The sequence below is a fragment of the Tribolium castaneum genome, chromosome 3, assembly GCF_031307605.1.
Source record: "Tribolium castaneum strain GA2 chromosome 3, icTriCast1.1, whole genome shotgun sequence".
Lineage (NCBI taxonomy): Eukaryota > Metazoa > Arthropoda > Insecta > Coleoptera > Tenebrionidae > Tribolium > Tribolium castaneum.
In genome coordinates, this window is record NC_087396.1 from 20,683,731 (window position 1) to 21,766,236 (window position 1,082,506).

The 1,082,506-nt window shown below is 35.9% G+C and overlaps 197 protein-coding genes, 10 long non-coding RNA genes and 5 other non-coding genes across 317 annotated transcripts in view; 96 read left to right on the forward strand and 116 right to left on the reverse strand.

Annotated features, from left to right (window-relative positions):
- Positions 1-505: 505 nt before the first annotated feature.
- LOC658319 (probable G-protein coupled receptor B0563.6) lies at positions 506-24,449 on the reverse strand. 5 transcript variants are annotated; one of them, XM_015981286.2, is made up of 5 exons: positions 24,340-24,449; positions 12,550-13,076; positions 4,433-4,751; positions 767-1,119; positions 506-715 (listed from the first exon to the last, which is right to left on the reverse strand). In XM_015981286.2, exons 2-5 carry the CDS (start codon positions 13,050-13,052, stop codon positions 667-669), a joined length of 1,224 nt encoding a protein of 407 aa, XP_015836772.1. In that variant the 5' UTR covers positions 13,053-13,076; positions 24,340-24,449; the 3' UTR covers positions 506-666. The 5 variants fall into 5 exon arrangements, with proteins under 5 accessions (XP_015836772.1, XP_008200156.1, XP_008200155.1 ...); XM_008201934.3 differs by lacking the exon at positions 24,340-24,449 and adding an exon at positions 20,120-20,225 and having other exon boundaries at positions 506-696; XM_008201933.3 differs by lacking the exon at positions 24,340-24,449 and adding an exon at positions 20,120-20,225.
- A 1,143-nt stretch (positions 24,450-25,592) lies between these two features.
- BBS4 (Bardet-Biedl syndrome 4) lies at positions 25,593-34,357 on the reverse strand. Its single transcript, XM_015981317.2, has 10 exons — positions 34,188-34,357; positions 33,980-34,143; positions 33,815-33,927; positions 33,675-33,769; positions 31,568-31,730; positions 30,974-31,127; positions 30,800-30,922; positions 27,120-27,291; positions 26,874-27,067; positions 25,593-26,041 (listed from the first exon to the last, which is right to left on the reverse strand). Exons 1-10 carry the CDS (start codon positions 34,237-34,239, stop codon positions 25,874-25,876), a joined length of 1,398 nt encoding a protein of 465 aa, XP_015836803.1. The 5' UTR covers positions 34,240-34,357; the 3' UTR covers positions 25,593-25,873.
- Positions 34,358-34,451: 94 nt separating this feature from the next.
- On the forward strand, positions 34,452-37,387 carry Slc35f5 (solute carrier family 35, member F5). Of its 2 annotated transcripts, none has more exons than XM_008201896.3 (7): positions 34,452-34,816; positions 34,862-35,326; positions 35,368-35,550; positions 36,214-36,367; positions 36,418-36,577; positions 36,623-36,868; positions 36,920-37,387. In XM_008201896.3, exons 1-7 carry the CDS (start codon positions 34,703-34,705, stop codon positions 36,993-36,995), a joined length of 1,398 nt encoding a protein of 465 aa, XP_008200118.1. In that variant the 5' UTR covers positions 34,452-34,702; the 3' UTR covers positions 36,996-37,387. The 2 variants fall into 2 exon arrangements, with proteins under 2 accessions (XP_008200118.1, NP_001164081.1); NM_001170610.1 differs by having other exon boundaries at positions 34,492-34,816; positions 36,926-36,995.
- Positions 37,388-37,652: 265 nt separating this feature from the next.
- Positions 37,653-41,563, forward strand: sax (saxophone). The gene is made up of 8 exons (NM_001170609.1): positions 37,653-37,719; positions 37,831-38,070; positions 38,131-38,400; positions 39,471-39,819; positions 39,874-40,096; positions 40,151-40,338; positions 40,387-40,612; positions 40,702-41,563. Exons 1-8 carry the CDS (start codon positions 37,659-37,661, stop codon positions 40,852-40,854), a joined length of 1,710 nt encoding a protein of 569 aa, NP_001164080.1. The 5' UTR covers positions 37,653-37,658; the 3' UTR covers positions 40,855-41,563.
- A 252-nt stretch (positions 41,564-41,815) lies between these two features.
- Positions 41,816-43,402, forward strand: LOC658621 (uncharacterized protein). Its single transcript, XM_964996.5, has 2 exons — positions 41,816-42,797; positions 43,190-43,402. The coding sequence occupies exons 1-2, from the start codon at positions 42,068-42,070 to the stop codon at positions 43,303-43,305; spliced, it is 846 nt and encodes a 281-aa protein (XP_970089.1). The 5' UTR covers positions 41,816-42,067; the 3' UTR covers positions 43,306-43,402.
- Positions 43,403-43,856: 454 nt separating this feature from the next.
- On the forward strand, positions 43,857-47,608 carry Csp19 (chemosensory protein 19). Its single transcript, NM_001045811.1, has 2 exons — positions 43,857-44,034; positions 47,427-47,608. The coding sequence occupies exons 1-2, from the start codon at positions 43,857-43,859 to the stop codon at positions 47,606-47,608; spliced, it is 360 nt and encodes a 119-aa protein (NP_001039276.1).
- On the reverse strand, positions 44,893-45,413 carry Csp20 (chemosensory protein 20). 2 transcript variants are annotated; one of them, XM_008201895.3, is made up of 2 exons: positions 45,187-45,413; positions 44,893-45,134 (listed from the first exon to the last, which is right to left on the reverse strand). In XM_008201895.3, the coding sequence occupies exons 1-2, from the start codon at positions 45,374-45,376 to the stop codon at positions 44,950-44,952; spliced, it is 375 nt and encodes a 124-aa protein (XP_008200117.1). In that variant the 5' UTR covers positions 45,377-45,413; the 3' UTR covers positions 44,893-44,949. The 2 variants fall into 2 exon arrangements, with proteins under 2 accessions (XP_008200117.1, NP_001039274.1); NM_001045809.1 differs by having other exon boundaries at positions 44,951-45,134; positions 45,187-45,376.
- Positions 47,609-50,345: 2,737 nt separating the features above from the next.
- LOC658761 (cuticle protein 7) lies at positions 50,346-52,874 on the reverse strand. The gene is made up of 3 exons (XM_965123.4): positions 52,721-52,874; positions 50,758-50,904; positions 50,346-50,686 (listed from the first exon to the last, which is right to left on the reverse strand). The coding sequence occupies exons 1-3, from the start codon at positions 52,733-52,735 to the stop codon at positions 50,432-50,434; spliced, it is 417 nt and encodes a 138-aa protein (XP_970216.2). The 5' UTR covers positions 52,736-52,874; the 3' UTR covers positions 50,346-50,431.
- A 288-nt stretch (positions 52,875-53,162) lies between these two features.
- LOC103314849 (hypothetical protein) lies at positions 53,163-55,766 on the forward strand. Its single transcript, XM_008201936.3, has 4 exons — positions 53,163-53,333; positions 53,433-53,574; positions 53,621-53,842; positions 55,360-55,766. Exons 1-4 carry the CDS (start codon positions 53,225-53,227, stop codon positions 55,727-55,729), a joined length of 843 nt encoding a protein of 280 aa, XP_008200158.1. The 5' UTR covers positions 53,163-53,224; the 3' UTR covers positions 55,730-55,766.
- Positions 55,767-57,867: 2,101 nt separating this feature from the next.
- Positions 57,868-59,090, reverse strand: LOC103314850 (SAGA-associated factor 11 homolog). The gene is made up of 2 exons (XM_008201937.3): positions 58,363-59,090; positions 57,868-58,314 (listed from the first exon to the last, which is right to left on the reverse strand). The coding sequence occupies exons 1-2, from the start codon at positions 58,877-58,879 to the stop codon at positions 58,076-58,078; spliced, it is 756 nt and encodes a 251-aa protein (XP_008200159.1). The 5' UTR covers positions 58,880-59,090; the 3' UTR covers positions 57,868-58,075.
- Positions 59,091-59,221: 131 nt separating this feature from the next.
- nopo (no poles) lies at positions 59,222-61,735 on the forward strand. Its single transcript, XM_008201939.3, has 7 exons — positions 59,222-59,347; positions 59,393-59,730; positions 59,778-60,038; positions 60,089-60,211; positions 60,259-60,385; positions 61,314-61,427; positions 61,478-61,735. Exons 2-7 carry the CDS (start codon positions 59,405-59,407, stop codon positions 61,670-61,672), a joined length of 1,146 nt encoding a protein of 381 aa, XP_008200161.1. The 5' UTR covers positions 59,222-59,347; positions 59,393-59,404; the 3' UTR covers positions 61,673-61,735.
- Positions 61,673-63,181, reverse strand: sll (slalom). Its single transcript, XM_008201938.3, has one exon. The coding sequence runs from the start codon at positions 63,029-63,031 to the stop codon at positions 61,733-61,735; it is 1,299 nt and encodes a 432-aa protein (XP_008200160.1). The 5' UTR covers positions 63,032-63,181; the 3' UTR covers positions 61,673-61,732.
- Positions 63,182-63,454: 273 nt separating this feature from the next.
- LOC659051 (inward rectifier potassium channel irk-1) lies at positions 63,455-64,856 on the reverse strand. 2 transcript variants are annotated; one of them, XM_064355693.1, is made up of 4 exons: positions 64,613-64,856; positions 64,082-64,565; positions 63,789-64,030; positions 63,455-63,730 (listed from the first exon to the last, which is right to left on the reverse strand). In XM_064355693.1, exons 1-4 carry the CDS (start codon positions 64,699-64,701, stop codon positions 63,472-63,474), a joined length of 1,074 nt encoding a protein of 357 aa, XP_064211763.1. In that variant the 5' UTR covers positions 64,702-64,856; the 3' UTR covers positions 63,455-63,471. The 2 variants fall into 2 exon arrangements, with proteins under 2 accessions (XP_064211763.1, XP_015837023.1); XM_015981537.2 differs by having other exon boundaries at positions 63,456-63,730; positions 64,082-64,571; positions 64,613-64,854.
- Positions 64,857-65,311: 455 nt separating this feature from the next.
- Positions 65,312-67,784, reverse strand: LOC659210 (G protein-activated inward rectifier potassium channel 4). Its single transcript, XM_015981310.2, has 4 exons — positions 67,567-67,784; positions 67,025-67,520; positions 66,746-66,984; positions 65,312-66,700 (listed from the first exon to the last, which is right to left on the reverse strand). Exons 1-4 carry the CDS (start codon positions 67,680-67,682, stop codon positions 66,364-66,366), a joined length of 1,188 nt encoding a protein of 395 aa, XP_015836796.1. The 5' UTR covers positions 67,683-67,784; the 3' UTR covers positions 65,312-66,363.
- A 1,239-nt stretch (positions 67,785-69,023) lies between these two features.
- On the forward strand, positions 69,024-73,450 carry LOC103314859 (uncharacterized). The gene is made up of 4 exons (XM_015981504.2): positions 69,024-69,206; positions 69,245-69,511; positions 69,557-69,655; positions 69,704-73,450. Exons 1-4 carry the CDS (start codon positions 69,097-69,099, stop codon positions 69,834-69,836), a joined length of 609 nt encoding a protein of 202 aa, XP_015836990.1. The 5' UTR covers positions 69,024-69,096; the 3' UTR covers positions 69,837-73,450.
- LOC659350 (uncharacterized protein CG45076) lies at positions 69,846-78,528 on the reverse strand. Of its 7 annotated transcripts, XM_008201943.3 has the most exons (12): positions 78,323-78,519; positions 75,192-75,236; positions 74,946-75,143; positions 73,237-73,461; positions 72,798-72,934; positions 72,683-72,725; positions 72,410-72,519; positions 72,226-72,356; positions 71,898-72,059; positions 70,835-71,042; positions 70,631-70,787; positions 69,846-70,581 (listed from the first exon to the last, which is right to left on the reverse strand). In XM_008201943.3, the coding sequence occupies exons 1-12, from the start codon at positions 78,392-78,394 to the stop codon at positions 70,075-70,077; spliced, it is 1,995 nt and encodes a 664-aa protein (XP_008200165.1). In that variant the 5' UTR covers positions 78,395-78,519; the 3' UTR covers positions 69,846-70,074. The 7 variants fall into 7 exon arrangements, with proteins under 7 accessions (XP_008200165.1, XP_064211386.1, XP_008200164.1 ...); XM_064355316.1 differs by having other exon boundaries at positions 70,850-71,042; positions 72,683-72,934; positions 78,323-78,528; XM_008201942.3 differs by having other exon boundaries at positions 71,898-72,026; positions 72,683-72,934; positions 78,323-78,520.
- Positions 78,529-80,071: 1,543 nt separating this feature from the next.
- LOC659425 (uncharacterized protein) lies at positions 80,072-84,161 on the forward strand. Its single transcript, XM_008201947.3, has 10 exons — positions 80,072-80,635; positions 80,682-80,829; positions 80,878-81,010; positions 81,056-81,231; positions 81,278-81,440; positions 81,787-81,923; positions 81,970-82,447; positions 82,495-82,601; positions 82,925-83,381; positions 84,049-84,161. The coding sequence occupies exons 1-10, from the start codon at positions 80,334-80,336 to the stop codon at positions 84,060-84,062; spliced, it is 2,115 nt and encodes a 704-aa protein (XP_008200169.1). The 5' UTR covers positions 80,072-80,333; the 3' UTR covers positions 84,063-84,161.
- LOC135265757 (uncharacterized) lies at positions 83,712-84,642 on the reverse strand. Its single transcript, XR_010333603.1, has 2 exons — positions 84,395-84,642; positions 83,712-84,347 (listed from the first exon to the last, which is right to left on the reverse strand). It is a non-coding gene; the product is annotated as an uncharacterized LOC135265757 (long non-coding RNA).
- Positions 84,246-85,604, forward strand: LOC659549 (uncharacterized protein). 2 transcript variants are annotated; one of them, XM_064355899.1, is made up of 2 exons: positions 84,246-84,386; positions 85,106-85,604. In XM_064355899.1, exon 2 carries the CDS (start codon positions 85,107-85,109, stop codon positions 85,491-85,493), a length of 387 nt encoding a protein of 128 aa, XP_064211969.1. In that variant the 5' UTR covers positions 84,246-84,386; position 85,106; the 3' UTR covers positions 85,494-85,604. The 2 variants fall into 2 exon arrangements, with proteins under 2 accessions (XP_064211969.1, XP_970940.1); XM_965847.4 differs by lacking the exon at positions 84,246-84,386 and adding an exon at positions 84,845-85,055.
- Positions 85,605-85,786: 182 nt separating this feature from the next.
- Positions 85,787-87,067, forward strand: ECSIT. 2 transcript variants are annotated; one of them, XM_064355897.1, is made up of 2 exons: positions 85,787-85,899; positions 85,954-87,067. In XM_064355897.1, exon 2 carries the CDS (start codon positions 85,967-85,969, stop codon positions 87,053-87,055), a length of 1,089 nt encoding a protein of 362 aa, XP_064211967.1. In that variant the 5' UTR covers positions 85,787-85,899; positions 85,954-85,966; the 3' UTR covers positions 87,056-87,067. The 2 variants fall into 2 exon arrangements, with proteins under 2 accessions (XP_064211967.1, XP_970998.1); XM_965905.5 differs by having other exon boundaries at positions 85,787-87,067.
- Positions 87,057-88,450, reverse strand: LOC659682 (uncharacterized protein). Of its 2 annotated transcripts, XM_965967.4 has the most exons (4): positions 88,047-88,449; positions 87,776-88,002; positions 87,668-87,715; positions 87,057-87,470 (listed from the first exon to the last, which is right to left on the reverse strand). In XM_965967.4, exons 1-4 carry the CDS (start codon positions 88,355-88,357, stop codon positions 87,082-87,084), a joined length of 975 nt encoding a protein of 324 aa, XP_971060.1. In that variant the 5' UTR covers positions 88,358-88,449; the 3' UTR covers positions 87,057-87,081. The 2 variants fall into 2 exon arrangements, with proteins under 2 accessions (XP_971060.1, XP_008200170.1); XM_008201948.3 differs by lacking the exon at positions 87,668-87,715 and having other exon boundaries at positions 88,047-88,450.
- Positions 88,451-88,661: 211 nt separating this feature from the next.
- On the reverse strand, positions 88,662-90,745 carry mrn (marionette). Of its 2 annotated transcripts, XM_008201950.3 has the most exons (10): positions 90,623-90,745; positions 90,394-90,565; positions 90,244-90,348; positions 90,063-90,194; positions 89,825-90,010; positions 89,596-89,776; positions 89,455-89,538; positions 89,169-89,362; positions 88,877-89,117; positions 88,662-88,832 (listed from the first exon to the last, which is right to left on the reverse strand). In XM_008201950.3, exons 2-10 carry the CDS (start codon positions 90,543-90,545, stop codon positions 88,689-88,691), a joined length of 1,419 nt encoding a protein of 472 aa, XP_008200172.1. In that variant the 5' UTR covers positions 90,546-90,565; positions 90,623-90,745; the 3' UTR covers positions 88,662-88,688. The 2 variants fall into 2 exon arrangements, with proteins under 2 accessions (XP_008200172.1, XP_971121.1); XM_966028.3 differs by lacking the exon at positions 90,623-90,745 and having other exon boundaries at positions 90,394-90,596.
- A 9,563-nt stretch (positions 90,746-100,308) lies between these two features.
- Positions 100,309-104,837, reverse strand: LOC659825 (putative phosphatidate phosphatase). Of its 3 annotated transcripts, XM_015981507.2 has the most exons (5): positions 104,471-104,837; positions 104,250-104,401; positions 100,965-101,507; positions 100,770-100,869; positions 100,309-100,720 (listed from the first exon to the last, which is right to left on the reverse strand). In XM_015981507.2, the coding sequence occupies exons 1-4, from the start codon at positions 104,541-104,543 to the stop codon at positions 100,780-100,782; spliced, it is 858 nt and encodes a 285-aa protein (XP_015836993.1). In that variant the 5' UTR covers positions 104,544-104,837; the 3' UTR covers positions 100,309-100,720; positions 100,770-100,779. The 3 variants fall into 3 exon arrangements, with proteins under 3 accessions (XP_015836993.1, XP_064211968.1, XP_015836991.1); XM_064355898.1 differs by lacking the exon at positions 100,770-100,869 and having other exon boundaries at positions 104,455-104,836; XM_015981505.2 differs by lacking the exon at positions 100,770-100,869 and having other exon boundaries at positions 104,471-104,835.
- A 6,770-nt stretch (positions 104,838-111,607) lies between these two features.
- Positions 111,608-113,413, forward strand: LOC659891 (forkhead box protein D3). Its single transcript, XM_008201953.3, has one exon. The coding sequence runs from the start codon at positions 112,158-112,160 to the stop codon at positions 112,980-112,982; it is 825 nt and encodes a 274-aa protein (XP_008200175.1). The 5' UTR covers positions 111,608-112,157; the 3' UTR covers positions 112,983-113,413.
- A 15,022-nt stretch (positions 113,414-128,435) lies between these two features.
- Positions 128,436-129,546, forward strand: LOC103314854 (fibrous sheath-interacting protein 1). 2 transcript variants are annotated; one of them, XM_008201955.3, is made up of 5 exons: positions 128,438-128,647; positions 128,690-128,976; positions 129,027-129,105; positions 129,153-129,232; positions 129,276-129,546. In XM_008201955.3, the coding sequence occupies exons 1-5, from the start codon at positions 128,515-128,517 to the stop codon at positions 129,381-129,383; spliced, it is 687 nt and encodes a 228-aa protein (XP_008200177.2). In that variant the 5' UTR covers positions 128,438-128,514; the 3' UTR covers positions 129,384-129,546. The 2 variants fall into 2 exon arrangements, with proteins under 2 accessions (XP_008200176.2, XP_008200177.2); XM_008201954.3 differs by having other exon boundaries at positions 128,436-128,976.
- An 884-nt stretch (positions 129,547-130,430) lies between these two features.
- LOC660016 (uncharacterized protein) lies at positions 130,431-131,552 on the reverse strand. Its single transcript, XM_966280.4, has 4 exons — positions 131,406-131,552; positions 131,046-131,355; positions 130,869-130,918; positions 130,431-130,817 (listed from the first exon to the last, which is right to left on the reverse strand). Exons 1-4 carry the CDS (start codon positions 131,501-131,503, stop codon positions 130,451-130,453), a joined length of 825 nt encoding a protein of 274 aa, XP_971373.1. The 5' UTR covers positions 131,504-131,552; the 3' UTR covers positions 130,431-130,450.
- An 82-nt stretch (positions 131,553-131,634) lies between these two features.
- On the reverse strand, positions 131,635-138,000 carry Acf (ATP-dependent chromatin assembly factor large subunit). 2 transcript variants are annotated; one of them, XM_008201956.3, is made up of 10 exons: positions 137,650-138,000; positions 137,167-137,514; positions 136,558-137,110; positions 136,340-136,510; positions 133,480-135,402; positions 132,882-133,090; positions 132,656-132,831; positions 132,471-132,602; positions 131,933-132,254; positions 131,635-131,885 (listed from the first exon to the last, which is right to left on the reverse strand). In XM_008201956.3, the coding sequence occupies exons 1-10, from the start codon at positions 137,760-137,762 to the stop codon at positions 131,762-131,764; spliced, it is 4,071 nt and encodes a 1,356-aa protein (XP_008200178.2). In that variant the 5' UTR covers positions 137,763-138,000; the 3' UTR covers positions 131,635-131,761. The 2 variants fall into 2 exon arrangements, with proteins under 2 accessions (XP_008200178.2, XP_008200179.2); XM_008201957.3 differs by lacking the exon at positions 132,471-132,602.
- A 132-nt stretch (positions 138,001-138,132) lies between these two features.
- Positions 138,133-139,104, reverse strand: Polr3F (RNA polymerase III subunit F). The gene is made up of 2 exons (XM_966403.4): positions 138,935-139,104; positions 138,133-138,884 (listed from the first exon to the last, which is right to left on the reverse strand). The coding sequence occupies exons 1-2, from the start codon at positions 139,102-139,104 to the stop codon at positions 138,149-138,151; spliced, it is 906 nt and encodes a 301-aa protein (XP_971496.1). The 3' UTR covers positions 138,133-138,148.
- On the forward strand, positions 139,088-139,964 carry mRpL40 (mitochondrial ribosomal protein L40). Its single transcript, XM_966460.4, has 4 exons — positions 139,088-139,227; positions 139,276-139,353; positions 139,398-139,767; positions 139,810-139,964. The coding sequence occupies exons 1-4, from the start codon at positions 139,193-139,195 to the stop codon at positions 139,921-139,923; spliced, it is 597 nt and encodes a 198-aa protein (XP_971553.2). The 5' UTR covers positions 139,088-139,192; the 3' UTR covers positions 139,924-139,964.
- Positions 139,965-140,117: 153 nt separating this feature from the next.
- Alg12 (Alg12 alpha-1,6-mannosyltransferase) lies at positions 140,118-142,968 on the forward strand. The gene is made up of 8 exons (XM_966515.5): positions 140,118-140,385; positions 140,428-140,560; positions 140,608-140,781; positions 140,832-140,985; positions 141,039-141,183; positions 141,248-141,474; positions 141,601-141,846; positions 141,893-142,968. The coding sequence occupies exons 1-8, from the start codon at positions 140,260-140,262 to the stop codon at positions 142,920-142,922; spliced, it is 2,235 nt and encodes a 744-aa protein (XP_971608.2). The 5' UTR covers positions 140,118-140,259; the 3' UTR covers positions 142,923-142,968.
- LOC660325 (cytochrome c oxidase subunit 7A1, mitochondrial) lies at positions 142,937-143,548 on the reverse strand. The gene is made up of 3 exons (XM_966568.5): positions 143,388-143,548; positions 143,182-143,298; positions 142,937-143,133 (listed from the first exon to the last, which is right to left on the reverse strand). Exons 1-3 carry the CDS (start codon positions 143,400-143,402, stop codon positions 143,002-143,004), a joined length of 264 nt encoding a protein of 87 aa, XP_971661.2. The 5' UTR covers positions 143,403-143,548; the 3' UTR covers positions 142,937-143,001.
- A 9,392-nt stretch (positions 143,549-152,940) lies between these two features.
- LOC135265659 (uncharacterized) lies at positions 152,941-156,524 on the reverse strand. Its single transcript, XR_010333407.1, has 2 exons — positions 156,232-156,524; positions 152,941-154,625 (listed from the first exon to the last, which is right to left on the reverse strand). It is a non-coding gene; the product is annotated as an uncharacterized LOC135265659 (long non-coding RNA).
- Positions 156,525-156,727: 203 nt separating this feature from the next.
- Positions 156,728-158,632, forward strand: LOC135265658 (ookinete maturation protein 1-like). Its single transcript, XM_064355585.1, has 2 exons — positions 156,728-156,869; positions 156,957-158,632. The coding sequence occupies exon 2, from the start codon at positions 156,965-156,967 to the stop codon at positions 158,561-158,563; it is 1,599 nt and encodes a 532-aa protein (XP_064211655.1). The 5' UTR covers positions 156,728-156,869; positions 156,957-156,964; the 3' UTR covers positions 158,564-158,632.
- Positions 158,633-159,335: 703 nt separating this feature from the next.
- Positions 159,336-167,247, reverse strand: LOC661951 (hypothetical protein). 3 transcript variants are annotated; one of them, XM_008192561.3, is made up of 6 exons: positions 167,093-167,247; positions 166,734-166,802; positions 162,576-163,214; positions 160,347-160,460; positions 160,007-160,294; positions 159,336-159,932 (listed from the first exon to the last, which is right to left on the reverse strand). In XM_008192561.3, the coding sequence occupies exons 2-6, from the start codon at positions 166,758-166,760 to the stop codon at positions 159,639-159,641; spliced, it is 1,362 nt and encodes a 453-aa protein (XP_008190783.2). In that variant the 5' UTR covers positions 166,761-166,802; positions 167,093-167,247; the 3' UTR covers positions 159,336-159,638. The 3 variants fall into 3 exon arrangements, with proteins under 3 accessions (XP_008190783.2, XP_064211596.1, XP_008190673.2); XM_064355526.1 differs by having other exon boundaries at positions 166,734-166,852; positions 167,093-167,232; XM_008192451.3 differs by lacking the exons at positions 166,734-166,802; positions 167,093-167,247 and adding an exon at positions 163,264-163,432.
- A 2,460-nt stretch (positions 167,248-169,707) lies between these two features.
- On the reverse strand, positions 169,708-174,314 carry LOC103312211 (uncharacterized protein). Its single transcript, XM_008192327.3, has 5 exons — positions 174,131-174,314; positions 173,769-173,816; positions 171,078-171,351; positions 171,005-171,032; positions 169,708-170,959 (listed from the first exon to the last, which is right to left on the reverse strand). Exons 1-5 carry the CDS (start codon positions 174,243-174,245, stop codon positions 170,639-170,641), a joined length of 786 nt encoding a protein of 261 aa, XP_008190549.2. The 5' UTR covers positions 174,246-174,314; the 3' UTR covers positions 169,708-170,638.
- On the reverse strand, positions 174,315-180,133 carry LOC661910 (UDP-glucosyltransferase 2-like). The gene is made up of 3 exons (XM_008192249.3): positions 179,847-180,133; positions 176,856-177,653; positions 174,315-174,830 (listed from the first exon to the last, which is right to left on the reverse strand). Exons 1-3 carry the CDS (start codon positions 180,076-180,078, stop codon positions 174,331-174,333), a joined length of 1,530 nt encoding a protein of 509 aa, XP_008190471.1. The 5' UTR covers positions 180,079-180,133; the 3' UTR covers positions 174,315-174,330.
- A 54-nt stretch (positions 180,134-180,187) lies between these two features.
- LOC661866 (uncharacterized) lies at positions 180,188-191,166 on the forward strand. Its single transcript, XM_064355305.1, has 8 exons — positions 180,188-180,464; positions 180,508-181,073; positions 181,121-181,343; positions 181,400-181,619; positions 181,669-181,954; positions 189,390-189,681; positions 189,730-190,744; positions 190,788-191,166. The coding sequence occupies exons 1-8, from the start codon at positions 180,239-180,241 to the stop codon at positions 191,074-191,076; spliced, it is 3,117 nt and encodes a 1,038-aa protein (XP_064211375.1). The 5' UTR covers positions 180,188-180,238; the 3' UTR covers positions 191,077-191,166.
- On the reverse strand, positions 191,089-235,781 carry Nrx-1 (Neurexin 1). The gene is made up of 17 exons (XM_064355938.1): positions 235,636-235,781; positions 231,920-232,627; positions 225,516-225,569; positions 221,472-221,607; positions 218,149-218,298; positions 217,945-218,105; positions 217,868-217,894; positions 215,584-215,742; positions 215,377-215,529; positions 211,708-212,008; positions 209,024-209,215; positions 203,693-205,096; positions 200,291-200,469; positions 200,069-200,240; positions 199,756-199,991; positions 199,414-199,705; positions 191,089-194,338 (listed from the first exon to the last, which is right to left on the reverse strand). Exons 2-17 carry the CDS (start codon positions 232,499-232,501, stop codon positions 193,770-193,772), a joined length of 4,767 nt encoding a protein of 1,588 aa, XP_064212008.1. The 5' UTR covers positions 232,502-232,627; positions 235,636-235,781; the 3' UTR covers positions 191,089-193,769.
- Positions 235,782-241,549: 5,768 nt separating this feature from the next.
- On the reverse strand, positions 241,550-243,321 carry Rpt2 (Regulatory particle triple-A ATPase 2). Its single transcript, XM_969766.5, has 4 exons — positions 243,172-243,321; positions 242,151-243,119; positions 241,888-242,097; positions 241,550-241,740 (listed from the first exon to the last, which is right to left on the reverse strand). Exons 1-4 carry the CDS (start codon positions 243,172-243,174, stop codon positions 241,606-241,608), a joined length of 1,317 nt encoding a protein of 438 aa, XP_974859.1. The 5' UTR covers positions 243,175-243,321; the 3' UTR covers positions 241,550-241,605.
- A 382-nt stretch (positions 243,322-243,703) lies between these two features.
- On the reverse strand, positions 243,704-245,474 carry LOC663718 (KICSTOR complex protein kaptin). Its single transcript, XM_969752.4, has 7 exons — positions 245,342-245,474; positions 245,045-245,287; positions 244,916-244,998; positions 244,513-244,865; positions 244,225-244,446; positions 244,043-244,178; positions 243,704-243,993 (listed from the first exon to the last, which is right to left on the reverse strand). Exons 2-7 carry the CDS (start codon positions 245,244-245,246, stop codon positions 243,775-243,777), a joined length of 1,215 nt encoding a protein of 404 aa, XP_974845.1. The 5' UTR covers positions 245,247-245,287; positions 245,342-245,474; the 3' UTR covers positions 243,704-243,774.
- A 102-nt stretch (positions 245,475-245,576) lies between these two features.
- LOC663705 (peroxynitrite isomerase THAP4) lies at positions 245,577-246,114 on the forward strand. The gene has a single exon (XM_969740.4). The coding sequence runs from the start codon at positions 245,577-245,579 to the stop codon at positions 246,072-246,074; it is 498 nt and encodes a 165-aa protein (XP_974833.1). The 3' UTR covers positions 246,075-246,114.
- On the reverse strand, positions 246,103-247,778 carry Lrr47 (Leucine-rich repeat 47). The gene is made up of 2 exons (XM_015981366.2): positions 247,666-247,778; positions 246,103-247,599 (listed from the first exon to the last, which is right to left on the reverse strand). The coding sequence occupies exon 2, from the start codon at positions 247,486-247,488 to the stop codon at positions 246,235-246,237; it is 1,254 nt and encodes a 417-aa protein (XP_015836852.1). The 5' UTR covers positions 247,489-247,599; positions 247,666-247,778; the 3' UTR covers positions 246,103-246,234.
- Positions 247,779-247,813: 35 nt separating this feature from the next.
- On the forward strand, positions 247,814-250,726 carry Ada2b (transcriptional Adaptor 2b). 3 transcript variants are annotated; one of them, XR_511541.3, is made up of 11 exons: positions 247,814-248,029; positions 248,093-248,190; positions 248,251-248,310; positions 248,363-248,504; positions 248,555-248,772; positions 248,827-249,053; positions 249,208-249,424; positions 249,920-250,033; positions 250,095-250,236; positions 250,283-250,345; positions 250,399-250,726. XR_511541.3 is itself a non-coding variant. In XM_008197240.3 (11 exons), the coding sequence occupies exons 1-11, from the start codon at positions 248,023-248,025 to the stop codon at positions 250,528-250,530; spliced, it is 1,356 nt and encodes a 451-aa protein (XP_008195462.1). In that variant the 5' UTR covers positions 247,818-248,022; the 3' UTR covers positions 250,531-250,726. The 3 variants fall into 3 exon arrangements, 1 of the variants encoding a protein (XP_008195462.1); XR_511542.3 differs by having other exon boundaries at positions 247,815-248,029; positions 249,989-250,033; XM_008197240.3 differs by having other exon boundaries at positions 247,818-248,029; positions 249,984-250,033.
- A 1,037-nt stretch (positions 250,727-251,763) lies between these two features.
- Positions 251,764-268,426, forward strand: Mcm5 (Minichromosome maintenance 5). The gene is made up of 10 exons (XM_015981363.2): positions 251,764-251,910; positions 264,801-265,081; positions 265,128-265,383; positions 265,431-265,603; positions 265,646-265,886; positions 265,937-266,599; positions 266,649-266,741; positions 266,789-266,901; positions 267,831-268,102; positions 268,155-268,426. Exons 2-10 carry the CDS (start codon positions 264,927-264,929, stop codon positions 268,382-268,384), a joined length of 2,196 nt encoding a protein of 731 aa, XP_015836849.2. The 5' UTR covers positions 251,764-251,910; positions 264,801-264,926; the 3' UTR covers positions 268,385-268,426.
- On the reverse strand, positions 252,309-264,397 carry Pli (Pellino). 3 transcript variants are annotated; one of them, XM_064355406.1, is made up of 8 exons: positions 263,962-264,397; positions 256,355-256,453; positions 254,498-254,729; positions 254,253-254,447; positions 253,907-254,197; positions 253,370-253,585; positions 253,205-253,320; positions 252,309-253,150 (listed from the first exon to the last, which is right to left on the reverse strand). In XM_064355406.1, exons 1-8 carry the CDS (start codon positions 264,084-264,086, stop codon positions 253,024-253,026), a joined length of 1,401 nt encoding a protein of 466 aa, XP_064211476.1. In that variant the 5' UTR covers positions 264,087-264,397; the 3' UTR covers positions 252,309-253,023. The 3 variants fall into 3 exon arrangements, with proteins under 3 accessions (XP_064211476.1, XP_967308.1, XP_008195460.1); XM_962215.5 differs by lacking the exon at positions 263,962-264,397 and adding an exon at positions 262,451-262,831; XM_008197238.3 differs by lacking the exon at positions 263,962-264,397 and adding an exon at positions 260,510-260,592.
- LOC663656 (aldo-keto reductase family 1 member A1-B) lies at positions 268,367-269,804 on the reverse strand. Its single transcript, XM_008197236.3, has 5 exons — positions 269,466-269,804; positions 269,317-269,420; positions 269,068-269,271; positions 268,772-269,022; positions 268,367-268,727 (listed from the first exon to the last, which is right to left on the reverse strand). Exons 1-5 carry the CDS (start codon positions 269,599-269,601, stop codon positions 268,415-268,417), a joined length of 1,008 nt encoding a protein of 335 aa, XP_008195458.1. The 5' UTR covers positions 269,602-269,804; the 3' UTR covers positions 268,367-268,414.
- A 177-nt stretch (positions 269,805-269,981) lies between these two features.
- Positions 269,982-272,350, reverse strand: Mau2 (Mau2 sister chromatid cohesion factor). 2 transcript variants are annotated; one of them, XM_969678.5, is made up of 9 exons: positions 271,990-272,349; positions 271,761-271,940; positions 271,589-271,711; positions 271,412-271,540; positions 271,104-271,365; positions 270,811-271,058; positions 270,556-270,761; positions 270,306-270,508; positions 269,982-270,255 (listed from the first exon to the last, which is right to left on the reverse strand). In XM_969678.5, exons 1-9 carry the CDS (start codon positions 272,212-272,214, stop codon positions 270,065-270,067), a joined length of 1,767 nt encoding a protein of 588 aa, XP_974771.1. In that variant the 5' UTR covers positions 272,215-272,349; the 3' UTR covers positions 269,982-270,064. The 2 variants fall into 2 exon arrangements, with proteins under 2 accessions (XP_974771.1, XP_015836850.1); XM_015981364.2 differs by having other exon boundaries at positions 270,811-271,365; positions 271,990-272,350.
- Positions 272,351-272,513: 163 nt separating this feature from the next.
- Not11 (CCR4-NOT transcription complex subunit 11) lies at positions 272,514-274,543 on the forward strand. Its single transcript, XM_969662.5, has 7 exons — positions 272,514-272,655; positions 272,702-272,793; positions 272,837-272,982; positions 273,031-273,156; positions 273,216-273,518; positions 273,631-273,840; positions 273,887-274,543. Exons 1-7 carry the CDS (start codon positions 272,618-272,620, stop codon positions 274,343-274,345), a joined length of 1,374 nt encoding a protein of 457 aa, XP_974755.2. The 5' UTR covers positions 272,514-272,617; the 3' UTR covers positions 274,346-274,543.
- LOC135265200 (ATP synthase subunit s, mitochondrial) lies at positions 274,337-274,916 on the reverse strand. The gene has a single exon (XM_064355411.1). The coding sequence runs from the start codon at positions 274,914-274,916 to the stop codon at positions 274,350-274,352; it is 567 nt and encodes a 188-aa protein (XP_064211481.1). The 3' UTR covers positions 274,337-274,349.
- HSPC300 (Haematopoietic stem/progenitor cell protein 300) lies at positions 274,803-275,258 on the reverse strand. Its single transcript, XM_015981362.2, has 3 exons — positions 275,122-275,258; positions 274,994-275,076; positions 274,803-274,944 (listed from the first exon to the last, which is right to left on the reverse strand). Exons 1-3 carry the CDS (start codon positions 275,240-275,242, stop codon positions 274,918-274,920), a joined length of 231 nt encoding a protein of 76 aa, XP_015836848.2. The 5' UTR covers positions 275,243-275,258; the 3' UTR covers positions 274,803-274,917.
- An 82-nt stretch (positions 275,259-275,340) lies between these two features.
- Positions 275,341-283,037, forward strand: LOC663570 (uncharacterized protein). Its single transcript, XM_008197234.3, has 13 exons — positions 275,341-275,606; positions 275,998-276,230; positions 276,277-276,466; positions 276,512-277,090; positions 277,136-277,417; positions 277,463-277,639; positions 277,791-277,951; positions 277,999-279,101; positions 281,834-282,091; positions 282,137-282,290; positions 282,336-282,507; positions 282,557-282,739; positions 282,790-283,037. Exons 1-13 carry the CDS (start codon positions 275,523-275,525, stop codon positions 283,015-283,017), a joined length of 3,804 nt encoding a protein of 1,267 aa, XP_008195456.1. The 5' UTR covers positions 275,341-275,522; the 3' UTR covers positions 283,018-283,037.
- Positions 279,846-280,701, reverse strand: LOC103313590 (uncharacterized). Its single transcript, XM_015981360.2, has 3 exons — positions 280,522-280,701; positions 280,335-280,466; positions 279,846-280,287 (listed from the first exon to the last, which is right to left on the reverse strand). Exons 1-3 carry the CDS (start codon positions 280,652-280,654, stop codon positions 279,911-279,913), a joined length of 642 nt encoding a protein of 213 aa, XP_015836846.1. The 5' UTR covers positions 280,655-280,701; the 3' UTR covers positions 279,846-279,910.
- On the reverse strand, positions 280,846-281,803 carry LOC135265608 (uncharacterized). Its single transcript, XM_064355409.1, has 3 exons — positions 281,486-281,803; positions 281,297-281,431; positions 280,846-281,251 (listed from the first exon to the last, which is right to left on the reverse strand). The coding sequence occupies exons 1-3, from the start codon at positions 281,634-281,636 to the stop codon at positions 280,854-280,856; spliced, it is 684 nt and encodes a 227-aa protein (XP_064211479.1). The 5' UTR covers positions 281,637-281,803; the 3' UTR covers positions 280,846-280,853.
- A 573-nt stretch (positions 283,038-283,610) lies between the features above and the next one.
- On the reverse strand, positions 283,611-289,774 carry LOC663553 (pregnancy zone protein). Its single transcript, XM_008197231.3, has 17 exons — positions 289,656-289,774; positions 289,419-289,603; positions 289,010-289,374; positions 288,652-288,882; positions 287,981-288,601; positions 287,663-287,932; positions 287,271-287,616; positions 287,198-287,224; positions 287,048-287,150; positions 286,665-286,887; positions 286,403-286,614; positions 286,274-286,356; positions 286,126-286,226; positions 285,697-286,080; positions 285,379-285,646; positions 284,735-285,331; positions 283,611-283,993 (listed from the first exon to the last, which is right to left on the reverse strand). The coding sequence occupies exons 1-17, from the start codon at positions 289,706-289,708 to the stop codon at positions 283,713-283,715; spliced, it is 4,350 nt and encodes a 1,449-aa protein (XP_008195453.2). The 5' UTR covers positions 289,709-289,774; the 3' UTR covers positions 283,611-283,712.
- Positions 289,775-290,351: 577 nt separating this feature from the next.
- On the reverse strand, positions 290,352-291,127 carry LOC103313594 (transmembrane reductase CYB561D2-like). Its single transcript, XM_064355410.1, has 3 exons — positions 290,972-291,127; positions 290,730-290,928; positions 290,352-290,680 (listed from the first exon to the last, which is right to left on the reverse strand). The coding sequence occupies exons 1-3, from the start codon at positions 291,125-291,127 to the stop codon at positions 290,373-290,375; spliced, it is 663 nt and encodes a 220-aa protein (XP_064211480.1). The 3' UTR covers positions 290,352-290,372.
- A 48-nt stretch (positions 291,128-291,175) lies between these two features.
- Positions 291,176-292,093, reverse strand: LOC663519 (uncharacterized). Its single transcript, XM_969559.4, has 3 exons — positions 291,852-292,093; positions 291,610-291,805; positions 291,176-291,565 (listed from the first exon to the last, which is right to left on the reverse strand). The coding sequence occupies exons 1-3, from the start codon at positions 292,014-292,016 to the stop codon at positions 291,261-291,263; spliced, it is 666 nt and encodes a 221-aa protein (XP_974652.2). The 5' UTR covers positions 292,017-292,093; the 3' UTR covers positions 291,176-291,260.
- A 56-nt stretch (positions 292,094-292,149) lies between these two features.
- LOC663499 (probable transmembrane reductase CYB561D1) lies at positions 292,150-292,972 on the reverse strand. Its single transcript, XM_969539.4, has 3 exons — positions 292,782-292,972; positions 292,540-292,735; positions 292,150-292,494 (listed from the first exon to the last, which is right to left on the reverse strand). The coding sequence occupies exons 1-3, from the start codon at positions 292,965-292,967 to the stop codon at positions 292,190-292,192; spliced, it is 687 nt and encodes a 228-aa protein (XP_974632.2). The 5' UTR covers positions 292,968-292,972; the 3' UTR covers positions 292,150-292,189.
- A 66-nt stretch (positions 292,973-293,038) lies between these two features.
- Positions 293,039-294,375, reverse strand: LOC663477 (transmembrane reductase CYB561D2). Its single transcript, XM_015981528.2, has 3 exons — positions 294,293-294,375; positions 293,968-294,232; positions 293,039-293,628 (listed from the first exon to the last, which is right to left on the reverse strand). The coding sequence occupies exons 2-3, from the start codon at positions 294,133-294,135 to the stop codon at positions 293,122-293,124; spliced, it is 675 nt and encodes a 224-aa protein (XP_015837014.2). The 5' UTR covers positions 294,136-294,232; positions 294,293-294,375; the 3' UTR covers positions 293,039-293,121.
- Positions 294,376-295,451: 1,076 nt separating this feature from the next.
- LOC663459 (ankyrin repeat family A protein 2) lies at positions 295,452-296,481 on the reverse strand. Of its 2 annotated transcripts, none has more exons than XM_969502.4 (3): positions 295,951-296,481; positions 295,605-295,752; positions 295,452-295,553 (listed from the first exon to the last, which is right to left on the reverse strand). In XM_969502.4, exons 1-3 carry the CDS (start codon positions 296,479-296,481, stop codon positions 295,501-295,503), a joined length of 732 nt encoding a protein of 243 aa, XP_974595.1. In that variant the 3' UTR covers positions 295,452-295,500. The 2 variants fall into 2 exon arrangements, with proteins under 2 accessions (XP_974595.1, XP_064211478.1); XM_064355408.1 differs by having other exon boundaries at positions 295,452-295,562.
- A 122-nt stretch (positions 296,482-296,603) lies between these two features.
- Positions 296,604-297,548, forward strand: Pex11ab (Peroxin 11a/b). Its single transcript, XM_969489.4, has 3 exons — positions 296,604-296,746; positions 296,795-296,904; positions 296,952-297,548. Exons 1-3 carry the CDS (start codon positions 296,691-296,693, stop codon positions 297,482-297,484), a joined length of 699 nt encoding a protein of 232 aa, XP_974582.1. The 5' UTR covers positions 296,604-296,690; the 3' UTR covers positions 297,485-297,548.
- Positions 297,549-297,621: 73 nt separating this feature from the next.
- LOC103313589 (serotonin-gated chloride channel mod-1-like) lies at positions 297,622-299,026 on the forward strand. 3 transcript variants are annotated; one of them, XM_015981492.2, is made up of 4 exons: positions 297,622-297,774; positions 297,811-298,090; positions 298,141-298,272; positions 298,310-299,026. In XM_015981492.2, exons 1-4 carry the CDS (start codon positions 297,622-297,624, stop codon positions 298,315-298,317), a joined length of 573 nt encoding a protein of 190 aa, XP_015836978.1. In that variant the 3' UTR covers positions 298,318-299,026. The 3 variants fall into 3 exon arrangements, with proteins under 3 accessions (XP_015836978.1, XP_008195450.1, XP_064211477.1); XM_008197228.3 differs by having other exon boundaries at positions 298,318-299,026; XM_064355407.1 differs by having other exon boundaries at positions 297,820-298,090; positions 298,318-299,026.
- LOC663408 (uncharacterized protein) lies at positions 298,850-339,172 on the forward strand. Of its 2 annotated transcripts, XM_015981490.2 has the most exons (9): positions 298,851-299,027; positions 299,167-299,963; positions 300,047-300,290; positions 300,341-300,431; positions 305,077-305,134; positions 306,328-306,411; positions 315,662-315,794; positions 332,996-333,095; positions 338,647-339,172. In XM_015981490.2, the coding sequence occupies exons 2-9, from the start codon at positions 299,189-299,191 to the stop codon at positions 339,064-339,066; spliced, it is 1,905 nt and encodes a 634-aa protein (XP_015836976.1). In that variant the 5' UTR covers positions 298,851-299,027; positions 299,167-299,188; the 3' UTR covers positions 339,067-339,172. The 2 variants fall into 2 exon arrangements, with proteins under 2 accessions (XP_015836977.1, XP_015836976.1); XM_015981491.2 differs by lacking the exon at positions 306,328-306,411 and having other exon boundaries at positions 298,850-299,027.
- An 11,038-nt stretch (positions 339,173-350,210) lies between these two features.
- Positions 350,211-350,287, reverse strand: Mir137 (microRNA mir-137). The gene has a single exon (NR_036295.1). It is a non-coding gene; the product is annotated as a microRNA mir-137 (primary transcript).
- A 47,669-nt stretch (positions 350,288-397,956) lies between these two features.
- Positions 397,957-420,221, forward strand: Dg (Dystroglycan). 3 transcript variants are annotated; one of them, XM_008197226.3, is made up of 8 exons: positions 397,957-398,114; positions 404,609-404,664; positions 415,867-416,086; positions 416,133-416,435; positions 416,490-418,064; positions 418,110-418,328; positions 418,375-418,707; positions 418,934-420,221. In XM_008197226.3, the coding sequence occupies exons 3-8, from the start codon at positions 415,874-415,876 to the stop codon at positions 419,657-419,659; spliced, it is 3,369 nt and encodes a 1,122-aa protein (XP_008195448.2). In that variant the 5' UTR covers positions 397,957-398,114; positions 404,609-404,664; positions 415,867-415,873; the 3' UTR covers positions 419,660-420,221. The 3 variants fall into 3 exon arrangements, with proteins under 3 accessions (XP_008195448.2, XP_008195449.2, XP_974516.3); XM_008197227.3 differs by lacking the exon at positions 404,609-404,664 and having other exon boundaries at positions 397,971-398,114; XM_969423.5 differs by lacking the exons at positions 397,957-398,114; positions 404,609-404,664 and adding an exon at positions 413,592-413,711.
- An 844-nt stretch (positions 420,222-421,065) lies between these two features.
- On the forward strand, positions 421,066-422,216 carry Rho1 (Ras-like GTP-binding protein Rho1). Of its 3 annotated transcripts, none has more exons than XM_008197158.3 (2): positions 421,066-421,257; positions 421,315-422,216. In XM_008197158.3, exon 2 carries the CDS (start codon positions 421,342-421,344, stop codon positions 421,918-421,920), a length of 579 nt encoding a protein of 192 aa, XP_008195380.2. In that variant the 5' UTR covers positions 421,066-421,257; positions 421,315-421,341; the 3' UTR covers positions 421,921-422,216. The 3 variants fall into 3 exon arrangements, with proteins under 3 accessions (XP_008195380.2, XP_008195381.1, NP_001158356.1); XM_008197159.3 differs by having other exon boundaries at positions 421,071-421,257; positions 421,337-422,216; NM_001164884.1 differs by lacking the exon at positions 421,066-421,257 and having other exon boundaries at positions 421,342-422,213.
- A 527-nt stretch (positions 422,217-422,743) lies between these two features.
- LOC663316 (ras-like GTP-binding protein rhoA) lies at positions 422,744-423,586 on the forward strand. Its single transcript, XM_969371.4, has one exon. It carries the CDS (start codon positions 422,921-422,923, stop codon positions 423,497-423,499), a length of 579 nt encoding a protein of 192 aa, XP_974464.1. The 5' UTR covers positions 422,744-422,920; the 3' UTR covers positions 423,500-423,586.
- Positions 423,587-424,001: 415 nt separating this feature from the next.
- Secp43 (tRNA Selenocysteine associated protein) lies at positions 424,002-425,215 on the reverse strand. Of its 3 annotated transcripts, none has more exons than XM_008197225.3 (4): positions 425,056-425,215; positions 424,755-425,007; positions 424,336-424,598; positions 424,002-424,290 (listed from the first exon to the last, which is right to left on the reverse strand). In XM_008197225.3, the coding sequence occupies exons 1-4, from the start codon at positions 425,092-425,094 to the stop codon at positions 424,072-424,074; spliced, it is 774 nt and encodes a 257-aa protein (XP_008195447.1). In that variant the 5' UTR covers positions 425,095-425,215; the 3' UTR covers positions 424,002-424,071. The 3 variants fall into 3 exon arrangements, with proteins under 3 accessions (XP_008195447.1, XP_008195446.1, XP_008195445.1); XM_008197224.3 differs by having other exon boundaries at positions 424,336-424,607; XM_008197223.3 differs by having other exon boundaries at positions 424,336-424,607; positions 424,653-425,007.
- A 231-nt stretch (positions 425,216-425,446) lies between these two features.
- On the reverse strand, positions 425,447-427,972 carry Bdp1 (B double prime 1). The gene is made up of 3 exons (XM_969331.5): positions 427,358-427,972; positions 427,147-427,307; positions 425,447-426,811 (listed from the first exon to the last, which is right to left on the reverse strand). The coding sequence occupies exons 1-3, from the start codon at positions 427,743-427,745 to the stop codon at positions 425,528-425,530; spliced, it is 1,833 nt and encodes a 610-aa protein (XP_974424.2). The 5' UTR covers positions 427,746-427,972; the 3' UTR covers positions 425,447-425,527.
- Positions 427,973-428,283: 311 nt separating this feature from the next.
- LOC135265781 (U1 spliceosomal RNA) lies at positions 428,284-428,446 on the forward strand. The gene has a single exon (XR_010333641.1). It is a non-coding gene; the product is annotated as a U1 spliceosomal RNA (small nuclear RNA).
- Positions 428,447-428,664: 218 nt separating this feature from the next.
- Positions 428,665-429,884, reverse strand: LOC663256 (uncharacterized). Its single transcript, XM_969312.4, has one exon. The coding sequence runs from the start codon at positions 429,833-429,835 to the stop codon at positions 428,693-428,695; it is 1,143 nt and encodes a 380-aa protein (XP_974405.2). The 5' UTR covers positions 429,836-429,884; the 3' UTR covers positions 428,665-428,692.
- A 7,340-nt stretch (positions 429,885-437,224) lies between these two features.
- Positions 437,225-438,572, forward strand: LOC663235 (hypothetical protein). Its single transcript, XM_008197254.3, has 2 exons — positions 437,225-438,062; positions 438,106-438,572. Exons 1-2 carry the CDS (start codon positions 437,295-437,297, stop codon positions 438,547-438,549), a joined length of 1,212 nt encoding a protein of 403 aa, XP_008195476.1. The 5' UTR covers positions 437,225-437,294; the 3' UTR covers positions 438,550-438,572.
- Positions 438,573-439,938: 1,366 nt separating this feature from the next.
- On the reverse strand, positions 439,939-456,935 carry LOC663183 (uncharacterized). Its single transcript, XM_015981536.2, has 4 exons — positions 456,192-456,935; positions 455,710-456,141; positions 440,446-441,198; positions 439,939-440,401 (listed from the first exon to the last, which is right to left on the reverse strand). Exons 1-4 carry the CDS (start codon positions 456,933-456,935, stop codon positions 439,955-439,957), a joined length of 2,376 nt encoding a protein of 791 aa, XP_015837022.2. The 3' UTR covers positions 439,939-439,954.
- On the reverse strand, positions 442,756-444,123 carry LOC107397423 (uncharacterized). Its single transcript, XM_015981527.2, has 2 exons — positions 443,282-444,123; positions 442,756-443,233 (listed from the first exon to the last, which is right to left on the reverse strand). The coding sequence occupies exons 1-2, from the start codon at positions 444,056-444,058 to the stop codon at positions 442,787-442,789; spliced, it is 1,224 nt and encodes a 407-aa protein (XP_015837013.2). The 5' UTR covers positions 444,059-444,123; the 3' UTR covers positions 442,756-442,786.
- LOC663157 (uncharacterized) lies at positions 445,810-450,035 on the forward strand. The gene is made up of 2 exons (XM_969217.4): positions 445,810-446,644; positions 446,695-450,035. The coding sequence occupies exons 1-2, from the start codon at positions 445,874-445,876 to the stop codon at positions 447,130-447,132; spliced, it is 1,209 nt and encodes a 402-aa protein (XP_974310.2). The 5' UTR covers positions 445,810-445,873; the 3' UTR covers positions 447,133-450,035.
- LOC663131 (uncharacterized) lies at positions 449,548-450,862 on the reverse strand. Its single transcript, XM_969191.4, has 2 exons — positions 450,071-450,862; positions 449,548-450,022 (listed from the first exon to the last, which is right to left on the reverse strand). The coding sequence occupies exons 1-2, from the start codon at positions 450,845-450,847 to the stop codon at positions 449,576-449,578; spliced, it is 1,224 nt and encodes a 407-aa protein (XP_974284.2). The 5' UTR covers positions 450,848-450,862; the 3' UTR covers positions 449,548-449,575.
- LOC663104 (uncharacterized) lies at positions 452,231-453,614 on the reverse strand. The gene is made up of 2 exons (XM_969165.5): positions 452,798-453,614; positions 452,231-452,748 (listed from the first exon to the last, which is right to left on the reverse strand). The coding sequence occupies exons 1-2, from the start codon at positions 453,599-453,601 to the stop codon at positions 452,305-452,307; spliced, it is 1,248 nt and encodes a 415-aa protein (XP_974258.2). The 5' UTR covers positions 453,602-453,614; the 3' UTR covers positions 452,231-452,304.
- A 257-nt stretch (positions 456,936-457,192) lies between the features above and the next one.
- LOC663050 (uncharacterized) lies at positions 457,193-458,458 on the forward strand. Of its 2 annotated transcripts, none has more exons than XM_008197220.3 (2): positions 457,193-457,942; positions 457,986-458,458. In XM_008197220.3, exons 1-2 carry the CDS (start codon positions 457,193-457,195, stop codon positions 458,418-458,420), a joined length of 1,185 nt encoding a protein of 394 aa, XP_008195442.2. In that variant the 3' UTR covers positions 458,421-458,458. The 2 variants fall into 2 exon arrangements, with proteins under 2 accessions (XP_008195442.2, XP_008195443.2); XM_008197221.3 differs by having other exon boundaries at positions 457,193-457,939.
- A 753-nt stretch (positions 458,459-459,211) lies between these two features.
- LOC663022 (uncharacterized) lies at positions 459,212-461,579 on the reverse strand. Its single transcript, XM_008197253.3, has 2 exons — positions 460,803-461,579; positions 459,212-460,747 (listed from the first exon to the last, which is right to left on the reverse strand). The coding sequence occupies exons 1-2, from the start codon at positions 461,553-461,555 to the stop codon at positions 460,304-460,306; spliced, it is 1,197 nt and encodes a 398-aa protein (XP_008195475.2). The 5' UTR covers positions 461,556-461,579; the 3' UTR covers positions 459,212-460,303.
- Positions 461,580-463,442: 1,863 nt separating this feature from the next.
- LOC103313593 (uncharacterized) lies at positions 463,443-464,743 on the reverse strand. The gene is made up of 2 exons (XM_008197252.3): positions 463,939-464,743; positions 463,443-463,893 (listed from the first exon to the last, which is right to left on the reverse strand). The coding sequence occupies exons 1-2, from the start codon at positions 464,710-464,712 to the stop codon at positions 463,462-463,464; spliced, it is 1,206 nt and encodes a 401-aa protein (XP_008195474.3). The 5' UTR covers positions 464,713-464,743; the 3' UTR covers positions 463,443-463,461.
- Positions 464,744-465,520: 777 nt separating this feature from the next.
- On the reverse strand, positions 465,521-468,821 carry LOC103313592 (hypothetical protein). Its single transcript, XM_008197251.3, has 2 exons — positions 468,024-468,821; positions 465,521-467,974 (listed from the first exon to the last, which is right to left on the reverse strand). The coding sequence occupies exons 1-2, from the start codon at positions 468,783-468,785 to the stop codon at positions 467,534-467,536; spliced, it is 1,203 nt and encodes a 400-aa protein (XP_008195473.2). The 5' UTR covers positions 468,786-468,821; the 3' UTR covers positions 465,521-467,533.
- A 1,318-nt stretch (positions 468,822-470,139) lies between these two features.
- On the reverse strand, positions 470,140-471,468 carry LOC662997 (uncharacterized). The gene is made up of 2 exons (XM_015981510.2): positions 470,640-471,468; positions 470,140-470,582 (listed from the first exon to the last, which is right to left on the reverse strand). The coding sequence occupies exons 1-2, from the start codon at positions 471,411-471,413 to the stop codon at positions 470,154-470,156; spliced, it is 1,203 nt and encodes a 400-aa protein (XP_015836996.2). The 5' UTR covers positions 471,414-471,468; the 3' UTR covers positions 470,140-470,153.
- A 1,654-nt stretch (positions 471,469-473,122) lies between these two features.
- Positions 473,123-474,574, reverse strand: LOC107397414 (uncharacterized). The gene is made up of 2 exons (XM_015981511.2): positions 473,729-474,574; positions 473,123-473,678 (listed from the first exon to the last, which is right to left on the reverse strand). The coding sequence occupies exons 1-2, from the start codon at positions 474,494-474,496 to the stop codon at positions 473,247-473,249; spliced, it is 1,200 nt and encodes a 399-aa protein (XP_015836997.2). The 5' UTR covers positions 474,497-474,574; the 3' UTR covers positions 473,123-473,246.
- A 1,819-nt stretch (positions 474,575-476,393) lies between these two features.
- On the reverse strand, positions 476,394-479,180 carry LOC662911 (uncharacterized). Of its 2 annotated transcripts, XM_015981301.2 has the most exons (6): positions 478,988-479,177; positions 478,461-478,942; positions 477,256-477,573; positions 476,854-477,208; positions 476,636-476,798; positions 476,394-476,588 (listed from the first exon to the last, which is right to left on the reverse strand). In XM_015981301.2, exons 1-6 carry the CDS (start codon positions 479,108-479,110, stop codon positions 476,455-476,457), a joined length of 1,575 nt encoding a protein of 524 aa, XP_015836787.2. In that variant the 5' UTR covers positions 479,111-479,177; the 3' UTR covers positions 476,394-476,454. The 2 variants fall into 2 exon arrangements, with proteins under 2 accessions (XP_015836787.2, XP_064211418.1); XM_064355348.1 differs by lacking the exon at positions 476,394-476,588 and having other exon boundaries at positions 476,638-476,798; positions 476,858-477,208; positions 478,988-479,180.
- A 73-nt stretch (positions 479,181-479,253) lies between these two features.
- On the reverse strand, positions 479,254-483,440 carry LOC662210 (polyketide synthase PksN). The gene is made up of 11 exons (XM_064355310.1): positions 483,171-483,440; positions 482,553-483,097; positions 482,190-482,501; positions 481,789-482,143; positions 481,575-481,740; positions 481,400-481,527; positions 481,195-481,368; positions 480,562-481,088; positions 479,850-480,516; positions 479,635-479,800; positions 479,254-479,452 (listed from the first exon to the last, which is right to left on the reverse strand). Exons 1-11 carry the CDS (start codon positions 483,294-483,296, stop codon positions 479,322-479,324), a joined length of 3,297 nt encoding a protein of 1,098 aa, XP_064211380.1. The 5' UTR covers positions 483,297-483,440; the 3' UTR covers positions 479,254-479,321.
- Positions 483,441-483,964: 524 nt separating this feature from the next.
- Su(var)2-10 (Suppressor of variegation 2-10) lies at positions 483,965-488,273 on the reverse strand. The gene is made up of 8 exons (XM_968930.5): positions 487,961-488,273; positions 487,640-487,809; positions 487,447-487,588; positions 485,247-485,892; positions 484,959-485,193; positions 484,749-484,912; positions 484,537-484,704; positions 483,965-484,480 (listed from the first exon to the last, which is right to left on the reverse strand). The coding sequence occupies exons 1-8, from the start codon at positions 487,985-487,987 to the stop codon at positions 484,191-484,193; spliced, it is 1,842 nt and encodes a 613-aa protein (XP_974023.2). The 5' UTR covers positions 487,988-488,273; the 3' UTR covers positions 483,965-484,190.
- A 160-nt stretch (positions 488,274-488,433) lies between these two features.
- Positions 488,434-490,994, forward strand: Grip75. The gene is made up of 9 exons (XM_968904.5): positions 488,434-488,619; positions 488,667-489,082; positions 489,130-489,295; positions 489,343-489,639; positions 489,757-489,988; positions 490,034-490,214; positions 490,267-490,474; positions 490,528-490,596; positions 490,648-490,994. The coding sequence occupies exons 1-9, from the start codon at positions 488,572-488,574 to the stop codon at positions 490,918-490,920; spliced, it is 1,890 nt and encodes a 629-aa protein (XP_973997.4). The 5' UTR covers positions 488,434-488,571; the 3' UTR covers positions 490,921-490,994.
- On the reverse strand, positions 490,773-491,678 carry Use1 (Unconventional SNARE in the ER 1). The gene is made up of 4 exons (XM_968880.5): positions 491,530-491,678; positions 491,357-491,481; positions 491,008-491,310; positions 490,773-490,959 (listed from the first exon to the last, which is right to left on the reverse strand). The coding sequence occupies exons 1-4, from the start codon at positions 491,676-491,678 to the stop codon at positions 490,922-490,924; spliced, it is 615 nt and encodes a 204-aa protein (XP_973973.1). The 3' UTR covers positions 490,773-490,921.
- Positions 491,679-492,064: 386 nt separating this feature from the next.
- LOC662711 (uncharacterized protein) lies at positions 492,065-496,336 on the forward strand. Its single transcript, XM_015981300.2, has 10 exons — positions 492,065-492,318; positions 492,367-492,555; positions 492,601-492,757; positions 492,806-494,049; positions 494,096-494,337; positions 494,384-494,823; positions 495,083-495,340; positions 495,454-495,656; positions 495,707-496,001; positions 496,048-496,336. Exons 1-10 carry the CDS (start codon positions 492,065-492,067, stop codon positions 496,204-496,206), a joined length of 3,441 nt encoding a protein of 1,146 aa, XP_015836786.2. The 3' UTR covers positions 496,207-496,336.
- Positions 495,174-497,086, reverse strand: LOC135265754 (uncharacterized protein). Its single transcript, XM_064355895.1, has 3 exons — positions 496,889-497,086; positions 496,682-496,844; positions 495,174-496,634 (listed from the first exon to the last, which is right to left on the reverse strand). Exons 1-3 carry the CDS (start codon positions 497,084-497,086, stop codon positions 496,198-496,200), a joined length of 798 nt encoding a protein of 265 aa, XP_064211965.1. The 3' UTR covers positions 495,174-496,197.
- A 179-nt stretch (positions 497,087-497,265) lies between these two features.
- LOC135265753 (uncharacterized protein) lies at positions 497,266-499,596 on the forward strand. Of its 3 annotated transcripts, none has more exons than XM_064355893.1 (8): positions 497,266-497,717; positions 497,789-497,944; positions 497,997-498,149; positions 498,315-498,423; positions 498,510-498,911; positions 498,961-499,165; positions 499,214-499,313; positions 499,360-499,596. In XM_064355893.1, exons 1-8 carry the CDS (start codon positions 497,517-497,519, stop codon positions 499,525-499,527), a joined length of 1,494 nt encoding a protein of 497 aa, XP_064211963.1. In that variant the 5' UTR covers positions 497,266-497,516; the 3' UTR covers positions 499,528-499,596. The 3 variants fall into 3 exon arrangements, with proteins under 3 accessions (XP_064211963.1, XP_064211964.1, XP_064211962.1); XM_064355894.1 differs by lacking the exon at positions 498,315-498,423 and adding an exon at positions 498,202-498,283 and having other exon boundaries at positions 497,517-497,717; positions 497,786-497,944; XM_064355892.1 differs by having other exon boundaries at positions 497,517-497,717; positions 497,786-497,944.
- Positions 499,597-500,800: 1,204 nt separating this feature from the next.
- Positions 500,801-504,173, forward strand: LOC662681 (lysine-specific histone demethylase 1A). Its single transcript, XM_015981534.2, has 3 exons — positions 500,801-501,208; positions 501,260-502,088; positions 503,898-504,173. Exons 1-3 carry the CDS (start codon positions 500,833-500,835, stop codon positions 504,136-504,138), a joined length of 1,446 nt encoding a protein of 481 aa, XP_015837020.2. The 5' UTR covers positions 500,801-500,832; the 3' UTR covers positions 504,139-504,173.
- Positions 504,174-506,369: 2,196 nt separating this feature from the next.
- Positions 506,370-507,987, reverse strand: LOC662648 (spermine oxidase). Its single transcript, XM_008197217.3, has 2 exons — positions 507,489-507,987; positions 506,370-507,438 (listed from the first exon to the last, which is right to left on the reverse strand). The coding sequence occupies exons 1-2, from the start codon at positions 507,932-507,934 to the stop codon at positions 506,457-506,459; spliced, it is 1,428 nt and encodes a 475-aa protein (XP_008195439.3). The 5' UTR covers positions 507,935-507,987; the 3' UTR covers positions 506,370-506,456.
- Positions 507,988-508,251: 264 nt separating this feature from the next.
- LOC662614 (spermine oxidase) lies at positions 508,252-509,826 on the reverse strand. Its single transcript, XM_968700.4, has 2 exons — positions 509,393-509,826; positions 508,252-509,347 (listed from the first exon to the last, which is right to left on the reverse strand). Exons 1-2 carry the CDS (start codon positions 509,824-509,826, stop codon positions 508,342-508,344), a joined length of 1,440 nt encoding a protein of 479 aa, XP_973793.1. The 3' UTR covers positions 508,252-508,341.
- LOC135265603 (spermine oxidase-like) lies at positions 509,815-511,456 on the reverse strand. Its single transcript, XM_064355380.1, has 2 exons — positions 510,974-511,456; positions 509,815-510,918 (listed from the first exon to the last, which is right to left on the reverse strand). The coding sequence occupies exons 1-2, from the start codon at positions 511,432-511,434 to the stop codon at positions 509,910-509,912; spliced, it is 1,470 nt and encodes a 489-aa protein (XP_064211450.1). The 5' UTR covers positions 511,435-511,456; the 3' UTR covers positions 509,815-509,909.
- Positions 511,457-511,484: 28 nt separating this feature from the next.
- On the reverse strand, positions 511,485-513,266 carry LOC662554 (spermine oxidase). The gene is made up of 3 exons (XM_968644.5): positions 512,747-513,266; positions 511,910-512,698; positions 511,485-511,757 (listed from the first exon to the last, which is right to left on the reverse strand). The coding sequence occupies exons 1-3, from the start codon at positions 513,178-513,180 to the stop codon at positions 511,523-511,525; spliced, it is 1,458 nt and encodes a 485-aa protein (XP_973737.3). The 5' UTR covers positions 513,181-513,266; the 3' UTR covers positions 511,485-511,522.
- A 661-nt stretch (positions 513,267-513,927) lies between these two features.
- LOC107398165 (uncharacterized) lies at positions 513,928-515,568 on the forward strand. The gene is made up of 3 exons (XM_064355311.1): positions 513,928-513,963; positions 514,072-514,409; positions 514,465-515,568. The coding sequence occupies exons 1-3, from the start codon at positions 513,928-513,930 to the stop codon at positions 515,471-515,473; spliced, it is 1,383 nt and encodes a 460-aa protein (XP_064211381.1). The 3' UTR covers positions 515,474-515,568.
- On the forward strand, positions 515,497-518,019 carry LOC100142357 (spermine oxidase-like). 2 transcript variants are annotated; one of them, XM_008197216.3, is made up of 3 exons: positions 515,497-515,904; positions 515,959-515,990; positions 516,036-518,019. In XM_008197216.3, the coding sequence occupies exons 1-3, from the start codon at positions 515,557-515,559 to the stop codon at positions 517,036-517,038; spliced, it is 1,383 nt and encodes a 460-aa protein (XP_008195438.2). In that variant the 5' UTR covers positions 515,497-515,556; the 3' UTR covers positions 517,039-518,019. The 2 variants fall into 2 exon arrangements, with proteins under 2 accessions (XP_008195438.2, XP_001813632.2); XM_001813580.4 differs by having other exon boundaries at positions 515,497-515,990.
- A 348-nt stretch (positions 518,020-518,367) lies between these two features.
- Positions 518,368-559,361, forward strand: LOC100141662 (follistatin). Its single transcript, XM_001813504.4, has 6 exons — positions 518,368-518,659; positions 530,543-530,706; positions 549,933-550,121; positions 550,172-550,399; positions 556,107-556,328; positions 556,377-559,361. Exons 2-6 carry the CDS (start codon positions 530,628-530,630, stop codon positions 556,619-556,621), a joined length of 963 nt encoding a protein of 320 aa, XP_001813556.2. The 5' UTR covers positions 518,368-518,659; positions 530,543-530,627; the 3' UTR covers positions 556,622-559,361.
- LOC107398190 (uncharacterized) lies at positions 530,713-537,866 on the forward strand. Of its 3 annotated transcripts, XR_010333331.1 has the most exons (4): positions 530,713-533,802; positions 533,858-536,448; positions 536,495-536,578; positions 536,633-537,866. It is a non-coding gene; the product is annotated as an uncharacterized LOC107398190 (long non-coding RNA). The 3 variants fall into 3 exon arrangements; XR_010333330.1 differs by having other exon boundaries at positions 536,495-537,866; XR_010333332.1 differs by having other exon boundaries at positions 536,504-537,866.
- A 122-nt stretch (positions 559,362-559,483) lies between the features above and the next one.
- Positions 559,484-563,001, forward strand: nAChRa9 (nicotinic acetylcholine receptor alpha 9 subunit). The gene is made up of 7 exons (NM_001109954.1): positions 559,484-559,529; positions 559,584-559,741; positions 559,801-559,845; positions 561,875-562,376; positions 562,424-562,576; positions 562,626-562,801; positions 562,846-563,001. The coding sequence occupies exons 1-7, from the start codon at positions 559,484-559,486 to the stop codon at positions 562,999-563,001; spliced, it is 1,236 nt and encodes a 411-aa protein (NP_001103424.1).
- Positions 563,002-563,110: 109 nt separating this feature from the next.
- On the reverse strand, positions 563,111-598,782 carry LOC662416 (zinc finger protein 608). Of its 6 annotated transcripts, none has more exons than XM_008197213.3 (11): positions 598,563-598,782; positions 591,728-591,871; positions 588,232-588,252; positions 579,477-579,776; positions 578,732-579,376; positions 567,844-567,967; positions 567,464-567,551; positions 567,196-567,248; positions 566,446-567,138; positions 564,419-566,113; positions 563,111-563,894 (listed from the first exon to the last, which is right to left on the reverse strand). In XM_008197213.3, exons 4-11 carry the CDS (start codon positions 579,702-579,704, stop codon positions 563,830-563,832), a joined length of 3,591 nt encoding a protein of 1,196 aa, XP_008195435.2. In that variant the 5' UTR covers positions 579,705-579,776; positions 588,232-588,252; positions 591,728-591,871; positions 598,563-598,782; the 3' UTR covers positions 563,111-563,829. The 6 variants fall into 6 exon arrangements, with proteins under 6 accessions (XP_008195435.2, XP_008195436.2, XP_064211489.1 ...); XM_008197214.3 differs by having other exon boundaries at positions 564,419-565,369; positions 565,445-566,113; positions 566,446-567,248; XM_064355419.1 differs by adding an exon at positions 597,884-597,981 and having other exon boundaries at positions 566,446-567,248.
- Positions 598,783-602,694: 3,912 nt separating this feature from the next.
- On the reverse strand, positions 602,695-603,153 carry LOC662345 (transmembrane protein 50B). Its single transcript, XM_968446.1, has one exon. The coding sequence runs from the start codon at positions 603,151-603,153 to the stop codon at positions 602,695-602,697; it is 459 nt and encodes a 152-aa protein (XP_973539.1).
- A 274-nt stretch (positions 603,154-603,427) lies between these two features.
- Positions 603,428-665,193, forward strand: Ptp36E (Protein tyrosine phosphatase 36E). Of its 3 annotated transcripts, none has more exons than XM_064355423.1 (14): positions 603,428-603,525; positions 639,910-640,205; positions 649,700-649,815; positions 651,021-651,108; positions 658,214-658,290; positions 658,347-658,619; positions 658,670-658,833; positions 658,883-659,018; positions 661,399-661,648; positions 661,705-661,781; positions 661,831-661,962; positions 664,381-664,709; positions 664,756-664,891; positions 664,936-665,193. In XM_064355423.1, the coding sequence occupies exons 2-14, from the start codon at positions 639,995-639,997 to the stop codon at positions 665,032-665,034; spliced, it is 2,088 nt and encodes a 695-aa protein (XP_064211493.1). In that variant the 5' UTR covers positions 603,428-603,525; positions 639,910-639,994; the 3' UTR covers positions 665,035-665,193. The 3 variants fall into 3 exon arrangements, with proteins under 3 accessions (XP_064211493.1, XP_064211494.1, XP_064211492.1); XM_064355424.1 differs by lacking the exon at positions 603,428-603,525 and adding an exon at positions 633,409-633,590 and having other exon boundaries at positions 664,393-664,709; XM_064355422.1 differs by lacking the exon at positions 603,428-603,525 and adding an exon at positions 633,411-633,590.
- eIF3j (eukaryotic translation initiation factor 3 subunit j) lies at positions 603,870-605,368 on the reverse strand. Its single transcript, XM_961862.5, has 6 exons — positions 605,041-605,368; positions 604,895-604,980; positions 604,742-604,849; positions 604,398-604,695; positions 604,209-604,345; positions 603,870-604,164 (listed from the first exon to the last, which is right to left on the reverse strand). Exons 1-6 carry the CDS (start codon positions 605,051-605,053, stop codon positions 604,114-604,116), a joined length of 693 nt encoding a protein of 230 aa, XP_966955.1. The 5' UTR covers positions 605,054-605,368; the 3' UTR covers positions 603,870-604,113.
- Positions 605,523-607,270, forward strand: Srp54 (Splicing regulatory protein 54). Its single transcript, XM_968414.4, has one exon. It carries the CDS (start codon positions 605,629-605,631, stop codon positions 607,207-607,209), a length of 1,581 nt encoding a protein of 526 aa, XP_973507.1. The 5' UTR covers positions 605,523-605,628; the 3' UTR covers positions 607,210-607,270.
- On the reverse strand, positions 607,209-609,758 carry LOC662268 (uncharacterized protein). Its single transcript, XM_968379.5, has 6 exons — positions 609,574-609,758; positions 608,921-609,527; positions 608,718-608,874; positions 608,317-608,668; positions 608,180-608,265; positions 607,209-608,133 (listed from the first exon to the last, which is right to left on the reverse strand). Exons 1-6 carry the CDS (start codon positions 609,680-609,682, stop codon positions 607,300-607,302), a joined length of 2,145 nt encoding a protein of 714 aa, XP_973472.3. The 5' UTR covers positions 609,683-609,758; the 3' UTR covers positions 607,209-607,299.
- Positions 609,925-611,745, forward strand: Hmgs (HMG Coenzyme A synthase). Its single transcript, XM_968344.5, has one exon. It carries the CDS (start codon positions 610,106-610,108, stop codon positions 611,495-611,497), a length of 1,392 nt encoding a protein of 463 aa, XP_973437.1. The 5' UTR covers positions 609,925-610,105; the 3' UTR covers positions 611,498-611,745.
- Positions 611,929-614,312, reverse strand: LOC662197 (alpha-N-acetylgalactosaminidase). The gene is made up of 7 exons (XM_968311.5): positions 614,036-614,312; positions 613,823-613,997; positions 613,501-613,770; positions 613,073-613,432; positions 612,859-613,026; positions 612,685-612,754; positions 611,929-612,011 (listed from the first exon to the last, which is right to left on the reverse strand). Exons 1-7 carry the CDS (start codon positions 614,182-614,184, stop codon positions 611,968-611,970), a joined length of 1,236 nt encoding a protein of 411 aa, XP_973404.1. The 5' UTR covers positions 614,185-614,312; the 3' UTR covers positions 611,929-611,967.
- LOC662163 (alpha-N-acetylgalactosaminidase) lies at positions 614,449-616,680 on the reverse strand. Of its 2 annotated transcripts, XM_968280.4 has the most exons (8): positions 616,563-616,680; positions 616,022-616,175; positions 615,537-615,975; positions 615,327-615,488; positions 614,947-615,144; positions 614,738-614,902; positions 614,617-614,689; positions 614,449-614,568 (listed from the first exon to the last, which is right to left on the reverse strand). In XM_968280.4, exons 2-8 carry the CDS (start codon positions 616,168-616,170, stop codon positions 614,531-614,533), a joined length of 1,224 nt encoding a protein of 407 aa, XP_973373.1. In that variant the 5' UTR covers positions 616,171-616,175; positions 616,563-616,680; the 3' UTR covers positions 614,449-614,530. The 2 variants fall into 2 exon arrangements, with proteins under 2 accessions (XP_973373.1, XP_008195432.1); XM_008197210.3 differs by having other exon boundaries at positions 615,327-615,975.
- On the reverse strand, positions 617,071-618,783 carry LOC662129 (alpha-N-acetylgalactosaminidase). Its single transcript, XM_008197211.3, has 6 exons — positions 618,550-618,783; positions 618,067-618,502; positions 617,853-618,014; positions 617,491-617,688; positions 617,292-617,438; positions 617,071-617,237 (listed from the first exon to the last, which is right to left on the reverse strand). Exons 1-6 carry the CDS (start codon positions 618,705-618,707, stop codon positions 617,124-617,126), a joined length of 1,215 nt encoding a protein of 404 aa, XP_008195433.1. The 5' UTR covers positions 618,708-618,783; the 3' UTR covers positions 617,071-617,123.
- LOC662092 (ankyrin repeat and LEM domain-containing protein 1) lies at positions 619,624-626,719 on the reverse strand. Its single transcript, XM_008197209.3, has 5 exons — positions 626,578-626,719; positions 624,721-625,124; positions 623,331-623,889; positions 623,048-623,271; positions 619,624-620,438 (listed from the first exon to the last, which is right to left on the reverse strand). Exons 1-5 carry the CDS (start codon positions 626,658-626,660, stop codon positions 619,807-619,809), a joined length of 1,902 nt encoding a protein of 633 aa, XP_008195431.1. The 5' UTR covers positions 626,661-626,719; the 3' UTR covers positions 619,624-619,806.
- On the forward strand, positions 625,099-626,643 carry LOC135265587 (uncharacterized). Its single transcript, XR_010333307.1, has 2 exons — positions 625,099-626,536; positions 626,590-626,643. It is a non-coding gene; the product is annotated as an uncharacterized LOC135265587 (long non-coding RNA).
- On the reverse strand, positions 627,918-632,095 carry LOC662056 (uncharacterized protein). Its single transcript, XM_008197208.3, has 6 exons — positions 631,967-632,095; positions 631,463-631,809; positions 630,996-631,414; positions 629,206-630,726; positions 628,151-629,137; positions 627,918-628,104 (listed from the first exon to the last, which is right to left on the reverse strand). Exons 2-6 carry the CDS (start codon positions 631,797-631,799, stop codon positions 627,970-627,972), a joined length of 3,399 nt encoding a protein of 1,132 aa, XP_008195430.1. The 5' UTR covers positions 631,800-631,809; positions 631,967-632,095; the 3' UTR covers positions 627,918-627,969.
- A 119-nt stretch (positions 665,194-665,312) lies between the features above and the next one.
- Vha44 (Vacuolar H[+] ATPase 44kD subunit) lies at positions 665,313-670,390 on the reverse strand. Of its 5 annotated transcripts, none has more exons than XM_015981496.2 (9): positions 670,234-670,390; positions 669,655-669,819; positions 669,455-669,608; positions 667,894-668,067; positions 666,651-666,837; positions 666,246-666,600; positions 666,094-666,191; positions 665,883-666,018; positions 665,313-665,833 (listed from the first exon to the last, which is right to left on the reverse strand). In XM_015981496.2, the coding sequence occupies exons 2-9, from the start codon at positions 669,784-669,786 to the stop codon at positions 665,735-665,737; spliced, it is 1,335 nt and encodes a 444-aa protein (XP_015836982.1). In that variant the 5' UTR covers positions 669,787-669,819; positions 670,234-670,390; the 3' UTR covers positions 665,313-665,734. The 5 variants fall into 5 exon arrangements, with proteins under 5 accessions (XP_015836982.1, XP_015836983.1, XP_015836981.1 ...); XM_015981497.2 differs by having other exon boundaries at positions 669,655-669,811; positions 670,234-670,389; XM_015981495.2 differs by lacking the exon at positions 670,234-670,390 and adding an exon at positions 669,857-670,006 and having other exon boundaries at positions 669,655-669,811.
- Positions 670,391-670,992: 602 nt separating this feature from the next.
- LOC661981 (uncharacterized protein) lies at positions 670,993-671,525 on the reverse strand. Its single transcript, XM_015981488.2, has 2 exons — positions 671,432-671,525; positions 670,993-671,387 (listed from the first exon to the last, which is right to left on the reverse strand). Exons 1-2 carry the CDS (start codon positions 671,470-671,472, stop codon positions 671,090-671,092), a joined length of 339 nt encoding a protein of 112 aa, XP_015836974.1. The 5' UTR covers positions 671,473-671,525; the 3' UTR covers positions 670,993-671,089.
- Positions 671,526-672,054: 529 nt separating this feature from the next.
- Positions 672,055-676,554, forward strand: TER94 (Transitional endoplasmic reticulum 94). Its single transcript, XM_961599.5, has 7 exons — positions 672,055-672,373; positions 672,450-672,809; positions 673,963-674,155; positions 674,220-675,338; positions 675,618-675,801; positions 675,856-676,142; positions 676,202-676,554. Exons 1-7 carry the CDS (start codon positions 672,357-672,359, stop codon positions 676,451-676,453), a joined length of 2,412 nt encoding a protein of 803 aa, XP_966692.1. The 5' UTR covers positions 672,055-672,356; the 3' UTR covers positions 676,454-676,554.
- Positions 676,555-676,851: 297 nt separating this feature from the next.
- LOC661938 (acidic mammalian chitinase) lies at positions 676,852-678,615 on the reverse strand. The gene is made up of 6 exons (XM_008197246.3): positions 678,203-678,615; positions 678,015-678,152; positions 677,614-677,971; positions 677,272-677,569; positions 677,105-677,221; positions 676,852-677,060 (listed from the first exon to the last, which is right to left on the reverse strand). The coding sequence occupies exons 1-6, from the start codon at positions 678,264-678,266 to the stop codon at positions 676,938-676,940; spliced, it is 1,098 nt and encodes a 365-aa protein (XP_008195468.1). The 5' UTR covers positions 678,267-678,615; the 3' UTR covers positions 676,852-676,937.
- Positions 678,616-680,513: 1,898 nt separating this feature from the next.
- On the forward strand, positions 680,514-683,948 carry LOC661895 (acidic mammalian chitinase). The gene is made up of 7 exons (XM_008197245.3): positions 680,514-680,588; positions 680,642-680,788; positions 680,836-681,071; positions 681,119-681,243; positions 681,293-681,587; positions 683,645-683,761; positions 683,812-683,948. Exons 1-7 carry the CDS (start codon positions 680,525-680,527, stop codon positions 683,932-683,934), a joined length of 1,107 nt encoding a protein of 368 aa, XP_008195467.1. The 5' UTR covers positions 680,514-680,524; the 3' UTR covers positions 683,935-683,948.
- A 47-nt stretch (positions 683,949-683,995) lies between these two features.
- Positions 683,996-684,158, reverse strand: LOC135265782 (U1 spliceosomal RNA). Its single transcript, XR_010333642.1, has one exon. It is a non-coding gene; the product is annotated as a U1 spliceosomal RNA (small nuclear RNA).
- Positions 684,159-684,529: 371 nt separating this feature from the next.
- On the reverse strand, positions 684,530-690,212 carry Cht13 (chitinase 13). Of its 2 annotated transcripts, XM_015981292.2 has the most exons (10): positions 690,056-690,212; positions 689,501-690,008; positions 688,677-688,989; positions 688,509-688,625; positions 688,341-688,463; positions 687,158-687,422; positions 686,863-687,098; positions 686,676-686,806; positions 686,506-686,623; positions 684,530-684,998 (listed from the first exon to the last, which is right to left on the reverse strand). In XM_015981292.2, exons 1-10 carry the CDS (start codon positions 690,120-690,122, stop codon positions 684,573-684,575), a joined length of 2,304 nt encoding a protein of 767 aa, XP_015836778.1. In that variant the 5' UTR covers positions 690,123-690,212; the 3' UTR covers positions 684,530-684,572.
- A 399-nt stretch (positions 690,213-690,611) lies between these two features.
- Positions 690,612-693,048, reverse strand: LOC661771 (acidic mammalian chitinase). The gene is made up of 6 exons (XM_967912.4): positions 692,891-693,048; positions 692,672-692,842; positions 692,267-692,609; positions 691,009-691,315; positions 690,837-690,953; positions 690,612-690,790 (listed from the first exon to the last, which is right to left on the reverse strand). The coding sequence occupies exons 1-6, from the start codon at positions 692,949-692,951 to the stop codon at positions 690,662-690,664; spliced, it is 1,128 nt and encodes a 375-aa protein (XP_973005.1). The 5' UTR covers positions 692,952-693,048; the 3' UTR covers positions 690,612-690,661.
- A 1,326-nt stretch (positions 693,049-694,374) lies between these two features.
- Positions 694,375-695,722, forward strand: Chi-3 (chitinase 3). Its single transcript, NM_001039426.1, is given in 4 exon segments — positions 694,375-694,438; positions 694,487-695,018; positions 695,068-695,194; positions 695,247-695,722. Coding segments are annotated over 4 exon segments (1,155 nt in total). The 3' UTR covers positions 695,679-695,722.
- A 1,762-nt stretch (positions 695,723-697,484) lies between these two features.
- Cht9 (chitinase 9) lies at positions 697,485-698,870 on the forward strand. Its single transcript, NM_001044631.1, is given in 5 exon segments — positions 697,485-697,553; positions 697,605-697,775; positions 697,822-698,182; positions 698,232-698,358; positions 698,411-698,870. Coding segments are annotated over 5 exon segments (1,152 nt in total). The 5' UTR covers positions 697,485-697,492; the 3' UTR covers positions 698,843-698,870.
- A 1,323-nt stretch (positions 698,871-700,193) lies between these two features.
- Positions 700,194-703,752, reverse strand: Cht11 (chitinase 11). The gene is given in 5 exon segments (NM_001044630.1): positions 700,194-700,361; positions 700,410-700,526; positions 700,576-700,858; positions 702,905-703,409; positions 703,682-703,752. Coding segments are annotated over 5 exon segments (1,101 nt in total). The 5' UTR covers position 703,752; the 3' UTR covers positions 700,194-700,235.
- Positions 703,753-705,339: 1,587 nt separating this feature from the next.
- Chi-2 (chitinase 2) lies at positions 705,340-707,697 on the reverse strand (the record flags this gene model as incomplete). Its single annotated transcript, NM_001039427.3, is given in 5 exon segments — positions 705,340-705,499; positions 705,550-705,666; positions 705,712-706,146; positions 706,203-706,591; positions 707,616-707,697. Coding segments are annotated over 5 exon segments (1,134 nt in total). The 5' UTR covers positions 707,686-707,697.
- Positions 707,698-707,936: 239 nt separating this feature from the next.
- LOC135265725 (acidic mammalian chitinase-like) lies at positions 707,937-709,733 on the forward strand. The gene is made up of 5 exons (XM_064355741.1): positions 707,937-708,150; positions 708,194-708,701; positions 708,751-709,114; positions 709,479-709,544; positions 709,589-709,733. Exons 1-5 carry the CDS (start codon positions 708,084-708,086, stop codon positions 709,712-709,714), a joined length of 1,131 nt encoding a protein of 376 aa, XP_064211811.1. The 5' UTR covers positions 707,937-708,083; the 3' UTR covers positions 709,715-709,733.
- Positions 709,734-710,808: 1,075 nt separating this feature from the next.
- Chi-5 (chitinase 5) lies at positions 710,809-712,263 on the forward strand. The gene is made up of 6 exons (NM_001039428.1): positions 710,809-710,913; positions 710,958-711,128; positions 711,178-711,517; positions 711,557-711,869; positions 711,919-712,035; positions 712,086-712,263. Exons 1-6 carry the CDS (start codon positions 710,853-710,855, stop codon positions 712,215-712,217), a joined length of 1,134 nt encoding a protein of 377 aa, NP_001034517.1. The 5' UTR covers positions 710,809-710,852; the 3' UTR covers positions 712,218-712,263.
- Positions 712,264-712,339: 76 nt separating this feature from the next.
- LOC107398196 (chitinase-like protein 3) lies at positions 712,340-713,757 on the reverse strand. Of its 2 annotated transcripts, none has more exons than XM_015981464.2 (6): positions 713,650-713,757; positions 713,465-713,599; positions 713,062-713,419; positions 712,724-713,018; positions 712,565-712,678; positions 712,340-712,522 (listed from the first exon to the last, which is right to left on the reverse strand). In XM_015981464.2, exons 1-6 carry the CDS (start codon positions 713,717-713,719, stop codon positions 712,400-712,402), a joined length of 1,095 nt encoding a protein of 364 aa, XP_015836950.1. In that variant the 5' UTR covers positions 713,720-713,757; the 3' UTR covers positions 712,340-712,399. The 2 variants fall into 2 exon arrangements, with proteins under 2 accessions (XP_015836950.1, XP_015836951.1); XM_015981465.2 differs by having other exon boundaries at positions 712,382-712,522; positions 712,601-712,678.
- A 229-nt stretch (positions 713,758-713,986) lies between these two features.
- On the reverse strand, positions 713,987-716,957 carry Cht8 (chitinase 8; the record flags this gene model as incomplete). Its single annotated transcript, NM_001044629.1, is given in 6 exon segments — positions 713,987-714,479; positions 714,529-714,651; positions 715,901-716,213; positions 716,260-716,387; positions 716,438-716,841; positions 716,886-716,957. Coding segments are annotated over 6 exon segments (1,491 nt in total). The 3' UTR covers positions 713,987-714,026.
- Positions 716,958-718,606: 1,649 nt separating this feature from the next.
- Cht4 (chitinase 4) lies at positions 718,607-720,444 on the forward strand. The gene is made up of 7 exons (NM_001080098.1): positions 718,607-718,619; positions 718,672-718,744; positions 718,794-719,197; positions 719,275-719,715; positions 719,761-719,883; positions 719,930-720,052; positions 720,135-720,444. Exons 2-7 carry the CDS (start codon positions 718,687-718,689, stop codon positions 720,411-720,413), a joined length of 1,428 nt encoding a protein of 475 aa, NP_001073567.1. The 5' UTR covers positions 718,607-718,619; positions 718,672-718,686; the 3' UTR covers positions 720,414-720,444.
- Positions 720,445-721,337: 893 nt separating this feature from the next.
- On the forward strand, positions 721,338-730,984 carry amon (amontillado). Its single transcript, XM_967500.5, has 10 exons — positions 721,338-721,547; positions 724,726-724,830; positions 725,978-726,224; positions 728,359-728,396; positions 728,448-728,524; positions 728,709-728,797; positions 729,160-729,335; positions 729,384-729,697; positions 729,743-730,259; positions 730,428-730,984. Exons 1-10 carry the CDS (start codon positions 721,380-721,382, stop codon positions 730,587-730,589), a joined length of 1,893 nt encoding a protein of 630 aa, XP_972593.1. The 5' UTR covers positions 721,338-721,379; the 3' UTR covers positions 730,590-730,984.
- Positions 730,985-731,278: 294 nt separating this feature from the next.
- On the forward strand, positions 731,279-733,883 carry Rnp4F (RNA-binding protein 4F). Its single transcript, XM_967445.4, has 3 exons — positions 731,279-731,567; positions 731,620-731,887; positions 731,943-733,883. Exons 1-3 carry the CDS (start codon positions 731,484-731,486, stop codon positions 733,865-733,867), a joined length of 2,277 nt encoding a protein of 758 aa, XP_972538.1. The 5' UTR covers positions 731,279-731,483; the 3' UTR covers positions 733,868-733,883.
- Positions 733,870-738,380, reverse strand: Vis (vismay). Of its 2 annotated transcripts, none has more exons than XM_008197154.3 (4): positions 738,063-738,380; positions 736,996-737,182; positions 735,126-735,551; positions 733,870-735,025 (listed from the first exon to the last, which is right to left on the reverse strand). In XM_008197154.3, the coding sequence occupies exons 1-4, from the start codon at positions 738,070-738,072 to the stop codon at positions 734,758-734,760; spliced, it is 891 nt and encodes a 296-aa protein (XP_008195376.1). In that variant the 5' UTR covers positions 738,073-738,380; the 3' UTR covers positions 733,870-734,757.
- A 1,153-nt stretch (positions 738,381-739,533) lies between these two features.
- Positions 739,534-740,957, reverse strand: CNBP (CCHC-type zinc finger nucleic acid binding protein). The gene is made up of 2 exons (XM_967343.5): positions 740,763-740,957; positions 739,534-740,517 (listed from the first exon to the last, which is right to left on the reverse strand). The coding sequence occupies exon 2, from the start codon at positions 740,509-740,511 to the stop codon at positions 740,071-740,073; it is 441 nt and encodes a 146-aa protein (XP_972436.1). The 5' UTR covers positions 740,512-740,517; positions 740,763-740,957; the 3' UTR covers positions 739,534-740,070.
- A 480-nt stretch (positions 740,958-741,437) lies between these two features.
- PIG-K (Phosphatidylinositol glycan anchor biosynthesis class K) lies at positions 741,438-742,891 on the reverse strand. The gene is made up of 4 exons (XM_967292.4): positions 742,590-742,891; positions 741,940-742,545; positions 741,783-741,893; positions 741,438-741,736 (listed from the first exon to the last, which is right to left on the reverse strand). The coding sequence occupies exons 1-4, from the start codon at positions 742,644-742,646 to the stop codon at positions 741,494-741,496; spliced, it is 1,017 nt and encodes a 338-aa protein (XP_972385.1). The 5' UTR covers positions 742,647-742,891; the 3' UTR covers positions 741,438-741,493.
- A 136-nt stretch (positions 742,892-743,027) lies between these two features.
- Positions 743,028-747,073, forward strand: Stt3B (Catalytic subunit 3B of the oligosaccharyltransferase complex). Its single transcript, XM_967248.5, has 10 exons — positions 743,028-743,272; positions 743,322-743,540; positions 743,585-743,828; positions 744,318-744,516; positions 744,563-744,734; positions 744,785-744,963; positions 745,242-745,447; positions 745,500-745,777; positions 745,831-746,416; positions 746,841-747,073. The coding sequence occupies exons 1-10, from the start codon at positions 743,103-743,105 to the stop codon at positions 746,916-746,918; spliced, it is 2,331 nt and encodes a 776-aa protein (XP_972341.1). The 5' UTR covers positions 743,028-743,102; the 3' UTR covers positions 746,919-747,073.
- Positions 747,074-750,947, reverse strand: LOC661001 (INO80 complex subunit D). 4 transcript variants are annotated; one of them, XM_064355816.1, is made up of 8 exons: positions 750,660-750,947; positions 750,357-750,512; positions 750,103-750,308; positions 749,899-750,053; positions 749,462-749,848; positions 749,252-749,411; positions 748,004-748,201; positions 747,074-747,955 (listed from the first exon to the last, which is right to left on the reverse strand). In XM_064355816.1, the coding sequence occupies exons 2-8, from the start codon at positions 750,389-750,391 to the stop codon at positions 747,687-747,689; spliced, it is 1,410 nt and encodes a 469-aa protein (XP_064211886.1). In that variant the 5' UTR covers positions 750,392-750,512; positions 750,660-750,947; the 3' UTR covers positions 747,074-747,686. The 4 variants fall into 4 exon arrangements, with proteins under 4 accessions (XP_064211886.1, XP_064211885.1, XP_064211884.1 ...); XM_064355815.1 differs by having other exon boundaries at positions 750,567-750,947; XM_064355814.1 differs by having other exon boundaries at positions 750,564-750,947.
- Positions 750,948-760,692: 9,745 nt separating this feature from the next.
- On the forward strand, positions 760,693-784,588 carry LOC660943 (orexin receptor type 2). Of its 5 annotated transcripts, none has more exons than XM_015981532.2 (9): positions 760,693-760,829; positions 765,016-765,229; positions 768,662-768,700; positions 773,239-773,381; positions 775,807-776,145; positions 776,200-776,297; positions 778,687-778,968; positions 781,088-781,117; positions 783,945-784,125. In XM_015981532.2, the coding sequence occupies exons 2-8, from the start codon at positions 765,066-765,068 to the stop codon at positions 781,097-781,099; spliced, it is 1,077 nt and encodes a 358-aa protein (XP_015837018.1). In that variant the 5' UTR covers positions 760,693-760,829; positions 765,016-765,065; the 3' UTR covers positions 781,100-781,117; positions 783,945-784,125. The 5 variants fall into 5 exon arrangements, with proteins under 5 accessions (XP_015837018.1, XP_015837016.1, XP_008195421.1 ...); XM_015981530.2 differs by lacking the exon at positions 781,088-781,117 and adding an exon at positions 781,842-781,910; XM_008197199.3 differs by lacking the exon at positions 781,088-781,117 and having other exon boundaries at positions 783,945-784,588.
- Positions 784,589-785,960: 1,372 nt separating this feature from the next.
- On the reverse strand, positions 785,961-787,234 carry LOC660889 (uncharacterized protein). Its single transcript, XM_967087.4, has 3 exons — positions 787,047-787,234; positions 786,876-786,974; positions 785,961-786,579 (listed from the first exon to the last, which is right to left on the reverse strand). Exons 1-3 carry the CDS (start codon positions 787,141-787,143, stop codon positions 786,089-786,091), a joined length of 687 nt encoding a protein of 228 aa, XP_972180.1. The 5' UTR covers positions 787,144-787,234; the 3' UTR covers positions 785,961-786,088.
- A 558-nt stretch (positions 787,235-787,792) lies between these two features.
- VGAT (Vesicular GABA Transporter) lies at positions 787,793-790,869 on the forward strand. Its single transcript, XM_008197197.3, has 3 exons — positions 787,793-788,369; positions 788,566-788,932; positions 789,046-790,869. The coding sequence occupies exons 1-3, from the start codon at positions 788,010-788,012 to the stop codon at positions 789,861-789,863; spliced, it is 1,545 nt and encodes a 514-aa protein (XP_008195419.1). The 5' UTR covers positions 787,793-788,009; the 3' UTR covers positions 789,864-790,869.
- Gnpnat (Glucosamine-phosphate N-acetyltransferase) lies at positions 790,851-792,113 on the reverse strand. Of its 2 annotated transcripts, none has more exons than XM_966988.4 (4): positions 791,973-792,113; positions 791,632-791,851; positions 791,215-791,404; positions 790,851-791,168 (listed from the first exon to the last, which is right to left on the reverse strand). In XM_966988.4, exons 1-4 carry the CDS (start codon positions 791,988-791,990, stop codon positions 791,003-791,005), a joined length of 594 nt encoding a protein of 197 aa, XP_972081.3. In that variant the 5' UTR covers positions 791,991-792,113; the 3' UTR covers positions 790,851-791,002. The 2 variants fall into 2 exon arrangements, with proteins under 2 accessions (XP_972081.3, XP_015836834.1); XM_015981348.2 differs by having other exon boundaries at positions 791,901-792,035.
- A 3-nt stretch (positions 792,114-792,116) lies between these two features.
- Positions 792,117-797,545, forward strand: alpha-Man-IIa (alpha-Mannosidase class II a). Of its 2 annotated transcripts, none has more exons than XM_015981341.2 (11): positions 792,117-792,256; positions 792,406-793,417; positions 794,035-794,221; positions 794,268-794,630; positions 794,679-794,864; positions 794,913-795,344; positions 795,394-795,600; positions 795,650-795,828; positions 796,392-796,801; positions 796,851-797,147; positions 797,196-797,545. In XM_015981341.2, exons 2-11 carry the CDS (start codon positions 792,427-792,429, stop codon positions 797,343-797,345), a joined length of 3,402 nt encoding a protein of 1,133 aa, XP_015836827.1. In that variant the 5' UTR covers positions 792,117-792,256; positions 792,406-792,426; the 3' UTR covers positions 797,346-797,545. The 2 variants fall into 2 exon arrangements, with proteins under 2 accessions (XP_015836827.1, XP_015836826.1); XM_015981340.2 differs by having other exon boundaries at positions 792,121-792,256; positions 792,401-793,417.
- Positions 797,445-799,057, forward strand: HSPBAP1 (HSPB1 associated protein 1). 2 transcript variants are annotated; one of them, XM_008197198.3, is made up of 8 exons: positions 797,445-797,579; positions 797,659-797,788; positions 797,839-797,985; positions 798,030-798,166; positions 798,213-798,331; positions 798,368-798,489; positions 798,534-798,650; positions 798,698-799,057. In XM_008197198.3, exons 1-8 carry the CDS (start codon positions 797,545-797,547, stop codon positions 799,010-799,012), a joined length of 1,122 nt encoding a protein of 373 aa, XP_008195420.1. In that variant the 5' UTR covers positions 797,445-797,544; the 3' UTR covers positions 799,013-799,057. The 2 variants fall into 2 exon arrangements, with proteins under 2 accessions (XP_008195420.1, XP_971977.1); XM_966884.4 differs by lacking the exon at positions 797,445-797,579 and having other exon boundaries at positions 797,618-797,788.
- Positions 799,058-799,176: 119 nt separating this feature from the next.
- On the forward strand, positions 799,177-802,055 carry Hrd3 (HMG-coA reductase degradation 3). 3 transcript variants are annotated; one of them, XM_015981343.2, is made up of 6 exons: positions 799,177-799,666; positions 799,719-800,306; positions 800,414-800,691; positions 800,746-801,174; positions 801,336-801,821; positions 801,868-802,055. In XM_015981343.2, the coding sequence occupies exons 1-6, from the start codon at positions 799,444-799,446 to the stop codon at positions 802,012-802,014; spliced, it is 2,151 nt and encodes a 716-aa protein (XP_015836829.1). In that variant the 5' UTR covers positions 799,177-799,443; the 3' UTR covers positions 802,015-802,055. The 3 variants fall into 3 exon arrangements, with proteins under 3 accessions (XP_015836829.1, XP_015836830.1, XP_015836831.1); XM_015981344.2 differs by having other exon boundaries at positions 799,177-799,630; positions 799,689-800,306; XM_015981345.2 differs by having other exon boundaries at positions 799,177-799,630.
- An 83-nt stretch (positions 802,056-802,138) lies between these two features.
- PTPMT1 (Protein tyrosine phosphatase, mitochondrial 1) lies at positions 802,139-803,530 on the forward strand. 2 transcript variants are annotated; one of them, XM_966776.4, is made up of 5 exons: positions 802,139-802,297; positions 802,345-802,483; positions 802,902-802,979; positions 803,035-803,250; positions 803,297-803,530. In XM_966776.4, the coding sequence occupies exons 1-5, from the start codon at positions 802,284-802,286 to the stop codon at positions 803,420-803,422; spliced, it is 573 nt and encodes a 190-aa protein (XP_971869.2). In that variant the 5' UTR covers positions 802,139-802,283; the 3' UTR covers positions 803,423-803,530. The 2 variants fall into 2 exon arrangements, with proteins under 2 accessions (XP_971869.2, XP_015836835.1); XM_015981349.2 differs by lacking the exon at positions 802,902-802,979.
- Positions 803,430-804,306, reverse strand: SdhD (Succinate dehydrogenase, subunit D). The gene is made up of 3 exons (XM_966721.5): positions 804,111-804,306; positions 803,761-804,046; positions 803,430-803,715 (listed from the first exon to the last, which is right to left on the reverse strand). Exons 1-3 carry the CDS (start codon positions 804,151-804,153, stop codon positions 803,532-803,534), a joined length of 513 nt encoding a protein of 170 aa, XP_971814.1. The 5' UTR covers positions 804,154-804,306; the 3' UTR covers positions 803,430-803,531.
- A 126-nt stretch (positions 804,307-804,432) lies between these two features.
- LOC660430 (uncharacterized protein) lies at positions 804,433-805,539 on the reverse strand. The gene has a single exon (XM_966661.4). It carries the CDS (start codon positions 805,420-805,422, stop codon positions 804,469-804,471), a length of 954 nt encoding a protein of 317 aa, XP_971754.1. The 5' UTR covers positions 805,423-805,539; the 3' UTR covers positions 804,433-804,468.
- A 71-nt stretch (positions 805,540-805,610) lies between these two features.
- On the forward strand, positions 805,611-809,868 carry LOC660370 (uncharacterized protein). Of its 5 annotated transcripts, XR_010333606.1 has the most exons (8): positions 805,611-805,766; positions 805,816-806,332; positions 806,376-806,610; positions 806,662-806,979; positions 807,085-807,226; positions 807,276-808,922; positions 809,050-809,081; positions 809,635-809,868. XR_010333606.1 is itself a non-coding variant. In XM_015981347.2 (6 exons), exons 1-5 carry the CDS (start codon positions 805,764-805,766, stop codon positions 809,051-809,053), a joined length of 1,077 nt encoding a protein of 358 aa, XP_015836833.1. In that variant the 5' UTR covers positions 805,611-805,763; the 3' UTR covers positions 809,054-809,081; positions 809,635-809,868. The 5 variants fall into 5 exon arrangements, 1 of the variants encoding a protein (XP_015836833.1); XR_010333604.1 differs by having other exon boundaries at positions 807,276-809,081; XR_010333605.1 differs by having other exon boundaries at positions 807,085-807,221; positions 807,276-809,081.
- Positions 808,327-810,638, reverse strand: LOC660306 (golgin subfamily A member 6-like protein 25). The gene is made up of 6 exons (XM_008197196.3): positions 810,508-810,638; positions 810,164-810,461; positions 809,865-810,111; positions 809,608-809,817; positions 809,328-809,566; positions 808,327-809,283 (listed from the first exon to the last, which is right to left on the reverse strand). The coding sequence occupies exons 1-6, from the start codon at positions 810,618-810,620 to the stop codon at positions 809,089-809,091; spliced, it is 1,302 nt and encodes a 433-aa protein (XP_008195418.2). The 5' UTR covers positions 810,621-810,638; the 3' UTR covers positions 808,327-809,088.
- Positions 810,639-810,671: 33 nt separating this feature from the next.
- Positions 810,672-815,035, forward strand: LOC103313582 (uncharacterized). Of its 2 annotated transcripts, XM_015981339.2 has the most exons (6): positions 810,672-810,801; positions 810,860-810,893; positions 811,136-811,257; positions 811,303-813,592; positions 813,653-814,671; positions 814,724-815,035. In XM_015981339.2, the coding sequence occupies exons 1-6, from the start codon at positions 810,779-810,781 to the stop codon at positions 814,971-814,973; spliced, it is 3,738 nt and encodes a 1,245-aa protein (XP_015836825.1). In that variant the 5' UTR covers positions 810,672-810,778; the 3' UTR covers positions 814,974-815,035. The 2 variants fall into 2 exon arrangements, with proteins under 2 accessions (XP_015836825.1, XP_008195415.1); XM_008197193.3 differs by having other exon boundaries at positions 811,303-814,671.
- Positions 815,036-815,106: 71 nt separating this feature from the next.
- Positions 815,107-816,693, reverse strand: LOC660184 (uncharacterized protein). 2 transcript variants are annotated; one of them, XM_064355902.1, is made up of 6 exons: positions 816,512-816,693; positions 816,287-816,459; positions 816,197-816,241; positions 815,926-816,154; positions 815,651-815,875; positions 815,107-815,524 (listed from the first exon to the last, which is right to left on the reverse strand). In XM_064355902.1, exons 1-6 carry the CDS (start codon positions 816,557-816,559, stop codon positions 815,276-815,278), a joined length of 969 nt encoding a protein of 322 aa, XP_064211972.1. In that variant the 5' UTR covers positions 816,560-816,693; the 3' UTR covers positions 815,107-815,275. The 2 variants fall into 2 exon arrangements, with proteins under 2 accessions (XP_064211972.1, XP_008195414.1); XM_008197192.3 differs by lacking the exon at positions 816,197-816,241 and having other exon boundaries at positions 816,512-816,687.
- A 573-nt stretch (positions 816,694-817,266) lies between these two features.
- On the forward strand, positions 817,267-820,489 carry Sec23 (Secretory 23). Of its 2 annotated transcripts, XM_008197191.3 has the most exons (9): positions 817,267-817,432; positions 817,486-817,764; positions 817,813-818,636; positions 818,684-818,826; positions 819,031-819,242; positions 819,293-819,493; positions 819,549-820,097; positions 820,157-820,174; positions 820,307-820,489. In XM_008197191.3, exons 2-9 carry the CDS (start codon positions 817,486-817,488, stop codon positions 820,394-820,396), a joined length of 2,316 nt encoding a protein of 771 aa, XP_008195413.1. In that variant the 5' UTR covers positions 817,267-817,432; the 3' UTR covers positions 820,397-820,489. The 2 variants fall into 2 exon arrangements, with proteins under 2 accessions (XP_008195413.1, XP_064211970.1); XM_064355900.1 differs by lacking the exon at positions 820,157-820,174 and having other exon boundaries at positions 817,268-817,432.
- Positions 820,384-821,250, reverse strand: elm (ethanol sensitive with low memory). Its single transcript, XM_966318.5, has 3 exons — positions 821,091-821,250; positions 820,781-821,047; positions 820,384-820,733 (listed from the first exon to the last, which is right to left on the reverse strand). The coding sequence occupies exons 1-3, from the start codon at positions 821,155-821,157 to the stop codon at positions 820,495-820,497; spliced, it is 573 nt and encodes a 190-aa protein (XP_971411.1). The 5' UTR covers positions 821,158-821,250; the 3' UTR covers positions 820,384-820,494.
- A 48-nt stretch (positions 821,251-821,298) lies between these two features.
- On the reverse strand, positions 821,299-822,532 carry Wdr92 (WD repeat domain 92). The gene is made up of 4 exons (XM_966259.4): positions 822,249-822,532; positions 822,076-822,206; positions 821,581-822,031; positions 821,299-821,536 (listed from the first exon to the last, which is right to left on the reverse strand). The coding sequence occupies exons 1-4, from the start codon at positions 822,530-822,532 to the stop codon at positions 821,329-821,331; spliced, it is 1,074 nt and encodes a 357-aa protein (XP_971352.1). The 3' UTR covers positions 821,299-821,328.
- A 528-nt stretch (positions 822,533-823,060) lies between these two features.
- Positions 823,061-823,318, forward strand: Mocs2A (Molybdenum cofactor synthesis 2A). Its single transcript, XM_001812090.4, has one exon. It carries the CDS (start codon positions 823,061-823,063, stop codon positions 823,316-823,318), a length of 258 nt encoding a protein of 85 aa, XP_001812142.1.
- A 9-nt stretch (positions 823,319-823,327) lies between these two features.
- Mocs2B (Molybdenum cofactor synthesis 2B) lies at positions 823,328-825,244 on the forward strand. Its single transcript, XM_015981392.2, has 5 exons — positions 823,328-823,572; positions 823,624-823,805; positions 823,856-824,113; positions 824,546-824,763; positions 824,810-825,244. Exons 1-5 carry the CDS (start codon positions 823,328-823,330, stop codon positions 824,918-824,920), a joined length of 1,014 nt encoding a protein of 337 aa, XP_015836878.1. The 3' UTR covers positions 824,921-825,244.
- LOC659865 (uncharacterized protein) lies at positions 824,922-826,383 on the reverse strand. The gene is made up of 4 exons (XM_966132.4): positions 825,770-826,383; positions 825,514-825,726; positions 825,295-825,464; positions 824,922-825,244 (listed from the first exon to the last, which is right to left on the reverse strand). Exons 1-4 carry the CDS (start codon positions 825,994-825,996, stop codon positions 824,958-824,960), a joined length of 897 nt encoding a protein of 298 aa, XP_971225.1. The 5' UTR covers positions 825,997-826,383; the 3' UTR covers positions 824,922-824,957.
- On the forward strand, positions 825,861-825,923 carry Mir11643 (microRNA mir-11643). Its single transcript, NR_161898.1, has one exon. It is a non-coding gene; the product is annotated as a microRNA mir-11643 (primary transcript).
- Positions 826,384-826,729: 346 nt separating the features above from the next.
- Positions 826,730-834,745, forward strand: wdb (widerborst). Of its 2 annotated transcripts, none has more exons than XM_064355901.1 (7): positions 826,730-827,347; positions 829,982-830,178; positions 830,653-830,978; positions 831,766-832,159; positions 832,219-832,448; positions 832,508-832,659; positions 833,518-834,745. In XM_064355901.1, the coding sequence occupies exons 1-6, from the start codon at positions 827,209-827,211 to the stop codon at positions 832,620-832,622; spliced, it is 1,401 nt and encodes a 466-aa protein (XP_064211971.1). In that variant the 5' UTR covers positions 826,730-827,208; the 3' UTR covers positions 832,623-832,659; positions 833,518-834,745. The 2 variants fall into 2 exon arrangements, with proteins under 2 accessions (XP_064211971.1, XP_971164.2); XM_966071.5 differs by having other exon boundaries at positions 826,731-827,347; positions 833,531-834,745.
- A 314-nt stretch (positions 834,746-835,059) lies between these two features.
- On the reverse strand, positions 835,060-837,034 carry LOC659732 (uncharacterized protein). The gene is made up of 3 exons (XM_015981393.2): positions 836,895-837,034; positions 835,535-836,018; positions 835,060-835,426 (listed from the first exon to the last, which is right to left on the reverse strand). The coding sequence occupies exons 1-3, from the start codon at positions 836,941-836,943 to the stop codon at positions 835,084-835,086; spliced, it is 876 nt and encodes a 291-aa protein (XP_015836879.2). The 5' UTR covers positions 836,944-837,034; the 3' UTR covers positions 835,060-835,083.
- Positions 836,996-838,823, forward strand: sav (salvador). Its single transcript, XM_965946.5, has 6 exons — positions 836,996-837,131; positions 837,184-837,503; positions 837,556-837,796; positions 837,941-838,121; positions 838,170-838,351; positions 838,420-838,823. Exons 1-6 carry the CDS (start codon positions 837,041-837,043, stop codon positions 838,617-838,619), a joined length of 1,215 nt encoding a protein of 404 aa, XP_971039.1. The 5' UTR covers positions 836,996-837,040; the 3' UTR covers positions 838,620-838,823.
- LOC659596 (uncharacterized protein) lies at positions 838,624-839,054 on the reverse strand. The gene is made up of 2 exons (XM_965888.4): positions 838,838-839,054; positions 838,624-838,786 (listed from the first exon to the last, which is right to left on the reverse strand). Exons 1-2 carry the CDS (start codon positions 839,052-839,054, stop codon positions 838,662-838,664), a joined length of 342 nt encoding a protein of 113 aa, XP_970981.1. The 3' UTR covers positions 838,624-838,661.
- Positions 839,055-839,218: 164 nt separating this feature from the next.
- TTLL5 (Tubulin tyrosine ligase-like 5) lies at positions 839,219-845,017 on the forward strand. 2 transcript variants are annotated; one of them, XM_008197188.3, is made up of 13 exons: positions 839,219-839,359; positions 839,488-839,621; positions 839,671-839,790; positions 840,821-841,347; positions 841,400-841,676; positions 842,566-842,765; positions 842,813-843,048; positions 843,099-843,312; positions 843,450-843,650; positions 843,709-843,859; positions 843,909-844,059; positions 844,105-844,271; positions 844,322-845,017. In XM_008197188.3, the coding sequence occupies exons 2-13, from the start codon at positions 839,515-839,517 to the stop codon at positions 844,503-844,505; spliced, it is 2,535 nt and encodes an 844-aa protein (XP_008195410.1). In that variant the 5' UTR covers positions 839,219-839,359; positions 839,488-839,514; the 3' UTR covers positions 844,506-845,017. The 2 variants fall into 2 exon arrangements, with proteins under 2 accessions (XP_008195410.1, XP_008195411.1); XM_008197189.3 differs by lacking the exon at positions 839,671-839,790.
- A 653-nt stretch (positions 845,018-845,670) lies between these two features.
- LOC659399 (uncharacterized protein) lies at positions 845,671-848,582 on the forward strand. Of its 2 annotated transcripts, none has more exons than XM_965709.5 (9): positions 845,671-845,980; positions 846,153-846,841; positions 846,905-847,022; positions 847,074-847,182; positions 847,233-847,358; positions 847,694-848,011; positions 848,060-848,248; positions 848,301-848,414; positions 848,468-848,582. In XM_965709.5, exons 2-9 carry the CDS (start codon positions 846,769-846,771, stop codon positions 848,519-848,521), a joined length of 1,101 nt encoding a protein of 366 aa, XP_970802.1. In that variant the 5' UTR covers positions 845,671-845,980; positions 846,153-846,768; the 3' UTR covers positions 848,522-848,582. The 2 variants fall into 2 exon arrangements, with proteins under 2 accessions (XP_970802.1, XP_008195408.1); XM_008197186.3 differs by having other exon boundaries at positions 845,672-845,980; positions 846,879-847,022.
- A 250-nt stretch (positions 848,583-848,832) lies between these two features.
- Positions 848,833-854,247, reverse strand: LOC103313580 (uncharacterized protein). Its single transcript, XM_008197185.3, has 3 exons — positions 853,891-854,247; positions 853,663-853,843; positions 848,833-849,215 (listed from the first exon to the last, which is right to left on the reverse strand). The coding sequence occupies exons 1-3, from the start codon at positions 854,038-854,040 to the stop codon at positions 848,869-848,871; spliced, it is 678 nt and encodes a 225-aa protein (XP_008195407.1). The 5' UTR covers positions 854,041-854,247; the 3' UTR covers positions 848,833-848,868.
- LOC659255 (uncharacterized) lies at positions 849,209-853,663 on the forward strand. The gene is made up of 3 exons (XM_965580.4): positions 849,209-849,454; positions 849,502-849,913; positions 850,251-853,663. Exons 1-3 carry the CDS (start codon positions 849,298-849,300, stop codon positions 853,603-853,605), a joined length of 3,924 nt encoding a protein of 1,307 aa, XP_970673.1. The 5' UTR covers positions 849,209-849,297; the 3' UTR covers positions 853,606-853,663.
- Positions 854,248-854,302: 55 nt separating the features above from the next.
- On the forward strand, positions 854,303-855,919 carry Desi (Desiccate). Its single transcript, XM_015981513.2, has 5 exons — positions 854,303-854,926; positions 854,985-855,065; positions 855,112-855,404; positions 855,453-855,639; positions 855,690-855,919. Exons 2-5 carry the CDS (start codon positions 854,992-854,994, stop codon positions 855,847-855,849), a joined length of 714 nt encoding a protein of 237 aa, XP_015836999.1. The 5' UTR covers positions 854,303-854,926; positions 854,985-854,991; the 3' UTR covers positions 855,850-855,919.
- A 332-nt stretch (positions 855,920-856,251) lies between these two features.
- Positions 856,252-877,393, reverse strand: Rox8. Its single transcript, XM_965363.4, has 3 exons — positions 876,419-877,393; positions 874,056-874,170; positions 856,252-857,182 (listed from the first exon to the last, which is right to left on the reverse strand). The coding sequence occupies exons 1-3, from the start codon at positions 877,001-877,003 to the stop codon at positions 856,788-856,790; spliced, it is 1,095 nt and encodes a 364-aa protein (XP_970456.1). The 5' UTR covers positions 877,004-877,393; the 3' UTR covers positions 856,252-856,787.
- On the forward strand, positions 863,813-868,376 carry LOC135265653 (uncharacterized). Of its 2 annotated transcripts, XR_010333396.1 has the most exons (3): positions 863,827-864,428; positions 864,480-864,929; positions 864,989-868,376. It is a non-coding gene; the product is annotated as an uncharacterized LOC135265653 (long non-coding RNA). The 2 variants fall into 2 exon arrangements; XR_010333395.1 differs by having other exon boundaries at positions 863,813-864,929.
- Positions 871,746-874,049, reverse strand: LOC135265652 (uncharacterized). Its single transcript, XR_010333394.1, has 4 exons — positions 873,674-874,049; positions 873,291-873,623; positions 872,489-873,240; positions 871,746-872,423 (listed from the first exon to the last, which is right to left on the reverse strand). It is a non-coding gene; the product is annotated as an uncharacterized LOC135265652 (long non-coding RNA).
- A 300-nt stretch (positions 877,394-877,693) lies between the features above and the next one.
- On the forward strand, positions 877,694-883,545 carry Gcn2. The gene is made up of 15 exons (XM_008197182.3): positions 877,694-877,945; positions 877,989-878,414; positions 878,466-878,590; positions 878,642-878,736; positions 878,786-879,175; positions 879,223-879,433; positions 879,489-879,741; positions 879,790-880,038; positions 880,416-880,558; positions 880,603-882,004; positions 882,052-882,285; positions 882,332-882,676; positions 882,722-883,111; positions 883,158-883,315; positions 883,362-883,545. Exons 1-15 carry the CDS (start codon positions 877,889-877,891, stop codon positions 883,486-883,488), a joined length of 4,605 nt encoding a protein of 1,534 aa, XP_008195404.1. The 5' UTR covers positions 877,694-877,888; the 3' UTR covers positions 883,489-883,545.
- Positions 883,494-887,766, reverse strand: Prp39 (pre-mRNA processing factor 39). Of its 3 annotated transcripts, XM_008197184.2 has the most exons (10): positions 887,591-887,766; positions 887,165-887,529; positions 886,712-887,119; positions 886,247-886,372; positions 885,409-885,683; positions 885,077-885,356; positions 884,665-884,829; positions 883,940-884,610; positions 883,818-883,891; positions 883,494-883,772 (listed from the first exon to the last, which is right to left on the reverse strand). In XM_008197184.2, the coding sequence occupies exons 1-10, from the start codon at positions 887,625-887,627 to the stop codon at positions 883,639-883,641; spliced, it is 2,535 nt and encodes an 844-aa protein (XP_008195406.1). In that variant the 5' UTR covers positions 887,628-887,766; the 3' UTR covers positions 883,494-883,638. The 3 variants fall into 3 exon arrangements, with proteins under 3 accessions (XP_008195406.1, XP_008195405.1, XP_970329.1); XM_008197183.2 differs by having other exon boundaries at positions 883,494-883,891; positions 887,168-887,529; XM_965236.3 differs by having other exon boundaries at positions 883,494-883,891; positions 887,591-887,756.
- A 145-nt stretch (positions 887,767-887,911) lies between these two features.
- Positions 887,912-890,964, forward strand: YME1L (YME1 like ATPase). Its single transcript, XM_965166.4, has 8 exons — positions 887,912-888,082; positions 888,140-888,879; positions 888,933-889,117; positions 889,167-889,295; positions 889,346-889,575; positions 889,796-889,956; positions 890,001-890,350; positions 890,454-890,964. The coding sequence occupies exons 1-8, from the start codon at positions 888,056-888,058 to the stop codon at positions 890,780-890,782; spliced, it is 2,151 nt and encodes a 716-aa protein (XP_970259.1). The 5' UTR covers positions 887,912-888,055; the 3' UTR covers positions 890,783-890,964.
- Positions 890,965-891,021: 57 nt separating this feature from the next.
- On the forward strand, positions 891,022-893,486 carry LOC658740 (uncharacterized). Its single transcript, XM_008197181.3, has 10 exons — positions 891,022-891,200; positions 891,249-891,381; positions 891,427-891,568; positions 891,615-891,793; positions 891,843-892,219; positions 892,265-892,397; positions 892,443-892,622; positions 892,690-892,910; positions 892,959-893,170; positions 893,218-893,486. Exons 1-10 carry the CDS (start codon positions 891,124-891,126, stop codon positions 893,445-893,447), a joined length of 1,884 nt encoding a protein of 627 aa, XP_008195403.1. The 5' UTR covers positions 891,022-891,123; the 3' UTR covers positions 893,448-893,486.
- A 167-nt stretch (positions 893,487-893,653) lies between these two features.
- LOC100142482 (uncharacterized protein) lies at positions 893,654-896,888 on the forward strand. Its single transcript, XM_001811261.4, has 3 exons — positions 893,654-893,834; positions 894,479-894,948; positions 896,431-896,888. The coding sequence occupies exons 1-3, from the start codon at positions 893,774-893,776 to the stop codon at positions 896,737-896,739; spliced, it is 840 nt and encodes a 279-aa protein (XP_001811313.1). The 5' UTR covers positions 893,654-893,773; the 3' UTR covers positions 896,740-896,888.
- A 33-nt stretch (positions 896,889-896,921) lies between these two features.
- On the reverse strand, positions 896,922-900,494 carry Oda (Ornithine decarboxylase antizyme). Its single transcript, NM_001256069.1, is given in 3 exon segments — positions 896,922-897,570; positions 897,626-897,918; positions 900,296-900,494. Coding segments are annotated over 3 exon segments (528 nt in total). The 5' UTR covers positions 900,388-900,494; the 3' UTR covers positions 896,922-897,426.
- A 749-nt stretch (positions 900,495-901,243) lies between these two features.
- LOC103313579 (receptor-type tyrosine-protein phosphatase kappa) lies at positions 901,244-908,742 on the reverse strand. 3 transcript variants are annotated; one of them, XM_015981378.2, is made up of 29 exons: positions 908,601-908,742; positions 908,385-908,548; positions 908,114-908,275; positions 907,765-908,066; positions 907,495-907,699; positions 907,212-907,396; positions 906,978-907,113; positions 906,832-906,924; positions 906,596-906,736; positions 906,407-906,541; positions 906,215-906,348; positions 905,972-906,161; positions 905,828-905,889; positions 905,600-905,780; positions 905,420-905,538; positions 904,858-905,368; positions 904,572-904,804; positions 904,456-904,525; positions 904,206-904,396; positions 903,589-904,157; positions 903,399-903,540; positions 903,261-903,356; positions 903,126-903,213; positions 903,000-903,076; positions 902,818-902,952; positions 902,625-902,765; positions 902,070-902,577; positions 901,528-902,023; positions 901,244-901,478 (listed from the first exon to the last, which is right to left on the reverse strand). In XM_015981378.2, exons 1-29 carry the CDS (start codon positions 908,612-908,614, stop codon positions 901,268-901,270), a joined length of 5,691 nt encoding a protein of 1,896 aa, XP_015836864.1. In that variant the 5' UTR covers positions 908,615-908,742; the 3' UTR covers positions 901,244-901,267. The 3 variants fall into 3 exon arrangements, with proteins under 3 accessions (XP_015836864.1, XP_064211634.1, XP_064211635.1); XM_064355564.1 differs by lacking the exons at positions 908,114-908,275; positions 908,385-908,548; positions 908,601-908,742 and having other exon boundaries at positions 907,495-907,716; positions 907,765-907,900; XM_064355565.1 differs by lacking the exons at positions 906,978-907,113; positions 907,212-907,396; positions 907,495-907,699; ... (2 more) ...; positions 908,385-908,548; positions 908,601-908,742 and having other exon boundaries at positions 906,407-906,552; positions 906,596-906,924.
- A 524-nt stretch (positions 908,743-909,266) lies between these two features.
- Positions 909,267-916,943, reverse strand: LOC658515 (receptor-type tyrosine-protein phosphatase T). 4 transcript variants are annotated; one of them, XM_015981442.2, is made up of 28 exons: positions 916,569-916,943; positions 916,348-916,485; positions 916,009-916,295; positions 915,508-915,715; positions 915,269-915,447; positions 915,078-915,231; positions 914,761-915,021; positions 914,556-914,687; positions 914,391-914,509; positions 914,139-914,331; positions 914,017-914,090; positions 913,780-913,960; positions 913,609-913,727; positions 913,369-913,564; positions 912,764-913,317; positions 912,640-912,709; positions 912,337-912,533; positions 911,680-912,284; positions 911,575-911,630; positions 911,380-911,525; positions 911,245-911,332; positions 911,118-911,194; positions 910,934-911,068; positions 910,595-910,886; positions 910,241-910,537; positions 909,842-910,191; positions 909,645-909,787; positions 909,267-909,539 (listed from the first exon to the last, which is right to left on the reverse strand). In XM_015981442.2, the coding sequence occupies exons 1-28, from the start codon at positions 916,753-916,755 to the stop codon at positions 909,329-909,331; spliced, it is 5,649 nt and encodes a 1,882-aa protein (XP_015836928.1). In that variant the 5' UTR covers positions 916,756-916,943; the 3' UTR covers positions 909,267-909,328. The 4 variants fall into 4 exon arrangements, with proteins under 4 accessions (XP_015836928.1, XP_008195400.1, XP_008195399.1 ...); XM_008197178.3 differs by having other exon boundaries at positions 910,241-910,886; positions 915,078-915,219; positions 916,569-916,942; XM_008197177.3 differs by having other exon boundaries at positions 910,241-910,886; positions 916,569-916,942.
- A 177-nt stretch (positions 916,944-917,120) lies between these two features.
- Positions 917,121-923,068, reverse strand: LOC658369 (uncharacterized protein). Of its 3 annotated transcripts, none has more exons than XM_015981444.2 (7): positions 922,464-923,068; positions 920,491-920,988; positions 919,576-919,745; positions 919,457-919,519; positions 919,220-919,400; positions 918,812-919,172; positions 917,121-918,762 (listed from the first exon to the last, which is right to left on the reverse strand). In XM_015981444.2, the coding sequence occupies exons 2-7, from the start codon at positions 920,951-920,953 to the stop codon at positions 917,193-917,195; spliced, it is 2,808 nt and encodes a 935-aa protein (XP_015836930.1). In that variant the 5' UTR covers positions 920,954-920,988; positions 922,464-923,068; the 3' UTR covers positions 917,121-917,192. The 3 variants fall into 3 exon arrangements, with proteins under 3 accessions (XP_015836930.1, XP_015836931.1, XP_015836932.1); XM_015981445.2 differs by lacking the exon at positions 922,464-923,068 and adding an exon at positions 922,264-922,405; XM_015981446.2 differs by lacking the exons at positions 920,491-920,988; positions 922,464-923,068 and adding an exon at positions 919,792-920,096.
- TRNAT-CGU (transfer RNA threonine (anticodon CGU)) lies at positions 921,966-922,037 on the forward strand. The gene has a single exon. It is a non-coding gene; the product is annotated as a tRNA-Thr (tRNA).
- Positions 922,088-923,374, forward strand: LOC135265573 (uncharacterized). The gene is made up of 2 exons (XR_010333283.1): positions 922,088-922,273; positions 922,349-923,374. It is a non-coding gene; the product is annotated as an uncharacterized LOC135265573 (long non-coding RNA).
- Positions 923,217-924,374, reverse strand: LOC658137 (brachyurin). Its single transcript, XM_964547.5, has 5 exons — positions 924,223-924,374; positions 923,955-924,175; positions 923,745-923,911; positions 923,420-923,700; positions 923,217-923,373 (listed from the first exon to the last, which is right to left on the reverse strand). The coding sequence occupies exons 1-5, from the start codon at positions 924,265-924,267 to the stop codon at positions 923,254-923,256; spliced, it is 834 nt and encodes a 277-aa protein (XP_969640.1). The 5' UTR covers positions 924,268-924,374; the 3' UTR covers positions 923,217-923,253.
- A 168-nt stretch (positions 924,375-924,542) lies between these two features.
- Ir40a (Ionotropic receptor 40a) lies at positions 924,543-927,241 on the reverse strand. 2 transcript variants are annotated; one of them, XM_015981448.1, is made up of 11 exons: positions 927,151-927,241; positions 926,992-927,105; positions 926,759-926,932; positions 926,411-926,716; positions 926,165-926,362; positions 925,798-926,116; positions 925,625-925,753; positions 925,479-925,579; positions 925,272-925,434; positions 925,127-925,223; positions 924,543-925,081 (listed from the first exon to the last, which is right to left on the reverse strand). In XM_015981448.1, the coding sequence occupies exons 2-11, from the start codon at positions 927,103-927,105 to the stop codon at positions 924,643-924,645; spliced, it is 2,040 nt and encodes a 679-aa protein (XP_015836934.1). In that variant the 5' UTR covers positions 927,151-927,241; the 3' UTR covers positions 924,543-924,642. The 2 variants fall into 2 exon arrangements, with proteins under 2 accessions (XP_015836934.1, XP_008195465.3); XM_008197243.3 differs by having other exon boundaries at positions 926,759-926,949; positions 927,151-927,235.
- Positions 927,242-928,008: 767 nt separating this feature from the next.
- Positions 928,009-929,493, reverse strand: Gr102 (gustatory receptor). 2 transcript variants are annotated; one of them, XM_064355272.1, is made up of 3 exons: positions 929,384-929,493; positions 928,292-929,333; positions 928,009-928,110 (listed from the first exon to the last, which is right to left on the reverse strand). In XM_064355272.1, exons 2-3 carry the CDS (start codon positions 929,240-929,242, stop codon positions 928,009-928,011), a joined length of 1,053 nt encoding a protein of 350 aa, XP_064211342.1. In that variant the 5' UTR covers positions 929,243-929,333; positions 929,384-929,493. The 2 variants fall into 2 exon arrangements, with proteins under 2 accessions (XP_064211342.1, NP_001137601.1); NM_001144129.1 differs by lacking the exon at positions 929,384-929,493 and having other exon boundaries at positions 928,292-929,242.
- On the reverse strand, positions 929,330-930,586 carry Gr101 (gustatory receptor). The gene has a single exon (NM_001144125.1). It carries the CDS (start codon positions 930,584-930,586, stop codon positions 929,330-929,332), a length of 1,257 nt encoding a protein of 418 aa, NP_001137597.1.
- Positions 930,587-930,774: 188 nt separating this feature from the next.
- LOC103313578 (gustatory receptor 68a-like) lies at positions 930,775-931,946 on the forward strand. 2 transcript variants are annotated; one of them, NM_001145481.2, is made up of 3 exons: positions 930,775-931,623; positions 931,672-931,842; positions 931,886-931,939. In NM_001145481.2, the coding sequence occupies exons 1-3, from the start codon at positions 930,775-930,777 to the stop codon at positions 931,937-931,939; spliced, it is 1,074 nt and encodes a 357-aa protein (NP_001138953.1). The 2 variants fall into 2 exon arrangements, with proteins under 2 accessions (NP_001138953.1, XP_015836936.1); XM_015981450.2 differs by having other exon boundaries at positions 931,672-931,946.
- A 186-nt stretch (positions 931,947-932,132) lies between these two features.
- Positions 932,133-934,067, forward strand: IntS11 (Integrator 11). Its single transcript, XM_964250.4, has one exon. The coding sequence runs from the start codon at positions 932,264-932,266 to the stop codon at positions 934,049-934,051; it is 1,788 nt and encodes a 595-aa protein (XP_969343.1). The 5' UTR covers positions 932,133-932,263; the 3' UTR covers positions 934,052-934,067.
- A 1,840-nt stretch (positions 934,068-935,907) lies between these two features.
- Positions 935,908-946,534, forward strand: LOC103313937 (uncharacterized). Its single transcript, XR_010333458.1, has 4 exons — positions 935,908-936,133; positions 946,127-946,188; positions 946,235-946,311; positions 946,362-946,534. It is a non-coding gene; the product is annotated as an uncharacterized LOC103313937 (long non-coding RNA).
- A 42,721-nt stretch (positions 946,535-989,255) lies between these two features.
- On the reverse strand, positions 989,256-993,904 carry LOC107398649 (uncharacterized). Its single transcript, XR_010333451.1, has 3 exons — positions 989,602-993,904; positions 989,479-989,555; positions 989,256-989,428 (listed from the first exon to the last, which is right to left on the reverse strand). It is a non-coding gene; the product is annotated as an uncharacterized LOC107398649 (long non-coding RNA).
- A 16,667-nt stretch (positions 993,905-1,010,571) lies between these two features.
- On the forward strand, positions 1,010,572-1,011,280 carry ATPsynCF6 (ATP synthase, coupling factor 6). 2 transcript variants are annotated; one of them, XM_008197173.3, is made up of 3 exons: positions 1,010,572-1,010,724; positions 1,010,844-1,011,004; positions 1,011,055-1,011,280. In XM_008197173.3, exons 2-3 carry the CDS (start codon positions 1,010,844-1,010,846, stop codon positions 1,011,218-1,011,220), a joined length of 327 nt encoding a protein of 108 aa, XP_008195395.1. In that variant the 5' UTR covers positions 1,010,572-1,010,724; the 3' UTR covers positions 1,011,221-1,011,280. The 2 variants fall into 2 exon arrangements, with proteins under 2 accessions (XP_008195395.1, XP_008195396.1); XM_008197174.3 differs by having other exon boundaries at positions 1,010,628-1,010,776.
- Positions 1,011,251-1,022,434, reverse strand: PolE1 (DNA polymerase epsilon subunit 1). Of its 2 annotated transcripts, XM_015981376.2 has the most exons (17): positions 1,022,309-1,022,434; positions 1,022,138-1,022,225; positions 1,021,969-1,022,092; positions 1,021,704-1,021,922; positions 1,021,431-1,021,657; positions 1,020,439-1,021,074; positions 1,019,856-1,020,049; positions 1,019,270-1,019,803; positions 1,018,955-1,019,222; positions 1,018,597-1,018,770; positions 1,018,110-1,018,550; positions 1,017,335-1,017,700; positions 1,016,856-1,017,262; positions 1,015,936-1,016,806; positions 1,013,237-1,014,446; positions 1,011,913-1,012,157; positions 1,011,251-1,011,857 (listed from the first exon to the last, which is right to left on the reverse strand). In XM_015981376.2, exons 2-17 carry the CDS (start codon positions 1,022,209-1,022,211, stop codon positions 1,011,272-1,011,274), a joined length of 6,576 nt encoding a protein of 2,191 aa, XP_015836862.1. In that variant the 5' UTR covers positions 1,022,212-1,022,225; positions 1,022,309-1,022,434; the 3' UTR covers positions 1,011,251-1,011,271. The 2 variants fall into 2 exon arrangements, with proteins under 2 accessions (XP_015836862.1, XP_064211685.1); XM_064355615.1 differs by lacking the exon at positions 1,022,309-1,022,434 and having other exon boundaries at positions 1,015,936-1,016,800; positions 1,022,138-1,022,264.
- Positions 1,022,435-1,022,441: 7 nt separating this feature from the next.
- Sec13 (Secretory 13) lies at positions 1,022,442-1,023,466 on the forward strand. The gene has a single exon (XM_964034.5). It carries the CDS (start codon positions 1,022,505-1,022,507, stop codon positions 1,023,429-1,023,431), a length of 927 nt encoding a protein of 308 aa, XP_969127.1. The 5' UTR covers positions 1,022,442-1,022,504; the 3' UTR covers positions 1,023,432-1,023,466.
- RpL29 (Ribosomal protein L29) lies at positions 1,023,456-1,023,924 on the reverse strand. The gene is made up of 3 exons (XM_008197172.3): positions 1,023,783-1,023,924; positions 1,023,666-1,023,730; positions 1,023,456-1,023,610 (listed from the first exon to the last, which is right to left on the reverse strand). The coding sequence occupies exons 1-3, from the start codon at positions 1,023,817-1,023,819 to the stop codon at positions 1,023,503-1,023,505; spliced, it is 210 nt and encodes a 69-aa protein (XP_008195394.1). The 5' UTR covers positions 1,023,820-1,023,924; the 3' UTR covers positions 1,023,456-1,023,502.
- Positions 1,023,925-1,023,981: 57 nt separating this feature from the next.
- On the forward strand, positions 1,023,982-1,024,437 carry LOC657426 (uncharacterized protein). Its single transcript, XM_963887.4, has one exon. The coding sequence runs from the start codon at positions 1,023,982-1,023,984 to the stop codon at positions 1,024,336-1,024,338; it is 357 nt and encodes a 118-aa protein (XP_968980.1). The 3' UTR covers positions 1,024,339-1,024,437.
- Positions 1,024,340-1,031,013, reverse strand: pds5 (precocious dissociation of sisters 5). 3 transcript variants are annotated; one of them, XM_015981377.2, is made up of 6 exons: positions 1,029,288-1,031,013; positions 1,027,574-1,028,073; positions 1,027,242-1,027,519; positions 1,026,056-1,027,189; positions 1,025,976-1,026,005; positions 1,024,340-1,024,912 (listed from the first exon to the last, which is right to left on the reverse strand). In XM_015981377.2, the coding sequence occupies exons 1-6, from the start codon at positions 1,030,865-1,030,867 to the stop codon at positions 1,024,802-1,024,804; spliced, it is 3,633 nt and encodes a 1,210-aa protein (XP_015836863.1). In that variant the 5' UTR covers positions 1,030,868-1,031,013; the 3' UTR covers positions 1,024,340-1,024,801. The 3 variants fall into 3 exon arrangements, with proteins under 3 accessions (XP_015836863.1, XP_064211686.1, XP_064211687.1); XM_064355616.1 differs by having other exon boundaries at positions 1,027,242-1,028,073; XM_064355617.1 differs by lacking the exon at positions 1,025,976-1,026,005 and having other exon boundaries at positions 1,027,242-1,028,073.
- Positions 1,031,014-1,031,180: 167 nt separating this feature from the next.
- Positions 1,031,181-1,034,736, forward strand: LOC657278 (uncharacterized protein). Of its 2 annotated transcripts, none has more exons than XM_008197165.3 (6): positions 1,031,181-1,031,333; positions 1,031,382-1,031,734; positions 1,031,788-1,031,883; positions 1,032,017-1,032,262; positions 1,032,841-1,033,628; positions 1,034,193-1,034,736. In XM_008197165.3, exons 2-6 carry the CDS (start codon positions 1,031,396-1,031,398, stop codon positions 1,034,326-1,034,328), a joined length of 1,605 nt encoding a protein of 534 aa, XP_008195387.1. In that variant the 5' UTR covers positions 1,031,181-1,031,333; positions 1,031,382-1,031,395; the 3' UTR covers positions 1,034,329-1,034,736. The 2 variants fall into 2 exon arrangements, with proteins under 2 accessions (XP_008195387.1, XP_008195388.1); XM_008197166.3 differs by having other exon boundaries at positions 1,031,197-1,031,337.
- Positions 1,034,725-1,035,646, reverse strand: LOC103313575 (uncharacterized protein). Its single transcript, XM_008197167.3, has 5 exons — positions 1,035,525-1,035,646; positions 1,035,154-1,035,326; positions 1,035,022-1,035,109; positions 1,034,889-1,034,968; positions 1,034,725-1,034,831 (listed from the first exon to the last, which is right to left on the reverse strand). The coding sequence occupies exons 1-5, from the start codon at positions 1,035,555-1,035,557 to the stop codon at positions 1,034,786-1,034,788; spliced, it is 420 nt and encodes a 139-aa protein (XP_008195389.1). The 5' UTR covers positions 1,035,558-1,035,646; the 3' UTR covers positions 1,034,725-1,034,785.
- LOC103313576 (von Hippel-Lindau disease tumor suppressor) lies at positions 1,035,622-1,036,242 on the forward strand. The gene has a single exon (XM_008197168.2). It carries the CDS (start codon positions 1,035,622-1,035,624, stop codon positions 1,036,144-1,036,146), a length of 525 nt encoding a protein of 174 aa, XP_008195390.1. The 3' UTR covers positions 1,036,147-1,036,242.
- Positions 1,036,234-1,039,890, reverse strand: Gale (UDP-galactose 4'-epimerase). Of its 2 annotated transcripts, none has more exons than XM_008197170.3 (5): positions 1,039,693-1,039,890; positions 1,039,364-1,039,628; positions 1,039,025-1,039,318; positions 1,038,858-1,038,971; positions 1,036,234-1,036,761 (listed from the first exon to the last, which is right to left on the reverse strand). In XM_008197170.3, the coding sequence occupies exons 1-5, from the start codon at positions 1,039,779-1,039,781 to the stop codon at positions 1,036,354-1,036,356; spliced, it is 1,170 nt and encodes a 389-aa protein (XP_008195392.1). In that variant the 5' UTR covers positions 1,039,782-1,039,890; the 3' UTR covers positions 1,036,234-1,036,353. The 2 variants fall into 2 exon arrangements, with proteins under 2 accessions (XP_008195392.1, XP_968616.1); XM_963523.4 differs by having other exon boundaries at positions 1,039,688-1,039,847.
- wda (will decrease acetylation) lies at positions 1,036,812-1,038,775 on the forward strand. Its single transcript, XM_008197169.3, has one exon. The coding sequence runs from the start codon at positions 1,037,167-1,037,169 to the stop codon at positions 1,038,769-1,038,771; it is 1,605 nt and encodes a 534-aa protein (XP_008195391.1). The 5' UTR covers positions 1,036,812-1,037,166; the 3' UTR covers positions 1,038,772-1,038,775.
- Positions 1,039,891-1,040,143: 253 nt separating the features above from the next.
- LOC656953 (CCAAT/enhancer-binding protein gamma) lies at positions 1,040,144-1,041,041 on the forward strand. The gene is made up of 3 exons (XM_963446.4): positions 1,040,144-1,040,298; positions 1,040,413-1,040,505; positions 1,040,558-1,041,041. Exons 2-3 carry the CDS (start codon positions 1,040,413-1,040,415, stop codon positions 1,040,804-1,040,806), a joined length of 342 nt encoding a protein of 113 aa, XP_968539.1. The 5' UTR covers positions 1,040,144-1,040,298; the 3' UTR covers positions 1,040,807-1,041,041.
- Positions 1,041,042-1,048,623: 7,582 nt separating this feature from the next.
- LOC656865 (EGF-like domain-containing protein 2) lies at positions 1,048,624-1,055,186 on the forward strand. The gene is made up of 4 exons (XM_963365.4): positions 1,048,624-1,048,722; positions 1,052,910-1,052,980; positions 1,053,027-1,053,119; positions 1,053,330-1,055,186. The coding sequence occupies exons 2-4, from the start codon at positions 1,052,911-1,052,913 to the stop codon at positions 1,055,051-1,055,053; spliced, it is 1,887 nt and encodes a 628-aa protein (XP_968458.1). The 5' UTR covers positions 1,048,624-1,048,722; position 1,052,910; the 3' UTR covers positions 1,055,054-1,055,186.
- Positions 1,055,187-1,055,430: 244 nt separating this feature from the next.
- NiPp1 (Nuclear inhibitor of Protein phosphatase 1) lies at positions 1,055,431-1,056,987 on the forward strand. Its single transcript, XM_963282.5, has 4 exons — positions 1,055,431-1,055,686; positions 1,055,810-1,056,024; positions 1,056,093-1,056,310; positions 1,056,368-1,056,987. Exons 1-4 carry the CDS (start codon positions 1,055,658-1,055,660, stop codon positions 1,056,917-1,056,919), a joined length of 1,014 nt encoding a protein of 337 aa, XP_968375.1. The 5' UTR covers positions 1,055,431-1,055,657; the 3' UTR covers positions 1,056,920-1,056,987.
- A 73-nt stretch (positions 1,056,988-1,057,060) lies between these two features.
- On the reverse strand, positions 1,057,061-1,058,084 carry Aprt (Adenine phosphoribosyltransferase). The gene is made up of 3 exons (XM_963204.4): positions 1,057,824-1,058,084; positions 1,057,628-1,057,754; positions 1,057,061-1,057,589 (listed from the first exon to the last, which is right to left on the reverse strand). The coding sequence occupies exons 2-3, from the start codon at positions 1,057,711-1,057,713 to the stop codon at positions 1,057,136-1,057,138; spliced, it is 540 nt and encodes a 179-aa protein (XP_968297.1). The 5' UTR covers positions 1,057,714-1,057,754; positions 1,057,824-1,058,084; the 3' UTR covers positions 1,057,061-1,057,135.
- Positions 1,058,085-1,058,321: 237 nt separating this feature from the next.
- On the reverse strand, positions 1,058,322-1,058,921 carry LOC656612 (cytochrome c oxidase subunit 5B, mitochondrial). Its single transcript, XM_963128.5, has 2 exons — positions 1,058,784-1,058,921; positions 1,058,322-1,058,680 (listed from the first exon to the last, which is right to left on the reverse strand). The coding sequence occupies exons 1-2, from the start codon at positions 1,058,863-1,058,865 to the stop codon at positions 1,058,397-1,058,399; spliced, it is 366 nt and encodes a 121-aa protein (XP_968221.1). The 5' UTR covers positions 1,058,866-1,058,921; the 3' UTR covers positions 1,058,322-1,058,396.
- A 114-nt stretch (positions 1,058,922-1,059,035) lies between these two features.
- Positions 1,059,036-1,060,484, forward strand: RpS7 (Ribosomal protein S7). 2 transcript variants are annotated; one of them, XM_963054.5, is made up of 4 exons: positions 1,059,036-1,059,177; positions 1,059,507-1,059,668; positions 1,059,842-1,060,174; positions 1,060,368-1,060,484. In XM_963054.5, exons 2-4 carry the CDS (start codon positions 1,059,507-1,059,509, stop codon positions 1,060,443-1,060,445), a joined length of 573 nt encoding a protein of 190 aa, XP_968147.1. In that variant the 5' UTR covers positions 1,059,036-1,059,177; the 3' UTR covers positions 1,060,446-1,060,484. The 2 variants fall into 2 exon arrangements, with proteins under 2 accessions (XP_968147.1, XP_008195384.1); XM_008197162.3 differs by lacking the exon at positions 1,059,036-1,059,177 and adding an exon at positions 1,059,251-1,059,390.
- Positions 1,060,485-1,060,538: 54 nt separating this feature from the next.
- Positions 1,060,539-1,062,069, reverse strand: Pex13 (Peroxin 13). Its single transcript, XM_970699.5, has 3 exons — positions 1,061,886-1,062,069; positions 1,061,288-1,061,839; positions 1,060,539-1,061,238 (listed from the first exon to the last, which is right to left on the reverse strand). The coding sequence occupies exons 1-3, from the start codon at positions 1,062,067-1,062,069 to the stop codon at positions 1,060,712-1,060,714; spliced, it is 1,263 nt and encodes a 420-aa protein (XP_975792.1). The 3' UTR covers positions 1,060,539-1,060,711.
- Positions 1,062,070-1,062,143: 74 nt separating this feature from the next.
- LOC656446 (uncharacterized protein) lies at positions 1,062,144-1,063,681 on the forward strand. Its single transcript, XM_962979.4, has 3 exons — positions 1,062,144-1,062,273; positions 1,062,436-1,063,494; positions 1,063,540-1,063,681. The coding sequence occupies exons 1-3, from the start codon at positions 1,062,257-1,062,259 to the stop codon at positions 1,063,643-1,063,645; spliced, it is 1,182 nt and encodes a 393-aa protein (XP_968072.1). The 5' UTR covers positions 1,062,144-1,062,256; the 3' UTR covers positions 1,063,646-1,063,681.
- Positions 1,063,682-1,063,718: 37 nt separating this feature from the next.
- strat (stratum) lies at positions 1,063,719-1,064,184 on the forward strand. Its single transcript, XM_008197161.3, has 2 exons — positions 1,063,719-1,063,854; positions 1,063,898-1,064,184. The coding sequence occupies exons 1-2, from the start codon at positions 1,063,729-1,063,731 to the stop codon at positions 1,064,132-1,064,134; spliced, it is 363 nt and encodes a 120-aa protein (XP_008195383.1). The 5' UTR covers positions 1,063,719-1,063,728; the 3' UTR covers positions 1,064,135-1,064,184.
- Positions 1,064,185-1,064,294: 110 nt separating this feature from the next.
- LOC656281 (influenza virus NS1A-binding protein) lies at positions 1,064,295-1,071,776 on the reverse strand. 3 transcript variants are annotated; one of them, XM_962822.5, is made up of 8 exons: positions 1,071,639-1,071,776; positions 1,071,422-1,071,451; positions 1,067,887-1,068,038; positions 1,067,173-1,067,376; positions 1,066,776-1,066,952; positions 1,066,061-1,066,727; positions 1,065,642-1,066,013; positions 1,064,295-1,065,447 (listed from the first exon to the last, which is right to left on the reverse strand). In XM_962822.5, the coding sequence occupies exons 2-8, from the start codon at positions 1,071,438-1,071,440 to the stop codon at positions 1,064,924-1,064,926; spliced, it is 2,115 nt and encodes a 704-aa protein (XP_967915.2). In that variant the 5' UTR covers positions 1,071,441-1,071,451; positions 1,071,639-1,071,776; the 3' UTR covers positions 1,064,295-1,064,923. The 3 variants fall into 3 exon arrangements, with proteins under 3 accessions (XP_967915.2, XP_064211848.1, XP_064211849.1); XM_064355778.1 differs by lacking the exons at positions 1,071,422-1,071,451; positions 1,071,639-1,071,776 and adding an exon at positions 1,069,438-1,069,624; XM_064355779.1 differs by lacking the exons at positions 1,071,422-1,071,451; positions 1,071,639-1,071,776 and having other exon boundaries at positions 1,067,699-1,068,029.
- A 38-nt stretch (positions 1,071,777-1,071,814) lies between these two features.
- Positions 1,071,815-1,073,814, forward strand: LOC107398182 (uncharacterized). The gene is made up of 2 exons (XR_010333556.1): positions 1,071,815-1,072,661; positions 1,072,717-1,073,814. It is a non-coding gene; the product is annotated as an uncharacterized LOC107398182 (long non-coding RNA).
- Positions 1,073,815-1,076,135: 2,321 nt separating this feature from the next.
- Swim (Secreted Wg-interacting molecule) overlaps positions 1,076,136-1,082,506 on the forward strand; it is a 6,697-nt gene continuing 326 nt past the window's right edge. The window contains exons 1-7 of the mRNA XM_008197160.3: positions 1,076,136-1,076,435; positions 1,080,778-1,080,934; positions 1,081,008-1,081,191; positions 1,081,402-1,081,764; positions 1,081,823-1,082,157; positions 1,082,230-1,082,381; positions 1,082,432-1,082,506. The exon at positions 1,082,432-1,082,506 is cut by the window's right edge and continues 326 nt beyond it. Coding sequence (XP_008195382.1) covers positions 1,080,778-1,080,934; positions 1,081,008-1,081,191; positions 1,081,402-1,081,764; positions 1,081,823-1,082,157; positions 1,082,230-1,082,381; positions 1,082,432-1,082,506 — 1,266 coding nt within the window. The 5' untranslated portion in view covers positions 1,076,136-1,076,435. The remainder of the gene's footprint in view (positions 1,076,436-1,080,777; positions 1,080,935-1,081,007; positions 1,081,192-1,081,401; positions 1,081,765-1,081,822; positions 1,082,158-1,082,229; positions 1,082,382-1,082,431) is intronic.

Below are 1,082,506 nucleotides of genomic sequence, written 5' to 3' on the forward strand. Positions count from 1 at the left end.
TAATTTTGTTGACACAGTTGGAAAATTTGTCCCGGCGCATCCACCATATTTAGCTTATGACCCGTCATTTCTTTCTCAGTGTACTTAACTGTTTTGTATTATTTTTGGACTCTAGCACAATTCCACTTAATTTTGTTCTTTTGTATCATGTAAGCACGCAACCATTCGTAAAATTCAATAAGCCTGAAAACCAAGTAGCTCGTGGCGGGAATAAAAACGTAACAAGAAACAAGGAATTATTTTTGCACACAACTAATTTTAGGTGAAAGCGTTTGTAAAATGATTTTAAATATAAAATACTCTTGTTAAAACATAGAAAAAAATCCTGTGGAATTAGGTCTTTTTCTTTTCTCTTCTGTTACCTGACATATTTTTTCGCGTAAAATTAATCATTTTTTTTCAAATCCTTTGTATTAATTCTGTGCCTGGCCTAATTATGCCACTTAATTCGTTCCTTTTGTGGCACGAGTTGGAAAGGAAGTCGCACGTGTCAGGAATAAAAACGTAACAAGCAACGAGTCATTTATTTCCACACCTTATTTTACAAAAAACACAATTGATATTCGATAACACTAGTCTTATTAAAAATACAAGTTGGTTCAGGGCTCAAGTATAAACTTGTATTTTTCACATTGATAATATCTAGAGACAACAACCGTTCACAGTTCAGTCGCATGCGTTCCATTTGCCGACGTCCTGAAACGTAACAAAAATCCTAGCTTAAGCTAATATCACATTATTGCTCTCGACTTGTCTTTATACATACGTCGTGTGCATTTCGGACGAGGGGGCCCACTGTGCCAGAATTTTATGCTTAAAGAGTTGGCCAAACGTGGCCCTGAACATGCGGTTCATGCAGCAGTAGAGGATGAAGTTGATGGCGCCGTTGATCAGCGCTAGAATATCCATTATTTCGCCGTACAGCAAGTAGCATCGGACGAACAAGTCTTTGCCTTTGATGGCGATCAACAGCGCGAAGATGCCCTGGGGGAACTCGGTGATGAGGAAGAGGGTCAGCACCGCCACCAGCATTTTCGTGGTGCGGTCTGCGCGACGTTCGGCCTTGGACGCCTTCTTCTTAGGGGCGCGGAGCGGCACGCAGTCGTAGCCGTGCAGCACCTAACCAAAATTATCCTTTGTTCAACGCTCAGAACCTTTACTATTAGTACAAATGTTACGAGTGTGTGTAATTCTCTTAATATGAAAAAGAAAAGTAAAATAAAAGGTTTGTTGCATCATTAATGGAGTGTTATAATAAAAAATGAAAATTTTTATATGGATAGCCAACAATAAAATAGGCGACCCATATTTTTTTATTTTAACCAAAGCTCAACCGTTTTGGAGAAAAATAATTGAAAAGGTGAAAATTCCTGGCCGTCAGCAATGTTTCGTTTTGAATCAGCCAATCACAGAACTTGAGATAGAAAACTTGCCAACAAAGATAGCTTGAAAGACGTACGTCTTTGATTTATTTTTGCCACTGTTGTTTTACATACGACTTCAGATGTGCTGCAGGAGCAGTCATTTTGCCAAAACACAAACTCCTGCAAAATATTAGCACACAACACAGTCACAATCGACAACGCACGGTTTTGACGTTTGGATTTGACGTTTACCAGTCCAAACGTAGGTCGTAGCGTTAACTGTATGCAGCGAAAGACTGACCAATCATTAGTCGAGATATTGCTTACGTCACAGCGCAAATTTTCTATTATTACTAAAAAAGTACCGATTTAAAAAAACTCAGACCGATATTACTAGACATCACTTTGTGCCTACTTTCAGAATCTGCAATTTCCAAAAACTTTTACTCTCGAGTATAACACTCCATTGTTTATTGCTTTGAAACAATGAGTTTATTACAATTTAGTGGAAGATATTTTTAATACAATTACTTTTGAATTTGTTGATTAAGATAAAATAACTTGCAACAACATTGTGGACGTCGTCATTACTAATTTTTTTTTTTAAATACAGATTTTGTTACAAACAACTCTAACGGACTTTTTTTATACCACCATGTACTAGGTCTTTGGAAAATCATGATAATTAGAATCTTTATTAGTGTTAAAATGCAATGACATTTACACAAGTCGTAATAATTAATAAGAAACAATACAAAATTACGTAATAAAATTTAGTCCTATTATTATAAAAATAAAGTGTACCATTTACCAGTTCGGTGAAAAAATAATAATTTGATATAAATCTAACGAGTAAATAACATAAGTAAACATATTTCTTGAAAAAAAAATTATAAGCTCCTCAAAGAAGTAAAATAAATTTTTTAATAAAAATTTTGTGATACAGTTGTTAAATTTAAATTTGTAAGGTAAAGTTTTAACATTAACATTAACAGGTACTGAAAAATTTTAAACAATAATAATCAACAGTGTTTCGTAACACGTAAAAATGCTATCTTTTGTTAGCGTTCATTAAAAAAAAATCTCAAACATTATATTTTTATAAACGCTGCATAAAGAAAGAAAACGTTTAAATTTATTACTACATTATTAAGTGACTCTTTCAGGTGAGAAATTTTTGTTTTGTTTAAAAAATGATTTTCTTAAAACATTACAATAAAATTAATAAGACGATCAAACAGAATGTGTGTTTTTAATAGTACATTTTTTTATCTTTTATTTATAAAATGAAAAAATTTGGTTGTAAACTAATATTTTTGTTGTTAACTTTTATGTTAAGTGCTGTCTTGCTAATTATTTTTCTTATTAAAATATGGCAAGAGTAGAAAGATAAAGATCTAAAATAAACTTTCTACAACATTCTTACCGATCTATTTTTTTATTATTTTTTATGTAATGTAATAATGTTGATTGCAATTAAAAAAATTGAAAATGCTGTTACTTTTTCTACAAAATACAAAATAAATAATTGCGTGCTCGTTTTTTGGGGAAAATAATTTTGGTCAAAGAGTGAGAATTTTTTTTATGCCTTTTAAGATGCGCTTTACTTACATATCTATTTTTTTTCAAATCGGATCAGTTATTACTGATAAAAAATAAAAACAAAAATCAAGTTTCAACAGGTTTAGTATTATTACAGAATGTGCATATTTTACTTAAACTTTAGATTTTTATATTTTTTTTATTTTAAATGAAAACCCCTGTTTGTTGTCGTATTATTTGATGTGGAATTAAAATACGAACACATTTTTCCTATGACAATCCTAATTCATGTCCTAACACATTCTGAGTTATTTGCCAAAAAACTCATTTTGTCAACTGTTTTAGTGACAAATTTGGTGAATAAAATGAATATAGTTTTCAGCAGTGTTTATTTTTATATCATTCGTTGAGAAATGCTTGAAAATTCTGTAAATAGCAGCAAAATTATTATTATTATTGTTGTTTTTATTATTATTTAGATTTCCACCTTTTTCTACAAAAACCCACAACTTTATCACTTGAAAATAACAATTTGGGCACTTGAAGGAAAAAAAACATTTGGAGAACTTCAACTATCTATAGCTCAGTTTTTCCAATTTCCAAATAGAATGTCTCATTTGTTTCTCTACTAAAATAATGCTAAATAATAACTTAGGTAAATTCTAAAAAAAGCTATAGAAAGATTTTGAAAAGACGCAGAGTTGAATCGAAAAAAAAAATTTGTACAGTTTAAAAAATAATTATTGTAATTAATTATTGTAAAAAAACATTTGAAGGTGAATTTAGAAAGAAATCTAAAGATATGTTATAAATTAATCTAATAAAAATTTCAGAAATCTGAATCCAAAGAATAGGACAGAAATAATGCTAAAGCACAATGTGGAAAGATGTTAAACGAGAATATAAAAGAACTTTGAAAAGGCCCAAAGCAGAATGTAGAAAATAATTTGGAAAACGTATTAAAAAATAAGTTTAAGTAGAGTCTAAAAAATAATTGTAAAGGAATGTCTCATTTGATTCTTTACTAAATATCTAAAGGAGAATTTAATTCTACATCAATCTGTGTTATTAAACCCTAGACTTATTATTAATAATTTTTATATTTTCTGAGATTTTGTTCATCGAAATCACATCTTTGCCCATAGGAAAATTTTTAATTAAGCAAACGGAATATAAAGTTCTGTTATACTTTTTGTAAATACAAAAATAAGTTCATAAAATTGATTCTCCATGTTTATTTATTACTGTATGTTATCCGAAAAAAGATATGGCTATTGAGCTAAAATTAAAAAAATAACTCCATATCTGTTAAGCACACTCGTAAATATGTAGAGGAATGTTAATACCGATCGATGCAAAATTAAATTCTCTTCCATTCAGTGAAATAAAAATTAGAGCAATTCATTTGGAAAATGAGTTATTGGAACTTGAAAACCTCTAAACAAATAAGAGTTGTGTCTAATTTTTTTTTCGGACACGAGTCCGAAAGCTGGTTAAAGTCTTGCAAATGAAATAAACTCTGGCACCTGTTTGCGCTTCTTGGCCTTGAAGAGGGTGTAGATGAGCCAGAGACTGATCACCGTGAGGATGCAGCAGGGGAGGAGTTTCATGAACACGGCATACGTCCAAAACTGCAGACGCAGAAGGGCTCGATCGTTCTTGAAAGTGTCCGTGAGGTCGGTGTGGTAGAGGATAACTTGCTCGTTGTTTTCGGTGATTTCCTCGCCTGTGATGGTGAACGTGATGAAGTTGGGGATGCAGAGCACGACGGGGATGATGTAGCTGAGGGTGATGGCGACGGTGCAGCGGGAGTCCGAGCACAAGGTGCTGCTGTACTGGGGATACCTGGAATTTTGCTGATTATGCAGAGTGTGGATAAATTTAATTCTGGGCGTCAATCGCTGCACCAACAATAACAAATCAAACGTTTCTTTCGATTTGATTTATGGAAGACAGATGAAATCATCATCACTTATTTTCGTATCAGGGAGAAGTTTAAATAAATCCGGGTTATTTTTGATGGATCTATGAAACAACTTGCCGTTTATTTGACTTCGAGCTTTAAAAAAAGATTTTAATTTAAGTAAATTGTGACGATTTTTCTACGCCTTTGTGACAAAATGTACAGTCACGATAAAAAAGAATGACCCGAAAGCAAAAGTACAACTAAAATCTTTCATTGTTTTTTGATCGTGACTGTACTTTTTCAGCCATAAAAAATGTCACAATCATAATCACCTTTTTAAATAGTTTTCAGTGAAAAAGTGAGTTGCCGCAAAAATCTTACCAAAATCAGTAATGAAACAAAGAGAAATTGTGTTTATACCTAGCTTGATTTGAAAACAATTTTTAAACTTAATTGAGATAGAAATAATTTAATTTTTCACTTGGTCTTTTCACTTTTTCATCTTATTGATTTACTTGGAATTTATTTTTTAATTATTCTAAAATTGGTTCAGAAAATTTATTAAGATATCAACAATTTGTTGTCCCTTTGCGGAAGCGTGTTCGCTCAAATATTTATTTGATCAAACAATAACGTTTCCGCCTTTATTTTGAATCGTAATTGTAATGTGCCTAACCCAAAGTATTTATAAAATAGTGGAAATATTTACTCAGTGAGGTGTCTAAAAAAATAAGCTCTACTAATTGAATCCTCAAATTCCTGACTTTATTTTATAAATCAACTTTGGGGTTCAGCGCAGGTTGCCCTCAGAATGCTTGAAAAATAAAATAAACAAAGAGTTCGTGTGTTAATAATTTAACAACAGACGCGAAAGTCTCTCAAAATTGAGATTGTCAGGCGTAATTGAAAATGTCATAACTCTAAATGAATTCGTAAATAATAAACTAGCACGGTGTGTTTGTGGCTTTAGTGCTCACATAGTTGTGTTATGAATGACAGGAGATAAAGCTTGATGAGGAAACTTTGATAGCGGACTGGTTTTAACGTCAAAATGAAAAACAGAACAAGAATTTTTGTTGCAAAATGTTTGGTTTCTCACTTTAAATGCAATTTTTTCAATATGGGAGGAGAGTTACGAAGTTTAAAGTAAATGTGGGTTAACATCTACGTAGTTTCAGCGACTTATTTTATTGATTTTTTAGAAAAAAGGCCAGCAGAAGGAAAATTTCTTACGTCGCACATATTCCGACCACGTTATTCCCAATTTAATCTCGCAATCACGATATGAAACGTAAATTTTCAGGTAGAAATGTCTTCGGCCACTTTCAATGATCTTATAGTTTCTTCTCGTTCAGTGTTTTTCTACTAATTTTTTAGAAATTTCGCGAAATAACTGCTTGTTTTTGGATGAAAAACGTATTATTAAAATATTGTTATTTTCGGTTATTTGTTATAAAACTGTTTTTGACAAAAAATTCCAGCATACAATACTAGTTAAGAAATTCATAAAACGTGATTTTTAGACTTAATTTTACAAAGTTTCATCTAAGTTTGGTCGTAAAATGCCTTATTGTTATATTTTTTAAACAGCAAACTCAATTTGTAAGAAACAGTTAAAGTAAAGAGTCACTAAAGTGAATCGAAATTTTTCTTCTCAGAAAAAATAAATTGTCCTTTTTTCCACGAATTTCTACAAATATAATTTCATATGATCTGCATTGATACACGTAACTGAATTATCTGCCAAAATTTTGTAAAAAAATAAATTTTACCTAGAAGTTAGACCTTGAGCTAGACCGAAGACTGTGTGAATGCTGCGTTTTTCGAATTAAAAAATAAACGAAACCTAAGATCTCTGTGTTTTTTTTTTCGAGTAGAAGAGGGCAAAAAATTACCAATTTATATCTGAAATTTTTATTTTTTGGCTTTTTTGAGCACGTTTTTCAGTCAGAAATGAAATTATTTCGTAAGATTTTAAAAAACAGACCTAAAATTTCCTTAATTTTATACCAAAAAGGGTGTTATTTGAAAATTTTGTTAAAATAATTCGTAATAAGACAACGATTGTTTGAAAATTCTGTTTTGTTTTTGAGTTTTTGACGATAAAATTCACCTTTATATTCTCAAATTTTATCGTCTTGTATAATAAATAAATTGCTTTTTCCTTGTTTAGCACCAAAAAATTATTTTTTTTTAATTTCTGTTTTTTTTTTTTTGGTTGAGTAGTTAATAATTTGATATGATCTGCATTGATACACGTAACTGAATTATCTGCCAAAATTTTGTAAAAAAATAAATTTTACCAATAAGTTAGACCTTGAGCTAGACCGAAGACTGTGTGAATGCTGCGTTTTTCGAATTAAAAAATAAATGAGAGCTAAAATCTCTGTGTTTTTTTTCGAGATTTCGCTAGAAGAGGCCAAAAAATTACCAATTTAAATCTGAAATTCTTATTTTTTGGCTTTTTTGAGCACGTTTTTCAGTCAGAAATCAAATTATTTCGTAAGATTTTAAAAAACAGACCTAAAATTTCCTTAATTTTATACCAAAATGGGTGTTATTTGAAAATTTTGTTAAAATAATTCGTAAAAAGACAACGATTGTTTGAAAATTCTGTTCTGTTTTTGAGTTTTTGACGATAAAATTCACCTTTATCTTCTCAAATTTTATTGTCTTGTATAATAAATAAATTGCTTTTTCCTTGTTTAGCACGAAAAAATCAATTTTTTTTAAATTTCTGTTTTTTTTTGGGTGAGTAGTTAATTTGATATGATCTGCATTGAAACACGTAACTGAATTATCTGCCAAAATTTTGTAAAAAAATAAATTTTACCAATAAGTTAGACCTTGAGCTAGACCGAAGAGTGTGAATGCTGCGTTTTTTGAATTAAAAAATAAATGAGAGCTAAAATCTCTGTGTTTTTTTTTCGAGATTTCGCTAGAAGAGGCCAAAAAATTACCAATTTAAATCTGAAATTCTTCTTTTTTGGCTTTTTTGAGCATGTTTTTCAGTCAGAAATGAAATTATTTCGTAAGATTTTAAAAAACAGACCTAAAATTTCCTTAATTTTATACCAAAATGGGTGTTATTTGAAAATTTTGTTAAAATAATTCGTAAAAAGACAACGATTGTTTGAAAATTCTGTTCTGTTTTTGAGTTTTTGACGATAAAATTCACCTTTATATTCTCAAATTTTATCGTCTTGTATAATAAATAAATTGCTTTTTCCTTGTTTAGCACGAAAAAATCAATTTTTTTTTAATTTCAGTTTTTTTTTTGGGTGAGTAGTTAATAATTTGATATGATCTGCATTGATACACGTAACTGAATTATCTGCCAAAATTTTGTAAAAAAATAAATTTTACCAATAAGTTAGACCTTGAGCTAGACCGAAGACTGTGTGAATGCTGCGTTTTTCGAATTAAAAAATAAATGAGAGCTAAAATCTCTGTGTTTTTTTTCGAGATTTCGCTAGAAGAGGCCAAAAAATTACCAATTTAAATCTGAAATTCTTATTTTTTGGCTTTTTTGAGCACGTTTTTCAGTCAGAAATCAAATTATTTCGTAAGATTTTAAAAAACAGACCTAAAATTTCCTTAATTTTATACCAAAATGGGTGTTATTTGAAAATTTTGTTAAAATAATTCGTAAAAAGACAACGATTGTTTGAAAATTCTGTTCTGTTTTTGAGTTTTTGACGATAAAATTCACCTTTATCTTCTCAAATTTTATTGTCTTGTATAATAAATAAATTGCTTTTTCCTTGTTTAGCACGAAAAAATCAATTTTTTTTTAATTTCTGTTTTTTTTTGGGTGAGTAGTTAATTTGATATGATCTGCATTGAAACACGTAACTGAATTATCTGCCAAAATTTTGTAAAAAAATAAATTTTACCAATAAGTTAGACCTTGAGCTAGACCGAAGAGTGTGAATGCTGCGTTTTTTGAATTAAAAAATAAATGAGAGCTAAAATCTCTGTGTTTTTTTTTCGAGATTTCGCTAGAAGAGGCCAAAAAATTACCAATTTAAATCTGAAATTCTTCTTTTTTGGCTTTTTTGAGCATGTTTTTCAGTCAGAAATGAAATTATTTCGTAAGATTTTAAAAAACAGACCTAAAATTTCCTTAATTTTATACCAAAATGGGTGTTATTTGAAAATTTTGTTAAAATAATTCGTAAAAAGACAACGATTGTTTGAAAATTCTGTTCTGTTTTTGAGTTTTTGACGATAAAATTCACCTTTATATTCTCAAATTTTATCGTCTTGTATAATAAATAAATTGCTTTTTCCTTGTTTAGCACGAAAAAATCAATTTTTTTTTAATTTCAGTTTTTTTTTTGGGTGAGTAGTTAATAATTTGATATGATCTGCATTGATACACGTAACTGAATTATCTACCAAAATTTTGTAAAAAAATAAATTTTACCAATAAGTTAGACCTTGAGCTAGACCGAAGACTGTGTGAATGCTGCGTTTTTCGAATTAAAAAATAAATGAGAGCTAAAATCTCTGTGTTTTTTTTTCGAGATTTCGCTAGAAGAGGCCAAAAAATTACCAATTTAAATCTGAAATTCTTCTTTTTTGGCTTTTTTGAGCACGTTTTTCAGTCAGAAATAAAATTATTTCGTAAGATTTTAAAAAACAGACCTAAAATTTCCTTAATTTTATACCAAAATGGGTGTTATTTGAAAATTTTGTTAAAATAATTCGTAAAAAGACAACGATTGTTTGAAAATTCTGTTCTGTTTTTGAGTTTTTGACGATAAAATTCACCTTTATCTTCTCAAATTTTATTGTCTTGTATAATAAATAAATTGCTTTTTCCTTGTTTAGCACGAAAAAATCAATTTTTTTTTAATTTCTGTTTTTTTTTGGGTGAGTAGTTAATTTGATATGATCTGCATTGAAACACGTAACTGAATTATCTGCCAAAATTTTGTAAAAAAATAAATTTTACCAATAAGTTAGACCTTGAGCTAGACCGAAGAGTGTGAATGCTGCGTTTTTTGAATTAAAAAATAAATGAGAGCTAAAATCTCTGTGTTTTTTTTTCGAGATTTCGCTAGAAGAGGCCAAAAAATTACCAATTTAAATCTGAAATTCTTCTTTTTTGGCTTTTTTGAGCATGTTTTTCAGTCAGAAATGAAATTATTTCGTAAGATTTTAAAAAACAGACCTAAAATTTCCTTAATTTTATACCAAAATGGGTGTTATTTGAAAATTTTGTTAAAATAATTCGTAAAAAGACAACGATTGTTTGAAAATTCTGTTCTGTTTTTGAGTTTTTGACGATAAAATTCACCTTTATATTCTCAAATTTTATCGTCTTGTATAATAAATAAATTGCTTTTTCCTTGTTTAGCACGAAAAAATCAATTTTTTTTTAATTTCAGTTTTTTTTTTGGGTGAGTAGTTAATAATTTGATATGATCTGCATTGATACACGTAACTGAATTATCTACCAAAATTTTGTAAAAAAATAAATTTTACCAATAAGTTAGACCTTGAGCTAGACCGAAGACTGTGTGAATGCTGCGTTTTTCGAATTAAAAAATAAATGAGAGCTAAAATCTCTGTGTTTTTTTTTCGAGATTTCGCTAGAAGAGGCCAAAAAATTACCAATTTAAATCTGAAATTCTTCTTTTTTGGCTTTTTTGAGCACGTTTTTCAGTCAGAAATAAAATTATTTCGTAAGATTTTAAAAAACAGACCTAAAATTTCCTTAATTTTATACCAAAATGGGTGTTATTTGAAAATTTTGTTAAAATAATTCGTAAAAAGACAACGATTGTTTGAAAATTCTGTTCTGTTTTTGAGTTTTTGACGATAAAATTCACCTTTATATTCCCAAATTTTATCGTCTTGTATAATAAATAAATAGCTTTTTCCTTGTTTAGCACGAAAAAATCAATTTTTTTTTAATTTCTGTTTTTTTTTGGTTGAGTAGTTAATAATTTGATATGATCTGCATTGATACACGTAACTGAATTATCTGCCAAAATTTTGTAAAAAAATAAATTTTACCAATAAGTTAGACCTTGAGCTAGACCGAAGACTGTGTGAATGCTGCGTTTTTCGAATTAAAAAATAAATGAGAGCTAAAATCTCTGTGTTTGTTTTCGAGATTTCGCTAGAAGAGACCAAAAAATTACCAATTTAAATCTGAAATTCTTCTTTTTTGGCTTTTTTGAGCATGTTTTTCAGTCAGAAATGAAATTATTTCGTAAGATTTTAAAAAACAGACCTAAAATTTCCTTAATTTTATACCAAAATGGGTGTTATTTGAAAATTTTGTTAAAATAATTCGTAAAAAGACAACGATTGTTTGAAAGTTCTGTTCTGTTTTTGAGTTTTTGACGATAAAATTCACCTTTGTCTTCCCAAATTTTATCGTCTTGTATAATAAATAAATTGCTTTTTCCTTGTTTAGCACCGAAAAATCAAAATTTTTAATTTCTGTTTTTTTTTGGTTGAGTAGTTAACACACTTATAAAAGGACTGCTTTTATTATGAACTTTATCTCACGGTAAATTAAAAAAAACATTTTATCTGAGAATTGCTTTTAATTTTTTTTGGAAAATTTCATCACAACTGTCTAAAAAAATCACCAAATTTAAGTGTAATTGATATAATGAAATCTCCGTTAATGGACATCTCTGTATAACGGACACCTCTTCACAACGGACATTTTTGTAGAAACGTAACAAAACCTATATTAAAATTTACACCTCCCATTAGTGGATAACTGAATGTCTCGCCACAACGGACAACGGTGTCCGTTATTGAGAGGTTTTACTGTGTTCACTGTCGTGCAAATGGCGTACTATTGGCATACGCTGTCATGGTAACAGTTTAGTCATTTGCACCACAGTAGACGCAAAGAAAATAAAAGTTTTATAATTTTATCGTAGTTTAGTGAATTTAATTTGATTCTAAACCTGAAACTAATTTATTTTGTAAGATTTTTTAATTATTTTTTATTTAATCATCCAATTATTTTAAAAGTGGGCATAAAAAATTGTTTGATTTGTTTCTACTTCTAAAGGTAACATTTTAGTAAAGAGTATCTAAAAATAAAAATGTATAGTACCAGGTATCTACTTATTAACGTCACTTATTTTGAGTTCTTAATTAATAAGTAACCACTCACAGTTTTAGGCCACAACCATTTATAATCATTAATTGTTCAAAAAATAATTCCAGTTTTCAACCATTACGTAAATATGTAGTTTGATAATTTGTTCATTACAGCAAAAATGTGACCTTTTTAAACGCGTGAGTATTGATTAATATTGTAACGATTTCACACAAATTTTGTTAAAGTCTGTCATTGACAGCAGTCTAATTATGTAAAAACTAAACCGGATAATTTATTTTTGTGCGTGAATTTGAAGTTATTTTTGCATGATATATGAAAAAAATTGATTTTCCCACAAAGCATGCCATTTGGTTGGTACGCCCAATTTACATAAATAACTATCCAGATTCAAGTCGGAATTACGCCTAGTTTTTCATTGAATTTCGCCTTCAAGCAGCGACATTAGTCCAAAAATTATCCGTATTCATCCCTGATCCCACCGCCTGAATAAATTGTGTTAAAACTTGTAAATGGCAAGCAAGGTGACCCATCACCAATGAAGTTCCCGAAGGCCAGACTTAGTAATCCACTTATCAAGCAATTCAAGTTTTCTAATTGCCTAAACATTGTTTACCCGCTTACGTCACACCACTCACCCTATCGCTAAATATCGCCATATCGCCAGCGTGAGCGTAAGACAAATCGACGTCGTGTGAAGAATTTGCGTAATGTGTGCGTGGAAGAGCATATAAACGGCGCCCGGATACGGAAAGTCCATTTTCTTCTTCACGAAAATGTAGTCGTAGTAGGCGTAGGGTATGTACTCGATCATGAGGATCATGTCGGCCACGGCCAGCGCCTTCAGGATGCGGTTGATGGGGGCGCAGGCCATGTCCTTGCGCGTCAGCACGGCGATGTTGAGCACGTTGGCGACGGTGCCGAAGAGGCACACGGCGATGGCCAGGTAGGGGTGGTACTGGTGGGCGTACGTCTTGGCGACGATCTCGAAGTTGCCGCCGCAGTCGACGGGCTGCCGGCCCTCGCTGCCGTTCTGCATGAGCTCCAGGTGCTGGAGCGCCTCCTGCAGCTGGCTCTCGGTGAGGTTCAGGCTGTCGTTGTGCAGGAGCGAGCCGAGGATGAGCTTGAAGTCGCCGGACATTTCAGTCGGGCCGCGGGTCCATATCTAGGTGGATAAACAATTTGGTTTCATTTTAAAAGCTATTTTAACCGAACGTACTGAAATTTTGCACACTTACGTAATCTCCGTAATAATGCAATAATATTTGGTTTAAATGAGAATTTATAAACAATTAACACTTATTATAAAAAATATATTAACTGGCTGATGTTTGAATAGTGGTATTTGGGCATTCGGTTAAAAATGATTGACTGCTTATTTATTTGGGTATTTTTTCACTCTAGACTAAATAAAAGACTGTTGGAAACAAACTAAAAGGAATGGTTAGCAATATTTTATTTCAAAAAGTGCATACTTTCTTTAAAAAAATTTATTTTCCCATCTGTTGAGAGCCACTGGCAGGTGGCTTTGAATCGAGCTACAGACTGTTTATTTGTGAGGGAGGTTCGAATCTCGATACCGGCTAATTATTTTTTGTTTTAACTTGCTTTGATTTGAAAATATTTGCAGTTATTTAAAACCAACCTGTATTTTATTTAAATAAGACGGAAAATTTCAATTAAAAAAAACTTAAATGTTGATTTAGAAACGCTCGGGATATAATGATCTTCAGGTCGTCCTAAAACCCATTTTGGGGACAAAGCGCTCGTCCTCAATTTTTTTCGAATTTTTTGACAGTTGCCTATTTTTGGAACTAAAGATAGCGTGAGATTTGTATCGAGCTGGTCGTATCGTAAATTCGCCTGTTAATGAATGCTTCGGGAGTAGTTGTTTGTGATTAGTATAATAAAGTAGTTGGTTTATCTTCGTTAGAGAGCCAAGCAAAGGAAGATTGAGTGAATTCGAGCCGAATCAAAAATTATCAATAAAAACTAAATATACCGCGTGTTTATTTGTTACGGTAAATATTAGGAAAATTATGCGGGAAATAAAAGTTTGAATAAACAATTTAAAAAAACATAAATTGGGAAAGTTCACTCGCAACCGGATATATTTTTAGTAGCTAGATGTGGGACTTTAATTGAATCTGCAGACAAACAACTATTCCATAAAGGTTACTTCAGCTTGGAAATTGTTTTCCTGCTCAGGGAAATATTAAACAAAAAATTGCTGCTTTATTATGTTAGACATACATCAAGATAAATGAAAAGATTCCTTACAATAATAAAGTGCGCAGAATTTCTATTCCTCGAGCTTAAATTACAACAAAATGCGAAGCTCGATTTTTGATGCAAGTTTATTGCCTTGCCAAAGTCTTGTTTATCTTTTCACCGAATGAATTTATCAAGTTTGCACAAAAACTTCATTAAAACTTGGCGTTATTATAAAATTAGCTTCGCTACGACATTGTTTGACAAATTATGGTTGCAAAACGGATGAACGTCGGAATTGCTTGAGTTGGTCGGAAATTCAAAGTTTCACCAAATCTGGGTTAGTGTATTATGCTTGGAGCTAACTCATCTATTATGCTAAGTAATTGTTCAATAGCCACACAAAATACAGGCTGGCCCACAAGTAATAATGAGCCTGAAAAATTTTTTGAAGCAACCAATTAAACATTGTATAGTTTGTAATGTCGACGTATAGACGTATAAATAACGTATAAAGCGGAGCATAAAACTGACAGAAATAAAAAAATAATGCGGCAAGAAGTAAAAGTACGTAAAGGCCCCAAATTTTAAACATAAGAGCACTTCCTAATAAAAGGAAAATATTTTTTGTTTTGAGAGAAAAATAGATGAACGTAAAGGTGAAACATAACTTCAAACTGTAGCGTTAAATCCCTAGATGATTTACTCTTTAAATTATAAAAAAATTAAACAAAAATATTTAATTTATCTCCAAAAATTTTTAGTCAACTGAGTTTGTTTAGTAAAGTCCCGAAAAACACTGTTAATAAAAATCATGGCCACTGCGAATCCAGTAAGATTTGCTCACGTTCACTATTTTTGACTAGAAAATACACAATTTTGGTGATTTTTCAAGAAATTATGTCCATTTTCGGTCAAAAACGTACTGAAAGTCACAAAGAAGGTAAAAACAATTTTAAAACTGTAGTATCAACTTGTACGCCCGGTATTTTTTGACGAAATCTGGTGAAAAATTTGAGAATTTAATTGAAAAAAAGTGTAAGAAAATTTTTTCTCGAGCTAATTCGCCGACTTTTGTACTGAATATATTTGCGTTTTAGGTAAATTATTGTAATTATATAGTTTGTGATGTTGATTTATTTAAAAAGTTTGTGTTAAAATATCTGCAAAAGACGATCAGTACTTGGGGCCCTGGTGGCCCAGTAGTATAAGCGCCACTTACGACGGAGGAGGTCGGGGATCGAACCCGGATCAGGGTAACAATTTTTCTTTGAAAAAAAGTGTAGAAAAGGTATGTTAAACAACACGTAAACAAAAATAAGAGATTGAGAAAACAAATAGACGTATAAACGTAAAACGGAGCTTAAAACTGAAAGAAATAAGAAAATAATGCGGCAAAAGGTAAAAGTACGAAAAGGCACCAAATCGTAAACGTAAGAGCACATCCTAATAAAGGAAAAATACCTTTTGTTTTGAGAGAAAAAGAGATGAACGTAAAGATGAAACATAACTTCAAACTTTAGCGTTGAATCTTTCGATGACTTACTTCATAAATTATAAAAAAAATAAACGAAAATATTTAATTCATCTCAAAAAATTTGTAGTTAAGTGAGTTTATTTAGTAAAGTCCCGAAAAACATTGTTAATAAAAATCATGGCTACTGCGAATCCAGTAGGATTTGCGCACATCCACTATTTTTGACTAAAAAATACACAAATTTGGTGATTTTTGGAAAAATTATGTTCATTCTCCATCAAAAACGTGCTGTCACAAAAAAGGTAAAAACAATTTTACAATTGTAGTACCAACTTATACGCCCGCTATCTTTTGATGAAATCTGGTGAAAACTTAGAGAATTAAATTGAAAAATATTTTCTCGAGCTAATTCGCCGACTTTTGAACTAAATGTATTTGCGTTTTAGGTGAATTATTGCAATTATATGGTTTGTAATGTTGATTTATTTAAAAAGTTTGTGTTAAAATGTCTGCAAAAACGGCCAGTTCCTTGTCCCAAAAATTTTTTCAGGCTTGTTATTACTCGTGGACCACCCTGTAATTGGAGAGAAAACGCAATTAGACGAGGGTGAACGTTTTTGGTATTAGAATCTAATCCACTTTGAAACATAAAGAGGATTACGTTTAAGAAAGTTTAAAAAGTTGAGGACAGATCAATAAACTTGCAGTAAAGAGTTATTTCTGTTTTTTTCGGTATTTTTTTCGCAATTTATGACGAGTCAGTTCCATAATTTACGTTCAACATATTCATTTATTTCTGGCCTGTTTTATTTCAGGACGATTTATTATTTTATTGATTTTATTGTTTTTGCGCGACTGATCCGAGTCTAATTGTCCAAGAAGTGTTGGGCAAATATTGAGACAAATTTTAATTAAACTTAGGTAAGAGGGATTACAGCGGTGACCCTAAAGTTGGTCATTTGCCCAAATTAGGGGCAAGTGCAGGGAATATTAAGTAAATCCTTGATCTGGAATTTTCGAAAACATTTGAACAAAGCCAACACACTTCCGTGTTAAGCTTTAAGCTCGTGATGCCATTTTAATAGTGGTTTCCAAATTGGATAAGTTTTTTCGTTAATAAGGGAAGAATTAATTAAATAATGGCGGCGGTTCGCAGACGAGTTTTTCGCTCGTTTTTAATTAAATAAAGTTGGCAAAAAACGAGTACATAGTAAATCTGGTTAAAAGACACAAGTGGGTGTTTAATGTCTGAGTTTATTACGGGCAGCTTAGCTTTCAAAGTGGATAAATCAATCTTTATGGTTTCTTAAACGCGGGATGAAATGCGAATAAATAAGGGAAAAAGATTTATTTGCGTGTTATAATTTGGTTTAAATCTGTTCCATTAAGCCCAATTCAATTTAGATACGATGCAATTCGATTCTCTACTTGTCACTTACTACAGTCTCACCAATCCTATTCAGTCAGGATCACTTCAGAATACAAAACAATCAACGAACGTGTTTCACATCTAATGGCAGCTGCGGACAAAGCGTTTTTTATGTGACACTCCCTAATTCCGATTTTCGCCAAAGTATAAATAGCTGCTCTTCCAAAAAATTAACTTTTAAACACTGAATTCTTCACCCAACGCCCAACTTTACACAGCTAGGGACGAATGCAATTGTCACTTATTTATTATTGAGACGAAAATATCTATTACATCCCATATTAAAGAAGAATTCAAGTCCTGATCTCAAAGTTTTAGTACGTAAAGTATGTTTTATCTGTGTTTACGTTTTGCTACTTGTTCTACTTTTTTATTTGGGAGATATACAAGGAAAAGTGTTCCGGATCAGAGAATGGAACCTAAAACTATTGACGCAATATTGATTTTTGTATTGTAATCAGTGGTGTGAAATCGTGAGTGAAGTAAAACACAAAAATATATCTTAGGCAGGGTCGGATTACGTGTGTGGAATTGTGGAACTTTGCAAGATTTAATTTAGACACAATTTTACAGCTTTTTTCCACTGTTGTTCAAATATTTACGTCTTATGACAGAAAAAACTACTTTCAGTTGTATCAATTATTGCATATTTACGATTTCAATTGTAAAATTGAATACAACAATGAACGACATTAACGACAAATTCTAAGATATACAGTGTGTTAGGGAATGACTTAGTAATATTTCGTCATGATGAGACGAGTTAAAAACCCTTATATCATTTGTCCAAAAAGTGCGTAATTTCTATTAATCCATCTGTTGAGAGCCACTGTGTGGCTTATGGTAGTTTATTAGCAGTTAATTTTTTCATTAATACAAAGTAGAGGTGGTGGCCCACAAGCCTTTTGAAAATTTTTCAAAATCGTAGTTAACATGTTTATATGTGTGGGAGGTTCGAATCCCGGGACTGGCTAAAAAATTTTTTGTTTTTTTTTCGTAAAATTTAATAACAAAAATAGAAGAATAACGTAGTGGACTAAGAAGTTAATTTGCCTTTGCTGTTTTGACAATAATATTAAAATTTACGCAATTTTTTATAATGCTAGTTCAGCGGTTCCCAAAATTTGGGATTTTAATTTCAGGAAGATTTTTTTAATTTACATAAAATTTATTAATCGATTTGTCTTGCCATTCTTTATCTACCTTTAAATTTTTGCTAAACCATTCCCTAATACGCTGTAATTACTACATAATTAAAGACAGAAAAAAATTTATGGGTTACAAAACATGGATAATTACAATTACTTAAAATCTACTAAAAGTATATTTGTATTGTATTTCCACAACTAACAATCACACTGATTTCAGCCATTTAATTTGCACTTAAATTCTTTATTTTTTCTATATACTTATTATTTTTTTCTGATTTTTTTCTACAAATTGTTATAATTTGATTAATTAATATTCAGTAGCTGCAAATGTTTTTTATTTCTTATGCACGTGGAGCGTTAAAGTCAATTGAATAAAGATGCATTCTATGCGAATTACATACAAGATTTTTTATGCGACTGTTTTATAGAAAGTTTTCTTGTAAAACTTATTATAACTTTAGAAAAAATATGATTTTCTTTGTAATCACTACAGTTTAGGAATTTTTAGAGATTTTATTTTTAAGTTATTTTTTTTTGTTTTACACAAAAAATATTTTAAATTTAATATTGGGAGTCAAAGGGCCTTACATTTTGCTAAATAAAAAAATAGTTTTATTTACAAACATTTCCTTACTTATTATTAGGTCTTATTTATTCTGTTAACATTGTTTTATTATTTATTTCAATTTTTTCAAAGGAAAAGAAACTTTTGAATTGGTGTTGCGTTTTATCAGCAGATTATCTTTTTACCAAAAAGTATTTGTTTTCTAGGATGCATTTCAAAAAAATATTTTTGATTATATAGTGTTGGTTCAGAAATTGTTGTAAAAAAAACAAAAAAAAATCGGTTTTACAACCTAAATTTTATAAATTAATAAAAAATACAAACAGTGCTGTTTTGATATCACTATGACTACGTACGTACCGAACAAGGTCTAGTAAATTTATTAATTAAATTTAATTGAATTGAATTACTACAGGTGTCCAGTTTTAAGAAAAAAAAATATGACTAAAAAATTATTAACTTTTACTCAACAAATTGTCTACACTTATCACTGATTCCTGGTGTTATTTGATTCATCCTGTATTTTTAAAGCAACAGTAAAATTTAATAAATTTAGGATGATTTTAACGCAATTGTCCAACCGGTTTTTATGTAAGAAAAAAGTTATAAAATTATGCTAATTATGTTTCCTTCAGCTGCACAAATTAAAAACTCTTTGAATTTTCATTTAGATTAATTAGCTTTCGTCTCGTTTCTTACATTTCTACAATAAAAGTTATTAAAGTAGTAATTTTTATAACAGAATGCTACGTTCTGTTCTAGTTGTAATAAAGTAAGAATTCCAATAGGAATACATTAAGTTTTGTTAAAAAATTCTCACAAAGTGAACAAAAAATCGTTTTAAACTGACAAGCGAAAGGATTTTTAACATTTTCCTCAACGAGAAACAGGACATTTATTGCAACTTTTTGTCCTCAAAATGAATAAATGTCCTTTTGTGTCTAAATTGATTGTAATGTCAGGTAATTTTACGACGTTTCGTGAAACCGGCTTCGTTTTACGACGCTTTATGTAATTGAAGCACAATGTAATTTTGAGCAATTGTTCGAAATCGCTCAAATGCAATTACAAAAAAGTATTTCGTACAAATTCGCTGAAACATTGGCAGTGTCTGTCTGGGGCATTTCGCCCCATTTTTGCGCCAGGCAGCAGGTAAACAAATTCGTTTAATAATTGTTGACATCTATTTACGGCAGAATATCGACTAGCTATCATACATCAATCACTTCGCTTATGAATTTATTGGTAACTACTAATGCACGCATTATTTCTCGCTAATTAAAGCTTAAATTACAACTTTTCCGAGGTTTTATTTGCTCGAGCAATTGGATCCGAAATTTTTAACGCGCGCAAAACTCCAATCAATCAAACTCACCCGAAATTCAATTTTTATTCACCGGGATTAAAGCACGACAATCAACAGGTATTTAACGCTTTGTGGGAAAAACCGGCGCTCAATGTCTCAATTCTGGCAAAATACTAAGCGTCGAGCGTCGCGACGCTCGTTTTAAGCGATTTGGAGCGCATGTGCCAAATTTTTCGTTTCATTGCTGATGAGACGACAGTAATTAAAAAGCACTCAAATGGGTTTAAGTGCATCCCAATTCTGCATCATCATCAAATTGGCTTGTTCGGAAACAAATGCCAAGTTTGTTTGTTAGTTTAACTCGGTTACGCAAACTTGCGCGGTAATTTTGTTTCAAGTTTGCGGAAAAGGGATGAAAAATCAATAGAGAGCGTTATTTGGCGATTATTTTTAGTTTATCATAATGATAAACGATAAATCGAAATTGGATTTTAAAGCTTGATTTGTACCCGGTGGGAAAACAAACCGAACCTAATTCAATTAACTTTGTAGCAATAAAGACATTGCAGAAATTGTCGAGGAGCAAACACGAACTTGTACAAGAAAAATTGATTTAGAGCGTCGTCCAGAAACATTCCAGACAAGACTCCAATATTGGTTTCATTATTTTTTTAAATATATTTGTGCGTAGACTTGGAGACTCGTTTTTGCGAGCTGTAAAAAATAAGCATTTCTCTTGTCTTTTCCGCTGGTTTACTTGCTACCTCTGGGACTAGCTTAATTATTTCTTAAAAAAACGCTTTTGCGTGAACGGAATCGTCCCGAAAGTTTGGCTTCTATTCATAAAACTCATAAATTATTTAATTAAAATTAATTAATGGAAACAATATTTTATAATAATTCCACAACACAACCGCAATTTTCTTTGCTAATATCTAGTGAATTAATTTTCAAGTCCAAAAGCGTAAACACCCTGTTATCAAAACCGCTGTAGTTTTAAAACTCTAAAATTTTGGAAAAAATTATTTTAATTCTTAAACGACTTTTTTGCGAAAACTACTATTTATAGAACCTTCTAAATCATATTCATTGGGTGATTTTACGATTTTAAACAATTATTATTAAAACAAGAGCGGCCTAAAGTTGATATCAAAAAATTTAAAAAAAAATTTTTTTTTTAAATAGACCCAAGAACGCGAATTTTGCACTTTTCTGTTTCTAGGACTCTTTAGCCAGGTATTTCAATGTCGAGTTCATTTCAGGTTAAAGTCTAAAAACATATTTCCAACTTCGAAATTACTTGACTCTTGAGTTATCTTAGACTTTTTCTAACTCAGACCTAAGGTAGGAATGAAGGAATTGAAAGAGCCGTCATTATTTAACTATAAGTTAACATTATATAAGTTTAAGTTGTTTGACACCAAAGTTAAAATAACGGGTTTTACTTAGAAGAGCACAAATTATATCATTTAGATCAAATAAAAAAAAAACGTAAAGTATTCGTGGATAACTGGTCTTTAAAACACTTGCTCAATTTCTAGCACTCTGGCGGACGTGTTTTAAAGATCTCAATATCCACTTATATTTTAATATATTATTTTAACCAAAGTTTTTGTATTTTTATTTCGAATATTATAAAAAAGATCGTTTTCTAAGGACTATTAGTCATCTAAAAGTCGCTAATTTTGGCATATTTTATATTATCTTTTGTCTGTAGAGAAATTTTTTAGTGTTACAAACATAATTAGCAAATCAGAAGCCATTTTAAAAAGCCAACACAAGTATTTTAGATTTTAACTTGTTGGCAACACTTGAGGCAAAACTAAGTCACGTGAGCGACACTATCAGTCTGTCAAAATAATAAAATAATAAAATTAATAATAAATAAATAATGATAACTGATAAAACAAAAAAATAAAATATGTTCTTTTCTTGTTAATGTCATAAGGTGTTTAACAAAAGACAAGGAAAAAATAATAGATGTAAATTTAGTAAATTAATTTAATAAATAATATAATTATTTTAATTTATTATTTATTTATTATTAAATATTTTATTAAAAAATTAATTAATAAATTAATTTATTCAATAATAAAAAACAAGTTTTTGTAATTGGTTTGTAATTGGCTTCATTTTTGCCGTTTTTAAACGATTTAGGGATTTATGCATTTTTGTGACAGTTGGTAATACCTCAGTTTAGAAAGTAAAAAATTGATTTTAAATTTTCGTTTTATCAAAGTTTTATCAAAAAACAAGAGTTTGGATGACAGTAGAGGTAATCTTGTATGAACGCCCTCTAAAATTTGTGGAATTTGCAAAAATACGGTCCTGAATTTGCTTCTTGTCAAACTAAAAATTTTCCTAAAATGTTCCGTCAAATAATGACTATACACCGTTCACGATTGTTTTAAATTCGGACTATCTATGAAAATCTGACATTTTATTTGGCAGTACTGTGAGTTGTCATAAGAAATTTATTTTGGGTTATAATTGATGACAACGAAAGGACTTGTAAGTTTGCTTCGTTTTTTAAATAAATAATTGAATACGTTTTTAATGTTATTCTACTCATTATCATTAGTTAAAAAAGTCTGGTCTGTCTTTCTTGCATTCTCAAAAGCATCTTTTGATACACGCTTTATTATCAACAGAAATTACTTTCGGCATTTTAAATTAATAAGCAGTAGAACTGACAACACATCGAATTTTTGACAAGACAATGTCATAAAGACAGTACCTGACAGGACCTGAGGCCAACCTAACAAAAATATATCTACGCCTGCTGAGAATTTAAAACAATCGTGAACGGATAATATTATGACATCGCGCACTAGATGCCTATTAAAGCATCAAAATGGCGGCAAATTACAAAAAGTATCACAAATATGATATAAAAACTGTTAAGTTTTTGTAGATACAGTGAAATTTTAACCGAACCCTGCCCTACGCCTTCTTCGTCTATATGGACGACACCGTTCCGCCACCAATGAAATAAAAATTTATTTAGTTCAATATAAATTTGAATAAATAATTAAATAAAGTTTGTTGGAATTTCATTATTAATATAGAGGAACTACAATGAGGACTTTGTTGAATTTGTTGGGATAAAACAAATTTGTTTGAAGTCATTCTAAGATAATCTAAGATAATAGACAAAATTTCTACAAGAACGAAGAATCTTTTTTATGTAAAAAATTTGAGAATTTTAAATTTAAGTGTATTTAGTTCGCTTTAAGAAAAATATTTCAAATGTGACACAAAAATTAAGCTCAAAATCAATTAAATGAACTACTAACTGATGCAAGGAAGCTGCTTTTATTTTCTTACAATTGCACTTAATTACCTATTTACTCGTTTAAAGCACGTTTGTTTTCTTTCCTACTAATTGTTTGGTAAAAGACAATATTCCGTGTTTACCGTGTTTTTTAGTTCCGTTTTATCGGCACTTGGTTGTTTGAAATTGTTTAATCCCGAATTAAATTTAAGTTAAAATTGCATTAACACCTCCTGTTGATGTATCGGCAATAACGCCCATACCTCTGCCCCATAAATATTCTATCATCCAATAAAAAGATATTTTTGACGCCTCGATAAGATGCTGTTTACCGAATTGTAATAGTCGTAAATAATCGCGCTTTTAATTTCGAGTAATACACGCGTTTGCGCATAAATTAATTTCATCGCCCCGAGAAGCTCGTGTGTCTCAAAACGGTGCGACAAACACTCGTCACAAAGGAAAATATCCAAAAACTTCCCCCAGGTGATTTGTTCGCGCCAGATGAGGCATAATCAAGCCGTTCGTCGGCCCTTTAACCGAATTACACCAAGATTTATTTACTCGGCTGGAAAAATAACCAAGAGATGAATGGGAAAATCGCTTGATTGACTGGTCATAGGACTCGAGAGTGTGTCTCTAATACGAGTATTAAAGTCATTGGGGAATTACGTGCCGGGTTTTTAACTGGAACTTGCACGTAAGAGGGCAATTTCCATGATTTCGGTGTCTTTCCAAACGGAGTATTAAAGGAAACTCCCTTCATTAGGTCGGTGAAATTACAGGCAATTCTGATGTCCCTTAATTAAACAAAATTAGCTCAATCAAGACAACGGCTGTATTGATTAACACGGAAAGCAACTGTTTTCGAAAATCTTCACCCAAATTTATTACAACCAGATAAACACATGGCCGAGCTGTTGTAAATTACCGCTTATTTACACAGGTTTTAATGGAAATTGAGATGATAACGGTTTGTGTGCGCCCAAGATTTATTGGAAAATTAATTTCTTACTTAATTTCGCTCCAATTTTCGGCACTTTTCACGACTTTAATTAGACTGCGGTCCGTCATAACCCAATTAGCGAACGTAATCTTGGTTTAATATTTATCCTCTTATCACAGCCATTATCGCGTTATTTGTGCTTCTTTGAATCGGCCCTCGTAAAATACGTATTGAATTCAAGCGAATTAATCTGTAGTTTAAATATAAACTTCAAATCTGGTTCGTTTCACGTTTAGTTTACGCAAAAAAATGAGAGATTTTCGTGTAAGGCTGCGAAGTTATAGAGCAACAAAGTAAGAAAAATGGCGAAATTTTTGCTACAACTTCTAGAATCGCACGATCAGTGTAATTTCGATGAATGAACGTTGAAGGTTTTGTTATTACGTTTCTCTCACGTTGATAATAAAGACACTACCTTATTTTCCCGAAACTGCGCCGAATGCCACCATAATTAAAATCTTCATGTTTATGTGATACTGTTGGTGGCGCGAAACAAAGTAAATTGCCTTTTTGCAACCATTGCATGTTGATGAGGCCAAATATTCACGAATTCCGACGAAAAGAATAAAGTGGAATAATTGAACGAGTTGGAATTAAACAGTGGTAATTGTTTTCGGAGGTTTCCTTTTTTCTAAGGAATAAAAATCGAACTAAGTTTACTGAAAACTTTGGAATTGGGGAGACGGATTAAGAAATATGGGCGAAGTTTACGCAGCGTATAATACACTATCACACACCCTCGTTCAAAAAATGCTCTCTTGTCTTGTAGATAAAAATAGTAAACAGCAGAATGCGTAGATTTAGATTTCAATTTTACAGTAAATATGAATAAAGTACGTTACGGGAAATAACAAGGCACTGACATGTTTGCATGATATTGTGCACCCAGTAAAACTTTTTTAGAAAATAAATCAAATGTGAATTGTTATTTCCGAGAATAGTAAAATTGCGTTGTATTGAATAAGAGAGATTGACGACATTTTTCATCAACATGAAGCGTTTGCTTTGAAAAAACAAACCGTTTTACTTGAAATTATTTAATTAGTTGTTAAAAAATACAGTAGAGTTTCGCTGGACTTGACAATGTTTATTATTATAACAATTGTTTCACTGTGATTACGAAAAATTAATTCCAAATTACAGATGCGTTCTGTTAACAGAAGTTTGGCAAAAGACCAACAAAAATTTACTAGTCTAGCCACTTACCTGAGTCATTGTTTTTGAAAAGAACCAAACATGCTCCAAATAAAAATATTAAATAATTCATGCAACAAAAAAAACTTTATTTTATTTCGGAATTTTATTACAACTTGTGTGTGAATAAAGTATAAGGTTCTATTACATTTTTTCGAATTTAAATTACAAAATCAATATTTGATTTTAGCGTGACCTAAATTTTATTCAATTTCTTGCGCAAATTAATAAAGATGAGGCCTGTCAAGGTGTCACAACCAAGTGATATTTTTTAAAATATGGCTCGGATAAAATCTAGGACAAATTTATTCGGGTTCTATAAGTAATGCACACTCTGTATACATTATGTCTACACTTCATCAGCTGCAAGTTCCCTGGGCGATAAGTCACCACTGGCAAGTTCATCCGTTTCGTTGATACTTTTATTTATAACGTCTTTACTCTCTTCATTTTTATAACTTTCGTCATTTCCATCCACCTCAAACACCGTTGCCAATTTCTCGGCGATGGCCACGACCTAAAACACACTTTAAACTCCCTCCGGATCAAACTACGCCAGTGGCGTAACTTAAAATTTTTGCGCATAAAATTTGACCAAAAATTTTAAATTTTGTGAAAAGTTGGTATAATACACAGAATTAAACGCAAAATTTATTGGAATAAACCGTTTTGCTTTACAATTTTTAGTTTTAAAGTTATGACATTTTAATAAATAACCCGGCGCATCCACCATTTTTCAAATTAAAGTAGGCTTTTAAATGAGTTCTAGAGTAAGCTTTTGTTGTAAAAAAAATAGCGTAATACGTAAAATGAGCCTTAGAGTTTACTGGAACAAATTTTTGACTCTAGGACTTCTAGTTTTTAAGTTATGATTTTTTTTGTTAAAAAATTAAGTTTTCCTTTATGAAATGGCTAACCTCAAATTTTAAATTTTTGTGGAAAACTAATTAATGGCAATTGAAGAAAGCTAAATATTTCGGAAATTAATTAAAAAAAATCAAATTTTTGGAAAAATATTTTGGAAATTCCAATGCTTTCAGGGAAGATGAGGTAAACAAACACCACTGAAAGTATTTAGGGTAGATATTACCCTTGCCAAGAATTTCCCATCATACATGATTATTGCTTGATTTGAAGTCGAAGTTTTGGAAAAATTTAGACTTTTGTAGTTTTTGAATTTACATACTTTTTTAGGTCGAATTTTTTTTGCTGTACTTTTTATACCCCCTTTAAAATGCAATTTTTTACGTTATTTTTAGTTTTTGTGTAATATATTAAAAAAACAGCTAATATTTTTTATTAAAATTGCCCCGAATGTACTGAGTTACGCCACTGCCTCCTTAGCCTACCTCCTTCGAAACAACCCCATCCTGCAGCAAACTGTTAAATTTCTGAAACAAATCCTTTGCCTCCTCCTTCCGGTCCATCCCCGCCAAACAAACGACATTATTAACAACAATGACCGGATCGTCCGGAGCCAGAGCCATCGCCTGCTTGAAGGCCCTTTCTGCGTTCTCTCCATCGTTCAATTCAAATAAGGCACCTAAAAATTGAGCAATTTTTGGCAGGAAGGAAACTTCCCGCTACAAATTTACATCCTAATCCTGTGAAGGAATGAGGCACGTCTGGCCGCAGATTGACAGCAGCACATAAGAAGTTAAACGCAGATGCGGGCTGATAAGTGGCAAGATGAACTAAACCCAAGTTAAAAAGCACTCGCCAGTTTGTTGGCGATATCCATAAGGCCCGCTTCAAGCAGCTTATTGCCTGCAACAAACAACCGACTATGTAAATTTAAACGAAGGATATAAAATAAATTTGGGAGTGGGCGCACAAAGGAAAAAACCCACCGACAAAAGCTGCAACTTTTTACCAAAGGCACACACTTATTTCCGCGGCTATAAATACCAATAAGTAGGCAGATGCAGTGTAGGTAAGGATTATTAAAAGAATCAGAACGTTCCAGATGGAGCCATTATTACAGAAGGCTTAAAAACCACGGTGACTGCTTGGAAAAAAATCAACGAACACAATTCCAGTTTAATCATAACGGAGAGTTGAAAACTGCACTTTAATTTTTGTATTTGTTTGCAATTTTTTCGAAAAGTATTAATCAGAGTACAAAGTTTTTTTTCAACGATAATAGACTTAAGGGGGTTACGTCTAATAGTTCCGGCGTTATTGACCGATAAATGTCAAAAATATTCACTGTTCAAACGTTGATTACGGCATAACTATTCGAAAAAGTTGAGCTATTTTAATATAAACTTATGTAAAATTATCTGGGAAATCGACTGGTGTCGAGAAAATTGACAAATTCTCAATGGTTTTCAAGTCGTAATTTTTTTTTAATTTTTGCTTTGTTTGCAATTTTCGCAAAAACTATTAATCGGAGAACAATAATCTTTTTTAAAAAGAATAGAATATCAAAAGAGCTTTCCAACGATAATAAACATAATAAAGTTATGTCTATTAGTTCCGAAGTTATTGCCGGATGAATGTCAAAAGCATGTTGAAATATTCACAAAATCACTTTTCAAACACCGATTACAGCAAAACCATTCGAAAAAGTGGAACTATTTTAATTAAAACTTATGTAAAATGATCTGGGAAATCCATTGGCGTTGAGAAAATTGACAAATTCTCAATGGTTTTTAAGTTGTAATTTTTTTTTAATTTTTGCTTTGTTTCCAATTTTCGCAAAAACTATTTATCGGAGAACAATGATTTTTTTTGAGAAGAATACAATATCAAAAGAGCTTTCCAGCGATAATAAACATAATAGGGTTATGTCTATTAGTTCAGGAGTTATTGCCGCAAGAATGTCGAAAACATGTTGAAATATTCACACAAGTACTTTTCGAATGTCGATTACAGCAAAGCTATTTGAAAAAGTGGAACTATTTTAACACAAATGTATGTAAAATGATCTGAGAAATCGATTGGCGTCGAGAAAATTGACAAATTCTTAATGGTTTTAAAGTTGTGATTTTTTTTTAATCTTTGCTTTGTTTGCAATTTTCGCAAAAACTATTTATCGGAGAACAATGATTTTTTTTGAGAAGAATACAATATCAAAAGAGCTTTCCAGCGATAATAAACATAATAGGGTTATGTCTATTAGTTCCGAAGTTATTGCTGGATGAATGTCGAAAATATGTTGAAATATTCACACAAGTACTTTTCGAATGTCGATTACAGCAAAGCTATTTGAAAAAGTGGATCTATTTTAACACAAATGTATGTAAAATGATCTGGGAAATCGATTGACGTCGAGAAAATTGACAAATTCTTAATGGTTTTAAAGTTGTGATTTTTTTTTAATCTTTGCTTTGTTTGCAATTTTCGCAAAAACTATTTATCGGAGAACAATATTTTTTTTTGAGAAGAATACAATATCAAAAGAGCTTTTCAGCGATAATAAACATAATAGGGTTATGTCTATTAGTTCAGGAGTTATTGCCGGAAGAATGTCGAAAACATGTTGAAATATTCACACAAGTACTTTTCAAATGTCGATTACAGCAAAGCTATTCGAAAAAGTGAAACTATTTTAACATAAACGTATGTAAAATGATCTGAGAAATCGATTGGAGTCGAAAAAATTGACAAATTCTTAATGGTTTTAAAGTTGTGATTTTTTTTTAATCTTTGCTTTGTTTGCAATTTTCGCAAAAACTATTTATCGGAGAACAATAATTTTTTTTGAAAAGAATACAATATCAAAAAAGCTTTCCAGCGATAATAAACATAATAGGGTTATGTCTATTAGTTCCGAAGTTATTGCTGGATGAATGTCGAAAACATGTTGAAATATTCACACAAGTACTTTTCGAATGTCGATTACAGCAAAGCTATTTGAAAAAGTGGAACTATTTTAACACAAATGTATGTAAAATGATCTGGGAAATCGATTGGCGTCGAGAAAATTGACAAATTCTCAATGGTTTTAAAGTTGTGATTTTTTTTAAATTTTTGCTTTATTTGCAATTTTTGTAAAAACTATTAATTGGAAAACAATGATCTTTTTTGAGAAGAATACAATATCAAAAGAGCTTTCCAGCGATAATAAACATAATAGGGTTATGTCTATTAGTTCAGGAGTTCTTGCCGGAAGAATGTCGAAAACATGTTGAAATATTCACACAAGTACTTTTCAAATGTCGATTACAGCAAAGCTATTCAAAAAAGTGAAACTATTTTAACATAAACGTATGTAAAATGATCTGAGAAATCGATTGGCGTCGAGAAAATTGACAAATTCTTAATGGTTTTTAAGTTGTGATTTTTTTTAATTTTTGCTTTATTTGCAATTTTTACAAAAACTATTCATCGCAAAACAATGATTTTTTTTTGAAAAAAATAGAATATTAAAAGAGCTTTCTAACGATAATAAACATAATAAGGTTATGTCTATTGTTCCAAAGTTATTGCCCGATGAATATCAAAAACATGTTGAAATATTCACACAATCACTTTTCAAACGCCGATTACAAAAAAAATATTCAAAAAAGTAGAACTATTTTAATTTAAACTTATGTAAAATGATCTGGCAAATCCATTGGCGTCGAGAAAATTGGCAAATTCTCAATGGTTTTTAAGTTGTGATTTTTTTTTTAATTTTTGCTTTGTTTGCAATTTTCGCAAAAACTATTCATCGCAGAACAATGATCTTTTTTGGAAAGAATTGTAAATCAAAAGAGCTTTCCAACGATAATAAACATAATAGGGTTATGTCTATTAGTTCCAAAGTTATTGCCCAATGAATGTCAAAAAACATGTTGAAATATTCACACAATCACTTTTCAAACGTCGATTACAGCAAAACCATTCGAAAAAGTGGAACTTTTTTAATGTAAACCAACGTAAAATAATCCGGGAAATGGATTGGCGTCAAAAAAATTGCCAAATTTTCGATGGTTTTTAAGTTACAATTTTTTTTTATAATTATTGCATTGTTTGCAGTTTTCTCAAAAACTATTAATCGGAAAACAATTTTTTTTGAGAAAAATAGATTACGAAAAGTCCAATTATTTTTTACCTAAGTATATCAATGATCAAATATCTACCCCTAAAGCACGTTTTTCTAATTAGGCTACAGTTTTAAATTTTTCTAGATTTTTGAGTCCGCCATTCAAAGTAACGCCCCTGTAGCAGTTTAATGTTGAATTATTGATACTGATGATCTCAAATAAATTAAAAATTGGACAACTCTGTGTTAAAAAAATAATACAATAAAATTTCATGGGTTTTTCCCCTGGACCCATTCACCTACCGCCACATATTTTTGTTTAGAGTAGAAACACAGTCCAATGTTATTCCAAAGCGCCACCGAATTCGGCTCGTACGAAACAGCCACTTTGTATTTGGTCAAAGCGACATCGTGCTCATCGTGCGACTGAAACAAATCATCCAATAAAACTGTTTCCGCAATTTGGAGATGTATTACTTGAGTGATGCATCCGATCCCAAGTAGAGCTTTTGCACAAACCGGATCTAGAGCTAGAGCGGAACTCAATCGCTCGAATGCAAACTGTGTCTGCCCCAACTTCAGACACAAAAGGCCTGTTTCAGTCAGCAAGTTAACACTGTCTGGGCAGGATCTAGAAAGTGCGTTTTTTTAATATCAAATTCAGGATGCTCATTATGCCGTAATGTATTCATGCCGTTATTGGGAAACTTTTCGAACGTCTTACATTGATTGAAAACCGATATTTTTATGATCAGGCGGAGAAACGCCTGTTATCATAAGCAAATAAGAGGTGGAATTCTGGAAATAAATTTTACTGTCTGCGCCTAATTCGAGAAAATTCCGATGTTTACCTACGCAAAAAGTGCGTTTTCTACACGGTGTCAAGTTAAATGTGCAGACGCGAAACTGCGACATGAAACGGAAGTCGAATAAATTCATAAAATATGTATGCATCATCGCTGCCTCGTTTGAATTTTCCTCTTTCACGACTTCAAAAGTACGCCATATAAATTCAAATCAAACGCGCAAAGGCTTTTTTTAACAACAAATCTTGTGTAATTTTTTACTCACTCGATTGCAGCGTTACACACTGAAATGGCGCTTCGTAGATCACCTTCTGATGTAAGTATTTTGATGAGGAGCGAATAAGCGGCTTCGTGTTTCCCCAATTGGACAGCTTTGTGTGCGTATTCCTTTGATTTGGCTGTTTCGCCGAGTCTCATCAGACATTGGCCTTTGTGATAGAAAAGTCATGACTAGGAATGTGCTTATAGAAAAAATAATCCAGAGACCATTTTTTTTTTGGATAAGGGTTTACTGGCTGTGGAAATCAGGAAATCAAACACTGCGACAAGCAATTGAATACTTGGACAAAGTTTAATTGAAAAAAAAATCGAGAGTTTTGTTAATAAAATCTGATTAAAGGCAAAAATAACGCCACTTTCAAATCGAAAATACCTGAAAGTATTTCTGCTTTTAAACGTACGAAAAAAGCAAACTTCACGTTTTTTGTGACCAAATTTGTGATTTTTGGTTTATTTTTGGCGAAATTCCACGCTTTTCTGACTGATTTTTCGGCGTATTTAAGCGTTTCCGATGAAAAAAGCCAAGCCAAAGGCTCAGATTTTTTAAGTTAACATAGTAAACAGATTTACAGATTAGGTAAACCTTCAAGAAAAATAAATGATCAGCTCAAAAACGTGCTGAAAATCCAGAATAAGAGAAAGATTACATAATTTTCGATCTATTTTTGTGTTTTCTTAGCTTAGAATTGTTTTTCTGACTGATAAAAGTAATAAGGTACTGGGAAAATCTAAAAAAATAAAATTTAATGTTAGTTTCAATGCAACTTAGTAATTTTTCTGCTTATTTCAGATGACATTCCAAGAAGATAATGGTCGTTTTTTTTGCTGCCAAACTGGAAAAATATAATTTGCCGACAAAACTTTGGCAAATAATTTTGTTTTATTTAAAGATCCAATAATTTACGAGTACATACTTTCATGCATATTTAATAATAATAATAATAATAATAATAATAGTAATAATAATAATAATAAAATAATAATAATAATAATAATAATAATAATAATAATAATAATAATAATAATAATAATAAAAAAGGCTTTTATTAAAGAAGAAAAAAAATAATGTAAAGAGCCAAGGTCCAGCAATGCCATTCAACTTATCCTCTCTCAAAAGAAAACAAAACATAAAGTATGAAATAAAATCCCAAGACTACCTAAAAAATCATATACAGAATAAAAAAAAATTATATATTTTTTATAATTTCTTTAAAGTAATGTGAAAAAAGTACCTATACCTAGTATTCTTAATAATATAGAAGCAAAGTAAAAAACATTAATATTAGAAAAAATAACAAAAAAATAAAAAACAAAACAGCAAATGGACAATTACTAAAGTGATAATTATTTTAACTTTATCTGTTTTTTAAATAACTTTAGTCGCATTGACTTAAATGGTTTTCAATATTACTGTAAATGACAAGAGAATTGTATATAGATAAAGACTAAAGAACCTAAAAAAACAAGGCTGTATAAAATTTTTCGTGAAATACTGTAATTTTGAGTAAGCTCGTGATTTATTAATTTTTAATATTCATGGTATTTAAAACATGCGTTTTGGTTGAAATTTTTTTGGTAAAAGAATTATTATGGTACGTATCTTAAACAATTTTAATCGTTAAAAGCAAAACTGAAATTTACTTTCAACCCATTTAAAAGAATTCTAGAATCGGAACGAATGAGTCAAACAATATTTTTTCTAACAAAATAAAAAAACATTCTATTAGGTACTTTTCTAATAGAATCAAATAACGAATATACATATTCATGTTATAAAATTTATTTTAAGCATTTTTAATATTAATAAGTGATGTACAAGTCTTTGCAACAAATAATTATCCAGGCGCATCCACCATTTTTGCATTTTTTTTTAATTATTATTTTACTACTTTGAAACTAAACAAACATTAAAGTGATGATATATAGCATAAAGGCAAATAGTTTTTTCGTCAAAAGCGACGATCCAATCAAAAAGCGTTTTTTTATTAATTTTTTTTGGTTGTGTTAATTTGATTTTTAAAAAATTGGCCACATTCACACTCCTTATCCAAAAACACCGAGTGGATTTTAGTTTGTAATACAATATCTCGTACCAATATTGTAATAAATTTGCCAGTCGGGACAAGTTGACACTTTTTCAGCCTCCAAATACGCTTCAAGTGATAATCTGAACCTCCGCATTTCGTAACTGAAAATAATTAACTCACGAAAGAACCCGCAAAAAAGCACTCACAGGCATTTGCCGACTTGTTTGATGGCGTCTGCATTCTCGGGGTTCAGTTTCATGCAGGTCTGGAACGACTCGAGGGCCTCCTGAGTCTTTCCCTCCTCGCGCAAAATGATTCCCTAATTTTTATTCCACCATTCAAACTATCCAAAACTACTTAATTCCCTCTACCTGTTTAAAATACGCAAACTCGTTGCGACCGCCGCTTCGCTTGATTTCATTTTTAATCAAGTTCTTGCACTGTACAATTTCGCCCCTAACATGTTGGAAATGTATGAGCCAGTTTAATTTCTCTAAAGGATTAGGCTCAGGCATTTTGCTGGATTTTTGACGGCCTAAAATTATAATTACTACTCCATTAGCTCGCACTCGCATTTACCTGGGAAAGCTGAAATTTGCACATTCTCTTTTCCATTTGCTAAATAGCTCATTAAGGCGAGATTATGCAAATTGATAAAACGCAATGTTGTAAGCGTGGTTGCGTGGCTACCGCCGCCAATCAATACCAACGCATTTAAAATTATCACTTCATATTGATTAAAATTTCATACAGTTATAATGTTTGATTAATAATTAGTTAATAAAAAAATAAATTATTTAAATAAAAAAAAATTGAAGCGCGCCCGAATGACGACGCGCCCGAATTTCGGACAACTGTCAAATTTATTTGCCCAATCTGTCAAAAAAATCGTAAACAGAATCTGCATTTTTGCGGCTAATTATGATAACGTAGCGATTGTGCAAGTAGCCGAAGAACTGATAATTTTCGTCGCCGGACGTCCGTGTAAAAATGTCGCCCACAGACGTAACCACTGATGGGTTTTTAGCGCCTTTGTTATCCCATTAGAACACTATGGTTTTTGGCACAAAAAACGCATTAATGGGCACGAGGAAATGGATTCTGGCAGTTTTGGCTCGTCTTTAACCAAAACCCAACGCTTGATTTTAGGTTCGTTCGTGCTTATTTTAGTCGACGTGATTTGGGTTGCTTCCTCGGAGCTTACAAAGGTAGGTTCAAGGTTTCTACGGTAGTGATTCAACCCTTTTTTGTAGTTTATTTACAGCAATGAGACGTTCGAAAAGCCCTTTTTTTGCACATATGTCAAGACCTCAATGTTCGCAATCTACTTGCTGGGCTTTTTATTCTGGCAGCCCTGGAAGGACAATTGCTCGCGCCCAGCCAACTACATCCACGTGGACACGGAACAAGAAGACGAGAATTATTACAATGATACCAACACTACCAACAGCAGACTGAGCAACCCTGTCTACGTCCCGGTGAAAACCCCGGAACTCGACCGGAATTCGGGCACTGAAAGCGACGACTCCTCCGTTAGGTCTGTCCGTTTTAATAAGTTGGCCGAAGTGCGGCACATGTCGGAGACGGACGCCACGGAGGCCCTTCTGGCGCGGCTGTCCTACCAGGCCACTCTGAGGGCCGGGGAAATTGCCAAAAGGGCCGCTATTAAGCTTCCAGTGTTGCGAGTGGCGAAAATTTCGCTCATTTTTTGCCTTTTGGTGAGTGGGAAAATCGGGGGGAGTTTAATGGTTGGCTCCAGTGGTTTCTAGCCAACTACAGCTACCAAGTAGCTTTAGCTCAAACTGAGGCGGCAATGGTCAATGTCCTGTCGTCAACTTCCAGCTTTTTTACTCTAGTTTTAGCCGCTATTTTTCCTTCCAATCAGAATGATAAGTTCACGTTGTCCAAGTTTCTTGCCGTGTTGCTCAGTCTCTTAGGAACCGTAAGTATTGTATTTTGTTTTGTTCATAGTCATTAAATATCAGTGGGGGAGCCACCAGTTCACGGCTCAATGGCATCTACTTATTTTGGTTTGAATCTTCGCTAAATAAAACTTCCCGGTTTAGGAAAATTGCTAACTTTACTTTGTGTGTGATTGATTATTATTATTGAAATTAATGTCACTAATTTTAAAAGAGTTCTAAGTTTATATTTTTTGTTTGATGTTATTTATCAATGAGAATTGTCCTTATTTAAAAAAATGGTTACATTTTTCTCTATACATGTGAATAAAAAACGTTAATTATAACAATATTACATATGAAAAATTGTTTTTAACGCTCAAAAATCTTTTAAATTCGATTTTGATTCAAGTAAAAAAATTTTTATTGCTTTATCATAAAGAAAAAAAAAAGGATTACGTGAAAAATAACAGTCTAAAACACAACGTAATAAATTTATTTGTCTCCAGGAGAATACATAAATATGTACAACAATAATTAAAATTGCAATAATTACAATAAACATAAATGTTTCTTTACTACATAGGATAGAGAAATACAATTGGCTAATCTAAAATCCGAAATACCCCATTCTGAGCTCCAATTGGCAAAGTTCTGCTTAAATCGCAATAAAAATGGCAAAAAATTTACGAAACCATTTACAGACTTTGGTGAGCTTTTCGGACATTTCGCTCGAATCTAGCGTTCCATTGGGCGCTTTCCTCTCCCTCTTGAGCGCATTTTTCTACGCCACTTATTTAGTTTTCCTCAAGCGCAAAGTGGATCATGAGGACAAAATCGACATTCCTTTGTTTTTCGGTACTTCTTTCCTCCTTCTCGCACTCAAAAAATAAACGAGTCTGTCGCAGGTTTCGTGGGATTTTTCAATTTGATTCTCCTGTGGCCATGTTTCTTCTTTTTGCACTTTAGCGGACTGGAAGTTTTCGAATGGCCGTCGAGGCAACAAGTGCTGTTGTTGCTTCTGAATGGGGTCTTAGGGACCGTTATCTCGGAGGCTTTATGGTTATGGTGAGTCTTTTCACAAGGTGGTAAAGTTTTGTAAGAAATGTTTAGGGGTTGTTTTTTGACGTCCTCGCTGATGGCGACCATGTCAATGAGTTTGACTATTCCGATGACCATGTTGATGGATGTTTTTTTGAAGAAGATCGTCTATCCGTCTCTGTTTTACACAGGGAGTATTCCTATGGTGGTGGCGTTTTTTGCCGTCACTTTACTTTCGCATTACGACAATTGGGACCCTGTACTCGACGTTATACGCTGTGCCTATCTAAGTATTTGCCGACGAACCAGATTTATGCGGTAATTAGGATTCAAACAATTGTGGGTTTGTTTATTGGGGCAATTGTGAAGTTTCAGGTTTGCTGAAATGCCGTCGGAACAAACCGAAGCCTTGATTGGTATTAACAGTAATGAACATGAAGCGTAGGTTTAGTTGATTTTTTCTTGCTGTTTTTATACCTACTATGGTGCTTACAATTTATGTGATGATAAGATTTTTACTTTGTGATCTTTTTTATTTTTATTAATTCATTGTAAATATGCGGAGTTAAGGAAGTGTATTAAACGCACGTAATACGTTCAAAACAGTAACTAGACAATATGTTCTACAATTAATTAGTAGTATTGTAACTCGTTCAACTAGCATTTCACGATCTCATAGGTTTTTCACAACTTTCGATAAGAAAAAGTCTGTGTATGCATTCCATAGTTCTAAGCCATATATTTTTAATATAATGTGGAAACATGTGTAACATATTTTCTGACAAAAACGTGTTAGAATGTAAATATTATTGCAGAATAGAGTATATTATGAACGCACCTTGAGTGTTTCAATCTCCCGCCTTCCTCCTTGTTTCCTAAAGCACGTAACGCCGAAAACGTTCCGGCCCTCATTAATGCTTACGTGCCCCCAGTTGTGGAAATAAATTACACAAGGCCCTAATAATGCTAATAACGTACCGAATTACTTGTTAACACTTTTTGTAATAAATAAATAACAATAAACGGCCCATTTCGAGCTCGCGTTACTGCGACTGCCACCAAAACAAAACAAAAATCCCGACTTGTGTTGTTATTTATACGGCGTAATATGGCCGCCACAAGTACCATAAATTGTTTATTAATAATATTATTGATACAAATCTGCACAGGTGAGTTGTGTATCCACATTCCCTAAAAATCTACATTCGTTCGGTTTGATTTATTGGGATTTTTGATCCCCCCGTGTGTGGAGTTCGTGCCCCATGTTTGATTGGCCGTAGGTGAAGTGATCCAAAGGCCTGAGCTGAAGGAAGACGCCGAGGATGAGGACGACGAACTCGGCAATGAGCACAGCGCTTTACCTAAAAACCTGGAGACTTTTCAAGTCAATCAAAATCAGATAACAAACGACAATGTGAAGCGCTACAAATGCCACCTGTGTGACCCCCCGAATTGCTCCAACCCGACTGTGTGTTTCGACGCCATCCAGTGCTGGAAGTCGCGCGTTCGGGAAACGTCCGGTAACGAGGCTTTGGGGTGAAATTGAAATTGGCGACATATTTTATTTTTCGTGTTTTTAGGGCTAGAGACTGTGACTAGGGGCTGTACGAAAGAGACAGACCAATTGCCGTTCTTATGCCGTACTCCGTCCTTTAGTGGGCAACAGAAGCGACAAGCCAGCGGCCAGTTCCAGGTCGATTGCTGCACTGGCGATTTTTGCAACAAGGGGGATTTCCCCGAATTGCCGATTTTGTTTACCAAGAACATGACGATGCACTCTGACTCAGTTGATTATGCGCTCAAAATGACGGCCGCGATTCTGGGACCGGTCGTGGTTATTGGCACGTTGGGTGAGCAAAATATCACATAATACAAACAAAAAATGCATAAGGATTTCTATTCAAACCTGTAGAAAAAACTGCATTCAGTGACAAATTTAGTGCATTTATTGCTGCCTTTTTAAGCAAAATGGCAGTGGAGCACAAACAGCTAAATAAATTGATGGTTTTACCCTTTTAAGGCATTAAAATTACCACACCAACTACTGTAAATAAAATAAAAAATAATTTATTTTATCTATGTATTTTATCTTGGTTAATCTTTTTTTTTGATATTTAATAACTCTTATTTATCTCAGCAGTTGCACAGAAGTCAGCGTTTACTATTAAATACTTAATCTTTTTCTTTATTTATGCGATTTTTTCAGAATTTTTATCACAAAACAACATTTAAGCATAATCTTTTTGAAACATATTGTATGTTAAATCAAATCAAAAAGAATAAATCAAATGTTTATTCATTAACTTTATTCACACTGTTATTGACAATAGATAACATTTATTACCGTGAAAAAAATATCAGATCGTTAGATTTGGACAGTTATTTTATATTTGTTCGACTAAACTTTTTTTTAATTATTTTTAAAAAGTATTTTTTGGCATTTTTGTTTGATCGGGTATTTTTGTAAAGTTTTGTAATTTTTTTAAGTTTGAAAGATTTTTTTCTGAATAGACTCAGAAATGGGTAGGTATCACATTTTCTTTAAGTTTATATTGTTTGACGGAACTTATTTTTAAAGAGAATTGTTCTTAGTTGACTAGATAGTTAAAAAATGTCGTGTGTTTTAAATAAATTAGCCTGTCTTTACAAGGAAGTAGGTGGCGTTAAGTTCTTTTAAGACACTAACTAGATAGAAACTTCAGTAATTTCAGCAAAAGCATTTTACATTATTTTCAGTGGATTTCAAAAATTAAACGACAGTTTATTCTTGAAAGGTCTGAAACGGAATAGTTGTTATCTTATCGCAATTGTAGTAATGCTAACGAATGACAAAATTGATTTATGAAGGTTTGAATTTAAAAGTTATATGACCAATGTAATTCAAAGTCAGACACCACTTTGATTAGAAATATCCCCCCAGGTGCCATCGTTCTTTACTTAATGCGACGCATTCACCAGCGCCGATTATGCCTCGAAAGTCGTCTGGATCCTGATACGTATTACGCTTCTGACGATTTGTTGCGAGCGACAGCTGCCGGCGACAGCACCTTGCGCGAATACCTTGAAAATTCTCTAACATCGGGGAGCGGTTCTGGTCTCCCTCTCCTCATCCAGAGAACAATGGCAAAACAAATTTCCCTCGCTGAATGCATCGGAAAAGGCCGATACGGCGAAGTCTGGCGAGGCATTTGGTTCGGGGAAAATGTAGCCGTGAAAATATTTTTCTCGCGAGACGAGGCCAGTTGGAACAGGGAAACGGAAATATACAGGTTGGTCCTCGCAAATTTATTAGCCATTTTTTAAATAAAACACTATTATTTCAGTACAATTTTGTTACGGCACGAGAATATTTTGGGGTACATTGGTTCGGACATGACGTCTCGTAATTCCTGCACTCAGCTATGGTTAATCACCCATTACCACCCATTGGGCAGTCTTTACGACCATCTAAATCGCACCACACTCACCCATCAACAGCTACTGCGTTTGTGTCTTTCGATTGCCAATGGGTTGGTGCACCTGCACACAGAGATATTTGGGACTGAAGTAAAATCACACACTTGATCGTAACTACTAAATTACGTTTAATTATTTTTTAAGGGAAAGCCAGCCATCGCCCACCGCGATATTAAAAGTAAAAATATTCTAGTAAAAAATAATGGGACTTGTTGTATAGCCGATTTTGGGCTTGCGGTGACGCATCAACAAGCCACTGACCAGTTAGATATTGGTTCCAATCCCAAAGTTGGGACGAAACGTTACATGGCCCCAGAGGTTTTAGACGAAACGTGAGAGTTTCATTTTATTGTAGTTTATTTCAAGACATTTCTTTGTAGGATACGAATGGATTATTTCGATTCGTTCCGTCGAGCTGATATTTACGCCCTAGGGCTTGTCCTGTGGGAATTATGCCGAAGGACAGTAAGTAATGGGATAGCGGAGGATTATAAACCGCCTTTTTACGACGTTGTGCCCAATGATCCCAGTTTTGAAGACATGAGGAAGGTTGTGTGTGTGGATCAGCAACGTCCGAGTTTACTTAACAGATGGGCTAGTGATCCGGTTTGTATTTTTTTTTAATATTTAACTAACTGTACTTAATTTGTAAGAATTCGAAAAAAAATAATTTTTTTCGTTTGAACACTTTTTAGATATTGAGCGTTATGGCCAAATTAATGCGAGAATGTTGGCATCACAACCCCAACGTGCGATTACCAGCGTTGCGAATAAAGAAGACGATATTAAAGCTATGTAGCGGTGATAATTTAATTAATTTGGATGATAGTATGGAAGTTTGTGTGTGACAATCTGAAACGCATCTGTTTTAATGTTATTTTATAGTCAAGGGCTAGTTTTTAATCCGTGGCGATTTTAAATTATTGTTGAACATTTTATCATAGGATATTATCGTAGGACTAATTTTTCTTTAATACTTCTTCTTTATTTAAGTATTATAATTCATGTGCCAAATTGATTTTGCGTGGAAGTGTGGGAGGACACCAGTATTATGATTTTATGGTTTTACTTGACACCAAAAATTCGAAAATGGGTGGAACAATTTTGTTGAAAGTGCCATTTATTTTACTCTTACTTTCTTGATTTTAACGCAACACGTATGGTGACATTTTTACATGCTCAATTTAACTTAAACTCTTTATTTTTTCCCCAAATGTTGCCGTAGGTGTTGATTTGGTATGGAAATCTTATATTGTTGTAAATATATTTCAAATGTTTATATCTTGACGTCATATCTGTTCATTGAAACTGCTGGAATTAGGCTTTTATATTCCACTAATTCTATCAGTTTTTAGTGTTATTTTTTAATAAATTCTAGTAACAGATTCATATCAATTTGTTTATCAATTGATTATAAATATCCGAGAGCTCATTCGAATCATAATCAATTTTTTATTGCATTTTTACGTTAAGTTGTCATCATTAGTATTTATTGTTCGTTTTATTCATTTGTACATACACTCATTGATGTTCTGTATCCAAGAATAACATAAGCAATACATTTAGTTTTTATTTGCACGCGATTTGTTTATTTTCCTCCCAAAAATAAAAAAACAGGTAAGTTTTTATTAATCAACAGTTGATAGCCAATCAGATGCAAGACTGTTTCGTTACTCAACAGTGACAGCCAATCATAAGCCGCCTTTTCTTATTCAAATTTAGGCAAGTTAATTAAATAAAAATCCTAAAATAGCACGAATAAAACCCACTGAAGTGGAAAATATGCTCTTCTTTGGCGCAATTATAGTTTTATTGCCAGTTTCGAAAAATTGGCGAATTGGTTCTAAAACCAGTGGTGCCAAGATCGCGCGTCAATTCCCCTAGCCGAATAAAAACAAGAGTAGTTTTAAGCCAGAAAGCCGCACATTTAAACAATTCGAAGCTCCTCCAGGACAAGTTTCCATTTTAGTCCACCTATGCCCAAAAGTGCCATGTAGGAGCACCAGTTGGTGCAACTCCCCAATTGAGGTTAGGTTCCGATCAATTTCCCACTTTCTCCCAATGATCTCAACCAAGAGCCATTCCAAACCTTCCCACTCGAAAACCCCAGAGGATGTCTCCCGAAACCGCAGTGCCATCACCCGGTTTCACCCCTACCACGGCGAAAACATAGTTTTGACTGAAGACAACACGGTGGCATACCGGCGCAAAAGCTTCCACAACGGGCTCACCTTCAGCGAGCGCCCGCTAGCCCCCGGGGAAATTTTCCTAGTGGAAATCGAGGCGAACGAAGGGGGCTGGAGCGGCCACATGCGTCTGGGGCTCACGCAGCTGAGCCCCTTGATGATAAGTCAGGACGGCGGGGCTATGCCGCCCTACGCCCTCCCCGACCTGGTGGAGAGCTACAATAAGGGGACGTCGTGGATTTACGGCATCAGCAAGGCGCATAACAAAGCCTTCGAGTATAGGAGCATGAATGTGAAGGAGAACAAGCCTAAGTATGTCTTGGCGGATAGTGATATGTTTAGGACTAGGTTTGGGAACGTGCCAATGAGTCTCTTGAGACCTTCGAGGCCTAACAAGGACGATATTTTGCCCACGGATGTTGGGAGTAGGATAGGAGTTATGTACATACCAACGGATTCCTATGAGGCTGATATGCACTATATTATCAATGGGGAGGATCAAGGGGTCTGCGTTAAACACATTCCGTACATGAATGCGCCGTTGTATGTTGTTGTTGATGTTTATGGGACGACGAAAAAAGTACGAATTGTTCAATTATATGGAGGTGAGATTTTTTTTAAGTATTGGTTTAAATATATTCAGCTGAGAACTATTAGGAAAACATTAGAGGATTTTTTTCTCATTATCAAGGTCTGAAATATGAAATAATTAAGCAATTATTACACAGAGATGAGAGACGATAGAAGATCGTCAGAAGCAGTAATAGCACATTTTTGGTGGTTAAAACTTTAATGGAAAATATCAAGGAAAAATGCTATTAATACGGAACTAGTTACATTTATTTAATGATTTTTAATTGTTTCGAAATGAACTATAACATTAATTTGTTGTAAATTACTGTCGCAGTCATCAAATTTACAGTTATAGTTTTAAGTAAAATTAATGTTTAGATCTCTTTACTTGCATATTGTTTTTGCATTAATTGTTTTTTTCCAGTTCCTACGTTACAAGCGGCTTGTCGGGACGCTATTTTATCGCATATTACGAAGAAAGCTGTGTCGTCACTACCTTTACCGAATCTCCTCAAAAAATACCTTTTGTATCAGTCTTAAATTATTGCTCTCTGTAGCTGATTTCGTTTAATTGTAAAAAGATAAGTTTAATGTATTACATTTTTGGTTAATTTCAATAAATACAGTTTTGCTACAACTCTTGTGTTTTAATTTTACCACCTACAGTGCGACCTCGATACTCCGAATAGCACTGGACTGTGTCTAACCACTGGTGCCAGGTAGTATTTTTTATAATCCCTAGATTTTGTTGCCAAAAATCCTGCCCTGGCAATTAAAATTTTGAATTTGTAGTTAGAGATTAACAGAAATAAATAAAAATATTTTGCAATGACCTAATAGTCGTGTTTTAATTTGTCTGCCAAAAAGCAAACAGTAATTAGGAATAAAAAACGTTTCCTTTGACTTGTAACTTTGCAGGATTTTGCGAAATAACCCAAGTCTGTAAGCACAATTAATAACAGGTATTTTTTGCACGACTGGTTATTAGAAAATAACCTTTTTGACATGTAATAATTGTCCCCTCTTTGATAAATACTGGATATAAAAGGAAACATCAAGTGATGAAAAAACCGTCGTTTGTAGTTATAAAAATGAAATTCTTTATTGCGTTTTTGATGTTATTAGGTGCTGTGTGGTGTGAACAGTACACCACCAAGTATGATAATATTAATGTTGATGAAATACTTGCCAGTGAAAGGTTGTTAAAAAATTATTTCAACTGTATTATGGACAGGGGGGCATGCACGCCGGATGCCGATGAATTGAAGAGTAAGTACAATAGTCTTAAGGGCCTTAAATCAGGATTAAAGGCAATTATTTTTTTTGTATGAATTTTATTCCTCATATTTTTTTTTATTATCTTATCGTTTGTAAAATAAATTAAATTTAAGTTCAAACTGTTTAAAAAATCTTTGTATACCACTGCTATAAACATATTAGAGGACTAATATCTTCCTAATTTTCCATTTTTGGCTTAATTCACATATCTGTTCAATTACATAATTACATATTTTTGTTCTTCTTTTATTTTCTACTTATTTATTATTTTATAACCAAGTAAATACCTTATTAAATAATAAAGTATAAAAACGTTTATGCGAATGAAAATTTTTGTTCAAGGAAATGTAAATTTTTATTTAATAATTTAATTGTCGTTCAAGACAAACTGAATAAATAAATAACACAAACAATTGTTTCAGTACCTACTAACAAAAAATATAGTTAGTTAGATAACTAACGAATTATTCAATTTCGACGTTTTCTTTATTTCTTTTCCATCATCTTAACTGGTATTTATATTTTTTTTAGTTTTTAGTTGTTCTTTATTATACGCCCAGGTAGTTGTGAATTATTAAATCTAGTAATGGTTCAAAACTATGAAATTATATAAAAAAATTAGAGTCTTCAAAACCAAAAGCAATAAAGCGTTCGGAAACATTTTCCCATCATCGACTTGTAAATATTTTGCCAGGTCGCAAGATTTTTTCTGCAATAATTATCTAACATCTCATGAATATTTATTTTGGGATTATTCAAAATTGGGCAACTTTTTCTGCTCACACTGGACACGAACCCGTTTTCTGCCTAAATTTGCGTAAATTATTTCAAGGCAATCAATTACAGAGCTCAATTTTTTCAACAATTTTTTATTTAATTAAAAAGTACTTATTTACAACAACACATCTACAAGGCCTTCAACTCATCTTCATGTGCCTTGACGTAGGTGTGCTCTGGATCGTATTTGGCTTCAAGTTGCTTCCACCAATCTTGCTTGTTCTTGTACAAGTGCTGGATCACAGTTTTGGCTCCTTGTTTCTGCTTGTCGGTGCATTTAGCGCAGCTGGTTTTCAAAGCATCGGGGAGGACACCTATGTAAAAATTTATTACGATTTTTTCACCAAATAAAAAAATAAAACTTACGTTTTAATTCCTCGCCGTCAGGAGTGCAGGGTTTTTTCTCCAGGAGGCAGTTGACGTAGTTTTCGGTGAGACGGTCACTTTGGAGGATTTCCTTCAAGTTGACGTTGTCGTATTTGATGGTGTATTGATCTTCAGGCCTGGCTAGAGCCACACTGACACACGCAACGAAGAAGATGACAAAGAATCGCATTTTGATTTGGTGATGATTGGATAAGTTATGATTCTGCAGCCAGTTTTGGCGTATTTATACGGTTTGAGAGCTTTGGTTGTTGTTTTTTGGACAGGTGGGGCGCCTTCTGTGAAACCCGACGTCAGCGGAAAATTTTATAAAGATTTGGATTTTACGAGTAAATAAGTCGGACTCGTGTGCAAATTAATTCCTCAAAATTAATCCTTTTAAGCATCGCAAAAATAATTATCCCTTGTTTCCTTGAACTAGGTATTTGTTTTCAAATGTGCAATTTATCCAAACAATGTCCATTTCTTTAATTGTTGTGATCATGTTTCTGTACCTCATGTTTGATTTTTTTGCCTTATGCAATTTTTTTTCTTGAAAATCTTAAAATCTATCTGCATGCCGATGGTGATTTCTGAGTTTGCATTTATCCCTTTTTTCTTATTAAAACCATATAAAAAATTGTGAAAACTGTATTTCCTTATAAAAAAAAATAGAAACGTTTTTGCATGAACGCAAAATTTTTTTAAAAAGCAAAAATGTCAAAGCGAGTATGTTGTTGTTTTTACCTTTTCCAATATCTAAGCTTGTTTTTAAAATAATATTATAATTTCAGTTTTTTTGAGAATGAAATCACCAAATTCGACAAAAATTATACTGATTTCCTCTCAAAATTTTAGACAAAATAAGCCAAAAAATTAATCAGTTACTTCGAAAATTTTGATCGTGTCTTGAAAAATTACCAATTTCTGCTGTTGTGTTTGTCGGTTAGAAACAAAATTATTTCGCAAAATTTTGGTAAAAACTGACCAAAAATCATTTAAAACTTGTCTTTTTAGTGTCTAAAGCACGTGTGTGGTGTTATTTTTTGAACCCTATCGTCAAAGAAACAAAAACATGGTAGAAAATGGTGCTAAATTTTTACTTTTGCTTTTTTGATTATTGAAGCTTTTTTTCGAAAAAATGTGCAAAAATTGATTGATTAGACAAATCTAAATGGATATTCATATTACTTTTTTGTTTCACTCAATTTCTTTTGCCAAAAAATAAACCCAAAAACCTAATTTCTACTTTTTTGTGTGTAGTTTTTTGTTTGGCATTTAAAACTATATCGAAAATTTATTAAATTAAGCCAAAAATTACGTTAACTTTTCTAAAGTTCAAGTTTGTTCATCATGTAAGAGGCAAGCTTTTTTTAATAGAAAAGTCAAATAAACAAAAAAAACTTGTCCGAAAATTTTTAAATTTTTAGTTTTTACGTGAATATTACTAAAATAAACCGAAAAATCATCACATTTAGACTGTAATTGCATTATTTTTCCTCTTTTTCGAGCATTTTTCAGTTAAAAACGCATTTATATTTAACATTTTCTTATAAAAAACTAAAATTACATGATTGTGATGAAGATACTGTAACTTTTGCTCTTTTTGATTATTATTTAAGCTTTTTTTGAAAAATTTTGCTTAAAATGACCAAAAAAGTACGAAACGAAGTTGATAATATTTTGTTTAGTACCCGATTTTAGTTGGTTTTTGATCGACATTTTGTCAAAAGATAACTGTGCTATTTGTGCAATTTTCTCTAGATTTTTTTTGTAAAAAATAAGCCAGATACCAAATCTGTGATTCTGTATCGAAAAATTACTAAATTCTTTTGGAGATTAGAAGATTTTTTTAATTTTTCGTGTGTTTTAACCGATTTCCAGTTTAAAACTTTATTATTTCGCGCAATTTCGTTAAAAACGTATCGAAAATTTATCAAATGAAGCCAAAAATGATGATAAATTTGTCTTTTTGTAGTGTTTAAAATTTGTTCGTGATGTAAGAGGCAAGTTTTTTTAATAGTAGCTTCAAGCAAACAAAAATTTTGTTCGAAATATTTTGAAATAAATTTTTAGTTTTAATGTGAAAATTGCTAAAACAAACCGAACAATCACCAAATGGAAATAAAATTACGTGCATTTTTCTTTTTTTTTACTTAAAAAAATTGTTATAAAAAACTAAAATTACAAGATTAGGGTGAAGATATTGTAACTTTTGGCTTTTTTTCACACTGTTTTTTCAGGGGTCCTCCCCGATGCCCTTAAGAGCGACTGCGCCAAATGCAGCGAAAAGCAGAAGGAAATGACGAAGAAAGTCATCCACTTCTTGAGCCACAACAAGCAGCAAATGTGGAAGGAGCTAACGGCCAAGTATGACCCTGATGGCATCTATTTCGAGAAATACAAGGATAAATTTGATTCATAATCTTGTTTGTGTACTTATACATTAGTATTGAGGTGAATAAATACATTTATGGTGATTTATTGTTTTTTTGCTCCGACAAGATTATGCAAAATTTCCTTCTGTCAAGGGCGTAGCCTTACCACGTAACAGTGTTAGTAACCGGAGAGCGAAGCTTGTTTTGGTCGAATTCATTAAAAAATTTCAGCCTACGTCAGCGGAGACGATTCTCTGAAGTGGACACTTTTTTTCAGAGAGATTAGCATCAAGTGTAAACAAAGTATAAATGGAAGTGATTAAAAACAAAACAAATTAAACAAATTAAAAACAATGCGAAAATAATTGTTGATGCAGTTTTTGATTTTTTATTCTTTATAATTTATATCATGCAGAGAAGCAGTTGTCCTCCAGACAAAAATTGTGTCAGAGGTTTCGTCGTGTTATTATTGCATTTGTCATTCTGCACGTGATGATAACATCAGATTTACCTTCATGTTTTTGTATTTTATTTTTCTTTTTGTACGAGAAATGATTTATGGTTTCAATGAAACAAGTTGGCCGGTTTCTGAATGTGTATGTCAATAAAAGTTTGTTAAAAATAAAAAAATGACTGGTTCTTATTTCTAATACACATAACTGTGCACATAATAATTTTCCTTCATTAAAATTCTTCTTTTTAAAACTTTAATACATGCTGTCTACTTTTTTAACTCACTGCATTATTTTAAACAGTAAACTTAAATATTTCCTCTATTTTTTTTCTTAAATAATAATCTTGTTTGACCTTTATTAACTTCCTTTTTGTTACGAAACTTAAAAAAAGTTGTAATTGTCGAGATATTTGAAAATTAGTCTATGTTGGGAGTACTGGATGTAATTTTTTTAATGGTAATTTTCAATTTAAACAAAACAAATACAGAATATCATATGTTCAATTATCATATTTACTTTTTTTAAGTTACTTTGACGATTTAATTGACTATTTATAATTATTATAATTAATTAAGTGCAAAAACTGATTGATTGAAAAAATGATAACAGTCATCCTGAGGTAAAAAAATGAGAGAAAAAAAAATGCGTGAACAATTTTTGTGTTACGCAGAGTGTAATAATTTTTAATATTTTCCACTACATCAAAATAATTGCATATTTGTTTGTTTAAAAAAAACGAAATAAAATAATAAAAAACTGTTTTCTTACTGTAATTATCACTTGCGTAAGTGAAGGACGACAAAGAAACCGCAGAAATATTGTCACAGGTCGTTAAATATTGTAATTGTTTATTAAATATTAAAATTTAAAGAGTATTTGGTTGAAAAAAAATAATAATAAATACATAAAAAATGTCTACATTTAAAAATTAATTAATTATTCAATATTTATTAGATATAGGAAATTTTAATATATTCTACGAATGAAGAAAATCTCAAGAAAAGTGTTTATTTGACGATGAAACGGAAAATTTTTGCGAAATTTCTGGAAACATTATTATGAGGAATTTACCATTCTTTATAAAAATTGCATGTCTAAGTAGAACATTAAAACAAATTTCCAGAAATTTTTTTCTTCAAAAATGATTTAATTTTTTCTAAAATTTGCTTGAAAGCTATCAAGTGGTCACTTACAATCAGAATCACCTTACACAGGGTGTCTCACCTAAGAATTTCGAGCTTAATATCTCAGTAATTTCTCGACGAATTGTAATGAAATTTACAATGCTCATATTTTAGGAGCTGGTTTCCAATTAGAAGCAAAAAAAAGCATTCTAACATACGTGTCTTTTATTTAAAATTAAGCTCAATTAGGTAACCAAATCACTCGACTGGTGCAACGAAAAATATAGATTTTTTTAGGACGACTTTACCTTTACCTTCTAAAGTATCTGTATTTTAAATTTCGTAAAAATCCGTTGGTAAATAATTGAGTTATCGGGCTTGAAAGTATTAGGTGAGACACCCTGTATATCATTATTATGTAACTGTGCTTAGTTGATTAATGATCATAAAGAGTATTTCATCAACCTGCCATCTATCGATAAACAGTAGAATGCAACTGCCAATATTTTAACAACAAAGCGCAGATTTCTAATTACTTAATCAAACTTTTAAAATTACCTACGTAATAAATAAAAACTGGTAATTCCTGAAAAAAGTAGTTTAGGTATAGGTATCAAAAACTATATCTACCTATTTATTTATTTGGTATTTTCAAAAATGCAGAAGAAGAGTTCCAGGGAAAATAATACAGTGTGGACAATTTTACGTTAGATTATTTTACCTTGGACCATAGACATATTTTCTATGTTCCCTGTTAATTAGAGAATTTGCATTATATTCACAAAAGAGCAAAAATTTAGCACCTCATTCGTGCAATACAAATTTTTATTAAAAAACATGTACAGTATTTAAGTTTAATTAAAAATTATTACTGACAATAACTTATTTTTTGTTAGAAACCCCCAGAATCCTGTGCTACAGATCATAAATAATTAGTGTCTTGACACAGTCTTTATTAGTTTATTACAGACACCCGGTATAAGGAACTGTAGAAAAATTCTAGAAAAAAATATGTGTACTGTGCAAAAAATAAACGCTCATTTGGGTCATTTCTGTGTGACTTTTAGTTTCCGATAAAAAAAAAGAAATATTATTTAATTATTTGTCGAGAGAGAGAGTTTTTTTCTTTTATACTTTTACAATTTCCGGCTCCACTTTTATTTTCCAAGTCAGATTTTTTTTGCTAAGCACTAAATAAAACAAAATTGTGTAAAAAAACATTTATTTTATCGAACAATGTATAAAATTTTAACAAAAAACAATAAATAAAAAAATCCAAACATAAAAAAACTCAGTAATGCTCCTGGGGCGCCTCCTCCTCCTCCTGGTAGTGCTGCTGCTGGTGCTGTGGGGCCGTTTTATGCACCACAGCATTGAACCCACTGTGCTTATCCGCAGTGTACTCCACTGTCCTCACAGACCCATCCGGTTCCACCACGGAGTACTGCCCCTTGACCACATCACCGTCTCGGCTCTCCTGCTGACTCTTGATATCCCCCGTGTGGTAGTCGCTCACGCCGTACTTGAACGTGTACTTGGGGGGAGCCTTGAAGAAAGTGAGCAGTCGACGAGTGAAAACAACATCTGTGCGATATGAAACGAAGAAAGTCAACTCACGTAGTAATCGATGATGTGGTCCTCCTCGTGCTCTTCTTGCTGGTGGTGGTGCTGGGGAGTTTCGTACTGAAGAGCGTTCGCGTCTTCCTCCTGGTACACCACCTTGGCCGTTGATCCCACGGCCAACACAAACAACAAGACCATTAGCTGGAACGGAACTGATCTAGATTTGGCTGTTTTTGCGATTATTTAATTGCCGAAGAAAGTGAAGAGAATACGAAAGTGAGTTTTTTGGTCACGTAACAGCAGATGTTTGTATGCGGACAGCGAAGACAAGACAAATGAGAGTGCGTGACGGTTTTACACATTCCGGATTTAGAGCAAAATTAACTGCCGGGGGAAATACCTACTCATCTTCATTTTTTTTAACTAAATCAAATTACCCAATTTTTTTTTGCATTTGTTTTTTTTTGTTATTTTATTATTATTTTACCATCTATTGTTTTTGGTAAATTTTTCACAGTTGTACTTTTCGTCATTACAAAAAAAATTGAAAAAATGTTCAGCTGTAGTCAAAAATATTCAATATTATTGTTTATATTGAGTCTTTGCTATTAAATATTTTACAGTTCTATAATTTTTTGCAATTAACAATATTTAATTAATTTTAAGACGCTATTTTCTATTATTTCTATCCAGATTTGTTCTATAATTGTGAAAGAAAGGGCCTTATAAAGGGCGGTTTACAGAAAGCTTTGTTAAAATTTAATTCATTGTTATAGGTTAACAAGGCTAATGGTCAATTTGATCATGTGATCAGTTAATCACGCATTTATTTGCGAATTAAATTAATGACGATCCTAAAGGCTGGTTTACAGAAAGCTTTGTTAAAATTTAATTCGCTGTTAAAAGTTAACAACGCGAATGGACCAATCAAATTGGTTCAAAGTGGTCACGTGATGAGTTAAAAACTACGCCAGGAAAAAATAGCACTCGACCAAGAAAAAATTAAGTTTGTTTTTTGTGTATATTTAACTAAATGGTAAATTAACTCGAATTAGTTAGATTACTAATTAATTAGTTCTTATTGGCCATTTACTTTGCAAATGTCAAATTAATGGCCAATTTGATTACAGTTAAATGTATAAGCTGCAAAATGTGAGCTACACAACGAATAAACTTTATTATTTATTTAATATTTTTTTGGGGGCTAGTGACAACTTTTTTAAGTATTTTTTACACAAAATACTTATTAAGCATCGTTTCTTTCAGAATAGAAATAATTAAAAAAATTCATTGACGTAATGCATATTTATTTTATAAATTATTTTTAATAATAATAATAATAATAATAATAATAATAATTTATTAGACAGCAAGGAAATTTTACAATATGGAATAAATAAAGGAAATATTACAGCTTTTTTTACATTTAGGTTAAATGAGACATCAGTAAAATAAGTGTTTAACATAACTATTTGATTCAAATAAACAACTGTATAAAGAAGAATTATTGAAGATAATTCTTATAATATTTTTTTATTAAATGTAAGGAATAAAATTAAAAGAATTCTGAAAAAATGCAGGTCCATAAAGAAAATAGTAAATGGGTCTAAAAATGAGCCTATTTTTTATATTTGATGGTAATTTTTAATATTGAAAACAGAGGCAAACAATTTTATAAAAAAAGAATTTGTTATGTTCTTATGACATTATTTAGAAAAAAAAAAAAAATATATATATATATATATATACAATTTACAATTTACAAAACCTTAAAATAATCATTGGAAAAAAATTAGGATAAAATAAAATTAAAAATTCTTTGTACATACACTAACTGAATTTCTTTTACTGGAGCGCTTTCTGCATGCAATTGTAAAAGTCTTTCAAAGTTTAGCATTTTAAACGATTTTCAACTAAATATGAAACATGTGAAAAATTAACAAAATTAATACAAACTGTTTTAAAAAAAAATAGGTTGTATTTTTTATTTATAAAAAGTTTGATGAAAACTTCCTACCTTAAAAGCGCCCATTTCTCCGGAATCCCCTGGGAATTATTTTGCACGAAAAGCACGAAACCGCCGAATGATGGGAGAAATTGATGCCCACTTCTTTTATATGCTTTCTTCTGCTACAGCCAGGGAAGGAAGGATATGTGCTATTGGTAATACATTAGACAGAGATGAAAGTAGGTTATTAGATCTTGAAGCGTTAAAGGTATACAAAGATTTCTATCTGTTTGGTTTCCTTCTTTTGCACATATCGACGAATCACACTTGCATCACTAACAATGCTGAACTATGCAAAGTAGATGAAGAGTTGCAAATTTGCATAAAACGCTCGAATAAATTCGACATTCACCAATTTGAATTCTAGCGAGAAAAACAATCTGTTTTTGCTTAATTGGCTAATTGCATGTCTTTACACTCTGTTTTGCAATAATTACGTGCAAGTTCATTACCACAGAGAAAACAACCAAATTGTCAATCAAAACGCCAAAAATTCCAGTCGAAAAGTCAAAAATGAAATTGTGCAGCATTTGCGGCCAAAAATTCAAAAAGTCCGAGCTCCTCCAAAGCAGCGACGATGAGTACTTCTGCAAGGAGTGCTTCAAACTCGAGTATTGTGCAGGTAAACCCCCGAAAACACATAAAACTTTCCTGATTTCTTCCAAGTGAAATCGCCAGAGCAGATGGCAAACAATACTGTTTGACTTGTCTCGAATTTCAGTCTCGGCGAAGAAAAAACCGCCAGTGGCGAACAAATACGAGGGAGATTTGGCCAAAACGCCCACAGTCATGTTCCCGCTTGACGAACTAGCCAGGATCAGACGCAACAGGGAAATTAAACGGAACACAGTCCCTTCGAAACGGTAGCGCATTTGGTTGGTTTTTTTCTTGCTATGTTTGAAAATTCAGGCCCTTGCAGTGCCCCCACATCCACTGCAATCGCTACGTCAGCATTTATGACCTCAACGCTCACTTCCAGCACGAGCACATGGAAGTGCCCATTGCGGAAACGGCCCTTGATGCCCGAAATCCGCTCACTTTTCACCCGAAAGACATCCGCTACGGGGTCAAACAATGCCTCATTCTTCTCAACGTCGTTCCGCAAAACGACGACACGGAAAACACCGGAAGGTAATAGCACTAATAACTAACCAGTTTTGTTTGCAACAAACAGTGTTTAGAAAAAGTTTAGAAAAGTTTAAAAAGAAAAAATTCTATTTAAAAAACAGAGAACGCTCATTTGAGTCATTTCTGTGTGACTTTTATTAAAATCGAAGCTAATAAATTTTTTGGTGCACTTTAAAAAACTCAGAAAAGTTCTAAAAACGTGGAAAAGTGCATAAAACGTTAATGAATGGACTTTGAAAAATATTATCCGTTCACGATTGTTTTAAATTCTCAGCAGGCGTAGATATATTTTTGTTAGGTTGGCCTCAGGTCCTGTCGGCACAGATTACCAACTGGTACACAAACGGCTCTACATCAGGCCTCAAAAATGCCACTGTACCGCGAGGGCACTTTTGCAATTTTTTATTTTATTCCCATATTTACCTTACCTTAGAATTGTCATATTTGTTGAAAAAATTCCAAGTTAGGAGAAAATATAAGTACATCAACAACTTTCGTCCTGTTTTACTTTTGCGATCATTTAACAATTATTTTTAGACCAATAATTTTTCTAAAAATAACGTCTTTGAAATATTTAAATAAATAAATTAATCTTTCTCTTTACAAAAGCAGTAAATACTAACGACTTAAAATTATTTTCAAATATACAGAGTGTTTTTCCAGAGATGCGCTTCAATACAAACTTGTGTTTTTTAAATGGAACGCACTTTTTATTGATTTTTGGACATCAGAACTTATGGCTGAGTACCAACTTTCAGATGAAAGGTCAATATTTTTAATATGGGGTTTTATATACTTTTTATACTTTTTCGCATTTGTTATCAATTAATAAAATTACGTCAAAAAGTTTTAGAGTTATTAGAAGATAAATGCTCCAGGAATAGCCAAAAATTGTGAAATTTAATAAATCTTTTAAAATCTAAAATCTATTGACTTTTTTGGTGCACTTTAAAAAACTCTGAAAAGTTCTAAAAACGTTGAAAAGTGCATAAAACGTTAATGAATGGACTTTGAAAAATATTATCCGTTCACGATTGTTTTAAATTCTCAGCAGGCGTAGATATATTTTTGTAAGGTTGGCCTCAGGTCCTGTCGGTACTGTCTTTATGACGTTGTCTTGTCAAAAATTCGCTGTGTTGTCAGTTCTACTGCTTATTAATTTAAAATGTCGAAAATAATTTCTGTTGATAAGAAAGTGTGCATCAAAAGATGCTTTGAAGGATGCAAAAAAACAGACCCGACTTTTTTAACTAATGATAATGAGTAGAATAACAATAAAAACGTATTCAATTATTTATTTAAAAAACGAAGCAAACTTACAACAGTCCTTGGTTGTCATCAATTATAACCCAAAATAAATTTCTTATGACAACTCACAGTACTGCCAAATAAAATGTCAGATTTTCATAGATAGTCCGAATTTAAAACAATCGTGAACGGTGTAGTTTCCGATCAAAAAAAAAACAGAGTTCAATGAATACTGAAAATAATATAAGTAGAAAATAATTTCTGTCAACTAGCCAGAAGCCTTCGCTGCCGGTGACTGTCGCTGTTCTGATCTCGCGGATCGCCTCAGCTCAGCTGGGGGATGAAGAGGAAATGCTAATGCAAGAGGAAAACTCTGGGATGGTTTCGGGAAACAACGACAAAATTATCATCTGGACAGCATCGAATGTTTTGTGCGATTATAGTTACACGGTGGCGGTTTCAACAGTTACGGAGAATGTGAGGGTTAAGCATTATGGGCCCATTTTGCAATTGGGGGGCAGTACGAAGACGTTGTGTATGGAGGGGCAGTGCTTGATTTTGAGTCATTTCCACTTTATGGGGATGTCTGAGAATGGGATAAGGCCGCTTCGCTTGGACGTTATCATACATTCAGAAGATTGATTTATTTGAGTTGAATAAAATTTCGTGTTTTTTTTAATTATTATTATGTAAACGGTTGGTTATTTTTTTCGCTTCCAGCATAGGAAGCTACAGGCGACTAATATTTCCACTTTCCAATTTCGGAAGTTAGGACAGTTTTGTTTTACTTTTTTACTATCTCCGATAAGAAATTGAGCTGTTAGGCCATTACCTATACTAGACACAGTACAAAGAAGGGGTAATGGAATTATTTGACTTTGCCTGATGGGGTTTTAAGGGGAATACGACCGTTTGTGAGGAACACCATCGTAAACGATTTTAGAAATACCTCGAAAATGTATAAAAAAATTATTTGAGGTTTTCGTCAGGTGACAAATTACAGTGTAATTTAAAAATTAATAAAAAATTTCTCCTGACAGTTATTTCAGCAATACAGGGAAGATATTTATTGTTATGATTAGGCTTAGAGGTTTATCATCGATCTTTAGCCAGACATAAGTCCATTGCTGGGTCAATTTCGGTTGGTAACAGACATATAGTGCTTCAGAAAAACTTTGTTATTGTGTGAATATTTAAACTTTTGAATAAATTTTAATATACAATTATTTATTATTATTATTACCGTAACCCTCCCTAATAAACCTCTTCAATAAAATACTTGATATTATCAACAATTTTCGATAAAATAACATAATAATTCCCAGTTACAGGATAAATGTGAGTGTAATGTTTTTTGTTTTCTATGAAACATTAATTATAAACATACATCGTTTGTTGTATTTTAATTAGGTTTTAAGGTCGTAAATTAATTCGCAACACAGGTCCAAAATTCATTTAATAATAGCACAGAATAGCTATATGTATTTACTTTTGTTTGAAACATAATATACAAAAAAAATACACCAGAAAATAACAGATGTGTTTGTTTTTGACAAGATACCAAAGTAGATCTGAAAATTGTTGCCAACTCATTTTACGCATTTTTTTCGTCACAAATAACACAAATTTCAGTCAGAAATAGTTTAGTCGGTGTTTTTATGTTTAATTCAAAAATGTTGGCATATGTGACTTTATGAGTAAGTTTTCTTTTCCTTTCTTACACAGTGTAATTATTTTTATAAAAAAAGCTTGTTTTCTTGAAGCCATCAGAAGCGGAAATTTAAAGACAGAAAAGATTATTAGGTCCCGTGAAAGTTTTATTTAAATTTCATTTCTTAGAACGGCAATAATTTCAAAGGTAATTACTAATTAATATTGTCTACGTATCGTTTAGCAAGGAAAAAAAGGACCAAAAATTTATTTTATTCAGATCAGAGGAACATAAATAAAAACGCAAGTATATATTGGATATAAAAAAATGTTTATTAATTGGTAAAAAAAATTTTTTGTTAATAAATAGAGTCGTAGCAGTGATTTATCAATATTAGAAAACGGTATAGTTTGCCAACAACTGGCCAGTCGCCCCTTATTTACACTCTTGTAATAAAATTGACAAAAACTGATGCCTGCGTTCAAATATCTCAACGATATCTTTTACAATTTTACCCCAATTACTGTTCACATTGTCACGTAAATTCATGAGGTCACAAGTAGGGAGCAATTAAAAATGTAGAAGTGCGTTCGATTTAAAATCTGCTACTTATTTTTTTTTCGCTAATTATCTGAAGAAAATACGCGTAATCTGGTATAAAATTTATCTGACTTTTTGGTGGAAACTTTTTTTTAATTCTTGCGTCTTTGTCTGTAAGTGAAAAATTACCAAAAAAATAGAGGAGATACCTTTCTAATGTAGTCAGGCGTCTAAAATGCAAAGAATTTTTAATAAAAAACCGCCATTTTCTTAGGTGCGCAAATTTTAAATTCGGAAATGTTAGCAAATGTGACTCAATAAGTAAGTTGTTTTTTCTTTTTTACATCGTGAAAATATTTTACGGAAAAGGGTCATTTTTTAAGCCATCAGAAGCGGTCAAAAATTACGTCTCGTAGTTTCTTTTAAATTTCATTGCAAGAAATGGATTTAAAACTCCACGTACAGTGGCAGTAGTTTGAAGAAATATCGATATTGTTAATAATAATACGATTATCATCATGCTTTATTATGATGTTTGGGAAGGAAGAAAGGACAGATCTGATGAGGAACAAAAACAAAAACGCAAATATTAGGTATAAAACAAAATGTTTATTAATGGTAAAAAATTAAAAATAAAAAGTACGGAACAGAGGTCTATGAAAATATTTTCCTGAAAAGGACTTTCAATGAAAATTAATCGTTTCGACATAAAATCCTAGTCCATTTATATACATTTACTGAGGTATTATAACTTGGATATTATAATAAATAGTCACGTTACATAACGAACAAATGAATTAATCGGCTGATATGCTGGAGCTGGGCGAAGCCCTGTCCCTTTTACTTTTTTTACTTTTCGCCTTGTCTTTCTTCTTCGACGAATTCGAATGACTACTGGACACGGAATCAGCCGGTGAGGAACTATTGGAATGATCCTGGAGCAAATCTCTCAAACTGGACAAATCGTCATCTTCCGCTTCAACCTCGACCGAATCGCTCGGCCTGGCCTCGCACGACTTCTTCGGCGTCCCTCCGCCTGCAAAAAACCGTCACATTGCACCAACTTTACCAAAAACCCAATTACTTTTCGACTTCTTGCTCCCGTTTCGCTTCTTCTTCTTCCCCCGCTTATTCCCCGAGTTCCAGTCCATGTCGTCCTCGTCATCACTCGGCACTCCACTGAACGACGAGTTCTCCCGCTCCTTCGTGCTGCTCGCCACTCGCCTCGTCGCGTTCCTGAACCTGTTGCGCCCCATGCCCATGCACGTCTCCAAATGGGGGGCGAAGCGCGTGGCGGCCACCGCGCGGTCGCAATTGGGGCACACGCAGTCCTGCGTCTTCTTCACGTCCTGCTGGGTGAACACATCGGCCTCGGCGTCCTCCTCGTCGCCCTCCTCCTCCTCCATGTCCACCTCGTACGCGTTGGTCTTGTACTTGCGGTGCAAGTCGAAGATTATGCCCAACGTGAGCTCGTCGATCACGTTATTGAGGAAACTCTCCACAGACGTGCGCAAAATCTCCTTGTTCGAGACCAGTTCGTGGAAATCCTTCGCCAGCTTCGACAGAAGCTGCTTGTCGTCCAGCTTCTGGGACTTTGACATTTTTTTGAAAATGCCGCCTTTTGACTAACCTCAAAACTGACGAAACTTGCACTCACTATTAACGCAACCGCACGGTTTTACGGGTTTGTAACTACGGGGGAGTGGCGGTGAAGTGATCACAAGGGCCTACAAGACGCTGATTTGCAATAAAATCCTCATTATTGCCGATTTGTGAAGTTCGGAACCAACTTTAGGTTGGCACGTCGATTTGGGGATTTTTGCGGACGGGCTCGAACGAGCCTTGGACCGAATCAAGAAATTCAAAATCGATCATTTTCCTCACTTTTCGTTCCGTCACGTAATTAACTATTACCCCCATCGTGACACTGGCCAGTTGGCAAAATTAATAAATAATTGTTTGATTGGTTTTGTAAAATTCGGGCGCGTGGGAATTCACGCGCCGTCGTGGAACCCGCGCAATTATGACAGTTGAGTGTTTTGGACAAAAAAGTTTTACCCAACGTTTAGGTAAGTGTTTTTGCCATAATTTCCCAGGAAAGATGTTGGTTGTAGGCCTTTTTGACCATGAATATCACGTGTATAATCTGTAGCGATTTAATTTTACCAACGTCCGATATTTACACCACACCGTGCGGTCACATTTTCCACTATGCTTGTCTGATTCAGTGGCTCGAAAGGGCCCAAAGTTGCCCCCAATGCAGGCGCAAAACCACGGAAAAGTCCGTGCATAGGGTGTACCTGAACGTAAATAATGCCGAGGACGACACTGATCCAGCGACATTGCAGTACAAAATCGACGGTTTGCAGTTTCAGTTAACACTCAAAGACAAAGACGTGCAAAATTATTCGGCGAAATACCAAAAGGCCAAGGGCCAGCTACTAGCTTTAAGGTGGGGTTGGTTTAGTTAAAACAATCGAAAGCATAAAATAATTCCAGAACGGAGGTACAAGAACTAGAAAGTAAGGCCAGAACGCATGATTCTATCGTAAATGCCTTGAAGGACCAAATAACGTATTTTAAAGAGAAGGCGAAAGAGAAGGAGAAGCTGTCAGAGGCGTACATGAAGCTTAAGAACACGGTCAAGAAATACGAAAGTGTTGAGAGGGCCATTAGCGGCACCAGAGAGGCGGTGACTGAAATGATCAAGAACGAAAGTGATATCGAATCCCTGGCACTTTTGGCAGCAACGTTAAAAAAGTTTCTAAATTATTCAATTACACGCACATTGTCTTTAAACCATTTTTTAGAACTTTAATTGACGTTGAGGAACGGAAATTAAATGCGGAACATAGGATTAAGCAAATGCAAACTGAACTAACTAAATATAAAAGGGATAATGCTTCACTCCGCTCACAAGTTCAAGAATTAAGGTTGAGAGTCACTGTTTTATATTTTTTCTCAAAATTGAGTCTTGCAGAAACAACGAAGAACGACGTGCCTTGGAAGACAAGGAAGAAAATGCAACCAAAAAAGTCAATTCTCCCGATAAAAGTCTCATTTTTCAATCAGTTGACGATACTTCAATTGACTCGCCATCAGTTGTGGTAATTATTTGCATTGGGGGCGCGTTTTTTGAGAAACTAGTTTTGTTTAAGCTTGTTTTCTGATCTGTACCAACGATTAGTTCAAAAAATACTGGATGTCCCGTATTAAAAATAAAATGATCCATTTTTTTTAAACACTGCGGTGTTTAAAATCGACTGCAACTTTTCCAATTATATTCTTTGACGCGAAAACTGTACATTTTACAAAAAAAATTTCAAAAGACAGCAAAATTTCAAATAATAATTGAAATAACAAAACCACTAATTTGTGATACACAAAGTTATGAAATGGGAGTCCTGTTATGCCGTTTTTATCGCCCACTTGATTTACTTGAAGTGCATAAATTAAAAATGTTTTTATTATACACAGTGTTGTAGTTATACAGGGTGGTAAACCTGATATTTTTTAAGAACAACGTATGCATTTTCTCATTAGTTTTTATATAAAAAATAATGGAACAGTGTTAAACTATTATAGGTCTGTTTTTTCTGTTTCAGAATTATTCAAGTTTTTGTTACAAAAAAAATTCACTGTGAAGCCGCCTATGAATATCTTTTGACAAATTTGCAAAAGAAAAACTTAGAATACTTTGTACATCTGTTTTCACCTGTCAATAGCATGTTTGATAAGCGGGATTTTTATAGGAAAAAATATTTCTTTAGAAATTAATTTTCACAAAATGTCAGATTTATTTTAATTTTATGACGCTCAAAGTAATGTAAAAATAAATCTTAATGTTATCACAGCCAAACGAATGTTAAAAGAATTTAATAATCTTTTTAACGATTTTTTTAATCTTTTAATAAGCAGAATATGAATTGTTTAAGATTTCGCTCGTAAGCGGGCTGTGGTTTTGCCAAAAATTATTTTCTCAAAAAATTGTGCGCAAATTAGTTTCGGCCAAAACTTACCCCGCACATTTTTTAGATAAAACACGTTGAAGATATTTTAAAATCCACCTCCCCGTACCTGTCTCTGAAATCAAGTGGCTTCAATTTGGACATGGTTTCAAGTTCCAAGCTGCGCTCAAACGTGAACCAAGTAATTTTCTTTCAAATTGTTTGCCATAGTGTTGATTAATGTTTTCTCAGAAGTCCATTTTCAAAAAACCTTTGGCGGCCATGCCACAAAGGCCCAAAGCCGACGACCTCGTCTACAACGGCTTGGGCGGCCACAGCAGGGAAGAGGTCTTTCCTAGACCATCAATGGTCAGCCTGAAACGACGCAGGTGTGAACCCAGCAGCACCTTAGTCAAATCACGAAGACTGGCACCGAATAAAAAATGATTGTTTTTTTTGTATACTTTATTTTGTTTATTTGGTATGACAATATATATTTAAAATAAGTCACACTGCGATTTTTTGTGGCGCGTTCGCGCTTTTCCTCAGACTTTTCAACCTGTGACCGCAATAAATCCTCAGTAAAACGCTCGTGAATACGAGAGTTATGCCAAACACCCCGGCTATAGTCACATGGTGGTTGTAGATAATACAGCTCAGGAGCACACTCAAGCCTTGTCTTATTGTGGTAATTATGGCAAAAATCAAAGGCCCGAACTTGGCAATCGTACTAAAAATAAATAGCTGTCCAGCCGCTGAACACACAGATAGTAGGAGACAATCCACAACGAACTGTGGGTATTTCAACATGAAATGGAACGACTTGAAGAACACGTCTTGTTGCAGCAACGAAACGGCCGTAAAAACGCAAGAAAATAAATTAACACAGCACATCATCTGAACGGGTTTAATCTTATAAGACTTGAATAAAGCTTGTTGCCAGTTCGAGGTAAAACTATCAAAAACTATGTATAAAATTAGTAAAAAAGCGCCTGATAAAGTTGTGATAGCCGAATCCGCGCGATCGTTCCCCACATCAAGCATAAACATCAACATCCCTACCGACAAAATAACAGAAGTTACGTATTCGTAATACTCGTACTTAGTTTTCGAGATAATCCTCCCCATTAGCATCACAGGAATAGTTTTAGCGGCTTTTGCCAACACTTGGTGCGGAAACGACACGTATTTCAGCGCCTCGTACTGGCACCACGAGCTCATAATATTCGAGAAGGAACAAAAGGCGTATTTGTATAACGGACACCGGTGTCTGGTCTGTTTCGTACAAAAAATGTAAACCCCCGACATGCAAAACGCCAGCACTCGATTAACAAACACCAGAAACTGCGAGTCTTTAAAATACTCAGTCTCGGCGCCACTTTGGTACTTTTGCGTCATGACTTTCTCCTGCAAAACGCCCCAAGTCAAGTAGGACACTTGCAGGCCGAAAAAATGAAACATGATCGAGATTATCTCCTGACTTGTTGAGCGCTGAATCACAGTGGGGGCAGTTCCCGAAGCGCTCGACTCGTCCTCCCCGAAACACGTTTGAATGCCTCGGAAACACCAACCGTCGCCCCCTCGGTTGATGTAGTTGGTTTTTCGGACGTATTTGTAGGTTAAATAGCCCGGGATGAATAAAGTGGCGTAGCCGAGGATGTTCATCAAGCCATGGACGAGCCAACTGTACTCTTCTGGGGTTTGTTGGACGAGGGACGATGCCGATAAAGCCTTGTTCAGGAGGCAGAGGGCTGTCACCGAACTTAGCACTATGAAGGCGATTTTGAAGGGGGCACTGGTCGCCATTTCGGCGATTTTGGGGCTTGAAGGGACTAGGCGGACTTTAGGCGCATGTTAGGCGAGATTAAATGATAAAAATGTAAATAAACATTTGGGTCTTAACCACACTTTTGAACTGTCACTGTCAACAAAGTGACAGCATAGTATAGTAAATAGACCACTAACAATACACGTAACATTTGAGGGTTGCTCTTTTTTTCTTTTCAGTCTTTTCAGGAAAAAAGTTAGAATGAGGCACAAAGCCAGAAAAAATCATTTTGTACTTTTCTAAAACTTGTTTTATAACAAAAATGCCTGATGACGACGTGTTTTAATGCCGAAACGTCTATTAATGTAATAATTGCTTTTTAAATAAAGGATCTGGAAGCCAGAATTGCGTTGAATTAAATTTTTTGAGGAAGTCTTTTTAGGAATTTGGGAAAAATAAAAATTTTGTCAAACAAAACCTATTTCGAGTCTTTATTGATCAGTTCAGTTTTATCTATTGAATTTAGAAATTGTGGGCTACAAAGTGGCGTATCAAATGGGATTAACTGGTTTAAATTTTTGTAATTTATAACATATTGTTGTTTAACCGGGTCAAAATGGACACACGGGAGGAATCGGTGGCCCCAAAGAATGTCCGAATTTGTGTAAGACGTCCGGTTTTGGGACGCTTGCCCGGTTATAACCGACAAACCCTCAGCCACGACAATAACTTCGAATCTAAAGTAATCACACGAACTTTTTTAATCGAAACAAACTTAATTCTGTGGTGACTTACGGTTTGGTCAAGAGATCGAAAGGCGAAACTTTCCATAACGGACTTTCGCAGTCAATCACATGGACGATTTCAACTGGAAAAATCAGGAACCCAAACGGTTCTGTCTTAATTTGTTTGATTACGACAGGATCGCCTCCAAACTTGTCGATAAAATACATTGTTACATTTGTCCCGATTGAGATTTTCCCCGTCAAGTCTACAATTCGTATCATGAGACACATTTTACCGTCCCTTTGTGCCACCTATGAAAATAATTATTAAAGCCAGAAAAAAAATTAATTGGCACAACTTGCCACCGCCTTTTTGCTAAAAATGCTCAGCGAGTTTTTTGTGAACGGTTTGGCGATTTTGACATAGACGGCACCAACCAGCGCGCCCTGGATCCCCACACTGACCAGAGCCTGCAAAAGGGGCACAACCCACCCCAGTGTGCACTTTTCCGTGGGATATCGGTACCCATATCCTATTGTAAGCATAGTTTCGATGCTTAAGAGAATATATCCGGTCAGGTTTTTCGTATTAACGATGCAAAAATCGTCAGTTGAGTCAAAATCGCCGCTTGCGTAAGCAATCCACATGTAGAGCAGCCCGAAGAGGAAAAAACTAGCGAAGTTGACTAGACACAAAGCGGTCATGATCCACCGCCAGCGAATGTTGAGCAAAGTGTTGCCCAAGTCTTTAAAATAGTTGGCATATTTCCGCGGAATTTTCACTTGAAATGTGTTCAAACGGCCGCTTTTGCTTATAACGCGAGAGAAATGGCTTGTGGTGCTAAACCTTGAACTGATTTTTTTAGTCAGAAAATAGTAGAAAAGGGCACAAACCTGCGACGGCTTGAAACACTGTTTCTTCGCGAAGAGTCATCGAAAAAAATCTCGTTGTACTGGTCGTTTTCGACGTCGTATTCGTACATGTTGTTCGGAAAACAATAAGCCAATACTGGGTAAACCACAGATTAGATTTGTTCTCAAGTGTTTGATTTGTTATTATCTGGGAATTTAAAGAGCATATTTGTGTAATTTTTATTTCAAATTGCAAAGGATAAACCAGATTTCCTTTGATTTTTTTGATTTTCCCAAATTTTTTAAAACGATTTTCTATGATTTTTTCAGTTTTGTTTATCGATTTTTCTATGGTTAACCCTTTTTTAAATAAAAAATTAATCTCGGTGTTCGTAAAAATATATTAATGAAAGGAAATAGTCCTAGTAATGTATTTTCGGAAAACTATGCTTTTAATGGATAAAAAAATAAACCAATTTTAAAAATTCAATTTAATTATTTATTTATTTATTATTTTCAATAATTTCATTGACAAATTGTATAAAAAATTATTTATATTTTTATAGAATCTGGAAGTAAATATTTAATAGATTTTAACCTCTTTTCAATAAAATAAAAAAACATTTATTCATCAAGAACAAAAAAACTTTTCACATTTTTATTCAAAGAGCGAGAAATAAACTGGATCCAAAATTTTTTACACCAGATTTTCTTTGATATCTTCCGATTTCCTTGGATTTTCCCTAATTCTCGTCCCAAATAGCAATTTATATGCTGTTTAAACCTATTACGTTTTATAAAAAGTTTTATGAAGACAGTTTGTAAAGAAGTTTTAAAACTATATAGTGGCTTATTTTGTGTCTTTTAAAACTCTTTAGTTTTATAAAGTTAAACTGACAGCCAATTCGACTCATTAAAAAATATTAAAACCATAAACTCTTAAGATAGTTTTAACAAAAGTTTTATAAGTGTTGTAGTTGCCTTGTTGTCATTTTTAAAACTTTTTACTCCCAAACAATCTTAACTGGTCAATAAATGTAACAAAACTATTATTACTTAAGTGTTTAAGAATTGATCAAACTTTTTCGTTGTAAGAAAATACATATTTTTTTCACAAAAGCTCTATTAGAACTGCGTTGTATATATTTTTTAAACAGCAATTTCTGACAAATTAAAACGATTACCCGAAGTTATTTAATTAACTCAAAATCTTTAACTCAAAATTAAATCAACTCTGCTTTGAACACGGTTATAATTCGAGAAGGCTTATAAAATTATTACAAAACTAAAAGGTTTTAAAAATTTGACTGCTGTTTAATTTAAAATAAAAAATGCACTTCTTTTCCATTAAATAAATGGTGATAATAAATTGTTGTGTTTTTGTGTTAGCAGTAGAACCTAGTATTATCACTCAAAAAGTCTACTAGAATCAATTTAAAAAATTATTATCGGCGATTTTTAATACAATTTTTAAAAATAAATATTTTTAAATAAAAATAAAAAGTTTGAGATTTATAAAAGACGTTTAAATTTTCTTAGTACATTTTATCAGAAAGCTGGCCGTCTGCCTAGATATGGTGTTGTATAAGTAAGTATGTATAAATACGTAATGTGCTCCGAGAAATATATTTCTTGTAATATCACAGCTCTCATAAAATCTTTTATCACTTCCGATCAGGTTTTACAAAACAATAAAACTCTTTGACGTGTCTTAAAACAAGCAGTTTTATAAATTTCTTAAAAAGTCTTTTAATGGCTCTCTTTTGATTTTAAACCAAATAGTTTTAAAATTGTTACAAAGAGGTTTCGTGATAATTTTCGAGGAAGTTCCAAAGACTCTGAAATAGCGGATCGACGTCAAAGCTACCGGAACTTTGAATTATAACTAAGTCCGCAAGCTCCTCCCTGACTTGACTCAACCGCCGTGCGCTGCACAGAGGCATTAAAATTTCTCTAGTACTGTTGAACAGTTTATGATTAACCACAAAACAACCCTTCTGTTTGTCGTAAAAAGTGCACGGTTTGAACGTATGCCCCCACAAAATTTCGCTATTCAAATACGACGCTGTCACGTGAGACATTTTGGACGTTGTTTGCGAAACACCCTCCATTGAAACAACAATCTCAAACCTGAAACCATTACTCATTAAAGTGCTTCCAGCAACGTCTAGTCACTTTTTCAGGATCAAATCCCTGGCTGAAAAATCCCAAAATGGGCTTTTTGCGTTGATTTCGTGCACGACCTCAAGCGGCCAGATCATAATCCCGGGAGAAATGAGTTGAATCGATTTGAGAAACGGCTCCTTCTCGCGTCTAACTATCACAAAAGCTTTGATTTTGTTGTGGCATTGGTAGCGTTTCTCTTCGTCCCGCACCCGGAAAACGAGGCAAAACTGGCCGTCCCTTTGACAAATCTTAAAAAAAATTGATTCCTCCTAACACACTTAAACCTACAGTGGCGTATTTGCTGAAGCAATGCCGGGCGGAAACTTTCCGGGGAGCTGTGATTTTCCCGTAAACAATCCCGATCAGAACCCCGCAAATCCCAACTCCTGTCACGATCTGGATGCAGAAAATCAGGACCGCTTCGGGACAGTTCTGGCTGATGTATCTCGTGCCGTAGCCGATGGTCGTCTGTGTTTCTATACTGAAGAGCAGATAACCGGCGAAGGACTGGATGCCGTTCAGGCACGGTTTCGTGGCATTCCCCGCATCCAAGTCCCCGTTATTTAGCGAAACCATCATCCAGACGTACGCAAACACGAACCAAAGCACGAGGTAAGTTATGGAAAGTGCGATTAGAGTCCACTTCCAGTCGCTCACAATCAAAGTGTTGACCAAGTCGTGGACGTAAATGACGGTAAGGAACGGCCGTTTTGTTTGGTGGACTACTGAGTCGCCCGTTTTGAGGATAAGGCGGTGGTTGGGGTTGGAGGATTTCCTTGTGCGACTAAAATATTTCCAAATTTTTGAACAGTTGGTTGGTTGGTTTGTACCTTTTTTTCCGCTGTTTGTGTTTGGTCAAGTATACGGGGACGGAATCACACAACTCGCATTTTTGGTAATTTGTGTCTTCGTCCTTTATAATGATTGTTTCGTCACTTGCAACCATTGGGAATTTTTTTTAAGTTTTTTAAGTAAGTCACGGTTTGTGCTACATTTGGTTATTAGTCATGAGAGATAAGCATCATCTGTTGTAATTAGGATATTTGCTTTAGAATTATCTCAGCCATAGTGTTTGCCGCCAATTTTTTAAATGCGGGTCAGGTTCAAAAAAACACAACTTGAGCCTAGCATTGTATTTGATAATAGTGTTGGCATGAATTCTTTTGGGAATTAATCAACTTTGTTTTTGAAGCGTTAAGTTTGTACAGAAACAATGCTAAAGAATTATATAAATATTTTAGAGAATGTAAAAAAAGTGTTTATAAAATTTGTTTAAGTACTGTCTACAAAATAATTCTTAGAAGCCAGAAGAGAATTTATAGACGAGATTGATAAAATAATCTAAAGAAGAGTATAGAAAAAATGCTAAAAATAATGCTGAAAAACTCTAAATGAAACTGTAGAAGAAATTGAAAAAATGCAAAAGAGAATCAGGAAGAAAATTTGAAAAAAATAATGGGCAAAAGATTATTCGTAAAAATATTTTAAGAAGAGAACAATTTAAAAACAAAACAAAAATCTAAAGAAAAGTCCAGATTTCAGATCTAAAGACGACTTCAGAAAAGAGTCAGAAAAGAAAATCAAGAGATGAGAAGCAATGTTAAAGAATAATCTGGAAATATTCTATCTAACTATGGTATCAAATAATTTTGAAAATAAATGCAGAGCAGAGTTTGAAAATTAAACGTATCAGTTTCTAGACCTTTTTACTTTTTTATGTTATTGATTTTTCTTTAAACGGGAGATGGTGATTGCCAGAAAACTTGGTAGCTGTAATATTTCCATAAAGCTAAAATGTTTTGTGTAAAATTATTTTCTCAAGAAATGAACCTAAGCGACTGGACCTTAAGTTATTGAAGATACCATCTTTTCCAAGAAGGCACAGCATAACGTTAGTCAAACCACTTTAAAAATGACTTATTCCTTTCTCACTTTGATATCTTTGTAAATATAGCTTAATAAAATTAGAAACAGTAGTTGAAGCTGCTAAACTCGTAAACTAAATGTAAATTTTTGAAAAAAGTACTGCAGATTTTTCGAAAAATTAGTAACAAACTATCCAAAAATTCTGGACATGAAGATCTATTGAGAATAAATTGTTAATTGTTATTGGTAGTGCAGTGGCGTGTGATTTTGGAACTACGTTTTTCCATTTACAAAAAGTATTACGTTTTGTTTTTTTAATAAAATTCATAAATAAAGAATAAAAATGATGTTTTACTTTTCCTGTTGTAGAAATTAATTAAAAATTACGTATCCTAAAGATTTTTTGCAACTTTTTTTTTGACAAGTTTCAAACCTCTCAAAAATCCGGTCTCTGCTGATCGAATTGCCATTTATTTTTTTGGAAATTTGACACAATGGCAGAAATTCCGGCGTCTGGCGATGCTCAAAGCCTCAAACTAAAAATCGCCGAACTTGAGACACGCTGTAGCGACCTGATTTACGAAAACGAACGAATTAACTTGGAGTGAGTAGAAAATTGGTGCTGTATTTATTGCTGTTTAGTTTGGCTCATGAGAAGCACAAAGTCGGGCAATTGGAACGCCAGCTTCAGTTTGTTAAAGACAATCAGACGGTGTTTGAAAAACTGAGAGAAGCGTACGTTTGTATGAAATACAATGAGACTGCAGGACGCAAACTTGTGGAGATTCGAGATAAGAGTGTGCAGACTTGGGATGGCGTCTTGTGTCGGGCTTGCTTGGACACGGAGAAGTTGAGGAAGGATTTGGAACGGGCTAAGGCCATGTACAGTGGCTGTATTGTCATCAAGAGGTATTTCAAATACAAAATTGCTCCGTTTAATTTTGTTTAAATCAGGGACGAAATGGACAAATTAAATACGACAGTTGAAGCTTTAAAATGTTACTTGGATAACAAATACACCAAAAATATGGACTCACAAATAAAAACAAGGAGGTTTCTAATATCATTTGTCCGTTTTTTTCTAGACGAATTTATTTCTAGGGATTATCGAAACTTTGTAATTAATTCACGAAGTCAGTCCGTTGACAGAGGCACCTTTAACAAGAAAAAAGTGCTCCGCAAAAGGTGTAGAACTAGCAAAAGCTCAATTGATGTACGACAAAAGTATAAATAAAAGAAACGATTGGTTCAACAGTATTTTATTCTTAGTACACAGTTGCAAGAAACGAACAAGATTGGAATAAATTTATCAGTGGAAGTGAAAGAAGTGTGATTAAGGAGCAATCCGAAAAATTCCACAGGAACAATTGTTACGTTTTTTCATTCCAGACTATCGTGAAATTGGCAACAAAATGCTTGAGTCACGACAGTTTGGAATGTGTGTTAGAAATGAGAAATTGTTTAAACTGGGTTTATTCATCGGCTTCTGCTTCGGCTTCAGGCTCGTCTTCCGGCTCGACTTCAGCCGGTTCTTCTTCTTGTGCTTCAGCTTCAGGTTCATCAACGACCGGTTCAGCTTGTTCTTCAGTCTTTTCTTCCTCTTCTTCATTGGCGGCCAGTTCTTCTTGCGCTTTCGCCGCCAGTTCCGCCAGCTCCTTTTCCTGTCTTTCCAGTTCGGCCAGTTCGGTTTCCTGTCTCGCCAGTTCTGCAAGTTCTGCTTCCTTCTGTTCCTTCTCCTTTTGTTCCCTTTCGAGACGTTCCTGCTCCGCTCGTTCGGCCTCTTGTCTCGCTAACTCCGCCAGTTCTTCGGCTTGTCTCGCCAACTCTCGCTCTTTTTCCTCCTCGGCTTGTCTAGCGATTTCCTCCAAACGGAGCAGTTGCTGGCGCTCTTCTTCAGCTTTGGCTTCTTCCTCAAGTCGGCGCTGTTCCTCCAAGCGCGCCCTTTCCTCCTCCTCTCTCTTCATTCGCTCAATCTCAGCCTTAAAACACAAATACGCGAATTGAAACAACCGGAATATTATAGATTACTTGTTTGGCCAGTTCTTCCTGACGTGCTTGTTCCGCCTGCCTCTCTAATTCTGCTGCACGTTCTGCGGCGAGTTGAGCTGCAAGCTGTTCTTGACGAGCTATTTCTGCTTTTCTGGCCGCTTCGGCTTCCTTCTTCGCTTGCTCTTCAGCAATTGCTCTAGGAAACACAGTTTTAGGTTTCTTCAAATTGCAATGTGGTTTTACCTTTCTTCAGCTAACCTCGCTTCTTCTTTCCTTTTCTTTTCCTTCAGACTTTTCTCTACTTCATCTGTTGTTTTATCATCAGATGCGTAGATTTTAGCGAGACGCTGTGCCCGTGCTTCACGCAAATCTTTAATTTCTTGAGCGACCGGATCTTCCATTGGCTTGTGAACTGAGAAAATACGTGAAGGACGAGCTGGCGATAAAGGTGCTGAAATCGTTCATTATCGGTGAATTAACCAAGTTATTTAATACATGACGTCTGAATAATAAGCAGTAATTGGCTAATTTTTCCCAAATTAGACAACTACAACATTAGTCGCGACTAGAGTAAGTTATTGATTTAGATGTTTTAGTTTTAATTATTTTATTGTCTTTATAAACTTACGTCGTTAATGAGCTGGGGTCCCCTCGGTCCGGTGGCGTGGTCATTTAAAAGGTTTTTTTACCGCATTTATTTTATAACTTAAATTTATTGTTAGCAAAAATCACTCTATTTTTAAAAAAGAAAAACAAAAATACCATCCCATAAAAACCTAAGATGCTGAAAGAGATTATAAAAGGTGTTTGCCATTGCACTATTAGTAAAGAAAACCAAACCATAATAAAATAAAGTTTTATTGATTGAACGGAACATTATAAAAAAATAGTGAATTATTAAGAGAGCGAGCTATTCGGCAGTGACCACACCTTGTAACAATTGAAAAACAAGCCCGTTCTCTTGTGAGTAAACAACAAAGACAATCGTGCACATGACATTAAGGAGAAAAGTGTTACCATCTTCAAGAATCTTAACCTAACTGCGTTTTAGTAGAGGAAAGCGAGTGAAATTTAACACAAAAGTCGTAATCAGGGGTTATTCGGTAATTTCGGTTTGTTGTTTTTCTTCTACACTCCCAGCTGCAAGGAAAACCAAAAAGTCAATACACACGAGTTAGCCACAAACATGATCGAAGCTGTAGATCATGAAGATGATTTCTATGTTCAAATAACTAAGCGAAAAACCGAAACTGTTACGAAATTAGCTCTTTATGTACATGAGATGGCGATTTAAGCGCGCAAATACCTTTAATTTCTTTCGGTTGTTGTTTCTCATCTCGAAACTTAGTAATGTAATAACTCAACAACTGGATATCATTCCTGAGAGCGTCCTCAAACATGGTCAGAGGACGACGGCGGCTGTAGCCTTTGTCCCCTGCGTACGAGACACATGATAGATGACCTGCACCTAATTCAAACTCAAATCAATCAAAAGCGCATTATTTCACACACTCCGGTTAGGCCTTTTCGCACTACCGTCAGTAGGTACCACCTAAAGCAGGAACATTGTGCAGAGAGCAGGAACTAAGCCACCAAGTGCAGGAATTCGTGCACAGAACTAAAACCAAACTCACCGATGTATTTTTTAACGGGTTCCGTGTAATATGTGGCGTATTGTATTTTGTGATTTGGGGAATAAGTCAAGAGTCTGTGAATGTAAGTGTCGTTGCTGTATTTCATCGGCAACGACGGGAAATCGCCGAATCTGGGTTTCAAAGCCAAATTAAAATTTTTGGTTTTATGGGCATAGCATTTTACCTGTTTAACGGAGTAATGGGCCAGGTTCTGATTCTCGGTACCGGCTGATGGACCTGTTTGAGGAGAGACGCCGTCTGAGCTCGAATCAGCCTCGTTTCGTCGTCAAATATCTGAAAATGTTCATAACCAGTTTCTCACTCCTTGACTAAACCGATCCTACGTCCTAGTTTAGTGTCGGTTAGTGTATTATTTGTAACGGTTAGATGCATTGAAAAATCGCTTAAACTGGTGTTTAAGCGACTTTTGGTGTTTAAAAAAGAATGAGATACTTACACGTTGGAAATATTTGGCATAAAAGGGTGCTAAATTGTTCAAACTATAAGAAATAGGAAGATATTTGAGCCAATAGTGTGATCGTTTTGGAGACCAATAATAAGTGTCCCAATACCTGTTATATCTCCAAACTGGCCAATAATAATCGTGATAATAAGGATAATAATAACTCAAGGGCCGATAATATCTGTAATAGTTGTAATAATGATACCAGTTCCGGTAATAAGGGTAATACAGCCCAGAATCGTATTTCTGGAAATAAACGAGGATTCATCACACAGAAAAATGACGAGTTTTATTATTGTTTTAAGCAATGAACTACAATTTTGTGTAACTTTCGTTCCTAAATCTTCTCGCTTAAGATTTTCTTCATGATTTTGTGTTCTTCCTGTAAATCGTTTGATCATCGTCTGAATGTTATGTCGAGCTTGAAGCATTAACGACAGTCATTTATGCGCAAAAGGCGGCTCGTAGTTGTCGCATCAGTTCACACTTTGTTGTGCGTTAAAACTGATCCAAAACTACGCAAAAATCGGCTCGCTTTTGATACTTACACTCTGTAATCTAAGAGAACGATAAAGCGGAATATCATCGAGATAGCTAACTGAACGAGAAATAGGCCAGTAACTGTAATACGCACTTAACGGCCTATAAAACGGCCAGTAATCGTCGTAATACGAAAGCGGGCGAATTATTCGATAAAAGTTGTAATATCGAGACGGATAATAGTCTGAATGATACTTTAAGCCAGTTATTGGATTGCGAACATAGACGTATCTCTGGAAAAATAAATTCACTCGTTTAGAGAACAGTGTTAGGTGTGAGCGGTTTGTGATAAAAATTGAGTCACGCATTTTTGGCGCCGATCCCCGGGCTATTTTCAGCGAATTGCGATTACTTTAATCATTGACTCGTTATAGGTTTGCTCCAAATGTTTACCACAGTCAAGGTTGATTACTGTTTTTATCACAAACCGGCCAACAAATCTCGATGTCTAGTTTAGTCTAGAGTTCAGAGTTGAGACACTGAATGTCAATTTTCGAAATTTTGTTTCATATACGTCGGTTGGAATGTGTAAAAAACAAATTGGGATAGAAATCAGTGGTGTTACACTTCAAATTTGGCGAAAAGTCAAATAAATTTGTCAAAAAATGTTTCCATTTTTCGTCGACTAACTGCGTTTAGAAATGGTTTAGACTGGCAGTCGTCGTCAATTCACTGTTTTTTTTTATATGAACTCCAAATTTCTTTGCAAGTACAAGAATTTTACGTCTAAACTCTTCATCATAAACATTTTTTCCTTAACTTTAAGACATGGTAATCATCGGTGAAAGAGAGAGAAATTAAACCTGTCCTGCCAAGTTTTACGTGTATTATTAACAAACATTTGGAAAAGTGGATTGTCTACATAATGTTATGTACAAACTCTATGAGATTTTGGGAATTTGTGTATGCATTTACAAAATACGTAGGTACTTGAACCCAAAATTGGTTCTAATTTTTAGTTCGCTGCTTGGCCGCCTTTAGCATCTACGTGAACTTTAGATTCTGTTTCAAATTATAAAGTTATTGGGAATTCACGATTTTGTTACGTTTTTCATACGAGAACACCTTCAATATTATTTTTTAGAAAATTTAAAAAGACGTCAGGAAATATGAAGGGTTCTTGATGATGAATTTTTGGGACGAAATGTTTAACTAAAAATTGTGAATGAAAGAAAAGCATTTTTAGCATTGAAGTGTTTTAAGTTATGTATTTAATATTAAATAATTATCGAAAAATTTCAGAAATGTGAACATTAATATTGGTAGGTATTCAATTATTTTCTTTTTTTAAATAGTAATCCCAAAATTTCTACGTTTTCTACATCCCTGGTTAAATTTGACGTAAAATTATGTCATTCTATGCATTTGACAAAAATTATTACCTTGAAATTATTTTCGACATAAACCTCTGACATAAATTACTAACAAAAATTTTAATAAAAAAAGATAGAAATATATACCTTATCCACATAATACAAAATTGGCTCAGTTTGACGTTCAGTGTCCCAACTCTCCCAATAAAGGAACTCTAGTTTAGTCTAGCCCGGCGCATCCACCATTTTTACAATAACATAGAGACAGTTTATTTGGGTTTATTTGTCTTGTTTATTGTTTGTTAGTGTGTTAGCGTGTGTCAAAAATCCAAAAATGGAGAAAAATCGAAAACGCGTGCTTAGTTCAATTAAAAATGACGATTTTGCGCGAAAGAATTACTCACCACAGCTGAGTCAGAGTTGAGGTAACGGTTTGTGGGGGAATAGGCAACCCAGGGCCGGACTTTATTTTCGATCCAGTCATACTCCCTTTGTAGGACGGACGACCGTGTTGAGTAAATTTTTGGTGGTAGCGTTACCACGGTCAATCTTTTGTGACCCACATATGGTACGATGCGGTCGTAGGTGTGGACCACATGAACCTGATTTTGGCGATTTTTAAACTGTCTGGCGAGGTTTAAGCGACTTACTTTACCGAGTCCGGGAAGAATCCTTACTTGTCTTGATGGGGCGGACTGTTTATTCAAAGAGAAAACGCAATTTTAGTATGTGTCGAAACGTTTCAAAACAGATTTATGTTTACCGAATGTATCTAAATTAAATATTTGTGCTGAAACTTTGCCAAAACCTAAATTTAGACCCGTTAGTGTGTCAAAAATCTACGTCCAAGCTTCTCTTATTTTTATGAATTAAAGACTGTGAGCCAATTTTTGTAATATTTGTGTTTGTCGTTTTTCGGGGAAAAGTGTTACTCGGGAGGAGAACGTGTGAAAAAATAAACACATCTTTGAGTGATTATTATTATTAATTAAGGCACGTTTACAAATTCTCAATACAAAATTTCGTAGCCACTTGGTGTCAATCACAATTTGAGAAAAGAAACTCGCTACTGTGGCTATCCTGGTTATTAGCTAAGCGTTAGTGAGAGAAAAGGCCGCATCTAGACGCGGTAAGAATAGTGGCGGTAGGTTGTGCCCCCTGGGAGTCGTCCGGAGGTGCTCGAGCTGTAGCTGGAGTGGTAGCCCCCAGGCCCGTCCCCGTAGCTCCTGGAGGACCTTTCAGTGCTGTAAGAGTAAGAACCTGGCCCAGAATTCGAGGAACGATTTACACTCTCGCTCGTGGTATAAGAACGGGTGCTTGGACGTGAGTAAGGGTCACCAGAGCGGCTCGATTCCGCAGAATACGAGTACGAATAGACCTCTTCGGCAGCGCGACGGCTGCGGTCTGGCGAGTCGCGCACCAGGTAATGTCTCGGACTCTGAGGACAACAAACACAATCCCAACATCCGCTGTTTAACGGCCACCCAACGTCGATAAAGCAGTTTGCGCCTTGGTAATTGAAACGCGGTTTAAACCCTCGGCAAGTCGCAACAAAATCGTTCATTTTATTTTTGGTTTTTTAATGTCCAGCGTACCTAATTCTGCTAAAAGTGTATTTGTCCTGTTTTCGGAAACTAATAACATTTGCTGTTGAATACTTTACTTTATCTATGTTAATTTTTCAGAATTTTTCAACAATTTCTTGTTATTGAAATCAATGAATTATGATTGAGTTACTGAAATAAATATTATTTTTTTTATTTCTAATGACAATTTGAAACAAGCGATTATTGCGTCTGCAAGAATTACGTCAAAATTGTCGCTAGCTTAAAAAAAAGCTTCCAAAAATATTGGTCGTGTGGCTTAATTATTATTTCAAGCGTCACAAAATTAGTGACTTGTTTTCATTGGCAAGGTGAATGTGAATTACTACGTTAAATTGCAAGGCAACTTTTGCCCACTTTAAGTGTCTAATCACTCAGTTATAAAATACAAATTAATACAAATCAAATATTTTAACGAAATTATTTATTAATATTTTCTAAGTTATAAACAAAAAACTGGGACAAGTCTTGTAGCAGATATTTTCAATAAAATTTAGTTTATTAGTATATTATCTAAGTCCGTCTTAGATATAAAATTTTATATTTTACACTATTTACTGGTCAAAAAAAATCCAAATCCATAATCAAAACGAGGTTTTAGTTCATATTAACAATTTGGTTAAAATGAGAATAATATTTAACTCTAAGTTGGTCAACAAATTGCTCTCCGAAAAATCCGAAAAAAAATCATCTAAAACAGTTACACCTGCGAAAAAAAATTGTTCTTTCTTTTGAACACAACTGTAATATAAACGTCGTTTGTTAAAGAATGCTATTAGAAATAGTAAAAAAATTATTATTATTTATCATCAGTGAAATATTTTTTACTAAATGAAATTTTTGAAAAAATTTGAAAAAATTTCACGCTTAGGAAAAAAATTAAATTAATAAAGTATTTAATAGCAAACGCTCATTTAGTATGTCCAACTGTTAGTTTTTGAAATATAATAAAAATACACTTTGAAAACTCTCAGTGTGTATTAATTTTCCCTCCCCAAAAGTTTTCTTTAAAATCTTTAGTCTTTAAAATAGCATTATTTTTTTCTAGTATATAGAAAGTGATTTAGAATGACTGGTGATTGTTAAAAGATTTGAAAGTATTTTTTTGTAAAATAAAAATTTATTTGGCCTAATAACAAGATCTTTGGTTTATTGTTAATCGGTAAAGTATTCAATTTACGAATGAAACTCAGTCATTCTAAATCATTTTGTATAAGAAAGGATCCTCACTTTTACTCAAAATGTTCACTTAAAACTGTTGTGATTTTTACTGAAGATCATATTTCAAAGTTTGCGGAAAAATGGTACAATTACCACAATTGGCCAAGACTGTTTTATCGACAAAATTTGAATGGTTTGCGCAAAACTGCCACTATTGCCTACTGATTGGGTTAGGGGGATGTTATTTGAGTGTTTCATGCACGTCGACAATAACAAACACAAATATTTTTACGCTCTTTAAGTTGGACTAAATTCGAATGAAACCAAATAGTTGTTTTGTAAAATTTTATTGCGAAATTTGCGTACACATAGCTCGGGTACTAATCTAGGTATAAAAAATAAAAATGCGCAAAAAATTCTAGCAAAAAAGCGTATTAGAGTAAATGCTACAAAAAGTGTCTAAATGCAAAGCTCCAAATGCTTGTAAATATCGTCTAATAAATCGGAAATTGGTCCGAGGTCATGGCGATTCTCTGTTTGTACGGGAGATTGGGGTTTTCGGCGACTTTGTGCAGTCTGGGCAAAAGCACGTCCATGGAGTCGTTTAACTGACTCTCTCTGACTTTAATCGAATTGAGAATTTTTTCTCTGTTGATGTCGCGCGCCGATAGGTAGGGTTTGGGCGGTTCGAGGAGGATTTTCGGTTTGATTTTGGCTCTTTCGTTCGGGGAAAGAATATTTTTTCGGTCGGGTCGAAAGACTTCCTCCACCGTTTTCCTTTTGCCGAAGGCCGTGACGGGGTCCGGCACCAGACTTGGTCTTGGGACAAAAGGCACTTTCTCCCACGGAATCTCGCGTTTCTGTAACGTAGGCCCGCATTAGATGCGACTAAATTTGGAAACGTGGATCTGAAAGTTCAGCGTGTGCAAAACCGCCGGCGCGCTATAAATAATTCCTCGATATTTGCAAGCACTTGGTGGAAAGTTTCGCGCTTTTTGCAAAGGGCCACCACTCACCGATACGCTGTACGTCGAGTACGAAGGGCGGTAGGGCCTTCTGGTCGTGTAGAAGTCGGATTCGTATACCATGGTGGGTTCGAGGACTGACGATCGGCGTCTCAAGATCTGATCAACTGGACTGATTTCACGCGGCTCAAGCCTGGGCTTAACAACGCTCAGGAGGGCTATTTTTAAATCGTGAATCGGACGCACGATTGTGCGGCTTATTTTCGTGGGTTTGTCACGAACGGATGCACAAAGGGCCAAAAATACGCCCACTTTCTACAACGATTTACTCAAGTCGGACGATTCGCAAACACTGGGGGGCTGATTTCACAATTTAGGTCAAGTTGAATATTTTCCAAATTGTTTCGCAACGGCGGCGCGTGCATTTTGCAACAGTTTACCAATTTTCATCCAAAGTAATGCAGTAGTATAAGGGCCCCTATGCACACTGCCTACTTCTAAGGAAAACACCCCGATTTTCAAGGAAAATTTTGTTTTGTTTATGACAAGAGAATTATTCTAGAAAACTTTGATACATTACCATTTGGATATTAATCCTTATATTATTTTTCCTTAAATGAACTATTTTGAACTTAGCGCTTAACAAATTAGTTTCTTATAGTTTGGGAGCTGATTGATATATGTATATTTTTATCTATTGTAATTTTTAAATGCATTCAATATCGCCAATGTTGGACAAGTGAACTATATGGAAAAAATTGAAAAAAACTCGAAAAAGTTATTGGACTCTCCTTCTTATTTAGGAATTTTTGTACGGTAAAGTTTTTTTGTCTCGAGATTTTCTCTCATGGTAAACCAACAGCTAAACTATAGCGTAAACGTTCTGTGGCTTAAACTAGCATAAGTAGCTCAACGAATATTTATTGAACTGGTTGAAACAGTAATTAATTTTAAAATTATACTATTTTCTACTTAATTTTTTGAATTGGCGGTTAGAATCTGTTATTATTTTAGGTTAACTTAAAATGACTACAAAAATTTATGGTGTAGATATGGAGGTCCTGCAAAAACTGTATCAGTTCCAGTTTTTGTTAAAGAAAAGAAAATTTGGAATAGTCGACAAAATGGTGGACTTCATAAATCTAATCTAATATCCTTCTCATTAAAATATATTTGGGTTATATAAATAGAAGGCACCATAAGTACCATAAATATAAATTTCTTTATCTATTTTTGACTTTAAAGTTGAAATGTTGTGCTGAACAGGTACCCATATAGTACCAACTTCAAAGCAAGAAAAAATCGCATATAATCATAATTTAATAATAAATAGTTTTTACATCAATTTTCTTTTAAAGTCGTTATCCTTATAAAGCAGGGCAGGACAGTGAATTCATGTACGTAGTCCACTCATGAGCGAAACGAATTTGCTTAGATGAAACCTTATTCATTTTTGTACTCAAGTGGCCCAATGGAAAAACAGGGTAAAATATTTAAAAAATGTTTCAAAATAATTTTAGTAATGTTAAAAAAAATAAAATAAAGTAAAACAAAAAAGTTATGGAGTGAATAAATAATATGCGTAACACGAAATCCAAATGTAAATTTGTCATTGTGGTCAGTTTATTTGATGTTTTATGCAACCAACTATTCAAAAAAACTACAAAGTTCAGTGTCTTCATTTTCTTCACAATTAAAAGAACACAAGCAAAAAAAGTAAACTGTACATGTTTATGAATAAATCGGTTATAAATCAACTTTTGTCTTTTTTTACTTTTGTACATCTTCTTGTATTTAACGGCGGCTTTAAGCCCGGTATACCGAAAACCCCAGCCATTTGTTTCTCCGACATGTATGGTTATGGTTGTAAAATCGGTGCTCGAAAACAGGAATTTTAGCCAAAAAACGCCCAAAATCGTATCAATTTATTGATCAAAAACCCCCCCACAGCCAGACTTTGCATCTAAATCAGCCCTCTGGCCCCGCAAGCGTTTTCATAACACAAGTGTAAACAAAAAGTTTGTGTTTGAAAAATGACCATCACTTTGAAAAAAGCCCCCAAATGAGCGAAAAAATGAGTTCGCAAAGCCAGGACTTCAACGTGATCCAGTTCGAAAAACGCCTCACTGCTTTGAAAGACTCGCAAGAAAACATCAATGCTTGCTGTAAATGGTGCTTGGAAAACCGACAGTTCCACAAGAAAATCGTCAACTCGTGGCTCAACGTCCTCAAACGTGTCAAAGTGGAGCAGAGACTCAACCTGTTTTATTTAGCGAACGATGTTATCCAGTATTCGAAGCGGAAACAGTACGAGTTTGTGGACAGTTGGGGCACTGCCTTGCAGAAAGCCACCACTTTAGTCAGGTATTTATCGCGAAACGTGGAAGCATTGTCGAGGTTTGTGTTGCAGAGACGACAAAGTCAAACACAAAATCGTGCGGATTTTCAACATTTGGCAACAGAGGGGCGTTTACAACGAGGAGTTTATCTCGGATTTGTGTGGACTGATTAGCGTCGTGCCTACGGCTTCCAAAAACGACGAACCGCACGAATTCCAGGTTGTCTCACTCTATTTCTGCTCCGAAAACAACTTTTTTCTTTTTTAGTCGTCTTATGTTATCAACAAGATCAAACAGTGTTCCAAGCTCGAAACTGAAACCGATTTAAAACTAAAGGTTTTGAAGGAACACAACCCGAAAATACAGCTCGAGACTGAGTCACTTTGCACGTCGCTGAAAGGTGGTGCCGCTGCTTAATTTTTGGTGTTTTTAATTTGTTTTTTAGATCGGGCGCATGTTGACGACGTGGAAAAGGAATTAGAAGTTTACGTCAAGCATTTAGAAGGGTACATTAATGCCCTTAAGGCGGAAATTAAGTGTCGGATCACCAATATCTCAGTACTGAAACAAGCCAACAACCAGTTGGATAAGGACAAGAAAGATGTGAAAGTTGTGGCGAATGTGAGAGGGTTTTTTGTAGCCTACATATTTTGAACAAGTTTTGCAGGCTTATAAAGTGTTCGGGAACAAGGTTAAAGCATTCCAGAAGAAATTAGAGGAGCATATGTTGACGCTGAGCAGTCCGGTCCCTTCTCCCGATGTAAATGCCCCCTCACCTAGTCCTGATTGTGATATCGAGCTGCCTGACGATAACGAAATGAAAAACAACAGTAAGGCTTTTCTTACGATTTTCTGGATTATTATCATGTCTCAAGATTTTAGTTTTTTTTAATTCTGAATCTTTCAAGTCTTTTCCATCTAATTTGTGTTTCAAACTTTTTTATCTCACATTTTCGTGTTTTTTTTTAATACTAAATCTTGAAACAACCATTTTCCATCAGATTTTTTTCCAGGGAGTTCAAAGTAGTGTCTCAACACTTTTAGAAATTTAGATTGTTCGCTCTATTTACTATCAAACTTGGGTATTGACAAAACTGAAAAAATGCTCTGTACATAAAAAAATAGCATTTTATCAGTAGGGAGTGCCAAAAAATATTTTTCGAGTTTTTTGTTTAGATTCTCACGTTGAGTACAACGCGGCGGTTCCTTTTTCCGCCGGTTATTACAACCCTGTGCCACCCCCATCTACAGAACCTTCAAATTTCGTTACCAACGGTTACACGAGTTTCATTGGCTCAAGTTTCAACGTCCAAGTGCGTAAACAGTCGTTATTTTAAACAATTAATCAATTTTTTCCAGAATTTAAACACCTCAACTCTTTTCACCAACACCCAAACAACAAATACGCTGACGGAGGTCACGAATAGTAATTACGACTTGTCGTCGGTTTTACAATCAATAGCTAGGCCTCCGCCACCTCCCATCGAACCCTCAACAGAAACACCCTCTTTTCCGTATCAAGAGGGCCCCCACATGCCCCTACTCCCGCCCCCCATGCCCCCATTTAGTGAAAACTCGTACCAGTTTACAAATACGAGTTTCACGCAACCCGTGTACGAAACCGCCCCCATGGGGGCCCCCGACGAGTACAACCCGGAGCAAGAGCCCGAAACGTGGGACACTGACCCGAGTTGGACGCAACCAACGCTTGATACAGACACGCCTGAGAGCCCCCCTAATTTCGAGAAAGAGGGCTATATCGAAGGGGCGGAGTACCACGATAATGTGGTCTCGAGCGGGGTTGCTGACGTTGACCACAGATTACTACACCCGTTAGGTAGCAGAAAAAATCAAATGTATAACTCTTTCAGTACTGTTTTTCAGACGGGGCTAGGGGGCGCAAGGACGTTGATCACCGCAATTTGATCAGTCTGACGGGGTCGCCCGCCGACGTTTCGTCCAACGTTTGGACGCCCTCAGGACCCGATCAGGTACACGCTACGGGTGACTAGATTAAGATACGAAACGAGTTACAAAATTCAATTACTTGACTTATTATTATTTATCAGTTAACTAATCTGAAATATAATAGTGTTAAACCATAGAGTTAAATAGGAATTAGTGTTAACGTCGTCTGGAAAACCACATTTTGTGAATTACATTTAATGCTTTCCACAGTTTATAAAGCGCTCTCTGGCGAGGTTATTGGAACTATCGAAAACGGAAACGTTTTATTAGTTCATCGTTTCGTATCCTACGCTTTAGTACCCCGTAGTTCACACAAATCTCACGTTTGGAACGTGCAATGTTTTAGGATTATCGTGTCGAAGACCAGGATTACAGACTACCGCCGTTCAACATCGAACAATTGAAGCTTCCGCCGCCTCCACCACCGCCCCCGAAAAAGATTCTCTCCCCCCGGAAACTGCAAGACAACACCGAGAGCATCGACATGGAGCTAAGCGAGGACGAGACGGAGGAGAAAATGCACCCGCCTTTGCTGAAGCCGCCGCCCCCGCTCCCGGACCTGCCGGACGACGTGGACGCCAACAGTTTTCTCGACGATCTCGACAATGACCTGAATTCGAACGAATTCACCGCCAATTTGCACGACCCCGAAATGGGCGGTTTCGGCCCCTGGAGGCCCCCCAAGCCCAACTTCGGCGGCTTCCGAAGGGGGCACAGAGGCCGCGGCGTGATGATGAGAGGCCGAGGGCGAGGATTTAGAGGAGCGAATTTTAGAGCGCGAGGATTTAGAGGCGGTAGACGAGGTAACTCGAGGGGGTTTCAAGGGGGGTACTGAGCAGGCGAATGTAAAGTTTGTACAGGTTTTAGCATGTACTGGATGTAATAGAAAAAGAACAATATTTTTAGGGTTATTTCGATCATACACAGTACCTGAAGAATTTAAAAATCAATGGTTCTTCTGTGTATGCTGGAATTATTTGTAGTGCCGCATTTTTTTTTAGGTTGAATGTCACTGTAATTTTGTTCAACATTGTACTGTATTAATAAATAAAATGTATTACTGGGTTTTTATAATTTACAACATGTGATTTGTGCAAATAAATCGAGCCTCTACATTTATTCAAATACCAAAAAACGGACAGAAATTAATTTTATTATCTATCTATAAGGAACAAATTTTTTTGTACCCTTTCCCTATTCCCCTCTCCTTCTCTATGTTGTGTTTTTTATTTACAGAAATAATTTTTGTTGTTTACTTCTTGTAGGTAGATAAGGAATTTCTAAAGTTCGCAAATCACATGCAACCACACGTTGTAGACGAAATGCTAAATAAATTTTTTATGGTGTCGTTCCTAAATATATTTTTCCATTCATTTCCATTACAAAGTCCGGGTTTATTGAAACAAAATTACAGTGAAATTCGCGCAGTCACTCCAGTCGCAATATTTCGGTTCTTTCGAATTTTTTCAGCTCCTCGCAGTTGAGCTTCTTGTGCAGTTCCGGTTCTGTGAGAAGATAATCGTAGATCTTATCAGTACTGGTCCGAGAGCTAACTTCCTCCGATTTTCCCTCGCTTTCAATAGGTAAGTTAGTTTTTTGTAAATCACGCCGTATGTATTCGCTCAAAGTTGTCGATAAAAGCTTATTGATTTTTGTAGTGGTGTTCCAGTCGCTTTTGAGAAAACTATTTTCTTTGAAGACCACATCGACGCCCAGATCTGGATGATTTCTGACCACACCGCGGTAAATCGAGCGCTGACTTTTGATATCTGAAAGGAACAATTTAAACGATTTCCAGGCGCCAAATGGTAAGTACCTCCCAGAGACTTTTTTATTCGTATTTTTAAAGGCGGAACGTTTATTTCCTTGATAATGCCATTAATCTCTGCGATAAGCAAGCAGTGTATTATCACCATGATCAGACTTATGAGCGTTTCCATTACAAAATTTGGCGATGAGTAAATGTGGACGAAAATCGTGTGAGACCACAATTTCGCTGCGGACTCAACTAGCGAATTCATTTTTGAAATTTTGACAAGAAATTTTGAGATTTTTAATTAAAAAAAAAAACGTTCCGTAGCAACGCATTTAACAAATATTTTCACCGGCAATTGTTCCCATTTCTCCAATTAATTAAACGAATCGTTCAAACACCACTCCGCTTTCTGATTGGCTGACCTCTAAAAGACCGCGCGTTTGCACCAATCAGATTCACGCCCCGCCTGACCGATCCTCATTTGTTTGGATGCGTAGTACTTTCGCGCAGTTCACTTGTCTCATTTATCCGTTGGCTTGATATTTGATTTTACGACCTCCGACAAAAACGTGCATTTCCGCTTGATCATTCCTTTGTTTCACCAATTTGTTAACTGAAGATTTGTGAAAGAAAATCTTCTAGCCCGGTTTTTAACCCCCGAAATAATCGTAGTGTGTGGCTTTTGAACCAGTATAAACCGGTAAAAACTAACACCAAATAGGTAAGTAACGTTTTTTCCAATTTTGGTAGTTTTTCATTAAAACTTTCCAGAATGACTTCCACTAATATCTTCACGGGGGTGGGCGGTGGCCGTAACTCCAGCCGGGTCTTGAAGCCTCCAGGTGGAGGACATACGGACGTCCTGGGGCTTTCAGCCCCGCCTGAGAGGCCCCAAGAGAAGAAGATCAATCCGAGGAACATTTCTTCCATTACTGAGGGCACGAATGTGAACATGACTGAAGCAAAACCGGTGCAAAAGACTGAAGAAAAGCCGGTTCAGAGGGCGGAAGAAACCCCCAAAGAACCGGTGAAACAAGCCACTGAGGCCCCAAAGCCTTCCGCACCGGCCAATCAAGAAGCCCCGCCCCCGCCACAAAATAACGGCAACTCGCGCGGGCGGGTGCCCCCAGGGGGCTTCTCTTCCGGCGGTTTTTGGTAAACCATGACTTATGTGCTTATACTTGTGATGCTTTGAATTTTTATGACCACTTATTTGCGAATATGTGCAACAGTATTTATAACAATTAATAAATAGTCTCATTTTGGATAACTCGTGTTTCTTTTCCCGTGATAACACCGATAATAGAATGTTTTGTAACGGCTAGAGTCCGTTAAACCCATTCTATTTTTCAAACGGTTTTCATACGTATTGTTGGTTGTATAAATACAATTTCATAAAAACTCGTATTTTTTATTTACGTTTTAAAGGACGGTCAAAAGGGCACAATTTAACCGAAAGAATTTTACGTATTTCATTTTTAATTGTATTTTAAAATGTGGTGACAACGTAACCTCAAAATTACATAACCTATAAACCCGAAGTCTCGAATTTTATCAAACCGGTGGCAAGTATGCCAATTTTAACGATTAAATAAACGAGTTAAAATGTTCGTGACCAGGCTTGTGCCCCTGATGCGGGGCAACTTGCGCATTGTCCCAAAAGTGGGCCCCCTTGCGCGAACATTTAGCGATTCGTCCGAGCCCAAGCAACTGGTGACCTACCGCTCGTTTGAAGAAATCGAAACAAAGAACAAGAACACATACTTGGACATGATCCACATTTTCGTCAACCGAGACAGTGTCCACCGGCGGGGCCACGTTGAATTTATCTACTCTGCGCTAAAAAACATGGAAAGTTTTGGGGTCCACAAGGACCTTGAAGTGTACAAAGCCCTAATAGACGTCCTGCCGAAAGGCAAATTCATTCCGAGGAACATGTTTCAAGTCGAGTTCATGCACTACCCCAAGCAGCAGCAGTGCATTATCGACTTACTCGAACAAATGGAAGACAACGCTGTGATGCCCGACTACGACATGGAGGAGCTTTTGAAAAATATTTTCGGAAATCGGGGATTCCCCTTGCGCAAATATTGGCGGATGATGTACTGGATGCCCAAATTTAAAAACGCGTCGCCTTGGCCCATCCCGAACCCGCTCCCTGACGGCGTGTACGAGCTGGCAAAGTGCGCAATTGAGCGGATCAGCAGTGTGGACATCCAGACACAAGTTACGACGTATCAGAGTAAAGACATCGAGGATTGTGTGGACGATACGTGGATTATTAGCGCGCAAGCCCCCATCCAGAAGGACCTGTTGAAGAGACACGACGTGACGGAGCCTTTGTACGTCGAGGGGCCCTTTCGCGTCTGGCTGAAGCACCAACAAGTGACTTACTTCACCTTGCGCAAAAACGCCAAATTCGTAGCTCCAATCAAAGAGGATCTAGATGATGTCAGTGACATTAAAATCCCCTTTTTCAACATCAAGCCACCCGTGAAAAATCTGACAGTGGTACCAAGTGTCCATGAGCAAGAAGATGGTACTATTCTGGCACTATGTGCTACTGGGACCTCCAGTAAAGACTCACTAGTTTCGTGGATTCGGCATTTGGAAAAGGATAATCCGGTGTTGGCCGAAGTTCCGGTAGTTTTTACGCTTCGGAGCGGAACTAAAGAAATTGTCACAGTTGGCGATGATAGGAAACAAATTGAAAATAAATGAATTAGTTAGTTATTAATTTTTATTTCTTATTCTCTTGGAGGATAATTCATTGGAGTCCCTGGCGATTGATACAACGGCCGACTTTGAGCCGTATAAAGTGACGCGGGGGCTGATTGTTGGTATTGTTGTTGGCTCCTGACGGGGTACCCCGCTGTGATGCTCCCAGTCTTGGGCTGCGCGGGGCTCAAGGGTATGGAGCCCCCATGAATGACGTGTCCGTGCGAACTCGGTACTCTTAGAGTGTAATGTTCGGGTAATTTCTGCTCCAAGTGGTACGTTTGGGGCCGTGGGGGCTCGTAGGCGCTCCTAGAGGGTGGGGGCTCCCGCGACGAGATGGACCCCAAAGGATAATACATCGAAATATCCTGCGGAGAGACCGAATAAAACGTTGCTTGCTGACTCGGATATTGCGTCTCTGAAATTATCGACGAAATTACAACACTGAAAAGTGATAATTAAATGGAAAAAGCATGAATGGGTGGTGATAAATGAAGCCACAACTTTCTCGACTAATGAAGGAAGCTTCCCTTCACCCAGAAAAAATTAAGTGGTGCCTGAGTGAAAAGAACCTCTTCATTATGAATGAAGCTAAAGTGGTGTAGAAACACTCACTGTTCCATAAAACTGCCCTCACTAACTCATTACGTCTACCATCATCTTCTGCAAACAAAATCGGTTAAAACCTAGCTAGAACATTACCACGAAACAGTGAATAATTACTTTGGGGCGAGTTCTGGTAGGAAGAGACCGCCACTGAGGGCTTGTAGCCATAGCCTTGGTGGTAGGACGACACGGGGGCCGGCTGCGGGCTAGGGCTCCGCGGGCGTTTGACCGCAGTTTTAAACGTTTGTTGCTGGGGCACAGCATTGCGGGGCACACTGGGCGAGATGTACAACGGCTGGTGGTGCACCAGACCCGTCGGGAGGGCTTGAATCGCCAGCACGTCACTAAAAAGTGGTCTTTAAACAATGCAATACTAAAAATGACCCACTTGTTCTCCTTCTGTCGCCTCCTATTATCATCCTCGTTGAGGACTTTTTTCAACTGTAAAAACAACTGGTGTTTCTCCTCTTTCAGTTTCTGGAGCTTGCTCTCAAGCTGTGAGATCTGTTCGCGGGTTTCACCCAAAGTCATGACGTCTTGTTGCTCGCGAGCTTCGCGTTCTTTACGGAGACGTTCCTCTTCCACTTCGGCCTCCCGTTCTTGCTTTTTGCGAGCGCGCTCACGCAGAATGTGCGCTTTGAGCACCTTCCACATCTGCTCGGACCGATCCGGCTTGCTGTTGTCCACAGCGGCAGGCATTTTGCACAAATTACGAATTATTTCGTATTGTTATTTTACAGGAACTGTCAATGTCAACATGACGTTTGACACTTGTCGGCAGGATTGCCAACAATTTATTGGCCAGATTTTAACCAAAATTGGGCGAAAACTCAAATTTTTGACCCGCTTCCACATGTTTTTTTTAGTTTAAGCACTTGGGCCGAAACTCCCAACATTTTGATACGAATTTGTAGCGAAAAACGCCCGTTTCGCGTGAAAACAGAATTGGTTTAGATTGGCGATACTGTTTCATCCGCGAGGGAATTTTAAATGAAACACGATCAGTGGTAAAGTTTTTATTAAATCTAAATTAATTTCCTTTCGAATATCGCTTCCAGAACTTTTTAACATCATCATGTGCCGATTTATTGATGATTAGAGTCCGTTTTTCTTTGTTACACCAAATTAGATGGCCATTAGACTGTGCATACTCTTTCAGTATATTAAAATCAGCCTAAAACACAAATTAAAACCGCGTAACAATTTTTCTTGTAATACCTGTGATAGGAATTGGCTGTATAAAACGCCCTCTGAATACGTTAATCTGTTCCGCTCAATTTCCCACAGTTTGATTTGATCCACAACTGTCGGAGGTAGAGGATGTTTGGCCTCACCTTCCAACATTTGAGGATGTGCATGTTGTTTGAGGTACCCGATAATTTGATCGGCTGTGATTCCCCCTTTCAAAGCCTGTCTTATGGAATCACGTGTTATTACGCCCACTACAAGGTTCGGAAACCTGGGAAAAGTCCGATAGTCATAACATTTTTTTATTTATTTTGTGACCCACCTATACATCAGTTCTGTGAAAAGACCAATTAAAGCAACTTGAAGATTAGAATCCGTGTAAGCATAAACCCTGTAGTTTGTCTCTACAATTATGTAACCTTTTGGAGTGTCTTCCTCCAAAATTCGAGTTTCGGGGCCTTGGCTACACGTAATATTTAAGGCCAATCTGGTCGGGTAAAAACGGCCTGCTTTGCGCTACAAAATTAATTACATTAATCATGGGTGCTGTGGAATGTGACGTCCAGAAAAAAAAATTTGGTAACCATGGTAACGAAAACAAGACCTACTTTTCTTTGATACACTAATCCGAATTCTCTCAAGTGTTGGAGAAAAATTAAAAGGCCGGGACTCATGCCTTCAGTGCTATAATCCTACAAAAAAATGTTGCTATTAAAAAAAAACGCCAAGTGTTATGAGTTATGACATACTTTTCCAAGTGTACTAAATGAGAGTTGGAATAAAAACGTTAAACATTCAACCAGACTTAATCCTCTTTGCTCAACTGTGTCGAGATATTGGAGTAAAAAATGCCAAACTTGTGCTTGCCTATCTAAGAGTAAAAACTGGAAGCCTTGACGTGTTATAACAGGACTGCCATCTTCCTCGTCTCTACATAAATATAAATAAGATAACGAGTCAATTTTGGAGAAATTCAACCTTTTCATAAGCCCAGCGTGTAGTAAAATTCTGACAGCATCCGCAGAAATTCCCTCTTGTTGTTGCGACCCCACCATGTAATGTAACACACATTCCCACCGTTCGAGCGAATAAGCGTCCAAAAAAGACACATCTCTTGCCTTACTGTCAACTTCTAAAGCCGAAGACATGCTCCAAGGTTTGCCCCTTGGGATAAATCACGCAGTCATTGCAATAATCACACTAATTACACTCTCACCCCCCTAATAAGGCAATTTTCAAATTCTTTTTAAACGTAACTGAAAGGATCCAACCTAGGAGCCCCCCTGGAATCGCAGCCTCCTGCCATACCGACAATTCGCTCAAAACCTTACTCACATAAACGTGCTCTCTACAAATAACCCCCCTTTTCGTGTGTACAAGCGCATTTAAACACTCACTTGGAAAAGGCCTGAGCCCCCCATGACGCCACAACTGCCTGGGGCACCGGCTGTTCAACGAACAAAATTCGAATCACGTACTGGCGTGCCAGTTCTGGCAATTCTCTAAAATCGTCAATCGAAATTTGGAATTTTAAAGTGGGTTTTTACCGGTAAACGGCCAAACAAATCGTTGGATGGTTGTAGAGTTTTTCCAACGTTGCCGAAGAGCGCGTTTTTAAGTAGTCGTACAAGTTTTTACATTCTAAGTTTGTTGGTTTCAAAAAAAGCGAGCTGGGTTGCGCGGGCTCGGCGTCTGCCATTTAAACAGCCCCCTTGCAAACTTAAAATTAGGGTTAGGGTAACTACTGTCAACGCAATTGTCAGATTTAAAGCTAACCCAACTTTTCCTCCGAAGGAGTTGTTATTTAATTAACCACTCGCTTCGTCTTAATAAGTGTAGAAAAAACTTGGTTTTCGCTCTGCTTCGAAATGCCAAGTTTTTGGGCATAAAATATTTTGGCTATGTTTTTTTAATTATTCAAACGTTGGGGAATTTGGGTGGCAGGGTTGGTCAAAAATATTACGGTGACGATAGCACTTTGGAAAGAGCTAGCACCATGAAATTTCCAGCGGACCAGTCAAATCACGGATGTGCGTTTTCAGCACTTTGCGACGTTGCTACGTTTCTCACAAATTATAAGAAAATAAATTATTTACTCATTTTCTTTTAAAATTCAAGTGTATTGTTATTAAAAAAAATAAAGTAAATGCAATTTCAAACTTGTTGTATCTTTGAAAGCAATGGGGGATGTAGATAGTTTACTAGTTGACACAAAAAGGTGAAACCGCCTAATAAAGGCAAAACAAAAACGAGGAGGGCATGCTACCCAATTATTTAGGGGGCAGATTCCACCTAAATAAGATAATTATTCGTTAATTTCTTCTTCAAAAACATTATTTGAAAAAAAAAGTTAATAGAACGACATACTAATTCAAACAGAGGGTTAGATGTCTTCCCAAACTTTTAGAGGATTGAAATTTTCAAGAAAGGTAGGTATTTAATGGGCTTTCATGTGGAATGGGTTAAATGCGTCGACAAAAAGAAATAGTACTAGAAAAAAATATTTAATATTATTAATAAAATGTTGACATATTTCAAACTAAGGGTTGGATGTCTTCCCAAACTTTTAGAGGGTTGAAATTTTCAGGAAAGGTAGAGTATTTAATGGGCTTTCATGTGGAATGGGTTAAATGCGTCGACAAAAAGAAATAGTACTAAAAAAAATATTTAATATTATTAATAAAATGTTGACATATTTCAAACTAAGGGTTAGATGTCTTCTTAAACTTTTAGAGGGTTGAAATTTTCAGGAAAGGTAGAGTATTTAATGGGCTTTCATGTGGAATGGGTTAAATGCGTCGACAAAAAGAAATAGTACTAGAAAAAAATATTTAATATTATTAATAAAATGTTGACATATTTCAAACTAAGGGTTGGATGTCTTCCCAAACTTTTAGAGGGATGAAATTTTCAGGAAAGGTAGAGTATTTAATGGGCTTTCATGTGGAATGGGTTAAATGCGTCGACAAAAAGAAATAGTACTAGAAAAAAATATTTAATATTATTAATAAAATGTTGACATATTTCAAACTAAGGGTTGGATGTCTTCCCAAACTTTTAGAGGGATGAAATTTTAAGGAAAGGTAGAGTATTTAATGGGCTTTCATGTGGAATGGGTTAAATGCGTCGACAAAAAGAAATAGTACTAAAAAAATATTTAATATTATTAATAAAATGTTGACATATTTCAAACTAAGGGTTGGATGTCTTCCCAAACTTTTAGAGGGATGAAATTTTCAGGAAAGGTAGAGTATTTAATGGGCTTTCATGTGGAATGGGTTAAATGCGTCGACAAAAATGGAAAGTTAATTTTGTAAGACATAAAAAAGCCAGTTGAAGCCAGTTTTGCACTTTTATGTCAATCAAATTACAATTCGTCCGAAATTCTGTATTTGTAATTATTATTTTTTATAATAATTATAATGCTTATCTCTTTCTTGGCAGCGACCTTGTGATAAGTATCTGGGTAATAATAATAAAATCACAATTCGTGCATTTTGATAAATTATAAATTTTTGAAGAACTGCTTTTCTCGTAGGTACCTTAAAACGAAAATTAGTTTATTGAAGTCGTGTTAATGAGCCGATTTTTACGAGATAAAAAGGTAAAAAGGGTATACCGATTATTTGGAAAACATTTTATTGGTCTACTTAGAATCATCCCGGCTTCCCGGCTACGCGGTATTTTCTTAGAATTTAGAGTAATCGTCTGCTACCTTATCTCTGTCTGCTATAACGAGTTATACCGATTCTCGATTCATCTGAATTTGCAGTTATTGCATGGCTTTGGTGATAGCAGGTGTATTTTGCTGAGCTTTTGCGCGAATTAATTTTGTAAGAACCTTTTTGCTTTTCGGAATCTTTTCTTTTGTTTTTAGTTTATTGGTTTTGTTTTCAGCATTTATAGTCGTTAGTTTTAGAATTTTTAGATTTTTTAGTTTTTGAATTTTTGGGTTTTTTTAGTTTTAGAATTTTTAGTTTTTAGTTTTTTATTATTATTTTTGTTGTCTACTTTAAAAAATGCCCAAGAATTTTGATTTCAAGGAATTAGCCGATTTTATCAAAAGTTTGGCTCCTAATACATCACTTACATACATCGCAAATCTACCTTTAAGTGATCGGATTATTCATGAATCTTCTATTTACATGTTCCGCCTTTCTAAACCTAGCAAACGAAGGTTAAACGATTGTAAAAATCGTATTAAGAAAATTTTGTCGCGGAACGAAGGAAACATAAAACAGTTTTTCCATAAAAAAATCGTCGAATCCAAAATCATTTCTAATAGTCCCGTTTTTTTTGATAATCATTACACTACTGAAAAAAATGATTTTTCAATTAACTCACCAGAATCCACCAATCAGTTTTCTTCTTTCGATAATTACAATGATTTCCATATTACCGATTTTTCAGTGAATGACGTTCCAAATTCAATAAAAAATTTATATAACCAACCTAATAAATCAAAATTTACTCTTTTGCCAGAAAATTCACAAAATGATATATCAATAAAACGTTTAAAACCAATGTCTTTTAAAAATTGTAATATTAAAGAAGGCACTTTTTCACTAAGTTATGAACAATTTAATGACATTAAATTTAATAATTCTTTAATTAACTATCAAATTACTGTGAGGAAGAAATTTGCAACAGTTAATAATATTTGTCCTCTTAATTTTAAAAAACACCAATCAGACAAGAAAGGAAAAAAATTTACAATTTATGCATATTGTGCACATGAAAATTGTAAAGTGTTTATCATTAAATTGTCGCCAGAAAAACATGATATTATTGGAACCGTTTTTAGTAATACACTAAATTATCGGCACGATAACCAAAAAAGGACAACTTTTGTGAGAAATTTTGAAAGACAGCTATTAGGAAATAAATTGCAGACATCGACTCCATTCATGACACGAGTTCGGGATACAAATTTTGTTCCCTCGGATCAAATTCGCGCAGGAAATTATGATAATATAAAATCCAAACATGTGTACAAAAAAATCAAGTCACAGACTCTTTCTAAATTAGATAGAGATACAGACGAATTTTTCGATCTTATAAAAATGTCGAGAGAAAACCGCCAGTATATTTATCGCGTTTTTGAGCCCCTAACAGTGTATTTATTTAGTATTGAACAGTTAGAAGTTATTAAACATGCACTGTCTCAAACAAATAATGGGTTTATAGTTTTACATTTAGATGCAACCGGAAGTGTCGTCCATTCTCCCCCTGAGACGAAAAAACGTGTTTATTATTACGCTGGAGTGGTACACATCAAAGATAAAGAACTTGTTTGTCCTGTTTTCGAAATGATAACTTCCGAACATGATGGTTATTCTATTGGTTCATGGTTACAGGCTTTTGAATCATTTATTGTTAAAAGTAAACAGCTAAAATGGCCCATTTTTTCTTATGTGGTTACCGATTTTAGTTTCGCTTTTATTAACGCCATCACCACACAGTGGAATAAAATGGATGATATTAGTGTATACTTAAATATTGTATACGATTATATAACATCAGAAACGACTGTTCGACCAAAAATCACTTTAAAATTATGTTGCGCTCATTTTATGAAATTAATAACAAATGACATTAACAAGATTTGCGGTAGCAATAAAACTCAAAAAAAATTTTTCAAACATTCTATAGCAGCTGTTTTTATGAAAACATCTTTACCTGAAGTGGAGAAGTGGTTCAAAAAGATGGTTTTAATTACTTCAAAAGAATTTTTAGATCTCGATGGGAAATTAAGCAATGTAATAAGCAAAATGTTTGATACATTAAATAATAGTAAAGATCTAGAAGACATAGATGAGGAAACTGAAACCGAAACTGAGGACACCGAAATTCCCCATACACTTTATCAAAAAAGCAAGTTTTATAGACATTTTTTCAAAATATGTGAACAAGATAAGAAAATGATTAATAGTGCAATAGATTCAGATAATATCAATATATTCTACAATCCTCTGATTTTAGATCTCATTTTAAAAAAATATTTACCAATTTTACCTCTTTGGTCAAATATTTATCCAAATTTACGTGATCGTGATAGTATTGGAAGATTTAGCAATGCGCCTGTGGAAAATTGGTTTTGTCAGGTGAAAAATAATATTTTGAAGCCAACTGGACTAAGACTTCGAAGTACTAGATTTATTCGAGTAGTTCGAGAAGTTGTCTTGAGTAAATCAAAAGAATGTGCACTTAATATAGATAAAAATCAATGTGCTATCATAAAGAAAAAGCGGATACAAACAAAAAATATTGATTTAGGATTAGAATCAGAAGAAAACTGGAACAAAAAAATTAAATCCGAAAAGAAAAAGTCATATTTTGAAAAACCAATTAACGAAATTCATCCTTCCCGTTCAAAATTCAATTCCAAAGTAAAAGAAATTAAAAACGTAGATTTTTATAATAACAATTTAATTCGAGATGACAGGTATTATACATTGGGAAACTCAGGCGTCAATTACGTTGTAGGATATTATTCTAATGCTCATCCAATGAAAGAACTTTACCTTGAAGATTTCGAGACTTTGGGAAATTTTAAAAATTTTAGAAAAATGTGGCTATCAAATTTTCTTATGGACATAAGTCTTCATGTTTTATATACAAAAAATCAACATAAAGACACTGTTCGTATCATCACAACGCATGAAACATTATCAATTTTTGAAAACACTTGTCCAAAACTTACTCACACACTAGAAGGAATTTGGTTGTTGCCTTTGTTAATAAATCAAAACCATTGGTGCTTTGTGATAATAGACTTTAATAAAAAAACATTTAGTTTCATTAACCCACTCAAAATAAGCAACCTTAATCAAACTGAAACATACTTAAAAAAATTTTTATTAGGAATTAGAGCACCAAGGCGATTTTCTTTTACGCATTGGAGATGTAATATTTTTAAACATCCTGTTCAAAAAAATGCTTACGACTGCGGTGTTTATGTTTTATTATTTGCAGAAAAATTTATAAAAGAGGAAAATCCAGATTTGTATTCGTGTTATGAACCAGAAGAATTTCGAATCATTTTAAGAAATTTGTTATTAGAAATGTCAGATGATATGGAAAATAGATGTTTGATTTGTGGGCAATTAAATTTAAATGTGACAACAGATTGGGTAGAGTGCGACTCCTGTAAGCGCTGGATCATGCTAAACTGTCTACCTCCAAGATTAGCTCCTTCTAATATTTCTGAAAATTTTACATGTTTTGCCTGTCAAAATTATCAGAACCTGTAGTTTATTTCTTTATTCTTTATTCTTTGTACCATATGATTCAATACGGGTGATTCAAAAGTGTCGTACAATCTGTTAAAGGACATCTGTCAAAGGTCAAAGGACATCAAACTGAATTGAAGGTTCCTATGGCAAAAAATTCTATTAGCCTATTTTCACAAGATAATGTTCTTTAAAGTTAAATTTTTCTTTTAATTTTTTGGTGTTTCAGATCATGTTTTTTGACTTTAGTTAGTACAAACGACACCTCTGGCAACAGATACCTGTTGAAAAAAAAACACTAGTTAATGTCTTATGATGTACGAAACAATTAAAAAACTTGCAAATTCGACAATAAATTAAACTCAACGTCATAAGAAACAAAAGTCGATACCGTTGCTAAGGAAAACAAATTAAAAAATTTTAATTAAAAATTAAGTTGCTTGAAAAAAAAGTGACTTCATTTTTATGCTTAATTGAACATCTTTTATCAGTTTATCACCATTCGAGAGTGTGTCTGCACTTTTGAATCACCCTGTCTTATACCTAATTTTTAATAAGTGGTGGCTATGAAAACAAAAATTATGACAACGTGGGTGTAATTTCAATTTTTGGTCTAATAAATTGTATGAGATTTGTCATTAATTCACAAAAAGTGGCGCTGAGCTTGTTTTACACTGATTTGAAATATGTACTTTCTGTTTCAAAACTATAGAAATATAGAACTAAAAAATACATTTTATCAACCTTATTAAAAAAAATCGGTAAAATGCGATGTTAGCATTTTCGTAATTTTGCAACAGGGAGTTATCATTGAATGCCACTAAGGGTTAGTTGCATAATTAAACAACACTGTCCCCGGTCATTCCTTGGAAGGGTGACTGGATAATGTCATGCCAAAAACATCGCAACTAACTCGTCTTTTGAAGAAGACGCGGTCCCGTTCACTATTAGTGGCCGTTAGGTCTGGTCAGAGGCTGTCGATGCGACCTGAAAACTCTGACACTTGGGTGATGACATTACCACCATACCCATATTTATTTATTTATTTTTACCACAGAGAGGCAAAAATGAAAAAAACAGACAAAAGGAAAATAGTTCGTACTGAAAAAATTATTAAAACTGTGTGACAAGTAGTAGAGAAAACACTGACTTGTTTACCTATACCGGTGGGACACGGGGGGACAAACCTTATTGCCAAAATGGCAACGTTGCAGGTTCATAATTTGAGGTGAACTACATCACAAAAGCATGATTTTTGTGTATAACAAGAATCTGTGATACAACTGAACACTACTTACAAAATTTGAGTGTAAAGCCTTCATTATTTCATAATTTTCATACAGAACAAATGTTAAAAGTGTTAGCTAGAAGCTAAGCTATAAAGTTTTAAAACTTTTGTTTTCTATTGCCACTGTTTATTAGAAATTAAATCTATCATACGGTATTACTCCGCTTTTATTGTTGAAGCACAGTAATTTTTAGTTTATCTAGGCTTGGGCATTAGTGCATGTTGCATAGGTAACAGTGGCGTTCGTTCTTATTTATTAGATAAAATCCAAGATTTTTAAAATTTCCAGATAGTAAAACTGGGGACGAGCAAAATGGAGATTATGTATTTGTTTTAGTAATTTTAATTTTGGAAATTTTAGAAATACTACACAATTTTTTAGTTATTTGTTCGGTGCTTGCATGATATGGCTTATATTTTTTTAAATAAGAATTAATTTTAAGTTTCCTCTCTCAGAATTAGTGCCTTGTCGCGGCGAGAGAGCTTACCGAGTAATATTTATTAAAGACATTCCATAAATAAGGTAACTAATATTACTTAAATATTAATTAATTTTTAGTATTTTCTTACTGTGTAAATATTACTCGAACAAAACTAATTAAGGTTCCTTTACAAAAAAGTACTAACTCTCTGCGTTTGACAGAAAAGAACGTTTGAAAGTAATCAATCACGGAAGGCCTTGTTCCAAAAATAGGTAGAACGAATAACAAAAGTGTGGACTCGAATTATTTTTCGTTCTTTGTAACATGCCTGCCTATACCTGGAAGCGAGCTTCTGGGATTGGTCAGTTTGAAACCTCTGTATCACTTAAATGAAAAATAAATGGCCTACTTTTTTTGAATTTTTATCATCTCTATTGCTTTTCTACCAGCACATTTCCGCTGGGAAGTGAGTTCTGGACCACGCTGTATAAATTACTTTTAAATTACCTATTAAAGATAGCTTTGTTGCATAAATTTATCACATTATTTTGTGAAATAAATATTAAGCTTTTCCAAAGATGAATTCAGCAGCTCTAGAAAGGTGTAACAATTTGTCTAATAATTTTTGTTTTAAGGTATCTACGAGATAAATGTTTTCCAAATAATCGGTAAACCATTTTTACCTTTTTATCTCGTAAAGATGGGCTCATTAACACGACTTTAATAAACTAATTTTCGTTTTAAGGTACCTACGAGAAAAACAGTTCTTCAAAAATTTATAATTTATCAAAATGCACGAATTGTGATTTTATTATTATTACCCAGATACTTATCACAAGATCGCTGCCAAGAAAGAGAAAATTTCAACCCTGTAAAAGTTTGGGAAGACATCCAACCCTTAGTTTGAAATATGTCAACATTTTATTAATAATATTAAATATTTTTTTCTAGTACTATTTCTTTTTGTCGACGCATTTAACCCATTCCACATGAAAGCCCATTAAATACTCTACCTTTCCTGAAAATTTCAACCTTCTAAAAGTTTGGGAAGACATCCAACCCTTAGTTTGAAATATGTCAACATTTTATTAATAATATTAAATATTTTTTTTAGTACTATTTCTTTTTGTCGACGCATTTAACCCATTCCACATGAAAGCCCATTAAATACTCTACCTTTCCTGAAAATTTCAACCCTCTAAAAGTTTGGGAAGACATCCATCCCTTAGTTTGAAATATGTCAACCTTTTATTAATAATATTAAATATTTTTTTAGTACTATTTCTTTTTGTCGACGCATTTAACCCATTCCACATGAAAGCCCATTAAATACTCTACCTTTCCTGAAAATTTCATCCCTCTAAAAGTTTGGGAAGACATCCATCCCTTAGTTTGAAATATGTCAACCTTTTATTAATAATATTAAATATTTTTTTTAGTACTATTTCTTTTTGTCGACGCATTTAACCCATTCCACATGAAAGCCCATTAAATACTCTACCTTTCCTGAAAATTTCATCCCTCTAAAAGTTTGGGAAGACATCCATCCCTTAGTTTGAAATATGTCAACCTTTTATTAATAATATTAAATATTTTTTTTAGTACTATTTTTTTTGTCGACGCATTTAACCCATTCCACATGAAAGCCCATTAAATACTCTACCTTTCCTGAAAATTTCATCCCTCTAAAAGTTTGGGAAGACATCCAACCCTTAGTTTGAAATATGTCAACATTTTATTAATAATATTAAATATTTTTTTCTAGTACTATTTCTTTTTGTCGACGCATTTAACCCATTCCACATGAAAACCCATTAAATACTCTACCTTTCCTGAAAATTTCATCCCTCTAAAAGTTTGGGAAGACATCCATCCCTTAGTTTGAAATATGTCAACCTTTTATTAATAATATTAAATATTTTTTTTAGTACTATTTTTTTTGTCGACGCATTTAACCCATTCCACATGAAAGCCCATTAAATACTCTACCTTTCCTGAAAATTTCATCCCTCTAAAAGTTTGGGAAGACATCCAACCCTTAGTTTGAAATATGTCAACATTTTATTAATAATATTAAATATTTTTTTCTAGTACTATTTCTTTTTGTCGACGCATTTAACCCATTCCACATGAAAGCCCATTAAATACTCTACCTTTCTTGAAAATTTCAACCCTCTAAAAGTTTGGGAAGACATCTAACCCTCTGTTTGAATTAGTATGTCGTTCTATTAACTTTTTTTTTCAAATAATGTTTTTGAAGAAGAAATTAACGAATAATTATCTTATTTACAAGATACAAGTTTGAAATTGCATTTACTTTATTTTTTTTAATAACAATACACTTGAATTTTAAAAGAAAATGAGTAAATAATTTATTTTCTTATAATTTGTGAGAAACGTGGCAACGTCGCAAAGTGCTGAAAACGCACATCCGTGATTTGACTGGTCCGCTGGAAATTTCATGGTGCTAGCTCTTTCCAAAGTGCTATCGTCACCGTAATGTCAAAAATAGGCGTCAGATTCAAATTGGAAAAATTTATTAAAATAATTGGTTACAACTCAACTTATTGGGGCCTGGCCAGCAAATTATCACAATTTATGAATACAAAAATATCAAACACGAGTTGGCGGTACTTTCTACCGAGTGCGAGGTACAAAATTAGGTCTATCACATTTCCCGATGTTTCTCAATACTGTCTAACAATTTATTGCTATCGAGTCTTAACACCTAAACAATAAATAAATAAATATAAAACAATCTCAATTTAACAAATAAATAATCGTGATGTGATATGATTAAGTACAAATCAGGTCGCTTGAAAAACTACGCGGTTTGGGCGTTATTTCCGTTAACTCCTTGCAGTTCAAGAAAATCCTTCCTTACCAAATCCTGTGTGGGGTGTTGTTGAAACAGCGTTGAAAAAACACGAGCCTGAAACAACGAATTAGTCTGAAACTTCTCCCAAGTTATTATTTTTTACTTTAGACACATTAAACAGAAGTGTGAGTGTTAGGAGGACTACTTGGGATGTATTCATACTCGTTAAAAGGAACAAACTCGTGTTTAAACCCAACAGTAGCCTGTAATTCGGTTAGAAGCACAGATTTTTCATTTCAATTAATAAATTATTAGTCAAGTTGGGGTAGTGATAACATAAATGATAATAAATATTTACCGTAACACACGCCACAATGGTCCCAATAACCAGTCCGCTTAGAACATCGCTCCAGTGGTGTTTGTTGTCAGAAATGCGCGTCATTGCGACAAAAACGGCGGCCGCAACGGCCAAAAACTGCAGCATGTGCTTCAAGAGCTTGGAGCCGTCCCAGTCCATTCTCCTTTGCAGATAAATAGCAAAATAGAGCATTGTGTACATGGAGAAAGAGGAATGTCCTGAAGGGAATGACAGTCTCATCTCTTTCATGATCCTGGCGTTGTGGATGTAGTCCTTGTTGGTGCAGTTGAAATCCACGTGGTAGACGTGCTGGTTTGAGGGCAGCGAGCAGTTGATGTCGGGCTTGCAGACTGTGAGGAAATGAGGGCGGAGACGGCCCACTGTGTACTTCATGATGTCGGTGCTTAATTGCGAGCACGCCATGCCGAAGGCGAAAACAAGAAGGACGTAGTAGACGTTGTAGAACCAGAAGGGGACGCGGAATTTCCAGAAAGTCACTTCGTGGCTGGTTTGCGGCTGGTTCAGGAATTCGATCAGGATCATCTAGGATTGGAGGAAATTGCAATAATGAAGAATGACAAGTTAATGGAGATGTTGGACGACAAATCCTGCTACATATTATGCAGTCTAATAATAAAAATCAGGCGGAGGATTTTATGAGTCAGCGTTGGCACTGCATATACTCATGTTTTTTTTTTTAATCAATAGATTGGAGTTTGTGTAAAAGCTTTAAGTATTTTGCCAATTTCGAAACACGATAATTGATTAGTGCAAATATTGACACGCACGATTCTATTCACGATATTTTATCTAAAGATCATCTAAATACCCAATAAGTGTTTTGCAGGAAAATGTAATTTTATAACCACACCACAAGTTTATTGCCATTATTAAATTACATAATTTTGTAATATCCATTATAATTCGATAAAAATAGCAACACCTCAGTTTCTCTCAAAGTCAGTTTCAGTTGTTATAAATTATGCATGTGCTTCAAAAAATTAATAGAGAATGTAATTTAACAGATCTAATAATCAACAACTATTTCACATTTTTATCAACGTTATTTAAATTAAATTTGGTAAAATGCGATGTTGGCATTTTTATTGAATTGGAATGACAAGTAATCAGGCTATCAGGCTGAAACATTTGTTCTAGGTAAAATTTTATCGCTGTCATTAATAAAAAATATTTTTTATACTATCATCATTTTTTTTATTTGATAAAAAATAATAAAAATATTTCAAACTTCAAATACAGTTAAAAAATATACAGGTGGGTTCAAATTAACGCATAAAATTCATATCTTCAGTAGGGACAGTTGGTATGTCATTTTTCAAAAAATTCAAAAAAAAAGCTAGGTCGATTTTATTTTTATAGTAAATGCTACATTTTGACACCATGTAGCAACTTTTTTTAAGTAACCGATATTTTTCTTTACTGTTTTTGATAGAGATTTCTTTACCTTTCTAGGAATAATAAAAAATAAAAAAATGTGTTAATAATTTCTCGAAAAAGACTTATTTTTTTATTACCTAATAAAATATACCTAATAATGGACGACTGTTTATTTTATTTAATAATTTAACATTAAATTATTTATTACGAAATTCATACACAAAAAAAAATAATAATAAAATAATAATTTCCTGTAAAATACAGCCATAACAAAAAATAATGGTTATTTATTGTACTAGATGATAAAATTAGTTTTTATCTTTGAGGGCGCTTGAGAAGATAAAGGTGACTTTTATCGTCGTCTAGAATACAAAATTTTATTCCACCCTTCATTATTTTGATTGAATTACTGAGTTATTTTCATTGACAATTATAAACATCAACAAAATCAACAATAAAAAAAACAGAAAAACAACAATGGTTGTGAACTTTTATTTTTCTGGACGATAAAATTCAGTTTTACCATGAAGTAAATAATGGATAAAATACGATTTTATTCTGAACGATATGGAGTTCCTTTATTTTTTAAAATTTTTTCTACATTGTTTCTTTTATTTTTTTTATTTTTATTTATTTTAGACTTGTAAAGCTTAAGCTGTTGAATGAAATTCGTTATGTTAAAATAAATTAATAAAAATTTCAAGCCCCAACAATTTTTTATCCAAAAAATGTTACAATACTTACAATAAAATATTTTTTGCATTTTTGATTGTTAATCATAACATTGTTTTTTACTAGTAAATTTGGCTAAGTTTTTGGAATCATTAGGTCTCATTGACACAAGAATATTAAAAAAAAAACGACAACTTAAAAACAGGAAATGTTTATCTACAGTTGTTTAAGTAGTACAAATTTCTGGACGGAAAAAGAATACTTTCTAAACATAAAATATCTACAACTTCCTTGTTTTACACTTCGAAAATCTTCCAAGAATATTTTATTAGGTAATAATAATTTATTTATTTATTTATTTATTTATTATTTATCATTAGGCTTTTATTTATAAAAAAATAAAATTGAACTTTGGCTTCCTAGACCCCATCCTGGATTCAACAGTTGAATCAATGATTTTAGTCCAAGATTTTTAGTTAGTGGGACTCAAAAATCAGGTATCCAGTAAATTTTAGAATTTTTTTTTGTGGAAATATCCATGGTTCCGAATAAAAACGTGTTGTTTTCCGGCCAACACAGCATTCCGGATAATCGAGAAATTATTATAATATTTTCGCAACAGATATTATTATCCTTGGGTTACTTGTAAAAAAATGAAACGAAATTTCTTTTATTGGCGTCTAGAGGCGTTTCGCCAAATAACTTGGCATCATCAGGGCCCATTTATCACCGTCATCATTACAAGCAGTAGTACATCACGAAAAAGTGAACCGTAAACAAGCTTTTATTTACAAAAGACAGTGAAATTTACTGCATCCGGAAATTTGAATAAGAATTTCAAAACCGTCCACTTTCATTATCTCACAAATTCCCTTAACAATTACGAAACGTAGACGTATTTAGTCTAAACCCAGTCACTTGATTCAGATTTCTCAAACCCGATAACGCTCAATAAACAATGACCATTCAAGGGTTAAAAGTTATCAGTTTTAGCGAAATCGCGTTGTTTTTCTGCCCCGAATTTTTAAACAGGAAGCGAATTTTATAACCCTGGAGCTGGAAGTTTAGATTACACTCTCAAATTACCACCGGATATACGAGAAATTTAAAATTAGCTTTACGACATCCCCACACAATGAGTCTAAATTTTTACCTGCTGGGCACACGCGACTGAGTCATCGATCTTTTTAGACTAACTTCACCTGCAACACTCACCACAGTACAATTCATGATAATGCCCACAATGTACAGATAGATGCTTGGCACCGTCGAGGGATGATATGGGTGCATAAGGTCCTCGTCGTTGCAAAAAAAGCCCCGACGATACGGAGTGAGCCATAAAAAAATAAACAAAATCGGGAAACCAACTGCAAACAATAAAAAATAGTACAATAAAGATAATTTGTAATGACCTAGTTACCGTGCCCTGAACTCACCTAATGCCACTAGAAACACGTCCAAGAGTATTTTCTTTCCGGGGACAATTATAGTCTCACGTTCACTTGCCATTTTTCCACGAAAAATTCACTCAGCGAGTACTAAAAGTGTCATAGGAATGTCTTTTATCGCCCAATTCAATTCAAACTCTTTTATTTAATTATTTATTAGCAACGAATTATCATAATAATTTGGTAACAATAATTAATTGGGCTGAATTGATCTAAACCGCTCCCTCACTTCACGTTTAAACGGGCGATTAATTGGCATTTTCGATGATTAAATAACACATAACACCAAACCCTGTGTGCAGCACAGAGACAGATATTCTAACACCTGTCTGAGAACTGGCTCGCGATCGTAATCCCCCCCTTTGTCATTTATACTCACAGAGGAGCGGCTGCGCAACATTTAATTGAATAATTTTTGCCCACTGAACAAAAAATTCCGAAAATTTTCGAGTAATCTTCATTTAATACTTCGATAGATTATAGTTAGGTATAATCTAGCTATAAAAGGCTTTGTTGTCCCACTTAGTCATTATCGATCCAGGCAGTGAGTAAGTAAATGTTAGCACATAATAAAACTGGAAATTTTCTATTTGTATTTATTCATTGTTTATTTTTGAACAAACCGCAGAAATTCAATACAGTAGTCGACCACAAATCGCTAAACCACAATTAAATAATAAAACTGATTTTTTTATTGAAGCATCTGAAAGCTCCCAAGTGGTCTGTTTATGTCACATAAATCACGGTCTGTTTAAAGTATCGAAGTGTTAATTCCTGTTTGGGAACACTAATTACATTTAAATAATTTCATAAAAAAATTCTTTGAATACGCACCACATGTGGCGGAATGCATTAAGATAACAAGTCGGTTTAATGACACTCGAAAAAATTAAAACAGACCACCCTGTACGAAATGGCGCGAGATAACACTTGTCTCATTTCGAGTTCTGGTAGCATACAAATAAAAAAATTAGTCGTAGCTAATTGAGCGTTTTGAATTTACCTCTGATAATTGAGTTGGTAAAACAGGCATCTTTATTATGCGATCTGAGCGCTTGGAGTTGTTTGGTACCCGGGCCACAGAGGGCGCCGCGTGGTACACAACTAAACATAATTTGTTTAAAACAATAATAATCTTACAATTAAACAATTAATAATAGCACAGTTAGGAGTATAAGTCCGGCGTTCATTTGGTTAATAATTTTGTCTAATTCAATCGCTGATTTCATTATGCCGTCTCGATGGCCTTATTGCTTTAATCTCGTGGAAAAAGAGCGGAATTTGGGGCCGCTCCTGTTCAGCTCAATCAGTGTGTGAGATCGTTGAGGGATAAAGCAGAATGGTGTAAACGATGCCAAGCTGAGAGCAAATAGTCAGAGCTCAATGAAACGGCTGGAATCAGCCCTTGAGGATTAGCAATTGTTGGGGGTCCCCCCACATTAAACCTTTTCGCACACACAGCCCTCTATTGCATATGTGATGATGTGGTGGGATGAGACAGTTGGCGATTCCCTCGTCACAAATTACTGGATCATCCGATTCGATTTGGAAAGTTAATTAAACGCATATGACCCCATCCGGAGACGGATTTTGCACATTTTTCGTTGATTGTGACGCTAATTCAAGGCCCAAGCCGCAAACCATTAATCAATATAATGATTAATGAGTAAAGAAATGACAGTTTCTCGGCAATTAACTAACATTATTTAACTGATTTTGTACTTTTTTCCGTAACAAAAACAACTCTAGCTCAGTGGCTCCCAACTTTTTTCTCTTTGAGAACTAATAAAATCTGACAGAAATGATAAGAAAACAATAAAATTTGGTAGGGCATTTACGCATTTATGTATTTTTCTTGTTGCCCCAATTGAAGTGAATAAATGTTAATGAATACAAATGAAAAAAATTCTAAACTAATGATATTAATAAATTAATATTTTATTTTTGGATTGTTAACAGTGCAGTAAATATACAGGCTGATTCTTTTATAGGGTCTATATTAGGAACTTTTTAACTTCTAACATAGCTATAGCTTTAAAATTTTATATACGATCTAAATCGACGATTTTGATATCTAAAAAGTATCAAGAGTCTCCTGAAATCTTCAGGATTGTCAACAGTCAAATTACAAGGCTACTATGATTTTTGAAAATGATTATCAAAAAATTATTACATCATGGCCCTGTTTTTTCAATTGTAATTAAAGAACATTGATTTTTATGAAGACTTTTACCAACATCTTCTACGTCTATCTCTTATAGTTTCTGATATAATCGCAAAAAACAGAATTTTGGCTCATTATTTTCATTTTCAATCGTGTAAGCTTTCAAAAAATTCGATAAAGGTGTGCTGTTATTTAAAAGAAATACTAATTTTGACCACAATTTTCATTCAAAAAGTTCGAAATTCGATGGCAGATTTTAAAATTCGAGTTACTTTACATAATTCACAAACTTAGAAAGAAACTATAATCAAATATTATTGTTTTACCGCTTATTCGGTAATAAACCAGCTGTAAACTGGATAAAATGTTTAAGTTTGACAATTGTTGGCCATTTTGCAATGCCTACTTGATTAATGATGAAAATTACAAAGTAAAATCTGTTTTTTGTGATTATTTCCTGAACTAGGACACCATAAATGTCGATGTTTTGTTGATTGCCGTTAAGAAAATAGAGTCGTTTTATTTGAAAAAATTGAGTAAGTTGTTTTTTGATAACCATTTTGAAAAAAATCATACTAGCCTTGAATTTTGTCAATTGACAGTATTGAAAATCTAGAAGGCTCCTTAAACGTTCGGTTATCGAACGTGAAAAATATTATTCATTTATTGCAAAGGGTTCAAGGGCTATTGTATTTTAAATAAAGCCTTGCTAATGAAAATTTTTCAAAAAAATTTGACATATTTCAAAAACTGTGACAGATAAGTACCAACAACTTCGGTAAATTCAAAAATGCAATAAAATTGTGTGGTTACTGTTTAAAATATCAAAGTTGACGCCAATTTCTCGTAGTTCCGGAAGCTCAGCCATTTTGAAAATAATTCATTTGTACCCAAAATGGTCGATTTAGATCGTATACAAAATTTCAAAGCTTTAACAAAAGTGAAAAAGTTTCTAATGTATTAGACCCTGAAAGAATAACCCTGTATAACGGGTGTTTTTTTAAACGGACATGTCAAAATAATTAAATAAAAAAGAAAAAAATGCCAATGTTTTTAAACTAAATGACGCTGAAAAATAAATTAAAATTTGCCCTAACTTCAAGCCCATTTTAGTCCAAATAAATTGCAAATTGCAAATTTTTTGGCAAAAGCGTTCTTTTTCATTAAAAGTTTTGAACGAAAAAAATTATTTTTGCCCACAATATTATCACTGGGCAGAAGTCCACCCAGAATCCAAAAAAGTTTAAAGCTTGATAAAACTGCTTGATGGTGTAGTGCAATTTGGAACAGATTTTAGGCATGTGTACAGACGGCTAAAAGCTCGATACGAATAAAGACCAATAGATACTAAATTGTAGCCGTCGGGTGTAATATCTTCTGTGCTATTTATATTGACATTGACTGGAATAAAACTCTCTTTGTTTGAGCGACCATGTCAGTACAAAGCTTATGTGACCACCATTTAATTCCGCCGAATTTTTTTTATGCTTATTGTGTTTGTTCATTTCTTAATCAGTCAATCAATAATTAATTTAACATTAATTTATTGCCAGTTTGCGAAAAATCCAGTCGTCACGACTGCGTTTCATGTTTGATTTGAGTTTTTTGCGTAAAATGCTAACGAGAAAAGCCTCGTCGCAAAACAGAAACCCGAAGCATTTCAAATTATTTCCAAGGGGTAGTCAAGCGTGTTACCAAGTGGATGAATCTAATATAACAAGCACTTCACATTCTAACGTCAAACCATAGTTATGCATACGAGATCCGCAACAAATCTCAGACTGTGAGCGTGCGAGGGTCTGGTGTCCCAGCGCGTCACAGTCTCATGCCCATAAAGGTGTATACATTGTGCAAAATATTATTTACATTGCAAACAAAGACGACAAAGCTCCACCCATTTCGGGCCACTGACTAATACCAACTTCGGACACCCTCGAACGCTCCACCTCTTCGAAGAGGGGCGCAGTGAGGGTTTTTTTCCTATACGACGGTGGTGGCGGTTTCAACTTAAAATGTTTACAAACGATGAAGTTAACAAAATTTGACGTGATGCCGAGTGGAATTTTAACAAATAGACGGATTTTACATAATAATTTCGAATGATGGTGGTTGGAATGACTTTCAAGCGCTTAATGACCGACGGATTTACGTGCAGATATTTAAATGCTGGCGAAATTGTTAACAGGGCTTTGAGGAATTTTAGGCACGGGAAAAACTCAATAAAAAACGCCCAGTTTTGAGCCAAACTCAAGGGATTTCCTAATTTCAGGTTCCAATTTAGATGTGCAAGGTGTTTTTTTTACTCAAAAACTTATATCTTACAGAATTCATCAGCGTTCTACCCTTCCAATAATTAAAATTAATTAATTAATTAATACTTAGGCGTTGTGTAAAAAATACAAAAAATATTAGGTAAATAAAAATTAAAATTTTTAATAAACGCAGTTTTTGGGGTAGTAGCAATTTTTTACGTATTTTTTTGTTGATGAAATATTCAATAAAAATACTCACTCTGTATAAAAAATAACTTAAATTAGAACAACCACATACATGTATAAGCAAATCATTAATCACAAGCTTTGACTACTAGTTCATAATATTAAAAAAATTGAAACGATTTTTGGAAAATTATACCACTCAGTATAAGATTCTTGACAATTAAAAAACAGTTTTATTTACTAATTTTTGCCGCAATTTTCATTTTTATTAAAGACTTAGACCAAGAAGAGATTACTTTGCCATCGGTTGCCAAAAAAATCAAAATAATTATTATTAAAAATAAAAAAATTGATCGTTTTTATACGGAGTTTATTTCTTATCGATAAACTTATTGTGCATAAAACAAGGTAAAACAAAAATCCAAAAAAGCAAATATGTCCAAACGTTTAATGGTTTCATAAATAGCGTGATTAAAATTTTGACCATTACTGTGAATATCAGGTTCACTGGAAATGTTTAACAATACTTAACATCACAAGAGATAACTTAAGACCAAAGTTTTTATTTTTTTTTCAAGTTGATTAACATTTATTAATTTTCTTTTAATACAAATGAAAAAAAAATTAAAGTTCGTCGCGACGTTTCGACTCTTTAAGAAGCCAAAAATTTTTTTGGTTTGTTTATAAATTTAATTTATCTATCACTTAGTGCATGCAAAATAAAATTATTCGGTTTACAGAACATTTTTATTGCAAATAAATATTAATTCGAGATTAACTTGATATTTGCATTTTAAATGGCAACTTAATGTCGAATTAGTTTAATTCGGAATTAAGTTTTAATTTTGCTTTTTGTAAAGTAAACCGTCCCCTAATGCCCTATTATAACAAACAAATACAGCTTCTTATTTTATTTTATTTAGAATATCATTTCCAATTAATAAATTATTTAAGTAGGCGTTTGTTTATGGAAGCATCATTTTCTTTTTGGGCGGCTGTACAACATATACAGTGTTAAATAAATATAAACTTGATTTTAAAGCACTAGAAAACAGATTTTTTGACGATTACTTTATTTTTTCTGGTAATTTTTTAGTTAAGCGTATTGAAATTACGAGAAATTAATAAAAAATTAACTAAATTTAATACCAACATAAAACTGTACAGGGTGATTCTTTTAGGATTCGAGCCATTGTTACTTGATTAATAATAAAAATAAAGAGCTAAAAACGGTCGAAGTTTTATAGAAAACACATATTACATTATTTTTCAAGCTGCTGCAGATTTTCTTTAAGATTCATTAGATAAAATCCCCAACTTTTTTTATCATCATTTCAAATAAATCACACTAGTCTTGAAATTTAAAATTCTTTGAACCTTTGTTTATCAAATACAAAAAAAAATTCGTTTATAGTGAGGGTTCAAAAGCTGTAATGTTTTAAAAAGAACCTTGTAAATTAAAATTGCGACAAAAAATTGACATGTGTTATAAACTATGTCAGATAACTTGGGTACAGTATGCTCTCTTTTATTCACTGCTATATTAAAGATTTAAAATCTTTCGTAGTTTCGGAAGTTTAGCCACTTTGAAAATAATTTAGATGAATTTAGGTTTTTATTGTATGTCTTAAAATAGTCGCTTTTTCGTCTTTCTCTCACGTTTAGAAAAATTATTAAAATGTACACTGACAACATATATTAATTTTTTATAATTAAAATCTATATTAGAGGCCAGTGTCAAAATTAAATTTTTAACCAAATATTAATCAGTGAGTTACTTTAAAATATCAGTAGTTATTTGTAGTTTTTGTATTGCAATTCAAAAAAAGAAAGAAAAAAATAAATAATAAAACACTATCTACTCTTGTGAAAACGTAATAAAAACACTGGTGTTGTGGTTATATTTTTAAGTAAAATACAATTATAGAAAGAAAAATTATTAGAAAAAGTTTTAGAGAACTTCAAACCATAATTTAGTAAATGTCAGTTAATGTTAGTTTGGGGGATAAAGATTTCGCAATAAAACCATTCTTCTTTTGCATAAATAAATTTTGGTGGAGGCGCCGGGTAAATATAATTTTTTGCTAAACACTTAGTTTTTAGTGCCCGAGTAATTACTTGCTTATCTTTTTAACCGTTTAAACCTTATGTATTACTTGTGACGTTATTTAATTTTGTGTGTGCAATACAATAGTAAATCCTAATCATCTGATAAAAAATATTTGAGATTATGATCAAGAATAAATCCTATAAATACCAATGATTTACAATTACGTCAAGCCACAAAATAAACACAAAACCTACACAAAATATGCCGATAATAATCTAAAAAAATCACAATGATTGCCAGGTTAACCTTTATTGTGTTGTCAAGTGAGAAGGCTAAAAGGCGCCTTATCAGTGGTTTAGGGCAGTTTGAACTAATTGAGTCGAAATGTATAGTTTTCCAAGTCGCAATTTCCAGATTATAGCAATGTTTGAATACGGCTTAAGCCATTAAATGTCGTCATGAGTAATGACGTATCCAAGGGCTTAATTTAGAATTTTGAAGCGTTTTAATCTGTTAATCTCTGTTTGTCTAAATAAGGCGGATTATAGTGGTCGTAATTCACGTAAAGCTCGCATGATTTTCGCTGGAATCGTGTAAAAAATCAATGGCAGCAAATAATAAACCCACTTCAGGAACGTGAAAATCCTCACATAAACCTGGTACCTTGGGGGTGAAAGGGGCGTGTCTAGGGGTAGCAGGGCGTGTCGTGGCATCAGCCCCACTCCGACCGCTTTGTTTTCTCACATCGTAGCCGGAAATGTGGTGGCTTGAACCATCATTGTTCTTGCCAAGATAATATTGGGATAACATTTCCAGATAGCAACTGCTAGCGATCTAATCGCGCTCATCGCCCAGCCAGTGTCTTGAAACTTCCCGATAAAATGTGATTTAATCGCAATTAGGCCAGTGTGTTTGTTTTCCGCGCTCGAGATAAAAATATTTGCGGTGGAGTTTAGTGTGTTTAAATTTATTTAAATAACACGCGATGATTTAGTGCGTCTTCGAGTGTCGCGCCTAAGCTGGATGTTGATGATGGACGATGGGTGTCGCCATTTGCTGGCGGTGTCGGACAGCCCCCTCGACCTGCGGGGCTCCTCCGACGAGCGCAAGACCCCCGAGAAGGACAAGAAGCACCAGCTCATCAAGCCCCCGTACTCCTACATCGCGCTCATCACCATGGCCATCCTCCAGTCGCCCCAGAAGAAACTCACTCTGAGCGGCATCTGTGAGTTCATAATGACCAGATTCCAGTACTACCGGGAGAAATTCCCAGCCTGGCAGAACTCAATCCGCCACAACTTATCCCTGAACGACTGCTTCATCAAGATCCCGCGGGAGCCGGGGAACCCCGGCAAGGGCAACTACTGGACGCTGGACCCCCTGGCCGAGGACATGTTCGACAACGGCAGCTTCCTGCGCCGCAGGAAGCGCTACAAGCGGCCCTCCCCCAACATCATGCTGCGGGACCACCACGCCTCGGCGATGGTCGCCTCTTTCCTCACCCAGGAGAACTACCAGCACTCGCTCTTCAGCCCCAACTTGCACAACCCCTACTCGTACATTCCCGGCATTCCGCCCATGCTGCCGCCCATGGACCTGTCCCGGCTCAACCTGGGGCTGGGCATCATGGGCCCGGGGATCTGCAAGCCGGTGCCGGTCCAGCCGGCGGTCACGCCCGTCTCGTCCGACACCGAGGAGCTGATCACGAGCGAGATCAAGAAGAGCAAAAATGGGTTTTCGATCGACTCGATCATTGGCAACAAGCACCAGAAGAAAGACTCGGATATTTCGAGGATTCACAACCAGGTGTCGGCCTTTTCGCCGCTGGCCGACGACTGGACGAGGTGAAATGTTACGCCGTTTTCCCGAATTTAGACCAAAGATTTAGTTAATGTGATTTTTCATGTTGCAATATTTATTATAGGCTTTTCAGTTTTTAGGAAGGTACGATTATAGCCATTTGATTATATACTATGTATAGATTTGCAACTTAAAATAAGTTTTGGCGTACTTTTAAACATAATGTATTTGTGTATTGTGTACATAATGCTGTAGGATTCTTGTACAAATGTTCTAGTTTACGTTTTTGTTATTAGTCATTATTTTTACTAAAGATTATATCGTATTATCTCTGAATTGCTGTTCGTCAGGAAATTTTTGCTGTGTCACCACGTAACTTATGTAAATAGTTGGCGACAGAAGTTTTCAAGCAATTACCAAATTCATTTGTAGCACATAGATAAGGCGAGATTTCAAATTAAAATAAATTCATAATTAAACACCACGTTTTATTTCACCACACCCCAGAAACCTCATATAAAAAACGTTCGATTTTAAAAATCAAATAAACAAAACGAAACATACAACAGAGAAATAATTGCATAAGAACATCAGAGTAGTTTACACTTTCAGTTTGCGCACTTTAACCAAATTTTTCAACAAGAACTGCTATAAATTATAACAGAAAATCTCCATAAAAAGGATTGTCGCATCGACCTACCAATAGTCTCACTGGATTCAGAATGAAGAATTTTATAATAAATGTTTTATAAACCTAAATAACTAAAGCTATACAGGCTGATTAAAAAATAAATGGGTGCGTATTCTTCTTAAAATAAATACTCTTTCACAAAAGTAAGTGAAAAAGTATCAGCAACAACAAAATTAAAATGAAAATTAGATTTTAAAAATAAATGCGCTAAGGCTTAATAACTATTGATTAACTAAAATATATACTTTTGGTTCACTTTCATAAAAACCATTGTGGTGCAAATAAGGTAGTCTTGGCATTAGCTTCTATATGAGTTGTCATGGTAACAGCTTCGTCATTTGCACCACAATGGTTTTTATGAAAGTGAACCAAGTATAGTATCCTCACTCTGTGAAAAATGTGAGGTTTAGTCAGAACAGTCTGCTCGAAAGTATAAAATTATTTGTAATTTTATTTTGATATTTTTGTAATTTAACTCCATTTTAATTAATTTTCGTAACATTTTACGAATTTTTTTAGGTTTGTAAAGCTTGATGTGTCATAAGTACATGTCAGTTTAAATGTCAAGTGTCAAAAACAGAAAATGAAAAAATTCTACCTGACCGTATTTCGGGAGATGTACTAAGATTATCTTCACTGTCTCCCATATTTCTGCTCTTTTACAGAATTTGAATGAAACATTGTGGGCGATTAGATAAAATTTGACTTTTAAAATTAAGACCTACCAATTTCCTACCAACTGTCGCAAAAATTTCTAAACTGATTAAAGTAAAAATTTTGGTTAAAACGACAAAAAGAGGGTAAATTAAAGAAAATTCGTAGAACCTCCTGCGAAAGGCCTCAAGGCACTCTATTTTTAAAATAAGTAGCTTTTTAAACTTGGATTCGTGCGTTAAGACTTTAAAACTTGTTGTATTAGAGGTTTCAAAACTATAAAAACGCCAACGTCCCATTTTACCAAATTATTTTATGATAAAATTGTAAAATAGTTATTAATGATTAGATCTTTTATTGAAAGTATACATTACATTAGCTATTATTTTTTCGAAGTCCATGAATAATATTTATAGGAAATTTTGAGAGAAAATGCCACGTTGGCGTTTTTATAGTTTTGAAACAGCCAATAGGTGTATCTACTATATTTTGTATTCCTATTACTTTTCGGACTTGTTTCACCAAAATCTTTTGAAATGCTTACTCGTAATTTAAGAGTCGTAACTTAGTTGTTAGCACAACTTAATTTTATTACAATATGTTGTATACATATCATAATCTGACCCAGTTTGTTGCGACAAAATCTTATAAAATAAATAAATAATCTAGTTTTCGAAAAGATCGTAATTTGCGAAAACATCAGCATAAAATAAATATTCATTTGCAACAAGATACACAACCATTGCCTTGTGTGCTGGAAAATGGGTGGTTTTGGAGCAAAATTAGCATTTCCGCAGTCACATTGTGCAATTCTCCTTTGATTAAAAATAATTTGTCTTTGATGTGAGCAGGGAATTAATTCGTCTGAAATCCGTCATAAAGTGTCGTTGTTCTCGCAGTGCACCCCCAGCAATTCCCCATCACATGCTGCATTATCAGTGCACTTGTTTGCAGAGAAGTGGGCGTCGGGCGTATAATTGCAACGTTATTTACCTTCCGCTTACACGGACTTACAGTTGTACTTTCGCACGACCAAGAGCTCGCTAATCGAGTGCCACAGGCGTCCAATCGAGCAGATCCGTACTCGCCCGCCGCCCCAGCCCCGATCCAACCCCACGTACAACACGAAAACCCCAGTCCGTCCCTTGAAACTGTATTTTTGATTAAGTGTACATTACGTTGTTTACCGTTCGGTTTAAAACACAGTGACATTAAGGCGCCCTGGGGCCGGCAGAGGCGACCACGGCACGTGATCCTCCGAGCTCTCATCACAAAGACATGTGTGTGTTTAAGAGCTAAGCTTCTTAACTCGACAAGTAATTTAATAATTGCGATTTCGATGGAATACTGATTCGATTAAATGGAAAACACCTGATCGCTCCAAAATTAAATCACTGAAAACCCCGCTGTTTACAGGCCTGCCGTGATCGCCCCCCTGCTATTCGCAGCTGCGTCACTTTCAAAAGCTCTTCAGCTTTTATTCGATGGCTTAAGGACTGTGGATTTTAATTTTAACACTCGATATTCATGACCCCGAATCATGAAATTGGACTTGTAGTGGGATATAATGCTTTTATTATGCGCATATTAACAACTGGTACACAAACGGCTCTACATCAGGCCTCAAAAATGCCACTGTACCGCGAGGGCACTTTTGCAATTTTCTATTTTATTCCCATATTTACCTTACCTTAGAATTGTCATATTTGTTGAAAAAATTCCAAGTTAGGAGAAAATATTAGTACATCAACAACTTTCGTCCTGTTTTACTTTTGCGATCATTTAACAATTATTTTTAGACCAATAATTTTTCTAAAAATAACGTCTTTGAAATATTTAAATAAATTAATTAATCTTTCGCTTTACAAAAGCAGTAAATACTAACGACTTAAAATTATTTTCAAATATACAGAGTGTTTTTCCAGAGATGCGCTTCAATACAAACTTATGTTTTTTAAATGGAACGCACTTTTTATTGATTTTTGGACATCAGAACTTATGGCTGAGTACCAACTTTCAGATGAAAGGTCAATATTTTTAATATGGGGTTTTATATACTTTTTATACTTTTTCGCATTTGTTATCGATTAATAAAATTACGTCAAAAAGTTTTAGAGTTATTAGAAGATAAATGCTCCAGGAATAGCCAAAAATTGTGAAATTTAATAAATCTTTTAAAATCTAAAATCTATTGACTTTTTTGGTGCACTTTAAAAAACTCTGAAAAGTTCTAAAAACGTTGAAAAGTGCATAAAACGTTAATGAATGGACTTTGAAAAATATTATCCGTTCACGATTGTTTTAAATTCTCAGCAGGCGTAGATATATTTTTCTTAGGTTGGCCTCAGGTCCTGTCAGGTACTGTCTTTATGACGTTGTCTTGTCAAAAATTCGCTGTGTTGTCAGTTCTACTGCTTATTAATTTAAAATGCCGAAAGTAATTTCTTTTGACAAGAAAGCGTGTCAAAAGATGCTTTGAAGAATGCAAGTAAGACAGACCGGATTTTTTTAACTAATGATAATGAGTAGAATAACAATAAAAACGTATTTAATTATTTATTCAAAAAACGAAGCAAACTGACAACAGTCCTTGGTTGTCATCAATTATAACCCAAAATAAATTTCTTATGACAACTCACAGTATTGCCAAATAAAATGTCAGATTTTCATAGACAGTCCGAATTTAAAACAATCGTGAACGGATAATAAGTAATAATAATAATAATAATAATAATAATAATAATAATAATAATAATAATAATAATAATAATAATAATAATAATAATAATAATAATAATAATAATAATAATAATAATAATAATAATAATCATAATAATAATAATAATCATAATAATAATAATAGTAATAATAATAATAGTAATAATAATAATAATAATAAGAATAATAAATGGAACGCACATTTATTGCATTTTTGGACATCAGAACTTGACGGATTATGGCTGTGTACCAAGTTTCAGATGAAAGGTCAATATTTTTAATATGGGGTTTAGACGGAACATCCTGTATTTTTCAAAAACTGACACGTTTTGCAAACGTGATGCCAACTATAAAAAAACATCATTTAAGTGCGTATCATGTATCTAGTGAGTAGATCAATTGTTTTATATTTATTCGATTTATCGGGAGAAAGGAGATTCATTCTGGCCTCTTAAGCCAGGCTACTTGATGAATTAATTCTTTAAAAAGATTATATCACACCATTCGCCCACACTTATCTACTTGTGTTTGGAGTGATCTGATGATTATATTCTAATTAACGCGAGAATGAGGATTGGCAACAATGAGGTTGTTTGTCCTCCCAACGAAAGTGTTTCCAAAGTAAGGATCAACATGATGTGAGTGTTTATGACAGTGTAAATGCTTACATAACATTTATCTAACTATCCAAGCAGAATATGTAAAATAACATTTATGTTCTAATCCACGCATTCAACGTCGTTATCACAAGAGAAATCCTAATATTTAATTTACAAATTTATTAAATAACAATGCATATGAAGCGTCAAAATTTGTGTTTGATTGTTTACCCACCGATAAGAAAATAATTATGTCACTGTGTAAGTTGCAACTATTCTCGAAATTCTCGAAAAATTATTTATTTTATTTAAGTGATAAGGCGAACGTCAAGTAAATGTGTAAATATTGTGCAATTTGGCGGGCGGTGGAGAAAATAATTGATGATGAAGCCACGACGATGCGTTCGCTTAACATCAATAATGTATTAAATGTCCAATAAAACACCGATCAATTCGCTCACTCCCATTCCGAATACAGGAAAATCCACTACCGAGACAATCGCATTGACAAGCTCGATGGTATGTAGAAAAGGAACTAAGGCGAGGAGGGGAAGGAACACACAAAGAAATCGGACTGGATTTAAGTCGGCGACTTGATGAATTGCCACACAAACTTGATGAATGAATTGTGCGTTTTTTGAATTTCTAGACCAAACTCCCAGTTTTCACGAGTCTAAATTAAAATCCACATCACTAAATGATTGTTATTCAAAAAATCAAAAAACAGCCCATTCTGTTCGTAAACTTTTTTACGATGATTTGAAGCGCATTCTGGTGCTTTTTTTAATTACGGCAACACTATTCGAAAAAATGGAACTATTTTAATCCTGACCCATGCAAAATTATCCGAGTAATCGATTGGCATCAAGGAAATTGCAAAATTCCCAATAGTTTTTTAGTTATGAATTTTTTTAAATTTGACCTATTTTTGCTTTTATTTGCAATTGCTCGAAAACTATTAGTCGGAGAGCAAAGGTCTTTTTTGAAAAAGTAAGATAATTAAAACAGCTTTCCAACGATAATACACCTCACAGGTTTATCTCTAATAGTTTCGGAGTTATTGCTTACCCAGAATCGACCAAAATTGCGACAAAAATTGCAAAAATCAAAACTCTAAAAATCGAAGCAATTAACTTTTTTATACTTTTAACAACTCTAGGGGGTTGTTAAGGCATATATAAGCCCAAAAAACTATGATAGAACGAGTTAAAAAAAATAATTTTTTCACTTTTTTAAAGGTAAGTGTAATATACTCAGGAAATTTTAGCAAAAAAAATCAAAATTTTAAATTTCGTGAAAAGTTGGTATAATACAGAAAATGAGACGCTAAATTGAATGGAATAAACCGCATTGCTCTACGGTTTTTAGTTTTTGAGTTATGAATTTTTTAATAAATAATTCGGCGCATCCACCATTTTTCAAGTTAATAAATTTATAACTAAGTCCTCGAGTAAGGTAGTGTTGTAAAAAGGGCGGTGTAATACAGAAAATGAGCCGATGAATTTACTGGAATAAACGGCATTGCTCTACGACTTTTAGTTTTTGAGTTATGAATTTTTTTGTTGAATAAAATTTTTCACTATGACAAATGGGTACCCTAAATTTAAACAAAAAATTTTAAATTTTTAATTCATGTGAAAAATTGATATAATATGTAAAATGAGCCGTAAAATTTAATGGAACAAACCGCAATTCTCTACGACTTTTAGTTTTTTTTTATGAATTTTTTTAGTGAAAAACTTTGATCGCCTCTGTAGCCGGCACCGTTGCCCGGAGCGGCTCCGGGTTTGGACGAAAACATAGATAAAATTAAGCGCTATCAGATGGTTTTTTGTTCGTTGCTCTAACTCTTACAGTTTTCGAGAAAAACGCCAAAAAAGGTTTCCATTTTCACTTTTTTTCAATTTTCAACTGCCAATTACGGCGAAACTATTAAAGATATCGAGAAACGGAAAAATGGAGAATAACCGGAATAAAAAACTCTACAAAATGGCATAGGACTCAAGGCGATATCTCGCAAAAAAATTTTCAATTTTCAAACGCCGATTACGGTCAAACTAAAAGAGCTAGAAGAAAGCGGTTTGTTCCATCGTAAAGAGCACATCAAAATCTATAAGATAGAATAGGTTTTATTTGATTTTTAAGACATTTTAAGGGGGCAGTGTTAACTTTTTTTTAATTTTTGTTATTTTCCCAATTACGACTAAACTATTTGAAAAAGTGGAACTATTTTGATCCATACCCATGTAAAATGATCTGGGGAATCGATTGGCATCGAAAAAATTGCCAAATTCCCAATAGTTTTTTAGTTATAAATTTTTTAAAATTTTTCCATTTTTTGCTTTTATCTGCAATTTGCTCAAAAACTATTAGTCGGAGAACAATAATTTTTTTTGAAAAAAAATAGATAATTCAAAGAGCTTTCCAACGATAATACACTTCATGGGGTTATCTCTAATAGTTCCGGAGCTATTGCTCAACAAATGTTCCGGGTACCCAAAATCGACAAAAATTGCGACGAAAATTGAAAAAATTAAACATCAAAAAATCGAACATATGGACTTTTTTGGACTTTTAACAACTCTAGAGAGTTGTAAAGGCATATATAAATACGAAAAAGTATGATAGAACGAATTTAAAAAAAAATAATTTTTTCAATTTCTTGAAGGTATTATTGTTATTACTCAGGAAATTTTAGCAAAAAAAATCAAATTTTTAAATCTCGTGAAAAGTTCGTATAATACAGAAAATGAGCCGCTGAATTCAATGGAACAAACCGCATTGCTCTACGACTTTTAGTTTTTGAGTTATGAATTTTTTAATAAATAATTCGGCGCATCCACCATTTTTCAACTTAATTAATAAATTTTTAACTAAATCTTCGAGTAAGGTAGTGTTGTAAAAAGGGCGATGTAATACAGAAAATGAGCCGTTGAATTCAATGGAACAAACCGCGTTGCTCTACGACTTTTATTTTTCGGGTTATGAATTTTTTTTATTGTAAAACTTTAATCGCCTCGAACAAAAATTGGAAAAATCGAACATATGGATTTTTTTGGATTTTTAACAACTTTTAAGTCATAAAACTTTGCTGGAGTGAGTTTGAAATTTTTTATGTTTTTTTTTATTTTTTTTATTTTTGTCAAGGTATGCCTTGACCATTCAAAAAAGTTGAACTATTTTGATGCAAATCTATGTAGAACGATCCGAAGAATCGATTGGCGTCGGTAATTTTGTCCAATTCCCAATAGTTTTTTAGTTACGATTTTTTTTATTTTACCAATTTTAAAAAATTGATGATGAATTTTTACTGACGAAAGCTGCAAAAAAAATTGTGTAATTGTGATTTGATTAAATTATGAATTTAAACAACTTTGAAGCAATGGGGTGTTTATCGTCGCCTAGCTGTTGGTTTAGTGCAAAATAAGTGTCAGGTAAGAAGGCAACAGCGGCGAAATCTCTGGGTTAATTTAGCGAAGCGCAATGAAAAGGCTCTTTGAAGCGTGTCATCGTCGATGATGATGAGCTGGTAGGAGGCCCCAAGTAGATCCGGCACCCTTACGGCTTTGTGTTTACAAGCCACTGGTCCAGCATCGGGATTATTAGTTTTTGATACGTGTCTTTCCCTACCGTATCAATGGACTAAGTTTACCGTGATGTCACGCTACGTCAAGTACCATAAAATACCATTGTGACATATTGGCGGTTATTAAACCGTAAATGTACAAGAGCTTCGAAAAAAGAGGCGTTTTTGGTATCGATCGCAGTGATAGTGTGCTGGATATATATATTCTAATATAGGATTGTTATCAAGGCGCGTGTTTCTGGAATGCCGTAAAGTGCTAGAAACGAGGGTGCTGATGACACACTAAAGAGTAAAATGTCACTGAGAGGGTGATAATATTGGGACAAATTTATCACGCTCGCTTCAAACCTGCCACGTATTCAAACTCGAGGCGGCTTTATTTGAGGGTTATTACGACCCGTTTTATTAAATCATGCGATATATCGGAGTTTAGATCGGCAATAACTCACACCCAGCCCACCAAAGGGTGGCTTTCCGACAGAATTTATTGCCTATTATATTAAAAACAAACAATAACAACTGTCTTCGTGCCCTTTGTGGAATAAATTGATATTCCTACCTTTACCGTTTCCTTTCATTATAATTAAATATATTTCAGAATTAAAATTAATCTTGTGAAAGTCAGTGAAATAATTTAACATTTGCAACCAATTCCTAAAACAATTTGACAATTACGTTAGGTGCTTTTGATGTTTAAAGCTAGAAAAAGTGTAAACTGTGAGTACAATTAATGAAAAAATCATAACACTTATCAATATCCAATTTTTCTCCTATTTAGATTAGTTGTGTGATTTTTTTTATTAGTTTTAACAAATTCTTTAACACATATTTTTACGAAAATAATAATACAATAAGGTGTGTCTGCTAAAAGTATTCCTGTGGCGAGTTATGATTTCTTCCATCTTTTTTTTTTCTTTTTTCATCTACAGGGTGTCCTTTTTTCGAGCTCCACCATGGATATCCCAGTTATTATGACAGATACGAGGTCGGTTAAATTAGGACAAAGTCACACATTTTTGTGCTAAACAATTATCTGCACGAAAATTTGATGTCATTTTTAGTTTCTGAATTATTGGAAAAAAACGGTTTGTAGGTAATTTTCGTTTTTATTTTTTCAAGCGAAAACCAAAAAAACTAGACGTTTTTAACTAGGACGTTCTTCAGGCACTTTTTTACAAGGAATCTAAATCTGTCATCGTATTTTCCAGGGCGTTCTTGATGTCAGAGTTACAACACCCAACTTTGGTTTTTCTTATATAAGCCATATTCGCTTTATGCATTTTTCAAAAGCATTTTTATTCCTGATTACAATGATGTATCACATGATATGATCGAATCTTACATGCTGATCAAATGGAGAAAAAAGCATTTTTGCGAAGAGTGCTTTGGAAAAAACGTCAACCATTTTGTTTTGAAACAAACTAGATTTTAGAGGTTTATTTGAGTTTCGATCTGGAAGGAACACATTTCCACCAAGCTTATTTATTTTTCGCAAAACAAAACAAGGCGAAGTTATGAAAATTGTTTTCCAAAGCACTCTTTACAAAAAATGCTTTTTTGTTAATTTTAATCAGCGTGTAAGATTTGAACATTTCATGTGATACATATATCATTGTAATCAGGAACAAAAAAACTTTTCATATGTCAGTATGGCGTCTATATGAAAAAACAAAGTTGAGTGTTGTAAATCTGATTTCAAGAATGCCTTGGAAAAGGCAATGACAGATTCAGACTTCTTGTAAAAAAGTGCCTGAAGAATTTCCTATTTAATAATATTAATAATAAAATAATAATAATATTTAATAACGTCTAGTTCTTTTGGATTTTGCTTAAAAAATTAAAAACAAAAATTACAAAATTTTGATTTTTCTCAATAATTCAAAAACTAAAAATGACAACAAATTTTCTTTCAGATAATTGTTCAACATAGAAATGGTTATGCTGGATTATGATGGAGCTCGAAAAATGGACACCCTGTATAAAGTAAAGAAAACTAGTTTTCGGTAATTTTTTGTAGCAATTTTTATGTTTTCGTTTCTCTTCCACCTATTTTAGAACGTCATATTGAATGAAATGTATTTGGAAAATTACCGTTTTTACTAAAAGGACATCATGGTTTGTTGGAAAACTAATTAATAAAATGTGATTAAATTTGTCCTGGTGCCATTACATTGTTGGAATAATAAATAATTCAAGAGTGCACAGAAATGTATACAAGCATCAAGCATCACATATATTGAAGTTGTCAACAACTACTTTCTTCGTATTATTATGTGCATGAATGTTGGAGGAGGTTTCATTCGTTTGCGGAGAGCAAGAAGACGAAGCTTACGACGTGTTATAAGATTCCAAACAGAACAGTCGACCCGGATTGAAGCAAGCAGTATTGAACGCTTCCGAATAAATCTTATTATTATCGAGAATGAGACGGAGTCAACATCGGTTTGACAGAAGGAAGCGCGGCCATGCTTAAATTAAATATTGCGGCACGGAACGCAATCGCACAAAGTTGACCGATGCGTATTACAAACAACCCTCAACTCAAAATTATTACACAACTTGAATTTTTTAATCGACTAAAGGCGTTGGCAACTTGAAAAACAACTTTTTTCAATTTTTTATTTCATAAAATGTGCGCAAAATGTTGTGATGAGAGCGTTATTATGTGAAAAGAGGCGGTTATGACGTCTGATTTTTCATTTTCGAAACGATTATCTCCTTCATTTTTCATCACAGAACATAAAATAAAAACAAATCTACGTAAAATAACTTGCCAACCCGTAAGGCGTTACATTTTCAACAATTTTGAAATTTCCTGTAGTTCAAGTGAAATAGAAAACGTGTTTTTTGCATTTGTAATATAAACAAGCTCGTGTTTTAGTCCTCTTTAGTCCACTATTTAACTTAGCAAATGGCTAAAATATACATTTTGTTTAGGGCTATTTATTCAGCATTTGTTCCCTTTTTTATTAGTCAGTCAGTTAATTTTCCCATGTGGTCATTCTCGAAAGTATGCGAGTGAGGAAATTGTTTAACACCAGAGAAACGAGGGATAAAGTGGAAGACAATTTTTTTATGTTTTTTTATGTTTTTTATTTGATCATTTTAATTTATAATTAGACTGGACTTTAATATTATTTATTTAATAATTGTATAAAAAGATGAAAAATCAAATAATAAAATTTCGAACGATAATATTTAATTATTTCACTCAGTTTACACTAATTTGTTAATCACAAAGAAAAACCCCGCCTACTCTAATTATAAATTCAAATTGGTAAATATCAAGTTACCATGCCTTTTAGATATATTTACTTTCGGTTCACTTTGATAAAAACCATTGTGGTGCAAATGACTAACCTGTTGCCATGGCAACTCATGTAAAAGTTATTGCCAAGAGTAAGCTATTTGCACCACAATGGTTTTTATGAAAGTGAACCGAATATATAAAACAAAGATTTTAAAAAAATTTAAAAAAATTTAAATTAAAAAATTTAATTTTTAATTTAATTTTTAAATTAAAAAATTAAATTTTAAAACTTAGTTTTTGACAAGTTACTGAAAAGCAAGTGTACCCAGGAGTTTTGAAAAAAGAATATAAAATTTTCGGTCCTCTCTTTCAAGTTTTTATTTTCTTGTGAGAAAGAACTGAAATATTTGTGTTTTTTTTCCAAAACACCTTCATCTTTAGATAACAATTCTTGCAAAAATAAATAAAATATTCTGCAATCTTATAGAATGTGTTGGATCAATTGATATTTTGCCTTATTTACATTATCTTAACTAAACAGTTGACAGTTAAATGATGAACATATGTCAATAAAATAATTTCTTCTTTTTTCAAAACCACAAATATTAGGTTTTCTAATCAATAATTAGTAAAAAAAACGTTTTTGAACATTTGTTTTAGAAGTCCAACTCAAAAAGTGTGGGTTCGCTTCCTGGTCTTGGCAATTTTTTTTTTAATTTTTTTTGTAATAACATCGTAAAAATTGTAATACAAAACTCTTTTAAAGATGAAATCTTTCTGTTTAGTTTTATGTACTTAAATTATCATCAGATAATGCACATATCGCCAAAATTCTTGGACTTTCTTAGAATCCACAAAAGAAAAGATGGGTAATATCACTGGTAGTAGCCTAGTATCAAGCTTTTGTTCAAGTTTTTTTATTATTTTTTTTCATCTCGTATTTTAAACTGCGGCAGAGCTAAATATTATCAAAAATATACGTAAGTATTTAAAATATACATTTTACTTTAAATCATTTTAGTTTACAGAGAAATTATTCTTTATTTACCAGACTTACTCTGGTTCAAGATTTAATCATGATTTTCTCTTATTTCCTCAAGATTTTCCAAAGATTTCCCCTAATTTTTTAAAGTGATTTACTCAAGATTTACCCTGATTTTCTCGAGTTGTACACCGACTTACTCTACAGTTTACCCTTTGGTTTGTTAAAATCTTCCCAATAAAAATTTGGTACATTATTTTCAGGAGGAAATTACATAAAATTTGTTTAGTACAAAAATACGTAACAGTATATAATATTTCATCACAAGCGGGGTTTTTTAAAAAAATGATCGCTTATCCAGTCCGGCCCTGTTTGCAGTAGCAGGTACGCAACGGCAAACTAACTCGTCCGAGCTTTCTATACCTAAAGCTCGGAAGCTTCTCCAGGTTTGTGCATGCGAGGGGGAATCCCGCCTGAATCGCCGCCATTCGTTGTCGTCTCCCAGGGCAACGTGTAACCTTTAGGGCGGAGCAGTATATCGAATTATGAAAGCCCCCTCTCCACGACCCCAAATCCAATAATCTCACTCGCTTAGATTGTGACGGAATGATTTACCGACAAATCTAACCTGACTAATAACAACCAACGTTCGTTGTATTGGAATTTTCTGGTGGAGCAGCAGGATCGTTACTGCTGCTGCAGCGTCACGTCACCTGCTGCTGCCGCCGCTCTGCGATCCGGGGAAAATCATGGATGGAAATGCTACACAAGCGAGGCCGAGTTTGCGGTTTTAGCACAAATATTGACGAAAACAGAGAGCAGGGCGCATACACAAAGCTATATTACACTGCTTGCTGTAAATTGTTTATGGTTGGAGCGAAATGAGAAAAGCCCTTTGTTCTCTATGGCAGAGTTGATTGTAATTGAACGGAAGAGGAATATTGCGGAAACGTGGCTGCGTTCGACAAGACTTACAAATAAATGCAGCCTACACTTTGGGGCCATTTGGCACATAACGAAAAATTGCTCAATAAAATACGGAATTTGCGAAAGAAAAAGTTAGTTGCACAATTTGTTATTTCAAGTTGGACACCGTGAATTCTTTTCTCAGTACCTACGCAAAATTTCATTTTTCTGTTCTGAATACTAAGTAAGAAAAAAATCAAGTGAATGCCATATTTTTTAGGTTTTGTAAACTATAATGTCAATAATTTAGCAACACAGCGCAACTGCTGTCGAAAAACAAAAGAATGTTGAAATTTTTTTATTCCCTTTTTTGTAGGTAATACTCGTAGCTGTTACTTGATTTTTAAGTTTAATATTATTTTTAAACTTTAGACACTTCCTAAATAGTTTAATTAACAGTTAGTATAATTTTTCACCAATTTTTCAGGTATTTCCAATCTCCACGAATAAATCAACTATTATTATAAAAGAATGTTATATACAGGCAGTTATGTAACAAATACTTGATTTAACTTTTTTTGTAAAATGTAAATATTCACTTGTCATATTTTGTTTTTATTATTATTATTATTTTTATTTTTATTATGTTAACTTATTCTCTCACTTTTATTATGGAGTCTAGAGGCATTTTTTTTCATATGTATTTTTCGTACGAAATAATTGTGCACATAATTTCCTTGGCATAACGTAAGAAATACTTAATAATAAATATTTTTTTCAGCGTATTACGCTTTGTCAAATTACTGTTTCTGTTCAAAAATATCTAGCCTTCGTATTATACTGCTAGACATAATTTATTAAGTTAATATTTGCATTTAAATCTTTAGTTTTTCTTTAGTTATTTTAGAGAATTCGCAGGCAAATTCGAGTAATTCAAGTTCTTCTCTATTAATTCTGAGATTTTGAACGCACTTGCTTAGTCAGTATCAAATTTAAATTATATTTTTGAAATTCAAGTCGAAAAATAATTTTATATTTATGTCTACAATTCTATAATAGGTTTTGAAAATTTGTGGAAAAAGTAAGTGAGTGACAATTTGTTTTTTCTTATATTTAAAAATAACAGGATTTACCCACATAGAAAATGGCTGATAGTAGATGATAAGAAAAATGTTGTAAAATTAGTTAAAAAAAATTATTTATTATTTTTTTTATCCTCTATGTGATAGATTATTTTTGCATTTAATTCCGACTATTTAGAAGTATTTTCTAATTTAAATTCATTAAAATAAAGTCCGATAAAATTAGCCGTCTTCTGTATAACAATGTTTACGCAGTAACAATGGATTATAGTTTTTTTTTATTATTTGTAAGTTCATATTTTTATAGCGTACTATTGAGTTGATAGATTAATAAATTAAAAACTCTAACTTTATTTATAACAACGAAGAATTATTCAAATACCTACTGAATCAACGAACTTTTTTTACTCTTGCAGAACAAAAAAAAATAAAATATAAAAATATAAAATACAATATAAAAAAATTTTTATGCACGTTATTGGGTGCTTGAAAACCACTGCTTTACTACGTTTCTGATGGGTTTTCTTGGCAACAAATTTGTCATTAATAGTCATTATGAAACAGAATGCTTTTTATGCAGAAAATTCGAGGGAAAATGTAATTTTCTGATCTATTTATTCTCCCAAAGATGCAAATGCGCTGTCGCTACTTATTCTAAATATTTGAAATACAAATTACAACGTCCGCATAAATTTTTCTGTTTTCTACTTAAAATTATGGCAAAATTAAATGAGATGAACAACCAAAATTCAAGTACCTAGATCCTGGGGACAACATAAAGTAAAATAAATGTAAAAAAAGCTGCCCTGAACGCAGTTTTTGAATGCAAGATTATTAATACGAGCTTTTTACGTGTTTTTCATGGAAAATAAACGAAGTTAAAGTCAATTTTCCAAAATTTTAAACTTGAATTACTAAATCTAATTTCAATGATTCTATATCATTTTTTATTCCTCATTTTAAGAGTAATTCTTGGGTTTTTGCACAATAAAAAAATTTTGAGTCGCTTCTAGCTTATTTTATTTTAACTGCTTTTTTACCAAGCAACATGTGACTAATCTTGTCAAATTTTGCGAAAATTTACTACACGTAATAAGTTATTTTTTGCCAAAATGGATGCAGTACCGGAAATCAAAGGCATTTCATCCGAGCTGTTGGAAAAACTGGAAAAATTGCAGAAACAAGACTTATTTTCATTTTTACCAGACGTGGAAACGGACCTGAAACTACCACCGCTGCCTCAAGGTTTGCCCAACTTTAATTCTGCTTTTTTTAATTATTCCAAAGATTTGAAACTACAATTTGACTTGCTTGACTCCCTTCCCACACTAAAAATCGGCCGTAAGAGCAAGACCATCATGCAAAACATGGCCGAAATTGAAAAGCTCGAGCAAAACTACCGCATAAACAGAGACCTGTTAAAGTACGAAAAAGAGGAGCGCTTGAAAGTGCAAGAAGAAATGTGCCCCGAGTCCACATTCCTAGCTTTATGCTGCCTCCATGAAAAGAAAGGCAAGAAAGAGCGCCAAAAATCGCCCCTCAAACCCAAGGACTTCATCCACCGAAACATCGAGGTGAGTAAACACCGGCGTGATATTTGAATCCTGGATTATTGATCAAACAGCTGGCTACAGCCATGGCGAAATTGCCTCTCACTGACGAAGAGAAGCACCAGTTGGACCAGCTCTTAGCAAACCTTGACGGTAAAATGGTTCACTTATTTGCACATTATTTGAAATTTTGCGTCCAGATTGCGGCGATCAATCGAACGGCTTCCAAATGTGCGAAAGCGACAAACAACGTTTGGCCGAAATCGATACCGAACTTGAAGTAAACCAACCAAAGTGCGATTTTTTTCTAGATTTGTTTGCAGGATAAATACCCCGAGAGTCGACACTTGCGGTCGCCTTCGAAAAATGCGCTCTTGGACGGGGCTTTGAAGGAGATCGATGGCAAAATAGCCACCGTTCGGGACGAATAAATGAATAAAAATCGACTTGTCGAGCCCTTTCCAAGACAATAGAATATTCAAGTGGAAAATTAGACTCGTGTACATCTGTTGCCCTCACTCTAATTTTTACTTTTATCGCATTTGTATTTTACGTGATTTTTTCATATTTTGATTCCGATATTAATTTCCAGGACCATTTGTTTGATTTATGAGCGTATTTAGGTGGAGGCGAATCAAATTAACTTCTCCTTTATGGCGGATAATGCCGAGGGCTGTCTATTGTACCAGCACTTAATCCTATCCCTAATTCTTGTGCGCAATATAACTAGGGCCCCCGCTATTTATTCGATACTTGTGAATTATACATTGCAATAATGCTTTGTGCCATTGCGAGAGCTATTAGCACAAGTGGCCAGAAATAATCGCTCGAGGGCCGATTCCTTTTTTCAGTGTAGTGTTTAATTATCCCTGTTGTGAGCTTAAGCAGTGATAAAATCTTTCTTTCAATACTGAGTCAAAAAAAACGACAGAATTAATAATTGGGTATTATTATTCATTTGGACTGGGGTGGCTCTGGAAATTTAAACTTTTGTTGGCTGTAGTTGGCAGCTACATATTTTTTACTAAATGTCAGTAACTGTCATATTAAGTGCGTATTCGAGTTGGAGGGCTGTCGTTATGCAACGAGCGTAAGCGAGTGCACACCTACACACCCAAGAACTTTAAGCGTCTTAGTATGAGTGTTATTAAATTTTTTTGTCAGAAAATTTTAATTTAAAACACGTTGTATGGGAAGCGTGTTTTAAAATAGTGTTTATAATATAGGATTCAGGTATTAAAAAGGCTTGAAATGTTACCAACAAAAAAAAACAAATTTTCAAAAGTTTTAGGAAATTTATTAAAAAAAAAAAACGTGATAGGCAAATGTGACATATATTTTAGTTATCAGTAACCAAAATCGGTATAAACACATAAAGGACAATGAACTATATCTCAACTTGGGAGATTTTTTAAGGCCAGTTCACACCGTCATAGCCTTCTCTGTTAACTCCAAACAAATGCAAATAAAAGCCAAACTTTTTCAATAAAATTTTTATTTAACGAAGGTAATTAATGTGGACAATGTTCGTGGGCATGTGGTCTCTAATGATGAACCTTTTGTCGTCCGCTTGGACTATGCTTTTGACGAAACCGAACCAGTAAATCACTAGTCCGGGCCCAAACCGATTCCAATAGCTTAGGTATTGGTTTTTCGTGTACTCTATGTGGACGTCGTCATCGCCGAATAGGGCTTTGCTCTCGATCCAGTTGATGACAAAGCCATCAACTGCGACCGGAACGTCCAATTTAACATCGGGAGTTTTATCGTAGCCGAATTTCCTTAAATGTTCCTCGTCTCTGAACGCTAGATTCAGTTTCAGGACTTCGTTGTGTAATTTAATTTCGTATTCCTGGCCGAGAGAACTAGAATGTTTTTTACACTACTTTGTGTTAATTGAATGAACGAATTCTTACTGTTTCATGGTTTCTGATAGTGGACTGTACAAATTGTCATAGATTGTGCACTGGAAAACACTATTGTTTGTATCATATGAGCATGTAAATGAGTCATCCAAGTCGCCTCTGACCCGAATTTTGTTTCTAAGGTGACTTGGATGACGCATTTACTTGGTCATACGTTAGATTTCTTACCAGAAAGACTTCGTAGGCTAAATGTGGGTCTGGAATTAGAGAAGTATCTCTTAAATGAGCGTTAATTTGTGTCAATTCCATATCGCACTCTTTGAAATACTTGTGTAGGATTAGTTTGGCGATGAGACAAGGGCATATGTCGAATCGTTCGGCCATTCGGAGGATTATTCCAGGGCCGGCCCCCGTTTTAACGGCGTCTTGATACACATCCCAGTATTTGTTAATAACTGACTGGTTTTTAACGTGATTCATTCTCATACGTTTCTGGTATTCCAGCGATAAAATGCTGTAAAGTGTATCATGGTTTATGCTGGAAAACAAAATTTTTATAACTGATTTTAACACAAAACTGGGCCATACTGGGGGAAATTGTTAACTAGAATGGAGAGGCAGTTTTTAGAGAGCCCTTTGTAGTTCCGAATTACCGTCACAATGTTTCTGTACGCGCTCACATCCATGTTTCAGCTGAATTGTTTTTTGAGGTTATGTCACAACTGAAGATGGATGGCGCTTAAGCACGAAACGTGACGTAACTTTTTTTTCAATTTCATTATGATTAGGATGTTTGGGGTGATTAAAACAACATTAATTAATATAAAAACTTTAATAATCATAAATAGTACCTACAAAAACAGCTAAAAGGGTTACACAGTACAAATCAAAGGTAGATTTAAAGAAAAAATGTACAATGATAGAAATAAGAATACTATATAATACTATTTCGTGCGTATTTTCTTTTTCGGACGTGCATTCGGGTCATTATAATCCATCTCCTCGGGAAGTTTCAACCCCAACTCGCGACACTTTTTCTGAAAAAGCCTAAGCAACTGTACGCCACATCTGCAAAAAAATCATCAAACCATACACAATCACAAAAAATAAATTACTTGTAGACATCGTCCTCGGTGTGATTATACGTGTTACAATTTTGAAACACCAACAGTGCATCTGCCATAAACTGAGCATCTTCTTTATACTCCCCCATGTTTAATTTATACTTAATTGTGCCAAAATCCATCGGTTTCGTAATAACGTCGTAATAATCAGGTACCTCAATTTTTTGAACCGGCCGTAAAAACGGCCACGCGTTTGCATCTTTCATCACCTCGGACAGAACCGCATGCAGTGCCGAATTGTGCAACGGCAGATCCGTTCTGCCCTCATCTCGACGCGTCGCCCTTCTACTAATCACCTCCTCCTCGCTTGAGTCTAAACAAAAACGTTCAGAGTTTAAGTTAATGCGCGATTATTACATGATTGGACCAATTAAGTCACGTGAACCAGTTGCTAAGCAACTAAGTAAGCTACCAAGTTACTAGATTTAAATAACTGTTCCTTAGCAGCTGGTATAGCAACTGTCAATATGGGTTAAAACGATGGAAATGGTGAAATGTTAGCACGTGTGAAAGCTTTATAAGAACCCACCGTCAGAATCTGAGTGTTCTCGAAGACTCTTTGCAAAATCGTGGATCTTATACAAGGCTTTTGCAGCACAGCGACGCTGGCCATTGATTTTTCCAGTGCGCTGTACCACTGTACCATTACAGTAGCTCGTGTCTGTACAATAGTACTGATTTATAGCAGTTCATTAACGAATTACTTGTACTTACCGTAATTTCTTTTTCTATCGTTATTTTTCTTACATTTCGTACAGAACCAGGGGCCTCTGGGGGCCCTTCGCAAGGGCGGTTCCACACATTCGATGTGATAACTGTCCGTGCATTTATCACATTGGACCATTTCGCCCCCTGAACCACAAGTTTTACACAGATCGGGTTTAGGTGACCTGGAAATTTATTTATTGGTAAACAAAATAAAAAAAATGTCAATAGAGACGTTTCTTCATTTTCGTCCTGTTCTTCCTCTTCTTCGCCATCTTCAGTATCTTCCTCTTCATTATTACTTTCCAATTGTTCTATTTCCGATTCTTCCTCGTCGATTTCTTCGTCGCGGAAAATCGGACGTTTCTTCGGCGGTGATTCCACCACTTCAGGTTTCTTCTCTTGTTCGCATTTATCACAAAACCAATCGCCCGGCGGAATGCTCTACAAAAATCGTGCAAATGCAAATTTTGATCAACAACAGAACTCTTAAATGCTAACTACGGATATTGAAAGGTTAGGATAGGAAACGACCTAAAAATAAAACGTTCCCGCCTTCGATAGTTCCGTTAATGTCGCCAGAGAGCGCATTTGTTCCACTACCATCGAAGTTTTCAGAGCAATGAATTTGAAAAAAATGGTTATTTGTAAACCATTTGCAATCAAAAAAACTCTAAAAAAATTAGTTGGCAGTTTTTCTTAGTCTGTTAAGAATGCAAATATTTCTGCATTTTTTCCCAAGTAGTTCGTAAATTGGTTGTATTTAAATTAATTTTTACTCTGCCGTACATTTTTTTCTCCTAAGTTATAGTCCTTCGTAGTCGTGCCCTTACCTTCAGTTTCGGTTTAAGACAGTACAAGTGAACCCCTAGATTACAACCATCACACAGCAGCATATTCTCCGAGTCGTTCTTCCTCCGACAGATCCTACACTTGGCCAGAAGCACAGACTTGGCCCACAAAATGCACGAATCCAGCGTGCTATAATGTAGAAAAATCTGACTGAAACTGGTCGACGCCAACAACGACTGTTCCCACTTAACTATGGTGTTTTCGTCCATTTTACTATTATTACGACCTGTTGCCACACATCCTAGTGGTTTTTTGAGGAATTTCGGTTCAACGGCTTGCGCTACTTGCGCCAAAACCACTGCCAAACTCGGAATTGCTCCCTTAATGTCCTCGTTTTGCGTTAGCGGAATTTCATTATTGTCAATATCTGGTATTAAATAATGACTAGGATCAGTTTCCAGTTCTTTCAAATCGTTCTCATCCCGTTTTGCTAAATTCTTGTCCAGTTCTTTGTAATTCTTATTCTGGAGATCGCTCCTCCACTTTTCGCGGTCTTTGATATTTAGGGCCCCCAGACTCCCGGCGAAGATTTTCTCCTCCATTTCGAGAATGTTCTCGATGAGGGCGCTATGTAAGACGTCGGTGGGCGTCATATCTGGGGGGTACCCCAAGTTGGCGTCTTCATACTTAGGTTTAACTTTCCTCCGCTTGGGTTCTTCCCGACTTTCCATCTCGAAATTTAAGCTATTGACGGGCGTTTCGCGGATTAATTTCTCGATATCGTCCCGGTTATACGTCAAGTTTTGTTGCAACTCACTCTCGCGCACTCCTCGCTTGTTCAAACCGTCGATCAATTGATCGATTTGTTCGTTTTCGTGGTAGAAACCCCACAAATTTTTCCGACGCTCGTTCGAATGGACGACACAAGTGTCGGGGTTGGCGGAACACATCATTAAATCATCGCAGAGTTCGATTTTCTGGTCTAAAACACCGTTGCATTGTCCGTTTTTGCGATTTTTCGCCGGACTGTTCTCCTTATCGCTGGAATTTGATTCTTTGAGTGTTTTCTTCAAGTGGTCCAAAACCTCGTCACGTGTCGCATTGACCAAATGCGGCATTTGTTCGATAATATTGCTCAAACAGGTGCCTGGATTTTCCTCTTCCGAGTTGAGGAAAAATCCAGGGATGGACTCGAGGCGATAAAAGCGGCGAAACGCCCGGTCTTGTCCCAACAAGACTTGTTTCTCGTACACCGCCTTTTGTAACACCACCATTTTCCGCTGGTTTTCCATGCGTCTATGCTCGGCTTCCGCCTCCAACTTGCGTAATTCAGTTGCCGCTTTCTCGTCCGTTTTCGCCGATTTTTTCAGCTTGAACCTCGCAGTCAGAAACTCCTGTTCTCGCTTTTTCTCCGCGCTTAAAATAGTTTTATATTCGTGCTTCGCTTGTCGAATATTCTCCATGCGTTCCTCGACAACGTCCCTAACATCGGCATACGTCAACAGTTGATTCATCAAACACGACAAAATTTGCAACTTATCGACGATCGGTAACTCAACCACGTTGTGGGTCTTCAAAGCTTTGAGAATATGGGGGCTGTGGAGACGTAAATACAATCCGGGATCGTCTTCGCTTAAGTAACCCCCTCGTTGTTGGTAGCGCCATCTCGCGCCGCTCATTTTTATTATAGCACCGGATGATAACAGGTGTAATCTTAACACTTCCGATGTCGTAACCGAATAGAGGGGTAATTGGGCCAACGGAAGCCCTTGGTATTTTTTGCTCCAACCGGCGGCAATGGTCGCTAATCGAGTGGCCTCTTGCAGGTTCATATTATCGGAAATTTCCTCCTGTTTCAGGTTCAAAGTCTCGGTTTCGGTGCGATACTGAGAAGCCTCTTCCTCTTGCACGTGGAAAAGGGCGAGCAACAGCATTTGGAACAGGTCGATGAGGGGGCCAGCCACCTATAACAACGTTCCAAATAATGCAAAAAAAAAAACTGAAGTGGCACACTGGACGTCAAACCGAGATTCATTAATAACTTTTTATTTTTTTAATAAACAGTCATTCCATGATTACGGACGGGACATAATTGTGTCAAATTTTATTTTCAAACTGACTTATCAAGTTAAATATTTATGCCGCCAACTTTTCCAAAATCGTTATAGATCATTGATTACGGACGGGACAGTAAAAATTGTGTCAAAAATAAGTAAAAAACTGTAAATACTTTCAAAAGAACACAAATATGTTAGAGGGGCTAGATATATTTAAATGATTTTTTCATGAAAACAGATAATACAGCGAAAGTGTATGATAAAAAAAGAAAATAGTGAGATTACGGACGGGACACAAAAAATTATGTTGCAATTTTATTATAACAAAAATAATAATCGACTAACAATTATCAAAAAGAAAAAGTACGTTAACAATTAATGTTTTGGTAGTTTTGGAAAAATTATTTCAGTTACATAAAAGTTGTCTTTTATATTGTCAAAACATTCCGAAAGTTTTGGTGCATAAAAGTAACAGTTAATAATCTCAGAAATTAAAGATTTTAGGGTGTTATAATTTGGTCTTTGAGGGAATTTTTTTTATTGTTTTAAAAATAAATAGAAATTACGTATGTATGCAAAATTCCACCTTATTCGGTTAACAGCAACCCTCTCGAATTTGACTCGGAAAATATGAAACCAGAGAAATAGACAACAAGGCAAGAAATTAAATAAAAACTTAAAAAAACATTTAATAATAATTGATAACAAAAGGAATCCATTTTTAGCTTCAAAGTGCAAGTTTTTTAAAATTGTACGGGAGAAAATCGTCTTGCATAAACATTATTAATGATTCTTTTTCCCATTCATTCAGCCATTTGAAATGACAATTGTTTAAAAAAAATACCTCATTTTCTGTCAATGCCCTCTCCATAATCTCGAGCGAGAGCCCCCCTGGGAAAAAATCCTTGGTGTGCAAAAGTTTGGAAAACGTGTTTGCAAACTCTAGCACCATTAAAACGTCCCCCACGTATTCATCGGCAATTTTCAGTTTTACTGGACTAGCTTTTGGCAATTTCTACAAAAAAATTAATAATTCCAATTCGTTTGCAACCAAACACGGACTTTTTGATCGACAAGTTCCAGATCCTCTTTTGGCTTATTCCAGTTCTTCAACTGTTTGGCAAGTTGAAGATTCTCTTCCTTTTTCTTCTGCTTCATTTCGATTTTTTTCTCCTTCTTTTGCTGCCTGGCCTGCTTGAATTCCTCCTCCTTCTTCCTCATTCTCTCAAGTAAATCATTGTTACCGTTCTTCGCAAAGTTGGTACTCTTCGTGAGGTATTTATCGAGCGATTCTTGTCGCGTTTTCTTGACGAATTTCTTCGACGGACTGAATTCGGGCGGTTGGCCGCCGAAAATTTTATCGAAAGTGATTTTATCCAAATTAAAGGCTTTCAAAGCTGAGGGTTTTATGACGAAAACGCCTCTACTGTCCTGCTCGGCGTATTGTTTAAGGAACAGCTTGCACTTTTCGCGCGAGTAAGTGCCCTTTTTGCGGCGCATTTGACTGCAGTCAACGATCATAAATTCGCTTATGTCGTGATCGTTGGCGTCCAAGTGCTCGATCTCGTACTTGTAGAGGTTCGCCGGGGGGTTGCAGTGCTTGTCATTGGTGTTTCTAACGGTTTGTGATTAAAATGACGCAATTTGGCGTTTTAGTATCAGGGGACTTACCCGTTTTTTGTCGGCGATTTGGTTTGTTTGTTTGGGGGCGGTATGACTTGTAGCACGTGCGAGTCCTTCCACTTGGTTTCCGTGAACGAGGTTTCCACGTTTTCGCCGATAAAGTACCTGTCTTTGGTGAACAAGTACACGTCTTCGGCCATGTCAACAAAGGACGTCCGTTTTGTCTGACTCGCCAAGTACAGGAGTGGTATTTTGAGCTCAGCTGGGAACTCTTTGAGGCTTTTCCTCGCGTTTTCCTCGCTTTCCAGCGCCTCGGCATACGTTAAATTCGGTTTTCCCGTCATCGCACATGTCCAAATCATCGAATTGCACAGGAACATCCTCTCGGAGAAGTCCCTGAAAAGCCAAGCGTTGAATCGATTCCGATCTCCGATTGCGTTAAATTTGAGGTCGATGGCGTAGGTACAGTGGACCGTTAGGTCAAGCGTTTGAAAGCAACCACGTTCCAAATAACCCGCCGCAAAAACTCACTCGTAATCCCGGAAAATCTCGTTGGTGGCCCCACAGTAGAAAACTTCCTCGTCATCGCGGATATCCTCCGGGACCGGCGCTTTTTCGAAGGGCTTTCTCCTCAAAAGAGGCATCGCAATTTGGAGGGAAAACTCACGACTCCACAACAAGTCTAATCAGAATTGCTCCCACATTTACAACACACACAACGCAACACTGATGGATTAGCAACCAAATCTGACATGAAATGGCGAGATTCAAAGCGAACTAACCGAAAATTTCCGCAATAAAATTGCGTTTCTCACACCATTCATGACAAACAGACAACCTCTTCGGCTTCGGGGCTCCGGCGCATGCGCGGAGCGCAGGTGACTGCCAAAAGCTGTGCCCAAGAACGGACATTTAAAAAACCTGCGACCACCAAAATGTTCCACACTTTTTTGTGGTTATGTTCCCCCACAAACATAACCTTAATTAATTAATACGGGATAAAAAAAACACCAGTTTGTTGCGAAACACTTTATTCGAGCCATTCCGTGAAATAATTACAAACTTTCGGGTTAATAAAACCGGTATCGGCGCACCTGCTGGCTATGGGGCAAACCCCACAAGTGGTTGTCACAATGCCAGGTGTTTGCATAAATTTATTGACCGCTCGGTACAAAAACGAGCCGTTCGTGGCCACAATCCGCTCCGCGTTATTATCCAAAACAACAGTATACAAAATGCTCTCAATATCGTCCACTGACAGCGAAATTTTACTAATCCCCAGCTCGGAAATAAATTTGTGGACGTCTTGCGCCGTGGCGTAGCTCCGGTTTCGGGCCAGGAGCGGGCCGCCCCCCATGCTGTTCGCATCCTCCCACTTCTGGCGCAAATACCGGCAGCACTGTTGGCTCAAAACGTCCACAAACTCCGACTCGAAGTCCTGGTCCTGGTACCAGGCGCCCCCCGTGACCGAACTGTCGGCCTCCAAGTCGTACAACATGTACACTTTTTTCTTACTGGCCGAGACTGACTTTACGGCTTTGATTATTTTTTTCGTCTCGAGACTTTTGAGGACTTTGTTTAGTTGCGTCATGTTGAGGTTGGACTTGAAGCGAATGTCTCGAATCCAAATGCCCTTGTTGCCAGCCTCTTCGATTATCTTAAACACGACTTTTTCCTCGTTGTCGGCCCCCCGAATGGCGGGCTTCTTCGACGAGTCTTTGTATTTGTAGAGGAGCTTGTCTTTGGTCTTGAACAACTCCAAGGAACTGAAAATTTTGGTTAGGAATAGAATTAGGGGGTGATTGCGCCCACGAACCCATTTTTTAAACACTTGTTGATTATCAGGGCGAGTTCTTCGAGGGGTAAATTAGGAATTGCCTGTTTTATGTTCTCGTTTGAAATCCCCTCAGGCTTGGCCTTGGCTAATTCCAGTAAACGGTCTTCGTTACTTATCTCTTCGCTGTTTGAACTCGTAGCTTGGCTCATTTTTGGGGTTATGTGAGGTTATGTTCTAACCTCAAAATTTTGGCCTATTTCTATTTTTGCCGATTTTTTTTAGGAAAAAAGGCAAGAAATGAGCGCCTGGTCTTTGATAAACACATTTAATAGGTGTGGTATAAGTTTGGAGTAATTGGCACTAACTGTGACATTTTTTAGGCTAGCCCTCCAGTCGTGCCCAAGACGGGGAATTGCAACGAGTGTCTTTCTCAATTTTAGGGCAACACCATGTCTCATGTAAGTAATAACGAAACGAGGCCCCCAATTCACCAATTATCTAGGGCCGAGCCTTTGAAGAAGAAGAAAAAACTAGACCCTGCAGTTATTAAAGCACGAGAAGACCGCAAGAAGAAGAAAATTGAGAAGCAAATCCGGCGATTGGAGAAGCACGCGCGCCAGTTCAAACCTATCGAAGAGTGTGAAGTGCCCCTCACTCTGTTAGATGAGAAAAAATCAAGGATGAGGTCTTTGCCTGCACTTTCTGACAGTGAATTGGAACAAAGAGCACTTTTGGACAAACAATGGGCCACTTATCGGAAAAATGAGCATCTTACGGACGTCCAAATGCTGGACCGGATTTTCTTTGCGCAACAAAAAGCCTTGGATGAGCTGCGGAAAGAGTCGGAGGAGTTGTATCAGGAAGCAATGCAGGTGACTGGGGCTTTTTTTCGCAAAATATATTTTTTTGTCCAGATTGATTTCAGATTATTGCCCTTTAAGAGCGAGGGGCCTTTGGAAACGCCAGCTATCGACAATTACGAAAGCCCGGACGGTGATTATGCCGATGTTTCGAAAAAATGGGAATGAAAAGGAAATAAATAAAGTAGGATAATAATAAATAGACAAAATTTGTTTTATTCACACTTCAAAATCACTTCAAATTCACACTTTTTATTATTGTTTACGTAACAAATTACGTGTCCGACCGTTTCAAAATAATAAAAATTGCCCCTATTGTTGGTAATTTGATGGTAAAATTGTCTCAAGGCGCCCTAAACCCCAAACCCAGCACAATGATCCCAGTTCCGGACCGAAGAGATAAAATAAATTTAGCTTATTTACGTCAGCTCATTTGAAATTGTAGGTTAGGTGAATCTATTTTCGTCCAAAATTCAAGAATGTAGATAAAAATTAGCCCCCGAAATGGTGCAAATAATGCTAATTATCGCCGCCGCCCATTTGGTATACTGCCCATTTACCAAAGTGGAGGAAAGCTTCAATTTACAGGCCATGCACGATATTTTGTACCACAAGTGGAACCTGTCTCAGGTAGGCGCCCCTTGTCTCGCCCACAAATAACTGTGTTTCTAGTACGACCATTTGGAGTTCCCCGGAGTGGTGCCGCGGACGTTCATCGGCCCCTTGTTCATTTCGATTTTGGTGGCCCCCATAGTCTCGCTTTTGCAGTTGTTCGAAATTAACAAATTTTGGGCGCAATATATCGGTAATCAAGTTGAAAAATAGTACAAAAATTGTGATTTTTTATTACAGTGCGGTTTGCTTTGGGGGGCTGCGTTATCGCCGCTTTCCACGTCCTGTCCCGCACTTTGGCCAAGATTTTCGGGCCGAAGTGGCAGCTGTGGTTCATGGCAGTGACGGTGACCCAGAGCCACTTTATGTTTTACTTGAGCCGGCCCTTGCCCAACATTTTCGCACTGCCGCTGGGTAAAAGCCCCCATCTCCCTTGATTTTAATTATTATACGACCGGTTTTAGTGCTCCTTGCGTTGAATAGTTGGCTCAAAGGCGACAGCAAACAATTTATTTTGCTTTCGGGGGCCGCTATTATCATATTCAGGGCCGAACTGGCCCTCTTCCTCGGCCTACTCCTACTGTACGATTTGATCAATAAACGAATCACTTTGAAACGGTAGGTCAGTAAGGCGAATAAATCACAATTTGAGCTTATTTATTCCTTTCAAGGTTTTTCCAAGTGGCGCTTCCGGCCGGTGTCGCATTCTTGCTACTTTCGGTCGTTGTTGACTCGATTTTTTGGAACAGGCCGCTGTGGCCGGAAGGAGAAGTGTTATGGTACAACACCGTCCTGAACAAGAGCTCAAATTGGGGCGTATCCTTTCATAAATAAGACATTTTTGCCGTCCCTAACTGAAGAAAACTTAACAAAAACACAGACATCGCCGTTTTTCTGGTATTTTTACTCGGCGATTCCGCGAGGAATGGCAACTTCAGTATTTCTAATCCCACTGGGATTGTATTTCGACGAACGTGTCCGAAAATTATGTGTTCCCACGCTTTTATTCGTTTTCTTATTCTCGTTTTTGCCCCACAAAGAACTCAGATTCATTATCTACGTTTTCCCGTTCCTCAACGCCACAGCAGCGACGGCTTGCCACCGAATGTGAGCCCCCATACGAGGAAATAACCGAAATATTTGCTTACAAACCCCGTTTCCATAGTAATAGTGAAACTCGGTTATTTCTGGGATTCCCCCGTCAAAGTCGTTCTATATACCGTATTATTTCAGATGGGAAAATCGGAACAAGAGCCCCATTTACCACTTGTTATCGCTGGGCGTTTGCGGCCATTTGGCCGTGAACGTGTTTTTCACTTTGTTTCTATTGAGCATTTCTGGGACGAATTATCCGGGAGGGACCGCAATTTCGCACTTGCATCGACTTGCCAAAGACGAAGCCAATGTTTCGGTTCATATCGCAAATCTAGCGGCACAAACCGGTGTCTCACGTTTTACGCAAATCAATCCGAATTGGACGTAAGTTTGCTTATTCATTGTTTAGTTTTTGCACAGTTTTTTAAAGTTATAGCAAAGTTGAGGGTGTTATGGCTGGGGCCCCCGAAATGTACGAGTATACGCATTTAATTGCCGAAGCCAGAAGTAAATTTTCGCCAAATTTGAAACCTTATGCTTCCACACACGACATTATTGATACAATCGAGGCGTTTCATCAATTGTCCTTTAATTATCTTACAATTCCCCCGATTAAAATTAAGACAAGGCCTGTCTTGTTTATATTGAAGCGAAGGGAGAATTATCGCGAGTTTTTGCAAATGAGGAATTACGATTTTGAGGACGGAATGCTTGAAGAAACAATAATTGAAGACGAGAGTCAAGAAGAGGAAAAAATTCAAGAAGCTGAATCGGAACAAAACGTGACAATTGACGAAGTCATTGTGCCCAAAAACGAAGAAACAAATGTGACAAACACAACCAGCTTCGAAGATGTGAAAAACGAGACCAAATCAGAAGTGGTAAAGAAACAATCAAAGCCAATAAACGTGACGAAAAAATTGAAGCCGGTTGAGGACAAGCCCCTCAACAGCACCGAAGAAAGACAGACTGTGCGGCGAAACATCAAAAAATTGATTCAGAAGTACAGGAGGAAAAAGGAAAGTGACGGCGAACTCGAGTCGAAGCCCAAAGACACGATCAAGAAAATCATCGAAGAAGAGAAAATGAAGCAAGCGGAGGAAGAATTGAGCAAAATCCAGCAACAGATCTTCGATATTATCGAAACGAACCCAAACATCATCAACAAGAAGTTGATTAAGCAGCGATTGCGCGAAACAATCACTAGCGAATTTATGAACGTGAAAAAACTGAAGAGAGTCAAGGCGAAGCCGAGGCAAGTGGACGACAGTGCTGTAGATTTCTACGAACCGCCACAAGACGAAGTCAAAGAACCAACCCCCGAAATTGAAGATGAAGAAAAATTGAACCAAATGTCGGAACGGTTTCTGGAGGCGAGCAAGAAAATTGCCGATATTATGACAATCATTGATGAAATTGTTGACACGATGGAGATTTCGGAGGATAGTGAGGAGGTTTGAAATGTAAAGAAATGTTTGTTTAAATAAATTTTATTGTTGGAATTTACTTAACTATAGTACACTACAGAACAAGTTATGTTTATTTATTGGCCAATCGGTACCACGACTCAATGGACATGCCGAGACCTGCAGCTGTGATCAATACAGTCAACGAGTAGAGAATTTTGTCGCCGACGCCCCCTTTCAAGTACACTGGAACGTTGTCTTCAACCTGAAATAAATAGTTAAATAACAAACACAAACTGATTCAGAAAAATACCCCAAATTTCTTCTGGATCTCCTTCAACTTGTGAAACCTGGGGCCCGGCTGTTCCGTGCCCCTGGGGGCTGTTTTGCTGAATTCTCGCACAAGGAGGCGCCCCAAAGCCAAGGATTGCTACGATTACATAACACGCACATTTTTATCAATAATTGGACAAAATAATCAACACACAATACGCATTAAGTTAAACACATTGAACTTACCCGTGCGTTGTTCATTTTTACGGTTTTGTTAAAATTTCCAAAATTTAGCAAAAATGGCGAACTGGTATTTCACTAATGGAAAACACGAAAGGTGAGAGCACTGGGTCAAGTGTCACATAACCTAAATTCTTGCGCATGCGCCGTAATGGCGTGATGATTTTCAAACGCATTTATGTTATTGATGTGGACCTAAATTAGGATTTTTTTCCAATTTTTGGCCTTTTATATAACATCACTTTAAAGTAAAATTTAATTTGCAGTATAATCATTGATTCCTGAAAAAATTCATAGAATAGTTCAAAAGGTGGGTTAAATTCAATCATCAGAATGGCCATTTGCAGGCACTATGAACATTACAGTGGACCAGACAATCGCTGAAGCCAGCACCATTTTCCTCAGACAAGTTCACACCAAGAAAATTATCAAAATAATCGTAAATCATTGTAAAAACATCAATAAGCTGTTAACGCTGACTTGCATATCACATTTGTAGAACATCACCTTACCATTCTAATGTAAATTAAAACTTAACTGCATTTAATTTCTGCATTTTTTGTTTTCATATTCAAGCAATGCAAATTGATTTTTTTCACCTCCTTTATATCCTGCAATTTTCTTTTTTTCTGCAGGAGATTAAGCCCTCCAAAAGGGCATACGACTGTAAAAAAATCATGTTTGGACAAACACCCCTTGGGACCTTTTTTTACGGCTGTGAAAAAACAATCAGCAATACTTATTACATTTAAGGATTGCTCTAATTAGTCAAATTAATAACTAATTTGTCCAGCAAGAACCACGTGGAGGTTTAGAGCATTCTTGCCAGGAAAAAAGGATATAAGGATGAGGTAAACAATGATTATTTGAAAATGAAGGGAAAAAATAGTACACAAAAATCAAAGTTTTTTCACTTGGCGTTAAATAAATGCTCTTACCTTTATACTGTATCTGCTACCATTTGTAGCAAAACCTAAAAAATAAATTAAAAACACAACCAACAAAAAAAAATTAATTTGTAGGAAAGTTACAACAAGCGACATTAATAAATATTATACAGAATAAAGAATACACAATACGGTATAATATATGGCACACAAGCTATTATATTCAACACATCACAAGATAAAACGCAAAAAAATGCACCTACCTTCATATGGCTTCTGCGTTGGCTACTGTTTGTAGCAAGACATTTAAAAAATTAAAACAACACCAATAAAAAATCTTTATTTGCATGAAAGTTACAACAAGCAACGTTTGTCAATATTAAACAAAATAAAAAATACACAATACGTTTCAATATGTGGCAATTCAAATTCAAAACTTCAGTAAATAAATACACCTACCTTCATATCGCTTCCACGTTGGCTACCGTTTGTAGCATTAAAAAAATAATAATAAAAATGAAACCGAAAAAAAATGTTTATTTGCATTAAATTTTGAGCAAGCCACTTTCATTCATTGAAATTAAAGACAAAATTATTACGTGGCATAAATTATTTGAGTGTTTGACTTTATTTTTAGTTACTGTATTTAAAATGTATGACTCAAAAATTACTTTTCAACTCCGCATTTAAAGATTTTAATTGCAACTTTTATGAAATTATTGGTTTGTGAAATAAATAAATACGACACAACAATAAAATGGACGTACCTGTATATCGCTTCCACGTTGGCTACCGTTTGTAGCATTAAAAAAAATAATAATAATAAAAATGAGACCGAAAAAAAATGTTTATTTGCATTAAATTTTGAGCAAGCCACTTTCATTCATTGAAATTAAAGACAAAATTATTACGTGGCATAAATTATTTGAGTGTTTGACTTTATTTTTAGTTACTGTATTTAAAATGTATCACTCAAAATATTAATTTTCAACACCGCATTTAAAGATTTTAATTGCAATTTTTATGAAATTATTGGTTTGTGAAATAAATAAATACAACACAGCAATAAAATGGACGTACCTGCGTATCGCTTCCACGTTGGCTACTGTTTGTAGCATAAATAAAAATAATAATAAAAATGAAACCGAAAAAAAAATGTTTATTTGCATTAAATTTTGAGCAAGCCACTTTCATTCATTGAAATTAAAGACAAAGTTATTACGTGGCAATAAATTATTTGAGTGTTTGACTTTATTTTTAGTTACTGTATTTAAAATGTATCACTCAAAATATCACTTTTCAACACCGCATTTAAAGATTTTAATTGCAATTTTTATGAAATTATTGGTTTGTGAAATAAATAAATACGACACAGCAATAAAATGGACCTACCTTCATATCGCTTCCACGTTGGCTACCGTTTGTAGCATAAAAAAAAATAATTATAAAAATGAAACCGAAAAAAAAATGTTTATTTGCATTAAATTTTGAGCAAGCCACTTTCATTCATTGAAATTAAAGACAAAATTATTACGTGGCATAAATTATTTGAGTGTTTGACTTTATTTTTAGTTACTGTATTTAAAATGTATCACTCAAAATATTAATTTTCAACACCGCATTTAAAGATTTTAATTGCAATTTTTATGAAATTATTGGTTTGTGAAATAAATAAATACAACACAGCAATAAAATGGACGTACCTGCGTATCGCTTCCACGTTGGCTACTGTTTGTAGCATAAATAAAAATAATAATAAAAATGAAACCGAAAAAAAATGTTTATTTGCATTAAATTTTGAGCAAGCCACTTTCATTCATTGAAATTAAAGACAAAGTTATTACGTGGCAATAAATTATTTGAGTGTTTGACTTTATTTTTAGTTACTGTATTTAAAATGTATCACTCAAAATATCACTTTTCAACACCGCATTTAAAGATTTTAATTGCAACTTTTATGAAATTATTGGTTTGTGAAATAAATAAATACGACACAGCAATAAAATGGACCTACCTTCATATCGCTTCCACGTTGGCTACCGTTTGTAGCATAAAAAAAAATAATAATAATAATGAAACCGAAAAAAAAATGTTTATTTGCATTAAATTTTGAGCAAGCCACTTTCATTCATTGAAATTAAAGACAAAGTTATTACGTGGCAATAAATTATTTGAGTGTTTGACTTTATTTTTAGTTACTGTATTTAAAATGTATCACTCAAAATATCACTTTTCAACACCGCATTTAAAGATTTTAATTGCAACTTTTATGAAATTATTGGTTTGTGAAATAAATAAATACGACACAGCAATAAAATGGACCTACCTTCATATCGCTTCCACGTTGGCTACCGTTTGTAGCATAAAAAAAAATAATAATAATAATGAAACCGAAAAAAAAAATGTTTATTTGCATTAAATTTTGAGCACGCCACTTTCATTCATTGAAATTAAAGACAAAGTTATTACGTGGCAATAAATTATTTGAGTGTTTGACTTTATTTTTAGTTACTGTATTTAAAATGTATCACTCAAAATATCACTTTTCAACACCGCATTTAAAGATTTTAATTGCAATTTTTATGAAATTATTGGTTTGTGAAATAAATAAATAAATACGACACAGCAATAAAATGGACCTACCTTCATATCGCTTCCACGTTGGCTACCGTTTGTAGCATTAAAAAAAAATTATTATAAAAATGAAACCGAAAAAAAAAGGTTATTTGCATTAAATTTTGAGCAAGCCACTTTCATTCATTGAAATTAAAGACAAAATTATTACGTGGCAATAAATTATTTGAGTGTTTGATTTTATTTTTAGTTACTGTATTTAAAATGTATCACTCAAAATATCACTTTTCAACACCGCATTTAAAGATTTTAATTGCAATTAAATTTTATGAAATTATTGGTTTGTGAAATAAATAAATACGACACAGCAATAAAATGGACCTACCTTCATATCGCTTCCACGTTGGCTACCGTTTGTAGCATTAAAAAAAATTAAAAACAACACCAATGAAAAAATCTTTATTTGCATGAAAATTACAACAAGCGACATAATTTTACGGCTGTAAAAAACAATCAACAATGTTATATTTAAGGATTGCTCTAATTGGTCAAATTAGTCAATAACTAATTAAAAATTAGTCAATAACTAATTTGTCCAGCAAGAACCACGTGGAGGTTTAGAGCATTCTTGCCAGGAAAAAAGGATATAAGGATGAGGTAAACAATGATTATTTGAAAATGAAGGGAGTAAAAGAATTATTGGTTTGTGAAATGAAAAAATAGTACACAAAAATCAAAGTTTTTTCACTTGGCGTTAAATAAATGCTCTTACCTTTATACTGCATTTGCTACCATTTGTAGCAAAACCTAAAAAATAAATTAAAAACACAACCAACAAAAAAAATTAATTTGTAGGAAAATTACAACAAGCGACATTAATAAATATTATACAGAATAAAGGATACACAATACGGTATAATATATGGCACACAAGCTATTATATTCAACACATCACAAGATAAAACGCAAAAAAATGCACCTACCTTCATATGGCTTCTGCGTTGGCTACTGTTTGTAGCAAGACATTTAAAAAATTAAAACAACACCAATAAAAAATCTTTATTTGCATGAAAGTTACAACAAGCAACGTTTGTCAATATTAAACAAAATAAAAAATACACAATACGTTTCAATATGTGGCAATTCAAATTCAAAACTTCAGTAAATAAATACACCTACCTTCATATCGCTTCCACGTTGGCTACCGTTTGTAGCATTAAAAAAAATAATAATAATAATGAAACCGAAAAAAATGTTTATTTGCATTAAATTTTGAGCAAGCCACTTTCATTCATTGAAATTAAAGACAAAATTATTACGTGGCAATAAATTATTTGAGTGTTTGATTTATTTTTAGTTACTGTATTTAAAAAGTGTCACTCAAAATATTACTTTTCAACACCGCATTTAAAGATTTTAATTGCAATTTTTATGAAATTATTGGTTTGTGAAATAAATAAATACGACACAACAATAAAATGGACGTACCTGTATATCGCTTCCACGTTGGCTACCGTTTGTAGCATTAAAAAAATAATAATAATAAAAATGAGACCAAAAAAAATGTTTATTTGCATTAAATTTTGAGCAAGCCACTTTCATTCATTGAAATTAAAGACAAAATTATTACGTGGCATAAATTATTTGAGTGTTTGACTTTATTTTTAGTTACTGTATTTAAAATGTATGACTCAAAAATTACTTTTCAACTCCGCATTTAAAGATTTTAATTGCAACTTTTATGAAATTATTGGTTTGTGAAATAAATAAATACGACACAACAATAAAATGGACGTACCTGTATATCGCTTCCACGTTGGCTACCGTTTGTAGCATTAAAAAAAATAATTATAAAAATGAAACCGAAAAAAAAATGTTTATTTGCATTAAATTTTGAGCAAGCCACTTTCATTCATTGAAATTAAAGACAAAATTATTACGTGGCATAAATTATTTGAGTGTTTGACTTTATTTTTAGTTACTGTATTTAAAATGTATCACTCAAAATATTACTGTTCAACACCGCATTTAAAGATTTTAATTGCAATTTTTATGAAATTATTGGTTTGTGAAATAAATAAATACGACACAACAATAAAATGGACGTACCTGTATATCGCTTCCACGTTGGCTACCGTTTGTAGCATTAAAAAAATAATAATAATAAAAATGAGACCAAAAAAAATGTTTATTTGCATTAAATTTTGAGCAAGCCACTTTCATTCATTGAAATTAAAGACAAAATTATTACGTGGCATAAATTATTTGAGTGTTTGACTTTATTTTTAGTTACTGTATTTAAAATGTATGACTCAAAAATTACTTTTCAACTCCGCATTTAAAGATTTTAATTGCAACTTTTATGAAATTATTGGTTTGTGAAATAAATAAATACGACACAACAATAAAATGGACGTACCTGTATATCGCTTCCACGTTGGCTACCGTTTGTAGCATTAAAAAAATAATAATAATAAAAATGAGACCAAAAAAAATGTTTATTTGCATTAAATTTTGAGCAAGCCACTTTCATTCATTGAAATTAAAGACAAAATTATTACGTGGCATAAATTATTTGAGTGTTTGACTTTATTTTTAGTTACTGTATTTAAAATGTATGACTCAAAAATTACTTTTCAACTCCGCATTTAAAGATTTTAATTGCAACTTTTATGAAATTATTGGTTTGTGAAATAAATAAATACGACACAACAATAAAATGGACGTACCTGTATATCGCTTCCACGTTGGCTACCGTTTGTAGCATTAAAAAAAATAATTATAAAAATGAAACCGAAAAAAAAATGTTTATTTGCATTAAATTTTGAGCAAGCCACTTTCATTCATTGAAATTAAAGACAAAATTATTACGTGGCATAAATTATTTGAGTGTTTGACTTTATTTTTAGTTACTGTATTTAAAATGTATCACTCAAAATATTACTGTTCAACACCGCATTTAAAGATTTTAATTGCAATTTTTATGAAATTATTGGTTTGTGAAATAAATAAATACGACACAACAATAAAATGGACGTACCTGTATATCGCTTCCACGTTGGCTACCGTTTGTAGCATTAAAAAAAATAATTATAAAAATGAAACCGAAAAAAAAATGTTTATTTGCATTAAATTTTGAGCAAGCCACTTTCATTCATTGAAATTAAAGACAAAATTATTACGTGGCATAAATTATTTGAGTGTTTGACTTTATTTTTAGTTACTGTATTTAAAATGTATCACTCAAAATATTAATTTTCAACACCGCATTTAAAGATTTTAATTGCAATTTTTATGAAATTATTGGTTTGTGAAATAAATAAATACAACACAGCAATAAAATGGACGTACCTGCGTATCGCTTCCACGTTGGCTACTGTTTGTAGCATAAATAAAAATAATAATAAAAATGAAACCGAAAAAAAAATGTTTATTTGCATTAAATTTTGAGCAAGCCACTTTCATTCATTGAAATTAAAGACAAAGTTATTACGTGGCAATAAATTATTTGAGTGTTTGACTTTATTTTTAGTTACTGTATTTAAAATGTATCACTCAAAATATCACTTTTCAACACCGCATTTAAAGATTTTAATTGCAATTTTTATGAAATTATTGGTTTGTGAAATAAATAAATACGACACAGCAATAAAATGGACCTACCTTCATATCGCTTCCACGTTGGCTACCGTTTGTAGCATAAAAAAAAATAATTATAAAAATGAAACCGAAAAAAAAATGTTTATTTGCATTAAATTTTGAGCAAGCCACTTTCATTCATTGAAATTAAAGACAAAATTATTACGTGGCATAAATTATTTGAGTGTTTGACTTTATTTTTAGTTACTGTATTTAAAATGTATCACTCAAAATATTACTTTTCAACACCGCATTTAAAGATTTTAATTGCAATTTTTATGAAATTATTGGTTTGTGAAATAAATAAATACAACACAGCAATAAAATGGACGTACCTGCGTATCGCTTCCACGTTGGCTACTGTTTGTAGCATAAATAAAAATAATAATAAAAATGAAACCGAAAAAAAATGTTTATTTGCATTAAATTTTGAGCAAGCCACTTTCATTCATTGAAATTAAAGACAAAGTTATTACGTGGCAATAAATTATTTGAGTGTTTGACTTTATTTTTAGTTACTGTATTTAAAATGTATCACTCAAAATATCACTTTTCAACACCGCATTTAAAGATTTTAATTGCAACTTTTATGAAATTATTGGTTTGTGAAATAAATAAATACGACACAGCAATAAAATGGACCTACCTTCATATCGCTTCCACGTTGGCTACCGTTTGTAGCATAAAAAAAAATAATAATAATAATGAAACCGAAAAAAAAAATGTTTATTTGCATTAAATTTTGAGCAAGCCACTTTCATTCATTGAAATTAAAGACAAAGTTATTACGTGGCAATAAATTATTTGAGTGTTTGACTTTATTTTTAGTTACTGTATTTAAAATGTATCACTCAAAATATCACTTTTCAACACCGCATTTAAAGATTTTAATTGCAATTTTTATGAAATTATTGGTTTGTGAAATAAATAAATACGACACAGCAATAAAATGGACCTACCTTCATATCGCTTCCACGTTGGCTACCGTTTGTAGCATTAAAAAAAAATTATTATAAAAATGAAACCGAAAAAAAAAGGTTATTTGCATTAAATTTTGAGCAAGCCACTTTCATTCATTGAAATTAAAGACAAAATTATTACGTGGCAATAAATTATTTGAGTGTTTGATTTTATTTTTAGTTACTGTATTTAAAATGTATCACTCAAAATATCACTTTTCAACACCGCATTTAAAGATTTTAATTGCAATTAAATTTTATGAAATTATTGGTTTATGAAATAAATAAATACGACACAGCAATAAAATGGACCTACCTTCATATCGCTTCCACGTTGGCTACCGTTTGTAGCATTAAAAAAAATTAAAAACAACACCAATGAAAAAATCTTTATTTGCATGAAAATTACAACAAGCGACATAATTTTACGGCTGTAAAAAACAATCAACAATGTTATATTTAAGGATTGCTCTAATTGGTCAAATTAGTCAATAACTAATTAAAAATTAGTCAATAACTAATTTGTCCAGCAAGAACCACGTGGAGGTTTAGAGCATTCTTGCCAGGAAAAAAGGATATAAGGATGAGGTAAACAATGATTATTTGAAAATGAAGGGAGTAAAAGAATTATTGGTTTGTGAAATGAAAAAATAGTACACAAAAATCAAAGTTTTTTCACTTGGCGTTAAATAAATGCTCTTACCTTTATACTGCATTTGCTACCATTTGTAGCAAAACCTAAAAAATAAATTAAAAACACAACCAACAAAAAAAATTAATTTGTAGGAAAATTACAACAAGCGACATTAATAAATATTATACAGAATAAAGGATACACAATACGGTATAATATATGGCACACAAGCTATTATATTCAACACATCACAAGATAAAACGCAAAAAAATGCACCTACCTTCATATGGCTTCTGCGTTGGCTACTGTTTGTAGCAAGACATTTAAAAAATTAAAACAACACCAATAAAAAATCTTTATTTGCATGAAAGTTACAACAAGCAACGTTTGTCAATATTAAACAAAATAAAAAATACACAATACGTTTCAATATGTGGCAATTCAAATTCAAAACTTCAGTAAATAAATACACCTACCTTCATATCGCTTCCACGTTGGCTACCGTTTGGCTACCGTTTGTAGCATTAAAAAAAATAATAATAATAATGAAACCGAAAAAAATGTTTATTTGCATTAAATTTTGAGCAAGCCACTTTCATTCATTGAAATTAAAGACAAAATTATTACGTGGCAATAAATTATTTGAGTGTTTGATTTATTTTTAGTTACTGTATTTAAAAAGTGTCACTCAAAATATTACTTTTCAACACCGCATTTAAAGATTTTAATTGCAATTTTTATGAAATTATTGGTTTGTGAAATAAATAAATACGACACAACAATAAAATGGACGTACCTGTATCGCTTCCACGTTGGCTACCGTTTGTAGCATTAAAAAAATAATAATAATAAAAATGAGACCAAAAAAAATGTTTATTTGCATTAAATTTTGAGCAAGCCACTTTCATTCATTGAAATTAAAGACAAAATTATTACGTGGCATAAATTATTTGAGTGTTTGACTTTATTTTTAGTTACTGTATTTAAAATGTATCACTCAAAATATTACTTTTCAACACCGCATTTAAAGATTTTAATTGCAATTTTTATGAAATTATTGGTTTGTGAAATAAATAAATACGACACAGCAATAAAATGGACCTACCTTCATATCGCTTCCACGTTGGCTACCGTTTGTAGCATAAAAAAAAAATAATTATAAAAATGAAACCGAAAAAAAAATGTTTATTTGCATTAAATTTTGAGCAAGCCACTTTCATTCATTGAAATTAAAGACAAAATTATTACGTGGCAATAAATTATTTGAGTGTTTGATTTAATTTTTAGTTACTGTATTTAAAATGTATCACTCAAAATATTACTTTTCAACACCGCATTTAAAGATTTTAATTGCAATTAAGTTTTATGAAATTATTGGTTTGTGAAATAAATAAATACGACACAGCAATAAAATGGACCTACCTTCATATCGCTTCCACGTTGGCTACCGTTTGTAGCATTAAAAAAAAATAATAATTATAAAAATGAAACCGAAAAAAAAAATGTTTATTTGCATTAAATTTTGAGCAAGCCACTTTCATTCATTGAAATTAAAGACAAAATTATTACGTGGCAATAATTTATTTGAGTGTTTGATTTTATTTATAGTTACTGTATTTAAAATGTATCACTCAAAGTATCACTTTTCAACACCGCATTTAAAGATTTTAATTGCAATTTTTATGAAATTATTGGTTTGTGAAATAAATAAATACGACACAGCAATAAAATGGACCTACCTTCATATCGCTTCCACGTTGGCTACCGTTTGTAGCATTAAAAAAAATAATAATAATAATGAAACCGAAAAAAATGTTTATTTGCATTAAATTTTGAGCAAGCCACTTTCATTCATTGAAATTAAAGACAAAATTATTTACGTGGCATAAATTATTTGAGTGTTTGACTTTATTTTTAGTTACTGAATTTAAAATGTGTCACTCAAACTATGATTTTTCAACACCGCATTTAGAGCCGGTGTACATAACATTGTAATTGCAATTAAATTTTGAGGAAATATTGGTTTGTGAAATAAAAAAACAACAACACAGAAATAAAATGGACCTACCTCCATATCGCTTCCACGTTGGCTACCGTTTGTAGCATTAAAAAAAATAATAATAATAATGAAACCGAAAAAAATGTTTATTTGCATTAAATTTTGAGCAAGCCACTTTCATTCATTGAAATTAAAGACAAAATTATTTACGTGGCAATAAATTATTTGAGTGTTTGATTTTATTTTTATTTACTGTATTTAAAATGTGTCACTCAAACGCGATCACTAGTCACCGAATTTAAAATTTAAACCGGAAAATTTAGATTTGCTTGAGCACACGTCCGTTCGCGACAACGGCAAGTAACAAACTGAATAAATTGAACGAAACCGCACAATACACAATAATTTAAATAAACCGACTCACCTCGCTTCGCCTCGCCTTCCGCTCCCGCTCCCGATCCGACCCCTGCCGCTGCTCGCTGTCGACTGAAGCGCTCTCGCCGCCTGCGCCGCACACCTAACCTCGGGACGCGTCACGGCTGTGACGTCACACTAGTGTAAAACAGGTCATTACCAGAAATATTCACTGTCAAAATTTGTCAAATTTAGTAACATTCATACACAGAATTATTCAAAATAGAACAGCATTGATCTAGAAAAATTAATTATGACAAATGTATTTGCCTATTAACGTCTAAAATTATAAAAGTTTCGCATGCAGTCAATGGAAAAATAAAAATGCATGTTTTTATTTAAACAGAAACTGGCAATGTGAAATTTTGGTGCGAAAATTAGTGGTATCCCAATGCGTATTGTTTGTTGGTTTGTTCTGTTGAAAATTCGGTAGGTTCCAAAAGTAGGGTTATGTTGTTACCTGAAAATGACAAAATTTACACTTTTATGAATGTTGTCTCCATCTCTACCCTTTCAGAGCGTTATGATAGGATATTTAGGGCCGAAATCTCTACCTTTATTATGTACTATTGCCAGATAGAGACAAAAGTTCAGAAAGTAGGGTTAGGGTTATTATACTCTCTTCTGAATTATTAAATTTTAACTCTAATGGATTTTGTGTGCTCTTCTGCACTTTTAGAGCGTTATTAATTATTATTGAACATGTTTAAGGGCAGACAAATCTACCTTGAGTCAACGACATAAACTTCAGTGAGATTTATTGAAAAATAAACTTCTCGTGTCAACCTTTTCATGAAAAAGGGTGTTTAATCGTTTATAAAGGGCGTGTTAACGTGTGATGTTAAGTTTACCACGAAATAAAACATAAAGTATAACTTTTCTATAAAAGCATTTTGCAAAATTCTTATTCATTATTTTCACTATTTTCCCCCTTTCCTTTGTGCAAACGAGCCGGTGATGTGAAATTTTGGTGCGAAGATTAGTGGTATTGCCACAAATTGTGTTAGTTTTAAGTCTCCAGAAAATTCGGTTTCAAAAGTAGGGTTATGTTATCATCTGAAACGTAAAAATTTTCACATTTATGGATTTTGTGTCCGTTTCTGCTCTTTTAGAGGGTGTTTAATAGCTTATAAAGGACGTGTTAACGTGTGTTAAGTTTACCAGATAATAAAACAAAGTACAACAACTTTTCTATAGAAGCATTTTGCAAAATTTTTATTCATTATTTTCACTATTTTTCTACTTTCCTTTGTGCAAACGAGCCGGTGATGTGAAATTTTGGTGCGAAAATTAGTGGTATCGCCACAAATTGTGTTAGTTTTAAATCTCCAGAAAATTCAGTTTCAAAATTTTTACATTTATGGGTTTTGTGTCTGTTTCTGGCTCTTTTAAAGTGTTATTAATTATTATTGAAAATGTTTAAGAGCAGACAACTCTACTTTGAGTCAACAACATAAACTTCAGTTCGATTTATTGAAATGTAGATAGGGCAAAAATGAATTTTTCGTGTCAAACATTTTCATGTCATGAAAAAGGGTGTTTAATCGTTTATAAAGGGCGTGTTAACGTGTGTTAAGTTTACCAGGTAATAAAACATATAGTATAATAACTTTTCTATAAAAGCATTTTGCAAAATTCTTATTCATTACTTTTACTATTTTCCTCCTTTCCTATAATAAATGATTCGCCCTTCGGGGGCCATTCGGAATACTGTTTCCACCTTTTTTTCAAAGAGTATCCTTACATTTGATTGTTATGTATACACTCACAACTTCTTTTTTTTTTCACTTTGGGACACAAAAAAAAACATTTTTTGTTGCATTCCATTCGTAAGAAAGTGAGGTTAAAAATTTGACAACTTGCGCACTAAAGTAGCAACCGCGCAAGCTACCGAAATACTTCATAACAAAAATATGCCATAAAATTCGACAAATACAAAAAGGTGGCCACAATTTATATGTATTTGATAACATTAAATCAGTTACACCCAAAATACACTAATTAATTAAAAAACAATCACTAAATTAATACTTTTCGAACGTAAGAACGCTCGACAAAAATCACGGTCTGTGCGTAATATCTAATGTCAGCGTATGAAATTTTCAAGCTTATTAATTTTTATAATATTATGAAATTATTTAGACAAGTGCGCTTGAAGCATTACATTATATATCATACTAAATGTGGTTGACTTTCTTTAAAAATCAGGCAGAACTTCTGCATATTTGGCCTGGTTTGACGCTTTGACAGACGACAAATAAGTATGGCCACCGGTTATGGTGATAAAAAAAAGTAACCAAAAACGATTTTTGAATGCTTGTCAACCTCAACGGGTCAAAACACGTGTCTGTTGAAAAAAAATGGATTTCCATTGAAATCAAGGTAAATTTCTTACACGATTATTATTAAAAATGCGATAATAAATAAAATTTCAACGAAATTTCACTTTAAATTCGTTATTTTTGTTAGGTGAGGGAATGTCAGAAAATCGAATTTCTGAACTTATATCTCCTATCAGACGTTCACTGCGTTTAAAAGCTAGAGCTACATCAACTCCTTTGCCTAATTCTGAATTATTTACTGAAAATAGAGAGCCTGAAGACGTGGAAACGCCAAAATATAAGGAAATTACCCAGAACACCACTATTTTAGAAAGAAACGAAAATTCTACCCTTAACTGTAGTTGTAGTTGCAACTGTAGCTGTTGTAAGAGCTGCGTGAAGAAATCGCCCATTAATATTACAAATTTACGAAGAAAACTAACGCAAGCCATTGAGCTGGGGACCTGTAATATAATGATTGAAAAAATTGAGAAAATTGAGGCTATCATGAAGAATGTGAAACAAAAAAACGACAAATCAATTGAGAAAGAACGTCAAGATTTTTCAAGCGATGAGAGTAGTGAAGAAAACATCAAAATAACATTGGATAGGAAAATTGATAGATTACTAGACAATGCTTCCTTATCTTCAGAAAGCGACAAGGAAGAGCGGAATTCATTCGTAATGAGTGAAGCAGAAGAAGGGGAGGAAGACACGCCTTCTGAAGACAGTAACGCAATTATAGAAGTTGGTGAAGAAATTCGTACAGAGTCTGAAAGAAGCAGTGACGAGTCTTATGAAAGCGGTTCATTTATTGACGATAATGATGACCATAAACTTTTATCAGGAGAAGAATATGATCTGTCGTGGGATTCCCCCGAAAAATTTAGCCGTATCGTAAAACTGAGTAGCGGAAGCGATGACGAAATAGTTCATGTGAAGAAAAGGGAGAAAAAACCGCTGAAAAAGCCAAGAAAGTCCAGGATTATTAAGTGTGAAGACTCAAGTGATGAAGATGAAAAATTTGTTGATGAAAATAAAAGCGAAACTGAAAAAAATTCAAACGAAGAACAGAAAAAAATTATCATTTTGGAAAATGTCAAGGTGCAAGATATACAGAATAAGGAACTGTCTGAGGGAATTAATCAAGTCCTAAAAAATATTTTGTCCCAATCGTCCATCAACAGTTCAACGGACACAAATTTAACACCCAATGGCCAAGTGCGGCGTAAGAAAAAAAGGAAACCAAAGAAGAAGCAAAAGATGAACGGAAGTCTTCAAATAGATAACAAAAATGAAGAAGAGGAATCTACAAATGTTCAAATTACCGCAAAAAGGAAACTGCCCAACTCAGACGATTCTTTGCAGTTACAACCGCCGTTAAAGAAGAAGAAAAAGAACAGAAAAAGACAAAAACAACGTGTAGAAGAATGTAGCCAATTGAGTCTAATAGAAGAAGCCATAAAACAAACGCCTGTGTTAAAAATAGAACTTACAAATGACTGGGACATAGAAGATATTCAATTAAAACCGACTAGACCGCAGCCGCGTAAACCAAAACCGAAATCAGAAAAATCCCCCAAAGAAACCGAACAATGCCATTCGAAAGATTTTCGGAAACCGAAATCAGGAAAATCCCCTAAAGTAGAAAAAGCCGCACAATTTCATTCGAAAGACTTTCGGAATTTGATGCTCTACGACACTTCGCGGAACAGACGGACTGATACTAAATCTCTTCTCTATAGAAAGTTTTGAAATATTGTGTTATACCTATTTTACGAATTTTTTGTTACACCGTTTTACAAATAAATTCTTTATCCAAAATGACCACTTTTTTACCCTGGGCCGTTAAATCCGTCGTCTGCATTGATTATTTGAGTATGCTCTTGAAAATTTGGAAATTTTAGGCATACTTAAGCTCCATGATCTTAATGCAAATCTTTATATTTAAAAAATAAATAACTACTAAAGGTATTTGCACACAGAATGTAATTTTTGATATATTTGGTTTAGTTAAAAAATATACAGTAAAAAGTAGACAACTCAAAAAATACAAGAAAATTTTTTATATACAAAATTTAGCTAAGGTTCAAACCAAAATAAATAGATTCCGTTGGAGCGCTAACTTCCCCAATGACTATTTTTGCCGCTGGTCGGATTAATTAATATAAAGATATTACCGTAAATCACCGCAGAAGCCAGTTAAATCAACAAAAATCAAACGCAAAATTTACTTTTGGAGTTGCCAATCCCACCATTAACCCAAATTTGGTACTTACTTGAAAGAGACGAAAATCGGCCAAAAACCACTCCACACTGAAACCCTGAACGTCTTTTTCACATTTTTTCGTAAAAATTAGTCCAAAATAACCGATTTAACGCCACTTTACCGAGTTAAATTTTGAGAAAATCGGCCATTTTGAAGTTTGACCAGCCGCCAATTGTTTCATTACCAACCGGACCAGCAAATCACTAGATGTCACGGCGCCTAATTCAAAATAATTACATTAAGGACAATCAAACAACGTTGTAATAAAGCAGATTTTATTGGTTTTTAAGAGGAACATAAAAGCGGACTAGACACAATCGTGTTTCTAGTAAAAAATGCTAATCAATTTGGTATTAATTTGTAAAAAAATATGTTACTTATTTATCGCACAGCACCGTAGTTTTTAATGACTCGAAGTTAGAAAATCACTATTTCCTCCATTTCCCAGCCTTTAATATGTAAAAACGTGTTACATTTGCCACATTATTTGATTAAAATGAATTAAAAGAAAAAAAAATTGATCGGCGAGAATTTATCAAGTGTACAAAATCAAAACTCGTTCTATCTCATACTCCTGCCCGAAGTTTTACTTTTATTCGCTCCAGGTTTGGGTTTATTGAACTCGTAGGTGGCACACTTGGGGATGTGTCTCTCGGCGGCCGCTTCGTTGAACTTGCGCCCGCAATGCGGGCACTGGACGTAGTCGGGGTTGCTGGAGGGCGGCGGCGGCGGCAAGTCCGCCAACTTGCCCCCTTTGGCCACATGTGCTTGGGCCATTTTGGCCGCTCGGATGGCGTTAATGAACTCCTCGTGCGTCCGGCGCCAGTCCTTCCTGGGGGCTTGGCGATTCGACGCCTGAAAAAACTCAATTAAGAAAAAATTCGAACTCAGTCCAGTCAAATAAGCTTGTCCATTAAGTTTTTACTTACTTTACTACTCAGATTCTTGCCTCTGCGCACGTACTGCTCCAGCTCCGTCCCCTCCACCCTGTGCTTGGTGGCGTCGTAAATCTTTCGTTTCTTTTTGGCCGTTTTGCCACAGATGGACTCATGGACCTGGAGGCGGTCTGCAGCGAACCTCCGGTTGCAAAACCTACATTCGTTCAGGTCGTCCCGAGCTACGGGCGATTTGGCCGATTGCTTGGCCGAGGGCCGGTCCTTGCAGGGGGCGCGCGCCGATTGTGGGGGCTGTGGAGTCCCCTTCTTCACCGGATTTGACTGATTTAACAAAAACTCAAAAATTGTTTATACACAAGGACTGGCAACTGACCTTGGCCGATTGCATCGTCTGCGACAGCGAGCGAACAGGAGACGAAACAGGGCTGGACGTCGTCTTCAGCGGCTGCACTGAAGCACTGGGTTTGACGCTGCGTTTGATGATGGGCTGGAAAATACAGTTTATTTTGCGTCAAAAATGTCAATTGGAATGCCTGGTTGACGGGGCGCAGTTTCGTGAAAACTTCCAACTGCTCTTTATTGCTCAGAGTTTTGTTGATTTCGGCAAAGTGGTGGCTCAACATGCTGTTACGGCATTATTACAAACGGAGATTTTGGCGAGATGGCACGTTTTTACAACTTTGTCAAATAATTGGGTTAACCTTGGTTACGCATTTTTTAACGGAGAGAAAATGGAAAAAAATCGAAAAATGTAGTGTTTTACTGTTGAGAATTTCTTAGGCGATAGTTGCACGCTACTGGGCGTAAACAAATACAATCTAGACTTTTCCAGTACCTAGGTGAAAATACTAATCGACACGCAATCTCTCCTAAACACCATTTCCTTCACGCAAGTATTTTCGTCGAATTTTCTCAATTATTTACGCTTGGACGTGAAGGTCAAGGTGGGGAAGACCAGTTATTATCGCACTTTTCCATTTATAATGAAACATTTTTTACCCTTGAACGTGAAGATGAAATGGGGACAAGACAATCGATTGTCTGTTTTTTTCAAACAAGTGGACTAAAACTGACCGGACTTTTTTATAGCAATACCGAAAAATATAAAACAAATATAGTACAAGGTGAATCAGCTAAAAGTATTTTTTACTGTACTCAAAATCTTTAAAACCACTCAGAAGTCAGAAGTCTGCAGTTATTTGCTTTTTATTTTCTTCTACCCATGTTCATTTTTACAGAATTTTTCTCCAATCATGTTTAGATTTTTTGTAATAATTAATAATTAATTAAGAACATTAATAGATATTAATCGAAATTTTATGGTTTCTGATTTTTTTTATTCTTGATTTTCTGATAAAAATTTTGCTTGCACTAGAATTAGAAACGTTTATTTGAATTATTAATTTTTATTTAATTATTTTTTGGATCTAGCAATATTATTTTACAGATTTTTATTACAAAACAATATTTAAATGTTGACACAAGAAATAAAAAATACAGTTACTTAATAGTAATTAATTTTCATTATAAGGAATTGTAGAAACATTCTGAAAATATTAACACATATAGAAAAAAATATAAAGTATTTAACAGTAAACGCTGAACTCTGTGTGATTATTAGTTTTTGAGATATAGAAAAAATATAATATAAATAATAATATAAAAAATCCTGTAGAGAGAAGTATAAGGTGTTTTGTCTAATCTTCATATTAGAAGTTTTTTGATTTCTTTTTTTCTATCAAAGAGATTACTCTTTATAATCACTTTCGGTTATTTTTTTTTATTTATTACTGAATTTTTTGATTACTTAGGATTTTTAAGACATTTTTTTTGGATTCTCGTTACTCAAATTTAGTTGTTGTTTTTAAGGTTTTTTTTTTATTCATTATTTTACTGAACTTCTATTTGTGACATTTGTCATAAATAGGGCGAAGTTCCGTTGGATTTTTAGTTCTAAGTTCTACCACCTAACCCTAAACTTTTATTAACCTTAAAAAAAATAAAAACTACTTATAACTTGCTTATTTTTATTTATTTTAAAATTATATTGAGACATTTAAAGGAAAAAGCGTAAGATTTTTTCGTGTTTTTTCTTTAGTTTTTTAAGTTTCTAAGTGCTTAAGAACCCATAACGCATTTTCATTTGGAAAAATTGAGTTATGGGTAATTGAAATCTCTGCAACTTTCAAAATTTATTGGGTTTTTTGATTTTTTAAAAATTTAGAAAACTGTATAGGAATCAGAAAATATTTCAGCTTTCTCTTTTGAGTTTCCAAATACGATCCCAAAATATCTGAAAACCATTAAGTTATCAATTTTTGTAAAAGAACTTGCAAATCCAATTTTTTTTTTAAATAGGTCTTAAATATACATATCTACCTCAAAAACTTATATTATAGGTATAAAAGAAAAGCACCATTAAAATAATTCGAGTAATTTAGAAACACAATAAAAATCATAGCTTCTTATTTAAAATAAGAAAATTAACACTGATTTTCGGTGAAAATATTTTTGGTGAGCAAAACTGAACAAAGTTGGTCGGGAATAAAATTCCAAAAAAATATCTGAACACTCGGTATTCTAAAAAAAAATACAAAATTACCTTGGTCTCTTTACGAAAGGTTTTTCCCAACGTATTACTCGGGGGCTTGGCTTTCTTCTCCACCTTTTCACTTGGCAGTTTTCCGCCGAGATTGGCGAGTTTCCCGGTGAAAACGGGCTCGTCAACCTCATCAAACCCCAACTCTGGCATTTCTTCATTATCTAAACTATCATTCAAGTTGTGATTATTCATCAATTCCACAATATCGGAGTGTTTGTTATAAGTCTGGTTTAAATTATCGCTCTCGTACGTATGTTGTTCAAAACTCTCATCCCCGTCATTATTATTATAAATCGACTGAACAACTTTTTTACTAACTACCGGTTTCCCATTACGTATCTGCGCCACACTTTTCGTGGCCGTTCTATTAACTGTGATCTTCCTTTCCACGCTTCCCCCTCGCGAATTATTAGTCTTGCTCGCTTTCAAAGGCTCCAGCGGATAACTCCGGTCAATCCCCGCCTTTTGCCGCCTCTCGTCAAACATTTGGCGAACTTTTCCGCCCCCAGTTGACCCCAAACTGGTGTTACTTCCGGCACTTCCGCGACCGACTCTTTCGAAGGCTTTCTGCTGCTGCGATTCGTACAAACGCACGAGTTTCTCTTCGCGTTCTTGGATTTGTTTCTGTTGAAACCTGGCCTGTGGGAAAAATTTTTGTTAAAAAGATTTGGCTCACATTGTGGCGGACTTGTTGCAAGGCTTCCTGCAGGCTTTGAGCGGCCCATGATGTCTCCAAATCGATCGAAACGACGGAGTTGAGACTAGACGATAAGTATTTATGCATGTTGATGGGGAAAATGTTGGTAAACTAACTGGACTATATCAATAGTGGGTGATGGGGGCATGCGCCGAGCTGCGGCCCCACACAGCGAGAAACCAACCAAATTGATTTTTTAAACGCATAAAAAGTTGCAACAAATAGAGAAACAAACAATTGTGGAGATAACCCTTACTATTTAAATTTAAATTTAATGTCGACTTTAACTCAAAGTTCTATGTTATAAGTTATAATCACTTTAAAAAATTAATGCTACATTACGTTAATTTTTGCTCATTACCGTTTAAATTATATAAAAAATTTGCAAATCAAAATGAACGAACGAATCGTAATTGAAAGTAGAAGTTCGTCTTCGTCAATACAATTTGAGATAAAATTATTTCGATAAAATAAAAAATTGAAACATTATCGGCCATTGCATCAAAGACGAAAACTAGTTTTGTGGGAAGGGCTAGCGCCCGTTTATCGTCTTATTTGTTCCAGGAGTGGGTATCTGACCAATAAAAATATAGACATTACCTCCAACTTGTTTATCTACTGCACAAAAAATTGCAAGGTGTTTGTGATTGGATATTGATGAACTAATGCACACCCGATTGCAAGACAGGCCAATCACAAGGCGAATAAAAAGTCGGCAAAAAACTGGTGTTCGATTATTTTAAATGCCGGCTGGTTTTTAACAAATTAATTGGAATTTTGCTATTCGTAAGAGTTTTGGAAATTATGGAAAAATTTCAGTCGTGTCCTTTTTATTCTATCTTTGATAGAAGAGACAAATTTTGTCTGCAGGTAGTTATCACTATCAGTGACAACAAAATTGCAACAAAATTATTTTTGCATTTTTCGAATATAATTATTTTTTTAATTTATTAAAATCGACGACCCAAGTTAACCGAAATGAAGTAGTTTTGGCTTTCTTGTAATTTTTTATAGTTAATATTAATTAATTAAAATTAGGGACCGATTTCATTAACAAATTTAATTTTTTATTCAAATTTAATGTCAAACTTAACTAAAAACTCTATTTTATAATCACTTTAATTGTATATTTAAAAATTAATGTTTCTTTAAGTTTTAAGCCATAATTTTCATCTATTAACGTATTGAATTTCCCATTTAAATAATTTAAAAAATTGCAAAGCAATATGAATGAATGAAACGTAGTTTGTCTTTTGAGACAAAGGCGAAAAAAGTACAATGTGAAGTGAAATTATTTTCAAAATTACGAGTATTTTTTTAATTCAGAAAGGCAAAAAATACAATAGTCACAAAGAGGACGATTTAGAGAACGAACATTTTTTTAAGAAAACGCAAATGCTAATGCTATAAAAATTTTAATTCCGGAGCACATATCTGGCGGATTATAAAAAATACTCTTTAACCGAAAATCTTAATAATTATTCTTTATTTTTTTTCATCATTTTTTGGTGTTTTTTCAATATCTCCAAATTTTTTTCTAAGATGGCACTGTTTTAACTGAATTTTTTCTTCCTTTGTTATTTCTTGTATTTATCTTATTTTTCATCTTAATTTTCAGAGGGTTTTTCTTCCATGCCCTGTAGATATTTATTAATTTATTGTTATTTTTCTGTCTTTGTGTCTCAAATTGTCGAATCTTGTTTTAATCTGTTCCAGCTTGAATTTTTTCTATTAATTTTTGTTCAATTTTACTTTATTAATTAATTTTATTAATCAAACATTACAAAAAAATTTCTTCAAGCAATGAAAAGACAAAAATCTTACTTAATAATCTTTACACAGTCTTACACACACACCTTGAGCATTTAGTAAAAAAATTACAAATTTTTATTAAGTGGTACTGGAACGACATAATTTATATTTAATTTTAAAAAGATTATTAATATTATTATTTAATATTAATTTTATTATTATTTAATAATAATTTATTTTTTTATTTTAATTTAATGTAATTATTACGAGCGTTTTAAAGTTCCCATTAAATTAAATGTCCTATTAATTAATGTGGTATTAGCGGAGTATTTATAAAATCGGTTCTAAAACACAAAACTATTAAAAAATAGTAAGACAGAAATCCTGAAGTGACCAAATAACTGAGAAATTGAAAAAACTATAATACTATAGAACTGGAAAAGTCAAAGACTAATATATTGAAAAAAATAAAAATAAAAAAACAATAAATAAAATAAAAACCAATACACTCATAGACTGAAAAAATAAAAAAAAGTTGAAAAAAAACAGTGAGATTGAAATTTTGTAAAACTAGGTGATTGAAAAAATAAGAAAACTGAAAAAATCAGAAAATGAAAGCAAAGTATGGATAAACTAAGAATCTAAAAAGCCGAAATACTGAGAATAAAGTCTAAAACTTTGGACTGAACCACTAACACTAAAAATTAAAGAAACAAAAAATTCTGGGTGTAAAATTTAAAAAACTATTAGGTATACTGAAAAATCTGATGTAGGTATTGTATTTTTAACTTGTTACTAATAGTGTAATAAAACAAATCAAAAATCTTCCATTTTAAAACTGGAGAACAAAATTTTAAGATATTCTAAAAACATTTAGGACACACCAAGTTAATTTAGGAATTTAGGAATCTGGGAAAACTAAAAATTGTGCCAAATATTTCCATTTTTAACAAAAATTCAAAAAAAAAAAATTTAATTTTTTAAAAATAAATTAAGAATTAATTAATTTTTTTTAAAATTTGAGGGTTAGGGAGGTTTTCTAAAATTCAGTCATTAACCCAAAAATTGTGGAAACGTTTCTGGAAGAAATCTAAAGAGAACACCACGAAAACTCGTTTCTGGAAGAAATCTAAAAAGAACACTAGGAGAACAAAACTTTCAGACGAGCTGTAATTTGAAGAAATTTGCGACTGCATTTTTATTACTTGAAAATGCGACCAAAACTAAAAATGCAGTTCCCCGAAACGTGGAAAGTTTCTCGCTTGAAAAAAGCCTCCAATTACTCCGCTTTCAATCATTGTTATGCAATAAACCCAAAGAAGGAAGATCGGGTCGAGTGAGTCACTTCTCCGTGGGTGTACCGCCTGATCAGCCAACCTCGACGACGAAGAAGTCGTACTTGCAGAGGTGAATCAACCAATGTCAACTTTCACAAAACACAATCCAAAAAAAAAAGGATTTTGGCCCTTATAAGGCGACTTCACCTTGCCTCCGATCCTTGATAAAATCTTGAACTAGTTGTTCGCCTACACAGACGAACCGCACTCAGGAAAATTGTCAATGGGGAAAATAATTTCCATTATGCATAACTAGGTCGCGGCTGCAGAATCGATTTTCGATACTGGGCCTATGTGTCACTCTCATCAAACAGGTGTCTTATCACACGGCCTGATTTATTTATTCATTTTTCGGGCTTTGCTAACACTTACTTGCATCTGGACGAGTCTGGACGTCATCTTCGGGCGGCTTCACACACGCTTCTATTGCATATTTTTTCTCTGTGGAGGAATAAATCTAATTACGGAAGATGATTTAATGTGTGACGTGCCTAAAATATAAATAAACCAAATAAGGAACGGTGCTAATAAAGCACATGCTTGTAGTTGTGTAATTAAATTAGAGAATTTTGGTCAATTTGGTCAAGTTTTTTTGGGGTGTGTTTACGTGACGATGGCACCCAGAGACACCGACTATGGATTGCTCACCCACCCATGACAATTAAAACACCACTTATTGGGCTCTATTAGCACAATTAGGCTTTTTACTGATTGATTGTGCACCGACTTACCCGAAATTCGTAGCTTTTGTGTGAAATTTTCGCAAGCGAATAAAAATCGACCGATTGGCGATACCAAGACACGCTCACTGACTAACTCCACACCGGCAGAGGTTAACTGCCTTTGCTTCGGCCGTGGGCAACGAGTAACGGGCCGGCAAGTGAATATCTGCTGGAAATTATTGTCTATTGAGATTAATACAAAAATCAAGAATATTGTATCAGTTTTCAAAATTATAAATCTTTGATTTTTGTCATTTGGGCTAAGTTATTGTAATTTTGGCATTAAGAAAGCTGGGTCTCCCACGTGGAAGTCGCCCACAGCTGGCTTCCAAAGACAGTGAGGAGGATGGAATTGTTTTTCGATTCAATGCTTTGTTATTTACTTGACCATTTTTATCACGAGCGTCATTAAAGCGTGAATCATCAAACTATGGGAGACATCGCATAAATGCAAACGGAATTCTGAAGGAATTTGTTAATACGATGCTCTAGAAGCAAAAATATTTCTATTTTTATCACAAATTCTCTCAATAAATCTGCAACTAATTTTTTCTTTAAAAAAGCTGTCTCGCCTAAAAATTTTTTAAGTATAAAAATTATGTAGCTATACAATGTGAATTTTTTTGGTAACTTTAGGAGGCTAATAATTTTATAAAAAAGTTACTAAAAAATAATAAAGAGTAGGTATGGATTAGTTTATGGTCAATTCACACACATATTTGGTATTTAAATAAAAAAATAAAACTCGAAAAAACTAAAAGTCCTAAAAGTAGGCTTTAATATGTTTTTAAAACAAATTGTTGAATGGTGATATTTAATTAGAATACATTTTTTACGACTACTCTCTATTAAAAATTCAATAAAATTACATTAAATTTTTTTTAAATTGGGGTAGACATAATCGTAGGAGGCCTAGATTTTCAACAATTTTAAAGGCATAATTTTACGTCTAGAAAACCACATTGAAACATTTTCATGATCTTAAGTTGATCGTGAATTTTTAAGATTTTTTACTGAGACGGACTTATTTTAGAAGATCATATCGTTGTTCTAAGTAAATCCGATAATATCTAACACACTTTTCAATCACATTTGAACTCTTCAGAGTCCTTAAATGTGCAAGAAAACGTCAACAATTTAATAATAAATAAAGTCAAGTTTGTTTGCTTTTCTAGTTGAAATAAAAAAGGAAAAGACGTTGGAGAAAAAAGTAATAATTTATTAGCTGTTTATTATTTACAAAATGTGTCTGTGCTTTTTACATTTTATTATTTTACTCGGAAACGGTGCATTTTTAGAAAAATTGTGTAGTTTATTTTGTGTTTTTTTTAATTGAATGCGCTTTCAAATTCTCATAGTAATTAGTTATAAAACAATTTATATCTTGGAGGTTCTACAACGATTTATAAAACGACTAAAAATTGGATATGTATTTTTAGGAATGAAATACATATACGATACGTTATACAATCTGAATTTTTGGGTAACTTCCAAAGCCAAAAAAAACTTGAAAGAAAAAATAAAAAAAGGTCATTTTACAGTATTTTTGGAATTCCACTGATTATGATAATAAACAATTAAACTGAAGACACATGATAAATTTTTTTTTTTTAAATTAATGTGGACTTTTTCTCGAAAATTATTTATTCTAAAGCATCATCGTGTTCAGCGTGTAATTTAGAAAACTTTTTTTGAAATATTTTTTTAATCTAAGTTGAACGATAATAATTTTGAAGGTTTTTTATTTAAACATAGTCAAACATTTTTGAGATGTCGAAAATAAATAAATAATAAATAAAATCGTTCACGATTGTTTTAAATTTGGACTATCTATGAAAATCTGACATTTTATTTGGCAGTACTGTGAGTTGTCATAAGAAATTTATTTTGGGTTATAATTGATGACAACCAAGGACTGTTGTCAGTTTGCTTCGTTTTTTAAATAAATAATTGAATACGTTTTTATTGTTATTCTACTCATTATCATTAGTTAAAACAGTCCGGTCTGTCTTACTTGCATTCTTCAAAGCATCTTTTGACACGCTTTCTTGTTAAAAGAAATTACTTTCGGCATTTTAAATTAATAAGCAGTAGAACTGACAACACAGCGAATTTTTGACAAGACAACGTCATAAAGACAGTACCTGACAGGACCTGAGGCCAACCTTACAAAAATATATCTACGCCTGCTGAGAATTTAAAACAACCGTGAACGGATAATATTTTTCAAAGTCCATTCATTAACGTTTTATGCACTTTTCAACGTTTTTAGAACTTTTCGGAGTTTTTTAAAGTGCACCAAAAAAAGTCAATAGATTTTAGATTTTAAAAGATTTATTAAATTTCACAATTTTTGGCTATTCCTGGAGCATTTATCTTCTAATAACTCTAAAACTTTTTGACGTAATTTTATTAAGTGATAACAAATGCGAAAAAGTATAAAATTTATATTGATAACTTGAAAGTTATTATGAATTTTGTGATTTTTTCAACGCCAGTCGATTTTTCAGATCATTTTAAAGTAGTTTTATTTGTTTGGCCGTTCTGGACACTAATGATAAATTGAAGAAACTAATATAAAATCAAATTTGTTGTCTGAAAGAAAAAGGAAAGAGACGTAAAAATGTGGAAGAATTAATTACCTGTTTATTATTTATTAAATTAGGAATAGCTACTTATACAGATATCACAATAATGATTACACACTTGCATTTTACACACATGTATTGACATCGATAATGAGAACATTTGAATGCACGTGGATTGTCGAAGTAATTAATTCACTGTTTAGAAACACAAAGAGATTTGAGAGAAGAAATAAACAACGTTGTTTGGTCCCAATTATCCTAAAGTACAAAATTTTGACCACTTGATGAATGTATTATGCTCTCATTTACTCCCTCTAGCTAGCAGGGTTGGAGTTTGGCTTACATTTTAAATACTTATTAGAACATTTAATTCTCTCGCACTCAGTCTTTAACTATGTGCGTTTCAATGCTAAGACATTTAATTTTTAGACCGGCAGTCTGGATTTATACGAACGTCCCTAGCAGACGCAACACATGTATAAATATTTCTGGTATAGTTACATCAGTCTAAGTTTCCAGTACTAATCTAACAAAAATATCCTTATACATTCATGTATATCTACAAAACATTTACAATTCTAACAACAACTATAAGCAAATCTTACGGTTAGAGCACCTTTAATCATGGAGTTTTTGTGTAATCTAACGTACATTCAGAGAGTTATGGATATGACGGTCACCATTACACTTATTTCATGAATAATGGAAACCTTCGGATTATTTTAGAATGTCCTAGCGAGAGTTTATTGCTCGTGTGAAGGAATGACAGTTACATGTTTAGAAATAGTCGGGGTACGAATTCATAATTACGACGCAAATAAATTTTGTCTGGACGGAAGTAAATCATGAAATGAGTAATTCAGGTCAGTTTTCTATGAAATATTGAGCGTTTCGCCGCGTAATAAGTACCCTAGTTTAGAATTGTTACGTTTTGACTGAAAAGTAGGTACAAATTTTTGATTCCTGCTTAGAAAATAAAGTCCCCAAATGCACTACAGTCGAGCTCGTCCATTCCACTTCCAACGCCATAATCCCCCAAGGCATGGCAATGGAGCGCCGAATTCACGGCAGCCTCCAGTGCAGTCGCCGTCTCAGAGACACAGGCAGTGTGGGCAGCCCAGGCCGTCTGCCCCCAGCCCCAGCCGTGGCCCCAGTCGATGGCCACTCCCGAAATCAGCGTGTAATCAGCCTCGTTCTTCAGAGAATTGCATTTGTAACAATTGTTGCTTTTCTTCTGGAACGTGAAACTCTTGCTCTTGGCTGGGGGCAAGTTTGGAGGAGGCGGCAACTAAAATTAATAATTATTTAGTTCAATTAACCGACTTCTACTCACAGTATTGCTAATTGCGGTCATCCAGTCGCTAAAACCAATCAATTATTAAAAAAAATAAAAGTGTGGGGTTTACTTGGCTTCGGCTGCCGACTGTGCCATAAGCCAGTGCACGTCCTGGGGTATCCTTGTGCCAACGGCTAGGACTTGTCCTACGTGGTAGTTTCGCGGGAATCGGGGTCTTTTGGGCACTTGACGTGTCCATTCGCCCACGGCTAGTAAGTCCGGGCATTCGCTAATACGTAGGTGACCCTTTGGGCGGTTCAAGCCCTTGTCTTTAAACCAAGCCAAAGTTGAGTCTTCGTACAACACGAACCACTCTTCACACCAGCTGTTACAAAATAACCCTCCTAAAAATTTACATTTTTAGAACAAAGTTTGCTCATTTCTACGCAAACACCTGCCGCAAGCTAAACGCGGTTTAATTATGCACAGGGAAAAATAGCGGGTTCTAATAAAGCAATGTTCCTGACTGGGTGTTGGTAAGGTAACATTTAAAGATCTATTGATTAATAAATAAATATGCAGTTAAAAAAATCAGTTGTTGTTTTGGGTTATTCAAAAAAATTCTCGAACTTTTAAATTTGTTTTTGAGAATGGCGTACTTTTTTTAATAATTGCCAATATTTTTGTTTACGGTTTTTGATAGTTCACTATTTATATAGTGGTAAAATAGGTAAAATAAAGGAAAAAAGTTATGGAACTTAAAATTTTATTTTGTTTATCACAAGTCAATGCGTAAATTTTTTTTAATGATTCAGAAATTGTTAGTTTAGATAAATGATTGGTTTGTTTATGAGAATAACGACAATTTGAATTAATGAACAAAAATTGCAGATTAATTAAATTCTTCGACGATTTCGTGTCCTCTCTTTGACAATTTTTACGAATTTTGGATTAAAAAACGTGCTAGTAAAAGGCAAAAACTGAAAAACATTATTATTTAGTATTGACCCAGTTAACAATTAAGTGATTTTTTAGCTCCGTTTATTTAGAAAATAGATTCAAAAACGTGTTTGAAAGTTTGAAAAAAGCAGAAATAACTTACTATTTGACCAAGTCTTGTTAATTTGAAGCTTATTTTTGACAAAATTTTGCTTAAAAAGTCACAAAATCGAGTAAAGACATTTTAATTTTATTTTATTTTTGAATTTTTGTGACGCGTTTTAACAAAATATAATAAAATAAATAAATTCAAAAATTCAAAACAAATTAAAAATTACTGAAATACGCTAAAGCTAGTATCAATTTTGATGATTTTTCAGGCAGTTTTTCGAGTAAAAAAAGCAAAAATTCCAATTTACTTCGATCAGATTTTGTTGATTCCTCGGTTTGAATTGAATAATTTTTTTCCATTTTCGCCTAAAAAACGCGCTGAACTCTCAAAGAAAGCAAAAATGTTTTACAAAATTTTATGTTTTTTCGGTTTGTTTTAGCGGTAACTCCAAACTTAAAATTTTAACTCAAAAATAGACCATCATCTTCAACCAAATGTTGTGGTTTTTCGGTTTATTTTCATTAAATTTTGCTCAAAAACGAGCTAAATTGTGAAAAAATAACATTATTTTCCATTTATTTTGTGATTTTTAGGTGTTTTAACAAAATCTTGCAAAAAAATCAGTCGCGACTTAAAAAGATAAGGTATAATATCAATTTAATTCGGTGATTATTTTCATTCAATTCTAGGTAAATTTTTCGAGAAAAACCAAACTCTTCACATCAATAAGATTTAGAGAAGGCTTAAAATGGCAAAAATAAGCTAATTTTGGATGAAAGTCATTGATTTTTCGGTTTATTTTAGCAAAAACTTAAGAAAAAAAACAGATTTTAGGTTCAAAATGTGTTTAAAAGCTTAAAAAAACCAAAATAAAATTACTTTTGGTGAAAATTTATTGTTGAAAAGTTCTTGTATAATAAATTTCTGTTTGAACGCTGGTTAAAATAATCTAATTTTTACCTGTTTTTGGTATTTTTTTTTAAAAACGTTTATTTCAAAAACGAGTTTAAAAAATTTAAAAATCGCCAAATATACGCAATGTTTGGTTTAACTTGATAAAATCTTAATTTGTTGTTAAAATTTTTTTATGACAGTATTTTTTTACTATATCAAAACATTTGGAAATGGAAACAATGTTTTATTTGGTAATTTTTAAGCTAAAAATAAGAAAAATATTTTATGGTCATTTTGTAAACACGGGGCTTTAAAACAGTAAGTTATTAGTAGATGATTTTTTATTAGCAAATTTTTTTATTAGCAATAAAACTACTTGAGTTTAATTTACTAACGAATGTAAAATGTAATTTTTTATAACTTATTAAGTAAATATAATTTTGATAATTATAAGTGGCTAGAAGCCGATTTTTGCTTTCGCTAGTGTTGCAATTTTGGTGGAGGCGCCGGGTCTAGAGCCGCCTTAAAACCCCGATCGAAAATAAATGCAACGAAGGCACTTTACTTCGACCTATCCTCGTACGAAACAAACTTAACAAGCCTTGAGTGATGTTGCTCTAAAAGCTTTCACTCTGTTTAGCTTCAAACATAAAATGCAATTACGAAGGATGCAAAATTTTATTAATTTTCCAGTCAGTCGTCCTAGGTAAAAATAAATTACATTCGACAGTTTAATGAAGTTGCCAGGCAACCACTAAACACAGTTTTGTTTGTTTGCTATCTTTTAATCTCGCCAGTTCCATGTCGTAGCCTAGCAACGGAGTGCAGCAATTTGGGACAGACTTTGCTTGAAGAGATAAGATAATAAGTACTCACGTTTATATCGGAGGAGGTATCCGCCTTTGACTTGCTTGTTGGCAACGTCTACAAAGGAAATGAAATTTCGTCAACGCATTTGATTGATTTCCAACGGAAAATTCAAAAGTGTGTCACTCGAAAAGGTAAATAACCTTTGATCCGCATTTGCGCAATTGAGGCACAACCTGGCGACCTAAATATGCATTTTTCGATTGGAAAATAATAAATAATGCGGTCAAAAAATTGACTTGCCGGTGATTGATAATAATTTTTATTTTCCTTCGTTAAATCAACATTGAAAAAAAATTGTTCCAGTTTCGTTTAAACTTATTAAGTGTTACGAAAAATCTGTGTGTGTGAAATAACCTCGTTCAACTCACTGTTTTCCTGTTGTGCGTTTTGTAAGGGAGGATGCCCTCGGGACATACACAACGTAAACATATTGAGCACTGATGAACACTGTCGTTTGGTACAGACAGGATCACACCCAGACATGCGTCGCGACGCCGCCGCTGCCGCCCCTCTCAATGCACTTTTCGCTAATTTATCAATGAAACCACCACCTCCAATCAATCTTTATTTACTCCCTTTTTTCCTTACTTTTCCTCTGACAACAACAACCGCAAATTTTCCTAATAACAAACCCGACAATACCAACAACCACTAGCAAAAATAAAACCACAAACAGCGCCACGTCCAGCATCAGGTACTGGTACCAGGGCAGGTAACTGCCCAGATTTCGCAAATGCGGGGCGCCTTTGTGCCGGATCACGTGCTCCACCCAGAAAACGGCCGTGTCCATGGGCGACATGGGCTGGTCGTGCAGGAGTTGGGAGCGCTTTTTCGCGTTTTCCTGGTATTTGGGGTTGGTTAAGATCTCGTCCAAGGCTTTGGTTAAGGTGGCTTCGTCCAAATCGGCCAACTCTAACTGGACGGCGTATCCGGAGGAGACGGCGTTGGGGATGTTTGCTTTCTGGTCACCGAAAATTGGGATTCCCAGGACTGGGACCCCATGGTGTAGCGCTTCAATGGTGCTCAAGAGGCCACCATGGGTTATGAACAATTTCAAATTTGGGTGGCCTAAAATTTTGGTACCATTGTTTTTTGTGTGCAGCTATTAAATTAAATACAGTGAGCGGCAAAACTATGGAATAATTTTATAAATGTTAAGTTTTTTTAAGTATTCGTTTCGTTTTATTTAATGTAGTTTCTTTCTTTACGTAACAGAAATTTTTATTTTTTGAGTGACGCTTAAATTTGAAATAAATAAATAAATAAATAAATATTGTTTTATTTGTTACCTCGTTAAGTAAAGTCTAAGATTTTTTGCTTTAAGTTGTTTTGTTTGTATTTTAAGATCAAAAATAAAAAATTTCGTTTAAAATTTTTTTCAGTTTTATTACTGCATTAAATGTTCCAGTGAAAAAATAAGAGAGGCTATGTATTATTTTATTAGAATCAAAATTAAGAGTAATGAAGTTTTTGTAAAACAGTAAATATCTTTAGAAAACGAAGAAGAAATAATGTAATAAAAAAAGAAAAAATAAACAATGAAAATAAAAAATATAATACATAAAAAATACGTCTTTCGGTTTGGAATTGGGTAAAAAAAGCTTTTGAAGTTAAAGACAAATTAAAAATAATAGCTCTTATTTACGTCTTTACTGCTGAAGCTAATGAAGATCAGGATATGTTATGGAACAATAAATATAAACAAAATTACAAATATTTAGAGCACACACCGATTTAAAAAATATATGAATAAAAAAATCTTAACAAAAATATTTTAATCTTGATTTTGGTATAGTATTTAACAATAATTAGAAAATGTTGTTAAAAATGTGAAAATTACCAAAAAGTTTATTCCAATTCTTTTAGCTGCAATAACATAATTAAAGTTTTATTTTTTATTATACATTATTTGATTATTTTGTGTTTTTTTTGTCGTAGACAAGTACCCATTTTAAATTTAATGATATTTTAAACAGTAATTAATCCAGGAACAGCATAATAAATTATTAGATAATTTTTTTAGTAATTATTCAAAAATTATTTGTTCTTAGATTTAAAATAGCCCAGCTTTTCAAGTAAAACATAAAATGTTAGAAAAACAAAAATTTTATTAATTCTATGATTGCTTGTTAAAGAAAAAATGTATTTAACAAAAATCCAAGCAGTCAAATTTTATTATGGTAAAAAATATTAACAATATTAACGCCACCTAACAGCGTTACCTAATGGTGGTGTCTCTTGGTTTTTAATTTTCTGCACATTTTTTACGAACTTAATTAAAATCTACAACGATCGTACCATTTGTTCAGTTGAAAATATTTTTAACATAGTCTATTTTTATAATTTCTCATTTTTTACTGTAATAAATGTTCACAAATCTTTTCAATTATTTACACCTTTTGTGTGAGATAGTTTTTTTTCAACTATATACAATCATTAAAAAAATATTTTTTGTTATAAGTAGGTTAAGAATGTTAAAAAAACATAGCTTTACGAAAATGGCATATCGAACTATGATTTCTACTTAAAAAAATTCTAACTTTATGTTATGCTAAACGAATGGTTAAAAAAATCGCTGACCACATTGTTAAATTTTTTGTATCTTTTTTTTCGAATGTACATTTCTTATAATAAGTGTGGTGGAAATTTTATATGATTTTGTTAAAATGACAAATTTTATTTTGACCCTAAAAATAAACTCGAGGATGTGTAAAATAATGAAATGAAATAATGGAATAAAATAATAAAATAAAAAAAATAAAAATTTGTCTATAGGTCTTAACATTGTCACAAAGTTGGTCTGAAAATTGAATATAAATGAGAAAACTTTTTTTGTTAAATATAAAATTTTGTTTGTTTTCACTGGTATTAAAATTTACGTTTTCTACTTTTAAAGTTTTTTTGAACATTTAATTTTTTGGTATTGTCTAAAAAAATTCGAATGGAAAAAATTTCAAGTGTATTTAAAAATGATGTTGATTTTCAAAAAAAAATTTACTTGTTTGAGCATTTTTGCCACAACTAACTTCAATTTTAATGAAATTATTCTATAATTTTGCCTTCAATGTCCAATAAAATTTGGGGCCTTATTACCTAGAATGTCATTTTGTGGAAACCACTTGCGGATCAAGACATTGTCTGGTTTGTTTTCCAAATTATCATCCTCCCATTTCCACAAAACTTTGTGCGGAATTTTGGCAAACGCTTTAAGAATTTGTTGCTGTTTCTCTTTCGGAAGTAAGACACTTTTCATGTTAGACCCAAGACTGAAATAAACCACTCCATGTTTGGCCTCATCCATATATTTCTGGAGATCAGTTGGTAGTTTTCGTGCTTTTTGGACGTGAAACCCACCGACTGGAATCACATTAGGGACGAAAGGTCTCGGAGATTCAAAACTGTAATGTCCGTTGGACAAAACCAAAGCCACAGTGTCTTTCAATTCGTCGAGACTTGGCGCATTTTCGAAATATTTTTCCAAGAGAGCTTGGTGGTACTTGGCGTTGGTGTGACCCACCACGTTGTAGGCGATGGTAACGAGCCCATTGACCATCCGTTGGAAGAACGTCATGTTGGGCGGGAAGGGCAACATGGCGTTCGGGATGTAAGATGGCGGGGCTGGGTTTCCCACGATGTAGTTGGCCAAATGGGTGGTTCCATGGGAGGCTATGGGGATGATGGGTGCGTTGAAGAGCTTCCCATACATTAAAATTGCACCGTTCATGAACCAGTCAATTATGATAACGTCGAATTTTGTTCCGGATTTTAGCAACTTGGCCATTTCGGTGTGGTTGAGGGTGAGCTCGGTTTGGGCTCTTGTTAACTCAAGCACGTCGTTGACGCCAACCAGGGCATGGCCTTTGTTCATTTTCATAAACATACTCTCTCTTGCTGCAAAAATTAATTAAAAAAGAAAATGAGAAATTTTGATTTTTCGAGCGTTATACACGTCTTTCATGCAAAAGTTCATTTATATTGGTTTTACAAAATAATTTATAGTATGTATCTGGTGATAAAAGATGTTCAGTTAAGCATAATAAAATAAATTCAGATTTTTTTCAAACAACGTAATTTTTAATCTTTTTTTTGCAGTTTTTTATTCCAATGTTGTTGGACTTAATTATTGTCGAACTTGGAAGTTTGTACTTTGTACACTATAAAACATAAAGAATCAATAAAAAAACAAACATATAAAAAACATGCTACTATATGCTCAAAAAAAAACAATATTAATAGTATTAATGGAAAAGTAATTAAAAATAGTATATTTTAATTTTTGGCCTGTTTAAGTCAAATAAATAAAAGGTTTTAATTTAAAAAATGTGCTAAACAGTTGAAAAAAAGATAATGATTGAGAAAAATTTTTGCAAAATTAAAATTTCTTTTCACTCATAAAACCAGCTAAATTTAGGGAAACATCACAACAACGTTATTTTCGAATTTTATTAACGTAAAATTCTCTAACAAGAAGACAAAAAAAAATAATACAATTTTTAGACTGTTTGAATTAAATGTTGTGATAAAAATAAGGTTTTAATTTAAGAAAATGTGCCTAACATTTGAAAAAGACAACAATAATGTTTGAAGAAAAATTTTAGAAAACTAGCTAAATTTAAAGTAACATCACAACAACGTTATTTTAGAATTGTATTAGAAACTTTTCGCCATTTAAAGAAAAATTAAATATTATTTAAGGTACAATTGTGACAATTCTAATTTTCTCATTTTTCCATTTCGTCAAAAATTAAAAAAGAAAAAAATTGGTTTTAAACGTCTTTTACTAATCAATTATTTATTTTTTTTAGCAAAATTTTTAGCAGTCGAGTCAAAACTGTTTAAAGAATCCGAAGAACCAACTTGGTCTGAATTTTTATTTTCTTATCTGGCAATAAAAGAATATCAACATTACAATAGCAAAAAATTAAAAGCAATTTGCCTACTTTACGTAAAATTGTTTAAAAATTTTAAATCTGTTTTTATTTTTGTTCTATGATTCGTAGTTTTGGAGATATTGGACGAAATACTGTCGATTTTAATTTTTCCATAAACGCTAATAAAAAAAGCATTATTATATATTATTTAATAATACATTTAATTTAAAGTATACAGTGTGTTTCAGAAATGAACTAGAATACAAACTTAAATTTGAATTCACTTTTTATAACTGATGGTTTTGACCTAAAAACTTTACTTATTGGTGAAATTTGGTTAGTATTTAAAATAACTTGATTTTTTTAATAAGAACATTCTTTATTAAAAAAATATTAAACAAAAACTAAAAATATTATAAAAGTATATATTTTTTCGGCACACTGGAATCAAGAAGTTTGTTAAAGCTGACAAAGTTAAAAATTAAAAATGGCACACCCTTCGTTTTATTTTCTTATCTAAAAACTTACTAACTAAAAAAAATATTTTAATACATATTTAATAACCATTCAGTTAACTTAATTTTAATTTAACTTAATTTCTCTGAAAGATATAAGTCACAAAAATGAAGACAAAAATGACATTATTTGGATCTACTTGGATAAATTATATTGATTTTAAACACAAACCTCACTTATATTTTTTGAAATTTTCTCAAACAATGATTAAATTAGATTATTCTGAAATATAAACCACACCCTAAATTTTAAAATTTTCTTAAAATTGTCTCTGATTTAATCTTGATTTTATCTGGTTTTCTTTAGTCTCTCCTAATTTTCTCTAGATTTTCTCAATTTTTTAAAAATGGATTTTTATAATTTCTTTTGAATTTCGCATAATTTTTTTATTTTAGTACACCAATATTTTTTGCAGTTTATGCATTAGATTAGACGTCCTTTTGCCATATTTAGAGTGATCTAGCTTACTTTTTGAGAAAAAGAAAACTATTTCTTTGTATGATTTTATTAAAACACAAGGAGAAATTTTTTAATTACATACAATTTAGACATATCGAAAATTATCAGAAAATTATAATATTTTTAACTAAAAACTTATTTATTTTATCAGATTTTTTTCTAATAAAATAAAAAATTTGCAATAACCAAGTTACAAAAAGCTTGAAATTGATGTTTTTTCTTGGTATTTGATTTTTACCTATTTGATCTTCCAAAATACCGGTCAAGTGAATATCGGTATAATTCGGGAACGGTTCCTTGAGTGGAAACGGACTAGCCATCGTTACATTATGCCCCCTCCTGGCCAATTCTTTCAGGAGCATTTCGCCAAGAATGTGGTGACTTTTCCCCGCGTGAAAATACAACCCCAGAATATTGGCACTATTGCCATAATTAACAAAAAACACGAACAAAATCACTTTGGACCACATTTTCCCTTGGACTGGAATCACTTACAGTGATTGAATTTTGATTCACTCTTAATCTAATAACACTCGAAACGTTACGAAATTCAATACCCACTTGTCGAAGATAAACGATTTGATTTGATAGTGAGAGTAACAAATCTTGTTTAATTTAAAACCAGTCACCATGAAGTTATTTTTAATTTCGCTCTGTTTCGCATTTGCCCAAAGCGCAAAAATTCTGGGGGTGTTCAACCATGCGGGGGCCAGTCACACATCCATTGGTAAAGTGCTATTGAAAAATTTGGCCAAGAGGGGGCACCACGTTACCATGATCAGTTCCTACCCAATGGACGAACCAGTGGATAACTACAGGGATATTTTCCTTTATGAAAATTTGGAAGATTTCAAACGTGAGTCCATTTTTGGGTTTCCCCCATAATCAGTTTTTTCCAGAACGTGAAAAAATGTACTTCACTAAAGACAAAACCAACGAATTGGAGACGCTAAGGAACATGACGTTAACTCACACCGAAAACACTTTTACCAACCCCCAAGTGAAAGAACTTCTCGAGTCAAATGAGACTTTTGATTTGGTGATAATTGATTGGTTTTTCAACGAAGCTTCGCTTATTTTCGGCCACCGGCTCAAAGCGCCGGTGATTTACGTGTCGGCGTTTGGAAATATGCTGTTTCTGAACGACTTTACGGGAAATACTTTACCGTATTCTTACGTCCCGGGTGCTGCATTGTCCACTAGTGACGAAATGTCCTTTAAACATCGGGTGGTAATGACTTTACTGAACTTGGGCTATAATTTAGTGCTTCCCTGGCGGAATCAAGCCCAGTATGAGATTCTCAAGCGCCATTTCGTTGATCCTCCAAGTATTGAAGAACTTAAAGAAAATATAGCGCTGGTTTTGGCCGTTTCTCACTTCAGTTTTGAGACTTCAAGACCTTACACACCCAGTGTTGTACCAGTGGGTGGTTTCCACATCGACGAATTGAAACAATTACCCAAAGTAATCACGTCATAATTAATCATTTGGAATTATTTTTGGGTCCGTAGGACTTGGAAAAATTTCTCAATAGTGCCAAAAACGGGGCGATTTTTTTCAGTCTCGGGAGTCAAATAAAGTCGACTAATCTTGAAAAAAACACTTTTGCAAGCATAGTCAAAGCTTTGGGTAAACTACCACAGAAAATATTGTGGAAGTACGAAAGCGACGACTTTATTAATTTGCCCAAAAACATAAAAATCGTCAAGTGGGCACCGCAGTTGGAAATTTTGGGTAAGCCAACTAATTTTTGTGTTATTTGTTTTTTTGGCATTTTTTTATTTTTGCAGCGCACCCTAATGTTAAATTGTTTATTTCTCACTGTGGCACTTTAAGTTTCATTGAATCGATTCATTTCAATAAACCCTTGCTTTGTCTTCCCTTTAACGGGGACCAGCTCACGAACGCAGCCTTTGCTCGGTCGAGACAGTTTGGGGCTCACATTTCTCCAGATGAAATCACAGAAGACAGTCTGTTTAATAAAACCACAGAAGTGTTAACTAACCCATTGTAAGTCGCTACTTAGAAAAAAATAACAGAGCGTTGGAATTTTTTCCAGATATCGGAAGCAAATGAATTTTCACTCGTCTTTGCTGCGAGAGCAGCCCATGAAACCAATGGATTTGGCCATTTTTTGGGTGGAACATGTGATAAATCACCGAACTGGTGATCATTTAAAAACTTTCGCTACGAAGCTTCCGTGGTATAAATATTATCTTGTCGATGTTATTGGGTTTTTTCTGGGTGTGGTTTTTATTGTTGTTAAAATTGTGTTGTTTTTAATTAAGTTTGTTGTTCGAAGGGTGAGTAGGTTGTCTAAGAGTGAAATTAAGGCGAAAAATGATTAAAATTTGTAGAATGTTTTTTGAATTTATTGTTGGATTTTTTGTCTTGGAAGTTATTATTTTATTATTCTTTGAAATAAAAATTTATTGCAGTGATGATTTGTGATTATTGATTATTTAACCTTTATGTGGAAGCCATGAGCGTTTGCAATAAAACTTTGTCAGAGTGAGTTCAATTTTTTTTATTTCTATGAAGATATGACCATTAAAAATTTAAGCAAAAAAAAAATTAAAATTTTAGATCTCGTGAAAAAGTTGGTATAATACAGAAAATAAACCGCTGAATTTAATGGAACAAACCGCATTGCTCTACGACTTTTAGTTTTTGAGTTATGAATTTTTTTAATATTTTTCAGTATGACAAATGGCTACCCTAAATTTAGGCAAAAAATTTTAAATTTTTAATTCTTGTGAAAAATTGATATAATATGTAAAATGAGCCGTAGAATTCAATGGAACAAACCGCAATTCTCTACGACTTTTAGTTTTTTTTTTATGAATTTTTTTAGTGAAAAACTTTGATCGCCTCTGTAGCCGGAACCGTTGCCCAGAGCGGCTCCGGATTTGGTCGAAAAAATAGATAAAATTAAGCGCTATCAGACGGTTTTTTGTTCGTTGCTCTAAGTCTTACAGTTTCCGAGAAAAACGCCAAAAAAGGTTTCCATTTTCACTTTTTTTCAATTTTCAACTGCCAATTACGACGAAACTATTAAAGATATCGAGAAACTGAAAAATGGAGAATAACCGGAATAAAAAACTCAACAAAATAACATAGAACTCAAGGCGATATCTCGCAAAAAATTTTTCAATTTTCAAACGCCGATTACGGCCAAACTAAAAGAGCTAGAAGAAAACGGTTTGTTCCATCGTAAAGAGCACATCAAAATCTATAAGATAGAATAGGTTTTATTTGATTTTAAGACACTTTAAAAATTGTCCGATTTTAAGGGGGGGGTGTTAACTTTTTTTTAATTTTTTTTATTTTCTCATTTACGGATAAACTATTCTAAAAAGTGGAACTGTTTTGATCCATACCTATGCAAAATGATCCGGGGAATCGATTGGCATCGAGAAAATTGCCAAATTCCCAATAGTTTTTTAGTTATAAATTTTTTAAAATTTTACCAATTTTTGCATTTAGCAGCAATTTGCTCGAAAACTATTAGTCGGAGAACAATAATCTTTTTTGAAAAAAATAGATAATTTAAAGAGCTTTCCAACGATAATACACTTTATAGGGTTATCTCTAACAGTTCCGGAGCTATTGCTCGACAAATATTCCGGGTACCCAAAATCGACAAAAACTGCGACGAAAATTGAAAAAATCAAACATCAAAAAATCGAACATTTGGACTTTTTGTGGACTTTTAACAACTTTAGTGGGTTGTTAAGACATGTAGAAGTCCATAAAAATTTGCTGAAGTTAGTTTAAAAAAAAAAAAATTTTTCACCTTTTTGAAGGGACTGTATATTACTTAGGAAATTTGGGCAAAAAAAATTAAAATTTTAAATCTCGTGAAAAGTTGGTATAATACAGAAAATAAACCGCTGAACTCAATGGAACAAACCGCATTGCTCTACGACTTTTAGTTTTTGAGTTATGAATTTTTTTAATGAATAAAATTTTTCAGTGTGACAAATGGCTACCCTAAATTTAGGCAAAAAATTTTAATTTTTTAATTCTTGTGAAAAATTGATATAATATGTAAAATGAGCCGTAGAATTCAATGGAACAAACCGCAATTCTCTACGACTTTTAGTTTTTTTTTATGAATTTTTTTAGTGAAAAACTTTGATCGCCTCTGTAGCCGGAACCGTTGCCCGGAGCGGCTCCGGGTTTAGTCGAAAAAATAGATAAAATTAAGTGCTATCAGACGGTTTTTTGTTCGTTGCTCTAAGTCTTACAGTTTCCGAGAAAAACGCCAAAAAAGGTTTCCATTTTCACTTTTTTTCAATTTTCAACTGCCAATTACGACGAAACTATTAAAGATATCGAGAAACTGAAAAATGGAGAACAACCGTAATAAAAAACTCTACAAAATGGCATAGGACTCAAGGCGATATCTCGCAAAAAAATTTTCAATTTTCAAACGCCGATTACGGCCAAACTAAAAGAGCTAGAAGAAAACGGTTTGTTCCATCGTAAAGAGCACATCAAAATCTATAAGATAGAAAAGGTTTTATTTGATTTTGAGACACTTTAAAAATTGACCGATTTTAAGGGGGGGGTGTTAACTTTTTTTTAATTTTTTTTATTTTCTCATTTACGGATAAACTATTCTAAAAAGTGGAACTGTTTTGATCCATACCTACGCAAAATGATCCGGGGAATCGATTGGCATCGAGAAAATTGCCAAATTCCCAATAGTTTTTTAGTTATAAATTTTTTAAAATTTTACCAATTTTTGCATTTAGCAGCAATTTGCTCGAAAACTATTAGTCGGAGAACAATAATCTTTTTGGAAAAAAATAGATAATTTAAAGAGCTTTCCAACGATAATACACTTCATAGGGTTATCTCTAATAGTTCCGGAGCTATTGCTCGACAAATATTCCGGGTACCCAAAATCGACAAAAACTGCGACGAAAATTGAAAAAATCAAACATCAAAAAATCTAACATTTGGACTTTTTGTGGACTTTTAACAACTTTAGTGGGTTGTTAAGACATGTAGAAGTCCATAAAAATTTGCTGAAGTTAGTTTAAAAAAAAAAAAATTTTTTACCTTTTTGAAGGGACTGAATATTACTTAGGAAATTTGGGCAAAAAAAATTAAAATTTTAAATCTCGTAAAAAGTTGGTATAATACAGAAAATAAACCGCTGAACTCAATGGAACAAACCGCATTGCTCTACGACTTTTAGTTTTTGAGTTATGAATTTTTTTAATGAATAAAATTTTTCAGTATGACAAATGGCTACCCAAAATTTAGGCAAAAAATTTAAAATTTTTAATTCTTGTGAAAAATTGATATAATATGTAAAATGAGCCGTAGAATTCAATGGAACAAACCGCAATTCTCTACGACTTTTAGTTTTTTTTTTATGAATTTTTTTAGTGAAAAACTTTGATCGCCTCTGTAGCCGGAACCGTTGCCCGGAGCGGCTCCGGGTTTGGTCGAAAAAATAGATAAAATTAAGCGCTATCAGACGGTTTTTTGTTCGTTGCTCTAAGTCTTACAGTTTCCGAGAAAAACGCCAAAAAAGGTTTCCATTTTCACTTTTTTTCAATTTTCAACTGCCAATTACGACGAAACTATTAAAGATATCGAGAAACTGAAAAATGGAGAATAACCGGAATAAAAAACTCTACAAAATGGCATAGGACTCAAGGCGATATCTCGCAAAAAATTTTTCAATTTTCAAACGCCGATTACGGCCAAACTAAAAGAGCTAGAAGAAAACGGTTTGTTCTATCGTAAAGAGCACATCAAAATCTATAAGATAGAAAAGGTTTTATTTGATTTTGAGACACTTTAAAAATTGACCGATTTTAAGGGGGGGGTGTTAACTTTTTTTTAATTTTTTTTATTTTCTCATTTACGGATAAACTATTCTAAAAAGTGGAACTGTTTTGATCCATGCCTATGCAAAATGATCCGGGGAATCGATTGGCATCGAGAAAATTGCCAAATTCCCAATAGTTTTTTAGTTATAAATTTTTTAAAATTTTACCAATTTTTGCATTTAGCAGCAATTTGCTCGAAAACTATTAGTCGGAGAACAATAATCTTTTTGGAAAAAAATAGATAATTTAAAGAGCTTTCCAACGATAATACACTTCATAGGGTTATCTCTAATAGTTCCGGAGCTATTGTTCGACAAATATTCCGGGTACCCAAAATCGACAAAAACTGCGACGAAAATTGAAAAAATCAAACATAAAAAAATCTAACATTTGGACTTTTTGTGGACTTTTAACAACTTTAGTGGGTTGTTAAGACATGTAGAAGTCCATAAAAATTTGCTGAAGTTAGTTTAAAAAAAAAAATATTTTTTCACTTTTTTGAAGGGACTGTATATTACTTAGGAAATTTGGGCAAAAAAAATTAAAATTTTAAATCTCGTGAAAAGTTGGTATAATACAGAAAATAAACCGCTGAACTCAATGGAACAAACCGCATTGCTCTACGACTTTTAGTTTTTGAGTTATGAATTTTTTTAATGAATAAAATTTTTCAGTATGACAAATGGCTACCCAAAATTTAGGCAAAAAATTTTAAATTTTTAATTCTTGTGAAAAATTGATATAATATGTAAAATGAGCCGTAGAATTCAATGGAACAAACCGCAATTCTCTACGACTTTTAGTTTTTTTTTTATGAATTTTTTTAGTGAAAAACTTTGATCGCCTCTGTAGCCGGAACCGTTGCCCGGAGCGGCTCCGGGTTTGGTCGAAAAAATAGATAAAATTAAGCGCTATCAGACGGTTTTTTGTTCGTTGCTCTAAGTCTTACAGTTTCCGAGAAAAACGCCAAAAAAGGTTTCCATTTTCACTTTTTTTCAATTTTCAACTGCCAATTACGACGAAACTATTAAAGATATCGAGAAACTGAAAAATGGAGAATAACCGGAATAAAAAACTCAACAAAATAACATAGAACTCAAGGCGATATCTCGCAAAAAATTTTTCAATTTTCAAACGCCGATTACGGCCAAACTAAAAGAGCTAGAAGAAAACGGTTTGTTCCATCGTAAAGAGCACATCAAAATCTATAAGATAGAAAAGGTTTTATTTGATTTTGAGACACTTTAAAAATTGACCGATTTTAAGGGGGGGGTGTTAACTTTTTTTTAATTTTTTTTATTTTCTCATTTACGGATAAACTATTCTAAAAAGTGGAACTGTTTTGATCCATACCTATGCAAAATGATCCGGGGAATCGATTGGCATCGAGAAAATTGCCAAATTCCCAATAGTTTTTTAGTTATAAATTTTTTAAAATTTTACCAATTTTTGCATTTAGCAGCAATTTGCTCGAAAACTATTAGTCGGAGAACAATAATCTTTTTTGAAAAAAATAGATAATTTAAAGAGCTTTCCAACGATAATACACTTCATAGGGTTATCTCTAATAGTTCCGGAGCTATTGCTCGACAAATATTCCGGGTACCCAAAATCGACAAAAACTGCGACGAAAATTGAAAAAATCAAACATCAAAAAATCTAACATTTGGACTTTTTGTGGACTTTTAACAACTTTAGTGGGTTGTTAAGACATGTAGAAGTCCATAAAAATTTGCTGAAGTTAGTTTAAAAAAAAAAAAATTTTTTACCTTTTTGAAGGGACTGAATATTACTTAGGAAATTTGGGCAAAAAAAATTAAAATTTTAAATCTCGTAAAAAGTTGGTATAATACAGAAAATAAACCGCTGAACTCAATGGAACAAACCGCATTGCTCTACGACTTTTAGTTTTTGAGTTATGAATTTTTTTAATGAATAAAATTTTTCAGTATGACAAATGGCTACCCAAAATTTAGGCAAAAAATTTAAAATTTTTAATTCTTGTGAAAAATTGATATAATATGTAAAATGAGCCGTAGAATTCAATGGAACAAACCGCAATTCTCTACGACTTTTAGTTTTTTTTTTATGAATTTTTTTAGTGAAAAACTTTGATCGCCTCTGTAGCCGGAACCGTTGCCCGGAGCGTCTCCGGGTTTGGTCGAAAAAATAGATAAAATTAAGCGCTATCAGACGGTTTTTTGTTCGTTGCTCTAAGTCTTACAGTTTCCGAGAAAAACGCCAAAAAAGGTTTCCATTTTCACTTTTTTTCAATTTTCAACTGCCAATTACGACGAAACTATTAAAGATATCGAGAAACTGAAAAATGGAGAACAACCGTAATAAAAAACTCTACAAAATGGCATAGGACTCAAGGCGATATCTCGCAAAAAAATTTTCAATTTTCAAACGCCGATTACGGCCAAACTAAAAGAGCTAGAAGAAAACGGTTTGTTCCATCGTAAAGAGCACATCAAAATCTATAAGATAGAATAGGTTTTATTTGATTTTGAGACACTTTAAAAATTGACCGATTTTAAGGGGGGGGTGTTAACTTTTTTTTAATTTTTTTTATTTTCTCATTTACGGATAAACTATTCTAAAAAGTGGACCTGTTTTGATCCATAACTATGCAAAATGATCCGGGGAATCGATTGGCATCGAGAAAATTGCCAAATTCCCAATAGTTTTTTAGTTATAAATTTTTTTAAATTTTACCAATTTTTGCATTTAGCAGCAATTTGCTCGAAAATTATTTGTCGGAGAACAATAATCTTTTTTGAACAAAATAGATAATTTAAAGAGCTTTCCAACGATAATACACTTCATAGGGTTATCTCTAATAGTTCCGGAGCAATTGCTCGACAAATATTCCGGGTACCCAAAATCGACAAAAACTGCGACGAAAATTGAAAAAATCAAACATCAAAAAATCGAACATTTGGACTTTTTGTGGACTTTTAACAACTTTAGTGGGTTGTTAAGACATGTAGAAGTCCATAAAAATTTGCTGAAATTTTTTTTCACCTTTTTGAAGGTACTGTATATTACTTAGGAAATTTGGGCAAAAAAAATTAAAATTTTAAATCTCGTGAAAAGTTGGTATAATACAGAAAATAAACCGCTGAACTCAATGGAACAAACCGCATTGCTCTACGACTTTTAGTTTTTGAGTTATGAATTTTTTTAATGAATAAAATTTTTCAGTATGACAAATGGCTACCCTAAATTTAAGCAAAAAATTTTAAATTTTTAATTCTTGTGAAAAATTGATATAATATGTAAAATGAGCCGTAGAATTCAATGGAACAAACCGCAGTGCTCTACGACTTTTAGTTTTTTTTTTATGAATTTTTTGTTTTTTGTTCGTTGGTGTAAGTCTTACAGTTTCCGAGAAAAACGCGATAATAAACTTCATGGGGTTATCTCTGATAGTTCCGGAGCTATTGCAACAAATGTTCCGGGTACCCAAAATCGACAAAAATTGCGACGAAAATTGAAAAAATCAAACATCAAAAAATCGAATATATGGACTTTTTTTGGACTTTTAACAACTCTAGAGAGTGTAATGGCATATATAAATACGAAAAAGTATGATAGAACGAATTAAAAAAAAAATAATTTTTTCACTTTCTTGAAGGTGAGAGTTATAAGAGAGTTATAAAACCATAGGGAAGTCCATATTACTTGGCTAGAGTAAATTTAATTTTTTTTCCTTTTTTATGATGGTAGGTGCCTTAATCATTAAAGTTGAATGAAATTATCGAGAAATCTTTAGTTTTATTTAATTAAAAATTACTACAGCAAAATTCTATAATAATATTTTAAGATAACTTTAAAGATTACAATAATTGTTACACAACTCATTCTATATGATAGACAGTATTATCAGTTATCACTTATCACAAGTTGAAAGTATTATCTTTAGGAAAAAAATTCTCATCACAGTGTTGTGTTTTTGCGAATGTGTAGAGTAAAAACCATGAAAGTTTCCAAAATTTTTTTAATTCTTCTATTATCACTTTCCAATGTGAACTGCGCCCGCATTTTAGGAATTTTCCACGTCCCGAGCAAAAGCCACCACATCTTAGGCAGCAAACTACTAAAGACATTAGCCGAAAAAGGCCACCAGGTCACAATGATCAGTCCCTACCCCTTCAAAACGAAAATAAAAAATTACCGCGACATTTTCATCGAAGAAATGCTAGAATACAAACAAGGCAAGCCTCAAACTTCGAAACCATACATATTTCAATAAAAAATTTCAGAAAAGTTGCAACAAATCATGGGCCCTAACAACACCATCCTGGGCCAACTTAACATCGCCTGGAGCCTATTTTACAACATGAGCGACATTGTTCTCTCACACAAACAAGTCAAGGAGTTAAAAACTGAAAATTTCGACTTGGTGATTCAATATCCGCTATTTTCGGAAAGCTTGCTCGGGCTTGCCCACCAATGGGACGCCCCTGTGATCCTCTTCAACACTTTAGGGACTGTCCCGGCCCTCGACCGCATCACCGGAAACCCCTCCCCTCCTTCCTTCGTCCCCACAATGAACCCACTTTTCGTCCCTAGTTCCGAAATGACCTTTTTCCAACGCGTCGTCAACACGTTAAACGTCTGGGCGGATTATTGCCTCACCTCACCTATTTTAACAACCCAGCAACAATCACTCGTAACCAAACACTTCCCGGACGCCCCCACTTTACAACACTTGGTCGAAAAAGTGGCTTTGGTGTTCGTCAACTCGCATTACAGCATCGAAGATCCCAGACCTTACGTCCCAAACTTGATACAAGTCGGTGGCCTGCACGTGGACGAACCCAAACAACTGCCACAAGAACTGAAGGGGTTTCTGGACGCTGCCAAAACCGGCGCTGTTTTCTTCAGTCTGGGCTCCAACGTCAAAATTTCCAGCCTAGGGGGGGAGAAACTACGGGCGATTTTGACAGTTTTGGGTGCTCTTCCGATGAAAGTTTTATTCAAAACTGACGAAAACTTGGACAATTTGCCCCCAAATGTTAAAGTGGGTAAGTGGTTGCCCCAGAATGATATTTTGGGGCACCCGAACGTAAAACTGTTTGTCTCACATGGGGGCTTGTTGAGCACAATTGAGGCCGTTTACCACGGGGTGCCAATTATTGGAATTCCGATTTTTGGCGACCAGAGGCGGAATATTGAAGATTGTGTGCGGAAAGGTTTTGCAATTAAAGTCGAACTGAGTGATTTAAACGAGCAGTTATTTGCCGATTCGATTGAAGAAATGTTGGAAAATCCAAAGTAAGTGATCAGTTTTGTGAATTTGGGAAAATTGGACTTTCAGGTATCGGGAAAACGTCCAACTTCGGTCGTCGCTTATCAGAGGTGAGCCGATAAAACCGCTTGATAAGGCGGTTCATTGGGTGGAGCACGTGTTGAAGTACAAGGGGGCCGAACATTTGAAAAATGCCTCAACTAAGTTGAATCTACTCCAGTATTTGTTAATCGATGTGGTTGCGTTTATTGTCGCTGTCTTTCTCTTGGTGTTGCTTATTTTGTACAAATGCGTGAAGGGAGTTGTGTTTTTGGTGTGTAAAGTGACAAGGAGGGGGGAGAAGGCGAAGAAAGAGTGAAATAATCAAAGGTTTAACATCCAAATATACGCCATTTTATTATAGCTCTAACAAAATCATAAAGTATAATACAAAATGCTATCGTAACTACTTACAATTCTTTTTATACACAACAAATAACTAATCTTATAATGAAAATGTTTAAACGCATAATCTATTAAATCTCTGTATTGCTATTTAATTACAAGTGTCACTGTAAAGGATTTATAGGCATGTTATAGTGTAGGTAAGTAATGCCAATGATGGTTTTCTAGAAATATGGGTTTCTATACAATCATAAAACAGGCACGGATCAACTAAATGTGGAAAAAGTCGGTGTAACAGCACTTTAGGTGAGGTTCTACGTCTAAATGCTCAATGAACTACGTTTCGATTGATATGATATGATATTATTTGTTTCAAATGCAGTCTCTTGATCCTTTCGCGCTGGTTTTGCCCTCTTCACCGCCAATGGACACGTTTAATTAAAATGGTTAAGTTTTAGTGTTACACAAAATACAAAAATTAAACACTTCAGCGAAATCGTTGATTAAAATTTATTGTAAAGATAAGTACAATTATTCATTTCTCTAAAAATTTACTAGCAATTTTCTTCTTATTTTTTAAGGAACTATAACTAGAACGCCACCCTCCATAAGGTTTATTAAAGCGGTAATTTTTATTAAATTATTTCCTAATTTCCAGTTTTGTTCTTGCAATTTAGGTACTTGTTAAAAAAAATATTATACAAAGTTAATCAGCTACTTTTTCTATACCTCAATAACTAATAGTCGTACTAAAGTCAGCGTTTGCTGTTAAATACTTTATATTTTTCTCCACACGCGTGATTTTTTTCAGAATTTTTCAACCATTTCTTATAATTAAAATTAATTAATTAAGAATATTAAAACCAAGAAAATAAAAAATATTAAAATATTAATTAATCGAAAGTTTATTGTTTCTAGTGCTATTCTAAAACAATAATGTTGCGTAAATAACATTTAGAGAAAAAAAATTACGTTTATTTGTTAATTTATAATAAATAATTATTTTTAAAGCGAATTTTTTTTACTGATTTTTTTGCACAATGCAACATCGAAATGTTACCTATTTCCAGATGACACAAAAAATAACAATTTTTGCAGCTATGTGGTGGTAATTAATTAATTAAATAATTAATTTCCATTATAAGGAATAGTAAAAAAAATCAGAAAAAAAGCTGACAAAAAATATAAAGTGTACAGACTGAAGCAAAAGTAACAGAAAATTTATATCTTTGTTATTAGTTATTTAAAAAAAAATCCTTGAACAGATCGATTTTATTTTTTTACATACAACATTTCTAAGGTCATACGTTTTTGAGTAATGATGTGGTAATTAATTTTTTTAAATGACAACTGACATTTTTTATAGTGATTTAAATAGCCCACATTTTATTTTTGTTACGTATATATTAAAAAATAAATCAAAAAAATTAAAAAAAAATACAAAATAAAATAAAAACTTATCAAAGTTATTAAAAGTATTATTAAACAAAGAGCTTTATTTTTTCGTTTTTATTTTATTTTAAAAGAATGGTGGTTTATTTTTATGTGTTTAGGTGTCATATTAAGTGTTAACATGCTAATTTTACAAAAAAAATACAAAAAAAACATTCGCCGGTTATAAATCAAGTCAAAAAAAAAAGATAAAATCTGTAATATTTAAGTAAAAATATTATTTCCATTATAAAATTTATTTTTAAATTTTTAATTTAATTATTTTTATTTATTACCTAAACGATAAAGATGTGTGCTCTCTAAAACAGTGAAAAAATGTCAATTGTCATTAAAAAAAAATAATAATAACATACCTCACAGCTCAAAACCGAATGACTTCATAAATGTCACTATGATGACAAAAATATAAAAAAAATAAATAGATCTGTTTGAGATTTTTTTGTAAAATGACTAATAACAAAAGTATAAGTTTTGTAACTTTTTTCACCTTGTATATTATTTAGAATAAAAATAACTTTACAAGTATTCAAGACCTAATTCCTCCTGATAAGTACCATGTGTTCATTAATGGTTGTTCATCAAGTCGCCTATGACATTTGAACGTAATGTGCCGCTTAATTTAAACAGTGACAGATCCGCCAAAATAGTGCAGAAAGACTTCGAATCCAAAAACAAAAAATACACAAAATTTAAAACACAAACACAAAGCAATAAATTGAGTAAAAAACAAATTAAAAGATTTGACAGATAAACTACATTGACCTTGAATTTCATAGTCAACTTGATGGACAACCGTTTCTGAACACTTTGTAATAAAATAACATTGCTTTTAAAAAAAATCGATTGAATTTTTTGCCTTGTCATGTTTTTTTAATTAAACGCCCCCTTTAATTAATTGACTAATTGACTGTACTAGCACTCCCCTACTAAAAATGTATTGCGTTAACTGATTCGGGTCTCGTTATTATTTTTGTTTCTTATTGTCAACAACTAAAAAAATCCGTGCCTGCTTTGTCCGTGCATTGCATAGAGCCTTAGGAAAATCTTATGCAACAATGAGCATATTTGATAACACTGACCATCATTGTAGAGCTTCAACACTGGTAAGTATAAGACAACCGAAGAGAGTATGAAGATATCACTTTGTTAGTTGTTTCAGTCACTCATCATCACAAATGGCTCGGAGTCACAATCGAACGAACGAAAAAAAAACACTTACACATACCATTCTTTAATGTCTTTACTGTCGCGTTTCTTTTTTTGCATCTGGTTCTTGTCACCATTCCGCAAAGCACCGTTGAGTTGGTACTGCGTCTGGTGGCCGTTGGTGGTGCTGGGGCCCAGCAGCGGCCCCTGCTGGTAGCCCTTGTCCTCCACCTTGAAGGCGCCGTCGTTCCGCGGCTTGAACTTCAAGATCACCAGGATTATGAGGATGACGGCGATCAGCGCGGCGGCGATTATGCCGATTATGAGGGCCACAGTGTCCGAGGTTTTGGTCGTGATGCGTTCAGTCGGCTTGTATTTGGTCTTCGTGTTGAAGATTTTGTCGTCGGGGGGAGGGCGGTAGATGTAGGTGATTTTCTCGGTTGATGTTCGAGGGAACTCTTCGGTTGTCACCAGGAGCGTGGTCTCGGCCAAAGTGGTGACTTGGGGCGTTGTTGATGAATATTCCGTGGTTTTTTCACTGGATGAGGTGGGGATTGACGAACCGGGAGTTTGGGATGTTGGGGTTGAAGCGTCGGAGGTTTTCACGCTGGTGTTGTCGGGGGTTGTCACACTCACATCTATAACATTTGAGAAAAATATCGACAAATATGTTAAAATAAAACCGCAAATAAAAAAGATCGAGTTTTTTTATTTATTTTTTGTAAAAAGGCACAAAAATACAAATTCCAAATACGTCTACAATGTAACTCTATGGAAATGTAGCCAACTGTAACCGAAGAAAAAACTGAAAAACAAGAAAAAAACAAAAACAGTAAAGAAACAGTAAAAGTACCAAGACCTGACTAATTTTTTACACGTATTTTGTAAATGTAGCAAAAAAAATTGTTAGTAAACTTCCAAATTGTTATAAAAATAACAAAATTATTTCTTTATTTAAAAAAAAACAGAACCGTAACTTTAATTTTTTGCTAGTTAGTCAAACCTTTGTAAAAAAAATAAAAAGTAAATCAAGTATCCCTGAAGATATTTATGACCTCAACATTATATCAGTTAATATAACGTGTTTTTAATGTAAATAATTTTATTTTTAATAAATTAATTAATTAATTTATGTATTAGAAAAGAAATCTTAGAAACCATCTTAAAAATATAAATTAATAAGTTTCTTTTTTATATAAATTTTATTTAAGAAAAATCAGTGAATAAATCTACCATTGATGCATTTTTTGAATTTAACTGGAGTTATTTCAAAAAATTTCGAAAAGAAGAATTATGTAAAAAAATTTTTTATTTTTTGTAAAAAGGCACAAAAAATACAAATTCTGAGTACGTCTACAATGTAAATCTAATGGAAATGTAGCCAACTGTAACCGAAGAAAAAACTAAAAAACAAGAAAAAAACAAAAACAGTAAAGAAACAGTAAAAGTACCAAGACCTGACTAATTTTTTACACGTATTTTGTAAATGTAGCAAAAAAAAATTGTTAGTAAACTTCCAAATTGTTATAAAAATAACAAAATTATTTCTTTATTTAAAAAAAAAACAGAACCGTAACTTTAATTTTTTGCTAGTTAGTCAAACCTTTGTAAAAAAAATAAAAAGTAAATCAAGTATCCCTGAAGATATTTATGACATCAACATTATATCAGTTAATATAACGTGTTTTTAATGTAAATAATTTTATTTTTAATAAATTAATTAATTAATTTATGTATTAGAAAAGAAATCTTAGAAACCATCTTAAAAATATAAATTAATAAGTTTCTTTTTTATATAAATTTTATTTAAGAAAAATCAGTAAATAAATCTACCATTGATGCAATTTTTGAATTTAACTGGAGTTATTTCAAAAAATTTCGAAAAAAATAATTATGTAAAAAAAATTTTTATTTTTTGTAAAAAGGCACAAAAAATACAAATTCTGAGTACGTCTACAATGTAAATCTAATGAAAATGTAGCCAACTGTAACCGAAGAAAAAACTAAAAAACAAGAAAAAAACAAAAATAGTAAAGAAACAATAAAAGTACCAAGACCTGACTAATTTTTTACACGTATTTTGTAAACGTAGCAAAAAAAATTGTTAGTAAACTTCCAAATTGTTTTAAAAATAACAAAATTATTTCTTTATTAAAAAAAACCGAACCGTAACTTCAATTTTTTGCTAGTTAGTCAAACCTTTGTAAAAAAAATAAAAAGTAAATAAAGTATCCCTGAAGATATTTATGACATCAACATTATATCAGTTAATATAACGTGTTTTTAATGTAAATAATTTTATTTTTAATAAATAAATGAATTTATTTATGTATTAGAGAAGAAATCTTAGAAACCATCTTAAAAATATAAATTAATAAGTTTTTTTTTATATAAATTTTATTTAAGAAAAATCAGTGAATAAATCTACCATTGATGCAATTTTTGCATTTAACTGGAGTTATTTCAAGAAATTTCAAAAAGAAGAATTATGTAAAAAAAATTTTTATTTTTTGTAAAAAGGCACAAAAAATACAAATTCCGAGTACGTCTACAATGTAAATCTAATGGAAATGTAGCCAACTGTAACCGAAGAAAAAACTGAAAAACAAGAAAAAACAAAAACAGTAAAGAAACAATAAAAGTACCAAGACCTGACTAATTTTTTACACGTATTTTGTAAACGTAGCAAAAAAAATTGTTAGTAAACTTCCAAATTGTTTTAAAAATAACAAAATTATTTCTTTATTAAAAAAAACCGAACCGTAACTTCAATTTTTTGCTAGTTAGTCAAACCTTTGTAAAAAAAATAAAAAGTAAATAAAGTATCCCTGAAGATATTTATGACATCAACATTATATCAGTTAATATAACGTGCTTTTAATGTAAATAATTTTATTTTTAATAAATAAATGAATTTATTTATGTATTAGAGAAGAAATCTTAGAAACCATCTTAAAAATATAAATTAATAAGTTTTTTTTTATATAAATTTTATTTAAGAAAAATCAGTGAATAAATCTACCATTGATGCAATTTTTGCATTTAACTGGAGTTATTTCAAGAAATTTCAAAAAGAAGAATTATGTAAAAAAAATTTTTATTTTTTGTAAAAAGGCACAAAAAATACAAATTCCGAGTACGTCTACAATGTAAATCTAATGGAAATGTAGCCAACTGTAACCGAAGAAAAAACTGAAAAACAAGAAAAAACAAAAACAGTAAAGAAACAGTAAAAGTACCAAGACCTGACTAATTTTTTACACGTATTTTGTAAATGTAGCAAAAAAAATTGTTAGTAAACTTCCAAATTGTTTTAAAAATAACAAAATTATTTCTTTATTTAAAAAAAAACCGAACCGTAACTTTAATTTTTTGCTAGTTAGTCAAACCTTTGTAAAAAAAATAAAAAGTAAATCAAGTATCCCTGAAGATATTTATGACATCAACATTATATCAGTTAATATAACGTGTTTTTAATGTAAATAATTTTATTTTTAATAAATAAATTAATTTATTTATGTATTAGAGAAGAAATCTTAGAAACCATCTTAAAAATATAAATTAATAAGTTTTTTTTTATATAAATTTTATTTAAGAAAAATCAGTGAATAAATCTACCATTGATGCAATTTTTTAATTTAACTGGAGTTATTTAAAAAAATTTCGAAAAGAAGAATTATGTAAAAAAATTTTTATTTTTTGTAAAAAGGCACAAAAAATACAAATTCCGAGTACGTCTACAATGTAAATCTAATGGAAATGTAGCCAACTGTAACCGAAGAAAAAACTAAAAAACAAGAAAAAACAAAAACAGTAAAGAAACAGTAAAAGTACCAAGACCTGACTAATTTTTTACACGTATTTTGTAAACGTAGCAAAAAAAATTGTTAGTAAACTTCCAAATTGTTTTAAAAATAACAAAATTATTTGTTTATTAAAAAAAACCGAACCGTAACTTCAATTTTTTGCTAGTTAGTCAAACCTTTGTAAAAAAAATAAAAGGTAAATCAAGTATCCCTGAAGATATTTATGACATCAACATTATATCAGTTAATATAACGTGTTTTTAATGTAAATAATTTTATTTTTAATGAATAAATTAATTTATTTATGTATTAGAGAAGAAATCTTAGAAACCATCTTAAAAATATAAATTAATAAGTTTTTTTTTATATAAATTTTATTTAAGAAAATCAGTGAATAAATCTACCATTGACGCAATTTTTGAATTTAACTGGAGTTATTTCAAAAAATTGCGAAAAGAAGAATTATGTAAAATGATAAATATTTTGCGATTAAAGCTATTTAAATAAAGTATCTCATATTGTTATATAAAATTAAAAACGTGCTATTTGGCAAAAAAAAAACAGTAATTAGAAGAGTCCCACAAGGCTCTGTATTGTGGCCAATTCTTATGGCTGCTAAAAATATCTATTAAAAACTAATAGTCGCAACAAATTCTATTAAAGACTTAAATTTTTTCTTTATGTATGTTATTTTTTTCATATATTTTTTCCGTTTCTTATAATTAAAATTAATTAATTATACGAATATTAATATCAATAAAATTAAAATATAAAAATTTAAATTTTATGAGAAATGTTATGTTTTCTAGTGTCAAAAACACTAAAATAACGATGTTTTAATGATGTTTTTTAGCAAAAAGTTTTAAATAATGTTTTTGTACTTAATTATTTTTTTAAGTTAACAATATTTTTTTTATGGATTTTTATTACAAAATAACCCTTATCCATCGCTTTTTCTCGGATGATACAAGAAATAACAATTTTTTGCATCTACTTAATAGTAATTATTTAATTTTCATTAAAAGAAATTGTAGAAAAATACTCAAAATTCGTAACCAAAAAAAAAAAATACAAAGTATTTAATAGCAAACTCTGAAGTCTGTGCGGTTATTACTTTTTGAGATAGTATAGTAAAAATACATATGTATGGTAAGTTTAAGTAAAATTTATATTTTTGTTGTAGGTAACTTTTTTAAAAAGATAACATGTTACAAGTGACTAGTTTTTAAATAATGACGCAATTTTTTATTTTTTTAAATGTTTTTTTTTGGTAAGTATAAAAAAAATAAAAAAAAATAAAACAATCTTAAGAAGATGAAAGCAAAGTAAAAAAGTAGTTAAAAAACTTATTGATAATTATACTTACACACTAAAAGCTTTTTTGATTGATTTTATTTATTTTTTTTATATTATATTTTATTTATTTTATAAAAAAATATTTTTTTTTGTTTTTTGCTTATTTTTAGAAATTGCAATTGCACAAATATAATTTTTTTGCGTTACTTTAAACTCACTCTGTACTTTCTGTAGGCTCATCTGTTTTTCAACAATGAACATTTTATAACGCGAAACTAAATTTAATGCAAAATATTTTAATGTTTCGACTATGTATCTTTTCCGTACTTTGTATTTATTAATTTAATTCTGAACTAAATCTTAATTCCACTTTCTAGAAACCGGCCCTAGATATTTTAAATAAGCTTAAACATGAACACGTAAAAACTTTACAAAATACACAAGCGGATAAAAAAATTAACATAATTTTACAAGACTAAAATAAAAGTAGTAATTATGTAACTCATTACTGTGCGTTTTTTTATCAAATTACCGAGCTGCGTTGCTAAATTACCGATTAAAAATTTAAAAAAAAACTGTAAAATAGTTTCTGATAAAAAAATTCCACTTACCTGGTGTGTGTGACGTGATTGCCGTCTCCTCGGTGACCTCCCCGGACCCCGATCCGGTAAAACAGTCCTCATCATCGCACGGTTTCCCGCCTTCTTGTGCCGCTTTGTGCGGCTTTTTCGTAGTCGGGGTCGGTTTAGTCAACGGGTTGTAGACCGGAGTTATCAAATCATCGTCCCCGGACCCCGTTTCCGGTAACGGCGGACACTCATCCTCATCGTCGCCGTTGCACCCGGAACCGGCGCCGCTGAACACCAGGTCGTCCTCCACCCCCGGAAATCCGGACGCCGGAGTCTGAAACATGCGCATTTTTGCCCGATTTTTTTTCATTTTGCAATTATTACTTGTTGCATTTTTTGCAAGTGGTCGTGGCGGTCCAAAATCCCCGAAATCAACTGGACGTCGCCACGCAGCGATGCATGGATGTCTTTTTCGGCCGCTAAGTCTAGGACTCGCAGGCGGTTAACGACCACTCCGGAGATGATTCCGGTGAAAGGGCGCTCGATCCGTGATTTGCCTTTGCTCCATTTGCCACCAATCTGGATTTGGGATTGGCTGTTGAAAACTTGCAACTGGTGGCCTGAAAATACACCAGTCTCTCAAAAAATAACAAAGTTAAACGAATTTTTCGTATTGTTTTTTTTTTAAGTAAAGTACCTGAAGGGTGACTCGTTTGCACGTTGTAATCGTCAATCTGGAGCGAGGAATTGTAACCTTGTCTATGAAATCGCACTACATGATATGCATTGTCGTTGACTTTCAACGAGATTTCGCCTAAGGGATGATCGTTTGAGCCTAAGTTATAAACAACAAAAATGTTTCCTTCCACCTAAAACACGCAATTATTTTTTTTTGAACAGATTGCTTTCGCAAATGTACAATTTCCATTTCGATGTAATCATTAGACGTCCCACTGACGATCCTCAATAAAACGGCATCAGCTTTCGTTGTGATAAAACCCAACGCGATTGTATCTTCTTGCATTTCGGGTCTGTTATCCTCAGGGAATGTGTAAGTGATTATGCCTCTGTTAGGCCCGAATTCATAAGAAACCGACTCTGAAAGAGTTATTTTTCAAAATTTATTTGCTAATAAAGGCAATTAATAATCTCAGTGAGATTATTAATTACCCATTAACAAATGAGTTGAATACAACATTTTTTCGTTGACCACAGATTTTTTTATTCTGGGGTTAAAATTTTAAATTAATTTTAATTTTTTATGCATTTTTGACCACAAATTCACATTTGACAAACGTATTTAAAATTTATTTCTAATTAAATTAAAAAAAAAACGATGAAAATAAGATAATATGTAATAAAACACTAGGTGACGTGCTTTTTTATAATGTAAATGAAATGGTTTATTTTGAAAAATTTTCTTAAAATAAACGCTTTTCTGGTTAAACAACTCTTGAAAAATAAAAAGATAATAAAAATTTTTAACAAAATTTTGTTTAAGTATCTAAAAAAACCACGACCATTTTCGACACAATCACGTTTTTTCGGTGTATTTTTGATTAAATTTGACGAAATAATTAGGTTATAATTTCAGAAAGAAACGTAAAAAAAGATAAATATTATTGTTATTTTAATTATTATCAATACAAACGCTTGAGCAAACTGGACACTTAAGTCGTCATGCGAAATTGTCCTGTCATTGATTTAAGAGCAATTTTGTTACCGGTAAATAATCGTTCCGTGAGTTAAAAGATTTTTCATGAATAGTTTAAAATATTTTTAACATATACTTGTATTTGTACGGTAATTTTATTTGGTTTTTGTCAAATTAACAAATTTTTGAAAAAGTGTAAAAATGGTGGATGCGCCGGGTTAGTACAATAAATTTTAAATTTTAAAATGCTTTTTTAAATAAGTACTACCTATCATCTTAATAAAAAGTTTTTAAACAAATGTTTAAGCAATATTTCGTCAAAAAAGTAAATTTTAGTGGTGATTAAATCTTCAAAAAGTCAAAAATAACAGCATTTTTAACAAAATTTCAGGGTTTTTTTTTGGAAACTTTGATGAAAAAATTAAATCTGGTATATTTATATTAAATTAGTAAGTTAAATTAGGTTTCAAATCATTTAGAAATTTCACCACTCTTTTTATGGAATATTTTTCTTAGGAGAACTGTTCTTCCTGCATTTCGGGTCTGTTATCCTCAGGGAATGTGTAAGTGATTATGCCTCTGTTAGGCCCGAATTCATAAGAAACCGACTCTGAAAGAGTTATTTTTCAAAATTTATTTGTTAATGAAGGTAATTAATAATCTCAGTGAGATTATTAATCACCCATTAACAAATGAGTTGAATACAACATTTTTTCGTTGACCACAGATTTTTTTATTCTGGGGTTAAAATTTTAAATTAATTTTAATTTTTTATGCATTTTTGACCACAAATTCACATTTGACAAACGTATTTAAAATTTATTTCTAATTAAATTAAAAAAAAAACGATGAAAATAAGATAATATGTAATAAAACACTAGGTGACGTGCTTTTTTATAATTTAAATGAAATGGTTTATTTTGAAAAATTTTCTTAAAATAAACGCTTTTCTGGTTAAATAACTCTTGAAAAATAAAAAGATAATAAAAATTTTTAACAAAATTTTGTTTAAGCATCTAAAAAAAACACGACCATTTTCGACACAATCACGGTTTTTCGGTGTATTTTTGATTAAATTTGACGAAATAATTAGGTTATAATTTCAGATAGAAACGTAAAAAAAGATAAATATTAATGTTATTTTAATTATTATCAATACAAACGCTTAAGCAAACTGGACACATAAGTCGTCATGCGAAATTGTCCTGTCATTGATTTAAAAGCAATTTTGTTACCGGTAAATAATCGTTCCGTGAGTTAAAAGATTTTTCATGAATAGTTTAAAATATTTTTAACATATACTTGTATTTGTACGGTAATTTTATTTGGTTTTTGTTAAATTAACAAATTTTTAAAAAAAGTGTAAAAATGGTGGATGCGCCGGGTTAGTACAATAAATTTTAAATTTTATAATGCTTTTTTAAATAAGTACTACGTATAATCTTAATAAAGAGTTTTTAAACAAATGCTTAAGCAATATTTCGTCAAAAAAGTAAATTTTAGTGGTGATTAAATCTTCAAAAAGTCAAAAATAACAGCATTTTTTACCAAATCTCACGGTTTTTTTTTGGAAAATTTTGATAAAAAATTAACCCTGGTATATTTATATTAAATAATAAGTTAAATTAGGTTTCAAATAGCATTTAGAAATTCCACTACTTTTCTTATGGAATATTTTTCTTAGGAGAACTCTTGAGCCCGCCTGGGACGTCAATATTTTTTGACAAATATTTTTTTCACAAAATAGCCTCACAATTTGTTAATTTGTTCTAAAAAAGAACAAAGATATTTTTCTTCATTGCCAAGTTAAACGACTTTAAAGTAAAGCAGTTTTTGAAAAAAATTATTGATTTAAGCAATGAACAATTTTGTGTTGAATTTTTTGTAATTTCTACTATTCCGCTGAAAAATTGTGTTTTTGTCTGTGCCTAAACACGTCTAAACAATTTTACACAAATTTTTGAATCTATTAACTTGGATCCAAAGTTCTAATTTAGGCGCCTATGACTCCGAAAAAATAAAGCAGCAGCCGAAATAAATAAATTACGGGAAGATGAAAAATTATAAAGTTATAACTTGTAATAATTCTTTGTAGGTAGGAGAATATTATGCATTTTTTAAATTTTCATACTTCTACTAAGTTTTGTCCTTGAAATGATTGATTTTTTTAACTAGGTGGAAAATTGTGTTTTAGGACAAAGGATAAAAATACGTGTATTGAAACGTCACGACGAATTGAATAATTTTCTTCATAAGCACAATTTTTTTTTCTTGAATATAATTTATTTTTGTCTCACTTTTACTTAATCACTCAAAATAATACATTCACGAATATTACTCAAGACTGCTTTATTTAATTACAACTCAAAATCTAGACATGATAAAAAATTTGAGTTGATATTTTCTCGTTTACCTCAAACCGACACCTAGTATAATAAATGACGAGTGATTCAAAAAGAGTGTGTAATATGTAAAACCAAATTTTTACATTTCTCTTCTAATTCTTTAATTTCCGACCCGGTAATTAACAAATCATTCACAGTGAATTTTACCGACTTGAAATAATAATCCTCACGAAGCAAAAATTACTGTCAAAAACAGCAAATAAAACGCAAAAAAAATTATTAATTAATATTGGCAATTACAAAAAATACTCAATTATTTTACCATCTGAGCAAGTAGGTCCCGTGAACGAAGTCATATCACAATCGCACGTATACGAGTGCCACTGCTGGACACAAATCCCCCCATTCGCACACACATTATGGCTACATTTCGCCGACTGGCTCTCACAGCCTGGCGTTACCAGCGAGCTGTGCACCACTGCATCCTCCATAATATTCGGGGACTCCCCATTCAGATCCAACCCAGCGATGCAACCCTCAAACCCATGCCGCGACTTAACGTCCTCTTGCGGCAACTGCGCGTACAAATCCTTGTGAACCCCACCAAGGTACAAAATCCCATCCAGCTCCAAATTCCCAGTCCCATGATTGGTCGCTATCACGATATCATCATCCACCATCAAAGTGTGCTGTTTGACCGACGGCCGCCTTATACCAACGGTATGCCAGCGGTTGTCGTTCAAATGCGACCTGACAGTGTCCCGTAAAGTCACTGTACCATCACCCACATTGACTATATAATTGATATGACCATCGACTAGCTCAACTGCAACAAAATCTTCTTTCCTCCCGCCGTTAAACATAATCAAACCGTTGGCTTCCCGCGTCTTGAACATAAAATCGATGTGGATGCTGGAGTAGGCTCTGAGCATTGGCAGCCCAATGAAGGTGTGTTTAGAGCGGAAAGTGACCGGTCTGTGTAAATTATCAGTGGCGTGCTTGACGAACTTCGCCGCCACTTTAATTTTGGGAAACCCGGAAATGGTCTGTTCGCTGCTCAAGGCCCGCGCCAGCTCAATATACGGGATATTATTGAAATAAAACTGCTGGATTTCCCCGATAAAGTTGGGCACCGTCGTCGTCATGCTAATCTCCTCCTCCAGGTGGTACAGCCCGCCCAAGTGCACCGTGCGCCACTGGAGACTGTTGTACTTCCCCTGGGTCTCGGCCCGGATCGGGCTTTGCCCATCCAGCTGCAGCTTCAGGTTTGCGCCACGTCTCGAAAACCTCACCGTGTGCCACTCGTTATCGTTGACGTTCTGCCCGGCCAGGAGTATTTTGTCCTTTTCCCTGTCCTCCTGCTTCTTCTCCTTGACTCCGAGCCGCAGAGCCATTCGGATGCGACCTGCAGCCACGGCGAGTTCGATCCGGTCGCCGGTCTCGACGGTGCTGGTGATGAGGAGCAAGCCGAGGGGCTTGCTGGTGCGGAAGCGGAGGATTATGTCTTCGGTTTGGGTGGTCATCTCCGAGTCCATGGTCACTTCCATGTGCTGGGTGCCGTTGAAGCTCAACGTGGCGGCCTCCTTGCCGCAGGTGGGGCCCGTGAACATGGTGTTGGTGCAGTCGCAGACGAAGCGGTTCCAACCCTCGGTGCAGACGCCGCCGTTGAGGCACGGCTGGGAGGGGCATTGCTGGGGCTGAGTGTGGCAGAGGGTGCGGATCGAGCCTAGGAACAGAAGTTTGGGGTTGAGTTAATTTGAATTTGCTGGATTTTGAAATGGGCGTGGGTGGTATTGGATAAAGCGATGGATTTGAAATTATTGATTTAGTTGCAATAATTGCCTTGTTTCGAAAATTTGTGGAATAATTTGTATTTAGTTGAGTTGGATAGTTGGTGAACTCGTAATTATAAGAAATGGTATAGTGGCGGTCAGCTCGATTTGCGTGTGCGTCATCAATTTCATTTTTTCATTACCAATACAAAGCTATAAAAAGTTATCAAAAACAATGCAAATTTAAACAGCTAAGGGCTATCTAAGGGTGGTATCCTTGAACATTAATTTACATGTGCACTTCGACAACACCGTCAAGTGTCACGAATTTGTCAAACTGACATTGACAGTAAATTATAGACGTGGTCGCATGGTTGTCGAAAGTGTTATCGGTGTTAATCGCAAGTATTTTCTGTTCGTTTATTGTGTTTTGTGATTTGCGTTTCGTTAGGTTTTTGATTCTGCGTTTATTAGTTCTTGTTTTGTGAATCTGTATTTTTTGTAACAACTCATAATTTAAACACTTCGTAACCTCAAAAAATATTTGATAGTTTGTCACCGCTATGCCCCTGCTATGTAAACGTAGTGACAGAAATGTCAGATGACGCACACGCAAATGGAGCTGAGCGCTACCATATTAGAATTTTCTTAGAAAGATTTTATTAGTCTAAAGGTACGGCTCTTTTAGACTATATACCACATAAGTGTATTGTACAATAATAATTATGGCAAGAGGAGAATAACAACTAAATACTTTAGTAATAAACATTTAATTGACACACATACACTTAATGTAATATCATTATTAATTGTTGTAAGATGAAACATTTAATTAAAAAGTTGAAACCATTGTTAATATTAATGTCGCTAAATGCTTTTTGTCCCATTTATATCGACACTGTACTTTTAATTTTTTACTTAGATTGTTCACTAATAATTATGGAATTAATACTCAAACTCCTGTGTTTCACATTCAAAATTATTATAGAATTCTGAAAATCTATGTTTTTTTTCTTTGGTTAACATTTAGTTTGTTCAAATCCAAACATATTTTTTCTTTTTGATCTACAGCTAACAGTTTTTGAAATATCGATCAAAGCTTGGTTTCTCAAGATAAATATTCGTTGTAATAAGTGAAAAAAACTTTTAATTTTTATTGAAGTTAGTTCAGACCATAATTGATATTCCAGTTTTCGATATGTAAAATTATTTTAGAATTCTGTATACCTATGTTTTTTTCCGTCTCTGAGTTATAGATTTTAAGATACCGATCAGATTTTATGGCGAAAAAAATATAAGTATTATGTATTTAAAACATTGTCAAAGATACTAAAAAACTTACCAGTTTCAATTATTACGTAGTGAACAACAATACATCAAAGAAAAAGATATTCATTTCAAACAAACAAAAACAAAATTACCTTAGTTAACAAATCAATTAAAATTATTATTGAACTGGGGGTGGTTTTTAAGATTTACCTAAATACTGGAGTCAGTTTATTTAAGGTGTAAAATTTTGCTTTTGAATAGGAAACGTTTTAAAAATTTTTGCAGCGGATTCTGATTAATTGTCAATTTTTTGTTATAGATGCGTGTTATTTTTCATTTTCACACTCTTACTTATTAACTGTGCATTGATCTTAATTTCAAAATCAATTTTTTTCTTTATTTTGTATTTTCTGTTCCTCGTATTTAGTTTATTTTTTTACCTCTTCTTTCTACATTATTTTTGTTTTATATTTTCTTTTTTATTTGTATGCTCTATTTTTATCCGAAGTGGGATAGCTTTTGAAAGTATTTTTTTTAATTTTTTATCTACTTCTTATTTTTTTCACTCTATTTTTCAAATTTTTTTTTTATGTTTTCAGTTTAATTTTTCACCTCTTTCTTTTATATTATCTTTAGTTTTTTTTCTATTCTTTATTGCATACTTTATTCTTTATCCGAAATCGGATAAGTTTTAGTAGTATATTCATCTATTTTTTATCTACTTTCTATTTTTTACTAGAAAAAACGAGTTTCCAATATCTTCTGTAATTTTTTTAATCTCTGTTTTTTATCTTTTTTTCCTGTTTTTGGTTTGCGTATCGCTGTTCTCTATTCTATGTACTTTCTTCTAGTCTTCCATGCACTATTCTGTCTTAAAACCTTTTTTAGTCATCCCTTCTGTCATTTTGAAATTTTATCTTTTTTTTATTTTTAGCGCTTATTCATCACTTCTGTCAGTTCTTGTCTTTGTTTCTCTGTTTTTTCAGTCAAAAAAATTAAGAAGCATTTCTAGATGAAAGTCTAGAAAAACTTTTTTTTATTTTGACGTAATATTTTGTGACCTAAATAATTACTCCCTAAAATATTTCAGTGCTTTTCCAATTTTTATGTTTACATTCCTTTTAAAAGAATAAGACATTTCTATTATTCAGTGACAAAAAAAAAATCATAAATACAAAAAAGAGTACTTAGGTAAAACAGTAGATACGGTCGATTAATTTAGTTTAAATACCTACAATTTTTCTTTAAGGCAGTAGAGCACAAGGCATTAATTTAATAAAATAAAACCTACTAAAGCAAAAAATCTTGACCCAAATAAACTTACTTATTATTAGATTTACTTCCTTTAATAACAACTAGATATTGCATTTTTCTTGACATTTTAGGAAAATAATTAAAGAAGAGAGCACGTGAAAGAATTTGAAACAAAATGAAAGTTACATCTTACATAGTAATCTTTTTTGTCATTCTTTTACCAAATAAATAAAATAGAATTATACACAAACATTTTTTTTCTTAAAGACATTCAAACATAAATGAAGACCAGTGTTTGTTACTATTTATATTTGCAAATTTTCGTCAATTTGTTACAATAAATTATTATTATAACCTTACAAAGACAAAGAATTTTATTTAATAATTCATAATAAAAATCAGCGTACTTTCATAACTAAGAAAAATAATTATTATTAGTTACTATCATAATTTATTATAATCGAAAGCAGGTTTTTTCTGACAGTCCTGACTTTTAATTTAATATCTCCATCAAGCTTATTGTAAGTACATTTCTTTTAATTTGTTAATACGGATTGGGAAAAATATAGGGCATCAAATATTTTAACCTGCTATATTACGTATTTATGAAAAAATTCGGTGATAATTGCTAAGTATTTGATTACAAATTTTCCAATGAAAACAAATTACATCAAAATAAATATTTATTGGCTCCGGGGGCAATAATAAACAACAACAGTTTTTCATTTGATTGAATTGTTCAAGGCTCGCCCCAAAAATCCGTTATTTGGAATCGACGGCCGGCTGGAACCAGCTTAATATTTGCGGCAAGCCTTATTTGAATTATGTGAATACTAAGCAGTTTTATTTCATTTCGAACCTTCCGCACTAATCCAGCATCCGAGCGGATCAGTTCCACAAAAAGAAATCCCCGATTGCAAAGCAAAATAATTTAATATTTATTCCCTCGATGTTGTGTTAACACGCTGCAGTTTCGCAAATTTGGGTTAAATATAGTTTGCGTATTCAGTGAATGTGTCGCTCGGCGAAAATGTATCGCGTGACGAAACCGCCGTAACTGGCGCTTTATTGATTTGGATTTTGTTTTGATGTCTCAAGGTGAAGTTAAAATCCATCGGCTTGCACCTACTTTCCGTCATTAATCCGCTTTTTGTCGAATTTGTTAATTCAATAGAAAGTTTTATGTTTGTTGATGTAGACACAATGAGGGGTTTTAGCCTAATGGCGATTGTCTATCAGCCGATCTGGATGATATATTGCCGAATTGCCGACACCTATAAAGCGCATTTGTTGCGTAAAAATGAATTTTGATCGATTTAACTAAATGTGGGCACAAAGTGCGCTCGCCTATAACTCACCGGAGTCTTGCTCTCGGGCGTAGCTGGCGACGTCAACCGCCTCGTTGTTCATAACGAGGTCCTTAAAACATCCCACAAATCCCTGTTGTAAGACAGCAGTCCACAATCCAGCCGGGATGGGAATCTCGGAGAACGGCGGGCCTAAACCGCCCACGTACATGTTCCCATCAAGCTCCAGACTGGTTGAACCCTCTGCTCACACACACACAATTGTAAAAGATCCAACTAGATGCACACTAAACAGTAGTTCATTAATTGACTTAGTGTTTTATAATGATGTTGATTTAAATTCACATGTACTTGTCACTCCTAAAATTAGTGATCATAATATAATTTTCATTACAATGTTATATAGTAAAGATAAATGCTTTGAAAAATTAATAAACTACCGTTATTACAGAAATTTTAGCGAAATTAACATTATAAAAATATGTGATGAAATAATAAAATACAATTGGGATCAAAGTTCAGTAGATGTTAATTTATTGTACAATAATTTATTTACTGTTTGTAAAAATATTGTTGATGAAGTAGCTCCAATATGTTGTAAAAGGCTTAATACAAAATTGCCATGGTATGATTGTGAAGTCTCCAAAATCGCGCAAGCTAGAGACCTGCAATATCGCAAATTTAAGCAAACTGTTGATGCGGAAAGGGAAATTCACTGGTTAAATTTTAAAAAGTTAAGAAACGAAGTTGTCAATTTGATAAAACGTAAAAAAGATAAATATTACCACGAGAAAATCGACAATAATAAACATTCACCAAAAAAAATGTGGAAAACGTTAAAACAACTCATTAGTAAACCTACCTGTGATGCACCAAAGTCTGTGATATTTTCCATAAATAATCAGAACAAAACATATAGCTGTGATAAAAAAATCTGTGATAATTTTAATTTATATTTTGTAAATAGTATTAAGGACATAGCCAATAGTATTACTTGCAATAATGTTATGCCGACAACTGATCTTCAACTTAACATACATGTAAATAGTAAGTTTTGTAATTTTAAACTTTTGGAAATGAAAGAGCTCAAAAGTATAATCTTTCGAAAATAAAATTAATATATATGATTTTTTTAATCCCACATTATTAAAACATTTTTTTAATGTCATTGGTCATGTCCTATTACATTTTGTTAATACATCACTTGATAAGGGTGAATTCCCTGATGCTTTAAAAACTAGTACGATAATTCCAATACCAAAAATTGCTAATACTTCAAAAGCTGAAGAATTTAGACCTATTAATACATTACCCACATTTGAAAAATTGATTGAAAGAGCAGTATATGAACAGTTAGTAGAATATTTTGATAAAAATAAATTACTGTTTACAAATCAGTCAGGTTTTAGAAAAAATCACTCTTGTGAATCAGCCCTGCAGTTAACTGTTACCAAATTTAAAAGAGAAATTGACGGTGGTAGATATGTAGTAGCAGTTTTTTTAGATCTTAAAAGAGCATTCGAAACTATCGATAGAAATATTTTATTAACAAAATTGCGGTGCTATGGTATTGGGGGTAATGTCATTAAATGGTTTGAAAGTTATCTAACAGACAAGAAACAAAAAGTTAAATGTAATAACGTTTTGTCTGATGAAGTGTCTAGTGAATTTGGTGTACCACAAGGTAGCGTTCTTGGCCCTCTTTTATTTTTAATTTATCTTAATGACATTGTAAACTATTGTGATTGTGATTTTGTTAATTTGTTTGCCGATGACACATTGGTAGCATGCTATGACACTGATCTTGATAAATGTATTCAAAAAATGAACAAGGCTCTCGAAACACTTGAAAAATATTTTAACACAAATAAACTTAAAGTAAACGTGTCCAAAACTAAAGCTATAATTTTTACAACTAAATATAAATACAACCAAATTGATTTTGCCAACATTAATTTAAGCATATATAACATAACTGTAGAGTTTGTTAATAAATGTAAGTATTTAGGATTTTACCTAGATAACTTGCTCGATTTTGAAAGTCATCTTGATTATGTTTGTAAAAAAATTAGGACGAAATTGTTTTTTTTTCTTAAGAATATCTACGCATGTGTCAATGCAAATAAAGAATTTTAATTTACAATTGTATTGTCCAACCACATTTTGATTATTGTGCCACATTTATGTACCTGCTACGGCCTAGTCATGTTGTACAACTGCAAAAGCTTCAGAATAGAGGAATGCGTATAATTTTAAGATGTAACCGCTTAACACCTATAAAATGTATGTTATCGGCCCTAATGTGGTTTTCTGTGACGCAACGACTGTATTATTCTACCATGATTTTTGTATATAAAATAATTAAGCTTGGAGTACCAGAGTATTTCAGTGAATTTCTTATTTGCAGAAATAGTGTACACAATTACCAGACTAGGGATGCTTCCAAAATTAATGTTCAAAGTGTAAATTACCGACAAACAATGTTATCTTTATTTTTTAAGGGTATTAATGAATATAATAAGTTACCAAACAATATTAGAAATGCAGGTACTCTATCTATATTTAAATCAAAAATCAAAGATTATGTGAAGATAAATGTGCAATAAGTGTGACTTTTATCCACTAATGTAATTTTTATTTTTTTAACTATTGTAACTAGGTTTCCTATTTAATTAATAAATTCTTCTTCTTCTTCTTCACAATTACGAGCATTACTGGGAACTTGGCAAACTTACCAATGGTCTTGAAATCGGTGTGGAAGCCGTCGACGGTGATTCGCGCGTCTCGGGCGGTCCGCCGGAAGGTGACTTCGTGCCAGGAGCCGTCGTCGATCCTCCGTCTGGAGCCGCGCTGCTTCGAGTGGCCCGAACCCAGGTCCAGGTGCACGTAAATGTGCCCGTTGTAGATTTCAATCGCGAATAAGTCCACTCGAGGAGGACGAACTCCGCCGTTGAACAGGATCAAGCCGTTCGCCTCGTTTGTGCGGAATTTGAACGAGATGTTGCCCGATTTTTTAGCGTTCCAAGGTGGCAATATCTAAGGAATCACAGTGAAGAAGAAAACTTTGGTTTTTAAAACACACTCATTTGGCACAAGGGTTGTAATAAGTATAGGAGATGAGTCTGCTAAAATTCTAATTTCTCTGTATCATCCTATCGTAATTCTCTGTTAATTTCTTTGTTTATTCAACTAGAAATATTTACTTTTGTTACTTTGTTAATTCATTTCTATCTATAAGTGCATATTTATGGTGCTATTCACTAACTTTTGTTACTATCCTCGTATTACTGTAAAAATTACAGCTGTTATTTAAATTCGTATTCTGCAATCTCTGTTACCTCCTGTTAACAACATTTGTAACATTCTCTGTTAAATAACAGCGACCAAAATTTCACCATAAACTAACTATGACAGTAACAGATCGTTAATTTTTGCAATGGTTTACCAAATTAACAAGAAATTGTATTAAAAATGTGAAAAGTGGATAAAACTGAAAACTTTAGAAGCATGTATACTACTCTATACACTTACATTTAAAAAAAATGTAGAAAAGGAATGTGGAATAATCCATAATATTGCAAAGATAATCTCTGGCAAAAACTTAAAAATTGCCAGAAACGCAAAATTTCTATAAATGAAATATTTAGCACTGTGTACTCTTTATTTTTGTTACATTATTTCGTGAATATAGAAGAAGATTTTTTAATTTGTGTTATTTATTTCAAATTACGTTTTTTGTCTTTCAATAATAATTGTCTCTCTTCCAAATTGAGTTTCTTTTTTTAGTTTTGCGTTAAGTTTTTTCCAGCACAGAATTGAAGAATTTGGATTCAGTTTAATTACCGACTCCGACATGAAATTCCATGATAGTTTTTAATATGTAATTAATATTTAATAATATTTAAGACAAAAATTGTTTTAAAAAAATGTGTTTTTTTTAATAAACAAGGATATTCTTGGCCCTTAACTGTACTTGTTTTTTACATTCGTCTTCTTTTCATTTCACATTTCAGTGAACTTTTTGCGAAACCAAGCAAGAATAAAATATTTAATCTGTTAAGCGGTTTAACAAAATATTCTCATTAGTTTTTCTAAAAACTAAATACATATTGCCAAATCAGCGAATGAACCTTACAATTGTATCTCCCTGTATATTTTTCATGTAGGCAGATACTTATAAAAAGCCTTAAATGACAAAATCTCAACAAAAATCACTGAATCGGACAAACTTCTTTGACTCAAACACAGCAACAATTAGTTAAAAAAATAATGTAAAAAATTTAAGGAAGTTATTACCTAATTGCTACTTTACAGATGTTTATTAAGTTATTGGTCCATACTGTTACCTCTTTAAATATTTTATTTTTTTAGTCCCTGTATATCTTTTTACTTTTTTTAATACCCTGTATGTCACAGTTTGTTGGTGACGACATATTCTTACACAATTATTGTTATGTCTTTTCATAACATGACATGTCATAAATAAAATCAGAATTTTACGATTTAAAAGTATAAAATTCGTTGGCTAGTACATGTTAATCGAGGTTAATGTGTGCTATTAGAATAGATTTCCACTGAGAAAAAGGGGTTAAATTTAGTAGTGGAATAAATTCACAGAAACGATTATTTTTAACTATTCATTAGATTTAACCAAAGTTGATAAAAGCGGCACTAAATTTTTAATATTTAGACTAATTTACAAGCACATTGTTTCGATTTTTTTTTTACTTTAGTAGGTCTGTTTAAGAAAATGATGTGATTCTGTATACGAGTATAATTATTTGACATCTTGTACCGATTTTAATTTTAATTTATTTTTATTGTCTTGCTACAAACTCTAGCAGAAGATGAAAAATAGTAAGTGTATTTTTTATCTCAAATGAGATGTTGAAAAAATGTACTCAAAAAAATCATCAATTTAATAATTTCTTGCATTAATTGAACAAAACGTTAACAATTCTTTATAAAACAAGCGAAATGAAAATAATTTTAATGTAATTTTTTATTATTGATGTGAAACATCATAAAGTGGTGCTCTAGTCACAAAAAATAATATTAATTTGGTGATATTTTGCTTCAATTTTGGTGGAGGCGCCGGGAAAAGTATCATTTGCTTTATTATATGCTAAGTTTTCCGTTTTCTAGTAATTTGCAACTATTAATAAAACAGAGCAAAACACGTAGAACTATTCTAAAAATGTTGCTATGCAGTGTCTTATTAAAGTCGCTAGTTTTTTTTTTCAATTTTTTATTAAGTCTAGCTATCAGTTTAAAAACACTTTTTGTAATTTTTTGCATCTTTTTAACCAAATAACCAATAGTAGACTATGGAGTACTGTCATTTCTGTCAAATCTTTAAATTAACTTTTTACTCATTATTTTGCATTTTTTGGTGCAAAATTGTGTCAAATGTAGAATTTGTCTTGATTTGTGTTTTATATTTCCGTAATTTTTCCTTTTTTCCATTATTTTGTCGGATCTGTCATTTTAACAGCACTACATTACATAGGTGACTTGATGAACACATTGTAATTTTATGTGATATCATCAATGATATCTCGTCTACGTTTTATTTTTAATCTATTTTTATGTGTTTTACTACAAATTGTAGTAAAAGTACATTTTGTTATTTTTTCTATTTATTTATCACCATTATTTATCGCCATATGAGAAAAATATAATTTTTGTATTTTTTATATCTTATTTCACAAACCAATAATTACTTTATTTCTTTCATAATAATCATTATTTATCTCACTCTTATATCCTTTCTTCCTGACTATTCAAATCTCCAGGTGATTCTTGCTGGACAAATCAGCTGTTAATTTGTACTTAACTGTATTTAAGAGGTAAGAAAAAAATTTGTAAATGGTATCGCTAGATGCCGGTCTTTTTGTAAGGCAGAAAACCAGTAAGGACGATTTTTTTAACAACCAACCCTAAGAGGGTTAAATTGGTTGTTACAGCTTGTAAGAAAATGCGTTATTTTTAAGTTATTTCCATGCAAATTAGAATTTGGGGTTTCGTTTAAAAATGAAGAAGCGCGTGTCTCAGAATTTTTAAAATATCACCCCTAAGAGGGTTAAAGAAGGGATGACAGTTTGTATAAAAATCTGTCATTGTTGTCGAAATTTCACCTCCAGGAGGGTTAAATATAGGATGAAATTTTGTTTGCAATTCTGTCATGTTTTAATAAATCCCAGATTATTATAAAACAGGCAACAGTAACTCGGGTGCGTATTGGGTCACGGTTTGATAGTTCATAATTAAATTATGTGTTCCAATTTCGATAACATACTGTAACAGGCAAAAACTGCATTGATTGTATTAATAATCCGAATTTCAATGGAATAATAGCGGTAAGATTTGCGCCAAGGGCGGAAATAGCGCCAATTGAAACTCACCAAGTGCGAATCCCGTGTGGTGAAGGTGATGGGGTCGTGGGACTCCCCTGCCGGACATTTGTAATCAAGTTGGCCCGCCACGGAGATGAGGTGGCTACCGGAACGACCCAACTCCAGAAGGTTTAACCGTAACGTATCCGCCACAAATTCTACCTGAAATCTCGGTTACAACCGAACCGAAAACCGACCCTTAAACGCTGAACTCACTTTTCGCATACAACCGACGAAGTTGGTGTGAACTCGGGCCCCGGGAAGCGCACGAGTGTTGATACTTCCACCCACATAGACACGACTCGACGACAACATTGTGAACTTACCAGCGATGTGGGAGTGGTCGGCGTAGACCCCGTCCACCACAGCCGAGAGCTATAATTGTTTTTTATTTTTGAAAATTTTGAAAACTTTGAATAAAATTTTTGTTGCAATTTTCTGGGTCTATTCTAAAAAATCTCTGGTGACTCTAAAATTTCCTTCCATTCCAAAAATTCGTCAAGTTTCTGTCACTGATTCAACAAATATATTAAATTTTTTATTGAAGTCAACCGGCCAAAATATTCATTTCGAAGCAAATTTTTGCAAAAAACTAAAATTATTTTTATTTAAAAATAAATTAAGATTATTTAAAAAACATTGACTAAAACTACTAACAGAAAAAATCTGGCAAAATATTAATAAAAAATTGTACAATACATTGTTTTTTAAAAAAGATAAACAAAAAAAATGCTAAAAATTTTAACTCAATTATACTTCACCAGAAATCTCTCAAAAAATCTCTGGAAATACCAAAATTTTTATTTAAAATCCGCCAAATTTCTGTCGTTGATTTAACAAAACATTTTTTGTTAAACAGAACAAGTCAAGATACTATCATTTTAAAGCAAATATTTGCATAAAATAAGAGCCATTCTCATAAAAAAATGATTTAAATAATTTAAAAAATAGAAACTAAAACTTTTGCGATTTTGTTTTTACCCAAATAAATGTTCCATGTTTTATTAAATAAATTCTACAATACGTTGTTTTTCTTATAATTACCAAACCAAAAAAAAAATGCTAAAAACTCTAACTTAAATATTTCTCAGAAAATTTTTCTTAAACTCTGAAAATACCAACATTCTTGCCCAAAAAATCTGCAAAATTTTTGTCGATAATTCAACAAAACAAAAACATTTTTTATGGAACTAAACAGACCAAAATATTCATTTTAAGTCTCTTTATAATGTAATATTCATTAGAAGTTATGTTTTTGTTTTTAAAAATTGACAAATAGTTTAAATAAAATTTACATTTTTGTCGAGTTGATAAAAATAAAATACATTGTACTCAAAAAAAAGCATTAATTGGACAAAACATTAACAATTTTTTATAAAACAAGTAAAATCAAAATAATTTTAATGTAATTGTTTATTATTGATCTAAAATATTACAAAATTGTGCTTTAATTACAAAAAAAATAATATTAATTTGCTGATATTTTGATATTAATAAATCTTCAATTTTGGTGGAGGCGCCGGAAAAATGTATCATTTGCTTCATTATATGCTAAGTTTTCTAGTAATCTGCAATTATATAAATAAAGCAAAACACATACAGCTATTTCAAAAATGTTGCCATACAGTGTCTAATTAATTTTTTTTCAATTTTTTTAGCTATCAGTTTAAAAACACTTTTTATAATTTTTTTGAATCTTTTTAATAAAATTTTCTGACATAAGCAAATTTTCTTATAAAATTTAAATAATTTAAAAGAATAATTCAGGTTGTTAAACGAAACTATCCAAAATATTATTATCTTTTCAATGCATATTTCTGCGTAATTTTATTTATTTATTATTTTTATTTACATAAGCCGAGTTTTTTTAAACAAAAAAAATAAAACTAGGTAAGTAAGAAAATCATTACACTAACGCAGTAAAAAGTTGTAATTGTTAACTTTTTTTTAAAAAGCAACTTTATCGATTAAGATAAGGCAAAAATGTAAATTTGGAACTTGTTTGGTTTTTTACATCTATTTAGTAAAAGTTGTTAAAAATAATAATCAACAAAAAAGCCTCTGTACAAATTTTTAAACAGAAATAATTAAAAAATTTTGAAATTTGGGCCATGATTGCTATGGCAATTTAGATTGAGACTGTCTATTGTTCCTCCAAAATTACTTATTTTGCAACACGTTTAAGATGGTATCGCTTAATTACGTTGTTTCGAGTTGAACAAAACAAAATTGCTGTCTATTAGGGAGGGTATAAGGCATCGATTTAATAATGTTTAAGCGGAAGCGCGAGTTTGCGAATTTTATTAGTTTTGTAAATGAAGTATTTTTGCTTCAAAGCCTATTATTGCAGTTATGAATTTTCCTTGTACACTAGCATCGTAATCGTCTTCTGAACTTTATCAAAATTATGTAGGTAGTAAAACGCTTACCGGTAATACGATTACAAATAATTTATCTTATTTCGCTAGAAACTCGCTGTTTTTAATTAACAAACTCTTACCCGACAAAAGCTGGTGATGGCCGAGATCTGCGAAAAAATTACGTTACAACAATTACAATTTACCGCTTTCTACCCACTTCTTGTATCCGCCGATGGACGCTGACCTTGTGCCACTGATTGTCGTCGAAACGCACTTTATTCGGCTTTATTTGCATTTCTTGTTTGCCGTTCGATAGGCCCATGGTGAGACTAAGGCAACCTTCTTTAATCGCGACGTTGAGATAATCAGTTCCGTCGCCTAAACCAAAGTTAATTTTTGCAAAAAGTTGCGCAAATAATACCTGTGTAAAACAACAGTCCGTTGGGTTGTCGCGTCTTGAAATAAAACGTAACGGAGTCTTGAGCACTGACGATGGGTTCGCCCCCAGTTTGACTGAGATCGTACGATAAAAACTCACCACCTCGGAAAACCGCCTCCGATGGGGCTTTATCTGGAATAAGTTTCAATTTGAGGGTAAATAGGATGGAGAGCCGGGATGTTGACCTATTTCGCTAATGAGGCACGGATTTACAATAGATTCGTGCATTTTTTTTATCTTGCTGGGATTTAAAGTCGCAAATCTGTTATAACTCAATTCAGCAAAAGAGACTCGATATGCTTGTCTTGTCAATTTGTTTGCCAAATCCGGCTTAGTCTACCGGAGATTCGCACGGAAAAGATGGAAAAGCTTTCATAGACTTGGTGGAAAACCGACAAACCGTAAAACATTGCGGTTGTTTGATTCGGAATAAAACTGATCACAGGGCAGATTAAGGGCTAGATCTAGGGCTCAGTTTTAGAATTGGAACTTAAAGTTGTCAGAAAATGTACTAGTTATTTTTGATTTCAATAGATGGTCTACGAAATAATAATATAACAGAATAAAGCTTCATTTTATTTCTGATAGATCTGTGCGTTGTCTGCGTTGATGTATTTCAATATCTGACGGCAATAAATTTATTATTATATTATTATTATTAATATTATAAAGTCTGTCCATTGTAAAAAATGCCTCTGGGGCAGCTAAGAATCTACATTCTAATAGAATTGGTTTAAAACTTTGCTAAATTTGCTCAGTGAAAACACTTTCAACTTGATTTATTTAAATATCAATTTTGGTGGATGCGCCGGGTTAATTAATTAAACCAAACTAAAAATTTTTTTTCAGTAAGATTAAATTTGTAGTTAAACTACCAAAAAAAATAAGCTAAAAAATGGTAAACTTTATCAAATTTTTGTGATAATTTGCATCCTTTTTGGTAATATGCTCTAAAATAAGTTACCTTACTTAAAAAAAATTAGACAATTTTAAAGTAATAAACCAGATTAAACAAAGCAAGCCAAATTTATTATTTTAAAACATGTTTTGAAATAAATTATTCAATTTTTATAAATAAAGAAAATGCTTGTAAAAAATAATTATTTTTTATATCTTTATAGGTTATAGTTATATTTTTTAATTTTGTTTTTTTTTCGATAGTGCGTTGTCTTTTTTGATTAGTATTATAAAACTTGTCCAGTTTAAAAAAATATGCCTTTGGAGAAGCTACGTGGTCACATTTCACAAAATTTTATATTTTATATTTTAGTTTGAAACTTTTTTGAAACTTTGAAAAATTTGCTCAGAGAAAACATTTCCAAGTTTTAGATTTTATGAGAGTTATTTTAAAAGGGTTTCTATCAGCTTTCTTTATACTTAAATTCGTCAGGTTTCGTAATGGTTAAGGTTCTTTAAAAAAATTTGGCTTCGCACCTTTAACTCCAAAAATCGGTAACCCTGCCACTTCTAAAAATTTTGAAATCGTTATTAAAATATAAAATTTCTCTTATTTATTTTACTCTAGTTTTCGTGGTGTAAATAGTTATGGAAAATATAACAATAATCTAAAACAATTTCTTAAAAAATTAGCTTTATTTTTGAGGATAAAAATTTTATTTTTTCTTACAACTTAAAATTACAAATTAATTTTTCAGGAAATTGTTTTACATTTTTTTTTCACAATCTTCGACACCATAAATAACAATAATTTTTTTTTCTATTTAAACTTCTGAAGTAATTCTCTAGAATGCTCTGTACTCGAAAATTGTAAATTTTAAAAACTTGGAGCAATTTACTTAAAAAAATTGAGTCAGGTTTAAGTGTTTGAACTTAATATTAAAGATTCCTATCAAATATTCAAAATGAAAATTCAAAACCTTCAAACAAAAAATTTACGGATTTTCCGAATAAAAAGTAGAAATCCAAAAATTAAAATAAAACTTAAAATAGCTAAATTTAAGTACAAGAAAAAGTTATAAAAACGTAAAACTTATTTAGAATAACTCGAGTAATCTCAAAACGCAGTAAAAAATAGCAAAATATGTGTTTTTATTTAGAAAAACCTAACGAATTACGACTCAATATTAAAGTAAAAATTAATATTATTGGAACTTAAATTTTAAACGGAACAGTTTGTATTTCATACGCAAATATAGCTATTTATTTAGAAAAAAATAATGTTTTTCATTCATTCAGAAATACACAATTTAGAATTAAACAATACAATGATTTATTTATTATTATAATTTTTTTAATACTTTGAGCCTTTGGTTTTAGGTTCTTTGCATTGTTGGAGATTACTCTAATAAAGAGTTTTTTCCTGTATTTATTTTTTTATTTTTAACTTTTAACTGTAACTGTTTACATTTCTTTTGAATTTGATCTAACAATAACACAAACATTTGTTCGCACTCTTTTCTATTGACCACCTTACATTTTTATTTTATTTTTTTAAATATTTTTTACAACGCAAACAACAGTCATATGAAAAAATGAAACTTTGTGTTAATTCACACAACTAATGTGATAAGTTGACAACAATTTTCTAAATTTTGGACGCGGTAAATTTAAAAAGTGTAATTTTTAGATATATTTTTCTAAAAGTCATAGTTTGATTGTTAATGCAAATTTCAGTGTTTACATAATTCAGCCCACTGTACATAAAACAAGTTTTGCGCAAAATTCGGAGATTTGGGACTTGTCCAAAACTATAAACACATGTTTTTAGCATTTTACCAGCCGTTAGCAAAAACTACGTGTCCATTATCGAGCCGTGTGTATAAATCGAGAGTTTAAACGAATTAATTATTTGTTGGCGGTGTATTATGTCTGTGCACGTAGATGGAAGCGCTGGCCCATAAATACGGCCTAGGCTTCGACCGATCTGACCTATGTAAAGTTCATTGATGTATTATTATGGCGATATTGATCCCGGAACCTTACTCTATCCGGCCTCCCGGACTTGTTTGAATAAAATCTCGCCTCTTATTGTCATATTTTTGCTCTCGGCCCCTCGTCCAATTTTGTTGATTTTGAGCCAAATTAAATATTCAAATAGAGGCGAAACGAGCGTGTTATCGCTCCCACCTTCAACCTTTTCCAGTCCACCTACACGTCAGCAAACGCACGCCAACGCCAGACTGCACAAAAATTTCAATAAGTGCAATTTATTATTACAACAGGCGCAAGCTATCGATTCGCCTCCAAGCAGTTGCTCCAACGTCAAAAATCCCCCGTGAAAGGCCTATTCATCAGCGTTTATCCCGACAATAATAATCCAATGGAGAGATGACGCGTTGTTTTACCTTTTTCGCAATATTCCCCCTCGTAGTCGGGATTGCGACACTCGCAGATGGGACCGCTATCAGTGGAAATACAGATGCCGCCGTGTTGGCAAGGGTCCCGAATTTCGCAAGCGTCGCTGCTGTTGCCACGGAGGATCTGCAACAGAATACGAAGCAAAAAATTAATTCGTTTCAAGCAAAACCACTCTTTTTCAAATTCAATTAAAAGGAAGGCGTAAACAAACTTGTACATGTCTCGGAGAGAAATTTAATTACCTAATTAATTCACAATTTTCACTTCCTTGTGGCCCGGCGCTTCGGCGCGCAAATTTACTCCTTTTGTAAGTTAATTAGAAAACAAATTATTTTATTCAAATGATTTATTGTGAAAAAACAACGTGCTTGCATTTTAGCCCGGCGCATCCACCATTTTTCTATGTACAGTTGTGGAATAACCAACGCAACGTTTGTTGCAGTCTATAATTAATAATGAAAAATAACATGCAATTATTTAAATTTACAATAGAATATACCACTTTTTATGCGAGTGTTGGTAAACTAGTGCAAATGAAAAAAAATTGTATTCTTATTAAATATTAGCGTTCGAAATTTATGATTATTTGACACTTTGGGTTATTCATTATGATAAACAGCGTTGTCATACAAGTTAAAACACGATTAAAGCCTACTCGAATTATAAATTCAAATGATCGCATAACACATTAAGCGCATGACTAACATCTTGAAATTTAACGCTAAAAAATATTTGCTTCAATCTTATTTGTTGCGCACTTGTTAAAAAATCCAAAAACAAGTTAGTTTCTAGGTTGTGTTTTACCAAATTTCTTTCAAAAAAGGATAAATTGTTAAAAAAAATAGCAAAATAAATAAATTTCTCTCTGAAAAACGACCTACATCTAAAGAGAACATCATGTGACATATTTTGTCAGTTCTAAAAAAGTTATCCAAAGTGGGTTCTTAAGTTTTTAAAAATAATAGTTTTGAATGATCGGGTAATTGTACCCATTTTTTTATTTTTTTACTCTCTAAAAGAAAAATTTATTAAATCACATTTTTGTCAGCGTAAAATTTTGAAATAAAGTGAGTTTTTAGCTACAAATGTAATAAATAACTCTTGACCTAAGTTTTTTTTGTTTTCATAATTTATCAACAAATAATTTGCACAGCAAGCTACTCGTAAATCACTCTAAAAAGGTCAAAAGGCAATTAAATTCGATATAATTTGATTATTTCAGAAGAAATTTTGAAGAATAAATAAGTTTTTCATTTAAAAATAAGACGTAATTTTCAACTATTATAATAAATTTGTCGGTTTGCTTAAGAAAAAATGTGTCCCAAAAGAAAATAGTTTGGGTAAAAATGAGCCTTAGCATATGGTTTTTCAACATTTTTTAAGAGTAATTAGTTTAACTGAACGTAAGTAAATTTCTCTTGTGAAAAACACGCCAGATTGAACAAAACAGCGAAAATAGCGACAGTTTGACTTGAAATTACATAAATACATTATGATCTTTTTTGAAACAATACATTATACAATGTCACTGTTCCCTAAAAATAATTAAATAATTAAAAATCTTAAATTCAAATAAAAATTTTTTTGTTAACGAAATTTTTCAACAAAGGTTTTTCACTTATTAAACGAGCAACTCATAAATCACTTTAAACACGTCAAAAGAACGTTAATTTCAACGTGATTTAGTCATTTTTGACGCTATTTCGCAGAAAGAAAAGTTTTTCACTTGAAAATAAAATAAATTTATTAAAAAGTCTACAATAATGTAATTTTCAAACTTTGTTTTGTAATTTTTTAGCTGTTTCTTTTAAAGTTATTAAGTGGGTTATTGTCTAGATTTTGACTTTCATACATTATAGTTTTCTTACTCAGAAAACAAAATGATATAATTTTTAATTTTATTAAACAGTACCATTGCGAAATGGTGCCAAAATTTGTAGTTTTTTGGCTCTTGTTTATTAGAATATGTGTTTTTTTGCCGTTTTTGCTTGTAAATTGTAAATGCAGTAACGTAATTTTCGACATTCATAACTTATTCCTCGGTTTTTTTTAGCAAAATTTTGCTTGAATAACCGGATTTTTGTCTCAAAATTGTGCTTATAGTGTGTCTATTAAAAAAAACTATAACTATTACATAAATCGCAGCGTTTACTATTAAATACCTTCCATTTTTCTCTATGCATGTCAGTTTTTTTTAAATTTGTTTACAATTTCTTATACTTACAATTTTTAATTAAATAGAAAAATACCAATGTTATTTCTTATTTTTTCTAAAACAAGCGATGCTTAAACGTTCTTTTGTTCAAAAAATTACGTTAAAAATAATAACAATTAATTAAATAAAATTAAAAAATTAAGATAATTTGCAGGTAGCAACTACTTTTTTGCCCAAAACAAAGCACCGTTTGTTTTAGAATAACACACAAAATCATAAAATTTAGATTAATAAATAGTTAATATGTGCTTTAAATTTTATTAATATTTAATGTTTTCAATCAATTAATATTTATTAGAAGAGAAAAGTAAATAATAGCAAACGCTGCTTTCGACGTGATTACTGAATAGAAATTTTTAGGATACAGCAAAAAGTACTTTAATCTGACTCAACTCTCAACAGAAACTAACAATAACTTAAAAGTAAAAGCGTATTTTTTAGCTTGTTCATTAGAAAAATCACTCATAAAAACACAATCACTTTATTTTCAACTTTGAAATTAGAAAATAAGCTAAGAGCTTTATTAAAATTATTTCAAAGTAATTAGGTAAGTAATACTGAGCAAGTGTGTTAAAAGTAGCAATATTTTTACGTTATCCCAAAAATTCACACAAAGCAACATTTCTTTATTTTTCCAAATTTTTCTAATAATTTTGAGTGACTGGTATTAAATAATATGAAATCGCTCAAAAAAATTGTCGCCAACCTCCAAAATAGTTTATTTGTTGTGCATTTCAAATTTTCTAGCACACATTAGAAAAAATAAAAACACTTTTTCCAGACACAACTACTGAAAAATTTCAATACGGTATTTAATATTAAACTAAGCAAATATTGACTTGTCATTACTGAAGTAAAAATAGACTCCCTTATACCGAAAAAAAACTTAGTAAATTTCGTATTAGCTCTTTATCCAAACCCACGCGCGTGCACTGATGGTTTAACACGTTGCTAGGGTAACTTGAATTATTGTTAACAATGTAGAAATTGTAATAGTTGGCTTATTTCCATTAGAATAATTGTCGAAACGGCAAATATTGATTTCTGCTTCCTGCCTAATCATCGTAGCTGTGCGCTAATAAATAAAAAACCTAGCCACGATTTTTGTTATTATTAGCAAATTTAAACAGACGAAGTCTATTTTTGAGGTCCTGGTTCAATGTCAACTGCGTGAAATCACGCGATTTGTGCAGTTTGTCTCGCTGTTGATTTTCCCTCCATAATCGTCCCGAATATTGATATCTTGCAAGTAAGGATGTAAACCTGCGTCCTCATTTCTCAATGCAAAAGAAAAGGATGTGCAGCAGAACCAGGAAGGGTAGATAGATCAATATACGTGGACGAAAGTGCTGGGCGTGTCGGACGTAGCACGTGCTTTTTAACTATGGCCAACTATTTTTGCATTGTGTAAATGTTCCACGTTCCCATCGATTCAATTTATTCCGAGTTGATGGATTAGGCGGGCACAAAAGCGCGAATTAGCGCCGTGGCCGACGCCAGCATGCAGTTTCGCCGGTTATTTCTTTTGGGCAATTTTCTCGGCGAAAACACGACGATAACATTCATACAAACTCTACACAGAACAAGAAGACGAGTAGAAGTTTGAACAAAGCAGCTAACAGGAGCAAGTCAACACTGAATGCTACGTGAACAATGGTCGAGTCTTTGACCGTAAAAATTGTTTTTGCGATCGATATTGTGATCATGCCAGTTTCCATCTTGTCCAAGCAAAAACGGTCATTTCACTACACTAAAAGCGCACAGTGTGAGGAGAAAGCAGAGAGGCGATCTAAAAACTTAGGCCAGTCTAACTCACCCTAGACTGTGGCAGACAGACACCTTCAGTTCCCGCAATTATGCCACCGTCACACTGCAATAAGGGAGCATTTTGCAACGACAGGTTGGTTGTGTGGTGTGTGGAAATATTGTTTGTATGTACAGCCTGTTCCAGCGAATAATTTATTACAGATATTAAGCCCAATTTTTCCAAAACAAGGAACATTTTTTGCATTTTTGGATGCGGTGGTTTTAAAAATTCAGACACATCGGATCACTTATCTGGAGTTTATTCAGAAAATGGAAATGTTCACTACAATGTGTTTTTTTTTCACAAAATTTGATAAAGTGGATAAGAAAACTGGAATAATGATCAAAAAAATCAAAGACAAAATTTTAAGCGTGACTCCAGTAAGCAAATTTACGCAAAAGTGTGATTATTTTAACAGTTTCATTCCCGAGACCATTTTGTGATTGGCGACCAATACAATCGCTTTGAATTTTTTTGCTTATTATCTCTAACTTTTATTGGTTGGGTGCATAAGAGGCAGGTCTCGGATGGTTTCGTACGCTGGCTCCACCCAGTTAAATAGTACAAGTAATTTAAACGAGTCTAATTTTTTTTGTAATTTTATTTTTATCAAAACTTTCTGTGCTTACGAATACCTTATGCAAGATAAGTCTGCGAGAAGTATATTTTTACTATAACTCAAAATTAAAATGTCTATGCATTTAAATTTTTTCAAATCTTTTTTAGAATCTATTATAATTAGAATTAATTAATTTTTGTTAAGTGGTCTTTTATTAATGTGCAAATAATTCGTTAAAAAATGTCAATAGCCCCGAAAATGCTAATACATTATAAAATTAAAAATACACAAAAATGTATTTTATTACGAATAATATAATCAATTACTTATTTTTAATTAGAAGAAAGAGTAGAAAAATTCTGAAAAAAATTACATAGTTGTTCATCAAGTTAACTATGGAATTTAAGTTCAATTTGCCGCTTCCTCCAAATGACTAATGTAGTTTCTATGGCAAATTTTTTATTTAGCTTTTTACTCAGGTTTTTGGCAAAGTTATTTCAAAAGTAAAGTTTGTCTTAATTTGTCTTATTTTTCTGTGATTTTTGTTGTGTATTTTTTGTTTTTGGATTCGAATATTTTTGAATTATTTTGACGGATCTGCCACTTTGACGGCATTCACAATTTAAATTAAGCGAACATTACGTTCAAATTTCTTTGTGTTTTGCAAAAACACAAAAAAAATCTGTTTTTTAACTTTTACTAATGGTTGAAATAGTTTTTCTACGTGGTACTCTAATATTTTTCAAAAAAGTTAATGTTTTAGTTTCTCACTAAAGAATCAAAATGACTTAATTTTTTACTTGTTTACATTTTAGAGAAAAATTGATTTGCAAAATTAGTAAAGTTGTTCACTATTTACTCTAAAGAAAAAGTTCAGTTAACTTTTCTAGGTTTTTGCTTTTTTAACACCTAAAATTTAATCAATAAATCAATAAAAATGTAATCAATAACATACTTAAATGTTCATATTTTCATTCATTTAATTCCAAATTATTTGAAAGTTCTGTATTTTCTCGATAACTAAGGGCCATGTGATTTGCTAATAACATCCAAAAACGCAGAAAACATGGATAGAAGTTTCACTAAAAATACTTATTTGCCTTTAATCAGCTCTTAACGCTAAATAAACTTAAAAATAATTTTAAGCGATGCAGTAGATAGTATATTCATTAATTTTGTATATAAGTGAATAAGTCTTGCGGCGCTTCTAAGTTATTAAATTTTTTGAAAATTTTTTCAAAGCACATACGATTTAACTTAAATTTTTCTATTTGTTTATAAGTATAAGTAAGTATAAAAAATAAAAATTAAGCGCATTGGTAAAGAAAACCAAGCTCAATTGTTGGGCAAAATTTTTATTTGTTTATCTTAAACAAATTATTTATTATAAGTGCTTTGTTATTTTATTATAAATATTTATATTTAATTTAATTTATAAATAAATATAATTAAAATTATTTAATAATAGGAAAAGTACCGCTTGACTCATTCTCCACATTTTTGTTTATTTCCTTAGTTCTATAATAGTTCCTAAGTTAATTTCTGAACGCAAAAAACACATCTTTGTTATGGAGTCATTCATTCAACAGCTTTCATTTTTCGTTAATGTTTTAGACAGTACATATTTTTATTTTCTAGTACGTAAGTACCTATAAAAAAATAAAAATAAAGCAAAAAAAAGACAAAGAAAAAAAATAAAATGAAAGAGCTATGAAAGTTATTGAGAGTATTACACAGATGGTTTTATTTTTTATGCTAGTTTTTCAAAAAAATAAAAATACAAATAATTGGCGTTTATAAAATAAGTGAAAAACAAACAGATAAAGCCCATTATGTGTAATTGTCAGTATTTTTTATACTTTTCTAAATTTATTTTTTAATTTTTAACTTCATTTTGTTCTTATTACCAGAATGATAAAGACTTGGAAAAAAGGTCGGTTAAAAAAATTAAAAATGGTATCACAACTCAAAAACAAATGACCACTAGAATATCAAAATAGACCTGTTCCTGGAATTTTTTGAAAATGATAACAAATAACAAAGATATCAATTTTGGGCATTTCTTTTCGTTATTATTTATTGTTATTATTATTAATTTATTACTTTACAAAAGTCCACGTTTCAAGAGAACTTGCATTAGTTGTAGTTCATAGTTTTAGTTACAATTTCCTAAAAAATTGAGTCATTAGATCCGGATAAATCAATTTCGCGTTCTATTAGGCAAATCTCGTCTCGACAAACAAACTTTTTTCATTATGCCGAAATCGTGACCGAATTCTCGATCCCCGAACTTGTTTTTTATTCGCGTAATTATGGGGATAATCGATAATTACACACTTTTGCCAGAGTTCCATTTCCGGAGCGACTCCTGATATCGACAGGCGACCGGAAAAATTGAAACCGATTGTGGGAACAAGTCGTGTTCAAACTTGGTTAGACCGAACCGAATCATTACCAAAAAATTTATTTATGCACACGTGTGCGGTTAATTTATTTCATTTCACGCTGGGCTGGATTTAAATCATGTCCGTGTTTAATTATGAAATTGTTTCTCGAAACAATCAGACTGATTTCAATTAAATTCTTATTCGTGCTCATAGCGCGACTGAATCCCGTTGTAAAGTCGGCTGCGCTCGGGGCCTCCAGGTGTCTAAAACTGGCGGTAAAAGCCGGGATAAAGTGTCGTGAGAGGTTTTACCAAAATTTTTAATTAACATCAACACCTAACCCGGCGATTTGTCCGCCAATTACTCGCCTAATAAAATCGGGACTTATTTTGGGTTGAATGAAAAATCCACTTATTATTCAGATCACATAAAACGATATTATTTCTATAAAGTTAGCACGCAAAAAAGCCATAATGGGGAACCTTAACCCGGAATGAAAAATGTCATTTCGCTAGTAAAATTCTAACGGGTTTAGCAAACCGATTTAATCTTTACACAGTTGAAAAAGCCCATTTTTTGATAAACATTGCGATTACTAATTAGAATCCAGACGAGACTAATGCTTTTAATTAAGAAAGAAGCGGACAAAAGGGTTGAAGCGTAATTAAGTCAATCAACACCCGATTATCATCTTTGTCTACATCGATCCCAAACACACGGCACCCTTTCATTATCCTCGTCATTATTCTCAAATTACTGCAAAAAATCCGCAATATTCGGATAAATGGTGCGGGCGTTATCGAAAGCCAACCGTCACCAAAGCTTACGCCGCCACCACCGGGGGTGGATGAGATTAACCCTACTAGTGAAGTAGGCGGATTCCCGTCACCGTTTTACTTGTTTTGCTTCATCCTTGCTACGGGCAAATTAGGTCCTTTTCGAATTAACAACTCCACCAAAATCGATACGAAATTGAACCATAAAAACGCGGTTCGCAGCAAAAAAATCAACACGGCTATGATTTTACAACAATGCGGTTGCTAAGCAACGATTTATTCAATTTTCATAATAAAGGCGCTTCATTTGTTTATTACTCAAGTTGCTAAGCAATTTAGGGGCGGATTGAGACTTTTGGGACCCTTGGCTGTACTAAGCTCTATGCTCCATTTTTTTAAAGTTACTAGATGAGAATCATTTAAAAACACATTGTATAATTGACCATACCTGGACTGAAAAAGTTGCCAGGTTTAGTGTGGAACAGAAGGTTTAAGTTTTTTTAATATAATCTGAGAAGTTTTTTTTTATTTATTTTTTTCGCTTTGTGTATAAAGAGCTTTTGCAAAATGCTCAAAATGCTCAGAAAACTCAAAAAAATATAAAAAAACTCTGTTTATTTCAAAAACTCTTGCCAGAAAATCACAAAAAAATTAAAAAAAATTAAACAAAAAAAATTCTATTTCAGTTTACAAAATTAGGTTATGCAATAAAATAACCAAGAAAACATGCTACAATAACATAAAATAATAAAAAGATCATAAACCATTCATTTTTACTATTTTTTTGGTAAAATTAACCAAATAAATAACTACGGAAAACTATGAAAAAAAAAATAAGAAAAATTACGATTATCACAAAATTATTTAATTAACAACCTGATTTGGCAATTGTTTCGTTTGTTTCAGCGAAGCAAAAAATCCTGAAAACTTGAACCAGTTTTACTTTTTTTTTTGACCAGGTTCTGTGAGGTCTCACAAAAATAAAAAACACAAATTTTAACTAGTTTATTGATTTATTGCTTCGTTTTTTAAGCAGATTTGTTCTTTCAGACAAATCTACTTGGTAATTTTTATTGTCACAAATTCACCGTAAAACTAAGTTTTTAGCTCAAAACAGCTTGAAAAAAGCTACAATTCAATATTCGGTTTATTTTTTTTACAAACTTTTGCAACATAATTGCGTTTCAGGTTGAAAAACGAACTAAAGCGCTCGAAAAAGACGCTAATAATATAATTAGAGACTTGATAAAGTTTCTCCAAGCTTGATAAAGTCTCACAAAAAAAACACGCAAATTTTAACTAATTTGTTGACTTTTCTACTTATACTTTTAAGCAGATTTGTTCTGTTGTTCTGCAGGTTAATATTACAACAAACTCGACAAAACTGAGGTTTCGGCTTGTTTTTAACGAAATTTTGCGAAATGATTAAGTTTGTGAGCAAAAATGAGCCAAAACGCTGGGCAAAGACACAAATTTTGAGATTTTTCTTGGTTGGTCAGCGACTAAAAGTTAACTCAAAACGGTGATGCATGTTAGAAAAAAATATTTTTCTTTTGATTTGTTAACTTGTCTTTTACAAAATTTAGCCAAAAAACAAGCCAAAAAAATATACAGAAAAAAACACTCCAATTTCAATTTATTTTTGTCTTTTTTCGAAATGTTTAAAAAAAATTGCAAAAAAAGTATCTCAGGAAACATGCTAAAATAATAACATTTATTACGATTTGTTTTTCAGGCAGTTGTAGCCGAATTTTCTTAACAAAATAAAATAGGATAAAAAACAAAGCAAGACAAACTAACAAAGAAATTTATTACTAATTTACATAAATTGTTTGGTAAAAAAACCCGTGGTACTAATTTTTTGGAAAGTGATTATTTGGAATTATTAAAATTATTTGCTAACTACTGTCTGGATTTATTATACGAAATTATGAATATTCTTATTACGTTAAATTTCCATTGAAATTAATTTGAAATTATAGAAATTAATTTGAAATTACAAAAATTAAGTTGGAATAAGCATAAGAATTACTTTGGAATTATTAAAATTATTATGAATTTACTTTGAATTATTGAAATTACTGTAATTTCGGTAAAATTTTTGGAATTATTTGTAAATTACTGTGTTTTTTTGAAATCTATAAAAATAGGTTAAATTATCAAAATTAATTTGGAATTACATACATAAATTAAGTTAAAATTACAGAAATTACTACGGAATTATAGGAATTAGTTTGGAATTAATCTGAATTTTTTTAGAATTACTAGTTTGTTTTTATTATTAACAATTACTATAAAGAGATTAAAGGAAAACATAATTTACTATAAAAATTTTCAGTTTATTGAGCAAACAAGTAAATATTATTGCTATTATCTGTACATTAAAAAAATTATTTTTGCTTTCGAGAAGAATAAAGTATTGAAAAAAATTCTTAAAATTACGTGATAACTTGATAGGTGATAAAGTTAGTAATTTAATTTTTATTGCTATAACTTTGGTGGGCTATTGAAAATCTTGTCTTGTGATGACATATAGGCAAAAATTTTATTTGTTGTTTTATTTTTAAATACATTTTTTCCAATTTTAACAAATTCAATAAAATTAGCCCACGGCGCCAAAAACCTTAATCCGCCCCTGAAATATTGTGAATTCTGATGTATCGTGATGTATGAGTGTGATGTGGGGCTTACCCTATGATCCTTCGGCCTGGTCTCCTGCCTCCTCGGAGCGCCCCCTTCCACATCGGGATAGATGAGATTCCTGATAGCCCCCACAAACCTCGGCTCGAAAATAACACTCGGCAGCGCCAGCAGCGTCAACTTGGTGTTGTACCACGTGGGCATCCCCCCGACAAAAACGTCCGAATTGGTGGCAAACCTCCCGAAATTGAACTCCTTGCCCCTGGAGGTGCGCATCTGCGAGACGCTGTCCACCGTGAGGATGGTCCTGTCCTCGTGCCGCTGCACGTGCACCTTGTGCCAGTGGCCGTCGTTGAGGTCGCGGCCCACGGTGATGATCTGCGCGCCGCCCCCCAGGTTGTAGCGCAGCCGGAGCGCGCCCTCCACCAGCTTGATCTCGAAGAAGTCGTAGGTGCCGCCGTCGTCGGTGTAGAGCAGCAGGCCGTTGGCCTGGTCCGTCTTGAACTCGAACTCGAGGGTGCCGTTGGTGCCGCCGCCCCACTTGCGGAACTGGGAGTAGGAGTTGGTGGAGCCGTCGAGCAGGAAGCCGGAGCTGAACGCCACGCTGAAGGCTAACACCAAGGACCACCGCATGATGATGATGATGCTTGGAGCATTAACACGCTTGAGATATCGATTCGAAGGGGGTTGGGGACGCGGCTTCGAGAGGGGAGGAGAATATGGAACTGTTCATGGCGCGACTGATTCTCACCGCCTAACCTGAGACAAGGGCTTTGCTAAGGCCGAGGTGCAACAATTCACACTTTAAACTAAATATTAAATATTTGCAGAATGTGAAAACATCTAATAAAATTTAATAAATTTTGATTTTCTAACAAATTTCACCATTTTTGGTCCAAAAAACTCATACCCCAGTAGGCTTTAAATATTACCAATAAAAAAAATATTTTTCAAGTTGAAACGAAAAATCAGATCAGATCAAATTGGATGTAGATGCTGTAGAGGCAACTTTGAACTGAAAACTCTGACACTTAATTTGGGTGTTGGCATCTACACCATACGCATATTTATTTTTATTTTTTATTTTTTTATTCCAGTTTGGAAAAAATAAACTTTTTCTAACTCAAATACAGAAAGTTAAAACGCCCCCAGTCCGAGAAAAAGTTGTAAAGAAATTTAAAAAATTTTAAAAAATTCATAAAAGTTAATAAAATCTAGTTTTATGGTCAATAAAAAATATTGACGTTAAAATTAATATTGTTATACGAATAAGAAGTAAACACTTCCTTTAAAATGACAATTTTAAATACTTAACAAAATATTGGCAATATTTTCTTCAATTACTGCTTTATTTTGATATAACAATAAAGGCAGTAATGCCACACATCTAAATTTTGTTATTTTTTTTATTTTCTTCACCGAATATCTTATCTTTGTTATTGGTGAAAAAATATTCAAAAAAATCGATTTTACTTCTATGAAATTCGATCAAAAATTTCTGACTTTTTAATATTTGTTTGAATGTTGAAAAGTACAACTTTTCCTATTTTAAGTTAAATAGTTAGAAAAAGTATCACTTTTTTATACTCAAGTAAATGAAAATCCTACACCGAATTTTATAAAATCTTCGATGTTTAACTCGTCAGAAGAATTATTACTATTTGGAAAATTTTACTTTTCTTATATCGTTTTTACAAATAGCTATTTAAATTCAATTTTGTCACAATAGCAACATTTATGACGTCAATGATGTTTGAGTAATGATAACATTTTTACATTTTTAAATAATAACCAACCCTTTTTTTTGGAAGTAGCAAGTCCGTGGTATATTTTTTTATCTTTCTAGGAAATATAAAAAAATAAAATAAAACAATAAGTTTATTGACAATTACATGCAAAAGATTTATTATTCTAGTTTTGTCCAATTTTACATTTTATAATATTAATAAAAATTGAAACCCAAAAAAATAAACAGAGAAATCTATCTTTTTTACTTGACTTTATTTTTTTTAAACGTGAAAAAATGTACACAGAAATGTACTAATAAAATAATAAAAAAAATGTTAGTTGGTAATTAAAAAACTAGAAGTGACTCAAAAGCCAACGACGGCAAAAAAATTTAAATGCGCAAAATTTGCATACGTTACTTTAAATTGCCTGTACATTGAGCAAAAAAAAACTCGATAGACGGAACATTATTGCGACAAAAAAATTAAAAAACTTTGTAAATTAACTAATTTTTGTGTTATATTTAGCACAAAACGCTGATTTAAAAGTCTGTTCAATCGTATGTCTGGCAATAACACAAACAAGTCTAAAGTCTCTATTTATTTTTATTGGTAAGCAATAGCACATTTTTTGTAATGATAACACAGCGAGTGTCTAAAAAAATAAATCCCATTTAAATAATCCTTGTATCTCCAAGACTATCCTTGATATCGCCATTTTATTTTTTATTAATTTATAAGGAATAACATAAACCATTGCAAATAATCAAAATAACATTTTTAAACCAAGAAATCATTAAATTGCGTTAAAAATTATTAATTTTCTCTTATTTATTACTACTATTAATGTTCACAGTTAATTAATTAAATATACAAGTACAAAAAATATCGAAAAAAAATTAAATATTTAGTAGAAAACACTGATTTCTGAGCGACAATTTGTCCAGAAAACTCAAGTCTGTATTTCTATGTGTTAAAAACAAAAAACGACTATGTGATCTTTTCATATAAATTAGAACCAAACACGTAGATAATCCATTAAGCAACTTTTTGTAAACTTTCAATAATAAACTTAACATTTGGAATTAATCGTTACTTTAACAGTTAGTTTAGTGACATTTCGTAGCACATAATTTACTTAATTACCCCATTTAACGAAGCTTAATTTAATGTAGTTACAATGTGTTATCATTAATGACAAAAACTTAGACAAAGTCTTTAAAAATTTTACAAATAAGTTCTAGCGTAAATATCACAAATTTAACAGCAAATATAACAAAGAATGTCTCCTGTTTTGCAAATTTGAGCCGATCTGAAACAAGATTCGGTTTTTTAGCCACCCAATATTAAGTGATTCCAATTAGTTGTTCCAAACAATCCCGAGTGGTTTTTACAAATTGCCAAATAAGATTTCGGTGTCGTACACTTTCGCCACTTAATATTGCGCACACAAACCCGTCTTAATCCATCACAGCGTGGCTGTCACGTATTTTCGATTATTTTTCCTCCACTTGATGAAATTTGGAATTAATTATACGAGCATTTCGAAAGTTGGCCAAGTTTTTAAAGACAGGATTTACGCAAAGTTGTTTGAAACTATTTGATCGTTGAAATTGTGAAAGAAATTCGGGAAAGTCAAGTCTGATTAGAGGTTTCGCTTAATGGTTACTTCATTTAATATTTAAGGGCTGTACTTTTAGGAAATTCGGGAATAGATCGAGCGAATGAATACATTACATAATATTGGGGAGAATTGGAATGTTGTGTAAGAATCCCGAACTTATTAATAGATGAAGTCATAAATGCTCGTGGGTGGAGGTATTATTAGTTTTCCCTTTGAAATCTATATCGCGTCAAAGCATCGCTTCGCATTCTAATCAAACTCAATTGTCTTTCGTGTCTTTGTTACACTCGATATTGTTTCGAAAATATCAATATGTTCCAACACAACAAAAGCTAATGCGGACATTTTGGAAATATCGGCAAAAACGCCGCCCAAAAGCCGAGTTTTTGAATGTGAAAGCACCTCAGAGTTCTTACCAATGCACTTGTCTGAAATGGCTTTATTCTAACACTGACACTGGTGATTTACAACCGGTCACTAACAAACGCTAGAAAGAGCCCCGACCAGGTCACACTGTGCTTTCGACCCTTTGCTGCACTGGCGTAGCGTAAAGAGGGCAGAAGGGCGCATGCAGACATGCGCCTTCCAGGGAGAGAAAAGCCGATTGAAAAGGAAGAAATAAGTGTGTGGGACACCGACGCCTCCGACGATTTTTTGCCGGAATTGTGGGACGAACATCGTCGAATTAACATACAATATATTGCAAATTTTTAATCAGCTCTTAATAGAAAAATTATTTAATGATAAAAATGGTGGAGGCGCCGGGAAGATCACTTATAATCAACTTCAATTTCTATAATACTCTGTTTCGAAACACGAGTTTTTGTAAACAATATTTTTTTAATTAAATGAGTAATATAATTACAAGACCTTTTAGTAATTTTAATAAATTGAAGCTAAAAATTATGTTTTAGGCAATTGATCAAAAATGGTGGAGGCGCCGGGACAACTCATAAAACAGCTTAGTTCATAAATTTTTGATACAGAAATTTTTGTTAACCTAATCGATTAGCGTCCAGAAAATCGCCAAATTCCCAATAGTTTTCAAGTTATGAAAAATCGCGCAAAAATTGGAAAAATCAAAATTCTAAAAATCGAAGCAATTAATTTTTTTTCTACTTTTAACAACTCTAGGGGGTTGTTAAGAAATATATGTGTCCAAAAAACTATGATAGAACAAGTTTAAAAAAAATATATTTTTTTCACTTTCTTGAAGGTAATAAACACACGCAGGAAATTTTAGCAAAAAAAAATTTAATTTTTAAATCTCGTAAAAAGTTCGTATAATACAGAAAATGAGCCGCTGAATTCAATGGAACAAACCGCATTGCTCTACGACTTTTAGTTTTTGAGTTATGAATTTTTTTAATGAATAAAATTTTTCAGTATGACAAATGGCTACCCTAAATTTAGGCAAAAAAATTTAAATTTTTAATTCTTGTAAAAAATTGATATAATATGTAAAATGAGCCGTAGAATTCAATGAAACAAACAGCAATTCTCTACGACTTTTAGTTTTTTTTTATGAATTTTTTTAGTGAAAAACTTTGATCGCCTCTGTAGTCGGAACCGTTGCCCGGAGCGGCTCCGGGTTTGGTCGAAAAAATAGATAAAATTAAGCGCTATCAGATGGTTTTTTGTTCGTTGCTCTAAGTCTTACAGTTTCCGAGAAAAACGCCAAAAAAGGTTTCCGTTTTACACTTTTTTTCAATTTTCAACTGCCAATTACGGCGAAACTATTAAAGATATCGAGAAACAGAAAAATGGAGAATAACCGAAATAAAAAACTCTACAAAATGGTATAGGACTCAAGGCGATATCTCGCAAAAACATTTTCAATTTTCAAACGCCGATTACGGCCAAACTAAAAGAGCTAGAAGAAAACGGTTTGTTCCATCGTAAAGAGCACATCAAAATCTATAAGATAGAACAGGTTTCATTTGATTTTGAGACACTTTAAAAATTGACCGATTTTAAGGGGGGGGGGTGTTAACTTTTTTTTAATTTTTTTTGTTTTCTCATTTACGAATAAACTATTCTAAAAAGTGGAACTGTTTTGATCCATACCTATGCAAAATGATCCGGGGAATCGATTGGCATCGAGAAAATTGCCAAATTCCCAATAGTTTTTTAGTTATAAATTTTTTAATATTTTACCAATTTTTGCATTTAGCAGCAATTTGCTCGAAAGCTATTAGTCGGAGAACAATAATCTTTTTTGAAAAAAATAGATAATTTAAAGAGCCTTCCAACGATAATACACTTCATAGGGTTATCTCTAACAGTTCCGGAGCTATTGGTCGACAAATATTCCGGGTACCCAAAATCGACAAAAACTGCGACGAAAATTGAAAAAATCAAACATCAAAAAATCGAACATTTGGACTTTTTGTAAACTTTTAACAACTTTAGTGGGTTGTTAAGACATGTAGAAGTCCATAAAAATTTGCTGAAGTTAGTTTAAAAAAAAATTTTTTTTCACCTTTTTGAAGGTACTGTGTATTACTCAGGAAATTTGGGCAAAAAAAATTAAAAATTTAAATCTCGTGAAAAGTTGGTATAATACAGAAAATAAACCGCTGAATTCAATGGAACAAACCGCATTGCTCTACGACTTTTGGTTTTTGAGTTACGAATTTTTTAATAAATAATTCGGCGCATCCATCATTTTTCAAGTTAATAAATAAAATTTTTAACTAAGTTTTCGAGTAAGGTAATATTGTAAAAAGGGCGGTGTAATACAGAAAATGAGCCGCTGAATTCAATGGAACAAACCGCATTGCTCTACGGCTTTTAGTTTTTGAGTTATGAATTTTTTTGTTGAATAAAATTTTCCACCATGAAATGGCCACCCTAACTTTAATTTAATTTGATTTTATTTCATTTGACTTTAAAATACTTTTAAAACTGGCCATTTTTAACAGATTTTTCAGTTTATTTATTCTCTCAATTAGCGATGTTTTCTATTAAAATTCTGTAAGATTTAATAAAATTATTTCCTGGGTAACATGATTTCGTTACAAATTAATTTTTTTAACACGAACACGTAGGTGTCTGACATGCAAGCAATCATTGCATAATTTTCATAATACATAATTCTGGGAAAATTTCACGTACTCGCATTTAACAAAAATAAAACATAAAATCAATAATAACCACTTCTGTTAGAACTGCAAGCAATTATAACACCATAGACTCAAAAATCAGGTTTCAATTGATCATTTATTTTATTTATTTACATCAAGCTTATCAATAAAAATTAGACCGTAGTACGACATGAATCATCCTGTACGTCAAAAAATTGTCAAAACGTGTCATTATCTTCAAGCAAATATCGCCAATTTATTATTAAAATTACTAATAAGTGGCCAGACTTTTTAGATAAAAGCTTTTTTAAAAAATATTATCTTCACTTATTTCCGCATGAATAAATTATAAAGAATTTTAGCCCGAAATTACGTTTCACTGAAACGAAAATTGATGTAATTTACGTTGAACGATCGCACAACTTATTTTAATAAAAAAAATAGGAAATTCCTCGACTGTCTAAATGCCTTATTCGCGTGGAACACTTAGTAAAATTAGACACATGACATTTTAATAATAAATAGGCCTGAAAATCGCAGAATTGGATTTATTTCAACATTCGGAATCGCTCTCCCGAGACTCAAAGGTCCGGCAGTCCTGCAGGACGCGCTTGAAGTAAACCGGCGCCCTCTGGTGCTTCCCCCGATCGATAACCGCTTGAAACACCCCTCTAAATAGACCAATCCTGCAGCTTGCAGTTTCATATTCTTATTACTCAACTTGTACTAAGTGTTTTTATCTCGCGTATAAGGAGGCACATTTATCACCGCGTTCGCCGGATTATTCTTCGTTTTAGCGAAGATGGAGCGAATTAAAAATTAAACGCCAGCACAGTTTTTGTTTGATTAAATAAGCGACTTGGCCAAGACTTAGAAAGCGATCTTTTATTAATGAGTTTTGAATGCGGGCCCGATTCTTTTATTCATCAACAACACATCCAAGTTTTCCTTTTGAGCGCGTTTTTAATTAAGAGAGCTCATTTTTTAATGCTGCAATAAAATGCGATCGATTTTAAAGCAATAAAGTGTGAAATTGGACACGTGTGTTCCAATTGGCACCGCAGAAAGCTGTGAAAGAATCGATTCGGTTGGTGGCTTATTCCTCGCACGTTTGGGGATAGAATGGACTCGGTGTCGCGGCTTCAGCCGGGATTATCTTAAATAACAGATAAAGACCCGCAATTGAAATTTTTTCGAAAAAATCGGCGCACTGATGCGAATAGAATTAGTTGGGAGAGCGGCGTGTTGATTTATTTGCTCTCGAGACTTTATGTTGTTAGCAAAGTTAAATTTGAATTGAACACAAGATTTAACTTGTCTGTTTGCGTTTACAAACTAAAATATAAAATGTATTGCGCATTTGCCATGTCTCAAGGGAAGCGAACAAAGGGAAATGGTGGAGACGACGCGCAACTGTAATTATATTTACGGATTAACTGCGAGGAAACTTTGGCCTAAGTGAGACATGTGGAATTATAAACATCTTTTCGTAGTTTTCTAAACATTTTCAAAACCGAAGCAAAAAATTAAAACAACTCTTTTAATTTTTTTTAATAAGTACACATAAAATAATTTCTAATTCAATAATATTGTTTTTGAACCAATGATTTCTTTAAAACAAATTATGAAAATTGCGGTCCGAACTCATTACAAAGATGTGTCGGCAAAATTTGGAAAATCGTCGTAATGAACTCGGAACGGAACTTTAAAAATTTATTAAAAATAAACACTTGTTCAAAAATTAAAAGGTATTTATCTTTTACCAAAAAAAGTTGGCGCAGTAGAGTGTCATTTAAAAAAAAATTAATAACTCAAACTGAAAGAAATTCTGAAAAATTATTCTTAAAAAATTATCACATTTTTCAAGTAAGTAATTGATGATGTACTGATAATTAGTTTTTTTTTGTAAGGTACATAGTTTAGGTATAAAACGCTTGCTTCCACACTTTTGCCCAAGTCTGCATGTATTTATTTTATAAATTTTATTCGCAGTTATGTGTACCGGTAGGTATCAGTAAAAATTGTAAAACTATACTCTAATTTCAGACACCATATTTTCCGTCAGAGATAATATTGTTATAAAAAAGTACAAGCTAGCTGAATAATACGTAATGTTTTTCATTAAATTCAGCAAAGTGCCCAAAAGTGCGAGTAAAATTAGGTAGTTCTAAATCTGTGTTCCAAATTTGTTGTAAAGCTCTTTCTACAAGTTATTTTTTGATAATTCGAGACAAGCATGACACAGATTAGTTTCTACATCAGTTTCATTTTTGGCGTCTACTTCCTAGTGTATTTTACCCGTTTATTCTTGGGAGAAACTGTACGGCTTTAAGAAAAAAAATTGTGTGTGTAGCAAAAATTCAAGTTTTACTCCGCGTGTAAGGCTATCAAAGTTATAGTTGTAAGTTAAATAAAATAGGTGCGTTTTTGCAACATCATTTAACACTTATTGAATTTTAAGAAAAAAAATTATTTTTAAAATCATGCTTATGGGTTTTTGAAGAACACTGTTTTATCGACTGAAATTCAAATGATTTTTTAATTTATTGGAATGCTTGTACATAAGCATGTACATTGTACTGCCTGTTAAAAAAATGAAAGTGTTTTAGAAATATTAGGAATAACAGACTCCATTTGTTCATTTTAGCACTTTAAAAATGTATTTTTGAAGACCTTTGACTGCTGTCATGCACCTGTCATGTTTTCTCTAACCTCGAAATTTTTTCCAAACTTTGCGCGTTTTGTTGGTTTTTAATTTATAATTCGCATTGTTTTCTTTATTTTTCAAGTACAAGAAGTACGGCACTCTTGGCTTAGAGTTTGTGATAAAGCCACAACACATGTTATCTTTTTTCCAAAAATGTCAGACGATGAAATTGCTGGAAAAACCTGGACCAAAATCGAGAAAAATGTGAAACGACTCGGCCTCGGCGACGGTCTTTCTAACGGAAAAGACAGTAATTTTCAAGACTATTTTGATAAGGGCTTCGCTGACGGATTTTCCAATGCTTATCTAATCGGACATCACAAGGGGGCTTTTTTGTACGTAACCAAGCCACGTAACTCGTAAAATATCAATTTTTCAGTACTCGAAACACCCCCGAAGACCCACTTTTAGCCCAACCGAAACTAGGCTGGTGCCAAATTTGCCAAAACGACTCTCTAGTCACTTTACCACAAATTAAAGCCAAACAAACTGATATTTGTAACAGGAATTTGGACGAGTTGAAAAATAAAACACCGATCGGTTAAACTAGAGTTTATTTCTTCGAAAAAAAATATACAAAATGTTAATTTTATTTAAAGGTAGAGTCCTTCCGGAGTCCCTTCTTTCTTCCTATAAAGAACGCTCTCTTTCGATTTTTTGAAATCTTCATTCATCACCTTCATTCTTCGCTCACGCAGGGCCATTAGCCCGGCCTCCGTACAAATCGCCTGAAAACAAATAAAAAAAAATCATAAATTTAAAAATGTAGTGGGCTTTGAAGTTTCACTTCATCAATTTTGACGTGTCTAATGTCAATGTCAGTCAGAGCTTACTACGACCACAATTGTTCCAATTGGTTATAACCGTTTAAATACCTTAATATCAGCGCCTGATAAATCATCCTTTGCCATAATCAACTCCTGCAAATTGACATCTTCCGCCAAAGTCATTCGTGACGTATGAATGTTAAAAATCCGTTTCTTTGTTTTTTCATCAGGCAACGGAAACTCGATTTTGCGATCAATACGTCCCGGACGAATCAAAGCAGGATCAAGAGTTTCGATTCGATTAGTTGCCATAATAACCTAGACAAAAAAAATCCAGAAATAATAGTAACATACAGAATTTTTTCTCTTACTTTAACATCGCCCCTTGAATCAAACCCATCCAATTGGTTAAGTAACTCTAGCATAGTGCGCTGAATTTCGCGCTCGCCGCCCGAATTCGAATCGTAACGTTTCGTCCCCACAGCATCAATCTCATCAATAAAAACAATGGAAGGTGCGTGTTCCTCAGCAACTCGGAACAGCTCTCTTACTAATTTCGGGCCATCCCCCAGATATTTCTGAATAAGTTCCGACCCCACAACCCTCAAAAAAGTAGCAGAGGTTTGATTGGCCACAGCTTTGGCCAGGAGCGTTTTCCCCGTGCCTGGGGGCCCATACAAAATCACACCTTTCGGTGGCTTGATCCCCATCTCCTCGTAGTATTCTGGATGGGTCAACGGTAACTCGACCGATTCCTTTATTTCCTGGATTTGGGTGTCGAGCCCCCCGATATCAGCATACGTTTCCTGGGGGGCTTTCTCCAGTTTCATAACCGTGACCATGGGGTCCGTATCATCGCCCAGAACCCCCACAACCGCATGGACTTTGTGGTTCAAAAGCACAGAACAGCCAGGCTCCAGCTGGTCCTTGTCCACAAACGACAGAATACTGACGTAGTGTTCGCTACCGACCGAAGTCGAGACAATGGCATGGTTGTCATCGATAATCTCCTCCAGGTTCCCCACGGACATGGGGGTCCCCCTCAAATCGTCAACCTTCGAGCGCTCCTCCTCGTTTTTCTCTTCTTGAGGTTTGAGGCGCTCCTGGTTCCGGATGAACTCCTCCTCCATCAAGAGGTAATCTTTGATGCGTTCGAGTTTGAGGAGTTTTAGGCGGCATCTGGTGTGGGGGGTCACCACCGGGAGTTTTAAAGCAGTGTCGGGGCCCTTAGTACGACGCTTTTTCTTACCAACACGGGTCGGAATCGGGGGCTCGTATTTCTTCTTCTTGTCTTTTTCTTCCTTCTTGTCGCCGCCGCCGGGGCCTGACTGACTTTGACCCTTGAAAAGTGGGAAATTGAGGGAGGAACGAGGAAAAGTTAGGACCTCTTACCATTTTATTTAATTAGACTTTGAGGAATTAACTTTGTTGTGTGAGAAAAGTGCAACAAACTACGAAGTCATCCCACAAATGTCATTTGGGGATTTTTGGCCAAGGTTGTCGACACTTTTGAAATCAACAAAACCATTGATTTATGTATAAAATGGTGTAACAAATAAAACCTAACATATATCTATTTATAGGAAATTGTATTAAAACCTTAAAATTAAAAATCATTAAAAGACTACTTAAAATAATAATTAGCCGAGTGTTTAGTGCGTATATTAGGTTGGTAGTATAGCCGCCATTTTTGCATCTGTCTTGACATTTTGTGCGTTTAAAATTCGAATTCAAAAGTGTTGATAAAGATTTGGGATTTAAAGTAATAATAAGCGTTCTCGTGTGTGTTTTATCAAATAATTATTGTTGTTAGTGGATTTGTTTTGGTTATTTGAAGAGATTAACATGGACATTTTAAGGTAAGTCATAGAGTATCGAGGATAGTGAAATAATCACTAATCAGTTATTTCCATAATAAAATACATTTCAAATGTAAAAATTTATCTCAACTTCAGTCGATAAAATAGTGGTCGTCAAAGACCCCACCTTCAGCATTTAAAAATTAACAAGCTTTATTTTTTCGTTTAAAACCCTATCAACATGTGTAAAATCATGTTGTAGAAAATGCACTCCTTTCATGGACAACACCACCAACTCATTAACCCCATCCTCGATCAAGTCCACGTATTTCATACTGATGATAGGCGAAGCGAACATTTTTAACTCCTCCAAGCACCAGCCCTTGTCAGGGTCACGTTTATACAACATTATTTCCTAAAATTGGGGGATTTACCCACATTTTCACCCATAATTGACTATGTACCTCTGAACTATTTCCGACTAGGATTTCTTTTTCTCCGTCGAAATCAACATCAGCGACTTGGCAACAAGTCAAGACACACGTGTAGTCGTGTCGGGGCAAGGAGACGTAATTACTTAACCCGTAAACTAGAACGTTTCTACAAAAAATTACTACAAAAAAATTAAGAAAAACAATCAACTCACTGGAATAAAACTGGAGGCAAGATTGTGTTAACAACGACTAAATTTAAGCCACAATTTACCGGTTTTTCGGCTAGAGAGATTAATTTCTCGTCTGGATACAGCCGCAAATGTGAAATGTAATTATTCAGTTTGGTCGAGAAATTAAAACTGAGTTTGTTTGTTTTAACACAAACTTGAGTCAGTCGGACGTATCCACACTCACATGCCATTGCTGTGACTCGTCTGAAAATATCATTTAATGCACGAGAGCCCAAAAAAAATTAGCAATAGAAAAATTGAGTCAATTACTGGGAATAATTGTCGTTGTAGTAAATATCAATCCAGACCACAGGACTTGGTGTTTTGATAAATTCGGGAAAGCACTCCTTGTCCACCTCTTTATACAAGTGGTCGGTGGTATATTCCCGATAAATGTGGATCTGATTGTCGCTTCCTGATAACAAAAAGACAATTTCTTTGGTCGTAATTTGCTCATTTTCCCAAATTATGAGGTCCGTATGTGTGAGCTGATAAGGAGTGAAGCTCAGCTCAACGTTTAGGCAATTTTGAGCGATGTTGTCGATGTTAAAATCGTCGCTCTCCTCCCATTCTGAGTAAATGTTTAAGTAATATTCAAACGATGAATCCAACAAATTGCTGTTCTACAATTTTTTAAACAATTATTTGAGAAATTACGATCAAAAGCGACTACTTTAATTATTGTAATTCCTATAACGAACTCATTTTTCGTTGCTGATTTGTTGAAAGCGTCCACTGAAATAATTTCAGCACCGCCTGGAACCAAATGTGAGACAAACCATAGATTTTTACTCGTAGTTACTTGGGATATAAGTGAATGAGACTTCCTTTGTTGTGGGTATGAGACAGCCCCCTGATTCCTGGTACTCTATACAAAAAATATCGCGTTTGAGCGAAGCAACCAGGATTTTGTGGGGGCAATTAGCGGCCTCCAAATGCGTGATTGTGTAAATGTTGCCTTGGGACGGCAAGTGGAAGTAATGGCTTTCTTCCAGTTGATCCATTGAAAATTTTGGAAATTTTAAGGTTGGAGATAGGATGACAGCTGTCAAGATGGGATTTCAAAATACAATTTTAAAATGTTAAAAGCAAAAATTACGTGAAGTAATTGTAAATTTTGATAGATTGCTAATCTGTTATTCAAATAATGCGGCATGTTGGGGAAAAAATTGTAAATAATTAATAAAAAATCATTTAAATTTTAGTCGGTAAAGTAGTGCTCTTCTATTGTCAAACATTTTGGAGGTTATCGGGTAATTTCAAATGACCTTTCTCGAAATAACAAACAAAAAATATAAACACGCCGATAGTAAATCAGTTTGTTTCACTTAATTATGTCTCGAAGTTTCGCAAAAACTGTCAACGACGCTGTGAAACCCCTGTGCTGGTTAATCGGTCACTGGAAATCTATCAAAGCTGAGGGAATTTACCCCACAATTGAACCATTCACGTACTGCGATGAAATAGTTTTTGAAAGTATCGGCCAGCCCTTGCTAAACTACACCTCGAAAACCTGGCACCCAGAAAAGGGGAACCCCATGCACTTCGAGAGCGGATTTTTACGAATAAATCCGGGGACAAACAATGTCGCTTTCATGATTGCCCACAATTTTGGCGTGACTTCTTTGGAAGAAGGCGTCGTCACGGGCACAACACTCAAGTGTAAATCAACCCAAATCTCAAGAATGAGTTTTGCGAGGGATCCCCCGGTTTTAGCAATCGAGCGGGAATTTAAACTAGTGGAGAACGGCAATTTGGAAATCACTGTGTATATGGAAACGGCCAAAACGGCTCTAACCCAGCACTTGAAAGCCGTGTACGAAAAAATGTAAATATTGTAGGGAAAAAAATAAAACACACTTTAAAATTTCACATTTATTTATTTATTTAAATAGAGAGAAAAGTCGTAAAAAATGTACATTGAGATCGCGACGAAAAAACACCTAAATTTTATCTTACAAAATATCACACCTAACTTAGGTCAATTGCGTCCTATCTAATAACGGGATTTCGACTGCGCGTGAAATGCAAAGTTCGGAAGCACCTCAACGAGCAAAAATAACAATCAAGGGGAAGCATCATTGAGTTTGGGGACACGATCAAATCTTCGGTAATCCCCGAAACTAGGAAACTCCCCGGAACGCGAATAAATGACTCAAAACAAGCCTTTCCACACTCGCAGTATTTCGCACAATCTAAATATTTGACAAGTGTGTGGGGAATGGTATTTGAGGAGTAAAATAATTTGAGTTCGAGGACTCGCCTCCCGGCACACTCTTTGAGCGAAAACACCGGTAGGTGTGTCGGAGGTGCGATTTTTTCCGTACTGTTTGCCTCAAAATTATTGTTGAACAAATCCAAAAATTTGAACCGACACTGTTTTATGCTCCCTGGCAACACGGTCAAGTTGTTATTCGACGCGACCAAGTTACGCAAGTTTCGTAAATTACTGAGACAGTTTGGTAAAAATTTCAATTCGTTATTGTTAACATTTAAAGTGATTAGATTGTAGAGTTTGGCTAATTGGTCAGGGAGATATTTTAAATTGTTTGATTCCAAGTTGAGTAAAGTCAGAGATTTGGATAAGTTGCCTCCGAGCCAGGCCCACTGTCGTGGACTTGATTTATTCAAGCAGTTTTGTGATAAATTTACCTCGCTTAAGTGCAACTTGTTCAATTCTTCTGGGATAAATTCGATGCAATTTTGGCTCAAATCGAGAATTTTAAGTTTAGTTAACCGTAAAATTCCTATGTCTAAGCCACACCGCTTGATGCCATTGACGTAGAGAGACTCAAGCGTTCGGGGGAATCCCCGAGCTGGGTATTCGGCGCGACTTCGTATCACTAGTTTTTTGGGGGCGGTGTTTTTGGCAACTGGTGTCACAGACATGCTGGAACAGGTCAGTTCTTTCGGCGAGATTTTATTTTCGAGTACTCTCTTCAACAAGTGAAGAAAACTCTTCAATTGCAAAACATCGCACTGCACGAATAGGTCATGTGGGGGCATTTTGAACTGAATTGTGGCCTTTCCATCGTTTATGAAACGGGTCAATATTTGGCTTATGTTCCCCCGAACGCCGTACTTCGTGCCATTCTTGTTTTGATTTGTAAACAAAATAATGCAATAGTCTTCGGAATTCGGGTGTTTGCACAACGCCAACGTTGACTGAGCGTACTTTTGCTTGGATTTTATAGCCAAAGCCGGTAGTAAGCGATTCTCGACACGGACACTACACACAAGTTTCATTATATTGAGGTTTTTGATGATTTTCCGAGTAAACTAACAACACCTAACCTAATTTATTTTGCCGCCAGATGATTCGTGTCAACTGTCAACTGTCTGACATCCAGGGGTGCACTAAAATAATTTCTTAGTCAATAAAGATTTCAGATACTAAACCGTTAGGTTGCGTTTCAAATTTACATTTCAACCAGTAGCTAGATGACCCCAACTCGTTTTGAGTAATAAAATCGATAAAAAAGTGTTGGAATTGAAATTAATTTGGGAAAAATCAATTTGGAAAATGTATAAGCCGGCCCTGTGGCGCGGCGCGCAGGCGCAAATTGATCGCTTCGCTTACACAGCACTCCACGTTCATTCCAATTTGTTTTTTCTTTCACTCAAAAAAACGGATTTGCGCCGCATCTCGTGCCTGTGTTTCCCCCAATCGTCCAAATGAACCGATCTGTGGACCACCGTGTCGTTTAGAATGCCCCAGAGCCCGTGAATTGCATTTCTGGCATTGCCCCCCACCACTGGTCATTTTGACGTCGCAAGAAAATGGCTGGTGAGTGACGCTTCTGAATTTTTTTCGACCAAAAACACCAAAAAACCCCTCCAATTATTCCAGATCTCTTTGCAAAAGTCTCTTGTACTTATTGCGAGGAAGAAATCACGGGAATTCGGGTCCAATGCTGCGTTTGCCAGGACTTCGACATTTGCTTGCAGGTAAGTGTCACGTGACCGGGGCGGTGACGCGAAACGGCGCAAAATTTGAAAATTTTTTAGTGTTTTTCAACGGGGGCTGAAATCGGGACGCATAAAAACGATCATGCGTATAAATTTGTGGTAAGTTGCTGTTGCCACACCAGAAATCGTTTTTAAAATTAATTTGGTGTAGGAACACTGGTCGGTTAGTATTTTTGGGGGAAAGGGGAATTGGACTGGAGGTGAGGAATTGCAATTGTTGGATGCTGTGGAGTTGTATGGGTTTGGGAATTGGGAGTTGGTGAGCCAACATGTTGAAACACGGACCCCTGAAGGTATTTTTTTATGGGGGAATTCTGTGAAAATTAAGGAATTTTTTTTGTAGAAGTGAGAGATGAATATATTTCGCGTTATTTGGACGGTAATATTGGAAAAGCCACTTGGGCTGAATCGAGAGACCGTCAACCGATGTTGATTGATCATGTACCTGAAGATAATGGACCATTATCGCCTGCAGTGATTGCAAGGTTGCCACCTTTAGATATAACTCTAGAAGAAGCTCAATTGTTAGGGTATAAACCACATAGGGACGATTTTGAACGGGTATTACAATCAATAATTAATCATTTATATTAATTAATCAATTGCTTAATGTAGGAATATGATATGCCAGCTGAACAACTGGTTTCAACTTTACAATTAGACACAGCTGAAGACACCGAAGTCGAAGTAGCGCTAAAATTATCAATGGTTGATATGTACACTAGGAGATTAAGAGAAAGAGCGAAACGAAAACGAATCGTTCGCGACTACCAATTGGTTGCAAAATTTTTCTCAAACCAAAGAAAAGATTCAAATAAGAGACCTCTAACAAAAGAGCAAAGGTATCAATCTAGTTTTCTTGACAATGAAGGAAGTTTGTCAGTTACCATGGTGTTAAAATCTTTAGTTTACTTTCGTAACTATGGTGACGAAAAACTTCCTTCGTTCATCAAGCAACCCGTGACCAAAACTTATTTAATGTTTGTTCCAATTTAGAGAACTTAGGGAAAACATGAAAGTCTTTAGTCAGTTTTTAACATCAAACGAACATGAACAACTAATCAATAACCTTGAAAGAGAGAAAGAGTTACGTCACCGTTTATCCGAATTGTATAGATATAGAAGTTTAGGTTTAACAACACAAGAGGAAGTGATACATCAAGAACAACACATGGCGTATCAGAAACAACAACAAATGAAACAGAGCAAGTCTGTAAGTATCGCTTGATTGTGCTAAAATATTGCAAGATTTGATGTCACAGCCTTCTTCGTTCTTACGAACTATCAGTATACTGGGTGTTTCAGGTTGGTATTCGCACCCTTGTAACTTTTTTGAAAATAATAATTAATTAATTCCTATTTATAATATATATATTATAAACTTTTAACTAATTTACGTAAAAACACTGTTTTTTGACATTCCTCGTAGATTAAAACCGTATTTAAAACTAATTTGAATAACTAGCCATTTTTTGGCTCTTTAAATTGTTTTCATAGGTTTAAATCTGAAACACCCGGTACATTTTCAACCCTGTACGCTAAGGGGGCTGTGCTTGTTGTGGTTAAATAATAATTGTTGCGTGGATGCAGCGCGAATGTGTCATGTATTACTAATTCATACTTCGAATGCACAAAACTAACGTGATGCACGAATATATTGCTTCATTTCGTCATTTGTTCATACCATCATGGTTTGGTTTGTGTGCAGGCTAGACTCAAACGAAACAAATATGTAAACAGAAACAGATTGTATCAGTTTGCATTTCACTTAGGGCAGCAGTGGCTATCAAATATCAGTTCCGGAGGTGCAGTCAAAAAACGGGTAAGGTTTTTGTGCGTGTTACGATTTTGGCAAATTGTCGTTTTGTTTAAATTTTTAATAGAAAAAGCGAAGAAAACCAAAATTTATCCGAAAAAAAATTCACGTGGTCCGAAGAGCAAAACAACTCGAACTCGGATAATGTAAGACCGCCGTCACCTAATGCCTTACCGTTAGGATCCTTATTGTCCCAACATGAAATACAGGTAAAGTCGGTTTTCCCCGGGTTTATTTTTTATTGGAAATTTTCAGCTTTGCAAGACTTTAAATTTGCAACCCGTCCAATACACCACACTGAAATCGCTTATTATTCAGGTTAGTTGTTTGATTTGTTTGTTTGATTGGGTTTAATTGTTTTTTTTTAATAGGAAAATCTCTTGTCTCCGAATCGACACCGTACCGTTGAAATTGATAAAAATTCGTCTGAAGTTAGTGTTAAAGATGTTGTTACGCAATATCTTAGTCACAGTGGCTGGCTTCCAGGGGTTTCTGTTGTCTGATCTTTGATTATGTAAAATTGGAATTAATTTTTGTTTGTCACGATATTTTAGTTAGCTGGGTTAACACTGATGGGTTAGTGTCTTTTTTAGTGTAATCGACACTTAAAAATTGTTGTAGTGGCATAATTGTATGTTCCTTTATCATGTATTCGGAAGTAAAATTACCGTTGGGGGCGCCACTGAGCTAGGTCGAAAACAGTAACCATAAATGGCGGGAAAATGTTTATTCGGATATTTTGAGCGTTGTACGAATTTTGGGGCTTCACAATTATTACATTGCCTATGCGGAATGATTATTTCATCTTTGATGCAAGAAACTTATGTTGACAAATGAGAGATGACGAGGAAAACACGAATAACGAATGACTGTTTGGTTCACTTTCTTTATTGGAAAATTATTACAAAGACATTGAAAAGCCTACCTTTTGGCATAATTTACGTTTAAATGTATCAGCAGTTGTTAATCTTTATTGTAGTTTTGTAGATTTACCGCAGCATTTCATGATTTTTTCAGTGGAAAATTCTAACCTAAAATTCATAACACTTCACTAATTTATTGGTTTCTTGAGCCAAACTTTGTGTTCGCTGTGATCCATTACTTATAATCTTTAATTAGACAACTGTTTGATAACACTTTGTAATCAAAATTTAAATATTTTTCACTTTTTATCCACTTTCAAGTTCCAACAATAAACACTTTATACCACGAAAAACTACAGAACCAAAGTCAACGCTAGTATTTACCACCACGTACTTTTAAAGTAATTCTTTCTATTGTAAGTAATTAACACTATACACGCAAAATTGTTGAACAATTCATTAAATGTCAGTTAAATGTGGCATTACGAAAATTTCTTTACTGTTTTCGACATAGTTCAAAAGTCATCACCAGAGGGCTTCTAGTTAATTTTGTTTCCGAATTAGGGTGTTGAAAAATTATCAAAGTATTTATTTTTACTTCAAATCATGTTTACATAATTACAGTTAATGTAAGGGTACCATTATTTTAAGACTGTTTGTATATATTGTAGATTTTAGTGAAATTAAAGCAAATGACTGAGTCTGGTGTTTTTTTTACAAATTGAGGTAAGGAAAACTTGGAAATAACGGGCGATAGTATCGGAGTATTTTGCAATTGAAAATTCAAAAGTTTGATTTAGGCGCTGTGACATCTAGTGATTTAATTGTATTAATGTTGGTAATGAAACAATTGGCGGTGGGTCAAATTTAATGGTGGTCGCATTTTCCACAATTTAATTCGAAGAAAAGGTGTTAATGCGTGTATTTTGGACAAATATTTACAGAAAAATGTGAAAAGACTGAGTGTTTCGGTGTGGAGTGGTTAGTCTTGAGAAAAACGGCGGCTTCGGTGTTTTTCAAGTAAGTACAAAATTTGGTTAGTAATGGCTGTGGTAATGGTTAACTTCTAAGACAATTTTTTTTTCAATTTTTATCAAAGACATTATGAGTGAAACTAATATGGATTTAGTGAAAATGTGTGTCTTTTGGTCGTAATTTTTGGGTTCAATGACCCCAACGATGGCAAATTTCCTTAATACGAAATTCACAGCCGCCTAGATCGCAAAAATTATTAAAATTGGCTCACAAAAACGTTTAATGTAAAATTACGAAGTTAAATCGTAAAAAAACGGCGACGAAATGCTGTTAAACACTCGGACTCTTATTAAACTTTCGTAACAAATTCGAGTCCTTGGGGTAATATTTTGTAATATGTTATTGTTAAACATGTTTGTGGGGTTATAAATAACAACAAATAGTTCAATTTTTAAACTTTTTTTAGTGAATCCAGGCACAGATAAATTCATTTCGTGGGACTATAGTAGCTTAAATATTAACTACGGCAACTTATCGTCTAGTATATACAAAAAGTGACTAACGGAGAAACTTACAGGGTGTCTCAAAATTAACGAATTCCGAGTTCAAAGCGTTGTAGAGAATCCCTTCAGTAGTCCCAATGTAAAAACAAAATGAAGATTTGGGACTTCCCCGCAGAGACATTGGTTGAAACCCAGAATCTTAATTTTTTTTTCTATATTTGGACTATTGAAGCAATTCTCTACAAAGCTCTGAACTAAAATTCGCCAATTTTGAGACAGCCTGTTATCACGATAAAATCAAAAAATCTGGGTCAATTAAGTATGTAAAAATATTTTTTTTGAATAAAACATTGCATTAACAGGTCGATTTATATTAAATACTTATTACATTATAAGCTAAATCCTAACCAGTCTTAACGATTCACGCATTTGCACTGTAATAAACCGCAATTTCCATTAAAAAAATCATGATATGATACAACTGCAATTCTCGGCTCGCTCCCATCTTCAAGTGCAATTATATACAATAATTACAAGTAATTACAATTGGGTAATTTCCAAAAAATTAATAAATGAGACTGCTAAAAACCAATTATACATTAAATAAAAGAGCAAAAACATAAATAAAGCTTTGGTGGACTACTCTACATTCCTTTCAATCCACATTATCCTGGAAAATTAGGCGGACGTACCCCGGAGACCCCGCCAGGGGCGAAGCGCAAAAGGGGCACACGGCGTGAAACCCATTCGTACCATGCGGAATAGCCACATTTGCCCAGTACCTGCAATAAACGTACATTAACCCAATCAAAAAATAATAATAATAATAAACTCACTTGACGGTCTTTTCGGTGGCCATGTGCCCGCACGGGTTGAACGCGAACGTCGGGGGCCCCGAATCGACATAAAACGCCGGCTCGAGCCCCATAAAGACCTTCACAACCGGTCCCAACTAAAAAAATACGTCAGAAATTTCGCAACTAAATTGGAAAATCGGTTACTTCTAGGCAAATGGGGCACTTTCGGGCGCCCGAATCCTTGTCTTGGCCCCAATCGTGCAAGCCTTGGACGTGTCCGCAGTTGAGATAAACGTAAGGCTGTTGCAGGTTTTCGTTCGGTGTGACTTTTCGGGGAATGACTAAAGTGTTCAAGCCAACGGGGCACTGCGGGCGACCGGCGTTGATTTCGTCGATTTCGCGCTCCAGGTCGCGTTTGCTCTGAAAATTAGACGAAAAACAAATTGTTTTACCCGCCACTGAGCTGATTTTCTATTGTTATTGTGGCGGTTTTTACCGTGGCAACTGTTTGTTACCACAGTTACAGACATATTGCAGCGCATTTCTATGGCAACTTTAGGAACCCACCCACATGGGCGGCTCGTTTAGATATAAAAGGCAATTTATTTTATTTTTTTCAAAAATTAAACTTCAAAATACCTGCTTGTGATTTTTTGCAAAATAATTAAAAAACATTTTTTGTTAGACGATTAGGGATTCAAAACAAGTATCTTAGTGATGATTATTTAACTGGTCTATTACCGGCGATTTTGTGAGCCCCTCTGCCGACCTCCACAACAGCGTAGCCCCGCACAAATCGATCAAAGTCCCATCTTCCAAAATATTCGTCTCGTTTTCCACCACTTGGCCCTTCTGTTGGGCCGACCTTGACTCCCTCAACGAAAACACACCTCCACCAACAGACGTCTCCAACCAATAACTACACTTGGCATCTCCCCCACAAAACGTCCCTCTTGGATGCATAATTAACACACCATTCGTGGTCAAACCGTCGATTTCGCGCCCGTTTTCCTGCCATTTCGTTGCTTTCTCCTGCAAAAAAAAAAACATCACACTATTTTTTTCCATTTAATCATTGTTAAAATACCCCGAGAAATATGTTTTTGGAGGTGTCAAAACCGGCGGCGTATATCCTCGCAATTTTCGGATTCTTCCTATCGCATAAAATCCGACACGCAAATCGCGATATCGTGCTTTGCATCACCTTGGTTTCGCCAGTCTTGTCCCCGGGGACGGTGTCCATGACCACGAAGTCGATGGGGGCTTCCGACGAACGACCGATCTAAAGAAAAAAATTGGCAACACTCTAAAATGCAAAAAACGCTCAATTACTTGAAACATGTCGGTGTCATCGTCGGGGGTGTATTCCACTATGACGGCATGGTTGCGTGAAAGTGTGTAGGATATCGAGTGCTGGTTTGCGTCCAGGATGGCCTGAGACGAATGGGGCGTTTTGACGACATAGTGTTTCGATCTCTTGACTCCGTTCGCTGTTGGTCGTTTGTACAATACGAATTTGCTACGTCGTCTGCCTCGGTCGCCCTGAGGTAGAAAACCGTTGTATCTAAAGACAGAAAGAATGTCAAGGTGAAAAAAAATCACTCCGAAAGTAAATGAATCAAAGGGAAATATTTATAAGCGTGCAGATGAGCCAAAATAAGCAGGTTAGGTGCGTGGAATGAGGAAACCTACAAGTGTGTAAACATTTTACTCAAAATATTTAACAATCCGGGCTGAAATTTATTTTCAAAAGCGCTTCAAACATTTTAGAATTATTCTACGAAAAATACCAAAATCCACATTTTTTTCGTCTAGTGGCAAAAGTATGTAAAATATTGCAAAAAATGCTAAACAATATATTTGCAAAACGGAATTATATTAAGTTTTAATTTAAAAGTCAAGATTGCCAAATTAAAACCGAATTAAAATCAAAGTAATGTTTTCTCAGTAAATTAATAAATAAATTGGAAAGTGCGAGATAAAAATAATTTCGTGTATTATTTTATTTTATGAATTAGAAAGTTTAAACAAAGCACTGATTAATTACACTAAATGACAATTTTAAACTTTTTTAATAACTGCAATAAATTTACCTCGTTTGGGTTTATTTTATCGAGGTAAGAAAAGAAGAGCCAAAACTTTCTATTACGTATAACTAATTAATCGTTCAGATAGATGTTTCGTAGACAAAAATCAAACTGTATGTAGGAAAAAGAAAACGAAAAAAAAATATATAAGGGAAATTATAAAAAATATGGAAAAACTAAAAACTATTAATACTTTTTTTCACTATTTTACTATGTATTTCAAATAAAAATAATCAATAAGATGCGATATAAAATCTTAAATGTGTAAAGAGGTGAAACAATTTTTTTTCTATTTTAAGTAGGTTCTCGTATTAAATAATGAAAATAAATCAGATATAAGATTAGACCACCATTCAGAGTACAAAAAAATCACGTAACTGAAATTAATCAAATTTTATTACAAATCCTATTCTGTCTCATCATAATCATAATTTGGTAATAAATTTAATTAAACTCAGGATGCTTGCTTTTTTTCACTTTTATTCAAGTAAAATAATAAAAATGTTTCAAAAAACAAAACAATTAATGATCTAAACAAAAACTGTTTTGCACTGTAGCAGCTTATTACTTAAAAGGCTAACTACTAGAAAATAGCATTTATTTACTTATTTTTAACAAAAGTAGAAGCGGGACAACGAAAATGAAAAAAATGGTTTTTTAATTTTATTCTTAGCTGCCAAACAAATGTAACAATGAACCCGTACAGTGAACTTGTGGTTTAGCAATTATTTTACAATGTGTTTCAACAAAAATTCTACTGCGGATAAGATAATAACTTGGAATGAGTATTGCAGACAAAACGGAAGGGACGTCTCGCGTTTTTACCACACAAGGCCAACACACTTTTTTCAACACAAAACCGCAAGAAAGTGGTTCACGGTGACAGGCAAATGATCACGTCCACACTCATGTATTTGTATAATTAAAAAGGAAGGAAAAACGCACGGTTTCTCTAAATAAGCGCTGATTAAACGTGTTACTGGAACCATACTGCACTTAATCGAATGTTTAGAGGTGAATATAGGCAATTGCAGAACCCCTATAAATGTCACACGAGACTTTTCTTTCTAATCGGATCATCAAATCGAAACCTTACACTTACCCTAAAATGACTAGTTCTCCATATTTGACGAGTTGTTTTGGTTTCTCTGAGTTGGCACTCTCTTGTTCTTCTAATATTGGAGACTCGGTGCCATCCGATCTATAAAAAAACACATTGTTTGAGCAAGAAAGTTGGCTACTTTCGTGATTATAATTATGTTCACCAACAGGTCAAGGAAGAAGCTTGACAATAAATAAATTCCCACGTACAAAGTGTGCACGCAGGGGTGCCATTCGTGTGCAACTTTGACCCGTTTTATTAATAATTCGTCCGGAACATCCTCCCCATATCGACCGCTTTCTTCCAATAAGATATGCGATATGTCTTCGCCGAATGATTGATGCCGGATTTAAGGCCGCATCAATACAACTAGAGTTGAAAGTTGAGTCCGACGAAACGAAAAAACCGTAATTAACACCGATTCCGACGTAATTATAGGAATTTTCGCCGGTTTTATTGCCGTTGCATGCTTGGAACTATGGTAACTCCCCGACTTGTTTCAAGTAAATTCCGATCCGTTTTCTTGAGTGGTACGAGGTGGTAGCTGACGCAGTGGCGTAGCTGAGTCAAAAAACAGGCGATTTTTGCTAGTTTTTCAATCGGAGATTCGGTCCCATAGTTTTGCAAGAGCGTAACTCAGGTTTTCATTTCGTTTGATTTGTTTCGTTTCTGATTGATAGCCGAGTAACCTCATGGCGCAAGAACTTGGAAGTGTTTTTTTTGTTCAAATGTAAAAATTATTCTCTCCGACATTAAATCAAATAATTCTGAGACGACAAGAACCAACTTGCTGCAGACTTGTCTCGGAGCCGTAGACAGAGGAACAAGTTTTTAATTAATCGACCGAAACTTCACCTGTCAATGACCAACCTCAAAAAAAAATTCGTAGCCTATCCCCACACAGTACGATTTTTTTCAAGTTTTGTGTGTGTTTTCGAAGGAGATAGTCGGTTATCGACCCTTCCCGATGTTAATAGACCGTAAATAGGACGCGACTCCTCACATAAATACACGTATAAAATCCCCGACTGACCAGGATCACGTCTTACATAAGACGCTCTATTAAAAGCAGCAACAGCAACGATCTGGAACCGAAGAGATATTTCCTGAAAGCAGGCATCGACTTTTATTTTCATTTTCTAACTGTGCATTCTGAATGCTGAAACCGTTTCCTGCTCCGACTTTAGTTTACAAAGAGATGCAAACACCTGCATCTGATATCAAATCAACAACAATGCGTACGTATTTATTTGGACAAGAGAATTATTTTTTCGGGTTGAGTGAACCGGTAATTACCCCACGGACGATGCGTGGTCGACAAACTAATGGACCGTTGTCTAAACTTGGTAGAAATATATTCATTCCACTGACCCTTTAATTACAAACGGACCGGAGAAAATGTATTATTAACGCAGGAATGTCGGCCACGTTCGTCGCATATTTTCCGGGGAAAATCCGCAGTTTTCGATTTTCCGCCCACTGATCATTTAGTTTACTTGATTGGCTAATCACCTGTCAAGTGGAAAAAGGTCGCAAGTTTCCTGGCTTCTCACATTTCACCTGCTCCCAAATTGTTCCAATTAATTACAAAAAACCAAAAAAAATCAAAACGGTGATAATTTGCTTCATTCCAACTTGACGATAAAATGGAATTTTATCCATGTTTACGTCATGACATGACATGACAAACATTGGCATTTTTTTGACGCTTATAATTCGGAAGTAAAATTACCGTTGGAGGCGCCACTGAGCTAGGTCGAAAACAGTAACCATAAATGGCGGGAAAAATAAAATTAATGTTTATTCGGATATTTTGAGCGTTGTACGAATTTTGGGGCTTCACAATTATTAAATTGCCTATGCGGAATGATTATTGCATCTTTGATGCAAGAAACTTATGTTGACAAATGAGAGATGACGAGGAAAACACGAATAACGAATGACTGTTTGGTTCACTTTCTTTATTGGAAAATTATTACAAAGACATTGAAAAGCCTACCTTTTGGCATAATTTACGTTTAAATGTATCAGCAGTTGTTAATCTTTATTGTAGTTTTGTAGATTTACCGCAGCATTTCATGATTTTTTCATTGGAAAATTCTAACCTAAAATTCATAGCACTTCACTAATTTATTGGTATCTTGAGCCAAACTTTGTGTTCGCTGTGATCCATTACTTATAATCTTTAATTAGACAACTGTTTGATAACACTTTGTAATCAAAATTTAAATATTTTTCACTTTTTATCCACTTTCAAGTTCCAACAATAAACACTTTATACCACGAAAAACTACAGAACCAAAGTCAACGCTAGTATTTACCACCACGTACTTTTAAAGTAATCCTTTCTGTTGTAAGTAATTAACACTATACACGCAAAATTGTTGAACAATTCATTAAATGTCAGTTAAATGTGGCATTACGAAAATTTCTTTACTGTTTTCGACATAGTTCAAAAGTCATCACCAGAGGGCGTCTAGTTAATTTTATTTCCGAATTGTCAATCAAAATAAATAACTCGTAATCCAATCAAAATTTTTTAAATTCAGTTTGTCCTTTATCACCTGAGAGATTATTCCACTCTTTTGAATCTCACTGTATTTTAAAAAAAAAATTATAGTATACATTTTCAACTAATTTCTAAGACGAGCATGTTCCAAGTTAATTCTTATTCTTGAATAACGTGTTAATATTTTACAGACATTCTTGAAGCGCTCTAAATACGGTTTTATCGAAAGCAGACTTGTAAACGATATGATAATTAAATTATTAACAAATTATAATTAAATACTCATTGGAATGTGTTTACTGGGTGAAGGTCACGAAATATACGTTGACAAGAATTATATTTTACCCAAACAAGTGAATCTATAATCTGTTATAGTGAAGATACCTAAACAAAAAACTTTGTTGTTGCATTTTTAGGAAAATTTCGAAGGCTTTTCTGTATCTTTGAAAAAAATCCATTTCCCTTCTAATTAGCGAGAAACAGAGACATAGTTGTCGAAATGATAAACAAGCTTTTGTCCTCTCTCCGACATTAATGGAATTACACACACACTTGTCGAAGAACGGTCGTTTCTGGTACCCATTGTTTAAAAAAATAAAGCGTGTTGCAATAACTTAGCCGCTAACAAGAGAACTTGCGTTTGTTTTTATTAAAATAATAAACATTACGACATTGTATAAGCTTGGTATACGCGGTGTTACAGTTTCTAATTTGCATTCGATGAGAAACGTTACTTCAATTATAATCTCGTTGAGTGCATGGTTGCGGGTCGTTTTGTTGACCCGAGGAAACAACTCCGAATCATGATTTGAAAAACCTTTCACCCGTCGAGGCACAAATTCGAAGGTTTATTACTAACCTCTTTCGTTAATGACCATAACACCGATAAAGGAAATTAACCAAATGAAAAAACGCAAAACTTATTTGGCAATTATCCAAAAATCGATTGCTCATTAATGGAACACGGAAAATCCACTTTTACATTTTTACGTACGTAAGTCGGACAATAGCGCGGCCAACGGTTTATAACAACGAAAGAACGAAGAGGAAAAGGTTGTACTGCCCGGGGCCCCGTATTACGTGCGGCATATGTTCAAAAAATCGAGTAGCTGTGTGTAAAATAATCGAAAAAAATGAAAATTGTTGTGGCGGGTAAACATTTTCGAAATTATTGGATGAATTATTTATTTGTGACCGTTTTTATTCAAATTTGTTCCGTTTCCTTGAATCGTAATAACACAATAAAGCAACAACAAAAAAAGACGACGCAGCGCGTTATCGTGCCAAAAATAAAGATATAAAACCTTCATCATTGTTTTGATCATTATCGCGTGCAATGCTCTCGCCCGATGATAGAAATTACCTTTGGACGTCATTGACTAATTGGCGCTTGAAACGGTTATTAAACAAAGAATTTGAAAAATTCCTCCAATTTCGGTCGCGAAAGTGAGTCAAGATTAATAAACTGTATTAAAATATTTATGCGAATTTGTTCACGTAGCGAGCCTGTCGTAACTAATGACATGCATTTTTAACGTGTATTTTCATCGGGGACTAGGGACAAAACGGGTTAGAAACTAGGGGAAAAGTTCATCTGGACACGCTCTCCAAGCACACCACACACACACAACACTTGGAATAAATACTTGATGAATATCGAATCGGACAGATATTTCAAGCAACACATGCTACCAGCACTGCAAAGACTAACACAACTAGGGTTTTTCGCGTTCAATATTGACGATAAGCAATGTTGGCGAAAAAAATATTTGTTCTAGTCTTGATAATTTTGAGGACGACCGGAACAATCGACGTTTCGTTGCTTTTATCCGAGTCATTCTCTGACGCAAATTTCCATAAAAGATCGATTTAACAAAGAGAAAAATGGTGGTGCGTGCCCGCATTACTCAAGTGAATAAAAAGTATAATCCAACCGTTGGTCAATGCCTAAAAAAATAAACAAGAAACGACGGCTTTTACCAATTCAAATGGCCAGGAGCGAAACAAAGTTCAAGTAGCAGGTTAATTATTCCACATTTTTAACCCGTATCTGCAATTACAGGCGGCGCAATCTCAACATTTAAAGTTATTCAAGAAACAAAAAACTGAAATATTTTTTTATATTTTTATTTGAACACCCTGTCATATCCCTAGGTTGGTATAGTTGCTAAAAAATGCACTGACGTATGTGTAACTATGGTAACAAAAATTGAAACGTCAGAGTAAAGTCAGTGGAGTTTTTTTATCATTGCTGTACATCTCCTGAAAGTTATTTTGACACCAGAAAAAGTTTCTCGCTATTAAAAAGGAGAAACGAAAGTCAATTTTAATGTATACTTTGGTCATATTTTGCCGAAAGTTAAAATTTCCTAGAGCAAAAAAAATTGGCATTGTCTGCTCGTGATTCCTTTCCCCATCACTCACAGATAATGAACAACTTTTTTTTACTTGTATAATAAACTATTTTTTTTATTTTATAATTCTCTTTCAAATTTCTATATATAGTATTGTTGCTGAAGGTCTCAGAAAGTAAGATCTTTTTGTAGAAAAATAAATCAGTCGATACAAATATTTAAACTGAGATAAAAACTGACCTGTGAGGTAATGATTCAATTTAGGAACAACCAATTGTTTATTACTTTTCTTAAAAATTCAATTTCAAATTTTGCATTCACGCATTTATTTATAAGCGAACTGATTACGTTCGGAAAAATCTTAATTTCTCACTTATCAAAAAACTCAGAACTCAGTATTTTCGACCATAGTTGGAAATTATTTGCCGTGTTGGAAGGAAATTTCGCACAATAAGTGAGTTTTTGAACTCAAAATAAAGTAATTCTTGACGTAATTATATAAATGTTTGGGTTAAAATGCAAAAAAAAAATTTGCTTGTGGACTTTGCATTAGTTCTCAGTTCCACTACTCTACAATTTGTAAGAGTGACTGGTATTTTTCTGTTGTGATTCATTCAGTTTCTTGCAATTTGTGACCAACTACCTCTAGAATTAATCTTTGGTTTTCAGTCCTTAATCTTCGACTTGGAATATTTATTATCTTGCGAAACAGATAAGCACTTCCTCTTGTAAAACTCAAACAAAATATCGTCAAACGAGGTTAAAAACTTGCTCAATTTTGTATGAAAATCTCAATTACTCACGCTAATAAGCACGTGCATCATTAATAGCTATTTGTAATGTATAATTCATGAAAAACATGCTACGACTACACCAATGAGATCACTGATAAATGGTAATTAGAAATGTACAGTCGTGACCGAGAATTTTGGCCAGGCCGGCAACTAATGGCCAAAACTTCCTAGCGGTACTGTACCCACATGTGACCCAAAATTGTCTAATTTTTCGATCACGTCTTAAGGCACACCGTTAGGAAAAGTGGACTTTCGTCCCTTGTTATTGTCAACAACACGTGTGAACGCCCCTTTAGCCAGCGATAAAAAATCGCCGATCGTTGACATTTCCAGTGACAATCAGGCGTCGCGATGGCCCTTTGTCGTCATAATAATCGCACAAAATCAATAATGAAGCGATTAAATCGTGATGAAGTCCCCTCGTGGTGCCAGTACCCACCTTTTCACCATTTCTGAAGCCGTCTTAAACAGTTTGGCTGCGATTGTCGTATTCGAAACGCATAAAAATATCAATCACTGGTGTCGTTGCTTCACTAAAAACATCACTAGAGCCGCCGATTCGTGCATGTTTATCACTGGTGGCACACGCATTCACTAGGCACGGCCGTCTTCGTTGCACTGGCGGACGCTTTCACGGAGGTTTCGCACCGTTTGCGATGAAAGCACGACTTCCAAGGGGAAAAACACGCACGGTGATGCTTTTCCACGGACACTCTCCGCACTTTTACCGATAACAATGGCGCGGTGGATGGATGTCGATCGTGGGGGACGTCGACGGTGGGATGTAAACATTGGGCGAGTGCTGACATCTGCTGGGACCGGAAGTGAAAAAGCGAAATGACAGACGACAGTGGCGGGGTGCACGATTTTGGCGAATTTTTGAATGTCTTTATTGACGATTCATCGACCAAATCTATTATCACCTTGTCAGCGTAAATGCGAAATGGCCTAATGCAAAAAAGGCGGTGGGAAATTGCAATGGTCAGGGCCGGCTTTCAGGAGTACCAACGCTACCAACATGGTGTCGGAATACATTTTCTCTTTGTAATTTTACTGAACTAATAAATTAATAAATAAATTAAATTAATCAGACTTTAGGGTGTAACAATAGACATTATAAAAATTTGGAAGATTTAGATCAAGATCAAGAAAAACTTGTTACCAGTGAAAACTATTTTATTTCACTTTAAAGTGACAAAAAAACATCGCGGCTAGACATAATTTTAATCTACAGGGGTGCCAAAGAAAGTCTTTCTTTGGCATCTTTTTTTTAATAATATGCTCCAAGGAGCGATAATTTAGTACTAAAAAGAAACACTCTGTAGAGTTATTATTTACCGAGAATGACGAGAATTTATTACGATAATGAAGTTTACAAATCGAGCCGTATCCGAGCTTTTTTCGCGTATACTCACAGATTTAACTAAGATAAAAGCAAAAATGAACAAAATTGCTTCTGAAATGTGGTATTTTTCCCTATTTTTAATATTTCTATCGGGTTAAAGCATTTTTCGTCTATAGAATTTCTCTAAATTTTGCAAAACAAGGCCAACAAATATCAAATTCACGTTTGAAATACGATATTGTTTTAAACGATCGGTTTCAAAAGAAAATATAAATAAATGTAAAGGCCCTGATAAGGTTTTTGCTAAAGTGTTAATTGGCACTATTTACTCACCCTGAAAATTAAAATTGTGCATGTTCATTTTTTGGCTGCTGGTAATTTTATTATTTGAAAAAAATATTGGGGCCTTTTTTTCAAAATTCTGAAAAATTTAGCTGACTAATCATAGGCAAGGCCAAAGTGGTGAAATTCTCACATTACCTATTCAAAAATTAAGTCTTAGGCAGTTCATAGTCAACCATTCTTATCACATCGTTATCAATATCAATGTCACAAGAAGAAAGTAATACAAGAAAAACAAACAACAAAAAACATGGCAAACTTACAACTTCATTTTCTTAATTAGCATGTTATTATCCCCAGAGTCACTAAAACACCACTCAATTTCGCAATACACTTTAACTAAAACTTCAGTGGAAACTTCCTTCGGTTCCATTTTTCTCTCGTCCATTTTCCGGCCGTAAAGTCACCACTAAATATCAGAAGACAAGTCACGACAACCACCGAATCGCGCAGAATATTATAGGAAAGAGTGGAAAGATCCATTCTTGTCATGACTTTGCGTCGACAAGTCAAAACAAAGACGAGCACAACATTTTCGCAGATTTTGCTCTGTGGAGGCGAAATCTGGCAGGTTTTGTGGCACTTCCGACTAAGCGATTGGTTCGAGGATGAATCAGCGCCCAACATCCACCAATCTGACTGGTTTCAACTTGTTCAAAATACGCCAGTGGTGCGGCCTAGATCTGGGCGGAGATGATGCAATTTGAGGCTGGAGGGGCGCAGAAGTGCAAAAATTTTTTCACCCCCCTCGTCAAAAAAAAATCACATAAAAGAATTTTTTTGAATCGTAAATTTAAAATCGAAACAACGTCCGGTTCAGTTTCTTTCATGTTGGGTCAGATTTATTTATTTTTATTATTTTTACCCAAATTATTCAAATGCCATTTTTTTGGAACTGTCAAAGTGACACTGACAATTTTTGAGCTAATTCAGTGATTTTTTTGATTTTTTTTTGCTGAATTTTTGCGACATTATTGCGTTTTTTAGCAAAAAATGAGCCAATTATTATTAACAAAGGACAGAAGCGGCAAATTAAACCAAGTTCATAACTTGAAAACGTTCGAAATAAATAAAGAATTTCAAATTTGAATTTTTAAACCAGTTTTAGTGAATTTGTGGCACCAAACGTCACCACTAATGTTGGCAGCTTTGGCGCAAAGTTCCCGCCAATTTACTTCCGTGTAACAACAACGCTTTATTCGCCACAAAATCGGTGTTTTATACGAAAATGGAAGGTTTCGATGATCCAGGAGTGTTTTACAGTGATAATTTCACGGTTGAGGACAACCAAAGCGACCCCCAAATCAATTTACAAGGTGTTAAGAAAAAGTTCAAGGAGTTCATCCGACAATACCACACCGACAATTTCAGCTACAAATACAGGTCTGTTTCCAATTTATTGCCAAAAATCACTGAAACCCCCTTATAGGGACACCCTGAAGCGCAATTACAACCTGCGCCAATATTACCTGGAAGTCAACATTGAAGATGTTGGCGCTTTTGACGAGACGTTGGCCGACAAACTATACAAACACCCGTCGGAACACTTGGTTATATTTGAGGAAGCGGCCAAGGAAGTGGCCGACGAACTCACAGCCCCACGTCCCGAAGGAGAGGAAGCAGTTGAAGACATACAAATTATGCTGTCTTCAGACGCCACTCCGACAAACTTAAGGAACATGAAAGTAGGGTTTTTTCGGGGGTTTACCGCTTTACAATCGCATGATTTCAGTCGGACGTTGTCTCAAAACTAGTGAAAATCCCAGGGATTGTGGTCAGTGCGTCAGGGATTAAAGCCAAAGCTACGAAAATCGCAATCCAGTGCCGTTCGTGCCAGAACGTAATCCCCAATTTACCTGTGAAGCCCGGGATGGAAGGCTATGTTATGCCACGCAAATGCAACACGTGAGTTAACAAAAATTCAAAAATTGTTAATCGTAAAAATAGGGAGCAAGCAGGCCAGGCCAAGTGCCCCTTGGACCCCTACTTCATAATCCCTGACAAATGCCACTGCGTCGATTTCCAAATCCTCAAATTGCAAGAACTACCAGACGGAATCCCTCAAGGGGAAATCCCCCGACACCTCACCCTCTACTGCGACCGCTACTTGTGCGAGAAAGTGGTCCCCGGGAACCGAATCTTCGTCTTGGGGATTTACTCGATCAAGAAAATCGCAAAAGTGGGCCGGGTAATCCCCCAAATATTTTTTTACATTTTTTTAGGACAGTCGTTTTGTAGCGTGATGACCGTGAGCGCGGCACAACGGGCGTCCGAGCCCCGTATATTCGCGTCGTGGGGGTGCAACTCGACACTGAAGGTGTCGGTGGTTCCCCGACTTCTGTCGTGACCGCCGAAGAAGAAAACATGTTTCGGCGAATGGCCGATTCGCCCAATATTTACGAACGAATCGCCAATAGCATCGCACCGTCGATTTTCGGAGCTCTTGATATTAAGAAAGCCATAGCTTGTCTTTTATTCGGGGGTTCCCGCAAACGTCTGCCTGATGGTTTGACACGACGTGGCGATATTAATATTTTATTATTGGGGGATCCCGGAACTGCCAAGTCGCAATTATTGAAGTTTGTGGAACGGGTGGCCCCCATTGGAGTGTACACTTCTGGCAAAGGGAGCTCCGCTGCTGGGTTAACGGCGTCGGTAATGCGGGAACCTTCCTCCAGGAATTTTGTCATGGAAGGAGGTGCGATGGTTTTGGCCGATGGTGGAGTTGTGTGTATTGATGAGTTTGATAAAATGAGGGAGGACGATCGAGTTGCCATTCACGAAGCAATGGAACAGCAAACGATTTCGATCGCGAAAGCGGGGATTACCACAACTTTGAATTCGCGTTGTTCCGTTCTAGCGGCCGCTAATAGCATTTTCGGGCGTTGGGATGAGACAAAAGTGATTTTTCCAAACTGATTTTACACAATTTACTTAATTTGGGTTTCAGGGAGAGGAAAATATTGATTTTATGCCGACGATTCTCTCACGTTTTGATATGATTTTCATTGTGAAGGATGAACACGACCAACAGCGCGATATGGTAACAAAAAAAAATAACTTATTTCGTTTCTTATTAAATGCTTTTAGACTTTAGCCCGGCATATCATGGGCGTGCACATGAACGCGGGCGAAGTCAACCAACCCAGGGACGGTGAACTTTCGCTCGAATTCATCAAAAAATACATCAGATATTGCAGGACGTGAGTAGAAATAACCAAATTCTGGAAAATTATCATAAATAACTAAACACTGAGGGCACCCACTCTATTCCAAGCAAAAAAAACGTTCTTTGACGACATTTAAAAAACTAAACGTTTTTTTAAATATGAACAAAACTGTTGTGGTACAATATAGAAATGGCCCAATGTCATCCAGTATCTATATTAAGCTTGGTACAAAATCTGTTCCGTTGGCCGATGAAGTAAAGTTTTTAGGCTTATACATCGATAAAGCTTTAAAATTTAACGCACATAGTAATTATGTATGTCGCAAACTAGCCAAATATTCATACATTATTCGTAACTTGCGCACTAGTGTAAGTATAGATACTTTAAAAATGTTTTATTTTGCGTATGTACACTCTACTCTCTCGTATGGATTAATATTTTGGGGCTCTTCTACCAGTTCAAAAGAAGCCTTTGTGTTGCAAAAAAGAATCATACGATGCATGCTTTTCAAAAAACCACATGAGAGTCGTAAGCCCTTTTTTAAATCACTTGGAATTCTACCTCTAACATCAATGTATATCTACAGTCTCGCAGTATTTGTGAAAGAGAATGAGCATCTCTTTGAAAAAAATAAAGACAAATATTATGTAAGTTTCAATAAAGTTACAAGGTTCTGCAAAGACATCCGAATTCCAGAACATAACTCCTCTTTTTTTAAAAATGGTGTTTATTATAAGTCTGTTCAGATTTTCAGAAATTTGCCGCAGGACATTCGTTTGCTAAATTCGCTGACACAATTTAAATCTAAGTTAAAATCATATTTATTAGAGCATTGTTATTATAAACTTGATGATTTTGTTAACTAACAAAGTTAACATGCTCGATATGACGGTGCCGATATCTCGGAAGAGATCAATAGCTGTACGAATTATTATTATTATTATTATTATTTTTATTTTCAGCCGTTGTGGCCCCCGTTTGAACGCCGAAGCCGGCGACAAGCTCAAGCGCCGCTACGTCATGATGCGTTCCGGTGCCCACCAGCACGAGAAAGAGGTCGACAAACGCAACAGCATCCCTATTACGGTCCGTCAACTCGAGGCAGTAATTCGTATTGCGGAAAGTTTAGCCAAAATGCAACTCCTTCCATTCGCTACTGAAACCCACATCAATGAAGCTTTACGCCTGTTTCAAGTCTCAACACTGGACGCTGCCATGAGTGGTGGCTTAGCTGGTCGGTATTACAGTTAACTGTAATTTAACCAAGTACTATAATAATTTGCCAGGTGGTGAAGGGTTCACGACTGAAGAAGAGCACGAAATGTTGATCCGCATCGAAAAACAGCTAAAACGCCGGTTTGCTATCGGTACTCAAGTCTCCCACCAGACCATCATTCAGGACTTCACCCAACAGCAGTACCCTGAACAAGCCATAAACAAAGTCATCTATACGATGATCAGGCGTGGACAATTACAGCACAGGATGCAACGAAAAATGTTGTATCGTATCAGTTAATTTATTGTTGTCTTTGTAACAATACTAATTCTACCAACCGTCGATCCGGTGTTTGAATGGATACTCGGGATGTTTCTCCACTCCTTTGAAAAACAAGAAGTCGAAAATTCGCCCATTCTCCCCCCGATCCAGTCCATTCAACTGTTCCATATCCTCCCGACTCAACTCAAAATCGAACACGTCAATGTTTGACTTGAGTCGCTCCGAATTACCACTTTTCGGTATCACAATAATATCCTGCTGGATCAAGTGCCGCAGCAAGACCTGGCCTGGGGTTTTATTGTACTTTTGTGCCAGTTGGTCCACGAGCGGGTGGCCCAAAATATCGGGAAAGTCGTGAATCCTGCAAGTCGGTAAGTCAGAAAACTAGACGATTTTCATGCTTACGAGTAATTGTATTTCGAATTGAAATGGTTGTTGGCGCCGGGGCTTCCCAGGGGCGCGTACGCCGTCACTGCGATCCCCAATTTGCGGCAAAGCGCCCGCAGTTCGTTTTGTTGCAAGTAAGCGTGCAGTTCGATTTGTAAAACGGAAGGTTTGATCCGCGCAGCGGTGTAAATTCGTTCGATTTGTTCGCCACTGAAGTTTGATAAACCGATCGCTTTGATTAAGCCTTGATCGACTTGTTGTTCCATCGCCTTGAATTTTTTGTTAATTGTTCAATTTTTACGGCAGATTTTTACCTGCCAGGTTGCGATTAAATCACTGTCGTAGTCGAGACTAAACGAACCGTCTTCGTTCGTCAAAGGTGTGAAGTTTGTCTCGTTTAAGTGGAAGCTGAAGGGCATGTGGATTAGGTACAAGTCCACGTAATTTGTTTGTAGTTTTTTGAGGGACATTTGTAAGAAACGGGCGACGTCACAAGCCCGGTTTGCACAATTTGGTAACTAAAAATTAAATAATGATTCGAAAAAAAAATTACCCAAATTTACTTTAGTCGTTATGAATAGATCCTCTCGCTTGCCTTTGCCCTGACTAAACCACTGTTTTAGTACTTTTCCGATCGTTTCCTCCGTATTATAATTAAAAGCAGTGTCTGTAATTAACAAATTATGAAAAATCGAGCAAATAAATTACTTACCAATGTGTCTATAGCCAGCGTCCAAGGCGGCCCATAAAGCCTTTTCCATCTCCTCTGGCTGGGCCCTCCACGTGCCCAGACCCACCATGGGCATTTCTAGAAGCCCATTAACGTGTGACAATTTTACGTATTTCATAGTTCGCCGTTTCGTTTACTACTGAAGTTTGTAATTAGGTTGAGACGCTATTTTCATGCGAACTTGACACTATTTTTAGATTGTCAAATTTTCACTTGTTTGTATTTTATGGCGCGATTGAGAGGGTTAGAAACTTATCGATTTTCAAGGGATGGTTTGTGGTTGCTTCTAGGTCGAGTGGTGGCAACGTAAACCAATATTTTAAGCAGTCAAAATTGGTGTTTGTTTGGTAAACTACAGGGTAATTTTCCTGTAAAAATATAAAGTCTTGTTGACTTTTTATGGCAGATTATGCAATTAAATTAATAGTTATTTATGTATCAAGGGCATTACATGATGTAACAAGGATTGGGTGAAGCAGGTGAAACAAAAATTCCGTCTTCTTATTTCAATTGTTTATTCAAGACCGGTTTATAAAAAATAAGCGTTTGCGTAAATTCGAATAAAATAATAAATAGGTAAATTACATTAAAACTCCCGACGTGTTCGGGGAATTGGTGATGTTGGGGAAGCTCCCCTGCGTCCACATAATCAAGTTATGTTCGGGCATTTGTGATGCTTGAAAATGATCGTTGAGTAACATTTGCGAGAAATTCACGTGTCTCTGATAGGCCTCGTTTTCGCTTTGTGGATCACTACACATCCGATACAAATCTAAAAAAATAAAACACCAAAATTACCGAAACCTAGCCAGTCCTACCAACCTTTCAAAATCGCAGATGCCCACAACTGGACATGAACATCGGGGATTTTACTCGCCAATTGCATCGCTGGCGTCACCATATTCATGCTTTCACGACTGTTCCCCAACGAGAGAAAAATGTGCCCTAAAAGAACCAACGAACACGAAGTTAATCGGTTCAAGTCTTCGGCATTTGCCATCTTTAAAGTTTCTCGCAAATACCTCCTTAAAAAAATCATAATTAACGTAATCCCAAGAGTTGGGTTTCGTACTTGGCCTCATTGTAACGTCCTTGAAAAAACGCTTGTAGGCCTTGAACGTAATAAGCCGCCGCTCGTAAACTGTGCGAATGAGACGGCAAAGACTCGGGATTAATTCTCTCGTGAAGAGCGTTAAAATCCGACTCTCTTTTACCCCTCAAATACACAATTGCCAGATTCAAGTTTGCAAAAGTCCACAATTCGCGCTCGCGTGACGTCTACAATTTTTTGGAATAAAATAATATTGGGCACAGTTTTTATAATTACGTGTAAGGCGGCCATGAACTGCGCCTCGGCCGCCTCCATACAGTTCATACTCATGGAATAAAGCCCCAATAAAGTGTGCAATTGTGGTCCGTGTGTCTCTAACAACTTGGCATTTTGCCGACAAAGAGCCACAGCTGAGGAGATTTCTTGCAAGGCTTGAGTCTTGTTACCCATCACAAGACGACACATAATTATATGTTCGAGTAACATTAACTGGAAAACCGACAAAATCGGCTTATTATCTACAACTGTTAGAATTGTTGGACGTGTCAGATAAGTGTACAAAAACCAACTTTTCAATTTCTCGATTTGCATTAACGCCTTATCGGTGTATTTCTGGGCCTTTTCCATATAACCGGCCTGCATACTGTGCATCACAGTTACCAAATAAACCAAAACGTAGAGATGCTCTTTGGGCATCCATAAGAACATATCGCCAACACTTGGCCCTGTAAAAACATCATCCGTTGCCATTATTGTTTGTATGCTTTGTTGCAACTGCTTCAGGCAAGGTTTTACGCTTTTTACCTGACCGGCCATTAGACAATGGCACACCTGAAAATTGCTTTGAGCACAAAACCAATCAAATTGAGTAACGGACTTGCAACACCAAAAAATACACTCGGAGGTATTCCTTCTGGTACGCAGCGCCTGTCCAAGTTTCAATCAAGTGACCGGCTTGGTTTAATACTGGCTGGACTTCTTGCAACTTTTTGTCAATCAATAATAACTAAAATTACAATTTTAGCCCAATTTTGTGATTTAATTAAAGTCTTACCATTCCTTTACTTAAAAGAAACAAAACTCGAGTGTAACAAGCATTCGAGATGTGGGCATAATCCACCCCAACACCCAGCAGACTACTGGCCAACTGGTAGTCTTTCTCAGTTGCGTGAATTTGCTATAATTTTACAATTAAAATAGTTCTGCCAAATTGTATAATTAATTACCGCAAGCTGGAAAATTAGCCTGCAATGCCAGTAAACATTATGTTGCGACAACTCGATCGCTTTCCTCAAAATGGGCTTAGACAGCGAAATTTGCTGCTGTTGTTCGTACAATTCGGCCAAAACGCTCGCCGCTTCGAATTTAACATCGTCAAAGGTGTTGATCATTTGTGACAACAACCACTGAATTCAATCACGTCCAAATGAGTGTTAAATCAAGGGGCGCACTTACCGCTTGTTCCAAGTGGTTTTTCGCCAAGTCCGTGTTCTTGGTATGGGTCAAAAGTATGTTTCCGAGTTGTAAATGAGTGCGAGCTTCGACCCGCGGCGGTGGTTTAAAATTAAACACAGCCTGGAGGCACTGGATGCAGAGCTTGATCATAGGGGGGCTCGAGGTGCGGAAATGCTCGGCTAGCCCCAGGAGGGACAGGTACCAAGCGTCTTGGGACGAAGCCATCGCGAGGGATTGATTATTTTACACAAAATTCGCACCCAAACATGGTTTTTGCGCAAAATTGAAATATTTTGGGTCGACTGTCAAGCCAAACGCCAAACACCACACATGGGCGAAAATGCGGCGGTCGGGTCCGCATAAGGTCGAAAACTCCAACTCCCATTCATTGATTATTCTAATTAATCAACTTATTGATTATTTCAGTTGATTAGTTTATTGAATATTGCATTAAAAACTTTTTTCCTGCTTTTTATTTTTTTATTTTTGACGAAAAACACGGGTTTAGGTGTGTTTGGCCGACTAGATTTTTCGGTCTTATGGTGATAAATGTCAATGTCCGAATTGGGTTTATAGGTTAGAGTATATAAAATAAATTTCGTAAAAATAGGTGTTTTATTGCAAAACGATGGCCCTCACGGTGGAACAATGTGATATCTTACTCGAGTAAGACCAGTTCAATTTTGGCGCCCTTTTAATTCAGTTTTTGTAGTATTTTGGGTGAGACAAAGGTGAGAACCCACACTTTAGAAAGCCTTTCGAACGAGTTGCACAAAAAATTCGACTCTTGTGACTATTTTAAAGGTAAAAACCGCTATTTGATTACCCAAATAACTGTTTTTTTCAGTCGGAACTTGTCTGGTAATGATGCTTCAGCAAGATCTGTTGAAAGAGCCTGAGCAAAAACTTGTTGCTATAACGCTTCTGTATGAGTTATATCGGGGCGAAGCTCTGGCAAACACCCCTTTTGCCAACGTTTTCAACCACCTTTTGGTTTGTAATCACAGAAATTTAGTAATTGTAACATAGAAATTATCCTAGCACCCCCCGGAACACCAGAGTAGTGTCGGGTCCCCCAAACAGGAATATCCAGGCCAACTACCCAAACTGACACCACCAGAAAAACAATTCTTAACGCAACTGTTATCAGATGTGCCCAAAGATGCTGTAAGATTATCCAGGGCCTCCCCTGATAGGAAATTACTAAACGATTTTTTTTCTTCAAGATTTTGAAAAAAACAGCCACGCAAATAATCAATTCAGACGTTGGGAATACGCAAACAAATTTCGATTTTTCCGTTGTACAATTACTACTAGCCGAAAAACAGTCTGAATTGCCACACACTTGCAAAACAGGAATTCCTGTAGTTTTATCACTGCCTGAAAAAACTAACAATTATACGACAGAACGGAACGATTATGCAGCCCTTGTGAAAACTATAGCAACCGGTGATAACGCCCCCATTAATAAAGTGTACAAACCGGAATTTGTGACACTAGCACCGCCTTTGCTCAACACAGATGATGAAGTAAGGTTACATAATACAGCTTCTTTGTTTAATGCTATGGAGACGAAGGGAAATTTCCATTAATCAAGGAAGCTGTGATAATTTATTACTACCCTTGATTGTGTTTTTTAAGATGGTGTGGCTAAATCCGACAAACATCAAAGAACACACTGTAGCATATGACGTGACGATGTGTGTGCCTGACACAGCAGGCCAGGAGGCGAGACAATTGATGAACAAGGCGTACAAATCAGCGCTGTCTTTGCAACAGCAGCAACAACTGCTAGGCGAGCTGGAAAACGACTCAAAACTTGTGTACCACATTGGTTTGACTCCGTCCAAAGTATGAATCGAAATTTGGTGATTTTCGCTGATTTGAGTGCTTGCAGTTGCCCGAACTGGTGGAAAATAATCCACTTATCGCGATTGAAGTTTTGCTCAAGCTTATGCAATCGAAACAAATAACGGAATATTTCAGCGTTCTTGTCAACATGGAAATGTCGCTGCATTCCATGGAAGTGGTAAATCGGCTCACAACGACCGTGGATTTGCCCACAGAGTTTGTCCACTTGTACATTTCGAATTGCATATCGACTTGTGAGACTATCAAGGACCGTTATATGCAAAATCGGCTGGTTCGACTGGTTTGTGTGTTTCTCCAGTCGCTCATTCGCAACAAAATAATCAACGTCCAGGAGTTGTTTATCGAAGTTCAGGCGTTTTGTATCGAGTTTAGTCGCATTCGCGAAGCTGCCGCTTTGTTCAGGCTATTGAAACAGTTGGAGTCGGGGGAACAGATCGGACTTGTCTCCTCGCCAACGATAATGAAAGCAAAGCTCGAGGGTTGATTATTTAATGGAACTGTATCGTACAATGTGGCAGGCCGTGCTGTAATTTATCGACGATTTTTTCCCTCTCTTTGACGTACGGCAGATCGGCCAGAATCAGCTCTTTTAAGTTATTCAACGCGTTGAGGTGACTCAGCCCCGGCTCTGTTATATTCAAACACTCGGTGATTTGTAAATAAAGTAATGAGTTTTTTAAAACCGACAGCCCTTTCAACGCCTCATTCTCCAGATAGTAGCACTTGTGGAAAATGATTTTCCGGATGTGTTCGCACCCCACGAAATGGTCAAACCCGTAGTGCATTATGCTGGCTTCAGACGCGTTCACTTCCACGATGTGTAACCTAATCCTGTCGCTCGGCAGTTTGTTATAGTCTGTGAGAAACTCGTTGCAGTGCTCCCACTTGACGTGGGCCCCGTTCCGCAACAGCCACTCGGCACAAGACCTGTCAGGCCCCACTTGTTTCCGTCGTTCGTCGTCCACGCGGTTGAAGACGATGTTCAGCCAGTGGAAGAGGGTGCGCGTGTGGGGGATGAGCGGCCTTTGGAGGTGGCTGAGGCGAGTGAGGAGCATCTTATGTCAAGGTTTCCCCTTTGGTGACCTTCAGTTTATTTGTAAATAAAGCGCAGTGTTATGTAAATGAGACTTACACAAGCTTCCAAATAGTCGATCTTTCGCTCGAGAGTTGTCAACTTTTCGTTTAAAACGGCGAGTTTTGATCGACAAGATAAGTCTAAAAATAATTTTTGCGAGGTGTCAACAGTAAGGGGAAACTTACCGAAAGAATTGAGGAAATCGGTGATCTTTTTTATGCTGACGGTTATCACTTCGATGTATTCGCGGTTTACCCAGTCTTGTTGGATGGGCTTGGGGACTGTCTCTCCTCTAGGAGCAGCCATTTCCGCAAAAATACCGAAATTGTTGGTTACTTTTTAGGGAGTTTCAGTTTTTGCTTGACACTCTAACCCTCTCTCTTATTCTATGCTCTAACCTCGAAAAAGTTTCAAACAAGCTCGCTATTTTCGTAATTTAATTAAACAAATATTTTTTTTAATTAAATACTAAGTGCAAATGATTCGTTTTGTACGCTTTTGGTTATTTTCGAGTCTAGCTAATAAGTGGCAAAAAGTGCATTTGTAGGTTAGGCTTTTCCAAACAAGTTATTGTTTTGAGTGAATCATGAAAGACTCAAAATTAGTGTTGAAGGAGGCACGAGATGCCATCAAAAACAAGAATTATGAAACTGCCTTGAAACTATGCAAGGTAGGTGAAATTTTTATTATTTATAAGGTGTAGGGGTTGGTAAAACTGTCATAATTTACACTAAAAATTAAAAATTATCCGGTTACAAATTTCTAAAAAAACTTTGAAATCTGTTACCAATTGAAATAATCATTTGCGATCATTTCGAAATTTTGTTGCTAAATAGTCGGAGTTATCCGTTTTTTTTTTGTAGAAATTAACTTAATAAAATTAATAAAAGCATTGGCAATTTAAAATACTTTTATGTGTTCACTATTTTCTGATGAATCCAATCATTGTTTGATTCATTGTTTTTTTCTTTTTTTTCTTTGGACTGCACCTTTGTAGCAATTAGTTGCATAAGCGTTATCTTTAATTATGTTTGTTAGTGTGTGCGATTGTATTTTTGCAGCAAATACTGAAAGAAGAAAAGAACAATTACATGGCCCTTGTCTTCCTGGGAGTCTCATTACAGGAAACCGGTCAAAACGCCAAAGCTTTGAAAGCTTTCCAGGAGGCAATCGAAGCAAACCCTTCAAATCCCTTGGCTTGGAACGGTCTTATAAATTATTACGAAAAAATCGACACTAAAGAAACTAAACTTGATTTAATTAATGCTTACATTTCGCTAATTGGCATTGAAACGTAATTGATTTTAAATTATTTGGCATGAGATAATTAGCCTTTTCAGAGGCGAGAAAAAAATCCTCGAATGTGTCCAAAAACTGGCAAATTTGTGCGAATTCGGCGACTTGGCTAAAATCGTAACAGCGATTTTTTCAGTCCTGAAAGAGGGCAAGTGTGACAGTGCGGAATGTGCAGTTTGTTTGATTAATATTTTATCAAAAATTGAAAATCTCGCACCGGATTTGGTCCCAATTGTATGATTTTAAATCGTAATTTTGCAAATTAAACCAATTTTTTAGTACGAAGAAACGTTAAAACTCGCCTTAAACAACCAAAAAACCGTATGTACGAAATATTTCAGCGATTATTTAAACCTGTTGTATAAGCAAGACAAAGCGGGTGAATTATTACAACAGGCGAAAAAAATGCACGAAATGTTTGAATCAGACTGGATTTCTTTGCGTTGGATTTGTAAGATTTTCAATGAGGTTTACGTCGAGTCCGGCACTTTGATCGAATCGGTCGAAAACATGGCCAATTACAGCGAAAGTCTCTCTAAATTGGAGGCACCTTCAGCTACGGGTCTATTCACCCAAAGCATTTTACTAGTTGAACAGAAAAAAATTATCGAAGCGAAAGATGTTTTAGAGCAAGTTGTGGGGGTTTTACCCGGGTTGGTACACGCGTGGGTACTTTTGCTAAAATGTTGTATGCAACTCCTGTTGTACGACGAAGCCATAAATGCGGCAAACAAACTCGAGAAACTGTTACAAAATAAGAAGATTTTGAAGAAAAGTGTTAATGTTTTGATGGTTGAGGTTTTGTCCCGGTCGGAGGAGGAGGCCGACCTTCGCAAAGCGTTACAATTATTTGAAAATGTTTGTCTATTATTAGTACTACTTTTTTTCAATTGCAATTTCTAGATTGAAACTGAGGTGAAATCTGCGTGCAATCAACACTTGATTCGTGCAAACATCAATCTAAAAAAATTCACCGAAGCTAAATCGTTACTCCAAGAATTCAATTCTACTGATAAAACACACATTTTGCTCAAAGCCCAGTTGCTCCACAAGCAGGAAAAATTTTCCGAAGCTCTGGAAATTCTAGAAAGGGAAAATTGCGAGTCTTGTGAATGGTGGCTCGAAATCGGTTCGCTTTATTGGGATTGTGGCCACTTTGACAAAAGTCTGATCCCATTTTTGAAGGTTTCACCCAACGTTTAATAAACGGGACATAATCGTAATTTTCAGGCCACCAAATTGGACCCAAATAACTACAAGTGTTTCCTGTTTTTGGGCCATTTCTACAAGAGAAACAACGACTTTGATAAAGCTAGACGATGTTACGAGAAAGCTTTCAAAATTAATAAGCGATGTGCGGAGGCCGGGATCGAACTAAGCAAAATCTACCGCAAGTTAAAAAATTGGGTATGTAACAAATGAGACGACGCTAGAGCTAAAGCGTTATCTTTGACACTTAGCTGCTAGGTAACAACATAAATTTGAACAATTGGAGTAATCGTTACCGTAGCAACGCCCTATTAAACATTCTTACTTACATAGATTTCATTTTTTTAAGGACGCCAACTTGAACTTGTTACAAGCCCTCACAAGTGGAATAATTAACGCTAAAAATTCCTGGGCTTGGATGCAGCTAGGGCTACACCACTTGGAACAATTAGATTACGATAAAGCCGTTACGAACTTGCGATTCGTCATACGAATTGACGAAAACAATGCGTATTTTTCCACACTTGTGTTAACAAACTCGAAAAATTCAATTTTAGTCACTGCTGGGAATCCCTGGCTGACGCCTACTTGGCCAAAGGTGCCTACACTTCCGCTTTGAAATGTTACGAGAAAACGTCGAGTTTGGTGTCGGAAGCGTGGTATCCGATGTTACAAAAAGGGCACATTAAGCAGATTTTGGGCGAATTTGCCGAAGCGCGGCTCGAGTTTGAGGAAATTTTAAAATTTAACAAGTTTTACGTCCCGGCTTTGAAAGGCATGGCTGAGACTTGTCTGCTTCAAGCGAGGCATTGTTACAAGGATCAGAGACTGGGGACGAGTCGGGACCATGCTCAGGTGGCCACCGATCACTTGATTCGGGCTCTGAGCCAACGTGGCGACCTCTCGTGTTTGTGGAAATTGTTAGGGAACGGGTGTTTGTTCGTGGCCAATTTACCTGAAAAACATTCGTGTCTTTTGATTGCGAAAAAGTTCGTTGAAGGGAGGGACGTTGTGGGTGATACGGTTCTAGAGAAAAGTGATTTATTCGCGTTGGCTGCGCGCTGTTTTTTCAAAAGTTTGGGTCTAGTTGAGGATAATTTTTTGATTTGGCACGATTTGGCCGTTTGTTATTTATCGCACGGGCTTAGTAGCGGTTCAAGCGAGTTAATTACTAAAGCTCAAACTATTTTGCAACATTGCACGGCTAATAATCCGACGTATTGGCCACACTGGAATTTATTAGGCAATGTAGCGATGCATCTAAACCCTCCAAATTATAAATTCGCGCAACATTGTTTCATTAAAGCCGTTATCGCTGATAGTCACAGTGCCGTCTCGTGGACGAATTTAGGCACTTTGTATTTTCTCCTCGGTGATTTTAAGCTGGCAAATCAGGCGTTTTCGCAAGCTCAAAGATCGGACCCTAACTACGTTAACAGTTGGATAGGACAGGCACTTTTAGCCGAGACTTTGGCACACGAAGACGCTATGGATTTGTTTAGGCACAGCACCCAGTTAAGGGTCCACAAACAGGGGGCTTTGGGGTACGCACATTGGGTGTGCAAAACGTTGAAGGAGTCGCCGGTGGACACCGTCGTCTATTCGATACACAACATGCATGCGGTCCCTGTGGCTTGTGATGTAATCACCTGGTATACGGGTAAGTAAAAATGAAAAAATAAAAAGTGAGGTTTGGGTGCTCGTATTTTTTTTATTTATGCCAAAGTGTGGTCAAGCTCGAGTATAAGGGTTTTTAAAGATTAAACGAATTGGGTGAAAGAGTTTTTATTAATTTGTGACGAAAAAATGTGATTTGGGCGCCGATTCGTCTAGTAATTTATTGGTAGTCAGGTTGGTACCTCATGAAACAATTGGCGGTTGGTTAAACGTGATGGTGGCCGTTTTGTGTCCAACTTTTAGCTCAAAAATGGTGTTAAATCGGTTATTTCGGACAAATATTTATCCAAAAGTGTGAAAGGACTTTTAATGTTTCAGTGCGGAGTGGTTGGTTTAGAGAAAAACGTCGATTTTGGTGTTTTTCATGTAAGTACTAAAGTTTGGTTAATGGCGGATGAGTAACAAGAAAAAATCAATTTTTGTGCGTAATTACGTTGTTCTGAAGGAAATACAAAATTGTGTACGTTTTTTGACTGTTTTTTTGAGTTTCTTGACCCTAATAAGGGTAAATCCCGCACTAAGAATCTCAAGGCCGCCTGGCTCTACTTGTGCGCATGTCCGAAAAGTCAGTGGCGTATCACAAAATTTAAAAATAAAAGTTACGCTTTAGTGGCATATGCCAGATTATTTATTTTTTGGTTCATTTTTATCGATTTAGTTAATTAATAATTTTTTTATTTGGCAAATTGGACAAGTGTGAAAAGTCAGTGGCGCATCACAGGTCGGGGACACGTAAATATAATTGCTAATTTATTGAGTTTTTGTTTAAAGAAATGAATAAGTTAATTATAATTAATAGTGTTGTGGGGGCAGCGAGTCGTAATACGGCCCCCCTGATGCAACCACCGCATTTGGCGGTAATTTATCCACCGTTACGTCATTAAAATGCCCAGAATAGGGCGACGGGTACGAATAAGGCCCGGCAATTTCGGCGTTCGGTGGTAATTTATCTACGGAAAATTGGTCTGAATACGGTGAGTGCGAAAAAGGCCTGTCCATGGAAAATTGTTGCTCTGGTGGGTATGAATAAGGCCCTCCAGCAATTTGCGCATTTGGGGGTAATTTATCGACTGATATGTCGGAAAAGTGTGAAGAAAATGCTTGTTTCGGCGGTCCGTGATTAAACCCGGGCTGAATATAAATTTTCTCCGGCTTTGGGACACTCGTTTCTGGAGAAAATAATTAAATTGGGGTTTTTGGTACTTGTGATACTTACTTGAAAATTCGGCGAATTTAATTAGGGCAAAAAATTTGCCAGCGACCATTATTAGAGTCAAAATTGTACCCAGAACTATCGCTATTTTCACTTTTAATGCAATGAACACCAAGTAATATAAAATCCCACCATCTAAAAGTACAATTTTTAACAATCTAGTGGGCCAAAAACTTATCTGAATACTCACAGAGTAAATGGTAGTAAAAATGGCCTTTGTAGGGCTTTTTCTTGTACACATTCAGGCTGTAATTATTGTTAGCACTATCACAGTAGGAAATCGTCAAAATCGTTAAGAAAATTAAAAGGTTTTTCCACCACATTTTATTGCAGAGTGCGTTCAAACGGAATGACTTGTTCGCTTTTTGTATTTCCTATTTATCACGATTTTCTATTGATTGTTTATTTTTATGATTATCATTGAGCGACTTTTGCTTTCAACTTGTGGGTCACTGGACTAGTTTTAAATGTGTCAGATTGACTCAACTTATTCGGGACAATAAGAACACAAAAATGAATAAATTAGATTTTATTATTTCTACAGTTTTGATACAATTTATCACAGTCTTGTAGCGAATTAATTGACGCATTTGTTTTATATTTCTCGTAGTTCTCGTCTCTGAAAAATGCTAAAGTCGTAGCCAGAATTTTGCTATACCTAGCTTTATAGTCCGTCTTGCATACGAATTTTTTTCTACAAGCTCTCGAATTCAATTTCATTGTTGCAAAAGCGGTATCAGTTAAATTAACTTTCTGGAGCATTTTGACGAAAAGCTCGTAGTAACTGTCGAAACTTCGGCCATAATGCGGCGAATCGTAGTATTTTTCCGGATGGAACGAAGGCGAATACGAATCGAAATGGTCGTGATGTATCGGTTCTTGGACGTAAACTTTTTCAGGTTCGTGGTGTTTCGGTGTTTCTGTAACAATTTCTTCAATAGTGTCGGTAATTCACCGAAACTTACTCATATATTCGGCATATTTGATGACGGCGAAGAATTTTCCAGCGACCAGAAATATGGTGAAAATTGTTCCCAACACGAAAACTACCTTAATTTTGATTAAAATGAACGCTAGGTAGTAGAGCAGACCACCTCCGTCTGGAACATTTTGAGTCTAGAATTTTCAAATAATAATAATAAATAATTACTCACAGAGCAGTTCGTGGTGGTAGTGATGATAATAGGGATCGTAATCATGATAAGGCCGTCTTTTATGCACATTTAAACTTAAATTGTTGTTGCTGGTGTTTTGGCAAAAACTGGCCCCAACTATCACCAACAAAACACCGATTTTTATCCACATTTTCGCTCGTCGTTTCACCCAACTCGTTACTCTTTTCCCTTTTCTGTTTCTTATATACGATGAAAAGATTTTCTATTGTCTTGTTTGCCTGAATAATTATCATTTGGACCACTTTTAATTTCTGAAAATCATAATGTGTGTCGTGTACCAGTTTGAAATGTGTCAACTTTCGTTACTTTGCAAACTTTATCGCACAGAACATGATCCAATGAACGCCACAGCGTGGAACATGCTGGGAATTCTCAAAGAACGAATGGGTCTCAAACTGGGTGCTTTGGAGGCTTTCAAAAACGCCCTAACTTTATCCGATAAAAAACAGAGAGACTTGGCCCGAGTCAACTACGGCCGATTACTGGCCGCTTTGGGCAAATACCAGCAAGCAGTCGATAGTTTTACAAAAGTCGAAGCTGCGACTTTCAACAGCGGAAGCGGCCTAGCGCTCGCGCTCTTCAAAGGTAGGAAGAAATAGCGAAATTGCCGCCAAAAATATTTTTTTTTAGACAAACTTTACAAAGAATCGTACGAAGTGTACGAATCCACTTTACATTGGCTGTCTGACGATTCTAATTTACAGTCGAATTTATTGGTGGCTTTGGCCTCAATGGCCTACATGTTCGAGGGGCCTGAAGCGGCCAAAACTCTGTTGTTTCAAAGGTGATTTTGGGCGATTTTTTGCGTTTTTTATCGCGTAAATTACAGTATTCAGCTTGAGAATCCGTCACCGTGGGGGTTTTACGCGATTTCGTCTTTGGGTTTGCTCCATGATGATTTCAATCTGACTGACTTGGTTTTAAGTGAGTTGAAAAAAATTATTTCGAGGAGTTGTGGGCCACATTTTGCCGTTTTGGCGAGTTATTTCCACTTGTTACAAGTGGGTTTTTTCGGTGCAATTGACCGAATTCAGACGTAATTGTTTGTAGGGTAAAAATAAGCAAAGTGTGTGTGAGGTGAGCAAAATTGTGTTTATGTACCCGGACCAAGCGCCAGTTTGGGCAACTCTTTCGTCGGTTTTGATTCGAGTGGGGAAAGATGCCAAAGCGGCTGCCAATTGCGCCCAAATTGCCATGAAATTAGGCCAAGCGACTAATACAAACGTTACTAAAGTTAGCATTAAATTAGGAAAAAATTGTTTGTGTTTATGATTTTTTTCTAGATTTTGTGTCTCGTGGCTTTGTCGTTTCTTATCGTAGGTGACACGGCAAAAGCGCTCTTAATGGCCCAGAAAGCCATTCATTGTTACCCGAATTTGGCCGAAGGTTGGGCGGTTTTTATAGCGGCCTTGGTGCGCTCCAAACGAACCAATCGAGTCCCAGAGTTTTTAAAAATCGCACAGCAGTTGAATCCTTGTGAAAAATTAAAACTCTGGATGGATAAGATTTGAATAAAATGTTTCACGCTTTCTATTTGTGTTTATTTTTTGTTTAATTATCATGATTAGTGCGAGTGAAGTTCGTCGCCATGTTGCAAGTCACGCTTTGGTTGATTTTTGCCTTGATTTCGAGCGGTTTTGCACAAAGTTGTAAAACTCGAGGCGAATGGGTAAAATTTTTGTTTAACTCTGACCGAAATAATTTTCAAAAATTCTAGTGCGCCGATACTTATCAGTGTTGTGGCGGTTGTTGTATTCGCAACACCTGCATTGACAGTACGTATATTTGGATAATTTTTGCAAAATAACCCTAATTTTCAGCCTATCAAGACTGCAGGATAATTAGTGATCCATGTCTGGAATTTTATTGTCCGCCAGATGAAATGTGCCGTTTGTACCAACCTCGGTGCGAAGGTTGCGAAATTGAAAAACGGTGTGTGCCTGCAGGAGCCACCGACACAGTCATGTTCATGGACCCAGAAAAATTGCCCTCAGCAGCTTCAACAGTACGGCTTTTCACATACTGGCCTGTTTTTCTGTCATTAAAATTCCTTATTTTTTAAATGATTTAATTAAATATATTTGACTTGATTTGAATAAAAGCCTTTTACGTATTATTGTAGTTTTATTTTAATATTTTCAGTTCATGACTTTTGGTAAGTACAAAAATAAATGTGAATAAATTGGTGGGACTTTTTTCCCGGCGATTATCTCTTGGACAATTTCTTCCTTTTATCTTCAATCGGTGTGCTTACATTTTGCGAAATGGCAGGAATTGTGCTATTCACTGTGCAATTTTCCTTGATTTTGTAAAATTGTGACACTTGATACTCCGGTTTGTAATAATCGTAAAGTTTAACAGTTGAGTTGGATCGTGATTTGACAATGGCATTTTCATTGATGTTGAAATTGACACACATTTGGCGGTTTCCGAGTTTTGTTAAGTACAGCACGATTTTTTCTTCCAACTCTTCAAACATTTTCACGCCTGAAAAAAGTTTTTTACGTCCAGTTAAATTTGTAATCAAAGTGGCCATGACTTAGAAAACAAGTTGGCAACATTTACTAACAAATTCCCTCGTCTTTTATCAAAGAAATTTCACAAAAAACTATGAAGGAATTTGGAAAAAATGAATTGGAATTTGGAAAATTTAGATAAAACTGAGGGAGTAAAAAATAACCTAAAAAGAAATCTAGTAAAAAGGAGAGGAATGTATGGTAAAATCTTTATAAGAAGAATCGACAGAAGAATATAAAGGATTATCTGAAAACGAGTATAGAAAAGAAACTAAGGAATAACCTACAGAAAAATTTAGAGAAAATTGTAGAATCTAGAAAAGATTCTAAAAAAAAACTAGAAAAATATCGTTGGGAGAATCTAGAAAAGAAAATTTCATACAAACACGAAGGAAGAACTTCAGGAAAAATCTAGATTTTTTTAGCAAAGAAAAGAGTTTACAAAAGGATGTAGAGAAAAGTTGGAAAAAAGGAAAATCAAGAGAAAAATCTATAAGAATGTAGGAGAATCTAAATCTGTAGCCAACAATTTATGGAAAAAACTACAAAATCTAAAAAAGAAGGAAACGCAGAAAAAAAATTTGAAACCAATTTAAAAAAATATGAAAAAATCTTGAAAGTAAAAATTCAGTTTTCCCAACCACAGTTTTTGCAATGTTGCCAACCAAGTCGTAGCCGACTTTGACCATAAATGGCCCATTTTTTCACTTACTTGACTCGTCGATAAGTTTGTAAAGTGAGGCCCGATCGGCTTGGTATCCTGAGGGAAGACCCACTTCCAGAATGGCCATATTAGCAATGTGGTCAGGTCCATTGTACTTAAAACAGGGAGATAAAGTTGTAATTGAACACTTGTCGATATTTGACACCGGCAAGACCTCCATATCGAGCTTAAAAGCATCACCATTTCGTAACTGCTTGACATTATACGAAGTTATCGCTTGTATTAAAACACACCCATGCCCTTGGACCTCAACTCGCACTTTATTTGCGGGATTTTTCAAAACGATTTTTTTGGATTTGAGCCGATCTTTGTCCGTTATTACGAAATTGTGCGCCGATTCCAGAGCCACAACGTTGATATTTATGTCGGTTTTGTGACTCAAAAATTTGGAATATTTTGTTAATGCGTCCAAAGCCACAACAGTGTCTTGGGTAGTTTTGAAACCTCCTCGATGTCCTAGCTTTGTGGACAACCACTGGACGATCGAGTGAGCTTTGGCTAAATTTTCCTCGTTTTTTTGTTGAATTAAAGCCAGGAGGACGTAACTTGTGACTTCAATATCACTTGCCTCGGACCCGTTGATTTCTAGAATTATTAATTACGTAAATAATTTGGTAAAAATTGGGAAAAACCTCGATTAGTCCACCACATCATGTTGTCTTTATGACTCGACACTTGGAACAGTTTTTTCAGCATTCGTTCCGCCTCACTGAACCAATTTATTTTCAAAAGTGCGTACGAACTTATGGCTAGGGTGTACCTATCAAGGTCATAATACCCGCGAATGCAATATTTTGCGTTAGTTTTCACCGCTTCAGGAACGTCAATATTGCCATCCAGAAGGCTAATTATCACGTAGGCTGTGAGAGCAGCCGTGCTATTCTCACTATTCGTGCCGCCCTAAAATATGGTTTTGAAATTAAGTTGGTGACTGATCAATAAGTACCAACCATATCCTGAAATACGTGCGACATGGTGCTAAAACAGCCGTTTTCGAGCTGGTGGCTCAAAATCCATAACACAGCCCGCTCGATTATTTTCTGGTCGACGTAAACCAATTTTTTCATTTCTTGCAACGTCCGGACCACAAAAGCCGTCAAAAACATCGAACCTGAAGAATCGTGGTACCCGAACGCTGAAAACGAGCCGTCTTTGTGAATATAATTCAGAATTCTTTGGTAGCCGATTTTCAAATTCCGCGCGATTTTGTGCCGCACACTCGATGTTAGTTGTTTGGTCTCGTTTAGATATTTTAAAATGTATATATTGGGGGCCAAGTTGGCCATGATTTGTTCACCGCATCCCGTTGGCATTGCAATCAAGTCGTCCAAGTTCTGCAAATTTTAATCAATTACTAATTTGAGTAATTATTTAATTACTTGGATTGTTTGGCCCAAAATATCACCGTTGAGGATCAGTTTCGAGTTGGCCGTTTTGGCAACAACGTCATTCGGGACTGGAAGCTCCCACGTGATATTGTCTGAAATTTGAGTGGCATTTTTAGTGTCGCTGGGTGTACTTTCGTACCTGTGGCACATAAAAGTGCCGATTTGGTCGCAGTGATTGGGTGCCCTTCGGGCTCGACTATCAGTGTTTTAAAAACGACGTCTCTGAAGGAATACAATTATTTTTCGTTAAGTTTTACAGAAATTAAACCTTTTATTGATTATGATTTCGGGGCCGCAATGGCCGGGGAAATTCGGGTCCAGCTCTGCCACCACAGTAATATTAACATTCCCGACGTCAGTTCCCTTCAATTCGAAAATGTGTGTCGCTGTATTGTTGCTCGAAATGCAGTAAGAGAAGCTTTTCCGGTTTTTTGTGTCGACTAGTTTGAGACCCTCACTAGTTCCCAAAGTTATGCGAATCTTGGAAAAAATGCTGTTTTTGCTCAAATTTTCAATAGAAATTTTCGTACCGGGATATTGTAAGTCAGATAATTGAAGATAATGGCATGTAGATACAAAGTTTCCCCTCTTTTGATCGAATATGGTGTTAGGATGTCCACGAAAAATGGTCGAAACGTTGTAATTTCGCCGGTTTTACTAAACCCAACGCCTTCAGTGGCCGAAACACACATCACATTGGTCATCCAAGTGGTGATAGTGTGAGGTAGAGTGCGGTGGATCACTGCCACGCTCCTTGAATTAAAAAAAAATATTCCGAATTTTTCGTCTAAATTGCAATTCGTATTCAAAACCTCAATTTCTCGTTTCAAGTACAACCAAAATGTAAATTTTTTGATTTTGGAAAGTATGACATTGTTGCAACTTTAGTGACTGATCCTGTATAGTGTTTTACCTGACTGGGACAATTTCCCAGAGCCACGTCTCTGGAAAAAAGGACCTGATTGGAGTGATGTTGTCTTCATTTTGCGTGTCGTACTGATCAGTGAGTGAAGACACTGAAAACAAAAATTAAACTCACATTACGGCCGTTTTTTGCCAAAACCTGGGTCTTCAGTTGGCGGAATAGGTCCTGAAATTTTCAAATTTATCAATAATTTTCGCATGTGGTATCACACCTGTGTAACAGGGCTTTGTGACGACCTTAAAGTTCGTAATGGTCACAATCCCGAATTTTTCAAAAATATCGTACGCGTCAAAATCTTCCGAAAACGAGTAAACGAATCGTCTCCTGCGGTTTTTCTTCACGGGGGGAAGACACGATTTTCGGCCCGATTCTGGCGCCTCCTTTTGCTGCAAGAACGGCTTAAGCAGCGATTTTACGTTCAGGAAACGCAAATCGTCCATGAACGTAACCGCCTTGTCGGTGGTTACAACCGAGCAAAGTGACTCGGATTTGCTTTCGATTAGTAGCGAGGCGGTTGCTCCCGGAGCGATTTGTTTGTGGGACCAATTTGCTTCGACCTACAGTTTTTTAATTTTTATTTACATTTTTAACTTGATTGGGAACCTTATTGTTGAGGCAAGGCTCGACCTCGACTTCTTTATTAGCCGAAGCTAATTCGCCCTCGGGTGTTACGTAGTAAATCAGGAGTTGGTAGTTGGAGAAGATTTTCTCGTCCAGTTTGAATTTCAGCGTGAATTTGGCGATTGAGCTCGCTTTGGTGTGTTTGTGGCTCGCTCCTAGGATATCCTTGAATTCGGTGGAGTAATTCGGGGACGATTTCCGCACGTTATGTGTGATTTTTCTCAATTTGAAGATCTGGCCTCGTGATTTAATCTATGATCAAATTTAAGGTGAAACAAACAGTGAATGGAGTCCACCAACCATGTAAAAAAAAGTCACATTTTCGTGCTCTTTCAATTTTTCGGTCGTGTATTGCACTGCGAATTGCTGAATGGATTTACAGTTGTTGAAATGGTGGATTTGATCAATCGTGATGTAGGTCAAACTGGGCGAAAATAATCGCACCACTAGGAAGTTATCGACGATGTTTGTGAAATTCAGCGATCGCGCATTTAACTGCAAATGTATCACGTTATTTTTCAAGGGTAAAATATGGAAGGGGATCAGTTTTTCATTCCCTTGCAGCGTAAAATTGGAACATTGCTCGTTGTTTAAATAATTCCAACTTTTCTTAATCGCGATGTTGTAACAAATCTCAATCACTTGACCCCTCAAGTCCATATTAACATTGTTCAGTTGGAGGAATCCTTGGTACGGCAAACCTGGCATGAACATGGCTTTTTTCGCAAACTTGAGGCCGTAAGGCTTTAGCGAAATCACACTTTTGGTAGCATCTAACTCAATTTTATCAGTCCCGTATTCAGTGACCGTTGCTGTGATCAAAACACTAATTTTCGGGTCACTCAACGGGAACAATTTTTTGATGCTGAAGTAGGAAAAATCGGTCGGAGTTAGCACAAATTCGGCACAACCCTCATCCATCTGGAATTAAAAAAATTGGCAAAATTCTTTTTTTTTATACTGGTGGTTACTTTTTTCAGTGACTGAAAAGTCTTAAAGTTGGGGAAAATACTCGACAGGCGGATAAAAGCACTTCCTTTGACCATTTCTCCGTACGAATATCGGCCACAGACTTTAATTGCGACACGTGACCCGATGTAAATTATTTTCGGGTGTAAAATCTGGACCTTAAATCGGGGAAGCACATATTTGCTGACCTCGAAGGCGCGAAAATCTTCGCCGATTTCTACTTTCCATTTGCCCTTAAAAAAACTGTGTTAAAGAGCATGATGAAGATTTAATAAAAATCGAAACGTCTCAAAAGACAAATTTTAATTACTCCCTGTCTTAAATAATCTTTTCTAGTCTTAATAAAAAATAATTAAAAACCTCAATCGGGTCTTGGGGGAGTTGGTACTCCAGCTGGGCCAGCCCCAGCTCCGTGGTGACGTTTTCCCAGACTATCACCCCCACACCCAGTGGGTTCCGGATTCGAACAAACGCTATTTTGTGTGTTAAAATCGGGAGCAAGTTATTTCCCAGTGTTAGCACTCTCAACCTGACCGTGTCTTTGGATTTGTACGTCATTCGATCGGTTTCAATGAACGTAATTTTCTTGTTGGGGTAAATGACGATGGGGTCCTGATTATGGGCTGAGAGGACGGTCCCGTTTGTTTGTATTTCAACCCTGACACTTGCAAATTGGGCTTCGTTTTTTGTGTTTACGGGCACGTGCATTTCGAAGCATGTGTGTTCTGCAATTATTTGATTTTTGTCTTTTTTTTTCGTTTATTTTTACCTGAATCTATGATTCTGTTTGTGTAAAAATGTGCTTGTTTGATTTTCAAATCCACGGTTATTTTAATCGGTGTGAAGGATGACGAATGGAGTGATAAACAAACCGTTTCATTTCTTCCGGCTTGCAAAACTTTTGGCATGCTATACAAGAATCCCGAGACGGGTTTTTTCAAATTTTCGGGTTCGCTACAATTTTTAAAATAGAAGGTAATAGTAGTTTGCGAAAAATTGTACGTACGTTGTTTTGACTTTGGCGAAATAGAGAAGAAATAAAAGGAGTTTGAGTTTCATTTTGTTGCACTTGTGACTAGTTTGGTGCACTTGATGTTTTCTTTATCTACGATTATTGTTGTGAACTTTGACATCGGATGGTAAAAGTTTTGTATCAATAGAAGAGACAAGGTTTTCCATTGTGAGAGGCGAAGGAATTCTTCCGCTTCAAAATAAGGAAACAACATTTTTACTCCAGTTTTTTATTCATTATTTTTTGACAAATCAGGAGAGAAAATTTCCAAATTCGAGCAGTTTAGCTGTTTTTAAGCCAGAACCTCACTTTCTTCAAGAGATTTCGTCTAAACTAGTCAGAAAATCACCGAATTAACTCTAATTTGGTCCAATTTGTGATTTTGTTTGTTTTTGATTGTGAATAATTTTGTTCGATTTTGAGCAAAAAAATTCGTTTTTGTCGAATTAAGTTAGACAATTTAGCGATTTATAAAAAATAAAAATACGACTATTGAACTGTACTTTTTTACTTTTAAAAAATTCATAAATCAAAAGCTGTTGGTCTAAATTCTAAAAATTATACTCGTTATAACTCTTGAAATGTCAGAAATTTTCTGTTTCTTTCGACACCAATCGACTCACCGGGACATTTTACGTATGGATAGTAAAAAAAGGATTTGGGTTTAGGGTTTTGTCGAAATTAAGAGCATAAAGCCAACAAAAAATTTATTCAGTTTTGTAACAAAGTTTTGATTTGGTTAAACCCGGAAACCAGGGCCGGATTCATCGTCCACAGAGTCCCCAAACCGGTGGCAACCAGCGCTACAATTCTAGACTCGTACGAGGTAAAAAAGCAAAACCAATTGGTGTAAAACGAAAAACACAAACTAACTATCCCGATGATGTATCCCATCAGACCGACAAAATTATGATTGAACTTGAAAGTGACCGGTCTTGCGTATTTCCTTAAATCATTCGAATAATTTGCCATGGCCCCCAAAACGAGCGAAACAATCATCAAGACCATTGCAACCAAACCTGCATTAACGCATAGATTATTTATTACTACAATTGTTTAAAAAATAACCTGTGATCCCGTGCGCTGTGTACAAGTGATAACCCTCTGTGATAAAATAAAAAGTGTCGATGCAACCAGCAGTCACTAAAACCGTTCCTAAGGTCATCAAAAAGCCATGAATGAAGTATTTCCGAGTTCGGGTTAGTTGTTTGGACCAGAGCTCGTCGGAGGCGAAAAGAAGCAAAGCTTCGCTCATCAGTGGAATCATCTAGCGATCATTTAAATAAAAAATTACCAAATGGTTTATTTACCCCAAGTGTGCACAAAATCACGTGCCAGGTGAACCACGAATACGCCATTACGCTGATCCAACAACAATAAATAACAACACCTGATAAACAACTTCTCGCTAAATAATTGAGCAAAAATCGGACCGAATTCTTTGCGAGCGAACCGAAGTTAGCCATTGTCTGAATTAACTCAAGACGGTATTTCCCGGGGAATAACACACTTCGCAGAATTCAATAATTTATTTCGTTTTGTTGTTATACAATAAACCTGAGTCACAATCTATTATTACGATTGTTATCTTTCGGGAGATTATCTGCTAAAAATGTTGCGTATTTGGGAGTAGAGCGACCTGAAGGGGTCAAAAAGGGCCCAAAGGTACAACAGCGCGATTGTTACGACAGCTGCATTGATCGTATCTTCGCGTGAAACCCACTTGAAGTACTCCTTAAGGCCGTAACACAATGTAATGATTCCGAACGTAAAGGCACAAATCCCGATCAAGTTGTGCAGAAATTTGAGGACCACTGGTTTGGCGATTTTTTTCAAAAGCTGGGATTGGGACGAAGCCAGGCCCAGAAGGACTGAACACCAGACCAGGATCCAGGCAACTAGACCTGAAATTTTTCATTTTTTCGCGGCCTTAAAGAGCGTTTTTTACCCAAAATTGCGTGAGTTGAGGTGAAATGATCGCCGTTTTTTGAGCTAATCTTGAAGGATATTCCAACCGTGATACAGACAGTGCTGAGGAACTGGAGACTGGTGTGGACGTATTGTTTTTTGGTTCGCTCCAAGTTTAAAGTATGGATGTTGGTGTTTGTGAATAAAATGAAGCTTTCCATCATCAGGAACAAAAACTGGAATTTTGGATCAAATTTTCGGTTTTTGCAAACTTTGACTTACGCCAAGCGGTGTTAGGACCATGTGCCATGTCGATAGTGAATCGATGTCTCCGTTGACGAAAGCCGTGCACAGAATATACACAGTGACCACTGCTAAAGCCTGGTGGAACAGGACGTTGAAAATCCAGGAAAGTCTCTGGATGTGGGTAACACTTTCGCTCGACATTTTTTCACTGACTCACTCACTATCGCTTTATCGATGTAGTTTGAGATAAAGAATCAATATTTTGATGATACAATACGACGAACATCCGCAATAAATTCCGCGTCTTGAGAGTTTGAATAAAAAAAAAAAACAATACAAAAAATAATTTATTTAACAGATCACAATCTCCCAAATTACGAAAAAATGGCCCTTAGTTGCCCAATTCCTGACTTAAGGGCCGCAATAATGCTCCACGCCCCAATGACCCCAATCATGACAACAGTGGCAAGTCTTGACTCCTCACTTGTTGCATTTTTAATCGAGTGTTTGTCTAACCCGTAACACAAACTGACCAGACCGAAAATATAGCCCAACATTCCGAACAAGTTGTGCAGAAATTTGAACCAAACGGGCCGGAGAATGTTCTTCAAATCCTGGGATTTGGCCGAGGCGATGCCGAGGAATTGTGACAACAGGACCAAAATCCACGACACCAAACCTGCGATTTTTATTAAATTTTGACAATTTTTTTGGTTTTTTTTACCTGTCCAAGCGTGGGTTGAGTGAAAGTGAGGGTTCGAGTGGACATTTATCATAAATGCGATACCAACGGTTGCCAAAACGGCGCTACAGAAGAGGAGACAACCGTGGATGTAGTACTTCGTGGTTCTTTGGATGTTTAAGGTCCAGACGTTGTCGCTGGCGAAGAGAACGATGGCTTCGGCCATCACAGGAAGATACTATTTTTTTCAATAAAATTTTGGTTTAAAAATGTGGAACACTCACAGCAATCGTTGTTAGAATCATGTGCCATGTTGATAGTTTATTTTGGAAGTTGTAGCACAGAGTCCACAAAATAAAAGTCCCGGCCACTGCGACCAACTGGTGAAAAACCGTGTTACAAATCCATTGGAGCCGTTCCAAAACCGTGGTTTCCGCCACTTTCAAACTCTTCTTTTTCAAATCGGTCATTGTTATTACTGGAGATACGTCGAAACTGATCCTTTTTATAGCCAGATCTTACGATAAGAAACGTACTCACGATAATTCAAACGATTTATTTATACAAAAATACACTCAACGTAAATAACTTAAGCCAGATCTTCACACCGTAATCCCCACACTCCTAATCCCGTTTCAAAATCGCCTTCAACTGCCCGAAGCCCGACTTGAACGCGGCCAAAAGGCTCCAAAAGGTGGCCAACCCCAAAACGCAATACGTGGCAGTCCTGGAGTCCTTGGAGGTGAAACTGGTGAAAGCCCGCGTTTCGAGTCCGTAAGCCAGACTCACGATCCCGAAAACGTATCCCAGAATTCCCAGAAAATTGTGCAGGAATTTAATCCAGACGGGAGGCACGATTTTGGCGAAAATCGTGGATTTGGCAGCTGCTAAGCCCAGGATTTGGGACAAAAGGACGAAAATCCAGGACACTAAACCCGTCCAGCCATGGGTGGAGTGGAAGTGTTTGCCATGGTTGTGGTCGACCATGAGCGAGATTCCAGCCGTTACTAAAACAGCGCTGATGAAGAGGAGGAGGCCATGGAGCCAGTATTTCGTGGGGCGGTCAAGGGAGCGTGTCCAGACGTTGTCGCTGGAGAAGAGGATGATGGCTTCACCCATAAGAGGAACATACTGAAAAAATTAAAAAAAAAAATGTATTTACGTATGTGTAGCAAATTTCAGTTCATTCGGACAACAGGAATTTTTTCTAATTTGTCAACAAAGCAAGTTAAATAAAAAGTTTTAAAAATCGATTCTTGTTGTTTTTCAACGTCGAACAATAACTTTTTTTAAATTTTGTAGAAAAAAGGGGAATTACCTATGTTGTGTTTTCCTCTTTCGTATTTCAAAATCTAGGTCATTTTGTAATGACTGATAAGTAAAAATAAAGAACAATAAAAAATTATGAGGAAACAAAAAAATCGATCGGTTTTCGTGTTTGTAATCGAAATAAAAAATTAAATGACTCACTGCTATGGTGGCGAGGACCATGTGCCAGGTGAAGTAGGAGTCAGTCATGTAATTGTAAAAAATAGTCCATAGTATGAAAATGGTCACAACGGCGAAAATTTGGTGGAAAATCGTGTTGAAAATCCACATAGAGCGTTCAAAAAACGTGATTTTTTGGGCCACCACCATTTTGTGTTTTAATTAGTGTAATGGTAAATTTTTGTGACTGGGGTCAACTTCGGACCTCCAGCTTTATATAAGCTCGCAGCGTCTAGGATTGGATAAACTATAAAAAAAGATTAGCTTAATTGATAACTAATTTTTGTAATCACTATAATCAGCTTACGTGATTGCAGACAAAGGGACAAAGAGTCAATTTCGGTCGCAAGAGTGAAATAATTAACGGGAATTTGATACGTCAATCAATTTTTTATTTTATTGGGGTTATAAATAATTGGAGGATCGTAAAATGAAGCACGAGTCGGGCCCGTGGCGTTCATAAGATTAACAGGTTTTTGTTGAAAATAGTGTAAAATGTAAAACATTGTAATTATAAATGTAAAACATTGTAATTATAATTAGTACCTACTCAAGTTATAATTACTTTTGGAGTACGTCTGGTAATCTTTTAATAATCTGTACGTGATTTAACTGATGTAAGAATTGTCAAGATAAAATCATGGATTTTTAAGCCACTTCAAGGCAGAAATACATTGTTTAATAATTAGTAGGAGTTTAAAGATTTTGTTTGTAAGTTATTTTTTTATCATTTTTCTATTCTTAAAATAATCGGACCAGATTTGTCCCCAAGTCTAGGCTTAATAACATTTAATCCCAACTCTCATTCAACTTTAATTCATTATAAAAAATGTCTATTTCAAAATTACTCGTCTGGTTAAATTATGTAAGTAAATAATAAACAAATAACTGGAAAAAATATTTGTTATTTTATTTTGATATTTTTCTTGTTCATGTGTGTTTATGCCACATTTTCTCTTTTTATAGACTTCGATTTTAATATTTTTTTGCTGATTACGTAGGTGTAACATTTTTACCATAATCTTAAGAGATACTTTCTGCTTTTTAATTTTTAAAATAAGAACATTGTCGAAAATCATTGGTTGTAGATGAAAACTGGCGTAAAATTATCCATTTCATAAGAAAAATGGATCAGTTTCCGTAATAATTTCCTTCATTACATAAGAAAAATCAACCTATTTAATCAATATTTTCCTTCATTTTATCATCAAAATACCCACTCTAACTTGCGAGTCATTGCGAGCGAAGAAACTGAAGTTTTTACAATCGCTACTTGAAAACAGGAAACGATTTCGAAAATTTCTTATCGTGTTTGAACGTGACTGTTCGCTGGTAATAATCAGAGGAGTTGTGTAAAAGCTTCTGCAAAAACAACTTTTTCTGTAAAAACGGAAGCTAACTATAACAATGACTAGATAAGTGAGTGTTTCAAGGAATTGTTTGGATGTTTTTTAAATAAAAACACATTGTTTCAAAAACCAGTTTATTTAAATAACAAATACACGGATTATGCTTCTACGATCCTGGATCCAGTTGCGAAATGATAAAATTCGTAATCACTGCTTGTGCTGAAACAACTGTTTTACCTCCTTTGTAAACACAATTTTTTACAATTTTACCCAACGTGCTATTGTTTTCGACTGCTATCACATGAGCCGTATCCCCATTCAAATTATGTAACCTAAAGTCAGCCCCATGTAGTAACAACTCTTGGCAGCTATGTGGATGATTCCCTCGTGCCGCATACATAAGAGGAGTGTTACAGAGCTGAAAAAATCCAAATTTCAGAACGTGATCAAGTGCTATTTCGAGTGTCCTCATTGATAATAGACTCACGTAGAGTGATAAGGAACAATCGTTTGCGAAATTTTATACTAGGACACAAGTTTTTGATTTTAAATCTCAATTGGCAATATTGACTGTCAAATACTACCGTCAATATCGCCAACGTAATCATTATCGTACATGATCGGGATGATTGACGTCAGCCCCCTTGTCTATGAGCAATCGGATGACGTCGTGGTGGCCCCCCGAGGCCGCCAGCGTCAAGGCTGTCTCTTCTTCGGGCCCCATTTTATCAATTTCGGCGCCATTTGCTAGTAAAAGCTGCACTGTATTGTACTGTCCATAGGCCGCAGCCCAGTGTAAGGCTGTTAATCCATGACAGTCGCAAACATCCACTGATTTTTCACAATCAATGTCATGTTCGGTGATTTCCCCCTGTCCAGCTTTTGTATGAAAATTAATATCGGCCGATTGGGGCACTGGTGTTTCCGCTTGAGTGTTCCCGCGCTGTAAATTGGTCAAAACTGTACACAAACTTTGTCGGTACGGCAGGAAGGCACTTTTGCGGTTGGCGTCTTGGAGGGACCCCGGTGACCACCTTTTGGGACCGCTGGATAAGTTGGGTGACAAACCCATTTCGCATTTTGGGGCGATTATGGGTTTTATGTCTTTGTCGTCGGTTGAGGAGTCGTCAAGCTGCTCGTAATCCATTTATTGAATTGTTTTTCGCCTCAAAAAACCGTAAAATTGTGACTGGGGAAGAGTTAACTGTGATTTGGTATCTCACTCGCACTGATTGCGAACCGATAAGGTCGTCTCTTTTTAGCGAAACAAAACAATGAGCTGTCAAACTCCGAAGATAAATATTTGGTACTTTGACCGGTTAATTAACGTTAGCGACAGGTTTTAGCAGTGTCACGATGGATACTTGGGTTAAATTAAATGGTCAGACAGCTGGGAGAGACAAAACCGCAAGGTATTGAAAAAAATTGATTTTTTTGACATAACCTGACATTTCGTCCAGATTGCTGCAATATTTGAGCCGAATCCTCTGGCACCGCTTGCAACACAGTAACAAGGACCAAGTCAATGCGTTTAAAAATCTGGAATTCCAGTTGAGCACATTTCGAAAATGTGAGTCCTATAGCCTGGCCTCAAACCCACCTAACTTGGCGTTTCAGTGCTCAGATTTGGCAAATGCCTTGATGTTATTTACTCAACGGTGGCTCTCTTCGACCACGGGGACTCCACAGTGCGCCACACGATAATCCTGAGCCGGATTGCCAACTCGTTGTTTCTTTTAGCCGATCATTTGCTGTGGCTAGGCCGTGCAGATGTCTGTAATATCGACACGCAGAAATGGAGCCGCATTTCAAACAAATACTGGCTGTATTCCATCACAATGAACTTAGTTAGGGACTTTTACGAGATTTCTTGTATTATTAAAGCGCAGAAACGAACAATTGTACCTGATTGCGGTGTTCAGAATGTTAACGACTTGTATAAAATTCTTTCTCGGACTTTGACAGTGCTACAGTGTCATAAGGGGGTCATGATTGACACTGTCAAAAACGCGTGCGATTTTTTCATCCCCTTGACGGCCCTTGGGCACACGAAGCTGTCCCCGGGGGCCGTGGGGTGGCTGGGGGTTGTCTCGTCACTGGCTGGGCTTCTGGTCCTCGTGGACCCTAAAATAAAGCTGTCCCCAGCCTGATTAATTGACATTATTTATGGTGATAGGTTTTTTGTAACATTTGTTTAATATAAATTACCAATTACGTCATTAATTATTTTACCAACTGCACCAACATCTGAAATTGAAATGAAATCATGGGTAGTTTTAAGTGAGCTATGGCGAAATTCGTCGATTGTTTTATGTTGATGGGCACTGCCCTTTCGCTTCGCCCAGAAATGGGACGCCCTCTCCTGCAAGATGTTGGCACAACTCGGGTGAACCTCTCCTTAATGATCCAGGAATTTAAAATTTTTGAAAGTAAATACTTGGTGAGTTTTTTTGATTTTTTTCTAAATGAAAAATAGGAGATCGAGTTAGGGGGCTTGCTGACCCAGCGATGGATCGATCCACGTCTTGGGGCGAATATCAGGACCCGGAAAATGGCAATAAATGGGCAAATTTGGAAACCTAAAATCGTAAATGTAATTGGAGAAAGGAGAAAAAGTGTTGAAGACAGCGCTTTTTGGAGGGGTTTTGAGGAAAATGTTGTCCTGAGCGAAAAAATCAGCGTTAGGAGTTTGTGTACTTGGGATTATCACAAATTTCCGTTTGATACACAAATGTGTGACGTTAAATTTGGATCGTGTAACAAAAATGAATTATTTTTGTATTTGTTTTATTTTTTTCATATTTAGTTAGGTTTCCTGCTGACGAAGTTGAGTTAATTTGGGATTTGACGGCGGTACAAGTGACCGCAAATTTGGATTTCAATGACTTTGAGATTAAAAATATCGAAACAAGTGTTGAAATCGATATAAGAAGTGAAGGTAAACATTGTTAATTAAATTATTATCACAAAAACAGTTTTTTAGGTAATTTCAGTGTTGCAGTTACACAATTTGTTCTAAAACGCCAATCAAAACATCACATTTTTTGCGTTTTTTTGCCTCTATGTCTTCTCAGTTTACTCAATTACTTATCGTTTTGGATGAGTAAGCAGTTTCGACGTTTTTTCAATGTTATAGTTTTAATTTGCGTATTAATTTCGTATCGTATGTCATGTTTTACGCACCCGACGCCATATTTGAAAGCAAGCGATATTTTTATTTTAATTTGTGGTTGTTTTTCCCTAATAATTCTTACCGAAACGTTTTTTATGGATATTATTACGACTTTGGACGACTTCCACTATCCTAAGAAGAACTCAAAGTGGGTCTTAAAGCTCTCATACCCAATTTTTTACATCTTTGTAATGGCACTGTACGCATTTTGGTATTTGTGATTGTAATAAAAGTTTCTTATTGAAAAAAATGGAATTGTTGCACTGATTCGGGGAAATACCCGGCCCTGGCAACAGTTAGGGGGTCACTGGTTTGATGCTCCTCGGCCGGCAAGGCAGTCCGCTGCTCTGTCAGTGTCAGATTGACATATGTTGGTTCAAATCTGTGCTTTTTATGAATAAATATCAAAATATAAATAAATAAAACGCAGGTGGACCTTTATACAGTCGCAAAAATCCCACCGTTATGTCTTTGGACGCCTTTAAACGCCCACCAAACCTCTAACCTCCGTGCAAAACAAGGTAAATATCCCGCTTTTGGCGTGGTTTTATCGCATTTCTCGTCCCAATTTTTCCATATTTACGTCAAATGAGTCGTTATTTTGTATGTAAATGAAGGGATCCGTCGCCTTAACCCCACAAATGGTGTTTTCTCTTGCAGAATGATGCAAATTGGCTGAGCCATGTCTGGAACGAATCAGGCTATCCCCGAAGGGGTCAACCCCGAGAACAACCACGTCGGAGGCGGCCCCCTTATCAACACAAATAGGATTAGGAATAATAACAATCAGAACCCGCTTTTTAACGTGCGCGACCGCTTATTTCATACTTTATTCTTCAAAGTGGCGCTAGTTTACGCTAGGACCTTTCCAAAGCCTGTTAGACGATTTTTCGAATTTATCATTTTAATCAAGGCGATAGCCGCGTTTTTTGTACTCGTGTATATACATACCGCGTTTTCCAAAACCCCGACCACTTGCTTGCAACACGTGAAAGACACGTGGCCCCGCGATGGCATTCTGCGGGTGGAGATTGTGCGAAATGTTGGCCAAGACTACAACATTGAGCAGAGCTACGCCAGAGAGGAGAAACTGAAGCAGGAGAAGGTCGACGATATTTCGAACGTTTTGGGGCTTTTGGCCAGGGACGGCTTTGTTAATATCGAGCCCTCGGCCGTTGAAGAGACTGAACCTTTGAGCCAAAGTAAAATAGGTCAAATCATTGATGCAGTTGTACATTTTTTTCTATTTCAAGATTATATTAATGAGAGTAAAAACGAGTCAAAGAAACCCAATGTTCTCTTCAACGTGTCGCAGATTTCCTCGACCATTTGGGACGGGTTTCAGCGCCTCACTGAATTACCCTCCATTTCGTCGGTTGCTTTCCCGCAAGAAACGCAATCGACGGAAGTCGGCCAAAACGAGCAAAGCACCACGAAGAAGGAATCGAGCAAATCAGGTTCGGTTTTTGCACTTTTTTAATTGAAAAAATTAAATTTCACTTATTTTCGACCAAAAACATCAATTTGGTGATTTTTGTAGACTGGTCGAGCGACGAATACATCGTTGAGTATTCGCTGGAATACGGCTTTTTGCGTTTGTCGCCGATGACAAGGGCACGACTGAAAATTCCGGTGCAGATTGTGACGCTGGATCCGGGCAAGGATGAGTGTTTTGGCGATGCTTTCAGTCGACTGATTTTAGACGAGTTTTTGGGTTATGATGATTTGCTCATGGCTTCGATTAAAACTTTGGCCGAACAAGAGGACAATAAAGGATATCTCAGGTCTGTTATTACGACCGAAAAATCACTTTTTTCCTAACTGCTTTTATTAGAAATGTCGTAACTGGGGAACATTACCGGTTTGTGAGTATGTGGATGGCGAGGACGTCGTATTTTGCTGCCTTTTTCATAATGATCGTCTTTGTAAGTATTACAATTTTTCGTGTTGCGTAATGTTTTAGTTGATAAACGTAAGCGATATTCAAATGTTGCTCGTCTGCAGAAATTAATTTGTTTTGGTTTTGGTGGTCTATTTATATTTTTTGCCACTTTTATTAGTTTATTACCAACATAGGTGATCTTATCAATTATTGCTGATAATATTGATGAAGTCGTAATAACTGACTAGTAATAAATGCAATATTTCTGATATTTTTTCCTCATTATCAATTTTAGCTTATACTTTACGAGCCTTTAAAAAAAGTGCGAGAAAGTTCGTTTAGTCGTTACACAAATGCACTGAATTGCGTATAATATTCTGGTAACAGGAAGTTAGAAAAATAAAAGGCACCACAGTAGCAATAGAAGATTCAGCTCAGTTGAATAGTGTTTTTTTTATGACTTTATTCGAACTTTTTCTTTTTTTATACCTTTTATACCTATCGTTTTTATACGTTTCCTATTTCAGTTTTTGAACTCACATTCAACGACAAATTTTGATCTAAAAAAACATGAATTGAAAGCGAAAATTATATTCGGAAAAATTAGATAATCAAGTCTTTTAAACTCTTATTTTTTTTTCAAAAATTGGTTACAGCTGTTCTAGCTTTATATAGCCATCGTCAGATCTATTTATCAATAATGCATGCGCCTTTTTAGTCCTGATGATGGCTATATAAAGCCGAAACAGCTGTAATCAATTTTTGAATAAAATTTTATGAGTTTAAAGGACATGATTATCTAATTTTTTTAACATTTCCACACTCTTACAATGGAGCATATAGACTTCTAAGAAAAATATATAATTATGAAAATTGACACCATTATGAAAAATACCCCAAAGGAATTTGTTGGTGGTTATTTTTTGCAATTTTTTTGTGACAAGAATAAAATACACAGAGAAACCTTTTTTCCAATTCCAATTTCCAGGGTGATATTATTTGTTGGACAATCTCTTGGGTGGTGATAAAGGACATCAAATCGAATTAAGAATTCGTATGACACAAAATTACGAGATATAGCTTTTCAAAGTTAAATTTTTTAAGTTTTCACATTAGTTAGCGGAAACGACAGCTTTTGCAACATTAAATAGATATTAGTTGATTTTAACCGCAAGAGTAGATGAAGTGTTTTAAATTTATTATATTTAATTAAATTTACAAATTTCAACACATTTATCTGAAGGGTTAACAGTAACTTTTTTTTCTTAAATTTAAGTTTTGCTTTAGAAAAAAATATTGTATTATACACGATGGTAAAGATTCTTTATCTACCCCTAAAATAAGTCCAATTTTGACTCCTGAACTCAACCTTTTCACTGGTGGATTAACAATCTCTTTATCGTCTTCTATAATAAATAACTTATTCATTTTTTTTATTCATTTTGTTCATACTTTGTATTAACTTTTTTTTGGTCTTCTTTAATTACCTCCGAAAAATAGCTGAATTTTGAGCAATATGAGCATTTTGTTAATAGAAATTGGAAAAAATATTGTATGATACACGTGAATAAAGAAATTTAAACATTTTTTTGTTGATAAAATTACGCCATAATACCTATTATTTAAAACGAATTGATGCATAATTTGGCGAGAAAACCAGTACGAAGCGAAAAAATGAGTTTTCCTTCAGTGGAGTGTTGCACTTGTCTGTATAGATTTTCCGAGCATTTCCTTGTGCGTCTGACGGTTTCGAGTTCATCCTCGTGATGGTGGGTGGTCACGTGTCATAGTCACCCGGATATGGCATGTGTCGTTTCCGGTCTATACCGGAAATACACCCTTCTAATTATAACACGACGAAAACCGTAATAATATTTCGGTGGAAATTTCAAGTTGGTGGTGCGTTTTTATTGGCATTTTCAAGGCTTCAAGATGAAAAGTTTCCGCGTAACTGATCGGTAGATTTTCGGGAACGGCGACGGTTTTGTATATACTTCGACCAAGTCATTAAAAGTTGGACGAATAAGCGAACAGAAATGAGTTTTTTTCTCAGTGCTTCTCTCAGTTATTCCAAAAGTGGAACACACGCAAATTGGACAAAGTCGCGAATCGATATTTTTTCGCGTAAATTTTGGGCAAAATTTCTTGTACGAAATGCGGTTCGATTTTTGCGGCGCCTGGCGTCCGGACGCCGCCGCCTTCTCGAGTGTTAATCAGGCCGATCATATTTCGCAGAATATAAATCAGCGGTACAGAAACCGGGGGTTAACAGGCTCCCAGTGGCCTACTATCACGTAATTATGTCACCTATCGTATGACATTGCGTCGCTCGTTACGAGAATGCTGCCGCCGTTGCCGCCGCCGCCGCCTCCAACACGTGGGGGTGGCGACGTCGGACCGCCCCCTTTCCAAATTATACGACTCGTTAAAGTAATTTATATGAAATTCTACACACGACGTTAATATGGCGCTGCTACCATTGAAAATAGCTTCGGCAAATCGGAAGCGAAAATGACGACCTTTGTTCTATCGAAAAGACAAAAATTACACACCCGATACCTGGCTGATGATAAAAAAGCGACGAGGAAATATATTTCGATGTGGAATTTTTTCTGGTCCATACCATCATGAGACGAAATTTATTTACAGTGTTTAGGCAATTAGGGACGAAAAAGCAAACAAAACACGAAATTGAAACGTGTCGGTAAACGCAAACTTTTCAAACGACGTTATAATTTCATTTTTTACACTCTTGGTTTTTTTAATCGAAGCCAACCTTTGCCCGTAACGCAGTTCTTTATCGGGCAAATTGTAATAACTATTAATTATTGCATTAGTTCTAACATGCGATAAAATTATCGCACGTTATTTACTTAAACAATGACTTGGCATTTTATCCTCCACTGGCCAGGAAAATAAAAACGTTGTTCATGTATTATCCAGTTTAATTTGTTGCGAAAAATTAACACGTTTAGTTTTTTTGGACAATTTCTTAGTCTACGAAATAAAAATATTTTTTTTATTTTTCCGCCATTTAATAGAAAATCGAACTGTTTGTGTTTTTTTTTTCAAAATTCATTTATAACTTTGTGGATTACTTTTGGTTCACTCTGTATAAAAGGATGGGTCAAATACATAGTTACTGTTAATTCTTTAAACCTATTCTTTTGTGTAATGCTTACTCTAATAATTTTTTTGTAATTATAAAGAAAAAAACTAAGGTGATTTTATTATATTTTTGAACTTTACTTTCTTTTACTTCATTCTATATTTATTTGTTCTCTCTTTTACTGACTGTTTAGGAAAAAGTCAGTGTTAATTACACAAAGATTAATGACGGCATAAATGCTACTATTCGGAAATAAAATTACCGTTGGGGGCGCCACTGAGCTAGGACGAAAACAGTAACCATAAATGGCGGGAAAATGTTTATTCGGATATTTTGAGCGTTGTACGAATTTTGGGGCTTCACAATTATTACATTGCCTATGCGGAATGATTATTGCATCTTTGATGCAAGAAACTTATGTTGACAAATGAGAGATGACGAGGAAAACACGAATAACGAATGACTGTTTGGTTCACTTTCTTTATTGGAAAATTATTACAAAGACATTGAAAAGCCTACCTTTTGGCATAATTTACGTTTAAATATATCAGCAGTTGTTAATCTTTATTGTAGTTTTGTAGATTTACCGCAGCATTTCATGATTTTTTCAGTGGAAAATTCTAACTTAAAATTCATAACACTTCACTAATTTATTGGTTTCTTGAGCCAAACTTTGTGTTCGCTGTGATCCATTACTTATAATCTTTAATTAGACAACTGTTTGATAACACTTCATAATCAAAATTTAAATATTTTTCACTTTTTATCCACTTTCAAGTTCCAACAATAGACACTTTATACCACGAAAAACTGCAGAACCCAAGTCAACGCTAATATTTACCACCACGTACTTTTAAAGGGATTCTTTCTATTGTAAGTAATTAACACTATACACGCAAAATTGTTGAACAATTCATTAAATGTCAGTTAAATGTGGAATTACGAAAATTTCTTTACTGTTTTCGACATAGTTCAAAAGTCATCACCAGAGGGCGTCTAGTTAATTTTATTTCCGAATGGTGTCAAGATATGGCATTAAAAAAAAATAAAATCGGTCTGTTTGAGGCTTTTTTTGACAATTGACTCGTAACAAAGATTTGAATTTTGTGCGTTATTTTTGGGTCATTCTGTATAAATACATAATTTGAGTTATTAATTTAAACATTTTTACTGTGTAGTGTTTACTCTAATTATTATTTTTAACTAAGGTAATTTTAGCACAATTTTTTTTTGCTGAATTTTGAATATTTTTGAACACTACTTTTTTTACTTTCTCCAGTGTTTATTTATTCTCTTGTATTGATAGTTTTTATGACAAAATAAGAGTTAATTTTTCATTAATTTCTTAGTTACTGAAAAGAAAAAGCTTATTATTTTATTATTTAAAGTTCCATGTTTAGTTTTTGGATGTAGTAAATCACATTTTAAAGGAAAAATCTTTCGGTGTAAGATTTCGCTGTTTGCCTTAAAAAACCAAAGAAATCCTGTCGCCTTATCCGTCCACAAAGCGCCTCTGTGTCCAGCAACTCCTGTCATCACGGCCTTGGGATTTGTTTTTGATCTGTGGTTTGTTTTTCAGACGGTGTCCGTGTCCATGCTGCTGCGCTATTCGCATCACCAGATATTCGTGTTCATCGGTGAGTCTTTTGATTTATCGTAGCTCACGCTCGCATTCGTCCCTCGGGACTTCCCCTGACCACCACCACCACCACCATTACATTTTTCTAATATCGATTAGCCGAAAAACGGTTCATTCTACCACCACTTCATCAATCTTTCTTTAACGATTTATGCATATCCGGCACACCTCGAACTTTTATCATTACGCTGAAGCGACTAATTGTAAAAGACGAAGGAGAGAAAAAAGATTGATAACCGAAGAGAGCGCGGAAATTCGGGGTGCATTTTTATTAATTCGAGAACAACATAAGGCAATTATTATCGAGGGCTGGAGGAATTTTTGCGATTAAAGGACGACGAATATAACATACAAAAATTTGTTTTCGTTTCTTAATTCAGCACATTTTTTTTTTTCGTGGAATGTTATTGGACGTGTTTTTGGGGGATTCTGTTGTTGCGAAGCGTGTTTTAAGAAACGGATATTTTCCAGGTATTATTCGAAACGGAAGAGGAAAAATTATTTTTACGAGAGTGCTTTAAATTCGAAATGAAATGTTCAAGATCTTTAGATCCAGATCGGCTCGCTTGATTCGATCCAATTTACGAAAAAAGTCAACAGATAACTGTTTTTGGGGCATTCATTTTAATGCTTTAATTAAATTAATAAGAAATATTATTTGTTAAGTTATTGTCGTAATACGTAAATGTATAACGAAATATTTTAGTAAATAGATATTTTTTTGCGTGGGCCACCGAATTGTGGGCAAATTGTGGTAAAAAATTGTCTCAATTTTGGCGTTTTCGTTGGGAATTAGCTTGCAATCGGGCGGAATGTAGAACCTCGAGCGCCGATCGTTTCCAGTCGTCATATTTCATCAAACTATCCATTTCGGTCGGCTTCTTATATTTCGGCTTCCGAGTTAATACTTTGAACATGAAAAGTCTCAAGGGTCGTGTTGTGTGCCTGCGGCTCGTCGGCCGCAGTCCGCCAAACAACTGCTCATGTTGACCGAAGTTGCGGTCGAGCTTTACATAAGAAAGTATATCCGTTTTATCCGTATATCTATCAAAGTCACCCTTCCTGTTTTATTGGAAAATATAGCGGGAAGGATCGGGCGTAAGCCTCCATATGGAAATGCTCATTCATCCACCGACACATGCACTAATGACAGAGAGGAGCGAGAAATTTGATTAATTTGATTATTTCCAGTTGATTTGTTGCAAATGCTGGAGTTCAACGTGACTGTAAGTTTTCCCGCGGCTCCTCTACTGACCGTCATCCTGGCTTTAGTTGGTGAGTGTCTCTGGTGCGTGCGAAATTTTCGCCGGTTTGGTTGTTTTCGGATAATTTAACTTTGCTTTTAATACAACAGTAGCAGCAGCAGAAAAAGAATAATCCAAACCGCCGAAAGTTTCCCCGAGATTAAATGCGTCCATCTGTTTCGGGCGTTTTACCTGCAATTATCTCTCTCTTCCTGCTCGTGGAGAGATTTCTGTTTTTCCAAAGCCATGTCAAAACACGACGACTTATAAAGCTTCAATAAGTCAGCAACGAGATTAGATTTTATCGTTAAATATATCGTTTCTCTTCTCGGCGGCGGCGAGTTTGTATCAAAGAAATTGATGAGATATCTACGTTCGTTGGGAAATCTCCTCGAAACGACGACGACGACACAAACTTTGATTCGATTCATCTGATGATCATACGAAATAAATAAACAAAGTGGAAAACGACACGGATTACACTTTCAACAGCGAAAATTTTATAAATAATTTTATCTTGATTTTTAAGCGAAAGCGTGCTATATTTTCTCATTTACCCAAACATACATAAACGCTGAAACAAAATCAACATCCATTAACATTATTGTTATTGTTTTTACAAGGATGATTGAGTTACACTACGGCCAAATGGACATACAGGGTGCGCATTTTTGTTCCTGGACCGCTTTAATTTTGATTCTTTTTGAGTCCCTATCACCTAAAATTACTTTCAAGTACACAGTGTTTTACAAATGAGGTACAACAAAAGGAACACTTTTTATTTAATTGGATTATTGGGCGTAAATCTAAAAACTGAAATAATAATATTAAATCAATTTAAAAATTGTTTTTGTTACGAATTAACCCGGCGCATCCACCATTTTTGATTCCGTAATTTTTTTCTTTTACATATATAGCGCAAGATTATATGTTTGTTGTTGCTTTTAATTTAGATTATGTTAGATTAAGTTACAAAAGACTTAAAATATGGTTAAATACATTAAACACCCAAATTATTTTGGCGTATCCACCATTTCTAAGTTAGGCTATAGTTATTTATATAATTGTTGACTTTATCTTATCTTTTAAAATCGATAGGTAACCGCCAGAAATGTACAAAAGAGTTGAATTTTGTCGAATTTCTAAATCAGATTTCATTTGTAATTATTTTAAGTAGAGTTCGATGTCAATATATTCCGACATTAAACAATTGTCAAAGTGTTGTCATCGTCATGTTGGTATGAATGAGCCACAATTACTTCGTAGTTATTTGGCGGTTATTAGGTTGGCAACGAAAAAAAATACTTTTTCATTTTTCTATTTAATTGTGTGTACATTTGCATTTTTTTGTGTCATTGTCGTCTTTATTTCTTGTCTTTTTATATATTTTTTTTTATGCTTTCTACGACTTTAAACAAATTAAAAGTAACCGACGTAATTTCGTACGTAACTGTTTGTTTTTTGAGCGATTTTGATATTGACAGTTGTTTAAAAAAAAGACTATTCCTACGTTTCTACATATACTTGAAAATAATTTTAGGTAAATCAAGAAGTTAGTATCTACGGCTAATATCTTTTGTTATTAATGCACAAAAAAGTACAAATTTTAAATAATGTTTCTTTTATTTAGATTTTTTGTGTTTGCATAAAGCCTGCTTTTCTTTTTGAAAAGAATTGCTGCTTTCGCAGAAAATGTAGAATTAGTAACTGACATAAAAGTGAATATCTGTTCTGGAATGTGGAAGCAAATTTTTTGGTCATCCTGTATAGGACCCTGATTGAAACCGCACACCTGCGTGTTTTTTTCCGTTTGTCTGACAAATAATAATAATAAGCAATCGAAGCGTCAACGTGTTGATCAAATATGGAAATAGATCACAATATATCAGCGTCGGAAATTGCTTGTTCGTATTAATTTCAACATAATAATTAATCAATGCCGATTCGGATGATAATCTCCGCCGTTGCATTTCCGCGGATTACAATTATTTTTTCCACCCGAAAAAAATTTATCGTCGGGCATTTTTACACGAACGATTTGTTGCGATTCGATGGTGGAATTTTTTTTGTTGCCTCTAATTAATTTATTACGTCGAGTTTGTAGTGGCTCAGGTTGCCAATTCACCGATATCTATTAGGGTCGCGATCGTATGTCGCATTTTGTCACCGGAGTGATGGATGCGGTCATTCGTCATCCGGTTCGACGGCTTGGTTTTTTCAAACGACCAACGACGACGAACATTAACGATAATTAAACAGCTATGTACCATTTCATTGTGCTGCCAAAATACTACTAAAAATTGCTATTTCGTCTTTATATATTCGAAAGCTATTGCTCCTAAAAAAAACCCTAAACAAAAAGTACAGTGGAAACGATTTTTTTTGGATTGCGCAAAATAACATAATTTCTTCAGTCTGTGTCAACAATTTTATTTTTTTTTGTATTGTATTGTACGTGTGTATTAAAATTGGCCATGAGATGTGTCGCAAGTTTAAATCAATCAAAAATTTGTTGCTTCAGAACTGTAAGGTTTACTTTAAGTTTGAGTTTCTAGAAATTTTTTGACAAAATTTTGCGAAATAAATGAGTTACTAGCTGAAAAATAAACTATCGTATATGAAAAATACACTAAATTTGCTGATTATTGAACTGATGTTGGACGAAATTTAGTAAAACTTTTGTGTTTCACGTTAACAAAGTGCTAAGACGCTTTAAAAAACTTGTGTTTTTTGACCCAATTTGGGATTTTTTGATTTCGAATTTCTCGAAATGATTGACTGAAAAATGCTCTGAAACGTTAAAAAAAGTGTAATGGTGAGCTTATTAAGTAGTTTTGTGCAAAAAACGGCGCAAATTTTGCAAAAATTTTTATTTTTGGAGTCAAAAACGTGAAGAAAATCACAAAATGGATAATAGCAATGTCGTTTCAAAATTGAGGTTTTTTGATCTAGAATTTTTGGAAATGTGATATTTTCGAATTGAAAAATCTGTTTACACACTTGGAAAATTGCAAAACATTGTCTTCTCATCGGTAATTTGGTGGTTTTTGATGAAATTTTGTGAAAAAATTGAAAAAAGTTGATTTGATTAATTTTTTGTTTGTTAAAATATTTGCAAAAGACGGTCACTAGACCTGACCTAACCTGACAATTTTTTTATAAAAAGTGTAAACATGTAAAATATGTCATAACAAAAAGGTAAGAACACGTAAACGTAAACCCGACAGGAATAAGAAAATAATGCAACACAAAGTAAACACATAAAAGCGCTAAATTGTAAACGTAAGGCCACAACTTAGTAAAAGTTTAAATACCGTTTAATGAACGTGATTATCGAGTAATATAGGATAATTCTCTTCTTGAGTTAAAAATATTTGGAACTAAATGACTTGACTTTCATTCCGAAAAAGTACTGATTTCAAGTAAAAAAAGAAAACTTTAATTTTTTAGAAAGTAGCATTTTTATAAAATTTTAAAGAAAAAATATACTCATTTTTAAAATAAAAGATATCGCGGTGGGCCATGACTGTATAAAACGACCTTTACGTTTCGCAACTAGAAGTGATAAAGTTACGTTTACGTTTGATTGTCAAAATTCAAGACGTCAAACAAAATTTGAGGTTACTCTAGAAAAAGCAATGTCACAGTGCTTGAAAATTGTTATAAAATGTTAATTTTATAATTGTCAAATAAAAGAATATTGTCGATATCTCGACAAAAAAGTGGTAACTTATCGAGCTTAGGAGGTTCCACTGTAGTTTCACGCCGAATTCCGGCGTTCGTTAAACACTTCCGACCTAAAAACCCGTCTGATTTATATCGGGAAGTTGTGGAAGCGGCTCGCCGCCATAAATCGGCGGCATCGTCGTCGAGGTGGAGCAACAAGTAGAGTGAAGCAACTGGTAGAGAGAAACGAATCGAACTCCAAGGCGCAACAGGCAATCTCCCAGGACCTTTCCTCCCGACGATATCAACAAGTCCTGGTGCCTTGAGTTGGCACAGCGCCAAACACCAGTTGCTACACTTTATGATTTTATTCTCGATGGCCGAAACGAAAACGAGTAATTACGTCGATGTCGCGTTCAATTATGCAAATGAAAAGTGCAAGCGAGAGACAATGTCGACACACTGATGCAAAGTGGCGGTCACTGATCTAATGGGTTTCTAAGTCATTAGGCCTCAGATGTGTATTGGTGGTGCGCTCCATTGAGTTCTCTAATCGAATCGTGTCGTGCTATTCAAATTGCTTCAATGAGCTGCGCTTTAATCGAGAGATCTCTTCGTCGGCGGAGGCGCTTTCAGAGCCGTTTTGCGGGTAATATGCCGACAACCTATTACGCAATTCGAGGAGGAGGAGGAGAGACGTACAAGCAAAACACAAAAAACACTTAGATTGCAATTACGAGATGACATTCTTGCGAAATTCTTTATTTGAGTTTTATATCGGCGATGAGATATGAAATGTTTGCGTCTAATAAAGCAAATTAAGAACAGGCGGAAAGGGTAAAGGCCAGCTGGATCAATAGCTCTTCAGGTGTCGTCCACAAATAACTGGACAATAATAATTTTGTTAAACCGTGTTTCTTGCACTGCTGTTTGAAATCATTTTTGAAGCAGCTATTTTACGTGAATTGATCAAAAAACCACTAAAATCCACAAAAATAAGTCGAAATTTTGTTAATTTTTCTGTGAAATTGCATAAAAAACATACAAAAAAACGTACCAGAAATTCGATCGAAATTTATTTTATTTAACATATTCTGTTCGATTTAGATATTTTTCAACAGAAAAACATAAAAAAAAATTTGAAACAAATTTTGGACGAATAAGGAAGACCGAAAAAGCACCAAGTTAAGTCTGGCACTACGTTATTTTTGTCTTTTTCGAGAGTTTAAGCACATTTTTTGAGGTCAAATCAAAATTTTTTCGATTAATTTCGCTAACTTTGGCTGCAAAATCAATTTGATCAAACTTTAAGTTATTTTGAGCGATTTAGTGAGTTTGAACTTTATTTTGCAAAATCATGCCAGAGTTTTATGTGATTTGTTTTACCCAATTTAGCTGCTTTTTGAGTGAAATTTCTTTAATGATAAGCCGGAAAAGTATGAAGTTTGGTCGAAAAATTTTTTATTTGTATTTATGTAGGAAAATAAACACATGCTTGTAGATATACTCTGAGTTTGTTGTGAGAAACAATGAAAAAAAGGAATTTTTATCAAATGTTTGATGTGATTTTTTTTACAAAAATCTTGAAACAAAAAAAACTTGAAAGAAAAGTCAAAAAAGAATTACCACCACGCTAGATTTCGGTAAAAGACAAAATTACTTCTAAAACGTATTTCATGGGCAAATAATTTTCAATTTATTCTTGATACTGTCTACAGCCAGAAAAAGAATTATTTCGCAAAATTTCATTAAAAACAGTTATTTTGGCTTTATTTTTTGGGTCGGGACTGATTTTGCATGAACTTGTCAAAACAAACCTAAAAATCACAACATAAAGAAAGTTTATGTTAATTTATCACGATTTCTGAGCGAAATTTCGTCAAAATAAGCCGAAAAGACCCAATATTTGGTCGAAAATTATGCTAAAATAAACCGAGAAATCACCAAATTAAGTCGGAAATTGCATAATCTTTAGCTTTTTTGGGTGTTTTTCAGCCAGAAACCGAAATATTTTGCAATTTTTTTGTCAAATCAAACCGAAGAATCAACAAAATTTGCCGAAATAAGTTCTAGTTTGTGCTTCTTGGAGTGGTTAACACACTAACAAGAGTAATAAATTTTTCTCTCGAAAAGTTTGGCTAAAACTGGCTGAAAAATCACCAAATTTGATCGAAATCGGTGTTATTTCAGTAAATTTAGTTCGTTTTTGAACCTGAAACTCATTTATTTTGTAATATTTTGTCAAAACATTTTTAAAATCACAAAAATAAAATGGGGCTGTCACTTTGCCCGTTTAATTCAATTTCGTCTGTTTTTGAGTGAAATTTTTCCAAAAATATGCTGAAAAATGACAAAATTTGGTCGAAAAAGGAGTTATCCTACTTTTTTCAAGCTGCTACACACGTTTTTAAGGTTCTTACTCAAATAACCGAGCTAAAAATTGGATCAAAACTCAAAGATAAGGTTTTTCAATTTTTGCGAAAGTAAGAGTAAGCAAAAATAATAAATCGTTGAAGAATTAATAATTTGGAGCGGAATTTGAATGCGAATCTGGATTAAAAATAAAATCGAAAGCCGGGCCTTCAAAGAACAATAAAATAGCCCGTGTTTTTCTCGAGATCAAACACTCAATTAAAAACCTAATCCTTATGCAAACGTCTAAACCCGCTGACTTTTCCGCCTAATCCTGCGATTAAAAAATCCGAATCACACTCAGTTCTAATTAAATCTCGTCTGAATTTTTCTTTGTTTTTCCTCGGTCTTGGAGCGAAACAGAGGAGATGTGCATTCTAATTATCGAAACACCCTTCGTTATATCATCCGGACTTATTTTCCAGCAGCTGGCTTTTTACGCGAGTCAACAAAATATTGTCGACTGGAAAAGCGCAACTTGTTACGACTTGGAAAACTTACTCGCTGAAAACTTTTTATTTATTTGACTATTTTTGTCGCTTCCTACGATATGGAACGAAAGGTAATTCGCAAGCACTGTAGGCAATCTGTATACATTTAAATGCGCTTTTTGCCGGCTGGATTTTCAATTCCGCCGCCACACGTTTAATTATTCGGCTTATTATCTAGGAATTCAGCCATTTTTTCAGACAAGTCTCTGTGCGGGTCATTAATATCGCTGAAGGAACGTTGTCGTCCCTTGGAGTTTGCCCACGTTCTGCTCGCGAAAGACAAGCAATTTATCTGGGACACAAATTGTTCTTTGCAATTAATGTTTGTAGTCCGGAAAAATTAAACAAAGCATCCACTCTTTCGCGATAATAAATATTTACAATTTAGTTTCGGGAAAAAGGGAAGGCCGGGACAATAGTCGCCTTTAGACGGCTGCTTTCCGACGGTTTTCTTCCAATTAACGCGCCAACAATGGAAATGGCCCAGCGACCGATACCGCAAAATTCACTCGCGACTAATTTTCTAAAACGGCGAGGAAATTTTAAACGCGCGTGACCGAAATGATTTATGACAAGGGCGTGGGCTTAAATATTTAAGAAAATAATTAAATACAGGGTTATTCATATTTGTGCGACAAAAAATGAACCTCAAAAAGGACCTATAAAATGATGCTAATTGAGATTATAAGTCGTGTCCTATCGAAACTGATAAGAATTTTACAGCCCTGAAAAGTAGGGGTATGGAAAGATGTTTTTGCACCATAACTTTGGAATCATTTGACCAAATATTACAAAACTTGGTAGACTTACTAAAGAGAACATGCCTTTTAATCTGGTAATTATGAAAACCAGATACATCCACCCAGTTTCCGGTTGCAGCATTTCCGGGTCACATTTTTTGTGTTTTTCTAATTTTTTGCTCTCTTAACACTACTTTTTTATTGCCTAAATCGATAGGGTAATCAATTGCGAATAAAAAAGGTATAACTTTTTACACCGCTAAAATGCACCATTTAATAGTTATTTTAATTTAAATAGAGGCATGCACTTGACCAAAATCAAAAAAGTATAAATTTTGAGCAGACGATATCCGTAGCAACGAAAGTGCATCTGCACTCAAAGCGCTGTCAAGTACTGTCACACACTTGTCAACTTTAACTTTGGACAATTTGGGGCTCTAAATTGAAAATATGTAATAAAAGGGTTTACTTCAGTCTCTTAATCTAACCTACAAAAAATTTAAACTATTCTGGTATTAAACGTACAGAATGGAACAAATAATCAGGTACCGACTAAGACTTTTTTTGTGAATTTTCGGCGAATTAATCAATGAAAAATGCTACCAGATTGGTTTAAATTTTTTGTAGGTTAGATTAAGAGACTGAACTAAACCCTTTTATTAAATATTTTCAATTTAGAGCCCCAAATTGTCCAAAGTTAAAGTTGACAAGTATCTGACAGGACTTGACAGCGCTTTGAGTGCAGATGCACTTTCGTTGCTACGGATATCGTCTGCTCAAAATTTATACTTTTTTGATTTTGGTCAAGTGCATGCCTCTGTTTAAATTAAAATAACTATTAAATGGTGCATTTTAGCGGTGTAAAAGGTTATACCTTTTTTATTCGCAATTGATTACTCTATCGATTTAGGCAATAAAAAAGTAGTGTTAAGAGGGCAAAAAATTAGAAAAACACAAAAGATGTGACCCGGAAATGCTGCAACCGGAAGCTGGGTGGATGTATCCGGTTTTCATAATTACCAGATTAAAAGGCATGTTCTCTTTAGTAAGTCTACCAAGTTTTGTAATATTTGGTCAAATGATTCCAAAGTTATGGTGCAAAAACATCTTTCCATACCCCTACTTCCCAGGGCTGTAAAATTCTCAGTTTCGATAGGACACGACTTATAATCTCAATTAGCATCATTTTATAGGTCCTTTTTGAGGTTCATTTTTTGTCGCACAAATATGAATAACCCTGTAGGTGATTATTTTTTAATTGTCGGTCTGTCCTCATCGACGCATTAAATCCGGTCTCGCGTTAATATTTCGGTTTATGCCTTGACGACATTTCATTTCCCATTTATTTCGTTTAATTCCCCGAGTGTCTTGGTGACAAGCCGTGATATTGTCTCTTTCTCTTTGAGCGCGTCTCGGAGATTTCGCCTTGGGTGTGGTGTGCTCCTTTTTTCGGCCTGTTTATTCGATGTCGTCGTCGTCGGCGGAATTAAGCAACGTGAGTTTTTAATGCTTAATTAACCGAAAGTAAATAAAACTGGGATCGAATCGACGTTTGTTGATCGAGTAACTGGAACTCTAAGGGTTGTTTGTCGGCGCTTCTGGCGGAAAAGCGGCGGTGGCGGCGATTTAATTATTGTTCGAAGGAAAAATCACGGCGAGTAGTTGTTATTATGACGGGAGCGACGTCGCACGTATTTTCGTATTCATAATGTTGCGAAGGGAAGGACTCGCAAAGAATGAAATTAAAAATACATTCACATAAGAAGGCGCCCGGCCCGGCCCTCGCGATCTACTTTATGAAACTAAAAGAAGGAAAATTATCGGAGTCTCGAGAGGAATAAAATCTCTTTCTGACACTGTAATGCAGTTTGCGCCGCTGACATCTATAAGGCGACGGATTTTTGCGCCAAAACAGCGCAATTTACACACAAATTAACCGGAAAATTATCTACAAGAAATGGTTCTCTTGCAGGAATGGAGGCGATTATGTCCGAATTTTTCAACGACACGACGACCGCATTTTACATCATTTTGATCGTCTGGATGGCCGACCAATACGACGCCATCTGTTGTCACACGGCCATTACGAAACGCCACTGGTTAAGGTAAGTCCTTAATTCTCCTCATCATTGGCAGAAACGAATTTACCGTTTGATTATTTGAAACGAAATTGTCGCGTTCGGTTACTGATTTTAGAATTTCTTTACGTATTTCTCTCTTTTATGTTGTTTACGTTCTATTGTATAGTTTTTTTCGTTTTTTTTTGTTTTATAAGATGGTATTAATAGATTTATAAAAATGCTCCATAGAACATGTTATAAATTCGATTTAAGCGTATTTGGTGCTGAACTTTTTGTCCTAGATTTTCTAGTTCCGCTGTAATCGGCCATAACAAAACGTCATTGGTTGGATCTAAGTACTTAATTCTGCTCATTACAGTGCGACCACAATAATCCGAACTAATTGAAACCAGGATGATCTGAATTAATAAATAATACGGATTACAGAAGCGGAACAATTTTATAATAAAAAAAACAAAAATACATGTTTTTTAACTCAAAAAAATATGTAAGAAAAGAAAATTGAATTATTTTCTAAAGAAATTAGTAATTTTCGTTGGCTTAATTAATTTTTGATTAATTATGAAAGCAGTTTCTTTTAGTCTTTGGAGCACTAGAACATCGTGTAATGCAATGTTAAGGTGGTATGTCTTCTTTTTAAAGGCATTTTCAATGCAGTTAAAAGCAGTTCTTGCTTCTGGTAGCGAAAACAACTCACAGTGGACGAATGTATGTGCGCTTTTAGAAGTTCGGGGAACCACTTATTTTGATTTTAATGTTTTTTACCAAGAATTTTTTACAAAACAAGACATCTGATTCATTCTAAACGTAGGTCCGAATTATCAAGTACTCTGAAATCCGGATTACAAAGTACACAATGCAATTAAAATGCTTGTCCGGTTTACTGAAGAATCCGATTTATTAAAGGTACGGATTATCGGGGTCGCACTGTATTACCATTTGATCATTTGAATACGAAATTGGCGCGTTCGGTTACAAAAATTCAACTAATTTTAGAATTTCTTTACGTATTTCTCTCTTTTATGTTTTTTGTTTTTGTTATTCGTTACACTATATTTGTCTTCTGTTTTTTTTATTTTGTTAAATTGTATCGGATTTTTAAAAAATCTTCACAGGACATGTTATAGATTCGGCTTAAACGTATTTGGTGCTGAACTTTTTGTCCTACATTTTCTAGTTCCGCCGTAATCGGCCATAACGAAACGTCATTGGTTGATCTAAGTCCTTAATTTTGCTCATTACCATTTGGTTATTTAAATACGAAATTGTCGCGTTCGGTTACAGAAATTCAACTGATTTTAGAATTTTTTTACGTATTTCTCTTTTTCATGTTTTTTGTTTTTGTTATTAATTGTTACACTGTGTATATTTTTTTCTGTTTTTTTTATTTTTTATAAGATGGTATCAATGGATTTATAAAAATACTCCATAGAACATGTTATAAATTCGGTTTAAACGTATTTGGTGCTGGACTTTTTGTCCTAGACTTTCTAGTTCCGCCGTAATCGGTCACGACGAAACGTCATTGAGATAAGTCCTGGTCATTATTACGATTTGATCATTTGAATGCGAAATTGTTGCTTTCGGTTACGGAAATTCGACTGATTTTAGAATATTTTTTATTTACATTCCTCTTTTATATTTTTTTGTTTTTTTATTGGTTACACTATATTTGTCTTCTGTTTTTTTTATTTTGTTAGATGGTATCGGATTTTTTAAAAAGCTTCACAGGACATGTTATAGATTCGGCTTAAACCTATTTTGAGGCGCTAATTATGATGGTACTGCACTTTTGGCATAGATTTTCTAGTTTCGCCGTAATCGGCTTTTGAAAACTGAAGTTTTCATATTGCAAGAGTTTATGGTAAAATAGTTAAATTTGAAAAAAGAGTTTAAAGATGGGGCATGTTTCGAACCAATTGGTTCATCTTCAGCCTTTTTTAAAACATTAGAATTACATTATGAAAACAAATTAAACATATAAAAGTGAAAGATATACTCCCGTGAACATACTTTCTGACAAACTTTTGTGGCATTTGAGATGTTTTTTTTCTCTATTTTAATATTTTTTTGCTTAAATAACAATTTCTGCTTCCTGATTTTGATACTTTTTGAAATACATATGAAATTCTATCGGAAAAGGTCTGTTATCTATCGAATAGCGAAAATCTGCGAAGGTGGGAAATGATAAAATTTCATTACGTTTTGACCAATTTTACTTTAAAGCTAAGGTCACAAATCAAATTATCATAATTCGCTTTTGATTTTCTATCAAATGGTGAAAATTCTAAGCTAAATTGGATAAGGGTTTTTTTGTTTTTTATTGGAAACTTTAAGACTTTTAGTCCATAGGCACATTTTCCGCTTAATCTTGTAATGTTAGTTTTTTTTAATAAAATTGTAGCTTTTTACTCTGAAGCTTAACTCTTGTTTTTTGGTACTGTTTTGGAAAGAACTTTTCGTGTTCTATTTTCTTAAAAAAAAGATCAATGGTTGTCGAGAGAAAATCATTACGGACAGGTAGGTTAGAAGAATCCATTATACACAAAATTGTGTATAAAAATTAAAAAAAGTTTGATGTTTATTTTCTCTGTATTTCATTAGCTTTGTCCGCACAATAATTGGTATTATTGTAATCTTTGTAGATTTCAACTGCTTTTTAGATTTTCCTTCCTAATTCTTATTATGCAACAACTACAATACGTATTATTTTGAAATCGATTAGTTATACGACTGACCTGAATTATCCGCCAGTTTTTATCATTTCTCTAAGGAATTCTTCGATACGTTTATTAGTAGTATTTTGTAAAATATAACAGTTATTGTAAATTTTCGACGTTAAAATGGTGTGACACTACTTTTATGTAGTCAGATAAATTTTTTAAATCTTGGAATAGCTTTTGTAGTTTTGCGTTTGCAAAGTTGAAGTCGTTGAAAAAATCGCGTATGTGTCTTGGTGTTTACGTCGAAATGATGTTGACGGGTTTATAAGAAAGCAATCAGGCCTAGCGCCGCGGGTTGCTTTCGATCAATCCGGCCTCCGACCCGCCTGGATACCAGTCCGCCGCCCCCAGGGGTGGGCATTCCAACCCCGCCGCCGCCGCCATCTCCACTCGCCGACCGGCCCATGCCCAACGTACAACAATTATTGGGCACTTCGCTGTCTATAAAAAGCGCAGTGATTTTCTCAAAATTAAACGGACTGAATTTTGCTGGTGGCGGTACCAACATTATGTGTCGGTCATAACCCGGTGTTGCCTTAATAAGCCCATTTTGTGTCATCTCGCACCATGTCTCTGTTGGGTTTTTTCTCGTCCATCGAAACGATCGCTTGTTTGCTCGTGAAATAATGACGGCTTTGAGTGTTCGGTAATCACAATTTCCGTGGTTTTATTCGAGAGCTCCGACGTAGATGTTGTGTGTCCAAATCAAACAAATTATAATAACGGCGTCCTTTCGCGTACAAATAACAAGCAGAATTAGGGACCATTCAGTATTCATTAGCTAATGATAGATATGGCGTTTTACTCATAAATTATCCTACATCAACAAGGACAAAAGTGCTGATCACGACAGGCGACGTCCTGGCGGATGCAATAATCGAATTGAGAGACACGTGGAATTAACTAATTTCGGGAGGGGACAGGACCTGGATATAGCGTGACGCGAGGATAATCAGGATAATGAGACGGTTCACGTGCAGGAATTACTTCATTAAGGACGAATTCGACTTTAATTGGGACCTCCAATACCAGAAAATTTCGTGTGATTACAGCTCCTTAAATTTTCGATTGGCGGCCGATTTTTGTTCCTTATCGGGTCCGTTGTATTTGCTCTAGCGGAGAGCAAATATGGCACTTAATAAAGACAGGAAATGCAATAACCGGCTTTTAACTTGTATTAAAAGTTTTGCTGTTTATCCATCGATGAGCAAACACGGACGAATATATGAATCTTGGATGAAAAAAGGTGGTTGTGGAACAATTTCAATAATGCAGCTAGATACGCGATCAAAACGCAAACAGAAATGATCGACATTGACAACAGGATAAACATTTTTCGCTTAATTAAAGATAAATTCGCTGAATATAATATTGTTTCAGCTTTTAATACACGACGTGGAACGAAATTAAATATCTCAAAACATATTTTCGTTGGCTTTCAAGCGCGGGACGTTGTTTTAAGAGAGAGAATTCGATTTTTCCACATGTACATTATGTAGTCGTACGTACGCCAGAATGCGTAAGGTCGTTAAAAGATGAACATCGTCGAGAATTTTAATGCGGAAGTAACGAGGGATATTGTTTTATAACTGACTTCCTCTTGCAACGAATAAATCAGTTGTTGAATTTTATTTATTTCCCAGTTTGTGGTCGAAATTTAATTAAGTAAATACGTGTCTGAGGGAGATCGAAACGGTCCAGTGACGGTTTTAAGAGTGATTGTCACGAGACAGCAGCAGCTAATGGGCCGAGCAACGACTCGCATTTGCATGATTGTCACAAAGGACAAGGATTAATAAGAACCGTGGCGACAGCTGCATCCTTAAGGAAAGGGTGGCCGGGAGCGAACGAGCAACAGTTTTCAGCACTTATTATTCTTTTCCAAAAGCAACCAGCAACCTGGGCAAGGTTCAGTTTTTACCTGTATTTTTTGAATTTTATAACAAAGATAATTTTCACTTTAAATCAAAGCCAATAAACATTAAGTTTAGTTACAACAGTAAACATGCCAGATTCATTTATTTGGGGACCGATAAAACACTCCATAACTCCAGAAAACTTTTCTTTGGTTTACAAATTATCGTGGAAAATTTACTTTACGTAATTTTTTGTGGAAAATTTACTTTACGTAATTTTTTGTGGAAATGCTAATAAATGTGAAGTATGGTTTGTACAGTAAGATTAAAACAGTTACATCTTTTGAAAAAGTGGAAGAAATTGGTCTCATAGTTGATAAAAAGTAGCCACTACAGTATGATCTAAAAAAACTCGTTCAAAAAATCACAAAAATCTAAATTTTGACAAAACATAATCCTAATTTTTCAACGAAGTTTCTAAAAACAAATAGTGACGCCTGTTTATAAAAAACGAGTTTAAAAATACTGTATTAATGTACCAATCTCGATGTCAAATATTGATCGCCAACATGAAAATAATATATTACTATTATTATTCGGAAGTAAAATTACCGTTGGGGGCGCCACTGAGCTAGGTCGAAAACAGTAACCATAAATGGCGGGAAAATGTTTATTCGGGTATTTTGAGCGTTGTACGAATTTTGGGGCTTCACAATTATTACATTGCCTATGCGGAATGATTATTATTGAATGATTATTGATGCAAGAAACTTATGTTGACAAATGAGAGATGACGAGGAAAACACGAATAACGAATGACTGTTTGGTTCACTTTCTTTATTGGAAAATTATTACAAAGACATTGAAAAGCCTACCTTTTGGCATAATTTACGTTTAAATGTTTCAGCAGTTGTTAATCTTTATTGTAGTTTTGTACATTTACCGCAGCATTTCATGATTTTTTCAGTGGAAAATTCTAACCTAAAATTCATAACACTTCACTAATTTATTGGTTTCTTGAGCCAAACTTTGTGTTCGCTGTGATCCATTACTTATAATCTTTAATTAGACAACTGTTTGATAACACTTTGTAATCAAAATTTAAATATTTTTCACTTTTTATCCACTTTCAAGTTCCAACAATAAACACTTTATACCACGAAAAACTACAGAACCAAAGTCAACGCTAGTATTTACCACCACGTACTTTTAAAGTAATTCTTTCTATTGTAAGTAATTAACACTATACACTCAAAATTGTTGAACAATTCATTAAATGTCAGTTAAATGTGGCATTACGAAAATTTCTTTACTGTTTTCGACATAATTCAAAAGACATCACCAGAGGGCGTCTAGTTAATTTTATTTCCGAATACAAGTTGTATAAGACGTTCTATTGTGGCACGACTGGTTTTGGAATGAGTGCCACAATAAAATCGTATAAAACGAGTGTAATATACTATTTTTTCTACATTCTTTATTTGTTCTTTGTTTTTGTTTAGTTTAACTTATCAAAATCTGTTCAAATTATTTCCTCTTAACTTTGTTAATTATTCGGGCTTTATGAATAAACGACTTGACACACACTAGATTACAGTAATGACTGTTGACAGTCAGCCTATCACTGCTAATACAACTCCTAAAAATTTACTAAAAGGAATTGCACAAAAGTTCTCTTTGTTATTTTATCTCATTTGTCGTCATATGTTCAAAATTCTTATGCATAATAAATTATTTTAAATCAATTATTTAAAAAAATACTTAGGTGAACTTCAAAAATTCAAAAAATCTCTGAACTGAAAAATTACTTTTCTCGCTTAAATGTTTCAGCCACTGGTTTTCTAAAATACCCGAAAATTATTATGGTAATTACACAACAAAAAAAATGTATTCATTGATAATTTGAAAACAGTGTTCTATTACATGGTGTTTGGCAAATTAGTTGGGAATTAATATTTTCTAATAAATACATAAATCCTCAAACAAATTTTTAAGTATACTGAGAATGTGACTTTTAGATCAAACACAATGTCTTAGAAACTAAATTAAAAAAAAACCTCAACGTACCGCCTTATAAAATGTTCTTTTGAGTTATCCTGCAAAAACCCAGATCGATTACTTTAAAAATAACTGAGTAAAGTTGCTTTTTTTAACGTGGTTTATTTTTTTCAAAATATGTAAAATTAAAAAACCTTTAATTTGGTGTAGAATACTTGAAATTCTGTTGTGCATTACGAGAGAAAACTTGCTTCAATATGCTAACGTCTCGTTTGGTGCAGTTTTTCTTAGTCGAAAAATAATGTAATCTGTTAAGATGTTCCGAAATTTGCGAATGTGGGGCTGTGTTTAATCGAATAACGCTGGCTGCACCCGGGGGAGGGTCCCCGCAGATTAGACTCCGGCGATCCGGGCCGCAAACAATGACTTCTCAGACTTACTAGATGACCAGCAGATTCTCCATTCGACACTAATGCGACCCTTTTACGAGCGAACAATGGCCGTCAGTCATCGCAGGCCATTCGGACAAGTGCTCCTTCTTCGGTAAACCGACTCCGGACTCCGGAGATCTGTAGGAAATAATTAGGTGGACGGCCGCAGCGAATCGATACCGTTATTAAACAAAGCCAAAAATATATTATTTTTGCGACAAAAATCACGCCAAAAAATGGAGTATCAGGTCAGCGGTGGCTTTGTGAGTGAGTGACGGGCATTCCTTCGTTACGTTATGATATTTCTGAAAGAATAAACTTGTTTTCCCTCACGAAATCACATTAGCTTATTTGTCGTGTCCTGTAGGAGTTTCGTTGTGTCTTTTGTGACCGTCGTCATATCACAAAGAGAGCGAAACTTAAGCTTCTGCCGTCAAAGCTAATAGAGATGGTGATGTTTAGTCCGCCTCTCTCGTCTAACGACGTTCGTTCGTCGAAATGAGCGATGGCTCCATTCATTCGGCGGTTTAAATGGAACAAGAAGTGTATGTATGCGTTCGCAACACGTGAATATCGGGGCACATGTCGCCGGCACGTGACGCGCCCAAGCACAGACGACGCCAAAGCGTCACTTACAGGTACTCCGACCTGGATTAATTTAACGTTTACAATGCACTGTTTGCATCACCCGAAACGAGCGCTTTTAAAACGCGCTATTTTTAAACAATTTGGAAAAAATAACAGATAAAAACTATGCAGTGCTCCATTTGCGACCTAATTTGGTCATTTATTAACGTTACACGATTGAATGAAATTTTTCCTTTTTTTGTCTGTATTTTTGGTGAAAAACTTGCTAAAACGCTCAAAAAAACACAAGACAAACAAAAAAATACAGACAGGTGGGCCATTAAACAGTAAAAGATAAAACTATGCAAAAATTATGTCGTCAACTGCCTGTATTTTCAAAAATCTGAAATTTGTACCAATTTGCACTGTGTCTCATTTTTTCAAAATACTGCAAATACAGTAAAACATACAAGAAAAATGTTGTAAAAAAAGTTATTAATTGTACTTTTTTTGACAAATACTTTTTTATCTTTATAACTTTTGTTGTCCCGTCCGTTATTGCAAACATAAAATGTTGTTCTTTTTTCTTACGGTGTTAAACAAAACCAAGAAATTTTAATTTCCACTGTCTAATTTTGATATTGTTAAAGTCTTTAATAATTAAAACCTGTCTGAATACATTTTTTAGAGCTATGTTCACATACAATATTATTTGTCCCGTCCGTCATGTGTAAACAAAAAGTGAATTAATTAAAAGTTTCGATAGATTCCACCTTTTACTTCAAAATTAGTTGTTGGAATTAGTGCCTTTTAAATCAACGGAATGTTATAACGATTGTTCAACGATAAAATTGTGTGTCTTTTTTGTGTCCCGTCCGTCATCAGTTTGTATTTCTTTTTCCTGTTCGTATTTAAAATTTTCTAAATGTGGCTCTAATTGTTGCAAATAATTTGACTGGTACTAAGTTCCTACAAAGAAAAAGTTACTTGTACTGATACTGTTCGTAAAACTGAAAATATAATCTAAAAATTTGTGCAGTGTCCCGTCCGTATAAATAGAATCTGACTTTTAAGAATTGTATTTTTTATTTCTTCTTCAACTGTCTAGTTTTTTCTGATTTGTTTGTGTAATTTATTTATACATTCTTGTTAAGAAAAAAATCTACTGCTTCGGTTCGACTCTCAGCTTGGAATTCACAACCAATTAAATACGAATTAATATCTTCGAGATGCTGTGCTGTTTCTAGCAGAGTATTACTAATTACTCCTTTGGTTGTAACGATATTTAAAAACGTTGATTCCAATTTAAAAATAAAATATCAAATATCAATCTATTTAGAAAAGTTCAGTAAACCAAAATTCAGGAAATTTTGATTTTTCATTTATGAAAGCTTTTGATAAAGCGATAAAATTTCCTGCCATATATCCAGTGGCGTACGAGATGAAGATGAAGATTTTCTAATTATGTTGTGGTCAATATCGAAATATTTATTAAAAAGCACATTTAGTTCTATCTAAAATTTTTTGAAGTCGTTCTAAGTTTTCGTTGAAATTAGATACAATTTCCTGATGAGACATGAAAAGATTTCGGCATTTTATCCGCATTACTACCTTTAAATATATTTAGTAATACCTACTTTAACATTGTTGAATAATTATTTGGTTTTATTTGGACGTTAAAAAATATTTGAAAGAAACGAAATATCACGGAGCTAAAAGAGCTTTTGAGCTGTACTATAATTTCATATGCAAGAACTAAAATGGAAAGGTAAGTGTTCTTATTAAATTAATTAAGTTTTATCGAAAACAAAAAAATATTAGCGTTTACCAATTTGCTTCTGTCTTAAATGGTAAAATGTAAATGAAACCAATCCGTTGTGTGAACGTCTTTGGAATTTAAACGGTTGAAAATAGAGATATGGTCTTGCGGGAATTTAATTCTCAACAGCTTTTTTTCTTGCCTTTTTAACGGTTTGGCTGCATTTTTAGAAATATGATTCCCATGTTTGTCGTGAAAATTTTAGTCTTTAGTTTTTCTCGATTTTGTATCTTATTTCATCTCCCCATTATTAATCGTTTGGTTTTTATTAAAATTTCGTGAAATGATGGGGTTTTTCATGGCGAATTTTTCGACTTTCGTCCAATATTTTCCAGTTCTCGTATTCGAAAAATCCGGCGACTTCAAAGCGTCTTTGCAACTATAGAAAAGTTGTCGGTTAGGGTGAAAGTGCCTTTTTAATGATTTTTATACCTCCAGGTTGAATTGATTCAAAGTTGTTAGAAAGTTTTCTTTTAGAGATTTCCAAGTATTTAAGTTCATTCAAGGGTCGTGAATTGCAACGGGATTTTTATCATTTTTTTTTGTTGGCGGAAAGCAGTTTTAAATTCATTCGGACGGACGTCCAATTAATTAGACGGTTTAAAAATACGGGATCACAAAAATAATTTCACAAACAGCAGGTTGTTTGTTTGTGTGGAGGGATTAAGCAGTGTTCAATCGAAATTTCGCATGCGCGACGATTTATACACAAGTAGATTTTACTAATCTAGTTGCAAATTATTCCGCCGTTTCGTTGACAAAAAAAGATGAGCCCGGGCGTGCTTTTTAAATAAATGAAAGCCTATCCAATCCATCAAAATTCGGGAAAATAATGTGGAAACGATAAACAATATCGAAAAAACAAATCAGACCCCATATTTTATCAATTGAAACGTTTACAGTATTACTGGATCACTCCAATCTCCAATAAACAACATCGAAAAACAAATTCGTCAATAATGATGATAGACTCGAGTTTAATACTTTTCCCCACAAAGTGTAATTTCCCTACGTTCTTTCGCCCGGAAATCGATTCGAACGAGTGAATTGTCCTCAAGCGGCCAAAATTTGGCTTTATCGTTTTAATGTTAGTGCACTGTGGTCGGTAATCGAAATGCTATGTAATGCTACATAAAGATAAATGGGGGTGCAGTTTACCTAACCACAGGGAGTGACGCCGGCGGCGTTTACTCCGCCGCCGCCACATTCTGTCGTCGACAGCCGCCCCCGTGAGCACGCCGCCACCAAACTAGATCAAATTGCTCACTTGTTGACTTTCCTTGCAAAAACAGACCGCCAATTTTTGGCGAGTGCAACAGTTTGGGCTTAAATATTTGTTGCTTGCTATTCTCTTTGGCTCTCGCCGGAATAATAATAAATCCGCGTCCGTTTCATTCGATTCCGGAGATGTCTAATGTTCACGTTCGCGTTCTCAAAGTAGAAAAATATGTATTCCATTGTGGAAGAAGGGAACAGTGTGTGTGATTTAAATATGCCTTTGACACAGAACTGCGCGCCATTGTCCGTCGACAGACGGCCGCCTTTGAGAGGGATCTCTAATCCCCGACGACGTTGCTTCTTATTCTCATGATGCACGCATATCTCGAATATCGCACACAAGAAAAGATATACAAGCGAGTCGGATATTTTTCGACACTATTCAACGGCGAAAATAAGATTAATGCCGCATGAGAATCGAGGATTTCCAACAACGATCGGCTTATAAACGACAGATAATTCAATTTCGACAAAAAATGCCGTGTGCGCCACTTTTAAATTCGATCATTCACAATTTACACGTAATAAGTGGCACGTATTTCTCTAATAAATAAATTAACTCGGCCGCCGATTCACGTCACAAGCAAAAAATTATAAAGGTAAACATTGTATGTAATTTATTTATTAAAATCATTCAGTTGCATAACAATTTACTTAATCTGTATCTACCGACCAGTGCTCTGACAGACATCGACAATATAATACAAAAAATTATTACCTTTATTTTCTAACATGTTATTGTTTATTTATTTGTTACTAATAAAATAAAATATAAGGGATGGTATTGTTATTAATTATTATGGCAATAATCTCATCTTCAAAAAATTGAAGAAAAAAACAAATTAAGCTCATTACGGAACACAAAAACAAAAATAGATAAAAGCATATGAATAAATAAATCAATAACAAAATGAACAGTCTTGCAATAGAGTGCTGTTTTTTTGCTTTTTTGAGTCAAAATTTGAGCTAGAATCGCTTTTAAAAAAATAAGAACTAGAATTATTTTTATAACCATTGTCACAAAAATTGTAGTTACCGATAATTTGAAGGCCTTGCTTTTTTTCTATTACAATGCGTTCAAAAATAGTTCGTCATCAAGTCACCTATGAAATTTGAACGTAATGTGTCAATGTGACTGATCCGTCAAAATAATGGTATAAAAAATAATAAATAATAATAATAATAAAAGGGCTTCGAATCCAAAAATGAAAGAATACTCAACAACAAAAATCACGGAAATATAAAACTATCGAAAAATGCAAAAAAGTAAAAAGCTAATTCAAATATTTGACAGAGAAACTACGATAGTCATTTGGACGAAGCGCTACATTGAATTTGTATTCCATAGTCAACTTGATGAACAACCATTTTTGAACACATTGTATCATTTTTCTTAGTAACAGATACAATTTAAATGTGGCGTAACATTTTTCTTTTAGTGTCAGAACAACTTTCGAGGTGTAGGTATTTGAAGAAACTAATAATCACACAAAAATTAGCTTTATTTTGCCTTTTTTTAAGAACTTTTCGACAGTTTCTTATACCAGGTGATGGCTATAATGAAAGATTGTGTCAAGAAAATCTGTTGACAGGAGTGAGTTATTCGCCTTCCTGTTAGCTTGTTGTATGAATGCTAGCGATCTTTATAAAATAACTTAATAAAAAGTCGCAGTTTTTTTATGTTAATTCTATTGAATTTATTAGACAAATGATGCTTAATAAATATTCTGCGTGAAAATAAATAATTCAAAAACATTGACTTTAGGCTCAAGAAAAAACTAAAAATAAATTTATTTGTTTTGTAGCTCGCTCACATATTATTGTTACAAAAATTATTAAGAATTTTACACAAAAGGCTTTATGTTTTTGTTTCTTGCCCTATTTTATAGCGAAGAAAGCTTCATTAAATTTTAATTCGTTGTTAAAAGTTAACACCGTGAATAGACCAATCAAATTGGTTCAATTTGGTCACGTGAACAGTTAATCAGGCATTTAAATTAATGACGCTTCTTTAAAACGATTTATAAGTGTTTTTAAGCAATAAGTATTTAAAAAATATATGAAAAACAATCACTCTTTACAAAATAAAGGAAGAATAACAAGATAAAACTTTTCATTTTTTTTGTTTTGTGGTTTAGGTAACTGATCACGTGACCAAATTGAACAAATATTATTGGTCCATTCACGTCGTTAACTTTTAACAACGAATTAAATTTTAGCAAAGCTTTCTATAAACTGGCCTTTAATGTATTTATTTTTGTTAAATTTATTTTTTTATTACCAGAAATTAAAATAAAGGAGTTTACTATCAAAAGCAGTTAACAAATATTTCGATTGTCATAACAAATAACTTCGTTACTCATAAATGAGTATAAATATAGCATTTGCACAAATATTAAGTTGCCTTCTAGGATTTTTCTGAAAAATAACAAAAATATGAACATGAAATTGTTCGATAAAAATTTACTAAATGCGAAAACTGTAATTCACGAATGAAAATTTTTGGTAATTTTATTTTTCCTGCGGCATTGCTTTGAATGGTCCAACACCTCTGCTAATACTAGGTTTTTACTATAATTCAAACACCAATATTCGAACAGAATTCCGCGTTTGCAATTGAATGCTTTATATTTTTTTGCATGATGTGAATTTTTCTGCAATTACGTATAATTAAAACTAATTAATTCGTATGAAATAGCTGCAAAAAATTGATGTGAGTTTGGACGCGTTTGATTGGCTGCTTTCGGGCGTTTTAATTGGGTAGTGGGTGACCATTGCTAATTTTTTGATCAAATTGAATATCCTTGAAGTTCGTTTGCTGCTAAATGTAAATGTTAATGAACGGTGGTTTTCGGACCGACCGGTAATCACTAGCAGAGAGAGGCGAGCGTCCAAGTAAAACTTTTAATAGAATTTTGATTGCGCAAAACTAGGTTCTCTCTCAGATCTCGTGTGCACATTAATTATCATCGCAGCGACATTTTAATGTTTATTAGCATTGCAACAATGGCGAGGGAATTGGCGGCGAACAATGCGTCTTGTTACGTGGGCGAAACTAGTGTGTGTGTGTGCTAATAATAAGAGAGAAATTGCAAAAGCTCTGACATATTTTTCAAAAAGCTCGTTACGAACCAATCAGAAGGTTTGCCTCTTCATTCCGAGTTAATTTCTCGGCATTTGCAGCGATTCCATCTCAATTTTCCTTTTTCTCTCGTACGGAGGTACTTAAAAATAATTTGTTTGTTCGTTTGTCAAGTGGAGGAATCTTCTTTTCCGACCGGGTTGCTAAGAAATTAAGATGTCTTCTTGCTAATTATTTTTTGCGTATAGCCGCCGCGAATAAACGGTAAGGATAATGCAGTGTGGCAGAGATAACCGGGAGCTTTCGACGACTCGTGACGCTTGTTTTAATCCTCTTCCTCCTGGCTGGTGTTATAATTTTAATAATGATGATTTTCGTCGACTGGAGCAAAGTGAGTCAGAGCCAGTTCATGCATGATGGACCGAATTCGATTGATCCTCCTCAGGAAATCTCATAAACATAATCTCGGAGAGCTAACCCCATCTCAAAAGCAAACAGCACACACTTCATTAGGCCGGAGATGATCTCCAGGTTATAGTGTTTATAGACAAACAAACCTCGACGGCATCACGTACGTCGCAACGCCCTGATTGCTTTCGGCGCGTTGCGACGCGACTGTCACCAGGACACCGCCGAAGTTCGCACGGAAAAAAGCCAAAAATACACTCCTTATTAATAATTTTTCAATCGAAAATACTATTAATTCTGGGTCCAGGATTTCTTCAAATTAATTTTTACTACATGGAAACTACTTTTTGTTAAATTTTCCTTAAAAAGTTTAAATTTCAGACTCTTTTAAACTCACATCACAGTCTGAATATAGTTATCGTGGTTTTGGATCAATTTGGACAGCGATTATGGATCCAGAAATACTTTTTTCTTTTTTACGTCTGTTTTACAACTTTTTACAAAATGTGTTTTATTAATTATTTTTATTACTGCAAAGCGAAATTTAGTTTAATCGTTAACGTTGCCTTAAGACGTTTTATACGTCTGCTTTCGAATCCTTGGAAGTTTAAAAACCTCACTTGGTTCAAATTTAAATTTTTTTATTAACTATTAGTAACTATTAGTAGTAATTTTTTCAATTATTTGTTCCAAAACAGTAGTTAGTTGACTACTTAGCAACAACTTAAACACCTCTTTTTGGAAACTACTTGTCGTAATGCATTTTAACGATTTTTATTTGAACGTTTTTGTGATAGAAATTTGGTCGAAACTCTAATTGATAGTATGTATCAATAAAAATAAAAAACTTCGGAAGTTTAAAAAAGAATAAGAAAAAAGCAAACAAAAAACGGGTTTTTCTTATAAAAAATTAAATAATTACCATTTAAATTTCTGACTGAAGTTAGACTGAAGTTCTGAAGGTAAGGGATACTTATTTCGTCGTTACCGCCAATAATTTTTCAATATGAGTAAAATAAAACAAAATTGAAACCAAAAAAAAAATAATAAATATGAGGAAATTACATAAAAACCAGGATTTTGTTATAATAATCTACAGAAATTTCCATTTAATTGAATTCCATTAATTGAATGCACGGTATTTCTTACTTTTTTTAAAATTAGCTTAATGTTTGCTGTTTAACAAAAACTAACGACCTTTTTCTCATGCAGTTTTTATTTTTATTTTTTAATTAATATCACTTAAAATAAAATAAAATCGAAATGCCAAAAAAGAATAATGAGGAAATTAAATAAAAAACATGGTTTTGTTACAATAATATGAAGAAATTACCACTTATAAATTAAATTGGCAATATTGACTACTAGATGCGAACGTCAGCGTATTTTTTATTAAAAAAAAATAATTTCATCTATCTTTTAACAAAAATAAATAATGATTTTCTTAAAAGGATTTTTTATTTTTTTCACTTTTTTCTAAAAAAACTAGGACAGTAGTTTGAAAACTACCTACTTATCGTAGCACATTTTAACGGGTATTAAATATTAAAGTTTTTGTGATAGAAAACTGATCGAAACCCATTTAATACTATCAATAAAAGTAAAAAAACTTTGCAAGACCAGAAAAAATAAGGAGAAAATGTCATCATCGCCAATAATTTTTTTATTTAATTAAGAAAAATTGGTTTTTGGTCTTAAAATGTATTTAAATCTTCAGAATTTGCAAAAATAATGCCAGTTTTGACATAATTCTGCGCTTTATGGACTTATTTTTTTAAGCAATTTTGTACAATAATTGAGTTTTTGCTCAATAAATGCTTAGAAAATGCAAATTTTTGGTCATTTTTGGCCAAATTTGGTGATTTTTTCGATCTAGTTTAATAAAAACAGGGACAAAAACTTGGTTTTGGTCTAAAAACGTATTTAAAGCTTCAGAACTTGCAAAAATAATATAATTTTTGACATAATTCTGTGATTCTTTGGTTTATTTTTTAAGCAATTTTGCACAATAATTGAGTTTTTGCTCAATAAATGCTTAGAAAATGTAAATTTTTGGTCATTTTCGGCCAAATTTGGTGATTTTTTCGATCTAATTTAATAAAAACAGGAAGAAAAACTTGATTTTTGGTAGAAAAATGTGTTTAAATCTTCAGAACTTGCAAAAATAATGTAATTTTTGAAATAATTCTGTGAATTATTGGCTTACTTTTTAAGAAATTTTGCGTAATAATGGTGTATTGGCTGAATAAACGCTTAGAAAAAGTAAATTTTTGGTCATTTTCAATCAAATTTGGTGATTTTTTCGTCCTAGTTTAATAAAAACAAGAAGAAAAACTTGATTTTTGGTCTAAAAACGTATTTAAATCCTCAAAACTTGCAAAAATAACGTAATTTTTGACATAATTCTGTGATTTATTGGCTTACATTTTGCGTAATAATTGTGTTTTGGCTGAATAAACGCTTAGAAAAGGTAGGTTTTTGGTCATTTTAGACCAAATTTTTTGTGATTTTTTCGTTTTAGTTTAATAAAAACAGGGAAAAAAATTGTTTTTTGGTCTAAAAACGTCTTTAAATGCTCAAAACTTGCGAAAATAATATCATTTTTCACATAATTCTGTGATTTTTTACTTAGAATTAGTTCCAATTCTGCTATTTTGCAAAAATCACCGTCCTTTTTCTTGCGGTGCCGTTTCATCGGCTTTTATTAGGTAATAACGCCAAAACCTCTGTTATTCCACCAATCACCCCTTTGGCACCCATCCAAACACTCTCCTGATCAATACCACCTCAAGTGTTATAACAGGTGTGCGATAAACTTCAATTTGTGCCCCGAAAACCGTTCTTTTTTTGCTTTCCTCCTACCTCCCGTATCTTCAAACACAGACATCAAAGACCGTCATCTTGTTGACTCACCCTTTTCCTCGAAGATAATTTAAAATTGACACATTTTTAAAGTAAACATCTCGTTTTCGCTCTCTGGTCGTGTTGGGTGGTGGTAGCACTAGTGCGATATCTCACCTATAATTGCATCGCCAATAATTTATGACTTACGTCTTGTTTCAGGTTCTTCTATTTGTACCACTTTTCCTTCTACGCCTACCACTATCGATTCAACGGACAGTATAGCAGTCTTGCATTGGTCACTTCGTGGCTTTTCATACAGGTAATTTTCGCACCGAAATAAGTGAGCGCAAAACCATAAAACCGACGCTTTGTGTTTGCTCTTCATAGTTTTGAACCCACTGCTTCTATCTGTTGCTGTTTTTTTCGTCATAATTGGACTTTCCCCGAAATTAATGTAATTAATATCGACATCAAAGTTTGCTTTGACCGCACATTGCGTCAAAGTGGACATGTTGCCACTGTTGCGAGCCGTTTTTTTTCTACTGAAGCCTTGTGCCCGTCCAGCGACTTGTCTTTATTTTCAAAGATATACAGGGTGGCCCAGCTCAGCTCCCACCTCTGTAGCTGAGTTACTGATAAAGTTGGATTTTTGATGTTTTGCAGACGTCATTTATACTCTCGGATGTATTTCAGGAAATTATTTTTGATTATACAGAGTGTCCCAAAATATTTTTTTATTGGCATGCTATTACTTTTTTGTGCTCATAATCAAAAATATTTTCTTGAAATACGTCCTAGAGTTCTAATAAATAATATCTACAAAATGTCAAACCTCCAACTTTATTAGTATTATCCGTTCACGATTGTTTTAAATTCTCAGCAGGCGTAGATATATTTTTCTTAGGTTGGCCTCAGGTCCTGTCAGGTACTGTCTTTATGACGTTGTCTTGTCAAAAATTCGCTGTGTTGTCAGTTCTACTGCTTATTAATTTAAAATGTCGAAAATAATTTCTGTTGATAAGAAAGTGTGTATCAAAAGATGCTTTGAAGGATGCAAGAAAGACAGACCCGACTTTTTTAACTAATGATAATGAGTAGAATAACAATAAAACCGTATTCAATTATTTATTTAAAAAACGAAGCAAACTGACAACAGTCCTTGGTTGTCATCAATTATTCGGGAATAAAATTAACTAGACGCCCTCTGGTGATGACTTTTGAACTATGTCGAAAACAGTAAAGAAATTTTCGTAATGCCACATTTAACTGACATTTAATGAATTGTTCAACAATTTTGCGTGTATAGTGTTAATTACTTACAATTGAAAGAATTACTTTAAAAGTACGTGGTGGTAAATACTAGCGTTGACTTTGGTTCTGTAGTTTTTCATGGTATAATGTGTTTATTGTTGGAACTTGAAAGTGGATAAAAAGTGAAAAATATTTAAATTTTGATTACAAAGTGTTATCAAACAGTTGTCTAATTAAAGATTATAAGTAATGGATCACAGCGAACACAAAGTTTGGCTCAAGAAACCAATAAATTAGTGAAGTGTTATGAATTTTAGGTTAGAATTTTCCACTGAAAAAATCATGAAATGCTGCGGTAAATCTACAAAACTACAATAAAGATTAACAACTGCTGATACATTTAAACGTAAATTATGCCAAAAGGTAGGTTTTTCAATGTCTTTGTAATAATTTTCCAATAAAGAAAGTGAACCAAACAGTCATTCGTTATTCGTGTTTTCCTCGTCATCTCTCATTTGTCAACATAAGTTTCTTGCACCAAAGATACAATAGTCATTCCGCATAGGCCATGTAATAATTGTGAAGCCCCAAAATTCGTACAACACTCAAAATATCCGAATAAACATTTTCCCGCCATTTATGGTTACTGTTTTCGACCTAGCTCAGTGGCGCCCCCAACGGTAATTTTACTTCCGAATTATAACCCAAAATAAATTTCTTATGACAACTCACAGTACTGCCAAATAAAATGTCAGATTTTCATAGATAGTCCGAATTTAAAACAATCGTGAACGATGTATAACTAAGCTCGGAAGATGGGAGTTGTGGTGGCCACCCTGTATATTATTGAAAAATGCAGAAATGTGATAATTCTGTAATGGCATCGGCGTTTAAAACGTGACAATATCATGCAGTTGTCAGCTTCAGCGCTGGCAAATAACAAACACTGTCGGGGGCCGGCAAGTCGGGCCTTGAAAAACCTAAGAACCTTTCTATTGTTTTTGTGGCACATGTAGCGCGCGCGAGGCCCTTAGAAAATGGAAATGTCACGAATCGAAATCGAGGGAGGTGGTGGTGGTGGTCTCGGGAGTTGGGAATTGAGCCCCGTTTCCGGATTAAACTTGATTGATTTTTAATCAGTGACCGGAAGAAATTGTTTGTTTCCTGTATGTGTGCGTGTGCGATTCCGGGGAATCAAAACGGGCGGAGGGAATCGAAGAGAGGAGAGAATAAAATATGATGGGATGATGATATCGAAGGGAGGAGAGCTCGAGCAGGATTAATGAATGTTCGAGAAGTATCAAAAGAAAAAGTTAACTTATTAAAAAATCAAATCGTGATCGGATAGCGACGGGGATTAAGTAGGTGACGGAAGCGAGACGCGGCGAAAAAATAAATAAAAATGAAGCGGAAAGGATTTCGCATTTTTAAATAAGAATTCCAACAAAACAGTTTTTTACAAAGTGCGTTTTATCAAAATTTTGGACATCGACCCTAAATACACAAATTCAGTTCAGTCTTATTACAGTCATATTTACGACTTTAAATCTAAACAATTCGATATTTTTTCCCTTAATTTTCGAATTTTTTGAGTGCTTGTGTCCTTAAAAGTGCGTAAAAAACATCAGAAAGTTATAAAGATTTTTTAACACCGATTAACATGGTGTTTAGCGTTTTACTGTCAAAGATTCGCCGTTTTAAAAGATTCATTTTGATTAATGCGTTTTAGTTTTTATATAATTTTAATAAAAAAAATCATAACGTAAAAATCTATCTACTTATTCAAATGGCACTCTATTACAGTGATTTTATTTTTAAAAAATAATTTCTATTGCATAAAAATGTGGAACTTTCTTGCTTATTGTTTTTTATGTCCTTATTGTTTTATTTGAAAATTATAAAGTGTACAAAAAAAAAGAATTAATATCTAATAATTTATTATTGGCATAAATAATTTTAACAAAAAAGTAAGATCTTCTAGTATAAAGTACAGTGAAATCTCCAATAATCGGACACCGACGGTGACACGTTGTTTGTCCGGTAAATAGAGGTGTCGTCTTAAGAGAAATAATGAAGTATTCATAAATACAAACTAAAATTATTTATTAAAGAGTTAATAGCATGAAACTATTTCGTACAACAAAAAACTTAACAATAAGTTCTTGAAAAAAAATTGTTTCTTCAAAATATTCGCAGATTCACAAGAAACGAACTTAAAATTAAAACAAATAGTATAAAGGTCTATATTCTAATGAGAAAATATGCCGAAATATTACAATAGCTTTGCAAAAGTTCTTTAAAATAGCGACCCACATGCAAACCTTCGTGATTTTGTGTGTACAAGGCATCTCGTAGTCTTAAAAGAAAGATCTTAGTAGGCCATTAAATAAATATATATCAAATAAATACATAACTCGAAAACTGAAAGGAATTTCAAAAAAAAATTCTTCAAAAATGGTCACATTTTTAACGAATTTGATAATAACCTACTTATTCTTTTCGTAGTAAAGTGAATAGTAGGACATAAAACGCCTGATTCCATAACTTTTGTCCACCCCTGTATGGTTGGTCTCGTCGTCATAGGCATTTGACAAGAAGTCAAAAATTGATTTTTAAAATGCGGGTTTCTTGAAAATGACCGACTTTAAAAAAATTATAAATTCAATTTGAATTGTCCATCGAAAGGATTATTTTGTCTAAAGAAGTCTGTTAGTTTTACAGCTTTTTAAAGTAAAAAAATTAACTCGAATTTTTACGAATAAGACCAATTTTGTGTGACAGCTGTAATAGTTTGATCGTAATTAAGGTTTAAAAATTTAAAAAATCGGGCTTATTAATTTGAAACACTTTTTTCGTGAAAATTATCAGCTCTACTAGAAAATTAAAAATACTGTACAAATCTTTCGGACAGGGAAAACCTGGTATCGATTGGGACCTCTCTCTTATTCTATGATTGGGACCCACTGTCGTGAAAATATTAAATAGGAATTGTTGGAAAACCAGTTACAAGACCAATTCAGACTTTTGTGAGTTTTGCGCCCAAAAACATAACGGGACGTTTTTGCTTCAATGTATAAGTTAATTGAAATGAAGCGGTTTGATGTGATTGTCTCTCCTCTCGAAATCTCGTCGAATAGGTGGTGTCCAGTGCCACCACACGAAATAGTTTAATAGTTTACTTAACGATCGAACTGACCACCCTCATCATCCAAAATCAACAGACCTCATTACATTAACGACAACAATTTAAACTAATGCTCTAATCTTCGCTCGACGTAAAGATTTTCCGCCGAGAAAAGCCGCAATCATCCATTAAAATTTCAAAACGCTTAGTTCACCCCAAAAACGCTCATTGTTATTAACGAAACAATGAATACCACCGTTCACGATTGTTTTAAATTCGGACTCTCTATGAAAATCTGACATTATATTTGGCAGTACTGTGAGTTGTCATTAGAAATTTATTTTGGGTTATTCGGAAATAAAATTAACTAGACGCCCTCTGGCAATGACTTTTGAACTATGTCGAAAACAGTAAAGAAATTTTCGTAATGCCACATTTAACTGACATTTAATGAATTGTTCAACAATTTTGCGTGTATAGTGTTAATTACTTACAATAGAAAGAATTACTTTAAAAGTACGTGGTGGTAAATACTAGCGTTGACTTTGGTTCTGTAGTTTTTCGTGGTATAAAGTGTTCATTGTTGGAACTTGAAAGTGGATAAAAATTGAAAAATATTTAAATTTTGATTACAAAGTGTTATCAAACAGTTGTCTAATTAAAGATTATAAGTAATGGATCACAGCGAACACAAAGTTTGACTCAAGAAACCAATAAATTAGTGAAGTGTTATGAATTTTGGTTAGAATTTTCCACTGAAAAAATCATGAGATGCTGCAGTAAATCTACAAAACTACAATAAAGATTAACAACTGCTGATACATTTAAACGTAAATTATACCAAAAGGTAGGCTTTTCAATGTCTTTGTAATAATTTTCCAATAAAGAAAGTGAACCAAACAGTCAATCGTTATTCGTGTTTTCGTCGTCATCTCTCATTTGTCAACATAAGTTTCTTGCATCAAAGATGCAATAATCATTCCGCATAGGCAATGTAATAATTGTGAAGCCCCAAAATTCGTACAACGCTCAGAATATCCGAATAAACATTTTCCCGCCATTTATGGTTACTGTTTTCGACCTAGCTCAGTGGCGCCCCCAACGGTAATTTTACTTCCGAATAATTGATGACAACCAAGGACTGTTGTCAGTTTGCTTCGTTTTTTAAATAAATAATTGAATACGTTTTTATTGTTGTTCTACTCATTATCATTCGTTAAAAAAGACGGGTCTGTCTTTCTTGCATCCTTCAAAGCATCTTTTGATGCACACTTTCTTATCAACAGAAATTATTTTCGTCATTTTAAATTAATAAGCAGTAGAACTGTCAACACAGCGAATTTTTGACAAGACAACGTCATAAAGACAGTACCTGAGGCCAACCTAAGAAAAATATATCTACGCCTGCTGAGAATTTAAAACAATCGTGAACGGATAATACAACAAGCAAGCCCACCCTAGAACCAAACGTCATAATTGCCAAACGTCATTCCAGCATTCAATGCTCTACTTTTTCCACCACTACGAGCTGCCGGTGATCCTGCAGCAGGCCCACTTCCAGCAGTTCATAATCCGCAACAGCCAGCAGCAGCAGCAGCAGCAGCAGCAGCGCGAGCCTCTGGCGGCGGCCGCCCCGCAGAACACCATCACAGTCCGGCTCACCGAGCTGTTCTCCGCCGTGCGGCCGTCGGCCACCACCCAGACGTCCACGAGCCAGGTGACGACGTCCACGACCACCACCGCCACGGTGGGCACGTCGGCGCAGCCCAACACCTCGAGCCAGACCAGCCAGACGACGCCGGCGGCGGTGGAGTCGGCGGCGGCACAGACGCCGCCGGGGGCGGAGACGGCCGTGGCGGCCATCCAGACCAGCGAGGGGCACAGGGCGCCCACAGGGGGGCCCGACCACCACTGAGACATGTACATACTTAGTCGGTTTCTGCTTTAAGAGTGTATATAATTTTGTCGGTGGATGTAGGATGTGTACTTGATTGAAATTACTAAATAAAGTTTCGAGTCTTTTTGTGGTGATTATCGTTTGGCGGCGCGCGGTGGATAATTCCGGTAATTATCTTAGCATCGATTGGAAACATTCCGGAAATGGATCGGAGATACTTTGGTTTAACGAGTGGAGCTTGCGGTGGTATCGTCGTCAATCAGTAATTCTGCTGGTCCGTTGGTTAAGAATGTTATACGGGGGTCATTGGGCCGGAAGGCCTGCATTTTCTGATAATGCAGCCATCGATCCAGCACAAGATCATTCAACATCCACGCTCGAAAAATGCGCTAAATGGAAGAGGTCGGGCTCTTTTAGCGTACAGGTTGGGGCTAATATGACCCGACTTCACTATCCAAAGTACCAAATTATTTTCTTATTACTTGTCAAGTCTGCATCACATGACAATAACATTTTTTCTCGAGTTGGTTGAAAATTGTCACGCATTCGTGTTTTTTTTCGGATTATAATTCCCTTTGTCTTGCACCTCACTGCATGCAGCTCATTGTGTTTTTGTTAATGACGATTTGTCAATATTTGTACACTCGTCAATGTCCTTTATTAGAATCCTCAATAAATAAAAAAATACAACGTAGAACAAAGAAATTTTATATTTTTCTTTAATGCGGTTTTGAGTCTAAATTTGTCTTTTTGCTTTGTTTCCAATTTTCAACTGAATTGCAAGGAAATTGACCTGATTATCTGTATTTCTGTAAATTAGGTAAGTATCATAAAGATATACTGTACTCGTGTAAGGAGCAAAAAAATTGAACCAAACGAAAAATCCGCTTTTATTATTCTAAAAAACTGAATGGAAGGTTTTAAACGTGTAACAAAAAATATGTATTAGTACTAAAAATAATAATAATAAATAATAGTACTAAAAATAATAATAATAAAAAAATCGGAAACTCAATATAGTTTACGTCTGTTTTAAGACAAGAGGATTGCATTTACTTATTACTGACCCAAACTTGACGGTAAGTATTTTGGCTTTTCAGAACGATGATTAAATTTATTCAAAATTAAATTAGATGTTAGAAAATCAAATTTTTTTGTCTAAACCTTGTTGATTTTAAACGCCTTTTTTAACTGTTTTTAACTATTTTTTAACATTGTTCTTCGATTACTTGTTATAGTTTATAACAATTTATAAGTAGAAAAGTTTTATTTTGGTTAATGAATTCTCGGTATTAATTGATAAAATAAAATTTTATAAATTATAACCTATTTTAAACTATATTTTAAACATTTCGGTGCGTTTTTGATTTTTTATTTTTAAATCAAATTTTTAATTTACTAAACTTACTACTAACGAGTTTTTTTTACAATATGTATTTGGTTTTTTTTTTCGAAAAGCTTTTAGATAGCTATTTCCACACGCTCCAGTGTGTGTTTTTTACTTTGCAACAATGGATAAGGACATTTAATAGGTTGGTACTGCTACCGTTGAGATGGAAACGATTATTTTTTTACAATACATGACAGTTCATGTCACTTTTTTATTGTTTGACCTGCTACCAACCCATTAGCAAAAAAAAAGAATTATAAAAAATATTAATTTTTTTTGAGAGATTTGTTCCAAAAAATATTGTACCTAACTTGATTGAAAAGCAATTTCGGACATTCGCACTTGATGCAGCACTCGCTGCGCTCGTGCCATAAACAAAGTACGTATGTGTACTATTAACTCACTACGGATTCAGCGTACGATTTTGCGCCTAGAAAACAATACTTGAAAGGCTTTAATTGAGCGTTTAGCCAAGAAAAATCCATTGGAAAGCTTTTTCTAACTTGATCTAAGAGCGCTTTTTGCACTTTCCTTTGCCTTTAGAACCCCCAAAAATCGTTAAAAATACAAGAAAAAAATTGATTCGATTCTAAAATGAATCAATTTGTAGAGATTTTCGTTAATCTTTCAAACCCGTAGCGGAAATCTGTTTCCGAAATTACTATTTTTGGAAAGCTCATTTAATTATCTAACTTCTGAAAAAAAATTCTCCTGCAACTAACAGTTTGCGAGAAAATTGCTAACAAAAAAATATTTGTTTCGAGGAAATAGAGAAAACTTCGCTGTTTACCTGCCGTCTAACGCAAAACTAAAAATTACGTTTTTTGAGAAAGAAAGAGAGAGAGAGTGAAGCTAGTTAAGTGTTAACGCTTGTGAGTTGATAATTTATTAAAGACATTGGTATAAAAAACAGTTAGAGCGGTTGGTTTTTCGTTCCGCCACACATTCGCGTTAGTTCCTGTGAGCAATTCCGTCAATCTTTCGGCTCCCATTCGCATTTATCAAAGTTCGTCAGCGACAGACATCAACCGCCAAACAGACGGCAACGGTGTCGACTTGTTCAATAAGTCATTCTCGCTCCGGTGTTTCCGGACAAATCCGGATCCGTAAATACAATCCGCCTGCCGTTTAATTTTCCGAGCTATTGAGACTCCGGATCATCTCAATAAAGCAACGCCACTTTTTCATTCACGTTTCAGCCGACTAACTAAGCGGATAATCGCCGAAAATTTATTAAATGTTTCACCGAATTTACAAATTATCATTACGTTCGCTTCTTTGCCCCCGCGAAAGTAAACAACTTAGAACGGCATTATGCTAGGTTTCGGTTTGGTGCTATTTTGAAGCGTAAACAGGAAAATAAGTCGCTACGTTTTGGGGGTTTTACTGTTGATTTTCTTCCACTAGCGAGCTCGGGGCGGTTTGTGCACACCTACACACCACGCTCCAAACACCGACTTACGCAAAACGAAAACAATTTTAAGAGATTTGGAATAATAAGGAGTCAAAGTCTAACGCAACTAATTTTGGAGTTTCTTTAAAAAATAACTTCACTCATACAGGGTGTTCCGCCTAAACCCCACATTACAAGTATTAGTAGTTTTAATAACGATAGTCATCTGAAAATTTGTATACAACCATAATCTCTCAAGTCCTGCTCAATGAAAATATTTTCATGATGGTGGCACTTCCGGTTATACCGGAAGTCGCTATCAACTTTCTTATTTTAAATGGAAACCTATATTTTTTAGTGCGTTTTTGGATTACTAGAGTCATTTTAAGGTAGTTTTCATAAGCCGTCCCTATACCTAAATTTAGCCGTTTACGAAATATGTAGGGTTTTTAATTTTTTTTTTTGAATTTGCACCTTCCAGTTTAAAAATCGACAACTCTGCCATTTTTAAAAATTTCGAAATGTTTTTTAGCTCATTTGAAAGAGGAAACCTAGTTCTTTCCTTTAGTGTTTTCAAATTTGTCAAGAAGAATAACAAACCTCAAATGTTTACAGTTAAGTTTTCAGGACTTTAAACACCCATAACTAATTTTTTTCAAATGAAATGCCTTAAGTTTTATTTCACTAAATCGTAGAGAATTAATTCTGCATCGATTTGTATTCGCATTCCCTACGTATGTTTAATAGTTTTCAACTTACAGTAACTTTTTGTTGGGATTGAGAAATTCATTAGCCATAGGCTTTTTCTCATAGGTTGCCATGGAAACGGAAGAAAAAATGTTACAAATTAAAGTTTTTAAACCAACATTCAATGAATTTATTTTGTTTTCACAGGACGGACAACACAATTTTGAACTGAGTTTGTCGTTTGTTTAATCAGAAATGATTTTATGGCAAACTATGTAAAAATTGCTGTGGCTAGTAAGAAATTTTTTACAATGTCAAAAAAACTCACATAACTTGAAAATTATCACAGATAGGTATAGGGAATGCTAATACAGATCGGTGCAGAATTAAATTCTCCTCCACCTAGTAAAATAAAAATTGGGGCATCCCATTTGAAAAAATTAAGTTATGGGTACTTGAAGTTGTCCAAACTTAAACTTAAAATTTTTGGGTTTATTAACTTCTTTTGCAACTTTGACCACACTGGAGAACAGATATAGGCCTTCTCTTTTAATTCTCCGAATATGATTTCGAAATCTCTAAAACTAAGAGAGTTACCGATTTTTTAAGTGACAGATGCAAATCCAAAAATTTTCAAAAAATCTTAAATATCTCGAAAACGGTTAAACTTAGGTATAGGGAAAGCTGATAAAAGCGGCCTTAAAATAACTCAATTAATCCAAAAACGCAGTGAAAAAAATAGCTTTCCATTTAAAATAAGAAAGTTGATGGCGACTTCCGGTATAACCGGAAGTGCCGCCATCTTGAAAATATTTTGCTTGAGTAGAAGTCAGCGGATTATGGCTGAGTGCCAACTTTCAAATAAATATCTTTGTTAGAACTTTTGATACTTCAAATGTGGGGTTTAGACGTAACCCCCTGTATGACGTGCGCTGGAACCCTTTTAAAAATATGTATTTTTTGGTTTGGAATAACAAGCGGATCGTTGAAACTAACAATACGCAGAGCCGGCTTTTTCTGCTGGCGTAATACCCAATTTTCGTAAACAAGCACTGTTAAAAGCACAAAGTGAAGTCTTATTGTTGAGTTCGACCTCATTGTAACTGCAACAACCGTTATCGAGTTCTAAGGCATCACAGGAATAAGATATTCACAATTTGTAAGAAAATACCAAAACACAATCATATTGCGCCTCGAGTGTGTACCTACAAGTGTATTGAGACCGTACAATACTTTTCTTGAAAACGTATCGAATTTCTAAAGCAAGCAAACAGCTCCGGTTGCTCACTCGTAATTGTAAGCCCCGAAAAATGCGCACTAATGATGAATTATCCCAGAAATTATTACACAAGCTACAAGCTTTAGTTCCAAAGTTTCTCAATCAAACGATTACTACAATGTTCATGTCGTAGTAGTTCCAACTAAGTTTCAAACAAGCAAGCTCCTGGTAGCTCACTTCTTTAATTTTTCGCACTAAAAAATTGTTTATGATCCTGCGAGTCTTCAGGCTCGCCCAGGTACAGTCGCTATAGCAACCTCCATATCCTGCGGCCAACAACAACGAATCCTTACGTCACCAAACTTGTGTAGTAGTTACATTTAATTTTAGGTCGTGTTTTTGCTCGGAGTTTTATTCGCCGCAGGCGGAATTCCCCCATATGTAATGGCGCTCATTTTTTACCATACGCAGACGGAGATGAGAAAAAGTATTATTCCGAAAACAATAATTTAATGAATTCATTTCTGAGTGATTTTTTTTTCCGGTCGATAATAGCGATTGATAAAAATGCGAATGAAAGCCGGAGGGTGTTGTGGGTAATTATGTGGCTCAAAGGAAGAGTAGCGAGCATCGCAACGCCAGCAAGCGTTGTAATTAGAAATCGGTTTGAGCTCAGCTGCCTTTTGTTCGACTCCTACAAATGATATTGCCTGTTTCATCCGACAAAGGAAACTAAAATATAAAGTAAGTCACTAGTAAAATTAACTTATTGCAAGCGATAATGAAAGTCGGGAGAAACACCATTTCCAGACAGGATACGAAATCACAGGAAAATTACTTTTTATTCATGAATTTTGGCAAACATGTAGAAAATCGACATTTAAACTGAATTACAAGTCAAAATAACTAAAAATTTGATTCATTTTTGTACTCAGCAGTGCGGTGTTTTTTACTTTGCTAGGGACATTAAATAGGTTGGTATCGCTACCGTTGACATAGAAACGGTTATTTTTTCACGACAGTTCTTGTCAAATTTTTGATTGTTTGTCCTGTTCCAACCCATTAGGAAAAAACACTAAATTATAAAAAATATTAATTTTTAATTTTTTTTTTTGAGAGATTTGTTACAAAAAATATTGTATCTAACTTTCGCACTTCATGCAGCACTCGCTGCGCTCGTGCAGCAAACAAGGTGCTCATGTGGGAAATAGCATTTTCCAAACTCGTTAGGTAAATAACTATTGGCATTTTGGTGGAGAAAAGTTTTTCAGTCTGTGAAAAAATCAAACATCAAAAATTCCAAGGCTTATTTACAACCAAGGACTTTTCATACAACTTTTGCTAAATCAAACCCTGCATCAATTAGACATCGACGTTCAAACGAATTTAATACCAAACGCACCAAGTCAATATTTCAAAACTCTAAAAAATATCCAATCCGTGAATTTTTGACACTGAAATTGACAAAATTCTCTAGAATATGGTGTTTTTTCGTTGGTATCATTTTAAGCCTTATTTTTAATATATTAATAATTTAAAATGTTCCAACAAAAAAAAATTGGGTAACACTTCTGCGAAAACGCTTAAAATTATCGGGTGTCTAGGTATGCACTCGCATACGCTCGTTGCATAACATTAAGCTTGTGTTTTCGCAATCCTATTATTAATAACTATTAAATGAGTTATCTTCAGTTATTTAATTCAATGTGACTTTTTTATAAAAATTGTTTATATTTATTCTCTTGAATAAATACCAAAAAATGCAGTTTTTTATAATTATAATTTAGCAAAAAAATAACAACCTGCCTTTTTTAAATAATAGCAGGTTTTTGTGTCTATTTAGCAAAATAAACTGATTTGTTAGAAAAAATTATATCTTATTTCAAACATTCTTTGTAGATACAGAAAATCACAAAAAAAGTTCTAATAATTTAGTATTTTTCGGCATAATTCTCTTAAATAAACTTATTATTTTAACCAAGATTGACCTTAATTGAAAAAAGTTCAGTTTTTGCAAAAATATGTTTTGTTCTGTAAAATAATAGTACAGTCGAACTTCGGTAAATTGAGTTTTTCTCCACTATACTTTGAGTCGAAAATTTTTACACGTATTTTTACCACAAAACAACATTTAAACATCATTTGTTTTATCTGAACGACAGAAGAAATAAAAAAAATAACTTGCAGCTATGTATTGTTAAATTACCAAGTTTTTTTTTAAAATAGGCAGTTTTCGTATACAGTTTATTAAAACATATTTTATTAATAACTTGCCGTTGGGATTCACGTTTGAGATTTCTTTCTTTTTATTTATGATATTACGAAAGTAACAATTTGGCAACCGTTTATTCAAGATATCGACGTTCTACTGTATAAAAAGATTTAGATCAGTTTTCTTTACCTCCTTACCGACTTTGTAGACGTTACTCCTAACTTTACTCAAAAAAAAAATGTTTTTTAAATTTCAATAAGCAATAACTTTTAAAATTTTGTTGGTGTCGAATGTCAGTTTGTTCATTTCGATTTTTTTGTAGTTCGTCCAAGCAAAACTATCAAAGAGTAAAGTTTTTTTTGTAATTTAATAATAATGACGCCAACAGATTGCACATAACATAAAAAATTACTCTAAACAATTGGTACAAAAATGATGAATTTCATAATAGATTGTTTCCAACGACAAAATTGGTCGGATCCTTTCAACCCCTGCATTATTAAAATACTGTGCGCTATTTAATTTTTTGAATGAAAAAAATTAGAAGTCAATATTTTTATTCGCAACAACAGTAATTAAACAAATTTTAATTGAATAATAAATGGTAATGAAAAAGCGCCATAAAAACGTTTCTACTATTACAAGTTTTAATTATTTCGCTCGATTTGTATAATAAAAGTTTGGAATTTTTCGTTCGGTATTTCGGCGCAACAGCATTTTAATTAAGTGCGTTGCGAAATTTCGGTAACCGTATCCGATTTGCTCAAAGTTGCGAGTTTTGTAAGGTAAAGAACGAAAAGGGTGAACGAAGGGCTGCCACAATGGGTAAGTGGGCACGTAATGAAATGCGAGACCGATCAATATCCCACAGCGGGCTGATTAAATAGCAGCGTTAACCGGATATTGCCATCCAAATTGTCACCGGTGAGCGACTTATTGCATCTAAGGCAGAAATTCGAAAAAATCGAGTAATTAACTCGCTCATTATGGGAAAAGGCTGCGATCCATCATCATAGAGTGGTGGTTATCGGTGAACCGACGATGAACTCAACCGCTGCCACCTAACATCAATCAAACGCTGCCACTGCAAGCCCTCATATCACCATTATCGCCGACAAAAATTCGCACTGTTTACCGAATAACACTGTCTAATGAGACCAATGTCGGATTAAATTATCGATTTTCACACAGTGCGACACACAGCTAAACCAAAACGAGCGCTATTATGTTAATTTGCTTTGATATTAGTTGTTTCTGGAGTAATCCTTATTGTAATTAATTGAAAAGCTTGCAGCTAGTACGGCAGACGTAAATAAATATTCACAGTTGTAAACACTCAAAAAACTAGATATAATTTAATTAAACCCAAAATGGGCTGGACTTGCGTTTGCACCAAGTGTTTCTTTCCACAAACCCCAGGATTTACAAATTTTTATTTCACAAGTTAAAACGGTCGTAACATTTTTTCCACATTTTACCGCATTCTTGGAAATCGGGACTAATTTTTTTGGATTTGGATTCTAAAAGTTTAGATTTCTAACAAAAACTTTCAAAGAGTGAAAATCCAGAAGCACCCAATTTTAGAAATTATAGACTTTAAATTTTTAAAAAATGTCGATTGGGGAACTTAGTTTTTAAGGAAGTATTAAATGTCTTATTTCATAAAGTATATTTTTTTTAATACATAATTACTCTAAGCAAAACCTTTCTGAAACACGTTTGATATTTTCAGATCTTAATCTGATAAATTTCGAACTTTAACACATTAGAAAAGGTGTAGTTTAAATATGAGATAAAGAAATTTTAAAGAACAAAGAAAAGAAAAATCTACAGAAACAGACAAGATTTAAAATATCAATAGAGAGTTTGATAGTAGAGCCCAAAAGAAGTCAAAACAAATTGACTTTCCATACTTTCCTTATCCAAGTGTTCATAGTTTCTGAGATATACAGAGTGATTCAAAAGATCGTACTAACTTTCGAATGGTGATAAAAGATGTTTAAATTAATTCAGATTTTTTCTAAATGACTTATTTTTTTATCTTTCATATTTTTTATGTTTTTCAGCAATTATTGCCTTTTTGTTTCAAATATTTTCGGATTTAATTTATTGTGGAACTTACGAGTTTGTTAAATATTTTGCATACCATTAGGACACATTTATGATCCCTGAGATAAGTTCTTCAAAATATACGCAAACTAAAAAAGCAAAAACTACCACAGAGAAACGTGTCCTCACATAAAAAACACACCGGGTGTTCAAAAATTAAGGCACTAACTCAGTGGGTTATGGTGGAGAAATGCTTAGATATAAAGGTAAAAACAGCAAAAAAATCTATAAATTATTAAAATTGTTAATATATGAAACATAAAACACAAAAAAATATAACTGAAGAAGTTAACAAAATAAGTTTGCAGCTCCAGATTTTTTAAAATATGGCTTTAGGAATACTTCAAGATTTTTCCTGTAATTTACAGTGCGCCGATTTTTTAACATCCTGTATAAACATGTAAAATGCATCATTTTTGTGGAAGATACAAATGAATTACAGAGTGTACACAAAATAGCGCATAAGCTTTCGTACAGGAGACGGAACGTTTCAAGAAATCTCTAAAAATTCTAATAAAAATAAAATAATAATAAAACACAAGAAAAGAAAATGAGAATGAAAAGAGCAAAGTAAATAATATTTAAAAAAAATATATTATTTTTTTATAGATGTTTGTTTATTTCAAAAAAATTAACTTCTTTTTTATGTTTCTTGTTCACTAAAACTTTTATTAAACAGGAATTATATAAAAATATGATCATTTATTTTTCTTACTATACTCTATGATTACTTCTTTAGTTGGATATAACAAAATCCATCGTTATTTTTAATAAATTCATCAACAAAAAACTGTTCAGCATCGTCAGTATTAACTTTGTATAATTATACAATGTGTTTTTAAATGATTTTCATCTAGTTAACTGTGAAATTGGTAAAAAAAATTGTGCCGCTCAACTCAATGAATCCTCCTCTGTCAATAAATGTCAAATCTGTCAGTTGTGAAATTCAATTTTTTTTTAATTTTCTGATTTTACATGAGAAATGTACAGACGACTAGATGAGGATCATTTAAAAACACTTTGTAGTTGTACTCGTAACTATAGTATTTTTTATGTTAGAGTAATTTCTCAGCTTTCCTGATATAAAATCACAACTTATAAAATTTAGTCTTGATATATCTATTATTATTATTAATTTTAAGTTTCGTGGATCTGGAAAAATTAAGGAACTTGAGTTGTCATAGATTAAAAAAAATAAAAATCACCACTTGACTTTCTATTGCTACTAAGAATATTTAGAATGTATTTTTTTATTATCTTTCTAGAGTTTGTTGAAAATGAATAGTGTATACGCTACTTTGTACACCTTGATTATTGTTTTTTGAATTTTCAGACATTCTTTAAATTTCGGAAACTATAAACAGTCAGGTAAGATAACTTAAATTATATTGAATTTTTCTTTCACCCCTTAAAATATTTGGACAACTGTATCAAATTCATGCTGTAACTCTGACGTACTCTAAATAACGAAAAAACAGATATCATAGATCTTTGTGGACTAGAGGGAAGCTGAGACATCTTTAATATTAAAAAAAATTCATTCGTTGATAGAAAAAAATCAAATTGTAAGTCGAACATTGGAGATTCTAATAAAAAAAATGAGATTGATGACATAAAAGTACTGTGCAATTTCTGAAAGCCCATTTTAGGCCCAAATAAAACTTACCTTCATTAGCCTCCAGTTCCCCAATCCCACTTATAAAAATATTTCTCGTGAACGTTGTCCATTATTGGGTGGCTCCTTTCAAACCATCAATAGCCGACGACTCCGTCGAAACTTCGTTTACACTAATGCTGCTTTTATTGGAGCGATACCTTTGACATCGCTTAAAGCAGATTTTATCGACGTTATCGTATGTTACCTCTAATTGGGGTCGCGTATGATATTTCATACAGGAGAAGAATGTCGCCGGTTTTTCTCTCTTTCACGGCGTAATTCCTTTTATTAGACTTGTAATAACACACTAATTAATTGTGCGGATGGCTGAGCTAATTAGGAATCGGTGAAGGGAGACCAGGGCGCACAGGCGACGCCACGCTCGCCCTGATCACGATTCAACAATTCGATAAGAACTTAACAACAATGTGCCCAAGACCGCAGTATTGCTGTTGCGGTGGGCGGAGGATCCAGCGCTGTCGATGCTGTTGTCACTTGTCAGCTACGTGTATTCTCAAGCAATAACATCCCTGAATATGTGTTAATTACCCAAGAATACACGTGACCAACCAAGTTACCATTTCCTCGTGTGTTGTTTTCCTTGTAGAGGTATAGCAACTATAATTTGTCAGAAGGTACGGTTGCGTGCCTCGGGTAATTTGTTAAATTCCCAAGTGGTAAACTACATCGTTCCAATGACACGGGTTGAGGCGTCATGCGACACCCCCATTGCAACTTTCTTGGCTCGGCGACGACGACGCCGACGACAACCGAGTTCTGATTTCATATTCGCCAGACTTGCGAAATTATTATTATTAGCTGCACTTGATCAATTATCGGTAAATCGGGATTTAACAAGAGGGCGCACTTTATAATATGTAGCGTAATAGTTAGTGACAGCAATTAAATGGATTTATGGCTATTTATCAGATACTTCACTAAACCACCATTCCAATTGTTTTACGGCAAAATCAAAGCGCACTCAAATTGCTGATTCGCTCAAACACGCTCGTTTTGTAATGCTCTACATGCAAAAGCCATAAACAATACGATTATTTTTTGTATAGTTATTGAAATTTTATAAAACTAGTAGCGAATTTGGCCCAGAAAATTGCTTCAACTCACACTTTCGCTAAAATGAAGGTCCAGAAACAAGCGACAGTGAAAACACTGGAAAACCAATAAATTGAAAAAATGACAATCTAAATAAGTGATACTAACACAGAGACTCTCAAGAACTGGGAATAAAAGACTGAATTGTGGGAAAACTAACATACTGAAAAAACGGGTATTTTAATTAATGACAATGAGAAGCTGAAAAAAGAGTACCTGAAACCTGAAAGGCTGAGATGCCGAGAAATTAAGACTCAAATTGTCAAATTAAAACAATGAAGAACTGGAAACAATAATTAACTAGGAGACGAAAAATTAAAAGAGTGAAAGACTGGGAAACTAAAAAAGCTAACATTGAGCGTGAGAAGCTAAGAACTTGATGAACTCTGAGGCTGAAAAGCTGAAATACTGACAAACTAAGAAACTGCGAGATTAAAAAACTGAAACATCGACAAACTATTGTTGAATTAAAAAGTGGAAAAAATAATAAATTGAAAAACTGGCTCTCTAAATGAATACCTAAACAATGAGAGGGTGGAAAACTGGAACCCTGAAAAATTCGGAAACTACGTACATGGCTAAATGATTAAAAAATTGTATTCTGAAAAACTAACATTGCAAATAAATAGCTACAGCGCTAAAAAAGAAGATAGACAATAAGACATGCAGTCAGAACTAAAAAAAAGTAACGCACAAAATTTATATTTTTGTTATTGGTCATTTAAAAAAAATTTTCATACAGGTGGTAATGCTACAGTTTAACATCGTAATGACGTCTATGACGCCATTATTAATTTTTTTAAATGACCAATGACATTTTTGTTTACTGATTTAAAAAGTACACATTTTTATCTTTGTGGTAATAACAAAACAATCAAAAAAAGTACATTTAATAAAATAAAAAATATTGACAATTAAATATAAAGGACTTTACCTTTGTCCTTGACTTATTTTAAAAGTGACGATTGTTTTTTTATTTTTTTTGTATAATTAGCATGAAAACACTATATGATTCCTAGACACAAAAAAATTAACAAAAAAGAATCACTCTGTATAAAATAAATTAAAAACATAAAGATAAAACTCTTTGAATAATACTTTTATTAACTTTTATAACATTTTTTTAGTCTAATTTTTTGGATTTTCGCTTTATTTTTAATTTTTTTTTAACAATTGCATGACAGAAAGACTAAGAATAATACTGAGGAATTAGAAAAACATTATCACTGAAAAGTATAATAAAAAATAAATTGAAAAACGGGAAAACTGGCTTTCTAAATAAATGCTTAAAACACTGAAAAAATTAGGTTTTGTAAATCTGAACACCGAGGAACAAAAACTATGCTACTCTAATAAAGTAAAAACTGTAAAAGTAACATTGACAAGGTTCCAAAAATTCGGAAAACTAAAATAATGGGAAATTGAAAATTTCGAGATTGAAAGAGTGAAAAACCTAAAAAACGATAGAACTGAAAATTGGAAAAACTAATAAATCGAAAATCTGATTTCCCAAATAGATGGCTAATATGCTGAAAGAGTGAAAAACTGCGAAACCTAGCATTTGAAAATCTGAAAAACTAAGATCGAAACACTGCGAAATTATGAAACTAGGGAAATTAAAAGGTAAAAGTTTCACATTGTTATCTGCTACAAAGTTTTGAACCACAAAACATAATTTTAAATCAAAAATGACTTGAGAATTAAAACTACGTATCTTACCCCATTACCTAATTGAATGATTGAGTTAAATTCCTACAAAAATAAATTAAGTACTTTACATTTAAAAAAATTAAAGTGTCCGGAATTTTTGACCGGCAGTGACTAAAAACTGGCATTTTAAATGAAAAAAAAAAAGCTGAAAAATTAGGAAGAAAAATTGAAAAATTGTGGCGTATCCGAAAAATCCCAGTATTTTCTTGCAAATTAAGTGTTAAAACGTTAAAACGACTTGGCTGTGTAAAAAATAGTTATTTCTTCGTAGACATCAAAAAACCGTTTCAATTAAAAGAATACGTAAACGAGCGTTTCAATAAATGGGTTTATTGCTTAAATGAGCAAAAATTAACATTAACTAGCAGAAAATGGTTTACTGAATCAGTGAATTAGGAAAACACTTAAAAAATTCGTTTCAATAGAGGAACACTTGGCAGTGCTTTTTAAATTATTTCTGATACGATTATTCTTGCCCTTCAGAACCATTTTTATTACGTTTTTGTGAATTACTAGTAATGAATTTATGAAGAGAAAACTGCCGGAGCTTGAGAAGAAACCACTGAAAGCAATATTTGAAACTTTGCTTCCTCCCAAGTCGGATGTGCACAATACCGCCGTTGATTTTTGTCCGAATCTGGCAACAATTCGCCTTAATTAACATAACTAGTTATGAAAACAGTGCGAGGTTGGTTCGTTACTAGATATTCATAGTCGAGGGTGGGTTTGCGAGTCCCGGCGGGACCTCCACTGTCACTGATGCTGTAAAACCATACAGGGCCATTGATTGCGCATTTTGTAATTGCTCGACAGAGGTGTCTGGCATAATTATGCGGGCACGATCCGACTCAATTACACGCATATTGTCCACAAATTGACTCAGTTGGCTGCGCTCCTTAATCCAACATTATTGAAACACTCGGTATTTAAAAGCGTTACCACCCCCCAATTTGCCGTATAATGTGTTGCCTAGCGTGGTGATCGATCGGTAAAAGTTTGCGAAGAATCTCAACACAATAAGTTCGCCTCTCGTCAAACTAAGATGGAAAGTTGTCGAGAGCAGCGAATATTTTTTGATTTAAAAACACCGCCGGAAATCAATACAACACACAATACACAAGTAGTGCGAGGGGGAAAACTATATTACGGGAGATAATTTGATTATGTTAAGTGAATTAAGGTGCATTGTTCGCCGGAAAAAGGCGCTTTTATTTTGAAATCTCGGTAATTAAGGGAGATAGTTGGGTAATCCTTCCTGGAGCTTTATAGGTCGGAATTAATTAAACAGAGTGTTAGTTTACGAAACGCGCACGTGCCCGACTCCGACTTAATTACAACTAAATTTCAATTATTTTTAAATGCGCCGCGAAATCAAAAAACGCAGAGGTTGGCTTCAATTCGCCAGTTTTTTCTCTTCTATTTGTTGTTATTGATAGCGGTTGAGAGGATATGAAGTAGCAAGATGTAATTTATTTCGATTTCGTATGACGTTTTCTTCAGTTTGATATGATTGAGTGTCCTACTATCGTACACTCGTAAATAAAATTCCACCAAAACTTTATTGATTCGTCCTCAAGGAGGCGGTCGGGGACGCATGCAACTCCTCAATCGGCCGAATGCGTCGATAAATCTCATTCCGATGATACAGAAAATTCCAACTCGAGGGCCACAGCATCAAGTGTAATGCGACAAATAATGAATGTATCAGCTAGCTGTACATAATAAGTTATCAAAACATTCTGTATTCGGTGAAAGTGCCCGAGGCGAGCTCAACTTTACAGTCAAAGGCTGCAGATACAAACGCACTAATTAATCCCACTAAATATTATTATGATACAAGCATGTATAGCCTACAAAGTGAAACTCTGCATTGTTATTATAACCTGCTTCAGGTAAGATACTTAGCTTTCAAAGTGACTTCAATATCAATGAACTTAATTGACGGAAACGAGCAGAAATCGATAGCTTACACACGTGGCGGCTGTCAAACACCTCAAACCCACATTCAATTAATCAAGAAAACGCCACTATTTTGAATTTTTCATCTACTCAGCGGCAAAGCCACAAAACTACGTGTTTTTAAATTATTCTCATCTAGTTGGCTTTGAAAGTGGCTCACATGTAAAAAAATGTGCCGCTCTGCTCACTTGAATCTTGCCACTAAATGTCAAATCTGTCAGTTGACAAATTCAATTAATTTCTTTAAAAAAATTCGTTAAAATGCAACTAAATTGTTACACCGTGCAAGAAAACACTTTTATTTTTCTTAATAAGTGGAGAACGGTAATATTCTATGTCTAAATGCCTATCATTAATTATATGAAGCGGCATTCTCTGATTTTACATTAGAAATTCACAGACAACTAGAGAGTCATTTAAAAACACACTGTATATAAGTCCGACCCCCACCACTCCAGAACATACATGCCAGTAATTCGGAAATAAAATTAACTAGACGCCCTCTGGTGATGACTTTTGAACTATGTTGAAAACAGTAAAGAAATTTTCGTAATGCCACGTTTAACTGACATTTAATGAATTGTTAACAATTTTGCGTGTATAGTGTTAATTACTTACAATAGAAAGAATTACTTTAAAAGTACGTGGTGGTAAATACTAGCGTTGACTTTGGTTCTGTAGTTTTTCGTGGTATAAAGTATTTATTGTTGGAACTTGAAAGTGGATAAAAAGTGAAAAATATTTAAATTTTGATTACAAAGTGTTATCAAACAGTTGTCTAATTAAAGATTATAAGTAATGGATCACAACGAACACAAAGTTTGGCCCAAGAAACCTATAAATTAGTGAAGTGTTATGAATTTTAGGTTAGAATTTTCCACTGAAAAAATCATGAAATGCTGCGGTAAATCTACAAAACTACAATAAAGATTAACAACTGCTGATATATTTAAACGTAAATTATGCCAAAAGGTAGGCTTTTCAATGTCTTTGTAATAATTTTCCAATAAAGAAAGTGAACCAAACAGTCATTCGTTATTCGTGTTTTCCTCGTCATCTCTCATTTGTCAACATAAGTTTCTTGCATCAAAGATGCAATAATCATTCCGCATAGGCAATGTAATAATTGTGAAGCACCAAAATTCGCACAACGCTTAAAATATCCGAATAAACATTTTCCCGCCATTTATGGTTACTGTTTTCGACCTAGCTCAGTTACTTTCGAATAGACCAGCTACTAAAACACTGAGAAACTAGAAAGAAAGAAAAAAAAACAAAAAAAGGTCATTTTGAATTTTCTCGAAATTTTTGCACGTATGAGAGTGAAGAAAGCTTAAGCTTCCCAGATATCCGAAAGGTCGGCCCTATTTCCGAATAGTTGAAAAACTGTTCGTGTTTAATGAAGCGCGCGCTTGATTCAAGCAATGGCAAAATTAAAAAATATCGTCGGTCTGAAAACAAATTTCGCCATAAATTTAATTCCACCTTAAATATTTCCGTGCATATAAAGCCCGCCTTTCTGAACTCGCCTGAATAACTGCCTTCGAATTAATTTTCATTTGAAGAGAAAGCAAAAATAATATATTTTAAAATCACAAAGTACGGCGGATCTCTTTGATGAGCGCTGGCTAATTCGGTCCGACTTGCTTCGGATTATGCTCATAGTTTATCATTTGTGTTTTTTCTTGCCCGGATAATGCAATATTGTAGCAGACGACGGTCAAGTTTGTAAATCGAGTTTGTGCAAGTAGTTGTGCACGGTGCGTGAATGCAATGCAAGAATTGTTTTTGAAGATCGATTGATTTGCCATTTGGTGTAGCTTTAGGAAATTAAAGTTAGCGTTCGAATTGAATGGATTTGTCGCTAATTAGCGGGGTATAGATAAAACTATGAAAAGCCGGTAAACAGGACACACGGAACTTACCCGAAATGGCATCAAAGCGGCCTGGACGGCGCGGCAGCAGATCAAAAAGATTTATTATGCGATATGATTTTATTCATTTCAATTCAGAGGACGTCCTCGGTGCACTTCATCATATCCCAGGCCACAATATCCGTCCATTTGAGCTCAACTTTATACCCTGAAATAAACATGGAATATAATAATTGGGGGCAGGTCTCGCGCGGAATGCAGGATATGCCGCCAACGCTGCGCGACGTCTATCCCATTATTCGGGGCCGGAAGCGGCGACAAATTGACCAACAAAAGTTTACGAAAAAATTCTGATTGCAAATCTGCAGCCATTCCAGCAACCTGACCACAAAATTTCAAAATAATTACAAGTTTCTTTCAAAATACACGATTCGATTTATATTTAATATATTTTGCCACAAGAGAGTTTTTGAGAGAGAATAATCATTTAATTTAATTTCACTGCACTCTAAAATTTATAATAGATGTCTTTTAGGCGATAACATATAATACTGACGTACCACAAGTGTTGCATATTTTTTGAAGAGTATTTTTCTAGTTTCTGGTAGCTTAGAAAATGGAAATCTTTATCACTTTTGCTGTCCCGTCCGTTATCGCAAAAATTAAATTGTTCTTTTTTCTTACTTGTTAACCAAAACCAAGAATGTAATATTTGTTAAAGTCTTTAATAATTAAAACCTGCCTGAATACATTTTTAGAGCCAATTTCACACACAAGTTTTTTTGTCCCATCCGTCATATCTAAACAAAAAGTAAATTATTCCCTTACTTTTCGGTTTCGTGGTTTCAAAAGTTTCAACAGGCAACCTTTACTTTATAGAATTTGATACCTATTGTTCAATGATAAAAAAAATTTCCATGTCCCGTCCGTCATCGATTTGTGTTTCAGCTCGTATTTCAAATTTGAAAAATGTGGCTCTAATTGTAGGTTGCAAACAATCTGACTGGTACCTAAGTATCTATAAAGAAAAATTCACTTCTACTGATACTGTTCGAAAAAACTGAAAATAAAATCTAAAAATTTATACAAAGTGTCCCGTCCGTTAGAATGGAGCGGCTGACAAAATATTAAAATTTTTGCCCTAAACTGCAAATATCTACAAAAAAGCAAGTGATAAATAGTGTGAAAAAATTCTAAGATGGCGAAAAATAAAAAAAAATGTCTTTTAAAATGCGATTTTGTGGTTCGCTAGTTTGTGGGGTTCCCCCGTATCCTGTCGAAATTCGAGCATGATGTGGAAGTTTGTCAAGTAATTTAAATTTCGTTCCGTCATAAATTATTTAAAATATCCGGCAAGGCAAAGGAGTTGCGTAAAAACAAGGTAACAATTCCGAAGCAACTCATTTAGGTATTTACTTAAGTTTGTAAAATCTAATATGCATTTTAACCGTCGGCAACAGATCCGAACTGTTTATGCGGAATATTCAACAGAGTGTGTTGCTCCTCCTCGAGCAGTTCTATTAGAAATTCGTCCAAATATTTAATAAACGATGAATTATTTAAAACCCGGCTATTTCTAATCCCCCCACCCTAAAATTGTTAAGAATTTCGCTCCTCCAATTGCCCTAAGAGGATTTGTGCAAGTTAATTTTAGTAAGTTGCTGAGGATATTTTTGCGCTTAGAGTTAACGAACTTTCTCCAATTTTCTCTACGGTTTTTTTTCGTGTTCGGATAGGTACAAATTCGCCCCCTTGTTTGAAGAATCCGAGCCAACGTTATAATTGACGAGGCATCCGAAGCAAATATTTAGCATAGCGAATGAAACAATTTACTTTGATGGTATTTAATTTAAGATATGGTGGTGTTTTGTTACAGGGAGCAGGTGCTCTCTTTTGATCGCTTCAACACTTGAGGGCTGGATTTAATTAAACACAAATAATAATACGAAACCGGAAAAATCCGGCAAATTTCATTACGATTAATTAAGTCCCATTAATGAGAAGATATGAATTTAAATATTGCATAATTTACACGACAGCGATGGTAATAAAGTGCCCCTTCGCGGCCATAATTGCTCTTTTAATATGGAGCACTTAGGTGTGTGTGACATCGGCCCGAGTGCACGGCTTCTGCATTACTTTGTAATTAAAACTTCCAAATCGACCGAAACTAGCCCCCGATTTTAATTAACTCGCAGTTTTTTATTAATCTTTGGTTTGGTATTTCCCGGCGCATCCACCATTTTCGCAGCAAATGTGACCCACAAACCCCATTTAAAAGCCCGTCCCACCTTTCTGGCTTAATTGCCGTTTTAATATAACTGTGTTAGGTGTGTTTGACGGCACGTTGTTGTTGTTTCGCCTGCATTAGGGAAACAACGCCGAAATCAAATTTTACTCACCAGCGGGAAAAAATATTTTGGTTCGGAAAAATGTCCGACACACCTAGTGTTTGCCCAATGCTACCACAACACACTACATTGTCCAAATATTTTACGTTCAAGGCAAAAGATAAACACGACGGGTTTTGGCCTTTGTGACGTGTTTTGCCAAGACAGAAAAATTCACTAGCGAACGTTTGCAAAATATATCAAATTAGTTTAATTGAAACATGCGAGAGCATGTAATATTGTGCATCAATAATAAATGTCACAATCATTGAAACGAAATATAAATAGCGCTTGTTTTTGATTCAAATTACAGTTTATTTAAACAAGTCATTAATACACCGTTACATGCGTTTACAAAGCAGGTCGGGTCGTTCCAATAGTTTTTATTTGCATGGTGTGTTTTCCATAATCGCGAATTAATTACGTTAATACAAGAACTAGAGTTTCTCGTGCTGTGGACTTTTTAATGAAATTAAAGAGAAAAAATAATCGAACACACCTTTAAAAATATGAATTCAATTTTAATCAAATGAAAAGCTCACGTAATGAACAAATAATCGATAGCTAATCACTAATCCGGGCGCTTTTATGTGTTTCAAGCTTGCAGAGGCAAAAATCCGAGCGAAATTTTTATTTTAATTGGGTTACTCAAGCAAATAGAACGTCACAAGCAGATGTATCCAAGTTTCCGAAATACGGTCGGGTATTATCTTGTAACCGGAGCCGACCCGGAATCTCATTGTTGATCACTGTAGTGAAGCAATCGTCTATTGTCATCAAACATAATTGTTGTAAGCGCCGCATTCGCTCGTCGATAATTACGCACCTAACGTCATCATTTTAATTAAGAGAGTAAAAGCGAGGGAAAATAGTGAGGCTTTTCCGGCAATCAAAGATCCATCATAACTTATCGCCATCTGTCGACCACTCACTCAATCAATACGACGACGAAAGTTGCCACAACCGGAAACGAAAAGTTTGACGGTGGACGTCAAAGGGTGCGAATTAAAAAATTCAACCGACGGAACTAATCAATTAATTGGGTTAGAAGTTGGACGAGGGGACTAATTACGTAATGGCGTGATGGTATTTGGGAGGTTTTCAAACATTAGGGGCCCACCACTGTTTCTTTAACGCTGTGTCCTATACTTATGATTAAACATCACTGCATTTATTCCTTCAAATTACAGTCACCTGACCTAAACATTTTGCAGAATAATTAAAATGTTTAGATTTTTTTGTACAGTGTGACATCTACTCTAAATAATATTGTCAATTTTTTTCTAGCACAAAATTTTCATTGAAAAATAAAAAATTAAACGTAAATAACTCAATAATACAAAAATAAATAAAAAAAACTAAATTACTAATTAACAAAATTTGAACAAAGAAAGCTAGTTATTAAAATAATTAACACAGAAGCAATGCAATATAAAAAATACAGTGAAACCTCCCTTAACGGACACCTCTTCACAACGGACATTTTTGTAGGAACGTAACAAAACCTATTATTAAACTTTCCACCTCCCATTAGCGGACACCTCTCCACAACGGAGAATTAAAGGTTCCCCGTCGGTGTCCGTTGTTGAAAGGTTTTACTGTAATGATTCAACCCAGTAAGCACACAAACGTAAAAATAAAGTAAAGAAAGAAAAATTAATTAGGTTGCAAAAACCTTATTTTTATCGTAGAATCAACCACAGAAATAACATTTTTGTAACGTAAAAAGTTACGTTTTTTTTAGTAACTATTAAAACGATTTTGTGAAGCAAGAATATAACGTAAAAACTATAGGAAATATGGAACTAGTACTCAACGTCAATAAGCTAGGTAAAAATTATTTTTTTAAACGTAAATTATACGTTTAAAGCAAACGTTAGTAAATACAACTATTAATAACGCTTAAAGTTGTCTTACGTTTTTTACATAAATACAACTTTAAGTTAAGACGTATTTTAAATGTTAAAAATTGGTAAAAAACTACGTAACATAAACGTTAAAAGAACGTAATCATACAACCAAATAACAACATTGTAAATTTCGACGTATATCAACCGTTGTAACGTGAAAAAAGTTATATCTAGATCTGTGTGTTTACTGGGAGGAACCAAATAGACATTTTTATTTTTATTTTTTGGGCAAATTAACCCCATAACCTACTGTTCCGTCTGTTTTTGTGAGGGTTTTTTAAGTAGTAATTTTTTAAAATTTTCAATTTCAAAAATTTAACTCGATAAATTTGTTGTCAAATCCACTCCTAAATAACATTTTTTTACCTCTTTCAAACTTCACGTCAACCACGTCGTTCAAATAAGGGCGAGGCTTAATTTATGTTAATTTGTACTGGATGAGTTGAAACTTATATTTTCCTAAAGAGATTGATGCACTAAGTAGAAAAAAATATTGAAAAAATCTATCACGTCACGTTTCCGAAATATTTAATTAACAATACCTATCTAATTACTTATTCATACAATTTTTTACCTCGACTAAAGTTTCAAGTTTCTTGCTTATTTCAACAAAAATTTGACATATTTTGCTTCTTGAAATGTTAGTTCCAAGCTTACTACACATTAAGACTGTGGAAGAATCAACTATTTAACAAAACTTTATTAGGTTTCTCAATTTTAATGAAGGCTTAATACATTTATTTTTTACAAACACAAAGTTCGTGCACACTCTAATAATTACTATAAATTATATAATTATTTATTTAATATTCAGTTGGCCTTGAAATTTTTTACAGGACCAAAATCGACTTATCTTAGTTCAACCAAAATATATTCAAAAAAAAAATTCTGGAATGTGTTTTTCGTTCTAAGAATTTTCAAAAATCAACATTGTCAAAAGTTATTTTTTTACTTATCTGTTTAAAGTTTTATAAGTGGCCCTGTATTTTGGGCCAGTTTTCGGCCTTTATCTTAAGGTTGGGTCATTTAATAACCGCAATAAATTACCCCCGGTAATAAAGAGGCTTAAGATATTAAGGGGTCTGTTTTAACGAGACGCAATAATGATAATTAAGGCGATATTGAGTGAAAAAATGAATTTCGTGTATGAATAATGTTCATTATCCTTTTAAAAGCAAACATTTTAGTTGGAATTTCGCGTCGACTCAACCCAATTATTTCGTCCGTTTTTCGCATTTTGAGCAAATACATTTAAAATAAAGCCTTGCATCCATGTCTGATGGCTGAGCTCCATCAAGCAAATGTTTAAAAGCTTTTCAACCTTGGATAATTTTCGTAATAAAAGTATCTCTCATCTCTGGTGCTTTTTTCTCATTTCGTCGGTCGATTAATTCCGAATGTTCGACGAGAGTAAGAGTATTAAAGCCGTGCAAATATGAATAAAATTCATGCTAACTGCAACGAAGGGTTAAAGTAGCGTTTAAAGCAAAGTATTCTCTTATTTGCAAACTTTCCGAGCAAATAAACGCGAGCGCGCGCTCCGGAAGACACAATTCTTTATCGCGTGTTTATGATTCATAAATAGCTCCCTGGGATATGAGAGGAAAAGCGGTCAGAGGCCGCCCCCAGGGGGAAGTGCAACGGGAATCGGGGGCGAAATTAGGAGTATTTAAGTGTGAAATACATTTTTCAGAGCCTAAGTCTCGTCAAAGTCGGCGTTTTTTCACTCGGCCGACAAATGAAGAAATGTTGCCAAGATTAGGTCGCTGGGTTACCGGATATCAAACAAATAAACCACGTTTAGTAGTGATACATCCGACATTGGAGCGCTTTATTGCCCGGCTGGATTTATCGGTTTCGAGTGTTTGCACGTCCAATTCAAATCTTAAACTATTAAAGCAATTGAGAAAAATTTAAGCGACGATAATTTACATCGGACGTTTATGGAGCAGTTTAAGCCCGGCAGGTGCGCCAACTTTATGTCACAATATAATTAAATTGAATGCTTTACACGTTTTTACAACTTCTTGCGCCATTTATAATAGTTTCGCGCGAAAAGTGACAGTAATTCGCCCGAAAAATGCCTCGAATTAAGCGGGAATTAGAATAAATCGAGGCTACGGCGCACTGCAACCGCATCAATACTTTCCTCGCTGCGCTATTATTTCACAAATGCTCGCATTTACATCCGTTTTAATCAACTAATTGTCGTGTCGCCGGTGCTGGAATTAATTCAGCCAAGACGATAGATCGCAGAGGAGAGTTTTACAAATTCGTCTGTCGGGATGTGTTATATGTCATAAGGAAATTACGGCAAATGCGGCTTTCGAATTTTTACTGCCAGTGACACTCTATTTTCCTTCTGCTAACTTATTCACTTTACAACAAGAAATAACTGCAATTCACGGTTTGATCTAGAAAATGGAAGCGACGACGTTTCATATTTTATGGCGTGTGCTTTTCGAATACATCAACGAAAAACGAGGCAGATATACACAGAAATTTTACTTCTTTATGCATGGGAACGACGATTGTTGCTCGCTTTGATGCGCGAGCGCCACAACCAAAACCGCCACTGATATATGTACCACGCTCCAAATTATTAGCAATTCACGGTTTTAAATCAGATTCAAGACGATTCAATTTTAGCCAAGCACGACCGAACGATGCCGACAAAATTGGAAATTATACCAAATCAAAACATTTTTTTTCTTGTAATATAAATCGTATATTTTACTTAAAACCATAACTAATGATTGCGATAACAAATCCCAACTAATGTTATAATTCGTTCCTCAACACTAAAAATTATTAAAAAAATCTAAATAGTTGCATATTAATAGCATTTTTCAATGTAGTTTTTTCCCTTTCATATTTTCCACTACGGACAACTATAAGTTAGGAGACGAAAATCGCAGGAAATTCTGAACCCAAAAAAGTAGTACGACAGAGTAACAATGAAGGCGCTTCGAGCGTTAGACCGTCTCGGAGCCAAATCTTTTTAAATTAATTTAAATCCAACCCATTGACTAATTACTTGGAAAAAAATCTATAAATATAGAGCTTTGCATTCTTAACAGACTGAGAAAAACTGGCGACTAAAATTTTTATAACAAATATGAGAAAAAAATTAATTAAAACTTTAAATTTGCACTTTGTGCCGTATTTTTCAAGACGCTTGATAATAAGAACAGAAAAAGAAACTTGATTTTTTGTCAAGAAACTTGTTTAAGCCCTCAGAATTTGCAAAAATAATGTCAAGTTTGAGACAATTCTGTGATTTATTGGCTTATATTTTAAATTTTGCGTAACAGTTAAGTGGTTTCTGATAAATAAACGCTCAGAAAAGGTAAATTTTTGGTCATTTTCGAGTGTTTAATTAGTGAAAAGTCAATTACTGCGCAATGTTTCTTATAAAAAAATAAATCACAAAATTATTTCAAAAAATACGTTATTTTTGCACGTTCTAAGGATGGAAACTCGTTTTTAGACCAAAAATTAAGTTTTTCTTCATATTCTTATTAAATTAGAACGAACAAATTATCAAATAAGAGCAAAAATTTAACCTTTTTGAAGCGTTTACTTGGCAAAAAATTAATTAATGCGCAAAATTTCTTAATAAATAAGCCAATAAATCATAAAATTATGTCAAAAATAACTTTATTTTTGCAAGTTCTGAGGATATAAAGACGTTTTTACACCAAAAATCAAGTTTTTTTTTCGTTTTTATTAAACTAGAACAAAAAATTCCCAAATTTAGTCGAAAATGATCAAAAATTAAAATTTTCTAAGCGCTAATTCAGCAAAAACTCAATTATAACGCCCAAATTCCACTATCATTGGTTCTCTGACTAGTTTCCATTGTATCGATTTTTATCTATGTTTTTTATCTTTGATAACATGTTTATCAATACCGCAGTAAAATTTTCAGAAAAGAAAACTAAGTTTGAGTTAAAAAAATAAATGACATATGCCATACTGCGGACATTCTAAGAAAAAAAAAATCTCGAATAATTTCCTGGTAGTTCTCAGCTTTTTTTATCGTCCCATTAACTTTATTAAAGTAGCGTAAATGCAATAACAAAACACTAGAAATATTGAACTTTAAAAAAAAGCTATACTTGGTCGTAATAAACTGATTCTGTACGTTTAAATGTTCATATTCTGTAAATTGTAACGGGTCGCCAGGAGCCACGACAACTGTACCTCAACGCACGGTCAACGAAAAAGCTCCATAAATACTAATCAGTGCATAAGAAAAAAAAGAACAACTGATCATGTTTAATAATTGCACAAATAAGCCGCTGCACAAATGGTGGATGCGCCGGGATATTGCGCTCGCGATTGTCTGTGCGCTTTTCCGGTTAAGATAGCAATTTTTCCGACAGTAAAAATCACGACACAGCTCCTTTGCATCACGTTAAATTCCTCCACTGCCCCTGACACGCAATTTCGCTTTAGCAGATCGCAAAACAATTCCGCTTTTCAAGTATAAGTAAATGAAAGTTTGTCGCTTTACATTTACCAACCCAATTCTTTCGAATTTGGCGCTTGAAAGAGATGAATATCAATTTGAGTCGTTTGTAGGCTGGAGCGGCGGCGGCGGCGGCGGCACCACCTGGTGTTCGCTCCGAACTGTTCGTGTTACCTAACTCAATTACTCGCTTTCCCGCCGAGAAATGTCATTACATAAGGCCGGGTGTCCCCCCATAGAGTGTCCGTCCGACTCGAAGCGACACTGACAGATTGCGGGCCTGTAATAAACCGTAATAAGTACGGCGACGGCGGATTATTGCTCGAGGGAGGGACGACAACTCATAAGCAAATGATCAAGGCAAATAGAGACAGTGGATTAATCCACACACTTTTCACGAATATCGTGTAATCGAGTGGCCCTATTTAAATAACACGTGTTTCGATTTCGCTACAACCACTCGGCCTAACTATCGATCCTCTCCTGTATTTAATATTGAAAACAAGCTACAAACACCTCCCACTTAATCCAAATTAAGTAGAGTATTAAAGGCACTAATGTTGGGAATTTTATTAATACGCATTAGACACGCACACACTTCGCTGTTGTGTTTATCTGTTATTTGTGAAATTTTTCTATCGATTAGAGGAGGAGGAGGAGGAAAAAACAGGGATATTTAGAGGATGGCGTCTGTGGGATATAGTCGAGCTCGAAATTAGCCGGATCTTTTATCCTGTGAGGATAAAGAAGCGGAAGGAGCGTCGTAGGATGGAGCGGGAGTGGCTGCGACGGGGCAAATTCCGGTACACTGAGGGATTTCCGCAATACCGATATTCATTATTTACCGACAACTGCCGCTTCCTCAGTTCGAATCATCACGGAACAATTGCCGCTTCGATTTTTTGCAGAGACGGACTTCGGACGAATTGACCTGTTACACAAGAAAGGATTTTTTCATTTTGCGTTCACAATGACTATTTTAGCACCTATGTAGCACCTTTTTTGACAAAATTTGTAAGAAATCGGTTTGAAAAAAGATAGTAATAGTCAAGGTGCATGATTAACAATTTACATACATGCCGCCAACTTTCCCAAAGTCGTTATAAATTATAAGTAATTGATTATTATAAACGAGATACAAACGCACATAGTAAAAATTGAGTTTACATAAAGTAAATAACAAAACCGTGAATACTTCCAAAAGAACACAAATATGCTACTCAGAAAAGAAATATTATGAATGATTTTTTTTTTATAAAAACAGAGAAAGTTTATAACAAAAATGAAAAATAGCGAGATTACGGACGGGACATTACAAAAAAAAATGCTGAAGTAGATATGTAATTTTAGCAAAAAAAATCAAATTTTTAAATCTCATGTAAAGTTCGTATAATACAGAAAATGAGCCGCTGAATTCAATGGAACAAACCGCATTGCTCTACGACTTTTAGCTTTTGAGTTATGAATTTTTTTGTTGGATAAAATTTTCCACTATGACAAATGGCTACCCTAAATTTAGGCAAAAAATTTTAAATTTTTAATTCTTGTGAAAAATTTATATAATATGTAAAATGAGCCGTAGAATTCAATCGAACAAACCGCAATGCTCTACGACTTTTAGTTATTTTTTTATGAATTTTTTTAGTGAAAAACTTTGATCGCCTCTGTAGCCGGAACCGTTGCCCGGAGCGGCTCCGGGTTTAATCGAAAAAATAGAGAAAATTAAGCACTATCAGATGGTTTTTTGTTCGTTGCTGTAAGTCTTACAGTTTTCGAGAAAAACGCAAAAAAAGGTTTCCATTTTCACTTTTTTTCAATTTTCAACCGCCAATTACGGCGAAACTATTAGAGTTATCGAGAAACGGAAAAATCGAGGACAACTGGAATAAAAAACTCTACAAAATGGCATAGGACTCAAGGCGATATCTCGCAAAAAAAATTTCAATTTTCAATCGCCGATTACGGCCAAACTAAAAGAGCTAGGAGAAAACTCTTTCTTCCATCGTAAAGAGCACATCAAAATCTATAAGATAGGATAAGTTTTATTCGATTCTGAGACACTTTTAAAATTGACCATTTTGAAGGGGGGGGTGTTAACTTTTTTTATTTTTTTTTATTTTTTCAATTACGACTAAACTATTCGAAAAAGTGGAACTGTTTTGATCCATACCTATGCAAAATGATCCGGGGAATCGATTGGCATCGAAAAAATTGCCAAATTCCCAATAATTTTTTAGTTATGAATTTTTTAAAATTTTACCAATTTTTGCATTTATCTGCAATTTGCTCAAAAACTATTAGTCGGAGAACAATAATTTTTTTTGAAAAAAATAGATAATTCAAAGAGCTTTCCAACGATAATAAACTTCATGGGGTTATCTCTGATAGTTCCGGAGCTATTGCTCAACAAATGTTCCGGGTACCCAAAATCGACAAAAATTGTGACGCAAATTGAAAAAATCAAACATCAAAAAATCGAAGATATAGACTTTTTTTGGACTTTTAACAACTCTAGAGAGTTGTAAAGGCATATATAAATACGAAAAAGTATGATAGAACGAATTAAAAAAAAAATTTTTTTTACTTTCTTGAAGGTAAGTGTTATTACTCAGGAAATTTTAGCAAAAAAAATCAAATTTTTAAATCTCATGAAAAGCTCGTATAATACAGAAATTGAGCCGCTGAATTCAATGGAACAAACCGCAATGCTCTACGACTTTTAGTTTTTGAGTTATGAATTTTTTTGTTGGATAAAAATTTCCACTATGACAAATGGCTACCCTAAATTTTGGCAAAAAATTTTAAATTTTTAATTCTTGTGAAAAATTGATATAATATGTAAAATGAGCCGTAGAATTCAATCGAACAAACCGCAATTCTCTACGACTTTTAGTTTTTTTTTTATGAATTTTTTTAGTGAAAAACTTTGATCGCCTCTGTAGCCGGAACCGTTGCACAGAGCGGCTCCGGGTTTAATCGAAAAAATAGAGAAAATTAAGCACTATCAGATGGTTTTTTGTTAGTTGCTCTAAGTCTTACAGTTTCCGAGAAAAACGCAAAAAAAGGTTTCCATTTTCACTTCTTTTCAATTTTCAACCGCCAATTACGGCGAAACTATTAGAGTTATCGAGAAACGGAAAAATCGAGGACAACTGGATTAAAAAACTCTACAAAATGGCATAGGACTCAAGGCGATATCTCGCAAAAAAATTTTCAATTTTCAATCGCCGATTACGGCCAAACTAAAAGAGCTAGGAGAAAACTCTTTTTTCCATCGTAAAGAGCACATCAAAATCTATAAGATAGGATAAGTTTTATTCAATTCTGAGACACTTTTAAAATTGCCCATTTTGTAGGGGGGGGGGGTGTTAACTTTTTTTTAATTTTTTTATTTTTCCAATTACGACTAAACTATTCGAAAAAGTGGAATTGTTTTGATCCTCACCTATGCAAAATGATCCGGGGAATCGATTGGCATCGAAAAAATTGCCAAATTCCCAATAGTTTTTTAGTTATGAATTTTTTAAAATTTTACCAATTTTTGCATTTATCTGCAATTTGCTCAAAAACTATTAGTCGGAGAACAATATTTTTTTTTGAAAAAAATAGATAATTCAAAGAGCTTTCCAACGATAATAAACTTCATGGGGTTATCTCTGATAGTTCCGGAGCTATTGCTCAACAAATGTTCCGGGTACCCAAAATCGACAAAAATTGCGACGAAAATTGAAAAAATCGAACATATGGACTTTTTTTGAACTTTTAACAACTCTAGAGAGTTGTATAGGCATATATAAATACGAAAAAGTATGATCGAAAAATCGAAATTACTTTTCTTCCAACTATGAAAAAACAGGCATATGTCGTCATTGCAACGGATAAAACATTAAGAAAATTGGAAATTACCTTGAGAAAAGACTGAATACGAGTAGAAAACTCGAAAAAAAAACATATATATAACAACTGCAACGTAAAAAACGTAAAGGAAGTGAATGATTTCTCTATTTATTTCCGACAAATTGTAGTGTGTTAGGCACGAAAAATTAGGCTCTAGAATTTATTTAATCATTTAATTTGTTTCGGTGGTGGCCACATTAATAAATGTTTGTTGTCCGTTTCATTCTCCACCCTTGAAATAAATTTCCTCATATTCCCCATCCCTGGTCCTTTTAATTTTTAACCAGTGTAAACACCTTTGAATAAAAAATTTACAGGGGAAATTGTTGCAGCCACCAAAAACCACGACGAGTCCCTCATTTGCATTTTACGCTCGTTTGGCCAATCCGACTCGGCACAGTTTTATTTTCGCGTTGAGATTTAAAAATTACACTTCGGTCGCTGCATCTAAATGTGCGCTTCAAGTGTCGTAGTCACAATCAGTGAAACCTTGAGCTGCTTGTTGCCTTATACACTTTAATATAAATCTCCCCAATTTCGGCGGCTGTCGGTTACAAATTCGGTGTGAAGTGAGGGAACGACCAATTTGAACGAACGGTGATAAAATTCATCGCCGTGGAACGAGTCCGTGTGCAACGAACGTGTCGAAACTTATCCTGAAATATGTATGCTTCATGTTTAATGCAACAGACGGCGCCGTTTCTGATAATGACTGCATTCTTCCGACCCACAAACGCGCCCAAATTACTCCCCGAACGCTCAATTCCCTCAGATTCATAATTATGCCCCAAAAAAATTTTTTCTTGGGTAAAACTCCAAAAGCCCCAGTTAATTTCGGGCGCGAATTCAGGGGGTGTTTGGAGTAATGGCGAATCGTGCCCGGACATGACGACGAGAGATTTGACTCAAATCAGAAATGAAACTCGGAAAGATTAATAGCGAGCAAAATAGAAATTAATGAATTTTTCAACAGCTATAGAAAGGAGGAAAAATTAAGCTTCTGTATTTTTGACGGGTTTTATTTCTTAATATTAAAACTCGAGTGTTTTTATTTCAATTAGGTGAAAGACGTACGAGGAATTCGAGGGAAAATGCGACTTTATTTGGCGCCGAGACAATGAAATAAATCGGGACGGAAGCAATTTGGCAGCCTGTGAAACGGGCTTGAATTGATATAATCAAACGACGAGATTTATTAACGATTTCGTATGAAGGGTGGTAAAACGAGGCAATTACAAGCCTTATTTGCTAACAACCAACACTTCCGGGTATATAAAGAATTAAAAAATATTAAAAAATCTATATAAAAAACGTAATAGAAAGTCTGAAACTGGGGCATATTCTGTAAGAAAACTTTTAAAGTTTGAAGGCCTGATCATTGTTCAATAATCAATAAAATTCCTGGATTTTCAATTTGTATATAATTCCAACACTCTTTAACATAATACAGAATGGGTCTCAGTGAAGGAGAAAAAATAAGAGGCAATAGAGAGAACATGAAGGAAGAAAATTGTTGAAAGAAACAAAACATGATGGGAATTATTGTTCAAAGAAACAAAAAAGTAATTGAGCAATGAAGAATTAAATATAAAGTAAACAAGGGAATTTCAAAAATTAAATAAAAACTGAGGAAAGACTATAAAAAACACCAGAATCTAATAGTAGATTAGAAAAAAATACGATAACGAGAACCGTATTGCTCTACGACTTTTAGTTTTTGAGTTATGAGTTTTTTTGTTGAATAAAATTTTCCACTATAGAAAATGTCTATCTTAATTTTTAGCAAAAAATTTTAAAAAGTTAGATCTCGTTAAAAATTGGTGTAATACAGAACATGAGCCGCTGAATTCAATAGAACAAACCGCATTGCTCTATGACTTTTAGTTTTTGAGTTCTGAATTTTTTAATAAATAATTCGGCGCATCCTCCATTTTTCAAGTTAATAAATAAATTTTTTGCTAAGTCCTCAAGTGGGGCAGTGTTGTAAAAATATTGGTATAACACGTAAAATGAGCCGCTGAATTCAATGGAGCAAACCGCTTTGCTCTTGAACTTTTAGTTTTTAAGTTATGAATTTTTTAATAAATAATTCGGCGCATCCTCCATTTTTCAAGTTAATAAATAAATTTTTTGCTAAGTCCTCAAGTGAGGCAGTGTTGTAAAAATATTGGTGTAACACGTAAAATGAGTCTAGAATTCACTGGAACAAACGGTTTTGCTCAATGACTTTTAGTTTTTAAGTTATGAATTTTTTAATAAATAATTTGGCACATCCACCATTTTTCGAGTTAATAAATAAATTTTTTGCTAAGTCCTCAAGTGAGGCAGTGTTGTAAAAATATTGGTATAACACGTAAAATGAGTCTAGAATTCACTGGAACAAACGGTATTGCTCTATGACTTTAATTTTTAAGTTATGAATTTTTTAATAAATAATTTGGCGCATCCACCAGTTTTCAAATTAATGAATAAATTTTTAACTAAGTCCTCAATTGGGGCAGTGTTGTAAAAATATTAGTATAACACGTAAAATGAGCCACTGAATTCAATGGAGCAAACCGTTTTGCTCTTGAACTTTTAGTTTTTAAGTTATGAATTTTTTAATAAATAATTCGGCGCATCCTCCATTTTTCAAGTTAATAAATAAGTTTTTTGCTAAGTCCTCAAGTGAGGCAGTGTTGTAAAAATATTGGTATAACACGTAAAATGAGCCGCTGAATTCAATGGAGCAAACCGTTTTGCTCTTGGACCTTTAGTTTTTAAGTTATGAATTTTTTAATAAATAATTCTGCGCATCCACCATTTTTCAAGTTAATAAATAAATTTTTAACCAAGTCCTCAAGTGAGGCAGTGTTGTAAAAATATTGGTATAACACGTAAAATGAGTCTAGAATTCACTGGAACAAACGGTATTGCTCTATGACTTTAATTTTTAAGTTATGAATTTTTTAATAAATAATTTGGCGCATCCACCAGTTTTCAAATTAATAAATAAATTTTTAACTAAGTCCTCAAGTGGGGCAGTGTTGTAAAAATATTGGTATAAGACGTAAAATGAGCCGCTGAATTCAATGGAGCAAACCGTTTTGCTCTTGGACCTTTAGTTTTTAAGTTATGAATTTTTTAATAAATAATTCGGCGCATCCACCATTTTTCAAGTTAATAAATAAATTTTTTGCTAAGTCTTCAAGTGAGGCAGTGTTGTAAAAATATTGGTATAACACGTAATGTGAGTCTAGAATTCACTGGAACAAACGCTTTTGCTCTATGACTTTTAGTTTTTAAGTTATGAATTTTTTAATAAATAATTTGGCGCATCCACCAGTTTTCAAATTAATAAATAAATTTTTAACTAAGTCCTCAATTGGGGCAGTGTTGTAAAAATATTAGTATAACACGTAAAATGAGCCACTGAATTCAATGGAGCAAACCGTTTTGCTCTTGAACTTTTAGTTTTTAAGTTATGAATTTTTTAATAAATAATTCGGCGCATCCTCCATTTTTCAAGTTAATAAATAAGTTTTTTGCTAAGTCCTCAAGTGAGGCAGTGTTGTAAAAATATTGGTATAACACGTAAAATGAGCCGCTGAATTCAATAAAGCAAACCGTTTTGCTCTTGGACTTTTAGTTTTTAAGTTATGAATTTTTTAATAAATAATTCGGCGCATCCCCCATTTTTCAAGTTAATAAATAAATTTTTTGCTAAGTCCTCAAGTGAGGCAGTGTTGTAAAAATATTGGTATAACACGTAAAATGAGTCTAGAATTCACTGGAACAAACGGTTTTGCTCTATGACTTTTAGTTTTTAAGTTGTAAATTTTTTAATAAATAATTCTGCGCATCCACCATTTTTCAAGTAAATAAATAAATTTTTAACTAAGTCCACGAGTGAGGCAGTGTTGTAAAAATATTGGTATAACACGTAAAATAAGCCTAGAATTCACTGGAACAAACGGTTTTGCTCTATGACTTTTAGTTTTTAAGTTATGATTTTTTTAATAAATAATTTGGCGCATCCACCAGTTTTCAAGTAAATAAATAAATTTTTAACAAAGTCCTCGAGTGAAGCAGTGTTGTAAAAATATTGGTATAACACGTAAAATGAGCCGCTGAATTCAATGGTACAAACGGTTTTGCTCTATGACTTTTAGTTTTTGAGTTAGGAAGTTTTTAAATGAATAAGTCGGCGCATACAAGATAAGAAAATGGAATAAAAAAATATGGAATAAGCTGACCAGAGAGCAAAAAATACGTTCAAAAAAAAAATGAAAATTCAAAACTAAATTTCAAAAAAATGACGATTTCACTTTATTTAGCAATTTGTGCGTTTTCCGCTCGAGACAATTAAAATCTCCAAAACGGTCCAACCAAGTCGTTTTGAGGCCGCTTTTCGGGCATTAGTGTTAATTGAAGCACCTCTAAGGCCATCGGGGCGTTTCCTTCCTCACGTAAACCGCCAATTGCTTTGTTGTCGCGATCGTTTGGATAGTAGTTGTTCGGGAGTTGGGGTAATCGTAGACATTTCCACCGATATTACCCTTATAAAACCTGCTCGGGATTTGTCTCGTCGTACGACAGGAGTTCAATGCAGCAGCAGCGCCAATATGTGCAGAAAACACTTAAAATGCAAATGTCTCCATCCGGCTGCTCGGCTGCAATGGTGTCGGGCCAATATTGCAGATTTATTGGCTTTATTAGGCAGCGGATGGCAATTTTAACTCGAAAACTTGTTATAGACACGGACGTGAAAAAATAGACCGGTGTTAATTACGATTTTTGGTGCACAGGCATTTTTAATTCGGCTTACATTGTTTCGGAAATTTGCTCTAGCCTCAATTAAATTCAGCTCCAACCGCAGCAAATTATTAATTTTGCAACATATTTATATTAAACGCGCATTGTTGGACTGTATTTCGGACAAATGATTAATTGGCAATTAATAACCGACTTTGCGTCGCAAACGAAGAATTGAATTAGCGCTAATTTTGAAAATTCGTGTCTGAAACTCGGTAAATTGCGTTAAACATCACGTCTTTCTATTAGTCTATGAATATTTATATCAAGTGAGGCAATTTGCGAAGCTTTGGTGCATCCACCTTCCATTAACAAAGAGAGATTGTCAACATTCGTGTTTTTCATCGGCGAGTCGGAATTTATTCCGGAGCCGGTTCCCGGAATGATGAAAGTAAAACTCGTCCAATTTCATAAATTATGAAAGTATTTATGCACCCTACCATTAAGACCGACTCAAGCAAAACGTAAAGTTAAATGGACGAATCTAAATATTTCTGTAAAATCTCCTTAACTTATTCGAATCGAAACTTTTAATATGAGTCACAATGGCGCAAAGTTTGCGATAATGGAGTAGTTACTCGACTTTTTCCCGTACCAGATGGCTCTAATGCCACTTCTTTTCCTCGGGTATTAGGCTCGAATCGCATTTCGATTAATTTTTCATTGACGTGTGAATATTTCAGCGCGAGACTCGAGACAAAACATATTTGTGATGTATGCGACCTGTGAAAGATATAGGTGATGAAATTTCCTGGAGGGAATTTGGCACGTTCTTCCGACTCGTCGTGCTTAATAATTTATGCCCCAGTGCGAAACCGAAGCAATGTTCTCGCAAACAATTTTTGTGTCTCATTGATTATTATAATCGGCAGCGGCGCGTTATGCGCGCAACCTAATTAGTGTCGATTTTTAATCCGGGGGCAGTAATTTGAATGTGAAGCGTGTTTCTCGTCCATCCGCTGATTATTATGCGTAATTTAAAATATTCAAAAATGATGAAATTCGAGCATAAATCATGTGAAAGTTTAGTGCGGATGGTTTAATTTAGCCCATGATGAAATAATGCAAATGGGGTCGATGGGGGAAGCAGCAGAATAAACTTGATTAGAGCCACACTTAACTCTGGTAAAACAGTGCGAGAGTATCGAGTTAGTGCCGGCTCACGGCGCGAATTAATAACTACTGTGTCAACACAGACAACGAAGCGGAGCGAAAACGTGGACATGGACGAGGGCCATGTGGCGATGAATGAACTGGACCACCAGCTCAGGGGTTTATGACGGGATACACACTGATACACTATTAATACTTTGCCAGACACCTGTTCTACAACGCCCTTATCACACTTAATTACCGACTACATCTGCACATTCGGTCGGCTTTTGTCACGTCGGGATGATACATGGTGTTTGTTGGCCCGGAGCAAATTAAACTGCATTCAATTGAATTCAATTTTTTATTTGCGAAATTTCACTTTGACTAGATACCTGCAAGAATTTCAAACAGGGCTTATGCGGGCTTATTAGGGCTTCGGACCAACTTGCCACGAATCATAAAGGAGCACTGGTTTAGTGGTCGCGAAATTTAATCTTTGGCTATACAACTTTCCAAACATACCAAACTATTTTTTTAAAGAAAACATTACAAACTTGTGCAACAAAAACTCTCAACGTAACAGTTTTTCATGGTATTTTACAACCTCCTCTGCCTGTTCTTTCCTTTTTAAATTGTATTGCATTCAAAATAATGTGAGAATAAAATACACAAGAGCGATAATATTAAGTAAGAATTTGGAGTCCTTCGATGAAACTGTTGTAAAATAAACAGTTTTGAATGAAGATTTTCGTATCATATCCGAGTGAAATCCGGAGTGGAATTTGAGAAACTCCCAATTTTTCAGGCGCAGTTTCTCGTGTAAAATTGTCCGAGAAATTATCATTTTCTCTTTACAACAAGCAGTTTTCTGTATTTTTTTAATCAGAGATTTTTTTTTTAAACTGTCGGAAAACTTAACAATCTATACCTCACTAAAAACTAGGGTTTCGGCAAAAATCTATTTATAACAGTCGAAATGTTTGACTATTTCAACGCTATTTAAAAAACATTTAATAAAGTTAACTTCTAATTTTTAAAACATGAACAAACATGAAGTCACTCATTCGTCAAAAAGTGTTGGTAATTTCGAAAATGGAGAAGTTTTCATTTATTTGTACACACTAGTTATTTATTTACTGAATTTTTTTAAACGCATTCGAAAAATATTGTGAAAAAAGGAAAATATCTATGGTGTCCCACCGACTTGGTAAAGTATATTAATGACCCTAATAAAATTAAAAAAATTAAAACAACATTCAAAGATATCAAAAAATGGTAGAAAAATCCCATAGTTATTTTTAACAAATTTATCAACACAAACCTATCCTATTTTAATTACTGTGGAATAGTTACAATTGTAACTAAGGAATTTTTTTTCCAGATCAAGTTTTTTGGTTTTCTAGATTTAAAAAATTAAAGGACACTTTATAGAAAGTTTCATTAAATTTTAATTCGCTGTTAAAAGTTAACAACGTGAATAGACCAATTAAATTGGTTTAACTTGGTCACGTGATTAGTTAATCACTTATTTAATTGCGAATTAAATTAATAACGCTTCTATAAACCGATCCTAGGAGAAAAAAATCTCCACCTATTTCTTAATACAGCTAAGAATACTTGAGAGGGATTTTTTTTATTATTTATCTAGGGATTGTTGGTACGTGCTGAAGACCTTATGTGCCAACTTATATACAGAATGTTTCAGAAATGAGTTGTAATAGAAACATGTTTTTTTGCATAAAACACCCTATTTTTTTGTTATTTTGTCATAGCTTTTAATACAAATGAGTTGTTTTTGTTTCTCAGTTTTTTAAAAACAAAGTTTCGAACGTGTAAAGTTGAAATCACAATAAATAAAAAGATATTTGACTTTAAATGGTAATTTTACCAATAATGCACATATCAATGAGCTTTGTTATTACAATAATAAATAACTTATTCGGAGATTTAGACATGACTATAAATATTAAAATTTTATTGTATCATTTGTAAAAAACGCATAATGGTCCAAGTGTAAGATCATAGTTACCTATTTATACACCAATGGAATTAAGGGCCTTAATAGCAACGGAGTTACTGTTCAGAGGGCCGATAGACCCCAGGTTCAGTACTTATTCCATGGTTTTTAACACACATTAATTCCCGTGATAGATAAATAATTTATTTATTTTTTGTCGATTTTTGGCAATTTTTCATGAAAAAATAAAATCTCGGACAAATTGCAAAAGAAAAACGAAGAAAACTCGTTTAGTTTTGATACAGACAAAGTCTGAAATAATGCACAAGAAGGAATATGAGTTGAATGATTGAAGAAAACTGATTATGAATCCCTAATTCCCTCCTAAAAGTCCCAAGGAAATTATGAGTACCTTTATGGTTACCGTAACTAAAACAATATTTGACTACAATAGATTAATAAAAAAAATTAAATGTCTTTTAGATGCAAAAATAAAAATAGTGCTATTTAACTTTTAAGAAAATTCTTCAGTTTTTTAACATTTCGACCAAAGCTCACACTATTTAACTTGTTTCAAAAATTAGGCATAATAGCCGGTAAAAGTCTATATAAAAATATCAGCAGGTAGTATTGAAAGCTACATCCAAAAATGGAAGAAAATTATTTAAAAAAACACTTGTACACTTGAACGACAAGTGTCATGGAGAGTTTGTACCCATTTGATACAAGTTTGTTTAAAAACTTTAACATATAATGGTTAATAACGAACTTTATTTTACTTTAGCTGGATTTTGGGCGTAAACACTTTTATTGCTAAAGAGCAACACAGCAAATACCGTGACCGTTTTGTCTCTTTTCCAATTTATCTCGCTGGAGTAAAATTCGTCCAAGTATAAAGTGTACAATAGAGCGAGTGCGAAAAAGGGCAATTAAATCGAATTCTTCCAGTATGGTGCAGCTATAATAATTCCCGGTTAAACTGCATCGTCGTATCTCGCCCCAAGTGTCACATAAGATATTGACGCGTTCGGGAGCCGTCGTGAGCGTCCAGAGTGTGTTTCTGGAGCGTCCGTCTCCCGATTGTATCCCGAGTATTTGTCTGGGAGAGTTTGGGCCGACATTCCACCGGAAAGGCATTCAATATGGCCGCCGATTGATCGGAACACTCCTATCATTGTTTATGAACGTTTTGACACCCCAATAAAAGGTAGTTCTGTTTTATTTTATGAAGAGTTCATTGTTTTCAAGTATTGAATTTTAGATGTCAGCCATTTTCAGCAGTAAACTGCTGGAGATTTCGTCCTCGACGCTTAAATTACACACCGTATGAAACCGGATATATTGTACGTTTAATGTTTCATTTCGGATTTATGGTTTATCGATGCATGCGTTCGCAGACTTTTATATCATCATCGGCGATATTGAATTTACAAATTTGGCGCTTTAATAAACACGAAACGATTTGCATTTTTGCACAACAAGACTTGCATTTTCATCAAAATTTCATTAAATCCAACGTGCATTATTACAGCCTCGCAAATAACCCGATCCCGATGAAGACTTTCAAGTGTTGTTTTCGACGCAAATGCGCCGCAAAAATTCACGAAATCGCTACAACGCTAATTTCAGATGCGAGCTAATAAAACCACAAACATTCGCATGGAACGAGCTTTGAGCTCTCACAACATTATGGAACTTGCTCAATGGCCGTTGTGTGGACGAACAAAATTCGCACCGATTTATCGCCAAAACCAATAAACAACTCATACACCTACAAGACTGTTAATGACCGTGTCTCGATTTGTCGAAAATACCCGGCGAATTCGTGACTTCTGCACGCACAATAGTGGCGTTGCAGTTCGCTTGTTTACATTATTTCCATCCGAATTAATTAAATTAGTCCGTGAAACTAATTAGCAATTAGTAAAACTCGTGTCTCGAGTGTGAAATATAATAATTTGTGCTTGATGTATTCTAAATTAGCAATTTTAATTAACTATCATTCTGAATTTCAGAAACATTCGTCTCGTCCCGTCAATGAATCCGAGTCATTACTTCGGCTCAACTCGCGGCTTATTGCTTGAGAATACACATACAAATTGCGCCGAATTATCATCGCGAAAAAAGCTTATAATTTATTCTCCGCCCTCGCCACGGATCGAAACGCTTTACTCTTATTTTACGGTAAACCTATTAAATATACATTTATATCCATTTAACGTCATAAAGCTGCCGCACTCGGACCATAAATATTGCATTACATAGCACTTGCTTTGGCCGACATTTGGCCACAATAACTAATGCCGCGAAAATTCGGCGGCGCTCGAAACGCTATTAATTCATTAGAAACTTGCAAAACTTGGCCGAGCTATTTATTGCCGCCGCCGAGATAAGTGCATTACAAAGCGAACATGAAATGGTGAATAGAAAGAGGCGATGACTTTTTTATGGCGACGGAAGTGAATTATTCCGACAGGATGCGTGATTCGGGAAAAAAGCTGCACTCGTAAACAAGTTAATAATTTCTTGACGGCGAACGTAAATGGAACTTTATACAAATAATAAACGTTTACACATCCCACGGTCAAGGATTCGCCCCCTCCAAAATTATTAAGTGACATTGAATTATTTATTTAAACCATCATTTTAAAATTTATCAATAGCAAACGAGAAAGTCCGGTAAAAAAAGAGTAACTAAATTAAATTGTGCATTGAAATTTTTGCACATTTAAGGCTGCTTTACCGAACTTTTAATTTCAATCAAATTTTATATGTGTTTAATGATTAATTCAGCACCTGTTAATGCAAAATTAATGGCAGCTTAATAAATTCGAATTATACTCCCACAGTGTACGTTAAACTTTCGTCAAGTAGCTTTGTTATTGCTTCAGAAGTCACTGTGTTGTTAAATTTTTCAGAAGCCTTTAATAACGATTCTGTTTTTCATCTTTACAAGTTAGGCTGTACTTTAACAAATTTTTAAAATTATTTCAATATTCGTAGCAGGCCTTTAGTATTTCGGGAATAGATTACAGTAAAAGAAATTTGTCATCGTATACAGTCGTACCTTTAAAATTTTTTCAAAATATTCTCCATCAAGATCTTGAACCAATTTTCAAACCTTTTCCAACCCCAAAACCACCCTTTTTTGAGCAACTGAACAAATTTCCACGTCGAAAATTGTAAAAAAATCATCGCCCAAAAATTTTCACGACTGAATTAAATCTTTGAGTGAGATGAAGATCAAAACATCCCGAATAAATTTATCATAAAAAAAGGCAAATAAATTTTACGATAGAGACGTTGGTTTTTCAGATATTAACTGACTTTAATTTTTTGGCTCCATATTAGGGGTGTTCTATACGAAAAATTTATAACTTTTGTTTTCACATGAACTACAAGCTATTTCCGTCTAACCCTCTAAATCCCACACTAGAGGTAACAATATTCATCTGAACTTATTAACACAGTCATTAAACGCAAAATGTTCACGTTTTTTTTATTTTAAATGGAAAACCATATTTTTATAGTACTTTTAGATTATACAAGTCTTAGTAAGACAGTTTTCACTTACACCCATTTTCCAATGCTTTGGAAAAATCTACACATTTTAATTTTTTTGAGTTTGCACAATTTCCTTCAAAAATATATTTGGGCAACTTAAAAAGAAAATCTTTCCTTTGATATTTTGAAATATCGAAAAAAAGTTAACAAACACAATTTTTAAGGTATGGAGAAAACCAAACATCAATTTTTTCAAAGTAAAAGTCAGTCCTAGGTCGATCTCTGTCTACGTTCCCTATACTTATTTGTAATGTTTTTCGGTCAATTTTTTACTAACATTGCAGGAAATTTGTTCAAAATTTTATTACACAATTAATCAACAAACTAATTAATTCGACATAACCGAGTTCGAGAAATAAAAAAAAATCACAATGACTTCCATTAGTGAATGCTTGAGACCAGCCTTCGACTTAATATCAAAATTTCGAGATAATGAGGTTTCATTTCATCGTTTGCTATTCTGAAACTCAATTTTTATATGAAAATGTGAAATTATTTATTTGTATTAGCTGTTTCAAAAATATAAAAACGCCACGGTCAGTTTCTCTCAAAATTAGTTGTTAAATTATTCAGGCACTATAAAAAATAATAGCTAATGGAATTTATACTTTCAATGAGAGATCTAATTATTCATAATTATTTGATAATTTTATCAATCTTATTTAAAAAAATAATTCGGCACAATGACGTTAGCATGTTATAGTTTTGAAACAGCTAATATTCCACTCTTTTCTTAGAATGAAAAATGTCTTAGATTTGTTACACATTTTTCGACAATTTCTTTAAAAAAATGGGATGGACCAAACAATTCAAAATAGCTCATCAACAATTCAACCGATTTTGCACTGCCTAACAGGGTAAATGAGTGATAAATTTACGAATAATGTCTTGAAAAGTTAAACACAAATAAATGTTTTCACATTAAGTGAGTTCAAAAAATTGGCAAAAATTTCAGCTTTGTCGCAATTTGGCGCACTGTTTGATTGGTTGTATTGGAATATCGTAGGAAATTTTTGCACGTGAATGATATTGCGGTGAAATAAGGCCTCGTGCATCATCGTTTGTACACCACTCGTCCTAATGGGCAAAGGGAGTGTATAGCCGTACTTGTTACGCAACTCGGTTTGAGTGCACTCGTCGTCGAGGCGGCTGAAGGGCCTACTCTCGTCTCCCGTGAAAAGCGAAAACTTTATTATAAACGTGTAGTTTTGCGGGCAGTCTTTTCCTCTTCTTCCTCTTTTTCAATAAGAAGATAAGGAATGCAACGCGCATTAAATTAAAGACATCATTTGACATGAAAGTTTGCCATCTCGAGGGACCGTCTTACGAACGAAACAATTTATAAGAAATAAGAAAACAATCGAGTGAAGGTAGGGTTTGGTCTCCGAGGACCGGATGACGTCATTGTCCGAAATGGTCCCTCAGCTCAAAGTATTTCATTTACTTGCAGGTCACGTACGGATAAATCCTAATTGACTCACCAAATAACCCACTTTTTATTACATATCGGAAAATTAAATAGTTTCGATCGAGGCGAAATTTTTATTTTGCGCTGATACGAAAGAAAACTTTTGCGAAATGAGGTGCACCTTTTTGATAGGTGGTTTAATACGAGCCGGGCAAAGTCTGCTAAAGATCAAAGAAAAGAATTATCGTTCTTTTATATCCAAATTTAATTAAAATTCTTAAATTCAAAGATTACCGGCTCTCTTCGGGCAACCGCTCGGAAAACATTTAACTGGAAATGATGCGCGATTGTAATTCATTTCGCCCAAAAAGTATAACTTGCCCGGCGCATCCACCACATTTACTAAATTATTTATTGATGGTCATTTCGTAAACGCGCTGAAATATTAATTCCTCCAATTCCGGCGGACAAATTTAATCGTTTCGTCACAACGTTTCCCAACTCATGTAGAGTGTAATAATTTTATTAGACGGTGGCACGCAATCCACGCACGTTGCGTGCGTCCATTCACATTCTTCACTCACTTTTGACTCGAAATCAATTTCCAAGTGACCCAATTTTCGATTATTTCATTCCGACTGCACACAGTGCAAAATTATCTAATGAACTCGATGTCGTTTTAAATAAGGATCGATATTATGCGAAGGAGAGAGACGGTGCCAGAGGGGGAGGAAAAAGCTCATAACAATACGGGCGTGCTTGCATCTAATGACCCACATTACAGTCGACCAGAGCGGAAAAAGTCCCAACAGGCACGAAGTAATGAAAGGATTTTAGTCCGGGCCGCTCGCTTATTACATTATACAAATTGATTAACTGTTATTTAAATCTCGGGATAGGTTAGCAGGTGGTTATTATTTTATGCGTTCTGGTATTGAGATTATGGCCGGTTATTGCCGCTACAAGCGAAAAATTAAACGCAAATGCCTCGTAAACGGACGATCCTAATTTAAAACAATCGTTAAAAGCGCTGCGAAATTAACACAAACTTTCGCGGAAAAAATCAACGTTTCGGCAGCGAGTAACGTACTTTTCAAAATTAAAAATTGTTTATTTTCACGTACATCAACAACCTACTAATAACAAATTACAGTGCCAGCGGTGCAACCATTGGCCAATTACGCAAAATATGAAAAAAACAAAAAATACGAAATTTCACATTTTATCTGAATTTTTTCCAGATTAATTCCCAGTGTTTTATAAATAATTCAAGCAATTAATTATTGACCCAAATCCGAAAGAAAACTATTAAGTACAATAATAACACTAATAGTTTATAATTTCGTTTTCTTTTACCAAGTGAAAGTAGATTAAGCCCAAACAACTTTTGTTTGTGGTAAAATTATCGTAATAAAACCTGGGAAACTTAAGCAGTCAAATGGCAAGCGTTTTCATCAAAAAATAAAGTAATGAAAAGGTATTCCAAGGTTTTTGGGATAAAAATTTGTTATTCGTTTACTACTAGTCTGACCCCGATAGTACAACAGAAGCAGTCTGTAACATTTTTGACGTTGGAAAAAGTATCAAAAACTGATACCTATTCCTAATTTTTTTCAACTTCACTATCAAACTTAGGGTTAATTACTCTATCAATACACACTGGTTTTATCTATTGGTGAAAAACGTTGTAAACTAGTGTAATTAATTGACACAGTTGTGAATTAACAATAATTTATTATAATTTCACAAATTGTGAATCATTTTTTCCAATATGTGTTCAGTCCTATTGTGGATGGATATTAGAAAAAACAGTTAAACTGTCTAAATATAAACCTAAAGTTCTATCTGTTGTTACGACTTGAAAAATAATTAAAATGTACTGAAAATATCCCGGCGCATCCACCAAATGTGCCGGTCAAATTCTAAGAATTATGCACTAAAGCTTAGAATTTGCGTATCATTTTTCCTAATACATGTTCAGTCCTGTAGTGGATAAATATTAAAAAAACAGTTAAACTGTCTAAATATAAACCTAAATTTCTATCTATTGGTACGAATTAAAAAATTATTAAAATTAACTGAAAATATCCCGGCGCATCCACCAATGTGCCGGTCAAATTCTAAGAATTATGCACTAAAGCTTAGAATTTGCGTATCATTTTTTCTAATACATGTTCAGTCCTGTAGTGGATAAATATTAAAAAAACAGTTAAATTGTCTAAATATAAACCTAAAGTTCTATATGTTGTTACGACTTGAAAAATAATTGAAATTAAGTGAAAACATCCCGGCGCATCCACCAAATGTGCCGGTCAAATTCTAAGAATTATGCACTGAAGCTTAGAATTTGCGTATCATTTTTCCTAATACATGTTCAGTCCTGTAGTGGATAAATATTAAAAAAACAGTTAAATAGTCTAAATATAAACCTAAACTTCTATCTGTTGTCACGATTTGAAAAATAGTTAGAATTAATTGAAAATATTCCGGCGCATCCACCAAATGTGCCGGGCAATTTTTAAGGATTTTGCACTAAAGCTGAGAAACTACTAAATTATTGACACAATGGTACGAAGTTACATTTATAGTTTGCTAGCAAATGGAGTATGGTTTATTTTGGCGGAACAGAATGTTGTTAAAAATAATTCCACGATATTAATTGTTGGTATCAGGATGAAAACGTCCCCAAATAGGCCAATAAAATTTACGTAATTTGTGATATCGCTTACTGTCAGGTAGATATATCGCATTTAATATCATTATCAACCACTTTTGCCACGTCATTTGAAATATTGAATGTAAACACGCGTAGGTGTTTTTATTATCTCGGTTGGCAACCTGTTAAAGTTGGTTGTGCATTATTGAGCCATAATGTAGGAAATATCATAATTAAATTAGCCTAGATAGTATGACAAATCAATAATAAAAGTCGCGTAATACAGTTTGATTTGCGCAAAATATTGTTAAATTTGAAACTGGTGATAATTTGTTGATGCGGAGCAAACGTGTCGCGTTTGGAATACAGGCAGCGTTTGATTTTTTCGCGTATTGTTGTCCGAATCCGCAAACTATTTAATCAAACGTATAAAATAGAAGAGGAGTGGCAGGTGGAGGGCGGGTGGTGGCCGACGAGGAAACTCAGCTAACTGTTAATTCGGTAAAAGCTTTCCTATAGCGGCTAAATGCGACTGCGGAATAGCGTTTGCGTTAGAAAAACGACACACTTTATCCACCCTAACCTCTCTAAACAGGACACAAAAAAGTCCTTACATAAACGAGATATCCCGGGATGTTCGAAAACCGTTCAGACAGTTTTACAGGATAAGTGGCATAACTGGAAACATATACAGAAAATGGGACTTGTGCCTTGTCTTATTGCACACCAAACCAAATATGCTTTCTGTGATCATATCAGCGAGCTGCGCCTCTGCCCAATGAAACGAATAATTTAATAAGAGCTACGTTATCTCGGCACACAGCGACGATATTTGGAAGAAGAAAACTTTCCCTCAACGAATGCTAGATCAGCCGGAAACCTATTTAACTCGAACAAATAATGACGGTATTTTAAACGGCGTGGATGTTGATTTTCACGATTATGAGCCGACGAAATAAAACACATCAACGACTTTTTTACTATTGCAAACATCTTTATGCACGGTTTGAGAGCGCAACCATCACAAACAAGAATTCATTCAAACGTTGGAACAATAAAACTGAACGCAATAAAAACACTCAGCGACTAAATTAAATAAAAATTTACCATTAACTGGAAATACTGCATAAGAACCCACGGAATAAATCGCGAGTAATTTCTGCCTTGTCTTTTGATAGTTGTGATTTGATCAAAAACCACCACAATAAATAGATGAAGGCAAGTGTGGAGAAAATTAACAAAATATTTTTCCACAAGACAAAAACCGGTACAAAATACAACAAAAGTCAAATGCTTTAAATAAACAAATAGAAGAAGTCCCTAGAAACTGTGGCAAAGTTCATTAATAAATGATTGAATAATAAAATTCAATGTGTTTTTAAATTATTCTCATCTAGTTAACTTTGAAATTGGTTTACTTGTAAAAAAAAATGTGCCGCTCTGCTCAATTAAATTCTCTGTCAATAAATGTCAAAGTTGTGAATTTCACAAATTGTCAATTAATTAATTTAACTAAACTGTGCAAGAAAACACTTTTATTGTCGAAGCTTATTTTCGAATTGGAGACTTAATAAATGAAGTCTAAATGTCTGTCATTAATTCTATAAAGCGGCATTTCTGATTTTACATGGGAAATTCACAGCCAACTAGAAGAGAATCATTTAAAAACACATTGTATTTTTCTAATGACCGAATTGTTGGCCCAAGTAGGTCAAGATGTAACGGTATCCATTTATCCTGTCCATTATTAGTCATTTTGATAAAAAAATTAATTCAACGCATTCAAAACAAAAATTCAAATGTAATAATTAAATTTTGAGTAATGAAGTAACCAAAGTGGTTTTCAAAAGTAAAGAAAACCATGAGCTTTCCAAAAGGCAAAAAAAAATTACGTGACCGGAGATTTTTCCCTGAAAATGACCTGAACTTTTTTTTGTACCTTAACTTTTGAATACGTGTTAAAAATTTAAGTATAAAAGATCAAAAAAAAATACTAAACAACAGGATTTGTGTGTTTCTAAATTCGCCTAATTATGTCTATAAAATGGACCTCAAATTTTGCAAAATATCACTCTCAGTTAATTTTTTGTACATTAAATTTACTTGGAGGCAAAATGCAATGAATATTTTACTACTGGTTTAATTAAAAAGACAAACAACTGTTTACGGAACTAGTTTCAAAGAAGCAATGCCAAACTTTGCAAGAAAAAAATGGAAATTCTTTGGTTTATTATGAAATTGTCCCTTTGTTGCGTTGAAGCTCTGCCGTTTCGGAAATGAATGTAAACTCTTACATTACGCTGATTGGTAGGCTGCACTTTAATTAACGTTATAAAATTCAAATTACAGCAATTTCCATTACACACAAGACTTGTCTAGTAAACATGTAATTGACAATTCGGTAAACATAATGATCCGTTCCCCATCCACCCCTCGCGAATATTTTCGAACAAAAGCAAACATTTTAACAGTTTAAATCCATTAGTACATTAGCACGCCATTCGTGCACCAGATACATGAATTTATAACAAACTTTTCAATTATGAAGAGTAATCCCGCAAGGGAAAATCGACGAATAAAATTCTAGGTACCCGCTCGTTGTGTATGAACAGCATTGAAACAATTGTAATTTAACACCGGGTGTTTAATTATGTATTCGTTCGCCCGTATTGCATCAAATACATTCTAATCAAATAGGCAGGTGTTGTTATCACAATTGTTATCAGTTCGGTGTCACATCTGTTCGAAAATTGGTTAAAACTGGCCACGTGACCGCCTCTTCGGGACTTCCCCACAACAACTGTCACACGTCACTGGACTTACCGTTCGTTCGTTCGTTTGTTAGGCTTGTTCAAGTCCGTCGTTGTTGAGGCTTCGATGGACGCACGACCAACTGAGACGGCAGAAAAGTCGGGCGCCGCCACACCCCAATGGGACGCACGGCGCCGGCGTCGCCCCACTTTTTCACCATCATCCCCTCAGAAATGGAAAATTTAGAAATGCAGGTGAAATTCGCCCATTAATAGTTCGCCAATTTGCGCATCTAATCCGCGACTAATTACCGAACTTGGGACTGTTCAAAGGTGAGGTAATCGTTACTAATACCATGGCCATTATTATGCTTAATTGGGTTCGGGATATTATTAAAGCCGCAACTTATAACGAACGCCAGATTCGTTTTAAAACTATAACTAGTGAAACTAGACGACGACGCCAAACAGCGACGCTCTGCTGCTGCTGCTGCTCCTGTCTTGCAAGCTTCGATTTAATCAAACTCCGAGCTAGAGTTACAAGCTGAGAGAACAACTTTACCGAATTAATTCTCCAATGGGTTCCACGACGAATGGATTGCGATTTACACAAATACAAATGATGAAAAAAATTGCAAATAGCGAGCCACAAACCCAAAGATAAACAAACACTGCAAACTTTGCAGTGATAAGGTCAAGATCACTTGAAAAGTTTCGATTTGCTCGAGCAAATCTAGACAAATATTTTCACTTTTATAGGACTTCCGAACCGGCACACGGCGACTTTCTGACAACTCTGCCCACGACGAGACACGTTCCAGATCTTTTCCAAATAAAACAAATTTAACAATCTCAAAAATATTGCATTAAATTACGAAAAATGCAATTATCATGTGTGGCTGGCCTCTGAATAATTTTAATTTTCTTTGTTCTTTTCTTTTTTTTTTTAGTTTTGTATACCGGAGCTTCTTTTTTGGCTTAAGTTTCAATTTCTTCACTGCTATATTCACTTCAATTTGAAGAATTTCTAGACTTCTTAAAAATTATTAAATAGATATAATAAAATTTTTCTCAGGAAGGGCTTTGTTTGAGGCTATCGACAATTTTTTTATTTGTCTCAGAATAACACTGGAAATAATTTTATTTTGGTCATAATAAGGATTTGAAGAACAGTTCTGAGAAAAATCACCCGGACAGAGACAAAAAAATCAGTGTGTGCTTATTTCAGTGTGTGGGCGTGGAGTGCTTGATATTGAAAAACCGTGTCGTGTCGTGAAAGAGTTCGCTACTTGATTTGAAAGTAATCCAGAAATTAATTAAAATTCGTAAAGTTTTAATTTTAAGCGTGTCGTGTAAAAAGCGAATGGGGTTCCGATTAGATGCCGTCGGGGCGTATGCATCATAAATAAGTCTCTGGCGCGTCCGAAGTATGTAAATGAGTGGAGTTCTTCGATACATAATCAGTTCTTGTCAAGACGATAGCCACGCCTGGTTGCACATTAATGTATTGACAACGCCGTCAAAAACATTCAAACTGAACACGAAATTAAAACAAGACGCCCGAGCGGTTATTTAATAATTATTCGAAAACAGCAGGCAAACACCGGCCGTGAATTGATTAAGTCTCGAGAGCAGATTTCGTCAACGCGCTCTCGAGAGTTTAAAAACGTTAATTGCGAAAGAGAGACACCTCGGCTCGGCTTTCCAAAAGAATTTTATTGTTTCAATTACGTGTGAAAGAGAAGAAAAAAATTCTAGCATCGATCGGAAGTAATGAAAACACCGGCGTTCGCTTCATTATTTCATGTATTTTTCAGCGACGTGTTTACACAAGAACTTGTCAACATTAATTGCACGCTCTCGAAAATAGGTCTCGATAAACCTATGGCGATAGATAGAGACATCTGTCCGATCGCTGATAACCGAGCCCCAATTGATAAAAGACAGTGGGAGAACTCAGGTGGCTATCGCAAACCCTTGTGCAAGCCGGGGATATAATGACGTTTACAGCGCTGCCTGTTGTCGGAAAATAACCGGGTTTTAGATAAAGCTTGATTAACCTCTTTACGAGACGTTTTTATGCTCAAAAAGATTCACATTGTTCTGATACAAGGGCTTTTTGTACGCGAACAATGACAGTAATTGAAATTTTGACTCTTCTTACTACTCCACGAATTTATTACTCACAACACACTAAAAACGAACACACAGGTTAAGCCATTAATGTGACATCACCCTGTAGAGTAAATAAAATATTTAAAAAAATTATGAAAATCGTCAGTGTGACATGTGTGACTGTCCAGTCATTTTAAGCAAAAAACCTTTAAAAATTCAAATGTTACATACAGGGTTATTTATAAAAATACGGCAATAATTGAACCTCAAAATGGACCTAACCTACGTAAAATGATCCGAGGAATCGATTGGTGTTGGGAAAATCGTCAAATTCCCAATGGTTTTCAAGTTATGATTTTTTTTTATTTTTTCAATTTTTACGTACAGGATGTCCCAACTATCCGAAAAAGATCCTTACCCTTTTCATTATTAATTAATAATTTTTTTTTCAGATTATAAAATATTGGGGTATTAAAGTTATGTTTTTTCAAATGCAACAGCCTAAGTTTTATTTCATTTTTAGACGTAACTGTTGGTACAGATTTAAGACTGAACTTTTTCTTTAACATGGAAAAGTTTCTACTTTTCTAGAATTGTTATTTTTTGTGAAACATTTTTTTAAAATGGGTGTTTTCGTCAAAAAAATTATATGAAAAACAAAACAAAATCGAATAATAACAATTTAAGAAAAACATTTCAGAGAAAAAAACCTTTAAAAATTCAAATGTTACATACAGGCTTATTTATAAAAATGCGGCAATAATTGAACCTCAAAATGGACCTAACCCATGCAAAATGATCTGAGGAATCTATTGGTGTTTAGAAAATCGTCAAATTCCCAATAGTTTTCAAGTTATGATTTTTTTTCAATACTTACATACAGGGATGTCCCAACTATCCGAAAAAGATCGATATCATTTTTATTATTAGAGTTTTTCTTTTTTTTCTCAGATTATATCTGCATTTCTGTTGCATATCTTGGGATATAAAGTTACGTTTTTTCAAATGGAACAGCCTAAATTTTAGTTCATTTTTAGACGTAACTGTTGGGACAGATTTAAGACTGAACTTTTTCTTTAAAATGGAAAAGTTTCTACTCTTCTAGAGTTGTTAGTTTTTGTGAAATATTTTTTTAGAACGCGTGTTTTCCTGAAAAAAATTATCTCAAAAACAAAACCAAATCGACTAATAACAATTTAAAAAACATCAGTGTTAAAAGCTTCATCCAAAAATGCAAAAAATGTCGTTAACTTTTTTTATTTTATTCTTTTCTTGTATTGCGTTTTCTTCAAAAAAATCTTCCTTCTCTAAATTATCCTCTTCATTAATCTTCTAACCATTGCAAGTTTTAAATCTTTGAAAAAATTTAACTCGTAACTTTTTCTCATGTTGTATTTTTTCGTCTTCGCAACAACCACACACATCATCTTCACTATTAGAAGACAAACTGCTACTTAACTATGTTTTGCACGTTATTAATTAATTGGAGAATTAAATACGATAATAATGGGTGAAAATTGAAACATTAAGCTTAAAGGACCATTAGTTTTTCAATGTAATTTAAAGTGATTATGAAATAGAGTTTTGAATCCACATTAAAATTAATTGGTGAGTTAAATTATTAGTTTACGAAATCGGACAAGTGTGGGCGTTTTTATAAATAAATTATAGCATTAAAAATTGTCTCAAAAACATATTTTTTTGAGTTGTTGTTATCGCAAAATTTGTTGGACTTGATGAAAGATCTTTACCCTTTTACATTCACTAAACAAATTTTATTTTTAGGAAAAACTTGTGCTAATTAAGAAAAATCTGTAAATCTCGTTTTTAATTTTTGCTTGTCGTCTTGCTTGCCGTCTCGCTAACTCAAATAAAAATAAATTCCATCTCCAAAGCAATTATTTCGCTAGTGGCAGCGAAAATAATTTCCATCTGGCATTCTCTCTTAAGCCTTATCATCAGTCTTACCTTTGACTCTCCCCTTGGTTAAACTTGCAACGACGTAACAATGCAAAACCGAACCGACAAGAAGCTTTAAACCCATACAATTTTCTTTCTCGTCGAGATTTAAGTTGTTTCACGTAATGTTTGTTTTGACAATAATATCTGCGCTCTATTTAACTTGCGAAATCGACTTATCAAGTCTCTCTTTCGCCCTTAATTAAACACTTTAAGCTCGTAATTATTTCGGGAAAAAGCGACTTTTTCACGAAGTAATCCCCGTCAAGGATGTGATGATATAATAATATGCTCGCGTGCCTAATCCGCGGTCCGCTTCACCGGCATTATTCCGGAATTAATAATGAATTATTTGTCGGCGGTGTGCAAGGATGTTGACAAGCTCCTTGAGCCCACACTTTGGCTTCTCCGCGAATTTCGGATTGTCTAATCCCGAAATTATGTAATGTGGTAAACAAGCAGCGAAAAATTTTAAACGATTTTGCGAAAAGTAATTAAAGTTGAGAGTTGACTTAATGAAAACGAAACGCTGACTTTGCAAAAGACAAGGCGTTAAAGATGTGGTTTGTTTGACGAATACGTAATCAAACCACCTAACAGCAAATTTCTGACGCGGAACGCGCGATTTCGCACATTCTCTTTGCGAATCCCTAATGCGCAAAAATGGTGGATGCGCCGGGTAACACCGGGTGTTGCAACTTTTAATCAGCTGGAAAAAACGCACGCTGTATAGGTAGGTGTTGCATTCCCCAATCGATATCACTCTGGGGAAATCACTAAACAGGCGGCCCCTCACCGCCCTGTCAACGATACTCGGGCCTTTTACGAATCCTTCCAGACTTGGCCGACGTCTTTTAATTATCCCCTCGCATTCACTTTATTTCTATTAAATCTGCATCACAAGCGTGGCGCTTATGTGGAAAGCACGACACAAATTAGATTTTTTCCACGGCGGACGTATCGGGGATTAGGGATTAAAACTTTCAAACTTGATAAATTTCAATAAAAATAAGACGAGTTTTATGTACATTTCAAATGAAAATTTCATCATGTCCGCGTCCTTTGTGCGCGAATATTCGCTGATTAAAACGTCATGAAATCACAACGCTTGAGGCGAACGCATTTGCACTTTTTATCTGATATGAATATGTAGCAAAATTTGATAATGTAATTTATGAGCGGCGTGTTGTGCACACGATGTAATTAAACATGAGTTTGTTAAGACGATGCGCGCTTTTGTGAAAAAATCGCAATTAGTAGGTGCGCTGGCAGGAAGGGGATTAGGATTTTTGAATCAAATAGCAGCTAATTAATTTGGGCTTAAAATAATAAATGCAAATGTCCATTATAACATCGCGATTTTCGAATTAATCGCATAGCATCGGATCGTGTGTTGGCACAAGGTATTAAAAACGGTGATCAATAATTACTAAATTACGGGCGATTAGCGTCTGTTTGCACTTGTCACGTGAAACCGGCCATTATGAAATTACCTGGGAGCGGCTCTGCTACCGCTAATGTTCCCCGAGTGGCCACACTTTGGTTTGTCTCTCATGAATTTTATTCATGACGAACGAGAGAGAAGGCGCTTTTTCTTCTTCTTCGATATGTCATCGGCCGTTCGCTTCATTAAACGTTTGCTGCCAGGGTTGAGTCAGCGCCAATTTAAATACAAATTTGCAAATTAATTGTTAAATTTGTGACGCTATTAAGCAATAGTAGGCGTGCAATGGTCTGGAAGATATTGTTATGACTCTAAAGGAGAATCACATCATAGTTTATGCTCAATTTAATGCAAAGTTGTCAAAGTGTTTGATTATGGAAATTTAATTGGAAAGGGCGGCAGATTATTGCGAGCGACACGAACGGACATTTTTCAACAAACAACAATTTACTAAGAAAATTTTGGGCTCTAATTGGTGCTAAACGATCGCTATCTCAGTCAAATTAACTACACAACGAATTTGAATTTCAAATATTCATATCTCCAAATCTAAACGTCCTAAAATAAAAAATTCTACGTATTATAATATTTACAATATTGAAAGTTTCAAATTTTATCAGAATAGTATTGACTTCAAAAAATCAAAAAAAAATCTCCAGCAAAGTTTAATGGACTCTTCTATGCCTTTACAACCGTCTCGAGGTCAAGTCTAACATGCTGATTAAAATTAAGAAAAAAGAGTTTTTGTAAAGAGTGCTGTAGAAAAAAAACGCCAAAAATTTGGTTTATCATATTAAATTTTGACAGTTCTATTAAATATGCGAGAATTTTTTGTGTTGTTTTGTTTTGAGAAGAATAAACTTCTAGCTCACCATGTCGTTTAGTATTGAAATAAGCAAGCTTATCGGAAATGTGAACCTTCTAGATCCAAATTCAATTAAACTTCTAAAATCTAGTATGTCTAAAAACAAAATTGTTAGCGATTTCTCCAAAGCACTCTTCGCAAAAATGCTTTTTTCTTCATTTTGATCGGCATGTAGGATTCGATCATATAATGTGATAAATCGTTGTAATCAAGAATAAAATTTTCAAAATTAAAAAAGCGAATATGACTTCCATAAGAAAAACAAAAGTTAAGTGTTGCAACTATTACATCAAGAACGCCTTGGATAATATGATGATAGATTTAGATTCATTGTAAAAAAATGCCTGAACAATGTCCTAGTTCAATACGTCTAGTTACTTTGGTTTTCACTTGAAAAAATTAAAACGAAAATTACGAATTTCCGTGTTTTTTTTTCGAATAATTCAAAAACTAAAAATTACACTACCAATTTTCTTTTAGATACTTGTTCAGCATAAAAATGCGCAACTTTGCCCTTTTTTAAACAATCCCTGCATACAGGGTGTCCCATTATTAAAAAACACTAAAGTTAAGTGAAATTGTTATTGGTCGATTTTGATTAGTGTGTTTTTTTACAAAAACACGCTTTTTTATATTATTACATAAAAACTTTGTAGTAGTAACTTAGTATTTTATTATATTTTAATTGTAAAATTAACTACTAATAACAGTTACACGAATTTAGTGCCTTATTTTTGGTTCAATTAAGGAAAAAAAATAAAATTTTGCATTTTTGTCGGAGAAAAATTCGAATCGACATTAACAAATTCGTTGAACATTTTAGTTTAGTTCCTGCCTGGAACAGTTAAAAAATCTGTTAATCGTAAAAAAAGCGTGTGACGGCGGCGTTTTTGGCCTTTTTCGCGCGCAAAAGAGTCGTTTGCTCCGATTTCGAGGCAAGTAAAACGACAAAAAGCGTAACAAACACCACGTATTATGTACAATACGAAATATTCATCCTTATTAGGCGCAATAAAGCAGCATTTGCTCATTATATGTAGACAAAACCATTTCCCCGGGCAACTTTAGTTAAAACTTTGTAACGAAATTTAATTTAAATTTTGATCATGTTATTGTGTAAAACAATACACAAGTCAGTAAATTTGACCATTTATACAATTTTAATAATTCAATTCGTTGGCCTTTGTAAAGCTCAGAACACAAACAACTCGTTTGGGAAGGAAAGCCTCCTGGTTGGTTCATCGATACATCTCCGAATTAAAATTGGCTTCCAACACATTTATAACAATTTCCTCGGATTATTTTGACACGAAACCGGACAAATAATTTAATTCCGTTCACAGTTTGACGCCTAATTACGAGCCGAGTAATTGAAACCCCGCAAACAATTAGACTGTCAGTTGTCTTGGTGGGCGGTGGCGTCGTCCGTTCGACAAAAACTCCCTTTGCACTTTTGCGTTATCACCGCACAATTAATTGCCTGATTAGTTATCTGCAGCTGTGTTTTTGCAGCTTTGCAAACACGAAAACACTCGGTATAGTCGGGGCGAAATTGTGATTAATGCACTCGGAAATTGAAAATGATATCAAAGTATGTCTGTTTAAAATAATTAAGACATTTTTTTGTGTTACGAGAAATTTTTAATATAGTCTCGAGTTTATCTTGCATTTTATGTAATATTTCACGAGGGAGAGAATTCCTCATTGTAGACGTTCGTTCCTTACGCTCCCTAAAAAGAAGTTTGGTATGTCGTTTATGAAAGCGAAGTGAATCAAGGTGTGCATAGGGAAAATCTGCTTTAATACACTTCCGGTTAAATCTCTATGATCTATCTAAACATAATCCCAGAGAGAGGAATATAAATTTACGTGTTGTGTTTACGGATCCGGGTATTACCACTAATTTTAATTGCACTCGAATAATGAGCACGATATTATCGATGCAATAATAATCAGACCAAATTTGGAGGTTTTTTTTGACTGGCGAATTTATAAAATGCATGAGAGAGTGCAAGTCAGTCAATCCAGCTAACTAGATTTGGCGCTCATCTACTGCGTTCATCTAATTTGCGGCTGGAAGGGTTGTCCTCCACCTCATTCCAATACTCTTAAGGTCTTTATTAAGTAAATCCGGACGTGCTTTCATCTATTTTTTCACTATTATACCTGACAAGGTGTGTCCCAATCCAAACACCTTTTTTAAATATTACACACAAATATAATTACATATTTAACTGGGAAAACTGTATTAAAACGGTTTGAATTTCTTTAATCCACCTAAACTCAAAATTTTCGAAAGTACACTGAAGCCTCGATTTTGATAGAATCCTACGATTATCACAATAATATCACATTGCCGTTGTTTTTAAAATTCGTAATACTAGCTCTTATAAGGAGGCTAGGAAATTTCTGTGTAAAGTCTAATACAAACTGAATGTGTTTGAAGCACAAAGTGTCTATAAATAAATGTAGGATCGTAGTAGGTATTAAAAGTTTGCCGCTTGTTTCAAGAAAAAACGAACAATAATAGTACTTAAAAAAAATGGTTTTACTGGTTGCTTTGGTAGATAAAAATTGGTATTTTTCAGAAATTTTATAAAACTAAACTAAATAAATCTTTTATAAAGACAGTATATTTTACCATAATATCTCAAAAACTAATAAACATACAGAATTCAGCGTTTGCTAGTAAATACTGTATACTTGTCTCTACACACCTGATTTTTTTCAGAGTTTTTCTACCTAGCTTATACTCGTAGTTTTAATATTTTTAAGTCATATGTCATATGCCTTTTTGGAACAAAATTACATACATCGAGAAAAATAAACTCTTTAATGGCAAACGCTAGTTTTTGTGCGACTATTATTCTTTGAGATATACAGTGGAAACTATTTAAATCGAATCTCTATCATACAATGGTAGTATAGTTCAATTATTTTTGAAAAAAAATACATAAATTTGGTGATTTTTTAGGAGATTTATGATAAAATTCGGCAAAAATAAGAGTTTTTTAGTCAAAGACGTGCTGAAAATGATAAAAAAAGGTAAAACAATGTCATTTTTATCATTATCTGGACCACATTACTTAACTATTTTATTCCGAGAAAGACCTGATTTGAAATGATTTTTTTTTATTTTTTAGAGGTTATTAATACAAGATATCAAGCATATGTCTGTCTTTTTACAATATATTTTACAAAATTTTCAAGAAGAAAGACTAACTTAAACATGTAATATACTGCAAATTTATATTTTGTGAATTTAAATTAGTTTGTTTATTTTATAATTGTCAAACAAAAGGATATGAGAATATAAAGAAATACGTAGAAATTTCGATATTTTGAATTTTTTGTGGTAACAGGTAATTCAACTGCTAGAGGTTCTACTGTAGTTATATTTCCAGAACGCGTTGAGACTTTTAGTGGTTTTTAAGAAATAGCAGACGGAAAATTCAAAGCAATCTACTAGATATTAGGGGACTTAGGTAAACAAGATTGTTTTTTTTTAAACAACCGATACAATAAAAAATAGATTAATAAACAAATTTATTGAATAAGTAAAATGCTGAACTAAAAAATTATGATACATAACAAAGACAAAGATAACAAAATTTTGTTGAAATAATAAAGGAGACAAGAATTATAAGGCCAATAATGTACATAAGAAAAGTGAGGAGCTAGTACACAATAAAAAAAAATATCAATAAAGATATTAAAATCAAGCAAAAATAAGACATTACAAAATAGAAAACGTACGTATTTACCTACTGAAGAAGAGAATCCTAAATTTCAAAAACGTAAAAATACAGAAATTTAATGGAGAAGGCGAAAAATATGAAAAAATAGCAAAAGCATAAAGAAGTACATCTATTACGAAACAAAGACGAAGAACAAATAAGGATTTAGATAGATAATTGCAAAAATGAGACCATTTAGCATCAGCTTTATATGGAATCATATAGAAAACATCATAATATAAATTCCTTGCGTGTTACAGGGGTTCCACTGTAATTATTTTCCAAAAATCTTGATAAAAACCTACACAAGATACCACAGATTCAGTCTCCAGAGCCATCTCTTGTGCATAATCAACATTTTTTACAGAACATTTTCCACCCCAAACTCGCAACCCTCCTCACTTACAACCCCCACCAGCTAGAGCAACCCACCCTTAACCACAGACCGAAATCTGTACTCTTTCTTCTCTTTCTACAGAATTCCCAGTTACGTAATCACTTCCATTCTCTATTCTCTACCAGATGTCGCCGTAGCACCTCCTCACTCACACCACAGATCGAAAGACCAGCTGTTAGGAGGGGCAAATGGGCAGTTGTGCATCTGAAAACTGACAGTCCACGAGCATAGTACGAGATGAAAGGGTAGTGAACGCGCTTCTAGTGTAGTGTTTGTGCCATCATCAGCAAAGGGTTAGCCACTTCACTACTCCTCATCGACCATCCAAGAGGTGAAAAATCCACCTTTAATCCCTCTAAACCCTCACTTTCTGTTAGAAATTCCATGAAAAGCTCACATGTGCGACCCGATCCCGAGCCGGTTTCTCGCTGAAGGGGGCGCATAAAGCCCGAAACGGGGTACAATACAGCAAGCTTTGTGTTTCCCCTCGAGTAAAAGCGCCCATTTGTTATTTTAAGAAACGGAAAAAGCTCCATTTGTTTTAATGGCTTGTTTTGGAATTCTTGACGCGACATGAGTCAAATAAATGAGCAGCGATTAAAGATACGATGCATATGAGTTAACTTAATTGAACATGAGAGGATATTATGGCCATATTTAGACACAAAGAGCGCTTCAAGGCTCCGAAAATCAAATAAAGGCAAATATGTGTCGATGGTATTTGCTTACAAAAGTTGCACAAGTCGACGGTTTAACACTCGGCTGCGAAAGCAATCATAATAACTAGCTGCATTTTCATGACTGATAATTCCAAATTATTAATCTGGCAATGAGAGCGCTCCATATCGTTCAATAAAACATTAATTCGGATTGATGGCTAATGAAATAATTAATCCGAATGGAATCAAATTATTCCGTGAGTAATTTGTAAAGGAAATCACCAAACAAACAAAAAGGAAAAAGATAATAATAATTAATGAAAAGCCCCGAGTTTTGTATCAAACACTTCAAAGGGAGAATTTCGAATGGAAAAGAAAATTAAAAAGAGCTCGGAATTAGGAAACTTTACCGCGAATGTAATTCGAGACGGAGTCATTGTTTATCGTCAGATTTACGTCAAAACTATAAATTTAAAAATAAGCTCAAATCGGAGTAAATAAATTTATCAATCCAAACAAATTCGTTTTATTTTGATTTTGATTATCCAGCGTTACATCACTTCTTTGAAGCCGCCGAGTCTAAAATTATTACGACCGCAAAGCTCCTTGATTGAAATTTGAAATTAATTTCGTCGCATGCCTTTTAAGGGTCGCTCCTTGGCCTTCGTCCGTCTTGAATACCAATATTTTATGACAAATCACCAGTTTTAGCAAAAATACCGTATGCACTATCTCTTGCATAAATCTCGGCCCCTTTATAGCCCCATTACCGCTACAAAACACTTTGATTTGCCTCTTTTACGGCCGGAGATGCTGCGAGTGGGCATCTCATGTTCATAACCCATAACCCGATCTTTATTAAAGGTAATAACTAAGCACATAAACTATTAGTTTCTTTGTGCGAAAATATCGCTCTTCCAAACAACTTTCAACCCACGATGCTCCTGGATAAGAAAAATCTAATCCTTCGGGTTTTCCACTCCTGACGCTAATTTATGATCGACACAATTTTTCACTCTTTCATTCACTAGTGTGAGTGGTGTCTTATCCTTAAATGTGTAAAACGAAAGTTCCTTTTCTACTTGTTCTTGAATCTCCCCTAATCTTTAGGTTTTGTTATCTCTTAAACTTTCTTGTTTTTTTTTCTAACTTTTCGCAAACTGGTAGTGGTATTTTTGCGTTTTTAATTAAAAAAATGCATCAACTCGCACTTTCAACCCGGATTTTCGCCTTTATCACCTTGCAGCGATAATTAAAGCGCTGTTATTCCAGAGATATCGAAAATAGCAACCCGGAAACAAGTACTGCCAACTGAAATCGTAATTTTAACCGCAGAATGTTCCCCGTGTTGTGATATATTCGCGTTAAGCGGAAGAACAAAAGTGTCTTGAGAGAATTTTCTCGTTCGAACTTTCCTAATGTAATTTTCGTCGTGAATTGATAAAGAAAGCAAACGAGAAGTTGGGAAATATTGATTTGTTTTAGGGTAAATACGAGGACATTTCAAACACTGATGAATGCAAACAGCTGTCGAACGAGATGAAAGTATTTTTCGAAATTACATTTGCAGCGAAATGAAAAATTGCACCAACGATTGAAATAACGACGCCGGAATGTTGTAATCGCAACTGTGCGTGCTTGGGCGGCTTTTCACGCGATCGAAATAAAAATTTGTAATTTTTGAAACACATTGCTATTTTCAGATCGCTTGTTTGAAAGATAACGCTCCTGTTTGATTAAAAAGTGTAATAAACGCATTTGCATTGAACTTATAAATAACCCAAGGTTGCTAATTTAATGACACTTTATTTGTTGCCAACCAAGTATAAAAAAACACAGACAAGTTAGAACACTCCGCATATGAATTGTTTTAAGGAGACTCAACAAGGCTTCATTACAGTCGTGGTTTCACGAACTAAGTGATAAAGCTTTGTTGTTTGTAAGTGATGTTAAACCTCGCATATCTCTCGAGTAATCCACATTTAGTTAAGATTTCCATCACATTTCCCTCATGTCGGTCGTCACGTCCTTAGATTTTTATTAATGACCGAATTATCGCTCATTGAATGAAATAGTAACCTGGCTGACCCCACTTATCACAATATTTGGAAAATTCGTGTTAGTCCCCGCTTTATTTGGGCGTGAACGCGGAAGCTTAAAGTGGGTCGTTAACTTCAAAGCGTCGCTTCAAAAGGGCCGACCCAAATATTCCTACATAGAGGAAATCTACGATATTACGTTGATATATGAAAGGACGCGCAAATATTTAACTCTTGTCGAAGAAATTTGAATGAGAAAAGAGCCAGCTAAATAAGACCGGTTTGGACCATATGGGCGCAAATAAGGCCAGATGCAGCACGCACAAGTCAACACTGCGCAATTTTTGCCACAAATTAACTTTTCCGATTTTTTTCGAGTACCCTCGGTTTTTTTTTTGGAAAAGTAGTTATTAACAGTTGGATTGTTGGGTGTCAACTTATTTCAAATTCAGGGGCCTGTTGGTGGTGTTGCAGAGCCATAGATTATCATTTAATGCCCGGAGTCCGTCTCTGTCGAGGCGGCTCGGCTCGTTTCCAAGGTCGCAAAATCAATACTCTGCACACCCTGTACTTGTATAAATCTCCGGTTCAGACACTCTGTATAGTCCGGAAGTTGTTGCTGCCCTATTAACTTCCGATTGTCCGTCTCTGTACATAATAGTCGGGCACTCCCAAGTCAAGTCGTCCGCAATGCCTTCTCCACTGCAGAAAATAAAAAAATCTTGTCTCGTACATATTAATGTCACGTGCCGACGATGGATGCCACCGACAGTGATTTGTGAACTTCCGGTGTGTCTCGATCATTACACAGTGGAGGTGGCAAGGTTCATATTTTAATTGTGAAAGCTTTCGCGAATTTTGATAATGTGATAGAGTGCTTTCTCGTTAATGCACAACTTGGGTAAACTTGACTGCAGTCACAACTTCCGTTTCCTGTTAACTTATAATTATGCTCCACGCCAGGGCTTCTGATACTGGAGAGAATAGCCGAACATGAATCGGAGCTTAATTAAAAGTTTACAAAAGTGTCTTTTTAAATCAACGAACGATTCTGCTACCTGCTCGCCAAGGTTGTAATAAACAGAAATAAACGCCCAAAAATGCCAAAAATATCACCTTTTCCTTTTATAATCCCTTTTCTTTCTTTCTCCTTATAACGAGCTACACAATATTTTCATATTTTATACTTAAGGAGAAAATAAACATTATTATTATTATTATTATTATTATTATTATTATTATTATTATTATTATTGTTATTATTTCGATGTTAAACCTAAAAAAAACGTTTAATTTTGAAGTAAATTAAATTTTACTTTCTTCTCGCAAATAAAGAATGGTTTAATTCATTTGTTTAGTATATAGGGACAAGTTTAAAGTTTATTTCGTTTAAAAATTATATATTGATTAATTTTATTTAGCAAAAAAGTTAATTATGATTTGCTTTTTTATTGCATAATTTTCTTTAAGAAGTGGTTTGTTAAATTTTTCATTATTCTGCCTGCTTACAGTTAGCAGGATCGCCATCCACAGCAGGGGCATCATTTACACTTTGTTCGACTGTACATAGCCCATTTAACAACTAACTTGAAATTTTTTAGAAAAATACGAATGGGTAAAGCAAACTTTAATTAAACGTTACTAAAATAGTTAAGATTAAAAAAAAATCAATTTCCAAAAATTATTTCGTTATTAGATGAAAAATTTAATAACCAAAAGCGGTAATTGTTTCATTTTCGATCAAATTTAGTGAATTTTCGGTGCAGTTTAAAAGCTCAACAATCGGCTTTCTGTTAGAAAAATGTAGAGATATAATTCAATTTTAGGCCCAACTTCGTAATTTTGTGGTCCAACGTACTATTTTAATTAAAAAACACTCATTATTGTGTATTGGACCTCATTATCATCAAACCTAATTTTATGTGTAGATTTTGGAATATGAAACATTTTCGTTCAAATGTTTTGGTGTCCCTGGTCCAAAATCGGGGGGCGTTGAGGCCCGATCCCTGGGGAGAATCAGATTTGTTCCCATTTGTGAGAAATATCAGTTGTAATTTTTCGCCGACCATCTGGCACGTTTTCTCATGTTTTTCGAGGTGAAAAGTCAACAAAATCTCGAAAACCGATTCGTTTGACCTCTTTGCAATTAAGTAGATAAATAGTGAACGAAATCGGTATGAATTTTTAATGACACGGAGCAAATATGATAGAGTCAACATGTACACAGATTTCTGAGAAGTGTGCGTCGATAATGCAACAGGAATATTTAAAAAGTCGAGTGCGCTTTGAAAGAAATTCCAATTATTTTTCGACTGTGGAGAAAAGGGAGCTTTGTCCGTTATAACGAGGAAAAAACCGGCCTAAAGTTTTAATTTGTTTCCTGTTTTTCTGAAAAAGCAGGACTCGATCTTTAAAAGGAAGTAAAAACTTGTCAAGCTCATTAATTGGTTCAAGTGCAGCAGAAACTCGAATTTAAATTGTCTCGGACTAGATTTCTCCACGGGAGATCTCTCTATTAAAGCTCGTATATTTGCACAAGCCGCCATCACAAGCCGATAAAATAAATCAATTTCTTTTTTCATCCTATGAATTAGTTCACTGACCTACTCGTCTTACTCATCTCGCGCGAAAATAGCTCGGATTTATTTTCGCTTCTGCAAAATTCGTGACCAGTTGAAGGAATCCCGCATTGTCAGCTTACGTCATGTTGGGGCTTTAATTGTCTTAATAAACAATTAGAACGGAATTTAGCTCGATAAATCTCGACAAAGACAGAGAATCCGTAAGTTCGCTACCGAAAAAACACAATTAAAATTAATTTCATAATTTCAAACAGCCATCTGGTGCACACATGTCCGATAACGACTTTAGTTTACTCGAGAAAACATTGTTTACGTTTAACCCGACTTCACCCCAATTCACCCCGAAAAATCGAATTACCTGAAACGTAGCTCAAAGCTAATTCACTCAATTTTCATTGTTTGTTCACTCGTTTTATTTTCGCGTTCGCAATAATTAATCAAACTTTGTTGGCGAGTTAATTTGGCCAAAATGATTGATTTCGGACGATGAAAAATCGAAATTTGGAGACGCTCAAAAGCTGAGGTCGCGGGGATTTATTCCAGCTTTTAGGGATTTTTCCTCAGAGGTGAGCATCGACCTAATATTATTGTTGGAGTTATACACCAGGAAAATATTGACAAGGCCTAAAAATCACAAAAGCATGTGAATACTAAAATTGGAAATGATGAAATCGGGAAAATATTTTGGCAAGTCAGCCTTGTATTTTCAAAATAAATGACGTTAGAATTTTGAACTTTTTAGCGACCCTGTATTTTAAGCCGAATCGGTTTGAATGAGACGATCCTGTGTAAAAAATCCTTCCACTTATTTGGACTCGCGTCATTTTTTATCCGATTCACTCTCCACCAGCAATCTCGAGCCATTTTTCCCGCTTGTGTGATTTATTATTGCATTAAAATTTTGACGTGAAATAAACTTCGACGTGTGTATGTTTCCTCAGATAAGACACATAAACCGCTAAATCTCACGTGTCGATTTTTTATATTCAACACGTGTTCCGATTGTGATGACACCAGCAACACGTGATCGATCCCAAAACCACTCTATCTAAGAAAAAAGCCCTCCTCTATGAATATTTTACTACAACCCTTCGAAACCCATCTCACAATTAATTACTGCAGCTTAGAGCCAGGCTTTGTGAGACTTCCTGCAGCAAGAGCCCGAAAAACTGATAAATCATCGCATCTGAGCCATTTTCACTTACAAGTCTCAAGACTGACCGTAATTCGAGACCCCATTATCCCCTTATCGAATTTTTGGGGCAAGCCCACGTCACATTTTCTGATTTATTGCAACGAAATGCATGACCGAAATCAATTTGAAACTGGTCCAAAGTCGGTCTATTTTTACACAGTTTAATTGTCACGATAATAATAGCGGACGAAATTCTATTTGGAAGAAAGCACAGCTTTTCGGGCAGATATAATAAACGGACAACACAAAGCTTCAAAGCTCGTTGTATCGAGCACAGTTGCCAAGTTCCTTGTTAACTCGCTCACAAAGATTCTCGTATTATTCCAACCCATACTTGTGTTTTGTTGCAGATTATTCAATTCGACGAACTTTGCGTACGAAAACCATAAAGCACAAACCAATTAAGGTATGTATCAATAAACCAGTTTCTCTTTCCGCTTCGAATAGATCTGTCTTCTCGTTTGCCGGATGTTCGCACTAATTTACGTTTTTTCACCCCATAACTTATGGGCGATATCACGGCCATGTCACAGTTTATGGGCGAAAGTTTTGGAAAATAAAACTGCCATTTGATCGAAATCAATCGAATGTGTTTGTGGTAAATAAATTAGCGGTCGTTTATTTCTCTAGAAATTGGCTCGGTTCTTTACCACCGCCTTATAAATCTTTAGCACCAATAAAGCGCTCGTGATTGAGGCATTGAATAACAGAAATCGTTCTAATTGACTCAGTTTTTGCTCAGCAAACTTGAACAAAGCCCAGGTAGCGTGCTTTCGTCCACGCTAATAAGCAAAAATCGAGATATATGTTTCATAATTCGACATGACAGGCCCAGAAAGCGAACTTTTATGGCAAGTTAAGTGGAAGTAATTTCCGCTACGAATACGAAATCTTTTTCATATTAATTCGGTGCGGGTTTATTGGATTCTTGGCAACATTTTTCACATTTCGACTAGAATTTCGCTAATCGATAATGGCTGAGCAGCTTTGTTCAACAACAATAATGTGATCAATACTCGGTTCCAGCTTTTGTTGTAATTTGGCGCTTTTATTACATGTATTACATCAGGAAGCGACGGGAGGTTTTAAATTGAATTTCATTGGGAGAATAGAGCCGTTGGAAATTGTTCACCAAATTTATAGATTCGGGGGTTTAATAACACTCCGGAACCCTCCTTCAGAGGAGTGCACTTGGTATTTTTTCGGACATTTTCAATGCGATTTTTTCAAAATTAATTGTAAAATGTGTAATCGTGTTCCCGTTAAGTCCCGATAAAACTAACCCTGACCTACGACCATTTTATCTAAATGAAACTCCTCGATTATCTACAAGTTGTAGTGTAATACACGCTCCAGGAAATTTCTAAGAACAATTCTCGTTTAAGTTTTAATTAACTGTCAACAGAAACATCACGTTATTATCTAAAACGGCCACCGGGGAATATTAATACGTTTCACTACACGGTCTACAGCCTCATTTACCCCACTGGGGAAAATCAATTTAATACACAAAAATACATCCTGCGCTTCTATGCAACACTTTATACACCTTGTAGCGTATAAAATACCCCACCCAGGAGCCAAGCAATTCGTAAATAGCTCGGCGGTAAGAGCCCGGCTTGCCGTCCCAGTGTTCGTGGGTTCGATCCCTGGCTGGGTTTTTTCACTCAGCATTTCCCATGCAGGACAATTTGTATGATTGGATTGTTCTGCGCATCAATGCTGAAAGATTAATGTTCTGTTTATCCTCTCGTCGGTTCGCTTCGGAGTCTTCGAGATGGAAACGCAGGAAACATTTTTTCTGCACTAATCGATTGAGCCCCAGGTTGCAAAAATGATTAGAAAGCTTTGAAGTTCGATTGACATGGAATGTGTTTCGAATAAACGTCGAGCTTTCGGCTGATTTATTGGGTTTAATATGGTGGCAAGTCGATGACGGGTGCAAGTTCTTCTTACAAACTCTTCTCACTGGAGAAGCTTTAACGAGCGAGAGATAAATTTTGTTGAGGTCGAGGCGTTAATTATTGTCGCATTAATTTAAAAACGATTACGCGGTGTGGCTCTTAGAGCGGGAAACCGGGGAAAAACGCAAACTTCTGCAATAACTTCCGCATTTGTAATCAGTGAATTTTTTTTTAAATATGCACTGTTTTTCCGTCCACCCTTGACCCTCAAACAGCCCCAATCTCGTCCTTGCAATTTCCCTTTATCGCAACTTTTCCAGTGCTTTAGCCTTGACTGCCTATTTGTAACCAAAGTTTACGTCAACACGTCTGCATTACATGCCCCCTTTCGACAATATTGTCAGGCCATTGAATTGACTGACATCTGGTGAATGGCAATTTCCCCCAATCTACCCCTTGGAAACCACCACTTTAGGGCGAAATTCGCCCGGAGAGTGGATTTAAGCACACGCGGTATTTAATTGAATGTGAATGCGGATAACATACGGTCCAATACCAGCAAGAAAAATGCCACATATTTTTATGATAATCAAGCTCTGGATTAGTAGTTTCCTGACCGCTGTTTGCGGTTGAGACACAAACCCATTTCGAGCGAAATGATGTCACTTTATCATAAAACAAGCGAAATTTTAATCTTGAAAATTCCCACGAAACCGTAATTAAACGTTTTCAGGCACGCATATTTTTCCACCACGGGAAAATTCACCCAACTGTCGGACTTTATCTCCGTTTCGGAGCGGGTTTAATGGGTCCTCAGACTCGCTGCATTCACTTGTAAGCGGTTTAGTATTTCGCTAATTGAACTGAAATTATGTTTCGAGCGGGTTTTAGCGGTTAATCGATCGATCAATGGTGGTGTAACGCTTCTATTGTCGACAATAAAATGACAAAAACACGTGCGGGACTAAACCAGACTGTATCGATTTATTCCATGTCTAGACGACTTACTAAGCGATGAATTATTAAGCTGCTTCATTTTTTGATTCCCTCAAAAATTACATAATTTTATCGAATAGTAGAGGTTGTTTTAAATAAATTCTTCCCAGGTGCTTCTTTATAATCAGTTTCTAGGCTCTACTCAAAATTATTTCAAAATTCTTCTGTACAGCCTTATTTAGAATTTCTCTAGATTATTTTTAGCATTGTTCCTGTATGTTTTCTAGATTTTCCCTAAGGTTCTTCTCTGAAAGTCGTTTTCTTGTTGTCTAATTATTGTCTTATTTGCTTTTCTAAAGTCGTCTCTATGGATCCAAAATTCGGACTCTTCTGAGGACTAGAGTTCCTATATTGGGAGAGTTGGGACATTGAATGTCAATTTTCAAAAATTTGTTTCATATACGTTCGTTGGAATGTGTAAAAAAACAAACTGGGATAGAAATCAGTGGTGTTACACTTCAAATTTGGCGAAAAGTTAAATAAATTTGTTAATTTTTTTTCTATTTTTCGTCGACCAACTGCGTTTAGAAATGGTTTAGTCGTCGTCAATTTACTGTTTTTCTTAATATCAACTCCAATTTTTTAAAGAGACTTCTTTGTAACAACAAGAATTTTACGTCTGAACTCTTCATCATAAACATTTTTTCCTTAACATTAAGAAATGGTGATCATCGATGAAAGAGAGAGAAATTGAACCTTTCCTGTCAAGTTTTACGTTTATTATTAACAAGCATTTGGAAAAGTGGATTGTCTAAATAATGTTATGTACAAAATCTATGACATTTTGGGAATTTGTCTATGCATTTACAAAATACGTAGGTACTTGCACCCGAAATTGAGTCTAATTTTTAGGAAAGTTTACCCTGTCGCTGCTTGGTCGCCTTTAACATCTACGTGAATTTTAGATTCTGTTTTAAATTATAAAGTTATTGGAATTCACGATTATGTTACGTTTTTGACACAAGAAGACCTTCAATATCATTTTTTTGGAAATCTAAAAAAACGACTGGAAATATGAAGGGTTCTTGATGATCAAATTTTGGTACGAGATGTTTAACTAAAAATTGTGACTGTAAGAAAAGCATTTTTAGCATAGAAGTATGTCTTATGTTATGTATTTAATATTAAAATAAATATCGACAAATTTGAGAAATGTGAACATTAATATTTGTAGGTATTCAATTATTTTCTTTTTTAAATAGTAATCCCAAAATTCCTACGTTTTCTACGTCCCTGGTTAAATTTGACGTAAAATTATGTCATTTTATGCATTTGATAAAAATTATAACCTTGAAATTATTTTCGACATAAACTTTTGACATAAGTTACTAACAAAAATTTTAACAAAAAAGGATAGAAATATATACCTTATCCACATAATACAAAATTGGCTCGGTTTGACGTTCAGTGTCCCAACTCTCCCAATAAAGGAACTCTACTGAGGACTATATTATTAGTCCAGCTTGAGATTTTTTCGTAAATTCTTCTCTAGATTCTTCGTTAGAATTATTTTGAATTCTTGTGAATTTTTTCCACATTCTCAAATTCTTCTATAGTTTCGTTTAGAATTTTTTCTAGATTTCTAAATTTCCCTTAAGATTTTCTTGATTCTTTTTAAAGGCATTTCTAGATCCAAAATCCAAACTCTTCTTTAGAAATCCATCTTTAGATTCTTTTGTAGACTACTTAAAATAATTTTTCAGCAAAATATTTGGATAATAACTAATTTTCGAATAATGTCAGATATTGGAATTTACCAAAACTGCGAAAAGTTACCCAGGTAGGCAACCCTGCCACAGCGCACGCAAATGCGTAAGTCACTTGAAAAGATTGATGGAATTTCGGGCGTTTTATGCGCGCACGTTGAATTTTTCAGCATTCTATCGTAATGTTTGTGGCTTTTTTCCCGCTATCATTTTTGGCATCTTGCCAGCAAAGCTCGCATCAGGAGGAATAAAATAAAGTAAATATCATCGTCTCGTCCCTAATTGTCTAAATCGTCTCAAGTGAATTGATGATTTATCGTTCATCGACATCCACCAGCATGTTTGCTTGTTTAATAAATTTGTTAGTGGAAATAACACGGCCCTTGTGACCAAAGTCGTGCACTTTTCTCACCGAAATTAATTACACGAGGGTCTTGGATATTCCTCCTGCTTTGCAGGAATTTCATTTTATGGCAATAAATTCCGGCGCTGGCATGCTCGTTACTGAAACTTGGAGAATCCAAATGTTCCACTGTGACCGGAATATTGAACAGATTATGGGAAATTGACTTCTTAATCTGTAACGCGTTCGCAGGATCGACGCTTTTTTAGAACGGTGACCTTTTCGCTTTAGAAAGGTCGGCAAAATCGATACTCACCTGGAATATGTCAAAATATCGGGTTCAGGGATGAGCTGGGAGTTAATGACCGACAAGTCGTCAAATTGACGAAAATGTAATAAAACACCAATAATAACCGGACGACTTGTTTGTAATTGAACAAATTTTAACGGAATTGATGGTTAATAAACCTCGATTCGGACTTTATTGTTTCCTCAGTGCAATAACCGAAAATACACATTTTTCGCCCGAATTAAGTGACATCAGGCCTTCTTTTATCGGGTGATCACATCTGCGGTCCGCGAAAGCGGAATTTAGTTATTTAGCAGAAATGTTAACCGAATATATACAGATAAACAAAGATTTTAATTAATTCCTCTTTAAACATTGTTTGCGTAATGAAGTTATTCCAGTTAACTCTATTTAATAATAATACATCCGCATTGTTTGCTTTATGGTTAATTTTACGGCCGATTTCGTACAGAAAGTTAATTGAATATTGATTGAGGCAAATTGGACTTTTTCAATTATGAAATCTTGTCCCCTTGTGTTTACCGAACCCGCCCCTTTTCCACGTTAATTTTTAGCCCACAAAGCTGCCAATAATCCCGCCTCAATCGGAATTAAAACTCGCCAACAATTTCCTAAGTGGTCGAGGAAGTTGCGAAGAGTTTTTGTCGCTTGTCAAAACGGCAAAAAACTTCCTCGACCTCGATTTTCATTATTGAGCCGAAAATAACTCGTTAACGAAATGGACCGTCTTTGAAAACTGCCATTAAGATACCAGATAGAGGGAAGCTTTTTTCATCGACCCACAATCAATAATTTCGCAGTTTATTTATAAAATATATCGTCATTTGCATTATTGCAAGTGACAATGGCATCGCCGCCGCACAGGAAGGACATAAAACCCGGCTAATGTCTCTTTGTTTCGCGTTTATTTCAAACACATTTGTATACAACAGATGTGATGCGAAAAGCGGGAGTTTTTTCGACACAAACACGTCTTCGGAAAGGAATGAAACCGAGATTGGACAGGGTTAACCCTTCGAACGAAGGGGTGGACGGAGAAGGGCCATTTGGTGACTTTACCGCCACACGAACAGAATTCGATTGACTTTTTGGACAATCAAATTGACGCGAAATAAAACCGAGCACGAGACAGTTTGTTCTTTCGACAATCGGCATAATTTTAACGGTGTTGTCGCCACATTTACACATTTAAACTTGGTGATGCTTTAGAAATTAGAAAAAAATGCCATTAGAAAGAAAGACAACAAATTCTGAAATTATTTAAAAAAAGAACAGTATTTTTGTAGATGTTTACCCAAGCCAACCTTTTAAATATTCCCCCAGTTAAGCTAAAAATTTGCCCTTTTTGAGTCTTTAAACAAAAGTTTATTTTGAAACTTTTACTAAATCAAAGCTTTCATTATTTTGCCTTTTTCAAGCTTTTTTGCACAATTTCATTGAAAACAAGCCAAAAATTCACTAAATTGCGCTGAAGATGCTGTTATTTTAGGGTCCTCCAAATGTTTGTAAGCACGTTTTTGGGTAAAAACTAAGTTCGAAAATCGTCTAAAATCGCAAAAATAAGCTTCAAATTTCACAGAAAACAGCAAAATTCCAAAGGATTTGGCAATTATCAGCCGACATATGCAAAATTAAAAACCCAATTGTTTGTCGACCTTTTGAACGCCTTGTGATTGGGCTGTTTTATAGTTGGGAGTGCATTAGCCGATCGATATCCAATGACAAACACCTTGCAATTTTTTGTGCGGTGGAGATAATTTTTATTGGTCAACGTATTGGAGAAACAAAGTGAGAGGCTAAACCGGCTTTAGGGTTGGTCTCTTTCATAAAACTGGAATTCTGTCTACGATACCAATAATCCAGAATATTGATTGCTCTATTTTTTCATTATAGTACCGAAAAATTGGTACTTACGCAAAAAGTTCAAAATCCAAACGAATTTTGAAATTTTTCCGGGAGGTAAAATTTTGTACAACAAATTTTCTCAAAATGTCAGATTTAATCGAGATTGTCTGTGATTTCTTCAGGATTTTCCCCGATTTTTCGTAATCTTTGTGACTAGCAAAAAAAAAAACCTTTTTGCACAAAAAACCAAGGATACTGAAGAATTTCTTTTATTATTAAATCAATTTTTTAAGTAAAAGGTAAAAGTAAGAAGACACTTAAAAGATACTGAGGCGTAAATTGAAGTCGATGTTATTTTCTTCACTCGATTTTATTCGTGTCTGAGGAAAATCTCGTCAAAAATAAGCAGAAAAAATACATTTATTTCAGTTGTTATGAAAGTTCTTGTTTATTTTTTGATCAAAATTTCATTCAAAAAATGAACCGACAAACCACAAAATCTAGTCGAAGAACTCTAAGATCACATTTTTATCTCTTTCGAGCCTTTAAGTACATTTTTGAATTACTCGTAAATTTTCCTCTTTTGTGTGATTTCGCTGGAAGTTCCGAGGAAAATTACCCGACATTATTTTTGCCTTTTGAGGGTTGTAATATTTTATGTTTTTTTAATTAGAACTAAATTTTCAATTTTTTTGCAAGTTAATTTCTTGTACAACTGACAAGAAGACAACATTATCACTAGTTAAATCGCCAGTTATTGTTTTTTTTAATTTTGTACTTGCGCCTATTGTTTGCAAATTCCCTTTAAATGTGCCACTTTCTGCGATAATTCCGGTAGTCTAACTAACGATGATGGATCCTCGTTCGCCTAAATGAAATTAACGCGTGATGAAGGCCCGTTTATTCGAACACAATTGCATTTAGTCGTCGGTACGAGAAGGATCATCATCTGAAACTAGATAAATTGCTAGTTCCGAACCTGGAATAAAAGGAATTAGGTGGAAATCTGCATGTGAATGAATGTGTTGAGTAAGCGGATAGAACTGTTTCCTGTACGTTGGACAGATTAATTCGGCGATTGCACATTTTGCTCTTATTTCGAGGCAATGCAGGAAAGATTTAAACCATCAATCACCACGAGACCTCTTGTACAAATAAATGCATGCATCTGGATAACAATTATCTAGAGTCAACAAGTCTTCGTGAGAAAAGTTCACTCCCAATCCACGCTTCACCCAATTATGAAAACTTTCAGACGCAACAAAATATGGAAAACTCAATAAAAAGTCTTAAATTTCGATGCGAAAGCTTTTACAAGATCGCGCAAAGCGAACCGAAATTATTAAATATGCATTAATTTGAATCTCAACTGGGTTAAATAACATTACTTTATTTAATTAGACGGCTTTCGGAAAAGTGCGCAAACATCAACATCTCCCAAGGGATGGTTTTAATTAATTACCCAGCTCGCTGTGCACCAAATAATTCACTCGACGGTGAACATAACAAATTAAAATTTTGCAAAAAAAATCGCCTTGTGCGAGCAACAAGTAAGCCCGAGTTGTTGGAAACTTCAAGATCGCCATTTAAGATAAGGCAGAATTTTAAGTGTCGCAGGTTCCGCCCTGGTTGGAGTGCTCCCGTTAGCGCATTAATTCGGGCAAAAATCAAGCCGCGCCACATCACTCAAAATTTTGCAAATTTCCGTGACAGAATGAACCAACAAAAACTCGGTGTCAAATCGAAATTTACGAGTGCCGCTCGCTGCGGCGAACCTCCAGGAGAATGCAGCTTTTTCCCCGCCGTGGGCCAGAACATTCCGGAAGAGGAGCCGTCGGAAGAGACGAACTCCGAGTTGAGGAAATACGAAAAAGAGATCGAGGATTACTTGAAGTGTCGCACGCACTGCTTGGAAGAGAAAATGTTTGAGCGCTTCTACTTGATGAGGATCGAGGAGAGCAGGAAGTTTATCGATTTAATTAGGAAAATTAACAAGAGTTGGGATGATTTCGTGGACTATTTGAAGTCGATCGGGGGGCAAGGGGCCTCAGGGGACGGCGACTGCACCGTTTACAGCATCACCAACACGTCGAGTCTCACAGCCGTTTCGCAGATCACTAATGACTCCAAGTGATTTTGTAATAGCTTGAAATACATTTTATGGCCAAGTTTAGTGTCTTATTTGAGAGGAAATGTGACTCGCTCGCGGTGGGGACGCAACTACTGCAGGAAAATGCTCACTTATCATTCTTTCAGTTTGGAGTGAATTGTGATAGTGACACTATGCGAAATTAGAGTCGGTGCTTCGTGACACTTTTCCATTCGAGGATTATTTCGGAAATTAAATTGGTTCGTAATTGGATTTTTCTTCACTTAATGAGTGTTCTCATTGCAAACGCTGCTGATCCGTCTTTTTTTTAATTGAGAAATCAGAAGGAAAAGTCACGAGGGATGTAATTAACTTTTCATTTTTTGCAAGCGGTATAAATAGATGACCGAGACGGATTCTATGAACTCTAAAATTATCTTAATCTTGTTTGCTAATTTGTGCATTTCTCAGATTTAAAACAAACTGATTTGATGAAGTTTCAAGTAAGGTCATTAAAAATGCAATTTGTGGAACTTTAAAAAGACCAGTTGTAATTCAAAACTGCTCAACTTGGGTGAATCACTAAATTATAGCAACTAACAATTTAAGTCACACTTTCTTTTCTGGTCTGTGGGAAATACAGACTGAACCAAAAGTAACGCACAAAATTCGTATCTTTGTTATGAGTTATCTTAAAAAAATCATCGGACAGGTAGATTATATTTTTTAAACTTTACATTTTGACACCATAATGACATTTCTGGCGTCATTCGTTTTTGAGCAATGGCGTCATTTTTAATTTTTTTAAATGACAACTGGCATTTTTTTTTTAGATTCAACAATCATTTAACAAAATTAAAAATGCCGTCACTACTCGAAATCATTGCATAAGATTTTTATAAAACAAACTATTGTCAAAATCTTAGGGAAAAAATCCTACTAAAAATACCTAAAAATTTGAATTGTTTTTATCAACAGCAACCTTCAACTTGCGTTGAAATAACAATTTCAAACGAAGTTTGGTATCAATATTTTATTAGATACTTAAGAGAAGATGGCTAACTTCGGGGAATTTTCCGCTTTTAGAGGCTTTCTCAGGTAAAAAGGAAATTTCAATCGATCTTAGAATGTTTTAATCCAGTCTTTTTTTCACAATTTATTCTTTATACAATGCCGCTTCATAGAACTATTGACAGATATTCAGACATCGAATATTTCCATACTCCATTTACCTATTAAGACCCCAATTCGGAAAAAAGCTAATTTTTGCACAAGTTAACATTTTATATACTTTTAAAGATTTTTTTTAAGTAACTAATTGACAATTTGTGAATTTTACAACTGACACTTTTGACATTTGTTCAGCGGCACAATTTTTTTACGTGTAAACCAATTTCAAAGATAACTAGATGTATACGGTGCATTAAGATGAAAAAAAAATTTCACTATCTGCCGTATTTTATTTGGAATTAAATCGTAGGTCAACAGACTTTGAAAATCAGAGGGTATAGAAAAATATATTTAAATAAAAGTTTTGACAACCTGAGATGAAATTTTTGACCGGTTGGTACCAATAAATTGCTATAACAATAAATTATAACAAAGAACAACGTAGTCAAGTTATTATTACATACAATTTAAACACATTTCTGAAGAGAGGTACAATTCTGTTTTCAATTTTATTCACGTTTTCATTACTTTAAACACAATTTAATTTTGCGGTGTCCGCAGGGAATTCTCAATTCTCATCGTAAGAAATTGGCAACAATGACTCAAAAACGCGAAATACAACGCTAGCTACGATCAACTTGTTCGTAATGAAAACAGAGACTTATTTTTTTCGAGTTGGCGCTCAATTTCATAACCACTTTCTGTGGTTTCCATGGTCTACTCACCCACCCCTTACCAACCCAAATGAATGAACTGGCCCATTTATTATTACAATTAAATAAATTTGTTAAAAATAAACTAAATCTTACCTTTCTCAAGCGGCAAATTTACAAGAATTCTGATGAACACTCACTACACTACTGAACACGATTTTGGTGTCTTTTGCCCAATTCTTGTACGTAGATCGAACAGTTTTAATAAATAGCTGTTTTTGGGCCAATATATTAACACAATTCTCTTATCAAATTAAATTTGAATTGGACGCTAACAGTTCTGAAAAAACGCCATTAAAAAACTAGGCGACGCTAGCGCCACCGTGCCATTGGCGCGCAATTTAGAAATTTGCCAAAATTCCGCGAAATCCAAAATTATCACTCTCAATTTCGGTTGTTTATGCACTTGTCTGGCATGATTAATCAGCCACTAACCCGTCGTTTTCATAAACTATGAGTAATTAGCGATAAACAAACCCAACAGCGTCTAAATATTGCAATTTCCGGTGATTCACCTAAAATACGTTTGCAGGCAATGAATGCGTGACCCTTCCGTGAGAATGTCTTCCTTCGTGGTCGCTGCACTGCTGGCGGTGGCGATCGCGACCCAAGCCTTAGAAGAGGACTTTGCCTTCGACGTCTCCGACGACTTCGAGGTGGAGGTGAACGCCGGCAACAGGGAAATAGAGGCTGCGGTGGGCAAAGTGTTCCACTACGTCGTGCCCCAAGTGGCTGCCACTGGAGGTTTCGAGGTTCGAGACCACGAAATCGCGGTCAAATCTCACAATGTTTTTCCAGGCCAGACGCTCCGACGGCTCGCCTCTCCCTTCGTGGCTACTTTTCGATAAAATCGGAGCAGTTTTCTGGGGTGTGCCGCTCGGTGACGACGTCGGTAGTCTGCATCTAGTCATCAGGAATAGAAACATATCTGAGGACGTGACGATTAACGTGCGCGAAACGTCGGATCTCAAGGACAGGTGTCCCAGCACTGAAGATAACACTGTACTTATCCTTCTCATTGATAAGGGCGTCAGGGCAATCAAACCGAAACAAAGAGCGATAGCTGTTAACAACGTCGCGAAGTTTTTTGGCTTGCCTTATGTAAATCTTTCAATTTTCTTATTAATTTATTTCTGTAATTGCAATTTATTTTAGAGTGCCTTTACTTTAAAACCTCAATTAGAAAAAGACGATATTACGGATAGTTCGGTAGTACTAGCAGGTCCAGGGAATTTCAAGCCAAAGTCGGCGAAATCAACTTCGGTGAAAGTGGCAGTGGGCTGTGATGGGCGTTTGTGGGTGCAAACAGCCCCACTGGTCCATCAGTTGAAGCAACAAGCGCGTGATGGTACCATAAGTGAGGTACTCGGGCTTCCATTGATCGGTTGGAGGGTCAAAACCGAACCAAAATCTTCAAGAACTAAGCGACAAACTGAAGATTATGGTAGCGGTGATTACGATGACGATTATTACGACAACTACGAAGATGAGTACGAATATGAAGAAGAAGATACTAAGAGTAGTACCACCACTACTGTAAGCCCGACCCCGACTCACCCCCATCGGCACCACCATGGTGAGTCCCTACCTGAAGAAACGCACCACCAGAACCAGGAGACCTCGTCACAAGTCGTACCAACAACCGTGGAAATGGTACCGGAAACAACCACAACCACAACAACCCCTAAACCAACAACTGAAGAAACGCCACTCGTGACAAACGCCACCAAAATCGACAACAGCTACGAGTATGAAGATTACGACTACGATTTGGAAGAAAACGAAGAGGACCCGATTGAGAGCAAGACTGTTGTACCTGAATTCGTACCAAAACCAAGCGAGACGACCGAAGCAACAACAACAACAACCGCAAAATCAACAACAATTCAAGTTGTTGAAACGGTACCAACAGTACCCACAACAACAGAACGCGAAACAACAATGATGATTATTGAGGACACGGAACCGGCGACCGTGTTGTACGAAACCACGAATTTAATTCCGGAAACAAGTCCCGTTGCTACAACCGATTTTTCCACCACGACAGCAACAATAACAACAACGACCGAAGAGGAAGAATTGCCAACAACACCAAGTACAACAACCCGGCATGTTGTTGTAACTTCGCCCCGAACCACCGAAATGACCGAATCGGTTGAAATCGAAGAGAAAAACTTCCCCCCGTACATCGAAAACCGGCTCAAGCAAATGTCGGTGATTGCCGGGAAGATCTTCCGGTTCGTGGTCCCGAAAAACACGTTCAACGACTTCGAAGATGGGCATAATCTCACTTTGGAGTTTTTGAATTCGAGGGGTGAGCCCCTGTCGAAGGACTCCTGGTGCCATTTCAACCCCCACCGGCGCGAGATCTACGGGTTGCCCCTCGAGGAGGACGTCTCCAAGTGGGAGTACGTCCTGAAGGCGACCGACCGCGAAGGGGCCTCCATCACGGACGTGTTCACCATCCAGGTGCAACAACACAAGTTGCAACGTGTCGTCAACCACGAAATTTCGCTCTTTATGCGGATCGAGAAACAGCAGGAGTTCCCGCATTTCGTCGACTGGTGTCTGAAGACTTTGCGGGCCTTGGGGAAGATTTATAACACGAATATGACCGAGATCACGGTCCGGAATGTGAATTACACGAGCGAACCGGTGGTTTTTACGTGGACGAATGATTCGATCCCGACGAATTATTGCCCGGTTGAGGAGATCGACAAGCTTTATAAGGTAACGAACGTTTGATTTAATTTTTTGTTATGTTTTCTGTGCTAGATGTTGACGGCCAACGATCGCGGAGACCCCAAACAAGAGCTGAGTCTGCTGTTAACCCCCGATTTAAGGGTGAAGAAGGTGACCAAGCACGGGCTGGGGGTGTGCGAGACGCCTCAAGTCCCGGTGACTCCCCCGACGAACTTTTCGCCCTTTTTGCGCAATCCTGTAGACCATATTAATGCCACGGTTGGCGAGTTGCTCATTTTCAAAGTCCCTGATGTGAGTTTTTTTTGAGTGGTTATTTTTTACTAAAATTCTTGTTCAGGACACTTTTTACGATCCGGAAGATACGGATTCAAGGACTCTCAATATTTCGCTCCTGACGGGCGATCGCCAGGCGATCAAGTCGACCAATTGGTTACAGTTTGACAGTAAGAATCGCGAATTTTATGGGATTCCCCGAAAGCCAGGACGGAGTGAATACCACCTGGTTTGTGTGGATAGTGGAGGTGCTACAGCGACTGATAGTTTGGAAATTGTCGTCTATCCAGCGCACAAAATGCACTATAATGTCGAGTTTAGCATGACGGTGGAGACGCCGTATGACACGTTTGTAAATAGTGCTTCCATGCAGAGGAAATTTGTGGAAAAGTTACAAGTGAGTCTTTTTATTTAATTCATTGGCCATTAATTGAATGGAAAATTACATTATTTCTACCCTTTCGAGCGCTTTAGTACGTTGTAAAAACAAAAAGGCAAATTTTGTCAAAAAAAATTATCCTTTTTGAACGAAATTTTATTAAATATAAGCGACAAAAGTACATATTACCTGTGATTTTGAAACTAAATTAATTTGACATTGACATTTTTTTTCTATTTTTCAGGAAATCTTCGGCGACCGCAACTCCAGCTCTCTCTACTTCAACCCCTTCAAGCAAAAAGACCACTCAACGGTCATCACCTGGTTCAACCGCACGCTCAGCACCAGCAAGTGCCCCCACGACGAAATCAACCACCTGGAGTCGGTGCTCAAGAACCACCAAGACCGCGGCATCTCCCACCAGGTCTCGCGCATCATGGAGCCGGAATTCCTCGTCTCGAAAATCAGCGTCTTCACCATGGGCAACTGCCGCACAAAATCCCTCCCGCCGCCAGTCCACGAGGACGTCATCCCCGTGGACGAAAAATCCCCGGACGCCTCCGCCGCCCAATACCAGTACCTGATGACCTTCATCATCCCCGCGGTCATCATCTCCATCATGCTCTTCTTCGCCGCGCTGTGCGCCTGCGTGCTGTACCGCCGAAGGCGCACCGGGAAGCTGAACGTCGAGGAGGACGGCCGCCAGAGCTACGGCAACAAGGGAATCCCCGTCATTTTCCAGGAGGAGTTGGAGGAGAAGCCCGAATCCGGGATGAAGACGCCGGTGATTTTAAAAGACGAGAAGCCGCCGCTTGCGCCCCCGGAGTACAGCAAAAGCGGCTCGCTGAAGCTGACCGACGACTCGGAGCCCTACCAGCCGCCGCCGCCGTTCACGCGCACCGACGGCCGGCAGCCGCGCCCCAAGCCCACCCCCACGTACAGGAAGCCGCCCCCGTATGTGCCCCCCTAACAATTACACTTCACCTTTTTTCAGCAATAATCAGTTACTGCCAGTTTTTTTCACGATGCCAAATCTGCTGCTACCGCTTTCACTTTGTTTGATTATTATGTGATATTGCGTTCGGATTTATTAAGCTGAGAACCAAAATTGTACTTTATGGCGTGTAGGATTAACGAGAACTAATAGATTAGGTCTTCTAAGGCTGTTTTTACTTTATTGCTTTAGGTTTCGACACGGTTTACTGTCGCACAATCTTTTTTTAACTCTGTACATTTATTTTTTATCCATGTATCTTGATATTAAAGCGTTTTTATATTTAAGTTTAGTTACCAATAACTTTGTACTGTAAAAATTTATAATGTTTTATATAAGACTTTTTGTAAGGATGTACTCGAATCATATCAATAAGGCTAGAGTTTATTTGTAATCTATACGTAACTGACTTACTTTTAAATGGTTTGAATGTATCATATCAATAAATCCCCATATTTGTCCCCGACGATATCATACTTTTGTATTATTAACGAGTCATTATAATAATACCTAATTGTTCAATAAACACTAAAAACAACACACCGTCTCTCATTAAACACCCAAAAACCCTTTTTGACTTCACCTTGTGCAAAAAAGTTACACAGTTTTCCGTTATTTTCCTTTCAGGGTCTGTTATTGTTATTACTAAGTTTTTATTATTTGGAGAAAAATTATCAAACATCAAAAAATTATCTATGATTGTTTGGAAAATTTAGGCGCATTATCTCAATATCTTCTGGTTTGTTAACATCCTCAAATCTTTAGCAAGGAAGTGACGAAAGTGCAGAATAATCATAAATTTCATAAAAACAGCATTTGACAAAAGAAATGAAAATAACTTTTTTTCGGTATAAACGTCTTTATTTTGTTAAGAGTTGTAAGATTTGTCGTTTCCACTAAGTAAATAAAAAAAAAGTGGTCAAAGTGCCAAAAACTTAAATCTAATTTTGAAGAGATAAGGTATATTTCGTGAACAAAAATTTTTTTTGCCATAGGAAGTTTTAATTCGGTTTTTTATACGCAAGATGGTCCGAGATTTTTGAATCATCCTGTATAAAAAATGGATAAAAAAATAAAAATTAAACGTTAAAATTATAATAATGCGATAGATTTATAACTTAGCTATAAGTGCAACAGCGATGGAAGACTTGAGTAAACTTATGCAGCCAGTTATACGGTCTAGTGTCCATTTTGATCGATTTTTGTGAATGAAATAGTTTTGTGATTTGCGCGTTTTGTAATTTTCGTGTTTTTTCACACTCCAAAAAAAAATTCATTGACGCACAATCCCAAAAATTTCAAAAATAAAAATTGGAGCGCGATGACTTTAGGACGTGTTGGCGGAGCGAGCGAGATGGGAGATGAGAAAAGTGCGCATGCACTCCTGTCAAAGTGGCACCAGTTGCGCCCTCTGCTCGCTCATTCTCCCGATTTGTTTACGTGCGTGTGTTCCAAAAGTTGTGAAAGAATTAAATGCTTCCCGTGCCGTCGTAGCTAGGGATCCGGTCCACAGTCGGTGGTTCCTAACTCCTGGATGTTTTGTTGCTGGTCTGACGCGGAGGACTCCGGAAAAGGTGCCTAAATCGTGAGCCTTGCCGCCCCACCCGGTTCATGTCCGCCATCTTGACTAGGCGTTGACTGGTGTTTTGTTAGGTCCGATGGCAGCCATCAGGAAGAAGCTGGTGATTGTGGGCGACGGCGCCTGCGGCAAGACCTGCCTCCTCATCGTCTTCAGCAAGGACCAGTTCCCCGAGGTGTACGTGCCCACCGTGTTCGAGAACTATGTGGCCGACATCGAGGTGGACGGCAAGCAGGTGGAGCTCGCGCTGTGGGACACGGCCGGCCAGGAGGACTACGACCGGCTGCGGCCGCTGTCCTACCCCGACACCGACGTCATCCTCATGTGCTTCTCGGTCGACTCGCCCGACTCGCTCGAGAACATCCCCGAGAAGTGGACGCCCGAGGTGAAGCACTTCTGCCCCAACGTGCCCATCATCCTCGTCGGCAACAAGAAGGACCTGCGCAACGACCCCAACACCATCAACGAGCTCAAGAAGATGAAGCAGGAGCCGGTCAAGCCGCAGGACGGGCGCGCCATGGCCGAGAAGATCAACGCCTTCGCCTACCTGGAGTGCTCCGCCAAGAGCAAGGAGGGCGTGAGGGAGGTGTTCGAGAACGCCACGCGCGCGGCCTTACAAGTCAAGAAGAAGAAGAAGCACCGCTGCGCCCTGCTGTGAGGGGGCTGCCGCCTGCCGCCTGACTCGGCACAAATATTCTATATTATTATATTGTAATGTTATTTTTTTTGAATTGAATTATTTGTATCAGTTGTGGTGCATAAGTATAACGTTAACTTTATTCAAGTGTAAAGTTGATGGCTGTAATTAGTTTCCTCTTTCCCAAACAAAATTCGACTAATTTTTAGACAGACAACTCTCTAGGCGATGTGTGCGAGTTGCCTATCTTTGTAATAGCTTTAACTTTTCCATAATATTGTATCTTACAAGTAAAAATAAATTGTTTTCTTATATAATCGCCTATCATTTCGTGCTAAATGACTCATTGTTCATTGCGGTGACTCATCATTCACTTCCAAGAAAACCCAACAATTTCTGATAATTGCGATAATCGCTTGGACGGGACTAAATCAAACGCTAAATATAGAAGTGATGCAAATTTTATTCCATTTTACCTAAATATTTGCGCATAATTTAAGCATGCTTACATTGCCCCAAATTACAGGAGAATTGTATGCTGCAAAACCTCTCAACGACGGACACCGATGGGCAATCTTTAATTGTCCTTTATGGAGAACAGGACAATTTCAACATAAATTTTTGCACTTCCTTCCGGGACTAAAATGGGTCAATTATCCCATAGGGAGTAAATTACCTTTCTAGGGGGCTCAGTCCATATTAAATACCTAGGGAATTAGTTCCTGTACACATAAAAATACCTCGGGAATTTTGAATTTTTTCGCGCAACTGAATACGTTTTTGAGTTAAAAATTTAGATTTTTTTTGTAAACTACGTCGAACACAGACAGAACTTTTAGTTCGTTTGAAACGTTTGTTCTTTCCCTCCCCTTTTGCACCCAAATTAAGTTCCTCTCATGTAATAATTATTAAATTTCCTGGCATCTTTGTTGACTTTATCAAATTTACTACCTAATGAAACCTAGATAACGCTATCTGTTGATTGTGAAACTCTGTCACCACCAAATTCGCTCTCACAATAATGTCCTCCGTCCAAAAGAAGCTCATCATTGTGGGCGACGGCGCCTGCGGCAAGACCTGCCTCCTGATCGCCTTCGCCAAAGACATCTTCAACTCCGAATACCGCCCCACAGTTTTCGAAAACTACGTCGCCGATGTGGAGCTGGACGCCCTCACCGTGGAGCTCTCCCTCTGGGACACCTCAGGCCAGGAGGACTACGACCGCCTTAGACCCATCCAGTACCCCGAAACGGACGTGGTGCTGATATGCTTCTCGGTGATGTGGAGGGACTCTCTTTTGAACGTCTCGGCAAAGTGGTGCCCCGAAGTCAGGCATTTCTGCCCCAACGTCCCTATACTGCTCATAGGGACGAAGAACGATCTCAGGGAGGACAAGGAGGAGTTGGAGAAGTTGAAAATGATGAAGAAATCCCCGGTTACGAGGGACGAAGCCGAGGCCATGGCGAGGACCATTGGGGCCGTTTGCTACATCGAATGTTCAGCCAAGACCAAATATAACGTGCAGGAGGTGTTCAAGGAGGCCGCGAGGGCCACAATCGCAAAACGAAAGAAGCGGAAACAACGCTGTGTACTAATTTGACCCATTTTTGTTATTTATTTATACCAAAGTAAGCTTTAATTTGTATTTAGCGCCGCTAACGGTACCAACATAAAGTATTTTCCGACTTGCAGTTTCGTCATTTTAACCTAAACAAAAACTGCCAAAAAAATTATGGCCCAAAATTACGGTCAAGTGGGACTTCAGTTGTCTGAATTGACTCCCTTTTCTCGTAATTTTAGCTTATATGATTTTTCGGGGACGCTAAAAATTGTTGCTGTTATGTTGGCACTATATTTTTTAACCCCAAATTTGATTTAAGTTCTTTGATTGTGAGTGAAAACAGCCCCAAAAATAGGTAGTAGGGCTAATACAATGCATGGTCACTGTAAGTACTCCAAGCCCAGCTCATACTTAGTTTCGTTAAATTAATTTCATTTAGAGGCGTTGGTAAAATGGGGGAAACCCCCGTCACTAGGAAAATAGTAACTTTTATTTTTATTCAGGAGAGGAATAAGAGGGGTGTGAATAAATACGTCACAAGTTTTCCTTAAGTAATTTTATTATATTAGATAGTGTTTTTGTAAGTTTGTAATTAAACAATTAAATTAACGTCAGTTGACCTCTAGCGCCTCACACGGTAACCATTTAGAACTCTCGAGGGCATCCCAGAGATTGCAGTCTTGCTCGATACGTTCGCGGTTGATTTTGTCGACATCAAGCGGAAGCGAATGATCAATTAATTCAAGCAAATCTTCCTCCTTCTTCTCCATCATAACGTTCGACATGTCATAGGCTTCATGACCCGTCCCGTCCCCTTGTTCGTAGTAACCCTAAAATATTTTTTTTCGCATTGAATACCAATTTTTTTCTACTACCGTTTGCCAATTGGCGTAATTTTGCCAATAAGTCGAGGGATCGTAAAACTGGCTATAATCAGCTGCTGTGTATGTGGAGGTGGTGCTGGTGGCGGACGGGGTCCCGGTCGTGAGCGCGCCCTTGGGCTTCGGGACTGCGTTACAGATTTTGAGGGCCTTGGTCCCCAGCCCTATGTACCCGTTCATCGTGGTCAAGCTGTCCCTCATCTCGTCTTCGCTGCCAAACCGCACGAAACCGTAGCCTTTGCTGAACCCACTGCTGTCTAAAATCACTACAAGGGCAGTTAGACGCGCGCGACAGCGCCCTTTGGACCCACCTTTAGCCGTTTTAATCGTGTTGTATTTGGATGAAAACACTCTGTATAAGTTATAATCGTCAACATCGGGGCTCAAATCGCCCACCCAGACTGAAAACTCACGATCTAGAAGCGTCCGCCCTGTGTTACTTGCGTTATTGAGTCGGAACCTCACAACCGGGGTGGTCCCTGGAATGGGTTTGCCGTTCAGCTTGTGCATGGCGTCGATTGCCTCCTCGTCGTTGGCGAAGTGCACGAAGCAGTAACCGGCGGCTTCGCCGGTGAATTTGTTGCGCATTACTTTCACATTGAGGGGGTTTTCCCCCATTTTGCGAAACGCCGAAATTATGAACGTTTCGGTCATGTAGGGCTCCAGCTGGAGTTAATTTTGTCAAATTAGGAGGGGAGGGGCGCGAGTACTTACACTGCCCATCCACAACTGGCAATGCACCATATTTGCCATTTTGGGGCTGTTTTACACAAAAACAAACAAAGCTTTAAGGTTAATAAATGAGAACTTAACCACAAAGTTAGTGCCAACGTACCGGCAACAATAATATTCGTTAAGCAAAGAGAGACAAGAAAATGAGCACCACCTGGCGCAATAGGGGCTCAGTTAACATAATTTCGGGTTAAAATTTTTATCTCAACTTTAGTTTTCTTTAAAATAATTTAAGTTCGGTAAGTACAAAATACATTTTTATGTTGGTATCTTAATGGCGCCAATTACAATTTCTTTTTTTTAATTTATAAGTTATAACGCACTGTTGCTTTGGCTTTGATTTAAAAGTGGTCAAGAAATGAGAGACATTGGATCAACTCACTATACTTTATTACCAACTTACAAATACAGTAAAATAGTAAATATAAATAACCTATGGCATAATAATATACAATCACTCTTCCTCTGCCGGTATAGTAACATTATTTTCTTCAGCCGGGATCGTCTCATTACACTCGGAAATTTCCGCCGACAGTGTGAACAAATCCTGAATCCCGTTCTCCTTACACTCTAGCGCCTTTTGCAAACTGGACATATCCTGCCCTATCTGCTTCCTCCCGTGCTCTCCAGTCACCATGCAAACCTTGTACACCGGCTGTCCATTCGGCCCCGTCCCCGCGACCACAATGAGCGACCCAGGCTTGGCCTTATCCAACCTCGGGGGCGACTCTGGCGCCCTGTACCTGTCCAGAATTTTCGGCACCCGTCCCGACCTCGTCGGCTTCTGCAAACTCTCCAAAACCGCATCCTCATTTTCCTCAACCTCATCATCGGCGTCACTGTCCTCCAAAACGTCCATAATGTCCAAATTGCGCTTCTTCCGCTTCGGCTCGCAACTTTTCTCAGCCTCTTTACTCTTCTGTTCTGACTTGCGCTTCTTCGCTTCTTTCTTCAACTCACGCTCGCGTTCTTTCTGCTTTTCAATCTCCTCCAGTTCCTTTTCCTCCATGTCCACTTCGTGCTTAAATTCGTTGAAGTCGAAGCCGCACGGCTGCATTATCGCACGGTCGACCAAATTTTTGTTAATCCGTTCCTCTTTCTTGAACTTCATTTTCAACTCACGTCGTGATCTTCGCGGGAACAGTTCGCACATTAGCGTAAAGTCGGTGCCGATTGTGTTCAAGGCTTTGTAAAATTTGAGCGTCTCGCGTTTGCTCCAGTCTTTGGACCGTTTGGCCCGCTTATAAACACCATACCCGGTCTCAAAATCACCATTAACGAGCTCAGACTTCTCCAGTTCTTCTCGATTCTTTTTCAGCGATTTATTCTCAATCACTAGACTTTGCTCATCAACGACAAGCTCGCCCTGGGGTCCGATTTTGATCTGAGGCGCTGGCATTTCGTTTTCTTCGTCGCTTCCCGGATCGTCGATCTTCTCATTTTCCGGCTCAACTTCCTTCTCTTCTTCAGTCACTTCTGATATTTTTCGTTTCGTTTTGTTATCACTCATCGGATTCGTGACCGGATTATAGAAAATCAAGTCAATCATTGTTAGTTTTTGACGGTCTGGTTTTTTGTGGCCGAATTTTAGATAAAAATCACGGCGGGCTTCCGCCAACTTTCGGCTTTGTTCGGTCCGGCGACACTTGCGCTGAATCACCGAACTGAACTCTTTCGGCTTTTGGGGCGAAGGGCACTCGGGGATTGAATCCTGGAAGCCGGAAGTCGACGAACAAACCTGAAAGTTTTAGAATTTTTTTTTTGTACGCAGAACCACTTTTTAACGCATATAAAATTTGTTACAACACTCGCCTTCGGCTCGTGACATAATTTTCGTACTCGTGCCTAAACAACCACTAAATGCAAGCCACCTACATTATTTTTTCTACGACTGGTCATAAGAAAAAAATTTCTGATTAAGTGATTACTGTCAAAGGCTCAAGGCAATGTAATAATACATTGCCATTGGTCACAAGTTGTCCCGTGATCATCATAATGCATTTTAATTAGTCACAAATTTGTATCTTTATTTAATTAAACTGTGGGTGTAGAAATAAAAAAATAAAAACTCACGGAATCATTTCTGTGTCTGTAATTTTTGCGGCTCTCGTCTTCCGATTCGCTGGCGCTGTAATTGCTGTTGCGGAAGCCCCCCAGTTTGGGGACGGCCTTAATGCGCCCCCTTGATATTTTCGTGGGACTTGGAGGAGGCTCTGGAAAAGTCAGCGCCCCTTCTAAAAAATGACACTTGAATTGTCACCAACGGCAGTCACAGCCAACTTACCCTCTCTCACTTCGGGACTTTTTAACTGATTTTGCTCGGAATTAATTACTGGCGCTGGGTTTATTATAACATCATTCAGAATAACAATTTTGTTATTTTTCACTTCTTCAACCTCCCGAGGTTTGCGATTGATGGCATTTAAAGACACTGTTGGTTTAACAAATTTGCGTCGAAAGACAGGCCCCCCGTTGGTAACCGGAGAGGTTTCCACTGGCGTGGGGGCAGTTTCCCCTATTTGGTCATGCTCGACATTGAGGTTACGTTCGTCGTTTTGTGACACTTCGGGGGCTGTTTGGGGCGTTTCTTCGGTAGTTAGGGGAGGGTTGAGGGTCTTGCGACGTTGAGGGATGGTGGCAATTGCTTTAATGCGGGTTCTTCTGGATGCCATCGTGGTGCAATATTGTTGAATAAAAAGTTATTTACAATAATAATAATAATGTTCGTAATCGTAACGAATTTAAGTTGGAACACTCGGAACAGTTAAGACACTTCCATATGGCGTTGGAGACGGTTGTAAGGTGAAGAGAACACATGGCAATTTAACTTTAAACGAAAGGAAAGTTACTTGTTTGGGGGACCACGTTTGACAGCTGATTTTAATAAGCAACCAGTAATACACATTGCTCAAAGTCAGCAAGTTTATTAAAAATATGTTATCAAAAAAACATAAATCAAGCAACACTAATAATTACACTTTTAAAAGTTATAAAAAATTAACGACAAAGTCTATGTTGAGTTTATTTTAATAAAAAAAAATATTGTGGTCGGGCAACCAAATATACAACGTTATGTAACAATGGTGATGTCATCGTCGTAACAATATTATGTAATAAGCGTAGGTTCCCAAAGATGGTGCGGACGTCTGTTGCTACCGACTGTAGGGCGTACGTTTTGATTTAAATATGTGGAGGAGACCCCACCAAAGCATACTTACCTGGCGTAGGGGTTACCGTGATCAAGAAGGCGGTTCCCCCAGGGTGAGGCCCTTCCATTGCACCGAGGTCGGGCTGACCCCTGCGATTATCCCTAATGCGGATAACTCGGGCGCACAATTTTTGGTAGTCGGGACTGCGTGCGCGCTATCCCGGCCTTAATTTAATTCAAGCATAATTACGAATTAATTAATTAATCAGTATATTAATTTTAATTTATACAAAGCGTGAGTGCGTTCAAGAAGTCTTTATAGATCAACTCTTGCTATCAAATACAATAAAAATCTGCCAATCCAAATTCCACAGCAAGAGTTGATCGAAAGACACCCTCAAGAAGGTTAATTAAATACTATCTATAAATGACCTACGGTGCAATTCAGTAAAAAATATTTATTTAGAACAATTACAAAATATTGAACCCAGCAGCATGTGCGACGACGTACGAAATCCTCTCCTTCAACTCCTTCTGATTCCTGTTTTTATACCCGAACGTGTTTCCGAAATCCGCGGCCGTTTCGGCAAAATCCGGGGCTTCCTCCTTCTCACTCAGAGCCACTTTGACCGCCAGCAAGGTAATCAACAAACCGTACTTCCCAAAAACTTTGAAATCACCAACAAACTGATCAAAACCATAACTCGCCCCCAAATCACAACCCAACAATTGACCAAACTCACAAAAACTCCGGTAATACACCTTGAGCAAGTCCCCAAACTCGCCCAAATCAGCCTCGGACGCACAGGCGTAAATAAAATACGACAAATCAGCAGCTGGGTTACAAAACCTCGCCGTTTGCCAATCCAGAATTTTCACTTCCGAGCCCTTAAACATGAAATTGTTGCTCCAACAATCGCCATGTGTCACCACTTTGAAACTTTCCGCATTTCGCAAATCTTTCAAGATGTAGTTAATCTGAGTCTTGAATTGGCGGAGTTTTTCGGCCAATTCCGGCGAAAGCACGTTGCAAATTTCATCAATTGGGGCTCCAAAAAATTGCACGGCGTCGGTTTTTTCCGCAAATTCCTCCCAAACGTTTAGCATTCCGTTGACAAGCTTTGAAAAATTCGCATCTTGGGCTTGCATAACGGCCGAGATCGCGTGAAATTTTCCATATTCTTTCAAAACCAGCTCGAGCCGATCTCTCGACAATGCTTTGGTTTTGTCGTGGAGTTGAAAGCCGGACGATTTAAGATTTTCAAGAATCACGACTTCGAAGTGGTCGCTCGTGAAGCTGCCGAAATATTCGGGGACGCTGTCGAATGCACTCACGTTTTTGGAGCGCTGGAAGCGGGCAAAGGCGGGCAAGATCGTGTCGTAGAAGTGGATTTCGTTCTCGAAGCAGTGCTGGACTGGGAGGGTTTGGCGCAGCTGTTGGCTGCGTTTGCTGCATTTGAGGACGAGGTCGAGGTGTAGGGCGCCTGAGGTTTGGACGAAGAGGATGTCGCCCATGTAGCCCTCGCCCTTTTCGCTGGGGCGCACACAAGTGACCGAAAAGTCGCACTTGAGGGCTGGTTTCAGCCACGATTTTACTTCTTCGGCTGTGTACATCGCGAGAGAAAGGAGACATAAACAAAGTGATTATCTCATTTGAATGCGACCTTCGAGCCATTTCGAGTTATCGCCACGTGCGATTGCAAGCGTTAATAAATTGAAAATTGTGATTGAAACTGTAACACTTGTTGAAAACGCTTTTTTCCAACGAAACAACATACTACAAAAAATCGAACATATGGACTTATTTTAGACTTTTAAAACTCTAGAGGGTTGTAAAGACATATATAAATACAAAAAAGTATGATAGAACGAATTTAAAAAAAAATATTTTTTCACTTTCTTGAAGGTAAACTCAGGAAATTTTAGCAAAAAAATCAAATTTTTAAATCTCATGAAAAGTTCGTATTATACAGAAAATGAGTCGCTGAATTCAATGGAACAAACCGCATTGCTCTACGACTTTTAGTTTTTGAGTTATGATTTTTTTTGTTGGATAAAATTTTCCACTATGACAAATGGCTACCCTAAATTTAGGCAAAAAATTTTAAATTTTTAATTCTTGTGAAAATTGATATAATATGTAAAATGAGCCGTAGAATTCAATCGAACAAACCGCAATGCTCTACGACTTTTAGTTTTTTTTATGAATTTTTTTTAGTGAAAAACTTTGATTGCCTCTGTAGTCGGAATCGTTGCCCGGAGCGGCTCCGGGTTTAATCGAAAAAATAGAGAAAATTAAGCGCTATCAGATGGTTTTCTGTTCGTTGCTCTAAGTCTTACAGTTTCCGAGAAAAACACGAAAAAAGGTTTCCATTTTCACTTTTTTTCAATTTTCAACCGCCAATTACAGCGAAACTATTAGAGATATTGAGAAACGGAAAAATCAAGGACAACCGAAATAAAAAACTCTACAAAATGGCATAGGACTCAAGGCGATATCTCGCAAAAAAATTTTCAATTTTCAATCGCCGATTACGGCCAAACTAAAAGAGCTAGGAGAAAACTCTTTTTTCCATCGTAAAGAGCACATCAAAATCTATAAGATAGGATAAGTTTTATTCGATTCTGAGACACTTTTAAAATTGACCATTTTGTAGGGGGGGGCGTCAACTTTTTCTTAATTTTTTTTATTTTCCCAATTACGACTAAACTATTCGAAAAAGTGGAACTGTTTTGATCTTCACCTATGCAAAATGATCCGGGGAATCGATTGGCATCGAGAAAATTGCCAAATTCCCAATAGTTTTTTAGTTATGAATTTTTTAAAATTTTACCAATTTTTGCATTTATCTGCAATTTGCTCAAAAACTATTAGTCGGAGAACAATAATTTTTTTTGAAAAAAATAGATAATTTAAAGAGCTTTCCAACGATAATAAACTTCATGGGGTTATCTCTGATAGTTCCGGAGCTATTGCTCAACAAATGTTCCGGGTACCCAAAATCGACAAAAATTGCGACGAAAATTGAAAAAATCAAACATCAAAAAATCGAACATATGGACTTTTTTTGGACTTTTAACAACTCTAGAGAGTTGTAAAGGCATATATAAATACGAAAAAGTATGATAGAACGAATTTTAAAAAAAATTAATTTTTTCACTTTCTTAAAGGTAAGTGTTACTCAGGAAATTTTAGCAAAAAAAATCAAATTTTTAAATCTCATGAAAAGTTCGTATAATACAGAAAATGAGCCGCTGAATTCAATGGAACAAACCGCACTGCTCTACGACTTTTAGTTTTTGAGTTATGAATTTTTTTGTTGGATAAAATTTTCCACTATGACAAATGGCTACCCTAAATTTAGGCAAAAAATTTTAAATTTTTAATTCTTGTGAAAAATTGATATAATATGTAAAATGAGCCGCTGAATTTAATGGAACAATCCGCACTGCTCTACGACTTTTAGTTTTTGAGTTATGAATTTTTTTGTTGGATAAAATTTTCCACTATGACAAATGGCTACCCTAAATTTAGGCAAAAAATTTTAAATTTTTAATTCTTGTGAAAAATTGATATAATATGTAAAATGAGCCGTAGAATTCAATCGAACAAACCGCAATGCTCTACGACTTTTAGTTTTTTTTTTATGAATTTTTTTAGTGAAAAATTTTGATTGCCTCTGTAGCCGGAACCGTTGCCCGGAGCGGCTCCGGGTTTAATCGAAAAAATAGAGAAAATTAAGCGCTATCAGATGGTTTTTTGTTCGTTGCTCTAAGTCTTACAGTTTCCGAGAAAAACGCAAAAAAAGTTTCCATTTTCCCTTTTTTCCAATTTTCAACCGCCAATTACGGCGAAACTATTAGAGTTATCGAGAAACGGAAAAATCGAGGACAACCGGAATAAAAAACTCTACAAAATGGCATAGGACTCAAGGCGATATCTCGCAAAAAAATTTTCAATTTTCAATCGCCGATTACGGCCAAACTAAAAGAGCTAGGAGAAAACTCTTTTTTCCATCGTAAAGAGCACATCAAAATCTATAAGATAGGATAAGTTTTATTCGATTCTGAGACACTTTTAAAATTGTCCATTTTGAAGGGGGGGGTGTTAACTTTTTTTTAATTTTTTTTATTTTCCCAATTACGACTAAACTATTCGAAAAAGTGGAACTGTTTTGATCCTCACCTATGCAAAATGATCCGGGGAATCGATTGGCATCGAAAAAATTGCCAAATTCCCAATAGTTTTTTAGTTATGAATTTTTTAAAATTTTACCAATTTTTGCATTTATCTGCAATTTGCTCAAAAACTATTAGTCGGAGAACAATAATTTTTTTTGAAAAAAATAGATAATTTAAAGAGCTTTCCAACGGTAATAAACTTCATGGGGTTATCTCTGATAGTTCCGGAGCTATTGCTCAACAAATGTTCCGGGTACCCAAAATCGACAAAAATTGCGACGAAAATTGAAAAAATCAAACATCAAAAAATCGAACATATGGACTTTTAACAACTCTAGAGAGTTGTAAAGGCATATATAAATACGAAAAAGTATGATAGAACGAATTCAAAAAAAATATTTTTTTTTCTTTTTCTTGAAGGTAAATGTTATTACTCAGGAAATTTTAGCAAAAAAAATCAAATTTTTAAATCTCATGAAAAGTTCGTATAATACAGAAAATGAGCCGCTGAATTCAATGGAACAAACCGCATTGCTCTACGACTTTTAGATTTTGAGTTATGAATTTTTTTGTTGGATAAAATTTTCCACTATGACAAATGGCTACCCTAAATTTAGGCAAAAAATTTTAAATTTTTAATTCTTGTGAAAAATTGATATAATATGTAAAATGAGCCGCTGAATTCAATGGAACAAACCGCACTGCTCTACGACTTTTAGTTTTTGAGTTATGAATTTTTTTGTTGGATAAAATTTTCCACTATGACAAATGGCTACCCTAAATTTAGGCAAAAAATTTTAAATTTTTAATTCTTGTGAAAAATTGATATAATATGTAAAATGAGCCGTAGAATTCAATTGAACAAACCGCAATGCTCTACGACTTTTAGTTTTTTTTTTATGAATTTTTTTAGTGAAAAACTTTGATTGCCTCTGTAGCCGGAACCGTTGCCCGGAGCGGCTCCGGGTTTAATCGAAAAAATAGAGAAAATTAAGCGCTATCAGATGGTTTTTTGTTCGTTGCTCTAAGTCTTACAGTTTCCGAGAAAAACGCAAAAAAAGTTTCCATTTTCCCTTTTTTTCAATTTTCAACCGCCAATTACGGCGAAACTATTAGAGTTATCGAGAAACGGAAAAATCGAGGACAACCGGAATAAAAAACTCTACAAAATGGCATAGGACTCAAGGCGATATCTCGCAAAAAAATTTTCAATTTTCAATCGCCGATTACGGCCAAACTAAAAGAGCTAGGAGAAAACTCTTTTTTCCATCGTAAAGAGCACATCAAAATCTATAAGATAGGATAAGTTTTATTCGATTCTGAGACACTTTTAAAATTGTCCATTTTGAAGGGGGGGGTGTTAACTTTTTTTTAATTTTTTTTATTTTCCCAATTACGACTAAACTATTCGAAAAAGTGGAACTGTTTTGATCCTCACCTATGCAAAATGATCCGGGGAATCGATTGGCATCGAAAAAATTGCCAAATTCCCAATAGTTTTTTAGTTATGAATTTTTTAAAATTTTACCAATTTTTGCATTTATCTGCAATTTGCTCAAAAACTATTAGTCGGAGAACAATAATTTTTTTTGAAAAAAATAGATAATTTAAAGAGCTTTCCAACGATAATAAACTTCATGGGGTTATCTCTGATAGTTCCGGAGCTATTGCTCAACAAATGTTCCGGGTACCCAAAATCGACAAAAATTGCGACGAAAATTGAAAAAATCAAACATCAAAAAATCGAACATATGGACTTTTTTTGGACTTTTAACAACTCTAGAGAGTTGTAAAGGCATATATAAATACGAAAAAGTATGATAGAACGAATTCAAAAAAAAAATTTTTTTTTCTTTTTCTTGAAGGTAAATGTTATTACTCAGGAAATTTTAGCAAAAAAAATCAAATTTTTAAATCTCATGAAAAGTTCGTATAATACAGAAAATGAGCCGCTGAATTCAATGGAACAAACCGCATTGCTCTACGACTTTTAGATTTTGAGTTATGAATTTTTTTGTTGGATAAAATTTTCCACTATGACAAATGGCTACCCTAAATTTAGGCAAAAAATTTTAAATTTTTAATTCTTGTGAAAAATTGATATAATATGTAAAATGAGCCGCTGAATTCAATGGAACAAACCGCACTGCTCTACGACTTTTAGTTTTTGAGTTATGAATTTTTTTGTTGGATAAAATTTTCCACTATGACAAATGGCTACCCTAAATTTAGGCAAAAAATTTTAAATTTTTAATTCTTGTGAAAAATTGATATAATATGTAAAATGAGCCGTAGAATTCAATCGAACAAACCGCAATGCTCTACGACTTTTAGTTTTTTTTTTATGAATTTTTTTAGTGAAAAACTTTGATTGCCTCTGTAGCCGGAACCGTTGCCCGGAGCGGCTCCGGGTTTAATCGAAAAAATAGAGAAAATTAAGCGCTATCAGATGGTTTTTTGTTCGTTGCTCTAAGTCTTACAGTTTCCGAGAAAAACGCAAAAAAAGTTTCCATTTTCCCTTTTTTTCAATTTTCAACCGCCAATTACGGCGAAACTATTAGAGTTATCGAGAAACGGAAAAATCGAGGACAACCGGAATAAAAAACTCTACAAAATGGCATAGGACTCAAGGCGATATCTCGCAAAAAAATTTTCAATTTTCAATCGCCGATTACGGCCAAACTAAAAGAGCTAGGAGAAAACTCTTTTTTCCATCGTAAAGAGCACATCAAAATCTATAAGATAGGATAAGTTTTATTCGATTCTGAGACACTTTTAAAATTGTCCATTTTGAAGGGGGGGGTGTTAACTTTTTTTTAATTTTTTTTATTTTCCCAATTACGACTAAACTATTCGAAAAAGTGGAACTGTTTTGATCCTCACCTATGCAAAATGATCCGGGGAATCGATTGGCATCGAAAAAATTGCCAAATTCCCAATACTTTTTTAGTTATGAATTTTTTAAAATTTTACCAATTTTTGCATTTATCTGCAATTTGCTCAAAAACTATTAGTCGGAGAACAATAATTTTTTTTGAAAAAAATAGATAATTTAAAGAGCTTTCCAACGATAATAAACTTCATGGGGTTATCTCTGATAGTTCCGGAGCTATTGCTCAACAAATGTTCCGGGTACCCAAAATCGACAAAAATTGCGACGAAAATTGAAAAAATCAAACATCAAAAAATCGAACATATGGACTTTTTTTGGACTTTTAACAACTCTAGAGAGTTGTAAAGGCATATATAAATACGAAAAAGTATGATAGAACGAATTCAAAAAAAAAATTTTTTTTCTTTTTCTTGAAGGTAAATGTTATTATTACTCAGGAAATTTTAGCAAAAAAAATCAAATTTTTAAATCTCATGAAAAGTTCGTATAATACAGAAAATGAGCCGCTGAATTCAATGGAACAAACCGCATTGCTCTACGACTTTTAGATTTTGAGTTATGAATTTTTTTATTGAATAAAATTTTCCACTATGACAAATGGCTACCCTAAATTTAGGCAAAAAAATTTAAATTTTTAATTCTTGTAAAAAATTTATATGTTATGTAAAATGCGCCGTAGAATTCAATCGAACAAACCGCAATGCTCTACGACTTTTAGTTTTTGAGTTATGAATTTTTTTAGTGAAAAACTTTGATTGCCTCTGTAGCCGGAACCGTTGCCCGGAGCGGCTCCGGGTTTAATCGAAAAAATAGAGAAAATTAAGCGCTATCAGATGGTTTTTTGTTCGTTGCTCTAAGTCTTACAGTTTCCGAGAAAAACGCAAAAAAAGTTTCCATTTTCCCTTTTTTTCAATTTTCAACCGCCAATTACGGCGAAACTATTAGAGTTATCGAGAAACGGAAAAATCGAGGACAACCGGAATAAAAAACTCTACAAAATGGCATAGGACTCAAGGCGATATCTCGCAAAAAAATTTTCAATTTTCAACCGCCGATTACGGCCAAACTAAAAGAGGTAGGAGAAAACTCTTTTTTCCATCGTAAAGAGCACATCAAAATCTATAAGGTAGGATCGGTTTTATTCGATTTTAAGACACTTTAAAAATTGGCTGATTTTAAGGGGGGGGTGTTAAATTTTTTTTAACTTTTTTTATTTTTTCATTTACGGCTAAACTATTCAAAAAAGTGGAACTGTTTTGATTCTTAGCTATACAAAATGATCCGGGGAATCGATTGGCATCGAGAAAATTGCCAAATTCCCAATAGTTTTTTAGTTATGAATTCTTTAAAATTTTACCAATTTTTGCATTTATCTGCAATTTGCTCAAAAACTATTAGTCGGAGAACAATAATTTTTTTTGAAAAAAATAGATAATTCAAAGAGCTTTCCAACGATAATAAACTTTATGGGGTTATCTCTGATAGTTCCGGAGCTATTGCTCAACAAATGTTCCGGGTACCCGGAATCGACCAAAACTGCGACAAAAATTGCAAAAATCAAAACTCTAAAAATCGAAGCAATTAATTTTTTTCAACTTTTAACAACTCTAGGCGGTTGTTAAGGCATATATAAGTCCGAAAAACTTTACTAGAACGAGTTTACAAAATTTTCGCTCTTATGAAAATTTGAAGGTATTTGTCTTGACCCTTAATTCGGATTTAGACGAAAAATTACATACTTTCAAGCACTATCAGTATTTTAGGCCATTTATACAATAATTTTCTTCTTCTATCACAGACGACTAGATAAGAATCATTTAAAAACACATTGTATTATCTTCTTAACAATTACAATATGGAAAATTTTAAGAGACTCTTATCTCAAAAATAAAATTTTCCTCCGATTGAGTCAATTTGTCACCCTTTGCGATTAAATCTGCACTTATCTCGCCTACTATTTATCGTCTAGTCAGTGCTTAATCTCCACTTTGTGAAAAAATGTCGACTCAGATCGAGAGTGAAGTCAAACAGTGGCTAGCAACAGCCTTTAAATTAAATTTGTCCAATTTCTCTGTTAAACTTGTGGGAAGTTCGGGCAAAGGCGACGGCTACGTCGGTGACATACTTTTCGCCCAACTCTCAACCCCTGACCAAGTACACAACCTCGTCCTAAAATGCAACAAACGAAGCAAAACCCTTCAGCAGTACCAAACTTTCACGCGCATTTTCCTTCACGAAATGTTCCTCTACGAGACCCTCCTACCTACTTTCATCGACTTTCAGAAGGAGAAAAATTTGGCGGAAATTTTCGACAGTGTGCCAAAATTTTACGGAAGCTACAAGAGTGAAAGTGCGCACGTTATAGTTCTTGAAGATTTGAAAAAACTGGGGTTTGAATTGTGGCCAGTGACGAAACCACTCAATCGGGAGCATATCGAGGTGGTGGTGCGAGAATATGGCAAGTTTCATGCGACTTCAGTGGCCCTGAAAACACTGAAGCCTGAAAAGTTTCAAGAAATTTTGACTTCGTTGGGACGCTCTTTGAGCCACATTTTCCAGTCGCCTGTCATGCAAAGTATTGTCACGAAATGTGTGCAAAAAGGGATCGAGCTGCTTGAGGGCGAAGTGGAGGAGAAAATCATCGCAAAATTGAAACATCTGAGGGAAAATATCGCTAATATAACTGTGGAATTTGAGGAAAAGGCGCCGCTCAAAGTAGTGTGCCATGGCGACTGTTGGAATAACAATTTTATGTACAAATATAACGTACGTTTAATTATTTTTTTTTGGAATTAAATTCAATTTCTAGGATAATTCGAGAAATGTTCCGTCAAAAGTCGCAATAATCGACTGGCAGATAGCGTCTTACGGAACACCCATTTCCGACTTGTCCTACTTCCTTTTTAGTTGCATTTCGGCGAAAGATATCGAACGTATGGAAGATATTTTGCTTGTTTACCACCAGTCCTTTTCAAGTCACTTGGAAAAGTTTGGCTTGATTCCTGAAAATTTGTACCCTCGTGCACAATTTTTAAACGATTGGAAAAACTGTAGCAAATTTGGGTTTGTAATGGCACATATGGCCACAAGAGCCTCGTATGTCGAAAAAGACGATATTGTCGATCTGGGGGAAGCCCTCGACAAGGGGATGAATCTGGCTGATTATTTTTCAGGACAGATTGGAAATGTAGAAGGGTATAAAAAGAGAATTACGTATTTGGCGAAATATGCCTATGATAATAATTTATTATAAAAAATGTGGAAAACAAAACAAAACTTGTCTTATTTTTTATCCTTTAGCGCCTGTTATCCAATTCGCAATTATGCTCTGGTTTCAATTGCTACAGGAAACTAAAATTACTCCTAACTTATTTGTCCTTTATGTCCAGTGCATTAGAATATAAATCTCAATTCGTCGAAATAAGTGCATGTCTGGGGTCGCCAAAAAGTAAGGGTGCTGCTAAATATTTTCGGAATGGTTTAACACAGCACCTTGAAATTTGGGAAACAGTTTGAGAACTTTTTTAATTTTCTATCGTCATTTGTTTTAAAAATGCAAGGCCAACTGATAAAATTAGACATTTTAGCGAAATTTAATAATTCGTGTTTTTCTTATTGTAGTATAAACGTTTGAAACAAAGACACTATTTTACAAAGAATTTAATAATGTGATCAGCGGTTGTTTTAGTCATTCGTTTAGCTGTAACAACATAGAGCTGTATTTTTTTAAATAGAAATCATAGTTGGCTATGAGATTTTAGAAAAGCTTATTTTTTTCTGAACTAAAAACAATATACATACAGTTTGATATTTTTATGTACTTTTGATAAAAAATATATTTAAAATGTTTGAAAGTAGTTGGCCATGGAAAAATTATTTCACATATAAGGTGTGAATAATATAGAAATTTTGTGGACGTTAAAACTGTAAAAAATGAAAAATTATCAAAATAAGCTATGTTAAAGTTTTTTTTTCCGATATTTCTTGTTTAATTAGAAAATAGAATGATTATGTTTCATAATCAAGCAAGCTTTGCTTGCCACGTTAAATCTAAAATCAAATATTCTATATTGATCGCAAAATCTCGATCTGATAGTAATTTATTATGCTGTTTATAAATTAATTAGTGTTTAAAAAATCATTAAATTATAAATACTTGTTGAGCAATACATTTTTCATAGTTTTAAGTGAATATTCAAAATTTTTTCATGGCCTACTATAAAAAAATGCTATGTTTTTTTATTTTTTTAAAAAGAATGGTTGACGCAAATAAGCATTTCAAATCAGAAAAATAAGCATTTCAAAAATATCACAGCCGCCTATGATTCCTATTTTAAATAATACAACTTTATGTTATTACAGCTAAACGAAAACTGATAACATTATTAAAATCTTTGTAAAAAAGTGCCTTGTTTTTGTTTCAAGTGCGTATCTTTTATTATAAAGAAGATACGATTGTTTTAAATTTCGCTAAAATGTCAACTTTTTTTTAAAAGTCGAAAACAAATGATAGCGCTGGAGAATGTGTAACTCGTTTTTCTCTAAACCTCCCTCAGCACCCTGTATACCAAATTTTAATAAGTTTTGATGAATAGTTTTCATTATATCCATACTTTTTAGCGACCCTGAATAAATAAAACCACATTTTTAATTTTTTATTAGATCAAGTTATTTTTAATAGCATATTGTATTATCACTTTCGTCCGATTTTTAAAATTATCTTTGTCTCTAATTTCGTTGAGGAAAACGTCTTCAATATTCTTCCCTTTCTCTGCGTTTTCTGCGATATCCACGACTTCGTCCTTATCAGTCGAAACAACTTTCATCAAAAATGTGCTCATTAGAATTCCATACTTGCAAAATCTGGTCCAATCTTTGAGAAACTCATTTTTCGAATACAACAATTCCGGCTCACTAATCCCTAAGCTTTTCAAATGCCCGGTAAAAGAGTCAAAATAAGTGGCCAAAATATCGTCCAGTTCTTCAAAATCTCGTCCTGAGACACAGGAAAAGAGAAAATAGGATAAATCGAAGATTGGTGTTGTGTATCTTGCGATTTGCCAATCGAGGATTGCGACTTTCAACGGCCGATTATGATCACCGTCCTTGAATTCAAGTCAATTATAATCAGATAACGGACAGAGCTTACCTCAAGTAAAAACATGAAGTTGTTGTTCCAACAATCTCCATGCAAAATCACTTTTAAGCCCTCGAAACCTTCGTCTAACTGCTCCATAATAAAGTGAACATCGTTTTGGAAATTCCTCCACTTGTCGAGAATTTTATCATCAACTTCTCCTTTGAGCAAATTATGCGAATCTTCAATGGGCGCTTGGAACATTTTTACCATGGTTTCCATGTCACCAAAATCAGCTTTCCCCTTTATCACAGTCTCAACCAACTCGCGAAACTTTTCCGGGTGTTTTTCCCTCATGGCCACCGAAAGCGCGTGATATTTCCCGTACTCAGTGACCACCAAATCGACCAATTTCCGCGCCAGAGGCTGCTTTTTCGGCCACAGTTCAAACCCACGTTTTTTCAAATTTTCCAAAATTATCACTTCCACGTCATCGCCGACAAACGAACCGTAACATTTCGGGTACGAAACGAAGGGTTTTTCGCAGTTGTGGTCCTTCTGGAGTTGGAGGAACGTCGGCTGGAGCTTCTCATACATGAAAATTTCGTGCAAAAAACACTCCTCATGGGCATTTTTTCGCGAAGGGCTTTCGAGCGTTTGCTGCATTTGAGGACCAGATTGAACTGTTTTCCACTTGTGGTCGCTTCCACGAAAACTACGTCGCTCACGTAACCGTCGCCTTTTTCCGAACTTCCCAGAATTTTCACCGAGAAATCGGCCACATTTTCTTTTTTTAAGGCTGGTGCCAGCCAGGTTTTTATTTCGGATTCAAGCGCAACGTTTGCCATTTTATTAAAACACTGCAAATACTGACAAGTTATTTTTTATTCGAGTTTTTTATACTACTTTTGGTAATCTTATCATTCACGAGAAAAACGCTAATGGGTGATTAGCTGATTACTGATAGGAAAAAATAAAGACTCCTCAAGTCATTTAAAAATTATTTGAACACATTTTGTGAAAAATTGCAAAATCACGTTTAAAATTGTCACAGGTTGTATGGTCACCATCCTTTAAATAAAATTAATTGCAACTAATCCAACAGTCAACTGTACAGGGTGAGGCATTTTAAATGTCCAAATAGAGGATTTCTGTAACTAAGAGGTTTAGAGACAAACGAGTGACACATTCTCGAGTCCGTTATTTGAAACAATAATTTTGGTCAAAATCATGTCCCGCTATCGTCATTTGTTTTCGACTTATAAATAAAAGTTAACATTTTCGCGAAATTAAAAAAATTATATCTTCCTTATTATAAAAGATATGTATTTGAAACAAAGATATTATAGGCACTTTTTTACAGAGAATTTAATAATGTTATCACTTATCAGCGATTTTTTAACCCTTTTGTTTAGCTGTAATAAGGTTGTATTTTTTAATAGGAATTATAGGCGGTTGTGATATTTTTTAAATGCTTATTTTTCTGATTTGATAAGTCTATTTGTGTAATACAGTTTTTTTTAATATTTAAAAAAATATATAACATTTCGCTTTTTTATTATAGTAGGCCATTTTGGATTTTCAATTAAAACTATGAAAAATGTATTACTCAAAAAGTATTTACAATTTAATAATTTTTTAAACACTAGTTAATTCAAAAACGACATAACAAATTATTATTAGTTCAAATTTTTGCGATTAATAAAAATTATTTGTTTTTAGGTTTAACATGGCAAACTTTCATAGTCACTCTATTTTCTAATTAAACTTCGGGAAAAGAAAAAACTTAAAATAAAGTTAACATAGCTTATTTTGATAATTTTACATTTTTTACTTTAATAACGTCCACAAAATTTCTATATTATTCACACCTTTTATGTGAAATAATTTTTCCATGGCCAACTACTTTTAAATATTTTAAATATATTTTTTATCAAAAGTATATAAAAATATCAAACTGTATTTATATTGTTTTCAGTTCAGAGAAAAATAACCTTTTTGAAAATGTCATAGCCATCTATGATTCATATTTAAAAAAATTCACCTTTATGTTGTTACAGCCAATAAATTCTCTGTGAAAAAGTTCCTTATAATTTCTTTTGTTTCAAATGTAGCGTGTTCTTCCAGTTATTTCGACGGAAATAAACTTTTATGCATTTTTCAGAATTTTCACGGAATAATCGGTCCCGTTTTCGCTGCTTAAAGCCGGCAATAGCCACGATTTTATCTCAGATTCAAGCGCTATGTTTGACATTATATTCCGATACATTTACACTGACTGGGAGCTTTGATAAACGAGCTTTTGGTAATCTGATCATTAACAAGATTAGATTACAGATTGATACAAACACACATTAAGTCGCAGGTTTAAAAAAGACTCCGTTTATGTTTTTTAATTTTTATTAATAAATAATTAAATCAACTGGTTCTTGACTGCATGCTCTATAATCGGCCTCACTCGCTTCTTAAAATTGGCTTTGTCTCGAATCTCGTTTAGGAAAGATTCTGTGAAAGTTTTGCCTTTTTCGGCGGCTTCGCCGATGTCGATAACTTCGTCCTTATCAGTTGAAACAACTTTCATAATAAGTGTGCTCATCATAATTCCAAATTTGCAAAACCTTCTCCAGTCTTGTAGAAATTCTTCTTTCGAATACAACACTTCGGGTTTACTAATCCCTATACTTTTCAAATGCTTGGTAAAAGAGTCAAAGTAAATATTTAAAATATCGTCCAAATTTTCAAAATCTTTTTCCGAAAGGCAGGAAAAGAGAAAATAGGATAAGTCCACAATTGGAGTGGTGTATCTTATGACTTGCCAGTCGAGAAAAGCCACTTTCAGGGGACGATTAAGATCACCATCCTTCAATTAGAATCAATTATAAAAAATATAATAACCAACAAGACTTACTTCGAACAAATACATGAAGTTATTGCTCCAACTATCACCATGCAAAATCACTTTTAAACCCTCAAAACCTTCGTCTAAATGCTTCAAAATACAACTAACATCATTTTGGAAATTCCTCCACTTGACTAGAATTCTCTCGTCCATTTCCCCCTTCAGTAATTTATATGAATCTTCAATTGGTGCAATAAACATGTCTTCCATTGATTCCTTCTCACAAAGCTCTTTAAACAGATCAATTGTACTCATAACCAACTCTTGGAATTTTTCCGGCTGTTTTTCCTTCATTGCCACCGAAATCGCGTGATATTTCCCGTACTCAGTGACCACCAAATCGACCAATTTCCGCGACAAAGGCTCCTTTTTCGGCCACAATTCGAACCCACTTTTCTTCAGATTTTCCAAGATTATCACTTCCATTTCATCGCCGATAAAAGTACCGTAACATTTCGGATACGCAGCGAAGGGTTTTTCACAGTTTTGGTTTTTCTGGAATTGGAGGAAAGTCGGGTGGAGCTTTTCATACGCGAAAATTTCATTGAAAAAAGAGCTTTTCACTGCAGAGTTCTCCCGCAGAGCTTTTGAGCGTTTGCTACACTTGAGGACAAGATTGAGTTGTTTTCCAGTTGTTGTCACTTCGATGAAAACTATGTCGCCCAAGTAACCGTCACCTTTTTCCGAATTTCCCAGAATTTTCACGGAGAAATCGGACACATTTTCTTTTTTTAGGGCCGGTGTCAGCCATGTTTTTATCTCGGATTCAAGCGCAGCGTTTGTCATTGTACTGGAGAACGTAATTTTTAAACAAGTTATTTATACAATCTGAGCATCATTCAATGTCACTATCATCAAGGGGAATTTTAATGATAGACGAGTGATAAGAGGCGAAATATTACAACTCATTGCTAAAACTCATGTAATTTTGAAGATTAAATTTGTATACAGAGTGTTCCAAAATAAAATACCCAACTAAGTTATTTTTTTTTGAATGGGAACCCCAAATTTTTAATACATTTTTGAAATTGTAACTACATTGTTAATATAACACACCCGGTTTTATAAACTTATCTGTCATAGTTTTTGACATGTCAATTTATTTGTGAAAATAACGTCGTGCAAAGACCTACAAATAAACTATATAACTTTAGAACTATATAAAATAACTTACCCACTTTTTTTCAATCAATTCCTTAAGCTTTAGCGCATCTTCCTCATTACAAGCAAACTCGGAATCGACATTCCATCGCCTACTACGATTTTTTGAAAATGACCAACTACAAATGGCAATAGCTCAATTTTTTCAAATGCAACACTCTATATTTTATTGGATTATTGAATAGAATTGTTTATGAGCTTTGTGTCAATATAAGGTTTGTAGAGTCTAACTTGTAAAATTTGTAATATTTTTGCAAAATAAAAAAATATTGAAGGTTTTTTCGAAAAAATAAAGAATCGAGTAGGCCGTTGTCATAAAATTTAACATTTCTATATCATTCTTAAAAGAAAATTTTTCACCAAATTGTAAATTGTAATAGAAACAGGAGTACATCACAAGAAAACAATTTTTTAGTAAGACTCTCCGACTTACTTCTCTGGTTTTATTAAGACTAATAAAATTGTTATTCTTTGTCATGTACTTCTATTTCTATTAGAATTCTTATGAAAAATTTGGTAAAAGACACTTTTTTTAAAATGGTATCGTTACGTCAACATAAATCCTACTCAATCCTTTTTTTTTTTTTAAAACATCAATATTTCTTATTTTGAAAAAATCTTACAAATTTTATAAATTAGACCCGACAAACCCTATATCAACAAAAAACTCATAAATAATGCCATGTAATGATGCAATAAAATATAGGGTGTGCACTTGAAAAAATCGAGTTATTGCTTTTTGTAGTTTGTCATTTTCAGAAAATCGTAGTAAGCGATGGAATATCGACTCCGAGTTCGTTTTCATTGCAAAAGATGCGCTAAAGCTTCGGAAATCTATTTGAAAAAAATTTGTTAAGTTATCTTGAATGGTTCTGATGTTATGAATTTTTGTGTGGACGCTATTTTCATGACACCAGTCAAAAACTATGACAGATAAGTCTAAGACACAGGCTGCGTTATATAGACAATTCGGTCACAAATTCAAAAATGTAAGAAAAATTTGGGGTTTCTATTTAAAAAAACATAACTTAGGTGGCTAGTTTATTTTGGAACACCCTGTATACAAATTAAAATATTTTTAGAATGTGTCTTATTGTAACACCTATAGTTTAAAAAAAATCCAAATTGATAGCTTGCATAGAAAAAAGCAATGGAGCATGCAGGCACCCCAGAGCCACCCTGTATGCTCATACAACCTTATCCTAGATTTGTTGGTAAAATATTTTGCACTCCATTATATCTCCTAGTCTCTAGTGTTGTTTGGTAAATAAACGACACAAAAATAATGTAATATCTTAATGACGAGCTAAACTCTAATTGCCTGTAGAGATAAGGATAATTTATTCCAAGAGCCCATCATTTAATTTTTTCGAGATAGCACATTTACTCCCAGATAAAACACGCCACATTAGCGTGTTATTGCTCATTCTTTTGTGCAAAATGAGTGAAAAACAAATGCGTGAGTGGCTGCAGCTGGCCTTGAAAAATGAAAATTTCCTCGACTTCACCACACAAATCCACGGCACGGCGGGAAAAGCCGATGGTTATTTAGGAAAAGTCATTTTCCTGACCGTAACCGGGAAAACCAAAACCGGAGCTAAAACCCTAGACTTGGTAATAAAAACTTCGTCTCAAAGTGCACAACTGCGTAAGCAGATCACAATCAAGCTATTTTTCCAACGAGAAATTCACGTTTACGAGAGAGTTGTGCCAACTTTTGCCCAATTCGCGAAAGATTCAGGGGCGGATTTGCCGGATTTTGTGCCCAAATGTTTGGCTACGAAGGAAGAGGAACAAGTGGAAATGATCGTTTTGGAGAATTTGAAACCCAAAGGTTACGTGCTTTGGGACCGGAAGGTGCCAATGGATTGTGACCATGTCGAGTTGGTTTTGGGCAGTTTTGCCAAATGGCACGCTTTTTCGCTGGCTTTGAGGCACAAACGTTGCGATAATTTTGCAAAACTAGTGGAGAATAACGTAAATGTGTTCCCTTACCATATTTTGAGAAATGGAATGGACGAGACAATTTACAATTATTTGCAAGAAATTAAAAAATCACACTTTGGACCAAACTGTGCCGAAATCAAAGACTTTGAGTTAACCCGTGACAAAATTAGACACATCCTTGGCAATTTTTTCGAACAAGAGCCCGATTTTCACGTCATTTTGCACGGCGATTGCTGGACTAACAATTTTTTATTCAAACTTGAAGTAGGTAACTTGGAAATTTCCACTCCCCTCACCCCATTTTCCAATTTCAGGAAAACACAAACAAACCGAGTCACTGTTGCATCATTGACTGGCAATGTGCGGCTTTGGCTTCGCCTGTGATGGATTTATCGTTCTTTGTCTACACTTGTGTGGACACTGGCATTCACAAAGATGTGAAAAAATTGTTGCGAATTTATTACGACATTTTGGGCCAGACTTTGCGGCAATTTCGCTGCGATCCGGGCGAGATTTTCCCGTTTGAAAAACTGGAACAGCACTGGAAGCAGTTTTCGGTTTATGGTCTTCTTTTGGCGACTTTTATTTTGAAGTTTTCGCTGTGCGACGCTGAGGAAGCGCCCGATTTTGGGGAAATTGCAGAACAAGGAAAAAGTTTTCTGGAAGGTCTTGATTTTAAAATCAGGAATGAGGAAAGTTACGTCACGAGGGTGAAGCATAACATTTTGCATTGTTTACGAAATTCGAATTAATTTTAGCTGTTCTAACGATCCGAAAAAGCTCCATAACTTGTTTATTATTAAAGATATTGATTTTTTTTTCTAGGTTATAGCTGCATGTTTCTAAAATATTGCGGTGTATATACAGAGTGTAAAGTTTGAAGTTATGTTTCATCTTTACGTTCATCTCTTTTTCTTCCAAAACAAAATGTATTTTCCCTTTATTAGTGCTCTTATACGTTTACAATTTGGCGCCTTTACGTACTTTTACTTTTTGCCGCATTATTTTCTTATTTCTGTCAGTTTTATGCTCCGCTTTACGTTTATACGTCTATGTGTTCTCTCAATCTCTTATTTTTGCTTACGTGTTGTTTCACTTACCTTTTCTATACTTTTTTTCATAGAAAAATTTTCACCTTGATCCGGGTTCGAACACCCGACCTCCCTGGTCGTAAGTGGCGCTTATACCACTGGGCCACCAGGGCCCCAAGTACTGACCGTCTTTTGCAGATATTTCAACACAAACTTTTTAAATAAATCCACATTACAAACTATATAATTGCAATAATTCACCTAAAACGCAAATACATTCAGTTCAAAAGTCGGCGAATTAGCTCGAGAAAACATTTTCTTCCACTTTTTTCAATTTAATTCCCTAATTTTTCACCAGATTTCATCAAAAGATACCGGGCGTACAAGTTGATACTACAGTTTTAAAATTGTTTTTACCTTTTTTGTGACTTTCAGCACGTTTTTGACCGAAAATAGACATAATTTCTCCTAAAAACACCAAATGTGTGTATTTTCTAGTCAAAATTAGTGGACGTGCGCAAATCCTACTGGATTCGCAGTGACTATGATTTTTATTAATAATGTTTTTCGGGACTTTACTAAAAAAACTCAGTTAACTAAAAATTTTTAGAGATAAATTAAATATTTTCGTTTATTTTTTTTTAATTTAAGAAGTGAGTCATCTAAAGATTCAACGCTAAAGTTTGAAGTTATGTTTCACCTTTACGTTCATCTCTTTTTCTCTCAAAACAAAAGGTATTTTTCCTTTATTAGTATGTGCTCTTACGTTTACAATTTGGCGCCTTTACGTACTCTTACCTTTTGCCGCATTATTTTCTTATTTCTGTCAGTTTTATGCGCCGCTTTACGTTTATTCGTCTATGTGTTCTCTCAATCTCTTATATTTGCTTACGTGTTGTTTCACTTACCTTTTCTACACTTTTTTTCATAGAAAAATTTTTACCCTGATCCGGGTGCGAACACCCGACCTCCCTGGTCGTAAGTGGCGCTTATACCACTAGGCCACCAGGGCCCCAAGTACTGACCGGCTTTTGCAAATATTTTAACACAGACTTTTTAAATAAATCCACATTACAAACTATATAATTGCAATAATTCACTTAAAACGCAATTAGTTCAAAAGTCGACAAATTACCTCAAGAAAACTTTTTCTTCCACTTTTTTTCAATTTAATTCTCTAATTTTTCACCAAATCTCATCAAAAGATACCGGGCGTATAAGTTGATTCTACAATTTTAAAATTGTTTTTATCTTTTCCGTGACTTTCAGCACGTTTTTGACCTAAAATGGACATAATTTCTTCAAAAATCACCAAATTTATGTATTTTCTAGTCAAAAATAGTGGACGTACGCAAATTTTACTGGATTCGCAGTGGCCATGATTTTTATTAACAATGTTTTTCAGGACTTTACTAAACAAACTCAGTTAACTAAAATTTTTTAGAGATAAATTAAATATTTTTCTTTATTTTTTTATAATTTAAGAAGTAAGTCATCTAAGGATTCAACGCTAAAGTTTGAAGTTATGTTTCATCTTTACGTTCATCTCTTTTTCTCTCAAAACAAAAATATTTTCCCTTTATTAGTATGTGCTCTTACGTTTACAATTTGGCGCCTTTACGTACTTTTACCTTTTTCCGCATTATTTTCTTATTTCTGTCAGTTTTCTGCTCCGCTTTACGTTTATACGTCTATGTGTTCTCTAAATCTTTCATTTTTGTTTTCTTGTTGTTTCACTTACCTTTTCTACTTTTTTTTCATAGAAAAATTTTTACCCTGATCCGGGTTCGAACCCGCGACCTCCCCCGTTGTAAGTGGCGCTTATACCACTAGGCCACCAGGCCCCAGGTAGTGACCGTCTTTTGCAGATATTTTAACACAAATAAAAATACGATTACTATGTTTAATTAATTGAAATCAAATATTTTACTCTCCACATAATCTATGTAATGTTGGTTGCTCCAAAATTTTTTTAGGCTCATTATTACTCGTGGGCCACCTTGTATACTGCAATATTTTATAAACATGAAGCAAGAATCTAAAATAGCCCGTATTTTGAGTGTTTATTTAAACACTTGTATTATCTATTTGTGCTTATCTCCGACACATAAATCACATTTGGTACAGAAAACTCGATTTGTTGTTCTCAGTTTTTATTAATCGCTTAAATCAAATTATTTTTAACAACGTATTCAATAATCGCTCTCATTCGCCTCTTGAAATTATCCTTGTCTCGAATCTCGTTAAGGAAAGATTCCGTGATACTTTTCCCCTTTTCTGCAGCTTCGGCTATATCCATAACTTCGTCCTTATCAGTCGAAACAATTTTCATCAAAATAGTGCTCATCAAAACTCCAAATTTACAAAATCTGGTCCAATCTTTGAGAAACTCATTTTTCGAATACAACAACTCTGGCTCACTAATCCCTAAACTTTTCAAATGCCCGGTAAAAGAGTCAAAATAAGTGGCCAAAATATCGTCCAAATTTCCCAAATCCCTCTCCGAGAGGCAAGAAAAAAGGAAATAGGATAGATCGAAGACTGGCGATGTGTATCTTGCGATTTGCCAATCGATGATTGCGACTTTTAACGGGCGATTTTGGTCGCCGTCCTTTAATTAAAACTAATTAAAATCAGTAAGGTGGTAAAAAATATTTACCTTAAACAAATACATAAAATTGTTGCTCCAGCAATCTCCGTGCAAAATCACCCTTAATCCCTCAAACCCTTCGTCCAAATCATTCAAAATAAAGCTAACATCATTTTCGAAATTCTTCCACTTTTCGAGAATTTTGTCGTCAACTTCCCCTTTGAGCAAGTTGTACGAATCTTGAATTGGTGCCACGAACATGTTCTCCATCGACTCAATTTTACCAAACTCTTTGAAAACGTTAATGACTGTGTCCGCCAACTGCTTGAATTTTTCCGGCAGTTTTTCCTTCATTGCCACCGAAATCGCGTGATATTTCCCGTACTCAGTGACCACCAAATCGACCAATTTCCGCGACAAAGGCTCCTTTTTCGGCCACAATTCGAACCCACTTTTCTTCAGATTTTCCAAGATTATCACTTCCATTTCATCGCCGATAAAAGTGCCGTAACATTTCGGATACGCAGCGAAGGGTTTTTCACAGTTTTGGTTTTTCTGGAATTGGAGGAAAGTCGGGTGGAGCTTTTCATACACGAAAATCTCGTTCAAAAAAGCATTTTTTACTGGAGAATTTTCCCGGAGCGCTTTCGAGCGTTTGCTACACTTGAGGACAAGATTGAGTTGTTTTCCAGTTGTTGTCACCTCGACGAAAACTATGTCGCCCAAGTAACCGTCACCTTTTTCCGAATTTCCCAGAATTTTCACGGAGAAATTGGACACATTTTCTCTTTTTAAGGCCGGTGTCAGCCAGGTTTTTATCTCGGATTCAAGCGCAGCGTTTGTCATGGTACTGGAGAACGTAATTTTTAAACAAGTTATTTATACAATCTGAGCATCATTCAATGTCACTATCATCAAGGGGAATTTTAATGATAGACGAGTGATAAGAGGCGAAATATTACAACTCATTGCTAAAACTCATGTAATTTTGAAGATTATAGTTGTTTGTCATTGACAAAACAATACGAAATTTTGAAAAAAAATAGGTAAGGGGACGAATAAAGCAACTCATGTCTGTTTCACAATTTTTTATTTGTGTGACCAAAAGAGCACGGAAATTATGCAAAATGCATATAAAGTACATATACAGGGTATACAGTTAAATATTTTCACAAAAATTTAACAGAGAACTTTGAAATTTGAGAAACAATTAAGTGTTTAAATTCTTTATCAAATTTTTATCGCCATTTATTTTGAAAATACAAGGCTAACTTGATTTTTTTAAATGGCACAAAGTCAGATTTAAGCATTTAAAAAAAAGCATTCTTTTTATAAATTTAGTGATAAAACATAATACCCACCTTTACTTTTATTAAGATGTAAAAAAATAAAAATCCAAAAATTTTCTGGAATAGTAAAACTAAGTTAGCTTTGAAAATATTGTTATTAGCGATATCTGTCACCTGTATATTTGCCAAAAATTGAACTTAGGTGCAATAATTAGTTTAATAATGGTACATTTAAGTAAAACTGCGCAAAAAAATTTCATGTTGGTTTATCATGGAGACAGAAAGCCAAGAAGTTAGTGAAAATCATTTTGAACATTTTTTTGTAGCATAAAAATCAAATATTTCGTGATTTTTTTTTCAATTAAAACGTGTTCTTTTTCAGTTGAAGGTGTTATTTTGACAATTATTTTTAACTTTTATTTATTTTTTGGTCAATGTTTAAATAGCAAAGAGCGAACGATAGATAAGGACATTTCCAAGACTAACAAAATTCCCGATTAAATTCAGGTAAGCATGTGTTATACCATAGAACTCAAAAAAATACTCTTTTCAAAAATATTAAATTTGACCCTTGTAGCAATTTAAAAAAAAATCAAGTTAGCCTTGTATCCGAAGAACAAAAGACGACAAAGTTTTATTCTAGAAAATTTAATAATACGCCATAGTATACATTTATAACGCTAAAAATAAAAAAAATAATGTAACAGAAGTATGTATCAGGAAAAAGTACAGTCACGATCAAAAAGAATGACACCTCTTCCAACTGAGTCGGATGCAAAAGTGCGACTAAAATCTTTAGATCATAAATTTCAACAGACAGGTTAGTTTACAAACTGACCAGTTAACACAATACCCAGCGGTGTCATTATTTTTGATCGTGACTGTATGTAGCAGTAAAAAAATTTGACATTGTAGAATGTGTGAGAATAAAAAACGCAACACTAACGAATTGTTATATATTATTTTAGAATTTTTTAAATGCATATTTCCGAACCCTAGTGACCAATAACAAATCTAAATCAATCCATACTTGGCGGCATTTTTCACGAGATAGCCAATCCGCTTCCTGTACCCTTCCTTATCCCTAATCTCGGACAGGAAACTATCAGCCAAAGTTTTTCCCTGTTCTGCCACCTCATCAATCCCCACAATCTCATCCTTCTCAATGTACGAAGCCTTCGTGACCATTGTGGCCATAATGAGCCCAAACCCACTACAAGTTCTCCAATCGTCCGTAAACTGCTCACACGGGTACAATTTTTCCGAATCCAAACCAAAGTCTCTCAAATGATTCGAAAACGCCAGACGATAAACGCTCAAAATATCGTCCAAGTGCTCGAAATCCTCCTCCGAGAGGCAACTGAAGAGGAAATAGGACAAGTCGGAGACGGGCGTTGCATAGTTCGCGATTTGCCAGTCAATCAGTGCAACTTTAGCAGGAACATTTCTTCTCTCACCCTGAAAACGTTGTTTAACTCGGGTTAAGTGATAACTGGGCACTAGTTACGTAATATTTGTACATGAAGTTGTTGCTCCAGCAGTCCCCATGGCACACGACTCGCAACCGCTGCTCGCTTTCGAGATCCCGTAAAATTTGGTCGGTTTTTTCGGCCAAATCTGCGAACCGTTGGATGAGATTTTGGTCGAGTTCGCCTTGGAGCAGCTCTGCTGAGTTGTGCACAATTCGCGTCATCAAATTTTTCAACGATGTGTGGACAACAGCGTCTATATTTTCCCTAATTGTGTCCACAAGTTGGTGGAAGTTTTCAGGCTGCAGTGTTTTGAGGGCCACTGAAGTCGCGTGAAATTTCCCATACTCGCAGATCACAAACTCGATGTGGTCCCGATTGAGTGGTTTCGTCACTGGCCACAATTCAAACCCCAGTTTTTTCAAATCTTCAAGAACTATAACGTGCACACTTTCACTCTTGTAGCTTCCGTGAAATTTAGGCACACTGTCGAAAATTTCCGCCAAGTTTTTCTCCTTCTGAAAGTCGATGAAAGTGGGTAGGAGGGTCTCGTAGAGGAAGGTTTCGTTGATGAAAATCCTCTCGATTGATGGGAATTTTTTCAAAGCCTCGCTGCGTTTGCTGCATTTTAGCACGAGATTGTGGCGTTGGTGAGGAGTTGAGAGGTGCACGAAGAGCACATCGCCGACGAAACCGTCGCCTTTGCCCGAATTTCCCACGAGTTTGACCGAAAAATTTGACAAGTTTTGCGATTTTAGAGCGGTTGCGAGCCAGTGCGCGACTTCGCGTTCAACTTTGGTCGACATTTCGCGAGATAAAAGTGGCGAGGGACGAGGTTTCATTCGCGATTGTTTTTATTCGAGTTTATTGGAAAAAACCGCAAGTTTTGCTTATCATTTAATGACTAGGTACATAATTTGATTATAATTTATATCTCCATTATGAACTTGGACCAGGACGATTAAGTTAAACAAATTATTCAGTCGGTTTTAAGGAAAATTTACTTGGGAAAATCACACAGAGTGAGAAAAATACCAGCCCCGAATTTTTCGTCAATTAGCAAAATATAATAAAAGATGTCAAACTTTTTACTTCACGAAATAGTTCAATTAAAATTTGATAAAGTGAATGCAAAAACTGTGATTCACTTTCAGAAATAATCAAATGTGTGTGGTCTCTATTGATTTGTTTACGAAGAAACAAAAACAAAGCAATAGTGTGATTATTTTAAGAATTTAATCCCCGATACCATTTTGTTATCGGCCTGCGATAGTCGACCAATACAGACGCTTTGAGTTTTTTGTCTACTGTCGGACGGATTTCTTATTGGTTGAGCACATGAACGGCCATGTCTCTGATTGATTCCGGGGATAGCTCCACCCATTTAAATTCAAGTAATTTAAGCGAATCAAAATTTTTGGTTATTTGGTTGCTTTAAATATCCAACACCGAAATCTCCCTACGTTATGAAGGTCACATAATTATAAAAAGATAAAAATTGTTTAAAAGACCCACTAAAAATTAAAAAAATATGTTTTTCAACGACAGAAAAATATTTTTTCTTACAGATTAAAATTTTAATATTTATAAGTTTCAACTGGACAAAGTAATTCTGTAATGCCGTAGTACTAGAACGCACAAAGCAATTATAAATTTTAGAATTGTAACCTGTAAGAAAAAAAATATGTGGTAAATAACAACAAAGAATTGCGTTGGCACGCAGATTACGTAAGTATGTAAAATTTCAATTCATTCCGACAACAGGAACCCTTTCAAATTTGGCTCGGAAAATATGAAACAGACAGACAGACAACAAAGCAAGTTAAATAAAAGCTTTTAATAACAATGATATTCTTCACACAATTAATGAGATTCGGCGATCAATCAAGTACAAAAATACTCCATAATTTCGATCTATAATGTATTCAGTTATATTTATTATGAGATGTATTTATTATTTCATTTTAGTAGGTATTTATTTCGTTTATCCAAATTTACCACGTTTTACGTGAAACTCTACAACTTAATTGTAATGCGAGTAAAATTTTCACATTGAAAAATTGCAACAATTTTATTTTGCTTTAGGAGCTTTTTTGAGTACTTTTAGCTTAGCTTAAAGCGAGTTTAAAGTAACGCATAAAATTCGTGGTTCTTTTATTTTTAACAAAAATAAAATGAAAAACAGGTAACTTAGAATTTCAATTGATCGCAAATTTGACCTGACTGGATTAGTTATGAATTTTTTTAAATAGAACGATATAATTTTTTTTTAATTAGAAGCCTTATCAATAAGCCTTTACAACTGTGCCACTTATTTTGAATATGAATGAAGCCGATGAAGCGAACACGAATTAAAATGCTAAGTCACCTAAGTCTGAATTCTTCTATTTAAAAAAAAAAAAAAATTAAACTCATTCTATTTGCCAGCCTTTGCCTTCATTAAAAAGACTAGTGTGAAGCAAACTTCGTTCAAAGAAAATTATAAAATATTAAGTCTTGACAGAAATACATTCCAAAAATTATTTCTACAAAGCTTACAACAAAATATTGATCTTACTCCAAATTCAGTTTCACAAAAACGGTGTTTTTTTTAACTGTTTCTTATTTTTATAAAACTTTTAGCATTATAATAAAATTGTGGCTTCGCATAATTTTTTGTGTCCCGTCCGTAATCTCACTATTATTCACTTTTATCATACATTTCTGCTGACTTACCCGCTTTTATGACGGAAAAATTACAATCATTCTTTATTTATTTTAGGCTGAATTTTTACGAGACGCATTCGTGTCCCGTCCGTAATCAATAATTATTATTTATAACGATTGTGGGAAAGTTGGCGGCATATCATCAGTTTAACTATTATTATTGTTTTTTGGAAGATAAATCATTTTAAAAATAAAATAGAATTATGTCCCGTCCGTCATGGCTGAATAATAAAACCCAAATCTATACTAAATCGTTTTTTACTGCATGTTTTATAATGTAAGACATTCGTTTCTTGTAAGCTTCGGCGTCTGAAATCGGACACAGAATAAAATCTTCTAAAACATCTTGTCCACCTTCGGCCGATTTGACCAAATCTGGAACATTTTCCGCATCCAAAAGAGCAGTCCGATGAATGATCATTGAAAAAGTGACGCCCATCTTACTGTACCTCTTCCATTCGTCCAGAAACTGGCCAAAAGGATACAAATCGCGACTACTCCCTAATTTTTCCAAATGACTTGTTAAAGAATCGTGATAGAGCCTCAAAATCGTGTCCATATCTTCAATATCTTCCTCTGCGATACAACTGAAGAGGAAATAAGACAAGTCAACAATTGGCGAACTGAGGAAAGCCAACTGCCAGTCGATCATGGCAAAATTTACTGGCACTCCGTCCTAGAAGCACGAAATTATTCAATATAAATTTTCAAAAAAAAAAAACCTACACGGTGATAGTGCATGAAATTATTATTCCAACAATCCCCATGGCATATCACTCTCATGCCGTCAACATTGTCCCACAAATCGGTGAAAAAAGCCCGCAGTTTCCCCTTCAAACCCCTCCACTGTGGGGCAAAATCCTCCCCTTTGAACAATTGGTACAAATCTTCAATCCCAACAACAAAACTCCCAACCATGTTTGTCAACTGGTCGAACAACTTCAACACATTGCCCAGTTTCGAGGCCAAATTTTCGAACCTTTGTGGCTCTTGGTCCCTCATGGCGATGGAAATCGCGTGCAATTTCCCGTAGTTTTCCACAATCAAATCGATGTGGTTTCGGGTGAGCGCCGTTTTGCGGTCCCACAGCACGTATCCCAGGTTTTTCAAATTTTCCAAAGCCAGGATTTCCATTTCTTCGCTCACCAGAGTACCGTAACACTTGGGCACGTTATCGAACGGGTCTGTGATTTTCCGCTCGCTCTGGAAGCGCGAAAACTCGGGGAAAAGCGAGTCGTAGCAGAAAATCTCGTTCAGAAACGCCTCCTTAACCGGCGATTTTTCGCGCAGTAACGCGCTCCGTTTGGCACATTTTAACACCAGATGGTGGGGTTTTCCGGCCGTCGCTTCCACGAAAACTATGTCGCCCATGTAGCCGTCGCCCTTTTCCGAACCTCCCACGATTTTCACGTGTGAGAGGTGCTCGTTTTTCAGGATTTTTTCCAGCCATGACTTCACCTCACTTTCCATTTTGAGCGACTGGAGAGAAGCTAAGCTCCAGTTTCGACCTTTATATCGTCGAGATAAGAGGAGTAGGAAAGGAAACAATTTTTGAATTTTGATCAGTTTTATTGACTGCAATATTACACAACATGTTTTAAAACACTGCAACTACGTTACTAAACTGTACTCGAAACTGAGCGATAAATACGCAACGTCCCACCAAACACTCCGTATAAATACCTCCCAAACACCTGATAAATCCATTCATCGAGTTTGTGTGAAAAATGTGCGATAGCAAGATCAAGGACTGGGTTTCCCTCGTGGCAAAGCGCCAAAACATCGCAGATTTTGCGTACGAAATTTGCGGTAAAAGCGGCAAAGCCGAGGGCTACATCGGTGACATAACTTTCGTCACAATAACAGGCCCCAAGACCTTGGAAATCGTGATCAAATCGTCGAAAGACAGCCCAACACTGCGAGCGCAAACGCCGATGAAACTGACCTTCGAGAAAGAAATCTTCGTCTACGACCAAGTCTTGCCCACATTTCGCCAACTCCAAAAACCCGGCGAGAATTTGCTCGATTTCATGCCGGTTTGCTACTTTACCCACAGTGAGAGTTCGGGGGAAGTCCTGGTTTTGGACAATTTGAAAAAACAAGGGTTTGAAACAAGCGATCGCACCAAAGTTTTGACTTCCGAGCACGTCCACCTCGTGCTGGAGGCTTACGGCAAATGGCACGCGTTTTCCTACGCCCTGAGGGAGCGAAATGGGCCAGCGTTTGCCAAACTGGCCCAAAACAACATAAACATGTTTAGCTACTTTATCCTTGAGGTGAATTTAGCCGGGAACATGTGGCAGGACTACGACGAGGCCAAAAACGCGTGTTTTGCCCAAAGTGGCGAAATTTTGCAAAAACTGGACGTCACGAAACAGGACGCTGAGCGAATTTTCACCGAGCTTTTTGACCAAGACCCGGATTTTCGGGTCATAGTTCATGGGGATTGCTGGAACAACAATTTCATGTTCAAAGTAGTGGTGGATGTGGTTTGTGAATTCAGCTAATTGTTTTTTCCAGGAAGAGGATAATAAACCAGTGGGTGTGAAAATTTTGGACTGGCAGTGTTCAGGCTTGGCGTCGCCTGTGATGGACCTCTCGCACTTTATCTACGGGTGTTGTGACACTGAGAAGCACCCAGATGTCGACGAGTTTTTGGAAATTTATCACCGCAGTTTGAGTTCGTGTTTGATGAGTTTGGGGTGTAGTCCGAAAGTTTTTCCTTTTGAAAAGTTGAAGGAACATTGGAGGAAGTTCTCGCGTTATGGGCTTTTTCTGCAGCCTTGGGTCATAAAGTACTCGATTTGTGACTCAAACGAGGCGCCAGATTTTGTCGAAGCTGCCGAAGGTGGTAAAGAGTTTTTGGATAATTTCAACATCAGGATTTCGGACAAGGACGAGTTTTATCGAAGGGTCAAGAGCAATTTTTTGCACTACCTACGCAATTTGGATTAACTGTGTGACTTTTGTAACAAATAAAAAATCCCCAGCTATTTTGTTTTATTTACTGCTAACAACAATAGCTACCAAAGTTTTTTACTAATAGATGAAAGAAATGTTTATTGATAGAACAATTAGTTTGAAAGTAAAGACGAAAAAAAATAAGGACATCAAGTTTTTTAAATATTCATTATGCAACTTCAAAAATGTGACAGACTGCTTCGTCTCTAATCTTTTTAAGGTGAATGCAAACAACGCAACACATTCTGCATTTTTTTCTCTTTAGATTTTATGCAAAATTGACATACAACGTACAGTCACGATCAAAAAGAATGACACCCCTAAAACTGTAGTCACAAAACTTTTGATATGATATGGTCAAAGTGTACGTTTAGCTATTTTATAAGTTAGCTGGACAATTTGTAAACTAATCTGTGCTATCCTGCCCGGTTGGTAGAGGTATCATTCTTTTTTATCGTAACTGTACTTACTATGTATTATATGATGCCAATGAAAAAAATCAGTTTATTATTTTATAAATTGGCGACTAATGAAAAAATCCTTAAACAGGTCAATTTTTGTTTTTTCTTGTCTATTATTTGGCGCTTGTTTTTTGTTTATCTGCTGTCAGAAATCCACAGCCACCTTTGACGTTTTTTTTAATGTATGTCGAGTGACACCTCATGTGAAAAAGCACTTCGCAGGCAATACAAGGCACTCTTTGTTTTTTGAATATTTTCAAAGCCCACGTGACCCAAATGTGACAGATATTTTAGTGATCACAGAAAGAGAAAACAAAATCAGTATTAATTTTTTCTTGGTAAAATTTTATTTTTTTGTAAATTAGTGTTATTTAAAATAATCCATGTTTATGGGCGTACTTTACAAGGTACGTAATCCTGCTTTTATATCCCTTCATGTTTCTTATGTCTCTGGTAAAATAATCGGCCAGTTCGACTCCCTGTTGGAGCGCCTCTTCCAAATCGACGATCTCATCTTTTTCGATGAAATTTTCGGACAAGGACGAGTTTTATCGAAGGGTCAAGAGCAATTTTTTGCACTACCTACGCAATTTGGATTAACTGTGTGACTTTTGTAACAAATAAAAAATCCCCAGCTATTTTGTTTTATTTACTGCTAACAACAATAGCTACCAAAGTTTTTTACTAATAGATGAAAGAAATGTTTATTGATAGAACAATTAGTTTGAAAGTAAAGACGAAAAAAAATAAGGACATCAAGTTTTTTAAATATTCATTATGCAACTTCAAAAATGTGACAGACTGCTTCGTCTCTAATCTTTTTAAGGTGAATGCAAACAACGCAACACATTCTGCATTTTTTTCTCTTTAGATTTTATGCAAAATTGACATACAACGTACAGTCACGATCAAAAAGAATGACACCCCTAAAACTGTAGTCACAAAACTTTTGATATGATATGGTCAAAGTGTACGTTTAGCTATTTTATAAGGACAATTTGTAAACTAATCTGTGCTATCCTGCCCGGTTGGTAGAGGTATCATTCTTTTTTATCGTAACTGTACTTACTATGTATTATATGATGCCAATGAAAAAAATCAGTTTATTATTTTATAAATTGGCGACTAATGAAAAAATCCTGAAACAGGTCAATTTTTGTTTTTTCTTGTCTATTATTTGGCGCTTGTTTTTTGTTTATCTGCTGTCAGAAATCCACAGCCACCTTTGACGTTTTTTTTAATGTATGTCGAGTGACACCTCATGTGAAAAAGCACTTCGCAGACAATACAAGGCACTCTTTGTTTTTTGAATATTTTCAAAGCCCACGTGACACAAATGTGACAGATATTTTAGTGATCACAGAAAGAGAAAACAAAATCAGTATTAATTTTTTCTTTTTTGTAAATTAGTGTTATTTAAAATAATCCATGTTTGTGGGCGTACTTTACAAGGTACGTAATCCTGCTTTTATATCCCTTCATGTTTCTTATGTCTCTGGTAAAATAATCGGCCAGTTCGACTCCCTGTTGGAGCGCCTCTTCCAAATCGACGATCTCATCTTTTTCGATGAAAGAAGTTCGTACGCTTCTAATCGCCAATACAAGTCCATATTTGCTACAGGCTTGCCAATCGTTTAAAAACTGCTCACGCGGGTACAAATTTTCAGGAATTAAACCGAACTTTTCCAAGTGATTTGAAAACGACTGGTGGTAAACAAGCAAAAGATCTTCCAAATGTTCGATATCTTTGGCCGAAATGCAACTAAAGAGGAAATAAGACAAATCCGCAATGGGTGTTCCACAAGTTGCTATTTGCCAGTCGATTATGACAAGTTTTGACGGAACATTTTTAGTACTACCCTAAAAAAACGTTACTTATTATTGACTATTAACAATTAATTAAGAAAAAACGCACATCATATTTATACATGTAATTGTTATTCCAACAACCACCATGGCACACCACGTTCAGGCGTGAATTTTCCTCAAATTCTAGAGTCGTGTTTTGTATTTTTTCCACCAAGTGTTTCAATTTTGTGACGATTTCCTCCGCCACTTCCCCCTCAATCAACTCGATCGCTTTTTTCAAAGATTTCTTGACGATACTTTGCATTTCCGGCGTCCGGAACATGTCGCTCACAGTGCGACTCAACGTAGCTAAAATCTCTTGAAACTTTTCAGGCTTCAGAATTTTCAGCGCCACTGAAGTTGCATGAAACTTGCCATATTCTCGCACTACCATTTCAATATGTTCGCGGTTCATTGGCTTGGACACTGGCCACAATTCATACCCCAGTTTCTTCAAGTCTTCTAGGATTATAACGTGGATATTTTCACTCGTGTAGGTTCCGTAACATTTGGCCACACTGTCGAAGATTTCCGCCAAATTTCTCTCTTTTTGGAATTTGATGAAAGTGGGTAATAGAGTGTCGTAGAAAAATATCTCGCGGAGGAAAATTCGAGTGAAAGCCTTGGACTGTTTGCTGCATTTTACCACCAGATTGTAGGTTTGGTGAGGGGTTGAGAGTTGCACGAAAGTTATATCACCGACGTAACCGTCGCCTTTGCCCGAATTTCCGACGAGTTTTACGGAAAAGTCGGACAGGTTTTGAGATTTTAGGGCTTTTGCTAGCCACTGTTTGATGTTAGCTTCGAGTTGAGTCGACATTTCTTTACAAAGAGGAGAAAAATACAACGGGACTTTAAATAGAAGCTGGGATAAAAAGATTTGGAATCGGAGGATTTATTGAGATAAAAATTAAAAAATTTTCAAATTGTTATTGTTAGGCTAACCAAATACAAAATATTATTTTAACGATCAAAAAAGCAAAATGTTGTTTAAATGTGAAGATAAGGTGAAATAATGAAATGCAAATGTTACATCAAGTATTATTTAAATAAGCCACTTAAAAATAGTTTAATATTTTTGTTGAGCAAAAATATGGAATCAAGAGTTTTGTGACTAAACTATGTACTGTATGATAAAACTAATTAAGCACATCATCAACTGCTTTAAAAATGTGATCATTTTTCAAGAATAAATTTTTTCGAAAATATTTTGGTTTTTGAGTTATTAAAAAAATTGATTTATATTGATCTTTTCCCAACATTTCACTACTGGAATAAAGTTATTTTACCTTACAGGTGTGACTTTTTAGGTACAATATCATTGTTTTCGGTGAGAAAACACACGAGAGATAATGCTGTCAGATTGCTTTCAAATAGCAATTTTGGATGTTAATTAGCACGTTTTCTGAAATGTAGTTATCGAAAGACCAAATGCAATATATGTGTCGGAGATAAGAATAATAATTGGGAACTAGATAACAGAGAATCAAGTAAACACCTGAAATTCAATCACACACTCAAAAAATTCTTTTTCAATTTTTATTACTTTCATTGTAATCAATAATAAAGTGTAAACCTACGGCCACCGGAAATTATACAATGTGGTCAAAAATGGTTGTTCGTCAAGTCGACTATGTGACTATTGTAGTCTAAATATTGTCACTTTTGTCAAATTTTTGAATTCGTTTTTCACTTACTTTTTTTGCATTTTTCGGCAAAATATCAAGTCTGGGTTTTGTCTTCATTTGTATTTTATTTTTCCGTGACTTTTGTTGTTATGTACTTTTATAGTCTTTAGATTCGAAGACTTTTTGCATAATTCGGAAGTAAAATTACCGTTGGGGGCGCCACTGAGCTAGGTCGAAAACAGTAACCATAAATGGCGGGAAAATATTTATTCGAATATTTTGAGCGTTGTACGAATTTTGGGGCTTCACAATTATTGCATTGCCTATGCGGAATAATCATTGCATCTTTGATGCAAGAAACGTATGTTGACAAATGAGAGATGACGAGGAAAACACGAATAACGAATGACTGTTTGGTTCACTTTCTTTATTGGAAAATTATTACAAAGACATTGAAAAGCCTACCTTTTGGCATAATTTACGTTTAAATGTATCAGCAGTTGTTAATCTTTATTGTAGTTTTGTAGATTTACCGCAGCATTTCATGATTTTTTCAGTGGAAAATTCTAACCTAAAATTCGTAACACTTCACTAATTTATTGGTTTCTTGAGCCAAACTTTGTGTTCGCTGTGATCCTTTACTTATAATCTTTAATTAGACAACTGTTTGATAACACTTTGTAATCAAAATTTAAATATTTTTCACTTTTTATTCACTTTCAAGTTCCAACAATAAACACTTTATACCACGAAAAACTACAGAACCAAAGTCAACGCTAGTATTTACCACCACGTACTTTTAAAGTAATTCTTTCTATTGTAAGTAATTAACACTATACACGCAAAATTGTTGAACAATTCATTAAATGTCAGTTAAATGTGGCATTACGAAAATTTCATTACTGTTTTCGACATAGTTCAAAAGTCATCACCAGAGGGCGTCTAGTTAATTTTATTTCCGAATTTCGACGAATTTGTCACTTTGACGATTAAATTTCATAGGTGACTTGATGAATTTTTGAACACATTGTATATAAAATAAGTATCTATAAGGCATAAAAGATAATAAGAAACGTAACAAAGTGCTTGAAAATTTATTTAGATTAAACCTTGTTCGACTACATATTTCGTGATATACAACCGCCGTTTTTTGTAGTCTTCTGTATTCTTGATTGGTAAATTGAAAACGTCCGCCATATCTTCGCCACTTTCGACCGAATCGACCAAATCGGGGACCTCGTCTTTGTCGCTTTGCACAAATTTGTGAATTATATTCGTGATTATTACTCCGTAAAAGCTGTACTTTTTCCAGTCATTTACCAAATCCTCAAAAGGGTACAAATCGGGGTTACTTCCCAATTTCTTCAAATGGTCTCGTAACGAACTGTGGTACAGTTGTAAAATTTTATCCAAATCGTTAATGTCCTCCTCGGAAATACAAGCGAAGAGAAAATACGACAAGTCATAAATTGGCGAAGTTAGGTAAATCAACTGCCAGTCGATCATCACAAAATCCGCCGGTTCTCCGTTCTAGAAAAATAAATTAAAAAAAAGCCAACACGGAAAACCACTCACGATGTGGTAATGCATGAAGTTATTATTCCAGCAGTCGCCATGTGTTAGCACCTTCATCCCAGTCACAATTTCCCTCAAATTCTCCCAAAACGGCCGAATCCTCCGCTTGGAATCCTTCCACTTCCTCAAAACCCCATCCTCGAGCGCACCCGCCATCAAATCAGTTATTTCATCAAAGTTCCGCTCCATTGTCGTGATCATATCGGACGTTTTCATAAATTTGACGAAAAAATCAAACGGTTTTTTAGCCAAACTCTCAAACCTTTGTGGTTCTTGGTCGCGCATTGCGATCGAAATCGCGTGCAATTTCCCGTAAGCTGACGCCACCAAATCAATGTGTTTTCTTGTAAGCGGAATTTTGCGGTCCCACAGGACGTAACCCTTCTTTTTCAAATTATCCATCGCAATTATTTCCATATCGCCGCTGATCAACGTCCCGTAACACTTTACCACGTTATCGAACCCGTTCTCCACACCTCTCTCCCTTTGAAAACGCACAAAATCGGGGTAAACAGTTTCGTAGAACAAAATTTCGTTCAAATAAGCCTCCTGAACTGGCGATTTCTCGCGCAGGAGTTTACTCTTCTTTGCACATTTTAGCACGAGATTGTGTTTTTTGGCGGTGTTTTCAGTCACTTGGACGAAAAGGATGTCTCCAAGGTAGCCATCACCCTTTTCCGAGTTTCCCTCAATTTTCACCGAGAAGTTATCAGCGTTTTTCAAAATTTTGGCCAACCACGATTTTACCTCGATCTCGTTGCTAGTGTGGGACATTTTTGCGCAAAACTGCGATAAAGTACACCAGACAATGCTTATAAGGACGAGATAACCCAGTGACTTAACAGTTTCGCGATAGTCAACAATTATTTGCACTTAATTTATCTAATGATGCGTTCAGGCATAAATCAGATAACTTTTTGGTTTTGCGAAATGAAGGAAAATTTCTTGCTGCAAACTTTATGGTGGATACGAATGAACTGCTAGGTAAATTATTTTCTATGAAAACTAGCTAACAATTTTTTTTGTTATAGAATACATTTTTTTTAATCTCGAAAAATATTTTAATTTTGCTATGCAAACTCCATCTCATCAAAAAGCTTATCAAAAATATCCATACATAAAAAAAATGGTCTTTTATTTCAAATATGCGTACTTTAACTAAAAATCAACTATTTACTAAAACTACAAAGTATTCTGAATTTTTCGGTTGTAAATTTGCCAAAAAATATTCATAGGTGACTTTGCAGTGATTTTTCAAAAATTGTTTTTTTTATGACGAAAAGTTGAATAATTCCGAAACGAAAAGAAATAGACCTGTAGTAGTTTATATAAAGTTACATTATTTTTTGCGTAGAATCTAATTATGCAAAAGTATATAGTGTTTTATTAAAAAAAAATAACTTTGGATCACCACACTGTGTACAACACCATAAATAATCTTTAGCAATAGATATTTACTGTTTTCTACTTAGCTATTTTTATTTTGATTTAGAGTTTACTAAGTATTATTATTATTAATTTCCCCCAGCGTTTACAATTTATTCTTAGGAAGTGCTAGCGTTTAAAGAAATAACTTAGCGTGTATTTTTCCCAAACTTTATTTTCAGAGAAATTTGTGGGCAAAATGCTCGAACACGTCCTTGATCCTTCGATTGTAGACGTCCAGATTTTGCATCTTAATCTGGAACGAGTCCTTGAAATCCTCGCCCTTTTCGGCCGTTTCCATCAAATCCGGGGCTTCGCTCGAATCACACAGACTGATTTTGAGCAAGAAAAGCGACTGGACTAGGCCGTACTTCCCAAACTCCCTCCAATGCTCCTTGAGTTTTTTGAAAGGGAAAAGGGCCTCAGCATCACAGCCTAAATCGGCCAAAAAGTCGCAAAAACTCGAATGGTACGCTTGGAGAATAAAATCGAAATTTTCTAAAACTTTTGCGTCTATTATTTTCTATGAAAACTAGCTAACAATTTTTTTTGTTATAGAATACATTTTTTTAATCTCGAAAAATATTTTAATTTTGCTATGCAAACTCCATCTCATTAAAAAGCTTATCAAAAATATCCATACATAAAAAAAATGGTCTTTTATTTCAAAAACATGAGTTATTCAACTTTTTTTTAGAACATCCTGTATATTATCTGCGTACTTTAACTAAAAATCAACTATTTCCTAAAACTACAAAGTATTCTGAATTTTTCGGTTGTAAATTTGCCGAAAAATATTCATAGGTGACTTTGCAGTAATTTTTCAAAAATTGTTTTTTTTATGACGAAAAGTTGAATAATTCCGAAACGAAAAGAAATAGACCTATAGTAGTTTATATAAAGTTACATTATTTTTTTGCGTAGAATCTAATTATGCTAAAATATATAGTGTTTTATTAAAAAAAATTAACTTTGGTTCATCACACTGTAAACAACACCATAAATAATCTTTAGCAATAGATATTTACTGTTTTCTACTTAGCTATTTTTATTTTGATTTAGAGTTTACTAAGTATTATTATTATTAATTTCCCCCAGCGTTTACAATTTATACTTAGGAAGTGCCAGCGTTTAAAGAAATAACTTAGCGTGTATTTTTTTCCAAACTTTATTTTCAGAGGAATTTGTGGGCAAAATGCTCGAACACGTCCTTGATCCTCCGATTGTAGACGTCCAGATTTTGCATCTTAATCTGGAACGAGTCCTTGAAATCCTCGCCCTTTTCGGCCGTTTCCATCAAATCGGGGGCTTCGCTCGAATCACACAGACTGATTTTGAGCAGGAAAAGCGACTGGACTAGGCCGTACTTCCCAAACTCCCTCCAATGCTCCTTGAGTTTTTTGAAAGGGAAAAGGGCCTCAGCATCACAGCCTAAATCGGCTAAAAAGTCGCAAAAACTCGAATGGTACGCTTGGAGAATAAAATCGAAATTTTCTAAAACTTTTGCGTCTATTATTTTCTATGAAAACTAGCTAACAATTTTTTTTGTTATAGAATACATTTTTTTAATCTCGAAAAATATTTTAATTTTGCTATGCAAACTCCATCTCATTAAAAAGCTTATCAAAAATATCCATACATAAAAAAAATGGTCTTTTATTTCAAAAACATGAGTTATTCAACTTTTTTTTAGAACATCCTGTATATTATCTGCGTACTTTAACTAAAAATCAACTATTTCCTAAAACTACAAAGTATTCTGAATTTTTCGGTTGTAAATTTGCCGAAAAATATTCATAGGTGACTTTGCAGTAATTTTTCAAAAATTGTTTTTTTTATGACGAAAAGTTGAATAATTCCGAAACGAAAAGAAATAGACCTATAGTAGTTTATATAAAGTTACATTATTTTTTTGCGTAGAATCTAATTATGCTAAAATATATAGTGTTTTATTAAAAAAAATTAACTTTGGTTCATCACACTGTAAACAACACCATAAATAATCTTTAGCAATAGATATTTACTGTTTTCTACTTAGCTATTTTTATTTTGATTTAGAGTTTACTAAGTATTATTATTATTAATTTCCCCCAGCGTTTACAATTTATACTTAGGAAGTGCCAGCGTTTAAAGAAATAACTTAGCGTGTATTTTTTTCCAAACTTTATTTTCAGAGGAATTTGTGGGCAAAATGCTCGAACACGTCCTTGATCCTCCGATTGTAGACGTCCAGATTTTGCATCTTAATCTGGAACGAGTCCTTGAAATCCTCGCCCTTTTCGGCCGTTTCCATCAAATCCGGGGCTTCGCTCGAATCACACAGACTGATTTTGAGCAAGAAAAGCGACTGGACTAGGCCGTACTTCCCAAACTCCCTCCAATGCTCCTTGAGTTTTTTGAAAGGGAAAAGGGCCTCAGCATCACAGCCTAAATCGGCCAAAAAGTCGCAAAAACTCGAATGGTACGCTTGGAGAATGAAATCGAAATTTTCTAAAACTTTTGCGTCAGCGCAACAGTAGAGAAAATAGGACAAGTCGATGACTGGAGACCCGACTCGCACCAGCTGGAAGTCGAGGAAGGAGATTTCCGTCGGTCTTGACTTGTCCTCGCCCTAAAGCAACACATTCTCGTGATGCAATTAATTCAAGAAAAATAATTACCTCGTATTTGAACATGAAATTGTTATTCCAGCAATCGCCATGTAATAGCACCGAAGGTTCGGTGTTTTCGTCCGAAAGCCCGACCAAAATCCGCTCAAAATCCTCCTCTAAGCCGTCAAATTTCTGCAAAATTTCAGGCTCAAGTAGCGTCTTCACGTGTTCAAACTCCTTGCGATAAACGCCAATCAGGTCAGCTTTCGTGATAAAAAGCCCGAACAGATCGTTCAAATTTCGCCCAAGACTGTTAAAGACCGCCGGTTTTTTCTCCTTCAAACCGAGCGACAAGGCGTGATATTTGCCATAATTGCGAAAAACCATCAGAACGTGGTCAAGATTCATCGCTTGTTTGCGGTCATGTAACTCAAAACCGTCACTTTTCAAGTTTTGCAAAATCACAGCTTCGCGCGTCAGCTCGCTCGAAACACTGAAACACTTCGGGACGTTGCTGAAGGCCTTCTGGACGCCTCTCTGTCTTTGAAACTCGTCCAGCAGCGGGAAAATCTTGCTGTAGAAGAAGATCTCGCGGTCGTAGGCCTCCTTGATCGGCGTTTGCTTGCGCAGCTCGTCGCTTTTTTTCGCCGATTTGATGACGAGATCGTAGGTTTTCCCGCTGGTTTCCACTTTGAGGAACGTCACTTCGCCCAAATAGCCGTCCCCTTTGGTTGTGTTGCCCCCAATGGCGAGCTTATAGTCGGGGATTTGGAGCGAGGTCATCATTTTGTCCACCCAGAGGTGGAGATCGTCCAGAGTTGCAGCACTCATTGTTTTCACTAGTCATTGCATGACAGGGATGGGTTTTCTTATATAGAAGGTCTCGGGGGCAAAGTTTCCTTTACAAGGAGTAATTAACTGAGAAAATGCTTGAATTGGCAATTACATGTTGGTTTTTGCAAGTTTTGATTGTTTGCTGGTCTAAATATTGTCAATTGAAAAATTACATTCATAAAGAGTAATAAGGGGGCACGTTACGTAACCGCACACATGTATTATTAAATTGAAAACACTTTTATTAGCGGCGGTTTGATGTAATGTAAACAATTCGTAATAAGGGGGCACCATTTCAACAATACAAATTTTAGAACCTCAAGTTTTTTTTATATAAATGTCGTAGAAATAATAGTAATAATAGTGTAATTTTTTTAATTTTGTGCCTAAGCACACGTTTACTGTACTTGTATTTTTGAAAAGTATTTTTGTTCCTGATTACAACGATATCCGTAATTTGTAATTTAAGAAAAAAGCGTTTTTGCAAAGAGTGCTCTTAAAATAAATGTTGTTTAGCAAACTATTTTTTTGACAATTTTGACAGTTCTAAGAAGTATGCGAGGAGAATTTTGATAACTTTGTCTTGTTTTGTTTTGCGAAAAATAAACCTTTAACTTATCGTGTCATTTAGTTTTTAAATAAAGCTTAGCGAGTTTAATTAAACCTCCAAAATGTAATTTGTTTAAAACAAAATTGTTGTCCTTTTTTCCAAAGCACTCTTCGCAAAAATACTTTTTTCTCCATTTTAATTAGCACGTAAGATTTGGTCATATCATGTGATACATCGTTGTAATCAAAAATAAAAACACTTTTCAAAAATATAAAAAGCGAATATAGGTTTCATAAGAAAAACCAAAGTTGTGTGTTGTAAATCTGACATCAAGGACGCCTTGGAAAAACACGATGACAGATTTAGATTCCTTGTAAAAAAGTGTTTGAAGAATGTTAAAAACGTCTAGTCCTTTTGGTTTTCGCTTGAAAAAATAAAAACGAAAATTACCTACAAACTTTAGTTTTTTTCCAATATTTCAAAAACTAAAAATGACACATCAAATTTTCTTTCTGATATTTGTTTAGTATAAAAATATGCAACTTTGCCCAAAATTAACCGAACTTGTATCTCTTATAATAACTGAGATCCCCATGGTGATGCATGAAAAACGAACACCCTGTATGATATTTGGACTCCAGGCTCAGCTGAATTTTTTGCCATCTTATTATTTAATTTACTATCAAAATAAAAAAAAATAAAATAAAATAGAGATCTACAGTAGAAATGAAAATATTATATTCTGTGTTTTGAATGAATGTATTGATGGAATTGTTAAATAAAAAGTCGGTTGTTAAATGGTAATTTTTTATTTTTTAAATAAGTTTGTTCTTTGCTGCACAGCTCACGATCGCTCTCATCCTCTGCTTCAGTAGTTTTTTATTCGCGACTTCGAACTGGAAAGCTGTGAATTGGCCGTTTTCTGGCGGTTTGGCCAAATCTGGTGCCTCCTCCTTTTCGGCCGTACAAACTTTCATAACGATCGAACTAAACATAATTCCGAATTTGCTCAAATTCGCCCAATCGTCAAAAAATTGATTTCTGGGATATAAACTGTCGCTGGAGCCCAATTGGGTTAGAAAGCTCGTAAAACATTTGTGGTAATGTTCCAAAATTTTGGTCAAATCGTCCAAATCATTTTCGGAAGTACATGAAAAAATAAAGTGGGATAAATCCAAAATTGGCGACGCTAATCGGCTTATCTGCCAGTCGATTATTGAAACTTTGATCGGATTATCATTTTCCTGGAAGAAATAATAAAGTTATGCTAATAATGAAGGAAATGGCGTAAAAAGCCTTACGTCGTAAAAAAACAAGAAATTGTTATTCCAACAGTCGCCATGTGTGATGACTTTGAAGCCTTCATAACTCAACATTTCCCGAAAAAACGTCTGAATGCTATTTTTCAAGTTCCTCCACTTTTGCAAAACAAGCTGATCCAAGTCATTCTGGAGCAAATCGTGCATCTCTTCAACTGCATTTTGCAAAGTCTCAAGCATTGGGTTTTTATTGTCACGCCCCAGATCATTGAAAATATCGTAATGTTTGACCAACTTCTCAAAGTTTTGGGGTTCCTGGTCTTTCAAAGCCACTGAAACCGCATGGAACTTTGCGTAGTCGAGAATCACCAGCTCGACATGGTCCCTGGTCATGGGTTTCTTCCTGTCCCATAAACAGTACCCACTTTTGGTCAGATTTTCAAACACTAGGACATCCTTAACCCCTGATAAAGTCCCATAACATTTGGGGACACCCTTAAATGGGTTCTTTAACCCCCGATTTGTTTGGAATTGGACAAAGTTTGGGAACACACTCTCATAGAAGTACTTTTCGTTGTTGAAAAAAACCTTCATGGGGGAGAATTCACGAAGAATGTCGCTGTCTTTGCTGGACTTCACTGCAAGGTCGTAGCTTTCGGTGGTACCGCCGTTTTTACCATGAATATGGACGAAGAAAATATCGCCCATGTAACCATCGCCCTTTTCGGAGTGCCCCACAAGTGTCACTACGATTTGGGTCAAGTTTTTGAAACACGATTCGAGCCACGCTTTGATTTCACGCTCGTTGTAATTCATTTTGAGATTGGGATAAAACTTTCCAAAGTCAGGTTATAAGTATCAACGAGGCGATAATAATATCAAGTGTTTATTCAAGGCAGAGAACAAAAGAAAATTACTGTCATTAAGCAATTATTTGAATAGTTTGATCAAAAATGGAAAAATGTACCATGACTATCTTGAAACAAAATTTAAGTCACTGACTTGAAAGCAAACAACATTGGTACGAACTATCTATAGTGCTTCAAAAAATGCTAAAAAAGATACAGAGTAACAAGTGAAACAGAAAAGTTTTACAAATCGAATCATAAGCACAAATTGATGAATTTATCCAGTTGATTATTTTGCCAATTCATTTAGGTATATACAGTCTGAGCCAGAAGTGACACACAAAATTAAAATTTTATTATAGGTTATTTTTTTTAATCTTCAAACAAGTCGATTTTTAATAGTCAAAACATTCAAAAAATAAAGAAAAAAATTTTAAAAAATAAAATAAAAAATAGAAAATTTTACACAAAGGCATTTTTTCAGGTCTTTTTTTATTTTATGAAGAATGACAGTTGTACATGATGATTCTTCTAAGACCTACTTAAAAAAACTTTTTAACTTCCTATGTAGCCACCGCTTAAAACATAATTCAGTTTCTTTGTCCAAAGTTTTATTATCAAAGGTTCAACCCTTTACAATAAACTAATAACTTTTTTGTATTTATTTAGAAATTTTTTCGTTTTTAGTTTAATAAAAACAAGAAAAAAAACTTGATTTTTGGTCTGAAAACGGGAGTTAGGTTCTCAGAACTTTCAAAAATATTATCATTTTTAAATAAACGTTTAGAAAAGTTAAATTTTTGGTAATTTTTGACCAAATGTGGTGATTTTTTCGGTCTAGTTTAATAAAGACAAGAAGAAAAACTTTATTTTTTGGCCTAAAAACGTTTAAACCGTCAGAATTTGCACAAAAAGTTCATTTTTGACACAATTCTGTGATTTGTTATTTTATATTTTAATAAATTTTGCACCATAATTGAGTTTTACTGAACAAGCGCGTATTTTTTTGGTCATTTCTATCCAAATTTGGTGAGTTTTTCGTTCTAGCTCAACAAAAACAGGAGAAAAAACTTGATCTTTGGTCTAAAACCTCAAAATTTGCAAAAATAATATCATTTTTGACATAATTCTCTGATTTAATGGTTAATTTTTTTTTAAATTTGCACAGTAATTGAGCTTTTGCTAAATAAACGCTTAAAAAAATACATTTTTCATCATTTTTGATCAAATTTGGTATTTTTTTCGTTATAGTTTATAAAAACAAGGAAAATAAACTTGATTTTTGGTTATAAAAAAAAGTGTAAGAATTAAATTTTCTACAAAAAACGTCCGCGTCACAATATTTCTGTTTGCAACGGCTTTGTAACAATAACTTTTTTTTTATTCTTTAATATTTAAATTCATTTTTAATACTACCAGAAGAATAAAGAAGAAAACAAAAATGTCGGTTGTCTTTTAAAAAAACTAAAAATGACGACATTACTCAAAAGTCAAAAAAATAATTTATGTCATGAACCAAAATACAAATTTTGCGCAAAACTTTTGGTTCAGTCTGTGCATGGCTTGTTATTTAAGAGAGCAAATACCAAACTGAAACACCCGATATAAAAGGTAAAACTGAAGAGTTGGCAAAAATCGCAATTAAATAGTTTGTCCAAGGTAAATAAATAAATTAAATACGACTAGGTTTTGTTTTTATTATAATTTATAAGTAATCACAATTTGCAAAAAACTGCAAAAATATTTACAAAGTTAATTTAACTCAACAACCTTCACACCCATAATAGCGCTTCGAGGCCGCTCAGAGAGCCCCAATTTCAAACATGTGCCGCACAAGACCTCGAATCCTCGAATAATAATCCGTCTCATTAAACTTCATATTGGCAAAAACTTCGTTAATTTCGTCCATTTCGAATCCGTCAGTGAGGTCAATAATATCCTCTTTGTGCGTGAGCTTCATTCGGAGAATCGAAAACGACATAATCATTCCGAACTTTGCGTATTTCTTCCAATCGGCTTTGAGCGCCTCAAAAGGGTACAGTTTGTGGGGATCACTGCCCAGTTCTGTGACACAATCCGAGAAACTGTCGTGGTAAATGCGCAAATAGTGGTCCAAGTTGTCAAAAATCTGCTTCGAAGCCCCGGAATAGAGACAGTACGAGAGGTCGCACACCGGACTCCCGGACTTCATCAACTGCCAGTCAATGAGTCTGATGTCTGTGACGGTCCCGCCCTGTGATGGTAAAAATTTGGGTTCGTTTAACCCGGAGTAAAGTGACTTACTTGGTACTTGAACATCATGTTGTTGCTCCAACAATCGCCGTGCAACAACGCGGAGTATTCCGGCTCAGAGGCGATGCAAGAAGCGAAGAAATCCACAATGTTATCCCCGGAGTATTTCCGGTATGCGTCAATGACATCGTCGTCCTCGCCCGGAACGAACGCCTTCCCCACCACTTTGCCCATTTCCACCAAATGTTCCGGGAAAAACTTCTTCCCCAGAAACTCGCCATAGACATTGAACAACCCCTTGGCCAGTTTCTCGTACTTTTCCGGCTCTTGGTCACGCAAGGCGAACGACAAGGCGTGAAAACGCCCATAAGTCTTGAAAATCAACTCGACGTGCTTCTCGTCCAGCTCCACAGTTTTATCAAAACACTCGAACCCTTTCTCTTTTAGATTTTCCAGTGCGAGCATTTCGCGGTTCTCGTCCACCACGGTCTTGTAGCACTCCGGGACAAAGTCCGGTGTCGTTCCGGCGAATTTCCGGAAGGCGGAGCACAGGTGCGTGTAGAAGTACGTTTCGTTCTGGAACGATTTCCGGATGGGGGCCAACTCCCGGATTTTTTCCTCCACGAACGCCGCCTTGATCACGAACTGGTGGCGGTGGCCGTGTGGGTCGGCGACCGTGACCATGAAGATCTCCCCCAGGTAGCCCTCGCCCTTCTGGTTGGTGGTGATGGAGGTGATGGTGGGGTTTTTCACCCCGATGTGCTCCGAAACGCTGGTAATGAAGGTGGCGATGTCGGGACGCACTTTTAAGGCTTCCATTTTTGAATGAGATGTAATTTGTTGATGGGAGGTGTATTTATAGGAGTGAGGGAGTGACGTAGCGCTAATGCGAAAGGACGGTTCAAGTTATTTGAGCTGTTATTAGACGAGATAATCAGGAATTTAATTCATGTTTTGGTGCGGATAGTTACGTAAGGTTGCGTTTGGTTTTATAATTTTGACAAATTGTAAGTTTTATATTACAATGTTTTGCATTTTGCAAATCAAAATTGGCGTCACGTGTGTGACTATTATCTGTGATAAAAAATGATCTGTGTTTGGAATTAATTGAAAAATGCAAGGACATGAACAAATTTTAATTTAAATCTGACTCGTGCGCATCTGCGTTGTTTCCTTCGCACGAGGTCGTCCAAATATTTAAACAATTCTTACAATTTTATTTTAAAAAATCGGAAAACAACAAAAATTACATTTGTTATTACTGTTGGCTGGTTATTAAAAACTTGAAACGACTATTTAATTTGTTTATTTACTACTAAGTGAGCCCCTATAGAACACAGCCACTTTTAAGGTAAAACACCCCGATTTTTCAGGTAGTTAAAAAAAGTAAAAAATATCAAGCAAAATAACCCGATTTTCCAGGTAGTTAAAAAAGTTAAAATTTACCTTAAAAATTAGCTGTGTGCTGAAGGGGTTAGCGTGCAAAATTTTTTATGTTAAAAATCGTGGGTGATTTTCCTTAAAATTTTAGACTTTTCGAACTACCTTGAAAATCAGGCTATTTTATTACTTCTAGTTACCCTTGAAAATCGGGCGTGTTTTCGCGGTTTTTTTGCTTTTTTGTTTATCCTTGAAAATCGGGGTGTTTTGCTTGAAATTTTGATGTTTTTTTAAGCACACGGGAAAATCGGGGGTATTTTAATGATTATTTTAACTTTTTTAACTACCTGGAAAATCGGGTTATTTTGCTTGATATTTTTTACTTTTTTTAACTACCTGGAAAATCGGGGTGCTTTGCTTGATATTTTTTACTTTTTTTAACTACCTGGAAAATCGGGGTGTTTTACCTTAAAAGTGGCTGTGTTCCATAGGGGCTCACTTAGTAGTTTATTTTGTTACGTATTCCATGACGTTCAGAATGTTTTTATCAAAATCTCAAAATAAAGATTGTCTTTGGTAAGATAGTACTAAAAATAGTACAAAATAAATGGATGATGATTTAAACAATTTAAACAATAAATTAATGTTTTCTTCGTATTCTCCACACGCCACTGGTTTAAAAGTTATAAAAAACATTGACTATTATCGATTATCTAGAAACGAGTCATGGATGGCTTGGAAATTATTATTATTAATTATTATTATTAAATGTTATTATTAAATATTGCATCTAGTTGCATTATAGGAAAAAATCATTGCTTGATTCTAAACACATCTAAATTTACACAAAAAATATTTCGCAAAACTAAATAGCAAAAAAGACGTTTTGAGACGTAAAAAATTAGTAGTTAATAAAATGAATACCACAACATAAAAAAATTAAATAAAAACCATTATTTGCTTACCATGGTTTATTTTTTGTAACAATCATATTTTTTCTACAATTTGTCATAACTAAAATTAATTAATTAGTATTAAGTAGCTGCAAAAATCACCATTTCTTATCATTTGTGAGAATGAGCCAACAAGCTATGCTTGCAAAAATAATTTTCCTAATTACACAACCAAATTAAAAATTAACTGTAATCATGACAATTGAAATAAAGATATGCTTTACAACAGGTAATGATGTTTAAAATTGTAAGTAATTGATATTTTTTAATTGTCAGTGTTGCGATAATAATAAAACAAATAAAGTAATTTCCATTTCACAAAGCATCAACTTCAGATAAGTGATAAAAAGCTCCCGCATTTTTGGAATTTTTTAACCACAAAAAACAATTAAAATATCACTTTATTATCAAATAATTAAGCACAAAACAATGTGTTCTAATATTTTATAATTTAGACCGAATGTATCTGTGAAATAATTCGTGCAGTTTCCTCCTAAGAATCTTCCCACTGGGATTTTTGGGAATTTCCTCAAGGAAAATAACGCCACCTCGGAGCCTCTTATGTGGCGAAACTTTGCCTAAAAACCAAGTTCCAACTATTTCTTAAACAAGCAAAATTTCCCACCATCCAGAAAACTTTTGACTTGATCCTCAGTCAAATCATCCTCATTTCTCACAATAAAAGCCAAAGGCAGCTCTCCAGCCTCCTCATCCGGAATCCCAATAACCCCAACATCCCTAATTTTGGGATGTGTCAAAAGTATCGCTTCCAGCTCAGCCGGTGGCACCTGAAACCCTCCCCAAAATTAGGAAAAACACCCCCAAAAAATCAATAAAAATCACTTGCAATCCTTTATATTTGATCAGTTCTTTCAACCGTCCCGTGATAAAAAAATACCCATCATGGTCATAATACCCCAGATCGCCAGTCAACAACCACCCATCGCTCGTAAACGCGCCCTTGGTGGCCTCCTCATCCCGGTAATAGCCCTTCATAACAATGGGCCCTTTGACGCACAGTTCCCCAACTTGATTGGGTCCGAGCGATTTCCGGGTTTCCGGATCCCGGATTTTGCACAAAAGGTGGGGGTAGAGTTTGCCACAAGATCCGGGTTTTGTCTCCCCTGTGGGCACACCCATCACAGCCAAAGTGGTCTCAGTTAAGCCATAGGCTTGCGTGATGTTGCTTATCTTCAACCTGATGAATTCAATTAAAAAAATTTAAAAAAAATTATTGTGATTCACCTGCGTTTTAAAAGTTCTTCGATATTTTTGCTAAGAGGTGCGGCCCCACAGCCCACTTCCTGGACGCTTGATAAGTCGTATTTTGCTGCAAGGGGCGATTTGGCGAGAAATATCGCTAAAGGAGGGACTAGGGTGAGGCTAGTAATTTTGTACTTTTCGATGCTTTGGAGGTAAATATTTTCGTCGAATTTTTGCAAAACGATGATTTTGACGCGTTTCTGGATGCACGCCAAGGAGACAAAAAGGCCGTAAGCGTGGAAAAAAGGGAGTAATCCCAGGATTGACTGCCCATCCTTCCTCAAAACTAATCTAGGGTCGCTTAACAAAAGATGAAAATTATTGAAAAAATCAATGATACGGAAGACTATAAGTTAGGAGACGAAACGAGATAAATAGTACAGCTGAGTAAAAATGAAGGCGCTTCGAGCGTCCAAATCGTTTTAAATTAATTTAAATACAACCAAGTCACCAATTACTTGGAAAAAATGCACAAATGTTCTTAACAAAAACTGACGGCTAAAATATTCAAAGACACATGAGAAAAATTATTTAAAATTTGAAATTTGTGCTTTCTCCCGTATTTTTCAAGACGCTGTGAATACGGTAAAAGATGCAAGAAAAATGTAAGTAACAAAGTTGTAGAGAATTAAATTTTCTACAAAAAAGTCTGCGACACCATATTTCCATCTTCAACGGTTTAGGTATAAATTAACTTTCCAATACTTGATTACGGGCAAAATGAAGCAAATCCGTCGCTTTAGCGCTTTCAAATGTCTTTGGGGGCTAAACGATTGAGAATAGGAATATGGTCTCGCAGACTTTTTTAATGGAAATTTAATCCTCTACAGTTTTTATTCTAACATTTTTCTTGTATCTTTAACCGTAGTCGCAGCGTTTTATTATATGAGACAGAGTGCAAAGTAAGTAATAAAGTAAAAGTTTGAAATTTTTTTAAATATAGTTTACGATAAAAATTTTCCATAATGTTTATGCCTTATTATTGAGAATTTAACACACTATATGTCTGTATTTTTTTGTTTGCTATTTGTTAACCGGTATACAAATACAACCATTTTTCCAAATTCATTGCTCTGAAAACTGAACAACTACGCTCTCTGGCGACATTAACGGAACTATCGAGACCGGGAACGTTTTATTCCATCGTTTCGTATCCTAACTTGTAGATATCCGTAGACGAAGCTTACTCAGCGTGTGCGAAACGAGTCAGGACATTCCTGTGCGTGATCATCACCCCCTTGGGCAACCCAGTGGTCCCCGAAGAAAACAAAATAAAAGCCACATGATCCCCAACATCCACTTCTTCCAAACAGCACCGATACAAGCCATTTCGGGGCAAATTTTCAATCAAAAATATCAAAAAGTCGAATCGTTGTTGCAGTTTTGCAAATTTTGGTCGAGTCAATTCCGAGCAAAAAATAATTTGGGGTTTTACAACCCTTAAAGCGTGCCCAAGCTCCGTTTCAGTGTAGTTGTGGTTAATTGGGACCACCGTTGCCCCAATGTACAAAGCTGCGATTATTGGAGTAAAAAAATCGACTGAATTTTGGCAACAAATGGCAATGTTTGTGTTTTTGCCAAATCCCGATTTTCGGAGATTTTCGGCAAGAGTGCAAGTTTTGTCGAGTAATTCTCTGTATGTCAGTGTTTGACCAGACATTGCGTCAATCTAAATAATGTAATCAGGGTCAAGGATGCGAGATTTTCGACCTACCAGAGCCGGATTGTTGTCACAATTGGCTAAAAGTTGGTCATAGAGCAGTTTCCCGATTGGTGTGTCGGGGATTGGGGCCAAAGGGGGCAACCCTTTGATTATGTGAGTGTTGTCTTCGACCATCGCGCACAAGTGCCAGTCTGTGACTGTTTCACACGAACTGTTGTACAATTTTACAGACCATGAACTTTAAACAAAAGAGGGGATTTTGTATTTACTGACTCTGATAAGTCGAGAAAGCGAGGATTGAATAAATGACTCGGCAGTTTGACCCAATTTGTTTATTTATTGAGTAAATTACAACATACACTTTTTAATCAGAACCAGAAAAAAATCATAGTTTTGGGCGACGATTAATTAAAGTGTTTCTCAATTCGCGGCGCAAAATCTTGCCAGAGGGATTTTTGGGGATGCTGGGGACGAAGATAACGCCACCTCGAAGCCGCTTCTGGGATGAAACCTTTCCTAAAGAAAAAATAAATCTTTAATAACATTTTTTACCTTTACTTTTTGCATTTATTATTATTATTATTATTATTATTATTATTATTATTATTATTATTATTATTATTATTATTTTGCACAAACGGACAAAAAGAAGAAACCATTGAAATGTATTCATTTGTTTTACAAAAAAAATGGCAAACCTGCAGCAAAATTAATAATCTCCTGCTCAGTCAATTTCGCCCCCGGCTTTTTGACGACAAAAGCCACCGGTAATTCCCCGGAACTTTCATCAGGGAGTCCCACAACGCCCACATCTTGCACCTTCGGATGACTCAAAATCACAGCTTCGAGTTCAGCTGGCGCCACCTACAATCAAAATTTCGGTTTTTTCCCCTTGATTTTTGTGACCTTAGACCTGAAAACCCTTGTACTTGACCAATTCTTTCAATCGATCGACGATATAGAAATACTCGTCTCGGTCATAATAACCCAAATCTCCCGTCAAAAGCCACCCATCGCTGGTAAACGAATTCCTGGTCGCTTCCTCATTCTTGTAGTAGCCAGGCATTAGCAAAGGCCCTTTGAAACACAACTCTCCGACTTTTCCGGACCCCAGCGATTTTCCGGTTTTCGGGTCCCGGACCTTGCAAGTCACGTACGAAACGACTTTGCCACACGAGCCCGGTTTCGAATCCCCAACGTTCATCATCAGGACACAAAGCGTGGCTTCGGTTAAACCGTAACCCTGCCTGATTGACGGGATTTTTAACCGTTTGATAACCGCTTCTTCCGTTTCTTTGCTAAGGGGGGCGGCGCCCCCGACTATGTCTTTGACGCAAGACAGGTCGTATTTGCCAACCAGGGGGCTTTTGGCCAGGAGGACAATGAGCGGCGAGACGAGAAACAACGAAGAGATTTGGTAATTTTGGATTGTTTGGAGAAAAATTTCTTCGTCGAATTTTTTCATCAAAATTAATCTTTGGCCTTCGACAAGGGCGAAGAAATTCGATAGCAAGCCGTAACAGTGAAACTGGGGCAAAAGGGCGAGGAAATTGTCACTTTTAGTGACATAGCGTGGATCACTACAATTGAAAAGTTAAATTTCTGGTGATTTTTTTTTCACGTACATGGTGTGCATGTAGCGGACCATAACGTTGGTATGCGTGATCATCACGCCTTTGGGGAGTCCCGTGGTTCCAGAAGAGCACATAATGAACGCAACTTGGCTCTCGGGATCAAACTCGATTAATTTGAACCCAACCGAATTAATTTTTTTGGTAAAATTATCCAAAGTTTCGGCCCCTTTTACACCAATTTGGTCGTCGATTATGACAATCGTCTCGCTGAACTTGAACTTGCGTTTGATCTGAATATATTTGTGCGAAACGGCTTTCGAGCAAAAAATTATTTTTGGTTCACAAATTTTCAACGAATGAATTGTTTCACTTTCGGTATAGTTTTGGTTAATCGGGGCCACAATGGCGCCAATGAAAAAACACGAAATAATTGGAATATAAAACTGTAAATTATTTTCGCTACTGATTGCCACTACTGTGTTTTGGCCATAACCAAGCCTGCGGAGAGTTTCGGCCAAGGAACACGATTTTTGGAAAATTTCCCTGTATGAAATTGACTCGCCTGTTGAAACATCGACCTAAAATTAACACAACCAATTTTTTTCTAATTAAAGTCAATGACACTGCGTTTTGTTGATTGTTATGCAAAATTCCCGATTAAATGGACTGAAAAAAAAAACGTACCAAGGCCTCGCCTTTGTGAAAATTGGCCAAAAGGCTGTCGTACACCAGCTTTCCGAGGGAGATTTTCAACAAGGGCTGGAGTGGTGGTGGACCACTAATTACGTATTTGTCGTCTTCGAGCATTGTCACTAACTGGCTTAGGTGGAGGTGTGGAAATAAAATTTGCAAATAATGGTGAGAATTTTAATTTATTGGTAGAAAATTACAATTTTGATTTGAATTCAGACAGCATTTTTCTCAGTTCGCGGCGCAATATCTTGCCGGAGGGGTTCTTGGGGATCGCAGGCACGAAAATAACTCCTCCTCGAAGGCGCTTCTGCGATGAGACTTTTCCTAAACAAGAAAATTGCTTCAATGCGAAAAAAAATCAATAAAAATACCGGCAACAAAATCGATGATTTCCTTCTCAGTCAAATTCGCCCCCGGCTTTTTGACGACGAAAGCCACCGGTAATTCCCCGGAACTTTCATCAGGGAGTCCCACAACGCCCACATCTTGCACCTTCGGATGACTCAAAATCACAGCTTCGAGTTCAGCTGGCGCCACCTACAATAAAAATTTCGGTTTTGCTCCTTGATTTTTGTGACCTTAGACCTGAAAACCCTTGTACTTGATCAATTCTTTCAACCGATCGACGATATAAAAATACTCGTCTTGGTCATAATAACCCAAATCTCCGGTCAGAAGCCACCCATCGCTGGTAAACGAATTCCTGGTAGCCTCCTCGTTGTTGTAATAGCCAGGCATCACCATGGGTCCTTTGAAACATAACTCGCCTACTTTTCCGGGCCCGAGCGATTTTCCGGTTTCCGGGTCCCGGATTTTGCATTTCATGTACGTGGCGACTTTTCCGGAAGATCCGTGCTTGATGTCCCCGACACTCATCATGATAACGCCCAGAGTGGCCTCAGTAAGGCCATAACCCTGTCGTATCCCCTTTATCTTCAATCTTGAAACCAAAAAAAAATTCCAAAAAAATTAAAAGACAAACCAACCGTTTCATGACCAGTTCTTCGGTTTCCTTGCTAAGGGGGGCCGCCCCACTTGTCACTTCCCTAATGCAAGACAGGTCGTACTGGTCGACAAGGGGGCTCTTGGCTAGTAAGACGACCAAAGGGGGCGCAAGCCACAAACTCGGGATTTTGTAGTCTTGGACGGCCTTCAGGAACAATTTCTCTTCGAACCGTTTAATAACGACGATTTTTTCGCCCTGGACTAGGGCGAAAAAATTCGTCACGAGACCAAAGCCGTGGAAAAACGGCAAAATTCCGAGGAAAGTGTCCGCCTTTTGCACATATCTTGGGTCTCTACAATTACTTTGGTGAAACTTTGAGCTAAATTAGTGATTAGAGTGGTACATTGTGTGCATGTATCGGACCATTAGGTTGGTGTGCGTTTGCATGACGCCTTTCGGAAGGCCCGTGGTTCCAGACGAACACATAATGAAGGCGATTTGTTTGTCTGGATCGAAATCAACCCCCGGGAAACGGCACAGAGGGGCGAAGCCCCTCAACCCCGTTTCGATGAAGTGGGCCAAAGTCTCGGTCCCGTAGATATCGCAGAAATCATCGTCAATTATTACAATTTTTTCGGTGAAACCTAACCGATTTTTAAGTTGGACGAATTTTTGCGCCACCGCTTTCGAGCAAAAAACAATTCGAGGTTTGCAAATATTCAGAGAGTGCGTGGTCTCGTATTCGGTGTAGTTGTGGTTGATGGGGGCCACCACAGCCCCGATGTAAAGACACGCAATGACCGGGATGTAAAACTGGACGTTATTCTCGCTGCTGATTGAGACGATCGTATCGCGGCCGTATCCACTTTTTAGGAGGCTCTCTGCCAAAAAACACGATTTTTTCAAAAGATCGAGATACGAAATGGTTTCGCCACTGGCCGCATCCACCTGGAATAAACTCAAAATTAGGTCCGAGGTCACCAAACCTTGTTATCACTGGCCAAAGTCCGCAAATACTCACGAAAGCGTCGCCTTTTTTTATGTTTGCGAGCAGGCTGTCGTACACCAGTTTCCCGAGGGAGAGTCGTGGCAAGGGTTGGAGGGGTGGTGGGCCATGGATCACGAATCGGTCGTCTTCTTGTACCATTTTTACCACTAGCTGGCTACTGACGACAAATCGCGGGTTTCTGCCGGGTACAACGCGCGATATGTTTTTAAATGGTATTAAAAACAAGAAAGTGGGGGACTGGTAAATACGTTGATCCGCGGACAAGTCTTATCAGGAAATTGTTTATTTTTATCTCGGCTTTAATTTTTAATATTATTATAAACAATACGGGTGTTTGATAAGATAATGGCAAAGAAATTTGGCTAAAAATTTAAACGTCTCAATAAATATTATGCAACCAGTTATACAGCTTAAAAAATTGATATTCTATTTAACAAAATACATTCATATGTACGTCTAAAACGATCGTTAAAATGTTATTTACAACTGTAATGCAAGTAGGTTTAAATATGACGTTCCAGCATTTTTTTTAAATTCCGCTTTACGTTTATACGTCTATGTGTTCTCCTCTTTTATTTTTGTTTACGTGTTGTTTCACCTTCCTTTTCTACACTTTTTTTCAGAGAAAAATTTTCACCCTGATCCGGGTTCGAACACCCGACCTCCCCCGTCGTAAGTGGCGCTTATACCACTGGGCCACTAGGCCCCAGCTACTGACCATCTTTTGCAGATATTTTAACACAAACTATTTAAATATTTCCATGTTTTTTGTTGTGTATTTTCAACCATGTAAATAAAACACGAACTTTATCAAAAAAAGATTTATTACGACTTATAGTTTTCACAAAAAACAAATAGGTATGAAACAATTATAAATAAAAAACCTGCAATTATAGAAAAATAAGACATTCAACCTAACTGGAGTAACACACTACTGAGAAAAAGTTCATTAAGCTTAATTAACACTAACTTATGTACAAAAATACGTTTATTGAAATTAAATTAACTTTTGACTTAACGGTAACTTTGAATTTAATACCCGGTTGTATAATTCATATTAGCACTCGCTTCGTTCTCCAAATCCAAAAACGGCATCGAACCGGGCGTGAACAGCGACGCAGCTTCATTCCCAGTCCCGTTCTGATTGGCCAACATACAAGAAGCCGGCTGCTGATTGGCCTGATTCGGCGAACGGGGCGGGGACGGACTATCCAACGTAATAATTGACGGACTCGCCGGATATCCGGAACTAGAAACACTCGACGGACCTGGAGTCGTAGTCACACGCGATTGGTTGCTACTTGACGAAATACTGGTCGTATCTATAGTTACCACAAACAAACAATTAACAATCAACAACAGCATTACCTCAAATCACCTGAGAATTTGATGGTCGAGTCAGGCTTCGGGTTAACGACGCGACGTTTCGCCAACGGCTCGTCATCATCAGAGTCGGAACACGTCAAATCGACGATTTTATCCTTCGATTTATCGTCTTTTGACTTATCAGTTGAGGAAGTTGCAGTTGTGCCTGACGTGACTAATTCTAAAAGGGGAGGTGAGACGAGGCGGAGCCGAGTGGTGACTTACCAATGTCATCGCCGATTATTTCAATCGAGTCATCGATCGGCACGTGTTCACTTTTTGTCACTTTTTTATCGGACACTTGGGTGCTCCAAGAGCCGTCTTTGTGTAACTGAATCTCGTTCAAGTCAGGTGGGAGGTTAGGCGAAGCTAACACTTCCTGGAAATAACTGAATTTTTTTTTTGTAATCGGTCTGTCTCAAAAAAACAGCTTACCCATCAATGGTTAGATTATCGTAGAGGGCCGGTTTATCACACACTGGACAGGTCCAAGTCGGCTTCCTCTCATTCATTTGTAGGAACAACGACGAATCAAAACACTGCAAATGATTGCACGTGATGGCACGACACGGTGTCGTCATGCGCATTTTGCCCAAAGGACAGATCAAAGAGACTCTGAGACAAGTCGTCGTGATCTCAGAATCCGCATCTTCCTTCAATTTTTCTTTAACTAAAATAATAATCGAGTTAACTGACGCCACTCGGACCAAAACACGACTTTACTTAATCCACGCGTATAATCGGAATGTTTGGGTCCTTTGGCCTTCAACCGTTGCAACAAATCGGACGAAGTTAATTTTTGTACCAACGCCACTGAAATGGCATACCCTCGTCCGTAATCCGGCGCCCATGACACCGTAATCATGTTGGCCACGATGGGGCTTAACTTAACCATTGGCGTTATGTTAACCGGTCTTGGTGGTCGTTTCGGTTCAACCCCCGGCTTATTTGTTGGTATTGGGTTTGGTAGAGGACATGGTTTATTGTTAACTTTGACGATGACATTCGGCGGGAAAAAATCATCTTGTTCACATGTTGTTTCCAACAGACAGAATCTCAATTGTACTTGTTTGACATAATCGCATTTGACGCCTGGTCGAATGTCGCGTGAGCTTGCGATGTCTGTGGCTTGTTGTGGGGTGAGATGGAAATAGAAAGTGGCCTCTTGCATGCGTTGGTTGCTTTGTGGCATAAGTGTTGAGGGTTTAAGCAGATCGGAGATGATGTCGAAGAAGGGGAGACGACGGAATTTCACATCAGGATGGATGGGGAAATTGTTGGCTGCAATTGAACCTTGTTGGGATTTCTGTTGGGTGTATTGGGGATAAGGGTTGTAGACGCTTTGGTTGTACAGCGACGGCTGGCGGGTCTGCAAAAAAAAATTAATGCACTCCGACCGCCCATGCTCGTGTATTAAAATGTCTAAACATACAATATTATAATTTATAAAAAAAAAACAGAAAAATTGCTTTCAAAAATACCTATACAGGATGTCTCAAGTTTTAGTGACAGTCAAAAAATAAATAAAGCTAGTTGCACAAACGAAAAAAATTATATCGCAAACTATAGAGTTTCCAACACGCTTCAATTTGATGCTTTAACGTTATCCAAAATTTTCATGGTATTAGCGTAAAATGCAAAAAACTAATTAAAAAAATATTTTTTTTTGATTATTACAATCTTCTTTTATGATAAAAGTCGTCCTATTTTTTTATTAATTTTTTAAAAATTGCTAGTCGATTAATTGCTGAATTTGAATTTAATAGATTTTCGTGACAATTCAACAATTTATTTTTTAAGCAAACATTAATAATATTTTAATTGCAAATCAAAATTTGTCGAATTTAATTTAATTCTGAATTAAAATTTTAATTTCTTAGTAAATTCTCGTAGTTCTAATAGAAAACGAATCCTTAGTATTTTTATTATTCATTTTATTTATTAGGAATTGTAGAAAAATTCTGAAAAAAATCACATGAATAGAAAACAATGTAAAGTATTTAATAGTAAATGCTGAATTGTGTGCGTTTATTAGTTTTTCAAATATAGTAAAAAAAAACTTGTATTCATAATTGCCAAAGTAATTTTACTGGACTGGATACTGAACAGAAATTAATACAAGTTAGCGAAAGAACTGCTAATTTACCAATAAAATCTGTTCAAAAAGCTCCTAATACGTAAATATTTGCTAATTCAACTTAAACACATAAAACGGTGCGAATTTACCTCAAGTACATTCATTAATTTTGTTTTTTGATTAAGTCGATTTTCAAATAAAAACAAGAATTACCCAATCGTTCAATTTCATTAATCATTAACCAACTGCAATTCCGTATTAAAAGAGATGACCTTGCGTACGACTTACCTATGCATTTCCGGTCATTGACTCCAAGCCATTAATAAAACAAATAATAACCTAAACACAATTACGAAACATTCCACGAATAAGAAAGTCAGAATAATTGCATTTTCTCAAGAAATTTACAATAAAAACTTGGATCAAATGACCATTCCTAGACAATTTTATCATTCATATCGCATTTATGGCTCAAATACCAAGAGCCTTGAGTCATGTTTACAAATTTTTTATTAAGAAAAAAAGGACCTTCTGAGCAACGATGGGATCAGAAAAGTATTGCCTGCTTAAAGTCGTAACAAAAAGGGCTACAGGCCTCAGAAATGGACTTCTGAACGACCCATTCATCATCTCCCATCTGAACATCAGAAGGATCGTCCATTTCTGAGCCCCTAACCTTGGTCTATGTTCATCGAACCCGTTTCAGGAGTGTGTCGAAACACTTGGCGCCACCTATTTCCCCAAAAAGCAATCACTTACCAGTGGAAAAATTGCTCAATGACAGAAAAAAATGTAGAAAATAATATTTTTTTACGTAAAAAAACTGCTTTAAGTTAAGACACGTACGGATAATTGCCGACTGTCGATGTTGTAGGGGTGCACTGTGGCGGTGGTTCTCGGCACCGTCCCTTGGGGCTGCGGCATATTGTGGTCTTTGCTTCCTGGTGATAATGACGGCGTTGGTACGTTGCTCAAGGAACCCCCTTGCCTGTGAAAAGCGGGTTAGAACCAAGGGGGCGACCGAACGCTGCCAACTCACTGTTGAATACTTTTGTACAAGTCTCTGATTTTCTGATGAATCGGATGCGATCGCACTCTAAGGAGCTCTAAAGCCCTCTGTTGAAGCTCGGTTTTTCTTCCTGACTTATTCCGTCCAGCAAAACCCAATAGCATCTGCAGTTCGGACACCCGAAACGTAATTAGCATATTCTTGAACAAAAACAAAGATCAATTAACGCGCTCAAGGGGGCCCTGGCAACTGAACAATGCAAGAAATTAACGCACGATAAGCTGAAACAATGTGCAACTATCGGCCAATTACACAAACACCAACATGGTTAGGTGGAAAGGGGGCGCTTACCCGCAACTCATCTATGTTTTCTGACATTTCCTGTGGCTGATCCAGTTTGAGATCTCCTCTAACGTCACTTCAACCATTTAAACAAATGAATAACACGGCTTTTTGTCAAACATCAAGTGAGCTAGCGTCCGATCGTCAATTCAAAGCCTACCCAATAGGGCGGTTTCAGGGGGTTAAAAGAACGCCCCACGCACTTCTGGCACACAGATTTGGGCTATTTTTCGTGGCGTCACTTCGAAATGCACGATTTTTGCCAAAATAACAAACCAACAAACGATTTCACATAAGGGACTGCGCGCTGCCAACACTACAGCGCGAAAGCGAAAAGCACCAACACAAAAGTTCAAATCTACGACAAGAGAAAACAATCGCAAATAATTTAGTTACTCCAACTGTTGTTAATTCAAATTGTTATCGTTTCGAAGCAACATTATCAAAACACATTGGACACTTTTGGAAATTTATAGAAAAAAAAATGTTTTGGGTGCCACCACACAAAACTAAATATTTCTAACAATGAAAAATTTGGTGGGCAGGTTGGCAGCAATTTGCTAATTCAAAAATTGATGTTTTGAGGTTAAATAATTTTATTGGTGGTAAAAAAGGCCATAATGATTCACGAGATACTGATTAACTTGTTGCACAATTCGGACGATTCGGTATTTGTGACCGCTTTGTGGAGCCCCCTTGCAATTGTTTGTTCCAGTTGGGCAAACTTGACGAACTCCAGGAGTTCCTGCACCCGGGGGAGAAGCAACTCCTCCACCACATCATGGAAATATCCTCAAACCACAACTGGATCGTCTCATTTTGCAAAAAAATCCAGAACTGTAGTGTTGACCAACACGGTCTCTACATCAAGGCTTTTGTGAACGGTGTGCTTGATGTTTTGGGGGATTACAAGAGCGAAATTGTCAGACTGGAAGATCAGTTCTTGCAAAACCCCGAGCTCCAGTTAATTTTCATTTCAAGTTGCTTGGAAAAGTACCAAGTATTGTTCAATGTGATTATGTCGATTATTCAAGTCGTGGAGAAGGACAGGCTCCATGGGTGCCTCCTTATGGGGCGGCTCCACAAATACATCTACTGTGGCGTGGAACCTATAACCCAAGCTGCGAAAAAGTGAAATCCCACCCTTGAAAAACCACTTAAATGCGGTTTTCTTACAGGATAACTCACTGCTTCAACAGCATTTTTTACCGCCACTTGTGCAACTGGATCATTTACGGCGACTTGGTCGACCTTTATAAAGAGTTTTTCATCAGCGATGGCGAATGCTGGGACGAGGATTTCCTCTACCCTGAGCAAAACGAAGAAAGCACACTGACACGAGTTGTACGTTGAATTTTTTCGCTAACCGTTTTTTTAACAATTTTTTGCAGAAACACCGAATCAAGCGCCCACCACCTGTCCGCAAATTCACAATAGTCTGGTCTATGGTTCCGATGTTTATCACTGAAGATACGGCCGAAAGCATACTTTTCATGGGCCGAATCGTATGGATCGTCAAAAACCACCAGAAAACCAACACAGATAATTACCAAAACCTACACAAGCCTGACGTTTGGGACGGCAAAGATATAGAGTATTACAAGAAAATTCAAGCGCTCGAGACGCAAATTTTCGACCAGATGGAGTTCCAGAGAGTTATAGAGGAGTGCAGAATCAAGTTAACCAAAGTAAGGATTTTTTTCCACGATTTTTGGTAATAAACTCAATTTTTGTGCCAAAAACAGGAAGATTTCGTTAAAAAAAATATAGCTTTCACTGTACTCGTAATAATGTAGAATTTCTAGTACTTGTGGTCCGTTATGGTGGACGAGGGCGACCTAAAGGAACACTTGCAACTTATACGAGATTACTATGCGCTGGGGCGAGGCGAACTTTTCCACCAATTCATCGAAGCGGCGGAAAATCAAACCACTTCGTACAACCTCAACGTGATTTTCCTGGAAACTGCGCGGAAAATCTACGGAGAGAACGACAAGACGTACCTCAGATTCGAATTAGCTAAACTGGAAAAGACAAGTGGGGGAAACACAATTAATGTCCCCAACTAATTGATTATTTCAGGCGTGAACCCGTGGTCGAAATTACAACTCAATTTCGAAATTAGTTGGCCCCTTCATATCATCTTCAACCCAAAATCGATGGAACTGTACAATCAATTATTCTGCTACTTGTTAAGGCTGAGCAGAACTCAGATCCACTTACACAAGTTGTGGCAAGCGCACATGTCCGGGAAACAAAACATGTGTGTATTAATTAAATAATCAATCGGTTATTGTTAATTTTTGCAAATTTAGTGACCGGCGAGTGTGGACTTTACGCCAGCATTTAATTTTCCTAGTCAATAATCTACAATATTACCTCCAAGTGGACGTGATCGAGGCGCAATTTTCGCTACTTTTGAAAGCGATCGAAAACGCCAACGAATTCGAGGAGATCATCAAAGTCCATCACGAGTTCATCAGCAATTTACTCGCGAAAACTTTCATCCTGACCCCTGATAAAGTAAGTCAAGTCGGTTTTGAAATTACTTTGGTTAGACTGAATTAATTTTGCAGAGCCACACTTATCAAAACAAACACCGGTTACACCAAACTCCCGCCGTTCAGTTTAACGTCCCGAGTGAAGTAATAATTGTTGATTAAGTGTTTAATTGAACAATTAATGGTTTGTTAAAGGTTTACAACGTGATAATCCAGCTGCTGGAGCTGTGTGACAATTTCTGCGTCATTGCGTCGACATGGCAACCGCAGTTAACCGAACCGGAAGTAACCGAGTTTGAACAGTTCCAGAAACGCACCGATACCATCGTCGATTCGCTTTTGTTTATTCTGTACAAGTTACATGAACGAGCCGATGGCCAACACTTGGTCCAGTTGTTGCACCAGCTCGACTTTAATCGCTTTTTCACTCGAAACAAACCCGAGTTTAACCTAACGCAAAGAACGTAATTTATTTTTTCTTCATCACTTTCATAAATAACACCATATCTGGAATAAATTAATTAGGAGGCAAAGTTATTTCATTCGGCGACTTACTAATAAAAACAACCACAACCACAAGTAACATGATCCACATCCAGCATTTCCAGGCCCGTTTCGAGTGCTCGGCCAATTTGTTCGATTCCGCGCTCAGTTTGGAATAGTTTTGGTCGGTTAGTTGCGCCGATCGCGACACAACTTCGGTGTCTTTTTTGATAATTTTATTGGCTAGTTCCGACTGTTCTTTCAAGTTTTTGGTCAAGATGAGCATATCGTCGGTGATTTTCTGTTGCATGTTTTCGTGGAAATTCAAAACTTGGTCTAAGTCGCTCGTTTCGGGGCCTTTGCGGTGCCTCACGCCTGCAAGCTTTACTAGTACCATGAACTGTTACAAGGGGCCACAGACCTAGGAGGCTCTCCCGGAGCAATTCGGTGTCGTTTTCAGGGGGGTATTTACTTGTAGTGATCCCCAAGTCGGCCTTAATGGCTGCGATACGGCGCTGGTACGTCAGCAGGAACTCATAGTTGGGACTTAAACGCCTGGTTTAGTGAAAATTCGGGGGTTTTGGGACAACTCACTCTGACATTTTTTTCACTTCTTGGTACATGTCTTCAAGACTTTCGACGTATTTAGGCATGCGGTCGTCGTCTTTTTGCTTGCTCTTGCACATGAGCTCGCACTTGGCCAGGAGGCGCCGCAAGTTCACCTCCTGACGCGACAGCCCCATTTTGGCCAACAAACAAACCCGCTCGTGCTAAGTTTTACGAAAAGGACCACGAACTTTCGCTTAATCACCTCATTTCAATAATACCGACGTGTTCAATCGAACTTTGACAGATAAAAGTGAGGTTACGTAAGGGGAACTGTGCCCCAAATTATGCAAATTGGGCGGTTTTGTGTCGTGGTTTTTGCACTATTTTAGGCCATGGACCTACACTACCAAAACGAAGCCACAAAAATTGATAATTAACGATTAAAAAATTGAAATGTCAATTGTCAAAAACCAAACCTCAAATTTCCCACAAAATTATTTAAGGAATTTTGACTTAAAAACACGTGTGTGGGCCAAAACGGGCCAAAAATCGAGTAATTGTGCCTGATTACTGTTCAATCATGGACGAATTGAGCACCCGATTGGATTCGGAAAACCCAACTGTGGCCACTCAAATCGTCTCAAAACTGGCCCAAATTGTGAAAAAGCGCCAAAGTGGTGATATTTTCGAAGTGCCCGAGTTCAGACTCTTGCGGGAAAAGTGTATGAGTGGCAGTGTTTTAGCAGCCGAGGCCATTTTACAAATTGTGAAAAGTGACCCCAAAGTGGCCAAATCGGTGATTACTGACTTTGTCACACTTATAACAACGGCAAAGTATGGGGGTTGTGTCACTGGGGCGTTGTCATGGCTGGTTTATTTCAGGTTCGCCCCAAACGTGGCATTTTTAATTAATAATTTGCTAATCACTGATTTGGAAGAAAGTGGGTACAAATCGTCGTATAACTTGCAAGTGCCCCAACACCCCTTTATTGTAATGCTGAGAGAGGCGCCAAATTCGTGGAGCGCGATTTTTCGGGAGATTAATTTTTGTTACAGAACGGCAAACCCGAAGTATTAATTACGTTTCAACGATCAGTTAGTTATTATTTTTTGCAGAACGATTTGTCATTACAATGAGTTACACAAACCGGTTTTTTTGTACGTTTTGTGTGACCCTAACGGGGAAAGTTTCCCGACTTTCAAACAAAAACTATGGAGTTTTATCATCGATAATAACGAGGAGCTAATTAATTGCTTATTGTCCTGGATGCAAGTAAGTAATTATTTAAAACAAGTGATGCAATTAACTGAATTATTCAAGTTTGAAAACAGGGACACAATCGAGATTAACTCCGAATTCTTGGCGGAATTATCCGATAATTTCGACCAAGACTTGCTACTTTTGTGGCAAGTTTCCTCCCTCTTCCAATTGATTAAAAGTAATTACGACCCGCGAGAAATCATCTACGACATTAATGAAACACTGGACCAGGTCACAAACTTAATTATTTTAAACCCAATTTTGTTAATTCTGTCCAAATCAATTGACTTATGTTCAGGGGCTTTCCTGTTGCCACTACTGAACTTAACCAAGATAATTGTTCACAAATCAGAGTGTGATTTAATTACGTCAAACGTACTTAAATCGTCGTTGTTGCAATGGATGGCAAGCCCGTCTGATTTAATTTCGCAAACTCAGAAAATAATTTCTGAAATTTTTGCGATGTTGGAAACCGACCAAAAAAACCTGACACGCCTTCGGGGATTCACAGAATTGTACAAAAATTACGAAGGTTTGGTCGTCACAAACACTGACGTGTATTTTTCGCTACAGACGTACATTGTTCTGGAAAAATGTCGAAACGACAAAGACTTGGGGTTGTTTTTGGCCAAGTTGGACAAATCCCCTGATTTTTTCATTCTTCAATTTTTTAATTTCCTCCTTGGTTTACTTTTAACTGACTTTGAAGACCCGAAAATCACGTTAAAATCATTCGATCTGCTCCTCAAATGTATAAATTCGAACAAAACTCTGTCCTCAAACCTCCTCACTGTCACTCTTTACAAGCTGACAAAAACAACCGACTCACAATTGCACTTCAAACTCCTCAAGTCGTTGCCAAAAATGGCAAATTCGAAAAACAACTTCCAGAAAATAATTAGTACGCTCCAGGCTCTCAATAAGGGCCCCAACCACCTCAAAACGTTCACCACAAGTCTCATGTTCGATTTGTGGACGATCGACAATAAGACATACCCCTACTTGGAGCAGCTGCTCGTGGCCCCCTGGCAGCCCCCTTGCCACAAATTCGAGTTCTACGTGACTCGGGCTCACATTTTGAAAGAACTGTGTTCGCGCAAGCCCGAACTGTACGGTAAAGAGATGGTGGCCCACTTGTCCAAAGTACTGAACGAGTGTCACGCCCCCGAGGGGGCCGTGGCCTCAGCCCTGGCCATAGAAGGGATAAGACACTTGTGCAAGTCGGAAATTATCGACGCGGTGACCACGTGGGCCACCTTGGAGCCGATGTTCCAAAACGAGACTCGAATACCGGTCATCAAAAGGTGCGTTTATTTTTGTGTGACTTTAATTGACGAAAGAAAATTTAAGTTTGTGTGGACTCATCGGGGAAGTCCCGGGCTTGTCCTACTGTGACGAATACCCGGAGTTTGGCGAACAAGTGGTCGAGAAATTGTGGCAGTTTCTAGTCGTGAGTCCCGACGATGAGGTCTGGAAGGGGGCCTTGGACGCTTTAAGCCACTTTACGATCGAGCAAATTGTGGCGAAAATGCCCGACGATTTCCTCGACGAGGAATTGGTAAATTTGCGCAAAACTGGAGCCACAATCCCCGGTAGTTCCCCCAAAAAATTGGCCAATAAAAACTAACTAGTTTTTAGGCACATGTTGGGTCAATTTTTTGAAAAATTGTAACCATGCAAAGCTTCAAATCGCCGCTGATTTTTTGATAAAAATGGTCTCGCTTGAGATTTCGCAATATTTGAAATTTGTCTATCAAGTGAAAGGGACTAGGGAGCCGGTCGATTACTCCTATCTGCCGGTCAGTAGCGTCGTGAGGGGGCTTTCAAGCCACATTAAGGCAAACGTCCTCAAATGGAAAACCGATGTTTACAGGGAAGTTTACGTGGAGTGTTTGAGGATTTTTAGCCAGGAGTACAGCAAGCCTTTGCCCCCTCTGGACTGGTGTTTCCTCCAAGAGTTATTTCACGAGCCGCAAGCTAAATATTTTTGCATAAGTATAGCCGCACATCAGGTCGTGCTTTCGGGCACTGCCAGACGCTTTATCGTCAATTATATCGAAGCAATGGATTTAACAAACGTAAGTAAACACGAAAAACACTTACATGGGGGCCCAACTAGTTGAACAAAACCGAAACTTCGGGCACAATCTCACAGTAACAATTTTCGCAAATTTTAAATTAAAATGGCGTCCTAGACGCTTGGGGATTATCAAGTTTGGTGGTTGGCGACGCTCAATCACACCAAAATTCCAAGAAATCACCCGAAAATTTGGAGAATCACGAGAATAAAATTGGCGCAAAATTCGAATTAAATTTTCCTTGTTTTATTTTTTTCAGGAGCCAGACGTTTTGCACGTTTACTCCAACTTGCAATACCTCGCAAACAGCGTCCAACCATTCACACTGCGCCCATTCCTCGAAACAACCATTACAACAAGTGTTGATTTATTTAAAAACGGAGACGAAAAACAATTAAACGAAATACTAATCTACGTAAAAAACACTTTACGTAACAAAGAGATACAAGAGGCTAACAAAATCGTAATTGCGCAAATAATCAGTGACATTTTGGCCGAAACTTCGATTATATCAAAGGTAAATACCGGGTGCCTATAAGTTTGTGCCAAAAAATTAATTGGCACTGACAAGAACCAGTCTATAGTAGCCACCCGACATGAGAAAATCAGTCGCTTGATAATTTTTTGCAGTTATTTCAAGTTTTGCTTGACTGTGTTGTCCATTTCCCAATTAAATGCATAAATGACTTGACCTCGCCTAAAACGGTCAAAGAAATGCGAAACGAATGGTTCAAAAAAGCGGTAAAAATCCGCTCGTCTTTGGCTTTAATCACCCAAGAGTCACCTTTAAACCTGCTTAATGAATTAATCGAACACGGCTGTAAATTCCCAACGTAATTAACAGCCAATTGAAATAATCAAAGTCGTAAAAATTCCTTTCTAGTGTCACACCTTTCATGTTCGAAAACTTCGCTCAAGTGTTCCAAAAACACCAAAACAACACCGAATGTGTGCTGTGGCTGTTGGAATTACTCGGCCAGATTCAGGCAATCACAGTTGAAAAATCGGACGTTAAAGAAATACAATTCTTGAGCGATGTTTTCGTACTCGCCACGCTCGTATTTTCCGGACATTTGGCCTTTGTAGAGGGTTACAAAAGTGAGGAAATGTACGAAAAGTTCCCTCGGGCCATTGCTACGCTTTTGGACGTCAATCATTGGAGCATTTGTGTGACACAGGTCCGGACTTTTCGAATTTTCATAATTTAAAACGCCCGATTTTCAGGCTCTTGAGTGGTTTCACCACACGTACACGGCAAAAACCCTAAACCGGGGATTCACCGACATGGTGTTATCCAGTTTGAAAAGTTTGCGACACGAATCGGAATTTTGCAAAAACATGAAATGGACCAAATATCTAAACCTCGAATGTGGATCATACTGAAGTCTCGTTATCGGCCAATGGGACGCTCAGTGACGTGGGTCGTGAATCCGAAACGGCCAAAACCTCGTCTTCGGCAAAGTTCGGAGGCAATGGATGTAATCTAGTTGGGTCCAATAAATTTTTATTTTTCTCTTGTGGTTGTTTTTGTCGATGTGGCGTCCGATTCGGCGACGATTTCCGACTGTTGTAGGCTTTAAGCAGCTTAGAAGCGTCGATTAATTTCATTAAAAGCCGGTTATACTGTTGGTACTCCTCGTCACCGAAGGGGTTGGGGTCATGTCTTGCGTGCTCGTACAGATCGCAAAATTGGTGAATCAGCCTTTGGCCGCTCCCGTTCAAGGGGGCCGCCAAAGTCGTCAACAAATAAGCTCGGAGATTCTCGCTAGGGTGGCGGTAAAACGCGCTATCCTGTCTCGTGATTTCAGACTCTGAAATAACACGAGCTTAAATTAAAAAAATCAAATTGAAGCCCCACCTAAAGTTTTCACATCATCGACGGCTTTGAGCCGGTAATAGTGAGCCGGAATTTGCTGGCCGGGGTACACAATGTACCTCGGGTCCTTTTTACTGATCAGCTGGGGGTCACAAATGATTCGGGGAATCACATCAATTCGGCGCTCAATTTCGCGCTTCAGGACCTAAAACGGGGGCTTAAACCTTGCCAAAAGGGGCCAGCACGTACCTTGGGGCCGTCGTGCCCGATCGGAACGTGGGGGCCGCGGCGGGACCGCAGCGCAAACCGCATTATTTGCCTCTTGGCGAAAATGAACAGTAGGATGAAAGTCAACACACCTAAACCGATGATTATCACAACAGTCACTCCCGATAACTCCTCAGACATGTTTTTGGGGCGCGTGAGTCGCTCAGCGTGGGCAGGCATTGGGGCGCGCAACAAGGGGGGCAAGACACGAATTTAACACTTCACAGCGACATTACGCCTCTTATCACCTGATTTACCTCAAAACGGCACTATTTTCATACAAAATCACCCATTAATTAACGATTTGTTTAGTTTAATTTATGACATAATAAACGTCAAGGTGACAAGTGACGTTGACTAACTTCACACCATAGTCACCACAACCAAAAAAATAAGTATTTCCGGCCTTATCCAATTTTCCGACAATTTCATCGTATTTTTTGGGCAAAATGTGTGATTTTGAGTCGACGCGACCTAATTGTGTTGTACATAACCACTTTTTTGAGTGGTTGCTCCCATGCCTAGCTTCACGTCGTTGATAAAAAATAACTTCGCTCCTGTCAGGCTTATTGTGATTTTGGCAAATATCGTGTTATTTTGAATTAATTTGATGTTAATTATGTCGGAGATTATTGATGTCGACACTGCTGAGAGCAGCGGCACCGAAAACCACGTGAAAAAGTACGAAATCTCGGCAAGTTTGAAGGAAAAACTCCGGGAGCTTCCCGAGGCGCTGGCTTACATCAGACTTTTGGAAAAACAGATAAGGAAGCAGAAGAAAAAGCTGAGAAAACTCCGTGCGAAATTGAAGGTTTGTGGCCCACGTTGGCACGGGAAAATTTGTTTACCGCATTGGCCGTGAGTAATTGAGTTTGACAGCAGGTGAAGCGTCATGACGTCGGCACGCAAACCGAGACCAAAAGCATCATTGAGGAGATAACTGAAGCGGCGGAATTAGCAACGCAAAACCAGGGTTTCGTGTACGATGAGGCCTCAGGGATGTATTACGATTCGAATTCGGGTTATTATTACAATGCGGTAGTTGTTTCGCTCCGTGTTTTATTTTTTTGTGACAAAAAGTTCAATTTAGGAGTACGGGTTGTACTACGAGCCGAATACAGGCACCTACATGACCTACAAGCAAGAGACGAACACGTACGAGTTTCATTCGCGCGTGCACGTACCGCGGGAGATTCAAAAAGAAGTTGTTAAACGAAAAAAGAAAAGTAAGGATGAGTCAAAAGTGAGTGCTCCCCCGGTTTGTGTGACTTAATTCGAGTTGAGGCTACTTTTAGGTAAACATTTCTTCCGATTTGGAGCATCTAACGAGTTGCTTCAATTTTTTGACCATTAATAAACTTCGTACTTATGCTTCGGGTACGTATCAGTAAAACAATGTTATTTCTAGGCCTCGAAATGCGCCAAATTGGACAACGATACGTCACAAGCGGAAACGGAAGAGGGGGAGTGTTCCGGGAGTAGTACCACCGATGACGACACTAATTCTGACACAAGTGGTACTTTTTTTTATTTTTTTGTGTAGTTTTGTCATTTTAATATTTCTATCGTTGCTAAAATAGTAAAAAAAATGTTTTTATTAAAGATATTTCAAAACCGTGGCCACCTTGCATGCGAATAATCGTGGAACAGTCGCAAGTGCCTAAAATCAAACTTGGTTCCTTGCACATTGTGACGATTGAAGGTGGTACCTTGGGTCGGGAGGGGAACCACTCAATTGTCCTCCCTGACATAAACATAAGCAAAAGTCACTTGAAATTCACCTACGACCAGGAAAAAAGCACTTATTACGCGACTGACTTGGGTTCACGTAATGGTACCATTTTGAACGGCAAAAGAATGAGTACCTCAAAGCAAGAGAGCGACGCTCTGGAGGTACCACACGGGAGCCGAATCCAAGTGGGTTCTGTGGTACTTTTATGTCACGTCCATGACGGGTACAAAACTTGCGGTCATTGTGAACCCGGCCTGGTTCAAAGTACCGAAAGTACGACTGTTTTTCCCCCAATTTTTCGTAATTACATACAATATTCTAGAAAAAATTGAGGTCGTGTCGAAAGCCACAAAGAGCGATCAACACAAAAGTGAGCTGAAAAAGTTGCGTAAAAAATTCGGGGTGAGTCTTTACGAGGAAAGTGGGACCAAGTTAGCGTCCGGTTATACCGACCGGGCGCAAAAACGGCGCGAAACTGTCGGCAGTCAAAATCCGCATGAGAAAACCGAAGTTGCGTCCTTGGACGAGTCAGTGATTTTTTGTCTGCGGGTTTTGGGTTAATTGTTGATTTTTAGATCAATTTCGGCCAAAAATAAGGGGTTCAAAATGTTGGAGAAAATGGGCTGGAAGGAGGGCCAGTCGTTGGGGAAGGACAGTCAAGGGTTGTTGGAACCAGTGAGTTTGGGGATTTCTGGTTTGTTTTTTCGTAATTGGGTTTTAGGTCAAGTTGGTATCGAATCCGGGGACGTCCGGGATGGGGAGTGGTGGGGATAATGCAGTTGTGGAGCAGTACGATAAAAATAAACAAATTATATGGAAGAAGACACAGGAGAGGTTTAAGAAGTTGCCAACGACTACTGTTTCCGAAGTTTTTGAATTGTCGGATTGATGTTTGTGGTTTTTGATAGTTAATTTGTTGTAAATATTTTCCTAAATAAATTATTTTTTGATATATGAATGTGTATTTTATTTCAATTTCGCACCATAATTCTGAAGAATCCTAATAAAAAAAAATAAAAGCAGTGATACAATTATTCGCAAATATATCTAAACCAAATTCTGGCGCCTTTTACAATTTTTAATTGGGAAATAAGTCATCCACTAGTGCAAAGGCACGATTCACAGCATAATTTTCAGTAAAAAATAATTATTTAGTTTTGATATTGTGTGTCGCGCCAGAAAGCCGGGATTGGAGACAAATCCCGGTCGTTAGTGACGTCACTTTGAATGTTATGCCGCTGCCGGGATTGGAGTGAAAACTCCAATATAACGATAAAATATGAATGGATTATTTTTTCCTCTCAGTCATACACTGATTGATGATAATATACGTTGCAATTTTGCACGAATTCATTGATATGAACTAGAAATTACTGGTACAGAAAACAAATAAATTACTCACAAATTAATTGTTAAAAAAGTTGTAAATAGGTATTTTAGAATATATTTTTTATACATAATATTTTTTTTCTGATTGATTGCAAAATGCATTCATTTGTAATCCTTTGAAGCAATTTATTATTGAAATAACAAATAAACCTTGGTTTTTACTGAAAGTTAAACTAAAACAATAACAATATCTTTATTCATTTGTGCGTAATTTATTTATCAGAAGAAATAAATCTAAGAAAACGTATTTAAATAATGCATTTATTTTAAACCTTTATTCTCTGACCATTACAAATAATTTATTAATTGTTAGTTATTATTACATTATTATAAAAAAAATACAACCTGAAATTTGGTCATATTTGGGATAATTTTCTCGTACAAAACATGATTCTAAATACATAACAACTTTTTTTATGAGATTCCTTTGCCATGCTATTGACTTCCAAAAAATTGACGAAATATGTGACAGAGTTTTAGAAAACTGTTATTGAAATAACTAATCCAGTTTTTTTTAAATAAATAATTATAAAAAATGGTCAAACTTACTAAAATTCGTATTAGAAACTATACTTCTAGTTTTCTATCCGAAAAAAAAAATTCAAATTTTGGATCTGATCTCAGAATTAGTAATACTAATAACAGTGAAATGCTCCAAAAATAACTTAAAACATCCATTTCTGGTGTCGCTCAGTTTATTACACTTCACGTTTCCTCACCATCTCAAAAATGAGGCAATATTTTTATCAAACAAGCCAAAAGGTTACCGATAAATCATTCCCCAGTTTGTAACCTTCCACACAAAATGTTGGCCGTTTTTTTCCTCTTCTTGTGTGTGAGTGCCTCAACCCAAGGCACCCCTTCCATCATCATAATCGGAGCCGGCCCTGCAGGAATCGCCGCCGCTTCGAAACTTTTCGAAAACTCCTTCACAAACTTACTAATCCTCGAAGCCGAAAACCGAATCGGGGGCCGAATAAACTCGGTCAAACTCGGCGAAAAATACGTCGATTTGGGGGCTGAGTACTGCCACGGCCAAAAGGGCAACATCGTCTACGAACTGGTCAAAGACTTGAACGTTCTGGCGCCCATTTCTAGCCACTTTAAGCCGGCCCTGTACTACTCGAACGGGTCCAGATTGCAGGACTCCTTCACCGAGGAGCTCCAAGCCATTATTTTAGGTACATATACAAGTAGTAAATAATTATTAGTGGTCATCATGAACGGTTTAGGTTACGATGATTTCGAGACCAATTCGAATTTTTCCGGGCGCAGTGTGGGCGAGGTTTTCACGTCGAGATACAACGCCACAATTATGAAAAAGTATGAAGGCGACGCGGAAAAAATCAAATTATTAAAAGAAGCACTTAGACTGGCTGAGAAAGTGTCACTGATGATTGATGGTGCGTTTTCCTGGCTCGAAACTTCGCCAGTGAAACACTACGTGAGGAGCGAGGGACACCAGTTGCTAGTCTGGCAAGGGCTAGGCTATCGCACCATTTTACAAGTCTTGATGGGGGAATTCCCCGACCAAAAATCCCCAATCAGGGAAAAAATTCGACTAAACTCGCCCATTACGCAAATACGTTACCACAATTCGAGCAAAATTGTTGTAACCACAACTAATGGGAGTTACGAGGCCGATCATGTCATTTTCACCCCTTCCGTGGGGGTTCTGAAGCGCGAAAAAGACACCCTGTTCCAACCCCCCCTCCCTGAACAAAAATTACAAGCGATTGAGGCGCTTGGTATTGCAGGTGTTATGAAAATTGTTCTACATTTTGAGAACGAGTGGTGGGGGGATCAAGACTCGATTTTTACTTTTTTGTGGGGTGAGGAGGATTTAGGGAATTTGATGGGGGAGTTGAAGTGGGTGCAAAGTGTGGCACTTGTGGCCAAAGTTCCGGGGAATCCCGGCGTTTTAGTGGCATGGGTCACTGGCGGGTTAATCCCCGAAATGGAAAAAATGTCAGAAGATGATTTGTTGAAGGGGTGTGTTTTTCTCTTGGAGAAGTTTCTAGGGAGGGATTACAACATCACGACTCCTGATAAAATTCTAAAGTGAGAAATTATATTTCAATTGTAGTATTTATTATACGAGATGATAAGATTTTATTTTATCTCCGAGAGCGGTTGAGAAGATAATGGTGAATTTTATCGTCGCATAGAATACAAAATTTTATTCCATCTTCAATTATTTCGATTGTTTTTTTTTTAATTATTTATTTATAAACGTAAAAAAATTCAACAATGAAAAAACGTCAAAAATGGAAGAACAACCTGCGAGCGAAAACAGCCTTAAAATGCTCATTATTTAAAAAAAAAATCTTTTAAAATTCTGTAGATCTGAGTGACTGAAAGAATGAGAAACTAAGAAACTATAGAAATGCCAAGTAAGAACATTAAGGAATTGGAAAACTGAAATTATAAGACAATGAAACAACGAAAAACTGAAAAATTTTGGAAAAAAATATAAAATATAAGAAATTAAGGAACAAAAAGCTGAAATACTGAAAATAAACTTAAAAACTGTGACTGAAACACTAAGAAACAATGAAACTGAAAGACTGGAAGCCTGTGAACATAAAAAATAAAAAAAATGTTAAAAGTTGAATAACTTGAAAAAGTAGAATGGAACAAACAATTTTTTGTTTTTGTTTCTCAAAGATCATTAAATACATAATGATATAAAATAATAAAATAAATAATTAAATAAAAATAAAAACATAACACAAATTTTAATCATTCAGTTTAGGTAATAACTGAAAAGATTTTTGTCCTAATTTGCGAATCTTGGGTTTTTGCTGAAAAACTTGCGAAATGTTTGAGTTTTTTATTCACGAACTAATTTCGGGATTCAATTTTTATCAAAAACAAATTGATCCAGAATTTATCCACGATTTTTGAACCCAAGTCTAATAGAAAACTTAAAATTTTCTTGGAAAACAGCGAAATTTCAAATGGTTTGACCGACATTTACAAAATAATCAAACAACAGTTTTTTGCTCAGTTGTAATCGCCTTATGATTGGTCTGTTTTACAGTTGGGAGTGCAATCTCCCTCCCATATCCAATGACAAACGCTTCAATCGCCTTGCAATTTTTTGTGCACTAGATAAACAAGTAGGAGGTGATTTTTACACATTTATTGGTCAATTACTCATTCCTGGGATTTCGCCTTAGATGCAAATAAAATGGTCGATTCTGCTTAGTTTTTGAAATAATTTGATTTTTTTGGACGAAAACATATTTTTTAAATTTATTGCACAAAAACTAAAAATCCTAGAAAAGTAGGACTTTCGCACAACTGATTAAAATCTCCACTGTTGTAACAAATTTTTAAAATCAAAATTAACAATTGACGAACACTGCAATTTTTTCACTTCTACGTAATTTTTTTTAATCTTTAGATGTAAAATAAAATAACTACGAAATCGAAAAATTTTAAACTAAATACTAATAAAAAATTTTTAAAAAATATTATTTTAAACTAACAGGTTAACACAACTGTAGGATGTTTAAAATTTATTTAGAATTTAGGAATTTTGAAAAAATAAAAAAGGTGTCAAATATTTCCGTTTTTAACCAGACAAATTTGTTTCTAGTTTCAAGGACAGCTCTTAAAAATTGCGTGTTAATCCTTTGTCGCTCAAAATTTGCAATTTTTCTAAATAATACCGCTTGCAACGTTTTTATGCACAGTTTTAAATAGAAAGTATGTCAAATTTTCACTTTTAATTATTATTTATTTTTTGAAAAAAAAAATGGACAGTTATGCTCTCAGGTAGCATATTTCTCTGGACGATAAGATTTCATTTTACCATGAAAAAACGAGATAAAGTCTCATTAAAATTAATTTTTTGTGTTTGAGGTCGACTTGGCACACAAACGGCCACTTCAGGGGCACTTATTCGTACGAAAGGGCCGGTTTCGAGGGGGCCACCCGTTACCAGTCGCTTCTGGCAGCCCCTCTGGAGTCGCCGGAGGGCAAACCTGCGATTTTATTCGCTGGGGAAGCTTCAAATCCTGTTCATTATTCGACAGTTCACGGTGCGATTGAAAGCGGCTTTCGTGAAGCTTCACGTCTGATAAAGTTGTATCGTAAAAATTAATTTTGGGGTTGAATAAAGTGATAAATGAGTATAAACGAGCTTTTGTATTGTGTGTGGATGGCGACGTTGTACGATTTCTCTTACTCAGTGCTGGTGCATATGAAGATTGATTGCATAAAAAGACTAAATACGGTGGTGTGCAGTGCTTTATTGATAGCGTCTGGCCACTTAATAAACTTTAGCCTAGACTCTATACATCAAGTCGGTTCCGCTACCGCGCCAGCGACGCCTTTTGTAAACTTTCCGACTGGATTATAAACATATTATAAGCGAAAAGTGCATTAGAGCAAGCGGAACGAACAATCAATTTCGATTTGTGGGAGTTTGAAGCGATTATTACTACTGTTAAGTTACTGTACCACAGATTTTGGCCTCATTTATGGGGCAGACAGAAGTCGGAAAAAATTACGAGAGAGCAACTGCTATAATTTTTTGATTTTTTTTACTTGTATTCTATTTAATAAATCAGAACAATCAACTGTACCATTTACAGTTCTATACAAAAATGTACAAAGAGACAACTTCTTCTTCATGTAGACTATTATCAAATGAAAATCTCTCTAAAAGATCCTCTAGCTCGGTAGACCTATCAATTCTATAGGTTTCTCTGCATTTTTTGAAGCTCAGTTTTGTGAATTTCCTATCCAGGAGATCAAACGACACCATGGTAAAGCTAATTTAAAGCTATTTAACCAGTTTCTTTTTTCGGATATTCATCACTGGTGTTTGAATAAAAAAAAATTTTTTGCAAATTTTATTATTTTTGAAAAGTTAATAGAATATGTGTTAAATATTAGTCCTCTGGACGTTTAGTTCCTTAACGAACATTGTCCTTAATTAAAAAAAAATGTCTAATTTATGCTTAAATGAGTTCAAGAAAGAATTGTTCATTTTCTGCTGGATATGTACCAGAAATTGCAATAATAAAAATTCTTCTTGTATTTTAATCGATAAAAAAAGTTGCAAAAAATGCTCGAAATTTAATTTTTTAGCTTATTTTGTTCGACTTTAACTTATATTTTAATGAGAATAAAAAAAATTTTCAAAACAATCTCGTTTTTTTTAATTATGAGTTTTTCGCGATGTTTTTAGAGCAAATAATTATCTTATTTCAAAGTATTTTTCAGTAATTGTGTTATATGTAATATGTATGTAGTTTCTTTAGATTATTTTTAGATTATTAAAGACTACTGTCTTTAATAAAAAGTGGCTCAATTTTTGCAAAAATTTGAAATTAAATTTTGATTCGTTCAATCTGTTTTTTTAGAGACTTTTGGAAAGTTATAATTTCATTGAATTAAGCTAGAGTTTCTGTACATTATTTTCAATGGGTGCATACGCCCTGATGCACCAAAAACGCTTCCAAAAATTGTTAAAATATTTAAACAAATCTGTACAAAATTTAGGCCGAAAAAATTTTGTATACAAAAAATGTTACAATACAAATTTATATTGAACACCCTCTAATTTGTGCATTTTTTTGTTATACATATTGTTAATCATGTTTTTTTATAGTAGCTTTTACTAAAGCTTTGAAATAATACGTTCTCATTGGAAAAAGAACACATTTTTTTAATAACTAAAAAATAACCATAACATAAATACAACAAACACTGTTAATTTACATACAGTTGTCTAAGTAAATTTAAATAATAAAAAAAATTCTGGACGTAAAAAGGACTTCCTTGTTTTACTTTTTGAGAATCTTCCTATAATATTTTATTAATTAGTGGTAATAATTTATTTTTATTATAAGGAAAGCTAAATGGTATTTTTTGGACTATCACTCAAAAAAATACAATTTTTTGGCAACGTTTCGCTTTTAATTTAATCATTTCCAGACCGTCAATTGTTTTTTAAAACGCGTGGAAGATGATTAAATTAAATTCGAAACGTTGCCAGAAAATTTAAGTGTGTCTAAAAAACACCAACTGAGTACAAAATAAACAAATTTATTTATAGATGTGTATTGAAAAGAGTTCCAAATTAAAAAAAAAACAATTGTTCACTAAACTTTTATATTATTCTCTAAACAATTAAAATTGATGTTTGGGGCGGCCATGGCCCTCTGGATCCGCCCTTGCTCTTAGCAAGAAAGAAGGAATTTTATCAGCCTATCAATTTTTTGATTTTCATTTCTTTAAAACTTCTCTAATTTTGTAAAGTTCTTGATATGTTTCTTAATAGTTCTTGCTAGAACAGTTAATCATTGTTTTTGAATAAATACCTGACTCTAGAAATGGATTTATTTAAGATTTCTAAAAAAAACTTACAAAATAATTTAATGTTTTAGGAAATATAGTTTTTTATTTGAACAATTAAATTTTATTTGTATGGTTGTGAATGCGAATTATCCTTTCCGCCTCCCGATACCCCGTCTCAATAGCCCCATGAACGGTCTGAAAGTGCACAGGATGTGTCGCCTCCCCTGCAAACAAAACCACCGGCTTTCCCTCATTTAGCAAAGGCTCAGCTAGTTTCTCCTGATGCGAGAACCCCTTATTGTAAAACCCAACTCTCGTGAATGAATAAGTGCCGCCAAAATTAGGGTTTGTGCACCAATTCGATCTAAGAACATCCCCAATCTCGGTCACGTGGTATTTCCCGTTCAAAAACCGCTCCAAGACGAATTTAACCCCAATCTTGAAAACCTCCAATGGTAGTTTTTCAATTTCTGGAACCAAATCGCCCGTGATCCAGGCCACCCATACGTTGGAATTATGGGGGACTTTGAGGATGTAGCGGACTTGGGTCACCCATGGTTTGTCCCATATCAGCTTCAGGTCCTTCTGGCTCCAGAAAAATGCAAACGCTTGGTCGGAGTCCCCCCACCATTTTTGAGGGAAGTGCAGGAAGACTTTCATTACGCCTTCAAAACCGGTGGCTTCGACTGATTTTTGCTTGGCGATTGGTAGATTTGGAGTGAATAATTTGTGGCGTTTTAAAACACCAACAGATGGGGTGAAAATTGCATAATCGGCCGAATACGTCCGGTTATTTGATGCTAAAACTGTGACTGTGTTTTTGTCCCAATTGATTTGTTCGACTCTGGTTTTGAGACGAATTTTTTCGTCGATTGGTAAGCCGTCCATCATGATTTTGAGGACGGTCTTGTAGCCCCCTTTCCAGGTCAGGGCTTGGTTCCCCTCGCATTGGACATAGTCACAGTCAGCCGACACATTAAACCAGGAAAAGGCACCTTCGTGGATTAGAACGTAACCTTCCAGGAACCGCAACCCTTCGCTCAATAATGACTCAGTTTCGCTGTTTAAATGTTTGGGGAACAGTGTCGTATTGTATCTAGAATTAAATATAAATTCTCGCTGAAATAAAAAAACGAAAAAACTCACTTTTGGATAAACACGTCTCCCAAAGATTTTCCTTTAGTGTCATAGTTTTCGTTTTGGTCATATTTCAAATACACTTGTCTCAATTCTTCGATCAGATCGGGGTCGAGTCGTGAGCCGTTCGAGTAGTAGACATTGTTTTGAAGGGACCTTAAGCCTGGCTCAAGGACGTCCAAATCCTTTGCTAGATTATAGGCAACATTGCCTTTCTCTCCATGGCAGTATTGTGCCCCCAAATCAACAATTCCATCACTAAAGTGGACGGAATTTATTCGGCCACCAATTCGATCCTCAGCTTCGAGGATTTTAATGTCGTGGATTCCGTTTTGTAGAAGTTTTGTTGCTGCCGCTATTCCTGAAGGCCCAGCGCCGATTATAACAACGGAAGGATTTGCCAAAATACCAAAATTGAAGAAAGCAAGAAAAAATAAAACACACAAACGCGACATTTTTAATCTAATGATTTATCAAAACTGGTGAAATGTTTATTTGTACAAAATCGTGTGGCGAAATAAAGGTCATGTTATGTAATTTAATGAAAAAATAAAGTCAAAGAATTAAATTAAATTAAATTAAATAGTCTTGAATTTATTTACTGCGCTGTTAATAATTTAAAATACAAAAATATAAAAAATTCCGAACCGTTAAAAAAGAATATTAATGTTTCTAAGTACTTTCAAATTTTATTCATTTATCTTAAAGCGTGTAGTTCGAGTTCTAAAGGCAGGACCACATTATCAAATCTTCCGCTCAATGATTTATCAAAACCGATAAAATGTTTATTAATTTATTACAAAATTTCACTATAATGTATTGAAGGTCGTGTCATGTAATTTTGCTGATTAATAAAAACAAGTCAAAGAGTTTGAATAATTCGTCCAGCTTCCCGAAATCCCGTCTCAATTGCCCCATGAACGGTCGAATAATGAACCCCATTTGTGGCTTCCCCTGCAAACAACACCGCCGGCTTTCCCGAAACTCCCACCAAAGGCTCTCCCAGTTTTTCCTGGTGCGAGAACCCTTTTTCGTAAAATCCGGTTTTGGTGAACGAGTATACCCCCCGGAAATGTTCATTTGTGTACCATTTCGACGTCACAATTGCCTCAATCTCGGAAACGTTGTAATTTTTCCCGAGAAACTTGTCCAAGACGTAGACAAAACCCGCTTTCATTGTTTCTGGAGGAAGTTTCTCAAGTTCGGGGATTAAGTCTCCGCTGATCCACCAAACCCACACTTTGGGATTATGCGGAACTTTCAGGAAATCGGTCAATTGGGACACCCAAGGAATCCCGTTTTTGCTGGGTCCTGATGTGAACGAAGTGTTTTTCAAGTCGTTTTCGCTCCAGAGGAAGGAAAATTCGGTGTCGTTGTCAAGCCACCATTTTGTTCGGAACTGGACGAATGCTTTCATGACTCCAGCAAAACCGGTGGCTTTGATACTTTGCTGTTTCAAAGGCGGGAGAGGCGGATTAAATAAAGTTTTCTCGTGTTTTAAGACTCCAACGGATGGGGTGAAGATGACAAAATCGGCAGAGTACGATTTGTTATCAGAAGTGTAAACTGTGACAAGTTCGCTTTGGTTCCAATTGATTTGAGTTACTTTTGAATTCAAGTGGAGTTTGTCTTCGATTGAGTGTTTTTTCAAGAGAAAATCAAAAATCGTTTTGTAGCCAACTTTTTTCCAAACTAACATTTGGTGGCCTGGTGACTCCTGATAGTCCTTATCTATGGATAAATGCGACCAAGAAAATGCACCTTCAGCTGACGCAATATACGTTTCGGCATAACGTGGAAACTCCTTTAGCACAATCTTTAATTTCTCCTCATCATTTTTATATTTTTGAACTACAGTCGAGTTCAGTCTTGAAAATTCAAATTGCATTTGTTTCACCGAGTTATTGACTCACCTGTGGTAGAATAAATCTTCCAAAGACTTTCCCTTAGAATCAAAAGTCTCATTACTTTGTTTATTGTAGTAGTAAATAAGCGGTACTAACTCTTTCATTAGGGTAACATCGAGCTTAGTACCGTTTGAATAATAGACGTTTTGTGCAAAAAATTCATCGCTTGGTTCTAATAAATGTTGGGCGACTTCGTAAACGAAATTCCCCTCTTGTCCGTGGCAATACTCAGCCCCTAGTTCCACCAAACCATCTCCAAAACTAACAGTCCGGACCCTTCCCCCCAGTAAATTTTCCGCCTCCAGAATTGTCACATTTGTAACGTTATTATCCAAAAGTTTCGCAGTTGCGGCAATTCCGGAAGCCCCCGCTCCAACTACAATAACCGAAACTCCTTCCACACAATGGAAAATAATTAAAACAAGCCAAACAAACAACATATTTTACTAAACTCAAGCTCAAACTAATTACATAACGACTTGTTTGTGTTAGTTATCTTTATTGACCTCTAATCGTACAATTTCTAATTTTTATTTCGTGGATCGAGAATTCTTCGAGCCTCGCGATGGCCACTCTCGATAGCCCCATGCACTGTCGCAAAATGCACCGGATTTGTGGCCTCCCCAGCGAAAAACAGCCCTTCGAGCGGCTCCGCCAAGTCGTTCTGATACGACACCCCTTTCTGGTACAACCCGTTCCGGGTGAACGAATACGTCCCCCGGAAATTCTCATTAGTGACCCAACCAGACCTCAAAACTTCCCCTATTTCAGTAATGTTGTAATCCTTGCCGAGGAACTTCTCAAGGGTGAATCTCACCCCCTTTTTCAACGTCTCAATGGGCAATTGTTCAATCTCGGGGACCATCTCTCCCGAAATCCAGATCATCCAAACGTTGGTGTTGTGCCCAACTCGGGACAAGTCCAACAGCTGGGTAACCCACGATTTTCCGTTTTTCCGGGGACCTTCCGGGAAATTCTCACTTTTCAAGTCGTCATCACTCCAGAAAAAGGCGAAATACTTGTCATTGTCATCCCACCACTTGACCGGAAACCGCAAAAAAAGCTTAACAACTCCAGCAAAACCGATCGAATCGATGGCTTTGTGTTTCTTAGGCGGGAGAGAAGGGGTGAATAAGTCACTCCCGGCTTTCAAAACCCCAATTGAAGGAGTGAAAATCACATAATCGGCGGAGTAAACCTTGTCAGAAGTGTGGACTTTAATGGGTTTTTCCCCCCAGTTGATTTTCGTTACTTTAGAATTGAGGAACAATTTATCGTCTAAGGGCAGTTTTTCGTCCGGGTTGGGATAACTTTTCATCAGTATTTCAAGGACGGTTTTGTAACCCACCCCTTTCCAGACCAGTGTTTGGTTCCCGGGACACTCCAACCAATCGGAGTCGGCCGAAGCGTCAAACCATGAGAAGGAACCTTCAGAAATCAGGATTGAACGTTCGGCAAAATGCAACCCTTCTTTGAGCAGTTTCAATTTATTTTCGTCGCTTTTGTATTTTTCGACAAGGGTTGAATTGTATCTGAAACAGTAGTTTTTCGTTATTTTTACTCCAATATTTTTTTATTTAGTGGTACTTGTGCATGAAAACCTCCCCAATCGATTTCCCCCGAGTATCGTAATTCTCCTCCTTGTTTTCGCTCAAAATCAAGTCCTGCATCTCCCGCACGAACCCATGGTCCAGTTTAGACCCATTCGAGTAGTAAATCTCCCCATTGAGGTAATTAAAATTGGGCTCAAGCAAATCATAACCATTGACCAGCTCCTTGACGATGTTTCCCACCTCCCCATGACAATACTCAGCCCCTAGCTCAACCAACCCATCTCCAAACTTGACGGTGTTAATTCGCCCTCCAATGCGATTTTCGGCCTCCAAAACCGTGACATTGACCGAATGTTGCAAAAGTTTGGTCGCTGCAGCGATACCAGAAGGCCCGGCCCCGATAACAATCACCGAAAAATTGCCCAAAACTTTTCCAATACAAAACACGAGGAATAACACTAGACTCAAAGACATGTTGTCTTCCGAATAACTCATCACAACAAATAAAGGAATTTTGTGATAAGCTTATCGTAATAATTAATGTGTTTGTGGAATATTATTTTATTGATCAAAATTTACAAAATCAAGGATAAAGTGCGATAATGCGGTCGGCTTCACGTCGGCCCGATTCTATAGCCCCATGCACGGTGGAGTAATGGGTGGGATGGGTGGCCTCGCCTGCAAACAGTACCACACGGGTGGTGCCATGGGTCAAAGGCTCGGCCAGATGGTCCTGGTAGTGCACTTCCTCCTCGAAGAAGCCGTTTTTCTCGTAGGAATATGTGCCACGGAAGTTGGGATTGTTGTGCCAATCACTCCTAGAATTGTTCCATATAAGACGATTTCTATGCTTTTGTGTAAAATATAATTTGGTAATTTGGAAAAAATGTCTCTAAAATTTGCGTTTGCAAAATAATTAGATTAAATTCTTTATTTTACTAAAAAATTGTTAAGAATAAGAACAACTCACCATAAAACCTCCCCAGGCTCCGTAACATTATAATCCCGACCCAGAAACTTCCTAATCACAAACATGGACCCCTTTTTGACCACATCAAGCGACATCTTTTCCATTTCTGGAATCAACCCACCACTAACCCATCCAATCAAGACGTGCGGGTTCGATGGTACTTTAACCAACGCCACCAGGTTGGACACCCATGAAATACCATCTTTGCTGGGCCCCTCGTTAAACTCCTTCGTGATTCCCTCCAAATCCTTGCGATCCCACAGGAAGAAAAAAGTAGAATCGGAATCCTGCCACCACTTTTCAGGAAAATACAAAATAAGTTTGATAATCCCATCGAAGCCCATCGATTTGATGGCCTGCTGTTTACGGGGCGGTACCACCGGCTCGAACAAATCGTCATGGGTTAGCACACCCACCGATGGGGTGAAAATCACATGGTCGGCTTCGTGGGACGTCCCATCGGATAATTTCACCGAAGCTTTATCACCAGTCCAGGCGATTTTTGTCACCCTTTTGTTCAAGAATAATTTTTCTTCGATTGGGATTTTTAAACTGGGGTCTGGGTAACGTTTCAAAAGGACGTCCAGGATCATGTCGTAGCCTCGTTGCTTCCACACCATCATCTGGTCACCTTTCACAGCCCTGTAGTGCCTCCCGGAGGCTGGACGCGACCAATGGAAGGCGCCTTCATGCATCAGGATGGTGCTATGGGCGAACGTGAGCCCATCAGACGCCAGTTTGAAATTTTCAGGGTCATTTTTGTATTTTTCCAAAATTGTAGAGTTGTATCTGAAATTTTACTGAGTAACGAAAAATGGGCACAAACTGTTTTGGTACTTTTCCAAAAAGGCGTCCCCAAGGCTCAGTTCTTTACTCCTGGTGATGTCGTGGTCATAGCTTGAGACCACTTTTTGCAAATCTTGGGTTAGTTGGTTGTCGAGGTGGGAACCGTTCGAGTAGTACATTTTTGGGGTTGAGAAAAGCTGTGCATGCTCCAGGAGGTCCAAGTCTTTGACGGTGTCATAGACCACATTTTCCCCGTGGCAGTATTGCGCCCCCAGGTCAATGAAATTGTCGCCGAATTTTACCGTGTGAATGCGTCCCCCAATTCGATCTTCGGCCTCAAAAATCTTGAGGTTTGTGATCCCGTTTTCGAAAAGCTTCACAGCTGCGGAAATTCCCGAAACACCAGCACCGACTATAATCACTGAGGGCTTTTCGGCCAAAACTTGCGTCGTGAAGATGATTAACCAGAGCAGTCGTTGCTTCATTTTGGCTGATTTGTGAATGATCTTGTCGGAATTATCGCTGTTTGTTGGGAGCGTTATCAAAGAGTTTCGTCAAACGATAAAAATTTCGAAGCGGTGTCGCCGCAGCTGGATATTTATAATATTTATAGATATTTATAAAATTATGGCTCGTAAAAATTAAATATCATTTTATTATCTAGGAACGGGATTCGTGAGAAATAACGAACTGTGTGAGTAATTGCCGCCACCAGCTTGTACCCTTATTTTAGTCGGAAATGTGGAAATTGTAATTTGTCGTATCCTGTGCGGGGTTCGAGTTTGGTAGACGAGTAAAAACAAAGCAAATAATGCTGACCTAGAATTTCTGCAATGTGGATTGAATGCAATGACCGCCAGGTCGTATCTAGCAAACACCCGCTAAACTCATCCGTTATTTTAATAATTTTTGCTAAATTTTACGTCTGAGACGATTCGCTTTATTGCCCCGTAATTAAGCAACCTTCGGCTTTTTTCTCCAGCGGACAAGTTGTAATTTCAAACGTTTCGCCGAATATATAAAAATTAAATTGTAGAAAATGATATGTTGCTAACTTTGGGTGTCGTTTGTGGCTTACCACGACATGCATTTTCATGTTCTTAGTTCTTGAACTGATAAATCGCAAAAAATTCACTTCTTCGGTGTCCAGTGATTTGTGGTTTTCGCGTATCAACACTCTGTTGCAAAATGCGATGCATTTCATAAATTGGAACTACGAAGCGTTGAGCTAAATGAGCTTTAACGGCAATTTTCTTCACGGGAACGAGGTTCAAAAAATATTAAAAGTCCAAAAAAACTTTTATTTTTCCAAAACCCGACAAAAAACTATCCCTAAACACACTTTGCCATCACTTTTGCGGTGATTATTGTTGAAGCCGGGCCTTCTTTTGCAAAATTCGGTCAATGTCAAGGTTTTGGAGGCCGAAAATCGCATTGAAGGGCGAATTAACACCGTCAAGTTTAGAGATGGGTTGGTTGAGCTAGGGGCTGAGTATTGTCATGGGGAGGTGGGAAACATCGTCAAGGAGCTGGTCAATGGTTATGATTTGCTTGAGCCCAATTTTAATTACCTCAATGGGGAGATTTACTACTCGAATGGGTCTAAACTGGATCATGGGTTCGTGCGGGAGATGCAGGACTTAATTTTGAGCGAAAACAAGGAGGAGAATTACGATACTCGGGGGAAATCGATTGGGGAGGTTTTCATACACAAGTACTCCTAAATAAATAAATATTGGAGTAAAAATAACGAAAAACTACTGTTTCAGATACAATTCAACCCTTGTCGAAAAATACAAAAGCGACGAAAACAAATTGAAATTGCTCAAAGAAGGGTTGCATTTTGCCGAACGTTCAATCCTGATTTCTGAAGGTTCCTTCTCATGGTTTGACGCTTCGGCCGATTCCGATTGGTTGGAGTGTCCCGGGAACCAAACACTGGTCTGGAAAGGGGTGGGTTACAAAACCGTCCTTGAAATACTGATGAAAAGTTATCCCAACCCGGACGAAAAACTGCCCTTAGACGATAAATTGTTCCTCAATTCTAAAGTAACGAAAATCAACTGGGGGGAAAAACCCATCAAAGTGCATACTTCTGACAAGGTTTACTCCGCCGATTATGTGATTTTCACTCCTTCAATTGGGGTTTTGAAAGCCGGGAGTGACTTATTCACCCCTTCTCTCCCGCCTAAGAAACACAAAGCCATCGATTCGATCGGTTTTGCTGGAGTTGTTAAGCTTTTTTTGCGGTTTCCGGTCAAGTGGTGGGATGACAATGACAAATATTTCGCCTTTTTCTGGAGTGATGACGACTTGAAAAGTGAGAATTTCCCAGAAGGTCCCCGGAAAAACGGAAAATCGTGGGTTACCCAGCTGTTGGACTTGTCCCGAGTTGGGCACAACACCAACGTTTGGATGATCTGGATTTCGGGAGAGATGGTCCCCGAGATTGAACAATTGCCCATTGAGACGTTGAAAAAGGGGGTGAAATTCACCCTTGAGAAGTTCCTCGGCAAGGATTACAACATTACTGAAATAGGGGAAGTTTTGAGGTCGGGTTGGGTCACTAATGAGAATTTCCGGGGGACGTATTCGTTCACCCGGAACGGGTTGTACCAGAAAGGGGTGTCGTATCAGAACGACTTGGCGGAGCCGCTCGAAGGGCTGTTTTTCGCTGGGGAAGCCACAAATCCGGTGCATTTTGCGACAGTGCATGGGGCTATCGAGAGTGGCCATCGCGAGGCTCGAAGAATTCTTGATTCACGAAATAAAAATTAGAAATTGTACGATTAGAGGTCAATAAAGATAACTAACACAAACAAGTCGTTATGTAATTAGTTTGAGCTTGAGTTTAGTAAAATATGTTGTTTGTTTGGCTTGTTTTAATTATTTTCCATTGTGTGGAAGGAGTTTCGGTTATTGTAGTTGGAGCGGGGGCTTCCGGAATTGCCGCAACTGCGAAACTTTTGGATAATAACGTTACAAATGTGACAATTCTGGAGGCGGAAAATTTAATGGGGGGAAGGGTCTGGACTGTTAGTTTTGGAAATGGTTTGGTGGAACTAGGGGCTGAATATTGTACCGGACAAAAGGGGAATTTTGTTTACGAAGTTGCCCAACATTTATTAGAACCAAGTGAAGAATTATTTGCACATAACGTCTACTATTCAAACGGTACTAAGCTCGATGTTGCCCTAATGAATGAATTGGTACCGCTTATTTACGAATTTAATAAACAAAGTAATGAAACTTTTGATTCTAAGGGAAAGTCTTTGGAAGATTTATTCTACCACAGGTGAGTCAATAACTCGGTGAAACAAATTCAATTTGAATTTTCAAGACTGAACTCGACTGTGGTTCAAAAATACAAAAATGATGAGGAGAAATTAAGGATTGTGCTGAAAGAGTTTCCACGACATGCTGAAACGTACATTGCGCCAACTGAAGGTGCCTTCACTTGGTCGGATATATCTGTAGATAAGGACTACCAAGAGTGTGAAGGACACCCAATGGTTTGGAAAAAAGTGGGCTACAAAACGATTTTTGATTTTCTCTTGAAAAAACACTCAATCGAAGACAAACTCCACTTGAATTCAAAAGTGACTCAAATCAATTGGAACCAAAGCGAACTTGTCACAGTCTACACTTCTGATAACAAATCGTACTCTGCCGATTTTGTCATCTTCACCCCATCCGTTGGAGTCTTAAAACACGAGAAAACTTTATTTAATCCGCCTCTCCCGTCTTCAAAACAGCAAAGTATCAAAGCCACCGGTTTTGCTGGAGTCATGAAAGCATTCGTCCAGTTCCGAACAAAATGGTGGCTTGACAACGACACCGAATTTTCCTTCCTCTGGAGCGAGAACGACTTGAAAAACACTTCGTTCACATCAGGACCCAGCAAAAACGGGATTCCTTGGGTGTCCCAATTGACCGATTTCCTGAAAGTTCCGCATAATCCTAAAGTGTGGGTGTGGTGGATCAGCGGAGACTTAATCCACGAACTTGAGAAACTTCCTCCAGAAACAATGAAAGCGGGTTTTGTCTACGTCTTGGACAAGTTTCTCGGGAAAAATTACAACGTTTCTGAGATTGAGGCAATTGTGACGCCGAAATGGTACACAAATGAACATTTCCGGGGGGTTTACTCGTTCACCAAAACCGGATTTTACGAAAAAGGGTTCTCGCACCAGGAAAAACTGGGAGAGCCTTTGGTGGGAGTTTCGGGAAAGCCGGCGGTGTTGTTTGCAGGAGAAGCCACAAATCGGGTTCATTATGCGACCGTTCATGGGGCCATTGAGACGGGATTTCGGGAAGCTGGACGAATTATTCAAACTCTTTGACTTTGTTTTTTATTAATCAGCAAAAACTACATGACATGACCTTTATTACATCACATTCAAATTTTGTAACAAATTCATAAACATTTCATCAGTTTTGATAAATCCTTGAGCGGAAGATTTGATTATTTTACATTTTTTAGGAGAACCTATATTTAGAATGGAATTTTCTAAATTTACTTGACATATAATTGGTAAAACACAAATTAATGCTGAATAATTGAAAAAATTGTTTATCAGACAAATCTTTTTTTTTTCTCATTGATGAGCAAATACCGCATATTCATGGAGGCCCGGAGACTAAATCTGCCTAAGAAATAAAAAGTATTACTGTCTAGTTATAAATAATTAGATATTTTTTGTGTCTTTTTCGCAAAAAATTGCCTATTTTAATGTCTCCTTCCATAATATTCCTTCAATAATTTTTAACACAGTTTAACACTGAAAAAAAAACATCAGCTAATGCATTCGCACCCCGAATCTAGTACACCAAATTTCCGCAATTTTTTTTTGATTTCCTAATGATTTTTTCTGATTTTTCTATATCTTTCAGTTTTAGTATTTATTGAACAGACGGTATAAAAAAGTTTTTGTTCAGTCTACGTCAAGGATTTCTCCACTTTGTGATTTGTTTGAGTTTGCTTTCTTGATGTAATGTAAAATTTGCTATTTGAATAATAAATTTCTGGTCCATATAGAGAGGAAAATCTCCAGACTTAAAAGTAAATTGCTATCAGATCAATACGTTATTTATTTAGTTCCAATTTTTGATAATAACACCTAAAATAAAAGATCTAGCTCAAAATTATCTTTAATTTCACGATCTTAGCAAAGACGAAAGCAGTGTTTTTTAGATAGCAGTTAGTTTGGAAATTATTTTTTCTAATTAGTTTTTTGTCTTGCAGCGTAAAAATTTAAAAAGAAACTAAAGCATCAAATTGAAATGTATTTAGTACGATATAATAAAAATTAATTTGTTTTTTCCCTGTTAGAATTATTTTTCTGATTAGCAGTAAAATTTACTAACACACTCGGAGCCAGTTTCAGAATCAGAACTGGATTATGATTCAGGAATCTCTCGTATTTGGAGTAAAAATGTGATGAAATAAAACCACAAAAATGAACTGTTTCCAAATACATGTATTCAAAACAATCGAATAATAAATACATAATACAATTCACACTTGCAAACATTTATCTACAAATATGAGAGTTGGTGACAGAAAAGTGGAAAAATGTAATAAGTCGTGCACATGGTGCGCGCCGCCGCCACTTGTTGCTCCCTCGTTTCCTCCCCTGGGCAAGCAGGCGGCGCACCAGGTGGTGGTCCCTTCCGTCGTCGTCGGCGTCGCTGCATCTGCAGGTGCACTCACCTGTCGGAGAGCGAGCCTCGGCTTCGCTGTGGCAGCGCTGCTGCTTCACTTAGACATTCCCCGCCGGGAGTTTTTTTGGATCGTAAAGGCTACGGTCGTACCTCAGTCGATTGGTGGCTGCCTTGGCTACTTGCAACGCGCTCGCAGAGGTCCTTCAAGTCCTGTCTCTTGACTGACGACGACGCACTACGTCTCGGAACGAAAGTGATGTAACACCAGCGATGCCTTCATTCAACAGCAACACGAAACTGGTGAGTCCGAAATTTACTATTTTCGAAAATTTCAATTCCCGCCAAAATTCACACTTTGATCAACAACAACTAATCTTACCGACACCAAGGTCAAAAAATATACAGATTTGATTACTAGACAGCGGATTTTTCGGAAGTGGCGAGAAAGTGGGGTAATTTGGGGTACGTTTTTTATTAATTCCGACTGCAGGAAAAATAAAAACATTATTTTTATTGCAATAAAGTTACAAAAATTTTAAATTCTGTATTGAATATAAATATTGTTCTAAAGTTGAAGTTGGAAATTAGTTCGGTTTTCATTTCTTCTAGAAAATGAACTCACTGTATGCAGTTATTTTCAGTTAATTTTTATATTTAAATTTTTTTTCTAACCAACTGCTCAAATATTTTTTCAAAAATTTACACTTTATTCACTAACTAAATAATTTCAACCAACAAGTGACAGACCTAGATTTGCAAAAATTTTCAAATAACCCAGTTCCCAGATTTTTTTAAGAATTTTTTTCATTTTACATTTACAGTCCGGTGATAACTAGAGACCGGCACTTAAAAAACTCGGATTAAATTTCTTTCGTTAAAATTGTAAATATTTAACGCCCTTTTTATTTTTCCTAGATTCCTAAAGTGACTTGTATCCCAAATGTGTCTTAAACATACTGAAGCTTTTTTTAATATATTTTTTCAATTTTTTCGTTAGTAATTAGTTTAAAAACATAGATTTGAATTTTCAATTTAATAGTTTTTTGGTTTTTCATCAGAAGATTTTTTGTTTTTAAGGCTTCCAGTCTTTCAATCACAGTTTTTAGGTTTCTCAGTATTTCAGCTTAATTTTTCTATTTTTTTTCTGTTTTTCAATTTCTTAATGTTCTTACTTTGCATTTCTATAATGTTTTAACTTATGACTCTACAAAATTTTTAATCTCATTGTTTTTTTGGATTTTTTGTATTTCAGTTTTTAAATTTTTTCAATCTCTTAGTATAATGTAGTGCAATGTTTCAAATTATTAGTGTTTCTTTTGTCCAGTTCTAGTCTTCTCAGTTTCTCAGCTTATTTAGTTAGTTAGAACTGACTTTATTTTCGTTTTTGATGAGTTCGTTATAACCGGACTCACTGTATTTTTATTTTTAATTGACTTTTATACTCAGATTTTTTTGTATAGTTTGCAAAAATTTTCAAATAACCCAGTTCCCAGATTTTAAGTTTTTTTTTTAATTTTTTTCATTTTACCTTTACAGTCCGGTTATAACTAAAGACCGGCACTTAAAAAACTCGGATTAAATTTGTTTCGTTAAAAATGTAAATATTTAACGCCCTTTTTATTTTTCCTACATTCCTAAAGTGACTTGTATCCTAAATGTGTCTTAAACATACTGAAGTTTTTTTTAATATATTTTTAAAATTTTTTCATTAGTAATTAGTTTAAATCACTAGATTTGATTTTTCAATTTAATAGTTTTTTGGTTTTTCATCAGAAGATTTTTTGCTTTTAAGGCTTCCATTCTTTCGATCACACAGTTTTTAGGTTTCTCAGTATTTCAGCTCAATTTTTCTATTTTTTTTTCTGTTTTTCAATTTCTTAATGTTCTTACTTTGCATTTCTATAATGTTTTAACTTATGACCCTACAAAATTTTTAATCTCACTGTTTTTTTTGGATTTTTTGTATTTCAGTTTTTAAATTTTTTCAATCTCTTAGTATAATGTAGTGCAATGTTTCAAATTATTAGTGTTTCTTTTGTCCAGTTCTAGTCTTGTCAGTTTCTCAGCTTATTTAGTTAGTTAGAACTGACTTTGATTTATTTTCGTTTTTGAAGAGTTCGTTATCACCGGACTCACTGTATTTTTATTTTTATTTGACTTTTATACTCAGATTTTTTTTGTATAGTTTGCAAAAATTTTCAAATAACCCAGTTCCCAGATTTTAAGTTTTTTTTTTTTAATTTTTTTCATTTTACCTTTACAGTCCGGTTATAACTAAAGACCGGCACTGAAAAAACTCGGATTAAATTTGTTTCGTTAAAAATGTAAATATTTAACGCCCTTTTTATTTTTCCTAGATTCCTAAATTGACTTGTATCCTAAATGTGTCTTAAACATACTGAAGTTTTTTTTAATATATTTTTTAAATTTTTTCATTAGTAATTAGTTTAAAAACACTAGATTTGATTTTTCAATTTAATAGTTTTTTGGTTTTTCATCAGAAGATTTTTTGCTTTTAAGGCTTCCATTCTTTCAATCACACAGTTTTTAGGTTTCTCAGTATTTCAGCTTAATTTTCCAATTTTTTTTTTCAGTTTTTCAATTTCTTGATAGTGTCTATAGTGTTTTAGCTTATGACTACAAAATTTTTAATCTCACTGTTTTTTTTTTTGTATTTCAGTTTTAAAATTTTTTCAATCTCTTAGTATAATGTAGTGTAATGTTTCAAATTATTAGTGTTTCTTTTGTCCAGTTCTAGTCTTGTCTTGTCTCAGCTTAGTTAGTTAGAACTGATTTTGATTCTTTTTCGTTTTGATGAGTTCGTTATAGCCGACTCACTGTACTTTTATTCAGAATTTTTTTGTATAGTTTGCAAAAATTTTCAAATAAGCCAGTTTCCAGATTTTAGTTTTTTATGAAATGTTTTCATATTATATTTAAATTGTTTTTTCAAATCCCAATTACCAAAAACGCTCAAATCGGGCAAATTACAGTTAATAAGGAGCCAGCAGCCTTGAGAGGTAAACAGTCGTCGTCTGTTAACGCATTCACTGTAATATTTTTCCGAATTGGTCAATTACCGAGTGTCAAACTCGCAGCTCCGCCAATTATGTCACTAATAACTGGCGATTAGTCCGAAATCCTCCAAATGACGCCTAATTAGATGTTAATCCCCTCGCGAATCCGCCGTTTTTCCTATTAATAACAGCCACACAGTGCGTAACGCAATTTGCCAATTAGATGCGTTTGTGTCGTCGGATAATAACTGCGACCTCCTCCCGGACAGCAGCAGACGCAAACCTAGGAGTAAAAAGACTCGCTGCCCAAAACAGGTGTCACGACATAAATTTACATTATGACAAATAAGAGGTTAAAGCGAGGAGGAGCACATTTTGATGGGTTTGTTGTCGAGTGATTCACGATGCAATTCGGGGAAATTTTAATTGATTAGCGTTTCGGAGAGATGCTGTTTCAATTATTGAGGCTTTGACGGACGAGAAATGCATCGTAAACTAGTTCGGCTAAAACCAATCGTGGACGAGTGTAAATATTTGGAAGCGTTTGTCAAATTAAGTTTGGGCTGGAAATTTTAATTTTAGCTCCAGAACACACAAAACCTTACACGTTTTACCGTTTTTTATTTGAAGTTTTTGCAATTTTTCAAATAAAATACAATTCACTTTTTTCCTCTTTTCCAGCTTCTTTCTCATTTTTTGTGGTATCTTAAAAACTTTAAGGTGACATTTTTAGAATTCCAGTGCCTTTTTTCTGTTTGCTTATTTTTCTGTTTTTCCATTCTTTATAAACTTTTCGAAATTCTCTTAAGTACTGCTCAATTTTTCAAGCATTTTTAAAGAATATTTTGGTTATTTCTAGATTTCTGTAGTTTAGTTTTTCTTTTTCTTTTTAAATATATGAGCTAAGTACAAGTTCTAACAACTTCTCTCACATTTCTTACATCATACTGTGATTTTTTATCCTTTGATGCTTTAATTTTCCTCATGCGTCTGTTTCCAAAGAGATCACAATTTTCACAGCGATTTTTGTAAACTGAACTTTTCTTTTTTGTGTATAGTATGTATTTCTATTAAAACGTTTTTTTTTAAATTTTTTTTATTATACCTTCTCTTGTCTTTTAATGTTGGAAATTGCTGTTTTTTTAATTTCTTACGGTGTTTGGGTTACAACTTTAGTATCTTTGACTCTTTTCCTTCTTTCTTCTACAATTTTCCGAACTGTAGCAGGTTTTGTTCTTAAAAGATTAATCTGATACTTTGTAAAGAATTTGTTTTTCTTTTTGTCACAATTTTTGAGTTTCTCTAGCTTTCTTTATAGTGTTTTTGCTAATTTTATGTTTTTAGTTTTTCTTTTCTTTAATGCCATTATTTAAAGTATAATGTGTTACAAGTTCTTACAACATTTTTTCCATGTTAATTTTAAGCTTCTTGCGTCTGTTTCTAAAAAGATTTTCTGTTTAAATAGAACCTACTATTTTTAGATTTGTGTAGAAACAACAATTTTTGTAAACTGAACACTGTTTTTTGTGTGCATTTTTGTTGAAATTTCTTATTTTTTATTATTTTTCCTCTTGTTTTTAATGTTGGTAATTGCTGTTTTTTATGCTTCCTCTTTAAATTTCTTAGGCTGTTTGAGTTAAAATTTAAAGATAATTTTCTTTGAAAATGTTTAGTCTAGCAAGTGTAGTTAAGCAAATAGAGTTTTGAAATGGTAGTATGAAGCTTTCTATCTGTTTTAGCAATTCTAAAATTTTTGCTGTCGAAAGAATAAAAGTTTCCAGAGATATTTTACAATGTTGTTTTTCTAAAATCAGTAAAAAAATTTAAGAATTGTTTCTAAATTTGTGGAAAAATAGTGATTTTTATAAACTGTTTACTGAAGTGTTCTTTACGTGGATTTTTGTTATTTTTTTTTTAATTTTCAATTATTCTTCCTCTTGTCTTTGAAAGTTGAAAATTGCTGTTCCTTTTATCATTCCTCTTTAAACTGCTTTATTATCATTACAAATAATTTACTTTTGAATGTTCCTCTAGCTGTTTTTACAATGGAATAATACGGAAAATGGAGAAAGAAAAAGAGGCTTTTTCTTTTTTTTTTAAATAGCATTAGAAATCAAAATTACTTATAGTTTTCTGTTATAGTCAAAAAACACCAGAAAGAATTTACATTACAAATCTAGAAAGCAGCGGAAAAGCGAAAAAATAAGTAAAAAAGTAAGATATCAGACTAAAATTATTACTCAGTTTCCAATTTTTTTCAAAAGACAAACAGAAAAAGAGCAAATAGAAACCTATCAATGGTGACATTCTAGCATGAATACAAAGCTAAAAAAGAAGTGAATTGGAAGCAGTGTTACAAACCGAAAAAAACTTGAAAGACCTTGAGATTTTTAGCAGGAAAATAAAGTAAGAAAAGCTACATTACAAATAGCAAAAAAATGATTTGATTATTTGCATGACCTACAAAATGAAAATTGAAAAAAGGAGTAACTGCTGAAAGCTAAAATATTATATTATTATAATAGTATTTTATTATACTATATTATAATATTTTACAATGTTGTGTTTCTAAAATCAGTAAAAATTTTTAAGAATTGTTTCTAAATTTGTGGAAAAATAGTGATTTTTATAAACTGATTACTGAAGTGTTCTTTAAGTGGATTTTTGTTAATTTTTTTTTTATTTTCAATTATTCTTCCTCTTGTCTTTTAAAGTTGAAAATTGCTGTTCTTTTTATCATTCCTCTTTAAACTGCTTTATTATCATTACAAATTGTTTACTTTTTGAATATTCCTCTAGCTGTTTTTACAATAATACGGAAAATGGAGAAAGAAAAAGAGGCTTTTTCTTTTTTTTTTAAATATCATTAGAAATCAAAATTATTTATAGTTTTCTGTTATAGTCAAAAAACACCAGAAAGAATTTACATTACAAATCTAGAAAGCAGCGGAAAAGCGAAAAAATAAGTAAAAAAGTAAGATATCAGACTAATATTATTACTCAGTTTCCAATTTTTTTCAAAAAACAAACAGAAAAAGAGCAAATAGAAACCTATCAATGGTGACATTCTAGCATGAATACAAAGTTAAAAAAGAAGTGAATTGGAAGCAGTGTTACAAACCGTAAAAAACTTCAAAGACCTTGAGATTTTTAGCAGGGAAATGAAGTAAGAAAAGCTACATTACAAATAGCAAAAAAAGATTTGATTATTTGCATGATCTACAAAATGAAAATTGAAAAAAGGAGTAACTGCTGAAAGCTAAAATATTATATTATTATAATAGTATTATATTATACTATATTATAATATTTTACAATGTTGTGTTTCTAAAATCAGTAAAAATTTTTAAGAATTGTTTCTAAATTTGTGGAAAAATAGTGATTTTTATAAACTGATTACTGAAGTGTTCTTTACGTGGATTTTTGTTAATTTTTTTTTAATTTTCAATTATTCTTCCTCTTGTCTTTTAAAGTTGAAAATTGCTGTTCTTTTTATCATTTCTCTTTAAACTGCTTTATTATCATTACAAATTGTTTACTTTTTGAATGTTCCTCTAGCTGTTTTTACAATAATACGGAAAATGGAGAAAGAAAAAGAGGCTTTTTCTTTTTTTTAAATAGCATTAGAAATCAAAATTATTTATAGTTTTCTGTTATAGTCAAAAAACACCAGAAAGAATTTACATTACAAATCTAGAAAGCAGCGGAAAAGCGAAAAAATAAGTAAAAAAGTAAGATATCAGACTAAAATTATTACTCAGTTTCCAATTTTTTTCAAAAGACAAACAGAAAAAGAGCAAATAGAAACCTATCAATGGTGACATTCTAGCATGAATACAAAGTTAAAAAAGAAGTGAATTGGAAGCAGTGTTACAAACCGTAAAAAACTTCAAAGACCTTGAGATTTTTAGCAGGGAAATGAAGTAAGAAAAGCTACATTACAAATAGCAAAAAAAGATTTGATTATTTGCATGATCTACAAAATGAAAATTGAAAAAAGGAGTAACTGCTGAAAGCTAAAATATTATATTATTATAATAGTATTATATTATACTATATTATAATATTTTACAATGTTGTGTTTCTAAAATCAGTAAAAATTTTTAAGAATTGTTTCTAAATTTGTGGAAAAATAGTGATTTTTATAAACTGATTACTGAAGTGTTCTTTACGTGGATTTTTGTTAATTTTTTTTTAATTTTCAATTATTCTTCCTCTTGTCTTTTAAAGTTGAAAATTGCTGTTCTTTTTATCATTTCTCTTTAAACTGCTTTATTATCATTACAAATTGTTTACTTTTTGAATGTTCCTCTAGCTGTTTTTACAATAATACGGAAAATGGAGAAAGAAAAAGAGGCTTTTTCTTTTTTTTAAATAGCATTAGAAATCAAAATTATTTATAGTTTTCTGTTATAGTCAAAAAACACCAGAAAGAATTTACATTACAAATCTAGAAAGCAGCGGAAAAGCGAAAAAATAAGTAAAAAAGTAAGATATCAGACTAAAATTATTACTCAGTTTCCAATTTTTTTCAAAAGACAAACAGAAAAAGAGCAAATAGAAACCTATCAATGGTGACATTCTAGCATGAATACAAAGTTAAAAAAGAAGTGAATTGGAAGCAGTGTTACAAACCAAAAAAAACTTGAAAGACCTTGAGATTTTTAGCAGGGAAATGAAGTAAGAAAAGCTACATTACAAATAGCAAAAAAAATGATTTGATTATTTGCATGACCTACAAAATGAAAATTGAAAAAAGGAGTAACTGCTGAAAGCTAAAATATTATATTATTATAATAGTATTATATTATACTATATTATAATATGTTGTGTTTCTAAAATCAGTAAAAATTTTTAAGAATTGTTTCTAAATTTGTGGAAAAATAGTGATTTTTATAAACTGATTACTGAAGTGTTCTTTACGTGGATTTTTGTTATTTTTTTTTTAATTTTCAATTATTCTTCCTCTTGTCTTTTAAAGTTGAAAATTGCTGTTCTTTTTATCATTCCTCTTTAAACTGCTTTATTATCATTAAAGAATATTTACTTTTTGAATGTTCCTCTAGCTGTCCTGACAACTTTTTTCCATTTATTCCTACGTGTCTGTTTCTGTTTTCTGTTTCAAGAGGAGATTTCTGCTGAAACAACGACTTTTGTAAACTGAACTTTTCTTCTTTGAGTATTTCTATTAAAATATTTTTCTTCAATTTTTTAGTAATGTTAAAAATCGCTGTCATTTTTTCCTAAATTTAAAAATAACTTTCCTGCAAATGCACCAATGCAAACAGTTTCGTAATGGTCGCAATTCCGGTTGCTTCCCGAAATAGCCAATCAATTAAATCCCGAGTCGTAACTTTTAACCCAGATTCCTGCCACTTCCCCTAACTCGCGTCCTGCGAAAAATCCTCTCTCATAACTCGCATAATTTACTGTTGTTAGGTAATGACCTTCTGGAATGCGGCGTACGCGTTCCAATTGCGGATAAAGTATGTCTTCAAGTGCAATATTATCCGAGCGAGCGTAGGAGGAGAAGAACTTAACGGACACAATTAAAGTGGCTTGAACATTTTTATCATTTCGCGAAATTCCTTCCCATCCTCTTCAGACAAAATACGCATTTTATTTATCGTCGGAAATTCGACGCCGTGATTCACCCATTCATGCACACAGGATGTAAATACAGAGCAACAGGTGGCCGATTTCTAGAAATCCGCAAAAGTCTGACGAAATTCTGGTTTTTTGAACAGAAATTCGACGTCTCCGGCCATAAATCGCCACCCGACTCCACTTAATCATTCAAACTAGTAAAAATTTTTACGAGCGAATTTTAATTGATTATTATTTTGGCCGTACGTCCAATTAAACGGAGGATTTAAGTCCGTGTCTTGTATTTTTACGACTGTGGCCCCGATGGCATCTCCGATAGCATCCTTCAATTTCAGTTATTTAACTTTGCAAAGTCTTACTTAATAAACCGACTTTGCGAACGTAAACACGGCTTTATTTGCAAAACATGTTGCAATAAAAACTAGCGACTTGTTTACGTTTTATCGCTCGCACGGCCCATTATCTGGGTGCATTCGCGGAGTCGTGATTTATTTTTGGGGAACTGGGCACCCAGTCAAAGGTTGCACCGATTATTTATAGAAAAAAGCGCGAAAAATTAATGGTTTTCCGCGGATTTCGAGGCCGCTTTTCGAAATTTCGTACTACTAATTGAATTGCTGACATTTTATTATTGCGACGTTCCACGTGATTGAGCAACGATTCTTAATTACGAATTTTCGACTAATTAGAAATTGGCCGAGTGCGCGGTTTTCCTCTCGGGCTATTAATAGGGCATTTTTGCGCGATTCATAAATAGGCGCCAAGAAGGGGCGTTCCGCCATTCAAGTGCCAATAAAGTTACAAAATTATCTTTTACGGGATTCAAGGGGTGCGATTTTGGGATTTTAATAACGTGGACGGTTCACGACGTTCCAAAATATTTTTTTAACGAATTATCACTCGCTAAAATTAAATTATTCGCCGGCGGCCAGTAACAAAATAAATACGGGCAGACGATGACAAAGTTTGATGGAATTTCGAAGCAGAATCTGACCCGAGATGACTGAATTCTTCAAATAATAAAAATAAAATAACAAAATACATTTATAAATCGGTTTGGTTTTTAAATTATCTCGAAAACTGGGCATTTATGTGAATTATTAAAAAAAATTAAAAGATTGAATTTTTGATAAATACTAGAAAAACTTGGAAAAAAAAGGCAAATCAAATACATAAAAAATTATGCAAGAGATAAAAAAATAGTAATACGTGAGATACAGTAGCAACAAAAATTCAACATATAAAAATTTCAAAAATTTGCAGTTTTCCTGGAAAAATAATATCAGCAAACAAAACTTATTATTAATATTAATGGTAGCATTTAAGAGATAACTGAAAAACTTCAAAGTAACAAAATCTCCAAAGGTAAGATGATACATACAGTAGCAGGAAAAACGCAGATGGAGTGTAAAATAAGTTGAAATAAGCGTAGCAATTATAAAAGTAAACAATTTATGAAAACTTGACTGTAGCATTAGCAAAAGAGTAGCTGAAAATAGCAATGTCCAAAAATAAAAAATTGTAAAAAAATCTACTTAGACAACAGAAGGAAGAGAAAATAAATAAAAAGTATACGAAACATGTAAAAAAAATTTGAAAAATCAAAAAAATGTTTCAATAAAATAAATGCATAGTGTACAAAAATCACAGTTAGTGGGAAAATTTTTGAGTACATGGCAGTGCATCATTTATTAAAGTTTTAGAAAAATATTTCATTCAAAAGACTGAAAAACGCAATTTAGAAGCAATACTTAGAAAAAATTAAAAAAGCTAAATGAATTTTAGGAACAGTACCAACAGAGCAAGAGATACCATAAAGAAAATGAAAAAATGTGAAAGATTTTGCTTTTTGTAAGTTGATACTGCAAATTCGGAAAAAATGTTTCCAAAAATAGCATTGTCCAAAAATAAAAACTTGTAAAAAAATCTACTTAGACAAGAGGAAGAGTGAAAAACTGATAAAAGGTATACGAAATAATGACAAAAATAATATGATAAATCAAATTGTTTCAGTAAAATATAGAAAAAGAATGTTCAGTTTACACCAATCACTTTTAATAGCATAGTTGCAAAAATAATACGGAAAATGGAAAAAGAAAAAGAGAATTTTTCAATTTTTTTTAAATAGCATTAGAAATCAAAATTATTTATAGTTTTCTGTTATAGTCAAAAAACACCAGAAAGAATTTACATTACAAATCTAGGAAGCAGCGGAAAAGCGAAAAAATAAGTAAAAAAGTAAGATGTCAGACTAAAATTATTACTCAGTTTGCAATTTTTTTTAAAAGAAAAACAGAAAAAGAGCAAATAGAAATCTATCAATGGTGACATTCTAACATGAATACAAAAATAAAAAAGAAGTGAATTGGAAGCAGTGTTACAAACCGAAAAAAACTTGAAAGACCTTGAGATTTTTAGCAGGAAAATGAAGAAAGAAAAGCTACATTACAAATAGCAAAAAAAATATTTGATTATTTGCATGACCTACAAAATAAAAATTGAAAAAACGAGTGACTGCTAAAAGCCAAAAATAGTAAAAAAAATTGAAGAAAATTAAGCAAACAAGTTGCAATTTTCGTTAAAATAAAAGGAAAACGAGGAAAAAGTAATAAATAAATTGTTTTCATTATTAATTAGTGTTAGAAGTCCAAAAATAAACTGAAGACTGCGATTTTTAAAATGGTAACATAAAAAATATAAAGTAAGAGGCTAAGAGTAACTGAAATAATTTCACCATTTAAAAAAAAAACAATAATTTAATGGAAAACAGAGCACAAGAGAGATAAAACTTATTACAAATAGCACAAAAAATTATATTTGAATTGATTTGAAAAAAGTCGCAGCTAAAATGAATAGTAATTTCCAACAATAACAATATTTTTTTTAAATAAAGACGTAGGATAAAACAATAAAGAAGAGTGTACGAAACAGTTAAGAAAATTATAAAAAATTATATATATTTTTTATTCATTATTATTTTTTTTATTTACATGATGAGAAATGTTAACTTTGCAAAGATCACTGTCGGTAGCAAAAATAATAAGTAATGAAAGACGTGGGGTACATGGTTGAAAAATTGAATTTAAAAACAGTATTAGAAATGAAACAATAACGAAAATATCAGTTTCGTTGAAATAGCAAATTTGAGATGTTTTCGGAAACGGATGCACATATAAAATTAGAAATAAGTGTAAAAAAGTTAGAAAAAATTTTAACACATACTTAAAATAGTGGCATGAAGGTAAGAAAGAGAAAAAAAGATCAAAAATCTAGAATCAGTAAAAATAAATCGAAAATCACAATTTCCTTTTTTAAGAATATATTAAGTTACGAGAATCCTATTAATAAGAAATTTGTTAGCTTTGAAAAATAAAAAAAAATAAAGTTTGCAAAATGACTTCCAAAATAGGGTACATATAAAGAAAAGAAAAAAGTGATAAGATAAGGAAAATGAGGAAAACATTTTTTCGAAAAGAAAAGAAAAAAGGCATTTAATGAAAAAAATTAAAATAAAAAAGGGGGAACCAAGTAATAAATTCGAGAAATTGTATTTTTTCAGATAGCCGGGTCGTATGGTGTGTAGCATGTAAGTGTTGTCTGAGGAGGGCCTCGGCCCAGCCGCGTCCAGAGAAGTGTCCATCGCAATGAAAGCTGCACTCATCATCGGAAAATTTCAGTTGCTGCTCGTATTCCATCTTTTCTTAAAATTCCACTTCACCATCGGTAAGTATCACCCACGCCAGGCAATTTATCATCAATCAATCAATCAATCAATCACTCGATTGTCTGTCGAAATTCCAAAGTGCAGCAAGTCTAATGTGAGAAAGGACATTAATCACCTCGTTGCGATTCTAAAAGTGCATTTACTGCTCGGGGCCTTCCTATGACGCAATAGCGCTCTGCACTCTATTTGTCGTCAATTTTATAGCGGTTTTACGGCCGACCTATTTTATTTTATGCACAATTTTTCATAATATTACATACACACTGTGAGCAATTACGAGGCGAATTTTTCAACCGATAATTACACTGCGATTAATTGGAAGGTCGGTTATGTTACTTTGTAACAAAATCGTGCACTAAGTAAAACTTTATACATAAATTAAGACTTGCCGAGAATTTTAAACAGTTTTTTCAACCAACAAAATCAAAACGAACGGCCGCTGGGAAGACTACTCATTACGCAAAAAGAAAAACGAGCTCGGATTTGAGACGTGTAATCAGCGATTTCGGACGCCTTTTATTTTGCACAAAGGAAATCATTCCAATCGTTCTATTTAGAACTAATTTGTAAAAAAAGTATGCGAAATGTTGGAAAAAATAAATAAAAAAAGGAAAAAAAATGATAAATGGAATTTAGAAGCAGTACTAAAAAAATAAAAAAGTTAAATGAAGTTTAGAAACTTGGACAAAAGGAAAAAAAATTAAGAGATCCATCAAAAAATATGCAAGAATAGTAGTAAAAAGCTTTAGAAATTACAATTGTACTGTTATAGTAAAAAAATGGAAAAATCTGCTAAAAAAGTGGATATATCATAAGTGAAAAAGTAAAATAACAGACTAAAATTATTAGTAATAGAAATAATAGTAACAGTTTTACTTGTCTCTAAAAACATAATCATAATCATATCACTCATAACACAAGTCAATAAAATAGGATATTATTAAAAAAAAATCGAAAAATTTACAATTTTCCTCAAAAGGAAAGCAACACGAACACAGCAAACAGAAATAAAAAAATTAAAAAAATCTACTTTAACAAAAGAAAGAACAAAAAATTGAAGAAAAACATACAAAATAGTGGAAAAAACTGAAAAATTACATTTCTTATTTGACTAGATTTAAGAGAATTTTTTTCTGCGTCGATCTGTATTAGCATTCCTTATCTGTAATAATTTTACTCAAGTGTTGTTCAATATTTCAAGTTATGTTGTTTTTTTTTGACGTTTAAACACAAAATTGAAAATATCTCATGTGATATGACACGTAGGTAAGTTGGTTAAATACAGGGTGGTTTTGATGAGATGTCCTACGAATTTTTGTTGTTGTACAGTCACGATCAAAAAGAATGACACCCTTAAAACCGCAGCCACAAATTATTTCTAACTAGCTGGATATTGTGTAAACTAGCTGGACACTTATTTTGTTGAAGTCTATGACTAGGGGTGTCATTCTTTTTGATGGTGACTGTACGTTCCTTCGCTTGATCATATTTATAGTTGACGGCAGCTAAATAGTGAAACTGTGCCACATCTGCTCATTTTGCACTAAAATTGTCGTCGTCTCTGCCGAAATTTTTCATAAATCTGTGCAAGAAGCGTTCTAAAATTAGCCGAGTGGACGTCCGTTAAAATAAAATCCGGATGTTTGTTTAGGTGAGTTTATTCCGGTGGAAAGTGCATCCAGTCTCTATTTATAAAATAGTGGCAATCTCAAATCGCTCCTCCTTTAAGCCAAATTGGTTTATGGAAGATTAGACATGGCTCGCTTCACAATAACACGACAACACGTGACACAAATTCGCTCTAAATTATGCATGAGCGATAATAAATATGCAAATTAATTTAGCAACGCAAATACGAGATGCACCAGAGATTAATAAATAGAAACCAAACACTTCCTGTATTAGCGCATTTGCCAAATATTTCAACACCCACCGAATAGTTTCACCAGAATTAACGCCACATAAATCAATTATGACAAAGACGGCCGCTGAACGATTCCGCTCAAGCGAATTTTTTGGATTTTGCTCAAAAATTTTCAGATAAGCGAGCCTTCAATTAAATTTGATTTAGCGGTGACGTACATTTACAGCAGAAAATTTCTTCCTAGAACACACCGTTTTCAAGCTCTCACAAAAATCCACATCCCGAACATTTTGCATTAATGTTGTTTAAAACCTAATTAAGGAGAAAAGTCTGCGTTTGAAAATAATTTTTAATAGAGGGCGATTAAACGGTGTCAAAATTCCAAAATTCGAGAATTATTATTATTATATTATTATTATTTTTGTAGTCATTTATTCTTAACATTTGACTAATAAATTGCTAATCGCTGAAATAAGACGTAATTTCTCAAAGTAAATTAACCCACATTTGCGGCTTCGGCGTGCAACCTCTGCCATTTCCTGCAAAAGTTGCATTTTTTCGCTGCATTTCACGTCTAAAAATAGCGTCGAATTTTTGCGCTGGTAGGTGTCTGTCAAATACCTTCGTCGCTTTCGTAATCTCTGGTGTAATTTGTTTAAAATGAATTTTTCGGTGCAATAAATGTTTAGATAACTGGAGCCGTATTTACGGATGCAGTAAGGTTAAGTTGAGGGCAATTGCTGCTATTCTTAACTTTGAAATAAAATAATAAAATCTATTTTTGCGTGGCTGCTGCACTCGTTATTAGCGAAGGTCGTCCTAATATGCACCAGCTGAAAAATTCCTCGGCGGCGGTTACGTAACAGCCAGCTCCATAATTGGTCCAGGTGGACCCGGAGATTCTCAAGGCTACAAGTTGGCCAGCCTGCGGCCATCAAATATTCGCCAAATTCGTAAATGGATCAAAGTGGATGATTAATGATGTTTCAATTGTGGCGAGCAGACGTTGCCAGGGCCGGGCCCAAAAAAATTCTAGTCAGGCCGGCCGCGAGCTGGAGACGGTTATTGGCATCCAGCGGAAATTAGTTGCGATTTTTTGCTGCATAATGGGATATTATTGCTATTTTATCGCGGGATTTCTTCGGGAAATGTCCCGCATTGCCTGGCTTTTCGCTTAAATCATCTTTAGCGATGGCAGACAAAAACTGTGGCAGAACGAGTCGCTAATATGGTAAGGAATCGTAATTCTGTCCACATTCATAAACTAGACGATAAATTCTTACTAGGGAGCTAATTAATGAGAAGCTGTATTATATCAAATCAAAACCATTAAAGATAGCCGAGAACTTGATTGCTTATTTTTATCACGACACTGGATTCTACAACTCTTCAACAACCGAAAGATGAGTTTTAGGTGAAGATTATCTTCCGTAACTGTAAACCGGAGAAATTCACTACGCATCACAAGCTGATCTCAACGTGACGCAAATTTGGAAAAATAACCGCGATAAATCACACTTTTCCGGTCTAAAAACCACAATCCGAAAATCAACCAAAATTTCGGTAAAATAAGAAATAATGCAAAAACTGACCGCCGTTTAAAAAAATAAATCACAACTTTTTAAATACATAGTATTATAAAATTCTTAAAATACCGATTTTTCTGATGAAAAAATGGTGGAATACAATCAAAATAAAAATGTTGGCTCTTACGGATGTCGTCTGTTATGGAAAATAAGTCAACTTCAAAGGGAAAAAAATATTAGATGACACGTTGTTTAAAAAACCGTATGGTGTTAATTTTTTAGGACTATTACAGATAACTGTTACACAGTCTCATAATTTAACATAAAAATAAGTTGTCTAAAAATATATTTTTAGAAAAAAATCCTAGTTTATTTTTTTCTTTTTTATTTATTTTTGCTGGTGTTGAAAAATTGAAAACAACCATATTTTTCATCTAACATACTATATAGATATTTCTGATATAAATTTTTCGTTGTTGTGCTCTTCATATTTTTTTATTGATAAGTACCTACAGGTAAAAATTTTGACCAAGTTATTCGGATTATTTGCACAATTCTGAGTCGACTCACACACAATTTTGCCAAGACGTAGATAATTAACCATGAGATTTTTTTGGATCAATTTCTCATTTTTTATTTTTTAGTTAGATGCTCGTATATCGAAAAAATTAGAAACGACAGTTTTTTATCTAATACCTTCAAACTAAAAATCGTTGAACAAAAGTTGGAATTCTCAGACAATTTTATGTCGAGTTACTTTTCACATAAATTTTCGGTTATTGTTTTCTTGATTGTTTTCTGCTTGGTAGATAAGAAAAAAATTTGACCATGTTGTTTTATCTACATTATTTGCACAATTTTTACTTGACCGCCACAAAATTTCGCTTAGGAATAGAGAATTAACTGTAAAAGAGGAACCACAAGTCGTTTTAGTTACTTTGTATTTATTATGTATTTTTACTAGAATAGAAGAAATAGAATCAACAGTATTTTGTCTAATACCTCTCTCCAAAACTACGAACCATAAAGCAAACGTGAAGACAGAGTTTTAATTTTCCTTTAATACGGTGAAAAGTTTCCAATAAAGATCGAAAATAGTGTTTTCTATTTTGTTTTTTTTTGTTATTTTGTTTTTTATTTCATGTGTTTATGGTGAAAATAAAATCTTGAATTTTGAGAAATTATTGAGACCTCCATAAACGCCCCAAAAATATAACATTTTGGCGAACTTGAAAATGTCAATTAATAAAACGAAAAAAATTCTAAAAAAACTAAAGGATGGCGTTTTTGATTGAATAATGTACTGTAACAAATCATATTTATTAAAAAAAAATTTTTCAACGGCGTCATCGGAAAATATTTTACACCCTGCACAAATCCCAAGAAAGTACGTTAGTCCTCCAGGGGAGGAAAGTATTTTCCTCGCAAATTTTCCACCCAAAAAATCATTTAAAACACTGGAGAAAAACCTCTTTTTTCTTTTAGATGATTACCTAATGAACTACCTAATTAATTCATTGTCTTTTCTGCCTTGACATACAAAAAGCAATTGTTAAATTCAGTTTTGACTGAAACATTGTTTTATTGTTACACACATTTCCAAGAAAAAGTACTAAAAATTTACAGAACAGATGAGAAACTAATCACCTTCTAGAGAGAAATGTTGTCAATGATTTTTTTAACCATTTGTTTAGCTGTAATAACAAGGTTGTATTTTTTAAATGAATATCACAGGCGGCTGTGAAATTTTTGAAAATCTTATTTTTTTGATTTGATATGTCTAATTGTGTAATCCCCACCTTATTTTTGAATTAAAAAAATAAAAAAATTATATTTTGCATTTTCTTATAGTAGGCCATGACAAAATTTTGGATCTTCAGTGTAAAATACATCCTGTTTCGTCTAAACCCTACATAAGAAATTTACAGAACAGATGAGAAACTAATTACCTTCTAGAGAGAAATTATTTTTAATTAAAAACGGAAATATCAAAATATGGAAAATAAAAAAATAGTTCAAAAAAATCAAACGGTTCAAAACTTAATGGCAAACTTAACAAACCAATAAATAATAATATAATGTTTTGAGTATTATAATGCTCATAATGAGAAGCTTTATGCCAGCTTTATCCTAAAATAAAATTGTTTTCCTGCTGAAAAAAGCTTTCTGCCAAGCAGTCAAACATAAGATCTTGTAAAATTTGGTTTTTCCAATTAGGAATTTGAGTTCTTTGCTTGCAATAGTGAGTGTGAAACGGCGAAATTCTGAACTTTTCGGAAAATTTCCTGAAAAAGTGCTTTTTTCTGAGGCAGCTCTCGGTGTGATTGAATCGGTTTGTGTTGTGGTGCAAGGTAAGTGCACTCGGGTTGTTCGTCCTGTTGATCAGCAGTGTTGCAGCCTTTGCAGACAGCGAAGAGACGGACGTACGCGAGTTCGTCGAGGTAATAACCTCTAAAGGCCGGTCCGAGGTGCGCGGGTTATGTAAGTGTGCAAGTGTTGTCTGCATGGACGACTCGTCAACAGCGACCTTGACAGATTTCAGCGGCCTTGGGCTGAAAAAAACCGTCTCCAACCCCATACCGACTCGATCAGACGCCGCAATCAGCGGCTATTGTGTCTCCTACACAGCTATTTTCACCGGGCTCCAATAATATTTTGCACTTTAATGCAAAACACCAACAATGCTATTTTTAGGCGCATAAAGTTTATTTGCTGACTTTAAGTAGGTGAAGACTGTTTTCTCTTGCGAGGATGAATGCGACTGATGTGTTTTCTTGGCAGCCGGAATAACAAAACAGCCAGGCTTCATTTTTGGCGATTTTTTTGGTCATTGACTCCGCCACCAACCCTCGAAGAAATGTGGTTGGCAATTCAGAGGCCGTGTTTTTTCTCGAAGAAAGGAAATCATGCGTTAACTCGTTAGCTGCATATATAAAACGTTTACGTCTGCCCGACATACATCCTGTTATTCCCCCGTGTCATGTTTACCTGCTCAGAAATGTATATTCATAATTAATAGTCTGCCTGTTTTTACGACACATTTCTAGCAACCACCGCGGTGATTTTTATTGCTGGAACTTTCAGAATTACTAATTAATCGTTGCGTCATCGTCTGGAAGGTAGTACCATCAGGTACCCACACAGAGATCATCTACTACTTCTCGAAATGATTTATGGTTTCGGTTCCAATCCGTCCTTCGCCAAATTAATTAATACTTTTCCATCTAGACTCCTTAATTGAATCGAATGCAGCGATTTCATGCCTCACTAAGGGGAAATTTCACGTGGGTGTCGCTTCGCGAAAAAAAAACTTGTACCATTTCTGTGATGGGCAGTGGAATTTAAATGGATTCGTTCCATGAAACTTTCATAAAATCTCATATTCATTGCATCGTTTCATTCCAGGTGCAATTGCATCGTAAACTCACTTAGAGCTAAGAGCTTTCGTTACTTCTATTGCAAAATAATGTATAAATAATAAGCCGAACAAAATTTTATAATCTTATGATAAAAAACACAAAGTATGTTTGAAATACAAGCGTTATAAAGACACTGTTTATGCATAATTTAATAAGGTTGTCAGTGATTTTTTTTAACCATTTGTTTAGCTGTAATAACAAAGTTGTATTTTTTAAATGAATATCATAGGCGGCTGTGAAATTTTTGAAAAGCTTATTTTTTTGATTTGATATGTCTAATTGTGTAATCCTTACCTTATTTTTGAATAATAAAAAAAATAAAAAATGTTTATTTTGCATTTTCTTATAGTAGGCCATGACAAAATTTTGAATCTTTAATGCAAAACACAGTCTGTTCCGTCTAAACTCTACATAAGAAGTATTGAAAGATATTTCTTTGAAAGTTGGTACTCGTTCATAATTCGTTAAGTTCTGCTCAATGAAAATATTTTCAAGATGGCGGCACTTCCGCTTATACCAGAAGTCGCTATCAACTTTCTTATTTTAAATAGAAAGCTGAGTTATTTTAAGGCCGTTTTTGTCAGCTTTCTCTATACCTAAGTTTCATCGTTTTCGAGATATTTAAGTTTTTTTGAAAATTTTTGGATTTGCACCTGTCACTTAAAAAATCGGTAACTCTCTTAGTTTTCGAGTTTTCGAAATCATTTTTGGGGAATTCAAAGAGAAAGCCTATATCTGTTCTACAGTGTGTTCAAAACTGGAAAAGAAGTTAATAAACCCAAAAATTTTAAGGTTAAGTTTGGACAACTTAAAGTACCCATAACTTAATTTTTTCAAATAGGATGTCCCAATTTTTGATTTATTAGATGGAGGAGAATTTTCTTCTGCATCGATCTGTATTAGCATTCCCTATACCTATCTGTGATAATTTTCAAGTTATGTTGGTTTTTTTGACATTGTAAAAAATTTCTTACTAGCCACAGCTATTTTTACATAGTTTGCCATAAAATCATTTGTGATTAAACAAACGGCAAACTCAGTTCAAAATTGTATTGTCCGTCCTGTGAAAACAAAATAAATTCATTGAATGTTGGTTTAAAAAACTTTAATTTCTAACATTTTTTCTTCCGTTTCCATGGCAACCTATGAGAAAAAGCCTATGGCTAATGAATTTCTCAATCCCAACAAAAAGTTACTATAACTTGAAAACTATTAAACATACGTAGGGAATGCGAATACAAATTGTTGCAGAATTAAATTCTCTACGATTTAATGAAATAAAACTTAAGGCATTTCATTTGAAAAAAATTAGTTATGGGTGTTTAAAGTCATGAAAACTTAACTGTAAATATTTGAGGTTTGTTATTCTCTTTTACAAATTTGAAAACACTAAAGGAAAGAATTAGGTTTCCTCTTTCAAATGAGCTAAAAAACATTTCGAAATTTTTAAAAATGGCAGAGTTACAGATTTTTGAACTGGAAGGTGCAAATTCAAAAAAAAATATTAAAAATCCTAAATATTTCGTAAACTGCTAAATTTAGGTATAGGAAAAGCTTATGAAAATTACCTTAAAATAACTCTAGTAATCGAAAAACGCATTAAAAAATATAGTTTTCCATTTAAAATAGGGAAGTTGATAGCGATTTCCGGTTCAACCGGAAATGGCATCATCTTGAAAATATTTTCATTGGGCTTTTCCAACTCGCTGGGACACAAAGAAGAAAAGGTCGATCTTAGTGCAACAATGTTGTCTTTATGGGTTTGATTTTTAAAGGCGGACTTTCTCCTGCTGTAGCAGGAAGGAAGGCCGTCATTAGTGTCCCCATCTTGTGTTTTTTGGTGATTACATCCATCCGACAAATTACAATCATTAAACGTCATTTAGTCCACATAACTGTAGAAAACGCTCGGTGCGGCTGCCGCTGCGAGTGTAAAAATGCGAATGCATCATCCATCAGATTGGAGTGTGCGAAAGTGTGTGTCAATGGGTCAGCCACCGCAGGACCATCTTCGTTCATCCCAGGAAAAATTCCTGCGGATGTGCGTAGATTCTAATTATGCAGCAGAGGCTCGCTGCAGCAGTAGCAGCACAAGGTTAACAGGTTTAGCCTTTCATTCATTTCCTCCATACTATTGAATTGCAGCAGCGATGCAAAAAACCACCACTAGCTTAAATAAGAAGAAAAAGTGCTTGTGCCTTTTCAGGCATGTGGGCAGGAAGGACGTAATTGACTGCTTATCGGATCGATTTTCTTACGACTTTCGATTGTGTTTGAGTGGAATTGTAAGAGCTAACATAAATTATTGTTACGTAAGTTTCATTGCTTGAAGGAAATCCACTCACACAACGCGGGCAATGTCGAATGCTATTTGTTATGCGAGATACAATTGAACGAGAGAAAAATGCACTTTTTATGCCGATTTGAGCTGCATTAGAAAGGGAAATACAACACGGTGTTGCAACGGAATGCAACAAAGGGGATATTAATAGCGGAATTAATTCATCGCCGAGGGCGCAAATTCACATTTTATTGCCTTCTTCTCGCACATTGTTTCCTGCCATTTATTCAACTTGATACTTTTTTTTCAAAGCCATTACGAAATTCTAACTCTGAAAATTATATCTGACATTCTTGCAGAACAGCACATTTTTCAGCAGGTTGTGAAGGCATTGAAAAGTCCATAAAACTTTGCTAGAGTGTGTTTAATTTTTTTACTATTACTCAGGAAATTTTAGCAAAAAAAATCAAATTTTTAAATCTCATGAAAAGTTCGTATAATACAGAAAATGAGCCGCTGAATTCAATGGAACAAACCGCATTGCTCTACGACTTTTAGTTTTTGAGTTACGAATTTTTTTGTTGGATAAAATTTTCCACTATGACAAATGGCCACCCTAAATTTAGGCAAAAAATTTAAATTTTTAATTCTTGTGAAAAATTGATATAATGTGTAAAATGAGCCGTAGAATTCAATCGAATAAACCGCAGTGCTCTACGACTTTTAGTTGTTTTTTTATGAATTTTTTTAGTGAAAAACTTTGATTGCCTCTGTAGCCGGAACCGTTGCCCAGAGCGGCTCCGGGTTTAATCGAAAAAATAGAGAAAATTAAGCGCTATGAAATGGTTTTTTGTTCGTTGCTCTAAATCTTACAGTTTCCGAGAAAAACGCAAAAAAAGGTTTCCATTTTCACTTTTTTTTCAATTTTCAACCGCCAATTACGGCGAAACTATTAGAGTTATCGAGAAACGGAAAAATCGAGGACAACCGGAATAAAAAACTACAAAATGGCATAGGACTCAAGGCGATATCTCGCAAAAAAATTTTCAATTTTCAATCGCCGATTACGGCCAAACTAAAAGAGCTAGGAGAAAACTCTTTTTTCCATCGTAAAGAGCACATCAAAATCTATAAGATAGGATAAGTTTTATTCGATTCTGAGACACTTTTAAAATTGACCATTTTGAAGGGGGGGTGTTAACTTTTTTTTAATTTTTTTTATTTTCCCAATTACGACTAAACTATTCGAAAAAATGGAACTGTTTTGATCCTTACCTATGCAAAATGATCCGGGGAATCGATTGGCATCGAAAAAATTGCCAAATTCCTAATAGTTTTTTAGTTATGAATTTTTTAAATTTTTACCAATTTTTGCATTTATCTGCAATTTGCTCAAAAACTATTAGTCGGAGAACAATAATTTTTTTTGAAAAAAATAGGTAATTTAAAGAGCTTTCCAACGATAATAAACTTCATGGGGTTATCTCTGATAGTTCCAGAGCTATTGCTCAACAAATGTTCCGGGTACCCAAAATCGACAAAAATTGCGACGAAAATTGAAAAAATCAAACGTCAAAAAATCGAACATATGGACTTTTTTTGGACTTTTAACAACTCTAGAGAGTTGTAAAGGCATATATAAATACGAAAAAGTATGATAGAACGAATTTAAAAAAAAATTAATTTTTTCACTTTCTTAAAGGTAAGTGTTATTACTCAGGAAATTTTAGCAAAAAATATCAAATTTTTAAATCTCATGAAAAGTTCGTATAATACAGAAATTGTGCCGCTGAATTCAATGGAACAAACCGCATTGCTCTACGACTTTTAGTTTTTGAGTTATGAATTTTTTTGTTGGAAAAAATTTTCCACTATGACAAATGGTTACCCTAAATTTAGGCAAAAAATTTTAAAATTTTAATTTTTGTGAAAAATCGATATAATATGTAAAATGAGCCGTAAAATTCAATCGAACAAATCGCAATGCTCTACGACTTTTAGTTTTCAAGTTATGATTTTTTTTTGTTGAATAAAATTTTTCACTATAAGAAATACCTATCTTAATTTTTTGCAAAAAATGTTATAACTTTAGATCTCGTTAAATGTTGGTATAATACAGAGAAAAAGCCGCTGAATCCAACGGAACAAACCGCATTGCTCTACGACTTTTATTTTTTGAGTTATGAATTTTTTTGTTGGATAAAATTTTTCACTATGACAAATGGCTACCCTAAATTTAGGCAAAAAATTTTAAAATTTTAATTCGTGTGAAAAAATGATATAATATGTAAAATGAGCCGTAGAATTCAATCGAACAAACCTCAATGCTCTACGACTTTTAGTTTTTTTTTTATGAATTTTTTTAGTGAAAAATTTTGATCGCCTCTGTAGCCGGAACCGTTGCCCGCAACGGCTCCGGGTTTAATCGAAAAAATAAAGAAAATTAAGCGCTATCAGATGGTTTTTTGTTCGTTGCTCTAAGTCTTACAGTTTCCGAGAAAAACGCAAAAAAAGGTTTCCATTTTCACTTTTTTTCAATTTTCAACCGCCAATTACGGCGAAACTATTAGAGTTATCGAGAAACGGAAAAATCGAGTACAACCGGAATAAAAAACTCTACAAAATGGCATAGGACTCAAGGCGATATTTCGCAAAAAAAATTTCAATTTTCAATCGCCGATTACGGCCAAACTAAAAGAGCTAGGAGAAAACTCTTTTTTCCATCGTAAAGAGCACATCAAAATCTATAGGACAGGATAAGTTTTATTCGATTCTGAGACACTTTTAAAATTGACCATTTTGTAGGGGGGGGTGTTGACTTTTTTTTAATTTTTTTTATTTTCCCAATTACGACTAAACTATTCGAAAATGTGGAACTGTTTAGATCCCCACCTATGCAAAATGATCCGGGGAATCGATTGGCATCGAAACAATTGCCAAGTTCTCAATAGTTTTTTAGTTATGAATTTTTTAAAATTTTACCAATTTTTGCATTTACCTGCAATTTGCTCAAAAACTATTAGTCGGAGAACAATAATTTTTTTTGAAAAAAATAGATAATTCAAAGAGCTTTTCAACGATAATAAACTTCATGGGGTTATCTCTGATAGTTCCAGAGCTATTGCTCAACAAATGTTCCGGGTACCCAAAATCGACAAAAATTGCGACGAAAATTGAAAAAATCAAACATCAAAAAACCGAACATATGGACTTTTTTTGGACTTTTAACAACTCTAGAGAGTTGTAAAGGCATATATAAATACGAAAAAGTATGATAGAACGAATTTAAAAAAAAATATTTTTTTTCACATTCTTGAAGGTAAGTGTTATTACAATTTTAGCAAAAAAAATCAAATTTTTAAATCTCATGAAAAGTCCGTATAATACAGAAAATGAGCCGTAGAATTCAATGGAACAAGCCGCATTGCTCTACGACTTTTAGTTTTCTAGTTATATTTTTTTAGTGAGAAAAATTGACCAAATTCTAAAGAAAAATTGAAAAAAATCAAACATTTTATTAAAATAGAACCAAATGACTGTTTTGAACTTTTCAAGGCTTTAGATTAGAGAGTTCTAAGGACGTAGGAATATCCCTAAAACTTTGCTAGATCTAGTTTAAAAAAATATATATTAATTTTTAATTTTATGAAGAGTTCAAACTCAACAGAGAACTGCCTCAGCCGAAGTTGAATTATGTGAAATGCGCCACAGAATCGAGACACGGAGGAAATCCGTATTGTGTCCAAAGTCACGTAATCGCCTAAACTCCCAATTTAAACCTCACTTTGCGCATTATATAAACTGCAAGGCCGCGTCCTTTCCGCACCACTCTGTATACACGCTTCTGCGAATCGCATCAAACAATGCACAATTGCACATCCCACTATCGTTTTCCCAGAAGTCACCGAGTATCGCGTTGAAATCTGCGTACATTATATAAATATTTTTTCGACTTGAACTTTTATGCGTGTTGTGTTGGCACTTGAAAAACTTTTACGACGCCAAATGAGACTATTTTGGAGCTTTGTTTATGGCCTGAGATGCACTCTAATCGTCCAATTTTATTCCGAGCGAATTCATTTAGTGATGCTGGATTTCGTAACCACTGGAGGGATAAATTACAGAAAAATTATCAAGTTAATTTAAATTCCTGTCATGCTACAAACAGATTAGTTTGTGGCTGCTTGCAAGACGGCGAAAAACTATAAACAACTTTTTCATAGTTTTACGAGATGATTTATTTTTTTAAAGACGAGTAATAAATCGATCGCAACTATTCCGAGGGCAATCGGAAAATAACAAACGACACAAAGTGGCCTTGACACACTCAAAATACTTACGGTGTGTTCCTAATTGCTGGACCGATCAATTTGCAACAGATGTTACTTGTTTTACAGATTCGAAATGTTCAAAATTACATGGAATTTTGTATTTTGCGTAGTTTTCATTGGTTAATTCCTGAGAGTATTTTACTCAGATTACTACAGTTATCAAAAATTTTGTTTGTTGTTGCAGTTAACTCCTGAGACACTTAACTTTTTAATCTGGCTCCTGAGCTAAGTGAATCTAAGCTCAGAAACAGTTGAATTCCAGAGTTGGGATAGTTCAGAATAGTTCGATTTTTCTCAGTTACCTAGTCCTTTCTGCCACAGTTATCTTTTTTTTTATCATTGGCTCCTGAGACACATTTTATTTTCTAATCTAGTTTTTGAGTAAGTTTTATGATTTTTCCTGAGAGGCTTATATCTGAGTTGTGGAATAAAACAAAACTTTCTCAGTTAGCTCCTGAGTTCGGTCCCTAAAGTTATAATTAAACAACAAATGTTTAATTTTTGTCAGTATGTTTAGCTCCTGAGTTAAATATTGATATTTTAATATAGAAATACAAAAAACTTAAATTATTTGAGTTCTGGAATAAAACAAAACTTTCTCAGTTAGCTCCTGAGTTTATTATTAAACATTTATTTGTTTAGCTCCTGAGGGGAATATTTATATTTTAATCCAGAAATGCGAAAGACTGAATTATTTGAGTTCTGGAATAAAAAAAAATTCTTAGTTAGCTCCTGAGTTCGGCCTCTGAAACTATAATAAAAGAACAAATGTTTCATTTTTTATCGATACGTTTAGCCCCTAAGCTAAATATTGTTATTTTAATATAGAAATACAAAAAAACTTGAATTATTTGAGTTCTGGAATAAAACAAAACTTTCTCAGCTCCTGAGTTCCTGAATTCCTGAATTTTTTATTAAACATTTATTTGTTTAGCTACTGAGGTGAATATTTATATTTTAATCCAGAAATGCAAAAGACTGAGTTATTTAAGTTGTAGATTAAAAAAAATTTCTTAGTTAGCTCCTGAGTTCGGCCTCTGAAACTATAATAAAAGAACAATGTTTCGTTTTTTTATCAATACATTTAGCTCCTGAGCTAAATATTGATATTTTATTATAGAAATACAAAAAAACTTGCGTTATTGAGTTCTGGAATAATAGAAAATTTTCTCAGCTCCTGAGTTCCTGAACTCCTGAGTTTTTTATTTAACATTTGTTTGTTTAGCTCCTAAAGTCAATATTTATATTTTAATCCAGAAATGCAAAAGACTGAGTTATTTAAGTTCTGGAATAAAAAAAATTTCTTAGTTAGCTCCTGAGTTCGGCCTCTGAAACTATAATAAAAGAACAAATGTTTCGTTTTTTTATCAATACGTTTAGCTCCTGAGCTAAATATTGATATTTTAATATGGAAATACAAAAAAACTTGAGTTATTTGAGTTCTGGAATAAAACAAAACTTTCTCAGCTCCTGAGTTCCTGAACTCCTGAGTTTTTTATTTAACATTTATTTGTTTAGCTCCTGAGGTAAATATTTATATTTTAATCCAGAAATGCAAAAGACTGAATTATTTAAGTTCTGGAATAAAAAAATTTCTTAGTTAGCTCCTGAGTTCGGCCTCTGAAACTATAATACAAGTACAAATGTTTAATTTTTTTATCAATACGTTTAGCTCCTGAGCTAAATATTGATATTTTAATATAGAAATACAAAAAACTTGAGTTATTTGAGTTCTGGAATAAAGCAAAACTTTCTCAGTTAGCTCCTGAGTTCCTGAACTCCTGAGTTTATTATTAAACATTTATTTGTTTAGCTCCTGAAGGAAATATTTATATTTTAATCCAGACATGCAAAAGACTGAGTTATTTGAGTTCTGGAATAAAAAAAAATTCTTAGTTAGATCCTGAGTTCGGCCTCTGAAACTATAATAAAAGAACAAATGTTTCGTTTTTTTATCAATACGTTTCGCTCCTGAGCTAAATATTGATATTTTAATATGGAAATACAAAAAAACTTGAGTTATTTGAGTTTTGGAATAAAACAAAACTTTCTCAGCTCCTGAGTTCCTGAACTCCTGAGTTTTTTATTAAACATTTATTTGTTTAGCTCCTGAGGTGCATATTTATATTTTAATCCAGAAATGCAAAAGACTGAGTTATTTAAGTTCTGGAATAAAAAAAATTTCTTAGTTAGCTCCTGAGTTCGGCCTCTGAAACTATAATAAAAAAACAATGTTTCGTTTTTTTCTCAATACGTTTAGCTCCTGAGCTAAATATTGATGTTTTAATATGGAAATACAAAAAAACTTGAGTTATTTGAGTTTTGGAATAAAACAAAACTTTCTCAGCTCCTGAGTTCCTGAACTCCTGAGTTTTTTATTAAACATTTATTTGTTTAGCTCCTGAGGTGAATATTTATATTTTAATCCAGAAATGCAAGAGACTGAGTTATTTAAGTTCGGAATAAAAAAAATTTCTTAGTTAGCTCCTGAGTTCGGCCTCTGAAACTATAATAAAAGAACAAATGTTTCATTTTTTTATCAACACGTTTAGCTCCTGAGTTAAATATCGATATTTTAATCCAGAAATGAAAGAATTCGTAATTGTAGAAGCGGAATTCGTAATGGGTTTGAAAAAATAGTATAAATCCTCGAACCGATTCGTGGTAGTAGAAAAAATGCGACATCAATCTCTCACACGTGACAAGCTATATTTATGTAGATGAGATGAATCTGCTTAAGGTATAATAGAAATCGGCTTTGTGAATGGAATTGGGTGATTTTTGCGTGCGGGGTTGGTAGCGGTGTCAGTGACCGTTAACGTCACCCCCTGTCGAATTGTTGATCGATTTGCATGATAGACAATTGTAATTGTGTTCCAGCGTTAATTATAATTGCAAATCCGCCTTGTGCATATTATCTATCACACCTGTTGCACTCGTTGTGTATTAAAGGTGGAAGGAAGGAGGCGAATTAGCGATACAGAGCATAATAACAGAGCAGGTGGTTGGCTTGGCTTGAAATAAATAAATCTCGTCCAAATGGTGAATAGATACGAATTACTGCAGATGCAATGCATTGATAAAGCCTTGCACATCTCTAAGCATTCGCTTCCGCCATAATTAAGGCGATTGTTGGTGCAGGAGCGATTTTTCCTCTCGTTACTCACCGTCGAAGTCTCTCGAAAAATTCGAGTGAAAGACTGCGTTTTGCATGCGTTGTCTTTACGGTTCATCAAAGTTTCAAGAGCCGCAGCGATCATAAAAATTCAAGTACTCTACGTGGGTCGACAAACTCGAGATGTCTCTTTGGGAGGGAAGGAAAACAAGCCTGCACATGTCTGCCAACCCAAATTTTCGCTTATCTAAATGGCCAGACGAAAATAAACTCAATGACCTTGAAAAATGATACAGCTTTGGCAAGGTTGAATTATCATCATTATTATTTAATCAAGGAATTCGCTATTCTCTATTATCGGCGGCGTGTCTCAATAATGCGCAAATTCACTGCCGATTTATTGAGCTATTATTTAAATTATCGAGTCATAAAAATGGTAAACACATATTTTATAAAATGCCTTTTAATTTTGCAATTCAATCACGTTCGCAAACGGACGATTGATTGCCGGATTTATGGCGCAAGAGCCATCTGGGCGCAGATTTCTAAACTCGAACTTAACAAAACAGAAAACCTATCAAGCCTGAGACAGTTTTCTCAATTTTTCTTGTTTGTATTTTAAATATTACTCGTAACTTTTTTATCATTTACGCAGTATTTCCTGTTTTTCTAAACGAATTTCTTAAATACTTATCCATTGTCTTAATATTTTACATTTTACAGAAAAAGTTTAAATTCCTATCATTTTTACTATCATTTGGTTTCAAACTTTCACGACAATTTCGCTCAATAGCCAATAAAATTATCCTGTTCTAGTATACATTTATGAAACCCCGAAGATTTTTTTGTGATTTGGTTTAGATATGATTATAGTTTTTAGTTTTTTGAGGTCATTTCTGAGACTGTTAAAAAAATAAAAAGGACGTACTTTTTGAAAAATCTACTTTCGGAGATTTTCTGCTATAGTTCAACAATTATCTAGGTCTTAATCTTTAATTAACGAATAAATAATAATAATAATAATACAAATAAATACATAATAAGTAAAAACAAAAAATAAATAAAATTGCAAGAAAATCAACGTGATTCTACCAATTAAACTATTAAAAAAAAATAACAGAGTATTCCTACAAAATCAAGATTATTTAAAAAATGCGTAAAATTTTAGAAAAAAACCTGTGTTACCAAGAAAAAAATATTCATATATATTTAAATTTTTAACGTTTCCTTTAATAAATGAGTTATATGAAGCACAGCTAAAAAAATCTAGAGAAACAATTAATTTTGTATTGAATATCGTTTTTCTAAGTTAACTTTTTCTGAGCATAACCCTAAGAGAGATCGACTGACTGAGTATGAATTCTAAAATATCATTTTCATCATGTTTTTCAAGAATTGAAAAAGTTTCAAGAAGAATTTTTCAAAAACGTAAAAATTACGCTTCCTGAAGAACAAGATTTTCCAGTTAATTTTCCAGAAATTTTAGAATTTTTCTCTAATTCTTATTCTCCAATATGTATATTTACAGAGATAATTTCTTCCGAATTTTAATTAAAAAAAATGTTTTATATTTTTCTGAAAATAAACAGTTTTAAAAATTTCGGGCATGACCTGACCTGACCATCTTTTGGGGAGTGATAAAAGATATACAACTAAGTTAAAAGTTCCTATGACAAAAATTATTTAGGTTTTTTTCACGAAGTAGAACTTTTCAAACATTGGATGTTTGGAATAAGTTTTTGGCATTTAAGATAATTTTTTCTTTACTTTAATTATCAGAAATGGCAACATTAAATAGACACCTAAATCACCAATTTGTGTCTTAATTTAAAAAAAAAAACATTTAACAAAGAAGAAAATTCTAAAAATTATAACCAACAATTAAGAGGTTGCTATAAAAATATAATAAAAAATAAAGAATTATAAAGATTAAGGTGTTTGAAAAAAATCTGAATTCATTTTATTGTCTAGCTGAACGTCTTTTATCATCATTCGAAAACTTGGTTCGACACTTTTGAATCACTCTGTATATTTAGTTCCTGAAAAAAAAATCGGAAATTTTTTTTTAACTTTTTTTAATAAAAATTAAATTTAATATGTAGTACTTAAAATAATAATAATAATAATAATAATAAATAATTCTTGTATAAATTACGAGAATGACCCCCATTATTCATTTGATTCGACCAAAGTTGGTGAAACTGGACTTAAGTATTAAGAAATTATTTACAAAAACTCAGAAAAAATTAAAAGTACAAAATACTTCTCCAAAAACTCTAAGATGTTCTGTAGCTACAGAGTCTATAGTTTTTTTAATGAAATTACGAGTAGAAATTTTAGGTGTCAGTCTAACACACATTCTCTGATAAAAGATAAGAATTCCTAAAAAATAAAATAGTTAAAAACTCTATTACTGAATTTTCTTCTTAGGAAAATTCTTCGGTTTTTTGGTGTTAAAATACTCTCAGTTGGTGATTTGGTGACTGTTTAGTGAGTAAAAATAGTGACCTTAATATTTTTAAAAACCTTGTGCAAATCTGATCATCGCATATCTTGTCGAAATGCCAGTGCGACATTTAAAAACGGTCTCGTTGCACAAAAATGCAGAAAACAAAGAATGTTAATGTCACTGCTCCCACTCAATGCCCAAACTTTCTGATTTTCGTATCGAAAACGTCGCTTTTTGCAGCAGGAACTTGCTGGTTAGCCATGCTCCGTAACGGCCGTTGCACCGAAATCCTCTACGAGAAGAGCACGAAAGAGCAATGTTGCGGCAACCGCCTCATGCAGACGGCCTACTCGCCTGACGAGCTCGATCCGGGGGCTTTCTTCTTTTGGAGGGTGTTGGGCGACGGTGTGCGCTGCCTCCCCTGTCAAGGTATGGTGGAAAACGGGAGGTTTTTGATGGGTTAAGAGCAGGAATTTCAGTTTCCTGCAAGGACGTTGACTGCGGAGTTGACAAAACGTGCACGATTCGGAAAGGACGCGCCAAATGCGTCTGCTCCTCCAAGTGCAAGGAAGGGAAAGTCCGGGCGAAAAGGGGGCCGATTTGCGGCACCGACGGCCGGAGTTACCGGAATATTTGCAGACTCCGGAAACGCGCCTGTCGACGCAAGTCGCACTCGCTGGCGATTGCCTACAGCGGAACCTGTCAAAGTGAGTTATTACAACACTCAGGAAACACTCAGAAAAAAATTTTTGCTCGTTTAGAAAACTTACTGTTTTCTTAGACATTTTTTCTTTCCTGAGGCTCATTTTGTAACCAAAATACGATTTTCTGATACAAATAGCAGGAAATACAAATTTTTTGTTTCCTGATATCCTGATTTCGTGACTACAAAATAAAGGTTTTTGCACCCATTTTTACTTCTGAGAAAGTTTTTTTTCTATTTCTATTTCTAGTTTGAGAGTTTACAAAGTTCCAGAGATAACAAATGTTCTATTTAAAATTGTTTTCTTTTATCAATTTGTTTTACTGAGTACTGAGATATCCGGTTTCCAATTGGAGAGTTTATGAATCTCAGGTGATAACAAATGATTTCTTTTTGTTTCCTGAGATTGTGGTTATGTAGCTAAAAACTATTTCTGGTTGTTTCGAAGAAACATTGAGACTCAGGAAGTAAAGTAGGACTAATTCCTAATTAATTTCTGAAAATAAAAGATATGAATTTTCGAGTTTTACCGTCTGCATTTCCTGTTTTCTGTTTATTAGTTTTCTGAGGTGTTTTTACAAAAAATTTAATTCAAAACTATTTATAAAATCCTTGATCATTCTCTGAAATGTCTTTTTGGGCAAAAAATGTTTTGCAACATTTGTTTTTTTTGTTTGTTTCCTGAGAAGGGTCTTTAATAATATTTATTAACTATACTTTCTAAGGCACTTTAAAAAATCATGTTTTGTATTTTTTTTCTGTGGGATTAATTTTGCAACAGATGAAACTACTTTCTTAGATATGTGTCTATTTTAAGAGTTTATGCGTCTCAGGACAAAGAAAACTTTTGTTTTCGGAGACTGTGTGCAAAATACAAGTGAGAAATTGTTTTTCGTCCAGTTTTTTTGTTTCTTAAGGAAGTTTTTTTAGTAAACTTCCTGAGATACTATTTCTAGAATGAAAGACAACAAATTGATTTTTTTGTTTCCTGCGACTCTGTTTTCTGTACTATTTTTTTCTGAGGTTTAGCTGTTTCTGAAACAAACTGATTTAAGGAACAAATTCATTAATAATTACTAATTCCTGAAACAATTTTTATTTTGGATAAAATAACAATTTTTTTAGTTTTACCACCTTTTTCAATTTAGGAAAGATTAGTTTCCTGACCTGAATTTAGAAAAATTACAAGTTCCAGCTCTTCAATTTCTGAGAAACAATTGCTTAAATATAAAGATGAATTCATTGATTCTTGGATCAGTTTCTGAGATGTCTAATGAAAAATGTGTTTCCTGAGAAAAGTTTTTTTATCCATTTTCTGAAACAGTTTGAGAGTTTTTGAATCTCAGGTCATAACTAATATATTTTTTGTTTTTTGAATGCGTTTTGTTACAAAACTTTTGTTTCTTATGACTTTTTGTTTCTTCTTGGATTAGTTTCTGAGATATCTAACGTTTTCCGAAATTCTTTTTTTTCCTGAAAATTTTTTTTACTATTTCCTGAAACAGTTTGAGAGTCTTTGAATCTCAGGACATAATATACCTAATATATGTTTTGTTTCCTGAGACTGTGATTTCATAATTCCAAAATACGTGTTTATGAGTCTCAGAAGATACATTATTTTTTGTTTCCTGAGACTGTGATTTTATCACAAATCTGTTTCTGAAACAATCGATATTTGTTATTTCTGAGAGAAATTGGAATGAGACTCAGCCAATAAAGTGACTTGTCACTAGTCCCTAGTAGGATTTTCAGTTTAAAAAAATATGCAAATTTTATATTTTTTCCCACTCTTCCAAATTAATAAAAAACAGAATGAGGTTTCTGAACTGATTATAGAAAAATCTGAGCCAATTCTGGAATTATTAGGGTTCTCAGGACTTTCTGCAACAAAATATGTTTTCGCTAATTTCCTGCGAAAGTGTCCTTTGTAATAATTATTACTTTATCAGATACAGAAACTAGTATATTTTTTGTCTTTCTATTTCTAGTTTGAGAGTTTACAAAGTTCCAGAGATAACAAATGTTCTATTTAAAAAATTTTTTCTTTTATCAATTTGTTTTACTGAGTACTGAGATATCCTGTTTCCAATTGGAGAGTTTATGAATCTCAGGTGATAACAAATGATTTCTTTTTGTTTCCTGAGATTGTGGTTACGTAGCTAAAAACTATTTCTGGTTGTTTCAAAGAAACATTGAGACTCAGGAAGTAAAGTAGGACTAATTCCTAATTAATTTCTGACAATAAAAGATATAAATTTTCGAGTTTTACCGTCTGCATTTCCTGTTTTCTGTTTATTAGTTTTCTGAGGTGTTTTTAGAAAAAATTTAATTCAAAACTATTTATAAAATCCTTGATCATTCTCTGAAATGTCCAAAGACTTTTTGGGCAAAAAATGTTTTGCAACATTTGTTTTTTTTGTTTGTTTCCTGAGAAGGGTCTTTAATTATATTTATTAACTATACTTTCTAAGGCACTTTAAAAAATCATGTTTTATATTTTTTTTCTGTGGGATTAATTTTGCAACAGATGAAAAGTTTTCTTAGATATGTGTCTATTTTAAGAGTTTATGCGTCTCAGGACAAAGAAAACTTTTGTTTTCGGAGACTGTGTGCAAAATACAAGTGAGAAATTGTTTTTCGTCCAGTTTTTTTGTTTCTTAAGGAAGTTTTTTTTAGTAAACAACTTCCTGAGATACTATTTCTAGAGTGAAAGACAACAAATTGATTTTTTTGTTTCCTGCGACTCTGTTTTCTGTACAATTTTTTTTCTGAGGTTTAGCTGTTTCTGAAACAAACTGATTTAAGAAACAAATTCATTAGTAATTACTAATTCCTAAAAAAAATTTTATTTTGGATAAAATAACAATTTTTTTAGTTTTACCACCTTTTTCAATTTAGGAAAGATTAGTTTCCTGACCTGAATTTAGAAAAATTACAAGTTCCAGCTCTTCAATTTCTGAGAAACAATTGCTTAAATATAAAGATGAATTCATTGATTCTTGGATCAGTTTCTGAGATGTCTAATGAAAAATGTGTTTCCTGAGAAAAGTTTTTTTATCCATTTTCTGAAACAGTTTGAGAGTTTTTGAATCTCAGGTCATAACTAATATATTTTTTGTTTTTTGAATGCGTTTTGTTACAAAACTTTTGTTTCTTATGACTTTTTGTTTCTTCTTGGATTAGTTTCTGAGATATCTAACGTTTTCCGAAATTCTTTTTTTTCCTGAAAATTTTTTTTACTATTTCCTGAAACAGTTTGAGAGTCTTTGAATCTCAGGACATAATATACCTAATATATGTTTTGTTTCCTGAGACTGTGATTTCATAATTCCAAAATACGTGTTTATGAGTCTCAGAAGATACATTATTTTTTGTTTCCTGAGACTGTGATTTTATCACAAATCTGTTTCTGAAACAATCGATATTTGTTATTTCTGAGAGAAATTGGAATGAGACTCAGCCAATAAAGTGACTTGTCACTAGTCCCTAGTAGGATTTTCAGTTTAAAAAAATATGCAAATTTTATATTTTTTCCCACTCTTCCAAATTAATAAAAAACAGAATGAGGTTTCTGAACTGATTATAGAAAAATCTGAGCCAATTCTGGAATTATTAGGGTTCTCAGGACTTTCTGCAACAAAATATGTTTTCGCTAATTTCCTGCGAAAGTGTCCTTTGTAATAATTATTACTTTATCAGATACAGAAACTAGTATATTTTTTGTCTTTCTATTTCTAGTTTGAGAGTTTACAAAGTTCCAGAGATAACAAATGTTCTATTTAAAAAATTTTTTCTTTTATCAATTTGTTTTACTGAGTACTGAGATATCCGGTTTCCAATTGGAGAGTTTATGAATCTCAGGTGATAACAAATGATTTCTTTTTGTTTCCTGAGATTGTGGTTATGTAGCTAAAAACTATTTCTGGTTGTTTCGAAAAAACATTGAGACTCAGGAAGTAAAGTAGGACTAATTCCTAATTAATTTCTGAAAATAAAAGATATGAATTTTCGAGTTTTACCGTCTGCATTTCCTGTTTTCTGTTTATTAGTTTTCTGAGGTGTTTTTACAAAAAATTTAATTCAAAACTATTTATAAAATCCTTGATCATTCTCTGAAATGTCTTTTTGGGCAAAAAATGTTTTGCAACATTTGTTTTTTTTGTTTGTTTCCTGAGAAGGGTCTTTAATAATATTTATTAACTATACTTTCTAAGGCACTTTAAAAAATCATGTTTTGTATTTTTTTTCTGTGGGATTAATTTTGCAACAGATGAAACTACTTTCTTAGATATGTGTCTATTTTAAGAGTTTATGCGTCTCAGGACAAAGAAAACTTTTGTTTTCGGAGACTGTGTGCAAAATACAAGTGAGAAATTGTTTTTCGTCCAGTTTTTTTGTTTCTTAAGGAAGTTTTTTTAGTAAACTTCCTGAGATACTATTTCTAGAATGAAAGACAACAAATTGATTTTTTTGTTTCCTGCGACTCTGTTTTCTGTACTATTTTTTTCTGAGGTTTAGCTGTTTCTGAAACAAACTGATTTAAGGAACAAATTCATTAATAATTACTAATTCCTGAAACAATTTTTATTTTGGATAAAATAACAATTTTTTTAGTTTTACCACCTTTTCCAATTTAGGAAGTATTGGTTTTCTGAGCTGAATTTAGAAAAATTACAAGTTCCAGCTCTTCAATTTCTGAGAAACAATTGCTTAAATATAAAGATGAATTCAATGATTCTTGGATCAGTTTCTGAGAGTCTAATGAAAAATGTGTTTCCTGAGAAAAGTTTTTTTATCCATTTTCTGAAACAGTTTGAGAGTTTTTGAATCTCAGGTCATAACTAATATATTTTTTGTTTTTTGAATGCGTTTTGTTAAAACTCTTGTTTCTTATGACTTTTTGTTTCTTCTTGGATTAGTTTCTGAGATATCTAAAGACTTAGGCCAAAAGTGTTTTCCGAAATCCTTTTTTTTCCTGAAATTTTTTTTTACTATTTCCTGAAACAGTTTGAGAGTCTTTGAATCTCAGGACATAATATACCTAATATATGTTTTGTTTCCTGAGACTGTGATTTCATAATTCCAAAATACAAAGTGTTTATGAGTCTCAGAAGATACATTATTTTTTGTTTCCTGAGACTGTGATTTCATCACAAATCTGTTTCTGAAACGATCGATATTTGTTATTTCTGAGAGAAATTGGAATGAGACTCAGCCAATAAAGTGACTTTTCACTAGTTCCCAGTATGATTTTCAATTTAAAAAAATATGCAAGTTTTATACTTTTTCCCACTCTTCCAAATTAATAAAAAACAGAATGAGGTTTCTGAACTGATTATAGAAAAATCTGAGCCAATTCTGGAATTATTAGGGTTCTCAGGACTTTCTGCAACAAAATATGTTTTCGCTAATTTCCTGCGAAAGTGTCCTTTGTAATAATTATTACTTTATCAGATACAGAAACTAGTATATTTATTGTCTTCTCGACTTTCGAATTTGCACTTACACAATTGTTAAAACACCGATTCTGAGATAAAGTTTGGTTGTTTCTGTAATAATTTGAACTGAGACTCAGGAAACAATAAGTAACTTGATGGTTGCAGTAAAAATGTTATTAATTTCTGAGATGTTTTCTTAAGAAATTTCATTAAGTTCGTAGCTAGTAATGCTGAGAAGCAGAAATGTTGCCAACATTAATAAAATGTTCCCAGCCTCCTGTGATAAAATCAAATGCCCGTCGGGCATGCACTGCCTCCTGGACCAGAACCTGCACCCCCACTGTGTCAACTGTTCGAAGCGGTGCTCCGACAGCCCCCGGCGTCGCGAGGTGTGCGGTTCCGACGGCGTGACCTACCCTAGTGCTTGCCACCTCCGCGAGAAGACCTGCCGCCGCGGCAAAGCCATCCCCATCGCCTACAAGGGCCCCTGTCGAGGTACCACCACCAAGACCACCCCCAATTTTTATTAATTTTTGTGTTTAGAAGGGGCGACGTGCGGGGACGTCCGCTGCCAGGACCGGCAGTCGTGTCTGACGGACCCCTCGACGGGGATGCCGCGCTGCGTCAGCTGCACCTCCACGTGCCGGCCGCGGCACATGCACGGCCCCATCTGCGGCACCAACAACAGCACGTACCACTCCTGGTGCGACATGATGGTGGATTCGTGCGCCAAGGGGTTTGTCATCGATACGAAGCATCCGGGGCGGTGTGGGGGCGGCGAGGGATAGCCAGCGGGGGCGGTTGTAGATATGAAATTTAAACCAAAGAGTAGCAGCGATTTGGACTACGGTATGCTTAAGGAATTCCATGTTAAAGAGTCTAGGTAAAAGTAGAGATTTTTCAATAATTCCAAAGTAGAGGTGTCCGTCGTAGGGGGACGGGGGCGGGGCGGGCACGATTCTCTTGCCGAGAACTTTACATTTTTTCCCTTGCCTGAGTTTTTTATTCACATTTTAATGAACCTGACCTTAATTTACGTCTAAATTACTTCAGAAAAAAGTCAGGTCTTGGTACCGACAAAGATTTTGTTCCTGAGAAATTAAAAAAATCAACTATTTGTTTAAAGCCTTGAACCTCTTTAAATTACTTCAGGGAACCACTAAGTTTCTCTTCTGTGTTTGATAGTTTTCTTTGACAATTTTATAAGTCAGAGACTGTTCCTGCGAAAATATGTACTAACTAATATACAAATTATTATTCTTCGCAGAATTCTTGAGATTAATTCCTGGTGATTTCGACATTTAAAACGGTTAAAATTGGGTTAAATGTTTCCTGAGCAGAAGGTTTTTCTTCTCAGATTATTTTCTGAAAAGAGCCATCAAAGAAAAAACATGATAAAACGAAATAAGAGAATAGTTGTTCAAACTAAATAGGTACTACTTCTGGAAATTGTAAAACTGCTGTTTCCTGAGTTTTGAATTTTTCAACAGAGTTTCTGAGTTTATCCCGCTATTGATTTTAGAAATCACCTCAAGTAATCCTGCTTCTGTATTCAGAAAAAAAACTATTACAGAAGTCATTACTCTTTAACATAAATTGAAGAAAATATAACAAAAAAATTTCAAATAATTATTAAACTTTGTACAATTAAAATGATGTTAATTATGTTTTTGACTGTTGCTGATACAATTTTGTTACTCAAAAATTGCTCCTGAGAGAGTTTTTAAAATAAGTAAGTATGTGGTAATAGATGAACAATTTTTTATTTGAAAAATCAATTAAAATTAGTTCAAATATTTTCTGAAAAGAACGTCTTTCGTCTCAGATAATGATGTTCTCAGGAGAATGGTTAAAGAAAAATATGATAAAAGAAATACGAGTTTAATTCTTATCCAAACTAAATATTTTTGAAAATTATAAAAATCTTGATGGTCATTAATTTCTGACATAAATTAAAGAAAAAATACCGAAAAAATCAGTGTTTAATATTAAATATCTACTAATTATTTTCGCCATGCATGTGAATGTTTTCAGAATTTTTCTACAGTTTCCTACAATAAATGTTAATTGGTTAAAAATATTCACATAAACAAAGTTTGAAAAATTAATGGAATTTTATGATTTCTAGAGTCATTCTAAAACTTGCTTACTTTTTGTATTTTGTGCAAAAAAATACTTCACCCAAAATTTATGAATTTATTTAAATAGTTTAATTTAAAATTTTGGCTTGTGGAGCTAAGGATATTCTAGTAGAATTTTAAATAATAATTCATATTTGTTTAATTTTTTCTGGATTGTTTTTGTTTTGAAGAACAGTTTTTTTCTTTTTAGAATTTATTTTATTGTTGGAGGGTTATAATTAAGCTGATCGAAAAAACTTAGGGAGATTGGTATTTTTACACTCGTATTTTTTGCCCCAAACAATATTTAGACATTGCTTACTTTACAAGACCATAAGAAATAATAATAATAATATAGGGACTTAAATTAAATTAAATTATAGTAAAATGAACTGTAAAAAAATTTAAAAAAATCCTGCAGAGAAAAATATTTAATATCAAAGGCTGATTTTTGTGTGATTCTTAGATCAATTTCTGAATACCAATAAAAAGCATTCATTTTTCGTGTCCTGAAACTATATCCTGCGAAAATATTCGTAGTTATTTCAGGAACTACTGGCTAATTAAAACTTAATGTGTTGTAAATGTTGGCGCTTCGGCAAGTGTGGTGGCCGCCTCCGCTTTCGCGTAGAGTAATCCACGTGTTCTAATTCTTAATTTAAGGTAAAAGTAATAACTCACAGTAATAACCAGTATTGAAGAATGTAGTTAAAGTAGCTGAGCAAGAAACGTTGTGTGTTTGTACTATAATAATAACTTCGAATTCGTTGTATTTTGTTGACAAATTCTAGTCGGAACTAACAGACTTGTTGGCAATCGCTGGTTTTTAAATGTAAACAAATTGAATTTAATTTATTGTACAATATCGAAATAATAACCGTTCGATTTGCATTTAAAGCCTCCTCCAGCTGGTTCTCAGACAACAACAACCGACGTGATCTTTATACAGAAAACGTGTTCTGATAAATAAATGGCAAATTAAGTAAATTGTCATCATTTCGAGTTTTGCATGCTTGCGAAAAAATTATCATAAACTTTTCCATGGATGCACAGGAATGCATAACGTGACTCTTAACCCCAAATGGGCTCTCTGCTGAAATGCGAACCGTTATTATGAGATACCAAAAAGAAATAATGCGCGCGAGGTTGTCTGGAAAGCTAGGTTTTATTCTGCTGTTTCAAGTACTTAACTAGTAAATTATTTTCTGTTTGATTGTTTTGTTAATTGATTCTTTATGTACTTGTTGTATCTTTTGTACAGTATTTTATTATTATTATATTCAAAGTATTTTTGTATTGTTATTTTTAAGAAATTATGGTGACTTATTATGTAAAACACGATGTATTAGACTGGCGTAACTTATTAAATATTTATTGTAGATTTAGATAATAAATCACTAAAACACGACACTCGCATTTTCTCATTCCTACTGTTTGAAACCCGATTATCAATTGGGACAGGGGCGGACTGTGAAAATATCACGTATCACTCCAACTCCTATGATCAGTTCTCCATCAGTCGGCTTCGTGATGGGCATTCTAAATTATTTTCTCCCCTTTTTGCTCCTTTCAGCTGGTAAAGTTACAAAAATTTATCAAAAAAAAAACGGAGAAAATAAATAAATTCCAGCGTCTTGTGATGACTGTATTTCCGACAAATCTCAACTTGCTCATGTCCGTCTCCGGAAGGCCCTTTTATGCGATTATGACCGTAATCTTCGCCCCGTCCTCAACTACAAAGATCCCGTCCGGGTCTTCATCCGCATGATACTCAAATATTACAACTATGTAAGTACCACAATAATTGAATGTGTTCTGCTAAATTCAATGGTACCACCCCCTTCCAGGACATCCACGACAACAGCTTCACCATCGACAGCTGGTTCGCCATGGTAAGACGTTTCCTCCCAAAAAAATTCAAAGTTTTAGCGTCAGTTTATATTTTTTTAACGTCCTCTCTAGATTTTTTTCTGGGTTTTTTTATAACAGAAATTCAACTCAACATATGTGTTTATCTTCTACTTAAATTCTTTTTTTGTTTTCTAATTGCAACTGTTAATGAATGAGATTTTTTCCTCTCCTTACTATGTTTTTCCATGTCTTACTTTACATAATTCTTTTTTTTTCGAAAATGTTGTAAGATTGTTTTCGACTTTATTTTTCTAAATCCTTCACCCTTTTTACATTCTTCTCTAGATTCATTTTTCGCTCTTTATTTAAGTTCTTCTCTAGAATTTTTTCTTTCTAGAAATATTTCAACTTTCTAATTTAAATTTTGCTGTCCGCTTCTAGTTTATTTTGTTAAGATTTTTCTTCGGATCCTTTAGATTCTTCTCTATTTCCTAATTTAGAATATCTTCTTCTTTCTTAAATCTGATACAATAAATTTGTGTAAACCTTTTTTCTAAATCCTGCAGTTTCTTTTTACTCTTCTATTTTAATTTTTTGTTGAGATTCTTTAGCTATTTAACTAGTTTTTTCTAGAAAACATTTCAACTCTCTGATTAATTGTTAGATTAGATTTGTATTTAGAATTAGATTTCTGAAGAAGTTTTGTTCTAAGTTTAACTTTAAATTCCTATGACGGTTTTTTTACATCGATCGATTAGATTTGCCTGTCTGTCTTCTTTTTACATTAAGGTTTTGGCTTCAATTTTCTGAACTTCTCTCGACTCCCATGTGGCTACACTTTTTTCTGTAGTTTTTTCTATTTTTTTTTCTCCCGTATCTTCTTTACCTTCTTAAATTCTTCTCTAGATTCATATTTTGTTCCTTATCTAACTGGAACTGTTTCTATTTTCTAATTTGAATTCTTAAGGAAGACCTAAAATCTTAAACCTTTGTCTAATCAAGAATTTCCTCTAGGTCATTTAGATTCTTCTCTTAGTGTCTTCTAATTTAGATTTTTCTTAAGACCTTCTAAAAACTCTTCTACATTATTATTGTCTACTTTATTTTTAACACCCCTCTAGAATTTTTTCTATTTATTTTTTTTACCTTATCAAGAGATTTTATTCTAGCATCAGCTTAATTTCAAGCTTTTTCCCTAAATCTTCTATTTTTTCAGTCTTAAACTTTCTTCTATCTTTTCTAGATTCTCGATTAAGTTCTTTTTCTCGATTGTTTTCTATTTTATTTTTCTAAATCCTTCTCCATGTTATATTTTACATTTTTCTCCAAAAGTTATTTTTTTCTTTCTAGAACTGTCCTGCATCATAATTTTCTGTTCTCGATTCTCGATTCTTCTAACTGTTTCGATTTTCTAGTTTTAAATGTTAAGACAAAATCTCAAGAAAATCTGTTCCAATTTAAACTGAAAAAAACATTTCTCCTCTAGATTATCTAGATTCTTCTTACTTAGTGTCTTCTAAGATCATTGTCGACATTTTTAGTTTAATTTCGAGCTTCTTCTCAAAACTCTTTCCTTGGTTTCTGTCTACCTACAACCATCTGAACCTTCTTCTTTATCTTCTATTTATTTTTTTATTTCTCTTTTGCTTATCCAGCAGGATTTTCTACAGAGATTTTATTCTACCTTCCAAACCTTGTCCTACAATCTTTAATTTTTCTTGAACTTTAAATTCTTTTTAAGATTCTCTTTCTTTTAACTTTTTCTCGAGACTTTTTTCTAGACTCTTATCTATTTTTTTAAATTATCTTGACAACTTTTACCTTAGAAGATCCATTTCTATAGATTCTTGTTGTAGTTAATTCTTGCCTAGCTTTTTGGATTTTTTCGAATTTATAATATTGTTTTCTAATCTCTAGAACTTGTTCTACAGCTGCTTTTACCTTCTATCATAAAATTTTAAAGAGTAATCAGAGATTTTGTTCTAACTTCATATATAGATTTTTTAGGAGTTTTTTCGCAACTTTTAGAATATTTCCTTCTCCTTTCTTCTTCAACCCCCTTTCTTCCAGTCATGGGTCGACCAGCACCTCAAATGGACCCCCGACGACTTCGACTCCCTCTCCACCCTGCACCTCGCCGACTCCGACATCTGGGTCCCCGACCTCTCCGTCTACAACCGGCGCGAACAGTCGGGGAACCCCGCAGCCTTCGACCAAGCCACCTGTCTCATCTCCAACCTCGGCCAAGTCTCATGTGTGCCCCCCGTGCACCATACCAGCATCTGCGTGGCCGACTTGACCAAATACCCCTTCGACACCCATAACTGTACCATAAGGTTCGGCTCATGGGTGCACAGTGGCGAGGAACTGGACATTCAAGTCGCCAAAAACGCGATAAACACCGAGGATCTGGTCCCGAACGGGGAGTGGGAATTGGTCGAAAGTAGGATTGTCAAACATCCCGGGATTTTCAAATGTTGCCCGAATAACACCTACCCTTCCATTAATTTCAGTTTTAGGATACGGAGGCTGGCGGGGGCGCACGCCGCGAGCGTCATTCTCCCAGCCATTGGTAGGGGAAAAAATCAAATATGCAACTCCGCCAAACTGTATTTTTAGCCTTAATCATCCTAACTTTTGCCTCCTTGTGGCTATCACCCGACAATAATCAAAGACTCATCTTGTGCTACATTAACGTGGTCAATGAATTCCTCTACGTGCAGTATATATCATGGATGATACCAATGACTGGCGACAAAATCCCCCTAATTCGTAACACACTAACCACCAACTTGGCAATTAATTACAGCAAAAATTTCAGTTTTATTCGCCCGTGACTCTCTTTTGTTGTCAGCTTTCGCGGTAGTTTTTAGCTTGATGGTGAAAAGTATGGCGGAGCGCGAGAAAATAGCGCCGGCATGGGTATCCAAAATTGTGTGCATTTTCGTAGCTTTTAAGCCCGGCCAATTTATTTTCCTTGATGAGACTTCGTTTAAAGTATAAATTTGTAATAAAAAACGTTAAGTAATCGCAATTTACAGGCGATGGGTAATGAGGAAGATGGCGCCGCGATTCTGGCACAAAATGGCGGCCCGAAAAACAACGAATGGCGCATTTTCGGGCAGATTTTGGACCGAATTTTTTTCCTCGTCTACGTGATTGTTTATTTGGGGATGATTATCGGGTTCACCCCTTAGAAACACCCGTATATGGTGGGAAAAATGCGTTTGATTATGAAAGACATTTATTTTTTTGACAACAGATGTAACAGTTTTGTACAACATTTATCAAAAAAATAGACAATAATAACAAAAAGTTTAGTTTATTTATTTTTATTAAGCAACTTTACATTAAAGCCCCTCGTAGTCTGTACAATAGGTAATCTTCTCAAATGGTGGCAATCACAGTAACTCGTTTTTGGGGTTATCACACGTCATAAAAGTGTAAGAAAATATTTTGCTGTTGTCCTGAGGTGTTAAAATGTTTTCTTGCACTTGTGTGATGAATTTGGAAAGCAGCGCGGACTAAAAGGCTTTAAAACGTGTAATTTATACAATTTTATTATGTCATGGCTTATTTACAGAATATTACAAGATGTACAGACTCCAACTGTTTAAGTAAAAAAGGACAGTGTTCGAATTATACAAATCTTATTCCAATAAAACTGGAATGGAACAAATACAATGTAAAATAGTAAAAATAAAAAGTTATATATCTAACCGTATGAATTTTTTGTTTTTTGTATAATAATAAAGAAGACAGTTTTACATTAAAAAATACACAGTACTTTCTAATAAGTCAAATATCAGTCTACTACAAAGTATCAACTAATCGTTTATGACTTTAACAGACATGACAATGTCTTTACACTATTTACAATGAATAAAATCAAATGTACAATACGTTTGCATTGCAAAACAGCTGTGGATCTAAATCAAGTCATCAGGATACGTCAGCAGTGCACACTAGATAACAAGACACAACTATGGAATGCTTTAGTCACTACTTGTCTCGAGTTCGGGCACTCACTTGGTCGGATAAGGGTTTATTACTGTCACTGCTGCTGCTTGCTGGCTTGCCAACACTGCCGCTGGAAAAACAAACACAATTTCACTCAAACCAGAATTACCAACACCAAAAAAAATTTCGTTTGTTTATTCATATAATTGTTTCTTTATTAATTCATTCCCTTGTTCTTTATTTTCTCTTACATACGAGTATTTGTAAAAAATATATAATCTATCAGAATTTTTTGTATAATCAAAAATTTCATACAGGGGAGTTTAAAGTAACGCATAAAATTCATATTTTAATTATGACGTTAGTTTTATTATTTTTTTAATGGCGACCGACACTTTTGTCTTCTGTTTTTGATTTTACTGGTAAGCATAAAAAATTGAAACAATAAATAAATAAAAAGAATAAAATAAAATAAAAACTTTCTTTTATCAGCGGTTTTATCTTGCTATCAAAATGGATAAAAAAGACGAGAGCAGAAAAACTGCATTTATTCTAAGGAGAATAAATGAAAGCAAAGAAAATTTTAAGATAAAATTAAAGAAATAGCTTACGCAAAAACCCCATAACAATTTTTTATAGTCACCCGATATTTACCTCCATACGGGGGCGGATACATGGGGTACCCCAACCCCACATGCGTATGATGATGCGTATGCACGTGTCTTTGTGGGGGCGGCGACCTTGAGTCTTTGCCGTCCCCCGGCGTTTGCTTCCCCGCCGGCGTCGTACTCGTCGACGTCGGAGGCTGCGTCATTTGCGGTTGTGAAACGGGCGCCGGCTGACTCGTACTCGGACTCGAACTAGCAACTGAAGTTTTAGGTGTGGGACTTTTAATAGCCCTCTCTTGCAACTCGTGTATCTTGTGCGAGGAGTAGTATTGGGCGTGATGTTGCAACATATCGAGTGCTTTGGGGGGCGGCGCCCTCGACAAATCCTCCGGGGCATGATACCTGGGGATTTGATGCAGGTAGGGGTTGCCGCTGTACGGCCCCGGGACCATAATCCCGCGATACATTGGGTGGTTTGGGTCGAACGGGAGGGCCCCATAGTGGGGCGATTGCATGTAGCTGGGGTGGATGTAAGCGTATTGGGAGGTTGGAGGTGGCGGGGGGCCTTGTGTCTCCATGGTGGGTTTGACTCCTTCTTGTTTCAGGTCTTTGTCTTTTTTCTCCTCCGGTTTGGGGTCCTTGTGCTTGAGGCTGGGGCTGGGTGGGGGCGGTTTTGTGGGGGTGGTGGTTTTGTGGGTGTAGAAGCGGCGGACGTCGTCGTGTGGGGGCTGCTGTCGGGGGTACATGTAAGGGTTCATTTGGTTCTTGATTTCGATGCTTTCTTTGAGGATTTGGTGGTTTTCGTTTTGGTGTTTGTCCTTTGGCGGGGGCTCTGTTTTCACTTTGGGGACTTGGATGGGGTTCGGGATGGGGGCTGGGGGCTGTTTGATGGGTTGCTCGATGGGACTGGGGCTCTCTTTAATGCGCTCCTCTTTGATTTTGTCTTCTTGGACCATGGGGACGCCGCCGAAATTCGGATCCATATTGTACGGGTACCCTGGCATATAACCATATGGGTAATAATGTTGCTGAGGTAAAATTTTTTGTTGGTAATCATTTCCTTCTTTCTTACCATCTTTATCGGGCTTTTCCCCCGTTTTCTCGTCCTTATTCTTGCCTTCTTGGGGCACCAAATACTGAGGCTGGCCATAGAACGGATACATACCATATTGAGGCATGTGGGGCACTTGCCCCCCTTCACTCTTCTTATCCGCACTCTTACTCTTATCCCCCAAGTCACTCTCGACAGGAGCCCCATCATCGGAAATGTCCGAATAGGCGGGACTTTGCACTTCGTCCCTGGCAGTTTGTTCCACGCCGAAGACAGGTTGCTCGTTCTGAGACGGCGGATGGGGGCTTCCGGCCGGACTCTTCCGGTTCTTTTTCTTAAAACTTTGAGCCTTGTTGTTTTGTTGTTGTTGCTGCTGTTTGGTTTTGTCTTCGGGCATGAGTGCGGCAGTGGGTTTGACTTTAAATTGCGGCGTTATTTTGGCTTGAGTCGGGGATGGGGGCGCATGGGGGGACATCGGGGGAGCACTTTGTAGGTTTTGCGGGGGGATAATCAGCGTCGGGGGCTGGGTGAACTGCTGCGACGGCAGAGACACCTGAGATTGCAACTGCGAAGTGAAAGACTGCGGTTGAGCATTCGGGGGTTCAGTCTGGGGGCTCGCCGGCTCCGGGGGCAGCGACGCCGACACGGCGCGCACGCCCGAGTGGGGCGCCGAAGGCGCCAGCGGCGGTCCTGCAACAGAAATGTCAAATAATAACACAAAAAATTTACCATTGTGAGGTTAGAATACTAACTGCGTTTACACTGTGCTTAAATCTGTTTTCTAACAAAGAAATTCCTGACTTTGAAATGCCATAATTGCCGATTCTAATTATTTGCAAGCCTATTTATGAATGTGTGACAAAATTACGTAATGATAATAACGTTGGAAGTCCTTTTTTTTCCTAAATTGTTAAATTGTTGTGTAAACGTTGTAAAATTTTGCCTTATGAACAAAAAATGGCGTTGATTTTTGACAGATGACAGTAGAAAAATTGATATTTTGGGGCCCAGTCAGTATGTACCTGCTGCTGGTGTCTTGGAGGCGAAGACGCCGACGGGGAACTCCTCCGTGGGCGTGTACCTCAAAACGCCCGGTTTAACCACACTTTTGTCCATCTGGACGGTGGGTGAGGCGGCGCCGGCCCCCAGGTCACTGGTCGCCGGCGACGGCGGCGTGCTCCTCGGCGTGGCCGGCTGACTAGACACCTCCAGCCCCCTTAAGATCATCGGCAACTCCTCCTTCTTGGGCGTAAGGGGGCTGTCCTGTCCCTTCTCTGGCGACTTAACTGGCGTCGCCGGACTGGGGGCCTCGATATTGGACTCGTCGTTCTCCGACATGGACGTCACCTCCTTGGCGTCGTCATCGTCGGCTGAGCCGTGTGCGTGCGACTGGTGGTACTTAAGTCCATTGATATGTTTGTACTTCTTGGAGCAGTTGGGCTCAGGACACTCCAGCAGCACTGGCGAGGGCGGCGGCGAGCCGGGAACGACCGGCGGCGGCGGTGTTGGGGGTGGTGCCGCAATTTTGGATTTTTTCCCTGGGAGCGGTTGCGGTGAATCCTCATCACCGGCTCGACTTTTGCGTTTGCTGGGCTCGGGACGTGGGGGGACGAAGGGGGTGGGCGAGGAGGGGGCCGATGGGCCGCCGTTCGCCGCCCCCCGACGACCCTTCACGCCGCCGTTTCGAAGTTTGCTGTGCACCGATGAACGGGTCTCTGTGAACGGGGGTGGGTCAGTGCTGGGGGTGGCGGGGGCGGAACGGCCTCTCTTACCTCGTCCTTTGGGGGTGCGATTGTCCAGGTCACTTGTGGGAGAATCACAGAATCTGCAACAACGCAAACGGTCAAAAACACGACTTGGGGGAAAACAGACACAAAAACGGACACAAAATAAAAAACCAATTTTAGAAACGTAACAATTAGTGTATTTGGATAAATTAATTACATTGCAAAAATATACAACAGATGTGCTAACATTGGTAACAAAAAATTGACTAATTATTCCGTGAGCTTAGGGTTTAAGGGATTTGGCAATTCTCACCTAGGGGGCGCCCAGTCATGGCGGGTGCAGTCCAATAAAGTTCCTACGTAGGTCTTTCCTCTCCAAGTAACGTTGACTACAAGAACACCTTCGGAAAAATCAGAAATTAAAATCTACTCTTCAATTACGTCAATTGAAAAAATAGACAAGTGTATCGAATGAATTTGAAATTAGTTGGCACTAGTGAGTAATGTGCTGTTTTCAAATCAGTTCTGCCAACTGCCGGGCGACTGATCGGAAACAATGTTATCGTTTGCGAGAGCAACAGCATTACAAGATTCCAATCTAAATAAAAGCACACCCGTCCATAAATCAGTTAGACTTCAGCGAGTGGCTTATCTTATCGCGCGTAATCAAATCCTGTTTGAAAAAAGCCTCACCTCCTTCAGTCTCGTGCCAAACGATTCCCTCAAGCGTGACACTTGTACCGGGTTCGCAAGGCCCTAAACAATCGGGTTCGGTGATGGTTCCCACACTGGTGCCTATACACACGTCGGAAACCTCCTGCAAAAGAAGTCCATTGTTTAATCAACCAGCTGATATGATTAGACTCAAAGCGTTATTAATCGCGGATTATCTCTGAATTTAATTCAATCAACAGGAAAAAATCGAATCAATTCAATCGGCTTCCTACAACAACCGGATTCTTGAACGCCTCGCTCTAATAGAAACACTGAAAGTGATTAGATTATTAATTAATGATTAGCATTATTTATGCGTATGATTGATGTTTTTTCATCCACAGGACAAATTATAATTCGAACAGACATGTTATTAACAGTGTTATAAATTATACATGTTATTATCATATCATTAGCGAACTAGTTCTCGCTAGAATGTTTCCATAAATGATGATTTCAACTTTTAGCACAGCATTCACGCTCATTTTATGGACGCCTCGTTAAAACCAGATGCAAGAAAAGCGCTGATATGCGGTTGCCGAGGCTCAAAGCTTGATCCAAAAAACATAAATATTTACCACACCTCACTCGAACCTAATTTTTACTTAGAGATAATTATCGGAGTGGAATGAACCGCTGTATCAATTATTTACCCTTGCACGCATCGACCGGTGGCAATTTCATTCGAGCCCTCTGATGGGATAATAAAACCGAATGTCCGACCGATTTTCTACATTTCCGTTCGACCCAATAAAACGCAGCCGAAACGAGCCTGCACACGTGCTGTTTTGTTTGCCTTTCGTGTGGATAAAGGGGGTGAGAGCACTTCATGCGGTGAAGGGTTGTTTTTTCACAAATTGTCTCAATTAAATCATTTTTGCACCTAATCCGGGCCTGTCGCGTAATTTAATGGGATGTGTCCCGCTCGCCGCCCCCGCGGCTTTACAGACCGCAGTATTGATTTCGTCCCCTTCGGGCCACCGCCACCGCCGCCGCCGCCGCCGCCAAACGCGGTCGTTTCCAGCACGCTCCACGGATCATCAGACACGACAGCTTCCGTTTGACAGATGGAACTTGTCACGCCAACCCTCGAAACCACTTCCGGACTTAACAAGAGATAAACCACCCAACCAAATGTTTACGATGATTTTAATTCAAATTTAATAACATTCGCTGCTGCACAATAATTGCCAGTTAGTTGATGGAAACACAAAGGACGAAATACCGAACCCCGAACAATGGCTTTATTTCCATCCGTTTTAAACTAAATCCCATCACAATATTGTTATTAACCGGAGTTTTATTCGCTTGTGGCATGATTTGCATTTAGATTGATGGGCGAAAGTCGCCCATGCAGGGCCGGATTAAAACAATAAATGATAATAAAGGTGATTTTTTTGGGACCTACTTTATAAACTTTTTTTTTTTTTAAATGTTATACAAAACTCAAGCCGACCATTCTGAGTTAAATTATTTTCAAACCCGTTCCTGTAAGTGAATAATTTTTTGCATTCGATAAACGAAGGTTCGAAGAGCGTTCTCGAATTTTTAAAATTGTCAAGGCTACTATGATTTTTTTAAATGGTTAAAAAATACGGATATCTAAAGGTTAGGATATGAAATGACGTACGAAGAAAACGTTCCCGTCCTCGATAGTTCCGTTAATGTCGCCAGAGAGGGCGGTTGTTCCATTGCCGCCTAAGTTTTCAGACAAATTTGAAAAAATGGTTGTACTTGTATAACGGTCAAAAAATCGCAAACAAAAAATACAGGCAGATAGAACACTACATTCTCAATAGTAAGACATAAACATAATGCAGAGATTTTATCGTAAACTACTTTAAAAAAAATTGCACTCTGCCCCATATTTTTCAAAACGCTGCGAATACGGTTACAGTTGCAAGAAAAAAGTTAGAAAGAAAGTTGTAGGGAATTAAATTTCCTACAAAAAAGTCCGCGAGACCATGTCTCTACCTTCAACCATTTAGGCCCCAAAGTCGTTCAAAGACGTTTAAGCGACCCAATTGCTTCGTTTTGCCGGTGGTCAAATATTGGAAAGTTAATTTATACCTAAACCGTTGAAGATAGAAATATGGTGTCGCGGACTTTTTTGTAGAAAATTTAGTTCTCTACAACTTTGTTCCTTACACTTTTTTTGTATCTTCAACCGTATTCGCAGCATTCGCAGAAATATAAGGTGAAACGCAAATTGCTAATGCAAAGCTATAATTCTTTGCGCACTGTCGCATATTTATCAAAACGCTGGGAATACGGTTGAAGATACAAAAAAAGTGTAAGGAACAAAGTTGTAGGGAATTAAATTTCCTATAAAAAAGTCCGCGACACCATATTTTTATCTCCTACAGTGTAGGTATAAATTAACTTTTTGTTACTTGCCCACTGGTAGAACGAAACGAATTCGTCGCTTGAGCGTTTTTAAACGTCTTTGGGGCCTAAACTGTTGACGATAGAGATATGGTCTCGCTGACTTTTTTAAAGGAAATTTAATTCTCTACAAATTTCTTCCTTACATTTTTCTGGTATCTTTCACCGTATTCGCAGCGTCTTGAAAAATACGGGACGAAGCATAAATTTTAAATTATAAACATTTTTTTTTCTCATGTTTCTTATGAAAATTTTAGTCGTCAGTTATTCTCAGTCTGTTAAGAGTGGTCTGTTGGATTTAAATTAATTTAAAACAATTTGGCGTCGGTATAACGCTCAAAACGCCCTCATTTTTACTCTGCCGTACTATTTTTTTTGGGTTCAAAAAATCTTGTTGCGTCTCCTAAGTTATAGTCCTCCGTAGTTCTAACACAGTTTTTTCGAATGGCAATCAAAAAATTTTTATAGAGACTCGTATCAACGTTTTCTATCCGTTTTGTGTGATTATTTCAAAAACTGTAAGAGACAGTAATTTTACGCAGTTTGAATTGATTGTGTAAAAAATTTCAAAGCTCTAGATCCGTTATTAAAACTTGAAGTTTCAAATTAGGCCTAACAGAATCAGCCTGTACAATAATTCAATAAAATCCCAAGTAATTAATCAGAAGGATAAACAGACACGACAGCTAGCTAACTCGCCGTCGTCGTAACGATCTAATCCTGCAAAACTGGTTGCATTTCCGGATGTCGTTAAATGTGCAAGGAATTCAATTTAAGTGGCTGTGTCAGCTGCAAAACGCATTTTGCAACAAAAAATTGAAACGTGGACAGCATGTTAGGCGCTTCGTGATTATTTTTAATCAAAGTTCAAAGTTTTTGTCTGAGAGATGAGCCGAGCGCTTGCCAAAAGAATCAATGAGCAATCACTGCGTATTTTTAGACTTTATGGCGATTTTCAACAACCGGACTTTGCCTCACACACAAAAATCGCACATCTCGTGGCAAACAAGTGATAAACACCTGTTTGGCCCTTGTGCCGCATTCAATTATCGCCGAAAGGGTGTGAATCCCCGGAGGCGGTTGTCCCAAACGGTTAGCTTCGCCTAACACCTGCTCGTGAGGGGACCCAGCATTATAATTAGCGCTAAATGAGCGGAACTAAATTCGAATTGATTAGCTTGTAGGAGAATTAATGGCACATGTCCGTGCAGAATTTTTCCCCTTCTCTGGCAATTTCTTTGTTGCCGAAACGACACAAAGCCGCGCTCTTCTGAATGTAGTTAGCGCACGCAATTATGCCATTAAAACCTACTGAATATTTCATGTCGGTATGAATTATAAATTATTACACAGCTCGCGTGGTTATCTCGAAAATTGTTTCATTTGATTCGAACATCGAGTGAGAAAAAATACACAAACCTTTTGTTTGCAAGAAATGCATCCCTCGGTCGATCGCCCTGCTTCTGCGCGCTGCGCAAAAATTGGGTCACCCCTTGTGTAATTACAGTATCATGAAGTTGATAAAACAGAGGATTTGACTCGTGTTGAATAATTAATTCCAGTATTGGAGGGACATACAGGGTGGCCCAGCTTAGCTCTTTTGATATTTTGCAATGTCACTAGACATCAAAAAATGTTGCTTTCATTTTTATTAACTATATATTAAAACTAAAGGTACAAACCGATTTTTTGGTTTATTTTAAGTAAGAAGCTAAAAAGTATCCTAATGAGCACAAGAAATAATAGCATGTCATTAAAAAATATATATAAGTTGACGTCATACTTTTTTGGGACACTCTGTATAATCAAAGAAATTTTCCTGGAGTGTGTCCTAGAGTATAAATAGCGTGTACCAAACATCATAAGTTCAGCTTACATGATAACTGAGCTACGGAAGAGGGGAGCAGGGTTGGGCCACCCTGTATATGCCACCGCATGGGGAGGGTCGTGTTGTGGCCAAAACTAGATCAACTCGAGGGGTGAAAAGTGCCAACGATCGTTGTAACACATGCTTCAACTAGGAAGGGAATGAAGGGTTTATTTTGCACATAATAACACGTTTTGATGCGGGGACGGAATTTAAACTTGTAAATATCGTCGAAATTGAATAAAACTTTCAAGAGAGCTTTATTGGGCCCTAAAGGACGACTCAGTGTCTAGGCGCTTTTATTTATTGTGAAAAACTTTTATGAAAAAATTTGTGGTCGGGACTTCCCCCGAGCCCGGAGCAATGTTCCAGTTGTAGATTATCAATTACGGTCAGGTACACAAATTGTGAACAGGGTGTCGGCCCGAGATTGCGCACGTCGTTCTACGCCCTTGCCATGCCAAACTTTATCTCTTTGAGTCACTTCACCAGGGGTGAATTCCCTTGATGTGCCGTCGTAATCAAGACACCGGGGGGGTGAATACGATAATCGCTCATGATGAAAGGGGGTGACGTCATTACCACCACCATCACAGCTGGGCTTTTTGTTGAGTGTTATTGGGCCATCTGCCCCCTGATTTAGTTCAAATGGTTGCGTGTTGGAATGCGACGAAAAAGAAAGGAAAAAGTGCGTGCAGTTGTTGCAACGATATAAATTTAAAAGTGGAAGGCTAATTGACAGATGGGTTATTAGATTCGTGTAATGGGAGTCGGGCTCTTGTTATTGTTAATAAAACAAATCATTTCGATTATTTATAGGCGCTGCAACCGGAGATTTATACCGTTTTAAATGCGGCCTTTACTCATTCGTAAATTTGAAGCGATCTAAAGCCAACGACAGGCATTTCAAACTTTTCCACGCAAGCACCGCACCTTGACACAGAAAATCTAAGACGGAATTTATTTTTTTTTGTAAAAAACGCTCTTTAGCGAAATTTTCGCAATTTTTTGAGCAGATTTTTGAGATACAAAGTCACTCAATTTTGCTCAACCAAGCCGAAAAATCACTAAATTGGGTCAAAACAAAATAGTTTTCATGCTTTTCTGTTTTATTGACACAATTTTTATACAGAACCGCAACTATTACGCGAAAGTTCGGCAGTAAAATCGCGGATTTTGTAGAAATTATGTTATTTCCGATGTTTTAAATGTAGAAACAAAATTAAAGCAAAAAATTAAATCACTAATTTGTTTAATTATTGTTTAAAATTCTCCAATACGTTACCTCTTTATATCAAAACTTTACCTTCTAAAGTATTTAAAAACTTGGTCAAGAATTTTTTTAGTAAAAAATCCCTTTTTCTCTCTTGATAAATTTTGATTTTTTCGCATTTTTTTATTATTTTCGTAACACACAGAGAAGTTTTTGCATTTTCCCAAGCGAAAGTTTGCAAAACTGAGCAGAAAATTCACTAAACTGAGTCAAAAATGAGCATACTTTGACGATTATGTGACACATTTGTTTCAGAAACGAAAATACTTTATGAGAAGAATAAGCAAAAAAAACGTCAAATTGCGTCGGAAATGATGCTTTTTCTGTGGTTTTCTGCATTCATGCAAATTTTTGATCAAATTACGAAATTTGTTAAATAGCACTTATATCAAGAGTTAAATTAGGTCGAAATAGAATGATTTTTACGTTTTTCTGTTTTATTAAGACATTTTTCATCCAGAAACGCAATTATTTAAAGAAAATTCGTCAAAAATGAGCAAAAAAATCGCGGATTTGGGAGAAATTGTGTTATTTTTGTGTTTTCCGGTGCTTTAAATATGAAAACATAATTATTTTTGACGTTTTTCAGATAAAAACTCAACTTTTAAAAGTGTTGTTATATTTTTCCTTCAAGCGTTTTAGCCAAAAACACAATTAAGAAATTTCATCAAAAATAGAGAAATTTTTCCATTTTCGAGCGAAAGTTTGTTAAATCGAGCTGAAAATTCAGTGAAGTGAGTCAAAAATAAGCATTTTGTGGAAAATTTTTCCAGAAACGCAAGTTATTTACGAAATAAACCAAAAAAACCGTCAAATTTTCTCGGAAATGGTGATTTTAGCGTTCAAGCACGTTTTTGAATTAAAAACTAAAAAAACATAGTCAAATATTTTATCAAAAACTAATTACAGAGTTGTTTGTGCCTAAGATCCTTTCACGAAATTTTGCTAATCTAAGCTAAAAATTCACTAAAACGAATCAAAACTGAAATTATTTTGGGTTTTATTGACACATTTTTCATCCAGAAAGAGAAATATTTCGCAAAATTTGTTAAAAAAATAGCCAAAAAATCGTCGAATTGAGTCGACATGATATATTATTTTTTCGTTTGTCTGGTTTTTATGCACAATTTTCATCTAAAAACTCAATTATTTCGCAAAATTATCCAAAAAAACTGGATCACAAATGGTTTATTTTTCCCCTTTTTGAAAACATTTATAAAGTAAAACTGTTTCTCGCCAATTTTTTTTAAACAGAACGTGAAATCAGTAACAATACTGATACTGTTTTTTTTTTCAAGTGTTTCAGCACATTGTTCAATCAGAAACACAGTAGAAATTTAGTCAAAACACTGAAAAAACATAAAAATCAAGTAATTTTTTTCCAAAAAAAAATCAGCCCTTAAATTATTTTGCTACTTTTGCCTTTCATTGGCGCATTTTTCTAAAATGAGAAAGTAAGGTATTGAGTTCGAAATGCTGTCATTTTTGGCAATTTTCGAGCACTTAACGCACTCAATTAATTCTCCACATTTCGTTAAATTGCGTGTTATTTTTTCGTATTTTCGGTTAATCGTAAGCAGTTTCTCTTTTTATAAATAATAATAGTACTAATTTATTTCAGAACACCATACAGATTTGGTTTAAGAAATAACGTGAAAACAGACAGAATTATAAACGACTAAGCGATTTACACTTGGATATATCAACAAAAAAATGCTTGTTTTAAGTTTTCTTGAAAAAATTGTGAAGCTCAGTCTACAAGACGAGTGTTAAAAGTGTGACGTTTGAATTGATGGTGAAGTGCCAACAAAATCAAACTCAGTTCGTGTCAAAGGCTTGAATAAAATTCCAAAGTTCCCATCGCCGGTGAAACGAATCGTTGTGTATTTTCACGCTTTGCCAATTCATAATCGGCATCTTTCATGCATGTGCATACCACACCTGTGTAATTAATTCCTTGTCGGTTATTAAAAGTGTCATTGTTCCCACACTCGACTTAATAAATACCTCATTCAGCTGAAATAATTCAAAATCGCTTCTATAATTACGCACATTTCGCAAGCTTGCGTTTCCTGAATATCTCTAATTACGTTCATTAATTCCTTCCATTCGAATAACGGCCGATTATGAATGCGTACCTACGCAATTCTGCATTATTCAAGAACAGGTGAACCGCGCGCGATTTACGTAATTAAACATCGACTAATTGCCTAATTAACACGACTTATTTACATTGAATCGATGCGCAAAAAACGATCGAAAATCGAAATTCTTTCGACGAAATTGTGAGAGCGGAATTTCACATCTCGAACCTAAACAATGGAACGTTATGACAGGTCGTAAATACTACAAATGTAGCTTTTGTGTAAACAGAGAGATTACTGTTTTAATGTGAGAAGTGAGGCGCAGTCCCACCAACAAATATTATCCGTTCACGATTGTCTTAAATTCTCAGCAGGCGTAGATATATTTTTCTTAGGTTGGCCTCAGGTACTGTCTTTATGACGTTGTCTTGTCAAAAATTCGCTGTGTTGTCAGTTCTACTACTTATTAATTTGAAATGTCGAAAATAATTTCTGTTGATAGGAAAGTGTGCATCAAAAGATGCTTTGAAGGATGCAAGAAAGACAGACCCGACTTTTTTAACTAATGATAATGAGTAGAATAACAATAAAAACGTATTCAATTATTTATTTAAAAAACGAAGCAAACTGACAACAGTCCTTGGTTGTCATCAATTATAACCCAAAATAAATTTCTTATGACAACTCACAGTACTGCCAAATAAAATGTCAGATTTTCATAGATAGTCCGAATTTAAAACAATCGTGAACGGTGTATAATCACTGTTTGGAGCGAAAAAAACCCAATAATTGTCCCCGATTAACCCAACTTAATTGAAACTTTATATTGGCCGCTTGATAACTTTGCTTATTGTTGGAAGTTGGAGTTCATTCCGCCGATTATTACCCGCCATAAATTCAGCAATGGCAACTTGGGGTGGCTTTATTTACGGTTGAAGGCTTTAAATATGGAGATACTTTGTTTGGCTTCGAAACCGCGACAAATCGATCGTTTTTTCTAGCATCTGTTCGACCTCATGAACATAAATTAGCATACCATTGAACGTGGCATGCAGAACCCGTGTTGGAAAATAACTACAGTTTAATGAATTAAATTATGGAAATCGAGCCGAATTTTGGAATTTGCACTCGATATCGGGACATGACACGACCTCATCGCCGCTTCCAAAAATAGACGTGAAAAATACACGCGTTTTCGATGATGTCACCACATTCGATGAAATTCGCCGAGATAAGCGTTAATTAATTAGCGTGATTTGTTAATGAATTATCTGATACGTCACCGGATTGGTTTTTTTTTTGTTGGTAGGTCGCTTAAGCCCATGGAATGGTGGACAAGTGGGCGGGCTTGATAAACCACCATTAACATATTTCGAGCGAGAAAATTTTCGACGGGTGAATGCACGATAATTTTGTCAATTTTCTAAATATTTGATTTGGAAGCACTCTAAACTAACAAACTGAGAGAAAATGTAAGCAAATAGGACCTCAATTTGTCAACTATTGGCCCACTTCCAATTAAGCTAATCGACACTCTCCACTGGCGGGTTTTTATTAGAAAAATCCAAGATGTTCTAAAAAATTTCACTAGATTTATTCGAATAAATCAAAATTTTTTTATTCAATTAATTTTTATTCGAAGACTGTCATGTTGATAGCGATGATTTTTTATAACAAAATTGCTGAGAGTCTCGTAAATGTACAAAAAAATCAAGTTAATAAAAAATGTTGATGGCTCGGTTTAGTTATTTTTTTATTTTGTTCCAAAATTTCGTTTACTGTGTGTTTTAGCTCACTGTTAAGGAAAAAAAATCTTCGCATGGTTTTGTCGTATTTATTAATATCAATTATTTTTAATAGTTTGAAAAAAAACTTACTTAGAATGCAAACTATCGCAAAATAAAGCTTAAAACATAGTTTAATTTTTTAAATTCTACGAGATTATGTTAAGTTGTACAAAAATTGCAGAATTAGACTTTCAAATTAAACTTTCAAATTTTGAAATTCTTTGTAATTAATACAAGATTTTTTTCAAACATCACATAACTGATAATTTACATAATAGTATGTGTCTTCACTGACAATGTAAACGTGTCACTTTATTGATTTAAGCACAGAAAATATCAACTTTAGCCTACTTTATGTGTCTAATTACATGAATTACAAAAATAAACATTTCAGCGAAATCATTTGTTACCTAATAATTTGTGTGAAAAATTATACTACTTTTTCCATTTTATGTTTTACGGATTCTTCTCCATGGCGTTCACTAAATTATTGTGTTTTAATTTTTAGTTTTAATTTGTTACAATTGGGTACTCGTTTGGAAACAAAATCAAAAATTATTCGGAATACAAATAGCTTTTACTGCCTTACTAAGTTCGGCAGGAAACTGCAAATCTTAGACACAGAAAACCTAATTTTCGCTCCTAATAATAGAATCTAGTTTTATTGTATTTTAATAAAACAAAAAACGGAGAATAATTTTTTTTGCTATTTTTTTACAAAAATTTAATTTATTATTTGAGAGTTTACTTAAAAAAACAATTCTTTTATTGGTTATTTATTTATTAATTATTTATAACTACGCTATTTTTAAACAATTCAGAGGATTATTAAAAGTTACATAATGTCACGTGAACACATTTTCTTTTAATTTCAATAATTTTTTAAGAATAAACGACTTAATAAAAATTTGTAGGTTTGATGAACTATTTTTTTTGTATTCAATTATTATTCAATGTAATTCTGGCTTCCACATGCATTATTTAAAACAGACCATCATCAGTATTTTTTTTTTGAAAAACATTTTTTTACAACATTACAAAATCGATTTTTCTGAACACAAGACAAATTAACAATTTAATTATTAAAAACAGTCTTTTACTAGATTTTGTTAAGGTGATGCAAATTTATTTATCTAGTTTACATAAAAATTGCAAAATAAACTTTTAAATATTATGTATGTGTTATTTCAGCTTGATTCTTCAATTTAGATAATTTTCCTTCTTCGAGATTTTACGTTTAAAAGCTGTGCAGTTTTGTACTTATTAATACCTAAGTTATTTTATCGGTAATTATTTTTTTAAATTTGCATTTTTTTTTCATATCAATTACTAGTGTAGACAAAAGACAAAAAAAACAGTTGCCTTGCATTTTTATTTAGATTTTTATCAAATTATGCAATTTCCGAATTTTTTTCTCAAAGTTTTTGTAATGCGTCAAACATTTTTGATCTTGAGAAAGCTAAATACTGACCTTGGGTTCGGTTTTGAGCTTTTTTGGGGGCGGCGAAGAGCTGCGCTCGTCGATGTTGGTGGCAGGCGTGTTCGTGGGCGCATTGGCGGCGGCGACTTTGGCCTGCTCCGGTTTGGCGGCGGATCCTTGTGCAGTGGCGGCGGCGGGACTCGGGGGCGGCCCCGGCGACGGTCCCGCGGAAGCACTCTGTGGCGGTCCCGGGCCCGTGCTTGCAGGAAACACTGGCCTCGGCGGTCCCGTTTGCGGCGCACTCACTCTCACCATACCGTTCATGTCGGCGGCGACGGCGACCGCCCCCGGGGACGGTGCCGCCGCCTTCTGTCCCGTCTTGTCGACCGACGAGTGCTTGTCCCTGATCTTGTCGCGGCGGTGGCCACTCGAACCCCGCTTGCTGTTGCCCCCCGAGCCGGGGGCGGCGGGCGCTGGGGCGGCGGCGGCGTGCTTCGCCGCCAACGGGCCCTCGGCGGTGCCGTTCAACTCGTTGGATTTCACGATTTCGTGCTTGGCTTCCGAGGTTTTCGTCCCCGGTTTCGTGCGTTTGATTTTCATCTTCAGGCCCTTGTCGACGGTGGCTGAGTGCTCGATGGCCATTTTGGCGGTGGCGGCCGCTTTGGCGGCTTGCGGGCCTCCGGCGTTCGCGGCCATCTATGCAGTTACAAAACAATGTAACAATTTTTAAAATAATAATTTATTATAATAGTTACAGTAATTGGTTTCCTGGTATAATAAGTATGATTTTACTAACATTGTGGGTGTTGGCCCCCTCGTTGGTCTTTTCTATGTCCGCATCCAAGTCGATAATGAGATCGCCGATTCCTATATCCCACTCGTTGTCATCGTATTCGAAATTTGTTGAGGGTTGGGTGGTGGAGGTTGCGATGTCTGGCTTCGCCGTGGCGTTCCCTGTCCTGGAGTCCGCCACCCTCGGTCGGTGGCTCGCGTCCTGCGAGCTTGATCTCATTGGGGCCGCCATGCGATTGTCCGGGCCCCGCCGACGAGTCTTTGCCCCGCGGCGCCCGACAACTCCACACACTGCATCTTACCCCTGAAACCAAAATTTGGAAAATTAGAAATTTTTTTCTATTCTCAATTACAGCAAAACTATTCAAAAATGTGGAACTATTTTGATCATAATTTATGTAAACTGATCCGAGGAATCGACTGGCGTCAAGAAAATAGCCAAATTATCAATAATTTTTTTGTTATGAATTTTTTAAAACTTTACATATTTTACCTATTATTTGCGATTTTCTCGAAAACTATTAGACGGAGAACAAAGTTTTTTTTTTGAAAGAGATAGATAATGAAAAAAACTTTCCAACGATAATACACTTCATAAGGTTATCTCAAATAGTTCCGGAGTTATTGGTCGATAAATGTTCTGGGTACCCAAAATCGACAAAAATTGAAAAAAAAATCAAACCTTAAAAAATCGAACCTATTGACTTTTTTTCTACTTTTAATAACTCCAGAGTGTTGTAAAGGTATAGAAAAGTCCAGAAAACTTTACTAGAGTGAGTTGAAAAAAAATTTTTTTTTCATTTTTATGAAGTAAGTGCCACAACCATTAAAATTTTAATCAAAATCAATCAGAATTTTAAATGTCGTGAAAAGCTGGTATAATACAGAAAAAGAACCGCTGAATTCAATGGAACAAACCGCATTGCTCTACGACTTTTAGTTTTTGAGTTATGAATTTTTTTAATGAATAAAATTTTTCACTATGACAAATGGCTACCCTAAATTTACGCAAAAAATTTTAAATTTTTAATTCTTGTGAAAAATTGGTATAATATGTAAAATGAGCCGTAGAATTCAATGGAACAAACCGCAATGCTCTACGACGTTTAGTTTTTTTTTAATGAATTTTTTTAGTGCAAAACTTTGATCGCCTTTGTAGCCGGAACCGTTGCCCGGAGCGGCTCCGGGTTTAGACGAAAAAATAGATAAAATTAAGCGCTATCAGACGGTTTTTTGTTCGTTGCTCTAAGTCTTACAGTTTCCGAGAAAGACGCAAAAAAAGGTTTCCATTTTCACTTTTTTTCAATTTTCAATGGCCAATTACGGCGAAACTATTAAAGATATCGAGAAACAGAAAAATGGAGGATAACCGGAATAAAAAACTCTACAAAATGGCATAGGACTCAAGGCGATATCTCGCAAAAATTTTTTCAATTATCAAACGCCGATTACGGCCAAACTAAAAGAGCTAGAAGAAAACGGTTTGTTCCATCGTAAAGAGCACATCAAAATCTATAAGATAGGATATGTTTCATTTGATTTTGAGACACTTTAAAAATTGACCGATTTTAAGGGGAGGGGGGGGGGTGTTAACTTTTTTTTAATTTTTTTTATTTTATCATTTACAGCTAAACTATTCTAAAAAGTGGAACTGTTTTGATCCATACCTATGCAAAATGATCCGGGGAATCGACTGGCATCGAGAAAGTTGCCAAATTCCCAATAGTTTTTTAGTTATGAATTTTTTTAAATTTTACCAATTTTTGCATTTAGCAGCAATTTGCTCGAAAACTATTAGTCGGAGAACAACAATCTTTTTTGAAAAAAATAGATAATTTAAAGAGCTTTCCAACGATAATACACTTCATGAGGTTATCATTAATAGTTCCCGAGCTATTGCTCGAGAAATTTTCCGGGTACCCAAAATCGACAAAAACTGCGACGAAAATTGAAAAAATCAAACATCAAAAATTCGAACATTTGGACTTTTTGTGGACTTTTAACTACTTTAGTGGGTTGTTAAGACATGTAGAAGTCCATAAAAATTTGCTGGAGTTAGTTTAAAAAAAAAATTTTTTTTCATCTCTTTGAAGTGTACTCTCAGAAAATTTGAGCAAAAAAATGGAAAATTTTTAATCTCGTGAAAAGTTGGTATAATACAGAAAATGAACCGCTGAATTCAATGGAACAAACCGCATTGCTCTACGACTTTTAGTTTTTGAGTTATGAATTTTTTTTAATGAATAAAATTTTTCACAATGACAAATGGCTGGCTACCCTAAATTTAAATTTTTAAGCAAGAAATTTCAAAATTTTAAATCTTATAAGAAACCGACATGATAATATGTAAAATGAACGTTTTTGTTTCAATTTAACTATTTTTGCTTTTGTTTTCAATTTCCTCGAAAACTATTAGTCGGAGTTGTAGTTATCGGGAAAATCTCCCTTAAATCCAAACTAATCTGGCCGCCTTTGGGCTGAAATAAGCCAGATGTCGGATCAGTGGCTTTCGAAAAACGCGTTAACGCCGATAATTCGTGTTATGCAAATGGTTATCGGATGCAATTGCGTGCAATTAGCGCGCTTATGAGCCAACATAATGAAGATGTCGGTCATGTCACCCACTCTGAGAGCACCCACTCGAAACTAATTTACTGTTCAGTAACTACCGGCCGTTACACGAACACACGCCAATTCTATTATTAAACGACGTGTGTTGATAACAGCTGTACATAACATATCTACCACCATCACGCACCGAAACACGTCGACAACTCACAAAAAAAACAACTATTGTGTTACTTTGTGTTATTAGCAGTGGCTTGTTTCTCCTCGTAATATGGCACAAAAGCCACATAAACACATCTCGCCTATGTATATTTTTCCATGGAACAGATTGCATCGCCTTGTATAGTAAAACACGTTGGTAACGTCGTTACAAATAACTCGCTATGGACTAAAGCAGGTTTGCTGTATACATTAAGCGAGATGGTAGCCTTGTAGTTCCCAGAGCTATTTATTTATTTATGTCATCATTAACCCATTACATTAATGACAAACCGATCGGAATTGCTTACAAACAAGTTTAATAAGCGGAAAAAATCAATGAAAGTTTTAATTAAGCAGACATGTTCACTTACAACGCTGATCAGTTTTATGCTTTATGATGGAGAACTTTTTACTGACACTGCACGACGTGAAAGACGCCCTCGGTTAGGGGAACACAGACAGCTGGCAGAAACCTAAAAAATCTTCAGGGAGCTGAATTTATAAATTATGAGGCCGGAAGGAACGAAAAGTCAATAAAACTGCTTGTTCCTCACGCAAAATTTGTTCTCGAAATATTTGAAAATACAGTGGAGTCTGGTTACAACGAACTAAATTTGGCTTAAAATGTGACACATTTATAACGAACTTTTCACCAAATTTTGAGGAATATGTTTTTGGACTAGTTGAGTTATTTTAAGGCCGTTTTTATCAACTTTCCCTATACCCAAGTTTAACCGTTTTCGAGATATTTAAGATTTTTTGAAAATTTTTGGATTCGCACCAGTCACTTAAAAAAATCGGTAACTCTCTTAGTTTTAGAGATTTCGAAATCATATTTGGAGAATTAAAAGAGAAGGCCTATATCTGTTCTCCAGTGTGTTCAAAATTGCAAAAGAAGTTAATAAACCCAAAAATTTTAAGTTTAAATTTGAACAACTTAATTTTTACCCATAACTTAATTTTTTCAAATGGGATGTCCCAATTTTTATTTTACTAAATGGAGGAGAATTTAATTCTGCACCGGTCTGTATTAGCATTCCCTATACCTATCTGTGATAATTTTCAAGTTATGTTGGTTTTTTTGACATTGTAAAAAATTTCTTACTAGCCACAGCTATTTTTACATAGTTTGCCATAAAATCATTTCTGATTAAACAAACGACAAACTCAGTTCAAAATTGTGTTCTCCGTCCTGTAAAAACAAAATAAATTCATTGAATGTTGGTTTAAAAAACTTTAATTTCTAACATTTTTTCTCTCGTTTCCATGGCAACCTATGAGAAAAAGCCTATGGCTAATGAATTTCTCAATCCCAACAAAAAGTTACTATAACTTGAAAACTATTAAACATACGTAGGGAATGCGAATACAAATCGATGCAGAATTAAATTCTCTACGATTTAATGAAATAAAACTTATGGCATTTCATTTGAAAAAAATGAGTTATGGGTGTTTAAAGTCTTGAAAACTTAACTGTAAATATTTGAGGTTTGTTATTCTTCTTTAGAAATTTGAAAACACTAAAGGAAAGAACTAGGTTTCCTCTTTCAAATGAGCAAAAAAACATTTCAAAATTTTTAAAAATGGCAGAGTTATAGATTTTTGAACTGGAAGGTGCAAATTCAAAAAAAAAATATTAAAAACCCTAAAGATTTCGTAAACGGCTAAATTTAGGTATAGGGACAGCTTATGAAAACTACCTTAAAATAACTCTATTAATCCAAAAACGCATTAAAAAATATATGTTTCCATTTAAAATAAGAAAGTTGATAGCGACTTCCGGTGGAAGTGTCACCACCATGAAAATATTTTCATTGAGCAGGACCTAAGAGATTATGGTTGCATACAAATTTTCAGATGACTTAGAACTACCAATACTTCTAATGTTGGGTTTAGATGAAACACCCTGTACAGGATTCAACCTCCACTTTGTCAAAAAACGCAATATCAACTAAGTTTGCGTCTTTTAAGTACTTATTTTAAATTTTACATGACTAATAGACAGTGACATTTGAGGAAATGAAATTCAGTTGTATCTTTGCCAAAAAAAATCGATGCATAATTTTTTTATGTAAGGTCTTGTTTTTCTGTGGCTGTTTTTGCTAATTTCCACTCAATTAATAAATTTTCCCAAAAAATCCTATTTTTTTACAATAAATGCTTATTATTTCGTAAAAGTCGCTACTAAAAAAAACTTTTTTTGATTTACCGCTTGTAGGGAACTTTGGTTATAACGAACTGACTTTGACGCATTTTCGGAGTTCGTTATAACCAGACTCCACTATATTTGAAAGTAGAATTTTGAATACAGAGGGTTCAGTGACCGCCGTCTCATTAGACCGTGTTGGAGCCTCAGTTGTAGAAAAACCCCCGTTTGTCGTTATCTAAAGTCAATAATGTAGCTGTAGTAGCAGACAGTTCCCTGTTTCATCTAAGCGAGCATTCCATCACCATAACTGTTTCTCAATCGCTCGCCTTCTCGTGCCATTGAATCTCTCTCAGCGTAATAAAAATTCGTGTAAAATGAGCGCTCGATAAAGCTCCAAGTCTCCGCAGGAGTCCTTTGATATTTCCATAAAGGCTTTAGTCGGAAGTGCGACTGGTCGCGATAAATAAAACATCACTGGGGAGAGGAGAGAGAGCGAGCTTCGATAAAGCTCCGTATTGACAAAGCACCGTCTCCCAAAGCTCTTTGTGTTGCTCGAGTCGCTTTTTCCGCTAGGGACGGACTAAATTGCCGTTCGTCTCAAACGTGGGATATTCGTTTTGTAGACGTTGCTGAAGGAGAAACCGGTCGTCGGCCGTGACCAGGTAAACGACGACGGATACAAGATGGAATGAATACCTTTGATGACTTATCTACCGATCGAAGCAGCAGGAATTCGAGGCGAACTCGAGACACTTTTGTGCTGTTTTAGACCAATTTACAAATTGCTCCGGCGGCCTTGGCCACGACAAATTCGGTTAATTAAAACTTATGACAACCTTTGCGATTTTTACATTCGAAACGAAATTAAATAAATCGTGGAAATTAAATACCAACGAGTTGATTTGTGGCTTGAATATAAATCGCTTATTTCCTTTTCAATGCTTTGCCAGTAATTTATGCGTGCCAATTTCGTATTTGACGGATCAGAAAAATCAAAATTGAAATTTCATTCAAACACAAACGGAAGAAAAACAAATCAAGAACAAAAATACTCTAAAAAGTTCGAATTAATTCAAGAAAAAAGTAATCTTGCTGTTCAGGTTTACGTTTTAAGTCCTGTTACGCGCTTATGTTTACGTCAATTTTCTCAAATTTACCCAATAATTACGCTGATTGTCCGGTATTTACGCCTTTTATGTACTTACCTTCCTGCATTATTTTCTTACTTCTGTCGGGTTTACGTGTTCTTACAATCCCTTGTGTTTACGTCATGTTTTACTAACTTGTTTCGACTTTTTTTAGAGAAACTCGAATACCCGACTTTCCTTTAAAAGTGGCTGTATTTTGCACATATTTTACCACATTTTTTTTAATTATATCAACATTACAAACTAAAATTGCTTTAATTGGCCTAAAACGCAAATATTTTGCACGAATCAGTTCAAAAGCCGCCAAATTAAGTCAAAAAAACGTTTCCTTCAAGCGTTTTAGCACATTTTTCAATTAGATATTCTATAATTTTTCAGCAGATTTCATCAAAAAGCACCAATGTTCTGTAATTTTCTAAGCCTGTAAGGTAATTCTTCAGTTCGAAGTTATTCTAAAAAACATTACTCCAAAAACCTCAATTTTAAAATGACCGTTTTCAACAAGCTTTTGACAAAAAACACGAAATTTATCCGAATGATATCATAACTCTCCTAAAACATCACCAAATTTGTGTACTTTTTTCTCAGAAACAGTAAAAAATATCCAAACTATCGTCAAATTTGCGCCGTTTTTCAAGCATTTTTGTACAAAAACTATTAAAGTACTGAGCATTTTTTAACTTTTTCCAAGTTCCACTGCATTTTACGGTCAAGAACTCACCTATTTCGCGAAATTCAAAATCAAAAAACACTAAATTGGATTGACAAAAACAATTTTTTGACATTTTCAAACCGTTTCAGCACTTTTTTAGCCTCAAACACAAGTGTTTTGCAAAATTTAGTGAATCATTGTTCATTTTAAGCTAGAAATTAATTTATTTCTTCAAATTTTGTCAAAAAACGTCCAAAATCTCAATTTTAGAATGACGATGTTTTACCGTTTTTATAATTTTCTAGACGTTTTTGACTCAAAAACGCGAAATTTTTGCCGAATATCATCACAAATCCCCCAAAAAATCACCAAATTTTTGTATTTTTTGGCAAAAATAATAGGAATATCCAAAATGTCGTCAAATTTGCGCCGTTTTTTCAAACATTTTCGTACAAAAACTACTAAATTAAGTTCACCATTATACTATTTTTTAACTTTTTCAAAGGTCCCTTGCATTTTTCAGTCAGATACTCACCTATTTCGCGAAATTCAAAATAAAAAAATACCAAATTGAGTCAAAAACTATTTCTTTTTCTCTTTTCAAACCGTTTCAGCACTCTCTCAGTCAATATTTCCATAAATTTCGTCAAAAAATGTCCAAAAACCTCGATTTTAAAATGACATTGTTTTACCGTTTTTCTCATTTTTAGCACGTTTTTCACTCAAAAACTCGAAATTTTGACCAAATCTCCTAAAAAATCACCAAATTTGTATATTTCTTCTCAAAAACAATAAAAAATATCGTCAAATTTGCGCCGCTTTCAAGCATTTTTGCATAAAAACTACAAAATTACGTTCACCATTGTACTATTTTTCAAATTTTAGACCATGCATCTACTATTTTGTATTGTATACAAAATCAAAGTTTTCTTTCGTCAGTTCTTGCTCGGAATGAAATAGTCAAGTCCTCGGTGAAGCAATCTGTCTCCAAATATTTTTTTAATTAAAGAAGAAAGTTGTAGTTACGAATACAGCACAGTTTGGTGTAGCAACTGTAGAGCAGTAAATTATTAAGAAAAAAAGCAGACTAGTCTAAAGCTGGTTAGGTCCCGAGCGTCTCCTCTCTCCTAATTAGGGGTGGCATCAACCCCTCGATAATTTCCCGTTTCTAAGGGCTGCTAGTCCGCTGTTTGACCTGTTAAATACCCACATCTAATCCCGGCTTAGACCGAACTCCTGTGCAGCAAACCATAAAACCGAGTTCCTTCAACCGACACAAAAACGCGTACTCTCAATCATATTGTTATTTATTGCTTGAAACAAACACGATTGCGTGCTAAATATTCATGAAAATCCGGTAACTGACATTTGAACGGTTCTTCCCTCCAATTTCAGTCAATATATCGGCGGAATTATTTATTATTCATTCCTTGTTTGTCCACCAAATGAATATTCATCGAATATTAACGCGAAAAAATTTCACGCAATTAATCCAAAAACAAAAAAGCGAGTTGGAATTTCGCCAAAGTAAAGCTTTGTGTTTGAAATATCCGACTTTCACTCACTCGATCAACCATAATTAAAACAGCCGAATAATCGACACAAACCGTAATTTACGGTTATTACAAGCTATAATTTTATTTAAATGAGTCTAAACGGATGCACACAATCGATAATTATAAAATATTCCGCATTCGTGACGCATTTAAATATACACAATTTGTTGTTATCAATATTTACGGTTGGATTAATTGTTAAATTTGCGGTTGCTTTTAATTGGATGAAATGATACGTCGTCAAAACTGCTGGCGATTGGAAATGACGCTGGTTTGCATAATTACGAGGCGCCTCTAACGCATTTTTTCTAATTATGTGGAAACAACAAGATATTAGGCGCATTTAAACGGTTGCAATTACCGTAATTACGATTACAAACGGGTCTTTCGACCGTGAAAACAGAACAGAACCGGTGGCTTTTGTACAATTTTATAGTCACGAAGCCAGAATTTCGAGCAAAAGTAAGAAACCGTTCAATACTTACACTCGATAGGCAATAATCCACCTGAAACAAGACAAAAAATTATTAGAACACGAATTTAGTGAACAAATATATTTCAAAAATTAGAAAATTTCTTTCGACAAATCGAACCCTAAGCCAGCTTAAAACCCTCGTACGAAGGTGGGGTGATTAATTCGTGGCCTCACATAATTTAGGCAAAACAATTTTCGTTAAACTTTAAGCCTGCAATTAATCGAAATTAAGCTAAAATTCGGCAAATTTTTAAATTGAAATAAGTCTAAAATTTTTCAAGCTCAGTTCTCTTGCTAAAATTGTGTTCAATAAGAATGAAAAATCAAGAAATAAGATACAAAATTATATTTTCAAAAATTTTTAGTCAGAAGCTCGATTATTAGGAAAATTTTGTCAAAAATTCTCGTAAGTCAAACAAACAGTTAAGATATTGTGTAATTTACCTATGTGAGATTTTATTCAACTGGAACGAAAAATTACTAAATTGTGTCAAAAATTCATTTATTTTTGCATTTTTCGACTATAAACACGATTTTTTTGTAAAAAGTAGCTGAAAATCGCCAAAATAGATCGTCATATGAGGCTTACTTATTTTGCAAGATCTTAGTTTTACTTTTCTTGTTTTAAGCTCTTTTTCTAACTTAAATTTCAGGCTTTTTGCGAGATTTCTCAGTCAGAGATCAAAAAATTTACCACATTCTGTCGGTATAATTAATTACTTTTTTTTGTTTTTCTTGAGCGGTTGTTTTAACTCATTTTTCAGTCACAAAAGCGATTGTTCTGCGAAATTTCGTTAAAAACAACGCGAAAAATCGGCAAAAAACAGTTAAAAAATTGTGTATTTTACTTTTGTGAGATGTGAGAATTTACTAAACAGGAACGAAAAATCACTAAATTGTGTCCAAAATGCCTTTACTTTTGCTTTTTTCGGCTAGAAACACGATTTTTTGTAAAAAATAGCTGAAAATCACTAAAACTGATCGAAATTTAAGTTATTTTTCTCAGTTTCAAGCGATTTACATTAATATTTAACCATATTAGGCTTATTTATTTTGCAAGATCTTATTTTTACTTTTCTTGTTTAAAGCTCTTTTTCTAACTTAAATTTCAGGCTTTTTGCGAGATTTCTCAATCAGAGATCAAAAAATTTACCACATTCTGTCGGTATAATTAATTACTTTTTTTTGTTTTTCTTGAGCGGTTGTTTTAACTCATTTTTCAGTCACAAAAGCGATTATTCTGCGAAATTTCGTTAAAAACAAAGCAAAAAATCAGTAAAAAACAGTTACAAAATTGTGTATTTTACTTTTGTGAGATGTGAGAATTTACTAAACTGGAACGAAAAATCACCAAATTGTGTCCAAAATGCCTTTATATTTGCTTTTTTCGGTTAAAAAAGATTTTTTGTAAAATATAGCTGAAAATCGCTACAATAGATCGAGATTTAAGTTATTTTTCTCGGTTTCAAGCGGTTTACATTAATATTTAACCATATTAGGCTCATTTATCTTAGATCTTATTTTTACTTATCTTGTTTAACGCTCTTCTTTTATCTTAAATTTCTGGCTTTTTGCGAGATTTCTCAGTCACAAATCAAAAAATTTACAACATACTGTTGTGTTTTTTTTAGTCTTTCTTTAATTTTTCAGTCATAAAAGCAATTATTCTGCAGAATTCGTTAAAAACAAAGCGAACATCACTAAATTTTCACTTTTTCCAGCGTTTCTGAGCAAGAAAATGTGCCTTTTACTTCATGATGATTGTGGTATTATGTCATATTTTTTTGTTATTGATATCTGTCTTATTTGTCGGTATTTCTTGTTTCAGAACAGTGAACAGAAAAATATATTGAATTTATATTGTTTCTTTCTTTTTTTTTAATAAAAATTATCAGGTGAATTAAATTTTATGCAGATATTTACGTTTCCCAATGTTAAAAAATTAGTAGTTAATTGTAATAATTAGAGAATTTGTAAATATGAAGTTTATTTTATTTTTTTAATTGTCACAAAACCACGTTTTGTGTGTTAAAAATGTACAATTTTAACTTATTGTCTTGAAAAAAAGTAAATTGTTACATTTTTAATATAGAACTTTACGTTTCACCATTTCTTAAAAAATCGTGAACTTAAGACACTTGAAGAGGCAATAATTAAAAACTACTTGACCGATTTTGATAAAATTTTAACGTTACACTACGAAAGGATGGCGCTACATAAAAACATAAAAATTAATAAAAAAACAATTGCCTTCTGTGAGAGGCCACGAATTAATTATCCCATCCTCGTATTTTCCTCATGTTTTTCCCAACTTCTTGTATTTCTATTATAACTGTTGCGGTCATGCATCACGCGATAAACATCGCGATGACACCATGTAATGGATATTGCAGTGTAACGATATTATGCTGCGGTTGTTACATCGAAAGGACATGATTAATGTAGCTTCCATCTTGTTACGTTCGCTCTTGAGGTCATGGGATTGACCTCAGGGGACCTCTCTAACCTCCAGTTTAACACTCGTGCGGTAGCAGCGCTAAAGTAATTCACTCGAGACATTTTTTTTCCAAATTACCAACGACGCGTTTTATTTAATTACGTCTTTCGACAACAAATCACAATTCTCACGAGGAGGCTTAATTACGATGAAACACAGCTGGTATTGCGTGTCGGGAGCGATTAGCTCGAGATGAGGAGAAAGTGGAGCTTTGTTCTCGAATTATGAATCAAAAAATTTTAATTGATGTTAACTGGAATTTTAACGCTTTTGGCGCAATCTTGTTTAATTGTTGTATTTATTTATAAAACCAAAGGCAAACACCATTTCTTCACCACAAAAATTAACAACTTTCTGTGCAAATTGACGCAATATCCAAAGTTTACATTGCAAAATCCACGCAAACATCGGAATGAAAAACAAATCAAAAATCCGCATTGCCGGCCGAAAATAAAAACACTCACACGTGACGCCCGATAAAGCAGCGTAAACACAGAAAAACCAAACACGAAAACAATCAAAGATATGTTTCCCTACAATCAATACCGCCAATATTTACACGATGAAAATTCCAGCATTTCGTACAAAATCAAAAAATTGGTAAAACGCCGCCGAATGCGTTCTCCGCCATCGATTTTCATTCGGACAAAGAACGGCTGAAATTCGACGTTTTCAGGACTTGTAGTAGAGCCCCGGAGGATTCGAGGCATGACGGAGGAAGGAAGACGAAAACTCGTCAGGCAAAGCGGAAAATCACACTTACACGACTACAATAATAAGCGTGTGACAATAATTAAAATAAAACTCCTGGTGGCATTTTTTTATTTAACGATCACATATTGACTCGACTGGGTCAATATTAAATGTTGATTAAAACAATGTTTGCTGTGATAAGATAAGCAAACACGGACGTGTTTAGAAAAGATGGCTCTGTTCTAGTCCGGAAGAAAGTTTGAGTAAAATGTCAAAAGTGTGTTTCCGGTTAGATAATAACGAAAAAACAACTTACCTCGAGTAAAGCCACGTCTACAACAGCGATGCAATTACAGCTCTACTTTTACTCCATTAAAAGGTTAGATCACAACATTCATACACCACTCAGAAGCACTTAAGACACGACGTTTTGCACTTTCGACGCATTGTTGGAACTCACCTGGAACAGAAGAAAAAATTATTGAGTGAGTTTGCTGAAGAAGTGTCGAGGGATTATTATAAGCGCGATTCCGGTTTGCTTGGCATTTCCGGTTGAAAGTATGATCAAATTGCAAGATGGGATTTTACGCAACGGCAAAACGGCGGAATTTGGAAAAATATTCAACGGACACATCTAATAACACAAAAATCCATGCCACTTTTTTTCAAAGCAGACGAATAATTAATTATTACAGAATAACTCATTAAATCAGTGAAGCAAATTATACTAATTCATGTAAATAAAAATTGGAAATTTGTGTCCGGGTCAAACCACTTTGTTTATTTTCGAAATTACAGAATCTATTTTGTAAGAAGTTATTTTAGGGTTCGAACCCTGATCAAGGCGTTTTTTTTTCTCTGTATTCAAAACTGGAAAAACTATGTTAGTTAATAGTGCCTTTTAGTTCACTTGGTGAATATTATAGTGATTTCCACAAAATACAGTTCGAACCCGAGCCGAACCTACTTTTTTTAATAGGAAGATGATTGTAGTAAAAATGTAAAAAGATTTTTTTCAAAATCCGTAGGTTCGAATCCGGACCAACTCAGTTTTTTTTTTCAAAACTAGACAATTATTTTCGAAATAAAAAACTACAGCGATATAATTTTTTAATTATTACTTCAACAGTGTTATTTTAAGTTCAGACCGCCGCCTACCAAGATTAGAGAACAATTTATACAAAATTTGGGAATTCGACCCTGACCAAAAAATTGTGGTTTCAAAATTGCTACAAAAAATGTATACAAAATTTTAAGGTTTGAACCCCTCAATTTTTTTTCTGTTTTCAAAACTGGAAAAATAGTTTTAGTAAAAACTAACTTTCCAGTTTCACTTTAACTGGAACTTGGGAATAGTATTATGGTGATTTACAAAAGCCACCTCGAACTCGAATCGAACTTTTTTTTTTAATAATGGTGAAAAAAGTGAAAATGTCCACAGCAATTTTTCCAAAATCCGTAGGTTCAAAACCGGACCAACTCATTTTTTTTCAAAACAAGACAATTATTATCGGAATAAAAAACTAGAGCGATATCATTTTGAATTCAACAGAGTTATTTTAACATCATACCGCCTGCCAAGATTACACAGCAACTTAGACAAAATTTGGGAATTCGACGCTGTTGAAAAAAATTGTTTTCAAAATTAGACAAAATTTCTACAAACAAAATTTTAGGTTCCAAATCCTGATCAGAGCATTTTTTCTCAGACTTCAAAACTGGAAAAATAATTTTAGTAAAAACTTTCCAGACTAACGTATAGAAATGTTGCGATTTAGTTCACTTGTAAATAGTGTTATGGTGATTTACAAACGCCAGCTCGAACTCGAGTCGAGTAATTTTTTTATAAAACTAAATGTAGAATGTCCAAAGCAGTTTTTCCAAAATCCATATGTTTGAATCCGGAGCAAATCTAATTTTTTTTCGAAACAAAAAATCAAAAATTTATACAAAATCTAGGAATTCGTACCTGACCAAAAAAATTGTTTCAAAATTTCCATAAAATTTTAGAGTTCAAGGTACTTTCTTTCCCTGTTTTCAAAACTGGAAAAACAATTTTAGTAAAATTTAACTGTTCAGACATAAATAATTCATTTTTGTTTTTTTTTTTTTATTATTTGATTAGAACGATTTATTTCACTTTATGAATACTATGGTGATTCCTACAAAACCCAGCTCAAACCCGAATCAAACTTTTTTTTAGCGAAAGATGAGTAAAAATGATCAGAATATATTTTACAAAATCAACTAGAAATTTCCAAACAAGAAATTAGAGTGTGATATAATTCAGACTTCAACAAAGTTATTTTAATTTCAGACCGCCTGCCAAGATTACAGACCAATTTATACAAAATTATGGGTTCGACCATGACCAAAAAAACTGTTTTTTTTTTTTCAAAATTGGACAAAAAATTTCGTAAAAAATGTTTACAATTCATAGAAATCACAAATTCAAACGCGGATCAAGTAGGTTTTTTCATGTTTTCCAACGTAAAAGTACCATAATTATAGTTAAAAAATAACAAAACAAATACAATAGTGATAACAAAATTGATAACTACACTGGCAATAATCGTAAAGTTAAGCGAAGCGGACGTAATACACAAATGCAAAAAAATGTTAATAGTGTTTTTATTACATTCGCGCATTTAGAGCCTAATTTTAGGGCATATTTTTACCGAAATAACTGCTTTTTGAAGAGATTATTAGGAAAAAAACTCGAACGTAACACAATGAAAACTTGTCGAAACTCTCGCGAATCGTCTCGGTGTCGTTTAATCGCGATCGTGCCATTTTTTCCATTCGATCGCTCAAAGCAGCCATTCCAAATCGTCCATCGAAGCGTTACGTAACGTTGCAGGGCGTTAGATTGTATCGAATAATGCGCATTTAGTGCAACTGGGTTAACAGTTTGATTTCAGTTATGTCCGTCTGAATGGGCACGAACTCGAATGGGAAGCACAATACCAATTTACGAGTGTTATATTTATAATGACCCTCCTCCTCGTCGAACAAGCAAAAGCCGTTTGTTTTGCTTGTTTATTATTGGCAAACGCTCCCTCTTTTAAAATACGGCCCATGTTTACACTTTCAGCAGACACTAAACCTGCGTCGTAAAAATGCAATTTTATCTTTCCCGAATGGAAACGTTTCCTCCGAGCGAATTCATCAATAAATAAGGCGATTTGTGCAAAAATCGCCGCTGCTAATTGGATGAGAAATCCACTTAATTAGAATAATTACCGACTCGTTGAACCGTTTTAATCGATTTGCGAGATTCTTTGACCAGTTTTCTAACACAATCCGCTCGACATCTGGTTTACTTTTTATTATTCTGACATTGTTTCCGCAATATTAGGTGGGAACTTGACATTTTACAAACATTATGTAAATTAGATTTTTGTTTGTTCCAACATTGAGCAATTTGTCTTTAGTTATATAAACTAAATATTTGCTTTCGGGATGGGTTTTCGACCAGTTTTTCACTCCGATTTCAGGTAGTTGGGCAGGTAGGCCGATACCCGGTTGAAGTTGGGTCTTAAGACACGAATTTTTACAGAGTGTGTCATGCTTTTTCAAGCTTTACACAGCCGGGAATTTGCATATAAAAGGCTTAGAAACGTGACGCGGTTTTGAACGTTAGACATTTTTTTGGAGTGTCTTCACTTACAATTAATTCTTAAACTGTAATCATAATTTCGCTCGTTGGCAGCACTGATGTTATTTTTCTAGTTTTGACCCCAATTCAAATCGAAAATGTTATTTCAACTCAAAATAACAATTAAGTCTGTGATGTTATGTTGGAAAATGTCTCAATCCGGGTCCAAATTCAGATTTGCAGCATTTGAATATTGGAAAAAATTTGGAAAAAAACTGGCGCGGGCGGGGTTCGAACCTCGGCCTTTTGCGTTCGCAGTTCCAAAGCGGGAACAAATGGCCCCAATGGGGTCAAGGCAGGCCCGATTTACGTCATAAATCACTCTCTTTGTTCGCGGAATGTGGTTTTTGGCGTAAATTCGTCCCCTAATTAAAATATCGCAAGGCGTGGTACACATGACGTTTCCCATTATACCACAACCGCTAATTACGTCCCATGATAGAGAGAGACGGAAAATTATCCAACCATTAATTACGTCGAGATTAACTTGTCATTGTGCACAACATTAGCTTACTTTCGAGTTTCAGAAACAGCCAATTTAATTTGATCATTGTAATTAACTCGATATAACCGAAATAACAAACAATTATTAAATTATACGAACGAAAAAAAATCGTTAAGTCATCCAAGAATTTTACCTCAAAGCATTTATTGGGATTACTATCATTAGGCGGGAATCGCACTATTTACCTTTGAGGCTTTTCGAATTAGAAAGCAAAAAATTACACTAAACGCAATCCCGTTTATCGAATATGTCCATCGATGGTATTTCGCACCTGCCATTAGCGGGCTTGAACTTTGATAATTACGTGCTGATGTGTTAAACCGAAACGTTCAATTAGGAAAGCGAAACAGGTGATTTTCTTTGACGATTGGGGAATCACTGGTTCGGGTGACAAGTGGAAAATTGATCCAAGCAATTTGGCCGAGACGTTGACGTCTTTACCAAAAAAATGTCAGGGTAAATAAACTTGAGTGCTGAAATGACTATTAAAGCACTCGTTTCATTAGTCATTCGATAGACTTTTTTAGTTGTTAGTGCGTGACATGACAAGTAAATAAAGTTAAATCTTAAAAACAGCAACCGTCCCAAAATTGAAATCACTAAAAATATTTTCCTATTTTTCATCAGAACAAACTTTTTCAAACAGTTTGTGTGAATAACGAACCGTTCGGTGATTGATTTGATTAGCGATAGTGTTTGCAATTTGTTTTTGGAAGCTTCAACATGAAAAAAGGATAAATAAACGCATTGTTAGTTGGGAATAATTAGTGTCAAATTGCAGTTTAATCGGTCGTTTGGTTAATTATTGTCTAAGTGCAATTTAATTTATATTCAAATAATTTCTCTAATGTTGCGAATGGTTCAAGGGCAAGGCCAAAACTGTTATTACGAAATAGTTTTTTGGTGGATTGTGACGTTTTTAAAGAAACAAATAACGACAATCAGTCTAAACCTGGCTTCAAGACGAAGAACTACCCTCTTATTATTTAATTGAAAAATTATAGATAATTTTGATAAAATCCTATTTTTCCAAACAAAACATAGTGTACAGAATGCAGTGCTTTGGAGACCATGGATAATTAAACAATTTAGTAAGTTAATTTAAGTTTATAACACAAAAATCTGACAAATCTGTACTATACAAGGATGGGCAAAAGTATGGAACCAAGCATTTTGCGTCTAAACTATGTACTTTAGAAAAAAACTAACTAGTACATCATCAAGCACTTTAAAAATGTCATCATTTTTCAAAAATATTTTTTTCGAATTTATTTTTGTTTTCAAGTTATTCAAAAAATAGATTTTTTTTCAAATGACACTCTATTACGGCGATTTTTTTGGTAAAAGATCTTTTGGCTCTAAAACAATATTATTGCATTATAGAGCATAGTCTTTTACTAAAAAAATTGACGTAGTAGAGTGCTATTAAAAAAAAGTTTAATAACTCGAAAACTAAAAGGAACTTAAAAAAAAATATTCTTGAACAATTATCACATTTTTAAAGTAGTTGATGATGTACTAATTAGTTTTTTCGTAAGGTACATAGTTTAGGAACAAAACGCTTGGTTCCAAACTTTTGCCCACCCTGTATATTTAAATTTTACTGACTTTTTAAAGAAATATATTTATTTTCTGTTTTAATCTTGGTAGCAATGGTCGATTTCGTATAAATTAGAAACGTCTGTGTTGCCAACGATTCCCTAAAAATTCCGAAAATTCCCCCTCTGGCTTCACAATTGCCGATAATGTATTCATTCCGTGGGCGTTTTCGCATTATTTGCAATTTAGATGTTCGCAAACGTGAACCGTGACACGAATTTAATTATTTATTTTATTAATACTCAGATTTATAAACTGTTAACATGAGTGATTAAATTGTTAGAAGGTAATAAAACTTTTTAACTGTCACAACGTGGGTGGAATAGCCCATTAATAATTAACTTGACAAATTATACGTTGAAACATCAATTATGCACTTGCACGGATCGATATTGTGGGAGTGGAAAAACAAATCTTGACGGTTTCTATTAAAATTTCCACGTTGTAAAGAGGGTTATTTGCCCTACCTGGAAGGTAGGACCACCCTTGTCGGTCATTATCTCCTTAAAGAGGCGACTTTGTGGCTTTGTAATCCTTCTGGGAACATTTCAGTGCTTGAATAATTAACAGTAATAATCATTTTAATAAACATTTGGCTTAATTGTAAAATTTCATCTTTCGCAACAAAATAAACAAAACCGCAAAACCAATAAAATTAAATTACACTCGCCGCAGGCGTGCCACACAAAAAATGCACAAAACAAATTTACCAGCTTCCAGACATGATTTTTTCATGCATGTTGGCAACACCTGTATAAATACGTTCGGCCTTGATCTGCTCCAAGTTCGTTGTTTTTCCCATTTACACCTGCAGAAGACAAATTCCCAATTCTCACTAAATTCAAACTTGCCGCCCCCAACAAACTTGACAACTTAAAAATAAACCTCGTTTTACGACTTTATGACTTGAGTGCGTCCGATAATAACAGTCATTGTAAATAGCTTAATTACATAAACATGAGGAAGCAATTAATTACACAATCGGAAAATGAACACGAAATTTTTTTGAAAATATTTCGCCCGGTTTTGGGCAAAAACACCAAGGGCGTGTCATTGGCCCTTAAATCCCTTGAGTGGGAATCTCGAACATTGGTGTAAATAAACAAAGTAGTATATTTGTAAAATCGTGTGGTAATAATCTGGTGTTTTTGTTTTTGCGGTGTTGGCCGTGTGCACATTTTCGAAAATCCCAGCAACAAAATGGCTTCCCTAGCGATCGACCGACGCTTGTTTACAGACAAGAGAGAGCGCGAGCTAGCCCACGGGGCGGGCGCGAGCGAGACGGGCGCTGTTAACGTGTCCGGAAGCAGGCGTCAGTTGAAGATGTGCGAGACGTCTTCCTGGGCGGACAAAAGAAAATCGCGGATATTAGGCGTGGTTCCCACTCACCAGGACTGCAAATCCCGCCGAAAACACACAAGTAATCCCAAGGGACACTGCACGAGCACTCACAACACACACTGCACACCTACAAGACACTCCACACGGCCCATCTTCAGCGCAAATTGCTTCAAAACAAGAAATTTTCGATTTTTCGAGTTGGCACGGCACTAACTCTGCTCACGCACACTCCTCGCTACAGAGACAAGGCGGCGAACTAGCGGATCGGGCTCGGAAACGACGCGAAACGCGCCGGAAACGCCCGAACGAGCACAAAGCCACGAACAAGCGAACAGCGACGGGTGCGGGGAGGGGCGGCATGGGATAAATACTGGGTGGCTTTGGAAGTGCCCCATGAAAAGATTTTATTTGAGAGGCTTTGGTGTGTTATCTAGGGAGCCATGGGTAATATCTCCAAGTTGGAGAGAAGATAGAGTTTGTCTAAAATTAATTTGATGCTTCATCTTAAATCCTCTTAAGATAAAACATCAAATAAAATTAATAAACCACTTGACTTTCAAGTGGCGTTTGAGATGTTTTTTCAAGTTTGTCGCCTAAACCCCCACATGACTACCAACAGTCAGTGAGCAGAGCACAAATTTTAAAAAGTAAAAAGCCAAAAATAAATTTTTTTATTAGCTACATACTAATTATGTCTGATGAAAAAATCTATACCTATTTAAGTATTTAAGAAGTTTATTATATCTCTTCAAAGACATTGAAGACACGATACCAAAAAAAAAAAAATTTTTAAATGTTAATGATTTGAAAAACTTAGGTAATTATACGTATTTTTGTTCGATTATTTTTTATTCTTTGGAAAACCCAAACATTTAGCTTCCTGAGAAGTTTCTCATACAACTTTCACAAATTCAAGGGATTAAAAATGAGCCAACTGATCTCCAGTTTATGGCTACGCCACTGCGACAGTCGTTTTCAATAGAGGTGTGTGCGTCCGTATTGACGAATTTAATAATTTAAAAATTCCACCGATCGCATGCTGGCTAATTAATAGCCTTTCCACGTTCATTATCTCCGCTCTTTTTCTGAATTAATCATTGAGTGAAATTCGTGCAAACGGGTAAATCATCAAAACACGCATTCACAAATAATTATCACCGCTTTGTGAAACGTAAACACGGAGTCATAAATTATACAGTTTTATTTAAATCATTGAATATTGTATTAGAGCCATTAATCACACGAGTGGTGCCAACCTCGCGGCCAAATCACCCCAAAACGCGTGCTGTAATGGAATTCCCCGCTTTGTGTACGTCTCCATTACTGTTGTCATTGTGTGTATAGTTAACAGTTAGTTACATGATGTGGCAATTAGATTTTATTGCATCGATAAATAATAGTCATTCCATCCCAGATAAATAAAAACTGTCCTGGGCTAATTTGTCACAGCGGCCGCGTCATTGTTGGGTGTAATCTATGCCCATATGGTCCGGTCACGTGGCTAATATGGGGGACTAACAGGATTTCAGTCCAGTATCTGAGATAGCATGTCGAGTAATTGAAATCGAACGCATCCATTAGCCAAGGTGCCTTCAAAGGCACAAATTGCAGAGACCAGCCAGGGAAATGCTCAAGTATTTATCACGTGAAGTCGGCACTAAAGCGAGTGCTTTAATAGTCGTATTGAAACAATGCTACAAAAATGTGGAAGAGAATTGATACGAGATAACTTCATAAGTTCCCATCATGCAGGCAGTGAGTGGTGGAAACGAGTGTCAATCCACCTCAACGAGACTCCCAACACTATTTAGATTGGATTACATGGTATAATGGAATCCTCGGCCATATCGCAGGCGAACGGAGCTTGCCAGAATATTAAATATCATTACGGTCTGAGCTCAGATTGTAACGCGCTCGTTTTTTTCCGAAATTAACATTTCAGTTTACGTCAATGTTGCATGAATATTTATTAGCGCATCGTAATGCACTTTTTTTGTACCTCCGACACTTAAAAACCAAACTTATCGACACTAATTGAGGTCGTGCAATTAATAATTACACTTTATGGACGATGTTTATGTGTAACGGCTTGGATGCTTATTATGCCACGTCTAATCCGATCTCGCTCGTAAAATTATGCAACGCTAATAATACAGGAACAGCGAACTCTCCCATAAGCGGACGTGTTTTTGTCCGGTTAATGGAGGTCTCCTTAAAAAAAAATATTTAAGAGATAAAATAGTAGCTAGTAGCATGATGCTATTATAAAATAACAATATTTTTCAACTATATCTCTTTTTTTTTTAATTTGCTACAACAGTACTGCCACTTTCGCCAGAAACGTACGTAAAAAATTATTACATTATATCATTATATTACGAAAAATTCAATTTCTTTCATAACAGATGCGCAAGTGGCATGCTGTCCGCTTATAGGAGATATTGTGTTTCCAATTGCGTTATGGGAGACACAATACCATTTAAAATAGGTAAAGCTCAAAACGGTACCAACACATATGTCCGTTTGTCAGAGGGGCTGTCCCTTAAGAGAGATTACACGGCATACAATTACTCAAATCATGGCATTATTCTGAAAAAATCGTTTTTGAAGCAGTTGGCACCACTCGCAAATTTGGTAATTTTCGGCCATATGCAGTTGCCATGGTTTTTTAGCGTCAAAATTGACGTTTTTGGGACTGCCAACGTGAGAATTTGACGTTTATTTGACAGTAGTGAATGTCCGAACCGGCTAATTAAGCAACACTAATTCGCGTAGGGCAAGGGGGCGCGGGGCGCATCCTTGTAGCACATGGTAGACTAGAGACCTCCGCAGAGCGGCTGTGCACGGCAGGGAAACTCGGCACGGCAACGCTCAATTCTATGTTTCCGTTGGAACAACGGCCGGCCGGGCTGTTGTTCCAACAGAACGGCTTTCATCTAGAGGCAACTGACTTTTTTGCGATGACAGATGTCATTAATGTGACATTAGTGACGTATCGTACACCACCAATGCAAACAGAAAATTGTCATAACTGAATGATCTATTATCTACGGTCGTGTTTTTTACGATAATTGATAATAAGGAGTTTTCGATGATTGGTAGTAGTGACAGGTTAATTAAGCTGACCTAAACAAATTTAATGCCATTCCAATTAGCGATAATGCAAATTTAATTTCTTAAAGAATGGAATTTGTGAAGCGGAATAAATGGCGAGATGGTCGGTCAACGGAGCGATGCAACAACGGTCGTCGAAACCTGAAACGGAATTAATTACCCGGTGTATAATGTGTTGCATAACTCGCAGTTGTGCTAATTATAATTTTTAATTCGTTTTAATTCGCAGCGAAATTAGTCGTTTCATCGACCCACACAGCCTTGTCGTAATTTAAATATCCAGTAGCGCAGGCATTATGTGTGCACGTGTAAAGCTCACGACAGGATGTAACACAACGTTACGATACCAAATTGAGCGACAAAGCTTTCGTGTGCCTCGTATATTCCGAAATGATCCCCGTTGTTGAACGCTGATTTATTTTATTGTCATCGATTTTATGCAACCAGCTAAACGCCAACGCGGGGATCCCCGAAAAGCGCATCAAACATTGTGGTTGCGTTAAAACCACTTTCATGTTTATAATGAATCCGATTATAGCACTGGCTGTAATAAGTGATTTGTTTGATTTCAAAGCCTAGTTAAATTTGGCATTTATTTTTAATGTTACGAAAGTTGGACAAAAACTGTGGTGAAAGTTTCCACATTTGTGGAAGGTTTTATTGCTTTAAACTCGTAATTAAGATGAAACTAATTATAATAAATAACGGTGATTTAGAACGAACAACCAACGTCATAAAATCGAAGAATAGCTTTTCGTTTCGTCGCATCACAAAGCGATAAAATCTCGACTAGCCATTAGTATTTTAATGCAGTAGTCGATCGAGTCTTGAACCAGTTTGTATCGAAAACAATTTAACATAATCATAAACCTCGTACCGGTAATAAAGATATCTCTAAACGCCGTACAAGGAAATGGTAATTACTTTGATTTGAGAGAAAACAAGTGGATAATTGCGCGCAACCTTCGCGCTAATCTCCCGTTTTTATAACACACTAACCGCTAAATAACGACGCCCCAAAGGCACCAAAAATTACTCAATTTCACGCTTTAATCACGTTTTAATTTCAAAAATACTCGAGCGACTTGCGACTCCTTAGCAAAAGGGTGGCGCTGAAAATGAGCAAGTTTTGCAGAAACACGCTCCAGCCGGGCCACTTGTTCAGCTCTGCTTTATCCAAAAGGTAGTTGTTTATGAGAATGTACGAGGCCCCGATTAGGGCGCCGAAAGCGATCATAAACCCGATGAAAAGGCAGGTCCGCGACATGAGAATGCCGCACTTCGTCGTGTAGTGCAGCTGGGGCTCCAGGATGAGGCTTGTGGGGATAATGTTGATGAGGACGAGGGCCATGCTGGAGAAAAGCGCGGGGAAAAACTCCTGGTAGCAGAGCAGGTTGTCGGACAGGAGCCCGATCAGCAGCCACCACGCGCTGAAGAAGGCGAGGCCAGCGAGGCAGGACAGGAGGGCGTTGAATTTCAAGGGGGACACCTCGCCAAGGCAGGGCACCACCAGGGTTTGGTACATTGTGCCCCAAATTGGGATTTTGTCACACTTGTCTCAAGTTTGAATTTTCGGAGCGACAGTGCTGCCACGCCACTAACTAGAACACCAAAAGATTGTCACTAAATATTTTAAATCCGTATTAAATGACTAAAGTCATGTTAAATGTGTCCCAAGACAGTTTTTGTTTGTTGTGTAATTAATTTTAGTGGAATTTCGAGTAATTACAAAGGCGGGATTCTAATCAAGTGTGTGTGGCATGGTGGCAGCCCTGAGTCTAAAGACGCTTGCTTTTTATGACAAAAAAGTTAACATGGTGTTTGTGTTTAGTTTTAAAAAGTGTTTAAAATCGGGAAAAGTCTAATGAATCAGTGTTTACATAGTGTCATCGTGGAGGTAAGCACCAATTTTGCCATTTTTACAACAAATATTGTGATGAAACTCGGACAGGAATACCAACAACGGTACTTAAATATTCAACATTAAAATAGATTATGGTCTCAAAAAGTTTATAGAAGCGGGGTCCACTTGTTCTATAATAAATTTCAGCATAAATGTGTAATAATTACACGTCAGAACGGCGTAGACGGGATTTAAATTGCGTGCGTGTGGCAACTCTGTGTCTAAGACACTTGATTCTTTTTTAAATAAAACGCAATCATTTTTTTGAAAAATTATATTGATATTAACAATAATTGCATCAAATCCATTGAATACAACTTGTATGCAAATCCATACAATAATCGCCTTAAAATACAACTTCTATATCAGTAGCAACAAAAACCAGCAACTCATTAATTAATAATGACTCGTTACATTAGTATAGAAAAACACAAAACGGTGAAAAAAAAGTAAAAATTATTAACCATATTGCATGATCATTACACTACACCTTTTTAAAAATACCGTATAATTTAACAATATTTATATTTATCGAAGATATTTATTTAAAAATTAAAACCCTATCTAAACCGCTGCAATCTGCTACATAAAGTCGTCGTAATCGTCATAGTCGTTAACATACGCTGACAAAGGCTGCAAAAAAAATTAACCCAAACACTTGTAAAACCACAACTTACATTTCCATCATCCAGTCGTAATTTAGCCTTGCCTTTGCCTTTGTTTTTCTTCGATTTCTCGCCTTTCTCGATTTTTTGTTTCTCTAGGTATAAATTATCTAACGTATTTTTAATTTTCTTAATATCTAATGAGGACACTGCAAGAACATTCATCATTAACGCTGTTTTAAATTAAAACGAGAGACGTACAAGTGGCACACAGATTTCGTAGTAAGTTTTCGGTGAACACCGGATACTCTGTGCTTTTAGCTAGAGGTTGGAGCTTCTTAGAGAGAGCGTCTGTAAAGTCCTGAAACTCTTCTTTAGTAGTTGGCAGCGTGAGTCCGTCTAAACCTGAAATGTTTGTGCTATTGGTGTCGCCCCCAAACGTCGTTTCTAGCGCTATTTTCAAGTCCGATTCCTTCTGCATCCTGAGCTTCTCCTCCGGGGAGATTTCCTCCTCCTGTTGCTCCCTCAGCCTCCGCTCCATTTCTTCCTTCCTCTTTCTCTGAATAAGGAGAAATTAGATTTGTCACAACTATTGCGATACCCACTTCTTTCTCTGCGATTTTGTCAGCGATTGACTGCTTCTTGGGCTTGGGTTTGGCCTCCTCGGCAGGCGCCGCTTCCACCTTCTCCTCCTCCTCATCCTCCCAGCTTTCCTGCAGGAAAATGGTAAATTTTTGGCAGGAATTCACTCATTTTACCTTGACGTTGTCGTCTTCGTCCTCGCCTTCCCATTTGTTGGACGCAACCACAGGTGTAACAGATGGAGGTTCGAAGTTATCGTCGTCTGAAACAGCCCCATGTCAAATTTTCGCTCAAGTAGTGAAAGAATTGACTAAATTTTTACCCCACGATTCCATATTGGCGAAAATACGGCCGAAATTAGCACAAAACGACCTCAACCTCGAAATTCACGTGTGCTGAATAACGTGCAACTGCACCAGAAACCGCCAGATGACACTGTCAAAGTGTCACCAAACCAAACACTATCTTTTCTCGAAGCTTCCACAAGTACACCGATTTGTAGATGTATCAAACAATACGTTTCGGCTTTTTATGTCTCTTGCAAGATGAAAAGTCAGCGAAATCAGGCGAAGTTGAACAATTCACGAGCGAAAATAGCCCTCGAACACCCATCTCACCCTTGACAGAAACCAACTACGCCTGCCAACCGGCACACAATTAAGGCACCAAATTACAACCAAAGTGCAAGTTTTACAGGCTATTTAACGCCAAAGATTTTAAATAATTTGAAATTATCCTTTTGGGACAGTCATAAAAAGTTTTAATTAGGACGATTGGCCATAAATTGCTTTTTCACCGCGTTTTTCATCATTGAACAATAGTTGGCGACACTTGCTGTCATTTGACTTGTCAATGTGCGTCGTTTTACGTTTTTTAAACTCGTTGGAAAATGTTAAAATAGTGCGTGAAAATGGTCGTGGGTAACACTAAGGTGGTCCAGGTGACCAACATAGCCCCCCAGGCCACCAAGGACCAGATGCAGACGCTGTTCGGCTACTTGGGTAAAATCGAAGACATTCGCCTGTACCCCACGATTCGAGACGTCTCCTGTCCTGTCCAGTCCCGGATTTGTTACGTTAAATTCGTGGATTCCAGCACGGTAGGTGTAGCCCAACACATGACAAACACTGTTTTCATCGACCGGGCCCTAATTGTCATCCCTGTGATCAACGGGGACATCCCCGACGAGTACTACGCTCTGGAGATGACCCGTAACGGGACCATTGTCCCCGGGTTTAACGTAAACGAGCCAAAGTTGCCCCCACATGTCTCCAATTCGTTCCAAGGCACAGGCGAGGAACGCGTTGTTGTCACAAATGACCCCCATTTGACTGACAATGGCTGCGCCCCCTATCCCCCTTTGCCGGCCAAATACGACTCGATCAAAGTCGAGGAGACTCGTCGAACGGTCCAAGTGGTCAATATTGACCCCGCCATACCCACAGATGAGATAATCCAGTATTTTTCACAAGCCGGTGAAGTGAAGTATTTGAGAGTGTGTGAGTGCCCCAACGACAACACCACGCACATTTTGATCGAATTCACGGAACAGCCAAGCGTCGTGAACGCCATGAAAATGAACGGTGAAGAGTTCAAAGGCAAGCCGCTGGAAATCATTCACGCCACTCAACCAATCATGAAGCCCCAAGCCAAAAGTAACGAAGCCGCTCAGAAGGAAATTGAAGAAGCAATGTCTCGCTTTAAAGAGGCTCAAAACATGATCAATGCCTCGATTGAGCCAGTTATCGGAATGCTAACTAAAGATAAAAGGAGCTCGCGACGTTCCCGCTCAAGATCTAGAGGGCGTAGACGCCGCTCACGCTCAAGGTCACTCTCGCGTGGTTCACGTTCACGTCGTCGCCGTTCAACGTCACGTTCACGCCGTTCACGATCACGTGACCGGCGTAAACGCTCGAAGTCTCGCTCTCGGAAACGTTCGGTTTCACGTACGAGGCGTTCAAGGTCGCGCGAACGCCGGTCAAGGTCGAAATCGAAGGGTCGCAGTAGGCCAAGGGCCAAATCTAAGACTCGGGATAGGTCGAAAGATAGGAAACGGGATAAGGATCGCAAGTCAAAGGAGAGGGATAGGAAGTCGAAGGAAAGGGATAAGAAAGAGAAAGATAAGAAGGAGAGTAGTATAGAGGGTGGGGAAAAGAAGGTGTCGAGATCGCGCAGTCGTAGTCATAGGAGGTCGAGGTCGCGGGAGAGGAGGAAGGAGAAGGAGAGGAGGAGGTCGAGGTCTAAAGGGAGGAGGAGGACACCGTCGCCGTCCCCAAAGGCCAAGAAGAGGAGTAGGTCAAAGAGTAGGGATAGGAGGAAGGAGAAGAAGAAGAAGGAGAGGTCGAGGTCTAAGGAGAAGGTGCCCAGGAATTACGATGAAGAGGAGAAGGGGTTCGATTCCGAACGAGACAAGGAGAAAGAGAGGGAGGTTGAGGGGAATGAAAAGGGGTCGGAAAAGTCGGATAATATGGATATTTCCAACTCACCGTAGATTTTTGACGTTGTATTTTTCATTTGTGTCGTAAATATATTATGTGGATAAAGTATTAAAATGTTTTTTTTTCCTCAACAATTTATTTGTTCAATTTTTCTTATATCTTAATTTATTTTTAAACTTCTTAGGATTAATCCCGTAGGCGGACAATCGGGCATCGGTAATTTCTACCTCTTGTTTCTTACTCTTTTTCACCCTCTTATTCGGGACAGCTTCACCACTTGATAATTTTCGTTTTTTGTTGCCATCTGACTTATCCTTTGTCGCACTTTTATTCGAAACAACAGTTTCACTATTTGATAGTTTTTGTTTGTTGTTACTGTCTGTTTCATTATTGTTTTGCACAATCTTCTTTTTCTTCTTCTTTTTCTTTTTAATATTCGTGCTGGCATCACCGTTTATTTTTGCCGCATCATTTGTTTTCGCACACCTGACTTTCTTCACCTTCTTTTTCTTCTTATTTTCAACTTCATTGTTTTCTTCTTTGTCATTTTCATTGGCAAATAAACTGGGCAAAATCTTTTTCTTCAATTCCAAGTTTTTTCCTTTTTTCTCAAACGCGATTTGGTCGTACTTTTCGACGTGATCTGGCCGAATCTGAATGGCTTTTTTGAGCGAACACCATTTATTTAATTCGCGATCACTCGCTGTTAAAATCTCCTCAATCGACAAACCAAAGCTATTAGGAACCACTTTTCTGTATTTGAATCGACAAGGAACGTCGCCAATAATATCCTCACAATCAAATTTATAATATTCGTCCAGATATTGCTCATAAGTTTTATCGTTCGGGTCAAATACGGGTTTTGGCTGACTTACAGCTTTGGCAAAGAGTGATTTGCGTTTCCGTTTTTTCCTACCTTTGCTGTTTTCGATTAATTCTTGCTTGGTTGCGGCTTTCGGATCATAATCGCAATCCATCTGTACAAAATTGTTAGAAAATAAAATTCCTAAATTTCAGACTCACATTAAAATCTTCATCTTCACAATGTGGCTCATATTCGGTTTCTTCTCCAGGTGGTTCATCATCACCTTTCCATTTCTCCCAATTTTCTTCACAGAATTATTAATAAAACAACCAAAAAATGATCGGCATTTACTTACCAATTTCTAATAATTCGTCAAGTTCGGGAAATTCCGGTTTTTGTTCACCTTCCGGTCCTTGATAAAACTCATCATTAAACAAATTTTGCATCCGCTTGTCATGCGCTTCAGGATCAAAATCGCCTTCCAAGTCTTCATCTTTAAATTCCATGTCATTGTTTCCGGTAATCTCTTTCAGTTTTTGTATCTTTTCCTCAATCTCCCTCCGTTTCAGCTCTTGAAGTTTCTTCATTTCTTGCATTTTTTGTTCTTTTTCCTTCTTCTTCCGTTCTTTAGTCTCTTGTCGTTTGACTTTTCTTTTATCGTCTGTTTTCCTCAAGGAATGTTCCATGGTTCTTGGGTACCGCTTAATCTAAAACAACCAAAACTGATCAAAAAATAATACAAAACCATTAACTTACAAATTCCTGGTCGGGTTCTTCAAACCTAAAGTTATATTTATGTTCAAATTCCTCCTGTTTTTCAATTGCTTCTTCATCTTCAGACAAGTCTTTATCAGAATCGTGGACAATTTCCTCATACGTTGGAATATAATCCTCATCTTCTTTACTCAAAAATCTACAAAACACAATTCAGGATTACTTCGCTCAATAATGAAGTTTACTTTTTTTGCAAAATGTAGTCCCTCAAAAACTTCTCGCCTTCATCCAAATCAGGCTTATTCCAGTAATTCTTCAACGGCTCCAACTCATTTGCAACTTCTTTATCATCAATTTCTTCCTTTTGCCCAGCCAACCACTCAAAATAATCAGCTTCCTCCTTCTTCTTCTCTTCTTCGGTTTTCTGTCTAACTTTAAGCACCCCGCCCCAATCTTCATCATCACTCTCACTAATACGATTCAAAGCCTTCTTAAAACTCTCCTTGAGCTTATTCTGTTCTTCGATATAAGTTGGCGAACGTGGCGGTCCTTCCCCTGATTCATCGTCACTTAATTCACCGTTTTTCTTCAAAATCAGCTCTCGCTCATAGTCGTTAACAAACAGGGGCTTGTCTTTTTTACTCTTCTTGCTTGTTTTCGGCTGATTTATGGGAGTTTCGTCAAAGAAACGCACGTTTTCGTCATAGATCCTCGGATCTTTATTTTTGAGGCATGACAAGGTTTTGAAAAATTGTTTCTCGACTTCGTCCGTCAGTTCGACGCCTTCTTCATCATCTGAGGACGAACTGGACGACTCCTCGTCCAGTAACTCCTCACCATATTTCGTTTTTACTGAAAGAAACGTGACATTTGGGGTTGGACAAGTCTGGGTGCTTACGCCTGTTTAATTCCTCTTTTTTTCGCCACTTGTCGTAGTTTTTGGCGTACTCGTTGTCTGTTTTTAATTCAGGGTCGGAATCCGAGTCGTTATCGAATATTTTGGACATTTTTTTTGGGCCAATTTGAGTGCCACCTAAAGTGTGGTTATATGTCACACGAGTTTGGCACTTTTGTACCAATGCGCTTCTGGTCTAATGCCTGCATTATCTTATACTTGTTCAAATTAATTCTAATTTAATTATATGTGCTCTTGTGACTTAAAATTAGCAATAGTATTTGTTGTGGAACAGTCCGGTGTGACTAAATTGATTATTTCGTGGCTTTGTAATGAATTTGGGGTTTGTGGTCGTTGGGTTGTTAGCGCTTAGGTTTCGTTGCGCATCTGTCACCGTTCAAAAATCCGAAATTGAGGTTAACTCAAAGAGTAGGGTGTAAGTTATAATTGGAATGGTGTGAGGTGCCGAATCCACCTCAGTCCGCACTCAGACTCTCTTCGGTGGCGTAACCAAGTGCAAGTGTGTCAAATCGTGATGGGTTCGTGGCCACAAGACGTGGGCATCCATGCCCTAGAACTCTACTTCCCCTCGCAGTACGTCGACCAAACGGAACTCGAAACCTTCGACGGGGCCTCCGCCGGCAAATACACCATCGGACTGGGCCAGCAGAAGATGGGCTTTTGCACAGACCGCGAAGACATCAACTCTCTCTGCCTCACGGTGGTGAAGCGCCTTTTGGAGAAGTACTCCGTTGATTACTCGGCCATAGGGCGCCTGGAGGTGGGCACCGAGACCATCATCGACAAGTCCAAGAGCGTCAAAACAGTGCTGATGCAACTGTTCGAGCCCCATGGAGTCACCGACATTGAAGGCATCGACACGACCAATGCCTGCTACGGGGGCACGGCAGCCCTCTTCAACGCCATTTCGTGGGTCGAGTCCTCGGCCTGGAACGGGCGCTACGCCCTGGTCGTCTGCGGCGATATCGCCGTCTATGCCAAAGGCTCTGCCAGGCCCACGGGGGGCGCCGGGGCCGTGGCCATGCTAGTGGGGCCCAACGCCCCCCTTGTCTTCGACAGAGGGGTGCGTGCGACGTACGTCAAGCACGCGTATGATTTTTACAAGCCAGACTTGACCTCCGAATATCCCACTGTCGATGGTAAATTATCGATTCAGTGCTACTTGAGTGCTTTGGATAATTGTTACCAACTCTATGGCAAGAATTATTCGAAAAAGAACAATTCTGCATTTGATTTGGGGTGTTTTGATGCCGTTTTGTTCCACTCGCCGTATTGTAAACTGGTCCAAAAGTCTCTAGCTAGGCTTGCTTTGAACGATTTTCTCACAAGTGCGCCCAATCAGCGCACAGTTAAATTCCCAGGTTTGGAAAATTTCAATTCGGTTAAATTATCCGAGAGTTATTTCGATCGTGACGTCGAGAAGGCTTTCCTCAACTTCACGAAAGACACTTTCGAGGCAAAAACCAAGCCTTCGTTGCTCATCGCAAGTCAAGTTGGTAACATGTACACACCGTCACTATACGGGGGGCTTGTCTCCCTTTTATTAAATAAAACTGTCTCGGAATTGGCCGGTTGCAAAATCGGGTTATTTTCCTACGGTTCGGGGCTTGCAGCCTCCCTGTTCTCAATCACAGTGACGAAAGACAGCAATGAAAATTCCCCCCTGGCTAAACTAGTCAAAAATGTGCAGCTAATCAAGCCACTGTTGGCGCAAAGACACAAAGTGGCACCCGAAAAATTCGAAGCTTATCTCGAACTAAGGGAGAAGAATTGTCACAAAGCCCCCTATGAGCCTGCAGGTGCAGTCGACAATTTTTTCCCTGGGACGTATTATTTGGCGAAAATTGACGAATTGCATCGGCGGTTCTACGAAAGGATTCCAGTTGCAGCCAATGGACACGTTTAGTATTTTAGAGTTAAGTAAACGAGCTCAAATAATCCAAGTGCCTCTAGATAGGATGTCCTGCAGGTTAGCGAATAGGGGGCCCGGTCAAGGCAATCACTTTTTAGATACAATATCGTGTAAGGAGTAATTTTTCTCTATTTGTTATTTATTCAAATATTTATTTATTACCGGTGGATAAGTGACAAGCTTTTGTTGATATTTATTTACGATCTATGGTATTGTTGGATTTTATTAAACTTGTAGACAAACTCTTGTGTTTTATTTTACCATTCATCACAACTAGAGCGGTTACAAAAACTCGGTCAGTGCTAATATCAGTTACGAATTGCTGTCGTGCTTGTACGATTCGTGACAGCAATACGGAACAAACAGTAAAGTCAAAGTTTATCGACCTCTCTTATTTCGACCAAAAGTAATAAAAAAATGCCATGTAATGCAAAAAAATATTTATTTGTTCGTTTTGCTACATTTTATTGTTTGGCCGAGATGGGCGTGGCTGTGAGGAGGACGACACCTGAAACAAATTGAATATTTTTATTATTCGAAACGAGTCAACGGTTTTCATTGAACTTGACCCAGAAAAGCGGAAGTAAAAGCTCGGAATGAGACAAGGTTGAGGTGAAATCGGGCTTGAAAATTAAAGAATTTATTCAAAATTATTTGAGACGCTGTTAATTTAACATTTCGACCGGTTTTTTCGTTAGAAAAGATTAGAAATTTTAGCCGAGAGTGTTATTAAATATCTGAGAAAGCGAAGCGGAAATTTTAATCCAATCTCGCTTAAACTAGATTCTATCTATCACTTTGCAATATCGTGAATCATCCCACATCGCGTTTTTCTGTTAAACTAATAGGAATTTATTCGGAGACTGAGGCGGTCTTCAAACTCAAATTTATTTATCCAAGGGTTTGAAAATAGCCAATGTTTACATAGTTGAGTGCATTTTTTCAATTTCTTGAAACCGTGTAACAGTTGTAATTTAAGCAAAGTAATTACACGTTTTGAATCAATTGCGTAAATTGTCCATTTGAATCACTTTTGCGAACAAACTCGTGTCGTTCGATAATAGCGAAAGTTAAAAAAATGAAAACAATCCGCGTATTCTTCGCACCGAGGCTGGCTTTCTAATCGTCGGTTTTACTTTCTATTTTAATATTTGAAGCGACTTTCTTCTAATACCACTCACCTGTGGGTTTCACCCTCACGAAAATTTTCTCGCTTTGGGTCACCTCTACGGACATGGGGTCAAAAACGTCCTGCAAAAATTTCAATTAGTTAACATTTGACCCCTATTATCAGATGAACTCTATTATTGTCACGGCTTATCAAGTTATCTATGCAAAAGACGACCCGAAAATACCTGAATTTTGTAATTTTCGGACTGATTTATGCCCAACTGGGCTAAAGTCACGTTCAATCTGTAGGGATAACCATCCACTCGGTTACTCAAAAAACCGATAGCGTACGAAAGCGCCCCTTTATCTCCTTTCGGCAAAATCGGTTTCGTCCAAATATCAATTTTGTTAATCTGGAAGCGCTCAGTTAAATTAAATTACAATAAAAACGACAAATACAGTGGTTATTAAACGCCCTTGGATCCCTAAAGCATCCTGATTGATTTTTATCACTTCCTGGTGTAACAAAACATCGCGAAATTTCGGCTCAATCGTCCTCAAATCGACCGACATAATCAAGGGTGCCGCCAAAATGGCCCACAAAGCCATTTGGGCCTTACTTTGCTCATAACTGAGCCCGAAATTGCCAATTATGAGCATATCAGGGTCGTTCCAGTGCCCCGGGCCCGAAAATTCGGCGATCCGGTCCTGATTCGTACTAAACCACTTCAAAATGCTGGTGACATTGGACCAAGTGTCGTCAATATCGTCCCAATTGCGCCATAAATTGCAAGTTTCCCGCAAAGCTGTGTAATTCGGCTTAAAAATAATAAATTGAATACATGTAGGCAACCAGCAATACATAATGTGTGTGCTTAGTTGCCTACTTTTACTCCTTTTGGCTCCTGGTAGGCCGGCCAGCTGCAGGAGTAGACGATGGGTCGTCCGGTTTGGTTCAAAAACTTGCCCATCTGGATGTACCCAGGTTCAAGGTCGTCCAAATCGGCGTAACAACCATCAAGTTTCAGGTAATCGACGCCCCATTCCGCGAAGGTCTGGGCGTCGGTTTCGAGGTGGCCGTGACTGCCTGGGTACCCAGCACAGGTCTTGGTCCCATAGTCGGAGTAAATTCCGAATTTGAGGCCCTTACTGTGCACCTGAACCCATTATTTTTTTATTAATTTGTTATTGGAGTTAAGAGAATTTTACATAGTCGGACAGGGCCTTAATCCCGCTCGGAAACCGGGTCGCGTTGGGCTGGAGCCGGCCCTGTGCGTCCCTATTTTTGGCCATCCAGCAGTCGTCGATGATGAGGTACTCGTAGCCGGCCGCCAGGTACCCCTCTGAGGCCATTTTGTCGGCCATCGTTTTGAACAATTTTTCGCTAAATTGGGGTAAATACCCGATTTTTGGGGTACTTACCTGATGCACTCGTCGGGGTAGGCGTCACAGTCGACCAGACACCGGAACCTCTGCCAGTGCATCCAGCCCATGGGCGGGGTGCGGGCCAGGCCGTTGTCTAGGGCTAAGGCCCTTGAGCAAAATACGACGATTAGAAGGAGACCAAACATGGCAATGTTTGGCACGATACTGATCGAAAAATCGCCACAAGGAGTTCAATAAACTAGAAAATGTGTGGGTTTGAAGATCGCGTATTTGAATTTTAAATGGAATTGTTTCAACTGATTTGAATTCATGTGGTGACAAATCGGGGCTTATCGGTTATTTCATGCGTCCGTAAATTGCCACTACAATTATTTCAACTATTTTATCGTCTGATGGGTGTTGGGAACATTCCGGTGTCGGGTTACACGTTGGAAAAATTAATGAAAAACAGTTTTTTAAACTTTTATTTATTATATCGATCAACAAGCCAAAGTTGTTCACTAACAAGTTGATAATTTGTTATTGTACTCTCTACGCTTCATTAGCAACCAAATGCCAGAGAACAGCTCCTGAAATGGAACATTTATTCGTCACTGAAAAAAAAATTAAGTACGTACCTGAGGGATTAACAAAAACTTCGAGCTTGTCCGTATTTTTTACTACAGTTGTTTCGTCAGAAACGAACGCATCCTGTTGACAACTACTTCAAAAAATTGCTAAAACCCAATTTTTTTTTACCGTAAGCACATATCCTGCCGTATTATTCAGCCCAAAATCCCTAAGGGTGAATTCAATTCTATAAGGATATCCGTCATCCCTATTACTGACAAATCCCACAGCGTATGAAAATTCACCACCAACATTTGGCGAAATTGGTTTCAGCCAAACATCAACATCATTTATCTAAAAATCATTGGTTTATTTTACTAAAAATTGGAAAAAATCACCGTTGTTTGCAAGTGTCCTTGGATGCCCAAAGGGTCTTGATTGATCTTAATCGCGTGTTTGTTGAGGAGAATTTCCTTAAATTCGGGCTTGATGGTCCTCAGGTCCACCGACATGATCAGAGGGGCCGCCCATATGGCCCATATGGTCATTTGGGCCTTGCTCTGGTCCAGACTTAGCCCAAAATTGCCGATAATCAACTAAAATTTGCTCAGTTTTGCCAAGACGAGTAGATAAACATTTTTTTATAGCAGGACTCAAAGTTTAAGAGAAAAACATTATTGTTTTTATCTACTCTGGCAATCAAAGTGCTATTTTATCTACTCGAAAGAGTTGATAAAGAAGTAGTTCAACATCTGGTGTAGAAAAAATTATTTTTTACCATATCTGGGTCGTTCCAATGCCCCGGCCCTGCAACCGCCACATACTTATCCTGATTTTTCTTATAATGGTTGACAATGTTGGTAACACTGACCCAGGAGTCCTCAATATCGTTATAGTTCCGCCAAAGGTTGCAAGCCTCAATTGCCACGCTGTAATTGGCCTGGAAAACAATCAATTTTTTGTCGAACTTCATAATTGAGTTAATCACTTTATCGCCACGATATAAGGGAAACTCGCATGAGAACACAATCTCGCGCCCTGTTTCATTCAAATATCGCGCCATTTCTAAATGCCCAGCCTCCATTGCTTCATCCGGAGTGACGTTACATCCGTCCATTTTCAAATAATCCACTCCCCATTCCGCAAAAGTCTTTGCATCAATTTCCAAATGATCCAGACTTCCCGGATATCCGGCACAAGTCTTAGTCCCGTAATCCTCATAAATCCCGAATTTGAGCCCTTTGGCATGGACATAGTCGGCCAAAGCCTTGATTCCCGAGGGAAATCGGTCAGGGTCGGCTTGGAGACGCCCTTCACTGTCCCTGTCCATAGCCAACCAACAATCATCCATAATAACGTATTCGTAGCCGGCGTCCAAATAACCATCAGAGGCCATTTTGTCGGCCATTGCTTTAAATAAATTCTCACTAAAAGTGTATTTTTTTTTTGGTGGAATTTTTTGTGTTGGTGTACCTAATACAGTCGAAGGGGAATTGGCGGCAGTCGGTTTCGCACCGAAAACGCTCCCAGTGCAGCCAACCCATGGGCGGGGTTAGGGCCAAACCGTTGTCAAGGGCGTGGGCGGAAAGGGTGCATAGGGAGAGGACGAAGAAGAGAAACATTTTGTCTGAAACCGGCGCATCCACCATTTTTAGTGATTTTTCGTTCGCCAGGTTTTTAATTTAATAAAGATGTTTGATATACAGTTTAATATAAAATGAAGTTTTCAGACGATTTTAAGACAGTCTGTTAAACTAAAAAACTTAAAAAAAATGTACCATAATGCGTAGAAAAGACACTATAAACCTGTGAGAATATATAAAATATTTTGAAAATTTTGATGCAAAAAGTATGCTTGACATTAACTTTTATAGTTTTTTTATTATATAATATTACATATCTTCTCAAGAACGCTCTGATAAATGCTTTTGTCAATGTAAATTAAATGTAAAGTAACAAAGTCATAGCTTTCTTGGGGATAATTTTTTTAGCACATACGGTAGATTTTACTTACAGTTTGAACACTTATTACCAAACTTTCGGAAAGTCACCTCAACTACACTTGAATTTTGTCAATTGTGACACAAATTTGAAGATTACTTCAGTTTATCAATAACAAAAAGATTTTTTGATAGCGTTATGATTGCATCTTCAATCGTTTTGTTTGTTTAGACGAATCTTTTGTTTCTACGTCAATGCTCTTGTGTAGAGTGTGAAATTCAATTGCTACAAAATAAATAATGATGGAAAAAAAGTTAGGCGATTTTACCAAATTTGAAAGAAAATCTACAGAAGCATGAAAAATAATATACTTTTTTGTGTTATCTAGGAGACTTTTTAGCAATTTATTAAAAATGTTTTTTTTAGAAACCAATACGTGATCTAAAATGCAGGTGTTGCCTTGATATACATATTTCTAGCTTTTTTTGGCAGTTTATTTAATGAAAAATAAAACATTTAGAGATTTCAACAACTTTTTTCAAATATATTTCGTAATTTAGTGATGAAAATAAAACAAGTCATTCCATATATTTTTTATTTAACACACTTAAAAAACATTTTAATAGTATCAACTTTACACTTTTGTCGCTGGGATAAGTTTCCACAGGACACCACCCGTTGGGTTAATCAAAACTTTGATCGGCTCGGTAACCGAAACCGAAATCGGCTCAACATCCTCAAAAACATTCTGCAAAAAAAAACAATACACTCTCGAATTATTCCATTACATAACAGACCATACATTTATCAAGTAGCCCTCATTATCCAAACCATAATCTTTCAAAACAATTTCAATCTGATAAGGCTTGCCATCAACTCGAAAACTTGCGATACCGATGGCATACGAACCGTCAACAAGCTCTTTAACCCAAATTTTAATTTTATTTTTCTAAAAAATAAAATAGTGATTGTGAATAAAATAATAAAGAAATTACTCTCACATTGTATTTTACAACTCCAGGTTTCCCTAAAACGTCCTGATTAATTCCAATCGCGTCTTTGTTTAGTAAAATATCCCTAAATTCAGGCTTGATCGTCCTCAAATCAACCGACATGATCAAGGGGGCTGCCATCACACTCCAGATTGTCATTTGGGCAACGCTTTGGTCATAACTCAACCCGTAATTGCCAATAATTAACTAAAAAATTGTTCTGGGTCAAAAAAAATATTGGTTAAGGGCCGCTAACGCCACCTTAACTAAATGGACATTTAATTTAATGGAAACTTTAAAATATTCGTTAACTTATTATAGTTATTATAACTAGGATAAAAAATTAAATGTTGCCTTTGGTCACAAATTACCATATCTGGGTCGTTCCAATGTCCAGGGCCCGCATATGGCAACAATTTGTCTTGATAATATGAGAACCAATTGGTGATTTTAACAACACTGTCCCAAGAGTCCTGAATATCCCCATAGTTCCTCCACAGATTGCAGTGCTCAACAGCCGCGCTATAATTCGCCTGAAACGGCCTGTATATTTTTTGCAAGTGAATTTTTTTCATAATATTGTACATCGAGGCCTTTATAAGCCGGGAAACTGCACGAAAAGACAATGGGACGTTGGGTTTTGTTGAGATACGCCTCCATTTCAGCATATCCATCCTCCATACCGTCCAATTCTGCGTAACACCCATCCAGTTTCAAATAATCAACGCCCCAATCAGCGAACGTTTGGGCGTCCAGTTCCAAATGGTCGATACTTCCGGGGTATCCCCCACAAGTGTGGGTGCCGTAGTCCTCATAAATCCCGAATTTGAGCCCTTTGGCGTGGACGTAGTCGGCTAGGAATTTCATTCCGGAGGGAAATCGGTCAGGGTCGGCTTGGAGGCGCCCTTCGCTGTCCCTTTCCATGGCCAACCAGCAATCGTCCACGATTATGTACTCGTACCCAGCGTCCAGATAACCGTCAGAGGCCATTTTGTCGGCCATGTCCATGAACAGGTTCTCACTTTTTTTTGAATTTTTATTGAGGGAAATCAGTTTTGGGGGGTTTACCTGATACAGTCAGTGGGGTAGTTATCACAGTCGATGATGCACCGGAAGCGCTCCCAGTGCATCCACCCCATTGGAGGGGTAAGGGCTAGCCCATTGTCAAGACAACTTGTTGCAGACAAGAGGCACACAAAAATCGTTACGGTGATTAGTTTTAACATTTTAACGAGCACAAGTACAATACCTTCCACAAACTATTGTGTGAAATTTTTATTAGGTACCTACTTAATGAAGTTATCTGAAATTGCTCTTGAAATGAAAAATGTAGAGAAATACCGTTTGATTATAATTAATTCGATAACAATTCATTTATTCGATAAGAATTCATAAAATGTGAATATTTCGGTTTATGCTATTTTTATGAACACCATAGTGCTTTCTGGACAGACATTAGTCTTAATTATTCGAATTTGGAAGTATTTAAGATTATAATAAAAGTGTGGAGTTAGTGGAACCATTTGTAATTAAATTACTTGAATTTTTTTGGAATTAGTATAAGGCGTTTTTGGGATGGCATGCGTGGAGATTATTTGGGAATGAGTTCATACTGATGGCATTAAAATTAAAGCTTTATTTCGACTGAAAATGATGATTTTCACTCCAAGAAATTGATATTTAACGGTTTTTGGCTTTAAAATAAATAAATCATACTGTCGTATTTTTTTATTACTGTGTTTGTATTACTATTACACTTTTATTACATAATTATTCCTGCTTACAACGAAATCGCCTAAGAATAGCTCAAATTGCCCTAATTTGTCCGAAAGGATTTTGTTTTTACTTAAATATTTTTTGATGGCTATTCAATCAAAAAGAATAATTTGTTTGGGAAAGCCAGTTGCCTTATTTTGGCCTTTTGATTTATAATTTTTTTAATGTTATTTTTTTAATTCGGAAAAAAATATCCTTGGAAAATGATCACAAAACAGTAACATCGACCGTTCTTGAACCGCTGAAGGTAATCTGAAGCGATAAAATTTTTCTCGAATTTCTTCCGACTGAATAATTCGAGAAAACTGTGTTTACTAATCCGCTAATTGCATAATTGGGTGAGATAACAAGAAAACAAACAACCAATTTATCAATGTAAAAAGTTTATTGCCATATTTGAATGTTAACAAATCTAATTATAAAACTAGCATTATTTGAGCAAGTTATTTTTTATTCATAGAATAGACATAATCGTATAAATAAAACAGTGTACAATTTCATCAAATAATGTCCGCCTAATACTGTGAAGTAAATACAAACTGCAGAACCCTAGTTAATATCCGCGGGACACAGCTGCCTCTCCCCTTCGTTCAAAAAAATCACCATGGCCTTGTAGAGCAGAAACACCCCGAACTTGTCCTTATCCCTCTGCCCCCAGGTCGCCGCCACCCCGTAAAAATTCCCCCTGTTCACATTACACAAATTCTCGATGTTGATCGCGTCAATAATCGCCGCCTCTCGCGTGTACGCCTCCACCGGGATACTGTTCTGGAAGAGGTGCAAACACACAACCCCGCAATTATCCTTCCAAATATCCAGGATTTTGTCCAACTTGCGACACTCGGAGCTCCTCAGTCCCCGATTCCAGAGATTGACGGCGTCGTAGAGGTGGTCATAGGGCCGTGTCCTCTTTCCCTTCCCCACGTAAAACACCGACGACAGGAACGTCTCCCAAACCTCCCTAGGTTTGAGCGACTCGGACCTGAACGGCAGGTTGTTGGTGATTCGGGGGTCCAGGAGGAGGTAGGTGAAGGAGGACTTGTTGGTGCCCTCGCGCCACTTTTTCGAAGGGTCTGGCGTGGAGAACTGCTTGGTGAAAGCCTCGTCGAGGGTTTTGTACAGCGAGATGTTTTTCAACCAGTCGGGGTTGCACAGGGTTTTCTCCAACTCGGAGGAGTACACTGGAAGAGAAAACGGGAAAATTGAGCGAGGTTTAGGGTGGAAAAGGCGCCGAAATTGTAACATAACAAAAATTCAAATGTCAAACTGTGCCAACATGACAAATAACCACATTTTTTTCCAAATTTTAAATAATAATTATTACATATTACTAATAATTACAATTATTGTTACGTGCAATTTTTTCGGCGGAGTGAGACTGATATTTGGGGTGTTCAGTACTACAGGGTGATTCGAAAATGCCGGATAGAAGTAAAAAAGTACGACCAAAACTGAAAAATTTGATTAATTGATTAAAAAAAAATTATTTCTTTGGTTTTGTTAGGACTAGGACGTGAACTAACTTTTTTCAAATTAAAAATTCTTGAAAACATTTCAAAAAGTATTACCGGACCATCGTTTAATTTTTTTGGGACCATTTGCCCCAAAAACACTCCTATATTTATAAACATTGGGTGTTTTTTTATTGCTTCTTAGTTAATTTATTACGTTAATACCTAGTTTCAAGTGTTCATATTTCGATAATAAATGTTTTTTTTGTAGTTGCGACTTTTTTGCTTAGTAATTTCAAGAAATTTTTTAATTAACTAATCGTATATCGAAAAACAGCGCTTTAAAAAATCCATAAAACCGCATGTCAATATAATTTTTCTAAATAAATCGTTCATTAAAGTTCAAAATTCCATGAAAAAAATTCTTAAGGCTTCAGGGTACTAAAGCGATTGTTGAGAATTGGTGTACTACAAGTTGCATACTTTTTTTAGACCTGTTTTCAGTGACAGCTGTCAATCATCGGATAGGCATCCGACCTTCGCCTCGGGGTGTCTTGTCCCTTCTCATAAAATGCAAAAAATGTAAACAAACTGAATTCCACTATCGCCCACGATAGTTTCTCTTATTTCAGAGATTCAAGCAACATACAGTGAAAAATACGTTTTTTATTTTGTTAAAAAAATTTGATAGTAAAGAATAATAAAATACTAGCATAGTTTTGTAAAAAATAATACACCATTACACCATTTATTTATTGGGTTTTATGTTTTAATTAACCGAATTCTGTTCGCTATATTATGTGTCATGTGCATTTCTAATTGGATCACTTGCATTGAAAAAATATAAAATAAAAAAATTAATTGGTGAAACATTATTGTTCTTTCAGAAAACAGTTTAACTTTAAAAAAGTTACTAGGAATATCTCATTAAAATGATGAAAACTTCTATAAACCCGCTTTTTCGTCTGATAATTTTATCCAGGTAATAAATTCTGAAAAATACATTGTTGTAAAAATTTAAATATTGTATTATTGAGAAAGACGATAGTAAATATTGGAACGGAAGAATGATAGATTGTCTTGAAAATTTTTATATGAATGCCATGTTACCAAAAATAATTGATTCAAGACATAGTCGCAATTTACCATTACGCAGCATAATAAAAAAGGATTTGTAAATAATATTTCAAGTTTAGTTTTAGAGATTTTTACATAAATACATAATATGATGATAAGCATTTTAATAAAAATTATAATTTTTAATTTGAACAATAAAAGTAAAAAAAAACTTCCTCAGAGGGTTGACACCTTGTCGTGGTGAGGGAGCTCAGTAGTTCTATCACAAAACCTGTGCAGAACGAAGCTAAGTACAACCAAAGTTTTAATCATCTTTTTTTATATTTTTTTTAAAACAGGAATAATTTTATTGTTAAAAGTATTCAAAAAAATAGCGAGCGTGATTACTCGTATTTCAAAATCTCATAAGATACGTTGATAGCAGTGTCTACAAAAAAAACATAAAGCAAATCTATAGGTACCTAATTATTTTGTTAAAAAAATTAATTCCGAAATCATGTGCTTTAATTTTATACCACTATTAGAGAAATCGCTAAAATTCCTATTTGTGCCGATACATTTCTCTGTCTTGAACAAATGCAATAAAATTATTATCTTGAGGGTCACCCCAATGGTGGTTATCTCCAGCGGTGCGTCCTAAACCCGTCATAAATCTTCTTCCAGTTAGCTACGCATTCGAAGAAGGATGCATTAAAAGTTGCCTACTTACAATTTATTTTTTGCTTTATATCTAACAATTAAGAACAGTTAACAAAAATCTAAAATATCTCAAGTCTGTATTTTTAAATTTCCTATAAAATGGTTTTTTTAAATTCTCAATACAATGCACCGTTATCAAAAATTCGTATCAACTTCATTAACAGACATTTTATTTAATAAAAAAATATCTAGGCATTTATTTCAATCAAAAATGACTCTTCGACCTACATTTACTTATAAAGAAACACTGCAAATGTCAAGAAACTCTTCAAGTCTAAATTTGCGGCTAAAAACAGTGAAAACAGTTTACACGTAAAACGTATGCGCCAGCTCCCAGAGGGTCTAGAGCCTTAAAAGTAGTGACGACGTTTTTGCGTTGCAGGACATTTTTTAATAACTAAAATTGGACTTATTTCGTTACAGCATTGAACAGGCCACTTGTCAAAAACCATAATCTAATCAATTAATTTGCATGCCTTATCTTATCAGTGGGCAAACTGGGGACAAATTGGCACTTTTGTTACATAAAATTTCGAAATTAGAAAACCGAGCAATTTACATACCTCTAGGTTCCGCCTTTTTCTCCACCGTCTTGACCACCGGCTGTACTTTCTTCAACTGCTTCAACTTCTTCAAATAAACCCTCCTTGTCGAGACCGTAATCGGCCCCGGATTGTACCCCAAACTCGTCAGTTCCCTCCTGATAGTCTCAGGATCATAATCCTCGAAATCAATTGTTTCCGGGAGTGAATCCCTCGAGGAAACAAACGACTTGACACTGCCCTCACTGTAACGCAAATCACCCATTGCATTTATCGCCTGATAAGAATCAACCAATAATCGCACCTGACTGTGGGCGTCTTCAAAAACCTCCTCTCGTACAAAACAATCCCTTCGGCCTCATCCACATACTTGTAAACCTCCGAAACGCTCACAAAACTCAAATCCGAGCTGCTGACCCCTTCCGACTTGGTCTCATCCGGAAAATCAAAAATGTTGCGTTCGAGAGCATCGGGGGAAGCCCCGGACGTGCACGTGGCGTAGTCACTGGTGGAGTCCAGGCCTGTGAGCCCGCTGATTTCCTTGATTTTGATTTTTTTCGGCGATCTTTTGCGGTAAACCTTGCGGAAACAGACATTGTGGTTGTTTAAGTGAGTGTATCGCTCCTCGTCCGATTCTTTGAACGAATCGGTGTCGTCGAAGCCGGAGGTGCTTCCGGCTGTGTGGGCGGTGGCGGTGGGGGAGGTTTGGACGTGGCTGTTGAACCAGTTGATGATGTACTCGTTTGAGTTGGACTGGGGCAGTTCGTCCAATTTGGGCGAATTTTTACTAATACTGTCGGTTTTGGACTCATTGATGATTTCGTATTCGCCGATTGTACTACCATTGTCTACCACTATCTTATCTGACGAGGAAAAAATAACAACAATCAAGAAAACAAACAATAAACTTTGATTTATTGAAGAACACAACTTGGTTAAATTTAGACGCGGTTGTGTAATCAGTGTTTGTCTTTTGTTGCATTGTTTACGAGCTTGCTATTTTTAGAATTAATTAATTTGTACTACAAACTGTAATTTTTTAATACATTTTTTTGTAACAAATAACTCAAAAAAATCAAAAATTAATTTTTTTCTTATTTTTTTTTTGCTTATGGGTTGGTAACGGTCCACTAAATTTATCAAATGTAGATAGCTGTGGCTTATCGAAAAAACAAGCGGAAATGAAAATGACAATGAAATCTGTCAACATGAACGGACATAGTGGGCCTAGAATTTTGACATTTCATTTGTCAAAAATCTGTTTAATTATAACCGTATTGCCTAAATAATTTATTTCTTTGTTAATTCATGAGTGATATAATAACTTATATGAAAAAGAAAAAATGAGTTTTTTTGACTGATAAAAAAATTTATTAAAATAAATAATCTATTTTATTTAAAATAAATAAAATAAAAAATGAGCCTCGAAAGACGATTTCTTTGAAAATTGTACGTAAAAAAATAATTAAGAGAAATAGTGTAAATTAATTATGCCATAATAACTCGATACTAAACTACATGGCACAAAATTGAGACTCTTAATTATTACGAATTTTTGCAAGGCTCCAGCAACTCTACTCATTTTTATCATAGTTCAATTAATTCAAGTCTTATCGCGCCATAAACCCCAAAATAGAATAACTCAAGTAAAAAAAATTACGACTTGATTTGAAAATCAGCATTTCTTATCTTACCCAATTTAAAATCGTAATTCTTGCAGTCTTCTTTCTCCTTAAACAAAACGTCGGCCTTATCAGCCACATAAAGCTTGAGCAAATTGTAGCATTTGACGAAGCCCTCTTCTAGGGCGTAATGAAAAGCAGTCTTGTTGTTGGTGTCCCTGATTTCGGGGTCTCCCCCGCAATCCAGAAGGAGCTTGAGGATGTCATAGCGCCCCCAAGCGGCGGCGATGTGAATCGGTGTTAAGCCATCATCGGCTTGATTATTGGGGTTTCCCCCGTTTTGAAGTAGAAGAGTGACGACAGTCACTGCGAACTCCACGGAATCGTTTCCGATGATTAGGTGAAGGGGGGAAATTCGAACTTTGGGGAGAATCAAATTGGGATCAGCGCCTCGCGATAAGAGGGTTTTCACCGAACTGGAAAAATCAAATGACCTCAGATGAGTTATCGCTTCCTGCGATTCACTACTTTATTTACTATAACTAGGATTTCGGGAAAAAACTCGTTCAAATGCGCAAGAACTGTCGCAGTTGGCGTCTCAAAAGCGATAACGACCGACTCGTGATAAGCAAATGGGCTACATACAAGATTTTATTGTCTCCAGTGACGTAAAAATTGCACTTTGAGTTGCTTCAAACAACACATTTCACGGACGGCTATTTTTATTTGGCCACACAAAATTATTCACAAAAAAGCGGTTTATGTCGCTTTGAGGTTGCATCAAAAGAGAGATAATTTTAACCATTAAGTGCTATTTATAGCATTATCGCAGTTTATAGTACTATGCTGTGACTTTCACGGCAGACGAAATTATCACACGTGACCTTGACTGAACCGGAGTCTAGTCACCTTTGCGATTTTCGAAAAAATATGATGAAATTGGCAATTTTGGACTTCTTGAAGTCTAGCTTGTTGCGTAAGAGGCGCCTGCTTCTATCTTTTCAGATAACGCCATGTTTACATTTTCGGAGAAAATGAAGACATTGCAGGACATCAGCGACTCGTTTCGTGCTAATTCCGCGCTTTTTGCGATTAGGAGCGAAAATTATCACCCAAACTCGCAAAAGGTGCCGGGTTTTGGGCCCGAAATTATTATTTTTGCATAAAATAGGCAAGAAGTTGCGTTTTTGTCGTCATATCAAACGAAAAACCAGAGGGACATTTTTTTGACACTTCATTTGACGTTTGAAATTTTTGCGCTAAAAAAATTAAAAAATTAATTGGAATTACTGAAAACGGCACTAAATGTCTTCTTTACCATATTTGTAATTTGGAAAAAAATTTTTTACAAGAAAAAATTTATTTTGCGAAAATTTTAATAAGAATAATAAATTGTAGAGTGCCTTGGTTTTAAATTTTTTTTATCTGTCATTTGCTTCAAAAGTTTTTTTTGTCAGAAATAAAGAAAAACTGTTTTTTTAATCAAGTTCTGTGTTTTTCAGCCAAAACAGCAGGTATACAGAGTGGTGATTTTTTCTGGGCACATTTTTCAGTGTGCATTGACGAAATTACATTTGTTACATTTTCGGCGATTTTTGTAAATTGAAAAAACTACAGTTAGAAATGAGATTCTAATAAACATTTCAAAATTTTTTGAATTTTGTCGAAAAAATCATTTTGTGAATGCGTCACCAAACACAAAGTGTGCTCAGGAATTAGACATTTGACTTGTCATTAGTGCTGCCACTTGTTAACCCTAATAAGACAATTTCTAAAGAAAAATGAAGAAAATTCGGATTTTGTAGCTCAGTTTCGTATAAAAGTGTGAAATTTGATGATGCAATGACAGAAACAGTTGACGAGTTTTTTACCGAAATTTAAAATACTGGTGAGATGAAAAGTTTTATATTTTTTTTATGGAAAATATACCTCAAATCGCAGTCTTCAATTGCGTCGTAGAGTCGTGAAGCCAAATAAATCTCGCTAATGCTCCTGCCTCTGTATATGTTCATTTTCACATAACCCACCCCCAGTAGAAGATTGTCTTGCAATTAGAGGAAAAAACAGAAACACACTTGTAGCACCAAATTCGAAAATTCTCTGAGAAATTATGTATAGTCGCGTGAATTTATCGACAAATCCGAGCGATAAAGCTCTTTAACGATTCAAAAAGTAAACATTTTTTGTAGGTTAGTTTTGGGTTGCGCATGCGCAGGGTTGGGGCCAATGGACCGTTTGTGATAATTTGAAAAATTTTAATCAGCGGTCATCGATCACCGGATGTAAATCACAGGATTACGTTTAATTTGAATTACTTTTTTTAGCACAACTTAAGTGGTTGTTCGCTGTTACTAATTGAAATTGTAAAAAAAACAAATTCCTTTTTGTTATTCTGACCCCAGTGTCATTTTATTTTTAACTCATTGATGCAAGGGATAATAAGTCTATTTTTACATTCATTTTTTTCTAAAATTTATCTATAACAAAACCAATACTTTCGTCAATTATTTTTTCGAAATACAGTAAGCACAGAAACTGATGCAATCAGAGTTTGGTTTTGTTTAGATTAGATTCAAATTGACCGTGAAATGTTCTTATCACTAAGGACTTTTCAAATGTGGTACAGTTTCAGGGTTACTCGTGCTCGGCAATAAATTTTTTATGCTAAAAATTGCATAACGTTAATGTTCAAGAAAACATGTTTTTGCCCATATCCTGAACAATATTCACGATTCGTAGAAATTGCCAACAATTCTCGAAAGCCAGACCTTATCTCCAAACAATAACGATAAAGCGCTTGATTTTTTATCACACTTATTTAATTTTGGATACGCCTTACTTGCTCTAGGTTATCACTGCTGTCGTATTTACAATTAGTACAAATAATTAAGATTTGAGGAAATTGAAGGTTTGTTTTTATCAATGTTTAGAAAGAAAAGTCTTCAATTAATTATTTGATGACGCGGCTCAGACGAATGAACTTTGCACGTTCCAATTATTATAAAATGTTATTAAACTAATCTGGAAATGAAAAACCAAAAAAAATTGTTTAAGTTAAAGCGTTAACACCCCATTTAACTTCGGGGGTAATTAACTAAGTAGACTTGCATTGTCACTCAGATTACGTAAGTATGTAAAATTTCAATTCATTCGGACAATAGGAACCCCTTTAAATTTGACTCGTAAATAATTCAACAGACAAAACAATTAAATAGAAGTATTAAAAAATGCAAATTTTGCGAATGGGAAGGGAAATTTAAATACTTAAATAAATAAAACAACTTTATTAAAATAAAATTTACACCGTCAACAAAACTAAAATCACTTTTTAACACCTGGGACCCAAATGGGGGCCGCCACAGCCCCCATGTTGACCCGTTCGACTGAAATAAACTCGTCGTTGATATTTTCCGTGTTGTAAAACTTACAGAGATCCTCAATTGCCTTATCTTCTATCTGAAACAATTTTTTGTCGAATTGTTGACGTTTTTATCATACTCACTTGTGTATAAATCAATGATTTGCTCGTAATCTTGACTAGATTTTCCTTCTGTTTTTTCTCGGACGAAATAATTTCGCTCATGCTGGTTTCCATAGAGGGCGGACTCCCGACCTCGCTAACGATTTTCCAGGGATTTTTCGGACTTTCTGGAGCGCTTTCCGATGAAAGTCTTTTCCTCTGCTTTTGCGAGACTTTCACGATTTTGTGCGCGAATTTATGAGGCGATTTGGAGTAATTGTAGGAAGTTGGAGGACTATTTAAAAGGGGAAACTCTTCGAAGGAATTTTTCGAAACTAGTTTCGTGTATTGTGGCTGATAATCGTCAGTTTCCAGTTTTTCTTCGGCCAATTTTATGGCTTTTAATCGACTGGGAATTTCTAAATTATCAGTGACCACAGCAGGAGGAGAATCAGGGAATTGAATAATACTTTCATCACAGATATTTTCCTTCAAAGATTTGCTCAAACTCGGCTCAGTTTTGTGTCTCGAACGCCTTTTTTGCGTCGTTTTCACCACCTCTTCCGTCGAAACGGGAAATGCAGAACTCACTGAGACAATCTCCTCCTCCAAGGGGGCTGTGGAGTAGGGCGTTATAACCCGACACCAAATCTCCCTCTTCTCCTCGAAATAAAAATCACTCAATTCCCTCATCAACAACTCGTCCAAATCGTCAAAAACGCGCAACTCCAACAGTGGAGCCAAATTCGCAGCAATAAACCTCAAACAACTCAATTTCAACTTCTCAGCGTTGTAAATGCTCGCAAATGCCAAAAACTGGACGCAGTTTTTCAAAGTTAAACACTCGAACAATAATAACTCGCATTGTTCCTTCAAGCGAGTGATGAACAATTGGTCCGCCAAAATAATCAACTTAAACAAATGGTCCTGTTCCCTATTTTTCAAGGAGAGAGTGTCGGTGTACAAATACTCCAACAATGCCTCTGCAACGCTCCGCGAACACGGGAGCGTGATAACGGTAGTTTCCGTCTGAAAAAATTCAAATCTACCGCAAAATTCGACAAATGCGTTGTCAATTCGTGATTGGTCCAACTTACCCCACGCCACCTCGTCGAAAACAAATTGCTGAAATAGTCGCTCTGCGCCGCCAAAATGCATTTGTGAGCTTTCAATTGTTTTCCATCGGTGCACTTGATTGTGACATCGCTAAATTCGACGAATGATGTTTTATCAAATTGTAAAGGTTTCGTAATAGTTTTGTGACTTTTGCGCCGAATTGTGTATTTTTGCATTTCGTAATCGGCTAAAATCGTACAAAGGTCGAAACAACCGAATTTTTTGGCCATTTCGTGTAGCATCCTGACTGGGTTTTTAATCCTATTCTGTTTATTATTGCTACTATTTTGATTTTTCAATTTGTTGTTATATACTTCAAACGCGGCCATTTTACCGTCGATTATCTCACTCGCTTCGTCGCTGTTTTCTTTGTGTTTTTCACACAAAAATTTAAGTTTTTCGGGACATTCCCCACATTTCAGCAAATCGCAATCACCGACATACACATATGTTAAAAATTGCTCAAAAATGAGCGAATTGTAGCCGTCCAATTTGATCGTTTTGTCGCCATCTATTAGTAATTTTTGAAAGTAGGAACTTTTGGTGGCTAGAATAAAACGATGTGCGGGGAAGTACCGGTGATCCACGTGCAATACAACGTCATGCAAGTCGTCGTTTTCATGGCACTCTTGCAATAAAACGCCCAAATTGGTTTTCATCTGTGACTCCATTATAAGTGGGGCTTCAAACCGCTTATAGGGGGGCACTTGAATGACGCAAAAATCGTGCCCTTTGACGTCACTCGTGATGAAAATGGCGCGATGAATGCGCGGAAATTTCGAAAGTTTGATCGAAATACAATCCTCCCGGTCCAGGAACTTATGAAACGCGCTTTTCTCAATCGTCGGTAACACAGGTTTCTTTTTCTTCGGCTTGATGGTGCCTTGGAACGCCTCACCGTCTTTCGTGACAAACAAAAGTCCGTTATTATTGATCGTCATTTGTCTAACAACAATTGGCCGATTTAGCGAATAAATGCAACGGCTTAGTTGCGGTACAGATTCCTGCCATATCAACAAATTCCCGGTGTTGGTCAATGCGGCCACTTTTAATTCACGATTTGGCTCGCCTGACAATTCCTTGCTCAAATTCGTGTTTAATTTCCCGCCGAAAATACAAACTTGGACGACGTTTAATTGCCTTGAGGCGATTTTACGACATTGGTACTCGTGTAAGACATAGATGTCGCCCTTTTTTGTATAGATCGAAATCGCACCATCGCTGGAATCCAGTGCTACGATTTCGGTCTCAGTAAAATTGAGAATTCTGACCGCCTTTGGTGACGTAACGTAATTGTCATCGGGACGCATTTTGTGGCCTAATTGCCCGGCATTGAGCCCCCATGTGTAGAGACACTTGGGCCCCCATGCCACTGAGTGGTAACGGCCAGCGCACACGTGCCGCACTTGCTCTAAATGCTTGACAAGGGTTGGTACGAGGATTTGCGCCGGCGGGGGGTGCAGCCCGAGCACTCGGTGCGTGTTCAACCCGCAGGAATAGAGCTACAACAATTTTTTGTAACTATTATTAACAAGATTGTGGCACAGTCAAGGCTGCCAAATTTTGGATGACAACCTGACGACAAGAATCACAGGTATTAATAGTCACCCGTTATAATGATTTGTTTAGAGCCACCCTGTATATTAACTATTTGTCTATTTAACTAAAAAATTATGTTAGAAAAATCCCGTTTTAAGCAAGATTTTGACAAAAAAATCTTTATTTTTTTATAAACTGTGGAGACAAGGCTAGCCAGGGCCCCCTTACTCACATTGCCGTCCGAGCACAAAAAGACGCTATGGTCCCTCGAAACGGCCACATCCACGCACGTGATGGGTTCATGGGTTTGTGGGAAGGTGACCATTTCGGGCGCCACGACCGTGCGTTGGGTGCCTAGCCCCAGCCTGCCGCCTTGCCCATGCCCACAGGTGTACACCAGCCCCCCTGACGTCACAATAACACTGTGAAACTTCTCACAGACGACTTTTCGCACGCTCTCGTCTGGATATTTCTTGTGGAAGACGTCGAGGAGTTCGGGGGTGGAGCGCGACTGCTGGGGCCCCAGAGAGTTGTTGCAATTGGAGCCCCAGGCGTACAACTCGCCGCATTTTGCCTCGGGCGTGTAGCCGTCGAGCATTGCATGCTCGAGGACTGTGAGACTGTTGGCGTCTAGGAGGCTCGTGTTGGCCCCTGAAAGCCCCATGAAAATTTTGGGTGTGTTTTGGGAGTGTAAACTACCTAATTTGATGAGCTCGACGGCGACGTGGATTTTGCCGTAAAAAATGCTCCTGTGTAAGGGGGTGAAGCCCGATTCGTCGTCCCTAATGTTAATGTTTGCGTGTCGTTTGTGTATTAACCACCTTACGAGCTCGAGTCTTCCGCACGACGCGGCGACATGGAGGGCTGTGCGTCCTAAGGAGTCTTTCACGGACTCGCAACAGGTGCAAATGTAGCTTATGTAGGAACAGAGGTCAAAATCGGAGACACAACGCCGGGAAATTGCAGCCGTGATTATGTCACCGTGTTGGGTTGATTTGCAACGGTCGGTGCAATCGGGGGCTTCGTCCTGACCCATCCCTGTCCCTCTAATAAAAGAAAAACGATTATTTTGTGATTATTTATTACGTTTTTTTACATATGTTTGTGTATTGTTATGAAATTTTACAATTATGTAACATGCAATTGCCTGGCACGAAATAGGGCCAAAATGAGAATTTGTACGTTGTGAATGCAACTTCTTACCTAATTGATGCGAATTAAATGCAAAAAATGCATAATAAAATTGGACAAAAAGTTTGACAACTCGATGACGTTTGTTGTTGACAATTGAGCAGAAAGCGCATAGTCCTACAAGGGCTAAAAACTCATTTAATTTAATTTTAATAATTGTGGTGCAACATAAATTTATCTCGTTATTAAATGGATCAATTGCGACACTGTGGACCAAATATTTAATTATTTCAGTTGCAAATTTATTGTTGAATGATTGAGCGAAGGCGCTTTTGCGCTAAACGAACAATACGTGTGTATTGTGTGTGGTCTGCCTTTCAGGCGACTGCAATGATCTGTAAACTTGGCTAGTTAAAAAACTAGCTGGTTAGTTTGTAAACTAGCCAAGAATCCTAGCTGATTTACTTGGAAGATAAAATAGAAATTTCTATTCGTATTTTAATCATTGTCCAAGTAGCTAGAAGGTTAGTTGGTACTGCCTGTAATGCCCCCATTAAAGTTCTTGTCTTTTTTCCGAATTTTTTTAATTATCAAAAACTTATGTACCATTTTTAATAAAAAGACTAAATGACTAAAAAATGAGTTTTTTTTATTTTATTTTTAAATGACACGAAAACAAGGCACAAAATCTACAAATTAGCTTTTAGCTCGAATTTTGAATCCAATAAGTGAGTTAAAATTGCTTGCTTTCACTCGATTTACTTCGTTTTTGGGCACAATTTTGTCAAAAAATTCCTACTTTTTTTAGAATTCGCAAAAAACAGACCAAAAATTTATTCGAATTTTTTGAATTTAATTATCTGCCTTTGCCGTTAATGTGCGATTTTAGCCATCCCTACGGTTAAAGCGCTATTTTATCTACTCAAAAAAGTTGATAAAAATAGTTTAACATCTGCTGTAGAAGAAATTTCGTTAAGTTGTAATCAGAATTATGTTATAAAAGTATTGGAAAGAATTAAATTGTAGCTGGTACCTAACTTTGGGCGCAAATTTTTGCTTAGCGAGCGGAAATTGCCATGCAATTAATTATTTATTTTAATGGCACATCAAATTTTAACGAAGATCATTTAAAGTAGCTTTGATGAAAAAAACATTTTTATCTCGTAATAATTAAATTGGAGTGCTGCTTTCACGGCGCATATGAACACCCTGGAGAGCTTTCTCAAGATGAAAGCAAAGCGTCTGTAGAGAGCATCCCGAAAGGCGTTTTATTAGTCCATCAAAATGGAACTTTGCGATCGAACACTTTGTAGCTTTGTGAGCCCCAATTCGGGCCAATTTCGGTTCAATCATAACGAAATTAGTTAGAAATAAATTAAATCCCCTCTGTCGAAAAACGCAATCTGGCGCTTTTTCCGCTTACAAAAGCGCCTCATCCGAAGAGGCTTTTCCATCGAGTTAATTAGCGTCGCGGCGCTGAGGCACCCAGAAATTCCCAATATAACCGAGTACTTGAACAGCTGATCGCCAGCGACGCCTGCCAGACGACGCTAGTGTGTGCGTCGCGACGCTCTGGAACACACGCGTCGGACGTCGGCAAAGCACGTGTTTTTTTACTTGAAACGCGAGTGATTTTTTACTGTGTGGCAAGTGCTGCAAAACAGAGAGTTGAATCAAAGGCAGGGAGAAAATAAGTGTGAGTTTTGAATTTGAATTTGGGGGAAAGTGCGCCGAATATTGAATTAAACGGTTTTCGCAAAATGAATGGCGTGATTAGATATGGATTTGGCAGATTGATGGTTTAACTACACTTGGCTCCGTGTATCTGTCGCTTGGAGAGACTATTGAAATTTTTTCGGGGCTTTTCGCCGTAAATTTTAGGGAGATCCGGGCTTTCTCAAAAGAAAATAATTTGTGCGCAGATTTATTTATTTATTTAATTACTTTGGTACTGGGTTTTGTTTCAGTGTACTTTTAATCTCTTTTCATCTCCTATCTTTTGCACAAAAAGTCACTGTCTTACTACGATTAACATTTTTTGCGTTAAGTGCAAATAAATGCAAGAATAGTACGAACTTTTGGAAAACGTTTTGTATTAAGTTTTTTATTATAATAACCAAAAAAAGCTCCAAAATTTAAAAAGTTTGGATGTAAATTGTGAACACCCTGTAGTAATTCAAATCAATTAAATTTTATTAACAAGTCTGCTAGGCCTTGCTTAACACTTATCTAGTTTTTGTTTTTTTTTATTAAATTATTACTCAAAAATTTGTTGTTCAGGCGAATTTTACAATTAATTCTAAGTATTAGTTTTTTTTTAAATCGAATCAGTATAATTTTCTGCCCAAAATTAGAGATTCAATCTCAGTTTCCCTAATTTTTCAACGAATTTAGATAACTTTCAGAGCATTGTAACTTAAGCATCGTATTCAATGCGTAATTTTATATAAATATCTTTGAAATCACATAAAATCGTTTTTTTCAAACTCTATTTCAAACGTAAATGAAGCAAAATTAAAATTTATGATAACACGAAATATTAGATTTGTAATAAATAATTTATGATTGCGTTTGCAGTAAAATATTTTGCGATAAAACTCTTGATTGTTATTGGAAATTGTTAAGTGATACTTAAACCTTTATTCGTTCTTTTATGAAGTAGTAATATTCCGCAATTAATTATAATTCTTAATTAAAAATGGAAATTTATTTCATACATTGTTTCTTGCGACCAAAATTGTTAAGTTTCTTGAGGAATTTACGATTTCAAAAATTTTTAAAAGTTGTTTTTTTTCAATTCATTTTAAGAAATGAATAAACTTATAATTAAAAGTGTGGGAAATTCGTTCTTTTGTCTGAATGTAATGATTTTGTAAAAATTGTAATCAAAACTATACAGAATTTTTACTATATCTCATAAACTAAAAAAAATATAAGAAAAACATTTTTTATTTTTCTGTATTAAATAATATTAAAATATTATGTAATTAAATTTCTATGATGTATTGTAACTTTCTTAAAAAAACAATGTTTTGTGCAAAAAAACTTTCAAAAACATGTTGCTAGCTTTAGGGCTAATTCAAATGAACGTATAATTTTAGAATTTTAGAATAATTATAAATTCATTTAAAGGATTCTGAAAAAAAACACATACTTACATATATATAAAAAAATATAAAGTTCTTAATTCTGTGACATTATACCGTGCGATTTTCTAAAATTCTGATCTAGTTATCCATGTCAGTTACGATAACTCGATGTCCATTACGGAAGTCAGGTTTTCAATAAATTTTGTATGTTCTTGGCTGAACATTTTGGACATATTGACAGATAATGCGATGCTGAGATGACTGTCATGGATAACTAGATCAAAATTAAAAAATCGCTTGGTATTACTTTTGGAGATATTCGTAACTATTTTTGGCAAACTCACCTTGTATAAATTTTTTCAAAATTATATCAATAACTCCGAAAAGTGGAAAATAAATCTTTAATAGCTTTGAAACTATTTTTGACACCATTAGCCTTCTTGGAACATTTTACTTACTTATGACCCAAAACACTGCAACTTTATTTGGGAATTTTGGCGTAATTGTAAAAAATTGGCGTGAAAAGTTAAAAAAATTTTAATAAAACTTTAACAGTTAAGCGCTGATTTCAACGATGTTTAGCCATTTGCGGTAAGAATTTCGCTGTAAAATGCTCTAGGACAAGCGGGAATTTTATAAATTAATTTTGTAGTAAATGTCGCTTGAAAAAATTCGGTGTTTTATTGTTTAAACCTTAATCCAATCAATCGAATTTTTGAAATAAAAAGTGGATTGTGTTGATTGGTTTTTTTTTCCTTCTCAAATTTACTCCCGACCAACATCTCCGGCTTTGCAAAGCTTGACACTTTTTCGCCGACTAATTCGCATCGATCGCCTAGTCCATGCAATTAGTTTGCCTCGATAATCTGATAAAATTTGCATACTATTGAACGCTCACAAATTTATTTAGACACTCTGGTAAGCATCCAACCGAACCGAAAACCGAGGCCCTGGCATTTACCTGACTGTCTTCTTGTTTCAACAATCATATCGGACAAAACCCATCCTTGGCCGAAATGAAAATTCTCAAATTCGAGATTTCTTCACAGTGGAAATGTTCCAGGACTCTATGTTTTAGCACAACCGGGTCAAGTGTGGTATTTTGTGGTCAAGTGCATGCCCCATATTCTATTTATAATGGCTTTAGCAGATGCTGGAACGGATTCATTGGCCGAAAATTGATTGCTGATCGGTTCGAACACGTGTGTAAATCTTACAGTGGACATAAAACCATCCAAAATGAAAATGACGCGTCCGGACCCTGTCATAAATCATCACAGATCGTAAACTAGTTTTGGGAAGTTCGACGTTTTATTTATTATCCTTTGAAATCATTGAGGATTTTTCGGTAGAGAGAAGCTCAAAAATTTAATTTTTTTACAAAATCAGTTCGAATTTTTTTAGTAAAAATTTTGCTCAAAACGAGCTGATTCGTGCAAAATAAGCTGAAATATTAATTAAATATTCTTGACAATTTTAGCGAAATAATTTTTTTCTCAATAGAGTTGATTAAGTGCTAGTTTACCATCCTTTGAAGAAAAAAAAAATGTTTATTTTACTTGTGTTCTAATTCATTAAACTTAGTGTTATGCGAAAAGTTTAGATGTGCGTAATACCGGAAAGCAACTTTTCGCCCACACTTTAATTATTTTTATTGTATCGGGGCGCAGAAAATAAATTTCTTTTCGAGGTTAAAGAACCGTTTTCCGTGCCAGAAAATCCCATCAGGTAATTCTGCCGCTTTAAAAATACCACAATCAAAGAGTAAAACACGATTCGATCTCAGAGTGCAGCGAAATCTCCTTGAGATGGCAGAAATAAAACGGAACGTGTGCCAGATCTAATGGCCGTTATTTATTCGCACTGATTACATATTTACAGCGGAATTATTAACGGCTCGTAAATTGTTTTTGCAAAAAATTATTGTTTCAAATTGGGGCAATTACTGGACTCTTCATCAAGAGTCAACTAATTAGAGTCGTGTCTGAAAAAGGAATTTTATTCACGGGCGAAATCTTGCTCTATTGAGAGCCGAGAGAAAAAATTGATTTAATCAGGGACAAATTGCCGATGCGATGACAACATGGGGGTTAATTGGGGATTTGTTTCTCCAGCATCGGGGATTAAGTGGGATGAAAATTTTAATTGTCGCAATTGGGATTTTCAAAACGAATTGGGAAGCGCCTCCCTTGCAAAAAAATTACTAAATAAACGAATTCGCAATTTTCAATCATAATTCTAGGCAAAATTTTTCTTCGTTTTATTTTTGCAATCATGGTCAAACTATTCAAAAAAGTGGAAGTATTTTAATCCTTACCTATGCAAAATGATCTGGGGAATCGACTGGCGTCGAGAAAATTGCCAAATTCCCAATAGTTTTTTAGTTATGAATTTTTTAAAATATTACCTATTTTTGCTTTTATTTGCAATTTTCTCGAAAACTATTAGCCGGAAAACAAATGTCTTTTTTGAAAAAGATAGAAAATTAAAAGAGCTTTTCAACGATAATAAACTTCATGGGGTTATCTCTGATAGTTCCGGAGCTATTGCTCAACAAATGTTCCGGGTACCCAAAATCGACAAAAATTGCGACGAAAATTGAAAAAATCAAACATCAAAAAATCGAACATATGGACTTTTTTTGGACTTTTAACAACTCTAGAGAGTTGTAAAGGCATATATAAATACGAAAAAGTATGATAGAACGAATTTAAAAAAAAATAAATTTTTTCTTTTTCTTGAAGGTAAATGTTATTACTCAGGAAATTTTAGCAAAAAAAATCAAATTTTTAAATCTTACGAAAAGTTCGTATAATACAGAAAATGAGCCGCTGAATTCAATGGAAGAAACCGCATTGCTCTACGACTTTTAGTTTTTGAGTTATGATTTTTTTTGTTGGATAAAATTTTTTACTATGAAAAATGGCTACCCTAAATTTAGGCAAAAAATTTTAAATTTTTAATTCTTGTGAAAAATTGATATAATATGTAAAATGAGCCGTAGAATTCAATCGAACAAACCGCAATGCTCTACGACTTTTAGTTTTTTTTAATGATTTTTTTTAGTGAAAAACTTTGATCGCCTCTGTAGCCGGAACCGTTGCCTGGAGCGACTCCGGGTTTAATCGAAAAAATAGAGAAAATTAAGCGCTATCAGATGATTTTTTGTTCGTTGCTCTAATTCTTACAGTTTCCGAGAAAAACGCAAAAAAAGGTTTCCATTTTCACTTTTTTTCAATTTTCAACCGCCAATTACGGCGAAACTATTAGAGTTATCGAGAAACGGAAAAATCGAGGACAACCGGAATAAAAAACTCTACAAAATGGCATAGGACTCAAGGCGATATCTCGCAAAAAATTTTTCAATTTTCAATTGCCGATTACGGCCAAACTAAAAGAGCTAGGAGAAAACTCTTTTTTCCATCGTAAAGAGCACATCAAAATCTATAAGATAAGATAAGTTTTATTCGATTCTGAGACACTTTTAAAATTGACCATTTTGTAGGGGGGTGTTAACTTTTTTTTAATTTTTTTTATTTTCCCAATTACGACTAAACTATTCGAAAAAGTGGAACTGTTTTTATCCTTACCTATGCAAAATGATCCGGGGAATCGATTGGCATCGAAAAAATTGCCAAATTCCCAATAGTTTTTCAGTTATGAATTTTTTAAAATTTTACCAATTTTTGCTTTTATCTGCAATTTGCTCAAAAACTATTAGTCGGAGAACAATAATTTTTTTTGAAGAAAATAGATTATTTAAAGAGCTTTCCAACGATAATACACTTCATGGGGTTATCGTTAATAGTTCCGGAGCTATTGCGCGATGAATGTTCCGGATACCCAGAATCGACCAAAATCGCGACAAAAATTGGAAAAATCAAACTCAAAAAATCAAACATATTGACGTTTTTTGAGTATTTAACAACTCGAGGGAGTTGTAAAGGCATATAAAAGACCAAAAAACTATGCTAGAATGTGTTTTAAAAAAAATAATTTTTTCATTTTTATAAAATGACCATTAAAAATTTAGGCAAAGAAAATCAAATTTTTAAATTTTGTGAAAAACTGAAATAATACGTAGTAATTGTCGCAATTGGGATTTTCAAAACGAATTGGGAAGCGCCTCCCTTTCAAAAAATTACTAAATAAACGAATTCGCAATTTTCAATCATAATTCTAGGCAAAATTTCTTAAAAAACACCACATTTGTGTATTTTTTACTCAAAAATATCCAAACTATCGTCAAATTTGTACCGTTTTTCAACAATTTTTGCACAAAAACTTCTAAATTAAGTGCATCATTTTAAGATTCTAGTACATTTCTCAGTCAGAAACTCACTCATTTCGCCAAATTCGAAATAAGAAAATACTTCTCGAATTTTCGAGATATAGAAGTTTGATTTATATTAGTTTTCACTGTTTTTCCTTATCAACTCTTTTAAGAAGATAAAATAGCACCTTAATTATTCAGTTAAATTTACAAATCAAAACATATTAATTTGAAGGGTTAACAATGACTTTTTCTCTTAAACTTGAAGATCTGCTGTAGAAAAAATGTTGTCTTAATGTACGACGATAAAGAAAATGCTTGGAATGCTAAAAAATTATGTTTTTTTAATTTATTTTATAGAAATGCCCTTGACGCCTAAATAAATAATAATAATAATAATAGTAATAATATTATACCGTTTCACTCGTAGATAAACAATTTTGTATAACTATTTTTCTACCGGTTTATTTTAACATTTAATGGGTGAAACGAGGAGTTTTTCCTCGGATTTTCCCAACACGCTGTATAATTTAACAAATCGGTTATTTTGCCGTTTCTGGGCCGGAGCCAAGTCCGCGACCTTGCAACTTTCCTCCGAAATAAATCCTCACTTTGTCACCGGAATATCTAACGTTTTTCCGTTTTTTTTTCAGGTTATTTACAAAATGCTGGTGGATCGTCGACGATTTATGAGATAGGTCGTTGATTTGAGAGAACTGCGATAAACAGGGTGTCATAATGTCGAGTGAGCCGGATATGAAACTAAAGGAACATGCTTCAGGAACTGTTCGAAGGAAGCACAGATCGCGATCTACCCCAAGATACAACGATGTGGAGAAGCCGAGGAAAAAGCGGCACATCAGTGCCGCAACGTCGCTAGTGACTCTCCCCAACACGATTAAACTGTCTATGCTTAACAGTGGACTTCTGCCTACGAGCAGATATAACAGTAAGTGTTGTTATCAGGGATGAAATGTCGCGAGGATCGTTTAGGGGTCTTATCTGGGCGAGAAAATGTGATGAAACAGCGTTTTACGAGACGATTTTTTTCGGGCGACAATTTCTTGAATTAAATTAAAATTGCAACAATTTTTTCACATTTGGATTAATTGTAAGATATTTCAACGCCCACATACACACGTCTCGATGAATTTTTAAGGCCTTGGCTAGCAAGGAACTTCATTCTTTTCGTGTAAATTATTCGCGAGTTTTAGTTTACTTTTTCTTTGTGGGAAAGTCGCTCCTTTAAGCGCTTTCTGAATAAAATATCCTAGTTGGGTTCGAGCTTGAAAATAGATACAATGGGTTAAAAAGAAATAGTTTTGCGAGGGTCAGTCTGTGTTTCGACACGGATTCTCCACACCTGTCTAAATATAGACGGTCTAATTAAACATGGAACGTTCCGAATTGTAACCTTGCTAAGAGAATTTCGCACGCGATTTATTTTCGACACATTAGTGTGATTAAAACTGTTTTTCCAATTTCAGACAATCCCTCTTTGAGGTGATTTATCATCCGCTAAGAACCGAATCCAATAGCTTTGAGAGGATTGGAAAAACATCGGGAAATTTTCAATTAATTTCGGGTTATAAATCGGCTTTGTTTGGCGAATTTGGGTGGTCAATGCACAAAAAATTAAATTAGTTGAAATTGTCTCGAACTCGTTTCAGGATTTGAGACTTTTTGTTTTACTTTCGAGATTATCTTTTAAGAATTAACGAGTTTTTATTAGATTTATTTAGTGCCTGAATCAATAGCTACGTTTTAAAGAAAATATGCCAGAAACGTGTCGAAAACTTGGAACTATTTTTGTATAAAACTATGTAGAATGATCTGGGGAGTCGATTGGCGTCGAGAAAAACGTCAAATTCTCAAGAGGTTTTAAGTTATGAATTTTCCTTCGTTTTATTTTCTCAATTATGGCCAAACTATTCGAAAAAGTGGAAGTATTTTAATCCTCACCTATGCAAAATGATCTGGGGAATCGACTGGAGTCGAGAAAATTGCAAAATTCCCAATAGTTTTTTGGTTATGAATTTTTTGAAATATTACCTATTTTTGCTTTTATTTGCAATTTTCTCGAAAACTATTAGTCGGAAAACAATGTCTTTTTTGAAAAAGATAGATAATTAAAAGAGCTTTCCAACGATAATACACTTCATGGGGTTATCGTTAATAGTTCCGGAGCTATTGCGCGATAAATGTTCCGGGTACCCAAAATCCACAAAAATTGCGACGAAAATTGAAAAAATCAAACATCAAAAAATCGAACATATGGACTTTTTTGGACTTTTAACATCTCTAGAGAGTTGTAAAGGCATATATAAATACGAAAAAGTATGATAGAACGAATATAAAAAAAAATTTTTTTTCACTTTCTTGAAGGTAAGTGTTATTACTCAGGAAATTTTAGCAAAAAAAATCAAATTTTTAAATCTCATGAAAAGTTCGTATAATACAGAAAATGAGCCGCTGAATTCAATGGAACAAACCGCAATGTTCTACGACTTTTAGTTTTTGAGTTATGGATTTTTTTGTTGGATAAAATTTTCCACTATGACAAAAGGCTACCCTAAATGTAGGCAAAAAATTTTAAATTTTTAATTCTTGTGAAAAATTGATATAATATGTAAAATGAGCCGTAGAATTCAATCGAACAAACCGCAATGCCCTACGACTTTTAGTTTTTTTTTATGATTTTTTTTAGTGAAAAACTTTGATCGCCTCTGTAGCCGGAACCGTTGCCCGGAGCGGCTCCGGGTTTAATCGAAAAAATAGAGAAAATTAAGCGCTATCAGATGGTTTTTTGTTCGTTGCTCTAAGTCTTACAGTTTCCGAGAAAAACGCAAAGAAAGGTTTCCATTTTCACTTTTTTTCAATTTTCAACCGCCAATTACGGCGAAACTATTAGAGTTATCGAGAAACGGAAAAATCGAGGACAACCGGAATAAAAAACTCTACAAAATGGCATAGGACTTAAGGCGATATCTTGCAAAAAAAATTTTCAATATTCAATCGCCGATTACGCCCAAACTAAAAGAGCTAGGAGAAAACTCTTTTTTCCATCGTAAAGAGAACATCAAAATCTATAAGATAGGATAAGTTTTATTCGATTCTGAGACATTTTTAAAATTGACCATTTTGAAGGGGGGGGGGGTGTTAACTTTTTTAAAATTTTTTTTATTTTTCTAATTACGACTAAACTATTTGAAAAAGTGAAACTGTTTTGATCCTCACCTATGCAAAATGATCCGGGGAATTGATTGGCATCGAAAAAATTGCCAAATTCCCAATAGTTTTTTAGTTATGAATTTTTTAAAATTTTAGCAATTTTTGCATTTATCTGCAATTTGCTCAAAAACTATTAGTCGGAGAACAATAATTTTTTTTGAAAAAAATAGATAATTCATAGAGCTTTCCAACGATAATAAACTTCATGGGGTTATCTCTGATAGTTCCGGAGCTATTGCTCAACAAATGTTCCAGGTACCCAAAATCGACAAAAATTGCGACGAAAATTGAAAAAATCAAACATCAAAAAATCGAGCATATGGACTTTTTTGAACTTTTAACAACTCTAGAGAGTTGTAAAGGCATATATAAATACGAAAAAGTATGATAGAACGAATATAAATAAAAATTAATTTTTTCACTTTCTTGAAGGTAAGTGTTATTACTCAGGAAATTTTAGCAAAAAAAATCAAATTTTTAAATCTCATGAAAAGTTCGTATAATACAGAAAATGAGCCGCTGAATTCAATGGAACAAACCGCAATGTTCTACGACTTTTAGTTTTTGAGTTATGAATTTTTTTGTTGGATAAAATTTTCCACTATGACAAAAGGCTACCCTAAATGTAGGCAAAAAATTTTAAATTTTTAATTCTTGTGAAAAATTGATATAATATGTAAAATGAGCCGTAGAATTCAATCGAACAAACCGCAATGCCCTACGACTTTTAGTTTTTTTTTATGATTTTTTTTAGTGAAAAACTTTGATCGCCTCTGTAGCCGGAACCGTTGCCCGGAGCGGCTCCGGGTTTAATCGAAAAAATAGAGAAAATTAAGCGCTATCAGATGGTTTTTTGTTCGTTGCTCTAAGTCTTACAGTTTCCGAGAAAAACGCAAAGAAAGGTTTCCATTTTCACTTTTTTTCAATTTTCAACCGCCAATTACGGCGAAACTATTAGAGTTATCGAGAAACGGAAAAATCGAGGACAACCGGAATAAAAAACTCTACAAAATGGCATAGGACTTAAGGCGATATCTCGCAAAAAAATTTTCAATATTCAATCGCCGATTACGCCCAAACTAAAAGAGCTAGGAGAAAACTCTTTTTTCCATCGTAAAGAGCACATCAAAATCTATAAGATAGAATAAGTTTTATTCGATTCTGAGACACTTTTAAAATTGACCATTTTGAAGGGGGGGGTGTTAACTTTTTTTTAATTTTTTTTATTTTCCCAATTACGACTAAACTATTTGAAAAAGTGGAACTGTTTTTATCCTTACCTATGCAAAATGATCTGGGGAATCGATTGGCATCGAAAAAATTGCCAAATTCCCAATAGTTTTTAAGTTATGAATTTTTTAAAATTTTACCTATTTTTGCTTTTATCTGCAATTTGCACGAGAACTATTAGTCGGAGAACAATAATCTTTTTTGAAGATAATAGATTATTTAAAGAGCTTTCCAACGATAATACACTTTATGGGGTTATCGTTAATAGTTCTGGAGCTATTGCGCGATAAATGTTCCGGATACCCAGAATCGACCAAAATCGCGACAAAAACTGGAAAAATCAAACTCAAAAAATCAAACATATGGACTTTTTTTGAGTATTTAACAACTCGAGGGAGTTGTAAAGGCATATAAAATACCAAAAAACTATGCTAGAACGTGTTTTAAAAAAAATAATTTTTTCATTTTTATAAAATGACCATTAAAAATTTAGGTAAAGAAAATCAAATTTTTAAATTTTGTGAAAAACTGAAATAATACGTAGAATGAGCCGCAGAATTCACTGGAACAAACCGTTTTGCTCTACGACTTTTAGTTTTTGAGTTATGGTTTTTTTTAGTATACAACTTTAAACGCCTCTGTAGCGGAAACTGTTGCCCGAAACGGCTTCGGGTTTTAACGAGAAAATAGATAAATTCAAGCATGATTTGATGCTTTTTTGATTTTTGATCTTAGTCTTAAAAATTAATAATTCTGAATTTTTTTAAATAACTTGGCGCATCCACCATATTTATTCCAAGTTAAAATAAGCTTTTAAATAAGTTTCCAAGTAAGCTAGTGTTACAGAATCGATAATGTAATACGTAAGAAAGGTCCAGAAGTACAATGGAACAAACCGTTTTGTTCTAAGACTTTTAGTTTTCGAAATATAAATTTTTAGTGAAAAAATTTTTTTTTTGATTTTTTGGACATGTACTCATAAGAGTGAAATAACACCTAATTTTAGTAAGCAAAAAATTTCAAAAACTCAGATATAAAAAACTAGTACTATTCGGAAGGATTTGAAGTTATTTGAATATTCAGACATTTAGAAATATCAAGAATCTTTTCAGGGTTAGAGTTTCCAGCAACAGTGCTCAATATTGTGAATTTATCGCTTTGTAAACATCAAATGATGCATAATTTCGTAAATTGAGCGAGTTTATTGAATGGTGACAAAAGTTTGAGCTTTGTTACTAAATTTAGCTTTTCCGCATGAAAAAATTCAACCAACTGAAATTACTAGAAATAGTTTAGTGTCGTTTCGAATTTTTCATACTCGTAGAATTGTCCAAATTAGATTAGAGTCTCTCTTAATCAGCAAAATATTTCTCTAATAAATTTGCGCTGAAAAGAATGCGAGTTGAAATTAGTCCAAGTCTTGACTAAATTCTTCCCGTACCTACTGTCCTATTTATTTACTCTCTAGTCTCGCAGATTTATTAAAGAAGATTTCCTAAATTCTCTTCTAATATAATTCCACAAGTTTACAATAAATTGTTTTAATTGATCAAAAAATCTTTAAAATCCACTTAAATTTTAATTTAGTTTGTTTCGATTTGAAACGCATTTGTTGTCAAAACTTGTCCGAAACCCCAATTCATCCCTCAAACCTCACAAAAGCCAACAAACAAGCCTACAAAAAATTCAATCGCCCCATCTCACCGAATTGACGTTTCCCTCCTATTTGCATGTATATAAATTTCCCGGAAATAATTCGCATTCATGCCACAACTCATAAAATGTGCAAATATCGAACTCTATTCTTTGGCTAATCCGAAACTTTGACCACAACCGAAAAAATTCTCCTGGCAGCTCCATTGTCGCCAGCTATTTAAAACCCGTCTCTATTTGACAAAAAAAATTGCAAGCCTGCGACCTTGACCACGATATCAAATTATTATCGATCTGAATATTCCTTCAGTGATGTTTACCCCGAATAGTCTGCCAATAAATTACCCCGATATGTGATTGAAATGAAAAATGTCTCGACCCACTCATGAATTATTCACTTCGACGTTTCCTTCACGGAAACCAGCCTGAAAATTAAATCACGGCCTGTGATGAGCCGTCAGAAATAATCAAGCAACACGATACGCACCAAAATAATCCACTTTATTTCGGCGATTAATCACAGCGTCTTGACAGAGCAAGATTTTTTACGTTCCGGTTAAAAGGCGCTCCACATATTTTAAACCCGGAGATGTTTCCAGAGAGTGCAAGTATTGATTTTCACAAATGATGGATAATGCTAACTATTTTGCGATATTTAACCGACTGAAAAGCCGCGCTAAATGCTACAATAATTAATTTGGAAATTTCTTTTGCCCCAAAGCAAACGTTTGCTCAATGCTGGCTAATTAATTAACAGCGAAACTGAAAACTCGCTGAAAATTCCGGCCCTCATCCGGCGTTGTTGATTAGTTTCAGAGCATGTCAAGCCCTCGGTAACGATTCCATCTCTGAAATTTGCACTAATTGCGCTCTCAAATCACCCGATAATTGCCCAATTAGCATAATTGTTTTCCTTGCAGTTTATTTGGAAAAACTGCAACATGTGTGGGCATTTAAATTATTGTACGGCGATTCAATTACATTAACTATTTTCCTTTATGGTTCAGGCGAAACACAAGCAAATTTTCTAATTATGTTTGTGATTCATTAGTTTTGCACACTGCTAATGACTTCATTAACGCGCTAATTGATATAGATGATGAGAGAAGAGGGATTTAATAATTTTGTAATTGCGTTTCAGCGCAATCTTTTCGAGCAAGCACAGGAATTCTACTTGATTTTTTCATTTCATGACGTACTAACGCGAAAATAAACCAATCCGAAAATACATTGCAAGTGTGTGACTCATTTCGGACAATTATCAACGATCAGCTTTTTCAGCAAGGAAAACAAACAGGTCCTGAAACGAGTTAAAAAAAAATTGTGCAAATAAGCAGCACGTCTGAAAGGTATTTTATAAACTCAGCGAGATCGTTATGCACAAACATTTATTTTGTCTATTTTCACTTCACACTAGAATAAATTCCTAAAATTTAATTCCGACTTCAGTTATTTTGCAAGAAAAACAAACAGTTGGTAACCTACATTTGAACACAAAGGAAGATAACCAGGAAAAGCCACTCAAAGAATTTTTTATTTAAATTCAAGTTTTTTTCAAGTAGTGTCAAATTTGTGGTCTAGATTTGATTTTTTAATTTAAATTTAAATTGTAGTAGTTTCAGTTCGTTGAACAAAGCCCATCATATGCTGTCGATTTTTTCATTCGATAATCCCTTTCCATTTGCAAAACGCATTGTTGCACGACACTGTAACTCATCCAATTTCAAAATTCCTGAACATTTTTTCCCAAAACCGCAATATTTTCTCCGACAAAGAAATAAACTTTAGGAACTCATTGGATCCCAGTCGGCTTTGTTAATTCCCGAAAATTAATCCCGTCAGAAAACAAACAAGTCTTCAGCCATTTCACGAATTTCTTTAAAATTTAATACAATAAACTTTTGCGGGATTTTACATTATTTATTATTTACAAAGCAATAATAAAAAAGTTTCAATTTCGCAATATTTTCTCAATTTTGTGCAAATAAACAGCAGGTCTGAAATATATTTTATAAACTCGGTGAATTTTACCAAGAAATAAATTCCTAAAATTCAATTTTGTAGGAAAACAAACAATTCGTAACCTACATTTGAACAAAAATTAATCAGGAAACAGCCACTCAATTCATGTTTTTAGATCCCTAAACAATCAGTAACGAGCTTAAATTTTTTTCAGGGGAAAAATGTAAATTCAGTAACAAAGCGCACCATCTGCTGTTGATTTTTTTCCTAACCATTCAATTTGCAAAACTGTGCATCATTTGCTATTTACAATATTTCGCATTATTGCTGAAAAGACTCATCCAGTCCTGAAATGTCTGGATCTCTCAATACTCAAACGACTTCACATTTCTCTCCATGTCTGTTTCAACTTTTTTCAGCACGTTTCCGTCGTAGATTTCTTAGAAGAACGACATATTTTCCCGATTTTGCTCAAACATGAGTCGAATCGACTCGAATAAATTATATTGGAGGAAAACAATAAGAGTTACAAATCCTGAAACGAAGCTAATTTAATTTCTAGTTGCTTTAGAATTCGCTAAATTTGCTAAAACTGAATTTAAATTTATAATATAATTATTTGTACAATTTGAGCACAAAAGTTCAGTAGCCAACCGCCAAATAATTAAGACTTTGCCACTAGGCATAAAAGTTTTATTCGGATTCAAGTTTTCTCCAAGTAAGTGAAAGTTTTAGCAAATCTTTATTAACCAGCAAAAAATTAAACAAGACTACGGAGGACTATGAGTTAGGAAGATTTTATGAACCCAAAAAATCGTACGGCAGAGTAAAAATGTCTCGGCGCCAAATTGTTTTAAATTAATTTAAATACAACTAATTGACCAATTGCTTTGAAAACAATGTAAAATTGTTGAAATTTTGAAAAATATGGTTCAGGATTATGTTTATGTCTTACTGTTGAAAATTTAATGCTTTACCTACCTGTATTTTTTTGTTTTCTGTGTTAAGCATTATACAAATACTATATTTTTTTTTAAACTTATTCTTTCTGAAAACTTAGATGGTAATGGAACAACTACGCTCTCTGGCGACTTTAACAGAACTATGGAGGACGGGAACATCTATATCGTTTTATGTCCTAACCTTTAGATATCCGTAGACTTATTATTGCAATTCGAATTATTTTCAGCAAGATTTTTTTGTCATTTTAGTGACAAAGCGAAAACTACACAACTTTTACGATTACAATGCGACGAATTCACAATATTTCACGTTATTATTTGAAACTCCAAAGCTGAAAGGGCTCCTGAAATGTCTAAATCTATCAATACCCAAACAACTTCGCAATTCTTCCCATGTTTGTATCAACTTTTCAGCACGTTTTTTTATTCAGGCACTAAATGAATTTCAAAAAAAATTGTGAAGTCTTAAATTTTGAAATTACCTCGAAACTGATTTAATTTTTTGTGCATTGACCACTAAAATTCGCCAAACAAAGGCGATTTATTACCGAAATTAATTGAAAATTTCCCGGTGTTTTCCCGATCTTCTTAAGCTATTGGATCTGGTTCTTACTGGATGATAAATCACCGCAAAGAGTGATTGTTTGAAATTGGAGAAAAAGTTTCAATCACACAAATGTGTTGAAAATAAATCGCGTGCGAAATTATCTTTTCGGAACGTTCCATGTTTAATTAGACCGTCTATATTTAGACAGGTGTAGTCGAAACAGAGTGACCCTCGCAAAACTATTTCTTTTTAACCTATTATACCTATTTTTAAGCTCGAACCCAACTAGGATATTTTATTCAGAAAGCGCTTAAAGGAGCGACTTTCCCACAAAGAAAAAGTAAAGTAAAACCCGCGAATAATTTACACTCAAAGAATGAAGTTCTTTCGGTAGCCAAGAGCTCAAAAATTCATCGCAGCGACGTATGTGGGCGTTGTTTATTATCAAGTCGGAGCGTTGAAATACTTTACAATTAATCTCAGCTTGAACGCAACGCCCGAAAATAGAATTTAAAATCGGAACTTTTCCAATTATAGAAACCGGAAGCCGCAACGTGGCGATAATTAAGGGAAGAATCGTTTCGCCGATTAAATGAGTTTTGTAAAAGCACTCGGACGTAATTGTAAACAGCTCCGATTTTTTTTTTTGTATTTATTTTGCTGAGACCGGGCTTCCACAGCCCTGAGCTGTGTGCGAGATAAACAAAAATTTGATGGAAAAAGGAGAATCGTAATTAGTTGTTGCAAATTCCACCGACGTTGTTTTAATTATTCCAAATTCCTGCCGAGAAATTCATAACTCAACTCGCTCTAAATATTTATGGGGCGTCTCGGTTATTTGCAATCAAACTTTTGCAGATGAAAACGGCTCGCTGGTGGCCACCATCACCGACAGCCCCATCGAACTCAAGGACTACATCAAGGTCTGCGAGGAGCGCAGAAAATTCCCAGTTCTGTATAAGCTAGAGTTTCAAGTAAGTGAAGTCATTAATTATTTGTGCCAATATGAACACAAACTTGCTATAATTTAATGGTAAAATATTACGAAAATAAATGTTTTTCTCTACAAATTATTCTTTTCACTAAGCAGATTTTGGCCCAGAAAATTAATAAAAAATAATAATAACAAATAAAAAGAACAACAAAGATTAAAAAATATATCTTTGTACTTTATTTTATTTAACGAAATTATTTAGGAAAAGAAAAAAAGGAAGAGACTAAAACAGAATAACTATTGTAGGAGACAAAACAAGATGGGCATTTTGTAAATACTTATTGACATATTCGATTTTTTAATTTTTTGCCATTAGGCAAAGAACATGTAACAAAAAATACAATAAAAATACAGCTACAAGATTTATAGCATTTCCAGCGAGAGATTAGGCTTTTTTAAATAACCTGGAAACACTAAAATCACTAAGATATACGTATTAGCGAGGTGTTTAAGCCATACTGTTAGGTTGGTAGTATTCCCGCGCTTGAATCCTACGCCGACTTTGCACCTGTCATCTGTCAAATACGATTTCAAAACGTGTGCTAAAGATTTGAGATTATTTTTGTTTAACGACGTTTGTAAAGTGTTAATGATCGTTCCTAGTTTATGTTCTAGTAAATTATTTATTGTTAGTAGTGGATTTATTTTTGGTTTTTTGAAGACATTCACAAGACGAGCATTTTAAAGAATTTTTAAAATTTTCCGCACGTAAATGCAAATATTCCAAGTTGTTTATCAATATTGTGACTCAATAAAACGAATAATTAAACATTTATCCCTATTTTGTTTTTTTTATTTCCTTCTTTCTTCTTTTTTCTTTTTTTTTCTGTTCTTTTTTCTTTTTTCTTCTTGGTCTTTAATATTTATTTTATTTTTTTGATAAACATTGAGGTGGGACCATTGCTTTTACAATATTTTGCCATGAAATTGCTTGTCTTTAATTAGAAATAAAACTTTTGCTTTAAAATAGAAAAAAGTGCATGGGGCGCCTAAGCCTAATCCGGCCCTGCCCTGGCCACGAATTGTTGAAGAGGTGTAAAATTAGGTTCGCTAGTTTATGTTTCAAAGTCACGCTAACTCACGATAATTTACAAAATGCCTTACGCTGAGGAGCAAAAAGGATAAATTAATTTGCCCGGCGCATCCACCATTTTTACTTAAATATTTTCGCATTTTTTTTTTCAGATTGCGATTAAAGTCGAGACTCACTCGTGCCGCCACGGCACCAGACGGGCCAACCTCGAGAAAAATCAGAACCAAAAATGCATTCCTTGTAAGTATCGAGTCGTAAAACCCAATCATTACGCGATATTCTGGGTCAGAATAAATTTTACGACCACTTGAATCGTCAATCATGCTTTGATGTGTATTTATTTATTTGTTGTGAGTGCGGTCCATAGAACGCGATATTGAGTGTATTTATGGCGAGCTTTTAAATCTCTCTGCCTCTCTCAATAAATAAATTGCGATTATTTGAGCTAAAAGAAAAGCTGCGAATATAAAAAGCGAGCTTATATCACCATAGAAACGGTTTACCTGAACGCTGGTTGTTAAGAGCACTTTGGAACACGCCACAAAGTCGTGAAATCATTATTTCGAAAGTTTTTCTTGCGCAAGTTGAGAGCTTAATCACGTTCGGGGATTTTTTACGTTTTTGCAAATTGTTTCCGGGGGAAAAGTGTCAATTTGGTGGACATGGGCTGATTGAAGGTTTTGTAGGAAGTGACAATGCGGGAAAAATATAATAACTGGTGACAGACGTGGAATGAATGAGGTTTCATCGAGCTTTTCGCAACAAAAGCGCTATTTAGTTCGAAAAACATCGGTTAAATTTTGTTTTTATTTAATTACGTAAAAAATATGCGATTAGTTAAGAGTTTATTAAAATTAATACGAAGAAAAAAGCAGACTGAAAATCATGGCAAATTCGTTTTCCACCATTACAAACATTTCGAAAGGTCTTTTTTTAAGTAGAATGTTCGAAGGAACTCGAATTCTTTTCAGAGCAATTTTATTATAGAAAAATTTTGACGACTAAATTATTTATTCTTGAAAAATCTGAAACTATGTTAAACTGTAATAGTTTTAATCCCTTGATTTTTTTCAGAAACAAAATTTACAAAAGTTTACAAAAGTTTACAAAATTATGCAATGGATTAAAATTGCAATGTTTCTGTGTCTGTATCAAGTTTTTCAGCACGTTTTCATCACATTTTCTTCAAAGACTTTGCACAAACGTGTCGATAATACATCTGAAATACATTTCAGGAACTCAGTTAAATGTATCGAGAATTGTCAGTTTCTGAAAAATAGCAAACAATTCATTATTGGAGGACGAGTTTAAGTCAAAACTGTTTAACAATTTGATTTGTAACAACTCTGCAACGGATTTTTTAATTTCTCAATATTTCAATGAATATTTGCCTGAACTGTTTCTATTGGACTGGAATGCAATTCTCTCCCTGTTTGTATCAAAATTTCATCCACATTTTCTCGATTTTGTGCAAATAAACAGCACGTCTGAAATATATTTCATAAACTCAATAAATTTCAGCAAGATTTGTAACAGAAACAAATAATTCGTAACCTACATTTGAAGAAAACACAACTCTTAAACAACTTTCAGTCAAACTGCAAACATTTTAACCAACGTTGGACTAATTACTTTAACTCGAATTGTTTTCAGGGAAAAATTTTTAAAGCGGTTTTTTTATCTTTCACTTCGTTGAATTTTTTCAGCCATAAATATAATTTTAGTTCAACAGAGACCATATTTATGCTGTTGATTTTTTTGACTCCGTTCAATTTACAAAATTGACAAAAAATTCGTCAATCTCTGAAAAATAACAAACAGTATTAATTTAATTGAAACGAGAAATGAGACAAAACGTTTTATTTATTGTTTTGAATAATTCTGTAACGGTTTTTACCATCATTTAATAAACTTCTGTTGAATTATGTGCGATAGCGATATTTCAATATTTTTCCGAACAGTTTCTGTTGAACTGAATGCAATTCGCTCCCTGTTTGTATCAAAATTTCATCCACATTTTGTGCAAATAAACAGCACGTCTGAAGTATATTTCATAAACTCAATGAATTTCAGCAAGATCGTCACACTCAAACATGATATATTTTCGTTTCAAACTAGATAACTTCCTTTTAGTTTTGTTACACAAACAAAGAATTCGTAACAATTATTTATTTTAGAAAAATTAAAAAAACAAAAATAAGATTTTGATTTTTTATGGTAAAAATGTGCGATAAATTAGCTTCTTAAAAGCGCCAAAGTCAGGGTCGTGCCGAATTCGTTTTTACGCCAATCCAAATCTTTTGAGAGGTTTCTTGTGTAAGGATTAGATCGGAATCGGAATCAAATCCGATTTGTGTTTAGAACCGGACGCAGCCTTGTGGAATTATATTGAAGAGAAAATTTACTAAATCCTCTTTAATAAATCTGCGAGACTTGAGAGAATTAAGTGGGACAGTGGGAAAAGAATGCAAGAGACTTGAACTAATTTTAACTCGAACACATTGCAGCCGAAATTTATTAAAACAATATTTTCTTAGAACTACTAATCTAATTCCAAAAATCTGGAACCACATTTCAGTTTTTCCCTTGTTTTGCATAAAGATGACAAACAAATAAACTTTGGGAACTCATTGAATTTCAGTCGGCTTTGCTAATTCCTGAAAATTAATCTTGTCGGGAAAACAAACAGTTCGGTATTATTTCACAACTCGAGTCCTGAAACCAGTCAAAAGTCTTCAGCCGTTTCATGAATATGTTTATAAAGGAATTTTATTGAATACTTCTCCCAACAATACAAAAATAATAATAAAATTTCAGCTACTTTTTCAGCAAAATAATTCTTAAAATTCAATCCCGACAGTTATTTAAAAAAAAACAAACAAACCGCCAGGCGACGAAAATACGTAATAAATCTAAATAGTGAACTCAGAGACAATTTATTAAAACAATATTGATTCACTGAAATAATAAACCACTTATCTCATTTTTGGTGCCTCCTGTAGTAAAATCAGACACCACAACAAAATGCAATTATTTCAGTTCGTTGGATTTTTTCAGGCAAAAAATACCATCTGCTGTCGATTTTTGTGTCACCATTCGGTAAACTCGCGAAATTACGCATCATTTACTATTTACAAAGAGATAAATTCGCAATATTTCGCTCGAAACACGCAAACAACTTTACAATTTGGTACTTTTCTGTTGTAAGTTACGTCTGAAACATATTTCAGAAGCTCTCACAATTTTAATAACTAAGAAAAATAAACAATTCTAATCCTGAAACGAGTTCAAGTCAAAACGTTTGAACAAATCATTCGACATGTCCCCAACCATGTCACGAATTGCTTTGAAGCTAAATTTAATTTATGTTGCATTGACCGCTAAAATTCGTCCCAGTTCTCAAACAAGCCCGATTTATTAAATTTTGATCCACTGCTGAAACAATTCTCTGTGCAGTCTCCAATAATTGTTATGAAACTCGAGTTTCTCCAGCGAATTTTTTCCCCAAGTTTTCAGGCAATATTCCAAACACTGAAAGCCCGTGCATTCTAAACAAGTTTTATGTAAAATGTATTGATCGACGCTGAAACTGAAACTGCAGTTCTTGAAATAACAGCGAGCACAATTTGCATTTAACACTTTAATAATCGAGTTTGGTGGATTTTTTACCAATTTGGCGGTCTTGAAGCCGCTACTCTTTAATTAAACACGCTCTCAACAGCCGCTTTCCGGAATTATTATAATCCGATTGTCGGCACTTGAGTACAGAATCAATAGTGTTTGTGATAATTGCGAAGCTGTGGAGATTTTTCGATGCGACTTGGATCGATCGCAGAGTTGGGGATTATTTAACGGACTGGTTGATATCAAAGAGCAGAACGATTCCTGTAGGAATCACGAATCTAATTAGAGCGAAGAGAATCTCAGAGGAACCTGTCAAAGTAATGTGGGTGAAGTTGGAGGACCGTTTAGTAATTTAATGGAAGAGTGGATCCAGTTTATAACAAAGCAATTTATTTTCGGCAACTTTAGCAAAATTCGAGAGATACCACACATAAATCCTGGTTCTGCAAGTGCGGAGCGATTGTTCAACAAACAAAATTAAAAATAGTCCAAGTTGTACTAACTGTGTTTGTGCTCAAATGTGGGTTACACCGAACTGTTTGTTTTTCTTACATAATAAAGTGGATTCCAAATTGAATTTCGGGAATTTATACTGCGACTTGAATCGAAAATTCATGTCACGATTAAAATTCCAAACATATTTTTCAATTAATTTCCGGTAATAAATTGGATTCTGTTTGCGAATTTGGTGGTCAAGGCAAAAAATTCATAAACCAATTTCAGGAAATATTAATGACAAATGTGAGTTCCTGAAATATATTTCAGACGCGCAATGTGACTGAAACATGATGAAACGTTGTGAGTCGTTTGAGTACTGAAGTACTCAAAAATTTCAGACTCTTCAGTCTTGGAGTTTTGTAATAACAATTTTAAAATTTTTGCCTGAAAAAATAGGTTGACAAATTAATCGCCAAAATATTATTTCAATAATTTGAGTTACAGTAATTATTATTCATAGGTTATTCTAGTTTATGAAATAGTATCATGTGTTCAAAAATGGTTGTTCATCAAGTCACCTATGAAATTTGAACGTAATGTGCCGCTTAATTTAAATTGTGAATCCCGTCAAAATAATGTAAAAAGAGCACATCTTTATTTTTAAATATAAAATAAAAATAAAATTAAAAGCTAACTATTTTTTTTTGGTTTTACTGGTTGCATGAATAGATAAGAATTGGTACTTTCCAGAAATTTCATAGAAATAAAATAATAAAATGCGGCAAATTCAACTTCCCGAACCACCTGAGATCCTACACCCTTTTATAAACAGTCCGTAAAACTAGCATTCAAACATTTAAAACGAAACCTTAACACAAAAAAATAACAAAAAAATAGCCATCACCCCTTAATAAACATTAAAGAGAAGAAAGAGAAAGTAAAGCTCCTTGTGTAATATTTTCAATAACTTTTAAAACTTTTTATTTTATTTTCTATGCTTGATTTTTCGTTTTTTTATACCTACTTTGTATTACAAAGATGAAAGTAAATAAAAAGTGTCAACTGTCATTAAAAAAAATTAAAAACGACGTCATTTAATAGTAAATATGAAGCATTTAATAAATAAAACCCACCAGTTCAAATTTTTTTTTTAAAATGATTCCTAACTGTCACGCAGCAGTATTTAAAATGTAAATGTAAAATCAGAAAATACCGCTTCATGATAGATAGGCAGTTAGACATCAAATATTACTATTGTCCATTAAGTCTTAAATTAAATAAATTAAATTAAAAGTTATAAATCTGATACGTAAATAACTGAGCGATTTCTTAATAACTGTTATCCCGGCGCATTCACCATTTTTACCACCAAATACAATTATTCCATTTTAATATTTTTTTAAACAAATATCATATTATGACACTTTTGGGGCAATTTTTTGATTTTAATGATGCAAGAGACCTTAATTAAAATCAATTGTTTCCCAAAAAAGTTATGAATCTGACACGTAAATAATTGAACTATTGCTCAAAACTGCTATCCCGGCGCATCCACCATTTTTACCACCAGATTCAAGTAACTCATTTTATTATTTTTTTAAACGAGAATATGATATTATGGCACTTGTGAAACATTTTTTTTATTTTAATGATGCAAGAGACGTTGATTTAGAAAACAATTATTTCCCAAAAATTGAAAAAAATAATTAATTGAACAATTTCTCAAAACTGTTATCCTGGCGCATCCACCATTTTTACCACCAGATTCAATGAATGCATTTTATTATTTTTTTAAACGAAAATATATTTGTGAGACATTTGACATTTTTTAATTTTAATATTGCAAAAAAACTTGATTTAAAAATCAATTATTTCCCAAAAAGTTACAAATCTGATACGTAAATAATTGAGCGATTTCTTAATAACTGTTATTCTGGCGCATTCACCATTTTTACCACCAAATACAATTATTCCATTTTGTTATTTGTTTAAACAAGAATATCATATTATGACACTTTTGGGGCAATTTTTTGATTTTAATGATGCAAGAGACCTTAATTAAAATCAATTGTTTCCCAAAAAAGTTATGAATCTGACACGTAAATAATTGAACTATTGTTCAAAACTGTTATCCCGGCGCATCCACCATTTTTACCACCAGATTCAAGTAACTCATTTTATTATTTTTTTAAACGAGAATATGATATTATGGCACTTGTGAAACATTTTTTTTTATTTTAATGATGCAAGAGACGTTGATTTAGAAAACAATTATTTCCCAAAAATTGAAAAAAATAATTAATTGAACAATTTCTCAAAACTGTTATCCTGGCGCATCCACCATTTTTACCACCAGATTCAATGAATGCATTTTATTATTTTTTTAAACGAAAATATATTTGTGGGACATTTGACATTTTTTAATTTTAATATTGCAAAAAAACTTGATATAAAAATCAATTATATCCCAAAAAGTTACTAATTCGATACGTAAATAATTGAACGATTTCTCAATACTGTTATTAATTAATGAATAATTTAATTAAGTCTCCAATTCGGAAATAAGTTTCGATAATAAAAGTGTAATGAAATTTTTAAACGAATTTAACTGAATTTCTCAACTGACAGATTTGACACTTACTGACAGAGGATTCAATTGAGCAGAGCACTAGCTGACAATCATTTAAAAATACGTTTAAATCAACATTTCAAAACTATAAAAACGCCAACGTCGCATCTTCGTTCAACATTAGCTCTTAAAAATTATTCATGCACTTCAAAATAATACTTAATAGCTAATGTTATTTATATTTTCAAAAAGAGATCCAATGATTAATATTTATTTTACAATTGTATCAATCTTATTTAAAGAAATAATTCGGGAAAATAATTTAATTTTTTCACTTAACTTTTACAATTATTTTTTCTATGTAGTCTTTCTTCAATAAGAAAATCTGACTATTTAGGTCTTGTTGTACTTAATTTTTTGTAGTCAAGCGAATGCAGTGAAATAAAATTATCAATAAACAATAAATGCGTAACACACGAATGTTTACAAATTTCTCGGAAACATTAAATTCGAGAAAATCGTAACTTCCTGTAAACAGAATAGTTCGATTAATAACTCGCAAAGAGACAAACGTCGCTGCGATAAACAACTGAAATATGACTCGTTTTCGTGGAATCGTTTCAGTTTCCGGAAATGTTGGCGTTGTTTCAACTGCCATTTATTGTTAAATTCGAGCCAACCCTCCCAATTGTTGTGATCCGCCTTTTGTTCCAGATGATTATAATAGGGTAGTTCTAGAAACGATAGAGGGCGAACACGACTCGGACTACATTAACGCGTCTTATGTCGATGTAAGCAAACCCCCAGCACTCAATCAGCAATTTTCCTCACCAATAAAAATTTCCAGAGTTTATTAAAGCCTAACGCTTACATCGTAACCCAAGGACCAACCGAAGAGACCGTCACGGATTTCTGGCGCATGGTGTGGCAGGAGAAGGCCTGCTGTATCGTCATGCTGACGAAGACGTTCGACTTTATCAAGGTGATGTGCGTGCAGTACTGGCCGGCGTCCAAGGACCTGGAGGAGACCTACGGCGGGATAACTATCGGGATAATGCAGGAGGAGGAATTGGCCAATTTCCACATCCGCACGTTCCGACTGACGAAAAAACAGGAGGAAGTGAGTGGCGGACGGGAATTATGATTCCAGGCAGTAAAATCCGATTTCAGCAAGTGGTTGAAGAGAGATTTATTCTCCAGTTCCACTTTACCGAATGGCACAGTCATACGTGTCCGTTTAGTAACGCCGTCTTGGAGTTCAGGAGGCGGGTGAGGGCTGTGGTGGGGCACAGGATCAAGTCGAATGAGGCTGGACCTATGGTGGTCCATTGCAAGTACGTTGTGTCTATTATTGATTTTTTTTGTAATTATTTGAATAAATAGTGATGGGGGCGGGCGATCGGGGGTTTATTTGGCCATTGATGCCAACATGGAGTTGCAAGAGGAAGAGGATAAGTTTGACGTTTTCGGTTATTTGAAGAAGTTGAGACAGTCCAGGAAAGGGCTAGTTGAAAACGTGGTAAGTGATTAAAATAAATGGCTGTTTTTAAACAACGTGAGTACAACGCATAAATGTAGATTTAAGAGATAAGGCAAAAATTTTCGCGGAAAATATCGAAAAAAATCAAAAGTTTTGTCGACTTGCACAGCGTCTAATATTTTTCCAAGTGTTGCTAATAAAACCGAAGATGAAAAACATATAAGATAACAAATTATGTGGTGATCTTTATCAGCCTGATCTACACGAAATTCCCGGCGAAATTTTTAAAGGAAAGCTGTAATTAGTGTTAATAGTTAGTTAATTTTTGATGAATTAAGCATTTAAAAGTAATTAAATTCTCTAAGAATTGGCTTCACTAACAATATATTTGAATAAATAAATCGTCCGTTATATGACCCATGCTTTTTATTTATTTCTTTATTTGTGAAATAAAATATTACTTCAGGAAACTAATTTGTTTAGAAAATTGAGACACACTTGCAATAGAAAAAGAAGGCAAGAGGTGTCTCATTTTTTTGAAAAATAAAAGAAATGTTATAATTATAAAATAATAGGGAATATCGAAAATAACAGCCGACTAAAACTTAACTCCTCAACTTCGTCCATTTAGCCAACTAAAGTTGGTGAAACCGCACGTATCCCATTCAATTAAAAGTTATTGGATCTTATTTGGTTCGGTGAAACGGACTCTACAACTTTCTTACACTTTTTTTATCTTCAACGGTATTTCGAACTTAGGGAAAAATTACTATTATTTTTATTATTATTATTACTATTATTATTATTATTATTATTATTATTATTATTATTATTATTATTATTAATTTTATTATTATTAAAAACCGCTTATAACTTTTGTATAGTAAATGTTTTTATACCAGTTTTAAAATGAGTTATTAATTTTTGACAATTTCTTGCCTAAAAACACAGATCACAGATGATCTCTTGCATAGAAATGAGAAAACGCTCAGATAACACAAAATAAGCTTCATTTTTGCTTAGAAAACTAAGCTTACTTTTATTACTATTATTATTATTTTTATTATTATTATTATTATTATTATTATTATTATTATTATTATTATTATTATTATTATTATTATTATTATTATTATTATTATTATTATTATTATTATTATTATTATTATTATTATTATTATTATTATTATTATTATTAACTTTTGTATAGTAGTAAGTAAGCTGAAATTATAAAATTTTAGCCGTTGGTTTTTCTCAGGCTAGTAAAAATATTTAAACTTATTTAGCCCCCATTTTAACTTTGCCATATTGTACAGGGTTATTCTCTTTTAGAAACATTAAAAAAAATACCCTTTCTGACAAGTGAATATTTTATTTTGCACATCATAACTGAAAATTTTAGGAATTTTCTAAAATGGTTCAATTGAGTCAACTGTCAAATTTCAATATAGTTTTTCGAAAATGATCAACAAACGGCGCTACAACTCAGTTTTATCACAAAATCGACTTCTATCAAATTGTCTTTTATTCATACTATCTCTTACAATTTTTAAAATAATGAAGAAAAACGGGTTTTATTTCATTTTAATCCATATTCAAGTAGGCTTTGCAAAATGGTTAATAATCGCTGTTATCATTTGAATGAGATATGAGCTGATTTATTATCAGCAATATCGGCCAAACAATTATTGTTACTTGGTAAACTACAGGGTTAGTCTACTAAAAGTATATTTTTGCCACATAGGTCATATCTCGAAAACTTATCGCACAAAATTCAGCGTTTGCTTAAATACTTTCTATTTTTCCTCATAAAAATCAACGTTCTTTCGATTGCTTTAGTGGTTTTTTGAACATAATTTTCGAATCGTACTACCTTTGAAACTTTGACAATCTCGAGTGACCTTGGAAAATTTCTCCAAGTCTCTGATTATTATTGGGCTTATTTTGGCTTAACACGCTTAAATGTGTTAAATAATCGTTTTAATTTGTGAATTATTTTATTTATTTATTTATTTTTGGTTAGAGAAGAAATCAATATGACGCACATTTCAAGGAGTTTTCTCACTTTTTCTCCGATAAAAGCGTTTAGACCTAAAGATTTTGAACATAAAATAAATAAAATTTGTGGGGGTACTATTTTTCGCGCGGAGTTTTTTCGTTGTTTTTGACAAACAATTACTCAACGGAAAGGTCGTAACAACCACCTGGATACGTTTTATTTAACCTGAGAGGTGTAAATTTATTAGCCATTCTGAAAATATTTCACTTGTTTAGCAGTTTCGCAGTCAGTTTCGAGGCTATATCTAATTAAAAAAGAATAACCCTGTATTTTTGGTGGAGCCAAAAATTGATAGTTTTTCTGTCACGTTTCGACTGCTAATTAAATTTAAAATTAATGGCATTTTTCCGTAATATTTAGGAACAGTACAAGTTCATTTACGACACCCTGGAGGAGTACGTCACTTGTGGCAACTCCTGGTTCCCTGTGAGCGAGCTCTCGCAGCGCCTCAAGCAAAAATCGGCCAAAAACACGCTCTCAAAACTCAACGAATACCAACGCGAGTACTCGCTCATCTGCAAGCAAACCCCCCGTTTCACGATCGGCGACTGTGCCGGGGGGCACCGTGGAGACAACCGCAAGAAGAATCGAGACGTCCTCATAGTCCCCCGTAAATACAACCACAATTTTTTTATGCATTTTTTTTTGCAAATTTTCCTCTTGTAGCCGACAATTTCCGGCCGTATTTGACCTCATTCCAGGGCAACAACTACACGGACTACATCAACGCCGTTTTCGTCGATGTGAGTCGTTAGTCTCGTTTCGGGGAATCCCCTAAATCAGGGTTTGCAGGGCTACACCAAACCGCGGGAGTACATCGTGACCGAATGGCCCCTGAAGTCGACCTGTGGCGAATTCTGGTCGCTGGTGTATGACTACGAGTGTTCGGCTGTTGTCGTTCTTTGTGTTCCGCCGCATAATTCGGTAAGAAGTTATGTAGATTGGGATTAATGCGCCGAGCTCTCGATTCGTAATGCGATTAGCGACGCTTTATTGCTTATCGGGTGGTTTAGCGGAAGGAGGGATTAAGGGAGACACGGGAGGGGATTAACAACTTGGGGGATTTTTACGGGATGATCCATCATCGCACAAGTGGGGATTTGTCCCAGTTGGGATAGATTGCTAGGAAGTGGTGCGTTTTGCCTAAAACTAGCCACTCACAAAATTGTAGCATTTTTTTTAACTCGGATTCAGTAGCAATACCACTGTTTTTTTTTATTTTTTTTTAAATCGGTACTTATTTAGTAACAATAGTAAATTTGCGCTGTGACGTAAGCAATGTCTCGATTGATGATTCGTCAGTCTATGGCTGCATACAATTAACGCTACGACCTACGTTTAGGCTGGTAAACGTCAAATATAAACGTCAAAACCGTGCGTTGTCGATTGTGATTGTGTTGTGTGCTAATATTTTGCAGGAGTTTGTGTTTTGCTAAAATAACTGCTCCTGCAGCAGATCTGAAGTCGTATATAAAACAACGGAGGCAGAAATTAAGAAAAAACGTACGTCTTTCAAGCTATCTTTGTTGGCAAGTTTTCTATCTCAAGTTCTGTGACTGGCTGATTCAAAAAGGAACATTGCTGACGTCAGGCCATGAATTTTCACCTTTTCAATTATTTTTCTCAAAAACGGTAAAGCTTTGGTTAAAATAAAAAAATATGGGTCGCCTATTTTGTTGTTGGCTATCCATATAAAAATTTTCATTTTTTAGTATTCGGAAGTAAAATTACCGTTGGGGGCGCCACTGAGCTAGGTCGAAAACAGTAACCATAAATGGCGGGAAAATGTTTATTCGGATATTTTGAGTGTTGTACGAATTTTGGGGCTTCACAATTATTACATGGCCTATGCGGAATGACTATTGTATCTTTGGTGCAAGAAACTTATGTTGACAAATGAGAGATGACGAGGAAAACACGAATAACGAATGACTGTTTGGTTCACTTTCTTTATTGGAAAATTATTACAAAGACATTGAAAAGCCTACCTTTTGGCATAATTTACGTTTAAATGTATCGGCAGTTGTTAATCTTTATTGTAGTTTTGTAGATTTACCGCAGCATTTCATGATTTTTTCAGTGGAAAATTCTAACATAAAATTCATAACACTTCACTAATTTATTGGTTTCTTGAGCCAAACTTTGTGTTCGCTGTGATCCATTACTTATAATCTTTAATTAGACAACTGTTTGATAACACTTTGTAATCAAAATTTAAATATTTTTCACTTTTTATCCACTTTCAAGTTCCAACAATAAACACTTTATACCACGAAAAACTACAGAACCAAAGTCAACGCTAGTATTTACCACCACGTACTTTTAAAGTAATTCTTTCTATTGTAAGTAATTAACACTATACACGCAAAATTGTTGAACAATTCATTAAATGTCAGTTAAATGTGGCATTACGAAAATTTCTTTACTGTTTTCGACATAGTTCAAATGTCATCACCAGAGGGCGTCTAGTTAATTTTATTTCCGAATAACACTCCATTATGCTCTAAAAATATTTACGTTAAAAATAATTCAGTCATAAGATAACATGTACGTAACTTTTTATCACTTAATCATAATTTCTGTGTTGGAGCTAATTTTTGTTAAGTAAAACTTTTTCAGTCAAAAGAAAATAACGATTATGCAATTTCTTGCGTTGATTAAAAGCTAGGAGCTAGTTGTTCCGATTTAGTTCATTTTGAATTTTTAATATAAACTCGAGGCAGCTCCTTTTCAGGGATCCATTAAATAATGAAAAATTCCCCAACCGCGCCTGAAACTCGATCACCTCTCCCGAGTATTAGACGAATTACCGTCCAAGTTGCCCTAATGGCACTTAAAAAGCGTCCATAATCCCCCGTAACATAATAACAGAATGTTTATCTTTCGTTTCAACTCATCATCGTAAATTAGTGCACCGTTTTTCGCCAAACAAATAATAATCCAGCGAGCGAGGAGAATAAATAGCGGCGCGGCGGCGGTATGCACGCCCCAAATTCCGGCAAATAGGTAGCAACAACGAGCGATTAAATGCTAATGTTGAGCGACTTTGCTGCGTGCCAAAACCACGACCTGTTTGCTCCTAACAAGCAATTTGTAGCAAAATACGAAAAGAATTTAAATTACAGCAGAAATCACGAAAATTGAACTTGTAAATAATTCTCTAGTCTCGGCATTATTGGAAATAATTACCACTTATCACATTTCGGACGTTTTAGCCAATGCTTCTTAAATAACTGGCTTAAATAACTCAGTGCCTAACGTTTGTTGGTTGTTTTTATGATTCTAAAACTGGGAAAACGTCGAAATGTCCATGTCTACATCAAAATCGCTTTAAAACTGTAGATTTTGGCGCAGCAACAATTCCCGTCCTTCTGGCCCGAGGGCCGCACCCCCAAGAAGTACGGTCCTGTGTTCACCATCGACCACATCTCGCACAACCACTACACCAACATCCGCACTTGGGTGTTCCGAATCAACAAAAAGATCGTCTCCTTGACCGAACTGATGGCTGGGGTTAAAGCCCCCCCGAAAACAGTCCAACTGTTCCAGCTGACCTGCTGGCCTATGGGGCACAAGGTGCCCACCTCGACCAATTCCCTCGTCGAGCTGATGAACATGGTGGAGCGGTGGCGCCAACGCACCGATTACGGCCCTGTTTGCGTTGTCTCACCGTATGAAGAAAAATTGTAAAATGTTTTTTTTGAAAATTGTTTTCAGGGATGGGAGGAGTCGGTGCGGGATTTATTGCGCCGCCAATGCGTGCATTGAACAGGTGATACAGCACGGGGAAGTTGACGTTTTCCAGGCCGTGCGAACCGTGCGGAGACATCGGCCACAGTTGGTCGAAAATATTGTATGTATCACGGGTGAATTATTTTTTGCTACTTTCATTTTCAGACTGAATATAAATATTGCTACGATGTCGTCCTTCACTACGTCCTCCACTACTTGCAAAAAGACTTGGAAGAAATGAAGATTAAGAGTAAGCAAAACTAAGGCCAATTCATCTGTGACTATTTTCAAGAAATCTATTTTGGGATAAAAGTCAACCGCTGTGTCTATTTTTGTTACTCCGCCTTTAGACTACTAAATTACTCTATTGTATACTCTGTAATAATAATAAAGGAAAATTGTTGTGTTATTTTTTAAATAAAACGAGCCAATTATTGCAATTACTTGAGAAAAGCAACAAAAATTATTAAGTGACTGTGGGTCAATGAAATGTCAGGAAAATAATGGAAAATTGTGTGGTTTTTTAAATAAAACGCGTCGGCAATGTAATGAAATAGTTTAATCGTCTAACAAATTTACAGTTGAACAATGAACCTCTTAACACCTCTATAACATCTATAGTAACAGACATAACTTAAAACTGGACCTATCGTACATTGGAATATTTTCAATAATAAAAATGAGCTTACAACCAAAGAAAATCATTTCTTATGTACACAATATTTACAATGAACTCAATACTGGTTGCAACGATATTGTCGATCCTACAAGCTGTGGCCAAATATTGCACAATTGCATATTATAAAATTTATTTCCATTTTATTATCATATACATTTAAAGTTTCAACAGCCCTACGTGTAATATAGATGCGCTTGGACAAGAGAAAAAAATTGTACGCTTCGTACACAAAAAATTTACGTTATTCTAATAAAATAAAAGGCAGAAACTAAAAATTTACGGAATTTACACTTTTGTTTGTTCGATCATGTCCACATTTATTTTGTAATATACATACGGATAATACTCTGACTGGCCGAAACCTAAGCCTGGAATGTCGACACTCTGCAAAAAACGCATTACCAACCTACAAACATAAGAAAACAAAACGTACGTCAGCATTGGACCCTGAAATTGCCGCACTGCTGTCCAAATGGCCGTACAGCTGATTCAAAACATCCCGCAAACGCTTCATCGTCTTCTTGTTGGGGTGGATGAGAATCGCTTGGAAATTGACAGGCAGGCCGTATCTGAAAGTATTTTTTTAACTAAATTTGTTTTGTTTCGACAAAAAATAATAATTAAAACACTGTAGGTCTGTATACCTCAATACGGACTCGACGAAAACTCGTAAGGCTTTGACGTGAATCCAGGCACAGAAACACTCACTAAAATTAACTTTCAACCATCTCACCAGAGGGCCCTGTAACAAACAACAAATTGGGTGCTTCCCCCGATTATGAATCAATCAACTAACAAATTGCTTCTTTTTATCGGTGACGAGCTTGGTGATCTCGTTTTTGCCGGCGGCAAGCTCCTCCTCATTGTAGGTGAAATCCCTCACAATGAATTTCCGTTCGCGTGCGTGCAATTTGAACTCTTCGACCACTTTCTTGAACAACGAAACGGTATAAAGTCCGTATTCGTTGTCCTGGGTGATGAGTTGGCTGGAACGAGGCACAATCATATCGGTGATTTTCTCATAGTTAGCGTTCCATTCGTTGAAGGAGGACTTCGGGACGATGACCAGCAACGTCGTCAAATACTCCGAATCCAGAATGAAATGCTCCTTTTTGACCAAATCGGCGAGGTTGCGAGTCAAGAGACTGCCACTATGAATGCAAAAATTAAACTCAAATCGGGACAAATCCAAATTTTTTACGTTTGTTTCTTCTCCAAGTTTTGCAAGTTTCCTTTGAGGTTGTTGTAAGCCGTTGATTTGGTCTTGAGATCGGCATCGATCTGGCCGACTTGTTTGCTTATAATGTCGGCGATGTTGCGCAACGACTGTTTTATGGGATATTTGGCGATGTCCCATTGGAAACGGGTGAGGTAAGTCGGCAAATCGGCTAAAAGGAGACGAGAGAAAATTTTGCAAACGGTTTGCGACGGACACACACGACGACAATACGATTATCGAGAGAAAACTCTTACGGGAAAATAATATACAGCGAAATAATCGGCCTAAAGCAGCGTCCGGTCGATTAACAGAGAAACTAACAGTCTTTCAAGTGGAGGCGCATAAGTCCTACAAAGGCACAAGGAGCGAACGAAGCGAGTGCTTCAAACACGCGTGTCTATATAAATAACTGACAACTACTTGTTATTAAAACAACTGGCATTACTTTAATTTCACTCAACCATATCAAGTCAATAATCAAGTCCATTATTGACCTTTAAATGATAGAAAACAGTAGATACTAAACCCCTGACTCACCTAAAATTATTCTCAAGTCTACAGGATGTTTCCGAAATTAGCAACAACACAAACTTGTTATTTTTTTAATAGGACACCCTATATTTTTTATTTATTTAAAAAAAAAACATAAGTTTGATTTGTGGCTTATTTCTGAAATAGCCTGTATATTTGAATTTTAGGTGACGCAGGTGGATAGTATCTATGGCTTTTGTGAAAAAAATATAGCATTTAAAGTCATTAATGGACTATTCCAAGTCGGTGAGACACCCTGTATAGTTTTAAATGTAAAATTCGGCAAAAAAATAAAATACTTAGCACCTTAGTAGGACGATCGAATTGCAAATTTGTAATTTCTGTAAGAGTTCCTCTGCCGCAAAGTGCTGAAAGCGTTACATAATCAAAACAATAGGACAAACTTTCTACGAATGACGTAAGCCAAGGAGGTGATCGGTGTCTGGACATTCTTTCTCGTGTAAATTGTCAAATTTCCAGTCAATCGCAACCAACCAACAAGAGATAGATAGAGAGAGAGCATGAACGCAGCACAGCATTGCCTTTAAATATAATATTTTCCAATCTCAAAAAAATTTCTCGTAAACAACATAACAACCAATAATAATAATAATAAAAAAACAAAATAATGATACATAATAAAAAATTGGCGTGATAAGCTCGTGTGCATGAAGCTGCTGGTCCGGCCACTGACCTGGCCCTAGGGGTAGTAGGAACATGTCGGTTGGGGTTTGGTCAGGAGTGGAGCTCGCACTGTCCGCAGGCGACTGCAAGGGCGTCACGTATACGCCGGAGGAGCTTTCCGAGTCATTATTCTTGTCTTCAGAGCCCCCGCCTCCGCCACCTTCGTCCTCGGGCGGACGCCCACCTGCCCCCACCACCAAACAACCGTCACAAGCACAGCCAAACAAGCACAAGCCATATACCCCCAGAACTACTTGATTTCGTTTTCATCTCTTATCCAACTTTTTTTTCATTTTTTTTTTGTTTGTTTGCTTCGCTCGGCGATGGTACAGTAAACTGACGCCCCAACGAAACAAAATCAAAAATAAACCAAAAACAAAAAGCTCCAAATACAGCAAAAAAACTGCATCTCTATCTAAAAAATGTGACCCACGGATAACAATAAACAATATAATCACGCAAGTTACGAAATATTCATTAAAACGCCCTTCTTTCCCAATTTTTAAACTTTTGGATTTTTTTTATTTTTATTTTAGAATTTAAGAGCAAACGCAGATTTCTGTGTAATTTTTGAAATACAGAAAAAATACACTCGACCGGAAAATTTACAATTGTGTATTTTGGGTAAATGTCGTTTTATTCGCATTTCCTTTGCGTAAAAATAAAAAACACAACGATCACTGACTTTCTGTAGTACAAACTTACGTCCTACCAACAATAAAAAAACAAAACTCACCACAGCAGTTCAACTCCTCTAAACCAAACTACTCCATATTTATACAGCCGACTAGATTAACACACCCGTAGTTTCAACCAATATTTTTTAATGATGCCGATGATGTAACAATGATGCCAAATACAAAACAATAATTCATATGATAAAAAAATGAGCGGTCAATTAACTAATTAAATTACTCTTACCTTTAAATTATCATTCACTTCAAAATATTTGTTTTTATTTATCATCTAGCGCATTGCCAACCATAAAAATAGCAAACGATTGTCAGTTTCAATTTCATGTTTCGCGCCTTAAAAACAAGCGCAGTGGCGCCACCTAGCGCCCGTTTTCGTAAAATTGGGCGCCAAATTTAAAACTGACCCATTTATACGTTTTTTAGGTCAATGTCGCGCCGTATTGACGTTTCTGGCCGTAAAAATAAAAAAACGCACCACGATCGCTGTATATTATTTTCAGTAATATCGAACTAATCGAGTGTTAGTAGAGGACAACAAGCAAAAAACAAACAATTACTAGAAAGAGTTAAAGCGGTGTTTACTGTACCCAACCCCTTTTTCAGTGTATATTGAGTAAAATAAAAAAGTAGACATGCTCGTGTGTCTGTGGTTATTTTGTTGTTAGTTAAAGCATGCCAATAGATGCATAATACATTATTTAACCAAATAAATAGGTATTATGCTGTGCATGTTCTCGGCCGCCTTTGAACACTACACAGTCCCCAAAAGCGACCCTTTAGGAAAAAAATAAAAGAAATATATACAAATCATCGGTTAACATCATGCGCTTGACAATTGTCATTCCCGTCATTAGTCAAAAACAAAACGGAACCTACTATTGTTCGCCATCAGATTTTCCTGCAATTTGTCGCGTTGGTCCTCCAGGACCTCCCCCAAGTAACTCGAGACCTTCCGTGTGACTTGCTCCACGAAAGCGTCCAGTTTACCCAAATCGTCCGACAGGCCCACCAACTGGTCCAAAGTACCAACCTACAAGCCCCAACATCAAAAATCCCTTAAACTGGGTTTTACCCACCTTCAAGTCGGGAATATGGAACTTGTAATTGACCGACAGGTTGTTCTGCTTGCTTGTCAGGTTGTTCATAGTTTCCCATGTCTGCTGACACGTTTTGTCGCCGGGGGCGGAGATGAGCCAGTATTCCGTCATTTGTGTGCAGCTCAAATCCTTGCCACTGAAAAACTACATCAACTTGACCCCGACAGCCCCAAACCAGTACCTTTTCGTGAAGAAACGCATAATTGAAGGCGATCATGTGACTTCAATTGACACAGTTTTCACCACGAAAAAGGCACTCAGGGGCGGTTTTTAGCCCACAATTCGTGGCATTTATCACCAGTGAATGGCCCCAACAACCCCCGAGTGTCACAAAGGCCGTAGTTTAATTTAAAAAAGAGTCACGCGGGGTAAGGCCGCCACCAGCGAACGACTCGCTCATTTTGACGGCGTGCGAGTCGGGAAAGGGGTGGCAATGGTGGCGGCGTTACGCTTAAATATTCATTAAGGGCGCTGTGGCCTTCGGTGTATTGATGACACACGGAAAAATTAATGAAATTGGGTGCTATTTGTGGACGGGTGCTAATTGTATTTACTTACGGTGTTTACAACGCACGATATGGGAAAACTACCCTCGCTAAACAACCACTCCCCTGAAGACAGCTGATCTTAGTGGGGTTTCACGTGATTTGACATGTTGCCATCTGTGTGTGGAATATGACATTAGGCGAGTGACGGACAGAGGGCGCACAGCCACCAATTGATTAAATTACAAAAAAATCCCCAGATTTTTGACCCAAAAACACCGCCAAAATTTGGAAAATACATAATTATTACGAAATTGGACCGCAATCCGAAATGGCCCACCTCAAGTTGGTGGTAGATTTAAATATCACTTCTTTTTTCCTCATATTTTTACAAGGAAATGGCCCTTGTGAGTCGAATTGGCGGGACATTCAAATGCTGAAATGTTTGCTTTGCACTCAAAAAAATCAAATTATTCAAAAAACTTAACAGAATCGACCAACACAAGTTCTGATCAAAATCATGAGTATGAAAAGATTCGTCCAAAATTTAGAGTGTTCCATTTAAAAAAACAAGTTTGTACTATAGCTCATTTTTCAAGCACCTTGTATATTTGAAAATAGTTTTAGGTGATGCAGGGGGTTATTATCTAGTGATATCTATGACTTTCGTAAAAAATATTCGTTTATTTAAAGGACAATAAATGGACTACCAACTTGCTGAGACACCCTGCATATGCCTCATTTTGCAATTTTTTTGTCGGTAACATTTTAAACCATTTTATACGAAAACGTGTTTTCGCACTCGTATTATAAGTAACTATAATGAAACAACTTTGTTGGGGAAACCTATCTATTAGCTTTACAAAAGATTAAGCTTACATACATTTAAATAAGTAAAATAGTTATGAGTACATCTTGGGTTTATTACACTACCACATATTATAATCAGAATCGTCTTGATCGAACGTGAGAAAGAACCCGAGAAGGGTGGCAAAGATGACCACGTTCCCGGCCAGTGTCAAGTAACACGCCCCCCACTGGATAACAGCCACCCTGGCCAAGACAATCGGCAGGGCAAAGGCGCTCACAATGAGCCCCATTGTGAGAAAAATCGCCGTCTCGAGACACGAATTACTCGAGCCTTGGTGCTCTGTGTACCTCCGTGCCAGGAGAGTGGGAATGGGGGCCAACACGTAGAACAAAACCACGAAGAAAGGCCACCATAACCTGCAACGGGGGCTCAAATTGAGGCTACAGTAGGGCCAACTCACTTGTATTGAGGGAGGCTGCAGGCCAGGATGACCATCGTCATGCCTATAGAACCCGTAAAGGCCAACGTAACCAATCTGCAAACGCTAATTAACAAGGGGCAACAAGGGGGCTGCCAATACTCACGCTGCTCAATCGCCAGGGCACATGAAAAAGGCGCAATTAGTGAAATATCAAGACTAAAGCATGACTAATAACTGAATTTGGAAATTACTCACTTTTGATCCCGGCCATTGTCACGATCAATATTTTGGTGATTTAATGTTCCAGTGCACACCTAACGATATTTACATCCTATTTTTTTAATTTGTAGCCTTAAATCCAAAATGACACTGACAAGTGAAAAACTATTGTTTTTGTCAAATTGTCAAACAGTTGCGTGTCGTATCAAGAGAGGGCGCGCCCCCATTTTTTGCCCCAAGCCTCAGAATCTAGCTAAATTATCGCGGGTCTTTACTGCTGATTTTTGATGGAAATAACGTGATAAAAGCGGTCCCGCCAAGTGCCAAAACCCTTATCAGCGGTATCAACTGATTAAGTTTCGATCAAGTCAGCAAGTCACATGACCGCGTTGTTCGAAAGTTGGGGCATAGAGGGCGGCGCTAGCCTTGACACTGGTTTTGTCAAATTTGGCCAAATTTGACTGTTTCCGGCGGCGAATCGTGTCAAAAGTGCCAAATCGTGTTGTTTTTTTCGCGTTCGGCGTGTTCCCCTGTGGCGATAGGGCCGACTAGGGCCAGTTTGGCCGTTTCTGGTATTGTAGGTGTCGCTACTCGTTTGGTAAGATGGCCCCTGGCTGTCCTCTGTCAAAATCCTGAATAAGCAAAAGAAAAGCTACGTCATTCAGAACCGATCGTTAGATTGTGCCTGTGTTAAATAGTAAAAGTTTCGGTTTTTTCGTCTAGTGTAAGCTTCGAACGTTGAATAATGGCCGAGGGTAAAAGGTGGGTAGGGCCGGCGTCTGAATTTCGCCCATGTCACCAAGGGGCAGGAAATAGTTAATTTTGGCTAAACTTGCAGTCCTGACGACCTGGCGACTGCGATCTTGCGCCGCAAGGACCGCCCCAACAGACTCCTGGTGGAGGAGGCCACCAACGACGACAACTCCGTCGTGGCGCTATCGCAGGCCAAAATGGACGAGCTGATGCTGTTCCGAGGCGATACAGTGTTGCTGAAAGGGAAGCGGCGGAAAGAGACCGTCTGCATTGTGCTGGCCGACGAAAACTGCCCCGATGAGAAGATCCGGATGAACAGGATCGTCAGGAATAATCTACGGGTTAGGCTCTCTGACGTCGTCTGGATCCAGCCCTGTCCCGACGTCAAATACGGGAAGAGGATCCACGTTTTGCCCATCGATGACACGGTCGAAGGGCTCGTCGGGTGAGTTACCACGAAAAAGCCCCTCTCTGGGGCTAGAAGTAATTAAACAAAAGAAACCGTCCTGTGGCCAATGGGAAAGACGGATCGTTTGCCGGTTACCAATGAGAGAGCGCGCCCACAGCGCGCGGTTTGAATTCCTCCAATTGCTTAGCTGGCATGGAGTCGCTGAACTGTCATGACATGACTGTCACATTATCGCAATTATTTGGGGATCGTTCTTGTAATTTTTGAGTCATACGATTTTATCAAATAATAACACGCATTATTTTTCTACAACTTTCTCGAAAAATTATTAAAATAAATTATACTTGTTTTCCTTATACATCCGGTGATTCCAATGAATGTTGATCGGTACTTCCCACAATTTGATCGCTAGTGACTCATTATTATGACTATCTACTGTGCGACTATTATCGTATTTTTATAGTAATCGGCTTTTGATTACAAAATAACCGAAAAAAGTCAATATTTCTTAAGTCTCCGAACCTACCAAGTTTTTTTTTCATTGAAGATAATACAAATTTTTTTCTCAAGATTTAAGCACATTTTTTTTGTATAATTTTTACAACTTTGTTCCTCACAGTTTTTTGGTACCTATAACAGTAAAAAGAGACAGACTGTAGACATAAATAGAAAACTGGTTCTATTCCTTTTTAAATTCAATTCACTGTTGTATTTTATTTGTTATTTTATTTATTTAAATAGTGACTGAATAAGTAACAATTCAAAATAATTTGCAAGGAAAGCACACAACTTATGTTAATTAGTGACATAATAACAGATTGCCCTTCATTATTTTGTTTTAAATTTATCTTAGCATGTTTTTCTCAATCTTGTGTATTTTGGTATAAAAATTTGTCAAAATTCGGTACAAATCTGACAATTTTTTGCGGCTTAAATTTATTGGTTTTATTTTATTTTTTCGGGCTGCCAACGTTTTTGCGATGTTTATTTCAGGTATTAAAATAAATCGTGTTTGTTAATAAAGAGAATCGTTTTTTTTTCTTTGATGTTTATAAAACTGACGTAACGTCTGTATTGGCAAACAATTGAGCAATGTTTCTTAATTTATTTGTGACGTAGCAACTAAATTAAACAAAAACACGAAACATAGTCACTGTGATTTACAAAAAAAAACTATATTTTTTTGTAGAAATCTCTTCGAGGTGTACTTAAAACCATACTTCCTCGAAGCTTATCGACCAATCCACAAAGGCGACGTTTTCATCGTCCGTGGTGGCATGCGAGCCGTTGAATTCAAAGTGGTGGAAACGGAACCGTCACCATATTGTATCGTCGCCCCCGATACCGTCATCCATTGTGACGGCGATCCGATCAAACGAGAAGTAATAAAAATTAATCCAATTAAGTGAGTGACAATCATATTTTTTTCTATCTTGTTTTTCCCAGGAAGAGGAGGAAGCCTTGAACGCCGTCGGCTACGACGATATCGGCGGTTGTCGCAAACAACTCGCACAAATCAAAGAAATGGTCGAATTACCTCTACGCCACCCGTCGCTCTTCAAGGCCATTGGCGTGAAACCACCACGTGGTATCCTCTTGTACGGACCTCCAGGTACCGGTAAAACTTTAATCGCACGTGCAGTGGCCAACGAAACCGGTGCTTTCTTCTTCTTAATCAACGGTCCCGAAATTATGAGTAAATTAGCCGGCGAATCCGAAAGTAATCTAAGGAAAGCGTTCGAAGAAGCCGATAAAAACTCACCGGCTATTATTTTCATCGATGAATTGGACGCGATTGCACCGAAACGTGAAAAAACCCACGGCGAAGTCGAACGCCGAATTGTCTCGCAATTGTTAACACTGATGGACGGCATGAAGAAAAGCTCGCATGTTATCGTGATGGCGGCCACAAATCGCCCGAACTCAATCGATCCGGCTTTGCGTCGGTTCGGTCGTTTTGACCGCGAGATAGATATTGGCATTCCTGACGCCACCGGACGTCTGGAAGTGTTGCGTATTCACACCAAAAATATGAAGCTTGCCGACGACGTTGATCTTGAGCAAATCGCCGCCGAGACGCACGGTCACGTGGGCGCCGACTTAGCGTCGTTGTGTTCGGAGGCGGCGTTGCAGCAAATCCGCGAAAAAATGGATCTGATTGATTTGGATGACGATCAAGTCGATGCGGAGGTTTTGAATTCGTTGGCTGTTAGTATGGAGAATTTCCGTTATGCTATGACCAAGTCGAGTCCGAGTGCGTTGAGGGAGACCGTGGTCGAAGTGCCGAATATTACGTGGGACGATATCGGTGGATTGCAGAATGTTAAGAAGGAATTGCAGGAATTGGTGCAGTATCCGGTTGAGCATCCTGATAAGTTCTTGAAGTTTGGCATGCAACCGTCACGTGGTGTGTTGTTTTATGGACCACCTGGTTGCGGGAAGACTTTGTTGGCGAAGGCTATAGCGAATGAATGTCAAGCGAATTTTATTTCGGTCAAGGGGCCGGAGTTGTTGACGATGTGGTTTGGGGAGTCGGAGGCCAACGTTAGGGACATTTTCGATAAGGTTTGTTGTTTCTCTTGAAATTTGAATACGAAGTGTAATTAAAATCGCACTGAATTTAAGTAAAATTGAAAAAAAATGGGATTAAAAAAATAAAAAGATTATTATGGCGTTCATTGTGTAATGTGTAACAAAATCTTGCCAACGCGTGAACAAAAATGACGTTATTTACGGCATTAAAATATTTTCTCCTCTGAAACATAATGTAATTTTTTTTTATTGCCAAGTCATGCAGACAGAGGAATTTAATAATATTTTCCGAATGTGTGTTTGGCTTTCTAGGCTCGATCGGCCGCCCCTTGCGTCCTCTTCTTCGACGAGTTGGATTCGATAGCAAAATCACGTGGAGGCAACCTGGGGGATGCCGGAGGCGCCGCCGACCGTGTCATTAATCAAATTTTGACGGAAATGGACGGAATGGGCGCAAAGAAGAACGTTTTTATTATCGGAGCCACAAACAGACCTGGTGATTAACCCGCCAATTTTATCGATTTTTTTCTATTATTTTTTTAATTTTTAGATATCATTGATCCTGCAATCTTGCGTCCCGGCCGTCTCGATCAATTGATTTATATCCCGCTGCCGGATGAAAAGTCTCGCGAAGCGATTTTCAAAGCAAATCTGCGTAAATCCCCCGTTGCAAAAGACGTGGATCTTACTTACATAGCTAAAGTGACTCACGGATTCTCAGGTGCCGATTTGACGGAAATCTGTCAAAGGGCGTGTAAATTAGCGATTCGCCAAAGCATCGAAACCGAGATTCGGCGGGAGCGCGAGAGGGCCATGAACCCGAACAGCGCAATGGATGTGAGTAGTTTTTTCTTGCAATAAAACACAAATTTAATGAGAATGTGAAATTGTTTCAGTTGGATGAGGATGATCCGGTTCCGGAGATAACTCGCGCCCATTTCGAGGAGGCGATGAGATTTGCCCGAAGATCGGTGTCGGATAATGACATCAGGAAGTATGAAATGTTCGCGCAGACGCTGCAACAGTCGCGTGGTTTTGGCACTAACTTCCGGTTCCCGTCGGGAACGGGAGGCTCGGCTGCGCCAGGAGGGACAGGAGGCGATCAGGGCAACTTCCAAGATGATCCTGAAGACGATTTATACAGTTAAATATTCAGGCTCAATGTGCACTCTTTTTTTATTTGTATTGTCATTTTGAGTTCATTTGTGAAATAGTTTTGAATTATTATAATAAAAAAGGATTCTGTAATGACGAGAGTTTTTTTGGGTTGAAATAAAGATTTTGGTGGGTTACGAAGACGTTTTCTGATGATATCCTTGAAGTGTTTAGATCAAAAGATCGCCAGTTTATTTTAAAAATCGGGCTGCCATCTGTGACTATTCCTAATGCAAATAATTTAACTTTGAAGAGCTATATCTCGTGAAAAAAGCCTCAAACAATTTTTTATCATAAGAACTTGTAATTTAGTTTGATGTCCTTTATCAGCACCCGAGAGATTGTACAGCTCTTTTGAATCACCCTATATTAAAGTTTCTAACGAAACACGAGTTTTTTTGACGAATTTGCCTTTTATTTTCCGTTTGAGCAAAAAAAAAAATCAATAATAGGAAATAGGTAAGTATTTTTCCTAATTTACAAATTATTCTTAATGGCTTGCAATAACCCATTCCTGTCGCCACAAGCCCCGGCTTTATCGTCCTGGTTCACAGCCCACATCATCACACCACCCAAATTTCTACTTTTGGCATACTGAACCTAAAAATGCGATCACAATTTTGCAAATTCATTCGTAAAAATACTTTAAGTGCAATCGATTGTGGGTCATCGTAACCAATCCACTGATCACCGGAATATTTATAGGGCACTTCCTGCTCGTCATCCCACGCATTAACCCACCCATCGTTCAATTTACACAACTAAAATCCCCACAATTACCAAAAAAAAAATAAATAAAAAGAGATAATACTTCTCCATAAATGACTTGACCACCGTTTAGTCCAGGCCCCACAATAGGCGAGCCAATCCCATGCTGATTACCATCAGCCAGTTGGAAACTTTGCCCGTAAAAACCCAACCCGAGAACGACTTTAGTGGGGTCAGCCCCACTATTTAACCAATTATTAATCGCCGCGTCACAATTGGCATTATTTCTCTCCCAATCGGAATCGCTCGAAGAGGCATAAAGTGGGGAATTTTCCCCGGTTTTTTGTCCAGAACTCGCCGAATGGAAATCATAAGTCATGACATTGATCGCGTCAACCGCCCTGAAAACTCACCCAGTTGGCGAAAAAATCGTGTATAAACCTACTGCGAAATCGCGTTAACATTGTAACTGCTGGGGTCCGGGTACGACGACACCGCCACCGTGATCAGCCCGCCCCCGTTCTGGTCCAAAACGTTCCGAATCACCCACAACATATCGATGAAGTTCTCCTTATCGGCGGGGGTTCCCCCACGCTGGCCCGGGTATTCCCAGTCGATGTCGATCCCGTCGAAGTTATACGTTTGCATGTAGTAGAGCGTGCTGTAAGCTACGTTGATCTTCTTACCAGGATCGGCGGCAACGTCCGAAAATTTCGTCGAGCCCTCGCTCCAGCCCCCCACACTTATCAGCAACTTCAGGCCCGGGTTTCGCGACTTGAGGGCCCCAAGGCGCCGCAAAACGTCTGGAATTATGCGTTAGGTGGGTCGGTTACGTTCGGGGGTTACCATCGCTTCCGTCCAGCCGGAAACTCCCATCTGGGTTGATGCCCACGAAGGCGTAATTGACGTGCGTGCAGGCGGACACGTCGATGTCCTCGGGGGCGAAATCCGAGACCCAACTTTCGTAGTAACAAATCACTTTGTCTTGAAATAAACGGGTTTGAGTATTTTATTTTAATAGTGGAGGTACTAACCCACCGCCCCATTTGTGGGACTTAGAATTGCCAAAATCGAAATCAAAAATATTTTGGTGTACATTTTGGTCGGAAGTTTCAATTATCTACTGTTGTGGCGCTATTTGTAGTCTGGCGATATCTGGTTATCTTGCAAAAATCGAATTTTTCTATTGTTGAAAATAGATCAGGCATAAGCCGCATGAGATCGTCAACAACCAATCTCAAGAAGAGTCCTACATTCGTAGAAATAATCTTTTAAAACGCTGATAAAACCATCTTTTCTAATAACTTAGTAACAGTCAACGTTGGAAAACCTAAAAAACTAATAATACAGGGAATTGAAATATTGTTATGCCGTTTTTATTATCCGATAGATTTAGTTCACAAACTAAAAATATTTTTATTATGCTCAGTGTTTAATACAAGGTGGTGAACCAAATATTTTTAAATGGAAGACTATATATTTTTGCATAATTGAAATTTACACAAAAAAATAATGTAACTTTTTGATGTGCTCTTTACTATGGAAAAAACCGTTTTCTCCTAGCTCTTTTAGTTTGGCCGTAATCGGCGATTGAAAATTGAATTTTTTTTGCGAGATATCGCCTTGAGTCCTATGCCATTTTGTAGAGTTTTTTATTCCGGTTGTCCTCGATTTTTTCGTTTCTCGATAACTCTAATAGTTTCGCCGTAATTGGCGGTTGAAAATTGAAAAAAAGTGAAAATGGAAACCTTTTTTTGCGTTTATCTCGGAAACTGTAAGACTTAGAGCAACGAACAAAAAACCATCTGATAGCGCTTAATTTTCTCTATTTTTTCGATTAAACCCGGAGCCGCTCCGGGTAACGGTCCCGGGTACAGAGGCGATCAAAGTTTTTCACTAAAAAAATTCATAAAAAAAAAACTAAAAGTCGTAGAGAATTTCGGTTTGTTCCATTGAATTCTACGGCTCATTTTACATATTATATCAATTTTTCACAAGAATTAAAAATTTAAAATTTTTTGCCTAAATTTAGGGTAGCCATTTGTCATACTGAAAAATTTTATTCATTAAAAAAATTCATAACTCAAAAACTAAAAGTCGTAGAGCAATGCGGTTTGTTCCATTGAATTCAGCGGCTCATTTTCTGTATTATACCAATTTTTCACGGAATTTAAAATTTTGATTTTTTTTGCTAAAATTTCCTTAGTAATACACTTACCTTTAAGAAAGTGAAAAAATATTTTTTTTTTAAACTTTTTCTATTATAGTTTTTTGGACTTATATATGCCTTAACAACCCCCTAGAGTTGTTAAATGTAGAAAAAAATTAATTGCTTCGATTTTTAGAGTTTTGATTTTTGCAATTTTTGTCGCAGTTTTGGTCGATTCCGGGTACCCGGCACATTTGTCGAGCAATAGCTCCGGAACTATTAGAGATAACCCCATGAAGTGTATTATCGTTGGAAAGCTCTTTAAATAGTCTATTTTTTTCAAAAAAGATTATTGTTCTCCGACTAATAGTTTTCGAGCAAATTGCAGATAAAAGCAAAAATAGGTAAAATTTTAAAAAATTCATAACTAAAAAACTATTGGGAATTTGGTAATTTTCTCGATGCCAATCGATTCCCCGGATCATTTTGCATCTTTTTTCGTTTTAGAATTATTCACTTTTCCGTTGTAAAAAAGACCAATTTTTGAAAAATCACTGCAAAGTCGCCTATGAATAGTTTCCGGCAAATTTGCAACAGAAAAAATTCTTATTAAGAATTAATAATAAATTAAATAAAAAAAGGAAAAAAACTGTAATTATGCAAAAATATATAAGGTGTTTTATTTCAAAAACGAAACTTTGGACCACCATTCTGTATACAACAACCTGTGTACTATAAAAATACTTCTAGTTTGTGGACTTTAAGTCGTTCTATCTGATAATAAAAGTGGCATGACAATATTTTAAGTAATAAAAAAGTTATAGACCCTTGGGTCACCCTGTATCTTGGCTTTTCTAATTTTTTTGCGGAAATCTTTTTTTTCTGGATGGTAATCTTGAAAATATGCATCTGTACTCCACTGTGATATTTTTTTTATGAAAATTGAATAGAATGAGCTATTTTTTATTGTCAGTAACTACAGTACCGACAATACCTTGGTTAGGACCAAGGTTGAATTTTTTTCTCCGCACTTATGATAAGCATAAAAAATTATCAAATATATTTGTTTCAATTTTTTTCTAATGTTGGTTCGTATACCAAAAAAATTATCGCTAATTTAATTTTCGTGTCCACTTGTACGATTTTTTGCAAAAAATGTGTCTTTAAATACGGCACACCGAAGTGTTTTACCAAATTTGCCGTCAAAATGAGATTAATTGAGACAGTTTTTCTGCTTTCCTTCACTTTTAACTGCATTTTTGGGGCCACAGGTGAGTCAAATCTTGTTGAATTTTTTTATTTAATTTATTTTTGCTTCAATAAGACAAAGTCGTGTGCTATTACGAAAGCTGGACCGACGAATCGCAATTCAAAGTTGACGAAATCGACGTCGATATTTGCACTCACGTTAATTTCGCGTTTTTGCGTTTGAACGATGATGGGACTTTTCGCTTCGATGGTGGAGCCGATGGTAATTTTTTTAGTGCATGGAAGCAAATTTTTTAATTAAATAAATAGACAGCGGTTTAGTCAAATTTGGAGCTTTAAAATCGAAAAATCCAAACGTGAAGTTATTGATAACTGTGGGCGGTTGGACGGAAGATTCGGCCGCATTTTCGCACGTTGCGTCCGACGACCACAAAAAATTGAAACTGGCGACGACTGTGGTCAACTACATGCGAAAGTACGGCCTGGACGGGGTGGACCTGGACTGGGAATACCCGGGCAAACATGGGGGAAAACCCGAGGATAAAGTGACGTCGTTAGCTGTATCAATTATTTTGGTAAAACGCTCTTTTAGGAAAATTACGTGGGTTTGCTTCAAGTCATTCGTAACACCTTGGACGAAAACGGGGGCGGTGTATTGACAATTGCGGTTTCCTCAGTCCCTGACCCAAGCGTCTACAACGTAAATTCGCTCTCAAAGTCTGACTAAACTTTTCCACGAGTTAATTTTGCTACAAATTGCTTCCAGAATCGTTGATTTTATCAATGTCATGACGTTTGATTTCCACGGATCCACGGCCAGTGATAACAAAACCGGGGCCAATTCGCCCCTTTATGCCTCCTCAAGTGACTCCGAGTGGGAAAAAAATTATGCAAACTGTGACGCTTCGCTTAACAATTGGCTAAACAGTGGGGCAAACCCTTCGAAATTAATCCTAGGTTTAGGCTTCTACGGGCACGTTTTCCAACTTGTCGACCCTAGACAACACTCAACCGGGTCACCCGCCAATGGGGCCGATCCCAACTACACGTCGTACTATAAAGTGAGAAAAAGTGGTAGAAAAAATTGTATTAATTAATTAATTAATTATTAATTAATTTTGAGATATAAGCAAAAACCCATAAAACTTCATTAACCTATTCCCCCTCTTCGAGCGTGCCCTCCAGCCTCAGGAAATTTTGATATACGTCTGCCCAAGTGTAAAGAAATGTTTAAAAAAAACTCCAACTCTCTATAAAATTTTTTGAACGATTTGTCTAATTTGACTGGGGTAATTATCATATTAATAACAATAACATAAATAATAATAATACTAATATTACTAAATTTGCTTATATGAAAGCGCTTAATTTGTCTAAGCTACAATAGCATTTTACGTATTTTATGAGTGTTTTTTTATTTATAAGCAAGGGTTCATTTGTGAACAGATATGTTATTAATATGATTATTACCCCAGTCAAAATTAGACAAATCGTTCAAAAAATTTTATAGAGAGATTTTTTTAAACATTTTTTTACACTTGGGTAGACGTATATCAAAATTTCCTGAGGCTGGAGGGCAAGCTCGAAGAGGGGGAATAGCTTAAAGAAGTTTTTTTATGGGTTTTTGCTTATATCTCGAAAACTATTACTCCAATCAATTTTTGTCTTTCCACCAAAATTAAAACTCATAAAATTTTCTACAAAATAGTTATTTGCATTTTTCTTGTAGGACCAACCATAAGCGAGTTATAGAGTTGGATATAAATAATATTTAACAAAAATTTGCTTTAAAATAAAATGTTTGAAAAACTGAAATTAAACTAAATTAATTGGGTCTAACACTTTAGTAGAGGAGAAACGAGGAGACATAAAAGTCACTAAAGTCTTCAGAGTCTCTTTAGTCGTCATTTTAATAACAATAACATTAATAATAATAATACTACTAGTACTAAATTTGCTTATATGCAAGCGCTTAATTAAGGTAACAGTTTTTTGGTTTTTTGCTTATATCTCGAAAACAGTTACTCCTATCAATTTTTATTTTTCTACCAAAATTAAAGCTGATAAAATTTCCTACAAAATAGTTATTTGCATTTTTTTTGTAGGACCAACCATAAGCGAGTTATAGGGTTGGATATAAATAATCTTTAAAAAAAATTTGCTTTAAAATAAAATGTTTGAAAAACTGAAATTAAACTAAATTAATTGGGTCTAACACTTTAGTAGAGGAAAAAGGAGGATACATAAAAGTCACTAAAGTTTTCAGAATCGTCTTTAGTCGTCATATTAATAACAATAACATTAATAATAATAATACTAATAGTACTAAATTTGCTTATATGCAAGCGCTTAATTAAGGTAACAGTTTTTTGGTTTTTTGCTTATATCTCGAAAACAGTTACTCCTATCAATTTTTATTTTTCTACCAAAATTAAAGCTGATAAAATTTCCTACAAAATAGTTATTTGCATTTTTTTTGTAGGACCAACCATAAGCGAGTTATAGGGTTGGATATAAATAATCTTTAAAAAAAATTTGCTTTAAAATAAAATGTTTGAAAAACTGAAATTAAACTAAATTAATTGGGTCTAACACTTTAGTAGAGGAAAAAGGAGGATACATAAAAGTCACTAAAGTTTTCAGAATCGTCTTTAGTCGTCATATTAATAACAATAACATTAATAATAATAATACTAATAGTACTAAATTTGCTTATATGCACGCGCTTAATTAAGGTTACAGTTTTTTGGTTTTTTGCTTATATCTCGAAAACAGTTACTCTTATCAATTTTTATCTTTCTACCAAAATTAAAGCTGATAAAATTTCCTACAAAATAGTTATTTGCATTTTTCTTGTAGGACCGACCATAAGCGAGTTATAGGGTTGAATATAAATAATCTTTAAAAAGAATTTGCTTTAAAATAAAATGTTTGAAAAACTGAAATTAAACTAAATTAATTGGGTCTAACACTTTAGTAGAGGAGAAAGGAGGAGACATAAAAGTCACTAAAGTCTTCAGAGTCGTCTTTAGTCGTCATATTAATAACAATAACATTAATAATAATAATACTAATAGTCCTAAATTTGCTTATATTACTAATTAATTAATTATAATAGATTTGCAATTTGACCGATGGCTGGACCGCAGCCTGGGACGACGAGCAACAAGTGCCTTACATTTATTCCGAAAAGGAGTGGATAAGTTACGACAACCCCAAATCGATCGCAGTCAAAGTAATTCCAGTAAACTTTGCAATAACCGTAAATCAGGGCTCATATTTTAGGTACAATATGCCAAAAGTCGCAATTTGGGCGGAGTTATGCTGTATGCGGTCAATGATGACGACAAAAGTGCGATTTGTGGCGAGAAAAACCCTTTATTAAGCGCTATTAAAGCAAATTTGTAATGTAATTAATTATAATTGACAATAAAGTAAATCCAATTAATTGTGCTTGAATTAAATTAAGGCCGGGATAGCGCGCACGCAGTCCCGACTACCAAAAATTGTGCGCCCGAGTTATCCGCATTAGGGATAATCGCAGGGGTCAGCCCGACCTCGGTGCAATGGAAGGGCCTCACCCTGGGGGAACCGCCTTCTTGATCACGGTAACCCCTACGCCAGGTAAGTATGCTTTGGAAGCCCTCACTTCAAGTATTTATCTATTGGCGAACAACTGACACTCGGAGAGAGAAGAACAGAGGGCCATCTACAGGAAACTTGGGGTAGCAGCCCCAGCATAGGGGAAGTTATTGATTATTTAAATGATGCTTGAACCATTTTTTTTTTGATTTTGTGGGAACATTTTAGTGTTAAGTTAGATTTAATTAAAGTTGTAGGTGAGACGTGACTAGTGATTTAATTCCAGTTTCATGTCTTGTTTATTGTACAAACTGTTGTGAGATTTGATTAAGTTTAGCAAGTTCGTAAATTAATAAACTTGGAACGTAAACTTCTCGAGTGTCAAATTTCCCCTAAACTTCCCCAAACACAATCAATCAAATTAAGGAGAAAATTATTTTTTATTATTCATAGTGTTTTTTTTTTTACAAATTATCATTGATGGCCTTAAGGAGCGGATATTTCTCCCCACATTTGCCCAAGAAGTCGTCAGTATCGAGCGACCAGACCATGGCTCCACCTAGCCCTTTTTCCTTCGCAAATTGCATTTTCAACTGGATTGACTTAACGTTGTCGAAACCGACCCATTGGTCGCCTTTGACCCTTCTTGGGACCTTTTGTTCGTCGTCCCAAGTCTCGGTCCAGTCGCTGTAAAGGGCACAAATCTCGTTGTAGCCCAGCATTCCAGCCTCGTCGGTGTAAGGGCCGGGTTGGCCGGTTCCAGTTACAGGGGCGTACAGTTCGGTGTTTGAGGGGTCAGCTAAGGTGAAGCTGCGTCCATAGGTTCCAATACCAATGTTGATTTTTTTGGGGTCGGCGCCCAAGTCAATCCAGTATTGGATTCCTGCAGCCTGGATTTAAATTTTAAAGTTAAATGTGGCATTTTAAAGTGAGCTGTGACTCCGAAATTAAGTTGGCAACACTGTATTTTTTTTAATATTAAATAATCTAAATAGAACACTCAACACAGAAAAGAACGTGAAAAGCGTGGTGAAAACGAACCTAAAATAAGCTTAGGTTTAGAAAAATCTAAAGAATCTAGAAAAAAATAACAAAAAAAAAGTTTCTACCTTGAAATAATAAATTTAAAATTAAAATTTTGAAAAATTAATAAATGTTTGTAGAAAAAAATAAAGACGAACTTCGAGACAAAACAAAAAATAATAGAGGTGAATACAAACAAAAAATTTAGAAAAAAAACGATGAAGAATCTAGAAAAAAAATATTAACGAGTTTAAAAAATTAATCAATGGATTCTAAAGAATTGGGATATAAATTTAAGAATCTAAGCAGAATTTAGAAATAAATTTAAAAAATTTGGGCAAAATTAAGAAAGAGTAGAGTTTACAAAAAACTATAAACGAATTTTGAGAAAACAAAAAAAAATTTATAAAAGGGTATTGATATTAGTCTTAAAAACATAGAAAAAAAGAAGATGATTAAAAAAGAAATAAAAAAGTATGCATACAGGCTCCAAAAACCTCTAAGAATTAAAATAAAAATCAAAAAATCTAAGCAGTAGAGTAGAATCTAGAAATCTATTTGTAAGTAATTTACAGCCAAACAAAGGCAAAAGTATAAAAAACAATCGCAAAAATTTAGAAGAAAATAAAAAATAAAGAATAATCTGGATGAAAACTAAAAAAAATCTATGAAAGGCTTCAGAAAGTAGTAGGATATAAATTTTAAAACGAATAGAAGTAGAATCTTGAATCTACAATTTTAGAAATAAATCTCGGAAAAAAAAACGAACTGGAAGACAACTAGTTTAAAACTAAAGAAATTAAAGACGAAATTCTAGAAAAAAATATAGAAAAAAATTAGAACAGAACACGTAAGAAAAGTCAAAAAACAATATTAAAAATTTAAATTACATGATAAACTTTGAGAAAAAAAAAGTAGAATTTAATATATGTAATCTAAAGATATAAGAAAAATCAGGAATCACCAAAAGCGTGTTTTTATAGAAGACGAATTAAAAAAAACTAAGGCAGAACTCAGTAAAGTGAGTTTACAAATAAATACCAAAAATCTAAAAAAAAAAATTAAAAAATAATTTAGAAAAAACGATGAAATTAGCCCACAGAGGTCTAAAAAAGTGAGATAAAAATTTTAAAACAAATAAATAGAATCTGGAAACAATAACATAAAAAAAATCTAAAAAAGACAAATTAAAAAAAACGAAAAAAATTAAAATAAAACTTTTTAGAGAAATTTTGAAAATGAGATAAACATTAAGAAAAAATCTAGAAAAAAATTGTGTTATCACTAAGAAAATAGAATCAAGCAGAGCGTTATCTAACATTGCCAACTTAATAAGAGACCATTTTGATTTAAATTTGCTGGTAAAAAACTTACAACATTGAGATCAGGATCTTGGTCCAAATGTGAGGCATAGAGAGGTGCATTCTGTCCCACCCATTGCTCCCAATCGCCATGGTAGTCATACGTCATCACATTGATCATATCAAGATTACTACAAGAATAAAAAAATAAAAAAAAATTATTTGGAATGTGGTTAAACTAACTCAGAAACAGCTTTGGCATTAGGGTAGGAAATATCAATCGAACCAGTTCCACCAGAGACTGCAGCCGACAGCAAATAACCCTGGGCATTTAGCGCCGATTTGAGTTCACCCAAAAGTGTGATAAAATTGTCCTAGAAAAATAACAATAAGTTTTAAAATTTCTGGTAAAAATTATAATAAAACTTACGGGATCATTTGCCTCATCCCCATCCCTTTGTCCCGGGTACTCCCAGTCCAAGTCAAACCCATCGAAATTATTCTCCTTCAAGAAGCTCAAAACGCTGGTCACTAAAGTCGCCCTTTTACCAGGATTTTTCGCAACTTCGGAATACGTGGTCGATCCTTCGTTCCACCCTCCCATACTGAGCAACAACTTCAAGTCGGGGTTTTGTTGCTTAAGACTCACCAAATGCTTGATTTCCTCTAAAAAAAACCGATTGATTGGCAATTCTAATGACTAAAGTTTTTATTTGAATTTATACCAAGACCAGTGATTTCCCAGTCGTCCAAAATATTGATAGTACCATCTTCGTTAAGTCCAACAAACGCGTACAAAATGTGCGTACAAAGAGTGGGGTCCACGTCTTTGGCTGCGAATTGGCCGTCGCCTTCACGGTAGATCGTCCAGCTTGTGAAGTAGCAGACGACGTTTGCTGAGGAGGCGAGGCCCAGGGAAAGGGCCAAAAGGGCGAGGATTGCGGCCGATTTCATTGTAGTGAGATTTGGGAAAAATTGACGTTGTGGTCGCATTTATAGCCGTTTTTGATCGATAACGTTGTTTGTGTTTGACTTATCTGAAGATCCTCTCGATTTTGAGGGTCAGTTGTAATAATGTTGACGTGACTTGAAATAATACTTGGAACAGATAATGTAATTTTGGAAGATTTGCATCAGGTTATTTTTGACTGCTTAGAGGGTTCCTCAGTTTAGATTAGATAGAAATCAGGCAAGTTTTTGGTTTTATTTTGTTGTACTTGCATCAGACCATTGTTTAACTAAATAGTTTTTAATTGAATTGATTTCATCGTTTTAACACATTTTTTTGTTGAGGCAAATTGTTGTGATTAAAAACATGCCGTAACGGTTTTCCTGACGAGTTGAATACAAGATTTTGTAAAATTTGGTAAAGTATTTCAAAATTTCGATATTTATGTTATTGTGAAAAAGTGCACTACTTCAGAAAAAGCAGAATTTTTTTTAATATAAAAACTTAGAACAATAAAAAAATCAAAAAAGGAGAACAAGTTTATAGAACCTAAAAATAAATTTCAAAAAACAATTAGAAAGGAATCTACAGCAGAAGAGAGGCAAGAGTTTAAAAAAAATTAACAAATGAATCCCAAAAAGTAAAAGAAAAAATAGCGAAATTCTAGAGAAATGCCAAATTTCTGAACTAAATTAAATATAACTGGTTGAAATTTCGTATTACAGAAAAATATTCAAAATATAGATATATTAAATTATTTGTAACTTTACTTCAATATTTTTTGTTGTTATCCACATTTTATTAATTTTTGGCTTAAAATAACTGAGACAAATCACTTGAAAATACAATGTAAGTTGGGAAACTTACTGGGAAACTGGGAAAAAAAGCTCGGAATATGAGAATTTTTAACACTTTATTTTTTTTATTGATATCAATTATACAAAACAATGTGTTTAATTTTTGATTGCTTTATTAACAGCCTTCAACAGTCCATTCTTCTCGCCACAGAACTCGTGCATATCGTCGGTTTCAATGGACCAAATAAACACACCGGCTAGATTCTTCTCTTTCGCATATTCGGTCTAAAAACCCAATTTAATTTCCACTTTTCACAATTCCTAACTTACTTTAATTGTAACGGATTGTTCATTATCGTAACCAATCCAAAACGTATCCTCGTACATGTAGGGCACTTTCATATCGTCCAAAAACACCACAGTGCCATTTCTATGAAATTCACAAATCTAGCAAACAAAAAAAGTAACATCAAATAAAAAATGGAAAAAAATAGTTACTTCATTGTAGCCCAAACTGCCCAAGTTGACTGTGTATGGCCCGGGTTCGCCAGGAGCCGCCGTGGCGTCATTAAGCCCATGTTTGCTGGGGTCAGAAAGGATAAAATGATGGCCGTAGAAAGCAATTCCGATTGTGACTTTTTGTGGGTCTGCACCACCATCCAACCAGTACCTAATTGCAGCATCGGCATTGCGATTTTGTTGCTGCCAATCACTTTCGTTGACCCCTCCATAAAGGGGCGAGTTTTCGGCAGTGAAACCGGCCCACATTGCGTGGAAGTCATAAGTCATGACGTTTATAATGTCCAAGACACTGAAAAAATAGAATGAAAATAGCTGCTTTTTCTCAAAGTGGTGTGCGAAATTAAATCAAGTTGGCAACAATTAACGATAAGAAAGTTTTACATAAAAATAAAAAAATAAAAGAAGAAAAAAAACAAAAACTATAAATTTTTCTCTAAATTTTTTCCATATTAGAAAAAGCAATTATTATAAAAGAAATCTAGAAAAAATAGAGAGTAAAGAAGAGAGTCTAAAAAATGTAATAAAATAAACTTGAAGGCAACAATTACAATAATAAATTTTTAGAGATAAGTAGATATATATCTATATACCACAAGGTAACAGAAGAATCTTTAAAACACAAAATTCAGAGAAAAAACGAGAGAAGAAAACAGAAAAAAATCTTATTTTTTTTTAGAAAATTGACTTAAAAATGTAAAAAAACGCAAATTACAGTCGGCAAATGATAATGAAGTTTGGAAAAACCAATGATGCCAACTTAAAATCACAGTCACTTTGATAAAAAATTGAGTATTTTTTACTTGGACATTGCCGGGATGTCATAGCCCCCAACTTCCCCCGGGATGGAGTTGACCGCAACCGTCAACAAATACCCCTTGGGTGCGAAAGCGTCCTTCAACCCTTGCAAAAGCCGATTAAACGTCGCTTTATCCTGCGGATACTCCCAGTCGACATCCAAACCGTCATAGTTATAAGTTTCGAAAAATTCAATAGCGCTACTTGTCATATTTTTCATTTTTTCTGGATCGTTAGCAGCTGCTACGAACGAGTCAGGGCTGGCTGTGGCCCCACCCACGCTAAGCATTACCTTCAAGTTGGGGTTTTTCTCTTTTAGGGCACTGACTCGTTTGAGACCGCCTTGGTTGATGTCGTTTTCTTCGTCCAAAACCTGGATATTGCAGTCTTTGTCTAGACCAACGAAGGCGTAGTTTATGTGAGTGCACAGGTCAGGGTTGATGTCTTCAGGGACGAATTGGCCGTTGCCGGGCCTCTGGGCCCCCCAACTGGCGTAATAACAAATAACCTTGTCTGAAAAAAATATAAAAAATTGGGTTTGGAAAAATTAAATTACGGACCAGTCGCAGCATGAATTTGAGTTGTTGTTAACGCGAAAAGGGCGAGAATTACAAATTTTGGAAACATTTTGTGTGTTTCACTTACAAGTCTGGAATAAATTGTTTCGAGTCGCGTTTTTAATAAATAAAGCTCAGAAGACACTTGTGATGATATCAGAAGTGTTCTCGTTGATTGTTGTGACAAATAAAAAGTGATTTTATCACAAGTGTTTCAAAAATTGTTTTTCTGGAATTCAAATTTGGGTATTATCTAGAAATAAGAGGGACTTCTATAATAGACTGCATAAAACTACTTACAACAATTACAACAGTCATAAAACGAAGGATAAAGTCTAATTAAATTAATGAAAGATTTAAGGAAATATTTAAATTAGGAGAAGTAAGGAGAAATCTATAGAAAAAATAAACGTGAAAATTAAAAAAATCTAAGAAGTGTCAAAGCAGCTAAAAAAGATTTAAAGGTGAGACTGAATAAAAAGACGTTTGTAAAAAAAACTTAAAGAATTTTTAGGCCACGTAAATAATAAAAAGAAAAAAAATTAAGAGAAAATCAAAATCAATTAGAGTCATAAATTTATTTGTTTATTTTTTACAATTTTTATACAATCAACTTTTGATTGCTTTATTAATTGCTTTCAAAAGCCCGTTCTTTTCGCCACACAAGCCATGCATGTCGTCAGTTTCAATGGACCAAATAAAAACTCCAGCTAGATTTTTTTCTTTCGCATATTCAGTCTACAAAAAAATTAATTAAATTATTTTCTTGTAATAACTGACTTACTTTAATTGTGACCGACTGTTCATTATCATAACCGATCCAAAAATCGCCATCATACAAATAGGGCACTTTCATGTCATCCAAAAACACCACAGTGCCATTTCGATGAAACTCACAAACCTGAAAGCACAATTTTTCAACACTTTAACAATTTTCTAATAAAATGATAACTCGCCTCATTGTACCCTAAACTGAAGGTATTGTTAGTGTATGGACCTGGATCTCCAGGTCCTTGAGTGGGAGCGTCTAGACCATGGTCATTCGGATTTATTTTGTAAGTGTGGCCGTAGAAAGCAATCCCTAGGGCGATTTTTTGAGGGTCTGCACCTCCGTCTAACCAGTAACGTATTGCAGCATCTGAATTGCGGTTGTCTTTGTTCCACTGACTCTCGTTATCGCCCCCATACAAGGGCGAATTTTCGGCAGTGTTGCCCCACATTGCGTGGAAATCGTAGGTCATGACGTTGATCACGTCCAAAATGCTACAAATACACAATTTTGGTAAATTTTGACGAAAAAAATCTAGAAAATCAAGACAAAATTTAGATTAAAAAAACTAAAGAAAAGTCTCAAGAAGAATTGATCGTAGAAGGCTGAGAAGAAGCTAGACATAAAAAAATTAGATAAGGTTCTAAAAAAAAAACTGACAAAGTTATGTCAAGAAACTATTGCTTAAGTAAAGATAAATTTTTTTTTTAAACTTTGTGATTAAACTGAAAAATCTGTGCAAGGTGAAACTAGAAAAAAATTGTACAAGAAAGACTAGATACGAATATAAGAAATAAAAAATATATAAAAAAATCTAGGCTAAAATCTAAAAATAAAGCCAAAAGAAGAGTTCGAGAAAAAAATTACAGCAGAAAGAAAAAAATTTAGAAAGAAATCTAGACGATATGAGATAAAGCAAAACAAAATTAAAAAAAAAATACTAAAAAAGTAAAATATATAAACGAGCATTTAACAAGAAATTAAAAAAACATAGGAAAACTTACAGAGTTTAGAAATGCACCTGAAGAAAGGACGGCAAAATGCTTTATACAAAATTTTAAGTTTAAAAAAAAAACTTTTAGAGATGAATCATAAGAAAAATTGAGGGATTTTAATTTTAGAATAAATGTAGAGAAGAATCTATGAAATTGCATTTAAGAGAAAATCAAATAAGAATTAAAAAAGAATGAATAAAAGAAGATAGAAAAGACCTGGAGAAAAAAAGATTTAGAACAATTTCAAAAAATTAAAAAAAAATTCAAAACACAGAAATATAAAAAATCTAGAGGAGAATCTACACGACATAACATAAAGCTAGACAAATTTTTTTTTAATTAAACAAAAGTAGAAAAAGATAAACGAGCATTTAAAAAAGATGTATAAATATCCTAAAGTATAAGAAAAAATTGTAGAAAAAAATAGAAAAGCTAAGTAAAAATACTCACTTTGACATTGCTGGAATGTCGTAGCCGCCAACTTCCCCCGGAATTGAGTTAACAGCAACAGTCAGAAGATATCCTTTAGGTTCAAAGGCTTTTTTTAGAATTGTCAAAAGATCAATGTAGGTTCCAATGTCTCCACCTCGGGGGTACTCCCAATCGACATCCAAACCATCATAGTTGTATTTTTCGAAAAATTCAATCGCACTATTGGCCATTGCTTGGCTCAAATCGGCACTATTTGCAACTGCTGTGAAAGTGCCAGTGTCTGCAGCAGCCCCACCAATACTCAAAAGTACCTTCAAATCAGGGTTGATTTTTTTCAAATCGCTTACGCGTTTCAATCCCTCTGTAGGTGTAGAAACACAGAATGGTTTAAATTTTTTGTTTGTGAATCAGAGAAAAACAAACCTTGATTGATGTCGTTCTCCTCGTCCAAAATTTGCAAACTTCCGTCTCGGTTAAGGCCCAAGAAGGCGTAATTGACGTGCGTGCACAAGTTGGGGTCGATGTCTTCGGCGACAAATTTGCCGTTTCCGGGCCTGGTGGCCCCCCAACTAGCATAATAACAGATCACTTTGTCTGGAAAATTATGATAAAATTTGCTGAATAAAGTATTTGGAGACTGACCTGTCGCTGCGAAAGCTTGTGCGAAAAGCACAAAAATTGGCAAAAGCTGTAGCACTTGCATGGCTGCGAGTGAAAAACACTTTTGGAAATATTCGAGAGCTTTTAAATTTTATTATCGGGTTGTTTGCGTAGATTTGGGCTAAGATAGGACGAGTTGTTGAAAAATTTGAGTGTCCAAAGCATGGCATCAGGTAGTGATAACGTTATCACTTTGTGTTAGTGTTGTACAAAAATAAAAATGTGTTATGTAACTAAGAATAAAAATAAAATAAGGGAAAATGTGAAGAAACAGTCTGAAAAATATTTGATTTTGAGTTTTTCATGATTTCTTTAATTTTTTTTAAATGATTTGCTCTGGTTTAAAGTAATTTAAAAAACAGAATTAAGAGGAGAATTGAAAAAATAATTGATAAAAACAAAGAATAAAAAAATATTTAAAAATCATAAATTAAGAAAAAAACAAAGAAGATTAAGAAAGAACTTAAGGAACAGTTTTGGTTAGGGTCATAGGCTAAAAGTATGTTATGCTATTATTAAGGATAAATATGAAAGAAAAAAATGAAATAGCACTAATCAGAAATTTTTTTGCTTTTGTTATTATTACACATTCTTTAGAAAAAGTCTTATCTAATCTTAAAATATTGGACCTGAGTTTATTTTTATGTACGTAAGCGCATCGATTACTCAATTTTTTTGTAAAATCAAGAAAATCTTTATAATTGTAACCAACTTTTACAATCTTTTCAATATCTATAACACCTGTAAAAATTTAAGAAAAATGTAAAATGAATCAGAAAAAGAGGGAAAACTGAGACTATAAAGTCTGGGTAAAAAAGTAGAAAAGTGTTTGAAGATAAACCTACACTAAAATTTAAAGAAGAATTTAAAGTATGCCAAAGTATGACGAAAAAAAAAAGATTTACAGTAATCTATTCAAGAATCTAAAAATTCTTTTGAAAAAAAATTGTCCAAAAAAAATTGAAAAATTTTGAAAATCAGAATGTAGAATAAAAATAAGCAAACAACAAAACTTCTAATGTTGAAAACAATTTATCTGTTAAAACTTAAGTTCACCAACAAATAAACAAGTTTAAAACCTACACCAAGATCGATTATTATCTGTTCTTGTAGCACCTAAGAGGATCAAACTGAAGATGATGCATTATTTCAAATCTTGAACTTTATTTCAACACTCAAAACCATACTTAATAATAATCTATAACATTCCTAAAAAAATTAAAAATAAAGCTGACTACATACCCTACCAACTACCGAATTAAAACCATCTTCTAGTTGTCAAAAAATGAGTGATTTTAGGCACTTAAACCCCCTAGATCTCCAATTAAAAGTAAGGCCAATTTTCCTATCTTGAGAAGTAATTAGCGGATCGATAAACACTTGACTCACAATATACACAGATAAAATCGCCTCATTTTCACACTATAAAACGATTCTCACGTTGACTCAAATCAGTCAACACCAAAATGTCGAAACTTCTAGCAATCCTCGCCTTCGCTAGCGCCTTCATGGTGCTCTCAGCCTCGGCTGGTAAGTCCCACTTACCGTCTTATCCCTTCAAGCTTAACTTGTTTCCAGGCAACGTGGTCTGTTACTTCGCCAGCTGGACCATCTACAGGCCCGACAATGGCAAATTTACCGCCCTTGACACCGACCCCAACCTTTGCACCCACATCCTGTACGCTTTCGTCGGTCTCCGAGAAGATGGGTCCGTATCAGTTTTGGACGACTGGGAAATGACAGGACTTGAAGAGCTTGCCCATCTGATGAGTCTCAAAGAGAAAAACCCCAACGTTAAAATTCTCCTGAGCATGGGTGGATGGAACGAAGGGTCCCAGAAATATTCGCAAGTGGCAGCTAATCCAGGATTGAGGCAAGCAATGGTCACGTCAGTGTTGAGTTTCATTGACCAGTATGGGTTCGATGGGTTTGACCTTGACTGGGAGTACCCATGTCAAAGAGGAGGTGTTGATGAGGACAAGGTCAACTTTGTCACCCTTTTGGGCGAATTGAAGTCGGCTTTGAATGCTAAAGGAATGATCCTTTCGGCGGCTGTGTCCGGAGGAATCGCTTCCTGCAAGCTTTCGTACGACATTGCCAAAGTTGCAGAGTAATTATCCAATTGTGTCATTTTTCGGAATAATAGTACCATGTTCTAGGAACTTGGACATGATCAACGTCATGGCCTACGACTTCCATGGGGCTTTTGAGCCTTTTGTTGGCCATTACGCTCCGCTTTACGCCTCCCATTTGGACCAAACCGACGAGCAAAAAACCCTCAATGTTGTAAGTACTTGGCCCCAGAAAACCACAAACAATTAATTACGATTGTTTGAAGGCCGCTGGTATCCAGTACTGGCTCGATGAAGGAGCACCACCCAGCAAAATCAACCTGGGTTTGGGATCGTATGGTCGTGGGTTCGCTTTGGCCGACCCTACCAACACCTCTCTCTACGCTGCGACCTATGGGGGTAGCGAAGCTGGGCCGTACACCCGTGCCATGGGTGTGATCGGGTACAACGAAGTGTGCGAGCTTTACAGCGACTGGGATTATTTCTGGGATGACGAACAACAAGTACCACATATTGTGAAAGGGAACCAATGGTTGGGTTTCGATGACCCCAAGTCGATTCAGTTGAAAGTCGAGTTTGCCAATTCGAAAAATCTGGGTGGTGTTATGGTCTGGTCGTTGGATACTGATGACTTCAGGGGGATTTGCGGAAATGGGCCTTATCCCATCTTGAATGCGATTAAGAATACTTTGCACTGATTGAATGTGATGATTGGGTTTAGAAATAAATTTTTTATTCAGTATTTTTGTGTTTTATTGACAACAATTAACAAATGATCGAAAAATCCAAAACTTATTACTGAATGTTTCGTTCTGCAGATTTTTATTCCATTTATTATAGACCTTATAGTCGACTTGGCTAGACTTTCTCTGGCGAACTTTAGATTGTATCGTCATTAAGAAGCAAAAAAATAAACCCGGATTTTTTGGGCCAAAATTGGCAAAAAAAAAAGATTATGTAATTTTGTATAGTATTATGGACAAACACTAAAAATTGTTGTTTTCGTTATTACTTAATTTAACAATGAGTACTATTAATATTTTTTCAGTTAATATATTTTATTATTTATTAAATTTATAATTAATAACAATACTTTTGAGGATTCTTTTCTTTTAGACAACTGAAGACTATTCTTTATTAATATTTAAACGGTAGTAGTATTGACAGAGAATTATTATCTCAAACATAAAAAGTCCAACCAAGAAATAAATCATTAAAAAAATGTTGTTTATTTTTAAGTACCCACCTATTATGTACAAATATATAATCAAAAAATATTTATTAAAATAAATTAAATTATTGATTAAAATTAGTTTATAGTACAGTTAATAAATTGTAGATAAAATAATCGTTCTTAATTCTAATTTAACAATTCTTGCAACAACTGTTGCTAATAATTTAAATCAGGATTAAAGGCCATACATTATTTATAAAACTCAGTCTTAGTTTATCGGCTATTTCTAGTCTTGTTTTTATATTATACAAGTTGAGTCCACTAATAGTATATTCTTACTATACTTATGTTAAAAACTAATAATAATGATCACAGTCGCTGAAAAAATATTTTTTAAATGTTTAAATGTTATTTAGCACAAACAGTTTGCAAAAATATTGTTTCTAATTTTGAGTAAATATTAAAAAGAAGTTTATTCGTTATGTAGCTCACATTTAGTAGTAGAAATTCGCAATTAATTTGAGTTTTTTCAAAGTACGAGACATCTAAGTTTTATTTAATACAACATTAATTAATTTTTATTATGCCTAATAATTAGAATCGAGTTATAATTTATTTGGTTACGACCAAATTAATGGCGAATTTGATTTTGAGAAGAGTTAAATAATGTGCGCTATAGATTGTGACCGACACAACGATTATATTTTTGGGGAGGTTTTTCGGACTAGCGACAATTTTTTTACGATAATATTTTACGGAAACAACATGTCAGTATTATAAATAATAAGAAAAAAATCAACGACTTAATATTAATTAGTTTATTTCCGAAACATTTATTTCCGAGAAATTTTAGTTTTTGAGAAAACAGAAAATACTTTTAACAGAACAGAATCACTTTGTTCATACTTTATAGTTTTTAACATGTTCTTTGATTGCCTTAGAGTTGTCGTCGAAAGAAATTAGAAAGAAAGTGTCTTTAGTTATTAATTTTTTGGAATAGTTTGGAATTTTTCTAGATTTTTAAAATAGAGTTATCAGATGATCACAATTAGACACACTTGTAATTTCCAAGATAAAGTGTCAAATTCGTAAAAATAAGTGACGTCACAGTTGTTCAAAAATAATTGTATCTTTTATCAAATTTAAACATGTTAAAACATCGTGTTCGAAGACCCCCAGCCAAGCCCTCTAGATCAGCGATACCATCACAAATACTTAACTTTATCAAAATTTTGCATTTCTAAAATAACAAACACGCCATTATCTTGATTAGAGTTCGAATAAAAGCTGGTAGATTCACACCGACTTAAACAATGCAAAATTGTTGTCTTTGGCGACATGGCAAACATCTTGGCTCTCCTTGCTGCTTCCAGTGCCTTTCTGGCACTAGCCTCGGCTGGTAAGCGCCACTTTCCTCCCACTTATTACCCCTCTGACGGTACACTTGCAGGAAACGTGGTCTGTTATTTTACCAGCTGGACCATCTACAGGCCCGACAACGGCAAGTTTACCGCCCTTGACGTGGACCCCACGCTTTGCACCCACCTTTTGTACGCGTTTGTCGGTCTTCGAGATGATGGAGTCGTATCAGTTCTCGATGACTGGGAAATCACCGGATTAGGTGATTAAAAATTGTTTTTTTTTTGCATTTTTTGACGTAATTGTAGATGAAATGAACCATTTGATGAGTCTGAGGGAGAAAAACCCCGACTTGAAGATTATCCTAAGTATGGGAGGGTGGAACGAAGGCTCTTATAAATACTCAACTGTTGCCAAAAGTGCGGCTTTGAGGGCGACCATGGTACAGTCAGTCCTCAATTTTACCGATGTTTGGGGTTTCGATGGGTTTGACCTTGACTGGGAATACCCATGTCAAAGGGGAGGTGCTGATGAGGACAAAGTCAATTTTGTCACTCTTTTGGGCGAATTGAAATCGGCTTTGAACGCTAAAGGAAAGACGCTTTCAGCGGCTGTGTCCGGAGGAATCGCTTCCTGCAAGCTTTCGTACGACATTGCCAAAGTTGCAGAGTAATTATCCAATTGTGTCATTTTTCGGAATAATGGTACCATGTTCTAGGAACTTGGACATGATCAACGTCATGGCCTACGACTTCCATGGCGCTTTTGAGCCTTTTGTGGGCCATTACGCCCCACTTTACGCCTCCCATTTGGACCAAACCGACGAGCAAAAAACCCTCAATGTCGTAAGTACTTGCCCCCAGAAAACCACAAACAATTAATTACGATTGTTTGAAGGCCGCTGGTATCCAGTACTGGCTCGATGAAGGAGCACCTCCCAGTAAAATCAACCTGGGTTTGGGGACTTACGGACGTGGGTTCGCTTTGGCTGACCCCACCAACACCTCTCTGTACGCTGGTACTTACGGTGGTAGCGACGCTGGGCCTTACACCCGTGAGATGGGAGTGATTGGGTACAACGAAGTGTGCGAGCTTTACAGCGATTGGGATTATTTCTGGGATGACGAACAACAAGTGCCACATATTGTGAAAGGGAACCAGTGGCTGGGTTTCGATGATCCCAAGTCGATTCAAGTCAAGGTTGAGTTTGCTAATGAGAAAAATCTGGGTGGGGTTATGGTATGGTCGTTGGACACCGATGACTTCAGGGGGATTTGCGGCAAAGGGCCGTATCCCATTATGAATGCGATTAAGCAGACCATTAAATAAAACAATGAGAATAAATTTTTTAAGTATTTATTTGTGTTTTAATTACATCGAGACTAAAAAAATACAAATTTATTTTTACTAATTTTTTTATAGTTACGAGTAAAAGATTAAAAGAAACGTTAAAGAATTGCCAAATTTAATAAAACGACTATTTTAAAACATGCATTTTTCTTGGCAGCTGAATGAACCCCAACTACTCTGAATAATTTTATTTAAAGTATAATTTTGTGGCGGGTTTTTGAGTTTTTTTTGTTTTGTTTTGGAAATTTTACTTAATTTTTGTTTTTTTCCTCAACAGCGCGATTAAAGCTATTTGTGCGTAATATCCTCGGCCATGATTTGTGAGTACAACTAATTTAAGAAGAGAAAAAAAATTGCAGATTTTTTTTGACAATCTAAAAATTCTAAAAGACATTTTTTTATAAATTAATTAAGTTAAAAGTTTATATCTCAAACACAAAAAGTCCGTCAAAAAATAATTCAACTACAGAAAATCTGATTTATTTCAAGGTATTTCGTAGAAAATCAAAATATTTACTTAAATTTAAAATAATATACGTAAAAGATATAAAGCTTCCATGTGGTGTAAAACGTGTCTTCTTAAAACAGAAAATATTTTTAGCAATAAAATGTGCATAATCATTTTCTAGTTTTATGTGTTTTTTTTATTTACCACCTTGTATACAACACCTTGAGTATAATAAAAACATTTTAGTGTAATTTGAGTAGATCTATCAGATAATTAAAATGGCATGTTAATATTTCAAGTAGGAAAAGAGTTATGGACCGATGACACATTCCTGAATCACGCTGTATGTCACAGCTAATGTGTAAACTTGTTTTTTTTATAAACTAACTGATCAGTTAGCAAACTAGCCAAAATCCTTGGCTAATTCTAAGTAAATATCGTATCTATTCAATAAAAAAAATCACAGCTTCATGAGCTCAAGTCAAATTTAAACTGTATTAATATTAAATAAATTAAGAAAAAGTTTCCAAAATAAAGTACAACTTAACAAGAAATTAGAAATGCTTTGAAATTTTATTATTTTTTAATATTCAACAGTAGAGTAGGTAGTTTTTTCTTTTTAAATGACACGTATTTAAAAAATTTATAGAATTCGTTTCACAATGTTAATTTTAATAATTATTGCTTTCGTACTTCAAAATCAAATTGTTCTGACAGGTCCACTTAGCAGTTTTGAAGTAGTACTTCAGAAACGGCTAAAAATAACCCGTATCTCAACGCATTATTAATCATCCTAGATCATCACGTCAACCAAAGGACAATGTTTGAGTGCAACCTTATCTCAATTTTTGGAAACTCTTATCTCAAGTGCATAAAAAACTCTAATCTCAGACTCAACTTTATTCAACCAAATTTACACTTTATTCAATCAATATTATTCTTGATGGCTTGAAGTAGGGCATCTTTAGTACCACACGAGCCCAAGAAATCGTCCGTATCAATGGACCAAACTGCAACCCCAGCCAACCCATTATCCTTTGCATATTTCGCCTAAAACACACCACTTGACCCAAATTCGCCCCAAGCCTTGATAATCACCTTCAAACCGATCGACTGCTCATCATCATAGCTCACCCAATTGGTCCCATCGTACTTGTAAGGGACTTGAGCGTCATCGAGCCATACTCGGGTCCAGTCGCTGTAAAACGAGCAAATCTACAAGAAAGTGGTATTTTTTGCGCACTTAATTTGGGAAAATTGTTACTTCGTTGAAACCCAAAACTCCGGGGCTTTGGGTGAAGGGGCCGGCGATTCCGGTGGTGGCGGGGGCCCCCACGTCGTGGTTACTGGTGGATTGGAGGTACCAAGAGTGGCCGTAGAAGGGCACACTTAGGGTGACTTTGGAGGCTGAGGCCCCTCCACTGAGCCAACTTTGCACGGAGCTGTCCACACTCATTGAATTGCCGTAAAGGGGGGCGTTGAGCCCCGTCTGGGGCTGGTCGGCCGTGTGGTAGTCGTAGCTCATGATGTTAATAAAGTCAACGACTCTGAAAAAATTACAGTTATTTTCTTCTTTTATTACATGCGTGATTATTAGAAATTTATTGCTTTTCAATCGAAATATTAACAAAAATTATGTATTACATAAACTTTTTTGTAATAATGTTTTTAAATAAATTATTGTTTTTATGTAACTAGTTGCATTTTTATTTGTAGTTTTTTTTTTAGATTTTTTTATTAGAAATATAATCAAAAAATATTCAATTTCTTGATGAAATCGTTCACGTTATGGAAACTACGCTAAGATTTTCGGTAAAGAAAAGTCAGCAAACATTCATTTTAAGAAATTAAAAAAAGCTATACGTGTTAGCAAAAAAAAACTGAAAGTAAATTTAGCTTAAGCACGTTTAATCTTCATATTCGTACTAATTTTATTAAGAAAAAATTGTTGCAGACCAGTGTCAACTGGTTAAAATATTGTAAAATAAGGTAAGATAACCTAATTGTTAAATAAAAGTACCTATAGGTATTTAACAACCAATTGCTAAACAAAATATTTAACTAAAAACAGTTTTTGGCGTGAAAATCTGGTTAAAATATATCTTTTCAAAAAAAAATATTATTTTTAAGAGATGAAATTGACAAACCCTGTGTATAATAATTTTTAGAAGTATTTACTATTTTTACGTGGAGATTATATTTTTTTCCAGCGATTATTATTGTTACCTAGCGTTTACGATTTTTCACCTTACGTTTAATATTTTTTTACGATTTATAATTAATACTTAAGAGACTTTGGCATTTTTAATAAAATAATAGAGGGGTTTTTGACTACCTCTTGTACAATAAGTATTGCTTACTTTTTCTTACCGCAAAAATTAAAATAATAAAAAAGTATTTAAATAAGTTGTACTGTTTAAAAGAAAGAAATTTATACAAAAACAATGCAAAAGTAAACATTCATCGACTTTATTTTTTCTGTGGTCAAAAACTAAAACTTTTTATTTTTTATTTTTTATACAGTACTAACTTTCATTTTAATATTTTTTAGACCAAATAACTTTTCAAATCGTTGCTAGAACTTTTACTGTACTTCAAAAATTAATATCTGCACACAGAAACGAGCGTTTTACTATTGAAACTTAAATACTTAAATTTTTCTACAGTTTCTTATACATCATTAACTAATTAATCAATGTTAAGTCTCTAAAAAAATATTTTTTTTAATATATTTAATGATATTCTGAGAGCAACAATGTTTGAATTTTGTTTTCTGCATGAAATACGTAGAAAATATTGTATCTATCCTTAAAAAAATTTATTATTAAAGTCTAACCAAATTATAATTCGCGATTAATTTGACCTTTCCTAAGTAAATCGCAACTTAATTTATATTAGTTTAATTTGTAATTCATTGCAAACCTCAAATTAATCGCAAATAAGTTATATTACGGTTAAATGTGTGCTACACAGCAAATAATCTTAGTTTTTTTAATTATTTAATCTCTAAATAATAAATTTTAATAATAACTATAACACACTTAGGCTCAGTTTACAAAGCATTTTACGAAATGCAGTTCAAAAGCCAGCAACATTAGTTATACTTTTTAAATAACAGCTTTTATTTTTTGGAACATTTTTGTTTCTCACTGCTTACTGCGATTGTCATCAAAAGCGAAAAGCTTTCAGTTACAGTTTATTCGTTTTTACTTTCTGTTGTTTCTTCATTATCTTCACGTTTTTCTTATCTTTAAATAATTATTTTTACTTTTTGGAAATGTTAACTTTGCTTAAACATAAAATTTCGTATTGAAAAGTTTTTTTTTTGATCTTTCTGTTGAGTGTAGATGTCAAATTTCCTTAAACGCTCCAGATCATTCTGTATTCTCAGCTGCCTATAATCTGAGATTTGATAACGCTTTATTTTATTAAATTGTCATCTAAATTATATTCTGCTGAATTATTCTACAATTTTGAAGCTGTTTTCGTTTTTAAATTTTTTTGATGTTTTAAATTGTTTTAAAAGTTTTTCGAAATTTAGCGTTTAAATCTTTGCCGCACTTTTTAAATATTATTAAAATCCGAATTTTTACTTGTTAATCTCCGGAATGTCGTAGGAAGGCAGCGGATTGGCCGACACCGTCACCGACAGGACGTATTTCGAGCCGAACGCTTGTTTCATCTCTTGCAAAAGCTTGACAAAGTTCTCCTTGTCAGCGTTTGCTGGGTATTCCCAATCGATGTCGATCCCATCGTATCCCCATTGACTGAAAAATGACAAACAGCTCGAGATCAGACTTGCTCTAAGTTTGCTCGAGGCGACGATTCCGTTCAGAATGGCATTTCCAGCGTTCCAGCCCCCGATACTGATCAGGACCTTCAAGTCAGGGTTGACACTCTTCAAATTGGCCACGTTTTCGAGCCCGTGCAAGTCGATCTCGTTCCAGGAGTCGAGGATTTTGAGAGTGCCGTCGGAGTTGACGCCCAGGAAGGCGTAGTGCACGTGGGTGCAGAGGTTGGCGTTGATGTTCTGGGGCTTGAAGGAGCCTTCGCCGTTGCGGTAGCCGGCCCAGCTGGCGAAGAAGCAAAGGATTTTGTCTAAAAAATAAATAATTTTTTTTTAATTTTTTTTTATATATTTAGGTATTATAAATAAAAAAATTTTCCTTCTCTTCTGTTGTGTATTTTTTTCCAATTCCTAACGCATTATTAAAATAATAATTTTATTAAATTAAATTGAATAAAATGTCTGTAGTAACAATTTTGTTTGCTAACTATTTTTGTGTGGATAAAATTGGTCTTTATTTACTCAAAACTATAATTAACTGTTTTAAAAAATGGATTAATAAATTGTTATAGTAATTACTTGCCTGTTTTTGCTTCGGTTTGGTGAGTGGAGATCAGCAGAGCTGAGGCAAGGAGACACAACTTGAGGAACATTTTGGTGGTTTTTGATTTTTGATTTGTTTGGTTCGGTTTATATAGGGGATTTATCGCAGTGATAATCAAATTTATTCTAATTGGTTGTTGCAAAATCGCGGATTTGGAAATGATTGATATGATTGTGATGTATTTTGGGTTTTTTGTTCAGGGAGAGATTATCGCGATCAGGATGTGTCATAAATTTGGGACACGAGATTGCAACTGCAATCAAAGAAAAAATCGAAGAAAGGCAGTGAAAAGTTTGTATGTTAATTTATTTTTGATTTATGTTTTTACCAAAAACAGACTTTATTTTTTTATTAAATTGTTTATTTTTGTTTGAGAAAACTTCAACTTTTTTTAATGGGAATAACAGATCGTAACCCTGAGTTAGTGTTTTTAATCTTTGTCTCTTGATACTTTTCGAGAATCGTCAAAAGTTAACACGAACTGATAAAATCAAGTGTTTATTTCAACAAAGTGCGAACAACAAGATATAAAAATAAACAAATAACGAAGTGTTACAAAGAGTTTCGATTTTTTAAATGTTTTCTAACTACTTCAGGCCAAAGCTGGGTAAATTTTGCTCTTTATTTAAAATAAAATTTCCAGATAAAACGCTTCCACTGATTTCAATTTAAATAAATTTTTTCAGCAAACACAAAATTTGTTTTTTGAGGTTTTATTATTTGGGTTAATTCCACAAAAGAAAAATACTCAAAAAGTTTCCTTGGATCAATTTGATAACCTAAATTCGGTGGTATTGAAATTAATTTGCCATAGATGTTAATCATTATTCAAGATATCAACACTTGTAAAAATTGCCGAATTTAGATTTCAATGTTTGATTTAGGCTCAATGTGCCAAAGATAATAATCTGACTGCAACGATGCAATAACCAGGTCTCTCGTTTTTCACCAGATTCTTATTTAAATTCGTACAATACACAAAATTTTGTTAAAAATTGGAATAAATTTGTTCACATAAACCGCTATGTTTAAAAAAGCAAACAGTTTCTTATTTGCATCAAATGCGCTTTTGTAATTCTCCACAGCCTGACAAACATCTCAAAAATGCTAGACTTAATTTTTTCCAAAAACGAAAGATTTGAAGACGTAGTGTCCACATGTCAAGACTCCTTTATAGCAGCAGAAAATTGCCAAAAAAAAACAACAAATAAATAACTAATTGTTAAGCAATAATGTTTGCTCTAAGTTTACTGTTTTCTCAGGTAATTTTTTCATTGAAACAATTTCCATCACTTTGTAAATTTTTTTGTATTTAGCAAAAAACTTGGCCAAAAATTATTATTTGAACTTTTTTCATATAGTCATTGGACCAATAATTGTTATTTATAATTTTTGTGCGGTAAGTACAATTTTACAGCGTGATTAAGTTTTAATAATGAAGCCCGAAACGAAGTTGAGTTAGCTGATTAGAATGTAGCCGGGGAAAAACAACAAATTTTGCCTGACGATTTATTTATAACTAAAGTATTATTTATTTTGATTTTTCAAAATACCCAAAGAATATTTTTTTGTTTTTGTAGTGTTTTGTTTTTGGTCTTGTAACTGGGGCTTAAACATGAATGAAACAACATAAAATCTAAAGTAATTTATTCTTTGAAAAAAGTAATTAACTTATTACAAATTTTGCTTAATCACTTCAAGTAGCCCGTTCTTCGGCCCACACAGGCCCAAGAAATCGTCCATATCGACCGTCCAAATCATAAGCCCTGCCATATTATGGTCCTTGGCAAACTGAACCTAAATCAAACAAAACCATAACACAAAAAACACAATAAAAACAACTAAACCTTCAAAGCCACCGACTCCTCATCGTCATACCCAATCCACTGGTCGTCCTTATACTTATATGGCACCTTCTGCTGGTCGTCAAACACCCGCGTCCAATCACCCGTAAATTCACAAATCTTTAAGAAAAAAATTAAACTAGTTTCATTGAATTAATCATTTACCTCGTTGAAACCCATGACCCCGTAGCCCTTGGTGTAGGGCCCCGACATTCCCGCATCGATGACAGGCGCCCCCAGGTCGTGCTGGGCCGGATCAGCCAGCTGGAAAGTGTGCCCGTAGAAGGCCAACCCGATGGTAAGCTTCCCTGGGTCTGCCCCAGCATTGACCCAGTTGACCACCGTCGAGTTGACGTTTTCGTATTCTCTCTGCCATGGGGTGTCCGCACCACCCCAATAAAGGGGCGAGTTTTCGGCAGCGATGCCGCCCCCAGGTATATGGAAGTCGTAGGTCATGAGGTTGATGACGTCCACGTTCTCGGACATGCCGGGAATGTCGTAGGCGTCGTCGATGGGAATCGCCGACACGGCGATGGTCAGAAGGTGACCTTTGGGCTGGAACGCCTCCTTGATCTCTCGGAGGAGAGTTATGAAATTTTCCTTTAATAAAGAAATAAAAATAAAAAAAAAATGTTTTTTTTTATCTCGTTCCTAACTTTGTCTTTGGCCTCCGGATATTCCCAGTCGATGTCCAGCCCGTTGAAGCCGTATTTCTCGAAGTACTCGAAAGAGCTGGCAATCAGGTTGGCTCTGAGTTCCGGTGAGGCGGCGATCGGCGCCAAAATGGCGTTTCCGGCGTTCCAGCCTCCTATGCTGATTATTGTTTTCAAGTTTGGATTGATTTCTTTCAAAGCTTCGACTTCGGCGAAATTTCCTTTTTCAATGTCGCCCCATTCGTCGATCATTTGGAGAGTACCATTGGGGTAAACGCCCAGGAAAGCATAGTTAATGTGGGTGCATATGTTCGGGTCGATGTTTTTTGGGTGGTACTCGCCCTTGTCAGGGCGGTAAATCGCCCAACTGGCAACGTAGCAAATTACTTTGTCTAGAAATTTAATTAAGTTGAAATAAATTTACTTTTTTCTTCAGTTATCTAATTAATTTATGTATACCATAAGTTATTTTTTTTTATAAATAAATATATATATAAATATATATATAATATATAAATAAATGCAAATTAAAAAAATAAGTATTTAATAATACGCTGATTTTTGTGTGACTATGAGTTTTTGGAATCTAGTAAAAAATACTTTTAGTAGATCAACCCTGTATATTTACTATAGAAAGATAAACGAATGAGAAACAAAAACTTTTTAGCTTTTAGTTAAACAATAGGAACTCGGTGAATTCAAAAATTGTAAATTAGTAGAGGATTTCAGTTTTTGTGTAAGCAGAGAATTAATTTAAATTATAAAATATAGTTTTGTTTGTAAAATTTTCATGATGGCATTATATACTATGTTTTTTATATCTCCGTTATTAACAATTTTTTACTATTAGATCTCTATTTATTATTTTAAACTAACACAAATTTATATTATTCTCAGCAAAATTTTTCGCTGGGTCGCGAATATTGAGCCACCCTGTATACAGAACGAATCAACACGAACTTGTTTTTTTTAATATGTGTGTCAGTAAAAAGTTTCAAAAAAAATAAACTCTTACTATTTTTTAAATTTTAAAATTGTAGATAAGATAAAACCTAATTCAATAATAACTCGTACTCAAAAATGAATTAAAGTTTGCGGTATTTTTAAATTGGTGTAACGCAAAACAGAGCAACACATTTTAGTGAAATCTTAAAATAATCATATCTTCCTTTTGTAAAGATAAACAATTAAATAATGTTTTTAACGATTTTTTTACCACTCGTTGCTTGTAATAAAAAATAAAACTGTATTTTTTAAAATAAAGTTCACAGTTAGCAACGATGAAGGTAAGAAGTAGGTAATTAGACAAAAGAATTTATTTATTTAAAATAATAATAAAATAAGTAATATTTCACAAAAAAAACTGATTTTTAAAGTCTTTAAAAATTAAAATTTTATTAAATTAGGGTAAATTACCTGTGGCACCATGGCTGTGCTGGACGTGGAGGCAAAAAAGAGCCAAAAAAACCCAAAACTTGGCAAACATCTTGGTGTTTGCTTTAACTAGGATCTTGACATTGTTTAAATTAACTGTTTGTTTTTATAGCACCTACAAATCGATAATTATCTCGGAGATAATTTGAAGAGTTTTGTATTTTTACGTTGGCACTATGAATAATTGAAGTGTTTATCGGCCTACTTAAGCACTAATTGAGATAATTGCAAAAACTTTCCCCAATCAATATTGAGAGCACCAACGAATTTTTTCCCCAAGCCTATTCGACAAATCAGTAGTTTTTTAATTTTTGAAACCTCGCTGAGATAAAATCGCTCCAGCTTTAAGTACCTCAATTTTTATCTCAGTCGTGCCGCACTCAAAACCGGTCAAAATACTCAAAAAATCCCAAAATAAAACCAATCCTCACTCGAGTAAGTCCAATCAGAATGATGCGAAATTTGATAACAATCGCCCTGTGCGCGATTTGCTTCGGCCAGGCGTATGCAGCTACAGGTCAGTTGTTTCCACCCCAAACTTTCCCTAATTAACTTTCCAGACAAGATAATTTGTTACTACGCCAGTTGGGCTGTGACCCGTGAGGGCAATGGTAAATTCGTCCCAGAGGACATCGACCCAACCCTTTGCACCCACATCAACTATGCCTTCGCTGGGTTAAACTCGGACGGTACCATCAAAGTCGAAGACGAAGAAAACAACGTCAAGCAAGGGGGTTTTAAACGCGTCAGCGATTTGAAAAAAATCAACCCGAATCTGAAAGTGTTGCTAAGTCTGGGAGGGGCAGCTGCTGGGACAGACGCCTTCATTTCGATCTCACAAGACGCCCAGAAGCAGCAAGCCATGGCGAAAAGCGCGATCGAGTTTTTCCAAACTTATAATTTTGATGGGTTGGACGTGGACTGGGAGTACCCATATGGTAAAGAAGCCTTCAATGCTCTTTTAACCGCTTTGAGCGAGGCTTTCAAACCTGGGGGCTACCTCCTGACGGCTGCGGTCAACTCAATCCCGTCAGAAGTTGGCGGTTATGACATACCAACAATGTCCAAGTATTTTTTTTCTTGAACTTGTTCCAAAAATTACCAAAATTTTTTGAAGGGTTTTGGACTTAATTAACATCATGACTTATGATTTCCACGCCATGTGGGTTGGCTACACTGCCGAAAACTCCCCGCTTTACGGCGGAGTGAACGAAAGCGATTGGATGCGTGAAAATCGCAACACCGACGGTGCCATCACCCAATGGGTCAATGGTGGTGCGGACCCACAGAAGGTCGTGCTAGGGATCGCCTTCTACGGGCACTCTTACATCCTAACAAACCCAGGAGACCATGGCTTGAATGCGCCATCAAGTGCGCCGGGAAATCCAGGACCGTACACCGATAATTTAGGGACTTTGGGCTATAACGAGATTTGTGAGTTTCACAAGAGTGGGACTGTGGAGTTTCTGGATGATATGAATGTGATGGTCCGGTGATGGGAAAGAGAAACTCCAGCACTTTACTTCTAACTACTACTATAATTTATTAAAACTTGGAATTTGGAATTGACATTAGGTCGTACAGTAACAACTAACTTATTCTGACTGCCCTATAACATAAAAATGATTTCTTATATATAGAGGGATGAAAGGCGATAAGCGGAAGAATGTACAAATAAAAGTGGACTCGAGATAGTAAAGTAATTAGGTACAAAGTTGAACATGCCGGATGTAGATGATACAAATTAAATTTAAGACGTTTGCTAATGATAATGAAAGATGTTTACTAATGATAATGATAATTATAACGTTAAAGGGATATTTATAATGGGTACATTACATGAAGGTACCCTATTTGTACGATGGCGATTTTTGGATCGGTTACGACAATGAAGAGTCGATCAAATACAAGGCAATATTTTGAGTTTTTTTGCAAATTTTTGAGTTTCTTTTTAGGTCCAATACGCGAAAGAGAAGAATTTGGCCGGGGTTTTCGTGTGGTCGATTGAAACCGACGATATGCACGAGTTTTGTGGCGAGAAGAACGGACTTTTGAAGGCTGTTAATAAAGAAATGAAATAATAAAAAGTTGATTTCAAAAGTCTTATTATTTAATTTTTTTACGTTTCTTCATACAAAATTTAAAAAAATCATTTTCTTCAAAAAGAAAATTAACATTCAATAATTAAAAACATTTTCAAATCTGCTTCCAAAAAATGCGACAAAAAAACTTTCAAAACACTAAATAAAAGTAAAGATAAATAAAGATTGCATTTAAATAAGATAGACAATAATAAGAATTAAATAATTAAAATAAAATCTTATCTTTTACTAACATAATATGTTTAATTTTTTCGAATTATTTTTTTTTTGATAGCTGTACTAGCTATAATATTCCGGCTTGGTTTTGTCCATGAACTTTATTTTGAGAGAAAACGATGATTATGGCATTTGTCTGGATAAAGCTTATGCTGATCGTAACAATTTGTAACAATAACAACTAACATTGCCAGAAAATGCGATGTTGGCATTTTTATAGTTTGAAACCTAGAAGTTGGGAAAATGTCGGCGAATATTTAAAATAATAAACACACAAACACCTTGCAATTTTTTGTGCGGTAGATAAATAAGGAGGAGGTAATTTCTACGCACTCGTGAAACAAATGAGACGGTAAACCAACGCTGGCTCTTCCCCCACAAAACTAGTTTCGTCTTCGATGCAAAATGGCCGATAATGTTTGCAATTTTTGGCCAAAAATGTCAACTTTCGTCCTTGTTTCGGGCAAATGAATCCTTGATCGCCTTGGAAGAGCTCAAATCACCTGCCATATTTTTTATTTTTTGATATTTGATAAAATTAAAATTATATGAAAAAAAAATCCCAAAGATTTTATTGACACTGAAAAAAATATTTAGAATTGAATCGTTATTAATACTTCTTAATAATGATTATTTATTAAATTGTGGGTTGTTTTTATTCCAAATAAAAAAATAAGATTGTAAAAAAACTTTTCAAACGGTCAAATAGTGTAAACAATGGAAATATGGAAAAGAAACAATTTTTGAATTATTTCACAATTTGTATTTTTATCTGTTCGAGAATTGTCAAAATGTTCGCTATTTATCTGAACGATAAAATCAAGTGTTTATTTCGTTGTGCGTGATTACGGCATGATATAAAATACACAAAATTAAGCTGACCCATTGAAATTCCACCAAAATGCTTCTCCTAACACTTATTCTAAGTGCCACAACTTTGCAATTCACTTCAGCGGCTTCAGGTACGTAATCGCCCAATTTTCCCTTTTCGAAGCCACATTTCCAGACAAAATCATCTGCTACTATGCGAGCTGGGGCGCCAACAGGCCCGGAAACGGCAAATTCACCCCCGAAGACATCGATGCCAACCTCTGCACCCATGTCAATTACGCCTTTCTGGGCCTTAACGACGACGGGAGTCTCCTAATTTTGGACAACGCGACGGACATCACCAACGGTTAGTTCAATTTTACAAAAAATGATACAATTAATAGAAAAAAAATTAGGGGGTTTGCAAAAGGTGGCCGCTTTGAAGAAAACCAACCCGGCCCTGAAGGCCCTCTTCAGCCTTGGCGGGTACGCCGCCGGCACCGCCACCTTCACGGCCGTCGCCGCCGACGCCACCAAACGCGCCACGATGGCCAAGAGCGCCTTGGAGTTCTTCGAAACGTACAACTTCGACGGACTTGACGTGGACTGGGAGTACCCTCTGGAAGGAGACCGCGCGAATTTCATCACTCTCTTGAGCGATTTGAAGGAGGCGTTCAGACCTGGGGGCTATCTCTTGACGGTGGCGGTGGCGGCCATTCCGACCGACGCCGCCTACGACGTCCCGGCCATGTCCAAGTAAAACGATGTATGTGACTCCCCAAAAATTCCCTCAAGTGTTTTAGACGTGATTAACGTCATGACTTATGATTTCCACGGGTCTTGGGCGGGGGTCACGGCCCAGAACTCGCCCCTTTATGCCTCCCCACTGGACGGCGAGTGGCAGAGGGACAACTTGAACGCAAATTCGTCCATAACGCACTGGATCCTGAGCGGTGCTGATCCGCAGAAACTGGCCATTGGGATTGCATTCTATGGTCATGCGTTCACTCTGGTTGACGCGAGTCAGCACGATTTGGGGTCCCCGTCGAGTGGGCCGGCCCCACCTGGGGATTTCACCGAAAATATGGGCACGCTGGGGTACAATGAGGTGAAGTTTTGAATTTTTTAGCGTTTGAATCGCTGACAGTTTGTTCCAGTTGTGTGAGTTTCACAAAAACGGGATAATCGAATGGGATGATACGCAGAAGGTTCCGTATTTGTACGATGATACGCTGTGGGTTGGGTTTGATAATCCAAAGTCGGTGGCTTTGAAGGTGATTTCGTGATTGTGACTATTTTTCGAATTTTAAGGCTTTGGTTTTAGGCTCAATATGCCAAGGATAATAATTTGGCCGGTGTTATGATCTGGTCGATTGAAACGGACGATTTACATGCCACTTGTGGGACCAAAAATGCGCTATTGCATGCCGTCAATGATGCGATGAAAGCAAATTAGAAAATGTTAAATGAAATAAAAATAAACAGTTTAGTTTCAAACAGTATATTTGCATTTTTATTTTATCACCACAAAAAAATCTATTTTGAATACTTTTTTTATTGTTTAATATAAATTAAGGTAAGCCAATAAAACAACACTTATTGCTTTGACGAGTTTATTGTTCACTTATTAATATTTAATTACAAATTATTTTTAATTGCATTTAGGAGAGGATTTTTCTCGCCACAGACCCCATCCTTGTCATCAATGTCCACAGCCCACATCATCACACCTCCCAGATTGCGTTCCTTGGCATATTGGACCTAAAACCAAAATACAATATTTCCAAAAAAAAAAATTATCACCTTCAGTCCGATCGATTTAGGATCATCATAACCAACCCATTGATTCCCCTTGTATTTGTACGGTACTTGTTGTTCGTCATCCCAAGCCTCAGTCCAGTCGGTCAATTGGCAAATCTGTGCGCAAAAATCTTAAAAAAAATAATACCAAATAATCATTACTTCAGGATATCCTAGGCCTCCACCGCCAACCCCTGGCCCGACCGTTGGTGCCCCAACTGTGTGTTCCCCAGGGTCTGCAAGTTCGTAAGTTTTGCCATAGAACCCCAAACCTAGGACCAATTTCGTCGGATCAGCTCCACTATTCAACCAATTGTTGATCGAAGCGTCACAGTTTGTATTTTCCCGCTCCCAGTCACTGTCACTAGATGAGGGATAAAGTGGCGAATTCTCCCCTGTTTTATTATCAGCAGAGCTGTGCAAATCGTACGTCATCACGTTTATGTAATCTACAATTCTAGAAAAAAATATTTTGTTACATTATTCGACTAATAAAGTACTTGGACAAGGAATTAACATTGTAGCTGCTTTTTTGCGGAATCGCCCAAACGGCCGCTGTTACTAATCCTCCCCCATTTTGGTCAAAAACCTCCCTTATTACTGTTAACATATCGATGAAGTTCTCCTTATCAGCGGGGGTTCCCCCCCTTTCGCCGGGATACTCCCAGTCAAGGTCAATCCCGTCAAAATCGTACGTTTGCATGTAGTAGAGGGCGCTCTCAGCTGCAGTTTTCTTCTTATCGGCGTCAGCAGCGACCTCTGAGAATGTTGTCGAGCCCTCGGCCCAACCACCCACACTTATGAGTAATTTCAGGTCAGGGTTTAGCGACTTGAGGGCCCCCAACCGTTTTAAAATATCTAAAATACCCTTCATTTCAAAAACATTTGGGTAAAAAAAATTACCTTCGCTTCCATCGAGTCGGAAAGTGCCATTGGGGTGAATCCCCAAAAAGGCGTAATTGATGTGAGTGCAAATTGAAACGTCAATGTCTTCAGGGGCGAATTTTTCAAAAAGCCAGCTTTCGTAATAACATGACACTGTAATTAATTAATAATTTATTGTAATTGACTGGGATTTTTTGACCTACCGATTGTTGTTTCCGTGTTTTGGAAGAAAGTGGCTTGAAGTAGTGACAAAATGGCTAATTTCAAATACATTTCGGACGAAATATCAGCAAAGTGAGCTATTTAATCAAGTGTTTGCGTGGAAAAAATTCTTATTTATAGAACACTATTATCTAGTGCAATTCAGAAACCATCTTCAGTCGAGTGTTTTTACCAAAAACTAAGTGTTATTGTACTTCTAGGGTGCTCATTATTTAAAAAAAAACAACATTTTTTAATTTCTTTTTTTTATAAAAAGAGGGAAAAGAAGGGAGAAAAATTTTTATAAAGTGATAGAAAAACAAGAACAATAAAACACAGTTGCTTTATAAATCTTTATTTGTGATTAAAACAGCAAAACTCAACACTGGACAACTTGTGGATAATTGCAGATGTTGAGTTCCAGGTCGTAGACCAGCCCATGGTTGCACTTCCTCTGGATGCTGACCAATTTACTTCCATCAGACACACAAGTGTAGTAAACAGAGCAGTCACTTGGATCCCTCACAATCCCTTCCTTGGTACAAACCCCATCTGACTCATTTCCAGATTCTGGAGTTTTGGTAGTTTGAGGTTTTTGAGTTGTCGAAGATTCTGTTGGTTGTTCGGAGGCCTGAGTTGGCTCAGATTCAGTGGTCTGGGTTGGTTGGGGTTCAGGAGTCGGTACAGGCTCAGGAGGGATTTCATCGGATTTCAAAGCGGCGTTAATTGCGTTCAAAATCTGGTATTTGGTTCCGCTAAGGCCGTTGAAATCGTCGGTTTCAATGGACCAGATCATGACTCCGGCAAGGTTCAACGATTTGGCGTATTGTACCTTTGAGGAATTGTTAAATTTGTGGAAAATATTATTAAGAAAATTGTACCTTGATTGCGATCGATTTGGGGTTGTCGTAACCAACCCATTGGTTTCCCTTGTACATGTAGGGCGTTTTTTGCTCGTCGTCCCATACAGTGGTCCAACCGCCTGCATTTTGAGCTTCCACGATCTATTTTGAGAATGAGAATTTCTAATTTTATTTAATTTTTAAAGAAAATTACGGACGAAATAAAATAAGTTCAAGAAAGAAGATTGTAAAGAATGTAAAAAATTAAGACAATGAAAAGCTAAAAAAAAAGATAACGAAGGTGAGAAAAAAAACAGTTAATAATTTAGAAAAAAACTTTAGAAAGCAAGTGGACATTAATTAAGAAAAATTAAAATAGAAGACTAAAAATGATTTAGACTTTTGTTTAGTATTTAAATTAGAAAATGGAGAAAATTCTAGAAAAAATTTAAATTAATAAATCTGACGAAACTTTAAAGTTTAATAAATCTGCGAAAAAATATAAAAAGGCAAATAAAGAGAACAAACTAAAAAAATATTTTGCTCAAGGAAATAATAAATAAACTGGATAAGGACTCAAAATAACATTGAAGAATGAATAAAAGAAGAGATACAAAAACAAGAAAAAAAATTGCAATAAAGTTATAAAAAAATTAGAAAAAACTAGACAAAAATCGAGCAAATTAAAAAAAATAAATAAAAATTAAATATTAAATGGTAAAGAAAAAAGAAAAAAAGCAAGAATAAATACGTAAAAACATAAGAACAAAATGTATAAAATAATAAAAATTTTCACTGTTGAATAAATAGAAAGCAATGTTCAGTTAAAGTTATAAAAAAAGCAAAAGAAATACAAATATATTTAATAAATAAATAAAACTAGAAAAAAATTAAATAAAAGTAGAAGTTTACAGGAATATTTCTGTAGTAAATCTTCTCATACTCAAACGTAGGGTTGACCCAACAAAAAGAGCTAGACAATTTTAAAAAAACTAGACAAGAACAAAAAACTCTTAAAGTTTTTTTAAGAATCGAAATATAATGAGTTTTAAGTAAATCAAGAAAACAATCTTGAGTCTAATAGAAATATAAGTTTATGAAAAAATAAAAAAGATTGTTGTGGCATTTTCTAAACTAATTAAATTACAAAAAGAAAAAACCCAGAAAAAACTTTTAAGAATTTGAATAAAAGGTCATAAAGAAAATAAAACTGGAGAAGAATGTAAAAATTATTTTGGCAGCAAAATTTGTAGATAGAAGTCAAATGAAAATTTAAACAACGAGGAAAAAATTATAACAAATCAATTTAAAATAAAAGTACGAATTTGCAGATAAAGTGAAGTTAAAAAATTTTTAGTTAAAATAAAAAATAGACAAATATTCACTTAAAAAAATAAAGTAAAAAAATTACCTCATTGTAACCCATCATTCCACGCTCCCCTGTATACCTCCCAGCATCCCCTCCTGCCACAATGGGCGCCCCCAATTTATTATTACTCGCACTAGCGAGTGTGAAACTTCGCCCATAAACCCCAAGTCCTAGAACCAATTTTCCTGGATCAGCCCCTCTCTCAATCCACCCTCGAATGGAAGCATCCACATTGAGTAACTTTTGACTACCCTCAACGTCAATCGAGGAGGCATAAAGTGGGGCATTTTGCCCAGTCACCGACTCCCATGATCCGTGCAAATCGTACGCCATCACATTAATAAAATCGAGATACCTTCACACAAAAAAAATTACGTCGAAACAAAACCTAATCAACTTACTTGCTCAAAGATGGCACATGGTAAGACAAGTCCACTGAGGGCCCAGCGGCGGCGACAGCCGCCGTCAAAAGCAACCCATGTTGGTCCCAAACCTCCCTAAATTCCTTAATCAAAGTGGCGTAGTTTTGCTAAAACAATTAATTGTTAAACGAAGTCCAAAAATCTGGACTTCGGGTACTATATCAGCAGCTGCGCCCCCACGTTGTCCAGGGTACTCCCAGTCAAGGTCAAACCCATCAAAGCCCCATTTCTGGACCAAATTCAAGGCACTCTTGATGAAAGTGGCCCGTTTGGCGGCGTCAGCCGCCACCTGTGAGTACGTCTCCGAACCCTCATTCCATCCCCCAATTGCGATCAAAGTTTTCAAATTTGGATTTTTCACTTTGAGGGCATTTAGCTTAGCTATGGTCCCAGCATCCACGTCCAAATACTCATCCAAGTGTCTCACGTTACCATCGGCTTGCAGCCCAACGAAGGAATAGATGATATGGGTGCACAAATATGGGTCAATATGGTCGACAGTGAAGCGCCCATTGCCCCAGCGATAAGTGGACCACGTCCCCCAATAGCACACCACTTTGTCTAAACTTCGGTCAATTAAAATTTTAATGAAATGAATTAATTACCTGTGGTGGCTGAAACGAGGGCACCGCTGAAATAAACCAGCAAGAAACTCGCTACTAAAGCCTTTGACATTTTCTAATGCGAATATTGGAACAGCACGTGTCTCCTATTTATAAGGGCTTGCTATCTGTTAAATCTTTTATGAGGGACAATAAATTTAATTATTGCAATTGACGATTAATCAGTTTTAAATTAGGTATTTTCCGCACTTTGGTGGAAAAAATCTTAAGCGACCGGGCTACTGTTTATTGGTTTAGTTGAGGGAGAAAAATTTTATTGCAGGATTCTGTTAGTTTAAGGTATCTTAATGTCGTAAAAGTGATCAGTGCTGTATTAATTTTATCAATTGGGTGCAGATATTGACTCTTTACGGAATGTGCGCGTCTTATCACCATTTTTATTATTTTGGAGGAAAATGTAGCTGATATAGAACACGTATTTCGTTTCAATCATAATTTTGAAATTTTCTAAAATGGTATGTAATTTGCTACGAAAAAACTTTCTTGTAGATTTTTTATTTATATTTATTTGTACGTTGCATGTATGAAAATGTGCCACATAAAATCAAGATAAAAGCTAAAAAAAAATTAAAACAAAACCTGTTAACAGAAACACTAGTTGAGTAGCCATGGCTTAATTTTGCACAAAAAAAAACAAATAAATTAATAGATAATTACGCAAAGAAACTAAAACAAAAAAATTGGATTATAAAATTAAAAGAAAAACTTGAATAGTTCTCAAAAGCTAAAGATGTATGTATGATTTTGCTTTTATACGAAAAAAAGGGTAGTTCTAGAAAAATTTAGAAGAGGTTGCAAAAATAAAGCTACATAAAAACTAAAAAAAAACACTAAAATAAAAAATTAAAAAAAATATTTTGGTAATTTAAACAATACTCTTGAAATTACTTAAACAGTTAAAAATATTAGATTAATAAAAATCAAACCTTCAATTTTGCACACCATATTGCCTCAAGATTTTTTCTTATTATCTCAATATTTCTCTTAAATTTGTCTGATTTCTTCACGATTTTCCCTACTTTTTAAAATAATTTTCTTAAGTATTTCTCCAATTTCTTCAATTTTTTACACCGATTTTGTCTGTAGTTTATTCCTATAGAATTAAAATATACAATCAAAAAAAAAAACAGATATATTTATAAAGTAACTAAAGTAAGCGACTTTTCATATTAGATTTGTCACAATTTGAATGAACAATATTCTAAAAAATTGTAAAAGAAACAAAATCATACTGAAATGATCTAGAAACTGGATAAAAAAATGTGCGATGTTGGTACAACAAATCATTTCAAAAGTTTCTAGAATTTTTAAATCTAATTTATTTAATCAATCAAAGCGCCATAAAACTAATCAGACAATAAACTAATTTGTTTCATACTAAAACAAAGCACTGTTGTAGGAAAACATTGATATTTGCTTAGTATTACTTCTAAATCCTCTAAGGATTAAAAGAGTTTTGACTTTTCATTTAAGGAAAACAAATCATTACATAACACTATTGTCTTCTAGTTTCGTTTCGAGAAATGCGCCAAAATTGGTACTAATACAGTTAATAAAAACCCAAATAAACGTATTAAAATTATCATTCTTCCTCTACCACGAAACGGATTAATTTTATGACGTCCTGTGTACAAACCGATTAAAATTTACAAACACACTTATTTAAAACGAACTCTCATCATGCAAGACCAACAGTTTAGAAACGTGAAGTCGCAGGTACGTTCATTTTTTTAATTTTTAACAATTCATTTAAATGAAAAAATTCAAGGGTTTTATTTTCAAAATGATGCTTAAAGGCCTCGCCCTCCTCAGCATCCTTGGAATTGTCTCAGCTGCGACCAGTAACAAGCACCAATCAGCTAAAACCCTCCATAAAATTTATACTTGTAGATAAAGTGGTCTGTTATCACGGAATATGGTCCACTTATCGGCTCAACAACGGCAAATTCACAGTCGAAGACATCGATCCAACTCTTTGCACCCATTTAATTTACTCTTTTGTTGGATTAGGAGACGATAGTCGGATTAAACACCTTGAACCGAATCTGGACGTCAATCAAGGCAATTTAAAAAAATTCAATGCTTTGAAATTGAAAAACCCAAATTTGAAAACTTTGGTTGCGATTGGTGGCTGGAATGAAGGATCTGTAAACTACTCCAAAATGGCGGCGAGTTCCAGTTTAAGAGCCGTCTTCATCAAGAGTGTGGTGGAGTTTGTCAAGACATGGGGGTTTGACGGGTTTGACCTTGACTGGGAGTATCCAGGGCAACGGGGCGGAGCTTATAATGATAAAGTAATTAACCCCACTTTTGACAGTTTTGAACTGTCACTTTGACAATTTTAAACTGTCACTTGTCAAATCACTTTCAGAGCAATTATGTCACTCTGATCAAGGAAATGCGCAAGGAATTTGACAAAAATGGGTTGATTTTAACCGCCGCTGTGGCCGCCGCCAGCGGTTCCGTTGACATTTCCTATGACGTCCCCGCTTTGTCTAAATATCTGGATATTATCAATGTTATGGCTTATGACCTGAGAGGGTCGTGGGATGGGGTTACGGGTCACCATTCCGGGTTGTACCCATCGGCGGTGGACACCACCACCAACCAGAAACTGTTGACAGTGGATGCCGCCATCCGGGGGTGGATTCAAAGGGGGGCTGATCCGCAAAAAATCGCTTTAGGGTTGCCTGTTTACGGCAAAACATTCACACTTTCGAGTGCGAGTAATGCGAAACTGGGGGCTCCGGTCAAGGGGGCTGGGAATTCGGGGAAGTACACGGGGGAGGCGGGAATGTTGGGATACAATGAGGTGGTTAAATAATACACAAAAAAATATTTTAATGCATAATTTTAGATCGTCGAGTTGCAGAAAGAGGGTGGATGGAAGGTTGTGTGGGACGACACCCAGAAAAACACCCATATGTATAAAGGGGACCAATGGGTTGCATTTGACAGTCCGAAAGCAATTTCTAACAAAGTATTTTGTATATTTTTATTTCAATAAAATAAAATTTAATTTCAAGGTCGAGTATGCCAAGTCCTTGAATCTAGGAGGTGTGATGATTTGGTCCATTGAAACCGACGACTTTAGAGGCGTCAGTGGTACCAAGTACCCCATCCTCAAGGCCATACACCAAACACTTGGAGTTCGTATCTCGATTTTTTCGTTTTTTTTTGCTAATTTTTTTTATTTTTTTATTTTTTGATGTTTTCGTTTTTTTTATTTAGGGTTCTAGCAATGAAATTGTGGAACCTGTTCCCCAACCCGTCGAAGAAGTGACCCAGAAACCATCCTCGACCAAAGCACCAGCACCCCCATCTCGCGATTTGACTACAACTCTTTGTACTAAAGCTGGTTATGTCCGAGATCCAGATGATTGTTCCATCTTTTACTATTGTTTGGCTTACAATGGAGGTTTTGTTCCTTTGGAACAGAGATGTAACGCCGGGTTGGTGTTTGATGAGGAAAAATTGTGGTGTGATTATCCCGAAGTTGTAAAGTGTTGAATGATTTTGGTGAAATAAATTCAAAATTGCAGTAAAAGTGTTTTATTGTAAATTTCCTATACAACGCATGATAAATACAAAATTAACTAAACTTACAAACTAGTTTTAACGCCAGTGCATCACTAAATTACCCAAAAAAATATTTTTAAAAAAATAATGTTAGTTGAAAAATGGTGGAGGCGCCGGGTTAATTGCATTAAAAAATTCATAACTTAAAAACTATAAGTTCTAGAGCAAAACGGTTTGTGCCAACGTATTTTGCAATTTATTTCACGTGTTATACTAATTTGGTGCAACCTTTGATTATTTAGAAACTTATTTGTAAAAATTATTTTAAATTAAAAAAGTTTATAACTCAAAAACTAAGAGTTCAAGAGCAAAACGGTTTGTTCCAGCGTATTCTACGTTTTACTCTACGTATTATACTAATTTGACACAACGGTGAATTATTCAGAAACTTTATTTAAAAAATACATTATTTTGAAAAATGGTGGATGCGCCGGGTTATAATTACATTGCATCAAACCTAATTTATTTCCCGATCAAAAACCAATTTTAAAAACAAAATAATTTATTTATAAACGAATCAACTCTCTTATTTCAAATTATTAAATTACCCATGCGTCTGCGAATAAAGCGAACGCAGTCATAAGGCATCTATTATTGTCGTAGCTGCAAACAGCGATAACAAAAATACTTAAATAAATTAATATAACCATTGTTATCTCACACGGTATACACTTCCTGCATTCCAACAAAGCAAAAGTAAATTTTTTTTCGTAAAAAAATAATGAAACTTCAAGAGCTTGCTAATTTATTTGAGTGAATTTTTGTCTTGCCGAAATCGAAACTTATCAATGTGGTGGCGCGTGTCGGCAAAATCGATGCACGTGACGTCAAATGCGATGCGCGTCGCGGGCGTCGCAGCGCCGTCGCCAGTCGAGACCCAGCACCAGTCCTCTGACGATGCCTCTATCTCTGAGGCACTTTTTCCTGCTTTTTGTTACGATTTTCGGTCTTAGCAGTGGTTCCGATCTCTTCAGCAACTCGTTCCTCGTCAGATTCCGGCGAGATGTCGACGGAGACGAGGCCCACAGCGTCGCCTCCAGGACCGGATTCGTCAACATGGGACCGGTGAGTCAACAGCTGGGCCCCAAAAAATCGCAATCCGGCCTGAAATCTCGCCGAAAATTGGCGATATTTTATGGGAAAACGCCAGAGTCTAATCTGCTGTGCAAACGCTCCGTTTTGTTGATTTAGTTCGATCGGTGATAAATCGTCTTAAACAAGACAAATCTGAATACTGTGTTTGGTTTGAATTAGTCGTTGTAAATGTGGGTTGTACAGCAGTGACGTTAGTTGTGAAGTGTGCTGTACTCGAGTTAATCCAAAATTCATGATTGTGATTAATGTCTGATATCAAACAACCGCAATTCGCCATAAAATATTAATAGGGATGCGATGTGTGGTAATTTTGGGTAATAACGTTTCATTCACTCACCACAAAACTGGTGGATGGCTATTGATTAAAGAGTACAGATAATTACTGCAATTTCGATGCGTTATTGCGTATAAATAGTTTGGGAAACAATCCGACGGAAACAGTTCGCTTTTGTGCAAAAATCACACGAAAAACTATACCGTACAATTAAAAAACGCACAATTTTACAATTTCTTGTTGGTACTGATATTTGGAAAATTTAATCTTGAAATAATGAAAAAATCAACGATTTAGAAAAACAATTACGAAAAAATATCATTTTCGATCAAAGTGGCTTTGCTTTTAAAATTAATTAAAATTAAAATTGATGAAGACAAATACACGTATTTTATATGTTTGTTGTTAAAAATGCTGAAATTATGAAGATTACAGTACAATTTTTAATTTGATGAAATGTCAGATTAACAGATTAAAAATAAAGGTGATAAACACTTTAATATTTGTTTAATTTATCGGGACGTTGCCATAAAAAGATAAGATAATAAGATTAGAACAGATAAGATAACAATAAAATAAAAAATATTAAAGTCAAAAAAACAATTTTATTTTTAAATTTGTAATTTGTTTTCTTTTTTTATGAGAAATTTTAATAAAAATTTAAAAATAAAGTACCTTTCTCCGAACATTACAATTTTTTAAATATTTTTTTAAATGAAAGCTATAGGTTTACATAGCTGTATTTAAAAAAATCTATAAAACAGTATAGGTTTATAAAAATATTTTCAAATTTTATATCATATATAGTATAAAATTTTAAAATATTTTATGTAGTATTTGTTTATATTTTTCATTAGAAATTTAAGAAAAAAAATATTATATAAGTAGTTATCTTGAAAAATTAGGTTTATTTAATAACATCTATAAAGCAGTATAGGTTAATAAAAAAATTTTCAAATTTTATGTCATATATAGTATAAAATTTTAAAATATTTTATGTAGTATTTGTTTTTATTTTTCATTAAAAATTGAAGAAAAAAATTATTATATAAGTAGTTATCTCTCTATCACATGAAAAATTAGGTGGATTATGTTTATACATTTTACCAGTCGTTAGATAAGCTTGATAAAAATATAAATCTTTCAAACTTTTGAATCATAGTAAAATTTTACAGAAGGTTCAAGTATATTAAATAAAATTTGATGTACTATATTGTTTATAAATAAGTTGCATACTTTATATAAGTAACTTTGCCAAATAAAATTTATACTATAATTTCTAATAAATAAAAACTGTTCTTTATTTAGCTTCAAATTTGTTTAATTTTTTTTTAATTGACGACTATTGGCTATTTTGTTTTCTCAAGGCAAAAATGTAACTTAAAAATTTATTAACTTTTGATTTTTTGGCATTTTCTAGCCAGTTAAGAAATTAAGGAATAATTGAAACAAGTTGCAATTCACTGTTGTCTTTTGTGCACTTTAGAAAATTTTTGGCTAAAAATTAAAACTTTTTGTCACTTAAAATGATAAACATTATTAAATTAAGCTAAAATGTGTTATATTTGCTTTTCTTCAGTCAGTTAAAAAATTCATAAATTATTAATTTACTGTTGCTGTTTGGTGCACTTAGTAAGTTTTTAGGTAAAAATTAAAATTTTTGGTGAAAATTAAGTTGAATCCAGTTATTTTTGCTTTATTTAGCAATTGAAATCTTTTTAAGAGCAACACTTTTCGCAAGGTTTTTTGCCCAAACAAGCCGAAAAAATACAAATTTATTTTTAAAATTCCCTACTTGTGCTTTTGTGTTTTTCCCTCTAAAAGACCTAATTTTGCAAAAATTTAAAAAAACTCAGCTTTTCTGCAAGATTTTGCTAAATGGGACTTGAAATTTACAAATTCAAGGTTTTCAATCAAACATGCAAATATTTCGAAAACTTTTATTAAAAAAAAATGCATAACTAACCGAAATTAAATCAAAAGCACCTTATCTTTGTTTCTTTCAAGCATTTCAACACATTTTTTGGCCAGAAACAAAATTTTTGTTTTAAAATTACAAAGAAAAATAATGTTGGTACAACATACAAGAAAGAAGAAAATTGTCAATTGAACTGTATTTATAATTTTTATAAAAACTTTTTTTTGTAAAATTATTAGCTTTCAAATCAACTTTTTTTGATGCTACCAGGATTAAAAAAACATTTGATTTATAAATGTTTTTTCTCTTGCAATATTTTTATAAAATGAACTGTTTTCGAGTTTAATAATAAAATGTGGGAAACTGTAGTCGATATCAGGACACTAAACGGACTTCGCACTATGCACAAACATTCTGCATAGAATAATAAAAACAATTAAAAACAAGCAAAAATGCTACAATGCTTTTTGAACAGAAGTGGCCGTCAATTCGGTCTCTAACAATAATATTAGTCAAAATACGAGCAAAAACTCCGGATGCAATTTTTCGCACCCGCTGCCTCAGGTGGGATGACGAGCTTTGCAAAAATAAAAGAAGAGTTCATCAGCTTCCAAGAGCAGTAATAGGCAGGAAGGAGCTTTCAGACTTGTCAAACATATGTTGCAATTTTTCCTCGACTGCTTGTACCACACGTCAATAAAATTTTCCCCCCTGTCGTGAAAAATCGATACACACGTCCACAAAATAATTTTCACTTGAACGAATCACTAGATTATTTTTAGTACGTGTATCAATTGTGACGTCAGCACTAAACCCTCTATAAAATCCGGATTCAAATCAAATTTTTCGTCTCCTTTCACTGTTTACTCTGACTCGGATGATTGGATCAAAGAAACCCAAACAGGAGCAAATTAAATTGGAATAAACACTCGAAACGTAATTAATGTTTTTTGCAGGTCTTGGGCTCGAAGCGCGAGTATCATTTCGTGAATCATGCCGTTCCGGCGGCGAGGACCAAGAGGAGCATTCCGCATGTGAGGAAGCTCAAAGTCGACCCTTTGGTGAGTTTTTCCAGAGTTGAGACTTAGTTTAACGAGATGAGGGAAAATGAAAGGAATATTGCTCGAAATCGCGGTCGGAACAAAGAAAAGTCGCTGTAATTTGACTCAAACGCTATCAAAGGATTTAAGTTTGTGTTTGCTTGGAGTTGGAGAGATAAGAATGTCAGAGATTCAAACTACTCAAATATCGGATTTTCCGACGAGACGAGCGGGAATTAATTAGGGAGTTTCACGCACAAAATGCTCCAGGTTTTAATTATTCGGATTTTTAACGAAGTTGCGAGATAAAATCGAAGGCATTTATCTTCGTTCGTTAAAAATATAATTAGAAAGCGTAATTAAAAACTCGCAATTTAAGGAATTTCAAAAACGCCGTCATAATAGAGATCTGAATACTTTCAAGTCTTTTTACTCGAAAATTTTGAGAATTTTAATCAAAAAAAATTATAACATGACGAAATCAAATCTAAAAGCACTTTATTTTTGTCCAGTTAGAACTAAACATTTGTGAAAATTCTATTATGCTTCTTATTTTTTTGAGAATTACAAATTTAAGATTTGAATAATTTTTAATTAAAAAAATATTTAAGCTTCTTTAATAACCTGAAAACTAGTAAATTTGGACGAAAAATTTTCCTATAAATTAGTGATTGGGAATCTCCGCGCGTGTGTTTCCTGCAAAATTACATAAAACCCAATCCAATTATTTTCAACTAGAGCAGAGCAAATCATTGATTTCCTCTAAAACCAGCAAAAATCCTCCGAGTTTGAATAAAAATTCAATTGAATTGCAAATCCTCGTCAACGAAATTTCAAAACGCGATTGATTGCGCGATTCTTCTCCTCAAAAACCTTTAATAAATTTTAAATACAACTTAACTATGTATTAGTTCATCCACCGAATTGTATTAACAGAACTTTTTGTTGTTACTCAAATTAATTTGACCTTTGAAACCCAATAAGTCTGTAACAAATACTTTTCTGCAAGATAATGAGTGAGTTTCGCTACACGCGTATTTCCTGCAATTATTCTCAACTGGGGCCTACATCATTGATTTCCTCTAAAACCAGCCAAAATCCCCCAAGTTTGAATAAAATCCACCTCAACTAAATTTGAACCAAAATTAATTAAAATATCCTTTTCCAGGTCCACACAGCCATCCAACAGCCGGGTTTTATTCGAGTCAAACGCGGCTACAAGCCTCTGAAAGTCGAAAATCTCGTCAGAAACATCCAACCACATTCGGACCCCACCGACCCCTATTTCCCATTCCAGTGGTATTTGAAAAATACGGGTCAGAACGGAGGCAAAGCGAAATTGGACTTGAACGTGGAAGCCGCTTGGGCCCAAGGAGTGACAGGCAAGAATATCACAACGGCTATTATGGACGATGGTGAGTCGAAATACAAGCAAAAGCTATTTATTTCCGGCTTATTTAATTAAATCTTGCGCCAGTCTACGGATGTCCAAAGGTTAGGATGAAATGACGCGCAAATAAATCGTTCCCGTATCGATAGTTCCTTTAATGTCGCAAGAGAGCGCAGTTGTTCTACTAATTCAAACATAACAAAACATAAATATAATGCATGAATTTTATCGTAAACTATATTTAAGAAAATTTCAAACTTTAACCAATTTGCACTCTGTCCCATATTTTTCAAAACGCTGCGAATACGATTACAGATGCAAGAAAGATGTTAGGAAGAAAGTTGTAGAGAATTAAATTTCCTACAAAAATGTTAGCGAGACTATATTCCTATCTTTCACTATTTAGGCCCCAAAGTCGTTAAAAGATGTTCAAGCGACAAATTTGCTTCATTTTGCCGGTGGTCAAGTATTGTAAATTAAATTTATACCTAAACCGTTAAAGATAGAAATATGGTGTCGCAGACTTTTTTGTAGAAAATTTAATTCTCTACATCTTTGCCTCTTACACTTTTTTTGTATTTTCAACCGTATTCGCAGCGTTCTCAAAAACATATAGTGGAAGGAAAATTGATAATTCCATCAGTTATATTTATCAAAACGCTGAGAATACAGTTTAAGATACAAAAAAATTGTAAGAAACAAAATTGTACTGAATTAAATTTACTATAAAAAAATCCGAGACGCCATATTTTTGTCCTCTACAGTTTAGCTATAAATTAATTTTTCGTTACTTTAGTTGTCAACCTCAACATTTCTGCATTTTTTCCAAGTAATTAGTAACTTAGTTGTATTTAAATTAAGCGGAGCGCCCTCATTTTACTCAGCCGCACTATTTTTTGGCGATATTTCGTCTCCTAACTTATAGTCCTCCGAAGTCCGGTCGAGGAAAATAAGTCGGCAGCAGTGCTTTGATTTAAAGATGTGTTTAGAAGCGATTTTTTCGGTCCAGTGGCTCGCAGTAATGATTAAATTTGAAGCTTTTCCGCCTACACAAGACACCAAATAATTGCTTTATTCAGCGAACGAGGTCATGACGCTGCGACGTGACCACAGTCACATTTTTTAATCAAAACTTGCAATTTTTCTCAAGTTAAATGTGCTTGATTAAGGGCTGGCGGAAATGAGGCGAGATTGGAGTCGCAGTAATTTCCTTGTTGAGTGGACTAGATTTTTTGTCTTTTTGCGAAAATTCGTCACTTCGAGTTTGTTATTAATCGTATTATGTGCGAAATTGTGCGCTTATCAGTTTAGAGACGACGTGATTGAATCTGTGCCGAGTTCGTGGTTTCTTAGGGATGAAGCGGAAATTAATTTTTCGTTTCTAAAGTTTGAGACGTGTTCTAATCATGTCGTATTGTTGGAATTTTGACGCATGGAAGAGTTTATCAAATTTAATTTTTGTGGCTTTATGGGTGTTTGCCTTGTGACGTGGTTGATTGTTATCATCGTGTGTGGGTATCAACCTACATGAGGACTTACGTATTTAAAACTATACTTAAATATCAACCCACACGTATCAGTAATAATTTAATGAAACATTAGCACAAATGTTTAAAATGAAATTAAAAAAAAACATTACAATTGAACTAAATATTAACAGCAAACACCCAAAAATAAAAAATACATTCTATTGTAAAAATGGTGGATGCGCCGGGAAATTTAATATAACCCAAAATCCCACTTATGTAAATAAAGCAATTCGATTTTAATTACATTACACAACTACTCAATAATCTGCGAGTTAAACTGCTTATGCAAGATAATCTGTTATTGACTCAAAACTTCACTCAATTCCATTTTCATCTATTTTTTAACAAGCGACGCTTAAACGCAGAAATACGTAAAAAAAATTCACTCACTTCAAAATTGCGCTAACTTTTTTATATTTCGTTTTATTAATTGTTTTTTAATCCAAGAAATATTTTTTACACACCTTTTTTTACAATCAAATAAGATAATATGTTGTAAAAATGGTGGATGCGCCGGGATAGTAATTAAGCAAATTAGGTACATTACATAAACTGTCAATAATCCGCTTACGCAACATAATCTGTTATTTCCCAAGTTCCACTCAATCACCCAAAAATCGTCTTTTGCAGGCGTCGATTACATGCACCCCGATTTGAAATACAATTACGTAAGTATAAATAACCGAATCAATCTCAATTGAGAGCAAAGTCAATTATAGAACGCAAAAGCCAGTTACGACTTCAGCAGCAACGATCCGTTTCCTTATCCTCGATACACGGATGATTGGTTTAACAGGTGAGCTCTACTCACTTTATTTTAAATAATAATCCATGAGAAATGTTGGTCGCGACATAAAATCGATTTGCAAGCATGACAAGAACAGTAATGTGCACTTTGGGGGCGGCGGAAAAACTCATAGAGAAATGCAAATAAAAGCAGTGCTTGGGGAATCACTGAAAATGTTGTTGTAATATTTCAGTCACGGAACGAGATGTGCCGGAGAAGTGGCAGCTGCGAGGGATAATGGCATTTGCGGGGTTGGGGTGGCTTACGACTCCAAAATTGCAGGTTGGTAACACCGACTCGCATAAATTTAATATTTAAATAAAATATGATAAGTGAGTTTCAAGTTGGCTGGAAATTAATATTATTAATTTTTATCGTCAAGTAGGCCGAAGTCTGTCAAAAACAAACGTCACATGTTATACTCAATTGTGAGCCTGATATACAGTGTTGCCAGCTCAAAAATAAAAAAAACACCAATGAAAGATTTCCTTACGAGTTTTCCTACGATTACTTCTGCTTTTCTTCTACTTTAAAAACAAGCTTGAATGAGCAATTTCGACCAAAATTTTTGTTTTTTTTATTCAATTTTTCAAAAATATTATGAAAAAAAGAAAAAAAATCTCATTTTCGGCTTAATTATGTAGGAATACGAATGCTGGATCAGCCGTACATGACCGACCTGATCGAGGCCAACTCAATGGGGCACGAGCCCGGCCTTATCGACATTTACAGCGCTTCGTGGGGGCCCACCGACGACGGCAAGACCGTCGACGGCCCCCGAAATGCCACGATGCGGGCCATCGTGCGCGGAGTAAACGAGGTAATAGGTCTGTTTGTGTATTTTTTGAGGCACTCGCTACGTTCGTAGGGGCGCAACGGCCTGGGCAACATCTACGTGTGGGCAAGCGGCGACGGCGGCGAAGACGACGACTGCAACTGTGACGGCTACGCCGCCAGCATGTGGACAATTAGCATCAACAGCGCCATCAACGACGGCCAAAACGCCCACTACGACGAAAGCTGCAGCTCGACTCTCGCCTCGACCTTCAGCAACGGCGCTAAAGACCCCAACACGGGGGTGGCCACCACCGACCTGTACGGAAAATGCACGACCACTCACTCGGGCACCTCCGCCGCCGCCCCCGAGGCGGCCGGGGTCTTCGCCCTGGCCCTGGAGGCCAAGTAAGCCCTCAACCCCCAACACACTTCCTTTAATTTTTTTTTTAGTAACAATTTGACCTGGAGAGACGTCCAACACCTGACAGTGTTGACCTCCAAGCGCAATTCGCTTTTTGACGCCAAAGGCCGCTTCCACTGGACCATGAACGGGGTGGGGCTGGAGTTCAACCACTTGTTCGGGTTTGGGGTGCTGGACGCCGGTGCCATGGTGGCCCTCGCCAAGCAGTGGAAGACCGTTCCGCCGAGGTTCCATTGCGAGGCCGGGTCCGTCACCCAGGTCCAGAAGATACCCTCGGCGAAGAAGCTGGTCATGCAGATTACGACGACGGCGTGCCAGGGGCAGAGCACCGAGGTGAGGTATCTGGAGCACGTGCAGGCGGTGCTAACGGTGAATGCGAGTCGGAGGGGCGACCTGGAGCTCTTCCTCACGTCGCCGATGGGCACCAGGTCTATGATTCTCAGTCGAAGGCAAAACGACGATGATACGAGAGATGGGTTTACGAAGTGGCCTTTCATGACCACGCATACGTGGGGGGAGTACCCGCAAGGGACGTGGGTGTTGGAGGTGGGTGGTTTTTATTAATTTTTTACATTTATTTTTGAAATGTTTGAACTTGATTACGTGGAAATTGGGGTTGTAGGACACAGGATAAATTAAATTAAATTCGTTACGACGTTTCGATACTTTATTGAATATCTTCAGTCAAATTTATTATTATTATTTTTGTTTCAGGCCAGCTTCAATTCGCAGATGCCGCAAACGGGCTTTGTCAAGGAGTGGACTTTGATGCTGCACGGCACAAAGGAGCCCCCTTATACGGAATTGGCGGTTTTGGACCCACATTCCAAGCTTGCTATAGTGAAGAAGGCGCATGAAAATCGAATGAAGATGTAATTGGTCTCCAGTTTTGGTTTATTTATTTGTTAAAGATTTGATAAAGATTCATATATTTTTAAGTAGAGAGTAGCGATATACTGAAATATTTAAATAAATCCATCAATCTCTAACTGTACTGTAATAAAAGCATGTGATTATATAAGAAGTATAAAATATCAAGTAATTATTGGATTTTATTTTTACAAATTGTTGGACAAGAGCTTATATTTTGTATAGCGTTCATTATTCAAATATATATTAACTGAAAGAGATTATTTATTACAGTGCAAGCGATGAATCTCATGCAATTGTACAAAATTGTAAATTGTTTACAATATAAACTTTATTTCCGATTGTGATTTTGTTTGCTTCTGCTGGCCGACAACTGTAAATAAAACTAGACATTTAACCAATTTTTATTGCTTGTTTTATTTATTTAAGATTGCTTCATAGTTTTACAAATTCAAATCTTCAATTCAAACAGCTCGTATCTTTTTTGAGGCGCATGTGCACACCCAACCAGAAGCATGGCATAGATGGTCTCAAATTTATTCGGAGCAAAGACCAATAAATAAAACTACATTTTTACTAAAAAACTTTTATTCAATTTAATCAACTCACACCACGTTTAAATTAGAGATTTTATGGTCGTAAAGCGCAACCAGCAATACACATCCAGAAAAACAGTTTTACAGTATTTTTGCTAATAAATTTCAACATTGAAACCAGTTTCGGTTTTTCTGAACAAACAAAACTGTTAAATTGTTGTTAATTAGAAGTGTATTCCATTGGTATCGTTTCAAATTAATTTAGTAACTTTGCTGCTCAAAATTAGACTGGTAAATCTTCTGTCACTGTTTGCCAACATCAACATAACCCAACTTTCCTATTTGTCAAAACGTACTTTTTACGATGGAAATAAACGACGATTCCAACGAGCAAATGTCGGTCAACTCGGACTCGGACTCCGACTCCGGGGACGACCAAGAGGAGCAAGTAAGGGCCTCCACAATCCTCCAAAATTTTTCTAACTCTAAGAGTGTCTCAGGCCCTCCTCACTCGTGCTGAAGACCTCGAACGCCAAATCTCCGACAACAAGTACCTCTACAATGCCCACGAAGAGCTCGTCAACTTGTACCGAAAACTGGGGGACTTGAAGTCGATGCGTCTGGCGTACGAACGCTTCCAAGAGTACTTCCCCCTAACCCCCGAGATCTGGCTCGCGTGGATCAACGACGAGAAAAAGTTAGCGAGCTCCGAGAGCGAGATTAAGAATATTTTCGGGCTTTTTGATAAAGCCGTGGAGGATTATTTGTGTAAGTTGGTCAGGTAGCCTGAAATTAGATTGGCAAGCCTGACACGTTTTTTCAGCTGTGAATTTGTGGGTGGAGTACGCGCAGTACTCGATTGGGGTTAGCACCCTTGACACGACACGTGTGATAATCGAGAGGGGTTTAACCGCCGCTGGGTTACACGTGGCCGATGGGAGCCTCCTGTGGGACACTCTCCGGGAGCTGGAATTCGCCCATTTGTCCCTGACGGAGGCAGGGAGCGAGCCATGGAAAACCCAAGTGGAAAAAATCGTGGAGGTTTTCCGGCGCCAACTCTCAGTGCCGCTCCTTGACATGGAAAACACTTACAAGGAGTGGAAAGAGTGGCTAACGCAGGTGCAAGACCACAAAATCAATGCTGAACCGGTGGAGTGGGGCTATAACAAGGCTTTGAAAACCTTAGAGACCTACAAGCCGTTCGAAGAAAAACTACAAGTAACAACGGACGAATCGCAACTATTACGAGTTTATCGCGACTACGTCAAAGTCCTAACGGACCCCTCGACAATTTTGTGTCTTTATGAACGCGCAACGGCCCAGATGTGTCTCAACCCGGAGATTTGGCTCGATTATTGTCTCTACGGCCTGAAACTGGGAGCCCCAGCTGAAAAAATCACAACTAAGGCTTTGAGAAATTGCCCCTGGAGTCAAGAATTGTGGATTATGCGCCTACAAGTCCTTGAAAGTCTCCAGAAGGATAATAGCGAAGTTGTCGCTTGTTTCGAGCAGGCTGTGTCAAATTTAGGCGCCCAATCAAGCGAGCTGTGGCTCGCCTACTTAGAATACGTCTCACGGACGTGCCAAGACCAAGCCAAAGTTTTCAAATCTTTTGACCAAGCCTTAGAACAACTAAAATATAACGACGAAGGCGCCCTCAAAATCACAAAGTGGTATTCGAGAATTTTGGCCAAAAATAACAACATGCAAGGGGCGCGAAACCTCTGGAAAAACCTACTCAAAAGCCCGAACCACAAAATCCTGGCCAACACTTGGCTGGAGTACGCGCGGCTTGAACGCCAGTTCGGGGAACCCCCGCAAGTCCGCGCCATTTTCCAGAAAGCCCTAACCAATTGCACCGACTGGCCCCTGTTTATCGCCGACGAATGGCGTGAGTTCGAACGCGAGTTCGGTAAACTACCCGACGTTCTAAAATGCCTCGAAAAACGCAAAGAAATCGAACCGAAACTAAAAACGATTGAGCCGCCGAAAGCCACCGGAACCAAACGAAAACACCCGAGCGAAGCCGAACCCCCGCCTAAGAAACACAAAAAGCAGGCGGTGGTCAAAGACCCGACTCGCACAATTTTCGTCAGTAATCTACACACTAGTGTGAATGAAAAACGACTGAGGAAATTCTTCCCCAATTGCGAAAATGTCGAAATTGTGGTCGATAAGCGGGGGAAGTCCCGGTGTTATGGGTACGTGCAGTTCGCCCTTGAGGAGAGTGTCATGGCGGCGCTGGCACGTGACCGGGAGCTGCTTGACGGCCGCCCTATTTTTATTTCCAATTGTAAGCCGAATCGTGAGGAGCGGAAAGCCGGCTTTAAGTACTCGAATGAACCCGAGACCAATAAACTTTTCGTTAAGGGACTCCCCTATGACAAGTCGCAGGAGGAAATTGAGGCGATTTTTCGGCCTTTTGGGGCGAAAACCGTGCGTTTGGTGTGTCGGCGAGATGGTAAGCCAAAAGGACTCGCGTATGTTGAGTTTGAGGACGATGCAAGTGCTAAGAAAGCCATGGAAAAGACCGATGGGATGACAGTCGGGGACTTTACCATCAGTGTGGCAATTAGCGCGCCCCCTGTCAAGAAACCAACAACAGTTGCAAAAAGTACACCAACACGGCATGCACGCAGCCGATTACAAGTCCCGATGTTACCGAGGTCCTTGCAAGTCAAGAGTGCGACGAATGGTGATGTCAAACCGAAAACCAATGATGATTTCCGATTGTTACTTCAGAAATAAAAGCGATTCAAACATATTTATTCAACAACTCTCTACCTCTAGATACAAATGAGGTAACCGCCCTCAATATGCTGGCAGTGGTGGGTGATTTCGCACATGTTTCTCCTGTTTGAGTGGCTGAAAATTATCTAAAAAATATATACGATACACAAAATATTGCTTCGTTCTCTCTTATTTACAATACGTGATTTTGTACTTGTGACGTTTGAGCAATTTGCGCGAGAAATATGTGCGAAATGACGGGTATTTACAAATCGTTCAGAGTACCTCATGATTACGACAACTTAAAAAATTGATAAGCTAATTGCTACTACATCTTATCAACAATAAACATGATACTTTTACAAAATGTACAACCGTTCGGTATATAAAAATTCCTTAGAAAACTACACTTTAAAACGTTCTGAAATTTTGAAGAAGAGAAGTCCGAAAATGCCACGACAGGTACGTCATTACACTAAGTACAATCAGATTATCCCATCAAACATCTTATGGCACAGTTATGCAAATGTCATGAATTCCGGAGATTAGTAAGCCTTGTTCGTATCAGTTTTATCACAGAGAGAAAAGCAATGCATCCGAGTGAAATTTTAATGAGATAATCCACTCCGAAAAATTAAGAAAAAAAACGCAACTCTTTCATCCAATCATTAATATCACTCATCAAATTACAACTAAGTCACTCCAAATTCGCTAAAGCTAGGAGAAAGAAAAATTAAACAACTACATGAACCGTTTCAAATAATTCAAAACAAAAAGTTTCACCCTTTTCCCTCTTTCAAATTTTGGCAATTTATATCACAACAACGCTCGTAAAACTTTTTGCCATAGAACTGACTCACAACGAAATTTAAGCAAGGCACGAGTGAAACAACGACGCCCTTTAACGGCTATACTTGGACGTTTCCTTGCTCCTTCTCTCTCTGTCGTACAGCGACGGCCGTTTCCACCAACAAATACAAACATTTGAACTTGTCTTTGTCCTCTTCGTCGTTTGTGCTGAGAGGGTCCGACTCCGTGTGCAGCGGATTGATTTGATGGGCTGGCATTACTTGCACCTTCGGGGTGCTCAAGGGGTGCGGCAGCTGGGGCAAGTGCGAGAGCTGGGGGTGCGGCGCCGTCCAATACTGGTTCGCCGTGATCTGGCCCTCGTCAGACCTAACCAATCAAAAATCAAATCCACGTCATTTCCACTCAAAGTGGGTAAAGCAAGCAATTATTTTAAATTTTTGAAAAATCAGCCGCCTTAAAAACCTACCTTTTGGTGGGATAGGGGGCCTCCTTGGCCACCCCATACCGAATGACCGTCTGCCACGGGTTGAATTTCTCCTCTTCGCTCGGACTCGAGCTTTCGTATTCATTGGGACTGTCCTCCTCCGAGCGATACATGAGATTCATTGAATCGTCGTAATCGTGATCGAGACGAATTCGTTTTCCTCCAACCGTTGCGATTTCTTCGTCCCATTGTGCGCGCGTTTGTTCCACTCCCATCGAACCCGAAGTGGTCAATTTTTTGCCGCGTCGCGAAATTGTATAGTGGAGTGGGTCGTGACCTTCACGTCTTATCATTTCGGGAAGGATGCGACGACGCGCGTTTATAAACCAATTACACACCTGGAGAACGGTCAAGTTGGCTTCCTGAGACAGGGTCATTTTTTCGGCGTCGCTCGGGTATGCATTGTATCTGCAAGGATTTTTTTTCAAACATGACGCTATTAATTACATGCGATTTTTGCCGAAGCCTTCGATAACTCAGAATCTTACGTAATTTTATTCATTTTTTGTTTACTACCTTTTAATATCCTAATCCTATGTGTAATTTATTTGTATTTTAACTTATTTAGTGGGTTTGAACTTTATTTCGCAAGTTCATGCATTGTTTGATTTGTTTCACTCAATTTGGCTCGTTTTTGAGCGAAATTTCTTCAAAAATATGCTGAAAAATGTACAGTTTGTTCGAAAAATGTGTTATTTTTCAAGGAAGTAAACATGCGTTTGAAGTTATATTCTCGGTTTTTGTAACAAAACGAAAGAAAAAATTACAACATTTCGTCGAATAAAACAATCTTTTATTGTTAGTTTCGTTCGATTTAGCTTACTTTTGAACGAAAATTTCGTTAAAATATGCCGAACAAATACATTTGGTTGAAAATCATGTTCTGTTTTTGAAAAAAAAAAACACCAACCGAAAATTAGATAATTTTTGCCCTTTTTCAGGTCTTTAGTCACGTTTTTCGGCCAGAAACGGAAATAAAAATCCAAAAAAAAAAATATTTTTTGCTGATGATGATTATTTATTTTTTTCTCTCAACAAACTTAAAACAGGCTAAAAAATGCCAAATCTGATGGAGATTTATATAAATTTTATTTTATTTCAGTCAATTTAGTTTGTTTGTGGATTTGAAACTCATTTATTTTGCAAGATCTTGACAAAACACGCCTCAAAATCACAAAAATAAAACGAAATTTCGTCGAGAATAAGCTGGAAAATCAAAAAAAACTCGGTCGAAAAGGAGTTATTCCTTCCTACCTTTTTCAAGTTTCTTACCTAAATAAACTGAGATGTAAAATTGGGTCAAAGTCAAAAAAAAATATTGTTTAATTTTTGCACATTTTTGAAGCTGAAACGTAATTATTGCGCAAGAACTGTTAAAAATAAGCCAAAAAACCTCGAATAATTTAATTAAATTATCAATTACGTTAATTAAAAATGCTATTTCTTCGGTATAGTTGGCATTTGAAAAGAAAATTACACTTTAAATACGACTTTCTAAAAAATTATAAAATCCTGGACCTTCAAAAATATTAAAAAAAAAGAAGAAAAGAAAAACATAAAAATAGCAAAAATATAACTTTTCCTCAATTTGCAACTGGGGTGACATAACAGTTCAAAGATTGATCTTTAATTGTGAAATATGGTCAAAAATTTCAGACAAAAATTAAAACACAAGAAAAAACAAATGAATAACAATCACTTACCCCAATGTTTTTTTTTCATTATTTTTTTACAATATTTTCGTGATTTTGAATGAAATGTATGGTCACGTGACCCATGGTAACAAAATGGCCCCAAATCGGGGTCATTTTTACGCAATATATCGAGTCGCCCCCGTGGCCCCCTTACCCACCTGTGCTCGTACAGCCACCTCTTGAGTATCTTGACCGAATGTTTGGGCAAATTCCCTCTGCGTTTCCTCGTCGGTTCTACCGAAAGATTATTCAGATTGGCGATTTGCATCAATTGATGATGATCCTCTTGTTCGGATCCGGATTCATTTTCGTCCGTACTGCTGCTCGATTGGAATCGTTCGCGGTCTGTAACAAAATTGGCCATTTTCGACAATTTCACACAAAACTGGACCGAAAAAAACCAATCGATTTCGTCTCGGCGTGCAATTTTCAAAAATCGTAAACAAAATAACAAGTGAAAAAAAATGACAGTTGAATTTCCAAGTCAACTTTTGGCATTTGCCGCGCTCCAAACACGTTTCACGTTCGAGGCGATTTTCCGACTTTACTCACATCGTTCGGGAAATAGTGTTTCCGTCATTTTCACGACCAGACTTCAATCGACAATCGGACGCAGAAAATTTTCAGAAATTCACAAAATCAATGCCTTTAATCGACGATTTTTAAAAGCAACACCAAAGCACGTTTGAGTGACAACTGAAAGTGACAATTGACAACAAACGCGTAAACAACAGGACGGGATCGCGCCAAACGCATGCGCTAGCCAAAAATTTGAAAAATAGGCAAAAATAACCAAAATTTATACCCAAAACCGACACAAATACGCCTCTTACGCCAAAATCCTTTATCCCAATTTTACGTAAACGATAACTAACCAAGAAAAAGGGCATTTTGGGACAACTTATTGCCAACCTAAAGATGACAAAACCCCAATCGAAGACAAAAAAAATCCACCGGGCCCAGTTAATTATAAATAAATCGCCGGCTGTCAACTCCCCAGTGTAAAAATAGCCCCCGTCCGTTTCAAAACTGCACCGGCGTCGATTGTGCAACCCGAAAATTCTCGCCGGATCGCGTCCTCGCCTTAGCCTCCCGTGACAGCAATGGCTACCTCGTGGTTGTCCCAAAATAAAGCCGCTTAATTGAAACCACTTCATTACCAATTCAAAACCATTCAAAACGAAACCACTCGCTCATTCAAACCCGAAAACCACCCCATACTTACGGACTTTCATTTTCTTCGGAATCCTGTCAAAGCATCAATTTACGTAACAGTTGAAATTTTCACAATTTTCCAGTTTTCCGCCACTTTTCCACCAGCGAAAAACCAGTCAAAACTCGGCAAATAAATGCCTGTCAGCGGTGTCACGTGCACTCAGATGTTGCCACAACTCGGACGAACAAAACGCACATGTTTCACGCTCAAACGCGGCCCCCACGCGTGATTTAACACTTTTTTTTGACGATTTTGAGTAAAATGTCACAAATAGTGTCACGCGTGCTTCGCGATGACAGTTTCGATGGCGGTCAAACTGATGGTTGTGTGACAGGCGCAGTAACATGACATGAACGCGCCAAATTTAAACGATAAGTGATAAACAAGTTTTAATTCACCAATTGTGGATTCATGAGCAAGGTCTTGGCCTTTGCGGCCTTGGCGGGTCGTCCACATTTCGATAAAGTGAGCCAAAGTCACCCACACAGCGTATAACAGTTTCCAGTTTTGGAAATTTATTTAAAAAAAAACGTAGCCATTATTAATGAAATTGTGATAATAGGCGATAATTCATCGTTTGTTTTGTTAATATTGCCACTTGTGTTTGCTTGATCAATGGTCAGTCTCCAATGAGCTAAAAATATGCACAATCACGGCTAGTAATGAATAAAAAAGTTTAAACCGCGTTTATACAATAGTCCAATCGCTAACTCACACTCCCGTTTGATAACAATGCTGTAATCATTCAAATTTTGAATGGGGTGTACTTTGGGTTACATAACTCAGCATAAAAACTGACAAAAATGGATTAGCGTTTAATTCCCTTAAAATATATGTTACCATCAAACGCAAACAAAGAAGAAAGTGTTCAACACATGTGCCAAAAAACAACTCAAATTGGGTTGTTACTTTTTTATTTAACTTGCAATACTTTTGCTAAAGAGGTTGGCAAAGCTGAACTAGAATTACCCACAGGGTGGTGGTACAAAAAATAAGTCACGGAATGAAGATTTTCCAGAGTTAAGATCAAAATATTTGTGTAAAACAGGTCAAGTGTTCATTTGCTGTTAATTTTCACTCGTAAAATAATTAACAGAAGGTTGGCAGCATTGAACCTAGTGTGCAAACGCATTGCCAGTAAAAAAATTTCAAAATACTAGAAATAATTTTAATAAACACAAACTAAAGCTTGTGTTCGTGCGTGAAATAATGAAGGTTTCAATGGCTGTGAACGGAAAAGGCCGCGATTTATTCATAAAAACGGACTTGGTAAATTTTAACCAAACACTATCGAATTATTTTTTTTTCTCAAAATAAGCCCCCTACAGCATGACGCACTCATAAATAGTAACTTGTTATTGTACTCAGTTACTTGAAAAAAAATAGTGTAATTTTTATAACGAGCAATGTTGGCAAGACTGGCCCACTTTACGGGTTATTGTGGCGGTTTAAAAGAAAAAAATTACAATAAAAATGCAAATAAGCATTAAAAACGTTTTATTTACATAATTCCTAATTAAACACACCTATCCACCATTTTATGCCTCAAGTCTATTTGTCTGTATTTTTTTATTTTTTTTTAAGTAAGAGTGAATAAACTCAAATACCCTTTGAAGTATTTTATTTAAAATGTAAAACGTTATCAAAATAATTACAATTTCGGAACGTCTTGCATGCGCAAGACAATTTTCGATTGAAATAAAAATAAATAAATAAACCTAAAAACAGTAAAGAATACAAAAGCCTCTTTTCGTGTCGATTGCACGCCATCGTCTTTTTCGGGAAGGAACTGACAGATGAACCCAAAGTAGCGATAAAACCTTTAGTTTAGTTTGCAATTACAAGTGAACCTAAATTGAATGTAGTATAATAATAATTTCCTTAAGTCTATAGGAAAAAAACAGTTTGAAATATAAATAAGAAACATCGGTTCATAACAATAGTTGAGGAAAACAGACAATTTCATAACGTATATATAAAATACAACAAATAAAAACAGCGTCGTTATCAACATACACTACTTCCTGTAATCGTTCTCCTGACAGTCCCGCTTCAGATGGCCCGGCTTGTGGCACAAGTAGCAGATTTTCGTGTTCTCGGGGCAGTTCCTGGAGATGTGCCCCGGCCGCTGGCAGTTGTGGCACGTCTCGTTGGCGACGCCGCCGCCCTCGGGGCAGCTGCGCGCGATGTGCCCCGGCTTCCTGCAGTTGTAGCAGGACGGCATGTCGGGGCTCTGCAGGCAGTCCTTGGCGAAGTGGCCCTCGCCGTAGCAGCGGTAGCAGCGCGCCGAGTCCTCCTTGCAGTCGCGCGCGTAGTGCCCCGTCTTGTTGCACTTGTGGCACTTCTCGCGGCTGCGGTTGAAGCCCCCGCGGCCGCCCTCGCGGCCCCCGGGCTGCGAGCACTCGCGCGCGAAGTGCCCCGGCTGGTTGCACTTGTAGCAGATGCTGCCCGAGCTCATGGCGCCCTGAAACCCAGACACGCGGTGATTCCCCGTCACCTAACCTTAGAATCGCCAAATTGGCCGCGATTTCCCGCAGCCGTGGCTAACCTCACTCCCAGGCGGGCAAAGCGCGAGAAAAACGCCCAAAATCGGGCGAGTTCGCAGCCAAGGGGCGAGGGAACGTCGATTTGGGTTTAGTCCACGTGTATGCAAAGTTTCGTTTGTGGGACAATAAACATTCCTGTTAACAAAGAAAGCGAGAAACTTACCTCGATGGCAAACGTTCAAGTCGTCAGATAGTCAAAGATGTTTATTTGATCGATTAATAGGTTTATTTCACTCAAGCTTTGCCACATTCGAGTCAAATATGTTCTATAAAAGCAAAACACTTGGAAAATATGTAAGACGGCGAAAACCGGTACTGCGCGCATTAAATGCCAAAAAAGCATCCTCTGAGCACTTGGACTGCGCATTGGTTGCGAGTTTCCGCCAAAATGCGGGCGCCAAATTGAAATTTAACACGGATCCTGCCAAGGGGGCCCCATTTTAAACAGGAATTTTTTTTATTGTTTATGGTGATTTAATGGCCACTTTGATTGAAGAAAAACGTGGAAAAAGGCGCGCTATTCAAGTCTTAAACTGCTTAAACGTTTGTAGAAAGTGAAAATCAAAGCATTTCACGCATTTTGTGGTTTCTCTGCTTATGTATGAGAATATTTCACTCAAAAACTAAAATAATTCCGCTTTATTCTTTTTTCAAAAAAAATATCACTAGATTTGGGACAAGTGTGGATCGGGTTAGGGACTTTCGAAATTCACACGAGACGTCAAAAATTTTGATTCAAAAATTACGCAATTGAATTAGAATTAATTAAAGACGGAACATAATTAACATAATTTCTTTTTTTCAACAACTACTTCTTGTTGGATTTTCTTGTCTTGGAATTTTTTTTAAACTTTGTTTTATTTCTTTTTTTTTCACAAAAAAATATTCAAAAAATTACACAATCGAATTAAAATTAACTAAAGGCGGAATGTAACGATATTTCTTCGTCGGCTGAGCCACTGGCTTAGTCTTTGTCTCATTTGTGACTAGAGGGACAAGTGTAACATTCGAGATGACCTCAACAGGCCTCACAGACCCAAAAAAGTCAGTTATGGGGACTTGATGCGGGTTCCTTGCGAATAAATCGCGCCTGACCCCAACTGTTGAAATACAAACTCGTTTCGGACAAACATTTAACTGAAAAAAAATTAAATTAAAACGAACTAAATTATTTCCGACTTACAAATTCGCCCATCGTTTTTTTCGTATGCTGATCGACGTTTTCCAAAAACTCAAGTGCAAAAAACGTGTAACGATCAATTATGTAAACACCAATGGACGAGTCAACGTGATGCTAAAACCCAGTCAGACAAAATCCAAAAAATCGGGGAAATACTCACCGAAAGTGAGTCTTCCCCCACGAGACTGCTCCCCACGGCTAGAATATTAGGCGAGTAGAACCGCTCATACATCGAGGCGGCTTGGCACGTATCAATCATGAAAAAAATTTCGTGATATCTCTGTTTTTGCCACATTTGCTCCAAAGCATCGGCCATCTCCTGACTCGTTATTTCCTCCGAATCCTGAAATTTCAAAAAGCCGTCGCCCCCATGCCCCGTTAAATAAATCAAAACGTTGCTCCCTTCATCAGTCAACAATTGCTTGGACCGGGGCGTCCCCGGGGGCAACCTCCCCGTCAACAACCGCACGAAATTCTCAACCGTGACCTCATACCCCCGATAGTCAACCTCAACGTCATCCCCGTACACATTAATGTGCTGATTTGCGTTGTTAAAAACAGTCGCAGGGCGCGGATTTCGGGGGTTGCACGCCATATCGTCGGCTATCATTAATATTATTTGGCTGTCGGGGATTCCCAGGCGTTTCACGCTACGATAGATCGAAAGCACGTTGGCCACGTGCCGGTAATTGAACCAGAAACGGCTCGTATCGACCAAAACCGCCCAATTATTCGTGTGCCCATTTTTCGGAAATTCAAAATCGAGCTGGAATTTCTATATAATAGGGGGCAAAGTCGGGCACGTCGTACCTGTGAGTGGGCCAGCGAGGCGCAAAAGGCCACAAAAATGGGGGTAAACAGCCCCATTCCCGGTTAGTTTGGTGGCGCAAAAAATGAGGTTAGGCCAAAGTCTAGTGATTTTATTCCTAAATCTGGTGATTTGTTGAGCAAAATTTTGAATAAAAATTCTTAAAAGCTTGCAAATTTTCCAAAAATTGGGCAAAATCTGCAATTATCGAAGTTTTTTGAGTGAAAACATCGGCTAAAAAATCGACAAATGTTTGAGTCCGTTTTGCGCAATTTTTTGTGATTTTAGGCAAAATTTTTTTGTTCTTTATGATCTCGTCAAAACAGGCCCAAAAAATGCACAGATTTGTGTAATTTAATAAATAATTTGAATAAATATTTGGGGCCCTTGGTGCAAAACGGAAATCCCTAGCAAAATCGCCAACTTGTCTCGAGCCAGCCAATCAGAATCGTCCGCCTGCCTCATCAAGTAACCTCTGAGTGTGTGTATGCGTGTCATGTTTTTACCTGTCAAAAATGGCTCAAGCCGGTTCGAAAAAGTCCCAATTAACCAAAATAAATAGTAAAACCGGAATAAACAGTCTTATAATTTTCGTCGTTCTCCTCCTGGCATGGATCGCCGGCTTTTCGTCCCGTCTCTTCGCCGTGATCCGTTTCGAAAGCATAATTCACGAATTTGATCCATGGTGAGGTCCCCCATTACTATTTTCGCCCCTTTAGCTACTTTTGCTTCAGGTTCAATTACCGCGCCACGGCGTACATGGTCAAACACGGCTTTTACAATTTTTTGAACTGGTTTGATGAGCGCGCCTGGTACCCCTTGGGGCGCATCGTGGGGGGCACGGTGTACCCCGGATTGATGATCACGTCAGGGAGCATACACTACGTGTTGCATTTATTGAACATCAATGTACATATTAGGGATATTTGTGTGTTCCTGGCCCCCATCTTCAGGTGAGTGGGTTAGGTGTGTTGGGTGGTTTCTAAGGGGGTTGTAGCGGCCTCACGGCCATCTCGACCTACTTTCTGACCAAGGAGCTGTGGTCGGCGGGGGCCGGCCTTTTCGCGGCGTGTTTTATTGCCATTGTGCCTGGATACATCAGTCGTTCTGTTGCCGGAAGTTACGATAATGAAGGTATCGCAATTTTCGCACTTCAATTCACTTATTTCCTCTGGATTAAGTCGGTGAAGACGGGGTCGGTGTTTTGGGCCGTCGCAGCGGCACTTTCGTACTTTTATATGGTGAGTAGCAAGCAGGGTTGGCAATATCATGATATTCATATTATACCCATAATTTACGATATTTATAGATATTTATTTATTTGTTTTGACTTTGAGTTGATAACATTAATTTTATCCCAAATATAGGTAAATAATATAAAAAATTAAACATCATTTTTAAGAAATTGCAACTGAAATGTCGTTAATAAATAAGGAAAAATCAACACTTGCCTTGGTGGCATCTTCTTCTGCTACAATTTGTAGCAAAATATTTATAATAAAGTCAAAAAGAAAACAGTAAAATATAAAATAAAACACAAAAATACAAAACACAACACAGAAATAAATTTTCTCAATTGGCGATAAATAAAAAAAAACAAAAAACAAAAAAAAATAAAATTTACATTACTAAATTTATTTTAAAAAGTGATATTGATTATCGTTGATGTTTCATATCAAGCGACATATCTGCAGTGGGGGAAACCCTGATTTTACCCGGTTTTTCCCCAGGTCTCCGCATGGGGAGGCTACGTGTTCATCATCAATCTAATCCCGCTTCATGTGTTTGTCCTCCTTCTGATGGGACGATTTTCGAACCGATTATTTACCAGTTACACCACTTTCTACATACTTGGGTTGATTTGCTCCATGCAGATACCATTTGTTGGGTTCCAACCCATTCGTACCAGCGAACACATGGCGGCTTCTGGTAACAAACAATCAAGCAATTTTTTATGTTTGCTTACTTTTTGTAGGTGTTTTTGCATTACTTTTCGCCGTTGCGACGCTAAAATACCTACAAACGATGCTCTCAAAGTCTGAGTTTAAGTCGTTGGTGATTTTTGGTGGTTTAATATCGGCAGGTGTTGTTTTTCTAACAGTGGTAGGACTGACCTATGCTGGGTATATTGCACCATGGAGTGGCCGGTATTTGAACTAGTGATGTAAATTTTTGTTTTGTGATAATTTAATTTCAGGTTTTATTCATTGTGGGATACTGGATATGCTAAAATTCATATTCCAATAATTGCGTCGGTTTCTGAACATCAACCGACCACTTGGTTCTCGTTTTTCTTTGATTTGCATATTTTAGTTGCAACTTTTCCCGCTGGTCTGTGGTACTGTATCAAAAATGTGAACGACGAGAGGGTTTTCGGTAAGCAAAAGGAATTTTTTTTTGTTGAAAATACTGGCCCAAAAAATGAATTTCGTTAAAAATTAGCGAAAAATTCACCAAATAAATTTAAGAATGGTGTTATTTCCACAATCTGCGAATATTTAACCACATTTTTCTGCGAATAATTTCGGTAAATCTTGGATTTTTTCACTCGAATTTTGTCAGAATATTTACAATATTCTTCGAGTAATTTTTTTGTGGGCCAAAAACGGCAAAATTTATGTATTTTGGACTCTGTTTTACGAAAAATCTTGTAGTGATTCTGTACGCCCTGAGTGCGGTTTATTTCGCCGGCGTTATGGTCCGTCTCATGTTAACCCTAACACCTGTGGTGTGCATTTTGAGCGGAATAGCATTTTCCGGTCTTTTGGAGCTATTTTTACGCGAAGATGACACTCCACGTAACGAAGATAGTGACGATGATGAACAATCACCTCCAAATAATCGTCGATTATATGACAAGGTTTGTAAGCAAGTTTTTACCAATTATTTTAGAATAAATAATTTTTTGTTAGGCCGTTGCCGGCCGTGTGCCAAAAATGAAACACGAGCAGAACAAAGAATCGGACGGAATCGGTCCAAATATACGTAGCATTGTTACCGTTGTCATAATGTTATTGTTGATGTTGTTTGCGGTACATTGTACTTGGGTCACTAGCAATGCTTATTCAAGCCCAAGTATCGTCCTAGCATCATACGGAAGTGACGGTTCCCGTCAGATTTTGGACGATTTTCGCGAAGCTTACTTTTGGTTGTCGCAAAATACAGCCGACGAAGCGAGAGTGATGAGTTGGTAAATAATAATTTCGGATTGGTTGATTGCCAAGTCACGGGTTAATTGTGTAGGTGGGATTACGGGTATCAGATCGCAGGAATGGCCAATCGGACGACGTTAGTTGACAATAACACGTGGAACAACAGTCACATCGCCCTGGTGGGGAAGGCAATGTCGTCCAATGAGAGCGCAGCTTACGAGATCATGACCGCCCTTGATGTGGACTACGTCCTAGTGATCTTCGGCGGTGTGATTGGCTATTCGGGCGATGATATTAACAAGTTTTTGTGGATGGTGCGGATCGCAGAAGGCGAACATCCCAAAGATATAAGAGAGAGTGATTATTTTACGGAACATGGCGAGTTTAGAGTGGATGCTGAAGGGGCGCCAACTCTGTTAAATTCACTCATGTATAAGTTGAGTTATTATCGATTTGGTGAATTGAAGTTGGATTATCGTACACCGGCTGGGTATGATAGAACCAGGAACGCAATTATTGGTAATAAAGATTTCCAACTTACCTACCTGGAGGAGGCGTATACGACTGAGCATTGGCTCGTGAGGGTATACAGGGTGAAGAAACCAGACGAGTTTAATAGGCCGAGGATTCCCGTGGCGAATCGGGTGGTCAAAAGCCAGAATTTCGTATCGAAAAAGGTAAGCAAAAAATTGAAAAAGCATTTTTTGCACCAATGCAGAAATTATTAAAATTGTAAGCTATGGGTGTTTGAAGTTCTGCAAACTTGATCTTAAAATTGTGAGGTTTAAATGAGCCGAAAACTATTTCTAAATTTTAAGAAATGGCAAAGTTATTGATTTTTGAGGTGAACGGTGCAAATCCAAAAATTTTTAAAAATTCTAAATACTTCGAAAACAGCTGGCCTTAAGTATAGGGAGAGCTGACGAAAACTTCCTCAAAATAGCTCAGATAATCCAAAAATGTCATAAAAAGCATAGCTTCTTATTTAAAATAACAAAGTTGATCGCGATTTCTTTATTAGAACTCTCAATACTTTGTAGAGTTTAGAGTTTTTTTGAAAATTATGTTCGTCAGTTTATAAACAAATGTTAACTTTTTCAGAGCACCAAACGCAAAAAGGGTACAATTAAAAACAAGCCAGTCATCGTGAAGGGCAAAAGACTGTCAAAACAGGCGTAAGTAGTTGTTGTTAGTTGTTTGGAACGAAGAGTTTTGTTGATTTAGTTCTGCCAGAAAAGAAGGTTTTTCACTTGTGATAACTGTGTAAAATAAAGGTAATAAATCTTTTTGCACTGTAAAGTGTTTTGTTCGACATTAAACATCACTTTGTGAAATTGGTTGTATTTTTTTATTAACATTTGTTTATCCTAGTATGTACAGTTGAGTTTGTTACATAAACAACTTAAGAAACTACACGTACACTTAGTAAATGGTTGTAGCGGTTACAAATCGGTTTTTTGTTTGTTTGAAACGAAAAGGCCTTTGTCAACCTTATTGCGGCGTGGAAGATTCCTCAATACAAAATATAAATCCAATCGTTTTTTACAAGATGAATTTTTATTCACAACATTGTTCTACAAAATACTATCTAAAATTATTGTACAAAATGATTTGAAAAACACCTCCAGTTTGACAATTCGTCCGACGCGTGATCACCTAACACAAGAAATACAAATAAACGTGTATAAAAAATAATATAAATAGTACCAAATTTCGTGGGGGTATGAATAAATAAAAAATAAATAACATTTTGATTGAATCGAACAAAAGTCCATTGACACTACTATACAATTAGGAGAAAATCCAAGACAATCTGAAAAACCGTTAGCCTGCATTGCACTCGTAACAACTGGCCTCAGTCTTCAACTCGCCCACCACACACCGACCAGCCGTCACCCTAAAATAGCTTGTACTGTCGAGGTGAAAAAATCCCTTGAAAATCATCTATTAAGAATGAGATTGTGGCTCAACCGGCAAGAGAAAGGACGACGTTTGTGCTACCATACTATCACCACAGGGCGCATAGCCGTTGTGAAAAACATCGGGGATCTGGACGAGCGACTCGGCCAACGTGTGCTCGTCCAGCAGCGAGTCCAGCAAGCCCTGCGACTGGCTCAGCTTCTCCAGCGACTTGACGTCGTTGTCCACGGCCGCGAGCGCCTTCTCCAGCTCCTCGGCCTCCTCGCGCGACGGCTCGTACTCCCCGTTCCGGTTCACTGAAACACAAATTTATGCACAAACGAACGCCTGGCGGAAATAACCACCTGCGAAAAAGTCGCTGAATTCGTCCACCTGGATCGTACTCAGCACCGTGCTGATGTCGGTCTCTTCGAGCAAGTGGGAGGCTTGTGTCTCTAGGACTTGCTCGAGCGCGTCCGATTCGTTCAAGCCCAGGACTTGGTCGACCATGTGCATGTCTTCCTCGAGCTCGGGCGAGGCTGCGTGCACGATTTCGCCCACATCTGCACACAAATATTGGCTCAGACCGTTAGAAAATTACAATTTCCGGAAATAAGAACAATGGGGTCGTTATTTAACTACTACTTTCACATTACGCAAAAAATACGTTATGTTAAATGTAATGCAATGAATGTAAATAAAACCACATTAATAATAAAACACTACTATTTAAAATACTGTCACACTTTTTTTTACTATGAGAGAAACAACGGACGCGGACGCTTGTAAGAGATATTTCAGTTTTGACTTTTTTTAGAATACTGAAGTGTTTAAATTTGCCAATATTACCTACAATTGTATTCTAAAGTTACAGATATTTATTTAACGAGTGGTTTATCATTCACGAGGTGAAATAAATGAACAGATTTACTCGAAACCTAGTTGAATACAACATTTTTTCTTCAAATTAGACTCAACAAGGCTTAAAATTGCTTTAAGCAAGACGAGTCTTAAGCTAAATTCTTTGTAATACATATAATATGTTATCAATAAAAATGACCCTCTCAGCAAATATTTCAGCTTTGGACGGTTCATTTTCCATAATTTGGGGAGTAAAATTTCAAAATTATTTGAATTTAAATTTTTGAGGAAAACACTAAATAAATTCCTATGAAACAATTTTTAAAAATTGAGCTCAACAGAAAATAAATTCTATCAGAAATAAGAAGTTTTTGATACTTACTACATTTTTCTCTCTTTCTTTCTGATAAAATATAAATTACGCCTATCTTTTACTTTTATAAGTAGAAGCATTTATTAAACTTTATTCATATGGTCCACCGTCATCGGATATTAAAAGCGAAAACAACGCAAAAAATTAGACGATTTAAAAGACTGTAATTTCATACCCATCCTTTAAACTAGTTATTTACAACCTACTAGAAAATAAATTTTTTATTATATTATCTTTTTAAAGAATAGTCGGCTTGTGTCGTTTGATCGCGTATGGCAACACTGAGTCACAGCTTACTGTCTCAATTACACATTCTCTTACAAAACAATGCATTTTTCCCAGTGAAAAGACAATAATTGTCATTTTTTCCCAAACTTACCGCCCGGAATATTAATTATTGCACTTGGTGTCGTTGTTTCTGGTGTTTTGTTCGGTTTCTTTTTCTTTTTATTGCGTTTTTGCGGCCGAATCATCGCCGACGGTTTAACCTTCTTCCTTAGTTTCTTTGGTTTCGCTTCTTGATACAGTTTATAATTATCCTAAAACCGCAAAATTAAAAACAAATCGGTTGCACCCGCCTGCCACTAACCCTTTTTCGGGCATGTTCGGGACACAGTGGCAACTCGTGCGTTATATCAAAAACAGGTACAGAACACTGCGTATTATCGGCAAACTTGGCCGTACAATAACCAAACAAAACTTGCTCACTATTCAACATAATATGCAGCGTGCAATGACGCGTGCATGGCAACGCCGCATGGAAACAATTCTCCACTTGACAAATCAAGGGTGCCACGAGCCGGTCATAGCCCGCTTGGTGCGGGTGCCGGTGGACCTTCGGGGGCGCGGCAGGCCCCGAGTGGGGCTCATGGGGCTTGCCGACGTTGCTCCGCACGATCTGCTGCAAATGACGCAGGAATTCGTGCCGGGTGATTTCGATCCGCTCCTCGCGAGAGCGGTCCTCCAGTTTGAATTTCTAGGGAGGGAAAATGGTTAAGTGCTACCAACGTAACGGGGTTTAGTTACTTCAAGACTCGGACTGAACCAGTGGTGCTGGTAGTGGTTGTAAAAGTCCCGGATGTCATCTATCCGCTGGAGGGTCTCGTGGTGGGTGGCACGACTGCCGGACTTGAGTCGGGGCTTCACCGGAGGCGATTTGTGCGTTTTATCATCACTTAAACCTGAGAAAAATTAAAGCACTAGGAACGGGCGCCGATTTTAGTTAGCTACCTATAATACTGGGACTAATAACTTTAGCTTCGATTTCCTCCTCGTCGAATTCGATTTTCACCTTGGTATCAAGGTCGGAATGGGGGAATCCCATGTTTCTAAAAGTTGGTTCCAATTTTTTGTCATTATTGTACGTGTCTTTAGTCCCTAGCGACTTGACTAATTTATTGTAATTTACAGTCCTAGTTGGCGGAACTAACCCGTTACACATGCAAGCCCCCGTGACAAAACAATCGACCACCCCGCAAAATACGCACCTTTGATTTCCTTTAATCCCTGAATTGAACATCTTACGGTTTTTAAGTGAAATAACAGCTAGTTATATACATTTTACTACCATTGTAACTACATCAATGTTTTCCCATGTAACTCGCCCAACTAGCACGCAAAAGCCCCCACGGGCATCGCATCTGAAAAAACGCACGTTTCTGTCACAAAAACACACATCTAATCCAATTTACCACAACATAATCAGCTTATTTAGTAAAAGTTTACTTGACAGGTCATATAAGGTTATGACACGAAAAAATCTCAACATAAATGCACTCAAGCCACACCTGCTGTACAAAAAATATGCGAAACGAACGAATCTTCGGTACTTCAGCAACGAAAAAAATTAATTACAGAGGATTGTTGGAAAAATTCTAATAAACTTTAATATGTTTTGTTTGACAAATGACAAAAACTATAAAAACTGTCAGTACCAACGTGACTAAGCGCCGCGAAAATCCCCAACTCGCACTATTATTGCCGCAAATAACAACAACACGAGATGATTTAATGCACAACAAACACAGCGCCGGCTAATTGCAACCTAATCTAATTAAATCCGATCGTGGAAACGCACCACGGCACGAAAAATTAACACGAGGTCAAAGTCCCGCTCAATTTAGTTGCATAAGCGGCGATAAGGTGGCAGTGCTGGAGGTAAATAAGCCGATTTTTAAATTCAGCGGCGCCAAATTCAATCGGTTGATTAAACGACGTAAAAATAAAAGTGAAGACACCAAACGACGTTCAAATAAAGCGTCTTCGTCCTCCCCGGAAATAAAAGTCAAAGATGGTTCCAACCCTGTTTATTTTATACCACTCGATGTGGAATTTAATAAATAATAACGAACATTTTTTGTTACATATCACAACTCTAATGTTTACAATAAAAATATTTTTGGTTTTTGGAAGAGGCATCAATCAAGTGCCTGAAAGCGCCTTTTTCATCGATTTGGCGAACGGGTCAGTGGGCAATAATGCGGTGGATCTGTCCCATTTGTTCAATTTCTCGAAAAGATAAGCGCGTGTTTTATCGCCAAATATTTAAATGTTTCCTTCCACTCCGAGTGTTTAATCCCGGATCGCGGTATAATCGAGATGTTCGCCAAGTTAAATTAACTTAAATTAACTCCGACAAGTCGATTTATTGCTCAAGTTCCGTCGTGTAAAAATCTCCCTCCTTCGATACAAAGGAATCGATTTCCCCGTCTTTAATAGACAGGGTTTGATAAGTTAAGGGCATTATTACGCAAGGCTTGCAACATCAAAGCTCTTTAAACAGTCGATTCGTTTCACGGACTGATCAAACACATATTGCTCTTTTCTGAAAGCTTTCCACGACGGCAAACAACTCGTACACGCAATATTGGACTTGGTATTGTGTGCTTTGGGACGATTGGTCGTAAAAGAAACGACCGACATATATTTATGATTAATTAAGGAAAATGATAATTCGAGTCGGGATCTAATAAGGAAGGATGAAGGGCGAAATCAAACTTCAAAACGGGCAAAATTGTTTATTATTAAACGAATTATTGCATTTCAAGGCGGTGTTTGAATTACTAGTTCCAAATGCTTCGGTAAATATTTGGGCTTGAATTAAACTTCCACCATTTCGTAGTCAAATTGCATTTTTTGTTGTGATAAAAACTTTAATAAAACCCTTTCTCCGTTTTTTAATCACTTAATTGCTTCAATTTGCAACGCGTTGCCCAGATTTTTATTAAAATTCGGGCTGGTTATTGCTTTTCTAATAAGAAATTTATCTAAAAGCATTGGGAATTTTCAATTTTCAATTCAGCTACAAATGTTTTCCCAATACCATCTTAAATTATGAAAAATTTCAAAAAAAATCTAGAACAGAAATAAAACTAAAGAATACTTGAAAAAAATCTAAACAAAGAAATGAAGAATTTTGAAGCGTAAAGTGCGAATCTAAAAGAGAAATCTTCGAAAAAGTAATGTTTATTAAAAAATACTACAAAATAATAAATAATAATAAGTAATAATTTTGGTGAATTATAAAAATATTTAGAAATCATTCAAAAACCAGGTGAATTCCACGATTACATAAAGAATTTTTAATGTTATTATTTACGAATATTTTGTTGATAATAATAAGAAAACTGTGTTTCTAAGGTCTCCTACAAAAACAAAGCTAAAAAAAACAGAAAAATTCTGAACGAAACTATAATAGAATTTAAAAAAAAAAAACAGAGCAGTGGAGTCTAAAAGAATTTGGAAAATTTGGAAGTGTTTTTAACATAATCATTTAGTATAGTTTTCAGAATAATTAATAATAAAAAAACTAGAAAATAATAATAATAATAATAATAATAATAATTAATAATAATAATAATAATAATAAATAAAATTTGCAAATGTCTCAAACTATTTTTTTACATTTTTTAGATATTCAAAAAAATATATTGAAATTTCTTTTGTAGCTTGCAGTATTACCAACCTTGAAAATAATCAGTCGTACCACACAAGCAAAAAAATTGAAACCAGTTGAGATACTCTCTTGTTCAAATCTGTTTTAAAAAAGCTATTTTTTTTTAGTGTGATCTAGTTTTAAATAAATTGCAAATTAATTTTCTTGATTAAAAGGTTTTAATGGCAAAAAGTTGCATTAGCATAATCATCTTTCTTCATTTATAATAATCAGCGTTTTGACGCTGTTCCAACTTGTTGAATTGACTGGAACAAATGTTATTAAAAGTTGCGTAAAAAGCCTTGAATGGCTTTACAGTCTTGCATACCCGATATTAAAACTTTTCACTTATTGAAACTTTCTTGAGTAAATTGAAACTCGGTTTGAAATTACAAGTTCGCAAACACTGGCAAACATTTAAATTTAATTGTTAATCAAAATTTCTCGGTAATTCACAATCGGATCCATCTCCTGTCCTCTATATCCGCAGCGATTCAATTAATTTCGCTCGTTTTCAAGCCTTGTCACTCCTCAATGTCAGCGCAACACAATAAATCACATTTACTATAACTTATCGATCAAGGCGACAACGGAAAAAATCGACAGGAATTAGCACGTTCCCGTAATTGTGCAATTGGTTATCCCGAGGGATTAATGACTGTTGGCGGTAATGATCCCCAGTTGGACAAAAGACTCTTACCTCAATCTGGAACACTCCAGAACTTTGAATAAAAAAGAACAGAATTCGCTTGCGTGACGATTGCATTCTCCCAACTAATCACGCACGTGAATTTTTAATGAGAAAATTAAAACCGCTTTAAAAATAACGCGTTTTGTGGATTTGGAATAATAAGCAAATTCTTTGAGTCGAGTTCAGCTTTCCCATAAATCGGAATAATTGTTATAAATATTTCTGCTATCTCTACGTTATTGTATAACATTTTTTACGTTTATTTATCCAAGGGTTTATTTTAGGCGGAGTGAAAAAATCGCTCAGTGGCGACTCGTGTCCTAATTAAAATCTAGAAACAAATAAAACACTTCGACGGAACTTGCATAAGTTTAATTTACTTTAATTTAATTTGATTTTATTTCATTTCCTCATTAAAAACTACTTTAATTATTTTTAATTAAGTTTCGTAAATACGTACACTGGACAAAATTGTCACAATTTGTCAAATCAATTGTATTTTGGTTTAAAAATTATTAAATCAGTCCTGCCAACTGCGAAATGTCTTGACAACTTAGAAAAAGTTAACTGTGTTAGTTTGTCCGTCAAGGGTAACCTCACTTTTTGGCAGTTAGTTAAACCACTTAGCAACTAGATTTAAACTGCAAATTATTTTTTATTACAGATTTAACTAAAATAAATAAATATGGATTAAAAATTCAGATCGTGTTTGTTAACTGAAAAAATTACATATAAAAATTAAAATTGGTGGATGCGCCGATCAATTTTTTACAATACATTTTCCTAAATAACTAAAATATTCAGGGTTATTCTTGATCAGTGTCTGAACGATTCTTGAGACAAAAAATTAGTTGAGCCCTTTTTGCTCCAAACTACTTAACTTATTTCTAATTACATTCTCGTTAATTGTGTTAATTAGTATTGGACTTAATTTATTTAAATCACAGTTAATCTGGGTCAATCATTATTGTTAAATTTTCGTTTTAATTACTTTCTTGTAATTAAGATGTTGAAACAGTTTAAGTGTGATGATTTGTTCCGTTGTTTTATCAGTGGAAATGTAGAGGTAGATTTATAAAAAAATATTTATTAAATTACTCTTTTAGTAGTTGAAATTAAATCAGTTTGTATGTTCAGTTTTTTACTTGAAACATTTTATTTAGTAGTGATTTGGTGAAAAATAATTAAAAAAGTCGTGCCGTCAGCAAAATGTGCGTTTTTGCCAACTTTGATGTAGTTCACTGTGTTAATTTATTTATCAAAAGTCAAAACCACATATTATTTTTATTCGCAAATTTAGGTAAAATAAACACAAAATAGATTAATAACTGAGACTTTGTTTGTCATTGATGATATGAAATAGAAGTTTAAAAAATGGTGGATGCGCCAGACATTTTCTTTCAGTACATTTTCCTAAATACCTAAAATATACAGAGTTATACATAAGTGTGAAAAACGTTCATTTATTTAGGCTAAAAAATGTAGAAGAAATAACTAATAAAATAAAAATAAAAAATGGTGGATGCGCCAAATAATATTTATTTTTTTCTAAGTAACTAAAATATACAGTGTTATTTACCATTGTCGGACCATCTCTCATGTAGTGATAAAAATAATCTTTGTCAAAAATTCGTATGACAAAAAAATTTTTGAGCCTTTTTTCACGAGATACAGCTCTTCAGGCATAGATTTTTAGGTTAGACTTTTGGCATTTGGTCAATTTAGATTGAATTTGGTTTGTACGGTCTACAAAACATTTGACAAAGTTGCAAATTAAACAAAAGGGCAACGATTAATGCAGCTACTAAGAAAAACTACTTTTGGATCACCTTGTATGTAAAAAATATCCTGAGACGTTAAGACGTTCGTAGTAACAATTTCTTTAAAATAAACTAAAAAAACTGTCTTAAAAATTTGAAGCGCCTTTAAAATAGAATGTAATTAAGCTTTCGCCGCCTCTGGAAGTCTCATTTTGCCTAATGACGCGGAAGAGGGCCCACAAAAAGTGAATCTATCTAGCGCAAAAATTGCGATAAGGTCATCGATTCATCCGTCAGCCCGACTTTATCTCGTAATTTATTAAAACAAAAATGTAAAATTTTTTGAATCGTAATTTCTTCAACACGTATCCGTGTCGTAAACATTTACTTTAGAGGACGTTAGTCAGTGAATAAAAACGACACAAACCATCTGCTCCTTCAAATACATCATAAACAAGGTTTTTGAGTAAATTATGCCCAAAGTCGGGACGACCTTCGCCAGAGATCGATCGCCGCTTATCAGCAACTCTCACCGACTTAAATTTCTAATTCGCTCTTAGGAAAAGTAATTAAAACGATTCCCACGTCCGCAAAACGTAAATATTTAACAACGTCGGCTCGTAAATATGCGAAAAAAGCGTGTTTATTCAGTCTGCCATTAGCTTTCATTTGGCGTTGTGTCGCGTAATTGGCTAATTGACTTTTATCGATTTTTAATCCGGGAAATAGATGAGAAAAATATCGGCAACAGCTGCTGCATTCAAATTAATTACGGCCGAATTCAATTCGGGTTTTCAATAACGCGAATTCTTCGGTTATGATTAAATTAGGGAAAATAAATCGGATTTTGCAAATTGTTGCGTTAAATGGGGGCTTTGTTCACTAGATTTGTATTTGACTAACTCTTGATTCGATGCTTTCGAGCGATAAATTGTGCCTCAAATTAGTGCCGCTTAGATTAGATTTGATCGCACTGTGCCGAAATACCGGCTTTGTTACAGCATTATTAGAAACATTTTTTTTTAAACCAACTAGTTACAAAATTATAGGAGAAGCCGGTTTTTTCCCCAAAATCCGGCTTCTTTTACTAATTTGCAATTTTTAAAAAATTTTCTTAAAACTAGAAATAAATTTGTTTTAGTAAAAACGGAAATATTGTACACCTTTGTATTTTTCCCAAATTCCCAAATTGAATTGTATCCTAATTTAAAGCAAGATATTTTTTTTCAATTTTTTTATTAGCATTTAGTTTAAAATTTCATAGTATTTCTCGAGCTTAAAGTTTCCAGTATTTCAGCTTTATTTCTTAGTGTTGGTATTGGCTTTTACTCAAAACATAATGTTTCAATTTATTAGTGTTTCTCTTTTCCAAATCCATAGTTTAAGTGTGATGATTTGTTCCGTTGTTTTATCAGTGGAAATGTAGAGGTAGATTTATAAAAAAATATTTATTAAATTACTCTTTTAGTAGTTGAAATTAAATCAGTTTGTATGTTCACTTTTTTACTTGAAACATTTTATTTAGTAGTGATTTGGTGAAAAATAATTAAAACAGTCGTGCCGTCAGCAAAATGTGCGTTTTTGCCAACTTTGATGAAGTTCACTGTGTTAATTTATTCATCAAAAGTCAAAACCACATATTATTTTTATTTGCAAATTTAAGTAAAATAAACACAAAATAGATTAATAACTGAGATTTTGTTTGTTCATTGATAATATGAAATAGAAGTTAAAAAATGGTGGATGCGGCAGACATTTTTTTCAGTACATTTTTCTAAATAACTAAAATATACAGAGTTAAACATAAGTGTGAAAAACGTTCATTTATTTAGGCTAAAAAATGTAGAAGAAATAACTAATAAAATAAAAATAAAAAATGATGGATGCGCCGAATAATAGTAGTAACAGCTAGTTACAAAATTATAGGAGAAGCCGGAATTTTTCCCTAAAATCCGGCTTTTTTTACTAATTTGCAATTTTTAAAAGCTTTTCTTAAAACTAGAAATAAATTTGTTTTGGTAAAAAGGGAAATATTTTACACCTTTGTATTTTTCCCAAATTCCTAAATTGAATTGAATCCTAATTTAAAGCAAGATATTTTTTTCAATTTTTTTATTACCATTTAGTTTAAAATTTCATAGTATTTCTCGAGCTTAAAGTTTCCAGTATTTTAACTTTTTAATTTCTTAGTGTTGGTATTGGCTTTTACTTAAAAATAATGTTTTAATTTATTAGTGTTTCTTCTTCCAAATCCATAGTTTTTTCAGTTTCTCAATTTTTCAGTCGACTTTATTTCTTCAGAATTTCAGTCTAAATTTTTTTTTTGTTTTTTAGTTATTTTTTATGTTCTCATTTTTCATGTTCCTAAATTACCAAATATTTTTTGTCAACTAGTTACTTACTAAATTAATTACTTGAGCATTTCGCCACGCCTGATTAGTTACTTAATTGAATGAGATTGAAGCAAACACCTTTCATTCAAGTGTTGCCAACTTATGAGCGCTAAAACCCGCCGTAATTAAACATGGCGGGTCGCCCCTGCTAAAAAATTAAAACAGCCGACTTGAAAGTGAATAATTGCAGTAATAATTTATTTGTCTTGAAGCCACATTTCCCGCAAACTTTAAATATAGACGCGACAAGTTGGAGCGAATTACAGCTTAAAGTTTGCTACACTTTTGGGAAATGATCTCTTATCGCTGGAAAAATACGAGCGACTTCACGTTTCCCGTGTTTATTACAATTTATGACTTATTGATTCTTTTTACGACTCACTCAAATTGATGAAATCTCGCCGAATAAGCTTAATTGCGTTCCTATCGCTGAAAGTTCAATTGTAATTGGATTTGTGGCTGTTTAAACACAAGATTACAAGTATCCCAAGTGCGATCTGACACGAATTGTTGGAATTGCGAGCCGATTTTTTCGCTCAATTAAGGGTGATTGGGGTCATTTAGAGACACAACCCTTGTTTTTGTAACGTATCGGTTTAAAAATATCGTAAAACGGGAGGTTAATGCTCGCAAGATGCTCCCTAATGTTGCGTATTTCCTGTTTAAGTTGCTTGTTTTGGGATTACCTTGGCTTTTCGATTTAATATAAAAGAACTGGGATGGCTCGACTTCGACTTTAATGAGTTTGATTTCCGTATTGATGAATTTTCTTATTAAATTCTACTTAATTTATTTTTAATTAAATTCTCACAACTGGGTAAATATTGGACGAAATGACTGGCCTTGAGCTAATTTATCCAAATACGATTTGGACGCATTTTCTCCTTATTTTATTTTCATATTCGGGCAATTATGGGATAATTACCTAACTTTGGCTTAATTTATTAAGCAGTCAACTTTTTGTCTCAATTAATTTCGTCAAATTAAGACGAAATTTTATATTTTTCAGTTTTTTTATTTTCTCAATTTCGGCAAAACTATGCAAACATGTGATACGATTTTGGTCTAATTTTATGTAAAACAATCCGGAGAAGCGACTGACGTCGAGAAAATCGCCAAATTTCCAAAAGTTTTTAAGTTATCTATTTTTGAATTTGTTTGCAATTTTCTCGAAAACTATTTGTTGACCAAACATTATGGATTTTATTTTAATGCATTTTAATTATAAAACGCTATTAAAATGCGTATAAAAATAGTGATTTTTTTCAAAAACCAAAAAAATTCTCTCTCGAATATTAATTTATATTAAACGAGCCTGGAATGTAATGTAATTCTGATGCAAGTAAAAGTAAATAAAAAATAGATTAAAAATTCAGAGCATGTTTGTCCATTTATTTGGTTTAGAAAACGGTGGAGAAATAACTAATGAAACATCTCGGCTGAAAGATGAAAACTGTGGTTATCCAACTGTAATTAATTGTAACAAGAGTCTAATAAATGGGATGCAATTTTTAACTTTAACAGTAAATAGGCCAAGGGTGGAAATCACAAATTAACCCTCAAACAACAACACAAAAATTGGTGGATGCGCCACTTGAAAAAATTAAGTGCACGATTTCAGGAAATTAAAAATAAATAGAAAATCTTAAATTAAGACTCTCCGCTACTTTGCTCCAACTAAAATAAATATTTCAAATGTAAAATAACAAATATGAGGAGTTAACAGATTTGTTGCAAAAATCGAAAGTCATCACAATTGCCACGAAAGCGACTTTTCCATACAGGGTGTCCCAGCAATGTTGGAAAATATTTTTTTTATTATCAAGTGTACAGGTGTTTCCGAACAACCTATATTTTTTGCATTTTCTGATAGTTCTCAACACTAATGTTTTTAACTAAATTGTCATTGGTCGATTTTGCTTTGTTTTTGAAATAATTTGATTTTTTGACATAAACACGTTTTTCAAAAAAAAACATTACAAAAAATTAAAAACTTTAGAAAAGTAGAACCACTTTATACCACTTTAAAAAAGAAAGTTCAAACTTAAAGAATATTTAATTTTTTTAGCTTAGCAATAAGAAAAAAAATCAAGAAAAATTTTAAATGGAACATTGTCTCTCTAAAAACATTAACAGTTAAGTGTCTTTTGCTGATAAACACATAAAAAAAATATTAACCATTGTTTCAGCAGTCGATAAGTGATTTTCAGCTAATAATAATAATTAATGTTACTTTAATTGTTGCTGGAATTAACTTTTAAAGCAAAACACCATTTTAGTTATTAACTTTAGGCATTTGAAACTATGTTTTTAAATAGTCAATTTTATAATCTTTGAGAAGCAAGAAAAAAAATAAAGTGTTCCATTTAACTTTTTCAAGTTATTCAACTTTTAATTTTTCTATGTTTCTAATTGCATTACGCTAGACAACTGGAACAGATTAAGTCTGAAAGTCCTACATTTCTGCAATCCTTCGTTTTTGTGTAAAAAATGAAAAGAAAAGATGTTTTCGTTAAAAATTCAAAATTTAAGCAGAGCCAACTAATACAAGTTTAGATTAAAATCGTCATTATTAAAAGCATCGTCCAAAAATATTTGAAAAAACATGATTTTAGTGTTTTTTCAATATTGGGACACCCTGTATGTCGATCATAGGTCGAGTTTTATGAAGAGACTCAATTTCTATTAAATCTAGCGACAAATATTTGCGATTCCAGCGTCACGTTATTACTTCTTCATCAAACAGATTAGCTCTCGTATTTGCTTAATAAAAATTTTATGAATCATTAAAATACTTAAAACCCGTTTATTTTAACCACTTTATTTATTATCAAACAAATCGAGCGAAACCGGTCGTCCTGAATTGCGACTTCCGATCGTGAATAATTGTTAAAAATAACGCAGCAATAATTTCGTGGACGGACGACTTGCAGCTGTGCTAACTGTGTGAACAGCGCTCCTGTCACAACAAAGCCCAAAAAACCATATTAAATTACAAACATCCGGTCTTAAGACATGAACCCCAGTTTTGCAAAATTTCCGGTAAATTTACAAAAGCTCGCGCGAGCGCAAACCCAGCTCAACTTCTGAGCGCGTATTCAGTCCTCGAAACGTCTTTGACCCAAGTGTTGTGCTAGTGGAGTTGCAGACGATGGGCACGGGAACATGGGCCAACCATGGTCAGTAAAAATATTAAGAGAAAAAAAACCGTGGAAAAAAAATAAATTACACTTGTAATAAACGAGCGCAAGCTGTTCAGAGCATCGATCTTCCAAATTGGAATTTAATGCCCACTTAGTGCAAACAAGTCGAATTTCCAATTTCTGCCCCTGACAGGCCCACTGTTTAATTATTGCTAGTTTGGCCAGCGTGGTATTTTTCCTCAGCTAATTACAGGTGCGGATGAAATTTTCCTGTTTGTTAGTTTAATTAGTGTGAAAATGGATGAAGCGCGAGTTTTCCGTCCGATTTCAGGCAATTATTATCAAATTCGTTTCTCTTCAAACTGAAAAAAACGAACGTTGCGATTCGCTGAAATTTTCGTACGCAAATGTTGACTCATACGATTGTGTTCGATTAATTTATTTCAAACTTTTCTCGGAAGGAAAAATTAAGTAAATATTTGAACTAACAAACAAAGCGCTGAGTAGTTTTGGCCAAAAATTACACTAACAAAGCGTTTGAAAGCCGCAAAGCTTTGGCCACCTCACAAAGTGTTGGTTCGTAAGCTCTTTAGTTTAATTATTTGTTACACATCCGATTTACGTCGGATGCAGGACACGAAAATTTCGCATCAAATTTTTGATGCAGGAGAACTGCTTTGTGCCAATGGAATTGCGAATTCTTTCAAAGGTTTCGCCGAATTTGCTGGCTTCACAAGGGGGCGAGCTTTTCACGCAGAGGTAATTGATTCGGCTCAAAAAATCACCAAATACCGACAAACTGTAACTTCTATTATTCGTTTTTAATTGATATGTAACAATAAACTAGAAGATTTATTTTAATTTTTTTTTTGCAAAATAATTTTCATGTTAAATTTTTTTTTTTGAAATGAACAAACTAGTCGGCCCTGGAAAGTTTAGTTTACTTTAAATTATTAATAGTTTCTCAGTGTTGCCAACTATGCTACTTGCAATTTCTCAAACGAACCTGGTAAAAAGAATCAATAATAAAAAGAAAAAAAGAAAAAAATGAAAACACTAACACATATATTTTTTGCACTAAACACGAATTATGTATAAAAAACAACGTTAGTCTTCCAAATTCTTCGATAGTTTCGTTTACAATTTTTCCAGATTGTACTTAGTATTGTTTAGGTTATTATTTTACAAATCCATTTTTAGATTCTTTTATAAGTTCTCCTCTAATTGTCTCTTTAAAATTATTTTCTACTTCTTTTCTACTTATACTATTTGAAACTCTACTCACAATTCTTTTGTAAACACTTCTGGATTCTTAAAATTCTCTTCTAGATTCAACTCCGTCTTTTTAAAAAAGTTTAAAGTTCATTTAGAAATTCTCCAAATTATTCTTTAGCATTATTTCTGTACCTTTCTTTAGATTTTTCTTCTCTAATTCTTCTCTAAAGCGCTTTCTAGTCCTGAAATCTAGATTTTTCTTTCAATAATTATTTTTATAAATCCATCTTTACATTCGTTTATAATTTTTTTTGTAGACTATTCTTTAGAATTATTTTTTTAACAAACACCGAGAAACACTTCTACATAGTTCTTTGTTTTGTTTAACAAAAAAATTAATTATTCTATAGCACTGTTTCTGGACTCGTCTAGCTTTTTGCTAAGATTTTTCTTGATTTTTTTCTAAAGCAGTCTGTAGATCTAAAATCTGAACTCTTTTTTAGATTATTTTATAAAAGTATTTTTTGTTCGTTTTCAAATTCTCTAAATTCTTCATTCGTTTGATTCTAAAATTTTTCGATCATTTTTCAAATTTTCTTCTAAATTCCACTCTGCAACTTTTCAAAAATCCTTGTATAGTTTTATTTAGAATATTTCAATATCGCTTCTGTAATTTTTTCTAATTTTCTTTTAAGATCTAATTTTCTCTGTTTCTTTTCTAAAGCCGTCTCTAGATTAAAAATGAGGACTTTATTTCAAATAATATTATAAAGGCATCTTTAATTTTTTTGCAAATTCTTTTCTAGATTCTTCTTTACAGACTGCTCTTAATAATTTATTGATTTATAAACATTTCTTATACATTTTCCAAATTTTTTTCTACTCTGTTCTTTTTCAAAATTGTATCATAGTTTCATTTCAAATTTTTATGGATTACGTGTATTTTTTACAACTGCTTCTGAACAAAGCTTAACATACAAAAACAAAATTCACTAATTCACTAATACTTATTTTATAAATCCATCTTGAAATTTTTTTGCAGATTTTTTCCAGATTCTCTTTTATAATTTTTTTGTAGGCTGTAGGTAATTCATTAATTAAAATTAAAATTCATTAATAAATACTTCTGCATTCTCCAGAAATTCTATATTCTATATTATTCATTTTTCTACTTTTCTATTTTTTCTTCTACTATATTTTTACATTTCTTTTTGTTTCAGATATGAATAGTTTTGTTTAGAATTTTTTGGATTATTTTTTAGCATTAGTATCTAAATTTTTCTTAAGATTCTTGAATTTTTGTCTAAAATTGTTTTTAAATCCATCTTTAGAAATTCATCTATAAATTCTTCTCCAAATGCTTCTTTAGAATTATTCTTTAGACTTTACTGACAAACTATTTTATCTGCATTATTTCTACATTCTCTCAATTGTCCTTCTTTTCTAAAACTCTCTAGATTCAAAAAGAGGTCTTTATTTTAGATAATTTTATGAACGCATCTTTAATTTTTTTGTGGAAATTCTTTTCAAGATTCTTTTTTACAGACTGGTCTAAATAATTCATTGATTTATAAACATTTCTTCTACATTTTCCAAATTATTTTTCTATTCTATTCTTTTTCAATAAGTTTCAATTTTTATGGATCACGTGTATTCTTTACAACTGCTTCGGAACAAAACTTACATTCAAAAACTAAGTTAATCAATTCTAAAAATGATTTTTTTTCAGTTTCCTTATTATTATCAACAAATTGTTTAAAATAATAATCTTTAACAATTCTTGAATGTCAAACAGATCTCAGAGTTTTTTCCCAAAGTTGGCAACACTGCAGATCCAGTCCCAAGGATTTAGCTTAGTCAAGAAGTCGTTAAAGTCGAACAGCGATTACCATTTAATTTTATTATGTACATAATAAAGTAGGAGAGAAATCCTGGCGTTAATTAAATTAAACTCGAATCCGCACACAATGATTTAGTGTAATTTGTGGGCAAAAATTGGTCTAATATGCAGATGAGCCGTCCATGAGCCCTTTGGCGAGTGCTTTGAAGGACCAAACCTCTCCAAAGAGGCCCCCAAACACGACGGCTTTGTCTATTGTTCAAGATGCTCTCTCTATTAATTGGCATTTTTTATTTGCTGCAATGAAACAACTATTTGCTTTCTTTTGCGTCCGACAAACACAATATTGACTCTATACAATTCAAGTATGCCAACTGTAAACACACCGTGTTGTTTTACACACACACACAGGTGTATCAATACCGAGGGGAGTCAAATATATCGCGCGAAAACAAACAGAAAAAAATCATTTTTTTGCAAAACGTTAAGGCCAACTGATCGAACCGTGGCTGCTTCTGTCGGTGGCAAAAGTGATAAAATATCGCCTCTAACCCGCCTTGAGATAGGACAACAAAAAGTGCGACGATTCGGAGGAAAGTGGGATTTGAAAATCATCCATCAGTCCAAGCGGATTGGGGGGAAATTTATTGTAACACCCTGTATGTTGATTAGACGGACTGATAGTTGAGGAGTCATATCTCGAGTTGCGCCGCGTTTTAATTAAATCCGAAAACAATCACTGTGCAGAGATTTATTTAGATTGGAAGCCTGTCAAGTGCAGTTTTTTCGAAAGTAATTTTTCCTTAATTAGGGAGATATCAAACGGAACGAGCAGCCGAATGCCTCCAAGTTATTATTGTGTTATCGGGAAACGTATCATTACACGCCGAATGAGTTTGGGGAATTTTTTATAACGCTCCATGATTGACTGGGAATATGGCAAGATTCCTGTTTCGTTATTAAAGCGGCACACAACTAGAAAATGTCCCGATTCTCCCTTTCAGCTATTCAAATACCCAACTCGTGAAAAACTCACGCACGAATACCTTCGCATTCGAAAGCGAGCGCTGAAAAATCGAATTGTTGCTGAAATTCCATTACAGCGTCTCACAATAAAATGATTCGGACCGATGCAATAATGCCGAATGAAATGTTCATCTGTTGCAGGTCTGCGGCGGACTTTTGGAAAAATCTAATCGAGTGAAGTGAAAAAAGTCATGAATCACTCAAATGAGACCGAACTGACCGTCGAAGATGTGCTGCGCTCGTTCCGGGAAGATAATTTTGTTGTGATTGGACTTTATGTGCCGGTGTTTGTTGTCGCGCTGTTGGCCAATGTGCTCGTTATTTGGGTCGTCATCAAGGACCAGTATATGAGAAGGTAAGAAGGGGAGATTCGGGGATTTACTGCCGAATTCTCGCTGGAGGGTGATTAGTTATGATGAACGAATCGATAGTTGGGGCGAGAAGTTGCCACTAAATAACAAATATCGAGGGAAATAGTCAATACGTTTATCAATAATATCACGGGAAATGTAAATATTTTTCCTATTTATTTATGGTTGAAAGATCGGCGTATGCACGGTCATAAATAATAATATTTCACTGAACTTAATTAACTATCGATAGTTGGCAACAATGTCTTGTGGTTATTGCTAAAGACTGGCTTTTTGGGAAGTTAAAAACTTTATTTTGGTGTCAAATACATCGTAAAAAACATGAATTAGGTAATAAAAGCTGCTGAACTCTTAAAATTCTTTACTCACAAAAACATCTTTAAAGAAGTTAATTAGTTGTTGGACCTAAACATTGTTCTAAATTTGCTGTTGTAAAATTTGTTAATTTTTCGGGAAATTTCATCTTAGCATAAAAGTTGAAACAAAAAAAACTAAAATTTTACCAAAGTTTGTCCGAATTTGGCAATTTTTCTGTTCTAATTTAATAAAAACAGAAAGAAAAACTTTGATCTAAAAATGTGTTTAAATCCTCAGAATTTGCAAAAGTAATGTCATTTTTGACCTAATTTTGTGGTTTATTGGCTTATTTTCTATGAAAAATTGCGCAATAATTAAGATTTTGCTGAATAAACGCTTAGAAAAGGTAAATTTTTGGTCATTTTCGATCAAATTTGGTGTTTTATTTTGTTCTAGTTTAATAAAATCGGGAAGAAATACTTCATTTTTGGTCTAAAAACTTGTTAAAATCCTCATAACTTGCAAAAATAATGTCATTTTTGATATAATTCTGAAATTTATTGGCTTATTTTTTAATAAATTTTACGTAATAATTAAGTTTTTGCTAAATAAACGCTTAAAAAAGGAAAATTTTTGGTAATTTTCGGCCAAATTTGGTGATTTTTTCGTTCAAGTTTAATAAAAATAGGGAAAAAAACTTGATTTTTGGTCAAAAAATGTGTTTAAATGCTCAAAACTTGTAAAACTAATGTAATTTTTGACATAATTCTGTGATTTATTAGCTGACTTGTTAAGAAATTTTGCGCAATAATTGAGTTTTTCCTGAAAAAACGCTTAAAAAAGGTAAATTTTTGGTCATTTTCGGCCAAATTTGGCGGTTTTTCGTTTTAGTTTAATAAAATCAAAAAGAAAAACTTGATTTTTAGTCTAAAAACGTGTTAAAATCTTCAGAACTTGCAAAAATAATGTCATTTTTGATATAATTCTGTGATTTATTGGCTTATTTTTACGAAATTTTGCGTAATAATTAAGTTATTGCTGAATAAACCCTTAAAAAAGAAAAATTTTTGGTAATTTTTGGCCAAATTTGGTGATTTTTTCGTTCTAGTTTAATAAAAATAGGGGAAAAAACTTGATTTTTGGTCAAAAAATGTGTTTAAATGCTCAAAACGTGCAAAAATAATGTAATTTTTGACATAATTCTGTGATTTATTAGCTGACTTGTTAAGAAATTTTGCGCAATGATTGAGTTTTTGCTGAAAAAACGCTTAAAAAAGGTAACTTTTTGGTCATTTTTCCCAAATTTGGCGGTTTTTCGTTTTAGTTTAATAAAATCAGAAAGAAAAACTTGATTTTTAGTCTAAAAACGTGTTAAAATCTTCAGAACTTGCAAAAATAATGTCAATGTTGATATAATTCTGTAATTTATTGGCTTATTTTTTAAGAAATTTTGAGTAATAATTAAGTTTTTGCTAAGTAAACCCTTAAAAAAAGAAAATTTTTGGTAATTTTCGGCCAAATTTGGTGATTTTTTCGTTCTAGTTTAATAAAAATAGGGGAAAAAACTTGATTTTTGGTCAAAAAATGTGTTTAAATGCTCAAAACGTGCAAAAATAATGTAATTTTTGACATAATTCTGTGATTTATTAGCTGACTTGTTAAGAAATTTTGCGCAATAATTGAGTTTTTGCTGAAAAAACGCTTAAAAAAGGTAACTTTTTGGTCATTTTTGCCCAAATTTGGCGGTTTTTCGTTTTAGTTTAATAAAATCAGAAGGAAAAACTTGATTTTTAGTCTAAAAACGTGTTAAAATCTTCAGAACTTGCAAAAATAATGTCAATGTTGATATAATTCTGTGATTTATTGGCTTATTTTTTAAGAAATTTTGAGTAATAATTAAGTTATTGCTGAATAAACCCTTAAAAAAAAATTTTTGGTAATTTTTGGCCTAATTTGGTGATTTTTTCGTTCTAGTTTAATAAAAATAGGGGAAAAAACTTGATTTTTGGTCAAAAAATGTGTTTAAATGCTCAAAACGTGCAAAAATAATGTAATTTTTGACATAATTCTGTGATTTATTAGCTGACTTGTTAAGAAATTTTGCGCAATAATTGAGTTTTTCCTGAAAAAACGCTTAAAAAAGGTAAATATGTCATTTTCGACATAATTCTGTGATTTATTCGCTTACTTTTTGTTTTTGCTGAATAAACGGATAGAAAAGGTAAATTTTTGGTCATTTTCGACCAAATTTGGTGATTTTCGTGTTCTAGTCTAATAAAAACAGCATAACTTGCTAAAAATAATTTGCTAGAAAAAATTCTAAAAAATTATAGAACTAGAAAACAGAGACACTAATAAATTAATGTCTAAAATAATATTAAAAAACAATACTCTATAGGAGACTGAAAAGCTAAAAAAACTTAAATTAAAATACAAAAAAAGAGTGAAATTAAAAATCGGACTAAAAGAAAAAAAACTATAGAACAGCAAAGTAGGAACGGTAGTAAACCCATGAAAAACTAAGAAATTTAGACAATGATTATGAGATATGAGAAAATAAAGAAACAAAAATTGGAAATAATATAAGAAACATAAAAACTGTGTGATTGAAACACTAAGAACAAATCAGATTGAAAGACAGAAGTCTGAGGAATTATAAATCCTTAGATGTAAAATAAAATAGCCACTAAATTAACTAAATTAATATCTGTATTTCGAATTTTAAGAAAAGTCCTTAAAATTAGTGTTAGAAAAGTTTCCTAAAATCCGGTTTCTAGATATTACTGGTAAAAATGACAGTATCCCACAAACCCTATTATTTCCATAAAATCGTTAGTCGTATGTGTAATGCATATGCAATTACGAATATTCAGGTCACCAATTCTAATCATGAGAAAAAACGTATTGATCCTTAAAAAATTGTAGGCATTTTTGAGCGAGTGCTTAATTGCGATAAACAAGGCTGACACAATTTGTTACTTATGCTTCGACCTGCGATCTCATTTACTCTGAAAGCTCGACTGAATAAATGAATATTAAACTTCAGTCGACGAATCAATTTTTGATCGACTTTAAAACCTTTCTGTTTCGCCTAAACCCAATTTCTTCTTAAATTTCAGGTTTCTGTGGTGTTACAACAGCATTTCGCGACGTGAGGCGTAGGTGTTTTTATGTTGACTAACACATCACAATTATTAAAAGTGCACAAACTAACTGAACGCTATTCAATGCGAGTTTACAAGTTTACTCGCAGAAAACGTTAACTAAATTAATTAATTCGTTCGTGCCAGAGTGGCGCATTCATTTGCATAATCCATACGAAATATTGCGGTGCGTGTGGTGCATTTGCAGACAGAAAGCGAAACTCGGATTCCGGGGATTCACTCGGGTTTGAATTTTTTTTTAATAATTAAGTTGGCACGGAGGAGGATCAAAGTTTGGTTTTGGTGGCGTGTGTTTGTGGAAGCCTGTGTAGGTTTTTAAATAGAATAATCCTTTTTTCATGTCAACAAACGACAATTCGGGTAATTATGGGATTTGGCGAATATCACGAAATTTGGATTAAGCAAATACGACAAGGAACTGAGCAAATATAATCACTGCTCCTAATCTTATTTGGTGAAAAAGTGATAACGTGACGCCTAAATTACAAATATTTGTGGCCTAGATTAGGGATTGTTGTATTGAAACTCTTTCTTGATTCTGGGGAGCAAAGTAACGGAGATTTTTACTTAAAATTTGATATCCATTCAATTTCCTTTAACCGTCCACGAAATTATAATTGCAAACGACTCACATAATCTTTTACATTATTGACTGACTGAGTTGGGAAAATAGCCCGGCGCATCCACCATTTTTGTATCACCGTCCAAGGGTTAATTTGTGATTTCCACCCTTGACCTATTTATTGTAAGTTAAAAATTGCACTGCATTTATCACACTCTTGTTACAATTAATTACAGTTGGATAACCACCGTTTTCATCTCTCAGTGGAGATGTTTCATTAGTTATTTCTCCACCAAATAAACGGTTGAACATGCTCTCAATTTTTAATCCAATTTTTATTTACTTTTACTTAACGTTGCGTCAAATTATTACATTGCTATAATGTTTAGACATTAAAATATGAATGAATATAAAAAAATATTATACTTTTTCTCTAATAACCTGTTAATGAAATAATCCATTTTTGTAAATTTTGGTACAAGTAATTTGCTATCGGAACCACATGTTTTGGTGGCAACTTTTTTGTTTCATTATTGCAAAATATTCACCTCTTAACAATTTAACACATTTTGGGACAAATTTTATTTTTGTTATACGATATCCTATTAGTTTGGTTCTTATTTTGCTTTTAAATAATGTACATAGATGTCTCAAAATTTCGGTCACTTATTATTATTATTGTTTTTTTTGAATTCTTTTTTTTTATTCTGGTTTAAGTTCATTTATGTTCGTTGATTTTTCTTAACAATAATGTAATTAATTATTAATTTCAACAAAATAAGCTATCGTTCATATTTACACTTAAAAATTTCTAAAAAATTTAACACAATTAATTAAAATTTAATTAAAGATACAAAAAAATGTTAGGAAGAAATTTGTAGAGAATACAATTTACTTTAAAAAAGTTCGCGACACCATTTCTCTATTGTCAATAGTTTAGGCCCTAGAGACATTCAAAGACGCTGAAGCGACGTATTCCTATCATTTTACCGGTGATCAAGTAACGGAAATTTAATTTATTCCTAAACTGTAGAAGATAGAAATGTGATGTCGCGAAGTTTTTTAATGGAAATTTAATTCTCTACAACTTTGTTCCTTAAACTTTTTTTGCATCTTCAACCGTATTCCCAGCATTTCGATAAATATGCGACGGTGCGCAAAGAATTATCGCTTAGAATTATTAATTTGCGTTCCGTCTTTATTTCTGCGAACGCTGCAAATACCGTTGGAGATACAAAATAAGTGTGAAAAGCAAACTTGTAGAGAATTAAATTTCCTACAAAAAAGTTCGCGACACCATATTTCTATTTTCAACGGTTTAGACATAAATTAACTTTGCAATACTTGACCATCGGCAAAATGATGCCAATACGTCGCTTGAGCGTCTTTGAACTACTTTGGGGCCTAAATGGTTAAAGATAAGGATATGGTCTCGTAGTCCTTTTTGTAGAAAATTTAATTCTCTGCAACTTTCTTCCTAACATTTTTCTTGCATCTGTAACCGTATTCACAGCGTTTTCAAAAATATGGGGCAGAGTTCAATTTAGTAAAAGTTTGAATTTTTTTAAATATATTTTACAATAAAATTTTTTCGTTATTTTTATCACTTATTATTGTGAATTTAATGCTATATCTGTCTGATTTTTTTGTTTGCCTTGTGCTAACCCTTATGTAAATACACCCATTTTTTCTAATTCTTGCTCTGAAAATTTTGAACAACTTGAAACAACTGCGCTCTCTGGCGACATTAACGGAACTATCAAAGACTGGAACGTTTGGTTTGTCGTTTCGTATCCTAATCTTTAGATATCCGTAGTCCAAACAAAAAGTTTACAAGATACAAAAATGTTTAAAATAAAAAAAAAATCCGCCACTCGGACCAAAATATGTGATTTGATAGCAAATTTTACCAAAATCGATTACTTTATTAACAAGTTATTGAAAAAAAAAACGAAAAGAAGTTGTGAACTTTAGCGTCTTACGGAACCTTTACTCCATTTTTATCCTAATTTTTTCGTTACACCCTGTATTTAACTGCCGTTTCAAATTTTTATTACACAGTCAAGGTGCTAAGTAACTAAACTAGATGTCAAAAAAAGTAGGTTTCATACTTTTTACGTCTTTTAAGTTGGCCAAAAACGTACGACTTGTTGGCACAACTGCGTTTATTATTTTTCTCAAAAACCACAAAATCAGTCACTTGTATCAACACAAAACTGTAGCACATTTACATTTTTCGTTGTTTAAAACCATTTTTAATAAAATGATAAAATAAAAAAGCAGGAAATTCTTCAACATTTCGCAATAAAACACGTTGAGTTAATTAATGAGAGATTAGTTTTTTTCTTTCATTTCAGCTCGGTTAGTGTTATGAGGAATTTTACGGCCGAATCCTGAATTTCAAGCAGTCATTCCATTAGTTTAGTTTCTAGGAGGAATTCCTAGAGGCATTCAGGTATTAAAACTTTTCCAAGGTGGCAGGAATGAGTTCGTTATTAAAATTTCTAAACAAACAACTAATTTCGCGTCTGCTGAAGATAAGAGCGAAATTAAATCCTCGCCAAGCGTCGCCTATTAATGAATTAGTTTCTAAGTAATAATCAGTCGCTTTTTTGCAAATGTGTCAACATTTTCTCAAGTTGAAATTAAACGAGCGACATCCGACTACAAGGAGTGACACGACGTTATAACCCAAGTCAGGGAAAACAGACAACAAATTGATTTTTTGCCTCACTTTGCGGAAATATATCTTTAGGCCGTGACAGCCGAACATATTGGAATGTATAAGCAAACGGCTTGAAAAATGACCCCGGAAAATTAGCTCGAAATTTGATACCGTTTGCGCGAAAATGACGCTCCCGATAAAATACGAATAAAAGGATATCGGGACACCTACACTGCCGTGTGTATTTTATTTTCAGCTTAATAAACACGGCCTAAAAATACGCGGTTTACTTTAGCCGAAAAAATACCAAACAGCGGTATAATTATCTCCGAAACCAAACCGCAAGTGAATAATGCCACACTTGCAATTACCTCCGTCTTTAAAAATCCATCACTCGCCGGAATTAAAGCAAAACACTTGGTAATTCCATGAATGCGGAGCGTCTCGTGCATAATTCCCCACTTTGACAAATTTTTCCAGAGTGTCTGTGACGGCTACAAAGTAAGTATTTTCGAGATGAATCGGCTTTCAAGCCTAAAACTGTTAACGTCAATTGCAAATGGAAGCAAATGCGGTTAGCGCTACTTTATGCACCATCTCCTGCAATTGATCCGATGGAAAACTCAGTCTTTTTTAAGTTCCAAAAGATAAATTCACAAAAGTTGGGTCGTAAATTCCAGGCGCAAGTTTTAATAACACGTCACTTTTGTCAAATTGCGAATCCACGATTTTTTTCCAACAATTTTAACAGTTTATGAATTTTTTACGCAATGAATCGGCTTACGAGAGTACGCACAGGTACACTTTAAATAGATCAGGGAGAAATGTAAAAGGAGAAAAGAAGTTAATACTCTCAAACATGCTCCCCCATGTTGTGTGTTTCCTCTCCAACTCGCTTGTTTTATTATTTTTGAGGTGGCCTGACCTCTTATCGATTTTATTCCGTGAAAAACTGGCGCTGAAACTATTAACTTCGCAAAAGCTTGATTGAAAATTATTGCTTCACTCAAAAAATGCAAGTGAGAGTGATTGATAAATTTTGCAGGAGCTTGAGCCCGCCTTGAAATTTTCTCTCCAGCTCCGAATAATAAGACGAGAACTTCGGCTACGAGATGAAAACTAAGTTTCGAAATAAAAGGAGAAAATAAATCTCCTTTCAGGAGCGAAATTAGAGTAGTGCAGGGGTGGGAAAGGCCTTCTTAGCTCTGATATTTGCTTGATAAATAAAAAGCGTAAACAATCAAACATTTACTCCGTCCAACAAATTTGATCCCGGCTTTGTGCAAACTTGTGATTTCTTTCCAGCGTCACCAACTACTTCTTAGTGAACTTATCTGTGGCCGACCTCTTAGTGGCACTCGTCTGTATGCCCAATGCGGCTTACGCCGCCTACACTTCCACCTACAGCTTCGGAGAGTACACCTGCAAAATATCGGCGTATTTCCAATGTAAGTAGATTAGTGCCCCAGATTTCGCCACAAAACACGAGATTTTACACATTTTTTGGCCAGTTACTAATACATTGCACTACAGAATCAGCGTTACTTTGTCTATAAATTCCTGAAATGTGTATTAGTGTTGATTTTTGATAAAAAAAAACATGGCCGGCCCGGGGATCGAACCCACGTTTTTTGGGTCATCATTTATTAATGCTTGTAAAAAGTGAATGTTAACTTTGCTGACGATCACGCCAAGCGAGTTTCAAACTGACAGAAATTTATAATTGGACGCATTTTAGCGCGACTGGCTCCCCAAATTAGGCTAATCTTGCACTTCCATTAGTTATACGATACACACGAAACTTGAATAAATTACTTCACTACATTAGAGTCGGATTTTGTTACCGCGCTAGTTTGCATAGAATTTCCAACTTAGTCTTTAACTTTTTGCCAGGTGTGCAGTTTTCTGATTCTTAAATCACTGACTGCCAACAGGAGAGAATAATCGCTTTTTTAGTGCTCATTTCGAGACTTAACTTCTCATTAAGCGAGGAATAATGGAATGAAATGTGAGGAAAAATCCAAATTAATTCAAATTTGTCGAAATGTTTTCAAGCCAAAGAAAACAGGAGTTTTTGCTAGAAATTTCAGTTTCAGCAGCGGCACAATTAACCTTCATACGAAGTGTAAACAATTTTTTATTAATTGAAGAACAAATTGTTTTATTTAAATTAGAGATTATGCTACATTTTCTTTATCAGCGTACGCAATTATTTAGACAAATCAATAAAGAACGAGAGAGATTTTTAAATATTTATTTTGTCTTCACCACATTCACAAATAGATGACTATTTTGACACATTTTTTATTTTGGTATTTTCTCTAAACCGTCTAGAAGACACATGTCGTGTTTATACTTCGTTAAATATTCAAAATATTCTCCTGTTTTCCCGAATATATTGCTAGTAGTCGTTAGCGGTAAACGTATATTGATTTTTCCATTCACCACGGGATGGTGGAAAACATTAAAGAAGAGATAATTTCTTTTATAGTCGATTTTAGTTCAGAAAAATGAATTTAAAACTTTTATTTTCCTAAAACCTTCATTGACTTCTATTGTTTGCTTTTTTTATATAATTATTTTGAAGAAAGAAGTTTTTCAATTTCCACACGTTATGTTTTCAGTATTTACTGTTACTTTTTGCTTAATATTTATACTGTATAAGGTGAGTTTTAAGTAACGCATAGACATATTTTTGTTACGTTATGTTGTACGCTGGTGGAAATAAATAAACTCAAAAATAAATTCCCTTTACAGTCAGGCGTGCATGATCATTAATCATAATATTTCATAATACTAGAGTAGCCAATCAAGTGAATAAACTTCCGTGTTGTTGTTTGGAAACAAGTAACAAAAATATATTTGACCTGAAAAGTTATAATAAACTACCTAATAGCGCAAAAAATTCCGTGGTATTAAATTTATTGGTTATTAAAAATTGTATATTCAGTTCATTTCCATAAAAACCATTGTGGTGCAAATAGCGTACTCTTGGCATCAACTTTTACATAAGTTGTCATGGTAACAGGTTAGTCATTTGCACCACAATGGTTTTTATCAAAGTGAACCAAAAGTAATTGTTTTTACTCATTAAAAGAAAATATGAATATACCTTTGGATAAATCCTTTAGTAATGTAAACAATAAATAATAAATAAATAAAAGCAAATAATGTTTTACACTCCCTTTAACTTATTTTTCCTTTGAATAACGTACTACACAGTATCTTTATATTTATACTTAAGTAGTAAATAAAGATTATTATGGCCCATAAAAAAAACATCAAACTGATCGATTTTATGTTTGCAAATATTACATTTTAAAATTCTTTCAAAAATTATTACATCACCGGTTTTTGAGAAAAGATATTTTTAATTTTTTAAATTGCAACCAACATTTTCATTACTGTTTCTGAGTCCATTCCTCTATCTTTCGGTGAATAAATATAAGAAAAATAAAGCAAAACACTATAAAAAAATAAGAACAAAATAAGAAATAAAAAATAAGAAAAAATAATAAGAAAGTTGTCCAGAATACATTGTGACTTTATCCTTCTATTCTTGCCTTATTATGTAAGGGGTAATTGTTTTTTAATTTGTTATTTCATATTTTTCTTATCTTTACCACAAGGATTACTGCTAAAACACTAAAAAATTTTGACATTATACAGGATCTCTGGCGTTTAATTCATAATATGATGTATTGTATGATGCATTCTTGTGTTCTGTTTGCAATAAAATGTGTATTTTAAAACGTGGTCGTAGCGACGCTTCTTATTGACAAAAATTAAAAAAAATACTTAGGTGCAAAAGTGGAATTTTTACTCGTGACTTTCAGTCATGAATTTACTTTGAAGTAAAAAATGTGATAATAGGCGTCTCAGTGGCGTCGAGCATCTTCACCATCACCGCCATGTCCATCGACCGGTACCTGGCCATCACCAAGCCCTTCGGCTTCTTCAACCGCTGCTTCAACAAGCGCAACACCGTCATCGTCATCCTCGTCCTGTGGCTCTTGTCCTTCGTCCTCTTCCTGCCCATCCTGCTGGTGACCGGCACGTGGAAAATGGACGACATCCACCTCTTCAACAAGAGCCTGGACATCCCGGCCTACTTCTGCCGCGAGGACTGGACCACCTACTTCGGCTCCTCGGGCTCGGAGATGCGCCAAGCGCTCGGCATCACCTGGTTCATCTTCATGTTCGTGGTGCCAGGTACTTTTCCGCCACTAAACAATTTTTTTTTTCACCGAAAAATAACGATTATAGGGATGATAATGCTGTTCGCCTACTCGATGATGAGCAGGACGCTGTGCTCGGGGGTTCCGCCCTTTGACAGCAACGATGGGCTGTCCTGCATGCAACAGGTGAGCGATTTGAATGCGTTGATACGAAAAAAATGAATCGAGGACACTTTTCGTTTGTAATTGAGTTATGCAATGCGACTTCTTTCGGAATTGAGGGGCTCTTTGAGAGCGGCTTTGTTGAATTTTTCAATTAGTGAAGATGGAAAATGCGAAGTTTTAATATCAAAGGTTGAGAGTTTAAAAGTTGAGACGATTCAGAGTTTTTATTTATTTCATTTCGGGACCGACAGGTTCATGACGAATTGTTTACTTGTTCAAATATTTATTTTCCCCAAATTTCGATTTATATACGATTGAAAATAGTTCTGTTTGTTTTGTATAAATAAATAAATAAATCGATAGGTTTGATAATATCTGCCCCAAATTGCAACGGCCGACTGACGTGATTAAAATATGTTTGTTGGGTTTAATTCCAGAAACATTTTAGTGAATTAAACATTTTCATGTTTAATAATAATAATAATAATTACTGCTTCCTCATTAATAACCCTGAACTGTAAAAGTTATAGAAGCGTGATTAATTTAATCTGCAATTAAATGCGTGATTAACTGGTCACGTGAACAAATTGAAGCAATTTGATTAGTCCATTCGCGTTGTTAACTTTTCACAACGAATTAACTTTTAACAGTGCTTTCTATGAACCGGCCCACAAAGTAGAAATAATTTTGAAATATTAAAAAAAAACATCGAGGTAACAAACATATAGTGCGTTCAAAAAGTCTTTAGATCAACTCTTGCTGTGAAATTTTGAGCGTATGTATCAAACGATAATCTATCAAACACAATAAATATCTGTCAATCTAAATTACACAGCAAGAGTTGATGTAAAGACTTTTTGAACGCACCGTATAAATACCTAAAAAAGTAAAGTAAGAATGTAAATATTAAATACAAATTTAAACAGAAAAGAGGCAAACTTGAAACCTTATAGAAACGGAAAAACTTAAAAAAATTAATTTAAAAATAGGAATAAAGTCAAAAAACTAACATAATATACGTTAAAAAGTATTCTTTCAGAAATTAACGTTTACTTAACTTGTAAACGCAGAAAGAAGAAAGAATTGAAAAAAAGATTAAAACCGATGATAAAATTCAAACTCAGACATTTCAAAAATTAAGGATGAGAGAACGTAAGGTAAAAAGAGTTAAGAACACAAAACGTAATAAATTATATAGAACCATAATACAGTACGTTAAAATTAAAACGTAAATACTACAGAAGATAAGAAAGTAAAACAAAACAATTTACAAAAGAAACGTAAAAAACGTAACTAAACTTTATCTTATTACGTCCAAAAATTTAGAACGTATCATTAAAACACAAACGTAGAAACAGAGAGAAGTAAAAAAGAAAATCATGATTAGAAGAACCCAAACTTAAGAACGTATAAAAGAAAACACGGGAAAACAAAAGCCTCAAGAACGCAAGAGTTGAAAAAAGGTAAGAACTAACAAACCTCAAACTAATTTGACTAATTAGACTAATTAATATTTTATTAAATTCAACATTTTTAATTAATTAGTCTTTATTATAAGGACTTTTAAGAAATATTCAGAAAAAAATCGCATGCACAGAGTTAAAAAATAAAAAAGCAGGTAAACGCTGATTTCTATTAGTTTTTAACTAGGGCACAATTGTGAAACGTAAGAAATATTTGAAAACAATGTATAAATATAAATAAAAAAAACTTAAAATGAGACCTAAGAAATGTGTAATGGATGACCAATTGTTCAAAAGTTAATAATTTAGCAATTTTAGGTCTATAACAAGCGCCAAAGACACAAATAGTAAAAACGTAGATCTATAAAAAAGACGTAGGAAAGAAAAATAAAACTAAACAATAAACGTAATAGAATTTTATTTGAATTAAAACAAGAACCAAACAAAATATAGAATATAAATATAGAACAAAAGAAATAAATACAGTCTATCCCAGCAGTTTTTTTTAAACAAAACTAGGGTTGCCAACGCCCTGGAAAAATTGAACAAAGGATTGAAGACATTTTTTGGATTTAACTTAATCACAGAAAGAATAAAAAAAATGAACAAAATTTAATTTACAGTATCAGTTGTTTTAGTTCAATGTTTTTTATTTAGATTAAATTTTCTTGATGCTTTTTTCTGTAAAACAAAAATTTTTATGACACTCATAGAAAAAATTACTGAATTGCTGCTTGGAATAAATTTGTACGATCTCTAACATGAGAATTTCCTGTCTTAAAATCTGATACTTAGATGAAGTTCCAAAAAAAGATTGCTAGAGGCTGTCAGATTGGTATTATTACACTTTGATAATAAGTAAAGGTATGGTTTAATTTTTTTTTACGAAATTTAAAGAAAGGAAAAAAATGCTTAATTACAAAAAATCAATTTCTGCAAAATTCCAGAGAAACAGACTAATGAGGAGCCGCAAACGCGTGGCCTGCATCCTCCTGCTGCTGGCGTTCGTGTTCGCCGGCTGCTGGATGCCCTACCACCTGGTGAGCCTCCTCGACGACCTGAACAACGGCCCCTACAAGACCCTCAAAATGAACCTAGTGCTCCTCGGCCACGCCAATTCCGCCCTCAACCCCATCATCTACTGCGCCCTTTCGCGCAAATTCCGGCGCTCCATCAAAGATCTGATTTGCATCGATATACATTTCACCAGACGCCGGCAAAATATTCAGGTAAAACTTGTTTCATCTCCTGATTTTAATTCCGTTAAGTCGGGAACGTATGCAAATCATCAAGGGGTGAATATGTTTACACGGAAGAAAAATACCGCCTCTGACAAGAAACGGAGTTTTGCGGGTTTATTTCGATCAAAGTGTTACCAAATTATGAGGGCCACCAACTAAAGTAAATTTCACTGTAGTTGGGAGGTGACGCAAATTTTAATAATTGTTTGCTTTAATTATCATACGCCCAAGTCCTACTTAGGCAGGGTGTTTGCTCCTTACGAGGTTAAGCTCGGGGAAATGTAATTAACACGGTTTGATTGAAAAATTACAAAACAGAGGTACGTGGAACACCTTAAACTTCAATCAACAAACTTGGGAATTAATTATTAACTGCAACATTGTACAAGTATGCAAACACTTGACTTGGGGGTCTGTTGTTCTTGTATAATAGACTCCAGGAACATAGTCAAGTAATTACAATACACAATAATCCAGAATTAACGCTAGCCCAGTGCGAAAAATCGGAAATTCGCTGGATTTAATCCACTTCCTGAATCAATTTCCACCCGTGATTAAATTTATTCTCATCTCGAACTGTTGTTCACTCACACAGAATATAACGTCATGTTGGATTATGACGAAAGAACAAAACTTCAAATGTTCCACAAATTGGGTTTACGTGGCGTACGTGATGCTTTTTCCGCTTCAAAAGCCTTTAATTGTCGCTGAAGTAAGAAAAAAGGTGGTAAATTACAGCCACCAACAATACCGACGACTGTAACATGAAAAATTTACGCAAAAAAGCTCGTATTTTTCATGGAGAAACGATTATTTTTACTCATTTTTAAAGTGGTGGAGTTTGTTGATTGCTCTTCTTTTATTAGATTTGAAACTGATCGAAGACAGTGTTTGTCAACAAAATATGTACAGTCTGCACCAAAAGTAACGTACAAAATTCATATTTTTCTGTTATTAGTCATTTTTCAATCCTCGAATTGGTCATTTTTATTTTTTATTCCCTTTTTGCATAGTACACCTCGTTATTTTTCTCATTTGTATAAAAAATTACAAAAAACAAAGCAAAAAAAATAAGAAAGACGAAAAAATAAATAAGTTAAAAAATTATCGAAAGTTTTATACAAAATCCTTACCTTTTTTCATGCTTTATTTTATATAAGAAGTGATTTTAAGTGTTTTCATGTTAATCATTAAAAAAACAGAAAAAAACAAGAGCCTTTTATAAAATAAGACAAGAACAAAAACGTAAAACTTTCTGTATTTAATTGACAATATTCTTTATATTTTATTAAATTATTTTTTCAATATCATTTTTAATTTTTTTTCTTATTATCATATTAGTCTGTTATCAGAATGATAAGAATGTGTATTATTTAAAACAGTAAACAAAAATGTCGGTTGTCACTTAAAAAATTGAAAATGACGTTACAACTCAAAAACGCATGACATTACAAATGTCACTATGATGTCAAAATGTATTAGCTGTTTCAAAAGTAGAAAAACGTCGCATTTTATCAAATTATTTTTTTAATAAGATTGATAAAATTGTAATGATTAAATCTCTCAATGAGAGTATAAATGACACTAGCTTTGAAATGCATCAATAATTTATAACAGCGTTTTTATTGTTTTGAAACAGCTGATACCATTTAAAAAACTAAAATCGACAGAGATATGAATTTTGTGCGTTACTTTTTGGTTCAAATTTCGATTGGTGGTGGCCCTAATTGGGTCTATTTGCTGGGATTCCCGCAAAGAATTGATGGCCGTTCTTTTTTAATCATCGATCATTCTCTCGGCAAAACCGCCAAAAGTTGTTCCATTATTAATGACACTTCCAACACACAACATCTGACAATAATTTAATTCTGAATGGTTTTTCAATTAGCGTCCCCTTTGATAAATTAAGCTTTTTTGTATTTATGAAGCGGTTCATTCCGCGCACTTAAGAGCTTTTTCCATTATTAATTAACATCTGACAGTGACAAGTGATAAGAGCAAACTTTCTATCTTCGGAATCTCCCATTGTAATAGTAGTATAACGTGAAGCCAGGAAGCGATTTTTCGATTGATTAATGGCTACCACAACTAAATTTCTGACTTTCAGGGCGAGTTTTGAGGACGTCGGACGGCCTCGGTCAGTTGATTGTTTTTGCTTGATTGTATTATGCCTGTTATTAGAGTAGTTTTTGTGGCGGAATTTGAGAGCTTACAAAAATTCCACACGAAAATCAACAAATCAATCGCGAATCGAATAATCGGCACGTGCGAAGAGAGCCACCGTTTGTATTTTTTGTAAACAAGTCGGGGAATTTTTCGCGTGTTTATTCATTCGCGCCTGACGACAGTTTATCTCATAACGAGCTTTCTTCGGAAATTAAAAATAAATACGACTTTATTGTTGCGTTTTCCGAGAAGCGACGTCACTGCTCACGCATTGAAAACATACAGCATGGGCTTGAAATCAACGTAAAAAAACAAAAGTGTCTCAGAATAAATAAACAATGCTCTAATGTCATTATTGAGTCTACAAACTGCTTAAATGTGGAATAGTGTTGATTTTAAATAAAAAAAAAACATGGCCGGACCGGGGATCGAACCCACGTTTTTTGAGTCAATCGTTGGAACTACTACTATATTACTGGATTATTTGATTTAATTTGCAAGTTATTTCCTAAATTTCCTAAAATCAAGTAAACGATTTTTTGTAAAACATAATTTGTTCGAAAAATCAATAATAAACCGTGACGAAATGAAACGTTTAATACCCAGCGTGTCGTAAGTTATTTTAGGGAATACCGCATGTAGTAGAACTTAGTGCTTGCCCAGTTTTGTTTTTATTTTATTTTTGTTTCTTTTAGAAGTGCCTTAAAATAGTTCTTGAAGAGATGAGCCTTCGCACGTAACCCGATATTCGTTGCTCCTGGCTGGTAAGTATTTTGTTTACTCTCCCGACCGCTCGTGAAATTCCCTAGCAAAATGTCACCTCCAAGAGGCCATTCGATATGATAAAAGTCCTTTCATAAAATTTTTATGCACTCTCTGCATGCCATTTTCGAATCCTCTCTCACGTTGCATTGCATGCGATCGGTTCTCCACATGTGCCTCATCGAATACATTTGTAAGCTTAGTGCAACCACAACACGATAAATTCGGCATCGTTAGGAGCAGAAGCGATCCCAAAGGACTTGCTCTCGAAAGTATTGACTAATTATCGAAGCTAAATTTAAAGTAAAAGTCGGAGAAAACGTTAAGAACAGATATGTGAGCGGATACGGGCGCGGAAATTGCGCCTTGACGACCCTCTAAGGGTGAAATAAGGGCCGATTGTTCCCGGGAAAGGCTTTTCGTCATAAATTTTATTGCGTTGGGGGAAAATATGATTTTCATTTCGGGTGTAAGTGGCCTGTGCTTGCTGACGGTGGAAAACTAGCTTATTTAGGGACTTTGAACGGTTGGTAATGAAATTTTACGCCGTCTTTGTTCAATTGAAAAAAGAAAACAATCGCTGGAAATTTGTAGATTTTAGTAAATTCGGGTCAATAAATGTTATTGCGAAATAAATATCGCTTTTTTGGTACAAGTCTGAAACAGTACCGTTTTTAAATCAATTAGATAACAAACAAAAATAATATGACCAGAATTTAAATCAATTTTTGTTCCGCTTATTTGTTGCAATTCTTTTTCAATTCATTCAATTTTAATAAGATGTCAATTTATATAAAAATTCTATCGTGTCCATCAGTTTTATATATTAATTAGTATTAAAAAAAAAATTGGCCGGGTCAGGGATTGAACCTGAACTTTTTGGACTGTGATTTCGGATTATTTCCTTATCGTTAATAAGACGATATTCCTTCCTGAATTGATTTTGCATTTATAACTGAATTCAACTTATTCTAAGTTTTTATATAAAAAATACAGGGTTAGTCTTCTAAAAGTATTTTTTACCATATCTCAAGAACTAATAGTTGCACAAAAAACTGTATTAAATATTTTGATTCCTATGATTTTTTTCGGAGTTTTTCTATCTTTCCTTATAATTAAAGTTAATTAAGTGATTTAGACCAAAAAAAATTTAAGAAAAAATAGTTGAAATTTTAGTGTTATTTTAAAACAACGATGCTTAAACGATGTTTTGAGCAAAAAAATTAATAAAATTGTTGCTAACACCAAACTAATAATCTTGGAAAAATCCTTTCATTCAAAAATTTCATTAATTCAAATATGTTCCTTGTTTATCTATATTTTTATAAGAAATTTAATAATGATAATATAAAAAAAACTCGCATCAGGATTTTTTAGATGCATCATAATAAAAAGGTAAGGGAGGAGAGAAGCTTCATTGTTGAGTTTTAAATCCCAAAATGATTTTTCTGAAGTAATTAGAACATTCTCTTCTAAGTTTATTTATATTATTAAAAAAAGTTGATCTAATCGAAGAGCAAAGAATTTTTCGCTGATCGTAATAATTTGTGTAACTTTGAACAGATCTCCAATAAACATTTCTAAATATGTCCCTCGTTTATTCCTTTAAGCCTTGACAAATCCCAGGGGACTTCATAATGAGAAACCACCGACACGAAGTGACATAAAAGATAACGAGTTTCTGATTTAAATTAGGAAGCGCACAGTTTCAATTTTTCCTTCCGTACACCCACCCACACACTATCCCAAATTCCCACCAGACCGAACTTTAAACCCATCAAACTTGTGCACTACTTTCAACATTGTTACCACCCAAACTTTTCCATAACACAATTCCATTTTTGCGCGCCTTAAATAATGCAACAGGTGGCCGTGTAACACCGCCCCCAGCCCGATTACACAATAAAACATTATGAAAATGGAATAAAACTGCAATATTTTAATTCCGAAACTTCCACTCCGCCGAGCTAAAGTAAACGAATTCACCCCGAACGAAACAATTAACTCGGAATTAAAACAAACATAATTTTTTACAGTGGGGCGACAGTTCCGGCTCGGGCACACAACTCCATTACTTACACAGGATTAAATCAGTGCCAACTGTGCATAATCAGCTTCATTTCACGCTCGGACGCCTGCAGTCAAGCCAGAAAACGACCAAGACGTGCGTGGTTTGAACACCCAAGCCCTGGTTCAATACTTGTGTGGGACACCCTGTACATAAGCCCGTTTTGTTTCAGAAAAATCGAAAAATTTGGGCTCAAACAGTCAGGTTTTTCGATTCGTCGACCATATCACGTATTTTTATACCGGCCTAGCTGTAGTTTTAAGACTTTTGTGTAAAAATGTTTAATGTTATACAGGGTGAGTCATTTGTGCGGCGTCCGAAAATACCGACTTTCTTAACAAAAATCACTAAACTATTTGTTTTTGTCATACGGGGTGTTTTGGATAAGTGATTTAATTTTTTGCACTAGAATTTGCAATAAGGAAGTGGGTATCGTCCAGGGCTGCTTTATGCCCCACCCTGTAGATAAGCAAGATACGCTTTGCATTTCCAACTCGGCCTCTGGCCTCTCATCATCACCATTCTTGCTACTCTCTGTTCGATGTTCATGTCTGTGATTTTCTTAATGTATTTCTGTTATTACTATTACTTAATAAATATGTTTTTTTATTCCGACTTGTTTTATTTCCGGAACTACACAACACGAATCCAAGTTTTTTTCCTTCATTTCACTGCACAATCCGATTAGAGAAACAGAATAGAAATACCGACGACTAATTAACCCAATGAAACAAAGCGTTTTTTGAGTGGTTGACAAAAAAATAACGCAATTAAATGATACAAATGCAAAGATGTTTGTGCTTATCGTTTCCGACCGGAGTTGGGTTTGCGACCCTAATGGCAGATAATATCATTACGTTGGTTATATTGTGGCAACTGGAGTTTTGGGAGTTGGGAAAATTGAAATGTTAGTGGGTTTAAGTCTCCAGATGTTTCTTACCACAGTTGTGACACGAAATTGCGAGAAACTCATTTTTTCTTTATAAATAAACTAGTGCTTTGGCGCATCACAAAGACCTCGGTGACTTTGAAATTATATTAAAAAAATACAAAACGTTATTGAATAAAATTCAAATTATTGAACGATATATCAGTTCTTTGGCCCATTTGTAGATGATGTCAAATTGATCGAGAATAATTAAAAAAATGTAATAACTAAAAATCAACAGAAAGACTTTAACAACAGAAAACTCACTTACTTACTTTTTACATCATTATTAACGTACTTGAATAATTAAAAATGCAAATTTAGTACAATTTTTAGGCTTGTTGAGTTAATTTCTTAATTAATTGAGTTAATTTGTTTTTTTTTGTTTGAAAAATATAAAAACAATAAAAAAATCGCAAAACAATTGTTTCTGGCTAAATAACGAGCTAATGGTTCGAAAAAAGGCAATCATAGTAATGTAATTAGTTAACTACCAACAGAATTTGTTGATTTTTCGATCTGTTTTAACAAAATATTATTTCAAAACGTTCCTGAAAGCCTTGAAAAAGGTCAAAATAACACGATTTTCGTCTCAATTGTTTACTCTTTCGGTCCTCAAGAAAGGCAATCAAAATAAATTCAATTTTAAATCTATAATATATGGCGTGTTTTACTTTAACATAAAAATGGTCTAAATTAGAAGAAATCGATTTCTTAATTTTTCAGAAAGTTTGACGAAATTTTTCAAAAAAGGTTTGTTAAATTTAATATTTTTTGATATATAAAAAAAAGTTGGGCCAGACGAGGAAACGAACCCGCAATTTTTGAGTTGGTATTTACGAATTCCCCACTTTTTACAATAGCAATAACCTATTTTTTTGGATTGGTAACAAAAAATAGAACTTACCAGTGGTACCAACCTCCAATGGTTGTTGTGGCCCATTTTTGATGTGAAGCAGTTTTTTGTTTCAAGGAAAAAGGGTAATAATTAATAAAACAAAAAATTTACTCTAAATGGTTTTATTCCCTTAAGAGTTTCTCCAACAATAAAAAACACCTTTTTTACCGATTTATTAGAAAAACACAGGAATCAATAATAGGTACACTCTATTTACAATTAATTCAGACAATTAACTCAGATAAGAACCCTCCGATTCTTCCACAAATCTCACTGAATAACCAATTCACGTTTCCTTCTCTTTCTTCGTTATTTTCCTCCCCAGAATATCAATTTTCGCGCTAGTTGTCTCCACTTCGGAATCCGAACTGTTCTCATCCGAAGTCGATTCGTTGTAACACCCCAACCCTGGCAAGATCCCCACACATTTCAAGGCCGAATCAGCCACAACTTCTGTCTTTTCATCCTCAATTTTCCTATGTTTCGCTTCGTCTTTCTCCTCCTTCGCCTCACTATTTTTCCTCTTTTTGACCACAACCCCCTTGAGCAACTTCTGTTGCGAGGTTTTACTCGTGGGGGCCTTGGGCTTATTCACAGCAATTTCGGCCTGAAGGCGCTCTTCTAGTGACTTTTCCTGCAAGGTGGCAACTCTGTTCCGATAATCGTTCAATTCGATCTCTTCCTCTAGCTCTTTTTTACGATCAGCTGCGATCTTAGTTCTATCAACAAGGTCAAGAAACTCGATTTCGTCATCATCGAGACCCTTTATCATATTTTCTGCAACGGAAAAATGCGCATTTTTTTGGTAAAGAAAGTTCCAGAAAAGTGGAACAGTAGGGTTTACCTTCACTCTGGTCATAATAATAATTCTGCTGCAACATTTTTTCAGCAACTTTTTGTCAAAATCGTCTGTCAAAACTCACGCAAAACAACACAAACTATAAATAAACAAGTGTAAAACCCGAACTGAAACACGGATTTTTGACCGCAATTATTAGGTTAGCTTACGTAATGAATGACTCATAAATTTTATATCTTTTAAACGAATGTCACGGTTAAGTGGCGGGACTTACTCAATTTGTGCGCTTCCTCATACTCCAGGTCCTTCTTCTGCTTCTGTTCCTGCAGCCGCTCGTACAAACTGCGGTGGTCGTAGGGCTCCTCAGGCCGCACTGCGCCCCAAACACCGAAAATTCGATTAATTTCGCTCAAATTTGTACAAAAGTGGGGTTAGGTCAGCTCACCGATTGGATCGTCGGGTTTGCGGACCCGCTCCCACTCCTCCTGTCTTTTTTGCCTGGCTTCGGCCAATTCGGCCTCGGATATGAACCCAGAGCTCATTTTTGCGATTTATTGACGAAAAGCGCTCAAAAATTCAATAAAAACATTCTAAGGGTTGTGACAGGTTTGACACTGGGGATAAAATTTAAGTTACCAGATTTGGCGCTCTGTGCAAATTTTGCGGTCTCATTTGCCTAAAATCCTGACTATTTTATGAGGATTCGGGGGATTTAAGTAGTTCAAAGGATGGAGGAAGGAAATTTAGGGAAATAAGTCGGATTTTGGCGGGTTTGAGACGTTTTGGCTCAATTACTGAAAATGCAAAGTCTCTAAAATTTCAGTTTTCAGTAACTTATTGATCATTTTACGGTACAGTCGGGGGAAAGGCTGAAATTGGGGTGAATGCAGGGGAGGAATAAGGGTTTTTAGCGAAGTATTAATATTATAATTCAAAAATATTGGAAATGAATTCCAAAATTTCGGAAAATTCCATAATTGGTAAATTTTTTTTTTTTTAATTTCTTCTTCAATACTGTATAAAAATTACTACTGTTTTCTTATTACACCGATAAATTTACATGAAGACCGGATTTTTAGAAAGTTAAAAACTTTAAGTTTTAAGCCAGCCATTAAGTAATAAAATTAGGTAATAAAAAGCAACAGAACTGGAAAAGAGGAACACAAAAAATTTCGAATTATAATTTTACAATGTTCTGACTGAAACAGCGAACTGAGTCCGTGCCTGCGCACCCCGGAGTGTACCCGGAGTCTGCCAATGTACCACATCTCCTCCGGTCAACCGCCGCCAAGATGGAAATCACCACCTTCCAAATCGCCCCCAAAATGGTCTAACCTGCACTTTTCGCACACTTAAAGTAAAAAATTAGCGTTTGTTCCATCTTGGCGGTGCTCAGTGCCATCACACAATGAACCGTCTGGGCAACATCCGCTTGCCGCCTCTCTCCGCCGCCGTCAACGTGGCCGGACAGACCTTCCGCCAGATGATCCCCGAGCGGGCCCCCGGACACGAGCGCGTCCACTTTGCACAAGTCAACCACACCACACATGGGGGCACCACCGACGAGCACCACGAGATGACCAACATTAAGCAGACCACCAACCCCTTCCTCCAGGAGAACTTCGAGGCCGAGGACAGCTTCAACGAGGACCTCAAGACCCGCATGTCCTCGGTCGACTTCTCCGAAGGCTCCGACTTTGTCGAGGGGAAGTCTGATGTGAAGATCAGCGAGTATCAGGCCGCCTGGAACGTCACCAACGCCATACAGGTGCCCCATCAAGATTTTAATTTTTTTTTTAATGTCAGTTTTTAAGTACTTATGTAGTAAGTTTTTCAATGAAGGATGCTCTAGATTTATAAAAAAAATGCCACAAGAGAAATAAAAAATTCATTTATTGATAAAACTTTCGACCACTTTTTTAAGTTTACGATTGAATAATTTTTTAAAAAGTTTTTTCTCCTAGGGCATGTTTATCGTGTCGCTGCCATTTGCGGTCCTCCGAGGGGGCTACTGGGCCATCGTTGCCATGGTGGGCATCGCCTACATTTGCTGTTACACTGGCAAAATCCTGGTGGAATGTCTCTACGAATTTGACGTCCAAACAGGACGCCAAGTCCGAGTCCGAGACTCTTACGTTTCAATCGCTAAAGCTTGCTTTGGCAAAAAATACGGCGCTCGGATTGTAAATATAGCCCAAATTATCGAACTCCTGATGACTTGCATCTTGTACGTGGTGGTCTGTGGCGACCTGATGATCGGCACCTTCCCAGATGGGGCTATAGACACCCGATCGTGGATGATGCTAGTCGGGATTTTCCTCCTCCCTTTAGGTAACATTTTACCTTTAGATTAAGTATTGTTGCACTTTTACGAGATTACGTATGTGTGCAAAATTTCAGTTCGTTCGGTTGAAGCTTTGAAAATAAAAGATCAAATCTTTCAGCGTTCCTCAAGACCCTCCAGAGCGTGAGTCTGCTCTCGTTCTGGTGCACGATGTCCCACATCCTCATCAACGCCATCATCCTCGGCTACTGCCTCCTCTACATCGGCGACTGGGGCTGGGGCAAAGTCAAGTGGTCGCTCGACCTGGAGAACTTCCCCATAAGCCTCGGCGTGATCGTCTTCTCCTACACCTCCCAGATCTTCCTCCCGACCCTTGAAGGCAACATGGAGGACCCCTCCAAGTTCCAGTGGATGCTGGATTGGTCCCACGTGTGGGCCGCCGTCTTCAAAGCCCTCTTCGGCTACCTCTGCTTCCTCACTTTCCAGAACGACACCCAACAGGTCATCACCAACAACCTCCCCTCGGCCGGTTTCAAGGGCCTGGTGAACATCTGCCTGGTCATCAAGGCCCTCCTCAGCTACCCTTTGCCCTACTACGCCGCCTGCGAGCTGCTCGAGCGCGCCTTTTTCCGGGGAAAACCCAAAACGCCCTTCCCCACCATCTGGGCCCTTGATGGCGAGCTGAAGGTATGGGGGCTGGCGTGCAGGGTGGGGGTTGTGGTTTTTACCATCCTCATGGCCTGCTTTATCCCGCATTTTGCCATTTTGATGGGGTTTATTGGGAGTTTTACGGGGACGATGCTTAGTTTCATTTGGCCGTGTTATTTCCATTTGAAATTGAAAAGGGAAGGGATGGATTCAAGGACGGTGGCTTTTGATTATTTTATCATTTCCCTCGGTATGCTTTTCGGGTTTGTCGGGATTTACGACTCGGGGAGGGCCCTAATTAACGCCTTCCAGATCGGGCTTCCCTTTTAAAAACCCACCTTCAGTAAATACGGACATGGTTACCAACTGCTATTGTCAATTCGTACGCTTTTAGTCTAGAGAGGCGCAATAAATGATTCAATTATTCTCACGTCCTGCGAAACGGGAAAATTGTGCTTTTTTTAAAGATAATACCGGGATTGTGATTCTTGTCGTCAGGTTGGCAGCAATTTTGACTTCAAATTTAGTTTTTGTTCTGTAATCTGGCTGATGAAGATTAAAACAGTAAAAATTTTGCCGTTTCGTGGGGACGACAGTTTGTATTTACTGAAATAAGGGTTGGTGTTCGTGGGGTCAACGAGTCTTCCATTACAGATAGCAAAGTTTGCCTTCAACCCTCAAACGAGCATTCAATTTGTCTTCCAATTAGGAATTAGATGTTCTAGTATCTTAAATACGTATTAGGTAAAATGTGGAATTCACAATATCATTTGATTATTTCGCAAAAATACGGGTGGCAACACTGGTCAAGTATTTAGAACTTCGGTACAGGCAACGTTAATTTCGTGTGACCAAATTATTCATTGCTGTGATTGTAACAGTCTTCCAGAAGAAATATCCTGTAACCAATTCCGGCGCGAAAAGCAATAATTGGGGATTTTTTGCCGAATTACAGGACACTTTTCAGATGTATTAAACGATGTCTTCCATTTAGCCTCTAGTGTATGTCTTCCAGAAATTATTTGTAACTGTTTGTATGTGTACGATGTGTAAAAAAAGGAGTCACTATATTATACAAATTCTGTTACGCTGTATTTATATAATTGTTAGTAACTTGTTACAAATTGTTATAAAGTGTGCTAGTCTAGATTCATTCCATTTTGTACAGGAGGAACTGGTTTTAGTTGAAATTCATTCGATTTGTTTGAATTTTTATACATATCATTACACGTAATTGTGACATTTAGAAAGTGAACTGTACAATAAGTAACTGTAACACTAGTTGTTGGCGAGTTGTAAAAAATGTGTAAGACTAAATAAACCGTGGATAACACAATCACTTTATTCCCCCCAAAAACAAACAATTTATTCAAACACTTTATTAAGTACAGTGGTACCACAACCAAAAATTCCGAAGCGCCAGTGCCACCACACTACAACTTAGCTTTGGCAGCACTGGCGGCTAATTGTCAGGAGGGATTATCAACTTCATAACGGACGATCATCGAATTGGCATTTCCAGGCTCTAGCTTGTATCCAATCGATTTATAGAACGGAATAAGCGGGTCTTTACAATCCAGTGACATTTTATAACAACCCAACTTCTTCGCCAAAAGACTCACAGTTAGCACAATCCTACAATAATATCAGAAATTTGCCCAAAAGTCGGGGAAACACTCACAATTTGCCCAACTGCTTCCCTCTGTAGGTATTATTCACAACTACGTCCTCCAATCGGGCCCGAAGGGCACAATTGTGGATAAACTTAAACTCAGTAACTAAAGTGGCCGCCCCGATGATTTTTTTACTCCGAGTGTCTTCAATTACCGTGATGTAGTAACCACCAGACTGCTGCATCTTCCAATATTGGCCTTGAAACATGACAATCAAGGTGGCGGGTTTTTGTGGCCAACGCGGTAACCAATTTTTTTTCAAATGATAATGTGATACATTTATTTGATTATTCCGCGGTATGATCTTTGATGATAAAAAAATTGCACAAAATTATCAAAAACATCAATTTTACGTATTATCTCTTGTGACATTGGCATTTAAATCGCCAACCTTGAGACAACAATTACTCAAGAATTTCACTTACGTTCAAAATCAAGTCGGCTCACGTTTCCCACTGAGGTCAATTGGGCCAAAATTTGCAAATATCCCTTGTCAAAATCCTCAATTTGCAAGGGACGGACCCAAAGCCAGCCCTCTCCGGGGGCTTCATTGGTGATAAAAGGGGACAAGTAGCCCCTGACCGAAGCCCAGTCAAGGTCCTTCAAAAGGGCGGGATCGAATAAAAATTCCTTAGGGTTGTAGGCCTGAAACAATTGATTAAACCAAACCACATGACAATCAACCGATTTGTACCATTTTTGCGCTAAAATGAATAACTTTTCTGTATCTTATCAAAAAATGATAGTTATTTAGTGTGACACTTACTCGTCGTTCGAGCCCCATCGTGGTCGAAGTGTGCGTTGGAAAAGAAGGTTTATGGTTATTTCCACCCAAACATATTGGAGGAAATTAGAAATAACCTTGGTACAGCCCTGTTACCCAAAGGTTGTAATAAAAAAAAAAAAGAAAAGTTGACTTTCACTCCTATCACTGCCGGTCGTTTTGTGTTGGTGGCGCTAAAATCCCCACATCAAGTGTCACTTTGACGTTTCATATAAATGTTGTGTTTTATTATATTTGTGCAAAAACGCTTTTTTTAAGCTAAATGTGTAAGTAAATCCCGCCCAATGGATTACTTTCGCTTCAGTTAAGCAACCTTGGTGTTGTCACACTTTTTCGGTTACTTCACCACCAACGATTTTATTCAAATTTTTGCGAAAAAGTTCAAAAATCAATTATGTCACTTGTTTTAGGATAGTTGTGTGAGGAGTTCGCACCAATGATGCGACTAAAAAGGGCTGTGGCCCTGATTGGCGCAGCCCTTATTGTACTTATAATAATCGAGATTTACTCAACGAGGGATTTTTCCGAATTTGTTGGTAAAAAACTGCCGGTTGTGAGCGACGATAGCGAGAAATGGTCACACCTGGAAGACCGCCTAAAACAGCTGGAACACGACTTGAACCGGCACGGGAACGAAGTCCAAGATATAAAGAACGTAATTAAGAACATAATTCCACTAAACACGAGCGCAAGCACTGTCAGAAAAACCCCACACAGGGGCGGCGTTAAACCGGTTATAACCGAGTTCTTGTTCGAATCAAATTGCCCGTTCCAGTTGAGTTTTATCCCAAAAACCGACATTCAAATGTTGGAGGTTTACCACCGACTGAAATTTGATAATCCAGACGGCGGGGTCTGGAAGCAGGGCTGGAAAATCGAAGTCGATGAGAAAGACTGGAACCGCCAGAACAAACTCAAAGTTTTCGTCGTTCCGCATTCGCATAACGACCCCGGTTGGGTGAAGACAGTCGAGGATTATTACCTCACTCAGACCAAGCATATTTTAAATAATATGCTACTAAAACTGCCGGAAGACCCGCGCCGGAAGTTTATCTGGGCGGAGATTTCGTATTTTTCAATGTGGTGGGACGATTTACGGGAGGACGAACGCGAAGTTGTGAAAAAATTGCTCAGAAATAATCAATTGGAGATTGTGACTGGGGGTTGGGTGATGAATGACGAAGCTAACGCACACTGGATTGCGGTGATGCAACAGTTGACTGAGGGGCATCAGTGGTTGCAGCAAAATTTGAATTACACGCCGATTAGTAGCTGGTCCATTGACCCGTTCGGGATGTCTTCAACTCAGCCGGTTTTGTTGAAGGAGATGGGTTTTAGGAATATGCTGATGCAGAGGGTGCACTACTCGATTAAGAAGGAGTTTGCGAGTAGGCAGCAGTTGGAGTTCAGGTGGAGACAGCTGTGGGGTTAGTAGGGAGTACAGGTTACTAAAGGCTTAGGATACGAAACGGCTACTAATAAAATAGCGTTGTCTAATTTAATACGTAATCAGAGATAAAATAGTGCAAACACTTTATCGAAAACAACACAAAAAATTACTAAATAGTCACACGATCTTCTTAAAGAAAATTTAATTTTACACAACTTTCTTCCTAACATTTTTCTTGTATCTTTGACTATATTCACGCCGTTTTCAATTTTAAATATTTTTTCCTCATGCGTTGTAATTTTTCTTAGTCTTTTAAGAATGCAAAGCTCAATATTTCTGTTTTTTCCAAGTAATTAGTAAATTGGTTGAATTTAAATTAATCTAAAAGCGCCTTCATTTTACTCTTCTGTATCTCGTTTCGCCTCCTAAGCTACAGGGTGTCTCATATTGGCGAATTCCGAGTTCAGAGCATTGTAGTGAGATTCACTTCATTAGTCCAAATATAAAATAATAAAAAAGACAATTTATTTTTGTGGGGAAACCCCGAATCTCTATTATTTATTTTTATATAAAAATTCGCCAATTTTGAGACACAGTGTAAGTCTTCCACATTAGCGATTTTGCAAAATTTGGGCAAAAAATGCGAAATTTCAGACGGTTCGGGCAAAACCGACATTTTCACTCACATGATGCCCTTCTACAGCTACGACGTGCCTCACACTTGCGGTCCCGACCCGAAAATTTGTTGTCAGTTCGATTTTAAAAGACTTCCAGGACACGGACTTCACTGTCCATGGAAAGTGCCCCCACAGGAAATCACCGAAAAGAACGTAGCCTACAGGTGTGACCCTTTTTCTAATAATTTTTTCCAACAATTTTTTTTCTAGAGCCGAGCTTTTGCTCGACCAATACCGCAAAAAATCAAAACTGTATAAAACAAACGTAGTTCTGGCACCTCTCGGTGACGATTTCCGCTACGATCACTCGACCGAATGGGACGTCCAGTTCCGAAACTACCAGAAATTGTTCGATTACATGAATGCCAACCTAAATTTAAACGTCCAAGCACAGTTTGGCACACTTAGCGATTATTTCGATGCTGTGCATAAAGAGCGGAAAGATAACGATTTTCCCTCGTTATCGGGCGATTTTTTCACTTATGCGGACAGGGACGATCACTACTGGAGCGGTTATTACACCTCAAGGCCGTTTTATAAACGCATGGACCGGATTTTACTCGCTAATATCAGGTATATTTATTTAGGTATTTAGTTTTTTGGTCTAGTTTTTTTTTCCAGAGCCGCTGAAATAATCCTAACTTTGGCATACTTGAGTGGCAAGCCTGGCTCGGCCTGGATCGGCGATCGCGAAGTAGGCTTGGAAAAACAATTATCAGACGCCAGAAAATCGCTTTCATTGTTTCAACATCATGACGCTATTACAGGAACCTCTAAAGATCACGTGGTGGTCGATTTTGGCAAAAAGTATGATTAATTTCCCTAGTTTTGAAACATAATGAGTTGTGGTTTTAGGATGTTGGCAGCTTTGAATAACTGCCACCACGTGATCCAACACTCGGCTCATATCTTATTTTCGGGGAAAGACGCGGAAACGCCCGATCACAGCGCCCTCTTTTACAATATCGATGACGTCAGGCATTCGCATGACACAATTGGGGAGAAGTATCAAATCACCATTGGGCCCGAATTGAGGACTAAACGAATCGCTATTTTTAATTCGTTGACGTTTAGTCGCGTCGAAGTTGTGACGTTTCATGTCTCAACGCCGTATGTTGAAGTTTTAGATGCGAAAAAACGGCGTGTTAAATGCCAAATTTCCCCGATTTTTGAATATGGCGCCTCAATGTCGCAGACCAAGTACCAACTGTCGTTCGTTGCCAATGTTCCAGCGTTCGGATTGGTCAGTTACACGATTGGTGCGTTATGGGAATACGAATCGCCAGCGTGAGTCACGTGACGATTTTATCCAATCGTTTTATTTATTTCATTGTAGCGAAACCGTCCGAAGTTCGATTCGGATTTACAATCAATTCGGGGAAGTACAGGCGCCGATTGTTTTTACCGATATTGAAGTATCGCCAAGTACGAGAGAATTTACGTTGCAAAACAATCGACTAACTGCGAGTTTTAACGCACTGGGATTGCTCAAAGCGTTGAAAGTTGGGGGAAATACAGTTCCCGTTCATTTGGATTTTGCCAAGTAGGGAATTGGAAAGTGGAGTTATTTTTTTGACGATTTTTTTTCATAGATATGGGGTAAGACAAAGCGAAGAAAGGAGTGGGGGGTATTTGTTTTTGCCAGATGGTGATGCGATTCCCATACAAATTGAAAATACGATAGTTAATGTGATTCAAGGACCGATCGTGTCGGCGGTTACGGTACAGTTGCCCTACGTGAGGCATACTGTGACGTTGTATAGCTCGACAGGTAAAAAATAATATTTTTTTTTTCTCAATTACGACTAAACTATTTGAAAAAGTGGAACTGTTTTAATCCTTACCTATGCAAACTGATCAGGGGAATCGACTGGCATCAAGAAAATTACCAAATTCTCAATAGTTTTTAAGTTATGAATTTTTTAAAATTTTACCTATTTTTGCTTTTTTTTGCAATTTGCTCGAAAACTATTAGTTGGAGAACAATAATCTTTTTTGAAAAAAATAGTTTATCAAAAGAGCTTTCTAACGATAATACACTTCATAGGGTTATCTCTAATAGTTCCGGAGTTATTGCTTGACAAATGTTCCGGGTACCCAGAATCGACCAAAATCGCGACAAAAATTGCAAAAATCAAAACTCTAAAAATCGCAGCAATTATTTTTTTTTCTACTTTTAACAACTATAGAGGGTTGTTAAGGCATATAGAAGTCCATAAAACTATGCGAGTTAAAAAAAATAATAAAATATTTTTTAATAATTTTCTTGGTATAACAAATAACTATTTTTGATTTTTTGAAATCTCATGATAACAATTCGCTTGTTCACAATAGGCGCCGACAGTCTCGGAATCGAGATCGAAAACATCGTCGATATTTCAAAAACCTCAAACTTCGAACTGGTGATGCGTCTGTCGACCAATATCCAAAGTTCTGACCAGTTCTACACCGATTTGAACGGCTTTGAGGTAATCAGAAGAAAACGCTTCCACAAGCTTCCTCTTCAAGCCAATTATTATCCGATCCCGTCAATGGCTTACATTGAAGACGCGACTACAAGACTCACACTTTTGACCGGAAGCCCCCTTGGAACTACTTCTCTAAGGCAAGGCCAAATCGAAGTAATGCTCGACCGGAGATTAAACCAAGACGATAATTTGGGGATGGGACAACCGGTCTTGGACAACCACCCCACAAAACATGTCTTTAGGGTGCTCTTGGAGCAAAAAGGGGCCTCGTGTCGAGTTAGTATTTTTTTGTTTTGGAGTTGCCAACTTAGTTTCAAATTTTTAGGCCACAACGGAAGGACATCCGGCAGGATTTCCAACTTTATCATCGTATGTCTCTTCACAGAGTTTGTTAAACCCCTTAGTGAGATTATTGCGCACCGAGGACGAGGATACACAGTCCCAACCGAATTACTTAAGTGTTGAGTCGGAGTTTGGGGTTGATTTTATGGTACCAACCCTGCGGACGGGAGTGACTCTAAAGGGGCAAGACCACGTCGGTTTTGTGCTTCATCGGCAATTTGTCGATGTCTGTTTTGCCGACTCCACGCTGCTCAAGCAATTTCCCTTGAGTCAAGGATCGGTATTTGCGCGTTTTTAGGCGAATTAAAAATTAATTTGTTGCTTTTAGGTCAATATTAGCGCACTTTTGCCCACTGAAACCGGCAGCAAGTTACACAAAACGTCGTTATCATTTCTATTGATGAAAAACGAGGTTAATATCCGAGGTGACTTTGTCATGTGTCCTATGGAAATTCAAGCGTTTGTTTTACAAAGGTGAAACAAGAGGCCTTTAATTTAATTTAGTCTGTGTTATTTTGAAGTATTTAAGAGCCATTATTGATATTCCAGTGCAATTGAATGTTGGTTTCAAGTCTAGTACAAAATTTAGTTCCTGTTTGAAACCAACGATTCCGAAGCTTTACTTTTCACTACGTACACCTGATATTGATTTTAGCAATAAAATACACTCTGTTTTCATGTGGTTTTTATTTAATTCAAACTCTACGCCAAGGTAATAGAACATAACCTAGAACAACGTAACCTAATAATTTTGGAAAAATGGATCAAAAGTGTAAAGAATTAATTTTAAGTTCGGGGGAGCCCCTAATTTTCAGAAATTACGTAAACTGGGGGCTTGTCAAGTGGAAACTCGACGACTGGAGTAATTTGCTCAAAAATGAAGAATTGGTGTTTCGTTGTGGCAAAAAAGCATTTACACAAGTATTACCTTACGAAACCTTTGGAAAATCATTATTTATGTTTATTTGAAGGAACCCCAATGGGAGCGCGCCACGCGAATCAAAAAAACAACATTTAAAGAATTTATTTCATTTACGGAAAGTGACAACAATAGTTGGATGTATTTCGACTACAAATATCTCAAAGACTGGTTCAAAAACACCAAGGAATTGAAAAAAGTAATAACTTTTGGCTGGTATTTATCACACAAATAAAATTGCAGGAGGTAAATTGGAGTCTTTTTGGTTTTCCTGAACTGTCTTCCGAAGACTCCACAATCTGGATCGGGTCAGCAGGGGCTCACACCCCTTGTCACATTGACACTTACGGTTGTAACATTGTTGTTCAGATTCATGGCAGGTGGGTTTCCCCCAATTGTGTACAAAAAAAAATTATAAAATTACAGGAAACAATGGATTTTATTCCCCCCTGATGAAAATCTAAAACCCACAAGAATACCGTACGAAGAGTCAAGTATTTATTCCAAACTGAATTTTTTCAGCCCCATGATTACAGATTTTGACGGTATTTGCGAATTGTGAAATTATTTAAATTTGTCAGGTGTTGGAAATTGTAGGAGAGTTGTCTTAGAGCCCGGAGACGCGTTATTTGTGCCCCACAAATGGTGGCACTATGTCGAAAATTTAGATACGGCTATTAGTATCAACGTTTGGTTACCTTTGGTACGGAAAAAAATTCTTTTTGCCTTTAATTAAATTATTTTAAGCCCGAGGATCACGAGGAGAGATTCAGAGAGGCCCTAGTGCAGTTTTTCATCACCCAAGTGACCCAAAACCTCGACCTTGAAACGAAAAAAGCGATTCTAAACCCGAATTCTGATCAAGCATGTAGTCCCAAGTTTTTGCAAATTTTTATTAACAATTTTTACAGGAAATTGGGGACGTTACTTTGGATGCATCTCTAGATATTGTTAACAAATGTAAGGACATTTTGACACGGACTTCGATTCAAAAACGGCCAATTTTTGACGAAAATAAGTGCCTTCCTTTCGTGGAAAAAATTCCAGTTTTGTCGCCACAAGAGTTCGCCAATTTTTTGCAAGACCAGAAAAGTCGCTTCAGGGAGACTGAAAGTGAAGCTGAAAAGCGCAATTTTGGGGGAATTACCAATTTAATTGAAGCTTTCAGCCACCCTGACACGATTTCATTGGTCGCAAAAAAATTCCTTGAATCCAGTCGCCTGTGATGTCAACAAATCAACTTAAATCTTGAATAAATGATTAAATTACAAGTGTTTGTGGTTTTGTTACTATTAAACCCCTGATTTGTGATAATTGACCCTTCAAAAATGTGTTTTTTTGAAAATTTATTGCTAAATAAAACAACAGTAATGATGGCGCCCTCTACCAGGATCTATCGATTTTTCCAGATGTCATCAACAAACTTGTCATAAAAATGTGTAAACACTTAAAACTTGGATAAATAATTAAATTAGGACTGACTTTGGGGTGTTGTGACCTTAAAAACTCGCTCATTTGTGTCAATAGTGCGTCCTAGTCGTTTAAAAAAAGTAAAATGTTGACCTAACCCCAAAAACCAAAATGTAAAATCAATCTCTGTGACGTTTTTGGGACACGTATCTGATAAACAAGTGGAAATAAATCAAAAGTGATAACCATGTGCCACAAATTGTTAATTTTCGCGTTGGTTTGCCTCATCTGCTGCGAATTTTCCGACGAGAGTTTGCAGGGGCCTACCAAGAGCAAGCGCGACGAAGAGGAGAAGTCCGATGATTCGGACGAGACTTCGCCTCTTAGGGTGGTCCCGGCGCCCGACTTGTCCAAAGACCGCGACCGCCGGAAAGGTAAGCTGACCGTCCAAGTGGAAATCCGAGACAGAGGTTACAACTAACCCCCTTGTAGGTGACACGAATGTTAACGATGAAATTTCAGACGCCGTTGATCTTTTCATGCTCGACCAAGCCAAAGTCATTCAAAAGATGGTGCAAGAGATCGGCTTGAAGAACTTCATGCTTGAAGAACCGGAAGAACTCCCCCTTGAAGACCTGCCCCCGCCGCCGGAGCTCCCCGCCCACGAACCGACCCCAGAGGAAATCGAGGCGAAGACGATTTACGACACCGCCACGGCGATTTTAAATAAAACCCGCCCCGATAAAAAACACGCCTACCAACTGTTGGCAGAAGCTGCGAAAAAGGGGAATCCCGAAGCGAAGGCACTCGTTGCGTGGGCGAAACTCTTCGGGAATCCCCTAGAGCAGGATTTGGAAACGGCCAAAGAGATTTTCCGGAGTTTGGCCGAGGGGGGGCACCCTGAGGGGCACACGGGACTTGGGTTTTTGTACGCGTCAGGGTTGTCAGTTAACGTGAGTCAGGCCAAAGCCCTCGTACATTACACGTTTGGGGCGATTGGGGGCAACACCTGGGCGCAGATGGTCTTGGGGTACAAGTACTGGTCGGGGATCACTGTGGCCCCCAGTTGCGAGAAAGCGCTAGATTTTTACCGACAAGTGGCTGATAAAGGTAATTAAATAAAACGTCACCAAGAAAAAATATAATCTGCAAAATAACTAATTACTAATATAACAAATTTTTACTTGTATGCCACTTTGATTATTTTTTTTACGTAGTGAGTCAAGGGGTTTCTTTCGGGGGCGGAGCCGCCATTCAAAGAATCCGTCTTTTGGACGAATTGGAGAATGGATATTCATCGGGCATTTTAGATAATGATCTAATTGAATATTATCAACTTTTGGCCGAAAAAGGAGATATTCAGGCGCAAGTGGGTCTTGGACAGTTGCATTATCAAGGCGGCCGTGGTGTTGATTTGGATTACCAGAAGGCCATGCATTATTTTACTCAAGCAGCGAATGCGGGAAATGCCATTGCTATGGCCTACTTGGGAAAGGTAATTCTTTTATCAAAAAAATAGTTTTTTTTGTTTTCATTTGTTTTGTTTTAGATTTATTTGGACGGCAGTGACGAGGTGAAGGCCGACAACGACACCGCCTTCAAATACTTTAAAAAAGCCTCCGATTTGAACAATCCCGTTGGCTTAAGTGGCCTCGGTTTAATGTATCTTTACGGCCGAGGAGTGGAAAAAGACTACACAAAAGCGTACAAATATTTCCTAGCCGCCGCTGATCAAGGCTGGGTCGATGGCCAACTCCAACTCGGAAATATGTATTTTAGCGGTTTGGGCGTTCGAAAAGACTACAAACTTGCAAACAAATATTTTTCACTCGCATCACAATCGGGCCATGTCTTGGCCTACTATAACCTGGGCCAAATGCACGCTCAAGGCACCGGAATGTTACGATCGTGCCCGACCGCAGTCGAACTGTTCAAGAATGTGGCAGAAAGGGGGCGCTGGGGCGAAATTCTGATGCAAGTAATTACAATTTCTTGAATTTATTACAATTTAAATACACAAAAATAGTAATGAGACAGTAAGCTGTGACAATATCGTCATGGTAACCGTTGCGTTGCTACGCGATTTCAATTATTTCAGTTTCGTTAAATATATTTTTAGTGAAATTAACGAGTTTTTAGGCGCATTCGGATTACACTGAGGGGCGTTTTAATGAGGCTTTTGTGCAGTACGCCCTCTTGGCTGAGTTGGGGTATGAGGTGGCTCAAAGCAATGCTGCGTTTTTATTGGACAGGAATGAGGTGCCCATGTTTACGATTCAGGAATCTTTGGCACGGGCGTTGCTCTATTGGGGGCGCGCAGCTGCTCAGGGCTATTCAGCTGCTCAAGTCAAACTAGGGGATTATCATTATTACGGATTGGGGACTCCAGTCGATTATGAAACTGCGGCTAGTCATTATAGACTGGCGTCCGAGCAGCAACATAACGCTCAAGCCATGTTTAATTTGGGGTACATGCACGAACAGGGCTTGGGAATGGCCAAGGATGTGCATTTGGCCAAAAGGTGCTACGATTTGGCTGCTGAGACAAGTACTGATGCTAAGGTTCCGGTGGCTTTGGCGCTTTTTAAACTGAATTTGATGTTCAGTTTGGATAGTTTGAAAGAGGTGAGTGAGAGGTCAAGGCGGCTGGGTGTTAGTATTGTTTTTGCAGAGCCACCTATCGAGTTTGTTGGACTTTAACGAGATGTTTGGGTCGAATTGGGATTTGTATTTGATTACCACGCTCACGGCTATTCTTGCAGCGATTGTTTATTTCCGGAGACCGCAAGCGCCCGCTGTTATACACATTTTTTTATAAATTGTACGGTTTTAGTTGAAAAATAAATGTTACATAAAAGAGTTTGACTTTTCAATGACACGCGCCTGCTTTGCATTTAAAAGCGTTTATTTTTATCTTAACTCATTCATGAATTTTAATAAAACGAGATAATGGTTTGACGTCGGCGTTTTGCTTTCTTTTCCCCTCTTTGTCTCCACCCCCCACACTCTATCCCACTTCCTGTCAACTTTCTCCAGGCGTATGTGGGTCAATGTTGTCATCCAGTAAAACCGAGAAAAGACACGAAAATGACTACAAACAGGTGACATTTAAAATACGCTTGAAACGGTTCCGATAAAAATACAAAAGCATGTTTGCGAGGTTCACGTTTTACCCCACTTTGTTCTATAATGTGGTTATGGAAAAAATCTCGTCTCGGAGGTGGTTTGATCGAATCGACGACAACGTTATTTTGGGGGCTTTGCCGTTTCCGAGTCTCACCAGGCGGGTAAGGTGCCTTTTTCATTCATTTTTTACGATTTTTGGGTTCGAAACGAACGACATTTTTGGGGTTATTTACCTTAAAAACGGGGTTCCGGACGAAGGACCTTGACCGAGAACTTGAGGCCACTGAACTAACACAAAAACTGGAAGAACCCGCCCCTGAGCCCCAAAAATTTTGACGTACTGTTGTTGCCAACCCACTAAAGCGGCAACTCAAAAAGTGGCCAAATTGGGCACCCAGTGGACAAAAATGTGATTAATAAATTAAAATAAAGCGCGTCCTAATGAATTATCGCCTTAAATGAGCCACTTCCGCTAATTAATACACGTTTTTGGACAATTTTCCTTTTAAGTTTTTGTTGTGTTGGTCACACATTTAAATTTAGTTTTTCAAAAATCCGCTAAAATTGGCTAATTTACAGCTTCTTGAGGAGGAAAATGTGAAAGGGGTCATTTCCATGAACGAGGACTACGAACTATTCCTCGCCAACAACGGGAAGGTTGGCCCCCGTGTGCTGCAATTTTTGCCATTTATTTGTAAAATTATTTTTGCAGAGATGGAACGCCTACGGTGTTGAGTTTCTTCAGTTGGCCACAACTGATATATTCGCGACCCCTTGTCAACAAAAACTAAACGACGGTGTTAGTTTTATCTACAGGGTAGTTAATAAAGAACCAAGTTTGGATGAACCCAAAAAACCGACAGTTTATGTCCATTGCAAGGCTGGTAGGACCCGTAGTGCGACTTTAGTTGGTTGTTACCTCATTAAGGTATTTCTGATTATGATTTGAGCCAAAAATAATTGTTTGTGTCCAGAGGTATAATTGGACCCCTGAACAAGCTGTGCAACACATGCAAGACAAGCGCTCACATATCTTACTTCATACCAAACAGTGGGAAGCTTTGAGGGTCTTCTACGAGCTCAACATTCCAAAAACTTAGACAATAATTGTAGATTTAGATAATTTATTGACAATAATTCATAAATTAAAAATTTCTTGTAATTTACAGAGGTGTGAGGAGGCAATAATAGAGTCACAAGTGACTGAGTTTACTCTTTAATCGCCCAGAATTTCCTGATTGTTTTCCCAATACCGATATCATTGATGTTGAAATAAATAAGGCCCCCTAAAGTCGTGGCTGAGATTAGGTAAAGGAGGCCTAGGGCCAACTTCGGAAGGATATTTCCGACAACAATTGGCCTCGCGTAATCAACAACAACGGCCTCCAAGCCCCTGAAAAACCCAAATTATTATATAACCCCACAAAAAAATCATTACCAATGAAAATGAATGACAGACGCCACCGCGAGCAAATTATCAAACACGATATTTGGCATTGCGATAGCGGCAGGTACGAGGGCAATCATGCTCACGGAGAGGGCCTTCTCCATGGGCCACAATTTACTGTGGTCTGCTGACATGAGCCTGACTTGTGAAAATTTCTGGGGGGCTATAAGTGAATGACTGGGTTTGCTCAACGTTGAATGTTGTTTGTGTGCGGGGGCCAAGTCCCGAACCATCAAAATCGAGCTGCTTTTGATCAAGTTTTGTTGGAAAGCCCCAGCTAAAAATCGTGGTTATGTAATTAAAAATTGACGATTTTTCGCCGAAATAATTATGAGTCTTACCTTGTATTTTGGGGGCGTTGCGTAATATTAAAGCTAAAGCCATTTTAAACGCCCGATAATTACTTTTTGGCTAGTTAAAGATCAATTTTCGTTTTCTTGAAACGTCACTCGACAGTTGTGCCAACGTGAGACAAAACCCGTTCGAAAAAGTACGATTTCGTGAATAATTCTTGACGTAATTGGTGTTTTTACCAATTGTAACACTCAGTGAGTGGTGTTTGTTATTTTCAGTTACGTAATGTAATTAATCAAGTCTATTAATATGATTTATTTTTTTTTGAATGTTACTTCAAGGGCGGGATTTTTGAATTAAAACTCTTCGTTCTTCTATAAAAATTTATTTATAATAATCTACAAGTTATAGCAAGTCTTCGTCTAGCACAATCTTGCCCAGATCCCCCTTCCTGAACGCCTGCAACATCACTTTGGCCCCATAATCCAAATCTGGTTTATAGACATAATTATTGGTATTGTCCCTCAATTTTAACATTTTTTTCTTCTTAACACTAATCTGAGCTAATACTTCCAAAATATCATCGGTGGCTTTCTCAAGCCCGAAGAACTTCACATAATTATAGTGTCCGTTTTTATTTAACCAAAAAAGCAAGTAATCAGCAATCACACCCTCCCCAACTAGATGGTCCTGAATTGTAGCACACAAAGCCAGCTTCAGCCCCACTTCAGCACTCTCAATTTTCGGTGTTAAAATCCCTGGTGTGTCAAGCATGTAACACAGCGGGTCTTCACTCATTTTGATTTTGGTTAAAACACTTCGGGTAATCCCCGGTGTGGCACCCACGTGGGTGGCATTCCCCTTGTGCAAATTCCGCACCCTTAGGGCATTGATTAGCGATGATTTGCCCACGTTTGGAACCCCTATTATCATAACGCACTGATCCTCAGCCTGACTACGATTGAACCTATCAGAGTTTTTGATCAAATTTTGAGCCAAAGGGAAGAGTGTTTTTACGCCTTTACATTGCTGGTCCTTACAGTTCGTGAAAACTACGTTTTCGAACTCATTTTTTAGACGATTTTTTATCGAAGGGATTAATTTTTTGTCGATTAGGTCGACTTTGTTTAAGACTAGGATGTGGGGTTTTATGCCACTTATTGTGTATTTGAAGTCGGTGTTGCGGCCCGAAATCGGGATTCTTGCGTCGTGGACTTCAATAATGCAGTCGATTGAGCGAAGTTTATGCTGCATTTGTTTAAGGCCGCGCCCCATGTGCCCCGGGAACCAACGTACCACGTCCTTGTCGATCGCCTTGAAGGCGCTCCTGAACATATCAGGCGACAGTTTTTGGGCCATTTTCACAACTTTAGCCCACTTCACAAGACGTATTTAACCTCAATTTTGGGGTTATGTAATTTTTTTTTTAATAAGTTCAAGCCTGGATTAAAGTAAATGGGAAATAACATAACAACTCTTTTCGTCTTGTGTAATAAATGTAAATAAGTAGGGGTGTCAAAATTGATAAAATAGTGATGTTTTCGTTTAAAACATGCTAACAATTTGAATGTAGCGCTGTGAATTTTGGGGGATTTGCGTTTGTTGCGTTGTCGTCTGCCAGTCCGACGCCATAACGTCCATTTTGTTGGTTTGTTTTGTGTGTTGCCGGTTTTGTTAAAAATCCATCGAATTTCGACGAAATGGTAAGTTTTTCCCATGCAAAGCCCATCGACTAACCCACGGCTCACCCAGAGCCGCCGCTCAGAAACCACAACGAAAGTTTTCGTGGGCAGTCTGCCCAACGGAGTAACCACAGACGACTTGCGTTCCCTTTTCGCCCCCTATGGGGCTATCGCCGAATGCGATATAGCTAACCGGTGCGGTTTCCTCCACCTTGAAGACCACGACTTGGCCATGAAAGCCATTGCGGAACTCAACGGTACCAATTTCATGGGTGGGCGAATTTCCGTCGAAAAGGGGCGGGTGAAACCCAGACGGGGGCCTGGGGGCGGCGGCCCGATGCGCGGGGGCAAAGACCGGGGCGGGCCTTACGCACGAAGCGACTTTCGCGGGCCTCCACACCGAAACGGGGGCTTTGGTGGTGGGCGTGACTACCCGCCTTATGGGGGCGGTGACAGGTTTGGGGCGTATGACAGGCCGCCCCAAAGGGGCGGCTACGACGGGGCGTACGCCGACCGGAGGCCGCCGTACGATGACCGTCGGGGGGCTGCGTTCGGCGCCGAGAGGAGGCCCTTCAGTAGCGATTTTGGTACGTTTGTCTTTTTTGCGTTGTGTTTCTAATTGATGGGTAGATCGACGTCCGTATGCTGACGCCCGTCCTGGGGGCTTCCCGGAGGTGCCACGAGTCGATTACGACGATCGGCGACCCCCTGCTGCGGAATTCGACGATCGGAGGCCGCTTTTAGCCGACAGGAGGCCCCTTTTGGACCAGCAGGGGCCGCCGCCGCCGAGGGGACCCGCCGCGTTTGACAGGGGGGCTCCCGTGGCCGAGCTGTACAGTCGGAGGGACCAAGTGCCTAAGCCATTGTAATTATTTAATTGTTTTGGTTGGTTCGTTTGTGATTGGTTGTGATTCAGGGGCGGGGCTGGGGGTTTTCCGGATCGTGTCGGTTACGCAACGGCGTCAGCCAATGGTTACACAGCGGGGTACGGTAGTCCAGCGGCTCCGCCAACTGGCGGTTACGGAACGCCGGCTCCTCCAACCGCTGGGTATGGCACAGGGGCGGGGACTTTCGGTAGTCCCGCCCCTCAAGGCGCATACAGCGATGCTAGAGGTTACGGAACGGCTGCTGCGTATGGAACACCGGGCGGTTACGGTGACACCTACGGGGCGGGTGCTGGAGGGCGTGGCTCGTATGATGCCGCCTACCCTCCACTACCCCAACAGAGAGGAGGGTAAGTTTGGGAATGCAGGGGTGGTTTTTGGTCCCCACGAAGCGATGCCTCTTTGGGAACTTTTACAAAAATACACAATCAAGTAATAAAGAGGTATTGTTTCAGGAAGTTTTGGTCCAAGATTTGAGACTGAAAGTTTTGCCTAATTTGGAGATATACATAAAATATATAAATATTAGATTTTTTATCATATAAATAATGTACTAAATAATATATTTGATGGTGTTTTCACTCTATATAAGGTAATGTAAGTGATTTACCCAAGTTTCTTTCTTTTATTTACAGTTATTTTTAAGCTGGCGTTGCGTTTGGAGCGACTTCTGTGTGCGGTACCTCTTTTAAAAGCGGAAACGATAGACTCACTAGATTTAGTCTTCTTTTTTTTTCTAAGGATGTGCGGAATTTGGCTAAATTTGGGTAAATTTTTTCGGTGCGGTAGGAGTGTGTGGTGCGCCTTATATAGATTGGAAATGGAGCAAACGTCTACCTGATTTTGCATAATAGATTAGTGTTTTTTTATTGTTACATTAGATTAGTTTTAAGTCCGGTTGGGTAGACTTTTTCCGATTGTTTTATTCAAGCTATAAATGTGAAAGGAGAAAAAACGCAATTTAAGCGCTCTATATTTTTAATTTGCGGTGGCGGCAGATTACGACTAAGCGGTAGAGTGACAATATTTAAAAATCTGCGTGTTTTCTCTAATTTTTTACACAAAAGTGGCGCCCCTCATACCTTTTTTACTATTCTGGAATTAAAACAAGCTTGCGTTGACATCTAGATTTTATTATACGAATTTCCTTTTTGTGAATTATGTATAGTTGGCATGATATAAGTACACACAATAAAAAAATGTTTTTTTATTAAATCGGTTATTTATCACCAAACCTCTGACTGAGTGCGTAACACACGCCTAAAGTTGGCGGAAATTGAACAAAAATTCGATTCCGTTGTCGTCTTTCGCAAACGAGTCTAAAATTCACGGCGCTTTAATCAGATCCGTCTCGATTAACCAAAAAAACTTCAATCAAATTTCTACAATTACTTACTAGTTTTTTCTTCTTCAAAGTTGTAAAAATCAAATTATTTAAAAGATTAATCAAAATCGACCGATAAAAGTCTAGTTTAGTCATTACAAAAAAAAGTTTGCGTTGTATAATCCATTTACGATGTTTTGAATTTTGATAAGTCTTGGCTATTATTTAAATTTAATTGTTTAAATTAGAATGCGGCCCGTCAAAAACGTTTTAAGCGCTCGAAAAAGGCAAAAATGAGACCATTCGCAACTCAATTCGGCGCATTTTTAAATTTTGCGGAGCAATTCAATGTAAAAACTTATTTTTTACGCAATTTCGCACAACATGCAACGGCAAAGGATTCATTTTCGCCCCAAAATAATAATTTTTCCAATCGATTTAGCGAATATTTATCTTCAAACGTGCTTCAGCGGTCGCAATAGAAAAATTCACAATTTAACAAAAAATTATTGCGTTTCTAGCTGTTAACACGAAAAATGGCAAAAATAACGTCATACTTAGTGAAATTTCGGACCGGTTTTTGCGGAATCTCTAGTTTCGTCAATTTGACTTTGAAAACGGAAATGGTCTTAATTTTATGAAGTTTCGTTAAAACAGTTTGCCCTAAAACAAGACTCAGCAACCCTTATTCAAAAACATCCTGAATGGATTCTTTTCGTATAATTAAATTTCAAAGTTCAGTAACAGGCACAGCTTGGCATTGTTTAAATCACGTCTTAGCCCAAACATTGAGCGACTTTTGTAGAAAATCGAGTTTTACTAAACCCAACGCCTGAGGAAAATTCGCACAAAACTCGTTTTGTAAAATGCGACGTGGACGCCCCCTCGAAGACCCACGTGTGCGTCCCCATCCAAGGTCCATTTCGAAAACTAAACTCGCCGCATTCGTCAAGAATTGCGTTTTAACAGGTGAGGTACTTGTATTGTTTTGAGGCACGGATTTTTGCGTACAAAAACGGATGCAAAATTACAAACTCTCCGCTTAAATAGGAACAAACAACATTGCCGACACTGAATTTATTATTTTGTTTCGCAGGTGATCCAAAGGATGGGCCGTGACTAGTGTTGGTAAGTTTCACTCGAATTTGTCGCGCGCTTCTTCCAAAAGCTCGGCCATTTGCGCGTTTTCCTCTTCACCACCCTCTTCCTCCTCCTGAGCTAACATTTGTTCCTCCTCGATTCGTTTTAACTCGTTTTCGTACGCTAGTTGTTCCGCGCGAAGGATCATTTCGATGACGGCGTTTCTCGCCTCTTCTTCGACGAATTTTTTCTAAAAAAATAATTACACAAATCCTAGATATTAACGGTAACCACCCATTTTTCCTGTGCCAGTCGCTTCCGTTCCTGGGTCAGTTCCTCAATTTCCCTCTTTTGCACCTCCTCCAGCTCCTGGTTGTACCGATACTTGAACAAGTAATGGCCCAAGTAGTGAATAGGGTCCCTTGGCATTTTGGCGGTTATTTCGGCCAAGGCCAGGGTTAGGGGCTTCCCCACGTACTGTTTCAAGTATTTGACGTCTTGTGACGACATTTTGCTCTCAACAGTGCTACAAACTAGGACTTTTTTTACAAATTGCGCTTGGGAAGTTGGCTACTTTCGCTGAAATCTGCGTCTGGTGTAGGTAACCGGTCGGGGAGTCGCAACTTGTCGCGATCTTTGAAGAATTGGAAAACTTTGTCCAAGGAGACCTTCACTTCCTTGAAGTAACCCTTGTCTTGGGCTTCCTGAAACGTGAGGAGACTGCCGGTCCGGGTCAGAAGCCGTCCAGAGGGAGTGAACTTCAAGCCTTGCTCTTCCAGAAGTTCTAATTTTTTTTTGTGTTATTTTTGTGATAAATAAATGGAATAAAACCTGAGAGTTTCACTTCTGATTGCTCGACCCGCCACCCTGTTAGTTGCAATCTCTCGTAATAGTGCAAATTTTCCTCGTACTTTTCGACAGACGGTGTGTATTTTTGGTTCATTGCTTCGATTTGCACACGATAAAGGTTGGATTTACCAAAACTAAGCTCGCTTTTAAGCTCTTCGAATTTTTGCTGCATTAAAGAAATGTCTTCGTCGAGTTGGAAAATAATGGCTTCGGCTTGTTCCTGCAACCCCTAATTTTTTTTCCATTATTTATTAATTCTTAACTCGAAGGTTATTAGCTACAATTTTCTCCGTGTTAAAAGTGCGGATTTTCTCGTCGAGTTGCTTCTCCAGTTCGGTGATTTTCCGGTCCAAGTCGTTCAAAATCAAGCTCAACTCGGACCGATTTTCAATCGATGATAACAGCCGGTTTCTCTCATCCTTCACGAGACCGATTTTCTTCTTAAATTCATGCGTGGCTTCGAAGATTTTAAAACTGACGATTTGCACTGTGATGTCCAGGTTTTCCACCACCTCCAGCTTCTGCTTGATGGTGTAGTCAACGTCGTGGAGCGCTTGCAGCAATTTTTCAATTGCATTTCTGAAAATTCACGTAGGATTGCCGAATTTTTTGGCTCATTTTTTACTCGTCGGCTGTTTTGATCAAATCCACGTCTTTGCCGGAGTCCAGCGACAAGAAGTGCTGGCGGGGAGACGTCGGCACGTCTAAATCTGATTCTATGGGAGAATATTCTTCCATTTTTTTGACAAATTTGAATTCGCGCGCGCGTGTTGTGATGCTGTTTCTATAGTTACTAGGGGATTTCGCGTGTTGTGTTGGCAGCACACGTTTTGAATTTCTGTCATTTTGAGTGTTTAACGTATTTATTGGTGTTATTGGAATATTAAAGGCGTAAAATGGAAAAAACAATCAATTCGGGGTTAGTTTTCCTCAATTGTTACGATAACTCGGTTTTTTATCACAGGTTTTGTTTTCAGGGAGGTAGAACCAGCGAAAAAACGCCGATCTTCAGTAAGTTTTTTCGATTGATTAAAAGTAGCAATAGTGCACTTAACGAGTGAAAAAACGCATTTGACTCGATTTTGCTTCAGTTTTGTCAAATTAAAATCGATTAACGGCTAATTTATGCCCGAAATAACTATAAACAAAGTTGGCTTCGGTTTTTGACACTTTGCTTGACGTTTAATCATTTTAACCTTATCAGGGGGGCAAGTGCAATTACGGTTGTTTTTTTTTTTAATTTGAATTTGTAGATCCTGAAGCCACGCAAGTCGAGGAACCCCCTTGAAGAAATCCCGGTCAGTGAGACCAGCCCCAAGTTGACAGCCACCAAACCCGTTCGTAGAGTCAGTTTTGCAAGCAGTAATTTTATAAAGTGCGTTTATTTTTTTTTACCAAAGTTTTTACAATGAAATTTTAGGCCTTTTGTAGCGGATGGGGAACATAACACGATCTGGGACAACACAATCGAAGAAGATGTTAATCACACAAACTCAACTCAGTCGTCTCAGGACCAAATTTCAAGCAGTAGCAGTAGAATGGACCTGACAAATAGTAAAAAAATCGCTTCGTTGTTGAATACGACAGTGTTGGATGAAAGTATGATGGAATTTACGTGCCACGATGTCGCGAAAAAGATTGAAAATAATATAATTTCAACTTCCAACAATGACGACGACGTTTTTCTTCAAGAAGTTGAAATGGATTTGACTGGTGTGTCAGATTCCGATGAAAAAAATGACAATCCACAAAGCAAAACAAACGAACAAAGCGCAGTTGATATGGAATTTACGTGTCAAATACCAACTAATAGCAAGTTGTCAAATACTGTTGCCATGGAAACTATGGAATTTACCTGTCAACAGTCTGATTTGTGTCAAATTTCTACGATTCCAGAGAGAAATGGTGTAAAAACCATGAATTGCACTTCTCAGATCACAGCTACTGAAGAGGTTGACAAGGAAAATATAGTCAATGCGAGGTATAGTGAAGTTCCGCTTGTCAATTGTGAAATGCCACCATTGTCAAATACCATGGAATTAACTTGTCAGGTGCCTGAACTGTCAATTCCCAAAATCAAATGTCAAACTATAAATATTGAAAATGTTGACGTGATTGACAAAGAAAATATGGTCAATGTACAGCATACTCAAGTTCCGGTTGTCGATTGTGGAACGCCCCATTTGTCAAAGATTAACGTATCGTCAAATAATGATGCCGAAACAATGGAATTCACGTGTCAAATACCCAAATTGCCAAAGATTGACAACGAGTCAACGGAATCACCGTGTCAAATTTCTGAAATTCCAGCAACAAATGATCACCAAACAATGAATTTCACGTGTCAAACGCCAGATACCACCCAGGTTGTCAAAGAGAAACGAGTGAAACTGAGGTATAGTGAAGTTCCGATTGTCAATTGTGCTTCGCCTCAGTTCAAAATTAATAAACTGTCAGAAACTGTCTCCAGAAATATGAAATACTCGTGTCAAATTTCTACAACTCCCGATGGCAAAGCTAAGGATAGTCAAACTCCTGAAATACCCAAAATGTCAAATAATGGTTCTGGAAAATTGTCAATGATTGACACCGAAGCAATGGAAATTTCTTATCAAATGCCCGATAAAAGCATGAGTTACAAGAGTCAAATTCCATTTTTTGAGAGTTCCAATGTGGCTGACAAAGAAAATATGCGTGAAATTTCGAACGTAATGCCCAAACTGTCGAAAATTGACAACAAAGCAACGGAATCTTTGTGTGACATCGACAAAGAAAATTCATTTAACCTCAGGCATAGTGAATTTTCAGTTGCCAATTGTGAGAATCCTCCAAAGAACGAAATAATTGAATACTCTTGTCAAATTCCCACAACTCCAGATGTCAAGTGTCCAACTCAAAAGACGGAAACATTTAAAGAATCTGATAAGGAAAATATTGTCAATATGAGGCATAGCCAAATCCCCATTATCGATTGTGGATTGCAAGTGTCAAATGTTAACAAATTGTCGAATAATGACAGCGCAACTATGGAATTCACCTGTGAAATGCCTAAGTCAATAGTTGGCAATAAAACAAAGCAACCTTTGCGCCCAATTTCTGCAATATCTGAGATGAATTCCACTTCTGAGAAGTTTATCCCAGAGAATACTGTCAAAGTGAGGCATAGTGAAGTTGTCAATTGTGAAATGCCTGAATTGTCAAATACTGACACGCAAACTATGGAATTCACTTGTCAAATACCTAAATTATCGATAGGTGGCAATAAATCAAAGCAACCGTTGCGTCAAATATCTGCAATGTCTGAGATGAATTCCACTTCTCAAAAGGTTGTCCCAGAGAATACAGCCAAAGCGAGGCATAGTGAAGTTGTCAATTGTGAAATGCCTCAATTGTCAAATACTGACACCCAAACTATGGAATTTACATGTCAAATGCCCAAATTGTCATTAGTTGGCAATAAATCAAAGCAACTTTTGCGTCCAATTTCTGCAATATCTGAGATGAATTACACTTCTGAAAAGGTTGTCTCAGAGAATACAATGAGTCACAGTGAAGTTGTCAGTTGTGAAATACCTGAATTGTCAAACACTGACATCCAAGCTATGGAATTCACTTGCCAAATCCCTAAACTCGTACTGCCTGGCAATAAAGCAACGAAATCTTCAGCTCCTCCAGAAATGACTAATATCAAAGCCAGGGACGAGCATACTGTTAGTATGAAAATGTCAGAAACTATGAGTGACAGTCGTAGGAACATGCGCATTTTTCAGTTATCCTCTGTCAACAATCAAATTCCAGAAGCTACACCGGTCAAGGAAATAAATTGTCAAAATTCGACAATATCACTGCAAAAACCCCAAATTCGGGGTGATGACTGTTTTGTTAAAACGCCAGATCCGTCTTTACACATAAACCTGATGAATTTCACTGAGGACGATACGCAACAACTTATAAATCATGTGCTTGTCGAAGCGAATCATTGCTCCTTTACCACCACACACTTGGAAAATTCAATGGGTTTGGATGACGCGTCTTTGCTAGACGTGCAGAAAAATCGCCTGATGAATATCAACGACACGTACTGCTTGAAAAACAAGATGGCTTTGAAGTACGAAGAGGAAGACAGCTTGGGGATTTTACCCGATGAGTGTTTATCCGAAATTAAAGACAGTAAACCGGAGGCGAAAAAATACGATTTCGACAAATTTCGAAAACCGAAACCGAAGAAAGAACTCGTAATTAAAGAGTATCCAAATCTTGCCCAGATAATCGAAACTGTGCGAAAACAGCGAGGATTCATCAAAAAATATTTGGAGGATTTTAAATGTCGCGAAATTGAAGTTGTAGATTTGTTGAAGAAGCGACCACCGGTGGAATCGCCGGCGAAGGAAGAAAAGGTAAAGCCAAGCCCAACTGTTGAAGAAACCGTCAGAAAATACGAAGAAAGCTCACAAAAATGCTGGAAATTGGAATCAATCGCAGACGATTTTTATCACATTTCAACGCTCTTCAAATGGGTTGTTTTAAGCGTGCGATTGGACGTTGTTTCGGGGGTGGTCCAAAGCATCGAGTTTTCGCCTAAATTAGACCCCGATTCCAAACCGATTGATCAGTTTATTTCAAAGTATTTCATCGAGAAACTCAAAGATGATCATTTAATATCGGCCTTGGGGCGAAACTACGATATTCTGTCGCTTCTCGATTACGTCAAAATGACCGTTTTGGAAATTAGGAATTTCCGACTTGACTATTGCTCGATTAATTGCATGGTTTTTGGGCCTGATTTTGTGTAAGTGGTTTTGTAATTGTTTGTAGTTCATTGTTTCGTTTTTTTTTTATAGGGCGATTTATAAAATTATGGAAATCGAGTTGGAGTTGTTGGTTGATGTGAGGGTGGACATGAACGATGTCGATAATATAGATTACGACAAACACGTGACAATTATTAACAAAATCGGGGGCGTCAACAGGCAAGAGTTGCTCAACTTTGCCAAAGACTGCCCCAAAGGTCTGGCGTTTTTCAAGAGTTTCTCCGAATGTATCGGAAAGTACGTGAAAGCGAAGGAGCAGAGGAAGGGAATTAGTAGATAATGAGATAATTGTTTTGCTAGTTTGTGAGTATTTTATATTAAATTCTATACCTTTTTATTGTACTTGAGAATGGTTTTTGTGAAAATTCCTGATTTATTTAAAAAAAATTTAAAGGCTTGAATCAAACCGCAAATCTCTTAAAATCTTTATTTACATGACATTGATTAAATTTCTTCGTACAATATATCCACATTCACCGCTAAATCTCGACACATCAACGATTTTTTAATTCCGGGAATGTTAAGCAAAAATATTGAAAATCCGTTGTAAAAATATGTAACTTGCTCTAAATCTACGAAATTTCATTTCGACTTGTATGGAACAACTTTGTGATCGGTATCTCCCCAGTTTTTGTGTACTTCAACATTACACTCGCTACAGTATAAATCACCTCCACAATCAAAACACCGGAATTTCGCATCGTTGTTGCACAAAACGCACCACGGAAGCTCCGGAGACGATCGTACGTTGTTTTCATCTTCGTTTGACGAACTTGGAGTGAGTTTTTTTGATTTGGGGCAACGCTCCTCAATCGCCACCTCGTCCATGATCTGCCAAGAGAATTTAAGCGGAAATAATAATAATGTTGACACCAGTAGTTTCAATAAAACAACCGCAGAAACTGCTTTCACTACAGTTTTTACATTGTTTTCAAGAAGCCACCTAAGGAGTTATACCTTTTTCGTGATTTTATCCACTTCCTCCTCAGAGCTACTAGAGTCGTGCAAATTACTAATATATGGTCCCTCGTTTGGTCTCACTCCTTGCTCCCTCAAAGTCGCCAAACGCGCCTCAATCTCCTCCTGGGGGTTGTGAGCCAACTCGATGTCCCTCTCATTCACAAACTGTTCAAGGAGCGAGTCAGCTTTCTGTTGATCCGTCCTTGAATCAACTTGAAACAACTAAAAACCCAGTTTAATGAATGAAAACCAAAAACACAGGGAGTAGCTACAAGTCTGCTGGGCCCCTCCACGTAGTCGTTCTCCCCCTTAAGACTGGCCAACCGCCTCCTTAGCTCCCCCTCACTGGGCGGGGGCCCCTTCTCATCTTTAAGCTTCTCCAACCGATCCAGAATTTTCTGGTCAGCCGGCGACAAACCGCTGCGTAAAGCCTGGATTTTCGGGTCGTTTTTGTACATTGTAATAGGGGGCGCGGCCGGGTTTTCCAGATTTTCCAATCGCCTACGAAATGGATCACACTTTTGACACTGTTTAGTCTAGTACCTGAGGCAGGTCTGGGTCATGAAACGGGGAACGGGACGCCTGGGACTGCAAGGGGAGGGTCATTTGAGGGGTTTTTGCAACGATAGATACTTTATGAAAGCGTCGGGGGGCGCGATTTGGGGCAGTGTCGCGCTTGTCCCTGATGCCAGTTTGGAGTAACACAGTTTGCACACATTGAATTCGCCTGTGCCCTTGTTGGGGATTTTGCATTTTTGCTTCAGACATTTATTGCAAAAGGACAGTCCACAATTTGAACAGCCCATCTGAAAAAAAAATTGTTAACACTTTTAATACGCAATTTCACAACGGACGCACTTCCTTGTGGAAAAAATTAAATTTCGTATTGCAGTGATTACAAGACATAATAGAATTAAAGAGATTTTTTACAAATTTAGACTTTTGTGACAGCTGAATTGATTCGCTGCAAGTGGCTGAAGGCACGTCATGGAAAAATTTGATTTGCACCCATTTGCTGCAAAAAGCGACTTATTAAAGTGTATCATCAACAAGGTGACTCATTGCTCAGTTCCCGTATTTAAATTTACCTTGAACCAACGGTTTTGTAAATAAATTCTTTAATTTTGTTGACGCACTGTGGCTAAGGTGACGCTACAGAAAAAAATTTGACTTTCCCCCCAATATTTGAGAAAAACGCCCTTTTAAGTACTAAGTAATTAATTGTACAAAACCATGACATGATACTACATCAAGCTAGTAGTTTTTTGAATTAAATTGACCATTTCTTTGGTAGCCAAAATGGCTAGAGTGACGTCAGGAATACACTTTCCCCCATTTTTTAAACCACTTTCATGGACAAAATAATTATTAAGCGACGAAACGGTGAAGTAATTCCAATTGAATTAGTAATTCTTTAATTAATTAAAGGCTTTAATTGTTTTTGAAGTGGCTGAAGTAACACCACGAAAAAAAATCGTTTATTTCTTCACATATCGTCCAAATTTGTAAAAACTTGTCGTTACAGTTTATTTATTAAAAAAACGACCAATTACACGCGGTCGTGACGTAATTCAGCCCCAAATTAGCGATTTTTTAACAAAATTTTCAATAGCCTTGTTGTGAGCCATAGATGTCGCCACCAGTGACAGGTGACATATGACGTGGATCTTGAAATGTGTAACAAATGTAAAATGTTTTTTTAAACTTTTAAAATAAATTAAAATCAAGCATTTGACGCGTTTTTTGTGTTTGTGACCACTTGGCATAAGCCGTTCTGCGGTAAGTCTCAACAAAATCGTAAAATTCGCCCAAGTAACAAGGGGGCTGCTCAGATGGCCACCTACGAAGAATACATCCAGCAGAATGAGGACCGCGACGGCATCCGTTTCACTTGGAACGTGTGGCCGTCGAGTCGCATCGAAGCCACCCGTTTGGTGGTCCCCCTCGGTTGTCTCTACCAACCCATCAAGGAGCGCCAAGACCTGCCCCCCATCCAATACGACCCTGTCCTATGTACCCGTAACAACTGTCGTGCGATTCTGAACCCGCTGTGTCAAGTCGACTACCGGGCAAAGCTGTGGGTTTGCAATTTCTGTTTCCAACGGAATCCGGTAAAAAGATAATTTAAATTAAATATTTTTTTACATAAAAAATTAAAGTTTCCGCCTCAATATGCGGCCATTTCCGAGCAACACCAACCGGCCGAACTCATGCCAATGTTCTCCACCATTGAGTACACAATAACACGCGCCCAATGCCTGCCCCCCATCTACCTCCTAGTCGTCGATACGTGCATGGACGAGGAGGAGCTGGGGGCCCTTAAAGACTCGCTTCAGATGTCTTTGAGCCTTCTCCCGCCGACGGCCCTCATAGGGCTCATCACATTCGGGAAAATGGTCCAAGTTCACGAACTGGGCACTGAGGGCTGTAGCAAATCGTACGTTTTTCGGGGGACCAAAGACCTGACAGCTAAACAAATCCAGGAGATGCTCGGGATTGGGAAAGTGGCCGTGGCGCAGCCCCAGCGAGGGGCCCCGCAAGCCCCCATCCCGCCCGCCAGTCGGTTCCTCCAACCCATCTCAAAGTGCGATATGAGTCTGACTGATTTGATCGGGGAGCTGCAAAGAGACCCCTGGCCTGTGGGGCAAGGCAAGCGGCCCTTGAGATCAACAGGGGCGGCCTTGTCCATAGCAATAGGGCTCCTTGAGTGCACGTATGCCAATACGGGGGCCCGGGTTATGATGTTCCTAGGGGGGCCCTGCTCGCAAGGGCCGGGTCAGGTGGTTAACGACGATTTGAAACAACCAATCAGGTCGCATCATGATATTCAGAAAGATAACGCCAAGTATATGAAGAAGGCGATCAAGCATTATGAGGGGTTGGCTATGAGGGCTGCCACTAATGGGCATTGTGTTGATATTTATTCGTGTGCTTTGGACCAAACGGGGCTGATGGAGATGAAGCAGTGTTGCAATTCGACGGGGTAATTTTTTTGGGGGGTGTTTTTTGTAATGATTTTTGGGGTTTTAGGGGGCATATGGTTATGGGGGACTCGTTCAATTCGTCGCTTTTTAAACAAACGTTTCAGCGGGTTTTTGCAAGAGATGCCAAGAATGAGCTGAAAATGGCCTTCAATGCCACACTGGAAGTCAAGTGTTCAAGGGAACTCAAAGGTAAAGTGCAGGAAATCGACAAAAAACAATCGCAAATTTTTAAATTTTTTTATTTTCATAATTACGCAAAACTATTAGATGTAAAATGTAAAATGATCGATTGGCGTCAATAGTTTTTTAATTATATTTTTTTATTTTGCCTATTTCTACTTTTGTTTGCAATTTTCTCGAATTTATTAGAAAGTTGATTTATTTATTTTCTAGTGCAAGGAGGTATTGGCTCTTGTGTGTCCCTCAATGTGAAAAGTCCCCTCGTTTCGGACACTGAAATCGGAATGGGTAACACAGTCCAATGGAAAATGTGCACTTTGACGCCGAGTGCAACAATTGCCCTATTTTTCGAAGTGGTCAATCAACATTCGGCCCCCATACCGCAAGGAGGCCGTGGATGCATTCAGTTCATAACACAATATCAAGTAAATGATTCAATTGAAGGAAAGGAAATTATTAACAATTTTTTTCTTAGCATTCGAGCGGCCAGAGGCGCATTCGCGTTACAACCATCGCCCGAAATTGGGCCGATGCCACGGCCAACATCCACCACATCAGCGCCGGCTTTGACCAGGAAGCGGCGGCTGTTTTAATGGCCCGCATGGCCGTTTATCGAGCTGAAACCGACGAAAGCCCCGATGTGTTGCGATGGGTCGACCGTATGTTAATTCGTCTGGTAATACAACAGTTAAAAATTAATTAATCAAAATTTCGAACTTTATTATTTCTAGTGCCAAAAATTCGGCGAATACAACAAAGACGACCCTAACAGTTTCCGTTTGAGTGAAAACTTCAGTCTCTATCCCCAATTCATGTACCATTTGCGCCGCTCCCAATTCCTCCAAGTTTTCAACAACTCCCCAGACGAGACCTCGTTCTACCGCCACATGCTGATGCGGGAGGACCTCACCCAAAGTCTCATTATGATCCAGCCGATTTTATACAGTTATAGTTTCAACGGCCCCCCTGAACCCGTCCTCCTCGACACTAGTTCCATTCAACCCGATCGAATCCTTCTCATGGACACATTTTTCCAAATTTTGATTTTCCACGGTGAGACAATCGCCCAATGGAGGAACCTCAAGTACCAGGACATGCCAGAGTACGAGAATTTCCGGCAATTGTTACAAGCACCGGTGGATGACGCCCAGGAAATCCTCCAGACGAGGTTCCCCATGCCTAGGTACATCGACACGGAACAAGGGGGCTCCCAAGCCAGGTTTTTACTATCGAAAGTCAACCCGAGCCAAACACATAACAATATGTACGCGTACGGAGGGGTGAGTACCACTTTTGTGTGTTTTGTTTGTGTTTTAATTCTGTGTTTGGTGGATTTTAGGCGGTACCTGCGAGTGCGGTATTTATTTTTTTTATTTTTTGTGGGGTTAAAGGTGTAATTTTTGTAGTAGTATTTGTTACTAATCGGGTGGTTTTATCGCTTTCACTCGCTTCGCTTGCTTCAGACGTGTAACAAAATTTTGTGTTACAGGACGGCGGGGCCCCGGTTTTGACCGACGACGTCTCGTTGCAAGTGTTTATGGATCATTTGAAGAAACTGGCGGTCTCTTCAACGGCTTAAACTACTTTATTCTTATTTATTAAGTACAATAGTAACAAGAAAATATCTCTGGTTAAGTGTTACAATTATAATAAATATATTACACATACATTACACGCCTAGTTCAGGAAGCGAATGCTCATTTTTTGGGCGACATCCGTCCTTTGTAACGCATTACAAAACTCCTCGAATGAAATCATTTGGTCTCTGTCTTCATCAGCCTCCACGATAGTGCGCTCTGCAATACTGGTCAACTGTTCCTCGCTGATGTTGGCCCCCACCATCATGTGCAAGATCGCCAAAAGCTCCTCCTTTGAGATCATATCGTCGTTATCAAGGTCGTACATTTTGAAAGCGACTGGAAAAACTCAATAAAGCGTCACCCCTTGATTTTGATTCGCTTACATCTCAGCTTCTCCTCCCTCGAGTTCAGTTTATTCTCTTTGTTCTTCTTGATGGGTCTAAAGTGGGCCAAAACGCGCATAAACTGCCTGAAATTCACCCTATCGTTCAAGCCTTCCTCCTGGAAAAACGAATTGACGATTCTCTCGCCCAAAGGGTTGATTGCGAGCTCGGGAATTCGGAGGAAATCGTCGCGGCTCAAAGTGCCACAATCCCCACGGTCCAGGGACGTGAAACGGGAGTAGAGACGCTCGATTTGGTTGGGGGTGACTACATTTGCGGTTACAAGGAAACGAAACATGGGCGTACTCACATCCTGTTTCCTCCTGGATTTGGGCGATTTCCTCCTCACGGAGCAGCAGAGACGAGCGGTTACCCATTTTTACGAACTTTCACCAAAAACTGAACTTTGAATTATTGAAATGTCACTTTGACACTTGTAATGACAGTTGTTGTCACAACTGGCCAATCAAACGGCCGGATTTGTGTCACGTGGTTGACTGATTGTCAAAGTCAAGTGATTGAGGTTAGGGTCATTTTATTCATTAAAATTAATACAAATTTAGTTTTGTCGTAATTAAGACTCTGATGGTTTGGTCGAAGGCTGAGCACACCGACAGCCCGGCCTTCTCGGGGCACCAGTCAAAGCTCGTGATGGGCTGGTCGCTCAAAGTGCTGTTTTGCAGCAGAAGCAACTCCCCTGCCACCCCATATTCCAGCCCATCAGCGTCCTTTTCCACCCTCCGGTCCGGATAATTGCTACAAAGACCGTTGGTTTGAGTCGTAACAATTGACACACTCACTATTTCCACAAACAGAGCGATCCGGTGCCCCCCGTAGTCATGAAAATCTCCCGGTTTTGGGGCAAATGTTGGGCGCACCAGATGGTCGAATTGTGCGCCTTTTCGACCACTTGGGCGTACCCTTTAGTGGGGTGATGGGTGCGCACATCGAAACAGAAAATTTTCGACTCCAGAGTTGTGGCAACCAATTTGTTCATGGGAATGTCTTTGCGGTCGAATTGAAGCGAAACGATTCCGTTTTTGAGGCATTTGGACCATTTTACCGACATGTTCCGGAGGTCGTAGATTTTCAAATCGCCGTTATCGTAACCCGCTGCTACGACTCGTTCTTCGTTATTGTACGAGTTTCCGAAAGCTACGCTCCAACAATCGCGGCCTTGGGAGCCCTCGCTTTGGCAGAACTTGGCCACGGGGGTGTCTTTTTGCCGAATGTCCCACACCATGACAGCCCCTAAAAATGTTCGAGCAATGACTTTCAATAAAAAATTACAGTACCGTCTTTAGATCCGGTGGCTATTTCGGGGGCCCCGCACCCACTGGCAACCCCCGCAACTCCATCAATGGCGTTAATGACCCCGCGGTGCTTCTCCGTCTTATAAATCGGGATTAAATTCTCCTCCAAATCCCTACGAGACTTAAAAATTTTGGCCAACTTTTGGACGACTTACCAGACTTGTAACCGCCCGCTGAAGTCGCCAGTCGCAAGGTGGCGGTCTCTTAAACTCGAGGCGTGAAACGTGCCGCATTTAAAGTGGTCTTTCTTGCCGAATTCGGCCACTTTTTCGATCCCATCACCACTGATTGAGTAGGTCTCGATAATTCCAGCCCCGTTTGATTTGCCCCCGATTGAGACGAATTTCGCGGAACAGGGGATCCACTTGACGTCGTGGACGGTGTAGTTCAGGGCTTGCTGCACGTGGCAGATTATTTGGGGCCTTTGGAGCGACTCCATAACGTTTGATTGATCAAACAATTGTTGTCATAGCAAAGCGCATTTTCGGGGGCAATAATTGCCCAAGTTTAAATAAAACAAGCTGTTCTCGTTACGTTTTTAATTATTTTGTTTTTTTTTTTCACCCCCGTTATATCCTGCAATGTTCTTTATTTTTGCAGGAAATTAAGCCCTTCGTTAGGGCCTTCGACTGTAAAAAATCATGTTCGGACAAACAGCCATTGGGACCTTTTTTTACGGCTGTAAAAAAACAATTAGCAATACATTTAAGGATTGCTCTAATTAGTCAAATTATTAACTAATTTGTCCAGCAAATTAGGTTTAGAGCATTCTTGTCAGGAAAAAAGGAAACAGCTTCCAAAGCATTCGAAAAAAAGATTTTTAATTGCATTTTATTCGTAAGAAAGTGAGGTTAAAAATTTGACAACTTGCGCTCTAAATATGTCGTTTCAAATATAAACAGAGTAGTGATAAAAGTAATTATTTTGCTTCAATTCGGTGATTATGTAAGCGCAACAACACTATGATATGTTAGTGACCGTCAAAGTGTTGTTTTTCGCTAAATCGAGAGAAATCGTGGGCCAAAAATCCGCCGAACTTGACCTGCCGTCCCCCATCTCCTACAAAAAGCTTTTAGAAACACTCGTCGGCACGTATTTTTTGGCCGAAATTGCCCAAAACATTATTCTCTCCCTCAATGAGGAGTTTTGCGACGTGGAAAGTGTCGAAATTGTGTTAAAACAGGGCGACGAAGTAGCAATAATCCCACCTCTGAGTGGCGGTTAGGGCCCCAAAATGAATTTTTTGAAATTCACCGAAGACAAGCTAAGTGTTGAGGCGTTGACTGATCTAGTCGCCTCGCCGAAATGTGGCGCAGTCTCGGTTTTTATGGGGACCACCAGAGACAGTTTCGGGGAAAAAACCGTCCTTAAATTGGAGTACGAGGCGTACGAAGCCATGGCTTTGAAGTGTCTCGAAAAAGTGTGCGGGGAGATCAGGGCCAAGTGGCCTCAAGTCGAAAATATCGCAATCTATCACAGGTTTGAAAAATTTAAATTGGGGCCAAATTTTGATTTTTTTTTGTTTAACAGACTGGGGGTTGTGGGGGTCAAGGAGGCTAGCATTGTAATTGCAATCGCGTCCCCCCACCGTACCGAGGCGCTGCAAGCCACCGACTGGTGCATCAACAAGGTTAAAGAGAGTGTGCCTATTTGGAAAAAGGAGATTTACGCTGAAACTGAAACTCCTCCACAGTGGAAGGAAAATAAAGAATGTGGGTGGTCAAGTAAATAAAGTCTAAAATTGATTGGCTCTCATTTATAGCCCCCAAACCGAAAAAATTCAAGCTCGAAATCGAGCCCAAAGTCGAAATTCCCAACGTTTCGCCCCATTTGATTCAAATCAAGGCCTCAAACGCGGACTTGAGCAAACGAATCGAGAATTTTATGGAGATGAAGCGAAACGAAATCAACATAAGCAATGTGAGAGAGTTTTGCACAAGTAATCGAAGTTCAGAGTTCACTTGCGCCCGAGTCGATGCGGTTTTGCAAAAACGCAAAGACTCCAATGGCCATTTGCAAGGTTCGTGGCCCTTAAAAAATCACAATTTTACGATTTTTATTCCAATTTTTACAAGTCTGCTAAAAGTATACAACTGCACAGGGTTATTCTATTTGGCACCAGACATTTTTCATTAATGTTTAGAGAACACATTTTTATCTGAAAATAAAAAAATTAACGAAAAAATTAAGACTTTACGGACAGGACACAAATGTGCCGAGCATGACCTCCTTGATGTATGCAGACAACTTCGTTAAAAATAATACATCAAGGAGGCCATGGCGCCGAGTAAAAATTGACTGAAAAAAAAGAGCAAAGAAACTGCACGGTCAACACGAGAAATATATTTTTAACAGACTAACCCTCTATAAATTTAGCAAAAAATGTCGGGGAAAAGTGCTACTTTTCGGACGATTTTCGAAAAACAAGTATTTCAGACTAATTTTTTTGCAGTAAGTCGGGTTTTGAACACTTACCACCGCGACCAAACAAATTCGGACTACCTGACCAAATACATCCCCCAAAACGGCATTGAGGAGCGCCTCCAAAACCTGGAAATCCAACTCAGTTTGACCACCCCAACCCCGAAAAATATCTACACCCGTTTGAAGAAACTAGAAGACCGGATATTGTTCCTTGAAACGATTTCGCCCGAATATATCAATTTTTGGGTAAGCTTTTTGAGAGATTTCCCTCCCTTTTTAGTGAAATTTTTAGGACAAAAGCCACTTAAACAATAGATTTGTGAAGAAGAAGGTTTTCTCAGTTGAGGAAATCGATTCGCTAATTAGCGATTTGGAGCGGAAGGTTCAGGAGGAGAAAAAATAAATCTGTTTTTAGTTTATTATTATTATTAAAAAATAAATTACGTAAATATTGTCGGGTCGGTAAACCTGGCCGTGAAAATGTAAAAAAAAGCCGGCAGTGGGACCAACAGTAGCAACAATGAGTGAAAAGTCGGGTCACTAAGCTGAGTTATTGAAATTAAACCATAGGCGTGTAAACACCAATGGCCCACTAAGATTACCACATTTCTCGGGTCTACAACTGTTGTTATGATGAGTGAGGGAATCGATTGGTTGATTTTGAGGGCAAAGTGATAAGCACACGAAATAACTGACAAAATAACGACCAAAATTGGGAACGCATAATCTGGAACAAAACCAATCAAAAGTGTGATTTTTGGCGCAATCATTACGTACAAAGAAGTCCCCCAATTAGGGCATGGACCACCACCAAAATCGGTATATAGTACATGGCGGCATAAATCGACATTTTGCTCTGCCTTGGAAGGTATTTCCGGCAAACCCATGGCCTTATCAAAAGCATAACAATCAAAGTCAGGGCATAAAAAATAAAAACTAGCGTATACCTAAAACAAAAACACTCAATAAAGTAGTATAATCAATTAGTAGCCCTACAAGGGATACACAGCCTCCTGGGTACAATGCACCCTCTTCTCATAATCCGGGGCCGGATTATGCAACAAAGTGTACCAATCGGCCAAGCTGCGCACTCTGCAGTTCCGCACCTGGAACTCGCCGAACGGGTGCGTGAAAAGCACCGACAAGAGCCCCGAAATGACCACTTCCACCAGCGCAGTCAAGTGTAAAATTAGGACGTCTTTTTTGAAGCTACAACGAACAGTGAAGGTGTGACGGGCAATAGGGGGCTCACCTTCGTCGCATCGACACCATGTCGATGAAAAACCAGTGCAGAATCTGGACCAGGAGCACCATAAACCCCAAATAAAGCCAGTCGTAGAACGTGGGGCTGTCGGTGCACGGCTCGCAAATAAAAGTAGTGTCGTTGCGCCGGAAGCCCCGGGGGCACGACCCGCACTCGCTGAGACTGCCATTGGGGAGGTACTGGCGGCCGCAGTACCAGCCAGGACACGGAAGCATCTTAAAGAGGCATCGCGGAATGTAAGGTTAAGGCGGACTTGACAGGAGATTACAGCCGGCCAGTGGGGCATTTATTTATCAATGCGATAACAAGCGCGCCAATGGCACATTTTTAGGGTTTGGTTAATTAAATTTGGCTGATTTAATTATTTGGTGCAGTTGTGTTAGTTTCGTGCCGATCTGTTGATGGGTGACCAATGTTTGGTTGGTCCACTGTGATTTTTTCATTCTCTTCTTGACTCATTAAAATTACAAGTTTGGATTTATTTGTTTAAAAATGTGGTAAATTGGTATTTTTTTGTGTCATAAGGTAGATTTGTTGTTAAAACTGTTAAATACGACACATGCCTTAGATTTGGTTGATCAGGTGTGATTTATTGAGGCGTTTGTTTCATTGAGCTGCAAAAATGTATCGTTTTTTACACGTGGATGAATTAATAAAGTTTGTTTGATTTAATTGTGTTTTGATTTTTTCAAAGTTTGAATTAAACGGCATTTTCGATAAGATGGACGTCTGAAGTGGCGTGTGATTGGTCGGGTGGCACGAATACTCGATCATGATTGGTCGCGTCGGACTACTGGCGAGTCAATTGACGATCTGACTAGCGTAAAATTAATGAAAATAAGGTCCCGGGGGTTGTTTTGGCTATAGTATAATTCATTGCGTGAATTTTGCGTGCCCTAGGCTGGGTTTGGTGCGAGTCGGAGTGAATTGGTTGTGAAAACCAGTTGTGTTTTGGTGCGCGCAGTACCCCCCATCTATTTTCAGCCCTAGGTACTTACGGCATCGGTTCGTGCAAAAATCGCGTAAAAACCCGTCAATAGCGCTTAAACCCCCGGTGTTTGGTGGCCCCTTTGTGCAAAACCTAGTCTTTTGGGCGGCGTTCGCGATGTTGGTGTGTTCGCACCGCGCATGGATCGGCTGAACGCGAGTATTTTGTGTCAAAGCAACCAGCTGATGGCGGGTGAAAATACTGGACTCGCTTGGCAGTTGTTCGATTTTCCGCGTCTTTCCGCCGATTCCTGCTAACTGTTTGTGGTTGTGGTGCGCGAGGCGGCCCCAGATCGGCGACTCGGCTTGCGTTCCCTCGACCGGGCTTTGGGCGTGCACCTTGTCATTGGAGGATGCGTTCGAAGGGGGCTGGTGCCGTTTGACGTAGACGTCCAGGTGAAATGTCGCGCGCGTAAACCGAGCCAGATCGAGTAGCCAGCATGTCGACCACGGCGTTCGTCGATCGGATCGATCCCTTCGCCAAGCGCTCGCTCAAGAAGAAGACGAAAAAGTCGCAAGGCAGCTCCAGGTACAGGAACTCGCAGGACGTGGAGCTGCAGCCGCTGCCGCTGCTCAAAGGTAGGCGGGGGCCCAAGGGCAAGGTCGCGACTGACCGCCGGCATCGATCCACGGGGGCTCCCTTGGCCGCCCCGAAAGGGGCTGCCAACTGACATTGTGGCATCAAAGGCCGGGCTTTGTGGCCGGACGTGGAAAACAAAAGTTTACCAATAAATGTCACTTGTCAAAATAAAGCGAGGTCAGGAACGTATATACGGAACTGTCATTTTATTTTTATTGATTTCTTGCTTCAATTGACAATTTTGCTTCAATTCATCGCAAATTGACGGTAATTTCATAGAAGTAGACGAAAATAAACTAATAATTCGGTTTTTCTGTGAAGAAATCAGGCAGTTTTGCCGTTTAAATGCCACTTGTAGTGTGCTATGGAAAACAAAAGTTGATACTTGACAATACGCAAAAAATGTCATTGCCAATATTGATTTTGACAAAATTATTCATAAATTTTTCGCGAAATTGTGCGACACGAGCGTGTTTTTGTGTTTTTTTTTTAGTTCTACTGGTAGTAAATATAATTCACTAATTAAAATATAACTGTTTTTTTATAAAACAAAAATAATTGTGTAATTGCATTATATTGAAATTAGATTGCATTTGGAATAATTCACTTCTTCTGCCCAGTTGTGCTAATTTTTACGGTAATTGTGGCGTATTGTAGTTCAAAAGAGCGAAAATTTGAACGTCCAAAACTGATTTTAAAAAGCGAATAAATGCAATAATTCTAAAAGCCTACATTTTACATCTACATTTTAAAGTGGCCTGCAGTCAAGGCCAAATGTGTCAAATCGGCATGTCGTGTATAATTTCAATTTTGGTTGATGGGCAACAAATAGTAAAATTAAACAAAAAAGTCAAAATTTTAAGATAGATTTGTTTAAATAGTTTTTTATGACATGATGAAAATTCATAGAATGCAAACATTTTGACAGAAAAATAATAAAACTTGAAATTAAACTTTTTGATATTCACCTAAAACTCTGAGCCTGGCCAAGTATAAAGCTTACTGGATTCCTGTTAATATTATAGTTAATTAATTTTTACTTGATTTATAGTTTTATTTGGAAAGTTCAAAGACTTAAAAGAGGTAAAACTCTATAGAAGACACATACTTAAGTATAATTGTTGTTAAAATAAATTACATATCTGTATATCTTATCTATGATATAATATCTCGTGTTTCTCCAGATTTTCTTTATTGAGTATTATTTTCAACTTCTATCCACCAAATAAATATAAAACTATTCATCAAAACTTATTGAAGCGTAAGAGTATATAAATTCCATCGTTTGAGGTGTTTATCAAATTTCTATCTTTATTTGTTCTGAGGATACAAGGCTAACTTGATTTTTTTTAAATGGCAAGAAGGGTCAAATTTAATATTTTTAAAAAGAGTATTTTTTTCTGAGTTATATGGTGTAACACATGCATATCTTACTTTAATATAAACTTAAAAAAAATATCGAACTAATAAAATTTTGAAAAATGTAAAATTTTGTCATTACTAAATTAAAACTAAAAATTCCTTACTTTGGCAGCACAATTTGGAACGAATTTTATAGTAAATTTTGATTTAGTAGACATTACAATAATAAGAAAAAAAAGTTGGATCTGATTTAGTTTCATTTATTTTAATGTAAAAAATCGAGTTAACAAATTTTGAAATTCGCAGTTTTTTTGTTATTTACTGTGATCGATTTATTGTTTTGGGCGAGATTTGCTGGAGTACAAGAGACGAGCCGCACAATTGGGTAAAGTTGCGTCGCCTCTAAACCGCATAATGACTTATTAGAGGTGTCTACACTTTGTTCAGGTGTGTCTCTTATTATTGATGAAACGATTACTCTCCAAGTTTGGAATATTGCCAACATTCTTTTATCAATTTCGCAGTTGTCGTCTTCGACAATATATCAATATTTTTAGCGTTATAATATAGTATATTTTTGTTGCGTTCTATTTTTATCCGCAAAATATTGAATGGAGGAAAAATCTCTCGTGTGCAACGATCCTGATCCTAAATATACAATTACATGAAATCGGGTCACCTAGATCAAGTAACCGAACTGAATGGATTTAGAAAACAAAAGAATTGGAAAATTGGTGCCAGGATTTTGATTTGATGATGACGATGACGTCAAGCACAAGTTTTAAAATAATTCTTGAATGAACGATGACGTCGAGACTTGTATGTTTTTCTCTTTAATTCGTGAGATATTTTCGAAACGACGTGTAGGTGAAGAGAAATTCTAAAAATAAAATGGCGTCGCGAAAAATTCGCACAACATCCGTTTTCATTGATGCTTCGTATTGTGATTATGAATTTTTTGCACTGTTCGAATAAGTGGATAATAAATCAGTTAATGTCTCTCGGGTGTTACAATAAGTCGATCGAAATAGTTTCAAGGCTCAAGCAATAATTCATCTTTCAAACAGAGCAATTGAATATTTAGCGCGTTTTTGTGTCGTTTCATTAGCACACTTGAATGAAATTTGTCAAACGAGGAGATAAATAATTAAATATTACGATTGTGAGCCTTGTGTGAATTATCATACACGTGGGAGTCCCTCCAGCGATCGATAAATTTCGAGTCGAGCGGCCAATGGTTTTGACGAATTTCGATTTGGTCATTGTTTCAGACGTCCCGGCATCCGAACAGGAGGAGTTGTTTATACGCAAACTTAGACAATGTTGTGTGCCATTCGATTTTATGGATCCGGTGGCGGATCTCAAAGGAAAAGAAGTGAAACGTTGTACTTTGAATGAACTAGTGGATTATATAACGGGCGGCAGGGGAGTTTTGACCGAACCCGTCTATCCAGAAATTATTAAAATGGTAAGTGGACAACAAATTCGAAGTTTCCTGGCACGGTGTGTTGGACAAGTGACAAGTGAATCATCAAGCAACGGATGATTGGGAGACGACACAAACTGTGTGTTTGTGTTGGGCAAAAAATTAAAAGGAAACACAAATCGATTTGTTGAGGAAATTGTCAACACCATTGTTTTCGAATTTTTTCCGGTGGAGTTTCTATTTTAAGTCGGACAGTTCGCTGTTTTAATGGAAAAGACCTGTAGCGCGTTTTTCTGAACTTGAACTACCTTGAGTGACTGTTGACAATAAACGACCGGGAATATTTATTTTGGCGCTCTTTAAAAAAATTGATTTTTGTTGAAATTTTGTTCCAGCGATCAATGCGCGGGTCTCGAGTCAAAGTAAATATTTTCGTTGCAGGTTTTCCAATTAATTCGGTTTGTTTGAGTGTGAGTGTGTCACACGTTTAATAATTGTTGGTTTTCTTGTGTGTAGATTTCGGCGAATCTTTTTCGAACACTGCCTCCCAGCGAAAATCCCGATTTCGATCCGGAAGAGGACGACCCCACGCTGGAAGCAAGTTGGCCGCATCTCCAACTAGTTTACGAATTCTTTTTGCGATTTTTGGAAAGTTCGGATTTTCAGCCGGCCATAGGAAAACGTGTGATTGATCAGAAGTTTGTTCTACAATTATTAGAATTATTCGATTCGGAAGATCCGAGAGAAAGGGATTTTCTAAAGACGGTGCTGCACCGCATTTATGGAAAGTTCCTCGGGCTAAGGGCCTTTATTCGCAAACAAATAAACAACATATTCCTTAGGTATTTATCGCACGATTTATTATTATATTTTCGTTAAAGTTTATCTCGCGCTTAATTAGTTCGCTCTCTCCTCTCGCCTGTTTTAAAAATTCCACGAAACGCGATAAATTTCAAGTTTGATGATAAAACTAACGAAATAACAACACGTTACGTATTGGCGTAAAAATTACGCAAACTATTGACCCCAGCGTTGTTGATTTATTTACATACGAGAACGTTGATTTTTTTCTTACCCTTGTTAAATATTTATTGAAATAAAAATCGACCATTGTGATGCAATAATTATGCAAATATTGATGTTTCAACGTGATGTGCGAGGAGAAAAAACAGATCAAGGACGTGACAAAAACCTCTACTCGTATTTCAATTAATTTCATTTATTATTCGGTGACGAAATTTAAAAGCGTGTGCAACAGGAAATACGAATCAAGAGACGGGACGTTTCTTCACAAATTGTTTTAATAGCAATAAAACGGTGATTTATCGTCGAGACGCAATTTTTTAATAAACGCTTGGAGAAAATTGCGTGGCCTAGTTATGCAACCATTTATACTAAAATCTAGTTCATTTTCTGACCAAAATTAAATTACATTGGCGATATTTACATGGTTAAATCTCACCAATATTTTTCGATTTTTATAAATAAACAAATTGTTGTAACTCAAAAAATGATAAATAGAATTAGGCTTTTTCAAGCCTTTAACTGTACACATTTTTGAGGAAAACTTAATTTCAAAGTTTCAGACCACTTTGCTTAGAAATTTAGGAAAACCTTTAATTTTTTCAGGTTCGTGTATGAGACTGAACATTTTAACGGCGTCGGTGAACTGTTGGAGATTTTGGGTTCGATCATAAACGGCTTTGCGTTACCATTGAAAGCCGAACACAAACAGTTCCTGGTGAAGGTGCTCATTCCTTTGCATAAGGTCAAGTGCCTGTCGTTGTATCACGCGCAGCTCGCCTATTGCGTGGTTCAATTTTTGGAGAAGGATCCGACGTTGACGGAACCAGTGGTTCGAGGTTTGCTCAAATACTGGCCGAAAACGTGTAGTCAAAAAGAGGTGATGTTTCTTGGTGAAATCGAAGAAGTATTGGATGTTATTGAACCGTCACAATTTACACGAATCCAGGAACCGTTGTTTAGACAAATCGCCAAATGCGTGTCTAGTCCACATTTTCAAGTAATTTATTTATTTGTTGTATTTTTTTTTAATTGAATTAATTGTGTGTTTGTGATTAGGTGGCCGAGCGTGCTTTGTATTTCTGGAACAACGAGTACATCATGTCGCTGATGGAAGAAAACAATCACGTAATAATGCCGATTATGTTTCCCGCATTGTATCGAATTTCGAAAGAGCATTGGAACCAAACTATAGTCGCACTTGTTTATAATGTGCTCAAGACTTTTATGGAAATGAATTCGAAGTTGTTTGATGAACTCACGGTTAGTTATAAAGCGGAAAGGCAAAAGTAAGTTTTAATTGATTCTGTTTTGAATTGATTGATTTATTTTGAATACGTTTGTCTAGAGAGAAAAAACGTGAGAAGGAACGAGACGAATTATGGAAAAAGTTAGCCGAACTCGAACTTAATCATAATAAAAATTTACCGGCACAAAATAATAGTCCTCCCAGCAAAAAGTGATACAACAGCCTAAAATTCCCCGCCCATTCATAGCATGGTAAGTGCAGACAATGGAGCATGCTTCCAACACCAAATTTTTTTAAAAATTATATTTTACTTCAATTTCCATTATTATTCATTGTGTAAAACTCGATTTTTCCGATTTTTGTAAAATTGTGATAGCAAATTTCTTGGAACAAATGAGCTCTGTCTACACTTTCGTTTTAAAAAACTTCGAGTTATCGAAATTTCAGGAGGAACGTTTTTCGTAACTAATGTCTGCTGAAATCGTGTGTAAAGTGGCGGAGATAGTCCACAATATGTGGACGCGTATATTGTTAGTTGCAGACTGATCATATTAAAAAATAACTCTCAAGGGCATTTAAGCGTTTTTGCACTTCTTAATTGTCGCTTATCTTCTTTATCATTTTTTAATAAAAATTTTGTTAAGTTGTTACTTATTTAATTAGGTCAAAGTCTACGGCTTTATGTTGTTTTGTTTTTTATTTATTTTATTAAGAAAATTGATTTTTAAATGGGTTGGGTTTATACTTAATGAATTGTAATCACACGGCAGATTAACTGATCCCGTGGCAAAATTTTTATTGATGTAGACAATATTTCTTATTGATTTCACTATTTCAAAACTAAAAAAATTATAAAACTTGTTTCAAATCATATTATTACGTTGTCTTATTATCGTTAATTTACAAGTTTTTAGCCTCGTTTAGGAGATTTCATTGCCAATTTATACAAAAAATTTGAAATTAGACAATATTTAAAGAAAAAAAATCCAAAACTAGACTGCCTATTTGAAGTGGGTTTATTAAGATGGTAATTTTTATAATTGTTCAATTTTACAAAAATCGGTGTTTTCGAGCTTTGAGAGTGTTAGTGTGGTCAGTTTTTGGTGTAGTGGCATATTTCAGTGTGAAAGGTGCCCCCGCACGTGGAGAGAGCCGTCGTCGTCGTCTCGTCATGAGCCGGAGTGTACATTAAAATTATCGTGAATGTCTACTACTAACAGTCTATCTATGGTGTTTTGTAGCTGTGAACAGCAGAACTATGTTAATAATGTGCTATAGTATAACTGGTCAACTGTAAATAGCTAAGCAGATGTGGTTACGGTTTGTGTTTGGACCGTGGTTGGTGACTTAGTGTATTTGATTTGAATAATAAATCGTTGAAAAAATTTCGTTGTGTTTTAAAACAAACAAGTGCCAAAGTTATTTTTTGCAGCTTTCGATGTCAGTTAACCGAAATAACTTTGGGCTGGAGGACCTAATCGACCAAAAAACAAACCAGTTAAAATTGTGTCACGTCCAAACACAGTTTTAACCACAGTTATTTTGTATGTGCTAATCGCACGATCGTGTGCCAGGAAGGGGCGAATGTAATATTTATGTACAGATGGCTGTATAACTTGAACTAATCGTAGGATAAGTTAGTCACTCATCTAGACTCGTTTTGTATTAGTTTCACGGATTGTTGTACAGTGCAATTTTTGTTTTGTTTTACTTTCTTCTTTATTTATTGCGAAGCAAAGGTCACAAATTATACAGCCAGGACTTTTCTATACAATGGTGCCACTTCACTACCAAACTTTTTTAGACGCACTGTTATGTTCACTTAGAGAAAGCTTTATATAAGGAAATATAGCAAGTTGTGTTTTAGATAGAAAATAATTAAGTTGTGCATGACGAGCTCGCTCAATTTCTAGCTGCGACCTGGAAATGTTATGTTCGTAGAGTTATGTTGTGATAAAACAATTCCAGAGAGGATCGGTAGCTCTACGAACACCGATGCATAACCTTTGCTGCTGTATGAAACAAACATTAGGGCCACACTATTACGCCCATCCCTCATTAGACTAAAGTATGTAATATATAACTAAAATCACTATAAATCTTGTAGATATATGAGAAATATATTGTTAAATTTCGATTGTTTTTCTCATAGGTTCTCGGACCGCTGTTCTGTTATTTTTCTTATTAAGATTTTGTGAGTGTAAAATGGAACATTTATAAACCTTTCATAGTAATTTCTATTGAGCTACTTATAAAAACCTCGTTATTGAGGATTATAGTAACTGCAGTTTGTGAATGTACGCACTGTTGTGCGTCAATAAATATTGTCATTTTGAATTTTTTTTTCTGTTTCACACTTCAAAACCTCAGTCAAGGTAAGTCGCCCGTTATGGTCACACAAATCAACAAATTATCAATTTACCTTCTACTTTATATTTTTACGAACGCTGCGAATACAGTTGAAGATACAATCAGTTTACTCACTTTCAGAGCTTTCTTTTTTAAAATTCGTCAAATCGTTGTTGGAATTAGTTTTTACCGCGGGTTTTTACTTATCATAATTTTTTTTGAGATATTGGCCAAATTTCAACAATTTATATTTTTTTTAAATTGTCTATTACTGATGCAAAAACCAGAAATAAAAATCAAGGTAAGTCACGTGTGATTTATTTTTATTACAGATGTCTTAGCACAGCCTCATAGCCCACAAATAGCGCCGCATTTACAGGGAAAGTCCTCATGACTATCGCAGGGGCGCCTTTAAAAAAAATCCCTAAACCGTCCCTTTGATACGATTTGTAAAAACAGTCGATCATTCCTTTATATTGAGGGTGATTGTAACTATCGGCCTGGATTCGGGACTTCACCACATCAAAGGGAATCACCAAAATCCAGGAAGCCACCCCTGCAGTGCCCCCAGCTATGGTCTGCTTGAGCATAAGGGGCACATGGCACTGCTCAAAATACGAATTTAAAGCCTCATAGGTCACCGTGTACAAACCGCTAGTGGGCACATCCCTGTAATCAATACAATTTTTGTGTTTTTATGACGAATAATTTACGTTGTCATGTGAAATGTCAAATGTCAAAAAATTTGAAATTACGGACGCAAAACGTGAAATATACCTGATAGCCATGGGGGCGAAGCCCCTGAAGAGCCCTCTGAACCCCCGATCCCGCACAATCCCGAAAAACGCGTCAATCGATCCCGTGTAAACCACCTCCGAGTGGCGTCTCCATGAGCCTTTGCCCTCCGTCTTGATTTGCATCAGCGTCTTGACCAGTTCAGCCGGACACACGAAAAGCGATTGAAAGAAGCCCCCAATTGTCCCGGCGATGAAAACGTGTCTTAGGGCATCGAAGTCGGTGTGCGAGACTTGGCGAGGTACGTAGTTTTCGTTGAAGACGTTCATTAAGTTGCCGTAAACGCCGAAAAGAATGGCGTTCGAGGGGCCGATGGTAAGTACAGGACATAGCATTCCTTTGAAGAAGCCGGGGATTCCCTCGTGCCGGAATGTGCGCGAAATGGCAACGAACAGCTTCGTGCCGAAGTTCTGTTGGCGCACTTTGATCGTGTCGAGGGGGTGGCCCACCACCACCCCACAGATGCCTGAAATTCGGGATTTTTTATTTCCAGAATGACCCACACAGTGGCACAGTTGTAATGTTGATTCTATAACATTTCAGTAGTTGTTTAAATGCAATTTCCATCTCAGAATAAACGTAATATTTAAAAAAATATAATTCAATTAAGAGCCCCCTCGTATTTTTGAGGCCCGATTTCTTAAAAAGCAGTTGAAATTACGTGCCTGTACCAATTTTCATGAACTTAATCAGTTCCGAAATGGTACAAATTCACAGTTAACGAATTCTTCATGACATAATGGTGGAGGCGCCGGGTAAATACCCGACCTCTTGGAAGCGACCCAACATTTCGAAATTTTATTATAATTTTTTGGGGTTTTGTGTGAAAAGTTAGCCTAGTTAGCTTCAACTAGCGTTCGTTAGAGAACATATTTTTACCTTTTCCGTATACAGGGTGAATGTTTATTTCCGAAATTTTCTCAGATGCAATGAAAAATTATTTCCTACACTAGTTAGTCTGTGCTTAAAAAAATTATGACATGTAATTTATAGTTAGGATAATTTTTCGTAGTCGGAAAAATCAACGACTTGACCGGAATTTGATTTGTCTAAGGATTCCAAATATGTAATCAGTTTTCATTTATCACTGCTAGTTTTCGAGATAATGACCAAAGTTTGCATGTTTTGTAATCGTCATTTACAAAAACCAGCCTAAAAGAGGGCCCCAGCCACGCGTGGCCCCCTAACCGTAGACAACAATGAATACACGCTGGAATGTCGCTAAAACGTCCATCGCGCATGCCCCTAATCTGGTGATGTGAATTTGTAAACAATGGAATTTCTGTTGTGACCAAAATGCAGTGTTTACAAGTGTTTTTCCCCATGACAAGACATAGAGTACCTCCGAACCATCCTGCAATGAAATCGGCGAACTTGAACGTCCCATCCATCGCTTGAGACGCCTCCGCCAGCCGCCGTCGCAAACCCTCATCGACTGGCCCTCAATTTTCAGCCGAAAATAGCCCGCAATTTGCACACCTGCTGACCATGCTATCGCGCAAAAACAAAGATTTGAAAACGATCAAGGAAGGGGTGGTCGGCAAATACGTGAAAAAAGACACCCCGCCCGAAATGCCAAGTGAGCGATTTTTTGACAAGTTGGACCTAACCTCACATCAAATTTTTCGCAGTCATTAACGTTTGGACAACCGAACCAAAAAGACGCCTCTCGAACCAGGGCCGTCAGTCGCTCCCCGCCAGCCTCACACGGGGGGCCAACCAGAGCAGCATCACCGTCCAGAAATTCGGGAACCAAAAAACCATCATCAGCTCTGGCCTGGGGGCGCACCAGGGGAAGTACACACCCAGCTCCTCAGTCCCGGATTTGGCCACCAGGTTTGCCAATCTGTCCACAAACGAAAACAATTCCCTTTACACGCCAAGCTCATCAGTGGCCCCACAACACATTTACATGAACCAACACATCAGTTCGTCATACAGTGACAATTCGGTGGTTCAAGCCCCCTTGAAGTGGGTTTTTTAATTGAATTTGTCGCTTCCAGAACGCCAATTACGTCGAAATTGATCAAATTTATCCACTCACTACGCAGGATAATAATTATAATAGCAGAAGTTCGCCGATTTATCAGAACACTGATGGGGCCCATAAGAGTCAAGACACGACCCCCATTTATAGCAATACGGGGGCCGAGCGCTACTCTAATCCTCTGCAAGGGATGACTTATGGTGAATCGCTCGCCCACCATTTGAGACACTCGCTGGGGCGCAATGAAAGCAGTACAGGTATTGGGTGTACAACTGGTTGCCTAGCTCGTTGTGTCAATTAATCATTATTACGGCACTTAGACGTTCTTGCTTTGATTATTTTTAAAAATTTGTTTGATTTTTAACAATCAATTATTTGCATAGTTAGGCGCTTGTTTTTAGATCAGTCTGAAGAGCTTCCGCTTCCGCCCGGCTGGTCCGTGGACTACACCCTCCGTGGTCGTAAGTACTACATCGACCACAATACCAAAACCACCCATTGGTCGCACCCCCTGGAGCGCGAGGGGCTTCCCACAGGATGGCAATGTGTCCATTCCCCCATTTACGGCATTTATTACGTCAAGTGGGTTTTTCCCCCAGTTAGACTCAAATCCAAATAATTTAATTGTAGTCACATTACGAAACAAGCTCAATACGAGCACCCTTGTCTAGTGCCTTGCTATAATTATCAGCCCGAGGTGCGGTATTTCAACCCCCCAAGAACGACACATTATCAGCCTCACAGCGTCCTGGTGCCGGCAAATCCCTACTTGTTAGAGGAGATTCCCCATTGGCTTAACGTCTATTTCAATGGTAAAACCACAATTAATTTTTGCTGTGTTAATTGTGAGTGTAACCGATTTTTTTGGTGTTTATTTTAGCGAGTCCGGATCTGGACCACAAATTAAAGTGGGACATGTTCCGGTTGCAAGACCTGGACTGTTACAACGGCATGCTGACGCGGCTTTATAAGCAGGAACTGCAGAACATTGTGATGCGGTACGAGACCTACAGGTCCGCATTGCTTGTCGAAATGGAGAAGTTTAGGAATAGTAGAAATGGGGCTGTGACTGGTCAATAAAATGTTCCTTTTTGTATTTTATTAACTAAGAAATGTGATTATTTATTCTTGTATCGCTTCAGACGCTTCATCAAACTCGTTATGGATGTCATAGTTAGTGACTTGCAGGCCTGAGACTTGTATCACTTTTGCGTCCTTAATGCCTAAAGTTCGAGCCCATTGTTGTGCTAAAGACACGAATAAACGCTTTATTTTTATTAACAAGTGTCTCATTTTACCTGGGGATAGGGACAATTCTTCCTCCGATTTGTACTTGCGGGCCCAGTCTGCATTGCCTTGGTACACCTGGTAAAGGACGAAGCCGAAGGCGTTCCACGCGGTTAACATGTAGAATATGGAAAGGCGCTGTTTCCACACGTGGGCCCGCTGCTCAGGGATCTGATTCGTGTGTCTTCTGATAAAATTACGCAACCAACGGGGGTTGAAGAGCGACATTTTGGGGTTATGTAACACGCAAAATCGGCGAGAAATAACACGTCGTGGAGTGGTTTGGGGCGAACTCTTGACGCGTTTAGTGTTTTTTTGGGCGATTCCAGCGGTTCGTTCTAGTGATAATCCCGGGTTTTTGCCATAAAATTAGAGGTTAGATGGCAGTTTCGGGCCCTACTTTACCGGCCGCGATTTGAAAAAATAAACAAAATGGCGTCCCTTTAAAAAGTATCAAAATTCGAAGTGAAATTTTCGTGTCACAGTCAATTAAAATACTATGAATAAGTAATTTCGGCGCAACGGACCCAAATGTGAGTAGAACGGGTGGAGTTTGCGGCCCAGTTTCATTGAAAAATCATGCCCATATTTGGCCGAAAGTCTAACCTAATTGTGCACTTTTTGCATCGACCGTTTTTTGAGCGAAGGTCGTTTTCCCCAGTTTCAGTTACCCATTACATTGGCCAAGATGGAAAAAAGTATCGGAGACAACGGCGACGAGATATCAACGTCAAGTGTGAGCAGTTCGGAGTCGATCAATTTCGCGTCAAAGTTGCCCCAAGCTGAATTAAATCGGTGAGTTTTGCCGCCGTTTCGGCCCTTTCACGCCCTAACGCGTCCCCAGTATCGCGTCCAAACCTATCGTGTTCTCCTGGCGCCCCCCAGACTTCCCCGAAGACTCCCTCGACAATGCCTCGTCCCAGTGCATGCTGTTCGACAGCCCCCTTTCGGAGGCGGAAAAGAGGTTCATAGCTCATAGAACCGGAAAAATCAAATTTGTTCAGGTTGTGCAATTACAGTCACGATTTATTGTTTTCTAGGTCTAGATTTATGGTCGAGGGGACAAAAACTGGAACTTTCTCTCCTCGCGCAATCTAACGGTTTTTGTCCCAATTTGTCGATAAAATTGCGCCTATATTTGGATGCAAAATCATGCACTGACTCATTCACCGAACGCATTTTTTAATTCGCACGCATTCGAAATATTTTAAAAATAGGCGTGACTAGAATAATGCGAAATTTTCCGCTCGGCTATTAAGCAACGAAAATTGAATCCTTTATTATCACTTTTTGTGATTTAAAATCAATAAATTGGGGAAAAAATAGTAGGCGAAGGTTCGATACGCAACTGTTCGTAACGTCGCCTACTATATTCATAGTTTTTGTTCGAAATTAATTAATTTTGTGGGCCAATTAGATGTTTTGACGATTTATTCACTCGGATATGACGTTATTATTTACACTGAGATTAGTAGATTACGAGTTCGGTTTCACTGCGTCAGGACCGTACTCAGTACATTTTTTCTTGAATTATACAACACGCATAATTGAATTTTTCTTACGTAAAATTTTATTTATAATTTTTTCTGAAAGTTGTTAAATCGTCTCTGGTCAGGTTGGCTAGAATTTCTCAAGGTTATAGAAATTTAAACAAATAAATGCCCTTTTATTTAATTATACATTGTACTACAAAATAAAAATCATGTAAAGTTAGACGGAAGAAACTGTTGATTTCTCGCTACTCCGATTACCTGAACTGCCGGATTTTGCCCGGAAACCACCACGAATCGACAAAATATAGCTCGGAAACTACTTTTGGAATAACTTAACTCAAACGCAACCCTAATTCTCACGCGATTTTACAACCAAAAACCCTCATTTATAAAGTTTTTCTATTTTTAAAACTGCATAATAATAATTGACTTTTAACTCCTGAACAAATTTGTTTCTTTTGTCGCAATTTTTTTCGATTAAATTTTTTCGTCGCTCGCCAGCAAAGTGATAACCCAAGAACCGACAGTGCCCCCCGACACGTGGCTCCTCGGTGGCACCCTCGGCAATCGTCACGCAACTCTAGTTTTTAAAAGTTCAGCTCTGGCAAACTGTACTCAAAAATCAATTCAAGAAAAACCAGGCCACAAACTTCACATCACGTACAAAGTACTTCAAGCCGAAACGAAACTCCTTTCAAAGTTATTGGAATGTCATGGAATCGTTGAAGTTGCACCGAACTCGTCCGATTTTAATCTTTTATGGACGGGTTCGCACCCGAAACCGGGCGCTTTGCGATCGTTAGCCCCCCATCAGCGGGTCAATCATTTTCCACGCTCTTACGAATTGACCAGGAAAGACAGATTGTATAAAAATATCGAGCGGATGCAGCACTGCAAAGGCTACAAACATTTCGATTTTATTCCGCAAACTTTTGTAATGCCGACCGAATTTGGGGAGTTGTGCTCGACGCATCATCGCATCAAGGGGCCCTGGATAGTCAAGCCAGTGGCGTCGAGTCGGGGGCGAGGTGGGAAAGTAAAGATTTTTGGCGATTTTTTGCGAATCAATCGAGATTTTAGGTATTTTTATTGTCGAAACACCAAATCAAGTGCCTCTGGAAGAGCCGGTCGTTGTGGCCAAGTATATATCGCGACCGTTGCTTGTCGCTGGTCACAAATGTGATTTGCGATTATACGTCGCTGTTACGTCGTTTGATCCTTTGCTTGTTTATATTTACGAAGAAGGTTTAGTCAGATTTGCTACCGTCAAGTACGATTCTAGTCATAAACAGCTGTGGAATCCCTGTATGCATCTGTGTAATTATAGCATAAATAAGTATCATAGTGATTATGTCAAGTAAGTATATAATGCGTCGAAATAACGTGTTTTGGATTAGTCATTTCGTTGGCAATTGTTTGAGGTTCGCTGGCGGTTTTTTAACAAATTAGTCTGAAGTAAATATTTTCAAGCTGCGAAACAGATGTTTTTGTTTGCCACACGTAATTTATGAGCACGAAAAAAGTAATTACGAAATAATGATTTTTAATTTCTCAATTTAAAAACAAGTATTTTTTTAATCATTTGACCTAATCTAAATAACATGTTTAAACTTCAAAAAGCACCAGTTTTGATTCAATTCGGGCCACTGTCTGGCCAATGAGAAATTATTTAAATCGAAAAATTCGAAAATAACTTCTCTGGGTAATGTCACGTAATGTTTTGAAGGAATTTTCAAGAAATAAATGTGTTTTTACATGTTAGATGTGATTGTTTTTGACTAATTTTTGATAATGATAGACGAAAATTTGAAGCACGCCTGTTTGCTCGTATTGATTGCAGTTCGCAGCTATAATTTTTTATTCATATTAGGCACGCCACTAATTGCTAATTACATCTCGTCCAACATTTGAGGTCACCTTTCATAACACCATAATTTCGACCGATGAATTGCAAAAAGCGAAATATGTAATATCAATAAAACACCACTTGCAGCCATTCCCACATGAAATATCGAGCTTTCGCGTTACAAGCACGCGACAAATTGTCCCCATTTTCTCCCGACGAAATAAATCTTTATCGCTCCTCAAACTGGAAGCACCCCTGAGTAGTTTTCTTGACTCGAATTACAAACAAATCGTGACTCATTGGAGTAGTGTCACGGATTCGTGCCCGACTTTATTTAATCCAAAACACGAACCACTCAGAATTCTCATTAGTCATAATAATGCAAGTAAAAATTCGGTAGATCGGACGACCCGAGCGCCGAAAACGTGGGTCATAAGTGGACACTGAGTGCCCTTTTGCGACATTTGAAAGCCGAGGGGAAAAACACGGCGGTTTTAATGTCACAGGTCGAGGATTTGGTCATTAAGGCCATCCTGGCATCGGCCAACTCGATCATTTCGGCCTGCAAAATGTTCGTCCCGAATCCGAACAACTGTTTCGGTTGGTTTTAAAAAATAATCCACAAAAAATTAATCACGTGTTTGTAGAACTGTACGGATTTGATATTTTGATTGATGCCAACTTAAAGCCGTGGCTTTTGGAAGTGAATCTATCGCCTTCTTTGGGCTGCGACAGCCCGCTAGACGTGCGATTGAAATCGGCCATGTTGTCTGATCTTTTAACACTTGTGGGAATCCCCGCAGTTGACCCGATTCTACGGCCCACAACCAACAGTCTCACATCGGCCAGTATTAAATCAAGTAGTCGAGTCAAGCTTGGACATGTATGGTTTCTGGGATTCACAGTTTTGGGGATTTTCGGTTTGTTTTTTAGTGCCGGAGGGTTCATTCGGCCGATGGCTTGAGCAGTACTTTACCGAGGAAAAATTCTTCGATCCACGGCGATCGGCTATCGTCGAGTGCTTTAACGCTAACACCCGAAGAAACACGAGCGATTAAATTGGCCAAAAGTCAGTTTGAACGCCGAGGCGGCTTTGTCAGGATTTTCCCGGCCCTTGACAGTTGGGCGAAATATTCGCAGTATTTAGGTGAAGTTTAATTAATTTCCTTGCGTGATTAAATCGCGTGAAGTGAGTTTTGTCAGTTTAATAGTTTCACGAAACGATCGTGTCACAGCTAAATCAGCTAATTGGTTAATTGCAGTCACGTGACTTTGATATTGTAGATCCGGCCACCGGTATCCCGATCTCTGGCAATAACAACTCCTACACGAGTTATAACCTATCCGGTGCCCACAATTACAACTTGTTACTTTACACACATTTGTTTCCCGATGCACCTGTCAATACAAAACTGACGGATAGGTCAAGTCTGAGGTATAGTTCGTTGGACCGGAAACGCGACCTCTCATTGGACAGCCACACAGGTGTGAAACACTCGGCTTCGGCTCGGGTGCTAAATATTTGAATTTGTGTTATTTGAAGGCTCGTCATTGGCGCGTCAAGACCGATACGAGCGTCAGTTGAGCCAAGGACATCGACAATCACTTGCCCCCCAAAAACAACTAAAAGAGGGGCGTTCGATTGAGTTGCGCAAGCAAATCGTTGACATGTTGAGAAATGGCAAAAAAATGACGTAATTTGGGAGTAATTTTTTATTTTTGTTATTTTTTGGGCATTTTTAGGCAAAGCGAGACTCGGAAGACTTTCAGTCATTACTTAGTGTGTGTGTTACGCCGGATTTCCTCAGGGCCGGACCAGGAGGACCACATGGAAATCGTGTTGAAGTTTTTGCAGAAGGCGTCAAGTTATCTGCGGACGCCTTACCAAGTCAAGGTTTGTGGTAATTTTGGTGTGTCAGGTTGGTAGTGGTGTTTGCAGACGCCCAGCCAGAGCCTGGATTACAAGGATAGGGCGGCCGTGGTTGCGAAACAATTGAACGATTTCCTGTACTTGTACAATCGGGAGACGGAGCTGTTTGTTGATAAGACGGAAAAGCCGAGCCAGATTCCGGCCAAACTGTATGCCGAGTTTTTGGAAAATGCAAGGTAGGGATTGTTGGCTTGGCCAACCGCAGCTGAGTCGCAAACCTTTGCAGGGAGTGCGATCTGGAGGAGATTTTGGTGCACCAGACGACGCAGACAGTGCCAACGCACGGGGGCAGGACGGGGTTCCAGGGGGTGCTGAAGTGCATCCCCAACGTGCCCAAGTCGTGCGGCCTGAAGCCCCCGTACAAGACAACGACGAAGGGCAAGGGCGTCAAGGTGGCGTCCTTGTCTTGATTGTTTTGCACTTGTTCGTAATTTGTCGGAATAATACTCTTGGTTGAGACTTGTTGATTTATTCTAGTTTTTAAGGGTTTTGGTTCGTTTGAATGTTTATTTTTCTATTATTACCAAAGTTCATTCCAAGCCATTTTTTTTTGATTGAGTACAATTTTTCAACGAAACCAGTGATAATGAATGTACTTTGCTTACAACTAAGCTGCTGCCAAATAAATATTTTTCATACGTAAAATCACGTGTAGTGACTAGGAATTTTTACACTCGTATTGTGATATGAATGGAAGTGCTTGAGCTATTTTCGATACTTGTTACACTGCTGTTTGACGGTTTTTCTACATTTAAGAGTACTTAGGTCTTGCTCAAATTTTTGCCTAAACTTTGTTGGTTTTTTTTCTAGTGACTGGACGTTAGGTAGGAACAGATTTTGTACACTACTAGTTTTACACTTTGAGCACAAGCAATGTTGTTGTGGTTGGTCGTTGTTTCGCTTAATAAAACTCTGAAATTACCGTCGTATTTTTTTACCTACAAATAAAACCTTCCCGTCCTTGATAGTTCCGTTAACGTCGGCAGAGAGCGCAAGTTGCAATGAGTTTAAAAAAATAGTTATTCTAGGATAACGGTTAGCACAAGGCAAACAGAAAAATACAAGCAGATAGAGCACTAAATTTTCAATAGTAAGACAAACAATGCAAAAATTTTATCGTAAATTATACTTAAAAAAAGTTCAAAATTTTTATTTTTATATTAATTTTTAATTTTTTTATTAAGTTTTTATTCCTTTTGCTTTGTTATTTTGGATTTATAAATATTTTGGAATTACATAAATTAAACTCATTTTCAATACGTCTAGTTTGTACGCTCAAATTATAGCAGGAAGTGAACGTATTGATAATTATTTAAATAACGATCACAATCCAATCTCAAATATATAACTTTATTTTAATTATTAATCTTGTTGACAATTACTAAATAATTGTTATCAAACCACTGCAATTGGAATAATCCAGCCAAATTACCCAATTCAATTGCCAAACAGGGTCAAATGGCAGTGGGTATGCAACCCAACGTACACCGCACTTTTTCGAAAAATTATGAATTTTTCTTGGAAAGTGTCGGGTTGTAAACCGCTTTAAATAAATACGGAATGCGTGCGATGACACTGACGCTGTTTTCGAATGAATTACCTCGCACGTCAGCTATATTTTCCCCGATTTCCCCCACACACGTGTGAAAATTGGTGAAAATAAAAATAACCATCCCGGCGAAAACAACTCGCGCCCAACGTTTCATTACCACCCCGACACGCACACAATCGATATCGCGCGCAAATGGGGCCAAAAAAGTGGTGAAAATGCAGCGAATTCTGAGCGTGGAGACGAGCCGCAGCTCCAACGTCACCTCCGAGTACGTCACCAAGAGGCTCTGCTGCAGCTTCATCCTCACGGTGGCCTTCTTCGCCGTGGTCGGAGGTAAACATTTAAAAAAATTGAGTTTATTTCACAATGCGTCAAGTTGTTTGTTATTCCGCGCCTCGGAATCGCGTGAAAACAAATCCCTTGCCAATCGAAATAATTTATTAAGTCGTTCGATAAAACTCGCGATAATTAACTGTTTGTTTGACTTGTGATGCAATGCTTTCAGGGTTTTTCCTCGGCCGCTTCGCGACCGAAAAAACTCTACAGAAATTGAGATACGAGCTGATCGAGGTGTCGAAAAAGCTGACAATGTTGGACCAGAACTTGAAAAACACATTCCAGGACAATGCGAATTGCAGTCGGAGGATAAATTGCGAACACTTGTCTAACTTTTCGCGCGAAACGACGGCCAAATCCGTGCAACAGGTCCTAGACGTCCTCAATCAGTGTTTCCACGACGGATAATCTAGCTTATGTGTGTGTGTAAATAAATGACCAGAATTAACGATCGATGTTTAATAAATAATTGTTTTTTCTTCGTTGTTTGAATGTGCGATAATGTTGCATCATTGTGTCGCACAATTACCTGGCCCCAAACAATCGATATAAGCACAAACGCAGCCTCTGCAAGAACAGTCTATCACTTAAATTGGGATGATTTGAATGAAATAATCACTCGATAAGAGGCGTCCCGCGTGTCAAGTGCTAATTTAGTGACGCAACTGCTCCAAGTGCCCGTAATTTATTTAAATGTGAATTATTAATTACCTAGCCATTCGTTATTTTGTTCCGCATTTCTCACGCAATTAATTATTCAAAGTAATCGGTCAAAGTGTCTCGAAATGACCCCGATTAGAAGAGTTTTGGTGATTTATGTCGGAGGAACCATTGGAATGGAGCGCAACGAGAATAATGGTAATGAAAATTTTATCAAAGTCAACAATGTGGCTAGATATTTCCGGTTTTGGCTATTTTTAGTTTACGCTCCGTCGCCGAATAAGCTTTTACAAAAATTGAAGTTTCATTCACAAATGCATGACCAGGTCTTGGCCAAAAAGTTCATCGGAGAGTTGGGCTACAACCAACTGGTTTTGCCGTAAGTTTCGGCGGGGTAATCAATTTGGGGAAAAACACAGTTCGTTTTCAGCGAAATTGGAAACGAAGTCGTTCTTTATGAGTTAAAGGAGTACAATCCGTTGCTGGATTCGAGTAATATGTGCTCAAAGGACTGGATCCGAATTGCCAACGATATTGGGGTATAAATTAGAGTAAAAAAAATTTGATTTATTTATTGAATTTTTTTTAGAAAAATTACGATAAATTCGACGGTTTTGTGATACTTCATGGAACTGACACGCTCGCGTACACATCGTCTGCTTTATCATTTATGTTGGAAGGGCTCCAAAAGCCTGTCATTTTGACCGGATCTCAAGTGAGTCACTAAAAATTATAAACAGTTTTTTCCAATTGTATGAATGACAAGGGAGATTTATGAAATTTTTCGTCTAGTGTGCGGAGAACTATAAGTTAGGAGACGAAACGATTTTCTGAAATTTAAGAAAAAAAATATAAAATATTTAAAATTTGCGTTTCTCTTATTATTGAATAATAGAAACAAATCTTATCGTCTTGTAGCTGTTTTGCATAATAAATAACTAGTTTTCCTAAAAAAAAAAAACACCGAAAAATAGTTACTCACTGCCTGAAACACCAGGTCCCGGGTTCGATCCCCGCCCCGGCCAATTTTTTTACCCGTTTTTTTTCTAGATTCCTATCTTTGAGACGCGAAGTGACGCGAAAGACAACATCCTATCGTCGCTAATCCTCGCCGGCTGTTACAAAATCCCCGAAGTTTGCATTTTTTTCGCCAATAAATTACTGCGAGGCAACCGAACGGCCAAAATCAGCTCAATACACTTGAACGCTTTCGACTCACCTAATTACCAGCCTTTGGCCGAGGTCGGAATTGACATAAAAGTGAACAAACACTTCATTTTGCAGCCCACAAGCCCCTTCCAAGTCCACACGAAATTAAACTCAAATGTGGGTTTGTTGAGCTTTTTCCCCACTATTACTCCATGCATGGTAAGGTTCAAGAAACTGTTAAATTTTTTTTTGTCAACCAAATTCTAGTTTAGGGCAATTTTGCAATGTCCGTCAGTTGAAGGGTTGGTTTTGCAAAGTTATGGGGTCGGGAATATTCCCTCAAATCGGACCGAATTGCTTCAAGTGATTGAGGAAGCAGTGAGGAGGGAAACTGTGATTGTGAATATCACGCAGTGTCCGCAAGGCACCGTTTCGGCGACTTATGAGACCGGAAAGGTTATTTAATTTTAATCAAAAAAATAAGAAAAGTTGAGGGTAAAATTTTCAGGCGCTTGAAAAAATCGGCGTTATTTCGGGTCATGACATGACAGCTGAAGCCGCTCTCACGAAATTGTGCTACGTGTTGGGAATCCCCGGACTGACGTACGAGCAACGAGTTTTGGTAATTTTTATACAAAGTTGACAACACTGTGATTGTTTGATTGGTTGTTTCAGTTGATGAAGGAGAATATTCGAGGCGAGTTGACGAATAATAATAATATTTACTGATGAGATAATTTATTTGTTGTGATTTTGTGAGCTAAGCTTTTTTTAATAAAAAATAAAATTACTTCTGCGTTTTATTTTTGTTGCCAACCTAATAACCATGAAATAAAATCCCAAAGTCCCATATCACAGCCCATATTCCAAACTTAACAGTGTTTTTTCGGATTTCTAAGAATCTTCTTTCGAAACTATCCATAATAACCACAAAATTTTAATTATTTTAGGTTTTTACAGTCATTTTAAATGGGTTTTCATTAAAAAATTGTAACTTGTTTTTTTCGAATTAGGATAAAATTTCGGAACTAAAATACAAAAAATCCGAAAACCAACATTTATTTAGCAAAAAATCGTCATTTCTTCTTATTGTTGATGGTGTGCACAAACTTGGTCAATTTCCGGATGGACCTTTGGCTGATCTGACACTGCCCATACTCCTGGGCACAGTTTTTCCCCCCTAACCCATTCGTGACGGCATCATGGACCACGGACCCTTGGACCAAGTCCAGCACCCATTGGCTGGACGCCAACCCATCAATAATCTTATCACTGCTCGAACTTTGCCCCATTTTCACACTCTGAGCCGAACTTTTAACCGCCCAACAAACAAATCTCTGTAGACAGGAAGTCGAGTCAATCCCATTTTCGCTCAAACTTTGGTCAAGTAGCCTCAAATAGCCCCACCATTGTAGCCCATCATCTAAAACCGATCGAGTTGGCAATGTCAGTATAAACGTCAAATTTTGTGTAAAATTTGTAAATTTTGTCCGTGTAAATTCAATATGGAAAATTATCTATTTTTGTTGGAACTGTTTGTGGATACGGTCACTTTCTCCTCCAACCTCCCCTCGTACCCCCAGGCCCCCGACGTGACGATCTCCGGGGGCGTGGGGAAGGACATCAAGATGGACGTCTTCACGCTTCAGGCCTTCCCCGACTGTAAAATTAGGCGCGCAAAAAACAAAAAACCCCAAATTGTGTTTCAGCCAGCGAGAGCCAGAAGGAAATGCAGATGAACTGTGGCAGGTCCACGCTGTTTGCCTGCACCCCTGAGGAGTTTCTCAGCAAAATCAACGCAAATCCTTTCGAGATCGTGGTCTACATCAAGAATAAGCCCATTGGGAGTGCGCCTATTTACTGGACGAGGGATTTTTTCACGCTGGTCAAAAAATCGAAGGAGACTTTTGGCGTCAGCGGCCCGGCTTCAATGCAAGACCAGTTTTTGCTGAAAGAGAAGGAGTCCGACCGGATTATGGGCGACATCAAGGCTAGTGTTAAACTGTCAGCGTTTGGGAACAACATCCAGACGAGTTACCAGCTCTTGAGCAGCGAACAAGACGCCAAAAGGAAGTTTCTGATTAGGGGGGCGAGAGGGCAAACCACCTTCCAGTGCCAAAAGTACAGTTTTTACGCCCCCTTCAAATATCCCATGAGAGTATTTACCTCCCAAGGGAGGAAATAACGTACTTCCTCATGGAAAATTTGGAAGATGGACGATATTTTTTAAAAATGCCGTCGAAAAAATTACATGTATAACTCGGGAGGAAATTGATTACCATGTCTTTTCTCTCTTGGTATACAAATACCTATAGTTGACTGAAAAAAATTGACGACTAAATTTTTAATAGAAACATAAAAAAAATAATAAAACTTCATTGCATTATTCACGTAATGGCTGTTTTCCGGCAGTGCCAACCTGACGCCTGTTTATAAAAAAATTGATAATTTTTTTTAGGATGAATGGACATTCTGACGAGGTCCTCCCTCTCACATGTTTATTTTCGGACCAGCGGAGTAACGACGCCTCGAAAAGCCCCTCCTCGCACGAAGAGGAGCCCCTTTCGTGGATGGCCCTCTTCAAGTCAACCCTCGACCCCAAATACAGCAGCCTCCCTGAGGAATTTAACGTCGCTATCTCGAACGTTTTCACCGGCAAAAACACCTCAGCCCTCACGTTCGACATAGTCTCCTTGATGGAAAAACCGGAAGAAAACAAATATATCGATTTAAGAATCCGCGGGGGTTCCCACGGTTTTATTTTCGAATTTGACAAACCGGGCGATTCAAGTCTTAACGAAATTAAACTGGACTTGGAAGAACAAGGTGATGATGCAGAAAGCTTAACTGTGGAGAAAATCAATCGAATGTTGTGCAAAAATAAAGATTGTCCTGCCGCCAAAAAATTTAAACAGTTTGGTATCGGCCCATTGGCCAACACTAAAGGCCTTGGGGCGGTTTACGGCGAACCGTCATTACCCACAACTTATGGTATAAGTCAAACGTATGGTGTTTTCGACGAGTACGGCCCTTATGGGTTGTTCTCGCGCCCTAAACGCCCATCGCAACCCTTCATTCCGAAGGAGGACAAGCCCGATTGGCGGGAATCGTGCTGGAAGCCCAAAAAATCCAAAAAAGATAAACCGTGTGGTTGTCACAAACAGGACCACAGTTTGTGTTATTGCCAAAATTTCGATTCTCCTTTACGTTTGACAGGGGGCGGGGTCTGTGACAGCCCTTTACGTTTGAAGGGTGGCGGAATGCTTGATTATGACGATGTCAAGAGCCCTTTTCACGAATGTAAGGAAGTCATGGATCAATTTGACGAAGTCTTACGACAGTATAAGAAAGCTTTGGGCCCTTGTGGCCAAGTCACGTGCCCTTTTGCCCCCAATGTCACTAAAGAAAGTTGCAAACAGCGTTGTCAACACGACCAAGATGTCTACTCGGTTGACGATTATTTCAATATGGCGGAACCGACGCCTCCTACTGTCACTAAACAACCAGCCAAGGAGAAATTCAAGGTTAAAGGCGCCTGTGGCTCCACTAAATGCGCCTACGCCAAGTACAAAAGGGGGCTGCAGGACGAAGACGCCGAAATGGAGTTGCAATATCTCCCAGCAGCCCCCTCGGGCAAGTGCGGACATCCCAAATGCCCATATCCCGTCCAACCAGACCTGCCCCCCATCCACTGGGATTGCCCGGACCCACTCCCCAAAGGTCGGTGCAAAAATCCCGACTGTCCCTATCTCCCCAAGGAAATCAAGTGTTTGAATGCCGTTTTGGCCAAAGGACCGTGCGGGAATTTCAATTGTCCCTTTTCACCGCCACCTCCGTGTGATTCACCGACGTGTCCTTTCGCCAGTAAGGAGTGTCCCTACGCCGAAAAAAGCGAAACTGAGAGTGTGTGTGACAATCCCGAGTGTCCCTTCGCCCCCAAAAAGGAGAACAGTTTGTGCGATAATCCCGAGTGTCCCTACAGAGGGAAAAAGGAACCGCCGCCATCTTGTAGCCCCCCGCCACCGTCATGTCCCCCTGTTAATCCCTGTCTCCAAAACCTCCTAGCCTACTATGCTATGGTGACCGGGAATGGCGATTTGTTGCGTGTTTGTTACGGTGGACCTGAATGTCCTTATGATAATAACAAGGCAAAAAAGAAACCGTCTCCGTGTTACATCCCGGACGATCCCTGTGCCAATCCCAAGTGTCCCTACGTCAAGCAAAAGCCTTCTCCTTGTTACCCTCCCAACGATTCCTGTGCCAATCCCGAGTGTCCTTATGTGAAGAAAACGCCCTCTCCTTGTCACCCTCCCGATGATTCCTGTGCTAATCCCGAGTGTCCCTACATGGAAAAATCCCCCGATATGGAGTGCGACAAAACGAAGCAAAATGACGATTTTTGCGGCAATAACGAGTGTCCCTACGCCCCCAAAACCTGCTACACCAAACCGCCCCCTTGTTACCCCCCCGAGGAGGAAGGGGTGTGTCCCGGACCCCCGCCTTGTCCGTTTAACTTAAGTATTTTACAATCCCTCCTCCCGTTTTTCCCCATTACGATATGTCCTGAAGGCACTTGTCCCTACGGAGGGACGGGCCTCCAGGACCTCCTCCAAATGTGCATGGGTGCGGTGGAGTGTCCAAAACCATGCCCCCCGCCGCCACCACAACCATGCACCATGATGGAGGAGAAAAAAGACGGTGACGTTTGTGCTAACCCGTCATGTCAGTACAAAAAAACCGACGAAAAAAGCAAGGAACTGAACGAAGGAGTTGAATACACGAGTGAGACACGTGTGGAGATTGACAACGCCCCTTGTACCCGGGAGACGTGTCAGTCACAAGGCGGCCAATTGGTTTGCACCGAATGTCCATGTAGTGGCGGTGGGGGTGGCGAGTTTGAAGGGGGTGGCTTGGAGGAGGGGGCGACTGAATACCGATCCGATACTCGGATTAGTGTCGATATGGCCCCCTGTACCCCCGGAACGTGTAAATCGAAAGGGGGGAAGTTGGTTTGTGACGTTTGCCCGTGTGGTGGTAGGAAAAAGGGCGCCGAAATCGCAGGGGGGAAGAAGAAGAAGAAGAAGAAGAGGAAGCGCTTCGTGTACACAATTGGTGATAAGTACCCCGGGGTTCATATCGGGCATAAGGAGTGCGTCCTCCCGGCCCATAACGTCCCCCCACGGATGGGGTGGCTGTGGAACATCTTCACCCCGTGTCTTAACTTGAAACCGCGGCGTGGTTGGAGGCCGGGGGCAATTGCCAAGATTGTGGCCGAGAGGATCCGCAAGCATCGGGAAGCCCAAGGGTTGCAAATGCTGGAGTTGAGGGACTTTCGAAGGGGGAAGAAAGGTGGAGGGGCGTACGAGTCCGGGACTTCGATCAACATCCAGCCGAAGCCCACTTTGCACATTAAAAAGCACGATGGTTGCTACTGGATTACCATGAACCCGCTCAAGGATCCACACACTCTGGTGGAGAACGAGAGTCCGTACATGGACTGCACCCCAATGCAGTTCAAAATCGTGAAGAATAAGAAAGAAGGGGAGGAGTACAAGTCGTGTTTTTGTGGCGAAGGGGAGGTGGGTGAAGAGTCGTCAAGTGACAGTGAGTTGGAGATTGAATTCACCCCGCCAGCTGGGATCATACATCCTGAACGGTTCAAGAGGAAGAGGAATGTGGTTCATTGCGATACGCAGTACCTGGCGACTGATTTTGAGGCGAAGTCCGAGAAGAGCGGCAAGAAGGGGAAAAAGGGGAAGAAGGATAAGAAGAAGAAGGGCAAGAAGGGGAAGAAAGGGAAGAAGAAGAAGTGATTTTTTTTCATAATTGATTGTGTGTGTGTGGCGTCTTGAATAAATAATTCGGCTTACCGTTGCGTGTTTTTTTCGACATGAGGAGGGCGATCGCGGGGATCACGACACTGAAGGCCAGGGCGATGGCGCCGGCGAGGACCACAGCCCCCACGTTCAAGTTGGCGATGGCGCCCTTGGCCATGTCGACGGACTTTTTGACCGGGATTGTGATGAAAGGGACGTTGAATGCCAGTTCCATCTGATCAAGTTTGTGAATTTTGCAAAATTGGGGAGTGGATGACTTACGCTAATGTCGCCGTTTTGCTCGGTGTTGAATGTTAGCAGTTTGTAGGATTTTGATTGGGTCTCCATTGTGTGGTATTTGCCAGTCACGTTGTTGCACAAATTTTCGGAAATTAGGATTGAAACGAGGAGTAAGTGGGTAATGGAGGGCATTTTAGCAGTGTTGAGTGGAGCTCGAGTGTGGCACTAATGATACGTTTTGGGTGTTTGGGGACTTTCGTTGAAGCTTAATCACAAGTTATGCAAAATGAAGCCGAGCATGAATGAGGATGAACACAATAGAGTAAATAGAAAGTGTTTGCATTTGGGATTGATTGTGATTTTTTGCACTATTAAGAGCGGCGCAGGTTTTGCATTGCTTGTCGAGTGAAATTATAAACATTTGGTTTGATAATTTGCGAAAAAAAACTGGAACAAACAACACATCTTGGAATAATGCGAGAAAATGGGTGAAACGTCCATCTACAGTTGGAAGGTTTTTCGTCGTGGGACATTAACCGATGCTGTATTTTATGTATCAACCGCTTTTACTTACTATTTGAGTAATATTTTTTAATTTTTTTTTGTTCCTAATTTATAATTAAAAGAAGCGTTTGAGGAATTTATCTCTCAGACAATTTTCCACAAGAGAAAGACTATTTCTTTTTATACATGATTTTTGGTTACAGATTTTGAATATTTTTCCAATGTTTAATACAAATTGTCACTATATTTGCTTTTAGAAAACATTTTGCACGAATTAGTGGTTCGTCTTCCGAGAAAAATTTAGGTGCAACGAGCTGTATAATTGCCACAATTACATTTGCAGCTCCTGTAGAAAAGAAATTTTACAAATTTAATCTTTATTAAGAAAATACAAGTATTGGCATGGCTGTTATTCAATGATTTAAGTAACGAAATTATAAAAATTGGGGCCGAAAATCAGACTGATCATCACGTAACACCGCCAAACGTAAGCCCCCTTGAGCCAGCCACTGAAACAAGTCAAGAAAGTGAAGCCTCTTTGATGAAATCTCAATTGTCCATTGTCTCTGTCCAAGTGAGTGTGTCACAAACATCATATATAAAAACCCGACGACATTTCACTTCAAACCCAGTGCGACAATGAACACCCTATTGTGCTTGTTTCTCCTCGGCTCGGCTTTCGCCTCGCCTAAAAAATACCACCCGGATGAAGGGTACGTCTTAATTTAATCCGCCACAATTTTTAACGATTTTTTTCAGTTTCCAGCCCTCTTCAGTAAATCGCTACTACGAGTCTGATTTATCGGCAAATTCCTCCAAACTGGAGAAAAAGGACGAAAATTCGGACCGCCTCCGGTTTGGAATTCCGGTTAGTTCGTACGGAAGCACCGGGAACGGGGTCCAGTACGGGAGCAACAGCGGCGTTGGCTATGTTTTCAGTCCGATGAAAATCGACGTTGGGGGCATAGCCTTGGGGGCCTTGATCGGCCTGGGGGCGGTTCTGATCGTCCCGAAACTGGCGGCGGTTTTCGCCGGCGGGCACGGATACCGAAGTAATTTAATTCCAAATCGTTATTATTGTTATAACTGATTTATTGAAGGTTTGGAGAACGATATGTCGGCAATTACGGACGTTTTGGCCCGAATTGATAATTCGCTAGAGCAGCACAATATTGACAGTAGTACGTGTATGCAGAGGGTGATTTGTACGTATGTTAACGAGGCCCAGAGGAACATGATGACTGGGGAAGCGAATACTTTAGATCAGTTTATCTATGCTGTGGCCAAGTATGTGTTAATTTTTTTTTTGGTTTATTTTTTATTTTTGTTCGTTTTAGTAACACTCTGTTTTCGTATATGCTTGACGGTACTGCGGTCAAACAAGCCGTAGATATGGGCAAAGAAGGAGATATCGAAAAATGTGCGTCTTTGTATGCAAAGTGTCCCATAAGTAAGGAAAATGTGATGAAGGTGATTGCGAGTTTGCTTCCAGCTTAAAATGCTCGAACTGTAGTTATGTATTTATTTTTTGTAGATTAGTACTGTTCAAATAAAACATTATTTTTAATGACTTATTTACTTTCGTCCAAAAAATCCATAATAGTATTAACCCAGCCTGTGATTTTTTTCACTTTTTCAAGCTATTCAACTTTTAATAAACTTTATTTTTTCTAAGTTTAAACTTTTCTACGATTCCTCGTTCTTGTGTAATGTTTTTTTTTAAAGAGCACCCCCTATATTTTAGGAGTTATAAGTTAATAACCGTTATTCAGCGCTTTATTTTTTTGTATCTAGTGACTCTTGTATATTTGGGTGCGTACAATAGGCGTAGGATATAATTTAGAAAAAAAGGAAAACTTTGAAATTTAAATAAAATTCCTGTGAAAGTAAAGAAATGCGTCCCAGACCTGAAGTTTTTATTAACAACTAGCATATACATAATTATTTTTTTGTTATAAAATCTGTCTTATTCAGTTGGAAAGACCAATCATGCGTATCATCATAAAATCATTTACTCAGATAAACGTGATATATTAATGATTACAATGTGTTTGTCTAACCTAATTATACATAATCATCTACAGTAACTGTTTTAATTGTCACGACCGCCGAAGTCCAGTCCCAGTCACTCCTTGCCACAAAAAAGACAACTAAATTGTATCACGCATATGATCAGTTTAAGAGCGAGCGAGCGAGCGAGCGCACCAATCGCACTTTGACATCAACTACTATATACAAAAGAGACAAAACGCATCGAAACGCAACTATACAAAAATATGTAGTATGAAAAAATAATTCTATGAGCGGCGCGACACCCACGTCTGAAGAACCAACCAAAGTGCGCTGATGACAACTACATATCCAAATATGTAATCACCGAGTCTCTTAACTAAAACCAAGTCACTGCACGTCAGACCGCCACGGTTTCGTCCTCATCACTGTGACGGGTACTTGTACATCACCGGCACGTTGGGCTGCTGGCCGCCCCCCGGCTGGGCGGAGGCCCACTGGCCCTGCTGGGGCATCATGCAGTACTGCTGCTGGTACTGGTACTGCTGGTAGGGGTAGGGATAGCCCCCGTAGCCCTGGTACCAGTAGCCCCCGTAGCCGTACGAGTAGGGCTGGGCCTGCGCCCCCGGCGCCACCGCCGCCCCGCCCGACGTCATGGCGGCGCCCGGGTCCGCGCCCATGCCCCCGTTCTCCTTGCCCCAGAAACACTTGACCATTTGACCGTTGATTTCGGTGTTGTGGATTGTTTCGATGGCGTGCGTTGCTGATTCTTTGGTCGCGAATTTGATGAAGGCGTAGCCTTTGTCCTTGAACACTCGGATGTCCTGAGTAGATAACGAATGGGGGGACAACACAACACAACCTTGACCTTGAGTTTGACCCCGCCCATTTTCCCTCTCTTTCTTTCAAGGCCACTCGTTCTCTCTCTTACTTTTTCAAGGCCAATCCCTCCCACTTCCCCCACCACTTCAAGGCCAAGGCAATATTGGACCTTGATGTTTTCAAGGCCAAGGTCCCCACTTTTGCAAGGCCAACAACTTCCCTCTTTATTTATCATTCAAGGTCACTGCAGCTAATATATATAGAATTCAATACAAATTCAAAAACAGTATCTAATAAGTATTTCTCAATATTAAAGTAGTAAAAAAATGTGGTATCGTTTTACTTGTGAAGGTGTCATAATAGTGGAAGAAACGTGTTTCCACAACCAGTTAGGACACATATCTTTGGAAGGTGGTTGGGAACGTTTCTTTAATAGAGTGGTTGTGTGTGAACAGTGTAGTACTAAGGACATTTCTATTATTAATCCAGATGGGTGGAATAATTCTTTAAGTATTGACATTACTTGTAATGAAGAAGAATTTAAAGAGTTACTTAGAAAATATGGTTTCCTTTGTCATAAGTGTAAAACTCCGTGCTACACAGCTAGCCAAGTGGATCCGGAAAATGCCCAAAAAATTATAGCTATATACCACTAACTTAAATCAGCATAATGGAAGTTGACAATGGTATGTAATATGAAATTGTATGTACTTGTAGAAATTAAGTTTTAAATGTTTTCAGATCCTTACTGCTACATGCTCTTTTGCCTGTCTCCAAAGGACTGTAGTAACAGAAAATTCTTTTGTTTGAAATGTGTGAAGATTATGGCAGTGAGATTTCACATATTTGTCATCTACATGTGACTTCAGTGTTAAACTACAAGTGTTTTTGGTGTAATACAGTAATAGGACAGAATTCTCAGTTGTGTGGAAATAATTTAATAAACAAAATGACTGTTAAAATATGGTATTTTAGTAGAGAGCGACAAATGATGTTTTATGATTCTGATGACTATGATTCTGACGACTCATCAAGTAGCTGTGATAGTGGTATAGAATGTTAGTTAGTTAATAAGAGTAGAAATTAGATATAAACAACTTGTAACCTTAGATTAAATTAGTATCTAGATTGTTCTTTTGGTGTATGGATAAAAGTAAATAAATGAAGTTATATAATAAACAGACTTGTGATTCTCAACATAGTATTGATTCAACTCTGACAAAGAGAGGTTGGGGTCTAATAAATAAATTAATAAATAAATTACCCATTGAATTACATATACCGGGTTATCAGTTTTGTGGCCCTGGAACCAAATTACAAGAACGAATTGCACTTGGACATAGTGGTAGAAATAAATTAGATCAGGCTTGTAAAGAACACGATATATCGTACGCCAACGAAACTAATTTGCAAAAACGACACGAAGCAGATAAGTTATTATTAAGTAAAGCAGTTGAACGTTTAAAAGCAAAAGACGCATCGTTTGGGGAAAAAGCAGCTGCATTAGCAATTGCTGGTATAATGAAAGGCAAAGTAAAATTCGGAATGGGAGCTAAAAGTAAAAAGGGTAAAAAAAAGAAGACAAAAAAACAACGAATTCTAGTTGCTCCTAAATATGGTGGTTTTTTACCATTCCTATTACCACTATTAGGTGCTCTAGGCGCTTTAGGAGGAGGAGCTGCAGGGATAGCGACTGCTGTAAATAAAGCTTCGGTAGATAAAAAAATGTTGGAGGAAACTATGCGACATAATAAAGCAATGGAAATGAGTAGCGGTAAAGGTGTAGGAAAAACTAAAGGGAAAGGTCTTTACATTGGTCCATATAAATGGTATCAGAAAAAAAACTCCCAGTAAAATTACCACGTCACGCCCTCACTAATATTGAAATAATAAAGTTTGCTCGACTATTACAAATTCCAAATTTTAGAGGTGTATATATGCGTAATAAATTACCGAAACTTATACATAAAAATGAAACAGGAATTATAAATTTAGATGAAGAAAAAAATAGTGGAACTCATTGGACAGCATATGTAAAAAATAAAAATAATATATTATACTTTGATAGTATGGGCAATTTAAAACCTCCAACAGAGATTATCAATTATTTCAAAAGTGATAATGATGGTAATAACATTACATACAATTATGATGGATATCAGAAAATGGGTTCATATAATTGTGGACAATTATGTTTAAAGTTTTTATATAGACACACATGCAAATTATAAGTTTAGTCGAATCAAAGATGCTGTTTGTATTAACAGGAAAATCAGCGATACTAAGTGCTGACTTTAATCCACCGATTGATGTTAGTGATGGTGTCTATGAACTGGGTGTTACAAATTTTGAAGTCTACAACAGTATACCGAATATTGATGAAGAAAATAATAAATTCTTTTTCGGGGATGTCGAATTTAAAATACCGACCGGTTGTTATCAATTAACCGATATAAACAACTATTTACAACATGTAATTGAAAAACAATTCAGTAATGACCTCTTATATATTACTGCAAACAATAATACATTACATACACATATCAAAGCAACAAAAGATGTTGACTTTACCAAACCAAATACTATCGGACCAGTGTTGGGATTTAATAGTCAAATAGTTCCGAAAAATGTTGGAAAAGATTCGGACAATATTGCAGACATAATGAAACTTAATTCGATTATGATTGAATGTAATATTACAATTGGAAGTTTTAAAAATGGAGAACCTGTACACATAATTTATCAATTTTTTCCAAACGTTCCACCTGGATTTAAAATAGTACAGTCACCAGATCATGTGATTTACCTACCCATTAGTGTTAAAACTATCAGAAATATTACACTTAAAATAATAGATCAAGATGAAAAGTTGGTCAATTTTCAACAAGAGACTGTAACAGTTGGATTACATTTGCAGAAGAAAGAAGAAAATGGGTATTAGTTTTAGAACTGACTCATATAAAAAGCAACAAAAGTGTAGAAAAACAGTTAGTACGAAACGAACCGTGCAACAATTAAGTAATAAAAATAAACTGTTTCTAAAATCATTAGGATTTGAATATACACATAAAAAATGTTCGATATTGAGAAGGGTATTGAGTGGGATGAAGGTGTGGTAGGTTACAAATTTCAAAGTCATGAGGCATATACAGCCAGATATGAAAACACGGATGAAATTCGAATTCCTTTACAAGAAGATTTGTGTACACTACCATGTGATAGTTTAATTTTAATTGAGGGACAATTGGTTAAAACCGACGCGACAACCAATAAAACTGTACCAGCAACAGAAACCAAGTTTGTAAATAATGGTGTCGCTTTTTTGTTTAGTGAAATACGGTATGAAGTAAGTGGAGTAACTGTAGATACAAACACAAAGCCAGGTATTACAACAACTATGAAAAATCTGGCATCATTAAATCAAAGTGAAAGTCTGAAATTAACAATGTCTGGTTGGGATCTAAATGAAGAAGCCACTAAACCTATAGATGGATATTTTCAAGCATGTATCCCATTAAATCGACTATTAGGATTTGCAGAAGATTATAAAAATATAATGCTAAACATACCGCAAGAGTTAATATTAATTCGTAGTAATAGTGATGTCAATGCATTAATTTGTACAACAAATGAGAAAGCACGAGTTGTAATTGATAAAATTGCATGGCTAGTTCCACATATTGTGCCCGGTTTAAGGAAGAGGTTAAATTGACAAAAACCATTGAAAAAGATAAAGAAATTGCAGTACCATACAGAAGCTGGGAACTTCATTCGCTGCCACTCTTTACAAATACTACAAAGTGTAGTTGGCCTGTGAAAATCTCTACAAAATTTGAAACACCTCGTTATATTATCTTTGGCCTTCAAAGCAATAGAGAAGGACAACTTGATAAAAATATGAGTAAATTTGATAGAGGCGATATAACCAATATGAGAGTATTTCTAAATAATGAACGATATCCGTATGAAAATTTAAATATTTCATATAAAAAACACCATTTCGGTATATTATATGAAATGTTTACAAACTTTAGATCCCGATACTATTATACAGATAAAAAAGAAACACACATTACACCTACACAGTTTTTCGACAGTTATCCACTAATCATAATTGATTGTTCGATGCAAAAAACTGGTTTACAAACACAGTCTATTGCACTGAGAATTGAATTTGATACAGACACCGGTATAAGTGAGGGAACCACCGCATATGCATTAGTCATTAGTGATCGAGCCTTTACATATACACCGTTGACAAAATCTGTAAAACAAGTCTAAATTAATATTAATAGTGATGGAGAACGAAGTGATTATAGACGTTCAAGGTTACAAAATTGGAAAAAAGTTTATAGTTAAAGAACTGGCTGCTTTAAGAGGAGACAAACTCGCACACTATGTTTTTCAACCCCCTTTCCCTTCACAACTCTTGAATCCTCAAGATGAAAAACAAGTAAAATGGTTAATGAAGAATTATCATTGTATTGACTGGAATATGGGACATATTCCATATTGGAAACACGTACAAGTTATAAACAATGTGTTGAAGGATGTTGACAAAATTTACGTAAAAGGAAAAGAAAAAGCCGAATTTTTGAAAAAATATACACATAAACAAGTTATTGAATTTCCACAACAACCAACATTACACGCCGATAAAGTTAAATGCATGTACCATCTGAACGATAACGCATATTGCAGTCTACATAATGTATTTTTTTAAAACAAACATTTCGTTAAAAGTGTACAAAACATTGTGTAAATAATCTCAACTCATCAGTCTATTAGTAATCATGGATCAAGAGAGTTGGATAACGTGTCGTAATAATCCAGGACATCGCCTGAAAGTAAAACATCTTCGACGACATTTACGAAGATGTCTTCCACATCGTGAATATTCTTGGAGGAGTTTTGATTGCGGAAATGGGAATTATTTTGATTCAACTTTATCCCATAATACTAATAATGATTATCAACAATCATCGAGAAGCAATTTTGAAAATACAAACTCTTCAAAAAATATTTTTTGTAATGATATGGAATATTAATTGAATTAATTAATTGTAGTATTTATAAATAAATGTTATAGATTTATAAACATTTGTATTTTTTTCATAATATTTACCACTCCCTTACACTTTCAATAATCCTTATACACCACCCAAAAAAATTCATTTTATTTATAAAAAAAGAGTTGATTATTGCAGTGGATATGAGTGATTTTTCTCATTTTTTCAATAAATTAAACAGGTTAACGATGTCCTTGAAACAGGCGGTTACACTCCATCCTGTCTACATAGGTCTTCTTTTTACATTTTTTTGTGTCTATATGTTAACCTTGATGGAATACACCAATGTAGTTGCAGTAAGTGCATACAAAGAAGTTGACCTTGACGGGAGCTTTTAACAATTTATAAATGTGCAGAGAGTGAATGCAGAAATTCATTCTGTGTTGTACAGGTAGTCTGTGTACGAAATAATGTGTTCAAATTATTTTGCTAATTTTAAACCGTGCACTCATGGTGACGAGTGTTGTCAGTGTCCCGGTCCCTCAACTAGGACAACTGTAAGTAACCAGTCATCAAAGTTATTATTTAAAGTATTGAAGGGAAAAGTTGCAAATCCCTATCAAAACCGTAGTGGTTTTAATAGGGATAAACCTAGAATCAATATCGTTTCTGATGTAATTATTAGACCTACTTATTCAAAATTAATCAAAAATGATGAGACACAATTTGAACAATTTGCCAAGTCGTCTTTAAGTCAATCTTTGAGGGAAGATTGTTTTGAAGAGGATGAGATTGAATGTAGTCAGTTAAGTGTGAAAGAGAAGCAATTAGCTAATCACGCTGTTGCTAATATTGTTCAAATCGTTGATGAGGATGATGATGATTCTATGGTTATTCCTTTATCACAACCTGATAGTGAATTATCGTTTTCTTTACCATTCACGCAATACCTGGCTCAACATGGTATTGAAAATGATTATTCGGACGACATCTCGTTGACCTTAATAGACCAGTTTATTAACGAAGACGAGGCGGTGTCCAATCCGGTTGTGGATGAAGGAACTTGTCCCATCAATAATTCGATTACCGATGAGTTAAATGTATTTGATAATGATATGGTCGTGGTGGAAGAACCCCCAATCTCTCCCAGTCCACCACTACCACCACAAAGCCCCTTCGTTGAGCCAGTGTTTACCCGCCCCGTTACACCAATATCTCCTGAAGCGGCACCCGCGGTATTAACTCAACCCCCTATGATAATATCGCAGGACATCATTGACGCCTTATCGGAGCCTTGGGTTGAGGTGGAAAACATTATCAATGGTAACGTTGAACATCCCCCTCAACCCAATTCACCGATTATTGAGGAAAATGATGTTCTGCCAGAGAGATTGGTGGTGGTAGAGACCGAAAATAACATCATTCGGTCACCACAACCTTCACCACCACCGTCACCCATAATATTATCACAGGGCGTCAATGACATGCAACAACCATCTGTCATTGACGCACTGGCAGAGCCGTGGGTTGAAGAGAGGAGGCAGGGTGAAGAGATGGATGTTGAAAATGACATCATTCAACCCTCTCAATTGTCACCCATTCTAGGGCAAACAAAATAATAGGATTGAGAATAGGGTGGAGGGTGGAGACGATGACGACGACGATGACATCATTCCACCCACTCCCCCTCACTCACGATCAAGGAGGCGTCGGCGCCCTAGAAAGCCTCGTAGACGTTCGCGAAAGTCGCCATTAATATTAATTATTAATAATTATAATATTAATATTAATATTAATGATGTTAATATTAATAATTAATATTAATAAATCCTATTTCCATCCCACAATCATATCAAGTACATTTAATTCGAACGCGATTTTCCAAATTTTAACATCATACTACCTACAACACGATGGCAAGCATGCTGCTCCTCCTCGAGGTCTTGCTGGATACCTATCTCTGAACACAAAAAAATATATATTTATATAGTATAAATAAAAGTCATTCAAAGATAGTAACAGAAGGCAGCAAATTTATAATTAAACTTTGTTAGTAACCTGTTTAATTTATTGATTTATATTTTCATAAGAAAATGCATCACTGTGAAAACTGTAATAAACAATTTACAACCCGTCAATCACGACTACGCCACGAAAAGCTCTATTGTCAAGTGGTCAAAAAACAGGAAAATGGAGGACCGGCCGCCAAAAAAACAGAAATATGTCATTCAACTGGTAAGTTTTAACTAATAGGTACTCTATTTTTCAATAATTTTTCTTTTCTAGCTAGCAACAATTATATGTGCGTTACATGTAATCAAGAAATTGCTCCAAAGCTTATTACGGCCCATGAGAGAAGTAGACAGCATAGAAATAATTGTCAAAGTACTCCCTTGGAGGATGGGGTGTTTGCACTCAGCAGTGCATTTAAATCACGCATCGCTTCATATAGGATTTGTGATGAGGGCCATTATATCGATTTAAATGAATTTATGGATAAAATTCACAATAAATTACTTAGACTTATTGTTTCACAAATTGAAAAATTTAGTACAATCAAAATAAATTTGGAATTATTTGGATTGTATACCATTGAGTCAAAAAATATATTTGATGTAAAATCTTTCAATACTACTAACAGAATTGTCACTTTAGGCACGAATATTAGGAATATGTTGCATGACTTTCAAGAAGTTATTAGTCAAAAAATGATGGATTTTTTGGAACGAGATTCAGGTAGTTATATATTGTAAAAATCTTTATAATACAATTATTTTTTTGCTTCTTTGTTTTAGGCTGGACACTTGTGAAAATCTTACATTTAGAATTAAATGTAAACTATTACAATCCATTGAAAGCTTCATCGTATATCCCACTACCGCCAAGCGTGAAAATGAAGAGGGCAATAGTTAATGTTCAAAATCAGGATATTCATTGTTTTGGTTGGAGTGTCGTAGCAGCAGTGTGTCTACCTATGGGACCAGAACATTTACCCAGTTCATATCCACATTGGTCGACACTTTTTAATTTCCAAGGTATTGAATTTCCTGTAAAACTGGATAGTATTGCAAAATTTGAAAGTCAAAATAATGTCTCTATTAATGTTTACGGACTTGAATTACTTTATGTAAACAATAAGGTAAAATTTGAAATTGTGGGACCATTATATTTTACAAACTTTAAGAAACCGGTACACATAAATTTATTATTGTTGAGTGATAACGATGGTAATCAACATTACTGTACAATAACTAATTTGCCACGTTTAGTATCTTCCCAACTCTCAAAACATCATCATTCAAAATTTTTCTGTGATGGATGTCTACAATATTTCACAACCCAAGCTTTATTAGATAGACATTCTTCGACTGATTGTGGAAAACTTTATGCTAGAATCCCAAATAATGAATTAATAACAAATAGATTTGGTTATAATGTTCCCGCTAATGTATTAGAATTTCAAAATTATCATCATAAAATGACTATCCCATTTATTGTTTATGCTGATTTCGAATGTTTATTGAAACCTATGAGTACAGTTGCACCAAATCCAAATCAATCATTTTCGATAAAAACTTTTCTCCATCAACCATATTCATGTGCATATTACATTAAATGTTCATATAACGATCAATTATCTAAATTCCAAAGTTTTCGAGGACAGTCATCTGTGGTTGACTTTATTACAGCATTAGAAATAGATTTGATAGAGATTTATAAAAAGTATTTAAGTATTGTACAACCAATGCTTCCATTAACTATTCAAGAAGAGTTTGATTATCTTACAGCAACGGAATGTCATATTTGTCAAAAACCTTTTCAACAGAATGATATTAAAGTAAAAGATCACTGTCATTTAACGGGTCGTTATAGGTCCGCTGCGCACAGTAATTGTAACTTGAATTTTCAAATTCCAAATTTTATTCCGATAGTATTTCATAATTTAACAAATTATGATAGTCACTTATTCATTAAAGAGTTGGCCCTTGAAGAAAGTGAAATTAATATTCTTGGTAAAACTAAAGAGAAATATATTACATTTTCGAAAAAAATTTGTGTAGGCGAATATCTAAATTCAAACAATCGAATAGTCAAGGAGCACTTACACTTGCGTTTTATAGATAGTTTTCAGTTTTTGACATGTTCATTAGAAAAACTGGCAGCAGCCTTGGATGATGCTCAATGTATGGAAGTAAAACGATACTTTCCCGTTGACAGAGAATTTCAGTTAATTAGACAGAAAGGGGTTTTTCCATATTCATTTATCGATGATTTTTCTAAATTAGATCTCACGGAATTACCACAAAAAATTGATTTTTACGATAAACTTCGCGATGAGCATATTTCTGAAGATGATTATCAACGAGCTAATACCGTATGGAATACATTCCATTGTCAGACTCTAGGCGAATATTCTGATCTCTATTTAAAAAGTGATATTTTGCTATTAGCTGATGTCTTTGAGAATTTTCGAAACATGTGCCTTAAGCATTATGAACTTGATCCAGCACATTACGTGACTGCACCATCTCTTAGTTGGAATGCTATGCTTAAATTTACCCATGTAAAATTAGAATTATTGACTGATATAGATATGTTGCATTTTTTCAAAAAAGGGATTCGTGGGGGAGTTAGTACATGTGTTAAACGAGCGGCTCAAGCAAATAATAAATTTCTTCCAAATTATGACCCTTCGAAACCGACATCATACATTTTATACCTCGATGCAACAAATCTCTATGGTTGGGCTATGAGTGAAGTACTCCCTTTAGGTGGATTTACTTGGCTAACGCAAGACGAAATTAATTCACTTAGTATTATGGATTTGACTGATACCACACCTGAAGGTTATGTCCTTGAAGTAGATATCTCTTATCCTCATCATTTACACAACTCTCATAATGATATGCCATTTCTACCTGAAAATTTAATTCCACCAAACGGAAAATGTGCTAAACTCATTCCAAATCTATGTGCTAAAACAAACTACATAATACACTATCGAAATTTAAAACAAGCTCTACAAAATGGACTAGAATTGACAAAAATTCATAGAGTACTAAAATTCAATCAATCGTCATGGCTCAAACCATATATTGATTTAAATACGAAATTACGAAATCAGACTAAAAATAAGTTTGAAAAAGATTTATTTAAACTCATGAATAATAGTGTGTATGGAAAAACCATGGAAAATGTCGATAATCGGGTAGATATTAAACTGGCTACACATTGGAAAAAAAACGGTCACAAGTATGGAGCAGAGACATGGATAGCCAAACCACAATTTAAAAATTGTTCTATTTTTACTGAAAATTTAGTTGCAATAGAAATGAATAAAGTTCAAGTAACGTATGATAAACCTATTTATGTAGGATTCAGTATATTGGAAATTTCAAAAACTTTAATGTATGACTTTTTTTATAATTTCCTTAAAGTTAAGTATGGAAATAATGTACAGCTTTTGTATACGGATACGGATTCATTAATTTTAGAAATTTATACGGAAAACGTATATAATGATATTAAACAGAATATCGATCGGTTTGATACTTCAAATTATCCCGAGAATAATATTCATGATATTCCTAAAACTGTGTCTGTTATCGGTAAAATGAAAGATGAGTATGCTGGTGTACCAATTGTACTACTTTATGGCACCGGTGCCAAAGCATATTGTGTGCAAACAGTGAATGATTTAATTAAAAAGGCTAAAGGTGTAAGTAAACATGTAATTGATAAATCTCTAACACTGTTACAATATCGGGCAATTGCAACAAATCCTTCATCTTCATCAGTTTTCTGTGTTATGAACGTTTTCAAATCTTATTTACATAATATGTATACCGAATTAAGGAATAAAATAGCACTGTCTAATTTCGATGATAAACGATACATTTTAGGTAATTCAATTGATACATTAGCCTGGGGACATTACGATATTGATAGAGATCGAAATTTAGATTCTCTAATTAGAGAATTGCAAAAATATGTGGAACCCACTGATTGAATTTTACCTTATTGTAGATATGTAACGATATGTAACCATTTATTTATACTACATAGTTATTATTATTATGTATTTATAATTGATGTAATGTGTAAAGTATTTTTATTTGTATTTTGTAAGTCAACAATGAAACTTGTGCAACAAAAAGATTTATTAAAAATTTCTAATCACGACTATTCAGTTTGTGTACCCTATCAACAGTTTCCTAAACATAATACTTTATTCAATAATAGTGTAAAAAGAGGACTAGTGGTTGGACGTTCTGGATGTGGAAAAACAAATGTGATATTAAGTCTCTTGCTGCATCCAAATGGATTACGCTTCACAGACATTTACTTATTTTCAAAAACGCTACAACAACCAAAATATCAATTTTTAAAATCGGTTCTGGCACCTCTCGATAAAGTCGGTTACTATGAATATGAAGATGGTGCCGAAATTCCCCCTCCTAAAGAAATCAAACCCTATTCCATAATAATATTTGATGATGTAGTCACTTGTAACCAAAATATAATACGTGATTATTTTTGCTTTGGTAGGCATTATAATATCGATTGTATATTTATAAGCCAAACGTATTCTTCCATTCAGAAACAATTAATTCGTGATAATGCTAATTTTATAATTATCTTTCCTCAGGATGTATTAAATTTAAAACATATTTTTAATGATCACGTTGGTACAGATATGTCATTTGAAACCTTTCAGAAAATGTGTTCACAGTGTTGGCAAAAACCGTATGGATTTGTTACTATTGATAAGGATGCTGAACAAGACAATGGGCGTTATCGTAACGGTTTTGATCAGTTCATTAAAATATAAATGTAAATGTTTGTCAAAGATTTATTTATTAGTCGACGATCGACATGGATAAACGTTTAGCTTTAGAGCTGGATAAGGCAAGACGACACGTTAAACAAAAAGTACGATCATTATCTTCACACATTGCAAGTTCGCAAAGACGTTTCGCAACCCACATTCAACCTCTAACCGATCCAATAAAAAGTTTAATTTCTGAAATTAAACATGAACGCGAAGTTGTCCCAAAACAGGAAAAAATATCAATTCATCATGAGATCAAACAACCGGAGGCGAAGCGACTTTTTGAGTCAACGACTACAAGCCGTAGTACTACATCGCTCGATCCACGATTCAGTTTAATGCGACAACATGCGACTGCTAGCACACCCAGAGAGGAGGGAGAGTCACTCAGGAACGTGACCATTGGAAAGTTGCAAGAAACATTAATAAATTTGTCAAAAACCGATGCATTTCGCCATTTTCTTAAACAATGGACCGGTTTACCTCGACAGTACATTGAAGATATGATTATTAACACAGAAAACAAATTTGATCATCAATATGGTGTGAGACATGGAACCGAGGCAAATAAATTTTTTATTGGCAATTCTGAAATTGATTTCAAAGACGATCATGTAATCGTTCAAAATGTAGCTTATCCTGATACACCTGGATTGTATGAATTATTATTTAAAAAAAATCCAACTAATTATACTCAATCAGATTTAGAAACTTATCGAAATATTGTCATTCGAACCAATGCAGACAGAAAAAACTATAAACCAAATGCACAAATTCTGGGTAATGTAGGGAACAAATATAAAACAATTATTCGACATTTCTCGAGACAGCCACTTCAGGAACACCGTGCATCTCAGTCGCCGCCATTTTACAGTGATACTGAAGAAAGCCTTGATGCCGATCAAGGTCAATCGACTCCTGTCCAGCAACGAAGCCGCAGTAGTAGTCTTTCAATTCTCGTACCACCAGCACGTAAACAGTATCCGCGACTTCGCAACATACCTGCAATACAACGATTGCAGGCTCAAGGTCATGAACAATCAACTCCGACAAGTAGTATCCAACCAATATCAAAAAGAGTTAAGGGTGGTGGTATTCTTCGCACATTGGCTTTAACAGATAAAAATTTAGAATTTGTTCCCTACAAAAATCCCAACACACTCGTAAATAGACTACGTCTTTTATTATCATCGACAGTAGCTGGTAATAATAATCATATGAATGAAATCAATCGCATCATAACAGAATTGCGTGAATCGAAAATAATTCGTTAATAATTTAGAGACGACTTGTATATATTGCAAACACATTATATTTTATAGTTAGTATTTCTACATACTTTATTCATTCAATAGACAAGAATATGACATTAGATAAATTTGGTGAACACATTAGTGAACACAGAATTCGGACAACTTTACAACGTGTCAAATCTTTCTCATATACCACAATCTCACTCTTTGGGACACTGGATCCAGCTAAAAAACTTTTTGTATTATTTAATATTGGTACGAATTATATTTTCCCATTAAAAGAAGCAACGATTACGTCTGTACATGGTAGTCCATCGAGCGGGTGGATTGCATTAATTAATTCGAAACAAACTACGAATTTAATTGGTCAAATTTTACGTGAAGGTGACAAACTATCATTTAAATATGGACCCAAAACATCAGAAGCTAAACCGATATATATAGAAATAGTTTTAAAAGTACCAATCCACCATGAAGCGTAGTGATTTAAATATTAAGCGTCAAGTTGTTAATGAACTACATGCACCGGCGAGAGTGAACTTTAAAAGACGACGTGTGATAGTGAAAGGTTTAAATGATTTATTGCAACTCGATCTGGTTGAAATGATACCATATTCACGCGTCAATAAAGGCTTTAAGTATATCTTAATGGTTATCAATGTTTTTTCTAAATTTGTATGGGCTGTTCCATTAAAGAATAAGTCGGCTTTAAGTGTTGTAAATGCAATGAGTGAAATTTTAAAAACTCGACGTAACGTTCCTAAAAACATTCAAACAGATCTGGGAAAGGAGTTTTACAATAAACATTTTCAACAATTAATGAATAAATACAAAATTAATCACTACAGTTCTTATTCGAATTTAAAAAGTAGTGTCGTCGAGCGCGTGAATCGAACAATCAAGGGAATGATGTATAAAGAATTTTCGGTGCAAGGTCACTACAACTGGATAAACATTTTACCTGACATAATAAAAAAATACAATAATACCAGACATAAGACTACTGGTTTAAAACCGATTTCAATAAATAAGAAAAACGAACGCAAAGTTTTGGATCAAGTTTATAGTCATCTTAAAACAATGGACATTTATAAACCCAAATTTAAAGTTGGTGATTTTGTTCGAATTAGTAAACATCGACATCTTTTTAAGAAAGGGTACACCCCAAATTGGAGTAATGAAGTATTTACAGTTTCGAAGGTTCAAAATACTAATCCTAGAACTTATTTGCTACAAGATGTTTCTGGAGAAACAATACGAGGAGGTTTCTACACTGAAGAATTACAAAAAGTTAAATATCCGAATGTATATCTCGTTGAGAAAGTTTTACGAAAGAAAGGTAACCGTTTATTCGTCAAGTGGAGTGGAATGGATAAAACTCATAACTCTTGGATTAATTCATCGGATATTACATAGATAATTATTATTATTATGAATTGTTTTTTTAATAAAATAAACTATAAGGAATCGATTAAAACACTTTATTTCATCAATATTATAGGTAGTACATTAAATATCCTTAAATCTATTATAAATCCTCCATATTATTCTACCACTTATTTAATTATAAACTAATTAAATCAAGACGCCTCTTGATTTTTACCTCGCCTTTGGCGCGCGCCCGACACTGATCAAGGTTAACAAGTCTGCATACCTATGCATAAGAAGACGCACATAAATAATACATGAATACAAATATAAAAAAAAATAAAACTACAACAATGCTATTTTTAGTAACTAATTTGAATTTTTGAATTGTAGTTTTGTCTGTGGAAAGCAATTTCACATATCCACATTTTGGAGAATGTTTTTTATGCTCCATAAACGCATCATCACTTTTTTCCCATCGTGAAATTATTACTCCACAAACAAAACACTGGGTACAATCAGATATTTGAATATAAAACAATCCCGCTTTTGCTAAACTCCATGGAGATGGGTATGAATGTACCCAGTTCTTATATGATAACAGTCTTTTATCAAAACACTCGTATAAACTTTTTTCATATTGTCCATCGTCTAGACACATGATTTTTTATTTATTTATTTATTTTAAGAAACTATCACTAGCACAAAACGCACACTACTTCACACACATAAGTCTTTTTCCGATAATTTCATCCTACTCTTCGGCACCCTCGTTAACTGTAAATGAAATATACATTTCTTTAATTTCTTTTCATCCTCCATTTTACATTATGTTCACTCACCTAATATTTCATCATCCACACGTTGAAACTCAAAACAATGTGCAGATGTCGGGTTTCTAGCATCTTCTTTTCCCAAATATATTAAATATAGTGGACGTGGATCTCGTAATAACTCATCAATTTTCTCCTCAGTCAAATAATCACTTATTCTTCTCGGCAGAAACACTGCATAATTGTCCAACTCAACAAGCACTGAATTTCCGAACAGAGACTTTGTGCGTCTAATATTATGTATGCGGAATCTTGTGTTCAACTCTAGCTCACCAGCTTTTAAAATGGGCTTCTGTCCGCATCGAGCGATTCGATTCAATACATCCATGACCCAGCAGCGAATACTCTTAGACATTAACACAGATATATGCACTTTTTTATATTCTTATTTCTCGGAGGATTAAATCAGTACTGACTGCTATCAAACTTGTACTAAATTCTATATATTAACTATACCCCCACTTTTTAACCTTGAATGAAAATGCACCAATATTGTGGCCTTGAAAAAGTGAAATAATGAGAAAAAGTGAGATGAAAACATCAAAGATAAAGAGGGAATGAGTGGTCTTGAAACAGGGAGCGACTCTGCTTGCTGGTCACACTTACTTGTATCAGTAGGTTGAAATAGGTGTACATAAAAACATGTAGCTTTTTTTTACAACTTTTATTTTTTTTATACAATAATATTTACATTTTACTACAACTACTACTACTACTTAGCTAAACTTATTCTACACTATTTTAACGAAAGAACCCCGGCCCTAAAAAATTCACAATAAATTACTGTTGAAAAAGATTCAATAAAACTTACTTCTTTAATTTAAGGCATTATGATTCTTTTTACTCCTCAGGAAGTCGAGGTAGCTGGGCTCATTAAAATGATCCCAGTTCTCCTCTTCTTCTTGCACCATCACTTTACTTGAGGCCCTTTGTTTTATGACATGTTTCCTTTTACTCCTCAGGAAGTCGAGGTAGCTGGGCTCATTAAAATGATCCCAGTTCTCCTCTTCTTCTTCTTGCACCATCACTTTACTTGAGGCCCTTTGCTTTTCTTTATCGGCCCGATGGCACTTCCAAATGTGCCTTTCGAGCCGAAACCAAAGAAGAACGTGGTTTTTGTCGTATGGACAAATAATAATATCCTCTGAAAAAAAATTATTTCCAACTAAACTACTAAAAAAATATTAAACTTACCAGGAGTATTAAAAATAGAACTTTTTCTGATGGGTTCCATTTTTTAAGAATTTCTTGTTATACACTGATATACACAAGAACTGTGTTACACAACACAACACATTACCTTTTATACAGTTTGGGGTGGAAAATGAGTAAGGACAATTGCGCGATTCATCTTGAATGAGTGAGGAGTTGTTGGCCTTGCAAAAGTGGGGACCTTGACCTTGAAAACATCAAGGTCCAATAATGCCTTGGCCTTGAAGTGGTGGGGGAAGTAGAGGGGTTGGCCTTGAAAAAGTAAGAGAGAGAACGAGTGGCCTTGAAAGAAAGAGAGGGAAAATGGGCGGGGTCAAACTCAAGGTCAAGGTTGTGTTGTGTTGTCCCCCCATTCGTTATCTACTGTCCTGGATGACGCCGAACTGAGAGAAGGTCTTCTGCATGAGGTCTTCGGTGAGGCCGGTGGTGAAGCCGCCGCAGTACACCGTGCAATTGGTCGGGGAACTCTGGTTGTAAACCTGACAAAACGACACATTTTAGCACGTTTTCCCACCGTTTCAGATCAGCTCTTATCACCGATTGTTCAATTGTTAATTTTATGTCGCATTCGCGACTTTTATGCATTAATTAACAGATAAGAATGTGATACAATAGCCAAACATTACATGAAACTTTTTTGCTAACATTTATTTATCAAGCACGTAAGCATTTACAAGAGCGATGCGACTTTCGATTAAAAAAATCGGGAGGTAACAAATTACATCAAAACTGATCGAGATCTAGGGCCACCTAGATTATTTTGTATATAAGACTTTGTTGGGTGGTAAACACCTTTTTGTAATAGTTTTATTAAATTTTTGACGTGTAGCTAAGATTGCGAAGGCACAGCCTGCTCTAATTCAGTTCATTTTCGATCTCATGTCATTTACTTGATATAAAACATGAATTTCAGAAAAAAAAAACAACAACACACATCCACTGTTGTTGAGAGTGTTTTGAGTTAAAACTGATATAAATTCACATTTATTAGATAAGAAAATGACTGTGAAATGGACAAAATATAGCGTATGACGTACGAAAGGTCACCAAATAAAATGTTTCTTTTTCTTAAGTGAAATTTTATTAAAAATTAAAAAATCATCGTTTCATTGTTGTCCCAATTTTTTTTTTAATAATTGTGTAAAATGTAGCTACATAAGCGTCATTGTTCATTAATTGTACAACTTCTGAGTCAATATTTTTGTTGTGAATGACGAGGTATAATATTGTTTTGAATGATAAAAGATAAAACATATTCATGAAAAACTCAACAGTGGTTAGAAAATTAATTATAAAATTATTTGCGGATAGGATGTCCTCTTTCGATTAGAAGATTATGTGTACGTATAAATTTAAAGCCTTTTTTTTTGTTAATCTTACCTGCAAAAGGCATCTCCAACTATATTTCTGTAAATTCATTTAATCGAACTGTTCGTTTGAAAATAAAAATTTAAAAAATGTATTTTTTTTTTGATCAAATAACTGAACTAGACTTTTAGTTCATTATTTTAATTAAATAATCAAGCACTCGTGAGTCGTGACCTTCGGTCATCTCTTCGATGAGTCAACGATTCCTACAGTTTTTCATTTTTTCTGCAACTTTCTAATCTTTTTGCTCCACTTTCGCCGTGTGCCAAAAATTACACTGAAATTTTCCAAACGGAAGCGGCTTTCATTATCGTTTATTTGACTCAATTATACTTTATTTTATATTTTTCTCCAAACCATTCTGAACAAAATAAAAAGACTTACTAAATTATTTTGCATATTGCAAAAAAACTACTGAAACGTGGAAAAAAGAAAAATCGAAATGGTAACATAACTTTACTCCCATATGACAACTAAAGTTTTTTTTTTAATTTTTTCCTTATCTAATGAACCTTGACTTACTACACGTTATAACGATTTTCCAAAATTTCTTGAAAAATGAAAAGAAACCGGTTTATTATCGAAAAATTTACGAAAAAAAAAAATCCAGTGTAAAAACGTAACCAAAAATTTACCAAACAAATTATGTATTCATTTTATAAAATCTGGAGCAAATAATTTGTCTATCACGTGCGCAATAAAATTTTAAATTAAAAAAAGGCAGCAGTTGGCAACATTTCCTCACTACGACATTTCTTGACAATACGTATATGAATACATTGTTATTTAACAATATACACTCCTGAAATAACAAAAAAGATATTTACACATGGGCAATATTGTTTGTAGCACGTGCGCAGATTCTGCTGCATAAATTGTAGGAAATTGCTTTCTAAATAAATTAGGTACTACTATATTTTTTGTGAGAAAATACTCAAAAAAATAAAAATAAGTAATTTTTCATAGCTGAAAAAAACATCGTTTTATATCAACGGTAGCGACACCAACGCAAAAAATTTCCCTAGATTTTATTGCCAGAAAAAACAACCTCGGTGTGGAAAATGCTTTTTTCAGCACACCACTGATTTTAATTGCAAATTTTGAGTAACATAGATTGATTTTGCGTCAATAGTATTTAACATTACCAACTTAATTTCGGATTTATTACCCATTTCTTACCAGAGCAACCTGTGACCATATAATTTAATTTGTACGTCTGAATAAAAAAAAGAGAAGACATAGAACATAGAACTCGATAGTAAACCACGATTTTTCTTTACTTGTTAAATAATCTACTGTTCCTTGTAAGATTAGCGATTTGGTTAATCCTTTTTTGAGCCCTTTTGTGGTTAAACTGACCTCGTCAAAAGTGGGCTGTTTGGCGCGTTGCGCCGCCTTCTCCGTCTTCGGCGGCGGCGGCTTCCTCGTGGACCAGTTGGTCCTGATGGACCTGGACCCCAACCATTGCCCATTCATCGCCTGAATCGCGTTCTCAGCCTCCGCTTTCTTGACAAACGACACGAACGCATACCCCTTGCTTTTGAGCGTTTGGGGGTCGCGCACGATGCGGCAGTTGGAGATCTCCCCGAAGGGAGCGAAGGCCTCTCGTAGGGTTTCAGTCTCGATCTCCGGCGACAGGTCACCAACGAAGATGTGGTGGTGGTTGGAGGTGTCCTGCTTGGGCTGATTCCCCGGCGAGGTGGCCCAGTTCACCTTCATCTCCTTGTCGAGGAAGAGGCGCTTGTTCATCGCCGCCAGCGCCGTGGAGGCCGACTGGTGGTTGGTGAACTCGACGAAGGCGTAGGGGTCGTTGCCGGGCTCGCGGATGATCTTGCACCCCTTGACGGGGCCGATCTGGGAGAAGAGGGTGCAGAGCAGGTCCTCGCTGACGGAGGGGTCCAGATTGCCCACATACAAAGTTTTTGGATGGCTCTCGTCCGACATGGTGACGCCGGCACGGGCTGGGGGCGGCACTACTCCACACTACACAAGCCGATTGCACATACAGCGGGGCTGGGAGGCTACGCCCTCGAACACAACATAAGGGGGCTTCGCGACCGAAACGATTGCGAACAAGGGACAAAAACTGATGGCCAACTTTTCTACAGACACTTACAGCTGTCATTCGAAAACGGCCAAGAAGCAAATGTCCCCAAATCCCACACCACTGAAGCACTTACATAGAGCGCGGACGGTCAATCGGCCGCAAAACCACGCCAATTTATCTCGTTTCGATCTTCAAATGGTGCAGAAAATTACTACGCGCAATTTGAAACACCAGGATCAGTTTTTTAATAAACTGTTTAATGAATTTTTTTTGTGTCCTACTACTGCGCCATCTATTTTATACACTTCTGTGGGCATGGGTGCATTTATGGTTCATAAAAAATTAACAATTTATTCTGGAAATTCTGAAATAATAAATTTTTAACAATAGGAATCGATATTTGAATTAACAAAGGTTTCCTCAAGTATCATATTTTTAATCATTTCTAGGGATTCATAAAACAAAATTATTTGTTATGGTTTTTGAAAATTTTTTCGCAGTATAGAAATACAAGAGGTGTTTTAACAGTTTTACGGCTGTAAAAAACAATTAGCAAACACAAAGAATTTATTTATTCCAAAATTTACTATAGAGTATGTTCCCTACACTCGAGTAGGTGTAGAACGTACTCCGCCACGAATGTCAAAACTTTATGGTTATATTGGTTATGTTGCCCACTTTCGCCGATAACTCGACACGAAAAAGCTCTCCTAAGAGCAAACAACCACCCCGATAACGCCACATGTCCAAATTATGATCGATAACCAACTCCAGTCGGAATCATGTCCTCGGAAGAGTCAACAGAGTCCCGGCAAAACAACGAGTTGGAAGCGCTCCAGGTACACTATTCCCTGACCAAACGTTGCCTAACTCTGCCACTAGGCCATTTACGGCGACGACTTGAGGGACCTGCGAGGAAAATCGGCCTGGAACGCCTGGACCCCTTTAAATTTATCAATCTCTCTGAACCCCCAACAGGGCAGTTCGGGCCTCCACGAAGTCTACGTCAAGCTTGATTTGCACGTCACGTGCCCCGAAACGTACCCCAACACTGTTCCTGTGATTAAATTAGAGAACAGTAAAGGCCTGTCCGACAATTCCCTCATCCAGCTCCAGAAAATCCTAGAGGAAAAGGCGGACAAGTTAAGGGGCGAGGAGATGATTTTTCAGTTGGCGCAGCACGTCCAGGAGTTCCTCCACTTGCACAACAAACCGGCGTCGAAGAGCTTCTACGACGAGATGCTCCAGAGACAGAAGGAAAAGGAGGAGAAGGATTTACAAGCCAAACTAATGGAGGAAGATAGAGAAGTATGTAAAACATTGAATCAAACGAGGACCATTTGACTTTGGCACTTCCAGAGGCAATTCGTACAACAAGAAGTACAAAAGCGGCAAGAAATTTTGAAATTGGAGTCGCGCATGCGCCGTTACAATTCCGAAAACTCCGACGACAGTGATCAAAGGCGGCGCTCGATCTCGTACAAGTAAGTGATTGGTGGACACAATCACGTGACCAGCGCCAAATTCAATTTCAGCTCGAATGAAAACAGCGATGAGTCTCTCTGTAGCCACAAAAAGACCGTAATTGTGGAATTCACCAATCGTGAGATCAAGCGAGGCCAGTGCTTAAGTCGGTTTCTCTTAATTCACGAATTTATCGATAAATCAATCAATTTTAGAACATTGCAGCTACAATCACGTGGTTTTTATCGGAATGGACGTCAAGACCGGCGAAATTGTCCTTTTGAGCGAGTGGATCATCACCAATCGTAAATATCTGTCGAGTCTTGAGCAAGAATTTAATTATTTGGCCAAACTGAAGCACCAAAACCTCGCCCACTATTTGAGTTTTAAGTACGAAGGGCATGCAGATGGCGCTGTTGTTCATATTTTGAAAGAGTATGTCAGTGGGCCCAACTGTTCGTTTTTCATGAATGAGAATCTCAGTGTGAGCATCCAGTTTATTAAATATGTGGCGAAGGGTGTGCTCACTGCTCTCGATTATTTGCATAGGAATAACGTCGTGCATAAAGACATAAGAGAGAGTTGTGTGTACATCAGTGAGAAAGGTTGGTCACACTGAGGGTTTCCCCCCGTTTTTTTAGTGTTTTTTCAGGCATTGTTGCGCTGACTAATTATAGTTTGCATCGCAGACTGACTGATATCTCCTCACAAACGAACATTACCTCCAATTATAGCAAAAAGACTGATATTTATAAATTTGGCGTGTTCTTAATTTCACTATTGCAAGGCGCGAGCTTAACAGAGGACGATGATGTCGATATTCCGCCTTGCGTTCCATCAGATCTCTATGATTTTTTATCAAGGTTTGATTAATCTTGTCACCATGGTCACAAAAAAAAATCACAACTGTTTTTCCAGATGTTTGGAAAAGCAGGAAAAAGAGCGTTTTACCGCAGTCCAATTATTAAATCATTCGTTTCTTCGCCAGAACAGTTTATTATCGTCACCTGGTCACAAAATCGACCATAATATTCCAGATGGGAACATTTCGCCTGATTTGGCAACCGATGAACTTAATCCATTGCAGCATCAAAGTGGCCAGTCTCGCATTGAGAAAGAGTTTGAAATTATCGATAATTTGGGCAAGGGGGCGTATGGGGACGTTATTAAGGTGATTTCGGTTTAGTTGTGTGATTGTTAGTGTGATGTAATATTTCAGGCTAGGAATAATTTAGATGGGAGATATTACGCAATCAAACGCATTAAATTAAACCCCAGGAACCGACAATTAAATAAAAAAATTGTTCGTGAAGTTAAGCTCTTATCGAGGCTAAATCATGAAAATATAGTGCGTTATTATAATTCCTGGATTGAACGGACGGTGATAAAGGGTGACGACAGCAGTGATATGGAAAGTACAACGTCGGGGATTGACGATAAGTGTCCAAGGATAGTCCGTCCAGATGAGGTGCGTACATTTTTGGTCATTTTCGACCAAATTTGGTGAATTTTTCATTCTACTTTAATAAAAACAGGAAGGAACAACTTTATGTTTTGGCTAAAAACGTGTTTACATCCCCAGAACTTGCAAAAATAACGTCATTTTTGATATAATTTTGTGATTTATTGGCTTACTTATTAGGAAATTTTGCGCATTAATTGAGTTTTTGCTGAATAAACGCTCAGAGAAGGTAAATTTTTGGTCATTTTCGGCCAAATCTGGTGATTTTTTCGTTCTATGTAGTTTAATAAAAACAGGAAAAAAAACTTGAATTTTGATCTAAAAACGTGTTTTAATAAAAATGTAAAATACAAAACGACGATTAAGTAAAAAAACAATTCTAGTTCACCCTCAATGACAATATTGAAGAGCTGGCGCCCTCTATAAAAAACGTGGAAGTTTCCGTAACGTTTGACAGCATATCACAGCCTGCTTACGACTCGTCATCGGATGAATCAAGCTGTGATGACGAGAACAGCCTGGACATGTAAGCCCCCTGACTATTTTTTTCTGATTTTATAAAAAACTTAGTTACGAGGAATCAGATTCGGACGGAATCGAGTTCGAAAAAGACTCACATGCCCCCAGCCCCAGCGACCCCCCGTCCACCAAAAGCCCCCAACTGCTCGAAACGGGGCGCCAAATCGAATTCATGTACATCCAGATGGAGTTTTGCGAAAAGAGCACCCTACGTAACGCCATAGATAACAGTGTGTACCTAGACGAGGACCGAGTGTGGCGCCTCTTCCGCGAAATAGTTGAAGGCTTAGCCCACATCCACCAGCAAGGCATGATCCATCGTGACCTCAAACCCGTCAATATTTTCCTCGATTCGAACGATCACGTGAAAATCGGCGATTTCGGATTGGCCACGAACATGACACCGAAGCTAAACGAGCACGATTTGAACCGAACCTTTCCGGAACGGTACGACATGGACGAGAGCAAGACGGGATTGGTGGGCACAGCACTCTACGTGGCGCCGGAATTAAACGTCGCCTCCAAGGCGAATTACAACCAAAAGGTTGATATTTACAGTTTGGGCATTATTTTTTTCGAAATGTGTTACAAGCCCTTGTTGACCAACATGGAAAGGATCAAGATTTTGACGAGTTTGCGGAAGAAAGAGATCGTGTTACCTGAGGATTTCGCACCGGGGAATCCCAAACAGAAGTTTCTGGTCACGTGGTTGTTGAATCATGACGTTGCGAAACGGCCAACTTCGGTCGAGTTGCTACAATCGGAACATATACCGCCCCCTGTTTTGGAAGAATGTGAATTAAGAGAACTGGTTAGGCACACTTTAAGTAACCCACAATTGAAAGGTTACAAGTACTTGATAGCATCATGTTTTGATCAGACGTTAACACCGGCACAAAACATAACGTATGATAAGGATTCAGCAGTGCCAACTTTAAATAAACCACAAATTTATGACTTTGTCAAAGAAACAATAGTCAAGATTTTCAAACAACATGGGGCCCAGAATTTGACAACGCCTCTTTTAATGCCCAAAAGTCACTACTACGAGGGCGTGGAGTCTTGTGTCAAACTTATGACACACTTTGGAGGTATTGTTTCGCTCCCGCATGACTTGAGGGTTCCGTTTGCCCGTTATGTGGCCTGGAACCGAATCACCCTTTTACGTCGCTACTCAGTCGAGCGTGTTTATCGCGAAAAACGCGTTTTCGGGTTTTTACCGCGTGAATTGTACGAGTGCGCCTTTGATATCGTCACCCCGAGCCCGGGGAATCACACATCAGACGCCGAAGTTTTGTACGTCATTTACGAAATCATCAACGAACTTCCGGGGGTGAAGAACAAACACGTCACGATCCGACTCAACCATTCGCTGCTGATGAAGGCGATTCTGTTGCATTGTGGCGTCAAGAACCGACACGAGGAGATTTTACAGAAATTCTCCGATGTTAAAGTACACAATCATAAGTGTTAAACAACTTATTTGTTATTGGTTAACAGGACGGTAAAGTACCGAAAAGCGACCTGCAAGACTACCTGATCCAGTTCGGCCTATCCGACAATGCAATTTCGACCCTAACTAACATTTTTAGTTCGGAGTTTGAGGTCAGCAAGGCCGCAAACCACTTCCAGTCAATCACTCGGAAAAAATCGAGCGAGGCGAGCCATTTGGCCAAGCAGGCGTTGCAAGAATTGAAAAGTATAGCATACAATGCGGAGGCGTTCGGAGTCACGGTAATTCCCACAATTTTTTTAAAATTAAACAATTGGTGGACTTCAGTTTGAAATGGTGGTGGCACCCGGTGCCGTGTACAACATCCAACAATATTCCGGAATGATTTGTCAGTTTGTTTGCGAGTTAAAAAAGAAGCACAAACACGGTAACAAGGAGGTTTTGGCCGCGGGAGGGCGCTACGACGCTATGATAACATCGTACCGTAAAATAATGGAAAATGCGAACATGTTAGCCAGGGATATTAAACAATCAGCTGTTGGTGTTTCCCTCTCTTTGGACAAGTTGGCCCAGGCAGTGATGAGGGAACAGGAGGATTTGCCCTCACTTGAGGTGCTGGACGTTGCGGTTTGTTCAGTTGGCACCAAACCGCTCCTCAGGGAGAAAACTAAGGTGCGACTGTAACTTGGTTTAAAACCTAGCTAACGCAAATTACAGATTTTGCGCAATTTGTGGTCGGCCGGGATTCGCTGTGCCATGATTGAGGCAACAAATATTGAAGAGATTCAGGAACAGTGTGGCGAGTTAAAAGTGCCTCACGTTGTTATGTTGAAAGACAGCGAGCAAGGGACTGTGCGTGTGCGCAGTTGGGAACGCGATCGCTTTCAGGAGAAAACGGTTAAAACGCCAGAACTGGTCGAAACCATGCAACGAATCATCAAGTGCTGGAAGGAGGGGGCGCAGGAGGTGCTCCCAATCACTGGAACTGTCTTCAGGTCAGATAGTAAAAGCAGTTATGACAAAAATGAGCACGAGGCCACCGTTGCCGTCTTGTTTGTTACGGAGGATAAGCTGTCAGCCAATGCGAGACGGCGCTACGATATTCAAGTAAGTTGCACATTAATTGGGCTTTGATTCATTTTTTTTGTTACAGATCCGATCTCATTTAGACGTTTTGGTGAAGAAATTGAGCGGTTTTGTGACTGTTTTGGGGCTCAGTGTCGAATCAAATGTCATTCGGACCATAGCTTCGTACCTGGAGTGGGAAACCGACCAACAGTTTCACAAATCGGTCCAAGCCATAATCGAGAAGTGAGTTATTTCAAGTGATTCGCTTTGGTTAAAGTTTTTTTTTTAGGCACCAGCGCCACAAAAAATACCTAACTGACGTCTGTGATGAAATATACGAACAGAAAAGCAAAAAGACGAAACCTGCGGTGATCCTGTTCAGTCTGCTCGACTCGTTTTATAGGTTGTTAATTTAGGTAAATTATTTTTTTACATGTATTGTTTGATAAGATTACAATCTTAGTTACAATTCACACTATCTTGAAATCAAACACATTGGTACCGCATTTGCGTAAAAAAAGTACAAGTGTACAAACGAATCCTAAAACTAGAAAGTGGAACTAAAACTAGTAACTGTACCCTCCTCCATACGACCCCCACTGGTTGTACCCACTATAACTCCCTTGTGGGTACTGCCAGCCTTGGTACTGGTACTGGTCACCTTGCCCGTACGAATAATTGTACTGTCCTGTTTGGGAACCTGAATATTGGTAAGACCCTTGCGCGGACGAATTTCCATAATTACCGTAACTGCCATAACTCGAGGCTGAGGTTTGTTGGTTCGATGTTTTGTCTTTCTTGCCCGCCGAGGCGGCATCACTGCACAAAGGAAAATCAAACAAGGTGGAAAAACATCAAAAAACTCACTTTTTCGACTCCTTCTTCTTGCCCGTCTCTTTACTCTGCTTGATGTACTTTTGATAGTCATCGTACGCCTTTTGCACCGACTGAATATCCGCGCCGAAATCCTCCAAATACTCCAACTTTCGTTGCGCAAAAAGCACCTTTTGGTCCGCGTCAGCCGTCTCCTTCTCCAAGAAGGAATCAATCAACTCTACTATAACATTTTCCGCAACATCGTCCTGTTGCAGCGTCAAATCAATCAACTGCAAGTACAATCTAGGGTTATTCGGGTCTTTCGTAATCGCCGACCGCAAAATCTCCAACGCCTTTTCGGTATTCTTAAGCACTTTCAGCACAAACCGGGAATATTTAATAGCTATATTACTCGAAATCATCTTATTTTTGGAATTGTTTATGTAATGTTCGTACAGTTGTGCACACTTCTCGTTATCGCTCCGCCTCCTCTCCAGATTTATCCTTCTGTAAGCGATTTGTAAGACATTAGGGACCGACTTTTCGAGATTTACTAGGATTTCAGCGGCCCGATTAAAATTGCCAACGCTTTCCTCAAACATGGCCCATTGCAGGTGCAAGTTGGGTTTTTTCAAATGGTGGATGGTGCACGCGCGTTCGTACACATCGCGGATTTTCGGCTGGAGTTCGGGGTCTTTCAGGCTTTCCAAATAGTGAACAAACTTGAAATTTTACAAAATCAAAACCTATTCAATTGGAGAAGCAGCAAAACTTACTTTTAACCAAAATTCTTCGTACAAAGCACAGGCTATAAGGCAACGCTCGAACAAGACTACGATTCTGACTTGGTCGCCTTGTTCGATTTCGAAATCCAGGTACTCTTGCCAGTTCTTTAACTGGCAGCGCTCAAGAGGCTTCACGTGAAAGTACGGCCTTTTGATCTGGGGAAACACAAGTAAAAGTTAACGAAAATAAAAAAAAAAACTGATGAAATAATTTAGCGTTAATCAATCAGATGGCCCTTGCGGCGTCCGCTTTGCAATAAGCTCGGGATTATTTCGCAACTCGGCGAAATAATCTTAGCAAAATCATCATAATAGTTATTTATCGACACTATCAAAATTTACGGTTTTATTTCGGAAAAAATAGATATTTTATGATAAATAAAATTTATAAATGCTGACTTACTCCTTCCTCAAAATTCCACCTCGCCGTCACCGCCGCCACCGTATTCTTGTGTATTTTTCGCCTAATTGAAATAATCCTCTCTCGTATCGCTTTGGTTTCTTCATCTGTACTTATGGCTTTACTGGCGTCATCTTCACCTGGAGGCACGTCCGAATTGTCCGTTTTGGTTTCGTTAGGAGCATCATGTTTCAACATGTGCCTAACTTCCTTCCGTAACGCCAAAAACTCATCAACTTCAACCACTTTATTTGGTGGATTTGACGTGATATGCTCTTGGAAACTATCAAACAAATACATTAAATTAAATAAAAATACAGTGTTTGGACACGAACTTTTCAAAATGTGTGGTGTATCCTTGCGTTGGCGTTGTGAAAAGCCTGTCATAAATCGACGTGACGTGTTGTAATCGTTTTCCCTCCGTTTCCCATTTGATGTAAGAATCCCACAGTCTATCTGAGCGAAATTCAAGTCCACTGGCAGCGATGGCTCTCTCAAACTGCGACCTGATGTAGTCCTCATCATCCGGTTTGGTGGTTTTGACGTAGGTGAGGTAGTGGATCCACAAATCGACCGAAAGGGGGATCGCTTTCAAGCCTCTCTCGAATACCTTTACAACATCGAATTAGTAAAATTCAAACTCGTGACTACTTTTGATGTGTATTTGTTTGCCAATATGATAAATAAAACAACCAAAAAAGAATCCTTTAAGGTTACCTGCCCTGGTGCGCCCCCCGCGCAAATAAATACACACCAAAACATAAAAAAATTGCCACCTGGAAAACAAAATTAGTCTAATTGATAAAATATTGTACGTAATTCAGTTATCTCATCCTATCACGTGGAATTTATTTTGGTTTTTCTTACATTTTTCGGTTTGCGAAACTATATCCAGCGATGCAAGCCTCGCTGTTCATCACACCTTGCTGTGACTCTTTTGGGGGTGATTTTACAATTTTAACGTACTTCACTATATATCAAATGTAAGATAACACAATTACAACTTAAATAACATATAAGTAACAGACTACATATACATTTACAATATCGTATCTTATGTTTTCACTACAATCGTTATAATTAGCAGCCACCACGCCGAGCTGTAGGGATTGCAAAATAATTATGTGAGTGTATAAAGCATTGCACGGAATACGTCTAGTGAATTATACGCACCTCTTCGCACTTTTTCTTGTTGCCTTTCCGCTTCTCGTAATCGGCATACTTCCGCCAGTAGCCATAACAGTATGGATAGTGCGACAGAAACGCGTCGTAGGCCTCGCGCGCCGCCTCCATATCATTCTAAACGAGAAAAATCAGAGAAAATCTTACTTAAGCACAATCAACGCAATAAAAAATTCAAAAATAATCAATTAAAAGCATTGGCATTGGTCTTAAATAATACCATTGAAAAAACAAGCACCTAATAATTGGAGAATTAAAGTAACTAATAACAGTATCGAGGACGAAAACAGTAACGGATTTTTTTAAATTCTTCATTTAAGGAATTGTTTCGTAATTTTGCGTATGCACTGTTAATTTCTTACATTATACAGAGTCAGTTTAAAAGTATGTGGTGGTAAATACTAGCATTTGGCTTTGAAGAAATCACAAAATTAGCAAAATTGCCTAGATCCTCACCTCCTGGTCCACGTATTGCAACAAATAAGTCCACCCGGTAAAATCAGTAGGATCATCGTTCACAGCCTTCCAATATTTGTCCAACTCGGGCAATTTTTTCGGTTTTGTGTTCTTCTCTTCTTCTTTAACTGCGGTATTTTCCAGGGAAGCTTTCTTCGCTGGAGTTTCGCCTTCTGACGTTGGCGAACCTGGATCATAATCCCCTTCTACCAACTTCCGTTTATTTGCTTCTTTCTTCACAGTCGGTAACTCGTCTTCCGACACGACCTCAGTATCGGCCGGGAGTTCGGCACGTTTCGGCCCTGGCAACTCCTCATCAGACACTTCCTCAGTCTCGGGGACTTTCACGGCTTGAACTGTCGGTAATTCATCCTCCGAGATGTTTTCCGCATCAGGTTCGCCACTTGGCTACAAAACACAGTCAGATGATTGAAACGTAAACAGTCGACTCACCACTTGTTTTTCTTCAGTTGTTTCGTCAATGTCTTCGGTAATACCGTTGGTCTCCTCCGGAGTCTCAAGCTCCACTCTAACCTCTTCTTTAATTTCGGGCTCTTTAACAAGAGTCTCAATTTCTTGACTAACTTCCATGTCGGACGTTTCGGCCGGCTCGGAGGCTTCCTCAACCACCTCCTCGTGGTTTTCCTCAATTGTGGCGCCGTTGTTTTGCTCAGGTTCGGTTTTAATCGCGTTGTGTTCTTCGGACTCTTCTTCCGAGACTTCGACCTCCATCAAGACCACCTTTTTTCGCGTTTTCTTCACCGGGGTTTTAACCGCCGGGGGCGTACGCACTATTTTACCGGATCTTGTTCTCCTTACTACAAACATTGTTACCAAGCGCAAGACGCTATGGATTTTCCGGGCAAAAAACGCACTTACCGTTCTCGTTATTGATTGCGTCGTCACCACTATCCATTTTTGTGAAGACTTACGCCCGGTTTTTGGAGTAATTAACCACTTTTTTGGCTTTTATCGATAAAATTAATTCCGACACTCACCAAACGCCGAGTGATTACTGGGCCGGTAATGCAGGGGGTTGGCACACCGACCGTCTTTAATTAATTTTATTCGGCCCCAGAAATAATTAATAGGGGGTTAAGCCGGTTTATTTGAGTTTGGAGGGCTTGAGGGAGGTATAATTGACTGTGGTTGATTTTTGGTTGGGTAATTATGATTGATTTGTGTTGGGGGAGCGGGCCAGAAGTGTGTTGGCGGGCCTGGCTGGTGCCTAGTGGAATCATCTGTTAAGTGTCAGAAAGGTTATATGTGGTATTTTTATAAAAATTCGATCAAATTCGTCGTTGTTTTTTATGTAACGTAACTAATCACTTCATGTAAGTCACAATGTTTTCACTCCAGAACCAAAACCAGGTATGTTAAGTGATATTAGCCGGCGTTTTGCTTTTTGCGCAACTTGTCCCCTCTTAGGCAATCTTCACTCTCTCCCAAATCTCCGCGATAATAACCCCCCGTCAGAATGCCTTCCTGACCAAAAAAGCCCACAAAGACAAATCGCAAATCATGTGCAAGGAAAGCTTCCTGGAGGCGCTCAAAAACTGCGACTTCTCCTTCACCAAGCACCTCAAAGACACCTCATTCCTCAACAACTTCAAAGTCTCGTACGTCTCGCACGACACTTTCTTCGAAAACAAACACGGTTTCTCCGAAGCCGACTTAAAGAGCGCAGTTCCAACCCTCATAGTCAAAAATCGCAAACACTTCTACGTCCCCCAAAACTTCTACCAGAAGCTAATCCACGGTTTGCGGCACGAAAACGCCTTCACGTTCGACATCCAAGTGCGGGGCTTCAAGACAGACCGCAGTGTCAAGGCGGAAATGCAGCGAAATCCGGGCCTGGGCGCCCGCATCAAAAACGCCCTAGGGCTGACCCCAAGCGAGAATTTGGACTCGAAATTGGCCAAAGACTTGTCGTTGGGCAACGAAAAGATGAAACAGATTTTCGCAGCCGAGGGGAATTCAATGACAGAGGCGGAAAAACAAAGGATTAAGGTGGCTTTTGCCGAGGGCTATCTCTTGGCCAATAGCCCGGGGGCGCGGACGGGCAAAGCCGCGCGGTATTTTAAGGTGTTTCAGCAGGTGTTGACCATTGTGATCTTCCTAGCCATTGTTATTAGTTTGATGGTCAGTACAACGGGCTCGATTTTTAGGTAATTTGTAGTAAAAAAAATAATTTGAGCCGAAATTTGTGTTTTTTTTATAGAATTCAATTAGGGAATCAAGTGGAGGTGGACCCTGAGGAGATACATGTGACTTTTGATGACGTCAAGGGGGCTGATGAGGCCAAACAAGAGCTTAAAGACGTAGTTGAGTTTTTGAAAAATCCCGATAAATTTTCACAATTAGGGGGCAAACTACCAAAGGGGGTGTTGTTAGTAGGGCCTCCAGGTGATTTTTAGTAATTTTCTGTCATTTTATAGTGATTTCGGTTTTTTAGGTACTGGTAAAACACTTCTAGCTAGGGCTGTGGCTGGTGAGGCGGGTGTGCCCTTTTTTCACGCTGCAGGGCCGGAATTTGATGAAATTTTGGTGGGGCAAGGGGCTAGGCGTGTCCGGGATTTATTTAGTATGTCACTTTTTACAAAAAAAAAAATCAAATTAATTTTTTTTAACCAGAGTCTGCCAAAGAAAAGGCCCCCTGTGTGATTTTCATCGATGAAATCGATTCAGTTGGTGCGAAACGGACGAATAGTGTTTTACATCCGTATGCAAATCAAACGATTAATCAACTTTTGAGCGAAATGGACGGTTTTCATCAAAACGAGGGGGTTATTGTTTTGGGGGCAACTAATCGAAGGGATGATTTAGATCAAGCCTTGCTGAGACCGGGACGGTTTGATGTTGAGGTGAGTTAAATTTGGGGTAAAAAAAAAGTGGGCGGAGTCGGGGTGCGAACCTGGGAATTTTGAGTTTGTGGGTTTATTTTTATCACTTACTTCTTCAATTCGTAGTTTTGAAGATATTTTAATTTTTCCAGGATATCAAAAAAGTAGAATCAAAAAAAGTGGTCGGGGTCGGGGTGCGAACCTCAAACTTTCTAGTCCTGATTACTTTTTAATTTTTTAGGTCACGGTCCCTACGCCCGATTTCACCGGCCGGAAAGAAATCCTGGGCCTCTATTTGGGCAAAGTCCTTGCCAAGGACGTGGATTTGGAACTCTTGGCCCGGGGAACCACCGGTTTTACGGGCGCAGACCTCGAAAACATGGTCAATCAAGCTGCTCTCAAGTAGGTCAAATTTTTGTTTTGTCAATTTTTACAAATAATTGCAGGGCTGCCATCGATGGGGCCGATTGCGTTAGCATGAAATACCTCGAATCGGCGCGCGATAAAGTCTTAATGGGCCCCGAACGCAAATCACGAATTCCCGACGAAGAAGCCAACCTTATAACAGCGTACCATGAAGGGGGCCACGCGATTGTGGCGTTCTACACGCGTGACAGCCATCCGTTGCATAAAGTTACGATAATACCGAGGGGGCCCAGTTTGGGGCACACGGCCTACATTCCGGAGAAGGAGCGCTATCATGTGACCAAATCGCAACTTTTGGCAACGATGGATGTCATGATGGGGGGCAGAGCCGCCGAAGAGCTGATTTTCGGGACGGAAAAAATCACCTCAGGTGGGCGAACATTAGTTATGATAGTTATTTATTTTAAAGTGTCATTTTATCTACTCGGAAGGGTTGCTAAAGTAATAGTTTAACATTAATTATTTTTTTCTAGGGGCGAGCTCGGATTTGAAGCAAGCGACGTCCATAGCCACCCATATGGTGAAGGACTGGGGCATGTCGGAGAAAATCGGCCTGAGGACGATGACTGAAAGCTCGAAGCCGTTCCAAGGCGACAGTTTGGGGCCGTCGACTAACGAACTCGTTGATAGCGAAATTAGGAGAATTCTGTCAGAAAGTTACGACAGAGCCAAACATATTCTCAAAGCGCATGCCAAGGAACATAAGGCCTTAGCCGAGGCTTTGATGAAGTACGAGACGTTAGATGCGGAAGATATTAAAGCCATAATGACAGAAAAAGGGCCACATGTTGAAAAATCTTAAGTGGATTTGCTACAGACTTTTTTATGACAGTACGCTGTGTTAAAATCGGGTTTCTTCGCTTTAGTTAGCCACTGTTTTGTACATATTTACATAATAAAGCGTAAGCAGGCCTTCGGTTACTTAATTTCATGAGTAAGTATGTGAAGTTGCTGTAATATAAACAATAAAATTTTATTATCGAATGACGAGTTTGAATTTACCACCGAAATGACCCGTCGGGCATGCGCAATGAACCTATGCCAGTGCTGTCACTTGCCACATTTGAATTCGAAGTGACAGTAGTGGCCGTTAAGTTCCAATTTCTTAAAAATTTCGTAAAATTGAATGAAACTTCAGCTCCAATGGCTGTGGTTGCAAAAGTAGCAGACTGGTTGAAAAATCTGGAATATGACGGTCCCGTACCGTCCAGTTTATCAAAGTATGACTTGTGTGGTCTTTGCCTCAATTCAAATCTCCTTTTTTGAAGAATCTGTAATGCCAACACTGCCTTTATTTGGGAGCAATTAATTACGAATGTGAGGCACCGGTCGGAAGTTGGCGCCATCCGCAAAAACATAATTATAAGTCGGTTAGCAAAAAAATCGCTCAGAGATCAGCAGGTAAGACAATTTTTGCGTAACCAAATCCCACCTGTTTTTGCCAAGGATGAGTTCGATTATTCGATCAGAGAGATTGATATTTATGCCAAAAAGAGGAAACTTGAGAGTAAAGTTGAGCGTCTTCAGAGCCAGATTGAGGAGAAAGAATCAGAGATTGATGACCTTCTTAAAAATAATAAACTCACTTGTGGGTATTTCAGTCTGGTGTTTTTTGTCTAATCGTTGTTTTTAAGACGCCACTATTGATAATATGAAGGCAAAGATTAGGGAGAATTTGGAGAAGAGGTTTTTATTGGAGAAAAAAGCACAAGTGCTTGAGGCGGATTTAAACCACGCCAGGGAAGTTGTGACTTTAGCCAGAAGCGTAACTCCTGTCGAAATGGACGAGAATTCAAACAGTGATGAAATCACTGTAGGTTTTTTCCCGAAAAACGCCTTTTCTTTCATTATTTTATTTACAGCAAACGCTACAAAAGTGTGCAGAAAAGCTGCAAAAACTGTCCCAACAAACTTTCGTTTCGTCCAAAACAAACAGCTTTTCTAAATGTATAAAAATGGAAACTAGAGAAGAACCCAAACGCGAGTCTTTAGGTCTATTGAGACCTTCCGATTATTTCAGCATTAGCGACGATTTTGAGTTCTCGTTTTTAAGTCCGAAAAAAGACAATTTGTTTGTTTCATTACCTAAGGAAAAATTTGATGATCTTGAGGTCCAAAACGATTTAAAAAAATTGTTGCACACGAATAACAGATTTCTGATTTTAAAACAGTTCGGAAAAATTTACGATGAACTAATTTGCCAATTTCAGACACCACTAACGTGTGATACACCCGACAGGTACAACAAAAATTTCATAGATAAAAAATAATTCCATTTTTTAAGGGATTCAGTCAATCACGATGATTTAACGCGATTGTATTTCATACACGCTAAAGAGGAGCTGAAAAAAGACAAGTATCGATTACAATTGGAAAAATTGAAAGAAACGGTAACCAAACGCGAAGGCGAAATTCTAGTAAGTTTGCAACAGTGTTTAGCAACGTTTTATTTGATTTTTTAGAGTCAAATACACGGAAATCGGGCCGAAATCACAAAAATGTTCCAATTACAAAGCGAGAAAGTGTATCACAAAGCTATCAAATTTTTTCTACAGAAAGAAATAAATTCGCACAGACAGCTTGATAGTGGCAACGAAATTTACGTCACAAAGTCAAAGATAAAACAAACGCAAGGCGAAATTGTAAGTTACTTCACAACCGTCTTGATTGTAGAATTTTTTTTCCTGTTGAAAAAAAATGTGGTTTCAGACTTGTAAAATTGAACGTGTTAATAATTTAGTGTGTGATATATCCACACTCATTTCTGACATTAAAACAAATGCCAAAGAAACCGCCATATGTGTGAAAACACTGTACTTCCATATCTGCGACATGTCTTGGGCTGATTTTCTAACACAGGGCGTTAACTTGGAGGAAATTGAGACGTTCCGAAAGTACCCTCTTGAATTTAACCGCCGGTTTGCCTTCACGTACATAACCACCGTTTGGAAATTCCGTTTTGTAAAAATTTTTTTCAGTGACCGAAATTTATTTTACCGCGATGTTGCCCACACTGAAGTCGCGGCTTTCGCCGATTTGGATTCGGCTGATTTCCGAGCGGTTACGGGTTTAATCGATGTGCCCTTTAGCCACCCGGAAAGTGTAGTTTTGGACACTCTGCGGAAAAAAGTTTTTTTGAATACTTTGAAAGGCTTGTCGGAAGAGACACCAAAACTGGAGTGTCAAAACTGTAATTTGAAATGAAGTTTTTTATGTTTTATTGTAATTTTTTTGCAGTTTGTTTTGACGAAGGTTGGGTGGGAAGCACCGAAAATCAGCTCATTTCGATCATACATTCGCCTGTGATTCACCGCGTGTTGGCAGCGCCGTCTGAAGTCAGGGAAAACACCGAACTGTGGACGGAAATGTCCTTCAGGAATTTTATTTCGCCGATGCGACTGGTCGATGGGCAGGATTATAGGTTTTATGAAGAGAAGTTGAAAGAGTTAAGTAAAGAAAACTGTTAGGTGTGTATTTACATTATTGTTATTAAATTGAACTACGAATGATTGTTTTTTGAATGTCCCGCTCTTTATCCCAATATTTCGGTTGCTTTCGTTACCCTACAGTTTCATGTAAATCTTTCAGAATCAGAGTTTTTTTGAAAGAATCAATTGAATTTTTGGCGTTTTTTTATTTTTTTTACAAATGTTGGCTGATTGTTAAATCTTGGTGGCGCCACCATCGCACGTCAATGTCACTTGTGTGTTTTGTGGCCGAGTGAATGTGCAATGTCAATATTATTGTGATAATTTCTTTCTAAGATTAAACCAGTTAGTGAAATTTAGTAATTATGACCACGGAGGAGAAATTCAACGCAGCTGTCAACGTCATCCGAAGCTTACCAAAAAATGGTAATTATCTCCCTTGGGACAAAAACTAGTCATAGCCCCCTTGCCCCAAACGCCAGGCCTCTGTGCGTCATTTTCGTACGTTCGCCTATTGTTTGCAAGGAAAACGCTGGAAATTTTCCAGGAAGGCCAGAGAGCAGCCCCAAGGACGTCCTGTTAGTTTAGATTTTATTCGACAAATCATTCTCTGACGACAAATTCGTTTTTGTTGATAATTAAGTCACTGTTGATAACAGCGCATTGTTTTGTCAAAAGGTGCACAGGTCAAGGATTTCCACTTGGCTCAATTATTAATATTTAGATGAAAACGCGTCGAGTGAAAATGTGAGATGTTCACGTTTCGGTTTTGTTCCTCATTGCGTAACTAAATTGATTTAATTTTGGTTGAACGACCTAGTGAAAGTAAAAATGTCTGTAAGACGTGTTAACGAGGCTTGCGACCCACTAATCTCCAATTTACTCGTCCGGAAAATCCCTAAAATCGCTCGCTTTTCCAGAAATAAAAAATAAAATAAAATATGTATTAAAACAGTAGTTATTATTGACAGAAGTGAAAGCCTGGCCTGTGATTGGCCGCCTCTCGCCCACCACGTGTCAAACACCTGTCAGTTTGACAGTAATTAAATTTTTAAAAAAATTGTTCTCAGGCTCATATCAGCCCAGCAATGACCTCATGCTCAGATTCTACGCTTATTACAAGCAGGCGACGCTGGGGCCCTGCACAGGGCGGCGTCCCGCCTTCTACGATGTGGTGGGTCGTGCGAAGTACGACGCTTGGAAGAGTCTGGGTGAGATGAGCAAGTCGACGGCGATGGCGAAATACGTCGATGAGTTGCATACGATTGTCGAAACGATGAGTTATTCGGATAAGGTGGCGAATTTCCTGGAGGCGCCCACCAACGAGATCGAGTGCGTTAACATGATAATGGATGATTTGGAGCTGGTGGCGGGGGATGTGTTGGAGAAGGTGCGTTCGCAGCCGAATTCGCCGCTGGCCTCCAGGGAGGCATCGCCGATTCGGATGTTCAGGAGTCGGGACGTGTCGCCGGTTTCGACGCCCAGTTCGGCGCCAGAGGAGTCCGATCATAGCGATGATGAGTACATAGACACCATTGAGGTGGGTTTCAATTTTTTCGAAATGTTTTGATGTAAGCTCGTGTAAAATGATCCGGGAAATCGATTAGCGTCGAGAAAATCGCCAATTTCGTAAGAGTTTTTTAGTTATGAATTTTTTTGTTAAATAAAATTTCCCACCATGAAATAAATGGCTACCCTTATTTTAAGCAAAAAATTTAAATTTTCAATTCTTGTGAAAATTTGATATGATATGTAAAATGAGCCCTAGAATTCAATGGAACAAACCGCATTGCTCTACGACTTTTAGTTTTTAAGTTATGAATTTTTTTAGTGAAAAACTTTGATCGCCTCTGTAGCCGGAACCGTTGCCCGGAGCGGCTCCGGGTTTAATCAAAAAAATTGAGAAAATTAAGCGCTATCAGATGGTTTTTGGTTCGTTGCTCTAAGTCTTACAGTTTCCGAGAAAAACGCAAAAAAAGGTTTCCATTTTCAATTTTTTTCAATTTTCAACCGCCAATCACGGCGAAACTATTAGAGTTATCGAGAAACGGAAAAATCGAGGACAACCGGAATAAAAAAACTCTACAAAATGGCATAGGACTCAAGGCGATATCTCACAAAAAAAATTTCAATTTTCAATCGCCGATTACGGCCAAACTAAAAGAGCTAGGAGAAAACTCTTTTTTCCATCGTAAAGAGCACATCAAAATCTATAGGATAGGATAAGTTTTATTCGATTCTGAGACACTTTTAAAACTGACCATTTTGTATGGGGGGGGGGTGTTAACTTTTTTAAAAAAAATTTTATTTTCCCAATTACGAGTAAACTATTTGAAAAAGTGGAACTGTTTTGATCCTTACCTATGCAAAATGATAAAGGGAATCGATTGGCATCGAAAAAATTGCCAAATTCCCAATAGTTTTTTAGTTATGAATTTTTTAAAATTTTACCAATTTTTGCATTTATCTGCAATTTGCTCAAAAACTATTAGTCGGAGAACAATAATTTTTTTTGAAAAAAATAGATAATTCAGAGAGCTTTCCAACGATAATAAAATTCATAGGGTTATCTCTGATAGTTCCGTAGCTATTGCTCAACAAATGTTCCGGATACCCCGGAATCGACCAAAATCGCGACAAAAATTGGAAAAATCAAACATCAAAAAATCGAACATATGGACTTGTTTTGGACTTCTAACAACTCTAGAGGGTTGTAAAGGCATATAAAAGTCCATAAAACTATGCTAGAACGTTTTAAAAAAATAATTTTTGTTTTACTTTTTTGAAGGTAGTTTTAGCAAAAAAATTCAAAATTTTAAATGTTGTGCTGGTATTATATGTAAAATGAACCGCAAAATTCACTGGAACAAGCTGTTTTGCTCTACAACTTTTAGTTTTCGGGTTATGATTTTTTTTAGAGTGAAACCTAAAAATGTCAATTCAGCCGGAGCTACATATTAAATATTCATTCTTTTCCCAAAATTTTTTGGTTTCATGGATTTTTCTGACCGTTTGTTTTCAGTTTCCAGAATCGAAAAAAGTCAATTCCGAGCAAATGTCAAATGGGTACATTCCGAAAGAGCACGTTTCGCGTTCAAGAACGAAACCTCAAACCAGTGTAGATATATCTCAGGAAGTGTCTAGGGCTGTGCAGAGTCTGAAGGCTGATGTTGAAAGGCTCACCAGTAAAATAAACACGTTAGAAAGGTCAAATGTTGCCGTTAGTAAACATCGATCTACAGGATTGTCGTTAGAAGCCATCGCATTTATAATTGCTTGGCCATTTGTGGCCTCTTTTATTCTGAATAGGTACGTTTTCAACAGGAAGTAAACAAATGTGGTCGGTGTTTGTCAGTCTATTAGGTTCAAAGTACGGAAATTGGCCTTTATTTTTATTGTTATTATTTTTTTTTGTTTAAATGTTATGTAAAGTGTAGACTTTTATATGGTTTGGAAATAAATATAAAGTTTAATCCAAAAGGTGTTTCATTTAACAGAAAAAAAGACAACGGATTTAAAGTAAAAGTAAGTTTATTGAAGACATTAATTACGTACTAATCATGAAATTGCAACTGAAGGAATGAATGTAACCTGCAAAGTACATAAAATGACTTAACTCACGAATACTTACACAAACAAGTGCACTTAAAATAATTCTACAAAAGAGGAAACTTAATGCCTGTAAACTTAATAAAATGTAAGTGTTTTTTTTTGTATTTTTTAACAATTTTTAATTTTTTTTGTGATTTTTTCAATTAATAGGGGCATAATAGTTCCGCACTACCATATAGCTACTTGTAACTTTCTTAACTTTTACCTCTCGTGTCTACCCACATGTACATCTAAAATACCTTAATGACTGCTTAAACCAAAAAACCTACGTTACAATTTACGAGTCGTTGTGTTATGATGCCACTTAAAGTCTCTCTAAATTAAAACATAACGATTTCCTAGTCCTACCCTAACCTAGCTAATGCGTGGATAAACTCGAGAGGCCCGAGGCTTTTCTGGGGGTTGATCACTCGATATTGTAGAGCATGCACACGTGGCCGGAGGACAGCGACGGCGGCACCAGAGGCGAAGTCGGCGACAGCACAGCAAACCCCAAGAACATGAACGTGCGCACGAGCATGGCCCGGTCCGGGCGCTCGCTCTCAAAAACCTAAAAACAGCGTTGCCAACCGAACAGCGGTCGTGGATCACCCCGCATTACTTACGACGACTACATGCTGGCATTTGAGCTGCTCCTCGGCCGCCTCCAGGAGCGCCACGAAGGCCTCACGGGAGCCCTCGGGCAGGACATGGGGGGGCAGAGCTATGTAGAGCGTCTGCCCCCGCAAGACCGCGTCCCAAGGCTGGCGGGCAGTGCGGAAAGTTAGTCGCAACGGCGACGGGCCCCTGGTCTCCCCAGGGGCATCAGGACCACCACAGAGGCCCGGCGCCCAGAGACATGTTGTAGCAATCGGCCTCGCTGGCGCTGCACGCGGTGCGCTTACTACTCAACATACTCCTAAAATTACAAAACTCTCATTTTTTCTCAGGGAAAATGATCATTTTCTTTGTTGAAATTCAAGGTTATGTTATGGTAGAACACCTTGAAACTGGTGTGGTAGGTCTATGATAGACGATATTGCGTTAAAATGTTAAAGAATAAGTACTTTATGGTTTTATGAAACGAGTTTTGTCCTCTTTTATACAAATTTTTTACTTTAATCGATCTAGGGACTTTTGTTTGACGGTTGGTACTGTCTTAATTTTGCTATAAAAAATTGATCTAAAATTTTTGTTTTACCCACATTCTGTGAAAACACGGATATGTAACGTACAAAAAATTAAGTAGAACTTCCACAATGAAAGCTTTGTTTTAATTGATTTATAATTTGAATTTCCCGCTGGTTCGCAACAGGTGGCAAAGTTGTTAAGCGAATAGTAGGCTGAGGTGAATCCCTGATTTTAACAAACTTTCGCGTTATCAGTGCCTCAAACGCAAATTCGTAATTATTTGTGTTACAAAGGGAGAAAACCAGTAAATTACAACTCGATTACGTGTCCTGTGTACTTTTATTGTGTTTTTGGGTAAAATAACCTTACATGTTCCTCCCGATAAAAATAATTTTCAGGTCAATTTTTTTAACTCAAAATTGAATAAAACTGGTGAAAAGTGCGCCTGCAATGGATCTGGAGGAGCAGTTTTCACATTACCCGTAAGTTATTATTATTATTATTATTGTTATTATTATTATTACGGGGTCAGTGACCTTTTGCTGGAGCCAAGAGTATCATTGGTCAAGTCGTGGAAGGACGGGCCAATCAAAACGCTGCCTCTGCAAGTTTGAAATTGCGCGTCAAAATTACTTTTCACAGGCGCTTTGGAAAAAAACTGAGTTTCAATTGCTTTTACTCGAATACTGATTTAAAATTTGGAATTTTATCAAAAATGCGAGTTATTTTTAGTACACGTATGTGAAAAATATGCAAAATCAACAAAGCTTTACACGTTAGCAATTATCTTTGAAAGTGTATAAAATTCCAGGGGACACTGATAAGAAACTTGCAAACAAAGCATTCAAAATTACTACTGCCCGAATCGTTTTTATATTAATTTCTATTTATCATCAGTATTGCTTTTTTTCTTCGAATTTGGACTCCACAGAACTGGAGCCCTTCACCTACAGTAATATTTAATTTTTGTTGGAAATGGCATTTTTAGTTTTTTTTAAGTCGGTGGATCCCAAGTGATAGTTATTTATTACACAAGACAATAAAATTTGATTTTATCTTTGAGAAGACAATGGTGAATTTTATCGACGTGTACAATACAAAATTTTATTCCATTCTCCATTATTTCGGTTGAATTATAAACGTCAAAAACAACATTGGTTGTGGACTTTAATTCTGTAAAAAAATTATTTTACCGTAACCACAACAGTGGATAAAATACAATTTTTTTGACGATGGAATAAATTGTATTTTTAATATTTGTTAAGCCTTATCTGAAACACCTGTGTTACAGCTACAAAGTAACACCAAATATTCTATCTCAACAATAGACCTTTTTCCGACTGTCGTAACAAAATCCAGATAAGACTTATCACAACTTTTGTGTTTTTTGTGATGACATTTCGCTAAAGGTCACCTCACACGCACTCCGACGCAGACAATCCCATCCTATAATTAAATCAATCGACAAATTAGCAAATCCAACCAGTTTTTTGCACCAATTTGCATGTCCAATGACCCTTTTACGCACAAACTCGTAAAAAAACTAGTTAAATGGGTCAATAACACAGCAACTTACTCCTCCAAACGAATATTTTGATCGCACGTAAGACCTTCCATTTTTTACTCACGAAATCGCCAGTAAAACTGAGCTCAAGCCTCGCGAAAATAAAATTTTTGGCAAATTCGCCAAGAAAATAATACGCAGTTGTGTTATTTATTCAGGTAGGATGATTTTTTCATCAAGTTTACGTGTGTCACAATGCGTAAAAATGTCACGTGGCTGTTTAATTGATCCAATAAAAAACATGCATCGAATATGTGGCTTATTAGCAGTGGAAAAACACTGGGTCAAAACTGCGGTTTTTTAAACCAAACGGTCAAATGAATGTTGCGGTGGACGTGACGAGTGGCATCGTGACGAATTGTTTGGGTGGCTGGAAGGTTTACGTTGGTTGTTGGATCAAGTAGGCTCCAACAATGCAATGTTTACTTTGATCGTCACTTATTGTCGAGAACTTTCTATTTATAAAGCCGAATGATAAGAAGGCTGCGTTTTAGTGTTTTTTTTCTGGTTAAAATATTTGGTTTAAAAAGTAGATTACGGGGAATGTCACAATTGGGTGAAATGTGGATGAAAGAGAGAAATATGGGCCCCAAATACTTACGAATTACTACTCAATATAGCAGGCATGGCTTTATCACTATTACTGTCCGTACTCGAATCTGAATTCACTGCCTCTATGGCACTTATAAACATAATTAAAACGAAAAAAACGAATCAAAACACTCAACTGATTGCTATCCGATTCAGCTTGGTAATGGCGATTTTCTAGCACGGTTTTACATTACTTCCGATAAGAGATTGTCAGTTCTGACAGATGACAGCTGTGCTGACGTCATGAAGAGTTTTCTCGAAATGCCGTTTTTTCAAAATTTCCAACGCCAAATTTATAACGACTTCTCGTATTCCAATGTGCGAATAAATTGAAAATCGCATCTTGGAATTTGTGGACATTTAAAAACAAGACCTTTAGTTCATGCTTTGAATTCGTGTATTGTTGGTTGCATACACTAAAGCATTGAATTTAACCACCCACGAAATTCGAAATTGGTTTAATTTTTTGCAATATCAACCAAATTTTAAAAATTGTTTTAAACCGAATTTAATTCACCATTAATCTTTTTATTATTAAATAAATCCATAAGTAATTTGGCATCAAATTGTTAAACAAATAAAAAGTTCGGTAAACGATTATTTTTATTAATTAATTAAATGAAATTTTTGGTAGTTATACTGATTTTAGTGATTTTGTTGACAAAATCCTAACTAGAAATCATTTGTTAGTTTAATTTTTAGTGTCACTCGACAAGCTTTCTAAGGAGACCTAAGATAAATATCTATTTATTAAATCAGTAATAAAATAAATGCAAAATTAAATACTTCAACGTAGGTACTTGATAATAAAATGGTGGAACTATGTAAAAACCGGCAAATTGTGGGCCACAAAAAAGGGCCGACCAATAGACCCGTAGCAAAAACAGGTTAATGTGTGTGAACTAAACAAATCGCAAGCAGGGTGGGCGGGGTCGACTTGAAGGTGCCATTTTACAAATAAAATGAATAATATTTATTGTGGTTAATTAAAATTTGCATACGATTCAAATCTGTCAATATAAAGCAACGCCGCTTTATACAAAAACTCAAACTGTTCGACGTTTTGAACAAATTGTTCCCGGTTATGTCGGACACTTCTTACAGCTTGGCAAACGTCGCAAACTTGTTCTAAATTCATTTTTTCGATAACGAACGACAAAGCCACATATAAACCGGACGCCGTAACTCCATCACTAGAAGAAATTTTTAGTCAAAAATAAAAAAATCGCACATTACGCTTACTAGCATGTCACAAGTATTGGATTCGATCTGCGACTTATAGCGTCGGATTCTTGCCAAAATGTGAGAAAATTGCCAATATTATCCGGACAGTTATTGCCCGAAGTCCAATGTTTGACTGAAATTATTTGGACCGAAAACTGTTCCTTTCTGGAATTTGCGATCAATTGAACGGTTGTGATATTGTAGCTTTCGGAAAGGTCATTCTTGAGATATTTGAGCGTAATGTGGGGCACTGGAGTCATTTCAGGATTGCTTCGTGTTGGCCAAAACCTACACGAAGTCTTATTTTTGAGATTCACGTCGTTTAGAGATAAAATCACACGGATGTCGTTTTCCTCGACAAGTCGCCAAAAATCACCCAAAGTGTTGGGCATTGGTTGCTGGGTCACTATAAAGCGGCCAGGTGACCGAAAACCATCAACTTTGACCGCGTTTATGTACGAGGAAGTCTCATCTTCGCTGGGAAAGCGCGAGAGAAACACCCGGCCTTGAATTTCTGAAATTTCGATTGGGTCAAGTGTTACAAATTTTGGGGTTCGTACCAGGAATGATTCCTTTGAACCGGTTTTTTTCCTCAATTATGGGCACTTCTTCTACTATTTGTGCCACCGTTTTCATGGCTTGGTCTTGCCATTGGGTGTTTTTCAAATATCGCATTTGTAAAGTCGCTGTCCCATTTGCCAAAATCCGGTTAACCGAGTCTTTGATTTCGGTGCAGCCGATACTGGTGTGCATGCCAACCAAACATTCCAAAATGACCAAATGCGCTAATTTGTACTGTTCAATGTTGTCAACCATGTTGGCTCTTTGCTGTCTCAAGTGTTCCAAATTTCGCAAAACATCGATAGTGCCTTCGCGTGCCGCCATTCTCAGGCAAATATCACACAGGAGGATAGTACCAGTTCTGCCGACCCCTGCACTGCAATGGACCACAATGGGCGAGTAGGTACTGAGAGGGAATTTGAGGAGTTTTTGTAAAAAGGGCACTAAGCTTTGGGAGTAGAGAGGTACTCCATGGTCCGGCCATGACATAAAGTGTAATTGGTCGATCTGAAGGCAAATTTTGTGAAAAAATCAAGGGAAAGAGTTGGTGGTACTTTTCGAATTTCGTTGTTTTGACACACGGAGAAGAACCGGTGTTCGTAGTCTGCAAAAACTTGAGTTGAGAGATGTTGGACTGAAATTGTCCCGAACTGGAGGGTTTCGTTAATGTCGGGCCAGTATTTTTCGACTTTTTTCTAGGTAAAAATAAATTAAAGAAAATAATTATCAGTGTACGATTTTTCTCACTTTTCCACCTTCATAAACGTTAGCAAGGTTCGCGATATGCATCACGTTTTGTTCCCAAACCATTCGCCAAAAATCGTTAAGAGTGACTGCTTTAGGGCCTTGAGTCGCGATGTAAGCTTTGGAAATTTTGTGGCCCTGTAAAAAATTGAGAACGTTTGGTTACAACAGGATTGCTTTATTACGTCAATATAACTGGCATTGATGTAATCAGAATATGAATCCCCTTTGATTTTTTGAAGAATAACTCGGCTGTGATCGTCTGAAAACAAGATTGAAACAGTTGTGTTTACGCAGTGTTTGTTGTTTACATGCAATCAAGTTATTGTAACGATTCTTCGATTTATTTTCTTTCAAAGATCCGTAATTCCATGGCTTGGTTTGGCCACGAGGGAACAACTAAAACACGTCGAAAAATAAACTACAATCATGAATCAATTTCTTACAGCGTGTTGGCGGTCCAGTTCGCCACTTTGAATCGATTCTTTCACATACATTTCAAATTCCATGATTTTAATACATTTGGAGGGGATTTTAGGTTTCTAAAAAAATTGTCATCACAATCAAACTGAAAAAGTGCTTACCGCTTCATTTCTCGGGTTTCTTGTTTGAGTTATTTGGGGTGTTAGACCTGTTAAGGGGATTTGGTCGTCTTTCACGTCTGGAATTTCATTTGTATCTTCTCGTTGTATTCGTTGTATCCAAGATAAAATCGCGTGTCTTTTGCTAGAATGTTTGTTCATTTTAAATGAAATAACAATTTTGGGTCCTTACAAATACAAAACAATTAGTGGTATCGCTAATAGTAAAACTAGTAAAGCAAGCAAATTTAAATTCGGTCCCGCATAAATTGAAGTGCTTTTTGTGGTTGTGCTGATTGTAAATAAGTTTGTCCGGTTTGTTTGGTTGAAGTAATTGATCAAGACCACGGTTATGTTATAGGGAGTTCCAGGTTTTAAAGGAGGATTATCCATTTGTGTGCAATGTGTCGACTGTTGATTGTTTCCTATTGTGAGTGATTTAAAGGAAATTGAGTTTGAGGTGCAATTAGACACTAATTTTAAGTTTTGTAATCCAGTCACAATGTTATTTTCCAGTTTAGCGTTTCCACTTTTTTCAGAAATAAACAACAATAAGCGTAAACTATCGGTTTTTCCCCGCAGTTCGTTGGTATCGAATTTAACAGTAATTGTTTCGTTTGAGCTTTCGGTGTGGAGATCAACTTTTGGTACATCTGGTGGACTCGTATTGTCTCCAGTTAAAAATTCACCTTCTCCTCTTTCATTACAAGCCGCAATTTGTAATCTGTAACTTGTCGTAGGTTGGATTTCGTCAGAATTAAGCTACAAGGGATTCGATTTTGTTACGTTATTTTTGATATTTGTTTTTACTTTAAAGTGATAAGTCAAGTTGTAGTTGTTTATTGTTAGGTTGTGTAAAAAACCTGCATCTGACATGCTGAATAATCTGATGCTAAAATACTTAATTTCACCATTTGTGGCATTAGGATGTTTCCACTCAAGTTCTAAGTCATTTTTAGGCGTCCATTTCATTTGTAAATCGTAAGGAGGTTGCGATTTTTCTGAAAGTAAATAAATTATTTACGTTATTTTTATAATTGAGGTACAGTGGTGCAGCAACCTGTTTTCGTAGTAGTTGTAACTGATTCAGTTGGTCCAAAATCATTCGGTTCATGATTTTTACCCGCCACCTAAAGCAAAAGCAGTAAATTTAAACAAAATTTTATTAAACTTTACCTCAAAAGTATACTGTTTATTTGAATTTAAATTAGTTACATCAACGCAATGGAATTCTGGCCATAACTTACATTCTGTCATTTCTCTTTTCAGTGTTTCAGAGTAACTACGATAATTATCGTTGATTCTATATTCTTTTAGATCACCTGTCGGTGGATAAGGAGGTCTCCACCTCAGAGACACAGAACTTCCATTTTTTGAATAAACCAACAAATCTCTAATTTTGAAAGGCTCTAAAATTTCTGACTTTAATTTCACGCTTATTTAAAAATGTAATTGTCTTTACTTGAGGGTTTTGTTTTAAATTCAGAATATTCGCTAACATAATTAGCACAATTCTTGTTTCTGCAGTATTTTATTTGTAATTTATAATTTGTAAATGCTTTTAGGTCATGTAAGTCATAGTAATTTTTTTCTCTGTCATACTTAATTGTAAATGTATTAATAATAGTAGTCAAACACCATGGACTGGTGCAATTATAAGCCATTTGATACCACAAAGGACCGTTCATTTCATCGCATCGAGTTTCCGAAAACATTATTCTGGCTCTATAATGACTTGTCTTAATTTCACTAATTTTGGGTACTTCATTCATTTTGATTATATTAGATGACATTGTGCTTTCGTGTTTAATTTGGGGAGGTCCTTTGAATTTCGAATTTGTGACAAAAACACTTATTGAATAATTCGAATAGGGAGTTAATTTTTGGATTCTGGTGGAGTCTCCGGTCGTTGTGAAGGTATTTTTGGATGTCGGTGCTGAAAAACTTTGATTGCAAGCTAGAGAAGAGACGCGCTGAAATACAATTATAACATTGAATTCACTGATGGTTGTCAGAACATTTACCTGATATTCAACGACATAGTTCTTGAACTGGCCGTTTATTAATTTCGGTTTTGGCCATTTAATGTCTATGGATGTCTCAGAGTTATTTATGATAATTAAATCAGAAATTTGTTGAGGCACTGAAATTACAGAAATTTTGAATTTTTATTTGTAAATCTACTTGGATATGTCTAGGATTACCTCCTTCGATCGTTTGGAATTTTTTTTCTATGCTTGACGTAGAACTGGTGATTACTTTTAGAGTGTAATGTGTAAATGGATTTAATTTGTCAAAAAATACACTTTCGTTTAAAATAGTTCCCTTTCCAACACCGGCAACAATTATTTTATATTTGAATAATCTGCACGTGTATTGTGCCCTCTGAAAAGTTTATTTTAAACATAAACAAATAAGAATAGTAATGTAACCTGTATTGAAACAGTAGCACTTGTGTTTAATGGTGTGACAACAATTTGTTCTTCAGTCACATCTGAAAAAATAGAAAAATTACCACACATTTTGCTTTTATCGAAGTATAAAGATCTTTTACAATAAATAATTAAAATACGTACCTTTGCATTTAGTTGTAAAAACATTAAAGCTTTCAATGTACTCGCTGTAGATTGTACCATTCGCAGACTTGATAACAGCTCGTACAAAATACTTTGTGTCTGCTTTTAAATGATCAATCGTAGTGTGTGCAATTTGACCAAAATTAATTAAATTAGTATTTGCCCATTTATTACTTTTGTCTTCTGCTTCCTGAAATTGTTAAATTGTACTTTGTTTTTGGGTAACAACACAGCAATCTCAACTTTATATTGAAATAAATATCCAGCTGTTTCTATACCCAAATCATTTTCAACCTCAAAACTAGTTAAATTTACAGTGGCACTGGTGTAAGTGATATTTATAACCATTGGTGCTTTTCGAAAAGTTACTGTTGACCCTGCGGAAATATATTGAGTAATAAAGTGTTTTAAAATAATTGGAATAATTAATAATACTTTTGTCACATTTTGGGCCGAAGAAATTTTCGTTACATTTGTTGTTAGAGCAAGTTCCGTTGATTTTGTCACAACCATTGTTACAGTTTCCACATTTGTTCCTACATCCATGACCATAAGTTCCCTGGCGACATTCTGTTTGTTTTCTAAATTATTTAAATTTGTGTTTCATTGTAGAAAAAAACTTACTATCATTACAGTTAGCCTCAATATAGCCTGCAGAGCAAGTGCAGTCATTGAAAGTACAAACTTTTACTTGTTTACATTCATTATAAATCCATCCACACGGGACGCAAAATTTTCCAATAGTATTTTCTGGACATGTACTTTCTAAACAAACATAGAAATTTGAAAATTTATGTTTGGTACTCATCGGTACCTATTTTTTATAAAAAGGGATAATTATTATCTTTAGTTTGTCTTACCAGAGAGCACATTCTTATTACTTAGAGAAGTGGTATTTTCGTCTGACATTAGTTGACACGAAGCACTTTCCGAAAGTCCAATTTTTCTAAACTCTAAAAATTTATTTTTATTAGGTGAGTTCTATAAGAAGTTACACGTTTTTGACCGTTTTCTTGACATAGTCTGACTTTATCGACAGCCCAATACCGTTCAGTTTCAGACCCAGTAGTAGACACTAAAAATCGAGCTCTCCTCTCTGGATTGATGTACATAATAAACCTAATTTGAAACCAACCCGGACCCTGTAATTACAAGAAAATGTCGAACCACAATAAAATTAATTTGTTCTTATGGTTATTATTAGGGATGTTGATCTGGAAAATGTTTTATAAGTACTTACTTCAGAGAAGAATTGTTTGCTGTTTTTATAACTTGGTGAGTTTTCTTCATCAAGTGTTAGTGTAATTTTGCAGGAAGTGCACATTGAAATGTACATCGAAAGACACACCGAATTTTTGACAAATGTTTCAATCGGTGGCCCAAATTCATTATAGTTTAATTCTTTGTTTGTGTACATGTAAGTAACTAAAAATTAACAACAGAAAACCACATTTTTACACATACAAGCAATATTTAAAAAAAAAGATTTGGTTAGAAAAATGTTTTTAACTAATGAATGTTACCGTTATGAATTTTCCATAGGCCATTATTCGTCTTACTGTGTATAATCATGTGTTTCACATTTACATGTTCTCCTTTATCTTTCCAGTTGAAGATTATTTTGGACTTATGTAGTTCAAATTGTGTGAATGTTATATTCTTCCCTTCTTTCTTTACTTTAAAGTGGGTCCATTTGTTTGCGAAAAGGTAACGAGTAACATCTGGATGCTAAAATATTATTACATCTTTCAATGGCAGTGTTTACTGAATGTTAACTTCTGAATAATATAAACCTCAATTGTAAATTTTGGTTCACTACAGGACTTTGCAGTGGGATATTTTCTTTTTTCACTAGGTATTTCGTTACTTGAACACTTTCGTATTGCTGTTTTTTTTCCATCCCAGGCTTGTAACATAAGCCAGTAACAGTTTGAGTCTGAAGGATTTTTTCCATCGCATAAAAATATGTGAGCTTCTTCTTTAATACGAATAGATAGTGGTATTTCAAAATTTGTATTGTTTATTGCCAAAACTGGAATATATTTTAAAAACACACTTCTGTCATCTGTTTCTTCGGTCATTTCTATGTTCATTTCTAAAAAGATATGAAATTTTCACTTACTAAATTATTTAAAGTTGTACCTTCCCATCTCTCATCTAAAATAACTTTATTAAAATTTGACTCTAAAGAGTTTTTTAATATCCAAGGCGTCTTTATAAATTGGGAAGTTTTCAGGTCGTTCTCCTCCATTTCAAAATCAAAATCATTGTTTGAAGTGAACGGAATGAATTGAGAACGTGAACCTGAAATTTCAAAATTTTCGTGTTTTGTCATTGGTTCTTGAAAACAGCAGCTTTTTATATCACAATGAGCTTAAATATAAGTTTTCAAGTAAGTATTTGTTATTATTACCTGCTTGGAATGTCTCTTTTATGGGCTCATTTACCCAGCTTAATGCGAAAGAACTATTTGTTATACAGTAAACGTTTTCATCATCATATTTTTTTGTTAAAAAATAATCATTTTGTCCTTTCGATTTTGAAACCCAAATTATGAAACAAACATATAGCAGCACACTGAAACACAAAACTGGATTCCAAAAAGTGGCTACATATTTGTTTTACTCACTTTTTTCGATACATATTAACGATTAAACAATAGCTTCAAAGTTGGATTTTATTATTACTAACTGAAATGCGTCATGCTACTATTTCTCTTATTTCTAAAATTGATATGAGGTTTCCCGGTTGACACATTTCCGATAAGGACTGATAGAATAAAAGTACCAAAACGAATATGATATTTTTGTTTCCTATACATATATAGGTACTTAATTGTCATTCATAAAATGTTGCCATATAAATTTTTTGAATATTAAATAAATAATAAAAAAGAAAAGCTGTCAAATAGGTAATACTGTTTGTGTGTTTATTAAGTAATTTTTAATTTGTTGGTTCTTTGATCTTAAAATCTTTTGGACAGAAAATAAAACTCTATAATTGTTTCTCTTAGATTTCCTTAAATGTGGTTTCTAATTTTTAAACTTTTACATAAACATATAATTATCCAAAAATAGTATATCCTGTAATTATGAGGAAATGTCGCAGACCCACAATAATTTATTTTTCTGTATCAGATTGGAAAAACCTGACACACCCAAATCTAAATTAAAAAATATATTTTATTAAATTACAATATTGTATGATTACACTGTGTAGAGATGATAATATGTAAGAAAATAAAACATATACCATTAATAATTATTAATTTATTAATCGCAAATAAAACACGACAAATTTTCAAACAAAATTTATTCACTCAATTAATTTAGGTACAGTTCGATAATTAAAGTATGTCTAATTAAAATTAGCATAAATCTCAAATCCACCAATATAAGTCATCGCAGCTTTATACAAAAAAATAAATTGTTCTTCTTTCTCGACGAATTGTTTCCTATTATGTCTCACAATTCTCACAGCTTGGCAAACGTCACAAACTTGCTCTAATTTAATTTTTTCCAAAATGAACGACATGGAGACGTACAGACCGGACGCAAGTGCTCCATCACTATAAAAAATTATTAAACTCCATACAAACACGGAATCTCACAGAAATAATTAAAAAATATATATGTAATTATTAATTATTTCTGAGACATTTTTTTTCGCTTACAAGCAAGTGACAATAACTTGACCAGACTGCCTGGAAGTCGCATACGACTCTTCCCAAAAAGTCAAAAAACTGTCAATTTTGTCCGGACAGCTATTCATCGCCGGCCAATTTTTTAATGCAAGTATTTCGATCACTTTTTGGTCCTTAAATCATGTTTTTAAATGTTTTCCTTCTGAGAAAAACTCAAAAATACGTACAGTATTATTTTGATCATGCATGTGAACGGTTATAACGTCATAGGTATCACATATAAGGGTTTTGGCGTGTTTGAGAGTAAGGAAATCAACCGGATTCAGCTCTTTGTTGTCTTCAGACGGCCAAAAGTTGCAAGTCGTGTAGTTTAAGTCGATTTCGTTTAAGGAAATGATCACTGAAATGTCCTTATCGTGGACCAGGCGCCAAAAATCTCCGAGGGTGTTTGGTAACGGTTGTTGTGTCACAATAAAACGATCAGGGTGTTTGAAACCATCGACAGTAACCGCGTTTATGTAAATTGAAGATTCGTCATCGATTGGATAACGAGGCAAGAAGATGTACCTGTGATTGCCTATAATTGAAAAATAAAATTACGAAATATTTGCTTCCGCATTACCCACCGGGAATAATGTTCTGGAAGCGATTTTTTTTTTTAACCACAAATGAAGTTTCATTTTGTAACACTGTTGGCATGAATATCTCGTCTTGCCAAGCTGTAGTCTCCAGATAACGCATCTGTTTCTTCAATTCGTCACTTTTTAACAATTCTTCCACTTCTCCAATCTCGCTACATGGTATTCCAGTGCGGATACCATCCAAATAGTCCAAAATGACCAAATGCGCCAGTTTGTATTGTTCGACATTATCGACCATGTTGGGTCTTTGGTTGCGAATTTTTTGAAGTGTTCCCAACACATCTACACATTTCTCACTAACGGCCATTCTTAAGCAAGAATCACACAAAATTATAGTACCAGTTCTGCCAACTCCAGCACTGCAGTGGACTACAATCGGTGATTTGGTACTAAGTGGGATTTTCTGGAGGTTTTCCAAAAATGGGATAAGTGTTTGGGCGTAAAGTGGTACCCCATGGTCGGGCCATGACTGGAAGTGGTACTGCTGTACCTCCCTGGTACTATTGCCATTGGTGACTTTAAATACTCGATGCTCGTAGTCCGCATAGACTCGATTTGAAAAATATTGAAGTGTGATTGTACCATAACGTAAATTCTCGCCCATCTCGGGCCAATATTTCTCCACTTTTTTCTAAACCAAAAGTTTTAAAGTTTGTGTTAAATTTGTGGTTCTGGTACCTTTTCGTTTTCGTAGAGGTTGGCCAACATGACGATATGTCTCACGTTTTCTTGCCAAACCATTCGCCAAAAATCACCAATTGTGTTTTTTTTTGGTCCTTGTGTGGCAATGTACGCTTTTGGCATATTGTAACCCTTGAAAAGTTGAGTTTTCCAAAAGTTTAATTTTTCTGTTTGTACTTACGTCAATGTAGTTAGCGTTAATGTAGTCTGAGTGTTCTTCACCTTGAATTTTTTTAAGTACTACTCTTGTATGGTCATCTGGAATACTAAAATTAGGCACCAAGTGATTAATTGAAGCAGTAACTTACATGGTAATAAATTCGTGTATCGGTTTTTATTTTTGTTGCTTGGTGAAGAACCGCAATCCCACGGTTTTGTTTGTCCTCGTGGAAAAAACTAAAATGTGTTGATTATAAATTTTAAAAGGTTTGAGAGTGTGGTACCTTGTGCTGGCGCTCAAGTTCGTCATTTTTCAAAGACTCTTTAATGTATTTTTGCAGTTCGGACACTTTGATTTTTTTTGTATAAATGTTTTGATTATTGTCTAATCTTTGTAGTGGTGTTTGATCTTCTGAAACTTCCATATTAGCTAAAATGGGGACATAGGTAAAAATGAGTACGGCTGTAACAGTATGTACCTGTATTATTTCTTTGTATGAGGGAGTTTAACTTTTGCTTAATTGTATCTCTTTTGCTGAAAAAATTAATGAGCCTAATATTTTTTTCTTACTAGTGGTACTCACATAAAAACTACTATACCTAGAGGAATTATTAGTAATAGAAATAAAAGTGATAGCAGACTCAAATCTGTGCTTACGGCCGGCAGTACTAAAGGTTTTAATAATTTGGGAATATGAAAAGAATAAAACTTGTAGCTACTTTTATCCTTGTATGTGTTGATTAATAAAATGGATATGTTGTAGCTGTTTTCAGTTTTTAGAGGAAAATCCAGATGACTCGTGCTTTTGTTTTGAAAAGTCTGATTCGTTTTACCAATCATAAACGTTAAAGGACTTTGAATGTTGGTACTACTGTACAAAATTCTAAAATTTGATTGCTGATTATGAAACTTTTCTTCAAATTGTTTTAACTCTTTGGGATATATGATAGTGTCGGTGGTGTCATTTTCTATTAATAAAAATAATTTAAAATCCTTGATGTTGTTCTTAACTTTGGATATTTCTATAGTAATGGTAGTGTTCGTTATTGAATGTTTAGGCTCATTTTCAAAAAATGGGATAGCAGGGGGACTTAGATCTTGAGTGCTCACAGGATGGCCATTTACACCGTTGAACGCTTGAATCGTGATGTTGTAATACGTTGAAGGTTGAAATTTTCTTTGGTTGATCTATAAAACGATTAATATTGTTGGTCTAAGAAAATATACATTTGATACTTACGGTGTGAGTATAAGTAAGGTTGTGGCTTACTACTTTGAATATATTAACGATTTTGTTCTCATTTTGATTACCAGAAAGAACGGAAATATTGAAATGAGTTATATATCCATTGGATTCATTTGGGTGAAACCACATTAATTGAAGGTCGTTTTGTAAAGTCCAATCAACGATGAGATTATGTGGAGGTTTCGAAGCCTCTAAATACGGAAAAAAAATGTTTAAAAAAATATTACACTGAATTTGCTGTGTAAAAGATTCTAAGATCAACAAGCTTGAGAAATATGTAGATATGCTTTTCGTTACCCGTTTTGGTTGTTGCTTCTTCTTCTATAAGTTGCCCATAATTCTTCGATCCGGTATTTCTGGCCCGAATCTATAATCAGTTATTTTATTACAAACTCAGTAGTAAAGTTAAATTATAACCAACTTGTATAAAATATTTTGTATCAGCTTCTAAATTACTTAAGGTCAAGCACTGGAAACTAATCCATAGTTTACAGGGAGAATGTGTTACAATTTCAGATTTTCCTTCGCTTTCTTTAGTAATGTAATATGAAATGTTATAGTGGTCTAATATACCAGTTGGTGGATACGGTTGTCTCCACCTGACTGAAATAGTACTTTCATTCTTCGAAAAAACTAAAAAGTCTTTAACTTTATACGGCGGCTCTACCGTTGTTTTAAATTCTTTATGTTTCTCAATGTAAATGCAGTCGTTTCGGCAACATTTAACTGTTAAATGATATTTTGAAAAGGGATATATGTTTGACGATATGGTCGACGCAGTGTTCTCGGTGGTGTAATTAAAAATATTAGTCACGTTTTTAATCATGCACCACTCTTCTTCACAAATTGCTGAAATTTCGATAGAAATTGATCCTTCAATTTTATCACAATCAATGGAAGAAAATTGTGTTTGAACGGAACGATTATCTGGTTTTATTTGTTTCAATTTTGGACATTCTTCCTCTTTAATTGAATCTGTATGAAGTAATTTTATTTAGAGACTTATACTATATTTTTTTAATTTACGAGACTCTGTAGTGGAATCCCAATAGGTTACCCGCTTGCTTTCGAATTTTGTATTAACGGCATATACTGTAAACATATAATGTGTAAATGGAACTAAGTTTTCTAAAATTATTGTTGGTTTAGTTGTGTTACGTTCAAATTTTTCGGATAGATTTCCTTTCGGGTTGTCTTTTTCACAACCCAAGCGTAGTCCAGTCTGGAAGATAAATGTTACTTAAAGTTTTGATCATAAATTATTACCTGATAGTAAACGACATAGTTTTCCACAGGACCATTGAGTCGAGAAGGTCGTTTCCACAATAAGTGTACACTTGTGTCTGATTTATTAACTACTTTTAGTTCTTGAACAATATCTGGAACTACTTGCAGGTGTTAGCAATTTTTAGTTTGACATAAGTTGTTTACACATGCCTCCTTCTCCAGTCATCAAGGATAATTTTAGTTTTGGAGAAATTTGTACATTGTAACTTGTATAAGGATATAAATCACCCAAAATTATTATTGGTGTATCGGACTCGTTAATTCTAGCCTCAATTCTAAAATTGGAATTGAGTTTCTCGATCGAGGATTTTTTCAAATTACAAGTCATAGGCTGAAAATTAAATAATATTCTTTCTTTACTACTTTTTTGGTTTGCAAACAGTTTACGTTTTTCTTAGTAGGAGTGGATAAGGTTATACTTGTATTGGAAGGATCAATCGACAGGTCTTCTCTTTGGATTTCTAAAAATTATTTTAATCATAGTTTTTATTTAGGTATAGTAATACTACCTTTGCATAAAGTGGAAAAGTTTGTTTTTGGTATATTTTCATCAAATGCATTTGTGTTTTTGCCTTTAACGATGAAATACCTGACATAATAGTCAGTGCCTGGTTTCAGTTCTTTTATTTTAATTGACTGTGTTTTTAAAAACGTGTTGTTTTCTAACGCAGTATGCCATTGTCGCTTATTTCCTTCTACTTCCTGTAAAAATGTTGTGATTTCACACAAACACACTTTGAAGAAGATTTATACTTACTCACCTTATATTGAAGAATGTACGTGCAATCTGCACATTCGTCACCAATTAATTCATTGTTGGAGACTTCGACGACAGCTTCTACATAAGAAGCATTTTTCAATCTAGGAGGTTCTACAAACCCTTTTAAAGAAGAAAAGTAATACTCCCACAAATATAATATACGTACATATATTGCATGTCTCATTTTTATTGGCACACCATGTCGTACATCTTCCGTTAAGGTGGGAACAATTATTACTTTTACATCTTACATCACATTTCTTTTTACATTGATGACCATAAGACCCATCAGCACACTCTAAAATGTTTTAATCACTAACATGTTCTTTTAAATTTAGACGGGCTATAATAGTATAATGTCATTATCATACCAGAATCACATTTGAGTGAGTTTGAAGTTGTATATCCAGCGGAACATGAACAAGAGATGGCGTTATTATATTTCTCACATATTTTTAATTGTCCGCATTTGTCATTTAGAAACCAAGAACACGGCATACATGATTTGCCGACTGAATTTATTCTGCAGTTTGCTGAAACATCATTAATTTTGTTTCTTGTCACTGAAATGCTACCGCTTTCGGACAGAAGTTGACAACTTGCTGATTTATCTAAAGAAATCATTCGAAAACCTGGCTCAGAGAAATTGTTACCTATACTCCGCAAGTTTAAAGCGTGTATTTCTTACCGTCTCTGTGACATTGTTTCATATTATCAAGTGCCCAAAACTGATTTTGATTTTCTTCTTTTGTTGTTATATGTGTAGATACTAATAGGGTTACAATGTCTTTTATTTCATCTGTATTAAATCTGATTTCTCGCCAGTCTTTCTTTAAAGGAAACTTCAACAGTTTATCATTTCGTCTCTTCTATACTTACCTCGTATCCGTAAGTTTTTTTAATTAATATTCTATTTTCTTGGTTAGTTAACTTAAAAGTAATTTGACAAGATTCACACATATTTATAAACACGGAAATGCACACGGAGTCTCCTATGGGTTTTAGGGGACTTCCAAATGGTGTATCATTTTGAGCTTTTGTGGTCTTGTAGTAAGTTACTAACAATTAAGAACGGTTTTTTATTACTTATTATTTTATTTTATATTATTTATGGTTACTTTGATGGAATTTCCAACGACCGACGAAATTTGTGCTGCTAATGATCAAGTTTGTTGTACTGAATATCTTATTATCTTCATTACAACATGAAAATATTTCTTTGGATTTTCCGTTGTTTTCATAAGTAAAAAGCAGTGTTTTTGCCGTTTTGAAGAGTCTGAAGTGAGTCCAGTAAGCACTATTAAGATTCTCATTGGCAAAAACAGCCTACAATAAGATATTACAGGTTTGGTGAGGATTTGGTTTCATAAAAGTGAAGGAAAGATTTAATAGTTTTTATACCTTTTTCATGCAGTTTTTTGAAAGCCATATTTCGAATAGTGATAAAAAAAGAGTAAAGCATAGCAATGAGTTCAAATTTTTTGGTTTTCAGTTGCTCATTAAAGTTAATAAAATAATTACTAGTACGAGTTGGAAACTGGGAAAAATTATAATTTTAAGACAATATATTTCTTATTCTTGTGCTTAGAAAGCTAGGCAAAAAATAACTATGTAAGTACCCGTTGTTTAAAACAGTTCTCTTTTTTATCACTAGCTCCTTGAGAGCTGGAACATTTTTGCAAAATTGTTTTCTTTAAAGCTCCTGTTCCTATTGAAATCCAATAGCAGTTTGAATTGGGTGGATCTTTGCCATCACAGAGATATATATGAGCGTTTTCTTTGATACGAATGGACAGTGGTAGTGTAAAGTTTTCTTCTAATGTAATAGGAATGTTGATAAACAATTTCACGTTCGACATATTATCGTTTGACTCTTCATTATAATCAGTTTTGTACTCTTGTAAATCTAAACGTTGATTATTAACTTGTTTTGAAATTGACTTTTATCACAAAAATACCTTCCCATCGGCGATCTAAAATCACTGTACCAGAAAGTGCTGTTTCACAATTCCATCCTAAAGGAGACTGATCATTTTTGGAGTTACAACTGACACTCCAAAGGTTTTTTTCTGTGGGTGAAGGTATAAATCTAGATGCTAAAAATCGTATAGACAATTACAAAGGCTGAACATTTAATACATTAATAAGAGATTACTGGATATTTAAAAAAACACTATACCTTTAAAATGTATATCTTGAGATGTATCTTCATCCACCCAAGATAAAGCATTTGAACTATTGGTAATGCAGTAATATTCATCTGGTTTATATCTATTAACAATAAAAAGATCTTGGCATTGTGAAAACACAACACACACAACAATAATTAAACATGTCACAGTTATTCTGGCGCAACTAAGACTCATGGCAAAAATATTTCGACATTTGCAGACACGACTGGAGAAAAACTACGGAAAGGGGTATAGGCGTGTTTATCACTTTATCCCACCGAGTGTGAATGCAAATATTATAATTTTGTTATTTACATTAAGATTATTACAGGGATAAAATAAAAAACCGACTCATCTTTAAGTTTGGAAATTTGAGTTTATTCCGTTTACATTTTGATAACTGATAAGGTATCTAATAAGTGCTACTCGCGTATGTATTTATTGTGTACATATTCTTACAACTCGTTTTCTGAGTTTCTGGAATTTTAAAACTCAATAAAATAATAATTACACCAAACTAAAGCTGAAAAAATTTCTTAAGGAAAAATTAACAAATAGACTCTAAATGTGAACGTCTTTATTATAAAATATAAGTACATACAGAACAACATTTTATCAACTTTTCTCAGTCTCTACACGTTCACCGGCTCGTCACCGTCCACTTTCTTACTCTCCACCTTTTCGGACCCACTATGCCACCCCGAATCAATCGTCCCGTCACTGTGACACCCCTGTCCTTGCACCTCTTCATCCGCACTGTTCGCCTCTCCATACAAAAGCCCCGCCGCATTTCCGCCCAAATTCTGGATCAGAGCCGAGATATTCGACCCGATGTTTCTCCGATTTGGCACATTCTTTGGACTTGTAGTATAATTAAATCCAGACTTGTTCTGATTGTAATAACTCTGGCCGAAGTTGTTCAAGCCCGAAATGGTGTTCGTGAGATTACTCGACTCTTGCACCACCTCATATTGCGCATCGGGGGCGAGAAAATGCTCAGTGAACGCTTTCTCGGGGAAGTAATTACAACAATCGACCGGTGTTAAACCATCGTCGGTGGTTTCAGTCATGGGGGACTGGACACTGCTCAGACTGTTCTGGGAGATGTCCTTTGGCAGGAGTTGCAAGTCGGGGAGTTCCTCGGACGGGAGCGGGAACGGCATGCGACTCCTGGTGGACATTTGGCGGTTGCCCATTCGATGGGTTAGATAATCCTCGTCTTGGGGCACACTCGACGGTGGGTGGTTTTCTTGTTGGCACTCTGGTTTTTGCAAGGACATGAGACGTGGTTTTTGGGAGTCAACGAGCGCTTCGTCATAGAGGGATGAGTCTTGGCCGTCATTTCGCACCGAAATGTTACAACAACTACTAACGTCAGCGAAATACACTTCCGACTCGGAAGTTTCCGGTTTTTGTGGAGTTTCCTGTTTTTGGAAGGCTGCGTTTTCAACGCCTTGTAAACGGGGAAGGAACCGACATTCGGGTTTCGGTTTATCTTCGTCTTCGTTTTTGGGTTCGTCCTTGTTTTGGGCGAAGACGTTTTGGACGTTGGTGCGACTGTTGGTTTGATTGGTCGATTTAACAGACGCCATGTCTGTCTTCTTTTTCATTTTTCGCACGGGGAGGGTGTGGGAAATCCGGTCCACGCAGCTGGAACTATCGGTACTTTCCCCATTGTCATTCGGTTGTTGGACTTCGGCTTCCGTCGTATTCTCGTAATTGTCTTTGCAATGGAGACGCGTTCTCCTCGACCCTCGGAATTGGTTTTCTTCGTTCATTTGACAGTGCGATTCGTGCAAGTGGTGGTGGATGTGGTGGTACCGCGCTGGTGATTGCAGGGGGCGGCGGGCTGGCGAGTTGGGATTGGAATAGGGGGGTGGAGGGCCCCAGACGTAGACTCCTCCGATTGGGGGGCGGTTGTCCAGGACGCTGTAGGAGCCGGTGGACCCGGTGTTGGGGTCCTGGGGGACGTTTTCCCCAGTTCGGCTGCTGAAGCCGTATTGGCTGTCAGCACTGCTGGAACCCACTTGATAGGTCAAGGAGTTGTCTCGGGGGTTTTCCGTTTGGTTGTTGGTGCGGGTCCAGGGGAGGCGGCGCCAGCTCCAGCCGCTGGTGCGGTCGCGAGTGGAGGTGTCCCCGGGGAGGCCGTCCTCCCCCGGGTTGGGGGAGTAAAAGTTGCCGACGCGTCCTGGCGTCCAAAAGCTGGAATTTTGATTAAGTGAATACAAGTTTTAAAATTTGAGCCACTCACCGGTCAGTTGGGTGGTGACTGTCCCATGGGTACACTTGTGGGCCTATTGGAAGTGGGGGGTACCGACACTCCTCGCAACAGCTACAGTACGTGCTTGGGGTTATTGGGGGCCCTCTGACTGAGCCATGGGTGCTCGTAGGGCCACTTGCGTGTTGTTGGTAAAACGAGCGACATCTCAGCTCCAGCTGTTCCCAGTACATTTTCTTTTTTTCGTGGCTTAACAGCTGGTAAACCAACATACACGAGAAAATGCAGACCAAGATCCCGCTAACTGATAGTCCAAACATGGCCCTTAGACACGAATAAAGGGCGCCGTGGATCACTTCACAGTCGGGAGTGGAATTAAACACAAACTTAATTTCTGAAAAGTGTGATTTAGTCGGTTTTTTGCCAAATTTTGCAAGTTACCATCGTCGGCATGGACGTGTGATTCTAACAAGACTGAATAACAAATACAGGTACGAGTTTTCTGAGTGTAGACACACTCACGAAGTGTTTGGAGTCGGTTCATGTGAATCACGGTGGTTGTGATTGTGACTAGGACACAAGTCAGGGCACAAACCAAACAACACAAGCCACACACTTTGATCTGGAATAAAATAAAATAAATAATTGGAAGGGGGAAATCCCGATATTTGCCCTTACCAGATAACTATATCGATTTTTCCGCCTGGCGAGACTCATCACGCAAAGACCGGTCAAAATCAACTGGAAAATTAAATTTTTAATCAATCAATAAGCCACAAGGAGAGTCATTTCATTACCATAGTGGCAGGCACAAAAGTAGGTATTGTTTCGAAATAACCTAACGTGGAGGTATAAGAACGCAGGAGGAAGTACACAGCTAGAAACATCGTCCCTAAAATTGTAGCCAATCCGCCACAAGCGCAGCACCAGAAGACGTATTTTCGGACGCCACTGTTGCTCGGATTTGCTGAAAAGTGCATTGATTGTGTTGGTTTTGGTGTTATGGGTCTTACCATGAGGTACCGGATGGGGAAACGGTTGTATGGTTGGTGGTATGTGGTATTGTACCACCTGCATAACCGGATAACCGTGCATTGTGCTACAGGTGTCTGACTACACTTTATTTCGCACAAATGCAACTACTGGTTCACATTTTTAACGGACGAAATGTTTGTTTTTAGAAAAATAGGGAGAGTGACAACGCGTTAACGGCGCTCTTTCGCTGCGTCGCCATAGCGACGTCGCGGCGCCCTTTCTCTCTAATAGTCAATAACTCACCCTCTTACTACCCGATCTTGGGATGTTGGGAGAAAGTGAATCATATCATTATTTATTTAAAATCATGTTTTTTTTCTTTGATTAAAAACAAATAATAGATTTTTTAAACTTTGAATTTAAAATTTAGGTTTTCACTTGAGAAATGACTGAAAATTATCGAAATATCAATCAGTCGTAGCTTAAGACTGACTTGTTATATTAATTAGTTGTTTGCCGATTTCGTGAAATTATAACAACTTAACGTTTCGTGGAATAATTATGCCTTCCGAAGCTTGCTTATTATTTCGATTCCAGTTTATTTTTCGAAAAATACCAACTTCCACCAGTTATAAATTATAATAACACACTACCTTCAATACCAGTTCGTCTTGCCCACTTCCCACCTGTTTCCCAACCATACAACCGTCAATTACCGTCATGACTCAAAAACTTACAACTCCTAATTCTGTGTCTGGACCCGATGGTCCCCTCGAGCCTAGGCCTCGGGGGTGGTCTGGGCGGCAGCGCCGGCGGTAAATTGGACACTTCGATTCTATCATCGTCCAATTTCCGGCCTTGGGGCTCGGCTTCGACGATGACGTCCGGGTCCTCTTGCAGATGGCAGGTGCAGGTCGAGGGGACGATTTTATGGGCAGTCTTTGGCGAGGCATGGACGTGGACATGGACGGATTGGTTGATGGGGTGGATGTGGTTGGTGTTGGCCGGGACATGGCTTAGACTGATGATGTTGTGGTGGTGGGAGGATTTGGGGATGCAGTGGCTGTGGAGGTCGGTTTTGGACGAGTCGAGGGGTTTGTCGGTGCAGGGACAGTGGCTGAGGAGGCCGTGGTCGCTGGTCTCGCTCGATTGGTAGGTGTGGTCGGGGGATTTTGGCGGGTCGGGCGATGGGGACGACATGGTCGATGGGTGGGTTTACATGGTGGTGGTGGTGACTGAAAAAAATAAATTCGTTCAATTTTTCCAAAAAAAAAAAAATTTTTGGTCCAATATTAAAGAATGGAGGTGAAAGGCTTTTTAAACTGTATGTACCATTTGTTTCTAAATCTAAACAAGTTTTACTTTAACTACTTTTACTTCTGTAAGATATACATGTTTTTGACCTTTTCTTGATTTACATATTTACTTATCGACAAAGGATATCGTTAATTTAACCTTCAGCCCTCAAAAATAAGAACATTTTATTTGCGCAAGCAAAAAAATCGCGATTCTGACTGAGAATTTTTAGAAACGAGTACTGTCTCATCGAAATTTAGCAAGTTTTTTTCTTGGAAGCGATAGCAGTTTTAAAAGCTTTCTGGTAGTGTTAATTTACTATTAAATAATAAATACATATTTTGATTGGAAAGGGAAAGATGCCTGTTATGAGACATGTTTTCAATTACTGGGAATGAACGTTTTCTGAAGGGTGTATACACCTAGTTTTATCAAGAAAACGTTTCGGAGATTTCCTATTCGGACATTTTAAATGCACCACTCTGTGTATGTATGTATACAAGCTTTTCTTTATGTATGATGTCTAAGTAGGTTTTGATATACCCAAAAAAAATTACTATATTTTCTACTAAGTGAATAGAATTTTATTAAATAAAAATTCTAACAAATACTTAGGCAGACGGAGTTTACTTTTTTTACATATAAAAGCATTAAGCAATAACAGCAAGCACACAAAGAATAAATTTCTACAAAATTTTGTAGAAAAATTTTTTGGGTTTAATTTTGGTAACGAAAATGATCATTTTTTCTTGAGATTTGGTGATAATGTTTTGAGAAAAGTAATGCAGGAGCAATATTTACGTGTATTGTTCTATAAAAAATGATAATTGTTGTTTAGAAAACAATTTGTTGAATTTTAAAGTGAATGGATAGCCGTGCCCTTTACGTATTGTGTTGCGAATCGCTAAAATTAATCGCCTCTTTAGCTCAGTGGTAGAGCACTGGTCTCGTAAACCAGGGGTCGTGAGTTCAAACCTCACAGGAGGCAAACTTTTTTTTTCAAATACTTTTCCTATTCCTACATTCCCAACATTGATAAATCAATCAACTGTTTTAATTACAACTATAAGACCATTATCTTGCACTCCATGAATTTTTATGAAGGAAATAAACACAACCCACATCTGTGATAAAAATCGTGCATGTAAGTAGCAAAAATGCTGAATATTTTTAACGGATGCGTTCTCACGAGGGTCATCGACTGAAAAATCTACCTGGTTTCGGGTAAATATCTTGCACTTTTGTTGGTTTCGTGCCCTGTGCATCTATTGTAATCTCCTCAAATCTCCGCGATTTCAGCACAATGCGCGTAAATAACTCTCCCACGGCAACGTCCGCGGTAGCTTTACGACCGACCCACGTGCAACAGGTGAAAAAACGCACAATTTTCGTCAAAGAATCCCAGTTATTATACCTTATATGGGCCTTCTGCACTTCATGTCCAACTAACGGTCGAGAACCGCACCAACACACACCCGAGTCACTCCACGCATAACCGTTTTCGAACCCTGCACCAGGTGGTGGTTTCGAGAGAAAACCGTTTGAAACCGTTGAAAGTATGCGAGAATGTCAATCGAACTGGACCACTATGTGGATGCTGTCTTTCTCGCTCGTGGCACTTGGTTTGCTGGCTTTGAGCACGGGAAAGAAGAAGTGAGAGACCTTGACGCTGCTGCGTTGGAATGCCACCCCTCCACTTGTGCTGCCTCTGAACCCGATCCGGTTAAAGACGTGCACAAAGCTGGAGATGGAGACCCGGAGGAAGAGCTGTTGACCAGAGGCTTCCGGTCGGCGAGGTCGCCTTCTGGCCCCAGTCTTTATTTTTCCAAATTGTTCAACGTTTCAATTAAAGTTTGAATAAATAGTGCACGCGCTATAAATAATACTTGAGTTCTTCCACCCTCTTTTTTATTTTTCAAGTTTCAATATTTGCGAAATGGTTTGAAGTAACACTTTCTTCGTCCAATTTCTTGGTTTTTTTGGCATACTTTTGACGAAATCTCGAGTAAAACAAACAAAATATCAATTATTGTTTATTTTTGTCCCCCTTGAATTCTTCACATTAGTTCGTCTATATTTGCACACCTTGCCTTGTCACTTATCTTATCTCATCAGTCGTTCGTGTTGTTGTAAAATGTTTTTATCTTGAGGTCAAATAAAACTACCATTTTGTGGAATCATTTTATTATTTTTTTCCAACAAACTTAATTAATCACAACATCAGAGTTTTCCGCAATCCAGTCCAAATATTTGGTGACTCTAGTGTACACAGAGGGCCATCCAATTTCGCAGCCGAAGGAAATGCCAAAGGAGGTGACACCAATCTGCAGGAAAATTTTTACTTTTGGTTTTTTACCTAAAACAACTCACCAATTCACCGGTGGAGGCCACCAATGGGCCACCGGAGTCCCCACTGCAGGTGGATTTACCATCATCTCCATGGGCACACAGATGCGTGTCTTGAATCACTCCAAAATAGTACAAATTGCAAACACCATTCTCCCCTACTGGAATCTGCACAGATCGGAGAACATCACTGATGGTTTCTGCAGCATCGGAGTCTTTGCCCCAACCACTGGCAGTGGCGAGATCATCCAAATAGTCCTTTTCGGCATCGGCACGTGACGGTAGTGGCACCGTGTTTATGTTTTCTGATTAATTCAAGTGAAGGAACTCGAAAAGTGTCGGTTCTTACCATTAAGCTCGACTCCATCGGCAATTCGAAGAATGGCAAGATCGTTTTGGAGAAGCAAGCGATTCCAGTCCGGGTGAACTATAACTTCGCTGCTGTTAACTCGGATTTGTTCCGGTTCTTCTTCCCGGATTTTGTGGGCTCCTAGCACGATTTCAATGGTGGTGGCCCTAACAATACCTAAGTAATTTCCAAAAACATGTTTCCACTCACAATTCTCCACAATGGGCCGCTGTGAGGACCGTGGTTGGGGAAAGGAGGGAACCGCCACAGAAAGCTGTACCTTCCTCTGTGGGGATAAGGAGGCCGACTTGGTAGGGCAATGAATGGGGAACTACTTCATCTCCTCCGGTGATTCGAACACCAGGTTTGAAGTTGGAGGGTCTTCGTGGCGGGAAGAGTGGTTTGACGTGGGCTGGTTTAAGTTGCGTGGCCTGGAACACTTTATTTAATGGAAAAGTATAGTTTAGGGTTTGAATACTTGGGCCAGAGCCACACCAAGGACAACACAGATGATCAGCTTCATGTTTGTTGTTTAATATTGTTTTTGGCACTTATTTATATAGAAGCTGGAAGTGGGCCTTGATTTTATCTCGAGTGGTTCTCGAAATTTTGACGACATAGACTGGAGATTAACAGAAGATAGTTTGCAAATAATGATCTATTTTGGGCACCAAGAATCAAAGGTTTTGTTTTGTCACCAGGACAGTGTTGCAATGAAGCATTATCCTAGAGATTAATTTCTGTGTATTAAAGGACACAATGAAGCTTAGAAGATGATGAAAATTGCAAAAACACGTGTACAGTTTTTCCAATTTATTTGTATTATTTACTAGCTATAAGCTACAGCGTTTTCCTGTTTTTGTTTGTTTGTTTTTGTGATAAACTACATATCTAAAAATTATTCCAAATACTCCAATGTGGCGACAAACGCATCGTGCATTGCTCTTCTGTAAACCCTCCTCACAGCATCGACAACTGCTCCAAATTTCGAGGCAACACTGTGTCTAATTTTCCTCAAATAAACGAACCTATGTCTCCGTTTTTTGTGTTTGTACGTTTTCCGATGCTTGTAAACCAGAATTTCTGCAAGTAGAATAAAACCTGAAAATATATTTCCGATGCACAATAAATAGAAAGTCCCTTGCAGCATTTTAATGCTGATGGGTTGGAGTTTCTCGTTATCTTCACTGACTTTGGCCACTCTGCGATTTTCTTTCTTCACTCCGGGTATTAACTCTTTTTCTGTTTCGGAAGTTGTTTGTTTCTTTTTGCCCAATTGTTCGTACTCATTTTCGGTCATTTTTGTTATAATGCCGGCCTCGAAAATGGCCATAAGGCTAAAACTAAATTTCTGGAAAAAGTTCGTACGTGATTATAGTCACATTTTATTTATTTCTTCGATGTAAGGACAACCGAGCTGTAGGGCAATTGCTGAATATGCAGTGTTTAGTTTCTCACTCAGATGGAAATTGCTGGCACCTGATGTTCAAAAATGAAAAAATGTGGCGATTTTAAAAATTTTAGTACCAAATCTTTGTATGTCGAAGAAGAGGGTCTCACGGCCTGCTATAACAGCCTTGTTGGTACTGTCTCGGACAAGTTGGACCCCTTCTTCGACCGATTCGAGAAGAAAGTGTGTTTGGCGCCGATTCATCATTTGCCACAATCGGCTGTAAATCCCAGTCCCGTTCTAAAAACAATTTTTGCAAAACCTCAAGTACCAAAAATCAGTACCTCAAATAAACTATAGGACGAGCTGTGCCTCTCAACGTATAAATCATAGCCTCGAGTGGCCATTGCTTTCTCCAGCTGATTCAAATTATTAATTGCCTTCTCTGCAACAACATTTCGTCAAATTTTCGCCCAGTACTACCACCTACCTCGTCCAGGTTTGGCAAGGAGCGAAGTCAAGTTAGCCGAATACATGTCGTTAATCACATACGTGGACGAAATCGAGAGAATAATAATGAAAAACCTGGCTTTATGACTCGAACTGGGCTCTTTCCCCGCTACAAAACCCAAAGTAGTACCAACCAAAACAAATTTTATTTACTTTGCTTCAAGAGAACAGTGGTAGTGAACCAAGTACAGTCGAAGAAAAGTCGGGCATGTGACCTGACCCGAAACCTGGGCCTCCAAGCATTAGGCAGTGCGATAATCGCGTAAAGTACCGGCCCCACGACCACAAAAGTCACCCCAATGGCGGGCCAAACCTGCCACTGGAACGGCCTAAGAAGGGCCAAAGCCTCGTTCAGTTTACTGGGGGCATGGGTGATAAAAGCGCCACTGTCGGCTAAAGTGATGAAGGAGAATTCGACGTAATTGGCGCGTTCGTGGCTTAGGGCCACATCGCCGATGAAAAATTCTGCCTGCTGTGGGGAAATAAATATTTAAGGGGGACGATGATGGTGATTTATTACTCGTTTCCAAATCAGGCCCAAAACCCCCTTGAAAGTGCCGTTTTCCGACGCCGACGAGCCTTGGATGCGCTCCGGGGGGTCGAAGTAGTCGTACCGAAAGTTGAGCTTTTTGGACAAGAGCGATAAAATGCGGTCGTCGCGCCCTCCTGTTACTTTAATCGAGTCGTTACCGTACTGGACGAAGTGCCAGGGTGGTTTCTAAAAGTTGATTTTTGCGTTTTCTGATTACGCGAAATGCAACTTTACATGAATCACTGGTATTTTAAAAACGTTTTCTTTAAAGTCTTTGAATACGTTATTGTATTTGGCGGGAAGTGTCGGGTGGTTGAAGAGGCCAACCCCGTGTTGCCACCAGTTGACCATTTCCAAGTGGTGTTTTTTATATGGAACCGCTTGGTTGTAGAAAATGCGAAACGTGTCGTTTCGCGGGTTTGTGATGACGAAAACTTTCATCACATTTATTATATTGCGGACGAAGTAGCGGCTAAAGGGCCGCCGGCCCCAGTTGAAAATATAGATCAAGTTACGGCGGATGAAATCGCGTTCATTTATCTACAAAAAAATCTGAATTTTTGCAAGCTTGGCGAATTATACCTCGAGTAAAACGTGCTCGTAAAATTTGTGCGAAGAGAAAAATATTGTATTCGCTCCGAGATGATTGGTGACTTGGTAGTTCAAAAACGCGAAATATTTGTCTTGGACTTCAACCGTTGTGATATTGAATAGTTTGATGGCGATGTTGTTGCTCACGAAACGGACTAAAAGGTGCTGCAAAAAGTTAATATCTAATATAATGGTTGTGTAGTTTCCAGTTTTGAGTCAATTACTTGTGTTTTTGTCGAAACATATGCAAATTTCTTCAAAGAGGAAACCGGCGACGATGTCAAAGGAGGCACTGACAAGGTCGCCTCCGTGGTCTCGTCGCATTTCTTCGATTCCATCTGATTTAATTAATTGGGACACTGATTTGTACGTAAATTACTTACAATGTGTGATTGCGAAATTGTGGTGTTTTGGGATAAATGCGCAATAACTGTGTGAGAAGATGAGAACAGTGAGAAGAAGTGGTTTCATTGTGGCTAATTAAAGTTTTGGACATTATAGCACATGCTTTTAGCTTAGCTGAAGTTGAGGATGAGTGAACTATCATGCAACATTTCTGTTTGATTGGCAGAAATAATAAGCAAATGTTCATGAATGAATTTTTCATCTATTATTGGCACTTCTGACACGTGAAAATGCGGTCAAAGGTACAGTGGAATTTCATTGTAACGAACACCCAAGGGACTTCAGAATTTCTTCGTTGTAACCAATCGTTTTTTTAACCGAGTTCTTATGTGTTCTATAGTTTGAAATAAATACAATATATAAAGTATTAATCTATTTTATTAAGAAAGATACATAATTACATATGATAATTTAGCAAATATTCTATTTATTTACGTATTTTTGGCATGTCTCGCATTTGAAATTTTTCTACAATATCGCAAATGTTTACTGTTTTTTAGATCTTAACAAAAGTGTACGTGCTTGAGTCGTAGATCGTTATTTTGACTAAATATTGGACGTTTTTGATATTTTTTTATTGTAAAATTTCAAATTAACAAGAAAATGGAGCTTGGAATTATTCTTTATAACATACACGACGATAAAGTTATTTTCTCAAGCGTTTCATGGTACAACCACTTCAGAAGATAAAATAAAATTTTATCGTTTTGTACCTACTATTAATTTTTTTGTTTATTATTTTTCTTCGTAGTTGTTTCTTTATTCAAATTTAATGCAATTACTGTGCTGTTAGATTTCTAAAGCAATTTGAAGCAGATGATATGCGTGAAAAAAAATCACTGTTCTGTTTCTTTGTTCTTATTTTCAAACTTTGGAACCGTTCTGGCAAGATCCAGCTGAATCATGATTATCAAATAAGTCGAAATCATGCCACAGAGCTAAAATTATATGTGAAAATAAACACAAACTTATCAATTTTACCATTCGTATCATCCTGAAATCGAAACTGAAAAGTCCCCAAGCCGTAAATTGTACCTTTCGACGTAGTTCATGCATAGAAAAAGACTTCAACTTTAGGAGAAAAAAACTAAATTTTTAATACAGAAATACTCGACTTACCTCCAAAGTAACTTTTGGATCATTCGATCTGAAGATTAATTTATTAACACTGTACTTTATTTCACCGATTTTAAGTTGCACTTTGTCGCAAAGATACGCAAGTGCCAATATTTCCAAAATTTGCAAAAAGGCCCATTGAAGAGTGAAATAAACATCAGTGAGATTGTCACTATTGAATCCACTGTCATAACAATAATAAAACTGCGTAATACAGATGGAAAATGTGGACAAGACGAATAAAAAATTCTGGAAACCGTATATCGAATTTGCAACTTGGCACAAATTGCACAGTTCGTTGTGAACGCCATGGACAATGTCCAGAAGAGCCAAAAAATGATTATCTTTGGGAAAAGCCACAGTTTGTGTTTCTTTTTCCAAAATTTTCTTCACATGATTTACTCGTTGCAAAATCAGGTGCGCACACGTCGCAAACTGGATTTTAATAATCCCTGTGGTCACGATGGGACAATAGGAGAATATCAAGTAGAGAATCGGTTCATTTTCTACGAAAAAAACATAATCTGGGACAAAAACTAGCACAAATTCGCCGAAAACGCCAAGAATGGCCAAATTGACGAAAATTGAAATTCTCCTGTAATTAATTGAATAGCCCAGGAGACCGAATTGCTTATCGATTCGTTGGATTTTGTCAAAGAAAATCGTAATTTGTTTCGCGTTTATGCAATTGGAGATAATTCCGAGGGTTTGTATGGTGATCCCCAAATACAAGTCCAACCAACCACTGGCCAGAGAAATCGATTCTCCATCATTGTCAATCTTTGTCGTCAAATAAACGGAAACGATGAACGAACCCAGCGATAAAACAACGCTAAAACTGGTCAAGTAAACACAAGGGACGAGTTTTTCCAAACGGTGGTGTTTCTTGACCGGTAGTAGTGCGAAAATTTTGGAAATTAGAACCAAACTATTGATGGACGAATAAAGCGACATTTTCGTACTTATTACTTTATTGTGTTGGCTCAAGTGATTAAAAATTGAACTGGATCAATATGACCAAGTACGTGGTCAGGGCCGCAATCATCTGAAATTTGCCTCAAATTGGTTAATGTAATTAAGCCACTTGTGGCTCACCATGTGACAGAACGTCCAGTCCAAATTGAAAAAATCCTTCGCAGTGAATTGCAGTTTGGTATTGAGGAGCCTAATTGCGACCAACTGCAAGTGTCGCACCCTTTTGTCCACCTCGTTTTTGAGGGCGTACTTGTTCCAAATTTCGTGGACAAAAGTGGCCGTTTTGTTGGCGCTTTGTTGCGTTCGGCTAAACATTGCCACCATCACGAGCAGCCAATAGAAGCAGAAACATAAGTAAAACAAGTTGAAGGTGTAGATGACTACAAGAGTGTCGGTGTCTTCCTGTCTCGACCTGATGTGAATGAAGAGATACATCGTATCGATCACATAACCGAACCACATCACCATGGCCGTGATTGTGGTGATTTCAAACAATCCGCTGATTTTCACCGTGAAATTGGCGAGTTTGTAGTGCAAGTGCGACAGTTCTTGGATTTTTTGCACGCTGAACGTGACTTCGTCCTCTTTCAAGTTTCTCACTTTTTCGGCTTTGGTGAGCGGGAAAATGACGAACAGATCAACGGATTTGATCTGGCGCCGGAAGTGCTGGTTGATTTGCTCGAATTTGTCGCAAATGTCGCTGAGAATGTCGTTGAGGAAGAGGTGGTCCAAAGCGTTGACCACCAGAGGGACGAAACTGAACAAGTTGTAGCTCACATCGCTTGGCAGAAACGGGTAAAATAAGACATTGCCGGTGATTAAGGCAAATAGGCCACTTCGCACCCAATGGTTCGAGTTGCGTTCTTTGGGCTTGATTGAGTAGATTTGGATCGATTCGAGGTTTGATAGGAGGGTTTTTAAGTCGTTGCTGCGTTTGTAAAACATTACCATGGACGTTAACATGGCCAGGAAGCCGGTGTAACCGGCCATTTGGTCGATGTATTTGAAAATTCCGGAGAGTTTTCGGGAGTAGGTTGTGTAGATGTAGGAGAGGTAGAAAAAGTAGGAGTAGAAAGGGAGGCACAAGAAACGGGACATGAAGGAAAAGTGGGCGCTGATGGGGAATTGGATGATCCCGAGGAGTTTATAAAGGAGGGTTAAAGGGAGCGGAGTCTTGGGAAGGAGGGGCATTTTTGGTTTGGAGTGTTTGACAAGTAAATATTTATTGAGGACTAAATACGTATTGTTTTTGTTTGAAAGAATCAAGTAATTAGGCTGAGTGGATGAGTCTAATAATAATAACTTGTTTTTTATTTGGCACATGGTTACCTAGTATATTTGAATCATTTAACTCAAAAAAGTTAATTTTATAATCGGAAAATGTGATAGTGCGGAGAAAATTCACAAGGTATAGAAACAATACAGCATTGTTGTTATTTATGAACAATTTACTTGAGTGGTTGGATAAACTAGACTTGAATCAATAAGTTACGTTCCCCTACTTTATCACAATGTATTTGTTTGAAACACTCCCAAACTACATGATATTTGTGTACAGATCGTTGGGAATCATCCAGTTTTGTCCCAAAAATTCACACAAAATCGTAAAGATATCTCCCACCGTTCTTTACGTTTGTTTGCAGCTGTATTTTCTGTATACTAGTGTTAAATTTTCCTCCGATTACATGACTCTGGGATTCACTGGTCTATTCCACTACCTCGACTTGCTATCAACCGTTGGAACGGTTTTATCAATGCTAACATCACTCGTTATGTTTCGCAAAAGGAGCAAGCGACTCAAAACTTTACTTGAGCAAACCGACAAAATTGAAATTTTTCAAACAAATGAAAAGTCGCGCTTGAGTTGCATACAAATTTTGCTTTTCGCCGGTATAGTTGGCTTAATTTTACTAGTGCCGTTTTCGAATTCTATGATTGATTTATCCTTTTTTTACTTCATTCCTTTGTTCATCAATATTTTTGATCACATGTTTTTGTGTGATATTCTCAACTTTATTTCATCTAAATTTGGTTCGATTAATCACCATTTGCGCCACCAAATCAAAACAGAGGATGAGGATATTAAAACGAACATTCGACGAGTCCAAGAATTGTCGTTTTCTCATTACAATTTGGTCGATTTGACCAAAAAAATCACAAGACTGTTCGAAATCACAACATTGGCTGCGATGGGAATGTGGTTTGGGTACATGGTTGATGGTAGTTACTACACACTGCATGTTCTAGTCCATGGTAGTCCTTCTTTTTGGACAGATGTCGGTTTTAATTGCATGTTTGGCGTTTTGCATTTTTTTTGGTTGTGTTTTGTAATAGATGGATTTGCAAGGACTCAAAATACGGTAAACGGTTAGATTTGTGGCAAGTGATTGCGTTAAAAGTGTTTCCAGGCTAATTTAGCTGCAATCTATCTGCACGATATTTGGAATAAGTATTTGGAAAGAGGGAAACTTGACAGAAATGTACGTTATCTTCAATTGATTTCCATTCGGTTTTACAACACCAAAGTGCGCTTTACGGCTATGGATTTTTTTAGTCTAGACTGGACGTTTGGGCATTTGGTAAAAATCAACAAGATTTTTACTTTTTTAGGGTTTCTTTTAGATGATTGCTGCAGTTGCCACCTATGTGGTAATCTTAATCGAAATTGAGATATAATTTTGGTTTTTCCAAAAAAGTGCCATAGGCAACCAGTAATTCACGTCGATAGTGAATTTAATAGTAGATCAATTGAACCAGACGTTAGTTTAATTCTTGAAATGAAACAAAAAATGGGTGGAAAAAACTGTAGACAATTTTGTAATCAATTAAAATTTTATTATCACTAATAAGTACAGTTGAATAAGTTAATAAATACATTATGTTTTGGAGTTAAAAGTAAAAAATGAATTGTGGTAGATCCGTTGCCTGCGCCACTGAATGACCTACTCGTAACGTAACCTCAAATGCTCTGCTTAGTTTTTTGGTGTTTTTAACCCTCTAATGCCGGATATCAAGATAACCCCTTTGGGGGCCGGCCAGGACGTGGGCCGCAGCTGCATCCTCCTCACAATGGGGGGCAAAAACATAATGTTGGACTGCGGCATGCACATGGGGTACAACGACGAGCGCCGCTTCCCCGACTTCTCCTACATATCTCAAGAAGGTCCCCTTACCTCCTACATCGACTGTGTAATTATCTCCCATTTCCATCTGGACCATTGCGGGGCTTTGCCCTACATGTCCGAAATGGTGGGTTACTCAGGCCCCATCTACATGACTCACCCCACTAAAGCTATCGCCCCCATTCTCCTGGAAGACATGCGAAAAGTCTCAGTTGAGAAAAAAGGTGACCAGAATTTTTTCACGTCCCAAATGATCAAAGACTGTATGAAGAAAGTCATTGCTGTGACTTTACACCAGTCTTTGATGGTGGACAACGAGATTGAAATTAAAGCGTATTATGCGGGACATGTCCTGGGGGCTGCCATGTTCTGGATACGCGTGGGGGCCCAGTCTGTGGTGTACACCGGCGATTACAACATGACCCCCGACCGGCATCTGGGGGCTGCCTGGATTGATAAATGTCGCCCCGATTTGTTAATCTCCGAATCGACATACGCCACTACCATTCGAGATTCGAAACGTTGTCGCGAACGCGACTTTTTGAAAAAAGTCCACGAGTGTATGGACCGTGGGGGCAAAGTGCTAATCCCCGTGTTTGCATTAGGACGTGCCCAAGAACTTTGTATCCTTCTGGAGACATACTGGGAACGTATGAATCTCAAAGCCCCCGTGTACTTTGCCCTAGGACTCACCGAAAAGGCGAACAACTACTACAAAATGTTTATAACTTGGACGAATCAAAAAATCCGAAAAACGTTCGTGCAACGTAACATGTTCGATTTCAAGCACATCAAGCCTTTCGACCGTTCGTATATTGATAATCCGGGCCCCATGGTGGTTTTCGCCACACCTGGGATGCTCCACGCGGGGCTGAGCCTCCAAATCTTCAAAAAGTGGGCCCCCAATGAGAACAACATGGTCATAATGCCCGGTTTTTGTGTCCAAGGCACCGTGGGCCATAAAATTCTGAATGGGGCGAAACGAGTCGAATTCGAAAATAAGCAAATCGTGGAGGTGAAAATGTCCGTTGAATACATGAGTTTCTCGGCACATGCTGATGCCAAAGGCATCATGCAACTGATCCAACATTGCGAACCTCGAAACGTTATGCTTGTCCACGGCGAGGCCGAGAAAATGGAGTTTCTCAAGCAGAAAATCCTCCAAGAGTTCAGTATTAACTGCTATAACCCCGCCAATGGCGAGACTTGTGTTATTTCAACACCGGTCAAAATCCCAATCGATGTTTCGTTGCCGCTGCTCAAGTCCGAAGCGAGGAAATTCAGCGCTTTGCCGCCGGACCCCAAACGGAGGCGCACCCTGCACGGAGTGCTCGTCATGAAGGAGAACAATGTGTGTTTGATGGACGTGGACGACGCGTGTAAGGAGGCTGGGATTAATAGGCATATAATTCGGTTTTCGTCAACGGTTCATTTGAATGATACAGGGCCGGCGTTAGCAACGGCCCATAAATTACACGGTTTCATTAAAGAGAATTTGCCACAATGGCCGGTGGTGTTCGCCGAAGGCGAGATTTCAATCGAGTCGGTTCTGGTCAAGGTTGAAGGCGATGAGGACGAACAAAAGAACGTCTACGTCTCGTGGACCAATCAGGACGAGGATTTGGGCAGTTATATATTGAATTTGTTGAATCGAATGGGACAATAATTTATTTTTGTTGAGATTTGGTGTTTTATTTACCCCCAATACACGAAAATTTAAAAGAAATTGTTTCAATTTATTGTGTACGACTTTAGGGGTGACTATCAGAAATTCCCCCACTGTCAAAAAGAGTGCGGAGTGACTTAATAGTTATTTATTTAACGAGTTTGAGTGTAAATCGGCATGAGTGGATTATTAAACCACGAGTGAGAATGAGTTGAATACAACAAATTGCTTTAAATCTGTTAAAAATAATTTGACGTTTCGTATTGAAAAATGCCAAACATTTTGAGTGTCCAAGAATAAAAATTAAAATAAAATAAAGCTCTGAAATTGAATTGCACCGAAAATAAGTGCAACTTAAAATTTTCTAAAACTTGTTTTAAACTAAATCGTACTTTGGGTGCCACTTAAATAGCGCTTAACATCAAAAAAGCAATTTATATGCACAATTTGAAAACGGATCAGTGAGAAATTGCGTTATTCTTAATTTGTATAATGAAAAAATTAGTTCAAACAACCAAACGACCCTCTTATATGCCGCCGCACGAATTCTAAACCACCCTCGTATAAAATAATTTTGTGTTGGCGCGCTTTATTTCCACTGAATACGTCACAAATGTCACCAGATTATTGATTTTTTAATACGGGGCAGTTCTAAAAGTAATTAAAATTAGAGTACATGTTGTGAGAAGTGTTTTGATACTCGTAAATTTAACTTTACGCTTTTTGTCTAAAATTTTTTAAATTTGGAACGCTTATTTGACTCTAAATACATTACACCTCAAAGCAAAAAATTTATTCTGAACTATATATGATCGACACACAATTTATTGCGATTTTTAGGTTGGTAATCTCACAAATTTTGATGCTAAAATTAGTTTTAGCGTATTTTGATTGCCACAATTAATGTTTTAGTTTTAAACTTGTCCAAAATAAGTTAAAAGGTGACAAATATGACATTCTACAAATCGAAGAATTAATTTTCACACAACTAGGAAGTTTTATCCATAATTTACAACAAACGCCGCGGTACAAATTTTAAACCACCCTCGTATGAAATAATTTTGTGTTGGCGCGCTTTATTTCCACTGAATACGTCACAAATGTCACCAGATTATTGATTTTTTAATACGGGGCAGTTCTAAAAGTAATTAAAATTAGAGTACATGTTGTGAGAAGTGTTTTGATACTCGTAAATTTAACTTTACGCTTTTTGTCTAAAATTTTTTAAATTTGGAACGCTTATTTGACTCTAAATACGTTACACCTCAAAGCAAAAAATTTATTCTGTCCTATACATGATCGACACACGATTTAGTGCGATTTTTAGGTTGGTAATCTCACAAATTTTGATGCTAAAATTAGTTTTAGCGTATTTTGATTGCCACAATTAATGTTTTAGCTTTAAACTTGTCCGTAATAACTTAAAAGGTAACAAATATGACTTTCTACAAATCGACGAATTAATTTTCACACAACTAGGAAGTTTTATACAAAATTTACCACAAACGACCCTCGTATATGCCGCCGCACGAGTTTCAAACCACCCTCGTATAACATAATTTCGTGTTGGCGCGCTTCATTTCCACTAAATACGTCACAAATGTCACCTGATTATTGATTTTTCAATACGGGGCCGTTCTAAAAGTCATTGAAACCCTGGCTTTGAGGTGAACAAGTGGTTTGCAGGACATTTTTTATATTCTCAACATCCCCGTTACATTCAGTGTGTCCACGTGTTAGAGGGCTGTTTGCAAATACTTAATTTTTAATTTTTAAAATGAATTAAATTTGGTGGCGGGCAGAATAATTTTTGAGGCGCCCTCGTAAACGGTGCGAGAGCGAGAGCACGTGTACTTTTTTTGATAGGTACGTCAACTGTTGCGTGTCAACGGCAGTTTTCCGCTGGCGCTCGAAGCGGTCGGACGTGTGTCTGTGCGTGTGCGTCTGTTTGTTAAATTATTAAATAAATTATTAAACCGCGACCGCGACGCGAATTAATTAAAGTGATTCTGTGTCGTGCTGTGCTGTGCTGTGAAATTTGAAGAAATTCGTACATCAAGGGACCGTTTAACCTAAACTTAAGTACACTTTTATTAAATTGGGGCGCGAATTAAACTTTAATTTCGAAGCGAGACAAATTAACCTCGAACTTGAATGCATTCAATTTAGCGGCCGGTTTTATTTATTTATTAAATTTTAATTTACAATTTAAATCAAATTTATGCACGTACTCGAAATAATTTGATTGCAATTAAGAGCCGGTTTACAGCAAACGAATTAAATTTAATTCCGATTAAAGAGTAATTTGTGCGTGTGCGTCTGTTTGTTAAATTAATTATTAAATAAATTATTAAACTGCGACCGCAACCGCGACCGCGACACGAATTAATTTAAGTAATTCTGTGCCGTGCCGTACACTTTTATTAAATTGGGGCGCGAATTAAACTTTAATTTCGAAACGAAACAAATTAACCTCGAACTTGAATGCATTCAATTTAGCGGCCGGTTTTATTTATTTATTAAATTTTAATTTACAATTTAAATCAAATTTATGCACGTACTCGAAATAATTTGATTGCAATTAAGAGCCGGTTTACAGCAAACGAATTAAATTTAATTCCGATTAAAGAGTAATTTGTGCGTGTGCGTCTGTTTGTTAAATTAATTATTAAATAAATTATTAAACTGCGACCGCAACCGCGACCGCGACACGAATTAATTTAAGTAATTCTGTGCCGTGCCGTACACTTTTATTAAATTGGGGCGCGAATTAAACTTTAATTTCGAAACGAAACAAATTAACCTCGAACTTGAATGCATTCAATTTAGCGGCCGGTTTTATTTATTTATTAAATTTTAATTTACAATTTAAATCAAATTTATGCACGTACTCGAAATAATTTGATTGCAATCAAGAGCCGGTGTACAGCAAACGAATTAAATTTAATTCCGATTAAAGAGTAATTTGTGCGTGTGCGTCTGTTTGTTAAATTAATTATTAAATAAATTATTAAACTGCGACCGCAACCGCGACCGCGACACGAATTAATTTAAGTAATTCTGTGCCGTGCCGTACACTTTTATTAAATTGGGGCGCGAATTAAACTTTAATTTCGAAACGAAACAAATTAACCTCGAACTTGAGTGCATTCAATTTAGCGGCCGGTTTTATTTATTTACTAAATTTTAATTTACAATTTAAATCAAATTTATGCACGTACTCGAAATAATTTGATTGCAATTAAGAGCCGGTTTACAGCAAACGAATTAAATTTAATTCCGATTAAAGAGTAATTTGTGCGTGTGCGTCTGTTTGTTAAATTAATTATTAAATAAATTATTAAACTGCGACCGCGACACGAATTAATTAAAGTAATTCTGTGCCGTGCCGTACACTTTTATTAAATTGGGGCGCGAATTAAACTTTAATTTCGAAACGAAACAAATTAACCTCGAACTTGAATGCATTCAATTTAGCGGCCGGTTTTATTTATTTATTAAATTTTAATTTACAATTTAAATCAAATTTATGCACGTACTCGAAATAATTTGATTGCAATTAAGAGCCGGTTTACAGCAAACGAATTAAATTTAATTCCGATTAAAGAGTAATTTGTGCGTGTGCGTCTGTTTGTTAAATTAATTATTAAATAAATTATTAAACTGCGACCGCGACACGAATTAATTAAAGTAATTCTGTGCCGTGCCGTACACTTTTATTAAATTGGGGCGCGAATTAAACTTTAATTTCGAAACGAAACAAATTAACCTCGAACTTGAATGCATTCAATTTAGCGGCCGGTTTTATTTATTTATTAAATTTTAATTTACAATTTAAATCAAATTTATGCACGTACTCGAAATAATTTGATTGCAATCAAGAGCCGGTGTACAGCAAACGAATTAAATTTAATTCCGATTAAAGAGTAATTTGTGCGTGTGCGTCTGTTTAATAAATTATTAAACTGCGACCGCGACACGAATTAATTAAAGTGATTCTGTGCCGTGCCGTACACTTTTATTAAATTGGGGCGCGAATTAAACTTTAATTTCGAAACGAAACAAATTAACCTCGAACTTGAATGCATTCAATTTAGCGGCCGGTTTTATTTATTTATTAAATTTTAATTTACAATTTAAATCAAATTTATGCACGTACTCGAAATAATTTGATTGCAATCAAGAGCCGGTGTACAGCAAACGAATTAAATTTAATTCCGATTAAAGAGTAATTTGTGCGTGTGCGTCTGTTTGTTAAATTAATTATTAAATAAATTATTAAACTGCGACCGCAACCGCGACCGCGACACGAATTAATTAAAGTAATTCTGTGCCGTGCCGTACACTTTTATTAAATTGGGGCGCGAATTAAACTTTAATTTCGAAACGAAACAAATTAACCTCGAACTTGAATGCATTCAATTTAGCGGCCGGTTTTATTTATTTATTAAATTTTAATTTACAATTTAAATCAAATTTATGCACGTACTCGAAATAATTTGATTGCAATTAAGAGCCGGTTTACAGCAAACGAATTAAATTTAATTCCGATTAAAGAGTAATTTGTGCGTGTGCGTCTGTTTGTTAAATTAATTATTAAATAAATTATTAAACTGCGACCGCGACACGAATTAATTAAAGTAATTCTGTGCCGTGCCGTACACTTTTATTAAATTGGGGCGCGAATTAAACTTTAATTTCGAAACGAAACAAATTAACCTCGAACTTGAATGCATTCAATTTAGCGGCCGGTTTTATTTATTTATTAAATTTTAATTTACAATTTAAATCAAATTTATGCACGTACTCGAAATAATTTGATTGCAATTAAGAGCCGGTTTACAGCAAACGAATTAAATTTAATTCCGATTAAAGAGTAATTTGTGCGTGTGCGTCTGTTTGTTAAATTAATTATTAAATAAATTATTAAACTGCGACCGCAACCGCGACCGCGACACGAATTAATTTAAGTAATTCTGTGCCGTGCCGTACACTTTTATTAAATTGGGGCGCGAATTAAACTTTAATTTCGAAACGAAACAAATTAACCTCGAACTTGAATGCATTCAATTTAGCGGCCGGTTTTATTTATTTATTAAATTTTAATTTACAATTTAAATCAAATTTATGCACGTACTCGAAATAATTTGATTGCAATCAAGAGCCGGTGTACAGCAAACGAATTAAATTTAATTCCGATTAAAGAGTAATTTGTGCGTGTGCGTCTGTTTGTTAAATTAATTATTAAATAAATTATTAAACTGCGACCGCAACCGCGACCGCGACACGAATTAATTTAAGTAATTCTGTGCCGTGCCGTACACTTTTATTAAATTGGGGCGCGAATTAAACTTTAATTTCGAAACGAAACAAATTAACCTCGAACTTGAATGCATTCAATTTAGCGGCCGGTTTTATTTATTTATTAAATTTTAATTTACAATTTAAATCAAATTTATGCACGTACTCGAAATAATTTGATTGCAATTAAGAGCCGGTTTACAGCAAACGAATTAAATTTAATTCCGATTAAAGAGTAATTTGTGCGTGTGCGTCTGTTTGTTAAATTAATTATTAAATAAATTATTAAACTGCGACCGCAACCGCGACCGCGACACGAATTAATTTAAGTAATTCTGTGCCGTGCCGTACACTTTTATTAAATTGGGGCGCGAATTAAACTTTAATTTCGAAACGAAACAAATTAACCTCGAACTTGAGTGCATTCAATTTAGCGGCCGGTTTTATTTATTTACTAAATTTTAATTTACAATTTAAATCAAATTTATGCACGTACTCGAAATAATTTGATTGCAATTAAGAGCCGGTTTACAGCAAACGAATTAAATTTAATTCCGATTAAAGAGTAATTTGTGCGTGTGCGTCTGTTTGTTAAATTAATTATTAAATAAATTATTAAACTGCGACCGCAACCGCGACCGCGACACGAATTAATTTAAGTAATTCTGTGCCGTGCCGTACACTTTTATTAAATTGGGGCGCGAATTAAACTTTAATTTCGAAACGAAACAAATTAACCTCGAACTTGAATGCATTCAATTTAGCGGCCGGTTTTATTTATTTATTAAATTTTAATTTACAATTTAAATCAAATTTATGCACGTACTCGAAATAATTTGATTGCAATTAAGAGCCGGTTTACAGCAAACGAATTAAATTTAATTCCGATTAAAGAGTAATTTGTGCGTGTGCGTCTGTTTGTTAAATTAATTATTAAATAAATTATTAAACTGCGACCGCAACCGCGACCGCGACACGAATTAATTTAAGTAATTCTGTGCCGTGCCGTACACTTTTATTAAATTGGGGCGCGAATTAAACTTTAATTTCGAAACGAAACAAATTAACCTCGAACTTGAGTGCATTCAATTTAGCGGCCGGTTTTATTTATTTACTAAATTTTAATTTACAATTTAAATCAAATTTATGCACGTACTCGAAATAATTTGATTGCAATTAAGAGCCGGTTTACAGCAAACGAATTAAATTTAATTCCGATTAAAGAGTAATTTGTGCGTGTGCGTCTGTTTGTTAAATTAATTATTAAATAAATTATTAAACTGCGACCGCGACACGAATTAATTAAAGTAATTCTGTGCCGTGCCGTACACTTTTATTAAATTGGGGCGCGAATTAAACTTTAATTTCGAAACGAAACAAATTAACCTCGAACTTGAGTGCATTCAATTTAGCGGCCGGTTTTATTTATTTACTAAATTTTAATTTACAATTTAAATCAAATTTATGCACGTACTCGAAATAATTTGATTGCAATTAAGAGCCGGTTTACAGCAAACGAATTAAATTTAATTCCGATTAAAGAGTAATTTGTGCGTGTGCGTCTGTTTGTTAAATTAATTATTAAATAAATTATTAAACTGCGACCGCGACACGAATTAATTAAAGTAATTCTGTGCCGTGCCGTACACTTTTATTAAATTGGGGTGCGAATTAAACTTTAATTTCGAAACGAAACAAATTAACCTCGAACTTGAGTGCATTCAATTTAGCGGCCGGTTTTATTTATTTACTAAATTTTAATTTACAATTTAAATCAAATTTATGCACGTACTCGAAATAATTTGATTGCAATTAAGAGCCGGTTTACAGCAAACGAATTAAATTTAATTCCGATTAAAGAGTAATTTGTGCGTGTGCGTCTGTTTGTTAAATTAATTATTAAATAAATTATTAAACTGCGACCGCAACCGCGACCGCGACACGAATTAATTTAAGTAATTCTGTGCCGTGCCGTACACTTTTATTAAATTGGGGCGCGAATTAAACTTTAATTTCGAAACGAAACAAATTAACCTCGAACTTGAATGCATTCAATTTAGCGGCCGGTTTTATTTATTTATTAAATTTTAATTTACAATTTAAATCAAATTTATGCACGTACTCGAAATAATTTGATTGCAATCAAGAGCCGGTGTACAGCAAACGAATTAAATTTAATTCCGATTAAAGAGTAATTTGTGCGTGTGCGTCTGTTTGTTAAATTAATTATTAAATAAATTATTAAACTGCGACCGCAACCGCGACCGCGACACGAATTAATTTAAGTAATTCTGTGCCGTGCCGTACACTTTTATTAAATTGGGGCGCGAATTAAACTTTAATTTCGAAACGAAACAAATTAACCTCGAACTTGAATGCATTCAATTTAGCGGCCGGTTTTATTTATTTATTAAATTTTAATTTACAATTTAAATCAAATTTATGCACGTACTCGAAATAATTTGATTGCAATCAAGAGCCGGTGTACAGCAAACGAATTAAATTTAATTCCGATTAAAGAGTAATTTGTGCGTGTGCGTCTGTTTGTTAAATTAATTATTAAATAAATTATTAAACTGCGACCGCAACCGCGACCGCGACACGAATTAATTTAAGTAATTCTGTGCCGTGCCGTACACTTTTATTAAATTGGGGCGCGAATTAAACTTTAATTTCGAAACGAAACAAATTAACCTCGAACTTGAGTGCATTCAATTTAGCGGCCGGTTTTATTTATTTACTAAATTTTAATTTACAATTTAAATCAAATTTATGCACGTACTCGAAATAATTTGATTGCAATTAAGAGCCGGTTTACAGCAAACGAATTAAATTTAATTCCGATTAAAGAGTAATTTGTGCGTGTGCGTCTGTTTGTTAAATTAATTATTAAATAAATTATTAAACTGCGACCGCAACCGCGACCGCGACACGAATTAATTTAAGTAATTCTGTGCCGTGCCGTACACTTTTATTAAATTGGGGCGCGAATTAAACTTTAATTTCGAAACGAAACAAATTAACCTCGAACTTGAGTGCATTCAATTTAGCGGCCGGTTTTATTTATTTACTAAATTTTAATTTACAATTTAAATCAAATTTATGCACGTACTCGAAATAATTTGATTGCAATTAAGAGCCGGTTTACAGCAAACGAATTAAATTTAATTCCGATTAAAGAGTAATTTGTGCGTGTGCGTCTGTTTGTTAAATTAATTATTAAATAAATTATTAAACTGCGACCGCAACCGCGACCGCGACACGAATTAATTTAAGTAATTCTGTGCCGTGCCGTACACTTTTATTAAATTGGGGCGCGAATTAAACTTTAATTTCGAAACGAAACAAATTAACCTCGAACTTGAGTGCATTCAATTTAGCGGCCGGTTTTATTTATTTACTAAATTTTAATTTACAATTTAAATCAAATTTATGCACGTACTCGAAATAATTTGATTGCAATTAAGAGCCGGTTTACAGCAAACGAATTAAATTTAATTCCGATTAAAGAGTAATTTGTGCGTGTGCGTCTGTTTGTTAAATTAATTATTAAATAAATTATTAAACTGCGACCGCGACACGAATTAATTAAAGTAATTCTGTGCCGTGCCGTACACTTTTATTAAATTGGGGCGCGAATTAAACTTTAATTTCGAAACGAAACAAATTAACCTCGAACTTGAATGCATTCAATTTAGCGGCCGGTTTTATTTATTTATTAAATTTTAATTTACAATTTAAATAAAATTTATGCACGTACTCGAAATAATTTGATTGCAATCAAGGGCCGGTTTACAGTAAACGATTTAAATTTTAATTCCGACTCAAAGAATAATTTCTTTTCGTTTTCAATTCAATTCGCGAATCCGTGTATTTTTTAAATTGAAACAAATTAAAATGAAAACGAACTTTAATTTTGAAACGAAACAAATTAACCTTGAACTTGAATGCACCTCACGGCCGGTTTAATTTATTTATTAAATTTTAATTTTCAATTTGAAACAAATTTATTCACGTTTTCGAAATAATTTGAATGCAATCAAGGGACGGTTGACAGAATTTAATTGAAAATTATTTTAATTTGTCTCGTTTTACGTTTACGATTCAGTTGATCGCGCATTTAAAGACCGGTTTACAACAAATGATTTAAATTTTAATTCCGACTTAAAGAATAATTTGTTTTCGTTTTCAATTCGATTCGAAGCGCGAATCAGTTTAATTTAAAATTTAAACAAATTAAAATGAAAACGAATTAATTTAACTCGAGAATTAGAATTTGAATTTTCGGTTCACTTTGATAAAAACCGTTGTGATGTAAATGACTAATCGGTTACTATGACAACTCACATATAAAAGCCAATGCCAATGTTTTTTTTTTATGAAAGTGAACCGAAAGTAGAATCTTTTGGGTGTTTCTGTAGCATCATTGGCTTGACATTAATTTTATAAATTTCCACCCTCATTTTGAGACGTTCTGTACCAATAAATAATTTTGAAAAGAGTCTTTGATGCTACATAAACGTATTAGTACGGTTTTATTAATAAAGGTGTGCTTAACGATTTCAATTTATTTATTGCAATTATTATTTTTTATTTTTAATTATTTTTTTAAATTTAAATCGTTTTGCGATTTGCTACAAGTACGTATTGATAAGCACACCTTTAATAAAAAAGGGAAGTATGTGTACTGCGTTTTCAAGTTCACGTGTTTTGATAAAAAAAATAAATTACCACTACCGAAAGTAGCCAACAAAATTCATAATTTTTACCGCGCCTTGTCTTGCTTTTTTTTTCTTTTCCTTCTCCGTCATATCGCTTCAAATGGTAATAGATGTAACCGCTGATGCTGACTGACTGCAGTCAGTCAATTAAATTTGTTTCCAATACATTGAAGAAAAAGCTATGAATGCAATTTTACTTATGAGATATTTTCCTCACTCCAAGTAATTTATTGCTTGCGTCATTATCGCCTACTGGGCCAACCGGGGATTTTGAATTAATTCACATTGTCGCATCGAAAACAAATGGTCTCGTAGCATGGTGCTGAACCATTGGGAAAAGGAAACTATCTGATGATTATAATAGAAGACATAAGTGAATGTCGCTCCAACTCATGGCATGTTAGGGAAAAAGTGGAGGAAATAATAAAAAAAATTGGATTCGATGGAATTGACTGATCTAATTATGATTTCTTAAAAGTGGGTTAGTATGATTCTCTTGAATAAGTGGGCACTGATTATTTTCCTATGACTAAATTTTATTAAAATTGATCAAAAAAAAAAAAATTGGCAAACCCCTAGAATTGTTAATGTATCACTGGTGTACTAAGCTCGTAGTAAAATCGAATAAAGACTCGATCTCATTAATTTGAGTGTGTTAGTCGTGCTGATGCTCCTCGATAGACACATACCTATAAACGGTATTAGTTGTCGTGCAAATACATATCCTAGATATGTAGAGGAGATGCTGCGAGCATAAAATAGTACACTAAATACAGGCATTCTCTAGGATGGCTTTGCATTCATTAAAAAAAAACACACAAAAAAATACAAAAATAAATTAAAAAAAAAATAAATAAAAAAATTAAAAAAAAATAAATAAATAAATTGAAAAAAATAAAAAAATTAAAAAAAATAAAAAAATTAAAATGGTCACAAAAGGAAATTAATCATTGCCTGTTTATTTAAGAGAATTGCTTAGGTAGCCCAAGAATCATAATTAGATCAGTGAATTTCATCGCGTCCGCCTCTGCTTTTTTCCTGTTTGCCATGAGTTTGAGTGGCATTCCCGTCTTTTATTATAATCATCACACTGTTTCCTTTTCCTGGTGGTGTCTGCACTGTGCCACGAGACCATTGCTTTCGATGCTTCATTGTGGGTCAATTTAAAATCACCAACTGGCCCATTTAGCCGATTATGGCACCAGCAAGAATTATTTGGACTGAGAATAAAATATTTTATGGGTAATGCGCGTTTATAGTTTTTTCTCTTTGTTTTTTTTAACGGTGTCACATAATCACAGTCAGCAATTGCTTTCTCATTTATTTCCACTTTAAGCGATTTTTTGTCAATATTTTTTTGTTAATTTAATGAATTTGGTGGCTGATTTCAGTAGCGGATATTTTTTTAATGTAAAGCTCGAGTCTCTTATTTATGCTGCTATAAGTACATACTTTCCTTTACATTTACATTTAAGTGGGGAGTTTTTAAACGTTACAATTCCGAAGCAAATTAAAAATTTAATTTAAATTAACTCTAACTTTTTTTATAATATAATAAAGGTCGATTTACATTATTAACCTAATTGCAGCCAAACTTTAGATTGATCACATGATCAAATTGATTGGTACCCTAATTTTAGTCTTATATAAACCGACCTTTAGTATATTTTTTTTTTATTAACTGAGGTTTTGGGTTTGTAATTTTGGGTACAGAAAATATTTTTGTTTTATTTTGTAACATTAATCTTAGATTCGGTTTATTTGTTTTTCCATTTTTGGTGTGTGTATAATTTTAACCATCATAGGGGGATTTTTTTGACACTTTATCAATGTTTTTTATGTACATTGACAAATAGTCTCAATCCCTTCAAGAGCAGCTTTTACAATTTTCGTATAAATTTCGGTTAAGTCTGTTAATCGTGGTATCGTGTAATTTCAATAATTGTTACAATTATTTTTTTTTTCATAAATAAATAAATTTATCCGACGATTGTAAATGCAGCTCTTATTATTTTTATTTTTATTAATCATAAATAATTTCTTTGTTTGTTAGAAATTTTTATCACATGTTTTGAAGCAAGGGTCGTACTGTTGCTCGCCCAACACGAATAAACAGTGAGTAAATTTAAAGTTGTTAAAGTAAAATTAACAATCGTCTTAGGTCGTCAAATGTGCTAACCATTGCAATTTCCGCTTGGAGTTATGAATTTTGAGAGCTCAAAAGCTGGTGTCTGTGTTGTAAGTTTTTAACTTACTTTTTATGCATTTATTATATTTTTATTTATTAGGGATTGCTTTACGGACTGGTTGCGGCCGGCCTGCGGGATCCGGAGGACTTCAAAGACATTCTTCGTCCGGATCTTCAAAAATTATTTTTTTTTAACTGGCAATAATTATTATTGAACATTGTTATATATTTGTGTGATTGATTATGTTTTATGAATAAACGCTAGAGAAATGTGCCTTTTATTGGGGGGGCAAATACAAAAATAGAAGAAAAAGGTAAGTGGAAAAATGATGTACAATTTAAGTGTTTTAAAAAATCGCACGAAATCGGTAATTACATTTAAAAAATCGCGCGGGCACGTGTTTAAAACACGTTGCCAACATAAAAAATCGCACGAAATCGGTAATTAAATTTAAAAAATCGCGCGGGCACGTGTTTAAAACACGTTGCCAACCTAAAAAATCGCACGAAATCGGTAATTAAATTTAAAAAATGGCGCGGACACGTGTTTAAAGCGTGACTAAATTTAGAAAATGGCGCGGACACGTGTTTAAAACGCGTTTCCAACCTAAAAAATCGCACGAAATCGGTAATTAAATTTAAAAAATGGCGCGGACACGTGTTTAAAACGTGACTAAATTTAAAAAATGGCGCGGACACGTGTTTAAAACGCGTTTCCAACCTAAAAAATCGCACGAAATCGGTAATTAAATTTAAAAAATCGCGCGGGCACGCGTTTAAAACACGTTGCCAACCTCAAAAATCGCACGAAATCGGTAATTAAATTTAAAAAATCGCGCGGGCACGTGTTTAAAACACGTTGCCAACCTAAAAAATCGCTCGAAATCGGTAATTAAATTAAAAAAATGGCGCGGACACGTGTTTAAAGCGTGACTAAATTTAAAAAATGGCGCGGACACGTGTTTAAAACGCGTTTCCAACCTAAAAAATCGCACGAAATCGGTAATTAAATTTAAAAAAACGCGCGGGCACGCGTTTAAAACACGTTGCCAACCTCAAAAATCGCACGAAATCGGTAATTACATTTAAAAAATCGCGCGGGCACGTGTTTAAAACACGTTGCCAACATAAAAAATCGCACGAAATCGGTAATTAAATTTAAAAAATCGCGCGGGCACGTGTTTAAAACACGTTGCCAACATAAAAAATCGCACGAAATCGGTAATTAAATTTAAAAAATGGCGCGGACACGTGTTTAAAGCGTGACTAAATTTAGAAAATGGCGCGGGCACGTGTTTAAAACACGTTGCCAACCTAAAAAATCGCACGAAATCGGTAATTAAATTTAAAAAATCGCGCGGGCACGCGTTTAAAACACGTTGCCAACCTCAAAAATCGCACGAAATCGGTAATTAAATTTAAAAAATCGCGCGGGCACGTGTTTAAAACACGTTGCCAACCTAAAAAATCGCTCGAAATCGGTAATTAAATTAAAAAAATGGCGCGGACACGTGTTTAAAACGTGACTAAATTTAAAAAATGGCGCGGACACGTGTTTAAAACGTGACTAAATTTAAAAAATGGCGCGGACACGTGTTTAAAACGCGTTTCCAACCTAAAAAATCGCACGAAATCGGTAATTAAATTTAAAAAATGGCGCGGACACGTGTTTAAAGCGTGACTAAATTTAGAAAATGGCGCGGGCACGTGTTTAAAACACGTTGCCAACCTAAAAAATCGCACGAAATCGGTAATTAAATTTAAAAAATCGCGCGGGCACGCGTTTAAAACACGTTGCCAACCTCAAAAATCGCACGAAATCGGTAATTAAATTTAAAAAATCGCGCGGGCACGTGTTTAAAACACGTTGCCAACCTAAAAAATCGCACGAAATCGGTAATTAAATTAAAAAAATGGCGCGGACACGTGTTTAAAACGTGACTAAATTTAAAAAATGGCGCGGACACGTGTTTAAAACGTGACTAAATTTAAAAAATGGCGCGGACACGTGTTTAAAACGCGTTTCCAACCTAAAAAATCGCACGAAATCGGTAATTAAATTTAAAAAATCGCGCGGGCACGCGTTTAAAACACGTTGCCAACCTCAAAAATCGCACGAAATCGGTAATTAAATTTAAAAAATCGCGCGGGCACGTGTTTAAAACACGTTGCCAACCTAAAAAATCGCACGAAATCGGTAATTAAATTTAAAAAATCGCGCGGGCACGTGTTTAAAACACGTTGCCAACCTAAAAAATCGCACGAAATCGGTAATTAAATTTAAAAAATCGCGCGGGCACGCGTTTAAAACACGTTGCCAACCTAAAAAATCGCACGAAATCGGTAATTAAATTAAAAAAATGGCGCGGACACGTGTTTAAAACGTGACTAAATTTAAAAAATGGCGCGGACACGTGTTTAAAACGTGACTAAATTTAAAAAATGGCGCGGACACGTGTTTAAAACGCGTTTCCAACCTAAAAAATCGCACGAAATCGGTAATTAAATTTAAAAAATGGCGCGGACACGTGTTTAAAGCGTGACTAAATTTAGAAAATGGCGCGGGCACGTGTTTAAAACACGTTGCCAACATAAAAAATCGCACGAAATCGGTAATTAAATTTAAAAAATCGCGCGGGCACGTGTTTAAAACACGTTGCCAACATAAAAAATCGCACGAAATCGGTAATTAAATTTAAAAAATGGCGCGGACACGTGTTTAAAGCGTGACTAAATTTAGAAAATGGCGCGGGCACGTGTTTAAAACACGTTGCCAACCTAAAAAATCGCACGAAATCGGTAATTAAATTTAAAAAATCGCGCGGGCACGCGTTTAAAACACGTTGCCAACCTCAAAAATCGCACGAAATCGGTAATTAAATTTAAAAAATCGCGCGGGCACGTGTTTAAAACACGTTGCCAACCTAAAAAATCGCACGAAATCGGTAATTAAATTAAAAAAATGGCGCGGACACGTGTTTAAAACGTGACTAAATTTAAAAAATGGCGCGGACACGTGTTTAAAACGTGACTAAATTTAAAAAATGGCGCGGACACGTGTTTAAAACGCGTTTCCAACCTAAAAAATCGCACGAAATCGGTAATTAAATTTAAAAAATCGCGCGGGCACGCGTTTAAAACACGTTGCCAACCTCAAAAATCGCACGAAATCGGTAATTAAATTTAAAAAATCGCGCGGGCACGTGTTTAAAACACGTTGCCAACCTAAAAAATCGCACGAAATCGGTAATTAAATTAAAAAAATGGCGCGGACACGTGTTTAAAACGTGACTAAATTTAAAAAATGGCGCGGACACGTGTTTAAAACGTGACTAAATTTAAAAAATGGCGCGGACACGTGTTTAAAACGCGTTTCCAACCTAAAAAATCGCACGAAATCGGTAATTAAATTTAAAAAATCGCGCGGGCACGCGTTTAAAACACGTTGCCAACCTCAAAAATCGCACGAAATCGGTAATTAAATTTAAAAAATCGCGCGGGCACGTGTTTAAAACACGTTGCCAACCTAAAAAATCGCACGAAATCGGTAATTAAATTTAAAAAATCGCGCGGGCACGTGTTTAAAACACGTTGCCAACCTAAAAAATCGCACGAAATCGGTAATTAAATTTAAAAAATCGCGCGGGCACGCGTTTAAAACACGTTGCCAACCTAAAAAATCGCACGAAATCGGTAATTAAATTAAAAAAATGGCGCGGACACGTGTTTAAAACGTGACTAAATTTAAAAAATGGCGCGGACACGTGTTTAAAACGCGTTTCCAACCTAAAAAATCGCACGAAATCGGTAATTAAATTTAAAAAATGGCGCGGACACGTGTTTAAAGCGTGACTAAATTTAGAAAATGGCGCGGGCACGTGTTTAAAACACGTTGCCAACCTAAAAAATCGCACGAAATCGGTAATTAAATTTAAAAAATCGCGCGGGCACGCGTTTAAAACACGTTGCCAACCTCAAAAATCGCACGAAATCGGTAATTAAATTTAAAAAATCGCGCGGGCACGCGTTTAAAACACGTTGCCAACCTAAAAAATCGCACGAAATCGGTAATTAAATTAAAAAAATGGCGCGGACACGTGTTTAAAACGTGACTAAATTTAAAAAATGGCGCGGACACGTGTTTAAAACGTGACTAAATTTAAAAAATGGCGCGGACACGTGTTTAAAACGCGTTTCCAACCTAAAAAATCGCACGAAATCGGTAATTAAATTTAAAAAATCGCGCGGGCACGCGTTTAAAACACGTTGCCAACCTCAAAAATCGCACGAAATCGGTAATTAAATTTAAAAAATCGCGCGGGCACGTGTTTAAAACACGTTGCCAACCTAAAAAATCGCACGAAATCGGTAATTAAATTTAAAAAATCGCGCGGGCACGTGTTTAAAACACGTTGCCAACCTAAAAAATCGCACGAAATCGGTAATTAAATTTAAAAAATCGCGCGGGCACGCGTTTAAAACACGTTGCCAACCTAAAAAATCGCACGAAATCGGTAATTAAATTAAAAAAATGGCGCGGACACGTGTTTAAAACGTGACTAAATTTAAAAAATGGCGCGGACACGTGTTTAAAACGTGACTAAATTTAAAAAATGGCGCGGACACGTGTTTAAAACGCGTTTCCAACCTAAAAAATCGCACGAAATCGGTAATTAAATTTAAAAAATGGCGCGGACACGTGTTTAAAGCGTGACTAAATTTAGAAAATGGCGCGGGCACGTGTTTAAAACACGTTGCCAACCTAAAAAATCGCACGAAATCGGTAATTAAATTTAAAAAATCGCGCGGGCACGCGTTTAAAACACGTTGCCAACCTCAAAAATCGCACGAAATCGGTAATTAAATTTAAAAAATCGCGCGGGCACGTGTTTAAAACACGTTGCCAACCTAAAAAATCGCACGAAATCGGTAATTAAATTAAAAAAATGGCGCGGACACGTGTTTAAAACGTGACTAAATTTAAAAAATGGCGCGGACACGTGTTTAAAACGTGACTAAATTTAAAAAATGGCGCGGACACGTGTTTAAAACGCGTTTCCAACCTAAAAAATCGCACGAAATCGGTAATTAAATTTAAAAAATCGCGCGGGCACGCGTTTAAAACACGTTGCCAACCTCAAAAATCGCACGAAATCGGTAATTAAATTTAAAAAATCGCGCGGGCACGTGTTTAAAACACGTTGCCAACCTAAAAAATCGCACGAAATCGGTAATTAAATTTAAAAAATCGCGCGGGCACGTGTTTAAAACACGTTGCCAACCTAAAAAATCGCTCGAAATCGGTAATTAAATTAAAAAAATGGCGCGGACACGTGTTTAAAGCGTGACTAAATTTAAAAAATGGCGCGGACACGTGTTTAAAACGCGTTTCCAACCTAAAAAATCGCACGAAATCGGTAATTAACTTTAAAAAATCGCGCGGGCACGCGTTTAAAACACGTTGCCAACCTCAAAAATCGCACGAAATCGGTAATTAAATTTAAAAAATCGCGCGGGCACGTGTTTAAAACACGTTGCCAACCTAAAAAATCGCACGAAATCGGTAATTAAATTTAAAAAATGGCGCGGACACGTGTTTAAAGCGTGACTAAATTTAAAAAATGGCGCGGACACGTGTTTAAAACGCGTTTCCAACCTAAAAAATCGCACGAAATCGGTAATTAACTTTAAAAAATCGCGCGGGCACGCGTTTAAAACACGTTGCCAACCTCAAAAATCGCACGAAATCGGTAATTAAATTTAAAAAATCGCGCGGGCACGTGTTTAAAACACGTTGCCAACCTAAAAAATCGCTCGAAATCGGTAATTAAATTAAAAAAATGGCGCGGACACGTGTTTAAAACGTGACTAAATTTAAAAAATGGCGCGGACACGTGTTTAAAACACGTTGCCAACCTAAAAAATCGCACGAAATCGGTAATTAAATTTAAAAAATCGCGCGGGCACGCGTTTAAAACACGTTGCCAACCTCAAAAATCGCACGAAATCGGTAATTAAATTTAAAAAATCGCGTGGGCACGTGTTTAAAACACGTTGCCAACCTAAAAAATCGCACGAAATCGGTAATTAAATTTAAAAAATGGCGCGGACACGTGTTTAAAGCGTGACTAAATTTAGAAAATGGCGCGGGCACGTGTTTAAAACACGTTGCCAACCTAAAAAATCGCACGAAATCGGTAATTAAATTTAAAAAATCGCGCGGGCACGCGTTTAAAACACGTTGCCAACCTCAAAAATCGCACGAAATCGGTAATTAAATTTAAAAAATCGCGTGGGCACGTGTTTAAAACACGTTGCCAACCTAAAAAATCGCACGAAATCGGTAATTAAATTTTAAAAATGGCGCGGACACGTGTTTAAAACGTGACTAAATTTAAAAAATGGCGCGGACACGTGTTTAAAACGTGACTAAATTTAAAAAATGGCGCGGACACGTGTTTAAAACGCGTTTCCAACCTAAAAAATCGCACGAAATCGGTAATTAAATTTAAAAAATCGCGCGGGCACGCGTTTAAAACACGTTGCCAACCTAAAAAATCGCACGAAATCGGTAATTAAATTTAAAAAATGGCGCGGACACGTGTTTAAAGCGTGACTAAATTTAAAAAATGGCGCGGACACGTGTTTAAAACACGTTGCCAACCTAAAAAATCGCACGAAATCGGTAATTAAATTTAAAAAATGGCGCGGACACGTGTTTAAAGCGTGACTAAATTTAGAAAATGGCGCGGGCACGTGTTTAAAACACGTTGCCAACCTAAAAAATCGCACGAAATCGGTAATTAAATTTAAAAAATCGCGCGGGCACGCGTTTAAAACACGTTGCCAACCTCAAAAATCGCACGAAATCGGTAATTAAATTTAAAAAATCGCGTGGGCACGTGTTTAAAACACGTTGCCAACCTAAAAAATCGCACGAAATCGGTAATTAAATTTTAAAAATGGCGCGGACACGTGTTTAAAACGTGACTAAATTTAAAAAATGGCGCGGACACGTGTTTAAAACGTGACTAAATTTAAAAAATGGCGCGGACACGTGTTTAAAACGCGTTTCCAACCTAAAAAATCGCACGAAATCGGTAATTAAATTTAAAAAATCGCGCGGGCACGCGTTTAAAACACGTTGCCAACCTCAAAAATCGCACGAAATCGGTAATTAAATTTAAAAAATCGCGCGGGCACGTGTTTAAAACACGTTGCCAACCTAAAAAATCGCACGAAATCGGTAATTAAATTTAAAAAATCGCGCGGGCACGTGTTTAAAACACGTTGCCAACCTAAAAAATCGCACGAAATCGGTAATTAAATTTAAAAAATCGCGCGGGCACGTGTTTAAAACACGTTGCCAACCTAAAAAATCGCTCGAAATCGGTAATTAAATTAAAAAAATGGCGCGGACACGTGTTTAAAACGCGTTTCCAACCTAAAAAATCGCACGAAATCGGTAATTAAATTTAAAAAAACGCGCGGGCACGCGTTTAAAACACGTTGCCAACCTCAAAAATCGCACGAAATCGGTAATTACATTTAAAAAATCGCGCGGGCACGTGTTTAAAACACGTTGCCAACATAAAAAATCGCACGAAATCGGTAATTAAATTTAAAAAATCGCGCGGGCACGTGTTTAAAACACGTTGCCAACATAAAAAATCGCACGAAATCGGTAATTAAATTTAAAAAATGGCGCGGACACGTGTTTAAAGCGTGACTAAATTTAGAAAATGGCGCGGGCACGTGTTTAAAACACGTTGCCAACCTAAAAAATCGCACGAAATCGGTAATTAAATTTAAAAAATCGCGCGGGCACGCGTTTAAAACACGTTGCCAACCTCAAAAATCGCACGAAATCGGTAATTAAATTTAAAAAATCGCGCGGGCACGTGTTTAAAACACGTTGCCAACCTAAAAAATCGCACGAAATCGGTAATTAAATTAAAAAAATGGCGCGGACACGTGTTTAAAACGTGACTAAATTTAAAAAATGGCGCGGACACGTGTTTAAAACGTGACTAAATTTAAAAAATGGCGCGGACACGTGTTTAAAACGCGTTTCCAACCTAAAAAATCGCACGAAATCGGTAATTAAATTTAAAAAATCGCGCGGGCACGTGTTTAAAACACGTTGCCAACCTAAAAAATCGCACGAAATCGGTAATTAAATTTAAAAAATCGCGCGGGCACGTGTTTAAAACACGTTGCCAACCTAAAAAATCGCTCGAAATCGGTAATTAAATTAAAAAAATGGCGCGGACACGTGTTTAAAACGTGACTAAATTTAAAAAATGGCGCGGACACGTGTTTAAAACACGTTGCCAACCTAAAAAATCGCACGAAATCGGTAATTAAATTTAAAAAATCGCGCGGGCACGTGTTTAAAACACGTTGCCAACCTAAAAAATCGCACGAAATCGGTAATTACATTTAAAAAATCGCGCGGGCACGTGTTTAAAACACGTTGCCAACTTAAAAAATCGCACGAAATCGGTAATTAAATTTAAAAAATCGCGCGGGCACGTGTTTAAAACACGTTGCCAACCTAAAAAATCGCACGAAATCGGTAATTAAATTTAAAAAATCGCGCGGGCACGTGTTTAAAACACGTTGCCAACCTAAAAAATCGCACGAAATCGGTAATTAAATTTAAAAAATGGCGCGGACACGTGTTTAAAGCGTGACTAAATTTAGAAAATGGCGCGGGCACGTGTTTAAAACACGTTGCCAACCTAAAAAATCGCACGAAATCGGTAATTAAATTTAAAAAAACGCGCGGGCACGCGTTTAAAACACGTTGCCAACCTAAAAAATCGCACGAAATCGGTAATTAAATTTAAAAAATCGCGCGGGCACGTGTTTAAAACACGTTGCCAACTTAAAAAATCGCACGAAATCGGTAATTAAATTTAAAAAATCGCGCGGGCACGTGTTTAAAACACGTTGCCAACCTAAAAAATCGCACGAAATCGGTAATTAAATTTAAAAAATCGCGCGGGCACGTGTTTAAAACACGTTGCCAACCTAAAAAATCGCACGAAATCGGTAATTAAATTTAAAAAATGGCGCGGACACGTGTTTAAAGCGTGACTAAATTTAGAAAATGGCGCGGGCACGTGTTTAACACACGTTGCCAACCTAAAAAATCGCACGAAATCGGTAATTAAATTTAAAAAATCGCGCGGGCACGCGTTTAAAACACGTTGCCAACCACAAAAATCGCACGAAATCGGTAATTAAATTTAAAAAATCGCGCGGGCACGTGTTTAAAACACGTTGCCAACCTAAAAAATCGCTCGAAATCGGTAATTAAATTAAAAAAATGGCGCGGACACGTGTTTAAAACGTGACTAAATTTAAAAAATGGCGCGGACACGTGTTTAAAACGCGTTTCCAACCTAAAAAATCGCACGAAATCGGTAATTAAATTTAAAAAATGGCGCGGACACGTGTTTAAAGCGTGACTAAATTTAGAAAATGGCGCGGGCACGTGTTTAAAACACGTTGCCAACCTAAAAAATCGCACGAAATCGGTAATTAAATTAAAAAAATGGCGCGGACACGTGTTTAAAGCGTGACTAAATTTAAAAAATGGCGCGGACACGTGTTTAAAACGCGTTTCCAACCTAAAAAATCGCACGAAATCGGTAATTAACTTTAAAAAATCGCGCGGGCACGCGTTTAAAACACGTTGCCAACCTCAAAAATCGCACGAAATCGGTAATTAAATTTAAAAAATCGCGCGGGCACGTGTTTAAAACACGTTGCCAACCTAAAAAATCGCTCGAAATCGGTAATTAAATTAAAAAAATGGCGCGGACACGTGTTTAAAACGTGACTAAATTTAAAAAATGGCGCGGACACGTGTTTAAAACGCGTTTCCAACCTAAAAAATCGCACGAAATCGGTAATTAAATTTAAAAAATGGCGCGGACACGTGTTTAAAGCGTGACTAAATTTAGAAAATGGCGCGGGCACGTGTTTAAAACACGTTGCCAACCTAAAAAATCGCACGAAATCGGTAATTAAATTTAAAAAATCGCGCGGGCACGCGTTTAAAACACGTTGCCAACCTCAAAAATCGCACGAAATCGGTAATTAAATTTAAAAAATCGCGTGGGCACGTGTTTAAAACACGTTGCCAACCTAAAAAATCGCACGAAATCGGTAATTAAATTTTAAAAATGGCGCGGACACGTGTTTAAAACGTGACTAAATTTAAAAAATGGCGCGGACACGTGTTTAAAGCGTGACTAAATTTAGAAAATGGCGCGGGCACGTGTTTAAAACACGTTGCCAACCTAAAAAATCGCACGAAATCGGTAATTAAATTTAAAAAATCGCGCGGGCACGCGTTTAAAACACGTTGCCAACCTCAAAAATCGCACGAAATCGGTAATTAAATTTAAAAAATCGCGCGGGCACGTGTTTAAAACACGTTGCCAACCTAAAAAATCGCACGAAATCGGTAATTAATTTAAAAAATCGCGCGGGCACGCGTTTAAAACACGTTGCCAACCTCAAAAATCGCACGAAATCGGTAATTAAATTTAAAAAATCGCGCGGGCACGTGTTTAAAACACGTTGCCAACCTAAAAAATCGCACGAAATCGGTAATTAAATTTTAAAAATGGCGCGGACACGTGTTTAAAACACGTTGCCAACCTAAAAAATCGCACGAAATCGGTAATTAAATTTTAAAAATGGCGCGGACACGTGTTTAAAACGTGACTAAATTTAAAAAATCGCGCGGGCACGTGTTTAAAACACGTTGCCAACCTAAAAAATCGCACGAAATCGGTAATTAAATTTAAAAAATCGCGCGGGCACGCGTTTAAAACACGTTGCCAACCTCAAAAATCGCACGAAATCGGTAATTAAATTTAAAAAATCGCGCGGGCACGTGTTTAAAACACGTTGCCAACCTAAAAAATCGCACGAAATCGGTAATTAAATTTTAAAAATGGCGCGGACACGTGTTTAAAACACGTTGCCAACCTAAAAAATCGCACGAAATCGGTAATTAAATTTTAAAAATGGCGCGGACACGTGTTTAAAACGTGACTAAATTTAAAAAATCGCGCGGGCACGTGTTTAAAACACGTTGCCAACCTAAAAAATCGCACGAAATCGGTAATTAAATTTAAAAAATCGCGCGGGCACGTGTTTAAAACACGTTGCCAACCTAAAAAATCGCACGAAATCGGTAATTAAATTTAAAAAATCGCGCGGGCACGCGTTTAAAACACGTTGCCAACCTAAAAAATCGCTCGAAATCGGTAATTAAATTAAAAAAATGGCGCGGACACGTGTTTAAAACGTGACTAAATTTAAAAAATGGCGCGGACACGTGTTTAAAACGCGTTTCCAACCTAAAAAATCGCACGAAATCGGTAATTAAATTTAAAAAATGGCGCGGACACGTGTTTAAAGCGTGACTAAATTTAGAAAATGGCGCGGGCACGTGTTTAAAACACGTTGCCAACCTAAAAAATCGCACGAAATCGGTAATTAAATTTAAAAAATCGCGCGGGCACGCGTTTAAAACACGTTGCCAACCTCAAAAATCGCACGAAATCGGTAATTAAATTTAAAAAATCGCGTGGGCACGTGTTTAAAACACGTTGCCAACCTAAAAAATCGCACGAAATCGGTAATTAAATTTTAAAAATGGCGCGGACACGTGTTTAAAACGTGACTAAATTTAAAAAATGGCGCGGACACGTGTTTAAAGCGTGACTAAATTTAGAAAATGGCGCGGGCACGTGTTTAAAACACGTTGCCAACCTAAAAAATCGCACGAAATCGGTAATTAAATTTAAAAAATCGCGCGGGCACGCGTTTAAAACACGTTGCCAACCTCAAAAATCGCACGAAATCGGTAATTAAATTTAAAAAATCGCGCGGGCACGTGTTTAAAACACGTTGCCAACCTAAAAAATCGCACGAAATCGGTAATTAAATTTAAAAAATCGCGCGGGCACGCGTTTAAAACACGTTGCCAACCTCAAAAATCGCACGAAATCGGTAATTAAATTTTAAAAATGGCGCGGACACGTGTTTAAAACGTGACTAAATTTAAAAAATCGCGCGGGCACGTGTTTAAAACACGTTGCCAACCTAAAAAATCGCACGAAATCGGTAATTAAATTTAAAAAATCGCGCGGGCACGCGTTTAAAACACGTTGCCAACCTCAAAAATCGCACGAAATCGGTAATTAAATTTAAAAAATCGCGCGGGCACGTGTTTAAAACACGTTGCCAACCTAAAAAATCGCACGAAATCGGTAATTAAATTTTAAAAATGGCGCGGACACGTGTTTAAAACACGTTGCCAACCTAAAAAATCGCACGAAATCGGTAATTAAATTTTAAAAATGGCGCGGACACGTGTTTAAAACGTGACTAAATTTAAAAAATCGCGCGGGCACGTGTTTAAAACACGTTGCCAACCTAAAAAATCGCACGAAATCGGTAATTAAATTTAAAAAATCGCGCGGGCACGTGTTTAAAACACGTTGCCAACCTAAAAAATCGCACGAAATCGGTAATTAAATTTAAAAAATCGCGCGGGCACGCGTTTAAAACACGTTGCCAACCTAAAAAATCGCACGAAATCGGTAATTAAATTTAAAAAATCGCGCGGGCACGTGTTTAAAACACGTTGCCAACCTAAAAAATCGCACGAAATCGGTAATTAAATTTAAAAAATCGCGCGGGCACGTGTTTAAAACACGTTGCCAACCTAAAAAATCGCACGAAATCGGTAATTAAATTTAAAAAATCGCGCGGGCACGTGTTTAAAACACGTTGCCAACCTAAAAAATCGCACGAAATCGGTAATTAAATTTAAAAAATCGCGCGGGCACGTGTTTAAAACACGTTGCCAACCTAAAAAATCGCACGAAATCGGTAATTAAATTTAAAAAATCGCGCGGGCACGTGTTTAAAACACGTTGCCAACCTAAAAAATCGCACGAAATCGGTAATTAAATTTTAAAAATGGCGCGGACACGTGTTTAAAACGTGACTAAATTTAAAAAATCGCGCGGGCACGTGTTTAAAACACGTTGCCAAACTAAAAAATCGCACGAAATCGGTAATTAAATTTTAAAAATGGCGCGGACACGTGTTTAAAACGTGACTAAATTTAAAAAATGGCGCGGACACGTGTTTAAAACGTGACTAAATTTAAAAAATCGCGCGGGCACGTGTTTAAAACACGTTGCCAAACTAAAAAATCGCACGAAATCGGTAATTAAATTTTAAAAATGGCGCGGACACGTGTTTAAAACGTGACTAAATTTAAAAAATGGCGCGGACACGTGTTTAAAACGTGACTAAATTTAAAAAATCGCGCGGGCACGTGTTTAAAACACGTTGCCAAACTAAAAAATCGCACGAAATCGGTAATTAAATTTTAAAAATGGCGCGGACACGTGTTTAAAACGTGACTAAATTTAAAAAATGGCGCGGACACGTGTTTAAAACGTGACTAAATTTAAAAAATGGCGCGGACACGTGTTTAAAACGTGACTAAATTTAAAAAATCGCGCGGGCACGTGTTTAAAACACGTTGCCAAACTAAAAAATCGCACGAAATCGGTAATTAAATTTTAAAAATGGCGCGGACACGTGTTTAAAACGTGACTAAATTTAAAAAATGGCGCGGACACGTGTTTAAAACGTGACTAAATTTAAAAAATCGCGCGGGCACGTGTTTAAAACACGTTGCCAACCTAAAAAATCGCACGAAATCGGTAATTAAATTTTAAAAATGGCGAGGACACGTGTTTAAAACGTGACTAAATTTAAAAAATGGCGCGGGCACGTGTTTAAAACACGTTGCCAACCTAAAAAATCGCACGAAATCGGTAATTAAATTTAAAAAATCGCGCGGGCACGCGTTTAAAACACGTTGCCAACCTCAAAAATCGCACGAAATCGGTAATTAAATTTAAAAAATCGCGCGGGCACGTGTTTAAAACACGTTGCCAACCTAAAAAATCGCACGAAATCGGTAATTAAATTTAAAAAATCGCGCGGGCACGCGTTTAAAACACGTTGCCAACCTCAAAAATCGCACGAAATCGGTAATTAAATTTTAAAAATGGCGCGGACACGTGTTTAAAACGTGACTAAATTTAAAAAATCGCGCGGGCACGTGTTTAAAACACGTTGCCAACCTAAAAAATCGCACGAAATCGGTAATTAAATTTAAAAAATCGCGCGGGCACGCGTTTAAAACACGTTGCCAACCTCAAAAATCGCACGAAATCGGTAATTAAATTTAAAAAATCGCGCGGGCACGTGTTTAAAACACGTTGCCAACCTAAAAAATCGCACGAAATCGGTAATTAAATTTTAAAAATGGCGCGGACACGTGTTTAAAACACGTTGCCAACCTAAAAAATCGCACGAAATCGGTAATTAAATTTTAAAAATGGCGCGGACACGTGTTTAAAACGTGACTAAATTTAAAAAATCGCGCGGGCACGTGTTTAAAACACGTTGCCAACCTAAAAAATCGCACGAAATCGGTAATTAAATTTAAAAAATCGCGCGGGCACGTGTTTAAAACACGTTGCCAACCTAAAAAATCGCACGAAATCGGTAATTAAATTTAAAAAATCGCGCGGGCACGCGTTTAAAACACGTTGCCAACCTCAAAAATCGCACGAAATCGGTAATTAAATTTAAAAAATCGCGCGGGCACGTGTTTAAAACACGTTGCCAACCTAAAAAATCGCACGAAATCGGTAATTAAATTTTAAAAATGGCGCGGACACGTGTTTAAAACGTGACTAAATTTAAAAAATCGCGCGGGCACGTGTTTAAAACACGTTGCCAAACTAAAAAATCGCACGAAATCGGTAATTAAATTTTAAAAATGGCGCGGACACGTGTTTAAAACGTGACTAAATTTAAAAAATGGCGCGGACACGTGTTTAAAACGTGACTAAATTTAAAAAATCGCGCGGGCACGTGTTTAAAACACGTTGCCAAACTAAAAAATCGCACGAAATCGGTAATTAAATTTTAAAAATGGCGCGGACACGTGTTTAATACGTGACTAAATTTAAAAAATGGCGCGGACACGTGTTTAAAACGTGACTAAATTTAAAAAATCGCGCGGGCACGTGTTTAAAACACGTTGCCAAACTAAAAAATCGCACGAAATCGGTAATTAAATTTTAAAAATGGCGCGGACACGTGTTTAAAACGTGACTAAATTTAAAAAATGGCGCGGACACGTGTTTAAAACGTGACTAAATTTAAAAAATGGCGCGGACACGTGTTTAAAACGTGACTAAATTTAAAAAATCGCGCGGGCACGTGTTTAAAACACGTTGCCAACCTCAAAAATCGCACGAAATCGGTAATTAAATTTAAAAAATCGCGCGGGCACGTGTTTAAAACACGTTGCCAACCTAAAAAATCGCACGAAATCGGTAATTAAATTTTAAAAATGGCGCGGACACGTGTTTAAAACGTGACTAAATTTAAAAAATGGCGCGGACACGTGTTTAAAGCGTGACTAAATTTAGAAAATGGCGCGGGCACGTGTTTAAAACACGTTGCCAACCTAACAAATCGCACGAAATCGGTAATTAAATTTAAAAAATCGCGCGGGCACGCGTTTAAAACACGTTGCTAACCTCAAAAATCGCACGAAATCGGTAATTAAATTTAAAAAATCGCGCGGGCACGTGTTTAAAACACGTTGCCAACCTAAAAAATCGCACGAAATCGGTAATTAAATTTTAAAAATGGCGCGGACACGTGTTTAAAACGTGTCTAAATTTAGAAAATGGCGCGGGCACGTGTTTAAAACACGTTGCCAACCTAAAAAATCGCACGAAATCGGTAATTAAATTTTAAAAATGGCGCGGACACGTGTTTAAAACGTGACTAAATTTAAAAAATGGCGCGGACACGTGTTTAAAACACGTTGCCAAACTAAAAAATCGCACGAAATCGGTAATTAAATTTTAAAAATGGCGCGGACACGTGTTTAAAACGTGACTAAATTTAAAAAATGGCGCGGACACGTGTTTAAAACGTGACTAAATTTAAAAAATCGCGCGGGCACGTGTTTAAAACACGTTGCCAACCTAAAAAATCGCACGAAATCGGTAATTAAATTTTAAAAATGGCGCGGACACGTGTTTAAAGCGTGACTAAATTTAAAAAATGGCGCGGACACGTATTTAAAACACGTTGCCAACCTAAAAAATCGCACGAAATCGGTAATTAAATTTAAAAAATCGCGCGGGCACGTGATTAAAACACGTTGCCAACCTAAAAAATCGCACGAAATCGGTAATTAAATTTAAAAAATCGCGCGGGCACGTGTTTAAAACACGTTGCCAACCTAAAAAATCGCACGAAATCGGTAATTAAATTTTAAAAATGGCGCGGACACGTGTTTAAAACGTGACTAAATTTAAAAAATGGCGCGGACACGTGTTTAAAGCGTGACTAAATTTAGAAAATGGCGCGGGCACGTGTTTAAAACACGTTGCCAACCTAAAAAATCGCACGAAATCGGTAATTAAATTTAAAAAATCGCGCGGGCACGTGTTTAAAACACGTTGCCAACCTCAAAAATCGCACGAAATCGGTAATTAAATTTAAAAAATCGCGCGGGCACGTGTTTAAAACACGTTGCCAACCTAAAAAATCGCACGAAATCGGTAATTAAATTTTAAAAATGGCGCGGACACGTGTTTAAAACGTGACTAAATTTAAAAAATGGCGCGGACACGTGTTTAAAGCGTGACTAAATTTAGAAAATGGCGCGGGCACGTGTTTAAAACACGTTGCCAACCTAACAAATCGCACGAAATCGGTAATTAAATTTAAAAAATCGCGCGGGCACGCGTTTAAAACACGTTGCTAACCTCAAAAATCGCACGAAATCGGTAATTAAATTTAAAAAATCGCGCGGGCACGTGTTTAAAACACGTTGCCAACCTAAAAAATCGCACGAAATCGGTAATTAAATTTTAAAAATGGCGCGGACACGTGTTTAAAACGTGACTAAATTTAAAAAATGGCGCGGACACGTGTTTAAAGCGTGACTAAATTTAAAAAATGGCGCGGACACGTGTTTAAAACGTGACTAAATTTAAAAAATCGCGCGGGCACGTGTTTAAAACACGTTGCCAACCTAAAAAATCGCACGAAATCGGTAATTAAATTTTAAAAATGGCGCGGACACGTGTTTAAAGCGTGACTAAATTTAAAAAATGGCGCGGACACGTATTTAAAACACGTTGCCAACCTAAAAAATCGCACGAAATCGGTAATTAAATTTAAAAAATCGCGCGGGCACGTGATTAAAACACGTTGCCAACCTAAAAAATCGCACGAAATCGGTAATTAAATTTAAAAAATCGCGCGGGCACGTGTTTAAAACACGTTGCCAACCTCAAAAATCGCACGAAATCGGTAATTAAATTTAAAAAATCGCGCGGGCACGTGTTTAAAACACGTTGCCAACCTAAAAAATCGCACGAAATCGGTAATTAAATTTTAAAAATGGCGCGGACACGTGTTTAAAACGTGACTAAATTTAAAAAATGGCGCGGACACGTGTTTAAAACACGTTGCCAAACTAAAAAATCGCACGAAATCGGTAATTAAATTTTAAAAATGGCGCGGACACGTGTTTAAAACGTGACTAAATTTAAAAAATGGCGCGGACACGTGTTTAAAGCGTGACTAAATTTAGAAAATGGCGCGGGCACGTGTTTAAAACACGTTGCCAACCTAACAAATCGCACGAAATCGGTAATTAAATTTAAAAAATCGCGCGGGCACGCGTTTAAAACACGTTGCTAACCTCAAAAATCGCACGAAATCGGTAATTAAATTTAAAAAATCGCGCGGGCACGTGTTTAAAACACGTTGCCAACCTAAAAAATCGCACGAAATCGGTAATTAAATTTTAAAAATGGCGCGGACACGTGTTTAAAACGTGTCTAAATTTAGAAAATGGCGCGGGCACGTGTTTAAAACACGTTGCCAACCTAAAAAATCGCACGAAATCGGTAATTAAATTTTAAAAATGGCGCGGACACGTGTTTAAAACGTGACTAAATTTAAAAAATGGCGCGGACACGTGTTTAAAACACGTTGCCAAACTAAAAAATCGCACGAAATCGGTAATTAAATTTTAAAAATGGCGCGGACACGTGTTTAAAACGTGACTAAATTTAAAAAATGGCGCGGACACGTGTTTAAAACGTGACTAAATTTAAAAAATCGCGCGGGCACGTGTTTAAAACACGTTGCCAACCTAAAAAATCGCACGAAATCGGTAATTAAATTTTAAAAATGGCGCGGACACGTGTTTAAAGCGTGACTAAATTTAAAAAATGGCGCGGACACGTATTTAAAACACGTTGCCAACCTAAAAAATCGCACGAAATCGGTAATTAAATTTTAAAAATGGCGCGGACACGTGTTTAAAACGTGACTAAATTTAAAAAATGGCGCGGACACGTGTTTAAAACACGTTGCCAAACTAAAAAATCGCACGAAATCGGTAATTAAATTTTAAAAATGGCGCGGACACGTGTTTAAAACGTGACTAAATTTAAAAAATGGCGCGGACACGTGTTTAAAGCGTGACTAAATTTAGAAAATGGCGCGGGCACGTATTTAAAACACGTTGCCAACCTAAAAAATCGCACGAAATCGGTAATTAAATTTAAAAAATCGCGCGGGCACGTGATTAAAACACGTTGCCAACCTAAAAAATCGCACGAAATCGGTAATTAAATTTAAAAAATCGCGCGGGCACGTGTTTAAAACACGTTGCCAACCTCAAAAATCGCACGAAATCGGTAATTAAATTTAAAAAATCGCGCGGGCACGTGTTTAAAGCGTGACTAAATTTAAAAAATGGCGCGGACACGTATTTAAAACACGTTGCCAACCTAAAAAATCGCACGAAATCGGTAATTAAATTTAAAAAATCGCGCGGGCACGTGATTAAAACACGTTGCCAACCTAAAAAATCGCACGAAATCGGTAATTAAATTTAAAAAATCGCGCGGGCACGTGTTTAAAACACGTTGCCAACCTAAAAAATCGCACGAAATCGGTAATTAAATTTTAAAAATGGCGCGGACACGTGTTTAAAACGTGACTAAATTTAAAAAATGGCGCGGACACGTGTTTAAAGCGTGACTAAATTTAGAAAATGGCGCGGGCACGTATTTAAAACACGTTGCCAACCTAAAAAATCGCACGAAATCGGTAATTAAATTTAAAAAATCGCGCGGGCACGTGATTAAAACACGTTGCCAACCTAAAAAATCGCACGAAATCGGTAATTAAATTTAAAAAATCGCGCGGGCACGTGATTAAAACACGTTGCCAACCTAAAAAATCGCACGAAATCGGTAATTAAATTTAAAAAATCGCGCGGGCACGTGTTTAAAACACGTTGCCAACCTAAAAAATCGCACGAAATCGGTAATTAAATTTAAAAAATCGCGCGGGCACGTGTTTAAAACACGTTGCCAACCTAAAAAATCGCACGAAATCGGTAATTAAATTTTAAAAATGGCGCGGACACGTGTTTAAAACGTGACTAAATTTAAAAAATGGCGCGGACACGTGTTTAAAGCGTGACTAAATTTAGAAAATGGCGCGGGCACGTATTTAAAACACGTTGCCAACCTAAAAAATCGCACGAAATCGGTAATTAAATTTAAAAAATCGCGCGGGCACGTGATTAAAACACGTTGCCAACCTAAAAAATCGCACGAAATCGGTAATTAAATTTAAAAAATCGCGCGGGCACGTGTTTAAAACACGTTGCCAACCTCAAAAATCGCACGAAATCGGTAATTAAATTTTAAAAATGGCGCGGACACGTGTTTAAAGCGTGACTAAAACACGTGCCCGCGCGATTTTTTAAATTTAGTCACGTTTTAAACACGTGTCCGCGCCATTTTTTAAATTTAGTCACGTTTTAACGTGTCCGCGCCATTTTTAAAATTTAAATACCGATTTCGTGCGATTTTTTAGGTTGGCAACGTGTTTTAAACGCGTGCCCGCGCGATTTTTTAAATTTAATTACCGATTTCGTGCGATTTTATAGGTTGGCAACGTGTTTTAAACACGTGCCCGCGCCATTTTCTAAATTTAGTCACGTTTTAAACACGTGTCCGCGCCATTTTTAAAATTTAAATACCGATTTCGTGCGATTTTTTAGGTTGGCAACGTGTTTTAAACACGTGCCCGCGCGATTTTTTAAATTTAGTCACGTTTTAAACACGTGTCCGCGCCATTTTTTAAATTTAGTCACGTTTTAAACACGTGTTCGCGCCATTTTTAAAATTTAATTCCCGATTTCGTGCGATTTTTTAGGTTGGCAACGTGTTTTAAACACATGCCCGCGCCATTTTTTAAATTTAGTCACGTTTTAAACACGTGTCCGCGCCATTTTTAAAATTTAATTCCCGATTTCGTGCGATTTTTTAGGTTGGCAACGTGTTTTAAACACGTGCCCGCGCGATTTTTTAAATTTAATTACCGATTTCGTGCGATTTTTGAGGTTGGCAACGTGTTTTAAACGCGTGCCCGCGCGATTTTTTAAATTTAATTACCGATTTCGTGCGATTTTATAGGTTGGCAACGTGTTTTAAACGCGTGCCCGCGCGATTTTTTAAATTTAATTACCGATTTCGTGCGATTTTTTAGGTTGGCAACGTGTTTTAAACACGTGCCCGCGCCATTTTCTAAATTTAGTCACGTTTTAAACACGTGTCCGCGCCATTTTTAAAATTTAATTCCCGATTTCGTGCGATTTTTTAGGTTGGCAACGTGTTTTAAACACGTGCCCGCGCGATTTTTTAAATTTAATTACCGATTTCGTGCGATTTTTGAGGTTGGCAACGTGTTTTAAACGCGTGTCCGCGCCATTTTTAAAATTTAATTACCGATTTCGTGCGATTTTTTAGGTTGGCAACGTGTTTTAAACACGTGCCCGCGCGATTTTTTAAATTTAGTCACGTTTTAAACACGTGTCCGCGCCATTTTTAAAATTTAATTACCGATTTCGTGCGATTTTTTAGGTTGGCAACGTGTTTTAAACACGTGCCCGCGCGATTTTTTAAATTTAGTCACGTTTTAAACACGTGTCCGCGCCATTTTTTAAATTTAATTACCGATTTCGTGCGATTTTTTAGGTTGGCAACGTGTTTTAAACACGTGCCCGCGCGATTTTTTAAATTTAGTCACGTTTTAAACACGTGTCCGCGCCATTTTTTAAATTTAGTCACGTTTTAAACACGTGTCCGCGCCATTTTTTAAATTTAATTACCGATTTCGTGCGATTTTTTAGGTTGGCAACGTGTTTTAAACACGTGCCCGCGCGATTTTTTAAATTTAGTCACGTTTTAAACACGTGTCCGCGCCATTTTTTAAATTTAGTCACGTTTTAAACACGTGTCCGCGCCATTTTTAAAATTTAATTACCGATTTCGTGCGATTTTTTAGGTTGGCAACGTGTTTTAAACACGTGCCCGCGCGATTTTTTAAATTTAATTACCGATTTCGTGCGATTTTTGAGGTTGGCAACGTGTTTTAAACGCGTGCCCGCGCGATTTTTTAAATTTAATTACCGATTTCGTGCGATTTTTTAGGTTGGCAACGTGTTTTAAACACGTGCCCGCGCGATTTTTTAAATTTAGTCACGTTTTAAACACGTGTCCACGCCATTTTTAAAATTTAATTACCGATTTCGTGCGATTTTTTAGGTTGGCAACGTGTTTTAAACACGTGCCCGCGCGATTTTTTAAATTTAGTCACGTTTTAAACACGTGTCCGCGCCATTTTTAAAATTTAATTACCGATTTCGTGCGATTTTTTAGGTTGGCAACGTGTTTTAAACACGTGCCCGCGCGATTTTTTAAATTTAATTACCGATTTCGTGCGATTTTTGAGGTTGGCAACGTGTTTTAAACGCGTGCCCGCGCGATTTTTTAAATTTAATTACCGATTTCGTGCGATTTTTTAGGTTGGCAACGTGTTTTAAACGCGTGCCCGCGCGATTTTTTAAATTTAGTCACGTTTTAAACACGTGCCCGCGCGATTTTTTAAATTCAATTACCGATTTCGTGCGATTTTTTAGGTTGGCAACGTGTTTTAAACACGTGTCCGCGCCATTTTTTAAATTTAGTCACGTTTTAAACACGTGTCCGCGCCATTTTTAAAATTTAATTACCGATTTCGTGCGATTTTTTAGGTTGGCAACGTGTTTTAAACACGTGCCCGCGCGATTTTTTAAATTTAATTACCGATTTCGTGCGATTTTTGAGGTTAGCAACGTGTTTTAAACACGTGCCCGCGCCATTTTCTAAATTTGGTCACGCTTTAAACACGTGTCCGCGCCATTTTTTAAATTTAGTCACGTTTTAAACACGTGTCCGCGCCATTTTTAAAATTTAATTACCGATTTCGTGCGATTTTTTTAGGTTGGCAACGTGTTTTAAACACGTGCCCGCGCCATTTTCTAAATTTGGTCACGCTTTAAACACGTGTCCGCGCCATTTTTTAAATTTAATTACCGATTTCGTGCGATTTTTTAGGTTGGCAACGTGTTTTAAACACGTGCCCGCGCCATTTTCTAAATTTAGTCACGCTTTAAACACGTGTCCGCGCCATTTTTTAAATTTAATTACCGATTTCGTGCGATTTTTGAGGTTGGCAACGTGTTTTAAACGCGTGCCCGCGCGATTTTTTAAATTTAGTCACGTTTTAAACACGTGTCTGCGCCATTTTTTAAATTTAGTCACGCTTTAAACACGTGTCCGCGCCATTTTTTTAATTTAATTACCGATTTCGTGCGATTTTTTAGGTTGGCAACGTGTTTTAAACACGTGCCCGCGCGATTTTTTAAATTTAATTACCGATTTCGTGCGATTTTTGAGGTTGGCAACGTGTTTTAAACACGTGTCCGCGCCATTTTTTAAATTTAGTCACGCTTTAAACACGTGTCCGCGCCATTTTTTTAAATCTAATTACCGATTTCGTGCGATTTTTTAGGTTGGAAACGCGTTTTAAACACGTGTCCGCGCCATTTTTTAAATTTAGTCACGTTTTAAACACGTGTCCACGCCATTTTTAAAATTTAATTACCGATTTCGTGCGATTTTTTAGTTTGGCAACGTGTTTTAAACACGTGCCCGCGCGATTTTTTAAATTTAGTCACGTTTTAAACACGTGTCCGCGCCATTTTTTAAATTTAGTCACGTTTTAAACACGTGTCCGCGCCATTTTTAAAATTTAATTACCGATTTCGTGCGATTTTTTAGGTTGGCAACGTGTTTTAAACACGTGCCCGCGCGATTTTTTAAATTTAGTCACGTTTTAAACACGTGTCCGCGCCATTTTTTAAATTTAGTCACGTTTTAAACACGTGTCCGCGCCATTTTTAAAATTTAATTACCGATTTCGTGCGATTTTTGAGGTTGGCAACGTGTTTTAAACGCGTGCCCGCGCGATTTTTTAAATTTAGTCACGTTTTAAACACGTGTCCGCGCCATTTTTAAAATTTAGTCACGCTTTAAACACGTGTCCGCGCCATTTTTTAAATTTAATTACCGATTTCGTGCGATTTTTGAGGTTGGCAACGTGTTTTAAACGCGTGCCCGCGCGATTTTTTAAATTTAGTCACGCTTTAAACGCGTGCCCGCGCGATTTTTTAAATTTAATTACCGATTTCGTGCGATTTTTTAGGTTGGCAACGTGTTTTTAACACGTGCCCGCGCCATTTTCTAAATTTAGTCACGCTTTAAACACGTGTCCGCGCCATTTTTTAAATTTAATTACCGATTTCGTGCGATTTTTGAGGTTGGCAACGTGTTTTAAACGCGTGCCCGCGCGATTTTTTAAATTTAGTCACGTTTTAAACACGTGTCTGCGCCATTTTTTAAATTTAGTCACGCTTTAAACACGTGTCCGCGCCATTTTTTTAATTTAATTACCGATTTCGTGCGATTTTTTAGGTTGGCAACGTGTTTTAAACACGTGCCCGCGCGATTTTTTAAATTTAATTACCGATTTCGTGCGATTTTTGAGGTTGGCAACGTGTTCTAAACACGTGTCCGCGCCATTTTTTAAATTTAGTCACGCTTTAAACACGTGTCCGCGCCATTTTTTTAAATCTAATTACCGATTTCGTGCGATTTTTTAGGTTGGAAACGCGTTTTAAACACGTGTCCGCGCCATTTTTTAAATTTAGTCACGTTTTAAACACGTGTCCGCGCCATTTTTAAAATTTAATTACCGATTTCGTGCGATTTTTGAGGTTGGCAACGTGTTTTAAACGCGTGCCCGCGCGATTTTTTAAATTTAGTCACGTTTTAAACACGTGTCTGCGCCATTTTTTAAATTTAGTCACGCTTTAAACACGTGTCCGCGCCATTTTTTTAATTTAATTACCGATTTCGTGCGATTTTTTAGGTTGGCAACGTGTTTTAAACACGTGCCCGCGCGATTTTTTAAATTTAATTACCGATTTCGTGCGATTTTTTAGGTTGGCAACGTGTTTTAAACACGTGCCCGCGCGATTTTTTTAATTTAATTACCGATTTCGTGCGATTTTTTAGGTTGGCAACGTGTTTTAAACACGTGTCCGCGCCATTTTTTAAATTTAGTCACGCTTTAAACACGTGTCCGCGCCATTTTTTAAATTTAGTCACGTTTTTAACACGTGTCCGCGCCATTTTTAAAATTTAATTACCGATTTCGTGCGATTTTTTAGGTTGGCAACGTGTTTTAAACGCGTGCCCGCGCGATTTTTTAAATTTAGTCACGTTTTAAACACGTGTCTGCGCCATTTTTTAAATTTAGTCACGCTTTAAACACGTGTCCGCGCCATTTTTTTAATTTAATTACCGATTTCGTGCGATTTTTTAGGTTGGAAACGCGTTTTAAACACGTGTCCGCGCCATTTTTTGAATTTAGTCACGTTTTAAACACGTGTCCGCGCCATTTTTAAAATTTAATTACCGATTTCGTGCGATTTTTTAGTTTGGCAACGTGTTTTAAACACGTGCCCGCGCGATTTTTTAAATTTAGTCACGTTTTAAACACGTGTCCGCGCCATTTTTTAAATTTAGTCACGTTTTAAACACGTGTCCGCGCCATTTTTAAAATTTAATTACCGATTTCGTGCGATTTTTTAGGTTGGCAACGTGTTTTAAACGCGTGCCCGCGCGATTTTTTAAATTTAATTACCGATTTCGTGCGATTTTTTAGGTTGGCAACGTGTTTTAAACACGTGCCCGCGCCATTTTCTAAATTTAGTCACGCTTTAAACACGTGTCCGCGCCATTTTTTAAATTTAATTACCGATTTCGTGCGATTTTTGAGGTTGGCAACGTGTTTTAAACGCGTGCCCGCGCGATTTTTTAAATTTAGTCACGTTTTAAACACGTGTCTGCGCCATTTTTTAAATTTAGTCACGCTTTAAACACGTGTCCGCGCCATTTTTTTAATTTAATTACCGATTTCGTGCGATTTTTTAGGTTGGCAACGTGTTTTAAACACGTGCCCGCGCGATTTTTTAAATTTAGTCACGTTTTAAACACGTGTCCGCGCCATTTTTTAAATTTAGTCACGTTTTAAACACGTGTCCGCGCCATTTTTAAAATTTAATTACCGATTTCGTGCGATTTTTGAGGTTGGCAACGTGTTTTAAACGCGTGCCCGCGCGATTTTTTAAATTTAGTCACGTTTTAAACACGTGTCTGCGCCATTTTTTTAATTTAGTCACGCTTTAAACACGTGTCCGCGCCATTTTTTTAATTTAATTACCGATTTCGTGCGATTTTTTAGTTTGGCAACGTGTTTTAAACACGTGCCCGCGCGATTTTTTAAATTTAGTCACGTTTTAAACACGTGTCCGCGCCATTTTTAAAATTTAGTCACGCTTTAAACACGTGTCCGCGCCATTTTTTAAATTTAATTACCGATTTCGTGCGATTTTTGAGGTTGGCAACGTGTTTTAAACGCGTGCCCGCGCGATTTTTTAAATTTAGTCACGTTTTAAACACGTGTCTGCGCCATTTTTTAAATTTAGTCACGCTTTAAACACGTGTCCGCGCCATTTTTTTAATTTAATTACCGATTTCGTGCGATTTTTTAGTTTGGCAACGTGTTTTAAACACGTGCCCGCGCGATTTTTTAAATTTAGTCACGTTTTAAACACGTGTCCGCGCCATTTTTAAAATTTAATTACCGATTTCGTGCGATTTTTTAGGTTGGCAACGTGTTTTAAACACGTGCCCGCGCGATTTTTTAAATTTAATTACCGATTTCGTGCGATTTTTTAGGTTGGCAACGTGTTTTAAACACGTGCCCGCGCGATTTTTTAAATTTAATTAACGATTTCGTGCGATTTTTTAGTTTGGCAACGTGTTTTAAACACGTGCCCGCGCGATTTTTTAAATTTAGTCACGCTTTAAACACGTGTCCGCGCCATTTTTTAAATTTAATTACCGATTTCGTGCGATTTTTGAGGTTGGCAACGTGTTTTAAACGCGTGCCCGCGCGATTTTTTAAATTTAGTCACGTTTTAAACACGTGTCTGCGCCATTTTTAAAATTTAGTCACGCTTTAAACACGTGTCCGCGCCATTTTTTAAATTTAATTACCGATTTCGTGCGATTTTTGAGGTTGGCAACGTGTTTTAAACGCGTGCCCGCGCGATTTTTTAAATTTAGTCACGTTTTAAACACGTGTCCGCGCCATTTTTAAAATTTAGTCACGCTTTAAACACGTGTCCGCGCCATTTTTTAAATTTAATTACCGATTTCGTGCGATTTTTGAGGTTGGCAACGTGTTTTAAACGCGTGCCCGCGCGATTTTTTAAATTTAGTCACGTTTTAAACACGTGTCTGCGCCATTTTTTAAATTTAGTCACGCTTTAAACACGTGTCCGCGCCATTTTTTTAATTTAATTACCGATTTCGTGCGATTTTTTAGTTTGGCAACGTGTTTTAAACACGTGCCCGCGCGATTTTTTAAATTTAGTCACGTTTTAAACACGTGTCCGCGCCATTTTTAAAATTTAATTACCGATTTCGTGCGATTTTTTAGGTTGGCAACGTGTTTTAAACACGTGCCCGCGCGATTTTTTAAATTTAATTACCGATTTCGTGCGATTTTTTAGGTTGGCAACGTGTTTTAAACACGTGCCCGCGCGATTTTTTAAATTTAATTAACGATTTCGTGCGATTTTTTAGTTTGGCAACGTGTTTTAAACACGTGCCCGCGCGATTTTTTAAATTTAGTCACGCTTTAAACACGTGCCCGCGCGATTTTTTAAATTTAATTACCGATTTCGTGCGATTTTTTAGTTTGGCAACGTGTTTTAAACACGTGCCCGCGCGATTTTTTAAATTTAGTCACGCTTTAAACACGTGTCCGCGCCATTTTTTAAATTTAATTACCGATTTCGTGCGATTTTTGAGGTTGGCAACGTGTTTTAAACGCGTGCCCGCGCGATTTTTTAAATTTAGTCACGTTTTAAACACGTGTCTGCGCCATTTTTTAAATTTAGTCACGCTTTAAACACGTGTCCGCGCCATTTTTTTAATTTAATTACCGATTTCGTGCGATTTTTTAGTTTGGCAACGTGTTTTAAACACGTGCCCGCGCGATTTTTTAAATTTAGTCACGTTTTAAACACGTGTCCGCGCCATTTTTAAAATTTAATTACCGATTTCGTGCGATTTTTTAGGTTGGCAACGTGTTTTAAACACGTGCCCGCGCGATTTTTTAAATTTAATTACCGATTTCGTGCGATTTTTTAGGTTGGCAACGTGTTTTAAACACGTGCCCGCGCGATTTTTTAAATTTAGTCACGTTTTAAACACGTGTCCGCGCCATTTTTTAAATTTAGTCACGTTTTAAACACGTGTCCGCGCCATTTTTTTAATTTAATTACCGATTTCGTGCGATTTTTTAGGTTGGCAACGTGTTTTAAACACGTGCCCGCGCGATTTTTTAAATTTAATTACCGATTTCGTGCGATTTTTGAGGTTGGCAACGTGTTCTAAACACGTGTCCGCGCCATTTTTTAAATTTAGTCACGCTTTAAACACGTGTCCGCGCCATTTTTTTAAATCTAATTACCGATTTCGTGCGATTTTTTAGGTTGGAAACGCGTTTTAAACACGTGTCCGCGCCATTTTTTAAATTTAGTCACGTTTTAAACACGTGTCTGCGCCATTTTTTAAATTTAGTCACGCTTTAAACACGTGTCCGCGCCATTTTTTTAATTTAATTACCGATTTCGTGCGATTTTTTAGGTTGGCAACGTGTTTTAAACACGTGCCCGCGCGATTTTTTAAATTTAATTACCGATTTCGTGCGATTTTTTAGGTTGGCAACGTGTTTTAAACACGTGCCCGCGCGATTTTTTAAATTTAATTACCGATTTCGTGCGATTTTTTAGGTTGGCAACGTGTTTTAAACACGTGCCCGCGCGATTTTTTTAATTTAATTACCGATTTCGTGCGATTTTTTAGGTTGGCAACGTGTTTTAAACACGTGTCCGCGCCATTTTTTAAATTTAGTCACGCTTTAAACACGTGTCCGCGCCATTTTTTAAATTTAGTCACGTTTTAAACACGTGTCCGCGCCATTTTTAAAATTTAATTACCGATTTCGTGCGATTTTTTAGGTTGGCAACGTGTTTTAAACACGTGCCCGCGCCATTTTCTAAATTTAGTCACGTTTTAAACACGTGTCTGCGCCATTTTTTAAATTTAGTCACGCTTTAAACACGTGTCCGCGCCATTTTTAAAATTTAATTACCGATTTCGTGCGATTTTTGAGGTTGGCAACGTGTTTTAAACGCGTGCCCGCGCGATTTTTTAAATTTAGTCACGTTTTAAACACGTGTCTGCGCCATTTTTTAAATTTAGTCACGCTTTAAACACGTGTCCGCGCCATTTTTTTAATTTAATTACCGATTTCGTGCGATTTTTTAGGTTGGAAACGCGTTTTAAACACGTGTCCGCGCCATTTTTTGAATTTAGTCACGTTTTAAACACGTGTCCGCGCCATTTTTAAAATTTAATTACCGATTTCGTGCGATTTTTTAGGTTGGCAACGTGTTTTAAACACGTGCCCGCGCCATTTTCTAAATTTAGTCACGTTTTAAACACGTGTCTGCGCCATTTTTTAAATTTAGTCACGCTTTAAACACGTGTCCGCGCCATTTTTAAAATTTAATTACCGATTTCGTGCGATTTTTTAGTTTGGCAACGTGTTTTAAACACGTGCCCGCGCGATTTTTTAAATTTAGTCACGTTTTAAACACGTGTCCGCGCCATTTTTTAAATTTAGTCACGTTTTAAACACGTGTCCGCGCCATTTTTAAAATTTAATTACCGATTTCGTGCGATTTTTTAGTTTGGCAACGTGTTTTAAACACGTGCCCGCGCGATTTTTTAAATTTAGTCACGTTTTAAACACGTGTCTGCGCCATTTTTTAAATTTAGTCACGCTTTAAACACGTGTCCGCGCCATTTTTAAAATTTAATTACCGATTTCGTGCGATTTTTGAGGTTGGCAACGTGTTTTAAACGCGTGCCCGCGCGATTTTTTAAATTTAGTCACGTTTTAAACACGTGTCTGCGCCATTTTTTAAATTTAGTCACGCTTTAAACACGTGTCCGCGCCATTTTTTTAATTTAATTACCGATTTCGTGCGATTTTTTAGGTTGGCAACGTGTTTTAAACACGTGTCTGCGCCATTTTTTAAATTTAGTCACGCTTTAAACACGTGTCCGCGCCATTTTTAAAATTTAATTACCGATTTCGTGCGATTTTTTAGTTTGGCAACGTGTTTTAAACACGTGCCCGCGCGATTTTTTAAATTTAGTCACGTTTTAAACACGTGTCCGCGCCATTTTTTAAATTTAGTCACGTTTTAAACACGTGTCCGCGCCATTTTTAAAATTTAATTACCGATTTCGTGCGATTTTTTAGTTTGGCAACGTGTTTTAAACACGTGCCCGCGCGATTTTTTAAATTTAGTCACGTTTTAAACACGTGTCTGCGCCATTTTTTAAATTTAGTCACGCTTTAAACACGTGTCCGCGCCATTTTTAAAATTTAATTACCGATTTCGTGCGATTTTTGAGGTTGGCAACGTGTTTTAAACGCGTGCCCGCGCGATTTTTTAAATTTAGTCACGTTTTAAACACGTGTCTGCGCCATTTTTTGAATTTAGTCACGTTTTAAACACGTGTCCGCGCCATTTTTAAAATTTAATTACCGATTTCGTGCGATTTTTTAGGTTGGCAACGTGTTTTAAACGCGTGCCCGCGCGATTTTTTAAATTTAATTACCGATTTCGTGCGATTTTTTAGGTTGGCAACGTGTTTTAAACACGTGCCCGCGCCATTTTCTAAATTTAGTCACGCTTTAAACACGTGTCCGCGCCATTTTTTAAATTTAATTACCGATTTCGTGCGATTTTTGAGGTTGGCAACGTGTTTTAAACGCGTGCCCGCGCGATTTTTTAAATTTAGTCACGTTTTAAACACGTGTCTGCGCCATTTTTTAAATTTAGTCACGCTTTAAACACGTGTCCGCGCCATTTTTTTAATTTAATTACCGATTTCGTGCGATTTTTTAGGTTGGCAACGTGTTTTAAACACGTGCCCGCGCGATTTTTTAAATTTAGTCACGTTTTAAACACGTGTCCGCGCCATTTTTTAAATTTAGTCACGTTTTAAACACGTGTCCGCGCCATTTTTAAAATTTAATTACCGATTTCGTGCGATTTTTGAGGTTGGCAACGTGTTTTAAACGCGTGCCCGCGCGATTTTTTAAATTTAGTCACGTTTTAAACACGTGTCCGCGCCATTTTTAAAATTTAGTCACGCTTTAAACACGTGTCCGCGCCATTTTTTAAATTTAATTACCGATTTCGTGCGATTTTTGAGGTTGGCAACGTGTTTTAAACGCGTGCCCGCGCGATTTTTTAAATTTAGTCACGCTTTAAACACGTGTCCGCGCCATTTTTTAAATTTAATTACCGATTTCGTGCGATTTTTTAGGTTGGCAACGTGTTTTAAACACGTGCCCGCGCCATTTTCTAAATTTAGTCACGCTTTAAACACGTGTCCGCGCCATTTTTTAAATTTAATTACCGATTTCGTGCGATTTTTGAGGTTGGCAACGTGTTTTAAACGCGTGCCCGCGCGATTTTTTAAATTTAGTCACGTTTTAAACACGTGTCTGCGCCATTTTTTAAATTTAGTCACGTTTTAAACACGTGTCTGCGCCATTTTTTTAATTTAGTCACGCTTTAAACACGTGTCCGCGCCATTTTTTTAATTTAATTACCGATTTCGTGCGATTTTTTAGTTTGGCAACGTGTTTTAAACACGTGCCCGCGCGATTTTTTAAATTTAGTCACGTTTTAAACACGTGTCCGCGCCATTTTTAAAATTTAGTCACGCTTTAAACACGTGTCCGCGCCATTTTTTAAATTTAATTACCGATTTCGTGCGATTTTTGAGGTTGGCAACGTGTTTTAAACGCGTGCCCGCGCGATTTTTTAAATTTAGTCACGTTTTAAACACGTGTCTGCGCCATTTTTTAAATTTAATTACCGATTTCGTGCGATTTTTGAGGTTGGCAACGTGTTTTAAACGCGTGCCCGCGCGATTTTTTAAATTTAGTCACGTTTTAAACACGTGTCTGCGCCATTTTTTTAATTTAATTACCGATTTCGTGCGATTTTTTAGTTTGGCAACGTGTTTTAAACGCGTGCCCGCGCGATTTTTTAAATTTAGTCACGTTTTAAACACGTGTCCGCGCCATTTTTTTAATTTAATTACCGATTTCGTGCGATTTTTTAGTTTGGCAACGTGTTTTAAACACGTGCCCGCGCGATTTTTTAAATTTAGTCACGTTTTAAACACGTGTCCGCGCCATTTTTAAAATTTAATTACCGATTTCGTGCGATTTTTTAGGTTGGCAACGTGTTTTAAACACGTGCCCGCGCGATTTTTTAAATTTAATTACCGATTTCGTGCGATTTTTTAGGTTGGCAACGTGTTTTAAACACGTGCCCGCGCGATTTTTTAAATTTAATTACCGATTTCGTGCGATTTTTTAGGTTGGCAACGTGTTTTAAACACGTGCCCGCGCGATTTTTAAAATTTAATTACCGATTTCGTGCGATTTTTTAGGTTGGCAACGTGTTTTAAACACGTGCCCGCGCCATTTTCTAAATTTAGTCACGCTTTAAACACGTGTCCGCGCCATTTTTTAAATTTAGTCACGTTTTAAACACGTGTCCGCGCCATTTTTAAAATTTAATTACCGATTTCGTGCGATTTTTTAGGTTGGCAACGTGTTTTAAACACGTGCCCGCGCGATTTTTTAAATTTAATTACCGATTTCGTGCGATTTTTTAGGTTGGCAACGTGTTTTAAACACGTGCCCGCGCGATTTTTTAAATTCAATTACCGATTTCGAGCGATTTCTTAGGTTGGCAACGTGTTTTAAACGCGTGCCCGCGCGATTTTTTAAATTTAATTACCGATTTCGTGCGATTTTTTAGGTTGGCAACGTGTTTTAAACACGTGTCCGCGCCATTTTTTAAATTTAGTCACGCTTTAAACACGTGTCCGCGCCATTTTTTTAAATCTAATTACCGATTTCGTGCGATTTTTTAGGTTGGAAACGCGTTTTAAACACGTGTCCGCGCCATTTTTTAAATTTAGTCACGCTTTAAACACGTGTCCGCGCCATTTTTTTAATTTAATTACCGATTTCGTGCGATTTTTTAGGTTGGCAACGTGTTTTAAACACGTGCCCGCGCCATTTTCTAAATTTAGTCACGCTTTAAACACGTGTCCGCGCCATTTTTTAAATTTAATTACCGATTTCGTGCGATTTTTGAGGTTGGCAACGTGTTTTAAACGCGTGCCCGCGCGATTTTTTAAATTTAGTCACGTTTTAAACACGTGTCCGCGCCATTTTTAAAATTTAATTACCGATTTCGTGCGATTTTTTAGGTTGGCAACGTGTTTTAAACACGTGCCCGCGCGATTTTTTAAATTTAATTACCGATTTCGTGCGATTTTTTAGGTTGGCAACGTGTTTTAAACACGTGCCCGCGCGATTTTTTAAATTTAATTACCGATTTCGTGCGATTTTTTAGTTTGGCAACGTGTTTTAAACACGTGCCCGCGCGATTTTTTAAATTTAGTCACGTTTTAAACACGTGTCCGCGCCATTTTTAAAATTTAATTACCGATTTCGTGCGATTTTTTAGGTTGGCAACGTGTTTTAAACACGTGCCCGCGCGATTTTTTAAATTTAATTACCGATTTCGTGCGATTTTTTAGGTTGGCAACGTGTTTTAAACACGTGCCCGCGCCATTTTCTAAATTTAGTCACGCTTTAAACACGTGTCCGCGCCATTTTTTAAATTTAGTCACGTTTTAAACACGTGTCCGCGCCATTTTTAAAATTTAATTACCGATTTCGTGCGATTTTTTAGGTTGGCAACGTGTTTTAAACACGTGCCCGCGCGATTTTTTAAATTTAGTCACGTTTTAAACACGTGTCCGCGCCATTTTTAAAATTTAATTACCGATTTCGTGCGATTTTTTAGGTTGGCAACGTGTTTTAAACACGTGCCCGCGCGATTTTTTAAATTTAATTACCGATTTCGTGCGATTTTTTAGGTTGGCAACGTGTTTTAAACACGTGCCCGCGCGATTTTTTAAATTTAGTCACGTTTTAAACACGTGTCCGCGCCATTTTTTAAATTTAGTCACGTTTTAAACACGTGTCCGCGCCATTTTTAAAATTTAATTACCGATTTCGTGCGATTTTTTAGGTTGGCAACGTGTTTTAAACACGTGCCCGCGCGATTTTTTAAATTTAATTACCGATTTCGTGCGATTTTTTAGTTTGGCAACGTGTTTTTAACACGTGCCCGCGCGATTTTTTAAGTTTAGTCACGTTTTAAACACGTGTCCGCGCCATTTTTTAAATTTAGTCACGTTTTAAACACGTGTCCGCGCCATTTTTAAAATTTAATTACCGATTTCGTGCGATTTTTTAGGTTGGCAACGTGTTTTAAACACGTGCCCGCGCGATTTTTTAAATTTAATTACCGATTTCGTGCGATTTTTGAGGTTGGCAACGTGTTTTAAACGCGTGCCCGCGCGATTTTTTAAATTTAATTACCGATTTCGTGCGATTTTTTAGGTTGGCAACGTGTTTTAAACACGTGCCCGCGCGATTTTTTAAATTTAATTACCGATTTCGTGCGATTTTTTAGTTTGGCAACGTGTTTTTAACACGTGCCCGCGCGATTTTTTAAGTTTAGTCACGTTTTAAACACGTGTCCGCGCCATTTTTTAAATTTAGTCACGTTTTAAACACGTGTCCGCGCCATTTTTAAAATTTAATTACCGATTTCGTGCGATTTTTTAGGTTGGCAACGTGTTTTAAACGCGTGCCCGCGCGATTTTTTAAATTTAATTACCGATTTCGTGCGATTTTTTAGGTTGGCAACGTGTTTTAAACACGTGTCCGCGCCATTTTTTAAATTTAGTCACGCTTTAAACACGTGTCCGCGCCATTTTTTTAAATCTAATTACCGATTTCGTGCGATTTTTTAGGTTGGAAACGCGTTTTAAACACGTGTCCGCGCCATTTTTTAAATTTAGTCACGCTTTAAACACGTGTCCGCGCCATTTTTTTAATTTAATTACCGATTTCGTGCGATTTTTTAGGTTGGCAACGTGTTTTAAACACGTGCCCGCGCCATTTTCTAAATTTAGTCACGCTTTAAACACGTGTCCGCGCCATTTTTTAAATTTAATTACCGATTTCGTGCGATTTTTGAGGTTGGCAACGTGTTTTAAACGCGTGCCCGCGCGATTTTTTAAATTTAGTCACGTTTTAAACACGTGTCCGCGCCATTTTTTAAATTTAGTCACGTTTTAAACACGTGTCCGCGCCATTTTTAAAATTTAATTACCGATTTCGTGCGATTTTTTAGGTTGGCAACGTGTTTTAAACACGTGCCCGCGCGATTTTTTAAATTTAATTACCGATTTCGTGCGATTTTTTAGGTTGGCAACGTGTTTTAAACACGTGCCCGCGCGATTTTTTAAATTTAATTACCGATTTCGTGCGATTTTTTAGTTTGGCAACGTGTTTTAAACACGTGCCCGCGCGATTTTTTAAATTTAGTCACGTTTTAAACACGTGTCCGCGCCATTTTTAAAATTTAATTACCGATTTCGTGCGATTTTTTAGGTTGGCAACGTGTTTTAAACACGTGCCCGCGCGATTTTTTAAATTTAATTACCGATTTCGTGCGATTTTTTAGGTTGGCAACGTGTTTTAAACACGTGCCCGCGCGATTTTTAAAATTTAATTACCGATTTCGTGCGATTTTTTAGGTTGGCAACGTGTTTTAAACACGTGCCCGCGCCATTTTCTAAATTTAGTCACGCTTTAAACACGTGTCCGCGCCATTTTTTAAATTTAGTCACGTTTTAAACACGTGTCCGCGCCATTTTTAAAATTTAATTACCGATTTCGTGCGATTTTTTAGGTTGGCAACGTGTTTTAAACACGTGCCCGCGCGATTTTTTAAATTTAGTCACGTTTTAAACACGTGTCCGCGCCATTTTTAAAATTTAATTACCGATTTCGTGCGATTTTTTAGGTTGGCAACGTGTTTTAAACACGTGCCCGCGCGATTTTTTAAATTTAATTACCGATTTCGTGCGATTTTTTAGTTTGGCAACGTGTTTTAAACACGTGCCCGCGCGATTTTTTAAATTTAGTCACGTTTTAAACACGTGTCCGCGCCATTTTTAAAATTTAATTACCGATTTCGTGCGATTTTTTAGGTTGGCAACGTGTTTTAAACACGTGCCCGCGCGATTTTTTAAATTTAATTACCGATTTCGTGCGATTTTTTAGGTTGGCAACGTGTTTTAAACACGTGCCCGCGCGATTTTTTAAATTTAGTCACGTTTTAAACACGTGTCCGCGCCATTTTTTAAATTTAGTCACGTTTTAAACACGTGTCCGCGCCATTTTTAAAATTTAATTACCGATTTCGTGCGATTTTTTAGGTTGGCAACGTGTTTTAAACACGTGCCCGCGCGATTTTTTAAATTTAATTACCGATTTCGTGCGATTTTTTAGTTTGGCAACGTGTTTTTAACACGTGCCCGCGCGATTTTTTAAGTTTAGTCACGTTTTAAACACGTGTCCGCGCCATTTTTTAAATTTAGTCACGTTTTAAACACGTGTCCGCGCCATTTTTAAAATTTAATTACCGATTTCGTGCGATTTTTTAGGTTGGCAACGTGTTTTAAACACGTGCCCGCGCCATTTTCTAAATTTAGTCACGCTTTAAACACGTGTCCGCGCCATTTTTTAAATTTAGTCACGTTTTAAACACGTGTCCGCGCCATTTTTTAAATTTAATTACCTATTTCGTGCGATTTTTGAGGTTGGCAACGTGTTTTAAACGCGTGCCCGCGCGATTTTTTAAATTTAATTACCGATTTCGTGCGATTTTTTAGGTTGGCAACGTGTTTTAAACACGTGCCCGCGCCATTTTCTAAATTTAGTCACGCTTTAAACACGTGTCCGCGCCATTTTTTAAATTTAATTACCGATTTCGTGCGATTTTTTAGGTTGGCAACGTGTTTTAAACACGTGCCCGCGCGATTTTTTAAATTTAATTACCGATTTCGTGCGATTTTTTATGTTGGCAACGTGTTTTAAACACGTGCCCGCGCGATTTTTTAAATTTAATTACCGATTTCGTGCGATTTTTTAGGTTGGCAACGTGTTTTAAACACGTGCCCGCGCCATTTTCTAAATTTAGTCACGCTTTAAACACGTGTCCGCGCCATTTTTTAAATTTAATTACCGATTTCGTGCGATTTTTTAGGTTGGCAACGTGTTTTAAACACGTGCCCGCGCGATTTTTTAAATTTAATTACCGATTTCGTGCGATTTTTGAGGTTGGCAACGTGTTTTAAACGCGTGCCCGCGCGATTTTTTAAATTTAATTACCGATTTCGTGCGATTTTTTAGGTTGGAAACGCGTTTTAAACACGTGTCCGCGCCATTTTTTAAATTTAGTCACGTTTTAAACACGTGTCCGCGCCATTTTTTTAATTTAATTACCGATTTCGTGCGATTTTTTAGGTTGGCAACGTGTTTTAAACACGTGCCCGCGCGATTTTTTAAATTTAATTACCGATTTCGTGCGATTTTTGAGGTTGGCAACGTGTTTTAAACGCGTGCCCGCGCGATTTTTTAAATTTAATTACCGATTTCGTGCGATTTTTTAGGTTGGAAACGCGTTTTAAACACGTGTCCGCGCCATTTTTTAAATTTAGTCACGTTTTAAACACGTGTCCGCGCCATTTTTTAAATTTAGTCACGTTTTAAACACGTGTCCGCGCCATTTTTTTAATTTAATTACCGATTTCGAGCGATTTTTTAGGTTGGCAACGTGTTTTAAACACGTGCCCGCGCGATTTTTTAAATTTAATTACCGATTTCGTGCGATTTTTGAGGTTGGCAACGTGTTTTAAACGCGTGCCCGCGCGATTTTTTAAATTTAATTACCGATTTCGTGCGATTTTTTAGGTTGGAAACGCGTTTTAAACACGTGTCCGCGCCATTTTTTAAATTTAGTCACGTTTTAAACACGTGTCCGCGCCATTTTTTAAATTTAGTCACGTTTTAAACACGTGTCCGCGCCATTTTTTTAATTTAATTACCGATTTCGTGCGATTTTTTAGGTTGGCAACGTGTTTTAAACACGTGCCCGCGCGATTTTTTAAATTTAATTACCGATTTCGTGCGATTTTTGAGGTTGGCAACGTGTTTTAAACGCGTGCCCGCGCGATTTTTTAAATTTAATTACCGATTTCGTGCGATTTTTTAGGTTGGCAACGTGTTTTAAACACGTGCCCGCGCCATTTTCTAAATTTAGTCACGCTTTAAACACGTGTCCGCGCCATTTTTTAAATTTAATTACCGATTTCGTGCGATTTTTTAGGTTGGAAACGCGTTTTAAACACGTGTCCGCGCCATTTTTTAAATTTAGTCACGTTTTAAACACGTGTCCGCGCCATTTTTTAAATTTAGTCACGTTTTAAACACGTGTCCGCGCCATTTTTTTAATTTAATTACCGATTTCGTGCGATTTTTTAGGTTGGCAACGTGTTTTAAACGCGTGCCCGCGCGATTTTTTAAATTTAATTACCGATTTCGTGCGATTTTTTAGGTTGGCAACGTGTTTTAAACACGTGCCCGCGCGATTTTTTAAATTTAATTACCGATTTCGTGCGATTTTTTAGGTTGGCAACGTGTTTTAAACACGTGCCCGCGCGATTTTTTAAATTTAATTACCGATTTCGTGCGATTTTTGAGGTTGGCAACGTGTTTTAAACGCGTGCCCGCGCGATTTTTTAAATTTAATTACCGATTTCGTGCGATTTTTTAGGTTGGAAACGCGTTTTAAACACGTGTCCGCGCCATTTTTTAAATTTAGTCACGTTTTAAACACGTGTCCGCGCCATTTTTTAAATTTAGTCACGTTTTAAACACGTGTCCGCGCCATTTTTTTAATTTAATTACCGATTTCGTGCGATTTTTTAGGTTGGCAACGTGTTTTAAACACGTGCCCGCGCGATTTTTTAAATTTAATTACCGATTTCGTGCGATTTTTGAGGTTGGCAACGTGTTTTAAACGCGTGCCCGCGCGATTTTTTAAATTTAATTACCGATTTCGTGCGATTTTTTAGGTTGGCAACGTGTTTTAAACACGTGCCCGCGCCATTTTCTAAATTTAGTCACGCTTTAAACACGTGTCCGCGCCATTTTTTAAATTTAATTACCGATTTCGTGCGATTTTTTAGGTTGGAAACGCGTTTTAAACACGTGTCCGCGCCATTTTTTAAATTTAGTCACGTTTTAAACACGTGTCCGCGCCATTTTTTAAATTTAGTCACGTTTTAAACACGTGTCCGCGCCATTTTTTTAATTTAATTACCGATTTCGAGCGATTTTTTAGGTTGGCAACGTGTTTTAAACACGTGCCCGCGCGATTTTTTAAATTTAATTACCGATTTCGTGCGATTTTTTAGGTTGGCAACGTGTTTTAAACACGTGCCCGCGCCATTTTCTAAATTTAGTCACGCTTTAAACACGTGTCCGCGCCATTTTTTAAATTTAATTACCGATTTCGTGCGATTTTTTAGGTTGGCAACGTGTTTTAAACACGTGCCCGCGCGATTTTTTAAATTTAATTACCGATTTCGTGCGATTTTTTATGTTGGCAACGTGTTTTAAACACGTGCCCGCGCGATTTTTTAAATTTAATTACCGATTTCGTGCGATTTTTTAGGTTGGCAACGTGTTTTAAACACGTGCCCGCGCCATTTTCTAAATTTAGTCACGCTTTAAACACGTGTCCGCGCCATTTTTTAAATTTAATTACCGATTTCGTGCGATTTTTTAGGTTGGCAACGTGTTTTAAACACGTGCCCGCGCGATTTTTTAAATTTAATTACCGATTTCGTGCGATTTTTGAGGTTGGCAACGTGTTTTAAACGCGTGCCCGCGCGATTTTTTAAATTTAATTACCGATTTCGTGCGATTTTTTAGGTTGGAAACGCGTTTTAAACACGTGTCCGCGCCATTTTTTAAATTTAGTCACGTTTTAAACACGTGTCCGCGCCATTTTTTTAATTTAATTACCGATTTCGTGCGATTTTTTAGGTTGGCAACGTGTTTTAAACACGTGCCCGCGCGATTTTTTAAATTTAATTACCGATTTCGTGCGATTTTTGAGGTTGGCAACGTGTTTTAAACGCGTGCCCGCGCGATTTTTTAAATTTAATTACCGATTTCGTGCGATTTTTTAGGTTGGAAACGCGTTTTAAACACGTGTCCGCGCCATTTTTTAAATTTAGTCACGTTTTAAACACGTGTCCGCGCCATTTTTTAAATTTAGTCACGTTTTAAACACGTGTCCGCGCCATTTTTTTAATTTAATTACCGATTTCGAGCGATTTTTTAGGTTGGCAACGTGTTTTAAACACGTGCCCGCGCGATTTTTTAAATTTAATTACCGATTTCGTGCGATTTTTTAGGTTGGCAACGTGTTTTAAACACGTGCCCGCGCGATTTTTTAAATTTAATTACCGATTTCGTGCGATTTTTGAGGTTGGCAACGTGTTTTAAACGCGTGCCCGCGCGATTTTTTAAATTTAATTACCGATTTCGTGCGATTTTTTAGGTTGGAAACGCGTTTTAAACACGTGTCCGCGCCATTTTTTAAATTTAGTCACGTTTTAAACACGTGTCCGCGCCATTTTTTAAATTTAGTCACGTTTTAAACACGTGTCCGCGCCATTTTTTTAATTTAATTACCGATTTCGTGCGATTTTTTAGGTTGGCAACGTGTTTTAAACACGTGCCCGCGCGATTTTTTAAATTTAATTACCGATTTCGTGCGATTTTTGAGGTTGGCAACGTGTTTTAAACGCGTGCCCGCGCGATTTTTTAAATTTAATTACCGATTTCGTGCGATTTTTTAGGTTGGCAACGTGTTTTAAACACGTGCCCGCGCCATTTTCTAAATTTAGTCACGCTTTAAACACGTGTCCGCGCCATTTTTTAAATTTAATTACCGATTTCGTGCGATTTTTTAGGTTGGAAACGCGTTTTAAACACGTGTCCGCGCCATTTTTTAAATTTAGTCACGTTTTAAACACGTGTCCGCGCCATTTTTTAAATTTAGTCACGTTTTAAACACGTGTCCGCGCCATTTTTTTAATTTAATTACCGATTTCGTGCGATTTTTTAGGTTGGCAACGTGTTTTAAACGCGTGCCCGCGCGATTTTTTAAATTTAATTACCGATTTCGTGCGATTTTTTAGGTTGGCAACGTGTTTTAAACACGTGCCCGCGCGATTTTTTAAATTTAATTACCGATTTCGTGCGATTTTTTAGGTTGGCAACGTGTTTTAAACACGTGCCCGCGCGATTTTTTAAATTTAATTACCGATTTCGTGCGATTTTTGAGGTTGGCAACGTGTTTTAAACGCGTGCCCGCGCGATTTTTTAAATTTAATTACCGATTTCGTGCGATTTTTTAGGTTGGAAACGCGTTTTAAACACGTGTCCGCGCCATTTTTTAAATTTAGTCACGTTTTAAACACGTGTCCGCGCCATTTTTTAAATTTAGTCACGTTTTAAACACGTGTCCGCGCCATTTTTTTAATTTAATTACCGATTTCGTGCGATTTTTTAGGTTGGCAACGTGTTTTAAACACGTGCCCGCGCGATTTTTTAAATTTAATTACCGATTTCGTGCGATTTTTGAGGTTGGCAACGTGTTTTAAACGCGTGCCCGCGCGATTTTTTAAATTTAATTACCGATTTCGTGCGATTTTTTAGGTTGGCAACGTGTTTTAAACACGTGCCCGCGCCATTTTCTAAATTTAGTCACGCTTTAAACACGTGTCCGCGCCATTTTTTAAATTTAATTACCGATTTCGTGCGATTTTTTAGGTTGGAAACGCGTTTTAAACACGTGTCCGCGCCATTTTTTAAATTTAGTCACGTTTTAAACACGTGTCCGCGCCATTTTTTAAATTTAGTCACGTTTTAAACACGTGTCCGCGCCATTTTTTTAATTTAATTACCGATTTCGAGCGATTTTTTAGGTTGGCAACGTGTTTTAAACACGTGCCCGCGCGATTTTTTAAATTTAATTACCGATTTCGTGCGATTTTTGAGGTTGGCAACGTGTTTTAAACGCGTGCCCGCGCGATTTTTTAAATTTAATTACCGATTTCGTGCGATTTTTTAGGTTGGCAACGTGTTTTAAACACGTGCCCGCGCCATTTTCTAAATTTAGTCACGCTTTAAACACGTGTCCGCGCCATTTTTTAAATTTAATTACCGATTTCGTGCGATTTTTTATGTTGGCAACGTGTTTTAAACACGTGCCCGCGCGATTTTTTAAATTTAATTACCGATTTCGTGCGATTTTTTATGTTGGCAACGTGTTTTAAACACGTGCCCGCGCGATTTTTTAAATGTAATTACCGATTTCGTGCGATTTTTGAGGTTGGCAACGTGTTTTAAACGCGTGCCCGCGCGTTTTTTTAAATTTAATTACCGATTTCGTGCGATTTTTTAGGTTGGAAACGCGTTTTAAACACGTGTCCGCGCCATTTTTTAAATTTAGTCACGCTTTAAACACGTGTCCGCGCCATTTTTTTAATTTAATTACCGATTTCGAGCGATTTTTTAGGTTGGCAACGTGTTTTAAACACGTGCCCGCGCGATTTTTTAAATTTAATTACCGATTTCGTGCGATTTTTGAGGTTGGCAACGTGTTTTAAACGCGTGCCCGCGCGATTTTTTAAATTTAATTACCGATTTCGTGCGATTTTTTAGGTTGGAAACGCGTTTTAAACACGTGTCCGCGCCATTTTTTAAATTTAGTCACGTTTTAAACACGTGTCCGCGCCATTTTTTAAATTTAATTACCGATTTCGTGCGATTTTTTAGGTTGGAAACGCGTTTTAAACACGTGTCCGCGCCATTTTCTAAATTTAGTCACGCTTTAAACACGTGTCCGCGCCATTTTTTAAATTTAATTACCGATTTCGTGCGATTTTTTAGGTTGGCAACGTGTTTTAAACACGTGCCCGCGCGATTTTTTAAATTTAATTACCGATTTCGTGCGATTTTTTATGTTGGCAACGTGTTTTAAACACGTGCCCGCGCGATTTTTTAAATGTAATTACCGATTTCGTGCGATTTTTTAAAACACTTAAATTGTACATCATTTTTCCACTTACCTTTTTCTTCTATTTTTGTATTTGCCCCCCCAATAAAAGGCACATTTCTCTAGCGTTTATTCATAAAACATAATCAATCACACAAATATATAACAATGTTCAATAATAATTATTGCCAGTTAAAAAAAAATAATTTTTGAAGATCCGGACGAAGAATGTCTTTGAAGTCCTCCGGATCCCGCAGGCCGGCCGCAACCAGTCCGTAAAGCAATCCCTAATAAATAAAAATATAATAAATGCATAAAAAGTAAGTTAAAAACTTACAACACAGACACCAGCTTTTGAGCTCTCAAAATTCATAACTCCAAGCGGAAATTGCAATGGTTAGCACATTTGACGACCTAAGACGATTGTTAATTTTACTTTAACAACTTTAAATTTACTCACTGTTTATTCGTGTTGGGCGAGCAACAGTACGACCCTTGCTTCAAAACATGTGATAAAAATTTCTAACAAACAAAGAAATTATTTATGATTAATAAAAATAAAAATAATAAGAGCTGCATTTACAATCGTCGGATAAATTTATTTATTTATGAAAAAAAAAATAATTGTAACAATTATTGAAATTACACGATACCACGATTAACAGACTTAACCGAAATTTATACGAAAATTGTAAAAGCTGCTCTTGAAGGGATTGAGACTATTTGTCAATGTACATAAAAAACATTGATAAAGTGTCAAAAAAATCCCCCTATGATGGTTAAAATTATACACACACCAAAAATGGAAAAACAAATAAACCGAATCTAAGATTAATGTTACAAAATAAAACAAAAATATTTTCTGTACCCAAAATTACAAACCCAAAACCTCAGTTAATAAAAAAAAAATATACTAAAGGTCGGTTTATATAAGACTAAAATTAGGGTACCAATCAATTTGATCATGTGATCAATCTAAAGTTTGGCTGCAATTAGGTTAATAATGTAAATCGACCTTTATTATATTATAAAAAAAGTTAGAGTTAATTTAAATTAAATTTTTAATTTGCTTCGGAATTGTAACGTTTAAAAACTCCCCACTTAAATGTAAATGTAAAGGAAAGTATGTACTTATAGCAGCATAAATAAGAGACTCGAGCTTTACATTAAAAAAATATCCGCTACTGAAATCAGCCACCAAATTCATTAAATTAACAAAAAAATATTGACAAAAAATCGCTTAAAGTGGAAATAAATGAGAAAGCAATTGCTGACTGTGATTATGTGACACCGTTAAAAAAAACAAAGAGAAAAAACTATAAACGCGCATTACCCATAAAATATTTTATTCTCAGTCCAAATAATTCTTGCTGGTGCCATAATCGGCTAAATGGGCCAGTTGGTGATTTTAAATTGACCCACAATGAAGCATCGAAAGCAATGGTCTCGTGGCACAGTGCAGACACCACCAGGAAAAGGAAACAGTGTGATGATTATAATAAAAGACGGGAATGCCACTCAAACTCATGGCAAACAGGAAAAAAGCAGAGGCGGACGCGATGAAATTCACTGATCTAATTATGATTCTTGGGCTACCTAAGCAATTCTCTTAAATAAACAGGCAATGATTAATTTCCTTTTGTGACCATTTTAATTTTTTTATTTTTTTTAATTTTTTTATTTTTTTCAATTTATTTATTTATTTTTTTTTAATTTTTTTATTTATTTTTTTTTTAATTTATTTTTGTATTTTTTTGTGTGTTTTTTTTTAATGAATGCAAAGCCATCCTAGAGAATGCCTGTATTTAGTGTACTATTTTATGCTCGCAGCATCTCCTCTACATATCTAGGATATGTATTTGCACGACAACTAATACCGTTTATAGGTATGTGTCTATCGAGGAGCATCAGCACGACTAACACACTCAAATTAATGAGATCGAGTCTTTATTCGATTTTACTACGAGCTTAGTACACCAGTGATACATTAACAATTCTAGGGGTTTGCCAATTTTTTTTTTTTTGATCAATTTTAATAAAATTTAGTCATAGGAAAATAATCAGTGCCCACTTATTCAAGAGAATCATACTAACCCACTTTTAAGAAATCATAATTAGATCAGTCAATTCCATCGAATCCAATTTTTTTTATTATTTCCTCCACTTTTTCCCTAACATGCCATGAGTTGGAGCGACATTCACTTATGTCTTCTATTATAATCATCAGATAGTTTCCTTTTCCCAATGGTTCAGCACCATGCTACGAGACCATTTGTTTTCGATGCGACAATGTGAATTAATTCAAAATCCCCGGTTGGCCCAGTAGGCGATAATGACGCAAGCAATAAATTACTTGGAGTGAGGAAAATATCTCATAAGTAAAATTGCATTCATAGCTTTTTCTTCAATGTATTGGAAACAAATTTAATTGACTGACTGCAGTCAGTCAGCATCAGCGGTTACATCTATTACCATTTGAAGCGATATGACGGAGAAGGAAAAGAAAAAAAAAGCAAGACAAGGCGCGGTAAAAATTATGAATTTTGTTGGCTACTTTCGGTAGTGGTAATTTATTTTTTTTATCAAAACACGTGAACTTGAAAACGCAGTACACATACTTCCCTTTTTTATTAAAGGTGTGCTTATCAATACGTACTTGTAGCAAATCGCAAAACGATTTAAATTTAAAAAAATAATTAAAAATAAAAAATAATAATTGCAATAAATAAATTGAAATCGTTAAGCACACCTTTATTAATAAAACCGTACTAATACGTTTATGTAGCATCAAAGACTCTTTTCAAAATTATTTATTGGTACAGAACGTCTCAAAATGAGGGTGGAAATTTATAAAATTAATGTCAAGCCAATGATGCTACAGAAACACCCAAAAGATTCTACTTTCGGTTCACTTTCATAAAAAAAAAACATTGGCATTGGCTTTTATATGTGAGTTGTCATAGTAACCGATTAGTCATTTACATCACAACGGTTTTTATCAAAGTGAACCGAAAATTCAAATTCTAATTCTCGAGTTAAATTAATTCGTTTTCATTTTAATTTGTTTAAATTTTAAATTAAACTGATTCGCGCTTCGAATCGAATTGAAAACGAAAACAAATTATTCTTTAAGTCGGAATTAAAATTTAAATCATTTGTTGTAAACCGGTCTTTAAATGCGCGATCAACTGAATCGTAAACGTAAAACGAGACAAATTAAAATAATTTTCAATTAAATTCTGTCAACCGTCCCTTGATTGCATTCAAATTATTTCGAAAACGTGAATAAATTTGTTTCAAATTGAAAATTAAAATTTAATAAATAAATTAAACCGGCCGTGAGGTGCATTCAAGTTCAAGGTTAATTTGTTTCGTTTCAAAATTAAAGTTCGTTTTCATTTTAATTTGTTTCAATTTAAAAAATACACGGATTCGCGAATTGAATTGAAAACGAAAAGAAATTATTCTTTGAGTCGGAATTAAAATTTAAATCGTTTACTGTAAACCGGCCCTTGATTGCAATCAAATTATTTCGAGTACGTGCATAAATTTTATTTAAATTGTAAATTAAAATTTAATAAATAAATAAAACCGGCCGCTAAATTGAATGCATTCAAGTTCGAGGTTAATTTGTTTCGTTTCGAAATTAAAGTTTAATTCGCGCCCCAATTTAATAAAAGTGTACGGCACGGCACAGAATTACTTTAATTAATTCGTGTCGCGGTCGCAGTTTAATAATTTATTTAATAATTAATTTAACAAACAGACGCACACGCACAAATTACTCTTTAATCGGAATTAAATTTAATTCGTTTGCTGTAAACCGGCTCTTAATTGCAATCAAATTATTTCGAGTACGTGCATAAATTTGATTTAAATTGTAAATTAAAATTTAGTAAATAAATAAAACCGGCCGCTAAATTGAATGCACTCAAGTTCGAGGTTAATTTGTTTCGTTTCGAAATTAAAGTTTAATTCGCGCCCCAATTTAATAAAAGTGTACGGCACGGCACAGAATTACTTAAATTAATTCGTGTCGCGGTCGCGGTTGCGGTCGCAGTTTAATAATTTATTTAATAATTAATTTAACAAACAGACGCACACGCACAAATTACTCTTTAATCGGAATTAAATTTAATTCGTTTGCTGTACACCGGCTCTTGATTGCAATCAAATTATTTCGAGTACGTGCATAAATTTGATTTAAATTGTAAATTAAAATTTAATAAATAAATAAAACCGGCCGCTAAATTGAATGCATTCAAGTTCGAGGTTAATTTGTTTCGTTTCGAAATTAAAGTTTAATTCGCGCCCCAATTTAATAAAAGTGTACGGCACGGCACAGAATCACTTTAATTAATTCGTGTCGCGGTCGCAGTTTAATAATTTATTTAATAATTAATTTAACAAACAGACGCACACGCACAAATTACTCTTTAATCGGAATTAAATTTAATTCGTTTGCTGTAAACCGGCTCTTAATTGCAATCAAATTATTTCGAGTACGTGCATAAATTTGATTTAAATTGTAAATTAAAATTTAATAAATAAATAAAACCGGCCGCTAAATTGAATGCATTCAAGTTCGAGGTTAATTTGTTTCGTTTCGAAATTAAAGTTTAATTCGCGCCCCAATTTAATAAAAGTGTACGGCACGGCACAGAATTACTTAAATTAATTCGTGTCGCGGTCGCGGTTGCGGTCGCAGTTTAATAATTTATTTAATAATTAATTTAACAAACAGACGCACACGCACAAATTACTCTTTAATCGGAATTAAATTTAATTCGTTTGCTGTAAACCGGCTCTTAATTGCAATCAAATTATTTCGAGTACGTGCATAAATTTGATTTAAATTGTAAATTAAAATTTAATAAATAAATAAAACCGGCCGCTAAATTGAATGCATTCAAGTTCGAGGTTAATTTGTTTCGTTTCGAAATTAAAGTTTAATTCGCGCCCCAATTTAATAAAAGTGTACGGCACGGCACAGAATTACTTTAATTAATTCGTGTCGCGGTCGCGGTTGCGGTCGCAGTTTAATAATTTATTTAATAATTAATTTAACAAACAGACGCACACGCACAAATTACTCTTTAATCGGAATTAAATTTAATTCGTTTGCTGTACACCGGCTCTTGATTGCAATCAAATTATTTCGAGTACGTGCATAAATTTGATTTAAATTGTAAATTAAAATTTAATAAATAAATAAAACCGGCCGCTAAATTGAATGCATTCAAGTTCGAGGTTAATTTGTTTCGTTTCGAAATTAAAGTTTAATTCGCGCCCCAATTTAATAAAAGTGTACGGCACGGCACAGAATCACTTTAATTAATTCGTGTCGCGGTCGCAGTTTAATAATTTATTTAATAATTAATTTAACAAACAGACGCACACGCACAAATTACTCTTTAATCGGAATTAAATTTAATTCGTTTGCTGTAAACCGGCTCTTAATTGCAATCAAATTATTTCGAGTACGTGCATAAATTTGATTTAAATTGTAAATTAAAATTTAATAAATAAATAAAACCGGCCGCTAAATTGAATGCATTCAAGTTCGAGGTTAATTTGTTTCGTTTCGAAATTAAAGTTTAATTCGCGCCCCAATTTAATAAAAGTGTACGGCACGGCACAGAATTACTTAAATTAATTCGTGTCGCGGTCGCGGTTGCGGTCGCAGTTTAATAATTTATTTAATAATTAATTTAACAAACAGACGCACACGCACAAATTACTCTTTAATCGGAATTAAATTTAATTCGTTTGCTGTAAACCGGCTCTTAATTGCAATCAAATTATTTCGAGTACGTGCATAAATTTGATTTAAATTGTAAATTAAAATTTAATAAATAAATAAAACCGGCCGCTAAATTGAATGCATTCAAGTTCGAGGTTAATTTGTTTCGTTTCGAAATTAAAGTTTAATTCGCGCCCCAATTTAATAAAAGTGTACGGCACGGCACAGAATCACTTTAATTAATTCGTGTCGCGGTCGCAGTTTAATAATTTATTTAATAATTAATTTAACAAACAGACGCACACGCACAAATTACTCTTTAATCGGAATTAAATTTAATTCGTTTGCTGTAAACCGGCTCTTAATTGCAATCAAATTATTTCGAGTACGTGCATAAATTTGATTTAAATTGTAAATTAAAATTTAGTAAATAAATAAAACCGGCCGCTAAATTGAATGCACTCAAGTTCGAGGTTAATTTGTTTCGTTTCGAAATTAAAGTTTAATTCGCGCCCCAATTTAATAAAAGTGTACGGCACGGCACAGAATTACTTAAATTAATTCGTGTCGCGGTCGCGGTTGCGGTCGCAGTTTAATAATTTATTTAATAATTAATTTAACAAACAGACGCACACGCACAAATTACTCTTTAATCGGAATTAAATTTAATTCGTTTGCTGTAAACCGGCTCTTAATTGCAATCAAATTATTTCGAGTACGTGCATAAATTTGATTTAAATTGTAAATTAAAATTTAATAAATAAATAAAACCGGCCGCTAAATTGAATGCATTCAAGTTCGAGGTTAATTTGTTTCGTTTCGAAATTAAAGTTTAATTCGCGCCCCAATTTAATAAAAGTGTACGGCACGGCACAGAATTACTTAAATTAATTCGTGTCGCGGTCGCGGTTGCGGTCGCAGTTTAATAATTTATTTAATAATTAATTTAACAAACAGACGCACACGCACAAATTACTCTTTAATCGGAATTAAATTTAATTCGTTTGCTGTAAACCGGCTCTTAATTGCAATCAAATTATTTCGAGTACGTGCATAAATTTGATTTAAATTGTAAATTAAAATTTAGTAAATAAATAAAACCGGCCGCTAAATTGAATGCACTCAAGTTCGAGGTTAATTTGTTTCGTTTCGAAATTAAAGTTTAATTCGCGCCCCAATTTAATAAAAGTGTACGGCACGGCACAGAATTACTTAAATTAATTCGTGTCGCGGTCGCGGTTGCGGTCGCAGTTTAATAATTTATTTAATAATTAATTTAACAAACAGACGCACACGCACAAATTACTCTTTAATCGGAATTAAATTTAATTCGTTTGCTGTAAACCGGCTCTTAATTGCAATCAAATTATTTCGAGTACGTGCATAAATTTGATTTAAATTGTAAATTAAAATTTAATAAATAAATAAAACCGGCCGCTAAATTGAATGCATTCAAGTTCGAGGTTAATTTGTTTCGTTTCGAAATTAAAGTTTAATTCGCGCCCCAATTTAATAAAAGTGTACGGCACGGCACAGAATCACTTTAATTAATTCGTGTCGCGGTCGCAGTTTAATAATTTATTTAATAATTAATTTAACAAACAGACGCACACGCACAAATTACTCTTTAATCGGAATTAAATTTAATTCGTTTGCTGTAAACCGGCTCTTAATTGCAATCAAATTATTTCGAGTACGTGCATAAATTTGATTTAAATTGTAAATTAAAATTTAGTAAATAAATAAAACCGGCCGCTAAATTGAATGCACTCAAGTTCGAGGTTAATTTGTTTCGTTTCGAAATTAAAGTTTAATTCGCGCCCCAATTTAATAAAAGTGTACGGCACGGCACAGAATTACTTAAATTAATTCGTGTCGCGGTCGCGGTTGCGGTCGCAGTTTAATAATTTATTTAATAATTAATTTAACAAACAGACGCACACGCACAAATTACTCTTTAATCGGAATTAAATTTAATTCGTTTGCTGTAAACCGGCTCTTAATTGCAATCAAATTATTTCGAGTACGTGCATAAATTTGATTTAAATTGTAAATTAAAATTTAATAAATAAATAAAACCGGCCGCTAAATTGAATGCATTCAAGTTCGAGGTTAATTTGTTTCGTTTCGAAATTAAAGTTTAATTCGCGCCCCAATTTAATAAAAGTGTACGGCACGGCACAGAATTACTTAAATTAATTCGTGTCGCGGTCGCGGTTGCGGTCGCAGTTTAATAATTTATTTAATAATTAATTTAACAAACAGACGCACACGCACAAATTACTCTTTAATCGGAATTAAATTTAATTCGTTTGCTGTAAACCGGCTCTTAATTGCAATCAAATTATTTCGAGTACGTGCATAAATTTGATTTAAATTGTAAATTAAAATTTAATAAATAAATAAAACCGGCCGCTAAATTGAATGCATTCAAGTTCGAGGTTAATTTGTTTCGTTTCGAAATTAAAGTTTAATTCGCGCCCCAATTTAATAAAAGTGTACGGCACGGCACAGAATTACTTAAATTAATTCGTGTCGCGGTCGCGGTTGCGGTCGCAGTTTAATAATTTATTTAATAATTAATTTAACAAACAGACGCACACGCACAAATTACTCTTTAATCGGAATTAAATTTAATTCGTTTGCTGTACACCGGCTCTTGATTGCAATCAAATTATTTCGAGTACGTGCATAAATTTGATTTAAATTGTAAATTAAAATTTAATAAATAAATAAAACCGGCCGCTAAATTGAATGCATTCAAGTTCGAGGTTAATTTGTTTCGTTTCGAAATTAAAGTTTAATTCGCGCCCCAATTTAATAAAAGTGTACGGCACGGCACAGAATTACTTTAATTAATTCGTGTCGCGGTCGCGGTTGCGGTCGCAGTTTAATAATTTATTTAATAATTAATTTAACAAACAGACGCACACGCACAAATTACTCTTTAATCGGAATTAAATTTAATTCGTTTGCTGTACACCGGCTCTTGATTGCAATCAAATTATTTCGAGTACGTGCATAAATTTGATTTAAATTGTAAATTAAAATTTAATAAATAAATAAAACCGGCCGCTAAATTGAATGCATTCAAGTTCGAGGTTAATTTGTTTCGTTTCGAAATTAAAGTTTAATTCGCGCCCCAATTTAATAAAAGTGTACGGCACGGCACAGAATTACTTAAATTAATTCGTGTCGCGGTCGCGGTTGCGGTCGCAGTTTAATAATTTATTTAATAATTAATTTAACAAACAGACGCACACGCACAAATTACTCTTTAATCGGAATTAAATTTAATTCGTTTGCTGTACACCGGCTCTTGATTGCAATCAAATTATTTCGAGTACGTGCATAAATTTGATTTAAATTGTAAATTAAAATTTAATAAATAAATAAAACCGGCCGCTAAATTGAATGCATTCAAGTTCGAGGTTAATTTGTTTCGTTTCGAAATTAAAGTTTAATTCGCGCCCCAATTTAATAAAAGTGTACGGCACGGCACAGAATCACTTTAATTAATTCGTGTCGCGGTCGCAGTTTAATAATTTATTTAATAATTAATTTAACAAACAGACGCACACGCACAAATTACTCTTTAATCGGAATTAAATTTAATTCGTTTGCTGTAAACCGGCTCTTAATTGCAATCAAATTATTTCGAGTACGTGCATAAATTTGATTTAAATTGTAAATTAAAATTTAGTAAATAAATAAAACCGGCCGCTAAATTGAATGCACTCAAGTTCGAGGTTAATTTGTTTCGTTTCGAAATTAAAGTTTAATTCGCGCCCCAATTTAATAAAAGTGTACGGCACGGCACAGAATTACTTAAATTAATTCGTGTCGCGGTCGCGGTTGCGGTCGCAGTTTAATAATTTATTTAATAATTAATTTAACAAACAGACGCACACGCACAAATTACTCTTTAATCGGAATTAAATTTAATTCGTTTGCTGTAAACCGGCTCTTAATTGCAATCAAATTATTTCGAGTACGTGCATAAATTTGATTTAAATTGTAAATTAAAATTTAGTAAATAAATAAAACCGGCCGCTAAATTGAATGCACTCAAGTTCGAGGTTAATTTGTTTCGTTTCGAAATTAAAGTTTAATTCGCGCCCCAATTTAATAAAAGTGTACGGCACGGCACAGAATTACTTAAATTAATTCGTGTCGCGGTCGCGGTTGCGGTCGCAGTTTAATAATTTATTTAATAATTAATTTAACAAACAGACGCACACGCACAAATTACTCTTTAATCGGAATTAAATTTAATTCGTTTGCTGTAAACCGGCTCTTAATTGCAATCAAATTATTTCGAGTACGTGCATAAATTTGATTTAAATTGTAAATTAAAATTTAATAAATAAATAAAACCGGCCGCTAAATTGAATGCATTCAAGTTCGAGGTTAATTTGTTTCGTTTCGAAATTAAAGTTTAATTCGCGCCCCAATTTAATAAAAGTGTACGGCACGGCACAGAATCACTTTAATTAATTCGTGTCGCGGTCGCAGTTTAATAATTTATTTAATAATTAATTTAACAAACAGACGCACACGCACAAATTACTCTTTAATCGGAATTAAATTTAATTCGTTTGCTGTAAACCGGCTCTTAATTGCAATCAAATTATTTCGAGTACGTGCATAAATTTGATTTAAATTGTAAATTAAAATTTAGTAAATAAATAAAACCGGCCGCTAAATTGAATGCACTCAAGTTCGAGGTTAATTTGTTTCGTTTCGAAATTAAAGTTTAATTCGCGCCCCAATTTAATAAAAGTGTACGGCACGGCACAGAATTACTTAAATTAATTCGTGTCGCGGTCGCGGTTGCGGTCGCAGTTTAATAATTTATTTAATAATTAATTTAACAAACAGACGCACACGCACAAATTACTCTTTAATCGGAATTAAATTTAATTCGTTTGCTGTAAACCGGCTCTTAATTGCAATCAAATTATTTCGAGTACGTGCATAAATTTGATTTAAATTGTAAATTAAAATTTAATAAATAAATAAAACCGGCCGCTAAATTGAATGCATTCAAGTTCGAGGTTAATTTGTTTCGTTTCGAAATTAAAGTTTAATTCGCGCCCCAATTTAATAAAAGTGTACGGCACGGCACAGAATTACTTTAATTAATTCGTGTCGCGGTCGCAGTTTAATAATTTATTTAATAATTAATTTAACAAACAGACGCACACGCACAAATTACTCTTTAATCGGAATTAAATTTAATTCGTTTGCTGTAAACCGGCTCTTAATTGCAATCAAATTATTTCGAGTACGTGCATAAATTTGATTTAAATTGTAAATTAAAATTTAGTAAATAAATAAAACCGGCCGCTAAATTGAATGCATTCAAGTTCGAGGTTAATTTGTCTCGCTTCGAAATTAAAGTTTAATTCGCGCCCCAATTTAATAAAAGTGTACGGCACGGCACAGAATTACTTAAATTAATTCGTGTCGCGGTCGCGGTTGCGGTCGCAGTTTAATAATTTATTTAATAATTAATTTAACAAACAGACGCACACGCACAAATTACTCTTTAATCGGAATTAAATTTAATTCGTTTGCTGTAAACCGGCTCTTAATTGCAATCAAATTATTTCGAGTACGTGCATAAATTTGATTTAAATTGTAAATTAAAATTTAGTAAATAAATAAAACCGGCCGCTAAATTGAATGCACTCAAGTTCGAGGTTAATTTGTTTCGTTTCGAAATTAAAGTTTAATTCGCGCCCCAATTTAATAAAAGTGTACGGCACGGCACAGAATTACTTAAATTAATTCGTGTCGCGGTCGCGGTTGCGGTCGCAGTTTAATAATTTATTTAATAATTAATTTAACAAACAGACGCACACGCACAAATTACTCTTTAATCGGAATTAAATTTAATTCGTTTGCTGTAAACCGGCTCTTAATTGCAATCAAATTATTTCGAGTACGTGCATAAATTTGATTTAAATTGTAAATTAAAATTTAGTAAATAAATAAAACCGGCCGCTAAATTGAATGCACTCAAGTTCGAGGTTAATTTGTTTCGTTTCGAAATTAAAGTTTAATTCGCGCCCCAATTTAATAAAAGTGTACGGCACGGCACAGAATTACTTAAATTAATTCGTGTCGCGGTCGCGGTTGCGGTCGCAGTTTAATAATTTATTTAATAATTAATTTAACAAACAGACGCACACGCACAAATTACTCTTTAATCGGAATTAAATTTAATTCGTTTGCTGTAAACCGGCTCTTAATTGCAATCAAATTATTTCGAGTACGTGCATAAATTTGATTTAAATTGTAAATTAAAATTTAATAAATAAATAAAACCGGCCGCTAAATTGAATGCATTCAAGTTCGAGGTTAATTTGTTTCGTTTCGAAATTAAAGTTTAATTCGCGCCCCAATTTAATAAAAGTGTACGGCACGGCACAGAATCACTTTAATTAATTCGTGTCGCGGTCGCAGTTTAATAATTTATTTAATAATTAATTTAACAAACAGACGCACACGCACAAATTACTCTTTAATCGGAATTAAATTTAATTCGTTTGCTGTAAACCGGCTCTTAATTGCAATCAAATTATTTCGAGTACGTGCATAAATTTGATTTAAATTGTAAATTAAAATTTAGTAAATAAATAAAACCGGCCGCTAAATTGAATGCACTCAAGTTCGAGGTTAATTTGTTTCGTTTCGAAATTAAAGTTTAATTCGCGCCCCAATTTAATAAAAGTGTACGGCACGGCACAGAATTACTTAAATTAATTCGTGTCGCGGTCGCGGTTGCGGTCGCAGTTTAATAATTTATTTAATAATTAATTTAACAAACAGACGCACACGCACAAATTACTCTTTAATCGGAATTAAATTTAATTCGTTTGCTGTAAACCGGCTCTTAATTGCAATCAAATTATTTCGAGTACGTGCATAAATTTGATTTAAATTGTAAATTAAAATTTAATAAATAAATAAAACCGGCCGCTAAATTGAATGCATTCAAGTTCGAGGTTAATTTGTTTCGTTTCGAAATTAAAGTTTAATTCGCGCCCCAATTTAATAAAAGTGTACGGCACGGCACAGAATCACTTTAATTAATTCGTGTCGCGGTCGCAGTTTAATAATTTATTTAATAATTAATTTAACAAACAGACGCACACGCACAAATTACTCTTTAATCGGAATTAAATTTAATTCGTTTGCTGTAAACCGGCTCTTAATTGCAATCAAATTATTTCGAGTACGTGCATAAATTTGATTTAAATTGTAAATTAAAATTTAATAAATAAATAAAACCGGCCGCTAAATTGAATGCATTCAAGTTCGAGGTTAATTTGTTTCGTTTCGAAATTAAAGTTTAATTCGCGCCCCAATTTAATAAAAGTGTACGGCACGGCACAGAATTACTTAAATTAATTCGTGTCGCGGTCGCGGTTGCGGTCGCAGTTTAATAATTTATTTAATAATTAATTTAACAAACAGACGCACACGCACAAATTACTCTTTAATCGGAATTAAATTTAATTCGTTTGCTGTACACCGGCTCTTGATTGCAATCAAATTATTTCGAGTACGTGCATAAATTTGATTTAAATTGTAAATTAAAATTTAATAAATAAATAAAACCGGCCGCTAAATTGAATGCATTCAAGTTCGAGGTTAATTTGTTTCGTTTCGAAATTAAAGTTTAATTCGCGCCCCAATTTAATAAAAGTGTACGGCACGGCACAGAATTACTTTAATTAATTCGTGTCGCGGTCGCGGTTGCGGTCGCAGTTTAATAATTTATTTAATAATTAATTTAACAAACAGACGCACACGCACAAATTACTCTTTAATCGGAATTAAATTTAATTCGTTTGCTGTACACCGGCTCTTGATTGCAATCAAATTATTTCGAGTACGTGCATAAATTTGATTTAAATTGTAAATTAAAATTTAATAAATAAATAAAACCGGCCGCTAAATTGAATGCATTCAAGTTCGAGGTTAATTTGTTTCGTTTCGAAATTAAAGTTTAATTCGCGCCCCAATTTAATAAAAGTGTACGGCACGGCACAGAATTACTTAAATTAATTCGTGTCGCGGTCGCGGTTGCGGTCGCAGTTTAATAATTTATTTAATAATTAATTTAACAAACAGACGCACACGCACAAATTACTCTTTAATCGGAATTAAATTTAATTCGTTTGCTGTACACCGGCTCTTGATTGCAATCAAATTATTTCGAGTACGTGCATAAATTTGATTTAAATTGTAAATTAAAATTTAATAAATAAATAAAACCGGCCGCTAAATTGAATGCATTCAAGTTCGAGGTTAATTTGTTTCGTTTCGAAATTAAAGTTTAATTCGCGCCCCAATTTAATAAAAGTGTACGGCACGGCACAGAATCACTTTAATTAATTCGTGTCGCGGTCGCAGTTTAATAATTTATTTAATAATTAATTTAACAAACAGACGCACACGCACAAATTACTCTTTAATCGGAATTAAATTTAATTCGTTTGCTGTAAACCGGCTCTTAATTGCAATCAAATTATTTCGAGTACGTGCATAAATTTGATTTAAATTGTAAATTAAAATTTAGTAAATAAATAAAACCGGCCGCTAAATTGAATGCACTCAAGTTCGAGGTTAATTTGTTTCGTTTCGAAATTAAAGTTTAATTCGCGCCCCAATTTAATAAAAGTGTACGGCACGGCACAGAATTACTTAAATTAATTCGTGTCGCGGTCGCGGTTGCGGTCGCAGTTTAATAATTTATTTAATAATTAATTTAACAAACAGACGCACACGCACAAATTACTCTTTAATCGGAATTAAATTTAATTCGTTTGCTGTAAACCGGCTCTTAATTGCAATCAAATTATTTCGAGTACGTGCATAAATTTGATTTAAATTGTAAATTAAAATTTAGTAAATAAATAAAACCGGCCGCTAAATTGAATGCACTCAAGTTCGAGGTTAATTTGTTTCGTTTCGAAATTAAAGTTTAATTCGCGCCCCAATTTAATAAAAGTGTACGGCACGGCACAGAATTACTTAAATTAATTCGTGTCGCGGTCGCGGTTGCGGTCGCAGTTTAATAATTTATTTAATAATTAATTTAACAAACAGACGCACACGCACAAATTACTCTTTAATCGGAATTAAATTTAATTCGTTTGCTGTAAACCGGCTCTTAATTGCAATCAAATTATTTCGAGTACGTGCATAAATTTGATTTAAATTGTAAATTAAAATTTAGTAAATAAATAAAACCGGCCGCTAAATTGAATGCACTCAAGTTCGAGGTTAATTTGTTTCGTTTCGAAATTAAAGTTTAATTCGCGCCCCAATTTAATAAAAGTGTACGGCACGGCACAGAATTACTTAAATTAATTCGTGTCGCGGTCGCGGTTGCGGTCGCAGTTTAATAATTTATTTAATAATTAATTTAACAAACAGACGCACACGCACAAATTACTCTTTAATCGGAATTAAATTTAATTCGTTTGCTGTAAACCGGCTCTTAATTGCAATCAAATTATTTCGAGTACGTGCATAAATTTGATTTAAATTGTAAATTAAAATTTAATAAATAAATAAAACCGGCCGCTAAATTGAATGCATTCAAGTTCGAGGTTAATTTGTTTCGTTTCGAAATTAAAGTTTAATTCGCGCCCCAATTTAATAAAAGTGTACGGCACGGCACAGAATCACTTTAATTAATTCGTGTCGCGGTCGCAGTTTAATAATTTATTTAATAATTAATTTAACAAACAGACGCACACGCACAAATTACTCTTTAATCGGAATTAAATTTAATTCGTTTGCTGTAAACCGGCTCTTAATTGCAATCAAATTATTTCGAGTACGTGCATAAATTTGATTTAAATTGTAAATTAAAATTTAGTAAATAAATAAAACCGGCCGCTAAATTGAATGCACTCAAGTTCGAGGTTAATTTGTTTCGTTTCGAAATTAAAGTTTAATTCGCGCCCCAATTTAATAAAAGTGTACGGCACGGCACAGAATTACTTAAATTAATTCGTGTCGCGGTCGCGGTTGCGGTCGCAGTTTAATAATTTATTTAATAATTAATTTAACAAACAGACGCACACGCACAAATTACTCTTTAATCGGAATTAAATTTAATTCGTTTGCTGTAAACCGGCTCTTAATTGCAATCAAATTATTTCGAGTACGTGCATAAATTTGATTTAAATTGTAAATTAAAATTTAATAAATAAATAAAACCGGCCGCTAAATTGAATGCATTCAAGTTCGAGGTTAATTTGTTTCGTTTCGAAATTAAAGTTTAATTCGCGCCCCAATTTAATAAAAGTGTACGGCACGGCACAGAATTACTTTAATTAATTCGTGTCGCGGTCGCGGTTGCGGTCGCAGTTTAATAATTTATTTAATAATTAATTTAACAAACAGACGCACACGCACAAATTACTCTTTAATCGGAATTAAATTTAATTCGTTTGCTGTACACCGGCTCTTGATTGCAATCAAATTATTTCGAGTACGTGCATAAATTTGATTTAAATTGTAAATTAAAATTTAATAAATAAATAAAACCGGCCGCTAAATTGAATGCATTCAAGTTCGAGGTTAATTTGTTTCGTTTCGAAATTAAAGTTTAATTCGCGCCCCAATTTAATAAAAGTGTACGGCACGGCACAGAATTACTTTAATTAATTCGTGTCGCGGTCGCGGTTGCGGTCGCAGTTTAATAATTTATTTAATAATTAATTTAACAAACAGACGCACACGCACAAATTACTCTTTAATCGGAATTAAATTTAATTCGTTTGCTGTACACCGGCTCTTGATTGCAATCAAATTATTTCGAGTACGTGCATAAATTTGATTTAAATTGTAAATTAAAATTTAATAAATAAATAAAACCGGCCGCTAAATTGAATGCATTCAAGTTCGAGGTTAATTTGTTTCGTTTCGAAATTAAAGTTTAATTCGCGCCCCAATTTAATAAAAGTGTACGGCACGGCACAGAATCACTTTAATTAATTCGTGTCGCGGTCGCAGTTTAATAATTTATTTAATAATTAATTTAACAAACAGACGCACACGCACAAATTACTCTTTAATCGGAATTAAATTTAATTCGTTTGCTGTAAACCGGCTCTTAATTGCAATCAAATTATTTCGAGTACGTGCATAAATTTGATTTAAATTGTAAATTAAAATTTAGTAAATAAATAAAACCGGCCGCTAAATTGAATGCACTCAAGTTCGAGGTTAATTTGTTTCGTTTCGAAATTAAAGTTTAATTCGCGCCCCAATTTAATAAAAGTGTACGGCACGGCACAGAATTACTTAAATTAATTCGTGTCGCGGTCGCGGTTGCGGTCGCAGTTTAATAATTTATTTAATAATTAATTTAACAAACAGACGCACACGCACAAATTACTCTTTAATCGGAATTAAATTTAATTCGTTTGCTGTAAACCGGCTCTTAATTGCAATCAAATTATTTCGAGTACGTGCATAAATTTGATTTAAATTGTAAATTAAAATTTAGTAAATAAATAAAACCGGCCGCTAAATTGAATGCACTCAAGTTCGAGGTTAATTTGTTTCGTTTCGAAATTAAAGTTTAATTCGCGCCCCAATTTAATAAAAGTGTACGGCACGGCACAGAATTACTTAAATTAATTCGTGTCGCGGTCGCGGTTGCGGTCGCAGTTTAATAATTTATTTAATAATTAATTTAACAAACAGACGCACACGCACAAATTACTCTTTAATCGGAATTAAATTTAATTCGTTTGCTGTAAACCGGCTCTTAATTGCAATCAAATTATTTCGAGTACGTGCATAAATTTGATTTAAATTGTAAATTAAAATTTAATAAATAAATAAAACCGGCCGCTAAATTGAATGCATTCAAGTTCGAGGTTAATTTGTTTCGTTTCGAAATTAAAGTTTAATTCGCGCCCCAATTTAATAAAAGTGTACGGCACGGCACAGAATCACTTTAATTAATTCGTGTCGCGGTCGCAGTTTAATAATTTATTTAATAATTAATTTAACAAACAGACGCACACGCACAAATTACTCTTTAATCGGAATTAAATTTAATTCGTTTGCTGTAAACCGGCTCTTAATTGCAATCAAATTATTTCGAGTACGTGCATAAATTTGATTTAAATTGTAAATTAAAATTTAGTAAATAAATAAAACCGGCCGCTAAATTGAATGCACTCAAGTTCGAGGTTAATTTGTTTCGTTTCGAAATTAAAGTTTAATTCGCGCCCCAATTTAATAAAAGTGTACGGCACGGCACAGAATTACTTAAATTAATTCGTGTCGCGGTCGCGGTTGCGGTCGCAGTTTAATAATTTATTTAATAATTAATTTAACAAACAGACGCACACGCACAAATTACTCTTTAATCGGAATTAAATTTAATTCGTTTGCTGTAAACCGGCTCTTAATTGCAATCAAATTATTTCGAGTACGTGCATAAATTTGATTTAAATTGTAAATTAAAATTTAATAAATAAATAAAACCGGCCGCTAAATTGAATGCATTCAAGTTCGAGGTTAATTTGTTTCGTTTCGAAATTAAAGTTTAATTCGCGCCCCAATTTAATAAAAGTGTACGGCACGGCACAGAATTACTTTAATTAATTCGTGTCGCGGTCGCAGTTTAATAATTTATTTAATAATTAATTTAACAAACAGACGCACACGCACAAATTACTCTTTAATCGGAATTAAATTTAATTCGTTTGCTGTAAACCGGCTCTTAATTGCAATCAAATTATTTCGAGTACGTGCATAAATTTGATTTAAATTGTAAATTAAAATTTAGTAAATAAATAAAACCGGCCGCTAAATTGAATGCATTCAAGTTCGAGGTTAATTTGTCTCGCTTCGAAATTAAAGTTTAATTCGCGCCCCAATTTAATAAAAGTGTACGGCACGGCACAGAATTACTTAAATTAATTCGTGTCGCGGTCGCGGTTGCGGTCGCAGTTTAATAATTTATTTAATAATTAATTTAACAAACAGACGCACACGCACAAATTACTCTTTAATCGGAATTAAATTTAATTCGTTTGCTGTAAACCGGCTCTTAATTGCAATCAAATTATTTCGAGTACGTGCATAAATTTGATTTAAATTGTAAATTAAAATTTAATAAATAAATAAAACCGGCCGCTAAATTGAATGCATTCAAGTTCGAGGTTAATTTGTTTCGTTTCGAAATTAAAGTTTAATTCGCGCCCCAATTTAATAAAAGTGTACGGCACGGCACAGAATTACTTTAATTAATTCGTGTCGCGGTCGCGGTTGCGGTCGCAGTTTAATAATTTATTTAATAATTTAACAAACAGACGCACACGCACAAGTTACTCTTTAATCGGAATTAAATTTAATTCGGTTGCTGTAAACCGGCTCTTAATTGCAATCAAATTATTTCGAGTACGTGCATAAATTTGATTTAAATTGTAAATTAAAATTTAATAAATAAATAAAACCGGCCGCTAAATTGAATGCATTCAAGTTCGAAGTTAATTTGTCTCGCTTCGAAATTAAAGTTTAATTCGCGCCCCAATTTAATAAAAGTGTACTTAAGTTTAGGTTAAACGGTCCCTTGATGTACGAATTTCTTCAAATTTCACAGCACAGCACAGCACGACACAGAATCACTTTAATTAATTCGCGTCGCGGTCGCGGTTTAATAATTTATTTAATAATTTAACAAACAGACGCACACGCACAGACACACGTCCGACCGCTTCGAGCGCCAGCGGAAAACTGCCGTTGACACGCAACAGTTGACGTACCTATCAAAAAAAGTACACGTGCTCTCGCTCTCGCACCGTTTACGAGGGCGCCTCAAAAATTATTCTGCCCGCCACCAAATTTAATTCATTTTAAAAATTAAAAATTAAGTATTTGCAAACAGCCCTCTAACACGTGGACACACTGAATGTAACGGGGATGTTGAGAATATAAAAAATGTCCTGCAAACCACTTGTTCACCTCAAAGCCAGGGTTTCAATGACTTTTAGAACGGCCCCGTATTGAAAAATCAATAATCAGGTGACATTTGTGACGTATTTAGTGGAAATGAAGCGCGCCAACACGAAATTATGTTATACGAGGGTGGTTTGAAACTCGTGCGGCGGCATATACGAGGGTCGTTTGTGGTAAATTTTGTATAAAACTTCCTAGTTGTGTGAAAATTAATTCGTCGATTTGTAGAAAGTCATATTTGTTACCTTTTAAGTTATTACGGACAAGTTTAAAGCTAAAACATTAATTGTGGCAATCAAAATACGCTAAAACTAATTTTAGCATCAAAATTTGTGAGATTACCAACCTAAAAATCGCACTAAATCGTGTGTCGATCATGTATAGGACAGAATAAATTTTTTGCTTTGAGGTGTAACGTATTTAGAGTCAAATAAGCGTTCCAAATTTAAAAAATTTTAGACAAAAAGCGTAAAGTTAAATTTACGAGTATCAAAACACTTCTCACAACATGTACTCTAATTTTAATTACTTTTAGAACTGCCCCGTATTAAAAAATCAATAATCTGGTGACATTTGTGACGTATTCAGTGGAAATAAAGCGCGCCAACACAAAATTATTTCATACGAGGTTGGTTTAAAATTTGTGCCGCGGCGTTTGTTGTAAATTATGGATAAAACTTCCTAGTTGTGTGAAAATTAATTCGTCGATTTGTAGAATGTCATATTTGTCACCTTTTAACTTATTTTGGACAAGTTTAAAACTAAAACATTAATTGTGGCAATCAAAATACGCTAAAACTAATTTTAGCATCAAAATTTGTGAGATTACCAACCTAAAAATCGCAATAAATTGTGTGTCGATCATATATAGTTCAGAACAAATTTTTTGCTTTGAGGTGTAACATATTTTGAGTCAAATAATAATAATATTTCATGTATTTCATATTAGTTACAAGTGTTCATTAAAAAAAAAACAGCTCTAGAATGCTTAAAAAAACAATTGTTTTTTATGTATGGTATTAATTCAAATTCAGTTAAATTCAAATTGAAAGATCTCATGACCTTACATTTTGACAATTAAAAAGAACACATTTTCATTAGAATACATACATACATATTATTTATACGAACTATTGGAATTGTCTTCTTTGTTGTTCAACACACTATTTATCAATCCTAGCACCGGTTTATAAAAGCGTCGTTAATTTAATTCGCAATTAACTGAGTACTTGACCAAATTAGACAAATGTGACTGGTCCATTCGCGTTATTAACATTGAATAACAAATTAAATTTCAACAAAGTTGTCTATAAGCTTCTGGACTTTTGAATTCTGGTGAAGTGGTTTGTTTAATAGGCAACCAACAATACAATGACAAAAATTGTTCATGCATGGCCGTTGCCGGTATTACAGGCTACGATATCAAAATGCCTGGCCTGGTAATACAGCGTTGTGATGTGTGCTGCCTACTAATTGCTACTAATGCGCTCCTGTACGGTGGGATTAGGAACTATTTTTAATCAACCAATAGCGTGGCTTTACTTTCATACCCCTGGTCATGGCCATTTGACACTATTGCCAACCCATTCGCGTCTTGTCAAACAAGTAATAATTCATTAATTTCTGGGATTATAGACCCAAATTATAAATCCAATACGAATTCTAGTTTAAAACATGCCGATTCGCCAGAATAATTTAATAAATAGCTCAAAAAAAAAATCGATCAATTTTCTCAATTTGCCACCAACCTAACAAACAAAAAAACACCGATTTGTGAAAAGGGTTAAAGGGTGTCATTTCGACTTTTGCATTTTCCGCTCAAATTCCCTCAAGGTACGTCAAGTCCACCCCAGTGTCCCCTCACTTTTAATCACTGGACACAAACGTATGAATTGATCCCACCAATTACGTAATTTTGCCCGATTACATAAGACTTAACCTCTTTTTTTCAGATGTTGTCTTCGCATCTTTTGAACAATATCCACAGGTCGGTCCGTGCCACAGTCCACTCACGCAACATCGGAATCCTCGCCCCCTGCTTGCAGAAGGCCTCCGACCCGATCCAACAACTCTTCATTGAGAAAATCAAAGAATACAAACAGAAAAGTGGAGGGTAAGTTTCCACTCGAACTCTTCATTTCTGTACTAATTGATTGGTAAAAGTGGCACCAAACTCGTGGAACCCTCGCCTGAGATTGAGCGCGAGCTCAAGTCCGAGCTAGAGAAGGTGGCCAAGGTCTATGGGGGCGGTCCTGGCGTTGACATGACCAAGTTCCCAACGTTCAAATTCACGGATCCTGTGATCGATCCAATCAACTTGGAGAAATAAATTTATGTAATTAGTCGTTTAAATGAACAATTAAATTAAAAACTCGCTTTATTAAACCAACTTCAAAATCTGTTCAGTATTTTCCCTCAAAGCCGACATGTTGAAAGTATCGGCAAGTAGGTGAAATGTCTCAATCAACTTCACCAGCTCGCTCCGCGAGATTAAACATTTGAAATCGCCCGCGCACTGGCAGTGGAAAACCAAATTCTCCAACTTAATCTGGGCGCATTTCTTGCATTGCAAGTCTTGCAAATTGTACGCGAGAAATTTTCTGTTAATTGTGTCGAGTAAAAACAGCTCGATTTCCCCATTATCGTACGCAAAGTCGCACAAAGGGCACACCCAAGCCGCCTCTGACCTGTGGGTGTCCCTCCCCAAATCAATATCCCTGCAGTGATTGCAACTTTTACAAATCACTTGAGGAATAACATAAGACACTGAAGTGTCCCTCCATTCGGCCTTTTCGGAAAACTCGCCCACGCCAACTAGACGCAAAAGATTGGCCTTGAGGTGCGACACAGTGTCCTTCAGGGCCGCATCAAGGCCCAGCACTTGACAAACGGCCTTGACAAATTCCAGGGCCGGGCTTGTGCCATCCGGGAGCGGTTTGAGCCGATTGTTGATGCGTTCGGTGATTCTACAAATTAATTGAATTAACGAACGACTTGTGGACGGACTAGTCGGGGATTTACTGGAACAGTTCTTGGGTGATTTCCCCCGAGAGAATTTCTTTGGCGTATTGTCGAACGTCTTCGTTGGCCCCGATTCCGAATGTGGGTTGGCTCGAGACGGCCCGAGCTATTGTACTGTTTTCGGTTTCCTTCATTTTAGTGAAGGTTGCGTTGATGTAGCCGGCGATTACGGCGCTGAAATTGGTCCGGCAGCCCCCTGCTTCGGGAAGACGCTGCGCCAGGTTCCAGCTCATCACAATGTTAGACTACAATCGGAATTTAACAAATAATAATACAACAATGAAAATTGTTGCTATAAACATAGAAATAATGTAAAGTAATTTTTACACTTTGCGTTTATAATAAGTTTATTAACGGTTATCAGTAGGAGTTGTTTAAGCTTCATTAAAGTACAGTGTACTTTAATGAATTTAGGGATATTTAGTTTTCGAGAGTTTCTCCATAATGCGAGGAATCGGAAATAAAATTAACTAGACGCCCTCTGGTGATGACTTTTGAACTATGCCGAAAACAGTAAAGAAATTTTAGTAATGCCACATTTAACTGACATTTAATGAATTGTTCAACAATTTTGCGTGTATAGTGTTAATTACTTACAATAGAAAGAATTACTTTAAAAGTACGTGGTGGTAAATCCTAACGTTGACTTTGGTTCTGTAGTTTTTCGTGGTATAAAGTGTTTATTGTTGGAACTTGAAAGTGGATAAAATAATTTAAATTTTGATTACAAAGTGTTATCAAACAGTTGTCTAATTAAAGATTATAAGTAATGGATCACAGCGAACACAAAGTTTGGCTCAAGAAACCAATAAATTAGTGAAGTGTTATGAATTTTAGGTTAGAATTTTCCACTGAAAAAATCATGAAATGCTGCGGTAAATCTACAAAACTACAATAAAGATTAACAACTGCTGATATATTTAAACGTAAATTATGCCAAAAGGTAGGCTTTTCAATGTCTTTGTAATAATTTTTCAATAAAGAAAGTGAACCAAACAGTCATTCGTTATTCGTGTTTTCCTCGTCATCTCTCATTTATCAACATAAGTTTCTTGCATCAAAGATGCAATAATCATTCCGCATAGGCAATGTAATAATTGTGAAGCCCCAAAATTCGTACAACGCTCAAAATATCCGAATAAACATTTTCCCGCCATTTATGGTTACTGTTTTCGACCTAGCTCAGTGGCGCCCCCAACGGTAATTTTACTTCCGAAATACACGTACCGTTACCAACTGACACAAAATTCCCTAGACGGGAACAGTATTTTTTTAATTAAAATAAAAAAATCGGACTGACGAAACAGCAACAAAAACCTCTTACTTGACCTTTTTCCTCTTCGTTGCCCTCCTCTCTGAGGTCCTCCGGCAACTTCCCCTGAACCCCCGCATAATTGGCCGGATCCAGCCACACCAAAGTCTCCCAACACTGCCTAAACGAAATGTCCAACGAATGAAACAGCTCCTTATTCCTAATCGACGTGACCACAAACTCAACATTCTCCATCGCGTCCTCCACACTCTTCTTCTTCGAACAGATGACAATCTTGTTAAAATTCGCGTAAATAATCGTACACCCCAGCCGCTTAAACTCGGCCACGAGCTGCAAGAACAACTTCTTCATCAAATTCTGCAACGTCCGCAACAAAGCCGGATCGTAAAGCAGGGCTTTAGGCGCCCGCAACCACCGATAGAAATGAACGACTTGAAAATCGGCGAAAATGTTCTGATAGAGCGAAATATCCCGCATCCAAATACTGGCCATCGTGCGCAAAATCTTAAACGCTTCGGCACACCGCGCCGTTTCGTCGTAAACCGTCGGGTTATCTCCGACTAAATCGTCCAATGAGGTGGCCCCAACTCCATCAAACGCCGTAGCGCTGCTAGTGCCCTCGATGTCAGTCACGTGGTGCGACTGCAGGAGCGTATTAATCGCCAAGCAATCAACGTCCAACTCGATGCAAACGCTCGAGTACCACCCTGGTACATTGCACACCTCGCTCGAACCCTCCTGGTTCTCGGCCAACAATCGCGAGTCGTTTTCTTCAACGCCGCCCAAGTCGGGCTTGTCGGTTGGCGAACACCACAACACGTGGTTGTGTTTGGTTAAGTGTCGGGCGTAGAAGAGATCAGAACCGAAGAGGGCCGGGTCCGGGGGCATGTTACCGACCGGGAGGTGGAAGTACCGACTTTGCTCGATCATCAAGTCGAGCACTTTTTCGCTGTTGAGATAGTGGCGGACGAGGGCACGGCCGCCAATTTTCTGCCAGTCCATCACGTTGTACAGCTCCTCCTCGTCGGTGATGTGGATTTGCACTTGGGGGAAGTCCGAAAATAGGGGGATGCGCGAACGCAGTGTTGCCGGTTCAAGGGCCGATTGGACGGCAAGGAGGGTTGGACCTTTCTTTTCGTCCTTGTAGAACTGCAGGGCTTTTTGCAGGGTTTTGTAGACCTGGCCAAGGTCGCTCTCGACGCGGATTTCGAACGTGACGCTGGCGGGCGGGAGCGAGTCGTCCTCGGTGCCCTTTTCCTTCCTATGAATCATTATTTAATATCAAAGTGCGGTCAGTGGCATGTGAAGTTTATTTTATTTAATAAAATTTTTTATGTATTTAATTTTGTTTATTTTTTATTTAATAAAAATACACTATCGGACAAAAGTAAGGCAACATGTTGAAAAATATACAAATATTGGTATTTTAAATTTTAAGAGTTGGTATTTACCTTCAATTTAATTTTATAATAAACGTTTAAAGATATTCTTATTCGTGTTGAAAATGGATAGCCTATGGGTAATTATTATGACATACTACTAGCTTGAAATATAAAAAAGCCCGATATTAATGCGACAAAAGTAAGGCAACATTGTCAGAAAATATTTTCAACTCAAATTTTATTTGATTCAACATTTACATAACACTACCCAACACTAAAGTTTAAATAAATAGAACGAAAAATTCAATAATTTATGGCATAGCCGTTATTAAGTAAAATTTTTTGGCACCGTCTGGGCATTGAAGAAATTAATTTTTGAATAACATTTTCATCCAGATTTGACCACACTTCCTTGATTTTATCTATCAAAGAACTTTCCTCCAATCTTGCTTTGTCTAATTCAAATGTTTTCTTGCAAATTGAAGTCTGGCGCGTCTATTTCTTTCTGAAATCAAAGGTTTTTTAGCACGACGTCTACTAAAAAGCTTTGCTGCAACCAGTCTTCTTTGAATTGTTCGTGTACTAACTCCTACTTCCGGTATTTCCGCTATAATTTTAGATGCAGATTTCCATGGATCGTTTTCCGAAATTCTTTTAATGCGTCTGTCCATGTTTATAGTGGTTTTTCGTGGTCGTCCCGATTTTGGATTATTGTTTAAATGTCCTCTTTCGTTGTAGCGAATAATTATTTTAGACACGCTGTATCTAGGCAGTTGAAATCTTCTTGCAATATCCGCTTGTTTTTCATTGTTTAAGAAAGCATCGATCACTCTTTCTTTCAACTCTTTACCAATTGGTGTACCCGTTGGCATGGCTCTTGTTGCGCAAGACGAACTGTTAATATTGGCCTAACAAATTTTTCATTATAACAACATTTTTTGAAAAAAATCTAAATGTTGCCTTACTTTTGTCGTCTTAAAATAATCCTTTTTTACACTACAAGTCAACAAAGCGGTTTTTTTCAACCTTAATAAATAATTACTTGACATTAATGACAGTAGCTTCCTTTGATTCTTTTAACAATACCATAGTTTGCCCGATCATAATTTATTTACATTAGATAGACATTAATTTCTATATTTTTCAAAATGTTGCCTTACTTTTGTCCGATAGTGTATTAAATAAAAATAAAAATGTGAAGATTGTTTTTTTTTGTTTTAACCCTAGAAATTTTTAGTAAATCTAGTTTAAAGTTTCAATGAGAGAACTAATCATTAATGACTATTTTGCGTTTTTATCAATCTTTATAGTTTATATTTTTATAGTTTTGAAAGAGCTGATAAGCCACTTTGTAAATCCAGTACTCACTTTGCCATTCGTTCGGCTTGGTACAACTTGTTCAAATTCGGCATCAAGTTGGTCTTGACCGTATCAACGACCACAACCAGCGCCTTCTTCAAGGGAGTCAAGAACAACCCGAAGATTTGTTGCGGTTTAGTTGGGTGCCGATGATTATAAAAGAACAATCTTTTCACCGAATCCTTGACCAAATATTGGTTTCGCGCCGTACACAACTCCAAATTGTCCAATGGGAAGCTTTCCAAGCTTGAAACCTGTCCTACCACTTTACACAAGCAACCAATCTGGACAAAAGTGCGAAACAGCGGCGGCACTTGCGTCTCGTAAACGCCTTCAACATTCGGATCCGTCTGATCCAAGTACAATTTCCGGCCGTGTTCCTGGAACACTTCTTCGGGAACACTGTACATGTACAAGTTGTACACTTGTCTCGTACGCGGCAACGTGCGGTTACACTTCTTGAACAGAGCGCCTTCTTCCACCACTTTTGATTCCTTCAAGTTGGCGTAGAAAATTCGCGGCACTACCAACTTGATTTGGTGGAGTTCGTTGAGTATCAGGGCCCATAGTTTGTATTCGCCTGCGACTGGCGTTGGGGCCACTTGTATGACTTGCCAAGGAACCGTCAGCAGGGTTTTTTGGGCTTTTTGGAGGAACCCGCTCAAAGTACCAGTGACGGTGCTGCGCAAAACTGAGGCACTTGACTTGGCCTTCTTCCTGTTGCGGGTGCCTTGGGCCCGCTGCATGGCCTGGAACAGCCACTTGCGTTTCTGGAACGTTATCCAAGCCAAGTGTTCCTCCTTGGTGGTACCGTAAGGGGGCGGGTTCCCCATAACTTCACGCCACGTCTTACTCAGATCTTCTTCAGTGAAACCTGATTCTACGGAAGAGTATAATTTAGGAAACAATTGCGCTCACTGGCAGTAGACCTGATTCTTTATCGGAGTCTCGTTTTCGTTTAATTGTTGTTACAATGGGGCGTTTGTCGGTGCTGGAAGTACCGCCAAAGTCCTCAATGTCGGGCAGTGTTTGCGGTTTGGGACAAGCGGCAAACATGTCGGTGATTCGACGTTGCTTGAAAGTGTCGTTTTTTTCGAGCATTTTTTTGTGCAGCCAATCAGGGTGGCGGACACGTGGCACCGGATTGGGCACTCCTTGCATGGCCGCCGGGATTGTGATGATTTTCTGGATGGCACCACCGAGGCGCTCAATGTAGTAGTTCCAGTCCAAGATTTCGCGAATGTCGACTTCGTTTATTGAGTTGTCCTTGAGCCATTTGCGCAGGTAGTACCGCTGGACGCTGACTTCCGATTGGAAAATCGCCAATGGAATAGCTCTGCAAGTTCAACTGTTATCTACAGGCGTCCAAATGTAGACCAAATTTTTGGATGGACGAGGGATTTTTCACCTTTCTGTAACCGGAGCGCCATCTGGTTTCTTCGAAATGACATACTTGCAAGCCAAACCGGCATCCTTGACCATCTGATCGCCCAAAAATTCGGCCAAACGTTTGGCGGTACTAATTGAAGTACTTTTCTGGCCGCCGTATTCTTCGAGTTTCTTCGACATGGATCGGTTTTCCGAAATTAAGTCGAACAGCTCAGAATCGGGCATGTTACGACCGTGCGAAAACAAAACATCTAACCAATAATCGGCGATTTGGGCAACGGCCGCGTAACACGACTCCAAAGTGTCGCCTTTGAGGAACGCCTCAAACACCGACGATTGGAAGTTTTTGATCAACTGGAGTTCGCCGCGACGTTTTACCTCAAAACTATAAAAAAATATTTTTTTCGCCAATTTTATTACTACGGAGGACTACAAGTTAGGAGACGAAACGATGTACAAAATCGCACGATTTTCTGAACCAAAAAAAAAGTATTTTTTCAAACATTTTTCTTGCTTCTGTAACCGCAGAGTGCAAATTGGTAAAAGTTTTTTTTTTAAATATAGTATACTATACATATTTTGCATTATGTTAATGTCTTACTATTGAGAATTTAATGCTCTATCCACCTGTATTTTTTGTTTGCTGTGTGTTAACCGTTAGACACAATAATTTTTTCAAATTCTCTGAAAACTTATACTGCGCCCTCTGGCGACATTATCGGAAGTATGGAGGGCGGAACGTTTTATCCGTACGTCGTTTCACATCCTAACCTTTAGATATCCCTAGACCCTACCCTTTTAATTCGGCCAAAGTACCGTCGAAATTAAAGACAGCGTAGCGCTTCTTCAACTTTTTCCCCTCCTCCTTAGACGCCGGCAGTACCATGGCTTTATAGGGCCCATCAACTTCGAAAAAAATCGAGTTTTCTGACCGTTCCTCGTACTTTAAACTTTGCGCATCGACCAGTTCGTGGTACTGATCGTTGGTGAAGTGCTCCTTGACCATGGCATTAAGCACGGCATTAGGATAAGAAACCACAATTTTATTTTTTTTCTCGTGGTTGGTACGCACGACGAAATTTTCGGGAAACGAAGCCGGTAGAATACACCATATACCGTCAGTGTCAAGTTCCAAAGGCCTGCCAACCTTTTCGATTATTTCACGAGCGCGCATTATAATGTTGGCGCCCGTGTAACACACAATCCCCGCCATTTCCATACTGTGCCAACGCGCCCTAAAAAACAACTAGAAAAAATGCAAACAAAGAAAAAACCACCAACCCTCGTCTCATCACGTAGCCATAAAACGAATTCAAAATACACTTATGGGCCAATTGCAGCGAATCGTAGAGCACTTCCCTGTTCTTGGCCGACTTGATTTCGGACGCGTCGCCGCCTTTGATGGCCGCGGCCACGGCCTGCTTTGCCTTTTTCGACAAGCCTTTATACTCATACCTACACCAACCAAATCAAAGCAATGACATTCAAAACAGTAAAAGAACTGTAGTAATTCAAAGTTTGTTTAAAAATACATGATTCAATTAATATTTAATGACTTTTTCGCCAGAATTTTTTTGTTGTGGATTTGAAATTTATTTCATTTATTTATGAACTTTATTTAGGGCTTTAATTAAAATACCTTCGATCCCGAAATGCCCGAACTGTGTCGACATAAAACGAATTCTCTTTCTGGCAAATCGTAGTGGTCCGTTCTTCGATTTTGGTGACTTTAGCTTTCTTATAAACCTTGCGACAGTAAACAGTGAGCCGTTTCTTCTCCAAATCGGCTTGTTCCTGTTTGGTGAGTTGATGGAACGCCCGCTGGGGTCCCCCGGGATATTGCGGGGGGAACTTCTCGGTTTCGAGTTGTTGCTGGATGCGGTGGTACTCATTTCGCGACGCTGGCACTACAAAAAATTGACGAGTTGAATAAACGATTTTTTCTCCAACTCACTGTATTCCGCTCTCCACATCCAGGCCATATTTCTCTGGCACCTGGCGCCCAGTTTATTATAATCGCAGGCGGCGCAAATTGTCTCGTCGACGATGGCACACGGCTGTAGCCGATTGGTTAGGATAATGTTCGGGTACATGGCCCCCACGTCCAAATGGTAGATTAACGGACGCTCCAATCTCATTGGTTGTTCCTTCAGGCTTGTCAGCTTTGCGACAATCTCATTGGTTACTTCTTCAAGGTTAGTGACGTCGGTCAACGGCACGCCCTCTTCGATTTCAATCGCGTGTGCGAGGGTTTTGGGCACTTGCTCGATTAGTTTGTTAAGGGCGTCGGTTTCTAGCCGAAAACGGCAGGGAATATCGGCGCGGAAAACCCCTGATTCGAGCGCCTCCACGTGGCCGCCGACGTAAGTCTCCTGGTGTAGGACATGACCGTCGTCGGTTAACTTATTAAGGACTGTTTCCTCCTTATTGGGGAAAATGATATTGCAATGGAAGGCTTCCACCATCAAAAGGGCCTCACAAAGGGTGCCTAAAACCCGCCAAATGACGAAGTTGGGACCAAGGGCTGGGGAAAGCCTCACCGGAGCCTTTCCGCAAGACCTCGTCCGGCTCACAAGGGATGATGGTACAAAGGGCGAAAATAAAAGGGTGGACGTACTGCATGTAGAGATAGTAGGTCGCAACGGCGTCCGAAACGGAGTAGTTTGAGAGGACCTGCGGCTGGGAGGCCGCCAAAGGACACATCTCCTCGGGGTCCAACTCCACAGGGTCATACCTTGACCACAAATATTAAAATAAAATTAAAATTCACCAAGGAGTTCGCTTGTATTAACTCATATTAAAAAGAACTTTTTTAAGAGGGCTGGGTGTCATCACTGTAATCTAGTGTGTGATCTGTCAACAGCATCAAGTCGTTTACTGATAAAGCCCGAATAATTAACAAAATTAAGAGGAAACAACAAAAATAGAAAAAGTAGAAAAAATAATACACTTGTTTTATAACTTTTATAAGACTTAACACTATTAACACTCCTTCCTCGTGCTCCAAAACTATTCGTGTCACAGTAGAATTTCTTATAAAACTCATATAATAGAAATTAGCAAACTGTATTACTGACGTCTTGACTTTAAAATTCTTGTTTGAATGTAATAGTGGTTATTTACCTCAGCTTCGCCTTGGCCACCGCCTTTAAATTATGCGACCCAACGGGTAAATAAGAGTCCCTTTTAACCCAACACAAGCAGTCCATATGAATTGCAGGCCGACACGAATAAACATCATTTCTATCCTTGGCAAAGCCAATCTCCTGTTTCATGTCGAGATCGTAAACAGCGGCCCGAGTCTCCACAAACGGCCAGTCGAAAAAATCGCCGTTATACGTGACAAAAACGTGCGGTCGAACGTCCATTATGTGATCGAAAAATTTCTGAATCAACGCCAATTCGTTCGGTTCGTTGAAAATCGTAAATTTGCCCTCAAATTCAGGCTTTGGCGTGTATTCAAAATCCTCAATATCGGATGATAGGATTTCACGATTTGTGATTAGGAAGCCTTGTCCGTCTATCATGTATGAAATCATCATGATTTGGTCGGTTTGAGCGTCGGGAAATTTAAGAGGAAGTTTAGTTGTTTCGATATCGAAAGCGAGAACTATGGGCTCAGGACGCTCGATTAGGTCAGGTCTGAGGGTTATAACCGGCGGTTCGGTTGTGGCCCCCTTGCACTTGACCGTGTACCATAAACCGCAGAAGATTTTCAAGTCGATTGAGACACGCACGTGGTAGGGGACGTCATACTCGCTACAAAAAATTTGTTACTTGTTTTGGGAGCCCAAATAAAAACTTTTAATTTTTTTTAATTATCACCATTTCTTTAAGCTTTAAAAAGTGCATATTTTTTTATTTCAACTGAAACAGCAGTAAAATATAGCTGCTCTATGTATAAAACTGTATCTTCTATTTAAAATTATTTATAAGAATATTAACTCTCAATAGTTTTAAAGCATTCTAAAGAACATCTATTAGAAATTTGCGATCTGTGGGAGTATTTGGCTGTAGACAAGCAACTTATCTACACTTATCCACCTTCATGAAACTTTTACAAAACCGTAATACTAGATCTAATCAGCATTTAAATTGTTACTTGGGTCCTTTACCGAATATCGAGAATATTTTCCATCTGATCGGTGTTAGTCTTGGTGGTTTGGGCCGCCTTGTCTGCTAAAATGTCCGTCAACATTTCGGTGTAATAGGTGTTTGAGCTTTCCCTCTCTTTGTTCTTTTTCACAACTTTGAGTATCTCCTTCCTGACTTTAATTAAATCAGTTTGGTTGAAAAACGACAATTTTATGTACTTCTGTTGCAAACCAATCAAATGATTTGGCTGAAAAATCGCTCATAAGTTTAGCAACAACAATTGCTCGCTCTACCAAATCCAAATCCTCCTTTGTGACAACTTCAATTTTGCCAATTGTCCCCGAGAATTTTTTCGTAAGGAACTGGCTCACTTCTTGAATGAGCTCAATTTTCGTAAGAATGTAAAAATAAGGCATGTAACAGTACGACACTTTAAAGCGGGCGCCGTCCTCTTCCATGAAATAGAAGTCAACAGCCGCCACCAACCTCTTATCCTCATCTAAAATCTCACTCTACTCAGACATTATCAAGCCAGCCCCTGGTCCATAACCACGTTACCGCGTGCATGTTTAACAAAAATCCGGTCCTTTCTAAGTTATCCCGCACCCGCTCGAAGCCGTATTTTGCGTCAATCGCGTCATTTTCAATCACTTGGCGGAGTCTCACCTCCGAGGTTTCCTCTCTAAGGCAAAATACTTAAAAACGGGTGAATGTCCCTGGCACGTACCGTGAGAAGTCCGTGGGCTTTTTTGCCAACTTGGGGTCCCGCTGGGGCCGGAACTTTTCGTTAATTTCATCCATTATTGCAGACTAACCTGTTGACAAAACAACATGACTTTCGCGCTCATTTTGACACTAGGGGAATTTCGGGTCAGGTTTTTTCAAACATCAACATAACCTTTTTCTTTGGGCTATTTATCACGTAGTTTTGGCCGAGTCGCCACTCTTTAACCCAGAATTTGTATCTGATTGATAATTTGGGCCCCAAATCGGCCAAAACTGAACGAATTAGAGGCGACGTGAGTCGGTTGGTAACCGTGTGTCAAATGTCAAGCCACGTCTGTTCCAATTTCTGGTAGTTTTAAACTGGGAAAATGGTCTCAATTTTGAATTCTATCGACACGGGGCACGAGGACATGGTGCACGACGCCGAAGTGGACTACTACGGGCTGCGCCTGGCCACGTGCTCGTCGGACAACAGCGTCAAAGTGTACGACATCAAGAACGGGGGCACAGCCCTGATCGACGACCTCAAGGGCCACTTCGGGCCCGTGTGGCAGATCGCCTGGAGCCACCCCAAGTTCGGGAACCTCCTCGCCTCCTGCTCGTACGACCGCAAGGTCATAATCTGGAAGGAGCAGAACGGGAAGTTCACCAAGTACTACGAGTACGCCAACCACGATTCCAGCGTGAACTCGGTGCAGTTCGCCCCGCCTGAGTACGGGCTCGTGCTGGCCTGCGGCAGCAGCGACGGCTCGATCTCCATCCTGAGCTACATCTCAGAGACGCACAACTGGGACGCGAAGAAGATCCAAAACGCCCACGCCATCGGCTGCAATGCCGTGAGCTGGGCCCCCGCCATCACCCCCACGTCGGGGGAGTTCCGGGACGCGGCCAAGCTGGTCAAGCGGCTGGTGTCCGGGGGCTGCGATAATCTGGTCAAAGTGTGGCGGGAGGAGGAGGACCGGTGGGTGGAGGAGAACAAGTTGGAGGTGCACTCGGACTGGGTGCGGGACGTGGCGTGGGCCCCCTCGGTGGGGCTGCACCAGCACACCATCGCGAGCTGCTCGCAAGACAGGAGGGTCATCATCTGGACGAGTGACGATGGCAACAACTGGAACTCAACGGTCCTCCAGACTTTTGACGATGTTGTCTGGAATGTCAGTTGGTCCCTGAACGGGAATATTCTGGCCGTGTCAGGGGGTGATAACAAAATCACGCTTTGGAAGCAAAACTTGCAAGGGAATTGGCAGTGCGTCAGTGATGTGGTTAAGGGCCAGGGACAGATCAATAACCAATAGGTGTATTTTTTAAATAAAACGTAATTTAAGTGGAACTGTTTATTGAGTAAACATATTACAAAAAACTTAAATTATTTCTTGGCTTTGGCCTTGCGTTCCTGCGCACGTTGGCGTTGTTTGGCGGTGCTCAAGTTGTGCCTCTTTGAGAACCTCTGGTTCTTCAAAAACTTAGAGTCCATCTGAAAGACACTTATAAATTCACACCAAACGAGTATTTTTTGCATTTTTACTCACACCAAGGGTTGATTCGTGACGGAACTGCTTCGGTTTTTTAATACCGTTACGGTGGGCCTTACGGTCTATAAAACTCGAAAATTTTGCAAAATTACAAAAAACGGACACTAAACTTACTTTGGTTGTGATTGGTGTGGTTCTTTGACTTGGCCATGTCTTGAAAATTGGGAAATTAACTCCACGAACAAGCTTCCAAGATGGTTGGAAAAAGAAAGGTTATGGCCGACCACGTTGTCACAGATTCTGGAGAATTTTAGATTTGTTAGGTTGGTGGTCTCGTGTAATAACCTCACTTTTGGTTAGCCCCCCTTGGAAAATGAGGGCTGCCGCAGCGCTATTTGCCGCCCGGGGCAACCCCAAAGAGCCCGTCCCCTTTCAAGAAATACTCCCTTTAAAACTCAAGGCCCGAGTGTCCGGGAAAGGTGATAAATCGTCCGATGTGTGCTGTATCTACGAAATGTCGGTTCTTTTCGCCTGCTTCAAGAACAATGACTTCAATCAGGCCCCCTGTAGCAAGGAAATGGCCGCCTTCCAGAAGTGCTACTTGAACCACCTCGAGAAAACGAAAGTAAAGAAGGAGCGCGAAGCTAAGGGAATCCTGACTCCAGGCGAAAAGAAGTTGTCTCACCGACAAGTCAATACCTTGTTATCAAAGTTCCCAAATATAAAGTAAATTGTAGACAATTGTTTATTGAGTTATTGTAACACAGTTTAGTACAACGTATTTAGTAGAAAATGTATACCAAAAAAATAAACAACCGTTTTCTATGAATCGTATGTATTGGGCAAATTACAAATCAGTGGATAAGTTTTTACACCTTGCTACAGCTAGAACTGAATGAAGCGTCAAAACAGTAAATATCCAGAAAAAGGCGTCCGCCTTTGCCAACTACACCTGGAATGGTCTCACCCAGCTTAGAAAAATAACTCTTCTTTCTCTCTCTCTAACACTAAAACTGTGAATTTGAAACATGTTTCACGTAAAAAGCTTAATCTTAAATAAAACTAAAAATAAACACTTAAAAAGAATAAAACGTGTGTTGGAAGATGGTAAAAACTAGTCACTAAACACAATAAAGACTAAGTAAAAACCAAGCTTTGTTTTTGGGAGATCTGTCGCACTATTTACACCTCACTCACTTATCCACGTCCAGTTTTATCCTTTCTCGCATCTTCTTTACCGGGGGCTCGTCAAGATCCTCCTCCAAACCCGGCAACTGGATCTTGGTCTCGGACGCCTCAGACGGCTGGAACAACCCGAAAATCAATCACAAATAAACGCACACAAAAACAGTGCTGCCAACGGGTCACTCACACTATAATTCACGTGTAAAAAAAATCGATTTTAGAAACATAAAAAAACTAAATAAAATCAGTACACATTCTCTCTTAGATCCTCTGTTTTTTCAAAAAACAATTTCTTTCAAAATTCTTCCAGTTTATTGTTCATATACTTCCTCTTTATTGTTCCAGCTCCACTGTATGTTGTTATTCAATGTAATTCAGCTATTTTTTTTATAAAAAAATAATTAATAAACGTTTTAAATAAAGGATCTGGAAACCAGAATTACATTAAATAATTCTTTTCTTGATTCTTCTATACAATTATTTTTCTACATTCTACAAATTTTCTTAGGTTCTATTCGCAGTTTTTAGCGACTCTTCTACACTCGTTTAGAACTTTTCCAGATAATTTTTTAACAGTGTTTAGATTATTTTATGAACCCATCTTTAGATTTTTTTATAAGTCCTTCTCTATATCCATCTTAGAATTATTTTGTAGACTCTGTCCAAAATTATCTTTATCTTTAGATTCTTCTTTGTACACACTGTATTAAACATTCTAAACACTTCTTCCACATTATCCAAGAATTCTCTTTCAGATTTCACTCTGCGCCTTTTCTTTTAAAAATTCTTCAAGTCTTCTTTAGCAGCCATTCCAGAAATAATGCAACCTGACACCGAAATTTTCAAAATAATTTTAATAATGTAAAGTTTTTTTCGAAACACACGATTCGGTTGATATTTAATGCGTTTTGCGACAACCAAGTTTTAATTTAGATTTAAAATAGGCGAAAATAATCACGTAAATAAAATTGAACTAAGTACTCTACTTTAGATTTTTTTTTCATAAAGTGTTTTATAAACACTTTCTACATTTCTTCTGCAGTGTTAAAAAATATACTTTTATTTCTGTACAAAACATATTCTCTAAAAATTCTTTACGTGGCATTAGAACTCCCAATGTTTTCGAGCAAAAATTATCAAAAAATTCAGTTGGCAACACTGCCACCCCAACCCCTCACCTACCTGTGCATCAATCCCACCAGTAAATGTAAGCTATGCACAAGAAATTCAATCAAAAAACCACAAAACACCTCAACACTCACCTGCACATCCGTTCCCAACGGTCCACATCCTTCCACTTTGCTCTTTACCTTACTTTTCTTCGCTTGTTTCTCTGCATTAAGCATCGACAACGTAATGTTGGTTTTTTTATTAGGTTGATACTGCAATTCAGGCGGTAGGAAAACACGTGTGTTGACAAAATCAGGTTGTGGTGCAAAATACATTGTCGGAATTCTAGTTTCTGAAGGGAAGTCCTTCAAGTCATAATTTGTTGTCTTGGTCAATAATAAACCAGAGGCTAGGTCACACAACGCCCAGATTTTATAATTGATACTGTCATCGTCTGGTCTGATCGCATCTTTGTGATTTTTCATTCGTTCGATCAAACTTTTGTAAAATCCGTAACTGAAATAGTCGCTTTTCGTGACTAAAGGTTCGAGGATGAACCACAAGCATTGCTTGGCTCTGATCAGGTCTTGGACATCGTCCCAGCGACTTAAAGCCGGATCGTGGGCCAAAATAGGCACAGCAAATACCAACATATAATCTGGGAGAATAAAAGGCAGTTGGCTCATGGCTTTATCAGCCTGACCTGTCCCCATAGTCAAAGTCTTAACATAGTCGCGTCGTCGGTTAATATCGGCCACCATATAATTCTTAATCGTTGTACGCAAGCGTGATTCGGTCTCACGACCTGCTAGAGCATAATACCCCATAAAATCCAACGGGAGACACTTATTCGGCAGCCCTTTACTCAGCCCTTTGTGTAACTTGGCGGCGAAAATCTCCCTAACTTGCTTCACCTCGTCAACCATCAACTGGGAGAGATTGTAGAATTGTTCAGCGGTGTACTGATCACCTACTCCTTTCTGTTCGCACACTTTCAACATCGCGCAACCGGCGGCTAGCCTAAGCCACGACATTTCACACTTTAGTAATTTGCCCGATTGTAATAAATCTCCTTTATGTAGAATGAAGGCATTCAACATTCGGAAGGTTTTCTGAGCCGAAGCTGTGTCTTGTTTGAGGCCGAGAAGCCATCGAGCCATGGCTTTAAGGCCCTCGATCTTGCATCGTGTCTCTTCGGGAAGTTCCTCTTCGGGACACCAAATCTCCGAGTCAGACATGTCAATATCACGTTCGCCTACTTCCTTTACTAACAATTCTTTAACGATCTGGAAACAATTAACAAGTGTTTAAAAAGCGGACCGCAGACTAAACACTCACCTTCCTCGAGACAATATTTTTAATCTGTACTTTATAGCGTTCGGGTACGTTGAACGCTATGTGCCCCAACGTCACAATAGCCGTCCTATAATGGGGAGACGTGGGCCCCAAATTCTCCTTAACACTGTTCAAAATATCGGGGAATAAATGTTCGTGTAAAGCCGGCATATTTTTATAAATACAATGAATAGCCCCCTTGGCCTGTTTCGGAGTCCCCGTCTGGGCCAAATTCTTGCAAATGGGGGCCAAAGCGTCCATCAAATCGGGAAATTGCTCGTCTGGAATAAATAAATAAATAAACACCAACCCCCGAAAATAAAAAAAAAACTCACATAAACATCGGTATTTCCCCAAGAATGTGAAAACGGACAAAACAAGCGGCGCCACATTCTCGTCCTCCAACTTCAACAACTCCATCAATTGTTCCAAAACATCAGCGTATTGGAAATGACAGGGGAAAACCACACTCAACATCACCAGTAATTTCAAGCCACGATCGCCAGCTGTCGCTGGATGAAGACCGACTTCGTCGATTGTGTTGCCTCCTTTGAGACAATCCTCCACGTATCCGACAAGAAGTTTGATGGCTTCGTGGTCGATCATCACCGAACTGATGCGTTCGAGGAGCATTTTAACCGTGTTGTAGTAGAGATTTGTCATCACTGGTTGGCCTAATTTTTTGAGGACGGCTGCTGTGGCTTCCGAACATTCGTGGCAGCTGACCGAAGGACGGGCCACCGTTTCCATTGTTTCGAGGAGGGCGCTATCGCGCTTGAGGTGGGCGCTGAATTTCGTGAGGAATTCGTGCGCCTTCACCGGCTCAGGAAGGCATCTAGAGGGGGAAAATTGTCCTCAATTTGTACCTTTTTAATACACTTTTTTTAATCTTTTATTATTTTGCAGTCATTCCAGGAATAAAGCAACGTGACATTTTCAAAATATTATTATAAACAAAATCGCAAAATTTGTAAATTTGACTTAAAGATAACATTTCTGAGAACAAAAATAAAAAACAATTTAAATAAATAAATAATTTACTGATTCCAATACAATATGCAAATTTATTTGCACATGTTTACATGAGTGTGTACATGGCTTGTAAGTTTTATTTATGTCGTTATCTAATTCTTTGTAAATATTTTTAAATCGTTATGTACTTACTTATCTAAACTTTTTTGTGAGCATAATAATTTGTAGTAAAAATATGCATACTTATTTAAAATGGAAAAATTCTTTCTACAAAATATTAAATGTTTTATTGGCTACACAAGCCCGGATTAGAAATAGTTTAATCTGTACAAGGTGAGTCTGTAAGAAGTTTTTTTTGTGTACCATTATTATTTTTTTACTCAACTAGAAATATTTATTTTAGCGCCGGCCAAAAAACTTGAGTCTTTCTTTGTTAATTCATTTCTACCTATTACATATTTAACTATTAAATTTACACTTTTGTTAAATAATTGGAAACAAAAGGTACGTATATCAATATTCTCCTAAAAGTGGCTTTGATTTAATTGTGTATCTTTTAGAAATTTGTTAAAACAATTCTCTTAAATATTTTGTCTGAAATAATTTGCTCCCTTTAAATTTTCAAGGTAGGTATCTAAAAAAACGTAAAGTCGAAACAAAAATCAATGAATCAGAATCAGATTTTTTCCCTCACTGCTACCACTACTTAACTCAGATTATATTTTTTTTCTTGGTGACGTTTTATCCAAGTATATTCTTACACAATTATTGTTGTGCCATTTAATTTTATTCAGTTTGTTACTTGCTGTTGTCGCGAACGGACGGCTCATAATAAAATAAGAATTTTGCAGTTGAATACATCCGTAAGATTCTCCTAATTTTATGGTTTTTATTACACAAAATCAGATTATTTAAACCCGTCTGAAATTAGGTCAATTGTGTATTTCACGCTCAAAAAAAATACAATTTTTAAAACTAAATCATTCGATTAAGACTTCGCATAAACAACCGTAAAAAGGCAATTTCCTCGCTTCGAAGGTCGCCTTAAATAACAATAAGCATTACCGCAATATTTACCTCGACAAAGCTTGCACTTTCAACGCCATCTCCTTCTGCACCTCGGCACTGGCCGGCCTCCTGTGCAGCTCCAACCACTCCAGCACCAACTTCCTCACACACAACTGATTCTTCTGCAACTCCATGAACGCCTTAGTCGCATGCTCGTCAACCGTCCCCAACAAATGATACAACTTCTTCATTCTCTCAGCTGGCGGCAACTGATACGGCACCAGACACGTATTCAGCAAACGCTCCACCAGGAGCCGATCCTCCATCCCCGCCATGTAATACCCATGCAGTATCTTATCCTTAATCCACGTGACGGCTTTTTTCGTCGCATTCGGAACATCCGGATCACTCAAATGCTTCCGATAAATCAACGCAAGCCCCGTCATTGCTTCTTTCCGAATCTTAAACTTCTTATCAAGCGTACGCTCTTTCACAAACTCGAGCAAATCCTCCGAATCGGACACGACTTGGAAGTCGCGACGTGCCGTCGTCACGATGGCCATCACCACCTCATAGCGCACGTTCTCCTCCGAGTCGTGCTGGCGCATTTTGAGCGTGTCTGTGATGTCTTTACGCAAATCTGGGTGATTTAGCAGAAAATGCATCGAGTATTGTACGCATTTCGTGCGAATTTGCAACGAAATGTCGTTAAAACGGCCCAAAAACGCGCGCCAAAGTGAGCCGTGACGGCGCGCCAACTCCGAGTCTTTCTCGCTGAACATGCGGGCGAGGAGCGCGACAGCCCCCAGACGCTCCGCCTCGAGGGGACTCTTGAGCTTGCACTCGAGCTGCGGCAGCACCGCCACCAGAATTTGGGGGCAAATGTGGTTTAGTTCGTAGATCAAGTCGTACACTTTGCCGCAAATTTGCAAGTTCTTGTCTTCCTTGCCCAGGATTAAAACGTGGTTAAAGAAGGCCTGGATGTAGGGCTCGAGTGTATCGGATGTTTTAACAATCAGTTCTTTTGCAAGTAAATAGGCGTTTTTTCTCTGTGTCTTGTTGGGTTCGACTATGTTCATTAGGATAATGTCAAGTAGGTCGTTACTAACCATGTCGCTTTCGGTGATAAGGGGGCACAGGACGTCCAGCATGAAGCTCTTGACGCGTCCTGAGTGTTCGTCGTTGACGATCTTGAACATGAGGTGGAACAGGGCGCAGAAAATCTCCTGACAGTCCTCCAGTTCGAAGCACATATTGAACGACTTCACGTACGCCAAGTTCTCCAGCAAGTAGAAGTAGCGCTTGAAGGCGGCGTCTTTGGGGTCCTTGAGCCCCGATAGCTGCGTGATCAAGAACAGGAAAATGGTCTTGACTTGATCGGCGTCTTTGTACGGGGCGTCGGGGGCGTAGACCCGCAACACGTCGGCAATGCAGCACGCGATCAGCAGTTGGACGTCGCGCGAAGGGTGCGACAGGAACTGCTCCTCGGCCAGGTGCAAGGCCAGGGGGATGTACTGCTGGTAGGCCCCCTCGTCCTGTCCCATCGCTTGCAACGTGTGGGCCAGTGTTTTCAAGCGGCGGATCAGCTCGTCGGGCCCCAAGTCGTCGCTGATGGGGCGGCAGCCGGCGGGGTACACGATCTCGGACATTTTCACTTCAACACTTGGTAAAATTGATTCAATGCATCGTTTTGTCAAAAAGACGCGTCAAACACAACACAATTACGAAAGGACAACCGCCATGTTTGACACCGCGGATAACTTCACACGCGTGCCAACCCGCCGACCGCTGAAAAGTGCGCTTTGGACCGAAATCGGGGACAACCCCCGAAAACAAACACAAACCCTTACCAAACCCCCTTCATACAAATTATTTAACTGTAACGAACTTCCTTGAATTGATATGAGCTTAGCCCGTTTAGTGTCTTTCGTGTGGTGACGATGGTGTCCGTTCCGCCAACTTCACGCCTATCGAAAAATCGAAATGGCGATCGGTGTCAGATTTTGACATATTTACGATTATGTTGAATTGTGTGGCTTGTGTCGAGCGCTTAAAGCAGTGAAATCGTAAATATTGTCAATTTTGTGTTTAGTGGTGTGTTGGGGAGCCCGTTGTGTAGGTGTGAGCGTGTTGTCACGGCCCGTGCTGAGTCCTTTGTTCCAGGCGAAGACTGAATAATGTTTCGACGTTTGCTCCAAATGGCAGGTCTAGGCTCTTCCTGTACCAGGGACTGTTCCGGCCGTGGGGAGTGCAACAACGGCACTTGCATGTGCGACATTCGCTACACGGGGGAGTTGTGCGATGGCCCCAATTTGCCCTACCATGCGGGCATTGGGGGTGTCTTTTTCCTGGTGGGGCTCGTGTGCGCTATACAGCTGATCATGTGCGTCATGTCGGAGTACCAGCGCCTGAAAGCCCCCACGTTTCTCAAAGCTTGCCGGATTACCACTCAGAAGGCGATTTATTTCGTCATGTGCATTGCCAGCTTGATCAGAGGGGCTTACTTCATATCCCCGGTTTGTTTTTGATATGTTGTTGTGCACTGTTATCAGTGATTGGTTTATCGCAGGACTCGTTCGAGTATGGCTGGTCTTCGAGTTTGATGTCCTCTTATTATCCTCTCCTCATGTCCAGTTCATCTCTAATAGTGTGCTTCTGGGCTGAGGTAGGTCTCGTTGAAATTTTTGCAACGTTTGTGGTCGTGTTTTTATTGCCGTTAATTGCTTTAACGCCTCTTATGGCCACTAGTCAAGGTGATGTTTGCACTTTAGAAAACAATTAATTTGTTTTATGTTTAGGTGTTTCATTTGCAAGGGATTCGTTGGGAGAAGTCGCAGTTTCTGTCGAAGTCTCTTCTGGGTTTTGTCACGTTTAATATCATCAGTTATAGTTTATTGTTGGCGGAAGTGATTACAACTACACTGGCTGAACCACCACCTCATGATCCAGGATTCTACAGACATCTATTCAACGGTTGTTACGCAGTTTTGCTTTTTATAGTTGTGGTGTTTTTCCTGATTTACGGCGTCGAAGTGTTCTTTAAGGTGAGTTTTGGATTCTTGTGATCGAAAGGGTCAATCATTATTTTTGGTAATTAATTTTTAAAAATTAAGTACTGCCTTAGGGTCGCTTTATTTTAAATCGAAAATTTTATCTATTTCCCTAAACGTAGATGTTTTCAAGAAGCGGAAATTAATTGCTAATATTTTTCTAAATCGAATGAATGATCGAAGTACTTGAAAAACAATCATTCGATTTAAAAAATTGACGGAACAAAATGTTTTCTTTAAATAAAAATTAATCATTTATTAAATTTACATTATGCACTACTTTAGTGTTTTATTTTACATCAACGACAGTTTGAATTAAATAATTATTGAATTTTTAGGTCTCTACTTTGAAAATAAAAAAACATGTATAAAACGTTCTTCCGCTTAAAAATCTTATATTTTTTCCCTGTTTCTATTTTAATGTCGATGTAAACCAGGATTCTTTTAAACGTAATTATAAAATAATAAATCGCAAAATGTATAAATACTTTCGCGACCTTTGATTGACCTTATTGATCGCCTTATTATCGCCCCCTTATCTCGAGCACCCTCTCGAACACTATCATCTCCAGGTCCGCGGCGGTTTCGTGGGCAAACCCCTGCATCTAGCGGGCGGTGGTGAATCCGAACCGCTCCGTGCCGAAGAGCTCCGCCCCCAAATCAACCTCTCGCAACTCCACCAATCCCGTATCGGTCTGCTCAGCCAAGCGCTAATGCTCATCACCATCGTCGGTTTCCTCTTCTCTGAAACCCTTTCCGAATTTTGGAAAACCAAAGTCCCCATAGTTTCGCGCAATTGGCACGACGTCGTCTTCAGAGTGGTGGAGATCGGCGTAGCGGTGTGGTTTCCTGCGGTTTTGTGGAACTGCATGCAGCCGTCCGAGCTATGGATCCTCAATCCGCAAAAGCTGCTAGCGAAGCTGGACCAGAAGCCTCAGGAGGTGGTGGCGAGCGCGTCGACGATGACGGCCGACGATGAGGCGTTTTTGGATAAGAGGGAGTGCTGGATTTGCTACGATATTGATAAGCCGGAACCGTTGATTCAGCCGTGTGCGTGCACTGGGGATGTGTCCAGTGTGCATCATGATTGCCTGAGGAGGTGGCTGATGGAGAGTTCGGCAGGGAGTGGCGAAGCGCTGAAGTGTAAAGTCTGCAATTACGAGTATGAGGTTTGCAGTACGACCAAGTTGGACTGGGAGAGGGGTTTCACGTCCAAGCATTGGGGTTGCAATGCTGTTGTTGTTACATGTCTTTGCGTGGTGGTCGCAGTGGCCTGGATTATTATACAACTGTATGATAATAGTTACATCAGGATGCTGAGCGCGAGTGTGGCGCTACTGGTCATCTATATCTGCATCAAGTGAGTTATTTTTAATTTTTTACCAAAGTATCACAAAAAAATCGTTGGTTGCAACGTTTATTTTGGTTCAAATTGCACGATTTTGCAGCGCCGTTGTGATTTTGATTTTTAAAAACTTAATTTCTGCTTTGGGGGCTTCTGAGTTGTATAAAACGCTCTACAATTCATTACATAATTCTTTTAAGGCAATAATTGTACAGAAATTGCGCCTTATTGATGAATTGAACATTTAATTTACAGTTAATTTTTATGACAGCTGTCAAATTTGAAAATGAAGTCAAAGATGGTGCGATGGAATTGTTAAAATTGGTTTTGGTTTGATATTAAATTTCAAATTTGTCGTTTGCGGTTAACAAAAATTTTTTTATCATCAATTGATTTGTTAATGACCGATTGATAGTAATCTCTAAGTATTAATGACAACAAACATAGATTATAAATCGCTTTCATTAACTAATTAAACACAAAAATTAAGAAAGATAATTTGGCCTTGTCATTTTAGCGTTGACAACTTAATTTCAGAGTCAGAGGCCAGTGATTTCACTGTACTTATTTTGTTTGCAGATTTTTGGGGCAGACTACGTTGAGCGCCTACCAGAGGGCCAAAGTGGCCGCTTTGAACATCGGCGGTCACGTGACGACGATCAGTGGAGCCGTCAATATCGAAACAAACGATTCTCAGCCGCAAGCAGCATTGTAATTGTTTTAAAAATGTGATATTTATCGATGTATTATTATTAGCCGGATTCAATATTGTGAACTGTTCACATACTATATTTTTTTCGTACTAATTATAGATTATTGGTAGGAAGCATGTTATTGTCGTTTTTAAGTATATTTACTTAGTTGTTGGAATTTTATTTACTGAAGTGAGATGCCAAGATGTATATATTTCGTTCTCACTGTGTAGATGTAGCGATTGACCTGTTCAAGGTTAGGAGTACTATCACTTTTTTGTGTACATAGGATTATGCGATTTTTGTCGTTAGAATTTTAATTTTGTTGAGTTAGGAATTGCAGATCTCGAGGAAATTTTGTTTATTCGTTCCCAACAGCTGTGTTAATGTATCATGTTTCGTGGTAGAAATAAAAGAAATTCTCAGCGATATTGCGACTTTTATTTCAAAACCAGCTATGCCAACTAAGTTACTAATAAATTACACAGTCCCTGTCATTATATTTTTAACACTGACATCAAAAGATCTGAAATAAAGTTATTACAATTAATACATTTTTCTTACTAAAAGTTACTAAGCTTACTTAGAACAAATCGATTCTCCCGGAATGTAGAACGGATTACAGACGATATCAGCATATTCCGAGTGTAATTTTCTAAACATCTAAAGATATTTAAAAAAAAAAAATTTAAAGTTAAAGATTTAAAATAACTCACTGATCTAATTTCATTATCCCTAAGTGCCATGTTTGTGGAATCCACAACAATAACAAACTTAATTTTCGTATTCGTGACGTACCCATATCTAAAACCCGACAATTAAACCCAAAAAAACTGCAATTTCCTCACATTTTATGCGTCTCAAGGGAATAAAGCATCCCTAAATACAATTCCCTCAAATCATTGGTGCCCTTATTCCCCGCATTTAACTTCTCCTCAATCACATCCAAAGACGACAAAACCTTATATTGAAAACTTAACTCCTCGTCCGGATTCAAACAACAAAAATATTTGGGAGAGTTCTGAAACCAAACCTTGATTAGCGCGGTACAGCTATGCTTAGTTGACGTTGTTTTGACAAGTGACAAACAACAACTCTACTCAATTTTAGAAAAACCGAGTCCCTTAAATGGATTTTTATACAACTTGAATCGCCAAGTGGCATTTCCCGTGCGGAAAAGTGTGAAAAATTGGTAAGTAGAAGCGAAAAAAGTGCTTACATCTTTGCCAACAATTGCCACACAAACCGCCATGTTTTGCAGTGTTCACAGCCGTACCGCGGCGATCAAGTCGTGGGCTGTGCCCCCTGTCGGCCAGATGGCAAACCCACCACCACTAGACGAACGCTCGAAAAGAAGCCGAGAGAAGTCATTTGTTCGGTTTGTTAACCTAACCGAACGCACGGTTGAGGTGATTTGGATCAATTTCACGGGGGCTTATGTCAGTTACCAGTTATTGGAAAGTGGGCGTTTCGTTGATGTTAATACATATAAAGGGCACACTTGGATCGCCATTGATCACAAAAGCCGAGATCGGTTACAAATCGATAAGGAGTTTATTTATTTTCCCAAAACTACGAAAGAGTATTTGCAAAATATGCTGCCGAATGATGTTAATTGGGAGGCTATTCCGCCCAATTTCGAGGCTAGGATCCGAGCTGTTATCACAATCCCGGTCTATAGTTTACGCTACACTTGTTTGCTGGCAATTCGGAATTATTTGACGAGTCCCGAAGACGCCGATCGGTTAGAATTGCCCAAAGAACTAACCGATGATTTGAAAAAAGTCGTTTCGCAACGCAACAACCAAATCATACACACGTTTATCAGAATAGGGGATTAACTCGTATTATCTCTCTGTGAAGAAATAAGTTATTTTTTTATTGTTTTATTTGTATGTATTTTATAAGGGATTAAATGAAAAACAAGATTAGAAAAATAGTTTTATTTTCAACATGCAATAGAATAAAATATGGCAAAAATTACTGGGTGTATAAATGCTTAAGTACCAGTCATTGCTCAACAAAAATCTAAATACGTCATAAATGCATCATTTCTTCTGAAACCCGTTCGGGTTCAGTTTTTGCCAATTCCACGTGTCCCGACACATCTCATCAATGCCTCGCGTTGCCGTCCAGTTCAGTTCTTTTTTGGCCAGAGAAGGGTCCGCAAAACTGCTCGCAATATCCCCTTCTCTTCGTTTGATCACTTCATAGTTGATTTTTTGACCAGAGGCTTTCGCAAAAGCATTGATCAAATCTAATACTGAATAACCTTGGCCCGTGCCCAAGTTGTAGGCCTTCCAACCCTTGAAATCGGCCTCATTCATCTTTTCAAGCGCCTTCAAATGCCCAATTGCCAAGTCCGTGATATGGATGTAGTCACGGACTCCCGTACCGTCTTTGGTTGAGTAGTCGTTGCCAAAAACAAACACTTTCTCCCTACGACCTATAGCTACCTAAAAAAATAAAAGAAAAAATACAGGACTCTGGGCCCACCTTACCCCACCTTCCCATACTAACCGGAAATTTATCAAACGACACGCGGACAATTATTAAAATTTCGGGAGACCAAAAAGACGTCGTTGCACACATTTTGAATTTATTTGGAGAAACAATTAATTAGAAAATTGCTGTTTTACATAAATATTCTCAGTCGGTAACATCACTTCCTGTACTTTTAAAAATCATATAATACCAAAAGTTTACATTATTCACGCTTAATGACCCAAAAAACCATCATTGTTGTGTTTTTATAATTGTTTGTGGCCGTTTATTACGGAAAAATCTCGCTTTTTTGCTGATTTCGCATAAAAACGTCGCGTGCTGTCAAGCGCGCCCTAACCTCACTACCCCAGTTCGTGATGGAAGAGCCAAAACGCGAGTTCCCCAAGCCCAAACGTTCAAAAACCGACCACGTGAAGAACATCGTGCACTCCTATCTCCAGAAACGCAACTACGCCCCGATTGGCATTGAAAACTGCCGTCCCGACCAGCAACTCACTTACTCCCTCATCGAAAACGAAATCAGTCGCCCCAACTCAATCCTCTACAGTTGTTACAACAGCGACCCGGTCGTAATCGACCACAACTTCACCAAATTCATCACCTGGCTCAAAGACTGCTCAAAAACGAAAAACTGTCCCGATTTGGAACAACTCACAGCCCCCTTTTTCTGTCATTTGTACCTTGACATTCTCAAAGGGGGGCACTCGGACCGCGCTGCCACGTTCCTCAAAGCGCACCTTCCGGCCATCGATAAGACGAAATGTGACGATTTTGTTAAAGACTTGGTGAATTTATTCGCAAATGATTGTGACGCCACTTGCATGATTGAACAGTTCCGTAACAACAAATATTACGTCGAGTTATTGCCACAATCGCTCGCCTTATTGAAGAAATTCGTGGCGGAAAACTGCCACGTTGTTTTTTTACACGTGCTACAAACGTGGTTCGATATCAGACAAAGTGAGGATAGAGATAATGAAAGTGAGGGGAAAATGGACGACAAGGGGGCGCACAATGGCGTGTGTCTCGACGACAAGTTACGCAAAATTTTGGACACGATCAACGACCTGGACAAGGAACCGAAACAAATTTTCTTGGCCAACATTTCAAACACCAATGAGCCGATTTCAAGCGCTTTGATTAAACGCACTTGTGGTTTAATCGCCTACAATCAACACAACATCGTTCATCTGCGCCCCGTTCATTCGTACGACCCCATTCTGGGGGTACGTGACTGCAAGGAAATCAAATTAAACGATCACACGAAACGCATTTATTCAATAAATATTTCGCCCGATTGTTGCAAACTTGTGACAGGTTCCGAAGACTCAAACTTGTGCATTTACGACTTGAACGAAATCAAATTAATTAAAAATTGTACGGGTCATTTGGGCCCCATTTACTGCACCACTATTAGTAGTAATAGTGTTTACGCAGCGTCGGGTTCACTGGACACAACAGCCCGGCTTTGGGACCTTGAAAAGGGGCACACGTTACGTGTCTTTGTGGGGCACACTGAAGCCATCACGTGTATTGACTTCCATCCGAATTGTTTGTACGTGGCGACCGGTTCAGCTGATCGTAATATCCGACTTTGGAGTGTTGATAATGGGAATCCGTTAAGACTTTTTCACGGTTGTAAAGGTGTCGTTTATGGGGTTTTATTTAGCCCACTTGGTGATGTTTTGGCTAGTGTTAGTGACGATAAAAAAGTGAGACTTTGGGATATTTTAAATTCGAAGGTTAATAGTGAAATTAAGCAAAAGGGGCTGCCGGCCACTAAACTAGTGTGGAGTAGTGATGGGAAACAGTTGTGTACGGGGGCCATTGATGGGGCTGTGCGCGTGTGGGACTTGGGACAGGTTTTAGACAGCTCGAGTGAACCTGTGATTAGTTTAAACGTGAATGGAAAAATACTAGCTTTGGAGTACTCGTTCGATACGTTCGCTTGTGTTACTTAAACTTGAGGGAAAAAGTTTGCAGACCGCAGTTTAATTCGTCTCTTCATTTTCAACGAAAAAAAAAAACTTGTCGCTTGTGCACATACCTGAGAAATATATGGCATTAAATTGTTGGGGATTCCTGAGGGGTCCTCGCCAATGAGACCTGAGCTGTGTGCCCCTACGGGGTTAAAGTATCGCAATAAAATGACTTTCCATTCCTGTGAAAATGCATTAGTGACTTTCATTTCACCTTTAGATAAGATAAAATTACAGGATCTGACGTGCACACATCTTTCAGAATTTCTTCAACGAAAAATTTCGTTTTTCCGTACGGATTTGTACAATTTTGTCCGGTCGGATGCGCTTCTGTGATTGGTAAATGTTGGGGTAACCCGTAAACTGTAGCAGACGACGAAAAAACAACTTTTTTCACCCCGTTATTTTGCATCACTTCAAATAAAGTGCTCGAGCCGGCTATGTTGTTCTGGTAGTACATTAGGGGCACCTGGACTGACTCGCCAACCGCCTTAAGGGCGGCAAAGTGGATAACGGCATCGATTTTATGCTGGAAAAGTCAATTAAGGGGGCACTTTCAAGCTTAAAAAATTACAGTTTTGAAAATCTTGTCCAAAGCTTCTTTGTTTCGGATGTCAACATTGTAAAAAGTGATTTGTTTCTTTGTGATTTGTTCGACACGTTTGAGGGACTCCGGTTTTTGGTTTTTTTCGGCGTAACAATTGACGAGATTGTCGATGGCAATTACTGAATAATTATTATTTAGTAGTTCCACAACGGTGTGAGAGCCTACGTAACCGGCGCCCCCTGTTACAAGAATAGTGCCGTTTGGAGCCATTACGTCCACTGATAGCCACCAACTGCACAAAAAATTTGGAAGTTATTGAAAAACAACGAAATTTTTTAGGTTAGGACTCACCTTACTTTGTCACGAAGCCGATCGGAATTATCACGTAATACACAGACACGCTTAAATAAATAACAAACACGCGGTTTCGCAATGATTCGAGCATTGTTATCACTTCTTATCACTATTGAGAGGTTTAAAAATTTTTGTATTTAGGATGTGACGTTGACAGCGGACGTCCCACTCGATGAAGCTCAATATCATTTCAATATCGAAACCAACAACCGTTTTAATAAATTCGTAATAACAACTCAGGCCATTTGTGGCTGTTTTCTACCTTTTGTGGCTAGTTTTGACAACAATTATGTAATTATTTGAATCAAAAATTAGAATACTAGAACAGAACTCTGAAACAATAAACTCGATGATCGGTATACATTGCAACAATAAAACTAACAAACGTTTAAATAAAAGTCATTTGAAACGAGAGCACTTTTTATTTTGGTCCTTTTGTATGTAGTAATTTGTATAATTAAATCAAAATAATTATAATTGACCAAAATAACAATAAATAACATCGATGTTGTTGCGTTTGACATTGACAGTTGACGTTTGTTTTGACAGTTGTGACATTTGCAGCAGCCCCATTGCTCGCAATTTACGCAAAATTACGCAATCCCATCGTAAGTAAACACAGCAGACGCAACACCCGCGTTGTAACCCCCTTGTGCCCCGATTTTCACAAAATGACAGTGTCAAAATCCGTTTGTCTAACTGTGTCAATTCGTGCGTTTCAGATGCCTCCACGGAAGGGTCGTGTCAAAAAAGAGGGCCCCGATTCCGGGGACGACTCGGACGAATATCGCAAAAAGCGTGACCGGAACAATTTGGTACATAACGCCGTTTGTAGCCATTGAAAATGTAACAGTTTTTTCCCCCTAGGCTGTTAAACGGAGTCGTGTCAAGTCCAAGCAAAAAACCCAAGAGACCTTGAATCGGGTCACGAAACTGCGGAACGAAAACACCGTTTTGGAGGAGAAGGTGAAAACGTTGACGAAGGAGTTGGGGTTTTTGAAGGAGTTGTTTATCGCACATGCTGCCAATAATGTGGATAGTGGGAAGTTTGAAGGGGTTGATTTGCAGCAGTTGTTGGGGGAGGACACGAGCACAAGCAATAAGAGCGCGGAATAGAGTTATCTGAACTTTTTGGTTATTTTTAAAATAGAAAAACAAAAACAATGCGGAAAAATAGGACATCAAGCAGGCTTGAACGTCAAAATGGCAACTACATCTTTGCTGTCCCATTTTTAATGCTACATTTTTAATACTTAGATGTGACTATAAGTTGTTAAATTCTCCACAGTTTTGTGGAACTATGTATTACTTATGTGATCACTTTATTTTAATAAAAAACGTTTTTTTAATATTGCGAATATTTATTTTTCCCGACTCTCCCAGAAAAAGCAAAAAATCATCATTAATTGATATTTACATTAAATTAATAAAAATATTTGAAATGAAATAAAAACAGCATTGCAATATTTCATACAGCAAAAAAGTTATAGACCGATATCACCCCTGGGTCACTCTGTATATGTTTGTCAAGGGCGAACAAAAAAACAAAATAACATCATGAATCGTGACTATAAACACTTGCACATAAAATTTTGTTACATCTGGCGCAATGGACGCAATTACACGTGAAAAAGCAAGAGAACATCATTATTCACATGAATTTATACAAACGTGAAACTTGTGTCATATCACATAGAGAAAACATAAAATTTTGAAAAACTTTGTGACGTGAGACGTGACTATAAACACTTGCAAGATGCACAATTTCAAAACGAAAAAAAATGTGACCTCAGGTTCATACTTTCACAAGTATTACCTTTTCTAGTAACTTTTAAGTACCGTATAGCCACAAAACAACAACTTGAAACCTTATTTTAGATAATAAACGAGAAAAAAATTGTGGTGACATAATCGAATTTTATTTCTTCTTCTTGCTTCCATACAGGGTGAGTCACGAATCGTGTTTCTATTACGAAAACTGACAATTTTGTTGCCTCTGAATGTAATTTGTTAAAAAAAAATTAATTATGCAACCAACAATACCCGCGTATATAGTTTGTGGACTATTTCGGCCAATTGAGCGATGATTTTAGAAAAAGGCAAATTCTGAATAATGAATTAATCAAATTGAATGCCGAAACTATTTACAAGCAATTTTAAATCTGGCAAAAGTGTCGAAACCTCGCACATCCATCGTCTCTAAACCGGGTTAAGGTTGAAAGTCCGGTAAATCCAACCTTTATTGCGCTATGACCGTTTATCTCCATTTACCCATCCACGTCTTAAGATGTCATAAATGTCGCAACCGAAATTATGAAATGTCCCTTAAATCGTCATTTTATCTTAATTAGCTGAGAAAATCCGAACCGAGTCTCGGATTAATCGAAAGGATCGTTACCCAACCATCAATTCAATAAATACTACAAGGAAGACACACAGATTCGTGTGTGACGACAACACTTGACACTTTAAATAATAAACGAGTTTACAAGCCGTTGTTAATTAACGTTGGTAAATGTGCTTTTCCGCATTGATTCAGCAAATGGCTCAGTTTGTTGTAGATTTTCCGAACGAAGTAATTTAGTTATTATGCGAACCATTTTTGTAAAACGGCAATGCGGAACTGTTTTAACACCAGGTGCTTAATTAAATCGTTGTAAAACTGTTATTATATCAGCCATTGTTCTCTGATACTGTTGCGTTATGGATTTATTTCGGGCAATTTGGCAAATTTTCGCAACAAATCGGCCGAACTAATCCAAGACCTCACTTTCAAAATGAACATCCACTTGCCAGATAACGATCGTGATGTTTGATACATAAATTACAAGATGAACTAACATTTCGATTTTTTCTTACTCAACGAACGGCTTTATTTATGTTCAAAACAACGTACACTTCGAAAAATACTACAAGTGAAAGTTTACATTGTGTGCAGCTCCCTACGAGTCTGTAGTATCAAGGTGTTTCTTAATGTTTTTATGAATTAAATAATTTTTTAATTACTTGGCGTTCTCACGGCACGATCTCATACTGAAAATCGCTGGATTACATATTTTTGATTACACAGCGAAGCGAGGTCGAGAAATCTTTTTTCTCAAAATTTTCTGGCTATTTCTTTCAAACTTTCAGGCCCCTGGTGATCGGCCTCGGGTGTCCACACAGGTGGTACACTTCAAGAACGTTATTGACTTTGTCACGCTTGTAATTATGCTAATTTAAAGCAAAGCTTTAAATACCCCAACTGAACGCATCTCGCATCCATTACCAACTACCAAATTAGATTTATTACGCAAGAATGATGAAGTAGATAAGTCAACAGAGTGAGCCCCCCGACCACAAACAAGGATGTTGGTCTTGTTATTAACATAACTTTCAAACACGACGCGATTAAAACGTCCTTATCTCCGAAATTCGAAAAATGTCCAATTAAAATAAACGACATCGAGTGCTGCTTTCAACAATTAATAATTCGGTCAAATGATAATTTTTTCCTGAATGTTTGAGTAGGATTATCTAACATCTGTATTTCACAAGAGATCAATTCGCAATTGAAATTTCTCCAGACTTGACCTTCGAGTACCACGAGTCCTTAGAAAGTCCCATAAAGCAAATAAAATAAGACTTTTACTTCCAAGACACATTAAGCCATAACTCAAACGATTTGTGCCTTGACTAGCAGTTCATCAATAATTTTTTGTACGCAAACAATAATCCCTTAAAGGAGATTACCTTGATGGTACAAATGGTACCGCACAAGAGAAGCGCAAAAAATCAAAGTTCTTGACCAATAAACAGCAATAGGAAAAGATGACACCAAGTGAAAGTGCCCCGAGGGCATTTCTATTTGACCTTAGCTCACGTATATGTTGATTCTTTCATTACTGGTAGCACAGGAAACCTAAGTCTTTGCGTTCCGATTCACAGAAAAAAACAAAGACTATTGTTCGATCATTGGAGATTTGTCAAAGTGGATGGCCGAGGGTTGTCACGAACTACCAATAATGCGAATAATTGATGGAATGACAAACTTAGAAAGTGTTTAATAACAGAGTGGACGAGGTGAAGGGTACTATCTTTGACCTATGACATTGCCATTACGAGTAAAAAGCGATAAACGAGTAATAACACTGTTGGGGGCATAATTGGTTACATAAAGAAAATTGTGGACATTTCCTCACTTTTTTGTGTGGGTGGTACCACTGGTACCAGCCTAGAGGGTTTCCCCAGACACTAAATCACCCGAAATGGAATTGTGAAAGCGCTCATTTAAATCAGTCCAACTTGTACCTATTGTAATATTTGACATTTCCTATTTCGGTTTCTAAATCGCTTTTTGTGCGAAATTTGTCTACCCACATGACTTTTCCAACAAGAGACATCAACATTTATTACTTTGCACAACTGAAGCTCGAATAAGTGGCAATTTGTTAATTAAGAAAGTGATAAGAAAAGTTATTTCCTCCATAATGCGACACGTGTTGTATTAAAGTAATTGGGGTTATAACCGATAAGTTATGTAACTGCTGAGAAGCAGGCTCTGGCTTCAAATATTCAAGGAATTTCTATAATAATTAATGAGTGCTTTCGGTTTCGTTTCTTCTTTTCTTTCGATTATTTTTTACAAAGTTTCATTAAGTTGAATAAAATAAAATTCCAAAAACGGCGCTCTAATATCTTATAAATAAATTAAATCACTGGCTACTTTTAAAAGATTTATCCAACGAAGTGAGACTAGAAAACACAAAAATTGGTTCTAACTTTTATTTTTTAATAGATTTTGTTAGATTAATGCAAAAAAATAAGAAAACATCTCAAACTCATTGCAGAATCAAGTTCTCTCCTAGGTTTTGTTTAATTCTTAAAAGCTGGCTTGACGCTTGACAAAACAGTTGGTAGACAATATCAAAACCCAGAGCTGGGTTTATTTACCAACCTTCAAAAAATAAAAACCTATTTTTCGAACATAAAGCACCAGTTGGGGCCATGGTCGATTTGACATCTACTATTTATGATAGTGTTTTGTTTGCACTATCTGTTCAAATAAAATTTTTGAGCCCACTTGACCGAGGCCACCGTTAGACGGTTGCCAGTGGCTTTTTTCCGAATGTTGGCAACAATGTCTGATTGAATTATGCAAAAATCACAAGGAAATCATGAAGAAATCAAACGGAAATTACAAAGAAATCCAGTTGCGTACAGGAAATCGCTTTATCTCACATAAATAAACAGTGGGAAAGACAACGAGTGGTTAACTTAAACTGTCAAATAAGAGTCAAGGCCGCCTCCGATAATCGCCCCCTTGCGAAAGCGTGCAAAAAAGTCGATTTGCTCACCTCCTAGTCCGTTATTATCGCATCCGAAAATGCGAATTGCTTCACTCGGGCGCAAATTACGCTCTTACGCAACGTATGCACAACAATGAATCGAATTCGAAGTGAACGTCTGATGAGAAATGCATTCGGACAAATATTTTCATCTATTTATTAATTAGCGTTGCTCGGTGTTTGTTTTTGCCGTTTTGAAATCATCGCAAATACTCAGCGAGGTTACAAAATCCGTTAACATTTGCAAATCATAATGGAATCGTCGACAATGGACAAATAGCTGACACAATTAAAGCGAGGAAATGTCACGAAGAGATCGACAAAACGACGAATTAACACATTGGCGACCACTGTCTATTTGCTCATCGATTATCAGCAAAGCGCTTTCAAATCGACAGTTTTCTTGACAGTCAAAAAAAGTTCAGTAACTGTCAGAAACGCCAAAAAAATTGTTTCCTAAGTTGGGCCCGAAAAGCCGACTTTCACTCAATCACATAAATCACATCTGGTTGATGAATAAGTGGCCACATTCGCATGTGTATCGCGGCCAACGTTCACTTGTTCAAACAAAACGACTTAAAAAGTGAAATTTTGTACAAATATCACACTGTGGGGTTTCAATTGGGATAGGTTATGGCCGATCACATCCAGTAATTGAAGCAACTGTTGCACAACTTGTGCTAAAATTTTACAACCGAAGATAACACTCTTGTGCGCCAGGAAGTCGATGAAATTTCACGCGTTATTATTTCATTTAAGGTAATGACAATCATTACAAACGCTTTCCAATAACTGTAATTGATTTTACAACGATTGATGCAATCAAACACCAAAACAAAAAATGCAGTTTTGGTGGATGCGCCGGAATAGTGCTTGCCAAGGCCAACGGTGGAACCAAAACGTCACCACTTTGACAGAGAAAAGTGACATTTGACGTAAAACGTAACCCCATTGAACAAATAGACAAAATAATCAAATAAATAATTACAGATTAAGCCAAAAAAAATCAAAAAATTAGTAACAGACAATAGATTAGAGCTCATTTTTTTGCCCAACTTCACTATAATTAAAAAAAAAACGAAAAAAAAAAACTGAAAATTTTGCAAGTGTTCTAGTTAATTTCCGTCCCGATCGAGGGCTTGCGAATGCAAATTAGTCATGAATCTGAACTCTTCGGCCTTGAGAGTGATCGGTAAAAATTGCAAAACATTTCACGCTACATTTTTAATAAGAGGGATGCAACGAAATTTCTAATAACGCAACCAGCGTCCAAATTCGGCTTTATAACAAAAGTTGAATAAAAATACGGTGAGCAAATGTGAAGGACTATGAGAATTCAGTTTCGCTCAATTATATAATTGGACCAGTTCTCACCAAATCATCCTTTTGTTGCTGAATGTGTGTCATAACACTATTGGCCTCATTCGCTGGTAATAATCGTCTTAGAATTCGGACAAAACGCAAGGCATTGACATTTCTTGTAATTATCGATTATCCACTAAATGTTAATCGATGATGAAGTGCCATAAAGAGACAATAAAATTCTTGCGAAGGATGCGGAGAGTTTCGGAAGAACGTGTTTTGAATGGAAGATGAGGAGTTTAATCACTTTGCGGTGAATTTACTCCTTTTATTGAAATGTAAATTGCTTGTAGAAAGTAAAGACGACCATTCTTTTGTAAGAATGAAACCGTTAGGCGATCGGGGAAAATTATTAATTGCGTAATGGAAGAAAATATGCAAGAATTAATTTGATTTTTTGGATCATTGTTGTCGGAAACGATATGATCACATTTATGTGGTTTACCCAACTTTCATCAAGATTATCTCCACGTATGTTCGTGGAATTTTAAATAATTCGTGAGTATCTGTTTGAAAGTTGGATGCACTGCAATTACGAAATAACCAATCAGAGAAGTGTGGGTGCACAAAAACAAACGTTTATAATTAAATAGAAATCATTTAATCAGCGTATTTGTCTAGTGTAATGAATCATACGCTCGTTTTTAACTCGGAGAATGTTAAGGGAACGTGCTTCCAATGTATATGTTGTATTAATTGAATAATCCATTATTTTGTAATTCTACGAGATGCATTATATCAAGCGACCTTGTCCGTTTTGTGTCTTATCTGTAATTAACATTTGTTAATGCAATTATCTTACTGATCATCGTTAATACGAGGTGTACAAATTGGTTTGGAGGATTGTACGCAAAGGTATCTCAAATCGCTCACCTTGGACGTAAACAATGAATTGAAGGTGATTTGGCTCGATTTTGCGAGCGCAAAAAACCTCTAAAAGTCGTCAAACTTTTTTTTTGTACAAACAAACAAATTTTTATATATTTTTCACAAGCTGCAATTGTAGTTAAAAGTGCACAAATTTTATTTTTTTATCAGTTAAATTCCAGGTTAAACTCCGAGTCAACTGATCGTTCGGTAAAAATCGTTTATAGATTTCAAAGATACTGTAATTTTTATTGTTAGACAGATTTCAAGAATACCTAGTATTCGGGAAAGTCAGAAAAAAATTATCAGTTTCTAAATCATATTGTGTTTCTCCAATTTTCAAAATTTTTCGTAAATGTAAAACCGCTAAAAAATCACCGTCTTGCTAATAAAAATGCACTATTCTTGAGTTATGGACCGATTTTTCGTCGCCTACTTTCCATCTAAATAATTGCAGAAAGATATATCTAGTCATAAAAAACAGAACAAAATGAGCATAGAGACAAAAAAAGAAAATTCGAGAAAAAAGAAAAAACATTAATGACGAAAAAATAGACCGAGGAAAAGAAAACAAGAAATAATAGAACAAAGAATACAAATAAAGAAAGGTAGTCAAAAATTTACGAATAATAAAGAGAGAGAACTAAAAAAAGAAGTTATTACAGAAAAAAAAAATTTCTAAATTTTGGCGCCCTCTAACTTTTGGAATAGACATAAGGAAAGTCAGGTCCAATCGTTTTATCTTTTATTGACACCATGTATTGTATGTATAATGTAATTGTCCGAAAAAATAAAAACTCGTTATTTTTGTTCGTAAGAATTTTGAAACCAGTCCAAAAAACAGGCCACCATAAGTAAACCACGCCTAATTTAGGAGTGTTTTGTAACAAATCTTCCAAAAATCGCTTCGCGGTGAAATTTCCCGCCGAATAATTGTTGTTTGCGGTTGCGTCTACTTAATAAAACTGACTCATTTATTATTGTACAAACCAATTTAGTAAAATAGCTAAAACAGCAGCAATAAACCGCCACAAAATCGCCTAAAAATATTTTATTCACGCATTAACATATCTGTAATTTGTGCAATTACCGTAAATTACCCTAATCGTTGTCCCACATATCGCCGAACGCGTTTGAAGGCCCCAATAATTACCATTTCGCAAGCTAATAGAAACAGTAATAATAAAACAGTGACATTTAGGGGAGAGCATCGATTTTTTTAAATTTTTTAACCGATATTTTTCCTCTGGTAATAATGTTGTTGCATCGATGGTGGTTTTTTCTCGTTGATGGGATCATGGTACTCTCTCTAGCCGACCAGACGAATAATTTGGTGGGATGCGCACCGAAAGTGGGATTTGTACCATTGGGGGAGTCTCGAGCATCAATAAGTGTGCGTATATAAAAGGCAAATGAGAGAAGATGCACTTAGTTAGTTTTTAGTTTTCTTTTGTGTTTAGGATAACTTTGGCGCAGGTAAGAGTGACAGTGAGTGTGATTTCGAGACAAAAAAATTCACTAGTGAGGAGTACAATGCGTTTCACTCGCGCTGTCATTTTTTTCTAATTAGAGGAAAGTGTGCACAAATATTCAAATCTCACACAATGGTAATAATGACTCGTTTAGGAGATAATCTTGCCAATGTCATGTCGGCGAGTGAATGGCATTATAAATTTCGTCATTTGTTCTATAGTTCGAGCGAAATTAGCGATTTCGTGAAGTGACGGATTCGGATAAAACAATGGTGATTTGCGAGTAAATGCTTCCGTCTTTGGGAAATTACAGGGAATCGAGATTCAATAAGTGGTAATTGTGCGAAATTGCAGCTTTGGGTCGTGAGGTTGCGACTCTGCGGTTTCATTAAAGCGATTTGTTTGCCAAAGGGCAAATTACAGGTTTATTTCTACATTGGCCCAAAGGCAATAATGTCACACAAACCTTTTGGGTTTTTATTAAAGCAACACAACTCTCTATTTTAGCACTATTTTCTTTAATTCTGATTTTATTCAGAACTATTTCATTTAGTAATTTGAATATTATTTGATACAAATTTTGCATTCTATTGTGTAAAAATTAGATTTCAACAGAGTTTCATAATTTCTACAATTCGACAAATTTTCTCTAGATTTCAAAATAGCATAGGTACAAAATTTATATCAGATTTGGTCATTTAAGAAAATAAGTAAAATAACTGTAATAAATGTATTCCCTAATTTTTTTAACTAAATAACTAAATATAACTGTAATAAACGTATTTCCTAATTTTTTTAACTAAATAACTAAAGTACTGATAACACACACTGAACTAAGTAAAAAGTTCCTTTGAGAAAAATTATTTGAGCCTCTTTTCCCGAGAAATAGTTCTCCAAATTTAGATTTTTAGGTTTTATCTTTTCAGACCATATTTTTATGAATTTAGTTAACGAAAATGACAGAAAAAATCACCATATTATATTTTATGGTGAATAAACTATTTGCCAAACTAGCAAATTCGACAATAAATAAAATCTGACAACATGAAAAAGAAAACAGCAACAAATAAAACATAACAAAAATTAAAAAATTTCAAAAAAAATTGCTTGAAATAAAAACCTAATACCATTTTTATACTTACAATCTTTTGAATCACTCTGTATTCTTAATTTTATTGATATTTATATTTTTAATTAATAATTTTAAAAGTAAGGAAAAGTAAACGATTTCTGAAAAAAATTACATTCTTACATAAAAAGTACCCTGTATTTAAAAGGAAACGCTGATTTCTGTAGGACTATAAGTTTTGAGCTACATAGTAAAAAATACTTTTAACATATTCACCCTGTAAATGCATCATTTTAAAAACAAAAATTGAATTTTTAAGAAAACGTAATTTTGGTGCTATAACAAAAATTTTATTACGAAGTTTTTGCTCAAAACATTATTTAATAACGATCATTGCAGTAATAAATTATAATATTTAATCATATATTAAAAAAAATCAAACAAATATTTCTACACCCATAATTTTAACTTATTAATTTAAACATAAACTAAGGACCAGTTTACAAACACAAACTGATCATCAATGAAATGCCCAAACTAAAAATTCGTGAATTGTGTTCGTTTAAAGTATATTATTTTAAATACTATGACAACAATCAATTTTAAATCGGCTTTGCCAGCTTAACAATTTTTATCACTTAAATGAGTAAAAATTAGAGAAATTTCAGAAAAAATGCAGTCCCTGACGTAACTTATCTATTGTTGGCGCCTCCCAGTTTACAAATTTCATTATAAACCATTATAAATATTTATTTGAAAAAAGACAAAAAATTATGGATATTTATGCAAATGAGCTAATTAGGAATTCTCTCATTAGCATACGTCACGAAACGCATCTTACGCACGCTTTTGACCTCAAAGAAAACTGAAACCGAAATTTTCGTAATCGTCGTTTGTCTGAGAAATCGGATTAAACAACACAATCACACAATTTTTCGAATGCTAAAAAATCATTGCCAATCAATCAATTGATTTGACTTTGATCGGCTTCCTTCCGGTCGCTCTTTTCGGTTCAGCGGCATCCAAATCGGCGTCAAGTTCGAACGAAAATCATAATCGAAGCGAAGAAAGTGCGAACGATGACAATAATAAAAAATTGTTAGGTTTGTGATTGCGTAATGATGTTGCAAAGTGCTGCATCAACGCGTACTAATAAATCTAGATTGGTATCAAGCTTACAAATAACTTTGTAATTATAACATGCATTCACTGGAGTTGATGCAATGGGAACTCCATTTTTCAGACGCCGCAGGCTTGCAAAATATCCTCTCGAAAAATTCACATATCGCACTTTTGGACATTTGCATATTTCTCAAATGGATTGTGACAACACGAACAAATTCACAGACTAAATTTGCCTCGTCTTCTAGCACTGTAGTTATCTTCGCAAATTTAGCGCAACAATTAATCTACTGATGTAATGGCTATTGGGAAACGTACGTGTTTTTCAGATAAATTTATTTACAACCCGTCATTACGCTAATGATGAATGAAAAAAGCCAAATGGCAATTTTCATTAACATTAAGAAGCGTTCCTTGCCAGCTTCCGTTTGGCTAATAATAATCGGTGATTCCCCCAGAATTGCACAACAGCACGGCCAATTTTTTTAATAATGTAATATGCTAAATTGTCGGCAATGTCATTTAGATTGAGGACGAGTCGGACGAATTTTTTTTTCTTATAATAGGAAAGTAGGTATCGTTGTTGCAATGGGAATAATGATAGACAATAACAGAGAAAGTAACATAAGATTCATGTTAATTCGCCCTTGTTGAGTGTGTGTTCACATAATGGGAGCTTATCGATGAAATCTAAGTGTTATCGCGTCTGACACCGAAATAATTGAGTTGCACGAGTGGCATTTGCGCCTTTTATGGCCATGCCGTCTAATTAACGCGCAATAAAGGAGATAATTACACGCGCGGATGAGTGACAAGAGAAGAATAGACACCCGGTGTGAAAAATGCCAAATATCAGGGGTTTTACACGCGGCTACCAACACCAACACAGTGGCGTAGCCAAGCTTCCAACAATTTTGGAAATTAATTTTTGCAGTGCCCGAAAAAAAATTGGCAATACTGCGTTGATACGACTTGATTTGAAAAAATATAATACAGGGAGACTTAAAGATTGTAATTTTTCACCCAAAGTTGAAATCTTATTTTACCAGTTGTCTCTGAGTGCCCATAGAGCCGCTGACTCTGCGGTTTTTGGGGCACTTCTGCTTTTTAACAATTAACATTAATTTCGAGATTTTTTGCCACATTCTACTTTACGGGGCTATTAAGTCTCAAAAAACACTTTACGATTCATTACCCCACGCTTCCGAGTCAGAAAGTTTGGAAAATTAGTATTTTAAACAGCCCCCTAATGGCAATGACGTCACCGATGACGTCACAATCACGGCACAATCCGGCGCAAATAATTAACGTTTTGGATGGGTTTTGGAGCGCAAAAGAGTAGAACCTACCTTTTGCAGGTCGAAAAACGTGCATTGGACCGGTATTTCTTCAAGTATTCTTCACAAACAATCAAGGGCCATGATCAAGGGGCAGTTCGTGGCTCACGCACCAATTCACCGTTCGCGCGCCCGGACATCCAAATTCACAAAACACGTGCCCCCTTTGCACTTTTGAACCACCCAGCATGATTAATCACTGGTTTCGTTTGATTTTTTGAGAAATAACACCGACTGTAACAATCTCACGCGACAACTGTCAAAAGCGCCGTCGAAATTCGTGCAGTCAAGGCACTCTTGGCAATTTTTTAAAGCGTGATTTCGAGCGTTTTGTCGATCTTATAGCAAAATAATCTATCTGCGGCCATGTCTCAAATTTCATCACTTTACAGTATCGTCCAAAATTCACTTCGTCACACAAAAACAAAAAAATTAAAATGAGAAAGAAAGACACCGGGTGACTATTTTAAGGATTGATTTTTATCGTGTTGGCAGCAAATTTGAAATTCCAATTTGGCAACATTGACTAGCAAAATTTTATTATACTCAATTTTTGATTACAATTTAATAATTTTTTTAGTTCAAAAACATACTTAAACACTCAAGAAACACAAAAATTACACCATTTTATGGAAAAATACGATTAAAATGTAATTTTTGCAGAATGAAATTTTCCATTCTGTTGGTCGCCCTGTGGACGACCCAGCTTAAGGCCGACGATGTTGCGGAAAGAGGTAGCAATAAAAAAATCGTATTCAACTCATAATTAGTTTTTGTCAGGACAAAGAGTCGCAAGGCAAACCAGTGCTGATCAAATGGTCCAAAACATCCTTCAATGGCTTCAAGGAGTCTACACACAGAACAGTAGGAAAAGTATGTTATCCTATTTAGTCTCATCTAATTAGTTAACGAAGTTAATTACAACCAATAATGGGTTAGTAAGCCATTACTGTCATTACAATGTGTTCTAGAGCTGAAAAACTTAAATAAATTGTCACATTAGCCACATCCTTCTGTATAATTTATTAATTAACTTGCTATACACGATTTATTAATGAAATGCCTTTCTTTAATGTTAATCAGTTCGCCAAGGCACTCTTCGTGAATACCTGCCTCCGAGCAACACGCAAAAACCACGACCATTCGAACCACAAGGCTACCCCCCATCTGGGATCACCCCCCAGCCCCCGTTCCCCATCTACACCAACCCCACGACAGGATACCCCTCCCCCACCAACGAGATAACCCCACCTCACACCGGCCCCCCGCAACCCCCTTTCACAGGATACCCCACCACGGGATTCCCCGGAAGCACGGGATTCCCAACCCAACGCCCGACAGGGTACCCCACCCAGAGACCCACCTTCCCGTCCCAAAGACCCGGATTTCCCACACAACCGCCGACAGGGTACCCCACCCAAAGGCCGGGATTCCCCACACAACCCCCGACAGGGTACCCCACACAAAGACCCACTTTCCCCTCCCAAAGGCCGGGATTCCCCACACAACCTCCAACCGGATTCCCCACCACTCAACCTCCCACTCCTGCACCGACGTACGGTCCACCAATCACAACACCTCAAACCTCCACTGGTACCCCAATAACCTCGGCCCCCTCCACTCACTTTACCTCCCCTGCCATAACAACCGAAGCCACGCCCTCGCCCGAGGATAACAACATAGTGCCAACCACGCGGCCTGGACCCACGGAAATCCCCCAAACGCCACAGCCAGGCGTACCAACTGATGAGGATTTGAAACACCCGCCACATATTCACGCAATTGATGTCGAGTGCGCCAAAGACATGATGACCATCACGATTGAATTTAACCGCGAGTTCAATGGAGTGATTTACTCCAAAGGCTACTACAACATGCCTGAATGTCGCTACGTGAACGAAAATTCCGAAATGACGAAATACCGCTTCACCGTCAGTTTGAACTCTTGTGGGACTGAATTTATCAACGCGTTTGATACTCAAGGACAGTCGTACCTGGAGAACGTCCTCGTGATCCAAAACGAGCAAGGGATCCAGGAGGTTTGGGACACAATCAGAGCTGTGAGGTGCCTCTGGGAGGGCAACCTGAAGGACTCCCTCAGCGTGGCGCTCAGCGTGGGGATGCTAAGCCAGGAGATTGTGACTTTCAGTGGGGACACCGCCATGGCCAAGCTGGACATCCAACTGGGCAAAGGCCCATTCGCGCCCCCGGCCAACGGTTTGGTCAAAATCGGGGAGCAAATGACCCTTGTTATCTCCGTGACCGGAGACCCCGGTTTTGACATCCAAGTCAAAGACTGCAGGGCTACGGACTCGACCGGCGACCGCGTGTACCCCCTAACCGACGAAAACGGCTGTATTCTCAAACCCAAACTATTTGGCGCGTTCCAAAAAACACGAAACACGGGAAATACCGGCGCTTCCATCATTGCCTACGCGTTTTTCAACGCTTTTAAATTCCCAGATGTGATGGATTTGATGATTCAGTGCAACATTGAGCTTTGCAAAACCGACTGTCAGGTGTGTCCAGAGCCCAACCAGCAAATCGAGCCTGGGAGGAGGCGCAAACGTGACCTTTCGTACTATAATAACACTGACGGGGTCACAATGGGGAAGCACCTGAGGGTCGTTTTGGCGGAGGATTTGAACGATATTGGCAATACTGAGGCCGCGTTTGAGGGGGAAGTTTGTATGACGACGCAGAATTTTCTACTAGTTTCGGCGATTTTGATCTCGCTACTCACTGCCAGTAGTGTACTAAGTGCTTGTCTCTGGTTGAAGAACCAACGGATTGCTCACAAAGGGTGACAACTTTACCACAATCCTGCCAATGTAGTTCCGTCCATTAAGTTATTGTGACTCCAGTATTTTATTTAAGTTTTTTAATTATCGTAGGCCCATATTTATGTAAATACTTGACTAATAAAGTAAGAATTTTGTAGCGTGGGGTTTTCTTTTATCAAGGTTGACGACAACGACAGACTAAATTTGTTTAATAAAAAAGCATAATTTTTTTGTATGGGACTTTATTGATTGAAATTTACATAATTTGAGGCGTAAAACTAGTAAATCATTACGATTCATTGTAAGCGATTAGTTCATAATACATATAAACGAAAAAAAAAAATGGTCTGGGTCAGGGTTTGAACCCATAACTTTTGAGTTGGTGTTGATCAGTTGATGATTCCTCGGTCATAAGCACTTTCGTACTACATAATAGCAGGTTTTCTCAAATCAATGCGGTGCCAAATCGGTACAAAAAGTTTAAAACAGTGATTTTATAACAAACAAACGATGGGCTTATTATTTGGGTGCGTTTTAATGTCGTTAGATTGACAAATAACGAGGTTGTTTTATTCGGCCTTGTGCAACTTCGGACGTAGCGTTATGTCACCTGCCAAAAAAGCGACAAATGGCAAACCATTATGAGGTGCCAAATTGGTAAATAATCCTTGAAAAATTGTGTTATTGGCCCCTGAACCCCTCACTTATCATTTCGCCCCCTTTTCTGTCACACAATCCACAAATCGTGTGTTTTTGTGTGTTGAGGTTATGCTGTTTCAGGGCAGGCAAGCCCCCCGTGGGTTTGCATTTGGACGTGCTAAAGGGCGACAAACTAATACAAAAATTGATGATCGACGACAAAAAGTGTTACTTATTTGGACGCAACGCCCAAATGAACGATTTCTGCATCGATCACGCGTCATGTTCGCGGGTTCATGCAGCCCTCGTTTGGCACAAACACTTAGATCGGGCGTTTCTGGTGGATTTGGGGAGCAGTAAGTGTCACGTGTGCGCAACTTAGGGCTTTTTTGTGTCAAGACTTGGATAATTTGCGTTGTTTTAGCCCATGGCACCTTCATAGGATCATTAAGACTTGAGGCGTATAAACCCACTCAGTTGCCTATTGATTCTAGTTTTCACTTTGGGGCGTCCACGCGAAATTACACGATCAGGGAGCGGCCCCAGACGGGCATGCGGCCGATCATTGACGAGATCGAAAAGGCGGGCGAGGAGACCGAGGGCGGATTGCTGGGGCTCCCCGAGACCGAAACGGAACTCGATGTAAACCACCCCAACCAGCGAAGCTGAGAGCTTTACAAAAAATATTTTTTTCCATAGAATTTGACGGAATTTAACACCGCCCACAACCGGCGGATATCAATGCTGGGAATCACCGACGACACGGAAAAACGCAACACCAACCGGAAGCGCAAACGCCAAGTCGTTTCCTTCAACGAGGACGAAGAGATCATAAACCCTGAAGATGTGGACCCGAGTATCGGTAAATTCCGAAACTTGGTCCAAACCACCGTTGTACCTTCAACCATCAAGAGGGCCAAATTCGCGGCTGAGAATATCGGAATCCCCACTGAATACAAAAATCCCAAAATCCTTCATCCCTCCGCCCCCGATTTGTACACAGACCTGCCCCCCGAATCCCACTCTCCAACCAGTTCAGGGAATTTAAGCATTTACAGTTCGTTAAGTTCACGCCTTGGAATGGTTTTACCCAATCCGGCGCCAGATGTCGACATGGGACAGAACTTCGCCCCGCCCACTCCCTTTGTCCCGCCCCAAGTACAAATTGCGGACGCCATGGAGCCCAAGAAAAAGAAGTATGCCAAGGAGGCGTGGCCTGGCAAGAAGCCCACGCAAACGCTATTGGTCTAGGATTAGGTGTAAGCTTTTGATGTAATTTTCTCAAGGTCATAGATTAAATATTCAATAAAAAACGAAAAGTAGTTTCTTTTATCGAAAAACATGGCGAAATAATTTCTGAATTCTGGGAAACAGTTTCAAACTAACACCAACTTGACAAAAATAGGTTTTTTATTTCACTACTTGATGGAATGCAAGGCACTCTCGATTGAAATATCAATCAAAAAATTAATATTTAATAATGGACAATACCTCTGCTGGCACCTTCTCCCGGCCTTTGAGCCCCTCGAGCTCCATTAGAACGAGACACCCTGCGACTTCGCCACCTGCCCCTCGCACGAGCTGGCAGGCAGCCCCTAGACTGCCCCCCGTGGCTAACAAATCGTCCACAAGCAGGACGCGTTGCCCCTTACTTATGCTATTTTCCTGAATTTCAACAGTGTCATGACCGTACTCGAGAGCATACTGCGCCGACAAAATTTTCCCCGGTAGTTTACCCTTTTTCCGAATTGGAACGAAAGGTATGTTCAAATCAATCGCCATCAACGGCCCCAAGAGAAACCCCCGAGCATCCAATCCCACGATACATTCAGCCGGGGGCTCAATTTTGCGTGCAAAAGACACCAAAACGTCACGTAAAATTGCAATGAGTTCAGGCTTTTGGAACACTGAAAACAAGTCCCTAAAAAGGGGTAATAGGCGAACTTGGGGGCGCGTTACCTGAAGAGGATGCCGGGTTTGGGGAAGTCGGGGTAGGACGTCACGTTGGCTTTAATTTGGGCGATTTTTTGGTCGAGATCAGACATTTTAGTGGAATGTTTGCGAAGGGGGGCCCGCACACTTGTCACTAATAAACGAAAAAAGAGGCAATTTAATCAATTATTTATTATTAATAGCCACAATAATTGATAATTACCATTTAATTTGTATACAAATTTGAGGTTAAGGGCACATTTATTATTATTTTTCGAACTGTGATGTTTGCGCCAATCACAGGCCGACTTTTCGGAGCGCGATTCAAAATTTGACCGCAAATTGCCATAATTTGGCACTTTTCTGACTCCAAAATGAGCAGAATCCCTAATGGAAGGCCACAGCCCCACAATTTATTATGTGGAAACGATTTTGTTGTTTAGTTTAGTTAACTAGAGTGCTTGAGGTTAGGGACCCAATTTTTTATGCTTGACATTTCGACCAATCACGCTAACGCACCTCGAGCGGGCAATTCAAAGTTCAACTTTATATAACAATTTTTCAGGGGTAAAGACAAGACAGTGGTAACGATTTTCGCATTTATTTGTTTTATTGCAGTGCAAAGCTGGGACATTTGTAAAATAAACATTACGTAACGGCAATAACGACTCACTTTTCCGTTTAACGGAACTCAACTATTTACATAAGAAATGAGGCGAACTCACAAGAACAAATAAATTTATTACATAAAGTTGTCTATTATTAGTCTATTAAGAGCAACTAGCATATTACAGGATTATACAGGAGCTTTGTGGACCAAGTTGAACCAGTGCCCACACTCGCATCTCCGGGGCTGCCCCTTGTAGAGCCACATCCAGTTGACGCTGGTGGACTCCTCCTCGCAGATGCAGCCCACAAGTCTGGCATCAAAAGCTGACGGAATTTCGTTGGGTTTATCCTTGGTGCCTGGGCCCCTTTTGATGACTTTCAGGTCGAAAGGGTTCTCATTGCCGGCCACTTTGGCCATCAACTCGCGCTTCTCCAGCCCGGTGGCGTGCTCCACGGGGTCCCCCATGGTCACTGAAACACACAGGGGTGTCTTTGAGGATTACGTAATGGAGATTACGACTCGGGAACGTGCACAGCTGACAAATTGTCCGATTTCACGAAACGGGGGACTCACCCTTGGTGGCAAACCTGTAACTTGTACATAGCACGTTTTTTCTAGCTGTATTTACGGCAATTCGACTGCAGAGAGAAGCCATTTTGGGACCTTTTCCCGAAAATTGACAACTGAAAACTTGTTTCCGTTTCGTTCGATTTTTTACTAAGGACAGGGGGCGCCACCGCTGATCCCACTGTTCCTACTTAAAAAAGCACAATTCCCGATTGCAACGCAAAGTTAAGCAATGTGGGGCTTAAATCCCGGGCAAGACACGTAATAGTTGATAATTACGCGAGTCAAAACAATTTATTAGGCCCGGCTCGGGTCAACTGGCGCTGTTGGTAGCCCTGGTGGGTTACTACGAGCGTGCGCGGTGGTGGTAACACTTCCTTTTCTCTAAACGATTGACAAGGTACACGTTTTGTTGGATTTCCCCAATTCTCTTTTAATTTTTTCTGAGATAAATACATCAATTTTGGCTCAAATATCGCGGCAGTGGGGTTCCGCAAGGTTTAAACTACGTGCTGTGATTTTCCGGGGCGATGATGGTGTGAGAAAACGGTGATAATTTGTGATTATTTTTGCCTCATCTGTTTACCCAAAATTTGCACTTGAACATTCCCAGGTAGAACTACTCGTAAAAGGGGTTTTAATTTCTGTGCTAAACCGGTTGATGTATTTATTTCAGTCGTTTGATGATTTTTGGTGTTTTGCGCGGTGTTGAGGTTATGGTTGTTTCAGATGTCGTCGAAAATCATCAAATCGGGGGGCGGCGACCCCGACCAATTTGAGACTCAAGTGGCGCAAGCCTTGCTTGAACTTGAGATGAACTCCGATTTGAAGGCCCAACTCAGAGAGTTGCACATAACGAAAGCGAAAGAGATTGAACTCAACAACAAAAAGGTGGGTTTTGGGGCAAAGAACTGGCAAATGGCACGAAAAATCAATGATGAATATACTTAGGACACCTAAAGATCACACAATGATTACTTCAATATGTCGCTGAATGACAAATTAATCAACAATTAACGCCTGCTGTTTGAGTTGTTATTAATGTTTGTTTCGTTTTTTTTTAGTCGGTCATTATTTACGTTCCCATGCCCAAGCTGAAGCAATTCCAGAAGATCCAAACGCGGCTGGTGCGCGAATTGGAGAAGAAGTTCAGCGGCAAACACGTTGTTTTCGTTGGGGAACGTAAAATTTTGCCCAAACCCACTCGTAAAACGCGTACTAAGAATAAGCAAAAGCGCCCAAGGTCGCGCACTTTGACGGCCGTTTACGACGCTATTCTCGAGGATCTTGTGTATCCGGCTGAAATCGTAGGTAAACGAATTCGAGTCAGGCTTGATGGGTCGCAGCTTATTAAAGTCCATCTCGACAAAAACCAACAAACTACTATTGAACACAAAGTAAGTTGATTTTTTAATAATAACAGAGTGGCCAGTGGCTATGAAATTGCGTTGGCAACACCTAAAATGATGAGTAAACTTAGGACACCTAAAGATTCACAATGATTAGAATTCTTTTGCCTGAAAGTTAATACTACAAGCAATTTTTGTGATTGTTTTGGGTTTGTTGTGACTTTTTTTGTGTTGTTTTCAGGTGGACACATTCGCGTCCGTTTACAAGAAGTTGACAGGGAGGGAAGTCACTTTTGAGTTTCCGGAACCTTATTTGTAATATGTGGACAGTTATTTAATAAATAATTGAAAAAAGAAATGTATAATTTTTTTATTAAATTGACGTTAAGGAATGGTGTTTTTAATTAAATGGTTGAGCAATAAAACTTTATTTGAAGCAAACTCCAATAAAAAATAACACATAACCTAAGTAGTTCACATATCACCTAGCTAGATCGTAAAAAATTGAAATAGTACATATAAAATCAGTTCTCTCACCTTAGCTAATTGAGTGACAAAACAACTACACAACAAATGCAATAAAACTTAATTTGACTCGACTTTTTTGGTTTCAACTTGATTGGTTATTTCATTTTCGCCTTTATTTTGCTGTTCGTCTTTTTTACTATCACTTACCTCTTTGAGAGAATATTTATTATCATCTACCCCTTCTTTAACAGAGTTTTTAATATCATCTACCCCCTTTATTTCCTTTTTCCCCGTAACATAATCGTCCAAATCAACGTTTTCAAAAACTTGATTCTCCCCAAAACTGACACGTTTCGTGTGCGTTTTATTAAAAACCCTAGGTACTGGCACCTCCTCTGTCCCCTCCCTCGGCCCCGCCTTGCTAATCACGAGGTAATTCAACGGCACCACCCCCGACCGGCCATTGGCCACAGCAAACGCCCACCCCGTATTCCTCAAATTCATTTCCTCCTGCACATAAGTGGGCGCCAAAGTCAGTTCATCATTCGTCTGAACGCTCATCTCATTCTGACTCCGGGCCACGAAATCAAACGCCGCCTTCGCCCTAACGCCTGGACTTTTCCAATTGGCTGGATCACACTTATCTGAAACCAACCAATCAAATGACGTAGTGTTGTGGGCGTGTCACCCTACCTTCATATTTGGGGAGGAATTTGCTGATAATGTACGGCGCCGAGACCAAAACGCCCAGAAACGCAAGAGTTGGCCAACTGGAGCCGGGGGCGGGCCCAGTGGGCGGCGCCCCACTGGCCTGCCTCCACGCCAGAGAAGTGGCGCTATTGGGCACCTTGCGGCCAATCAGCCACATGAATTTGCGGTACAGCCAATTAAACAAGCGGAAAATGTTTATGGAGTACCAGATGTGGCCGAACATGGAGCGGAGGCGCCCGAAGTTGTCGGCCACGCTGAGTACGGCCCTGAACGAACTCGTCATAGCGAAAAATGTGTTGTCAAGCATCATAGAAATGCTGTTAACGGCACGGACTATACTTTCCACACTTGCGAAAGTGTTGCGTGAACTTTCCTCCGCGTATTGGATAAAGCGACGCTCGGCGTCGTCGTTTACCCCAAAACTGGGGTAACCCCCCATGCCGTACATGTTGTAGCTGTTGTAGCCCCCATACGAGCCGTAGGAATTGTACAGGGAGCTGCGGTACGGCATGCCGTACCCCAGACTGCTATAACCTGGGCAAATTTGGTTGAAAGGTCGACTGGTTGTTTCCTTACTTACCACTAGAATAAGGCATGTAAGAGCTGTAGGCGGACGAGGCCACCATGGGCGACGTCCGAGGCAAAGGGGGCAACACGGGGGCGCTGCGCCCAGCCATTGGAACATCGCGCAAATTGTGCGAGGAGCGAATTTGAGACGCGTTTTGCAAAGAGTTGGACTCCCAAGGTTTCAGCGGCGATGTCATTGTCCCAAACCCCCAATCACATTTTTCGCACAATTGCAAGTAATTGTAAGGATTTAACAAAACAATCTGCGATTTTCTTATCTTAATGGCATGAACTTTGACACATCTTTGACAGCAAACTGTCACTGTCACTTCGCAAAAAAGAGCGCCAATTCACCGACGTGTTTTTACAAGTTTTCACGCAACCATGGACGAAAATAAAACGTAAGTTTTGTCACACCGTCACAAACATGCACCAATTACGTAAATTACGCGTTAGTAATTAATTGTTTGAAAATTAAAGGTTATGCGAATTGCTTGATTTATTAAAGGCGCCTTTACACGAATTTGCCCTAGCGACCGATCCTTGAACTAGTTCAATTTTAGGCGGGATTTGGACGATGTGAATGAAATGCTTAAATTGGCGAAACTGGGCGAGAACGACGTGTTATCAACCTCACAAACGGTTTATTTCACTAGTGATAATCTCAACTGTGACAATTTTAAATTTCTCGAGCTTGACCAGCACCTACTTGAGGAAATAAAACAGGGACAGACACTCTATATTAAAGGAGACGACGACGAAAACGTCGTACTTTGTACAAAAGACCGCACGTATGATGTTACAGGGGCCGAAACGTCCAATAGTTTATTGCTGGTGAAAAATATGGCCTTTTTCGATGATTTGAAAGATGGGAAAGAAAGGGCGCTCCAAACGGTCACCGTTTCGGGGGTTTTTTACGATTATTTGTCCGTAACTCCCGGCAAGCCTCATTTAAAAAAACTGCGAGATTTGTTGGACAAATCCGTGTATAAAGGGCCCGAACACGAGTATGAAATAAAAAATGAGGATCTGTACGGATACGACGACTTGATTAAAATTATTCAAGCGTCAGATCAAGAGCTCGAAAGCGTCCTCAAACAAATGAACGTCGTGACAATTAACGGGAAAATCAGGCTACTTGATGTGGAATATCATTTTCGCGCCTTGTCTTATATGTTAAAGCTAATTGAGGAAAACTCGTGGAATTTAGACGAGATCGATTTTGACGAAACGCTAAACTCGCTCAGGGATATAATCCCAGAAACAATCCTTAAAAATTTATTCGACAAGTATACAACAGAGTCTAAAATTGTCGACGGTTTGCAATTGTATTCCTACAAAGAACGTGAAATTTGCCGGTTTTTCGCCCAAATCTTGCTCTACGGGGCGGGAAAATTTAATTTGGAGGAGTTTTTGCAAGCTTGGAGGGAGTCAGTTCCCGAGGGAATGACCTGTGATGAGGAACTCCTACACGGAATTGCGATAATTGACCGGAAGAGTGACCCTCCGGTTATTTCCGCCTTCCCAGAAGAGGAATTACCCGAAGAAATCAACGCCAGGTTCAATAAATTATTTAAAGCTAAGGAAAAATGGACAGTGCCTGAAATAACTCCTTACATCCAGTAAGAAATCGAATTGTGTGATTGTAATAAAGTTTGGGGTTTCAGGCGCGTCGCGACGGACAAAATGGACGTCAATGCCTTGCTTGCGAAATTCGCACGGGCGTCCAATTCGCAAGGAGTCAAGTTTTACTCGGCCAAGCATGCCAAGTAAACTCACCATTAATTGTGTGAATGCCGCTTTAGCTACATGTTGCGCGCGCTTCTTGTAAATAATAATAATAAATTTGGCCAAAAATGCCCGTCTGTAGCGAAAACTACGAGAGCGAGATTGCAGAAGGGCGTAATTGTCGAAGTGTGAAATGCAAGTTTTGCGGTTCGGTGATTTTGAGTCCTTCGACTGCGACATTTGCCAGTTTTGAGGTTAGGTGTGATGATTGGTGGTTCCGTGCTGATTTTCCCCCAGTTTCAGTTGCCCCTCATCCGCCAGAATAAATCGAATGAGACTGAGCCCGAAACTGAGACCGTTTCGTTTTTCTGGAGCGTTAGCGACATGTACACTTTCCAAAATGTGGGGTTTTCGCACACTGTTGGCAACAATAAGTATCTGGCGTGTGCCGACTGCGAGGCTGGGCCTATTGGCTATCACGATCTGACGAATAAGACCAGCTTCGTGGCGCTGAGTCGCGTCCAACATTCTTAAACTTTATATTTTGTAGTTTTTTAATTTCGTGAAATAAATAATTTAAATTCTGCGGTGTGTCAATGCTGCCAATCTTGAAACGAAAGTACCAAACTTGCGGTAAAGTCAGAGGTTCGCGTCTCGACATGGCCGTTTTTTTTCGGGTGAAATGAAAGGCGCGTTGCTTATTAGAAAAGAAAAACATTTATTCATCCAATAACCACTTCAATTATACAAATATGGCAAAATATGCAGATATTTCAATATTATCCATCACAATGGGCGCGCTCCAGCCGTTGCAAACATTTACAGATATAACAATCATACTTTATATTATTTACTAATAAATAGAGTAACATGACCTATAGTAGTGTCTTTATAATACTTTACTTTATTGTTAAAAGTTCCATTTTTATATAATTTCTGTTATTGCAGTGGAAAAGAGTATTTAAAATATATTCTTTTTCTCCATCATATAAAAAATTGCGTACAAATTTGAAACGAACCGACTAAAATTATAAAAGTAGGGAAATTCAACGCAATCAGTTGATACTTTACAATCTACGATAATTCGGTGTTAACACTTATATGCACCGCCTCAAGAATCATTCAGTCAGACTTGGAATTTTCAAGTTGCGCTTATGTAATTTAGTCACGAACACAAACAAATGCAGTCTTTTTCCCCAATTAATGATTCGTGAGACGTATTTTCAGTAATACTTTTTACCTAATGATTACACTTGATTAACATGAGAGTGACCTGATTAGGCGTGAGACAATGATTACTCTAAAGACATGAAATTATGCTAGTTATGACTCGAAGCTTTCCGAAGGCCTCTCGACACTCTCCGTTTTCTCGGACATACTCCTGCGGGAGTTGTGCCGACTCCGACTTTTCCTGAGCATTTCACAGCTGCCTTTCGGTACAAACGTCGTCCATTCGTTCGATTTCGCGTCCAAATACTCGATCGTATTCAGAAACGTTTTGCCTGAAAACCCGCCAACTGCGTACAGCCGATCGCCGACCACGGCGACATCTACATTAGCGCGCGGTGTCGTCATAATGGGGCCCACGACCCAAGTCTGGGTTTTTTCATCGAAAATTTCGGTCGAACTCAAGGAATGAGAGCCGTCAGAGCCTCCAACTACGTACAACTTGTCGTTAAAAACGGCAACGCCGCAACCACGACGCGCTGTAATTATCGGTTTGATGCCACTCCAAGTGTTTTCCTCCGGATTGTAGACTTCGACCGAATTGAGGCAATTCCAGGCATCGCAGCCGCCGATGGCGTAGACAAGTTTGTTGTACGATGTCACGCCCGCTTGATATCGCCCTGTTTTACACAATTAGATTTATTTCCAGTTGGCAAACTTGATACCAACTAATTTGGCAATACTGATCTAAGGTGCCAAGTTTATTTTTTTTTCAAGTCTAGTAGCTTTTTTACCACGATCTGGTAATTTTTTTTAATTTTGGCAGTCAGTGTTGCCAATTTAATTTCAGTCACAAGCCAACTTTATTACTTACCGGTGTTTAAAGAGGCAATGGAGCTCCACTCGGACGCAACAGGATCGAAAACATCACACTGCTTAATACCAACTTGACCATTCCATCCCCCAATACAATAAATCAAACCGTCCAGATGACACACCCCCATATTACTCCTAGCCAATGGTAATTTAGGCATTTTGACCCACTTATCCAATGACAAGTCGAGCATTTCAACCGAATCCAGCTCAGTAGTGCCGTTACTCCCACCAATAGCGTAGACTTTATCGTTCACTACTGCGATTTTAAAGCGCCCTCTATTCTCCCTCATTGAAGGCAAAGCCTTCCAAGTGTTAGTCTCAGGAATGTATTGTTCAACAGTACGGAGACACTCAGTACGGTCGTAGCCACCTAACGACCAATTTTAACACTAATTACTTCGACAAAAAATAACTTACCGCACACCAGGAGCGTATTAAGGAAATTTGCACACCCGACTGAGCATCGCGGGCACGACATGTTAGCAAGGGCGCAGTACAGGTCCGGCTTTTCCTCACTTGCTGGCCGACTCGAATCTGGAGTTTGCACAGGTGACGGTGTCGAAGGTGTGTTCAAACGCAACTGAATCGACAGTGTTGACAACCTGCCACCCAGTGTTACCAATGCGAGAAAACTATGCTCGCCTACTTTTTCCGAAGCGATTAAATTCCAATCGGGTTCGCCTTCGAGTTCGATCTCTTCGCCAATTTCGCGATTGTAGATCAGAACGCGAGGTTTTGACGGCTGGCCCAAACATTTGCGTTTCGATTTAGCGTTCGTGTTGTTGTTTTTCAGGGACATTTTTTTATAGTCTTGGACGATTTCCGTATCGCTTATGTCGCCAGTCGGAAGACTTGAGCAATCTTGTAGCGAATTATCGATTGCTAGATACAACATGAAGGTTTTATCGGACAACATTTCAACACTAATTGATTCTTCGCCCACTTGGCGTTTGATCCATTCCAAGACCAGGCGACAAAGTGAATTTTGGTTCACTAGAGACATTTCTTCGCGTGATTGGTTCAAAACCTCGATTTTGGCGCAATGCAAGTTGAGGACATCGTTATTTTTGCAAATTTTATCAAACTGGAAGTGATAAAATGTAAAAAAAATAACGATTGATTCGGGACTTACTTCTTTAGCGATAAATGCGTCCACTTGTTGGATAAATTCCTTGTTGCGGGCAATGCCAGGCAAGGAACGGATTTCAATGCAATTTTCCACAGAGAGGTGTTTTATTAAATGTTGGGCGCATGTTCGGGTCACGCGGTCCATCTTTAGGTGGTTGGCGGCTAGGAAAACCGCCTTGACCTAAGAGGATAATTTGGTAACTTTGAATAATTCACAGTTGTCAATAAAAAAAATTCAAAGAAATTTCAATAAAAGATGTTTTTTGAAGTTTACGATTTTTTTGAGGCTTACTTAAAAAAAACAATATATTCTTTGAAGAAATTTAATTTTAAACAATAAACAAGTACAGCACTTTTCTATTTTTTGATGATATTAAAACAGTGTCGTCAACTGTTCTTACCTGGTTATACTTGACGTCGAGTTGGCCTGTGTATGCATAGTCGACCAGGATCCTCAAGGCGTCTTTATTAAACCCTCCGTTCAATTTAAACGTGACCACATTTTCTAGGGGATTTTGCGCTTGATCGTTGGCAAAAAGTTCGGCGAGATAGGGTGAAGCACTCGCTAGTACAGCTCTATGAGCATGAACTTCGGTATTGCCAACCTATACAAAAGAAAAAACCAAATATTATAGCACCAGAACCGTACTTGTGTTGTTCGATTTATTAGTTTTGTTTAAAAAAATGAGTTTTGGAAAAAAAAAATAATTCAAAGAAATAAAATAGGAATTACCGTCACCCATTCTCTACTGTTCTGTAAAAACAGAAAACATTAAAACGTTCTTCGTGCAAAGAACGACAATAAAAAACGATTCTAGTTAAAATTTTTACCTACAAAACGATCGTTTCTGTAAGAAAATCTCATAACGAACTAACGGCAAAGCTTTAACTACTCCTAGTATGAAAAAAGACTTAAAAGCTACTCACTACTGGTCAATAAAATTCAATTATGACGAGAGGAGAGCACCCAGTAGTGTAACTGACCGTAAACAATACCAACATTTTTACTTGTCTTCCGGTCAATCGTGTGATTCGATTTGAGTCAAAACTGTTATGATTGGACACGATTGACCGAAACGGCGTAAAATGTGATGTTCTACAGTCAGTGCACATACGTGAAGAATGACGTCACAAAAGTGACGATTTTTTCGCATGGTGTTGAGGGAGGCCAACATATGCGTCTTGTGGATGTCGTCGGTGAACTCCAGTTGGAATTCGGACTCGTCCTCGGGGTGGTTTCGCATTTCCCCGGGCTGAGTGGAATGACCTGGAAGGAGGTTTTTCGAAATTGAGCAAACGTCAAGGTCGAGAAATGCACGGATCGATCGCGTCCGATGACCCGACGAGCAAGAGGCGCTAGATTACGAAATGGCCTGCATTGAACAGCCTTTTGAATAATCCACCAAATAATCCGCCGAAAAAAAAAACACAATTGTCGGAAAATCCATAAGACGATCTGTTTGACTTGATGGGTTTTGCGTTGATTTAAAGGTTGTTACTGATGAACAATGACTTATTTTATCAAAACATTACTATAATTATATTTTTTTTATTATTAGCAAACTTCTCAATTTATCAAACTTACGACTTCAGTTTCACTGAAACGCAAAATGATAGATTACAGCCCATAATTTTGCAATTTTTTACTATATACGGGCTAACTACCGTAATTATTTTTTACAATGTTCTCTGTATCTCTACTATATCTATAATAGTCGCATAGAAATCAGCGTTTGCTACAAAATACTTGATATTTTTCTCTACATCATAGCAAACGCTGAATTCTGTGCGATTATTAGTATTTGAGTTATGTATAGTAAAAATGTACTTTTTGTAGACTAACCCTGTATAATTAGTACGTATGACACATTTCAGTTTTTAAGTAAAAAAATATACATTTTATGTACTACACTGTTTATTGCGAAAAATTTTGCTTTTTCGAATGTACAAGTACGAAAATAGATTATCGCAAGTAGGCAAACAATTGCAATTGTTTTATGTAAGAGCCACTTAGTTAAAATCGATAAAACAGTCATGATGACTGTCAAACCGGCCAGATTAAAAAAAAACGAAATTTATTTGCAATTCAAATGAAACAAACGCAAGTGAAAGTTAATTATTGGTTGTAAATTAGTGTTTAATTACAAAGCCCTGATTAAAACATCTCCACGTGGTGTAGTCGACCCATGAAGGTTATTTTTTCGATTGTCCATTAATAATTCATTGTGATCAAAAATTAAAAACAGGTTTCGTTTTTCGATTTTTCTCGACGCATTAGAACTATTGTACAAACAAGCCGTTTTTTCTCAAAACCACAATCGCCAAGGTTTGTATGCAATGACCCAAGTTAATTAAAATTATGCACATTTGGTTTATTTTGCATTAAATGGAAGTGAGAAGGTCGCAAAGCAAGTGATCTGTTACAAATATTATCCGATTAGTGCGGGATTCTAAGCCGGTTAGCGATTTGTTAGCCTTCAAAATACACGTGACACGATAAATAGCAAGAAATTTTGTGAATTGTTGTTAATTTATGAATAGCAACGTTCTAGAAGAAATTTAATACCAATTTAAAGTAATTGAATAAAGAGTGGCTCACACATGCTGTCGCATTCAATTGTTTGACTTGCGGTTATCACTGAATTTTTCTGCAATAAAGCACTCACCTTGAAAAAAAAAATAGCAACACTTATCGTAAGCAGTCATAAAAAAACTGAGGCAATATTCCACGGTGGTACGAAGCTTTAAAGGTGCATGCATGAGAGGAAACTACAAAGGATCACAATACTAATCGATTTTTTTGCATTTGAATTATTAACAGGGTTGGTGGCATGACCTCCGAATTTTCACCCCTAGTTAACCTTAAGTTGCATCAGGTGCACAAACGTTTCCTCTTTGTCTCCGAAATCGATACCTGCGTCTGGTACGATATCAAGAAACGTGACCTTGAAATAGTTAAACGACGCAATACATCGATCGTCCTTCGGATTTACAAGGTCACGTTTCGACAGGTGAAAAAATATAAACAACTGATTTTGGGCGGAAGCGAATTCGATGAATTTTTCCATAAAGAAGTGAAAGGTCGCCTTTCAACTACCTGAGCTCTCAGGTAAAAAATTATTGGACACTTCAGTTTCTTTCGCATTTTGGATAGAAAATGATGGCCCGTTTTTTTTTTTGATTTTTTTTTGCAAACAGCTTTTAATTGAATGAATAATAATGACGTTACGAAAAGTCAAATTTGCCATTAAAGCCTGGTTTACAAAAGATCTTCAGATGTGTCAAAATTTTGACACCTGTTGGCAAGCTGCCACGACAAATAATTCATGTTATTTTTGCTTAAAAAAAAGTCAAAATTTTTTATTAATTAGTATATTAACGAACTTTATCACAGCTAATTTTTATTTAGACGGCCTCCTTGATACTCTGGAAGAATTTCAAATACAACCTGTTTTAATAGAATGACCCAGCGGGAAGACATTTATGTTATCTAATGTATAACAGGTTTACAAACAAACATCTCGGAAAGTTTTACTCCTCTAGAAAATGTGTCTCTCTTCTAAGGTAAAAAATAACTAAGTAACAATTCAGTAAATCGTCAAAAAATTACCAAATTAGATAGAAATCAGCTCGTTGTTTTGGCTTTTTTTGCTAAACTTCGTTAAAAAACGCGGTAAAACCACTTAATTACAAGAATAATGACGTTATTTTTAACTGAAAATACTCTAATAAGACAAAATTTTCCAATAACAGTTACAAAATAAGAATCGATGTTAAAAATAATGTTTAAAAGAACGGAATTTTTTTCTTGGCATTCAAACATTTGCGTTTAATGTAATTTTTATTAGAATTTATTAAGTTTTATGGGACAGCAAGGTCATTTAATGTAAAACCGCCCTTAGATAACCTCAGACAACTTGTCACTTTTGACGTTTCAAAAAGTCAAATTTGACATGAAAGCCTAGTTTACAAAGGATCTTGAAATTGTGTCAAAATTTTGACACCTGGCAAATAATTAATGTTTTATGTGTTAAACCGGTCAAAAAATTTGTTAATTAGTATATTAACGAAACAATCAAAGACGTGACTTTATCACGGTTACTTTTTATTTAGACGGCCTCCTTGATGTTCTGGAAGAATTTCAAATAGAACCTGTTTTAATAGAAATGACCCAGTGGGAAGACATTAATGTTATCTTATTACAACAGGTTTACAAACATCTCGGAAAATTTTACTTCCCTAGAGACACATTTTTGAACAAATTTACTAATTTTCAAATATTTGCCAGAACAGACGCAAATCTGAATGCGATATTATCACCAACGCAAACATTTGCAATTTTTATCATTGATAAAAACATCCGGCCCAAATTTGGGCCCAGATGGGACGTACGTCTTAACTTAATTAAACGATAATAATGTCATCTGTCCAAGTCAATTGTTTAAAAACGATTAGCAACAATCACGCTATCTCACTGGATTAAACTAAATCAATGAAAACCCTAATTGCGTCTAACTTGCGTTACAAAACAAATATTTTGATTTTTCGCCGGTGACGCGTGTTATCCCCTCATTAAATTGTTTATAGGTTGCGTTAAAAACAATTGAATAAAAATAGCCGCCTTTTCGAAAATAAACGGAATTAACTCACCGTTCACTAATGACGCCATGGTCCAAATACCTGCGAACAAAACAACAAAGATTAGAAAATCTTGCACAAGAATCGATATTTGTTGGGAAAATCACGCGATTTTCCGGAATGAGTCACTTTCGCGGCTTAGACGGAACATGTGAGCGGGGTCTTCGGCCGTCTGGGGAATTTCCCACTTTTTTGTAAATGGGTTCTGGGGTTATTTTATGGTACTTACGATCACTCGGAGCGATGGGTGGTTGTGATAAGAGTGGATTGTTGTTAGGTTGTGCGGGTGTTAAAGTTTAGCACTATAACATAATAAACGTGACCGATGAATACAACTGCCATATTGGAAAGCGCGGTGTGGTTAAAGGACGCGACTTTATCGACCGGAAGTGGGCATATTGTTGGCTGCCTACGTTAACATAAAAAATTGTTTGTTTATGAACGAATTAATAAAAACTTTATGAAAGTAACTTATAACTATTTTTTAAGTACACTTTTCTGTAATTTAAGCGTATTTGTGATTCAAATAACACGAAAGTATAGTTTCCAAATTTTTGGTAAAAATGGTGGATGCGCCGGTCCATTTTGGGTTTCTTTTAAATTTCGGTTTTGCTGTGTTTTTCAACGTTTGAGAAAAATATTTACATGTTTTTATCTAAACGTGTCATATTTTATCGTCTAAATTCTTATCAAATAATCTAATTAGATAATAATCTGTTTGACTTGGGCAAATGAAATAAAGATCCGTGGCCGGTTTTTAATAATGACGTACTTTTGTAAATTTGTATAAAGTTGTGCAATTAATTTTAATACAAATAACTATTTCTCCAATATCAAGCAAAAAACTGGCCACAAATGTAAATGAAGTCGATTGCCTAATAAGAAATAAAAATAAAAATATATACTCGTAACAGTAATGAATTTATAAATGTAATGAAAAGGCGTGGAAACACACCAAAGACAAAAATACAGACAATACAATCTCGATTTGTCATTTGTAAAATAGATTAATTGAGCGCTTGATATTTTTAGAATTCAAAAATTGCCTGTAATATGTGGCCACGAATTCTTTTCCTATTTGCTACTCACCTGCACATTTTTATCTCAAACAGCCACATTTTGACTATATAAAGCATTAAAATCGAGACAATAATTCAGAAAATAACGTTGTCTAATCATTTCTTGAAGATGGTTAAGTTATTAAAGCAATCTGTGCTATTTTGGGCCTTGGTCCTCAGCGTCAAAACTGAAGGTAATACCTCCACACAAATTATTTATTTTTATATTAATTTACTTGTGTTTTTTAGATATAAGACGTAACAATTCAAAAAATAACAATCCAGGTTTTTTCGAAGCGGAGAACGTAAGAAAACTAGAAACTGATGAAAATTTTGATGAACAATTAAAGTTGGGTTCACGGTTTTCACCAGAGAATGAAGAAAATCTTCAAAGGAAATGGGGTCGTAAAATTGGTTTAGACGAAAACTTATTGTCTCGTGATGGTCTGAATAAACGTGACGGAGAAAACGGAGGAAAAAATGAAGAAAGATTTGATGACAGGCACATAAAAATGCATCGTCCAAAAAATGCAAATCAAGAGAGAAATACAGAAGACAGAAGAAGTAAAATTGAGGAAAGTGATGCTCGCCACAAATTTATGAATAAACAAAGTGAAAAATTACAAAGAGGGACTGAAGAAAGAATCGACGACAGACAACCACACAGATGTGGTCAAAAATTGCATCGCCCAGAAAATGTAAATCGAGGAAAAATTGATAAAGAAAACATAAGAAGCCGTTTCTTAAATGAAGCATCAAGATTAGAAGAACATTTCAGGGACAACAATCCTAGATCCAGAAGATTTGGTCTGAACACAGAACTTAACAAAAGATTTAATGAAATTAATTCACGTAGAACTGGTTTAAACGACAGATTAGCTCGTAATGATCCTCACAAATTCAAGTTTCCAACAGATCAAGCCGAAAAATTAGGAAGAAAAAATCACAACAGAATTGAAAAAAGACAAAAAGGAAGAATGCAGCGTCCAGAAGAAGCTAATCTAGAGAGAAGTACAGACGACAGAAGAAGTAAAATTGAAGAAAGTGATGCTCGCCATAGATTTAATCCAGAATTTCTGAACGAACAACACGAAAAATTACAAAGACGGACTGAGGAAAGAAATGACGCCAGACAATTTCACAGATTCGGTCAAAAATTGCGACGTCCAGAGAATGTAAATCTCGGAAGACAGGAGAAGTTGGAAAAATCTGGATTCAAAACGAGTGGTGGTTTAGAAGATAAAGAAAAACACGGAAATGCACCTCCAAAATTCTAAATAACTTACTTATTTTTATATTTATTCATTTGTAACGACAGGTGTTAAAAATAAATTACGTTTTGCCAAGCTTTTTGTCTGTTTATGATTTATTGAGTGCTGATGTCAGATATAAAAATATTATTAATAATATTAATGATGAACTAGCGTTGAAATAAACATAGTGCTGGCTATAAATTATATTTTTTAAACTATATAATTTATTCCAAGTATTTACTAATGGCCTAATTGGAGAATATGATGTCAGACTTACAGTTTTTATCAAAACTACAAGTAAAAACACAATTTTGTATAATCCCAGAAAAAAATTCTCCACAATTTTTCTAACACAACGATAAAAATATTAATTCTCAAAGTCACATCTAAATTTTTGGGCAATGAATTCGCTCATCAAGCGAACTTTTTTTACCCGATAATTGATGCGATTTTATTTATCAGAACTGTCCCAATTCGCTGATCAAGTGTCGTCATTATTAATAAACCGAATATCATTCAATCCGAGTACATTCCACAAGTCTTGACCCGTCCCCAGCCAAAACAAAACAATATACGACGTTTTAATAAAAATATTCCGCAATGTGCAAACAACATTTGCTTTTCCCATTGCACAAATCCGTTATTCGGAATGTTAAACGCATTATTTCAGAAATAAATGTACGATTGATTCCGATTTTTATCGGTTCTCTGTTTTATGGTTTTATCCTCAACAAAGATAATAATCGGAAACATGCAACAACTGCAAATTGTGACAGTTATCACGGCGGTAATAAAATAAAGTGGAGTAGGCAAGAGATAAGCGATTTTTCCCAGAAGAATTTCTTACTTATTATTAATTTATTAGTTATTCTAACCTTGTGAGGCGACCAAATATGAGAATATATGCGCGAATTTCCTTTTTTTGGTCGTGGCTTGCAAATATTTATTTCGTCATTTTCGCGTAAAAATGCAAGGATTAGGTCAGAGATTGCGAAATGTGCGAATTAAATAAATACACTTTTTATTTTCAGGGCTATCCGAACACAAATAAACAATCCGAATGCAAAATAGCACCGGTCAGAATTTCTAACACCCTGTATACGGATTGATGGCTTCCTTGAGGCGTTTTGAAATTATCGATAAATCAGACAGGAACGTTTTAATTAATTCTGTCGTCGGCTCTTGACTTATTGTTTAGTTTTCAGTATTTACGGTTAATTAATTTTCTCAAAATCTTATTTAAAGTTTGCGAAAAATCGAATAAATCATCGGATAAAAATATCGCGCCAATAATACTCAACCCCAATTACTTTCGTTTTTCCTTTTTAAATAATCCGGGATAATTTTAGAAACGTATGAAAGTCGTGAGTAATGCAGCAAAGATTTTAACAACAGGACTTGCGTCCAATTTAATTTTGGAAACAACAGGTAGGTCAAAACCGCGAAAAAATCGCGTCATGTTTTATTTAAAAGCCTCATCAAGACGCGGAGTTATGTTTTATTTCAAAGTCGATATTTTTTCGCTTTATCGCAAATTTATTCCATATGTTGGCACACCAGCATTGAATCAGCGTTCTAATTCCACTTGCTAATAATTTTACTTTTCAACAGTGGTAGCACTGTCTCAATAATTCATTCAGGGTGTGCCAAAAATAACAGAAAAAACGAGCTGTTTTGCTAATTTTTCATACACCCTGTATTAAAAAAAAACTTAACTGTATCAATTCTACAGGGTGAGTCTGTTAAAAATACATATCTTTCACCGAATTCAGCGTTTGCTATTAGATACTGATTGTTTTTCTCTTTGTATATTTTTTTTATTATCCTACCCATCCTCCTAATTAAAATTAATTAATTATCAATAAGTATTAATATTAATAAAATTAGAAATATGATAATATTGACGACAAACTCAATTAATAGTTTTCGAGATATAGTAAAAATATACATTTGGTAGACTAACCCTGTATATTAAAAATAATTAATAAATTCAACTGGTTGTTAAATTTGGACTTAAAGTACGTCCCTAAGTAATCAGACAACCTACGTATTTTTATTTTTTATTATTTTTGTCGATGCAACGTTGCCATATAATTTTTGAAAATTTTTGAAAAAAAACATACTTTTTCTTAAATTCCTGTAGCACACTTATTATTAACAATAGAAGACTCAAATTTGACACACTGGTAGAGAAGGCTTTGCCCTTTCGTTTGGTATTATTTTATTTGTGTTTGTTATACAGAGTGTTTGATAAAAAATAATCAAGCCGGGAATTTATTACAACCGTTCGCTTGATCAAATTTTTACGAAATATTGGTAATAACGGTTCGTCTAACGGCATTTCTCGCCTTATTATCAGATGCATTGTTTCAGCAGCAGTAAATTGATTTAATATAATTGAGTCATTTGTTTTGACACGCGTTTCACTTCTTATCTTGTTTAATTTAACACTCGTCCAAAATAATTTGACTCAATTTCCAATAAGTGTTAAAAATGTGGCACATTTTTCTTATCTCTCAACTGAGACAATATTTTCCGTGATAAGTGCTATTTGAACACTGAGTACGAAGAATTATTATTTTTATACGGGATGGTCGGAGTAGGAGGGATTACCTTAGATCTCGGCAAACTTTGCAGCAGTTGTTGATTGTAGTTGGCTGTGACAAGTTTCAGATCAGTGATATCAAGCATCGAGGCGGCGACGACGCTCCGATTGTAAGTCAATTGTTAACAGGCGGGACGTTTAAATTTAATTAAAAAAATTAAAACGCGTCTCCAAATATTCGTTTTTGTTTACTGTTGTCATTTGATGAATTATCGAGTCAGGTTGACCGGATAACGACATTTTATCTCGTCCAACAAGAATTTCGGTCCAAATGAACCAACCTTGCATCACTTCTCCTATTTTCGAAAAATAAATAAATAAAGGTAATCGATAGTTGGCTAAAAATACGATTCAATTAAACGCTTTGTTGGCAAATTGCTCGAATATTTCCTCTTATAAATTATTTATTTCGCCGATTTTCCGACAGTTGGGCCATTTCGTATTTATAGAAATAATATAATAAGTCGTAACAAAATATTCGTGTCATTAACGCGATTTGAGGTTTATGGCTCGAGCTTTGATTTTTTTCTATTACCGTCGTCAATTTAGACAATTAAATGCGTTTATTTACTAAATACATGTTTATGTGTCTGTTGAGATGGCCGTAAACCGTCAGCAATTGTAGTGGCTTGAAATATTGCAAGGGCGATGAAAAATCAACAAAATCGTTAAATTCACGTCATTGTTTTCGAAATTTCCTGCGATTAAAAATATTTTTAAGATGGACTATTGTGTAACTTAACCACATCCGCTCCAATTTGGGGAAACTGTGGTTGAAATTTTTTTCGCGACGCAAAAGCGCCAGTAATCGCATTTTATTGCTCGACTGTGCAAAATGCAATTAATAAAATCATTATTTACAAATAAAGGTTGCATCACTCGTTTGCATAATTGGAAAATTCTTCAGTGCTTCACCGAGCGAGCTTCGAATACTTTAACATTTAAAAAATTCGATAAATATTTATTTATCAAATGGTATTTTTGTGGCCCAGTATTTGCATTCCCTGTTCACATTTTTTTACAATAATCCCACTGTATTACTGTTTATTATTATTATTTTTACTTTCATTTATTTATTATTAATATTTTTCAATGCTACCGATAGAAGATTAAAATAATTGGCCACGTATTTTAAAAAATTATTAGAAAAAAGTTTTGCTTCAGTGGCGGCTAATTATTTTTCGGTTATTTTTTTTAACAGAACTATTTTTTATATTTTCTTCTTTACTGTTAAAAAAGCAACAGTTGGCGAAATATTCATAATATAAACGTTTCTAGTTAAACGTTTTTGTAAAACACTCAAGTTGTTATTTTTTTTATTATTATTGTAATAGAGATATTTTTACACAAACACAAGACTAATTAAACGTTATGACAAATTGCGGGCTATTACTTTTAATTAATATTTTCCTAATTAATGACACAGCTTTATTTTTAACCGTGGTTTTAAGCCGATGTCCAATTAATCAAAGCCTGTCATATTTACGACAAAATTAATATTTCTAATTATTTCTAGCCATTTGAAGCTAATAACTCGGAATGGCCAGTGACATATTTACGACTTGTACGTGACGCCACTGCCTCAATGGACCAGAAAGTGTGAAATAAATGTTGTATATTTAAATTCGCAACTGTTTCATCTTCTCAAAATAAATCATTTTTAAACCTGACCTATCTTTTCGTCGCTTATTTGCCATTTTGCTAATTGCAGTGTGAGGTCAACAAGCGCATCTATTAGATAACACTTAAATTTGGCTCGATTTATTGTTGACATTTGTTAGAATCGCAACCTTGATACGAGCTGAATCTAAACAATCGATTTTCGAAAAAGCCTCATTTATTTTTACCACCGCTTGTTATTTTTAAACCGCCGTAAATTATCTCGAAGTATTGGTGAAGCATCTTTAATTCAACAAGTTTATTTTCGATAGGCGTGTGTTATTTTTTAACCTAAATTTTTTCCTATGCACTCGCACCTTTTTTGGAAATGAACACAAACAATTCGGTAACGGACGCAAATAAAACAGGACGTTATTAAGTTGTGATTTATTGCATGTTGAGGCGTGACGTCACGAAAAAAATTTAAACAGCTTCAATGAGAGAAAAAGTGGATCGTAATTAAAAGTTTTAGGTCAGGATAATGATACAAGCATCATTTGACAGCTGACGTGATCTATGGCCGCACTTTGGACGGCCACACGTGGACTGGAGAGGAAATTTTGTTTAAAAAAATAATCGCGACCAAATATTTCTGTATAAATAAGCAAATAATTCGATCAGAATTATACAAAATTCTATGAGGATTCAAAATATGTGATTGGTTTCCATTTATTTCTAGTGATTTCTGAGATATCGGCCACAATTTATCAATTTTTTAAAATCTTGACAATTTGTAAAAAGTAGCTTTTTTTATGCAAAATTGTCCAAGGATATCGAATATTTGGTCAGCTTCCACCTCCTTTTAATAATTTTTTATTTATCGGCCATAAGTTATCACTTTCGTAAAGTCTTCAAATCACCTAATAGTTTAATTTTCCAAGGTCAAAAAAATCAACAATTTGGACAAAAGATAGCGCTTTTCTATACAAGATTGTCCAAAAATTTTGAATATGTGGTCAATTTTCACCTACTTATAATAATTTTTAAGTTATCGGCCTCAATTTATTACTTTTTAAGTCATCAAATTGTCCCTGGTTGCGTGTTAATATTTTAATTTACCAAGGTCACAGAAATGGACAATTTGGATAAAAAGTAACTTTTTTCTATGCAAAATTTTCCAAGGATTTCGAATATGTAATCAGTTTTTACCTGTTTTCAATAATTTCCATGTTATCAGCCTCAAATTATTAATCTTTAGCCCCAAATTGTTCCTGGTCCTGTGCTAATATTTTAACTTACCAAGGTTACAGAAATGGACAATTTGGACAAAAAGTAACTTTTTTCCATGTAAAATCGTCCAAAGATTTTAAATATGTGATCAGTTTCTATCTGTTTTTAACAGTTTGTGAGATATCGGGCACAATGTGTCACTTTTGGAAGTCGCCAAATAATGTCCGGTCAAGTGCTAGATTTATCATTTTTCAGGGTCACAGAAATCGACGACTTAAACCGAATTTTGAATTTTTCTATTCAAAATTGTGCAAGGATTTCAAATATGAGATCATATTTGTGATATGTTATTATATATTCGATTCATTCGTGATGCAGTTTGGATGTTCAAAAATAGTCCTGAACTCAGTGTCTTGTTGTCACGTCACTTGACATTCTCCGCTCCTGTTTACAGCAGCCAACACGTGTTTTGGACAATGTAATTCGTTAGGAATTTTAATAATTAATTTCAAATGCACACCTGGCGTAGGTGTGGGTGCCGTCAAAACAGGCTGTTTGCTCTCAATGCCAGCGTTTAAAAAATTATTGCAATGTCCTATTTTCTCCATGCAATTTATGCCCGTGTTTGCGGATTTTTATCACGAAAGTTCAAAGACTCGATGATAGCAAAGTGAGACTTCTGGCCTTGGAGTGACACCTATGTCATGGCTGATGGCAATTTGCATTTATCAAACCAGGTCAAATAATGGAAAAATAATAGAGATTTATTTGTTGTCGAAAAATGTACACAATTATTGTTTCAATGAACGAAGTGACATCATTTATGGCGGTTACAACATCGGTAAATGACTTAATTAGCGCGTTTTGTACTCTTGATTCAAGATTTAAAGCGCTTGTGTAATTTTATTAGCACGTTCTGTCTCCATTGTGATGGCAAATAACTGATTTTTTGCAAGAAAACCAACAAAGCAGCGTTTCTCGAGGTGAAATATTAAACCTCCTATTAAACCATCAAGCCAATAACGGGCTTCCTTTCTCTCGGAACGTGAAATGCTTTTCTCCAAGCTTTCCTTCGTGACTGATACATTTTTCTTTCAAATTTTATAGTTCTAGTTCGCCACTTTTAGTAGCAGAAAAAATTTCAAAACAGCGGCATGAGATTTTAAACTAGGTTGGCTACACTGTTTAATGTACTCATAAGTTTTAACTCATTATTTCTGGGTTTCGAGATGCGGGCAAAAATTTCGCACTTTTTTTCTAAAAATTTTTGGTCATGTGTTAGAACCATGATGTCTCAAGACCACAAAATTCAACTTATGACACCGAAATTATATTTTTCTTATGCAAAATTGTCCAAGGATTCCGAATATGTAACCAATTTTTAGCCAGCCCTCATAGTTTTTGAGATATCGGTCAGAATATCTCATTTTTCTCAACTCGCCAAATGATCTGGTCAGAAAACTATAATGTTTCAAAGCCACAGTATTCAATTTATTGGATCAAAGTTACATTTTTCTTATGCAAAATTATCCGAGGATTCCGAAAATGTAATTAATTTTCCTCTACTATCAATAGATTTTGAGTTATCAGGCAAACTTTCACACAAGCGAATGATAATTTTAGATGGCCTCCTTCAGCTGGCTTTGCCCCCTTGTGGCCCTCACCCTCCTCACCCTAACCACCGCCCAATTCAGCGACTACTCTGATCTCCGGGGCCCTTACTGCCAACGGCGGGGCTGTTGCCCCGGCCGCCAAGACGATTGTTCCGAGCCTATTTTAGGTAATTCCCCCTTCAGCCAAGCCCAATTGGCCCCAAATCCTAATTCCAGGCAATAACGAAGTCATTTCCGAAGGTACATTGTGCTACTGTGACGATTTCTGCAACCGGACACGAAACGAAGATTGTTGTCCCGACTTTTGGACGCATTGCAAGGGCCTTCCGCCCCCGCCCGAGCCCCCATCCCCCATTCTAGGGTGCACGTACGAAGGGAGAGTGTACCCCCTTAACAAACAAATTAAGAAGAATTGCAATGTCTGGTAGGTGGCTAAAACTAGTAAAAATTGTTTTTTCAGTAGCAGAGATTAAATTATTTCTTTACCAAATTTTGAGTAGATAAACTAGCACTTTAGCCGCAAGGGTAGATGAAATGTTTTAACTCGCATAATTTTCCGCGCTCACTCGTTTTGGCAAACATTATGCTCGTTAAACAAAATCGTTTTTTTTTCATAACTTGATTTTTTTAACAGTAAGTGTGAAAAAATGGGCCAGAATCAGGCCGATATGTTGTGCGAGCAGCACCAGTGTTTGATTGAACCATCGATTACGGAAGCAATTAACTCTAATTATGCCAATTATGGATGGAGTGCTTCGAATTATTCGAAATTCTGGGGCCATAAGCTGGAAGAAGGGATTAAATTAAGGTTAGGGACTCTCCAACCGCAGCGTTTTGTCATGCACATGAACCCGGTGAGGAGGATTTACGACCCAAATTCTCTCCCAAGAGAATTCGATTCGGAATTTAAGTGGCCTGGATGGATGTCAGAAATACAGGATCAAGGGTGGTGTGGCTCCTCCTGGGCCATAACCACGGCTGCGGTGGCGTCAGACCGGTAATTCCCCCATTACCCCATTTTTATTTTGGTAATATTTGTATTTGTTTTTTTATAGCTTTGCAATTCTGTCCAAAGGCCGCGAAAAAGTAACTTTAAGTGCCCAACACCTCCTCTCGTGTGACCGAAGAGGCCAACAGAGCTGTAACGGGGGTTATTTGGACCGGGCCTGGTCTTACATCCGCAAAATCGGATTGGTCGACGAGCAGTGCTTCCCCTACAGTGCGACCAATGAAAAGTGCAGAATCCCAAGACGTGGCGACTTGGTTACTGCCAACTGTCAACTTCCGACCAATGTTGACCGCCGCTCGAAATACAAGGTGGCCCCAGCGTACAGAGTGGGCAACGAAACCGACATCATGTACGAAATTTTGCATTCCGGCCCTGTTCAAGGTAATAAATGTCACTGCCAACTTATAGTCCAGTCAAATAAGCCTTTATTAAAGATTATTAATAATTTTCCAGCGACAATGAAGGTCTACCACGACTTTTTCACTTACAAGCGGGGGATTTACCGCCACTCGCCCATCTCGACCAACGACCGAACCGGCTACCACTCGGTGCGAATAGTGGGCTGGGGCGAGGAGTACTCGCCTGAAGGGCTCAAAAAATACTGGGTACGCCCCTGTGTTTGTTTAATTTTCTCTTGTGTGACAAATTTTTGCAGAAAGTGGCCAACAGTTGGGGCCCCGAATGGGGCGAAAACGGCTATTTCCGCATCCTTCGTGGGTCGAACGAGTGC

Coding starts and splice junctions, on each gene's coding strand:
- LOC658319 (XM_015981286.2), bottom strand. CDS start 13,052: ATGTCCGGCGACTTCAAGCTCATCCTCGGCTCGCTCCTGCACAACGAC. Junction 4,752..12,549: donor TGGCGATATTTAGCGATAGG/GTGAGTGGTGTG, acceptor GCAAAATTCCAG/GTATCCCCAGTACAGCAGCA. Junction 716..766: donor TCGTCCGAAATGCACACGAC/GTATGTATAAAG, acceptor AGCTTAAGCTAG/GATTTTTGTTACGTTTCAGG.
- BBS4 (XM_015981317.2), bottom strand. CDS start 34,239: ATGAGCTATTTAGCAAATGGAAAAGAGAATGTGCAAATTTCAGCTTTC. Junction 27,068..27,119: donor TTCCTTCACAGGATTAGGAT/GTAAATTTGTAG, acceptor CTCAATTTTTAG/GTGCCTTATTTGAATTGAAC. Junction 26,042..26,873: donor ATGGGGTTGTTTCGAAGGAG/GTAGGCTAAGGA, acceptor AGTGTGTTTTAG/GTCGTGGCCATCGCCGAGAA.
- Slc35f5 (XM_008201896.3), top strand. CDS start 34,703: ATGGATTCTGGCAGTTTTGGCTCGTCTTTAACCAAAACCCAACGCTTG. Junction 35,327..35,367: donor CGCTCATTTTTTGCCTTTTG/GTGAGTGGGAAA, acceptor GGTTGGCTCCAG/TGGTTTCTAGCCAACTACAG. Junction 36,578..36,622: donor TCGGAGGCTTTATGGTTATG/GTGAGTCTTTTC, acceptor AGAAATGTTTAG/GGGTTGTTTTTTGACGTCCT.
- sax (NM_001170609.1), top strand. CDS start 37,659: ATGGCCGCCACAAGTACCATAAATTGTTTATTAATAATATTATTGATA. Junction 38,071..38,130: donor GCGCGTTCGGGAAACGTCCG/GTAACGAGGCTT, acceptor TCGTGTTTTTAG/GGCTAGAGACTGTGACTAGG. Junction 40,613..40,701: donor ACAGATGGGCTAGTGATCCG/GTTTGTATTTTT, acceptor AACACTTTTTAG/ATATTGAGCGTTATGGCCAA.
- LOC658621 (XM_964996.5), top strand. CDS start 42,068: ATGATCTCAACCAAGAGCCATTCCAAACCTTCCCACTCGAAAACCCCA. Junction 42,798..43,189: donor AATTGTTCAATTATATGGAG/GTGAGATTTTTT, acceptor GTTTTTTTCCAG/TTCCTACGTTACAAGCGGCT.
- Csp19 (NM_001045811.1), top strand. CDS start 43,857: ATGAAATTCTTTATTGCGTTTTTGATGTTATTAGGTGCTGTGTGGTGT. Junction 44,035..47,426: donor GGATGCCGATGAATTGAAGA/GTAAGTACAATA, acceptor CTGTTTTTTCAG/GGGTCCTCCCCGATGCCCTT.
- Csp20 (XM_008201895.3), bottom strand. CDS start 45,376: ATGCGATTCTTTGTCATCTTCTTCGTTGCGTGTGTCAGTGTGGCTCTA. Junction 45,135..45,186: donor TGACGGCGAGGAATTAAAAC/GTAAGTTTTATT, acceptor ATTTTTACATAG/GTGTCCTCCCCGATGCTTTG.
- LOC658761 (XM_965123.4), bottom strand. Junction 50,687..50,757: donor ACCACATCATCGATTACTAC/GTGAGTTGACTT, acceptor ACTTTCTTCAAG/GCTCCCCCCAAGTACACGTT.
- LOC103314849 (XM_008201936.3), top strand. CDS start 53,225: ATGAAATTGTGCAGCATTTGCGGCCAAAAATTCAAAAAGTCCGAGCTC. Junction 53,334..53,432: donor CAAACTCGAGTATTGTGCAG/GTAAACCCCCGA, acceptor CTCGAATTTCAG/TCTCGGCGAAGAAAAAACCG. Junction 53,575..53,620: donor AACACAGTCCCTTCGAAACG/GTAGCGCATTTG, acceptor TTGAAAATTCAG/GCCCTTGCAGTGCCCCCACA.
- LOC103314850 (XM_008201937.3), bottom strand. CDS start 58,879: ATGTCAAAGTCCCAGAAGCTGGACGACAAGCAGCTTCTGTCGAAGCTG. Junction 58,315..58,362: donor CGGGAGCAAGAAGTCGAAAA/GTAATTGGGTTT, acceptor GGTTTTTTGCAG/GCGGAGGGACGCCGAAGAAG.
- nopo (XM_008201939.3), top strand. CDS start 59,405: ATGAATATCACGTGTATAATCTGTAGCGATTTAATTTTACCAACGTCC. Junction 60,039..60,088: donor TTGGCAGCAACGTTAAAAAA/GTTTCTAAATTA, acceptor ACCATTTTTTAG/AACTTTAATTGACGTTGAGG. Junction 60,386..61,313: donor TTGACTCGCCATCAGTTGTG/GTAATTATTTGC, acceptor CACATTTTTTAG/ATAAAACACGTTGAAGATAT.
- sll (XM_008201938.3), bottom strand. CDS start 63,031: ATGGCGACCAGTGCCCCCTTCAAAATCGCCTTCATAGTGCTAAGTTCG.
- LOC659051 (XM_015981537.2), bottom strand. CDS start 64,701: ATGTACGAATACGACGTCGAAAACGACCAGTACAACGAGATTTTTTTC. Junction 64,572..64,612: donor AGTGTTTCAAGCCGTCGCAG/GTTTGTGCCCTT, acceptor TAAAAAAATCAG/TTCAAGGTTTAGCACCACAA. Junction 64,031..64,081: donor TTTTTAGCAAAAAGGCGGTG/GCAAGTTGTGCC, acceptor TTATTTTCATAG/GTGGCACAAAGGGACGGTAA.
- LOC659210 (XM_015981310.2), bottom strand. CDS start 67,682: ATGGTTGCAAGTGACGAAACAATCATTATAAAGGACGAAGACACAAAT. Junction 67,521..67,566: donor CACAAACAGCGGAAAAAAAG/GTACAAACCAAC, acceptor GAAATATTTTAG/TCGCACAAGGAAATCCTCCA. Junction 66,701..66,745: donor AGGGATTTGATCCTGAAAAA/GTGACTAGACGT, acceptor TAATGGTTTCAG/GTTTGAGATTGTTGTTTCAA.
- LOC103314859 (XM_015981504.2), top strand. CDS start 69,097: ATGGCAGAAATTCCGGCGTCTGGCGATGCTCAAAGCCTCAAACTAAAA. Junction 69,207..69,244: donor AACGAACGAATTAACTTGGA/GTGAGTAGAAAA, acceptor ATTGCTGTTTAG/TTTGGCTCATGAGAAGCACA. Junction 69,656..69,703: donor TCACAAATAAAAACAAGGAG/GTTTCTAATATC, acceptor ATTTATTTCTAG/GGATTATCGAAACTTTGTAA.
- LOC659350 (XM_008201941.3), bottom strand. CDS start 78,394: ATGGTATACGAATCCGACTTCTACACGACCAGAAGGCCCTACCGCCCT. Junction 75,144..75,191: donor TTCTTCCCGGACTCGGTAAA/GTAAGTCGCTTA, acceptor CGCCAAAATCAG/GTTCATGTGGTCCACACCTA. Junction 72,935..73,236: donor GTTCTCTTAGATTACAGAGT/GTAAGTATCAAA, acceptor GTTTATTTCCAG/AAATACGATTCTGGGCTGTA.
- LOC659425 (XM_008201947.3), top strand. CDS start 80,334: ATGAGCGAAAAAATGAGTTCGCAAAGCCAGGACTTCAACGTGATCCAG. Junction 81,232..81,277: donor ATGTGAAAGTTGTGGCGAAT/GTGAGAGGGTTT, acceptor CAAGTTTTGCAG/GCTTATAAAGTGTTCGGGAA. Junction 82,448..82,494: donor CAGATTACTACACCCGTTAG/GTAGCAGAAAAA, acceptor ACTGTTTTTCAG/ACGGGGCTAGGGGGCGCAAG.
- LOC659549 (XM_064355899.1), top strand. CDS start 85,107: ATGACTTCCACTAATATCTTCACGGGGGTGGGCGGTGGCCGTAACTCC.
- ECSIT (XM_965905.5), top strand. CDS start 85,940: ATGTTCGTGACCAGGCTTGTGCCCCTGATGCGGGGCAACTTGCGCATT.
- LOC659682 (XM_965967.4), bottom strand. CDS start 88,357: ATGCCTGCCGCTGTGGACAACAGCAAGCCGGATCGGTCCGAGCAGATG. Junction 88,003..88,046: donor AGGCGACAGAAGGAGAACAA/GTGGGTCATTTT, acceptor ACCACTTTTTAG/TGACGTGCTGGCGATTCAAG. Junction 87,471..87,667: donor GAGGGCAGTTTTATGGAACA/GTGAGTGTTTCT, acceptor CGATAATTTCAG/AGACGCAATATCCGAGTCAG.
- mrn (XM_008201950.3), bottom strand. CDS start 90,545: ATGGCAGACGCCGAGCCCGCGCAACCCAGCTCGCTTTTTTTGAAACCA. Junction 90,195..90,243: donor GGGGCTCAGGCCTTTTCCAA/GTGAGTGTTTAA, acceptor GGTTATTTGTAG/AGAGCACGTTTATGTGAGTA. Junction 90,011..90,062: donor AAAATTGCCTTATTAGGGGG/GTGAGAGTGTAA, acceptor ATTTATCCCAAG/GGGCAAACCTTGGAGCATGT.
- LOC659825 (XM_015981505.2), bottom strand. CDS start 104,543: ATGGCAAGTGAACGTGAGACTATAATTGTCCCCGGAAAGAAAATACTC. Junction 104,402..104,470: donor CGTGTTTCTAGTGGCATTAG/GTGAGTTCAGGG, acceptor TATTGTTTGCAG/TTGGTTTCCCGATTTTGTTT. Junction 100,721..100,964: donor CCATTGTGGCGTGTGTTACG/GTAAATATTTAT, acceptor TCGTTGTTTCAG/GCTCGTGTTTTTTCAACGCT.
- LOC659891 (XM_008201953.3), top strand. CDS start 112,158: ATGTTGATGATGGACGATGGGTGTCGCCATTTGCTGGCGGTGTCGGAC.
- LOC103314854 (XM_008201954.3), top strand. CDS start 128,515: ATGGATGCAGTACCGGAAATCAAAGGCATTTCATCCGAGCTGTTGGAA. Junction 129,106..129,152: donor GCTCTTAGCAAACCTTGACG/GTAAAATGGTTC, acceptor TTTTGCGTCCAG/ATTGCGGCGATCAATCGAAC. Junction 129,233..129,275: donor AAATCGATACCGAACTTGAA/GTAAACCAACCA, acceptor ATTTGTTTGCAG/GATAAATACCCCGAGAGTCG.
- LOC660016 (XM_966280.4), bottom strand. CDS start 131,503: ATGGATGTGAGCGCGTACAGAAACATTGTGACGGTAATTCGGAACTAC. Junction 131,356..131,405: donor CTAGTTAACAATTTCCCCCA/GTATGGCCCAGT, acceptor TTTGTTTTCCAG/CATAAACCATGATACACTTT. Junction 130,818..130,868: donor CTATCAGAAACCATGAAACA/GTAAGAATTCGT, acceptor AAAACATTCTAG/TTCTCTCGGCCAGGAATACG.
- Acf (XM_008201956.3), bottom strand. CDS start 137,762: ATGCCTCTTTTGAGGAGAAAGCCCTTCGAAAAAGCGCCGGTCCCGGAG. Junction 137,515..137,649: donor GAGATTTTCCGGGATTACGA/GTGAGTTTTTGC, acceptor TTGGCTTTTCAG/GGACTTCTCCGAGAGGATGT. Junction 137,111..137,166: donor AAATCGCCGACAAAAAACGG/GTAAGTCCCCTG, acceptor ACAAACCGTTAG/AAACACCAATGACAAGCACT.
- Polr3F (XM_966403.4), bottom strand. CDS start 139,104: ATGAGCCAAGCTACGAGTTCAAACAGCGAAGAGATAAGTAACGAAGAC. Junction 138,885..138,934: donor AACAAGTGTTTAAAAAATGG/GTTCGTGGGCGC, acceptor CAAAATTTTCAG/TTCCTTGGAGTTGTTCAAGA.
- mRpL40 (XM_966460.4), top strand. CDS start 139,193: ATGAGCGCCTGGTCTTTGATAAACACATTTAATAG. Junction 139,228..139,275: donor TTGATAAACACATTTAATAG/GTGTGGTATAAG, acceptor GACATTTTTTAG/GCTAGCCCTCCAGTCGTGCC. Junction 139,354..139,397: donor AGGGCAACACCATGTCTCAT/GTAAGTAATAAC, acceptor CCAATTATCTAG/GGCCGAGCCTTTGAAGAAGA.
- Alg12 (XM_966515.5), top strand. CDS start 140,260: ATGGTGCAAATAATGCTAATTATCGCCGCCGCCCATTTGGTATACTGC. Junction 140,561..140,607: donor ATTTTGGGCGCAATATATCG/GTAATCAAGTTG, acceptor TTTTTATTACAG/TGCGGTTTGCTTTGGGGGGC. Junction 141,184..141,247: donor ACAAGAGCTCAAATTGGGGC/GTATCCTTTCAT, acceptor ACAAAAACACAG/ACATCGCCGTTTTTCTGGTA.
- LOC660325 (XM_966568.5), bottom strand. Junction 143,134..143,181: donor AGATCCAGAAGAAATTTGGG/GTATTTTTCTGA, acceptor TATTTATTTCAG/GTTGAAGACAACGTTCCAGT.
- LOC135265658 (XM_064355585.1), top strand. CDS start 156,965: ATGTCAGAAAATCGAATTTCTGAACTTATATCTCCTATCAGACGTTCA.
- LOC661951 (XM_008192451.3), bottom strand. CDS start 163,359: ATGCATAAATACTTATCGTCTAGTCTCAACTCCGTCGTTTCGATCGAT. Junction 160,461..162,575: donor CCTTTCGTAAAGAGACCAAG/GTAATTTTGTAT, acceptor TGTATTTTCCAG/CCCATCATCAAACGCAGCGT. Junction 160,295..160,346: donor AGACGATGCAATCGGCCAAG/GTCAGTTGCCAG, acceptor TTGTTAAATCAG/TCAAATCCGGTGAAGAAGGG.
- LOC103312211 (XM_008192327.3), bottom strand. CDS start 174,245: ATGTCTGGGTGTGATCCTGTCTGTACCAAACGACAGTGTTCATCAGTG. Junction 173,817..174,130: donor AAACGCACAACAGGAAAACA/GTGAGTTGAACG, acceptor TTTCCTTTGTAG/ACGTTGCCAACAAGCAAGTC. Junction 171,033..171,077: donor CAGTCGGCAGCCGAAGCCAA/GTAAACCCCACA, acceptor GATTGGTTTTAG/CGACTGGATGACCGCAATTA.
- LOC661910 (XM_008192249.3), bottom strand. CDS start 180,078: ATGTGGTCCAAAGTGATTTTGTTCGTGTTTTTTGTTAATTATGGCAAT. Junction 177,654..179,846: donor TATTTTGGAAGATCAAATAG/GTAAAAATCAAA, acceptor TAATTTTTGCAG/CAAGAGAGAGTATGTTTATG. Junction 174,831..176,855: donor TCCACAAAATGACATTCTAG/GTAATAAGGCCC, acceptor CCAAAATTTTAG/GCCACCCAAATTTGAAATTG.
- LOC661866 (XM_064355305.1), top strand. CDS start 180,239: ATGAAGTTATTTTTAATTTCGCTCTGTTTCGCATTTGCCCAAAGCGCA. Junction 189,682..189,729: donor AATGCTAGAATACAAACAAG/GCAAGCCTCAAA, acceptor AAAAAATTTCAG/AAAAGTTGCAACAAATCATG. Junction 190,745..190,787: donor GAAATGTTGGAAAATCCAAA/GTAAGTGATCAG, acceptor TTGGACTTTCAG/GTATCGGGAAAACGTCCAAC.
- Nrx-1 (XM_064355938.1), bottom strand. CDS start 232,501: ATGCGGTGGTCCTTGGTGTTAGCCTTCAGCGTGGCGTTCAGCTCCGGC. Junction 215,530..215,583: donor TCGTCGGTTGTATGCGAAAA/GTGAGTTCAGCG, acceptor CCGAGATTTCAG/GTAGAATTTGTGGCGGATAC. Junction 209,216..211,707: donor CACCGATTTCAAGACCATTG/GTAAGTTTGCCA, acceptor GTGTGTGAGCAG/AGGGTTCAACCAGTCTGGAG.
- Rpt2 (XM_969766.5), bottom strand. Junction 242,098..242,150: donor ATTCAAGGGGCGATGTTAAA/GTAAGAGAAAAA, acceptor TTTTTTGTCTAG/GTTATTATGGCAACTAATCG. Junction 241,741..241,887: donor TATCAGGCGCTGATATTAAG/GTATTTAAACGG, acceptor ATTTGTTTTCAG/GCGATTTGTACGGAGGCCGG.
- LOC663718 (XM_969752.4), bottom strand. CDS start 245,246: ATGGATCAACTGGAAGAAAGCCATTACTTCCACTTGCCGTCCCAAGGC. Junction 244,999..245,044: donor CTCATTCACTTATATCCCAA/GTAACTACGAGT, acceptor ATTTGGTTCCAG/GCGGTGCTGAAATTATTTCA. Junction 244,866..244,915: donor TAGGAATTACAATAATTAAA/GTAGTCGCTTTT, acceptor AAAAAATTGTAG/AACAGCAATTTGTTGGATTC.
- LOC663705 (XM_969740.4), top strand. CDS start 245,577: ATGTCTCGAAGTTTCGCAAAAACTGTCAACGACGCTGTGAAACCCCTG.
- Lrr47 (XM_015981366.2), bottom strand. CDS start 247,488: ATGAAACTTGTGTGTAGTGTCCGTGTCGAGAATCGCTTACTACCGGCT.
- Ada2b (XM_008197240.3), top strand. Junction 248,311..248,362: donor ATCATGCGTATAAATTTGTG/GTAAGTTGCTGT, acceptor AATTTGGTGTAG/GAACACTGGTCGGTTAGTAT. Junction 249,054..249,207: donor CCTCTAACAAAAGAGCAAAG/GTATCAATCTAG, acceptor GTTCCAATTTAG/AGAACTTAGGGAAAACATGA.
- Pli (XM_064355406.1), bottom strand. CDS start 264,086: ATGGACGAGAGAAAAATGGAACCGAAGGAAGTTTCCACTGAAGTTTTA. Junction 254,730..256,354: donor GGAGAACTAGTCATTTTAGG/GTAAGTGTAAGG, acceptor TTCTGTCTTTAG/ATACAACGGTTTTCTACCTC. Junction 254,198..254,252: donor CCAAAAACATATTTCTCGGG/GTATTTTAACAA, acceptor TTTTTTTTGCAG/GAGAAAGCAACGAAATGGCA.
- Mcm5 (XM_015981363.2), top strand. CDS start 264,927: ATGGAAGGTTTCGATGATCCAGGAGTGTTTTACAGTGATAATTTCACG. Junction 265,082..265,127: donor AATTTCAGCTACAAATACAG/GTCTGTTTCCAA, acceptor ACCCCCTTATAG/GGACACCCTGAAGCGCAATT. Junction 266,742..266,788: donor ACGACCAACAGCGCGATATG/GTAACAAAAAAA, acceptor AAATGCTTTTAG/ACTTTAGCCCGGCATATCAT.
- LOC663656 (XM_008197236.3), bottom strand. CDS start 269,601: ATGAAATACGTAAAATTGTCACACGTTAATGGGCTTCTAGAAATGCCC. Junction 269,421..269,465: donor CGCTGGCTATAGACACATTG/GTAAGTAATTTA, acceptor TGTTAATTACAG/ACACTGCTTTTAATTATAAT. Junction 269,023..269,067: donor ATTTAATCGCAACCTGGCAG/GTAAAAATCTGC, acceptor AAAAAATTCAAG/GCGATGGAACAACAAGTCGA.
- Mau2 (XM_015981364.2), bottom strand. CDS start 272,214: ATGGCTTCGTCCCAAGACGCTTGGTACCTGTCCCTCCTGGGGCTAGCC. Junction 271,541..271,588: donor TTCTTTTAAGTAAAGGAATG/GTAAGACTTTAA, acceptor TTGTAATTTTAG/TTATTATTGATTGACAAAAA. Junction 270,762..270,810: donor AGTTCATGGCCGCCTTACAC/GTAATTATAAAA, acceptor AAAAAATTGTAG/ACGTCACGCGAGCGCGAATT.
- Not11 (XM_969662.5), top strand. CDS start 272,618: ATGGCCCTCACGGTGGAACAATGTGATATCTTACTCGA. Junction 272,656..272,701: donor CAATGTGATATCTTACTCGA/GTAAGACCAGTT, acceptor CAGTTTTTGTAG/TATTTTGGGTGAGACAAAGG. Junction 272,983..273,030: donor ACGTTTTCAACCACCTTTTG/GTTTGTAATCAC, acceptor AAATTATCCTAG/CACCCCCCGGAACACCAGAG.
- LOC135265200 (XM_064355411.1), bottom strand. CDS start 274,916: ATGCTCCTCACTCGCCTCAGCCACCTCCAAAGGCCGCTCATCCCCCAC.
- HSPC300 (XM_015981362.2), bottom strand. CDS start 275,242: ATGGCTGCTCCTAGAGGAGAGACAGTCCCCAAGCCCATCCAACAAGAC. Junction 275,077..275,121: donor CGATTTCCTCAATTCTTTCG/GTAAGTTTCCCC, acceptor AATTATTTTTAG/ACTTATCTTGTCGATCAAAA. Junction 274,945..274,993: donor TCGACTATTTGGAAGCTTGT/GTAAGTCTCATT, acceptor AATAAACTGAAG/GTCACCAAAGGGGAAACCTT.
- LOC663570 (XM_008197234.3), top strand. CDS start 275,523: ATGAAAGACTCAAAATTAGTGTTGAAGGAGGCACGAGATGCCATCAAA. Junction 277,091..277,135: donor CGTTACAATTATTTGAAAAT/GTTTGTCTATTA, acceptor TGCAATTTCTAG/ATTGAAACTGAGGTGAAATC. Junction 282,092..282,136: donor AGCGCTCGCGCTCTTCAAAG/GTAGGAAGAAAT, acceptor ATTTTTTTTTAG/ACAAACTTTACAAAGAATCG.
- LOC103313590 (XM_015981360.2), bottom strand. CDS start 280,654: ATGTGGTGGAAAAACCTTTTAATTTTCTTAACGATTTTGACGATTTCC. Junction 280,467..280,521: donor TTTTTACTACCATTTACTCT/GTGAGTATTCAG, acceptor TTGTACTTTTAG/ATGGTGGGATTTTATATTAC. Junction 280,288..280,334: donor TAAATTCGCCGAATTTTCAA/GTAAGTATCACA, acceptor TATTTTCTCCAG/AAACGAGTGTCCCAAAGCCG.
- LOC135265608 (XM_064355409.1), bottom strand. CDS start 281,636: ATGTGGATAAAAATCGGTGTTTTGTTGGTGATAGTTGGGGCCAGTTTT. Junction 281,432..281,485: donor CTACCACCACGAACTGCTCT/GTGAGTAATTAT, acceptor AAAATGTTCCAG/ACGGAGGTGGTCTGCTCTAC. Junction 281,252..281,296: donor CAAATATGCCGAATATATGA/GTAAGTTTCGGT, acceptor AAATTGTTACAG/AAACACCGAAACACCACGAA.
- LOC663553 (XM_008197231.3), bottom strand. CDS start 289,708: ATGAAACTCAAACTCCTTTTATTTCTTCTCTATTTCGCCAAAGTCAAA. Junction 287,225..287,270: donor CACAAAGCCCTGTTACACAG/GTGTGATACCAC, acceptor TGAAAATTTCAG/GACCTATTCCGCCAACTGAA. Junction 286,888..287,047: donor TGGGAAATTGTCCCAGTCAG/GTAAAACACTAT, acceptor TTTTAATTCAAG/GAGCGTGGCAGTGATCCACC.
- LOC103313594 (XM_064355410.1), bottom strand. CDS start 291,127: ATGGCTAACTTCGGTTCGCTCGCAAAGAATTCGGTCCGATTTTTGCTC. Junction 290,929..290,971: donor TGATTTTGTGCACACTTGGG/GTAAATAAACCA, acceptor AATGATCGCTAG/ATGATTCCACTGATGAGCGA. Junction 290,681..290,729: donor CACAGCGCACGGGATCACAG/GTTATTTTTTAA, acceptor GCGTTAATGCAG/GTTTGGTTGCAATGGTCTTG.
- LOC663519 (XM_969559.4), bottom strand. CDS start 292,016: ATGTCGAGCGAAAGTGTTACCCACATCCAGAGACTTTCCTGGATTTTC. Junction 291,806..291,851: donor TGGTCCTAACACCGCTTGGC/GTAAGTCAAAGT, acceptor CCAAAATTCCAG/TTTTTGTTCCTGATGATGGA. Junction 291,566..291,609: donor CTCAACTCACGCAATTTTGG/GTAAAAAACGCT, acceptor GAAAAATTTCAG/GTCTAGTTGCCTGGATCCTG.
- LOC663499 (XM_969539.4), bottom strand. CDS start 292,967: ATGACCGATTTGAAAAAGAAGAGTTTGAAAGTGGCGGAAACCACGGTT. Junction 292,736..292,781: donor TGATTCTAACAACGATTGCT/GTGAGTGTTCCA, acceptor TGAAAAAAATAG/TATCTTCCTGTGATGGCCGA. Junction 292,495..292,539: donor CTCAACCCACGCTTGGACAG/GTAAAAAAAACC, acceptor TAAAAATCGCAG/GTTTGGTGTCGTGGATTTTG.
- LOC663477 (XM_015981528.2), bottom strand. CDS start 294,135: ATGGTGGTGGCCCAAAAAATCACGTTTTTTGAACGCTCTATGTGGATT. Junction 293,629..293,967: donor TGGTCCTCGCCACCATAGCA/GTGAGTCATTTA, acceptor TAATTTTTTCAG/TATGTTCCTCTTATGGGTGA.
- LOC663459 (XM_064355408.1), bottom strand. CDS start 296,481: ATGGATTACGAGCAGCTTGACGACTCCTCAACCGACGACAAAGACATA. Junction 295,753..295,950: donor ACGTCAATCATCCCGATCAT/GTACGATAATGA, acceptor GGATTTTTTCAG/CTCTGTAACACTCCTCTTAT. Junction 295,563..295,604: donor CGAAAACAATAGCACGTTGG/GTAAAATTGTAA, acceptor GAGGTAAAACAG/TTGTTTCAGCACAAGCAGTG.
- Pex11ab (XM_969489.4), top strand. CDS start 296,691: ATGGATACTTGGGTTAAATTAAATGGTCAGACAGCTGGGAGAGACAAA. Junction 296,747..296,794: donor GGGAGAGACAAAACCGCAAG/GTATTGAAAAAA, acceptor CATTTCGTCCAG/ATTGCTGCAATATTTGAGCC. Junction 296,905..296,951: donor GTTGAGCACATTTCGAAAAT/GTGAGTCCTATA, acceptor TTGGCGTTTCAG/TGCTCAGATTTGGCAAATGC.
- LOC103313589 (XM_008197228.3), top strand. CDS start 297,622: ATGGCGAAATTCGTCGATTGTTTTATGTTGATGGGCACTGCCCTTTCG. Junction 298,091..298,140: donor TGACGTTAAATTTGGATCGT/GTAACAAAAATG, acceptor TTTCATATTTAG/TTAGGTTTCCTGCTGACGAA. Junction 298,273..298,317: donor AATCGATATAAGAAGTGAAG/GTAAACATTGTT, acceptor ACAGTTTTTTAG/GTAATTTCAGTGTTGCAGTT.
- LOC663408 (XM_015981490.2), top strand. CDS start 299,189: ATGTCTGGAACGAATCAGGCTATCCCCGAAGGGGTCAACCCCGAGAAC. Junction 299,964..300,046: donor GAAGGAATCGAGCAAATCAG/GTTCGGTTTTTG, acceptor TGATTTTTGTAG/ACTGGTCGAGCGACGAATAC. Junction 315,795..332,995: donor ACGAAACGCCACTGGTTAAG/GTAAGTCCTTAA, acceptor GTCTTGTTTCAG/GTTCTTCTATTTGTACCACT.
- Dg (XM_008197226.3), top strand. CDS start 415,874: ATGCGTGACCCTTCCGTGAGAATGTCTTCCTTCGTGGTCGCTGCACTG. Junction 416,436..416,489: donor AGTTTTTTGGCTTGCCTTAT/GTAAATCTTTCA, acceptor AATTTATTTTAG/AGTGCCTTTACTTTAAAACC. Junction 418,329..418,374: donor TCATTTTCAAAGTCCCTGAT/GTGAGTTTTTTT, acceptor ATTCTTGTTCAG/GACACTTTTTACGATCCGGA.
- Rho1 (XM_008197159.3), top strand. CDS start 421,218: ATGTTTTGTTGCTGGTCTGACGCGGAGGACTCCGGAAAAG. Junction 421,258..421,336: donor CGCGGAGGACTCCGGAAAAG/GTGCCTAAATCG, acceptor GTGTTTTGTTAG/GTCCGATGGCAGCCATCAGG.
- LOC663316 (XM_969371.4), top strand. CDS start 422,921: ATGTCCTCCGTCCAAAAGAAGCTCATCATTGTGGGCGACGGCGCCTGC.
- Secp43 (XM_008197223.3), bottom strand. CDS start 425,094: ATGGCAAATATGGTGCATTGCCAGTTGTGGATGGGCAGT. Junction 424,608..424,652: donor CACGATTAAAACGGCTAAAG/GTGGGTCCAAAG, acceptor CTGCCCTTGTAG/TGATTTTAGACAGCAGTGGG. Junction 424,291..424,335: donor ATTACGCCAATTGGCAAACG/GTAGTAGAAAAA, acceptor AAAATATTTTAG/GGTTACTACGAACAAGGGGA.
- Bdp1 (XM_969331.5), bottom strand. CDS start 427,745: ATGGCATCCAGAAGAACCCGCATTAAAGCAATTGCCACCATCCCTCAA. Junction 427,308..427,357: donor AAGTCCCGAAGTGAGAGAGG/GTAAGTTGGCTG, acceptor GTCATTTTTTAG/AAGGGGCGCTGACTTTTCCA. Junction 426,812..427,146: donor ACAGACACAGAAATGATTCC/GTGAGTTTTTAT, acceptor TAAAACTTTCAG/GTTTGTTCGTCGACTTCCGG.
- LOC663256 (XM_969312.4), bottom strand. CDS start 429,835: ATGTACACAGCCGAAGAAGTAAAATCGTGGCTGAAACCAGCCCTCAAG.
- LOC663235 (XM_008197254.3), top strand. CDS start 437,295: ATGTCGACTCAGATCGAGAGTGAAGTCAAACAGTGGCTAGCAACAGCC. Junction 438,063..438,105: donor ATTTTATGTACAAATATAAC/GTACGTTTAATT, acceptor TTCAATTTCTAG/GATAATTCGAGAAATGTTCC.
- LOC107397423 (XM_015981527.2), bottom strand. CDS start 444,058: ATGACAAACGCTGCGCTTGAATCCGAGATAAAAACATGGCTGACACCG. Junction 443,234..443,281: donor ACTTCATGTATTTGTTCGAA/GTAAGTCTTGTT, acceptor TTCTAATTGAAG/GATGGTGATCTTAATCGTCC.
- LOC663157 (XM_969217.4), top strand. CDS start 445,874: ATGAGTGAAAAACAAATGCGTGAGTGGCTGCAGCTGGCCTTGAAAAAT. Junction 446,645..446,694: donor ATTTTTTATTCAAACTTGAA/GTAGGTAACTTG, acceptor TTCCAATTTCAG/GAAAACACAAACAAACCGAG.
- LOC663131 (XM_969191.4), bottom strand. CDS start 450,847: ATGACAAACGCTGCGCTTGAATCCGAGATAAAAACCTGGCTGACACCG. Junction 450,023..450,070: donor ATTTTATGTATTTGTTTAAG/GTAAATATTTTT, acceptor TTTTAATTAAAG/GACGGCGACCAAAATCGCCC.
- LOC663104 (XM_969165.5), bottom strand. CDS start 453,601: ATGAAACCTCGTCCCTCGCCACTTTTATCTCGCGAAATGTCGACCAAA. Junction 452,749..452,797: donor ACTTCATGTACAAATATTAC/GTAACTAGTGCC, acceptor CAACGTTTTCAG/GGTGAGAGAAGAAATGTTCC.
- LOC663183 (XM_015981536.2), bottom strand. CDS start 456,935: ATGGAAAGTGAGGTGAAGTCATGGCTGGAAAAAATCCTGAAAAACGAG. Junction 456,142..456,191: donor ATTTCATGCACTATCACCGT/GTAGGTTTTTTT, acceptor TCGTGCTTCTAG/GACGGAGTGCCAGTAAATTT. Junction 440,402..440,445: donor ACTTCATGTTTTTACTTGAG/GTAAGCTCTGTC, acceptor CTTGAATTCAAG/GACGGTGATCATAATCGGCC.
- LOC663050 (XM_008197220.3), top strand. CDS start 457,193: ATGTGCGATAGCAAGATCAAGGACTGGGTTTCCCTCGTGGCAAAGCGC. Junction 457,943..457,985: donor ACAATTTCATGTTCAAAGTA/GTGGTGGATGTG, acceptor TGTTTTTTCCAG/GAAGAGGATAATAAACCAGT.
- LOC663022 (XM_008197253.3), bottom strand. CDS start 461,555: ATGTCGACTCAACTCGAAGCTAACATCAAACAGTGGCTAGCAAAAGCC. Junction 460,748..460,802: donor ATTACATGTATAAATATGAT/GTGCGTTTTTTC, acceptor ACGTTTTTTTAG/GGTAGTACTAAAAATGTTCC.
- LOC103313593 (XM_008197252.3), bottom strand. CDS start 464,712: ATGTCCCACACTAGCAACGAGATCGAGGTAAAATCGTGGTTGGCCAAA. Junction 463,894..463,938: donor ACTTCATGCATTACCACATC/GTGAGTGGTTTT, acceptor TTATTTTTCTAG/AACGGAGAACCGGCGGATTT.
- LOC103313592 (XM_008197251.3), bottom strand. CDS start 468,785: ATGAGTGCTGCAACTCTGGACGATCTCCACCTCTGGGTGGACAAAATG. Junction 467,975..468,023: donor ATTTCATGTTCAAATACGAG/GTAATTATTTTT, acceptor GTGTTGCTTTAG/GGCGAGGACAAGTCAAGACC.
- LOC662997 (XM_015981510.2), bottom strand. CDS start 471,413: ATGAATTACAACGAGCGTGAAATCAAAGCGTGGCTCGAATCGTGTTTC. Junction 470,583..470,639: donor ATTTCTTGTTTTTTTACGAC/GTAAGGCTTTTT, acceptor TATTTCTTCCAG/GAAAATGATAATCCGATCAA.
- LOC107397414 (XM_015981511.2), bottom strand. CDS start 474,496: ATGGAAGCCTTAAAAGTGCGTCCCGACATCGCCACCTTCATTACCAGC. Junction 473,679..473,728: donor ACATGATGTTCAAGTACCAA/GTAAGTCACTTT, acceptor TTACCATCACAG/GGCGGGACCGTCACAGACAT.
- LOC662911 (XM_015981301.2), bottom strand. CDS start 479,110: ATGGTCGAAGACAACACTCACATAATCAAAGGGTTGCCCCCTTTGGCC. Junction 477,574..478,460: donor ACTCGTTTCGCACACGCTGA/GTAAGCTTCGTC, acceptor TCTTTTGTTAAG/CGACCCTAGATTAGTTTTGA. Junction 476,589..476,635: donor AGTCAAAAGTTTTCTGGATG/GTGGGAAATTTT, acceptor CTTGGTTTTTAG/GCAAAGTTTCGCCACATAAG.
- LOC662210 (XM_064355310.1), bottom strand. CDS start 483,296: ATGGTACAAGAAGACGACCGATTCGTGATCCATGGCCCACCACCCCTC. Junction 479,801..479,849: donor TCAAGTACAAGGGTTTTCAG/GTCTAAGGTCAC, acceptor TTTTGATTGTAG/GTGGCGCCAGCTGAACTCGA. Junction 479,453..479,634: donor GATTATTAATTTTGCTGCAG/GTTTGCCATTTT, acceptor TTTTTTCTTTAG/GAAAGGTTTCATCCCAGAAG.
- Grip75 (XM_968904.5), top strand. CDS start 488,572: ATGATTCACGAGATACTGATTAACTTGTTGCACAATTCGGACGATTCG. Junction 489,640..489,756: donor GCAGAATCAAGTTAACCAAA/GTAAGGATTTTT, acceptor TAGAATTTCTAG/TACTTGTGGTCCGTTATGGT. Junction 490,597..490,647: donor AGTTTAACGTCCCGAGTGAA/GTAATAATTGTT, acceptor GGTTTGTTAAAG/GTTTACAACGTGATAATCCA.
- Use1 (XM_968880.5), bottom strand. CDS start 491,678: ATGGGGCTGTCGCGTCAGGAGGTGAACTTGCGGCGCCTCCTGGCCAAG. Junction 491,482..491,529: donor GAAGTGAAAAAAATGTCAGA/GTGAGTTGTCCC, acceptor CAGGCGTTTAAG/TCCCAACTATGAGTTCCTGC. Junction 490,960..491,007: donor GGTTGTGGTTGTTTTTATTA/GTAAGTCGCCGA, acceptor AATTTATTCCAG/ATATGGTGTTATTTATGAAA.
- LOC662711 (XM_015981300.2), top strand. CDS start 492,065: ATGGACGAATTGAGCACCCGATTGGATTCGGAAAACCCAACTGTGGCC. Junction 492,556..492,600: donor TACAGAACGGCAAACCCGAA/GTATTAATTACG, acceptor TATTTTTTGCAG/AACGATTTGTCATTACAATG. Junction 495,341..495,453: donor AAACTTCGATTATATCAAAG/GTAAATACCGGG, acceptor AATTTTTTGCAG/TTATTTCAAGTTTTGCTTGA.
- LOC135265754 (XM_064355895.1), bottom strand. CDS start 497,086: ATGCCTGCCCACGCTGAGCGACTCACGCGCCCCAAAAACATGTCTGAG. Junction 496,845..496,888: donor TCGGGCACGACGGCCCCAAG/GTACGTGCTGGC, acceptor CCCCCGTTTTAG/GTCCTGAAGCGCGAAATTGA. Junction 496,635..496,681: donor CGATGATGTGAAAACTTTAG/GTGGGGCTTCAA, acceptor GTGTTATTTCAG/AGTCTGAAATCACGAGACAG.
- LOC135265753 (XM_064355892.1), top strand. CDS start 497,517: ATGTTAATTATGTCGGAGATTATTGATGTCGACACTGCTGAGAGCAGC. Junction 498,912..498,960: donor CCTGGTTCAAAGTACCGAAA/GTACGACTGTTT, acceptor ACAATATTCTAG/AAAAAATTGAGGTCGTGTCG. Junction 499,314..499,359: donor GTCAAGGGTTGTTGGAACCA/GTGAGTTTGGGG, acceptor ATTGGGTTTTAG/GTCAAGTTGGTATCGAATCC.
- LOC662681 (XM_015981534.2), top strand. CDS start 500,833: ATGTTGGCCGTTTTTTTCCTCTTCTTGTGTGTGAGTGCCTCAACCCAA. Junction 501,209..501,259: donor GCTCCAAGCCATTATTTTAG/GTACATATACAA, acceptor TGAACGGTTTAG/GTTACGATGATTTCGAGACC. Junction 502,089..503,897: donor ACTCCTGATAAAATTCTAAA/GTGAGAAATTAT, acceptor TTTGTGTTTGAG/GTCGACTTGGCACACAAACG.
- LOC662648 (XM_008197217.3), bottom strand. CDS start 507,934: ATGTCGCGTTTGTGTGTTTTATTTTTTCTTGCTTTCTTCAATTTTGGT. Junction 507,439..507,488: donor GGAGACGTGTTTATCCAAAA/GTGAGTTTTTTC, acceptor ATTTAATTCTAG/ATACAATACGACACTGTTCC.
- LOC662614 (XM_968700.4), bottom strand. CDS start 509,826: ATGTTGTTTGTTTGGCTTGTTTTAATTATTTTCCATTGTGTGGAAGGA. Junction 509,348..509,392: donor GAAGATTTATTCTACCACAG/GTGAGTCAATAA, acceptor TGAATTTTCAAG/ACTGAACTCGACTGTAGTTC.
- LOC135265603 (XM_064355380.1), bottom strand. CDS start 511,434: ATGAGTTATTCGGAAGACAACATGTCTTTGAGTCTAGTGTTATTCCTC. Junction 510,919..510,973: donor GGGGAGGTTTTCATGCACAA/GTACCACTAAAT, acceptor CTACTGTTTCAG/ATACAATTCAACCCTTGTCG.
- LOC662554 (XM_968644.5), bottom strand. CDS start 513,180: ATGAAGCAACGACTGCTCTGGTTAATCATCTTCACGACGCAAGTTTTG. Junction 512,699..512,746: donor GGGGACGCCTTTTTGGAAAA/GTACCAAAACAG, acceptor GTAAAATTTCAG/ATACAACTCTACAATTTTGG. Junction 511,758..511,909: donor GAGCCTGGGGAGGTTTTATG/GTGAGTTGTTCT, acceptor GAACAATTCTAG/GAGTGATTGGCACAACAATC.
- LOC107398165 (XM_064355311.1), top strand. CDS start 513,928: ATGAGCTTTAACGGCAATTTTCTTCACGGGAACGAG. Junction 513,964..514,071: donor ATTTTCTTCACGGGAACGAG/GTTCAAAAAATA, acceptor TTATTGTTGAAG/CCGGGCCTTCTTTTGCAAAA. Junction 514,410..514,464: donor GGGGAGGTTTTCATACACAA/GTACTCCTAAAT, acceptor CTACTGTTTCAG/ATACAATTCAACCCTTGTCG.
- LOC100142357 (XM_001813580.4), top strand. CDS start 515,557: ATGTTGTTTGTTTGGCTTGTTTTAATTATTTTCCATTGTGTGGAAGGA. Junction 515,991..516,035: donor GAAGATTTATTCTACCACAG/GTGAGTCAATAA, acceptor TGAATTTTCAAG/ACTGAACTCGACTGTGGTTC.
- LOC100141662 (XM_001813504.4), top strand. CDS start 530,628: ATGAAAGCTGCACTCATCATCGGAAAATTTCAGTTGCTGCTCGTATTC. Junction 530,707..549,932: donor AAAATTCCACTTCACCATCG/GTAAGTATCACC, acceptor CGCTTTTTGCAG/CAGGAACTTGCTGGTTAGCC. Junction 550,400..556,106: donor CTACAGCGGAACCTGTCAAA/GTGAGTTATTAC, acceptor AAATGTTCCCAG/CCTCCTGTGATAAAATCAAA.
- nAChRa9 (NM_001109954.1), top strand. CDS start 559,484: ATGGGCATTCTAAATTATTTTCTCCCCTTTTTGCTCCTTTCAGCTG. Junction 559,530..559,583: donor CTTTTTGCTCCTTTCAGCTG/GTAAAGTTACAA, acceptor AATAAATTCCAG/CGTCTTGTGATGACTGTATT. Junction 562,377..562,423: donor CGTCATTCTCCCAGCCATTG/GTAGGGGAAAAA, acceptor CTGTATTTTTAG/CCTTAATCATCCTAACTTTT.
- LOC662416 (XM_064355421.1), bottom strand. CDS start 579,704: ATGGCGGCCCCAATGAGATCAAGCTCGCAGGACGCGAGCCACCGACCG. Junction 566,114..566,445: donor CTCCAAGACACCAGCAGCAG/GTACATACTGAC, acceptor TTTCTGTTGCAG/GACCGCCGCTGGCGCCTTCG. Junction 563,895..564,418: donor GTATCCGCCCCCGTATGGAG/GTAAATATCGGG, acceptor TTGTTTTTCCAG/CGGCAGTGTTGGCAAGCCAG.
- LOC662345 (XM_968446.1), bottom strand. CDS start 603,153: ATGTACCAAACCCTGGTGGTGCCCTGCCTTGGCGAGGTGTCCCCCTTG.
- eIF3j (XM_961862.5), bottom strand. Junction 604,850..604,894: donor ACGAAGACGACAACGTCAAG/GTAAAATGAGTG, acceptor ATTTTCCTGCAG/GAAAGCTGGGAGGATGAGGA. Junction 604,346..604,397: donor ACGAAATCTGTGTGCCACTT/GTACGTCTCTCG, acceptor ATGTTCTTGCAG/TGTCCTCATTAGATATTAAG.
- Srp54 (XM_968414.4), top strand. CDS start 605,629: ATGGTCGTGGGTAACACTAAGGTGGTCCAGGTGACCAACATAGCCCCC.
- LOC662268 (XM_968379.5), bottom strand. CDS start 609,682: ATGTCCAAAATATTCGATAACGACTCGGATTCCGACCCTGAATTAAAA. Junction 608,875..608,920: donor GACTACATTTTGCAAAAAAA/GTAAACTTCATT, acceptor TGTGTTTTGTAG/ATTTTTGAGTAAAGAAGATG. Junction 608,134..608,179: donor GTGAAGATGAAGATTTTAAT/GTGAGTCTGAAA, acceptor AATTTTGTACAG/ATGGATTGCGATTATGATCC.
- Hmgs (XM_968344.5), top strand. CDS start 610,106: ATGGGTTCGTGGCCACAAGACGTGGGCATCCATGCCCTAGAACTCTAC.
- LOC662197 (XM_968311.5), bottom strand. CDS start 614,184: ATGTTTGGTCTCCTTCTAATCGTCGTATTTTGCTCAAGGGCCTTAGCC. Junction 612,755..612,858: donor CCGAAAATTACAAAATTCAG/GTATTTTCGGGT, acceptor AAATTTTTGCAG/GACGTTTTTGACCCCATGTC. Junction 612,012..612,684: donor CGTGAGGGTGAAACCCACAG/GTGAGTGGTATT, acceptor AATTTGTTTCAG/GTGTCGTCCTCCTCACAGCC.
- LOC662163 (XM_008197210.3), bottom strand. CDS start 616,170: ATGTTTCTCTTCTTCGTCCTCTCCCTATGCACCCTTTCCGCCCACGCC. Junction 615,976..616,021: donor TTCCCCTTCGACTGTATTAG/GTACACCAACAC, acceptor ATACACTTTTAG/TGAGAATTTATTTAAAGCAA. Junction 614,569..614,616: donor AGTTTTTGTTAATCCCTCAG/GTACGTACTTAA, acceptor GTTCCATTTCAG/GAGCTGTTCTCTGGCATTTG.
- LOC662129 (XM_008197211.3), bottom strand. CDS start 618,707: ATGTTAAAACTAATCACCGTAACGATTTTTGTGTGCCTCTTGTCTGCA. Junction 617,689..617,852: donor ATTGGAACGACCCAGATATG/GTAATTTGTGAC, acceptor ACAATTTTTTAG/TTAATTATTGGCAATTACGG. Junction 617,238..617,291: donor ATGAGGGCTACTTGATAAAT/GTATGGTCTGTT, acceptor TTTTTTTTGCAG/AATGTTTTTGAGGATGTTGA.
- LOC662092 (XM_008197209.3), bottom strand. CDS start 626,660: ATGAACATATACAGAGGCAGGAGCATTAGCGAGATTTATTTGGCTTCA. Junction 623,890..624,720: donor GAATTACGATTTTAAATTGG/GTAAGATAAGAA, acceptor TTTCCTCGTCAG/ATAAGATAGTGGTAGACAAT. Junction 623,272..623,330: donor TTGAAGACGCCCACAGTCAG/GTGCGATTATTG, acceptor TTTGCGTTACAG/TGAGGGCAGTGTCAAGTCGT.
- LOC662056 (XM_008197208.3), bottom strand. CDS start 631,799: ATGGGTCAGGACGAAGCCCCCGATTGCACCGACCGTTGCAAATCAACC. Junction 630,727..630,995: donor TTTTGTGCTCGGACGGCAAT/GTGAGTAAGGGG, acceptor AAATTGTTGTAG/CTCTATTCCTGCGGGTTGAA. Junction 629,138..629,205: donor TTTCGACGAGGTGGCGTGGG/GTAAGTTGGACC, acceptor GAATTTTTTCAG/ACGGAAACTACCGTTATCAC.
- Ptp36E (XM_064355423.1), top strand. CDS start 639,995: ATGTCGAGTGAGCCGGATATGAAACTAAAGGAACATGCTTCAGGAACT. Junction 649,816..651,020: donor TGTATAAGCTAGAGTTTCAA/GTAAGTGAAGTC, acceptor TTTTTTTTTCAG/ATTGCGATTAAAGTCGAGAC. Junction 658,620..658,669: donor TGACGAAAAAACAGGAGGAA/GTGAGTGGCGGA, acceptor ATCCGATTTCAG/CAAGTGGTTGAAGAGAGATT.
- Vha44 (XM_015981495.2), bottom strand. CDS start 669,876: ATGCGTTTCTTCACGAAAAG. Junction 666,838..667,893: donor CCTACTACCCCTAGGGCCAG/GTCAGTGGCCGG, acceptor GTCTCCTTTTAG/CCGATTTGCCGACTTACCTC. Junction 666,019..666,093: donor TTCGTCGAGTCCGTATTGAG/GTATACAGACCT, acceptor AAATACTTTCAG/ATACGGCCTGCCTGTCAATT.
- LOC661981 (XM_015981488.2), bottom strand. CDS start 671,472: ATGACGATGGTCATCCTGGCCTGCAGCCTCCCTCAATACAA. Junction 671,388..671,431: donor TGCAGCCTCCCTCAATACAA/GTGAGTTGGCCC, acceptor CCCCCGTTGCAG/GTTATGGTGGCCTTTCTTCG.
- TER94 (XM_961599.5), top strand. Junction 674,156..674,219: donor GCGATCCGATCAAACGAGAA/GTAATAAAAATT, acceptor TGTTTTTCCCAG/GAAGAGGAGGAAGCCTTGAA. Junction 676,143..676,201: donor ACCCGAACAGCGCAATGGAT/GTGAGTAGTTTT, acceptor AAATTGTTTCAG/TTGGATGAGGATGATCCGGT.
- LOC661938 (XM_008197246.3), bottom strand. CDS start 678,266: ATGTACACCAAAATATTTTTGATTTCGATTTTGGCAATTCTAAGTCCC. Junction 677,570..677,613: donor AATGTTAACGCGATTTCGCA/GTAGGTTTATAC, acceptor GTGAGTTTTCAG/GGCGGTTGACGCGATCAATG. Junction 677,061..677,104: donor CACAATCGATTGCACTTAAA/GTATTTTTACGA, acceptor TCGCATTTTTAG/GTTCAGTATGCCAAAAGTAG.
- LOC661895 (XM_008197245.3), top strand. CDS start 680,525: ATGAGATTAATTGAGACAGTTTTTCTGCTTTCCTTCACTTTTAACTGC. Junction 680,589..680,641: donor CTGCATTTTTGGGGCCACAG/GTGAGTCAAATC, acceptor TGCTTCAATAAG/ACAAAGTCGTGTGCTATTAC. Junction 680,789..680,835: donor CTTCGATGGTGGAGCCGATG/GTAATTTTTTTA, acceptor TTAAATAAATAG/ACAGCGGTTTAGTCAAATTT.
- Cht13 (XM_015981292.2), bottom strand. CDS start 690,122: ATGTTTCCAAAATTTGTAATTCTCGCCCTTTTCGCGTTAACAACAACT. Junction 688,626..688,676: donor GCAGTTTGGGCTACAATGAA/GTAACTATTTTT, acceptor TTTGTTTGCTAG/ATTTGTGAATTTCATAGAAA. Junction 687,423..688,340: donor CTGTTAATAAAGCAATCAAA/AATTAAACACAT, acceptor CGGCTATAAATG/CGACCACAACGTCAATTTTT.
- LOC661771 (XM_967912.4), bottom strand. CDS start 692,951: ATGCAAGTGCTACAGCTTTTGCCAATTTTTGTGCTTTTCGCACAAGCT. Junction 692,843..692,890: donor ACAAGCTTTCGCAGCGACAG/GTCAGTCTCCAA, acceptor ATAATTTTCCAG/ACAAAGTGATCTGTTATTAT. Junction 690,791..690,836: donor AACAGTCGGTCACAATTAAA/GTAAGTCAGTTA, acceptor ATTTTTTTGTAG/ACTGAATATGCGAAAGAAAA.
- LOC135265725 (XM_064355741.1), top strand. CDS start 708,084: ATGATGCGAAATTTGATAACAATCGCCCTGTGCGCGATTTGCTTCGGC. Junction 708,151..708,193: donor CCAGGCGTATGCAGCTACAG/GTCAGTTGTTTC, acceptor TTAACTTTCCAG/ACAAGATAATTTGTTACTAC. Junction 709,545..709,588: donor AAGAGTCGATCAAATACAAG/GCAATATTTTGA, acceptor GTTTCTTTTTAG/GTCCAATACGCGAAAGAGAA.
- Chi-5 (NM_001039428.1), top strand. CDS start 710,853: ATGCTTCTCCTAACACTTATTCTAAGTGCCACAACTTTGCAATTCACT. Junction 711,129..711,177: donor CGCGACGGACATCACCAACG/GTTAGTTCAATT, acceptor AAAAAAAATTAG/GGGGTTTGCAAAAGGTGGCC. Junction 712,036..712,085: donor CAAAGTCGGTGGCTTTGAAG/GTGATTTCGTGA, acceptor CTTTGGTTTTAG/GCTCAATATGCCAAGGATAA.
- LOC107398196 (XM_015981464.2), bottom strand. CDS start 713,719: ATGTATTTGAAATTAGCCATTTTGTCACTACTTCAAGCCACTTTCTTC. Junction 713,420..713,464: donor CCGACTCGATGGAAGCGAAG/GTAATTTTTTTT, acceptor AGGGTATTTTAG/ATATTTTAAAACGGTTGGGG. Junction 712,679..712,723: donor GAGGCCTAGGATATCCTGAA/GTAATGATTATT, acceptor TTTTGCGCACAG/ATTTGCCAATTGACCGACTG.
- Cht4 (NM_001080098.1), top strand. CDS start 718,687: ATGATGCTTAAAGGCCTCGCCCTCCTCAGCATCCTTGGAATTGTCTCA. Junction 718,745..718,793: donor AATTGTCTCAGCTGCGACCA/GTAACAAGCACC, acceptor TTATACTTGTAG/ATAAAGTGGTCTGTTATCAC. Junction 720,053..720,134: donor CCATACACCAAACACTTGGA/GTTCGTATCTCG, acceptor TTTTTTATTTAG/GGTTCTAGCAATGAAATTGT.
- amon (XM_967500.5), top strand. CDS start 721,380: ATGCCTCTATCTCTGAGGCACTTTTTCCTGCTTTTTGTTACGATTTTC. Junction 726,225..728,358: donor AACGGCTATTATGGACGATG/GTGAGTCGAAAT, acceptor CGTCTTTTGCAG/GCGTCGATTACATGCACCCC. Junction 729,698..729,742: donor GCCCTGGCCCTGGAGGCCAA/GTAAGCCCTCAA, acceptor TTTTTTTTTTAG/TAACAATTTGACCTGGAGAG.
- Rnp4F (XM_967445.4), top strand. CDS start 731,484: ATGGAAATAAACGACGATTCCAACGAGCAAATGTCGGTCAACTCGGAC. Junction 731,568..731,619: donor GGGACGACCAAGAGGAGCAA/GTAAGGGCCTCC, acceptor AGAGTGTCTCAG/GCCCTCCTCACTCGTGCTGA. Junction 731,888..731,942: donor AGCCGTGGAGGATTATTTGT/GTAAGTTGGTCA, acceptor ACGTTTTTTCAG/CTGTGAATTTGTGGGTGGAG.
- Vis (XM_008197154.3), bottom strand. Junction 735,552..736,995: donor AGGTGGCTGTACGAGCACAG/GTGGGTAAGGGG, acceptor AAATCCTTGCAG/ATACAATGCATACCCGAGCG. Junction 735,026..735,125: donor GCCCCCTATCCCACCAAAAG/GTAGGTTTTTAA, acceptor TTGATTGGTTAG/GTCTGACGAGGGCCAGATCA.
- CNBP (XM_967343.5), bottom strand. CDS start 740,511: ATGAGCTCGGGCAGCATCTGCTACAAGTGCAACCAGCCGGGGCACTTC.
- PIG-K (XM_967292.4), bottom strand. CDS start 742,646: ATGGGGCTGTTTACCCCCATTTTTGTGGCCTTTTGCGCCTCGCTGGCC. Junction 742,546..742,589: donor CCTCGCTGGCCCACTCACAG/GTACGACGTGCC, acceptor TAGAAATTCCAG/CTCGATTTTGAATTTCCGAA. Junction 741,737..741,782: donor AAAAAACGATGGGCGAATTT/GTAAGTCGGAAA, acceptor ATTTTTTTTCAG/TTAAATGTTTGTCCGAAACG.
- Stt3B (XM_967248.5), top strand. CDS start 743,103: ATGGCTCAAGCCGGTTCGAAAAAGTCCCAATTAACCAAAATAAATAGT. Junction 744,964..745,241: donor GAACGACGAGAGGGTTTTCG/GTAAGCAAAAGG, acceptor AAAATCTTGTAG/TGATTCTGTACGCCCTGAGT. Junction 745,778..745,830: donor GAAGCGAGAGTGATGAGTTG/GTAAATAATAAT, acceptor TTAATTGTGTAG/GTGGGATTACGGGTATCAGA.
- LOC661001 (XM_064355816.1), bottom strand. CDS start 750,391: ATGTTCAATTCAGGGATTAAAGGAAATCAAAGGTG. Junction 748,202..749,251: donor AATAATTAATATTCCGGGCG/GTAAGTTTGGGA, acceptor ATTTGTGTGCAG/ATGTGGGCGAAATCGTGCAC. Junction 747,956..748,003: donor ATTCAGCGACTTTTTCGCAG/GTGGTTATTTCC, acceptor TTTGTGTTTCAG/TGAACCGGAACGGGGAGTAC.
- LOC660943 (XM_008197199.3), top strand. CDS start 765,066: ATGAATCACTCAAATGAGACCGAACTGACCGTCGAAGATGTGCTGCGC. Junction 765,230..768,661: donor AAGGACCAGTATATGAGAAG/GTAAGAAGGGGA, acceptor CTTAAATTTCAG/GTTTCTGTGGTGTTACAACA. Junction 773,382..775,806: donor AATATCGGCGTATTTCCAAT/GTAAGTAGATTA, acceptor ATGTGATAATAG/GCGTCTCAGTGGCGTCGAGC.
- LOC660889 (XM_967087.4), bottom strand. CDS start 787,143: ATGAGCTCTGGGTTCATATCCGAGGCCGAATTGGCCGAAGCCAGGCAA. Junction 786,975..787,046: donor CAAACCCGACGATCCAATCG/GTGAGCTGACCT, acceptor TTTGGGGCGCAG/TGCGGCCTGAGGAGCCCTAC. Junction 786,580..786,875: donor TGAGGAAGCGCACAAATTGA/GTAAGTCCCGCC, acceptor TTTCCGTTGCAG/AAAATATGATAAAGGGTCTC.
- VGAT (XM_008197197.3), top strand. CDS start 788,010: ATGAACCGTCTGGGCAACATCCGCTTGCCGCCTCTCTCCGCCGCCGTC. Junction 788,370..788,565: donor ACGTCACCAACGCCATACAG/GTGCCCCATCAA, acceptor TTTTTCTCCTAG/GGCATGTTTATCGTGTCGCT. Junction 788,933..789,045: donor GATTTTCCTCCTCCCTTTAG/GTAACATTTTAC, acceptor CAAATCTTTCAG/CGTTCCTCAAGACCCTCCAG.
- Gnpnat (XM_015981348.2), bottom strand. CDS start 791,990: ATGGGGCTCGAACGACGAGTAAGTGTCACACTAAATAACTATCATTTT. Junction 791,405..791,631: donor GAGCCGACTTGATTTTGAAC/GTAAGTGAAATT, acceptor TCATGTTTCAAG/GCCAATATTGGAAGATGCAG. Junction 791,169..791,214: donor GGGAAGCAGTTGGGCAAATT/GTGAGTGTTTCC, acceptor ATATTATTGTAG/GATTGTGCTAACTGTGAGTC.
- alpha-Man-IIa (XM_015981341.2), top strand. CDS start 792,427: ATGATGCGACTAAAAAGGGCTGTGGCCCTGATTGGCGCAGCCCTTATT. Junction 794,222..794,267: donor GAAAAGAACGTAGCCTACAG/GTGTGACCCTTT, acceptor TTTTTTTTCTAG/AGCCGAGCTTTTGCTCGACC. Junction 795,829..796,391: donor GACGTTGTATAGCTCGACAG/GTAAAAAATAAT, acceptor TGTTCACAATAG/GCGCCGACAGTCTCGGAATC.
- HSPBAP1 (XM_008197198.3), top strand. CDS start 797,545: ATGTGGTTTTTATTTAATTCAAACTCTACGCCAAG. Junction 798,167..798,212: donor GTTGTTCAGATTCATGGCAG/GTGGGTTTCCCC, acceptor ATAAAATTACAG/GAAACAATGGATTTTATTCC. Junction 798,651..798,697: donor TAAACCCGAATTCTGATCAA/GCATGTAGTCCC, acceptor CAATTTTTACAG/GAAATTGGGGACGTTACTTT.
- Hrd3 (XM_015981343.2), top strand. CDS start 799,444: ATGTGCCACAAATTGTTAATTTTCGCGTTGGTTTGCCTCATCTGCTGC. Junction 800,307..800,413: donor CCGACAAGTGGCTGATAAAG/GTAATTAAATAA, acceptor TTTTTTACGTAG/TGAGTCAAGGGGTTTCTTTC. Junction 801,822..801,867: donor GTTTGGATAGTTTGAAAGAG/GTGAGTGAGAGG, acceptor TTGTTTTTGCAG/AGCCACCTATCGAGTTTGTT.
- PTPMT1 (XM_966776.4), top strand. Junction 802,980..803,034: donor TCCTCGCCAACAACGGGAAG/GTTGGCCCCCGT, acceptor TTATTTTTGCAG/AGATGGAACGCCTACGGTGT. Junction 803,251..803,296: donor TTGGTTGTTACCTCATTAAG/GTATTTCTGATT, acceptor GTTTGTGTCCAG/AGGTATAATTGGACCCCTGA.
- SdhD (XM_966721.5), bottom strand. CDS start 804,153: ATGGCTTTAGCTTTAATATTACGCAACGCCCCCAAAATACAAG. Junction 804,047..804,110: donor CAACGCCCCCAAAATACAAG/GTAAGACTCATA, acceptor CACGATTTTTAG/CTGGGGCTTTCCAACAAAAC. Junction 803,716..803,760: donor TCTGTCATTCATTTTCATTG/GTAATGATTTTT, acceptor TGGGTTTTTCAG/GGGCTTGGAGGCCGTTGTTG.
- LOC660430 (XM_966661.4), bottom strand. CDS start 805,422: ATGGCCCAAAAACTGTCGCCTGATATGTTCAGGAGCGCCTTCAAGGCG.
- LOC660370 (XM_015981347.2), top strand. Junction 806,333..806,375: donor GCCCTTCAGTAGCGATTTTG/GTACGTTTGTCT, acceptor ATTGATGGGTAG/ATCGACGTCCGTATGCTGAC. Junction 806,611..806,661: donor GACCAAGTGCCTAAGCCATT/GTAATTATTTAA, acceptor GTTGTGATTCAG/GGGCGGGGCTGGGGGTTTTC.
- LOC660306 (XM_008197196.3), bottom strand. CDS start 810,620: ATGGAAGAATATTCTCCCATAGAATCAGATTTAGACGTGCCGACGTCT. Junction 810,112..810,163: donor CTTTTAACACGGAGAAAATT/GTAGCTAATAAC, acceptor AAAAAAAATTAG/GGGTTGCAGGAACAAGCCGA. Junction 809,284..809,327: donor GACTGGCACAGGAAAAATGG/GTGGTTACCGTT, acceptor TTATTTTTTTAG/AAAAAATTCGTCGAAGAAGA.
- LOC103313582 (XM_008197193.3), top strand. CDS start 810,779: ATGGAAAAAACAATCAATTCGGG. Junction 810,802..810,859: donor GAAAAAACAATCAATTCGGG/GTTAGTTTTCCT, acceptor TTTTGTTTTCAG/GGAGGTAGAACCAGCGAAAA. Junction 814,672..814,723: donor GTTTTTGGGCCTGATTTTGT/GTAAGTGGTTTT, acceptor TTTTTTTTATAG/GGCGATTTATAAAATTATGG.
- LOC660184 (XM_064355902.1), bottom strand. CDS start 816,559: ATGTCTTGTAATCACTGCAATACGAAATTTAATTTTTTCCACAAGGAA. Junction 816,242..816,286: donor CCCCCCGACGCTTTCATAAA/GTATCTATCGTT, acceptor CTCCCCTTGCAG/TCCCAGGCGTCCCGTTCCCC. Junction 815,525..815,650: donor TGGATAAAATCACGAAAAAG/GTATAACTCCTT, acceptor TTCTCTTGGCAG/ATCATGGACGAGGTGGCGAT.
- Sec23 (XM_008197191.3), top strand. CDS start 817,486: ATGGCCACCTACGAAGAATACATCCAGCAGAATGAGGACCGCGACGGC. Junction 817,765..817,812: donor TCTGTTTCCAACGGAATCCG/GTAAAAAGATAA, acceptor AAAAAATTAAAG/TTTCCGCCTCAATATGCGGC. Junction 818,637..818,683: donor CAGTGTTGCAATTCGACGGG/GTAATTTTTTTG, acceptor TTGGGGTTTTAG/GGGGCATATGGTTATGGGGG.
- elm (XM_966318.5), bottom strand. CDS start 821,157: ATGGGTAACCGCTCGTCTCTGCTGCTCCGTGAGGAGGAAATCGCCCAA. Junction 821,048..821,090: donor AATCCAGGAGGAAACAGGAT/GTGAGTACGCCC, acceptor CCGCAAATGTAG/TCACCCCCAACCAAATCGAG. Junction 820,734..820,780: donor GAGGGAGGAGAAGCTGAGAT/GTAAGCGAATCA, acceptor GAGTTTTTCCAG/TCGCTTTCAAAATGTACGAC.
- Wdr92 (XM_966259.4), bottom strand. CDS start 822,532: ATGGAGTCGCTCCAAAGGCCCCAAATAATCTGCCACGTGCAGCAAGCC. Junction 822,207..822,248: donor AGCGGGCGGTTACAAGTCTG/GTAAGTCGTCCA, acceptor TAAGTCTCGTAG/GGATTTGGAGGAGAATTTAA. Junction 821,537..821,580: donor TCGCTCTGTTTGTGGAAATA/GTGAGTGTGTCA, acceptor CGGTCTTTGTAG/CAATTATCCGGACCGGAGGG.
- Mocs2A (XM_001812090.4), top strand. CDS start 823,061: ATGTTAGTGACCGTCAAAGTGTTGTTTTTCGCTAAATCGAGAGAAATC.
- Mocs2B (XM_015981392.2), top strand. CDS start 823,328: ATGAATTTTTTGAAATTCACCGAAGACAAGCTAAGTGTTGAGGCGTTG. Junction 823,806..823,855: donor GTGGAAGGAAAATAAAGAAT/GTGGGTGGTCAA, acceptor TCTCATTTATAG/CCCCCAAACCGAAAAAATTC. Junction 824,764..824,809: donor CCGAATATATCAATTTTTGG/GTAAGCTTTTTG, acceptor TGAAATTTTTAG/GACAAAAGCCACTTAAACAA.
- LOC659865 (XM_966132.4), bottom strand. CDS start 825,996: ATGCTTCCGTGTCCTGGCTGGTACTGCGGCCGCCAGTACCTCCCCAAT. Junction 825,727..825,769: donor ATGGTGTCGATGCGACGAAG/GTGAGCCCCCTA, acceptor TGTTCGTTGTAG/CTTCAAAAAAGACGTCCTAA. Junction 825,465..825,513: donor CAGGAGGCTGTGTATCCCTT/GTAGGGCTACTA, acceptor TTTTTGTTTTAG/GTATACGCTAGTTTTTATTT.
- wdb (XM_064355901.1), top strand. CDS start 827,209: ATGTCGACCACGGCGTTCGTCGATCGGATCGATCCCTTCGCCAAGCGC. Junction 830,179..830,652: donor ATCCAGAAATTATTAAAATG/GTAAGTGGACAA, acceptor TCTTGTGTGTAG/ATTTCGGCGAATCTTTTTCG. Junction 832,160..832,218: donor TGTCTAGTCCACATTTTCAA/GTAATTTATTTA, acceptor GTTTGTGATTAG/GTGGCCGAGCGTGCTTTGTA.
- LOC659732 (XM_015981393.2), bottom strand. CDS start 836,943: ATGGATGGGACGTTCAAGTTCGCCGATTTCATTGCAGGATGGTTCGGA. Junction 836,019..836,894: donor CATTGCAGGATGGTTCGGAG/GTACTCTATGTC, acceptor CCCGAATTTCAG/GCATCTGTGGGGTGGTGGTG. Junction 835,427..835,534: donor TTCGCCCCCATGGCTATCAG/GTATATTTCACG, acceptor TATTGATTACAG/GGATGTGCCCACTAGCGGTT.
- sav (XM_965946.5), top strand. CDS start 837,041: ATGCTATCGCGCAAAAACAAAGATTTGAAAACGATCAAGGAAGGGGTG. Junction 837,504..837,555: donor CGTCATACAGTGACAATTCG/GTGGTTCAAGCC, acceptor TGTCGCTTCCAG/AACGCCAATTACGTCGAAAT. Junction 837,797..837,940: donor GCGCAATGAAAGCAGTACAG/GTATTGGGTGTA, acceptor GCTTGTTTTTAG/ATCAGTCTGAAGAGCTTCCG.
- LOC659596 (XM_965888.4), bottom strand. CDS start 839,054: ATGTCGCTCTTCAACCCCCGTTGGTTGCGTAATTTTATCAGAAGACAC. Junction 838,787..838,837: donor AGAATTGTCCCTATCCCCAG/GTAAAATGAGAC, acceptor TCGTGTCTTTAG/CACAACAATGGGCTCGAACT.
- TTLL5 (XM_008197188.3), top strand. CDS start 839,515: ATGGAAAAAAGTATCGGAGACAACGGCGACGAGATATCAACGTCAAGT. Junction 843,651..843,708: donor CTCATTGGACAGCCACACAG/GTGTGAAACACT, acceptor TGTTATTTGAAG/GCTCGTCATTGGCGCGTCAA. Junction 844,060..844,104: donor GGACGCCTTACCAAGTCAAG/GTTTGTGGTAAT, acceptor TGGTGTTTGCAG/ACGCCCAGCCAGAGCCTGGA.
- LOC659399 (XM_965709.5), top strand. CDS start 846,769: ATGACCCCGATTAGAAGAGTTTTGGTGATTTATGTCGGAGGAACCATT. Junction 846,842..846,904: donor GGAGCGCAACGAGAATAATG/GTAATGAAAATT, acceptor GGCTATTTTTAG/TTTACGCTCCGTCGCCGAAT. Junction 847,183..847,232: donor GAATTGCCAACGATATTGGG/GTATAAATTAGA, acceptor AATTTTTTTTAG/AAAAATTACGATAAATTCGA.
- LOC659255 (XM_965580.4), top strand. CDS start 849,298: ATGGAAAATTATCTATTTTTGTTGGAACTGTTTGTGGATACGGTCACT. Junction 849,455..849,501: donor GCTTCAGGCCTTCCCCGACT/GTAAAATTAGGC, acceptor ATTGTGTTTCAG/CCAGCGAGAGCCAGAAGGAA. Junction 849,914..850,250: donor ACCACCTTCCAGTGCCAAAA/GTACAGTTTTTA, acceptor AATTTTTTTTAG/GATGAATGGACATTCTGACG.
- LOC103313580 (XM_008197185.3), bottom strand. CDS start 854,040: ATGCCCTCCATTACCCACTTACTCCTCGTTTCAATCCTAATTTCCGAA. Junction 853,844..853,890: donor AGCAAAACGGCGACATTAGC/GTAAGTCATCCA, acceptor AAACTTGATCAG/ATGGAACTGGCATTCAACGT. Junction 849,216..853,662: donor GTCGAAAAAAACACGCAACG/GTAAGCCGAATT, acceptor GATCGGTTTTAG/ATGATGGGCTACAATGGTGG.
- Desi (XM_015981513.2), top strand. CDS start 854,992: ATGAACACCCTATTGTGCTTGTTTCTCCTCGGCTCGGCTTTCGCCTCG. Junction 855,405..855,452: donor CGGCGGGCACGGATACCGAA/GTAATTTAATTC, acceptor GATTTATTGAAG/GTTTGGAGAACGATATGTCG. Junction 855,640..855,689: donor TTTATCTATGCTGTGGCCAA/GTATGTGTTAAT, acceptor TGTTCGTTTTAG/TAACACTCTGTTTTCGTATA.
- Rox8 (XM_965363.4), bottom strand. CDS start 877,003: ATGTCGGACGAGAGCCATCCAAAAACTTTGTATGTGGGCAATCTGGAC. Junction 874,171..876,418: donor AACAGCCCACTTTTGACGAG/GTCAGTTTAACC, acceptor TCGTTTTGTCAG/GTTTACAACCAGAGTTCCCC. Junction 857,183..874,055: donor GTTCGGCGTCATCCAGGACA/GTAGATAACGAA, acceptor CTACTCAGGACA/TCCGAGTGTTCAAGGACAAA.
- Gcn2 (XM_008197182.3), top strand. CDS start 877,889: ATGTCCTCGGAAGAGTCAACAGAGTCCCGGCAAAACAACGAGTTGGAA. Junction 879,176..879,222: donor TGTGTACATCAGTGAGAAAG/GTTGGTCACACT, acceptor GTGTTTTTTCAG/GCATTGTTGCGCTGACTAAT. Junction 879,434..879,488: donor CTCTATGATTTTTTATCAAG/GTTTGATTAATC, acceptor CTGTTTTTCCAG/ATGTTTGGAAAAGCAGGAAA.
- Prp39 (XM_965236.3), bottom strand. CDS start 887,627: ATGGATAGTGGTGACGACGCAATCAATAACGAGAACG. Junction 887,120..887,164: donor CAACTGAAGAAAAACAAGTG/GTGAGTCGACTG, acceptor TGTGTTTTGTAG/CCAAGTGGCGAACCTGATGC. Junction 884,611..884,664: donor ACGAAGAATTTTGGTTAAAA/GTAAGTTTTGCT, acceptor TAAAATTTCAAG/TTTGTTCACTATTTGGAAAG.
- YME1L (XM_965166.4), top strand. CDS start 888,056: ATGTTTTCACTCCAGAACCAAAACCAG. Junction 888,880..888,932: donor ACAACGGGCTCGATTTTTAG/GTAATTTGTAGT, acceptor TTTTTTTTATAG/AATTCAATTAGGGAATCAAG. Junction 889,576..889,795: donor CGGGACGGTTTGATGTTGAG/GTGAGTTAAATT, acceptor TTAATTTTTTAG/GTCACGGTCCCTACGCCCGA.
- LOC658740 (XM_008197181.3), top strand. CDS start 891,124: ATGGCTGTGGTTGCAAAAGTAGCAGACTGGTTGAAAAATCTGGAATAT. Junction 891,201..891,248: donor GTACCGTCCAGTTTATCAAA/GTATGACTTGTG, acceptor CCTTTTTTGAAG/AATCTGTAATGCCAACACTG. Junction 892,911..892,958: donor AACCGCCGGTTTGCCTTCAC/GTACATAACCAC, acceptor AATTTTTTTCAG/TGACCGAAATTTATTTTACC.
- LOC100142482 (XM_001811261.4), top strand. CDS start 893,774: ATGACCACGGAGGAGAAATTCAACGCAGCTGTCAACGTCATCCGAAGC. Junction 893,835..894,478: donor CCGAAGCTTACCAAAAAATG/GTAATTATCTCC, acceptor AATTGTTCTCAG/GCTCATATCAGCCCAGCAAT. Junction 894,949..896,430: donor AGTACATAGACACCATTGAG/GTGGGTTTCAAT, acceptor GTTTGTTTTCAG/TTTCCAGAATCGAAAAAAGT.
- LOC103313579 (XM_015981378.2), bottom strand. Junction 903,541..903,588: donor CCACTAATTGTTTTGTATTT/GTAAGGACCCAA, acceptor CAAACATTCTAG/CAAAAGACACGCGATTTTAT. Junction 902,024..902,069: donor GTTCAAAGGAATCATTCCTG/GTACGAACCCCA, acceptor TCGAAATTTCAG/AAATTCAAGGCCGGGTGTTT.
- LOC658515 (XM_008197177.3), bottom strand. CDS start 916,755: ATGAGTCTTAGTTGCGCCAGAATAACTGTGACATGTTTAATTATTGTT. Junction 916,486..916,568: donor TCAAGATATACATTTTAAAG/GTATAGTGTTTT, acceptor TACGATTTTTAG/CATCTAGATTTATACCTTCA. Junction 912,710..912,763: donor ATACAAAATATTTTATACAA/GTTGGTTATAAT, acceptor AACTGATTATAG/ATTCGGGCCAGAAATACCGG.
- LOC658369 (XM_015981444.2), bottom strand. CDS start 920,953: ATGTCGTCCCCATCGCCCGACCCGCCAAAATCCCCCGACCACACCTAC. Junction 919,520..919,575: donor CTTTTGTGCCTGCCACTATG/GTAATGAAATGA, acceptor TTAATTTTCCAG/TTGATTTTGACCGGTCTTTG. Junction 919,173..919,219: donor ACACGTCCATGCCGACGATG/GTAACTTGCAAA, acceptor CACACTTTTCAG/AAATTAAGTTTGTGTTTAAT.
- LOC658137 (XM_964547.5), bottom strand. CDS start 924,267: ATGAAGCTGATCATCTGTGTTGTCCTTGGTGTGGCTCTGGCCCAA. Junction 924,176..924,222: donor TTGGTGTGGCTCTGGCCCAA/GTATTCAAACCC, acceptor AAAGTGTTCCAG/GCCACGCAACTTAAACCAGC. Junction 923,912..923,954: donor GCGGCCCATTGTGGAGAATT/GTGAGTGGAAAC, acceptor AGGTATTGTTAG/GGCCACCACCATTGAAATCG.
- Ir40a (XM_008197243.3), bottom strand. CDS start 927,091: ATGCGACGAGACCACGGAGGCGACCTTGTCAGTGCCTCCTTTGACATC. Junction 926,363..926,410: donor TTAAAATACCAGTGATTCAT/GTAAAGTTGCAT, acceptor ATCAACTTTTAG/AAACCACCCTGGCACTTCGT. Junction 925,435..925,478: donor CGTCCTATAGTTTATTTGAG/GTACTGATTTTT, acceptor AATTGTTTTTAG/AACGGGACTGGGATTTACAG.
- Gr102 (XM_064355272.1), bottom strand. CDS start 929,242: ATGTCGCTTTATTCGTCCATCAATAGTTTGGTTCTAATTTCCAAAATT. Junction 928,111..928,291: donor ATCCAAAAGTTACTTTGGAG/GTAAGTCGAGTA, acceptor ATATAATTTTAG/CTCTGTGGCATGATTTCGAC.
- Gr101 (NM_001144125.1), bottom strand. CDS start 930,586: ATGTGCCAAATAAAAAACAAGTTATTATTATTAGACTCATCCACTCAG.
- LOC103313578 (XM_015981450.2), top strand. CDS start 930,775: ATGTATTTGTTTGAAACACTCCCAAACTACATGATATTTGTGTACAGA. Junction 931,624..931,671: donor TTGCAAGGACTCAAAATACG/GTAAACGGTTAG, acceptor AAGTGTTTCCAG/GCTAATTTAGCTGCAATCTA.
- IntS11 (XM_964250.4), top strand. CDS start 932,264: ATGCCGGATATCAAGATAACCCCTTTGGGGGCCGGCCAGGACGTGGGC.
- ATPsynCF6 (XM_008197173.3), top strand. CDS start 1,010,844: ATGTTGTCTTCGCATCTTTTGAACAATATCCACAGGTCGGTCCGTGCC. Junction 1,011,005..1,011,054: donor TACAAACAGAAAAGTGGAGG/GTAAGTTTCCAC, acceptor GATTGGTAAAAG/TGGCACCAAACTCGTGGAAC.
- PolE1 (XM_015981376.2), bottom strand. CDS start 1,022,211: ATGGATGAAATTAACGAAAAGTTCCGGCCCCAGCGGGACCCCAAGTTG. Junction 1,018,551..1,018,596: donor GGCTACGTGATGAGACGAGG/GTTGGTGGTTTT, acceptor GTTGTTTTTTAG/GGCGCGTTGGCACAGTATGG. Junction 1,017,701..1,018,109: donor ACTTTGGCCGAATTAAAAGG/GTAGGGTCTAGG, acceptor ATTTTTTTATAG/TTTTGAGGTAAAACGTCGCG.
- Sec13 (XM_964034.5), top strand. CDS start 1,022,505: ATGGTCTCAATTTTGAATTCTATCGACACGGGGCACGAGGACATGGTG.
- RpL29 (XM_008197172.3), bottom strand. CDS start 1,023,819: ATGGCCAAGTCAAAGAACCACACCAATCACAACCAAA. Junction 1,023,731..1,023,782: donor CCACACCAATCACAACCAAA/GTAAGTTTAGTG, acceptor CGAGTTTTATAG/ACCGTAAGGCCCACCGTAAC. Junction 1,023,611..1,023,665: donor GTCACGAATCAACCCTTGGT/GTGAGTAAAAAT, acceptor AGTGTCTTTCAG/ATGGACTCTAAGTTTTTGAA.
- LOC657426 (XM_963887.4), top strand. CDS start 1,023,982: ATGAGGGCTGCCGCAGCGCTATTTGCCGCCCGGGGCAACCCCAAAGAG.
- pds5 (XM_064355616.1), bottom strand. CDS start 1,030,867: ATGTCCGAGATCGTGTACCCCGCCGGCTGCCGCCCCATCAGCGACGAC. Junction 1,028,074..1,029,287: donor AAAGTGCAAGCTTTGTCGAG/GTAAATATTGCG, acceptor TTCCCCCTCTAG/ATGCCTTCCTGAGCCGGTGA. Junction 1,024,913..1,025,975: donor CTGGTGGGATTGATGCACAG/GTAGGTGAGGGG, acceptor GGGTTGTTCCAG/CCGTCTGAGGCGTCCGAGAC.
- LOC657278 (XM_008197165.3), top strand. CDS start 1,031,396: ATGTTTCGACGTTTGCTCCAAATGGCAGGTCTAGGCTCTTCCTGTACC. Junction 1,031,884..1,032,016: donor TAGTGTGCTTCTGGGCTGAG/GTAGGTCTCGTT, acceptor TTTTATGTTTAG/GTGTTTCATTTGCAAGGGAT. Junction 1,032,263..1,032,840: donor GCGTCGAAGTGTTCTTTAAG/GTGAGTTTTGGA, acceptor TATCATCTCCAG/GTCCGCGGCGGTTTCGTGGG.
- LOC103313575 (XM_008197167.3), bottom strand. CDS start 1,035,557: ATGGCGGTTTGTGTGGCAATTGTTGGCAAAGAT. Junction 1,035,327..1,035,524: donor TGGCAATTGTTGGCAAAGAT/GTAAGCACTTTT, acceptor GTTTGGTTTCAG/AACTCTCCCAAATATTTTTG. Junction 1,034,969..1,035,021: donor GGGATAATGAAATTAGATCA/GTGAGTTATTTT, acceptor AAATATCTTTAG/ATGTTTAGAAAATTACACTC.
- LOC103313576 (XM_008197168.2), top strand. CDS start 1,035,622: ATGGCAAACCCACCACCACTAGACGAACGCTCGAAAAGAAGCCGAGAG.
- wda (XM_008197169.3), top strand. CDS start 1,037,167: ATGGAAGAGCCAAAACGCGAGTTCCCCAAGCCCAAACGTTCAAAAACC.
- Gale (XM_008197170.3), bottom strand. CDS start 1,039,781: ATGCTCGAATCATTGCGAAACCGCGTGTTTGTTATTTATTTAAGCGTG. Junction 1,039,629..1,039,692: donor CCGATCGGCTTCGTGACAAA/GTAAGGTGAGTC, acceptor TTTTTTGTGCAG/TTGGTGGCTATCAGTGGACG. Junction 1,036,762..1,038,857: donor TAATGCCATATATTTCTCAG/GTATGTGCACAA, acceptor TTATTTTTTTAG/GTAGCTATAGGTCGTAGGGA.
- LOC656953 (XM_963446.4), top strand. CDS start 1,040,413: ATGCCTCCACGGAAGGGTCGTGTCAAAAAAGAGGGCCCCGATTCCGGG. Junction 1,040,506..1,040,557: donor AGCGTGACCGGAACAATTTG/GTACATAACGCC, acceptor TTTTCCCCCTAG/GCTGTTAAACGGAGTCGTGT.
- LOC656865 (XM_963365.4), top strand. CDS start 1,052,911: ATGAAATTTTCCATTCTGTTGGTCGCCCTGTGGACGACCCAGCTTAAG. Junction 1,052,981..1,053,026: donor CGACGATGTTGCGGAAAGAG/GTAGCAATAAAA, acceptor AGTTTTTGTCAG/GACAAAGAGTCGCAAGGCAA. Junction 1,053,120..1,053,329: donor CACACAGAACAGTAGGAAAA/GTATGTTATCCT, acceptor AATGTTAATCAG/TTCGCCAAGGCACTCTTCGT.
- NiPp1 (XM_963282.5), top strand. CDS start 1,055,658: ATGGCAAACCATTATGAGGTGCCAAATTG. Junction 1,056,025..1,056,092: donor TCTGGTGGATTTGGGGAGCA/GTAAGTGTCACG, acceptor GCGTTGTTTTAG/CCCATGGCACCTTCATAGGA. Junction 1,056,311..1,056,367: donor AGACCGAAACGGAACTCGAT/GTAAACCACCCC, acceptor TTTTTTCCATAG/AATTTGACGGAATTTAACAC.
- Aprt (XM_963204.4), bottom strand. CDS start 1,057,713: ATGTCTGATCTCGACCAAAAAATCGCCCAAATTAAAGCCAACGTGACG. Junction 1,057,590..1,057,627: donor AAACCCGGCATCCTCTTCAG/GTAACGCGCCCC, acceptor ACCCCTTTTTAG/GGACTTGTTTTCAGTGTTCC.
- LOC656612 (XM_963128.5), bottom strand. CDS start 1,058,865: ATGGCTTCTCTCTGCAGTCGAATTGCCGTAAATACAGCTAGAAAAAAC. Junction 1,058,681..1,058,783: donor TTACAGGTTTGCCACCAAGG/GTGAGTCCCCCG, acceptor TGTGTGTTTCAG/TGACCATGGGGGACCCCGTG.
- RpS7 (XM_963054.5), top strand. CDS start 1,059,507: ATGTCGTCGAAAATCATCAAATCGGGGGGCGGCGACCCCGACCAATTT. Junction 1,059,669..1,059,841: donor TTGAACTCAACAACAAAAAG/GTGGGTTTTGGG, acceptor GTTTTTTTTTAG/TCGGTCATTATTTACGTTCC. Junction 1,060,175..1,060,367: donor AAACTACTATTGAACACAAA/GTAAGTTGATTT, acceptor TGTTGTTTTCAG/GTGGACACATTCGCGTCCGT.
- Pex13 (XM_970699.5), bottom strand. CDS start 1,062,069: ATGACATCGCCGCTGAAACCTTGGGAGTCCAACTCTTTGCAAAACGCG. Junction 1,061,840..1,061,885: donor TTACATGCCTTATTCTAGTG/GTAAGTAAGGAA, acceptor AAATTTGCCCAG/GTTATAGCAGTCTGGGGTAC. Junction 1,061,239..1,061,287: donor ATTCCTCCCCAAATATGAAG/GTAGGGTGACAC, acceptor GGTTGGTTTCAG/ATAAGTGTGATCCAGCCAAT.
- LOC656446 (XM_962979.4), top strand. Junction 1,063,495..1,063,539: donor GAAATAACTCCTTACATCCA/GTAAGAAATCGA, acceptor TTGGGGTTTCAG/GCGCGTCGCGACGGACAAAA.
- strat (XM_008197161.3), top strand. CDS start 1,063,729: ATGCCCGTCTGTAGCGAAAACTACGAGAGCGAGATTGCAGAAGGGCGT. Junction 1,063,855..1,063,897: donor CGACATTTGCCAGTTTTGAG/GTTAGGTGTGAT, acceptor ATTTTCCCCCAG/TTTCAGTTGCCCCTCATCCG.
- LOC656281 (XM_064355778.1), bottom strand. CDS start 1,069,531: ATGCATGCACCTTTAAAGCTTCGTACCACCGTGGAATATTGCCTCAGT. Junction 1,067,377..1,067,886: donor TTTGTGACGTCATTCTTCAC/GTATGTGCACTG, acceptor TCTTTTGTATAG/GTTGGCAATACCGAAGTTCA. Junction 1,066,728..1,066,775: donor ACGCATTTATCGCTAAAGAA/GTAAGTCCCGAA, acceptor TATCACTTCCAG/TTTGATAAAATTTGCAAAAA.